Raw genomic sequence first — 840,663 nt, forward strand, 5'->3', positions numbered from 1 at the left:
GGGCGTATCCCACCCTCCTTCTTTTTTGTTTTCTTTTCTTGCTTACTTTTATTTATTTATTGTTTTGGTCGTTTCTTGTTTATCACTGTTGTCTATTATACTTATTTTACTATACTCCGTTTATATTATTTTCTAGTCAATCTATCTTCACACAACAACAAGTTTGACGGTCTAGGCGAATTCCCATATTACTGTGCATATGAGAGGGGAAAGGAAAAGGTCCGATTACGACGACTCCACTAGCGACCTGCCTTAGTGTATTGGGTTGTTCCTTTGGAGGAGATGGTACTCCATCGTTTGTACGGACTACGGAGTACCCATGGCTCGAATATACTATTATTATGATGAGGCATCGATCTGGAGTTCTGCCTTTTTGGGTTAGATTTAAAGAGTGCGCGTGTGGACTGTGTCTGTTGTGATACTGTTGTTATACTTTTTGAGAAAGGATACATACATAGTGCGCTGATAGTATATTTCATATAACAGCGCACAGAAGATGATGATGTTATATCTCCAGACTGTCCCTCATGAAGATAGAACGAGAATAAATAGTCTCACATGGTAAGGACTCGATTCCCTACTACTAGTCCTAACTAATAATAAAAATCATAATATCAGACAATGCACGAGAAGGGTCAATCTCTTTCTTTCCGAAAGCGGAAAATCCTCCAGACAAAACCAGCAAACATACTCCGTCGTCTGCTCCGCCAAGCAATATTAATAAAGGAAATGACGGTTACAGTGTGGCTGGCAGACCTTATACCATGGAAAGCCTCGAAGAGCCGGAACGCACAAGCATCCACTTCTGACCGAGTCTACTCGCACTAACCCAGTGAGGAAAAGCCTAATTCTCCTCCTGGTCGATTGATGGAAGTATTGTGTCCACTTTGATACTTAGTAGTAGGAGGAGGGCTCCGTGGTAGAATAGTACTCTCGGTCAGAGTTTGTGGCTATCAAGTTGGTGGAGGGGGTAGTTGGCTCGCGGTGAATATGTCTAGATAGTCAATGTCCAGAACAAGGCGCAAGGTCAAGAGCGCAGGGTCTGTGATATGCACGGAATATTATGTACTAGGTCGGTGATTAGCTTCCCGACCCCGACATGCAACCCGTCCTCTAGCCATCAATTCCAGATACGCTGGTTTGGGGGGGTAGGAAGATTTAACTTCCAGCATCATTGTGAGACATTTGCACTTAGTTCACGTGGTTGAGTGGCATGCTGTCAGGCAGGCAGACCTGCTTCACCAGAAGTATTTGTAAAGATAGATCGATGGTGATGGTGAAGGAGATGATGACGATGATGCGGCGCAGGAGGCTAGCAGTGTTACTACTCGCAGCGCAGTCCACGGGAAGCAGCAGTAATCAGAGCCACTGATTGATCAGTTGCCTCGCACATTTTCCCTCTGGGGTTACACGGCCTTTCTTTTCTTTCCTCCTTTTGTCAGGTTTATCTTTCTTCATTTGATTATTCTTCCTCTTTCTATTTACTCGTGTATTTTTTGATTCATTTGATTATATTATCAAGAGGAGAATAATAATTATTATTCAAGTGAATCACCCGAGCGGACTCTATTAGCGCTGTTTCGAGTTTATTTGGACAGGATCAATCGGCTAAGGAAGGAGAGCGCTAGACCCTGTAACTTAATCAACTAAGGGCTCGGTAGAGTCAAGAACAGGCAGGTTGCATCATCACGGAGGATGGTAAACAAAAGCTCCCTCCTTGAGCATGCGGGAGAGGTGACGAGGCCTGGAACCGACGCCTGTCATTTGACGGAGGGCTCGGGGAGGGGGGTGGGTTTGGCGTGTGGCGCTTGTGGATGTGGGAACAAGGCTGACGGGACAACAAGTCAGATCGATTGTTCTCCGTACTTGAGAAGTGTCCAGATCGATATTATATATCGTATAGTATAGTATACTATAGACTATATATTATATTATTGTTATGACATCAAAAGAGGGGAAGACCAAAAGGGAAGGAATCCCACCAAAGCAACACCATTGTGTCATCAATCAGCCAAATCAATTCAAGAAACGTTTGAAGATTGACAGTGGCTGGCAGACTGGCACAGACAAAAAAAAAAGACCATTGAATGTTTGGCCATATCAACCATTGTGGGAGGGGTGCCGACGATCCCTTCGATACAGCAACGGACGGCCCATGCACCACTTGAGGCGCACCTCAAGTGGGCACCAGCCAGACAACTCCGGAGATGAATTGAGTTCACTGTCTTTTCTGGCTATGTAAATTAACTCTTGATATGGTCCATGTTCTTCACCATGGATAGAACCCTACTTCGCGCCGTACTCCGTACATCATCCTGCATTTGACCAGGGTCAACACCCACATCCACAGATAGACCGGGGATAGACTCGTGTCGTGTGGAACAGGGGGAAAGGCGTGGTACCTGAATTTTGGTCTGGTCGCTGCGAGATCCAAGTCGACGTTAACTGTCTGGACCGAGTAAACTTCGACTAAGAATGGCGGGCATGAAGACAGTCTCACCAAAACCAGGCTAGCCATCAGGCTAACGACGACTACTGTACGGTGCCTTTTCCCTCCCGGCGCCAATCTTCATTCCACGCTCCTCAGTTGCTAGAATACTAATCAGAACAGTAATAATAATAATAAGGAATAATATGGAGAATCAGCCAATCGGTCTGGACTGTCGAGACGGGGATAGATTCTCCTTGGAATGATTTTGATCCTGATCGTTAAGATCACTAGTACCATTCTGATTCTCATTAAGACTAGTTATCGAGAAATCTAAAATTATATGCCAGTCATCGTCTGTCTGGCCACCCACTCTCCCACCCACCCATATCCCATCCACACCCACACCTACCTACTCCCACACACACACACACACACACACACACACACACACACACACACATACACACACAATCATACACACGGCGTTAGCTTGCTTAGCTGCATCTTCTCTAGCAAGTTCATGCTCCGGTAAGTACAGAGCAGATGGATTGATTGGCTGATCAATCCCTCACCCTCATCAAGTCTAGGTAATTAGAAGCAGGATGTTGAGATTGTCCGAAGCGACCGCTTCATCTAGATGCATTATACGAACCTCCGACTAACGATGGCTCATCAGATGTTGGTGGTATACTTAGTATCTACCTAGGCACCGAGTAGATACCTATAGTAGGTCCATGTATATCTTCCTGCCCAGTATTCTCCACTTCATTCTTTCTTCGCATTTCTCTCTTCTCTTCTTGTTGATTCAATACATTCGGTGCCATCAAATACTCTTATCAGACCCTCTAGTTCGGAGGAAGACACCAATTTCCACGAAGCCAAAGACTCCGTCCATCACGGGCGGTTCTCTCCGATTCCTTTGTCCCAAGTCCCTCACACCTTGATTTCATCCTCCATTGTTGCTTTTATTACTGTATTCTATTTATTTATTCTATTATTTTATTATATATTTTATTTATTTTCTACCTATTAATATTTCCTTTTATTATTCCCTTCTTTTTTATTTCTATTTCTCTCTTCCTCGCTTTTTCTTTTCTTCGCTTTCCTTTTCTTTTTCTTTATTATCTCTTCGTCTTTCTTTTATTTTTACCAAATCCTTTATTGCTTGAGGGCCACCCCGGCCATCTTTCATCATTAGCACTGCCAAATCCAACCCTCTTCGATTCCTCTCGTTTGGGTTGATTCATTGTCTGTTCTTTACTTTGCCTCCCACTTGCAACACCCTGTGAACCCTTCGCGTTTCGTCTGAGTAGCATCAACCAATCTTGAACCACTATCTTCTTACCCCCCCTCCTCTTTTGACTTGATTGTCATCCACCGCATCGAGGATCTCATTGCTGGACTCGGTGATACAGAACAGCCAGGTATGGTGGCTCCGAATCTTTTGAATTTCTCTTTGATCTATATCCCCCCCCCGTCTTTCCTGTCCACGCACCTGCAGCCTGCAAAGAATCCCTCCCAGACATCAACCTTCTACTTCATTTCTCTGCTTTACTTCTCGACTTCTCTACCTATCTGACTCCGCCGTCACATCCTTTTCACCTGCGTTCTGCATCCATCCTGGCCAATATTACACCACGTTCCCGCAAAGTTACAAGCCCATTTTTTGATATCCCCACCCACCTCCAGGATTATATTCCCCTGCCCCATTCGATCCCTGATCTCTTAGTGCGGCCCTTGTTGATTATTATTGTCATTATCTTCGTCATAATCTTCATTATCACTGCTTGTTTTGTTATTATTTTTTTCCCTTCCTCCCTTAACGATCTTCCCTTCCTTGGGATAATCCTTTGATTCATTTCCTTAATCTGACTCGACGGATTAATTGATTCGATTGTTATCTGCTGTTTCTATTCTATGCTTCCCCCCTTCATCCCCCATCTGGCATAGTCCTTTCGGTGCCTTGGCTCGACCTGTCGGCCTGAAGGATGGGGTTCCGTTGCAGCTAAATAACGACCCTGGACCCCTCCACATTACACTGGTTTTGGCATCACACCGATTTTACCTACTTACAAGGCCCCATGGTCCTAAGATCCCCATCCCTTCCCTTCCATTGATCCCCGCAGAACCAACGAGCCTTTAGCTTCAGTCTGTACTGCCCTTTGTTTACTTGCCATATCCCTCCCCCAGCCAAACTACCCCCGCCGTTTTTCTCTCCTACCATTCGATTCGCGTGGGACTTGGGTCTAATTACCTTCGCCTCAGACTGCAGCTTCCGGAATTTGGACCACAAACCACAAATAGTAAAAAAAGGTTACTCGATCTCGTTGTACTCGAGGTCAGTCATGACCGGCATGGTTCAGACTGACCTAGCTCATCCCACGGCGCCCAAGTACAAGGACGAGCCTGTTGACGATACGGTAGGTGATGATTGCTGCTATCTTTTCTATCCCTCTTCCTGGTTGTGTCCCTTTGACATTTATGATTGTGATTTCCCCTGTTTATGCTATATCCCCTTTCTGTTGCAGTTTGCTGTATAGCTTTGCTTTCCCCGTGGACTCTCCCTGACTATGGGATGTGACTTGGACATCGTTTCATCAATGAGTCCATCGTTATTCTCGACGCGTCTTTTCACCTCCTCTTCCTCTTTTCCCCCACCATGACATCAGTCGCGTCTGTTGTCTTAGCGTCAGTCGTCGTCATGGTCTCCTAGATTGATTGCGCGGCGTGAGACTCAACCGTGCTTGAATCAAGGCTTCACCCACAAGTGGTATGATGCCGTGGCGTCATCTTTGACATCTGGAATGGACCCAGCTGCACCTGTCTCTACCCGTGTCAATCATCGCACCCGGGCCCTTGGCACCGTGGTTGGGTAGCCTCTGGTCACCAGCGCCTTTGGAAGGTCCTTGGGAGCCAAACTACCCAGAATAAAGTCTAAACCCTACGACCACCTGACTGTCAACTCGACGTTGGGATCGTTTGATGCTTGAAGCACAGTACCCCCTTTGTTTTGGTTTCAATACATGGCGACAACCGCTCAGACGTTGCCTACCTTGATAATTTGCCCTTGATATAACTTGCGCGCATCCCGCTGGGTGCGCAGATCCATGTCTGCGAGCCCAGAAGACCCTACCCGTGGATTTTCCTGCTAAATCATGTTGCATGATCCTATCAAATTAACCGCGCTGACTTGTCCCATTCAGATCCGACATTCTGGGCACCCTGGCCCACACCATCTTCAATTGCAGCATCCTCGATCAGCAACCTTACTCCCACACCAGAAGCCCAGTTCTCCACATCAGTCGACTACGACAATCCCCCCTAACCCGTACGGACCGCCACACGCAGTAGGAAACGGCGTCTTGCACAGCCAGTCTTCCTACGGACAGGCACCCCAAGACCCTTACTATACTTCTCACCAGCCGTACACTACGGCCAGTACGCCATCGCAATACCCTTCAAGCGGTAAGTAGTGTTCTTAGTGTCTCGTTTCTCATAGTGTGGACCGTTGGGTCTCTTTCCAGCGCGATTCTCCGAGACGCGGTAGCTGATTGAAGAGCCAGGCCCTCCGGAAATCATGGCGACCACCACCCAAATGCCGAGGCCGTATCCGCCCATCTACCATACCCCCCAGTCCAGCTCCCCTGCGTCAGTGGCTTCCCAGACGCATGAACAACACAATCGCAATCTCTACACGCAATCCCCTCAGATGTCATCCGGCATGTATGGATATCAGCATTATTCGACCGTGAACCCTGTACAGCCTTCGCCGTACCCGACGCACCCCTCCCCTCAGCACCCCCTGACCTCGCAGCCATTGATGATGGCCCATTCGAACGGGTCGCAGTTGCAGCATCAGTCTTCCCAGGCCCCGCCGGGCAGCATGAGCAGCCCGAGTACTGCCACAGCTCAGCAACCGACTCCGCCCCAAAGGGCTATCCTGCATCCTCCGTTATCCGCGGCGACGGGCGGACCCCTGTCTGCGGGGAGCGCGCACCATCCCAACTCAAGTGTCGGTGCCAGTTCAAGCGCCGCACCCGGTCCCATCCCGGCCACGACCCCCCTTGTCGTCCGGCAGGATAACAACGGCGTCCAGTGGATTGCCTTTGAATACTCCCGCGATCGCGTCAAGATGGAATACACCATCCGGTGCGATGTCGAATCCGTCAACGTGGACAACCTCAACCAAGAATTCAAGACAGAGAACTGTGTCTATCCTCGCGCCTGTTGCAGCAAGGACCAATACCGGGGGAACCGGTTGGTCTACGAGACCGAGTGTAACGCGGTGGGCTGGGCTCTCGCGGATCTCAACCCGGCACTGAGGGGAAAGCGTGGCCTGATCCAACGAGCAGTCGACAGCTGGAGGAACAGCAACCAAGACCCTCGCCTCCGCAGCAGGCGTGTGAGACGGATGGCGAAGATGACCCGGCGACAGGGCATGCCACAAAGCTCGTCCCACATGGCCAGCGCATCACCCGTTACCCCGAGTGTACCGGGCGTCAATCTGACGGCTGCCCCGGGTTCTCGCCCGAGCCTTGGTCCTCTGACCATGGGACCTCCGCAACTGCATCATCACCACGCCCAACCCGAAGGACATCCGAATGAGGAAGTAAGCGGTATGTTCCACCATATCTGATATATCCTGTTTTTGCTGTTTTCCAAGTGGCTTTGTTTTGTTCCTATATATTGGATTGTCTCATTTGTTGTGCCACATGACCGGTGGGAAGGACACATGGAGTGTTTGAGGGTGTTTTCTCTGCTTCTCTGGGGATTGTGGCATGGTGGATATTGTACAGGTGTATTTTTATGTGACCCGATGCGATTCCTGTCTTCTGTCTTTGTTTCTTAACCCATACCCAATTTTCTATCTTTTCTTTCTTACTATTTACCTCTTACCCTTCATCTTCCTTCCTTTCTCTTTCCCTTTTTCTTTTGCTTTCCCTTTTTTTTTCTTCTTTTTTTTTTGGCCTCAGATCTCACTGTTCATGCCTGTACCCCTTTACGCCTTCAGTTCATCACGTACCCCTTGCAGCTCATGTAGGCTAATTCTTAATTTTTGTCTATAATTTAGGTGCCGATTTGACAAATGGTGCCAATCGCCCCGCAACAATGGACAACCACGGGCCGGGTCCCTCGCCCACCGACATGCGCACCGCACAGGTGTTTCACGGCTACCCTGGATTCCCACCCTCGTCAGCGATGGCCGGAGAGGCGCGTGGCCCATCCATTCCTCCCCTCATGCGCGATTCAGGAATTGGCAGCCTGGGCCGACATCCCGCCGTGGCGACCTCGAGCAAAGCCGGTGAGATGATGAACATCGACGAGGAGGAGGACGATGACGAACGCAATCCCACCGAGGACGCCCTCTTCGGCACCCTTCCGGACGGCAGACGGCGGAAATTCATCCTCGTCGAGGACCCCCAGCGCGGCGGCCGTGTCCGCGTCAAGGTCATGCTGGACCAGGTCGACATGAATGAGATCCCCGACTCGTACCGCATGTCCAACTCGGTCTACCCGCGGTCATATTTCCCCGTGCAAATGAAGAACCCGCGTGGCCGCGGCGTCCCGGGAAAGCGCTATCTCAAGGACGACACTATGACTGACGATGATGAGACCGCGACGGTGGGCCGCATTTTGGTCCCTGCCCCGCAGCTTGACGGCGAGGGCGAGATCGCGGTGCCTCGACTGACTCGTGGGCGACACCGTCAGGACGTCATGCTTAACGACCTGGGTTACCGAATGAGCTGGAGCCAGAGCCGAGTGTTTGCTGGCCGACCGTTGTTTCTGCAGCGATCTCGTGAGTGCTTTCCCTCTCCCTTTTCTTTTTATATGGTGATCGTCTCCTTGCATATCAGTTTCTATTTATTCCTGTTTTTATATCATATCTTGTCTCTTTCTTTTGTCGTTTCTGCCTGTCCCCCTTGCATATATGCGGGTCGGAAAATTCACCCACGCAATCAACCATCGCTCCCGGACACACGGCCGGCAGCCCCTTGAATGCCATTACTAACTAATACTCGCAGTTGATGCATACCGGAACAAGATGCGCAGCACAATGCTAGGAGCCGGCCAGGAGCCGACCTCCATCCCGCGCCACTTTGAAACTCGGGCGGGGAAGCGCCGATTCCTGGAGCATAGACGACGACCAATGGCGTCCTCGGGCCGCAGCGGCATGCACTCGCTGTCTGCTGCGCAGCGCAGCGCCGAAGAAGTGGAAGCTTGAGGTGGGGGGAGTTGATCTATCATATCATTTTGGGGATAATGCATCGTTGGCTAGCCCTACGTCGTCATCCTACCCCACCTTTCTCTCTTTCTTTTTACTCTTTCTTTCTTCTTTCTTTTTTGTTCAAATTTTTCAACTTTTCTTTCAAATCTTGACCCTCGGTTTCCTCCGGGGTTAACTATTGTACTCTGGTCCGAAGACGATGATTGCGAACGAGTCCGCGATGTAAAATACCATGATGAGCTATACCACACGGCAGGACAGGGACGGTCGCTAGGGCTTCGGGATTGGAGTTGGATGGGTATCGAGGTATACTTGGGTTGAATCTCTTCTTTCTCTGGTTTATCTTTTATTTCCTTTTTTTTTTATGATTTTCTGTTGTTGTCTGTCTGTTTCCTGCTGTTTCTGGATTTCTCGTTTGTTTGAACTTTATGATTGTGATGATTACGCTGGGATTCTTGGGAACGAGGCATGAATCATGATGGGACTTGGACTTTGGATTCGGGGGACAGGACAGGATTATTGGGTTCTGGAATGGGATGACCGGATTGGAGTCCACTTGCGTTATGCTACTGCTACCTCGTCGTTTAGTATTACCTACTATATGAATTGATTTTGATTGTTTCATTTGACTGTGGCTTGATTTTGATTAACCCCGGACCCTTTCAGCTTTGTTCTGAGACATCCATCCGTATTATTCAATTATGCTGACATGGCGGAGTCATCGATTTCCCTCCAGTTACCTTAGATCGACTGAGACATGGCCAGAATGGGGAGAATGGAGTTTAGTGCCACCGCGTGCGGTTCCCAGGCGGGGACGAAAGCAGACGAAAGCGGATGAAATAGACGGGAGTCAGGAATGTCGAATGTCGAATGTCGAATGTAGAAAGGAAGTAATATATTTATAGATTGACACAATCCGATCCATCTGTCAGGACTCCGCAGTATCATGGATGAGAACGGTTGTCGTGAGAACGTTGTCCGGGCACGGGACCTCGGGAAACCCAACCACCACCAAACTAAACATCACCGCTTGCAGTCAAGCCTACTTTCATCCTAGTCCGTCTTTCGTCCAGCCGTTCTCTCGTCGCTTTCTTTCTCTCCCTTCTCTTTTTCTCTTCTCTCTCTCTCTCTCCTCGACTGGCTCTTCTATCTCTCTATCCTTTCCTCCTCCTCCCTTCTCGCCGCGATTTCATTCTTGCCATCGCGAAGAATTTAAGATCGTCGAGATCGACATCCATCCACCTAATTCAGTCCCCCGATTGACCTCTCACTTACTCTGTACGTCGTCACATACTGTCAGTGCCACTGTCCCCGTCCCTCTGCCCGTCCCTCCATCGCCGATCGGGTACGTCCTCAGATCAGATTCAGAACGGTTCAAACTGACTCGCCCGATCCAGCAGTGCCCCGAGGCCCCATCGCCCAAATCTGGGTCGCCCTCTGTGGAACCGTGGTTCGATACCTTCAGATTCAAACTCGAAAGTGCACTTCCCCTGCTGTTTCAGATAATCCAGGGTCTGGGTCCCGTCGCTTCAGATTGATTGATTAATCACCTTCCCGCTTTGCTTTCTTTTTTTTTTCTATACATATTCGTTTATACCCCCATCTCTCGTTGAGTCGATTTATTTTTTTCGTCTCTTCTCTCCTCCACCGTTCAACCTGCTACCACCGAACCGCCCGACTTTCCCCCTTCGCGAGGGGCACTCGAGATCAACAGAGGCAGCCCAACTCACGCACCAGCATGTCCGGTGGTTACCGGGCTTTCAGCTACGAACAAGGCGATGACGGTCTGGGAGGAGCCGATCGGGGGCAATATGCATCGCCGGAAACTCGACATTTGATGGGCGGACAAGACTTGTCGTCGGTACCGGAACAAGGACAGCGGAATCTCGGGCCCTCGCAGTCGATGCGCACGAATTCGACCGCGACTCCCGGCATGGATAATCTGGGCCCCGCCGCGGTAGGTGGCGGCATTGGCGGAGTCGCTTTGGGCGTCGCTAACACCCATGACCGGCAGAGTGGCATCGATGCGATGAGGGAAACGGATGGCCCGATGCACCACATGCCCGCTGAACGGGAGTACCACGCCACTGGCGCCGACAACCCCTACATCCCCATGCCCCCCGATGGTCCATACGCACACTCAGATGCCTTGCGCCCACCGCGGGAGACGTACGGGCCGCCCGCGGCGCTGGGTGCCGTGGCGGGCGCTACGGCCGCCCATTCGATCCCCGCGTCCAACCCGTCGCAGCCCAGCCTGACTGACGGCCCCTATCAAAACGTCGGCGCTTTCAACGGCGGTCCGTACCAGCGACAGTCCGCGTATAGCTCCAACGAATACCCCCTCGTCATTAACCCGGACGAGATCGTCGACGACGGCGACGACGGCTTCATCTCTCCGAATTCCAAGTCTGCCGGTTCCAAGGCGGCGGCGGTGGGGGTCGCGGGCGGCGGCGCGGCGGCGTACGATGCAGTGCCGGGCTCGGGCCTAGAGGCCGGCAACGAAAAGAGCCAGTGGATCAAGCCGAAGCCCAACGGGGGCAGTCGCAAGCGGGGCTGGATCGTGGGCATCATCCTGGCCTTCGTCATCGTCGGGGCCATCGTCGGCGGCGCGGTCGGCGGGACGCTGGGCAAGGGGCGGAAGGAGGAACCCTCCGGCATGTCCGCGTCGGATGACAAAGAGGCAAACGGCGACCTGGGCAAGGACTCGGACGAGATCCGCGAGCTGATGGACATGCCGGGCCTCGCCAAGGTGTTCCCGGGTATGGACTATACGCCGTGGGGGGTGCAGTACCCGCTGTGCGAGAAGTACCCGCCATCGCAGAACAACGTCACGCGCGACATCGCCGTGCTCTCGCAGCTGACCAACACGGTCCGCCTCTACGGCACCGACTGCAACCAGACGGAGATGGTCCTGCACGCGATGGACCGGTTGGAACTCAAGGACATGAAGCTCTGGCTGGGGGTGTGGATCGACGACAACAACAAGACCAACGACCGGCAGATCTCGTCGCTGTACAAGATCCTCGACAACACCGACGACAAGACCATCTTCAAGGGCGTCATCGTCGGCAACGAGGCCCTGTACCGCGCCGGGCACGACATCAACGCCGCGCGCAGGAAGCTCATCGGCTACATGAACGACGTGCGGAAGCGCCTCAAGGAGGACGGGTTCGACCTACCCGTGGCCACGTCCGACCTGGGCGACAACTGGGAGGAGGACCTCGTCGAGGTGTCGGACATGGTTATGTCCAACGTGCACCCCTTCTTCGCGGGCGTCAAGGTCGACCTCGCCGCCAGCTGGACCTGGGATTTCTGGCAGAGCCACGACGTGGTCCTGACCAAGGGCACCAAGAAGAAGCAGGTCATCTCGGAAGTGGGGTGGCCCAGCGGCGGCGGCAACGACTGCGGAAAGGGGGCCAACTGCCCGGATGATACGTCGGGTTCGGTGGCTGGCATTGACCAGCTGAACCAGTTCATGTCGGATTGGGTGTGTCAGGCGATGGATAATGGGACCGATTATTTTTGGTACGTTCCCCTCTCTCCCTCTCTAGCACCACATCAACCCCATGAAGAAAGAAAGACTAACAGCATACAGGTTCGAAGCCTTCGACGAGCCCTGGAAAGTCCAATTCAACAAAGGAAAGGAACAATGGGAAGACAAATGGGGTCTGATGGACCCGGGCCGCAAACTCAAACCAGGCATCAAGATCCCGACCTGCGGCGGCAAGACCGTCGATTAGTCTTTTCTCCTTTACCCTCCTTTTACCCTCCTTTTACCCTCCTTTTACGAAGTACAGCGAAATGCTGTGGGCTTCATTCGATGCATAATATTTCATGTCAACTTCTACCTTCCTTCTTGTATGCTTGTTCGTCACGTTTCCGGAGTTGGATTGGGTTTGTTATGGTGTATTTTATGGATGTTTTTCGACATGTTTATGGGTTGTATATATTTGACTGGCGTGACTACCTAGGATTTACATACTCATCATCTATCTATTTATCTATCTATCTATCTATCTATCTATCTATTGTAACTATGTCAACGATTATGGCGTATGCCTATTATACAATGCTCTATTTTACTAGGTACACAGCGTGACAGAAGAAAAGGTTTGTAATACTACACCCCTGGTATATAATGCTATATTATAGTATACACATGGAAAGAAAGAAAGAAAGGATAAAATCAGTAATGATAAACCCCCACCCCCCAAAACGCACTCTCCTGCTCTTCAAACAGAGGTAACTTGACTCCTTGTCTAGTCCTCACCTCTCTCTTTTCATTACTATCATCACCACCATTACCATCACCATCACCATCGTGATTATCCCCTCTACCTCCATGACCAATACTCAAACTCGAATAAACATCATCATCATCACAAGAAGAAACAACAACCCCCGGCCCGCGCACCATCATATCTTTCAGATGAACCCTCTCCACCCCAGGACAGAAAAGCAGCGTGCGCGGACCGACTGCCTCGAACGCGCGCGGCGACTCCACGACTGTTATGTTGAGCGATGAGAGGAGGGCTTTGTCGAGGGTGTTGAAGACGGGGTCTTGGGCGTAGATTGGGATTGTCTTCCCTCGGGTTTCTGATGGAATGTATTGTTAGTTTATGTATCTATGGTTTGTTTGTTTGGGTAAGAGATATAGGAGGAAGAGGAGAGAAGAGAGGAGGTAAATTACCAAAACACTCGATGATCCCCACCAGCGCAGCAAGCTGATACATTGATACGCGACGACGATCGACCCATCCGCCGCGGAGGAGGCCGCTTAGGCTGCCTAGACCTATGCAGATTATTTCTGTGGGGGGTTGTGTATCGGAGTTGTCATTGCTGTTGTCGTTGTTGTCGTCGGGGTGGTTACGGTGGAAGAAGATATTCTGGATTGTAGACCGGAGCGTTTGCGCCGTCGCAGAGAGATCATATTTCTGCTTGTGGGTCGCGAATTGGGATTGCAGGATTGGGAGGGTGAGTTTTGGAGGGCTTTCGGCGGGGAGGAGTTCGTCTATCGTGTTGTTCTTGTGGGAGGTAGATGGGGAGTGGGAGGAGGAGGAGTGGGCGGTGGTGGTGATGTGTGTCCAGCCGGAGGAGGGGTCGGCGATTTGGAGACGTTTGCTGGTGGTGGGACGCTTTTTGCGGGATGTGTGTGGCATTTTCTTTCTTTGTTCTTTGCTGTTCTTTTGCTTCTTGATGTATATGTATATATGTGCGTGTGTGTATGTGTATATTGTTGGTAATTGGAGTCTTGTTGGATAGAGTGGTGATGGTGATGGTGATGTTGGAGAGAAATGAAGAAAATCGCGATTAGATTGGAGGGGCGATAAGATAGGGTCAGGTGGTGATAGTGTTATCTTATCTCTTCTTTGGCTTCATCTCTCTACTCTTCTACTCTTTTCTACTGCCTCTCTTGTTGTGCTATCTTACATTCTCTTCTTGTTTCTGTAATGGAATAAATATAATGGAATAAAATCAATCAACAATGGTTGGTAAGTCAAAATGCAAAAGGATTTCCTAAACCATGTCTACGAGGTTGATCTCTACGAGGTTGATCTCTGCTTATAGTATGTGTACGATATATCCTACAAGTACAAATATCAAGACTCAAGGATCCTAGCTACTAGGTACTACACCTACCTTAGTACCTAGATAATACTAGAGTCTACTTCCTACATCTACTCCACGCCAATCACCATGCTCATCACTTACGCGCCCAGAACTGACTACTAAATCTCCAAGGTGTGATAACTAGTTCGAGCGGGCGCTTCCATCCACGAATCACAGCCCTCACTCGCCCGTCGAGGTGATGATACCTGCATGGCTGATGTGCAATCGGCCAATCCTCACCCCATGTCCATTCCCCTCTCTCCTCTTCTCAACCCCATCCCCCTTCCTAACTGGCCCATCCCCATGTCAACACCCTCAGCACGTCCAGACCCGTCGACCAACCTGCGGGTGTGGTCACATCCCCTCTCGTACATCTTCACTCGCCCGCCACTCCACCCCGGCTAGTCCTGATGTGAGCGCCTGCTGCATGAACGGCTCCCCTACCAGCCGCCTTCCCTCAAAAAGTCTTGTCCTTCCCGTCTGTCCTCGTCGCTGCTGAAGCTTGTTTCGCGATGATCAATCTGTGCTGTGTCTGGTTGACCGCAGAGACTTGACTGGTGCGATTTGTCGACTTTGCTCGGTTCGCTGTTCCATCCCTCTCTTTCTTCCTTCCTTCCTTCCATCATGAGTCCCTTTTCCGTTCCGCACTGGGTCGCTGTCCTCCTGTTGTGTTTGGGATGGACAAACGCCCACAGTGTCATCGTCTACCCGGGCTATCGAGGGAATAATCTGCACACCAACGGCACCGTCGAGGCCGCTGACGGTCTGGGTGTCGCCTACAACACCAAGAATGACACCTACATGTACCCCTACGGCATGCAGTGGATCTATCCATGTATGAGATGATCTGCCTTCACAGCCCTTTCCAGCATACTAATCCCCCCCAGGCGGCGGCATGCCCACCTCGCAAAACCGCACCAAATGGCCCGTCGGCGGCGGTGCCATCTCCCTCCAGCCCGGCTGGTTCCAAGGTCACGCCACAGCCTTCATCTACATCAACCTAGGCATGGGCGCGACTCCTCCGAACATGAGCCACCCGATGGTCCCGCCGTTCCAGATCGTGGGGCCGACCAACGACCCCTACCCGGGCACCATCTGTCTGCCGCAGGTTCTGCTCCCCACAGGGGTGTCTCCCAAGGTGGGCGACCTTGCCACGATCCAAGTGATCGAGACTGCCAAACACGGAGCGGCTCTATATAATGTATTCCCCCTTCTCTTCTCTCCCCCTTTCGCTACTTCAAACCAAAACAATGCTAATCTGAAATGCGAATAGTGCGCCGACATCGAATTCGCCGAACCAGAAGACGTCGCAGAAGTCACCCGCGACAACTGCTTCAACTCCAGTGCCATCTCCTTCGAAAGCGTATTCACATCCACCTCGCTGAAATCAGCCGCGCAGCCGCGCAGCGCGATAACAATGCCCATGGCATACGTGATTCCGTTCGTGGTGGGCGTTGCGGCCTGGATGACGTTGTAGTTTGGTTTTTTAGCATGCATAACCTGTCATATCTCTCATATCATACCCATATAGTATTGTCTTTCCTTTTTATTACTTTATTACTTACTGTCAGCCTGACAAGTGTGACTGTTATTTATTGGCGTTACGGTAATTATCCATCACTCTATGAGTGTTGATGTGGTGTCCTTCCACCGGATACATCTACATAACAAATACGAAGTTCGAAGTTACAGGCTGGAAGTCTAATTGCCTTCTTCCGGTATCAGAGCTTGCTACTTTAGTGCTTTGTTTTGCAGGCTATAGTGACTATATACAAGAGAGCTGCTAGTATAATCAAACAAGTGTATATGTATATATTACTCGAGACCTTGGGACACTTGTAGTTTCAGGGTTATGTGATTCTTGTGATTATTACTTATAGTTTAATCTTTCCCTTCTGAGCTCTAGGCTTTAGTTAGAACTGTATACAAATTACCTACTACTCTTCTCTATGTTTATTGAATATAAGTACTTGAAATGATACCACGAGCAGCTTATACCTGCTCATTCCAACTTTGCCGCTTGAACTCCACTCCTCTTCCGTGATAAAACCTCGAGCCCACGACATAAATTGCCAGACCTATCCCCATTATAAACAGGGCTCCTTTGGCAATTTAAAGCCGTAAGCAGGAGCCCCCAGAGTCCTAATCTCAAACTTGGGAGATAGGTCCTCGTATGCCATGATAATAATTATGGTCATGATACTGATAGTAATGCTATCTAGCGGTAATGTTGTTCCATTCTGGTTGACAATTTCCATCTCTGATATTGCTCAATCCTCAACAAAATAAACGGCAATGAAGCATATTTCCAAGTGCGTTCGACCTGAAAAGAGCAGATATCTGCAAGCTATATTTGTTGAGCCAAAAAAGGAAAAAAAAAAAAAAAAAAAAAACAAAGGATTACTGAAGGAAAGAAGACAGGAATGGATCAAAGGATATGGCAACCTGTGCAGATAAAATGGCGCAAGCGTGAGCTTGGACTTGTTGAAGCTCCTAACTCGGCATATGTGAGTGACCATAAGACTTGACAGCTGAAAACAAAGCGCCCGCTGATACTCTAGACCCAGACGCTAAATCGTCAGCGTGCTATCCAGCTAGAAGCCCTAGCTCTCCTAAGCCGCTGGGGGGTTCTGCGCGTCCACTGTCGCAGCGGCGGCATCGCTGTTCTGACGGTCTCGCTTGAAGATCACATCCCAGTCCGAATTTTTGTTCTGCGTGTCCACTGTCGCAGCGGCAGCATCGCTGTCCTGACAGTCTCACTTGAAGATCACATCCCAGTCCGAATTCTTGTTCTGCGTGTCCACTGTCGCAGCGGTATCGTGGTTTGCGTGGTTTGCGTGATTTGCGTTTACAGACCTCGCTTCCTGTTTTTCCGTGGTCAAGAACAGATCCAAATCACGGTGTCCAAGGTTCAGCCATATAGAAAAGTCTAAAAACTTACACTGTCAAGCGGCATGGATAGACACACTGCGAGCAGGAAAAACACGGTGGATATGATCAATCGCATGGTTGACAGCGTGATATAAAGGAGACGGTGTGGGGATTGTGTTGGTTGACTTGGGGTCTCGGATTGCTTGAAGAGAGATTGGATGTGATTGTGGTGGAAATTGATTGATCTTAGATTCGCTGAGTGGGAGATATATCCCCTCCTTTATATCTCACTAACCGGCATAGAATTGACCGCCTATGTGATAGATACAGGATTTGCTTCGTTGCTCTGTTGCATCTTATCAAATCACGCAATAGATATTCAGATCAGATACAGAGATGCATATCTGGCGCACGGCATAGAATAGGTATGTGGTTGATGGAACAATTCCATTAGTGTATGTACGACTTCTCCCAAACATGGAACCTGGCTAGGGATTATCCAGTCTAGTTGCAATAAATGAACACCCTTTGGTTAACTTGACGCCTTGCTTGAGAAGATTGATGTAACAACAAAAGAAAAGTATCGATCAGATCCTTGTGAGAGTCTGCCCTGGAACCTACTATACTGCTCTGACCGTACCACGTCTGTGGGGAAACAGCGATAGGTAGACACAAGAAGTCGGTGTGTTGTGACACCAGACTAAATGGTTGTACGCAGGGATATTCTATGTAAGAATATCTGTTGGGGATACCAGTCAGATGAAGCCCTATACCAAGTGCCATCAGCATCGTGACGTAGTGACTGCAGCCTATATGCATGGGAAGCCTTTAGGAGCATGATAGGGGCAAGTACGGGGTATGCATATACCACTTGGGAACAACGCTTTGGCTCAACACAAATTCAACTTCAAGTTCCATTGCAGCATCACATCTGGCGCTGATGGGATAGTTCCCAGCGTCCCAGGACACCCAACACTTAACAAAGAACTACAATGCGTCGGACATACATGAGGTAAGGAGGGATAATCGAAACTTTTTTGGTGATGATTCTACACACCGCTAATAGCCCTGTGATCAGTTTATATCCTGGAACCTGAAAGTACAATCCCTCTCGCATGTCACTAGACACCGCCAGGGATACACTCGAACACATCTGGTTCCGGCCGTGATATCTCTGGTACAATGGACACAAGCGTTTACGAGAGGCTTGGAGGAAGTTCTGGGGAGTACTCGGCCGCAGAGTGTGAATGACTTGTTCAATGAACGATCTCCTCGAAACCCACGTCCCTGGAGCGAAAGCAACGGCGAATCATCATTGTTCAATGGGCACTAGTTGGCATGGTTGTATTGGCAGTCGTGGCAACCTGGGTTAGCACCCATGGGCCTGTGTCAGACCAAGTCTATTGTGAGACCCCCCTCTTCAATATAGTTGCACGTGTCATGAATCGTGAGTACTGACATCGTGAGCACTGACAGGTGCTACTAGCACCTGCACAAGAAGCCCTTCGATATAAAGAAGTCGTGTTTCGAGCCTCCGTGGCCGGGGATATGACCGAGTATCAAGGGCCACCGACACTAGAACGAAACAAAGCCTGGGAGGATCTCTATAACTGTGAGATTTGAAGTTTTCTTTCTGTGCATGTTATATATTAGCACTCTTCGCAGTTGGAATCAGCAAAGTTCCCATGGCACAGGCTGCAAGAATGCCAAACAAATCATTTGCGCTCCCGGATTACCCAGGATACTATGTCGTGCAACTTGATGTCTTCCACCAGCTTCATTGTCTTGTCTATCTAACCCTTTCCTCTCGTTTTTTTTACACTACCCGCTGACAGTTATTAGAACATGGTCCGGAAGAAAACCTGGAGGGCAGAGTCCTCCGAGTATAAGATTGGTGACGACGAAGATATGATGGATATAGCTCACATCGACCACTGCGTTGATTCAATGCGGCAGAGCTTTATGTCCTCGGCTGATATTTCTACCATTGAGAGAGAGAGAGAGAGAGAGAGAGAGCTGCATTATACTTGAATATATCGCTGTTTCCGGGATCCTTCCGAGTCACTGACGGCCGAAGGGCCCTAGTAGGGCCTGTCAGCTCGCATCAGTAATGTGGTCATGGTTTTATGTCGTCTCGGGTACTTGGTATAGGGGTGATCCTCTAGATAGCGAGAGGTAGCTAGGGATTTCCAGGGATATTCCCAGTCCCCTGGGGATATTACAAGTCCTCCCCTGGTAGTATAGGTATAAATAGCTTCTCCAGAGGTGCCGGCCGCGCTCGTTTCGACCGATTCGAAGGAGGAGACGTAGAGACAAGCGGCTACGTGGTTGGTATATTTATATTTCTACCATTACCTAGACTTGGGTCGAAGAGGAGAAGGTGGCAAAGGATCATCTTGATACTCTCCATTCATGCCGAGATTTTGAGCCTATCAAGCCATAGGCACTGGAGAATTAGGCAGTCAAGTTCAACAAACATGCACATATAGTTAACCCACTGTCGGATTGAATCTTTGTTCGCATATTCTTTACCTTCCAATCAAGAATGATGCGATGCTTTGCAGAATCCTATGTTAGATAGCACATCATTTATGATATTATCTAATCTTACCATTCACTGGTATCGTTTACTGTCCAAGTGGATATGCAGCCAATTGGATAGGAAATGGCGACAACCACAGATGGCCTTTCTTGTTCATGGCATGAGAGTAGTACTACGGAGTATTGGAAAAGTCGACCGCAAGCTCGAACCTTGCGCAATTTCTATGTAGCATCGCATGAGTCACAAGATGCAACTCACTTCGAAGCTTCAAGACGTTACAGTGATGGTAATTGATATGGAATAGGGTTTGCTTGTATCGAAAGTGACCCTAGACTAATCACTCAGCTTTACCACTGGGCCCGACAATGAGCTCTACCACTCGTTGGTTTTGATTAGGGATTACTAGAGAGAATATCTCTGTAGTATTGCCATAATCGTAGGATTCAGTTCTTTGAGTCTCCAGAAGGTCTAATTAAGATATGTAATTGAGTTATTCGAAAATTATCCTAAGATAGTCTTGATCTACTGCAAGCAGAAAGCTACTCTACATATACTACAATAGTCCACCAAAGTGCCTTTCAAGTTCAACAGCTAAACGGAGTAGTATCGTATAAAATGTAAATAAAGATAATAATCATTCGCTATGCTATGTACTAGAATTCTAGCCCAGTGTCTTACTGACGATCGACCCTCGATCCGCCATATGCCTGAATCATCAAGCATCTGGCTGGACACCTGTCCAGCTGTCCAAGTGGTGGCGCAATCAGCTTGCGCCCACTTCTCAAGTGGCAGATAGACAGTTCCCTCTGTCAACTGCATGTTTTTTTCTTTCTTCCTTTCTTCTCTTTTTCTTTTTCTTGGTAAATTCAACGGGTGCAGTTCCCTGGGAGGAATATGGTGAATAAGAAATGAAAAACCAAAACACTGTACTTGCTAATCCACATGCAGAAGAGAGCGTGTGATGCGAGTAGATATGCGGGTATCAAAAATGCTGAAGGAAAACTGGAAGAAAGCTGCTACGGCCGAGGCCAAATGCCATGCATAAGTTGAGCCATTGGCGAGATAGCTCTTTTGCTTCGCCGGCTGTGGATCGGCGGCTTTCGGATGACTCTTCGGCCGCTCACCTTGATAAGAGATGACATCCCCCATCGAGCTGCCGAGTCGGTTGTGGCCCAGATAGAAGAAGGAACGGTTACAAAGGCAGGATCCGAGAGGGGTCTTGAAGAAAGCGTCTACGGTATGCGGCAATCTCCTTGGCCACAGTGTTAAAATCTTTCACCTTGTCGCGTCGCATGTCGTTGATGATTTGTTTCAAACCAGCGATGTAGTTGTCTTTTTCTTCGGATGTCTTGCCCTCTCGGAGCGATCCCATCTGAACAAGGACTTTGTCTTCTGCTCGGGTTAACATGCCTGTCTGTCAGCATCCACACAATGCACATGGCAGCAGAAAAGGCCTCGGGGAAGGGTCAAGCAGATGATGGAGATAGTGGTAATCAGGAAAGAAAATAGGCACAGGATATATCAAATGACGGGAGTGGTGCTGCGGGATATCTTGAATTTGTCGACGCACCGCTCAGAGACATGTCCCGGAAATGTTGGTATTCACAGGAGTGGTCGTTGCAGACGCCCCCTGCAGCCTCGAACGGGCAAAGACACTTCATGGGGTCGATGTTGTGGCTATACGTTAGGGACCGAAAACCCTCCGAGACCTCATCACCGTACTTGGGATGATACCGATAGGTCTTGAAGTTCTTTAGCGCACTCTGGTACGGAGAAAATTTACTTTCCGTATGTTCAGGTTGCCCCTTGTTCTAAACCACGAGTTAGCGTGGTCCTGATGGGAACCGAGGACTGTCGTACATCATCTAGAAGGCCAACCTGCGTATGGTATCTGGGGCGTTGGACTTCCAATCCCTGGTCCTTTCCAGTTAGCACATCATCAGATTTCTGCAACTGATTGTTTGGAGACCGAGACCCCTCATTGAGCTCGACGGGGCCAGGAGAGGGAGGATCAAATGGAGGAGTGTAGACAGAGCCAGCAGGGCTGTCATTTCCCTCTGGCTCTGGAGGCTCATAGGCCTCTGACACCGAGGATTCGCGAGAAGACTGGTCTCGGGAGATACTAGCGACCTGCTCAGTAGTGTCGGCGGCCGTGTCGTCTGCAGTCTGGTCGACTGCTAGCGGCGGACGTTCCGGAAGAGGATGGGGCCCTTCCGTTTTGGCCGGATGATTGCTATCCTGATCCTCACTCATTTGGTCAGGAGCAACTGACAGAGATCGGGTCCGTTGACGGGGTTCTTCGGGGTCAGGGCTGCCCGAGCTCTCGTTAGAACTGCCATTGGATTCGTCCATAGCGGATCCCGTAGATTCGGAAGAAGAAATGGGCGAAGATTCCCGATTAGGGCTTGTAGAGCCTATCGCAGTCTCTGTTTGTTCATACACAATCGGTTCAGGGCCAGTGGAGGTCAGCTGTTCCTGAACAGAAGCCATTTCGGCAGCAGACCCTGTTCCGGGACTCCTGAGTCTGTCCTGAATTGTGACTGAATCGCCGCCTAACGCATGCTCGGGAATAAAGGCTATAAATCGTGATGTAAACCATGTAAGTTTCAGATCACGCTTGCAGCCCAACACTGATCTCGACCGTTTCGAGTGTTGATAGAATTAAAAAAAAAAAAGAAAAACAAGGGTTAGCATACCTTCATCTGTTTCCTGGGCGCCGTTCTCGGCCGGCGAGCTACGTAGCTTGGCTTCAACTCCTTCAAAGGATGTTCCATGCAGTTCCAGGTCTAGTTGGTGCAGTTCCTCGAGGAGGTGCTCTCGCCCCTCCCTGCCTTTCGCTATCTCGGAGAGGATATTTGCTTCCTGTTCACGGAAATCCGCTAGTCTTGCCTCAGTCCGTTGTATTTCGGCATCTAAGGCCGGGATACCCGATTCCAATTCCTTTCTCCGCAATAGTTTGGCCCGCACGTCGTCTGGCCCGTCCACACTTCGGGGGGCAACTCCCTGAGGAAGTGACGAGGGTGAATGGTGGAGGGCCATCGAAGTCGGTATAGATTGAGCTCCGTTCTCAGCGGCGATGGATTCAGGCGATCGCGAAGCGGGGGAGTCCAAGGCGTATGGTGATTGGGTACGGCTCGCAGCGAGCTTTGCTTTGTTGCGTTTTTCAAGCTCGGCTATCCGCCGATGCATGGCTTGAATCTCAAGGTCTTTCTTGCGGAGCTGTTCCGTATCGCTATTCGACGCGTATTGGGGTGTCGCTGACGCAGACAGCCCCTGGGTCGACGACAAATCGGTCGCTGGAAACGTCCTTACCGAGTTCTCGTGGTTTCGGATCAAAGAGTCGATATCCATGGCACCCGCGTCATCATCATAGAATTCATCATCGTCGCTAATGTCAATGATGAGTCTCTCGTCTGGGGGAATATAATTGGTCCCGTTGGTGAAAGTCTTCTTGGGGACGGGAATAGGCTCGTCAAAGTCCGACGCCCGGGGACGCTTTCGTTGGGTTGCGCGGGGTTGCTGCGTTGGATCAACCGGCAGTGTCTGAACTGATGTAGGAGGAGGCTCGGGTGAAGCCTCTTCTGTGTCTGCCATAAAAAGCCCAGGTATACGAGATCCAGCGGTGGAGTCCGGATCAGGGGGGCGTTCCGGGAGAGGATGATGTATCGTCGCAGGGTTCGAAGGCGGTAGCGGCTCTTCATCGCTTGCCTGGGCAGCTGGTTCCGATGTATCTACGGAAACCGATTCCGGTTGCAACTTCTGTTGGTTCCTCATCAGGCCTTGCTTTTTGAGAAGCTCAATGCGTTGCCGTGCCAGCTCGGTCTGCGCCTTGTTCTTCTCCTTTGTACGCACTTCCTTTTCCTGGGTCGACGTCGCAAGAGAAGGGGCGGCTTTGGCGGGATCCTCCTTGGCAGAGCCTTCGCTTGATGGCTCATCCTTTGCAGTCTCGACCTGCACCGACGGTGGTGCCGCGGAAGGCCGAGCAGCTTTGGCAGCAAGCATGCGCGCAATCAACTCCTTTCTTTCCATCGGCTTGGAAGGGGCGACTTGTGAAGCAACAGGTGCTCCTGGGGTAGCATCGGACTCGATATTCTCGGATCGATGGTTCTCCAAGGGCTTTTGAGGAACGAACTTGCTGTGATCGGAGCTTATAGACGAGCGGGTGGATTCCGAGCGAACAACAGCGGCGGGTTGCGGCGTGGGTACTTTGATGCCCACCTCCTCGTATAGTTGTCTCAGAAGCGCCGGATTGATGCCTTCCCCGGCGAGCTCACCATAGCGAATATTGTGGGGCGCTAGGCTAAGAAGAGCGCCCTTTGCTTGGATGCGGAGTTGTGCTGAAGACTTGGAGTGATTAGACAGCGGTTGTGGTTCCCTTAGGGCATCGTTTTCCTTGGGACCATTTTGAGCCGACGGCGGGATCGAGTTCAATGTTCCCGAGTTTATATTCCCACCAGGGACGAACGCCTCGGTCACCGACATCGGGGGGTTATATGCTGTAAGGTGTTAGTTGCGAGGACATGCATTGTAATAATGGGGGTGTAAATACGGGATCCGCTGGCTCGGCTAGAGGAACGAGAGTCAGGTGAAGCTTCCCCTTCTTCCAGGTCCGAGTACCGTGACTTTGAACGTCGTCGTCGGGTTTGCATTTGAGGAAGACGCGTTTCCGCGCCCAGACCATTTACGGGCCCCGGCTGTTTCCCAAACGGCCTAGGGGGACTTTGGGGCCAGCCTCCTTCCCTATCGGTCAGTTCGCCCTCTTCTCGGTCAGGATCATGCTGAGCTGGCGATGTGAAGGTGGCGGGAATATCCACCATGTTCGCAGGTGTCGGGTTCGCCTGTGACTGAATGTCTCCCGTCAAAGGCCGACTCGGTGGTGCATTCATCGGGGCGTGCGGTATAGGTAGAGAGTAGTTCATGGGTGGCATATGCATCGAAGGAAGCGGAGAAGGAAACTGCGGAGGTGTAAAGGGATTCAGAAACGGGAATGGTGGTGGCGGTAATGCCCCTCCAGAACCTGGGGCTCCCAATCCTGGGAGACGCGAGTTCGCGTTGAACTGCATTTCATTATGCTCCCGAGGTTGACTGGAGCTGTCCTGTGATGGATGCGGCGCGAGCGATAGGTTCGGAGCATAAGGGAGATTCTGCGGTAAAAAAGGGGGCAATGGAGCCGATGGAAAAGGATTTGAGGGAGGCGGCCACGGGTGTGTATAATGACTGACATCGCCATACGACGGCGTCGGTGGTTGATTAGACATTGTTTGGTGAGAGATTAACGAGGTGGAAACAAGGCGAAATCAAAGGATTATAATGTCTAGATCTTCCTCTGCATGTAAGTGACTAGCTCCGTCAAGGTACAACGCGTTTAAGCACCGCACATCATCCAGCTGGTGCAGGACTCCTGAAGAGCAAATCTGCGTATGCGGATCAGCAAGGAGCAAGATCGAGACCGAGTCAGGATGCCTGCAGGGTCCAGACCTTGGGAATATAGACACTTGCGTGAAGTGAAGCCTGTCTCCGACAAGGCAAGTTAGTTGAGAAGGGAGAGGGACAAGAGGATGTTCGATGGGCAAGAGCGATCGCGATAGACAGAAAGGACAAGCGGGAGAGCCAACTCGATACAGCTTCGGAGTCGGAAAAAAAGGACGATCGAGTTTGACTGCGGGACCACGTGATGGTGCGGCCAGATCGGGACTAGTGCGTGATCGGCGCCCGCAGCCTGAGGAACGCCGGATGTAAACAAACAAGTGGGCCAAGGCAGGGCCAGCCTCTGGTCCCTCTCCACCTGGAGCTACCATCGATCACCACCTGGGTTGAGGACTGCTCCGAGATTCATACAATTCCCTTCCTCAATACTCCTGATTCAAACTCTATTGTTTTTTCTTTGATTTCCCTTTTTGTCCCGGCTCACGGAGCTTACATCGGGTGTTGACCACTGCTTCATCTATAGAGCTTCACCTGACTGCGACCGACCTTGGTTACTCCTCACCTCCCATAATCTCACATTCCTGCGTGAATGATGCCCCATTGAAGTGACGACGAGATGCTACCTTCCCAGTTGAATGGCTCCCCCAGGCGTGCCAATCCGTTTGGTCGCTCATCCCCATCCTCATCCCCAGCAACACAAGGGAAAGCTCCTCGCCCAAAGTCGGCGATTGTGACGTCGGGAAAGTTCGAAGAAGCCAAGGGACATTTCCGCAACTTATCTTCGATATCTCCGTCGTCACCGGCACCAGTGGCAGGGAATGTGAATCGACAGAGGGCGAACTCACTCAGAGGCGATGCTGCGTCTGGAACGTTTGCGCCAGAGTTCATTAAGTCAGAGGAGCTCCGTCGGGGAGCCGATCAGATCCGGGGACTGGAGGGTGATAATGACTTCTCTGGCAACAAATACGTCTGGCTACGGCACCCCGAGAAGGCATTCATACGTGGCCTGGTGGTAGAAGAGAGAGAGGATGGTCGGTTGGTGGTACAAAGCGATGACGGCGAGGTACGAATCCCGAAGTCGCTGGAGAATAGTCCACACATTGTTGACCGGTTGACAGCAGCGTGAAGTCGACGCCGACCAGGTTGACAAGGTCAATCCGGCCAAGTTTGATAAGGCGGATGACATGGCGGAGCTTACGCACCTGAATGAGGCTTCCGTGGTACATAACCTGCACAGTCGGTACCAGTCCGATTTGATATACGTGAGTTTCTCCATTCGAATCCGGGCGCTGCAGGGGGTTGCGTGATCAGACGAGCTAACACCTTTGCACATTAGACATACTCCGGTCTTTTCCTTGTAACGATAAACCCATACTGCCCGTTGCCCATCTACTCGAACGAATACGTGAAGATGTACAAGGGTCGGAGTCGAGACGAAAGCCGACCTCATGTCTTTGCTATGGCCGACGAAGCGTTCCGGAACCTGGTCGAGGAGGGACAAAACCAAAGCATCCTGGTTACGGGAGAATCGGGAGCGGGCAAAACGGAGAATACAAAGAAGGTCATCCAATATCTGGCCGCCGTTGCCACCTCGGACACCCCATATGCTCGTTCTGGAAATAGACAGCTGGCCGCCCTGTCACAGCAGATACTGAGGGCCAACCCGATCCTCGAAGCGTTCGGTAACGCCCAGACCGTCCGAAACAACAACTCTTCACGTTTCGGAAAATTCATTCGGATTGAATTTTCCCGGTCGGGGCAGATCTCGGGCGCCTCGATCGAGTGGTATCTGCTGGAAAAATCCCGTGTTGTGAAACCCAACGCGCACGAGAGGAATTACCACGTGTTCTACCAGTTGTTGCGCGGAGCGGACGCAGCCCTAAGGGAAAAGTTGCTGCTTTCGGACCTCCATATTGAGGACTTCGCCTATACCAAGGACGGCAACGACACCATCGTTGGTATATCAGATGCAGAGGAATGGAACTCCCTGATTGAGGCATTCCATGTCATGAACTTTTCGGAGGGTGATCAGATGAGCATCCTCCGCACCATCGCCGCGGTCCTACACCTAGGGAACGTTACCGTCGTCAAGGAGAGCATCCGAGCAGATCAAGCTGCTTTGGGTGCCGACTCGCTGAACAGTATAGACAGGGCTTGTGAGTTGCTGGGTATTGACCCCGAGCCTTTCGTGAAGGGGCTACTGCACCCAAGGGTCAAGGCAGGCCGGGAGTGGGTGGAAAAAGTCCAAACGCCAGAGCAAGTTCGACTGGCCCTTGATGCCTTGGCTAAAGGTATCTATGAGCGTGGCTTTGGGGACCTTGTAACTCGCATCAACAGCCGGCTTGATCGAAATGCTATGGCTGGCGAAGACACTTATTTCATCGGTGTTCTTGATATCGCCGGTTTCGAGATCTTCCAAAATAACAGCTTCGAGCAGCTTTGCATCAACTATACAAATGAAAAGCTCCAACAATTTTTCAACCATCACATGTTCGTCTTGGAACAGGAAGAATATGCACGGGAGCAGATTGAGTGGCAGTTCATCGATTTTGGAAAAGACCTCCAGCCCACAATCGACCTGATCGAGCTGACCAACCCTATTGGTATCTTCTCCTGTTTGGATGAGGACTGTGTGATGCCTAAAGCCACGGACAAGTCCTTTACAGAAAAGCTGCACTCGCTGTGGGACAGGAAATCCCCCAAATACCGTTCGTCTCGATTGAGCCAAGGCTTCGTGCTTACCCACTATGCTTCGGAGGTGGAGTATTCTACAGAGCACTGGCTGGAGAAGAACAAGGATCCTCTGAACGACAACATCTCCCGACTTCTCGCAGCTTCGTCCGAGCAGCATGTTGCCAACCTGTTCTCAGACTGTGGTGATATGGACGAAGAGGGGGATTATCCTAAAAGCCGGGTGAAGAAGGGCTTGTTCAGGACAGTTGCGCAGAGGCACAAGGAGCAGCTATCGACCCTGATGAATCAATTAAACTCCACCCATCCTCACTTCGTTCGCTGCATTATACCAAACCACAAAAAGCGCCCCAAGATGTTGAATGCGCCCCTTGTTCTAGACCAACTGCGATGCAACGGTGTACTGGAGGGCATCAGAATCGCCCGTACAGGGTTCCCCAATCGCCTCTCCTTTGCCGAGTTTCGCCAACGATATGAGGTCCTGTGCCGAAAGATGTCGAGAGGCTATATGGATGGACAAAGCGTTGCCAAAACGATGCTTGACCAACTTGGCCTGGATAGTACCTGGTACAGGGTTGGCCGAACGAAGGTGTTCTTCCGGGCCGGAGTACTCGCAGAACTGGAAGAGAAACGCGACCAACTGATACGCTCGATCATGACTCGCTTCCAGTCTCTTGCCCGAGGATTTGTGCAGCGACGGATCTCCAACAAACGCCTATACCGAGCCGAAGCTACCCGCATCATCCAGCAAAATTTCAGAGCGGTTGCTGAGTTGAGGTCGAGTCCTTGGTGGCGGCTATTTTCCAGAATGAAGCCACTACTGGGAGAGACACGGACCGCCAATGAGGTCAAGAGACGGGATGAAAAGATCCAGCAACTCGAAGTCAAAATGAGACAAGACGTATCTGATCGTCAGAAGTTGGACGAAGAACGGCGTCGAACGGAGTTGGAGATGCAAAAGATTCAGCACACCCTGGAAAGTGAGCGTGCCTTAGCCCTTGACAAGGAAGAAATCTTCAAACGGCTTCAAGTCCGGGAGGTCGAGCTTTCTGAGAAGCTGGCTGGGGCGATTGCGGATCAAGAGAACCTTGAGGACCAGTTGGATGAGCTTATCGAGGCAAAGAAGCGGGTGGATGACGAACTGGAGCATCGCATAACGCAGCTTGAACAAGCAGGCGACATCATTCAGCGCCTCGAATCTGACAAAAATCAGACGCAATCCCAACTCGAGGACATTGACCGCAGGATCAAAGACGCCGACAGTTCTTCCTCCGAAAAAGACGAACGCATTAAAGATTTGGGCCAGGAATTGAAAATGCTCCAGAGTCACCTCAGCCTGAAGGAACGTAAACTTCAGGATCTGGAATCCAAACTGCTCAAGACGGACCAAGACCTTGATATCAAACTCGCCAAAACCTCCAAAGAGCTCGATCAGTCCAAGAAGCAGGTTAAGGAGCTCGTTGAGGAAAACCGTGGGATCCGCCAACAGATCTCAGATATCTCCTCTACATCTGCTGGATACGAGGAGATGCTCAGGAGGAAGGAAAGCGAAATGGCTGTTCTGCGCAACGACTTTAAGAGACACGAAGACGAAAAGAAGTATTTGGAATCAGAGAAAGCTTCTCTATCGACTCGTCACGACAATATGCAGAAACGCTTGCGAGAGGTCCAAGCCGAGGCTGATGCCATGAGGTCCGGCAAAGCCCAGTTGGAACGCGAACTCTCTGACGTGAAGAAATTACTCGAGGAGAAGCTCTCTGAAGATGCCGAAGCCGGAGAGAGTCGGAAACTTCTCGAGCACCAAGTCCGCGACCTGAAGAGCCAACTGTTCCAAGCACAGGCAGATCTCAGCCGAGAGCGACAATCCAGAGACGACGTGCAGATGCTTGCGGAGCATAATCTTTCTGAGTTACGTGACAAGTACTCGTCGTTGAACGAGTCCAAAATTATCATCGAGAAGGAGATGTACATCCAACAAGACACGCTCCGCCGCGCAACCGAAGGCCGTCAAGCTGCTGAGAATTCGCGCAGGGATCTCCAAGCCGAGTTGGTCAAACTCCGCGATAGATTCACTACTGTTGAGAACGCTCGCGTGAATGCCGAGGCTGAGATCGAGCGCAGCATGGTGAAGCAATCTAACCAGCGTCTCGAGAGTGTCAGAAAGGATTTGGAGCAAAAGACGGGTTTGTTGGACGAGATTGAACGAGAAAGGTCCCGTCTTACGACCAAAGTCCAGGAGCTTACAAACGCCATCGCAGAGTCTGACAACTTCCGGATTCGACATGACCAGCAGAAAGAGCGCATGGAGAGAGAGCTGGTTACCCTGAGAGGGAGACTTACTGCCTCTGAGAATGACAACAAGTCTCTAATGACAAAGATCCAACAGAAGAATTTGGATATCGCCAGGTCGAGCTCCAGGGCCAGCGACAACCAACGCCACCGTGTCACGATGCTCCAGAAGGAGAAGTCCAAACTTGAAGAGGACAACAAAAACCTTGGACGCCAGCTGGGAGATCTCCAGCTCTCGATCACGTCACTCGAAAAACAAAAGGAGAAGCTATCGTTGACCCTCGAAGATTTGAATCACGAGGTCACGAGAGAGCACAAGGCTAGCCGCAATGCCGAAAAGGCCGCTTCTACTGCTGGCATCCAGCTGGCAGAGGCGAATAGAAACCTGGAAACAGAGAGACAACTGCGCAACCAAGCGCAGGCCAACACCAGAAAACTGCAGGGCTCTGTGGATACGGCGAACAAGGAAATCGACGGCTTGCGTCGTCAACTGATACTTCTTCACAAGGTTGTTGAACCCGATTCTGACCGGTCCAATGACTCTTGGGAGGCTATCAAACCGGACTTGACCAAGAAGGTGGATATGGCCCAACTGGTTGATACACTGCAAAGTAAGCTGCAAGTGACCGAAGAGAAGTACAGCCGAGCAGAGGGCCAGCTTGGCGAAATGCGGCGGCGCCACGGCGACGAGATGAAGGAGCTTGATACTCGTTACTCTTCTTCCAAACGTGCGCTGCTGGAGGAGATCGACCATAATCAAGTGGCAAGCAACCGCACACCAACTCACCTGCGCAAGGATTCGGAGAATAGCGCGGTCAAGAAGTTCGGGACTCCAACAACGCCTAGCCGAAGATTCAATTACAATGAGACGGCAAATGACTCGGCCCGCTCTGATCGAACGGTAGATACTGTTGGCTACCAGAGGCGCATGGACTTGGCTGGCGAGATGGAAGAGTTGCAAAACAAGTTGCAAATGGCTGAGATGCAGAACAAGCACCTTGAAAGTCAATTGCAGCAATCAACGCCGAATCGGGGCTCTTGGGAGGACGAGAGTCCATCTATTCGCCGCATGCAACTCCTCGAGCGGGCGAATGGTCGTTTGCACGAGCAGCTCGATGACTCTGCCAAGAAGGTCTCGGCGCTCGAGCGAAGCATTCATTCTGGAGAATTGTCGTTACGTGATGTTCAGGCTAGATCCCACGAAGAGCTCTACGATCTCATCAACTCCCAAGAGAACGCCAGGCGATCGCTACTCGTGGTCCACAACGAGGCTGTTTCCGAATTCTCGGAAGCGAAGAGCCAGTTTGAGAAACTGAAACGGGCCAAGGCATCTCTCGAGGTCGATCTGCGAGATGCGCGCTCGGAAACAGAAGAGCTCCGGGAGGCCAAGGAACAAGACTCCGTCAGCCGAGGCCAACTTCTCCAAGAGTTCTCTGATCTGCAGATTCGCCTGGATGCAGAATCCTCCAAGTCTGCCGACCTTGCATCCAGCTTGAGTTTGTACAAGACTCGTGCGGATGAGTACTTCAACAAACTTGAGCAGGCTGAGATCACCGTCCTCAAGGCTAAGCGTGCGGAGCAATTCGCCAAGTCGAAATCCCAGGAGGTAGAGGAGACATGCGCTCAGATCATGTCCGAGCGCAAGGAGATGGACTCTTTAGTTGCGGATCTGGAACGCCAGACGCAGTCTCTAGAAGCAAGGATGGAAGATCAAGGTGCTGAACTGCAAGCGGCGCTGCAGTCCAAACAACGCCTCCAGAACGAGCTCGAGGATTACAGAAACCAACGCGCAATCGACATCGAGGACAAGGAGACTTTGATGGAGCAGACGAGGCAGAAGTACCAGAGGGAATTCCTGGCCCTCAATAACGAGCTCGAGATGGAGCGCGAGAAGGTACTGAGTGTCCGTGGGGAGAGCTCGCGTCTGCGGGAAGAGCTCGATGAACTCCGCAGCAAGTGGGACAACGAAGTCCTGAATAGCTCGACGTGGGCGAAGGAGAAGGCCCGCATGGACATGATGCTTCATGATGTCACGACGTCTCGGGACGAGGCAGCCAATGCTCACAATGAAGCTCAGAGCCGAGTTGTGAACCTTCTATCGCAAGTGAGAAGCCTGAGAACCTCGGTCGAAGATGTAACGGCCGAAAGAGATATGCTGTTCAAGGAGAAGAAGATGCTGGAGACGCGACTCACCGAGGCTGGCGAAAGACTCGAGGACCTTGCCAAGGGAGAGAGCCCTTCCATGCGTAACGCCGCCAGTATGGATCGCGCACTGCTGGAGCTGAAATCCAAGCTCGCCCACCAGGAGGATCTGTCCTCTGCCGCTGTTGACAAAATGCGACGCGCCGAGGCACTCGCCATCGAGATGCAGAAGGAGGTTACAGCCGAAAGGGAGGCTACTACCCAGCTGTTCAAAGACAAGGCTTCCCTGGAGAAGCAGTTGAAGGAGACCCAGCTCAGATGCGTCGACTTGGAGACCAAGAGTTACTCGTCGGGTAGTCAGGATATCCGGTTCCTGCACAAGCGGATCAAGGAGGTAAGCCATGATAAATAGTGGGCATATGGATGATTGAGAACAAGAACACTGACATGTCTATTCACAGCTTGAAAACCTTCTTGATGACCAAGAAACCAAGCACAGCACCGAGCAACGATCTTCCCGCAACGTTGACCGCACTGTGAAGGACCTTCAGTCTCAAATCGACCGACGCGACAAAATGAATTCCCAGCTCGAAGACGACGTCAACAAGGCCCGTGACCGCATCGAGCGGCTGCTCCAGGACATCGAAAAGCTGGAGCACGGCGGAGCTGACACCATGATCCAAATCCGACGGACCGAACGAGAGCTGCGTGAGGAGAAAGAAAAATCGCTACGACTGGAGCGCGAGCTAGAAGGGTGGAAAGGGCTCCGCATGGAACGTCGGAGCCACTTCAGTGAAACCGGGAGCCGGAGGGGGAGCGGTGCATTCCCCGCCGCAGATTTACAGCGGATGCCCAGCAACACCAAAGGCTTCCTGTGAAGACTACTTTTATGAAGAACATGACCTGTGGGGTTTCTGAGCCTTGAAACCAACCTTGTTGATATACACCTGAGTGCCTCAATGTCAGGGCTCCTACGACGAGTACGATATAATGGGCAGTGGACATGACTACGGAGCATGGATGGAAGATGCCGTTGATTTCGCCCCCTTTCTTTTTGTTTTATGTGTATACGCATTCGAGATGCCTTTCATGATCTGCATTGATGTTTGTCGAGTTATCCATACATTTTGATGGTGACTTTCGCGGAATCGGTTTACGTGTTAGATATTGGCTTAAGTTAGGAATTATAATAGTAATTCTGCCACTCTGGTTTGTCCAGGTCTTTTCTCTCTAGCTTTTATATCAGACGTAAAATGGGCTGTCGATACAGTTATGCAGTGACATAATTATATAATCTGCCATGGTTGTAGCCGCGCGGCTCCGGTTGACGCTCGCTTGGACCGGCCGACTTTTGAACCCACCCGAGCTTCACGTCAACCAGCCTTGGGAGTTGGTTGTTGACCCATGACCCTTGCTTCCTGCTTCCCCATCTCCTCCATCTCCTGGTGAAATTCTTTTCGCGCTCTTCGTCACCATGGTAAGTAGACCTCTTTACGAGATCCCCCGCCTCTTCCAGCATGCCCCGACGACCCCGCCGGATTCGAGAGATATCCCTCGCCGAAGTCCAGACCCGTAAACTAACAACAATCTTTCCACAATGACAGGCGCGAAACAGTGAAAAGGCGCAGTCGATGCTGTTCCGGTTCCGGGCCCAGCAGGCCGCGGATCTCGGCATCATCGACATCGGACGCACGCGCCGCCCCAAGGCCATCACGTCGGTGGACTCGATCCCGAACTGCGAAAAATGGCGCGGCCAGGTCCTGAAGGAGATCTCGCGCAAGGTGTCCCGCATCCAGGAGTCCAGTCTCAGCGACTACCAGATCCGCGACCTGAACGACGAGATCAACAAGCTGATGCGCGAGAAGTGGGCCTGGGAGATGCAGATTCGGAACCTGGGCGGGCCCAACTACATGCGTGGCACGGGGAGGGTGTACGATGATGAAGGGCGCGAGATACCCGGCGGCGGCAAGGGGTATCGATATTTTGGACGCGCGAGGGAGTTACCCGGTGTTAAGGAGATGTTTGAGGCGGCTGCTCGACGGGGTCGCGGGCCGGCGGAGGAGGAGGGCGAGGACCGTGGTCGTGGGGGCGAGATCGCCACGAGGAAGGTCGATGCGAATTATTTTGGGTATGGACTGGATGAGGAGGATGGAACGCTGTTGGCGTATGAGAAGCAGAAAGAGAAGGAGGCGAATGAACGTCTGCGCGCGCAGGCAGACGACGATGCTGAGGATGGGTGGCAGCCGTTGCCTGGCGATGCTGGGGACGGGACCGAATGGCGACTGCCGACTCTCGATGAGGTGCAGGAAGAGCTGGTGGACCGTCGGAGGAGACGACTGCTGGATAAGATCACTTGAGAGATGAGCGGTGATAATGTGTCCGTCCATGGATTGGCGTGCTAGGCGTCTGTTTGCTTCCTTTCGTCTTTTCTCTCCGCTTTATGCGGCCACACTTGTCGGGCGTTCTGGATCTGTTTTGTCTTTTACTGCGATTCCTCTCATGGTTCACTCTGCCCTTTTCCCGTGCTTCTCGGTTTTGTATCTTATGCATTTGAAGGAAAGCACAAAAGCCCTTGATGATACCAACGTGACTCGACCATTTTTTCTAATTTTCTTTTCTACTGTTTTGGAGACCATTCCTGCTTTATTCTAGCCTCGCAAAACCTGACGTGTGCTGCATCTTTCCAACTTATTTTCCCCTTCCACTATTTACTGTTCATTATCAGACGTCATCGATGGATCCAACCCGGGCAGGGGCCATGCCACACAAACCAACTGTCCATCTATCACCGTCGACAGGAAGTGATTATCATTCCTTCCGATAATTATGGGCAGAATATGGCAATGGAGTTGTTGTGAGGCATATATGCGGTTTGTGCTGGGCGTTTTACGTCATGCAGGGTGATTACGGCAGTTTGACTGTTGCCCCTCAGTTTAACTTTACCTCCCAACGTTCTGCAGATTCTCCCTTGACGAGCCCACTCCTTCAGTGGATCCATGCCTTGAATTATGTCCCTTATATCGGCTTTTCGACCCCGCTCGACGCGGGTTGTTACTTCCCTGCAGGACCGGTCCTCTGCAAGAAATCGCAAAGACCCGAAACAAGGCGCTAATCTAGGGATTGAGCCGATGCACGCAGAGGACGGAGACAGCGATGCACACTCCATTATAACACCCTCCAAACACACTCCGAAGGCATTGCGTGTATTGCGAGGCTCCGTGGCAGCCGGTGGTCCTCTTCGTCCTTTTCGCCTGGTCAAACAAGACATCGTCAACTTACGCCGGCGATGGCTGTCCGACTGGGCCGTGTTCAACCAATTGATCTTCGCAAGCGCCGTATATGTCTTCTTTACCAACCTCCTACCGGGAATCACCTTCGCAAGCGACCTCTATGTCTTAACCGGCAAGAGCTGGGGGACGATTGAGGTGGTCTTCAGCACCGGATTGTGTGGAGTCATTTTCTCACTGTATGTCTGACTGACCGACAAAGTGTCTCGGCGTCAATGTTCATGCTGTGCAATAGGTTTTCGGTCCAGCCATTGAATATACTCGGCGTGACGGGACCGTTTTCGGTCCTTGCAGAGAACATCTATGCTCTGTGTGATGATGTGTTCATGGTATACAACCCTTTATCTGTGTTGAACCACGACGATCAGCTCGGTTGACAACCCTGGCAGGTTCCATTTTTGCCATTCATGGCCTGGTCTCTTATCCATGCCGGTTGGCTTCATTATATATTGGCCATCGTCAACGCCCACGACTGGACTATGCGCTATGTGACGACATTCGCTACCGAGATCTTTTCTCTCCTTAACAGCATAATATATTTCCACAAGGCGATCCAAGAGCTCGAGAGAGCACATGATTCCCTCTCATTCGCAGCGTTCCTGTACGCAGTCATAGGCGCCGTCGGGACGATGCTTCTAGCGATCTTCTTATCGACCGCGGAGAGCTGGCGGCCGCTGTTCCATCGGTATATCCGAATGGCGCTCACGGAGTATGCGGCAGCCATATCAATCATTATATTTATAGCTCTGCCACACGCAGGTGAACTAGCGAACCTAGACAAGATGAACCTCCCCGTCAGCACCTCCTTCAAACCGACGTCTCCAGACCGCGACAAGTTTTTTGTTGAATTCTGGAAACTGCCCGTCGGGTGGATCTTCGCTGCCATCATTCCAGGGCTCATCATCACAGTCTTGTTCTTCTTTGACCACGAGGTCAGCTCAATTATCTGCACCATCGACCGGTACGGAACCCGCAAGCCCGGCGGGTTTGCATGGGATATCGTTCTCTTGGGCACGACGACCGCGCTGTGCGGGATCTTGGGGATCCCCCCCGCCAACGGGCTCCTGCCCCAAGCACCCTTACACTCGGAGTCTCTGATGCATACCGAAAAAGAACAACGCACTGAAACGGTGGACGGGGAAGAGAAGGTCGTGACGCACGAAGTTAAGCGCGTCTACGAGCAGCGATGGTCGGCCTTCCTTCACGCAGGCGCGATCCTCCTCTTCGTCAGTCCGCCGTTCATGACTGTCCTCGGCCTGACTCCAACCAGTGTCCTCGCTGGACTGTTCATGTTTATGGGCGAGCAGAGCCTATCCGTCAAGTAGGTCCCAACAACCGCCCTTATTCAGACTTTCACATCCCAAAAGAAAGAAAGGCAACAAACGCGATAAACATACTAACTAACGTCCCAGCCCAATCCTCTACCGAACCTTCTACCTCCTCACACCACCCTCCGAACTCCCCCCTTACCAGCAACCCTCTCCAAGAAACCAAACCACCCACCATCCTACCTCCCTATCCACCTCTACACCATCCTCCAAGTAATAACAACAGTCATCATTTTCATCGTGACCCTAACGCGCGGCGCGCCCGCTTTCCCAATCATAATCATAGCTCTAGTCCCCTTCCGCCTACTAGTCATGAAGCGGTGGTGGCCGCGCGAGGTCCTCCGTTTCGTGGACGCCTGGGCCTGCCGCGAGGGCACACCCGAAGACGACGAGGACGCCCTAGCCAAGCGCGATGAAGTATGGGGCGATACGGTGCCTTCTTCTCCTTCTCCCGCTGCTTCTTCGGGGGTGCACGATGTTCCTCGCGCTGGGGAACCACTACCTGCAGGCTCGGAGCGTAATCTGCGTTCTTCCGCGGGGAGTAGTAGTTTTGGTGGTCCGTCTCGGGGAAGTGGCCAGGAGTGGGTGGAGCTTGATTTTCGGACGCAGACTGATGAGGAATTAGGTAGGGCGATGGATGATCGGTAGAAGTTTATCTGGTTACTTTAGTTGGGGTTCGGCGTGTGTTGTCATGTCGTTAAGGGGGGGGGGGGGGGCTAGGTCTGGACGGTGTGCTCTATACAGAGATCAGAAAAGAAGAATAGATGGATAGAACGATAGAACGAATAAAACGGAGAGCGTGTTTCTCGCGCTGGTATTTAATCTCGTTGGTTATTAAATTAGTGGCACTAATGCTTAATTGTAACGCAAGACGGGGGTATATAATGAATATATATTGTCCATCCCTTCAGTGCGGGCGAAGATTCAATTGCGCCGACCGCCTCTAGATCCGCCCCAATAGATTTCCCAGAACATAATGAATACAGAGCAAGACGCCTTTTAGATTCCGCTAACAAATTCGTATTTCGTAATATTAAGATATCAGGATGTGACGATCAATCCGGGTTATTTAAGCCCGCCATCTCTGCACAAATTCGTGCAGGTGGTCAATAACCACGCCGAAGATGGCATTGACGCTGTCCCCGATCAACTGCTCAAAATGGCGGATAGCCTCTTCTTCGGTCATCTCGAGGTGGAAGCGCTCCTTGACCTTGAAGACGGCCTTGTCAGGCTCGACGCGGATGTCCGGGATGTTGGCGTCGACCATCAGGCTGAACAGGTTGAGGATGAGGTTGGCGGACTTGCGCAGCGTGATGTACGCCGTGAAGCAGTACTGCTTAAACTGGAGGTACAGCGGAGAGGCGGTTCCGCCCATGCCCTCGACCATTTCCTTGCAGAGTTTCATCATGGGCGCGAAAGGCTTCGGATCACGGCCGAGGATGAAGCCGAAGTCGGCGTGGAAGAAGTGTCCGTCGGGTGCGATGAGCAGGTTCTCGAGGTGGCGGTCACCGACGCCGAGGAGGTACGTGATTACGCAGTAGCCGGCGCAGGACTTGATGTATGTGTCCATTGTTTCTTTGCGGACGCCCATAGGTTCGCTGTCGTCGGGGTTGTTGGCTTGGAGGTAGGCGAGGACGGATTTGTACTTGGCGGAGACGGCGGAGAGAGACGTCGAGGGGATGAACTGGACCGCGCCTGCGGTGGCGTTTGTGGCGAGGATTCGATAGGGGGTGAGTTTGAGGTCGAGGTTTTCGTTCTGTAGCAGGCGATCCATTAGGATGATGATCTGGACCACAAGCTGGTCCTGGCGCAGGTCGTCGCCGACCTTGAAGAGGATCGGGTACTTGTTGCCGTCGGAGGTCTTGAAGGTGAGGAGAAGAGGGGATAGCGTGGATTTGAAGACGTTGGACTCGTCCGGGTAGCAGCCTGTGACCATCACCTCCGGGTCTAACGGGAGTGGTAGGGGTGGGTCGATGTGAACGATTTCATTTTTCGGGTCTTTCAGGAACTTCTTCAGCTTTTCGATCTTGAGCGGCCGGCTATCTCGCGAAAAGCGGAGATCTTTGGCGATCCTGGACAGGACTGCCACCATTTCCCCTTGGCGTAGTAAGGTCTTCCGGTTTTCCGGGTTGAGTTTCTCCATCTCGACCATGAAGTAGTACTCCACTTGGGCAAACAGCCGGCGCTGTGCGGATCCCGGGCCCGCGTCATCGCATTCGACCATGAGGTACCAATGTAAGTAGCTGCCCAGCTGGAGGTTGTTCGCCGCCCGGGTGATGAGGAAGTTGGCCAGTGAAGAATCGTGTGCCACATCTTCGGCGTCGGCGTTGGGACTGTCCTCGTACTTGAGCGCCTGAACGAGCTGTAGGAGATAGAGAAGGAGTTCATCGTCATCTGCCTTCCTTAGCCGTTCGACGGCGTAAGTGCGGACCGCCGGGTTATCGAACGTCGGCCCAAGGAGCTCCAAAGCATCGTCGACGTCAATCTCGGTCCATTTGGGAAGGATCTCAACTGCCTGCAGGGATTCGCCCGCGTCCCGCCAATTGACGGACTTGACGAATTTGGTGAGAGCCCTTTTCTCACGCGTCAGGTAATAGCGGAATCTCCAAACCAGGTCCTTCTCTTCTGCGGTCAGGTCTTGCGTTGGCTCGTAGGATACAATGTGGTTGAGTTCATCACGGATCTTGGGATTTGGTTTGAGGTCCCGGTCCATGATGCCCGTGCGATGGCTGCGGATGAGTCTGCGATGTTTATCCTCGCATGGATTGCCAGTTTGGCCCATCTCCGGATCGTATATTCGAATCACACCCTCTGCTCCCTCTATGTCTGGACCAAAGCGGACCTCTGGGAGTGGCTTCAGGGTTGCGTTGGCGTTTCCGGGCGCGCTTTGGGTGTAAGTTGAGATTGGGGGCGGTGGGTACTCATGATCGGACCAGACGATCGGGTGGTCGAATCGAGGAAACTCGACATGAAGGGTAAAGTTTTCGTAATCAACTTCCTCTTCCCCCGAATCGTCCTCCGCGGATGCCGGCTCCCCGGCCGGCTTGTGTTTTCTAGCCTGCAGGAGAATCGCCCGTTTTCTTGCGGCTTCGTCGGCGTTTATCTTCAGCCTCTCCAGCTGGCGAAAGACCATCTGATCCATCCAGTCGATCCGGGGAATCTCGCCCATCTCATGCTTCTTGATCAGGACCTCAACTCGTTCCAATTCCAGTTCCTCCGGCGAAGGTGCCAGTGGATCGGAGCCGGCGGTCTTGCGACGCTTGGGGGGTAGACTCGACGGGGTGGTTGTGGAAGAGAAACCGTCCGCAGCTTTGTGCCGGTAGATCTTGCATTTCTGCCGACCCATCTTTAGCTTTCCATCCTCATCGAATAGCGAGATGGTCGTTCCGCCAAATGGAGCATAATGACCCCGCGCCCCCTCGCTGCCCAACGGCGATAGATCCCATACGGTGATGGCAAGCTGACACTGCAACGGCGCATCTTCAAGGGACATTGGCATCTGCAGCCACTCATTCCAGGACCTCGCCGTCTTAAAGGTCTTGAAGGCGGTCTGTACAGGCACCCCCAAGGGCTTGGAGTCTGACCATAGCTGCGCTGTCACAAATAAATCCGATGTCGGGTCCTGCACGGAGCCGATGTGTCGCAGATCGGGTCGTTTCAAGAGCACCGAGAAAGGGATCTGTTTCTGCTTTCCTTCCAGGGAACCACTGTTGGGTCAACGGATGGCGTGCGGGAGATCTATGGGAGGATACATACATTCGAACATGAATCGGAAAGTCCACCTGAGTGGAAAGCGCAAAAGTAAAGGCCTCCATGAGGAAGAACAGGCTGTTTCAGCGCATGTTGGTTGAAGCTTCAAATGACATCGAGGGAAACGAATCATGAAGTTGGAGATCAAGTGACGATAAGACCAGATAACGCGGGGTCAGCTGACGTCACGTGCTGCCATCGCGTCGCGGTTCGGTCATTTCGTTGATTCAATTTCATTCATTGATGCGCTCAATCACTCGTTGCTGTGCTGCGGCTTGTTTTGTTCTTTGTTCTTCTGAAGTCTTTGACTGCATTGGATCCTGGGGTTCTTCTGGCTTTGTGCGCCCCTGTCCCTCTTTTGGGTTTCTTTGAGCCTGGTCTTTGTACCATTGACGCGCCCCCATCACGTTTGCCCCTCCGTTTGGCACTCGGCATGGCTCGCATTTCCCTTCCCAACCATTCGACGACACCGTCATCCTTGTCACCAGAACCACAATCCGATAAAGAGAATCGTCAGTCCCTCAGTCGCAACCGGAAGAGAGATCAAACACAGACGATGGCTCATCCTTCGAATCCAAAACGCGCCCGGTTGGCAAGCCGGACTTCCAATGCGGCGGGCAGCCAGTCGCAGGCCCAACCATCCCAGTATAATCGAGACAAGCAGTACTATGATCCGGATCAGGATGAGAAAGAGCGACGGCAGATTCGAAAGGGGCTCCGGGACCTCGCGCGGGATCTTCAGGGTAAAGTTCAGACTACGTGGGAAGTGTTTTCTTGGGATCATAATTAACATGGGTCCAGATTCCAAAACGGAGTACATGCAAGCGGGGAACCACGGTATCAAAAATACTATTGAAAAGGCGAACGTTTTCTTCCAAAATGTCAAGCAGACCTCCGACGCCACGATCGACTCCCGTCTCTTGGTCAGCGCCGCCGATCTATCGTACAAGAAGACCGCACAACTCGTCCTGGGGGATACTGCTACCGGGATCGACGTCGATGAGTTCGTGTCCAAATGCATCGCGTTCATGCGCCAGGGCCCGGCAGACCAGGCCGCCCCGAGCACGCAGCGTCGACGCGGAGGACGCACCCAGGGTGATCCGAACGACAGCGATGACGATCAGGGGGACGCGATGAACTGGGACTGGCTGGGCCGAGCAGCCTGCTTCCGTCATAATGCCCGCCCGGCGGTCTCCGGCTTCCTCCTGGGCCCGCTATCGGTCCAGAAGCGCACCCGGCAGGTTGCGCAGCGACGAGCACGCGAGCGCATCGACCCGTCGCAGGCTGTCCGTCCACAGGAGCTCCAGGAAGAAGATCTAGATGGGCAGAAGAGTACGAATCTGACGACCATGTGCGCCGATATCAACAAACTGCTGGCGACCACGCAAAAACAGGGCCAAGATGATGTGGAAGGGCATTTGTCGCAGCTGGCGGAAGTCCCGCCGGACGAAGTGGTGCAAGAGTTCATGGCCAAGCATAACGTCGCAGATGATGGCGGGGTACCGCTCTTCAACTTCTGCATCAACCCGAAATCGTTCGGACAGACCGTGGAGAATCTGTTCTATGTTAGCTTTCTGGTCCGGGATGGCACGGTTGGTATTGCAGCGGATAGCCGTGCACTGCCCACATTGCGTGAGTTTGTCTTTAATGCTCATGAGTGCTGCAATTCCTTTTCGTTGCACAGATACTGACGGAATTATAGATGCGGCAAAACCCTACGCTCCCAGTGAAGCCCAGAGGATGGGAATTCAGAAACACCAGTCGGTGTTTTGCTTAGACTTTGACACCTGGCAGGACTTGATCGATGCGTATGATATCAAGGAGTGTATAATTCCACATCGCCAAGAGGAGGAGGCGGCGAAGTCGGGGCGGGGATGGTATGGTTAGATGTGCTCATTCCGTTGTGCTGTAATGTGTGATACCCTAAATGATTCTCTCTACGACTTACTCTATGATTCAAAATAAATATGGTTTCTTTACCTCTGTCGCTGTCAAAACCTAGTGCCATGGAGACGGGTACCTTGTCCTGGGCTAGGATACCCACCACGTCTTTCGGCATGATGCCGTACTCGGAGCGGATTGCGTCTGCAAAGCGACGGCTCTTCTCCTCCAGCTGGGCTAAAGTGAGTGTCTCTCCTGTCCGGTCGACGCAGTAGAGGACCCGACTACAGGGGTAGGGTCTTCGACCGTGGTGAAAGATGTAGTTGAATACATCGGTCTCCGGGACCTCGGGGAGGGGATACTTGGATTCGAAGATCATGCTGAAGATCAGAGAGCTGTAGATTGCTGAGTAGCGTACTTGCAGTCAAAGTACCATAGATGTGAAAAAATAATACTGAGACTTAGATAGTAATGTGGCTAACTCTGTGAGACAAATTAATATAAAGCTGGGACCAAAAAGAGACACTGTCATATTTTAGAAGAGATTAAGTCTTAGATAGTGCTATATGAAGAGATCTTGAGTCTACCTGAGTAACCGTTGTGTGAATACTGGCATTCCGTGTCAGCTTGGCTTCTTACTTCTAGTGACCAGTGAATAATATGATATGAAGCCTGGAATGGTGATAATCTTGTAAGTAGACTGGAAATGACTAGGCCACCAGTTACTCTTCGCACTAAGCATGTTAGTTCTATGGGAAAGGTATAAGCAAGAGTTTTTGAAGCATTCAATTGATCATTTTTGCCGTGTGGAAGTAAATTAGGTTCAAATGAGATTGTATCTCAAGGATAGAGAAGCTAAATTGTATTGAAATGAACTCAAACACGCTCAATCACCCTAAGCAGAGAATACTCCAGAGTCTATAAAGCTTCAGTAACTTGATTATTTCACAGTGATAGATTGTTGGTATGTGTAGTGCTATTCATACTAGTATACTTAGTTCTTGAATCTTGAGATACTATGTATATTCAGCAGACATGGAGACAAGATACTAGCAGTCAAATACCGTGACAATAGATGAGTCTCTTACTATTGATATCTATTCACTTGGAAATTAGACATTTATTCCAACAATACATCCATATAATCTCTGTGGCCGGTTGGAAGCTCTTTGTGAGTTACTCTAGTAGAGACAGAGCCCGGTAGAACTCTAGGGCATTTTTCTAGGGCCCCAGGAGTGACCTGGATCAAGAGTGCCGCTAGAAATAATCAGCTGGATAATAGAATATGGTACAGTAATGAATGCATTTTTGTGTGTTTAATGTGCCATCCACGGTCCAAATGTAGAGCCTCGATGAAGAGTGCAGGAGTTGGACTGGTGATGTCTGACAATCCATTTAGCCAAAGAAGACATGCTACACCGCTCGGTCTGCTGGCAGTACTTCCTCAGCTCCGTACCGCCTTTTGCTCATAGACAGATATATGACGTCATTAGTCTAGATCGCCCTATCCGGATTTCAACCTGTCCTTCATTGATCGCAATCTCCTAGACACCATCATCATTTATAATCTCACCGAATAGCGCGAGATTACGGATATGTGGCTACAATCTGCTCGAAGTGATCATAATCTGAGCAACCATCCGCATATACTCCTACTGATATAGGTACCGGTTTGAACCAGTCTTCCTGATTACTACGGCACGATACGCCATCTCAGAAAGCATACGACTCAGCGCCATCCGACAAAATGGGCCCTCTCGTCCCTCATAATCCATCCGAGTTGATGGTGATCCGGAATGTCACTTCGGACGTGATCACCATGAGCTTACCCTTTGCGCGATTTGGACACCTTCGATTCGGCAGTCGCGGCACATTAGGTACTACAGCCTTTCCATCTGCAAGAAAGAGAAAAGAAACAAGCTCACACAAACACCACAGTTAAAATGTCATCCGGTGCCGTAGCCGTCTTCTCCCCCGTCAGCCTCACCCCCGAAGTTCGCGAAGCGGTCACCACCCTCGGCGGGCGCGTAGGCTATATCGCCGCCCTGGACATGGAGCACCACATCCACATCTCCACCTGGAAAGCAGCGTATCCAGATGCGCAGGTGATTGCCCCCGAGGGTCTCTGGGAGAAGCGGCAGGCGACCCACGTGTATCGGGACGATCCAGCGTCACCCTTTGAGCACATCTTCACGCCGGGCCGGCGCAGCGTCACACCTGAGTTTGACGCTGACTTCGCCACGGAATACGTGCATGCGCACCGGTCGCGGGAGCTGGTGTTTCTGCACCGGCCGTCGCGTACGCTGATTGAAGGGGATCTGCTCTTCAATCTGCCAGCGCGCGAGCAGTACAGTCGCGCGAGTCAGAGCCCCACGGGTGGGATCTTGACGAAGATGGTGATCCCGTTTTTGTCGACGGAGCCGTCGGCGTCGTGGCAGAGGATGTTTGTGTGGTATCTACTGTCGGCGGATACAAAGGCGTTTGCCGAGTCGATGAGGCGCATTGATGGGTGGGAGTTCAATCGGCTGATTCCGTGCCATGGGGACGTGGTGGGGAATGGGGCAAAAGGGGTTTTTCGATCTGTAATGGATGGGTTTTTGTCTGGGAATCTGAGTTTGAAGTAGATTCTGTTCTTTATGTATTGTACATGTTATTTATGAAATAATCAGTGGATGGAAAAGATACCATGACCTTTGGTACCCAAAGTAGGATCCAGGGGAGGAACAACAGGTCAACGTCTGCTATCTTCAATGCGAGATTGATAATCAGCCAGGCCTGACAGCTCATCTGTTCTCAACATACCTAGTAAACTACAGCCTCGATCAATGCCATTGAACACAGCTCCCCTGCAGGATCAACAAGCCGCAAGCCAATCCATCCGAATTGGGGATTGGATCATGGAAGCTTAGTATAGCGCTTGTAACGAGGTATATCTATATAGATCGGCGGAGGAGGTTCATTTGATCTCAATTTCATTTTCTTTTCTTTCCTTCTCTCTTTCCTGTGTCGTTGTACCTATCGATGATATAGACCTTGCGGACGGAGACAGCGTTCGTTGGCGGATGGTAATGATAGTCATAAAATTGAGAGATAGTATACACTCTGTAGAGCGACAGTAAATCCAGTCACCCATAAAATACAAACTATAGTTAAGACCATATGAATTACAATCTCGATGCAGCATCAGGCATTACCATTTAGGGCTGATCGGACTTGTCAGCTGATCCGTATCCGATGACGTCATTATATCGAACGACATACCTTGATACAGCGATTCCTTGCGCAAAAACATCCGAATATCCTGGCTCGATTAGAATGATATTCTCTAGATGCATGTAATGGACATGCAAGAGTGTCCTGTCCCTTTCTCGGGGCTGTGTTTGCCTCTCGTATGATTCATTGCAGACTCCGTTCACATTGAATGTCCAACCGCTGATCATGCACCAACAAGGCAAGCAGCAGCGAATTTCTTGGCTGCCACTATTGAGCTACCTGTTCCCCATCCTGCCTAGTGAGTTGGATCCCGGTGGGGAAAGATATCGCCGATCGTCACTGGCTTGAAAATTGAGACCAGGGGGATCCTCAGCTAGTCGCCAGCTGCTGACGTCCTTGGCCGGTCGACACGACACGAGATGGTCAAAGTCGAAAGATGGGACGAAATCGTTCGCACAGGCTAAGCCACTTGGGAGAAAGTAAGGAAGTCTGGACCACAGACACCGCCAATGCCAGCTATGCCAGCGAATGCGCCTCCGACGTGTGACGCTCAGCGATCGCTGTCAATCGTTACCTAGGCGGGATCGGCCAGAGTTCAAACTTCACGCCCAGGCGTTGGGCAGACCCCGTGGGCCAATCGTGTGGACCTGGACAGTGTCATGATGGAATAAAACAAGGAAAAAATCGAGTAAGTGCAGCAGATCTTGGGAAGCTTGTCGTGGACTTAAGAAGTAGTCCACTTCCCGCTTTTCTCGGGTCATTGTTTGTTTGTTTTTTCTCTCCTGCTTCCCTTCGGCAATTTTTGAAGCTATTTGCTTTGTCAATACCACGACTACTACCAACACCAACAACACCACCAACACCACCAACACCACCACCACTACACTCCCACTATACTTGTCTGATTCACCTTCCGTCGAGAGTCCAACCTCACCATGCCTGTGCTCTCCCGTATCCTGTCGATCGCCTTGCGCGCGGTGGAAATTATCTGCGGCGCGGTAAGTACTAGACACCTGCCGGATAGCCCCATCATCCACTAACGTGCAGTAGATCGTGGCTGGTATCATCGGCTACTATCTTAACTCTTTCGACAAACTGGAAGCGTGGCCCCAGGCTCGGTGGATCTACACCGAGGTGGTCGCTGCCGTATCGATCATCCTTGGTTTTCTCTGGCTGATTCCTTGCTCTTTCGGTTTCTTCTCCTGGCCTTGTATGTTGCACACCCTTCCAATGTCCATGGACAGCTTGCTCATGCGATCGATCTAGTCGACGTTATCATCTCGTGCGCCTGGTTCGCCGCTTTTGGTATCCTCGTCGATGCCATCCACAGGTTCAGCTGTGGAAGTATCTGGCACTGGGGAGGCATCACCCATGGCGATTCTTGCGGTCGCTGGAAAGCCGCCGAGGCCTTCAGTTTCATTTCCGCCTGCGTATGGATGGTGTCTGGCATTGTGGTATGTTCTTCTCCATCCGCACATCCTCCCATCTACCTATCCACCTATCTATTCGCCGAGATATACTCACACTCACCAGGGCATTTGGTTTACCTTCCGCTCCCGTCGTTCCAGTGGTCTCCGCTCCGCCGTTTGAATCGGTCCCTAGACCGGTCGACATCGGCGACGGTGCTTGCTAGACCTTCTTGCAAGACCATCCGCAACCACCCAAAACCCCACGCTCATTGTTCCAACTTAATAATTTCGGGTCTTGCACCCTGACGCCACACCCTGACGCCACAGGAGCGGCTCCTTTCGTGGTATCCGCTTCATCGCATTACCAGGACATGGGTGTTGACACGGCAAACGACGTGATGATTCTCTTACTACTAATACGGATACCCAGTCGGCGTGTTGACGACTCATGTCGTATTCGCTCGTTGTGTTAGATATAACTTGATTAATACTGTATATTGACCCCTTAACCATGTCATTTCCCACAATACCCCGTAGAAGTAGAAACAATGAGTGTAGGCAGGGTTGCCCGATCAGGCAATGGACGGGCCCATCACCGATGACTAAGCTGACATTCCGGACTCCGAATCTCGACTCGCTCTCTCTCCGTCTCCTGTCAATCCCTCTTCTCGAATCCCCTTGTGAGACTAACCATCATGGTCGGTAAGCGCAAAAGGTCGAGTTCCCGGGCGCGCGCTTCGGTTGAAAAAACTCCGCGCGTCACTCAGGAGTATACGCTACAAAACCTCGCCCCCGAGGACAACCGTCCCAGTGCCGACTCCGCGCGGGTCCCCGACGATGAACCACTGTTGCCCACGGCCAGCGTCCCGCATCCGTCGTCAGGGCTCGACCGGGGGCAACCGCCAGCGCGATTCTCTTGTACACTGCCGGGCATCTGGGCGTGGATGCAGGGTCCCCCGAATCCGCAGAAATATCACATCACCGCATGGTTTCGCAGGGGACAAACCGCCCCTGGACGTCTGATTGACCGGTATTTTCGCACCACTAAGGCCAAGGCGGCGCTGCTGCTGGCCTGTCTGCTCCTCTGGAGCATCGCTTTTCTCTCCATCTTGCACCAGTCGGTCGCCGGTCAGGAGATTCCCGGGTATGGACGCCCAGTCAAGCTCTCTTGCGAGGCGCGACTCTGGTCCAATGGCACAAACTGTGGTTTGGACGGCGACGCTTGCCGCCCCTTTGAACAGAGCGCGTTCGCGTTCCGGTGTCCGGCCAGCTGCGCCGAGGCGATGGTGCTCGAACCTTATTTTATCGGCCCGCAGGAGATCAACTACAAGAGCCTCGTCATTGGGGGTGCCCCTGAAGGTAGCGATCCCGCTGACCACGGTGTCTACCGGGGGGACTCGGCCATCTGTCCGGCCGCGGTGCACGCTGGCATCGTGAGCAACGCGCGCGGTGGATGCGGGGTCCTTCAGCGCACCGGCGAGCATAGTGGCTTCCCCGCCGTCGACAAGAACGGCGTCCCGAGCACCGACTTCCCCTCTAACTTCCCGCTCTCGTTCACCTTCGACACAGAGAACGCCTCCGCGGAGCGCTGCACCGACCTCCGCTGGCCGCTCTTCACCTTCACGCTGGTCGTAACAACCGTGCTTTCCCTCTTCATCACATCTCCGGCCGCCTTCTACTCGTCCATCTACTTCATCATCTACTTCCAAGTCGCCCTGTCCTCCGACCCGCCCTACTCCCCAGACTACTATGAAGTGGTCTCAATCGCTCTCGGCCGTCTCCTCCCCTGCGCCTTCGTCGGCTTCGCCATGTACTACTTCTGCGTGCGGTACACGCTCACCGATCTCGAGGCCCACTGGGACAAGACGGTCCTGTGGCTGGGGCCCTGCTGGGTCGGCGCCCTCAACACGGACACCTTCGACAAGATCCCCATCTCGCGCCTGACGCCCCACGACATCGAGCAGCAGCCAGGAGCCGTCCCCGCGCTCCTCATCATCATCGGCGTCCTCGTCACCATCGTTCTGACACAGGCGCTCGCCTTCCGCAACGAGGGCCGCATGCCACGCATGCTCGCCCTCTACGGCCTGCTTGTCGGCGGCGTCCTCGCCCTCATCGCCGTCCCCAACATGAACCTCCGCATCCACCACTACATCCTCAGCCTGCTCTTCCTCCCCGGCACCACGATGCAAACCCGCCCCTGCCTCCTCTACCAAGGCCTCCTCGTCGGCCTATTCATCAACGGCATCGCCCGCTGGGGCTTCGACAGCATCCTCCAGACCCCAGGGCACCTCCTCGACGGCGGCCAGCTCGGCGGCATCCAGCCGCACATCACACCCCCAGTCATCCAATCCGCCCACAACATCTCGTTCTCCTTCCCCGATATGGCCCCGGAGGCCGACGGAATCAGCATCCTCGTCAACGACGTCGAGCGCTTCCACCAACTCAAGGCCGACGATGGCCACATCGCGGACTTCAACTGGACGCGCCGCAGGGACGGCGACCCGGAATTCTTCCGCTTCGGCTATATCCAGCTCAATGCGCTGGGCGGCGTCTGGTATCAGGATTTCACCAAGCCTGTGACGTGGGATGTTCAGGGCGGTTGGAACCGCTCTGCTCCGGTAGTGGTTTAAATGTTTTGTTGATAGGCTGAGTATCAACGTGTGTATATATTGATTAGAGGGCGATTGGATACGTCGCTCGTTGTATATTTAAACTTTGCGCGGTATCAAGTGTTGGACTTGTTTATGCTATAGGGTAGTGTAGTAGTATTGGCAGTGCAGTAGGGATACGAAGCCCCCAATATAACCATCTGACCAGTATGATATCTCTCCGGCGGGTCATAGATACGATGTATTCTTCATTAACAAGAAAGCATAGCCACCCAAGAGCTACGTTAGATCCCCCAACAATATCGTGAAGTCCAATCTATCCAATGTTCTATCCATGCACGGTATACACAAGTAACGCAACACCACCAGTTGTATGTATCAAAGAAAACCGCTATCAAACACAAAAGTAACAACTACTGAACAAAGCCACCCAAAGCCCAAAACTCCTTCACTTCTTCCCCTCGTACCCATCACACTCCACCTGCACGATCTCCTGCTGTCCACCAGCCCCAACGATCAGAGCCGTCAGCTGTCCGCCCTTGACGCACCCGCTGTCTAGACCCTTGGTGTACTGTTTCAGCGAGAGGGAATTCTTCGAGTCGTGGCCGTAGATGATGGTCGTTATATCTCCCTCTACTTTCTCCTTGGGTTTGGATTTGTTGAGCATGGCGGATTGGTGTTTGTTATAGACCTTGTCTTTCATTAGCGGGGCCGTAGAAATTACACTCATAGCGATGGCAATCACTCTAGTAGGACAAAGGAAAGAAAAGATACCTTAGCCCACTTATCCCCCGCCCCTCTCTTCGAACTCGGCTCCCCCGTCTTAGAGTCAATAGTCAACATAGTCATCACGCTCTCCGGGTCTTGCTTCTCCAGTTCCACCCCGGGCACGACGCCCCCATGCACAACAGCCACTTGGCCCATGCCGGGGACACAACCAATTTTCAAGATCACCGGACACGCCTCCAGCCACTGCGCCTGGTCGTCGCTGAGAGCCAGCGCGAGCGGGCGATCGCGTGCGTCGTGCTTGTCTTCTTTTTCTTCGTCGACTGCGCCGCTCGGAGAGAATAACTTGCGCCGTAGTCGCAGAATGCGGTCTTCATGGTTCCCCCGCACACAGGAGGCTGAGTATCTCCGGGCAAGGTCGACTGCGCCGAGACTGTCGGGTCCTTTGTTGATGAGGTCGCCTGTGAGGATGAGGTGGTCGTTGTTGGGGTCGAAGGATACTTTTTGCAAAAGTTGCTCCACTGTGTATTTGGCTGTGTTAGGATTTCCCGTTTCGTAGAATGGGATGAGGGTAGAACGCACGCTCATCCCGACACCCATGCACGTCACCTACGAACACCAACCGTCGCGAGCTGCTGGTTTCGGCTGCGGAGATGTCGCCCTGCGGTAACAGTGCCGGATCCAATGTTTTCATGAGTATGAGGTTGCTGAGTGCAGACTGTACGCTACCCTCATCGGGTGTGTTCTCCGCGTCGGGGCCCATGTTGATATTGGGTAGTGGATGCAGCCACGGCGAGAGCACGAGTTTCCGTCCTATTAGGTAGGCGAGTATAACGATCAGGTACACTGTTGGGTGGCGCCACAACTGCGGTACCATAGGGTGGCGTGCTCCACTTCTCGATCAATGTAGATATCTACTAGCGTAGGTGGATTCGAAGCCCAAACTCTGGTTGTATGTGGTGTAGAGCTCGGTGGAGAAACGAAGTTAGACACACGCTCCCGCTGGTCTTGGAGTGGACGGTAGAGCCGCGAATTTGGTAGATGACCGGTGTCAGTAGACGGCGCTCTATCCCTAGATATATATAGAGCTTGTGATGCGTTTGTTTTTCTGAGAACGGTCACCGCGGTGGTTCTGGACTGTTTCTGGTTGGCAGAGAATGACGTCGAGATCGGCGGAGGCATCTCACTCTAGGCCAAACCCGGTTAGACCAAACCAGCCCCCAGATCTAGGTACACACGTGACTGATCGGTATAAACAACAGTCGATTCAACGCGATGGTTTGTCCTTCTTATTGTTATGAACCATGAGAGGGAGACGACGATGCTGTCTCCTAAGAAACTACGCGTCTTGTCATCTTTTCATCAGAATATCGCTACTTTCAGAAGAGCAATCAATCGCGGCATAGCTGATCTTCGCTCGTCAACGCCGCGCGTCTTCCCCAGTTCTGGATGGGATAATATTGACCCTTCCTGCTTGATTGAGGAAGAGAACATTCCCACTTACAAACCGGAAAGATTCTATCCAGCTCATATTGGTGAGATCTTGAATCGCCGATACCAGATAGTGGGCAAGCTAGGATATGGATCTAGTGCGACGGTGTGGCTTTGTCGGGATATATGGTAAGAGGAGCTGAGTACAATCGCTGGCCCGATCTAACAGGATAGGGGCGACTGTTTTATAACGTTAAAAATATACGCCGCGCTGACCTCACCGACTCGAGAGATTGAGGTGTATAAACATCTAAGCACCATTCAGTCCGACCACGCGGGGCAGTCATGTCTACGTCCGTTAACAGATATCTTCCACACCAGGAATCCAGATGGCCATAAAATGCACACTTGCTTGGTGCACCCGCCTTTGGGGATTAGTCTTGACCAGTGCCATGGTGAGGACAACGATGCGCAATGTCCTGGCCTCTCTGGACTTCCTCCACACGGAGGCGCAGGTCATACATACTGGTTAGCCTCGGTTTCATTTCAAGGGCGTCACCATAACCTCATAACCTAAAACCGAGTAAAAGCTAATACCGTAGACCTCCAACCGAATAATATGCTGCTTGGTACCAAGGACAACTCGATCTTATCAAACTTCGAGCAGGCCGAATTCGATGCGCCAATCCCGCGGAAGACACTCGAAGATCGTACCATTTACATCACACGGCCCCTCCCCATCTCCTTGGGGACGCCCGTTCTCTGCGATTTGGGCGAGGCTAGAGTGGGCATTGACCAGCAACGGGGTGATATCATGCCTGATGTTTATCGCGCACCCGAGGTCATCTTAGACATGACTTGGGACTATAAGGTTGATATCTGGAATGTTGGAATGGTGGTAAGATGCTCATCCATGGGATTATATTGGAAATACAACAATCTCGAAACTGACAGTAGCCAAGATATGGGACCTGATGGAGCGTCACCACCTTTTCAAGGCTCGAAACCCTGATCGCAGATTAGATGACGGCGTGCATCTCGCCGAGATGCACGCGCTCTTAGGGTGTCCTCCCCGCGAGTTCCTCTCACGAAGCGAGAAGAGCCTGCAATTCTGGGATGCAAATGGTTGGTAAAGCCTCTCGCGATATCACATGTCTGGCATTAATGGTCCAAAAATTCTATACAGGGCAATGGAAAGGTGCAGCTCCTTTCCCAGATTATAACCTCGAAACCAGGGAAGAAAAACTCCACGGTGATGAAAAGTCAGACTTTCTTCGCTTTCTCCGACGGGCCCTATGTTGGCTACCTGAAAAACGGGCCACTGCCAAAGAGCTTCTCTTTGATCCTTGGATGATGCATGGTCTCCGCCTCAAGAAGCCCGCGGAGGGTAATCGCTAAGCACATGGATATGGCCGGCGGTGGTGACTTGAAGCCTGGAATAACCACAAAGTACTGGCTGAGAGGGCATCATTGGACAGGTGCGTCTGATACGTTGAAGATAGACGTCTCTGGAGCTTACAGTAGAGGCACAATTAGAAACTTTCCCCCGCTTTTCTTCGTTGTCTCTACTAAAAGACGGTTCCGGACTGTGCCAGTCTCGAAACAAAACAGTGTGGGCGGCAGCTCGCAAGATGAAGGTCAGACAACTGAGCGTCGGACACAATATCATATACACCTCCCCATATTGAACACGCTCAAGCCACGAAGTAAAGCGAGGTGGCAGATATAAGCACCATCGTGTCTATACATTTTAATATACATCAAACTCGTTAATCACTAAACTCATCACACATCCTTCTCATACGCCTCCAACTCCTTCCGTCGCTCATTGACCTTCTCAACCACGCTCCGGTCATACATCTCCTCCACCGTCTTGTCACCCAGCAACACGTTCTTCTCATGCCGCGCCGCTTCTTCCTTCGTCATGCACACGAAGTCCTTCAACTGGATCGGAACAAACTTCTGTCCCTCCTTCTCCCATTCAGGGTCCGGACCCCAGCCCCGAGCCGGTCGCTGCCAGGGAACAAGAGCAGGCTTGCTAGGCAGGCCCGTCACCACGCTCTTCCCGTGGTAGATCTCGTCCAGGAGGTATCCGACGTCGTCCCTCGTCAGGGGCAAGCGCAGTCCCACTACTTGGTGGCCAACCTGCAGCCGGGCCAGGCGCTCGTGCAGGCCCTGTAGAGTGCCCAGCACGCTATCGTAGACCTTGTCGCGGCCCTTCCCGCCCAGGCTATAATCGATCGGGTAGTTCGCCAGGTCGCAGATAACGTGGTTGGCGAGGGTGTACCCGAAGACAGCAGGCAGTGTCCCCAGGACGGGCAGGATGCGCGCCCGGAAATCAGGCAGCACGCTTAGCTCGCCGACCTCGCCCTTGGAGAACTCATCCGCGGACAGGGGGAGAAGGCTGGCTTTGCCCGGGCCTGATCGCTCCGTGGAGAAAACAACTGGGATCCCCGTGCTGACGCCGAGCGCCTTCAGGCGCCGCCGCGTGCTGCGCGACAACCGGTCGTCTGTGCCGGCCGAGATGTCGGCCACCGTGACGCGTGTGGGGTCCGACTTGCACCCGGCGCCCATGGACGAGATCACGGGGATCGAGTGTTGGTGGCAGTAGTGGAGCAGTTCGACCTTGGAGCCGATGTTGTCGATGCAGTCCAGCACGTAGTCCGGTTTCCGACCCTGGTCGCTGTCGTCCATGCTCCACGGAGCTAGGAGATCCTCCGCGGCGGATCCGTTGAAGAGCTCGTTCCGGCAGTCGAACCGCACCCACGGGGTAATCTGTTCCAGTCTCCGGCGAATGCAGTGCACCTTTGGTGTTCCCACGTCGGCGAGAGTGGCGACGGCGTGTCGGTTCAGAGAGGATAGGGTGACCTGGTCGAAGTCGATGAGCCGGACCTTGGCCGCACCTGACCGTGTCAAGGAAGCTACAGCGTGTGATCCAACACCGCCGCAGCCGACAACGATAATGAACGCCGACCGGAGTTTCTCGAGGCCTTCGTCGCCGAGGAAAACGCGGTTGCGCGCGAGTTGTTCGAGGATAAGGTCTAGTCGGTTGAAGAATTGGTTAGCGGATGAACCTCATAGCGCTGAAAGCGGAGATGTCTCCTGTACCATCATCGTAGTCCCCTTCTTGTGCCCTGCGCGCGAGAGCCGCGCTGCGTTCGTCCTCCTTGCTCATGGGCGCGGGCGCAGTCCCATACTCGGTGAGAGGTTCAGCATGGTGGCGCTCGTTGATATCGGGAATCGAAGCCTTGAGCCCTTTGACTGCTTCCTTCCGGCGGTATGTTTGGTATCCCAGTATTGCGCCTGCAACGGCGGCGCCCGAGATAACAGCGGTCGCCGCCAGTTGAGACTGGTGGGTGTTGGCGTGACGCTGGATCCAGGAAGACATTCTTCACGTTGTTCCTCCAATTTCGACACGGACAATTCAAGAAAGCTGTAGGACAGTCAGACCTAAGACGTTCAGCTTTAGAGACCTTGTCCGGTGCCACAGGAGTCTTACCATCATATATTCAGGTCTAATAGCTGCTAATTTGTATAATGACGAAATCGCATTTTCGGTCCGGCCCAGCGAATGCCCGAAAATGATAGGCGGTCACGTGCAGGCACACCCATGAAAATGCGTCACTTGGCGATTTCCCCTTGCCGTCTCCAACACAAACACAACGTACGTCGCACGCTGCAACGCCAGGTATTTCGCGCCTTCCACATAGCGAATTGATGATGTATTGCTAACAGGGACTTAGCGCGGAGAAGTACGCTTCTATTCTCAATGACGATAACACACACAAGAGCATCTTATGACACCTGTATCGGGAAAAAACCCCAAGGCAGTGGACCTCATCCTTCGAGAGCTCTGGCGATCGAATGGAAGAAGACACTAGCTGCAGCGTGAATGATTAAGATTGAACAGAGATCTTAGGGATTGGTCAAGCTATAATTGCTTCTCTGCGTGGCGTTGTTGCGACACTCGTATATACGTCAAGTATGGGGGATTCATTCCTGCCGTCCTCTAATGTTGTGGACTGGAAGTTATATTTCACCCCCTGTATTTGATCGCGAAAGTCTGCTCTCTTGCGATTAACGTAAGGGATATTGACATGCATAGTCAGATTGACCTGCTAAACCTTATTGCTCACCTTTGCTTATACTGCATATGCCACCTGCTTACCTATCTAGTCCCCTCGTACTGCCCCTTATCGTTGAGTCACACCGTCGAATCTCAGCCAAATGATGACAACAATTCTCTCCGAGGCGTCAATCGCTCCATATGTCACTCGCGAAGTAACGATGTCGGGCAGATCAATGACGAGAGAAAACACACAAAGGTAGTTTTCAATCTGGCATGGCAGGTCGATTTGAGCATGCTTGTTGTTTTTCTCTCATCCTTCATATGCTCCTGGGCATAATATACGACGACAGATCCTCACAAGATACGTGTATCTTAGCCACTAGATCTAACTCGCAATCCAAACTTATTTAATCCGACATCGACCATCTGTCGTCAGCTCAAGCTCCTGCTTCCTACCACACTAACCGCGCACCAGCTTCTTGCTTCCCCTACCCCACACACCCCATAGCACATGCAATCGCCCAGTGACGAGGTTATTCCAAAAGCCAAAGTTGTATGGTATCCGGCCTGCGCTTAGGCGCTTCCACATCGGCCTGGAAACCCGTGAGAACCTGAGAGCTAATCTGAGGGCAATTGCATGTGTTATTATTATTCTTATCATCCATTTATTCCCATATTTAGTATGCGTTAGGCATGGCAATTATTATTAAGTAGATTTTCTTTCTGATCATAAGGTGGATTCGATAGAAGTGATCAAGACAAGGCTTTTTTCCAATACATGAGTAAGACCAAAAATCCGCTTCAAACCGAAGAAAGGAAGGAAGGAACAGATAATAATGATAAAAAGAATCAACGATAATTGAAACATAAGGAGAAGAAAAGAAAACGAACAACCTATTAACTAGAGAGCGCCGACAACGACCCAAGGCGCACAGTCGACTTATCCCCCGAATCATTGCCCATATCCACCCCCGCAACATACCTGCACCTCTTCCACGACGACTGCCTCCCACAATCAGCATGGAACACCATCCTGGACCCATTCGCAGAGACCGTAGCACCACCGGGAGCCTTGAGCCCAAAATCGCCCGTCTTGAGCAGCGCGCGCCGGGCACGGGTATACGGGCCGCGAAGCGTCTCAGCGGACGCATACTTCATGTCATAGTAGGGTGACGAGTAGCAGTGCGACGAGAAGAACAGGAAGTACCGCCCGTAGGACGCGCGGACGATACTCGGGGCCTCGACGACCGGCCCGTCGTCTTTCTCGTTGTGCAGGATTTCAACGGCGGCACCCCTGGGGGTTATGCCGTCGGGGCCTAGCTCTTGGAGGAGTATCCGGACACGCGAGTCCCGCTTCTTCCCCGTGCCACAGCCGCCCCCGTGACCGTTCTCTTTGTATACGATGTACAGTGAGCCGTCGGCGTCGCGGAAGGGGGACGGGTCGCTGGCGCTGCCGGGATCCTGGGGACAGGCGAGGGGCGTCGATTCCGGGTAGAAAGGGCCGACTGGGTCGGTGGATGAAGAAACGGCAACCCCGATACAATGGTGATGGTTCTGGGCCTCGTGCTCGCCCGAATAATAGAGGACGAATTTTCCATCGTCCTATAGGGTATTAGTCTGTGCAGACACAGCTTTGGGGTGGGAGGTGGCTATTTACGCGTTGGATCACGTCGGGGCCCCAGTGGTTGATTGCCTTCTCCCAGCCGCCGAGGGTTGGCAGCGCGTCATGTCCCGGTTTTCTGCGCCAGACGATGAAATCATCCGACGTAGCGACGGGAACATGCGCATTCGCAATGCCTGTCCCTGTGTCTGTGCCATACGCGAACCAAGTCCCGTTGAAGTGGACCATACCCGGATCGGGGAAATCATCAAGGACATTGATGGGATGGTACCCTGCATTGTGGTAACTGGGGTCATCGTAGTGCCTCGAGCGCTGATTTCGCATTATGATGAATGGGAGACTGAGCACTACGATGACAACTACCACCACCAAGAAAGCCGCTGCTGCTTGACTTGCGATTCTTCTTCTTGTCAATGGCTTTGGGGGCTGTGTAGTTTCTTCTAGGCTCCCTTTGGGGGTTAAACTCCAGTCACTGGATGACTCCAGATCGTAGGCAGTGCAAGTGGGCATTTTCTTCCTTTTGAAAAAAGGCAGCATCTTGGTTCTTCTGTCTTTTGCGTGCTTGTTTTTCCAGTTATTGTTGCCTGGGCTGGATGGGATATCTTTGAGTATAATACCCAGGGGGCAGATGTTCCAAAAAGAAGGTTGGAGAATTCCTCACGGTCAGGGGCACAGAGTTGCAAATTAGAGTCTTGGGAGGGGGAAAGTTTGCTCTGGTGCCTAAATTTGAGTATGGATGACGAGTGAATGACACTCAGGACCCGTGAAACTCACATTGGAATCTACCAACCAGCGGGTGTCGAGGTCGAGAAGAGGAATTTTAGAACCAACCGCTCCTAAATCTATTAGTATTGGCGATTAATGTCACAGATCCAGTTCTTTGCCCATGTTGGAGGTAATTACTGATCCTGCGACACCATCACAAAGGACGAAGCAAGCAGGGTGGCGTCGATGAACGCCTCAAGCAAATTGAGACTGTAAAGTGTTTCGAAAACATGGCCGAGCAACGGGCTGGACGATGATATCCAGACAAGAGTCATTGAGCTAGTGTACAATGCCTCAAGCCATGTGTACACCCTCGGCCCTTATCGCCGATGCCACAGCTATGTATATTCAATCTGGCCATACCAGACACAGAGATTCGCAAGCCATTGTCAAAATTAGTATTTTGCCCGGGAAGGAGCGCATCAAGTCTGATGCACAGCGCAGGACAGACAAGCGTATCCATTCCCGTTGCCTTTCATCTGGCTTGTCTAGTAGACCTAAATAGTAGCAATGTCTTTGAGACCGACCTCGAAGACAGACATGGTTTTACTCCTCGCTAGGAACCAGCATGACCATCGCAGACCATTTGGCTAAGCCCATCACGTGTTTGGAACAGAAGCCAACCAATTCAATGCATGTTTCCCATGGCAAGTACCGCTTCGGGATGACAACAAATTCGTGAGTATATCATGAGCCGTGGAGACACCACGACGAGGCTCTTGCCAGGAACACCCCCAACGAAGTGGTAAATAAGGGTTATAGCAAACGGGTTGTTGGTTCCGTTGCAAGATATTACCACTTGTCTGCAAAAGATATCATGACACTTTTGGTCTTAGTAAGTAATCATATATCCAGTGCGACACATGGCTTCCACGATGATATTCCGGGAAGGGATGCAACTCATGGACAACATCAATCAGCTTGTCAATCTGTCAAGTCGATGTACTAAACGCTGTAGCATATAGCCCAAAGGTAGAGCGAGTTGACAAAAAAACACACGCGTGGAGATCCAGCGAGCGGTGGCATTGGTCGCGTTGCGCTAGAGCAGTGGGCCCATCACGAAACGGAAGCTCAGCGAACAATGCGTGGGATAAATAATTCCCCGCGTACTCTAGTAGGGCCATGATATTCATGAAGCGATTTGGATACCTGGGCCCATCCCCGGGTCTCGGTTGTAGCCTCGGTATGGGTCTCGAGATCCGCAACCACATGAGTCCAACGAGATGGTCCTAATGATCGACATCGATTCCTCCGCATTGGTCGCAACACATTCCCTTTCTGGATCGTTGGATCCCGCATCTCAGTCCCGATAACCGATGTTGATATGCGGTCAGATGGATCATATCACGACTAGCCAGAAATCATTATAAATACGGCGCCCCTTGTTGTGTTTCCCCCGCGTCCCTGGTAGATTATTGCGAACGTATTTCCCCGGTCGCAAGCACTGTAAGCCTCAGTCATCATGGTCGCCAAGCTGCTTCTACCCTTGCTCAGCGTCTTTGTTGTCTATACCATTTTCTACTATGCCGACATAAATAATGCGCGGGCCCTGGCGGACAAGGCTGTCGAGTCACAGATCCTGCCTGGGACCGCGGAACCACTGCGCACCGTATACACGGGCGTGCCGCAGATCGACAGGCTGCTGTCTATCCTGACAACTTTCTTCTGGCCAGCCACCGACGGAAGCCATCCAGCTCTGACACTGCATTCCCTCGGATTCTCCGGTACATTTGGGTCGGCCTGGGTACTGGTGACTCTGGAGGCCTGGAGACGCGGAAATGCGTGGACCATCGTCGCCTTGTAAGCTCTCCTTCCCCCCAACTCCAAGTCCCTCACACTGACTGATTATGGCCTATAGCCCAATGGCATTCGGACTCGCGGCCCAGGTTCTCACCTTTGCTTTCGCAACCCCGCTGTTCCTGTGTCTGCACCTATCTTTCTCGGTTACGGCTCGCAAGCCCAATGCCCAGAACATTCGGGTTCCCCGCGCCGTGCTCAACGCCATCCCGCTGGTGTTCACGGTCGGTTTCATGGTCCCCAGCGCGCTCCTGATCCTACCTCGATCGGAGCAGATCACGACGGATCTGAAGCAGATCTTCATCGCCCTGTGGCAACCCTGGCCCGCATACACTTCCATTCTACTTGTGCTTGTGAACATTGTGTTCAGCCCCTTTGTCAGAAATGACCGGAACATCGACGATGGCCGTGCGACCCAGCGCGCCTTGCGCCGTGTCTATGCCTATGCCTTTGGCAACGCCGCCGTCACCCACCTCATCTCATGGACTGTCTCTCTGTCGACTGTTATTGCCCCGTCTATTTTCAAGCCCGAATATGTGGGCGTGCTGCATCCATTCAAGGTTTTTGATATCCCACAGCCATGGGCCTCGCCTGTCGCGCAGGTGAGCACACTTGGTGAGGGAGTGCATGCTTTTCTGCGATGGGACTACCTGATCGGCTCCGCTGGAGTACTGATCTGGGCTGTCAGCGTGTACAAGAGTGCGCATCGCGTTGTCTATGGTCGTGTCGGTTGCCTGGGCCTCGTCACCAAGGTAGTCTTGCTCAGTCTTGTGGCCGGCCCTACTGCCGCGGCTGTGGAGCTGCTCTGGGAGCGTGACGAGCTGGTCATGAACGAATTGGGAGGCATCAAACGGGTGGCCCCCAAGAGCAAGAAGTCGTCATAGATGAGGTGGGACCGATGCCTGCATCTCTGCGCAGGTAACCAAGGAACACTGGAGATGTGATATGTGCTGTATGATTAGTGTTCTTGATGCGACGTATGTCAGCAGAAGGCGAAAAGATATTCCAGAACGACGATAAAACCATGACATTAGACCTTGTCAATTCCCATACACTAGGCAGCAGAGAACAAAAAGGGAAGTAGATCGGGGTGGATGTCTGAGGCAGCTACCCTATCATCCTCAGGCAGTCCATTTCCTGATCGGGATGGCTTCGCGATTGACGCACGTGCTCATCAGGTGACATGACAGTCCCCGCGTTTTTATCGCTCACCGCCTGCCTAAACAGCAACAAAGATGATGGATCAGTTTTACAGATTAAGCGACAATCACAAACAATCAGATGGGACAACGACTAGTGACAATGGATCAGTGAAGATAGTGTGAGTGGTAGAGTCTGGTGCTGAAAGTTTCTTGTCACTGATCTTGATTACCTAGGCATCAAGAAAATACTAGCCTAGCCTTCAATTTGGGTTTTTCACGCTTTTTCCCCTCACCATCCTCCACACCCGCATGTCCCGCCTTGCCCTCCAACGGCTCTCGCTGATCTACACGCGGTCCTTCCTGATTGACACTGACACGTAAAGACCTAACTGCTGGGAGGCCTGACACCTGTTTCGGGCTATATACCTATTCCCCGTGGAAATTTCCCCGCTATAATCCCCACTTCCACAACGACATCAACATCATGCTACGGGACGCTGATATCCAAGCCTTGGACAGCCATGTGGGCTCCATCGTCCGGGATAATGAACAGCATCATGAGCGTGTACAAGGTCTGTTGCAACAGTTTCAGCTCCTTCTAGATAGTTACAATCAGCTCCGGAGTGATTATGAGGAGGAGAGGGAGAACCGGGAGAAGTATAAGAAGCTGGCGCGTGGACAGGTAGGTCGCACCCATCAGGTACCGGGTTTTCAGCTAACAATACAAGGAGCGGAACCCTTTTGCATTGGTGTTGATTGACGGAGATGGCTACCAGGTTAGTCGTTTTGGCTCTAAATTGATTACCTTGGTTGTTTCTAATATAAGCCTAGTTCAAGGAACATCTGATCCGTGCGTCGGCGGAAGGCGGCATCACTGCGGCGCGTTTACTAAACGACTCGGTCAAGGAACTCCTCCATGAGCGCCTAGGTCCTCAAGCGGATCAGTGCCGGATCATGGTTCGCATTTACTCCAATCTTTTGGGGTTGTCCCGCTCATTGGCCCGTAACGGGCTGGTCGGAAACGAAGCACGGTCTCTATCGCCGTTTGCTTCGAGCTTCACTCGTTCTCAGGATTTGTTCGACTATATCGATGCCGGGGATAAGAAAGAAGGCGCGGATTATAAGATTAGAGGTGGGTGAACCAAGACAAGCGCCACCCTGTCCACTATGTCGCCCTGGCTAACCCGTACCAGAGTTCTTCCGGTTGTTTGTAGAGAACAATCAGTGTAAACATATCTTCTTTGCGGGATGTCATGATACTGGCTATCTGTCTTTGTTGACCCCCTACGTTGGCAAGTCGGAACGCATTACCCTTCTCAGGGCCGCATCGTTTCATCCCGAGTTTGAAAGTCTCGGTTTACCTATCAGGGAAGTGCCGTCCGTGTTTATGTCGACTCCGTTGGGTAGTACGCACGTACCCTCAACGCCCACTACTCCCACGCGGCCTATCTGCAAACACTTCCAAAAGGTACGAACCCATCCCATCATCTTCGTCACCATGCTCACCACCAAGTTGTAGGGTGTCTGCCGATATGGGGCCGATTGCACCAAACTCCATATCGCCTCCAATCCTCAAGTTTCTAAGCAACAAGACCGTAGCCCCCCGCCCCCGTGGCGTACGCCTGTCCCAACTCGCGACCAAGCCTACTTCTCGCGTCATCTGCCGAGGGACAGTAATAAATCCCGGGAATTCATAGCCGTCAATAAGAACGGAGAGCGTCTGGACACTTACAGTCCTTTGCCCTCTCCCGACGCCTGGGATGCCTATAACCGACGAGCCAAGCAGCACAGGCTGTGCAACAAATACCACCTCGGTGGCGAATGTGGGGATCTCAGCTGCGAATATGACCACAGTAACCTAGAGTCCACGTGCGTCAGCGTGATGCAGTATATCCTGCGCCAGCACGCGTGTTCTAGAGGGCCTAGCTGCCGCTCTTTGAAGTGCTATCTCGGTCATCTTTGCCAGAGGGATGGCTGCAAGGGTACAAAACCATGCAAATTTAGTCGCCATGCCCACCTGCTCGATTTAGATGTCGCGCAGTGGGTCGCCCCTATTGAGCACGATATGGATGAGACACCTCTGAGCGATGGTTCGCTGGAGGTGAACTCTACCACTGATCCTAACAATAGCTTCTCATACCTTATGAAAGATGTCGTGTTTTAGACGACCCGAAAATACGGCAAGTACAGCTGATACTATCTAGCTTGAAATGCCTCGCAATGGGCTATTTTTGCGAGACTTTTCTGATTACATTTACTTTGATCTTTACTTTATCGAAGAGGAAAAACATACACGGGCAGAAACTCGAGAGGTGAATAGAGCCCAACAACAGCGAAGCCAGACAAAACAAGACCAGGTCACTGTATGGGGCCTTGGCAAAGCTATATGAATATTATCATTTAAGCTGGAAAAAGTACAACCGTTTTGAAATCGTTCATGGGTCGACTGTTTGGTTATTCCGCGGGTTAAGTAGGATGGTTACTCGTACCGTGAGTGGTAGAGTAATCATAATCCTACCTATGAAATTTACTAGTATCAATCGGAATGCTCTATTTACTCATGTTTATTACGTACACAATCCATGTACTCGCTCATGCCACTTGTCCCTCGCCGTTGATTGAGTCCCTGCTCGCTGCTAATTACACCAAGCTGACTAGCAAAACAGCAACAGCGAAGATTCCCCAAGGAACGCACATCGTCGCAGATCCTGATTGCCCCACCCATGCATTCCAATTTTGCAGTCCCTTGTCACGGTCAGAACATTTCGACGTGATCGGCTCACCCTGCATGATTGCCACTTTCTTTCCTTGCCGCGTCACAGCAACCTCCACGCGCCCGGTGCTCTGAAATGGAACACTCCCGTGGTAGATACCCTTACCATTCTCGGGGACATACTCCCACCGAGCAGTCGATGGGTCATCGCCAACCTTCACTGACACATTCGCATTGGCGTTCAAAAGCGCAGAGTAGAAAATGCGGTCCTCGAGGATCTCCGAAGCTGGATATTCCTTCTGTCTATGGTCCGGCGCATTTCCCCTCGTACCACCAGCGCGACAGGCCTTGCCCGGATGAAGCCGATACCAAGAAACGACGGTCTCCTCAGCGATAGCCAGAGTCGTCTTGTTCTCGGGAGACTTGTACTGGCTAACGAGGTACGGCAACAGCGTCCGCCAACCATCGTGCTCCATATTTCGCGCGTAATCAAACGGCGCGTCACCCTTTTCGGGCCCGAAGACCACAGATCGGGCGTCATTCAAGGGCCCAATATAATGGGACTCACCAAAGTCGTTCCAGGTGTTTATCTGCACGAAGTCAGGCTGCAGCTGGAACACCTGCTGCCACCGGTCATGCCAGAGGTTGTCGCCGCGCCAAACCCAGTTCTTGTCGAAGCCGGGCAGATTTGTGTAAAACCAGGGCGACACGGGCATCATGTAGCTGCGGCCGTCGAGGGCGTCCAGGAAGTCTTCGTCCACGGTGGTGTTGATGGCGCGCGGGCCCTCGGGCCAAGCATTCCAGTTGAACAGGCCATCAACAACGCTGTGGCGGGCGGCTTTGTGGGGCTCGACGGCGCTCCAATCCGGGACGAAGAAGCAATCGGTTTCTTTCTTGATGCTCTTCCAGTCGGAGGCCTTGTCGAATCCCTCAAAGGTTGACACAAACGGCTGCGCCTTGTGCTGGTAGTAGGCCGAGTGGTCCTTGTACTGCTTTAATAGGTCGGTGACGCGCTCCCGCGGCCAGCTGCCGTTGCTGGCATAGTCGAAGGAGAAGAAGAGCTTGAAGTCCTGGTCTTTGGCCGTGGAAAATGCCTTGGAAAGCGAGTCAGGGTGCAGATCGTTCATGCCCATGTTCAGGGCGAATGCATCGATGGTGGCTTTCTTGGCGAGGGAGATGTCCTTTTCCCAGTCCTGCGCTGTGTAGTTTTCCGCATTTCCTGTCTGTCTGAGTGTTAGTTTTGTCTATGGAGCAGCAAGTGGTGTAGGTAATACCATGAAATGGGCAAACACTGCCTTGGACTCGACTTGTGCGAACACCCATGCCAATAGGACAATGATTCGAAGCACAGATACCATGGTCGGGGCAAGCTGTGAGAAGAACACCCAGGCACGTCGGATTGCACGGCGATCCCACGCTTTTGACTACTAAGACGCACTAGGCAGCGGTCTTTTCCTCGACCACGCCAATGCTTCTGGACAAATGCATCTATATATTGAGTTGCTACTGCACCTGCGATGCGGACAACCTAGTGTTCTGCTGTCTCCACTGTGACATGTCCAAAATTGTTAACTTCAAATTACATAGGATCATCTTCCTCCTACACACCGCCAGTGTGTACGCGAGTTCATTCGAAAGCATGTGTTGAATCGGCGCCATCTCGCAACACTGTTCTGACTCATGCAGGTATTGGCTCGTTTTGCTCTTGGTCAAAGCATGAGATCCGCCCTTTGACGGCATTCGGACCCTTTTCAAAAGTATCCGTCATGACATTATGTCCGGTGCGACGGGCTATCCCATTTTGAAATCTATAAGAGATAAGGATAATCGTCAAAGAGGTCAGTCGCAACCCTGACAACTCACCATTCAACTGTCTCTACCAGGGTTATCCAACATTTGACTTGAGCATTGTTCAGGAAAGTTTGATCATCTTTCAAGAATTGGCACTCGTCATTGTCGCATTCTTTCACACATTCTTTTGCCTGTTTATGACCGACCTCCCAGGGGACAAATCTCGGTGTTCCCGGCCGAAACTTCGCGGACTAAATGGAATTCGCGAACATTCAGCATGGAATAACATACAACCCACAAGATCAACGAAGAAACATCCAAGACGGGGTATGCTGCTCGATACTACAGCATACGAGATAAGGAAAGCCAAATGGAGGGTTGGTCTAAGTCAAGCAAGTAAATGACACTGCGACATCCAAGCAAGGGAGGACTCGATATCCTGAGAAACCTGGTACGATCCCCTTTTCCTAAATCAATGACTCTGTTCCTCTTCTTCGGCAGTAGGGCTACTCCACTTTCGGATCCGAACCCCCAGGTGCTGGGCAATGTCAAAGATATTCTCCACTGGAGATTGGGTTACATACCATAACTCCTGAGTCCACGCATTCGGATACGGCGCCCCCTTCGCAACTGAGTCGAAAGCGGCGAAGGCGACCAAAACAATGGGTGCTCCTAGAATTTTAATGCAGATCCTTGGTTCTACAGTGTCGTGTGTCAAAACTGGTCACGACGCGACTACAGATCGTCCCCCGTATATAGCTGCCTTCTTGCCTAATACATACTTTCTCCTCTGAACCGTACAACCGCAAGCAAAGATGCAGTTCACTCTCAGTGCCCTCGGTGCCCTCATGGCCGCCACCGCTGTCGCCCTCCCCCAGGACGAACTTGCTCAGCAACGGCCCGGCAACATCCTGCACCCAGCCCCAGATGGAATGACCATCGAACAGGCCTCGCAGAAATGCGGCGACAAGGCCCAGCTGTCTTGCTGCAACGACGCTACGTACACCGGCGACGACACCAAAGTCAACGGCGGCCTTGTCTCTGAGGTGCTCGGAGCCGGCGCTGGCTCGCAGGGCATTGGCCTTTTCTCCGGCTGCTCCAAACTGGATTTGAAATGTAGGTCCCTCCTGTCCTTCTCCATCCTACGTGCCTCTATTCAATTACTAGAATGGTTACTGATGCTTTGACTCGTGCAGTGAATATCCTCCTCCTCCTAAGTGTCCAAGATCTGCTCAATCAGGAGTGCAAACAGAATGTTGCTTGCTGCCAAGAGAGCGGTGGATCTGCGGTATGTGCTTGTGGTTTTTCCGGATTATCCTCTACGCTAAACACTTGCATGCGCTAATCTCAATTTGTATAGGACGAGGATGCTGTCGGCCTCCAGCTGCCATGCATTGGCCTTGGCTCGATTATCTAGAGGAGATTCTAGGTTACACGTCAATGGTCGCGAGCCGAACCAATCTGTTCGGAGAGACTTGCGCATGACGAGTGTTACTATGATAATAATCATCATCGGCTTTCTTATGTTTTTTATTACGATCATGAGCTATGTCGCGGCTGTGGGATTCAGGTTTGGCAAAGGGCAGGGGGGGTCCTTCCTACGGAAAACAACCAGGGCAGTTCATGTCGTTCTGTCCCATGTCCAATGTACTGGATATCAATGTATAATCAGGGAATCAATTCCATTCATAGCACAATAATCCCGAGACTAGTCCGTATAAAGACGAAGAACACTCCAGGCCTTCGTATTCATCCACTCCCACATCTAGCTCGCAATCTTATTCGCCAAGATGGCCAACCGAGTCGCATGGAGCCGTTGTTATGCATTGTACGGCTGAGCTGCGGCTGGGTCGCCGTCGTAGTACCCCGACGTACACAATTGACCAGGTCTCCCATCAATGCCCGGGGGAAATCTAAACGTGAAGGCGTATCGTCTCCGTCGCGTGGCGTCGTGGCGTCGAAGCATGTAATTTGGGCAATTGATGAAGGAGAATATGTGGATCCCGACTAACACTTTTCCGGGGTGAAGAACAGACAGTCTCCAAAGTAATTGGCAGGACCCCACTAATCCCGACTAAACATGCAAATGATTATCAGTCACGCCAATCAGGGTCTGGACTATACCTCCGTGTGTCCTAGCGCTGCACGGTCCAAGCAGTTAGCTGCGTTGTGCTGTCTACTGGCGATGCGACCCAAGCCCAACCGAACTAATCGGAACCGGCCGCCGTCGCGTGGTGAAACAAGCCCTGATATGACAGCCATGAAGAAGGAGACGAAGAAACACGAACAACACGAAGAAGCGGACCCGGTGCGCAGACTTAAATACGGACTGACATCCCAGTGATTTCCCCCCATCCTTCTCTACCTCCCAGCTTCCCAAAATACTCCTAATCTACACACCATGAAGTCCACGGCTCTTATCTCCCTCCTGGCCGGCGCCCGCGTGGCCTACGCTGGCGTGCAAGGCTTCGACATCTCGAACTACCAGTCCAATGTCGACTTCGCGGGGGCCTACGCCGATGGCGCGCGGTTCGTCATGATCAAGGTCTGTCTCCCCTTTCTTCCGGCCTTTAACCCTGCACGCACATACTAAGACAAAAGTATACAGGCGACCGAAGGCACCACCTTCGTCGACAAGTCCTTCACAACGCACTACAACGGCGCGACCGCCGCCAACATTATCCGAGGCGGCTACCACTTTGCCCACCCCGACTCCAGCAGTGGTGCCGCGCAAGCCGAGTTCTTCCTCAAGAACGGCGGTGGCTGGTCCAACGACGGGATCACGCTCCCGGGCATGCTCGACATCGAGTACGCCCCGTCGGGCGATACGTGCTTCGGGCTCAGCGCATCGGCTATGGTCGACTGGATCTCCGACTTCGTCGCCACTTATAAGGCGAAGGCGGGTCGCGAGCCCATGATCTACACCACCACCGACTGGTGGACCACCTGCACGGGCAACAGCGACAAGTTCAGCGAGTGCCCGCTTGTGGTGGCGCGGTACGCCAGCGCCGTGGGCACCCTGCCCGCTGGATGGGGGTTCCAGTCGTTCTGGCAGAACTCGAACGCGTATGCGTATGGTGGTGACTCCGAGGTGTGGAATGGTGATGAGGCCTTGTTGAAGAAGTTCGCCAAGGGTGGTTAGTCTGGTTATGACTAGTATAGTGAGGGGCATTGTGTATAGGGAAAGGCTTGCGAGGAGATAATGTATCTAACTGCTTCTATCGCTTGACTCGGAATTGAATTCATCCATTTGGATCCATCTAGGAATATTGAAAGTGGAGTAAGGAGGAAGAGTTACAATCACTAAGCCTCCTATCCAAGGATGCCCAGCCGCCAATTCAGCCACAATCGGGCCTCCGTCGGCGATCCCGTGCGACGTTCTAGACAGGTCATGCTGCCATCTGATGTATACAGAAGACCATTGGTTAAGGCATTTGTATTGTTACAGGAGTTGAATGAGTGGTAGAAGGTGGCGTTCTTCCAGTTAATGCGATGGCTTAGGGCATGAAGACCTAGCCCTATTCCTATGCTATGAAGATGATATAGTTGCATGCTTTGTTAATCAGTCTTCACTTAGTAAACACGCAGTGCTTTAGTCTAGTGACCATCCAGACGTTATTCTGCCTATCACTTTTCATATATCTGCTTCATACTAGGAAGTGATTCCATGCGGAGATCAATATAGCAGATCCACGTTAAGTAAGACGATCTTCCATCTGTCACTATATCCTAGCTTCGCTGGTTGAAGATCCTCCAGACTCTTTTTATAGACACACACCATCATAAATGATGATCTACATGACCTGATGCAGTGGTACGTTTCATGTCACTGATCTGCCAACTCTAACTCTCCATATTCTATGGCATTGCGGGGAATGAAAAAATGAAACTCCCATCATGAGTATCCATCTTAAGCTATGATCAAACAATTTAGTAGCTGCCAGTTACAGAAATCAAACCCAAAGTGCATCACGTAAAGTCATAAATCATGATCTTCTCCCCAGCTATGCCTTCACCTTCGGCTGCCTCACCATGCAATAGAGCTACCTCAGATTAGCACCATCCAATACACACCCAGGCGTAATAAAGAAAGGTGAGAAAGAGAAAGAAAAAGGAAAGAAAGAAAAGAGAGAACAAACCTTACACGCATCCCCCCCATCCACACAATCCACTTCCCCAACAACCTCAAACCCCATCCGCCCATATATCACCAGATTTGGCATCCCGCGCGAACTCTCCAGGTAGCACGGCCGGCCCTCCCGATCCGCCCTACGCGTAACCACCTCCACCAATTTCCGTCCGACGCCCATCCCGCGCGCGGCCTCATCCACCGCCAACACATTGCAAAAGTAGTACCCCTGCGGGTCCGTCCACAGCTTCGCGTGCGCATCCCGCTGCAGCGCCTTCCACAGCCGGTAGCGGCGCAGGTTGAGCCCGCCGCGGCCGCCAAACCGGATGTTGAAGACGAGCTGGCGCGCGGACAGCAGCCAGTCCTGCGCCAGGGTTGTCCATGTTGGGGAGGCGGGCGAGGGCGGAAACCACCAGCTGACGCCGACGATGCGGGCGGGTTTGTCGGGTGTGCTAGATTGCTGAAGGGCGATGTACATTGGGGCGTTGCAGTTGAGGCCGTATTGGAAGTGCGCGGTTAGAGAGGCGGCGTTGCGGGCGATGTTGTACTATTTTGTTCATTTCTTTTCTTTAATTCATGTTCTCTATAGATTTACCCTTATTTATGGTGTGGTTTTATGGGGATTATATGTATGTGTATGGATGAGTGGTAGTGGTGGTAGGTATATGAAGCAAGGTCTGCAAGACGTACCCGTGACGCTGTAAACAACCAACAGAAATACGGATCCTCGGCAAATGCCGTCTGCACGCACTGAACGGCGGCGGGGATATCCCGCTCCGTCATGAGGACTATATCGATGGCCATGGTGTCATCGGATCAACGTCTATTGGCTCTGCGGGTGGGTTGGGACAGGGCGATGGTGTACACGTGCGAATGGTGGCGGAGAGAATCGAACGATAGCGCCATCTAAGTCGACGATAGTGGGGAGGCTAGATGGTTCGAGTGGTATGATGTGGGGGAGGAGAGGAGAGGAGCGGAGACTATTGTCTAGGGGAGGAGAGTCCAGTGGTGATATAGGGCGGACAATTCAAGGGACGGTGACGGTGGGGAGGAGAGCGTGACCTGGTCATAGGGGGGTGTGTAACCTGCTGGACCGGTTGATAAGGGATCCAGATAGTAGTAGTCATCAGTTGATCACACCTCTCACGGCGCTGTAGATGAAGCATACTGCGTCTATCTAGTCCTATCTTGGCAGTTCGAGGCGGAGGTCCTGTCCAATAAGGGATAGGAGATGCTGCGCGGGGGCGGGGGCTAGTGTGCCGCTAGGCCTACTATGGCAGGTCGTTCCGCCGCCCGCCTCACTCATTGGAATATTGATTTTTTGGCACTCACAGTCTGTATCCGCATGGCATTGCTTCTTGAAAATGTAAGTATAGCTATAGTTATATGGGATAAGTAAGGCGTGGTGATTAAGCAATCATCGAGCGAGTAGAACAGCAACCGTAGCAAACCAGATCTGATTGATCGTCCTGAAAGTCTACAATAAGCTGCTATCACCTTGGAGTGAGGGTCAGGACAGGAAGTAAGGTGTCGCAATAAAAGAAGGGGAATTACCACTTGGCTATAAAAGGTATCATGACACTTTTAAGCTTTTTGAGTAACCCTATATTCAGTACGACATATGGTATCCTACAAATATAGGGCATGACCGAGTGCCTGAGATTGTTAGGAAGAATAACCAACTGTTCCTGACTACTTTAACTTATCTACCATCCCTATCTCCTAATTTTTAGGCTTGTGGGACTCGGATCAAGCCAGCATGTCTAACTAAATATAGGCCTTGTGGGGGAATATGCAAAAGATCGACTGTAATCGGTCAATAGGGCCACCTGACTACAGACCAGTGTCAATGGTTTTTTTTTGCATCTTTTTGCATATATGAACCCTTTTCTTGACACATGTTTACTTTCCATATCATCGTGGTATTTCCTTAACAGGGATCTGTTAATTTTATCCATTTCCTCTCGCAGCATAAACGTATCGCAATTGTCTGAGTCATCTCTCGATACTACTTGCACAGTACACTCAATTGAAGAGTGTTCGTGAGCAATTGCTTTGCATTTATCCATTAGAGTATCTGAGTACACCCATACGTAACGCTCGAATCAATGTGGTTGCCATTCTGCTTTACGGATATGAACAACGCAAGGCTATATGAAATGATAACAAGACCACTCTTCATCGACTAGCTCACCTCCGACACCTTGCAGTACACATACAGCTACCTAGTTCATCAAAGGTGCGTCCAGCCGCATTATCACAAACTTCTGAGTCCCCTCGCCTCCCCACATACTAAATTCGATATTCACTTCCTCCATATCCTGCCATCCGAACTTGCGGTACAGCGAATATCCGTCCATGGTAGCCTCAAGGAATATCCCCACCTGGCGCTTAACTGCCTGTTCAATTCCCCAGCGCAGTAGAGTCGACCCCACCCCGCGGCCCTGATACTCGGGGAGGGTGCCCAGGAAGTCGAGTGCTAGAGTCCGTCAGCTGCCTCTCTCCATCGGATAATACATCCATAAATAGTCCATCACGCAGATATCTAGTTCTACTAAAAGCCAAACAAGACCAACAGGGGCAAGACGAAGACATACTAATTTCCGACTCTCGTAAGTACTTCGCCCGTTTCTCCTTGACCATAACAAGGAATTCCTGGATCATCTCGAGTTTCGTTCCCTCAGGGTACATTTCACCACGCGTGAGCCGCGCGATTGTCTCCTGTCCGTCGGCACTCAGTGTTACGGGGCTCGGTTCGTCGGGGATCGTCCAGCGCGAGTAGCCCACCACGCGCTTGTCGGGCGTGTCATCGTCCACAGCGACCAGGACTTGCACGGTCGGATCGGCCAGTTTGTCTAGACCCCGGGCGATCTTGAGGGGAAGGATAGCGGCGGGCTCCTGGCCTGGGAAGGCGTTTATGCTGAAATTTTGGTGGCAGAACGCGGCGACGTTTATGTTGCCTAGCGCGGGGGCGTCGGCCTCGGTGGCATAGCGGACGGTCACACCCATTCTTATGATGCTTGTTTTGTTGCGCTTCGAGAATCTATTAAGTGTTGGGCGGGTGGGAAGATGTTGTGACTGCGTCTACGGGAATAGATACTACTAATAGTACTCATATACTAGCGCGACTACTGACTAGTCCGGTCGCAATGTAACAGTGGTTAAGAGTCATTCGAACGGACCTCGCGGGGCGCGCTCGGGCGGGGGCCTTATCAGCTTCATCCGAGGTTTAGTGCGTACTAGTTGTCTAGTATTCATCACAATTTGGCCAATCAGTGCGCATGTAATCCCACTGTATTAGGTATCCGTATTCCTGACAGACGGAGATGTCAAAAAGAAGACAGATCTTGTCTCCACTAGTCTATGGCACAAATAAGCTCGACGCGTGGAGTGACTCATGCACAGCATACATCAATTGGTAGTAGCCTAGCCCAGGTGTTTTGTGGTGGCTCAACCCTAATACTTACTCGCCTCTTGGTCCCCACAAACGGACCGAGTATGGATAAAATTTTTGATCAGACAATGGAAGCAATTGCATTAGTGATATGAAGATACATAGTGTGGGATATAAAGATATATTAGTAGGTTGCTGCTGAGTGAATCAATAAATAATAGGTGAAGTACTGGGAAAAGAGCTACGGGTACATTATATATGTTCTAGATAGCGCATTTGATATACATACAATAACTCCCCGTCAACAATAAACTTAACTAAATATAACAGTCCTAGCGTAAATAATAGTTAATGTGTAAAAGATATTTATAATGACCAAATACTGTGTCAGTAAGCATCTCTACACCTACTAAACCTAGTATATCATATATATCACCTTTCCAGGAAGCAAATAACTTCGCAGTACGAAGTAGTAGCGCCTGCGAACTTAATGAAACAAGGAAAAAATGATTTGCAAAGATAATGTCCACTACTAGTTAGAGTGTGGCCTCTTGCCTGACTACTAAAGCTGACTAGTATGGTGGATTTTCTTATTTTTTCTACATGTTCGGACTTTTAACTCAAAAAAAAACCTACATTCTGGTCAATAATATAGGGAACTCGTCCCTCAATATACAGTCATGGTTATATACACTCATGGTAGATAGTAGCGTTCAATCAATGGTACTTTAGAATACAAATTGACGTTTGTTAGGGCTGTCTCTGATCTCGTGACTGCAATGTAACTCGAGAACGAGACAACACTTCGTGATATAATTAACGAGAGGGTGATTTGGTGGCAACATCTAGTTATTCTTGCATCGAATAGGCAAGCGAAAAATCCCGGAAGTCTCGCAGCGCTGTTGACCGCACAGATAACACGGTGTGATGAGAGATGGAAGACATCGGTAGGCCGGATTCTCCCACTGAGACAGTGAAACAGTATCAGCAAAAACAATGTGACTCGTCCACTGCAGACCAGGTGTGGGGGGCTTTGTAAACATGCCACTCCCTTCATTGAACATTGTTTCAGGGGATCAAGGGATACATGCAAGAGGAAGAATGTGTTGCCTTGGAGAGCGAGGACCCCTTGTTTCGTGCAGGCAGGTGCCTTGCATGACTGCAATCTGGGTGACCTGGGCAACAGTATCGACTGATCTGGACCTACTCAGGGGCTTCTGGTGTCTGAAGGCTTTGATTGGATTGAGTGAGTCCTCGAAGAGGGTTTACGTGGCTTCGGGTCATCTAGAAGGATGTGGTTAGGAGAACACTGAAGAGATGGTTACTGGGGCTAACAGATGGACATCTCATGTTGATGCTGAGTATCAGACTTCTTAGTGAGAAGGAGAAATTGATAGTCAAAAGGAGAAGATCATTGCTGCCGCTAGATTGTAATTGTCCACTCATTGGGGGTAAAGCCAATCTTGATAGTACTGCCGTATAGCTCACATGATTTGGCCATATGGCCATAGATTGTAGTAAGATAGTATAGCTAACTACGGAGTAACTGGCTCCTAATAATTGGATTAGTATGCTAAAAATAAACGCACGATGTGCTTATTCCAAATAGTAGGCTCTAAGTTTATACAGTACTGCAATTACTGCTTTACTCCATGTAAGACTGCTGGGTGTACTATACCACTCTGACTATGCCAAAATATATATTGCTCAAGATGCCTTTATGCAATCATCCATCTCGAACCTCGGAAAAGATAGACAAATGTATTGGTATGAAAATCATCTTTTTATACTAAACCTACCCTGATTAAGAAAAGAGATACTCCATAACCTATCCCCAGCAGGGTAGTTGCGCTCAACCTTACTTGGGAAGTGCTGATCCTGCATGGTAAGGGTGATATTAGATATTACCCAGGGAACCAGCTGTGACGAGATCGGGTAACTCCAATGGAATGCTGTGGCAGCAGCCACGTGCCATATCAGGAATCCCTGCCAAACAGGATCTTAGTAACTCCCCTGAAGGCTGCCTCTGTTGCTCGTACACATCAGGAAAATAGATTAAATCACCGCATCCAAGCCCTTGACACCAGGATCCACTGCCCTCCTGCGCTCTCAACTGGGCAAGCACTCACCCCCAATGGCGACCCGCCTACAACCACCAGGTCAAAGTATTTCCGTGTGACCTGAACACACTCCAATTATCTAGATCTCAGAGACCAGAACCATCTACAATCACAAGCATGCCTCCACCCGCTCTAGCTGCGCTGTCCACGCAGCTTCCGGGGACAAAGGAGGCCTACTCCCCTCTCCCAACGGTCCCTGATCCGATCAATACCCCTCTTACAAAGACAATCACCGACTCCTCCACCGGATCCACCCCACCAGCCTCCCCGACGCCCGCCCCTAAAAGACCCAGAACCAGGACAGCAACGGTGACCTTGACGCCGCTGGAACTGGACTATGATCCCACGCTCAATGCGAAGCCTTGCTCGCCCTTCTACCGACATGCAAGCATCAAGCAGTCAATACGGAATCTCGGCACACAGACCAAAGCGAGCCGCCCGTCCAGCTTTACCGACGCCGAGCAGGGCTTGGTGACCGGGGACAATCGGGGGTCCCAGCTCTGGGCCCAGAAGAGGCGACACTGTGACTGTCTGCGCGGACTATCGCGACGACAACGGTTGGCAACCAAGGTGGCCATCGCGATTGTGACGCTAGGGTGCATGGTCGCGGTGGCGCTGGGCATCTCAGTGGCCGTGGGAGGGGGCGTATGGAAGTCGAATCATCAGCATCAGGACATTCCACGAGCGTGGGATACCATTTTCTAGACCTGAGAGGTCTGGTTGTACAGCCTTTAGACACGGGAGGGAGAGGGATGTGTACAGTCGTTACTATAGTACAATAGGAAAGATCAAATCGAAGGTGTCCCAGGCTCCCACAGACAAATCCACCTCGATAATAGTTATGCATGGGATAAGAATGCCAGGTGACAAATTATGCGGGAGTAACTAAACTGCCTGAGGTGTCCGTCGGCTAGCTTCGGAAGGAAGGTCGGCCCGAGGGGCTCTCCACCGCACGTATAAAAAGCGCCGCATTCCTCTCGCTCCCCTTCTTTCTTTTTTCTTTTCTTCTTCACATCGAAAAAGCTTCACGGAACATGCCACGACCATCGTCCAGTCTTTACCCACGGCGATGTGTTGCCTTCGGTCTACGGATCGATCCGTTCTGGAGAATAAATCACTCCTTGATAGGAAGTTCGCCTCTCGTTGGGTCCTCTTCAGTGAGGGCGATGAGGGGGGAATGTCGATGACGGGATACATACCTTTTCTTTATTTTTATTTTATTTTTACTTTAAAAACACAATTCGTATTGAGTATCATGAATGCAATGTTTTCTTTCTGGAGTGATGTCTTGAACTTTTCGCGTACCGTGGTTTTCTGTAGTGTCGAATGGCCCCTCGGAAGGGTCACATTCTTCCATTCGTGGTCCCTAGACTTGGGAATGAGCTCCTGCGATCCTCAGCCCCTGTGGTATGGCACTGACGGAAGCTCACAGGGAGAGACAATTGGACCATGGTTCGCGACCTGAGAGAACTAGATCGGGTCTGTATCATCCCAAAGCTTGGAATGCGCCCCGCCATAACGGTGAAGATCGTGATCAGGCGTCGCTGGTGATGTTTACTTGTCCCTGGGGCGTGATCATACATTCTCCTGCTGATTTGCAAGGCGCAACAATGCCCGGGATGTTTGTTTACTTCCTCCTGGTTCCGCTGTGGCATGCCACTGGGGAATAAGGAAAAAAGGGAAAGCAGGATAAAAGGTCCAGCAACCCGATCGGTCAACAGTTCCATCGTCAACCTATTGAATCGTTGAGGTCCTCTTTGCGTGTTTTCTCTTCTGCGTGGACGTGTTTGATCTGATACTTTCGTTTGGCCAACGGCCCAAGTCGCTCTTTTACGAAATTTCTTTTGCAGCGTACGGGAACATCCCACCATTACCTCACCATGAAAGGATTTGTAGGTGGTGTGCCTGTGGCCTTGCTTGCCGCAGCGGCTTTGGCGCAGGCTCAGGAGGGCATCCGAGGACCTGCTCAGGTGAACGGGGCGAGCAACGTCCGCCGCCATCATATGGATTATGTGCCCAACGGCGATACGGTGATCGGAGGCCCGGGCGGAAGCGACTCGGGCAACAGTGCCGGCATTGACTTTGAGTCGGAGTTTTCTTCCGAAGTCAACGACGCGCAGGCTGATGATCATGGGGTGGACGTCAACAAGGCGACCGACTACCACCCACATCCCGTCCACAACGAGGTTGTGGAAGGCTTCGCGGATCCCTTCCCCGAGCCTTTGCTGGCGCCCCTACCCGTCCCAATCAAGAAACGCCAGTACGGCAATACGGCTATTGGGGGCACATCGGGATCAGACGTTGGCAATGCCGCCGACCTGAGTTTGGAGAGCGAGTTCAACTCCGAAGTGAACGATGGGATAATCCCGATCCATTATCGACGCCGTGCGAAGCGCCAGGGCAATTCCGCCATCGGGGGCCCTGGGGGGTCTGATAGTGGCAACAGTGCCGATTACGATTCCGAAAATGAGTTCGAGTCTGAGGTCAAGGATTTCGCCGAGGACGACCACCATGTTGACTACGATGAATTAAACAACATTCACCCTCACCCGGTCAAGAACCATATCACCTATCCGGTCCGTGAGCCCTATGGGGTGCCGGTCTTCGTGAAGCGCCAGGGCAATTCTGTGATCGGTGGCCCGGGAGGATCAGACAGTGGTAATGATGCGGACTATGAGTCAGAACAGGAGGTTGAGTCAGAGGTCAATGACAGTTATGCTGATGATCATCACATTGACTACGACGAGCTGAATGATATTCACCCGCATCCGGTTCACAACGACGTTAATTCTTATCCTGTTCCCGAGCCTTACCCCGAACCTGTCCCTAATTTCAATTCGGGGTTTATCGTGAAGCGCCAGGGTAACTCGGTCATCGGTGGCCCGGGAGGATCGGACAGCGGTAATGATGCGGGCTATGAGTCTGAAAACGAGTTCGAGTCCAAGGTCAACGATGCTTACAAGGACGACCATCATGTTGACTACGATGAGGTGAATGATATCCATCCTCATCCGGTTCACAACGACGTCAATTCTTATCCCGTTCCCGAGCCTTACCCCGAACCTGTGCCTAATTTCAATCCGGGGTTTATCGTGAAGCGCCAGGGTAACTCGGTCATCGGTGGCCCGGGAGGATCGGACAGCGGTAATGATGCGGGCTATGAGTCTGAAAACGAGTTCGAGTCCAAGGTCAACGATGCTTACAAGGACGACCATCATGTTGACTACGATGAGGTGAATGATATCCATCCTCATCCGGTTCACAACGACGTCAACTCTTATCCCGTTCCCGAGCCCTTCGGTGAGTCCTTGTTTGTGAAGCGCAAGGACGACACTGATTTCGACTTTGACTCCGACTCCGACTCCGACTCGAATGAGAGACACCATACCGCCCCTTTCAAGGGGGGAAATACCGTCATCGGTGGTCCTAGCGGATCTGATACGGGCAATGATGCTGCCTTTAACTTCGAGAATTCCTTTGATTCGAAAGTCAATGACGCCTTTCACGACGATCATCACTTTGACTATGATGAGGCAAACGATATCCACCCCCACCCGGTTCACAACGACTTCGAATCTCACCCCGTCCATGAACCGTTCCCCGTGCCCCTCTACGACCCGCTGATTGTGAAGCGACAGGGTAATTCTGCCATCGGTAGCCCCGGCGGATCGGACAGTGGGAACGATGTCGATTATTCGAGCGAACATGAGCTCGAATCTGAGGTTCATGACGCCCACAAGGACGACCACCACATTGACGCTTCTGTTTTGAACGACATCGGAGGTGGTGGAGTGTACAGTCACCAGACTGTCCCGCACCACGTGCCGGGGCCTGTGCCTGCCCCCTACGATGGTCCTGCCCCCTACGATGGTCCTGCCCCCTACGATGGTCCTGCCCCCTACGACGGTCCTGCCCCCTACGACGGTCCTGCCCCCTACGACGGTCCTGCCCCCTACGATGGTCCTGCCCCCTACGACGGTCCTGCCCCCTACGATGGTCCTGCATCCTTTGAGTTTCCTGGCCCGGAGTTATTCGAGGGACCCCAGCGTCCGGCTGCCGCCCACGACCCTCAGGTTCCGGCGGCTGTCCCCGGCCCTGCAATGGAGGAAAGTGCCCACGCCCCCCGGAGCGATGCTAGTGTCCATGGGCCTGCGAGCGGGAATGTCCCACCGTGCAGCACGGTCGTCCACGAGGTTGTGCACACTGTCACTCAGACCCTTCCCTCGCAACCGACGGTGGCTCACATGGGCATGTCCTCGGCTGTTCCCATGGCTCCCTTCGTCCACCACGCGCCCGCTAGCAGTGGCGGTGCGGCCTTGGGCGCAATCAAAGACCTCCCTGGATCGCAGTACGTCGCTCCGCCTAGCTCGTCCGCCGCGGCGCACATGTACGCCGTGCCAACCGGTGCGATGCCCAACGCTGCAACGCACGCTGCGCAGTACCCTGCATCCACTGTGACCATTTACAAGACCGGGTCCTCGGTGGCACACATGCACGCCATGCCCACCGGTGCCGTCTCTGGTGTCGCCATGAATGCCGCGCAATATCCTGCATCGACGGCGACTCTCCATCGCACCCCGTCCTCGGTCGCCCACATGATGAACGCTGTCCCGATTGCCGCCACTCACCCTGCGCAACAGCCTTCGTCTACCCTCACCCTCCAAAAGACCTCGTCCTCGGCACATATGCACGCCATGCCAACGGGAGCCCTGCCGATTGGTGCCACGCACCCTGCCCAGCAGCCCGCGTCCACTCTCACTGTTCAGGCCGCTTCGACATTCGTCGCGATCCCCGTGTACGTCCCGGGTGCGTCCAGTGTCGCCAGTCCGAGCGGAGCGACGCCTGTCGGCTCCTCCCACAGCAGCGCGGCCAAGGCGTCGCAGTCTGCCCCGGCCTCGTCGACGCCCGCGAAGCACCACGGTATGATGTTCACCGGTGGTGCGGCCGCATTTTCGCCCAACACTGCCCTGGTCTCTGCCTTTTGCGGAGCCGTGGCATTGCTGGCTTATGCTCTGTAATGGATTCATCTCCCGTTGAGTTTGGCGGACGATGATATTCGCCTGCGATATGTTCGGTATCGTTCAGGCCTGATTGCACAACGCAGTAATGTTCATGTCATTCGTTAGGACAGAATTGTGCTTTATGATTGATCTGTTGTCTTGTTTTTTCGTCTTCGAAACTAGTTTTATATGCTCTTCGTCCATTTAATATTATCATCTTATATGTCTCTCTTCCTTCTCGTGTTCCTACCAAGATGTAGTCAAGTTTGTAGTCGGCCTCATCCACCTTGTCCCTGGAGGCAGCGTTCAGGCACAACTCCGCAGATATCCCATGGATAGGCTCGACCAATCCGGCGTTCGGAAAAACCCCGTGAACAACATGGTCCGTATACGGTGCAATGTGCGTGCCCTACTTGTGTCGCCTCGCTATGGTTGTGAGTGGGTATCTACGTCATAACCCCAAGCCTATCAAGTTTTGATACGCTCACTGCGCACCACTGATCTCATAAACCGTACATCTTTTAGTGGCTGGCAGCTGTTTCAAATTGCCAGATCAGGAATCTTGTTGAGTGTCCGCCCCATGGTTCGTTGGTCAGCGACCAGTCTAGATACCTTGTCTCCACGCTGCGATAGTGGCTGATATCATGATGATGCGGCAATATCATCTGGAACGAGGTGACATCAGCAGTCTCAGTCTATATCAACAGTACACTTCGCTGTGCCTCTGTCTACTGAATTGCTTCATTCATCCTAAGTAATTCTCCGAAGCTTCTGCTCTCCCCAATTTGTCATAATCCTACCAAAGAACACCAACTCTAATCGAAACCTCCAACTCCCGCGATTCCATACCACACCTTTAACCCAATATGTCTTCCCAGAGAAACCAGACCGACGCCCACCAGGGCGGTTCGCTCTCTGACATGGCGCCCACCGGCACCACCATCCCCGGCGACGCCGGCATCCAGAACAAGATCCCGTCCGTGCCGCGCCCCGACCAGCGCGCAGAGAACCCACACTTCACCAACGAGGGACTGGGTGAGCCTTCGGGTGCCTTTGCGGCCGACAACGACACCAGCATGCCTCGCGACCCCAGCGATATGTCCGGTCCCACGGGGGAGGTGGTCACCGGTCAGGGGAATACGCTCCCTACGGGTGCAGAGACGAAACGGAACGTGGGGACCTTTGGGGGTGATGTTCGGGAGTTTAAGCATGCAACTTCGTCGTGATATGTTGATTAAAATGTGCTATTGTTGATTTGTTGTTTCTTATAATTTGATTTTTATTTTCAAGAATATGTTGAGTAGATGTAGTTAAGTTGATCGTCATGCTTTGATCGGCTGGAAAGATCTTATCGCGGAGAAAGGTAGCCCCGCGCCACTGAAAATCATCTATCTTCGTAGATTGTAGTTACTGCAATCCACCGTCATCGACCGGTCCAGTCAATCGTTTAATACATGACTGTCATGAAAAGCTTGAAATCGATCTAATATGCCGGTCGGAAAGTCCCTCGCCCTGAGCCAGAATTCCTTCGTGGAGCCGCCCACTCGTGAATTCGAGCTGGAGGAGTCCGCCTCTCCGACACACGCCCGGCCCAAGCGCCAGGCCAATCTTTACGATGCCGTCGCCGGTTGGTCTTCCCTATATTCTCCAGACGAATTAAATATACTAAGAAATCAACAGGTCGAGTGAACGCCCACGGGTTTATCCCATCCTTTCCCCACGCGTCCAAATACCGCGACACCGCCTCCTCCAACCGCTGTCCCGTCCGTCCAGAAGAAGTCCTCTTCCGCCGTCAAAACGCGCCCGACCGTTACGAGGAAACCGACTTTTACTTCGCGCACGAGACTCTCCCATCAGACCGGCCGCTACCGTCCTCCGACCTCCTCGAGGCCCTGCATACCTACGCTGCTGACTTCTACGATTCCGCCGTCCCCGACCGCGGGCGCCTTGACATCCAGAGCTTGGACGAGACGGCGCTCCTTGCGACGGGTATCTTGCTCGAGGAGATGGCTAAGGAGTCGCTGGGTGAGACGGGAGATATGGTGCTTGTCGAGGGGGAGGAGATTCTCTCCGACGATGATCTGCCGCCGGCGAGACTAAGAAGTCTGCGCCGCAAGAGGTCCCGGTCGCGGGTGGGGAGTATCTTGCCAAGTTCGGGGGATGATCTCGATAGTGTGGTCAGAAGGAGGAGGTCGAAGAAGAGGCGGCTGGCGAGGGAGGCATCGACGACCGATTTTGAGCCCGAGGGAGCGAGAATTTGATCGGCTGGAACCCCGTCGGCTATTATCCGTTTTCTTTTTTTACGAGCGGGCTTGTGATCGGATGACATGGACGGGTGGCCAGTTTGTTGATTAGTGGCTGCAGTTATAGGCCTGGGCCATGCCGTCTGAGACGTTGGCCTGGAACCGGTCCCGATATTCCTGGCCCTTGCTCCCGAATACACCCACCGACTGGCAATTCGCTGAGGCTGGGCTCAGACATAGTTTAACTATTTACGAGCGAGCGAACTAACAAGGACGACGTTAGGGCCTGACAACCGGCACTTCCCTCATTCAGGCTATCCGGGGGACGCTCAATCAATGAGACACCACGCCAGGGCCCTTGCCTCGCCTCGCAGATGGTCAGATGAATCAACCGCATCCCCCGACTAGCCCTCGTTCTAGCCTGTCAGGCTCTCGTTCCTCCAGTACTTCCACCAATATTGGCTGGATAATCTCCTCGTTGGCCATGGCCCAACACACGCTTGCGTCTGGAGGCGCAAGCTAATGGACTTGGCCGTTGCAGTTTCAGGCTTAGAGGCGGCACCCCAGATTGCGACCCCCGCGTCAGGAACTAGCCGTTTTCTCCCATCATCTCCTGCGGTGATTTGCATTCTCACCTATCATCTCGCCTTCTGCAATTAGCCTGAATAGACATTTCAGTCGTTGACTGCTTGTCTCACGCGATCGGGCTCGGATTGCGCCTCAGCAAATCATGTCGTGAGCTGGGGTAAATGGTCAGTCCGTAGGCTTGAGCGCCTGGCTCCTCGGCTCGTTTCGCTCGAGGGCTAGATTGGCTAGACCCGTTGACCCTTGTTGTTTCTGGGACAGATGCCATCCTGAAGGATGCCTTGAATGTGGCAAGGGTGTCTTGTTTCGGTTTTCCTGTCAAAATCAGTTCTTTTTGTCCTTTTATCTTTATTTTCCATATGATATTATATGTTATTTTCCCGGCAAAGGAGGACGCCTCCGGACCCTGACTGCCGCCTGTTTAGCCGTACGCATCGAGTCGCATCGTGCATTCCGCCGCGCCGGGCTACTTGATTGATGCATGGATGGGAAAAATAGCCTATGGAAATTAGTCTCCGGCAGATCTCAGGGTTCATAAGATGGCCCTGTCCGCGTGCAAGGAGACTGAATGTCTGCTCTGTGGATGATTGTGCTTGTTTATGAGAGCGAACAGACATCGGCGATCGACTGATTTTCACCTGGGTTCCTGATTCCAACCTCTTCGCCATGGGGTCCGATACCTTCGAGCTGGCCGGACGCCAGTTCCCCAGTGTTACTTGGTACAAAAATCCGGGGATGAGAAAGACCTACATCTGCTTGATGTTCGTGGTCTTGACTTCGGTACGAATTCGTGTCGCGACCAGTCGTTGCACATGCTAACCTTGGACAGGCTACCAATGGCTACGACGGATCGATGATGAACGGATTGCAGATCTTGATACCCTGGCAGGAATACTTCGGTCACCCGACGGGCTCGAGTTTGGGCATCCTCAGTGCGATCATGTCCCTCGGGTCGTTGGCGGCGCTCCCGGCGGTGCCGTATACGGCAGATATCTTGGGTCGTCGCATGGGCATCTTGATCGGCTGTCTGATCATGTAGGTGGCTGGTTTCCTTTCTATTTGGTTCTGACGGGACTATGCTCATTTCCGCGGACAGGATTCTCGGCGTGGTTCTGCAGAGTATCGGCGCGACCTACGGCATGTTCCTGGCCGCACGGTTCCTCATCGGCTTTGGTGTGGCCATTGCCCACGGGGCCTCCCCACTGCTGATCACCGAGCTGGTCCACACCCAGCATCGTGCAATCTTCACAACGATCTACAACAGTACGTTTTCCTACTCACTTCGCTTGATGTCCCTGTTGCGCAATCAGTCCCACTAACGGGCTTTCTGTTGTCCAGCCACCTGGTATTTCGGCGCCATTGTAGCTGCATGGCTCACGTTCGGCACCAACAACATCAAGAATGACTGGGCGTGGCGTGCCCCGTCCATGGTGCAGGCGCTCCCGTCCATCATCCAGGTCATCTTCGTCTGGTTCGTGCCCGAGTCGCCTCGGTTCCTCATCTACAAGGGCAAGCACGAGCAGGCGCTGAAAGTGATGGCGGACGCCCACGCCAACGGCGACCAGGAGGACGAGGTGGTGCAGCTGCAGATGCACGAGATCAAGGAGACGATCCGGCTGGAGAAGGAGTTCGAGAGCAACGGTTGGATGGAGCTGATCCGCACCAAGGGCAACCGGCGCCGCATCCTCATCTGCATTACGGCGGGGTTCTTCTCGCAGTGGTCGGGCAACGGGCTGGTGTCGTACTACATCAAGATGATCCTCGAGACGGTGGGCTACACCGACACCGTGCAGCAGAACCTCATCAACGGCTGCCTGAACATCCTCAACCTGATCGTCGCCCTGACCATGTGTTTCTTCGTCGACAAGATCGGCCGCCGCCGGCTCTTCCTGATCTCGACGGCGGGCATGCTTGTCGCGTTCATCGTGTGGACGATCTGCTCCGCGCGCTACGATATCCACAATACTTCCTCCACCGCCGGCGCCGTCGTCGCCATGATCTACCTGTACTACGTGTTTTACAATCTCGCGTGGTCGGGTCTCCTGGTCAGCTACACGGTGGAGATCCTGCCTTATAGCATCCGCGCTAAGGGCATGACGGTGATGTGGTTCTGCATTGATGCCGCCCGTACGTCTACCCCTCCCCCCCCCCCAATGACTTCTGTCCATAATGTATTATACTAACGTGGAAAATAGTCTTCTTTAACCAGTACGTCAACCCCATCGCGCTAGATGCCATTCAGTGGAAATACTACATCTTCTACTGCGTGTGGCTGGGCATCGAGCTGGCGGTGGTGTATTTCTTCTACGTGGAGACGCGCAACACGCCGCTGGAGGAGATCGCCAAGTACTTTGATGGAGAGAATGCCATGGTCGGCGGGGCGGTGGCGACCCAGAAGGCGCGCGATCTGGCGTCGACGCTGGAGACGGAGCCTGTGAATGAGAAGGCGCTTGTGAATGAGAAAGAGCTTGTGAATGAGAAGAATGTTTGATTCTGTCTGTCTGGTTCGGTTCTTTAGTTTGGTCTTTTGATTCTCTATTCTATCTTATTTTTAAATCATTTTATTCTGTTTCAGTTCTCTCTATCCTATCTATTTTGTTCTGTCCTCTGTATTAGATCTATTCTATTCCGTTCTCTCTATTTCATCTATTCTATTCTTTCCAATATAGTAGCAGTAGTGTTTGCCGCCTGAATCATGTGTCCACTGCCTGAGGCCTTACCCAGGCAACATGTTATCTACTTCAATAACCTCAACTGGATCAACCTCAATCCTCCCTCTCCATCCTCCTCAACCAACCACACCCAATCTCAACAACCTAACCATCCTAACAACCATGGTACCCTCCCCCCTTCCCATCTACACAAACAAATAAAAGAACAAATTCTAATATAAACAGGCCCCCAAAATCCCCAAAAGCACCAAACAAGCCCTCATCATCTCGCACCTCCAAAACTCCGCCACCTGCCACACACTACGCGATCTGGAGCGCGCCCTCCCAGCCGTGGCCTCCATCGCGAGCATCCAAGTCAAAGAGTACCTGCAGGAGTTGACGGACGGGGGCCAGATCCACGTGGAGCGGATCGGCACGGTGAACTGGTACTGGAATTTTGCGGGGGTGGAGCAGCGGGTGCGGGAGGAGCGGGTGTCTCGGTTGGGGGAGGAGCGGGATCGGGTCCAGGCTGGGGTGGAGGGGTTGGTGGGTGCTTTGCGGGAGAGGGAGTTATTGTTGTGTGGGGAGGGAAAGGATGATGGTGATGTTGAGGGGAGAGGGGAGGTTGGAGGAGGAGAGGAAGGTGGTGAGGGGGGTGAGGGATGCGCTGAGGAGGGAGTTGGGGAGTTGTGGTGGTGGTGGTGAGGGTGGGATTGGGGATAGTGGAATGGATGGGGAGATGCTACGAGGGGAGATTGCGCGGTTGAAGGAGGAAGCTCGTCTGTGGACGGAGAATGTGTGGGTTATGGAAGGGTATCTGGAGCGGTTGGCTGGAGGGGATCGTGAGGTGGTTGAGGCGGTGCGGAGGGAATGTTATGGGGAGATGTATGGGGAGGGGGAGGGGTTGGATGTATCCTAATATTTTCTTTCTTATAATTATATCATCATAATAGTTATTCCTCTAAATATCATAAATATCCTCTATGCTGGTGAAGTTGAGATATAGATGATGGAAAGCCATCACGTGCCCGCGAACCGGTCACGCCGAGCCACAAAGAAAGCTTGACTTTCTCCTTCTCCGCTTATCTTCTTCTTCTCTTCTCTTCCCCTGTATCTCACTTGCTCTCTTGCTCACCTCACTTCTCTCCTTCCCTTCCCTTCTCTTCTTCTCCTCCTCTTCCACCCTCCATTTCACTCTCTTACTCCCCCACATCTCTCTTGTGGATCCCCTCTCTTCCATCCTTTACTGCTCTCTTCCAATTCCCCCCTCCTAATCTCTCCTTTCTCTCCCCCATTCCCTCCTTTACGGAGAACTCCGGACTATATCTCACCCCCACCACAACACCCTCGATCGTCCGCACCTTTCGATCTCCCCCCAAAGCCACTCGTCGATGCTCGATCGTCCTCGTCTCATCCAAATGATGCCGCTCGATCGTCCGTGTTTGTGACTCCCTCGTATCTCCTTTCTTCGTCCCCCTCCCCTCTTCCACGCCCTCCGATTCCGACCTCCCGTCGACGCATCCCACATCTCGCCGATCGCCTGCATCGTGGCCCCTTACCCACCTCATACGCGCCCGATCCGACCCGGTCACAATTCGATTGATCCATCAGCCGTCTTCCTCGCGACCTGATCTCCGACAGTCCCGTGGTGTGGGAGACCACGGTCAACTCCTACTCCCTCGATCGCCCCTCTAATATCCCTCCTCCATTCTCTCCCTCCGCCTTGTCTTCCTTAACCCCCACACGTCAACCCCCTTGCGTGTGACCACCTGCGTCCCATCTGGAACACCCCCCATCGAGTGTCTGGACTGTTCTGCATCTTTCCTGCCGAGGGAAACTCGGATCCGCCTCCCTCTCCTCCTTCCTCTCCTCCCTCTCCTCCCCTTCGGTGGGTGACACATCGCCTCCCCCTTCTGTGTCTGGTCAAATCGCGTCGTGGTCGCCGTCGTGCTCCTCCCTCTTCTTCCTTCCCGCCATCGTTGTGTGGATCGAACGACCTCGGGCCCCTGTGTCATGTCCGTCAATTCGTTCCCCGCGCAGTCCTCCTCGCCGCTTGGTCGGAATCGCAGCTCCCTCCTGTCCAAGTTCCGCTCCCAACTCGGTCAACGCAATCGCAGTCTCGCCGATTTTTATATCGAACCCGACGATCCCTGGCGCTCGTACTTCCCGGGCGATGTCGTCACGGGTACCGTCGTCCTCACCGTCGTCCGCCCCGTGCGCATCACCCACCTCGTCATCAGTCTCCATGGCGTCGTCAAGGTCTTCAAGAATACCGTCCCCTCCGGGGAAGCCGCCCCGGAGGTGTCGTCCCTGGGTCCTGGCCGCGGGCGGCGCGGGGCCGAATATCTGGGCAACGGCTTGGCCACCCTCTTCGAGGACGAGGTTGTCCTCTGCGGTGAGGGTCGTCTCAAGGAGGGCATCTACAAGTTTCGCTTCGAGATGTCCTTCCCGCCGTACGCCCTGCCCAGTAGCATCAGCGTGCGTGATCCCCTTCCGTGATCCGGGGCGCCCCGGAAAACCCCCTCCCTCCCTACTAACTAAACGCATCTAGTTCGAGCGCGGCACCATCGCCTATTTCCTTACATCCACCCTGACCAAACCGACCACCATAAATCCCACCCTCACCTGCCGCCGTCGCATCAACCTTCTCGAAAACATCGACATCGCCCCCTTCCCCGCCCCCAAGGCGCGCATCGTCACCCTCGAGCCCGTTTCCAGACGCTCCAAGTCCAAGGCGAAACCTCGATCCAGCGCGACCGATCCTCCCACCGACTCCCCAACATCGCTGGACCCCGGCCACGGCGCATCCGCGTCCGACCCGCCCCCGTTGAGCCCGGCCCCCAGCAACGTCAGCTCGTCGAGTCACCGGAGCAACAGCACCCAGAGCTTCCAGATCACCGGCAGCGACCCCAGCTCGTCCACCGGGACCGGCGTGCGCACCAGCGAGGCCCGCAGCCTCACCCCGTCCCTGGGGGATCGGACCATCACCGCCAAGACCGAGGTCCTCCGCGCCGGCGTCCTCCCCGGCGACACCCTCCCCATCCAGGTCACCATCGCCCACTGCAAGCAGGTGCGCAGCGCCCACGGCATCATCGTCACCCTCTACCGCCAGGGTCGCATCGACCTCCACCCGGCCATCCCGGTCGGCCGGTCCGCCGAGGGCAAGAAACCCGTCTACGAGGACTACTACCCGCGCTCCCGCACAGGCCTGGGCGGGCTCACTCTCGGTACCAGCCGCAGCAGCAGCGTCTTCCGGAAGGACCTCGCCCAGGGCTTTGCGCCCCTGGTCGTAGACCCGTCCACCCTGACCGCTGTCGTCAAGACCTCGATCCGCATTCCCGAGGACACCTTCCCGACCATCACGCGCACCCCGGGCAGCATGATCAACTTCCGCTACTACGTCGAGGTCGTCGTCGACCTGCGCGGCAAAGTCATGGCACCCGATCGCTTCCTGCCGCGCTTCAACCTCATGTCGTCCGGCGGCAACTTCTCGCCGAGCGGCAAGGTCCTCAACTCGCCCGACGCCGGCAGCGGCGCCGCCATCACCGCCAACTGGTCGGGCAACATCCTCGACACGGACCAGATTCGCCGCGAGAAGGGCGTCGTCGCCGTCGCCTTCGAGGTCGTCATCGGCACGCGCGACTCGCACCGTACGCCGTCGGCCCAGCGCACCCCGTCCACTGCCGCCGGATCCGACGCGCGTTCCGAGGATCACGGGTCGCCGGAGGAGCCGACGAGCCCGCGGCGCGCGGGAGAGACCGCCGACCCGACCGCTTCGCCCGCCGACTACGGGTTCCCGCCCCCAGATGCCTACTGGACCGAGTACCCCGAAGGGCCGCCACCGCCGCCGCGACCGTTCCAGTCGCTGGGCGAGATGGTGGCCACGCCGCCGACGGAGGAACCGGTCGACGAGAAGACGCGACTCCGGCGCGCGGAGCAGACCCTGCTCCCCAGTCAGCCGCCCGCGGCGGGAGCGGCGGAGGCAGAAGATGCGGGCGTGGGGCCCTCGTCCGCGCCGGACGCGGCTACGCCCACGGCGCCGGTGCTCGAGGACGACGACCGCTCCATCCACGGCTACCAGCATCTACCGTCTCCCGCGGTGGACGGCAGCGGCAGCCGATCCGCTCTCCCGTCGGCGGACTCAGACCAGACGGTGGTCCCGGGCGGGCCGCACGTGGACGACAAGCAGGAGCTGGAACGACGGCGCCTGCTGATGGAGGCCAGCGCGCCAGGGGACCACGATTCTCCTGTCGCGGACGGGCCCAGTGCCCCTTTATTCCACGAGGACGATGACACCCCGCTGGTCGGGCGTACGGCCCCCGCGGATGAGACTCTACCTCGCTATCAGCGATAATATCGGCTAGATCCTACTCCGACGACTTTGCGATGGGCGGACGGAAGTGGCTGACCGACGGTGAAAGCCCGGAAGCACATCCCCCGGGGATGGGGCGGGTGTGTCTGCATGGAATGTTTGCATTGTTTTTTGTTGCCCTTCGGGTTCCCGGGAGATACCATCTTGTTGGCGCTGGCTCACTTGTTTCTTCTTCTTTTTCTTTTTTTTTTTTTTTTTTTTTTTTGATTGATTCCCTGCGGCCCAGTGATGACCATCCCACTGGGGGATGAGGGCGTTTTGGGTGGTGTTTGGAGGACGGATCTGGGATGGCTGGCCGACCCGCCAGTTCTTTGTTTGTGTCTGCATGGTTTGATAGCCTGTTGGGGAGTGAATCTCCCCGGTGTACATAATGAATGGGGGTGTGATTGCACACCGGTCAATGAATGATTGCTGAGTGATCTGCTTTGTAGACTGGTGTATATCTAGGGGCTATTTCCTCTTCTTCCTTCTCTTCTCCCCCCCTCCTCTCAATCCTCTTCTCTTCCTTCATACACTATATCAAATGAACCCATCTTCCCGCGCAACATATTTCTCTCCACCTGATATCTATTCAGAGATATGTCCTCAAGCCTCATGAGTCCATATAATATGATGAAAACAGGACAAGTTCGAACCTGATCCGTTCAGAAGGCCCTCTTCGCCTTCGATACCCTTCGGCGACCCAAAGGCACCACCACAACTACAACCACCACCGCGCTCAGAGACGCTGTTCTAGCTGGTACGGCATAGGACTGCAGAGTCTACCGTCGTATCCATTCTGATATATCACACCATACCGAGGCTTTTTGCAGACCCTAAGTGTCATGGCATCTTTTATAGTCGGTTGGACAACTGCAATCAATATGCTTGCACACAGTTACAACAAAATCAGACTGTGTCGGCCGTGCACTTCCCGCACTTCTGTCTGCGAACAGGTACGTTTGGACAAACTCAACATCCTTTGATTATAGCTGATGAACTTGACAGGCAGCAACAGGGATGCTGGGTGACTCCTACGATCTCGCCTGAATATCCAGTGGGCTAGACAACGGTCTTGTGCCCGCATGATTTCACCAAACGGGTCAAAGCGATAACCCCCAGAACAAGATGAGCCATAGCCGAGTTGGAAAGGCTCGTTCTTTGACCTCACGCTTGAAAATCGGCGGTTGGGGAGTCCTGCGAGGTATCGTTTCCGATTATATCAATCAATCGACATATACCTCCTATGTGGGCTATCAAACTTATAGATACCCAGAATAGACCAACAAAATGGTTATATTTATCAATCGGTCTGTCTGGGCCTAGAAACAATCAGGGCAACTGATCACAGGTTCCTCCCCAGGCAAGTACTGCCAACGAGGTGCCGGATAATTATGAACTCGGGTACCAGATGGGCAGATCACTCTAAGAGAGAGAGAGAGAGAGATATACATACCTCTCCAACCTAGCTTCGCCAATCAACAACGATGTGCAACTTGTCTTCATTGAGAGGTGATATGACAGCTCATAATACCCATATATGCATTATGCCGTACCATGTATATACCAGTGGTATAACGCTCTGCCGCCAGTCGAGACGCACCCCAGAGATTACCTTCTCGAGTACACCTTCGGTAATTTACCATGCCGGGTGCTGTGGAAGGAGTACACTTGAAGGCATTGTTATGAGAAGGCATGTATAGCGTGGGAGATATGCCATATATATATATCGACTATGGTGACAACAAGCAATCTCTAGCCAAAAGGGGAGAGCTGCACGGGATGTTATACTTACATCATATCAGACATTCTCCTCACGCCATGGGCCTGCAGTGGCCAAAGAATATTGTCGAAAACAGAAGCTGCCGTGGAATGACACCCAATGATCAGTCCCATGCTATAATTGGTAGCATGTCGTTGTGTTCGTTCGTGTCAATCACGTACTATCCACCACCAGATTGAGAACATTCAAATCCATCTTGTGACGCTGAAGAGAAAAGACCTCGGTGACATAATGCGTTATCCAACAACATACAAGACCGAGAACATTCATTTACATCTTGCGACGCTGAACGGCAGAAGTACCTTAAGCGGTCGCTCATGTCACGGCTCTATGCAGCAGGTTGTCCTGTTACCACGCTGAATGGAAACTACCGGAATCATAGCCAGATCCTGGAAATCTTCAACCGTGGCGTGTATGGTGGGGAAATATTGCCTACCCCGAGTTAGCAATGCGCCTGACAGGGTCTCGGTGATGTGTTGCGGTTTTCAACAGAATATAAGATCGACCAATCGATGAGACTCAAACGATACGAGGTGTGAAGGAAAGAAACGGACGCATGTTCAATCTCGTCTCCGACACTGTTTGTGCCTCTGGCTGGGGTCTCACTCGTCGAGCAGGAAAGATTATTGAGATACTGACGATATTCGGGTTTGAAAGGCAGATATTGCTCAGAAGAGGGCAAATTGTGGCGTGCATGTTTGACGTCCGATTGAGATATGGCCTGCTTTAACTATCACAAGTCGGTTTTCAGGCTGGGCCTGGAGTACAGTCCAGTGGTCTTTTATGATGAAGCTTAAGCCTGACATTTTCAAAAACTTGTTGGTTTATTACTTGATCAAGATAAGCTTGAGGTCAGAGGATGATATATGTTATATGCTGGAGTGAGTGGAAAGATGTTGTGAATAATATTGGAAGATTGTTCTATTCAGCGCTCTGTCATGACTCGTGTTTGACATGAAGAGCGAACCTTGCATGTACTATTATGTGGAATATAGAAAGGTTGTCTTGTGGGCTGAATTGGGCGAACAATTTGTCATAACTATATTGATAGTGCGGAGTATATGATGAAGCAAAGAGTATAAAGTGTTTCTCTTAAATAATTCATGGCCCACTATGACTTCAAAAGACCAGAAGGCTGCATTCCAGTCACTGCGGTATGTTGCACAGAATAGGCCGCCCACCAGCGGTCCTACTGCATGGAGATTTGGCCACCACTCAACTACCGGTGGATTCCTTAGATAGGGCTTGTAGGCCCTATGAATAGGATGGCCGTAATAGCAGTGCTAGACTTGGCCTGCCGCCTAGCCGTAAGACACCCCAGCGTCTAATGAATGGACGAGGGGCGTAGTTCACTCGTAACAATAATTGATCCCAATGAGTGAGTGGAACGAGGCTGAAAGGGCAAGACTAGCCGGATGATTGCCCAGTCTATAGACCGTGCAGTATCGGCAGGAAAGAAAGACAGGTGTACGACAGCGCCCATGTCTGCCCACCACTGTACCTCTGCAGACTGCAGTTCAATCACGGATTGCTGCAGGAATCTCTCCCAGCGAGGTGCCATCCGTGCGACCTTTCGATCCGCAGGGATTGTATGTAGGACCGCTCGGAGATTTAGCAAGGGCTAATTACTGTCCACTAGCGAGCGCTCGATGAAAATTGCTATTAATATTTCAGATGTGGATCTATTTTGGGTTCATCAATCACACCTATTTTCCTCTGTTAGTGTATATTTTTGATCAGAACCCCGCAGTTCTTGGACTGTTCTAAGAATATATATCCACCTAATGATGATCCGAAAGGCGCTTAATTTGGGGTGTTGGGTCAGATTGGTTGGACGAGCGATGCCGATGTGTGACCTCGGGACAATCCGTACAAAGGGGATGGTGACATGAGACACAGGGGTCTGTCTGGCAAAGAAGGACATTGATGGTGGAACCTGTCATCTTGGTAGGATCTGTTAGTTTTGATAGTAAATGAAGATGAAGTGATAGATCAGATGGATCAAAGAACGGTCTGCATGAAAACTTGGCGCATTTTGCCCATTTGCATCATTTGTCTCCTTTGTCTGCTTTGACCGATTTGTCTCCTCTTATCTTGATCTTATCTTCATTTTATCTCAACTTCATCTTCGTCTTCACCTTCATCTCTCATATCCTCATCTCTCCATATCTTACGTTCTCATGATCTTCATCTTAATATTGCCCCATCTCCATCCACACCGTTCCACTACCGTCTCTTAGTCTCAACCGCGACCATGACAAATTCAATATTTAGATTCTACCAACCGTGTGACAGGATGTGACTCGAGATCGAGACTGCAGGATTAGCGGCGAGCTAACCCATTCCCAATCAAAGGTCCTTAATTGACGCTCTGCAAGGCTAATTATGGAAGCCTTGCTTGCCCGAGTGAGCCAATTTACTGCATCCTGCTCCTGCAGCTAGAGCTCACTGTCACATCTGGCACGCAACATTCGATCATGAATGGTCCATGGTTGGCGGCGGGTTTCCCGTCCCTGCACCAACTCCCCGTCCGACTCAACCAATCCTGCAGTCAGATGGGAAAGCTTGGCTCCTGGCGCTACTCTAGTATCAATTGTGGGCTCCCCCGTATAGCGGTCTCCATCACCATCCCCGCTTCATTCTCGCCAACCTCGCTCCTCCGCCTCCCCCCCGGTCCATGCTCCGTGCTCAGTCCTCAACCATTACCCCTTTGGGACTATTGTTGGCTGGGTTTCCTAAATTAACACCCTCGTTTTGTTTGTTATTGGTCAAACATGTCCGGGTCCAAGCCTAATGTCTTCATGTCACAAGGTCACTTCGTTCCTCTCTCCAGTCTCCCACCCGATGGATATCCTCGGAGATGCTAGCTAGAACATGGGGATAGAATCTTACAAGACCACCTAGGGAGAGACGATACGATGGGAGATAAGGCCGTCCTATTGGGACAAATACCTCACAAGAGAGGAAAATAAAAATAAGTATTATATAAGATAAAAAAAGGAAGAAAGAAACCCACAGGTTGCAGTCGCACAGATCCCTCCCACGGGCAGACCTCATCCCAAGAACGAGAAGATCTCTCCTCAGCCAATCACCCCCTCCAAGAAGCTGAAGGATGCGGCATGGGCGCCAACGCTGGTGGAATGATCCCAAAATTATCCAAAATTAGCCTCAGTTCCCGGCCCGTGCATGATGTCCTCCCCTGCTAGCGGATCGTCCCTGCGATCAACCCTCTCCACCAATCGAGCCTGCGCGCCCACCACCGCAATTGGATCTCCCCTCCCCAAGGTTGGCGTTCGAAGGTTCCTGCGGCGTGTGCGATCAAAATAGAAACACCCCCGGTCCATGATCGGTCCATCATGTCTTTATTAAAGCTTGCAATTCCCGCCGTCTCCTCGGCCGGTCTGGTCTCTCACCTCCCAGCGTGTTGATTCGCCTCGCTTTCATTCTCTTAACCCGCGCGGTGTTGCTTGAATTGGTGTCTGCAAAGCCTGCTGGTTCAGCTTTGCCCTTAATCTTGCCCTCAGCTCGCCAGTCGACTGTGTTCCGGTCCTTTCCCTTGTCCGCATTCCCCTTTCGGATTGATTCCGAATTACGGTTCTATCGAATCTATACTTAATCAACCACGATGCCGGCCGCTCCGAAGAAGAAGTCGACCTCGACCAACGTGATGTCGACCAAGATGATCGAGTCGCAGTCATCGTCCGGGAGTGAGGAGGCCTCGGGGCTCATGGATAAGGCCTCTGCCAAGCTGCACAAACGGTCTCGTTCCGGTAAGCGTCACTCTGTTCTCTCCCAATCCTGGACAAGGGGCCTGGTTACTCAACGGACGCCGAGAAATTAGGATGCTTTACGTGCCGTCTGCGTCGGAAGAAGTGTGACGAGAAACACCCGTCTTGTGGAGCCTGCAACAACCTCAACGTGAAATGCGAATATAAGCGCCCCATCTGGTGGGGGAATGCCGAGCAGCGGAAGATCCAGAAGGAGCGCATCAAGAACAAGATCAAGCAGACCAAGATGAATGAACGCAATGGGACCATGACTGGTAGGTGTCTTCTTCACAAGTCTACCCTTTCCTAAAGGGATCCCCCCCTCCTCCCAACCCTCCTCTCGTCTGACCCAAGACAGTCGATGCGTCGGGCCACAGCCGCAGTATTACGGTCACATCGCCCACCGCAACCGAGTTCGAATTTGGCCGTCCCGTCTTCCCCGAACAGTACGACATCTTCTCTTCCTCCCATATGCCGACCCCCGTCATGTCCCAGGCCCTCTACCCGCAGTGCACCCCCTACGAGATTGACGTCAAGACCGAGCGACACACCTTCGTCAACGACGTGCCCCTGCGCCACGACTCATCGACCTCCACCTTCAGTTCTTTTGCGCCCCCGCAGTTGAATGCCCCCCTTCCCACGTTCCCCGGCGAGGAGTGGTTCCACGATGAGTACTTCGGCCAGGCACAGCCCGCCCTCCCGGGTATCGACCCGACCCTCTGCGACCCCAGCCTCGATCAGACGTACGCCCTCCTGCAAGCCAACATCCCCGTGTCCGACCACGACCGGCCCCTTCTCGACCACTTCATCCACAACGTCCTGCGCATGATCTTCCCGGTACTAGAGGCGCACCAGCGCGGACACCTGCGCGCGCAAGCCATCTTGCAGGCGCTGGAGACGAACCGGTGCTACCTGCACTGCTGCCTCAGTGTGGCCGCCATCCACCTCAAGACCACCGAGGGCATCGTCGGCGAGCAGATCGACCACGACATCATGCGCCACCGGTTCGAGGCGGTGTCGCAGCTGTGCCAGGCGCTCGGCGAGGACACCAATCACGAGGAGATCCTAGACGCCACGCTCGCCATGATCTTCTTCCACTGCTCCGTGGGACCCGCCGACGACAACCTGCCCGACATCCCCTGGTTCGACCACTTCCAGGCGGCATCTAACCTGGTGCAGCGGCTAGGTCTCTCCGGGGCCGTCGGCACGCCGTACATGCTGCCCCCCTTCAACATGACCCTAACCTCGTGGATCGACATCCTAGGCGCAACCATGCACGGCCGCACCCCCGAGTTCGCGCACACTTACCGCGCCAAGCACCTAAGCGGATCGTCGTCGGGCCTCCGCGAACTAATGGGCTGCGACGACCGGGTGATGTACCTAATCTCAGAGATCAGCTGCCTAGAGGCCCTTGCCGGCGAAGGCCGCATCGACCCGATGGGCGTCTGCTCGCACGTCTCAGCACTAGGCCGCCAGCTGGAGTTCACCGAGCCAGCCGACCAAACCCTGGAGAGCCCCTTCTCGCCCACGACAGGCATCCTACGACCCGAGATCCTAACCAAGAACATGACCGCCGTCTTCCGCATCGCCGCGCGCATCTACCTCTGCAGCCTGGTCCCCGGTTTTGACCGCCACCAGCACAGCAACCTCAACCTGGTCGCCGCGCTAGCCACAACCCTGCAGTACATCCCAGGCGGACCCGAGGGCTACGACCGCTCCCTGGTGTGGCCGCTTCTGATTGCGGGGGCCCACTCCGTCCCAGAAAGCCCGCTGCGTCTGGTCCTCGGCGAGCGCGTGGCCGCGCTGGGCGAGCACGCCGACCTAGGCAGCTTCGGTCGCATGTATCGCCTACTGCAGGAAGTGTGGCGCGTCAACGACGAGCCACCCGTGCCCTCCCTGGAGGAGAACCCGGGCCTATCGTCTGGATCAGCGCCGTCCAGCCCTGTGCTTAAGTTAGAGGAGGGGGTCGAGGGAGAGGTTGTGGGAGAAGTCGTGGAAGGCGTGGAGCGCGATTCGCACTCCCCCGACCAGAGTGTCGAGTGGGGTGTATCGTCTGAGATGAACAAACCGATGACGGTGCACTGGCGCGAGGTGATGCACCGCAATGGATGGAACTACCTTTTGCTGTGATTCTGGCTTGATTTTATTTTCTTCTTCTTTTTTTCTTGTTTACAAGAATCGGTGGTCACTGTTACGAGAATCAGCCACTCCCCGATCCCTCCCTCAGCCCTCCCTCGAGAGGGGAGCTAGCGGGTCTGGCACGGGAGAGCAGTCATTCCGAATCAAGACGGGAGAGTCGACTCCAAACCCCACACCACATTCCCAGGGAATCGTCCCGACCCAGGGCTCGCCCAGAGCTCATCCACATGAGCCTTCAACACCCACCCTGGGTCACAGTTTTCCTCCATGGAATGTGGATCCCGTCTGAACGTCTGACATGCTGAAAAGGAAGTGGCTATCTCGAGTCACTCGTTTGGGACTCACGCGGGACGCATTGCGGGAACGATGCATGGACGGCGTTTTTGGCTTTTGGTGTTTGTGTTTGTGTGTGTATTTGAATGAGTGGGTGGATGGTTGAGTGAGTAAATGAGTGAATGGAGACGTGAGGTGGAGGATTACTTACGGGTCATGCTTTGGAACGATAATACCCTCTTTTGAGTACGAGTAGACATGGAATTATGTTATGTGTGGGACCTTATGGGAGTTATGTAGGAGATAGGCCTAAATATGAAGACTTTGTAGTGGAGAAGTTCTGATTCCATACAGTGTATACAATTCGTAGACTTCGGTATGTTCTCAAAAGGAGATATCTGCATGTACCATTACATATTCTCTGCCCCTTTCTATCCGTTAATGTGGATCATAATATCAACAGCAGCATGTCTTGTAAAATTCGAGACGAGAACCGTCAGAGAGATCTGATTGTCTGAAACAAAAGGATTGGGTATATATGTATACATGAAAATCGGCTAGCGCTCTGCCCCCCCTCCCCCCCCCGAGCTGTGCTGCGTTTGGGAAAGGCGCCCTAAAGTGAGTCAGTGTCTGCACTCATGAGTTGGTTGATGTCTCTATGATCCAAAATGGTCCTTACCTGCGACGGAGAAGAGTGCATCTATACCCATCTGTTCAAGCTCATCCCCTCCATTTGGATTGTAATATCCCTGACAAGACGGCCAAGATTAGCTGACTGCTTCCCAACAGGTCTGATAGAGAAACATGTTAAGTCGTAATATGAAACCTCACAAAGAAAATATATGCCATGTAGTCAAAATTTTGGTCTTCACGTATTCCCACTCACCGAACCGTCGAACGCCAATCCGCAAACTGAGTCGAAAACCGTGGAGTGGGCCACAGTCAAGATCCAGTATAACTACCGATCCAGGGACTCGTCCCACCACATGGTTACAGTTATGAGGCGAGTGTTGGTGTTGCACATCTGTTAGCAGCATCTAGACTTGGGGTTTACTTCTGACTCACCTTATTTCATTTCATTTTTCGAATTTTCTGTTTTGACCCGCCCACCATACCCGATATATTCACATAGTAGTGATACTGACCGGCCGACCTGCCAACGGTAGTAATAAACTCAAGGAAAGGAATGACTTCACATGTCTTGGAGATCAAGCTAGTGATCATCGATTTGACTACCTTCGCAATCGACACTGGCGATACCAGCGAGCCCCGTAGTGACTGCGTTGCTATCACCAGCACCTGCTCCGGCATCGGGCTGGGACGCCCGGCGACCTTCCTGCTGTCGTGGGATATTCTGGAGAGGGATAGAGTATTCACGCGAGTCATCCCCCAAGGGAGGTGTCGTGAACCGCTCTAGACTCTCGATATCCGAGGCATGATCAACATTGGACTGTCGGGTCCTCGTCCACGGTAACCGACGGATGATACTCGCTACCAGGCGCGTCAGACGCCAACGGCGGTCTGGGCTGGCCTCCGAGGCATTCGCCGAGTTTGTCGATGAGCTGCTCTTTGTCAATTTTAAGTTGGCAGACTGGGTTGTGCTTCAAGACTTACTCTTGCCGGTCCAGTCGATGCTGGACCTTGGATCGCACCCACCCTGCGAACTCGTCAATGACCACAGAGAAGGACTTGAAGACGAACCAGACGATGATCACCAGAATGATCATCCACATGTGACTGGGCTCTATATACCCCGGCATGGCGTCGAAAGGAAGGTGGGTTTGGGGTTATGAGCGAAAGAGAGTGGGGGATAATGAAGTTGTTTGAAGTGAATGGATTACTTTAATATATAAAGTAAAAGAGTGTGTATCTGGAAGCTTGCTAGAAAAAGAAGAAGAAGAAGAAGAAGAAACAAAAACATTCGCACAGGCAGGGGATCTGTACCTCCCCTGAAGCAAATCAGACATCCAGAGGTGGAAGGCGCGGATGGGGGTGGTATCGCCCTCGGACGCGAATACAGCAAGGGCACTCGGCCGTGCAATGACCATAAACTCCAACGATCTTTCTGCTTTCCGCATCAAGCTGCTTCATGGGCTCCCTGTAGGTAATAAGTGGTTTCTCACAGCAGCCACAATCCCGTCCGCAGCAACCCCCCGTGCTCGCACATTCCAAACAGTCCAAGACCCAGGCATAGAGACGACCACCCGGATCATACCAGTTCCACACTGTCTTGACTTTCGCCATGATTTGTGACCGTACTATCTCCGAGTCCATGTCCCACAAGATTTGGCGCGTTTCCCAGTAACTTTCCAGTAGCTGCTGGATTTTTTGATCCATCCGAGCTGCTGTATCCTTGCAGGCGGTCTCATAGCTCGGTAGTTTCATGTCATCGGCCCCTACTCTTTTCGTAGGATGTCTCTGCAAAGCCGATCTAACGATTCCAATGACTGAGAAAGGACGCTGTCTAGTAGAAAGCTTTGCAGTACTGTATAAAGCGTCTCGCTCTTCAATCAAGCGACGTCGTCGCTGTAGGTAAGCGAAGCCACGCTCGCGGAGCAACAGATAGGGCACCGCCCAGTTCTTTCGGTCATTAGCTTCGACTTCCGGCGATGCCTCATAAGACTCCCATTGCTTTTTTACTTTCCGAGCATTCTCATCGAACGTCCCTTCACGTTTGAACAGCACGTTTTGCGTCATGTTGAGATTCTCGATTGCAACGAACAAGGATACGTAGTTCAAGTTGAAGTGGGCTGATAGAATGAAGGAATCTTTGATGAAGGCCGATTCCTTAGCCAGGTCAAAGGAAAGGAGCGGACTATTTATGGTGGTTCCGTTGATCTAGGAAATGACGATATTTGGTCGTCTCCCTGACGTATACTTTCCCCTTCGGCGAGTCACGCTGACGATGAACTTTTAACACGGACTATTGCGGAATAATAGATATACCATGGCACCCATGGAGTCAACCATGGCTTTGCAACAGTGTTATCGGAAAACATGGTGTTGTTTGACATTCGCATTGGCGTGCAGAGCTATGGTGTCAAGCTGTCTTGATGCTTTGGATGTAGATCTCCTGGGGTCAATTAGTCCTCGATCATCCATTAATTGTCTATCTCCAAAGATCAGCCTCTCGGTCTCTGCCCATAAGTCTTCTCACATGGTATCATTGATATCACACACGACATGATATAGAGTATTATGTAGATAGGAGTCTCCGAGAGTCCAGGCCACCGCTAACCGAGACGCCAATAAGCGGGGTCTTGGCGCCACCTCGCCCGATCGATTCCTGAGGAACCAACATGACCTTCTCTCTCTCATGTTTCCCTTTCGTCTCTCACCTCAACAACCTCACCTTTCTCTCTCTGTCTATCTCACCCCCCAAACCAGGTCACAATGGCCATCCGCAACGGGTCGTTCGCGACCTTCCTCATCGTCTGCCGTACGTCCATCCCTCCCCCCACCCCCATATAGCGAAACTAACAGCCAGACCCCAGCAACGAGCTTCTTCCTCGGAATCATCTTCTCCCTCTTCCCCTACGACTACCCAATCCTCTGGTCGCCAACCCCGACCCCCGCAACACACTATGACTACTTCGAAGCGCACCTCAGATTCCTGCACGCGTCGCCGCCCCTCATCCCGCGCATGCTCCACATCGTCATGTTCCTCGGTCTAGCCGGCATCCTCGCGAAGCTGTACCGCCCCTCGGAATCAAACATGCTCTTCGACGGCGCCTCCCTCGTCCTCTACATGTGCGGCATCACCGTCTACATCGCCAACACCGTCAAGGGTCTGCGTCTGGTTTCGGGCGGCCGCTACGGCGTGGAATTGGTGACTGGCCATGGTGGGGGCGAGGAGTTGGCTGAGGGGGAGCAGATCCTTGGTCGGGAGGATTCGCTCAAGGTGTTGGCTGCTAGTAACACTATCCTTGCGCTGGTGCTGGTCGGTGTGTTGGTGTTGCAGGCGGGGCAGTGGTATGCGGAGAGGAAGAATGAGCAGGAGTATGAGTCGCTTTCTGGCGCGAAGGGTGAGAAGGGCGAGAAGGGCGAGAAGGAGAAGGCGGGGAAGAAGAATCGGTAATTTTTTTTACCCTTTCTTTCTTTCTTTGTTTGTTTGGGTTACATGGCCTTGTTCCCGGCTTTGGTGTGGTTAAGGGGTTGTTTCTTGTCATTGTATCTACTATGTACAATCACTTCTACTCTCCTGACCCCACCCCACGTGGTGATATGTGACGATCTATATACAACCCATCCATACATAGTCCATACGTACATCAATCATCATCGTAATAGCAACAACCTAGGTCAACATAATAGGCAAATCACGTTCCAGAGTCAATATAAATAAACAAATAATTGCAGCAGGGGAATCATAGGAAAAAAAGAGACAGGTACTACGGCACAAGGAGGTGTTTTTTTCTTTACAAATCCAACGAACGGAAAGAACAAAAGGTAAAGGGGAAAATCAAACCAACCTCTCCGGCGCAAACGAGAACGGACTCCGGGGGAGGTCAGGCGTGCGCGGACTCAATGCCTTGGCAAAGAGTTCGTCGTCGCCGCCGGATGAGCGTCCCATGGTGCCCATTGTGCCCATAGCGGCGAAGCCGTGGGCGGGTTGCTGCGCCTGGATGGATTCCGGGGGGAGGACGGCTTTGATGTGGGGTTGGGTTTGCGGTTGAGTCTGGGATTGGGGCTGCGTCTGCCGGTGGAAGGAGTTGAAGGAGGAGACGGCTACGTCGGGGGATTCGGGGGAGAGGAGGTGGTGGGCTATATGTTGGATATGATTAGCATTGGGGGTGTGACGAGAAGAGATAGTGACAGAAGTTAGAAATAAAGGTAGGAGGTGTGAAGAGGAGACAAACCGTCCGATAGAGGCGACAATTGCCCATCCCCCGTCTGCAACTTCAGTCCCTTGAGTTTCTCGCCCAGTTTCCCTCCCGTCGTGGGCGACACGGGGGTCGTCGGTCCCATGGGATACGCGGGGTTCGCAGTAGAAGCAGCATCCTTCGTCTTGGACAGGTGGGAGTGCTGGTTGGAGACGCCGAAATTGGTCTCGATCCAGTCCTTCTCCTGCAGCGCCATGTGGAGGGCGACGCCCTCGACGTTACTCTCGCATTCCTGCTGGATCTCCTGGTCAAGGACGCGCAGGCGCTTCTTGGCCCAGATGGTGTGCAGGACGCCCTTGCGGCCGGCGGAGGAGCCCGTGGCGCCCAGCTCCGGGGGGAAGATGGCGGGGAGGGGGTTGAGCGAGAGGGGAGGGTCGGGACCGTCTCGTTGGTCCCGGGGCGCGTAGGCGAGGGAGATGACGGGCGGGATGGTAACGTGGGGTGGTAGGAGGAAGTAGAGGCGGCGGGTGTGGTCGTTGGCTTGTTCGTCGGCGGGGAGGACAGCCTGCTTGCCTTCCCAGGTGACGTGCCAGGAGCCGGAGGAGGGGCGGTGGTCTTGGTCCTCCCATTCGATCATCAAGACCTTGGTCCCATCGTTGGCCTTGCCAGCTTCGAATTCGAAGCGGGCTAAAGCGCTGATGGTAGTCAGCGGGGGCGGCGATTGAGGGGTCGGAATTTGGGGGTCTGAGGCCGGGGAGGTCGACATGGTGACTGGGTGATTTCAGTTAACCGCCCGGGAAGGAGGTGGATGCATGGAGGGGGGGGGCAGAAGATCGAGGGGATAGAAAGAGGGATGAAAGAAAGAATGACGCTGGCGATGGTGATTTGACAGATTGGAGGGGGCGTCGTGGGTTCTATTTTTAGGGGGTGGTGGTGTCTTGGCGCTCGGCATCTTTACATGGACTTCGGGACTTTCTGTCCTCATACTTAGGATACTGTACGGAGTACCTCGTTCATACCATGACCGGCAGCTACCAGGATACATCCCAAGTCATCAGACTGAAGGAAAGACTGCAGACGATCGACATGCAGACCCCATCCGACTGATCCTTCAGCCATCTCCCTGAAGACATCGCCTTATACAACCCCCCCAATTGGCCCATCCCAGGTGATGACCCTGCATCTCGTCACCCGGTGGGATAGCCGCCGGGACTTCTGTGACGGGAGGGGGCGATCGAGCGGGGTGTTGAGTATCAGGATGAATGGATACTGGGCACTGGATAGGCTGGGTAATTCAGTCGCCGCTGGAGAGGGGATGCACGGCTGGATATAACAGGATTGATCTACGGAACAGTATCGACCTCCTGCCTCCTGAGTACCTTTCCTACCTGGTACCTACTACCTAGTAGTATCCATGGCCCTGGCCCTGCAGAGCCAAAAATAACTGACCCAATCAGAATGTATCCACCGGGGTCCGTGATGAAAATAGAACATCAGACTGCAGCATGCGGGGTGACGGACAGTATCACAGAAGACACGGCGGCTGTCGTCCATTGACAGATCTTCAATCCCCATGAACTGAAACCAGTTTTCTAGTGTTTCCAGACACGTACCTAATGTATTGGTGCTACCTGTCAAGTAGGAGGTGGGCAGTACCAAGGGTAGGTACCTTCTGGTACCTCGAGATAACCGCCCACTACGTTCCCCGACTCCACGAGGGAAATCCCGCCGCCCCACCGATCCCCGAACCAGTCTAGCGCCGGCGCTTAAACTGGCTCCAAGACATCGGAGGCTGCGTCACTGATTGGTGAGGGAGGGACTCAGCTGGTGATGGGAGGAGGGAAGTAAAATCATATCAAATCAGATCAAGCCAAAATCAAAATTAAAGCCAGAAAAAAGGATGAAAGAGGGGAGGAAGGTTTGGTCCGATCCTATTTTACCAATACAGAGCTATACTTGAGATATACTTGTATAGATACAACCCCTTGAAACAGCTGCATTCTGCAGACGGGTTGAAACGCCCTGCGCGCGGTCGGATCCAATCATCCGCTGTATCGATGCCTCAGTCTCCGGTATCCTGTAATAAACCTGGTAATAGCCCTACCTGATACTTACACAGGTACCACTCGCCATCGACATGTATTATACAGACAAGCAGGCCTATCCAGGTTATCGTCAATCTCCATACTCCATGTGGACAGGCCGACCAAGCGAGGAGATGCATACGTTGGTCATGAGTATCTCGGAGTTTCAAAGATGAACGAATCGTCAAGGTCAGGATAGAAAAAAGAAAAGTGTCATTATTCATTGCAGATGATAGTCGTAACGAGAGTCCTTCCTCCACGCATCCCAGATACCAGGGAGAAAAGAGACCCCGTGTTTTCCAAAGAAACCACAGAAAAAGAAAATCAAGAGTGCTGCCAACGCCAGATACCATGCCAACTAACCAGCCAGCCGGTGATTCCCCTGCCAAACCCAGTCCAATCCATCCATCCATCAAGTAGTTAAAAGTGCTCCCAATGACAAAACAAACAAAAGAAAGATCCTAAGTCTCGGTGTTCGTAGCCTTCTCTTCCTTCGTCTCTCCCTTCTTCTCTTTCGGCTCCTTCTCTTTTGGCTCCTCCTTCTCCTTCTCTCCCGCCTCCTCATCCGCCTGGTCCTTCTCCTCCTTCTCTTTCGCCTTTTTCTTCTCTTTCTCTGCCTCCTTCTCTACTCCTTTCTTCCTTTCCGGGACACCCTCCGTCTCTGCCTCCGGATCAGTACGATCATCATCGTGACACTTCCTTCGCTTCCCCTTGGGCGGCGCATCCAGCTGGGTTCGCTTGTACGTCACCGTATGCGTCACCACATGCCGCACGCTGACCTTGCTGCTGGTCGTCGCGCTGCGCGGTCCCTCATAGTACCGCAGCTTCCAGTCCGCCGGCGAGTAAGGCGACCGCAGCATCGTCGCACTGTGCGGAGAGAAGGAGTAGTCCGCCGCCGACACGGGCGTCGTAGGCGAGTACCGTAGCGCGGGCGGGATGCGCAGACTACGCAAACTGCGGGGATCCCGTCGGACGGGGCCCGGTGGGGGAAGTTGCAGGTGGTGATAATTGGGGACCGGCGGCGCGGTGAAGGGGGTCGGTGGGGGTAAAGAAGCGTTGCAGCTCATGTTGCGGCCGCCTCGTTCGCCTTCTGCGTCTTCTGCCTCCTTGGCGGACTTCGGATGCTGGTCGGCTGCAGAAGAAGCCGACGAGCAGCTGGAGAATGAAACGCCTGGGAGGGCGCTGGCGGGCTGGGAGGTCGGCGAGTAGGCCGGGGGCCGATCAAAGCTCATACGGGAGAAGTTGACGTTGGCACTGGATGGACTGGAGAAGATCGGCGTGAAGGCCTTCAGGAACTCGGTGTAGGCTGCCGGCGGCGTGATCGGGGTTGACATGCCACCGTCTTCATGCTTGACGTTGTCCGACAGGCTGGACCCCGTGTCGGCGCGGAGTTCCGACGGGAAGGTCATGGTCTTGGGGGTCCTGAGAGGGGGGAGAGATGGTTTCGCTGACGGCATGGTGGTGGGTGTAGTGGTAGTATATAAGATTATATAGTTGTCGGTATAGATCGTATAGATTAGACGGAGGCAGAAGGCGTGTTCAACCTCTACTCCAGACCGGGGGAGACAACGAGAGAGACAGGCCCGAGTAAGAGATAAATATTGAACGAGAGATATGGGCCAGCTTGGTCTCGCGCAAGCAGGGAAGGAAGAAGAAGAAGAAGAGACGAAGAGAGAGAGAGAAAGGATGGAGGGAGATCGTTCTTTTATTTATCAGGTGCCCCGTACTGCCCCGTATGAGTGATACGGTACGGTACGATACGGTATGGCGGGACGATTCCTGAGGCAGCCGTCAGTCGCTTGTCTCCATCCACTCATCATCCACCATCTCCATCCATCATTCCAGGCTAGAGTCTCTTACCGTGTGCTGTGGATCAGTGCTTTGGTGGGCAGCGTTGGATCAAGCAAGGCCGTGGCAGTATGGGTCCAATGCCAATGCGCACCGAGATCAGATCATAATCATGAAGATTTCGATCCAGACATCAACAAATTCTCCAAGGGAATTGACCACTCTTATATATGGGTTCCAGTCAACTCTCATCTAACACCAACACTATCAAATCCCATCTTCTTGTCGCGCGCCATCAGAGACGCCCGGTGTAATACCCCCCCGGGCCGTCTCCTTAACGCGCACGGCCTCCTAGTGGCGGTTCGAGGCACTTCGGTTCCCAGCAGGTCGTTACCCTCAATCACCCCCGACCGCTCATGGCGGCCGCCGGTTGGATCCTTCAATTCCATTGTGTATCGAGCGGAGCGGCAGAGCTGACCAGCGACGCTGCTTGTTTTTCACCTTAATTTGGTCGAAGGAGTCGCCCGGCGCTTAACGCCCTCGGCACTTCCCCGTTCTGGTATGGCGGATGGGATGGCTGTGTTGGCCTGTTGGCCTGTTGGCCCGGGGTCAACTTCCCGGCATCTGTTGCTATGGAATTTTGTTTCTTGTTGGATTTTTCTCGTCTTGTTGGTTGGGGGGGTCATTCTTGGGTCCGTTCAGGTCGTCCAATTTGTCCGGGTCGTCGAGGATCGCCGGTGGTAGACTATAGACTCCCAATTGGAATATGGGTCGATTCAGATTCCGTCGAATGAGTCTATCGCTGCTTGTTGGGCCAAACTACTTACTCAACTCTGTTTCGCACGATCGAGGATGGTGATCAGATCGCTCCTCTGTCCACTGCATCCTTCCGGCTCTTGAATCCGACCCTACGCTACGCTTCTCACTCTTTGATAGACTTTTGATCCATCACAACTCTATAAGTGTCCGAACTGGCCGCTTAAGCGAGGTTCTACCTCAGCCGCGTGGTTGAGATACTTTGCTAGCTGCGATGGTAGGTTTCTAGTGCAGATGTTTCGAGCCTACTGCGATCCCATTCCTTATCTTCCATCATCAAAGCAGCGAAGTTGACCATTACGGTAACTTCGCTTAGAGCCCCATAAGCTTTAGCGCATAGAGTCCGATATTCCAACGCCTACAGGCATCTAATCCATCTAGGAATTCCACCGCAACCCCACATCCGGCTCCGTATCAGCACGGTGCGCGCAAGTCGAGGGAGACCACGCCAACGACGCCACCGGTGTCCCGTCGGTGCTTATGGTGACACGTTCACAGGCCGTCTTGTGCCGGCTCTTGCGGGTCATTACATGACTGGAGAAGAACAAGGCGGCTCGGAGGTCCTGGATCTTACATGCATTGCATGAGCATGTGCAGGTGGGTGATACCAATAGAGCATGTCTGTCACTGCTAGAATACTACCAATACAAAACTGCCTGCGAAGGGACCTCCAATGGGTAGATGACACAAAGGTAGGCGTTGAGATCACAAGGGCGTACCGGTCTATCGCGCAATATGAGCCAATCCCACTCCTGCAGTATCTAACAAAATGGGAATGGGTTTACTCCCCAGTCCGTGGATAAAATCCATCTAGCTGAGATATGGTACTTGTCGCTCCTGAATACTTCACCAATGCCACAGTCTTGCGGATACAAGTACCAGACAGACCTGGGTTTCCACCCCAGAGACACCACGTACAACGCTCGGATTAACCTTGTCTGAACGCCACTGTCGACCGCACTTATTAAACAGGCTTCTTAGCTATGTATTCGAATACAGGGCATGCTAAGCAGTACGGTATATGATACCTGATTAGTACTAATATATCTTGCAATTGACATTACGAGTGGGAACTCATCTACAAATATACCTCTTCATCATAATGTCTTGTAGTGCGCATATGAAGGACGAACATGACTCGCTTGATGCCAGACTACTCGTTAGGTTATAGGGGCGATCGTCCCTACTAAGCACTCAGGAAACACAAAACGTCGAAACCAGAACCCTTCCAGCACGTTAGACAGACTGATCACCTCGTTCGCAGAGGACCGGATGCCCGCACTGACGATCGATCCCCAACCTCACAGAACAACTGCGCGTCATTATCATCCTGTGACATACTATCAGTAAGCAAAGATTGAAAGTCCTTACAGAGCAACGGCACGCAGCAACAATCATATCTATTGCATCTCAGCCGTGCGCAACCTTGACCAGTGAGTCACTGAAAGCAGACTGGCAGGGACCCACGTCCTGACAGCAAGAACGCCAGCTATATTTTGATAGAGAAGTCCAGCGGATGGGAGACTTACTCTTGATAGGATAATAGTTCTCTCGCAACCAAGCGACCATGTAGGCGACAAGCGGTGGTGAGAAAGGTCATTCTGACGTGGTGAGTACCTGAGCTACGGCTGGTGCAAGCCATTTAGTGCTGTATCTTTTTTTGGAGCTAGAGATCCTGGATCATGCGATCCATCTCTGTCGATATATACACATCAATTTGGATTGTTTGGACGCGATTCTTCAACATATCGGCAATCGTAGCACAAACCCAACATTGTCACGCTCAAATGATGAATTTTCATTTTACAAATCTCCCAAACAATACATAATCTATGGTGTTGTGGATCTATCAAAGAATAAAGTATGGTCCCGTCCGATCGAGATCTCCCGTCCCGGCAAGCGTTACGATCTCCGCTCCGCGAACCCAATCAAAATCAAAACTTACCAACCAACCTTCAATCTTTAACCTTCGATCCACCCTCCCCCACACTCTTCAATCGGCTTGACAGGTATTAACATGCCAAAGAGTCGACCATGTTTCGCCCTTCTATAACCAAACCGCTGGTCCGCCAAGCCCCCTTATCCTTCTTCACGCCCTCCGCGTTCCTCCCCGCGTGTCCTCCGCCCGCAACCTCGCCGTTCTCCTTCTCTCGCGCCCTCTCGACTTCTGCTCCCTCTAGATTTTTTCGGTCTTCGAATCGCCCCTTCCAGTCCCTCTCACAAACATTGCATCGTGGTCATCGCCGACCGTTCTCCAGCGCCGGCCCGCGATGGAATAGATACCAGCGGTTCGGCGACGGTCAGCGCCCCCTCGTTATCGAGGATCATAATGCAGGGAGAAAGGTGATCATAGTAGTCTGCATAGCCGGCGGATTCTATGCATACAACCTAGAAGATGTGGAGGTGCGTCTCGGCTGCTTTGCGTGGCGTGTACCTGAATAGTCACCACGATGAAACAGTCTTCGTTTCGTTGCGGCTAGGACTCACCCGGGGTGACTTGCGGATCATCGTCACCGGCCGGGGGGAGAAAGGGAAGGAGATGGCTAACGCATTGTAATTAGATGACCGGTCGCCGGCGTTTCAACTGCTTCTCCCACGCGCAGGAGCTCAAGGTGGGTATGCAGAGCTACGAGGAATTGCTGGAGGAGAACCACGGCCATATCCTTCCCTACGACCATCCGCTCTCCCAAAAGGTCGACGCCGTTTTGCAACGGTTGATTCCAGTGGCGCCGCTTGAGGGTGCTAGTTGGAGGGTTCATGTCATTGACGATATCAACACCCCCAATGCCTTCGTGCTTCCTGGGTATGGAAAACCTTCAAGCCGTCTGGTCTTTGACCAAGCGAGGGTTGATGTGTGAGCTGGCTAACGGTTTTTCTACAGCGGCAAGGTCTTTGTCTACACGGGAATCTTACCCTACTGCCAGAATGAGGACGGGTTGGCGGCGGTGCTCGGCCACGAGATTGCCCACGTGCTGGCCCACCACCCCGCTGAGCGTATGAGTAACAGTTTGATTGCCATGGTGGCCGCCACGGGCGTTTCGTTCCTGTTCGACATCTCGGGACAGATTCCGGCCATGATGCTGAGTTTGGTGTATCGCCTGCCGAACTCACGGGTCCAGGAGGTGAGACTCTACCGAGGCCTAGTGAATTGACTGTTTGATTGACGCAAAAATTTCCCCAGGCCGAAGCCGACAGCATCGGGCTGAGTATGTCAATCCCCCCACAGCTCACGGTGGATCTTGCTAACATTGCGATTAGCGTTAATGGCCAAAGCCTGCTTCAATCCGGAGGAGGCCTATAGCCTGTAAGTTTCTGTATTTTCTCGATACTGGGTGACGTCGGGTGGGCTGACCTTTTGTTTCTAGTTGGTCCCGCATGGAGCAACGAGGGGCCTCGGAACCCCCGCAATTCCTGTCCACGCATCCGTCGGTAGGTTGCCTGTCGACTTGACCCGAATCGACCGTACGTTGCTGACCTTCCAGAATTACAACCGGATGGAGTCCATCCGTGAACAGTAAGTGCCTGCACTGCCGAGACGCAACGAGACGTCGGAGGGCGGAGCTGACCATATGTAGATTGTTCAAAGCGCAGTCCATATACGAAGACAGCGGTTGCCAAATCCTCGGTGGATTCGGTAAGGACCATCTGTTCTATATGTTGGATGGGAACGAAGAGAATGCTGACGTACTCTTACACAGTGCCGGATTTTGAAGAGGCTTACAGCCAGATGAGTTAGCAGAATGAATGTACAGATCGCCATCTCGTGTATCATAAAATATGCCGTCGATGCAAGAGCGAGAGCAGTATTGGAAGCATGCACTTGGCACTGTAAGATACTAAGTATAGCTGATGTTGGGATTGTACGTATTATACTCGACACGACGGTCTCGTTTGCGCTCACTTGAGGTATATTGCAAAATTGTGGATAGTCAAATGTTCAAGATTTTCGGCTGGTCAGTCATATCCAGCTCGATGTCTCTATCATTGTGTCTGAGGATCTGTTTCATTCGGATCGTGACCTGTGACGGTGTTTGCAGATAGGGGTCTACGTGGGCATACGGGTAGGATTGAAAATTTCGTAGGCGATGTGTCGACACTCAAACGTTGAACAAGAAATGCCCAGTAAACCACAATCTGCAATTCAACGACATTATTATAATTTCAAATCCATCTAATCTACAGGTGAGCACCACGACGAGTATTGAAGCCATACTCCGTATACTTAAAGCGACGAGCCCCTCGGTGCAAACAGCACAAACACTGCAAACACCGTCCCCCCCCGACTCGATTATTATCAAAAGCTCCGTCAAAATTCCCCCAACTTCCTCTCCAACAGCTGTTCACCCCCCTACCCCTTTTCTTCCCTCCCAATTTCATCTTGTCTCTTCATCTTAGAGGCAACTTTCTCTCGTCATGTCATTGTCGATGCCGGGTCCCTCTCAGGGGGGCCTCTTCAAACCCGGTTACCAGACGTAAGTTCGACACCGGCACAACGGGAATGCTGTCCCGCCCCTCAGTCCGCTTGCTCTTTTGTGGTCGACCCGAAATGATACCATAGACAACGAAAGGAAACCCACGCAATTTACTAACTGATATTAAAAAGTCACGATGCCGAAGACGGCGCCGTCATCCGGAATATCGAGGCTTGCCAGGCCATCGCCAAAACCGTCCTGACCTCGCTGGGTCCCTACGGCCGCAACAAGATCGTCATCAACCACCTGCAGAAGCTGGTCCTCACGTCCGACGCTGCGTCTATCCTGCGCGAGCTGGAAGTCGTTCACCCGGCTGCGAAGCTTCTCGTCATGTCTAGTCAGCAGCAGGATGCGGAGATGGGTGATGGAACCAACCTTGTGATCATCTTGGCGGGTGAACTCCTCAAGAAGGCGGAGGAATTGCTTCGTCTGGGTCTGAAGACTAGCGATATTGCGCTGGGTTACGAGAAGGCGCAGAATTTTGCCCTGAAGGTATTAGAAGGTGAGTGCTTGATCGTTGATCGTTTATACATTTCCCCCGCTCCTACCCCTCCGTTTTAGTCTGTCATTTTCCAGCTTCACATCACTAATAGATGTCAAGATCTCGAGGTCGACCGCCTGCAGTCTCTCCGATCCCTGACCGAACTGACCAAGGCCCTCCGCACCGTGGTCGCGAGCAAGCAGTCCGGCATGGAGGATCTGCTGGCGTCGCTGGTGGCCGAGGCCGTGCTGGCCGTGTTGCCCAAGAACCCGATCAACTTCAACGTGGATAATGTTCGTGTGGTGAAGATCATGGGTGGCAGTTTGGAGCAGTCGCGCGTGATCAAGGGTATGGTCTTTGGCCGGGAGCCCGATGGAATCATCAAGAAGGCCCAGAGGGCCAAGGTCGGCGTGTTCAGCTGCCCGATCGATATCTCCCAGACCGAGACCAAGGGCACCGTTCTCCTGAAGAACGCCGAGGAGATGCTCAACTTCACCAAGGGCGAGGAGGAGCGCCTGGAGGCTGCCGTCAAGGAGCTGTACGACTCCGGCGTCCGCGTCGTCGTCTGCGGCTCCACCGTCGGTGACCTCGCCATGCACTACCTCAACCGCTTCAACATCCTCGTGGTCAAGATCCTCTCGAAATTCGAGCTCCGCCGACTCTGCCGCGTTGTGGGTGCCACCCCGCTGGCCCGTCTGGGCGCCCCCATGCCTGACGAGATGGGCTCCATCGACGTGGTCGAGACCACCGAGATCGGTGGTGACCGCGTGACGGTCTTCCGCCAGGAGGACCCCAGCGCCGTCACCCGCACGGCGACCATCGTCCTGCGGGGCGCCACGCAGAACCACCTGGACGACGTGGAGCGGGCCATCGATGACGGCGTCAACGCCGTCAAAGCCGTCACCAAGGACCCCCGCCTGGTGCCCGGTGCCGGAGCGACCGAGATCCAGCTGGTCGAGCGGATCACCGCCTTCGCCGACCGGACGCCCGGCCTGCCGCAGTATGCCATCCGCAAGTACGCCGAAGCCTTCGAGGTGATCCCGCGCACGCTGGCGGAATCCGCGGGTCTCGACGCCACCGAGGTTCTCTCCCGGCTCTACACCGCGCACCAGCGCAAGAACGGCGACGCCGCGGCGGAGGGCAGCTCCGACAGCGACGAGCCGTACTGGACGACCGGTGTCGACCTGGAGTCGTCCACGTCGGCGGGCACCCTCGACACGGTGGAAGAGGGCATCCTCGACCTGCTGGCCTCCAAGAGCTGGGCGATCCGTCTGGCCAGCGAGGCGGCCCGCACGGTGCTCAGCGTGGATCAGATCATCGTGGCCCGTCAAGCGGGCGGACCCAAGCCGCCCGGTCCCAACCCCAACTGGGATGAGGATTAGGCGTGAGGTTGCAAGGACCCGACGGGGACTGGGTCGTATGTGTCTATGGAGGGAGGAAATACATAGTATGTGATAGAGATACGATCTTCATGAAAAAGTTCTTGACACTACGAATGGTGGAGGAGGGGTTATCCGTATGGTGTAGTCACAATAATCTTAATGTCGTTTCTCTTCGTGTCTGTGGTTGTCCAATTCATTCTGAACATCTCCATGTATGGTGTATTGTATATCGGGTGGGTGATCACGTGACGGACGTAGATTTTCCGAGCCGGCCCCGTTCGATTCTTTATTCTTTTTCGATCCGGCCGCGCATCGCTTCAACTTCCTCTCCAGACTTCCCCATTCTCGTCCACCCGCCAGTCCCTCACGCCTCCTCTTCGTGTCGCCCTATTCTTCCGTGCGCGCCCCTCCTGTTCATCATGTCCTTCGCCTCCCAGACCGCCGCCCGGTGCTGCCGCCAGCTGGTGCGCCCGACCGCGACCCGCCTTTCGTCCCCGGCGTACCTGGCCCCGAGCCGGAGATGGCAATCCACCGAGGCTGAGGCCCCTGCTGCGCCTGCCAGCCCCAAGATCTCGCAGATTGTCGACCAGATCAGCCAATTGACGCTGTTGGAGACGGCCGACCTGGTGTCGACGCTGAAGGTGCGTACCTGAGCTATTGTTTTGGAGGGGGGAGTCGGAGCGATCCCGGAAGCTGCTAGGATTATGGGACAACCCGAATGAACACCACCATTGAGCAATTGTCTAATTGGAAACTTTTCTGTCTTATAGTCCCGCCTGAACATCCCCGACCTGCCGATGGGTGGATTCGCCATGGCTCCTGGTGCCGGACAGGCCGCCGCGCCCGCTGAGGAGGAGGATGCTGCGCCCGTGCAGCAGGAGAAGACCCTCTTCAACCTGAAGCTGGAGTCCGTGGACCCAACCTCCAAGGCCAAGGTCATCAAGGAGGTCAAGACCATGCTGGGTCTGTCTCTGGTGGACAGCAAGAAGTTCGTCGAGTCGGCTCCCAAGGTGCTGAAGGAGTCGGTCCCCAAGGATGATGCCGAGAAGATCATCGAGACCCTCAAGGCGGTGGGTGCCAAGGCTATCATGGAATAAATGCGGTTTACGAGGGTGTCTTTCTTTCTCTCTCTCTCTCTCTCCATGTCTTGGGTAATTGGGTTAGATCGACTGATTGGGACGACGTGTGATTGAACTGCATCTACCAGCTGGAGTTTTGTCTCTCGCCTTTTTCTTTTTCTTTTTTTATCTGACGCTGTCTACTGTGTTATATCTGGCTCTGTATTTCTTTTTTATTATCTTTTTTCTTTTTTTCCTGTTATTTTTCTTTCCCCGTGGTATATCATATTGAGTGTCATATCCTATAGCCGGAAGCGGGGAAACAAAAGGCGGCCAATGTACATTATTGTGAAGGTATTCCTGTCATCTTCTCGTCCATTACCTGTAGATCTCCGTCCTTTACGTGTCAATTGATCGAGAACGTCATGGTCTTCGTAGGATGTTGAGGCGCGAGTGCGGACTGGCATATTTTCTGCCGACCCGATCTCTCCGCCGCATCCACTCTTTTCCCTCTACACTTCCAGCTTCACTTCCTCTCTCCAGCTCCAATCACACACACACCCACCATGTACCTCTCACGCCCTCCCCTCCGACAACCCTCTCGACTCTTTCGACTCTCCACTCGCAATGCCCCCCTCTCCCGCTCCTTCCACCCGTCCAGACCCTCCCACGCCTTCCGCACCCCCACCACCCGTCGCAAAAACAGCCCCGGCTCCAAGTCCATGCTTCGACGGCCGCCTTTCGAGTCGGAGCGGGAATACCTCAAGCTACATGGCACAAACATTTGGACCCAAGCGAGGGAGGACAGAATCCTGGAGCGTACGCTCCCCAAGGAGCGATTTTTGAACGTCGCGGAGCGTCTGTTCCAGGCTGCGGAAGAATCCGAGTTCCAGGTCAACGCAGCCGCTATACAGGACATCGGTCCAGGTGAGAGCAGCACAATTGCCCTTCACCAGCACAAGAAGAGACAGCACAACAGACGGAAAAGTCACTAACACCGCCCTCCCACAACAGACACCAACCAGACCTTCCACATCGGCAACATCGTCGGCCCCAGAAAAGGACCCTTCCCCGCATGGCACCTCGCATCCTGCGCAGCTGCCGGCGCCAACCACGCCATCTACGCGATGTGTCTATCAACGACCGCATCACAACCTTTACCACTCTCTTTCAAACCCGCAATGCAAATTGTCCGCACGCAGCTCGACGCCCTCGCGACCCAAGCCCGCGACCCCCGCGCCATGATCGTGCGCGCCTACCTACTCGCCCACAACAACCAGCACCAAGAAGCCCGCGCCCAGTTTGACGAAGCCCTCCCCCTCATGAAACCCAACCAGCGCGTCGTCTCCCTCCCCAACGGCACCCGCCTACCCCCCATGCCCCAACTCAAGTCCCCCTGGCCTCTCTACGCCTCCCTGCTCGACAAAACAGACCCCGACCCCGCCACCGCCCGCGAACACTTCCTCACCTCCATCGCCCGTGACTACCACGACCCCGCCGCGCTGGTCGTCCACGCCGCCTCCTTCCTCCGCCGCGATCCCCCCGACTTCGACGCCTACGAGGAAGCTATGAGCCAAGCTGCCAGCGCAGGAAACGCAGAAGCCTGCCGCCGCCTCGCCTGCTTCTACTACTCCACCTACCAAGGCACCTACCCGCCGCGCGGACACGACTCCGCCCTCGTCCCTGAACAAGACAGCGACCGCAACAACAGCAGCAGCAGCAGCGACTGGCTCACAAAATTAAAAACCTTCATCCAATCCCTCCGCGGACCCCTCCCCCGCTCCAAATTCCGCCCACTAGCAATAGAGTGGTTCGAGCTTGCCGCGCTACAAGGCGACGCCAAAGCGGCGCTCTCGCTTGCGGTGCTGGTCCGCGAGGACGGCGACGCCGAGCGCGGAATGGAGCTGCTGCTGCAGAGCGGTGGTGTGTCGGGCTTTGCGAGGTCTTTGCGGTTGAATTGGGAGAGGGAGGATTATAGGCCGGGGATTCCGGCGGAGTTGTTGGTTTGTTAGATTCTTTTTTTTCTTTTTTTCTCTTGCTTTTATTTTGTATTATATAGATAGTGGTGGTGATGGTGGTGATTGATACCCAATGTATATTATCCGTGGGATTTATTTTTCTCTTCTTATGTCAATTCGCATGTGGTTGTAAAGGAAAGGGTCGATTTTAGAAGGCTGGTGTGAGTGAGCCGGATGTATGCTAATCAGCACCTGCCATGCATTTAATTAGCGCTCCTCGTATATGTAGAGCAGATATAAATCCTAGTACGAAAGTAATATGACTGAAAAGAGAAACCAAATAAAACCAAAGACAAGTAAAAGTAAGAGAAAGAAAGAGAGAAACGCGAAACACCTCACATCCCACTTCTCACCACCCACTCATCTCATCTCATCTCATCTCATCTCATCCCAATCAAAATTTCCAAGAAACCAAATAACATGTAACCCCGCCAAACCAGCAACCGTCAATCAGCAAATAAGTACCGCAAAACCACCCAGTCACTTCCGCCTCCCCTGCCCCGTCCCCTTCCCGCGAGTCTTAAGCTCCGCAAAGCCCATCCCCTTCAACCCCCGCGTAAGCGGCGACGAGTCGCGCATCCCCGGGAAGTCCTTAGCCGGGTACACGCGGAAAGGGTCGGACCAGGCCTCGGCGAGGATAGGCATCGAGATGCCCGTGTCTTCGACGCTGCCCCAGTTCATGAGGCGGAATTGGAGGCGGTACAGGCCGGCTGTGCGCACTGATAGGTCGGAGAAGATGAAGAAGGTTGCGGGGTGGGTGGGGGGTTCTCCTTCTCCGGGGGGTGTCTGGTGCCTGGAGGGTGATGGTGGTTGTTGATGATGTCGTTGGTTGTGGGGGTGGGAGGTGCGGTGGCTGGGTCGGGGTCGGCGTCGACGAAGAAGGGCGATACGAAGGATTTGCCTGAGAGGAGGGGTGTTGATTGGCCCGGGGCTGACTCCGGTGTGGAAGGGATGGGGCAGAGGAGGCAGCCCACGGCGAAGCGGGGGTCTTGGAGGATGTCTAGGTCGTTGGTGGAGCGCGGGTCGAAGTCGGTGATTAGCATTTGGAGGATCGGGGGAGGATCGACGGGTCGTCGATCGCGGTCGACGGCTCCGCAGGCTCGTGCGGCGATGGGCTGCTGGCGGATGTGGAGGTGGTAGCGGGGTGTCGAGGAGGTGCGTCGTGGCGGCGGCGACGGCGTCGGCGAATGGTGGATGAGGTTGCCCAGGCTCATGGGGGAATTGGAGGATGTGGAATACCGGGGTTGTGGTTGGGCGAGGGGAGCAAGGCTGCGGGTGTATGCGGCGGCGCCATTGTCTGAGGGTACTGGGCTGCTACTGTATCTGGATCCATGGGATGAGTTGGGTCTGTCGGATATCAACACCTCGCGGGATGTCGAAGGCACCGGGGGTGAGGGGGCAGTCACATACTGAGAGTCGATGTCAGTCATTCGCCCAGTCGAGCTGATCGAGGCTCGAGCGTAATTGGCCGTGTCGTAGTGGGGACTCGAAGGCCCTGTATACTCCATCCCCGACAGGCTTGGTCGCTGTGTCCCGTATGGAGCCAGGGGACCTCCAGGATCTGGCGAGATGCCATAACTAGGACCTCCACTATAACTGGGACCTCCACCATCCCCGGGTCTTCCGTGGACGGGCGGCCTGTACTGGGACAAGGCCATAGGGGTTGAACCCGAGCTCTGGCGGCGCGGATGCAAAAAGCTCGGAGGCTCTTGTTCGTATGGCGGGACGGCCCTCACGCTCAAAGCCTCACCGTCGGAGACTAGATGGTGGCCGGTGGATGGGGGATGCCGCCATTGTTGCAGGGGCGGTCTTGACATCTATGCGGATTGCTGGACGCCTCACTTTTTTTCCTTTTCCTTTCTTCCTTGGGTTTTATTTAATATGGAACAAAACACGAGGATCGACTCCCCGCTTAGGGCTGGCACTCGTCAAAGGCGTGTAGGAAGCGGTCAAATTAAGATGCATGCGACGCCAGGCACTGTTGGGCATCCCCCCCTCCCCCGGTGCCCCCGAAATGGTGCAGGCGACGGACAGGGTGGTGATTGGCAACAGCGGGGATAGTTCTATGCTACATAGAAAGATCTAATGGGTCCTGGTGATAGGGCGGTGGTAGCACAAATGATTTAACCGCCGAAATCGTCCGCTTCTAAACGCCCGGGGGGGTGAAAGAATGGTACCCACAGTGGGTAGAATCTCCAGGTTGCTGAGGTCAATCGACAAATCGAGAGATATGCATGAGTTAGTTCCAAACGACCACCGGCACTATCCCAGGAAAAGGAGGCGTAGAGCAAGAGTGAGAGGGAAACTGATCGAGGGTAAATACCAGCCAGTCACCCCAGTTGTATTGGCCGTGAAATGCCCTAAAATAGCGACAAAGCATGGGAGGAATCAAATCGATATATCAGACCTGTCAATTCTCATTAGTCTCCCTAGTTGTCATAGGGTAGTTTGCCTGATCCATGAATCGGTCGTTGCCTTTTCTTTCTCGCACACACATACATATACATATATGTTCTGGTTTTTGTGTGGAAGAGACAAAGAAGGAATGAGCGACAGGTACCTCGTACGAACTTAAGGTAAAACCATGGGTTCAGATATGTCACGATCCAGACAATTCGTCCTCGGTGGCTCTTGTGGCCGTGCAACCAAGGGTGGCGCCAGGAACGAAATGGTCCCGAGCTGAAACGATGGTTCGCTGGCGTGATGTGACACCAACGGGCGAGAGAAAGTGTGGACGACTCGATGGGGGATCGTCGGTCATGAGTTAGTGGGGGAAACAAAGAAGCGGTTCGTCCATGACAGGGCGATATCCAGTATATCCCCGAATCTCCCCGCTGCAACACGCGTGTTTCGATTGTCCCGAGCAATGATTAGGATGCGGCCATTTAATGTGCCAATTCAATGTTGAGGATGAGAAATGTATGCGAGAACAGCTAATCAAAAGGGGGAAATAAAAAGATATAATAAATAAATATAAGAAATAGAAATACACGCAAAATAAAACAAACACATTAATGAGACAGAGTATACTAGCTTTTTTTTTTTTTTTTTTTTATAAAAAAAAAAAAAAAAAAAAAAAGCTAGGAAAGGAAAAGTAAAAATAAAAAAAGAAAGAGAGGTAATAATACGGACGATCAGAAGAGACAGGTATGGGAGTCTAACGAACGGCTGAGGTAGCGGCCAGTCCACTGTGAGTCTAGAGATCTAAAGGGTGAGAAGGTGTGTTGTAATGTCTATGGCCGAATCCGCCCGGAATTTGGAAGGTCAGATCGAGTCCAAACTCTTCGAAAAGTAAACCCGACATAGACACGATCGTGGACCTAGAGGGGTCAGCGTGTTGGAAATCATGGTCAACCAACAGCTCGCTCGCCAACTAGTCAATGAGGTTAACCTTGCAACTATGGTGTTAGAGAGCATGCCCTCGTTTTTGGCTCGCATTTCAGCGATGCACAAGGTGGGCCTGTCCGGATAGGGTCATGGAGCCCATAACTGCTCTCCCGCCGGGAGGATTTCTCGTCGATGGACCAGGGTAGGAATTGTCGGCGTGCTTGATGGATACACGGGCTGATCACCACCTGGAAGAAGCACCAAGCACCATGTCGGCGATGGCCGAAGAGGAAGCTGCATGGGGAGGGGGAGCTCCCCGTTCACGTCGACCATCCCGGGCTGTTTAATCCAGGCGTTGGCCGACTGCGGAGATCCCGTTCGTGTGCTCCATCGCAAACCTTATCCGCCCTAGCCAATGTCTGGATCCGGGACATCGGGTGAGCTCGGTTGAGTTGGGATATCGCTCGGGGTAAAGATTGTACGCGCTGGTGCTGCAGGTGAGTGGCAAAGGGGAGGCTGCTTTCTATGCAGTTCTCTATCATTCTCGACGGTCATTCGCAGGATCATCGTCGCACGAGCCATAGCGAACCCAGTTATCACCCAGTTACCTGCCTACCGAACAACACTAGTCGGTAAGGGGTTAGACCATGGATCAGCGGTTTGGTCCGTTCGGTCAACCAGCTGTTGGTGACAATCTTGTCATTTGGGAAAAAGTCCTCATGCTGTTGCTCCACTTGCTGACCGGATGAGGAAAGTCTTCTAATGGCGGTGCTCCACAACCCAGACACCAATAGAGGGAACATAGAACGACTTGGGCCTCGCTTCGACGGACAAAAAACAATGCCAGAGGAGCTCGGATCAGCTATAATTCTCATTCCTGATCCACATTTTTGACGGCAGATACCCACAATTAAGATGAAGAGTTCTGCCGGTGTCGATCAACCAACTAGTACACTGTAGTATCAATTCGTGAGTGGTAGACTACCTCCAAACAATGCTCACCTACGGCGCTATGAGCGCATCGGACCCGGCTCGGTCGCTGCAATTCAAACAATTATGTAAACGCACTCCCAGTCGGGTTTGGACGTCCTTCTCCAGCTGCGAACCTATGAGCGTGCATCCGTAGCGTAACAAGATAACAACTGTCTCCATGTCGCTTAGCGATGTGGGTCCTGCGCGTTCAGTGATGCCTCCAGCAAGAGGAACACACCGTCTCTCGATGGCCTCTATCGCGGTCCGCCTTTGGCAGATAAGCAATGGTGAACGGTGTCCATAATTTGGGCAAGATTTAGCTGCGTCCTGTTGGTGGGGGGTTAGGTGTATTGATATGCAGAGGCAAACCACCGCTTTGGTTTCTATTTGGGGACATAGAATGAAAATCAAGCTGAATAAACAGCTCCTTATCAAGACCGTGAGAGATCATAGAGATAATGCCTCGGAAGATCCATACCCCACTTGTGTTTCAAAAAGAGACAAGGACAGCCACAATGGAAGAGGGGTGTCTCATATCCTTGTCTTTGCCGGGGTGGAGAGCTAAGCGGGCCAAGGGTGTCTGCCACGACCGGGTTTCTGATCCTATTGGGTCCATATAGTCCATGGCAATATCTTAGCCTTGCCATTCATAATCGTCTGTCATCTGCAAAGGGCAGCCTCCCATTGAACCCGATCGACAAGCTTGGTCAAGTCAGTAGTCAGTATAGGGGCATTGGCAAATCCTGACCAGTTCACCTACTTACGACATTGAACGGAAGGATCCGTACCCGCAACGGAGTTACACTTCCCAAAAACTCAATTGACGTCCGTGGTGCTCCGTCCAAAATGAGAGTTAGTCCGAGCGGATTTGCTGTATCACATGGAAGTCTGACCCGGCCACTGGCGCAGATACTAGGACATCAGAGGCGCGGAACCGGATCAGGCCCCGAATGGTGGAGCCCCGTCGCGAGTGGACGGTAGAAAAATCCCTAAGAGTAGGACAGTAGTCGCCTACAAGGTCGGACATTCAGTCGGTGTGCATGTTGGAGTGGTATTTATGTACATTCATATTGGCCGTTGCTAAACGGTATAGACGAGGGGAAGGTCCCACTTAAGCCATTAGATCGAGCCCAGGGTCCGCTTCAAATTGGCATTTGATCCTGCTATTGTCGACCTGCCCAAGGGACTTCAACATGCATTTGTGTTCTCGCAGTCCGTTGTCCATGGGATAGATAGCGCGGATAGTGGCGAGACTGGACTGCGGGGGTGAAGCCTTGAGCAACTGGCTAGCTCCAGCAATTCTACGACCCTCGTCAGGATGGACCATGAGGAATTGACCGGAAACACGGTCCCAGGCAATGATATGACCGGTTTCCTTCCACGGAGGACTGTCTCCAGGCGGTGCTCTCTTGGGTCGCGCGGCCAAGTAGCCCAGCTGCATCAGATAAAGAAAGCGCTCCTTGGCTAGAGGGGGGCCGCTGCTGCTTAATCGAGCTCGCACAAGCCCTAGAGTCAATGGTGACCAAGGCCGAGAGATGTCCATACTGTGAGGGAGCGACTGCGAGGACCATTCGACCGGAGACCGTTGCGGGAACCAGCAAAACTCTAGAGGGTGACCATCCTCGCATGGCAAGCAAACAGGAATGGGATCCCCGTCGTGCTCATCCAGCAAAGTGGCAATTGTACCCAGATCTGCCGTTGATTTGGAGCATCCGAAGGCATAGATTTCCGCGATCAAACGCTGGGTGCTCTCATAGCCAGAGCTCTCGCCGTCTATGGTTAGGAGGGGTTGATTGGTGAAGATGGTAGACGGGTCGGAAATATCAGTGTGATGCGACTTTTCAGGCCGCCAGCGGATGCCTAGTCGGCTTTCCATATCTCCAATTTGAGTTTCTAGCATCCGTATATATTCATCGGGGCCTGCAAGCTCAGGCAAGTCTTGAAGAACGTCCCTATCCGCTAGGAGACCACTGAGCCCATGGAACTTCGAAATATCTGGCAATGCACCATTGGAGCTTTCTGATATTTGGCGCAAGTATGTGATCGCGTCCTGTGGCTTTCCCGTGTCAACAAAGGTCTTAACAAAACCATAAGTAGATTCAAAACCGGGGAAGGAAGAAGCGGTCATTTTCTCTAGGGTTTGTTTCCATATTAGGCGTAGCAGTGAGTCACTCCGGAGCCTCGCGAGTAAGGTAAGATAGAGGCCAATGTCTTCAGAACCGTTTTCTAGACCGTCCCAGCACAAGATACCATGCAATGTTTGCCGTGGTAACGGCGCGGAGCCACTCTCCCCAGTCACCACACTGAGCATGGCACCGGCGTCGAAATTTGGACGCTGAAAACCCAAACCCTGAAGGGTGGCATCCAAAGCCCTTACTAGAAGGACGCTCTTCTTAGGAGCCAAGCGCCGAGAACAACCGCGACCAAAGTTATCCAGGTGATGCTTGAGAGCCGGTGCTGAGAAGGCCAGACAAGCATAGTACATTCCCAAGAAGCGTAGATCCTCTGAAACTGGCGCCCGCAGCCTTTCAATCCGATCGATCGCTGCATTCATGAACATCAAAATCTCTCCATAAGAATTGTGTTCCTGACATAGCGATAATGCCCGCATCAAGGGTTTACACTGATCATTTTGCAGTAGAGCACACTGTCTTCGATCATTGACGTTTTTTTCGATGTAACTCTGGAGATGTCGAAGAAGCTCTGCGTCGCCTTTTGGATCTCCAGGCATGCCATCGTTTTCAGCAGCTTCGGTCTTCCCTTGAATCACAGATCCCAAAGACGCTCGTGAATTGGCAGGGAAGGGCCACTCCTCCAAAAATAACTCATTAAACCACTGATCTCGGTTCAGTCCCGGTCTACCATCCTTAACAGGTGGCTTACTCCCAGTTAGAGCGAATTGTAGTAGTTGGGACTGGGTGACCCTGAGAGATGCTGAGCTCGCCAGACTGCTTGAAGAAGCACGGCGCAGCAATTGCAATGGTCGTATATAGCGTGGTGAGTTCCACCGAAGATATCTAGATGGATTCACCGCCATCATCCAGCGTTGGCAAGCTGACATCGAAAGATGAAATCGACAACAATCCGAAATGCTGGCTTACCCCATGGGGTCGAATGTTGATCCACTCCTGTCCGAACGGGCGACTCCATCCGCAGAGAGAAGAAGGCGGTGAGGCGGGCGGTGACTGACGTTGGACCACCCGAGAGTTTGAGTCTGCTTATCGTTCTTTCTTCAGCTTCATCATCACCCTATCTGCAACCACCACCCACATTGATCATATCACCAGCCATCGGTGCTATCTACTTGAGTGAAACTTTATCAAAGATGCCTCCGAACCAAGAGGCCAAATTAGCAGAGACGAGTCCTTCCGACGGCCAGGACGCGCACGCCACGCAAAACTCGCAGGCTGACTCCACCGATGTGTCCCCGGCACCAAAAGACTCCTCGGGAGAGCCGGCCGAGAGCAGTGACGCAGCTTCCAAAGCTCGTCAAAGGCGGGACAGATTTAAGGCTCTGCAGGCCCGTGCTGTGAGTAGATACCAATGAACAGCCCCTCTTGATTCCAGTCTCTCGGTCTCCACGCCGATATGGCTGGTGTTTCGCTGCCGTTCCCAGACCGCGTATCTAACCCAACTCCAGAAATCTTCGGCAGAGCGTAATTTGAAAGAAACTGCCGCGGAAACCCAACGCTTAGCGACCGATCCGGCTCTCGTCTCGTCGTTATCACGCAAACATGCATTCGCATCCCACAACCTGCTCAAGGCCGACACGGAGGCTGCCGGCGAGGATTTCGAACGCAAGCGTGCTTGGGATTGGACGGTGGATGAATCAGAGAAATGGGACAAACGGATGGACAAAAAACAACGCCACCGAGACGACGTTGCGTTCCAGGATTACACCCAGGATGCAAGGAAGGTTTATAAACGACAACTACGGGAGATGGCGCCGAACCTTGAAGGATACGAACGTGATAAGATGGCATCGATCGAGAAAGCTGCAGCTAATGGCGACCTGGAGATCGTTGAAACCAACGACGGGGAGTTGATCGCAGTGGATAAAAACGGCTCTTTCTACTCCACAGCTGACAGCGTCGGGTTTACCGACAATAAGCCTGATCGAGCCGCTGTCGACAGGCTAGTGTCGGATCTAAAGAAGGCCGAAGAGGTTCGTCTCAAGAAGAGGAGGGACCGTCGTGGGGATGATGAGGGAGATGTCACGTACATCAACGAGAAGAACAAGCAGTTCAACCAGAAGTTGTCGCGCTTCTACAACAAGGTAAGAGCCTTTATACTTTATTTGATGGATCAGTTGGCTAACGTTTCCGCAGTACACCACGGAGATCCGGGATAGTTTTGAGCGTGGTACTATGATATGATTTTCAAATCATCCTTTTTACTATTGTACAGTTTTGAACTGGTATCATCCAACCAGTAGGGGGGTTTGAAACAGCAGAGGCCCTGAAGTCGTCATGTAGAAGAACACATGGTTTCTCTGGCCTGAGGGACTGATGCACACGGCCGTCGACTCTTGATCATCTCCACCTTCATCGACTTCAAAGCATGCTTTTCCGCCAAGCCCTCGTGGACAGAGCGTCTATCTTCCTGCTATTGACTGCACCGTGCACGGACTCATCTTCCATTGCTTCAAGCGTGGCCTCCCCTACAAGGTCCACTTGGAAGGGCTTATCAACCATCGTCCCGAGGAAGCTGAGTCTGTCACCTAAAAGCGCATTGACTTGCGATCCGATAAAGCCACCAAGAGCGATGGGCAATGTGAACTTTCTGCTTGCGTCATACATGAACGGAGGCCGCATGAAGATACTCCTTAGTTCGGGGAGTTGCGATGCAATAGCTGATTCGGCTTCGCGCTTGGTCGTGATGTATCTGCTCGGGAGAACCGGTGCTCCAGAGGCAGCTGAGATGAACACAAACGTGGGGACTTTCTCGTGGGAGGTCTCTTGTGCTAAAGCGATAGCTGCCGTTCACCCACCGGTTCGTTAGTTTTAATTTTGCTCGTGCCCAGAAATAAAAGGTGTATACGAACCCGAGTCCCTATTCATAAGCTCATATGTCAATTGCCCGTTCCCCTCCTGGGGCTTCAATGGCTCCCCTTCTCTCCGTTGTAAAGGGTTTTGGCTTCCCGATTTCGACGAGCAAAACGCTCTTTGTAGGCCGCTGATGATCGGTTCTCTCCCCTGCACCACACCTTTATAATCCGCTTCGAGAAGGATCCCCATGCTGTGAACGACAGCCGTAGCTCCGCTGAGAAAAGATTTGTAGGTCTCCGGTCGAAGCATGTCCGCCTTGGCCCATTCCACGGATTCGGCCCAGCTCGGGCGTACGGGGGACTCCGTGACCGCATCCCATCGAGGTTCTCCGGACCGACTAACACGAGTAGTTGAGTATAGCGCATGCACTCCGATGCATCAGACTAGATCGTACCTCAAAGACGTGACCGACCAGCCACGCGCGACGGCAGACTTGCAAATTCTAGATCCTACAAGTAAACAATTGACAGTCAGCCATCATAAACGTCATAGCTAGCAGTGTACTTTGTAGACGGCTGTACACACCCAGGAATCCATTCCCGCCGGCAACAACCACGCGCCTCGTCGCCATTGTCGAGTATTGATCGGCCTGCGAGACTGCGCGACCAAGAAAGCAAGATAAATCAATAGCCACAACCAAAAGAAGAAGCTCCAAAGTCAAGGTAAGAACGGCTCGTCATGATCAACGAGAGCTCTGTTCCGAACGGAATGCCCGCTTCCGGAGGCACCTTATCGCGATGTCACGTGCTTTCCCAAGATCTGCGCTGGTTCATCGATCGCGACAGGACCGCATCCTTCTTATGCTCTGGCATTCAACCAACGACGTCAGGTACGGAGAACACGGACTTCGGAAATCTCCAGCATGCCTTCCGCGGCAGGTACAAAACGGGTTCGCGTGAGTAAGCCCCAAAATCACATCTAGGAGTTGATTGCAGGAAAAGCTCACAGCTCTTTGATAGGGAACCTCAATCTTCCGACCATTCAGTATGGATCCCTCCACATCTATAGCGCCATAACAATATTTTATCGAAAAAAATATATCAAGTTTGTCATAGAAGAAAATCGTTAACAGCCACAGTCTTCGGCAGCGAAGCCCAACCCTTCGATCCCGCAAAGAAACCGTCGAACGTCCCCGCAGACCACACACACCAGTGGCGCGTATTCGTGAAAGGCGTCAACGGCGAAGACATCTCCTACTGGCTGAAGAAAGTGCAGTTCAAGCTACACGAGACCTACGCGCAGAACGTGCGGACAGTCGAGCAGCCGCCCTTCGAAGTAACAGAGACCGGGTGGGGCGAATTCGAGATCCAGATCAAACTGTACTTCGTGCCGGAGTCGACCGAGAAACCGCAGACACTCTGGCACAGTTTGAAGCTGCACCCGTACGGGCCTGACGCGGAGGCCCGCAAGGAGCGCCGCGATGCCGTCATCAGCCAGAACTACGAGGAGGTCGTCTTCAACGAGCCCGTCGAGCAGTTCTACGATCTCCTGACGGGGGGCCCGGCCTCGGCGCAGCCCCAGAAAGGCAAGAGCGGGAAGAATACCAAGCAAGCGCAGCAGCCACAGCGTGGGGGACGCACGGCTGAAATCCCGCTGCACGAGACCAATGAGAATCCCTACAGCAGGGATACGGAGCGCAAGGAGATGGATCGGCTGGGGGATGCCACTCGCACGGTCGAGCAGATGATCAAGGAGGAGAAGCAGCGGTTGGTTGAGCGCGAAAAGAGGCTAGCTGAGTTGCGCGAAAGCGAGGGCGTTCCGGCCCACACAAAGAAGAGATAGTGGCTACTGTGGACGCCCTTGTTGCGTATTTCTGGCCGTCACGAACCCGAATGCGCGCTTCTCTCCCCCCTCCTTCCTCCTCCCGACTGCTGCCATATATACCCGTGCTACCCATCACCGGCGCACTCCAACCCCGAGGGATCTTCGTTCCCAGGAACCCAGCGCGCAAAATGCGTGAGCATTCCACATACTACAATCGCTAGGAAGCCGGTCTTCCCAACAACCACGAGAACATCTTCTCCAAGCAGTTTGTGTCTCTCCCATGATACCACTGTCCCGGCATCTTTTGGGAACCGTTCCACGCAAGGAGCGCGAGAATCAATCACCTGCCATGCCCTCTGTGGCACCAATGTCGATCAACAAATACGATTTGCCATAGACCATGCAGGATCATTCATAGTTTCGCTCGGAAACCTAGAATACGAAAATACACATATCATCCTTATAATCTTTAGAATAATAACCAATCAATCGTATACTCGTAGCCGACTGTATCCGTGAGATAGATTGTGTTGATGTTTCTTCCGTATCCGCTTCCGCTTCCGTTTCCTCTCCGTTACTAGCCGGCCACGAGCTCCACGCTTGAATTGGATCTAGTATTTTTTGGACGAAAAAGTGAAACAGAAGGAAAGGAAGAAACCCCTATCGCAATATTTGATTATCCTAATATGGTGTATTGTTTGACATTGCCTATCGAGGAACAGAACAACTAGGTCAACCGGAATGTTCCATGCATTTGTCGTGTATTAGGTTGGAAACAGGATATCATCGAAGCCCAAAGTCTATTCAGTGGCTCTAGTCAAAATGCTAGTGATATGTACAATGTAACAATGCATCATCAAGCTTGTATGAAAGAGAAAAAAAAACCATGCTCGCTAAAGCAAAAACATCATAAAACCACAAAATTCACCCCACGCTCAATCAGCATAACTAGCCGTCGCCTTCGTGGTATCACGAGTCTGTTTCAGGAAAGGAATCAAGTCGGTTCCCCCTGTGCCGTGGATCCCGCTAGTCGCATCACCAACATGGTGGCTCATCTGGGAGGTGGTCGTGGTCGCCAGGTTCATCTGCGCCGGCATGCCAGCTGGAGCCTTCGTCTTCGCTGGCATTATGATGTACCGGGTGACCATGCGGATGTGTCTGTCACGGAAGGCGCCGAGCGACATAACGGCTGCGTTGAAGGCATCCCTGACGGGGGAGTCGGCTTTGTGGCTCATGGCGTACTCGCGGATGTTGGAGACGCGAGTCAGCATCTCCAGGAATCGTCTGTGTGGGCCTGGCATGTAATTTCGCATTCCCTAGTGAGAAAGATGAATTAGTATATGGAGTAGTCGTGCAGAAGTTGCAGGAGTAAATTGGGCTGGTCTTACCTGTATGTAGCTATTCTTGGATGGAGACGTGGTGGACTTTGGGTCCCCAGTGGCAGAGTGTTCCACTCCCAGGAAGATATCGAAAGCCTGAATGAGGGAGCTCTGTGCGTTGCTTCCTCCGCTGTATTGGTGCCAGCTTCCCTTGCCGTCGCCCAGGTCATAGAATACACCATTTGGTAACCCAGCCGAGGCCATGTTCTTGCTTCCGGCTAAGTATGGACGCAGCTGGTGGTAGAACACGTTTGGGTCGCACTTTTCGTACATCCGCTCTAACAGCACACCAAGGTCCTGCAGCCCTGTGTTGAATTGGTCAAGGAGAATCCTCACTCGGTGAGCATCGTCAACAGCCGCGGCATGGATTGCATCGAGCATGGAAAGAATCAATGGTGCGCCTCTGGCTTCGATGGCATCTGACACCATAAAGAACCATTCTTCATCTTTGGTCCCGGTGAGTGATGCGGTGACGGATAGGTTATCTGGATCCGTGAGATCGGTATCAGGGCTTGGGGTCGCGAAGTTCCAGAGGTTCAGAGCAGCGTAAGTGGCACATGGCGGGAGTTCGAGGTGATTCGAGACGTCTATAAACGGACATGCGATAGAAGGTGGTAGTCGCTGGGTAATCGTCAGTATCTATGATCCTAAGATTCAGAAAAAAGCCATACCTCTTTTGGCTTTTCGCCTCCCCAGATGTAGGCATGAGTAAGATAAGCGAGTAATACATATGCCCTCCGCCATTCAGGCTCACTCTGGAGATGCGATGTCGAAAGAACCGGGAGTTTGTCAATGGCCTCCCTTGCAGTCCCACTTCGAATATGCGTGGGTAATTCACCCACGATCTGCTCCCACGGCGAGAAGTAAGAGCAACTTAACTTGCGTAGTGGAACTGTATCCGGGAGGAACCCATTCCGCAGAGAGATGTGATATTTGTCGAGGATGATCTCAGGCGTGGATAACATGGTTACAATGGTCAACAATGTCTTGGTCAAAATGAAAGAATGATAGAGATTGTACGACGGTACTAACCCCCGGTGGTCTCTTATACAGGAGGCGCTACATCAAGCCGAAGCAAGCCGGATCCATCCCGTGTTTCGGCCGGATGTCATGACCAGGAGACCGGACGGTAACATCATACCACGGGAAAATAAGATCCGGTGTGGAGAATATCTCGCACTGTCAATAGGATTGTTGAGTGTAAACCAAGGATTAGGCTTCGTGCAAGTGGGGACGGAACTGGGGGCGAGGGAGAAAGAGCTCGGCCATGGAGTCCCTTCCATGATGGAGACACGGATCCTGGAGACGGAAGCGGGTGAGCGATCCGGATCCGCCACCACCGACGCCGGCCTGAAGCGGATCGGCCCCTCTCCATAACGGTGCTACTTAAGTCAGCTTACCAGTAGAGAGTGTTTCCAGACATCCAACCGAACTGATTGCTTGCTTCCAAGGAATTCACGAACCACTTCACAATGTCGAAACCGGTGTTTCCAGCTGAGGCAGGCACGAAGGAATATGCTGCCGCTCTCGACGCCGCTGACCAGCTTGCGGGGTTCCGGGATAAGTTCATTATACCCTCGAAGGCTAACATCGCTACTAAAAGGCTAGCGAAGCCTGGTGAGAATTATCTCCAGGAATCTACCTACTTGACCTTTGTTCTAATCAAATTCAGGCCTCTCACCCGAGCCATGCATCTACTTTTGCGGCAACTCCCTGGGTATCCAACCCAAGGCCGTGGCAAAGTATCTGGAGGCACAGCTAGATACATGGGCATCCATTGGAGTGGGTGGTCACTTCACTGACATCGAGGATTCCCCGTTGAAGCCATGGCAATTGCTGTCAGAGCAAGCGGCGGAGTCGATGTGTAAAATCGTCGGCGCACAGCCGGAAGAAGTCACGGCCATGGGAACCCTGACGGCAAACTTACACATGTTGCTCGCCAGTTTCTATAAGCCGACTGCGACTAAGCATAAGATCCTCTTGGATTGGAAGGCTTTCCCCAGTGACCATGTATGTTTTTATCACGCAAATCATCGGTTCGTGCAGCCGCTAATCTTCCGCAGTATGCAATTGAGTCTCATATCGCCTGGCACGGCCTCGATCCCAAGGACTCTATGGTGCTCGTTGGGCCCGAAGAGGGCGAGTATGAGGTTCCCACAGACAGAATCTTGTCTTATATCGACCAGCATGCTGCAGACGCTGCCCTCATCCTCCTTCCTGGAATTCAGTACTACACGGGGCAGTTCTTCGACATGCCGAAAATCACGGAATACGCTCACTCGCGAGGCCTTGTAGTAGGCTGGGACCTGGCCCATGCGTACGGCAACGTCATTCTTAAACTACACGACTGGGATGTGGATTTCGCAGCCTGGTGCACTTACAAATACGGAAATGCTGGACCAGGCGCCATCGGCGGTCTATTCGTTCACGAAAAGCACGGCCGCGTTGATTACAGCGAGGGAGAGGATGCCCCCAAGTTCCGGCATCGTCTGACGGGATGGTATGGTGGAGATAGGTCCGTGAGGTTCAAGATGGATAATAGTAGGTCTCCCCCATTTTGGAACAGTGTCTGCTGCACAACCGCTTACACCTTTCAAGAGTTCAAGCCAATCCCCGGGGCAGGAGGTTTCCAACTGTCCAATCCGTCTGCAATCGACCTTTCGGCGCTTTGCGCATCACTTTCCGTTTTCGACGAGACGTCCATGACAGAGCTTCGAAAGAAATCAGTCTTGTTGACGGCGTATCTCGAGTACCTGTTACTAAAGGACACAACGGACGACACTCGTCAATTCCGCATCATCACACCCGCCGATCCCGAGGCTCGGGGCGCCCAGCTCTGCCTCTTGCTCAAGCCAGGCCTGCTGCAAGGTGTCGCGGAGAAATTGCAAGACGCGAGCGTAATATGCGACAAGCGAGAGCCTGGTGTGGTGCGCGTTGCCCCTACTCCACTATACAATACGTTTACCGAGGTATGGACGTTTGTGAAGATATTCCGGGATGCCCTGGAGCAATGATGTACTACGCCTAGAGCCTTTGCCGGCTGAGGCAGCGCACCACCATTCACTCGCAGGAGGCAGGTTTCTTGGCCCTTGTTTATGTGTATATAATATGTCTTAGAAATTCCCAAAGCCCTCGCGGTTGTCGCCTGTCCGTAGGAACTCCTGGCCTTGAGAGAAAAAGCTCGTAGCAAGGATCGAGAATTCGTCAGCCAGCAGGTCGGTAGGGCGAGGCGAGCCCATCGATGCTGTTGTGCCCTGTGGCCCGGCAAGAAAAGGGACCTGCAGTTCGTAGTTTGAGCTAGGAGTATGCATCACTCCCTGCTCCGAGTTGATGCGAGTGGGCTCGGGTAGTGGCGACGTCTGCGATACCTCAGCAGTGAAGGCAGGCGGTTCGCAGTATAGCGAGTCACCAAACATGCGCCGTGCCGAGTCCTCATCACTGTTCGAGGAATATTCGAGGATCTCCCAAAAGCGGGAGAGGTCTATCAGTAAGCTCTTGTTTTGGGTTCCGGACTCAGGTTGGTAGGATGCAGATACGGCGCCTTCTAGCATCTGCAGCCTGTCTGCCTGTTAGGTTTGACGACTAAATTAGCGACGGCTATTGGATTGTGAAAAGGGCTTCGCCTTACCAATTTTGCCATGTGTGGCCATTTTTGTCCGAGTGTCTGTACAAATCTGACGCACTTTGAAAACCGCTCGCGCTTTTCTTCGCGGATATTGATTTTCTCGGTGAAACTCAGCTGCAGTTCAATGGTAGCTACCACTGCTGCACTGTATCCCAGAAGTGGGTCCGAAACAACGAAGGACTTCTCCTCGAAGTAATTGATAAAGTGGATAATCCAGGTGGTGTGTGATGAGATCAGATCAGACGTATGCTGTAGGAAGATCTCGGGTATTGAGCTTCGAAAATTTCTGAGACTCAGGGATAACAGGAGTGGATGGTTCAGTAGGCATAGGTTCGTATGGTAGAGGAACTGGTTCAAAAAAAAGGGACCCCAGTAGGCCCTATTGTCATGAAGTTCCTCGGGAGTTCTGTCGCTCAAATTCACAGACTTGAAGCGGTGGATATATGGCATGTGCGTCTCCAGGTCCATCTGAAGCGTTATAATTTTGGAATATTCCGACTGGGCTGACCAGGGTGGTATCTGGCTTGGTTTCCCATGACGACTGACATAGCGCGCAGTCTTCGCAAATACTTCGCTGAGTATTATGACATAGGCTATTATGCCTTGGTCTTGTAGATCCGTTGACCGGCTAGCATCGGGGGCGTTATTCGACGGACTGATCAGGGGCGGCACGCTGGGACTCTCTGGGAACGGAGGGAAACTACTATCTCGACTATCGGCATAGTCAAACTCGGTGCCGTGGAGACGTTTCAAAAGACAGATACTCCAAAAGCAACGTCGACGCTCTTCGCGTGTCACGGAGGAAATATTAGCATTAGATTCCAGGCCTAGATTAGCACACTGTGCCAGATTCATAGCAAGACTGCTGTGGATGTTTGAGCGATGCGTATCGCCACCTAAGTATAAAGGTTAGAGCTCTTGGTCTATACCACTGAGTGCATAACCTTACTTGTAAAATCCACGAGACTCAAGAGGCACAAGGTCTGCAATGTCGAAAGTTCAACCGGGCCTTCGGAGACTCTTTTCATGACCAAGCTTCTAGCTACCTCAGTATAGCCATTGATTCGTGCAATGAGATCATTCACGTCTAGATACTGATCTTCAGCAAACCGGATACTTAGGGCTAGTATAGCGTAGATTATCTCAGGATCGCGGGTCCCAAGACTCTCGAGGAAGCTACCCCGATGGAAAAGAGGAAGCGGCTGGGATTCACAATACGACAAGTAGAGTTCCGCTATAGAGACTACTTTCGCCCACGCAGGCAGAGGCGTCAGCGAGTTGAGTCGTGAGGATGTTGTCGAGCCACCTATAACGGGTGGCAGGAAAGGATCTGGCGCTGCAAGGTTCTGTCCTTGTGGTCCATGATTCTGTTTGCTGCACACGAATAAGTAGTGCCCTAACGAACATGGAAACGGGAAAGCATGGATACCCTAACGCATCAAGCAGTTTGCCCATTTTGGACTCAATGCTTCCTAGTCGATGTTCCTATGCAACAAGCAGTAAGCTAATATGGACTACAACGGAGCTGCCACCATACTTCTATGATGAGTCTTACCAGGAGATGAGAAGCCCCCAACTCGGCCGGGAACGCCGCGGTCGGGTCTTCCAAAGAAGCGACATGATTGACTGATGATCTCCTTCTCTCCCCTGCATACTCGCATTGTTGACGTAGACGTGCGCAGAGGGAGCAAATCGGCTGCTCTCCAGGGCACTTTGCTTTTTTACGTCTTTCGGGCATTAGCAATGCTCTACGCGGGTAAATGTTGGGGTAACTGACCTGCAGGGTTCGCAAGCCTGTCGCACTCTTTTCGCTGGCCTTTCACTGGTTTCACGATCCATACTCTTCAAGGCCACTTGGACAGGTTCTTGTGGAATACCTGTTCGAATGATCCAGGTACATATAGCCGAGTCGCGTACCGAGGTGTGCAAGACGAAGCGAGAGGCTCGGGACACAACGGTACCCTTATGTATTAGATATGCTATCATGTAGAATCCCTCCCATCATATCACGGTTTCAATAATATCGCCAAGGATGACTCCTCTCTGAGGTGAGGAAAGTACTTCGAAGGATGCACCAAAGGAAAAGGTACATTGGCAGCAGCATAAGACATGGAAACGAATGATATATGACTAAGCAGATGAATTGAGTGAGCCAATCAGAGCGACGAAAGAGGGAATTATTTCCATTTATTACGGATAACCAATCGTGTATAATTCATGGTAGATAGCTGGGAGACTTTATAGTAGTTTGCAGTGATATATCCATGTTACTCAATTTATTGAACCTATCAATGGACTTTTTGAGAGGATCGTCCTGGTAGAAATGCTTTTCCGAACTGCTCTGTTCCATGCCCAATAGGCGTTACGGAAAACTTGATGACATCAGAAAATTCATCCAGGATCAGACCATAATCAGCCCATTTCTCAGGTTACGGAACAGAGCTTAGGGGTGACTTTAGAGGTCTGGCAAAGCAAAGTAGGGATAAGGAGTAAAGCGAGGGAAACAATTCACGTATTGATTCCTAGCGTATCTTATGTACAACGTTGGAATTCTCCCTCGTAACTGAACGACCAGAAATCCTAGAGATACACCGCCAATTAATCTTGAACATGCTGTTTTGTATGGTGGAACAGATATAAATTAGGCGAGGCTATCTAATCCTTGCCGAACCAGGTCTTGTGGCCCTATTCCTAGCGTTAGCATGGGAGGCTCTGGAGCGGGCGCATGGGCACATTGGTCCCCAATGCGGCCGTTCAAGCTTATATCAGTACTTACGAAAACCATGCGGCCCATAGCGTAGGTGGTGGCTAGAGCAAATTAGTCCCAGGTATACCGCGAGAGGATTCTATCAAGAACTCACCAATTCCCAGGCCATAGACGGAGATGAGGTAGGGGTACATGACGAACTTGCTGCGCGAGGTCTGCATGGTGTGAGTATATTGTCCTTTGGCAAGCTCCGTCGCCCCAGCGAGGAGGGCGTCCGAGTTCGATCAACTGACCTTCCACCACTGGCGCTTGCCGTCGTGATGCTGGAAAAGGCGCTGGTAGTGGGGGACACGGTTCTCACGGAACATGAACCTAAAGCAGGCAGAGCCCATATGTCAGCAATTGACTGAGAATGATAGTGTCGAAACCACGCAATGGACTCAATTGAGCGAGCAATCAAGCCATGGACCGGGGGTCCTGCCATTTCCCGAGGGGGCCACGCAGACCCGGTGGAGGGACAATTGGGAGGTGATCCAGGAAGTGAACATACCCAGCGAGGCGGGGAGCGGTGCGGAACATTTTGACGGTGTCAAACTGCGACTGAAAGAAGCTGTTGGGAAGCAAAGGCGACGGTGACGGTGGAAAGACCAGGAGCAATGCTGAATCGATGTCGTGAAGTGTGGACCCGCCGGAACTCGAGGATCACGTGAGATCCCTCATGCTTCCGCCTTGAGATGGCTTAGTCACTAATGTGTCGATCTAACCGGATCCGGCTTAGTGTCCAGGCGGTGTCGTGAAGAGTCCGCGGGATCAATAATATCATGAATCCATCCAGGTACGAATAGACAGAATTGACATTCCCCCTTCCACTCTTTATGATTCTCCTTCCTATACGTCCATGCATTTTCTCGGATAGGGTGCTAGGGGAGAAGGATGATTAACTGTCCTTTGACACTCTTGCTTCTCTCGTTTCAACACCCATGCGACCGGCTCTTCTTCGACTCTTGAAGAGGCCTTCAGCTCTCCCGGTTCTCGACTCCCTGATTTCGAGCCCTGTTGGAATTGAACGTTTGGACTCGGGGCTTCGGTTTGAATGCCTTCGGTGTCATTCGCGGAACGAGCGCCCAAGTAATGACACCCAAAATGGGGGGCCGAACGACCCCGTCCACAGCAGACTCCGTCCACGATCGACGAAACCACCCCCGAGCTTTCGCGTCTATGAAATCCAGTCGGCGCAGAAGGAGCCGGCCCGATCGATCGAACTGAATGATTCGGCTGCTACACATAACACCGACCATGCGCGGGTTCCCATCGGATTGCTACCGGAAAGGCTGGACTACGAGTCAGACATTGGCCATACAGATGACATGGGAACACGAATGGTCGACGACCAGGCGCATAAGAATAACTTTCTACTCTGGGAAGAATTGCTTCGGTACAGGCAACGGCACTATGGGGATAAGGGCACGTTGGATATATGGGAGGGTTTGATGGCCCGCGTGGGTGATGTTGAACTGCCGGTGGTCGGCGAAAGGGCCGACCTCTTCTGGCAGAGTTTCGTGGATGTGGGCCTGAAGCGAGAGCCAATGTTAAGGGAGCTGGTCTCTTATTCTCTGGCACTATTCGAGAAAACGGGCAGGCGGTGGCGCAAACTTTATGAAAGTGTCGTTGGAGGATTCATCAAACGAGGGATGACGCAGCAAGCTCTGCACTGGCACAAGAAGCTTCAAGCCCCCCATCTAGATGGCCCCGACGATGTTCTGCAGGTTCTCGAACCCGCAATTGCTCTTTCTAGCCAACATAAACACCAAAGTGTTACTCCAGGAAAAATGAAACGGGGCGCTCTGTCTCCCGGGTTCTGGGCGTTCCGAAGTATTTGCAGTACGACCGACGGCCATCAAATTTACGGACGTGTCATATCTGCGCTATTGCGGCATGGACTTTTCGAGGATGCGCTGTCGATGCATAAATTCCTTATCCAGAGGGACGATCATCCGCAAGACTACGAAGAACTCCAGCCACTGCTGATTTACGCCAAGGAAAACGGGCCATGGACATTTTCCGAGAAACTTCACAGTTACGCAGCGAACCGTTTCCCTGAACAGAGCGAACCGGCAGAAGAGTCTCCGGGTGTTAGCGTCGAGGCTGGACCCGAGGATAAGCCACTCAAGGATGACTTTGGCGCGCGACTTTTCGCTACGGGAGCACTGGCTTTTGAGACGATCGTCTCAGGCCTGCAGATGTTCGGCGTCTCAGCCATCGGCCCTCACTCCCTTCGAGAGATGGCCGTCAGAGCTCACGGCAGCCAAGACATACTCGAGAAGCTTCGCCAGCTGCAGAATGCAGGAATCTCCCTTGGAGACTCGGTCTTTGCCCGTCTTCTCCGCAGGCTGGCCACTGAGAATCGGGAGATTCTCTTATCCGACCTGATCCACAGCGACCAACACCCCGACGTGCTCGAAGATGCACACGTGCAAGAATCGCTGTTGATCTCCTCCTATATGGCCCGCGAATGGCGCTTGTACCACCTGACGTTGGCGGTTTTGGGCGAGATCCCCGACGTCCGGTCTGACCTGCCCAGTCTCCATTTCCGCAAATACATCACCGCCGGCGAATGGTCTCAGGCGTTGAAACTCGTCGACGAACTGACGTTGCGTGGCCAGACGCTGAGCCAAGAAAGCATCGATTTCTTGGTAGCGCAGGTGCTTACCCCACGCAAACCAGGGGCTCGACCCCCTCAATCGACGGATTTCCCATCTGACCAGGAAGTGACCTTGGTCTCCCGCATCCTCCAGCGCGTCGCCTCTACGGGTGTGTCTATCCCCACCGACCTGTGGGTTGAGATCCTGAAACGGTACGGGATGACCAACCATTGGGACGAGCTCCACGACTGCTGCCTCTGGTTAGCTCGCCACTACTCCTGTCGCTCTCCGCACGTGGATACCGCCCGGGTCCCGATGCTCCCCGAGAAGTCACACGCCGGGGTCCACGCAGGGTCCGGAGTCCACGCAGGGTCCCGGGTCCAGAGCATCCGACAGCTGCAGGACATCTTCGACCGACACATGCAGGCGGCCATCGTCGCATGGGGGTTCCGGATGCGGATCTCCACCCAGTCCAAGAAGACCTATAATCCGTCGGGCACTCCCGAAGGGGACCTTGTGCCCTGGGTCCGCGGCGTCGTGCTCCTGCGAGAGCTAGGGGAGAATGGCGTGGAGCTTCGCCCCGGCTGGATCCTCCGGGCGTGCCGGCAGCGTCTGGCGGTCCTCTACGGAGGACCCCGTCATTCCGGCCGGCGCATGAATCGGATGCTCCGGCGCGAGAACCCATACAGCGTCGAGCGGGTGGTGAGCGATCTCAACCGGGCGTGGGGGGAACCGGCCTTGATCCAGCATCGGGGTGGAAAATCACTACAGGAACTGGTGAATCCACCATTGTCGAATGTGTCCCTACACCGGACCCATCGCACCATGTTGAACCACGCGCGATACCGTGAGCCGGCGTCTGTCCATCTCAGATGAGGAATCTGTATATAATGTACCATATTAGTTAGGGATATAGTGTATGAATATGTATGTGTAATTCTCATTAGTCCGAAGATGAATGTAATGAAGTCTATTCGTCTCTCCTCCCTGTCTGACAGGGTAGAATATCAGCAGAGGCTGATATACCAGAATAAATAGATCAGACTGGAGAAACAGTCTAGCTGATAAACCAATCAGGTTTATTCTTCTACAAAATCATGTATAGTAAGTAGACTTATAGAAAAGAACAGGGAAATGAATGTCATATCGCGGGCCATTAGAGTAGAAGTAGCGGTAGGGGTATGTTTATACGCTTACAATGCTATGGTTCTGACTGCTAATTATTTTTGAGATCTGGGACGTTAAAAAAAACCACCTGCACAGTCGTGTCGTCTCGTAGACGCCGGGAGGATGGAGAGCTGAAGGCAAGTCGGCCTGCTATCAACTCGTGATGATTTCCACCAAGGGAATTACGCACCAGATGCACAGCGACGTTGTCATCTTGGACTGTTGTTCTCTCCTCCACAAACTTCCAACTCACCCCGTTCCAAAATTGGCCAAAGTCGAATGGTTCATAAGTTGGCTCCAGGTTGCTGTTTCTCTTCTCGGCTGCTTCCGATTCTAACCATTTCCCTACTAGATCGACTGCCTGATGGTTGGAGAGCATATCCCATAGGCCGTCTGTTGCCATAATCAGAAAAGAAGGTTGCCCAGGGTCGATTTTGGTGCTTGTCACAACCGGTTCAGCCGTCAGATATGGTGGCGTTCGGATGTCGTAGTGTGGTGTCAGAGGTGATGGACCGTAAAATCTCCGCTGCATATCCTGCTGGAACTCTAGAGGCCATTTCCACTGACAATCGCCAAAAGCTCGCGAGACCATAATCCCTAGCACTCGTCCATTTTTGACGATGTCTTCTTCACCAGGGTGCTCCTTATGGAGCCTGGCGATCTCTTCTTTGTTTGTGCCAGTCTGGTCTACCGACAATGGAATTGCTTCCCATGTGCCGTCCGGCCTTTTCTGCCCTAAAACTGCTCTCGAATCGCCGGTACACGCCACATGCAGTGTGCTTGTGATAGAATCGTATATAGATAGCAAAGCGCATGAGCCGGCATAAGCGGGGGCTAATTTCTTTACCTTCTGTTGCAACGGTTCTTCGCTCTGGGACGTATCCAGGGCTGCTTTGATAATGGAATCGTCGAGGCTCACGAACCCCTTTATGGTAGCGCGCTGCACTGATTTCTCGGATAGAGACTCTTCGTTGAAGGGTGGTTTGACTTGCCTCAAGCTGTGTAGGACGAAAGGCAGGAGCTGCTTCTTCAGCAACTCTGCTGTTTGCCAGCCTGAATGACCGTCAAAAACAGCCCAGGCCATCCACGGATTACCTTCGTTCCATGGTGAAGGAAGTTTTCCATGGGTGAACCGGTCCTCGCATGGGCTATTGGAAGCTAATTGGGCACCATCGTATCTGCTGACGCCGGCGACGTTTCTGACCGGAAATGAATATGCTCCTTGCGATAGGATACGTGTCACTTGGTCTTTAGAAGGACCTGGCTCAACGCCCCAGTACTCAGCTGGAGGACTCTCAAGATGTGGCGCATCGTCGCGGGCCGCATCGTCGCGGGTAGATACCAACCACCAAAGACCTGGTGTACTGACCACACTGGCAATCGCAATGTACCTCATCAAGTTCGAGGATGAGCCAGAGCCAGAGCCTGAGCCCTTGGTTGAATAGGAACTCTTGGCCCGAGTTCGTAAGATTGATGTTGTGGTCACGCGGAGACGCGTTCGAGTCACACCCAAGAACAGCATTGTGGCTAGGGTGCGACTGAAGAGGGGAGGGGGCAATAGAGCAAAGAGCACAGACGAAGCTCGAAGAATCGTATTCCCAGTGTAATTATGGGAGAAATCGAGACCACATGATTGTCCTGTTCGCTCGAACAGGAAAAACGGATTGCGTACGTTGTCACGTTCCTTTAACAAGCATAAATAAACAGTCCGACTCTCCTATTGTCTTCAGGTATCACGTGCTCTTTACGATCATCAAAAGAATTATTCTGACCTCAGGAACAACAAAAGTTATATTCTCTATAGAAGTAGTACTCTAGGTTAAGTCCTAGTATTAGTGGACTAGAGTTAGACTATGTCGCAGTATCAGATTGGCTATATAAGAGGATCCACAGAGCTCAGAAGTGTCTAGATATCTTTTGTAGCCGAGTGGTATTCTTTGCCAGAGACTATAAAAAATTGGATAACTATACTTCTAATAGAAAACCCCCTCATGAACCTAGTGATAGCGGTAAGTCATATAGAAGATACCTATATCTAGAGTGTTCTTGTCCTTGTTTGTTGGGCGATCTTACGCTCAGCTAGGAAACCCTACTTGAGAAACTATCATCTTGATTAGTCTATCACCTATAAGAATAAAGGAAGCACCTGTGCTTATCCCATCTATTCACGAACTTTGTTATCAACACCTCGACGGGCGAGTAGCTCAAAGTATACATAAAGGCAACCCTAGTATTCATTATCCAACTCAACATATGTATGTTTAGTATAACACCACATGAGCATGACCCCTCAAACTATACACGACCGTTGAATCAGGCGATGCAAGAGATACGTCAGCTGCAGGTGTCAGCAATAATCACCACCTCAGTCTGCGGTACGTGTCAGTAACTACCCAAGTATACTAAGTAATAGGTATCCATATTCCATTGATGTGGTGAGGATGGGAGCCTGGGGCAACGGGCGGTAAGCAGCCGCGGTAACCATACGCCACCTGGTAATCAGACCGTAATAAGACACCCGCTGAGGCAGGGATCGACCGTTAATGCATGACTCCGGGGTCCTTCTTGTTGTTCTACACTGGTAAGAATACGTTCTAAGAATAAGTCCAGGCAACGCGGCCCAGACTCCACCTCGGATGCAGCCACAAATCCCATTCCTCCACCGTCCGATCGACGCGGTCTCCAACCTATCTCATCCTCTGATCCTCATGGTCGATCGTGTTGGGTTGCCTGGGAATTTCATAATTCAGACAAATGCCAATAAAAATAACAATAATGACTCCAATGAGTGGGGTTTGTTTCTGAACCTCTGGGCTGTGTTTTTCGCTGACGTGAATGGATTGTTTTCTTTGATTTCCTTCTTTGTTTTTATATCAGGTCGTTCTTGATTCTTCCTGTGACACTTCATTGCTATTCTTATTATTATTACTCTCTCTGAAACATCTGGTGTCTTTGGTTCCTCTCCTTTGGACCCATACTTTCTCCCCACGAGGGTCCAGCCAACCTGACAAGTACCCTTGCTCTTCATCTTCCTCTCCCCATCGCCGCTTCATTTCCTTTTCTTTGATTTCACATCTCTCGTGCATCCTGCAATAGATCGATCTTGTTCACAATAGAGTATCATATCAAAACGATCCACTCACCATGCTCGGACTCGGCGTCTTAGCCCTCCTCCCCTTCGCGGCATCAAAGGCCATCTTCTCGCGCCAGACGGCCTGCAACAATTCTCCCGACCTGTGCGCCAAATCCTACGGCGAGATCACCCACCTGGGTGCGCATGATAGCCCGTTCGTGCGGGATGCCTCGACGAGCTACTCGACGTTTGGGAATCAGTGAGTTACGGACATAGTCGCCTCAACCGTTTGATATGTATTGACCGTCTCAGGTACTTCGACACGATCGTCCAACTCGACGCTGGCGTCCGGATGGTCACGGCCCAGGTTCATAAAGAAGACGGAGAGTGGCACCTATGTCATTCGCTATGTGAAACCATGGACGCGGGGAAACTGAGCTCGTGGCTGGGCAAGATCAAGAAATGGCTGGATGATAATCCCAACGAGGGTATGTACTGGCTGGACCCTACCTTCCACTGGGTGGAAATGAATTATGCTGACTTTCGGTGACAGTGGTGACAATCTTACTGGTCAACTCGGACGACGCAACGGCAAGCGACCTGAACTCGGAATTCGACCAAGCCGGCATCGTCAAGTACGCCTACAAGCCGGCGTCGACAGCCGCCCCCAGCTCGTGGCCCACGCTGCAGAAAATGATCGACGACGGAACACGACTAGTGACGTTCATCTCGTCGTTGGACAACAACGCCGGTGCGCCGTACCTGATGAACGAAGGAGACTACATCTGGGAAAATGACTACGACGTCAAGTCGCCGTCTCAATTCTCGTGCACGCCCAAGCGACCCACGGAAGTCGCCAACAACGCCGCGACCGCTAAAGCCTCGAACCGTCTTCCCATGCTCAACCACTTCCTGTACGCCGGATCCTCAGGCGTCATCGACATCGAATACCCGAACGCGACCTACGTCTCGACGACGAACGCCCCGAGCGGCGGCGAGGGAAACCTCGGCGACGCCGCGAAGAAGTGCAAGGGCGAGTGGGGCCAGTCGCCGTCCTTCATCCTGGTGGATTTCTTCAACAAGGGCCCCGCCATCGACACGGTGGACGACCTCAACGGCGTGAGCAACGCCGTCGGCCGCAAGGACCTCAAAGACGCGGAGAAGACCAGCGACGCGTCGACGTACCACAATGTGTTCAAGGGTCTGGTCGCGGTGGTCCAGAAAGCCAAGACGGGAGCCCATCCCAGCATGGGCGAATGGGTCTGGGCGGGTGGAGATTGGGGGAGCCTCGGCGGGGGGATTGCCGTATAGACTTTTCTTTTCTTTTCTTTTCTTTGTTCTTTGTCAAAGCGGGATGCTTGATTGATTTCGGTGGCAAGGAATATAGCGTTGCAAGAGGCTTTCCTTTCGTGTATGCTTTTGATTTGGTTTGTTTTATTTTGATTACCTTGTGATACATATACATGGCAGGGACAGACAGCATCGGACCGGCGTTGCAGGGTTCGTGATGATTTACGGACGACATGACGATTTGTTTAGTGTATAGTTGAATGAGATTAGTTATCTACTCCTCCCGACCCAGTAACTCACGCACTTTGTCCACCTTATCCTGGAAGGACTGTTCCTTGTCGATTCTAGGTAGATCAGATCTAGTCAGCAAATGTACCAAGCGTAGTAAACACAAAACGATCAAGGTAAACCAAAATAAAAAATGACAAGAAACTAAAAGAAAAGAGAAAGATACCTCGACCCAACCCGAATATCCGTCTGAATGCGCACAATCCCCTGCTGATGCAGGATGGTATGTGCCTGGCCGATAACCTGGAGAACGCGATCCCAGGTTCCTTCTATATTATATTAATGACAAATTAGATTAAGGGTCAGCTTACTGTCATCCCACGGAAACACATCCAATACATAGGTATATAAACATATAGACCAATGAAAATGACAAGAGAAGAGAAAGGTGGAAGGGAGGAAGGGAGGGAAGGATAGTACCGATAGTGGTTCCGGCAGAGTGCATGACGTATTTCACACCGGAGGACTCGATCAGTCGCTGGACGTCGGCGATCTGGGCGGAGACGGAGGGGGAGGAGGTTCCGATCTGTTGTTATTAGTTATATTACTAGGTAGGGATTTTGAACGGAATTGGAATTGTGGGAGACAGACTGGGATGAGGCAGAAGTCTGCGACGCAGTGGGTGGGGGTCGGGATGGATGTCATTTTGTGTATAGAAAGGTAGTTGGACGAGTGTGATAAGAAGGTGGAATGGTGGAAGTTGGAGGATTGACGGGAAGGGAAGTGGCATGTGGTGGAGATGGAGTGGAGTGGAGTGAGTGAGTGTGAGTGAGTGTGGGGTGTCCGACGGGTTTGTTATCGGCCTACTCTGTATGGAGTAGTACGGAGTATATAAGAGGAGATATGGAGTATCAAACATTGTCTATCAAAGTACCTAGGTACTTATATATAACAGTAGTACATAGTAGTACTGGCAGTATAGGATATATGATGTTCTCAACTCAAGTACAGATACAATAGGCAGAAATCAAGAGATCAGTATTGTTCGCTTCACCCGCTGATATTCCCATCGTGGTCTCATGGCATCATGGCATCTAATCCTTAGCCCACATCTACAATCAACAGAACAATACAATTGATAAGAACATACATACCAAGCTCGTCTCTGCTGATATCCCTGCCCAGCATATCGCGCCTGCGGAAACGTATACTGATCCGACAGATCATCCGGATCACGCGCGGGCATCAACAAAGCACAGTCAGACCACCATTCTCGGAGATATTGACAGATCTGGTGGAGTCGGGACATGTCTGGGAATATCTTCAGCGGAGAGGGAAAGATATGGAGTGGTGGTGGTTTGGAATCTGATAAGATGGGTGGTGGTGATGACGTGAGAATGAAGTCATGTCCACTGGGGATCTGGAACTGGTTCTAGGGTTCTATAGATGCATATTACTAGGATAAGCCTTAAAGTGGAGCTATATATCATGTTGCACTGTGAACCATGATAGATAGATCATGTTTGGGCTAGATGGTAGCTAAATGATAGACCGCGTGTGTCAGTTAGGGCTTGAAACGTGTACGACCTCCTAAAATCTACTTCGATACAGAAGGAAGGACTGGAATTAACAACATCGATCTTTCCTCTTCCCTCCTATCCTATCTAGAATATAAAATAGAAGCTCTACTCCAGACATCATGAAGCCTCTCAACCCAACACACTCTTTACCCTCACACTCTTTAACTTAATATACCAACATCCTTACCCACAGTCTTTACCATCCTTAACAGGAACAAACCACAATGTTCACTCATTTCAAACCCATCACCCTGGCGGTCTCCCTCCTCACAACCCTAACAACAGCCTACTGCATCCCCATCAACTCCGGCAGCACCATCCACACCAAGATTTTCCCCACCCCCAGCAGCACCGTCCACCCCAGCACCAACGTCCGCCCCAGCACCATCGTCCGCCCAAGCACCGTCCCCACCACCAGCGGCACTGTCCGCCCCAGCTCAGCCCCCACCACCAGCAGCTCCGTGCCCTACGGCGTCATGATCCAGAAGTGCACCCAGCCGGGCGTCGTCGCCCTCACCTTCGACGACGGGCCCTTCACCTACACGCCCGCGCTGCTCGACGTCCTCGCCGAGTTCAATGCGCACGCTACCTTCTTCGTTAACGGAGAGGGTACGAACTTTGTGTATGCCGACTACGCGGCGGTCATGAAGCGTATCGTGGATGAGGGACATCAGATTGGTTCTCATACGTATGTCTCTCTTTCTACATTACCCTCCCTTCTCAACATATCACCATCACGACCACGACGAAAGAAAGAAAGAAAGAAAGAAAGAAAGAAACTAACAAACCCAGCTTCTCCCACGCCCACCTCACCTGGATATCCCCCGACGCCGTAACCGAAGAAATGACCACCCTCGAATCCACCTTCCAGACCAACATCGGCCGCATCCCAACCTACATGCGCCCGCCCTTCCTCGAAGTCGACGACAGCGTGCTGTCCACCCTGACGGGCCTGGGCTACCACGTCATCGGCACGGACCTCGACACCAAGGACTACGCGAATACCAGCCCGAGCACGATCCACAACAGTGTGGAGTATTTTCGCCAGGGCCTGGACGCGGGCGGGTCGATTGTGCTGGCGCATGATGTGCATGAGCAGACGGTTGAGGTGTTGGCTAGGGAGATGTTGACGATGATTCAAGAGAGGGGGTTGACTGGTTAGTTCTCTTTTCTTTTCCCTTTCTTCTGTCTTTTGCAAATGAAGACGGTGTGCTAATGTTAATCATGTTGCAGCTGTCCCTGTTGGTGAGTGCCTGGGTGATCCGGAGGGGTCGTGGTATAAATAGATGCGGGATAGATGTGTTGATTGGGTTCGTGTGTAGGTGAGGTACCTTTGATAGGTACCTCTATTGTTACATTATTCTTCTTCTTCCTGGAACCTTTATATATTCTTATTGCATTACTTTGAAGTCACCCCTTCTGCTTCTGTTCCTTCATTAACAACTGAGATGTAATTAACAGATCCTCGCCAGAGGACAGTAGCAATACAGTATACACGAATGGTAAAATCAATCAATCATCATACACACCTGTCATAGCCTTCCTTTCCTTCTTTTTCCTTTCTTTCCGTTCCCCTTCCTCCCATGTCCGAACCTCTTCCATACATCACCCCATTAAAATAAATAAACAAACAGAAAGAAACACAAGATATTAAACCTCCACCACCAACCAGACCCAACCAACCCAATCAAACAAAACCAACTACTGCCTCCGCGTACTCTTCTTCATCGACTTCCTCTGCGTCTTCTCGCGCTCCCTGTCCAAAAACTTCCTCTGCTCATCAGCCGACAGGCCCCTCAGGATGCGCTCGCGCTCCTCCTTCTTGACCTTCTCCGCGGCGAGACGGCGCTCCTCGGCCTTTTCTTCTTCGTCCGCGCGGCGCAGACGCCGGATCTCTTCCTCGCGCGCGTTGCGCACTTTGCGCGTCACTTCGGTGCGGAAGTGTGCGGACGAGACGAGTTTGTCGGGCAGGCGCAGGTATTGCGTGAAGAGGGGGAGGGTGTCGGTGTAGCCGGTGCTGCTGGAGGGGAGGGTCATGGAGAGTTGGATGCGTTTGCGGGGGATGGTTTCGTCGATTCTGGATTGTTATTAGTATGATTTTGTATGTGCAAGGAAGGAGGGAAAGGGCTCACTTCTGAGGCTTGTCAATCGGCTGGTCCGTCACAATCAGATACTGGAAGTTCTCGCCCGCCTTCTCAACAGCGGAGATCAGCTCCGGGGTGAGCAGGGCGTCGGTGATTTCGGCACTCTCGGTCATGATAGTCACCCAGGGGGGCAGCTTCGCGTGGTCACGGGTGAAAGTCATCGAGGCGTCGTAGCGGTCCTGACGGAACTGCTTCATGTAGTTCTTGTGCACAACGGCCCAGATGAAGGGATCGTAAGTCGAGTTGTTAACCTTGAGCGGGGTGGCGTCCTTAGCAGGCACAGGGACGAGGTCCTTCTCCTTGCCGTCGAAGGTATAAGCCACAGCCTCGCACGTCTCCGTGGGGATCGACCATCCATCGAACAGGAATCCGAGCACGTGGTCCATGATGTAGGTAACCGGGTTAGAGCGCTTCGGCAGCTTGATCGTCACGTCGACAAAGGCCACGTTCTGGCGGCCCGTCCCGTACGCGACGAACTCCTGCGTCGAGCGCTCCTTCAGCAGCGACTCGGGCGACGCCTGCTGCTGCGCGGGAGCCTGCTCGCTGTTGTCCTCGCTGTCGCTCGGAGCGGGCCGCCGGATGCCGTCGAAGCCGACGACTGCGAACTCGCTCTGCATGGCCGGCGTGTGGGCCTGCGCCCACTGCTTCGCGCGCCGGCGGTTCTTGCGGGTGCCCCAGACGTGGAAGATGACGACTAGGATGATGAATGGGAGGACCATTGCTTCCTGCATGAAGTCCTTGGGCGAGGTCCGCTCCCACACGCGGTACCATTTGGTGTAGGGGACGGAGCTCTCGACTCCGGCTCCGAAGGAGGGCACTGCCGATGATGCCGCGGGGATGATGGATGCTGGGGATGGGTCGGGAGCCCCTACGAAGTCGGCGAAGCCTGATGAAGAGAAGAGTAGATAGTTAGTGGGTGTTGTGGTGTTGGGCCAGGGGTACGGCGATGATTGAGGACATCTAACTTACCATCGTCAACTGTGGGTGACTCTGATGGCTGACCACCAAAGATATTCTTCAACACGCCCGCCATGGTGACAATTGATGGGGGGGAAGGAAGAAGAAGAAGGGGGAGGAAGAAGAGAGGGAAAAGGCGGAGAGGTGGAGGAAAGGTGGAAGAGAAGTTCGAGGTGGCTCGAATTGACGTCGGGGTGAGGTTAAACTCAACGCAGTTAGTGCGCCAAGACCTGCGATAGCACGTTCCACGACTCAACGGCGAACCATGTCTTCGTCTTTTCCCCAGAATTTGTAAACCCAAGTACGGAGTAATAAAAGTGATATGGTAACGATCAATTTATACTATGTAATCAGACCCAGCGCTCCGTTCCATCCACCCGTCCCAACCTAGAAAAAGAGCGAAGAAGTGGTATCCTATGTAACAATGCAAAATCAAGAACGCCGCTAGGTCTAATCCAATCCAAAACATAATACAGCTCTAAACGCTCCAAGAAAAAAGAAAGAAAGTCCAGAGAATTAAAACCAGGTCATATCAGTCGTCAAGAACCGGGTGCGGCACCCGAATTCGTAAAAAGAATGTAAGCCACAAAAGAAAGGTAGAAGGAGTGGATGAACGGTCAACCGTGGTCAACCATCCAGGACGAGATAGGAGATTGACTTTTTCACTTTTCGTTCACTTTTTTGTTTTTACTGCCCATATGCCGGCGGTGGAGTTTCCTCGGGAGAGCTCGTGCGACCCCAGAAGGCACCACCACAGGTGCCCGACGTCGGCAGCAGATTCTCGTCGCGCATGCGACGTGCAATTTCACCCGCCAGCTTCTCGACCAAGGCAGGATCCACCGAGCTGGACGCGGGTTTTTCTTCGGTAAAGGGGAGGGCGGCCGAAGGAAGGTCCCGCAACGGACCGGAGTCCCGTTTTTCGCTGTCGCGGCGACGGTTCAAAGCGTGGGTGGTCGCGCGGGGAGTGACGTCAACGTCGCCCGGGCGCGGCTGCGACGCAGACGAAACTCCGTCCGTCTCGCGCAGCATGTCCGCGGTGATGTCCCGCCGCGGGGCGGGGTGGGAGAGGCTGTTCCGATGGCGCTCCGGGATCACGGGGAGCAGTCGGTCACTCTCGGGAGACAAAGGCGGCGTTACCGGATCATCGGCCTGCTCGCGCACTGCCGGCAGAGGAGCGGAGCAGACAGACGGGGTGCTGGTGAGCTCGCTGTATGCACTGTCGTCGCTCGTGCTGACAGTGTCCTCGGGATTCTTGGGGCGACGGAGATCCACCACCCGCTTCTTGCGCTTCCGGGCGTGTGATTTCGAATGGCGACCCGCCCCCAGGTTCAATCCGTAGCTGCTAAAGGCGTGGGTAGAGGCCGACGATCGCGTGTGGGCCGACGCGACGCTGGCGTTATCCTGGAGGGAGGAAAAGCCGCCGACCTGGGACTGCGCCCGGGAGAGGCCGGGGCTCATGGGCGACAACACGCCGCCGCCAACCAGGTCGGCCTGGTCGGACGGGGAAGTCCACGCGCGATACACGACTTCGTGGATCGTCGGGGTGAAGAGCGACAGGGTCCGCTGCGAATCGGTCAAGGCGCCGAGTCGTAGCAGGTTCTTCTGGGAGAACAGGGAATGGGTTTCGACGGAGGAGTCGAGCGACAACGATGCGATTTGCGATTCGCTCAGCACGTTGCCCATAGAATCGACCGGATCCTGCGGAGGACTGGCCAAGGGATCCGAACCGGGGCCTTCGACCGCGGTCACGTGAGCGGCCTGGTTCTGGATCTCCTCGCCCGCCCGGTACTCCGGGACCCAGAGTCGCAGGGATAGGCGATGGATGATGGCGGGAAGCTCATCCATGAAGAGGATGCGAAGCTGGGCCTCGATCTCGCGTTGTAAGAAGTCACGGACGAAAGGGATGGAATCGAAGGTCGACGAGACCTTGAGCGACTCGAGGGGGTCATTCCGGAAGACGACGGTGATGCCTTTCTGTTTCGAAAAGACGAGGATCACAAAGCCGGAGAGTTTGAAGTCGGAGAGAGTGATTTGTAGGGGGATAGTAAGTGGTGTTCTAGAGAGCCGACCGGTTAGCTGGGACTGGACTAGATGGCTCGCTTCTGATGTATAGACCGGGGGATCACTTACGCCGCTGCCAAGGGCAAGGGAGAGGCAAAGGACGGTCGTGTGACGAGGTAGGTATTTAATGGATTTGCCTGGACGCGTGTTTTGAGTGTGAGAAAGGCATCGCCCGAGTAGGACATCTTAAAGATGCCGCGAAAGCGATCCTCCGCGAGATCGCCGATCTCCAGGATTTCCAAATCGGGCGGAACGGAGCCCAGATTCAACTCGGTGACGAGGATATCATCGACGATGATGGGGGGTTTAGGAGATTTATTGAGAGCGGCCGTCAATAGCTCCTGGGCGCGTGTGTAGAAACCCGCGTCGGCCATTAAAGGCGACCAGTTGAAGTTGAACGCCATAGCCGCTCATTGAGAGAGGGATGGGATGGAGAGATCCCAGCGACCCGGATAGAAAGGCAAATGGGGGATTTGGAGAAGGGTGTGATCAATCGAAAGAAGTCGCATATACCATGAAAAATGAAAATATGGGGAAGAGAGGATCAAACGGATAAGTGAAGATGGGTGGAGGAGGCGAGAAGAGAGAGCGAGCGAGACTAGAGCGGGTTAAAGAGCGAAAAGCGGGAGAAAAAGGGAAGAAAAAAAAAATGACTTGGCGAGCTTCCAGCCTTAACCCCGAGGCTGCCAGGCCGGACCGAGTTTGATTAATCTTACTCGTGTGATCACTTTCTGAGTATGATACTCCTTTATTAAAGTTTTCCTATCTCATTTATTCTATTTATATTGATATTTATCTTTGATCTTTTCTTTCTATCATATTGTCTTCTATTCAATAAACCTGGTGGTGTGCCTGTCACGGGATTCGACCAAAAAGGAATCAATTGCGACATGAAAAACCAGACACAAATTGGAGAAAAATACGTCACTGCCCAGGCCTCTAGTCCAACGTTACTATCCACTTCCTTTCTTCCGATCCCCTCCGAAATGGCTGATCAATGATGTACAACCCCATGATTCGGTAGTTAACGAGGAGATTTTTATTTAATTTTAACACAAATATCATTCCTTACCGGAGTGCACGGAATACTCCATCTCTATAAATTCTCCCCATTCTTGACAGAGCGGGACCTGGCGACCACATTCCTATCTGGGTCAACCTGTTAATGACTTTGCCCGTGCCCACGGGCTGGAAGAAGTAGCGTCCGTGTCGATCCCTGCACGTCAATCTTTTGTTTTCTTTCTATCCTGGAGGGCAAAGACGTTGTGCCTGCAGGCTTAAGGGGTTGTCTGGTGGAGACTGTTCCTTAATATCACTGGATCTAATGTTGTTGAAAGTACTAACGTTACAGTACAACTCCTGTGGCTGTGTTGATGACTCGATAACTACCTATTTATTGCCAAGAAGGACGTGACCTCCGTTGTCGCGAACCAAGTCATCCATTTGTAATGAGTACCGTTGGCGATCCCCCGACCGTCATGCCTTGAAAAAATGGTTCTGAACACACGGGAGGAAGCGGCAGAGACTGTCTACTCGGCTCCGCTCAAAAACATCATCCAACACTAACAGAATTCTCTAATCGCATGTTGAGCCCTAAATCGCACCATTGTGGGATGATTTGATGTTCCTTTGACTCATTCTGGATGGCTGCACAGTATGGAAGGATAACTACGTTCCTTCAAGGATATGCAAGCTTGATGCCCCTTGCTACTAGGTTCGTCTGTTGATGGAACAGGGGGGTATGCCGTAACAGCCGGTTGTCTGACTGGGGAGGAGAGCTCCACTGCATGATGGTACTTCTGTATGCAGGGAGATGAGCATAATCAAAGGTAGTACTCCGTACATGTTCATGGGATGGAATTGCTGTAGTAACCTTGTTTAACTCCTTGCGTTGGTCAATATATCTATACTTGGTAACGACCGATCATGAGTGCTCAGCATTAATCGATGATGTTAATTACAGGTATATACTATACTCACTCTCTCTAATTAGTAGGACAAGCTAGACAGGCCCTCTAGTCAACAAACATCAAAAGATCACTACATCTCGCTACCAGTAGCCAGACACCGAGACACTTTAAAGCATCGCGCACTGGTCATGCAAAGACACGTGCCTAACAATAGGTTAATAATACTACTCATTATCCCCACAAGGGTCTGCTACATCTTCTCACAGGGTAATCCAACCAGTGGTAGCGTTGACGCCTATCATATATGCAAACATATCAGGTCCAACAACCCGCTTGCTTATCTACCATCCTCTCAACCTCTACATGTCGACACTGAAACAATGTACAACCCGCAGCGGCTAGTGCTGATCTGATTTACACTACAGTCAGATGTTCCAGTTTCGCATCCCAGGAATTTAAATTGCTCACAGAATACGAGACGCGTACACGCTCGGGTACCTGCTTCTTGACTGCTTCGTGATCGTATCTATACTCATGATAGTGATGCGCGAGACACTGCTTAGTTAACCAAATAGGATCTCAGCAATAGAGAAACCTGCATGACAGCAGGCCTGATTCGTCGTAGCAGTATAGTACTGTAGATATCTAATATAATCGGCAGAAATATATTCAACCCACCGTCCCAGCAATAACCATCTGCCCCCAAAAATAAAGCGCATAACCCACCAAGATCCTCCCCCACCCCCTCTTCCCCTTACCCCTCCCAAACGCCTCCAGCGCCACAAACAAATCACTCACGACAAACATCCCGGCTCCCAAAACCCGCTGATACGGCCACGGCGTCTGAAACTCCCCGGGAACAGTCGCTGCCGCCGCCGCCAACATCGCGCTGATAATCGCCGCGTACACAGACACCAGCGGGCGCATCTCGCCCGTCACCTCTAGATTGAGCACGTTCGTCGCGCCGGACGAGCGCGCAGGGGGATAAATCACGCCGAGCCATTTAGCGAGGGCCATTGTAGCGAGGAAGGTCGTTGCCAGGATGGGGTTGGAGGTGTGTTGTGAGTCGCGGAGGAAGGCCGCGATGTAAGCTATGTGGGCGGCGGCGAAGGCGACGACGCCGAGCTGGAAGGACGCTGTTGGCTGTTTCTTTTTCTCTTTTTTGGAGGCGTAGAAGTCCCGTGCGGAGGGGATGAGGAAGAAGTCGCCGATTGTGGAGAGGAGGAGGCCTGTGGTTATGTATTGGCGGTAGGGGACCCATTCGGTGGTGGTCAGGAGTGCAGGGCCCGTGACGAACGCGACCGATGAGAGCATCTTGAAGAGGCCGGTTCCTGCGTGCGATCTGGAGTTGGACTCCGAGAGGACTAGGAGGGGGAGGGTTCCGAGGAGGAGGTAGGGTGCTGGTTGGGGGGGAGTAAGACTGATAGCGACATTTTGATATATTATTAGGGGGTATTGTATTAGGAGGTAGTAGAGAGTAGATTAAGGAAGATGTGAAGGCAAAGAGCGGGGTGATGCTATTTTATAGTTCGCTCTGCAGGCTGACCCTAATCCACTTGGCGAATACTTCCAGTTAGTCGCATTCTCCCCACATTTGAAAGTGGAGAACGTAGTATTGTACCTGGTGAACAACTATAAGCGAGTTTTGACTTAGTACTGTACTATACAATTTCATTTGCTTGAGCCTTCAGCCAGAGTCGATCAACCGAAACTATATACATTATCCAGCAAGATGTTTTGAACCCGAAAAGTATACTATATAGATAATAAATCTAAATACAAAGAAACACGAAAATGGTTAAACTCCCGAATCCTCCTGCTCAATATCAAAATGCTCATCATATCTCACCCACGCACGGCAAGTATCCTCCAGCTCTCTCAAATTTGCATCAATCAACGGCTGGATCTCCCTCTCCCTCTCAATAAACTGCAGCGCAAACCCTTCCGAGGTATGCCACCCAACGTGGCAATGCATAAGCCAAGCCCCGGGGTTATCCGTCCGGAACGCGATCACCAGGTACCCCATGGCGTCCAGCATAGCGGTGTCCCTGCGTGGGGGGTTATTCGTATTAACAACTCCGTCCCACGGGTTGACGCCCTGCGCAAGGATATAGAAGTCATGACCGTGGAGGTGGATAGGATGCCAGACGGGGTACGTTGTGTTGATGATCAGGTAGATCCACTCGTCGGGGTCGGGGAGGGAGATAACGGCGCTGGAGTTCGGGAACACTGTCTGCCCGTTATGCAGCTGCTGCAGCGTGGGGTTCTCCCAGAGGACTTCCATCGTCGTGCTGTTGAGGTACCAGCGGACGAGGTTGTTCGCGTTGAAGCCGAAGTCCACGTCTGTCACGTTGCGCCAGTCTGCTTCTGCGACGGTCTTTGCGACTACTGGCTCTAGGGTGTCCATGGGCATGTCTTCGCAGGAGTCGACGAAATCCCATGCTTCTGTTGTTGGTTCGGTTGGTTCGGCTCCGTAGTGGAGGATGCCTTTGATGTTTTCGACGTTGTCGTTTTCGGAGCATGCTTCTTGCGGGATGGAGCGAATCCAGAAGGAGTCGGAGCCTGTGCCTTGGTTTGCTGTGACGACGATGTCGTATCGTTGGCCTGTTCTCGTCAGTCACTGTTTTCCTTCGAGGTGATCATCGAAATATATGCTCTAAGGATAGGAAAGGGGAACAAACCCATGCCGATGCTGACGGCGTTAGTCTGAAACGGCCGAATGGGAACCAAGTCCATCCCAATGACAGTCAAATTATGACCATCAATCATGAACCGAAAATGAGTATCGATCGCCGAATTGACAAGTCTTAGTCGATACGACCTGCCACGGTCCACCTTCAACTTGAACCGCTCCCCAACCTCCCCATCATCAGTCTCATAAACATTCGTTCCGTTAATGAGACCATTATCTAACGTCGGCGGTCCCTCCGTCTGCGCATAATTGAAGAGCTCATCCGACGTCTGATGCGACCAGTCACTGAGAAACACCATCCCCTTATCAACATCATAGTTCGCAGACGCAGGCCCATTGATAAGGATACCCCCAAAGACACCATTCCAAGCCTGGAGGCCAATATGCGAGTGCCACCAAGACGACCCGTACTGGACAGCACGCCACTTGTACGTGGTCGTCGACCCCGGAGCCGTGGGGCACTGCGTGATGGAGACGACCCCGTCGTGCGGGTTGGTGTAGTTCTGGCGGATGCCGTGCCAGTGGATGCTGGAGCCGTTCTGGGCCTGGTCCAGGCGGTTCGTGACGTGGATGATGAAGTGGTCGCCCCAGTTGCCGATGATGGTCGGGCCCGGGATCGAGCCGTTGACGGCCATGACCTGGCGGGGTACGCCGTCCGGCGCCATCTCCATCTCGTCGATCGTGAACCAGTACTCGCGCGTGACGCCGGTGTTGGGTACTATGTTGTGGTAGTCCGTGTTGATGTCGTAGTTGCACCATCTGGCGCGGTCCCTGGGTAGGTTGCCTGGACAGGGTAGACCTCGGGGTGGACGGGTCGGTAGGCCGGGGAGTGTGGGTATGATGCCGGCGGGTGTGGGGATGATGTCGGGGAGGCATCCTTCTTGATCTCGTCCGCAGAGGGTTGCGCTGGATGCTGTGCTAGGTTGTGGCTGCTGGTTGTCTTCGACAGGCTCTTCGGCAGCGGAGACCGAGCTAACATTGGTTCTGGAGAGGGAGTCTCGTTTCATGAAAGGGTTAGGGCTGCCGAAGTATACAGCAGCCGCGCACCAGGCATACGTCAGGAGGAGGAGACGCATGATAACAAGTCCTGAATATGACGCAAGGATCACAAAATTTGTATATACAACTGGGTATCCGCTTTGATAATAACAATAGATGCGACATGGACCATTGACCGGACAATAACCGGCTCTTATACATGCTTCCGTCCGCCGCCCTCCATATCAAATAAGTATCGACCAAAATATCTCGAGGAAAAGTATAGGGAAAAACAAAATACAACCAGACTCCAAAAAAAGCGCACATCTTACAAGCAGCAAGCCGAAGGGAGCATCGTCGCGTGCTCCAGCTGAGCCTCGTGGTCCCTGTTCGTCGCCATCCAAGTATACGCATCCATGCAAGCAATTCAACCTCACGCCGACGAACCATCTCAATCAGGCCAACACTAGCGAAGTAGATAATAATTATCTCGTGATCTCAGCCGCTCCATCGCTATCGTGTACCAATCAGACATGCAAAGCAGGAGGTAATAGCAGGCGTTGTATGGCGTCGTGACTCACATGTTTCGCATGAGAACAAGCGTGATCCCGCCAGATGATAAGATACTACTCCGAAAAACAAAGAAAAGTCTAGGCCTGAAGACCAGGATATAGCTCGTCAGAAGGAAGGGGAGGGAAAAACAAAACATCAGATACCTTGTGCCCTGTGGCCGTATGCTGTCTCACTCGGCGAGAGGAGAAGCGACAGGATACGAGAGTGATGTAGAGGGCTTGAACCGGCTGCATCCCGGATCGGCAATCGTATCCAGATCAGCCCGACCTAGGCAGTGATGGCAACATCCCAGACGACGTGGAGAAGGGATTCGTGGTCTGGCGTTGCCTGTACTGGCTGAGTGGCCAAGCGGGTGGATATATGACAGCGATGGGCCTCTTCAGTTCGTCTCCGTCCATCACGTTGCTTGATAGCGTTATACCAGCAATAACATTGTCTACACAATCTGTTTCAACATCTCTAACTTTCTGAACTCCGTGACCCTCAAGATGCTCCGTCTAATTCCGCTTCTTTGCCTCAGTCTGATATGGTTGGGGATGCTGGGCTCTGCAGCCCCGCTGTGGAAACGACAGACACCGGCCACAGACGGAGACTTCAACATATACGCGTACGGCGAGAACATCAGTGGACTTCCTCTCTATAGCGCAGATGGTAAGAAAAACACCCATTCCAGTCCCTTAGCAAACACCGCAGAGTCGACGCTGACGCGCAATGAACCAGGCCATGCCCATATCGGCGACCCAGCTGCCTCCGACGCAAACCAGAAGGGAAAAGTCCACTGTAAGCACTAATCCATAATATGCATTATCCAACCCTACTAACACCAGCAGTCTCCAAATCTTCACAATCTTCACAAAAGTGGGTGGCTCACACCGACAACACCACATCCGACCAAGGGGAATCCACCGCCGCCAGCACCAGCACCAGCACTCTGTCGCTGAACGACGACGGAACAGTAGGCTTCACGGACTCCGACGACTCCGACAACTTCTCCGCTTATGGCAATTACGTTATGATTCAAAACCGGGAAAACGTCTATTACTATGCTCTCCCAACCGGCAAGGCCGGGCAGTACTCGCTCAGGTGGAGCGAGAGCGCACAGCCCAGTGACTCGGGCAGGGTCCCTGTCGTGCTGAGAACCACTCCACCGGCGACGGACGTCATCTTGCGTAAGACGTCATAGTCGTCGGGGAAGTTCGTGGTAGTATTGAGGCCAGGCGTGTGTTTTGTTACGGGGTGGGGTTCGGGATGGGTCGTGTGTATCGGTTGGGAAGGGAATGGATTGGGGATATGCGGTGATGCATCCTGGAAATAGTTCCTGTTCGTGTGATGTCGTTTTCAATGTAAGGTGGGAATCTCACGAGGTGGCTTGTTGTCAACCCAACTGTCTGGATCCCGGTGCGTTCGTCTTGAACCCAAGAATGTATCTTCCCTTCTCCCTGCATGGTCCGGTGTCACGTCCGGGACATCGACGTAGGACGGACTTTACGTGGCATAGTGGAGGCCGAAGAGAGAGACACCTGCAAGCCACGGTAGGTTCCAGCGGCGGCTGATAGCTATAACTAGTTAATGGAAGATTATATGAGAAGTCGGTATAGTCCCCGATCTACAAACCTTGTATGCACCAAAACTCCGGGTCATCTCTTCCTAGGGCTTGGCCCGCCCCGTGCCCTCTATGTGTTGGTCTATATATCTCACCCCGTAGCAAATGAGCGTACGTAATTTGTCTGGTCAGCTCAAGGTCTGTTTCTCAGCTGATGGTTCTAGTCTTTCGGTCGTCCCCGATCAAACTCAAAGGATCGGCCTCTCTCGATCGATCCGGGGACATCCCAGTCAATTTTAGGCGACCACGCCAAGAGATGATTCCATCCTGCATAAGGGTCTGGTCTCGGGATTCCAATCGGGCTTTTGGCTGTCTATGTTTGGCAATACGAGAAGCGGCCAATATAAACCAGTAGGATTCGTTTCGGAGTAATGTTAATTACGGATCTTTTAGGATTCGCTAAAAATACCCAGGGGACTGGCCTGGTCAAGCTGACCAATATATGAAACAGGTAATCTGCCTGGATCTTACAGGGTTGCCCTCTATATTTAAGCTACTATTAGTAACGTGCACAGCAGAGGGGCTGATGGCCACCGCCGCCCGCGAGATTTGAGCCAGGCCTGCTCCATCCTACGTGATCAACTAGTTTCCCTTCTCTAGTTGATTTATCAACATGATGACCTGTCTGTAGACGGAGTGATTTCTGTTCAGAGAAACACCAAACCCCAGGGAAAAGGTGAGTCCCCATTAGCCCTAATATGTAGATGTACGCTGGCACTGACAGCGGTCCACCATTTAAGGTTGCGAAAGTATAATCACACCCTTACATCAAATGCTAAATTGAGTTCAGCATCCAACCCCGAGCATGAAGGTCAATTGTGTAAACACACAACGTACCTGGCAGTTTGAAAACTGCTCCGATGCGGTTGACATGCCGCTTTGTGACAGATGCGTCGGCGTCGGTCGGCGTCGGTCGGCGTCCCCGTTGGCGTCGACAGATAGACACCACGTCCTGCCTTTCAAACAAACCTGCTGTTCATAGACACAACCCGCGCTTTAAGGTTTTGCTGAAGTAGGTCACCCTGCCGGCTCTGCATACCCATCGGTTGGAAATGGCCGAACTGTGCTGCTCCTTTAGGGGATGGACGCAGGGCCAGGGAATCCGTTGGTGTTGCAAAATGGTCAGGCTGCATTTATGCTGCGTTGGGCAGCATTTGGACGTGATGCTGCGAGACTGTTGCACAGCAGCTTGTCAATGTCAACGACTCAACAGCGTGGCCACGGCGGAGAATCGGAAGCCGTTATATGCGGTTGTGACAAGGACTATGGATATCCAGATGGTGAAACTCTATTTGGACCCACGGATGGTCTTGTAGCTCGTCAAACTTTATTAAAGAATGGTGGGTGGTCTTTCAAGGCTGTGGTAGGTTTAGATGGAACTATGCTTGTGGGAAAAGCTTTGGTCAAGTCACTCAAGGGAGCAAATGGTAACGCGGGAGAAACTCCCTTCGTCAAGGGCAGTCAAATTGGCTGTCTCGCCATCACTTGAGTTTGTGGTGCCTTACCCGGGATATTGACCACGCGCCGCTGGTGTTTCATCCTAATCAGCGCAGCTCGTACGACTCAAAGTCATCTTCAGGCTAAGAAAACCTCCCAAGACGACCTCGGGGAGTGATTCTTGTATAAGCCAGGGACTTGAAACACATATCCTTGCTGCTCTTGTTGTTGTTGTTCTAAGAGTGAATAGATTGCCATATCACCTACTCTAAGCCACGTACTAATTTTCATAAAGTCGAGATAGTTGAAGTGGATAGAGCTTTCCTATGCGTCACCTGGGATAATAGTGAGCTTCTTCAAAAGGTCATTTGATTATGATTCTGTCTACAAAACCAATAGTCTATAAAATTGGATCCCTTCTGTCTCTTATTACAATCTCGGCATATGATGGTGCATATATCTTCCTGCATATGTCTCATTCATCCAAATCGAATGTCCATGGCTTCTGTCTTCTAATCAGTCTCCAAGTCGCTTATCATGACATATAGTAATAGCTTGCTTGTATAAAGGAATAATATAGAGTATTTGTGTATTTGATTTACAAAACAAACGGGGTATATGCAATCTGCCAAACCATATCTTCAACGTGAACAGACCAAAACAACTCAAACAATCAAATCCCCCGAAGAGCCTTCCCACACTTCCTCAGCTGCTTATAGACAAGCTCCTTGGTCAGGTAATTCTGCGTCTCGTCAACAATCGTGCTAATCTCCCCGACCCCATCCTGCTTGATATCCGCCAATCCATTGGGGACATCAAACCGGAACAGCCGGCCGTCATCATCCAGCTCGCTATGTTCCTGGATAAACTTGTTCATCTCAGCCTCAGTGTTTGCCGCATCACCGGACACCTTCTTCTTCATCCCGAACGAGCCACGTCCCGTCGACCGCTTGATCGACGGCGTCCCCGCCCCGATGGAAACCATGCACCGCAGCTGCCGTTCCAGGGTCCCCGACGGCCAAACGCCCTTGGCTTCGATCCAGACCTCGCGGATCGGGTTCCCGGCCTCTTTGGTGCTGTCGTGGAACTTGCGACTGCTAGGACCGATGGTCACGGGCTCGAAGAGCGCCGTGTGCGCAAAGGTCGCTTGGGTGGCTTCCCACACCCGCGCGCTCTTGAAGAGCTCATTCGAGCTGTACTTGCTTGGGTAGCTGGTCAGCGACAGCAGTTTCTCGGAACTGTCGTCGGTGACGCAGACGAATCTGGAGTCGTCATATTCATGATTAGCTATGTATTGTGTTGAGGTTGTGGTCTTCCCGCGGTACTTACACCCTGCATGTAATATCGGCGTCTCGCAGCAGTGCATCCTTCTCGTACCCCAGTTCTTTCAGGATAGTCTTGAGTGCTGACTCCAGTCGTCGGCTGTCGTATTTCGCCTTCGATCCGAGTCCTGTCCCCAGAGAGAGGCGCTTCCGCGTAAAGACATGCTGCATCAGTCTTTTGTAGGCGTGGATGCACTGGTAAATGTCCATCTTCAGTCGACCAAGCATGATCGCTATCAACCTAATAAATTATCAGCATCGTCTCGCCGACACGACTCTGTGATAGTGGGTATGTGTGTGGCTTCACCTACCCTCCCGATCCAGTTCCCCCGATCATGTCAAAATAGTCGCATGGTTTGGGCGGATCCTCCGGGTTGATACATTCCATCAAGTGCTTGAGAATATGCAGCGAGGAGAGACCGCGGATGCCGCCGCCGTCCAGGCTGAGAAGGCTGAGTGTTCGATCGGCCATTTTGGCTTGCGAGTGGATTCCACTCTATTCCTTCGATAAGAAATAGTTCTGATCTTATCTGCAATGCAAGACAGCTGCAGGGGCAATAATTTATACTAGTCTGGGTATGAGGAGTAGTGTGGTCTATGCGACGATGGTATCAACTCTTTGGGCTGGACTAGCGACAGCCCCGCCACGTGTAGAGGCCAGGCACAAATGAGTCAGTTCCTAGTGGTAACTTAGTCTGTTGGGATCTACTAGGTGCTAAGGTAGATGCTCGTCGGTGGCGAGTGTGCAGCTTGGACCGCTGGGAGAACCTCGGCGTGGCTCGTAGAACGAAGCGCCCAAGCCGTTCTGCTGTCGATAGAGCGCACATGGGGGAGATCGGGCAACGTTGAGACGAGCGATGTTCGATGATGACGCCCCGCTCTTTCTGACCGATGAGGCCATTGGAGGACCTGGCAGGTGATTCTCAGGCAATGCGGTTGGACATCATCGGGGAGACACGTAGCGGTCAACAAATCCCGCAGGCAGTGTCTCCGTGCCCAGTCAAACCGCGAGAAAGGTCAAACCTAAAAAAGAAAATAGGAAAAAAAGCGGACTCTGACATTTCGATCTAGTGTCAGAATCCAATTGGCGAGTGAGAGAGAGAGAAGAAACAACAGGGCGGGAAATCGACATGGCTGATTGGAGATTTTTGCCCTAACTTGATGACCCAAAATAACTCCGACACAGCCACAACTGTCTGATTGGCACGTCTTTCCTCCTCGGGTCGCTACATGGAATCGTACATGGAGTGACATCATTCTGGCCTGGCAATTGGTTCAAAAACTTACAATTAAAGAATCGCCTTGGTTTGATTATTTGTGACAGCGGAGATGGTGCTGGAGTGGAGTGATCGATAATAAGGTACAGAGTAGATCAGCAGATTGGCTGCATTGCCCATTAAGCCTTCAACGCATCGTGGCCCCAGTTTTTCAGCGATCGATAGCTCCGACTGTCCGTGTTCTGCTTCGCCTTCTCTTCCTGCGCGAGATGTCGCTTACAATATGACACCACTCGTCGCATATGATCGACGTCCCCGTCTGTATACTCCGACGGGTCCTTGTCTGGGTTATGCTCAAGGATATCGACGATCTTGCGACCGCTAGATATCAACTCAATTCAGTCTTGCTCAAATGCACAAAAGGTTAGACGAGGAGCGATGTGACTAACCTCTCATGACCGATCGTCTCGCCAGACTCGTTGCTCCATCCCGAAGACTGCGATTGCTCCTCCTTCAGCCAGTCGCGGAGCTCGTTGGGCGTCATGTTGACGATGTCATTGAATTCTCTGGTCGGTCTGTTAGGACTATCATGATGGATACCAGAGTATTAGTGGAAAGGTCTCACTCAATGACGGTAGATTTGTCCTTGACCATCGTGATGAGGTTGATGAGATTGATGACAATTGATGGGATAGGTAAATAAGTGCAAGGTTGATGGGCATACAATACACATTCAACACAAAGGCTTATATTGTATAGCTCACATAGGGCTGTGTCCTTATTGTCTTTGACGTCATATGATGAAGGACAAAGTCTCTTTCAGAGATGGCGGTTGTGGGTCGAGATGTTCTCGAATCTGTCATTGTCTGGTACAGTTGATGCTGCCGCCATGGAAAAGGTTATTAATATGACTTTCCTGTTTATTTGGAGAATCCAAATTTGATTGCTCGGTATCTCCGAAGGCAGCTTTCGAACTATAGCTTGGTGTATACTTACAAGTAGCCAATAGACCAACAGGATTTCTGAGATACAAACACCACGTCTATGGCCAGATTTGCTTCTAGAGGTCAGGCAATGTTGGGTTCAGCTACGGCCTCCCACTCCGCTGCACTGCTCATCGCAAGCGCGGGTCACGTCAGGGAACAACGAATCCTCCTGCACGATCCTCCGGCGAGAAATGGACGATGGGGTTTCGTGCATTTCCACTGATATAGTTTAGGCAGTTTGTGACGACTATTCAAGTATTGATATGTCGCCAGTGAGGGGTCGCGGCACGCAAGCGATGCAAAGTAGCATTCAATATGCAGTTTGCGACACCGTCTATTTAATATTCGAAACACCGCTACTATGATATCAAATCGTTGACCGCAAGATCCTGCGTACCAGGACATTCTTCTTTTCTGTGTCTATGTCGTTCCCCCTGTCAGTCTCAGTCAGCTTCAACTTTTGACATTCCCAAACCCCTCTCGTACACCACAATGGCTCGGTATCCTCGCGTAGCGGTGGTGGGCACTGGACCATCAGGCATATCGGCTGTCAAAGCTCTCCATGAAGAAAAGGCCTTCGATACAATCCGCGTGTTTGAGCGCCGGAATCGGCCAGGGGGTGTGTGGCATCTTGACTCTATCCCCGACGTCTTTCCTGCCCGCGGAGACCCATACAATGCCCAAAACCAGATCCCCTCAACGCTGCCACAATTCACAGCCCCAGCCCCCGAAGACACCACAGCACGCACGGGCGTCTATGAGTCGCTCGACAGCAATGTCGGGATCAGGGCAATGGAGTTTACTCACACGCCGTTCCCGGTTATCAACTCGGCGCTCTCCGTTGAGCGGTATGGGCACTCAAATCCGACTCGGCCTTGGCAGGTAGTATCCCACTACCTCGATAACCTTGCCAAAGACTACTTGCACCTGATTTCCTTCAACACAACGGTTGAACGGGTCGAGAAAATTGACGGAAAGTGGACGGTGACTCTCCGACGCACAGATCTAACGCACCATGGCCAGCCAGCTGATTACTGGTGGCAAGAGCATTTCGATGCAGTCATTGTCGCTTCGGGGCATTACAACGTCCCTCTAGTCCCGGGCGTGGAGGGCCTGGACGTCGCGTTCAAAGCCCATCCCACCAAGTTCGAGCACGCAAAATCATTCCGTTCTTCAAATGACTACGTCGATAAGAAGGTTGTCGTAGTCGGAGGCAATGTCTCCTCCGCTGACCTAGTCACCGACCTCCACGCCATCGTCAAGGGTCCTCTGTACGTGTCCCAGCGAGGCAGGAACGACGCTTTCCGCTTCGCATGGGAGCTTCCCAACGTCGAGCTCAAGCCAACACTCCAGTCCATCAAATCAACCGACACAGGAACCAGCATAACTTTCACCGACAACACAAAAGTCGAAAACATCGACAAGCTCATCTTCGCAACCGGATACCGCCTATCCTACCCCTTCCTCAACCCCGACCCCGTCACGCCCAACAACCGCGTAGCCGGGTTCTACCAGCACATCTTCAAGATCGGCGATCCGTCCCTCGCCCTCGTGGGCCAAGTCCGCGCAGCGATCAGTTTCCGCGTATACGAGTACCAGGCCGTCGCCGTGGCTAGGTATTTTGCCGGCCACAACGCGAAGCCCTTGCCCAGTCCCCCGGAGCAGGATCTCTGGGAATTTGAAAGGCTGAAGTACCGCGGCCCCACAACTGACTTTCACACTCTCAGGCCGGACTTTAAGGAATATTTTGACTTCCTCCGGGATTTGGCTGGTCCCCCTGCTGTTGGAACTGACGGTTACGAACTGCCGTCTTGGGATGATAAGTGGGCGGAGTGGGCGTGGGAGATTCCGGCGCTGAAAGAGCGGTACTGGAGATCTCGTCGCCAGGATAACGCAATCAACAATGCCGTAAGGGCAAACCTATGATTACAGCTGTTTCTTTTCGCATTTTGGAATATAGTACTAGACTTGTTGGGAGACAACGCCGTTGTTATTTGATTGATGAGGTCTGTTTTTGTTAGCAGACATACTACACATAGAATTCAAATCGGTTGATTGATGCTCAAACAGTGAATACTCCCAAGATATTGAACTACTCTGTATGTCCTCAGTGAACTTGTAAAGAACAACGGATGAAAGTGATAGACGTCATGACATATGATTGGCCCAAATGCATATGTGTTTATATAATAGCTTTTTTACCACAGCAACGAAGACGCTAGGCCGTTTCCGGGAAAGCATCAATAAAGCCTCAGGCCCCGGAGCTGCCAACTTCTCCGGGGTTTCTCCTCACGTCGAATCTCTGCCGATCGCAGCTGTCAGGAAAACCGCAATATAACGAGTATAAGCCGATAAATCTACCCTTGAGGGCCTGGGCTCAGCGTACAATGTCTATGCTCTCATCACCCGTCGCCATGGGTGACACGACTCCGCTACAACGGAAAGCGAAGCCGCCGTCGAAGCCACGCCAGACAACACAACGAAGAGTCTACGGGAAGCGGAGAGCAGATGCTGCCAGGGCGGTGTTTGATCAGAGAAGTCCTGCGAAGGAAGTGGAAAAGGCAAAGAAGATTATCGTCCAGGATGCGATCGAGAATATCCAGGTCAAGTTAGCGGAGGTCCAGTTGGACGAGACACCGGTTCCGGAGGAGACAATGTCAGAGAAGGAGACAGCACCAGAGCAGTGCCTAGAGACAGATGCGACTCCATCTTCCAATGATGAAACTCCCGTACCGACCGTCGAAGTGCAAGACGAGCCGGTCCCTGTCGAATCGTCGCCCCCGAAGACGTCTCCTATAGCAGCACCGAAGCGATACGAGAGGATGGTGGAAGTCAGAATCAGTACACGAACGTCCCTCGAGAAAACATTGGAGCCAGAGACGCAGGATCAGCCTACAACAACAAGTGATAAGGAACCCATCGAGAAGACACCCGCACCGGAGGAAGGCCCCCAATCTACAACAGCAAGTGAGGCCCTATCTGCAACGGCAAGTGAAAAGAGATCGACGCGGAGAAAAAATCCCTCCCCAAGGGTGTCCTCTGGCTACGTCATGGATGCAAAAGCGAATACCTACGTCCAGCCTATTCTGGATGAGGCACTATCCCCGGTCGCGGCAGGGAGCGTCCAAAAGTTCAGTTCGTGGGCGGCTCGTGGCGGAAATATGCTGCAGGTTGTCAAGATTGCGGAAGGCTCATACGGTGAGGTGTATAAGCTTCGTCTGCGCGAAGAGGTCTGCGAGAAGGAGATGTCTAAGTCGAAACTTGCGCGTCTCAGGGCGTATGGCGACGGCGTATTCAAGATTGTTCCTCTGCGTGCAAAGAGCGGCCCGGGATCAAAAAAGCATACCACTATCAACGAAATTGTTTCCGAAGTGAGGATGCTCAAATATTTGGACCCGATTCCTGGGTTTGCTCGCTTCAGGGAAATCCATGTCGTCCAGGGCCGGTTCCCTGAATCTTTCCAAAATGCATGGGACTACTATAAAGAGACCAAGGATGACTGTCTCAATCCCAACCCATCAAACAAGAGAGCCTACCCCGATACCCAGTTGTGGGCGATCGTCGAGATGGATGATGCCGGGTGTGAGCTGGAGAAGTTTGCCTGGTCGTCTATCTTCCAAATATACGATATCTTCTGGGGCGTCGCCATGGCCCTTGCCCGTTCTGAAGAATATGCACAATTCGAGGTAAGATATTTACATCCTATAACATGGGACTCGAGAGCTAATTTATGAAAGCATCGCGATCTTCATCTTGGAAATGTCTGCATTCGGAGTACACGGCCGGACGGCTGTATGGACCCTCCAACAACCACGGATATCATGTCCCGGTCTTCTGCAAGTGGCTTTGGCCTCAGCACCTTAGAGACTACAATCATTGATTATTCGCTCTCGCGAGCGGAGCTGCGATCCGTTGAATCGGGCGAAATAGTGGATGTTGCCTCGTCGGATCTTGACAAGAAACAAATCTTCGACGCCGTCGGCCGTGACGAGGACGAGATCCTGTTAAGAGACACCTACAGACAGTGAGTTGCAATCATTCACTCCAAAAGACCCTATATACTAATATAATAACCAGCATGCGCGCAACTCTCTACACGGGAAATCCTAGCGAGGCCGAGAAGCCCGCTGATGTCCCAGGGATCTGGGCCGACTACGCCCCTCGAACAAATCTCGTCTGGCTTCTATTCCTGCTCAAATCTCTTCTCAAAAACAAAAAGCCTGAGCCTAACTCATTAAAACCAGCCAGGCAAGCCCTCGCTCCATGCACCCCGAACAAGACCATCAAACAAGCTGGGAAGTCGGGCAAGAAAGACAGCAAGAGTCGACCTGGCGTCCTTGCAGTAGGATCGCAGGACAAGGTCGTCTCAAAACTCGAAGACATGCTTGGAAAGAGACTCGATGCTGTCTTGGAGCTTCTGGATCTACAGAATGGTCATGAAGACATGTGCTGCGCGGCGGATTTAGTCGCCTACGCGATGGACTCGCAGTGGTTGGATGAGAGGGACTTTTTCTAAGACTTTGGTTGCATTTTAGCGGGGTTTTATTTGCGCGCCTTGCCTTTTTTTTTTTCTTTCTCTGTTATAGATACACCCGGTCAGCATGGTGTTGGTTATTACTCTGGTCGATGTTTTTGTTCGCATATATAGAGCGTGCAGGTGTTTACATATGGGCCTGATGTTAATTATATCCTTGTTTATTATATTGACATAATCAATACATGCTTCAAATTGTCAGATAATTTGATAATAAATATAGACAGGCTCTCATGGTTCCCTGAGACCAACAGATTATCAACTCCGGTCTCCCATATTTACAGTCATCCTCCTATTCAATCAAGTTCCGCAACATCACCACCCGGCTCTCCTACCTCCTCAATCCGGGACTCCTTGTTTTCAGCCTCGATCTCCTCAAGCTTCTTCCGGCCCTCTTCAGTGGTCGCATCGATAACGCCCTCCTCCAGACTGAGCATGCCACTATTTCCAAGCTTCTCCACCACGTCCTCGGCCTCCTCCACGCGCATCTTGCCCAGGACCTTGTTGACTTCGTCCAAAGACTCGGAGGCCAGGGCCGTTCGCAGGTCCTCGGGGAAGGATTCGTAGATCTTGCGAGCTTCAATCTCAACCGGTTCGTTGCTTTGCTCTGCCGGGATGTTGATGGTGATTTTGGTGTTCGGGTCAACGGCGTGCAGCTGGATCTGCTCGACGCCGGCGGGGTCGTTGCCGCCCTTGGCGAGCTCGGCAGCACGCGTCTTGATCTTGTTGTAGGTTTCATTAACGTCGTTGCGGAATAGCGTTCCGGCTTGGTGGTCCTTGGTGGTGATGCTACACATGGTTATTAGTGAATATTCTCGAGCATATGTTCGGGGTAAATGAGGGGCAACATACCGCTTGAAGAACAGACCGATACCGTCACGGCCCAGAGAACGGCAGTATTGCAGCAACAGCCCTTGGTGGACACATTGACGCGCAAAGTCCTCCTTCCCTTCCATCTGAGCGTTGAAGCCCTCTACCAAAAGACCGTCGGTTTCTTTCTCCGCCACGATCGTCGGGTTCTCGGAGATGAACTGGAGCAGGGCACGGTAGTCGTCGCGGGAGATTTTCGCAAATCGCCTGCCCAGTTCGCTGGCCCGCACACTCTCCATATCCTCCGCGTCGTCATCGTCGTCACCTGGCTTTTGCGACACCTCCTGCGGGGGCGCGTTCGGGTTCAGGAGCTCGACCGACTCCGACCCCTTAGGCTCTGAGGCCTTGGCTTTCTCTTCTTGAGCCTTAGCAACGTGCGAAGTATCGAATCCCATGTGGAGTCCGTCACTCGTGATCTTGCTCGTCTCCTCCTTTTCCAGCTCGGCGAGTCTCTCGTGGAGCTGCTTCTGTAGCCCCTGCACCTTATCCTTATGGCCCTGGACACCGGTGATATACTCTTGGAAAAGCTTGTCGCTGCTCGGGTCCTTCATTTCCTTCTTAACCTGGTCCACCAGAGCACCCATCATCTGCGAGTATTTCGGCTGTTCCTTCTCGTGGGTATACACGCCTTCCGGGGGCGGGGGGGCTTGGTCCTCCGAGGGGTTACCCGCGGACTCCATCAAAGCCTGGAAGACCAGCTCCTCCGGGTTTCCTGAAGACCCCTCATGCTGGCGAAGCGAGGAGAGTAACTTGTCGATGCGTGTGAGAAGCCCATCATTCACGATGCGCTCGTATTTGAGAGTCTCGATCTCATGGCGGCGCTGCTCCCGCTGCTGGTGGATCTGGGCCTGTTTGGCACGGATGAAGGACCGCTTGTCGACGTTGGGATGAACCTCGATGTCTGAATCATCGGACAGTTCCAAGGCATCCCACTTGCTGTAATCGAGAACCATTGTGGAGGGAGAGAGAAAGCCGACACTAAGCAGTGCGTATGGGGTTTGGTGACGCAAGTGGGGGTGGGGCAGAGAGCAAAGAGGATGAGCTCGCAGAAGAGGCGAGGGTCTGATCGGGGGGCGGGGAGTTAATCGAACTGATAGATAGAATACTATATGCAAGATCTGGAGAAAGTTCTCCGGCGACAGTGATGTTTGAGGGATGGAGTATCAAGCAAGCTCCAACTCCAGCTTGTCACGATTCTGGATCGTGGAAGATCCCCGGGCGGTGGATGGCGGCAGAAACGAGCCGATGAGCGTCCGAAACGGATCGAATCATGGGGATTGTCGGCATTCGGCCTGACGCTCTTACTCTTTCCAACCACCGCTAACCTGCTTTCTTCCTAACTCCTCTACCAGCACTCTCAGTCCTTCCATTCCACTGTGGTTGAGACGCTCGTGTCATGGTCATATTCGATCCTTCATAAGCCGACTAAGATATGGCATTGTGCTGTATTCCGTGACATCCGACACATTCGTCCGATTCCCGCATTTCGTTCTTTCCACAATGCGCGGAGTCAGGGTCCTGGCCTCTTGGGCCCCTGGAGTCACTGCCAGACACATTGCGAGCTCAAATGGAAGCATTTTAAACCACGTTCTCTCTCGGTCCCCTCACGCATCGCCTTTTGCGCCCGGTCTTGGTGGTGACTTCGCCCGCCGCTTCTCGGGAGCCTCCGGCTCAGTTTCCCGCCATCGCCTGTGTCAGCCGACTGGCCTTCAGTCCTTGCTTTCGGATAGCCCCTTAAGATCTGTGTTCCGGTCCCAATGGTCCCTGAATGCTCGCCACTTCACCTCGTCACGATCAAAATTACAAACAACCCCGGGTTCGCAGTCCACGAACGGTCAGAATGGGAAGAACAAGTCTAGCCAGGATATTGACGAGGAGGAGGCCGACAAAGGGTTTGAACTATCGGAAAAGGCAGCACAAGCGGCACAAGTGAATATGCAAGCAAAGCTCGCCAAAGACGGGGCCTCTGGGAAAAAATCGGGCTTCAGAGAGATATGGCGGCTTTTGTCCATTGCACGGCCCGAGTCAAAGAAGCTCGGTTTCGCGTTCTTGTTTCTGCTGGTCTCGTCATCAATCACAATGTCGATTCCGTTTTCTATTGGAAGGATCATGGATGCGGCTACCAAGTCCACCGAGAATGTTGGGACCGAGGTTTTCGGTTTGAGCCTTCCTATGTTCTACGGCGCTTTGGCGGGCATTCTCGCAGTGGGCGCCGCCGCGAATTACGGTCGAATCATCATCCTTCGGATTGTTGGCGAGCGCATCGTCGCCCGCCTGCGCTCCAAACTCTTCCGTCAGACCTTTATCCAGGATGCGGAGTTCTTTGATGCTAATCGCGTGGGTGACCTGATCTCTCGTCTGAGCTCCGACACGATCATCGTGGGCAAGAGCATCACGCAAAATCTTTCGGATGGACTGCGCGCGGCGGTGAGCGGAGCAGCCGGGTTCGGCTTGATGGCGTACGTTAGTCTCAAGCTGTCCAGCATTCTGGCGTTGCTGCTTCCTCCGATCGGTCTCGGAGCGTTCTTCTACGGAAGGGCGATCCGAAACCTGAGTCGCAAGATTCAACGGAACTTGGGGTCTTTGACCAAGATCGCGGAGGAGCGATTGGGCAATGTGAAAACTAGCCAGTCTTTCGCTGGGGAAGTTTGCGAAGTCAATCGGTACAACACCCAAGTCCGCAAGATTTTTGAGCTCGGCAAGCAGGAATCCCTTATCAGTGCCACCTTCTTTAGCTCGGTATGTACCCCTACGCAGCGAAAAGTGAGCGACATGGTCCTAATACGTTCTAGACCGGCTTAATGGGAAATATGACGATCTTAGCGCTCCTCTACGTCGGAGGTGGCATGGTCCAGTCCGGTGCCATCAGCATCGGAGAGCTCACCTCTTTCCTTATGTACACAGCTTATGCTGGCTCCAGCATGTTTGGCCTTTCCAGCTTCTACTCCGAGCTGATGAAGGGCGTTGGTGCCGCCAGCCGGCTATTTGAACTCCAGGATCGCCAGCCGACCATCTCCCCTACTAAGGGTGAAAAGGTTGTGTCTGCTCGTGGCCCCATCCGCTTCGACAACGTGTCTTTCAGTTACCCGACGCGCCCCGCAGTTCCCATCTTCAAGGATTTGAATTTCGAGATCCCGCAAGGGACCAACGTTGCTATTGTTGGGCCGTCCGGAGGCGGCAAATCCACCATCGCTTCTATCCTACTCCGGTTTTACAACCCCACCGCCGGCAAGATCCTTATTGACGGCAGGGATATTGGTAAAATGAATGCCAAGTCGCTCCGGCGGAAGATTGGTGTCGTCTCGCAGGAGCCTGTCCTCTTCTCTGGATCCATTGCCGAGAACATTGCCTATGGCAGCCCTCGCGCGACCCGTTCGGAAATCGTCACTGCGGCCCGCAAGGCCAATTGCCAGTTCATCAGTGATTTCGTAAGTTTATCTGGGGAAGGGAAACTCTATAGTTTCGAACCCTACTAACACCCCTCGCAGCCAGACGGACTTGACACCCAAGTAGGCGCACGAGGCGCACAGCTATCAGGCGGGCAGAAGCAACGCATCGCTATTGCCCGTGCCCTCATTAAGGAACCTGACATTCTCATTTTGGACGAAGCGACGTCCGCTCTCGACGCGGAGTCGGAGACGCTGGTCAACAGCGCTCTCGCAGCCCTCCTCCGGGGTAACAACACGACGATCAGCATCGCCCATCGCCTGTCGACGATCAAACGATCCGACACGATTGTCGTCTTAGGTCCGGATGGCAAGGTTGCTGAACATGGAACTTACGAAGAACTGAGCGCCCAACCGGACGGCGCGTTCACGAAGTTGATGGAATGGCAAATGAGCGGTGGAGAGGATTCGCCCGCGCCGACTGCCACCATCAGCCCGGCGACACAGGAGAAGCTGGAGGGACTGGCAGAGGAAGAAGTCGAGGATGTGGAGGAGACCAGCAGGAAGACCACCGAATGAGGATGAAGCGTACAGGTTTGCACATATAGTCCCTCCTTGGGACTTACCTTCTTTGTTTTTTTTTCATTGCTGTTATACTATTTTGGTGCTGTAGAGCATTCCCCACTTTGCTTTGTTGATCCCGATGTTATTTCATAGACGGGCTGATCGACACGATGTCACATGTATCTATACCTTCTGTTTTGTATACCTCTTTATCCTACATAGTATATGAATCTCTTTTCATAGAAGTAATATCATTAATTTTTGGCAAGATAGGAAACACCTTTAGCAGAATCCTCTCGGCTGTCAACTTCATTTCTTCAGCTCTACACCCCCCTCAAAAGCCGCACCTCCTGCCTGCGCATCCACCTGCATGCTCTCATCCAGCCCGCACACGCGGAACAGCATCTGCGGCGTCATCTCCTTACCAAGGTTCGGGATGCCATCGCGCTTCAGCCTCTCCATAGACTCCTGCATCGCCGCAACCGCAGGGCCCAGCCCCGCAAAAGGAAAGATGATAATCCGGAAGCCCAGTTCGCGGGCCTCCGCAGCCGAGATAGACGGCGTAGCCCCATGCTCAACCATATTCAACAAAACCGGCCACGGCGCCAGATCCTGAACAATCTGGCGCGCCATATCGCGCGACGTCAACCCCTCCAGGAAACCGACATCAGCGCCAGCGTCACGAGCCGCACGCAAGCGCGCCAAACTCTCCTCATACCCATGCACCTGCAGCGCATCCGTCCGCGCGATGATAACAATATCACTTCCGATCCGAAGCCGCGCCTGCACGGCGGCCCGGATGCGCGTCACGTAGGTGTCCTTGTCGACCAGGATCTTGCCGCCCAGGTGACCGCAGCGCTTGGTCTGCACCTGGTCCTCGAGGTGGAAGGCGGCGACTCCGGCGCGCGAGTAATGCTCCGTCGTGCGGGCTACCATGATCGGTCCGCCGTAGCCGGTGTCCGCGTCGGCGATGACGGGCGTCGAAGGGGACAGGTTCGCGATCATCTCTGCGTTGGCGCGCATGTCGTTTAGCGTGCAGATGCCTAGGTCGGCTTGGCCGTGTACTGAGGCTGCTGTGCCTGCGCCGGTCTGTGGGGGGTTTGTGAGCTACCTTCCTCTAGTAGTGGCGAGAGGTGAAACGTACCATGTATAGGGCGTCGAAGCCCACGTTGAGGGCGATACGCGCGGATAACCCATCGTATACGCCTGGGGCGGTGATGAACGATTTGGGGTCTTCGAGGGACCGGCGGAGAGTGGTTGCTGCGGTGGTCATGGGCATTGTGTGTGGTATTTCCGACTGGTGGTGGATGGACTATGACAGGCAGGAGTGGAGGAGTAGAGATCGAAGTAAATATAGTAAGTACTCTATATATTTCTAAGCCGTTTAGCCGTGGTCCGCGGCCGACATCGGGTGGCGATCATTCCTTTTGTATCGCGCATGCTTCAACCTGTTTATTTGAATATACTATTTTACTAGAGCAGTGGAGAACTATGTCATCTTGGTGATTTTACATCTACTAGTTCATCTAGTGTGTGTGAACTGCGCGTGTGAAAAATAAAACCCATGAAGGACGATTGACGGTTCCAGAGACCCGCCGATCCGGGCAATTTCTCCACCTCCGGCGTCTTTGCCTTCCACTTACTTTCCCATCTTCAATCTTCAATCTTCAATCTTTAATTCTTCCACTCTCAGTCTGTTTCCTGTCCTTCGATCTCTTTTTCCCCCAGAATGATCTCTGGGGTGTGTATATCCCAAAATTAACTTCCTTATCTCTCTTAACCATCCTACTCCTCCTCCATGGCCAAATCCGCCGTCGTTCAGGAATACGCCCCTCCGCCCTCCAATACCCTCTCTCTCGACCGCAAAGCCACCCACGAACGCCAATACCATGCGATTCCCCGACCGAAAGGCTATCGCGTCTCGTGGCATGCCAATCCAGCCGTGGAGCTGCACCATTTCGGGCAGTCGCATCCAATGAAGCCGTGGCGCCTCACGCTCACGAAGCAGCTGGTGATGGCGTACGGCATGCACCACGCGATGGATCTGTACTTCGCGCGCGAGGCGACCTACGAGGAGATGGCCGACTTCCACAAGACCGACTATCTAGACTTCCTGCAGCAGGTGCTCCCGGGCGACATGGAGAACGCGGATCAGAGCGAGAACGTCGTGCGGTTCAACTTCGGGGATGACTGTCCCATCTTCGACGGCCTGTACAACTACTGCTCGCTGTACGCGGGCGGCAGCATCGACGCGGCGCGCAAGCTGTGCAACAACCAGAGCGAGATCGCAGTCAACTGGTCGGGCGGGTTGCACCACGCGAAGAAGGCCGAGGCCAGCGGGTTCTGCTACGTCAACGACATCGTGCTGGGCACCCTGCAGCTGCTGCGTCTGCACCCGCGCGTCATGTACATCGACATCGACGTGCACCACGGCGACGGCGTCGAGCAAGCCTTCTGGTCGACCGACCGCGTGCTCACCGTCTCCTTCCACAAGTACGACAAGGACAACTTCTTCCCGGGCACGGGCGCCCGCGACAGCACCGGCCCCAGCCACCCGCTGAACCCGGGCGCGCACCACGCGATCAACGTCCCGCTGCACGACGGCATCGACGACGACTCCTACATCCAGCTCTTCCGCGACGTAGTCAGCTCCTGCGTCAACGTCTACCAGCCCGGCGCCATAGTCCTGCAATGCGGCGCCGACTCACTCGGCTGCGACCGCCTCGGCTGCTTCAACCTCAACGTTTCCGCGCACGGCGCCTGCGTCGCCTACGTCAAGACCTTCAACCTCCCCATGCTCGTCGTCGGCGGCGGCGGCTACACCCCGCGCAACGTGTCGCGCGCCTGGGCCCACGAGACCTCCATCCTCCTCGACGCCCAGAACCTCATCGACCCGCACATCCCGGACACCGTCAAATTCCGCAACCACTTCGGCCCGGACTACTCGCTCTTCCCGCCGCTGTCGGAGATGCGCAAGCTCGAGAACAAGAACCCCCGCTCCTACCTCGCCAACCTGTACGAGTCCGTCACCGAGCAGCTCCGCTACATCAAGGGCGCCCCGTCCGTGCAGATGAGCTTCATCCCGCCGGACATTCTGGGACTCCGCGAGGACACCGAGCACGAGATCGAGGAGGAGACCGCCCTGCGCGACGAGATGCGCGAGGAGCAGGACGGGAACGGCAGTTTGGCTAAGTTTAGTCGGCGGCGGGAGTTGGAGCGGGCGGCTGGTCAGCGCGATGAGCTTTATGCTTCGTGATTTTTTTTGACCTTTTTTTCTTTTCGAATTTGGGTGGAGCTGTATATACATTGGTTAAATTTTGGGCAGGGCGGTATTGGCGTTGTTTGCGGTGGCGTTTATCTATCTGCTATCTGATGTTTTAGACCTACCATTGGAAAAGAATACAGTCAGGAACAAAAAAACAAATATATGTATCAGCATAAGGTAGTAAAATAAGCACATGACCAAACAGCTCTCATGGACATGATTTAAATACATGAATAGTACCTGAATCCGAAAGTATAGTTATTATACCAGGTACACATACCATACATACAACCCATAAAAATATTTCGATTTTTTTTGGAAACAATGGTGGGAAGATGATAAATCTCAATTGTCGAGCAGAACCACATGCACAGGAGCAGTAACTCAGCGGTAGAGTGGTAGATTGCAATGGTGTAACAACTAGCAATTATCTATAGGTCCCGTGTTCGATCCACGGCTGTTCCTTTTTTTTCTTTTTCTTTTTCTTTCCATCTTATGGATACTTACTTCGTTCTCTTTTTCGTCCTCGTACTTGTTGATTATATTGAGTGGCTAAATTTTTGAATCATGTTCTGGAAGGATCCATCCGTATGTTCAATCAAGGTCTGGATCGGCCTTGAGTGGTGGGTAGGCTGTGATGAACCGTGGATATCTCAAGTTCATAAATTCGCTGATTGGCTGATTCTTCATAAACCAGTGGTTGATAGGATGGTCTTGATATGTGTATCCGTGTACACATATACTCCAGGCCATGACATGAATACTTGTTGAATACTTGTTGAATACCTAGAGATGCAGATGGTCTGTTACTGTCATGTCATGTTGAACACACCACCTCACATGCTTGCGTGACATAATCCCATGGAGATCAATGTCAAATATGCCTTATATAGATAATTAGGTCCCTCCTACATCCATACCCTACTCCTCCGTACCCCGTAGTCTATATCACATGATACACCTCTTATAACTTAATCAATTATGTATGTCCATTTTATAAATCCCCCCTATCAAACATACTACCCCCACACATGCTATAGTACTAAAAAAAGTTATAACGCATCAATCAAGCAATGGGTATCCAGTACGATGTGGGTGATTGGCCATGGCAGCGGTGTTGAAACCTGAGGGCCTTGCTCCAATATATGGTCTGAACCAAACCAAACCTTGCATGCGTGACCCTCTCCCAGCGCAGCGCAGAGCAGAGAGAGAGACAGGATCATGCTGGTCCATCTGTTGGTCGGTTGATGCCCTCTGCGCAGGTTAATTCATTGACCCCCGGTTTGGCCCATGCACCATGGTTCAGTGGCCGTTGCTACCCTTCCAGTTGTCGATCTGTGGTTTTATTATATGCCTTCTCATCTCCGTGTGCTTTAGGTAGAATGGGCCAGGCTTTCAGTCCGAGCGGGCTTCACGACCTCAAAGTATCCCATGTGCTGACGTCGGGTTCAGAACTTCCGCCGGGGGATCGGTGTGCGGTGCTGTCTCTGTAGTTTCGGTGTGCGCCTGCTCCGGAGCCGCCACCTGGCCGGCCGGGGGATGATGCGGAGGGATTTCCGGAATGGATGGCAGAGGCTGGCCCTCCAGAATCGGTGCGATGGCCAGGATCTGCTGGCGGGCATGCTCGGGGTTGTGCGGGTCGCTATCGCTTCTGCTTAGCCGGAGTACACCAAGAAACACCACTGGGAAAGAGGCTTACACGTTCGCATTGATGATCCAGTCCAGGTCTTCCTCGCCCTCGTCGGGCCCCCCCGGTCCTCCGTGGACCGGGCGGAAGAGGTGAGGGTGCCACTCCACGCCGTGCTCAGCCCGCTTGGCGGCCTCCTCACGTTGACGGTCCTCAATCTTCGTTTTCTCATCCGTTGCCACCTCGTGATCTCGCGCGATGATCGCCTTGACGGTATTTTCCCACAATCGCTGCGATTCACGCTCGCCTTGCTGCTCGATGGGCCGAGTGGTGGGTGGGGTGTGTTTGGCGTGGCTGGCGTCGAACAGCGTATCTTTGTGGTTGGACTGCGTTTGTGAGACCATGGCTTCAGTAAGGAGATCCAGGACAACATACGTGGACATCTCGGATTTGCATATCCCCGTTCCAAAAACCCGATAGCTCATATAAAACCTCGCCCGTCTTCTCGTTCTTGATGGTGCCCCCAATCGCGTTATAAGTGCCGGAGAAATACCCCTTCGTCTTGAATTCGATATCGGCGACGAGATTGTTCTCGGGGCATCGCACGTAGCTGTGATCTCCGAGCTCGTACTTCATCTTGCCGAAAAGGATGCCGCGCGCGTACATATTCGGTTGCGTCACGATGCTGCGGTCCGTCAGTTCCTGACATCCAGAGTCACCAAGCGGGAGACGTACTATCGTTCACCCTTTTCTTTATCCTCCCCGCGGTTCAACAACCGCACGATGGCGATCCCTTCCATCATACTGGCAGCCGAGTTGCCCAGGAATTTACTGTGCGGCTTCAGGGTGCCGTCGATGCGGATATTATGTTCGGGGGCCATGAAGAAGTAGCTGGATTTCGGCGGGTGGTGGGAGGTCTGTTCGGAGATATAGTACCCGCGGGTGCCATCGGGGTAGTCCCAGTAGCAGGTGAAAGTTTCTCCAAGGATGGGATTCAGCGGTTTCTTCACCCCTCTGTCCAACGGAACCGATTAGCTCGCGAGAAACGGCTGGCAGGTGGGAGGATATCGGACGTACGGAGGTTTGATGTGCCACCCACTCAGATAGAATTTGACCACGGATATGAAGCGTTCGAGCGGATCGTCAATAGTCGACATGGGCAGGAGCGTCTCCGGATGGGCCATGAAGCTAGAACAGAGGCAGTCAGCAACGGGCCCGCCGCCACAGAACGGGCCTAAGGAGAGTCCCTACTTAGTGATGCGCTCCAGCATAGACCGCGGCTCGAGAATGAAGGTAGGCAGCACCACCCGGCTTAGGTCTGCGCCCGGTCGGAGCTGGGAAATGATATGCGACAGGACTGGGAGGGTCAGCTCGAGCACCGACTTGATTTATGCGGTCGATCAAAACTCTCACGGTCAGCCCTTACCATTTCCTTGGTCGGGTTCTACCAGCTCATCATCCCCACTGGTATTTTCCACTTTATCCCTGGAGGGTTCATCGAGTGACGAGCGAGCGCCTGTGATGTTGAAAAAGGAGCCCCAGTCAGCGGACATGGTGTCGAAAAGGAGGGGCGGGGCGGGGTGTTCCGCGGCGGAAGATATGGCGGGGGGAAAGGAAAGAGGGAGGAAAGATGGAGTCAGGTATAGTGCTCAGCGTTGTCGAATGATATGAGAGAAGAAAAGGTAGAAAAGCCAGAGAGTAAAGGGGAAAGGGCTTGGAGGGTTGGTGGACGAAGGTTTGATTGATTACTGAGGGGGAGAGAGAAGTCGGGCCGAACATGGCAATGACGTGTGGGAGGGTCAACCACTGTTAAGAATGTTGGAACTTACTGGCACCACTGGCCAACGATGACCGTCGACGGATATGAGAGACGACCGTATGCATATTGAAAGGGATGAGAGGAAAAAGAAACAGGCAGTTTGTCTGTCACTTGGTTTTCGGAGGCGGATTTATTTTATATAATTTATTTTGTTGTTCTTGGTTAGTAGAGTGGATCACCTGATGCATCCATTCCCTGTATAGAACGACTCGATCGTGAGGGGAAATCTCGATATCAGTCGAAAAGAAGAGGAGAGGAAGGAGAAACAGAACAGTGGGAGGAGAAAGAAGGAAGAAATCAATCTAGAAAAATAAAAATCTTCCAAGTACCTCCAGACCTAGCCAACACCCAGTGTGTCTCCCATACGTAGATGATCCACCGCTACTTCATACTACTGATACTATAGGGATAGGTAGGATCCTAGCCCTGGTCCTCCCCCCACAAGAATCCATGAAGGTGTTGCTCGTCTTGGCTATGCTTGTCAGGATGTCGTCCTTCTTTTCACTCGGACTTATCGATCTTTTTCGTCTGAAAGGGATGCTAATCTGGCGCAGAGGATGATCTCGACAGCTGTGGATGTCTAGATGAGAGGGGAAAAAATAATAAATATATAGAAAAAGATCATAAAAAACACCAACGAATGAGACCTACAATCAGGATAACCCGGTACCTGGATCCAATGCCAAGCAAGCCCAACTCGGTCTCCATTCTCTAGTCTAGTGTCTTTAGGAGAATTTCCCGAAATGTGACGCCATCGCCCGAAACAACAACCAGTCAGTAATCGCCATTATACTTAGTAGCAAGGTATTAGTCTATGCACATCGTCTGCCGTAATGGGTCCCTTCCACGCTCTACTAGTTCACAGTCCACACCCCCAAGAATGACACCCCAATCCTGCTGTAGTGCCTCAAACCCGGTCGATCAGAGCAACATCTCCGCCCGTGATCTCCTGCAGGAATCCCGGATCGGGATGATGCAGCATAACATGGAAGTGCTCGACCGCGTGGACCGACTTGAGCGACTTCCAGTTCTTAAACCAGATGACCTACCAGCAGTACCCCGGTCAGTTAATTCCACCCAACGACCGAACTCAATCCCTACGGATAACGTACCTGGTCAGCCGGCACCCGCGAGCGAAACGTCTTGCCCACATAGTCGTCAATCTCCTGGCGTGCGCGTGGGGTCAAATCATCCGTCGCCGGGTCGTCTTCCAGCTCGAACTTGGTCCATACCACCAAGTGGACGATGCCGTCTTCAACCCCATACGGCCAGTCATTGAAAAGGATACGGATGTCCTCTGCACATGTTAGTGAACTGTCAGCCCAACCATGAACCCTCCGTCGATCATCCAGCCCAATCCACGGACATGACGAACCATCGTATTCGAAAGGCCGCCCTCGCGGTTTCAAGTCGTCGGCGCCCCCCTCCCCCCAGCGTAGCCGCTCCTTGACCACAAAGCGCATGATGGACCCATACTCGGCCACAATCCGCTCCTTGTACTCTAGGTATTTGCGCAGATCGCTGGGGAGTCGCTGGAACCGATCAATCCGGTTGGTTCCTATGCCTCTGTTAAGCGCGCTGCCTTCGTAGTCGAATGTGTCCGGTTCGACAGTCACTCACGGATGAACTCCTGCACCAGATCCCACCCCTGTTTCTTGTAGTGGTCGTCGGGGGTCGAGAGGATTTCGATATTCTTCGGAGGCTGACCTAGAAGGAAGTTCGGACACTCGGCCGGCCGCCTGTGGTGAGGAACGTTGACCAGCCAGTAGGGCAGGGATTCCGCCGATAGGTTCGACGAGGGGTCCAAGAGACTGGCTGCTGCTTTCACATCTGGCTCCTCCAGCTTCTCGTCGAGAGCGGTGAACGTCGCGGCCGGCGTCGACAGTTCAGGGGCGTGAGGCATGATGGCGATAGGAGGACGGGGAATCTAAACCACAGTTGTCCTACCCTGTATGCTATGTAGTGTTGGAAGCGGAATTCGTCCGGTATCAATCCCCAAACCGAAATCAATCAATCAATCAACGGTCGGGGCCCGATTGCGTAGCGACCGCCTGTCGGTCGAGCGATGGGTTGGGGATCGTCGATGCGGAGACCCACTGGGCTAGAAACGGTTCGAGAAAGGATTGTCCCATTTCGAGGTAGACCATCCTGCAGTCACACCGACTGGGGAGGGGGGTCCCTACATGGTGAAAGAAAATGCCACAATGAGAGAGGAATTCATGCACTATTGATGATCCATCGCAGCGAGGGTCATCCTTAAATTACTAGTTTGCGGTATGGGTTGCCACAATTCTTATATATTGCTTATGACAGATGTGGCGCAGCTTGCCGCATGCGACTTGGACAGTAAAGGCTGCATTGTTCATGCGCCAAGCAGACGTACGTCCTAACCCCTGCAATCAACGCCTTGATTTTCGGCGACGAACTGTATCGATATCGATTTAATTCTTTTTACTAAGACCTCCGATCTCAGGTCCATCGGATCGAATAATCGACACCCCTGCTGCCTCCAACTCCTTCCTAGCATCAGCCCACCCTTCATCGGGCGAAACACACCGTGTCGCATCCTCTACAAGATAACTCCGGAATCCTTCAAGCGCAGCATCGAGAGCCGTATACTTGACACAAAAGTCCCCCGCCAACCCCACCGAGAAGACGTCTGTGATCTTCTGGCCCGTCAGGAACTCCTTCAAATCCGCGCTCACAGATTGCGCATTGACAACCGGATCACGGTTCCCAAACGCATCGGAGAACACCGAGTACATTTCCACCCGCGGATTCATCCCTTTCTTCACGGTCAGATCGACCCGGCTGGTGTCGATTTCGGGAATGATTGCGGCGCCTTTGGTGCCCGCCACGCAGTGGACCGGCCACAGCCGCTGCGGCTTGACCTCGTCGTGCTTGCCCAGGGCCGGATTGTTCATCTGCACGTAGGACTCGAAGGGGCGGTTGTTTGGAGGCGGGTGGTTACTCGCGAAGGAGATGTGGGTTTCCGGGTGGTAGTCCTGCGAGACGATCCGGATGGCGAAGCCGGGGTTTGCTAGGAGTTTATTGATGGTTGGGGCTATATCGCGCGCACCTTGAACTGCGAGAGAGCCATTCTGTAATAGACATGTCAGCGGGGGTTTGTTCATATAGATCTATGTCAGTCTATCAGTCACGTACCGGAGGGCAAAAGTCCTCCTGCATGTCAACCACGATCAGAGCGGCTTTCATTGCGACAGATCGCCTGAAAGTGCGACGAACGATGTTCAATAGAAATGGTTGATGTAGTGAGAATGGTGTTCAACCCATAGAACACCCTGGTCCTTTGACACCTCAGTCTCCACCGGGGCAATATGCTTCAATGCCATGTTGCATCAACCGGAAACGGCGCTGACATGCGGGGAGCTTAACAGATCCACCTCCAGGCAAGAATCCGCGATAACTGATAAGCGCCACGTGACACATGCTGAGTCAGCGGGACACAAAAAACCAACAAAAACCTCGACTTCTTCGCTTCTTCTTCTTCTTCTTCTCTCTTTCTTCCTTCCTCACCGTTTCAGGGCTGAGGCCCTTGTCTCTCCTGCTAGAACTCTGTTTTTAATGATTATTCCCTGCAGAGGATGAGATTGTCTCAATTAAAGGTATGCTCATCCCCAATATCAATTGCATCAACCCTTTGTTTTTATGATGATCCCAATTATTGGAGCTGTCCGAGATACATCATGCGGATAAAATCTTTATACGCTTTTCATCTTTCTGATTATTTTCAAATCTTCTGTTTTGAAATACCACGTACCTGGTTGTGATCAATCGCTAACTCGCACAAGTCACCACTGCAGGAACCGAGTAAACATCTATTCCAGCCTCCTTGATTACCTTTTTCCTTCTTGGACCCTACCCCCCACATCACATAATAGCTTCTCTCCACACCTACCACCCCTACCCACCCCCCTATCATTGCCATAAATTCTACACTACACGCCACCATGGCACATGATCCTCGATTAGCTAGTGCAGGCACTGCAACCCCTGACCCCCCTCCCCCACCACCACCTCCTCCCGCTGAGGCCGCGATGTCGGTGGTGGCAGAGACCCGGGCAGCGGATGACGCGGTTGCCGCCCAGTCAGACTCCTACAAGCTTAGATTCTGCACAGTCTGTGCATCCAACCAGAACCGGTCGATGGAGGCTCATCTGCGGCTCTCGACGGCCCCTGCCCCGTTCCCTGTAATCTCATTCGGTACCGGCTCTCTGGTCAGGCTACCGGGCCCCTCCATCACCCAACCTAATGTCTACCACTTTAATTCGACCTCGTACGCCCAGATGTACGATGAACTGCTGGCCAAGGACGAGCGACTCTACCGTAATAACGGCCTCCTGACCATGCTGGAGCGCAACCGGAACCTGAAATGGGGGCCTGAGCGCTTCCAGGACTGGGTCCCGGGCATGCCCCGCATCGACCACGTCTCCAAGGGCGACAAGGGCGCCCTGGGCACCGAGGGTGGCGTCGTCGACGTCATCATCACCTGCGAGGAGCGGTGCTGGGACGCCGTCGTCGACGACCTCATGAACAAGGGCTCGACCCTGAACCGCCCCGTCCACGTGTTCAACGTCGACATCAAGGATAACCACGAGGAGGCCCTCGTCGGGGGGAAGGCCATCCTCGAGCTAGCCAATCGGCTCAACGCTGCTGCCGTCCAGGAACGTAAGACGAACGATCAGACCGGCTGGGAGAACGGCACGGGCGACGCCCGCAGGAGCTTCGATGAGAAGGTCCCCCAGATCCTGGGCGAGTGGCAGGAGAAGTGGCCTAATTTACCGGCCTTGTGGACTTTGGCTTGGCTATAGCCTGCCATAATAGCCTGAGGGCAATTCAATATACCTCGAATCAATGATACTCCATACTCGTTTGTTTAAGCATTCACTCAACATGTAGCTATACTCGATGTTTATACCGAAGTACAAAACTACTGACTTGATGAACCCTCCATGAAATACGCACGTTGCCATTTCATATATTATAATCTAAAGCTCGAAGGTCACATTATCCTACCATGCTATCACCTGTTTACCTCTCAATCTTCCCTAGTCATGCATATCACTCTCAAACCCCAACCAAACCCAACCCAACCCTATAACCACAAACATTCACAAATGGGTATATAAATACATACAAATCCACATAAAACCAAATCCAAATAACACCATCATAGCACATAGCACATAGCACATAACATATAGCACACACACCATAAAAATAGAATACAATCATATCAACTCTCAAGCAAAGCCTCCCTCCGCAACAGATACCACCTCTCCAAACAAGCCCTCCGCTGCGCCGGCGTCATCCCCTCCACAACAAGCGCAAACTCCGTCGCGCTGGGGAACCCAAACTCGCGCGCCATGCTGCAGAACTGCCGTTTCATGACGTCGCGAGGTGGGTGGTACCTGTATGGGATGGGGCCGTCGGCCTTCGTCGGGAGGGGGAGATGGCCGTCGCGGTGGTCGTCTGTTTGGGAATCTGCGGCGAAGACGGGGTCGTCCAGGTCGCGGGTGTGGTCTGCTTGTTGGGCGCGACGGCTGAGACGCTCTTCTTCCTTTGAGGAGCCGATGACTTCGTTGTTGAGGTGGGTGTATTCGACGCCGGCGCTGGCGAGGATCGCTTGGATGGGGTCGTGTTGGTGTTTTATGGGGGTTGTTGTGGTGGTTTTGTCGTCGTCGGCTTCTTCTTTTTCGCCGCGGATTATGGCGGCTAGGTGGTTCATTACTTCGTCGGAGTCGTCTGTGGTAGTAGTGGAGGCGGGTGCGGCATCGTGATGGTATTGATCGACTTCAATGCCCATAACGTGGACGCCAGCGCGGCTTTCAGCGACATTAGTCTTGTTGACGATATCACGGAGGACGACGTTATTGTCCTGGTACTCGAAGAGGTTCTTCAGTCCGAAGATCTCCCCCTTCTGGTCCTTCTTCTCCTGGACGCCTTTGAAGTACCGGCGCTCGGAGCTCGCGTTGTAGCCGATGTTGGCCTGCTGCTGCTTGTAGATCTGGCGCGCGTAGACGATTTCCTCGATCGTCCCGGCTGAGATGAGGCGGAAGACTTCGACGTCGCGGGACTGGCCGATGCGGTAGGCGCGGTCTTGCGCCTGGAGGTCGTGCGACGGGTTCCAGTTTGGGTCGACGACGACGACTTTGTTGGCGGAGGTGATGTTGAGGCCGACGCCGCCGGACCGTGTCGAGATCAGGAAGACGAATTGCCGCGGGTCCGAGTTGAACTCGGCTACTGCCTGGGCGCGCTCGTCGTAGTTCATGGAGCCGTCTAGATAGCTGACGTTGTAGCTGGTGTGGTTGAACAGCATGTGCAGCATCCGTAAGAGCCGGACGCTGTGGGAGAAGACTAGGACCTTGTCGCCGTTGGCGTGCCACCACTTGAGCAGTTGCTTGAGGACCTTCCACTTGCCGCAGAAATCGGAATTCGCGTAATTCAGGATGGAGTCCCGTTGGCGGTAGAGCTGCTCCCACTGACTGGGCACGGCAATCTCCAACCACTCTTTGTCCTTCTCCCGTTTTTCGTTGCTGTCCGCGCCTTGCGGGATCAGCGTGGCCAGGTGATTGCTCAGCTTCTGCAGAACAGCGATCGCGGGGAAGACGTGGGCGGCCCAGGGACCTTTCCCCGGGATGATCCTGCGACAGCACCAGCCCGCCTTCTTCCCCGACCGACAATCACACATGTCAGTGGAGTGCTTGATATATTCGATGACCTCGCTGTCCAGAATATTCTCGTAGGCGTCAGCCTGCGTGTCGGTGAGTGGACAGAAGACGACGCGGTCGATCTTCTTTGGCAGCTGGTCGGCAATAAGGGTTTTCATGCGGCGGAGAAAGAACTGGGGAAGCAGGTTTTCCACCAGCATCTTGGCCGTTTTACGAGCCCTACTCAGCTGATGGACGGTAGCGTCGTGCGACTGGCCAATCTTCAGCGGCTCGGAGACGCTTTTCTTCCATTCGAGCGCAGAGCCTAGTATCCCCGGGTTGGTCCAGTTCAGTAGCGTCCAGAGCTCTTCGTAGTTGTTTTGGATCGCAGTTCCGGTCAACCCGATCCGGCAGAGGGCGTTGACCCCATTCATTTCCTTGGTGGTCATCGAACTTTTCTGCTTGATAACGTGGCACTCGTCGGCGATCACACAGTCCCAGTCGACCATGTTGATCGCATCCTTGTTGTTGAGGTAGGTCCCATAGGTCGTGAGCAGGACCTCGATTCTCCCGGACCGCGCCGCCTGGAGCGCCAATTCCTTGCTGTCCCCGTGGTACAAGTCGACATGCCACCAGCCCCAGCGCTCAAACTCCGACCTCCAGTTCTGGAGCAAGGTACCGGGGCAGACAATGAGGGTTCGCGGGTACCAGCGGGGGTGATCGCTCCGGCGCATTTTCCGCATCCTCTTCGCGTCTCGTTCATCCCCGGTCTTCCCATACGCTGCGGTGAGGAAGGCAATCACCTGGACTGTTTTCCCCAGACCCATGTCATCGCCGAGGATCCCGCCTTTCTGATAGACGAAGAGCTCGTGCAGGAAGGCAACCCCATCGACCTGATACTGGCGCAGCCACTGCGCGACGGGGGCAGGGATCAAGCCCAGCGAGTATGGAAGGGTGATGTCTTTGTAGGGACTGCAGGGCGTCATGTTACTAAAGGTCGGCTTCTCCTTGAGGTCCTGGAGGCGCTCGTCATCCGAAAACTCGACCTCATCGTAGGTCGGAGGAAGTTTCAACCCCGACGTCTTCGACTCTTCCGTCGTGGCGTCAAACTCGGTCCGACGCTTTTGCAGGTAGTCCGGAAGCGAGTCATCGACCTCATCGTCGCTCGGAACGTCTTCACCAAAGGTCCTCATCGGCCGCACCGGCGCCTTCCGTTTGGACCGGGGGATTTTGCCGACCATGACGTCGGAGGTGGAGGTCACTCGGGGGGTGGGGGTATGGGTGATGCTCTTGCGCGGACCGGTCGACGCTCGTTTGCGTTTCAGGGATTTGCGTCTTTGAAAGGCCTTGTAGGCTGCCTCGGGGTCGTCAAAGTCCTCGTCTCCATCGCTCTGGTCGGATATCTCGACTTTGGGAAGGTCTGGGGTAATGAAGCGACGGGGTTCTTTTTTAGGGGGGTTGGGTTGACCTGTGTCTGATTACTTTGATTAGAGATGGGGAGAGGCGAATATGCGGGGAAGGAAACGTACTGTCGTCACACGCGGTTGGACGCGATCTCTGGAGAGGAGCGTCCAGATCGTCGTCGTCATCTTCACTGGCCGTTGCGGTCGCGTCCGTATCACCCATATCTACCATATGAAACCGCGTCGAATGAAGTGGGAGAGGGTAGTGTAGTGGTTGGTGTAAAGCGGATGGGGAAGAGAAAAGAAGATGCGGAGAGGAAGACGGAGGGAGTCTTGGCAGCAGCTGACCATATCAGATCATTGAAGCCCTAACTCGGGATCCTGGATGGGATAGGACATTGCTTTCAACAAGGCTGTCGACACACTTAGCTAGATTAAGAAGTATTCTAATGGTCATACTGAGACAATATGCTCAGGTATAATGTCTTAGGGTAGGCAGGTAAATATGCTCAATTCCGCGCACCCATCCACTATTGGACGCAACCCTAACTCAAGACAGGTCGTACGACTGATCCTTCGGTGATTTATTAGGTGAATATTTCTATTCAACTATTCTGTATGAGCTTATATGAGCACATATTTTAGTTCATATCACAGGGTATATCTAATAGTAGCCCGTGATCTGTACAGGTAGACAGCACTCTTAAAATCCTCTGGATCACTCCAATCCCTTCATCATCCTCTTACCTTACTTCTCTATCAAAATCCCCCCTATCCTCCCTATCATCACGACTCAGCATGGAACAACACGCCATGCACTCCATAACCACAACCGCCACCACAGCAATGTCCACAAGCAGCTCATCCCCCGAAATGGGCAAACACGCCGGCATGCACATGTCCAGCTGCAAGATCTCCGTATATCCTCCCTCCATCCATCCGTACCTTTCAACCCAAACAACAAATTCAACTAACATATTTATCCATCTTGACCAGATGCTATGGAATTGGAACACCATTGACTCCTGTTAGACATCCTCCCGATTCTTTTCCCCTTCTGCTACCCCCCACTAAACAAGAGAGAGAAAGGCTTCCTCTCCTCAACCTGGCACATCACCTCCAACAGCGAATTCGCCGGCTCCTGCATAGGTGTCATCTGTCTGGTTCTCGTTCTTGAACTTCTCCGCCGTATTGGGCGGGAATACGATGCTTTTATCATCCGTCGTGCAAGACTCGTCCAGCACAATCAGTACCTATCTCTATCTCTATCTCCCGCGGACACATCCACCACAGCTCAAGCTCCAGCTCCAGACACATGTATCCCATCCTCCTCCCGTCCCCCCTCGCCCCCTAACGGCCCCAAACCTGCCCTAGCCACTACAACAGAAGCAGCAGCAGGACCACCAACCATCCGCCCGACCCCAACCGAACAGCTCATCCGGGCCCTACTCCACACGCTGCAATTCGCAGTAGCGTACTTCATCATGCTGCTGGCGATGTACTTCAACGGGTACATCATTATCTGTATCTTTATAGGGGCGTTTCTGGGGGCGTTTATCTTCTCGTGGGAGGGGTTGAGTTTGGGGGGGGATAGGTATGTTTTTTTTCTATTTTCTATTATCTTTTGCTGTTGGCTGAGAGAGGTGGATGGATGGATGGATGGATTCATGAATTATTAGATGATGAGCTTGCTTGCTAACTGCATGATGTGTATCATCTAGGAATGATGCTACAGCTGTTACAAAATGCTGTGGATGATTGATTAATTGATTGATTGATCAATCAAGTTGTTCGCTTTGTCTGTCTACTACCTACTACCTACCACCTACCTACCGACATATCAACAGAATCACTAGTGATGCATCCTATCCTAGTCCACATTTATCTGCACACTCAGCCATCCATCCTTTACTTCATTGCATTGCATTGATTCATCCATCCACTCATTGTATTAATTTCCCAAGAAAGTCCTACGGCTTATGTCAGTGTACCTACCTGCCCACCTGTTCACTACCTCTATCTATCTCGTTTACGATCTAGATAGATGTGTACGTAGTATGTCAGCCATCTCAGTTTCTATCAAACATCATACATTATCCATACAGATACATACACATACCTACGTAGATGACAGATAGATAGATAGGTAGATAAATACACCATACCAATCCGTACCCCCAATACCGGCTACCATCGCGGTCTCCCAAACAACATGATGTAATCAATAACCTTCCGTACCAGGAAAAAACACCAGTGTATCGTCATGTGCAACATACCATGCAGACGAACAATCTAGAAATACTCAGCCCGTCTTGTTGGTCAGACACTGGTTGCATGCATATATGATATTAAGGGAAAAAACTGCTAGGGCTGCATTTGGAGCTGGGATTCTACGCCTCGTTGGCAATGACCCCGCTTCGGATGGCGGGGTCTTGGGGCTCCCCTCAATACGAGAGTTCAAAATATTAGATTACTAGACTACTGACTACTGACACTACGGTTTACGTTTACGATGGAAGAATGATGGTGAGATGCTAATATATCGGGAGACACTCTAGATTACACCACCCAAGGATACAGACCGACCGTCATCGCCAATGTCGCCTAGAAAATCGGGAAAATATTTCCAATCTCCCGAGCAACAAGGCAATGGATCAGAGACGCAAATCAATCTGACGAGAAAAAAAAATTCCTTTTCCGTTGGGCAATTTAAAGCTCACCGCAGTCCACGATGGTGGGCTTGACGTTCGAGCGGATAGCACCGCTGCTAGAGCCAAGAGCCTCGATCTCCTTGACGATCTGCATGGAAGCGTCGTCGGCAACCTCGCCGAAGACGACGTGCTTGCCGTCCAACCAGGAGGTCACGACGGTGGTGATGAAGAACTGGGAGCCGTTGCTGCAGGAATTCCCTCGTTAGTCAAGGATCCTTGACAGTTGGAGCAGTGAAGCAAGGAGACTTACGTGTTGGGACCAGCGTTGGCCATGGACAGGATACCGGGCTTGGTGTGCTTGTGGATGAAGTTCTCATCGGCGAACTTCTCACCATAGATGGAGCGACCACCGGTGCCCTACAGACCTCGTTAGAAGTATATCACGGGAAGAAACAGAACGGGGAAAGACACTCACGTTGTGGCGGGTGAAGTCACCACCCTGGAGCATGAACTGGGGGATGACACGGTGGAAGGTGGAGCCCTTGTAGCCCTCACCCTGAGGCTTCTTGCAAAGCTCACGGAAGTTGGCAGCGGTCCTGGGGACGTCCTTCTCGTAGAGGTTGAAGGCGATGCGGGCCGTCTTGGCTGTAAGATAACAAGCCAGTCAGTTTGAATTGAGCTGGAAGACAAGAAGAAGCGAAGCTCATCGACGAAGCATCACGAAAGAAAGCAACGAAAGCTCAACCCCTCTGCCCCACCACAGGTGCAAAAACCAGGAGAACAGCGTCGAAAAGAAAGGGGAGAAGAAAACTTACGGGCGCTGGAGCCCACAGGGGCGTACTGGACGTCGAAGAAAGCCTTGGTGTTTCCGGACATGTTGGAAGCTGTTTGATGGAATGGACGAAGAGAGAGGAAAGAGGACTGGTTGCAATTGAGGACGGAGGAGAGGGGACGAGAAGCGAAGGAGCAAGGTGGGGTTAAGCCCGTTGTTGACCTCAGGACGCTTCGGGAGAACATTGTTGCTGGAGGGGCAGACACGGGAGAATTCGGCCGCCGAGATGTTGCTGCTTCTGCTTCCGGTGGATGGGGGATGCGTCAGCCAGTGCGCGCCAAACATGCAGGTTGGCCTGAGGCTGCGGTGTGGTTGGTCCGAAGGGAAGGAAGGGTTGAAGTCACGGTTAGGTCCCAGCCTACCAGCCTACCAACCTCCCCAACCACCCCCAACCACTGATCCACAGCCAATTAGGCAGAAAAGAAGGGATTGATCATGGATACTTACAAGAAATTGGTGGTAAATTAGATAAAAGTGAAGAGTGAGGGCTAAAGTACAAGGGCTGGAAGACGTTGAATTGGTCAAGCTCGCACCAAGTGAAGGACAACAAGGAGCGGAAGAAAATTGTCACCAAACCTTCCCAAAGGGGCATGGCTTAGTTTGTAGTGATTAGGTAAGCACTTACTGATCCGGGTTTAATCTGGTTCGATCTCAAGTGGGGCGGTTACAGTCCAGAACATCCCAGAATCGCGGAGTCCAGGAGTCTTCTCCAGGTACATGAGACAATATAGATTAGATTGATGTATCTATTTGGATATCAAAAGCATAGACACCAAAAAGAAATGAAAAAAGAAAAACCATTGACCATAAGTAAAGAGGTAAATCATGGTCTTTGAAGAAGAGGGGAAGAAAAAAACGACAGGAGCCGGATTCGAACCGACGACCCCGAAGGGACAAGATGTCAGGGGAACTAGGTAGCACCTCATTCAAGTCTTGCGGATTAACCACTCTCCCACCCTGCCTACTGTGGAGACAATCTAGAAGAGTGGTTGATAAGGGGGAGACCTTCTCATTCACTACAGCCCAGCTTTTCTTTGGTTATCACTACCAGAAGGATGGCCCTTCCCAGCGGTACAGGATACAATATTCAAGAAATGCAATAATCCAATATATATCCGTATGTAAATAATATATATATATATAAAATGCCACAGAACAACCTGCCACGTATCTATCACAGAAAAAAGACTGCAAAGAAACCAACGCTAATCATGGGCAAGAAAGTAGGTAGGTAGGTAAACTGCGAATGGCAGAAAGAAGATCCAAGAATAGACAAAGAAGTGAAGAATATCGAGGCCAGTAAGAATACATAAAGTCCCTTCCTCGGCTGAGAAGGGGAGAAAGCGAAGAATCGAGTAAAACGCACAATGCGGAAGGGGGGCTGGGCTCAATTATGGCAGGGAAAGAAAAAAAGATGAAGAAAAAGAAGAAGGGGATAGAGCTCCGCCGGATACAACAATTCGTGCCACATGGGTTTTGATCATGGTCGTGCATGATGGCTGGGACTGCAAAAAAGGAGTAAAAAAGAAGTGTGTTACACCATTGTTCTCAAAAATAACAAGACAATCATGAAAAGAATCAGGTAGGTAGGATAGGATATGGCAAGAGAAGACGAACAAAACATTACAATTAAGTGTTAAAGACGAAGAAAGCAAAAATTGTCTGAAAAGCGTTCGCATCGTGAAGACCCTGACCCAAGTAGGTAAACTGGTAGACTATCGGAAATCGTCTTCGTCGTCGTCGTTGTGGTGGTGGTTGACGGGTTCTAACCGCTGCACCAGCTCCTTGGTTTCGCGGGCGATTTCAAAGGCAATGGGCGGCAGTCGGTTGGTGCATTCGCGCAGCTCCTCGGCACTGGATGGCGCTTCGCCCTGGGCGGCTGTCTCGATGAGACGACTCCGGTGGTACTCTAGGGTTTCGAGCATCGGGGCAGCGCGGTCCCGGAGGAGCGGGCTTGTTTCGGGCTTGTGGACGAAGTGCTGGGTGGAGGAGGTGACGTTGTTGACTACCGATGAGATGGCGGATACGTGGGTGCGAACTGCGGTGAGGTCGCCTTCTGAGCGGATGCTGGCGACGAGGGCTTGGATCGATTGGACGAGGCCGTCGGTTTGGTCTTCCACGTAGAGCTGATGGATATTAGCGGCAAAATCTCCACGATTTAGGTGAGTAATGGACTTACCTTGAGTTCCTGGAGCTCGTGGTCTCCGTTCGGCGCCCCGTAACTCAACTGCACAGCCGGCCCCAGTCCGTTAGGGTGGGCGTCCGTCGGGGTGCGGGAGCGGTTAGACGGAGGACTCAAGGCACTGTAGATAGAACCATTGCGGCTGAACCTGCTCTGGCTAGGCGCCACGCTGAAGTAGTCGGGGGACTTCATCTGGGTGAAATGCCCATCGTCGTCCTCGTCCTCATCGACAGGGCTCGGTCGGATCTTCACGAGCCGGATAAGCTCGATGACGGCAGTAGACATATGCGAAGCCGCAGCATCCAGGAGCGAAACGGGCGACAGGCCGCTCGAGCCCGCGAAGTTCTTGCACGCCGTGATCAAATTGTTCGCGGTGGCAGAGACCTTGCGGGTCGCCTTGGCCCGCAGCGCAGAGGTCCCATCGTCCACGCGATCGCCGACTTCGATGTCCCGGAGGATGTGGCGCACGGCGACGACCACGCCTTTAATCTGGTGCATGACAAAGTGATGCTCGTCGAACCGTGCCACGCGGATCAATTCGTCGATCGAGATCTGGAATTTGGTCACGTGCACGTCCTTCACCAGACCGTACTCCTGCAGCAGTTCGTTCTCTTTGGCGACGCTGCTGGCATCGGGGCGCAGCTCGGAGATGCCCGCCGAGGAGGCGCGCAAATGCCGCAATTGAGCCTTGGCCTTGGCGTAGCGAGACTTCCACTGCCTCAGTTCCTCCTCCAGTCGTTGCACCTCGCTGGACAGCCGCTCTTCGTGCTCCCATCGAGTGTGGCTCTGTTCCGACAAGGCCCTCATCTCCATCAAAAAGCCAGCGGCCTCCCGTCGGACCTCCTCGGTCACCTGCTGTTGGTGTTGCAGTTCGGTTTCCAAGCCCTGGTGCTTGATCTCCAGGTCCGCAAAGCGAGCTTGCATCTCCGGATCCCCGCCACCCTGGTGCGACGCTTCGGACATCTTCGATTGAAACTCGTTCTCCATGGCATCATGTTCCGCTCGCACGCGGTCCAGCTCGATGTGTAAAGAGCTGTTCAGTTCCTCGGCTTGCGATACCTTGCTTTCCAGCTCCATCTTCACCGCTTCCCACTCCTGTCGCTCGGTCGAGTTCGCCTGTTACGTTGTCAGCAAAAGATGGGCTAGAGATATAGTGTAGGGGTTCAATCTTACCTGGGACGTGTGCTCTTCTTGATACTTGGCGAGCTCCTCGCTTTTCGACTTGACCAACTCCTCAAGAGAGTCAACATGGGCTTGGTTGTCCCGGTATTTCAGCAGCTCCGCGTCCTTCGACTTCATCGACTCCTCCAGTCTGTGGACCTTCTCCTGCAACGCCGACACCTGCGCCTGCGAATCGGTCAACATCCTGCGCTCCCCGTCGCCTATCGTCGTGGTCGTGCCCCGTCGGCTGAGCACCGCATCAAGAGCAAAGGCATCGCTCCGGGCGTCATAGTCATCCTCGGTCCCAGCCATATCGTCATCGTCCTCCACCATGGTACTCTTGTTCGGAACAATCGTGTTACTCTGGAATGGTTTGGCCAACGGTGCATCCCCATTCACGGATCCGCTCACGCTCAAAGACGCTTGTCGCGGCGGGAAAGCACCCATCGGACTACCCGGAGACGATTGGGAGGGATATCCCCTGCCCATCCGAGACGGGGGACCCCGAGACTGTGACCGCCGACTACCGGGAGGCGGGGGGTATCCGGCGGGGCCGTAGCCGGGCGGGTAGGCGTTCGAGGGACGGCTGCGATAACTGGAGGCGGGGCTGGCGCGGCGGGATTCGCGGGAGGGAAACTGGGGGAAGCGTCGCTCGAGTTCACAGTAGACATCGGTGGCCAGATCGCGGAAGCGCTGATGCTGCAGCGAGGCGAGTTTCTGACGCGCCTGGTTGCGCTTCTCGTGGAATTCGGTACGCGGCGGGAGGGACGGCGGGATATCCATGCGCGGGGGTCGACTGGGCGAGGGCATGGCCTGCTGCCGGCGGAGCAATTCATCGTAGACGTCGGTGCTCAGCTCGTGGAACTGCGTGGGCGACAGGCGGAGCAATTTGTCCCGGGCCTTGCTGGGCTTCTGACCGAGGCGGTCGTTTTGGTACGGGGCGTGCAGGAAGCGTCGGAAGGCGACATAGTGTTGACCCAGAATCTCCTCCAGCTGTCTGTGTCGGCGACCGCGCTGGTCGGCCAGGGTGCCATCACTGGAGCGGCCGGTCACGGAGCTCGGGGGCGAGGGGTTGCCGGAGTCGCCCAGGTGGGAGGAGCCATTGGGGAGGGCGCCGTTGGAGCCGCTGGGGACGCCGGAGGTGGGAGGGGTCGCGAGATTGCTGCGGTTGGAAAAGGTTGGGGAGAAAGGTGGTTCGGACTTCTGGTACTGATTGATGCCAGACCAGTCGCTCCCGTCGACGGAGACAGGCGACATGGCCCCGGAACGACCGATCATCAGGGACCGCGACGGCGGCGGTCACGTTGCTCCTGGGCCTGTTTGCTGGAGGCAATACAGAATCTCCTCAGTGGATTCAAGTCGGGACTATTCATTCGAGGGTGCGAGGGATTCGCGACCGGGAGGACATGGACAGGGAGGTTTAAATTCCCGATGGGGTGTAAAATACGGGGGGGGTTGATGTGGGAGGGAGGGACAGGAATTCCGATCGTGGCGGACGGGTAAAGAACGGGGCCCGGGAGGGTTCTCAAGATGGTTCGGAGATTAATACCAGATCTAAGATGTAGATAGTCAGGGGAAACACAGCCTCACGAGAGAGGGTGTAGAAGGGAAGAAAAGACTGGCGAGAAGGAGAGACACCAAGCAACGTGTGGAGGGCAAGAAAGAGAGGGAGACCACACGGATAAAAGAGTGAGCGGGAAGAGAGAAAAAAAAAAAGGGTGTATGGGGATGGGGAGGGAGAAGGAAAAGAAAGGCCCCCAAGCCAAAGGTCCAGATCAAGTCCCAGGGGTGGAGAGGAAGCGCCTGGGACGAAATGGAAATGGAAATGGAAATGGAATCCAAGGTGAGAAGAGAAGAAGACTGAAGTGAGTGAGTGAGTGAGTGAGTGAGTGAACAGGAGACGGGAAATTGGGTGGAAATGGAGGATTCGTGGGGTATTCGTATTACATACAATACGGTATATTTACTCTTGCCTGACCTATTCTATCTTATGTCTAGAACGGAGTAGTAGTAATTAGCTTGATAAAACCTGCTGAGTTCTTCATTTGTAAAGCAAGATTATATACATGACTGTTACTACCTCCTCAACCAGAACAACCTGATATACTCCATACATACCGTATGTAAAATAACCAAACCATACCGGGGATCTCCACCCAAACCCACCAGGAACCGATCAGTAATCTCCAGTGTGGCGGTGCTCACAATCACCACCATCATATAATATTATTCTTACTCTTCCACTCTACCCCAAACAAAGGATCCTATATATAAATTCTACGGGGTACATAGTTAATGAACATCATAGACCCCTCTTCCATGATCCCAAAATACCTCATTCTTAAACAATACAATCCTAATGATCTTACCTTAGTACTAGTTAATCATTCACCGCTTAATCAGACTAAATACTAGCCAGTTAGTAGGTATAGGGGCGAGAACCAGGCTAGACCAGCCCAAGACCGGTTCGTTACCGCTACCTGGAGTAGCTGCTCCACATGCCTTACGGGCGTTACCTTACGGTTGGCGGGCTTGCTCAGGAGTTGGACTTGACCTGGACTTGGTACGTTTGTGTAGTTGTTTTGATCTAGTACTTTTTGAGTAAGAGGTGGACATAGTTATCTAGGTACCTACTGAGTATAGACTATATACTGTAGAAGGGAGGTGGTATACTTGGATATTGTATGATTAGTTCCTGGAAGATGAAGAAGTACCTAAGAAGAAAGGAAGAGAGAAAGAGAATGTTGACTGCCACTGTGACTCTCCCCTCTTCATAGGAACGTAATGCCAAACTAAGGCTGGAGGTGACCCCCGGCCGAGTCAGTGGTATGCTGCGTTCCTCGGTTGGAACTCGGGGATAGACGAGAACTGGAATGTTTCGCGGAGTGGTCGTGTGCTATTTGATATTAATACTTCAGATTACCCTGAGATCCAGAAATCATACAGTGCTAAGTCTACATGGATAAAAGAAATAATAACTTATAATTCATTCAATGTGGATATCCATACATATGGTAATCATATCCAACCTCATATATACCCATCAGTCGCCATCGTCCAGTAGATCAGATCAGGTCAGGTCATCCTGCAAGATCCACGATCCTGTAAAGATACCTACTACCCCATCCACCTCATCTTTCTCTCTCTCTCTCTCTCTCTCTCTCCACAAACATGAAAAAGACAATAACTGAAAGAAAAGGAAAAAAATTAACAGCAATAACTGCAAATCAGAAATCCTGTACTCCACCATTGGACGGTCGTAAAAAATTGAAAATAATGTGCAGCAGCGCCCCCGACTGGAAAAGAAACCACAAGGAATGTACAAGTACAAAAGAAGCGGCCGTGAACCTGAATCCGGTTGCGAGTCCAACAGTTAAGTCGTAGATGTGTATCAGCCAAAGCTAGGTGTGGGAAGGGGGTTTTGACCCCGAAGACTCGACCTTTGCCGCCTTTCTTTTTCTCTTTCTCTTTTTTCTGATTTTCTTTCTTATATCACTTTTTTTGATGGTTTTTTGTGGATGCATTTCCTTCCAAGTCAGGTCATCATATGCTGGACGCTGTTTCTATCGCAAGACTGTGGACGGACGTGATCGGAATGTCATTTATTGGGAGTTGGTCATGCCCAATCCCCGAGCCGCGCCAACGGCCGCAGAAACAGGCGTCGCCGACCGCGTGGGAGCAGCGCTGCGGTTGTGGGCCATGTGTGCCCGAACCAGGTGGCCTGCCGCGAGGGCCGAGCACAGACTCAGCTCGCCGGCGAGGACGGAGGCGCCGATGATACGCGCCAACCGGCGAGAGTTATCACCGGGGTTCGTCGGGTGAGCACCGCGCACGCCCAGCAGGTCCAGCATGGCGGATTGTCCCTCGAGGATGGTACCGCCGCCGATGGTTCCGACTTCGATGGAGGGCATCGACACGGCGATTTGGAGGTTACCGTTGGAGCTGGAGAGTAGACGATCAGCATACTGGGGTAATTGTGGGCCCGTATTTGGAAAAGTAACTTACTTCTTCATGGTGGTGATACAGCTGCTGCTTTCCACGTTCTGCGCCGGGTCCTGCCCCGTGGCCAGGAAGATAGCCGTGACGATGTTGGAGGCATGCGCGTTGAAACCGCCCAAGCTGCCCGCCATGGCACTGCCGATCAGGTTCTTGCTGGTGTTCAATTCGACCAGCGCATCGACGTCACTCTTCAGGACGCTGCGAACAACGTCGCCGGGGATAATGGCCTCGGCCACGATGGACTTGCCACGGCCGTCGATCCAGTTGAGCGCGGCGGACTTCTTGTCCGTGCAGAAGTTGCCCGACACCGAGATCGTAGCCATGTCGTCAAAGCCGCACTGCGTGGACATGACGGAAAGGGCCTTTTCGACACCCTTGGAGATCATGTTCATGCCCATGGCATCGCCCGTCGTAGTCTTAAACCGGATGTAGAGGTAGGTACCCGCCAGAGCGGTCTTCATCGACTGAAGACGGGCGAAGCGGCTCGTAGAGTTGAAGGCGTCCATCATGACCTTTCTGCCCTCTTCGGAATCGATCCAGACCTTGGCCGCGGCGGCGCGAGCCAGAGTGGGGAATCCGACACAGGGGCCACGGGTCATGCCGTCGCCCGTCAGCACCGTCACCGCACCACCGCCAGCGTTGATGGCCTTGGCGCCACGGCTGGTACTGGCAACGAGGACACCCTCAGTGGTGGCCATGGGGATGAAGTAGCTCTGTCCGTCGATGTTGAGAGGACCGGCGACACCCAGAGGCAAAGGCAGGTAACCAATGACGTTCTCACAGCAGGCGCCGTGGACGAGGGAGTAGTTGTAATGTTCGTACGGAAGCTTCGAAACCTCCAGAGCACTCGTGACGGGAGCGGTAGATTTGGTCCGAGACACCACCGAACGGCGGATCTTCACCGCGCGCGTGAAGGCATCCACACGGCTCATGAGGTCCTCATCCTCCATCGTCTTCTCGAGAGCATAACCGGGGATCTTGCCTCGTAAGGACAATTCGATTAGTTCCTCGTCGGTCATGTGAGGCGCCTTCTTCTCTTTCAAGAGGGCCTCGCATTCCTGCGGGCTGCGGTTCGGGACATCGGGGTTCAAGTTGACCTTGGGGTAAACCTTAGGTTCGGGGACGACGGGCTTGGACTCGAGAGGAGACGTCGGCTCCTTGATGCTCCACCGGGCGGCATTGAAGAGGTAGCCGTTGAGCAGGATACTGAGCGTCAGGGCACCGATGATCCACTTGCTGATCATGGGATCCTCAATGCTCTTGAGGAGGCTTTCAATCACACGCCCACCCACAGCGTCCAGAATCTGATCGGTATACTCAATGTCAAACAGCGGGCCATCGACGGCGGAGTAGTGCACGGAGGGGTACTCCAGCTTGTACTTGATGGGGGGCACGACAGTGACGCGAGTGTCCTTCATCTGGCTCTTGGCCGCCACGTAGATGGAATCCAGCCCATTTTCGGCGACCTTGAACGGATCGATCGGGGTGGGTGCAAGCACGTTGGACACGCGGGACAGAAGAGGCACGTTCGGGCCCTGGCTCGGGTTCCGGAAGGGAATGGCGGACATGTTGAGAATGTTGATCAAGACAAAGCCGCCGACCATGATGACCTTGAAGCGGCGGACATTGCTGGCCTTCACCTTCCGCCCGAAGATGTTGGTTTCGCTGGAGCCACCGTTATCGGCGGCGGCCTGAGGCCAATCATTGGTCGAGGCCACGCTCTCCGCGACCCGGTGGGTGATGCCATCCTCTTCCAGAGCCTTGCGGAGCGAGACGTGACGCTTGATACGGGTGATCTCGAGCTTGATGAAGAGAATGGTGGTATAGAAGGTGAAGAGCAGAACACAGTCGAAGAACAGAATCCAGGCAGCGAGGAAGCAAAACTGCCTCAGTCCGCCCTGCACGCCGGACGCGGCACCCGCCACGAGGATGGCGATCTCGATGCAGTAGTCCCGGACGATCTCGAACCCCTGCTTCTTGATGGCCGTCTGGATGGAGTCCTGGATGGAGTGCGGGGCATTGGGGGTCGGATGCCCGGGGTTGGCGCCGTTCGCCCCGGCACCCTGGCGCTGGTTATCCAGCGCAACGTTCAAGACCGCCCGCGTGAGGATGATCGGCTTCTCGAACCCAATGGTCACCACGAGGAAGGGGAGGCCTTCGGACAGCAGCAGCATGCTGATGGGCACGCCGAGCTTCGTGGTCACCAGCAGACCGAACAGGAAGGCAAAGACGCCGGACAGCAGGACGGTCGACGCCAGCCAGCACTTGGAGCCCAGACGACGCATGGAAATGAAGAGGGAGACGAAGCTGAGGTGCATCGACAGGTAGCCCAGCGCCATGATGAAAATGTCGGCGCTTTCCGCGTGCTTGATCAGATCCACAAAGGAATTCCACGCGTCCGCGAACCACATACGAATCTTGCCGCTCGAGGCCGGGCCGCGCGCCGCACGCATAATCCACTTCTTCTGCTCCGTCTCATCGTCGGCGACAGACGGCTCGGGAATTTCCTGGACGGCCCGCAGGAAGCCCTCGACATGATCGAACGGCAGAGAATAGGCCAGCGAGTAATCGGACGAGAAGGAGGTGAACAGATTCGGAGTGTGGGGGACCAATTGAGCCGAGGCGTTCGCCGGGACCGGGACCTCTTTCGCCAGGGGGGCGGTGGGTGCGGATTTCGACATGGAATCGGGAAAGATGAAGGTAGTCAATGCAAGATGCTGAGCGGCCTAGGACACACCAGAGCGATTAGAGAGCGATCGAGAGCATACCAAGTTCGGATCCGAGTGAAGAGTCTATCTACCTTGTACTCCTCCTCCGCCGAGGCATCCTCGACCTGCCACTTCCACATTGTACTCTCGCCTAACCGGAGCGTCCGACTTCCTTGCAACAGCGTGTCCACATCGACCTGACCGGCGACATTTCGAGGGTTTCGGACCGTATCAATCAGGCTACCCTCCAGCAGCCCCACGTAGGTGGTGCTGGCCAGGAGGGCCACCACGACAATTGTGTGAATGGGATTTAAGCAGACCCGGCGGGCGACGGCCTGCAAACCCCCCGTGACCTGACGCTTGAACCAATTCGGCTCGGGGGCATTCTCGGAATCTGTAGGATAGGACTTCCTCGGAATCAATGAGGAAGCCATGATTGCAACAACCCCCCGCGGTGAATTGGGGGTGAGGGAAGTTCTTGCGGGCGTCGTTCAGCAGGATCAGTGGATACCGACGGTTCTCCGCGAAAGACCCTGCGGGGGAGACCGTCCCAAATCTGCGGTATCGCACGCGACTGGGATCTTGACGTATGACAATGACGGGCGGGTGGAAATCCCCAGGATATGGTTTAATGTCCAGAAGGTCTGTGGTGTACTGGAGGAAGTCTAGAAAAAAAAAAAGAACACGGGACTAGTCAGTCACGGGGATGGCCCCAATCACTATCCGAACGGATGGACAACCCAAGGGGGGGCAAAAAAAAGGGGTGGGGAAGAAGGAAAGAATCAAAGGAAGAACACATACCAATTGATTAGATCCTTTCGAGGGTCAATGAAGAGAAAAATGAATACAGACCCCAAAGGAGGCAAGAGTTAACTCCAACCGGTCGAAAATCAATTCTCAACAAGAACCTGACAGTGTAGCCTCCAGTGTTCTTCCTCTCTCTTATTTTTTCTCTTTTTTCCCAGCCTTGCTTCAACAGGCTAATCAATCTCTCACCGCTCGGGCTGAAGGGTCGATCGGAGTGGTCGAATGTCGATCGCCCCCTGAATTGGCGCTGACTCAGCAGCGACTGCGCCACACTTCGGATTTATGTTATTCCGCCAGACCGTCTGCTGCCTCAGCCACAGTCCGGTAACCAATCGTCGTCCAGGATCACCCTCTAACATCAATAGTATCGGGTTAGTCCACCACTAGTACTGCTGGCGGTACTTGATCGACAACACATACCGGAGGTACAAGGTGAGGAGGCGAAACTCCAGAATAGAGGGGGAAGAGCAGGAAACAGAAGTAGCAGGAGAAGGAGCAAAAAGAGGTAGAAGAATCAGAAGAATCAGAAGAACAATACCACCTGCAGGTGGGGTCCTCAGTTAGATAAAGAGCTGAGCAACCAGGACTGACATTCCCCCACTACGAATAATAAGCAATACACCACTCCCTCTTGGTACAACCAGACTTGGACTTTGGTTTCTTTCTTTCCTTTCTTTTTTTGGATATTGTCTTGGTTTTTTGTCCCGGATTCAAGGTTACCTAGTTCGTGATCCATCGTTCCATTACTAGTAATTACCGAGTTACACTAGAATTGGCACGTTGTCAAATCGCAGCCACTCCTTGCAGTGGAATGCCCTTGCTCCCGTCAGACGCAGTGGATCCTGACTAAGATGGTACTGGGCATCGCTATCGGTGTGGGATAGATGATTCGATCCAACCCAGGGCCTTATGTCTGTTGATATAGGCTTATTTAGATGGTGTGTCTGCCATTGGTGGGACTGAACCCATTCGTATCTCAGCCCAGTCATCATCATCCTTCTGAAGGCTGGAGATATTCCCAACGGGATGGCATTACCAGAACACGAGGATGTCGATAGTTGGAAGCAAGGACGTTGCTAGACTGTCCCAGCCAACTCAATCTCACACAGCTCACTGCAGCTTCAACCCCCCGACTCGATTTGATGTCCCTCTCACCGCCGTTCGTTCCCCGACCGTGGAGGCAAGCCCAGCACCCTTGAAGTTTCGTCACTCTGACCAAATCCTCTGGACAAGGGGCGCCGTATAGTGCAGTCACGCATACGCATTTGGCAAAGTGACCTCTGCTGACACCAGGACTCATTGGACGATGATGATGAATGCCCCAGGCAGGATGCCTAGGAAGGCATTCCCAGTCGTGTTTCCGTTATTGGATGGCTCTTATTTGCGGTATACTTAAGACAAGGCTGGGATACCTCAAGACGAATACCCACCTTTCATCTAATCAATTCCCTCAGCGGTCCGTACCTATGATCTTACACCAGCGTCACCTTTGTGATGTGCCCTGCAGGGATCCTGTTTTTTTTTTTTTTTTTTTTTTTTTTTCCAGTTTCCTGGGCTTTGCCCGAGTCATACAGTGGTACGAACAGGATCATTATGACATTGCCAATGCTTTTTGCCAAATCACTAAGACCCATGTAGACGGGTCTCTACAGATGCCTCGGAATAACAATAACTTGAAGAAACGTTGTGCGAGTGACGGTGCGACACACTTTACGGGCGGTGGCTTTGCCCTGATACATTTGTTGTACGATGAACAATAGGGTCTCCGTCACCCAACAATATCAACAGTAAGTAAGTCTGGACGAAGACAAACCTCGGTCGTGTGCGGGGGGGGGGGGGGGGATGCCAAGAGATGTTTTGTCGACTCCTGGTCTGAAGAGTGTATTCCAGAATAAGATGGTTTATTTGCCTCGTATAAACAATCTATAATCTGTTCAACCGTTTAGATCGGGTAATATCAGCGGGATGATATGATAGATACACCTATAATAGCCAAGTCCATCCATATGGCCAAGCATCCTGCAGGCAATAACACAGATTGGGTTAGTAGAGATCAGACAGCCTCGATCTCGCAGCCTATCAATGCAGGATTCCTACCTCAATGTTTGATCGGATACTAGTCCTCTATTAAATCTGAGTGTTTCCCTTGGCGCCGTACTCCAGCGCCAACGGGGCTCTGATCGGTTCCGTTGGCCCCATCGCAGCGCTTACATGACACATCTTGCCGACATGGTCTTCAACAAACAACCAGCTTGCCTGCCCCAGAGTAGTACTACCGGATTGTAGTAATAAGTAAGAGGTAAGGCACCTCGGGTCCTGGCGAGCGTCAATCAAGAATCTCCGTCCAATCGCAAACCTCGCTGTCCCCCCGCCTCGCCGGTTTCGCAACACGCCGGGGCTCCGCTGGGCTCAACCGAGCAGATGTGCCAGTAAGCGCCACTGCAATATGGAGCGAGATGTCATGCAGACGGAAGGCTCCTGGCAGACAGCTTGAGATCCCAGCATCGTCAATCTGCTGCAGCAGCGCGCCCTATCAGGGACGACTCCGCGGGGCGATCTTTCTCAGGAAAGTCTCCTCCCCGTGCTTGATCGCATGGGGTGGAGAAATAGCTCTCTACCTGTGACATATCAGGAAGCAGGACGCTTGAGGAATGACATGGGGTGATTGAGTGATTGGCTATTGTCTTCCGATTCAGGGATGCTGTCTGTCATTGAGGATCTATTTTTTAACACTCTGCCGCCGCAGAACCATGTGGTTTTGATTGATATCGGTTGTTGCTGCATTGAGCACCTATCATGTTGGGCGTCAATCACCCGCCCATGGCCTCTGCAGTGATCCCTTCATCTCGCTCAGGTTAGATCGTGAGGTAAGATATAATTATGTGAGATGGCCCGGTGCGCAGCGTTTGGTTTAAGACTGGCACGGTGTCTCTCGCTGAGTCGGAGAGTCTTATTCATTGTTCGGTTCGATTCTGTCACTCTTTCGCTTCCTTCCTTGTTTCCTTGTCCGCCTGGTCTGGCCTATTGTTCTCTTTGCTGTGATCGTCTCGAATCGTCCCAAGGCAGACAAAGAAAGATCAATGAGATTCGAACGGCCAGTAACCATCATGGATATTTAAATAGGTTTGTCTACTTCCTCGCTTTTGTCTATACTTCTTTCAATCCAGTTAATCCAGCTAACAGAGAAACAAGACGGTCTTTTCATTCAATACAATTCCGCTGGTCGGTTTATCTACTTCTACGTGCTATTCCACACTTCGTCCTAAAACGAAGAAACATCAATCATGCGCGGCTTCAACCTGAAAGGACTGCAACTGCTGCTCCTGTCCTTGACGCTCACGGGCACCAATGCACACTCCTGGGTCGAACAATTGACCGTCATCGCGCCCAACGGCACCTTCGTCGGCTCACCCGGCTACCCCCGAGGGAATGCACTCCGCACATCCGCAGACTACAGCGACAAGAGCATGACCTACCTCGCCACCGACAAACTATGCAAGGACACCCAGCAGACGCAGACGCAGACAGACAAAAGCCCCCGGCTGCAGGCCAGCCCCGGAGCCCCCATCGCCCTCCGCTACCAAGAGAACGGCCATGTGACGCTCCCCGACACCCAAAAGGGCAAGCCCAAGAACCGCGGCACGGTCTACGTCTACGGGACAACCAACCCCAAGGAGGGCGAGAAGCTCGCTGATGTCCACAAGGTCTGGAACCGCGACGGGACAGGAGGAGACAAGCGGGGCGTGTTGCTGTCGACGCAGGACTTCGACGACGGCCGCTGCTACCAGATCAACGGCAGCCCGATCTCCACCTCCCGCAAGGCTCGGTTCCCGCAACCCGCAGACCAGCTCATGGGCGCCGACCTGTGGTGTCAACATGATCTCGCCTTGCCTGCCAACGCCCCCTCGGGCAAGCCCTACACCCTCTACTGGGTCTGGGACTGGCCTACCGCCGCCGGGGCCGACCCCGGTCTCCCCGACGGCAAGCAGGAGATTTATACGACCTGCATGGACGTCGACGTGACGGGTGATCCCCAAACGAAGCAGCCGGCCAAATATACCTCGGACCAGCCGCTCAACAACGCGGCGATCCCCGCCCAGTTCGCACAGCTCATGGGGTCCTCTGGACCTTCCGGTACACCTTCTAAGTTAGCGGTTCGGATTTCGGGTTCACCCTCCCCCAGCCTCTCCAAACGGCCGCCGCCGCCATCCAAACGGCCGTCGCCGCCATCCGGAGGGTCGCCGCCGGTGCCATGCAAGCCATGCAAGCCGTTCCCGCCGATGCCATCCAAGTCGTCGCAGCTGATTCCATCCAAGTCGTCGCCGCCGATGCCATCCAAGTCGTCGCCGCCGATGCCATCCAAGTCGACGTCGCCGGTGCCATCCAAGTCGTCGTCCCAGGCGCCATCCAAGTCGTCCCCGCGCCCGCCGCCGGGAGCCACCGTGACCTCGTTTGTGACCTTGGTCCGGACGGCGTCTTCCAATGGATGTGCGCCAAGCGCGGCTCCTTGAGGATGCGTTGCCCGTGTGTATGCTTGGTGTAGATGGCTGACATTCTCATATTCACTCTTTACATTTCTTTACACTTCCTTTCATTCATTCGCTTCATTTCATTTCATTTCAACTTTGTTTTTGTTTTTGTTTTGTTTTGTTTTTCGGATGTTCGAAAATAGAGTGGTTGGGAGATCACCAATCTGGAACGTGACATGCATGCAGGCTAGACCAGCATGGGGGAAGGGAAGGCTGACTACTCGCATAGATGGATGGGGAGTATGTACGGTGTCTGCGGGGACTATTGCATTCTTCGGGATTCACTTGTCTGTCTCTCTTTCTTGTATTTCTTTCTGATTGGCGTACTGTATTTAGACATGCATTGAATTTATTCGGGAATGTTCCAGACTTGAGTCGATCTATATATATCATATTTAATATACTGTAGGAGACTGATTCAGGCACCAGCGCCTAGAAGGGCATAGCGCAAGGCACCAGAGTCTGAAACACGCTAGTCCGCAGCCGTGACATCACGTGCCATCGTACTCGCGCCAGAAATGAAAGCAAATGGAAACCAGATAGATACAATGAAATAGAGAATATAAAATACTATAATATCAAGAGTAAAACAACGCCGATTGGGAGAGAGAAAGAATGAAAGAGAAATCCAAAGACTGTTGTGGCAGACAACAGTCAATCTCTCTCCAGACTCGGTATAAAGTAATGAATCAACTGCAAGACCTCCACACTCCCCTCGGCGCCGTGCTGATCCTTAACGCTTTCGTGCTTGGAGTTGAACGAGTCAGACCTCTTTCTCTTCTCTCTCTTTCTCTTATTCTTCCTTCTCTCTCTCTTCTTTACCTCGTGTGTGATACTCTACTGCATCCACTGTCTCGGCTCCCTACCCTACTCCCGTACCCTATTTCTTAATCTCGACTACCCACTTGCCGACAACGGACTCCAACCATCTGTGACGGTTAGTCTGTTACCCACCTCCATTCATTCCCCTTTGCATTTGCATCTGGTCGGAATTGAATTGTTGCTCCTGGTCCTTTCCTGTCGGTCCTTACCTCCACTTCTCTTCCCTTCTTCCCCCCCCTTTCTCCTTCATTCCCGTTGGTCTTTTTTACCCTTTTTCTTTTCCCTTTCGAATCCCCGCCCATGCGGAAACTCGCCTTTGCTAATCAACAGTGGCGCTTTTGCACCAGCTGCTAAATTTAGAACCCCTCTCTCCTCCTCCTCATCTCCTCTGCCTTCTCCTCCCCCTCCCATCTGGTCTTCGAAACAAAAACCCTTGGGATCCGTGACGCGCGGGGCGACCTCATTGATTCTTCACCACCCCCCTCTACAACACCCCGTCACTCGGCCGTCATTGGACATTGTCTTTCACCTTATATTTTTTTTTCCTTTCTTGTTGTTCTTCTCTTCTTGATTTATCTATTTTTTTCTCTCTTTTTTTTTTTTATCTATTCCGATTGTCTATTGCCGATCCCGATCCCGATTCGCACTCGGAGAATTCTCTTGTGATCCATCGATTGTGTGGAAGGCCGGTCCCTGTTTTCCCCAGATCTTGCAGTGCGCCGTCTACAATCACCCTGTACCTGTGTGAGGTTGTCGATCATTGCAGGTCGATTCGACACTCCCCATTGAGACCATCGAGTCTCCCGGAACGAAGATCGCGCCCTGTTCTCGGCGCAAACCCCTCCGACGGACGGCCCCCAATACTCGAGTCGTGCGTCGCACGCAAGGAGCTCAACCAAACCCATCCCCTCCATCCCTCGGTTCCGAGAAGATTGGAATTGGAATTGTCTTGCAGATCGCTGTTCGGTGACGGCGCGCCTTCTCTCTCTCCTGGGCTCTTTTGTCGGTGGGCGGTCGCAATGCCAAACTAGGGCGTCCACGTTCCTGACCTTGACACCTCACCAACACCCCCTCGACCGGGCGTTCTGCTCAAACCCTTGATAGACAATCTTTTCTGCGTTCGGATCTCTCCACACGGCACGACGAATGGCCACCATGACGTCCACAACTTCGCCACAGCAGACGGCCCCCTCGCCAAGCTTGTCCGTCCTCCCTCAGTTAAACACGGATGCAAACGCGAAGCGGCAAAGTCGCCATCGATCGTCCTCCATGTCCAAGGATCGTCTCTCCACGCACTCGAACATCTCAATTACGTCCCAAACCCGCTCGCGCCCAGGGTCGCACGTGTTTCCCATCTTCCATTCCAGCTTGTCGTACGCTCTGGTTCGCGATTTCGCATACCCGCCGATTCACCCTCTCCACTACGGCCCCCTGCCCCTGCGGGCGTCGGCCGTGTCCACCCCCGTCAGCGAGCAACGGCGTCTGTCGGATCCTCCGGCTCCGTGGGACAGCTCCCGTGGCCAGTGGTCCACGGGACCGTGGAGCACAGACCACAGTTATGGACATCAGCAATTGCCCGCCATGTCCTTCGGGGACGGTCCGCCATACAGTGAGGATGAGGATCTGCACAGTCCGGTCTTTTCCACGCCCCGTCATCGGAAGAACAAATCCACCGGAACCGATCTCAACGGAAGGAGGGGCCGGAGCCCCGCCGGGCGCGGACCGACCTCGATGAGCTTCGCAGTGAGAGCGGACCGTGGAACGTTCGTCGGGATGAACTCGGACGGCACTGAAACATACTATGTCAACGACGACGACCTGGCGGACGATGGGCCCGGGGGCGAGTTCGTCACCTACCCGTCCAACGGACACAGCTATGCCCTGTCGGGAGCCCCGGGCGGCTACCCGGGGTATGAGCGGGAGGCCGGCTTCGAGTCCGGGGAGGACTTCACGGACCACCGGTATTCGCGGGACTTTCAGTTCGCCGTTGGCTGCCCAGACGAGGAAATGCACGGCAAGGCCGTCGCCCTGTTTGACTTTACGCGGGAGCACGAGAACGAGCTTCAACTGGTGGAAGGTCAGGTGATCTTCGTGTCCTACCGGCACGGTCAGGGCTGGCTCGTGGCCGAGGACCCCCAGACGGGCGAAAGCGGCTTGGTGCCGGAGGAATTCGTCCGGCTTCTCCGCGACATCGAAGGCGGGTTGACGTCGTTGAACGGCGACCTGGAGATGGAAGGCGCGGACAGCGCGTCCCTGAGCCCGGAATCCGATTCACAGCAGGAGAGCACGCCGACTGATAACAGTCGCACCCATCAGTTCCCCGTAGCGTCGGATAAAGAGACCACCAACGGCAATGGAAACACGAACGGGGGCGAGGCTTCTGCCGGACATTCTGGCAAGAATGCAGACGCTGGTAATCAACCAGCCACGAAGGCATGATCTTTGAATAGTCTGTCTCAGCAATGATCCTTTTACTCGTCACCATAGTACAGCATTCACCTCATTTATTCATCCAGAAGGATATTGGATCAATCCGACGGATGTTAACACAACCCCTCCCCTTCCCCCTCCCCCTTTCCCTTCTCCCTTTTCCCATTTTGCCTTATCCCTTTTTCTTTTTGTTTTCTTTCTGTTCTTCTCCCTGTTCAGTTCCCAGGCTGGAACTTCCTCTCTACCTTACCCTCTTTTTTTTCTTTTTACCTACGAAACAAAGCCTACTCTTTTACGGATGACGAGGCCGATCTTCTCCACCCTGATCAGCCAGCTATGATGGATGGGTAGGGATTTTACGTCATTTCTTTTACTTTTACTTTCTTTACTTTCTGCATTGACTGGTATGATAGAATCTACATTGTGGATGGATGGGATATCTTGGAATTTGTGAGAATTGGAATGGAAGGAAGAAACGGGCTCGGTCTACTTTGAAAGGTGATGAGAAAGAAAAAACAAAAGAAAGAAAGAGAATGGCAAATGACGGATGAAAGAAAAGAAAGCAAAAGAAGCGAATACCAGCGCGCCCCTTCCCTCATCTGTGAAGAAGGGGGAGGCGGGGGGAGTAGTCTGATATTGTTCCCTCTCAGTGTGTCTGTCTTATCTGTCTGTCTGTACATATGGTCTTTTTCTTTTTTGTGTGTGTTCTTTAGTACCCCCATTTTCAGCGTCGGCGTCGCATCAATGCATTAGCATTAGAAATTTATACCATTTGGACTCTTATTTTGATTCTTTTTTCCTTTTATTCTTTTTTACCCTTGTGGGTTTTGATATTTGTCTGTCTTGTCTGTCTGTCTTCTACTACCTACCTACCTACCTACTCTATAGCTATAACTACAGCTACAACAGCAGAATACCCAAAGTACAGACAGACTGACTGACTGACAACGTCCATGATACCGAAAAGAAGACACTCCTATAGGAGTCATTATTCACCTACATATCAGGTACTTACGTCAGTATAGATCATACAAATAAGTTTTCTCTTGCTCTGTCCGTGCAACTATGAGTATGATTAGTATTATACAAAGAGGAAAGCGAGAGAGAGAGAGAAGATATCAAATATCGAAGAGAAGAAAGGCCTATGGGATAGAATAGGTGAAAGAAGATAAGATGATATTTTAATAATAAGAAAGCAAATACTAAATGACAAAAAAGATAATAAAAAGTAATTAAGAAGAAGTAAAAGAATTGGGCGCTGCTAGTATAGATCCGTATCTCCTAATGTAGAAAAAGTAGACAATAATGGAATCTTTTAATAATCTGAATCGCACTAAAACAGTAAGGTACCAACGGTGTAATAGGTGTGGTAGGTGTGGATGTACTCCGTAGAGACATAGGACGAAGAAATAAATAGATTGGTGAAAGAAAGAAAGAAAGAAAGAAAGAAAGAAAGAAAAAATATAACCCAAAACCCCACAAACAGCAAACAAAATACGGAGGAACGAAGAATGAACACAACCTATATCTACTAACCCAGCAAATCGTCCATGCCCGAGCTGCCAGTCGTCTTCGGCTGAGAGGAACCAGTCTGAGCCCGAGGCGACGGGGACGCCGCGTTGGAAGGAGCAGCGCCCCAGATACCGGCGCTGGCTTTCTCCTTGGCCATGCTGGCGAGGTTGGGGCCCTTGTTGACGGACGAGGACTTCTGGATGCCTGCGCTGGCACTGGCGGTGGACCAGAGCGAGCCGAAGGCGTCGCCGCCGGAGGGCTTGTTGGCCGGGGCGGGCTTGTTGGCGGCGGCGCCTGAGGAGGTAGTGGTGGTCGCGGAGGTGAAGGACGAGGTGGAGGGCATGTTGGGTCGGTGGCCGGACACACCACCTGCGGGGGCTTGGGAGCTGTTGGTGGAGATGGAGGTGAAGTAGTTGGGGGTCGCGGCTTGGAAGCCGGCTGGCTTGAGCGGCTGGGTCTTCTGCTGGGGGATCGCCGAGGTTTGCGACAGGGCTGGGGAGGCGATGGAGCTGGACGGAGGCGTGGGCGTCATCGATTGGAATCCGACCAGGCCGTTGAGGTTCGACTCCTGCGTGCCTGAGACGGGTTTCGGGGCGGCGAACTGCGTGCTGGAGGTTGTGCTGACGGTCGACGCGGGGATGCCGAACTGGTTGGATGAAGCTGGCGCGGGGGCCGGCGCCGGGGTAGCGGACTGGAAGTCGTCGAAGTCGTCGTCGTCCATCGGTTTCGAGTCGAGGATGTCCAGGCCGTTGCCGCCGCTGGCGGGCTGCTTGCCTGCCGCGGTGGACGTCGTCGTGGTGACTTCGTCGTCGCCGAAATCGAACAGGTCGGCTTCGGGCTCCTTGGGGGCCGGGGCCGGCGCTTGCTTGGCCTCGCGCCGGGCACGGGGAGGACTCGATCCACGCCGCAGCGGGGGGGTAGCATCGGCCTCGTCGTACTCGTCGTACTCGTCGAACCGGTTGCCCCGCCGTCCGGTATCTTGGAAGTCGCCGGTGCTGCCGCCAAACCCGCCGCCGTCACCGAAAACGCCGCCACTGTATCCGCCATAGCCAATGCTATCGCTTCCGAACCCAGAGTATCTGCCACCGGACCCCGTCATGCCGCCGCCGCCGCCGCCGCCGCTGCCGATGCCCGACCCGATGCCCGATCCACCCTCGAAACCTCTGAATTTATTGCGGTTGGCGCGGGCCTTCTTCCGCTCGGACCGGATCAATTCAACGTCTCCCAGCAATTTGACCAGCTCCGACGAGCGATTGCGCACGTTGATACCCTGATCCTTGCCGTTCTGGTCGATAAAGTGGAACTGGCGAAGCATTCGGAGGAGGGACATGTGGGATCGGGCGTCGTCGACGACACGCTCGGAGCCGTTCTTGACGAGGAATTCTAAAAGTTGGAGGCCCTGTATCGCGAAAGTACCCTCGTAAGCCCCTAGTCTTATGATTCCATCCACGATAACGGAAAGCCGGGCGCACAGGGGCATACCTTGTAAATCTGTCGCCACTCCTCCGCACTCTTATCGGTGAACCGTCTGTAGATCATGGGCATGATCTCATTCAGGAGCTGGCTGTTATTAAATACATAAGCATTGGTCCTTCGAGGAAAGAAAAGGGTAAGGTATGTATGGGCCTGGAAATCGAGTCGGGAGATTCAGGGTCGGGGGCACTGACTAGCTATGAGTACCATTGGAAATCTCCTGCATTAAAGACGAAGAAGCGCCCCACGGTTCATTGTTCGTAGCTTCGCGGACCTAGACAGGTAAGTGACGTGCGCGTGGAGGGACAGAAGGGAGGTTGTCTCGAGGCGAGTTCATGACCGGTCCTGGTCGGGAGGCAAACCAACCTTGGACTCCATCTCGGTATAATTCATAACAGCTAGACACCATTAATCCAATGAACCAGGCCCGGAACCACCAGGTCGTAGTGACCGTGCTGGCGTCGAAGTATAAGAGCTCACCATTCTGTACTTTGCGGACACCCGCTTTCAGGTCATACATGGTCATGTTGCTGACCTGCTCCTTGAGGTTGGACAAATCCATGGCGCAATCGGGGTTGACGCGGTGGTCAAGCAAGAAACTAATATCCAGGCGACAGCTCCGAAGAGAGATATATCGATTGGGGGGGGGAGGACGAGACGAGACGGGGTGGAGGAGGGAGTCTGAAGGGAGAGAGGAAGATGTGACGGGCGGATGATCAAGGTGGCATCGCATGGATTAGTAGTGTTATTGTTCTCCACTGCCGGTCCGTTTGGGCTAGCCCCAGTTCGGCCGCAATTGGGCCTCAACGAGGTCGGATCACGTGGCAGCCCCTGAACTCTACACTCTACACTCTACGCTCTACATACTATAGGACAAGATCTACGGAAATACCATTCATAGCCGATGACCATTCGTCGGGAATATCCACTATTTCATAGAAACATACATGCATAGAATCGTCTAAATCATCGAGTACCGATGTGGGTTGCAGGGTACTCATCGTGCCAGAAAAGAAAGTAACAGGAAAAACCGAATCAATGGGGGAATCAGATCAACAGGAGCATAGAACAAAACGGTGAGAATCCAGGAGATGGCGAGCACATTTTTCGTAACTCGATAGGCCATCAACGGAGGGGATATCATAGGGTAAGTGACAGGATAACGTTCAGTGGGTGAAATGGGATGCAGAAAATAGCGATGGGAAGTGAAAGGAACACAGAAAGAAGACGGAGGAGAGGAAGACGCAAAGGGGTATGTAAGACTAGAGATGCAAGACATGGGCCATCATTCGTTGTAAAACTTCCTCATAATCAGATGCAAGAAGAGGTTCACGTTGACTCGGAGCTGTCCGTCAAAAAAGTCCAGGAACTGCGTATTGTTGAACTGGGCCTGCAACAGGTCATCCAGCGGTACCTGCGCGCTCGCTCCCGGAATCATCATCGGACCACTGCTTCCGTCGATGGTAAAGACACCCACTTCGTTACTCGAGATGGTCAGGTCGACGCGGTCCCACTGGCGTTCCGTGTAGCCCTTCCAGTGCACGAGAACCCCCTTGTCGGCGAGGTTGCGTGCCGAATACTTGTAAGAGCCGAATTTGAACACCTTGCCGGATTTCTGGAGCTCGCGCTGGTGGTCCCACTGCTTGGTGAACGGCATGAGGAACCTCTTCTTGCCCTTCTTGTTCTGAAGCGTGATCATCGCTTGCTCGATGTAGTCGTTGTACGTCTTGAGCTGCTGCTCTAGATAGCCTGCTTGGTCGTTCAGCCGTCCGAGGGTCAGGCTAGCGCCTTCTAATTCTCGCTCGCGCTGGATTCTGCGACGGTGCTTCGTTCGGATGTCGATGGCGATGGCGTTCAGGAGATCCTGGTAGTGGTTGTCTCGGCGGATCTTGCTGCACTGTTCGAGGTGGATGATGTTCTCAAGCGCGGTCCGCTTCAGCTCCGAATAACTCATAGAAGCAATGTCCACCAGCGAATTGGCCTCGGCGTATGGACTCTGGCGTGTGTTGTTCGCACTCAGCTCGTCCCGGACCAACGTCATCCACTTGGCATGGTCTTCCTCCGTAGGCGGCTTGACCATGATCTCCATCAAATTAGCCCCACTTTGAACGCGAATGATATACAGAATGCATCGCTTGGTCTCCATAAACAGAGCCTTGACGTCGGCTTCTGGGTCTACATAGGGTATTAGCCGTGTTCTCATCAAATTGCGAAGGACTGTCGTTACCTTCAACCTGCGTAAGTTTGGGATTCAGTGTGAGGTTTATCTCGGATGAATTGACACTCATCAGCTCGTTCTCATTAGACTTGACATTTCCCAGGTCGCGAACAATCTCTTTCAAGATGTCATCCGGGTTGGGGCAAATGTAGTTGATTTCAGAGGCGATAAGCTGATGGATCGAGAAGATGTCAGACATCTTAATATAGAGCGTCGGTTTCTTCTTGGCGTATAAGTCGTTGAACTCGTCAATGTCGAAGTACGTCTCAGCGTCTTGCACGGTGACCACTGCAGCCGAGTTAGCTTGTCATGACCTAGATACGTGGCGTAAAGCTCTACTTACTGTCGCCCCAAATTTGTCCCAGGCGCTGAATCGCCTCTCCAATGAAATTGTTGAGTGGCTGCAGATAGACATTCTCGGCCCCAAAAAGCCGTCCGGAAGACACCTGGGCGACCACCTTGGCAATCTCGGACAGGTTTCGCTTTTGCTCTTGGGTCAAGCTTCGGTCAACCACCCCGTATCTTTCAGGCTCCATCAGCGCAGGCAGGAAGTAGTTCTTCCACACCCAGAAGCCAGTCGTCTGGAGGATAAAGCCGGGATCCTCCCCAGAAAATCGACTGAGAAGGCCCTCGTACATTCCCTTCGCGATGTACCGAATTCCAAACGGCATGCGGTGCAGGAGTTCCTCCAGCGCAGTGAAGAATTGATCCGCCGTATCCCGAAGGTCTTGCAGGTGTTGAATGAACGTCGCTCGCGTTTCGGGATCCCTGATGGCCTCTTCTCGGGGGATGTCCGGTTGACGTCGGCTTCGTCGCCCTGTTCGGAGCTCCTCGTTGTTGATGGCTGACCGGTAAATCTGCATTGGGTCACTCTCCAGGTCCAATTCCGGGTTGTCGATGATGTTCTCCCTCACCACGGGACCGATCACGTCACGCAGGAATTTTCGATCGCGGGGCGATTTCATGTACGATGCGAAAAGTTTGGTCCAGAAGGAGTTGCAGCGTAAGTACTCATGGAGGGAATCGAAGCTTTCAATCTCCTCTCGTGAAGAGCGGGCCAGCAGTTTAATGAGATAGTACTCCTCGCGCCTCTTCTGCGAGTAGCCGAACAGCCCCATCATGAGGTGCCGGATTCGATCGTACTCCTTCTCGGGCGTGTTGAGCTCACGCAGCCTCCGGAACAACTTCGCAAGATATTGCGCTTGCGTCTGGAGAAGGAAGAAGAATGCTTGGTAGTGTTCCAGCTTCCTCCGCGAGGTTTTGTTCAGGGCCTTTAAGTCGAATGGATCCGTGGACGAGATTTCTCTGTTGGGAAGTAGGTTTCCAACATGGCCACCAAAATGTTTCTGGTGCTTGACCACTTCGTCCAGCGTAATCTTGTTCTTGACCAGCAAGGCAATCTTGATATCAAGCTGGCCGATATACTGCTCAGCCATCTCGTTTTGCCGCACCTGCTGGACGACCATCTTCCTGACTCGCTCGAACTCAATTTCCTCGTCGAAGTCGAATTCGCTGTCATTCAGAAGATGCACGAAGCCCTTGACAGTACCCACCGGTGGGTTTTTGCCACTCGTAAGACTTTTATATGCCTGGCCCTGGATTCTTCCCCGCACAAAACTCTGGGCTTTGACGACCTTCTCCATGTTTTCCTGATAGTAGCGACGTTTCTCTTCGAATTTTCCGCGGACAACATATCCTCGAATGTGCGCTTGGAAGTCGGTAATGAGGTCCTCCTCGGCGGCCAGATCGGCCAAGTCCTGACCAACTTCGACTCTGACGACCATACCTCGGATTTGGGCTTGCAATTGGCTGATTTCGTCGTGGCAGTCGTCAAGCTGTTCAAGGATACCGCCGACATGGATCCGCAGGACGGCAGCGCGCCCAAGGGCTTGAAGTTCGGTGATCATTTGCTCATGCTGTTGCAGCGCTTCCGTATCTGCTCTCACCCGGTCCCTCAACATGACACCGCGGGCCATAGACTGCAACTCCAAGATGTTTTGTTCTTCTTCAGCCAGCGATGCCCGCTGAGAGTCTAAGGAGGACCGGACCGCTTGAGCGCGACATATGCTCTGGAGAGTGACGACAGATGGTGTGTGGTGTGACAACGCCTGGCGAAGGTCCTTCAAATTCTCTCGAGTGGCGCGACCGCGCACCATCGCTTGCAGGTCGATACATTGAGCGTTCGTCTTTTGCAATGCTTCGACCAGCTCCATGTGGCGGGTTCTTGCTGCCAAAGCTCTCGCACTTGCCTGTAGGGAGATGATTGACGGCAACTCCTGAGCGAGCAATTTCCTCGTGTGGGCGACCGATTCACGAGCAATCATCCCTCGAATTGCCGCCTGCAACAGACCGGCATCGTCGCGGGCTTCGACAAACTCCCCATGCTGCACACTCATTTGTCGTCTCACAAAGGCACCCCGAATAAGAGCTTGGAGTCGTTCGACATCGCGTTCGGCAGATTGTGTTCTTTTGCGCTGCTGGGCGAGCCCTTGACGACTCAAAGCACCTCTGATGGCTGCTTGCAGTAGCTGAACTTGGTCCTCGGTATCTCTTGTGTCGTCGTAGAGGTCACCCACGGCCTTGCGTTGTAGAGCGCCTCTCACGGCGGCCTGAATCTTCCTAATTCCGGATTCCTCTTTACGCACCCGATTGTGGAGGCGATTGACCTGGGCCCTGGCCTTGGCACCTCTAATAAGAGACTGCAGCTGCAGAACATCGCCCTCCCGGGCCTGGTAACCCTCAATGTCACCCTTTCGGTGGGAGCGTGCGATAAAGCCTCGACAATGCGCTTGCAGGTTGATCGCAAACGTGCGCATATCCAAACGATACTGAAAGACCTGACGGGCCCAGTCTCCTCGTAAGCGCGACTGCAGGTCAATCAAACGAGGCTCGAAGTCCCACAGGTCATTCATCGTATTTCCCAGCTTCAGTCGGAGCATTGCCCCTCTGATCTGACACTGGAGATCCGCGATTGAGGCTTCGTTCTCGTGCAATTCTCGGTCGATTCGATCCTGCTCGGACTCTACCGGTTCGGGCTCGGGCTCGGGCTCGGGCTCCGCGCCAAAGTTTGCGGCCATACCCGAGAAACTGGGCATGCTGACCCCGGCTTTGTCCAGGCCCTTTTGCATCTGCTCCAGTTCATGATGCTCGAACTCCAGTTGGCCAACGAGATTACCCATCCGGAAGTCGAGGAGACCTTTCTTGAACAGCAGCCATGACGTCGCGTGGATGCAGTGGATAACTTTGGGGATGTTCTTCTTTTCATACAAGTCGATTAATTCGAACCGGAAAAGCTCGGGCAACTCGATCTCGTCCAAGAACCGAAAGAGCAAGGCGATATTGTCCGAATGGCGGTACTGCAGTTTTGGGTGGCGGAATATTCGGAACTTGCGATTGGGGTACATCGCTTGCACTACCTCTGCCAATGTTACACCATCGCGGAGGGCCTCATCCAATTGGACAATGGGCGGGATCTGCTTCTGGATGACCTCCTCAATCCACTCCTTCGCTTCTCCAATATGGCACAGATACTCATAGGCCTGAAGAAACTGGCGCTGTTTATCCATCCAGTTTCCGGCCACCCATGACGATGCGCTTTTCTTCTGGACGGCGCCACTGTTCGGGGCCACTGAATCGGCTCGCTTCAAGCGCCGTCGACCCTGGAGGCCGACCACGGACGGAGAGTGGCTGGGAAACCCTTCCGTATCTCCCGACTGCGCAATTTTGGACAAGGTACGGAGATGTCCGGTCGATGATTTTTGAAACGTCTCCAGCTCTGGCGCCGAGAGGGCAGCTGTGAGGGTGGGCGGGTTCGACAAACTGTGGGAATGATTTGCTTTCACCGGCGAGCCGGTCTGCGGTGATCCGGTTCGCGGGGACCACTGGTGAGGGGAGGCGGTCTTTGGCGACTTCTGCGCGACATATGATGCCCCGTCTCCGAATGACTCCATTCCCGCGTTTGACTTCGGTCGGGACTCGGGTGTCCGAGGACGGTTCTCTTGCCATAATCGCGGGTCATCGACGGTCTGGCTCCTGGTATGACGGTAAACAGCGTGTTTGGGGGTCGGCGGCGTTGCATTGGGGGTCTGAGAGATCTGAGAAAGCGGTCGCAACGAGCGTCGAATGTTTTCGTATGTTGAGCCGGCGTGCGGCGGACGCGATGAGGAATTATTCGCCGGCATGGTTTCGGGGATTGTTCTGTTTACTTCGCTCTTCCCACGTCGGTGCCCAATGCTGTAGGTCGAGCCAATTGACGCACTCGAGGAGACGGTGCTCGTGCGACTAGGAGCAAAGGAATTCGACGAGAGTGAATAGATGGATGAACTCGTAGAGGCATTCGATCCATGGCGCAGCGGACTCGATGTTTGGAAGGGGAGGTCCGTCTGTGCGTGTGCGAGCGAAGCTGGGTGGCTTGACATCACTAGTACTGTTCGGGGGAGAGGAATGCTATAAGCGACGGAGATGGGAGAGTCTTGCACTCACTGGGCCACATACCCCGTTCAGCGACCGAGGCAGTATTTTGGCCAAACGTTATGGACGAGCCTGGGGCCAGATTTTCGCTGGAATGGAATGCTTAATCAAGGGATAGAGGCAGCATGGCCCGGTGGAAACGGAGGGGATCTCGGGTTGATATAGAAACGGAACTAAGTGGGTTTGGTCAATCGGACCCAAACAACGATCAGGCCGAAATCGTGGGAGGGGAAAGAATTGAAGAGACAAGTATACAAAAGAGAGAGGAAAAGAAAATCGTCAAATAAAACAAAAGAAAGTCAACCATCCAATCCACCCACAGTACTTGAGTGGATCAGTATGCGACGGATGATGAAAAGTAAATAAAAGGAAAACGAGGCAGAAGAAGAAGCGGGGAGGGACGAGATCGGGTCGAGCTGGAAACCAGGAAGTAAATCGACGGGAAGGAAAACAAATCTCCCAATCGGGTTTAGCCAGTCCTGTCAGGTGACCACGCCATCGATCGGGGGATCTCGTGACGTCGATCGGCCACCTGCTGAAGCCACCGACTGCCCCAGGCACGCAGGTCCCGACCGTGCTTCTTGATCTGTCATTATTCGAGTATCAACTAGTTAAAGCTTAGTGTCTAGTGCTGGGAATAAGAAATATGACTGGTGATATTGTCGAGAGATTATAACGTAGTCTCGATCAGATTATGTCCGGAGTTTCTGTCTCTCAACCTTTGATTACGCAGGTTGATGCACACCTTGCATATATGTATCAGGGACATGTCTTGAATATAACCTTAATTACCCAATCCTCTATAGTCATGTTGAACTGAAATAATATTGAATAACCGGAGAATCTGGTCAGTAAATCTAAATATAGTTAGTTAATTCCCACGGAGAAACACAGACCTTAATTGTTCGAGCCCAAGTATCTGGCATCCCGTCGTCATACCTCGTCGATCCAGTCACGGGACTCGGCAGTCGCCATGAAGATCGCCCCCACCAATAATAACCTGGAACGACGACCCGACATGCTGGCTCTGCACGCTCTCTTGTCACCTGAGATAAGTCTATTTTATATCCTAGTCTCTTTGTCCCCCCATACCCGGGAATAGTATATTATCCCACACATACTCTACTCATCAATAGCAGAACAAGACGATGGCGGATGCAGAGCCTCTATATGTCTACAAACTCGTCCCCTCCTCCTCGCCGGTGCGCGAACCTCTCCCCGATCGACTCCCGGTCAGCGACATCGACAGGTCGTCAGGGTTCATCCACCTGTCCACGGCCTTCCAAGTCCCAAACACATTGAAGGCCTTTTTTAACGACGAGCCGCTGGTCTACGTGCTGCGAATTCGCTACGCGCACATCGCTGGAGAAACCGTCTGGGAGTCCCCAGAGGGGAATGTTTGCGGGCCGCGACCGAAAGAAGGTTTATTCCCGGTACGTCTGTCTTTGTTCCTTCGTCTATCTGTCTATACTGATGTGGTCGCTAGCACCTATATAACGGGCTGAGACTCGGTAAGGATGAGGTCGAAAGCATCGCCATCTGGAACAATGAAAACGGCTGGGATAAAGCACTACAGCAATCCAAACCGTGGCTTTTATTTTGATTAAGTCCTTAAGTTAGTTATACAGGCAGCTCATTTGTGAATTTATTATGCATATTGAGTCATTCATATTGTTACATTATGCCACTACATGTTTGTCCTTGTTTGTCATTATTTGCCATGGCAATAAGACTGATTCCCATACATCCCACATCCACATACCATTTGCCATTAATCGCCCAGCGGGTAGCAGTGCATCACCTGACCATCTGCTGAGAGTAAGTATCCAACCACACAATGACTGGGGTCGAGGGGTGTGAACATACAATACAGGGAGGAGTCAGGGCTCGCCAAAAATACATAGCTGGTTGCAACCTCCACCGGTTGACCAGGCCGTCCAATCCGGGAGCTTTTGCCCAAGCCAGCCATCTGGTCGGGCTCTCGTGTGTCCGCTTGAATAGGTGTGTAGATAACACCCGGTCTACCAAAAAGCGTCAGCTCGCCTCAGCACTTATTAAGGCCAGAGCCTGGATACTTACGCCACACAATTCACTCGGATCCCCTTTGGCGCCAACTGGGCCGCCAGCGCCCGGGTGAAACTAACAATAGCGCCCTTGGTGGAGGAGTAATCCACCATGCCACTAGATCCTCGGAAGGCCGTAACAGACGAAGAGTTGATAATGCTAAAAGCACCATGTCAGCATCGATTCTCCAGTCATCATGTTTCGCCTACTTACGAGTCGCCGTTAGACATGTGCGGAAGGGCAAACTTGGTAACCGCCATCATCTGAAGGACATTACACTGGAACGTCTCTTGCACTTTGTCGAGGTCGATGTCGGCGAAGTCCTTGCAGATATACTGCTTGGATGCATTATTGATAAGCACATTAAGCTTCTTGTACCTGTGCGATCGTGAGCTCATGAGGTCTACCAATGTAGGTCGGCGGAATCCGGCTTACTTCTCAATGTGCTTCTCAACCGTTGCGCGACATGTATCACGCTTGGACAAATCCCCGGGAACGAGAAGGCATGATCGCTTCTCCGCCTCTACCGCTTTCTTCGTCTCCTCGGCATCGGTCTGCTCTTCGGGAAGATAGGCAATCGTGATATCGGCTCCCTCTCTTGCCATGAGGATGGCAACCGAGCGACCGATTCCGGAGCTGCCGGATCGTTAGTATCCAAGCATGTTTGATCTATCTCATATACCTCGGGCAACATACTCTCCACCGGTGATGAGAACCTTCTTATCCTTTAACTTCCCACTACCCGCGTATTCTACCAAACCATCTGGTGTCTCTACTTTGGTAGCTTCACTGGCCGGTTGCATCTGAGATTCCAGGCTAAATGAAACTTGCACATTAGCGATTGATCGAAATATTTGCTGCACCGCAACTGGAAACCTACCCTGGCTTTGCTTGGGCCTGCGGGGTCTCCGGCACCCCAAAACCACCGCCTTTGTCTGAAGAAGTCGACATCTTGAATAATTCCTTGGTAGTAAGCTGGGTATTAGATTTCAAAATGAGTTTAATTTCAGAGAATCCAGCAGGATTTGTTGTGTCTTTTAAGCTGGAAAAAGTGGCGGGCGAAAGCTACACGGTAAACTGGCTATATCATACAGATCAAGTATTCCTCTGGCGTCATAATGTCGCAATGACCCACCGGATGCGCAGAGAAACCAGTACCGTCCGCACGAGCTTCTGGTTACATGTTGGACTGATGCAAGACAAAATGTCCATCTTATCGGTTCTGCCAGATTTGTCGTTTTTCTCATTGCAGGTTTCAGGGTATGGCTAGCTTGGCGAGGCTGTTCTAGGTCCATTCTTGAACTTTGCCAATATTAGCATGGTGGGTTCTAAGCCCATAGACAGGAATAGAATAATATCCTATGGCCAGTATTCCTGTGTATTCCTATTGCAACCGCACAGGCACTATCTCCTTATGAGCTTGCAACTTGACACCCATAATCATCACCCGGTTCAATGATAGGAAACCACATGCTGTACCTGCCCTAGCTGTTACGACGTTTCTACTAGTACTACTAGTGTTTATAGTCGATACCGAAGTCAGGGATAATGATCCTAAGCTTCTAGATAGCATCAAATCAGATGCGACGAACACCAAGATAAAACCACGCATACAATTCTCTTCATGACTATCCAGCATCCTTTGAATCCTGCATGGATGAGTCATCCAATTTATCCGGACGCATTAAGGTTTTAAAGTTAATCCGGCCGAGATTAACGTGACCCCTCCATCCTCACCGCCTTGAAATCTTTTCGTTAAGCAGCCAATGGGCGTGTCGGGATCCCGGCAGTTCCAGGCGCCTAACCAGGAACGGAAAGGTTTCTGCAGGGATTACTAGCCTGTGCGTCGAAGGTACAAAAGCCAATTTTTTCCTCCTCTGATTTTTTTCTCTTTTTTCCTTCTTTCCTTTCTTTGGGAAAGCAAGGCTTTCTCCATCAACAGAACGTTTCTATCGTCGATCTGTTGATTCTCTTGTCTCATCTATCCTTTTATCAATCTCTACGAGTTTACGATAGAACTGTAGAGCCTTTTTTTCTACAATTCAGTCATGCCGATCTCCAAAGGTGACTCGTTGGGCATGGCCATGCCGGCCGAGATTCAGGACTACTCCAAGGCCCTTGATGTCCTGGAGAAGGATTACTCCTCCAGAGATGGCCTGGACGTTGATACGCTTCTCGACTCCGATAAGCATGGAGCCTTGACCTACAATGACTTCCTGATCCTCCCCGGTTATATCGGTAAGGGCTGAAGAAATTTTTTGGAGCTCTGGAGTGCCGAATATTCATATCTTGTGACAGGCTTCCCCGCTTCGGACGTCGTTCTGGACACCCCCGTCACCAAGCGTGTGACCCTGAAGACGCCTCTCGTGTCTTCCCCCATGGACACCGTCACTGAGCACAACATGGCCATCCACATGGCTCTGCTCGGTGGTCTGGGTGTTATCCACCACAACTGCTCCCCGGATGAGCAGGCGGAGATGGTCCGCAAGGTGAAGCGGTATGAAAACGGCTTCATCCTGGACCCCGTGGTTCTCGCCCCGACGGCCACCGTTGGCGAGGCCAAGGAGTTGAAGGCCAAGTGGGGCTTCGGTGGTTTCCCCGTGACTGGTAAGCTCATCTTCCTCGTTCTTCGTCTTTCCACCTGCACAAAACAGCCTTTCGTGATGATTATCATTCTTCTATTTATAACTTTCGTTCCACTGGAGCAACGAGAGTTGCGTTGTAGAGAACCGGATTACAAACTGATCCTTATTGTTCCCATCTTACTTGTCATACCAACACATGTCCAAGCCTATGGTTCTAACTTGCAATCATAATAGAAAACGGCACCCTCCGCTCCAAGATCATCGGAATGGTCACTTCCCGTGATATCCAGTTCCACAACAACTCTTCTGACCCGGTCACCAACGTTATGTCGACCGACCTCATCACCGCCCCTGCTGGCACCACCCTGGCGGAGGCGAATGACGTCCTGCGTAGCTCCAAGAAGGGAAAGCTGCCCATTGTGGATGACAATGGAAACATTGTCTCCCTGCTGTCCCGGAGTGATCTGATGAAGAACCTCCACTATCCTCTGGCCTCTAAGCTTCCCCAGTCCAAGCAGCTGATCTGCGCGGCCGCCATTGGCACGCGCGAGGAGGACAAGAGCCGTCTCAAGCTGCTTGTTGAGGCTGGTCTTGACATTGTCGTCCTGGACAGCAGCCAGGGCAACAGCTTGTACCAGATGGAGATGATCAAGTACATCAAGCAGGCTTTCCCCGAGATCGATGTCATTGGCGGTAACGTCGTGACTCGCGAGCAAGCCGCTTCCTTGATCGCTGCTGGTGTCGATGGCCTGAGAATTGGCATGGGCAGCGGCAGCGCCTGTATCACCCAGGAGGTCATGGCTGTCGGTCGTCCCCAGGCCGTGGCTGTGCGCAGCGTCACTTCGTTCGCCGCGCGCTTCGGCGTCCCCTGCATTGCTGACGGCGGTGTCCAGAACGTCGGTCACATCGTCAAGGGTCTTGCCATGGGTGCTTCCACCGTGATGATGGGCGGTCTCCTGGCCGGTACCACCGAGTCCCCGGGCGAGTACTTCGTCAGCAACGAGGGCCAGCTGGTCAAGGCCTACCGTGGCATGGGCTCCATCGCCGCCATGGAGGACAAGAAGGCCGGCGCCGGCTCCAAGGACGCCAAGGCCAGCAACGCCGGCACTGCCCGTTACTTCTCCGAGAAGGATCGCGTTCTGGTTGCCCAGGGTGTTGCCGGCTCGGTCCTGGACCGCGGCTCCGTCACCAAGTTCATCCCTTACTTGGTCGCCGGTGTCCAGCACTCTCTGCAGGATATCGGTGTGGAGAGCCTCGACGCGCTCCACAAGGGCGTCGACGGCGGCGTTGTGCGCTTCGAAGTGCGAAGCGCCAGTGCCCAGACCGAGGGTAACGTCCACGGTCTGCACAGCTACGACAAGAAGCTCTACTCTTAAGCGAGGGCGAGTTCTCTATTGGGTTGTTTTTAATAAAGATTTGCCCACGCCATGATACGTGGACGACATGAAAATAAAAAGTATGGGTATGAGGGTCAGGAGTTATGCTGCGTGGATTGCGCTCAGAATCGGTTTTGTTTTGATGGTATCGGAGGCACTTGGTTTTTTAGAGTACCTACCTAGCATGATGGCGCTGTGAATGAATCCATCGATTACATGCTATAGGAGTGGTTACGTTTATGATCTCTAGTACATAATATGTAAACTTAAATCAAGGACAGGGAGAAGAACTCTGCAAAAATCTGGAAAAGAAGCATCGACGATAGTTATGTATGTACCTGGTAGTTAAGCCGGGACCTCCGTAGCTAAGCGTTGCCCGTGGAGACTACCACATGGGCTTGGCCAACCCCAGCAGAACCTAGGTTAACCCCGCGTGCCGGGATCAATTAACCAAGGTTAATCATTCCCTTCTATCTTCACTAGTCCTTGAAGATAGTCTACCACCTACTTACTACTATAAGTAGCTAAAAGCCACCAGAGTGCATCGGCTGCAGCGACTCTGCTCTAGTGGACATGATCGCCTTCTCCCATGCACCCCTAATCTCCTCATCCCGGTTGATATCGCGATCTTTATCCGTTCCGCCTCGGCTTCTTTCCCGCGGCGATTGGCTTGTAGGGTCTGGGGAGTATAGGACTTCTACATTACAGCAGCGAATTGCGTGTCGGTGTCACGGCGGGCTTGTTACTGCTAGGAGATTCTCGTCTGTTTTGCCTGCGCAGGAAGCGTCTATTTCGCAGAAGATGTCATCGCAAGGTGGTGGTTCGAAGCCGAAGCCGAAGCCGAAGCTGGCTGTGCCGCGGCCGAGTTCGAGGTGAGTTTGTTGTCTTGTTCTCCAATTGTGCTTTGCGCGCATGTATGCATGCTTTATCCTATCTTTACTATCCCTTTTCAATTTATTTTCTTTGCCTACTCAAATCATCCCCCATCCAACCCCCACACATCTTCCCCCGCATTGAAAAACACAACTAATATACACAGCGTAATCCTCATATCCCCCCAAAACGAAGTCCTCCTCCTCCACCGCGTCAAAACATCCACCTCATTCGCCTCAGCCCACGTCTTTCCCGGAGGCAACCTCTCCCTCCAAGACGGGACATGTCCACCCGCCGAAGACCCAAAGCACCACGAAGACGCACCTTCGTACAGGAATGCTGCGGTGCGCGAGCTGTTCGAAGAGAGCGGCATCCTCCTCGCCAAGGACAAGAACACAGGCAAGATGCTAGCTGTTCCGGAGGAAGAGAGGGAGAGGGGCCGGGGATTGATCCATCGGCAGGAGATGACGTTCGATGAGTGGTTGAGGGGGAGGGATGCTAATGCGGTGCCGGATACAGGTTAGATACGACCCACCTTACTCTGCCCATTGCTCGCCGTTCACTTGCTAATCATCATGAGTATAGATAAATTGATCCCTTTCACGCGCTGGATCACACCCACCAATGTCCCCAAGCGCTACACCACCCAGATGTACCTATACTTCCTACCACTGCCACTCGAGTCCGAGAAGCCGCTTCTGAACGAGATCCCCGCCGAAGGCGAAAAAGAGGAGATCCAGGTTCCGACGAGCGACGGAGGCGTGGAGGTCACCGAGGCGAGATTCCTGCCCGCGTCAGAATGGCTGCGGATGGCGCGCGCGGGGGAGATCATCCTGTTCCCGCCGCAGTTCCTCCTGCTGCATCTGGTGGCGGAGTTTCTGGATAAGAGTCCTCGGGCTCCGGGTGCTGTTGAAGAGCTGAAAAGGCGGCGCGAGGGCCTGGTGGAGTTTGTGCACTCTGGTCAGCCGCCGTGGACGGATAAGTGTATCTCGCCGAAGATGCTTAAGATGGCTGAGGATGGGCGCGCCGTGTTGGCGCTGGATGATCCCGGGCCGGAGTTGAAGGGGACGGGTCGGAGGGGGGAGGCTGATAGGGTTGTGAAGGTGAAGTTCAAGCAGGGGAGTGCGCGGGAGTTGGAGCTGCAGTGGAAGAAGGATGTGTTTAGGGAGGATGGGGGTGAGAAGAGTAATCTATAGTCATATCATTGCGGTGGATATGTCTGGCTGGTGTACATATTGTCTTGCATAGATGGATAGACTAGACTGGATAGAGTGGTATGGATTATGGATTGTCCTCGAATAAGGTTGGATGTACCACGTACTAAAACAACAAAAGAAATAAATAAAAAAGTGTTATTGTTACTTATTTCCATACATTATCTTGAATGAAAGAAACAAGAACAAAAAGAAAAAAAATAGACAAATCAAGTCAGTCGCCATCTGGCGCTGCTGGGAATCGAACCCAGGTCGAATCGGAATTGTTGTTTTAACCACAACGATTCATGATGACCACTACACTACAGCACCTTGATTTGATGAAGAAACCATCCTTAGAGCGACCCACAAGCCTAGCAACCCCCTCCCCTCCTTCTCTTCCCCTTCCCGTTCCCTTCCAGACAGGGCAAATGGTTCGCCCACCGCCTGCCCAAAACAGGCCAAGCCCTCGACAAAAGATCACATGACCCACACAACCCGAAACTCAGCAGCCAGCATTTTCAACGACACTTCCGCGCCCAGTCCAGACAGTCCATCTCCGCCAGCCGCACCTTTCCTTCCTCACCGTCGTCGACCTCACGTCTACAAACCCGCCAAAATGGAGAACGAAAAGGGAGAGATCGTCGATCTGTATGTTTACCTTTTTTTGCACTTTTCTTTTACGCCATCCTGGATATATGTGTGTTTGTGTGTGTGGGTGGATGGATGGGTTGATTGGGACTCTGCGCCTCCGGGGGGATGTTTATCGATCGCGACATGGATAAAGGAGTCGAGATGGGTGGCTGTGGAATTTTCAACGCCTGCAGGATTTTTCCAGGGGAGAAAATACTTTTCGATCGCAACCCCAGATGGACAGGAAGCAGAAGTCCATACACCACACGCCATCCAACCACCCACACCCACCACCACACACACAGAGAGACACATATCCAGGGCCTGGTAAAATCAGACACAAGAGATGATACTAATTATTTTTAAGCTACGTGCCCCGCAAGTGCAGCGCCACCAACCGCATCATCAAGGCCAACGATCACGCCTCCGTCCAGATCGCCATCGGCAAGGTCGACGAGAACGGTCGCTACACCGGTGAGAACCAGAACTACGCCATGTGCGGCTTCATCCGTGCCCGCGGCGAGAGCGACGACTCCCTGAACCGCCTGACCCAGCGTGACGGCTACATCCGCAACGTCTGGACCGCCAGCCGCCAGCGGTAAAGATTTTTTTCCTTAATGATCTTATCGATGATGGATGGGTGGTGTTTGGGGCGGTGGTCGGTTGATTGATGGTATGATCAAACTCTTTTTCTTGGGGTGTGATTGATTTGGGGAATATATGCTAATGAGTTGTTGGTATTAGGGAATGGTGTGCCGTGTGTGTGATGGGTTTATCTACCTCGGAGAAACTTCCTTCAATTCGATCTCAAGTGATAAATGAAATGAATACAAAAAATCATATCACACGTCCTTACTCTTCATCGTCTTATTATTCCCCTCGCTATCTATTGATCTGCCCATGCAATTTCCTACGGTCTTATCACCATTTTCTATGAGCCCTGTAATCCACCAGCCCAACTTTCTTTTTCTTCTTTCCCCCGTTCCCCGGTATACACAACTCAAGAGACAAAGCAGTGCCCACTCCCCATCGTATACATACATATATCCCCCACCCAAAAAAAACCCCCCAAATTCCCCTAAGGGGGCAAAAAAACGGCCCATCAAACCTCCTCATTCGTAGTAAAAAAACAGATCGGAAGCGCTCACCCGCATCCATCTACCTTTTACAGCCCCATGAGCGAGGAGGTAAGACAATGACAAAGTATAATACTATCCGTAGTGTTGTCTTTGCAAAGCCGGATATTGAATTTGACTGCCTGCTGAAGAGCCACTGTTGCGGAGATTTTGCGCTGGGGCACAGATACGGGTGGGACATCTCTTTTTTTTATCTTCTTCTCTTCGTTTTCTAGATGGGAAATATATAAATTGTATAGAATATGGTTTATATATATATTGTACTTCGTGGCATGATGTTGGATATCTGGCTGGCTAGCTGTAGACACTGTAGATGGTTGGTCTAGGTTGATGAGGTCTGCCGTGAGCAAGATATATAAGTGCAGTGGTCTACTCCGTACTTCTGTCTTGATTCCCTTCTGTTTTTACTCTTTATAAAAAGTAGATAGATAGATATCTACCACACTATACTGTATCTGTCTGTCATCCGCGTAATCTCATAAACCCGTGCTTTTCAATGAAGAAATAACAAATCAATAAGAAAAGAAAAGAAAAACAATATCATAATCTGTGAAAAGACAGCTCTATACTCCCGTCACATCTGTCTAGCTCTGCTCTCTTTATCTTAATATGACCCTTTTTTTTTTTAATCTCCACAAGCTTAGTCCTTCTCCAGTCTCACGGCCGGGTTGGTCTCGATGAAGTTGAGGTCGACTTTGTGGCCGAGGAGTTCTCGGATGTTGCTCACGCCGTATCTAGGATTGTCAGTATTTGTTTCTGATGATACTCCCCTTGGAGGCAAAACAAAGAAAGAAAATGAAAAAAAGGGTCTTACTTAATCATGGTAGGTCGCTCCAAACTCAACCCCCATCCGTAAACTCTCATATTCTTAGGAATACCCATCGACTCGAGCATCTCCGGACGGAACATGCCGCTGTTGCCGATCTCCACCCACTTGGCCAGACCCTCGTGGTAGCCGAAGATCTCCATGCTGGGCTCGGTGTAAGGGTTGTAAGCAGGCTTGAAGCGCAGCTGGTGGATGCCCATCTTGGCGAAGAAGACCTCCATGAAGCCGATCAGGCCGCCCAGCGTGAGGCCGAAGTCGGCGATGACACCCTCGATCTGGTGGAACTCCGCCAGATGGGTCGCGTCGACGGCCTCGTTGCGGAAGACCCGGTCGATGCTGAAGTAGCGCGCGGGGCGCGGGTTGGCGGCCAGCTTGTGCAGGACGTACGTCGAGACGGAGGTCGTGTGCGTGCGCAGCACCAGGCGCAGCGACTCCTGCGGGTCCCACGGGTACCGGTATCCGATGGAGCCATACTTGCCTTCCTCGTGGACCTGGCGCACGTTGTCCCAGTACTGCTGGTAGTCGCGGGGCTTCTCGGGCGTGGTGGTGCTGGACGAGGTGAGCTGTGCGGACCGGAGCTGGTGCGGGTCGTTGGGCGGGTCCTCGCGCGGGGGGTCAGCTGTCGCCGGGTCGGAGATGTAGAAGGTGTCCTGGAGGTCGCGGGCGGGGTGTTGCTGCGGGACGAAGAGGGCGTCGAAGTTCCAGAAGCCCGTCTCGACGAAGCGGTTGGTGGGCATCTCCTCGAAGCCCATCTCGAAGAAGATGTTGCGGAATTCCTGTCGGACCTTGTTGAGCGGGTGGAAGGCGCCGGCCGGGGTCGGGGCGCCCTTGGCCTTGAAGTTGTAGGGCTTGAAGTGGGCGGACTTCCACGACCCGTTAACCAGCATGTCGGCCGTCAGGTCCGTCTCCTCCTTGACGAACTCGCGCGCGAACTTGGGGCCCTTGGAGATCTGGAAGGTGATCACCTTCTGGATCGAGACCAGTTTCCGCCGCTTCAGGTCCGTCAGGGCCTTCTGGTCGTCGAGGGTGTTGGTCTTCTGCACGGTCAGCAGCTGCTCGCGGGTCTCGTCGACGATGGACTCGGCGGTCGCTCGGAGGAGGTCCTTGTCCTTCTTGATCCAGCCTCTCTTGAAGGCATTGCCCTGGCCCAGCTTGGCGTTGTCCTTGCCGACAATCCCCGGCAGATCGCCGATCTTCAACCCGTCCATGGCGGCGACCACCGCCTGGAAGACCTTGGCCTCGTGGCTGCCATTGGCGGCGATCTCGTCGCCTTCCTTGGTCAAGGCGACGACTTCCTTGTCGATTGTATCATATTTGACCATATCCCGCGAGGCTAGCCGATCGAGCGCGCTCTTGATATTTAACGAGGGGGTGGAGGGGAAGGCGGTGCTGGAGAGGATCGGGGCATCGGACGCGGACAGGGCGTCCAGGATGGGGCTCGTCATATCGGACGCCATGGCTAGAATCGTAGTCCACACGGGGGGGGACGCGGTAGGAGGCGAGTTGGAGGAGAAGAGGACGGAGGAAGGAGGCTGGTGGGACGGGCCAAACCTGGGAGATCTGGAGAGGGGCGTTTTTTGACTCAGATATCGATAAAGCCGAATTGTGACTCTTTTTTGGCGGGCACAACGAGTCACTTTACGGTAGGCGGTGCGCACCACTGCCGCCATCCCGTGACCAGTACCCCGCCATCATTAATCCAGATGACTCAGGCATACATATCTCGCATAATTATCATAGTGTATAGGTCGGACTCTTCTAGTGATGAGAATGGATGATTATAGCCACGCATCTGCATGCTTTAGCCGTTAACCCTCCTGTCGTTGTATACATCGGCTAACAGACCTGGTTTGGTTCTAAACCAGCAAAAATACAGACGCCGGCGCATGCAAGGTCGACGCACGTCTCAGCTGAGCTAGACTCCTGTCCTGTCCCATGATCTCGATTGAAGGATCACAGATCCGTACGGACTGGCAACCCCTCGATGAACATCATGCGTGGGACTTTATCACGGGGATGACAGCTGATTCCTATGCCTAAATGTGGTAGAATCGGTGATTCCATGACTGCTCTAGCCGGTTTCCACAGATATAGACATGTATATACTTGGTTCATTCCAGGCCAGTCTAACAGAACGCTCGTCTCACATGCTGTATCCGATGATACTTACGATTTAATCCTAGGACCGTGCAGATCCTGGGCCTGTCTGTATCTGTCGCCAGATCCCGGTACGGACTACAGTCCCGCGGAACAAGGTTCCCGACTCCCGTCAGCCTCGTAACCGAAGCAAGCAGTGCAGCAATCAGGATGGATCTGCTGTATGATGTTTGGATATAGGTGGGAGGAGATTATTGCTTTTATGGTGGTTTAGAGTTGGAGAGTGTTCATGGCGGTCAACAGTATCATAGTACTGTTGAGTCGCTCCATGATATATATGTCCCATGATATACACGGCACACACTGGGATGGTCATTTAACCTCCACATATAGCTATAATATCAAAGCATATCTAGTCCTCTCTTATCAAGCTTCATCATCCAGCAAGGCTAGTGAGATCCCCAGTCCATAAGAGCTAGAAGATGGTGGGTTCAAAAAAGCCAATATACACAAGTACCATTCCCACATGCTCTCCGCGATGACCAAAAACACCCCAGAACCCTGTGTCTCCTGAGTCAGGTCACAACCGCTAAGAACCACAAAGGCATGATCTTCTGCCCTTTTTTTCTTAGTTTCTAGTCTTTCATTAATTCGACTTACATAATTTGGGATGCATGGCCCTAATCGGGAATAGTTGCATGTGGCGGCCTTGGACGAGGGAGGGAGTCTTTTCCAGCCTGACAGCGTCGATTGGTCTTGCGTGCATTTGGTGGATCCCACACGCGACCGTTGTCAAGGGTTGGAGGGTGGTTGGTTTAATATATGTAGAGATTTTGGGAAGTCGTAGGACTGTATTAGCGATGAGTGGTAATAATAGTAGGTACCCGGTACTCGTAACGACTAGGTAGTAAGAGGAGAAAGGTCCAAATGATCTCGAGAGAATGACCCCTTGATAACTCCTGATTCGACCCTGATCGGTTATTATTTCCCTGATCCCCGAACATATCAGAGAACGAAGCCTTTGGGTCAACTTCAAGACAAGGGATATTTGCCACGGAGATGAGAAGATGACTAGTAAGGTGATTGCTGGACGATGGCTTGGCACTTCATTTGGAGATGAAGAAAGCCACCGGAACACGAGAATGGGAGAGATCGATTTGCTTGATCCGTAGCCAGGCTGTGTTCGGAGTAATGATGCCAGAGAAACCATCTCACTGACTGAGTACTCCACGGATGATTTAGATTGGCCATCCCATATCCGCGCGGTACAACCGTTCCGTATCCGCCGTGTTCCAGCTTTTGTTTACAGACGATGTTAGTGGGACGTTGAGTGACGGATGTGCGATCGCCATGTTGGTGTTTGGGGAGATGATCGCCGTGCTTCATTTGCAGGGTTGGGTTTGACATAGTATCCACATCAATCGAGGGATACTCTTCCAGATAGCCTTCGAGTCTCCAGCGAAGTAGATGAGGGCAATGGTGGAGAGTCAGTGTCAGGAACCGTCCTGTACGGTGAATACCATACCGTATAGTAGTATAGATTACCTGATATCTTAAGGGATAATCTTAAAAACAGCCGTGGCAATTGTGGTTGTAGAGAGTCAAAAAGACGGCAGAGTGGTGCGTTCGGTCCACGCACCGGGTGATTTTATAGAGCCGTCTCCACCCTGGTAGTTGAAAACCAACTTAACAATCCCATCGGCTCTACCCCGGGGTTTGACTGGATACAGAGGGGGATTTCCACGGTCTTGGTAGATTGACCTTGTAGGGATTTTGGTTGAGTATCGCTAGATGTCCCTGGCTCGCGACCAACCGACTCAAAGTATTTATATCAACGGATGGAGAATGTTCCCCATCCCCAGGTAGATAAATAGATTGACTCCATCAGAGACTCCGTAATTAAGGTAAATTGAAAGCGAAGAAAATCATAGCAGTCGAGTGGAGGAGATCCGCGTTCCTCCTGACCAACAAGATTGGGTTGAACTGACCCGGATTAGATAAACTAGGCCAGAACAGTCTTGTCTGTTTCTAACATTCCAGGTTTCGAGGGTTTTGATCGAGGGTTTTGATCGAGGTTTTGATCTCCGTTAGCATGTTACCCTGGGGGTTCCAGGGAGTTGTGTCTGGTTCAACCTTTCTTGTGTTCTTTTGTTCTTTCGTTCTCGTCTTGGGACTCCACTTGAATCAAACCAACCAAACCAAGAGGTATCTGTCGTTTATTGTATTTGTTAATTGATCGATGTTAGGAGTTATTTTATTGTTATATCAGTATTGGTATTGTTTCTTTCGCCCCTTTGAACTGTCACATTTTTGGACGAGTCAAGTGGTTTTTACACGGTACCCCGTACAGTGTGTGTCCCTTGGGTTTTCTCCCCCGCTGGATCTTTTTTTCCATTTGTTTCCCATTCTTTATTTTTCATTTTTCAATGAGAATCTTTCCATATTAAGATCATTATTTTCTTTGGCACTTAAATACATACTAAATATTATGTATGTTGTGATGAAAGTTATCATACACTGTTAATCTCCATCCTTGACTAAACCTCTCTCCGCTTTACACCTTTTTCCTCTTCCTCTTCCTCTTCCTCTTCCTTTTCCTTTTCCTTTTCTTTTTCTTTTTATTTTTTTTTTTTATTTTTTCCCCCTTCTTGGTCAATCCTCAATTAATCATTCCTTTCCTGACGCTATTCCTCCACTAAATACCTTATTCCTTCGATCCCTCCAATTCCCGTCCCTTTTCTCTGTGGGATCTTCTGAATCTCAACTGGTTGGATCTGGACACCCCTCGTCATTCCTCCATCATCCACTTGATATATCCTTTTGTTTGAGGGAAAAGGAATAGCACCGAGAAGCAACAAAGATCTCAGGAAAGAGATTACAATAGAAAGAGAGGAAGAGCAATCAGAAGAGAAGAAAGGAAAAGAACCGTCCATGCCTTGAGACTCTCGCCGTAACACCACCAGGTAGGTTCGTCTCTCACTCTCTCCTCCCCCCAGAATCCGATTCCTCGCATTTTTCCCGCCCTCTCTTGACTTCCCTCTGACTTCTCTCTGACTTTCCCCCCTCCTCTCTCTCTCTCTCTCTCCCTCTCTCCCTCCTCTCTCTCTCACATCATTATCATCTCGCTTTCTTTCCCCCCCCCTCCTCTCTCTCCTTCTGGACGAATCATCCGCTATTTTCTTCCTCTTCATCGATCTTTGACCATTTGTTGTTCTCCCCCCAGTCTCCACTCCCTTCATTTCCTCTTCCCTTCTCTGTCCTTCCTTTCCCCTTCTGGTCCCGCTTTTTCTTCTTTCCACGATCCCTCTTAGACTCGTTTTTTTTTTTTTTTTTCTTTTTTTTGTTTTTGGTTATGTATCGCTGCTGAACCTTCTGCCCTCTCTTCTTTTTTCTTCCTTTCTTCATCCAACCTGATAGCTGGGACCCCGTTATCATTACCCTGCCATCGACTTCCTCTCCACCCTCACAATCTTCCCCCTTCCCTACTAGCCCCCCGTCCTCTCTATTCTTTGTTCTCCCTCCTCCTCCCCCCCACAACCTTCATCTCTTGCCTCCCCTCTCTTTCCCCCTCCCCTTAACAACACTCGCAGATTCCTTTCTCTCCATCCGATTCTCATCCACTCACCCGTTACCCTCTAGACAGTTCTTGAACGACAACAAACCCTCGACCAAAAATTCTTATCTTTCTTTCTTTCTATAGACACCACAATACTTATGTCCGTTTTTTGATCGAGTCGTCCCCAAGGCACAATGGCTGGCGCGGACGAGACGCTCGCGGCCGCCACTGCCCTCCTCCAAGGTCTGGCCAGAGACGTCCCCGGCTCCGGCCCCTCTCCTCCCTTCGACTTCCACTTCCCCCATTCGACCACCAATGGTTACAACTCCAAACCTCCCAAACTGCCCGGGGACCGAAGCCCAGCGAAAGCGGCGTTTGAAAATGAATTAGAAGCTCTGATCCGTCGGGTGCATCACTTGGAATTCCAATCTGTCAGTCACCAGCCGTCCCTCGGACACCCCCTAGGACTCGCTCAGTCTGCCTTGTGCCCTAGCACTCGGGAAACTGAGTTCCTCTGCTCATTTGGTCTCTCTCGCTCCACCTCCCGGGAAGGTTCTAACGCATCTTCCATCCTACAGCAGCAAAATCCCAGCCAACCCGCCCGCCCCAGACGACCCAGCGTCGATCCCCATGACCCCGAGCCCGAGGAGGATGACGACGAAGAATCCGACGAGGACGACGAACTGGAACCCGGGACCCGGCTGGTGCGCGAAGAGGATATCAGTTATCTGCGGAACCACGTCCAGAAACTCGCCGAGGAGATCAGCTACCAGAAGGACATCATCGCCCAGGTCCGCGATGAATTAAAACAGCAGGAAGAGCAGACCCGTCGCGCGTTGACCAAGGTCGAGAACGAGGATGTCGTCCTCCTCGAACGGGAGCTGCGCAAGCACCAGCAGGCCAACGAAGCCTTCCAGAAGGCCCTGCGGGAGATTGGCGGGATCATCACCCAGGTGGCCAACGGTGACCTGTCCATGAAGGTCCAGATCCATCCCCTGGAGATGGACCCCGAGATCGCCACCTTCAAACGGACGATCAACACCATGATGGACCAACTGCAGGTCTTCGGTAGCGAGGTGTCGCGAGTGGCCCGCGAGGTCGGAACCGAGGGCATACTCGGTGGCCAGGCCCAGATCACGGGAGTCCACGGCATCTGGAAGGAACTGACCGAGAACGTGAACATCATGGCCAAGAACCTCACTGATCAAGTGCGCGAGATCGCCGCGGTCACCACCGCGGTCGCTCACGGTGATCTGAGCCAGAAGATCGAGAGTCGGGCCCAGGGCGAGATCCTGGAGCTGCAGCAGACCATCAACACCATGGTCGACCAGTTGCGAACCTTTGCCACGGAGGTGACCCGCGTGGCGCGCGATGTCGGGACGGAAGGTGTCCTGGGGGGCCAGGCGCAGATTGAAGGGGTCCAGGGGATGTGGAACGAGCTGACGGTCAACGTGAACGCCATGGCCAACAACCTGACCACCCAGGTGCGCGACATTGCCACGGTCACCAAGGCCGTGGCCAAGGGTGATCTGACCCAAAAGGTCCAGGCCAACTGCAAGGGGGAGATCGCCGAACTGAAGAATATCATCAACAGCATGGTGGACCAGCTGCGGCAGTTCGCCCAGGAAGTCACGAAGATCGCCAAGGAGGTCGGCACGGATGGTGTGCTGGGTGGCCAGGCCACCGTCAATGACGTCGAGGGCACGTGGAAGGATCTGACCGAGAATGTCAACCGGATGGCCAACAACCTCACGACCCAGGTCCGCGAGATCGCGGACGTGACCACTGCGGTCGCCAAGGGCGATCTGACCAAGAAGGTCACGGCGAACGTGCAAGGCGAGATCCTGGACCTGAAGAGCACCATCAACGGCATGGTGGACCGACTGAACACCTTCGCCTTCGAGGTGAGCAAGGTCGCCCGCGAGGTCGGGACGGACGGCACCCTCGGGGGCCAAGCCAAGGTGGACAACGTGGAGGGCAAATGGAAGGACCTCACCGATAACGTGAACACCATGGCCCAGAACCTGACCTCCCAGGTGCGGAGTATCTCCGACGTGACCCAGGCCATCGCCAAGGGTGACCTGAGCAAGAAGATCCAAGTCCACGCCCAGGGAGAGATCTTGACGCTCAAGGTGACCATCAACCACATGGTGGACCGACTCGCCAAGTTCGCCACCGAGCTCAAGAAGGTCGCTCGCGATGTCGGCGTGGATGGCAAGATGGGCGGCCAGGCCAACGTGGAGGGGATTGCCGGAACGTGGAAGGAGATCACCGAGGACGTGAACACCATGGCCGAGAACCTGACGTCGCAGGTGCGAGCCTTTGGCGAGATCACGGATGCCGCCACCGACGGCGATTTCACCAAGCTCATCACCGTCAACGCCTCGGGTGAGATGGACGAGCTGAAGCGGAAGATCAACAAGATGGTGTCCAACCTGCGAGACAGTATCCAGCGAAACACCGCGGCCAGGGAGGCCGCCGAGTTGGCGAACCGCACCAAGTCCGAGTTCCTGGCGAACATGAGTCACGAGATCCGAACCCCCATGAACGGCATCATCGGCATGACACAGTTGACCCTCGATACGGACGACCTCAAGCCGTACACGCGCGAGATGTTGAACGTCGTGCACAACTTGGCCAACAGCTTGCTGACGATCATCGACGACATCCTGGATATCTCCAAGATCGAGGCGAACCGGATGGTCATCGAAAGCATTCCCTTCACGGTCCGGGGGACCGTGTTCAACGCGCTCAAGACGCTGGCGGTCAAGGCCAACGAAAAGTTCCTCAGCCTGACCTATCAGGTTGACAACACGGTCCCCGACTACGTGATCGGCGACCCCTTCCGCCTCCGTCAGATCATCCTCAACCTGGTCGGCAATGCCATCAAGTTCACCGAGAATGGCGAGGTCAAACTCACGATCCGCAAGTCGGATCGGGAGCAATGTGCGATGAACGAGTACGCCTTCGAATTCTCCGTCTCTGACACCGGCATCGGTATCGAAGAAGATAAGCTTGATCTCATCTTCGACACGTTCCAGCAAGCCGACGGGTCGACCACCCGGCGATTTGGCGGCACCGGTCTGGGCCTGTCGATCTCGAAACGTCTGGTGAACCTGATGGGTGGTGATGTCTGGGTCACGTCGGAGTACGGCCATGGCAGCACGTTCCACTTCACCTGTGTGGTGAAACTCGCGGACCAATCGCTGAACGTGATCGCCAACCAGCTGTTGCCGTACAAGAACCACCGGGTGCTCTTCATCGACAAGGGCGAGAATGCCCACCAGGCGGACAATGTCATGAAGATGCTCAAGGAGATCGACCTCGTGCCGCTGGTGGTGCGGAATGAGGACCATGTCCCGCCCCCGGAGATCCAGGATCCGTCCGGCAAGGAATCCGGTCACGCCTACGACGTGATCATCGTGGATTCAGTGGCGACGGCTCGACTTCTCCGCACGTTCGACGACTTCAAGTACGTTCCCATCGTCCTGGTGTGCCCCCTGGTGTGCGTCAGTTTGAAGTCGGCCCTGGACCTTGGGATCAGCTCCTACATGACCACGCCGTGTCAGCCCATCGACCTCGGGAACGGTATGCTGCCGGCCCTGGAAGGACGTTCCACGCCGATCACGACCGACCACTCCCGCTCGTTTGACATCTTGCTCGCCGAGGACAACGACGTCAACCAGAAATTGGCCGTGAAGATCCTCGAGAAGCACAACCACAATGTCTCGGTTGTTGGCAACGGCCTAGAGGCATTTGAGGCGGTCAAGCAACGTCGTTACGATGTCATCCTGATGGACGTCCAAATGCCAGTCATGGGTGGCTTCGAAGCGACCGGCAAGATCCGCGAGTACGAGCGGGAGTCCGGTCTGACTCGGACACCAATTATCGCCCTCACGGCCCACGCGATGTTGGGTGACCGGGAGAAATGCATCCAAGCCCAGATGGACGAGTATCTCTCGAAACCGTTGAAACAGAACCAGATGATGCAGACCATCCTCAAATGTGCCACCCTGGGCGGTTCATTATTGGAGAAGAGCAAAGAGTCACGGATCTCGAGTAGCGGTGAAATGCATCCCGTCCACACGGGCGATGGCAAGCGTCCGAATATGGACACACGATCCATCACCGCTACGAGTACAGTGAATCGTGGTAGCAGTAGCCTGACAGGTCCCAACGTGGACAAGAGCGATGAACTTGCTATGGAGAGGGTATGCCGAGCCCTCTTTCTCCCGAAACTACCGTCTTTCAATAGTGAAACACAATACTAACCATCCTATCCCTACAGGCTTTACTGCGATCCAACAGCTCGTGACACGATTTGAAGATATTTTTGTGCTTTTTTTTTTTTACTTTTTTCTTTCCCCCTTTTTCCGAGTGGCTTCGATGTAAAACTTATACCCTTTCTATTTGCGCGCTTGCAAGAGATGTTCGGCATCGCTACCATCTTCTTCTCATTTCATCCTTTATTCGACCCCCCCTGTTTTGTCTGACAGGGCCCTCTTTAAACTCCCATCCTACTAAACCGAACCTCCTTACAACCTACCTACCTACGCCTCTCGCTCACCTTCCAACCTCCGGTTGAATCCTTTTTTCTCCTTGCATGTGTTTGTCGCTGGAGCCACGTCGACATTCGGATCTCACTTTGCGTTTTCTCTTTGCCTGGCCATAGTACATGTTTTGATTTCGGTTGTCTTCCTTGTCAAGCCAGTTATATCTGGTGTAAGGTGTTTGGCGCATTGAACCACAGGCGGGGATCTCTTCCAATAAATAAATCTACGGCACGGGACGAAGGCAGATTTACGGGCGAGTTCAACTCCGACTTGCTGGAGGGAGCCAGCATCCCACCACTCCGGCAAGCGAGTGTGCCTTTTCATTTCTTTCTACTCTCTCAATTCTATGCCCCAGATTCCGTTCTATTTATCTTCCATCTAAACAAGCCAGCCTTCTTCTTCTTCACGTCTCAAATATAGCGCATGCTCGCCTTGGATGTTTGAAAATTTTTCATCTTTGCCATCTTCTTCGACTCTCATCCTTTGTATTGTATTTAATCTTTCCGTCATTTCTTTTCTTGTTTCCCCCTCTACATTCTAAGCAGATGTAAGACTCCAATTTATTGGATTCGGGGTCAGGTTGCTCCGATTCGACTGATTATAATGACTCTTTTCCCTTACTCTACTGGTTGGCCTATGAACCTTTTCTTCTAGGCTATAGCGGCACGTTGCATCTATCTATTTATCTTTATTTATCTATCTATCTAGCTTTTGATTAGCCTATTATCCCCACGTAAACTCCATTTTGTCTATTCTATACTACACCATGCTGGATATTACAGCCTGATATAGTACATAAGTATAATTAGTAGACTACGACGTCCTTCGAGTGGTATGATGATGATGAAAAGGTAGGTGAACAGACTCATTGCATCAAAGATAGATACATACGTACGCCGTACAATGCATATCATTAGCTGGTTATTATATAATTATTATTATGATTATTATGATCTCGATCATTCTCATTAGAATTAATATTATCATTATCGTGATTATCTTATTTTCAGTATTCTTTTCTGTGCTTTTCTTTTTCTTTTCTTGTTCTTCTTCTTCTCTTTTCTTTCGGAAGAAAAAAGAACTGGGGTGAGAAGAACATATAAAGAAAAATAGATAGATGAACAAATGGATTAACAAACAAGTAGACCAAAAATAAGAACACAGACAAGTGAATAAGATAAACAGAACAAACAAATCAATTTCTCCAATGGTACATACATCATCTGCATCAATATTAATCTTAATAAACATTACTGTTCATAGATCCGTGACCAATCCCTCTCATTGTGTATTATATGAAGTCCCACAGATTGCGGACCCGTCGGGGTATAGGAGGAGGCGTGTACGTCTGGTTTGTGGATATCGTCCCGTTTGTGGGGATCGCTCCTCCGCTGCTGCTGCTGCTGTGCGTAGTTGCTCCTGCTGTTGTTGAGTTGGATGTGGTTTCACAGGGCGTGGTCACGATTGTTGTTATAGGTGGGGGAACTGGAGCGGTGACGGGTGAGGTGACTGTTACTATTGATGGGGATGACGAGGCTGGAACGGGCGTGGAGCTTGGAAGGGGGGTGGTTGATGGTGCTGGTGTAGTTGGGGTTGAGATTGGGAGTGTGGAGGTTGTTAGGGTTGTTGGTGGTTTGGTGGGAGTGCTGCTTGATGTGGGTGGGGTTGATGATGGAGTTGGGATGACGGTTATGGTTGTGTTTGTTGGAGGGGTGGTTGGGGTATGAGGTGGGATTGGTGTCGTTGGGATTATAGGGGGAATGGCTGGAACCCCGGGCGTGCTTGTACCCGCGGGAGAGGTGCTTGATGTCGTTGGGGTTATTGGAGGGATGACCGGGACCCCGGGGGTGCTTGACGTGGTTGGGATTATAGGGGGAATGACCGGGACTCCGGGGGTGCTTGTACTTGCAGGGGTACTGGTCGAAGCCCCAGGAGTGCTTGAAGTCGTTGGGATGACAGGTGGGATCACCGGGACCCCGGGCGTGGTTGTACCCCCAGGGGTACCGGTGGAAGCCACGGGAGTGCTTGACGTGGTTGGGATTATAGGTGGGATGACTGGGACCCCAGGTGTGGTCGTACCTGCGGGAGTGCTGGTCGAAGCCACTGGAGAGGTGCTTGATGTCGTTGGAGTTATGGGTGGGATGACCGGGACCCCGGGCGTGGTTGTACCTGCAGGGGTACTGGATGAAGCCACGGGAGTGCCTGACGTCGTTGGGGTTGTAGGTTGGATCACCGGGACCCCGGGCGTGGTTGTACCTGTAGAGGTACTGGTCGAAGCCACCGGGGTGCCTGACGTCGTTGGGATTATTGGAGGGATGATCGGGACCCCGGGCGTGCTGGTTGAAGCCACGGGGGAGCCTGACGTCGTTGGAACTATAGGTGGGATGACTGGAACCCCGGGCGTGGTTGTACCTGCAGGGGTGCTTGACGTCGTTGGGATTATTGGAGGGATGATCGGGACCCCGGGCGTGCTGGTTGAAGCCACGGGGGAGCCTGACGTCGTTGGAACTATAGGTGGGATGACTGGAACCCCGGGCGTGGTTGTACCTGCTGGGGTACTGGGTGAAGACACGGGAATGCCTGATGTCGTTGGGGTTATAGGGGGAATAACCGGGACCCCTGGTGTGCTTGTACCTGCAGGGGTACTGGGTGAAGCCACGGGAGTGCCTGACGTCGTTGGGGTTATTGGAGGGATGACCGGGACCCCTGGTGTGCTTGTACCTGCAGGGGTACTGGGTGAAGCCACGGGAGTGCCTGACGTCGTTGGGGTTATTGGAGGGATGACCGGGACCCCGGGGGTGGTTGACGTCGTTGGGATTATAGGTGGGGTGACGGGGACTCCGGGAGTGCTTGATGTCGTTGGGATGATAGGTGGGATGACGGGGACCCCGGGAGTGGTCGTACCTGCAGGGGTACTGGTCGAAGCTACAGAAGTGCTCGATGTAGTTGGAATTATAGGTGAAGTAGTTGGAGCCCCAGGCGTTGTAGTACTCAGAGGGTGTGTGGTGTGAGCAGTAGAATGTGCTATCACTGGAGGAGTGCTTGACGTGGTTGGGATTGAAGGACTCGTTGGTACCACAGGTATGATGGTAGTCGGAGTGGTAGCAGAAGTGACTGGTGTGCTGGTGTTCAAATGAGTAGTTGGTCCCTTAGAACTGCTCGACTCCACTGGTGGAGTCGTAGAGATTCCTGGTAGGACTGATGACGATGGAGTATGGGGTATGGGACTGGACAGTGTAATAATGGTCACGGTAGGTGAAGGAGTTGCAGAGGAAGACCCTGGAAGGACTGACGAGGGTGGATGTGATGGTGTGGGTCCCGGGACATGTGTAGTCGGCCCTGACTGTGATGACGATGTCGAGCAAGGGACTGTGGAAATCTCGGGAGACGAGGGAGCCTCAGGAGATGATGGACGAGGGGGTGGGGGAGGCCGGGGATGGGGCGTAACTGGGGCCTCAGGAGACGACGATGGAGCCTCTGGAGAGGTCTCTGGAGGCGGAGGCGGTGGTGGCCTGGGGTGAGAGGTAGTTGGAACCTCGGGAGACGATGAAGCTTCGGGAGTGGTCTCTGGAGGTGGGGGTGGAGGTGGTCGGGGATGAGGTGTAGTTGAGATTCCAGGAGACGACGATGGAGATTCAGGGGTGGTCTCTGGAGGTGGGGGTGGAGGTGGCCTAGGATGAGACGTGGTTGGAATCTCTGGGGTCGATGATGGAGCTTCGGGAGTGGTCTCCGGAGGCGGAGGTGGCGGTGGCCTCGGGTGGGGTGTAACTGGAACCTCAGGGGACGATGATGGAGTTGTAGGTGAGGTCTCCGGAGGTGGAGGAGGCGGTGGCCTAGGATGGGGCGTAACTGGAACCTCGGGAGACGACGTTGGGGTCTCTGGAGGCGGTGGCCTGGGTTGGGGTGTAATTGGAACCTCTGGAGTTGACGATGGAGCCTCCGGAGAGGTCTCTGGAGGCGGAGGGGGCTGTGGTCTGGGATGAGGCGTAGTTGGAACCTCGGGAGACGATGGTGGAGCTTTAGGAGAGGTCTCCGGAGGTGGAGGCGGTGGTGGCCTCGGGTGGGGTGTGACCGGGGCCTCAGGAGACGACGATGGAGCTGTAGGTGTGGTCTCTGGAGGCGGAGGCGGCGGTGGCCTAGGATGGGGCGTAACTGGAACCTCTGGAGACGACGATGGTGTTGCAGAAGAGGTGGCCGGGGCTTCAGGAGAGGTTCCTGGGGGTGAATGCGGCGGTGGCCTGGGACGAGGCGTGATTGACGTTCCAGGAGGCGATGATGCTGCAGGCGAGGTGCCTGGAGGTGGAGGTGGTGGCCTGGAAAGGGGCGTGACTGGAACCTCAGGAGACGACGAAGCTGCAGGGGTAGTTTCCGGAGGTGGAGGGGGCGGTGGCCTAGGATGAGGCGTAACTGAAACCTCGGGAGACGACGAAGCTGCAGGGGACGTGGCTGGAGCTTCAGGGGTAGTCCCTGGAGGTGATTGCGGCGGTGGCCTGGGGCGAGGCGTGATTGACGTTCCAGGAGACGATGATACTGCTGAAGAGGTAGCTGGAGCTGGAGGGGGTGGTGGCCTGGGAAGGGGCGTGATTGGAACCTCAGATGATGACGCTTCAGGAGAGGTTCCTGGAGGCCCAGGTGGGGGTGGTCTGGGATGCGGCGTGCTTGGAACCCCAGGCGATGATGCTTCAGGAGAAGTGGCTGCTGATGTATGGGAGAGTGTTGGCCTGGGAGGAGCCTCCTCGGAAGATTGGGGCCCTGCAGAAGAGGGGGGAGGAGGTGGAGGGGGTGGAGGCCTAGGATGGGGCGTGGTAGGAGCCCCAGAAGACGGAGGAGTCGCAAAAGAGACGCCTGGAGGAGGAGAAGGAGGGGGTGGCCTGGGATGAGGTGCGACTGAAGACGACTCCTGCGGCGCGGATGGCATTGGCGTTGGACCAGGTGGATGCACAGCCCCGGTAGTCTCAGGCGATGGACCAGACGATGAGGGGTGAGGTGGAAGCGGTGGGCGAGGCCGTGGCCGTGGCGCAGGTGAGGTGCTAGCCATGATAGACGACCCTGACACCGGACGAGTAGACATGGAAGCGATCGTGATGGAACTCGATAACCCGGGGGTCATATGCCCGGGTTGAGCTCCTGGACCCCCTGGACCTGGACCTCCCGGACCCCCGGCACCTGCACCACCTGCACCTGCACCACCTGCACCTGGACCTGCGCCTCCTGGACCTGCGCCTCCTGGACCTGCGCCTCCTGGACCTCCCGGTGGCCCATGTCCAGCTCCGGGAGCACTGAGTGCTACCCCTCCTGGAACAATACCGGGCTGGAAAGGAGGCGGAGGAGCTGGACAATGGGTAACTGTGGTCGAGATCGTGGTAGATACTGTAGCCGAGACAGTTTGAGTACGAGGAGCTGGACAGTCAGTTACCGTGACCGTGACCGTCAGCGTCAAAGGCGCTGGCGGTGGGGTACACTTAGGGCACGAGGGGGACGGAAATGATGATACGCTCGGAATTGGAGTGACAGAGGAATGAAATCCAACAGACGACGAAGATGGTCCATGACTTGCAGAAGTGGACACACGCTGGGAAGTTCCGACAACAGATGACGAGATGATAGGGGTCACACTTCCCGGAGTTGAAGAGGGTACAACTGAGCTGTTGAAACCGCCTCGTGGGGGGAGCGCTGCCGCCTTCTGGAACAATGCCCATGAAGCAACTAGAGCTTGGGTCAACGTGTTTTCCCAAGGGGACATCCTGGTGTTCAACGAGCGCATACTGAGCAAAAGATTAAAGCCCTGAATATCACATAGATCAACAAGGACAAGAGGTAACAGCGTGGGTGGGCAATTATATGTACCTGGCCGGCCCTGTGTCATCGAGATTGGCCCAATACATGTATGATACTGAGAAAGGTTGTGGCTGTCTAATCAAATCATGTTGTGATTCCACCGAAGTCTAAAATTCAATCATGACCTTGCTCATCCGTCATAGGGACATTTCAGGAACCCTTACATAGGGCTACCCGGAGTAGATCCCCAAGAGGGCATGTCCTCTGGTTTGCCTCGATGGACTTCGAATCCTGAACGTTTTGTATTCAATCGAATCGGCACGAATGCGTATATGTCTTAGTGTTTTTATTGACCCGCCGGTCCAGAAAGCCACTGGATTTTTATGGCATCTGGGGCCATTTCCTTGCCTAGAACAAGCGCTGTATTTACACATTGCCATCCCCTCCCCTACTTAGTGTGCTTCTTATCGGCGCCATGGCGTCTATAGTCGAATTTGTCTTCCTCACCTGCCTGGAAGTCATTGAGTCGTTGAATCATTAGGCCATTGAAGTGGCTTATTGTGATATAATCCATTTTCGAAATGCAACTGCCAAATTCAGTGTCGGATGCAGCGGCTTCGATGCAGCGGCTTGTGCGGACGACATGGGCAACCAGTGATCCTTTGCTTAATAGAGGGCCCAGGGTTGACGCCATCCGACATGGACCAACTTGGCTGCAGTTACACAGGCTAGACCGACAGCGTAGCAGCAGGTGGTAAAGGCTATGAGGCCCCAGTAGTCTCCGTTGCAGCGAGCCAGGATCTCACCCGCGATTGGGATACCTGTCAAAGTACTTTGAATCATTAGCATACGATTTCTCGCGGAGTTTGGAAAACAGAGGAATCTTAGCTTACCCAAAGCTTACTATCGTGTACGCTGTAGAGTAATACCTCCCATAATTCTCGATTTTGCATAGTTGTGAAATGCAGACAGGGGTAAGACTGATATTGCTGCCACTTGCAAAACCAAAAATGACGCAGTATACAATCATCAAAGGGACGTTATCACCGGCTGGGAGCCAGAGACAGGCATTGCACACTAGACATAGTGCCACGGTGGCAATCAGGGTGTTGAATCGACCCAGGTAGTCGGCAACAAACCCAGGGATACCTCGCCCAAAGAAAGAGCCCACATTGAGGATGGCTAGTAGTTGGTAGGACAATGAATGAGAAACACCGTGGGCCAATGCATAAGAAGAGATGTAGCTGATCGGAATGAAGAGGCCCCATTCCACAAAGAAGATCCCAGCAGTTGTAAGTGCAAACCGTGGCTCTCGGAGGATGCGAAAGTCAGGCAGAACGTTCTCCCTGGAGGCTGGCTTCTTGGGCAGTCGCGATTTCACCAGGAGACATGCGACAACCACCAGAATCAAACAAATTAGGGCAATAACTCGAGTTGCCCATGCGAACCCTACAAGCGGGAATAGTCTTTCTAAGATCAAGGGGAAAGCAATACCGCCTACGGAACCACCCGTTGCCGCAATACCAGTTGCAACACCACGCTTTTTATTGAAGAAGTGACCGACGGCAGAAATCGCAGGTGTAAAGATCAAAGATGTCCCTAGACCTCCAGTGACGCCGATGACGAGCATAAAGTGCCAATACTGGGTACAGAATCCTATCGTAACCATCATCACGACGGTCAAGATAGAACCAGCAAGAACCAGCAGCCGGGGGCCCTTGGCATCGAAGATGGGGCCGATTTGGACACCGCAGAAGAAGGTGAGAAAGGCATACATGCCGAAGATCCACCCAGTTTTGCCAGAGCCTAGATCTTTGAGCTGATTGTTCTCCAGGTAGGCTTGGAAAGTCCCGATGGAGTTTACCAAGCCGAGAGTGCCAAAAAGGCCCGCAAAGCTGCCCAGGACCACCAGCCATGCATCCCGTCCGCCTTCAGGGTAGGTGTTCCCATCGGCATCGGTGGTCACACGGCTCACGGGCACCCCATGAGCTGACAGGTCCGACGGACAGTCCCCGGACGATCTTGGGAGATCCTGCTCGACTGAGGTTGGCGCATCCGGCGAACGGGTGGAGGAGTGTTGGGGAAGTTCCTCGGGAAACCCCTGTGGATTCTTCTCTCGATCACAGTCTAAACCTCCAAGGGGCCTAGAACGGTTGCATGTGTCGCCCGTGGCGGACTGTGCTCCAGGGGACGGAGATAATGGTGTCTGGTGAGTTTGATAAAGTTGCTTTTCCGTTCCATGCTGCTGGGTTTCGTCTTGGACCGGGGATCCAGGATCTCTGGAGTTAGTGAGCATGTCAGTATAGATAGCTGGTTGAAGTGGATCACGGTTGACCTTGTTGCTTCCACAAAACCAGTCTGATTTCGCTTTGCTGCCGATTCGAGTAGAACGATTTGATAGACAGAATGAGAAGAAGTTGAAGCTGCTGAACGATATTCAGCGACCAAAGTCACTTGAGGAAATGGCTCATCTGTGTTTGAGGTGGGAGGCAGCGAAGCGATATGACTGATGAAAGCCGAAAGAGAGAGGGGTCATCGCTGGAACCGATGGAGCCAAGCCTATTGGTTTCTTCTAAGCAATATTTTTCTTCTTTTTTTTTTCTCTTCGGGGAAGCTGCTCTGGAACAGTTCCTATTGGCGAATCCTTCACAGAATGGGGGTTGCCCGCGGTAAACAACAGGGAAGGCTAGACAGGAACAGGAAGGTCGGTGGAGAACGATTCGGAAGATATATAAGACAGACTTCCATCGGGTGGACTTGTTTGGGGATTCGATCTTACAACACTAGCTTTGACATTGGTGTAGGCAATTAGCAGGTTTAGAAGTGGCATACAACAGGGAGACTAAGTACAAGCACAAGTGCCCGACTGATCCTGAAGAGATAATCAATCTGGATGAAGACTAAAAATGGGGGCACCGTTTTCGGTGCCCCGGCGGGAAGTGGGGCATCCCGGAATGGTGTCCATTTCTAAGGCAATTCTTGACTTTTCGATGATGATCCATTCAATGGCTATTGTGGCAGAGAATCTAACGATCTCTCAGTAGACGCAGGGACTGATGGCGTAGGCATGCTTATGGTTGTCCACATATGAGGGGAGATTTAGTCCGATAGCGCAAGTAATGGGAGAAGGACATCGGTACCATGAAGATCAGAGACGATCTAGAATATATGAACAGGATAAAGAGACCTGGATGGATGGTTGGATATGAAGTGAAGAGTGAAGCAGAATGAGAAAGGAGGAAGAAGGAGTTGAGCAGGTGACCGAGAACCTTAGTCGTGACACCTGACCTTTACCTTCAACTTTCCCCTCTTCTCTCCTCCCGTCCACTCGGGCCATTTATCAGACAGAAATAATCTACCTCAAAAGGTTATCTCGCACCAATTATTATTTTTGACAATTCGTCATCTCGCGATTGATATAGTGTTGAAAGATCATCCAGTGAAATGGCGAACGACTTACACAGTGTAAGTCATTCCCAGACCAGCCAGATCGGTGGTCTCATCCTTATAGGTCTTGGCTTTGACATTTCATGGATAAGGGGATGATCGAAGGCCTTTGCTCGCTAATGTGCCGACATCTTACAGTAAGGTGCAGCTGTGTGGAGCCTAGCAGCCAACAATGAGTTGCGCGAACCAACAATGCTCTTGTTAGCATGAGCCCCTCAGGAGCTAGTGGTCAAGGATAAGAAGGCTTAAGATGAATCGGGCTTCCCGATGAACGAAAAAGGCTTGGATCTTTCATGGGCTACTAGTGGGCTGTTTCCCCTCGTTTCCCAGGCAGACGTGTCACTGATAGCTGACATACAATACAAGGGCACAGTAACACTGGACTCTGATCATATAAATTGGACCGTCCTCCCTTTGGAGACGGATCGGTGTGCTCAGATGACCCGGTGCTATTTATTTAATTTCCCATGAAATTGCCAAAATGTGGAAGTCTCGAGCTCTTCATCTCCCATATATCCTGCTGATAATATTAATCTGCACCGGCACAATCTCAGCCGCTGAACATGGGCCATTTGGACAAAAGGTCCGCGACGCGCAGAGACTGTCTGGACGTGCCGTCCCGCAGCAAGCGCCCTTAAAACTCCCCCAGGATGACTTCCGCTTCCTAAATCAGGAGACACAACGTGCGCCATCAATATCCGTTGACACTTCATCTATAATTACTGCCCCAACACTGGCTGATCTGATATAATTCCACAGCGTACCTAGTTGAAAGCCTACCCGATGTCCCTTTCGACATCGGCGAAATCTACTCGGGGTCGGTGCCCATCGATCAAGGCAACGACTCACGATCTCTTTTCTTCGTATTTCAACCCACTATCGGGGATCCTGTGGATGAGATTACCATCTGGCTCAACGGTGGACCGGGCTGCAGCTCGCTCCAGGGCTTCTTCCAGGAGAATGGGCGGTTCCTCTGGCAGAAAGGCACGTATCTGCCGGTGCAGAATCCGTATTCCTGGGTCAATCTCACTAATATGCTGTGGTACGTTGACGTTTGGCGATAATTTCTCCATTTGTTTATGCTTGTTTCTGGTCTGCCCCGAGGCCTTGACCATGTGCTAAATGAACCAGGGTTGACCAGCCTGTCGGGGCGGGATTCGCCCTTGGCACGCCGACAGCCACGTCCCAGGAGGATATAGCCGACGACTTTGTCAAGTTCTTCAAGAACTTCCAGCAAATATTCGGGATCAAGAGATTCAGGATCTTCGTCACGGGGGAGAGCTACGCGGGCCGCTATGTGCCGTACATCTCAGCGGCCATGCTGGACCAGAATGACACGGAGTACTACGACATGCAGGGTAAGTGGCCAAGCCAGACAGCTCTTTTAAAATGAAAACCCATTCTTAATCTGACCAGGCGCCCTGGTCTACGATCCCTGCATCGGACAATACGACTACGTGCAAGAACAAGCCCCCGCCGTGCCCTTCGTCCAAGAAAACGCGAATCTTTTCAACTTCAACGCTAGCTTCATGGAGGAGATTGAGAGTCTGCACAAAACCTGCGGCTACGAGTCCTACATGGACGAGTACCTCACCTTCCCACCATCCTCGCCCCAGCCGCCCGTGTCGTTCAACGTCACGGACGAAGCAACAAGCTGCAATATCTTCGGCTCCATCAACGCCGCAGTGCTACAGACCAACCCATGCTTCAACATCTACCAAATCTCCCAGATGTGCCCCCTGCAGTGGGACGTGCTAGCCTTCCCGACAGCCTTCCTCTACCAGCCCGCCGGCGCCACCGTGTACTTCGACCGAGCGGACGTCAAGCGCGCCCTGCACGCGCCCGAGCACATCACCTGGGCCGCGTGCACAGAGGACCCCGTCTTCGTCGGCGGGCCCGAAGCCGAGGGCGACCTCTCCGCCAACCCCATCGAGACGGTCCTGCCGCAGGTGATCGAAGCGACGAATCGGGTGCTCGTCAGCAACGGCGACTACGACATGATCATCCTCACGAACGGCACGCTGCTCGCCATCCAGAACATGACGTGGAACGGGGCGTTGGGGTTCCAGGCGGCGCCGAGCACGCCCATCAACATCACGCTGCCGGACCTGCAGTACCGGGACGTGTTTATGGCGAATAACGCGACGGGGTGGCAGGACGGGCAGGGGGTGATGGGCGTGCAGCACTATGAGCGCGGACTGATGTGGGCGCAGTCGTTCCAGACGGGGCATATGCAGCCGTCGAACCAGCCGCGCTTGACTTATCGTCACTTGGAGTGGTTGCTGGGGCGGGTGGATGAGTTATAATTGGGAGTCCGGACGGTTATACCTCACGTGGGGTGTAGTTTACTGTCGCAAATATTGATAGTGCATGAAAGGGTACCCACAGAGCTCAGAAGTGTCTAGATATCTTTGTAGCTGAGTGGCATCCTTTTCGACATCTACTCTTCATATTGAAACTCTCCATATTGAAAATCATCATCCACTCTAGTTATGAGTTACCCATCATACATAGAAACATTTAGTGTATTCGAATCATTATATTGGAATCTTCAGAGCAATTACTTCAGTAATACAAACCGGGAGAAAGGAATCGATCTTATCCCCTGATCGAAAGACGTCCAGCCGGTCTAGAACGCCACGTGCGTGATGATCGCAAGGGTCCAACAAGACTGTGGTTGCCTTGTTTGCCTGAGAATTTTATACAGAGTTTAAACCGAGTTTGAACCGACCCCAGCGAGGTAGCATCAAGTGGATCATACATTGTCGCATTCTCCGTCGACAATAAGTAGTAAAGTCTCACGCAGGTAAGACACCATGTGGTAGTTAGCAGTTAACCAGGATAGTCAGGTACTAAAAATTACCACAACAATAAAAAGAAAAAGAAATCAAATAAAACAATAAATAAAATATAATCAACAAATCCCCAACACCGGACCGGGCAAACGCACGCAAACCGCAAACAGGCAAACCCAGCCCGGCGCCCGTGGCAGGCAAATTCGCAAGCGGAAAGCCAACCAGCCAACCCAAGCGCTGGACCGTACTAAGGGTCCCGGTGTTGACATCTTGACGATCTCTTACTGGGAGAGGACAAGGCTCGGTCGCTAATGTAGCGTGGTGATTTATACTAGTTACCGAGTATGAAAGTTTCTGATGCCAAGAGGGGTTTGTCCCTCTTCGTATTGTCTTTGTTTTTTCTCTAGTATAATGGTGGTGGTGGCAGGCCGTGTGATCGAGAGTAGTTTGTAATACTTAATACCGATGGAGACTAGATTGATACGGGAATGAGGTACCGACCGAGTGGTGTGGCTGAATTATGCAGGGCTAGACTGCATTCGGTTAGTATTTATCATGTACCTCGAGGTGGAATTGTACATCAGTAGTGCACGTGGAGATGCGGAATACGAGAGATCAACCGACCCCCTTGCTTGATTTTTGAACTTCATCTTGCGATAATCTGAAACCAGAACGATCCAGATAATTATAATTATGTTGATAGTGAGAGGAAAAAGAAGAAGACGGCAGACACGGGTGGATCGCGCCCATAACGCCATCCCGTCAGCGCCAACGGCTTATCCTGCTGTGGTCTAGTACACACTACGCCAAGGGTTGGTATTACCTACTTTACCTGGGTAGGGTATGTCAGTGGCAGATTTTGAGGTATGCATATAAAGACTTATTCAATGAACTCATTGAACTGAAGTCTAAACTAGGTATCCTCAATTTACCAGCAGGATGGTCTGTATACCTACCACCTAGTAACCCTGAAGCACTACGGAGTACACCTATCCCCAATCCCCATGGGCACCTGGCAGCGTTCAACCCCGCCAGAACCAACAATTGGAATTAATCCCAGTCCATCGAAGTAGAGCAAATGGACCCCGTCTACCAATCAGTCATGAATTCTCTGCATCCTTGGCAGTTTAACCCAACAGGGAAAGAGAAGTCGCGCGCAGTTGCCACTAAACTGCACTAACTGATCGTACAGATACGGACGCCATACCGATTATCCCTCACGATCATATCGTATCTCGCAGGATGGGCCACCACCCGGGTATGGTCTGGTATTTTACTTATTGGGCTAATAATATTAAGATTATCATGAAATCTTGAATATTGAATATTGAAATTAAAAAAATAAAATAAAAAAAAAGAAAGAATGGATGGAAACCAAATAAAATGCCCTGATCGCCGGTATCTCTCTGTTTGCGTCTTTTCTTCCTCTCGCTTTCCCCTCCTTCTCTGATCTGGAGATTTCTTTGTTTTCTCTTACCCAAATCGCATCAACTGGTGGAGTTCGATCGCATCCTACTCACCTGTTGACATCTAGATCGTGGCTAGTATCTGATTCAAACAGTTCCTACCAATTCTACCACGTCCCTCGTGAAAGCTTCATCTATACAGCGCAGTAGCAGCAACACTTCCAACCCCGATCCCAGATCCCAGATCCCAGCGCGGCGCACCCGATCCCGTCCTCCCGGTCCAACTGCCATTGCGCCTCCCGCGATCCTATCCTTAACCCTGTGCGACCATTGCGACAGCAGCAGATCCCCGCAAATCAAAAGTAGATCTCCCCGAAGCGAGCCACCATGGTCTGGATCAACCCCTTCCAGAAGCATGACCACACCGACTTCCCCGGGGTCGTCGTGCCCCTCTCCACTGCCACAGCGCCAGCGCATGCCCAGAGCTCCCCCGAGGTAGACAACAAGACCGGTTCCGATGATAAGAGCGTGGATCAGGCCCCGTCCGAGAAGGGCGAGGGGTCTGTTCGCAACTATAACCAGATGACGATTGAAGCTTTGCGCGCGGAGGTTGAGGGTGATGTCGTCGCGTCGGGTCATGATACTACTTATGACCGTATGTTTTGCTTGAATCTCATGGCTTTTCTATTGGCTGGGATATCTTTGCCAGATGTCGACCCTGGTGAATGTTCGATCTGACTCTCTGTAGGCAAAGCCAAGGTTATCAACCGCGCGATTCAGGATATCGGCATGGGCCGGTATCAGTGGGAGCTGTTTGCGCTCTGTGGGTTTGGTTGGTTGGCGGATAAGTGAGTATTCGTACCCTAAGGCGCGTGTTGTTGATTACTGACATCTGGTTTAGTCTCTGGCTTCAGGTATGATCGCATAGTTGGATATGGCTAAGATATACGGCGATACTGATGTTTTCTCTAGGGTGTCGCACTCACCTTGCCCCAACTGTCCATGGAGTTTGGTGTGTCCGCTTCGCAAGTCCGTTTCACCACCTGCGCCTTGTTCTTGGGTCTGTGTCTCGGGGCTTCGTTCTGGGGTCTCGCGTCGGACATCATTGGACGTCGTCCGGCGTTCAACACGACGCTCTTCATCGCGGGTGTCTTCGGTTTGGCGGCCGGTGGTGCCCCTACCTGGATTGGGTATGTCTCTCTACTCCATTCATACCATGTTATTAGTCTTCTGGTGTGGGCATTTCTAACTGATCTAGTGCCTGTGCCCTGTTCTCCTGCTTGGGTCTCGGCGTTGGTGGCAATCTGCCCGTGGACGGAGCGCTGTTCCTGGAATTCCTGCCCTTCGCCTCGGGGAATCTCCTCACCATGCTCAGTGTCTGGTGGCCCGTGGGCAACCTGATCGCATCGTACGTTCCCCTGTACTCCCTCAACCATCCACATCGCTAACAATTCAATCCTACAGCCTCCTCGCATGGGCATTCATCCCCAACTACACCTGCGTAGAAGACATCCCCTGCACCAAAGACCAAAACATGGGCTGGCGCTACCTAGTCCTCACGCTCGGCGCCCTAACCTTCGTCATGTTCGTCTGCCGCTTCTTCCTCTTCCACCTCTACGAGTCTCCCAAATTCCTCCTCTCGCGCGGCCGCCAAGACGAAGCCGTCGCCGCCGTCCACGGCATCGCCTACAAGAACGGCGCCCAAACCTGGCTCACGACCTCCATCCTCAACGAAATCGGCGGCCACGCCGAGATCACCCCCCAGGAAACCCAACTCAGCACCGCCGAGATCCTCAAACGCAACGTCTCCAAGTTCTCCCTCCAGCGCATCGCGCCCCTCTTCGCCACCACCCGCCTCGCAATCACAACCCTCATCCTCTGGTTCTGCTGGGCCACCATCGGCATGGGCTACCCGCTCTTCAACGCCTTCCTGCCGCAGTACATCAAGCAAGCCGGCGGCGAGCAGGAACAGTCCACCTACATCGTCTACCGCAACTACGCCATCACCTCCATCGTCGGCGTCCCGGGCTCCATCCTCGCCTGCTACACAGTCGACATGAAGTACATCGGCCGCAAGGGCACAATGGCCATCTCCACCATGATCACAGGCGTCCTCACCTTCTGCTTCACTTCTTCCCCCGACCCCAACATCCAACTCGTCTGCACCTGCCTCGTCGCCTTCTTCCAGAACATCATGTACGGCGTGCTCTACGCCTACACCCCCGAGGTGTTCCCCGCCCCCAACCGCGGCACGGGCACCGGCATCGCCAGCTGTCTGAACCGGATTGCGGGCCTGTGTGCCCCGATCGTCGCCATCTACGCCGGCGACGCCAACCCCAACGCCCCGATCTACGCCTCCGGCGGCCTCATCCTCGCTGCGTTCGTCTCGATGGTCCTGCTGCCGATCGAGACGAGGGGCAAGCAGACTCTGTAGTCACCTTTTCAGAGTATACGTATATTGTTGTCTCCGTATCATATGGTGGTCCCCGTCAACCAACGCACCCTGGTGTATGCATGCATGCATGCATGCAATGACCCGCGGGTTCTGTCTGCGGGAGGGATGCGTTTGCCTTTTCTTAACTCTTAATTTTCTTATTGTATTGTTCTTTTGATACCAACGTTGCTTTCATCCGATATTTTATCTTTGTCTGTTTTTGGACGTGTTGATGAGATTCTTCAGTATATACATGTACATACATACATACCTATATACATACCCGTATACTTACTGCGCTATCTACGCTTATATCGACATCTATATCTACATCTATATCTGTAAAAAATCTATATCTAGCGGTAAAGTAACAGCAAGGTCATACGAGACATCCAAGTCATAAGTTATAAAGCAGGACTACAAGTAAGAACTACAAGGAAAAATCGACAACGACCAGCCGTGTCATGGCATGCCATATATTCTCTCTCTCCATGTACAAGGTATATATGCATTCCATAGAAGGAAATAAAACAGAAAAAGAGGGAAAAAAAAAAGATCAAAAGCATGTGACAAGCGGTCTTTCGCATGACACAGAAGAGAGAAAATAGAAAACAGAAAGAGAAAGAAATGAAAAAAACCCATAACAAATGCTTTGTCCCGACCGAACCGAATCCAAAGAAAAAAATAATACCCACAGATGTAAATCAAACAAGATTGCATAACGAACAATGGTAAGAAATAGCAGAAAAGAAAGAAATGCAAACTGTCATCCGATCACTCAGGATTTCCGATACGATACCCGTGTGATCAAGGAAATTCGTGGCGGTAGACTCAAGGAGTGAAAAAGAAAAGACTAGATGACTGGCGGGTTGCGCCGGCCTCGCTTTTCCAGCAAGGTGGCGTTGTTCAGACTCAGTTCGAAAGGCGCCTTGCCCGAGCGCGACAGGTTCTTCCGGGCTGCGTCGGCCACCGCCGCACTGTGCTGCCCGTAGCCCTGCCGGGGCGGTTGCCGCGCCTGGGCGGCGGGAGCCTGGGCCGTGCCGGCTCCCAGGTTCGTGGACCGCAGCTTGGCCTCCATGGCGGCGACCCCCTCGGGCGGCTGACCGGTCTTCTGCATCTGGGCGGACAAATTATCATCCTTGTCGAGGGGCTGGTACGTGACCGGCGGCGGCGCTTCGTCGTCCGAGTCTTCACTCAATGCGTTCAGCGGGGTCTGGAACCGACCGGCCGCGTTGTTGTTCGGGTAGTATTGCCGGAAGTGCTTGCGTCGCTTGCTCTCTTCCTCTTGGCGGTGGACCGCGTTACTCACGTCGAACACCTCGCGCAGATTGATGGCCCCGGGGGAGCGGAAGTCCATGGGACGATCCAACCCGGCCGAGGGCTGGTCGTACATACGGGCACTGGCCGGGGCGTAGGGCGCCTGATCGGCGGCGACGGCGTCCAGAGGCGAGTGCTGCTGCGGCTTGGTGAGCGGCGTGGCCAGGGGCGGAGCGTCGGCGGCAGCTTCGGTGGCCTCGTCGGTGCCGCGGATCCAGGGATGCGCGAGGAACTCCTTGATGGTGTACCGCTTCTCGGGGTCGACGGTCAGGAGGTGGGAGATGAGGTCTTGGGCGGACTTGGAGATGTCATCCCACCAGGGGGACAGGAACGTGTACTGGCCGCGGGCGACCTTCTCGGTCAGAACCTGGATACTCTCGTCGTAGAAGGGCGGGAAGCCGCAGAGGAGGGTGTAGAGGACACAGCCCATGGCCCACATATCGACACTCTTGGAGTAGCGCTCATCCTTGACGATCTCGGGGGCGGTATAACCGACGGTACCGCACGGGGTCATGGTCTGACTATCCCAGATGACCTTGGAGAGGCCGAAGTCGGCAATCTTGATGACGCCGATACCACCGGCACCCTTCCCGGGGATGAATTCCCCTTCATCCACTTTGTCTTCATCGCCGGGCTGGCGGGGTTTGGGATTTTTGGACGGGACGAAGGGGGTGGGGTAGAAGAGGAGGTTTTCAGGTTTGATATCTCTGCAAACAAATTGATTAGTGGGTGTTCTGGAAGGGGGGAGATGGAGGGGGAGGGGTACCGATGAACCACACCCGAGGTCTCGTGGAGGTACTCGACGGCCTTGGCGACTTGGGTGATGACATGGCGACTGAGATCCTCCGAAAAGTAGGTCAAACGGACGATCTGGTGGAACAACTCCCCACCGGGGCAGAGTTCGAGGACGATGTAGTAGTATTGGCGCGACTCGGAGAAGTGGATGAGTTTGATGATGTTGGGATGGTCGATCTGTCGCATGATCTGCACTTCTTTGAGGATGTTGGCGCGCTGTAGATGGAGTTAGCTCGTATCCCGGTGGTGGCTAGTGAGACATGGAGAAACTGAGATAGAGGGAGACAATGAGAGGGAGCGGGTGAGGGAAAGAAGAATCAAAGGCAGGGAGGAATGCGCACATCCGTGGGCTTTAGCGGATTCCGAGGTCGGAAGTCGGGATGGAGATGCGAGGACTAGAAGATTGAACAATGAATCCAGGTGACGATGGCACGATAGGACAGCGAGGGGACGCGACGGCCAACCCAGTCTAATCAGGAGAGAAGCGAGTAGGAAGAAAGAAGAGAAGAAAAAGAGGGCGCTAAAGAAAGAGGTAGAGTAAAAGGAAGAACGAAGAAAGGAAGAGATAGACCTACCTGTGTACTGTTCATTTCAAACTTGCGAACGACCTTGATGGCGACCTCGTCATACTCCCCAGTAGTATCCTTAGCGCGATAGACGTTGCTAAAGGCCCCGTCGCCCATCTTGTCCAGCAAGATCCAGCGTTCGAGGCCGGGATACTTGGGCAAATTGGCCTGACTGCTCTTCTCCTCGGCGACGATCTGTTCAATCTCCAGGTCCCGAGCTTTCCGATCCGGGGAGCGGTGGGAGGCAGCGGCGGGTTGTTGTTGGGCCTGGCCGTGACCCAATTTACTGTCAATGGCATCCAGATTACCGGCGGCGGGGGGGTAAGACCCCTGGGGTTGACGTTGTTGCTCGGCATGGATAGGGGAGACATTGGTGGTGGGCTCGGCATGAGGGGTCACCAAGCGGGCCTGTTTGCCATGACGTATGAAATTCTTCAGATTTTGAATGGTACTCATGATGAGTAATCCGTGGTAGGGTAAGGAAGTAGGGTAGGGAGAGAGAAAGGAAGGGGAAGGAGGAAACGGAAGTCTAGAAGGGAGGTGAGAAAGAAGAAAAGGAAGAAGATAAAAAGAAGAGAAGTCAAAATGAGGTAATGGAGGCTCGTGGCGAAGAGAAACGGTCGGGCGGGGGAAATGACGCTGGAGAGAGAAAAAAAAAAGGTCGGGACTGGATCGGGTTGTCAGTGCACTGTCCAGTAGGTTTGCGGGGGAGAAAATAGGCGACAGGAGACCCCATCATCATCATCATCATCATCATCATCATATCATACTTACCAGATAAGATCTTATAACTCTAACGGTGAAACCTGGGTAATACAAGAGGTGAATGATTTGAATAATGAGAAGAATAGTCCAACAGAAGTGAGAGGAACAAAGCTCAGTCCGAGAGTAGAGACCAGAGAGAGGAGAAAAGAAGAAGAGAAAAAGGTTAAGCGAGTTGGAAACAAAGGAAGTTTATTGGAGGGGATGGAATTAATTTAATTTTTTAGAAAAGAGGGAAAGGAAAAGAGGGCAGTGGGGAAAGATGTGACGGGTGGAGGACCGATGATGTTATCTTTTTTTCATGGCTGATCGGTCATTCTTCTCTCTTTTATCTATATTTCATTGATTCAATATTCTACTCCGTAGTTATAACTGGTAGACATGGTCTTTATCAACTATTGACGATGGTATGTTGAGACTTCCGGATTTATCAGAAGATGTAATGTGTTCATGGAAACAACAATGACGTAGGAGGAGATCCAAGATATCTAGCCTGCTGACTCATGGATCAGTCAGCCATTATATGAATGACCTCAACTGTGCCTCTCTCTTGGTGGTGTAGCGTCATTCTTCGTCATCTCATGTCTATATATTATATAAATTATATAAATTATATCAAACAATGGAGGATCCCAACAACCAATCATGTGCATATCCAATATCCTGTATAGTTATCGAGATACTACGGGGTATACTCCGGAGTAGCCTCCTGTATATCTACTAATGTACTTCGTACATGGCAATGATTGTATACAAGTCGACCTGCAGGGGTCGCGATGCTTTCTCCCCCTCCATCGGATCCTTTCCCGAAACTCTCCCTCGGACTTCCTGTCAATGCTGCATCTTGCAACCCTGGCTTCTTCTTTTCTTCTTTCTTCCGGGCCTCTTCCCCCCTCCTTCAGTCTCTGTTCTAGATTGGACCACGCTCATCTTCCATCCCCCCACTTGATCGCAAACAAACCCGCCCCGTGGACCCGGATGAGATATCCGCCAACGCTGCAGACGGTCAATCCGAACCAGACCGCAGACACCTTCAACCAATCTGGAATGTTCTCCCTCGATTCTTGATGGTCTCGCTTTCTCTCTCTCTCCCTCTCTCTTTATCCCCCTCTCTTGGCTTTGCATCTGGAGAGCCTCCCATTCGCATCGTGGCATTCTTGTCGCGTCACTTCTCTCCCTCTCCCTCTCCCTCTCACCGTGGAATTTGGATCCCCTCCATACCCCTGGAAGATCCTCATCGATCTGCAACGTGGGATCATCTCTCTTTCATTTCTCTCTACTCATCTTGAACCTTTGTTGGTGAGGTTTCATTCTTCCCTCCGATCTCCTTACACCTTGCCTCTCCACTCCCTCACTGGCTTTCTGCATCCATCAATCATGCGACGACACTGATCGAGGTCAACAATCAAAGGGGATTTCAAAAACAAAGAAAGAAAATCAAGAAAACCAGAATCGTTGCCCTGTTTTCTTCTTTTATTTATTTTCTATCTTATTATCTCTCTCTGAATTTATTTTACCCACTTTTCCTACCTCTCATTCTATTTGATTTAATCCTGTAGGGACACGACCGGTCCCGCTATGCAACGCCCACCTCTGCTCGCCTGGTCCAATCTCCTTTGAAACACTTGCGGTGTCATGCTCCTACGCCCAATCATTCCCCCATCCGTCCTCACGCCCAGTTTGCCAACTGTACTTGGGCCCTCCCGGTGGGTTCGTCGGCTTATTTGTACCCTCGAATGGTCAGGGACCGTCACCAAAAAAGCAAAAACACGTACCCAAAAAAAAAAAATAAAAAACAATAAGGGGGGAGAAGGAAGAGGAAAAAAAGAAAGAGAAAAAGGAAAAGAAAGCGAAGATGCCCAGCGTCGCGATCGTTGGCACCGCTCCCGCCCCGCCAGAACACCTGGACCGCTCATTGTTCAGGTCCCATAAGGCCCTTCCCCGAAAGACACATGTCCTCCAAACCGTCCAGTGTCTGCCTATAAAGCCCGCTGGTCAGGATGGCAACCCCGGGAGGGATGCTGTTCCCCCGACAGCTCCCAGTCTCCCTTTGACGCCTCCCAGAGTCTCTCACGAAGACACCCGCCCCAACGACGGTAACAAACAGAACGTCGTCTCTCCATCCGTGATCGAAGGGCTCACCTCGCCCAAACCCTCACACCCCCCGACCCCGGAGTCCACCCCACCGCGCCGCACCCCGACTAATCGACGACCAGGCCTGAGCCACGGCGGGCGGTCGTCGTGCTCGTCGCGCGAGGATTCCTTCCAGACCGCCCGTGAGATGTTCTCCGACAGCGAGCCCGACACCCCGGGCCGCTCCGTCCAGTGCCTGCTGCCCAAGACGTTCCGACGGAGCGAGGCCAGAACCCCGGAACCGAAGGCTCGCGCGGACCGGACCGCCTCGACGGGCTCGCCGAAACCGAAATCGCGACCGTCCGCGAGGGCGCGACGCGCGGGGAACCCGGAGCCCTCGACAGTGACGTCCGCCCGCGCCCAGCCGTCCGCTCACCAGACGGCCCCGAGAGCGTCGGATCTGGCGAGCAGCTCGGAGGGCCCCGTGCCCAGTCTGTCGATCGAGCAGTTTCGCGAACAGGTTGGATGGCCGTCGGGCGGTGGGGCGGGTCTGCCCGAGCCCGATGACAGCCGCCGGTCCTCGGGGATATCCACCGCGTCCACCGTCGAGGTCATGATCATCGACCCGCCCCCGCCCGGCACAGTCTGCGGCACAGCGAGAAGAGGTCCTCGTTGCGCTCGACGAGCTCGCCCGTCACCAAGTCCGAACGCGCCTCCACGTCCTCCCATTCGGATGCGCATCACCGCTTGGTGCGTAAGATCGGACGCATCTCGGACAGTGATCGGCGCAGCATTGCGTCCGAAATCTCCGCCTCGGAGATGTCGACGTTCGGCGGGGTCGCCTCGCCCCAGGTGGAGGTTGTCCCCGTCGTGGTGATCCCCGAGCGACGCTCGTCCCTCAAATCGTCCGTGCAGTCGTCCGCCCCGAGCAGCAGGGATCCGTCCAAAGTGGATTCGTCTCGTCGCTCGCGTCGACGGTCCGGGAGCCGCACCGAGTCTCTCGATCAGTCCCGGTCCCGACGGCGGACCCGATCCCCCTCGAGCGCCCGCTCCACGCAGAGCGCGTTCGGGCACCCCGTCGTCCCGCCCCGGAGCTCCTCGCTGTCGGCACCCACCAGTCGCAACAACTCCCGCTCCACGTCCCTGACCTCGGAAAGCCTGCGCCACCACACCCTCGCTATGGATGCCGTGCCGAGCCAGCCCCAGAAGCCCCAGAAGCTGGGGCGAGAGTTTTCATCCACCGACGTCCCGCGGACGCAGTCAATCTTGATCGGGTTGGAAGACACGGCGCACCTCCATTCGCCCGCAGTGACGGCGACGCATCCGTCATTCCCGTCGCTATCCCCGGGGCCGATCGAAATCAACGAGGCCATCACCGTGGCGTTCTTCCCGCACAACAACGAGTCGATCTTACTGGTCGACCCACAGGTGCGCGAGCAGGCGGAGCGCCAAGCGTCGCAGCTCTACCAGGAAACCACCGAGCCCCGGACGCCCGAGATGCAAATGCAATGCAACGCGGAGTCCCCCCTGGTCAACCCCCGCTCGCCGCCCGAGCCTCCAGCCTGCAAGGTCATCCCACCGACCGTCAGCAGCGCGACGGACCTCACTCCCGCCACGACGAACCTCAGCCGCGCACCGACAATCCTCGGTCCCGCAGGGCCGCACCTCAGCCCCGCGGCGACAAATCTCACCCCGACAGCGACCAACCTCAGCCGCACAGCAACGAACGACACCAACCCGGGCCCCTTCCGCCGCGTGGCATCCGCGCGCCGTCCACGGATCCGGCCAGGCTCAGAGTCCTTCCACTCCTTCATACGCTCGCTCTCCCTGCGCTCAGCAGAGAACCGCAAAGCCGGACAGGAAATCGACCACAGCCTGCACCCGTTCTGGCGGCCCCGACGCTTCTGGCCCGAATCGTCCGAACCAGAAGACGACTCCCCGCGCGAAGAGAGCATGCGCTTCCGCGACACCGACCCCGACAACGTCATCAGCAATTCGCTGGGAATGCCACAACAGCGCGTGGCCTTCAACGGACCTCCGCCACCGTCCCCGCACCGTCCCGCCCCGCGGCCCTCCGACATCACAATTCCCTACAGCGCCGCCACCAACCGGCACACCGTCGAGACAAGCGTCTTCAGCCCCGAAGCCTTCCGCTCGCAAACCTCCTTCCACCAAGACCGCTTCCGCTCCGTATCCTGGTGGCGCCTGCGCCTCCGCCTAGGCAACGTGCGTAACCTGCGCAAACGCCTCCGCCGGACCTTCCAGAAACGCGCCGAGGGGAAGCGCGAGGCGCGCCGCGAAAAGCTGAAACAGAGTATCGGCGAGATGAAGCCGCTTGGCTCGAGTACGAGGGGGATTGCGCAGTGGTGGCATGGGTTGCCTGATAATTCATGATGACCAGATTGATTGATTGTTCCTTTTTTGCGATTTTATTTTTTTGCGTTTCTTTTTTTTTGTTACAAATTGATGTCGTTATGAGATATGAGTTATGACTTGATGAGGTGAGATGAGATATACCTGCTTGCTTTTATACTGTTGTTGAATTTGGTTTTGAGTTTGACTTTGTTGATTCGGCATGATCGATCCCAACTTGATCCAGTCAATCGATCTATCTTGCTGTTTCATGCCTTGATTGTATCATATCACGAGTTAGCATTTATCCTTATCTACCTACCTACCTACCTACCTACCTACCTACTATTTACAGTACGTAACCAACAGTATACGCCATCCACAGTAATGTAGTATCAAACAATGCAGAAACAACAGCGCAGTACCCCAGAAACAAGAAACAAGAAGCCCATCATCAGAGTCATCATATCAAAGAAATAAACAAGAAAAACAGATCATCGATACCCCCTCCTCACCCCAGTCCTCCCCCTAACAGCCATCCGCCCATACTCCGCCTCTCTTAGGCTCTTCTTGCGGTCTTCTTCTTCTGCTTCTTTCTCGTTCGTTGCGCTTTTCTCCCTATTGCTTACTCTCGCACCACCAGTAGCAGCACCAGTAGCAGCAGCACCACCACCAGAAGAAGCTGCAGTAGACGACGAAGTAGTAGTAGAAGAAGAAGTAACCAAAGAATCCACAACCTTAATATTCTCCCACAACCGCGGATCCAGAAACGGCTGCGGGATGCGCGCGAAATCGTATTCTGTAGGTTGGGTTTGTCCTTCTTTTTCTTGTTCTCCCGGTTTAGTGGTGGTGGTGGGACTATTATTGAATGTTTGGTGCTGAACAGCCTTGACTTTGGTTTTGGTAGGCTCGAGGAGGGGTCGCTTTTTGGGGATGAGGAGGGTTTGAGATGGGCGGTGGGTTTGGAAGGGCATTTTTTTTTTCTTTCTCCTTTCTTTGCTTTTTTGTTTTTTTTTTTGGGGATTTTTTGTGTTGGTGGTGGTTTTTCTTTGCTTGGTTTTTGGTTCTTCTTGTGGAGGTGTGAGGTGTGATGTGAGGTTTGATCAGATATGGATGGAGGAGTGGTTGATAGAAAGAGGGTAGTTATTTAGGTATGATTTACATCCATTGAAACGGGGTAGTACTACCTACTACGTAATGCTTGGCATGATCATAACGTGGGAGGTATATCGTATTGCATATGTTCATGACATTCACTATACAAACTAGCTAAGCTGACAAGTATTTACTTCAGAAATAGATCATCGCGGCATGTCTTCCATAACTCAATCAATCAACGCATCAATCAATAACCGAATAAAACAATAATCAATAATCAAACCAAACTCCACGTCCATCCAACCGAATACTATACTCCGGTGGCGTCCGTCCCATGGTATATGCAAACAGGAACGCAAAAAACGCGTAAAATCATAATAAGTAAGAATATAACGACAGAGGCTGGGATTGGGCTAGGCAATTCCCTGCGTCTCCATCCCCGACATGGTCGAGTAAGACGAATAAGGGAGATCCACCAGCCCGTCTAACAGCCAGTTGAGCGGATCGAAAACTTCGTAGTTGGGCTCCATGAAGCCGCTCGGTAAGCCGCCGACTGTGTTTCCTGTCGTTATGCCGAGAGTGGAGGGTGGGAGGAGAGGGGCTGGGGCTAGGCTTGGGTCTGCGCCTGACACGCCTGGGGTGGTTGTGTTCGGGACGACGCCGACGGAGGACGATGCCGAGGAGTCGGCATTGGAGTCTGGGTTGGTCGGGTTTTTGAGATATGCTGGTATATAAATTAGTTTTTGTGGGTGGGTTCCGTTTGAGAATACGACATACCTTCGATGTTACGCCCCTTGGTCCGCGCATCCTCTCGCCAACGCCACACCGAGTCGAACAGCAGAGACATGCTCATGCGACAGCGAACCTTCAACATCAACGAGTTGTCCATCTCTGCGTTGTCCGCCTGCTTCACCGACGTGGTGCTGCCCAATCTCCACATCTGTGCCAAGACTTCGGCCAACCGCTCGGGGAGGTCGTTGTTGGACACCGACACGCCGCGGATGGCCCAGATCGTTCGGTTGAACAGGTTCTTCGTGTACTCCATGTCGATGTGGGACGCGAAGAAGCTCTTGGACAGCTTCAGCAGCGTGCAGCTGCCGGCTACCATCATCTGGTACACATAGTATGGCGTGTAGGACAGCACGGGCCCCACTCTCGTTTCCAGGTTCATTGCGGCTTCGAGGAATGACGTCGTTGCCAGATACAGCGCAAGCAGCCGCTCCCGGTATTTCTTGGCTGTGGGGTCATCGAAGAAAGCCGACAGGTGCAGGTGCAGATTGGACGCGCGCAGATAAAGGTGTGTTATGCCTAAGATCTAGTCAGTCGATCGCTCTCCAACAGGGCCAGTCGAGACATACAGTCATTTTGGGACTTGAGCTGGTTCTCAAGCTCGTCAAAGTCCCGCGAAAGAAAGGAGATCAAGGTCGACCGTTCCTGGTCGCTACATAGCCCGACCGGATCGCGACGATTCGTGTAAAGCGACTTGGTGACCTTGTCGCAGAACTTTTCGATCTCGAGCTTAGGCCGGATGTCCTCAGATAACTTAAAATTCATATCGGCCGATTCGCTGGATGATAGAGTCCAATCGTACAGCGTCGATGGCGGTTGTCCATAACCGGTCGCAACACTGAGGCCTGGTCAGCAGTGACCGGAAGGTCGTGGAGGAGGGAACATACCGCTGCGCGACAACATTACACATTGCCCACGTTTGCACCTTGTCTCTCAACTCCTCTTCGATCAGCTCCACCCGAAACTTGCTGAAATCCTGGGTGTGTGAAGGACGATGGAGCCCCAACTGCATGGCGACCTGCATCATCATGCCACAAAGCATGAAAGTCGGATCCGAGGAGGTGCTGCTGGTCGGGAAAGGCCAGGAGCAGAGCAGACAGAGCGCCTTGACCACGTGGTAGCTTTGTGGAATGTCGGCCAGTGTACTCCACACTAATCGTGACACCGGCCCCGCGAGCGAATTGAGGAGGTTGGTATCGGGCTGGAATCGCCGTGCGCCCACGCTGATGATGGTCCAAAACAACAATGGCGAAGCGCTGTGGTATTCTTCCGGAGACTGTCGTCGGTCGAGGAAAGGCAAGAATGGATGGTAGAATGTGAAGAAGCTACAATGCGGGTCAGATCGCGCACTCCCAAATGGGCCCAGTATAGATAGCTTACAGGTCGAAGAGCTCCGCAACCCTGTCAGGCACCACCACGACGTCTTCAATCCGCTTAAAGTGAGCATTCCCATTGCGCATGTAGCCAGAGCCGTCGAAACCCGAGCGCAAATCGAGGAGGGACGCCACCGCTTCATGGGATCCCATGTACTGGTCGGACATGGCGGAGGGCGTGTGGTATACGGCGGGGCTGACCTGACTGGACGACTCTTGCTTGGGCGTTTGCTGGGCCTGCGACGAATTATTCGACTGCGTGGCAATCTGCTTCCTCAGCTCGATGATCTCGCGCTCCATCTCAGCATTCCGGCTCCGTTTTCCGACCCGCTTGAAGCTGGATTCGATTTTGCAGTCAAGTCTCAAGCGCCGACAACGGGAACAGTCAGACCACGGGTCTTGCGACACATCGCATCGGAGCTGCCAGAAAACGAAAAAAATGGCGTTAGTTTCTCGGTTCCACCAGGGAAGCAAATCATCGACCAGCGAAAGAGCCCCTCCAGGGTCCGACCGCATGCTGCGACTCACCTTCTGCTGCCGGCATTCATTGCAAGCGCGTTTCACGGGCTGTCTCTTCTTTTCATCGCGCAGTTCGGAGTCGTCGACATCCTCGATACTGCCTGGAGAGCTCTCGAACCCGGCCATGGCGATGGTGCGTTTCCTGGCCGCCGCCGCGCCCGCGTCATCAGCGCCGACGGGCTGGGGGACAGAAGGATGGCCGACACCTCCCATTACGGGGCGGGTGGCAGCCGAAGCATTATTTCCCGCACTGGGCTCCAGATTGATCCCCTGCGAAACCCCGCCTCCGATTCCGCTGGACGATCTTTGGACAGGTAATAGGCTGGTTGGTTGGTTTGATCACGACAGGTCTCCGATCAAGGCGAGTCGGAAGAATCAACGGAGTGAAAAAAAAATTATAAAGATTATTATGGGGAGTAACCAAAAAAAAAATAAAAAAGACTAAGAAATAAAAGAAAAATAACAAGGAATAATCGACACGGTGGAGGGAGACTAAGAGGTGGTTCCACTCGGAAGAGACCAGTGTGTATCACGGTAGTATTCTGCTAGAGAAGAAGAACTCCGGGGCGCGTTAAGAAGAGGGGTTGTTTCACTAGTCGAGATGGCTCGAAAAGAGTCACCGCACTTGATGGCCAATAGTAACCGCCAACCCCTCAACCAATTGAGGGAACGCAAGGCTAAGGAAAAGCGAGGAAATCTGGCGAGTTTGGGTATAGTCTTGCAGGAAAGATGGAATTATGATGAGGAGGAGCAAAGTGGCGCTTCCGATCTCGCTCTCACGTGGTATCTCCACGTGATGATGCCGACGATCTTGTCGCTTATGTCATCTGCACAGATTATGCCTTGATGTTGGAGCCTGAGGCTGAGTTTCATTCCTATAGTGATGGATTGATAGACACGATAACTACAGCATACCCACCCCTTCCACGGAGGACGAGGAGATTCTTCAAGAACTCGCATTGAACATGCGGAGCCAGCAATAGTCCACCACTGTCGAGTAGATAGTGTGATAGCTCATATATGCCTTGGGTAACCCATGGATACCCCAAAAGCAATATGGCGAGGTCTCCAGGTTACCCACGAACTCGATATTGACATAGACACCCATGCACCAGAGAGCTTTCCAATCCATTGATTATCAGATAGCTTCAGCTATCTTACACTCTTGAACTGATATTCAACCCCCCCTCTGAGTGTGCTAAGAATGCAACCACGCCTGCGCTATGACGACGTCGCTTGGGAGAAAAGCGAAGCCGTCGCCGATGGGTGGGTTCTCCAGTTTCTTGAACCCGAGGTCCTACAACCGGTTGGCAGATTCTTGGTCAGACAACATTGTCCTGGCGATGCTGTTGAATTCAGACTTCTCGAGAAAGGCGCATACAACATCTCTTTACAGATGAAGTACAAGAATGCAACCACTGCCGTAATCCGTTTTTCACAGCCAGGTGCCACCATGTTTCCTGAAGAGAAGGCTCGCAATGAAGTCGCTATCATGCGATATATCCATGGTCAAACTTCAATTCCTGTTCCTTTTGTCCATTACTGGGGGACAAAGAAGGAGAGCCCTCTGGAGTTAAGCCCTTGTATTATTATGGACTACATTGACCATGATACAAACATGTATGATGCTCTTAACACCCCTGGGTGCCCAAAGGATGTTCGTGGAACTCTTGACCCGGACATCAATGAGGCAAAATTAGGGACTGTGTACAGAGAGGTTGCAAGTATCTTACTTCAGCTTTCTCAACCCTGTCTACCCCGGATAGGGTCACTAGATCAGGTTGATGATTTCACCTGGAAAGTGACACATCGACCTTTATCAATGCCTATGAATACCCTGATTCAGCTGGGATCCTTACCCCAATCAAAACTACCAACTACGACATTTGACACCACGTCCTCATACTTCGAAGCCCTAGCAGAGCTACATATCGCCCACCTCATCAACCAGCGTAATGATGCAATTGACTCAGCCGAAGACTGTCGACGCAAGCTGGTTGCTCGATATCTGTTCCACAAGCTCGCCAGACAACATCGTTTAACAAATCAGTTAGCGTCCTTTGATAAAGGCCCGTTCAAACTTTGGTGCGATGACTTCCGCCCAGCTAATATCCTTATGAGCGAGCTGAAAATCGTCGGAGTTGTAGATTGGGAATTCACATATGCTGCCCCAGCCGAATTCACCTTTGCACCACCTTGGTGGCTGTTGATTGAAAGGCCTGAATACTGGCCTCGGGGCCTTGACAACTGGTGTAGCGAGTATGAACGACGTCTTCAAACCTTTCTCAGCGCGATGAGATATCAAGAGGACAGGGCAATCGAACAGGGCAGGCTCAAGAGTACGCAGCGGCTCTCTGGCCCCATGCAAGACAGCTGGGAGAGTGGAGACTTCTGGATTGCGTACGCGGCGAGGAATAACTTTGCCTTTGACTTGATATACTGGTACAAGATTGATCCGCGATTTTTTGGGCCGACTTCTTCTCCCATCGACGATGTTTGGAAGCACAGGCTTGATATATTAGAGCCTGAAGAGAGAGCTGATATCGAAAGATTTGTGGCGATGAAGCTCGAGCAAATGAAGACCCGGAAATTGGCTTGGGACCCGGACGATTACACCAAGGAGGTCGCAGGCAAAGGCTCTGAGGATAACGCAGCGGACGGAGATGAGATCGGAGGAGCCGAAGCTGGAGCGGACGACAGGTGATATTGGCTCGGATAAGCCGATGGGTTTGTTGTGTCTGATGGGCGGTGTTGCATTGGGTATCACAGTTATTTACTACAATACTTATGAATTTCTTAGCAGTTATCTATATTAAGGGTAGGTTTCTAAAAACGGATTCTGTGAAGCGACTCTCGCCTACATCATACACTTGGAGTCGCATATGGGTATACTACGTATGTTGAAGGAAGTAGAAAATGGCAGGGTGAGTAGACGTTCTCTGCCTGAGGCGTCAGCCCCCTATCCTCGTTCTCATTCCTCATTTCCGACTTCACCTTCATCTTCATCCTACTCCCCTCTCCATCTTCAACCCCATTTCATTCTTATCATTGGTCCATATGTTCTTGATGCTGATTCATATTAATCATAATAACCATTCTGCCTCTAACCAGCTTGGGATAATCCCTCACAGCCTGGGGGATCATCAACCCGGAACCTAGTCTTTTCTGGAAGTTTCAATCTGAGCACAACGTCAGATTAGATGACATATTGAAAGGCTGATCGGGCGCTTAACTTGCCACCTCGTATCACTCCCAATAAATAACCAGCCTGATGACCCCCTTTGAATGGGGTAATATTCCGGCCAATTCCTGGGGCTGTGTGTTTAGGTCTCTTGGAACGCTCATGAGCCCCGCAGAACCCGAGCGGTTCCATTGAAAGATCGTCACTCAGCCTTGCACTGCCGCCCAGGAGGGAAGGAGCGACGCCCCGTGCTAGTTTACTAATGAGAAAGCTTGAACACGTCTTTGTCGGGGCAATGCACACCGTCCTATATCCTTTGATAGGCTGGAGGATACTCGAGACATTGCCCTGATGAGGTGGGTGGATATGGTATAATCGATGCCCAGCCATCTGTTTGTATTTCTATTTATACTGATTCCTGAGACCTGCGATCGGCTTGAGCAGTAGATCTTGACCCTATGGAGGTTTGACGTCTGGAATCCGAGGCTCTGATGGCCGTGACGCCAGTTGCGCAAGTCTGACGCAGCGTCCCCTATTTAGTCCCGTCATCGTACGGAATACTGTTCCTAATAAGATCTTATATTCTCCCCACCTGCGGTCGAACTGGATATACACATCTCTACCCTCTCCGATCTACGATGAACCCAACCCCTCAACGAAACTTTAATGTTGTATAGTCTTGCAACAACTTCTCTCAAACCATGTCTGTCAACGGAAAAAGTAAATTAGGGGACGATCCCCCAGCATACGAACCCACCACTATGCCGCCACAAGTCGATAAACCGCCATTGATCATTCCACCGCTGGATTTGCGCAAGGGAGCCTCCGACCCTACGACTGAAACGGTTTCTAGGGATGAGTGTGTAGCTCATCTCAAGTTCTTGGCGGTATTGGCCGACCTGCGTGAAGCGGTGGCCGGAACAGACGGCCTCTTCGGTCTGATGGACCCAGACCCCAAAGTCTTCCTGGAAGAAACCAGCGAGGCTAGTGCCCGCATCAAGGAGAAGCGATGGGCGATCTATGTCACCCGCGCTGTTGACCGTTATGCGGTGTGGTGGCGGACATGCGTGCGAGCCTCGCGGGAGCCCGTCACAACCGTCGATCTCGATACGAACGCCTATGACTACATCACCGAATGGAACAGTGAAATACTCTGGTCTGCAGAGCGGTTGCCTCCTCTAGGTGAGTGGCAGTAGTCTTACATTTCACATAGGGCCATGAACCTTTGCTAACGCTGGCACCGGCAGACGTCTTGATGGTATGGCATGCACACATGCTGAACCCGCGCGCCTTCTTGGAAGACTGCATCCGAGACGGTAAGATGGGCTTCTGGTGTACCGGCTTTCCCTGGGCAGTGATTGACACGTGCATCGATAACCGATCGCTGGAATACGAGCCGGGCCATGGCGCACGGGACTTTTTCCTCAAGCAGACTCGTTGCCCTTGGGACAATCTCGTTGACTCGGCCCCCAAGTTCCTCAACTGTCCCGCTTGCAGCAAGGAGGTCGCCGTCCCTTGGACAAACGGAGCCATCAAGCTTCCCCTCGTCGTGGCGTTCGAAGACTGCCAGGGATACGCGGACAAGAACTTCCGTTCCCAATGTCCCTCGTGCGGCATCGTCATCGATCACGAGCGGCTCAAGATCGCCAAGTTCCGAGAGGACGTACGTGCCCTCTACGACCATAACCGACCCATGCCGGGAACATTGTACAGCGTCCGGGGAATCCCCGAGGGCCGTCGGTCTACCAAGCGCGAACACGCACAGACGACCTTCCCGAATCGATTCGTCAAGGCCGCGTACGTGACGATCCTCGAAGACACACACGCCAGCCAAAGCGGAGCGCGGTGCCCGACGATGCTCAAGCTACGGGAGAACCTCGAGACGCAGCTCCGCAACAAGAACGTCCTGCGCACGGCCAACCCAGGTCTTCTCGTTTCGACCCTGATCCCCGCCGAGAGGATCGCGTTCCGGCGCATGATGTCGCGGTACTGGGACAATGTGACGCCCTTCGCGTTGGACCTAGTCGGCGCCGTCATCCGGCAGGGTACCTTCGTGCAGAAGATGGACAACATCGACTGGCTGCATTCGCCCACAGTCATGGAAACCATGACACGGCTCATCGCCCGCTACGCCGTCTTCTTCTACATCATGGCAAGCAACCCACGGCACATGGCCGTGCCAACCCTCGACATCGACCTCGCATGGCACACGCACCAGCTCGCCCCACTCCGCTATTTCGAGTTCTCTACCGCGCAGACCAAAAAAGAACGCCCGTTCCCCGTCTTAATCGACCACGACGACAAAGTCGACGAAAACGCCCTCTCCGACGGCTTCGAATGGACCAGCCGCATGTACAAGAAAATCACCAACGGCGAAATCTACAGCGAATGCACCTGCTGGTACTGCGAAGCGGTCCGCGTCTCCGACCTTCGCGACGGCATCTTCGTCTCCTCAACTACCGCACGCGCCCGCACAGCCGCCGCCCGCCTCCACGACCGCCCAGACATCTCCTCCAACCCGGACGAAAACCCACACATCTCCGCCCACAGCGCCGTCCGCCCCACCACGTCCCGCCGAATCAGCTCAGACCCGCGCCAAGCCAAATTCCTCCGCCTACGCAGCGACTACGAGAAGGCGTGTCGGCGCGCGGAAAAGCGCGACCGCAAGGAAGGCAAGGAGCCGCGGAAACGATCCGCCGATGAGGCCGCCGTCGCGGGCTACCCGCTCATGTGGGGGTATCCGGTCTTCGTGCCTTACTATGCGCCCTACACCTGCGACCCCAGCGTGCATGCTAGTTCCTACGCGTGCAACCCCAGCTGTATGAGCCTCGACTCGGGGGCGCATGGCAACTGCGCCGCGGGGACGTGTGGAGGCGGTGTCGCGGCTGGATCATGCGGTGGGACGTCGGGCGGTGCATGCTCTGGAGGGTGTGCGAGTGGGAGCTGCGGGGGATCATCCGGCGGTGGAGGAGGTTGTGGAGGAGGAGGAGGAGGCTGTGGGGGAGGAGGAGGCGGTTGTGGTGGTGGCGGTGGTGGTGGTGGTGGTTGTTGAGGAAGCCGTAGCAGCGTCTCTTTTCTTCCCTTTTTTCCTTTTAGCTTTTTGCTTTTTTTTTTACTACCTCTTTTCTCTGCGATGTACGAGTACGACTAGTTTGATACGCTCTGATTCCCCCTTGATTACGACAACCACGTGCTTTCTATACTGAGATTGATTTTTGAATTGAGCTTGATTTTGAACTTGAACTTGATGGGTTATAATATGTATGAAAATAGTTATTTATTTATCTATTTTCCAGAAACAAAATATGTAGAGAAATGCCCAGTCACACCCGTAGTCAGTAGCGAGCGTGGGGGGAAATGAGGAAGTATTGACCAGAATTGACATGAATACCTACTATCCAACATGCAGCATCGAATGGGAGGGTGGAATGAAATATTCTCTCCATCAGATGCTGTACAAAAAAGGGGGGAAAGAAGAAGAAAAAAAAGCCATGTACTGTAAGATCAATTGGGTATATGTAACAAACGTAGCCCCTAAGAGAAGAAAAGAAAAGAAGAAATAAAGAAGAAATAAAACGAAAGAAAGAAAAGTCAAGGGAAGAAGAGCGACGATGAATAAAGATGTGGTATCAGGTCCAGCCAGGTATCGAAAGATAGGACATCGCATCACATGACTACACACTTGCTTCGTTTCTTGCTACGCTCGCTGATAGTCTGCTCGTTCCAGTCCTCGATGCGCCGTCTCCAGATGTCGTGCGATGCTAAGGAGCTTCGGGAGAAAGTAGGCTCCGTGGAGACGCGCCGGCTGAGGGGCTGGATGGCCGGCCCCATGGGGGATGACAGTTGCGTGATATCGTGAGACTGGGAGCGCCGGTCTGCCGGACGTTGGAACCCGCTGCGGTATTGCGGGTACCAGCGCTGGGGCTGGACGTATTGCGGGTTTTGGACCTGGAGGTTGGGCGAGGAGCGGAAGTAGGGGTAGTTGGTTAGGTCGTTGGCGGGGGGTTGTCGGCCTGGAGCGGACCCGCGGCGGATTCCGTCTTCGGGGGATTGGCGGATGGGGTTGAAGCGCTGGGAGGCGCGTCGCGCGGCGGATATCCAACTGGGTGCTGCAGTTGACCATAGACCTGGGGAGTTGTCTGGCTGGGGGGCTGGAGCTGGAGCTGGAGATGAGGCGTGGTTCGCCTGTGGTGTAGCTAGAAAAACGGTAGGGATGTGCTCGGGGAGGGGGGGAACCGCTGGTTCCTCATGTATTTGCACATGCTGGGTAGTGGAACTCGCCCTCCTTCGGATGGAACTGGGAGGTCTTCGGTTTGGGACGTCGGTGTCGGAGTCTACCGTGTTCCTTCTCCTGCGAGAGGCCAAGCTGGAAACGCTGATGGTATTGAGTCGGTGCAGTGAGCCCCGCGACGAACGCTCGGATACATCTTCTAATCGCGTGGTGTGGGATCGGCGAAACAGACCCGGCGCCTGGCTGACCCTCCTGAGAGGCTCTGTCCTTGAGGGCTGCAGGGTTCGCCGTAGATAGTCGGGAAGTGGCCCATCCGGCTCGCGGGAGTAGGGGGGCGGGGGAGGCACCCAGTTGTCCGCATCACTTTCATGAGGGACCTGAAATAGCGGATGGACTGGCGTGTGGTCGTGCACGCGGCGGGCCTCTTGACGCTGCTGGGGGTTATAGCGCCCACGACTGGCGGCTGCAGCAGTAGCCGCTCGGCGGAGGGTGTCCCCCGACCTCGGTTGGGTGTTATTATAGGGGCTGTCAGGGAAGGAGGACATATCTCCCTCGCCCGACCCAATGGGCATGGTAGAAAAAAGGGAAAGGTCCCGAGAAACCAGGTCGGGGGACAGCTGGGGTGTAGATAAGGAAGCCGGGTACGATTCTCGTGCAGGGGCATTGGCCCGCTGGGGTGGGCCGCCGCGGCGTAGATGCGTCCTCCGTCTTTCTAGCTCAACCTCGGTATCCAGGCTGGGGTTAGGTTCCCCGAGCATCTTCGGTTCAGCGTCGCCAACTTCGATGTTGATTTCGACGGTTGGTCCATTCTGTGGGGATCGGTCGAAATCCAATAGCAGCACCCGGCCACCATCGACTGGAACATCTTCCTCGCCCAGCGTTGGAGGCCGGATGCCACCCGGGGCCACGGCTACCAATCGACGATGATCTGGAGGCTTCGTGGTCCGTCGGACCCAGCTGGCAGCAGTAATGCCCGGCATGTCGCTCATTTGGTGGCCATCGATCAGCCATTTGGGACGGGTAATCGACTCCCGCAAGCGTGGCAGGTTATTTGGGGCGGTTAACGACGGCTCCTCGAGGGCACGGTTGTGACCGTTTCTCTGGGCCGCGTGTATAGCCCCCGCGGAGGTGGCTGAGGGGGCTATGTCCAAACGAGCCGGCACGCCAAACACCCACAGCCCCGAATCCTCAAATCCCAACGCGATGAGCTCTCCCTGACCATCAACGGTTGGCAGCAGGGACGGTTGGCATTCCTGGGCACCCCCTGACGATAAGGGGCTTCCGAAATACGCCGTCCCCGAATTGACATCGCTGGCTCCGATAGCTCGGAAGGCCCCCACCTCACGGTCAAAGCCGAGCAGCCAGCTGCTCTCCCCCTCAGCATGCTGTGGCAGTAACGACGCATGGCTAAACCCCCTGGTGATGTCCGGGAAGAGGACCTGGCTGGTCCACATTCGGATCTGAGCGTCTCGCGGGGAAGCCTCGACGTCGGCATCGGTATAGAAGGGCACGGTGATGGTGACCAGGCCGTGAGTTCTTGAACCGACAGACGAACCGAGTAGCATGAATCCATCGGACGAGAATGAGATCGAGTCCACCCCCTCACAGCGGACCGCCCTTCGTTCGGTCACGAGGGTCTCTTGGCCGATCGCATAGACCTCGATCCGATCGTCATACGCCACGGCCAACACACCCCCGGTGGGCGAGAGAGTCAAGGTCCGGGGAGCGTCGTTCAACTCGAGGTTCTGGACGAGTTTTGCGTCACCCGTCGAGAGGTCGTAGATATTGACCTGGTGCGTCGACGAGACGACCGCCAGGATAGAGCCATCATCCAAGATCGTGGCATTCAACGGGCGTCTCCACGTCTTGAGTTCGTGCCTCACGACGGCACGATCTGGAGTCACGTCGAGGACTACGATCCGGGACGAGCTGATGCAGAGGATCAACTGCGCATTCGGTGAGAACGCGAATCGAAACGCCTCGCCCTGCGGAAACGCCGTCGAGGAGCTCAAGGAGGTGGAGATCAATTTGATGAGGGTCCTTCGGGGACGAAAATATACCGCGAAGCCGTTCCGTCGGATTTCGGTAGCAAAGCGGTGCTTCAGAGTGGCCAGGTCGCTAGGGTGTTCGGAGTTCGAAAACGCTCTCTGGGTGAGGGCGAAGGAGGGGCACCGCGAGAGATGGTGATCGTAGAGGATATACGAGTCCGAAATGCGCCTCCATTTCCGATTCAGCAGGGCCAGCGATGCAAACGTGCTCGGTTCGGCGACGTAGAGAATGCTATGCCATCTGTTAAACGTTCTATTCGCGCCAACTGGGGGCTGATTGCTAGTCCTGGAGGGCTAGATCACTTACAGCTCAATGACCGTCCGGGGCAAGCGGTTGAAGAGTGCGGCGATCTGCCCTCCCGTCCGTTCCCGGGTCTTTTCCAGCGACATGCGCCGGTGAGGTTGCGATGGTAGTTGGAAGGGAAGGACGTGGACCAGCTGCTCATGACCGTTCAATTGTTCGGCGCCAGGCAGACTCACATCCTTTTCCATGATCAGTCGCCACATGTATGTTCACATCCGTGGAACCGAGGGCATCTCGAGGTTTCAATTGGACAGGGGGGGCATTCTTTCACGATTATGTTGACGGAGAGGATGATAGTAGAACCAGATCAACCTGGATGATTGCTCTCTTTTTTTCCTTTCCTTTCCTTTTCTTTTCTTTTTTTTTCTCTATGACCCCTGGCCCTCTTTTTTTTTCTTTACCTCTTTCCTCTTTCTTCTTTAGTTAATCGGTGTTGTCCGGGTTCTTATTCTCTAGTAACGGATGTCCGTATCCCGGGGATTAAACGTGGATAAAAATGTAAGCTCTAGTGAAAGGATTGACCGGGGACCACCAATTAATAGATAGTAGTTTAGCGATAGCGGTGGCTGTGTTGTGCTGGTCCGATGCGCCGTAACTCTGGCGTCTCGGAGGTTGTCTGAAATGGGAATTCGGCGTTTCAGACGAACGATGGAGTCGGGGGGGAACCTCCAAGGACTCAGTCACATCCTTCCAGGGAGCCCTGAAACACCAGAAGATCAGAGACAGAAGAGGAAGCAGAAAAGAATGTGGAGAGAAGAAGCAGCAGCAGAACGCGGGACCAGAAATGACGCCAAGAAGGAGACTACCGTTTAGGTGCTTCTGGCACTGACGCTGTCCGATCACAAGCACGGCAGGATATTAATAGTAACCCCGTCCACTTTCTGGAGAGTTTAGACTACTCGTGTGTCCCTCCATTGGTGTTTGGATCCTTCGTATTCTCCCACATGGTCTCATTCATGGATTCTAGCGTCTGGTGTGTTCTCCTGCTGCATTTGGTCCTCTTTGGGTTGCGATCAGGTGAATCCTATTGCTGCCTGATTGGTTGTGCCTGATGGCTGAGTCATCTTCCCCACACTGACACTAGTCCCGATCGGGACGACCGAATGACGCGGGTTGTGCACAACTATGATCAGCTGACTCATCAAAACTTTTATGCGGCGCGTGAATAATCTTTCGAATCTGCTCCACTCCATCGCTGACCTCCGATGCATTTCTCGATGGAAATTTCTATCCCCTCGGCAGTGTGTCCACAACCAAAGGGGGGTATCTGGGTTCTTGATTACTATGCGAGTGTCCTATCGTCGGCGCGACTGACATCACCCGGTTCAATGTTTCTTGCGACCTCCCGGTGGTAATCCATGACTCTACCAGTCTCTTTCTCTTACCCCTCACAACCGTGCCCCAAAAGTCAGCTCCGATTAGCGCGCAACTCGCGCGGTGCTCGATTGGAGCTTTTCCGCCTTCCTCCGAACCCTGATGAATACGCCTCGGAACCTATACCATGCCTCCCTCCACGATCTCGAATAACCCCTCCCAGAAGCTCTCCTCCCCGGGGTTCAATGCTGGCGCACGTCCCTACCGGTCCCACAAGGTCCGCGCCTGCGACCTGTGCAGAAAACGCAAGTCGCGCTGTACGGTGGACATCCCCGGACAGTCGTGTTTGCTCTGTCGCGTCCAGGGCGCCGATTGTCACTACCAGGAGGAGGGCAGTCAGGAGCCCGTCGCCTCGAACGGATGCGAAATGAGAAGCTGGTCAGCGGACCACGCGCGGGGAGCCTCGGTACCAGGCCAGAAACGCAAACGCTCCTCGGATATGAGTCCCCCTCCCAACCCCGGTCGCCCCCGGGCTGATACCTCCCCGAGCGGGCCCCGCGAGGATCCCGCGCGCGGGTTCCGGGCCAATGGATCTCGACGGCGGAGTCTCGAGGACCCGCATAATGAGTCGATGCACATCGTCGGGCCCGTCGTGGCCGATGATGCGCAGGTGATTGAGAAGCTCATGCCCACGGAAGGGTCGAGCAAGTCGGTCGAGCCCAAAGGCCATCCATACAACGTTTACTCCAGCGATCCGAGGAAGCCGATCCTCTATCAGACGGTGTCGCGACGGCGACAAGGCGTGCGCGTGGGCATCCCTCCCGGGGAAAACCAAAAGGAGATTCTGGAACAGATACTGGGGCCATTCCGGCATGATCTAGTGAGGCTGTAAGCTCTCCATTGGCGTCCAAACCCAGACAACTGGACACACAATCTTACTGACTCGCGGGAAACAGGTTCCTGGACCGGTTCAATGTCGCGTTTCCGATCTTTGACGGCGATAGTTTCTGGGAGGCGTACATCTCGGAGTCGCCCGGTGAACCCCCTGCATCCCTCTTGTGTCAGGTGTACTCCATGTCCCTTGTGTACTGGAAACACACGCCGAAATTGGCGTGTCACCCCAAACCGGACGTCCGGTACGCCGTCAACATGACCGTGGCTGCGCTGCATGAGGAATTCTCCGCGCCGGGTCTGTCGACCATCAGCGCAGCGCTCGTCGATCTGACGGGACGGCCAATCTTCTCCATGACCGGCAACGCCATCAGCTGTGGTCGGATGATCTCCCTTGCGCACTGTCTGGGCTTGAACCGCGACCCAATTAACTGGCGACTGTCCCGGCAAGAGAAGAACAATCGGATCCGTTTGTGGTGGGGCGTGGTAATCCACGATCGTTGGTAAGCCATTTTCCAAGCCATTTTCCGTTATCTTACCAGATCCCAACTGACACACCCTCCAGGGGAAGTTTCGGCCACGGCGTACCACCCCAGATCGCAAAGAACCAGTACGACGTTCCCTTACCAACAGTCGATTCCCTCGTCCCACCTTCGTCCCGTACGACAGAGCGCGTGCGCGCAGCGCATTGCCACATCGCGCTATGCCACTTGACAGAGATCCTGGGCGAATTAATGCCGCTAGTCTACGGACTCCAGCAACGACTACCGCGCGAGACGTCCAAGAAAGTCCGACAAATCCGCACGGACCTAGACTCCTGGGAGGATTCATTGCCCGACTGGCTACGATCTCCCACCAACGATTCGGAGGATCGCATTTCGGGGAGCTGCAGCCTCCTGCTGGGTTTCCTGGCTGTCAAGATGCTTGTTGCTAGAGTAGAACTCACGGTACGATCTTGTCCCCACTCCCACCTCATCTAGTTGCGACGTCCGTTCTCTAACACAGATTAAATGCAGGAGGTAAACAGCGGCGAGACAGATAACCCCGAAGCCCGACGCTACTTCCAGACCGAGTGCCGGCGATCCGCTGAGGAAATCGTCCACTTCATCTCGTCTCTACGAAAAGAGAATTTCGCCGAGTTCTGGCTTCCCTGTATGTGCCTTTCCATTCCCTCCATCCATCCATCCATCCACAGCCAAAAACATCCAATAAAAACATTGCACAAGAAAAGAAAGAAAACTAACACCCAAAAGACAGCGCCTTCCACCTAACCTCAACAGCCACCCTCCTCGTCCGCTGCGCCCTCGAAACAACAGACACCGAAATCGCCCGCTCCTGCCTCTCCAACGTCGACATCTTCCGCACCATCCTGCGCCGCGTCCGCGACGAAGAAGACTGGGACGTAGCCGACATGTGTCTCGACCACTGCGAGCGGCTGCTCAACCGCTTCCCGTCGTCCAGCGCCAGCCTCTCAGACCCCAACTACAGCGGCGGCGGCGTCAGCTTGGGCGGCCACGCTGATGGTGGCACTGCGGGCCGGCTGGTCAACCCGGCGGCGATTTCGCTGCCCGAGACGCAGACGAATAATGATATCGTGGATGATATGATGTCGATTTCGGGTACGTTTGGGACTATGGATGGGTTTCCGTTTGATATGACGGGGATTTGGGATGTTTCGGTTTTTCAAGATGTTAATCTGCCGACGTGATCTCTCTCTCTTTCTTATTTTTTTTTTTTGTTTCTTGGTTGTTTTTTTTTTTTTTTTTTTTTTTCGGGATAGGAGTATTGTGTGGCGGGGAGTGTGGAAACTATGTGTACATTTATTACGGTCGATATTATATACCCTGGCCTACTAGACGACAACAGCCTTGACATGATGCAAAGATCAGATAACTTACTATCTACTAATAATATTACCATCTCACGTGCCTTCCACCATACACAATGAGCTACTGTATTTGTGATGTTTTTATATGTTCTTGTTTCTCCTGAGATCTATCCTCTAACCAACATTCGCCATTCGCATCCCATTCCCATTCGCATACAAACGGTACCTAATAATTCAGGGATCAACTTTTCCATCAAATAGATACCCAGCAAATCCGCCTCCCAGCAATTAAAAACAGAATCCAATTTATACAGACCATTAAAAAACATCCAAATGCTATTTTACAATCGCCCTTGACAATGATGCTCAGGAGTCAAACAAGAACCCTCTAATATGAACCCGCCCCGGACAATGAAACGAGAAAAGAAATCAAACACCGCAGGCACACATTATAGAAAGACAGATAAGGGAGGAGGGGAGAAAGGGGAAGAAGAAGTAACAGTCAAGCACACTTCAACAGTTGAATTACTCCTTCTTGCCAGCGCCGAACATGCTGGTGAAAGAGCCCTTCATCTGGTCCATCTGCTCCTGGCGGGCCTTCTCCTCCTCGGCAGCCATCTCGGCCAGCCACTTCTCGCCGTTCGCGCGGATCTCGCTCTCGATCATCTGGTAGTTCTTCTGGCCCCGCTCGCGGATCTGGTCCCAGAGCATCTTGCCTTGCTCGAGGCCCTCGGAGGGGGACTGCTCGCCGTCCATGGTGCGGCCGGACTTCAGCCCCAGAGCGGACGCCAGGGTGCCCATCCCGCTGCGGGGGCGCTTCTTCTGCTCCTCGGCCAGTTGCGCCTCGAATCGCTCGCGCATGGCCTTCTCGCGCTTGCTGAACTCCAGGGGGATGAACGTGCCGTCGAAGGACTTGATCACGGGTCGCACGTCGTCCACACCCATACCGGCCAAGTACTCGAGGAAGGGGATCAGTGCGACCAGAGTCTTATCCTTCGAGTCGCCGTTCCACTTGTCGAGGATGATGGAGTTCTCGGGCTGCAGGTGGACGTGCTCCTCCTTGGTATCGATCACGATAACCTTGGACAGGTCACGGTTGAGGTACGAAAGATCCTAACCAGCGGAATCAGCATATATCTAGAGAAGCTAGCTCTCCGCAACTTACCTTGACATATTCACCGTCCTTGTACTTGGTCGCTTCACGGAACAAGGGCCAACGGATGATACGGTAGGGGTCGAGCTTGCGGAGAACCTGGTCCGCCATCATGCTGGGCACACTGGTGAAGAGGACGAGCTCATAGTACTGGTTGAGGTAGCGCAGGAAGTAGTCGACTCCCGGACGCTTGGCCACCCGCCATCCGTGTTCACGGCTCCACTCGCTGTGCACGAGGAGATCTTCCAAACTCAACACCAGGGTGTACGGCTGGCGGTAGTTGGGGTCCTCATCGGGGAGCAGCTTCGGGAAGGCAGGGTCTTTGTAGTAGCTCGTGAGGTCAAGGAAACGGGCGCGGACGCGGTTGTACCAGAGCCCCAGACCCCAGCCGGAGGGCTGCTCCGGATGGAGCCGCTCCTCCTCTTCCGTATCCCAGTTCCGTCCCAGGTAGGACACACCGCCAGCACCCGCCATCAAGAACAGCACATACATCAGTTTGGCCATGCGGGCCCTGCGGCGGTCCATCGAGGAGACGTAACCGTCCTTGGGGATATCGCCGCCCGAGCCATCATCGGTATACTCCTCCGCTCGCGAGGGGTCCTCCGTGAGATTCAAATGGGTGGGTCCGCGGCTCTTCTGACGGCCTTCCAACTCTGCGGCCAGCGTGGAGGGAATCCCCTGGGTGAGATCCGGGAGCGGTTTCTGCGACGCATCCGTTTCGGGGGCGGCGGAGGTGGGTTCGGTCTAGATGGGCTCAATGAGAACAGGTTTATAGTATCCCGACGATCCAATTCTACTCACCGGTTCCGAAGTCTGGTTTGCGGTATTCTTCTGGGCATCGGCGGGCGTCTCAAACTCCGGTTGCTCTGCTGAATACTGTTTCTGCTCCGAAGACGGGGCCGGGTGGTCGGCTTTGGACGGAGTGACGGAATCGGGGAGCTTATACGGAGCCTTAGGCTTGCCCACTTTGGCGTACCATCGCGACTGGGCGACAGAGGAGGCTGATAGGCGGACGGTAGAAGGGAGGACGTTGGCCCTTGCCAGAGGGAGGACGGCGCGACTAAGCATAATGGAAGGGAGGAAAGGATGTCTTTATTATAGAGTTAAGCGGACAGAAGCAAGCCACACATGCCCCGGAAGGAGAGCTCGATCTTCTTCTGTTCAAGGGAAGTGTGATAAAAGCGTATCCGATATGACCAGAAGACAAATAACAAGGTCAAACCAAAGCACCTCAAATCAAGAGTGCTTGTGGGGAGAGAAGTGGGGGGAGATGACAGCAAGATAGAGCTCCAGACGAGGTCTCAAGAGTGATGAAATTCCATCCACTTCTCTCTCTCGAGGTTGTTCGGAAAAGTTGCGCTCCCGATTTTTCCGGCACCACACAGAAACCACGTGCGCAGGTCCCGTGCTTTAAATTCTTTCCGTTTCCGCTTTTTCTTCTTCTTTTCTTTCTCTTTTTTTCTAACAATTTGAAAGTTGATTTTCACCCAGACAGTAAATTTGACCCAGCAAGCACTCTCCTTATGCATGCTGGGTTGTATTAGCTGGGGAGACCGATATTCCTATACCCAAGAGCCGCAGCAAAGTTTCCCCCTGCAGTTGCAGCCCCGTTGTTGGGATACATAACCCTCCTTTTTTGAATCTCTGTCAGTCCATGGTGACGGGAGACGCCACTCGTTCGCTGTGGATCTGTACTATCCTTAATACTTTGATAACTCCCATTTAATATGCGCGAATGGGATGAAATGTGAATCATATACATTTTTGAAAAGTCTTCTCCTTTTTCTCTTTTTCTCTAGACAACGTGTGCTGTATTTTTGCCGCGTGGCGAACTGTCCTCTTTTCCCTAGTCTGCGGTGACGCAAAGGTTCCTTCATATTCTATACTCTACATAACAACATGGCTTCCCTGGCAGAAGCCTTGGAAAAAGTGCATTTGAACGGCACCACATCGCCGGATGCAAAAGCACTTCGTGAGAATCATGAGACGCAGGAAGAAACAAAAAAGGAGACCGAAGATAAGGTAGAGGAGGAAGAGGCCGAGGAAGAGATCGAAACAGGACCAGTGACGCCATTCCCCTTCTTCGACCTACCCTCAGAGATCCGTCTACGCATCTACTCCTTCGTCCTGTTCACTCCTCGCCGTCGCAAAAGACAAAGACAACAACCAATACCCAAGCGCCCCAACGGCAGCGTAGGCGCCTCGTCCAAGAACCCTCCCCTAGCCCCCCTCTCCGAGCGTCTCGCTCTGTTCCTCGTGTCGCGCCGGATGCACAACGAAGCCACAGACTTCTTCTACTCCTCCCAGACCTTCCGTATCTTCCAAATCCAGGACCACTCGCGCACGCCGACCGTCCGCTTAATCCCCTCGCAGTACCTGCCCTCGGTCGCCACCATCGAACTCATCCTAGGCTCCTCCTGGACAGCGCCACCCAAGTCGTGGACGGTCAACCGCAGCCTGGGCCTGGAGCAGATGACGCGGGTCCGCACGCTTAAGGTCTTCATCGAGTGCGACCCGTCGCACCCGGTGTTCGAGGGGTTTCGGATCTCGCCGAATTTTTACACGGAGTTCGCGGGCGGACTCCTGCGTCAGATTCTCAAGCGTCTGCCGAACCTGATCTATGTAGAATTCGATGGCTATCCGTCTGTGCGCAAGAGTGGGTCCTTGATGAAGCGGTTGCTGTTTGAGACGAGGGTCTCGGGCGCGAAGGTGGCCTGGGGCCCCGAACGGGGCTGGACGGATTGGGATGGCGAGGAGCTGGAGCCGCCTTTTGTGCGTGGGACGAAGGTGAATGAGTTTGTTTGCCCGGATGAGGTCCCGCCTCCGGCGCTGTCGATGTTGAATGCATGAGTTGGATTTCTTTTTCTTCGCTTGGGAGTATTATAGATTTTGGAATCTTGGAGGACATCGCGAGCGACTATATAGTACAATAGAAACTACATATTCCTTTAGATCCATTCCATGTAGAACGTCATCGTGAGTCTAGCCAGATGTACTATTCCTACGGTAGCCGACGCTGCCTAATCTTGCCGTTTATTTCAAACAAATAGCATTCCATGTCCACGCGTTATAAATTATCTATTACTCTTCGTCCACTTCCATCCCACTGCCATTCTGGGATCCTTTCCCGCTGGACAGTCGAGCCACCGAAGCCTCCTTGTCGATCATCTGCCGCGATACCGCCACGATGTTGTCCTCGATCAACTTCTGGCTCATATCCTCAATGTCTACAGGTATTGTTAGTAAAAACTCGTATTCAGACAATCGTAAAAGCACAAAGGACGTACGCTTCTTGGGGTCGACCTTGCCGACATATCTCGTCTTCAGCTGGTCCTTGGACAACTCCGTCTCCTCCTTGACCCGCTTTTCGTAGCCTTCCGCGAGGGTGACAAGCTGCTGCATTTGCTCCACGTTGTGCTGGCCCTCCTCGTGGAAATCCTTCATTTGAAGAGCCTCCGTCCAGACACTCTTGTGGAGATTCATCAGCATGTTCTCTTCCAATCCGGTCTTGCGATAGGCGATCCCGATGCTGTAGTAGTGTCTGTTCAGGCCGTGGATAAGGGCCTGGATCGACGGCTTGTTCAGGTGGCCCAAGTTAGACGTCGTTTGGCGGGGTTCCTGGCCCATAACGACGGTCTGGGGCTGGATAAGACGGAACGCATCAATGACGACCTTGCCCTTGACGGACTGGATCGGATCGACGACCACGGCAACGGCGCGGGAGTTGAGCTGCTCAAAGGACTGCTGGGTGTTGATATCGACCGACGAGAGCCAGCAGCCAAAACCGGGATGGGAGTGGTACCAGCCAACGACAGTCTCCGGTCTGTAGGATATCATCAATCAGTCAGCAGAGCACGAGCAGGAATGGCCGATTGAGAAGACTGACCGTCCTGTTTGCCGGAGCATATCCATCATCTTGGTTTGGAAGACGGGATCCACAGCCTCGACACTGACACCAGTACCGCTCTGGGGCATCGCAAAGACATCCACCACTCGAACCGTGTAGTCATCCACAAACTCTCCCAGCATCAAACCCATCACTTCCATAGGCACACCTGCCCGACCATGCCGTAACATCTTCAACAAAGCGAGCGACGAAATGTGGACGGTTTCGGAGTTATCGATCAGGTTGGGGGTGTCCTAAGAGGATATATGTCAGTATGTCCCTCCATTCAAGATCATCTCCGCCGAGTGTTGGAGAGAAGAGTGACAAGCATGGCCACCTCCGCAGCCCAGAGGGGAGCTATAACAGGCGCGTTAAGACTGAGGGAAGAGGATCAACTCACGCCTCCGGGGCCTGCACCACCCATGCCCATGCCCTGGGCAGCCTGCAGCATACGATTCAATCGATCCATGGCTAATGATGAGGTATGATAGGGAGCAAAGGGAAATCAGAGCGTTCCTACGCGGAAGCTCCAGGTGGTGGTTGGTAGGTGAATGGGTTCAGAAGTGACCCTAAAGGGAATGGATATCAAGTACTTCAAGTCTAGAATGATTTGAAGTGAATAGAGAATCAACGAAGCAGGCTGACTCTGGTGAATCGGAGGAAGATGTATGATGAGATGGCAATCGAACAAGAGGAATGATGGTCAGTCGGATGAGTGACTGGATCGATCTAGTTAGCGGGTAAGGTAAGCTCCCAGCCTGACGAAGGCGGTGAGCGCAATTGACGCTGCCACCTTTTGCTCCCTCGCCTCCCCGTTCGTCCTCGCCGTTGTTCTTCCAATCTCCGCGCCATGGGAATGTGGCGGAGTCCTCTATCCACCACCATCTCTGTGACTTGATTGTTTCCGTTGGCATTCGGCGGATCTGTCAATTCGTGCTTTCGAGTCATCATCCATAAGGTAGTGCTATCCTCTGCTTCTTTGGTGTCTCTCGATTTCCCTATCTGTTGTTGAGCCCGAGAAAAGTCCGTGTCTAGAGGGCTTACTTCTTTCACCTCCTGAAGATTCCTAAAGTCTCCTGAAGTCCTCCTGATCGATCCATCGGTTTGATACGCTACCTTCCAAGATGGCTTCATTGCCTCCCTTGGACCCCCTTTCGACGTCTGCGTCGGACCGGGGCAAGAAGATCGCCTACTTCTACGACTCGGATGTGGGAAATTATGCCTACGTCTCGGGGCATCCCATGAAGCCCCATCGCATAAGGATGACGCACAGTTTGGTCATGAACTATGGGCTCTACAAGAAAATGGAGATTTATGTGAGTGATTCTCTTCCGCCATAACCACTAGTCCGGGACTTCCTTTTAACAATCATATCGACAGCGCGCGAAACCGGCTTCGAAATACGAAATGACCCAGTTCCACACAGACGAATACATCGATTTCCTCTCGAAGGTCACCCCGGACAACATGGACTCGTTTGCGAAGGAACAGAGCAAGTATAACGTCGGAGATGATTGTCCTGTGTTTGATGGTCTGTTTGAGTTCTGCGGCATTAGCGCTGGTGGCAGTATGGAAGGCGCGGCTCGGTTGAACCGCAACAAATGCGATATCGCAGTCAACTGGGCCGGTGGCCTCCACCACGCCAAGAAGAGCGAAGCCAGTGGATTCTGTTATGTTAACGGTAAGTATGGGAGGGAATGTAGGCCGGGCTTTTCCCACCTTGTACTGATGAACCGTTTCAGATATTGTTTTGGGCATCTTGGAGTTGTTGCGCTTCAAGCAGCGAGTTCTCTATGTTGACATCGATGTCCACCACGGCGACGGTGTCGAAGAAGCGTTTTACACTACCGATCGCGTCATGACATGCTCATTCCACAAGTATGGCGAGTACTTCCCCGGAACGGGTGAACTTCGCGACACCGGTGTGGGGCAAGGCAAAAACTACGCAGTCAACTTTCCACTTCGCGATGGCATCGACGACGTCTCATACAAGAGTATCTTTGAACCTGTCATTAGAAGCGTCATGGAGTACTACCGTCCCGAAGCTGTTGTCTTGCAATGCGGCGGTGACAGTCTTTCGGGTGATCGCCTGGGGTGCTTCAACCTTAGTATGAGAGGCCACGCTAATTGTGTCAACTTTGTCAAATCCTTTAACTTGCCAACTTTGGTCCTCGGCGGTGGTGGTTACACGATGCGGAATGTAGCCCGGACTTGGGCCTTCGAGACCGGTATCCTTGTTGGGGACCCACTGGAGTCTGAACTTCCGTACAACGACTATTACGAGGTAAGCCCATTGGTGCAGCTCGCGGTCGGACTTGACTAATGAGACCAGTACTTCGCCCCCAATTACGAGTTGGATGTCCGCCCGTCCAACATGGACAATGCCAATACGAAAGAGTACTTGGACAAGATTCGCACACAGGTTGTTGAGAACCTCAAGCGGACTGCTTTTGCGCCATCCGTTCAGATGACCGATGTGCCCCGGGAACCTCTCGTCGAAGGCATGGACGATGAGGCGGATGCCATCTTGGACGACCTTGACGAAGATGAGAACAAAGACAAGCGTTTCACCCAACGGCGCTTTGACCGACTTGTTGAAAAGACTGGGGAACTGAGTGACAGCGAAGACGAAGACGAGAGCGGCGCCAACGGGGTCCATCGCAAGCCATTCCACCTCAAGCGGAAAAACCAGGTTAACTATCGAAATGTCGACGCGGCTGATTCCGGGCTCGACAGCGGCATGGCAACACCTCAAGACGTGTCGTCGGTTGCGGATGAAGATATGGATACGACTGCCGATGTGAAGTTGGGCGAGATTCCCGAGCCTGTCCCTGAAGCTCGCCGTTCCACGTCCGCGGTAGAGGCCCCGTCGGGGACTGAGCAAGCTTCTGCGGCCGACAACAGCGAAATGCCTGTTGACGGGCAGGAGGCGGCTACCACCGATTCCGTTCAACCCTCGCGCCAACCGTCGCCCAAGCCCCATGACGAAGACACGCCCATGGAAGACGTCAGTGCGGCTGCGCCGGAGCCGGAGCAGCAAGCGGATCAGACCCCTGCAGACAACGAACCGCAAAAGCAGGAAGAGGACAAGACGTCGACTGAGCAGACCACGGCACCCGAAGAACCCGCGGCAAAGCCGGCGTCCCCCCTAAGGCCCAGTCCCCGCCTCGCGAAACCACGGAGCAGCCCGAGGCCAAGGAAACCACTGAAGCTGAGGACACAACAAAGACGACCGAGACGACAGAACCTGCCGAGAAGGAGAAGACTCCGGAGGCGCCCAAGGAGGAGACCGCACCGGCGCAGTCGGAGTCGGAACCGCAAGCAGCCAAGGAACCCGCCGAGCCCGCCGCGGAGCCGCAACCTGAGGAGCCTGCAAAGAGCGAGGAATTGTAGACTCGCACTGAGCGCGGCGTTTTCAGGATCCTGGCGCAACGACTGGCACTGGTGTTTTGGTGATAACTTTTGCATGCGAAAAGATGGAGGGATTCTGTTCTGGACCATGAATGATTTATTTTTTACTAGCTATGTTATTTGTTGACTTTGAATTGGCCTGTACTAGCATGACTACCTATCTAGAGACTTACCAGATGGGTGGAGTGTCTACATTGTAAGCCGTAGTTCGTAGATAAGAGTGGTCTCGATCTATACGTCAATGTCACGTGTTTCTGTTATCTAATCAAGCTAACCCCATCCAGATTAGCCCTAGGGCAAACCACCCGGCGCCCCACCGCCGGAAAACGACCAATGAGGGTCTCGCCGCCAAGATTTTCCACACGACGCACACTAAGCGAGAGCGCAATTCCCCATCCGCGAAGTCCAACCTGAACCCTCCGCTCCGACCTTGTTCGACCCTCTGTCCCGTCGCCCCCTTCGCCAATTTTCGAGTATCCGACACCGTCAAGCGATACATAGCCCAAGATGTCTAAGAGAGGGTGAGTTTTTTCCTGACTTTTCCGCCGTGTCCGTGGCGTCTGCAGCAGCTGGTTCAAGAGACGGATTTGATCGACCGGTGATCGATTGATTGATTGAGACGACGATGCTGGACGAGTGCTATTGTGTGAAGACGGAAGATCTGGAGGGGAGAGACAACATGGAAGAGATGGGAGGAATGGGATTGAGGAGGAAAATTTCAGCAACGCTTCGAATCCATATATACGCCCGAAGAGAAGAACGCCAATTACCAACCGAATCGAACCAGCTGCTCGGACTCATTATACACGGACTGCTGCCTAAGGAGAAGGCGAACTGGAGATGGGAATGAGTACTGATTGAGATTTACAGACGTGGTGGTAATGCCGGCAACAAGCTGAAGATGACGCTCGGTCTGCCTTGGTACGTTCATCCCGATATCGAATCCGACCCGAAAGAGAAAATACAGTTGGATCCGGGCATCGAGTCAGAAACTAACATCCTACAGCGGCGCCGTGCTCAACTGCTGCGACAACTCCGGCGCCCGTAACCTGTACATCATCTCGGTGAAGGGTATCGGTGCTCGCCTGAACCGTCTCCCCGCTGCGGGTGTCGGAGACATGGTCATGGCCACCGTCAAGAAGGGTAAGCCCGAGCTGCGGAAGAAGGTCATGCCCGCCGTTGTGGTCCGCCAGAGCAAGCCCTGGCGCCGTCCCGACGGCATCTACCTCTACTTCGAGGACAATGCCGGTGTGGTATGTATACATCTATCTATGAGGGTTGCAACCCTTGCTAACGCCCATATAGATCGTCAACGCCAAGGGTGAGATGAAGGGTTCCGCCATCACTGGCCCCGTCGGAAAGGAGGCTGCTGAGCTCTGGCCCGTACGTTCTTCACCTACCCGGATATCCTACCAAAAACGCTTGATCAGATACTAACTATGCAACAGCGTATCGCTTCCAACTCCGGTGTCGTCATGTAAACAACCTCCACGAAAGAAAAAGCACCTTCGAAAGAACGTCGTCATGAACCCCGGGCAACAGGAAAACAGAAGGGCCATATAGAAACGAGAAAAAAATGAAGAAAAAAGTAATCAAGGGAGATTGCGATTCCAAAATTTCTCAAATGGAAAAACCTGAACGATACCACCACGAGTTAGAAGGGAAGCGGAGCGGGCTTGTTGCGATTTGCATATAAGTTTTAAAGACACGAATGCAAACAACGATCGAACGAACAAACTGTCCGACCCTTCTCTTGGTCTTCCTTTTTCTTCTCCTTTTTTCTTTTTCTTATATGTGGTCCGTTACGTCGGGTTCTACGTACCCTGGAGGATTGACGAACGTGCCTTTGATTGATACGATAAAAGAAACCAACCCTCTCATCCTCATCATCACTATCCTCATGAACACCTTTCCTCCGTTTTCTTTTTCTTTTTCTAGTTTGATGCTGGTTACATGGCGATCTGGAATATAAAAATTCACCAAACGGTTTATCGGACGTAGTCTTAACATAAATTGTTGTATTGGATATCTAAACCCTATCACTCGCCAATCGGTGTTACTTGGTTGAGTGGTCAAGGAAAGATATGCTAACGCGGAGTATATAATATATGATTAGGATCAGTGTATCCGGCGGCTATACAATGCCATAGTACTACATATATCTTCTAATTATATCAGCATCCAACTCATCGTCCATCCATCATATCATACAACATCAATCAATCAATCAACGTACACCCCAGCTAAATCTATCTATACATATGTATGTGTGTGTGTGTGTGTGTGTGTATATAACTCAAGTATCCCCCTCCTTCTCCACAACCTGCTTCTCCTTCTCTCTCCCCTTCTCCCCAGGAGAGCTGCAACCAACATTAACTTTATCCCCGGACACCTTAGCCACATCCCCAGCCTTAACCTGGACCTTAGGTTCAACCTCAGTCCCAGCAGTAGCTGACCCCAGCGAACCCAGCAGAAGAAGACCATAAACACCCCCCACAATCAACGTAACAAAACCAACGACATGCACAGCCCACCAAAGATGCTGCACGCCCGCAGCACACATCGTAATCTCGTACCTCCACTCCAAGACAGCCGGGTCGGCGTCGAACCACAGCGAGAGGAGCGCCGCGTTGCCGCCGTATTCGCCCATCATTGAGCGGAGGGTTACTTCTCTGATGGAGGGGTTCGCCTCTTCCATTTCTTTTTCGGGCTGGTGTTGGGGCTGTAGCTGCGGCTGGTGCTGGTTGAAGCGTTTGGCGGACCAGGTCCATTGTGGTTCTTGTTGTTGTGGTTGTTCTTCTTCTTTGGAAGTATCGGCCTCGGCCTCTGCGTCGTCAGGCGTAGAAGATACAGGCGCAGACCTATTCACAAAATGCAAAACATCACACCCAGTGTGATCATGACCCGTAAGAACAAGCCCATTCCTACCCCGTCCAGCAGCGGGGGCAGACGCATCACCACTCATTCCAAAAATCCCCTGCAAGACACCCGTCGCACTAAGATGCTCACTAAGATGGTTCTGCTCTTTCAAACCCCCTTCATGAAAACGCGGCACGCCATCGGGCCCATTCTTATCATCTTTATCGAAGAACGAAAAGTACGGCCCGTCCGTGCAGACGCCGTCTTGCTTGTGCAGCGGTAGATGTGTCAGGAGCAGGGTGAACGTGGAGCGGTCTTCGACGGGGTAGCTTCGTTTGAAGATGACGTCGTTGAGGTAGGTGTAGGTGTGTGACTGGACGGTTGGTGAAATGGCGGGCGTGTCTAGTGTGAGGGTGTTGAGGTTGATGAGGTGGAGGGTTGGTGTGATTGTGCTGGTATCATTGCCATCGTTGATATGGACAGGCGGCGCACGGAATCGAATATCGTAGTTCGCGCGCCCGAATACCCGCTCGAATCGCTCCAGTCGCGACTCGCTGGCGTCCCCTGCGTACCCGACGTCGTGGTTCCCCACGATATTGACGATGCGCTGCGCCCAGGGCGAGTCTGTGCGCTGGAGTTCTTCTAGGGCAGATGATGGCTCCCCGTCGTGACCCCCCGTGTAGTCTTCCGCCCCCGTGACGGTCAACTCATCAGGAACGCGCTGACCCCCCCGAAACACACGATCCCAGTATCTACCTCCGCGACGATCAAACTCCTCATCCGTAACCCATTGACTGCCGATGAGATCGCCGAGGACAGTGACGTGCGTAGGACGGCTCCACCAGTGGAGCGTGCGGTATATATGCGCGAGGTAGTAGTCGTTCCCGAGGAGGTCGAGGCGTTTGCGCGCGGCGCGCAGGGCGCGGGGGAAGTCGTCTTCGGCGAGGGCGCGCACGGCGGAGGAGATAGTCGTGCGGATGGAGGAGAGGGCGGTGCGGGTGTCGTTGTCGTCGTCGTGCCGGGGAGAAGGCAGGGCGCGCTGGACGGAGTCGCTCACCGACTGCCAATGATAGCGCAGTCTCGCAGGGAGCTCATGTTCAGGCTTGGGGAGCGAGCTGTCGCCTTCGAGTTGTGGGTCTGCTAGCACGAGGACTCTGACGAGGGCGGGGTCGGAGGCGGAATGCGGTGCGAGGTGTTGGTGGAGGGTGTGTTGGAAGGAGAGTCGGGGATTGGAGGGCTGTTCGTTCGGGGTTGGAAGAGGGAATGCGCAACCTTGGAAGACGGGGTAGAGGTAGAGGTATAGACTGCTTGTTAGGGCCAATGGGAGGAGCACGCATAGCACGCGCGAGAGGATTCGGCGGAGGAGGAGCAGGAGAGACATGGGGGTGGCATTGGCGGTGGCGGGGTTGTTATTATAATTATATAATGTGGATTGGTTGTTTGGGGGGATGGGGAGTAGGGAGGGACTTTGTTTATTGAGAATGGAGAGGATCCATTGTGCTGTGGCCCCGAAAGAGTGAAGGGGGAATTAAAGAGAGAGAAAGAGAGAAGAAGTTGAGGCGAAAAGAAGGGGAAGATCGAAGATCAGCGCGGTATAAAAATAGATGGTATTATCTATCCACCACCAACAAAGGCTACTATTTCCAACAGTCTTGATCTTTTTGATAGACGAACTGTGAATATCATTAACTATTCTAATTTTCAGTAAGGAAAGTGATCATGAATATATACATGTGTTGCATTATCTACCTGTATCGGCCTACAAAGAGAACATAATATATATATATATAATCTCGCCATCATTTATTACCCCACAGACACCACTGCAACATCAAGTCAAGCTTCATCGACAGATCCTAATGTATAAAATGAGAAACTAAGTAATATTTCTGACGGATTGGGTGATGCTAGTACATGGTTTTCCAGTCTACCGTAACAAATAGCCTGATCAAATTCGGACGACAAAAGAAAGGTCGTAGAGACGCTTAATCTACACTCAAGACTAGCAGAGCGCGCAACATCCTCTCGCTACATACGAACCAGATCAAAGATCCAGAGTCACAAGACAAATGGATTGCAAACTAACGACACAAAAACGATGGGGGAGGAGGGGGATTAATGACAGAGGTAAAGAATAATCCAAGGCGGATCCAATAGGGGGTATATCACATTAAACGCCAAGCAAGGGGGGTAGAAAAAGAGAGAAGAACAAACGGAAATACAAAGGAAAGGTCCTTGTCATAAATGAGGGAATAGGGTGGGTGAGCCGTCCAAAAGACATTGCACGGTTTATTCGGATCTCGTCATCGACTCCGGGAGTAACGAGGTCGGTCCCGTGTCCAGCTGGCCTAGTTGGTTCGACGCCGGCTTGTCTTCATCGACTGCTGTCGCCGGCTCGTCCGTATCGGCTGCCGGAGGCGTCGTGCCGTCAGCGCGGAGACCCTGGGTGCGTAGGCCCGTGGCGTCCGACGGCGGGGTTGGTAGTGGTTGCTCCTGCGTCTCCGGCTCCTCCGGTGTGGGCGGCGCGGCCATCAGGGATGGGGGCCGTTGGTTCATCAGTCGCGCCTCTTTAAGACTGATGGTCCGTTGCTTGTTGGACGACTCCACCGGACTCTGCAGATCCCGCTCGATGGTCGCCTTCATCAGCGCGGCCATCCACAGACGCCCCTCCTTGACGTTGTCCACCTGGAAGTAGTGGATGGCCGGCTTGGTGAACTGCACCGTGCGCGAGTGGCCGGTCTTGGGCGGCACCAGCTTGAAGAAGAAGGGCCCCTCGTTGGCCTGCTTCGGGGCCCGCAGCGTCGACTCGGACAGCGGCACCTTCTCCGTCGGCGGCGAGGTCGGCGACGCGGTGGCGCCCGTGAGCGTGGCGTGCAGGGCGACGATCGGGTCGTGGTCCGCCCGGAGCACGCGGTGGGCGGTGATGTCGATGAGGCCGCGCTCCTCCGTGTCCTGCTCCGAGTAGTAGTAGGAGAGCCGTCGGCCCCGCAGCACGAAGAGACGGGGCTTCCACGTGGTCATCAGGTTCGAAGACCGCTTCTTCATCCAGCCCGCGTAGTCGCAGCCCCGCATCTGCTCCTGGGGCGACTTCTTCTCCAGGCCGCGCGTGTAGGCGCTGGTGTCCTTCTTCGACTTGGTGCCGGCGCCGTTCTTGGCCGCGGTCGTCCGGCTGCGCGGGAGCGACAGGCTGCCGTCCGCGTTCTTCGCCGACCCGTCGGTGCTGTGGCGCTCCGAGCTCTTCGAGGTCGACGGCGTCGTGGAGCCGGTGCGGGCCGACGCGGGGTCAGCGTCGCGGGCGGGCGACGCGGGGCCCACCGTGGTGTCCAACCGCTTGGGGGCGACGTCGGATGAGGTGCGGAATCCCATCGCCCGGCGGAACTTGGGCCCTGCGTTTTTGACGGGATTCAGGGACATCGCCCGCGTGTCCCGGTCCGGCTTCTCGGACCGGTCCGCCTTGCCGGTGAACGGGGACAGCGCGGCGAGGATTCCGGGGCTCGAGGCCTTCTCCTCGCTGCTGCGGGCGGTGGCAGACGGGTGAGCGTGCCGGTCGGTGATGCGCGTGCTCAGGCTCCGGAACCGACCCTTGGGCACCGCCGGTGCGGGCGCAGCGTACGACGAGCGGGCCGAGGCACCGGCCGCCGGCGGCGGTGGCACGGCGTCCCGGATGGAGTCGGCGCTGCCGATGCGCGAGTGTCGCCGGCGGGAGCCGGGGCGGAGCCGGTACGGCAGCTCATCCGTGCCGCTCGACAGCCGCGAGGTCATGCTCCCGCCCATCGAGGTCCGCTTCTGCAGGCGCTTGACCCGACGGGTGTCCGCCTCGGGGCCGGAGAAGTAGCCCCGGTCGAGATCGTCCGTCACAACGATGGCCGAGTCGGATCCGTTCGATCCGGATTCGCGGATGGCGTGCGGGGGGGTGATGGCGTCGGGGGACGCCGTGACGGGGGCCGCTCCCAGGGACGTGCCCGGGCGCGGGGGTGGCTGCGCCCGCTGGCTCCCCCCTCCGTTCAGGGTCCAGCTGCGATCAAAGGAACCGCTCTGGTGATGACGTAGAGGCGGAGACCCGTCGGCGGCGGTGGAGTACCGGTTTGTAGTGTCGATCGACGAGTGGCGTCGCGAGTGGTTGACATCCCGGATCGACGCGGCGGAGGGTCGACGGGCATGGTCCAGGGGCCCCGGGCCGGAGCCGGGAGCGCCGAAGCTGGTGGGCAGGGAGCCGCTCAGGCGGTGCGAGCCGGTCGAGCCGCGGACGTGGGGGATCCGCGGGAGGACGTAGCTGGTGTGGCCGGCGCGGCTGAGGCTGCGGTCGTCCACCGGGGTGGCGAAGCCGGAGGTGGAACCCCGCGAGGACTGGCGTTGGGACGATATCAGGCCCTTGACCTCCTCCTGGAAGGCCTTGATCCGGTGCCAGGTCTTGAGGCGGCGGCCCATGACGCCAAAGTCGAACTCCTTCATAAAGAGGAAGTCCTGGTCCATGTCGAGCAGCACGTCGCCGGTGATCTCCTGCTCCTCGAAGATCTCACAGTGACGGGCTTCGAGGCCCAGCTGGCGCAGATAGCGGGCGGTCTCGGCGGGATCCCACTGGCGGACCTCGTCCTCGGTAAGGTGGTTCTCTTCCTCCTCATCGGTCTCGTGGCCGTTGATGTAGGACATGCGGTTCTCCAGGTGGGAGCTGTACTCGCTGGCGGAGTCGTTGGCGACCTTGCTGCTGTTGTTATTGTTGCTGTGCTCCTGATGGGGGGCCATGCTGTGACGGGGGGTGCTGAGGTCGGTGATGTGTTCGTCGATGACGCTCAGAGTCTCGTTCATAACGGGACTCTCCTGGCCAGGGCCGGCCAGCTGGCCGTCGATGCTCTGGCGCAGGGAGCGTTGAACGTCGACCGCCATTTTGGCCGTCGGAAGGGGGGAGGAGCTGGCGCGTTGCGGCGGCTTGGGCGCAAACGAGGCCGCATCCAGGTCGGGAGCGCGCATATCGGACAGACTCGCATGACGCGAGGCGTGAGGGGTGGATTCACCGCTCTTTGGGACGACCGCCGTTGTCTCGGACGACAAGGACTTGCCTTCGGAGGTTGATTGCGCGTTCGTGTGGGAGGTATCGGCTTCAGACTCCGTCCGTTGCCGAACGGGGATCTTGGGGGCGGCGGTTGTGTACACTGCGGGGGCGATCCATCAGCTTCCTTCTCGGCGGGGACAGACCGATGGGAACCCTACCTCCTGGAAAGAGACCCGAGGCACCGGAGCTGGTATCCTTTCCGAGATACCACCCGTCCCCGAATCCATCATCCATCTCGACCAATTCGATTTTCTCGCCGCGTCGCAGGGTCAGTTCGTCGGGGCCACGGGCATCGAAATCATCTGGGTGCAGAAACAGTGAGTAGATGGATCGGAGGCAGTGACGCACACCCGCGCGCCTCGGTTGCAGGACATGCGACCGACGTCGGGGGGGTGGGGGGGGGGGGAGGAAAGCTTACGGACGACCAAGAGATGGTCACCGGGCTTCACGCCGCGGGGGGGTGAAGTTAAAGCCATTGTCAAACCCTCGAGATAGCGATTCGAGGTAATGGGGGAAGAGAGAGGAGGGGAGGAGGGGGGAGGAGAGGGGGTAGGGGGAGGATTAGAGAGCCAGATCTAGGAGGACGGTCCGCGGGCGCAACGACGAGAGGAGAGGAAGCAATGCGCGGAACATGGGGACCCAACAGCCCTCTCGGGTCGGTCGAACGTTCGCGGTCAAATAAATCACCACACCCTTGGAACAGGAATCTGGCGAATTGGTGAGTGGACCGACGGAGGGAGTATGCGGGATCGGAGGTCGCAGGGTCGAAAGGGGGGCGAGAGAGGGAGCAATTGGCCGGGGAGAAAGTGCGAACGGAATGTGACTTTTTTTGGAGGGACCGAAAACGTTGAGTAAATTCCGCCCAGCCCTTGATTGGGAGGTTGGATATGAACGATTTTTCTTCTTTTTCTTTTTCCCCTTTGATTCAATTTTGATTCTTTTCTCTTCTGCCTTTTCTCTCCCTCTTTCTTTCCTCCTTCTTTTTGTCCTCTTTTGACTTAAAAAAAAAAAAAGGTTGTTGAGTGAGGTCGGTGGGAATGAAGATTGATATGAATTGATCTCGAGAAGATCGGACGCAGGTTCACGTTCGACCAGGAGTTGGAGAATCAGATGGCGGGGGTCCAACCGCCGGTACTTGGACCGAGGAAGTCGATGATATCAGAAGACCAGGATTCGACCTAGTGCGGAGGAAGATAGATAGATGAAGATCTCTCCGTACTCCGTACTGTGTAGAGAGATGGAACGAAGAGAAGAAGGAGGATAGAATATAAGATGAAGAGAGAAGAGAGATCCAGAAGGGAAGAGAGAGGAGAGATATATGACTGATCAGTGGAGAAATAAATGATTGATTGAAAGCTGGTGGACGATGATTGATTGATGATGATGGATCGATTGACAAGCCAGCGCTAAAGCGGAGAGTGGGCGATTCGAGAGGAGACAATCTTGTCGATCATTTGGTGGTTCAGAGGAGGGTATAACCATGAATCTCTTGGTGGATAGAGATAAACTGGGTGGGTCATGAGCGTCACCACCCGAAGTTAAAAAGGAGTGGATGGAGAGAAGTATGTCGAAGTGTGGGAGAGAGGAGAGGAGGTGGAGTGGAAGAAAGTGTAGAAGAGAGAGAGAATGAAGAGAATGAGGCCCAACTAAGACGGTTGTTCTGATGCAACGGTTATAAATAGTCTGGTTTCTTCTATTTTTCTCTATGATTTCTCTATTATTTTCTATAGTTTCTTCTCGATTTATTTTCCTACTCTCTGTTCTAGTCTAATTAGTATTTGGTATCAGGCTGACCAGCTGGACAAGTCGTGGCGCCAACGGGGATGCAAGACCAACTGGACCAGGATGGACAATTCAGCGTCTCTGATTGCCTCGTTCGATCCAGGGAAATTGGATCAGTCTGTCAACTAGATGACATGGATCTTGGACATGGATTGGGAGACCGTCGAGATGAGAATCCATCTCGTTCTTGGGCATGTTGCCAAATAACAAATACAATAGACTGAAATATATATAATAAACAAAAAAAAAAAAAAGAAAAGAAAAACACAAAACAATAGAGCAGAGAGAATATCTCAATAGTATCCAGATAGGTAATATAATATAAATAAGATTGATCAGATCGACGGTATAAAACTTCCAGAACGGTGACAGGTCGCGTCCGGTCGATCCTGCAGGGGAATCTCCACCTTCTTTTCTCTTTGTCTCTCTCTCTTTGTCTTCTCCTTTTTTGTTCTGTTGATTTTTCTTTTTCACTTCTTCTTTTCTGGTCTTTTCTTTCATTCCCCTGTCTCTCTTTCTTTCACTCTTTGTTTGTTGTTTGACGGTGGTGTCTGCTGTGACTGCGGTGACTGTCCCTGTATAGATCCAGATATGAAGATGAGTAATCCCAGTGATCATTATCTCACTTTATAGTCACAGTCAAGATTCTGGTCTCAATCTCAGGTGAATACCAGTTGATACCAAGTCAAGATCTCAGTTAATATTGTATATATATAATCTAGATATAGAACCACTGCAAGAAAGATCGAAAGATCCAGACACTGATTCAAATGCAGTGAATACACTCGATCAGGCCCATATATAAGACCCTCCCCGTCTCCTCCAGCCATCCTTCTTTCTTCTTTCTTTTTTTCATCCTCCTTTCTTCTCCTGTCATCCACCTTTCCTTCCTCTGCTTGAATTCCTCCATCTTTCCAGGCTCCCTTTGGTTCTAAACCTCCTCTTCCTTCCACTCTATCTTCCACACTCTCTTCCACTCTTGTTTGTTGAATCCAAGGTCCAACCAACTATGAACGTACCCCCTCATTCCATCATTGTCAAGAAGAGAAAACGGCATGAGTCCATAGAAGGAATCTTTCCAGACACCAAACTAAGAAACCATGAAGATGAAAAAGAAGGAAACCAAGGAAACAAAGACGACTGAGATGGCGGGCAAGAATCAATGCAGTCCCTTACCTAATCCGCACAACTCCGGTCATAACTCCGATCACGATCCTGATCATTCTCAGCCTCAGGCCATCCACTCCATCAACACCGACAATTCTCTCCATTCAACTTCTTCTTCCTCCACTTCATCTTCATCTTCCTCCCACCACAACCAACTTCCTCCTCCTCCTCCTCCTTCTCCTCCCCCACCTCCCCCTTCTTCTCCGCCTTCTATCCTATCCTCCTCCAATTCCACCGCCAATCTTTTTCTCGGTGGGGTGCGCAGATCGTGGATGTTGGATGCTCCGGCGGCGTCAACTCCCACCTCTGCGACCCATCGTACGCGTCGTCGCCCGCTCGCTCCCTGCTCGCTTTCCATAGTCACCACACAACCCCGCCAGGAGAATGCTGGGCCCGTCTCTACTGTCTCCGACGACGCTCCTCCCCCCGCCGACCCCCCCTCCATGTCGTCCTTCCCGCCCTCCCTCACGGCGACCACCACCCAGAGTCAACCGCCTCCGCCCCAAGCAGAACCTTCAGGACAACCGCCCCGGCTCCAACCAGAACCAACTGAACAATCGTCCCGATCGCTTCAGCGTCCGCTGCCCCCGGCCCTACACTTGACCACCACCGGCGCCGCCATCGCCCCGTCGCCGCGCCTCGCGACCACGACCACCCCCGTGGCCTCCTCGACCGCCGCTCCGCAGCCGAGTCCGACGGGGACCGGTGCGCCACGCGATGAGCGCAGTCACGCCTCCAGGGCTCCCTTACCGTCGCCGCCCCCGACCGCCGGATCGGGACCGCGGTCGCGCTATTCGCAAGACCAGCTCGTCCAGGGGGACCGGGGTGCACAACCGCCGGCCGCATTGTCGTTGACATCCCCGGTTCCCACCCCGACCCCGGTCGAGATGAGCGTCGACGCATCGAGATTCCCCTCGCATCCAGCCTCTCATCACGCCCCGACCGAGTCCCCCCGGAGCATGTTCCTACCCACGCCGTCGGCGCATCATCCGGCTGCGGCCCCCTCGGTCTACCCGTCCGTCCCCGCGGTGGATGCGGAGTTCTATGCCCTCGCCTCCCAACGGTTGAGCGTCTACTCGCAGCACCGAAATCGGTCGGCGGGTGCTGACATGTCGTCCAAAGTGGTTGAAAACCCGCGACTCCATCTCCTGCAAAATGCCTGTGGCTATGGCGACACGCTCTACATGGCCATCCACCAAATCTACTGCATCCACAGTATTGCCCCCGCCCTGTTCTACCAGATCCCGGGATTCTCCACCCCGCAGGCCGACGGCTTAACCATCCTCCGACAGCTCCTGGTCGACAACCAGCGTCTGTCGCCCGACTTCCTGCAGTGGGTGATGAACTTCCCCGCCCCCGTCAGCATGCTGATGCACTCGCCCGTCTACCGGCTGGCCTTGGACCAGGCCGCCCAGTGCCTGGCGCGCTTGACCGAACAGTGGCCCGCCTTTGACCTGCGCGTCCGCAGCCGCGACTATCCGCCCCTGGTCGACGAACTCCTGATCGTCTTTGGCATGGCCTCCCGCACCCTCCAGAACGTCGTCTTCTTGGCCATGGCCCGCCGACTGCCCGTGCTCCGCCCGGAGGCCGACCTGGAGGCCATCTGGGAACGGGACGTCGGCCACCAAAACCGACGCTCCGCGCAGCTGGTCACCCAGGCTCAGATGCGCTGGGAGAACGAACAAATCATTCATGCCTACCAGTCGGTGCCGCCCCTTCCGCCCGCCGAGTCGCCCGGGCCTCTGATCGCTGGCCCCGGCCGACGCCCCTCGAGCCGACGCCCCTCGACGCACACCCCGCGGGGGAGTGCGAGCCCTCATCTGCGGGTCGCCGTTCAGCGGGCCCCGGGCGGCGAGCCACAACCCCCCGGATCGCCCGCCCGTGCCTTCCACCCGCAGAGCTATCGGCACCCGGCCCCCGTCTCCCACGCGACGGCGGCGTCCCCCCGCATGGCCACATTCGCGCCCTCGGCCGGCGGTCCCCCAGCGATGCGGCCGCCGTCGCGGGGGGTCGCGTCCCCGACGACCGGGGTGGCCCCGTCCTCCCCGCACGGATGGGCCGGCCAGCCGCAGCCCCGGGTCGAGCGGCGCGCCGAAGGGACGGCGGCCGTCACGACGCGGTCGGGCCGGGTCCGGATGCCGCCCCCCTTTTCCCCCCAGCTGTCTCGCGCCGCCCCCGCACCGCCGGTCTACCCTCCCCTACTCCCGCCGCCGGGGGTCATCCCACCCGCGACGTCCCGCAACAACCCGTTCCGCCACGCCCTGCACCAGGCCCACCTCCGGGACCCGTACAGTCGGCTCGTGGCGCGCGGGCTGGACGGCGAGGAGGGTGAGGGCGAGCTCTTCCCATACCTGTCTGCGTTCCCGGTGGGCCCGACGCCCCTCGGCCCGAAGCAGTGCGCCTTCGCGTGGGAGTTCACTCTATCGCCCACGGACTGCCAGCGGTTCCCGCAGTTTCTGGGGACGCCCGTCGGGCAGCGCTCCTCGCGGGTCGTGCGGGATGGCAACCAGATCTACCGACTGCGCTGCATCCGGGTGAGCCCGCCGACCACGGCCATCAGCCCGTCCGCGTGGAGCGTGGCGGACGCCGTCTGGCCGAGCTTGGCCTACGTCTTCGTCAACGGGGCCGAACTCTCCTTCCGCCGCAAGCTCCACCACGGCAAAGACCTGCCCCTGGAGATCACGCGGCACCTGCGCCCGGGGACCAACACCGTCACCCTGCATCTGATCCGCAACGCGGCCGAGTCCAAGGACCAGTTCTACGCCGCCGCGGTGGAGGTCCTCGACATCACCTCGTTCACGCGGGCCATCCAACTTGCCACCTTGCTTCCCGCCGGCCAGTGCCGCGAGCGGATCCGCCAACGACTCCACCCGGCCACGCGGGACGACGACGACGTGAGCATCGTCAGCGAGGAGCTCACCGTCAGCCTAGTCGATCCCTTCACGGCGCGGATCTTCGACCGTCCCGTGCGGGGCCAGCGCTGCGCTCATCACGAGTGCTTCGACCACGACACGTGGATCCGCACCCGCGCTGCCAAGTCCGACCGACAGGCCTTGAAAGACGACTGGAAGTGTCCCATCTGCGGCCGCGACGCCCGACCTCAAAACCTGGTGATCGACGGCTTCTTATGCGAGGTGCGCAACATCCTGGCAGCGACCAACCGTCTGGAAGGCGCGCGCGCCATTCAAGTCAAATCAGACGGCAGCTGGACCCTGAAGGAGGAAGCTGACCGCCCGGCGCCGCAGCACGGGGGAGCCGGTCCCGAGGTGGCCCGCGGGCCCCCAAAGCGCAAGTCGATCAGCGTGGACGATCGACCTGCATCCTTGACCCAGCGGCCGAAGATAGAGCAGGCCCGCTCCCATACTCAGACTCAGACTATGGGCTATGTGCGCTGTTCCCCAACGGAGGTCATCTCTCTGGATTAGCGGATGACAGTGACGACTCAGCGTGGATAATGGGGAGGATGGATGGTGGATTACAGCATACGGCATACAAAAGAAAAGAAAAGAAAAGAAGAGAAGAAGAATCAACTTGTTCAAGCATGTACCCAGGCGCAGCGGATCATTTCAGATACCCGATCTATTTACGCACATGAATTGATGATCTTATGGGGTTTAAAGGGGTGCTTTACGGATACTGCAATGCGAGATAGATATCATTACCATTACTTATGATTAGACATGATAATAGCATTGAATTATTTAATCTAGTTTACTCTACTTTACTTTGTAGGAACTTGGAATTTACTTCGTCTGTTTTTTTTTTACATTTGTACATTCCGTTGTACATACCTCGAAACCATCTACCTCCCCATTCCACTGTACACTCTGCACTCTGCACTATGCACTATGTATGTACATAGCATATATGATCTTGCTAATATCCATCCATCCACCAGATATGTAAGTAAGGCAGTATCACCAAGTATACAGCTCCCGAAAGATAATGTAATCGCCGACACCAATGACAGGATCATCTACGTCTTCTGGAAGACGTTCTTCTTTCTTTTGCTCTCCCCATGGTATTTTCTTCTTCTCTGCCTTCTTCTCCACGGTCTTCTTCTTCTTCTTGTTAGGTTCCTTCTTTTTCTTCCTCGTAGTCATCTTCTCCTTTCTTCCATCCCGATCTCCCTCCCCACCCCAATCCCCACTTAGAGAAGAAGAAGAACCAGAAGAAACAGAAGAAGCCAAAACCAAATCCTCCACTCCCCTCCAATCCAACCCGCCCAGCCCAGGCGGCCTAGGCTCCGGCTTCAGATGTATCAGCTGACACCACTGCTCGGCGGAGACCCTGCGGAAGGTTCTCACGATGAGAGCGACTGTTCGCCAGCTGTGGAGTCTTTCTGCGGGGAGCATTATCTGCATTTGTACTTTTCTTCCCTTGGACTCTTTCTGCTGGTGCTGATGCTGATGCTGGTGGTGTTGTTGGGCAGCATGCAGAAGAGGGAGGTACAGGCCCTCTTGGAGGTTGCTTTTTTCGAGCGTTGTGTTGAAGTTGTTGATGCGTTCTTTGGTGTGGACTTTTGGGACTTTTCCTCCTGTTCCTGTTTCTCCTGAAGATGGGGTGGTCTGGAGGGTTAGGGTTAGGAGGAGGGAGTTGTCGTTTAGACCGATGAGGTTGGCGAAGTGGAGGGTGGTGCCGCCGCTGCTGTTGTTGCTGCTCTTGTTCTTGTTCTTATTCTTGATTTTGCTCTTAGTGTTGCCCTTGGTGCCGTTCTTGGTGTTGCTGGTAGTAGATATCGGGAAATTCATAGTAAACGTCCACGAAACAGGCCTTTTCGGAAGCGGAGTCCGCGAAGTATTGATCTCTTTCCCACCACCATTGCCACCACAAGTAGAAGAAGGCGTATTAGAAAGAACACGATAGATAGTCTCCTGCAGAACGAGCCTCTTATTGATAATGTCAAAAGTGATATCGAGGTCTGCGTCGGCGTGGTGGATTGCGATTGTTTTGGAGGTGGAGGCGTCGTGGAGGGTTAGTTGGATTTGGCGGTTGGGTTTGGGAGGGGCTGGTTGGCAGGTGCAGGTTGGGTCGTCGCTGTTTGAGGTTATTGAGATTAGATTCTTCTTTTCGAATTGTTGTTGTGTTGGTGGTGTTGGTGGTGTTGGTGGTGTTGATGTATAAGTGGAAGGGTACGTACCAGCGGAGCATGATGAGGGTTAGATTTGATAGTTTGAAATCTTTGAGTACACTTTAGATAGAGATTGATGCTTTTCAGATATCTTCAGATAGTTGGAGATAGTGAGATGAAGAGATGGAGAGACGTAGGAAGACATTTCTCAGATTGAAAGTCTTTATAGATGGTTCAGAGGGGCTGGTCTGTATTCACTTCTGATGTATTCACTTCTGCTGTTGAGCATTCACTTGACTACCTGAATGGATAAATAGATTGTGCCTTCTGTTGTCCTTGTCTGTTGACGCTCTTGGGCTTTCTACTTCTGGAATGGTCGTCCAACAGGCAGTGAATTGATATTATATTGTTTATTTGGTATCAAGTCAAGAACTGCACACATTATGGTGCTGCATGGACTAGGGTAGATTGTGCTTAGACTGCTGCAGCATCTTTGATGGCTCTCTCATCTACAGCTATAGCATTGCATGGCTGATTTATATGATCAATAGAATAGAGGGTTATTTACAATGGATTGAGCCATGACACTGGCGAGGCCGTGTACAGATGTAGATCAACGCTGACTTTTGTACACGAGAAGTCTACTACAAGCACATTGTATGCAATTGATGGTCTATGCATCAGTCAGGTATGTGTACTGATCAAGCCTGCATCATCATCTCTCCCTCTCTCTCTCTCTCTCTCTCATCCTTTGGATATAAAAGACCCAGGGTGACTGGCAGGAGTAAATAACAAGGCTTTACGTGTTATATCTGTATATTTCAGAATGGATACAAAATAATTCAATCCATATAATCAAATAGATAACACGCGTGTATCATTATTCTCTACGTACTGTAATTAAGATAAAAAATGGAAGTATATACATAGTTCCATACTACAGTGCATCAAATCAAATTGCTGACATAATCACACCGCAAGCTCCGCGCTCCGCAGCCCAAGAGCTTCATATTCATCTCCATTTCACTGCATCCCACCTAATCCACAACCACGACCGTCATTCCCTCCTCCTCGCTCACTATCACGTCACGAGAATCCGTTCTAATTCACCCTACTATATTGTCTACATCATGTCTGCCGAAATGGACGTCGATCAGCCCGTCGCGCACGAGGAAGCCGAAGTCCCCGCGCAATCGGGCGACAAGAGCGTCGACCCGCGAACAGACAGTGGCGCCGTCGCGGTGCGCAGTATCGAGGGATGGATCATTATCTGCACTAATATCCATGAGGAAGCGTCTGAGGAGGATGTCACGGATTTGTTTGCTGAGTATGGGGAGATTAAGAACTTTAATCTGAATTTGGATCGTCGGACGGGTTATGTTAAGGTAGCCTATTCCCTCCTATTGGGTGTTTTGAGAGACAAGAAGAAGAATGCGCACGTTATACTGACATACACTAGGGCTACGCATTAATCGAATACTCCACCCTCCCCGAAGCCGAAGACGCCATCAAAGCCCTGAACGGGTCCAAACTGCTCGAGCAGACCATCGGAGTGGACTTCGCTTTCGTGCGACCACCTCCCACCAACAAGGGCAAAGCCGGCGGACAGCGGGGTGGTCGCGGCGGTGGTGGTGGTGGTGCAGGTGGACGAGGCCGCAGCAGGAGCCGGAGTCGCAGCCCCGGGGCGGACAACGACCGGGAGCGGGAGTGAGATGATGAACTGCTTTGATTTTTTCCCCTTCTTTATTCTTTTTTTGTTATATTGCGTGGCACATCTGTGGCTTGAGACAACCTCTGATGGAGTACTTTGGCTTTTATCTTTCACGGTTGCCGACTTGAGGATGGCGATATACTACTACCACTCTACATATGGCTATGACAGAACTCTCGACCCATACTGGGCGACGAACGACCATGGCCGGCACGACCTAAGGACGATGGGTCCTGGGATGATATCCCGAGATACTGTGCCGGCGCTGAAATTCATTAGCAATACGGTAGGCCTGCTGTGTCTCCTCTGCGTCGCATGTTGCTGACTTGGCTTAGAAGATTCCAGACAGAAGAAAATTGTTTTAATTAGACGTCGAGTATACTGGGCTCGTTGCTAGAATATATTCTGTGATATGGCGTGTCATGCGCTGGTTATAAGCATTTGCACGGTCTTCTTTTCTCTTTTCTATTACCTTTGATTCTATTGTTTCGTGATAGGTGTATCTTACATTCGGCCTGACTACCTTGTAGATCTGACCTTATCATACGGTCTGCTGTGGCAGGCGAGATATGTGAATGAGTAGATATTCCTAAAAATCGGCATCACCAAACACGAATTGAAGCATCAGACCTACTAAATTGAGGATTAGTTTTATGAACTATAAACCAAGTTTCCTCCTGACTTGGGTTAACCGGATTGAAGATTGACATATCTGACCCAACTTGGCGCATTCGCCATCAGCGGTTTGCGGCCGGAAGGAATTCCCCGCATTGGAATTTAAACCTGCCCGATTCTCTCAACCTCTTCGCTCTCTCCATCTTCTCCTCTTTCCTTTCCATCATCCTCCTGTGTGACCTCGATGCAGGGGTCAGAGTATTTTTCTGCATGACGGGACGTATCCTTATTCTTTCCCTACGTCTTGCCCCGTCCATTGGTGCAGCGCTCCTAGATCGCATTCGTTGATTCGATGGCACCGTGCATTCTTATCTTGGGTTGATTGCTTTCCTTGGTGCTTGGGAAAGAAACATAAAATAAAAAAACAGGAAAAGGAAAAAAGAAAAGGAAAAGAATCAATAACGAAAATACAAAATGACCTTATTTATATGGAGCATTCTTTGCATGCTCATCCCGACCAATGCGCTGGTACTGCGCTCTCAGCAGGTTCTCTCCCCGCACGCCCTGCCAGACACAACCTCAGAACAATTTCCTCTCTCTCCGACAGACGAGCCAACAGATACTGCGGCCGACCGCACCCGGCGTGATCTCCTAGATGCCCTCAATGTCATGCAAGATGAGTACTACGAATTGTGGCAAGGGACCTGGCCCACCAGCATCGATTGGACCGCCGCTGTTCTAGGCACGCACGTCTCAGCCACCCTGTCGTCGTTCACCGCGGCGGCAGATAGCCCACTGTCTCTGGAAATGGAGAACCTGCTCAATCGCTTCTTTGGTCAGATCTCGGCGTTCTATTTCGGCGAGGACGCCTTCTCAGTCCGCAACCAGGCCTTTGACGATATGCTCTGGATCGTGCTGGGGTGGCTGGAGAGCATCAAGTTCCAGGCCCTCCATTCCGACCTGCACTACGACGAATCGGCGGGGACTACTCCCGCCGGTGGACGCTGGTATGGGAATCAGCTCCGGATTCCCGCGGCTCACCGAGCGCGCCTGTTCCAGGAACTGGCGTCAGCAGGCTGGGACACGTCGCTGTGTGGAGGCGGCATGGTCTGGAATCCACGGCTGTCTCCGTATAAAAATGCCATCACCAACGAGCTCTACATCTCGGCCAGCGTGGCCATGTACCTCTACTTCCCGGGAGACACCATTGACTCGCCGTTCGTGGCGGATACGCTGGACCAGAGCGTCCACTCCGACGGGTACCCTCACCATCCCGCCCACCTGCAGGCCGCCATTGAGGGGTACAACTGGCTCAACAGCTCCAACATGGTCGGCATTGGCGGGCTCTACGCAGATGGGTTCCACATCAGCGGGTGGCAGGGCTCGAACCGGCCGGGGTCGCGCCGCTGCGACGTGCTCAACCCAATGGTATACACATACAACCAGGGAGTCATCCTCAGCGGGCTGAGGGGCCTCTGGCTTGCCACGGCGTCGCCAAGCTACCTGCAAGACGGCCACGAACTGGTCCACCGTGTCCTCCGGGCCACCGGCTGGTTCAACCGTTCCAGCCGGCAATGGGCGGGTCTCGGTCGCGGGGGAGTCCTAGAAGACGCATGCGACTCTTCGGGCGGATGTTCCCAGGACGGACAGACCTTCAAGGGCATCTTCTTCCACCACCTAGCCGAGTTCTGCCGACCTATCAACCCGCAGGAAACGCGCTTCCTAGCAAGCGCCAACGCGACCCAGCCGGACAACTCTGACTGGGAGCACATCTACGAATGGCACCTGCGCCAGTGCGGGAGCTACGGGCGCTGGATCGAACACAACGCCAATGCGGCGCGAGCGACGCGCAACGAGGAGGGAAAGTTCGGGACCTGGTGGGGCACACATTATCGCTCGTCGGAGACATCCACCGACAGCCCCCTGCCTTTTGGGGCAATCGACTACCGCAACTATGGGGAGCGAGCAGAGGGTTCAGAGCCGCTGGTCGGGGCCCTCCGTAGTCGCGTTCCGGAGGGAGATGGCGAGACCGCCATTGCGCCAGAACCTAACTTTTCCCACCGGAAGCAGCTCCGTTCTTTGACACCGTTGGAGGAGACCTCTCAGCCCATCTCCGAGACAGGCCGTCGAGACGCCAACGACCGCGGACGCGGACGCACCGTCGAGACCCAGTCTGGCGGTGTAGCGGTGCTGCGGGCGCTGTACCAGTGGCAGACGAGCTTGATGTAGTTCAGCATTACACCGATGCTCCCTTCTTTCTACTTCCGTCGCGGTTTTGTAAGGCGTTGTTGGAATAGTTTTAGTCGGTTGGTTGGCGTTGGATGGATGGATGCTTAGATATAGAGGATAGGTCAGGCAAGGATGGGTATTTTTAGGCAATTATAATATTCTTTCATTATATTATTCTTTCTTCATTTTCATTTCATTCCTATTCCTAGATGGAGATCTACTACTCCATCACGGTAGTATTTTTTTTGAAGCAACCTCGTATATGCCACCTACCCACCTAATATCTAGAATACTACTTAGAATACTACCTACCCCCTTCATTCATGCATGCATACATGGATTCATACATGCATATAGTCACTACAAAATAGCTGAACCAGGTTCACGGGCCCAGGAAGTAAGTAAGTAACAGTCTCGGAAGTGAGTCCTGAGGTAGGTAGTCCGAGCCAGCCACATTGTCTTAATTCTACCCTCTTTCTTTGATTTTCCCGAAGAATGAAGTGGATATATTTGAATAATTATGTATACGCTTGTTAACTATATTGGGTGGGTTGCGTGTTTGTAACAAGATATTGCATTTTATATGGACGGTGCTATGGGTGGTAGTTAATACGGCGTTGGTTGGCAGATAGGTACTACCTACCTAGGGAGGTAGGATTACTTTTCACTTTTTGTAAACTATATATTATTCCGAATAAATATATCCTTCTCTTACCAAAGGAGATAGCATTAGCAGTAGAAAAGATAATATCAAACAAGCAAAGTAGGTAAGAAGAAGAGAAGACAAATATCAAGAGAAGGGCAAAGCATACTCCCCACCACCTCCGCAAAAAGTACATACATACCACACCCAATACCCCAACCCACAACACTCAATCAATGACGTAAGAAGGGCAGGAAGGGAAGAAACACAAGTACGATGATGTAGAAGTGCAGCACTAGACTGGTGGGATTCAAGGCAAAGGCAGGGCTAAACTTAGCTTGTGCGTATATCATATCATATATATTATATCATATCCTACCTTATAATATACTGTAGTATGCGGCGGAGTAGTATAGTATACTGTAGTACGGGGTATACAGATACAGTATACACTTACTATACTATGTAATATATGTAGGCAGGCAGGTAGGTAGTCTATATCATCGTGCGCGAGATCAGCGGTTTTACAGTGGGGAATTGGATTTTGGGAGGGGCATTGTTCTTCGGATGTGAGGGTGGGGGTTCCGATGCAAGGTTAATGGTTTATTCCTCTTCTTATTTATTTGATTTATTGATTTTATGGTTGATGGTTTTGTTCGTGTTGCTTACTTTGAAGCATGGAGAAGGGGGGTGTGTAGGTTGCTTGGAGGCTGTAGTCTGGGTACACTATTCTGGGTTGAAGTATATCCATTGTGGGGTTGTGGATTTGATCTACTACATTACTGCTCCATATGTCATTGATCTGGGGTCGATTCTTTAGAGCGAGTATTGGAAATCATGGTTATGATTGAATAGTTGTTTAGACTGGATGGTTTGTTCATGGATATTTTCTCATCCATGCTTAGACTGACGTAGAATACTAACCTGCTACTACAGTAGTTGCATCAAAGCCATGCTATATTGACAACTAGTATAAACCACATCTCCTGCTCACTACCCCAAGATATAATTATCCTCCACCCATCTAGATATATAGAGTATCCACGACCAAATCAGATAAAACAGACAAACAACCTCTAACAGCCCTGCCAGTTGTTTGATATAGTACGTTTGAGCACGCGCCGCCGTAATGCGACCTATCCAATACCGCTCCTTACAGAAATACACCGACACTCCAACAACCGGACAATGCATTCTCTTGATTGACACCATCAACTATACACTCCTTACTACCTTATAGACACCAGACACCAAACCAGGCTACATTCCTACCCAACACCAGCCACCATTATAGCCTTGTGTATATAGCCAGTTGGACCAACAGTCGGAGTGACAGCACTCGGCCAGGTCACAAGCACAAGCACAGCACGCTTACTTCAACTCAACCAAAGAATTCAAGAGATGCGATGCTCGGGGGAGAGGAACGGATTTTACTGGTTTGTTTCAGCTGACTTGTAGCCTTGTAGACTGTCTGCTCGTAGATTGTCTATCTACTAACTGGACACAGAGACATAGAATGTGTTGGCGCGTGCAGGTCATCCGTCATATATGTACACCCTGATCCATTCATTCATTCCGTGTTCAAGAGTCGCATGTCCCGCCATCAGGGTAGTACATCTTACGTGCTAACAAGTACACCATCGAGTAACCGCCAGGATCTGGATAAGTCCTACACTACATTCTCGATCCACACACGATAGACACATAAAGCATATTTGGTGGACACTGCAAAATGCGGTGACGATCCCCAGCGCGGAAGTCCTCCCGGCGTTTCAACACGCTGTCTGGCATGCGCCTGCGCCTGCTCCTGCGCCTTGCGTGGGTTCAGACTGAGTTCACAGCTACAGTTTGAATGTCCTATTTAGTACTTATTACTTACCCACTCACTATTCAACTAGTACTTTGTACTTTACTACGTACACGGAGAGGCTAAATCCGGCGTTTAGCCACGGTGGGGAAGATCTGTTGAAACGAAGCTAGCGAGGGTCCGGAATGGGGCTCAATCAGGACTCGTCCGGTATGTCGGTGTAGATTTAATCAATTATTAGTCAGTTGTTGGGTACGGAGGGATTCCTTCAGTTGATTCACGAATGAAGGTCGAGAGACTCGAATGGACTAAGGCAGAGGACGGACGGGATGGGGATTGGTGACATGATGTCATTCGTCAGACTGTCCAACCTCTCCAATGCGAGGGAACCCCGATTCCGATGCAATAGTATGTTATTATATTATCTGCTTGTATATGTATATTTCATTTTTTTTATTATTCTCTTTTGCAAAAAAAAAGAAAAAGAAAAAGAAAAAGAAAAAAAGTAAGCTGATTCGGAGCCGCTTGGTCGCACAACGATCAAATCTCCGGGGGTTCTCTTAGTCAATGACTTATTAGTTAGTATTATGTAGGATGTACCACCTACTGTTCTCTTCCATCCATTCAAGAGCCGGACAGATCAGATATCATCACCCATGACGTGATGCTCATGTATGATTTCTTTTCTTTTCTTACATATATTCGATTTATTCTATTCCATCCTCTCTCTCTCTATTTATTGGAATCATTTGATTGATTAATTTATGGATGGATTCGTTGCTGTCGATCCTCCCCCCAAGTAAGAACGAAACAGTGGATCAAACCGGCAAATCAAGCCGTATGAAGAACCGCTTTGAGGGGAAAATTCTTCTTCTCGCCCGCGTTTCCATGGTTGAATCCCATGTGTTCTTCCCTTTAAAAGTAGTCCCTATTTATATTCCATAGAAAAAATAATAGAAGAAAAAACCCAGACTGGATATTGCAGCCGTAGTGTCACCGGAGAGAAGATGACGAAAAAGGAGGAGAGAGGAGAAGGCGTCTGCAGACGTGGATATGGAGACAACGCCACCGCAGAATATCATCCAGCCATAGGAAAGGGAAAAAAGAAGAGAAGATCGCCGTTATTTTTTGTTTTTTTCCTTCTGTCCTGTCCTCATGCTCTTTCCCATGCCCTTCCCATGTCATCAGACCGGAGGATCAGACCGACGTGGTTAGTCGAGGACTCCAGTTGACGGGGCTATGAGAGATGATTGGTATTGGGGGGGGGGGGAGACCCAGGAGATCGGCATTGTTCATCTTTTGCCTCTTTGGTTTTGTGTTCATATATTTTTGTTGGTTGATTTTGTATATTATTGTTGGTATTGTGATTTAGGGATTGTTTGGTTATTGTTTGTCGCTAAGATGCCAACCCACGGGAACGGATCATGCTGAGGATTCAAATAATATCCTCATCCTATATTTTATACCGTCTATCTATCTTATATCTGAGCTGATACCTTGTACCTTATACATCTAAATGTCTCTATACTAATACCATCAAGATAAAGGGATACAAGAATGAGACTGCAAGACCTCATGAGAGAAGAGATAGATGCCGATGAGGATTTGCCGCGGTGGCGGCAGAGCATCCTCGTCCCTTCCGTCAGCCCAGCGTACCGAGGATCCCTGATCCATGTTATATTATCATAATAATATAAGGATGATGATAATACTATTAGGATATAGAAGTATTCTATGGACATACTAGCGGTATGATGAGGATCATCGCCAATTTCCCACATCCTCGGCTGGTGGTTGGTGGTAATGCAGCCCGAGAGGGAGAGAGGAGGGAGAAGGAGAGGGACTAAGCGTCCTTGAAGGACCTCCACCAATCAGGAGAAGAATAGAGCGAGACTAAACTGGAGACCGATGGAAGAAAGAAGCTTGAAAGAAAGGGAAAAAGGGAAAAAAAAAGGGAAAAAAGGGTAAAGAATCCCCACAATTCCCAACACACCGAAGTTTGACGGATACGTGCGTGGAATCAGGCATACAGACGGATACCATATAGAATACCATCTGGAATACCAGACATAATACCAGATATATGGAGGTGTTGAACCCTCCGCGGTGGCGGCCACGAGTTTGGAGCCACACTTTGATTTATATTTTATATTTTCATGATTATTTTCATGATTATTCTCATTCTTGATTATCTTGATTCTTACTTTGTACTGTTGATTGATTTGTATGAGGATGAGTTTGGATCTCTTGGATATACTTTGTTCCTGATACCGTATCTGATACTCCATACGGCAAGGGTTCCTTTCTCCTGATTCACGATCAAATGATGGATTGGGATATCCATTCCATCCATCATGCGTCATTACATCTGAACACGATCTGAGATATTATAAGGAGGTTGAATATATGGAAGATAATAAAAAAAAAATACAAAATAAAATAGAAAAGAAGAAAAGAATGAAGACTAGTCCACCACGAACTATTATTTCCTTAGTTTCTCTCCACCAGTCATCACACACACCTTTCTCTTCTTTCCCCTCTCCTTCTTCCCCTCCTCTCTCTCTCTCTCTCTCTCTCTCTTTCTCCTTCTCCCTCTGATCCTCTCTGGACTTGACTGACTTCTCTCCCGTCGCGATCTCTCCCTCTCCCTGATTTCGACTTCTTCTCTCTTCCTTCCTTCGACCGCCTCATTGTCTTTTTTTTTTTTTTCTTTTTCCGGTCTTTCCCCCTCTTGCTCCCTTTAATCTTCCCTTTAGATCGGTATTGAAATTACCTGGTAGTTGTCCCTGATTTCCTACCCGGGCTCCTTTTTTGTTTTATTTTTCTTTCTATTATATTCTTTTCGCCCTTCGCTTGCCCGCTCCCTGTTTTAGTCTGTCCGTTTTCGGGATTTCCTCAACAACGCCCATTTTACCGCTGCAACCTGGAGCTTTTCTGGAACCCTTCCCGAACCAGTTTCAAGACAATAGGATTCCTTCTCCATATCCTCTCCTCTCGTTACCAGAAAAAATAATCATTAAAAATCACTTCCACCTCGACGGATTCCTACTCACGTTGGATTTCGATTCACGTCGGAACACTACACTACTCATCCTCCCCCCTCCTTGCCCCCACACGCCTCTGGGAAATTGCGTGGTCTCGAGGATCCGATCGGTCGCCTTCTCAACTCCGCCGAACACAACACTCGCTCTCCTCTTTTGACACCATCTTTTACTTTTTCACCTGTTCTGCTACTTTCTTTTCCGGTGAAATCATTCTCTGGTTTCCTGTGGACGACTAGTACTACCGCTATCGGATCGCCTTCTTACCCCCTCTCCCCGCCGACGACACCATCTCCGTTCAGGCCACCATTCCCTTCGGGTTCCTTCCCCCCCCCTACTTTATCCCCGCCAGCTACCTCCAGCGAAAACACAGATCTCCCATCTGAACGTCTTCGCTAGAGGTAGATCGCCAGCAGTCGATCTTCGTGTTGGACAAGGAATAAACAAAAGAAAAGGAAAAAGAAAGAAAAGAACAGCGAAAGGACAATCACACCAGGATTATATCGAAAAAAAAAAGGGGAAGAAAACCCTCCGTGGCTGGTGACTCCCGCAACGGTTCCTCCCAACTCAATTTCGACTGTCAGAGCACCACTCTCCAGAACGAACCACTGGTCCGCCTGAATTCTACCGCAACGCCACCACCTCTTAGACATCATGGCGTCGACGTCAGACTTGCACGGATCCTCTCCCGTTCCAACCTTACCCCAACCCAACGATAACGGTCGCTCCCACATCTCCTCCATCTCCTCATCCTCTTCCATCTCCGACGCCGAAACCGAACGAAGAGGTCGCTCAGAGCGTCCTCGCATGGCCAGTCGGAAACCGAGCGCTTCCATACTAGTCCCCCGAGATCACCCCGAGATTGAAATCGAAGAGGAGGAATTCCCTCCCGACGACGCCCGCGCTATGAGTCCCCGACGGAACTCGGCCGACCTGGAGCGACTGGGCAAGGAGGCGCGACAGACCTTGCAAGAGTAGGTCCCCTCTCTCTTCTTCATCTGTCTCATCATCCGCCTCTCGATACTGACTATCACAGACAAGCCAAGGCCCTCCAGTCTTCCCTCCAAGCCCTCGCCGAACGCATCGATGCCGTCAAGTCCGACCACGATAAACTAGAAAGTGAAAACAAGTTCTTGCAGGATTACATCGGTGGTCTAACCCGAAACATGACCAAGAGCGACATGACCCGACCCAGCACCAAAGTTAAGAAGTCGCAGAAGTAGACGCGCCCCCGCCCCCAGTCCCGTTTGCCGGATGCCAGCACGGTCGGGATCGTGAAGCATGTGCCGCATCGAACTCCTCTCGACCGCTCGGTCTTGATTTCGTTTTCTTTCCTTCTCGCCCCTTTTTCTTTCTCTCCTTTTCTATTTTGGGATGGAGACGTTCCTCCCATGGGATCCTCCACTGTGGCCAGATCATCCGCCACACCGCAGCATGTCACGCCAACCATACGCAGCGGCGGAAAGTCGAGTACCGCCGGAGATCATGGAACGGCGGAAGCGGAGGTGCAGCGACGGGACGACTCCGCGCTACATCCCTCCACCGATCCAATCCCGATGCGCTCTGTATCGTACGATGAACCTCGCCCCGTCTGCGCCGATCTGATGAGGCATGATCGTGCTTGACATGACACATGACATGGGCGGATATGACATCATGGCGTCGGCCCATCTAGCGGTGTGATCAGCTGCCACCAACAGCCAACCATCCATGACCGTGATGACCGGTCTCGCAGATGAGAACCGTGACGGCGCCGACACGTGACACCGAGTTGGGGAAACCGATCCCGCTTCCACTGTCCATATTGATAATACCCTTATTCGCTCCTTGTCCTTACCACCCTTTACCTTTTTTATTTTTTTTTTCTTTCACCCCCTCTCTTTCCACCGTCATACTGGAGGGCCTTTTGTATTTGTGGCATAGCACGCGTGGCGTTAGGATGGGGATTCCCCTATTAGACTTGTTTGCCATTTTTCCTTCCCACGCTTTTTGATTGATCCATTTGCCTCAAAGAGGGTAGCTGAACCTCAGTCTCTCTCCCGGCAGCAACCCGCCCTACGCCAAATCAATCAACATCCTAGGGGGCGCATTTGTTTGAATCTTTGATTGTTTTCGTTTCATGGTCTGCAAAAAAAGAGGGAGGGCAAAGCATTTTCCGGAGCAGCCGATCTGGTTTTTTGGTCTTTGATATTTTTTTTTCTTTTCTTTTCTTTCTCATGGATTGCTACTGTCAGTCATCCATGGTATGTATATTGGGGACTCGTCCTGGTCCGACAGTCCATTTTGTTGGTTGTACGGTTGATGGTGATTGTGGGTGGTCGAGGTCGGATCTTGGTTTGCTCGGAAGACATTTGCTTTGAATACCCCGATGCGAGAAGTAGCAGACGAATGCAGGATCATCATACTTTACTACTATTCTATCGTACTGTGTAGACCGTAAGTCATGTTTATATTCTCTTTGTCTGGACTGCGTTGTTATTGTCCATAGATAGATATAGATATAGAGGTCTGGATACTGCCTAGAGATGGGTACCCCTATCAAAACCTTGGAATCAATTCATCAGGATTATATGTGATCAACACAATAGTCATATGTCAAGTGTGTAGTCATTGTTACAGAGAGTGTACATTAGCTATGTATTTATCTAGATGTAGAGTTACCCATATTTTCACTCCTCCACTCCTCCATATCTACATGTATTATAATGGACTGACTGACTGACTGACTGAACGACAGATGCTTCAAAACATAACCTTCACTATTCTAGTTTATCATGACTATTGTATCACTGTGTGTATATCAAGTATGGTCATAGGAAGGAAGTGAAGAAGTATCAGTCTGTTTGTCCTACTATCTGTCTCTCGCATTTCTTTCTTCCTATTCTACTGCCTAGTAATTACTACTACATACTAACCATCTACTATATAGTATATACCTACTACCTACTACCTACTACCTACTACCTACTACCTACTACTTAGTTACTAGGTACTTCCTACCTCTACTCAATTGGTATCTAGTTAGTCACTAACTAACTACCAGGCTACTTACTACTGATCAAATCGGTCTCCGATAATAACAATGATAATGATAATAATGATAATAATAATATACTACTCATAATAACAGCCATAGTAAATAGTATCAGTAGTGATAGAATATGTCCCCCTAACCCAAGTCCATATACACACACACATACACCCACTCACACCCATACTACCTACCTACATAGATAGTACTAAGATACCTACCTACCTAGGCAGGCAAACACCCACGTGTCCTCATTCCAACCACCCACCAAACATACCAAATCATATCCACTCACAAACAAACAAACAGACAAGAATGAAAATCATGACATCACTCAGTCAATAATAATAATAATAATAACAATCATATAGATTGTCCAAGGCGGAGAAAAGAAAGAAGGATCGTCGCGACGCGCCGCCGCATACGTCATGTCTCAGGTCGGGTGGCAGGGGTCTCCATCATGGATAGAGGCTGGGGTGGACGGGGCTGAGCGGAGTGGATCTGGATCTGATCATGTTACACGGCGATTACGAGGTCAACTACTCTAAGCAGATCCTATATTTTGAACTTGTTGATCGCCACTGTTGCCGGACTGTAGATCTAAAAGGAGCTTCATGGGTAAGGGCAACAAACGCCGTGCGTGGCACCGGCCATTAAGAGGAAAAAACCAAGTCAATATCCGTGACAAGAAAATCGCCCGGGTCTTTAGGTTTAGATAATTTCACTGGGGTGAATGTGTGAGTCTGTTTAATAAGGGAAAGGTACTCTTTGGGTAGTTGAGGCAATAGGCAAAATGGAGATAAAAAAAGGAAAAGGAAAAGGAAAGGAAAACGCAAGCGAGAAAGAAGATGAACCACAGGCAAAAGGGGGATGACTCGATAGCCGTTCACGGGAGCCAAAGTTGAGTCGGGAAGAGATGAACGAGACTCGCCCGACCTTCCGTCAAGACACCGCGGTGACATGACAAGCCCACGGGTCTCGTTCCTCCTCCCCAGACACAGGCCCACTCGCGATCGGGGTCTCCCTCCCATCACCTGCGATGAGGCGCGACGCCGTCATCTTTTCTTTACTCGGCGGCGGGCTTGTCGGCCTCAGCAGCCGGGGCCTCCTCCTTCTTCTCGGCGGCCGGGGCGCTGGACTCGGCAGCCGGCTCAGCCTCCGACGAGGTCCAGAGGGTCTAGAGGAGGTTAACACGAGCCTGAAGTGAAGGTCGCGACAGGGGCGGGGGGTTCTTACCAGGTTGTCTCTGAGGAGCTGCATGATCAGGGTGGAGTCCTTGTAGCTCTCCTCGCTCAGAGTGTCGAGCTCTGCACGCCGTTAGTTCCATGCTTAGGACACGAGCCAGGAAAAAAAAAAAAAAAGACATACCAGCGATGGCATCATCAAAGGCCAGCTTGGCGAGGTGGCAAGCCTGATCGGGAGCGTTGAGGATCTCGTAGTAGAAGACGGAGAAGTTCAGGGCCAGACCCAGGCGGATGGGGTGGGTGGGGGCAAGGTCGGTCTGGGCGACTTCGGTCGCGGCTTTGTAGGCCTCGAGGGAGGCATCGGCAGCACCCTTACGGCGGTCGCCGATGGCGAACTCGGCCAGATAACGGTGGTAGTCACCCTTCCTGTAGAACAAACACATCAGCATACGCGTGCGTCAGGGGAAAATAAGTCGGAAACGTACATCTTGTGGTAGAAGACCTTGGACTCGCCGCTCTGGGCCGAGGGGATCAGGTGCTTGTCAAGAACCTCGAGGATGTCATCGCAGATCTTGGCGAGCTCGGCCTCGATCTTTTGACGGTACTCCTTGATGAGGGAGACCTGAGACTCATTGCCCTTGGACTCCTCTTTTTGCTCGATCGAGGTGACGATTCTCCAGGACGCGCGACGAGCACCGATGACGTTCTTGTAGGCGACGGAGAGGAGATTCCGCTCCTCGACGGTGAGCTCGACACCGGCGGCGGCAACGACCTTCATGTTCTCGACCATCTCTGATGATGGTCAATGCGGATTCTGGGATGGATCGCACGGTGCAAACGAACCTTCGTAGCGCTCGGCCTGCTCGGCCAGCTTGGCCAGGTAGACAGCATCTTCGTGACCCATGGTGAAAGTGAAGTCTGTAGTTGAGGGGATGATGTTAGTGACAATCCGACGATCCGACCGACGTGTACGGGACTGGACGGGTTGTGGTTGGGAGAAAAAGGGAGAGATCAAGATCGAACGGGGTAAAAGATAAAATCCAGGTCAAAAATCGGCCTCGACAGTGGAGAGTGAAGGAAACAGAAGCGTGAAGGAACGCGATCAGTCACAGGGTAGCGAGTGAGGCTGTGAGGGAGAGAGGGAGAGGGAGGTGGGTTCACGGGACACGCAGCGTATCCTCGATTCGCCCTCCTTATCTCGACCGCAGCCCGACCACGCCAAACGAATGGACCTCGAGAATCGACGAGGATCTCTTTGCCAATCCACCCGCGTCACCGGCACCATTCCGAAACCACGGATGGATTGTAGGCAGTTCGCCCCGACGTTTTCTCGAGGGGAGTCGTCGTGACCTGTGCCGCGCGGATGATGGAGGGGGAGAGGGGGGCAAGAGCAGTCATGAGGGCAGACAACAACACCCGACAATTCCATCCATACCAATCTTCTTTAAATATGTTTATGTGTTGGTGAAGTAGAGAAGAGCCCGACAAATTGTAGATAAATTTTTTTTTTTTTTTGCGGGAGGGGAAAAAGGGAGGAAGAAGAGGGTTGAAAGGGTAGGGGTCAGGCCAGTGAGGTGATTGGAGGGGAAGAGGGAAGAATAGCCAGAAGGAGGAAGAGGGGAACAGGGTGGAAAGGAAGAGAAAACGGGGGGGATTGTCAGTGACTTACCGGGAGGAGACGGTTGGATTGAGGGGGGATTGTTGGGTTTGGAAAAGGAGGTTGAACGGAGAAAGAGATGTGGAGGTTGAAGATGGGAATTTAACTGGAGGGAGGAGGAGGAAGAGAGGAAGAGAAGAAAAGAAAAGAAGAAGAAGAAGAAGAAGAAGAGAAGAAGAAAGATGGATTGGAGAGGTGTAGTTTAGTAGTTGACTTGGTAGATTTAGTCGGTCTCGAGGAAAGAGGAGGGGGAGCCGTACCGGCCAATACCGAATTACACAATACACTCCCTTATACCTTTCTGTACAGATACACCTATGTATCTACTCAGGTAGAGATCACAATACTCCGCCAACTGGTCTCGATAATGACATCCCTAGGGTTAGCCACGCCATCATTCCTCCCTATCCCAGTATCCCTTCATCCCACTTCCTAATAATAACCATCTTCCGTAGACAGGATCATTCTATCAATAATTCCACAATATTCCCCCACCCGGACCAGCTGACTAGACTGGATTAGACCCCTGAGACTATCCATTTCAATCATTCATCCTCCTTACCAGAAACCTCCCCAATTTGAGCGGCGGTTTGTGTGGTTCGGTGGGCCACCCATCGTCATCCCTATTTCGCCCTCCACCAATCGTCCCTCTCCCTTTGAGATCCCACCTTTCATTATCCAGAAGGGTCTTGTCCATCCTTTCACTAGATTCAGGATGGAGATATACATTATCCACATCATTTCCCATTTCCCACCCTCGTGGCATCTATTGAGTAGAGGTCTTTTCTTCCGTCCCCATCTCCATCCCTCTCCCGGATCGATTCAGTCTGATAAATCTGAATCAATGACGAATCGCTCCAAGACGGGACCGGGAGGAAGGCGGTTCCACGGTTGTCATTCCGATCTCCAAGCCCGTCGAGGATATATCGAGATCTCCTTTTCGACTCCATATGGATGATTTGTCTGATCACCAGTACTAGGAATAGACGTCCAAATCCTTCAGTAGTGTATTGTCGGTATTGTCGGTATTGTCGGTATTGTCAGTATTGTTGACACGGTAATTTACACCATCAATCACCTGACCAACCATAGATGAGTCATCATCCCAGTCTGACATCACATGATGTCGTCATACGGTCTCGATCATTACTGCTACGACTACCAGGTAACAAGGGAACCAGTAGAATGTGCTAGCATTGCAAAGTACTTTCCCATACTATTAATACGCTCTGGTACCTCCTACCTTACCTTGCTGCTCTCTCCAACCCCTCTTGCAATCCATCTACCTGTCTTACACCACTCTCTACCAACATCCTATCAACCACCACCCACCTACCTCTCTCCAATTCATCAACTCAATCCCACAACTGGAACAATGTTGCGCCAGGTCTCTCGCCCTCTGTCCACCGCCAGCCGCTCCCTCCGCTTGTCCAGCCGGTCCTTCTCTGCCGTCGCTCCCAAGATGGCCGCGGGTGATACTAGCGGTCCTGCGCCTACTGCCAACCGGTGCGTCCTCTCTCTCTCATATTCATCCCTACTTCGTTCGAAGTCTATATCAATCAATCGATAGATGCAACAATTGACTAACGCGTGTTATCATAATAGGGACTCCTTCGGTCGCCGCGAAGCCGCCGAGGAAGCTGTTTATATCCGCCAGCATGAGCTTGAGAAGTACGTTCTTCATTATCCATCCATCATCCTTATATACTGTCCTATCGCTTTCATACGGAATATACACACCCGAAAGGAAGCATGCATTGAATGCTGCATGTGCAGAAAATAGTACACGTCTGACTGACTCACTCTATCTGATAGACTCCGCAAACTGAAAGAATCCGTCTCCGAGCAGCGCAAGCACCTTGATAAGTTGGATGAGCATATGTATGTTTACCTTTTCATCTCTCAATGTATTCTGATCCATGAAGCGTGCTAACTGATTCGTGCAGTGACACCATGACCAAGGAGCAAAACGAGAAGAAATAATTCCGTCGATGATACCTGCCTTTCTAGGCTGATGTATTTTATGAATATCACCCTCTCTTTTTAGTCTTGACTTGATGAAATGAATTACTACTGCATATTATCTTCTCCCTTTACTATCTTTACTATCTCTACTATCATGGATGGAATAGATTAAGGAGGGTAGGAGGAAAAGAAGAAATGATGAAAATCGTATCAAATCCATTGCACAAAACAAGTAAACACCACTAGCATAGCATAAAACTCAAAGAAAAATAATATCAAACCAGCCCATCGTTACATCCCACATCCAAACAGCAATCAATCGCCATTATTATCTGTATCTGTAGAAACGCCTTCCACTACCTATCAACCTCACCGACGACCCATATAAGACCGGTAAAAGTCATCCGCCGCACCGCCGCCACTGCCACCGCCCATGCCCATCCCGCTGCCGCTGCCCATCCCCGAGCTGCTGAAGCCGTGCCCGAACCGCGACGACATCGCCTGTCCGGCTTTTTGCGCCGCGGCGACCTTGGTTTGCAGGTCGGCGGTGCCTTGGTCGATGACTTGGAGTTGGGAGAGGTGCGAGTTGAGGATGCGGACGATTTGGGAGATCTATTTTAGTAGTTTTTGTTAGTTGTGTGGTTATATCAAGGGGGAAGGGATTGAGGGAGGAAGAGGGAACGTACAGGCTCGTCGGCCTTGTTCGTCTTGCTTAGTGTGGATGACGCCCCGTTGACTTCTTCGATCATGCTCGTCAGATCCTTGCCCACGTCGTCGAGGCGCTCGGAGAGTTTCTCCGCGAGTTTGTAGCTGTGTCTTGTTAGTTTACCTATACATTATAATTTGGAGAGAAGGAAAGGGAAAGGGAACGTACGTTCTCTCCCGCTCCTGGTCCGGTCCCTGAAGCGTCTCCCCAGGACCAACCTGTTTCGACATCATCTCGTCCACTTCCCGCTCGTACCGATCCAGCCACGAGCCCAGCTCCTCCTGCTGTCCCTCGACGGACGCCAGCTGCCGTTCGACCTCTTGCGTCGCCCGCTCGGCGTCCACCGTGCTACCGTACAGCTTCTGCACCTTGGTGCCGTTGTCCACCAGCATGCGGTCCCACTCGGCGACTTTCTCCGCCTGCTCGCGGAAGTCCTTCTGGTATTTGGTCAGGTCCGTGGCCCACCGCGTGATGATCTCGTCCATCGTCTTGTTCTTCAACCGCGATTGAGTCGGGGGTACCGGCCCGGCGGTGGACGCACCCAGGCCGCCGTTGCCGCCGAACGGAGCCGCGGGAGTGGACTTCTCCTCCGTCCCTGCAGGTTTAGCGGCAGTAGACCCCGTCGCGGCGGTGCTGGAGGGCTGGCCGGTTGCGGCGCTGGCAGCTGGTTTGCCGAACATCCCACCGGCGGGGGCTGCAGGCTGGGTGGCAGGTGCCGCGGTGGTCGTGCTGCCGGGTGCGCTGGTCTCAGTGGGCTTGGCGCCGCCGAGACTGGGAAAGAGGCCACCCGTAGGAGCAGCGGCGGGGGTGGACGACGGCGCGGCTGACGAGGTAGACCCGCCCATTGCCGGGAAGAGGGATTTTCCGGCAGTAGCGGAAGACGCGGCCGGGGCCGCCGAGGACTTAGCGGTCGAGGCCGGGGCATTTAAGGAGAATGCGGGTTTACTGGCGGAGTCCGTGCCAGAGGACGGCGCGGGGAACAAAGAGGATCCCTGCGTAGAGGGCGCAGCACCCGCACCTCCAAACAAAGGCTTCGACGCAGGGGCCGCAGACGACGTCGGAGTCGTTGACTCCGCGGGCTTGTCCTTATTGGCTCCTCCAAAGAGACCACCGCCGGCGGGGGCTGCTGGGGTCGAGCCAAGCGATGGCTTCTGCTGTGCGCCAGCTCCGAAGAGACCACCGCTGGCCGCTTGAGGCTGCGACGCTCCTCCAAAGAGCGATGGGGTGGTTGACGACGTGGTAGCGGGGGCAGAGGGGGTGGTCGATGAGGATGTGTTCGCGCCCAGACCTCCAAAGAGGCCACCCGGTTTCTGTGCGTTCGCGTTCTGTCCGAAAAGCGACGGTCCCTGAGCACCGCCGGTGTTGCCCAGTGGCGGAGGTCCGGCAGGTGTGGTGGAGGTCCCCCCGAAAAGCGTGCCCCCAGACTGACCGGGCGTGGCGGAGTTACCTCCGAAAAGACCACCTGCTGGCTTCCCGGCATTGCCAAAGAGTGTACCCGAGGACGCCTGCCCGGCAGCAGGGGCTTCGCTCGGCTTGTTGGGGGTTTGCGATGCATTGTTTCCAAACAGCGACGTCGGAGTGCTGCTCCCGGGTTGATTCTGTGTTCCAAAGCTGAAGGACGACGCGGGAGAAGCCGTTCCACTCCCACCACCACCAGCACCGCCAAAAAGCCCAGAGCTCTGTTGTGCTGGAGCCGCAGCATTTCCAAACGGCGAAGGTGCGGAGCTTCCGCCCGTCGAAGCTCCTACATTTCCGAAGAGTCCTGCGCCGGACCCTGCACCAGTGTTCGTTTTCCCGGCAGTGCCGAATAGACCGGCCCCAGAGGCACCGCTCGAAGCTGGTGGATCGAAAGAGAACATGTTGGACATGATGTGAAGTAGCGAGCGAACTAAATGGTGAAATGAATCGGGCTACCCTAGAGACCGTTAAAAAAAAAAAAAGAGCACAACAGAAAGAGAGTCGAGAAAGGATCGGAAGAAAAATCTATGCAGGGAGTTGGAATTGGAGAATACTTACTGCGCCCAGAGATGCGATGCCCGAGAGAAGATTGAACAGGCAATTCAAGGACGAAGAAAGGATTGCGCGCGATCTTCCACCCAAGAACAAATGATTATCGACAGCTGAAGAAGAGCAGGAAGAACAACAATTGATGGAGCGGCGCTTGGCGCGGATGGCGGCTAGTGCTGACTGCCTCAGGCAGCGACAGGGGCCTGAGTGTACACGGTGTGCTCTGCCTCAGGCAGCGGGTTCGAGACTCGCATCGAACCCGACCAGATCAAGTGACCGTTTCATGCTTGTTCTCCCATCCCATCCGTCCTATCTTTAATTTGCCCCTGCTGGCCCGCGGTTACTTGTTGATCGGGCTGTCTACATGATTTCTTTGTTCGCTTAAACTTATTCCTTCCTCATGTCGGAACGGCCGTCCCGTCCATCCAGTCCACACTTGGAGGTTCCCCCGAAAGGCGTGGAGTTGGAGGATCCCGGGACTCAGGACTCAGGTACATCTTCCAGCACGGCCGACAGCTGGCATGCCTACGAGGCACAGGGGTGTCAATTGGGACTAGCTACTAAGTCTTCTCCTCTCTCTAGTGAACAATAGTGACGAAGAACACTTCTCAGACGCTAGCGAGGGCCGCGAACGATCCGATTCACAACCGCTGTCCGATCGTGCATCCCCTGTCCCGCTGACTCGGGTGGAAAGGGTCGACGATAATCCCGCATATGGCGAAGTCCCCGGAACGTCCGCATACGAAATAAGGGAGCGGGATGCAATCCCTGATCAAATCGAGGTCATCCCCGAAGGGTCTCGTAGCCGAAGTGCTTCGACTGCGGGGCCGTCCCGCCGTCCGTCAGATGCCGGGGAATCCGCCATCCCCCGGACTGTGGTGGAAGTAGTCAATCCGGATGAGCCGAGCCACGGGGACGTCCCTGGGACCTTGGCTTATGAACAGCGCAAAGCGGATGCCGTCCCCGACGTGGTGATGACTACGCCTGGCCCCTCACCGTCACTCAGCCCGGAGTCAAATGCGGCCGATGTGGAGGTCCCTGAAACGGTGCTCTCGAGGGTAGATTCCTCTCCCGAGCAGGACGAATCACCTCACCCGCGGGCTCATCAAAGAAAACCAAGCGATGCACTGCCAGATGTGACGGAGACGGTCCCAGATGCACCAGGTAGGTTATACCCTTTTGCGGCGGCCTCAATGGTTACGGGCATTGACGAATCCAGACCCGCCATCCTCACCACAGCTCGTTTCTCAAGACCATGATGAACCTGAACCTTCCCCAGAAGGCGACAATGAGACAGCGGATGCCGAGCCCGCAGACGAATTTGATGACTTCGCCGAAGAACAGGAGATGGGCGAAGATGACTTTGGGGACTTTGATGACTTCGATGACGGCTTCCAGGAGCCAGAGCCGGTCCCTTCTCAGCCTCCCACTCCACCCTCCGTTGTGAGTATTCCAACATAATACGCTGGATTGCTACTGGTCAAACCGCATATGCTGACAGGGCGCCCGCCACAGCCACCATTATTAGACTTCGACTCACTCCAATCCCTCCCCGACCTATACGCCGCTCTGGACGAACCCCTAGACCACCTATTCCCCACCACAAAAGAAATCGCATCCCTCCCCCCAGTAGAACCGATCCAGAACTCCTCCGCCATCTTCAACACCGAGCGCTCCCTGTCCCTATGGTCGCAGCTGGTCGCACCTCCCCCACTGCAGCCCCAAAACTGGGTGAAATCGCGGATCCGCCGACTCTTCCTCGTCTCGCTCGGCGTCCCCGTCGACCTAGACGAGATCCTACCAGCCTCGAAACAAAAGAAGCTGGTCCTCCCCTCAATCAACACAGGCTTCGAACCACGACTCTCCGGCAACCACTCACGCTCAGGGAGCCGCGCCCGCGGCTCTCAACCCGACAGCCCGTCCACCACCTCGCGCTATCGCACATCCCGCCGACGAGAACCATCTCCTCCGCCCGAACTCGACCTCCCCTCCGTCCACCGGCTCTGCGCCACGACAGACGCCGCCCTCGACGGAATGACAGACCCGGAACTGAAGGGCCACGTCAAAGAAGTCGAACAGGTGACGCTGCGCGCCAGCTCCGTCCTCGAGTATTGGCTCAAGCGACGGGACGGTCTCGTCAGCGAGAAGGAAGCCTTTGAGGGCGTGATCGAGAATTTGGTCAGTCATGCCCGACGGGTCCGAAAATAATTATAATGTACAGAAAGAACCTTTATGAATTTCTACTTCTTGATCCCCTTCCCTACTGGTAAAGCTCCAGTTGGGAGGGGGGAGTTATTAAATATATCTTTTTTTATTCAATACACTACTGCTACTTTTTTTTTTTTTTTTGTTTTGTCTGGCATGGCTGGATCCTTTAGATTGAATTGGCTTTTGTAATCACCATACCAAATTGATTGTCAAGCATTTCCTTTGCTACAAATGAAACTGAAGATACTGATTATTGATGTATTTATCGTATTTGAGCGGAGATGTTGTTCCAGTCCACTAGTCATCTATCTCAACGGTCTAGGTTCTCTTAGACATCCCTTACTTGATCATCGGCTCCTTAATGGACGTCAGGAACGGACGCAGAATCGCCTTGGGAGGTAGTCCGCGCATATAAAAAATGATCAAAAAAAAATCACACGACCGACATAGTATTGTACAAAATGGAGATTAAGCAGCAGTCAATGAGTGAACAATGAGTGAACAAAAATGCGACCACAAATGGGCATCCACTTTCTTCCCAGAGACGGCTCAGCTCAGGCAGAAGCCGTGAAGGTCTGGTTGAGAGGGTGAGACGGAAGTCACCGTGCTAACGATATTTAACAAGCAATGTTACTAGTAGGTCTAGCCAAAAAGAAGTGGCTCTACCTAATGGAGGAGAGTCGCTTATTTCCGGTTGGAGCGTTGCATGCTGAGGATCTGGACCATGCGGATGAAGATGTTGAGGAAGTCCAGCTCGAGGCTGATGCTCTCGTTGACGACATCGCGGCGGACGAGACCCCTCTCGGCGAGGCGGGCGTGGTGCAGGATCTTCTGGATGTCGTAGAGGGTGAAGCCGCCGAAGACGGCGAGACCACCGTACAGCCAGAGCCTCTCGGACCACATCAGGGTGCGGGTCGCGGTGGCGGGGAGGACCAGAGGAGCGAAACCGGAGAGAGCGACGATGGTCACACCAGCGAGGAGAGGGCCACCCAGGTATAGGTACTTCTCCTGCTTAGCGGTGGCACCGACGAAAGCGATGGAGCCCATCATGCCGACAGTGTAGAGACCGGCGCGAGCGAGCAGAGCGGGGTGCATGAACATCAGGGGCGAGAGCAGCGCAGCCTGGGTGAGGTTGAACGCAGACCAAAGACCGTATTTGACCACATAGCTAGTTGCCAGGAACGTTAGCCAAATTCGTCCACGGGATAGAGTCTGAAGTACTTACTTGTCCGGCGAAGTGTAGAGAGTACCGTACATCGTGCCGATGCTCGCCACCAGACCGAGACCCATGACAGCCCAAGGGCTAGCGGACATCAGACGGAAGGACCATCCGTTCATGTGCAAAGCGCGAGCAGCAATACCGATAATACCAATACCAAGTCCAGTGTGCATGAAAGTCTCGTTCAGGAAGCTCCGTTCGTAAGCGGGCATGCCGCCATCCTCGCGGGTCTCACGGTTGAAGATCAAGTTGGTTACCAACACCGTGCCACCCACGATGGCCGCGCCGTACAGAAGTCGCTGGGAGAGATTGCCACTCGAGGCGTTGTAGGTCGGCTGCATGTACGTGCGACGGAAGGCATTCTGGAAAGTCTGTCTGGACTTTGCGAAGACGGAGGAGGGTCCAGCAATGGGCTTGGGCTGGCTAGGCTTTAAAGGCGAGTTGTGGATAAACCGAGTGGTGTTGTTGACGGTCTTGGGGACCTGACGGAGAGCCGTCGGGATAGCAAACGGGCGTCGCATGAAGAACGCCATGATTGCTGGACGATGGGAGAGGTGGATGAGATGGGTTGTTGAGATGTCGGAGAGACCGAGGAATATATTCAAAGCCGAGCCAGAAATGATGATGATATCAGTCATTAGTCATCGGTCTGCGGCTTTCCGTCTACGGCACGCCGAACTTTCGAGAAGCGCAATTTTGCATAAGTGACTCACAAATTACTCATAGTCCGTATCCGGTTAGACTGATCTCTAGTGGGGGAGGAGGGGAATTAGCATTCAATTGAGAACCCGATCTTGTTTGGAGAATCCATACGATAGATCACTTCTTTCACGATGTCTGCTCTCGACACTATCCACATTCCTCACCTCCCTTCGTCCATGCCCGTGCATGTGGCTCTCTACCGCGACGTCAAAAATGCGCCCTTTTTGCGCCAACAGCTGATCTCGGGGAATGGGGACTTTGAATATGCCCTTATCGATGCGAGCATGGTAAGAGGATAGAGCGATTCCAGATATACGTACAGAATTTCTTACTAGGACATAGGTTCTGTCAAGGACACACCTTCTCACCGCAGTCTTCCGCGCAGCCAACGACTACCTGAATGGCCGTCTGAAGTCGCGCAATATCCATTCGGAAATTGTGTTCTCCTTCAGTCCTACGAACAATGTGCGCCAGACACTCCTCTACTCTATTACGATCATGATCTTCTGACATTTGCAGATCGCCGATTCGTTTCGGAAGTTCGGTATCGCAGACACGACGACAGACTTGCTGGTGGTGAAGGTCTCCGTAACCCCCGAAATTACCCACGATTCCGTCGCAGCACACCTGAACCAATCGATCGAGGGTACCCCCGCGCCGTTCGACGACGAAACGCTCTCTGGAATCTCGGACGTTTCGAAGATCAAGAAGGTCTATAAGTTGGGAGCATTGGGCTCTTCGAACCCCAAGAAGGCGGCTGGTGTCGTTCAAGATGAAATGAAGCAGCTCGAGCTTTCAGTAATCGGGGCGATCACATTGCGTGGTGCGACGTGAACATCGGCCGTACTCGAAGCCAAATTCCTTGCCTTGGAGCTTTCCTGTGTACCGCACAACCCGGTCCATGGGTATCTGAAAGAGAGCCACTCTATGGACCCGTTGGGTCTCCCTTGGCTACACTTCCTCGATGGGTGTCCCTACCCTGCGTCCGGAAAAGTTGGCCACGGGGGATGACGGGTTAAAGCTGGTCGCGGGCTTGCTGGTACATATTGTGACGTTAGACGAGTTGCTGCTGGAACATGACGCAACCTAGATATGGATAATGTATATCGGTAGGGAAGAGAGGGAAAGACATTCCAGATGCGCCGCTCGTCTTCACAGACGGCCCATCACAAACTCAATAGATACATATAGCAGAGAAAGCATATCACTGAACATACCCAAAATGGCTAGCTAAAATACCTTGAAGCTGATTAGAATTATCATCCCAATCTGTAAATATAGATAAATGCCAACCGTTGCCCTGCCCACTATTGTCGGCTTCCCAATGCGGCAATACCGCAACTTTGCCAAGACATCGAAACCTGTGATCTCGACCCTTTGTTCCTCCATCCAAGTCTTACTTCACATCACCACAAACAGACCGGAAGACCAAGAAATGTGTCGCCCACTAGCTGGGTAACCACAGCATACGATATACGAGTCTCTTTCGCTTTACACGACCAGCGCTATCGGTGGCCAATTGTCGAACCACATCATGATCGATCGCGACCCGCCAACATGAGCGCCGCCACCGACGTTATCGTTGTCTCTTCTTCTCCAGAGCGCATACCCTGTCACACACCAACTGGGCCTCCAGCATATGACCCCGAGCGCTTATTTGGACTCTCTCCCCGAGAGTACTCTTCGCCTTCCGTACCGTCGCCATCGGAGCTCTTCCGAGCCAAATCGCAGTCCAGATTTTTCAGCACCAAAAACCAGGCGGATGGCGCGCGACCCGACGCAAACGAAATTTCTCGAGAACCCACGAACGCCGGAGAAGCGAACAAAACCGGACGGGAAACGAAATCGAAACTACTGGGGGTAGGGGAAAAGCGGAGGGGAAGGAAACCGAAGGTCGCTCGCGACGAACAGGATGCGCCTGCTGAGTTAGAGTCATCTGTTGCAGGGAAGAATGCGAACACTTCGGAAGTGAACACCGGCACGAAAAAGAAGCGATCTGTGGGCTCTAAAAAGCAAACCAAATCGGCAAATAAGACCCTCACTGGAAGAGTCGCGAAATCTGGCAGTGTGGCTACGATAGAACCTTTAAAGGCGGACTGCTGTCCATCGACTCCAAAATTCTCTTCAGAGCAGAAAGCCGCGGAGCAAACGGATGATTGGCAAAATGATGGATTGCAGCTGGAACCGGCGATGAAACGAAGGTTGGACTGGACGCCTGTCAAGAATACGACAAAGAGCGTTTGCGAAACCGTTGTTGAGTTGGAAGAGGTGTCTCATTCGGCCAATGATTCTGGTTTTGGAGGCCTAATCTCTGGCTATGGGTTCAATGGGGTCTCGGATACGTCTAGGGATACCCCTAACGTGGCTGAAGAGGCCGGACCGACCAAGCGGCGCCGGATAGAGGTATGTGCATTTCCCTTACTATCTTCCGATTATGCTAATTTTTGGGCAGCTTGTAGATTCAAGATGTCATCCTACGGCACTTCACGCATCGAACACTACCTCTGATAATACACCTACCGAGAGTGAAACACAATTTTCGAAGACGCAGAAACCCGAAAGGAAACGCAAAACAAAACCCAAGAAGATCACTACGCTCACAGGCCGTGTCACAGCACTGTATAATAATAGTGTTGCCGAATCTACCGACTCCGCATCCCAAGCAACACTAGATTCCGGGGAGGGCGCAGTGGCAACGAAACAGAATAGGGCCAAGTCTAAACGAAAGGGGAAAGCGACTTCGCAACCCCAGGAACCTCAATTCACTGTTCTCTCTCCGGAGGCGGCTGCAAAGTCTATCGAGGACCAGGATCTTGTCTTTGGTACCTGCAGTCAATTGGAGAGGGAAGAGTCGCCAGAGACGCTACGGGAGATGCAGGCTGCAATTTACGAGTCGGAGAGGAGTATGGCTACAGATCCTTTACCGCAAGGGTCGAGACCTGGTTTATCATCTAACACGATTACTCGATTCAACAACACAAAAAGCCTGTGGTCTATCGCAGCTAGGGACAGTGAAGGATCACTTGTTCAAGCAGAAGTTTTGGACATGGTGGATATGTCTGCTCTTTCGAAGAGCTCGAGAGAGAGCAACGAGGACAAATGTCCTGAGAAGAGCATTAGCAACGAACAAATAAACGACAACAGCAAACAGCACGCTGTAATCGAGCTAGAGACCGACAAACAAGTCCCGGTCGTAGACGCTGCTTCATCTACTGCGCCAACAACTATATTACCCCAAGAACCACAGATCTCGCAAGACAAACCACAAACACCTCAACTCCCCGAAACAAACCCTCCAATGCCGCAGTTCAACGCTTTTACAGATGCCGAACTCTCAAAGCAAATCACCTCCTACGGCTTCAAGCCGCTCAAAAGCCGCAAGAAAATGGTAGAGCTACTCCAGAAATGCTGGGAGTCCAAGCGAGGCCCTCACTCCAATGCCGATGATAAACAGCCGAATCCTCCAGCTTCACAAACTTCCTCATCCCAGCAACATGCGCCTGAGAAACGACAGCGGAAGACCAACACGACCAAAAAGACGAGCACCACATCCAAGGCAAAGTTTCAACCGCGTACCTCGGCCAAGTCAGCAGCAGTCAATGCTCAGTCTCAAGCCTCAGACCCAAAGGATAACAACCAGCCACCTAGCGTGCGCGCGTCAACCCCGGAAACAGTCCCACCAAGACGATCGTTTATCGACGTAGAAGAAATCGAAGACTCCGAAGACGAAGTCATCCCTTCCCCCCACCGTTTACAAGGCCGGTATACAACCAACCCCACCGAAAAAAAGCAACAACAATCTTTACCCATCACACCCCTCCCAATCAGCCCCTCAAAAGCCCACGCCACCTCATCCAAGACAGAAGCAGTTCCCCCAGAACTGTCCAGTCAAATCACAGCAGCAGTGCGCGCCCAAACCAGGACCCCAAGCCACAACGGACGTCTCACCTGGCACGAGAAGATCCTCATGTACGATCCGCTCATCCTGGAGGACTTCACAGCCTGGCTCAACACAGAAGGATTGGGGCTTGTCCATGAAGACCGCGAGGTCGGGGCCGGGTTCGTGAGAACCTGGTGCGAGAGTAAGGGGATCTGCTGCTGTTATCGGCGGTTAGGTAGTGGGGGGAGATGAGTGGGTGGGAAAGGAGGTCAGTGCTGGTTGTTGATCTCGCGTCCTGTGTTTATAATCGGTTTGGATTTGGGTTTGGGTTTGGGTTTGGATTGTGATTATCTTGTATTGCTGTTGGTGTTGGTGTTTCGAAGATCAGAGGGATTGGAGTTGGTAGTGTTAGGTTTGTATAATAGATATTGAGATACCCATATTTGTATAAGTACGAGAGGTGCATTTCGAAGAAAGAAAAGAACAGGATTGTTCTATTGGATACTAGCAGGTTACTATGCAAGGCATTGGATGGAAGCCTCTGCCTTACTCTCACTATGCCGCCGCAAAAAAATGAATATTAAATTCCAAGTAAATACCACAAACAACTCCATCAATGCTAAGCCCAAACCAAGAATCACCAAACCCCAGAGCAACCAACCCTATGCAATGCAGCACAAAAGAAAAGAAAAACAATACACCAGATGAAATAAAAATGCAAAAGAGAAACAAAAACAAGGAGAAAGGGAAAGGGAAATACCTAGACATTGAAGTAGGAGGGACGACACTCGGAACATCCCACCATATAGATATCTGGTAGTCCTAGTTCATTAGTGAGTTAGCCGCCAGGGTCTTCTCACTCACTATAGCATAGCATGGATCATAGCATAGCATGGGTAATCCCTCGGTATCCAAACCCAGGACAATCACGATCAGCGACGAGTCGGTCCTAGAGATAGCGCGTAGCACACATCATTAGCCAAACCAGCATCCCGCCCTCACCAGTCAGTCAAGAGCAAACCAAACCAGATTAAGAGAAATTCGGCATATCCGTCATAGACTGATCATCAGGAGAAGGCGCCATCTCGCCAGAAATCATCGGATCCTGACATCCTTCCCGGAAGGCACGGTCGACGAGTTGCTGTTCCTGGGCGTCTAGCGGAGTCTGGCCGGCGATGTCCTCGATTGAGAGAACCGGCTGGTTGGCGGGGTCGTGCTCGGCGAGGAGCAAGGCGTTGATGGCGTCGGGGTCGTGGAGGTTGGAGTTGGGACCGGCTTGCGAGAGGTCGAGGAACTCTGCCATGTCTAGGCGCCAGGGGCTGATTCCGCGCTCTCCTTGTGCGCCCGGGGAATTGGCCTGTTGGTTTGAATATCGTGCGTTAGTTACTCTTTTCTTTGGGGGTAGAAAGGAAAGGGGAGGGGGAGGGGAGCTTACGCCTGGCTGTCCGGGCAGGACAGATGTGTATCTTGAGAGCTGGCGGCGCAGGCTTTCATTCGTGTCTGTCAAGGCGTTGTACCGAGTCTGGAGGTTTTGATGCGATGCAACGAGGGTCTGGTGCGCCGCGAGGGCCTTCTGGTACTGGTTCTGGAAGGCCTGGTCACGGAACTGGGCCTGGAGGTCTTGGCTTCGGTTTTCCATGTCCTGGTCCAGCGCTGCCATGTTCTGGGTCGCCTCGAGGGCTCCGTACGACAGGACGAGGGCCTCGTGCTGGGCGTGAAGGTCATCGTATTGGGTTTGGAGGTTCTGGCTTTGGGCTGTCAGGTTCTGGCTCTGGGTTGTCAGGTTCCGGTTCGTCTGCTGCAACTGGGCGATCTGCTGCTGGAGGATGGCGATTCCTGCTTGGGGCGGGTTGGGGACTTGACCTTCATCATTTGCCTCGTCAGTGCGTCCTAGTGTATGCGTTGAATCAGAATCCTCACCATCGTCGGCCTGTTGTTGTTGTTGTTGTTGCTGCGGCTCGTCTTCGGAGTCTGAGGAGATCATGTTAACGTCAGTCACTGTTGCCTGTGAATCAACCTCGTCTGCATCCGATCCCGTGAGCCCTGTTTCTCCGTAGTATATAACCTCTCCGGTTGCTGGGTCCGTTACGGAACAGATCATCCCATCACGATTGCACCAATTGCAGCCTTCGGTGTCTATGATGCATCTTCTATTCGTCTCCTGTTGATTGTTAGTATTAGCGAACCACACCACCTATCCCGTGGGAGAAGAATGAAGGAAGGGAAGGAAGGAAAGATAGATGCATGCTTACCTCGCAATAATCACACGTAGGATCTGGCGTGGGCTGTCTCGTAGGCTGTTTCGTAACCTGCTTCGTAGTCTGTTTAGTAGGCCGCTTAGTAGGCTGTTTCGCAGTCTGCTTCGTGGTCTGCTTCGCCGGCTGCTTCGCAGTCTGTTTCGCAGTCTGCTTCGTAGCCACTTTCTTCCTCTTCACAGCCCTCTCAGCAGCCAAGCGTTCTCTCTCCGCGCGCTCCTCTTCACGAGAGAGCGCCTCATACAGCTGGGGAGGCTTTCTATCCCGTTCGCTTTTCCGAACGCCCTGCGGTCTCGCAGCAGCAGCAGCGGATTTAGCAGTGGGGTTAGTCTTACCTCCGCCAGTCGTGGTGGACTTTCGCACAACGGAACGTGCGTCTTTCGCGGGTTTCTTGGCCGTGTTTTCTCCAGCTGTTTTGGTTCTAACCTTGGGTGTTGGCATCCGGTTGGGCCGCTTTCTGAGGGCGTAGCCCTCGTTGTTTGCTGAGGAGGTTGGGACGGACTCTGAGATCGAGAGCCTGTACTCCTGGTCCAGGTTGGCTTGCTTGGCGGTGCGCTTTCTTGGGGCCATTTTGGAATTGCGGGTGTAACTGTTGATATAACTGTAAGTGTAGCGGGGAGTCTCTGACGGTCAACGTGGAGATGTGCAGATGGAGTCTTGTACTTAACTAGCAAAGTAAGATGCGGTTACTGGATGGCGAGTGTCGGATGCTGAGAGCTGATGCTTGATAATAATGATGATAGGAAGAGAGAAATCGTCGACAGGATAACCCATGTATTTATCCTCCTGACCATCGACGCTGTTGGCCATCGTTAACCAGAGTCGATCGTGTTTCGAGTTTCCATAATGACAACAAAGCGGTTTGAATCTGATGGGAGATGACTGGATCAAAGTCATTGTTTTCGACAACGCCGAGTGCGAGGCTACGATGGGATCAAGGGAATAATGGCATCGGGATTTCTTGGATGTCCTTTTGTTTCGAGGTATTGGGTCTTTATCATTGTTTGTAAAGCGAACAGGAACAAAGCGTCATTCGTCTGAAGGAGGTATACTCGTCTGCCGTCTTTGTTGGTTTGTTGTCTCCTTGTTGTTCAGACATTGGATTGTTGACTTGGATGATAGTGAAAGGGAGAACAAAAAAAACCACAAGAAACATGAATTAACAAAGGAAACAAAGAAGGATATCACTCTATGATCTTTGTTTCCCAAGAGAAATCAAAACCTGCACGCGTAGGTACACTTCTATTCAATTACGAGAGGTATCTCCAGTAACATAAAGAAAAAAGCAAGAGAAAATCTAAGATACAGAGTAAGTTGTCGAGGCCGCTTGCCTGTTCCGCCTCGACATGCAAAAATGGGAGTAATACAAAACCAGTCCTTGAACAATTTATGCTGCCCTTTCTATCTCCAGAGTCAAAACTCCTTCCATGCCCGAGTTCCCATATAGTACCCTGGATAGAAATCGTAAAAAGCGTCCCAATCGAACCCAGAAAGGAGAGAAAAAAGCAACCAAGAAGAGTAATAGAAAACGGTTAGATGTCGGGGGGTCAATGCAGTCCAGGCATCGAATGTGATGCAAAGCAGACCCAGAATGATCATCAATCGTGATACACCGGAAGATCGAAGACGGTCACAACTCCTGAAGACAAGAACACCAAGGCAGACCAAGCGAGTGAAGTAAGGAATGGCAAGTAGGACTCGAGAAACATGGATAGATCAAGGAAAGAGGTAAACAGGTATACAAAGAGAGAAATAGAGGATATTAAGCAATAGATACTCGCTTATGTCGAGTGAACCTGTATCCTGTGAGGATATTTCAAGCCAATAGGCCGGATATGTTAATATATGGTTGATGTGGTGATCAAATAAGAAGATCAAGCCAGAAGGATCATCGGAACACTCGGCCATTTTGGGCGACAGTCTCGAAGAAGATCCTATTACTATACTTATCTGGACCGCAGTCGTCTTCGATCCAGGGGGTCAGGTTCTTGCACTGGCTGACATCGAAGGACTCGAGCTGGTTACAGCCGTCCGCGACCGCCTCAACACCGGCGCCCGTGACCCGAACACACCCACGCACAGAGAGTCGCTTCAGGTGCAAAAGATGGAGGCCGATGCTGCGAAGGGACGGATCGGAGATGGCGGAGCCGCAAAACGACATGTTCAAATACGTTAACTGAGAGCACTGGAGGGCAAGCACTTCGGTTGCTGTGTCGGACAAAGCGCAACAGAATGACTGCTCAACGTAAGTGTCTACCTCAGAGTAGCGACGGGAGTAAGGTCTTACCAAGTCAAGCTCCTGTAGTTGTTTTGCAGCATTCGTCAGATAGACGATTGCGTTATCCGTCAGGTAGGTGCAGTCCGCCAAGGTTAACTTTCGCAGGTTGGTAAATTGTGTGTTCCCCCAGTATTGGAACCCTTGGTCCGTAATCGTCGTGCAACGGGTCAAGTCCATTTGTTCAATCCTGGAAGCCGCGTGGGACGCAATATGATGCATTGACCGATCCGTCACATGTTTGCAGTAGGACAGCGTCAACCTCTTGAGCTCAGGACAACCATACACCGTGCCAGCCTCGGTTTGCATGGTAGGCTTCAAGGTCGATTTCCCCGTCTTGTTCGGCTCATCAACAGACTTATGCTGGCCCGGGACAACCCATCCAATCATCCGAGCCAACAATGTGTCGCCGACCTTGCGGCAATTGCTCAAGTCCACTTCCTGTAATCTGGTTGCCTTGCTCGCCATTTCGAGGATGGAAGATGCAGTGACATCCCAGACGCTCTTCATCTTCCAGGAGACAATATTTGAGCCACATGTGATGATCAATTTGTTGAACCCCTCGTCGGTGATGTGAAAGCAATTGCCGATATCTACATGGCGCGGTCGGTTGCCGACAAACGGGCAGATGATTTTTCCTAATACATCATCGGTGACCACTCGATTATAAGTGCTGAGATCGAGGTAGTGAAGCAAGTCGGGCGACTTGGTGAGAATCTCCGACCAATGGAGGCAGACCCCCCGAAGGCGCAGAAGGTCATGAAGGTCCAGGTAGTCAAAGACCTTGACAAGGATCTTATCGGGAAGAAGACCGATGTTGTCCCGGTGGGATTCGCGGGGAGACTTCGGAGTGGGTGAGACCACCGCGTCAGATCGAGCGAGGAAGGACGAGCTGGAGCTTCGAGGCTCCGACGGCGGCGTGGACCGCTGTTGTTCCCCAGAGACTTCCTCCGGCGTCAACGGAGCGACTGACCCGCGTCGACTGCGCAGGCGAACCTTGTCCAGGCCGACATTGAGAAAGGGGTCGGGGTCCGATGGCCGTAGGACCGTCTGATCATCCCTCCCGTTCGGTTTGTGAGACCCGTCCAATTCTGTTTCCGTCAGGGTGAGCAAGGGCATGTGCTGCGCTCTGGGGGGCCGGATCCCGGCGCTCTCATCCTCGACGGCGCCCGCCGTGTCTCCCGCCTCCGCCATGACGACGTCGCCATCGGCGGCGGACTGCAGTCGTTCCTTGGCGGTTCTCTCCACCTGCTGACGGACGCTCTGGGGACACTTGTCCCAGAATTCGGCAAGCACGTCACCATTGATCATGAGACACTCGACCGCACTGATGGAGCGGACCGTGGCGGTTCTGCGCGGGGCGAGAGACAAACTCACCACCTCGCCGAAATATTGGCCCTGTTTCAACCTGGCCTTCACTTCGAAGCCAGGATGGTCGAGAGTGTTGATGGGAGAGCGCGAACCCGGTTGCCCCGCCCGTTCGGAGAGGACCTCCACCTCGCCCCGCACAATGAAATAGATTTCGCGGCCTTGGGAGTCTTGCTTGATAATGTCGGTAAAAGGAGGGTACGAACAGGGCTGCGCATTGAGACCCAAAAAGTGGAGGATGTCTGCCGGTAGGCTCGCAAACAGCGGCAGTTCTTTCAGCAAGAGACGGACATTCACTAGCCCGTTGGCCAGAGCGCTCGAGGCCCCGTCCTTGATGCCCGGACTGGGCGACTTGCGTTTCTTGTTCCCCGTACCGGACTTCAAGCTCGCACGATCGGGGTCGGCCAAAGTCTGATCACGGGAAAAAGTATCCCGTAGTCGCTTGGAACCTCTCCGAGCGGGGCCGGCGAAGTCGACCGCAGGCGCCGAGGTTTCCTTCTTCTTCTTCTCCAGGATCATCAACCGTTCTTGGGCCTCATCCCGAATGGCCCGTTCCACGTCGGGAAACCGAGGGAGGATGCTCCGAAAGTCTTCTTTGGTCAGAACGACCAGCATACACCGGGTGCGGGCGATGATGGTCGCCGTCCGCGGGCGATCCATCAACACGCCGATCTCGCCAAAAAAGGCACCCGGTTCGAGCTCTGCATATACACTTTCACCATCGCGCGAGGTGACGGAGACAGCCCCGCGAACCAACCAGTAGATCGCTTTGGCATCATCCCCTTCCGTCAGGATATAATCGTTGGGAGCGTGGAGCTGTGGCCGTAGGTGCTGACCGACGGCAAATAGGAAGGATTCGGGGGTGGCTTGGAATAGAGGAAAGGAGCGTAGGCGGTCGACGAGGTCCAAGGGTAATGCCTTGATGTTCGACGACGCCAGCGGTGATGGGCGAACCGGACGATTGGGGTTCGTGACGGAATCGAACGAATGGATTAGCGAGACCGTGTCGGAGACGGGAGTGACGGCTTTGGTCCCTCCACTAGCCCTGCCATGACGCCGCATGATCAAAAATGTGGGATCTCTTCGCGCAGAGAGACCGACAGATATGGTCGAAGATCAAAAATCGGAGAGATCAGAAGATGGAAGGTCGTGTATCGGCAATCGGGGTAATGGACCGATGACGTCGACGAGACGGGGTGGGAAACCGCACGGGAGCTCTAGAGAGACATTTCTGAACCACGGCGCGGGGGGCGGAAATTCGGGGAGCAAAGGTGGGAGTAGTCTGAAGCGGGACCGCGTTCGCGATCGGGGCCGGTCGAGATGGAATGCGACTCAAATGGTAAAGATTGAACGGGAGAGATCCGAAGCGATAGATTGAGGCCGGAAGAACTGAGAAAGAGCATGACGATGAGTTAGGCGAGCGAGAGAGCCAGACGGGAGAGAGAGAGCAGAAGAGCTTCCAGCACTATGAAAGCGGGGATCACCAACGTCAAATAAAATGTGGTCGAGCTCCACCGGGGATTGTCAGCGCCAAGAACCGCGCCGTCCGAATGCTTTTCTCACCGTATCCGACTATCAATCGTCTTCTCTTCGTTGTATTGGGTGGGAGGAGGAGGATGGGGTATTTATTGGTCACTTGGAAGACTGAGGATTGAGTCGATCATGATGGAAGATGCCGAATCAGAAGACTTTTGTGTGAGGAGGGGGGACTCTTTCGGCAGTGAGTGGGGTGGATTGACGAATGTTTCGTCTTCTTCTTGCCCCCCCGGCTTATTTGCTTTTGTTGATTGTTGTAAACTCGTCTCTTGCGTAGAGTCATATATTGGATTGATTTTCTGGCCAGCTTTGATTATATGTGATAGTGTGGGTGTTGTATAACAGAGGTGGATTGACAAGTGTTGATAAGAAGAAGGATGGAAGAAGTGAGTTGGGAAGTACGGAGTATCTAGATGGTCGTAGATTCGCACAAAGATCGGATGAAACCGATCCAACAGACGACGCAATACACTAGAGACGAGGTCTAGGAACTGTATGGAACAGCAACCCCTCCCCGACCAAGATCGTCAGGTCGTCGGTTCTCTCGGTCCAAGAATGGCAGATGAATAGATGAGACAGGGTAAAGAAAAGAAATCGGTGAGAGACCTGAATGGGTATGGATTGACCAGCCGCTCAATAACAAGGATGATATAACTTCAATTTCTTATAGTTGATACCCTTCCACCGTAGAAGATTGAATACTCTGGCATTCCACACAGTCTCTCCATACCTCGTTCGACTCCGATTGGAATGTCCGACTGACTGTATTACAACGACCAAGTGCACCTCAAGGGATCCATGTGTCCCATTTGGTTTGTAGTGGGGATATAACTTCCCGCGGGGTAATCTCTACTGTTTCTTCTGTACAAGGATCAGAAGTACAATGGGGTAACATACCCCTCTTTCCCCAGAGCGTGTCTGCATCTAGTGGATTTCTAGAAGCATACGAATTTGTCAGACATTTGGAGTCTCACGACGATCAAGGACACCTGGAATCATGGATGGGATGGGCTTGAAGCTCTTCAATTCTGACCAAACATCTCCATCGTGAAGGAAGGATCTTTGTTTCTGTATCTTTCCCGAACGTCGGAGCTAAAGATAGAATCCACGAATTCCCCCGGGGTGCTATGGGAGGGAATCTAACGAGAAAAGGAACCGAAGAGAGCGAGTAGGACATGAAAGGCTGGGTGTTTACCCACCTTTCACAGATCCAAGCTATCTAGTACGGGTGCAGAAACCATGGATCCTAGTACGGGGTAGTCGATGCTTATATCCCATAGTTTGGAAAGGAATACCTAAGACGATGTTTATCTGGTTGATCGACCAAGTGCAGAACACCTGAAGCATTCCAATAGTGTCCCATCTCCTTGATGTGTTTGAATTCTATTCAAATCCAAGCTAGACATAGACAAAGCATATCTCTTGATATCGAATGAAAGGAGAATACTGGTACCATGTAATGCGGTTTCAGATATGGTTCATCCCTTCAACCGCGAAGCCACAGCGACACAAGTATTGAGATCAACCCCCCGCATAGACGGAAAGTAGTGCGTGGTAATAGGTCTTGTCTAATAAATAATCCCAGCCTTATAGGGCAATCTACTAAGCCCACGGCCCAGCTCACTTAGGGAACACGCACTCCGGCTGTTGCTCGGAGCAACCGTCAGCAGAAAACACAACCCCCTGTGTCAACAAGTCAACAACTCTCCACCCGAATGAAACGGACGACGAGCTAAGAATGCAACTAACCTCACTCCACCACCGACCTCACCGACAAAACAACGATCACCGACAGCAACAACAACGAAAAGGGGAATTCCTGGGGGCTACGACTATATAGCTCCGGAGTCAACATTCCTCACGCACTCATACGACCCCGCGACCCGACTCGACTAACTGTTCTTCGATACACACGCTTTCGCTATCCGTTTCTTTGCCTACGTCGACGGAGTAGGCCGTCGTTGGACACTCTACAAATCAACCAGCCATTTCTGGCCCATAGTTATTCCCCATCAGATCTACCCTCCTCGATCGGGAGGGACGTGACGCCTTGGTCGACACTAACTAACAGACACGATGGCGTCTGCTTCGGATGCTGCTTCCATCTCTGTGGCCGTCCGGGTCAGGCCGTTCACTATCCGAGAGGCGGCGCAGCTTTCGAAATGTGAGGATGGTCCGCTGTTTCTGGGAGAAGGCTCGTTGGCAGGGGCTCCGACTCCTAAGCTCAACCAGAAGGGCCTCCGGTCCATCGTCAAGGTGATTGACGATAGATGCTTGTGAGTGCTGACCCTAATCTCCTATTTCTGTCTTAATCTTCCTCTTCCTATTCTCTCTCCTTTGATTTGTGTTGTTTTCTTTTCTTTTTATTGCATTCTATCCTCCTTTCTTTTACCTGAAGAGCAGCGTTAACCGATGTCGGAACAGGGTCTTCGACCCCCCGGAAGACAACCCCGTACAGAAATTCTCCAGAAGCGTCGTCCCCAACGGTAAACGCGTGAAAGATCAGACGTTCGCCTTCGACCGCATCTTCGACCAAAGTGCCTCGCAAGGCGAGGTGTACGAATCGACCAGCCGAACCCTCCTAGACAGCGTCCTGGATGGGTACAATGCCACAGTCTTTGCGTACGGCGCAACCGGCTGCGGAAAGACGCACACAATCACCGGAACAGCCCAGCAACCGGGTGTCATCTTCCTCACCATGCAAGAATTGTTCGAGCGGATCGACGAGAGGTCGGGGGAGAAGGCAACTGAAGTGACGCTCTCGTATCTGGAAATCTACAACGAAACCATCCGTGATCTATTGGTTCCCGGAGGAAGCAAGGGCGGCTTGATGCTGCGGGAGGACACCAACAAGTCGGTTTCGGTAGCGGGACTGTCGAGCCACCACCCACAGAACGTGCAACAGGTGATGGACATGATCATGCGAGGCAATGAATGCCGAACCATGTCCCCGACGGAAGCGAATGCCACCTCATCCCGATCCCATGCCGTCCTGCAGATCAACATCGCCCAGAAAGACCGCAATGCCGACGTTAACGAACCACACACAATGGCCACGTTCAGTATCATCGACCTGGCAGGCAGCGAGCGGGCTAGCGCTACAAAGAACCGAGGCGAGCGTCTGTTTGAAGGCGCAAACATCAACAAATCTCTCCTGGCGCTCGGGAGCTGCATCAACGCCCTCTGTGACCCCCGAAAGCGAAACCATGTCCCCTACCGAAACTCCAAACTGACCCGCCTTCTCAAGTTCTCCCTGGGCGGCAACTGCAGGACGGTGATGATTGTCTGTGTCAGCCCCTCGAGCCAGCATTTCGATGAAACCCAAAACACGCTCCGCTACGCCAACCGAGCGAAGAATATCCAGACCAAGGTAACGAGGAATGTGTTCAACGTCAACCGTCACGTGAAGGACTTCCTGGTGAAGATCGATGAGCAGATGAAGTTGATCAACGAGCTGAAGGCGCAGCAAAAGGATGCTGAAAAGTCCGCCTTTACCAAGTTCAAGAAACAGACCGAGAAGAAGGACGCCGTGGTGCGCGAGGGAGTCTCGCGAATCCGCAACGCTTACGAACACTCGTTGCCTGAGAGGCAAGAGAAGGCCAATCACATGATCAAACTGAGACAGATCAGCCGCCGGATCGGCATGCTGTCTTCGTGGATCGCCGCCTTCGATACCGTGTGTGAGGGGTCGGAGAATGAAGTGCCTCTGGCGAATCTCCAAGCAATCCGCAGGACGGCGCAAGGGATCCTCCTGGAGTTAGAAGGGAGCCGGCAACACTACCACCAACGACTGGCGAAGAGCAATTGGGACCGAGGGCTGAACTCCGCAGTGGAGCATGCCATTCGCCAGCTGCAGGAATTCGACATCAGCGACAACAGCGACTATGCCAATTTCGATCGCGAAGCAGAGCTCCTGCGATCCAACGCCGACCGCGAGGCCCTGTCCGCAGTTGCCGAGCAGGACAAGGCGGGTGAAGCGGCCACCGTCCAGCTGCTGCTTCAGGCCCAATTTGAGACCGTATCAGCGGTGGAGAACATCATGGAGCTGAGCGAAGAGGAGGCGATTCAAACGGGCAAGAAGATTCTCACGAAGATGCTCGAGTCGTGTTCCACCGTGGCCTCTCAGATGGTGAAGCCGGATGGCAGCTTGCCCGCCATGCCACCCATGAGTCCTATCAAGTCCAGCCCAGTCAAACCGAAGAAGAGGACCAGCCTGGTTAGCCTACCCGCTGGAAAGACCCTGAGTGCGCCCATCAATTTTACCCCCGCTGAGCCCGGATCGCCTCCCAAGTCTCCTCGGCGCCGCAGACCGACGACCGGTAGAAAGAGCGTCGCAATCTCGCCGAAGAAGTCCCAGGTCCGGATCAACAAACGAAGTGTTCGATGGAAGGATGACGAGCAGGATGGTACCCTCACTGAGTTCCAGAGGACGCCGCAGAAGGCCGTACCGAAGGCCATACAGGAAGTTAGTCGCGAGGATAGCCCCGAGCCGACGCTACCGAGGGCTTCGCCTATTCCACGGGGCATCCCCGTGCCCACCCGTAGCTTCAGTCCTTCCGGTCGGTACTCCCCCGTTCCTGCGGGCCCCGAGACCTCCTTGAATGTCCAGAAGAACAACAGATTCAAGGCCGGGTTCTTGTCCAAGAAGAACGGCAGCTCCCCGCTGGGGCCACCTCCTTCCGCCAGCCTGCCTCTCACTGACGGTGATGGCTCCCCTCTCCGCGACATCGAGAACAGCAGTTTCTTGAACCGCGTCTACGCCGAACGTCCCTCCAAGATGCCGGTGCGGACCTCCAGCGGAAGCTACTCGAACAGTCCGGTATCGGAGGCCAAAGAGACCTGGACCGCCAACAAGGACGATGCTCAGAGAATCAGCTCCGCCATGAGACGGATCTCCAGTGGTAATTTCGGTCCCGGGCCGTCAATGAATGCGCTCCGTGTTCAACGTCGACGGAGCCCTGGGTCTGCCACCTACGGCAGTTCTCCGCCCGAGAACCTGATGTTCACGTCCCAAGCGCGACGCTTGGCCAAGAACGAAAAGGAGGCAGAAGCCAAGCCGAGGGTCTTGAGCCCTCGCGCGCTGCCTATCATGAAGAACACGGGTCAGCGACGGACCACGTTTGGTGGAGAACTCCGCTCTCGCGATATTAGCCTCACGAGCAGGGACGCCATCCGGCTCAGTGCCATGGCGACTCCCCATGTCGCGCGGTCTCCAGAGAACTTTTAGCTGGCTGACCGTTTGACACACTTTATGATCCTTTTTCAATTTTCTTTGCTTTGTTTTTTATTTCACTGCGGTAATGACATGGGTTGTTTGGACGGTGTTCAGGGAGACAGATACCATTTGCTTTTCTTTTCTTTTTTTACCTCGGGTCTAGTTCTTTGAGCGAACAAGACAGGGCGGGTTTGGATTCGGGTTCATTCCAACGCTGTGTTTTCTATAAATCCCATTCTGGGTGCCGGTTTCTGACCTTTGCAAGATGACTTGGAAACATGTTGCTGTATTATCTTCCTTCTTGTGTCGATTGTTCATGTGTTTTGTTATGGACATAGTTATTATTCTCGGGCCGCGTTCCTGTACAATACAAGACTTCATTGCAACTTTGTGCTATTATCCCGACAGCTGCATCCGCGTCTGTCTCTTGCATAGAAAGGAGCTTGCATTCCAACATTTTCAATAATAGATACGCACACCATGCTAGATATCTCTTGATTACCTCAGCAATCCTCACGGTGGGCACATCATTAGCTACTAGTTATGTCATGGTCGAATGACGCCACTGCGCGCATCTCCAACCGACCCACTTAATTCCCTCTAGAACCAAACCCCCAGACAATAGCTTTTAACTTGAGCTCCGTTCGGGGAGTTGTCAAATTCGATAGACCTTTTGGTTCATCTAGAAATACAAAATCTCTACCCGACACACCTTTCATCTCCAAGAGTTCTCAGGATAGTAATCACCATAGCCACAACAAACGCGACCCTTACAAGCCCGCCCCTCCCTCCCACCTCACCGAACGGAAACCGTCCGCGAAAGCGGAGAAAGGTCATTTCAATTTCTTCCCAAGTACGTACGCACGTAACTTGATGAATTTCACCGCATCAACACTCCGCTTCTCTCTCTTCTCCCGACTCACCCGACCATTCTCCACTAACACGCCGTTTCTCTCGCTTGCGCCGGGATCAGCAGCCTCGCGCACCATGTCGCACTCCACCGAAAAGGCCACCCTCGCCGCCGGCTGCTTCTGGGGCGTGGAGCACCTGTTCCGCAAGAACTTCGGCAACGGGAAGGGCGTGCTGGACGCTAAGGTGGGCTACTGCGGTGGCTCGACGGCGTCGCCTTCTTATCGGGCTGTGTGTAGTGGAGACACGGGGCGTAAGTTTGATCTTTCACCAGCCGCGAAGCGAAAACATCCTTCGCTTTATCGATAATGCTGATAAATGGAAACGAAGACGCCGAAGCCGTCGAGCTCACCTTCGACCCCTCGACCGTCACATACCGCTCTCTGCTGGAATTCTTCTACCGCATGCATGACCCCACAACCGCTAACCGGCAGGGCCCCGATGTCGGCACGCAGTACCGCAGCGCGATCTTCACGCACGGTGAGGAGCAGGAGAAGATTGCGCGCGACGTGACGGAGAAGGTGTCGAAGCAGTGGTACAAGCAGCCGATTTCGACGGCGATAATCCCTGCTGCGCAGTGGTGGGATGCGGAGGAGTATCATCAGTTGTATTTGAATAAGAATCCGGGGGGTTATGAGTGCCCGGCTCAGTATGTTACTTCTATCTTCGTGGTTAGAAAGAAGATAGAGTGCTAATTGTTTTTGCGCAGCTTTGTGAGGAACTTTCCGCCGTTGTCGGATTGACTCCCGGGTAAGATCTGAGATGACTTTTGTCTTCTCTGTCTATGCTCGTTGGGCTGCGTAAGGTAGGAAGCTATCTGTGTGTATGTGATGGTTTATGGCTGGAGTGGTCCGCTGGGAGGTCATGTTCGCCTGGCTGTTCGTTAGTTGGTGGTATGTGCTTGTATATTGATTGATGGGGCATGCATGGAGAGAATAGTAGAGCGATACTATAAATCGGACTGTGTTGAGTTCTACAGAGAGGCATAGCTACAGTTATCAATTCATGGGTCTTATTCTCCTAGTGTCATCATGGATTGTCTTCTACCATAAAGTGCTTTCTACATAAGATGTCTTTATAGAGACTATATGTCCATAGACTAGATGGATTTCAACCGACAAGAGTATTGAGAAGGATAAATGCTAGTAGACTGATCGATCGTGAATAAAACAAGTGAAGTAGAGGACAGTGGTAGAAAGAGCAAGGTGCAAAGTGCACTGGCAGCGTGCAATCACTCGATTGTCGCATGATGAATGAAGAGGGACGACCATATCTGCTGCGTTCGCTTCTCCCACACCCTCACTCTCTGTCTTCTTCTCACTCTCACACACTCTCTCCATCTTCTCCTTCGTTCTATCCTCTACCTTCACTTCATATCATGCCCTGAATCTTTTCTTCTTCTTATCGCTCTGGCCATCTCTTTCTTTCTGTTTGTCACTTTCTGGAAAGCTTCACCTCGACCGGCTGTTCTGCTCACTTCGAGAAACATCCTTCAAAGCCCAGGTCTTGAGTGAAGAGTTCTTGTCTACTTTGCTAGCTTCTGTCTATACTGTCACTCTGTTGCATCTACTTGTCATCTCTGTCGTGTTTCTAAATCTGTACTTCCTGTATCCTTCAGTGTTTTTAATTTCGCTGCTGTCATATCAGCGTGCTTCTCCCATCTGGGATTTTCAGTCGACAGAGCCTGTTCTGGCTTCATAAGGTGAGTCTTCCGCCATCTTTAAGTGATGCTTAAGGTAACCTGGCTACCACAACCAAGCCTCTCCACACAGGCTTCGATCTACATCCCACGGAAACACAGTGAGCACTAGGTACCTCCAGGTACAGCCACCGCCGACCCCCGAGCATTGCTATTGCTACTGGTATCTGTGAGATCCTCGGTTTCTCACAATGGTGGCCAATTCGATCGATGCGGCCATGGCTGAGGCCCTGGCTAACCTGGACCACGTTACAAACCATGTAAGGATTTGGTGGCTTGGCATAAGGGGAAGCAGGTCGCGCTGACACTCGTAGCTACGCAAGCATGGACAGCACAAGGCTGCAAACGAGATTGGAAAGCTGGGCATCATGGTCGTTACCGTGTTCTCCGAAGCCGTGGAAAACATCCCCGCTACTGAGTTTAGCCTGGATCATCCGGTGAACTTACCTCTCCAACCCGTGGGCATGAGACACGGACCTGACCTGCCACGGCAGTCTGGAAATAACCCCGGCGTCATTGGAGACCGGGCTATCGTCCACAATTCGCTCCAGAAGCAGGCCGTCGCCGCCCTCATGAGTGAGGTCGAGAGAGAAAACAAAGGACATACCGACGACCTGCGCGCTCCATCGCAGGAGGGCATCATCCACAACGGACAGCTCCCCCAGACTGGAAGCTGGGCTCAGGTGGCCGGCTCCCTCTCGGGTGCCGCGGCCCCTCCCCGGGAGACTGCGCAGTACATGTCGCCCATGTCAATGGTGTCCAAGCAGAGTCATACTAACAGTGACGACGAGGGCGATACCCAGGCGCAAGCCTTTGCGGCCCTTGCGCCTCCGCCCAACGTGCTTCCGGAGATCCCAGAAGCCAAGGCCGGCGTGATTCGGGTCTACGGGCGTATCTCCAAGGATATCATCCAGTTCATCACGACCCGGATCCACGAGGGCCCGTTGCAGGAGATCCGCCTCGAGACCAACGGAAGGACCCGCGTGACCTTCCAGCATGCGTCGCAGGCGCTTGCGTTTTTGAAGTCAAACCAGGAAATGGAGCAGATGCTCGGGTTTGGACGCTTTGGATGCGGCTACCATGTCGAATTGGCCGAGATCATCGATTGGAACGAAGATCACCGTCGCATGAACCAGCCGGTTCGAGAGCGCCGCCGCCTGTCCTTTGCGCGCAAGCGACTCTTTGCGGACAACATGTCCCCGGAGAAGTGGAAGCAGGACATCCGCGCCGTGGCGGGGCCCGGCAACATTGACTTTCTGTGGGTGTTCAACTCTGGGAATGGTGAGTCGTCCAGAATCCAGCCCTCTCGCGTCTCAATATCACGCGACTTGATAGATTGCTAACTGGGACCCGCAACAGCCACCGCCGTGTTCACCAACACCATTGTTGCGCGCAAGGTGCTGGACATGTTCAGCCGCTGGAAGATGGCGCGGACTCCCTACCACGGGGTGTCAGTGACCTTTTCGTCGGACCCATGCGAGAAGGAGCTAGTGTTGGTCAAGGAGACCACACGCTCGCACGCGGCCAAGAACCTAATGAAACGACCCTTGCGGTGATCTACTGGTCGCGCTGCGGAGACCGACCAACTCGGCGTCATTTACTCCGATTAAGCGGTTGACCTGACAGGACTGACTGCCACGACATGATCTGTCGCGCTTTGGTTGATAACCAATGGAAAATAAGATAAACTAAATAAAAATAAAAATAAAATAAAAAAAGCAAAAAAAAAGATAGAAGAGAAAAAGGAAAAGGAAGGCGAAAGCGACAGGAGAGAAATCAAGACGACAGGGGTTGAAATGAAGATAAGAAGCCCTATGCGAACCGGGTGACTTGGCGGGGTAGAACTAGGGGCGGGAGCAGGGCGCAACGTGGGTCGATGGGATTCGAACGTTGACGGAGGACACGAGGGGGCTTCGTTGAATTTCTCCTGTTTCTTTATTTCTTGATGTCATTGTCTTGTCGTGTTCTTGATGTTCAATCGCGTCCCTTCTTTCCTTCCCTATGAAGTCGGTGGATCAATGTCTATGTCCATGTCGCAAGATGGATTCGGTTCCAGGGGGAGAGACATCTTCTCCGCCGTCCGGGACAGAAGGATGAGAATTGCACCGACGACGCCGGGGAGGATGACACGGCATGATGCAGGGGCTTTTGTCAGATAGGGCAGGAGCGTCACTAATGCACAACGGTTGGGCGCGAGACTGTATTCAGGTAGAGTGGCATTGGCCCGCGACGAGATTAAGATAGTCCGCATGCTGCAGATGGGCCGGAGGTGGGCCACTGGGTTGATAGGTAGGTACTATCGCTCGATGGATGCTGGGCAGCGTAGGGTATTTCTCGTAGCGACGAACTAGTCCATACGTGTAAAATGAAGTACGCCTAGTATCCATCATTGTACCTACCCAGGACTACCGAGGACGGAATGTCTGAAGCCATTGTAATCCCAATACGTCACCGGTCTAAGAAACAATGATCGAGGGGGTACAGGTGAGGCATCATCTCATGCATATAAAGCTGCATATAAACGCCCATCCCTTGCGGATGATGATCCACGTGAGACCCTATCAACGGGTATTGATCCAACCGTTGTGGGGGTTCAACTGAGACCGTGCGACCAACGGTTTGGATAGGAGATGAGAAAGTCGACGCTGAAACCCCCTGTCCTCCGGTAAGGAGAAATGACTGACTCTGTAACTAGGCACCTAGGTATGCGTATGATGTTTTCCCGGGGTAAACTAGTTGGAAGGGAGAGACACCAAAGGAGTAATTAGCTTCTTAGCCCATGCACGAGGGAGGTAGTTCATGCAATGAACAGTGGGATTATAGGGAAATGAAAGGGAGGAGTCATATTCTGGACAATATCATGGATAAATATTGTCTATGATATGATCGGATGTTTTTCTGTTAAGATGGGGAAGTGGATCCGGTGAGACATTTTTTACGTATCGTATTACTATCGTACTATCGTATTAGTCTTGGGCACTACTCCTAAGGCTACCTAGGTACTACGACTGCCTAACCCAGCCTAACCTAGGGTCAGTAGCCTTGGCCTGTACGGAGGACCGGCTATCCTAACCTGAATGCTCAGGCCAATCGGCAGGCATTGCCCAATCGATACGGTATGATATGAGGTATACTACTATATGTAAAATACAATACAGATCTGGGAGCATCGATGGTTCCTTCATTTCCGTTTAATCAATCTTCATAAGAAATGGATAAAGGAGAGACATGCCAATATAAATCGTTCGTTTCGATCTGCTTTTCCCCTCTTTGATTTCTTTCATTTCTTTCATTTCCCTGAGATCCACTTCTCCCTCGACTTCTCCTCTACTTCTCCCTCTTAATACTCACTTCTTCCATCCCTCGCTTCTCTTCCCCCCCCCTCTCTCTCATTCTTTAGCCACTTCGTAGTATTTCTTGCATTCTTCCCAGCTTCGAATCCCGCTTCTCCGGCGGATTCTCATTGTTTGATTGGTGTCTGGATTCTCTCCTTTTCCCACGGTCCTGCAAGTCTGGTACGTCCACTCTTTTGCACTTTATCTATCTAGTTCGCCCGGTTTGGTACCACGGTTGAAAGAAAAGAAAAAGAAAAAAATCAATAAAGAAAAAAAAATATCAAAAAATCATTTATCAACCCACCACCCCGGACAATCCCCTTGTCGATTGAGGATCCCCCCGACTAACATTCTCCCCTTCTCCATTTCTCAGTCGGATTGGTTCTGTTCAGACAACTCCATCACATCCAGTCATCATGGTCCGCATCACTTCGTCTCTGTTGCTGGCCGCATTGGCTACCTCGGTCTGGGCCGGCAGTGCTCCCAAGTGTAATTCCGACAAGCAATGCCCGGAGAAATTCCCTTGCTGCTCTCGTGAGTTTTCTGTGTAATCACCTCCTCCCGTTCAGCATTGACCGGTCTTTAGAATACGGCGAGTGTGGAACTGGTGGCTACTGTCTCGGCGGCTGTGACCCTCTGGCCTCCTTCTCCGTCGACTCCTGCGCCCCCGAACCCGTCTGCAAGAGCACCACCTACAAGTGGGACAACCTCGACAATGCCGGCCTCAACACCAAGTACCTGGGCGATGCCTCCAAGACCGATTGGACCTACAGCGGCTTCCCCGAGGTGAAGGACGGCAACCTGTACATCAACATGCCCAAGAACAGCGTCGGCACCCTCTTCGCCAACAACCACTACGTCTGGTACGGAAAGATCTCCGCCAAGATCAAGAGCAGCCGTGGCGCCGGTGTCGTCACGGGCTTCATCTTCCTGTCCGACTCCAAGGATGAGATTGACCTGGAGTTTGTCGGCTCCGATCTGCGGAACGTCCAGACCAACTACTACTTCCAGGGAATTTTGGACTGTAAGTATACGCATTCAACCATCATGGCAAATCACTCATGCCTTGTTTCTTTAGACGAAAACGGAGGCAAATCGCCTGTCGACAATACCTACGCCGATTGGCACGAATACGAGATCGACTGGAAGCCCGAGGCCATCACCTGGTCCGTCGACGGCAAGGTGGTCCGCACCCTCAAGCGCGACGAAACCTGGAATGACAAGACCAAGCGCTACGACTACCCGCAGACGCCCTCCCGCATGCAGCTCTCGCTCTGGCCCGCCGGCCAGGCCAGCAACGCCGAAGGCACCAAGGAGTGGGCCGGCGGTGAGATCGACTGGGACCACGAGGACATCAAGAAGCACGGCAAGTACTCGGCCGCCTTCGGGCCCATCACCGTCGAGTGCTACGACCCGCCCAAGGACGCCGACCAGCAGGGCGACAAGGCGTACATCTTCACCGACGACAAGGGCATCGAGAGCTCCATCCGCATGACCAACAACAACACCGTGCTCGCCTCGCTCGGCGCCACCGGTCTCGACATGGACGTCGGCTCCAAGTCCTCCGCCTCGCCCTCCGAGTCCAATTCCGCCTCCAGCTCCCCGACCAACACCGTTCCCGAGAATCACGGTGGCTCGGGCAACGAGCCGGGAAGCAACAGCGGCGGCGGTAGCAGCGGCGGTAGCTCCGACGGCGGGGATGAGGATTCCTCCAGCGGATCAAGCCCCGGATTCAGCCAAGACGGCAGCGACAGCAGCAACGACAGCGGCAGTGGCACCAACGGCTCCAGCGGAGCAGCCTCGCAGAACGAGCGCGTCCTGCGCGGATCCTTCTTCGCCGTGTTGGTCGCCGTTGTCGTGATGATCACTCTGTGAAAAGCTTGACACTTCCTCATCTCTTTCAGCTTTTCCCGTGAATATTTTTTTTTTCTTCTTTACCCCGGCACTCAGCCCTGTATGATTTCGACAACTTCACTTCTCATGGCCATCTCCCGGGAGAAGCCACCTTTTTTGCTTTACATTTTCTTCCCTTCGTTCTATACCAACCATTTTAACTAATCAATATTTGATTGGATGTTTTTTTGATGTGATTATATGATTCGGCGCAGGATTGGCCGTGGCGGACAGACGGATTACCTACTTAATATGTTTGCTTTTGGGTGGCAGATAGTGGACGGACGTTAATATGTATGCTAGTGGATGTCAGTTAATACCCTGAATGAGTATTCCTCATGAGAACATTGCGCATAGTTGATCTAGTAGGCAAGCCATACTAACAGTAGTGCTTACATCTACAGTAGATCTACGGATAGAAAGAAGTAAATACGATGATCAAGTGGGTACGATAGACAAACAGGTCCACTGATCGATCGATCGACCTACCCATACAAAGGATACAATACATTTCTTTACCTTACCATTCTCCATCAATCAAAATCAAGATCAAGATAAATTGTAAAAACTAGATTATTCCTGACGGTTCTTCTGTTGCAGCGTTGGCGTTCATCAATGCGGGATCAATCCATCCGTCCATCCATCCGTCAATATCATTATGCGTTCGCATTTTGTTTGTGCTTCACGTGGGGGTGGTGTACTTTGTATACTTACTAAGTAAGTAGTAAGTATGTGAGTTTAGGTGTATCAAACGCTGAGTACGGTGTCTACTGCAGAATGTATGCTCCCTGCCTGCCTGCATGGAACTACCGTAGAACACCTGGAACAATCATGTTCTGGCTGGGCTTCTATGCGGGTGGGGATGTGTCTGTCCCTGCATACATACATGTGCAGACGTTTGTAGTTTAGAATAGAGGAATAATAGATCCTTAACTCTTTAGGCTTCTAGTTCGTGCGTGCTTTTCAGTGTAGCATATTGTGTAAAATAAAGCAAGGAATCTATACAGCAGTATGTAGCTCCCAACTTGACATCAACAGTGATGATACAAGTGACTAGTGAAGTGACCGATTTAGTATATGTTATATGTTTTATCATCGTCTGTTTCTGCTTCTATTCTACTCTACTCTAGTCTATTCTCCTTCTCTGGTTTTCTGCGATATTCCAATTGCGTGCTTCCTTTATGGGTGGGTGTGTTTACTTCAGGATTGCAGTTGTTGCTTTGAGTTCTACATGCGTTTACATGTGGTTTGCTTCTGGTATAGGTCTAGATTCTGCTCCGCTGGATAGTATATCTATCTATTTTCTAGAAGTATATGTAGAGTAGCTCGCTTTGCTTCAGCTTCAACTGTGACTGTGCTCAATTGGTCTTGATACCATCATACTACTACTCCTACTATCTATCTACCCTTCCACACAGCACCCCAGAGAGATATACCAAGCTCAGCCAAGCACTGCCAGAAGAGGGAAAAAGAGAATGTGCCAATACACAGCAACCCACCACCCCACCTGCACCCACACCTCCTTCCACCTCTACGTCTTCTGCCGGCGCATCCTGCACGAGCTCAACCGCATCAACGACCCCACTCAATGCGAGGCTTTCGACCTCCCTTTTGATCCGCCGGATTGTGAGCCCAGGATGGGCGTTAATGTTGTTAGTGTTGGGGTGGGGGGGAGGGGGAGGTGTCCTTTTTGTTTTTGATTTCGCCTTTTCTTTAGAGGGGAATGAGTGGAATGGGAGGGAGGGACAATATAGAGAGTGGAGGGAGTTGGAGGGGATAGATGGGTTGGGTTAGAATGTATTATACACCTTTTTAGACTGTGTTAGAGTGGTTGGGTTATAGACTTGATTAACTGGATATCAGGGTATACTTAAGAGTAGTAAGAATATCAGATGTAGTTGATAATACCCACACTTATATGCAAAAGGCCCAAAACAGACGCCAAGATATCCCTGTTAGTTTACTGTAGCTGCCGTCGATCGCGTCCTTCTACCCCGTACAGTGACATCCATACTCATAATGTAGGTCCTCCAACTCACAATGCGAATACAAAAGCTCCCTATCCTTCAATTTCCACGCGTTCACAAACTAGGTTCTCAATCCGTACGAACCATAACAGACTATCAACATCCACCAACCACCCACCCCAACAACGATCTCTTCAACTACACATCCGGAAGATGGATGTACGTCTTCCCCCACATTCACAATATCTTGACACTAAACTAATAACTAAATACAGCTACAACGAACAACCCCGCCTCCTAGAACGCACCCTCCCCTTCAACATCCCCGCTCTTAAAAATGTCATCGCCGCAGCATCCAACCGCCCTTCCACCTCCATAACAAGCCTATCCAAACTCTCCGAAGGCGGCTTCAACCGAATCATCCAAGCGACTTTCAAAGATGGCCGTTCCGTCCTCGCGAGACTCCCATACCCATCCACCCAACCAGAACACTACACTGTGTCCAGCGAAGTAGCCACGCTAGCCTATCTCCGCCAACACGGGTTCCCCACGCCAGAAGTATACGCGTGGTGTGCTAATAAAGAGAACCCCGTTGGAGCGGAGTATATCATTATGGAGAAGATGGAGGGTATCCCTCTTGGGGAGGTTTGGTATTCGATGACGCCGAAGGAGATGCATAAGGTTATGCGGCAGGTTGTGGAGTTGGAGACACGACTCATGGCGCTAGACTTTCCCGCGTGCGGGAGTATTTACTTTCGTAGTGAACTACCAGCAGAGGAGATGTTTCCCTTGTCAGGGGAGTTTTGTATAGGGCCAATGGCACATTATAGTTGGTGGCGTGGGGAGAGGGGCGATTTGGATATTGATAGGGGGCCTTGTGTGTATCCTTCAGAAGACGATCGTATAATTAGTATTAACAACAGCAGGGCCATCACCAACCGACATATTCCGCGCAGTCGGCGAGCGAGAATTAACATGGACAAAACTCCACGCAAAAGCCCGCCAACCTTTTGAACGACTCTACAGAGAAATCCACCAGTTTTCCAAAATCTCCCCCGACAGCCACATCAAAAACCTCACCGACTATCTCAAGTTGGCACCCCATCTCGGCTTCCAACCCGGAACACCCCTAAACAGACCCGTCCTACGCCATCCCGATCTCCAACCAAACAACATCCTCATCTCCGACACACACGAGATTATCGGGCTGATAGACTGGCAACACAGCAGCATCCTCCCCCTCGGCCTCGCAGCTAGCATGCCAAAGCATTTCCAAAACTACGGTGACCCGGAGTCTGATTGTCTCAGAAAGCCTCAGACTGATTTTCCGTCTGGCTATGACTCTCTATCCCAGTCAGAGCAGGTAGTAGTTCGAGAGACTCTCCATAAAAGACTAATCCACTTCCTGTACGCGGCTTTCACAAATCGCTTCAATAACGAGCATTACGATGCGATCTTTGACTCCGCTGCTATCCTCCGCCAACGACTGCTTGAAAGCGCGGGTGCACCCTGGGAAGGAGACTCTGTTTCTCTTCGAGCGGAGTTGATCAATACTATCCACGCCTGGCGAGAATTGACTCCATTATCATACTCCGAAAAAGATATCCAAGACACACTGTCCCTCCACGCCCAACACCAAGAAGCAGACGCCGCAATGGACCACATGCGCCAGATCCTAAACATCGACATCCAAGGATGGGTCCCGAACGAGGAGTACCCCGCCGCGAGGGATAAGGCAAGTGAAATAAAGGCTAGAATGCTCGAAGCCGCTGAGACTCCTGAAGAGGTTACTGAGATTGGGGAACAGTTTCCGTTTGATGATTTCGATGAGGGGGGGTTGATTTTTACCTCTTTCCTCAGGGCCTCTCGTCAAAATCTTAAAGCTTGACTTTAATCTTAACATTAAGCTTGAACTTAACCCTAACCAATCAACCTTTGACCACCTGCGGAGCACAAGCAGCTATGTATCTAGAAGCTGGGATACGAGTAAAAGTAAGATGAGGTCCTTTACACAGTTACACCCCACGCCCCGAATGTATAAATAGAAAAAGAAAAGAGAAAAAAACCATAACATAACCAAAGAAATACCGAATCAAGTCATAATATCACATCGTCAATGCCCCCCACACCCACACTCCCCCCCCTCCAAAGACCTCTTCAAGAAATCCACCCCAAATGACCTCTTGAAATCCCCATGATACCGATCCAGCCCCTCCGTGCGCACATTCTCGTCCAGCTCGCCCATCCAGCTCGCGCTGAGATCGGCGGCCTTGGCGCGCAGCTTGTCGGTGACGTCCTCCAGGCTGAGGTCGAGGTAGTTGGCTAAAAAGGAACCGACGTCGGTGTTTTCGTTGTTGCCGACGAGCGGCCAGGCGTCTTTTGTGGAGGAGGCGTAGATGTTTACGTCGACGCCTTTTTCAATTCTGTTAGTATATCTTGGGTGTATATGTGTATAGAAAGAAAGGGGGTAAGGGAAGGATGAAGAAGGATGAAGGAGGGAAATACCAGAATGTCCATGCGTAGCCCAGCCAATCTGAGCCCGTCGGCTGATGATATCCGCAAACACGTAGTCATGCTCATAAGGCAGATCCGGGTCGACGAGGACGTCTACCTCTGCGTCTGTAGCGTCCATCACGCCTAGGTCCTTCTCTAGGATGTCCCGCGCGTACTGGCGGGCGTCGCTCTTGTTGCTGCCCAGATACTTCTTCAGTTTATTCCCGGCATACTCCGATGAATGGCTCGCGTTGGCAAGCACACCCGGCAGCCACAGATACTCCGGATACGAGTCATGCAGCTGGCGCGCAGCAGCCAGACCGCCCGTTTCGTGGTCCGACGTGCTGACGAGCACCGTCGGGGTGGACTCCTTCTCGATGAAATCCAGCACAGCTGCGAAGGTCCGATCATACGCCATGACTTCATGCACCTGCGCCGCGGGATCATTGCCGTGACCTGCGTGATCGATGCGCGATCCCTCGATCAGAATGAAGAACCCCTGCTCGCTGTCCTTGGTCGCCTGGCTGAGTGTCCTGAGCGCCGTGCGCGCCGTCTCCTCCAGCGACGGATACACGTCGTTCTGGCCGCGGCGGTCGATCTCAAACGGGATGTCGCCCTGCGCGAGCAGACCCAGCAGCGGGAGTTTAGCCTCGGCGCCGCCCTCGAGGGCATCGAAGCCTTTCCTGTCATCGAAGTAGTTGAACCCGCCCTTCTTGGCCTCCTCCACTAGATTGCGGTCGTCGCCGCGACAGCTCCCCTCCGTCGAGTTCGGCAGGAAGTGGCACCGTCCGCCGCCGATAATCAAATCCACCACACGGCCAAGCGGATGCTCGCCAATCTCCTGCTCCGCAATACGATCTTCCGACTTGCGGGTGTTGACATGCGAAGCGAAACAAGCAGGCGTTGCGTCCGTGATGCGAGTCGTCACCACCAGACCCGTCTTATACCCCGCCAGAGAAGCCGCCTCGAGGACGGTCCCACACGGCGAATGATCAGGGAGCACGGAGATAGCGCCATTGTAGCTTTTGGACCCGCACGAGAAAGCCGTAGCGCCAGCCGCGGAGTCCGTCACGAGGCTGGAGCTGGAGCGCGTGCGCGAGGTGCCAATGATGTGGTCGTCCAGCACGAGGGTGTTATCGACCGGGAGACCCTCCGTGAACTGGCGGAAGTTCCGCGTCATGGTTAGACTGGTGGGGCCCATTCCGTCGGAGACCATGAAGATCAGGTTGCGTTTGCCGGTGGGCTTGCCGCCGGGGCCCCATGGTGCTTTGGAGCCGCTGCTGCGGCTGGCCTGGTGCTGGGAGACAACGGCTAGGACGATGACGGCGATGGTGGCGAGTAACGACCAGGTGAAGAGGCCGACATCTTTCCAGAAGGACCAGCCGCGGCGTGGTTGATGCCGGTTGGGGAGGTGTTCGCCTGTGAGGAGCGCATCTTCCTCTTCGGCGGTCCTGATTGAGGACCGTTCGGATGAGGGGCGCGCCAGGAGGGGCTCTTCTCGCGCCATTATTCTGAATTGGACTCAAAGAGAGGGAGAATAAACATCAAGATACGGTCTAGTCTAGAATGGCCTCCCCCGGTCTCGATGGAGGAAAGGAGCAGAGACGAAACGCCGTCAAGTCAGATTGGAGGTGCCTGGGCTGACTAACCTGTTTGGTCGCCCCTGGGCTTGGCAATACGTCACGTTCACCTGGTCGAACTGTTCTACTATGGGCAAACATTGTGGATGAGAAAGATTATACATATCGTACATAGTATGAGTATAGAACATTATAGCCACATCAATCCTAGTGATTCAGGTGATATATAATGGAAACTACCGCGCCTCCCACCCATTCCACCCAATAGGTATCATAGCAGCCGCCACCTCAGAAACACCTCTCTCCGTAGCCAGCAGATTAAACTGCGCCGCAGCATTCCGCGTATCCAACACATCCACCCTGATCCCCAGAGAATTGATCCGTCTCTTCGTCTCAGGTGACAGCGGCATAACATGCTCGCCCATTCCGATGATCAGGATATCTATAAAATCAGCACGAGTCCAGAAATGGCCAAGTCAAGGGGAAAAAAAAAGGGTAAAGAAAGAGAAAGAAAGAGAAGAAAGAACTCACCAGGCCGCGGCCATACAACCCCCAAAACCCCCCAAACGCTCTCATCCAACTCAAACTGTCCCTTCCCATTGACCATGCCCGCCTTCTCCCTCTTCTCCCCTTCCTTACCACTCCCACCCTCACTCCCACCCTTACCACCGGTAGAGGTAGAAGCAACCGCCCTCCAAGGCCTCCAAGTAAACACCTCCCCACCCACAAGCAACACCCCATCGCCCTTGGTAACCTTCAACCCACTATTCAAATGGAACCCGGAATCCAAGCACGCATCCACAGCCGTCGTCGGCACAGGGATACTACCCAGCACGTCGAGCGCCGCGAAGTCCGTCTGCGTGTCTTCGGTGGATTCGGGTCCGCGGTCGTGGTTGGCGGGTTTGGAGCCGTGCGCGCGCGGAATCATGCGGACGGGGGTTTGGGAGTGGGTGCTGTTCAGGCGGTGGGGGATGACCGAGGGGGTGGTTCGGGGGTAAAGGGGGAGGTGGTGGTTCGGGTGAGGGGGGTGGTGAGGGCTGAGCGTGTGCTGGGTGTTATGGTGCGGCGGAGGGCGCGGAGGAGTTGGGGTGATGGGGGATGCATTTTCTTTCTCTTTTTGTTTCTTTGGTGGATTGATTGGCGGTGTAGTGTGTATAGAAGGTAAGCGATCGTTTCAGTTGTGTTACGGAATGGGGTTCTGTAGATCAAGCTCGTGGAATCAAGTTGCAGTGTAGTGGATATGGAGAGAAGAGAAGATGAAAACGTAGTGTTGCAGCGATCCAGACCAACAAACGTAATTTCTCTTGCCTTATTAATAAGGCATACCCTAGCTCCACCACCCAAAGCTCCATAACCAATGAACAGCCGCTCAATACTAACTGCATCATCCACCTATCTATATCCAGATCTGAGTCCACTGCTACCTACCTCAGCTGGTTCTCTCTTGACGGTTTCAGTCTGATTGTCGAGACATATTCTGCAATTCGCTCAGGCTTGCTAGAGGTTCATCGTTTATAAACTAGGCATCTCATATGGTTTTCTCGAATTGCTTTGAACCTACGTAACGGACTACAGAGAGAGGAAGAAGTTGCAAGTCTGATAATATTACTGTATAATAGTGAGCTACCGACATCGCTAGTCAACCTATATAAATATGCAATTCATAAGATCATTGATTGTGCGATGGTCTAAATATTTTATCAACCAAACCTGCGACCGCCCGTCCCATGAGATAATGGCATGCAAATCGTAACCCGGATGAAACGCCCCCGAATGAATCAAAGAAAAAAAGGGAAGAAAAGGAACGGAAAGGAAAGGAAAGGAAAGGATAAGAAATGGGGATAAGAGTAAGTGGGAACCCGAGAATAATGATAATAATGATGATTTCACCCCATCATTCTAAATGTGATCCATATACCTTGGAAATACGGAAGAGATCACTCAAATTGGCGCGAGCCAACCCGGACACACGTCCTCGATCAGTGTCTCTCCGCATCGACAGGCCGACCTACGGGCTGGCCTTGCGCTTGACGCGCCGCGGCTGAATGGGCGTTGCCGTTCCGGTCCTCGTCGGACTGGCTCGAGCTGTCGTCCTGCATGCCTGCGGCAGATGCACTCCGCAGGCGCTGGGCGCGATCCTGCAGCACCTGGGCCTCGGCAGCCGCTTTCTGGGCGCGGATCTGCTTCCGCCACATGCTGGCGTAGCGTCCTTTCATCGCCAGCAGCTGGTCATGGGTCCCGCTTTCGACCACGCGCCCCTCGTGCAGAACGAGGATCTGGTCCGCGGTGGTGATGGTGCTCAGCCGGTGCGCAATCACCAGCATGGTCCGACCGCGAGACAGCGTGGACAGTGCCCGTTGGATATGTTCCTCGGTCTCGGTGTCCAGCGCGGCCGTCGCCTCATCCAGCAGGATGATCCGCGGGTTCTTGATGATCGTGCGGGCGATGGCCACCCGCTGTTTCTCACCACCCGACAGACGCAGCCCGCGTTCCCCGACCTTGGTGTTGTACCCGTCGGGGAAGGACATGATCTTGTCATGGATGCTGGCCGCCCGGCAAGCTTCGTAGATCTCCTCATCCGAGGCGTTTTGGTTCGCGTATTTCAAGTTGTACATCAAGGTCTCGTTGAACAGCACGGTATCCTGCGGCACGACACCAATGTGTTTGCGGATGGAATCGATCGTCAAACCTTGCACGTCGTGCCCGTCGACACGGATACGCCCCCCTTCCGCATTGTAGAACCGGAACAGTAAACGGAAGACTGTGGACTTTCCACCGCCCGACTCGCCCACCAACGCAGTCGTTGTCCCGGGCTGACAGTGGAAGGTCAGTTTGTTGAGTGCAGGCTTTCGGGAATCGTACGCGAACTCGACGTCCTCGAAGGTGATGTCGCCCTTGCACAGCGGCAGAGGCTTGGCATATGGGCTGTCGACCACCGTCGGCTGCTCCCGGAACAGCTCCAGCAAGCGCTCAGAGTTGATCAGGGCCGACTGGATGGAGCGGTAGAAGGTACCGAAGAAGTTCAAGGGCCCCTGCAACTGTGCCATGTACGTCAGAAGGGAGACGAACTGGCCCACGTCCCGCTGGCCCAGGGACACCTGATACGCGGCGATAAAGCATGCGATTAGCAGGCCCATCATGAAGACGGTATTCTGAGATGTGTTCATCAGATTCAGCGAGAACAGGACGTGGTACTCGGCTTTCTGGAAGTCCGACACCGCCCCCCGGTATCGCCCAAACTCGTAATCTTCGGCATTGAAGTACTTGACGGTCTCGTACGAGACCATAGAATCGTTCCTGAAGAAAAGTAAGCACTTCTGCAGCGGTAGCAAGGAAACGATCCAAAAAAAAAGAAAAAAAAAAAAAAACCTACTTCACGGCATCCTCCTGTCTCGACGCATTGACCATCTGGCGTCGAATCTCGGCTCTCCACTGCGCCATGCGCACAGTCACATAGAGGTAGCAGAAGGTCACGATGGTGACGACCAGCGCATAGTAGGCATCGAGAGCGATCAACAGAAAGACAATGGCGACGCAGAGGTCGATCAACATGGGAACCACCTGGAACGTAACCTGTTCGAGGAAGGTGTTGATGGAGCTTCCCTTGCTCAGGGCGGACAGAACTTCGCCCGTCTTCTTGCCCAGGTGGAAATCGAGACTGAGACCGTGCACATGTTCGAAAGCGGCCGTGGACAGCTCCATGTAAGAATACTGGCTCACCGGGATCCAGAGACTCGAGCGCAGCGATCCAATGAGGCCCTGGTTGCCTTGCAACCACCGATAAAGGATATATAGGCAAATTTCATACCAGGGGACGCGGAAGTCACCATCGTTCTTGGATAGGATGTTGGTGATGACCCCGACCTGGTACGGGACGAGCACGTTGACCACGCGCTGGAGGATGATCAGCACAAAACAAATTACCACGACGATCTGCAGCCGTCGGGATTTGGAGGGCCAGAGGTATGGGAAAAACAACGAGTAGCCGCTGAGATACTCCCACCAGCTGGTCGACGGAACCGAGGTGGGTCGGACCCAGGGGTCGGCGGGTTTGGACGACTGCTGGTGGCCGTGAGCGCCATTGGTGGCACCATAGTGGTCACCGTGCTCTGCCCGGGATGAGTCCAGCAAGCCCGTGGTTTCGTGGGAACCGTTGGCGAGATTGCGAGCGGCCTTGCGCCCGTGGGTCTTGACCTTGATCGCGCTGCACATATACAGCAGGGCCACGACCAGCAGGATCATAAGCCGGACGGCATTGGACACAACCTCCATGGACTCCCATCCCGTCATGCCGTGACGAAGACGTCCGCCGGCGGGATTACCCACGACGGGCTCGCGGTGAGCGCCTGTGTATAGGGAAAACGAAACCCCTAGGATCGCTAGTTCGACCGGGATTGCCACTAGCCAGGAAACAAACTGGGGAAAAGTCGGTGAGGGATTGGTATCCAATAATGAGATTAAGATGATCGCATAATCAAAGAAGGATCCCACAACGTATATCTTTTGAGCAGATTAGATTAGCCAGAACATTGGCGCCTCTCTCCCAGGGCCATCCCGAGGGTGGAGTCGTCACTCACCACGACGGATTGACCGCACCACCAGTGCTCATCCCTGGCCACCATCACGTGGGTGATGTTAATGGCCGCATCGGCGACAATGGTCACTAAGACCCCTGCCGACAGCCATTTGAACAATAGCTTAGTGGCCCGCGAGAACTGGTGCGCGGGTTTTGCCACCGCGGCCGAACTCCTTGCACGCTTGGGCAGCGGTCTCCCGCCAGGGCCGGTCCGGGTGCCCGTAGAGCTTTTGTTGACATTTTTGGCCGTGAGGATCGAGTTTGCGATAAAGGACGAAACGAAGACGAGGAGGAGCAGGATGGGGAATCCGGTGCGGAGGTACTCCAACAGTTCCCGGGTAGCGTGATGAGAGTCCATGATGCGCGGACCTCACCCACAAAAGATCAGAACCAGAGTCAAACCAAAACCATCCAAGTTATTTCCATGACAGGGTGGGCGACCGCTTTTGTTCCGGGTTAGACCGAGAGACACGGGAAGTGTGGCGAGGCGGTAGGGATCGAGAACGAACGGCGAACTGGTATGAAAAACGACCGAGCGAGTGTCGATCGAAGGGAGGGTCGGGAGTTGGGACTTGGTGGACAGATCGGCAAGACACGTGGGACAGGACCACTTTCTTGATATGCTTGTATATGAAAGTGGAAAAAGAAAAGAAAAGAGAGAAGAAACGAAGAAGGAAAAAAAAAAAAAAAAAAAAAAAAAAAAGAGGGAAGAAAAAAGAAGGGGAGAAGAAGAATGAGAGCGTTATCTAAGACAAGCCAGGGTAAAAGGGCACTATACAAAGGTCAATGCAGGGAAACTATGGTATCGGTACCGCAGACCACGCGCGCATTGAACACAGGGCTATACCAGGAGAAAACTTCCGAATCACAATGACGAAACGAGAGGGAGAAAAAAAAATGCAATTAACAAGAAGAAAATAAAAGAAAGAAAGAAAGAAAAACGAAGATGAAAAGGAAAAGAGGAGAGAGAGAAGCACGACGTTGGGAGAATCCGCTTCAAGGTAGGTGAATAGTATGAGAGAGGAATTAATACGGGATGAAGGGAGGGATGGAAGAGGGGAAGGAAGGGGAGGAGAACAAGGACCAAAAGAGCAACAAGATGATGAGGAAAGATGCGAGTAGAGGAAGAAAGAGAGAAGAGAAAGAAAGAGAGAGAGAGAGAGAGAGAGAGAGAGGAAAGAAGAGAGACAGAAATGTCGGAGGCGAAGAGGAAAGGATCGTTGGGATACCAATCGATCAGAGAGACGGAGAGAGAGAGAATCAAGAGAATGACGGTGTGGATGCGGAAAGAATCGAGAACCAGAAACGGACTAGAGCTAGACTAGTTTGACCCAAAGAACTGCCAGTTGCTGCAGTGGATTAGAATATTCTTTACCAGGGAAGTGGAATCGACTGATCCAGTCCCAGTCCGGAGGCGAATATTAATAACCGATTCTTATAAGTAGACACTACCCTGGGAACCATTTATATTATTTGCTTGATTCGATTGATTCGATCAATTCATAGAGATAAAAGAATAGATAAAAGAAAGAGAGAAAGAAAGAAGAAAGAAGAAAGAAGAAAGAGAATAACAGGAATCAAGAAAGCAGATATAAAGAAACAAGTACTAACCAAGTGACTAAACCCAACAAGGTCATCTGTCCATCAAACTTACCGGTCAAGAGAATCGGCCTTCATTTTTCCCCGATCGAATCCCCACTCGGAGGTTTTTAACCTTTCTTGTTTGGATTGTGATGGAGGAGGAATGAACTCATCAGGAGGATCATTTCCTCTCTTTCATCATTATGTTGAGCATGTTTCCCTTTTATTTCGATCTTTTCCCTGCCCCTCCTTCACTCCGTAGTTCGTACTATACTCCACTATCATACTAGACCATTTCGTCAGCCATGCAGGATGAACCATGGATAGATCAAACTACATCCCGAGAGGTCAATGCATGTGGCCGTTGAGAGCATTCTTTCGGATGGAAACAAACTGGAGGTCATGTACCTGACGCTGACTGGATTGTGAAAAGAGGTCTATGCTCAATCTTTCCAGGGGTGGATGGCCTCTTTGGTTTCCTGATTTGACTGATATTAATAGTGATTTGCAATTCATTTCCATTTTCATAGTTATCATTTCTATGCTTACCCCCTGTTTTTCTTTGTCATGTCCAGGTGAGGGATGTGAATCCATTCCAACCTCAAGCAAATAACAAATTATATATATAGTACAGGAGGGGTCCGGGAGAGGAGGGGGGAAAAAGGCTGGACTGATGACCTTGACCTCGAACGGTGGGGAACACCCGACCCTGGACTGGGGCTAGGTTTGATACCCGTTCGAGAGCTTCGATCATGAATGGACCCTCTTTATGTTCTTGGACGAATTGAGCGACAAGCCTAAATTGGAGCTACCAATGTTCCCCATGAGGTTGTACGGGACGGGTAGTTACTGTGTGACTCGACCAGACGGTCGAGGGAGTGGACGTTGGAGTCGGGGTAGGGAGAGGTACAGGAGGTTGGAGGTACCTAGTAGGACTATGGCCCCTCCAGTCCGATCAATACTGGATGATCGATTCGTTGGCTTGATTGGATGGTGCAGACCGGGGTAGTTGACTGTTTGCTGGGCTGGGGCTATATTCTTTCTCCATCACACACATCATTCAATCATCCCATATTCTATGATTGGAAGTGTTAACCCGATGGATTAATAAGATGGTATTATTGAAGTTTTATGAATCCACCTGCAGTTCCCCTCCAATCGATCCCGAGGGCACTTAGCGCCCTTCACAGGGTTATCGGTGGCTGAAAAGTAACTCAGCGCCAGGGGCACCACAAACCCTTGTTTGGACTTGGTGGCAATTATCATATCATATCATATTATCTTATAATATATTATAATACTATACTATGTTATATGATATTATTTGTTCGCATAATGATCTTGTTCTATATCTTAACAAGAAAAATCATCCCAATATCATTTCGCCTGAGACATCAGGCCCCCATCGGTATGGGATGGATCCATCACCAGACCTGGGGAATGCATCCAAAGGGAGAGACAGAGACCAGGGACTCAGGTCTGGCCTCGAGTCGGTAAGGAAGGTAAGGTACGGTAATCCACTCCCTCGAACCCTGTTAAGTTTGTCTCTCTGAGTCTCTCCGAGTCTCCATCCATCCTCCCAGGTCCACCCCCTTTAGGTTTAGCCTGTCCCACTTGGAAGTCCCGAGTGACCGGATGATCTAAAACAGCAAAACCATGGTTGCTGTATTACCAAACACTCGATCTGGGGTCGATCCATACTCTCTACCCTACCCTACTTATACAGGCATCATCCATCTCAATTCTCCAGACTTGATCATTCGGGCTTCTTCTCCATCGTAGGCTTATTGGTGCTTTTTCTGCAGAATGAGGCTGGCATCCCTACTTTCCAGGCAATCCATTCCTTCTTGGGTATGGTCCCCCTCGGGGATGTATGTATGCATCCATCATTATGTCTGACAATTTACCCTTACAGAATCAATACCGCTCAAGCGCACGGGCGCTACTGCTTGCACACCGCCTGGGAAGAAAACATAAAAAAGAATGAACCACATGCATGCATGCCATTGCCCGTTCCTTTTTCCCTCAACTCTTTATTCAACCCGATTACCTGGTTGTTGCATTCGGACAGGTCTCCAATCAGGCTATCTCTCGATTCTACGGAGTATATTATATGGATATATATCATATCGATAGATAGATAAAGATAATAAAAAAAGTAAAAAAAAAAAAAACCATGAAAGAAAAATTGGTCGATCACCTGAGGCCATAACAGATCCCCGTTGGTGATCGATCTATCAACTTTCGATCCATCAGCTGGACAGGTCCAAAATTGAAACAACGAACCATTCTGATGCCCTAGACAAGGACTGGGGTAGATGGGTTGGTTTGCCGTTTTGAGATCTGAGTTGGTTGGATTGAGTCCTTGATTGATACTTATACTCTTGGCTCAGTATGGGTTGTCTTGGAGTATGAGTATACATATCTCTCCATCAATGATCAGCTAGTAATACTAATCGTGAAAATGATGGGAATTTATGAAATGAATTATACTTCTTCATGATTCTTATTAAATGATAATTGAGTATATACTATATCCTATACACTATGTACGAGGTATAGAGTTAAGTTCAAACTCATGTTTCCAGTACAGTAGTGTACATACTGGATGACTGACTAATTATGCACTAACACTCCACCTCCGGCTTCGCTCCGCCCAGACTTTCTTCCCCTTCCATCACAATCACAACCTCCACTCTTCCATCCCAAACAATCCCCCATTTGGATCTTCTTTATGCCGTACCTCCACACATGTTTATCGTTTGATTGATTGATTGATTTGGGTTCTCAAATCATGGACCCTCGGGTTCAATCGGGCTAGGTGGAGGTCTTCCCTCCGTTGGATGAAATCATGTCCGATCTGTCGCGACTACCCCGAGGGAGCTCGTCATCATCGCCGGCTCCTCCTCCCCCCCCTCCACCAGCTCCCCTCCACCAAGGCCATCGTTATTCCAACCGCGCGGCCAATGCTCTGGCTAGATTCGCCCAACCGTTCTTTTCCGGGTCCAGACCTCCAAGCCCGCAGACTCTCCCCGGAAGTCGTGCAGACTTGGCGGTTGCTCCCCGGTTTACTACTAGGTCCAAGTCCTTGTATAGTCCACCCCCTCTTCTTCTCCCCCTCCCCCCCCCTCCCTCCTTTATTCCCCCCTTTTTGATTCTTCCATCCCCGCCTGTCAATTCAGCTCGGATCCCTCTATCGCATTACCCCGCTTGTTCCGATGGGATGGTTGTTTTGGGAAAGAGGGAGATAGAGGGAGACGGTGCCTGGTGGGCTTCCTTCTCTTCATTATTATTCCCCTTACTTGTCTTTTTCAACCCATGATGAAATGGAAATTCAATTGGTTCAACCCTACACATGCATGTCGACGATGATCTGCAATTCTCCGTCGCTTAAGCCTCGAAAAGAATGACAAGATAAAGAAGCAAACTAAAAACAAAAACAAGCGTGCATCTCTAACGTTCCGATCAGGCCGGGAGCGTCCCAAACCGTTACGCATAAGACGGGAATCCCCATAGCCGCGGTGGATATTTCCCCTCAGCGGACACATGCAGTCATCGGGGGGAAAGAAATCCTCAAGACCATTCGGGTCTCTCCCGACCATCTGTCCGAAGAGTTTAACCTTCGCAACACGATCATCAGTTATGCTTCCACCCACCATGGTGGGAGCGCGCTCTCCGCGCGGCATAAGGACCAGCTGACGGTACGCGATGTCAAGTGGTCACATGGGCATTATGACCAGATCATCGCCACGGCCGTTGCCAATGGGCGCATTGTCCTCTATGATCTGCATCGACCGGGCCTAGAATTCTGTCGGTTCCAGGGCCACAGTCGCCAGGTCCACCGGCTCGCATTCAATCCGCATCACCCGCAGTGGCTGCTGTCCGGCAGTCAGGACTCATCCACCCGCCTGTGGGACCTGCGCATGCCCTCGACGGAGCGCGGGGTCCCCGTCTGCGGCAGCAAAGAGCACTACATGGGGAACAGTGACGCCATCCGCGACATCCGGTGGTCCCCCAGCGAAGGGTTCGCGTTTGCCACGGCGACCGACAGCGGCGCCATCCAGCTGTGGGATTCGCGCAAGAACAGTGCCCCGCTGCTGCGCATTACCGCCCACGACCGCCCGTGCTTCTCCGTGGATTGGCACCCGGACGGGAAGCACATCATCAGCGGCGGCGCCGATCGGCAGGTCAAGGTTTGGGACTTTTCGTCGTCCGCGGAGCGGAGACAGAAGCCGACCTTCCAGTTTCGAACCCCCCAGGCGGTCCTCAACGTGCGATGGCGACCCCCGTCCTGGGACCGGGAGCCCGAGGGGAACGGCGACTGGCAGTCGTCCCAAGTCGTGACCTCGTATGACAAGGAGGATCCCCGCATCCACCTGTGGGATCTGCGACGACCGTACATCCCCTTTCGAGAATTCGACCGCTACGAGTCGCATGCGGCCGATCTTCTGTGGCACTCAAAAGACCTGCTGTGGACCGCCGGTGAATCGGGGTCCTTCACGCAGACGGATGTTCGATATGCCCCGCACATCATCAATCAGCGACCGACCTGCTCCGTGGCCTGGAGTCCGAGCGGTGAGGTCCTGGCCTTCGTCCAGAAACGCCCGGCCCGACGGGCCCTGGGTCTCAGTGCCACCGAATTTGTGGGCCAGGCGGAGGAGGAGAACAGCAGCGGCGAGGTCTTCAGTCAGAGCCCCGCCGACGATTCGCCCGACGAACCGTCGTTCACCGTGGTCAACCACCGACACAGCAAGTCTACCGGTGCCAGGCCATCCAAATCCTTGGACAACACTCCACCGGGCGTCGCGGAGTTCTTCCCGATCCTGTCTTTGGAGAAGACCCTGGCGAAGGTAAAGCCCCCCGGTCCCCGGCAGTTGGGCGCAATTGGAGGCATCCTGGGTGCCACCATGGATCGGGGAACATTCCGGTATCTGGCCCGAAACTACGCCTCGCTCTTCACGGACACCGGTAACGCCCGCACCGACCCGGCACGATCTCTACTGGAGTCACTCGATCACAATGCAGGTTGCGCCGAGGATGTCTCCCTGGTCAAACTGGCCCAGACGTGGCAGGTCATCCGAATGGCAGTCGCGGAAGAACTCCGAATGAGAGCCCAGGAACAGCGCCAAAATCCCGAGAAGGCGACGCGTGCGGCAAAGAAGAGACTCTCCAAAGAAGAACCGGGGGCCGAGAAGACACGCACCACAGAAGATGGCAAGCTCGAGAAGATGAAGAGTCGGTTTTTCAAGGGGACCCGGGAGATTGGAGCGTCCAAGCTCTCCCTTGCCGACACCGAAAGCGCCTCGAACATGACGACGCCGCTTGCACAGCCTTTGCCCGATTCCCCGATTGGCACCTCAGAGAGCTCCGCCTCCCACATGACGTCTCTGAATGATCCGACTGACATCCAACCGCTTCCGCCATCGCTCCTCAGCTCACGGTTTGGCACCATGGAGTCGAACGAGTCCTCGTCCATGTCGGAACTCGGTACCGGTGCACAGGAGCATGGGTTCGTTGCCCCAGATCGTCTATCACCTGGCTCCGCTCGCATGGCCATGTCCCAGGCGTTCGAGGACGAGCAAAGATCAGCCCCGCGGGCGATCACCGGTCGAGCCGACTGGCGTGCCTTGGATACCTACCCCGCCCGTGCAGACGACAACGAGGATGAAGCAGCCGTCCATGACTACAAGTCATTCCCGAAGAAGGCACTCTCGCTCGAATCCCACGGAGATGCCCCGAAAGCCGCCGAATTTCGTCGCCACGGGTCATCGGACAGTTTCCCGATGTTCTCCGCGTCGACGGGGAGTTCGCACCCGTCTCGGAATTTGGCCACTTCGTTTTCTTCCGCGAATAGGCTGCATGATGTCGCCGAGGATGAGGCCTCTGACGAGGAAGTGGACCGTCAGGCCCCTAGCGAGGTTTCGTTTCGGGCTCGGGAGGCCTCCCTTCTCGGCAGGGACGCAGTCCAAGGCAAAGACGCCCCTACAAATGGGGAATCCCCGGTTGACAGCCACTCCGATGCGGAACACGTGCACCTTGAGCGGCCGTCGAGCCCTCTACCGCTGTTGAAAGAATCGAGTCCTTTGCAGACCCCCAGCCGGGAAGAAAGTCCTAGCCTCGCTGCGCAGACCATACCCGACAGCCTGTTGGGGGTGACCATCCCCATCAAACCTGATGGATCGGGAAACAAACCATGGAGTGCCGAAGCATTGCTGAAGCAAGCCATCCGGTACTGTCACAGCAGCACTCGTGTCGATACCCAGTCGGCCGCCCATTTTCTCCAGAAACTGCGGGAACTCTTCCAAGATTGCGAGGAGATCATCCCCAGCCACGAGAGCGAGCTCCTATTCAAAGCATACAACGAGGACCTCCAGCGCCAGTCGATGTACATCGAGGCCGCCGAGCTCCGCCTGCTCTGCGTGCCGTCATACCCAGCCGTGTACGAGTACGCGCAGACAGACACCTACATGAACGTATACTGCTTCACCTGTAAACGTCCATACGAGAACCCCAGACCCGACAACCGCCGCTGCCACCGATGCCAGACGCCACAGGAACCCTGCGCCATCTGTATGAGCCTGGACCCACCCCCAGAGTGGGTGCTAGAACAGTCCGAGCCATCTACATTCCCACCCCACGGCGTAAGCACAGATCCATCATCATCAAGCAACATATCGCTCAAAACAGAGCCCATCCCTGCATCCGAAATGAACCACCTAGCAGGCTTCGACTCGGTCCGCCCCAAAGGCTCCACCCTCTGGACCTGGTGCCAAGGCTGCGGCCACGGCGGCCACATGGCCTGCATCCACACCTGGCTGAAGGACACCACCATCAGCGAAGGCGGCTGCGCCACCCCAGGCTGCGCCCACGACTGCGGGCCCGGGCCCCGCCGAGACCACAACCGCCGCATCCTCCAAGAAGAGTCCAAGCGCCGCGACTCCGTCGGCCGCAAATCCGGCACCGGCTTCGTCAAGCGCGACCCGTGGGCAAAGGGCGAGAGCAAGGCCGTTGAGAAAGTGCGCGGCATGTTAGGTGCCCAGACTACTGCATCGGGCGCCAGCTCGTCGGCGAATAGTGCTGCGCCGAGCACGACTTCTAATCTGATGTCGCCGAAGAAGGTCCGCTTGGTAACGCCTAGTGAGCAGGGACGGCGGCGGGGCACGCCGTCGAGGTCGAGTATAGGGGGGAGCAGTACTGTGAGTGGGTAGCCTTTACCTTGAGTATGGGTAAGGAGGGGGGTGAAGATGTCAAATTTCTGTTTCCTTTTCCTTGATGTTGTTTGCATGGCAGCTTGTTGTTTGGTTTAGTGTAGTTTCGTTAGTTTAGCATGAGATGGCGTACTAGGCTTAGGCCGTTGAGAATTTTTATACCTATACCATGATGGAAATTTGAGTTAACATGTTCCCTTACCTGTCTGTATGTATACTCTACTCTAACAGATATACTTTATCATCCTACAACCTATAATCCCTACCAATCAACGGCTCATCCACAAGCAAGCAACCGAGCAAGCAAGTAAGCCGGTTTAGCTAGTGCGAAAGTAGATTACAAAAATCTTATATAAGTAGTACTGATTAAAAGCCGACATACAAATGCAAGTGACATTATTGCTCGCTAGATATATAGATATAGACAGACACAGACTATTCATATGTTCATTGAGTAAGAGCAAAGAAACCGAAAGAAACGAAAACGGATAGAAAGATCCAGATACTCAGATAACACGGCGCTCTTTCTCCTCTGGAAAGATGAAGAAGATAAAAAGGCCAATCCCGGAAACTAGTCCAACCAACTCATTCGGGTGATACCTAATACCTAGATACCCAGTCACACCACGCTTGAAGAGTATTGAAATCATGTCACCACGACTGAAGTGGGGTGTTTCAAGAGAAAGGTAGGAAGGAAAGAAGGAAAGAAGGAAAGAAGGAAAGAAGGAAGGAAGGAAGGAAAGAAGGAAGGAAGGAAGGAAAGAAGGAGCGAGGGTAGAAGCGAAGGTAGAAGGTAGATGAAGATATGAAGTTATGAGTTTAAAATCGCCTCTTCTTCTTAGCCGGCGCTTTACTCTTCATTTCTAGCTGTCTTTTCAGCTCCTCTCGCTTCCGGTCTGCTTTTTCCTGCTCTGTTTCTGGTTCTGGTTCTGCTTTGGGGGGAGTTTGTGGTTGGTGTTTCTTCGAGGATGTGGATGGAGACTCCGTTTTCGTTTTCGAAGTTGGTTTTGGTGGTGATGCTGGTGATGATGATGCTGTATGATGGTGGTGATGAGTCGGAGAAGAGCGTGGTTCTGCTGATCGGGAGGCCCTGCCGCCAATGACGCCAAGCTTGCTGTGTTGAGTGGTCTTTTTCGAAGGTGAATTCGGAGCTGGTGGAGAAGAAGGCTTCTGCTGTTCTTTCTTCCTGCCGCCGATGACGCCCAGTCCGGATTTGGGATGTGTCTTGGTTTCTGGAGATTTGGGCTTTGGCGGTTGTCGACGAGAAGAGGGTGCGTCGAGATCAGAGGCAGAGTCCGTTTCGTCGTCTGAGTGGGTGGCGTTGGAGGAGGGGTGGGATGGTTTGTTACTTTTGGTGGTGGCCGAAGGTTGTGTTGATGGCTCTGGTGAAGCTGGCTTGCGGTGTCTTCTTCCCCCGATTACTCCGAGGCTTCTGGTGGCCTTTGTCGGGTGGGTTGGCTGAGGTGGAGGCTTTTTCGCGGGCTCTTTGATATTCTCGTCGGTTTCTTCTTCGTCTGTAGAGTCAGATGGTTTTCTACCTGCCTCTCTTGACTGTTTGAGTCGAGGGGGCGTCTCTTGTCTCTGGGATTTGGTTTAGTATCAAGCTTCGAGAATGAATAGACGGGCTTACCTCAAACTCATCCTCGGTTTCTGTACCAGCGTCGGTCTCGGTGGCGTCGTCTTCTTTGACGTCCTTCGTTTCAACGTCTTTGTCGCGCGTATTGTGCGTAGGCACTGCAAGTGGGCTGTCGTGTGTGCCAACCTGCTCCCACCACGCGTCCGGAGGCGGGTCCAAACCTTCAAATGACCCTGTACTGCTGGCACCGGTAAATGCTTTCACGATATTGGCAGCAAAGCCCAGATCGGGCGACGACTTGCTGATCTCTTCACGCCACGCTTGCTCATCAAACGGCGCAACGCCTTTGATATACCTAGCAGCCTGCGACAGCGTGGTTCCCTTGCGGCCTGTCCGCAAGCCCGACGTACCTGGGAATATCGTACCGAGGTCGATCCCCATGGTTTCAATCTTGTCGAATAGCTTTCCAAGGACCCAGTCCTTTTTGTGGAGCTGCTCTATCAGGGCTTGCTGACGCGCTTCCCAGTCAGCCTCGGCCATGACCAACGGAAGGAGAAGTTGGCTTGTTGAGGCTGACGGAGACTCTTTTGATAAGCGTAGTGTCCATTTGAGAGGCTCAAGTGGAGCAGGTAGTTCCGTGTAGGTGATTAGCTCTAGGGAGTCTCCGCTCGATTGATGATTGAGGGCTGCGCTGCTTCCAGCCTCGCCGTGGAGTGCGTCGCGTATCTTCTGCAGCAAGACTCCAAACTGCTCGACGTCTTCACTGGGATCGATGGTTGTATTTTCATCGTTGGCTCTCCGTAAGATGGCCTGACGGCTTAGCTGTTCGGCCCATACATTTGTGAGATCAGTCATGTAGATCTCGTATGTATAAGCGGTCGAGATGAATTTGTAGAGGAGAGGAGGCGTTTTCTCATCATTTGAGAGACGAAGTCTCTCCCATGTTGTCGTCATATCTACTATCCCCCTTCTTTCTGAGCAAAGTGGATGGTTGAAGGTGAGTTCGTCACCACGAACTGATATCAGCCTGGAGCCTGACAGTAGGCGGCAGACGGGGGCCTACACGTGCTCAAACAGGGTAGGTAAGCCGAGCGTCTGACTTGCCGCCTTCGGGTGGGTCGAGGCCCCATCGAACTTCTATCTTTCATCATACGGCGATCGGCCTTCCATCAATCGCAGCGCAACGGCTTCACATAACTCGTCACGTTTCTGTCACGTTTTCCCATCGCGCACAATGTCGTCCAAACTTCCGGACAGATCCAACTGGAAGCGAAGTCGCTCTCGATCGCCGTCGTCGCGCCCACCGCACAAGTTCGCCCGCCGAGACGACGACTACAACGGCTCCCGAAACATTAAGGATCAAGTCCGGTTGAACCAGCTCCAGGAAGCGGAACAGGCCCGACAATGGGTGGCACAGGAGGATGTCTTCGTTCTCAAGCAGGCGAAAAAGAAGGCCGAGATTCGGGTTAAAGAGGGAAGGGCGAAGCCGATCGACTGGCTTACCGTCACCTTGCGCGTTATCGACCCGACCCGGGATCCTCACGACGATGAGATCGCGGACTCGGATTTGGATCTGGTGGACCCGGATGGGGTGTTTGAGGGTCTTTCGCAGAGCGAGTTGCTGGATTTGGAGAAGGATATTGAGACGTTTCTGGGTCTGGAGACGAATTCTCAGAACCGGGACTTTTGGAGAGTAGGTCTACTTTTTCTATCTCCCATACCTTTCGGAGTGGTGACGCTAACCGTGGACCTCCTGTGATAGACTATGAAAGTGATTTGTCGCGATCGCCAAAAGTCCACTGCCCCCGAAGGCCGCGCCCTCAGCTCCGTCGCCGCAGACATCAACAGGCTACTGAGCCCCAAGAGCTACGAGCAACTGCAGAACCTCGAGGTACAAGTCCGCAAGAAGCTGGACTCGAACGAGCCGATTGATACAGACTACTGGGAGGAGCTCTTACGCAGCCTCACGGTGTGGAAGGCTCGCGCCAAAGTGAAGAAAGTCTTCCAGGCGGTCATTGACGAGCGTGTACGAGGGCTGCGTGATCAGCAACGTGAGGAAGCCGAATCAGTTCGAGATAGGCTCGCTCCCTTAGCTCCGGCGATCGAGTCAACATCCAATGCGCCCGACGAACGCGATTTCCGTGGTTTGGATCCCGACCCGCTGCTTCAGATCCGGCCGGAGGACAAGGGGTTGGAGATAGTGGATGAAGATGCTTTTCTCAGTCAAGTGGTGAGTTCCTTACGTACTGGTATGTTTCTTGTCTTTCTTTACTGATGAAAGTGGTAGGCCCGCGATCGTCAGAAGGTTCTGAAGATGGGTTACGTTCCCCTACGCCAGCGACAAGTGGAGAAACCATCAGCCATGCCGGTGGCCCAGACATCCAGCCTGTCGGTTTCTACCGCCCCCACGCGCTTTTCCGCCATACCCAACGAAGATTTCTCACAGGCCACCAAGGCCCTGTACGAGCGCGAACTCGCCAAGGGCGTCAGTGAGAACGAGGAGATCTTTACCGGCGAGGAGTCTGTCAGCACGGGTGCGCAGCCGCTATGGGCGAACAAATACCGACCTCGCAAGCCCCGGTACTTCAACCGGTGCCAAATGGGTTACGAGTGGAATAAATACAACCAGACTCACTACGATCACGATCACCCACCTCCCAAGGTCGTCCAGGGCTACAAATTCAACATCTTCTACCCCGACCTCATCGATAAAGCCAAAGCCCCGACCTATCGCATAGAGCGCGAACATGGACGAAAGCGCGGGCAGTCTTTTGCAGCTGCTGGTGAGGAGGATACCTGTCTCATCCGGTTCATGGCGGGACCCCCGTACGAGGACATCGCATTTCGGATTGTCGATAAAGAGTGGGACTATAGTGCGAAGCGGGAGCGAGGCTTCAAGAGTACATTTGACAAGGTATATTACTCTGCCAATCCCCATCCTGAATTATACTAACAGTTCTAGGGGATTTTGCAACTACACTTCCAATTTAAGCGGGTAAGTCACTTTTTACCTTGGGACGATCCCTTTGGCTATAGCGAAAACTAATATGTGTGACCAGATCTATTACCGGAAGTAAAAGCGGTACATACCATGTGGAATCAAACGACTCAGCATCTTATTTTTCATCAGCTGGACCCATCTGTAGCTCATCGTCGCATTCTTCTTTGTTCATTTTCAATGTCCTTAACCCTACCCCGCTAAATCCTGTCCTTCTCCACCCCCAATATGGACCTACAGCGAGATACATCTCCGCAGCTCTGATTGGGCTGGAGATAGCAACCACCTCACCAAGATTGGACCCCAATTCGATTACAGGCTAAGATGTATCAGACTGTCGGACATTCAGTGCCATGATCTGGGGCCAGGTTTCTTTTTATTAATTTTTCGGCACTTACGCCCCGCAGATCATGGCCGACACGTGCGCAGAGCCCCCTCGAGGCTTAATTCTACTCCCATAAAATATCACCTTGATCCTGGCCCTGTCATTCTTACTTCCAAGAACAACCTCTTCGCCATCACCTCTCTGGCCACGTCACGTGCCACATCGGGATAGGGCAAGTCGGCCACAAGCGTCACATTGTCTTCACAGGGTCAAGGGCTCGGGAAAACGGAAAGGGGGGGAGACGTCACGAATCGAGCGGCTTTCTGGTGCCACAGCGGCACTTGCATGGTCCATTGAACCATTCCGGCTGGTCGGGGAAGCGGTAGAAGGCTTCAGTATCTGCAGGATAGATTCAAAAGAATAATAAGGATCTCCAGGTTCAGCCCGAATGTTCAGTTCCAGAAAAGCTAGTGTTTCTTCGCCTGTCCGGCCGGTCCACTGCAGGTGGCCGGCACCATCCACCAAGCTCACTCAATCACTTCTGCCCCCCCGGTGGGCATCACCATCCAGTTGCGCCCCCTCCCCCCTTCGGTAACACCAGATCCAGCCTCTCCCCGGGCCCTGGGAAAGCCATTGGCGGAGGAAGGCGTGTCATGGATCTCAGCTGCATCAGAAATGTAGGAAGGACGAATGTGGTCAAGTAGAACAAAGCACCGCAACCATCCACAACATCCCCCAGTGTACACCCCAGTGTACACACCCTAGTGGCGACATGGTTGGCTGAAGGGTTTCCAGTGGGGAGGGAAATCTGGTTCATTCGCGATTTGGGATCCCTTTCCTTCTCGATCTTTTCCAGACCGTCTTTTGTTTGCTGGGGTCTAGAAATGCAGGATGGTGGCTGTTTGCAGGCCCAAAAAATGGGATATCAATTTAGTAAAAAAATTAATAAATAAATCAAATGAATCCAAATCAAATCAAATAAAATAAAATCAAATAGAACTAAAGAAGAAAGAGGATTCTGAGCTGGCAAGGTTGTTGCTTTACAGCTCGTTTCTTTTTTTCTTCTCTTTTCTTTTCTACTCATTGATTATTATTATTATTATGAGTATGATAATGGTTAGCATATATTATTTGAAGATTTGGACAGTTTACCCCTGGTTGATTTCTATTTCTTCCTATTTGATTCTGAATTCCCTAGTGATGCAGCTCAACATCTTCTGAATGGTCACACGTTCGGAGGTGCTTTTGTTCGTCTGGATTGGGGGTGGATTTCTTCTATTTTATTCTACTTTTTAGAGGATTATCTCGTTTACCTTTTCTTTCTTTTTCTTATTACTATTTTCTATTATTTTTCATTTTTTTTTCTCTTCTAGTTCCCCTCAATACAGAAACACCTTCTTACTTTACCTGCTTGGGCTCGTCCAGTTCTCTGCTTGGTCCATGGCTGTGTCTTTCTATTTTAATGCTCTTTGATCTACTCCTACTTCTCCTTCTTCTTCTCCCTGTTCTTATACCAACTATTAAAATCTAGTATTAATTGCCTTGTTCCCATTCCTCATTCCTCCATCCTGACCGCCACCCCGTTAAGTTCAGTCGTTGATTCCTCAGACGGTGTTGGATATAGATCTTGTCTCACCTGCCCAAACACTCTCCTACCACATCATTTCCTCAAGATGGATCGCTTTGTCCCCCATGGCTTGCCCACGGCGTCAGTCCCTGCTCGCCGAATCAACCCTCAACGGCTTATTCCAAAACAGACAGAGACACCCTGCCCCCTGGCGGATGGCGCTCTTCCCCAAACTTCACGCTCTTACGACCCCTGCTCAACCATCGACAACTGGACAAGGTCCAGTTCTAGTAGCCCTGAAGCAATGATGGCCTGTCAGCAGCATCCATGGTCCATGGAGGCAAATACCTCGGAATACATTCTCAGTCCATCTCACTCCCCCAAGGACACTCTGGCAGATGTATTGTCCGGCCAGTACGTGCACGACAGCGAGCACTCTGACTGGTCATCCTCGTTCATGAACCCCAATCCGACACACGCACCATCATCACACGCTAGACGACAACCGTCTCCCGAGTGGCCGCAGGATTCTCATGCCCCGGTGCTGGCGGGGGTTGACCGTGACTCTTACGGTGCACCATTCCGGCCTCATCAACAACGGTCTGGGACGGCGGCGATGGCCTACCCGTCTGCGCCACCATCACCTCTCTTGTCCTCTTCAGGATACCCTCCATCCCAGTATGGCCGGCCGGATCTCTCCCCGCTCAAGCCACTGGTGGAGCATGACGATTCACGGACTAGCCCTGACGATACGGAAGAAGACGGGAGCGCCGATCCTCCATACTCCCTGCTCATCTACCAGGCTCTCTGGTCTGCGGCGGGGAGGAAACTGACTCTCCAGGAGATCTACAGCTGGTTCGAGAAGAACACCACGAAGGGGAAAGATCGAACTTCGAAAGGTTGGCAGAATAGTATTCGTCATAATTTGTCGATGAACGCAGTATGCCTTTTTTTTTTTTTTTTCGTGTTCTTTTTAACCCTCCTTCTCCTGCCCCTCCGAGAGTCGATATCCTTCCTAGCAACCAATCACTGACACGCGAGTCGACAGGGATTTGAGGCCGTCCGTGAGGAGCCAACACCCGGCAAGAAGGCTGTGAATTACTGGCGCCTGACAGAGGAAGCATTTGCCAATGGCATTCAATCCACGACGCGATACAGAAAACAGGCGAATTACAAGAAGGCCCTAGGGTCAGACCCACCGGCTCCCCAGCGGCAGCGTTCTGGAGCTAAGGGGGGCAAGGCGACCAAAATCACGGCCAAATTCCGCGGACAACTGAGCCAGGATGAATTACGACGCGAACGATACCGGCCGCGATTGGCATCGTCATCAACATTATCGTCCTCGCCGTGGGGCCACCACCCGAAGGATCTTCATGGTCAATACCACCTCCCGTCCGCCATGCCCATGGTGGCACCGTACCATGTGGCTGTCTGTCCAACAGCACCAATGAACCGCTCAACAGCCTCGTCGGGTGAGCATCACTTCGACCTGGGAAGCGTCGTTGGGTGTGCTGACACCCCTCCATGCGCCCCTGTGTTCTGTGACATGGCGGGGCCGGGCGGCGCCGATTGCCTGGCGTTAGATCCAGGGTACATGGGGTGGTGTGGCAGCAGCCTCCCTCATCAATTTTCTTCCCACGCGCATCATGGCATGTTGACAGGCTCGGAACCAAGCTCGACAGATCTCCCATTGGGGGTATAGCTGTGGGGTGGATCGACTTTGATTGGGCGGTGCTGACTGACTTGCATGACCGTACTGTAGTGAAATCATTAGCCTTCTTCTTGGCCTTTCCTCTTACTATGCATTTTTCTTTCTTTTTTCTTCATTTTTTGTTTTACCCCCTCTCACCACCTCTATTGGTCATATTTCGGTCCTCTGCTTGTTTTTCTTCTTTTTTTTTTTTCTACTTTTCCTCCTATCCTGTTTGGGACCTTCAGGTTTTAATCATTACTCTGATTATTTAATTGTCTTAGTAAGAGTACGAAAAGGTGCGGCGTTGGGGTGAATATTGGGCATCTTTTTTCCTTACCCTTTTTTACCAACCTTTTTTTGATATTACAGAGTACTAGAGGTTACTAGATACCTCATCTATAGAATATTACCCTCAATGCAATATCTTAATGGCCAAACACTTCCACCAACAATGACATGGTCTTTCCTTAGTATACTTCCATCCTTCCCGTCGGTTAGTTAGTAGGTAGTAGTTACTACTTAGTGTACACCATCAAATCGTGGACCAAGCTGATTCGGTCCACAAAGCTTGACGAATCACCCCCTAGTACTGAACTAGGTAGGGGTAGGTAGGTAAATAACAATAGCGGATCATGAGGCAACCGAGACGCACAGATAAGGCGTCTGTCTGTCTTGTCTTCTTTGCCTGTGTCCACGTCTTTGGTTTTGCATGTCGGTATTTAGCCGGCCAATTACGGGCTGTTGCTTTGTTCGGAGCCGATGGTCCCATAGGTCTTGTGGAGCCGTCAATTCTTTACCTGTCTACTATATCATCCAACGTCTGTTTTACTGGGTACTAGGTAATCGTCTAGCTTAGGACTTGCTTCTTGTAGTCGGTGGGAGGAGGTGGTGACGGGGTCCGTGCCATCTGTTTCATCTCTAGGGTCTTCTACCGATCTACCTGTCTACTATGTGTGGAGCGCAGTTCGCATGGGATCTTGCCTTCGATTCATTTCGATTTCGATTTCTATTTCGATTTCTATTATGTCATATTCGTATAAATCCTTCTGTTGTTCTAATATGATATTCAAGTTTTTGTTTTTCGTAGATGTTTGTTCCATTTTCTTTTGTTTTCATACCTACTATGACCTATCTATAATACCCATGCTATTAGACCCTGATGCGCAAGCCAAGCACAACACGAGCCTCACGGGGAGGATGATAAACCCATGCCGTCAGACTCACCAACCTGTATAATTCATAGAAGAAAAGAAAATTGTAAACAGGAAAAGCAGATCAGGTGGTCACTCCATCCATCTATCCATCCATACATCATCGTGTAGCATCCCTCTATCTATCTATCTATCTGCCGGGGGTCAGGGTTGATCGACCCTGATTTCCTGTCACTCGCTCTGTAACCTGAGACTTTCCATTCGGCGGGAGAACTAGCCGGCCTTAGCTCTGGTGGGTAAAACTGTACTCGTTCCCTGTCGGTGGGGACATCTGAGTCTTTTACCGGATATCCTGATCGCAAGGCTCGATCTGCTGTACTGATCTCATCGAGCGAGAGGACGGCTAATTGGAGGGGGGGATCGAGGTTGAAGATTCCCTCCTCATTGTCATACCGTCATTCATTGAAGATCCTCAATAGAAAAGGAAAAGAAGGAATGGAAATCAAGGCATGACGTTCTCTTGAAGACATCACAGATACATCGAATAATGAAAATATAATAAAATCCTCTGATTTGCCATTCGTCTGGTCTTGTCGGCCAAGGTCTCCCAATCTCCTCCACCAACCAAGATCCGACGATCTTCCCCCCTCTCCAAGTTATCGCACCCCGCCTCTTCTCCATCCATTCTCTTTCGTACACCATTGTCTAGTCTTTAATCTCTAGTCAGTTTTTTTTCCTTTTCTTTCAACCATTACACTAACAGATCAGACACCAAGTGACAGTGACAGGTGATTGGGAAATTGAAATCTCCATAAGTGGGCTCCAGCAATGAAATCTTGACACCCGATGCAGCCAAGCCTGTCGCTGTCGCAATGACGGGATACACCTTCTCTCTCTAGGGCTATCGACCGGCTGAGTCCGCGACTCATCGTCATTGCTCAACTCCCCTACCTGTAGTCAGCGGGTTAACGTGCTGCAGCAATACGACACTAGGACGGTTTCAATGGGTTGAAGGGGGTGTGCAAAAACAGAAAGAGCAGCGCGAGTTGGTCTCCATGTCCGACCTGGCCCGGGCCTGACACAGCCTATCCCGACGTGCCCTCTTTCCGAATGGACGCATGCCGTATGTCCGTCAAAAGTGACTAAACAAAAAAGCAAATGGGGCATGAGACAAGGGGGGGAAGAAGAGGAAACATAAGAGAGAAAAAAGCAAAGAATGAATGGGAGGGAGAAGCAACGAGGTCAGTCCTAAAGTACTATTTTTATTCTCGGTGTACGCAAGGTACTGGAAGGCTCGTTCTCCAGTCCCTCGTGCGATCTCATGCATGCCCGTCGGGTCGCATTGGGTTTTCCCGGCCTCGTTTATACCGCGTATGTACGACGTCCATCATTCTTATTGACTGGCCGGTGAGAGGAGCGTCGGACCTGGGCAACGATGACGCAGTGGAAATGATAAGGGAGTCATCCAGCACTAGTTGGGATTGATATCTTGCCAACTCAGTCTTCGCTTCTCCTCATTCTAGAAAACCTACCCAAACCCCGGACTACCGACCTTGATGATCGACGTCGTCTCCAGATACCCCCTTCCTTTGTTGGGTATCGTCAAGTTCAAGGCAAATAGACTCTGCTGCCTCTTCGTCGGCCCAGTGCAACGCCCAAAAGTCAAAAGTACGACTTTCGTATTTGGATTCGAGGTTATTCATTTATCGCAACCACCAAACGGGCCGTGCCGAATGTCTCAAAGTCTTTTTGCATCGAGTCGCTAAACTCTCGCACCTGAGACAACGCTGCTGATGCACGTCGCTGCTAGCTCGGGCTGTCGTGAGCACTGCACGAGGATTACGATACCAAATGCTGGCTTTCTGACCACCGGTTGAGGATGACATCAGGCGCATGAAGCGGAGGTCTTGGCTCCGGTTCCTAGACCTTCTCTCTTGTAGAAGACATCGCGCACACATTAAGGGGGTTGTGGGGCGAGTTTGGGAGTAAGTTCAAGGGTGGGGTCGTCATGATCGAATTAGTGTCCTAGGTAGAAGGAGTCAAACAATAGCCATTGGAGAGGTGACGAAAGAAATGAAAGGGGAGAAAGAAATGATGTGGGAGAAAAAAATCATCAATGGCAATGACCAGGATGAATAAAGCTGCGAAGTTTGGGACTATCGCATCTTTGCAGCCACGAGTGTCTCGAGCTTTCTTTTTACGACCAGTCAATTTTTTTTCCTCTTTCACTCGTTTCTCATATACCAATTGGCCTACTCGGCCCGTCCTGGATTTCATGACAGCTGCACATCTTATTCATCGGCATTTTCTTCTGGGCTAGAGCAGCGTCAGTCTAGCGAGCTGCCTTCCACCGCATGGGTTGCCTTCTTTTGATGGCTTGTCGTGAACTGCTCTCCCTCAAGGACTGACCTACCTACTTGGGCACCGTGCTTAGGATAGTATCCGTCAGTCCCTTCTCTCAGACCGACATGATTCAGACTAGGAACGCGTCTACCCCATGCAGCCCCAAGTCCCTGACCTTACTTCGGCCGGCCTCTCCTCAGACGTTCCTGTACTTTTGTCTTGGGTTTCATGGGTATTCCCAGGCGCGTCCGTGTGTCAGATGCCAAATGGCTCGCTGAATATAGTCACAGCAGCGGCTGAGGCTGACCCTGGTATCACGTCGGCTTTTCCTTCCCGGGGGTTCGGTCACCATTGAGGAGTTCTCCACCGCGCTTTGACCGGAGGGAAGCAGAAGATCAATCGCCGGCAATTGGAAAAAAACGAGCACATCTTAGCAACCACTGTCATTAGTCAAGGCGCGTAATTGCACCGGAGAAACCTCGGGTTACATGGATCGGGACGGCCGAAGATAGAGTATCTGGACGCTCGGTAAGCGCCTTGTTTCATGCTTTTTGACCAAAACCAATGCTACAGAGTGTCAGATATCAGCCAATCTACTCAGTATATAGTAGTCAAATATCCATGACGAGAAGCCAGACGGGAAAGAAGGCTGCCTTCAATCCTGACCAGACCAACCCAACCCAATCGCCAACCACGACCATATCCACAACCACGGCAACCAGCTCCCCCTTTTGATTCAGCCCTTGGTATCCACTATCCACTATCCACCGACTTGTCTATAAGCCAGCAGCGAACCCCATCTGTCAGACTCTCCGCTGCACGCCATGCACCTGCACAGAGCACAGGCGTCGGAACATGGATCAGCCTGGATCGCCTGGATCGCCGCTATTCAACCTGCTGACAGCTGGTAACTGACTAACCACTGGGTCTTTCCCCTTTCCCTCACCCACAGAACAGAGCAGTGGTACCTGTCGAGTTCAACAGACGTATGTACCCTTGCCCCACGGTCTTTCCTATCTGATCACCCAGGCTCGGATACCAGCCAAAAAGACATGTACGTACTATCCATGTAGGTACGCAAAAATAACATCATAATTTCATCTTAAGATTAATAGCCATGTTATTATAATCATATTCCACCCTCCGGCTGCGAAAAATGGCCGGCCGGCCCAAAGGCTAGCTGTACCTCGAACACGACACGATGCCTACATATGCAGAGCACAGACAGCGCCTCTTTCCTCCCTCTCTCCCTCCCTTCCTATCTCCCTCCCTCACCAATCCTTCCCCCTGTCCATCCTCCCTCCCAGTCAACGGTGCCCATCTGCTGTCCCACCCTCCCAATGCCGAATAAGTCTCCTCACATCCCGCGGGTAAACGATCCCCTCCCCCCATTACCGGGCCCAGGTGTTACAAGCGGTCTAGCTCTAGTCGGGGATGGGAGGGAATTAAAAAAAAAAGACACCCCCCCTCCAGTAACGAGTAACAACTGTCCCATCATCTACGTACATATGTAACTATAGGCCATGTAGGCGTTCGCTAAGGGCAAGATGCAGGTCGCACACGCCGCTGCATTGCTTTCCAGGTCATGTCGGGCCTACATATGTTTCGAACGCCTGGATGGTTGGTTGGTGGATGGATGGATGGGGTGTCGGTGGGCGGTGGGTTTTGGGCCTGTATGTATGTCATCCCCTGGGTCTGGTGGTGTGGTGGGTTCTTGCATATAATGTGATGTGTTCGTGGGTTTGGGGGGAGGAGGGAAGAGGAGTGCTTTTTTGATGTGTGTATGTATGCATGGTGAGGTGAGGCTATAAGTTTATCTTCCTGATGACTTAACTGTGATTTTCCGGTCTAGGTAGAAGTACGTTTTTCTATACTGAGGTATTTAGGCTATTGCCCTACCTTAGGGAGCTATAGAGCCATCAGAACTATATGGAACGAGCGTCGTATGTGTAGAGCGCAAATTTCCCGAAAATAAATCAAGGTTATGTTTTTAAAAAAAAAAAAAGAATAAAATAGAAGATACAACCAGACCGCACCTTTGACTCCTACCTACTAAGTATTACCATCAGTACGTCGACCAATCTACGTGATCTGATACAAGCCCTTGCTCTATGAGTCCATCCTTCATCTTCTCTCCACCTCCCCGTTCCAACCCGACCTACCCTCGCATTCCTCCCCTCCCCCCTCCCCCTCCACCACCAGTACGTATATGCGTGGTTTGGGATACTGCTGTAGACATCTCCAGTAAGAAAATGGTAAATGGGTAATCACTGGTAGAATTTGAGTGTATCTGACTAGGCAGATGGGTAGCTTGGGTGGTTAACTTCCCGATTGTATATATATATATATATATAATTTGGGTACGGACTGCACCAACTGATTGAATTACCAGGAGTAGTAGGGGGCTCTGTGCATTGCTTTCTTTCCGTCTTGGCTTGTTGAGTTTGTTTTATCTTATTTTGTTATTATTTTTTACAGTTCAATTTTTTTTCTCTTGATTTTCGTTCACATGTTGAGTTGACTCAAGCAACCACTTGACCCAACACACACACACCAGAAGCACCGTAGGATATACCCAAGGCCACGACCACGATTGTACATAGGGAGGGAAGGGGACAGAAAAAAAGAAGTAACTGCTGCTACTACTAGATATATAACTAACCAATAAAGCCATTATACAAAAGGCAAGCCCTTCGCACAGTAGTCAGTCCTTTGCAGTGGTTTCACGCCAAGAAATGAAACGAAGAATAATCTGCAGTGGATTCGTTGCCTGGCGTGGTGACGACTGGCCATGCGTTTTGTGCTGGCCTTTCATTCTTCAGGCGGATTGTCAACTTTGGTGATGTTCAAGTACTTGCTCTCGATTTACAGATCTAGCTATATACTTGAGGTAGATGTCTGGGGATGGTTTGAGTTTGTGGCTTAAGTTAACCGTGTGTGGGGGTTGGTTGATGTGTATATCTGGAGGGGTTTTTGGGTCCAAGTTGTGGGTGGTTTATAGAGGTGTGGCTACTGGGCTGGATATAGCAGTTGAGATAGGTTTTGGTTGTCTCATCCTTTCCCCATCTGTACATACTTCGGTAGGTTGGGAAGCAGACGCTGGCCCAACTCAACCAGCCCGATCTTCAACCACCCTGTTACGTCCGGGTTGCCTGTACGGGAAGGATTCACTACATAACGGCAGAGCGGCAGTACAGAAAAAACTCATAATCGAATTTCTTTTCGATCTGAAACGCCAGAATTCATGAATGGATATTCATTTCGAGCCACGACTGGGTCGTGCGGCCGTGGTTCACTGGTCTAAGAGGAACCGTACCCTGCCGATTTTTTTCGTATTTCCATATCATTCGCTCCCACTAACCACGAACACCGAACATGAACGAGTCCATTTAGCGCTTGGAGGGCTTCTCCTGAGACTCCTTGAGGACCTTCTTGACGATCTTCTGCTCCTCGATCAGGAAGGCGCGGACGATGCGGTCCTTGACGCAACCGGCGCAGCGGGAACCACCGTAGGCACGGCTGACGTTCTTCTTGGGCCGGGAGATCTGGGAGTACTCGCGGGGGCGGAGCGCGGGGATCTAGTATAGGGAGAAAAAAAATCCCGTCAGCCTTCCTGTACCATCGCCTTGTTCCTCCAGAGTTGGTCCAACACTGGCGTGGTCTGAATTCTTTAAATTCCTTCCACCCCGCCTCCCCCGCCACCTGCTGGCCAAACCACACAACCACGGGAAAAAAAAAACCGAAAATTCACTCGGGAGTACTCACACCGGGGAGCTTGATGCCGCAGTCACCGCACTTGGGGGCGGTGCCTTGCTTCTTGATGTGGAGGTACCGGAGCTCGCCGCCGGGGGTCTTAACGACACGGACCTTGTTGGACCGCGTGTTGTACCTGTAGTCGAAAAATCAACATCCTGTTCATGTACAAGTCCGTTCGAAACCAAAATTCCTTTCCTGTCGCAATTCGGACGAGGCTTTCGACAGTCGGAGTGACAGGGGACTTTCGCATTTCATGCCAGGGGAGGTTGTGGGAAAAAAGTCACGTACGGGTTCCGTCTGCGCTGTAAAGTGCGAAAAAAAGATCCCGTCAGTATTTCTGTTTCGAAGATAAAGTCGCCGGTCCTGGATTAACTCACGTATTGGACTCTGTTGTTCGGCATTTTGACGGTCTTGAACCTCTGCGTCGGTGATCAAGAAATGGGCGGCGGGCGTCGTCGGTTGTCGTCAAAAAGCACGTAGGGGAGAATTCTGGCAGAGTCTCTGGGATTTGTGTGGGTTTCGCTCCGTGTGCCGCTAGTGCCGATTTGGTAATTTGGCGAGTCCGCGCTATCCCCAATCGGGATAGGTCCGGTCCGGGACAGAGCCGCCACCTCTTTTCCTTTTGCAAAGACATCAATCCTAGGGAGAGAGAGAGAGCGTGCCAGAAGTATCGTATCGTCCATCATTCTTGTCGTGAGAAGGGGATCGGCCAGAAGTGGATCCTTTACGTCTGACTTCTTGGGTGATACTATATTGAACCTTTCACCCATCTACTCTTTTGTTTCTTTTCCTTGTTTTACCCTGTCGTTTTGATGACCTAACCGCGCTTGATGAGCTTTTTCGTGACGTGAATCTCGAACGCGACTTGGTAGATTGAGCCGTCGACCCACCCCCGTGTGATCGAGAGAGACATCTCCAATCCTCTCATTATAACCATGGCGTCGTTGCCTCCTCCTCCGCCTCCGGGCTGGGGTGCAGCGGCACCTCCCTCGATGCCCATGGCGCCGCCGCCGCCGGGGTATCAACCTCCCGCGGACCCAACCGTCGCAAAGTTCGCTCAGAAGAAGACCGAATGGCTTCGATCTCAACGGAACCGATTCGGTGAGAAGAGAAAGGGTGGCTATGTGGAAACTCAGAAGGCGGATATGCCGCCGGAGCATCTGCGCAAGATCGTCCGCGACATCGGCGACGTGTCGCAGAAGAAGTTCAGCAACGAGAAGCGCAGCTATCTGGGCGCGCTGAAGTTCATGCCTCATGCCGTCCTGAAGCTGTTGGAGAACATGCCCATGCCCTGGGAATCGGCCCGGGATGTGAAGGTATTGTACCACGTGAACGGCTGCTTGACCCTGGTCAACGAGACTCCCCGGGTCATCGAGCCCGTCTTCCATGCCCAGTGGGCCACCATGTGGGTGTGCATGCGAAGAGAGAAGAGCGATCGACGACACTTCAAGCGGATGCGGTTCCCGCCCTTCGATGACGAGGAGCCTCCGCTATCGTGGTCCGAGAATATTGAAGACGTCGAGCCGCTGGAGCCAATCCAGATGGAATTGGACGAGTCGGAAGATGAACCCGTGTATGAATGGCTCTACGACCACCGACCCCTCTTGGATACCCCCCATGTCAACGGGCCCAGCTATAAGAGCTGGAACTTATCTCTTCCGCAGATGGCGACTTTGCACCGGTTAAGTCACCAGCTACTCAGTGATGTGGTCGACCAGAACTATTTCCACATGTTCGATCTGAGCAGTTTCTTCACCGCCAAGGCCCTCAATGTCGCCATTCCCGGAGGCCCGCGTTTCGAGCCCTTGTACAAGGACATTGACCCGAACGACGAGGACTTTAGCGAGTTCAACGCCATCGATCGCATCATTTTCCGAGCCCCTATCCGAACCGAGTACCGTGTCGCATACCCCTTCCTGTATAATACCCTCCCCCGAAGTGTTAAGATTCCCTGGTACTCGCACCCTCAAGTGGTTTACGCTCGGAACGACGACTACAACCTCCCTGCCTTCTACTTCGACCCTGTCATCAATCCCATTTCCTCCCGTTCCGTCGCTCCGAAGAACATCACAGTCAGCCATGAGGATGAGATTTTCGGCCCCGGAAATAACGAGGACGATGAGTTCGAGCTTCCGGCGGAGGTAGAACCATTCATGTCGGACGAGGAGCTTTACACCCCGGAGACTACTTCGGCTATCGCGCTTTGGTGGGCTCCTCACCCGTTCAACAAGAGATCGGGCAAGATGGTGCGCGCACAGGACGTGCCGCTGGTCAAGCAGTGGTACCTGGAGCACTGTCCCCAGGGACAACCCGTGAAAGTTCGCGTGTCGTACCAGAAGCTTCTCAAGACCTTTGTGCTCAACGAGCTGCACAAGAAGAAGCCCAAGGCCCAGAGCAAGCAGAACCTGCTTAAGACGCTCAAATCCACCAAGTTCTTTCAGCAGACCACTATCGACTGGGTCGAGGCCGGTTTGCAGGTCTGCCGCCAAGGTTTCAACATGCTGAACCTGTTGATCCACCGCAAGAACCTAACTTACCTGCATCTCGACTACAACTTCAACTTGAAGCCGGTGAAGACGTTGACCACCAAGGAGCGAAAGAAGTCGCGTTTCGGAAATGCTTTCCACTTAATGAGAGAAATCCTGCGCCTAACCAAGCTGATTGTCGACGCCCAGGTGCAATATCGCCTAGGCAACATTGACGCTTTCCAGCTCGCCGATGGTATCCTCTATGCTTTCAACCACGTTGGCCAGCTGACCGGTATGTACCGTTACAAGTACAAGCTGATGCATCAGATCCGGTCTTGTAAAGATCTGAAGCATCTGATCTACTACCGGTTCAACTCTGGCCCGGTCGGAAAGGGCCCAGGTTGCGGTTTCTGGGCGCCGGCCTGGCGTGTGTGGCTGTTCTTCATGCGTGGCATCATCCCCCTGCTTGAGAGATGGCTTGGGAACTTGCTTTCTCGCCAGTTTGAGGGCCGTCACAGCAAGGGCGTTGCAAAGACCGTCACCAAGCAGCGTGTGGAATCTCATTTCGATCTCGAATTGCGTGCGTCTGTCATGGCTGATCTCATGGACATGATGCCCGAGGGTATCAAGCAGAACAAGGTCAACACGGTTCTTCAGCATCTGTCGGAGGCATGGAGATGCTGGAAGAGTAACATCCCCTGGAAGGTTCCCGGTCTTCCTGCTCCCATTGAGAACATCATCCTTCGTTATGTGAAGAGCAAGGCTGATTGGTGGATCTCTGTCGCCCATTACAATCGTGAAAGAATCCGCCGAGGTGCGACGGTGGATAAGACGGTTGCGAAGAAGAACCTTGGTCGTCTTACCCGTCTCTGGCTGAAGGCTGAGCAGGAGCGACAGCACAACTACTTGAAGGACGGTCCCTACGTATCGTCTGAAGAGGCCGTGGCTATCTACACGACTATGGTGCATTGGCTCGAGTCCCGGAAGTTTTCGCCGATTCCGTTCCCCAGTGTCTCCTATAAGCATGACACCAAGATTTTGATTCTCGCTTTGGAGCGACTCCGCGAGGCCTACTCCGTTAAAGGACGATTGAATCAAAGCCAGCGAGAGGAGCTTGCCCTTATTGAACAGGCATACGACTCTCCCGGAACGACCCTGGCTAGAATCAAGAGATTCCTCTTGACTCAGAGAGCCTTCAAGGAAGTTGGAATTGACATGAACGACAACTATAGCCACATCAACCCGGTGTATGATGTTGAGCCCATCGAGAAGATTACCGATGCTTACCTGGATCAGTATCTTTGGTACCAGGCAGAGCAGCGTCATCTTTTCCCCGCTTGGATCAAGCCTTCCGATTCCGAAGTCCCACCACTTTTGACGTACAAATGGGCCCAAGGTATCAATAACCTGGACAATGTTTGGGAGACTGCGGATGGAGAGACGAACGTGATGATCGAGACTGAGTTGTCTAAGGTGTACGAGAAGATGGATCTCACCTTGCTGAACCGTTTGCTCCGTTTGATCATGGATCATAACTTGGCAGATTATATCACCTCTAAGAACAACGTGCAACTTAGTTACAAGGACATGAACCATACCAACAGCTATGGATTGATCCGTGGACTTCAATTCTCCGGATTTGTTTTCCAATTTTACGGATTGATGATTGATCTGTTGCTCCTTGGACTGCAGAGAGCCAGTGAAATGGCGGGCCCGCCGCAGAGCCCCAACGACTTCCTCCAGTTCCGGGATCGAGCCACCGAGACCAGACATCCCATTCGCCTGTACACTCGCTATGTCGATAAGATCTGGGTGTTCTTCAGATTCAAGGCAGACGAGTCAAGGGATCTGATTCAGCGTTTCTTGACCGAAAACCCCGACCCGAACTTCGAGAACGTGATTGGATACAGGAACAAGAAGTGCTGGCCGCGCGACTGTAGAATGCGCCTGATGCGTCACGACGTCAACTTGGGCCGTGCTGTGTTCTGGGATCTGAAGAACCGCATGCCGCGGTCCATCACCACGATTGAATGGGATGATACTTTCTCTAGTGTTTACAGCAAAGACAATCCCAATCTGCTGTTCTCCATGTCCGGGTTTGAAGTTCGCATTCTCCCCAAGAATCGCAACATGAACGAAGAATTCTCAGTGAAGGACAGCGTTTGGTCTCTGGTTGATAACACAAGCAAGGAGCGCACGGCCCACGCATTCTTGCAGGTCACGGAGGAAGACATCCAGAAGTTCAACAACCGTATCCGGCAAATCCTCATGTCGTCTGGATCGACCACTTTCACCAAGATCGCGAACAAGTGGAACACGGCTCTGATCGCACTGTTCACCTACTACCGTGAAGCCGCAGTGTCGACTGTCAACCTCCTGGACACGATCGTGAAATGTGAGACTAAGATCCAGACCCGTGTCAAGATCGGCCTTAACTCCAAGATGCCTTCGCGTTTCCCTCCCGCGGTTTTCTATACGCCGAAGGAACTGGGAGGTTTGGGTATGATCTCCGGCTCCCATATTCTCATTCCCGCCAGCGATAAACGGTGGTCCAAGCAAACCGACACCGGAATCACCCATTTCAGGTCGGGTATGTCTCACGACGAGGAGACTTTGATTCCCAACATCTTCCGTTACATCATCCCCTGGGAGGCTGAATTCATTGACTCTCAAAGAGTGTGGATGGAATACTCTCAGAAGCGACAGGAAGCCCAACAACAGAACCGGCGTCTGACGCTGGAGGACCTGGAAGACAGTTGGGACCGTGGTTTGCCTCGTATCAACACCCTTTTCCAGAAGGACCGCAGCACGCTCAGTTTCGACAAGGGATTCCGTCTGCGTTCCGAGTTCAAGCAATACCAGTTGATGAAGAGCAACCCATTCTGGTGGACAAGCCAGCGACACGATGGTAAATTGTGGAACCTGAACGCCTACCGTACAGATGTCATCCAGGCTCTTGGTGGTGTCGAAACTATCCTGGAGCATACTCTGTTCAAGGCGACCGCCTTCCCGTCGTGGGAGGGTCTCTTCTGGGAGCGAGCTTGTCTTGCCAAGGGAACACGGCTGTTGCGCTACGATGGTAGCGAGGTCGAGGTCCAGGATGTCCGAGAAGGCGATCTACTTCTTGGTCCTGACGGTGGTCCTCGTCGCGCGTTCAACATCGTGAACGGTCAAGATCGTCTTTACCGCCTGAAGATCGACGCAGGCAAGGAGGATCTTGTGGTTACACCCAACCATATCCTGGTCCTGCACCGGGAGAAGAAGTCACCTGCCGCGTCAGAAGCGGAGCCTTTTGACACCGTGGAGATGACTGCCGCTGAGTTCGCCGCTCTTCCTACCGAGGAGCGGAGTCAGTACTTGGCGTTTAAGTGCCCCGAGTTCGAAGGCGCCGAGCGCTCGAGTCCTCAGGAACGCAGCTTCTTTGTCAAAGACATCAGTCTCGAGACCGAGACCACGGAGTGGGCCGGTTTCCGGGTTGACAAGGATCAGCTTTACCTGCGTCACGATCACCTCGTCCTGCATAACAGTGGTTTCGAAGAATCCATGAAGTTCAAGAAGCTCACCAATGCCCAGAGATCCGGTTTGAACCAGATCCCCAACCGTCGGTTTACTCTGTGGTGGTCCCCCACCATCAACCGCGCCAACGTCTACGTTGGTTTCCAGGTGCAGCTAGATCTCACGGGTATCTTCTTGCACGGCAAGATCCCTACCTTGAAGATTTCTTTGATCCAGATTTTCCGTGCGCATTTGTGGCAGAAGATCCACGAGTCTGTTGTTATGGACTTGTGTCAGGTCTTTGACCAGGAACTTGAGCAGCTGGGTATCGAGGCTGTTCAGAAGGAAACCATTCATCCGCGTAAATCTTACAAGATGAACAGCTCGTGTGCGGACATCCTGCTCTTTGCGACGAACAAGTGGAACGTGACCCGTCCTTCCATCCTGTTTGACACGAAGGATACTTACGAGCCAACTACGACGAACAAGTTCTGGCTTGATGTGCAACTGCGGTATGGTGATTACGATTCTCACGACATTGAACGATATGTTCGTGCCAAGTACCTCGACTACACCACGGACAGCATGAGTATCTACCCTTCGGCCACCGGTTTGATGATCGGCATCGATCTTGCGTACAACCTGTACTCGGCATACGGTCAGTATTTCCCGGGTTTGAAGACCTTGGTTCAGCAAGCTATGGCGAAGGTTATGAAGGCCAACCCGGCTCTGTACGTGCTGCGGGAGCGTATCCGCAAGGGTCTGCAGCTGTACGCCTCCGAGAGCAACCAGGAATTCCTGAATTCGCAAAACTACTCGGAACTCTTCAGCCCGCAGATCCAGCTGTTCATCGATGATACCAACGTCTACCGTGTCACTATCCACAAGACCTTCGAAGGCAACTTGACAACCAAGCCAATCAACGGAGCCATCTTCATCTTCAACCCCAGAACTGGACAGCTGTTCCTCAAGATCATCCACACTAGCGTTTGGGCTGGACAGAAGCGTCTGGGTCAATTGGCTAAGTGGAAGACTGCGGAAGAAGTGGCGGCGCTTATCCGGTCATTGCCCGTCGAAGAGCAGCCGAAGCAGCTTATTGTCACCCGTAAGGGTCTCCTGGATCCTCTTGAAGTCCATCTGCTGGATTTCCCCAATATTTCCATCCGTGCTTCTGAGCTCCAGCTGCCCTTCCAGGCTGCTATGAAGGTCGAGAAGCTTGCCGATATGATTCTCCGCGCGACCGAACCTCAAATGGTCCTCTTCAACCTTTACGATGAGTGGCTGAAGTCGATCTCGCCGTACACTGCTTTCTCTCGTCTGATTCTCATTCTTCGTGCTCTCCATGTCAACATTGACAAGGCCAAGATCATTCTCCGTCCCGACAAGACCGTGATCACTCAAGAGCACCATGTCTGGCCCACGTTGTCCGATGAGGACTGGATGAAGGTCGAAGTGCAATTGCGCGATCTCATTCTTAACGACTACGGCAAGAAGAACAACGTCAACGTGCAGAGCTTGACGAGTAGTGAGGTGCGGGATATCATTCTTGGTATGGAGATCAGCGCGCCTTCGCTGCAGCGGCAACAGGCTGCGGAGATTGAGAAGCAGCAGGAGGAGCAGAAGCAGCTCACCGCTGTGACGACGAAGACTCAAAACGTTCGTGGCGAGGATATCATCGTCACCACGACGTCGCAGTATGAACAGCAGTCTTTCGCTTCCAAGACGGAGTGGCGGACTCGGGCCATCGCGACATCTAATCTCCGCACGAGGTCGAACAACATCTACGTTTCTTCGGATGAGGTTCGCGACGAGGGGTACACCTATGTTATGCCCAAGAACGTCCTGAAGCGCTTTATTACGATTGCCGATCTCCGCGTCCAAGTGGCCGGGTACCTGTACGGGACCTCCCCGCCTGACAATGACCAGGTGAAGGAGATTCGGACCATCGTTATGATCCCGCAGGTCGGCAACACCCGGGATGTTCAGTTGCCGCACACGCTGCCCCAGCATGAATACTTGAACAACCTTGAGCCTCTGGGTGTGATCCACACCATCTCCGGCAACGAGCCTTCGTACATGACGTCTATGGATGTCACGCAGCACGCCCGTCTGATGAACGCTCATCCGTCCTGGGACAAGAAGACGGTGACCATGACGGTGTCGTTCACCCCTGGTTCGGTGTCTCTGGCCGCCTGGGGGCTGACGCCTCAGGGTTACAAGTGGGGTGCCGAGAACAAGGACATGACATCCGACCATCCGCAGGGATTCTCGACCAGCATGGGCGAGAAGTGCCAGTTGTTGCTCAGTGACAAGATCCGCGGATACTTCTTGGTTCCCGAGGACAACGTATGGAACTACAGCTTCATGGGAAGCTCCTTTGGCAGCGTCGAGAAGCGGCCAGTCTACGTCAAGATCGATACCCCCTTGCGGTTCTACGACGACCAGCATCGCCCACTCCACTTCCAGAACTTTGCCGAGTTGGAAGACATCTGGGTTGATCGCACCGATAACTTCGCGTAAGCGTGGCATGAGGCGTTGGCAGTGCATTGTGTTGGATGAGTTATATATTGCTATTTCCATTTTCATTCTTCTTTTTCTTTGGTTCGTGTGTTATCATCATCATTCCCACTTGTTCCATTATGGCGATTTGTTTTTTTTATTATCATTTTGATCATTTCTTTTTAATTGATGTGCCGGAGAAAAATGTAGTGTTATCATTGTCATTAGCAAAGTTTCATGTCTCTGGGATGGGAAATAGGGAGAAGGAAATATTGACTGTATGTACAAGTATCAGCGAATCTAAACTGACTGGTTCATGATGTGTTTCTCTCGATGGATCTAATCTTCCTTCTCATTTCACTTCCTTTCCTGTTTCCTTAATTAGATTGACCAACAAGCCTCAGGTTCCAGTGATAAGCAAGCCACAAGCAGTGGGAAATTACTTGCGACGGTGCCTTGTAGGCGTAGAAGGATTGGATCCACCTAGGGCCATCAATGAAATTAAAAAGGTGTTCTCCGTCGAACTTAAATCTCCATAATCTGGGTTGCTGCGTCTTTAAGCGCGTTCTATCTTCTCCTTACCAGGATGATCCACCCAGGTAGAGAGACCAGGGGACGAGGACGGACCGGACTCCGAAGCCGTTGATTCTCATTTGGATCATATGAAGGGGAGTATATACATCTGCCTAAGGCAGGGGAGGTAGATTAGGAGAGGAACGACTAGCAAGTTAGTAAGTTAGTACAGTAACTAAGGGAATCCACACCAACCGGCCCGCTTCACTTTCCCACTTCCATCCCTCCCACTTCCCACTTCCCGTCCTCGACCTAAACCTAATAACCCCATCCACCCTAACTCGCGCTCATCGGAACTATCGAATCAAGCCTATTTCCCGGTCAATCCCAGCCTTTTCATCCGCTGAGCCTGTCTGTCTCTATCGTCTCCGGATGATCCCGAAGCAACTGAATCTTCGAGCCGGGACTCCGGACTAGAGTGAGCTGATACGACGCCAGCCTCATTCATTTATTTCCTTTGTCTAAGCCACTTGGCAAGGATTGGTCCGAGCGAGAAGACAGAGAGAAAATGCCAGACTAGCAGTTTCACCATTGCTTCACGGACCTAATTTCGGGCCCCAAAAAGTTAAAATGTTCTCCTCCCCCCCTCCTCCCTAAATCGCTCGGAATTGATAGCCTAGACTTCCAGGGAGAAGTGCTCCACGAGATCCTGCAGATAGCTAGCCTTCCCGTCGGGCTTGATTAACGTTGACTAACTAACAGACAAAACAGTTTGGTGACGACAATGATGATCCTACTTGTGCTTGGGGGGAGATGATGATGCCATGATGGAGATGGGCTGTTTTACGTATCTCTCTCTAGTCCGAGAGTAGTGGTTCCCCCTTTGGTCCACGGACACGGACTCAGTGCTCGTGCACTGCCCGCCTCCTGACTTACAGTGCGCCACAGAATACATGCCCACCCGCCTCCTAGAGGGTTTCTTTCAGTCACAAGTTATTCGTGTGCTCGCACCCGATCGCTGTCTGGGACTTGTCGAGGGAGCGAGCTTCTCGTGCGGCCCCGTTGATACACAAACAATTAAGGTTGATTGAGGTTCCCTCATGGCAGATAACCAGCGTGGGGGGCCACTAATGGAGACACAAGCTCTTGCTTGTCGAACTAATGGAGCGAGTGCCAAATGGGATGAGCGAGATCGAAATCCCAGAACCAACCCAAAAAAGGAACAAGGGGAAGAGAAATCGAAAGGGGATGGACAAAAATAAAAGATAAAAAGAAGGAAATGAAATGAAAAGAAAAGGCAAAGAAAAAGAAAGCGAACAGCAAAAAAAAAAATAATAACAATAAAAACACAAACCTGAGCGTGGAATAGGCGTGGGGACTGGTTAGATACCATGTTGCTGCGCGATATACTAATTTGGACTGCGGAACAAATCATTCGTCGCTGGCCCCCTCTCTGCATCTTGCTCAATCGCCTGCTCACAGCCCGTTTGGTCCTCCCGCGCCTGCTCATGGCGATGGACAAGAAGCCCTAGACCGGGGTTGTCATTTGAATGCTCGAGTCAGAGGCCGCGGCAATAACTCCTTAGCAAATTGTCGGTCCACCGGGATGCAGCTAGCATTGTCCGCTAGTAATTCTAATCACCCTTCCTCGTGGATGTTTCGCCGACGCTATTCACCCTCAACCATTGGCGTGCCACCGAGTGGAGTTGCTGCGATGGCGTCCATACGACGCGTTGGCGATGACAAGGGGCTGATTCCTGGCCTCTCCGCGGGACACTGTGCAGTGACAGGCTTGGTTTGATTGACTTGATTCTCTTGCTCCGAAGGCCCGAATCCACCAGTCTGCTCATGGTCGCATGCACGTTCGTATCCAGTGGTAAGTTAATTTTAGATTATATTAGGCCTTTGTGTGGAGAGGGATTGGGCTTGGATCTCCCCACCGGCGTTGATCATGAATGGCGTCAAAGAAGTTGGTAATGACACTCCTAGTGAGACTGTTTCTGTTTGGCTTGGTGTTTCAAGCTGTCTGCTTGCTGTCTTGTTGCTGCCCTACACGGACAGGTTCTTCGTCTGACTGACGGCTAACTGCCCTCTCTTTATCTCCACGCCTGTGCCATGGCTTGGCGTCTTGTCTTTTTATTTTAAATTATTATTCTCTTGCCAGACGGCTCGGAAAGCAGCAAACACCCACCTGCCGGACCTCGTCTGCTGCTGAACCTCGCCTTATTGCCCTTGACGGCCGTTGCACTCTCTTCAAGCTTAGCCTGCCTGGAACGCGGATCCGTCAAATGGGGGAATTTATTTCCTTTTACCCACCTGCAGATCTCTCATTCGGGCGAGATACCTCCGTGTCTTGCGCGCAATCTTAAGGGCCTAGTTTCTTTCTTTCCAGAACCTTTCCTCTACTGTCCGCTCCTGTCGGCCCGCCTATATAGACTGTAGCCTATCACTGCCCGGGGCCTTCTGGGTTTGCAGGGTGCAAATCTTTACCTCAACTTTTCTCCTGCCTTTATCTCAAAGCTTCAGTGACGGCAGGGGCCCGCGGCAGATTGCGGCCAATCTGCGGAAATATATCTGCTGATAATTTCCCACGAGGTGAGCCTACCAGAGAGCTTTCGGGCCTGGGTCTGGAGAAGTCGATTCCTCCCGTAGTGCGATCTGCGTCTGTCAAGAGCCAGTATTTGTTTTATTTTGGTACCATCTCGTTAGCCCAGGAAACCATCGGCCAAATCCCGGTGAGCGCAGCACATCCCCTAAAGAACCTAGACAGTTTCCAGGGTCACCTATCAGACCATGGATTCATCTAGTTCCCTTCCCTGCTACTGCATCTGATGGCCCCGTACGCTCAGTTTCACTCAGCCTAGTGCTCTCACCTTCCTTATAGCTTGAGCATATCTAGCCGTCCTGACATCGAACCACACTGGGAACACTTCCTGATCTGTTAACAAGAAAGCTTAGGCCACTGTCGAGATTCACGTTTTTTCCCTGACTCGGCACTTGGGTACATTGAAGTCAGTTCACTCATCCTGCTCCTCGGTTGTGTGGCATATTCAGGGCGAAACGCCGTCCTTCGACCGGCGCCGACTCCTTGGGCGCCTTTGGGTCACCCTTTTTGAACCACCTTTCATCTGAGTAGCTAGCCTGCCAGGGCTGTACAGCTCTAGCAGCGCAGATGTATGTCTGCGACGCTGGCGGATCCCTACCGAGACTATGCGATTAACTACCCTCAACATGCCGATGGTAAACCCGAAGAGCATGAAGGAGGACTCGTCTATCAACCGCAGCAATCCCATCTTCATCACCACAAATCGGCCGACACCACCTTCTCGCAAACCGGCTCGCACAATTCGGCATTCGAGCAACACCATGCAAACGCGACCGTCCTTCCCACAGCGACACCCCAATCATCCGTTCACGAGATCTCACAGACCGTCGTCCTCAACCCGGCTCAGATGCTCGGGCGACAGCTTCCAATGCAGTATTCTACTGCCGGCTTCGACGTCTCCTCCGTCCAGCGTGGCAAAAAGCGGCCCCATTCGGAGACTGAGGGAGACGGGGACGACGCCAGCCACAGGATCAGGCCACAGTTGCCTCTTCTCGCCACAGACAACTCGTCGGAAAACTCACACGGCCAGGAGATGCTATTCCCCGTCCATGGCGACTCGTCTCAACATCACCCGATGCGCGGCCATGATTTCGGGCCACCGGACTCGATGGCGCTCCCGCAGCAACACCACCACCACCGTCTCCCGCCCCAGGCCTCTTTCCGCGCCTCTCAGGGGGGCCAGGGGATCAATCTAGAATCATCTTCGTTGGCCTCCGGCCCGCCCAGTGTCGTTGGGCAACCCGGGATGCCCGACCCGGCACCGCGGCCGCGGGGGCCCAAGCTGAAGTTCACACCCGAGGAGGATGCACTGTTGGTGGAGCTGAAGGAGAATAAGAACCTCACGTGGAAGCAAATTGCCGACTTCTTCCCGGGTCGCACCAGCGGCACTTTGCAGGTTCGCTACTGCACCAAGTTAAAAGCCAAAGACGTGGCCTGGAGTGACGAAATGGTACGTAGCCCTAATCGAGACTTGTCGATCTCCGGCAGCGATGACGACGGTCGTAAACTGACTGGACATTGCAGACCCAACGGCTCGAGCGTGCAATGCAAGAATACGAGAATGATCGGTGGCGGATCGTGGCTGGGAAGGTTGGGAATGGGTTTACGCCGGCTGCTTGTCGGGAGAAAGCGACGCAGCTTTGAGCTGATGGGACAAATGCTACAGTATTTGGGAATGACGATGGCGCACTCTTGTTTGATTATAGCTCAGCTCATCTGATACTCCTTTTGTATGATCTTTTCTTCTTCTTTCTTCAATGTCACGCGTCGTCTCCTGCTTGGCTTTCCTGGTGGGGTGCAGAGTGGTCTGTTCCAACAGATAGGAAACGGATAGGGGGCGAAGGATGAAGGGTTGTATGACACAGGGACGCGTTCCTCGTCATATATCCATTCAGACGTACTGTAGATGCCTGATGCAGCTGGAGATCATACGATCACAGCCCTAAGCCCTAATCCGCATCCGGATTGGGAAGAAGTGCCAAGTTGGTCGGCGTGGACAGACGGAGTAGCTGCCGCAACCAATCAACCGGCGCTGCTGACTTATTCGCAATCCTCGTCCGACTAACGGGCCGAAGCGGCTTCAAACTCACCTCAAACCTCAGACCTCCATCTCCCGCCAGACCTCTTCCTGTCCGCCTCCATTGCATCCCCCAGCATCGCCAGGACAATGTTCCTTCAACGCACAGCCTTCGCCGCCGCCCGGCGCACCCCCGCCAGAGCCTTTGCTGCTCGCCCTTTCTCCTCCTCCATCATTCGCTGTACGTCTGCCCCATCAACCCTCGACCGCCGCGTCATGAGAGCTCAGGCGGGCGGCCTGGCCATACACTCTCCAATTGAACCCGAATAGGCTCATTGGTTTTGCTTTCTAATTGCTCTGCTTGTTCAATGGACTAACATGAGTCTCCCTGCAGGCAACGCCCCCAAGCCCGGCGCTGAGAAGGAGGGGAAGATCTTGCCTTTCGAGGGTATGTACCCGGTTCTCCCCGATTGAAATGGTCAATTGGCTCGTCTTCGCTATGCAAACAACTGGCACGCTTCCTACGATACTTGCTGCAATGAATTGGGCAACGGGGGCCCGCATTGAAATGCGCAGCTCCCCTTGCTCGAGATATCGCTCCAGGCGTAGCCTTGTCACTATCTCCCCGGATGACGCTAACTTCTTTTCCCCTTCTGACAGAGATCAAGACCGAAGATGATCTTCTGCCCCCCGGTGCCAAGCCCGGTACCATTCCTACCGATATCAGCCAGGCCACCGGTCTCGAGCGTCTCGAGCTCATCGGCAAGATGCAGGGCATTGACATCTTCGACATGAGGCCCCTGGATGCCTCGCGGAAGGGTATGATCCCACCTTTTCTGTCACGTCACGCGTCGAATGCGTTCCGCCGAGCAATCTGCTCGTGCCGGTGAGACCGAGTCTGACCATCTTTCTGCCCAACAGGAACACTCGACAACCCCATCATTGTCAAGGGTGCTGGTGACGAGCAGTACGCCGGTTGCACCGGTTACCCCGTCGACTCCCACCAGGTCATCTGGCTGACCGTAAGTCTAACTATGGGATCCTCTGCGCTTAAGCCCGGCTAACCCGGCGTCTCTGCAGGTTTCGCGTGACCGCCCGATCGAGCGCTGCGGCGAGTGCGGCAACGTTGTCAAGCTGGACTACGTTGGTCCCCTGGAGGAGGAGCACCACCGTGAGTGGACCCGAACCTTTGAACGCCCTGCCCCGTTATTAACGTGTATGCTACGCAGACGACGACCACGGCCACGGCCACGGCCATCCCCCTCACGTCGAGCCCAAGACCTTTGCCGACTACGTCAAGCCCGAGTACTGGTACCGGTAAATATTCGGCCGATTCTACCCTACGATAATTGCGCGAGTATGTCGGCTTGAGTAATGGATAAAAAAGAGAACTATCGGACACTGCAAAGGTGATACAAGGGCTGGCAGGCTGGCATGCAGGGTTGAGATCTGTCGGGTGGGCTCGGCCAAGGGAAGAGTCAAAACTAATATCGCATGACTCCTTCCCGGCTGCAAATGAGACCTCCCACTATCTGGATCTTGTATCTCCGGACTGACCGGTGAATTGGATTGGGCTGTCTGTCTGTATTCGTTTGAGATCTTCTGTAGAATAGTTGGGGTGTGTTGAACGAGGTTTTTTGACTTGATTAGAGTTCTTCTTTTCTTTTCCCATTGATTATCTTACCGCAGAAGCTTCAAGCAACACCACGAAATAAATATGACATGCGACTCGGCCCTCGGATTGCAGGTGGCACGACACCTCGGCAAGGTAAGGTAAGGTAGGTGGTAAGCATGGGGTGGTTGCATGACGACATAACATTTATGCTCCCCGAAGCAGAAGAGACAATGTCACGTGTTTTATACCTCGCTCTGCTAGCAACCTTAGGATATCAGCCATCCTTCTATATATAGATGATTCATGTAAATATGAATTTATCTATGTAGGTAGGTGGGTGTATACATTATGCAACTGGGTGTACTATCATGTTCGGGAGTATGGTTGGTTAGTCGTATGGCAATCTAACACGCCTACAGGCTTCTAGTGTCGATGATCATGTGTATGATGAATTTTATTTCATGTAGAGAGGATGCTTGCTTTGTAGTGCAAGGAACATACATCCCCGTCCAATATATTCATGGATAGATGCTATCAGACACAACTGCTAAATGTTATGACAACATAGCTCACTCGATGTACGATACTTAACGATGTAGACAGCTGTACGGATTAGCAAAGGCGGTTGACTGGCGCTTTGCAGCGACATCTGTAACGAATAGAACCTTTTGCAAATCTTGTCCATCCAACTTTGCAGATCTACCGGCCGAACACACGGAGCTCGATATACCGCAGAGGGGGATAGACGAGGCCGGCCCACGTGAACCCGATATAGTTTCCCATCTGTTCGGAATTGATTAGCCAACCTCGTCTTCGGATATCTTTTTGATAAATTGTGACTTACATCAGCGCCGTATTCGCCCACCAATCCAGCAATAGGTCCAATATACCACACCTGCGCCATGCACAGGATGGCACCGACCCACCCGACCACAAAGGCAATAAAGCCAGCAATCCCAAGCGGAAGCTTCGAGGGTTCGTTCCACGCATTCCAGTTAAAGCCAGATTTTCGCCGGAAGATGAAGCGTTCTTCGAGGAAGATGGCGATCCAGATGGCGGCCCAGTAGCCCATGAGGGCGAGGAAGTTGGTGAAGATCTCGGAGAGGTGTTCGCGGCCGACGAGGGCGCAGATGACGTATATTATGACTCCGATGGTGTTCCAGATGGCTCTGGGGACTCGTTCTGCGTAGCGCCCGAGGATCTGGAAGTCGACTCCTGAGGAGTAGGTCGGTGCGATGGTGTTTGCGATGAGACCGAGAGCGACGATGACGGAGCAGAACTTTCCGAAACCGTGGAGAGGTCCGAATCCTTCGACGATGAGAGATCCAGCGCCCTTGTTGTAGGCTGTTTCGTATTCGGGGTGGGACGAAATCCCCGAGGCTAGTCCAATGCCTGCCACGAATGCCATGGTGAAGGAAATGGCGAGTCCGCTCAATGACAGTGAAAACAATGCCGTCCTGGAGGCCCGTTGGGGGTAGTAGACAAAGAAATCGGCCGCGAGGGGTGAATATAGGATAGCTGCGCTGAGGCATATCGAGAAAAATGAAATCCTTTAACAATTCATTAGCGAGGGTAGCAATGGATTGGCCTGAGCAGTGAAGCCTACCGATTGCCAATAACTGTGCGGGTGTCTCCAACTGATGGTGTAGACAGGTCGAATTTCGTGGAGGACACGCCATACAGTATAGAAACGACGATAACCTGGGGCAGGAAGGCGAATCTATGCCAATTAGCATTCTCTCAACTGAAATACAACAGAATTGAAGCCTGTACTACTCACCGTTCATAGTAGTGAAAGATCCGAATGCCAAATGTTGCAACAGCCCAGCTGACGACAGCAACAATCACAATGCCTAATGTTGTCAATGGATGACATTCGATACCACTGCAGTTGATTCGACTTACCCACGGCGACTGACATGCTCCCATTTGGAGAGACAGCTGACAGAATTTGGCCTCCCACCACGCAGTCGATCAGACTGTAGCCGAGCATTTGGACCAAATTCAAGAGCACAACTATTTTACTGGGCCACCAGCCCATGCAGTACCGCCCAAGAACCTAGAGCGAATAAGCACATGCCACTAAACTAGCGTGAGAGAAACCCATACCATAGTTCGGACACCAGACACAGGGCCCCAGGTCGCCATCCAGGCCGCAGCGATGGATCCCACAAACGCTCCCAAGACAGCACAAAGCGCCGAATCCAGGAAGCTAAGCCCATAAACCGCCGGCCCCAACATCCCCAGCGTAATATTATTAGGCGCCAAATTGATAGACACCCACAGGAGGAAAGCCTGAGAATACGAGATCCAGGACAGTTTCTTCATTCGCTCGTCCTCTTGCACCCGTTGTATACCGCGGGTCTCAAGATTGTACCGAGCGAGCCGGTTCTCGACCCGGCGGACATAAGCAGCCATGCGGGGAGGCAGATGCGGTCCACCTGCCGTTTGATCATTGTGTGCTTCGCCTTCGCCATTTTCCACGGCGTTGGAGAAGCTTTCCTTCTCGGAGTAAGCCCCTACGGTGGGGTCTGCGTTCTTCGACGACATTCTGTTGTATGAGTCAGTGGCGACGTCACAATAGGAGGGGAGGGGATATCGCGCATGAGTCCTTTCGCTGGAATTATCCAGATCAAGTTCAACCGTATAATCTCAGAACGACGGTGGTGCCGCACAGCCTTGTTTCTCGAGTTTGATCGATTACTCGCAACCTCTGAGATTTAACCCAGGCCTGTGCGACACGCACCGGTCGAACACCGGTCTCCATGCGGGCAGATTATGTAGATACCTTGATCGAGAGACAAAACCAGGCTACTCGTCTTCATGGTAGCCAGCCCTTGTGTATGAGCGCTGTTAGGAGATGGAGAGGTGTACTAGAGGATGTGACGGCAGTCGAATGAGATAGACCTAGACGAATGTATGCAGGTTTTGTGAGCGACGCCGTCCAAATTTCACCGGGGGAGCAGTGGTGTTACCTGATCAGATGGAGACAGTGGATATCAAACTTTGTAAAATTTGATGCCAGTATGCTAGTCGATTCCGACTATGCGATTTAGCAGTCCTGACCGTTAGACGTGGATGAATCAATTTGCAGCACGGAAAGTGGGTGAAGCCCAGGGAAAAAAAAGTGGAGTCGGAGGAGATTTGCTGCGGGGGGAAAGCGGAGCGACCTCGGCCACTATCGGACTAGATACTCGAGGCAACTATATACATACGACCAGATGATTGAAGACTATCTGCATTTATAGATATCAGCGATTTTTCATCGACTCGATAAATGATCGCCGGTAATTCATCCAGTTAATGGCGCGGGATCGACATTTCGTCCATTGACCACTGTCCTAAATAGGCCAAGGCTGCCAATGAGCCTCTCCCCATCCCAATCTACATCCAAATTGAAAAGTTTGGTATCTACATGAGTCCGGGGGTTTTTGAACGATATATGACAAGTCATAGTGGGCCAATGACGGAGCACAACCTCGCATTGGACAAAATACCTATCAGCTGTTCAGAAAAAGGGAGACAATGCCCAAGGGTCTGCTTCAGTAATAGAAAGATGAGGAAAGATGAATGATAGGAAATTGGTGATATCAAAGACCAACGCAATCGCAAAGTTCAACTCCAGGAACCCTTCGCCCAATATTGTGCAACTAGCTGCCGAAATCATGCATTGCTGCGACAGTCAAGGAGCTGAGACCCCATTAACATATGGGATGGGAGTGGACAAAATGAAATGAAATGCAATCCAGAGTTGACAAAGGACAAGGGGGGGTAGGGGATAAGAAAAGGGAGAAGAGAATCAAGAGGGCGGGGAAATCATGATGCATCGTATGGTGCATGGGTCGTCACATCGTCAGTCTTATCAAGTGTCTAAAGGTCCTTGAAATGCTCCTTGGCATATTGTTCGCACGCCTGCGTCGTATATCAGTCGCCAACTCGATTCGAGGGACACAAACTCGGGGACCGTTACCTTGGCAGGCTTTCCAACTTTCTGCCCGATGACCTTCCACTTGCTGGCTTCGTATTCCTTGATCGCATCGCGGAGCGCTATCGACTACTCTTGCTTAGAACACGCGCCAGATTGACGGGCCGACAGTTTCCATGGAAATTACCTCGTCCTCGGCAAACTCAGCGTAGTGCATATCCTGCAGACATCGTTAGGGGCGATGATATAATGAGGAAAGCTGGGGGTGGGGGCCGCACTACCTTATACCAGTGTTTCTTCACGCTTCCCTCAGTCCGAGCGGGGAAGGTCTGCGACATCCCGGCACGTCATGTGAGTAACTGTATAGCGATGGACAAACAGATGGGCTAGGCGCTTACCTTGGCGATCTCGCTCCAGCTTCGACCAGCATCGCGCATAGTCTTGAGTCGCTGCTCCTCTTCCGCGGTCCAGGGGGTGTTGGTTCGACCCTTCTTCTTAGGAGTCCCTTCTGGGACGGCCTCCCCCGTCGCTCCAGTGGATGCTGGAGCTGCCATCGTCGACGCCGACCCTGACTGTGAAGCGCGTCGTTTCCGGGGATTCGAGGGGGGTGTCTGTGTTGGGGGCATAGGAATGCCCTCAAAGGAAGGCACTCTTTGAAAAGGGTTGATTTGCTGTTGAGCTAACAAGTGAGAGGGTGCGCTGGTGGGTACGGAAGTTTTGATTCGCTTGGATGTTGGAGGGGCCCTGGTGAAGACGAGGCGAGAGGGGTGACAATGGTTAGTGGACACCACACAATAGGAAGTGAAAACAATAGCCAAGTCACAATGGAGTCAAGCACAAAAGAGAGACAGGTCAACGTATACGCGAATCCGCTCTGGTTCAGCACTAGACAGTCCAGGAGAGAACCGTCGTCGCAAAATGATAACAATAGCGGTTATGGCCGTAATCAAAGAAGCGGGGCAGTACATAGGAGACGGTATATAGCCCCATGTAGGGTATACTCCAATCCGGTCACAGAGATCAGAACAGACAGGGAACAGAAACCAAGGTAGATGGCCTCCAATTACTCGGCACTATCTCAAGGCATAGTACCTCCGTATGTGAGCAGGATGAAAAGAGGAACTTACGACATGATGGATGATACGCAGTTATCCCAATCACGCTGCGTTGATTCATCTGTAGATACACATGCTTAGGAGATTAGCAAAACTGCTGTTCCAAGATGTCCCGTGAAGATTGGCCTGTCAAAATCTAGAGAAGCAAGCTTTGGTTACACCAGAAAGCAACGATGACACGGGCGCATACCACGGCGTGGCAGATGGAGGGGGACAGGAGAAAAAGAAAAGAGGGAAAGGGGGAGGACAGAAGTAGAAGAAGAGGTAATTAACCATTTCATCGCAGTAAGACGGATGTGGAATTTCACAAGAAGAAAGTACTCAGAAGAAAAGTAAGAGATGTTACATGCATATAGATTGATACTGGATTGGAGACGACGGGATATCAGGTCAAAGGCGGGGGGGAAGCTTGGAGGGGGAAAACGTAGTGAGAGGGGAAAGGAATGGGAAGAGGAGGAATAATATAAAACAGGCTTAGGCACAGTCAGAAGAGGACCGTTCTAGCACCGTCGCAGCAGCGGTAGTAGTGGTGGTGGTGGTAGTAGCGGCAGCAGGAGCAGTAGCAGCAGCAGTGGGAGTAGAATCAGGATACAGAGGCTGGAAATAATACGGATGAGGAGGCGTACTGGAAGTCGTGATAATAATAAGATGATCTGGTCAGGACGGGATGGAGAGAATCCTTGAAAGTCAACAAGAGGGCTTCAAAGAAGGCTTACTAGTCAAAGTTCATGGTTGAGGGACTTGCTCTCCTCAAGCGGGGGTGGGCCTGGTTACATAAAAAGATGGAGAACAAGTAACACTGGAGGAAGAGATCATGGATGATGAAGAGAAGAGAAGAAGAATGGCAGCTGTAGGAGTCGTCGTCAAAGAAGGCGTACCAGGGAGATACATGGGAAAGAAGGGAAAAAAAGGTCATGGGCTGGGATGAAGATGCAAGTGATAAATTTAGTCCTAAAGTGGCATCCGGACTATCTTGGGGAGTTGATATGATTGATGCCGGAGGGGCGAAAAAAGCACGAGTTCGAAAGGCTAAACTGGGCTCGAGTCACCAATCCCGTCAGCTCCGACTCGCTGCTTCTCTTTTTATCTTTCTTTTGTTTTGATTTATTTCCTCCTTTCTTTGCGGTTGGAAGACGGGCTCTATTTCTATAGATCTTTACTTTTGAGTTAACTCCAGACAGTCTTGATCATCGTGATTTAGTAGAAAGACACCAGTGGATGTGTAGTTTACTCCGCACTTGTGAGATATACACTAGATTGTACTACTAGGGTAGTAGTGGCCCGGAGCAAGCATAACCCCTCCCTCTAAACACCTAATCATTGTAGGTTATGGGAAAGCAAATGGGCAGACCTTATATTGATGATATGAATTAGCTTTCCTTTGCACGGATCACATACTAGGATATACTAGGATAACAAGGTGATCTCCACTTTCAACCTACACAAACTATATTAGTTGTATACTTCTCGAGCGGATATTCCTTGTTCTCGGCGTCGAATATCAAGTTCGATATCTAGATTGACATGTACCATTATCACAGTGATATTCCAGCACGCTAGTTAACAGCATGGAAAAGATGGTGATAAAGATGGTCCCCAGCATAGCTTCTGAGTCGGTTCAAGATCCCAAGGCATAGATTCGAAGATAGTATAGAGTAACCAAACACACTTGCTGACATGGGACAAAAGACCAGACCAGCCGACCGATAACACAGTCCCCACCCAAGCCAATGAGGAGTCAGACGGTGATCCGAGCTCCAGATCGACTATACTATATGAAGGGTTGTGGATTCTTCTTACTAGGTTTGGTAGGCAGGAGCCTTTTCTCCGCATCCGTGTCAATCAATAACGGGAGGCTGGGAAGCGGGGTAGGTCACCACCTCTTATCATTCACTCGATACTGAGGATGAAGTAAGCCAAACTTCTCATGGGAAGAATAATGAGTAGGGATGGTGTTCACAGTAGGACGATCCATAAATAAATAAAAGACTTGGGTAGCTAAGGTAGATATATATCCACGTAGGAAGTATGATCTATGCTACCAGTCGATCATGCCGTACTGTGTATGCTGACAGATGCTTGACATTGTATCTTCAAGGTACTAAATGAATGCTTGGATGAACAAATCAGGTGCTACTTCTGGATCATTATCGATGTTTTGTCACAATACAGAAGCCACGCTAGCATAGCGTCATTCACCAGAGGGATTCAATCCTGAGTTTGATACATTGCTGTTCTCTATCTTCAAACCAATTTGACAGAATTGTTCCATTCTGATATACCTGACAGTTGTCGGTATGAAGTGTACACCGGTACACCATGTAATCGGCAGATCCAGAGACACCTGTCAGATCTAGATCAATCTATTGACATCTGCTATCTATAGACCATTGCTCTGAAGTTCTGAGCGAATGCTTTCCCTCTCTGATGAGTGTCTCCTTTCAGATGTCTAGCTGGTGTATGTCACATTATACTAGGATATTTTAACATGATACATCTAGCAGTCCAATGCTATTGAATAAAGACGAGATACGGAGTACAGACGATGGAGAAAGTATGGATACGTCGATCCGGGTGATCATTGATCCGGGATCCACCGCTTGACGTCACGTTCTGAATCACATGATGGACACGCGGCTTACCCCAGAAGGAGTCGACAATAAGACACCTTAGCTGTGAGGAAAGCTTTCCGCTCTGTTCGTCATCGTCCCCGTGCCTCGCACACACACCGACTCTCACAGGCGTGCCTTGTGGAACCCAGCTGTCCCTCGCGCAAGTTTACACCTCCTACATACCTCTACCCATTCTTCTCTTTAGCCAGCCACCCTTATCCATCACACTTGTTGTCAGCTCCTCCCATCGACCACTTCCGCCTTATCTTCTCGAGGCCACTTGAGTTTCCAAGGTCGCATTCACCTCGGAGCTCCGTATATTGAAAGACCATACCGAAACTCATCGGTTGGTGATGGTTTGAGTGGTGACGTGCAACGGTCTGCCTCTTTTCATCGGAGATGGGTGTCTTGCAGCTGAACGTGTTTCGGTTACTGGGTGACTTGGCCCATATTTCCTCGAAATGCATCCTCATATTCGCCATTCAGCGAAACAAGAGTGCCGAAGGTGTGTATCAAATCCCGTCGGTTCGTCGTGACTCGTGCTTGTAGATCCTGACGACTCCGATTTCGCAGGGGTATCCCTTCTCACCCAGGTGCTCTATGCCGTGGTCTTCGTTTCGCGCTACCTTGACCTGTTTCGGTCAAGTGGATGGGCGTACGTTTACCTCGTGTTTTTCAAGTTCTTCTACATATTCTCCTCCTTCTATATCATCTTTTTGATGATGAAGGTTTATCCGCGGACACGAGAGAGGGAGCGGGCGTGGAAGCTGGCTATCGGCTCCGTCGGCATTTCCTTCGTTCTGGCGCCCATCGTGATCCCGATCTTCCACGGACGGTTCCCCGGACATTGGTTCACGGAGGTGAGTTGGCTCTTGAAATAATCAATGCTTGCGACCACGCTGACTGGTGGGGCGAAGATCTTTTGGACTTTCTCCATCATTCTAGAATCCGTCTGTGTGCTGCCGCAGCTGTTACTTCTGCGCCAGACCACAGTTCCCACCGTGCTCAACTCGTATTACCTCGTAACGTTGGGCTCCTATCGAGCTTTCTATATTCTGAACTGGTTAGTCCGAGGTCTGGGATCGGAGCATTACTGGGAGCCCATCGCAGACATCTTCGGCATCATCCAGACTGCCTTCTATATCGATTTCGCTTGGGTATACTATACGCGTCAACGCGTCAAGCTCCGCAACGGCAGCATAGTCGACGCGGAAGACTTCCGAAACAGCTGGCTGGTGAGCAAAGTATTGAACTTCCGGCAGCGCCGGAGCGTGGACGAGGAGCAGAGCCTCGGCGATGGGGAAGAAGACAACGGGTCATTGGAGGGAGACCGGCCCAGAAACAACCGTTGGGGTGCGCGGGGGGTTTCCATCGCGGCCGACAACACCCTAGATCGACATAACGGCGAGACCGGTGATGACCTCCATGATGGACATGGGGGGTTGGAGGGATTCGTGGAGGACGATGATGCTCACTGGGAGGACCACACGGACGGTTCCAAGCCTGACAGGCATTCTCCCACTGTGGCAGGCGACCGGGGTTAAATTTACATCCCGGGTGATCACGACCTCCAATCTTACTACCTTTTGAGAGAAATTTGGCTGCAATTTAAGAGTTGGTCACCGTCAGTCGCGATGTAGTATATGATCGACCCTTACGTCTCCCCTTTTTTCCCCCTTTTGTTCGTTTATCTTATCTTATTAGATGATGTCAGTTCTAAAATAGTGCGGCGCAGCATAGAAGCATACCATACCCCAAAGGACCATCCATCCATCCCCTAGCCAGCCCTGCGGCACAGTCATCTCGTTAACTTGAAAAAGAAAACCCCATACCTCGCAGAGCCATCGCGATAGTTATAAATAGCAGGCAAAGAAAACAGACCGAGATCGTTGTTTCAAAAACCGTCCGAGCCATTGCTGCGCCAGGACATAGCCACGACAGCATGTATACAAGCGAGCAAAGTGGTCGCGACAAGCGTAGCGTAGCGAGCGACTAACTAAGCCCACCCCTGCCAGGGTTTATAGTTAGTCGAACTGGCCCCGGGGAAGAGATGGGGGCGGGATTTCGTGGGGCTAAAAAGCCTGATCGGCCCCTCATTTCGTAGTAATCTTCGGGTGGAAACTAGAAACACCACTGATAATGTCAGATGGTAGGTACTTGTTTGTTTTCCTAATGATGGTGATTACGGTTTCTGCAATGAGATGAAACTACTTTGGAGTAATCATCTGACGGTTTGCGTGGGTTTCAACTTCTCACGCTCTAGGCGTGGGCCTAGGATTACCAGATAGATGATCAGGTATAGTAGACCGGCTGATATCACGTGACAGAGAGTGGATGCTGATGTCCGTAATGATGTTTTGCGGTCCACATAGTTAGAATCGGTCTGTCTGTCAGAGGGGTATGGTGATGACGTTGAGGGCGAAATGCAACGGTCAGGGTTGTCCTCGCATGAGAATCATACCGATCAAAGGCTTAGACGGGTGTTGTACGAGGGAGTGGACAGCAAGAACGAGGAGTTCAAACCTTATGGCTGTGCTTAAGCGCCGCCAGCGGCAACTCAGATCCACTACGGACGCCTCCAATAGAATGAGAGCGGGAAGAGAGTTAGACAGCAATGGACATCGCAGTTTTAGGTTTACCCTTTGTTTTGTTTTTATTGATTTACTTTTCTAATTTTTTTATCTATCTATCTATTTTTTGGAGCGCGTAACAACTTTGTTTTTATTATAGATTCTCTACTTTTTCCTGTTCGGGGACACGTGGCTGAGCTTGCATGCAAACAACCGACAGGATCAGAACGGGCTATCTTGCTTAACGTCACCTTTCCTTCCTGGGAATGGATGGGTCGAGTGATGTTTTCCACCGACTCTATCTCACCCATACCCATGTCACGTCTTTCAACCACTGGGCGAGGATTCTCTAAAGAGAGAGTGAGAGCATGAACTAAGTGGGCTATCACCGCAGGACCAGCGGACTCGGAGCGGTGGTAATCTACATCCTGGTCATCCCAAATGTGCCGGACCCTGATATCGACTAAGCCCTAAAACAGAGAGATACCTCTACTATCCAGGCCACGAACGTTGCTTTTTGCGCGTATCCCCCCCAGCTTTCGGGGCTATTCCTCCTACGCAGAGATCATCTTGGCGATCCTTTGCCTCTTCCACACGGGATGAGAACTCTTGGGCTTTTTTTTACTGCTTACCCTTACGCCCTAGGAAATCCTGGCGGATGACTGCCGTCGTTGAGACAGCCCGGATTTCTTCGCCTAGAATTTTCTCGCGCACGATCCTGGCCTGTTTGGGTTTGAACCATATTGTACCTACGTCGTCGTGACCTCCTGTCTCCTGATGGGTTAATTCATTTGGGTGACCGCTTCGAGTTCGAGGGAGAACGCCGGGAGGACTCGTGATGCTCGGTCCTCATCTGGCATGTTTTGTTTTGTAGTGTCTGCTGTGGCATCTGGTATCCAATCTCGCTTTCCCTAAACTTTAACCTATCTTATCCCTATTTTGCCTGCTTTCCTGTTAGATCGTCCTTCATTGTATCATCTTGATTCTTTTCTTGTCAGCTTCACACTCTGAGGAAGTCGGCCCGCTAAGCACTATTCGATTCCTTTGGCCCACCAGGGCCCATATTTCCCCGTTTTCTGGGCGCTCCCACTTTTCTCTCAACACAGTCGAACATTCAACGTACCATCCATGGGGTTCCAGAGCGATGGGAATGACGATCGTGCTTGCGGCTTTGCCCTCCTCGACACTACTAACCGCCTCTGCCTTACTCGACTCGTAGTAGACTGCCAGGTGGGCCTTAGGGATATGCAATGCCTGCGCCCCGAACCAGTTTGGGGGCTGGATTCGTCCCTTCCACACCCCCCATCTCATACCGTGTCATGTCGACGGAAAATAAAATAAGATCCGATAAAAAATAAATTCACAAAATAAGATAATAATAAAATGACAAAATTGAAAAGCCCAAAAAACAAATAATGAGACATGACTCTCCCTCAAAAGCGGGTGCCCTTCCCCTCCAGGATAAGCAGGGCGCTTAAGTGCAGGTACATCGTGGATTCTCTACCTCTGGTTAGGAAGCATCTTGTGCGGCAAAGTGATGGTCGGCGGTTCGTACGTCCCTTGGACGACCTCTCTCGACCTGTTGAAAGAAGTTCATCTGTCCGGTCCTGCCTTGTGAGGCATCCCGGCTTTGCCTGGTGTCCTGTCCGGTCGTATATGAACCTGCATGGGGGCTTGGGTGGTTGAGTCTATCTATCGTTCTTCCTTCTTTGAAGTCTTGCGGGTCTTGAATTATCTTTTGTGAACCCGGTCAGAGAACAAGCTGCAGGCAGTGGTTGTTGTTGCTTGCGAAGCACAACATCGATATCATCTTGTTGCGATTATAAGACCTTGGATATCGCCACCTCGAATAACCCGACTTAACTTACCCGCCGAACTCGTCCCCCTTCCCTGTCGTCCCTGTTGCTTGTCCTATTCGGTTGTTTCACCCTTGACCTCCTGTTACCGTATACCATCCTACCGGCTGTCCCCATGTTTCATCAGACGCCGGGAGACTATACCGGGCCAATGCCTTACGCCCAGAACCCTTCCCACCCTGGCGAAGGGATGGAGAATTACTACGAAAGCGTGCCATCCCAATGGCCCGGAGTGGAAGGCGTACGTACCATGCCATCCTGTTACGGGTCCGTCCCACTGGTACTGACTTACCCCTCCGCGGATTTCCAGACACCCTATGGCGACGTCGGCCATCCCTACAGCGGCGCAGCGGCCTTCCCATCCAGCCATATCCTAACGCCCATCAGCCTCCCAGACGCATCCTACCCCCAGCCGCGAGCAAGTCCCGTCCTCAGTCACCACTCACAAGAGTATGCATACCACGTCGCTGAATCCGTCCCGCCGCACGGGCTGGGCATCACGGCCCCCTTCCCGAGCGAATTCCCCCGAACCGTAACCGCCGATCTCCACCACACCCTAGAAGGCTCAGTCTACTTCGGCGAAACCTCGCTCTCCCCGGAACCATCACGCGCAAAGCGCACCCGGCGCAGCCCCCAGCCGATACTGCCCAGCCGCGAGACCCCCGTCAACATCCTCCCCCACCCAGAGGGTCTCCAGCGCCTCGAGCACGAGAGACAGCTCGGACCCACCGAGCCCCATCTTCATCGTCCCCGGGCTCCCGGCCGCGGGCGCAGAGACCCCCAGGCCGAGGAAGAAGACACCTTTGTGGAGCGTCTCCGCGAGCAGAATCTGGCGTGGAAGGTCATCCGCGAGAAGTTCCGCGAGAGGTTCCACAAGGATGCTTCCGAGGCCCGTCTGCAGATGCGTATGCTGCGGAGGCGCAAGGATCGTCTGGCTCGCTGGGACGAGAACGATGTGAGTATGTTCTCCCTCTCTTTCTTTTCTACTCCTGTCTCTCCCTCCTGTAGGATCTTGAAACTAACGATCTGACAGATTCAGCTCCTCATTAGGGCTCGCGAGTACTGGGAGCGCGAGAAGTACAACTTTATCTCGCAAAAGGTGGGCAAACCTCATCCATTCCACCTCCAAGAATGATATATCAACGATACTAACGAAACCAGATGAGAGAATTCGGCTCCCGAAGAGTCTACACCCCCCAACAATGTGAAGCCCAACTCCGCGAACTAGACGCCCAGCAACAACTCCCCCAGCGCATACCCCCCCAACGAGCAACAGACCCGCAACATGCCCGCCGAAGAGCAATACTCAAGGCTTCCCGGGCCTCCTCCTCAATTCCCGTAACGACGACCGTCCCTATGACGAAAGTATAACCCGCCTACTTTCCTCTCTTCCTCTTCGACTCATCACATTCTTCCCATCCATCCATCCATTCCCCCTTTCTTTGCTGTTTTCTGGTTGCATATACCCTTGCGCGGTGCACTACGAGTTATGTTGTTGCATGAGAATCCATTACGATATAGATGATTAGTACCTTATAATTTATTTCCTACAATTACTTCAATCGTTCAGTATCCGTGGTTCCTACGTATTGCTGTAAGCATAGCAAAAGTCTATGACATAAATTCTTACTATTGTCCACACAGTAGTAAATATAGCACTAGTCTAGTCTATACGACATGCATAAGGCATAAAGGGGAAAATGCAAATGAAAGAAAAAAGAAAATAAACCACACGTCTTATACTCCGGAAATTCTTCCGCACATGCATGTTCCCTGATCAGTGCAGGGGAAGGTTAGGTAAGAAAAAAAATTAAAAAAAAATAACAAAAAGGGAAAGAGAAGAAGAAATTGAACAACGGCCAGCAGTCTAAGCCCAAGGCATACTCAATCAGCCACTTTTGCTGAGCTACAGTATAGACAGACAGGGATGATGGATGATGGATGGATAAAGAATCTTAGTAGTTCATTCCGCGTCCTTGTTAAGCGCCACGCCCAGCCAATCCTATGAAATATCAATAAATATATGATAATAAAAGTTAAATAAATAAGGAAAATAATTTGATTCATTCATAAAATGGATCAATAAATCAATGAAAAAGGAAAGGAAAGAAAAGGAAAAGAAACAAACCCCAGAGCCGCTAACCTAATCCTATAGATTGACAAGGGTTCAACGCTGGCATGGGTCAAATACAGCCAATCGACTCTGGATACGACAGCATTGATAATAGATACTTCCAAAATGATAGGAACTATTAAGTTCCGCCAGGAAGATCTGAATCTCGCTTGGGTGCGGACAGTCTCCCTACTTTCTTTCTCCTTTCATTGTGAAAGGAGGATCTGAACCGGTTTCGGGTACGTACGTTTGTTTCGAGATGGTGAACCGTTTGGAGGAAACTTAAAGCATGTCTTGATGGAGGCCTTTTTATAGCCTCTTTCTTTCTTTCTTCCTTTTTTCTTTGTCTGGGGTGGAATTGGACAGGTACGGATGGGGACGTGGTGTTCTATTTCTAGGTTATTGACTTAACGGGCTAGTACACCAAGTGTCTATCCTGATTTGATTGATCATTTGTCAACGTTCATGTCGTGTCTTTGTTTTGTTTTCTCCTGGTTGGGCTTGTTCCGTCTCCCTTCCTACCTGTCTATTCATTCATGTATGTGCAGGATCCATAACAGCCTAAACAAAGGTATAATTGCATATGCTCGAGTGAGACACTCTAGACAAGGCGCATCCGAAGTGAGCGCATACAGGCTTAAATGTCAAGCTACCATTGGGTGTCCTGATAGATCGAGGGATTTTGACTCATGATCTTCGTCATCGTTTTGAACTGTACAGCCAACGTTACTGGGTATGATGTAATTCCAATGCAGACTCAACTGTCCTCCTCCGAGTCAAGATCCTCGTCCATAACGGGGAACGTACACAAGGCCGCGACGCCTCCCAAGCTATCCAATCGACGACCGCTCTCGTGATCCGAACTCAACACTCGGACCTCGCCTCCCTCGACGTCGCGCACGCGATCCACCAACGACACCCACCGTTTGCGCTCCGCCACGTCCTGAGACCGGAACAGACGGTTGGAGACGATCAGCACGCCGCCCCCGCGACCCACGGCGCCCTGGTCCACAGCCGACTCAACCTCCCGCGGCCCGTACGTCGCCCGATTCGTCTCCTTGCGCAGCTGCTCCTGGAACTCGTCCATCAGCTTTGTCTCGCGCGCGTACTTGGTGTCCGCTAGGATGCTCTTCACCGCCGGTGACTGCAGCACTTCGGTCAGGGAGTGCAGATATCCTGACGCCGAGTGTACCACCACTAGGCTGGGGACGAGGCGTCTCAGCGCCGGTGTCGTCGTCGCTGCAGCCGACTGGATGTGTTTCTGGAACCCGGCTGCGACGAACCCGGGGGATGCGAGCAGGATCGGCCGCACGGGCTCGTTGCTCGTCTGAGACGTCGCGCTCGTGTTGAACTCCATTTGCCGGAGGAGTGTGTCCAGAGTGGTTTGGTAGAACTTGGTCAACCCCTATCCAGCTCCTTGTTAGTCTCTGTTCGGCTTCTGTCTTTGAAAAACTGGGAGACTGGTGATTCTGTGATAGCTTACCTTATCATGATCACTACTACCTTGTCGCTTTCGCGGCACAGACATCTCCACCTTCTGCTTGAGAACAGTCTGAAACTGCCCGATGAAGCAGATATGAGCGACACCCTCCTGCATAACCACAGCAATAGCCTCCGCCCTCCTCTTACCACCCTCATCCACCGCATCCTTCAGCATTTGAATGGCGATACTATCCCACCCGACACCCTCCCCAGCAGCCCCGATCTCCTTCTCGAGCGTGAAATTGCGATTCAGCTCCAGATCGAGCGTGTGGTGCTGCCCGACCTTCGTGTGCGGCGTCTCGTTGATGATCTGTCCGCCGACGTGAAGCTGCGAGCTCTGTGGGTCAAAGTCTAGGCTCTTCACGCGGATCACGAGCGTCAGGTGCACGCGCGCTGAGCTTGTCGAGCCGGTGTCTTGCGTCGTGGTGACGCGGCGGATGGCGCTCGCGCGGAGGAGATCGCCGGGTCGGATGAGGTTGTATGCGTGCCACTGTAGGGAGAAGTTGGTTGGTTTGCTTGTCAAACTGGGTGGTAAAATTGGATGGGATGGCGGGGTGGTTATACCATGTCTTCGGGCTCCTCAGGACACAGGGTGACCGTTCCCGAGCCATTGAGCTCAACCTTATTTTTGATTAAGCGCATCGTGCGCAGTCTAGTAGATAGCAGGTAACTTCAAGTTGAGGTCCTATCTCGCTTTGTATTCTGTAGGCAAACGCGAGCCTGTTGAGGTGGGGTCGGGCCGATTTTCAAAGGACGATGCAGGGTGTCGTCGTCAAATGAGTGGCAAGTGGGACGGCGTGTTTTGATATATAGCAATTTAGAAAGAGCCTATAAGAATACCGGGTGTCTTGAAGTATGGTCGTCTGTGTTGTATGCAATGCAAGCGCCGTTGATCGACTCGAAAAACGAACTGTTGATGACGCTGTTGGAAGAGCGCACAGTCTGCCTCAGGCAGAAGCGGGACAATTCCAAAACGGACTAGTGCGGATAAGGAGTCCTTATCGATAAGGCGCAATGGCATCAAGGACTCACGTCACCGATGAGATCCCCTCCTGTTCTACCTCGTTTACGATATTAACTGATCTCAGAGGGTCATGAATTGATTTTAATAAGTCATTATAACTGCTCACTCACGAAGTCAACACCAAGATGCCCATCACCGAGCTCAATCAAACCGTGGGAGCCTCCGAGTTCGGTCTGCTAACACGGCATCATATCCGGCTACGGGAACCTGCCCCACGCTCCTGGCTCCGACGGCCTATCATTTACCGGAGAGTCTGTTTTTTGAATTCATTAGATGGATGAACAAGGATCCAGCTGGTGGGGTCTAACCGAGACGATGATATAATAAATAATAAATACCGGCGCCTCGGGGTCCTTGTCCCCTCGAGTTCTTATCAGATCAATTTACATACATCTCTATATTTGAGACCCCACACCAGATATTACCTACACCATGGCTCCCCTTTCTCTCCAGTCGACCCAGAAGATGGTTTCGGGATATGAGATCCCGATTGTTGGATTTGGTGTAAGTTTCTCTCTCCAATCGGACCTGTTTGTCTGGGAATTGGTGGAAAGCTTGGGGGCTGTAGCTAATTTCTTTAACAGGTTTACCAGACGTAGGCCTTCCCACTATTTTTTCCTTTTTTTTTTTCTTCGTCTTTTCATTCAGTTGACCTAGTTTGTGTTTTTATCTTTATTTTTCTTCTTGTTTATTAGTATTGTATTTTTTTTTTTTTTTTGAACTAGGTTGCTGACCATCATTAGTCCCCCCGACATCACGGAAAAGGTGACCATTAAGGCGCTGGAAACGGGATACCGCCACGTAGGTGCTCCGGATGGAAGAGAGATAGTCCCAGGCTGGACAAAGATTGATCTCTCATCATTATAGATCGACAGCGCAAAATACTATGCCAACGAGGCGGAATGCGCCAACGCCATTCGCAAGTCTGGAATCGACCGCTCTAAGATCTTCTACACGACCAAGGTCCCCGCTACTCACATGGCATACGATAAAGCCAAGGAGGCCATTGAAGCCAGTATCAAGGATGCTGCAGGAATTGATTACATTGATCTGTAAGCCGAACTTCCGGGACGATTCTGGGACACAAATTAACCTGGACAGGGTCCTGCTCCACGCCCCCTTCGGAGGGAAGGAAGGCCGTCTGGGTGCCTGGCGCGCTCTGGTCGAGGCCCAGAAGGCCGGCAAGATCCGTTCCATCGGTGTCTCCAACTATGGAATCCACCACCTGGAGGAGCTGGAGGCGTACATCAACAGCGGAGTCGGCGGCCAGATCTCTGTCGGTCAATACGAGATCCACCCCTGGTGCGCGAGGGAGGACATCGCCGGGTGGTTGAAGAAGCGCAACGTTGTCGTCGAGGCCTACTCGCCTCTGGTCCAGGCTACTCGGATGCGTGAACCCAGCCTGCAGAGCCTGGCAAAGAAACACAGCAAGACTCCTGCCCAGATCCTGCTCCGGTGGAGCTTGCAGAAGGTATGAGTCACCCTAAGGCAAGCGGGTTATTGAAAGAATACTGATCATTTGATTGTTTAGGGATATGTCCCTCTCCCTAAATCCGTGACCGATTCTCGGATCATCGAAAACACGCAGGTCTTCGACTTTGAGTTGTCTCCTGAGGACATGAAAAACCTGCAGACTGATGCGTATGAGCCGGTCTGCTGGGACCCTGCTCGGGACTCTCGTTTGTAAATGCCAGCTGAAATTTGTACCAAATTCTGGTATAGACAGTATATAGATTCTATTAGACATCCAGCTCTATAAAATACAAGAATACAATGTACACAGTGGAGCCATGCAAGGAGATAATCATTAAGCCAGTCGGCCGCAGATGGCCCGATAGTCTCGGCACAACGTAATGCCGTCAGTGCGCCTGCCGCGTTTATCGGTGTTTATCATCCTTACATCTCCGATCATCACATCAGCACCGCTTTGTGCTCACAGTCGCTTTGATTCATTGTTTGAACTACGATCATGTCCCTCTTTTTCCATGATACACCCCGCCCAAATGACTCTCTACCCACCCGCACCGGAATCTGATTCCCTCCCTTGAAGAAAAGCCCACCCACCCACCATGCCTACCTCCCCGCCTCGACGCACCTTCGAGAAATCCCGCACCGTCCGCCGCCGCTACCAACGCAGCAACAAGCGCCTGAAATTCAGCGCGTCCCAGATTGCGCGCATCGAACGAGAGGAGGAGCGCGAGCGCAAAGCCCAGACTCTCCGGGAGAAGGAGAAGAGGCGCGTCGCTAATCGGAAAAAGAAGGTTGAGAAGGAGGCGAAGGCGCGGGAGGAGCGACGCCGGCTGGGGATTCCTGATCCGCATGCTGCTACTGTGCCTTCTAGTCAGCCGCTTCTGTTTAACTTTTTGAAGAAGGGTGATTCCGCGTCGGTGACTCCGGAGGCGGAGACGCCTGGTGAGGAGACGGATCCTGGGGAGACTACGGAGGTTGTTGGGGATAGTGAGTTTTCTGCCTTCGAGGAGGAGGAGGAGGAGGAGGAGGTGAAAGAGGAGGAGTTTGGTGATGCGAATGTGTTGTTTGAAGATCATGTTCAGGGAGATACTCTGGAGACGGGGGGCGCGGGCGCAAATGGATCTACGGAACACGAGGGCAATCGGGAAGGCCCCAGGACAGAGGCTAAGGAGGAGGATGAGTTCTCCGACTGTTCCGTTTTCTACGATGAGGATATCCTGAAAAGGGTAGAAAACGTGACCCCAGCGGGCGGCATACCGCAGCAGGAGCAGGAGCAGCAGCCACAGCAACCTGGACGGCTCCCGATCTCCCTACCCGGAGGGGAGTCATTTTGTGACGATACGGCTATTTTACTCGAGGAGTTCAGCTATGAGTTTGATACCGACGAGGAGTTCGAGCGAGAATTGGCCCAGCTGGATGCGGTGTGAGTGTTCGTCTTATGGACTCTTTCTATTCCGCTATAGATACTCGACTCAATCATCCATTGACGGGCGCTATCCGACCCGACGGAGGGGAACCGCGCCGGTCGGATGACGGCGGGGCTGTCGGCTTACACGTTGATAAGCTGATCAGCGGTGTTCCCCGCTCTCCTCATGGGATCCTTCTAATTCGAGGATATTGTCTAAAAGAGGAGTGTATTGGGCATGTTGGTCGTTTTGAAAGAGCATGAAGCGTTCTAGAACTCATGACAGGATACAGGAGGCTCACCCGGGTAGGGTAGTTATATTGATCGGAAAGGCGTCGGAAAGCACAACAGCAATCGTGCGATGACGTCGATCTGCATCGTAGACGGAGGGGCATGGCTTTACGGGGTAGAAGTGTGAATTCGCTATCCGACAAATCATCGACCCCAACTTCTCACCTTCTCTCGACAACTACCTGTCGCTTAGAGACAATCAACAATCGCACCATCTCCTGAGTGAAATACCATCAACATGCCATACGTCGAAGTCAACAACCACAAACTACACTATGCAGACTCCCATCCAGATGGCGCGCCCGCCAACGGTCTAACCTTCATCTTCACCCACGGCCTCGGGTCCTCGCAGAACTTCTACTTCCCCATCCTCCCATACCTAACCACCAAACACCGCTGCATCACCGTGGACACGTACGGCGCAGCCCGTTCTCCCTACACCGGCCAGCCCATATCCATTGCGTCCATAGCCGCAGATGTCATCGCGGTGCTGGATGCGCTCCACGTCCCGCAAGCCGTGGTAGTCGGCCACTCCATGGGCGGACTAGTCGTGACTCTCCTGGGGGCTCAGTACCCCGACCGCGTGAAGGGCATAGTCGCCATTGGGCCGACCTACCCAGCGCCAGCCATAGCAGAAGTGATGACCAAACGAGCAGAGACGGTATCTTCATGTATTACCCCCTCCCCTTAAACTCTCTCCCCGTTGGACAGAAAATAGACACTAGAGTAGCAGAATCTACTAACACACCCCAGCCGGAATGGAACCCATGGCCAACACCATCCCCTACGGCGCCACAGGCTCAGGGTGCGCGCCCCTAGCGCAATCCTTCATCCGCGAGCTCCTCATCGGACAGAACCCGAAGGGCTACGCGGCGCTCTGCGGGGCCATTGCGAACGCCCCGAGCATCGACTATGCGGCCATCAAGGCGCCGTTTTTGCTAGTCGCGGGCGAGGAGGACAAGTCGGCGACGATGGAGGGGTGCGAGCTTATCTTTGGTGGGGTGTCGAGTGAGACGAAGAAGCTGGAGGTTTTGTCGGGGGTGGGACATTGGCATTGTCTTGAGGCGCCGGAGCTGGTGGGGAAGGCGATGGTGGGGTTTTTTGAGGGTGTTGCTGCTTGATTTGGATACTTTTCTTTTAGGGTTCGGTTTTATGTTATTTTGATATACTATGGTATCAGGATATACTACGGATTCAGAACATGTAGAAGGCTAGGAATTTGTAATATATTCCGAGAAAGCATAGATATAAAACACATTACATGGAGCTGGAGATTACCTCCAACAAGTACAAATAAAAGCAAACAAAAAAAGTAGATACAGAACAACCCCATCAAGCCGTCTTAGACTTCTCAAACGGCGCCATCTTCACATCATAGTTCAACTCAAGACTAGCCTGCGGGTCATCCTTGCGGGGAACAAAGTCGACGATGAGCGAGTCCTTGACGGCGAAGACGGAGTCGTTGGTGAGGTAGGGGTCTTTGCTATCGAAGATTTGAGTGGTGAGGGGTCTGTAGTCGTCGTGGGTTGCCTTGATATTATCAGCTTGGTGTAGGGGAGATAGCTAGGTAATGGGGTATAGAAAGTATGGGAAGTAAGAAGGTGGAGAGTTGGACGCACCATGAGATGGATGTGCGCTGGTCGGTAGACGTTTCGATCCATTAGATGGAGGAGTTGGGCTCCGGGGCCTGGCATATTGTTAGTTCTTCTTCTTCTTTCCTCAAAATTCGATAATAGCAAAGCAACTAGAAAAGAGAGAAAAAGAGAAGACATACCATCACCAGGAACCGGATAAGGCGTCGGCCTCAAACAATAAAACGCATATCTGCCCTCCTCGTCCGTCCGGAACTTCCCCCGGAGATTATGCTCGCACTGTTCCGGATCCTGCTGCTCATACATACCGTTCGTCGACGCCTGCCACACCTCGACGGTAGCGCCGACGAGGGGCTTCTTCGTCGCGAAGTCGACGACGCGGCCGTGCATGAAGGTGACCTCTCCGTCAGCCGGGGGGTTCTTGACGATGGTCTCGCCGTTCTGGCGTAAGGGCGTGTCGTGGCGGAAGAAGGGGCCGAGGATGGCTGTTGCTGTGGGGGCATCTTCGGCTTCTTCGGCGAGGGTGTAGGTGATTTCGTCGACGAGGCTATCTTTGTTAGACTTTTCTCTTTTATTTCTCTTTCGTGCGATACGGGTGGGTGTGTATAGCTAGATAGATAGGAAGGAGGAAACATACGACTCCAACCCAAAGATATCAGACATCAACTGTCCCTCATTTCGCTTCTCGGTACTCATCTGGCCCGCCCAATTCATCATCTGCACGGCGGCCATCCATTCGTCGACTGTTAGCTCGTTCTCGCGCGCATAGTCGTGAAGATGTCTGGTGAGGCTGGCCATGAGCTGGCGGAAGCGCGGGGTCACCTTCGGACCCATGGCGTTGATGACATTGTCTGTGAAGTTGGGGTCGAAGCGGTGGGTGGGCATTTTTTCAATCATTTTGCCTGATTTGGGTTTGTCGGTGTTTAGTTTGATATAGTTGTGTTGTATATCTTGGTATAGTAAGGTATGGACGGAGGAACTGTTTAGTAGATAGCTGATTCGGAGACAGACACTCCCGGGCGGAACATGAAATACTCAAGTCTCATCGACAGGGGTTCGAATCACGAGGCTGAGCAAGGTTGAGAAGACGAGGCTGAGCACGGTTTCGAAACGCAAGGCTGGGCCCATTGTTGTTTTGACCCCGCGTGGCTGTTATGGTTACAGTCGGAAGAGAGCAGGGGTGGAACTGGGGACGGGATGCGGGGATGCTGAGAGCCTGATCGGATGTAGATCGGATGGGTGAGTTGGTATCGGAACTGAGTCATCTTGATCATAGTATAAAATGGGTCGCAATATAAGGTTATAAGGTTTAGTCCTAAGGTCACTCTCGAGCGTTAAAGTGTTATATCTTTTGTGGTCGAGTGGTAATTCTTTTTGACAGAATGTTTGTAGTATGTATACTCCGCACATGATGGTCCACTATAGGCAATAATATAGCCAAGTGTATACAATAGATCTATAACTTCATTCAATCAATAACAACTACAATCACCTCCTCCTTCCTCTACCCCCTCTCCCTCCTCTTCCACCTCCCCTCCCCTTAGGAGTCCCCCGACTCGTCAACTCAACCGGCAACTCCTGCAGTACCTCCCCCCGCTCCCAAATCTTCCCCAACCCCTGCTTCCTCTCCACAACAACATCCACAAACTCCAACGGAAGGATCTTCTCCCCCTCTCCCTCTCCCTCTCCCTCCTTAGAAACCGCAACACCCTCACTCAAAACCACATCATTCTCACTCCTCCAAAACGGAACACCCGCCTCCAGCGCCCGTCGCAAATCCACATAAATCAACACCTGCGCGTCGCGCCGCATCCCCGACACAACCGGCGGATCCGCCGTCTGCGTCGCTGGCCCCTCCAGAACCGACTCCAGTGACGGACCAGTCGCAAAGTGGATCTGGTTCCGCTTCATGCAGCGCAGGCCGCCTGAGGCGAGGATGGCGGGCCAGGTGCTGTGGAAGGTGCCGTGGACAACGGTGCGGGGGAGTTTGTCTGGTTCGTCGAGGGTGAGGCGCTCTTGGAAGGAGGCGGCGTCGACGGATTGGATGCTGTGGCCTTGGGTGGCGCGGATGAGGAAGTTGGCGGGGTTGGTGTCGGGGACGGTGAGGGCTGTTGCTGTTGTTGTGTCTTGTGTGGGGGTGTTTTCTTCGCCGTTTTTATTACTGTCGGTGTTGTCGTTGGCGTTATCGGTTGGAGGGGTTGTGGTGGTGGAGGTGGAAGAAGGAATATGGAGAAGCGCAAAACGCTTCTTGTCTGATGTAGCGACGGCGTCGCGGACTTCTGGAAACGTCACTTTGAGGGATTTGAGCCTATTCCACGCTAGCTGTTTTTCTTTAGGTTAGCAAATATACCCTTAGAGACAAAACATCTGCTCCGACTCAAACATAGCTATAGATATAAAGTAACATACCACATCCGCGACATTCGCATACCCCTGCTCATCCATCTTCAGACCCTCTTTCTCGGCCGCATGGCGGAGCAGACGGCTCAGTGCTTTGGACACGAGGACATCGCGGCTGAGGGGGCCTCTGCCTTTTCCTGGTGGAGGCATGATTTATCTGTATCTTGGTTTAAAAATGGTTGTTTGTTGTGTGTTGTGTCTTGTTGTGAGTGGGTGGGCGTAGAGCGGGGAGATAGATGGGTGGTTGATTTTTGAGATGAGCTGTGAGGGGGTGGGGCAGGATCGGCGTTTTTAAAGTATAGATTAGATGGTGGGAGGTTCCTGGCTGACTCACTCTCACTCTTTCTCTTCAATAGTCATCTTGATACATTTCTTGGCAGTATATTCACGATGATATGACAGTGAGTCATTAGAGGTTGAAGTGAGATAGTTTATTATTGTATTCTAGTTAGAGTGTGGTGCAATCTAGCATATTGACATTCGGACACCATTAGAACCATCAATGTTGATATATTGATCAACATCTAGATATATTGATAAACACATAATTAATATAGATAATCTATAGCACACCAAACAAAACAAAATAAAATACTTCATCACATCAGCGTGAAATGGGTATATCGGAAATCGAAATCCTAAACAAGTACACCACCACCCTCCACCCAAACCAAACCCTTTCATCTCCATGCTCTTGAAAAACCACAATATAAAAAAAATTCAAACAGAGAAGAAGAAGACTACCTATCACAAATACAATTACACTCCGCAACTGGACAAACCTTATGTCTCGCAAACCACTCCCTCGCATGATGCGCATGAAACCCATGATTACAATTAATGCAAAACACCACAAACCGCCTCATCATGTCCACCTCGGACGGCGTGCGTGAGTCGTCCTGCATGATGCTGTCCGCCGCGATAGCCGCCTTGGACATCGGGTCCGGCGAGCCCAGCCACAGCGTGCACACGCCGCAGCGGGGCATGTGGCGGCCGCAGCGGGGGCAGATCATGCCTGACATGGCGGCCGTGCCGAGTGGGTTCCCCGGTGTCGGGTGCACGACGACCTCGCCTGAGGAGGAGGAGGGCGAGAGCTGGGAGGACGCGTCGTGCTGTGTTAGTGGCCGCGTGCAGTAGTTGCAGGTGAGGCTGACTTGCTGGCGCGGCGGCTCGATCAGTTTCTGTCCGTCCCAGGTGATGGCGAATTTGCGGGATCCGACGTCGAAGCGGGCACGCTCGAGTTGTAGTTTCCAGGAGTTGATTTGCCAGCGGTAGGTCTCGCGCCAGGCTTCGAAGCGTGTGCGGCGCGGGGCGTCGTTGATGAATCGGGGTACAGTGTGGCTCATTGCTAGGACGGGGGTTTGCACGTCGTTGAATTTTTGGATGTAGGATTGGAAGAGGTCGATTGCGGAGTGGCCTAGGCCTGTTAGGATTATGCCTTCGATGTCGCCCTGGCGGATTGCTTCGTCTGTTGTTTCCCGTAGGTAGGTGCTTAGCTCGTCGTCTGGGAGCCATCGGATGGCGACCTCGACGCGGTACCGGAGCGGGAGTGTGGTCTCGTTAATGACAGAGTGCCAGTCGCCTTTGCTCACGAGCGCTAGGATCGCCCGCGCGTATGGATCGGTCAGCTCTTTGGCGATCTCGGCGCACGTGTCTTCCCAGTCCGAGTCGGTGTCGCCCTTGGCAGCTCCGGCAATGGCCATGGCGAGAAGTTTGTGCGCTTGCGCGGGTTCGTTGCTGCGCAGCGCCAGGTACGCCAGCTTGGCTTCGTCTTGGAAGACTGCCAGCGCGGCCGCTTTGGTATGCTGGTTATCGGCGGACAGCGCCTTCACGGCATCCTCTAGTTCGCGGTTGGTTTGCGCTGCCCCGCAGAGTCGCAGGCAGAGGCGACGGTGCTCTGGGCGTTGTGTCGGACGGGATTTCATTTCCGGTAGGTTCAGTCGTTCCTGAACCAGATCGATAATGGCCTCGCCAACGTGGTGGTTCACACCCGCACTCGTGCCCACTCGTCGGGCATCAAAGCTTTGGCCTGTAACAGTCAGTATCACCCATCCAGCGGGGACAAGTGACGAGACTCACCTAGATCATTGTTCCACACATCGTACACCCCTAGATAGTTCATATCCAAGCCATTCTGGATCATCGTCTCGCCGGAAGCGTCGGTTCGTGCGCCTATTGCTGTCAGTCGTTTCCAAGCTATGAGTCCGTAAATCCGGCATCACGTACGTTCGATCCAATCCCAAAAGCCCTGGAGAGACGGATCCTCCGCCACAATTTCCCTGTTGCGCGCCTCGTCGAATAGATAGCCCTCCTTGCACCGAAGCCGGTTCACCGTCATCAGGGTCAGTGCCTCTTCTGCCGTGAGACGTTTGCCTCCGGTGCCCAGCGACAGCTCGCGTTCGCGCACCTCCCGGCTGGAAAGCGGCTGCGGAGGTTGGCTGTTCTTGACGGCTGGCGCCTCAGTTAACACATCACTGCCGGAAAGAACGCGCTCGCGTATCGTCTCAACCATGTCCGAGGCTTTCCACTCGGGGGACGGCGCCGGACTCATCGTTTTGAAGCCGGCGAGTTCGTCCGGGCTGCCCCAGACCAGGGAGCCTTGGGACGACAGTCGGACCGGGGGAGCGGGGGGTTTCACCGCCACGACGTTGACTTTTCCGTTTCCAGATAGGGTTATGGCACTGGGTTCGTTGGACGCGGTGAGGTTGAGAAAGTCAAAAGATACGACTCGTTCAGACTCGGGGTATCCACGAGAAGGGTGATTGAACGGACTGTAGATATCCCGGACATGTTTGGTGTAAACCTGCTCCGGATAGTTCCTGAACGAGCCGTGGCCGAGGGTCTGGTCCATCGAATGCCGATAGTCCTCTGCGAGGTATTCTTTGGCGATGTCGTACGTTTTTAAGTGGCCCGTACTGGACAGCACGCCCAGACAGCCTCGTTTGGTTCGCGAGAAGCGAAGACTCCAGATAGAAGACTTGGGCGCGACGACGTTCCGGAACTCCAGAGCCGGGCCCGGCTGGATGTCTGGCCCAGGCACGTTCGTCGGCCCAATGCCCGGCGCAAAGCGCGACCCCACCCGTCGGTCCCAGACGCAAATGGTCGCCTCGTTGGAGGGCAGACAGGAAGCGATGTAGTTTTCGTCCAACCAATCGATCGCCAAGTTGTGGACGCACCGGGTAGGGAACTGCAACGACGGATTTCCTGGTCCTTCTACAGTTTCAGTCAGCGAGAGTAGCGAAGTAGCGACAGCACCAATTCGCAGGGAACATACCTCGCAAATCATAGATCCGAACAAACTGCCCCTTGACACCAGTAACCAACGTATCCGGCTGATCGCGAAAGAACTTAATACTAGTGATAGGCTCGGAGCTCGCCAACTTCCTCAGCGGCTCCACAAAGCCCCTCGCGCCCCTCATAGCAAGCCGCTGATTGACGTCCCAAATATTAAGACAGAAGTCATTGCGCACGCGATCCAAACCCGCAGCCAGCAATCCATGCGTGCTAAACGCCACAGCATTACAGTACCGCTGGTGCCGAATGGGAAACGAGAACGACTCAGCCTCGCTGTTCATGCGCAGGATGGTCGCATCGCCGGAGGACTGGCCGACGGCGACGAGCGAGTCGTCGACAGGCGACCAATCGAAGGCGCGGAAGGCGGGGACTTTGGTGTGTGTTGACAGCACCTCATGCTGGAGGGTGTGCCCGTCGAATCCGTTTACCTTGCATAGGTGGAAGGCTTTGCCGGCGACGTCCACGGAGAGGAAGCGTTGTTCGGCGGTGGTGGAGGATGGGGACCAGCGGATGGCGGTCTCCATTGTTGGTTATTTTATCTTTCTGTGTATATTTCCACCTCTCCCCTTTCGTGTCCTCTCTGCACCTTATTTCCTTGGTTTACCCCCCTAGGGGAGCGTATGGCTGCCCACAGCGATGCGATGCGACAGTCGACCGAAGTGGATGAGTAGGTGGATGTGATGCGTCGACGGGGGTCCGGTGGGGGTGTTTAGAAGGTACCGGCACGCGAGCCGCTGACAATTCAAGCACTGAGGCGCATACCGATCAGCAATTGCACAGAAGTCCGAATAATCAAGAAAGCAATCGCATCGACAAGCAGTCGGAATCCAGGTACAGCTGAGCTTCACAAGGAAGAAGCACCCAAAGCACAGCTTAGTCATCCGCCCGTCATCGGCCGCTTTCCTGCACCTCTGATTGGCCGGCCGTCGGGGATCTGGGGAACCACCCGGACCGACCAAAGCTCCGGCCCTTATCAGTATTTTTTCTCTCTATACCCAGATATCTTCATCCAGACCCGGTCAACAAGACAAGACAAGACAACGTCTACAATACACGAATAGCAACCATGCCTCGCGACCGCTCCAGATCACAGTCTCCGGACACTTCGTCCCGCCCCTACCGCGACCGCAGCGACCCCCCAAAGCGCAAATACCACCGCGACGGCGACGCCGCCGAACAACACCACTCCCGGAAAAAGCTGCAGCTTCCCAAAAAAGACCACAAGTACCCGTCCGTCAACGAGCTGAAGAAGCGCATCCGCGATGCGAAGCGTCTGCTCAATAAGCCTGATCTGCCGGTCGAGGCGCGGATCGTGCAGGAGCGCGCGCTGAAGGGGTACGAGCAGGATTTGGAGGACGAGACGAAGAGGAGGGAGAGGTCGGCTATGATTAAGAAGTATCATTTTGTGAGGTTTTTGGGTATGTCTCCCCATTCTTGTCATTATCATTATCATTATCGTGATTATTGATATTGTATGTTCAACGCTAACAAATAATCGCGAATAGACCGCAAAACAGCAACCAAAGACATCAAATCCCTCCAAGCCCAACAAAAGACCCTCACAGAGTCCTCCAACCCCACGGCGGCAGCCGCCCTCGAACAAGAGCTCTACATCGCGCAGGTCAACCTCAACTACACCATCTACTACCCGCTCGCCGAGAAATACATCGCTCTGTACGCGACGCAGCAGAAAAAGAAGAAGTCGGCGGATGACGACGACACCAGCAAAACGGTGTACAAGCCGGTGCATGCTACTGCTGCGGAGAAGCCGCCTATGTGGCATGTTGTGGAGAAGTGTATGAAGGAGGGGACGCTGGATCGGTTGCGGGAGGGGAAGTTGGGGGCGGATGGGTCGTCTGCGAGGGTCGAGAAGGAGGGCAGGAAGGAGAAGGAGACGAAGGCGAGGAAGGAGAAGAGTGGTGGTGGTGCTTCTGGGAAGGCTGCGGATAGGGCTGGGTCTAGGAGGCGTGATGTTCCTGTTCCTGTTGTTCCTGAGGAGCAGGATGAGGAGAGTGATGGTGGGTTTTTTGAATGATTTGTTTGGTCATGCTTTAGAGTTTCGAGCATTTTCAGGAGTTGGTTCTCTTTTCTTCTCTCGTTCTTCGCATTGGTAGTGGGATGCTATCCTTGGGCTTGTTCATACCACACATTTACTATCTTACATATACTATGCTATATACTTCACAATCATAGATACTCAATATGTCAGATATCAGATGCAGACACCGTCCAGCACGTAGGAGTCTGTTTTGTAGTATATTCAATATCTCAATGAAGATATGACATGATTGACATGATGCGACAAATAAAAGTAAAATGACAATCTAAACCCAACCAGCAACGTAAACAACCCAGCCAGTCCAGTTCCCATTCAATCGGAGAGAACCGCAGCTGACTCAATACATAAAAAGAGAAAAGACCAAATATCATCCACAGACCGACTCTCCCAGAGAATCGATCTGGTTAAACCCCATTTTGACTCCAAACGCTCGATCATGAAACCGATGTCCGGACAACGCAAAGATAAAAAAACAGTCACGTCATCTGAATATCCGCAGTGCGAGGTAAAAGAACAAGAAAAAAAGAGGGTAGGAACGTCGGATCCATCAGATCGTCGTGATTGGTACATATCCGACGACCAGGTCGTTGCTTTCGCGGTTTCATGATTTCATCTCTCATAGACAAGAAACAATTCCCTCAGCCTTCCAGCACGGCTAGCATAGGCTGTCCCTTCTGCGAGAAGAAGGGCTGTTGTTTTTCGTCGAAAGGGTTTCCAGAACCTGATCAGAGAGTCGGTGATCGAAAACGAACGGACCGGCTCGATGCAATTTGCCATAGAGAAACACCCCGCGAGGGGATGTGGTGTGGAAAGAAGCGAGTAGATTGGGTAGTGTTCAGGTTCACATAATGACGCAGGAACTACCGCTACTCTGCGCTCGTCGGCGTCGAGCCCCCCCGGCCGGGTTTCCTTCGCCGCCATCGGCTTCCTCGTCTTGCTCGTAGACTTGCTCGGCTGCGTGGGCGCGGCGCCGTCGTCGGCGGGCACCGGCTCCCGCCGTGCCAGCCTCCTCATGGGCGATCATGTAGTCGGCCCATTTGCGATCCAGGCGGCTGGCCGCGGCGAGATCTCCCCGCAGGACGCGCTTGTTGTGCTCGTCTACGGTCATCTGCCATCCGTAGAAACACTTGAGCTGGATGACCGCACTGGGATACAACGGGGGCGACGGGGGCGGGGTGATGGACGAGGTGATTACAGCCGGGGCGGCTGCGGGCTGGTCGGGTAGGACCGTCTGGGCCACGACGGAGACGGCCTGCATGGATTTGCGCACACGCGGGACGTAGGCGTTGCTGGACAGAACCTCCTTGACGCCAGCCCAGGTCACGTTGGCACAGTCGAAGATGACCAGCCGCAAGCCCACCCGCGGCAGCTCTTCGCTGTAGCCGCGTCGGCGGATGCGGAGGCTGGCCTCCATCAGGGTGAGGTCGGAGACCCGGGTGTTGTCCATCTCGACCGAACGCAGGGCGGGGCAGCTCTTCATGATCTGCAGCATGCCGACGTCTCCCATGCTCTCGCAGTAGCTGATGTTGAGGTGCTCGAGGTGGTCGGCGCACGGAGCCTTGGCCAACTCGACGAGAGTGTTGTTGGAGAGGTGTTCGATGTCCTCGAGGTCCAGGTGTGAAAGGCGGGGCGTGGTCTTGATGACCGCCGTGACCGACTCGTCCGTCAGCTCGGAGCACTGGGAGAGCTGGAGGCCCTCCAAGTGGGGGACGTTGTGGGCGAGACTCTTGACCCCGTCGTCGGTCAACGCGGCGCACCGGTGGAGGTCGAGGTGTCGGAGCCGGCGCGGGGGGACGAGAGCCCGTTCGTCCAGCACATCCATCTCCGGGTCGAGACCGTGCATGAGGGCCTGCAGGCTCTTGTCGGTGAGATCGGTGCGACTCACCAGGAGGCGTTCCAGGGTATTCCGCTCGAACAGCTCCAAGGCGAAGTCGACATCGTCGAATCCGCGGATCTCGCTCGCGCGGAGGTCTTTGAGGTGAGTGCAGGCTTCGATGACCTTCGCCAGGCCCGCGGTATCGACACTGGTGCACCAGGACACGTTCAAGACCTGCAGCTGGGGGCAGGCCTGCGCGACAATTTTCATGGCGGAATTCGTCACGCTGGAGAGGCCGGATACGTTGATGTACTGCAGACGTGGGTTGCGCAAGAGGAAACAGTGCATGGAGGTCTTGTCGATGCGACACCCCTCGAGGGAGAACCGCTCGATGTTCCGACAGAGGTCCGTCATCCGCTCGCCTTCGGAGCGCCACTTATCCCTCAGCTGGACACAGCCGCGGAGGTTGAGGTCACGGACGAAGGGACCGGCGGCGGTGATGATCTTAACAAGGCCGTCACTCGAGACATCGCCATAGTAATCGGTGGTGTCGATCGTGGTCCACAGCTGGCCGTCATAGCACATCTTGTGCCACTTCTTCGAGACCGCCGAGCATCGCACGATCTCCTTGGGGGTGAGGTAGTGGAAGATGAGCACCTTAAGCTCGCTGGGCATGCTCGCCCAGAAATCGAAAGGCTTCTTGGGCTGGGACGTGGACGGCTGGGGGGTGAGGTCTTCGGATACGTCGGGCGCCGACGGTGACCCTCGGGAACCTGGTCTCACCTCGGTGGGCAGACGGATGACCCGGGAGGATGATTCGGAACCGACCAGGCGGATGCGGGCATTCTCATCGTGAGGCTCGGGCGGGGTGCTGGTGACTCCGGGGGCCGTGGGGTTCGCGTTCAAGCCGCCATAAAGCTGAGCGGAGCTCCCGTTTCCCAGGCACGGGGTGTACGCGGTTTGGGACAGCGAGACACAGGACAGTGAGGCCTTTCCATTCTGGCGGTATCCGGCGGAGGCGGAACGACCACGTCGGGTCAGGGCGGGACTGGAGGAGATGCGCTGAAGACTCTGGAGCAGTTTCCGACGACCCTTGAGTTTGGGGGGTTGTTCGAGAGGAATCTGGCCGGTGGAGGAGTGTGGACTGGCGGGGGAGGCGGATCCGGAGAGGTTGGCATCGCGGGGGACGGCAGCCATGACGCTGAGAAGCGATATCCAGCTGACAGCGAAGGAGGGACGATCGATGAGACCCAACCGAAGCTAGGATAGGACGTGCGGAAAGATGTGAAAGCAGGAAAGATAGAAACACAAAAAGAAAAAAAAAAAAAAAAAAAAAAAAAAAAAAAACCCAAGTCCCACCGACCCAACGATCGTCCAACTAGATGGACAAGCAAAGCGCAAGAATCAACGAGGAAGGGAAGTTGTTAGATGATCATGGTGAGAGGCCGGGATATTCTGCAACTCTATTTGGAGGACTCTGATCAATGATCTGGTGATCTGCGACCAGATACAGCAACACGGTTCTTACAGCGATGGAGGAAGAGACCGGATGAGATATTAGCGGGTAAGAGAGAAAGAGGCTGTGCGGAGGAGAAACAGAGAAGGGAGAAGAGGAGAGGAGAGGAGAGGTGAGGTGAGAGGTGAGACACGAGAGGCAGAGTGAGGAGTGAATGTGAAAGTAAGAGAAGAGATGAGAGAAAGAAAGAGTAAGAGAAGTGTGTGGGGGAAAAAGAAGTGGATGAACCAGTGGAATCGAAGAGGGAGAGTACCATGGGACTCGCGTCACGGAGAATAAGACCCAATATGGTCGTGTCATCAGTAAGAAGGACGAGGTGAGAAGAGGTCAGACGATGTTGATATCACATTACTTAGGATCTTTTTACCTTGAGCCTAAGGAATTCGTAATAATACTCAGACTGGCGGTAAGTATAGAGATATCCCCACATGGTATCAGTATCATTATGGATATGCATGATACTTAAAACAATACAACAATATCATAATACAAGAATAACTATACAATATAATACAATAAGCAGAATAAAATAAAATAAATACAACAAGTAAAAGAAATAAAAGATATAATTCAATCAAATACAAAGAACAGAAACGAAGGAAAAACTACCCCTCAACCGACAATGTCCATGGTGAGTGATTTAGCCATGGAATTCCCCAATGTTCCCCACATGGCAACTCATCCGACTTAATCACCATCATTGATAACCATAACCCATGTCTAACTGATGATACTTCAAAATAAAAAAACAACAATCATGTTAACAATGATGATAATATAATATCATGAAATATATACATAAACAAAACAATAGGATCAATACAATACATAGAAGATCATGTATATCAAATGCTGCGCCACCTGCGGGGATAACGGATAAGGATAACGGATAAGGTAGTCTCACCCCATTCGCCACTCTTATCGCTTCGACTAGCCACTTCCACCTCAGGCTCCCAGGACCCCACTCATACAATACCGTCATGAAAATGAGGCATTTCCTTCATTACTGGTAGTATCTAATATCAATACCTACCTACCTACCTGTTGATTCAAAAAAGGTCCATAGACAATTCATTATCCTGTGATGTGGTCGGGCGTGGCCTTCTATATATAACCACCTACAGTACTACATCTTCCATCTTTACCTATTCAGTCAAAACAGGATAAGCGTCCCTGCAGATCATTCGACTGGAGTATAGTATTGGTTACTGGTTAGTTATGGGGTACTTTAGTACCTTAGTACATCCCAAGTTAGGTACAACTACAGTACCTTACTACCTAAGTTAGGGCACGTCGGCACCGTTGAGCCTGTCCCAGTGTCACTGTCTAGTAGTGTCTTAATCGACCCTACCCATGAATGAAAGACACCCCGCTTTTATCCCCGCTACGACTCGTCCTGTCTTGTTTGTCTTGTCGACTGTGGATCTTAGCGGTTCAATACCGTTAGTTCCACGGACTGGCACAGCCGGTTCTCGGTTCTCGGCAGGGGTTTTCCTACCGACCTGATTCTCTATCGCCTCCCGTCTAACTAACTAGTAGTTAATCCGTCTGTCCGTGCCTACATGACTTTCACTTTTAGAGAAGTCTTGACGTCTACAGTACAATAAGGAAAAGTCTCGACGTCTACAGTTCAATAAGGAACAAGTAAATCTCCGTAATGTTCTTTCTAGCCAACTATATTGGAATCATATGGCGCGGGGGTATCTCTGCGTCTTTCTATACAGCCTGTCTGCCAGTTCAGTGCCAATGCTCACCCGAGGGTCGGTCTGTCTGCTAGTTACCATCCAATGACCGTTGTTTCCTACTTGTTCTCCACGCCGCCCAAAAAGTCATCGTCGTCAAAAGGGCCGGTTCCCTCCCCATGGTTCAATCCAGTCCAGTCCAAGAAATACCCGGGTATCATACATCCCACCCACACCCCCTCCCCCACTTCTCCCTCTCCCACCGTGACCCTGAAAGTCTATCGTTGCTGGTCATAAGAGCCGTGATATCTTTAAACAGAAAGAAAAAAAGAAAGAAAAAAAAAAATCATACTGATGCTGTCGTCCGCCTGGAATGCATGAGTCGGATGCTGTCAAATCAATAAAAGAAATGAAGAAATGGCTCGGTTGATGGTCAAATGATATCGGTATACAGTATAGATGATGGGTTCTAGCTCAACTGTCCGCCATCCACGGGTGTTCCAACACCTCCGTGATGGTCAGTCGGTTGTCGACGTCCCGGTCGAGCATCTTGCGCACTAAGTCGATGCAGTCTTCGGTGAATGGCAGGAACGGCACCCGCAGCGGATGGTCCAGGATCTCGTCGACGCTGTAGAACGGGTTCTCTTTGTACACAATTGTGTATAGGAGAATGCCCAGCGCCCACACGTCTTGCTCTTTGCCGCGGTAGGATTTGCCCTGCAGGACCTCGGGGGCAGCGTAGTCTAGATACCAACAACAGGCGCCAACGGTCAGTGATTGATGCAGGTGCAGCCACAGTGGCGTCATGACTTACCGATCGTTCCCACAAATACATCAAATGGCCCGTTCTTGATGTAAGCCGCACTCCCAAAATCGATCAGCTTGATCCGCCCCTCTCCGTCTAGGATCACGTTCTCGTCCTTGATGTCGCGGTGCACCACCAATGCCTTCGTGTGCAGGTGGTGGATGGCGTCGACGACCTGCTTGAAGATGTTTCGACACTCGGATTCGTCCATGTTCGTTTTCAGCTCGATGTAATCGAATAGGTCCATCCCCGGAAGGCCGTGCGGTTTCATTTCGATATAATAATTGACGTCGTCCTCGAAGAACCCCTCCATCGCCACGATGTTGGGATGTTTGAGGTCTTCCCGGCGCAGATAGTTCAGCACGTGGATCTCCAGCGGGACCGTCCCCAGCCGGCGATCCCGGGTCCATGTATCCACCAGGATCCGTTTCTTGGTCACGTACTTCAGGACCATCTTCTTCGCGGGGTTCTTCTTGAGCCGGGCAAGTTTGACTTCACCGTAGGCGCCTTGGCCCATTTCTTCCAGGATCACATAATCGGCAATCGACTTTTTCTGGGGCGACTCCTTGGCCCCGCCCGGCTTGACTTCCGGGACCGGCTGCACAGGCTTGTCCGTCAACGGTTCGGACGCAGCTTCGTTGAGCTGCTGGGTCAGTGTCGACAGCGGGACCCGGGTCTCCACCGACGTCCGCTCCAGGTTCTTTGGCGGAGCATCCGGGTTGGTGGGGGGTGATGTCTCGGGCCCGAGGTCACTGCTATGGCTGACGGCCGGGGGTCGAACGGGGGATGGTTGCGAGGGCCTCGAACTGCCCGTGGGTCCTGCGGAATGGATGTGTCGGGAGTAAGTGACCCACAGTGCGTAAACCAGCTCGGTCACAGCCTCGAACTCGTCGTAATCGGAGTCGGATCCACTGGTCCGGCCTGAACCTCCGTGTTGCTGCCTCGGGAAGAAGGTTCCGCTTTTGATGACGCGCAGCTGAACGTCCACGGAAATCGACGAACCATCGCGGTGTTTGGCGGCCAGACCGGTGGGCTCCAAGAACACCGAGGCCACGTTGGCCTTCCCGTCGCGAAGGATAGAGAGGGTCCGTGCCCGGCGAAAACTGGTCTCCGGGATCACGATCCCGTCTACCAATGGGACTTTTTCCTCTTCCGTGAGCACATTGAGAAGCTCGTCGAAGCCAGGGATCAACGCGTTGATATGCAGTCCTTCAGGCCGCTCCTGGCCAAACAAAGCGGAGGAGAAGACCGAGTTCGAGCTGATGATGTTCAGCGTCGACGACGACAGCACCATCATACCAGCGACGTGGGGAAAGCTAGACACTCGAAGACAACTGCCGCCTTCGTCCGACACGGTCGTCGGAACGCAGAAGCCTGCAGACGTACGAGCGGCAAAATGCTTCATGTCGGAAATTCTTGCCGCGCCTTTGTCGACCGCGGCATCCAGGCATTCCCGGGGAAGTCGGGGAAGGAAGTCCGTGATGGGCTTGCCAGCCTCTACCAGACCCCGGCCCCAGATTCGATCGGTATCACCGCGGGCGTTGGCAACCTTCCACGAACGGTCGCATTGAACATATGCGACGTCTTCCTCAATCTCCTCAATGACCCAGATCAAACCACCCCGCTTCTCCATTACCCAAACACTGGCCGATCCTTTGGTCCCGTTGCGCTTCAGGATAGGCACCACGTCACCACAGAGCAAAACGCCGCGCGATTTCGTGGCCGGGTGGTTGAGCTGTTTTGGCACGCGCTTACTGGATCCGTAGCCATCGTCCGTCTGGGCCCTCCTCGCTCGAGAAGATGGTTTATTGAGCAGCTGGGCCGTGACCCCGTTGCCAAAACCCGTGGATTTGGGATTTGCCGGTCTGGCACGGGACTTGTCCACCGACGACTGGACCTTCGCTGCGGCTTTGGTGACGGGGTCCCGCAGTTTCGATGCGAGCCACTCCCGTCGGTCTTCCTGCACTACTTCTAATATACTGAGTTTGCGGAGCTCGGCCTGCGTAACGCCGAATACGAGACAGGACAGGTCGTTGGCCGCCAAGATCACCCACGGGGCTTGGGATTCGGTTCGGAAGACGGCCTGGGAGACGGGGTTCCACTTGCTGCTGTGGGTGTGTAGGGTCGGGACCGGGGGCCCCATCCCCGCGGTGATGGAGCCGGTGGACGTATATGGATCGGTCGTCGTAGAGTAGGATTGTGCTAGAATCTCCATCAGCTTGCTCTCGAGAGTGACAGAACCGAGATCGCTGTGCGTACGTTTTAAGCTTACGCGCCTGGGCGAGGGGATGGACCTCCTCCCCCTCTTTTGGCTTGCGATATGGTAACTCGGTGACTGTGTCGGAGAGATCGAATAGTCCGTCGAGGAGTCATCATCCTGAAGCGTGCGGGGCTGCGACTCGGTGAACGCTCGATCGAACACATTGTCGCTGTCCACGCTCGCCGGGCCTGTCAAAGGACCCCTCGTCAGACCAGCATGGCCATACCGATCTTCTCTGGCCAGCACGTTCGATCTCGCCAGAAGATCTACCATGCTTTGAAGTTCCGAGTCGCCACTGACGCGAGCCTGCGCGTCGAGGATGCCCGAAGTGCTACCAGCCCATCCAAAGCGGTCGCGCATGAAATCAATCGACCTCTTGAGTATGTTTTGGCGGTTGTGGAGCAGTTCATCCGATTGTTGCGCGAAGGAGAAAGAGTGGAGAGACTCTAACGGGAATCGATGTAGGTCTTCCAGCGCACCGACATCCTGCTTCGGCGGGCGGTGGGTGGAATGAGCGCGGGATGACGACGCGGAGCGTGGTGACGGCGAATGGAAATGCGGAGGAATGGGAACCAGTGACGAGGTCGACAGATTTGGGAGGGTCAGGACTCGAGACGGCTGTTGGCGTATACGATCTAGCCCGGACGGGCCGAGTCCATGCTCGTTTTCAAGTAGGGGAGATCTGCAGAAGGGACAATGTTCTCTCTCAGCTTCTCCCGTCCCTATGTAATCGCCTATGCAGCTTGACGCAAGGAGGCGCCCGCTGATCATCCAGATCATCCACTCACCTCGGAAGGGATTCAAGACCTGTATCCGCCGAATATTTCATTGACTCATGCGTTTGCGCCTCGGGTCCGCCAACGAATGGATCGGAGTCTGGTGATTCTGAAAGGGGCCCCAACGGGGACGACAAGGGACTGATTTCATCTGAAGTTGTCGCAAAACAAAGTTAGCCCAAGAATCCGCGACTGACGTTCTCTTTCATCATTCCTTCCGCCCCTTCCGTCCCGTCGAAGCGGGTCAATGTGGTATGGAATGGGAATGCAGTAGGCCGCCGCCTTGAGATGAATATTATAATCTTGGAAGAAATGCTCGTCATGTAACTTTCCGAAACATTCGGTTGCCCATTCTCCGTTGATCTTCTTTTTCCTCTTCACATCTTCACCTCTTCTTCTTTTTCTCTATTCCTTTCTTTTTCATGATCTTTTTATGACGAATTCCCCAGAATCCGATAACAAAGATACCACATTGAGGACCGAAGACAGACGACGGAGGATTCGACCCTGAGCAAGAAAAAAGTCAAGGGAAGGGCGCGCGACTCACCATCGGGATGATATGAAGACGACCCCATATTTCGCCAACAGGTGACAAGGTAACGACCAGTACTGGTCGGGCCGAATTGAGAACAGAAGGTTCAAAACGGCGCGACACAGAGAATCTGTTAAGGAATGGAAATTGTTGTAAAATTGGTCGACACCGATATGATTGCTACATGAGATGATAAGTAGCAAAAGATCTTAGTAGAGCAAAGACCCTATTAGAGTTTTTTTTTTCTTTTTTTCTTTCTCCTTTCTTCTCTGGGATTTTTTTTTATTGTGTTCACCCTTCTCTGCTTCTTCAAGTCCGCTCCTGACAGTCCACCGACGCGACACAACAGCAATATCCGATTGTGTCAAGTCAGCCGTCGTGGACCGAAAGAGTTCAACCAGAGGTGTCAGCGGACTGCAGAACGGGGAGTCGGAGACGGCACCTGCCAGCGGAGGTCACAGGCACCATACGTATTTGCGATAGAGGCGCGGCACGCGGAGGTGCGGGGTGGGGGGAGGGGGGTTGAGAAGAAAAAAAAGATTTTCTCGTTGCTAGGTGATGTTCGGGGTAGGCAGCTGGATTTGAGTCCGGGCGCAAGCGAATGAGAAAGTTGAAGCTGGAGGAGAGAAATGTGTTAAGTCCGCAGCGATTTCTCCGGAGCGTTTGGTTTCGAGGGTTTCGGAGTGATGAGAAAAATGATCCAGGGACGTTGAGAAGCGTCCTCTTTCTCTCTCTCCCTCTCTTTATCTGTGTAAAGTAAAGATAGGCGGAAGTGGAGTGCGACCCGACGAGGGGTGTCAAGAGGGGAAAGGGAGGGGAGGGGAGGAGGGGAGAAAGGGAAGAAGAAGGGAAGACGAAGGGAAATGCTGAAGTGAGATTCGTTGTGGAGACGAGCTAAAAGAGAGGAAAGAAAGAGAGTGAGCTTAGTAGCTGGTAAGCAGGTAGAATCCCAACTGAAGGACGAGAGAAAAACGAGATGGTGGAGATGTGATTTGCAGAGTGTCCGTCTGTCTGGCTGATGGTGACGTTGGCGCTTCCTTTTCTGTTCTTTTCTTTCTTTGGGCTTTTTTGTCTTGCGCTTTTCATATCCCGATTTTTATTTTTATTATCATTTATTTTACTTTTATTCTTACTTGAATCCTTTTATTCTTTATCTTACATGTTTGTCGCACTATTGTATGTAGATTTCAAAAAGAACCTCTTAGGCAGGTAAAACATTGAACTGCAGACACGGACCCCAATTTTCACAGTCTCCTCCCAGCAAAAGAATCGGATGGAGTCAACCGAGGATGAAAGTTACTTGGCTAGCGATATATGAACGAATGAGCAGTCACTTAACTAATAGGATGTACTAGCATCTAGTCCAACCACTACCCAAATCCTTATTTAAGATCCGTCCCTTAAGAAAAGCGGTGGTGATGTAATTGGCCCCGCCTACAATCATACCTTTCGACGGCTGTACTGTCAATGAGGTGACAACCTGGCTGGCTGAAACATGCTGGATTAATGATCATCTGGAATAGAAAAATATGTTTGTGACAAGGGTGAAAGAAGTTCCTTCCGTAGATTGACTATCTTAGTCCAGAAAACAGTCTGTTACTGAATGAATCCGGTCACCCAGAACCATGGGTGGATATCGTACCCTCCGATCTGTCGATGGTTTTGGGAATGGGAGAACCAGATCTAGGCTCCTGCTTGGAACCAAAACCCAGTGATAGAGAATAATTAGGTTAGGTTGTCTTGGCTGGGTCCTGTATATTGTTTGATAGTTTTGTCACTGGCTGTTCATCTAAGAAAGTGAATATCATCCGGTGAAGATCTTCATCTTCATACGCAAGCCCAGATAACCGAATCTAGAATAATTGTCAAGATAAAGAAATCTGACAGCAGACCTTATGATCGACAGTGTAGATCAGTCACTAAGCCATGTTTCCCCTCTAAGCTTCATGATCATTGTCATTCGGTCCAAGTGTTTCACTGCAGTGTCTTGCTGATACGGTGGATTGTGCTTTGTTATTCACACCTATTCCCTGAGGAAATCATGGAAAATTCTAACCGAGAAAAAGGAAAAAAAATCATGCCGAATTCTATACATTGTCTCAGTTGTACTTCTGATCCATAAGCGCTTCAATGGACCATCTAGCCTGATATGGTTAAAGGAAATAGCATGCGGGCAGTGTATGTATCTCTTTCGGCCCGGGTATATCGGATGGGAGGGGCAAACACAACACAAAGATCTGGTAGAGGCAAAATGGAACAGAGAGAGAGAGAGAAAAGAAAAGAAAAGAAAAATTAGGAACAGGCTATTCGTCCCGGCCTTTAGAGCCACGAAGACTCTCCATAGCTAGGCTATCCGGTTCTTTCCTCGCGCCTTTTGGTTCTTCTTCACCATTACCGAAAAGGGAATTCTTCGTAGTCTTCTTGGTCTTGGTCTTGGCCTCGCCGTGACGACTTTGCTCGGGTGGGACGGACACAGGGCTCACGAACTTCGACATCTGTTCACTGCCACCTAGCATCCACGAAAACTCGGACTCTGCCAATGGTGGGCGGGATTCTGGGCGTCGTGGCATTATTTCCGTGGGTTTGGTCTTGGGATGATGTTTGGTTGATGCTTGGGGCTGTTTAGGTGTCACGGCGGAATCCTCCTTCTCATCTTTTGTATCCTTGGGCTTAAGTTCGGTAGTCGTGGGTTGGCTTATTGTAGAATCTTGCTTTGCAGGGCGCGAATCACGACTTGTAGCTGGAGACGTCTCGCGTTCAAGGGGAGCAGTAGGGTCTTCAAGACATGTCTGGACGGACTGGATTTCGGCAAGGGCTTTCTTCATGGAGTCGTCCGTCAGTGCCTCCTGTGCCTCGCTGGTCTTGGCTGAGGAGCGAATATCCTTCAAAGCATGGCTCAGTTTCTTCCCAAGCATTCTATTCCTCTCCTCAAGAGCGTCTAGCTTAGTCTGCAGAAGGACAAGTTCCCCGGTCCCCCGAGGCACTTGCTCGTTGGTCGGTTCGTTAGGGGTAACCATTGCAGGTATACTCGTATGCCTCGTGGTCGGTGGTCTGTGTTCTGCCTGTATCGTCTGCATGTTTCTTTTTGCTTCGCTCACGGCCCCGCGCACAGCTTTAGCTACGCCCCAGGTTTCTGTCCGTCGGTGGATGCCCTCCGAGACATCCTGGAATAAAGCTTCCAGACTCTTCGGGCTGTTTCTTGCGGGGGTCCTGGAGGGAGACGTTGACTCGCTTGTGCTCTGCAGATCGTCGCGGAGGTGGGACCGCTTGGCATTCAGCAGGGTGAGCTGCTTGTTGAGATCAGGCGGTTTTCCTGAATACTTCGCGATGATGAAACTTCCCCTCTCGGGAGTTGGGTCCTGTTCCAGATACAATGCATCGTGCACAAAGCTCTGTGGCGCGTGAGGCTGGGGAGCGGGGTAGCGGAGAAGGGTTGTTAAAACCGTTGAGGAATCACTCCTTAACACTGAGAGGTTGTCAGAGAAGGAACTGAGAATCAAGATGTGTAGACAACTCACGTTCCCAACGAATCCGTAGGAGCATCGCAATGCATACGAAGTCCACGAGTTCTGACCGCAGTCCCTCGGCAAAGAGCCGGTCCCAAACAACGAGCACCTCTTGGAACGGGAATTCCCGACCAAACAAGAGACGCATCCACCGGCTTTGAGAAATTAGCATCTGTCTTCAGCACAGATTATGCTGTGCACTCACGTAAGGAAAATCTGTGGAAGAACTTCGAGAGCCTGGAGGTGGCCCGCCAGCTCCAAATCCGTTGTAACCAAAAGCTCGTCGTGGATACGTTGACACTGGCTCACAATTGGAATAACATCCATTTGACCCCCTGGAGACCGGTGCCTGTCATGTTCGTAATACAGTCGGGTGGTCTGCATGACCGAACAGAAGAGTGCGAACGAATCATGCTCCACATAATCGGCGTTCAATAAATGAAGCAAGTCCTCATCAAACTTGTCCGTCGGATCAACTCCCTCCACTGACCCTGGATTAATCGCATCGCGATCAATGACCCACAGCAATGGCGCCAAAATTTCGTGCATCCCCTGGCGATAGCCAAGGTCGGGGTTCAGTTTCGAGTAGATAAAGAGAACATCGATCATCTTCGCCTTGGTGGCAGGTTCGCGGAAAAAGAAATTCTCCTGTAAGCACCTGTCGACATCCTGCGATATATCGGCTCTCAATTGCTCGTCCTGTCGCAGGGTTTGCCAAGGAGACTGCAACATCCAAAGGTCAGAGATACAACCGTCAACCCATTTAAACCCCCACACCAATATATTAGGCCTAGCATACCTGTTCATCATCCGCCAGCGGATCAACAGTAGACTGCAAATCGTCCGGATGATCGATGTACTTCAGAAAATGGTCCCGTAGTGCGACATAGGCACTTCGCGATTCAGCGAGTTTGCGCGACCATTGTGACCGGTCAAGGTTGTCGAAAAGCAGAAAGGCCTACGCGCAGGTAAGCATGGGAGCCCACGTAGCATTGACAATATGCGCATGCCTTCCAACAGATCGACCGTAGTCCGTCATTACAAAAAGTATCCCCTTGTTCTGTTCTCAGTGTGGCTCGAAGATCGGAGGTCGTGTCATTGTCGCGAAACAAGGTGTTCCATCGTTGCCTGGGAAGTCAGTCAGCTATGGGGAACACCCCAGCGAAGATGGGAATATTCGGTACCTTGCGTCTTCGATGCTCCTCATTTCGCCATAGGTCTCCCTAGCGAAATAGGGCTTTTGCGTCTGGGGCCGTTGATAACTTGGGACAACGGAATGAGGGGGAGTTCCGGTCAAGTGGGCAGGTTATCCAGCTTGGAGCGGTGGTCCCCACTAGTAATAACAGGGTCACTGGATGACGGAACGATCGACCACGGACAACAAGCCGCGGAGGTTCGCCCACCACAACTTTCTCCCGCGCCATTCCTATCGCTCACCCCACCCACACAACTTGCGTCCAAAGGGCGATCGAACCTGGCGGGAATTGAAAGTACTTCTCGATATGCCTACGGGAGTCATTTATTATCCACCGTCCAGCCGCTGATCTTGAAATTCCGAAATTGGATTCCCCTGCCGTCGTTCGGCTGCGTATTCGATGTCCGCCGACTTGTTCGCGGAGTTCGGAGCTGGGGTTTCTGCTCGTCAGACTCCTGGGACGTCACGTCAAAATAATCAGCCCCAGACCAGTTCACTCATTCCTGACCTCGAGGGGCTTGATTTGTCTACTAATTCTGCTCATGGCGGGGATGAATCTACTCTGCGACCCGTCCAACCACGGACACTAACAGGCCATGCCGCTTCTTCCAGTACCTATGGTTTCTCTCAGCCTCCTCATTATGGAGATAATGACGGTGTACTCTTTGATGCGAGTTTTGAAGAAACAGTTTCCAATCACGAAAGTGACGACTGGGGTGAATTTGAAGCCCCAGAGCCGCCCTCTGTACAAAGCCCTCCGGCAGGCTTCCCCGCCCCTCACGGCCCAAGGGGTCGCGACATCCCGTCTAATAGGAAAGACGTCCCACGGAAAAGTCCAGCTACTTCATCCAAACATATTGACTTGCTTGATTCATTATCGACTGAGGATAAACCGCCGTCGCAAGGGAAAGGCGCTAGTAGATCCGTCCAAGGCAGACATGGACCCCCGAGTCGCACGATCCCTTCTACGAAAGGGAAACGCTTAGAGCAAGAGGACTTTGAGGACGCTTTCGAGGACTGGGGTGATTTTACCGATGGGCCACCTGCGGAGCCTCCTCGGATAGCAAGCTCCAAGGGCAAACCTACCCCGAAGTCTACAGGTGGTCGAGCTTCGCTGTCTCGTGTCCCCGATAAGCCCGGACCGTCTTTCCAGGTGTCTAGCTCGAACAGCCCTTCTCTATCTCCCGACCAAATTCGTCCAACAAACATACCGCCGCCGTCGGTCTTACTAGAGTTATTTCTACGGCTCCTAGACCAACTACAACGGGATGCCGTCCAAGCCAAAAAGAACTTGCAGGACAAGGAACGTCTAGAACAATTGGCCTCGTTGATCTTTTACACCCTCAAGGCGGCAGCACGGGTGGTTGCCGGCCGCACGCTGCGCTGGAAACGGGACAACATTTTGAGCCAGAGCATGCGGATCGGGCCGGCGCGGTCGGGGAAGCCGGGCGGCATGAAGCTCAACACGGTCAACAAAAACGAGGATATCAAAGAACGACAAGAAGCCGTGGACGTGATCACCCTGTGGCGTGATCGGGCGGCGCTCTTCAACTCTGTTCTTCAAGCTTCAGGAAAGCGACCGATTCAAGTGATTGCGGAGAACGTCCGAGTAACGACTGCTACTGCCAGTCAAGGAGCAATAAAAGCATCCCATGCCTGTGCGCTTTGTGGGCTGAAACGGGACGAGCGTTTGCCCAAGGTCGACGAGAATGTGGAGGACAGCTTCGGGGAATGGTGGGCGGATCATTGGGGTCATGCCGAATGCAAGAACTTTTGGGAAAGCAGTGTCAATCTTTTGGATCGCCGATAGAGCGAATTTTGGATAGGCTCAAATGACACGGCGCTTCCGGTCGGGTAAGAGGCAGAGGTAGTCTCAGACCGAATTCTGGATGGTATACGTTGACCTACAGTGGTTAATCTCTCAGCAGTCTCACCTTACCAGCTCAGACATGAACATAAATCGAGGTGATCAAAGGTACCTCACAGCAGCGAGGGCTATGTGCTAGGTAGTTGTAGATAGATACCCTTGTGATGCGGTGGCTCATTGGCCTTGTGGTCTCGGGGACCATCAGCTCGACTCCTCTCGATCACAAGCGCAATGTCAATCTCGACTAAGACCAGTAAGACCCAGTCTTGAGAAGGGAGTCATCGCCCTCATACGAATCTCGCCCTCATTCGAATCTGCGCATGGCGACATCCTTGACCATGCTGGGAGCACAAAAAAATCCACCGGAAGTAAGCCACGAAAGAGTCTGTAACCTCTCTCTTCCCTTTTTGGCTTCAAGTGTTGGGTTATGGTTACCCGTTCCATCACGAGACCTCTCAATTCGAAGCCACCTAGACCCACTACGGAAAGACCAGCAGGAGTGGATGATGTCGTAATTCGACGCTCATCATATGAAAGCCCTCCCCAGTGGAAAAAGTCTCAGACCTTATTTGGTCGTAGGTGCAACCTGGTATGATAATTTACTGGTACACAATACAGACTAGTCTTCAACCGGCCGGGGATCATGGCGTCGGACAAGAAGAGGTTCGAGAATTGAGAGAGAGGGTACTCCGTAACTAGCGATTGAGTATCCATTCTTTAAGGCGGGTCCGCGATAACCACCGATAAGGCAACAAGGGATGACGGATGGACTGGGGCCCAGTTTTGACTAGATCGTCCAAGAAGGCAGACAAAGAAAGCGATTCATAGGGAACCAGGCTCCTCTTTAGTCCAGAAATTGAAGATATACTAGACCCAGCCAGTAGAGTGGGTAAGTGGAAGGAAAGAAATAAAGAAAGCTGGACGGACCGATAACTAGGAGGGGAACAGAACAGTGTCTGGTCCGATGCGGGGATTTTAGCTCGGAGAGGCGGCTGCCCGATTATAGACGTTCGACGCCCGCTTTGCTCAGCCTTTAATGTCTCTCTCTCTCTTCCTCTTCTTCCTTTCTGTCACTTCCCCTCCATCCAACTTCAACGACCACGGGTACTTCTACCGTCTCCATCCAACAATACCTCTTCCCTTTTTATCATCTGGGGGCTATTGCCACCTTCGTTCCTGTCGTATCATTCCCCTGTCTTCGCTGCGTGGTTCCGGAACCACTACCTTCACTCGCCCTGTGTTTATCTCGTGCTGTGCATGAGTTCCTTTCCCGCGTATCTCCGGCCACGCTGCTGCAACGACGTAATAAACGCCACATAAGATCGAGGATAGTCAAGTTGTCAGTGTTATCTTGCTGGAACGAATATCACCATCTACCTGCCAAGTCCTGTTTCCGTGACCCAACCTCCGAAACCGCATCTCCAACCCATCTCGAAACAGTGTGTTCGGTCGGGTGGTGGCTGAGACAGGTTCCCCTTGTAAGGAAGTTACTCCGCAGCAAGGCGGGGACCTCAAGGACAAATACAGTAGTCGTTTCCCGAACACGCACATCACACCACCTGGTGCTCTCACCCCCATCTGCACGAGCTCATATCGCAGGACGTACCTCCAGCCAACTGAAGTTGTTGAGGAAGGAAAGGCCGGGCAAACAGAATGGGGCTCGCGTATAACGTCTATCTTACTTCCAACAAAATCTTTGGGTGCAAGCAATGCAAGACACATCTAGCGGATTACGACGATATCATCAGTCGGGTAAGTCACCCTTTCAATCATGAGTTGATACTAGTACTGGTGCTGACCAGGTTTCTTGCCTATCTACAGAATTTCCGCGGCCAACATGGCAAGGCGTATCTGTTTAACAGCGTCGTCAACATCACCCAATCCGAGGCGGTGGAGCGCAGCATGACCACCGGGAAGCACATCGTTCGAGACATCGCATGCAGGCAATGCAGGGAAACGGTGGGGTGGAAGTACGATAAAGCCTACGAGACCAGTGAAAAGTACAAAGAGGGCAAGTTCATCCTGGAAGAAGAGCTCCTCTGCGTGGTAGCCTAGGGCGTTCCATCTTGGTTGACAGGACAAGGCATCTCGGTTTGGCGGGATTTATTACTGTGAGCCTTGGTTGCAATCATCCGCCTTCTTTTCAAAAGCTGATAATTGATATAGTGAGCGTATTATTTAACTACGGTGTTCAGTGAGGCGCAAGGGAAGGCGTTTATCAGGGCGTTATCTTTGTTTGGGCAGACTTTAGCCGTGAATCCACACCAGGCCTTGAAGGCACGATGGTGGTTCACTTCGATATGTTTTCTCTAGTTTGGGTCCTAGTAGCTCCTGCTTGAGTGTCGGGAACATCCTCTCAACTTCAGTATTGGGTGAGAGTGCTACTTGTCGATGCACCCAGCGTTCTAGTTGTGTCGTGTAGAGTGCTCTTGAAATACAACTACTTTTTTCAGCAAGCTTATCTCCAGCCTTACAGAACTACCACATACTTACCTAGATCCCTCTTGATCATACCGTTTTACGCAGCCCCTCCCACTGCAATCCACCATCAACAACTTCACAAATTACACAAAGCAACAACCACCGCCGCCGACTCCTCCTCCGCATTCACATCCCCAACATACCCCAACCTCCCCTCCCCAACCCTAGCAGCCACCACCGCAGCACCACTCATCCCCCCCCCACCGACTCCGGGCTCCACACCAAAGACTCCCGCACCGACTCCTCCCCCGTCCGATACCAGACATCCGCGGGTGCCACATTCTTCAAAAACACCGCCTTCTGGCTATACCTCTCCGGAAGAGCCTCGCGATACCGCGCCGGACAGTTCCCCCGCTGCAGACAGACCGTCGTGCGCAGGTACGTCTCCATATCCCACTGCAGACCCGCCCTGCTGAAGAAGGGCGCGAAATGAGGCGGTCTGGTGAAGCTGCTGGACTGGCCCATGCAGACGGCTGTGCCACCGCTGCGGATGTATTGGAGGACTGCGTCCCATACGTGGATGTGGCTTTTTTGGGTGAGCGCTGCGTCGGTGAGGAGGACGGCGTGTGGGGGGGCGGGTGAGGTGAGGACGCGGAGGGTGGCGTCTGCGGTTTGGGTGCGTTGGAGGGTTGCGTGCGTTGCGAGGAGGTCGATTTGGGGTGTGTACATGTCGTCGAAGTAGGGTTCTAATCCGAGGGAGATGAGGAGGATGGTTGGGGGGCATTTTGTTGTTGTTGTTGTTGTTGTTGTTGTTGTTGTTGTTGTTGATGGGGTTGGGTGGGGTTTGGGGATTGCTTTGGGAAGTGGATGGTGGGGGTGGTCCGATGGGTACTTGCGTGAGGTGGTGTGTAGGTATTGAATGAAGGAAGGCAATTGTTGTTAGATGTTACAGAGGTGTGTGGTTTATATGGCGGGCTTGTTTGTCTACGTCATGTGGTTTATTTACTCTGCAAGGGGATAAGTGATGGAAATCGACAGGTACAAGAGGTATCGAAGTAGTATGAGGTCTACGCATGAAAGTATCTCTAAAGCCAAGTGCATTGCAATCCCAGCACACAATCATCTCAATGTTTACAGACGGACGAGGGGGAAATCGACTGAGAATTACAGAGTACTCCGTACATGAGTGGACTTGTGGACCATATGGCTTCGGCCCCACCCCGAGCCATCCCATATCGCAGCAACGGCGTCGCCGTGTATCGGAGGTGAAATCTCTTTAAATTTAGAATATATCTTCTTCATTACAACTGCTAAGCCAACAAAATCAAACTCAAAGAAAAAAAGTGAGCGCCATCGTCTGCCAACAATGGCCACACAGAACACAATGCGCGCCGTGGTGTTCCACGAGCCTTACAAGGTGGCGGTTGAGGAGCGGCCGATCCCCACTATCCAGGATCCCGAGGATGTTATTGTGAAGGTGAGGTATACGGCGCTGTGTGGAAGGTAGGTGTGGTGATTTTGCTTGTTATTTGCTCTAGTGTGCTGTAGCGTACTACTTTCTGGGACAATGATAGTAACTCCTGGACTGATAGTGACCTCCATACTTTTCGAGGCATTGAACCTGCTGGATCTGGGTTCATCATGGGCCACGAAGTTACTGGGGAGGTGATCGAAGTGGGAGATCATGTCCGGTCTGTGCGGAAGGGAGATGTTATAGTGAGCGCTTTTACGACGTCTTGGTATGTCTATCCATGCACCGTTTCTTTGGCTAGGTTGAACTAATCACAATGCAGCGGTGCGTGTTTCTACTGCAAGCAAGGCTTCTCCTCGCGATGCGAAAAGAACACCCTATTCGGGTGCGACCACCTGAATGGATGCCAGGCTCAATACGTATGCTCCCCAGCCATGGCTAAAGGCTCAAGTGCGATGCTCGTAGCTAACCAAGACCATCCAGGTCCGAATCCCCCACGCAGACGGGACCGTCATGAAGTCCCCCGAAGGCATCAAGGAGGAGCTCCTAGTCCTAATGGCAGACATCTTCCCCACGGGGTACTTCGCCGCCCGCAACGCCTTCACCGGCTACACCCCGGAGCAGATCGCCGAACAGACGGTCGTGGTCATTGGCTGCGGACCCGTCGGTCTCTGCGCTTTGATCAACGCCCTGGAATGCAAGCCCAAGCATCTCCTAGCGGTCGACTCCATCCCGTCCCGCCTCGAGCTCGCCCGGTCCCTCGGCGCCGAGCCCTGGAACTTCCAGCTGGACCGCGCGGGTCTGGACAAGCGCGTCCTGGAACTGACCGATGGGCGAGGCGCCGATGCTGTGATTGAGGTCGTTGGGTTGAGTCCGGCGTTGCGGACGGGCTTTGATCTGCTGCGTCCTTGGGGGACGATCAGTAGCGTTGGGGTGCATAATGGAGAGGTATTTTCACCCCGACCCTTCCGCTTCCTTATCCAGATACTTATGCATGACAGATCCCGTGGGATGGAAATGAGGCGTATGGGAAGAACCTGCGGGTCCAGATGGGCCGTTGTCCTGTAAGGTCTGTGACGCCACAGGCATTGGAGGTGTTGAAGAGAAACCAGCATCTACTTGGGTATGTTTATGTTTTCTTTATAGCCCCTCCCCCTCCATTCTTGGTTGACTTTCTGTTTAATTTACCTTTGTTTTGTTTTTATCTTTTATCTTTCATCTTTTATTTTTTGATCCTGTCCGATCCACTAGAACTGCCTCCAAGTCCTGTCCGAAACTAACCATAGTAGATTCATGACGGACAAGATCATGCCCTTGACCCAGGCCGTCGAGGCATATGATATTTTCAATGCGATGAAGGTGCAAAAGGTCATTTTCGAGGCTGATAAATGAAGGAGCATTCATTCATTACGATGCTCTGTGGGTATTCGGGGGGTTGCGCAATCGAATGCAGTGGTTCTGCTGAGAGGTGCAATGCAGGAGACAGTCTCCTATCATGAAACAGCGAACAAAACTATGACTCGTAAACTAGAGAAAGAGAAAGAAGGAGAAGAAGAAGAAGGAGAAGAAGAAGAAGAAGCAAGATAGACGAAGGATTAAATTTGCAAGGTAGATGTTTGTTATTGCGATAGAATACACTGTGTAATCCTGGTAATTCAATACCGAAATGGCTGCCAGACAGGCCAATCACAACCAGCGCAGTCTGTCCCGTCCGGTCTTTCAGTGTTTCGACGCTCTTCCTCATTTCTTTCTGTTCTTTTCACCTCAGGCTCCTCCGCTCACTCATCCTCTGTTCTCTTCTCTCTCTTCTTCTCTCTTCCTCTTCTTCCTCTTCTCTTCTTCTTCTTCTTCCTCTCTCTCACCTTCACTCTTCATCATCTTCTCTCCCCTTCATCCTTTCTCATCTTCCTCTTCATCCTCCCCTCTTCTCCCTCCTCCCCTTCTTCTTCCTCTTCCCTTCTCCCCCATTATCCCCCCCTCCACCTTTGCCTCCCCGCCCAAACCCCTCTGAATTTCACTCATCTCCGCCAATCGTCCGCCTTCCCCTCCCGATCCTGTGGCATCATAATCCCCTCCTCATTCACCGCCGCATCTTCGCCTTCATCTTTTCCTCCCCTCCTGATTCCCCACTTTTCAAGTAAGTTGTCGATCTTTTTTCTTTCTGATGTGTGATACCACCGATGTCGTGTCCTCATTTCCCCCCTCGTTTCGCCTTTTTTTTTTTCACTTGCTTAACCCCCTCCCCCAACACCTCGATCAGCTCGTGTGGTGAGGCTGGGCCTTGGCAATCTGCTGTACAATGGTCGCAGTCATTCTCGTTCATACTCCCGGTTTTGAAACTCCATGCTAATCCATGATAGAACCTTTTCAGTCATCTCCACCGATCCTTCTTTTATTCTCTTTCGCAGGACTTGATCCCGTCGCACTATCGTAATAATGGACGCTTCCGATCTCCACGAGACCATCGTCGACGAGACCATGGCTGATTCCATCCCCATGGATGAGACCGATCTGGAGGTCACTCCCAAGACTGAGGAGGAATATGCCCAGTCTATGCTCACCCTTCGCGCCATCGTTTCTTCCAAGGAGGCCGGTGTCATCATCGGCAAGGCCGGCAAGAACGTCGCCGATCTCCGCGACGAGACCGGTGTGAAGGCCGGTGTGAGCAAAGTCGTTCCCGGTGTACACGATCGCGTCTTGACCGTCACGGGTCCTCTCCATGGCACCGCTCGAGCCTACGCGGTGGTCGCCAGGAGCTTGCTCGAAGGCGCTCCCCAGATGGGCATGGGCGGTATCGTCTCTAACAACGGTACTCACCGTAAGTCGATTCATCTCCTCCCCCGACGGACCCCCGTCGGCGACCAGGCTAACATTCTCGTGGCAGCGGTGCGACTTCTCATCTCCCACAACCAGATGGGCACCATCATCGGACGCCAGGGCCTTAAGATCAAGCACATCCAGGATGCTTCGGGCGTGCGCATGGTCGCGCAGAAGGAAATGCTCCCCCAGTCGACCGAGCGCATCGTCGAGGTGCAAGGAACCCCCGAGGGCATCGAGAAGGCTGTCTGGGAAATCGGCAAGTGCCTGATCGATGACTGGCAGCGAGGAACCGGCACCATCCTCTACAACCCCGCCGTGCGCGCCAACGTCGGTGGCCCCACGAACCCCACCAGCCCCGGCAACAACGGTTACAACAGCCGCCCCTACAACCGGACCGGTAACGGTGCCGACTTCAGTGACCAATCCGGCGGCGGTTACGGCCGACGCTCCAACCCCGACACCTCCAACCGCGGCTTTCCCCTGGTCACCGAGGATGGCGAGGAGATCCAGACCCAGAATATCAGCATCCCCGCGGACATGGTTGGCTGCATCATCGGCCGGGGCGGTACCAAGATCACGGAGATCCGCAGGAGCTCTGGAGCTCGGATCTCGATCGCCAAGGCGCCCCACGATGACACCGGCGAGCGCATGTTCACCATCATGGGAAGCGCCCAGGCGAATGAGAAGGCGTTGTATCTCCTGTACGAGAACCTGGAGGCGGAGAAGACCCGCCGCAGCCAGCTGCCCCAGGAATAAAGCACTCCCCCTGACCTCGCTCGACCTTTTCCTGTGCATGCTCATCACGTACCACCATGTGAAAAACGGCCCTGCAATCTACCCGAGGGAGAGGACTTGAATCCCTGTCTCGGGTGTCCTCATGTCCTCCTTTTCCTATAATCCTTTTGTGTCGTGATCTCATCTTACTTCTTTTTTTCTTCTCGTTCTTCCCTCTTTCGTATTGCGCGGCTTCTTTGGTCTAGGAGAAGCAGGAATTTGCCGAGGCCGATTGTATTTGCCAATTAGATACCAGGACCGAGCGGTCGTCACTGATCGTCTTGCTTTGAATGAATCCGAACAGAAACCTCCTTACCCCGTCTTTCAAGCTGATGTACCACCCGTCAACCATTTCCTGTCTCTGCTTTCCTGCTTCCTCCTGGGGCGTCCATCACTGGGGTTTGCCTATCATCGTCACGCCTTCTTTCACCCCTTGTTCTCCTCCTTCGCCATCCCACTGTACTCTCATAAACAAAAAAAGTTGCTCTCCCTATGCCCTCTATGTCTTATTTCCCGAATTGAAACGTCCTTACTCAAATCGTCCGCCTTGACTCCTTTCTTCCGCCCGCATCGTTATGTCCTACTTTTCTCTCGAGCAACCAACTGTCCATCACAATCCGCTTTTTAACGTGAATCATGTATGTACCTGTGGATCTTAACCTGCTTCCTTTTCCGCCGTGTTGATTCCTCAATTCTCTATCATTACTCTTTTATCTTATTTTCTGTCTTGTTTCCGACAATCTTCAAAGCGACATGTATATTCGGGATTGAACTTATTCTGAAGAAATGAATGCCGAAGAGGCTGAAAAATGACCCTTGTGGGCCCATATGGACAGGCCAGAATTGTCTGTTCAATGCCTTAGTAGATGGTAAACGTAAAGTAGATTCATAGAGGCCTATCTACCATCTGTCTGTCTCTCTGGGTACCAGGCTTTCTATCAAGGTCACACTTCTCAACATATACTTACCACCTAGCGTCTCTATCCACAATAGCTATCCAAGTAGGTACATACCTACCTATAGTAGTAAACACCTAAGTAAGGTAGGCAGTAGTTTGTAGGTACGGATAGTAAGTACTAAGTATAAACCAGGTATATACTATATACTACATAACATACAGCGAAATACAATGTACACAGCGAAGAAGAAATGGATATAGATATAGATATAGATATAGATACCCTCGTAGACAGACGGGTGACATGACTTCTACGTCGGGTTGCATGATATCTTTCTTACATGGGTGGTCAGTTCCTGTCTGTCAAGTATGTGTGTGTGCGTATGTGTGTGATGTGTCTATTAGACGTGGCTGTTACCTACGTACCTATCTACCTAGTACATAGTGTCTTCCTAGCAGGTACCTACAGGATATGTTTTGGGCTATTACCTATGTATTTTTTTGGATTGATCAATTGGGTGGGGATAAATGTAGATGACATCAATATATATAAATATCCATGTATTGACAGATAAGTAGCTCTTCGCTCTTCTAAGCATTAAACATAAGAAAAAGTGCCAGTAATGAGCGTAGGACCAGGAGGTATAAACCAATAAAGATAACAATAATAAAGATCAAAATAATAGAATGAATGAAACTCCAGCAAAACAAAACAAAACAAAGCACACCCCACAACACCATATATGAATCCAAGAAGATAACACTATCTCAACATATCAATTCAGTCAAGAGGCCAGAGTAATACACAAATAGAAAGAAGGAAAGGACAAGAAAAACATAGTGCATATGCTCAGACATGTAGGTGTCAAGCGTGCAGCATTGATAAGAAAACTCCTCGCTTTGGCTACCATTGTTTCATTGATCCATCAGTCGTGCGTGGCCGGTTAGTAAGAAAATAAGAAAAAATAAGGACAAGGAATGAAAATGACAAGGAAGAAAGAAAAGGCGAGAAGGTAGCAAAAATGGTCTTTTGTACAAAGCTGGCCAAACAAGGCAGAAATGGCAGCGAAACAGAAACGTCTAATTTGTGCGTTGAAAGGAGATCGACATTATCAAGGGATGTATGATGTTGAGCCGTGGACATCTGTTGTACATGCAGACCGGAGTCGATAGAAAAGTCGACGAGGCGTGTTGAAAGGGAAGAAATGAATTCAATCAATCGATTGAGCGCTCCTGAAGGAAACAAAAAAAGAAACAGTGATAGGTCGTATAGTAGGCCATGTGCACTACGGCTGCAGGGGCAGTCGTTGCGGTCCTATATTCAGGATCGACAATCGGATACGTCACAGGTCGTAGTATGCATGGAAAGAAGACTGTTGTGCCAAAGACGTGCAGGCAAATGCATGGTGGGATTGTGAAAACACCAGAAGCCAGAACACAATAGCAAAGGTAACGCCGGCTGAAGAACGACCGAATATCAGGTAGCTAAACTGCGTGAAGTGAGGGCGCGCGGGCGTGACAGGGTTCTAAGCCCAAAAAAAGTGCAAGTGCATCATACAATAAGGGCATTAACAATCAATCAAGGCTGTCATCAAAAGATCTCGTAACATTGTTGGCACCGGCCACGGGTCTTGTTGGCCTGATGCCAAACTTTCGGGCTCCAAGGCTGTTCGTTCGAAGACGGTTTTGCGTGATAGGGGTATAACTCGAGGCAATCTTGCTCGAGGGAGCAACTATTCGTGTTTGAGATTGCTCCTGTTGGGGAGACATGGGAGCATCATCTCCGACGGTAGAGGGGGTAGCACTGGCATATGCATATCGGCGAGATCCAGCCTGGATGTTTGAGCGGGGCGTCGCAGGTGTGTAATTCGACGGAGTGATAAGGCTTCTTCGCCGAGGGAGGTTCGTCTGAACCGTCGGGGTCCGCGGTTGGGATAACTGCGACGGCTGGGACAGTGCCGAGAAGCGAGAGGTCTTTTCCTGTTGGGAAGCAGGGAACGATTGCGACGTGGTGTATCGATGGGAAAGGCCCTGGCGAGGAGGCATCTCACGAGGCGACGGGGGTGGGTTCCCGATATCCGTCATGCTACGAGATATCGACCGTGCATGCGGACTTGCCGGGTCGTTCGAATCGTCCTCCGTCCGTAATCGCCTCGTCCGCAAGGAGGTAGAGAGACGGCTTAGTCGACTGGCCGGGACAGATCCCGGGGATTGCGCTTGTTTGCTATCCACCGGCGTGTCCTGTTTCTGGACATTGGGGCTATTCTCCGTCGAAGGGCCGTTGCTGCCATTTGCGAGGCTGGGCCGGCGTGATTCAAGACGACTTGTCATCCGATGGGTGCTCTGTCGTCTGACGATCGATTCAGGTTCTTGGCTGGTACTCCGCGAGAAGGACGTGGTCGGAGTTGACGTTCCCTCATCGGGACTTTTGCTGGCGCCATTTGTGTGTAGAGTCAATGTATGCTCGTCGTCCGATGTTTCCTGCTGTTGGCGGATCTGCTCATCAGACAGCGCCAGACACAGTTCAGTTAAGCCGCGGCAGACGCTGTCAGCTTTCCGCCGAGCATATCTGTCCGACGAGCCACAGCCGTTCGCGACCGGTACCCCGCCTGACGCGGTCTTCCCCGAGCTGAGTAGGGTGGAGAGGGACAGGGCATCCGTAACTGTCGCCTCCAAGGCCCTAAAAACTGGTTTGTGTATCACGGCTTTGGATTTGGACAGGGCTGATTGCAGGATAGGGTGCACGGGATTGGGCACGGCGGGGGTGTCCAGATCTGCGGGGGGTGCGCTGGCTTTGCGGCCGGGGCGTGGCGGGGAGGACAGTGTTGTCACCGTAGTCGTTGCCGTTCGTGGCCTGTCCCCCGAAAAAGAGGAGATGGCTTCCTGGGACGATGGGGGAAGCTTCCCCGTCACCTCGAGCTTCTTGATCCGCGATTTGAGGTCTTCCAGCTCATCCCAGACGGTCGATGGGGCAGTGGTGGACAAGGTAGATTCCGTGCCCTCATGCCGCGACCGATCGGACTCGAAGCGAGGGCGTTCGGTCGCCTCAGAAGCGGACGCCTGTCGACTGCTACGGATGGTCGATAGCGTTGTATTGCGATATCCTCGAGCATCTTGGAGGGAGCCTCGTCGGTCCGCGTTCAAATCAGAGAAATCGGGAGAAGCGTCTGCATTGGCGCGACTTAATCGACTGCGAGGGAGGCCGATGGTGGACCTGCTGCCAAACGAGGGATGGGCACGGGGGTGATCGTCCAGGGGGTGGGCAGAAGCCGAGTAGGAGTTCGATAGGGTACCCAGGGGGATTTGCGAAGAAATGGGTTGAGAATGCAAGGGGCTTTCGTAGGAATTTAACCGCCCTTGCTCAGGCGAAGGGGTTTGTTCACTTATATTTACATGCGAGCTGGTCGGGGAGCGCAGACTACTGCCAGACATTCTGAACCGCGACTGAAGTTTGTCAAATTGTCAGCCAACACGACAACTAAGAAGTGGAAGAGAGAGGGAGAGAGGAAAGGTCTACTGTGTCAACTACCATGGCTCGAGAGCGAGTCATGGACCTGAAACACGATGGAACAAAGGATCACTCACCCTCCTGAAATCTGACCGTCCGATGGAATCACGGCGTTCCGTATCCGTTCTCGCGATATTCAAAAAGATGTCATCATTTTTCGATCGAGTATCATCCGCGATGGGAGTGACGTTGCCATCCTGCGAAGCATACTTATCGAACCCATTGACGGCGCGATCGCCCGCCTGGGGTCTCCCTTGACTATACGAGAGAGTGGACGAAGGCATTCTCCTCTTCACGTCCGGCGTCTGCGAGGCATAGAAGGACTGTTTACGACGCTTTGTCGCATTGGGACTCAGCACCCGGACTGTTGGGCGAGAATCAGGGGGCGGCGCGCGATCCGGATCCGACTCTAGTTCTTGGGTGCCACGAGGAGAGGAAGGAAGCGAATCAAAATCGGTGGTCGGCGTGCGAGCGTAACTCAGGTTCGGGACTGAGCGCCGGTGTCGGCCATACAAGGATGAGCGCTGGGGAGTGGCGGTGGTCGTGGAGTCAGTGGTGGTGTTGGTGGTGGGAGACTGGTTGGAATCTGGGCCAGACGGCGTGGCTATAGTGGAACGGGCGTGCGACACGGAGGCCTGTTTGCGCAGGGGACTTCCGTACTCGAAACTGAAGCGACTCTGCGGGATACGAGGAAAAGAGTTGTTGTTTGTGGAGGCGGAGGGGGGAGAAGAAGGACGCCGATGCGATGGAGAAGATGGAAGGCGCGGAGATGAGAGAGCTGGGGTTGAGGAGAGGAAGAAGTCCCCATTTGTTGTGGTCGTTAGTGCGGCTGCTCTGGCCGTGTCACGGGGATCGACTCCCATAGTTAGTTCCCGGCTCCGTCGTGGATCAGCTCGATGTCGAGTCAACAAGAGATTGTACTCCCATTCACCTCCCTTGCGATCGTCCGGATTCTGGTCGCAACCCCTCAAGTCAAGTCGAGTCTATGTCGAATTATTTGGATCCCGCGCGGATCCCGTCGCGTTCGCTTATCTCTCACACGACGGTCTCGACAAATTCACAGCGCTAGGTCGAGTAATGCAGCGGGTCTCTCTGCCGTCTCTCAATAGCCTGTTTCAAGACGAGAAATGATCTGTGTGTCCGCCTCGAAGGTGCAAAACTTAAAAATAAATATAGACGTCGAAAAAGAGAAGAAAAAGGAAGGACTGTGGAGGCGACGAGTGTGATATTCTACGGAGAAAAAGTGGGAGGAGGGACGTGAGCGTGCTGCAGCAGCGTCGTCACTGCAAGTTGGTCAGGCACCCAGATGTCTTCGTTCATCGACTTTTCAATCAATCAAATCCGAATCCAGTCCAGACAGATGCAGCTGGCGACGGGCAGAAGAAAAGGAAAATCTTATCATTGGTTGCGAAACCAAGAAATGATGGACGTGGGTAAAAAAGATGAAGGGTCCTCTGCCTTTCTTTTGTTTTGTTTTGTTTATTTTTACCCTCTTTTGTTCTATGCTTTTTATTTTCATTATTATTACTGATTTCCTGTTCCTGTCTCTTACACGATCCATTATTACTGACAGTGGGATCAGTCATAATACTAACCCTAGTGCTAATTATAAACAGACGTGAAACGAAATGAAGGACTCTGTTTGTGTCTTGTTAAACCGGTGGCTGGCGACGAGGCGAAGGTGCCGAGCAAGTGGATCCTATCCAAGCAACAAACGGATCATCAGTGGAGCTGCAGCCAGAGACGCACCTCTTGAAGTCCTGTCCGGTTCAGCTCGTCCGGAAAATACTCCGTAATAATAAAAAACAGAGATTAGCGGGCAATCATTGTGATCTCACATCGGATGATCGATAGATGAGATATCGATCCAAGGACTACCTTTGTGTTTTCAGCTGGAAGATGGAAGATTGGAGGGTTTGCCCCGGATATATCTTCCATGCCCAGCTCGGGATGAAACCGATCTTTCAATCTCTTCTACGGAGTAGTCGAATTTTCTTTCTTCTGTTTGAAATATCCAACTAAACTAATTAACCTATGACATCGCAGTCCGGGTAGAATAATGACAGGGCAGCTCTCGCGAACCATGGTTCGTTATCCACAGTTCCCTGGTTGGTTCGTGGCATGGAACCATCTGATTTCATTACACACAAAATCATGTTATCTTATGCATAGTATTGTTATGCGTGGTATTCTTCGGGTGTTGTGCAAGACAGAATCGGATTTGTTGATACTATACACTGATGGATTGTGTTTTCGATTGAGATAGCTGAAAGTCCTCAGGACGTGAATATATATTAGACATAACAAGTAACTCGACGCAATCATCTTTACAATATCTATCGCAATCTCCCATGTCTTACATTGAGAGATCAATACATTATCACCGGCTACTACCTTTCTTCGCCAAGGCCAGTATGCACCGCTGGCTTTTCCTATCCACTGGTGGAAGCCTAGACAGCTATAGTAGATCTAACATGCTTGGAGTCATGTACGGAACACCCTTGAACTGGCTTTGAATACGGCAATAGAACGGCTGTAAAATAATAAGCACCTATATACTGGTCTAACATATCTGGACCTATGAAGAAGTGATACAACGTCATCCTGAAGGAATAGGACGAACGACTGAAACGAAAGAAGAAAGAAGAACACCCCTCTCAAGCCTGACCGTCCCCAAGCCAGCGAAGAAGGAGAAGAAACTTCAACAGAACTAACCAGCGACTAGAACTAAGAGGTATCAAGGTCCTCTCCGACTATCAGGAGACCACCACTACCAACCACCAACAGGATGATTGACACTCAGACAGCCGTCTTTTGAAGTATATATTGTATATATATCTACCTGATAGTACTAAGAACAAGTTCCAGCACAGGTTTCCCCAACTCACACCATATCCTACATGGCAAGGACAGCACTGCAGATATCTGGCCACAGTGTCCCGGTAGTCGAACCAGTATCTTTCCCAAAAGCAAGCATAACACACGCACTCATGCAGTCTACACCAACAGCCCACGGCCAGTTTATCTGAAGCAACCATGCACCCTGCCGTGTCGAACTCTAGCACGTGTACTCCCACAACACGCGTAAGCCGGAAAGGGCGTTGATGGATGAAACGTGCATATTTTAAAAGTATTGAGTTTGGTTCTTATATTACCAGGGTCCTGCGTGGCAGGACACGTGTGTGCATGTCATTTTGCAGCCGTATTTGACAGCTAGCTGGATTGAAGAGTGGCTTTTGGCTGTCTTAGCACGGCCTGTTCGCTGTGCTGTATTGAAGGACCTGTCCCATGTTCTCGGTGGAGGGTGGATTAGATGGTTTGGCTAGGGTGCATGTGTCTTGTGGAGGAAGGCGAAGAGTAACAAGGAGAAAGTTCACACTGATATCACTCTAATCTGCGAGGACATTCCCTTGAACTGCTATATACACGACTGGACGTGCATATCCACGTCATAATCAACGCTGGGGAAAAAGCATATACCACACTCCAGCACAGCAACCGACTATACGCCAGACAAGTACTCCATAGATGGGTAACCATCTCCTCTGCCCTCTACTAATCACCCAATTCCAAGCCAATATCGACAGCAAATCGCCTATCTATAGACCTAGTTCCTACCAGCCCAGCATAGGCATAGACATAAACAGACGCACAGTAGTTATGATACCAACCCACCTACATACCAATCCACCCACCAACCCAAGCTACCCGCACCCCAGCCTCACACTTCTCCCAGGTCCATCCAGCCTACGCAAGGCCTAGACTCCAACAAGGATCCCATTCTTCGAAGCTAAAAGGGCCTAACTCACGAAAGAGATTTACCATCCCGCTAGTCGCTACCCACTCATATCGTAAGAGGACAATTTCAATCGGCTAATGTGTGTGCTACGCGCTCTGGCTGTGTCCGTGATCCGATGTAGGAAAGCTTTGAGGGGAGTAATTTGATCCCTGGTCTCGATCTTGGCGGGTATACTAGTAGGTAGGTGGGTTGAGTACTGGGGCTAGCTGTGTATGTGTGTCTTGTGTTGGTGGGGGGATTGTGTGGTGTTAGCGAATATGTGGAATTGTCTTGGTATTTACGCTATAGTAGGTAGAGTCGACTCTAGGCGGGGAGAATAGCAGCATCGGATGCGTGTCCTGACCTCTATCTACTCCGTAATCCGTATGTGCACAGATGGGGATAACGTGACTGGTTCATGTAGCAAATTTTGTACTCTTAGTCTACTTTCAATATTCTATATTACCCGATCTAATAATATATTATAATATTAATATAATACTACCACAAGCGTCCGTGATACTATATTAAGCTCCAGTCGTGTGACGACCAGCGGCATCAGCGACGCCCCCCGAGAGCCAACCACGGACGAGCTATTGGCGCCGGGACAAAGACCGTTTCAGCAGACCACACAGGACACACCCATCACGGATCAATCTCATACATGATGGACGGAGGCAAAGGTTTCAGTCTGCAGTTTTCCAGGAGTTTCACGTTTCAGCACCCGCTTCAACCGGGGGTCCGGCGCTAACGAGGACTAAGGGGGGGAGGGGGAGGAAGAGCCGTTCCCTGAACCCGAAACGAGAGTTGAACTGGAGGTCCAAGTTTAGTTTGGTGGTGGGTTCGTTTGCACGTGGAATGGTTAGAGATATTTGAGATAGATTGGTTAATACTATCCGTGCTAACTAGCTGAGGTAGTTCTGTTGGTGTTAGCCCCAGGGGGTAGGTCAAGTTTTTTCCAGTTTCATGTTTCAACGGCGGGTTTCTGATTCGAATCCATTCCATTCCATCTTCGTTGATCTGTGCAATATGATGTAATTGACTATTGACCATCTCGCGAACTGCCTTATATGGAGTAACGCGGTAGGTAGCAGATAATTATGGGGAAGGGAGAGACGGACGACTTTGCCACCAGGGAGAATGTGGGTTGAGGATTGTCCTCTTTTCTTTTTCGTTCTTTGGTTCCTCAAATCGGCAAGGGATCAACGGGGGGGGGGAGGGAAAGGGGACGATCACGACCCGATTTCTCTGGCTGTTTTGACAGGAGAAGAAAGTGCCGGCTAGTGGGGCTTGGCGTTGGATTTGGCGTGTTTCACTTGGATTTGGCTTCCTTTGCGCCTGTGGATTTGGTGTTTACTGGTTCCCTGTGTGTTTTCTGTGTTTCACCTGTTGGGGCGTCATGCTCATTTCTTGTGCTCGGTCTCGTTTTGAGTTTTTCTCAGTAGACTGGAGGGAGGGACGTTGAGACTTGGAGTTGACACAAGTCCATGGGGTATAATTATCATCGATGATCCTCAAGAATGTTGACATCTGTCTCTTCCATCACCCGTCTGTGGACACTGGGTTGCTGGATCCCAGCGCTGGGGCTGTGTCACGTGATTCTGAACCGGGGTTCATTCACTGGATCGGGTTAGCCTGGCTATTTTTATTCCTCATTCTATTTGAATCTGTTTCCCTCTTTTCAAAAGGGAAAGATACCCTGGAACTGATCAGGTATCCAGGACTGATGGTAGATACTGAAGAGTTTGTCTGTCTACAAAATAGACATAAGAATCCCATATAGAAGGAGAATCGGGATCCAGAAGAGCAAACCACCGCGCCAAGACACCGTGCACAGTCATACCCTGGGGAGCGGGTCAGATCGTCTGGATTTGGAATTTTCTTTGTTGCCGGGGATTCGATCGTCTGCCTCTGCACTTGCAGCCTCGTGGGATTTCTGTAGGATCCAGTGGTCACAGTGTATACTCTCCATGATTCTTTACTATATTCCCATTTTTATCATGAGGGGTTCTAGAAAGCAATATTATTTTCTAATGACTAGACGAATGCGTCAAACAACATGGGGAGGTGGGAGTTGGGAGGGATGAGCAGGACGGTGGATTTGGCTCCATCGGCGGTGCAAATGAAAATCCCAGTCGGCCCTAGACCGGGTTGGGTTGGTCTGCTTTCTCCGGGTTCTTTTCCTTTCTTTGAAAGACATTGACTCTAGGAGAGAACACTGGATATCCATTTGGATATGCATTCTCTGTTGTGACTTGTTGATATCCTCTCTCGGTCGATACTGGTTATATGGAGGGGACGCTAGATCGCATGGTTGGTTCAATCCCGCCTCATTGCTAAGGTATCATCATTTGGCTTGGCGTCTGGTGGAGTATTCTCTTATTATCTTATTATCTTATTATTATATTATTATATTATTTTATTCTTTTTATTGATATTCTATTATTTTTTTGACATATTCTTTCTACTGTATCATCACAAATCCAAGAACAGATCAAAAACAGATATAATAGACATCCCACCATTGTGATCTGGTGTTGGCTACATCTGGCATCTGATTTGCGTGCTTTTGGCGCCCATGATGCACCTTTTCCTTCTCTTTTCCTTCCTGGGCGGCTAAAATTAGAGCTGCAGGCGATGGAATTCCGGTCTGATTGGCGGTCCACTCGTGCTTGCTGTGGGTTTCCACTGCAGTTTCCAAACCCCCTCTTTCACCGTGATGATTGGATCTTTTGCTCCTCCATCTCTTGTCCCGCGAACTCTTGATCCATCAGTCGATTATATTATATTCGGTATCTTATATTATCATACAATTATAATTATCTCCAGTTGGGAGGATTCCTCTCCCTCTCACTGCCACTGTAGTCTCACCCTCATTCTCTTCCTCTTCCTCTCTTCTCTTTCTCTCTCCCTCTCTCTCTCTCCCCCTCTCTTCCTCTCTCTCTCTCTCTCTCCTCTTTCATCAACTTCCCTCCCCGTCGGTTTCTTTCTCCCACCTCTTCTCTTTCTTCTCTTCTCCATTCTTCCTCCATTCCTTTCCTCGGTCTCTTCCAGCCATCCAAGGATCCACGTCTGACTGGTGACCGACTGGCTCATGTCGCGCTCTTAGTCATTCTCCGAGAGCGACTTGTCCATCCACTCTTCTCTTCTGCTTCCTCCCTTCCGACTTCACATCCCATTCCACTCGTCTGTGAGGGGGGGAGATCCTTTTTGATACCCCATACTTCTACCTCTTCTTCTGTTTCTTTGACTTGATCTTTTGATCTCAGGTTGCTAGACCTCTTTTTCTTCCCTCATTTATTCGAGTTTTTTTATTTTTATTTTTTTACATCTTTATCTTCTCTCGTCACTACTATTTATATTCTCTCCGCCCCATTGTTCGGAGATTTTCCACGACAGTCCTTTCACACTGGGATTGACATCTCTCAATAAAGAGATTGTGCTCTCATCTTCACACGGTATTCTTTGGTATGTTTGGTCCTGGTGAGAGATTCTCTATGACGGCTCTGGTTGAGCCAATGCCATCTCCCCACCCTTTGCTCGTCCGCCCTGGAGCCCAGAAACAAGCATCTCCCTCAATCTTCTCTTGATCCAATACCTGCATGGAAATCCCATTAAAGTTTACATGGATCGTCCACTGGGTTTCACCCTCCTTGCAGCGTCGCTGAATTGTTCCTCTTATTTGGGTGACCCTTCACCGGCGCACCAAAGCCACTCCAATGTTGATCAATGGAAACTAACTCTCTCCTGTCAAACAATTCAGAAAGAGTCCAAAGGAAGAAAACAAATAAAAAAATAAAAAATCAGAGAACCCCCCACAAATAAGGTCATTTGCGCTGGTAGCAAGTGTGATACGTTCTTCCGCCACCCCGAGGTTCCCAGAGTCCTTGTGTCACTCTACCGTTCTCCATCATCTGAACGCCTGGGTCCACCATGCCCGTCCAAACCAGCCCGCCGTCAGTCCCGGACTCCTTTCCTTCCTTCATGTCGGTCTTCGATGGGAGGTTGCCCATTAGCCACCCCCAAGAGGACCACAACTCCACCGTCCAGCCCCTGCGGGTTCCCACGAATGTCACTTCCAATACCACCCGACGACCCCTACCCTTCAAACATCGCACAAGCATCTCGTCCATGACCTCGGCGTCAACCGACTCCTCCCCGACCACCACCATCTCCACGTTCGATTCCGCCTCGGGTCCCGACACCTCCCCCAGCTCCTCCCCGGAATCCCCGACCTCCATGCCCCTGTCCTACCCGAAATTCATGCCGCCCGCCCGCCACCATCACCTCCCGGGCCAGACGCTCGCGTCGGCCCGGCGGACGACCTGCCCCCGCCGTCGTGCGGCGCCCCCAACCACACCCGCCCGGACTCGCCCGGCCGCCGGGCCCGGAATCTCAAAAACCTCTCTCTGCGGATGCCTCCCCCGAGCCAGTCGGATCGACCTCCGATCGCGACGGCCTCGGTCGTCGAAACCTCCTCCCAGCATCACCTCTCCGCGCCCCCGTCTCCGGCTTATGCGCCGGCCAAGAGCACGCGGCGGAAACCCGCCAACCTGACCATCCGCACGCCGGGTTTCGACCGCTCGCTTTCCTGCAACCTCTCGGAGATGGTGCCCCCGACCCCGCACGCTCTGCGCCACACCGAATCGTCCCCCTCCCTCTTCTCCCCGTCCTTTGGCCCCCAGGGGGGCATGCAGCTGCCCCGGCCCGTCACCCATCACGGCAGCGGCCGGCGGTCGGGCGCGGTGGACGACCCCCACGCGCCGCGGCCGTCGCGGTCCGACGAGGGCTCCCGTGCCGTCCTCCACGAGCTGGCGGAAGAAGAGGACCACCTCGACTCGCGCGAGTCGATGCGCCGCAGCGAGCGGGGGTACCCGAATGGCCCCGTCCGGATCTACGACTCGGGCGTGTATCTCTACCTCGAGCCGACCGCCGATGAAGCGTCGCACTTCGATGTCGTCGTCAACGTCGCCAAGGAAGTCGCCAACCCCTTCCGGAACGACCGCCCCGGCGCCGGCACGGTCCTGAGTGCCTGGCGACATGCGCCGGCGGGCGCGACCCGACCATCCATCGCGGAGCCCACCACGGCCTTGTCGGACGCTTCCTTCCAGTCGGCCTTCGAGTACCCGCCGAGCGACGAGAGCTCGCCCGCGACGCCGCGGACGGAGCCGGCCAGCCCGGAATACCTGCACGTCGGCTGGGACCACAACTCGGAGATCCTCGACGATCTGTATACGCTGTGCCAGCTGATCGACTCCCGCATCGCCCAGGGCAAGAAGGTCCTGATCCACTGCCAGCTCGGCGCCAGTCGGTCCGCCTCCCTCGTGATCGCGTACGGCCTGTACAAGAACCGGCACCTGGACTTCAACTCCATGTACGAGTTCGTCAAGGAGCGCAGTCGCTGGGTCGGCCCCAACATGAGCCTGATCTACCAGCTGACGGACTTCCGCGCGCGCCTGGCGCGGGGAGGCGCTTCGCCACCCGCCCCGGAGGCGTCATTCATGCCCGGAGGGCGACGCAGCTCCGAGCCCCAGCCGCCGCGGGCCGGGCGGATGGACCCGTCTGGTGGCGCCCCCCCGCTGCCGCGATACGGGAGCGTCGCCCTGGAGTCCGGACAGCCCGCGTTGCCGGGCCTCAACGCGCAAGCGGCCAGCTCCTCGCTCTCTGTTCCGGCCACGGATTCGGCCGGCCCGATCGCAGGCCCTCGGTGGGGGTTCGCCCCGTCGCTGTCCCACAAGCGGAGTCTGTCTCCGCGACCGTTGCCCCTGCGGCAATCCAGCTTCCACGCGCTGCATTCGGCATTCCGCGCGGGCCGCACGGAGTTCGGGCCCGGCCTGATGGCGCCCGAGCAGGGGCCCTATTCCTTGGGCAAGACGGATATCTTCGTCCGCGACGCCCCCGAGGAGCCGTCCGCGCTCTTCTCGCCCCGGACCACAGGGTTTCTGGCGGCGCCAGCAATGTCCTCCGTCTCGGACGCGTTGGCGAACCCGGGGCCTCTCGACCCGCGATTTCGGTCGCCCATGGTAGATCCGCGATCCCCTCCGCCGGGAAATGAACGGATAATCATGAGAAGTATTGATGAATTTCTATAGCCCTTCCACTGTTCCTCCTATGGAGGATATGTGGTCTTGCCGGGCGATTCTTGGGGATCGTCCCCGAGAAATGATTTCGATGATCCTGACTCGTGTTCTTAATGAACCGCTTTCGTTCCGTTTTCTTTAACTCACACACACACACACTCTTTCTTTCTTTCTGTTTGACACCCAACGGGTGATCCGATTCGTTCTCATTTCCTTTTTATCTTATTCTATTCTCATGATGTCGATGACCAAAGCGGGCCTTGCGGTCGTTCTCTTCCGTCAAAACTACTACATTCGTTAGCCTCCGGGCCTTATTATCTATTCTTTATTAGTCTCGCACCAGCACAGTCCGAGACGTTGCATGCTTTCTTTCAGGGTGGTTGGCGTCCCCGGTGTTCAAAAGAGACGAGCGGCAGGGATGGGTGCCGAGAACATGTAATATTATCTATTATTGTTGACTGGAGGGGATGAGAGTTGTCTTACATGATGGTCAGAGACAGCCGTTCGCTTCCACCGTGTCTGATTCCCTCTTTGATTTTTGTTGTTGTCGTTGTTATATACCTGCATAGTTGGCTTATTGTGGTGATTGGCAGGGGAATACCCGTGGTCGGAATATTACACTTATTCATTATTGAGTTGCCACTGTAGTTGATTCTATAGGGTATAAGATCAGTGTATTTGTATATTCATGTACCTCATCGAGGTGTTATCGTTACCATAGTTATAACTAGCCATAGTCGAGATAGTAGGGAGTAAGTAGTTCGGAATAGGTGGTGGACAACCCAACCCAACGCAATCTAATCTAATCGGCCCCGAGCGGGGAGGACTGCCCGCTCACTCTCTCAATTTTCATCACCTTTTTTCCCCCTTCTATTTTATTCTATAATTCATCTCACAACACCATCCACCCAACCCCGCTCAAAAAAACCAATCGGGAATTGAAAATGACAGACACAAATCATCCCACGCATCTGTCGCCCAGCGAACTCGGCACGAAAGATTAGTACGTATGATCTCTTCCGTGGACTCAAGTATTGAGTGCCATGATTGATGATTGATGAAAATACCCCGCTGTGTCCCTCCTCTGCTCTCCTTCTTCTTCTTCTTCTTCTTCTTCTTCCTCTTCTTCTCCCTTTACCTGTCTGCGCAATTGCATCTGTATTGCGTTTATGTTTGGGTTCATGTGGCTCATGTTTATATTGCTTGACGAGATATGCACTCTCAATTAACGAGAAGAAAAGAGAGAAAAGAGAGAAAAGAAAGAACTAACAATCTGAATTGACTAGTTGGGACACATTCTACGCGCGCACCCTCGCACACCTGTCTCAGAAACAGACCCCTACGAATCCCAACGAAGCTCAACAGACGCAAGTGGAGGCAGACGAAGAAGATGACGATGAGGATGAAGAAGAAGACGTCGACGACGACTCCGACCCCGGCACGTCCTGGTTCTCAGAGTACAACGCGCCGGATAAAGTTCTGCGGTTTTTGACGGGCGAGGAGTTTCCGCTTGCGCCTGTTAATACTAGTACCTCTGGGACTACGGAGGGGGAAGGGAAAGAAGGGAGAAAAGAACAACCGAGTATTCTCGACTTGGGAACCGGTAATGGAAGCATGCTTGCGCTGTTGCGGAAACGGGGCCACTTCCGCGGGGAGATGGTGGGGGTGGATTATTCCCGCGCGAGTGTGGAGCTGGCGAGAAGGTTGCAGGTGTTGAGGGCGCATGAGGCTTATTTGAGTGATTCTGAGGATGAGGGGGAGGATGGGGTTGAAGAGGGGGACGAGGGGAAAGAGATTCGGTTCGAAGAGTGGGATATTCTGCGCGCGGAGGGATGGGCGCTGGCGGATGCGGACAATGGCGGGGGGCGGTCTCGCGTGGATTGGTTCCCTTATAGTCGGGGCGGGTTCGACATTGTGTTGGATAAGGGGACGTTTGACGCGGTGTCGCTGTCGGAGGAGGTCGTGGAGGATGCTGAGCGGAAGGACGGGAGCGGGAAGACGATCCAGCGACGCGTTTGCGAGACGTACCCTGGGATTGCGCGACGGACGGTGCGCAAGGGGGGATTCCTGGTGGTGACGAGTTGCAATTGGACGGAGGAGGAGCTGGTGCAGTGGTTTACGAGGGAGAGTGGGGAGGAGGAGGATCGGTTGGTGGTCTGGGGACGCGTTGAGTATCCAACGTTTCGGTTTGGGGGGCGGGAGGGACAGGGGGTTGTAACGGTTTGTTTTCAGCGGGTTTAATTATAGATAGATAGTTCATGTGATTTGACTTTGGGAATTAACCTGGCGAGTTGTATGTTGTGTATTTGTTGATTTGGATGTAAGGGTGATTAGCCTGATGTGCCAGTCGCGCAGTAAATGCGTGATGGAGGGGGTTGACCGGTGGACTTGATCCATTGTAACGGTCGAGGCGGGTTTGAATTGATAGACGAAGAGGTTTTCGTAGCTGGTAGTGTAGTAGTTATATGACGGAAGAATCTGGAGATCAGGAGTAATGATTCCATCCCTGAAAGTGATCTTGGTTCCATCACATCCAGACCGAGGGTTTCCAAGTCTACCCATTAACCCACTCGGTTAGAAAAGGTCGGGGAGAAGTGGGTCAGACCGAGGTGGTATCATCATTCTCCTGATGGATCCACCATGACTCAACTGTAGCCATCATCTGGATGGATTGACTTAAGTTGACAGAGATAAATCGAGAATAAGAATGATGAGAGACTGTCTTTATAATCGAAGAAGAGAGAAGGAAGAGGAAGGGAAAGGAAGAAGTTATCAATAAGTACCTAGGATGAGTATGGAGTAAGAACTATTGATAACAGGCAACAGGATCCACCCAGTAGGGAGTTGGCATGGTATGGTAAGATAACGGTATGGGACGGTATGGAGACATGACATCATCCACGCCCAGACCGGTCGATGGATCTTGACACTATTTTTATAGTCTTTAGACATCGTCCGGAGTATGGCGTATGGGTATGGAGTATATAGAGGATGTAGTTGATGTAGATATATCTATATATATTTAGTAGATAGATAAATAGATATAGATAATCAGCTATAAAGATAGATAGATATCAACAGGTAGATAGAATCATAGATGCAAAGTAAGATAAATCAGATGATTAAGATACCAAGATGGAATGTAAATTGTAGTCAGGAACCAGTTCAACCTCACTGTCTGACACTAAGATGTCTTGCATGAAATCACCGCATGGTCAAATGACCTCCCAGACCACCTCGTTTCCCTTTTCCGACGAGGGGAGAAGACCGGATGATTTGACGATCGAGTTGGATCCCCGCACAGATGAATCCAGGGCATTTCAGAACTAGTGACGAACTAGTCAGTAGGTACAGTAGAAGTATAATACTGTATTGACTCTTACAGTATCCCTTGACCAGAGGAAACCCCGCAAAAAGCCAGAAAGCCAGAAAGCCAGAAACCGGTAAGAAATACGGAATCTTTCCATTGAGTTGGCAATCCGGAGCTGGACGTGGTTGATCCTTTCTTTCTTTCTCTTTTTCGTCGGACTTTCTTGCTTTCTCTCTTTCTCCTCTTTGTCTGACTACTTTTTTTTTTTTCCCTTCACATTCTCTCTCTCATCCTTCTTCTACTTCTACTTTACTTCTACTTCTCTTCCTCCTTATAGCACATCCTCCAATTCTAACTTCATCAATCTCCCTCCCGGCGAACACCCCCCACATCACCACTCAACCGCTCAACTATTGCAGTCCCCCCCTCTCCTAGGCTGTAACATTTAATTCTCTCCTCGCGTCTCCCACCGACTTCTGCTACGGTCGCCCCTCAATTCCACCATTCTCCCCCAGCGTGCTCAGAACCGACCTCTCCAACTTCACCGGGCTGTCAGGGGATTGACTGCCCGTGTGTTGACCGTCTGACTCAATCATGGCCTCCTTCAAGGTACCCCATTCAACCAGTCTCCTATCTTTTTTAATCTTCAATTCTTCTCGATTCTCGATTCATATATAAATCTGAAATTAATCCTAATTACTTCATCTGCAGGAATTGTCTCTCTCTCGTCCTCTCCCCCATCCCAACTCCCGTCACCATTCGCACTCCTTTTCCCTCGGTGCGGCAAACTCCACTCATCGGGTGACCCGCCGGAAAAGTGTCACCACCGCCGCCGCCGCCAATGCTGCCGCCGTCGTCGCCGCCACCATGAAGGATATCCCCACCGTCGAATCCCGGGGTATTCCTATGCCCTCACACCGTCGAGGCAGTCGGAGGGGTCTCGAATCCTCCTCCTTGGGGGTTCCCTCTGCGGCGGCCTCCTCTTATCTCTCCCGCTCCGGTCACAGTCCCAGTGACCACCACCCGGTCGCTCGCAAGTCCGCCGACGGCGGACTGGCAGCGAACTCCCCCCCGGGCGACGATGCCACGGGGGCCCTGGCGGACGCCAAACAACGTGACCGTCGGGCCAGCGAAGGGTCGCACTTGGTGAAAGGCGAGGGGAAGCGGTCCATGGTCGAGCTCCGCTGCGAACGCTGCGGCAAAGGCTACAAGCATGGCAGCTGCTTGTCCAAGCACATGTGCGTATCCTCCCTGTTGCGTGCTCTTGCCGTCTGGTCCCTCTCTCGCCTGCATCGTCGTTCCTTTCTCTCTTCCTCCCTTCCCATTACCCCCCTTTTCTCCCCTCGTTGGTTCGTGATCCTTGGTGATTGACCCTCTCGCAATGTAGGTGGGAGCATGATCCGGCCTGGGCCATTACCTCCAAACTCCTTATCTCCAAGCACCAGCAGGTTCAGCTGCTCGAGGCCGCCTCCGTCCTCGTCAACATGAACCAGGAATGTCCGACCGCCGACGGCTGCGAAATCGACTCGGACCTCTCCTCGGCGTCACCCGACGCCTCGTCGGAGTTGCGCGACGGGCTGAGCTCCGCCGAGACCACCCCGCCCCCGATGGATGAGGATGACGACGACCGGATGGAGATGTCGGTGGAACCTGAGCCCCTGGGCAAGCAGTTCAGCGTCAGCAACGCCTCGGGCCCCTTCTCCCGTTCCTTCCATTCCATTCCCGCGAGCTCCTTCACCGGCAGCGCCCCGTGGCCGTCCCCCGGCTTCTCGCACCACCGCCACTCCAGCATCGATACCCGACCGTCCACCGCCGAGGCCAAGCTGCACGACGACGACGAGGCCGACCTGGCCGCCGCCATCGGTCTGTGCAACTTCGGCACCCCGCGCACGCGACCGGTCGCCATGTCCCCCAGCGTCCCGACCGTCCCCGAGCTGCCCACCCGCGTGTTGGACCACCCCGCCGGCACGGAGAGCCGGAGTCTCGATCCGTCCACGGTCGGATTCACCCCCGCTACCCCCAACATCTTCCCGTCGCTGTCCTACAACCCATCCCTGTCGTACAAGGTGTCGGACGAGCGCGAGGTGCGCCGAGGCGCCACGGACCGTTCCTCCCGCAAGCAACGCAATGCGGATGTCGATTTCGGCAGCCGGCCAGCCCCCGCCGACGACGACGACGACGGGGTCTTTGGCCGGATGGAGGAATAACGGACCTGACTCTGTCTTTCTTCCTTTGTCTTTTTCCTGCCCACGTTTTGCATCTGCACCCCTTGTTTTTTATTCCCCCAAACTCAATTGAACTGCCACATTGCAGTACTTCATTTTCATGACATGTACGAACCTGCGCGCACCGTTGTGTGACCATCTTGATTTCTGGCCGAGCTGAAGGAGTTGAAACACCCCCTTTGCGTGTATGACTTTTTTCTTTTTTCTTTATTATTTATTTTTTTTTTTTTTGGATCTCCTTTTCGTATTTCCCCCCACCTTGTTTGTTTCTTTTTCCAGGAATTGTATCACCCGCGGCTTGTCCTGTGTGACCCGGAGCTTTTGAAACGCATAATGAATTCCGCGCCTTGCCAAGTTTCTTTTCCTCTCCTTGTTTTTTCTCCAGGTTTCTTCATTGCCCACCACCATTCGCTCTCTACGTCTATCTCTCCTCTACGGTATCATCCACCTCAACCTGTCGTGTACCACTTCTTTTCTTTTCGTTTTCTTTTCTTTTCTCCCCCTCGTCTTTCATCCTGCCAAACACGGCATGCGCATCTGCTGACAACACCACACATCATATCATATCATATCATATATCATACTAAATTATACATCATTGCATGGGTTTTGGATGTGAAGCCCCGTTCCCTCTGTCTCTGCCTCCCGATCTTCTCTTTTGTGTACACAGATTTCCCTTCTAGGGATGATTCTTGGAATGCATATATTATCATAATCTTTTACTCTACTGTACTATATACACTTTAGACTTGTTTATTTTCTAATTAGACTCCGGAGTAGATAGATCTATTTAGAAGAGAAGGCGGAAAGAAATAAAGAAAAAAAAGTCTAGACTAAGAATAAAGTGACAAATGAAGTGGAGAAAGTTCTTAGACAGTCTGGACTCTAGAGTGGACAATAAACGGGGTATTTCATTCTCGATGGAGCCTTCGTATCCACCTTTTTCCCATTCCTTTCCTTTCCTTTCGGTTTTGTTTCCCACTTCCCCTCTTCCCCGGCATTAGAAAACAGAATGTAAACAAATAAATAAATCAACCCCGGATTTTGATTAAATACATGGGTTGACTATTTTCCTCTTTCTTTTCCCCGCTTTTTGTTTCTTTTCCCCTCCCCTTTTGACTTTGGATTTTGTCTTTGCTTTGGTGGTTGGTTGGTTGGTTGATTGGATTGCAAAGTTGATGATCCTTCTTGCTTTTTGTTTTGTTTTGTTTTGTTTTGTCTTGACAATGGGGGGAAGGATAAATTAGTGTTTTGTTTCGGATTCCCCCCGCCGTCCGCGTCTTGTCTTTTCGCGCTTTGTTTCTGAGTTTATTCTCCGCTTTGTTCTCCGCTTTGTTCTCCGCTTTGTTCTCCGCTTTGTCCTTCTATTCTATTCTGTTCTCCGCTTGTCCTCCAATTCTATCTTCCAAGTCTGTCTCCGTTGGGTACTCAATTGAAAATTGAAAGTGTGTAAAAGTGTGTAGTGGGTATCTTTGGTTGTCATAATCGTCATCATCGTAATGTTCATCATGGCTGGACGTTGAAAAGCCATGTCTCTTTCGTGTGGGATGTTTTGTTCCACAATGTCAGACTTGCAAGGTAGCTAGCTAGGTAGCTATAGATGGATCGGCCCGGGAGATGTGGCTGTGGCTGTGGCCGTGGCTTTCATCTCTCCCCTTGATTTGTGTGACCGTTCATGGCTAGGAGACGGTTCGGGTGGCAGTTGACTGCCCGTCCGGTTCTGACAACGTGGTGTTTTTGTGCAACGGGCAGCCAGCCAACATTGGTTGTTGGGGTTGTCGCTCTCTATCGTGGAGGTTTTCTCCAGTGTCGTTGTCGTTGCATTACACGATATGTTTGAGTGTGGTCTGCGAGTGCGACGAGATGGATAGCCGCGAGGTTGTCCTCTATTGAAGAGGAGATGGTTCAATGGCAAGGAGACGGTTCAGGTGATGGTTAATTGTCTGTCTGGTTCTGACAACGTGGTGGTTGTGCGACAGGCAGCCAGCCAACATTGGTTGTTGGGGTTGTCGCTCCCTATCGTCCAGTGGTTTTGTCGTTGCATTCCACGATGAGTATGAGTGTGGTCTGCTCGTGCGACCAGAAGGATAACAGCGAGGTCGTCCTCTATTGAAGATGCTGTGATTTTTCTGCTCTCTCCACGTCGTGGTATGTGGATGTGGATGTGGATGTGGTGGTTCGTTGTGGGGTGCGCTTGCTTGGTTTTGGCTCGTTGTGTTTGTGTTTGATGTGTCCGCTGGTGTCGCTGTGTTTCTGTCAGCTGAGCTGTCGGTGGTCTCTGTTTGGACTGGTTGAGATCCACGGACAGTGAGATTGATGGTGTCTCACTTGACGTCGAGCAAAGAAAGATAGTGATTCTCGATCCCGATTCGAGGGAGGCAGGGTGCAGCCGAGCGAGAGTAGGTACTGATACTCGAGCCCGGTTCTGCAAAGGCAGACGGGTAATGATACTCGATATCCCGATTCCGGAAGGCCGATAATGATACTCGATCCCGATCCTCACGAAACGGGTGCCCTGCACGGACCGGATTGTAGCCGTTCATCATCGGGGAACCACGACCCCAATGGAAAAAAAAAAAAAAAAAAAAACAATTCTGGAATCGGCATGGTTAGCAAACATGATCTCCAGCGTCAATGTCTGAACAAGATACTATACTTACTAGAATAAAACGGCTACCATGCCGTACCGCCACTCACTCCCAACTCCACCATACCAACCGCGGACATCCAGCACCATAACACTCCCCACCTCCCGCACCAAGCGCCGTGGTCCGGACAGGGAAGGATCCGCTTCCCGCATCAGTTTCCCGGTTGCTCCGAAGAACAACCGGTCCGTGACACGGGAGGGATACAACTTCCCCTCGGCCCAATCGACAACTCGGCCCCCTGCCGAAGCAGAGGGAGGACCCTGCTAGACGAACTAGCAGGGCCCATGCGGGGGGCAAGGAGGCATTTGGGGCATGGGCTGGATGTCACCAGACGGCGGCGGATGCACGCCCATGACAGGCGTGGGAGCTGGGGGAGGACCGCCTTGTTGCTCATTCCTCCGCCGGGGAAACAGGACACCTCTATCGCCTGGATTAACAGGCCCCAGGTTTCGAGTGATCGGTGCCTGCGGCTCGAGGGGCCCAGGACCAGCCGCGAGATCGGTCTGTTCGACCTCTCGCTCCAGTTGTTCCTGCTGCTCTCTCTCGAGTCGCCGTTGATAGGCCCGCCTCTGCCGCTGGTTGGGTCGATTGTTCCGCTGTCGCGGGGTCGACTCGGGCTCCGCTCCGGCCTCCACCGGCGCCGGTTGACGGGGCACTAGGTCCCTCTGTCTCTCGGGCGGGTGGGTCGAACCGGTTGCAGATTCCGTGTCGGGAGCAAGACCGTCGCTTTTCGAGAAAGCATCGTTGGCGCCGTTAGGGATGGAATCCGAGTCCTTTTTGACGGTGCAGGGATCCACGTCCGGGACCACGCTGACAGAACACCGGCGCTCCAAGCAGGGGGTCGCTGCCTCCACCTCTTGGTGGATCATCACGACCCTCTCCACCTGTTGCTCCTCCGGTGGGGTCAGCATGGCTGGAGTGGTGAGAACGGCGTCGATGAAGCTGGCAGAGACCGCCGAGGGCATCGGACCTGCGATCAGAGCGTCCATCTCCTTGTACAGGGAGGACGCTCCGTCGGTCTCAAGGTAGTGAGCTACCTTGGGTTTGCCCCCGAGGAGTCTGCCGAACCAATCTCGGACCATTCTCAGTGTGTAAGCACCTGAAGAGCCGAGGCCCTTCCAAAGGAACCAAACGGAAGCCAGAAAACCCAAAGCGATGACAGTGAAGGTGACACCAGACGGCGTGGGCGATCTTGATGCCGTCGAGTGCCAGTCACAGACTGGCTGCTCGACGGCCTCCTCCCACAGCGGGATGACCACGCTGAGTGCCGTCTCCGTGGTGTCTAGCTCTACCCAGTCCCATGGACTTTCGAAATCAGTCCAGGGATCGTACAGGTCCTCGTGAGGAACCATGTACTCGGAGTGTAAGTCCTCCGCCAGGTGGAAGGCCATTTTGGCCGACAGTGTCACGCAAAAGGCGCCGCCGATGCGTTTCAGGAAACCCTCCTCAGGATGCATAAACCCCGGCACAGGGAAGAATGCACCCCAGAGGGAGACGGCCAGGAAAACACCGACAAATGGGAAAAGCATCTGCTATATGTTAGCTACGGGTTCAGTTTCGACGCGTGGGAAAGCGTCAGAGGGGCTCGAATGAATCTTTCAGATCCCACCTTGTTCGGTATTGATGATGGTGATGATTAAAGCTTGCTAGCTGTGTGTTTGTGATGATAGTGTTTGGTACTATGTGGATTGCTGATGGATGCAATGATGATGAGGAAAGAAAGAAGGAAGGAAGGAAGGAAGGAAGGAAGGAGAGGAGAGAGAAGAGAGGAGAGAAGAAGAAGAAGAAGAAAAAGAGGGGGGGGAGGGACTGTGGGAGGGGGCCAGGGCTAGTCCTGCTTGACGGGGAACGACGAGTGAATAACATGAGTGATTTCCTCAGATTCAGGATGGATGTTGTCACAGTGAATGGTGTTGGATACTTCCTGCTTCATAGTGGGTGACCATGGGAGACATGGAGACCTCCACGAGGAAGCAGTGACTGGTGGTGACCCAGGACCCAAGTAGAGCGAGTGAATATCACTATGTTGTCCTAGGCAATATGGATGAAGAGTACCACATATCACTACAAATTTCTCTGTTATATCGACTGGAAATGGCTCTGTCTACACAAGATATCCAGTCTACAAGATATCACTGCTGGATGATGGGAGAGAGTCATGTAACTGTAAGAGCGTCACAGTTGCAAGATGGTGCTTGTCCATGGAGAACCTATGTCGGTATGAGTCATTACAACCATTCAGTTTGATTTTGACCACTGAATTTCGCAGTAACAGTCTAAACTGAAATACACCACAAATAGACCAAATATCAAGATATCTGTCTATATTTCTCGCCATATCTCTTCTATATGTCTATAAATTGATGTGATGTTGATCTATATACTCCTGTTTGACCCGTTTGTCAGCGCTAAACCCAAACAGGAATCGGCCCGTCGCCCTCCGATTTTTCGTCTTGGCGGAACTTTCGAGGTTCTTTTTCTCTTCCAACGTCAGCCACTCAACCACTCCGTCAACTTCTCCTCTCCCGTTCCTGTCTCTCTCCACTAGACAACCCCCCTCGTCGGCTCTCCCACTTTATTCAATTCGATGACCATGTCGGTTCTTGTTATGGGCCTGGGCGCTGCTAGCGCTGCCTTTTTGGTAAGCTAGGAATGAATCCTCCCCTTCTCCGACCATATTACCCGCCCGACCAACTTTGCGCTAACCGCTGGGTCCTTTTTGCAATAGGGTCGCGCTGGCTATGTTGCCCTTCGTCGTTACCAAGGAGGTATGAATGCCGCGGGCAAGGCCTTCTACAAGGGGTAGGTTTATCGACACGACTAGCTGGAATGCGATGGGATTGCTAACCGGTGGATAGTGGATTTGAACCCCGGATGAGCCGTCGCGAAGCCTCTCTGATCCTGGAACTGCCGTATGTCCTGACACGCCGAGATGGAAACCCGCCTCTTCACAAACGAGATCACTAACCCAGCGAATAGGGAGCGCACGATGAACAAGGACAAGGTCCGCAAGAAGCACCGTCAGCTCATGCTCCTCAACCACCCCGATCGCGGTGGCAGCCCGTACCTGGCGACCAAGATCAACGAAGCGAAGGAATTCCTGGACAAGCATACTTAGAGATGTTCTGTGGATGGATGAGGGTGACTGCACCTAAAGCATCGCTCCGCGCGGGGTCGATCGGTGCGGACTTCGAGGGATGTCACCTGGTGTAAGAATATGTCTTTGGATGCATAGCGTGGCGTTGGCGTGGATTTTCTTTTTTTTCTATCTCTCTCTTTTCTGGTGACATGAGAGATCCCCTCTGGGGAGATGTTGTATGTTCATATATTCCGATGAGATCGCCACTCTGCCTGTATATTCTATAACTACGATTTTCCTTTTGGTATATCTGGATCTACCGTGCATTCTATACCCAATACTATTGTAAATCATTCTAGAAGGAATACCGAACGTCATGCAGACTGTGATAGAAGGAAGACCTAGTCGGAACGGATAGTTCGCTGTGGACTCGGAGTTGGAAAGGAAGGCATCCACTCTAGTATGGACTACGGATACGGATACGGAGAGTGTTTTGTTGTCTTAGGCTCGGGTTTCGGGGTTAACGGGTTCCGAGTCGGATCTGTCAGGTCAGGCCTGAGGCCATGTCAGAGTCATAGAGTCAGATTCTTCGAGAGGATTTAGAGATGCTTCTCTTGGACCCTAAGACTAGTTCCAGTTGAGTAACTCCTCTTTGATAAGTAGGTACTGTTTTAGAAAAGAGTTCTTAAATCAGCAGAAATACTCCCATGCTGAGTCGCATCGATCGGTGGACAAGGCAGCCATCATTATTACGGAGTACGGAGAGATACTGCTGCTTCCCGAGACCCATCGATAAGCTCCATTTCTTTATTCAAGACATTTCCGAGGATCCTCTGGATCAATCCAGTCTCTCTCTCTTTTCCATTCTTTCGTTCTTTTGAATTTGTGTGGTTTGTTATCTTGATCATTTTTCTGGGGACGTCTCCTCACCACGTGCCTCTCATTCTTCTCCGCCAAAGTTGAGTAAGCCGTAGTTCATCTTCATCTCGGTCGTGGGTTGAACTACGCTGGGATTTTCTCCTCCCCGCCTTTCTCTCCTCTCGCGCCTCCTGAATCTCTTCCCCCCACCACTCAAGATACCTGTCGACTTACCCTAGTCACTCCTTTGTCTGGGAATTTGCTTCCTCGAGCAGACACCGCGGTTGCGCCCGGATCGTTTTCGCGCATGCCTGTCGCGGACGAAACACGCCCCCGCATCGCCTTGTCTATCTGCCCTCAAAGGACCTCCTGATTCGCCCTTCACCTAGGACCCTCTCCTACAGCCACCGGGAAATTTACAACTTGGACAGTTCCACCTCACAGCGTGCCGGCTCCGCTCCTCCATCATGGACGGGATGGGGGAAGGCTCCGAGGGCATGGGCTTCGATATGCCAATGCTCATGAACCAGCAGCCGAACCTCTTTGGCGCATACGGCCCCGAGGGCTCCCCGATGAATTCAGCCCTCCCGAATCACGCGTACGATGACGCCGCGCTTATGGCGGGTGACGACGCTAATGATTCCAAGAGAAGGAGGATCGCACGGGTGAGTCGCGGCTGACGAGACGGTCATACAGGGTGCTCATCGTCTTTCTAGGCTTGCGACATGTGCCGGAAAAAGAAGATCAAATGCGATGGCAAGATGCCCAAGTGCTCGCATTGCCTCAACTACAAGACGGAATGCGTGTTTACACAGGTCGAGAAGAAACGAAATCCTCCTAAAGGGTATGTCTCTGCGGTGGTTTTCTCTCGGTTGCGGAGGCTGACTCGATGGTTGTGGTATTATGCAGGGCCAAGTATATCGAAGGCTTGGAGAACCGACTCGGGAGGATGGAGTCTTTGTTGAAACTCTCGGGACTTTTGTCAGAGGAAGACGGTGGAAAGACAGACCTTGGGACCTTGGAGAAACGCCTCGCCGATCGGTCCATGTCCGCTGGCGCCCCGTCCGCTGCGAAGAGCCCGAGTCGATTCACCGCACCGCCGTCGGCCACCCAGTCCCAGCAGAATACAGCATCCCGCCAATCGACCCCCCGGGTGGAATCCCAGCCGAGCCCGCACACGGCTCCCACGTCGCCCGAATCGCAGAAGGACTCGGAACCGGAGGTGGAGGGGTTATCGGATATGATGTGCTCGCTGGTGACGAACAACTGCGGCGAGACGCGGTATATCGGTATGCGCTTGTGCTATTTAGCCCCGTGATGATCGCAAAGAGATTGACGTTTGGCTTTTCAGGGTCGTCCTCGGGGTTCTCGATCTTCTCGCCCAAGGGTATCCAATGGGTCAACGAGAAGACGGGTGACACTTCCTTCCAGGATATGATCTCGTCAGCGTATGTCGACGATAACAAGTGGATGTATTGGAAGCCGGAGATCTTCAGCGATATCTTTGCTCGACGAGTCTTCAAACCGCTGCCGCCCAAGGAGGAGGCCATGTCTCTCTTCCGGGACTTCTTCGAGAACTTCAATTGCATGTTTCCACTCTTCCACGAGCCCACCTTCATGCACTTGGTGGAGCGCCAGTATTCGCGCGATCCTTACGAAGGTTCCGGCTGGTGGGCTAGCATCAACGTTGTTCTGGCCATTGCGCATCGATTGCGCGTCATGAGCAATTTGGTCCCTCAGGAAGAGGACAAGAAAGGGTGGCTGTATCTGAAGAACTCGATGGGGGTCTTAACTGAACTCACCATGCGAAACACGGATTTGCTGAGCGTACAGGCGTTGCTTGGCATGGTAAGTTCCACCGACGTTGTTAAACGTGGCGCTTTTCTAATAATTCTGGCAGTCTCTGTTCCTTCAAGGAACACCCAACCCTCAGCCGTCGTTCTTCCTCGTTGCCGCGGCGATCAGACTTTCCCACAGCATTGGCTTGCACAAGAGAGGGTCTGGCTTTGGGTTGAACCCGGTGGAGGTTGAGCAACGGAAACGGGTTTTCTGGATCGCCTACCTTCTTGACAAGGAGTAAGTACAGTTGATGTCTTCGTACCCGCAAGATTGTTCCGCGTTGTGCGACTGAGCTCGGTTCTAACGTACCTAATAGCATCTGTCTCCGATCTGGCCGTCCTCCGGTGCAAGACGACGATGATATGAATGTTGAATTACCGAGTGACGATCCTCCCGATAACATTGGCAACGTGCCCCTTGCCGACGGCAAAGGAAAATTCAACCTGTTTAGGTGTATGTGCCGCTTTGCCATCATCGGAAGCCGGGTCTATAAGCGACTCTATTCCGCCAAGGCCTCAAAGCAGTCGGACGGCGAGCTGCTGAACACCATTGGTGAACTGGACAAGGAGCTGGAAGAGTGGAAGGACAGCATCCCTCTGGACTTCCGACCGGAACACGAAATCAAAGCCTCACACACCCCTCTAATACTCCATGTGGTGGTCCTTCACTTTGCCTACTATAACTGCTTGACGACCATCCACCGAATGTCCGTGCACCACGGGTATTGGACAAGCCGTCTTTCCAACTATGCCATCCAGGGACTGAATGCTAGGCCCCTGAATCCCCGCGTGTTCCTATCGGCTGTGCTCTGTGTCACTGCTGCGCGAGCATCCATCAACCTCATAAAATATATTCCACAAGGCGACTTCGCTTGTGTATGGTGAGTCAAGGCATTGGCGATCCTACATTTAACAGCGTTGCTAACCCACCCCTCAGGCTAATACTCTATTACCCCGTGTCGGCCTTGGTGACCCTGTTTGCCAATATCCTGCAGAATCCCAACGACGCCCGTGCTCGTTCCGACGTCAAACTGATGAACGTCGTGGTCAACTTCCTCTCGACCCTTGTCTCCGACGAATCCAACGGTAGCATCAAGCGCATGCTCGGCCTGTGCGGGGAGTTTGAACGCATCGCTCAGGTGGTGCTCGACAAGGCCGAGCGAGAGTCTCACACCAAGAAAAAGCGCAAGGCGCCTCCCGATGAGCCCAAGAACGCGCAGCGACACAGCCCGGAGGAGTCATCTGCCCCTTCTCCCTCTGCAAAGAGACCCGCGAATGCACCTCCTACTACCGCGCCGTTCACCCCACCCATATACTCAGGCAACGTCCCCGAAAACGAACCCAACGAGCCCAACGTAGCGAGAACCTTCGCCCCGAGTCAGACCGTCCCCGGACCCACCGGGTTCCCACCCAACGTGCACGACAACCTCCAAGCCATGTCCGGCCTGGGACAGGACTTCCCGGAGATGCTCAGTCCCAACATGGACGGGCTCGGATTCGGCGACCCCGCCTCCTTCGCCAGCACCCCCAACCACCCGATGTCATTCCAGCAACCCTTTGTCCCACAAGATCTCTGGCAGATGCCGATGACCATCGAGTGGGACTGGGCGGACATGTCGACGAATTTCCCAGTCTTTGACACCAACGGACCATCTCCGAATGGACCGTGAAGCCAGCCAGCCAGCCAGCCAGCCAGCCCCATGATGAGATGCGAATGAGTAGAGCAGAGCTACGAATGAGACATACGACAGACATACCCACCACGCTCTTGGATATTTCCGAGAGCCATTAAAGCGGCGTCAATGGAGTTTGGGACTGGTACTTACTTACTTTACTTTCCCCCCCCCCCCCCTCACGTCTGAAAATCTCCGTTCTTCTTCTTTTTCTTTCCTTTCTTTTGCTTCTTGATTTCTTTTTCCCGCTCGTGACATACTTTGTGTATGCGATACCAATGGCGCAGTTGCTGTTTACCTGTCTGAGCGCACTCCTGTCCCCCGTTATCTTCTGCACGTCCTCTACAAAGATCATGTGTAGTCTGCGATCGGATGGACTTCCCGACTGTATATACAAGATGTAATCATTCCATAAGATTCTACTCTCCTCTATATGTGATGTCCCTGCGGCCATTTATTCGAAGAACGTGAACAGAAGAAATAATGAAACAAGTACACTGAATCCACTACTTTATGGTCAGAAAGTACTCTTACTCCTCCTTCTACTAGTAATCAGGCACGATGTTACTACATCCATAATGAGGTAATGACGATTTCTTGGCATTGACTCAAGAGCCGCGGCCCGGCTGAGTCATCACGCCGACGGAACAGCGAAAATTCCCAAGGCTGGACGAACGAAGGCGGGAAGAACAGAGAGACCGCCGAACTTTGATCTTGTCCTTCTCCGTCAACGACACTAATTCCCGGCTCCTCCAAGAGCTTCTTCTGTCTTCTCCCCCCCCCCGCTCCTCCTCTTTCCCCCACAACCTCTCCCCCTGCAAGTCAGAAAACTCCGACGAGGGTTTATGGCTTTCACTGTTTGCTGAAGGCTTACCTATCTATCTATCTGCTTACGATAACTACCACCACACCCCGAATCAAACGACATCCACTCGACCTCTCTGCTCGCCGCTAGGCTCCACCTTCCTCGACAATGGCCACCGCCCTCCGACGGCCAGGCAATCTTGCTCGATACTCGAGGAGAGCCTCGGAGTACTTTCTCCGCGCTGGTCCGCGCGCCCCGTACACTCCCCGATCCGCCCTCCCGTCGCTGATCAACGCGCGAACGTACGCCTCCAACGGCCGCAACGGTCCGAAACCCCCGAACAATGACCAGAACGGCCAGCAACCGCCCAGCCCGCCGGGGCCGGGGAAGGGCGATGGTCAGAACAATGAGGGCCCCGCGAAGCCGGAGCCGGAGCAGCAGCCCCAGTCGACTCTCTCCATGGTAGAGGAGGGGTTGCTGAACCGGGCTGCTGAGGACCTGAAGCGGAAACTTCCGGGTTCGCAACATGCGCTGGTGGATGAGGTACATGCATTGATCAAGGTGAGGGGCATGCCTCTGGAGATGCGGCGGTTTGCCCGCAAGGTGGAAGACGGCGAGTCGGTTTCCCTGATGGAATACGCGAAGATGGCGAAGTGGATGGACAGCTATGCTGCCGAGAGCCGTGAAATGGGTTTCAAACAGGGAGATGAGGGAGCGCACAACCAGCAGAAAGGACCTGAATCGGAGAAGGAGAAGGAGCAACGGAAAAAGGAGCAAGGAGAGGGAGGCGCGAAGCAGCCGAATTTCAAGACGTTTGAATTTCGCATGGACCCTGCCACGTTCCTGGTCACGGCGATGTTGACATACTACACGTATAAAAGCATCTTCCCCGGCACTTCTGGCAAGGAGATCACGTGGCAGGAGTTCCGGGCGAATTTCTTCGACCGGGGCCTGGTTGAGAAGTTGACCGTCGTCAACGACAGTCTGGTCCGGGTCGACGTGCACCGTGATGCGGTGCTTCGGACGTACCCCGACTCCCCCGCTGCTCAACCTAACTTCCACTATTACTTCAGTATCGGGTCTGTCGACACGTTCGAGCGAAGGCTCGACGAGGCACAGGACGAGTTGCATATCCCCAGCTCTGAACGGATCCCTGTCTCCTACGTCGAGGAAACATCGTGGGGTCCCGTGATTATGTCACTCGCCCCGACGGCCTTGATGATCGGCTCCTTCTTGTTCTTCGCGAGGCGCAGCGGTGGAGGCGGCGGCGGCGGCCTTTTCGGCATCGGGAAGAGCCGCGCCAAGCGTTTCAACCACGAGACCGATATCAAGACCAAGTTCGCCGATGTAGCGGGCATGGACGAAGCCAAGGTTGAGATCATGGAATTTGTCAGTTTCCTCCAAAACCCGCAGAAGTTTGAGAGGCTCGGAGCCAAGATCCCTCGTGGCGCCATCCTTTCAGGTCCCCCCGGTACCGGTAAGACGCTACTTGCCAAGGCGACGGCTGGCGAGTCGGGCGTCCCCTTCTTCAGCGTCAGCGGTTCCGAGTTCGTCGAAATGTTCGTCGGTGTCGGTCCCTCTCGTGTGCGTGATCTGTTCGCCAACGCGCGGAAGAACACCCCGTGCATCATCTTCATCGATGAGATCGATGCCATTGGTAAATCCCGAGCGAAGCAGGCCTACGGTGGCGGTAACGATGAGCGCGAAAGCACACTCAACCAAATTCTCACGGAAATGGATGGTTTCAACACTTCGGAGCAGGTGGTCGTCCTGGCCGGTACCAACCGAGCGGATGTGCTCGACAAGGCTTTGATGCGACCCGGTCGATTCGACCGACATATCACGATTGACCGACCGACTATGGATGGACGCAAGCAGATCTTCCGTGTTCACCTGAAGAAGATCGTGACGGACGAGGACATGGACTACTTGACTGGTAGACTTTCGGCTCTCACGCCCGGTTTCGCTGGCGCTGACATTGCGAACTGCTGTAACGAGGCGGCTTTAGTTGGTATGTTTGATTTCCGTTCTCTTGTCTTTTTTTCCCCTTTGTTAAGTCACTCACACTAACTTAATCGACAGCTGCTCGTCACAACGCCGATCGTGTCACCATGCAGCATTTCGAGCAGGCTATTGAGCGTGTGATCGGTGGTCTCGAGAAGAAGTCCGTTGTGCTCTCCCCCGAGGAGAAGCGCACGGTGGCCTACCACGAGGCCGGACACGCCGTCTGTGGCTGGTACTTCCGCTGGGCCGACCCGCTGCTCAAGGTCTCGATTATCCCTCGAGGCCAGGGCGCCCTGGGTTACGCCCAGTACCTGCCCGCTGGCGGTGACACGTACTTGATGAGTGTCAACCAGATGATGGACCGCATGGCGATGACCCTGGGTGGCCGTGTGAGCGAGGAGCTGCACTTCGACAGCGTCACCAGCGGCGCCAGCGACGATTTCAACAAAGTCACCCGCCTGGCAACCGCGATGGTAACCAAGTTCGGCATGTCGCCCAAGCTGCGGTACATCTACTACGAGGAGGACCCGTCGCAGCAGATGCACAAGCCCTTCTCAGATGACACCGCCCGAGACATCGACACCGAGGTTCAGCGCATCGTGGACGAGGCCCACAAGCAGTGTCTCACTCTTCTCACCGAGAAGAAGAAGGAAGTCGGCATCATCGCCGAGGAGTTGTTGACTAAGGAGGTCCTCAGCCGCGATGACATGATCCGTCTGCTCGGCCCCCGCGAGTGGCCCGAGTCGGGCGAATTCGCCAAGTACTTCGATGGTAAGAACGGCCAGACCATCGCGCCGCCGGAGCCTCCTAGCAATGATGAGATCAACGGCAAGAACGGAGGAGACCAGCCCCCTGTCCAGTGATAGAGCACTGATGACACTGCCGATTGAACCTGAACCTGAACTTCGCGGACAAGGGCAGGGCTGTGTGGTAGGGGGGATCTAACCATCGAGCCGTTTATATTGGCAAGAGTTGGAAAGGGAAAAAAACATCATCATCATTCACATATATGTTCTACAGGTTCTGTATTTATCTTGTCACGGAAGCATCTCCTTTCTTGTTTTTTCTTTTCTTTTCCTTTTTCCTTCCTCTCTCTTACTCGTTTCCTCTTCAGTTTCCTCTCCCACCTATCCATCCCCCTTGTACCCACTAACCTTGTCCACACTTGTTCTCCTCGGTGTCATGTCTGTCTCTCCCCTCCCTCCATCCTTCCCGTCTAGATATGATCTCCCTCTTCTTCTTTCTTCTCCTATCTTCTTTCCGCTGCGTCGCGTCGCGTCTCCTCCACTTTTTGTGTGCATGTTTGTTTTTGCTGCACTTTTCTTGTCTTATGAAATCGCCTGGTGTCCTGTCGTGTGTACTTGTATAGTAGTAGTCAAAGCTATTCATTTCTTTTTTATTTTCTTTGCTGTGTGGGGGGTAGGGGGAGGGGAGAGATTGGGTCTGGTTCAAAGTATTGGCTTGTTGGGTTGTAGGTACATAGTAGAACAGTTAGAAAAGTCTGGACTTCTCCGTGGTTGACTCTTTGAACGGATTGTTGGTATTATGTATGATGTGTAGGTAGGTAAGGGATGGTTGAGAATGACCAAATAAAAGTAGATTCGATAAAGCACGCCATCCCTGAACGTCCCAGATATCACTAAATAAAATATATACGGCAAATTCAAGAAAAAGAAAAGAAAAAAAAAAAAAAAAAACGATAAACGATAATTTTGAAAAAAAAAAAAAAGGCAGGTCAAATCCTGAGACCAATCCAATTTGGGAAAGAAAAAGGAAATTGATGATTCTACCAAATCGTCCACCCCTACTGGGCCTTCTTGCCCTCCTCGGTCACCGCCTGTTCGGCTCCCTGCGCCTTGTTCGCGACGGCCTTGCGGGACTTCTTCTTGTTGTACCGGGGCTTCACGGAGAACCGGGGAAGGAAGCGTCCGACGCGCGCTTGGTACTCGCTGTACTCGGGGTACTTGCCGGCGCTGATGGACTCGGTGAGACGGGTGCTGCCCTGGAAGACGAGGAGGTAGCCCAGAACGCCCAGGCCCGTCCATTGGACGTAGGTCTCCGTGCGGTAGGCGTTCCAGAGGTACAGCGAGAGCCAGATGGCCTGTTCGGAGAGGAAGTTGGGGTGGCGGGACAGGGACCAGAGGCCGCTGACGACGAAGCCGCGCTCCAGGTCCTCGGGCGTGTACTGGTCCTTGTAGTACTCCGGGATGCGGGCTTCCTTCTGGTAGGTGTGCTTGGCGCGGTGGAAGTGCCACTGCTGCTGGTCGGCGAAGTACTCGATGATCAGGAAGAAGAAGGCGACGCGCGAGAAGACCAGGTCTGGGATCTCGAAGGTCTGCTGCGATGGGAGACGCGACAGGAGGAGGAAGTTGTAGGTCGGGGCGGTGATGAGCAACAGTAGCAGGGACTGGGTCAGGCTGATGAACACGATGTTGAACAGGAACCAGACGAAGCGGTTGTTGACTTTGGCGCTCACGACTTCCCACCGGTAGTCTTCGGAGCCGATCTGGTAGCCGCCCTTGCGCCAGTAGTTGAACGTCAGGCGGAGCTGTTGACGTTTCATTTTAGATTAGCTATCGTTGCGGGGCGAGGGCTGGCTGTATCTTACACTCCACAGCACAGTGATGGCGGCGATAGTATCCAGGGACTGTGTCGGGAGCCCCGACAAGCGCGCCCACACCGCATAGTGTACATTGTAGACGGCGGGCAAGATACTCCAGAAGCGATCCACCTGGGAATAGTTGCGGTTGATTTCCGAGAAGACCAAAAAGAAAGCGGACATAGCCAGACAGAAGCCCAGCGCCGTAATGAAGGGGTTCGTCGACAGGTAGATATCCCTCAAGATGACCACATCTTTGGCCTCCGCCGCCACCTGCAGCCTCTCGGGAAGGGCGGATAATTGAGAAAGGAACGGTAAGACTGTGTGGTTGAAAGACGCACAGTCCGCGATGGACTGAACGGTCGGGAGGGGCAACTCCATGACTCAGTTAACTTAAATCTGGGGAACCTCGGGTGGGGAGATGAGTGACAGGCCACCTGTGTAAGGGGAGGATGACGATGATGAGAAAGAGAAGGATTGAGAGTCGAGGAAGATCAACGCAGCAACAACAACAACAAACAACCCCGGTCAGACGCTAGTCCGCTTTGGGCGAAGGAGCTTGGGCCAGCCTTATGGGTGCCTTAGGCCGTCAGGCTCACAGTCCCGTTGCGGTAAAGCGCGTCTTTACGCGCTTCGTTCTTTTACAAGAAGTACTCCGGAGTACATCTCTCAACTTACTCTGCTTTCATCCCACTTGGTCCTTTCAATTGTGGAAAGAACGAGAACGAGGTACTCAAGGGTCTCGGTGGAGGAAGCAGATCATGGATAGTATCTAGTAAAGATCAATTCCCCCCAGATCTGCGAGCATGAGTCCCACGAAGATCCTCTGTGTCGCTGAGAAGCCGGCCATAGCGAAGGCGGTGGCCCAACATCTCTCCGGTGGATCTGTACGAACAGTAAGTTACAGACAGGGCGATAGGCCTGGTTGGAAATAGAACGGCAAGGATGGATGCTAAGGGCACGGTAGATCCCCATTCGTGGGAACCCGTACGTCAAGAACTATGTGTTCGACTTCAACTTCGGTGCGCCATGGGGCAACTGTGCGGTCACCATGACGAGCGTACTTGGTCATCTGACGAAACTGGAGTTCGAAAAGCAGTACAGGGGCTGGCAGTCATGTCTGCCGGAATCCTTGTTCGAAGCTCCGGTATTCGAGTTGGTAGAAGATGTATGTTGCGGTCGTCTGCTCCCGCGGGGATCTCGCGGGCATGAAAAACCTGGCCGTTGACATTGAGAATGCAGGATAAAAAAGCAATTGCAAAGAACATCCAGGAACAGGCCAGGTACTGCCAGGCTTTGTTCATCTGGACGGACTGTGATCGAGAGGGCGAACACATCGGGACGGAGATCCGGAAGCATGCAAAAAAGGGCAATGCGCGGATCGTGGTCAAACGGGCTAAATTCAGCAACACCGAGAGGGCGTGAGTACTCAGTTCAGTCACAACGCCTGTATAGCCTACTAATACTCTTTGGATCCCGCTTACAGCCATATCTTGAATGCGGCGCGCGCCTTGATCGAGTTGGATGACCTCCAGGCGAATGCGGTGGCGGCTCGTACCGAACTCGACCTACGGATCGGTGCGGCGTTTACGCGGCTATTGTCTATTCAGCTGCAACCGCTGACAGAGGCCTTGGCTAACAAAGTCATAAGTTATGGTATGCCCTCTCTGATTCCACCCCTAATTTCTACATGGCTAATGTTGGGCAGGGTCCTGTCAATTCCCCACGCTGGGGTTCGTCGTGGATCGTTATCTCCGGGTGAAGAACTTCAAGCCAGAAAAGTTCTGGGGCATCAAAGTGATGCACACTCGAGAAGATATCAAAGTCAACTTTCTTTGGAAGAGAGTCCATCTCTTCGACAGAGCGGTTGTGACGGTGATGCTGGAGCGATGCTTGATGGCCAAGAATGCCAAAGTCACCAAGGTGAACCAAAAGCCCACAAGCAAGTGGCGGCCATTGCCCCTGACCACCGTGGATTTACAAATGATGGGAAGTCGATACCTTCGCATGGACAGTCAGGCCATTATGAAGGTAAGCGTCACGCAGTTAACAGGTCTTGACTTCTAGCTAATTACGAACCCCCAGGCTGCCGAATCGCTCTATACCAAGGGCTTCACCAGTTATCCACGTACTGAAACTGATCAGTTCGACAAAGGAATTGACCTGAAGAAATTGATCGAAAAGCAATTTCCGGACAACAATTGGGGCCAATACGCCCGAGGGTATGGTACAGTCTCTTCTGACTATCGTACATCTTACTAACGTCCCCTTTTTTGAGCCAGACTCCTCGATGGTGGATTCAGAACCCCTCGAGCCGGGCGCCATAATGATCATGCCCATCCGCCCATCCATCCTATCTGTTGGGTCGCCCCGACGGCTTTAAACGCGGATGAAAAAAAAGTGTACGAATTTATCACCCGGCGATTCCTCGCCTGCTGCTCCGAAGACGCCAAGGGTCACAGTTCAGAGGTCGAGATCGAGTACGGGGATGAATTGTTTCACGCCAAGGGTTTGACTGTGCTAGAGCGAAACTACCTTGATGTATACGTCTACGACAAGTGGGAGAGCAGTCAACAGCTTCCCAACTTCCGCGTGGGCGAACTCTTCGAACCCACAGAAGCCAAGATCTTCGACGGCCAAACAACGGCCCCCAACTACCTGACAGAGCCAGAGCTCATCGGCCTTATGGACGCCAACGGAATTGGCACGGACGCTACGATGGCCGAGCACATCGCCAAGATCAAAGACAGAGAATATGTCGTGGTACACACGCGCGGCAGTGGCCGAAATGCCGCAAAAGTATTCATTCCCACCTGGCTGGGAATTGCCTTAGTCGAGGGGTACGACAATATTGTTTCTGGACTGCCGGATAGTCCCTCGCTCAGCAAGCCGTTCCTACGCAAGGAGATGGAGAGTCGGATGCGGGATATCTGCGCTGGCGCCATGACGCGCCACGACGTTGTACACGAGAGCCTGGATAAGTACCACGAGGTGTTCATCCATACCGTACGGCGCATTAATATGCTGAAGGACGCTATTCGAAAGTATTCGAGTCAAATTGGCGCGTCGTGATACTTTAGCCATTGTGTCTTGCAGGGCTACGTGGAGTTGGTTTAGGCTAGGCGGCTTACTTGTCTGATATGATACCCATAATTGAATTTATACATACTTGGAAACGTGCTACATGAAATGATTCCAGTCAAACCTGTCCACTATCAAACCGTCACACTCATTGTCCTAATCAATCCTCCTGTGACGGCAGCACACTTCTGCGTTACGAGGCCCAGTCCTTCATGATAGAGGAATCTACGGCTAGAGTGACCTGCACTGGATGGTCCGTGATGTGATAGTATCATACTATCATAATCAGGCCCGATATCTCGCAACAGACCATTCTAGCAGTGTACCTTCTTACCAAGAGGTGGTTCCTCAATAACAGCAGCTGCGGCATACCGCCACATGCAAAGCCCATCCGTCCGCGATGCACAGATACAGGTAACTCCCCCAGACCCAAGCAACACCAAAATAAAAATACAAACGAGCCCGTCACCAACATAACTCTAGCCATGACTGTGCCTCACCCCATCTTCCCCGGCTTTCTGAAAGATCAACACAACCGGCGGTTGGCCTGGTTAACCCGCCGCCGGCGGATCCGACGGCCTTCCTCGAACTCCGCCGCCGTTGGATTGTACCCAACGGCATCCCGCCACGGCAGCCATATGAGCCATCTGGCGGTTGATCTCGGCCTCTATTTGGGTGTTCAGAGTCGCGTCGAAGACATCCATTTTAACGAGCATATTATCCCGTATGTCGGTGCACAGCCGCTCCTGCTCTTTCTCGAACTGCTTCAAGATCATGGAGACTTGATTTTCGTATCTAGTCATGACGAGCGTGATCTTTTCTATGGCTTGGACCTGCTTTGACTTGATTTCTTCGATGGCTTGTGCATAGGCGTCTTGCCGTTCCTTATACAGGACGCTGGCCCATATCAAACGGAAGAAGATACACGATTCTCTCATGATCGCAGTCCAAAGCAGGCCAACTTGAAGCAGTGAGTTGTGGTGTGTGAGAGAAAGAGCAGGAGCAAGCGCATCCGCGACCGGCTGAATAAGTTGCCCAGCCTGGTCGAGCCACGACGGACCCTGTCGGCCGTTCACTTCCAACAAGGGAGGGAGGCCGTATGCAGGATCCGAAGTGGACTCACCTAAGACTGGGTCAACAGGTGCTAGGAATGCACCCTCGGTGAAGCAGCCGGTTTCATTGGATGCGCAAGGCTGTGCATCTAATACGGGAGACAAATTCCATGAAGAGGGTAGGATGGCGCCTTCGTCCAGAGCTACAGCGAGGGTACCGGTGATGAGCTCGACTTGTTCGGCGAAGGTGCAGGATGGACAGATGCTATTGAGGGCGACGGGTTGGAAGACGGTGAGGAGGGCTGTTGTTAGAGCCAGCAGCATGAAGCTGCAGAGCTCCATGGTTTGGTTTGTGTCTCTTGTGATGATATTGGTATTGATGTTGATGGAGGTAATAATTGTCTGCAAAGCAGTGGTAGAATTCAATGTGTGATGGGAGATGGAAGAAGGAAGGAAGACATGACCTCAACTGGAGAAGAGAGAGGGTTTATATACCAGTCAGCTATAGAAGTCAGGTGTAGAAACAACCCTTTGTTCTGTGAATATTGCAGATGAGGTGAACATACAATTACGACATGCAGACTTGTGTGTGATAGCAAGTCTGACAAGGTACAGTGAATGCTGAAAATGCCTGCCATTGACCCCTAATACTTTGAAACAGCTATGAGCGTATGCATTACTGACTAGCCACTATTTAGGTAGTTAGATGTAATAGAGATATTAAATTTAGAGAAAATAGGTGGATTTCCAATCTAGAAAAGATATACCATGATATATACAGACATTTCAAATGCTAAGCATGTGCAATACCATTTGTGATGGTCCAGGTTCAATTTATATCAAGCACCATTCCTTTAAGAAAGGCGACCACCAAGAACAAAGCCATACCCAATAGTAAAGCCCAGGCAGACCATGTTGATCAGACTCGACACGCCATGAACACGACCAAACCTCTTGTTCAGGGTCTGCATCTCCTTGGAGTGGGGCGGGGCGTCGTAGCTCTTCTTGCCATCACGGGTTTCTATATAGCACAATAGTTAGTGAGCACCGCTCAACAATCCATTGAATACATAGATGGGGGAACCAGCTTACCCTGATGCTTCCGTTCCCGCATGATACCAATAGTCAACGGACGGAGCACGAACTGGTTCAGCAGCCCGGTCACCATAACCGTAACCATGGGAAACAAAGTGCTGTATCGGTTCTCTGGTGCAAGGAGTCCTGAGATCCCAAGGGACTGTCCATTCCGGCTAGCCGTCAAGGCAACCACGACAGGCAGAGCAGACTGGATGGTGAAGTAGATCGGGAATGTTGCAGTTTGCAGGGCCGCAAACTGGGGGCGGGGAAGAGCCCTAAAGGCAACTATGCCAGAAACAAAAGTCTAAACATACTCAGTAATTATTCATGGAAGAGGTATCCTATGTGGGAAATGAGATATGTTTGTGTACCTGGTAGAGCTGGACCCCGAGAAGGGAGCCATAGCTGTCGAGGTGTCAATACGAGAAGCCTTGTTTCTGTTGTACTCAGAGGGATACAAACCTGAGAATGTGATACGGGCGGGGATCCAGCACACTCATTTTGAATATTGTGGTAGAATATGTGAAGAGGAGGTGGGCAAACAAAGCTATAGAAAAGTAGGTGGAATGACAGATGAAGCTATCTGGATGCCCGAGGCTCGGCGGGAGATGGTGGCATAAAACTGGAGAGGGGACGGCTATCTAATCGCCACGCACCATAGCTTGATTCCTTATAGCCACTCACTGTGAGCAGCCAAACCCTTATTTCCACAAGTTCATATATAAACGTCACGCCGCTCCAGACCCATGATGTCATGTGCCTTCGCGTCCAGCCTTTTCCCAATTCGGCAATATCGCGCGTCTGCCTGACCAGCCTGTGAGACTATCAACAGCCCTTTCCCACCGCTTGGGCAACCTAGGTGGCTAGTTGTCCCTTTCTCCTTATTCCTCTTCCTACTAGACACAGTTCCTTTTTGTCAGACTCATCATGGCGGATAAAGAAGCTACCGTGTACATCGTGGACGTAGGGAGTTCCATGGGCGAGCGCCATCAGGGTCGCTCCGTCACAGATCTCGAATGGGGAATGCAATATGTATGGGATCGGATCACTGCGACGGTAGGTATTTTGAGTCATAATTGTCTGTTATCATTCTTACTGATTTGTCGTCTAGGTAGCTACTGGACGCAAGACGGCGAATCTGGGGGTTCTCGGGCTACGAACCGATGGTGAGACCCTATATGCCGATCCCTAAACAACCAACTGATAGCCAAGATAGATACTTCCAACGAGCTTTCTGATGATGTTCACTTTTCTCATATCTCAGTACTTTCAAATATCAAACAGTACGTTGACTGGGAACTTGGCGCATGACGGTTTTAACTAATATTACCAGATTTCTTATGAGCGATCTACGGAAGCTGGGCGATGACATCAAGCCCAGCACTACTGACAAAGGAGATGGTAATAGTGTCCAGTGCTCATTTCATTGATTACATCCAGCTTACTCTAGTCAATATGCAGCGATCTCCGCGATCATCTTGGCTATTCAAATGATCATCACCCATTGCAAGAAGCTGAAGTATAAGCGGAAGATCGTCTTGATCACCAATGGACGGGGCCGCATGAACAGCGAAAACCTCGAAGACATCACCAAGAAAATCAAAGAGGATAACATCGAGCTTGTGATTCTGTATGTCTTTCTAGTTCATCTTCTCCTACTTAGGACTTACGCTCCGCAGAGGAACCGATTTCGACGACTCGGAATATGGAGTCAAGGAAGAAGACAAAGACCCAAGAAAGGTATATCATTTTCTCTGTTAAATCAATTGACGTTATTAACAACTTTAGGCCGAAAACGAGAGCATGTTGCGCAGCCTTGCTGAAGATTGCGATGGTGTCTGTGGGACACTAGATCAAGCTGTGTCTGAATTGGAAATTCCCCGAGTGAAAAGCGTCAGGGTGATGGCCAACTTCAAAGGTTTTCTTCAACTTGGGGACTCGGAAGAATACGACAGCGCAGTCCGCATTCCGGTAGAGCGCTACTATAGGACATACGCGGCTAAGCCGCCGTCTGCAAGTTCCTTTGTCCTGCGTTCGGGCCTAGGTTCACAACAGGATCAGCCCGAGTCTCATACAACCGCTGCTGCCTCGTCAGACACTCTAGGGGTAGATGAGAGCTCGCTGACATCTGTGAGGCCTCTGCGGACATATCATGTTGCGGACGAAGATGCCCCGGGTAAGAAGGTGGATATTGAGCGGGAAAACCTTGCCAAGGGTTACGAATATGGACGTACTGCAGTCCATATCAGTGAGACTGATGAAAACATCACGATTCTCGAAACATTCGCCGGAATGGACCTGCTTGGATTCATCCAAAGCGATCAAGTACGTTCACTGCGCCTAAACCACCCATCCCCCCTTTGTTAATCTCTAGATAGTACGAGCGCTACATGCACATGTCGACCAGCAATATTATCATCGCGCAGCGTGCAAACGACAAAGCAGATCTTGCACTCTCATCCTTCATCCACTCCCTCTTCGAATTGGAATGCTATGCCGTTGCCCGTCTAGTATTAAAGGAGAATAAACCGCCTATTCTCGTTTTGCTAGCACCATCAATAGAGCCGGACTTTGAATGTCTGCTCGAGGTTCAGCTGCCGTTCGCCGAGGACTATCGAGCATATCGCTTCCCTCCTCTCGACAAGGTGGTCACGGTTTCCGGCAAAGTCGTGACTCAACACCGGAACCTTCCCAATGATGATCTGCTGGATGCCATGGACAAATATGTGGACAGTATGGAGCTTGTCGATGTCGATGAGGATGGGTAAGGCAAATCTCCTAACCTGGCAGAGGCCGTCTTCTAACCCCGAGCAGGGAGCCCGTGGAGACATTCCCCATCGACGACTCGTACTCCCCTGTCATTCACCGGATCGACGCCGCCATCCGCTCGCGTGCCATCAAACCGCACGAGCCCATACCAGCACCATCCAAACAACTGTTGAAGTTCTCTGAGCCACCAGAGAATCTGGTCGAGAAATCCCAGAACCATCTCAACAAGCTCGTCGAGATAGCAGACGTCAAGAAAGGTCAGACTTTCCCACAAGCATACCACCCAAACATACTGACCCCAGCACAGTCCCACCAAAGATCAAAGGCCGCAAGCGCACCCGAGAAACCGAGAAGCCACTCTCTGGGCTCGACGTCGACGCCCTACTCCACCAAGAGAAACGCACCAAGATCACCCCCAACAACGCCATCCCAGAATTCAAACAGATCCTAGCCCAAGCCGAGGATCTCGACACTATCCGCGAGGCAGCGAAACAGCTAACGACGATCATCGAGAGTCAAATCCGACATAGCCTCGGCGACGCAAACTACGACCGTGTCAACGAAGGACTAGGCATGATGCGAGACGAGCTGATTTCGTACGAGGAACCTACACTCTACAATGAGTTCATCCAGCAACTGAAAGAGAAGCTGCTGAAGGAAGAGCTCGGCGGTGACCGACGAGAGCTGTGGTGGCTTCTGCGGAAGAATAAGCTGGGTCTGATCGATCAGCGCGAGTCTGACCAGTCCAAGGTGACAAGTGCAGAGGCCAAAGATGTAAGGATTCATCCCATAACGGTTATACAATGTTGATTATATTGACTGACACTTCTGCCCAGTTTCTGTCCGCAAATTGAGTTAATCTAAGGGGGTGGGGTACAGGGTAGCAACAACAGATGAGATACCACTATGAACAATGCCAATTTTGAAGGAATGTATCGTGTGCTCGTTGATGGGTATCCTTAGTGTCCGTAGGGGATGCCGTAAAATGTCATGCCAAACAAGCTCGCTAAACAACGAAGAGAGTCTAGTAGATAAATATCGATGAAAATAACAAGAGCCAGCGCTCACGAAATGCGCCCAATTCTCTTCTTGCCTACATCAACCTTTTGGCCCAGCCTAGTCCCACTCAGTCAGCACATGAATAGGAAAAACTAACGGATCGGTAAAATAAAGGAAGGGGAAGAAAGAAGAAAGAAACATACCGTTCAGCATCCTCATCCGCCAACTTCAACAGCTCATTCTGCAGCTCGAGCTCATTATTAATAGCAATACCCAGCTCCTTCTGACGCGTCACGATCTTCATCAATTCATCCACACTCTGGTCCTGACTCTCCATCGTCTGCTTCTGCAGCTGCACCAAGCCCTGATTATCCAGCTCGCGCGTTCTCTCCGTCTCCCTACCCAGCACGCGGCCCGATCGGGCTGGTTTCCTGCCCGCTCCTCCCCCCCCTCCTCCGGCGGCCCCAACAAGGGCCTCTTTATCCTGGATGGACGCGACCGCGCTATCAACCCTGCTCTTAGCCGCCATGGCGTTCAGCAGGTCCTCGAGCCCGTCTTTCTCCTTCCGCGCGTTGATCAGCAGGTCCTTCCGCCGACGCATCTCCCCGTCGCCCAGCGAGGGTCCACTACTGCGGTTTGGACCGTCCCCGCTTCCAGACCCAATGTTCTTGAGCCCCGCTTCTAGAGACCCGATCAGCGTGCCGGCCCGCACGAGGCTGCTCTTCGCGCGAGCGGAACTCTCGTGCTGCTTCTGCGGCGTCGTCTCCTGGTCGCGGCGCGTGAGATGCAGTCTGGCGTCGTGCAGATGTGACTTCATGTCCCGGTAGCAGTCTAGCCACAGCGTTGGGTCTGAAATGGGCGCCCCTGCGGCGCCCGGGTCCGTGATGGCGGCGTGGAGGCGCGCGGAGGTGTTCGGCGCGCCGCGGCCGTTGGTGGAGGTGGTGGTGGTTGTTGTTGCTGCTGCGGCGGCGCTGGGGAGATTCAGGAAGCCGCGCCAGGCGGGCGAGTTACGCCATTTGGGGTCTTCGGTGTCGTTGATGGCGCGGAGGTAGGTCTCTAGGGCTAGGCGGCGGTCTTCGCGGAGGGAGGCGTTGGAGACGGTGCTGGAGAACCAGTTCTTGGAGGGGAGGGGGGCGGGGGGCGCGCTATTTGTTTGGGTGAGGAGGGTTTTGTGGAAGGAGACGAAGTCGGAGTAGCGCTTGGAGAGGGTGAAGGAGCGGAGGGGGAGACGGAGGGTGATGTTGTAGATTGTGTAGGCTGGGGTTGTCGGTGAGATGCTGGTTGTTGGAATGGAGATTTCGAGATTGGGTGCCATGATTGTGTGTTTCTTAATGTAATGATTCCACGGGACTACAGTGTCCCATGGGCAAAGAAGGTTGTGAGAAGGTAAAGTGAAGGGATGAGGAAGAAAGAGAGAGAAGAGAAACGATGACGAAGTGAGGCCGAAGTGGATCACTTGATAAGGTCACGGTATATTGACTATACCCGATCTGTCTTAGTTCTTGGTTCGATATCGGCGATGGCTCAACGGTCACAATTTAAGATTCAACCTTGAATATAGTTTCCTATGTATGATACATATACATGATTCTGTCTATCAGCTTCGTAATTCATCGGATCTACAAAAGTTCATGATGTCATCTTCGTTATCAGGGGTCATTCATGTTATGAGTCAAATAGCTTCAGTCGCTAGCTAATGTTGCATATTGGCAAGGTCATGGATTGGAGTTATTGGGCTCCTGGTATCATTATTGTTCATGTACATATTCAAACAGGGTAAGATGTCCATATTCAGCCCCGTTATTCTCAAATGGATGTGCTCCACATCTCTCGAGCTCCCAACAAGTCCCGCTGCCCGTAGAATTCTCCCACAACGGTGATGATCATGTCCAGCATGGCGCGCGTCTGCGTGGTAGCTTCTAGAGGATTGCTGTCATCCCTCGCCGGTGACTCGTTGCGAGAGTTGGTCGGATCGCTCGGCGAATCCTGCGCAAGTCCGTCTAGTCTCGCCTGTAGACGTGCCTTGGCAACTTCGAGACCTTCGCCCGAGGGATTCTCTTCTACATCAGGCATATCCTGATCGAGGCCGGCGACTTCCCTTTTCCCGTCTGTCTCTTCTTCCACAGGAGCGGGCCCGTCATCCGGGAGCTCCTCGTCGGATTCGTCCGCTGACACATCTCCTGCTGCTTCCACCTCCGCCTCCTCCTCCCTCATCTTGCTCAATATCTTAGTAGAGCGCTTCCCTAAATCTCGGATCTCCGCGACCTCGTCGGTTCCCAGTTGTCCTACCTCGCGGCACTTGGCCAGGAGACCCCACGCCCAGGCACCGATACGCCGTATGCGCGCCGCGTCGCCGCTCCGCACGTTCTCTGACATCAGACGTCCCATGATTCCCAACACGCCGAGTACACTATTCATGTCCATACATGCCAGCTGCGCTGTTTGCGGATCCACGGCTAGTAACAGACGGCGCCACTCGCGACAAGCATTCTTTGAGTGTCGGGGTAGGGTAATCGGATGCCAGTCGTCGAGGGTTGTGATAGCGGATGACGGTGGTGTACATTTTAAAATGGAGCGGAGGAGGAGGAATCGGTGGTGTAGGAGGTTGTAATAGCTGGCTTGCGCGTCGGATAACGTGAGTTTGTCTGGTGACGCCGCTAGGGTGGCAGATGCTGCTGTGGTGGTGACAAGGACTTCATCTTTTTGTGTTATCTCTTGGATAATCTCTACTTCTTGTTCGTCTTTGTTGGATCGTGGTAGCTCCGCGGCGGATGTGGCATCGCGCTGCGTCTCCGTTTCGTCTGGTCGGGGCGCAGTAAATGTGAACGGTAACGAGTTTGCTTCCGACCTAGAAGTATTCCATCCTTTATCAACCATCTTATCTCAAACTTCGCGGGGAATGGAATATCGCAGGCTAAAAAGAATACAAGCAACGCAGGCGTTTAGCAAGCGGGTGGCCACAGTAAAGATGAAGTGATGCGGGCTACAGAGAAAAGAGAAAATCTGCTTACCGGACCATGCGAAGATATTCCAACCCATCCTCAGCGGGGCCATAGAATAACTCATCATCTCCCCCCGTGTCGAGGCCCGGAAAGGCGCTCTTTTGGCCGTAGAAAGGATCGTTGCGTGGGCGTTCGTGCGCCGGCCTGCCGGAGTGGATTCCTTCTTCGTCATCGTCTTCGTCGGCGTAGGATGAACGGGACCGTTTACTCTGCATAGGCGGTTGTGAGAAAGAGCCGGAAGGCTTTCGTTTGTCGGGCATGCTGGCCATGGGAGTGGGGAGGAATGAGATTGTTGTCAGTCGTCGCAAGGTGGAGAAAAAGATGACTGCGATATCCAAATGGAGAAGCTTCGGGAGCTTGGGCCATCTGCATATGCACATCGTGCCTGATTATGTAATTATGTACATAACTTATTTTCTTTTCTATAGATATCAGATCTCCTACCTCTCAATGACACTACCAATTGCATTGCAGAGGTAAATTGGATACTTCACGAGCGTCTAAATTTAAAACCAGGCTACTGGGGAATACAGTAGTGTTCCGGGGAATCTGATAGCGCATATACTCGTCATCGCACGCTGCACAGCCCTGCAGAGCATATTGTATACCAGGATGTTATGTAGAAAGACTATAAGAGTAAGTTCTTTCCAGCATATAGCTTGTAGTGTGGAGAAAGCATTTCTTCGGTATCAGCATCCAGTCAGCTCCACAGGGACAACAGCCCCACAGTCTATTGGTTATCATTATGTACATACTCATGTGCGGTCATTCTCTACCTACTATGTAGGTAAATCTAAATTTCAGTGAACATCAATGCCAATATCCGTCCTTTTGAACGTATTGACGTCCGATAGATACGGCGCCGGTGAGTCTGCATCAGGCGGCGTTGATGCTCGGTGTATATGCACAAGCGAGCGCAAGAGGGCCCGACAGACACTGTACTGTCAAATATGCATGCATTCCGCAGGGACGACATCCTCACACCCTCACACTCTCAACTGACATCACAAGGGCGGATCCCATCAAGGACGATCTCGCACTCATCACACTCAGCCAAGGTAACCGAATTCGCATCGCAGTCGGTAAAAGAGAGACTCAACCAATCCGCTGCTTGCGCCGTACCCAGACCTCCTGGTCAGCACCTTCAGACTTCTCACCCGTCGAATTCTTCGCATCTCGCAGCTGAACTTCCCAAACCTTAAGCTTATAGTTCCCACGATCAGCCACCCCAGAATGGATATCAAAAGCCCACCCATGCTTAGGACACGTAATCCCCGCACTAAGCGTGATTCCGAAATCTTCAATATCAAAGAGGTTCCCCTGCGACAGCGGGAACGACGAGTGCGGGCATTGCTGTTTTCACCGTTCAGTAATTGGGATCTAGATGTGTTATCGCGGGGTGTCAACAACCCACATGGTCAATGGCGTGGAATTTCCCCTTGTATTTGAATACGAGGACTTGATCTTTTAGGTCCGCGTGGCTGTCGAGATCTGCCTCTACGGGCGCTTCGGGCCTCGAGGGGTCGTTTTTCTGAGGGATGTGGAAGGCTTTGCATCGGGGCGCTATTCGGTAGGCGTCTTTGTCTAGACTGAGGTCGGGGAACGATGAGGCTAGGCCTACTGGTCGCCAGCCTACGTCCGCTTGTCGTCTGAAGGGGTTTATGCTTATGTTCATGTTGCGGGGTGCTGTCTAAGACGGCGCTGGGAATATTCTCTATTTTAATAGGAGTAAGAGTGAGTAAAGTAGTGCTATGTTGACAGGCCCCGTTCCATGATTATTTTTCAGCGATGCCTCGGATCTTATGTAATCGGATAAGGGTCTCGGCCGTATTACTCTTTGAGATGGACTCTAGAATATTATGGTAGTAGTATGTTCAAATGTCCCGTTAATTTTCTTTTAATCCATGCAGATATCTAGTTTATTCCACATCCTATCTACGGAGATACGCTTAAGGACGCAGACGCTGGGGGTCACGCGGGAACAACGAGGCCAGGCGGATGTTAGGCAGTCCCAGGAAGAACATGACAATGCGGTTCAGACCCAGACCACCACCGGCGTGGGGCGGACAGCCCTGTCGGAAAGCATTCAGGTAGTCCTCGAAGCCCTCCTGGTGCGGGTTGAGACCCTTGGCGGTCATCGACGCCTCCAGCTCCTTGATGTCGTTGATACGCTGAGCGCCCGACATGATCTCCTCGCCGCGCATGAAGAAGTCATACGAGTTGGAGAAGCGCGCATCCTGGGGGCACGCCTTGGTGTAGAAGGGTCGCACGGCCATGGGGAACTTGTCCAGCACGTAGAAGTCGGTGTCGTACTTGTCGCGGATGATCTGGCCCAGCTGCTTCTCCATCGCCGTCGAGAAGTCGTTCTCGAAGCGCTCCTGCTCCGACACGTCGACGCCGGCCTCCTTGAGCAGTGCCACACCGTCCATGTAGTTCAGGCGCAGGGCCTTGCCGTCCTTGGGCAGCTTGAAGTCACCCGCGTTGGGGTAGGACTTCTGGATGACGGCGATCTGATCCTTGTAGCGCTCCTTGAGCTGGGTGAGGATAAAGACGAGGAGGTCCTCCGCAAATTCCAGGACCTCGTGGTAGTGGTTGCGGAAGGTCTTTTCGAAATCGAGACCGGCGAACTAGAAGGAAAACAGTCAGTACCGGGAAGGATAGAAAAGGGCGAGCGAACTCACCTCCGTCAGATGGCGGTGGGTGTTGCTGTCTTCCGCACGGAACACGGGGGCAATCTCGAAAACGTTCTCCATGTCACCGGCAATACAGATCTGCTTGTACAGCTGAGGGCTCTGCGCCAGGTATGCGTTCCGCTTGAAGTACTTGACCTCGAAGACACCGCTACCACCCTCCGTGGCGGCCCCCACCAGCTTGGGGGTGAAGATCCACCGCGATCCACTCTTGATCATGTACTCGGAGAACAGCTCCGCGACGGCGCTGGAGATCCAGGTGATAGCCTGGCTGGTCTCGGTCTGGAGGTCAAGCACCCGGTTGTCGAGACGGGTCTTGAGGGTGACGATCGGGGCGCCCGACTCATCGACCTGGAAGCCCTCCTCGGTCGTCTCCGGGGGCGGTCTCTCGGCGTCCTTGACCTGCATCGGGAGCATCTGGGCCGCCTCGGAGATCATGTAGACCTTCTGGATGTGAACCTCGTGGTTGCTCAGCGACGCCGAGGCGATCGGGACGCCGGGCTTCTTGACGATACCGGTGACCTGGACGATCGAGTTGACGTTCAACCCACCCGTGTACTTGATCATCTGGCGCGAGATGGGCTCCGCGGCCGCGATGACAGCCTGCAGCTTCAGACCCTGCTGTCGCAGCATCAGGAACGCCAGCTTCGCACTCTGGACACGGGCGTTGTCCACACGGGCCACCAGCGTGACCTCCTTCTCGTAGTATTCGTCATTGATCTCGGTGAATCGCGTCGCGGGGAGGACGTCTTCACTCTCGGGGAGAGGGCCGTACAGGTCCTTGGCGGTATCGTTGGCGTCCGCGGCAGCGGCCTGAGCCTTCTCCTGGGCAGCGCGAGCGGCGGCCTTCTCAGCCTTGGCCTTCTCCTTCGCGGCCTTCTTGGCCGCGTTCTTGCTGGCGCTCTTGGTCTGCTCCGCGCCCTCGGCGGGCTGCTCGGCGGGGGTCTCCTCCGGCTTGGGGCGAGTGGGCAATTCGGCGTCCGCCATGGTGATTATATGAGATGTGTTGGGTGTGCAGAAAATATGGGGACGGAAGACCGCAGAGGGATGGGCGAGGGCAATGGATGGGCTGTTATCCTCGAAGCTCACTTCGTTCATCCGTCCGAACAACTTCGACTCACGCCCTGTGACCCCGCCGGATGATCCACATGCCCTAAACCCTAAGAGGGGGGAGTTGAGGTCACGTGCACTATATGCCTAAGGAATACTGTTTTGGTGGATAAAACATTATGAATGTGACTAAGCACTAGAGTTGCCCGTTATACCGCTACATAAAATACACTCCAACCCTAACTTTTCCATACTCCGATAACCATCGTCTAGATACAGCCTGAAGTTTGCTCGTATTCCACTAGTGGTTATACGCTAAGCGCCGATCTTCTAAAAACAGCGGGGCTCAATGGACGCCTAGGAGGCGCCGAGGAAATTAGGGTCAGTCGTACTCCGTGTTCTGGTGAGGAGAACCGCAAAGTATTGTCCGATCAACAATCCTATTGTCTGATGGAAAGGGCTAGACTCACACCTACTACAGAGTAAACTCATACTCCTCTCTGCACCAATAATGGCTTTCGACGGCCAGACAGTCCTCATCACCGGGGGGAACAGCGGCCTTGGATATGAAACGGCGCGCCAGTGTCTGATTCTCGGCGCGAAGCGAGTGATCATCGCCGTCCGCAGCGTCGCCAAAGGTGAGGTCGCTGTAAAGGGGCTTAAAGACGACCCCAGTGTGCGGGAAGCCAACAGTGGAGCGGCGATTGAGGTATTCGAGCTGGATCTCGATGATTACCAGTCGACCATCCGATTTGCGGAGAAGGTCAAACGGGATGTGCGCGAGCTGGACGTGCTTCTCTGTAATGCGGGAGCTACGATGGGAGATTTTGAGACGAGTCTCAGTGGTCATGAGAGGGTGATGCAGGGTGAGTTTGACAGATTGATTCTTACAGTATGGTATATACTGTAGTATATACTCGGCACTCCCATTATCCCGATCCCCAAGTAACCGCTAAACCACAACAGTTAACTGCTACTCGCACTTCCTCCTCACCCTGGAGCTTCTCCCTCTGCTGCGCGCGACAGCGCAAACCCGACAGAGACCATCCCGCCTAACGATGGTCGGATCGTACTCCCAAGCCAGCCACTCGCTGACCGAGAGGCCCATCCCAGACGGCACATCAATCGTCGACCATCTGGATAACCCGGCCATCCACATCCGGTTCCGCCAGTATCAGAACAGCAAGCTGATCATGAATGCATTCGTCCAGCATCTGGCTACTTTAGTACCGGCGACCGACGTCATCGCTAATGTAGTCTGTCCCGGTGTGCTGGACACGAACTTCTTTGACGACTTCCCGCTGTGGCTGCGGGCGATCATGTTTGTCTGGCGCAAGACGCTGGCGCGGTCGGCTCAGGATGGAAGCGACTCTTTGGTTTATGCGATGAGGGGCGCTGAGAGTGACTCTCATGGGAAGTTCCTTTCCGAGGGTCAGATTACTTGGTTTGTCTACCAAGGTTCTCGGGTGGATGATCATAGGCTAATATTGCATAGTGGTGCCCCTTTGCTTGACGGCGCAGATGGGGAGGCATTCTCACGCCGCGTCTGGACGGATGTTTGTGCAGATCTCAACAAGGTCGTGCCTAATCTACAACTTCCGACTATCGACTGATCTCAATCATGATGATATTATTGGACTCTGTTCTTTCAGGGGAAACATTGGTCAATTGGTATATCTGGTTAAGAGGAACTGGTCTAATATGTATATAATGCAACATCTTTCACCCGTATCCATGCAAATGCTAGCTTATCGCTATATGGCGCTTCAAGTCTTGGAGGCGTTCCATTGGGATGACTTCAAGCCATACTCCACCGCCCGAAGTACACTGTCCTCGGTGGTCTCGGGGACCCACGTGGGCTCCCCACCGCTATAGACGCCCGTCCGCACGAGGATCGAGTGCCACTTGCTGCCATGGTGACTTCGATAGGTGTTGGCGCCGCAGATGTCCGATTCCGGGTTGTCGCCCACCATATACACATTCCGAATCGGCGGGAGCGAGTCCGACTTGAAAGTCCGGGCACGGTTGCGCAGGAGCTGATTCTCAGCAAACTCGTACGTTCCTTGGTGGGGTTTCCCGATGACGGTCTTCTTCAGCTCAACCCCCTTGCTGGGTCCACCGGTGACCCCGGCCCACACTCCGTCCAAGGCTTCGCGGAAGCCACCTTGGCCCAGGCGAGGGAGGTGGTAGGCCGCTGCCCACCACAGATCGGGGTTGGAGAAGTACAGATGCGGTTGGCCGTCCTGCAGGAAGCCGTGGTTGGGGAGATCGGTGCGGCCGTTCTTGTCAGAGACGCTTCCCATCACGCCCTGGGAGGACAGCAGGACGTCCATGATAACCTGCGTGTCCAGAGCCCAGTCGCGCGGGTCATTAAAGACAAAGATGGCGTCGATTTTCAGGCCTTTCGTGGGATCGTTGGGGTCTCGCGGGTTGGGTAGCGGCCGGGCGAAGGTCTCGTAGTAACTCTTGAAACCCTTGGAGAAGGGCCAGATGGATGGGTTCGCCATGAAAATGTCGCCGGGGGTCACGACGTTCTTGAAGCCGTATCTACGCTAGGTCAGCAATCGCTCGTGCATTGTTGCTCAAGACATACTGTTCTGCCACCTGGCGACAACGACCACCGTCGCCCCCCACGACCATCACACACTTGTTCTCCAAAGATTCTTGCTCGTTCCGCCCGCGCACCAATTCCGCAAAGGGCGAATGGCTTTGTATGATGACTGAAGGGTCCAATGACACCTGGAGCTTTTCGCTGATCTCCGCCACTCTCTCCGTTTCATGTTTTCCACCGCCATTCGTGAGGAGGATGAAGGGAATGCCTTGGTTCTTGAGGATGTTCAATGATTCCGCCGCACCGGCAATGGGCTTAGACGATCGGAGGAGGACGCCATCGATGCTGCGTTGTGTAAGCATAGGGTTTCCAGAGGAACTTAAAAATGACAGAATACTATAGTATCAAAAAACAATAATGACAAGAAGAATAACTCACTCAAAAGCAAAGGCAAAGTCGGGGACCTGAGGCGCTGAACTCAAGGCACGGCGACCGTGGCTCGCGACAAACGGACGCACGTAGGCGCGCTGCAGCAATCCAAAGGGGCGACAGAGCGATTGAGGACGCATTATATTCTATTGTATGTAGCGGGTGTTATAGATCAAAAAGAGGGAGGGGAAACCATGCAAACAACGACGATGTTGGATAGGACACGATGGAGTTGAGATCAAGGCAAGTTGGCGGGAAGAGCGGGTGATATCATCGTGTATAAATAGTCCGTTCCTTATCGATAAAGTCCGTCATTTCTTCCCCTCTTGGATCTTCTCTTCTTTTCTTTCTCCACAATCAATCAACCCATTGCGAACAACATGGATACTTCTCTAGATTCGTCCATCCACTTCTGACCTGTCCAATTCTTCATCCACCACCCCCAGTCGATCCTACAATGGCATTCCCCACCCCGATCGCCCGCCATGCCGAACTCAATCTATCTCCCCACAGAAATCGTCGTGCTCATCGTGTCCTTGGCCGCCGGATCCTCCGGTGAAACACAGCGTCAAAGCACTCTCTATGCATGCTGCTTGGTCTCCCAGCAGTGGTACTCGGCAGCGGTGTCGTTTCTCTACAGGAAGCCCCGACTGAAAACCGGCCGGTCGTTCGCGAAGTTCACCCGGACGGTCGCGCCGCCCCTCGGGGAGCGAAAGAGCAAGTTGAACCTGGGAGAATTCGTCCACCGGTTGGACCTGGGCAGCCTCGTGCACGAGAGCAGCAAGAGTCTGACAGCGCGGCTCCTGGGCCGCATCAAGACCAACCTGGAGTCCTTCGTGGCCCCCAGTCTCTCCTTCTCGTCAGTGACCTTCTGCCCAATCGACAACAATCAATCTTCATCCCACTGACGCCAATTCTGCTCTACATACAGATCCAACAGTCTCCCCGCACTATCAAAATGTACCAACCTGCACTACCTCGACCTCTCCCTCGTCGGCGACCCCATCCCCTTCACCAACCTCAAAAAAGCCCTCAACAACCTCCCCAAACTCACCACAGTCCGCCTCCCCCGCTCAACAAACCTCACCGACCTCTCCCCAACCTCCCAATCAATCCCCTGGCCCCCGCGCCTCCATCGCCTCCAGCTCAGCGGCCGTTTCTCCCCCTTCACAATCCCCACCTTCGCCTGGCCCCCTTCCCTCACCAGCCTGACCCTCAAAAACTGCCAAGACCTCTCAGTCAACCACATCGGCAGCCTAATGAGCAGTCCCCAGCTCGGCCGTACCCTCAGACGACTCACCATCTCCTGCGCAAACCGCGGCCTCCACCCAGAGTCCATCAACGCCGTCCCGGCCTTCCTCCCAGACCTCACCTACCTCTGCGTCCCCGGCGACCTCGTCGACGACATGTTCTTCGAGCTCCTGACCGACAAAACGCACCCCATTGCCCTCCAGGAACTCGTCTTCGACCACCCCTTCAGCGACCCAGAGCTAGGCTTCTCCACGCAAGCCCTGATCGCTGCCCTGCATGCTGGACTGGTGAATCTGCAGAATATAGGCTTCGCGGAGCGCTTCTGCACCGACGAGCGCATCATAGCTGACGAGGAGCTCGATACTATTCTTACTGAACGGGCTCCGTCAGGCAAAGACGACGTTGTATGCGGTGTGTATTATGTGTAATGAGGTTTGTTTGTTTTTTTTTTTTCATATATATACCTAGTTATAGACATTGCATCTACCGATAGGTCTCGAGATGAGCGACGATATATGTACATATATTGATGAATCACTACACCTGTATAAACCAGAGTACGATTCTCTAATGTCGATTAAGGCTCTCCCGTGCTGTCAGCAAGACAGTCAACCATGACCTAGTCAAGAGGATAAGAGGATGGTTCACTATATGACACTGGGAACCAATCCCCTACCTCTATCTCATCATAGGACACTCACTCCTCATCAACAGGAGAACAGGATATCAGACAAAATGAATAAGTCAAATAAAGAATAAAGATAAATAAAGTCTGACATCAATATAGTTATAGAAAATAATATTGAAATTGGAAATCTTTATAGCTGAAAAAGTAAAACAACAATGCGAAGACAAAGGCAAACCACTCAAACTTCAAAGTCCAATCGCCTAGATATAACCAGGACTCATCTCGACAAAAAGGAACACAATAAAATAAATAGATAAAAAAAGATAAAAAGGGGGGGATAAAGTAAAGAAAAAGAAAAAATAGTTATGCGCCTCCTAACAAGACAAGACAGACATGTTCTCCATTAACATCAATTTACAGTTTGACTCGCGCGCAACCCCCATGCCACACACCAATCCATCGTTTTCTTCTTTTTTTTTTCGTCTTTAATGGAAATTCTAAGTAAGAGATGCGATGACAGCCGCGGCGACACCTTCTTCCTCGGCCCGGACGGTGATCTTCGTTGTGACGCCCGTCTTGCTGGAGAAGGCCATCTTGATGAGAGCGGTCACGCGGCCGCCTGTTACTGTCTTGCCGAAGAGTTTGAGCGCGTGCGTGCTGTTGCTGAGGGGGACGTCGGTGCCTTCGAGTGGTTGCAGGGAGAGCGTGGAGATGAGTTGTTCGGTGGCGTCTGTTGTATATCATTAGCTCGGGACGGTAAAAGAAAGAGAGCGAGGGGGTAATGTCCATACCTGAAATGCCCTTCATGTTGCTCAGCTGGAGGGTCTCGCTGATTTCCTCGCCGTTCGCACCGGTCTGCTCCCAGACGTGGTCGAAGCTGCCGGCGAACGCGGGAATCACGTAGTCACTTCCGGTCAGCTCCAGATCTTCCACCTGGTACTCGTCCTCGTAGCCCTCATCCTCGGCCTCCCCGGTGGTGGGGTCGATCTCCTTGCTGGTGAACTTGAGGTGATTCGTGATCGAGGTGACGGGAACGCTGTGCTCGCCATCGACCTTCTTGAACGTCACGTATACGATGCCCGGCTCGTTGGTGGCCAGCTTGGGGGCGGGGACGATGAACTCCTCCTCCAGGACCTCTTCCTCGGCGGGCGACGCGACGACGGTCACGTCTTCTAAGACGGTGTCGGGGAGAGTGTTCTTGATATCGTACTGCACCACGATGTGCTCCTTGAAGATGTGCTTGACGGCCGTGACGACGTATTCGGTCTCGCTCTCGGTGAGCTCCACAGGGACCGAAGACTTGAGCAGGGTGCCGTACTCCTTGAGCTCGGGGATCTGCATGAGCTGCTCGGCGTACTTCTGGGTGGCCGCCGCGGTGGCGGCCTCGGCCACGCCGTTGGCCTTGCTCTTGGGAGGCCCAGTGGACGGGGCCTTGAGCGTGGGCGTGGCGGTCGTGAGCTTCTTGGTGCGCTCTTCGGCCAGAGCCTGCTCCTGGGTGACGACGGGGATCGTTGCCATATCGAATGCGGTGGCAAAGTTCTCCTTCTCGCCCGAGGTCACGTACATCACCAGCTGATGCTCGAACGTCGACAGGGAGAACATCGAATCTGCGGCGGTCAGCTTACATGGGTGTCTCTTTGGGGGCGTATTCAGACTCACCATTCTTGATGAAGCGGTTCGCCATCTCGTCCTCTTCGGCCATCAGGCGGAGGTTGAGCGCAGCACGGTCGCGGACCTCATCATCCGTATCATCCAGGCACCGGCTGAGCAGGACGTGGACACTCGACTTCACTTCGGGGTCTTCCTGGCCGACGCCAAACTTGGCCAGGGCGGTCACGGCAGCGGCACGGACGATGGCATTCTCCAACACCACCCGGTTGTAGATATAGCGGATATACTTGGTCGGGTGGGAGGTCTTCGGGCCTTCCACACCCAGGAGATGGAGAACCCGGACGGACAATTTGGTGAACTCGCAGTCCTCGATGAACTCGCAGAGATGGGCGAGAGCTGGATATTAGATTAGTACTGCTAGATTCAATTTCAACCAAGAAAAACAACGTACCGTCCTCCTTGCTGTCAGGAACAAACTTGATCAGATCAAACATGCTCTCCACAACGCTCCGCTTGAATTCGTAGCCGCCCTCGTCGCGCAGGATGCCACTCAGGAACGAGAGCATGCCGGCCTGCTTGCTGGGGAACTTCAAGCACAGAGTGCGGATGGCCTCGACGATGGTGATCTTGAACTCATCGGTGATGTCGGCCATGAAGCCCGAGATCTGCTTCATCAGGCGGTCGACGCTGGCCTCGTTGCCCGTCTTGAGCAGGGTGGTGATGGCGAAGGTGGCGATCGACCGGTTCGAGTTGGAGATCAGGGACTCAATGTCGGGGTTGCACACGTTGACGACATGCGGCTTGAAAGAGGCGAAGTTGTGGAGGATGCGAATGGCGGCAAACTTGGTGATGGCCCGCGGGGAGGACAGGAACAGCTGCAGGACGTGGACGGCCTGCGAGGCCTCGGCGTCGGAGACGTCCCGCATGTCGCAAATCGCCTTGGCGGCCTCGAAGTTGACCATCTCATGCTTGTGTCGGAGCCAGCCATCAAGCATCTGCATCATCGGTTTCCTCAGACCCTGGTCTTCCTCGGCCAGCTTGGCCGCTAACCGCACCAGGAGCACCAGCGCCGCGGGACTCTTGACGACGCCGGCGGCGCCGTACTGCTGCACCATCTTCACCAAGGCCATGCGATCGTGGGCGCGCATCTGGTACAGGAGACCGATCGCGTGGTACTGGGTCATGAAATTCGACTGGGAGATGGCATGGGGCTGGGCGCTGCCACCGAAGCCCAGGAAGCCGGTCGACTGCTTCGAGGACGAGGCGGCCTCCTGGGTCTCGCTCTGCCACCGACGGACCACATCGCGCGCAACGGGGAGGAGATGGTAGGAGGAGACCAGGGCGGCGGAAGAAACCGAGGGGGTCTTGTCCACGATGGCGGTTTTGATCAGTCGTTCGATCGCTTGCACCGTCGTTCCCTATCACGTCATGCCTCCGCGTCAGCTCTTCTACTCAATTGACTGGGACAAGGAATCTCAGCGCAAAACCATACATCGATAATACGGCACAGGGCACGGATGGCGTTGGCTCGGTAGAGGACGTCACTCCCGACAGCGGTATCCTTCATGATGATACTGGTCGACATGATCACATCCTCGGCGGTCCCGGCGAGGTCCTTCAGGATCAGGTAGACCATCTGTCTCAGCGAGGGATCCTTGTTCTGGAACAGCTTGGAGATGCCGAAGAAGAGCGTCGTGGCCTCATTTGTGGGGAACCGCTCGCCGGTGAAAAGGAGGACCGCGATCTTGGTCAACAGGGTACGGCATTGTCGGGGGGAAATCGGCGAGGTATTGAACAATCGAGCTGTAGTACACAAAGATCGGGATCTGTTAGCTATGATCTGAAGAGGGAGCTGCGCGGGGGGGAATTGGCCGGGGAGAGGGGGGAGCAAGACGACTCACCATCTTGAAATACGGAGGTCCGATCCAGCTTGATCATAGTCTGGTCGGCATCCTCATCCTTCTTCATGTAACTCATGATGACCGGCTGCAAGAATTGCCGCAGCAGAGGCACACGCAATCAACAGCAATCCGACGGGAGTAGAAAGGAGGGAGCCCTGGTCGAAGGAGGTAGGAGGGTAGTATGGGGGGGAGTCGAGAATAAGGGCGGGCGGGCCAGACTGGAGCAGGTGTGTATAATAAAAGGGTTAGGATTGGGAGTAGTTTCGCAGGCGGTGTAAACGACTACCGCGGCCTCATTATCCTTCCAGAAGGAGAAATGAAGCAGGTCGAGTAAGGGAAAGGAGAATCAAAGAAGATATCAAGTCTGAAGCCAATGCAAGAAGAGCGAATGAACAGGGGAGAAGGTCGAACGAAGGGAAACAACAACAATAATCTGAGTCCAGGTGGCCTCAGCCTGCAATCTGCCCGTGTTTTCCGCTTCGGGAAGGTGTGCTCCAGCCACGACGCCACAGCTCACCGCCTGTGGCTGAAACAGACGGACAAACAGGGCAAACATGCGGCATGCATCATCATCATTATATCAACAGCTTGACAAAGAACATTCCCCCTCTGAAGTCAACTATACAACTTTATAGTTGGATACTTTTACTCTCCATTGAACCCCTAATACAGCAACATGCAAGTCGAAGTCGACCCCACCGAAGACACAGAGTGGTCCGTATCCCCCCTCCACCCCTCCACCCCTCCATTATCCCCCCTAATGAAATCGTATACTCACTATTAATAGGAATGACATTCTTCGCTCAAAGGGCATCATCCCCGAAAAGCCCCAGGACCCGGAACCCCTTATCCAGGAAGCTCTCGTCGAAGCCGAGCGCAAGGCCTACGAAAACCGTCTCGAAGACAAAGACCTCGACGAGTTGGACGAGCTCGAAGACGAGGAGGACGAAGCTTTCTTAGAGCAATATCGGTATCCTTGCCTCTTACTTTCCTATATCATATCTAGTACATGACATATACCAAATACGGACGACAACACTAACAATACCGAAAATCCAAGGCAAAAACGCTTCGCCGAACTCTCCACCCTCCAAAAAACCTCCGTCCACAACCAAGTCTACCCGCTCCAAAAAGTCGACTATGGCCGCGAAGTGACCGAGTCGTCCCAAAAGACCTTCGTGCTCGTCAACCTGACCTCCTCCGCCAGCCAGAACGTCGAGTCCCGCCTGCTGACCGAGCTGTGGCGCCAGCTGGCGCAGAAGTACGGCGACCTCAAGTTCTGCCAGATCCGCGGGGACATGTGCATTGAGGGGTATCCGGACCGCAATACGCCGACGATTTTGGTGTACAAGGATGGGGAGATTCGGAAGCAGATGGTTACGCTTAAGGAGTTGGGGGGGGTGAGGACTCGGTTGGAGGGTATGTTCTTTTTTTCCTTTTCTTCAAACTTTCTTCGTCCTATATTCAGGGTGGAAAGAAAGAAAAAGGGCAAATAACTGACGAATAATACAGACCTCGAAAGAATGCTCCTCGACCTAGGCGCCATCAAAGAAAGCGACATGCGTCTGAAAAAAGACGCCGACAGCGACGACGAAGACAACCACCCCAACCGCCTCCGTGCTAGCAAAAACCCCAAGCCTGAGGTCGAAGATTACGACGACGATTGGGATTAGACAAGATACGACATACACACACACACAGAGAGAGAGAGAGAGAGAGGATGAAGTGTTGTACACCATGAATACATACATACCTACCTACATACTACTACCTACCCCCTATGACGACCTCATACAGAATCAGCCGGATTTGATATCCCTTTTGGTTGTTTCCATCTTCTTCATTCTGTATTTTTGCTCCTTTTTGTTTTGTTCTTTGGACGCTATCTACTGTTGTTACGGAAAGCTTAGTCCGGCTTGGAAAGTTGTCATCAGGCGGGTTGAGGTCATTCCACAGGCATTTACATATTTGAACATTTGAACAATGAAATAAGATAACTCTATTTGTAAATTGCAAGGACATGAAACAATCACCTAGACTGCTCACTACTCCATACGAACTACGTACTAGTCCTACATCTACATGTTAAATTCAATTGGGAAAAATGATGCAGATGTATTGTACGGGTCAATATTCAAGGGACCAGCTCGCAGGCTCAACCACCGGGTCGTCCGACGGTCTCACCAGCGTGCAGTCACCAAGATACCACCCCCATGCACATTCAGAGAAAGACGTAGCGATTGAAATCACGCGAGAACACAAAACATTGGACGCATTACTACCACCCCGGAAGCGACCCTAGCCAATTTCCGTCGCCAAGCTACCCTACCCACACGTCGAGGACCCCCTGCACCCCTCAGATCACCGCTGATTGCCTATGGCCCGCGTAACGGTCGACCATCCGTGCCCCCTTGGTGGGAGACAACAGCAATTCTCACGCGAGACCTCCGAGAATGAAAGTAAAAATCAAGGATCGTCCTTCGACATGCCCACACCGTCGTACTCTCGTACTCATCTCCCCCTTGAATGCATCACAAGCCAGAAAACAAATTGGGAAAAAACAAACAAAAACAAAGCAAACAGGAACGTAAAGAAGGGAGAGGAAGATCGGCGAACGAGACGGTCCGAACTAACTGGGCGGTGGAAAAATCCAAGGCCAAACGGACAGCCGCGAACATCTCGTTCGCCAACAGACTGTTTCAATTTTGCATCTCCTTCCATCTGGCTCTCCCGGCTGCTGGGCAATAAAATAAGCATCGGAACTAGCGTCGAGTCCGAGTGCGTCACCAGCATCCGGAAAAGTCCAGACGTAACATAGCCATCATTAAAAGCGTTGTGAAACTGCCATCAAAGCTCCTTCTGTGCGATTGACGTACCCAAAGATCTGGATCGTACGAATCTCTCCCAACGCAGATCAACCGAACCAAGTCCAGTCAATCAAACGAGAAGGATCTTTCAAAAATCGACGGAGGAGCGAGGCGAGTCAGGACCAATAACGCGGCGGATCGAAACGGCGAAAAACCGGGAGACGATCGAAAACGGGGCTAATGGGCTAACAGAGAATGCAGGGGAAAAGGAAACAAGGAAAGTGAAAAGAACATCAAAAGGAAAAGGGAAGGGAAAGACCCAAGGCAAGGATAAATGTCCGAAAAGGTTTGCTGCAGGCGGCGAAATAAAAGGTGGGCCAGTCGAATGAGGAATGAGGCTTTCCTAGGCTCCGAATCAAAGGACGGTGTTGAATAGGCAACGGAAAGCCCAACCAAAGATCGAGGAATGGTTCCCCCTATCGCAGCCGAACAGAACACGTTCAGTACCATTGAGCACCGTACCCGTCATCCCGCTTCGCACGGCTACCGGTAGGCGGATAAGCACCTGAAGCAACCTTGGAAGCAGAACGCAACCTAACGCCGAAGACTATGAGATTAGTCAGATTCTAGGACTCACGTCGACCTCTTACGACGGTCTTTTAAGCACCACACGCAGAGGAAAGGGGTTCCCTACAACGGAACCTAGGTTTCAAGATACTCACATCCGGTCACTCCCTCCCACAGCACGGTTGGTGTCGGGGGTGTTATCGAGGGCGCCACGGTCGACGACCTTGCGGCGCTGGCTGGACATGGCGCCGGGCTTGACGGCGGCCCCGGGGACGCCCATGGCGTTGGGGGCGACGCCCTGGCGACGCTGCTGCTCTTCGACCTCCTTGTCCTTCTTGTTGGCATCGACGATCATGGCCGCGTTCTTCTGGTACTTGTAGACGGTCCAGTCGAAGACGTAGTCGTACTGGAAGGACTCGCGGACGAAGAGATCGCGGAAGATCTTGCGGAGGTAGGAGTAGTCGGGCTTGTCGTCGAAGCGCAGGGAGCGGGTGTAGTTGAGGTAGATGGAGAACTCGTTGGGGAAACCGCGGCAGAGGACCTCGGTGGGGGTGGTCATCTTCTTCTCCATGATACGGTCGTACTTCTGCTTCTTGGTGGCAGCCTTGAGACCCTGCCAGGGGAGGGTACCGCGGCAGAAGTAGAGCATCACGTAGCCCAGGGACTCCATGTCATCACGGCGAGACTGCTCGACGCCCAAGTGGGTGTTGATACTGGCGTAACGGGCGGTACCGGTGAGGTTCTTGTTCTCGCGGTAGGGGATGTGGAAGTGCGTCTTGGGGTCGCGGTACTTCTTGGCCAGGCCGAAATCGATGACGTTGACCTGGTTGCCACGCTTGCCGATGCCCATGAGGAAGTTGTCGGGCTTGATATCACGGTGGATGAAGGACTTGGCGTGGATGTACTCGATACGGGAGATGAGCTGGTCGGCCAGGAGCAGGACGGTCTTGAGGGAGAATTTGCGGTTGCAGAAGTTGAAGAGATCCTCCAGCGAGGGACCGAGGAGATCGATGACCATGGCGTTGTAGTCGCACTCGGTGCCGAACCAGCGGACAAAGGGGATACCCACGCCACCGGCGAGGGACTTGTAGACACGGGCCTCATACTCGAGCTGGGGGTGCTTGGCCTTGACGCTCTCGAGCTTGATGGCGATTTCCTCACCGGAGATGATGTTGGTGCCTAGAGAGTCAGCCTGGGATTATACGGGGTATATCTCAGAAGGACAGCTTACCCAGGTAGATATCACCAAAGCTACCACTGCCAATCTTACGGCCGATACGGTACTTGTTACCGACACGCAAATCCTTCATCGGGTCAGCAAGTCGTCCTGGCGTCCGGGATCCGAAGGGCGAAGGGCTCACCATGGTGGTCATGTTGATCGAATGGACGCACAGCGAACAGCTGTGACTGTATGATGATCAAGAAACTGTTCAGCCAAGCCAGTCAGCACTGAATCACGATTTCAAATCCCGAGGTCAACCGATCCAGACTGGATGAGGGAAACAGAGAGGAAGGGAGGATGAAGAGCCCTCCAGAAAAACGATAATAAATAAAGGAAAAGAAAGACAGAAAAGAAATGAAGAGAGCAAGGTATCAACGGTCAAACACCGGCGCGTAAGTCGATTTAGGCGAGGTGGAAGAAGCGAGCGAGGCTGGCAACACCGCAACAAAGCTGAGGGGGGCAAGAAAGGCTGCCGATCCCAGGCGCCAGGGAAACGAATGGCAGAACGGGGAGGAAAGCAGGGGGGTGGAAGATGCGGGTGTAAGGAAGACGACCAGAAGGAACTACCGACCTAATCGACGGGGGGGGGTTGGGGGGTTGGAAATGCAGAAAAGGAAAGAAAAGAAAGGAACAGGGAGAGATACCTAGTGGATGAAGTCGATTGACTGTTTCTTTGAGAGGGGGGATGAGGCGGCAAGAAAGAGGAGCAGTCAGAAGAGTAAGAGAGAGAGAGAGAGAGAGAGAGAGAGAGTAAGAGGGGAAGAAACGACGGTCAGAGTCCGACCGGGAAGGCGAAAGGCGAAAAGGCGGAGAGGGTGAAAAATGGAGGGAAAAAGATAGGGGATGATGGGAGGATGGATTTAACGGGTTGATTGAATCGACTGAATCAACTAGAAAGGAACTGAAGAAAAGAACAAGAACAAAACAGCAAGACAAGCAGAAGAAGACCCAAATCAAGCGAGACTCAAGGACAGGGGAAAGCCTTGATAATGGAGGCGGTGGATGGAAGGAAGAAAGAAATGAAGATGAAGTTGGTGAGGATGGAGAGGAGAGTAGTAGATTACAGTATTATATACCTGATCATGCAGATTCACGGGTATTCTGCAAGATGACAGTATATCTTACGTGACTAGAAGTCTCAGCTATATTCAACTACTCTTCACTTTGAGAGTAGTATGATCGATCTTTGATAACATATACCGTTTTACTGTCATGATCATTAGTTGAATTATGATATCATTAATGAGTTTATTAGTGAAGAAATATCCAGATATCACTGTAGGTAGACATAATACAAACAGTAAAATACATCATATCAACCAGTAATACAACTGGTAACATTGGGCGGCAAATACCTTCATCATGAGACTTCATCTAACCAATATATACTCATTCTGTCCATAACACATCACATATTAATTAATATCAATTATCATCCTAGTATATAGATAATATACACTTCCTCCATTCCCCCAGCAAGTTAAATGCTAATATCAAGAGTAAATATCATCAAAATACAAGGTAGAATATAGAATACATTGGGCACAAACCACTCATCAGATGATGGGCTGGCTGATTACCCGTATTACAGTATGATATGACACCTCTCTCATAACTTCATTTCATGAACAGTTGACTCTATACCTATCTCAAGGTGTATATATAGACAGGTCTTCATTAGTGAATACACTGTGTATCAATCTACAGTCACATCCTTTTGAATACCCATACAGTTAATATCTCTACTCATGAAATCCACCGTACAAGGTATAACAATCAACAATCAAACAACATGGACATACCCAACCAGTTATATATAGTAACTTCACCGCCAGGATGATCCCAATTCCACCTCCCTCCATATAATATAAATCCAACCTCGGGAATAAATAAATCAATCATTGCCCGATCTACCTACTCCATCTATTGGGTACATACATCCCTAAATACTGAACATACCTCCTTTCCCAACTATCCATCCATCCATCTCGTGACTGATATATCCAGACATAGGTATAATACCCAACCCAACAGTAACCCACTAAACATCACAAATGACAGCAGACTAAAAAATCTCCACTTCCGATTCTGTCATCCCTGTCAGATGTCCGGTGGGTGCTTTCCCACGGGCTTGGATCCACTCGTCTTTTTGCATGTACATCTTTCTCTTTCTTTCTCGGTTATCCTCAGTAACGAATAACACTGTCTTTTTCTCTTTCTATGGCGTGGTTTCTCTACCCGGTTATATCATCTACTGTCTTATCTTATTACCTACTCCAATATAAATACTCAATCCGTGCTGACTGCTTACACTACTTCTTGAGAATGATTAGAAGGATAAATATTGCAGTGACTTCGTAAGAAATATAATGGTACAGTGCAGGTTAGGACACAGACAAAGATGGAAGAAGGGGTATAAAAGAAAAAGTGAAATCAAAAAGTGGCCAGATAAGGTGTGGAAAATGTATAGAAGAGAATGGATCCGATCAATAGGCAGAGAACGGACCGCATGGCCAGGGAATGGAATCAAATCTGGCAATCAATCAACTGCAACAGGCCGTGATAAAAGAGAGCAATGGGGCAAACGGAATTATAATCACAACAATGAAACAGAAACACGACAAGCAATGTAGAAAAAAAAAAATTAGAAAAAAAAAGGGGGGGGAAGAAGGATAAAAAGTGAAAAAGGAAGAAAAGAATAAGACAAGAGGTCTCACTCATCCGGGATGTCAATCATCTCTCTCCCAATAAAACAAAGACAAGTCAGCCGAATGGCTTATATCATGTTCGTCGCCGTTTGGCCCTCCGCGTTCCGTGGCTGGCTCTTCCCCGGCGAGCTCGCCCGCGTTTCACCCTCGTCCAATCGTCGGCGCCATTCCGCCAGGCTGTCGCTCATCCCGGTCTCCTTGGTCGGCGTGCGGTCGAAATCCGACTGCGTGCTCAGTCGGTAGTTGTGATTGGTGCTCTCCCAGTGGGTGCGCAGCGTCTCCAGCTCGTTGGCCAGCGAGTCCAACGCCATCGACCCCCGGTTGTCGAGGAAGGTCGGATCATGCGACGTGGCGCTGTCCGCGCGGGATCGGCCGCCATTGCCGCTGATCGTGTTGCTCGAGGCGTTGCTGTGACTGCGAGAGATCCCATTGGTGCCCGGTCCGGGGTGCGACTGGCGGCGGTAGTGCCCGACCGAGGCCTCTACCTGGTCCAGCAGCATCGTGACCTTGTGTTCGGCGTCGGACGCGCGCGTCTCGAGCAGCGAGTTCTCCTGCTGCAGCTGCTCCAGCTCCCCGCGCGCTTTCTCGGCCGCGGCGACGAGCTCCTGACGCGCGCTCTCGTATTGCTGCTTGTTGGTGTCGGCCGCCGACAGGTCCTTCTTGAGGTCGGCCACCTGTTGCTCGAGACCGTCGATGGTGGAGGCCGTCCGCTGTTGCAGCTCGGCCATGGACTCCTGGAGCCTGGTGCGCTCGGCCTCCCATTCAGAAGACTCGTCGGACGACGCGCCAGCTGGGGCCTGCCGGGCCGCCTCCAGCTCGGACTGGATCTTGGCATTCTGGGACTTGTAGCGCGAGAGCTCGTCCTTCATGCGCTTCAGCATCTTCTCGGTCCCCTTGACGTAGTGGACGGCGGATTGGTAGTCGTTCTCCAGCTGCTCGAGCTTCTCGCGGTAGGCCCGCTCGGCCTCCTGCTCGCGGGTCTCAACGGACGATTTCAGGTCGTCGTGCGCCTTCAGGCTCGACGACAGCTGCTGCTCCAGCTCGCGCAGGCGACCTTGCTCGGGGGTGCCGAACCGAGAACCAGGCGACTCCAGCCGGGGCGAGCGCCGGCTGTCCGAGTAGTTGACGCCACGCTCCCCCAGGAGGTCCTTGAGGACGGTGTGCTGGATGGCCAACGCACCGGCCTCGCGTTGGTGGTTCTCCAGCTGGGATTTGATCTCCCGGTTTTCCGCGGCGTGCGCCTGGCTGTCCTTCATGGCCGCCTGCAGCTGCCGGCGAAGTTGCAGCCCTTCGCGGCTGGCCTGCTCCTGGTACGCCTCCAGCCCGGCGATACGCTCTTCCGCACGTCGTAGTTTCTCCGCGGCGTCGTCGGCCGCAGCCTGGCCACTCTTCGCCAACTGGTTCGCGCGCTCCACCTGCGCCTCCAGGACGGCGACCCGCTGATCGGCGAAGGATCGGGCCGAGGATTCGGAGTCGAACGAGGACGCACGATCCAGGCCGGAGAGGAAGGCATTCTTGTGGGTTTCGGCCTCTCTCGCGTTGGTCTCGGCGAGTTCTTCCGCATCGCGCAACCGACGGCTGGCATTTTCCAGCTCGGAGGTTCGTTCCTCGTGCTCGGATCGCAGCTGCAGGAGCTTCCGCTCCAGCCCTTCCCGCCGCTCGCGCTCTTCGTCCAGCTGTCGTTCAAGGAGGGTCGACTTCTCGGACGAGGCGGTGACGGCCTCCCGGAGGCTGGTGAGGCTGAGCCCCAGGTCCTTCAGGCGGGACGACGCGTCCTCGGCTTTCTTCTCAAATTCCTCCTTATCCAGCGAGAGCTGTTTCAGGGCAGACTCGGCCTCGGACCGGAGCATGGACTCCTCCCGCAAGGACGCCTCCACCTGGTGAAGCTCGGCGCGGAGGCTCTCGGCTTCCAGGCTGTTATTGTTCATCTCCAGTTCGGCCAGCCGCTTCCGTGTGGCCTCGCACGTCTCTTCGGCCAATTCCCGGCCACGCTTCTCCTGATCGAGTTCGGTCGTGACCACCTCCATCCGGGCCTTGGCCTCATTCTGGGCCGCGAGCGCGAGCGCAAGCCGCCGGCTGACGTCGGTCGCCCGCTCCGTGACGGATTCGTCGCCGTCGTGAAGGTTCCGATCGGGTTGGGGGGTGCCGCGCTGGCTGCCGCCGTGGGCGGCGAGTTTCGCGCGTGAGTAAGCCGCTTCATTGACGGCCACATCCCGCTGATGCTCCACCTCGGCGACCCGCTTCGATGCGATCGCGGCCTGACGATCGACCGTGGCCTGCATCTTGGCCAGTTCCGCCCTCATGGCCAGGAAAGCCTCGATCAGCGGGCGGTCGTCATCCGCAAAGATCTCGGCGGAGCGCTCATCCAACGCCGGACTGCTGGACGGATTCGGGGAGTAACCGGCTTTCTTCGCCAACGCGAGTTCCGATGCGTACCAAGCGTTGCGGCCCTTGAGGGCCTCGAGCTCCTTGATCAGCGCTTCCTGGTGCGCGGTCAGCCGGGGTGATCGGGGTTCCTCTCCCAGCGTTTTCGAATTCCGGTAGTTGCGGGAGTCGACGGAACCGTCGATGCTCGCATGTCGCCCCAGGATGGACTCGTCGGCGCTGTCCATGGAGCTGCGCTGTCGCTGTCGCAGCGAGCGCTGTCGGGCGGGCTGGCTGATGAGCGGAGCGGCCTCGCCGGTCTCCATGGCCTTGGCAGACATCCGGGATTGTTGCTGAGTCGGTGTGCGGTTCCCGCCGGGCGCAGAGCCGGTTTCGGACATGGCCCGCGCGTCTCTGGGCGAGTCCCTGGCTCCCGGGGACTCGTGACCTCTGTCGGCCGCCACGGCTCGGACGGTGTCAACCGGGGGGCCACCATATCCCCGATCCAGCTTGGGGGGCGTCTTGCTCCGTGGGTTCATGGCGTGCGGAGAGGTGGCGGCGCGCGGGCCAGGGGTGGGAGCCTGACCGGGGGGCGGGGCCCTTGCGGGGCCTGGGCGATGGACGCTCTCGGAAGACGCGACCCGGGGCCCGCGCCGGGGCCGTACTCGGCTGGCCTGTTGGTCGGGCTCATCATGCTCTCCCGTGGCGCTCCCGGTCCGCGACGGTAGGCATCTGCGTGTTGCGCTTCGCGGGATGTCCGACCGGTCTGCGGACCAGGCCGGTCACTGCTGGCCTTCCGGGGACCCACGGCCGCTCCCCGCTCGCCCGCTGGGGCCTCTGCCGGGTAGCGGATCTTGGACGTATCGAGGATGTACGCCATGCTGAGTTCGACGGGATCCCTCGGGGCCGAGCTCGGTTCACCCGCGACCACGATGATGTGCTTCCCAAAAGCGGTCATGCTGTGTCCGGACCTCGGTGACGGGGCGGGGCCCATGTTCTGGAACGAGTACCACCGTCGCGTGGAAATGCGAAACGCGGCCAGATCCCCCAAATCCAGGCCCTCATCGGTCCGACCGCCGAATATATACATCACGTCGTTCACGAGGGCCGCCGCATGGCCCTCCCGGGGGGTCGGGATGAAACCAACGCAATCTAATTGGGTCCATTGATTCGCACGGGGGTCGTAGCACCAGACGTCGTTGAACCACTGGACGCCATTCGTTCCTCCGAAGCTAGACGAGGTGAGACATGAGCGGGGATGGCTTTGGAGGGGGGGGGGGGGGGGGTGCACACGGTCCTATTGCCGCGTCGAAACTTACAGGTATAATTTATCGTTGAAACCGACAATCGTATGGTTCGTCCGGGCGGGCGGGATCTGGCCAGGCGGGGGTCCGCCCTCGTGGCTGTTCCGGATCAGGAACTCCCATGTATTTGTCGGATTCTGTAGTTGGTTGAGGTCAAAGGCGACCAAGTCGTTGAAGAAGAAGCCCTCCACTTGTCCACCAAAGACGTAGATTTTGGAACCTAGGATGTTCAACGTGTGGCCATAGCGGCCTGAGGGGCGGGGACTGGGAGGGATGGAACGGGACCATTGCCGGGAGGCTAAGATGTACGGTCAGTGACTGCCTCCAGGTCGAGGACCCAACAAGAGAGTGAGAGACGTACAAGTATTAAGGAGGTAGAGGGTGTCATCCAGCGCATCGTTCTCATCCACCTTGGTATCACCGCCAAATACAATAAAGGCATTTCCGACCAGCAGACTCGCATGGCCCACGCGCGGACCGGGACCATCCGCGACCGTGGCGATTGGGAAACACGACAGATTCCCGCCGCTACTCTCCATCATCCAGAGGTCACCCTTGACGGTCGAGCCATCGATCAAGCCACCCATCATATAGATATCCCCTTCTTTCGACGAGACGGCATTGATGGCGGCGCCATAGCGAGGGAAGGGGTTGGCCTGGGGGGAGGAGAAGTTCAAACGGCGCTGCGACCATGGATAGAGCGAGGTTCCGGGACTGGTGTTGGGCGAGTTACTGGCGCTTCCCGTTTGAGGCTGTCGTTGGGACTGCTCACCATGCGTCAGGGACGGTGTCGAGGGCGAATCCAGGGGTCTACCTACCTGCGACTCCGATTCCGCCCGTTGCCGCGACCGCTGATACTCGGGACTGCCTGCGCTATTGATCGAGTTCAGGGAATTATTGTAGCTGCTGCTGGGGGTGGGTGTCTGGGTGGCTCCGGCCTCCCGTTCCTTGGGCGCATTGGGGACGGCGGCGGGGGGATTCGCCGCGGGAGCATCGGAAGCGTTGATGTTTCTCGCCCCGGGGGGTACACCAGCACCTTGCTGGTTTTTCTTCGATTTAAACAAGAAGGCCATTGTGAAAAAGGGAGGTCGTAAACAGTCGTTTCAAAGAGAGCGCACGGTCGGAAATGGACCACGATCAAAAAACCAACCGACCGGCGAGGCCGACGAAGGATACCCAGGTGGTTGGGACAAGTGACGGATCTTGATCTTCCGGGGGGGGGAGGGCGTTGTCAATTCGATGATCGGAGGAAAGAAACCCTGATCCCTGATCAAGCCAGCCGACAGTCACCGGGGGGGTGGATAGGGAAAGCGAAAGGAATGTCCCCTCCGGCGGTAATTCAGAACTGATCACGGTAAGGTCGGGTTTGGATAGCGACTTCCCCGAAGAAGCATAGGCGATTTCAGCACGGGAATACACACAACCCCACAACACCCGCAACAAAAGGGGTTGGAGGAGAGAAAACCGAAAGGATGGGACGAAGACCGGGGGAGGAAGAATTGGAAGGGGAGGAGGGAGGATTATTGAAAGAGAATAAAAAGACCCAAAAAGGAAGAGAGAAAGAAAAACAAAGACAAGAAAGGGAAAAGAGAATAAGAGAGAGAGAGAGGAGGATTATGGATGGAGAAGGGGAGAAGAAGAGGAGAACATTTGGAGAAGTAAGAGTAAGAGAGAGAGAAAAGAAGGAGAAAGAGAGAGAGAATCGGTGTTTCAAGTCCGTCAAGTGTTCAGTCTGGCAGTTTAAGGTTAGAAGGGAGAATCAATCATTAGATAATTCTGTTGATTACGATCGTTCATCAACGTGTGGTTTGGGTTAGTTTTCTTTGCTCCTACGATTCCTCTTTTATTACTCCTCCTTCTCTACTTCGATTCTTGACTTCTACTTTCTTCCCCTGTCGACTGTTAGAGGAAGAGGCAAGGTTATGTGGAATGACCTCAAGGTAGGTCGTATACTGTCAACGAACGCCTTAATTTATATCAAAACGTACATCCACGAAAAGAACAGTCAAAGGTCCACCCGGATCTCCTGAATTCCATAGGTTCATCTTCCTCTTTCTGCTTCTCGTGCATCCCCAGCGACGCAGGTATCAATCTCGATCTACCCTCACCAATCAGTCCGTCTCATTCCATGCAGCAAAAGCCATCAAAACCACATCAACGTGCATGAAGCATGGTTCTCCCTTCCTCTCGCAATTGACCTTTCTCTCTCTTGCCCTCCCTCTCTCTCGCTCTCTCTCTCTCTGTTTGTCCTCGGTTCATGTTTTGCTGACATTCCAATCAACCCGACGTTGGCCTGGTTATGCCGTGTTATGTCAACACTCAAACCACTCGTGTCCTCTGGATCAGAGCAAATCATCTCGTTTGTCCTTTGTCTTGAACCCTTTCGGGGTATCTATCCCTTGCAGTCCACACTCCTCCTCCGTACTTGGGGCCATGCAGGAACCAAGCACTTTTACCCACTCTGCAAGCATGCAGTTTCAGGAACGGAGCGACAGACTAGTCACGACCCGCTTCGTGCTTTCAAAAAAGAGAAAGAAAAAAAAAAAAAAAAAAAAAAATCAAAAACTTAATCAAAGAAAAGAAAAAAGTAGGTTAATGTAGATTCAAATAAGAAGGAACAAGTAAAATCTTCCAGGTACCATCACTCCATAGGGGATACGATCAACCAGACAACCAGAAAAATCCAGGGTTGGGTCTCCATGAATAGTAAGTACAAGTAAGTAGATGATTCCGGTTAGACGCGTCGGAGGCTGGTTTAGTTCAGGACGGACCAGGGGACCACCAGTCCACAACAGGGCGGATCCAGGGGTAATGAGGGTCAAATCGCCCACCGGAGCCTTGAGCCTTGGTCCCATCTGACTGGCCACTGATCCCCGAAGAGGGGACGGTCATTCATACCGGGTCGTGGGTTAAAAGAGTCTGGTCTTTTTATAGGCTCTTCATGCAGACCTATCAGAGTCTGAAGACTGGAGACTGGAGATGGAGACTGGAGACTGAGGGGCTGGAGCATTTGGGGGGGGAGATTCCAAACTGGGTATGGGGGCATGGGGCAGTTAGACTGACTGACTGCCAGTGACTGGCCAGTGCGGTTTAGAACTTGGACCTAATATCACTTCAGCCACTCCTGAGATGGACCAAGTGGAAAGTGAGTCTATCAGGCATTCAGGCAGCATCCACATACTGTATCAGCCCGAGGTCTCTCGAAGATATCCCTATAGAAGACCAAGTCGGGACTCCACCAGACTCGTGATAGTGAGACTGTCGGTACATGTGGGAGAGAAGCCAAGAAGATAGCTGAAAACAACCAATTAAACTGTTTATTCAAGAAGCCCCTGACAGATCCCCAGAATATCAAATTATTCGATAGCCTTCACTCGATGTACTAATAGTAGTTCTTGAGGTGGACAATTTCATCCATTCATGGAGAAGATAGAAGTAAATGACTGTGGTGTACTCCGTACACACTACACTGTAGACTCTGTTCTGTGTATTTTGTGTATTATGTACATATGAAAGTGTGTATAATGGTCCTGACGTAATCAGCCGGATATCCCCGGGATTATAATGATCCGCCGTCCATGCCAAGACATCGTCGACATTGAAGCTCCAGATGAACCTCACCGTTCGAAGATATCCCGACGTCGACTGATTCGGATTCTGCTGGCTGAGGGGACCATTACAAGAGACCCTTTTACCCTATATTGAACGGGGAAATCTGTTCTTCCCCCGTCACATCTCCCCCCTCCCATCTCTTTCCACACAGGCCTTGCATTCCTACCGCCAAAGGAGCTTCTGCCGTTGCCGACTGTTGAGCTGACAGATTGGGTATGTCAAATCAATCGACCGATCGTGATAAGAGGACAACCGATATCCCTGCACTGTGAACCCCACATCTTTCCCCCCCCCCACCACCACCATCATCATCGCCATCACCACGAGATAAACCCACGGAAAGGAAATTCCCGGTGCAAAACTAGGGTCCCACATTGTGACGACCGATCGGCTTGCTGACCCGCTGGCCGTACAGATTCCGAGTCGCCGGGTCGTACTCCCTTGGACGAACACCATGATCATCTCCGGATAACGAAGGATCCCAACAGCAACATGGAACAACAATACACGGCGATGAAACAGCAAGCCTCCAGCGTCCAGGGTGAACCCCGCAAGACCAACGGAAAGTCGGTGCGCGTAGCCTTTGGCCCGGATTTGGAGACGCATATCCCCCCGCGCGAGCGCTCCCCTGCACCGCTCTCAGCACACCACCGGTCTTTCACCTCCATCGACCACAAACCGCCACCACCGCAGAATCCGGCCCGACCGACGACGTCCGCGGCAGGGGACGACTCCGCGCTGATCGACGGCAGCTCCCGGTTGGCCCCGGACCGCGCGTCCGAGTCGGTCGCGCGGCCGGCGACGCTGAAACGCGCAAAGAGCGACTATGGGCCCCGCATCGAGTTTGACCGATCGAACGTCGGAGACGAGGATGAGGACTTTGCGATGAGACATGGGTGGCAGGAGGAGTATACGTCGAGCGAGTATCTGAAGATCTTGCATTCGGTAAGCCCAAGCATTTCGCGCCGCTGATACCTCATAACCTTGGTATCATCGTGGACTCTGGATTCTACAGGACCTAACGGGACAGAACTTTTACATGTACTTCACCGAGAAGCGCCACGAGACGAATGGCATCCCGAGGGACCCCGTCGGGAGTTGGCCCAGCCAAGACTGGCGCATGAAGGACCGCTTGAAAACGGTGTCGGCGGCGTTGGCCATCTGTTTAAACATCGGTGTCGATCCGCCGGATGTGGTCAAGACCAACCCGGCGGCGAAGCTAGAGTGTTGGGTCGATCCGACGTCCACCACCGGCGGCGGGCAGAACAAGATCATGGAACAGATCGGGAAGAAGCTACAGGAACAATACGAGACTCTCAGCTTGAGGACGAGATACAAGCAGTACCTCGATCCATCCGTGGACGAAACGAAGAAGTTTTGCATATCCCTGCGTCGCAACGCCAAAGACGAGCGGGTGCTCTTCCACTACAACGGCCACGGCGTGCCCCTACCCACCCAGTCGGGCGAAATCTGGGTGTTCAACAAGAACTACACCCAGTATATTCCCGTGTCCCTGTATGACCTCCAGTCGTGGCTCGCGGGGCCCAGTCTTTTCGTCTTCGACGTTTCCCACGCGGGCAACATCGTGCAAAACTTCCATACCTTTGTGGAGAAGCACCAAAAGGAAAACGGCGAGGCGAAGAAGCGGGACCCGAATGCCCTGGTCCAAAGCTACGGCGACTGCATCATCCTCGCCGCCTGCCAGAAGGGCGAATCGCTGCCCACCAACCCGGATCTGCCTGCGGATCTCTTCACGTGTTGTTTGACCACCCCGATCGAAATCGCGTTACGCTTCTTTATCCTCCAGAATCCCCTCCAATCGCACCTCTCAATCGACGACTTCCGCGTCCCCGGTCGCCTGCAAGACCGCCGCAGTCCGCTTGGGGAGCTCAACTGGATCTTCACGGCCATCACGGACACCATCGCGTGGAATACGCTGCCCCGCGCTCTGTTCAAGAAGCTGTTCCGCCAGGACTTGATGGTCGCGGCGCTATTTCGGAACTTCCTGCTCGCTGAGCGGATCATGCGCGCATATAAGTGCCACCCCATCTCATCCCCCGACCTTCCGGAAACCCACCATCACCCGTTGTGGAAGAGCTGGGATCTGGCCGTGGAGATGGTCCTGTCTCAGCTCCCGGCCCTGATCGACCACGAAGAAGGCCGCAGGCAGTACGAGTATCAGCATTCGACCTTCTTCGCCGAGCAGCTGACGGCCTTCGAGGTCTACCTGTCGTCTGGCCCGACGGAGAAGAACCCGCCAGACCAACTCCCGATTGTCCTGCAGGTGCTTTTGAGTCAGGCGCACCGATTGAGGGCGCTGATCCTGCTGAGTAAATTCCTCGACCTGGGTCCGTGGGCCGTTCACCTAGCTCTCAGCATCGGCATCTTCCCTTATGTGGTCAAACTCCTCCAGTCCGCAGCCCAGGAGCTAAAGCCGGTCATGGTTTTCATCTGGGCTCGAATCATGGCCGTCGACCATACGGTTCAAAATGATCTGCTGAAGGACAACGGGATCCATTATTTCATCTCCATCCTCAACCCCTCCTCGCCGATCCCCGTGGGCAATGCCAGTGAGCACCGGGCCATGTGCGCCTTCATCGTGTCGATCTTCTGCAAGAACTACCCCCAGGGCCAGAACGTGTGTCTGTCGGCGGAGCTCTTCAACTCTTGCTTAAGACACTTGATGGATATGGAGAACCCACTGTTGAGGCAGTGGTCTTGTCTCTGCATTAGCATGCTTTGGTCGGATTTCCCCGAGGCGAAATGGATGGGAATCCGGTGTGCGGCCCCCGCAAGGCTGTGCGAACTCAACTCCGACCCGGTTCCGGAGGTCCGTGCCGCCATGTTGCATGCCGTGACGTCGTTCCTGGGCATCCCCGACTTGACGGACCAAGTGGCCCAGATTGAAGAAACGCTGGCCTTGGCGGTGCTGCCGATGGCCGCGGATGGCAACGTCCTGGTCAGAAGGGAGCTGCTCGTCTTCCTGTCGACCTTTGTGCGACGGTACCAGAATAAGTTCCTGGTCACTGCCTACGAAGAGTTCCAGGATGAGAAGCAGATCCTTCTCCTGAAACTGAACAATCTCAACTCCAAGGGGGTGTACCTGGAGGACGTGCCGGCTGCCTCTATAGAGGGATACAAGGCGCAGACCCTGTCTCGCAATACCACATTCGGCACCATCTGGAAACAGCTTCTCATCCTTTCTGTTGACCCTCATCCGGACATCGCACAGGATGCTTCGTTGGTTGTTGATTACACCCACTTGACTTTGCTGCAGTCTTCCATGGCATCTTTGACCGACGCGATCCGGATTGAGATAATGGAACTTACGAACCGACTAGCCCAACAAACGCTGGCTCGAGAGAGACCCGAGTCGAGAAGAACGACTGCTCCCCCTCCAACGCCCCCATCTCTCCCAAAGCAGGAAGGATACCTCTCCCTGAGTCTGAAACGGACGGCCAGTGTCGCTGCATCCATCAAGAACCTCGCCTTCGGCAGTTCTTCCACTCAGGGTGATCCGCAATCATTACAGCCCCCATCATCTCCAAAGAGCCGGATGCCCATGACCCCCAGAGGGCGAGCCCCCCGGAATGGACCCGACCCCCGGAAGTGAACGATCACGTTGCTCCTACGTCGGCGTACCACCAGGCACCGGCCCCTACATCCCGAGGATTCGAGCCCAGAGAGATGGCTCCCCCGACCGTCCCCCTGGTCAGCAGGTTCTTGGACTGGTCCGCAGAGGTAATTCCAGACTTGTTCAATTTGGTTTCTCAGCAACACCGTGTATTCTATGCGCAGTTTCTCACCCATGTCCAGTACTTCCGGGAGCCCCAGATGAAGCCCAACGAACCCGACGAGCCCGGTAGCGCCGACTACAACGAACGCCTCTGGAGACGGAGCCGCAACGAGAAGATCATCACGGATACCCAGCCCCTTAAGAGTAAAGCGGGCACCAGTAGATGGGACAACTCGATGGCTTTGCTTTCGAATAGTACCCAGCCTTTGAAGATGTGTTTCCATCAATTTGAAGACCACATCGCCGTTGCAGATGATCGGGATACAATTGCGTAAGTTACCCAAAGCTTTCCCAGAAACCAAGACAGAAAAGAAAAGAAAGAAGCCTAACAGTTAGGGTAGTATCTGGGACTTCCAGAGCCACAAACGGCTCAACCGTTTCTCCAACGGGAACCCACCCGGCTCAAAGATCAACGAAATCCGCTATATCAACGAGGACGATCAGGCATTGCTAATGACAGGCTCTTCGGACGGCGTTCTCAAGGTTTTTCGAAACTACGAGTCAACCAAGGACGTTGAGATCGTGACGGCATTCAGAGCTCTCCCCGAACTCATCCCGAGCAACCGCAATGCGGGTCTTGTGTTCGACTGGCAACAAGGCCAGGGTCAAGCGCTCGTCGCCGGAGACGTCAAGGTAATCCGGGTGTGGAACGCGGCCAAGGAAGTCTGCACCAATGTAAGTGCCCTCTGCAGCCAGAACCGTCTTCCAAAAGTCTAACCCAACCCTCACAGGACATTCCCGCCCGGTCAGGCTCCTGCATCACCTCCCTGACCTCCGACCAAGTCGCGGGGAATATCTTCGTCGCTGGATTCGGCGACGGGGCAGTGCGCGTCTTCGACCAACGTCTCAAGCCCACGACCTCCATGGTCAAAGTATGGCGAGACCACAAGCAATGGGTCACTAACGTGCACATGCAACGAGGCGGCCTGCGCGAGCTAGTATCAGGTAGTCGAAACGGCGAGATCAGACTCTGGGATCTCCGAATGCACGATCCGATCTCCACCATCCACGCTACCAGAGATACTCTGCGCACGTTGAGCGTCCACGAACACGCCCCTGTCTTCATGGTGTATGTCTTATGTTCCCCTGTCTCCCTCTTTTCGACCCTTGGCCCGTTGTTCCCCCCACTAACATGATATGATATGAAACAGCGGCACAAACAGACACGAAGTCAAGACCTTCAACGTCGGAGGCAACCACCTCTCGACTTTCGAACCCTACTCCAGCTTCCTCCACCATAACCGCTCCTCCCCGATAGCCAGTACCGCGTTCCACCCGCACCGCACTATCTTTGCCTGCGCAGCCTTGAATGATAACCATATCAATTTGGTGACCTGCTAGATAGATAGACCTCGGAGCGATACAAGATATCTCGAACAGATGTCTAAGTGGCGTCTATCCCTAACCTACCTCTACCTACCCCAACCCCAACTTCTCCCACGCAATTCCTTATAGATTCCACGCCTTCGATTTCGATTCCTGTCTCTAGTATATGCCCCCCTCTTATGCTTCTTTTCTTCTTGGCTTCCTTCATTCATTCTCTTTTTTTTTTCTTCCCCCACCTCCGATCCATCATCATGATCCATCCCTCTTCTTTTCCTTTGTCTGACACGAATAACTATTCCAAGACCACGACGGACTGTTCTACTTACCCTATCCTACTACCAATCCTCCTTCCTCTTTTTTCCCTTCCTTTCCTTCCTTTCATCTATTTCCTTTATTTCCTTCTTTCTTTCTGTCTTGCCCATTGTCCATTTCCTTATCTCCCCGACACGCTTAATCCTTATCATCACGCATGGGTCTCCGGCGTAGGGTGGTCAATTCATTTCATTTCCTTTCTCTTGTTCCTTTCCTTTTCCTTTTCCGTTTCATTTCTCTATTCTATATTATCTTTTTTGCCAGCAATTCGAGCAATCGGGCGCCTTGTTCTGCCTGTTTTATTCTGTTCTTTCCTTTTTTCTTTACGTGTTTTGTCTCGTCTCGTCTCGTCTTTGTTATCATTCTTGTCTTGTTTCCCGTTTAATCTCGCTTACCTTGTTGCCTAGGTTCTTCTTCTTGTTGTTGTTGTTACTTACTTCCTAGATTATCTAGTTTATGGGCATGTCTATTATGTCTTCATAGGGATGCAATATGAGCAATTCTATACTGTTATTCAGTTACTTTTGCTACGCACTCATGGAATCCCTCGTGCAGTTGAGTACTACCGTCGAGGAAGAGGAGAAGTGGGATAAGAGCAAGTGCATTAATTCATCATCACATGTAATCCCCCTAAAGACTACCGCGTAAACCCGAGAGCCATACCCCAACGCATGATCAACTCATTATCTTCATCCCCTATCTCCCACCAAGCACTGCCCCTAAAACATCAAAGCCAAGGGATCATCCATCCTTACCAGGTTACGGTTGTTCCACCATCTGTGTCGCTCTCTTTTTCACTCTTGCCTTCCCTCGACTGTCCTTTTTCATTTTCTTCTTCCTGTTTGTCTGTTTCTTTGCAATGATCAGCGCAAGCCCCGCGAGTCCTGTAGACCATGTCCGAAAAAGTTCGAGTGTCAGTTCCTGTGGTATCCGGTCCTATGGTGACTCCACCTCCAGGGGCTCCCCAAAGGTCCGTGGATGACGGGCCACGCTCGAAATAGCTCCGGCGCCCCCCAAGGCTGGGCTCGCAATAGCAGTCGCGTACGTTTCCAAAGTCGGCAAAATTGGCGGCTTGCTCCCTGCGATCCCCGGCAACGTAAGAATAGAGGTTGGTGATGGCGTTCCCCAGTAGACTAGTCATTTGCCCTGCATGAGTCGGATCCGAACCATCTAGGTTCTGTTTGACTTGGGCGTATCTGTCGGAGATGTTTTCGATCTGCTGCCGGAGGCCTTCTTCTCCCCGTCCATCAATATGGAACCACGTGTCGGCATTGCCACGTTTTGATTCAACCATCGTCGTGTATTTCGTGAGATGCCAAGTACCGATTCCCAGGTCCACAGGACCAGGCCGTGAGGCGCCAGGGGTCGGTTGGCATCTGGAACCCGGCAAAACACCATTTTCGAATGTTTCTTCCTCCCCAGGGCCATCAGCCTTCTCGATAGCACTACTTCCTTCACGCAGTTCTTTCAACATGACACGCTCATATGAGTTCTTTAGAACTGTATTTCCCCTATTTGTTTGGTGGGCGGGAGTCGGTCTTGCTTTGAGCTCGGTGAAACCACAAACCAAGGCTGCCAATTCCATACTTTCGTCATTCCCTTCCCGATATGATGCGCGATTTGCATCACCGTATGTAATGAATGGATCGGGAATGTATGTTTGTTGGTTCCCGGAACTTGGTCCCTGAACCATACGGAGGAGGGCAGCGGGGGTTAGTTCCGAGCCACAGCGTTCTTGATCTTTCAATGGGTTGGGGGTGGTGGGGTTGGTGGACTGCTCGAACAATGTTTCCTCCCGATTAGGCTGTTCGATATACGGAAGGCTCGGGTAGGGCAACGAGAGCTTGATTGAGGCCGGCTTTGCCTCAACTTTGACCATGTCCTCCTCGGTCGGGTTTTGGCTGGCAGCGGCTTCCTGTACGGATGTCTGCTTCACGTGGCGGTAATCAACGTATTGGTTTTCAGGAACGGTCTGCTGCAAAGTTGACGAGACACTTCTCAAGTAAGCTTGGACACGCTGTATTCGCAAGGATTCATAGGGAGATCGATCACTAGGATGGTCGAAGCTGGCACGATAAAGGTTGAGGGGAGAGTCCTGCGGGTATTTCTTTTCAGAGAGCATGTTATGGTGGCGGGAATCCACTTGGGCAGAACCGAAGGAGGCGCTTTCATTAGTGGTTCGAGGTGTATCTGCTGGCTGGTCCATTTGTGAGGTACGATAGTGTTTATTTGTCACAAGGGTGCTCGTAGACATGGAATCATAGCGGTGTCTCAGGGTGTATGAGTGAGTACCATCATAGATGTTGGAGTAGCTCAGTGGGTTTCTCTGATAGCAAGTGCTCACACTTTCGTGGGATTCCTGCTCACCAATCTCGTCCTTTCGAGCCTCCTGGACAGCAAACCCGTGATACACCAGTGGAGCAGTAGCCCGTTGCTCGTGTTGATTTCCGCTCAAATTGCAGACGCCATTTTTCAGCTGATGCAAGGCAGAGAGGCGCGAGCGAGGTTTCGATAGGCTATCTGTAAAAGAACCCACGGCACTATTATTTTCATCTAAAGTGCCCTCGTGCTCATGTAAGGGAGGTTTGCGGTTTCTGTTCCCTTTGTAACGCGGACGAGCTCTGATACATAAGTCGCTCAGGGCGACCGGCTGAGACGAGGCAAGTTCATCGAAGCCTGCCAGCTCATAGTAGCCCCGACTCATGTCAAAAGAAACGGCGCTCGGTGGAGCATTTGGGTCTGCATCGCTTGACGAAGTTCCGCGAATAGCCATGTCTGGTTCAGTCCAACGCACGATAGATTAGTAGGTTGGAAACGGCCTGGGTAAGGACATCTGGTTTCTACCTTTAGCTCGATAGTCAACCCACTTCCCTTCTCCAAAAATCTCGCCAAGGGAGTTGATGGATAAGAATGGTTTGTTTCTGTTGTATTCTGCTTGCTGTGTTGATTCCGAGAGAAGAGAGTCCGAACAGTGTAGGTACACCGGATTAGATGACTAGAAGGTATAGGAGAAGATGTCAAAATGATAGGCAAGTGTTTTGGAAGAAGCACTGACCTGTTCTAGGGTGCTGCTGCTCTCGGATGTCTTGGAGAACCATTCACTTGAAGTGGCTCTGTCTCTGCTGAGTGTGGGAGGCGAAATCGACCTAGACGGACGACAAACACCCAGAGGAGCCCGACCAGGATGGATACTTTCAATGGTCACTGCAGACTTCTTTCTGCGAGATCTTTGGCCTGACAAGAACAGCAGGATCGTCAGTCTTTATCCCAACCAGTGCATCAAGCAGATAGTCACGTACGGCGCCGATTGTAGCCTTGGGGTCTGACTTCATTCAGCATGTCTGGGTTCATGATCATGGGGGGGAACAAAAAGACAAGAATCCAAACCTGACTGAGAAGAGAGTTCGGGGGAAAAGCTGGAAACAGTTGCTGGAAGACAGCAGGTGAATTGATTGTTGTGGGAGGACAGTTGTGGTCTGGCTGGACTTGCTGTTTCCTAATCGGGCATGAAGTAGCCCCGGGCCATCTTTGTGGTATACAGTTCAGACAGTGACTATGATATTGGAAGTAGTATGGTAATATGTCATATTAAGTGATTCAACATAGATTAAATAAAATACATTCATGAAGACAAGGGACTCGGGTAAATCATTAAAAACATTCCACCTCTGCACCCTGTTTGATGAGTATCCACAACATTTTATACATTCAAGGATTCAAATCAATACAAGCTTGGCATCGTCGGTTTTCCACAGAAACGGGGGTGATGGTTTGAAACCAATATGAACCCATCCCAGTGATTTACCACTGACTCCGTTGAGTATTTCCCATCTTGTTCGCGGAGGAACCATATTGGTTGGATGTCCCGCCGGTTACGCCGCTGCTGCCGCCGCCGCCGCCCAGACTCTGGGTGTTGAACGACGTGGCGTTGCGGGAATCGTAGCTCTCCTCCATGCCAGAGCCGTAGGTGTTCGATCCGGATCCAGTCTTGTTGTAGCTCCCCGTGTTGCCAGAGCCGTAGCCGCCTCCGCCTCCGCCTCCGCCTCCGTACTCACCGGTGCTGGATCCATAATTTCCGCTAGGCTTGGATCCATAGTCACTGCCTTTCGCCCCATAGCCGGTGCCAGAGGTATCCTTGCTCGAGGTTTTCGACCCATACTCATTAGATCCGGCTCCATAGCCGCCTGAAGTTTGAGATCCATAGTCACCGGAGCCAGTCTGGGAGCCGTATTTATTGCCCGAGGAGTAGTCCTGAGTGCCAGAGCCGTAGTTCCCACCGCCACTAGATTTGGGGCTATAGTCATCGCTCTTCCGACCGTACTGGCCGGTGCTGGACTGGCCATAGTCGCCAGTGCCGGAGCCATATTGGCCAGAGCTGGACTTGCCGTAGTCGCCAGTGCCGGAGCCATATTGGCCAGAGCTGGACGTGCCGTAGTCACCCGAGCCATATTGGCCAGAGCTAGTCTTGGAGCCGTAGTCGCCGGTACTTGAGCCGTACTGGCCGGTGCTGGACTTGTTGTAGTCGCCGGTGCTTGAGCCATACTGGCCGCTGCTAGACTTGTTGTAGTCGCCGGTACCCGAGCCGTACTGGCCAGTACTGGACTTGCCGTAGTCGCCAGTGCCGGCGCCAGTGCCGGAGCCATACTGTCCAGTATTGGAGCCATACTGCCCGGTGTTGGAGCCATATTGTCCAGTGTCCGATCCATATTGGCCAGTGCCGGAGCCATGCTGTCCAGTACCGGAGCCATACTGCCCGGTGTTGGACTTTCCGTAGTCGCCGGTGTTCGAGCCGTACTGATTAGAGCCGGACTTGCCATAGTCACCAGTATTGGATCCCTGCTGGGCGGTTTTACTGTAGTCGGAGCTACCACCAGCCTGACGGCCTCCCGAGCCTGTACCCAGTCAGTCCCTGCACTGATTGTGCGCAGTTACATTTCAGAAACATACCGGAATGTTCCTTATGGCCCGTCACCGCATCTTTGACCTTGTGCAATAAATGAGACATTTTGTAGTATGTCTGATCTGAAACAATCCTTTGAATGAATTCAATTGATGTTTCCACCGACAATGAACGGTGGGGTATGGGACATCTATGTATGGGGAGCACGTCCCTTGACGCCACAGTTACCCGGGGGAGGGGGCAACGTTGGGTCGAATGAGATATCCATGACGCTCCATAAAGTCACCACATGGGTAATATCCAAAGACGAGGCAGATAAAAGAGGAGATCGGGAGCAAGACTGGATAGGGTCACGTCACCAGTCCGGATCGATCAGCTCACTCAATCCATCAGCTAACTCAACCATTCGGTGTGCATCAATGGGACCGGTTATTCCTTCCGAGCCCTCGGGTCATTCTTGATCCTAGATATTTATTTTGCACAATGGGGTCTTTTGACCGAATAGACTGATGCCGTTCTGACGACCGGTACACACGATCACTCATCATCTGCTTCGGGTTTGATTATGGGAAGTCCTGAGGATTGACAATATTCATCCTCTCTATAGACTTATATGTGTTTGTCGTACTCGAAGTATCAGGAAATCAGGAAACCTCTGGCTAGAACTGATCAATCCAGTCCCGAACCACCCGCATCAGATCGATCTAGGTCGACAGATCGAAATTGGGCAGCCCGTTTGGGCGGTGGACATTGAGGTAGTCGTTTGACGGTTGAAGTGGGGAAGATGACAACATCGGTGAGGTCAGTGGAGAGAAAATGGCCCGGTTGGGTAAAGTGCCAGACTCTGGGGTGGTTAGTTAAGGGATCTGTTAGGTAGCTCTATACTTCTTTTTTCTGAACAGGAAAGGAGAGATAATGGAATAGCTGAGGAATATTTCCTTCTTTTTCAGTATAGCCGAATACGAGTATAAAATAAATATATATAAATACATATAAGTATGAATATAAATATATATAAATATAGATATAAATATAGATATAGACCAGTCTGAATCGTCAACTCATGACTCTGTACGGTTATGTAAGAGACTCCCCGTGACTCTCCTCTTCCTACTCCAGTAAGAGTAACTATCATCTCTCTCTCTCTCTTCTTTCTCTCATATCATCCCTCTCTCCCTCTCTCTTACTGCCTCCATGATTCTCCCTGTTCCCTTTTTCCCCTGGGTGACGGACTGACGGACTTACGGTCATACTCATTCCATCCCTTTCGTCTCCTTTGATTTGGTACTTCCTGCCGTACCTCCTCCATGCGGCTGCCGTTCATCATCCAGTTCTTCTTACAATCTGGGATCAGGCCCCCTCCAAAAAGCTCCACCTGATCACAAATCCCCCGTATTAATTCATTAGTTATCGTCTGGTCTCGTCCCTCCTCTTCTGCAGCCAGGGTAGTACGACCTCCCATACTTTGGTTACTTTCAAAAAAATTAGAGGGTGAGGGAGAAAAAGAAAAATAATAATAATAATCCAGTACGAAGGGAACCGGCCGGAACAGAAGCCATCGTTCTCGATAATAATGCGACCCCCACGCCTACTGTTACTGGTCTTCTGCTTGATCTTCTTTCCCATCTTCTTGAGCATCTACTCCGTTCTCACTTCGTCTCCTCGCGTCGCTACTCCGTCGTCGTTCGCCGGTCGAGCGACCGGGCTGCACGCCCTCTTGTCGTTCAACATCCCCGCCTCCCTGTTTCCTCCCTCCGCCATCATCAGCCTCACCGATGATAACTCCACCTTCTTCTTGGCCAGACCTGCCGCGTTTGGCCCCCTTCTCTCCGGCAGCGGCCTCAGCGGACAATTGTGGGTCGGTAGCGGGTTTGGGGACAAGACGGCGCTGGGGGCGGAAGGCGAACTAGGCTGCTCCGATATTCCAGGATGGGAGGAAGGAGGTGATTCTGCGCAACGGCGGGTCACGCCACAGGTACCTCCGGACAGCGCCTTTGCCCACGCCATCTCGGGTGTGGGTAAGGACTCGGCCGTCTCGTCGATCCACCGCCGCTCCGATTCGCCGCAGGATACCGACCCGCAACAGCACGCCGAGGACAGCTTGACGCCGTCGTCGAAGGATGGGACCGATGATTACCTTCACCATCCACTCGCAGACTCTACCGCGATGGGCCCCGGTGCCTCGGGAAAATACGCCAAATACACGAACCGGCAAACCACGCATGCGGATATCCAGTCGCTACAGGAGAGTGCCGAGATCGATGGCAAAGTCGTTCTCTTGAGCAGGGGTGGCTGCGGATTCTTGGAGAAGGTGAAGTGGGCGCAACGGCGTGGTGGAGTGGCGTTGATCGTCGGGGACGATACGCGGGGAGGGAGCCTGGTCACCATGTATGCCCGGGGCGATACGTCCAACGTCACGATTCCCTCGCTGTTTACATCACATACTACCGCCCACCTATTGTCGTCTCTTGCGCAGGCTGAAGAGTCAAGCACCAGCGACCGTTCTCGGGTGCCTCTCTCGAAGAACCCGAGTCAAAACGGGGGCTCGGGGAGGCAACCCACAACCACCACGACTTCGACCGTTGCCTCACCCACGGCGACGCAGAACGCCCTAGAAGACGAGGCGCCAACCTCCGCGGAGCGGAATGAGGGGCTTCTCCACGCCCTCCTGTCGACCTTGGGTTTCGGAAACGACGCGGGGCGCCCTTGGCTTGCGGCGAAGGACAGCCGACGCCCACCGACCAGCGGTAACATCAACTGGATCCCACGGGATGTCCTGGAGGACCAGGATTCGTCGCGGACTGGTGCGGCTAAGGCCGCTGGCCAAACCAAAGGCAGTCGTGCCAGTAAGGATCACAGTAAGAGATATGAGACGGAGTCAGCCAGTAGTGATGGAGATGGTTTCATCATTGGCGTGCAGGATTGGCGAGACCCGGATCTTGTAGCTCCGAAGTCGAATTCTCCCGCCAATGGGGCCGCAGAGCCCGGGAACAAATTACAGAAGGGCGAGCAAGACTCGCATCCGACATCCGCCTCGTTGAAAGGAGGCAGTATCACCCCGGGGAGTGGCGAATATCGCATCATGGATAAGTCCAAGCTCGACAAAGCTGCGGACACCGAACGATCAAGCAGTCGTAACCTTCTTCTAGAAGACTCGAGCCCGGGCTGGTTCTCCCGGCACTTTCGCTGGTCGAAAGGCAATGCGTTCGAAGTGGCTCGATCTCCTCAGTCGCATTCCAGTCGCGCGGGCAGCACTGGGGGCGACCCCTCGGAACACGAAGGATTGTGGGTGACATTGATGCCGGCGAACATGTCGGCCAGCCCATTCTTCGATACGCTCCTCGTGTTGGTCGTCAGTCCTTTGCTCACCCTAACGGTGGTCTATGCGCTTCTTTTGCTCCGATCGCGGATCCGCCGGAGACGGTGGCGGGCACCCAAATCCCTTGTGGAGCGTCTCCCCGTCCGGACGTACCACACCATCAGCACTTCGTCCTCCTCGGCAACGAGCACGCCGCGAGCGACCAGCCCTGGGCCCCTCACCTCCACTTCGCCGCTTTTGGGCCACCGGAACACATCGGGAAGCATGCGGTCCCGCGCTCGATCGCCTCCACCCGGCGCTGTGTCGAGCTCGCAGGGCGCGATGCAAGGATCGACGCGGAGGGAGAAGGCCGACTCGTCAAGCTTATGGCGACGGAAATACACGGGACGCCAGGTTGAGTGTGTCGTCTGTCTGGAGGAGTACGTCGACGGACAGAGCCGCGTGATGAGTTTGCCCTGTGGACATGAATTCCATGCCGAGTGCATGTATGTATCAATGAGACTCTTGGATTCGATCTATTTGCTAACTGATATTTTTTTAGTACTCCGTGGCTTACTACGCGCCGACGAACATGCCCCATCTGCAAGGGCGACGTTGTTCGATCCATGTCGCAAAACCAACCCTCACATCCCCGCGACACCACCGAGCCAGTGACGGACGAAGAAATTCTACACAGTTCGTCATCAGCCCCCATGCCCATCATCACAGCCGCCAGCGAAGAAGGATACTCCGACCCCGAAGCACCCCACGTCTCCGACGCAGGGCGTCTCGAGGAGCAAGCTTCCTCTGCACCACAACCGGGGTGGCGTAATCTGGCCGCATTGAGCTTCTCGGCTCTCAGCGGCGACACTATCTGGCATCAGTCTCGATATGATAGCAGCCGGTAGTTACTTTCTTTTGCGTCTCTTTTCTTTTCCATCCTTTCCTTGCCTTTCCATCGATCTCTCGTCTTTCCCGTGCGGATATTGTCTTCAGCGTGGTTATCGATCCCCCAGGATACTCTATGTTTGTTTTTGTATTGCATTAGCGAAAGTTGTACCCGTGGGTATTGAACATACTGGCGTATGAATATTAACTTTCTTTGGGCGTACCGGACTGAAAAGAACAGTAAAAGAACAGTAAAAGAAAAGAAACAAAGAGGCAGATTTAGTCAACACTACCTACCCAGTAGTTAACTACTTAGTATTCTCGTCACATACCTTCTACCAACCAATCCGCTCACTTACAGTACACCTACAATAGCATCTCATAAGTAATAAACAGATACACACAAACTCTATCGATCAAGAACTGACACTTATAAGAATCAAAACTTCACCACCAAGCGATAGCGATGACACCTACATGTAGCTAACTAGGTAGCTATCTGCCATCAGATAAGATCACGACATCCGATAAGATACATGATAACTTACAACCCATGACATCATCGTATCACATCTACCTTGGTCCCTTACTACAGTAAGTAAGGAGATGGTAGTACATATGTGGTGGGTAGGTGGATAAACAAAAAAAACTTTTAAATATATTAAAGTTTGGTAATGACGATGGATAAGATATTGATTCTGAAAATGCCCATAAACCTTCTAATACACACAAACGCCTGACACTAATCACACAACCTGTCTAATACATACACACACTTATATAACCCGAGCCACGCATATAAAAAGAGCAAAGAAGAAAGAGAAAAGGAAAAGGAAAAAGAAAAAGAACAGAAAAAGAAAAGAAAAAGAAAAGAAAAGAAAAAAAGGCCGACCCACACCTAACTATATACAAGAAAGTTAACAAAACACGCCCTCCCTAGTAATCGAGGACGACATTAGTAGTGATAGGGTTATCTTCAAACCGACGCATCAGGCACACAAGCCCAACTACACCCCAGTCTCCGAAAAGGCAAAGGGCGCAATTTCTCGCCCGAACTGCGCGGGCCCTTGAGTCCATTCTCGTAGACGCTGCAGTCCCACCACTCGATCCATTCCGCGCGGGCAATGACGAAGCTCCGATGGCACACGGTGCAGCAGCGGCCGCCTCCGTTGCGGACTGCGCGCGCTTGGCGGAGGAGGGAGGGGACCAGGCCTGGACAGTTGGCCATGTCGGTGTCGGAGACGAGGTCGGAGAAGGGGGATTGGGTGAATGCGAGGAGGGAGACTTCGCGGAGGGATGGCACGCGGGACTCGTTGGTGTTGGTGGGCGGGGCGTCGACCATTACGCCTTCCATGTTGAAGAGGCGGACTGGGCCTGTGGCGACGTGGATTGGGGCCCATGCTTCTTCGGGGGCGGGGCCCTCGTAGGTGTGGAGGGTGAGGGCTTCTTCGGGGGAGGTGGCTGGGGCGCCGTCTAGGGAAAACCAGTGGGTGATTTCGGCTTCGTCGATGCGCCAGAGGGGGTTGGGTCGGACGGTTAGGTGCTTCAGGTCACCTTTTTTGATGAGCCATAGTAGCTCCCAGGGGAGGAAGCGCAGTTCGTTAACGGCGAGATTCACTTCTTGTAGCATGGTGAGTTTTCGGATTGCGGGCGGGATTTCGGTTAGCCTGTTGTTTCGCAGACTGAGGACGCGCAAGGCGTCCAGATCGAAGAGGTCGCCCGGGACGTCGGATAGAGAGTTGCCGGCTAGGAACATGCGTAGGAAAGGTCTTAAGGAGCTGTAGACGTCTTCGGATATGGGGGCTTCCTTGACCGTGGGCAGTTTTGTGAGGTGTTGCAGGGGGCGGAGCAAGCCTTGGGGGATCTGTTGTAAACCGCCGATACTGTAGATGTGAGCGCTGCACTATCTCGAAGGGACGAAGAAAAAAAACGTATAAAGAGCATTAGGAAAGAAGAAACCAACCTCAAATCAACACTATCCTGCCCCTTCTCCAAACAATCATTGACAATAGCGCGCGCAAGCTGATGCTCCCGGGATTCCTCAACCTTCTTAAACACCACGCGTTGCTGAGCCCCAGCAGCAATCTCTCCGGGCACCACATCCCCGACCCTCCCCACAGTCGAATGATGCAGCAGCTCTTCACCCCAGATCGACGCATCCTCAGAGGGCAGCAGCGAGTCGACGCCGGAGTCATCGCTTCCCATCCAGACACCACTGTCCACCAACCGCTTATCCTTGAAGTCGACGCGTTTGCGTTTCGTGTCTTTCACCATCTCGCCCCACCACGTACCGCGATACCGTCGCTTACGACACCCCGACACGGCGGGCGCGTGGTAGTTCTCGAGACCGGAGGCGGGGATGTCATCGCTGGAGAAGAGCGCCGGGTCGCTGGAGGGCTGGCTGGAGCGGTCGTCGAATCGCGACAGTTGGTGGTAGGTTTTGTGTAGCGAGGATGGGACGGTGGGGGTATTGGGGGCGCGATGGCGGATGCGCGGGGGTGGAGGGAGGGGGATTTCGTTGTCCATTGTGATGTAGCCTTCTGTTCCTTCTTTCTCTTTGAACTTTGTTTCTTTGTTTCCTCTATGGATTAGATAAAAGACCAGTGGAATAAAACTACCCACGGTGTCGTTGGAGGAAGAAACAGTCGAGATCGAAAAGAACGCGCGGGAATCCGGATGTCAACAAGGGACGCGTCGTGCGTCGGGAGTAGTGTCGCAGATGGTCGCGTAGGCTATAGACTGCTGTAACCGAGTAGGCTCAATGCTACATCACCGTTTGAGAAATTGACGGCATGATGTTCAGACAATGCGATTGAGGAGAAAGAAGAAGACCCGCATGAAGGTCTGCGACTGCGCGACCATTCCCACATGGTCGGAATGCGGGCGTGTCACGTGAGCTGTCTTATACATCGGAGTGTACGGAGTGGTATAACCTCATCCTACACCGTAAGTTTAATAACCATGGTGAAAACAAGTCTCAAACAAAAAGAAATGGGGTATGCTCCACTCAGACACCAGGAAAGCCACTGGGAACAAACACATGCTGATGGAAATCCACAAGTGTTGATCCCTGTCCAGTTCAAGGACCACAGCCCATTTTATACAACGAAGTCATCCACAAATCGAAGACTACCCCAACTTCCTCCTTCTCACCCCCATGCTTAGTACGATGTGACAGAAACCGATTCAAAAAGTCAAGTACAAAACCCACCTATCGCCCCTGGCCAAGCCAGTCTAAATCCCGCTTGCTATCAAGTCAACCCATCAGCCAAGGAAGATCGTCACTCATAAACCTCGCAAGACTTTCGACACTTATGCAGGCGCGTCTCTGAGCAGGTTAGCCACGCCGTTGCAGAAAACGGTTAAGCCTCTACAGTACAACATGACACCTGCCATGAACAATACCCCCCTGTTCGACTCCACCTGCGATAACCAGTTGCGCTTGGATTGTGAGGCCTGTCATACCGTTTCGAGCAAGACACGGGAGACGAAACACCCCCATGATCACAGCCTTGTTGGGTCGGGTAGACTTGAAAACACGCACTACTTGTCCTGTTACCCACTTAGTGGCTGGGTTGGGGATTAGTTGCTTTCTTCTGTTTGGAACTCTTGAACTTGGCTCCGTCTACGGGGGTAGGGTAGGCCATAAATAGGATATGATTTCCGTAGACTGTATGTCTGTGCAGTTTAAGTACTGTTTTAGTCGGGGATCCAAACCAATTATTTTTGTTCACCCTTATCAAAACAAGACCAACCTATACTCCGAAGGAAATGACACAAACCAAGGCCCTCCCCCCAGGATCTCGAATCCTCGTCACCGGCGCCAATGGCTACATCTGTTCCCACGTCGTCGACACGCTGCTGCGCATGGGATACACCGTTCGAGGCACAGTCCGCGAAGCAAAGCCATGGCTAGACGAGCTCTTCCATGGACAGTACGGCAAGGACAGCTTCGAGACGGTCATTGTGCCTGGGTTGGAGAACGCGGATACCTTACAGGGTGTGATGGACGGGGTGTCTGGCATTGTCCATGTCGTACGTACAGCTATACAGCGGTGGGAGATGCGATCTACGATGCTAACCACCGACTTAGGCGTCCGATTTGTCGTGGGGCACCGACGAGGGCGTCATACGCCGTGCGGTGAAGGGTGTCGAGAATGTCCTCGAGGCGGCATATAAGGCTGGCTCGGTCCGACGGTTCGTTCTGACGTCGTCGGCCATCGCGGCCAATACTCCGTTGCCGGATGTAGAGGGGATCATAGTTGACACGGGTGAGTCTGTCTTTTCTTTCTGTCTCTTCCCCCTGGGTAAATGATTTGATCTGGCTAATTCGATACGCAAGACTCGTGGAATGACGAGATAGTAGTAGCCGCGAGGAGCGAGGAGACCCCAGCCGACCAACGGGTCATGTGTACCTATGGGGCGTCCAAGGTAGAAGCCGAGAAATTCGCCTGGAGATGGATGGCCGAGAAACAGCCTCCCTTCACGCTGAGCACGGTGCTCCCGGACTCATGCGTGGGACGGATCCTCCATCCCAACATCCCTGGGTCAAGCATGGGTTTCATCCGGAAACTACTGCACGGCGATACCTTGATGCTCGACATTTTTCCTCCCCGTAAGGTCCCCCCTCCCGAGCTATCTGTTTGAGTGTCTTCGATGTTGATGACAAAGTATAGAGTGGCTCGTCGATGTCGGGGACGTTGCGCGCCTCCACGTCGTGGCGCTGCTGGACCCGACCGTACAATCTGAACGCATCTTCGGCCACGCAAAGCCTCTCAGCTGGACCGACGTGATCGACTTGCTGCGGCGATTGCGACCGTCAAATACGCAGATCCCTGATTCTCGTCCCAACGAAGGGCGCGATCTGTCCGATATTGTGCCTGCGAAGAGAGCCGAGCAGCTGCTCCAGGGGTTCTTCGGTCAGTCGGGATGGACGTGTGTTGAGGACAGTATCGCGGAGGGGATTGAAGGAGTGCAAGAGGAGCGGCCGTCGAGGTCGGGGTTGCTGGTCCCTCTTGTTCCTGTTGCTCTTTTCTTCCTTTTCTCCTTCGTCTTCAAAGAAAACGTTTGAGGTCTGGATTTTATGCGATAATGACGATCCTCGGGGACTAGTGGTGAGGAAGAGGAAGAAGTTATGAAGGGCAAGGATCATCAGACCTCGGATGAAGTATTGTAAAACAATGTATGTAAAGGTAAGATTGTCAACGATACCATCTCAGCCCAGGCGATCGACAGACGGATGGCATGTCGGGATGATTTAAGGTCACCAGCCTTACTCCTAGTGAGCCCAGTGATCGACTGGATTTTCAACTATAGACATAGAACATTTATAAAGCATACGACGCCAGATACAGCCGGCCAAATCAATATACAAAAAGAAATAATATATTTTAAGATTCAAAGACACCATCAACTCGTCATAAAAAGAAGTAAGTCGTCAAAAGGGGGGTATATAAATGGTATATGGTTCCATAACACCATAGCTCCCCTGCCTTCCTCCCCAGCGGTCGATCCGAGTGGGGAGAAAAAGGGAGAGGAGAACGAAGAGTGAATCAAAGAAGCGAAGAGATATTTAAAGAAAAATAAAGGGGTGAAAATGTAAAAGAGAATCGAAAATGACCATCCAGGGAACTAAAACCCCACTCCCCCATGGACAAGAATGATCGGAGGATCGCAACCGAGGGGCACTGCCGGGCGAAAGAACAGTAGAGCCCGGCAGCCACGGCGACTTGAGGCATCCGATTATTACAGGTAGGCCAGGGCCATGGCCAGCGAACCCGCGACGAGGGCAATGGGCATGTTGACCGCGCTGATGGCGCCGCCCGCCGTGTGGATGGGGGTGGAGGGGCTGGTGCCGGAGGGCAGAGGGGTCGAGGTCCTGACGCTGGAGACAGCGTGGCTGGGAGTCGCGGAGCTGGTGGGGATCACGGTGGGGGTCGCGGAGCTGGTGGGAGTCACGGAGCTGACGCGCACCAGGGTCCGGGTGATGGTGGTGATCTGGGTCGAGGTGATGGTCTCGTCCGCAGCGAAGGCGGGGGCCGCAGCCAGGAGAACAGCGGAGACGATAGCGGTGATCTTCATGATTGCGGTCGTAATCGTGGATGTCGTTCTTCTTCTCTTGAAAGGTAGATGGTAGATAATTGGGAATAAGATGAAACGCGACGGCGAGTCAAGTATCAGACAGTAGTTTCACAGCGGATAGGGGCGACAGAGGGAGTGGCAGATGAAGAGCAGAAGTGGTTTCAGTTGTCAAGTGATATAAATTCAAAGACAGCAGAGAAGGAAGGTCAGTCGCAGACGAGGGTTGGATAGAATTAAAAGAGTGTGGGAGGAGAGCGCTGCTCCAAGTGTAACGAACGTATAGATGCGAGATCTGAGAGTGGTGAGAAAAACAAGAGAAAACAAGAGGGCGAGACGCCAGGGAGGTTGCGGCCCCAGGCTAAATAAGAAGTTTCTCTAGTAGAGAAAGAACTTCCACCAGACCATCTGGAGTTAGTCTGGTAATTTCCAACACGAGTTTGTTGTCTGGGTCCCTGTTCTTTTTCTTTTTTTCCTTTTATTGTTTTTCTTTTTTTCCTGTTTTATCCTGTTTATTTATTTTTTTTAATTTTGCCCCCCTTCTTTGTTCATGTTTGGTGGTAATTATCGTGGTTGTTTTCTTTCTATGCCTCCCCTCCATTCCCCAATCCCGAGGGGAACAAGTTGTTTGCATTGCGATCAATCATGAGATACCTGTCAGGGATCCAGGGACCAGCATTCATGCCTCCATTTGAGATAGACACGAGCATGCGCTGTCAAGGGTGTGTTTTCCAATCCAGCGTTCCAATCGTCGAATGACTCCGTATTCCCCTGCAGTCATCCCATCCTCCAAGGCGGACTGGTCAGGAACCATGGACCGTTCGGGAGAGGATCAGGTACTGGGGAGACGTGTTTGGTGGTGAGTAGTGGGGTAGACCAAGTGGATCCATCCGAGGTGGATTGGTTGGAGAAGAAGAAAGAGATCAAAGAACGTGAAGCCAGCCGACAACTATTGATTGCCCCGTCCCTGGATGTTGGCCTGATCCGGCCTAGTCCGATCGCACTACCTCGTGTTAGTGAAATACCCGGTTTGTTTCCGTCGGATTACACCATCTTACACCACAGCCTCCTCCTCTTCTTCTCACCTCCATCTTTCGGGATTCACCCTGAGTATCCAGGGTTACTTCACCATGGATCCATGATGATGAAGTCCATTGTTTTCCCTTTGGGGTTGAATGTTACACATGGCGCAAATAATTGATCAGGGACAGTCCAACTCTTCCCACTCTCTTGTGGTTTCACTGCAATCTCCCCCTGGATAGTTTGGCTTCCCCCCCCCCCCCCCCCTTCGAAATCCACCGACTCCAGGGTCACCTTCCTCGGTCAAGGTCGATTTGCTGGTTGGTTGGTCACGTTGCGTCGGCTGGGCGAAAATTTCGAATCAATAGTCCGGACTAGTTATGATTGGGGGCGGACTATCATCGAAGCGAAATTGCCCGTCGTTTAGTCGTTCCTGACAGGCCAGAAGGTTCACCAACGGGAAGATCCTGGGGATCCACTCGAGGAAATGTAACGATTCCTCTCAGTGAGAACTAGAAGAGCTATCCTGCCTAACGTTTCTTCAATACGGGGAGCGCTGTCAACGTTCTCCAGAGCATTCCAGATAAACTCATAACGACCCGATGCGCTGTCCCTGACTCCCTTGGCCCATCCCGTCTCTCATGTCTAATCGGTCAGTCCAGCTCCACAAATCAGGCTCAACACAGGATGATCTCTTGATTGGGATTTGTTTGTGGGATAGTCAAAGAAGCTGGCGGCAATGGAAACCAGCCCAAGCCGACTTCGATGGTCCTCCCACCGCCCGGGGGCCGCCCAACTCCTTGGTCTGGGCCATTCCATTGGTCCTCGCGATTCAAGGCTGATTTAGGGCTAACACCGCCGCCCGTCCATCCATCTATTTCGGTCACACGCAAACAAGTCTAACCGACTGGACCCTGTCCGCTATGGATTCTACCGGTGTGCAGGGGCGCCGGTCATGGCTGACACTGACATGCTGACATGCTGACATGCTGACATGCTGAAGCTGACAAGTCTTGATGAAAACCCAAGAGGGGTGGACCAGAAAAAAAGAAAAAGAAAGTAAGACAAAAGAAAGAAAAAGAAGGGGAAAGAAAGAAAGCCGAGAAGAAAAGACAAAGATAGAACAAAGTATTTAGTAGAGCAAAACCAATTAAAAAAATGTAGTATAATTTTCATTAGGTACATCGTTTCTAACTTTCTTTTCTTTCCTTTTGCTTATCTATGACAAACTGATGCAACCAGGCAGAGTAACAGATCGGTGTGTGTGTGAACCCAATACCACGGTATGAACTAAATCTAACAGACATGCTGGCTCAGAGCACATTACTTCCAATTGATCCAGTCTGTAATCTCGTTCATGATGCTACAATGATATGAGAGAGACATTCCGAGTTTCCTCCACAGTACAGCGATAGAAAAATAGCAGGTATCTGCATTCCATTGACAATTGGTGGGGGAAATGTCTGAGTTATAACTGCGTGTGGACATGTTTGAATTCATCATCAGGCCGTCAGCCCACGGTCATTGACTCGCATCGAGGCCTACGCCACCCAAGATGGGTCGTCATCGCCATCCAAACTCGGGGCCATCTTGGGTCTTAAATCCAGATGACAACAATGAAAAATCGTGAACGTTGTTAATGATCGGGATGATGTGGGCGTTTCCCGCATGCGGATATCCCGATCCACCCGAACCCTAATGGTACCCGATAAACTCAGCCGTCGCATGCTGATTCGACGAACCAACCTCTGCCCGAGTTCACATCTTAGAGCAGATGGACCCATGTATCATAGACATCTACCCCGGATTTTGGTTCTATCGGTGTGAGTGGCTCCATTCTAGCTGGCCTCATGGGAGTGGAGCTGGAACCTTGTCTGGAACGCAAGCTCTGCTGCGTATCCCGGGAAAACACTCCATACCAGTAGAATGGATTTGAATTCCACGGTCGATAATGGCTTTAACATCCGGAGATGATTTCATCGGGAGTTCTCACTGGGCCAGTAATCGATTGCTTCAGATGGATCCGCCGACCTTGTCCAGACACTCGTGGCTTTCCCATTCAGCGCTGAAACTACCTCATCTTGACGTTTTTCATTTCTATCTGTAGTCACACGGGCCAGTGGGGAACGAGCATATAAACAGCGCACATGTCCCCTCTATGCCTTTTTGTGGTAGATCAATTGGATTCCCCAATTTCCAATGAGTAACCAACATCCCATATAGAACGACTATTATGGCGACCTCCTTCCAACCAAACGTCCATTACACGTTTGGTGGCCCCTCCTCCTCCACCCCGTTCTTCGACTCGCGTCGCGGCTCGGGCATAGTGGACAATGAGGACGTCTCGAGCAGGGTGTACAACTCGGTCGCCGCCAGACGGGGCTCTCGGAAGTCTAACGGTCGCGAAACCTCCAGTCTTGCTGACGTCGTGTATTCCCTGCGACGCCGGAACAGCAGCGAGATGGACTCGCTGATCTCCTCCAAGCTCATGAGCTCCAACCATGCGTCCCTCATCGACTGGATCCGCGGCGAGCGCATGAGCAAGCTGCCTCCCGAGGGAAGCAGCTACGACCGTGTGCTGAGCTGGGCTGCCCTGTTCGTGGAGCAATTGCACACGTTTGACTTGGCCGTCGAGGGATTCGCTGGAGATAGCCATCTGGCGTCCCAGCTCGTCTACGGCTACTGCGCGCTTCTTCTGGAGGTATGTCTGCCAACCACCTCGAGTTCTCTCGCCAAAGGCCCCCTCGTACTAACCTACGTATAGCTGGGTGAGGAGAATGCTTCTGCCCTAGTGGTCATGTTCAGCTTCTTTTGCACCTGCTCGGTGAATCTCGTCAACCTGCTGGATCGAGCCGAGTTGTTCACGGTCTCGCAGGAGATCAAGGACCAGCTTGTTCTCGCTCTGGCTGATCTGGTCACCCTAGTGGTTTGCGTGGCCACTTATTTCCACAAGGCCTTGAGTGGAATGACCTCCGAGTCCGTGTCCATCGACATTTTCAACTCGTTCCCCGGCCCAATCGAAAGCTTCCGCAATCGTTGTGAGCTCGTCGCCGGGTTGATGTGGAGACATCAGCTCTTCCGCGAGGGCTTGGACGAAACAAGTGGTAAAGCAATGACCTTGTCCCTACCTTCGGTTGGACCAACCTTTGACACACTAACTTGGTTGTTCCAGTCTCGGAAGTTAGGTCGATCAAACACTGGCTCGAGCCAGAGGACCCCGTCCTCGCCAACATTACACACAATTCGGCTCAGTCGGCTCAGGATCGAGAGGAAAGTAGCTGCCTGTGGATGACGCCCTACTTGAACCGCTTCCTGAAAAGCGCCAAGAGCACTCTAGTCTTCTCGGGCAAGCCTGGCTCGGGGAAGACTATCTTGTCTTCTGTTATGGTTGATCAGCTCCAGCACCCGATCGGAGGTGTGAGCTATCAACCAATCTCCGTTTCGATCAGTGAGTTTCTGATCCCGCGATACGGTACAGATTGTCACTGACGATATTCAGGCAGCAGAATTTCCGCCAACACAACACCTCGCAGTATCGCCAAATCAATCCTTTCCCAGCTCTTTGCCAAGCGAATTGGCAATGTGCAACTGTATCAGATCATCTCGGATGCATATGATCGTTGCGAGCAGACGGCGGATAACGACGAATATGACAATATCCTCTGGTCCGCTGTAGAAGACGCCCTGCAGGCAAGCGTTAAGGGTACCAAAGAGCTTATTCTAGTGGTCAACGGGACCGACCAGGCCTCCTGTGGTGAAGCTGCGATTCAGGCCAAGCTCAAGAAAGCCACTGCCAATGCCAACAACATGAAGCTCGTCTTGCTCGGTTCCCAGCAATCTTCCACCAATGCGGACCAGACAGCAGTGAATATCACGCCGGAGCTTACCTTCGACGATATGAGTGCGGTGGTCCGACACGCTCTGCAGTCCTGTCAGCCGTTCAGGAACATGTCCGAAGAGCAGCGCGAAATCACCGTGAACCGCGTCGCCGAAGTTTCCGATGGCTCGTTTCTTTTTGCCAAGTTGGCCACGAGCCAGATCCAGAGCGAGGGCCAAAAGAGCGCGGAGAAGTTCTCCCAGGCTGTTGATAAGGTTGCCAAGGCAGGATACAGCGTCAGAGATTTCGTGTCCCACAGTCTGCATTCCAAATCTTTGACTGAGGAAGGCAAGGTGATCTTTAGTTGGCTAGCCACTGTCGCTCGCCCGCTGTCCACCCGGGAGCTCTCCACCCTTCTCTCCATTCAGGTGGACAAGGCAAACGTCAAAGACCGGGATGTCGACTCCCGCAAGCTCCTCGAGGCCGCGGCCCCTCTGTTAACCCACCAGAATGGCCTGGTGGGCATTCGACACAACGAGGTTAGAACGGCTATCTTGGACCTACTTTCCAAGGACAAATTACTGCCGTCTGCCAAGGACAGGCACCTTGACATTACCCGGCGGTGCTTGACTTACATCAAGCATGCCGTGGTCACCGACCATGAGCCTTCCGTGTCCCCCCTAGATCCGAATATTACGGGGAGCCTCCTAGAGAAATTCCCATTGCTGGACTTTGCCGTTCGCTACTGGGTTGACCACATTAAGAAGGCATTTGGCTGTACCACCGATGATGAGTTCTCCACGGCCTCCAAGGAGATCCGTGATGTGATGCCCACTTCAACCTCAGTGCCACTGTTGTCAATGACCCTCTGGGCGGCCAAGGCGACCCCGGTACAGATGACTCTGTATGCCACCCAGACCCGGCTATACCAGTACATCTTGTCGCCGCAGCATCCGACCACTCTGCAGTCCACCATTTGCCAGGCTCTCTTCTATCGCGAACTTCAGGATACTCTGCCCTCCAAGGTCGTCCCGGTGATGTATGCAGCCGTGGTCCTCAGCAATGACGTGCTGTCGCCGAGCCATATTGTGACCATGCAATTGGCGAGATTTTTCCTTGAGGCGACCACCAACCAGGTTACCGAGTCACAGACCGAGATCATGGTCAACCGGACCCGAGTGCTCTACATCCTCGTTGAGAGTTACAAAGCGCAGTACGGAACCGCAAGCGAGCTTTACATCAACGCCAGCACCGAGCTTGCCCAGCATTACCAGATCATCAAGGAAGAGGAGAAGGCCAACGAAATCTATAGCTATCTCCAGCAGAACAGCACCTCCACGGAGAGTACCACCGGCCAGTGGACCAGCTCTCAGAGCCAAGAGGATTCCCTTCTGGTCAATCTCCATGGCCGTCCAAGCAAGGTGACAGATGACTTCGAGACCACCTTGTCGCTAGACGAGAAAGAAGAAGATGAACTCATCTCGTCTTCCAGCGCGTACGACATTGACGCGCTGATCAATCTCGCAGACACATACGTCTCCCAGGGCAATTTCAAGCTGGCAGAGACCGCGTATGTGGAAGTCTGGCAGCGCACGAGCCGGGAGTTCCGACTGCACCGCTCCGCCCAATGGGAGCTGAAGAATCTCAAGGCCGTTCTAGCCTACACCAAGTTCCTCAAGGAGCACAACAGGCAGGAAGAGGCAGCTTCTACGCTCGCTGGCCTCTGGCAGGAGTATGAGCAAGGCCCTATGTCGAACTCGTCGGCCGTCATCTCGCAATTCTCCAAGGTCGCCGAGGCCATGCAGTCCGTTGGTCTTTCCGCCATGGCCCTGAACGTGTACAAGCACTGCGCTCAGTATTACGCAGGCACCAGCGGGCACAACAGCTCTGCTTATCAGAAACTTCAGGAGACCATCCAGACCACATCCACGCATGTTATGCAGACGGCTTCGTCATCTAGTTCGTCGGTGACTGAATCCAGTCTCAAGGACATGGTGTTTGAGTCGATCCATAACCCGAATCAGACCACCGTCTCCGCCGCCAACACTCTCATCGAGCTGTATATGTCCCAGCACCGCTGGCACGATGCAACCAGGTTGATCAAGAGCGTCTTGCGTGGTGTCTGGCCTTCCTTCCTCGCCAATTCTGTTCAGGATGTGAGCGCCGCTCCTGAGAAGCATGCGGAATTCTGTATCAGCCTCGCCGAGCGTCTGAGCGACTGCTATCACTCTAGACGCCGTCCATCGAAGGAAGAAGATTCGCGCAACCGTCTTTACCACGCCTTGAGACGCGATCGTCTACCTGGAGATAAGGCTCTTGATCGTGCCACGACGGGGCTCCTTCGTCTGTACAAACGCACCTCTCAGACCGATAAGATCATCACTCTGTACCAGCAGTTGCTGAGCGATTATACCAAGCGTCTGGGCCCCGAGCACCCAACGGTGATCAAGACACTCTGGACACTGGCGGAACTCACGAGCCCCCGTCCGGTGTCTGTCGATTACTATCGACAGATCGTCAATGTCATCAACAAGGACTCGGACACCTGCAAGCCTGAGGCCTTTGAGCCACTGCTTATTGTCGTCGATGATCTCTGGAACAAAGAGCGATACACGGAGGCTGTGCAGCTCTACAGCGTCTTGTTCAATACCCTGAAGCACCAGCAGGTCAACGCGAAGCTCCGCGACCATGACTTCGTGCGCACGATCTTTGAGCGTTACACCCACTGCCTGCGTGTCACCCACGCGAGTACGTCTGTCCTTCACGACGTCACCACCCAGTACCTCAACACGTGCAAGCACGTGTTTGGTGCCACCGCCTCGATCACCGTGCAGGCGACGTTGTCTCTGGCCAATCTCTGCCAGAGCTCTATCCAGTACGAGAGTGAGGCTGTGCAGCTCTACGAGAGCCTCTTGGCGATCCAGTCCGACGCAATCGACAAGGAAGATATCAGAGAGATCTTGGACTCGCTCGAAGAAAAGCAGACTGCCACGGTGTCGTCGAGTAATTCCAGTTCCCTCACGAGCGCGCAGGTGCACAGAGCAGTCACTGTCCGCCAGCAGCGCCTCACATCCATGCGCTCCGAGTACGGATGGGCCCACGAGGAGTCCCTCTCGGAGATGGAAGAAATGGCGTCCCTCTACTCCAAGCAGGGCGACTTCGCCTCTGTGGTTTCCCTCCTCAAGGACACGGCCGTGGAGGTTCTGTCCAACGAGACCTCGGCTGGCAAGTTGACCGCTGCAGCCCAGAGCATTTCATCCAGTTATATCGCCTCCGGCCAGATCCAGCGCGGTCGGGAGTTTACCAGAGAGCTCTACCGTCAGATTGTGGCCAAGGATACCTCCCACATGCAATCTGCCCAGTTCAACGTTTCGTCGCTGAAGCGTCAGAGCCTCATGTTCCTGGCGCAGCTCGAGTACGGCCTGCGCGAAGACACATCGCTCACTTTGAACGAGATCTTCTCGTCCCTGACCACCGAGTACCTCTACTTTGAGCAGCTCAGGAGCGAGATCCACTCGAAGACGAGCAGCTTCCAGAGTGTGACAGCCTCTGCCGCTCGTCTGTACGGATTCCTCGTTTCCCGGGATAACCAGGCGAGTGCCAATTTCGTGATCAACAAGCTGAGCGATTATTTTGTTGCCCGCGAGGGTCGCGAGATCGGAGTGACCGAGTCGGCCGGCGTCCGGGAGTTCGTCGTGACCATCGTCATGTACTTCACCACGCACAGCTCGCAGAACTTCCTGCGCTCGATCGCCATCGCCAGCTACAACCGTGTGTGCCAGCTGCTCGCCCAGAGGCAATACCAGCCCGCATGCGACCTCGCCCTCACGTCCTTCAAGCACATCCGCGCCAACGACGGCTACTCGTACCTCCCGAACATTAAGCTCGCCTTCAAGCTGGGCATGGCCATCTCCGGCCGCGATCTCAGCCAGCGCCCAGACGAAACCCGCCGCAAGACCATGCTCGAGATCTCCTCGACGATCATGAAGGAGACTATCCGGGTCTTCAAGCGCAGCAAGGTCGACATAACCTGCCTGGGCCAGGACAACCTGAACAACCTCATCGGCCTGCTCGACGAGCAGCAAGACTACCACAGCCTGGCGTGGGTGCTCACCACCCTCTGGGACAACCGCGAGACGCACACCGCCAGCGCCCAGCCCTACTTCATCGTCACGCTGGCGCGCATGCTCGTCATCACGCGCTACATGGTCGGCGACCACATGGCCGCCGTGCGCCTCGCCGAAGACATCGTCTACAACAGCTGCCGCGTGCACGGCGTGCGCCACCCCAACACCTTCGAGATGACCGTGCTGCTCTCCCAGCTCTACACGAGCGTCGCGCTCCGCTACCAGTCCCAGAAAGACGGCAAGGAGATGGCGCAGCGCTACTTCAAGAAGGCCGCCGCGCTGCACGAGAACGCCCTGCGCGGCTTCCTCGACCCGTCCTCCGTGCAGTTCGACTACGGCGCCGAGTCCAGCCAGGAGTCCGACGCCAGCTCGTCCACCTCTGACGAGGACCTCGGCGACGAGGGCAAGCACGTCCGCCAGCATTTCCACCTGCTGAAGCTCGCCGTCGAGCGCCTGGGCAGCTGGCCTAAGGATTTCTCCGAGTACAGCCGTCTCAGCGCGGAGCTGTTCAGCGCTTACCCTGATGACCTCAAGGGCGTGGACGGTGTCGATAAGTGGAACTTGAAGAATTACGGTTCTGGTCGTGCGGAGTCGAGTGATGACCTCGTTACTACGGGCCTTCGTCGCGAGATTACTTACAATCTCCAGGATCTGGGTGCCCTTGCAATTCCCGTCTAGGACTGCATTGCTTATAGGGGAACCGGTGCTAAAATTGTTGGTGTTGGATGTTAAAAAAGTGCTTTAAGTGCTGTTGTGGAAGTGATAGGTAATGAAAAGCGTAACACATAATAATTAGTATTAGTATCTAGTTTACAGACTGCCAAAATGATAATGATAATTTTAATCCGTTTGAATTTCTCATTTTATATTATCTATTTTTCTACCTTTAATAGAATAGAATAGACTAAGTGACCCATCTTCAATCATAGACAAATGTATAGAATGACCCACAATGCAAACCAACCAAACACCGCGGATCTTCTTATCGCGTTCGCAAAGCTCCTTCGCAAATCTCCATTTCTCCAACATCCCGACAATCTGATCTTCCACTGCTATTCATTCCAACAACAATTAATCAATCTCAATAAAAACCGCCCACCATGCCGAAAGAACCCCTCACCAAAAACCTCCAGTTCGAGAAAAAGAACAAGGACATGGTTAAACTTCCAAAACGTACCGCTCCCTTTCCTTCCTCTTCTCCCCTCCTCTACTCCCCACCGTCTCCAACCCCAACCTACAACATCCCAATAACAACAACACCAACCAACCAAGCCCTAAAACACACGTGTAATAAATCACAACTAACCACAAAAAATGGATAACAGACGCACGCATCCAAAAACGCCCCATCCCGCACCCCCCCATCGCCTCCCCCTACGCCGGCTCCAGCATCCCCAAAACCGTCTACGTATCCACCTCCTCCCCCTTCATGGCCTCCGTAAAACGCGTGCAGAAACTCCTCCGCCAGGCCGAAAAGCGCGCCACGGCCTCCGTGGATCTCGCCAACGCGCGGAAGCGCAATCAGCAGCGGCTGGCGCTGGTCGCCCCGCGCACGGGGGAGGAGGATGGACAGGAGGGGCAGCAGGGGCAGAAGGGGAAGGGGAAGGAGGAGGTGTTTGTTAAGGCTACGGGGCGGGCGATGGAGAAGGCGCTTGCTGTTGGGAAGTGGTTTGAGGAGAAGGGTGGGGAGGAGTTTGCTGTTAGGGTTAGTACGGGGAGTGTGCTTGTTGTTGATGATGTTGAGGAGGGTGAGGGGGGGAAAGGGGGGGGAATGATTCTGCTGGCGTGGGTACGTCTGGTTCTGGTTCTAAACCGGCTGCGACGGAATCTACGGAATCAACGGAATCTAAAGAGCAGAAGGAGAAGGATACGAAGAAGAAAAGGAAACGCACTACCGATACAGCAGCTGCAGCAGAAGACGCCGAGCTACCCGAGACGCGGACGCGATGGGTCAACATGGTTGAAGTCGCCGTGAGCCTCAAGTGAAGAAAGAATACTCCAGCGAACTACCAACGAAAAAAAACCCAAGAAGCCTTTATAAATTGGCGCCTACCTAGCATTGCATGGCATGGCATGCTGTGGGCTGAGCCGCGACAGGATCCACATCGCAGTCCCATCTGCAGCAACAGACGCGTGGCAGCGCTGCATGTATATGGGTACGGACTGTTGAGCACCCACACACGCTTGGATGACAGTTAAAGCGATGGGGGATATTACCCGACCATCATTGTCTTTACTGTCTTGTCTATACCCGTTGAGTATAGTCTCAAAAGCACGACACAGCATCAGCATCCATAGGTTGTCTACAGTCAGGACGACCGATTGCAAGTGACCGGTGCAACACTCCATCCACCCAGTCTATACAGACGATGTTAGGTAGCAATATGATTCGATCCTATCATTTGAATCTAACACCATATACACATATCTATGCAGTGGCCAATAGAAGAATTAGGTATGATATGGAATAGGTATCAAGTGCTTTTCCACCTGTCGCCATCCTCTGATCACTCCAAATGAATATGAATCCCCCATATACACCCCATACACCCCATACCACCAAACCAAAGTATACACCCATTCCCCCGCGGTGAAAGAGCTGGATACGATCGATCAATAAGAATCAACTGAGAAATGCAATAAATGGTCATTCTTCGCTTGCTTGCAACTGCCAAGGGAAGTAATGCTCCTCTGATTGACTAATACACAAAAGCGGGTGAGCCCTACATGAACTGTCTCATCCCATGAGAATTGAGATATTAACATAATGAGAATGTGAGAAGAAGATGTAGATGAGAGAAAAAGACAAAAACGCACAACACTGCTGCCAGAGAATCGTAACTGGAACAACATGGCATCGGGGAATGATATCTGATGTGACAAAACAGGAGGAAAGAAAAAATGAGATAGTCATGTGAGTTACGCAGCCTCATAACTGCGACAGAGATATAACAAGGAGATTTGGGGGACTGAAGAAAGAGAGAAAGTAAGGAAGAACAATCCAGTGAACCAGCGTATAAGCATTTAGTCAGTACATGAGAACGGTAAGATGAGTGAAAGATAGGAAAGAAGGTTGCCTGAGGACGATCGGGTAGGAGACTTCCCCCGAGGCATCTCGTCCGAAGGATAATTAATCAGGCGGCGGGAGTATGTAGTAGGTGCAGCAACGTCGACAGAATCACCGTTCCATCTTCTGCCACCCGTTCAGATAGGCCATCAGCCCTACCCCTAGTAGCACGACTCCGAGCATTGATGCGTATGGACTCGATTGCTCCAGGGCCGCGTGCCGAGGTTTCTGCGTGGCGAAGGCCGTGCTGGATTGGGGCGACAACAGGGAGTCCTGCTTTTCGGAACTCTTTGCCTCAGCACCCTTATCCTCCCCTTCGCCGGGGAGAGCGGAGCCAGAAGGAGGGATGCCATCTGGGGCGGCGGAGATCGGCTGGCCGACCGTTTCGCCATCCGCGCGTTCACGCCGCAGAGTCTCGATCATCTCGGTCAGAGACTTGCGCGTTTCCGTGGTCTCGTCTTCTGCCTTCTGGGCGCGATCTTTGAAAACGGCAACCTGTTGTCTCATCTCCTCCATCTCCGCCATCACGAAGTCCAGTCGTTGTTTCAGTTGGTCTGTATGGCGATCTGTCGGCTCGTCCACATCGGTGGATTCGCCAGTGGATTCCGTCAACTGTTCGACAACCAATGCACTGTCGAGGTCGCGATTCTCGGATGGGGCCTTCTGGAGTTCACCGGCATGCGAATCCAGTGGTGGGCCGGTCACATTCGCCTGGACATCGTGATCGGGCCGGATTTCGAGACGTCCGGCCCTCTCCTCGGCAGCTTCCCGAGCCTGCCGCTCTTGCAGCAACAGGTTCTCAAGCTCCTTCACGCGGGCGCCTTGGCTGTCAAGCTCCCTTTTTGCGGATGACAGAGCCTCGATCAGCGACAAGATCTGGCTGGATTCCCGTGAAATGGCTGGGCTAGCAGGCCCGAACTTCTGCTTCTCCGTGTCGGTGGTGTCCGAGCGTTTGAGAGGAGACATGGCGTCCACGCCATTCCGGGGCAAAGCATCCGGCTTTTCGGGCAACGGTTGCTGGGGCGGTGGTGCCGGGGGTTCGGAGAACCGAGAGAACGAATCCACACGAGGCATCTTCGGCCTCCCGTTCATCTGACGTGAGGCGCTACTCTCCGCCGGCGAGTGCTTGACCTTCTCCTTTTCGGGGGGGCCGTTCTTCATGATCGTCGTCAGGAAGTCGTCCGTCTGTCGAAGATCTTGGGATTGCTGTTTGGCTTGTTTCATTTCGTTCTGTGTATAAGATTAGCACGCTTGTTGCGCAGTGTCCCTCAGTATCAAGGCGCCATACCGTGAGCCGTTTGACGACCTGCTCGATCGAGATCGGCGAATTCCAGTAATTCATCTGCCTTTGCTGTTGCATCGCATTGAACTGACTGCTGGCATTGCTCTGGGTACTCCGGTTGCTCATCGTGCTGCCGGCGCGCCCGCGGAGGTGTGCCAGCGGCTGGCTCAGGGGCGAAGGAAGCAGGCCATTGCCAGAGGAGGGATCCAGGTCGCCCAGAGTGAGGTCCAGAATGTTGGGCAACGAGCTGTAGATCCCCGCGTGCTCCACCTTGGCACAGACTTTGTGGTGCACGACCGTTTTTCCGTCCTCGCTAACAATGTCGATCCCCAGCTCCAGGATGTCACCTTCGCGGAGCTCATGGGGCTCCGACTCGCGATTCTCGGGAGACAGTCTCTTCCCGCTCACAAAGGTCCCATTGGACGATTTGATATCCCGGATCCAGATCTTCCCGGTCTTATCGGCCCAGATTTCCGCATGCTGTCGGGAAAGCACCTTGGAGTCGAAGTACCCGTTCATGGGGGTGGGCACCGTTTTCGCGTTTGTTTGCCGACCGATCCGCAGGACTTCCGGGTAGAACGGTACGTTGATCTGTTTCTTTTCGAAGGTTCCGTTGAGAGGGATGAGGGTCAAGACGGCGGGAGGGTCCCCGGATGGCGCGCTACCAGCGCGGACGCCATTCTGCTGGGGAGACTGAAGCATGTGTTGGGAGGGAACGATGGAAGACGGCTGCTGAAGGGCCGACATGGTCGAGGCGGCTGCGGGCCCCGAAAACGCAGGCATTACTTGGGGGCGGGCGTTGCTCACCCCGGCTACCGGGTCGGACTTGGAGTTTGGCCAGATACCCCTGGAGGGTTTTTTTTTCGAAGACCACGTGCTAGATTCGGAGTTCGAATTCTGCGCGGCATCGGCCGTCTGCGGATGCGCAGCGACAGTCGACGTAGATGAGGTTGTGGATGCTAGAGAGGACGACGAATTCGATCTCTGAACGGTCTTCCTTGGCATGAACATGCGCGAGACTTCTTCCGCGTTCATCGAAGACAGGGGCCCTTGTCCTCCGTTACCAGGATCGTACCATCCCAAACGAGACCCCGATTGCACACTAGGCGGAGAAGCCACTGCAGTCATGGAGAAGGATACAACCGGTTGGGAAGGAGCGTTCGATGGCGGGCCGGGTCGGTCTTATTTCATTGGTACTGGCCAACCCGATGATGTTGTGTCGAGGCGACGAGAGGGAAGGGGCGGAGGAAAAGGGTGGTCGTCTTGAAGATCCCCTTCAGTTTATTCTTCGTTTTCCTTTTTTTCCTTTCTAATATTGTTCCCTTGGATTTCTTTATTTTCCTTCCCTCTTCCTCGTGTTATGCGACGATATTCGATCAGATAGGGTGAGAAGCGAACGTTCCGCGGGCCAAAATATATGGGTCTTGGATCCTCACGCACTGTTTAGGGAGTCACGTTAGCCCGGTTCAGGGCCGCCCAGAGAGCCAAGGGTTGCTTTTCTAGCCGAGATAGGGCGGCACAGGACTCATTCCCGCAATCAAGGGCACGGTGGAATCATCAAGCTTACCTTGAACACAAACACGGATGTTATGAGATGAGCGAGAGGTTAGATCAAGGGGAATCCGAGGGACGATAAGACAAATGTCGTGAGGTGGTAGGTGGTATAAGGTCTTGGCTTTGACCCAAGGAGCGACCGGACCCAAACAGGAGGGTCAAGGAAGGGGGGGCGGCTAGTAGAAATAGAGTCAAACAGGGCGATGATAAATCAAGGCGAGACACAGAGAAGGCGTAAAGGGATCCTGTAACCCAGCAAGACCAGCGGAATACTGGGAGGGACAGGGAAATGGAAGGGATCGCATGGGTGGCCACAACGGATGATCCATTCGAACCCCCAAAACTCTCCTCCTTCCGGTCGCTGCACGTGACCTGCACGTGTGCCGGAGGGGACACAACGGCTGTCCCGATGCGGTCTAGTGGGGTCACGTGCTGCGGGATGGGTCCGATCGGTGGAATTGAATGGGTCGGTCAATCATGGTGAGCTTTGCAGTCGGTCTTCCACCTCGGTTTCATCGCCGGTCACTTCACCCCTGCATTGTTCCTGCACCGTATCAAAGGATCGGGTGCTCGTTTGACTTTCTTACAAAGCTTTTCTTCTCTGAACTCGGTTGAAACAACCTCCCTCCTTTCATCATGCCCGTCGTCGCAGGACCTCCCCAGGGCCATGGCCCGTCCACTTTCGACAAGAGTAAGTCTCCTCAGTCGCAAGCCCATCTCCGGTGGACTATTTTTAGTGTTGGGGTGAATGGGCTGCTGTGAGGTGGGTACGTGGTGGGCTGACATCGTCTCTAGTGAAAATGGGTGCTATGATGGGCTCCAGTAAGCTTGCGACAAACCTTCCCTGTCCGGCTGGTTCTCGGGCTGGCTAACCGATCGATTTCAACGTTTAGCGGTTGGTGGTATCATGGGTTTCATCATCGGTCAGTGTGTTTTCTGGGGTTCTGCTGGACAATGTCGCTCATACATCACAGGAACCGTGACGATCTTCCAGTACGGTGCTGGCCCCAATGGCGTCATGCGTACTCTGGGTAAATACATGCTTGGATCCGGCGCAACCTTTGGGTACGTATCTCCCTCTGGGACTTGCTCACCCTGTGCTGACCTATATCTCCTCGGTAGTCTGTTCATGTCCATCGGTAGCGTCATCCGCACCGAAGGACCCTACAACGATGCCTGGCTTCGTGCCCGCGGTCCCCCGATGATGCTCCCCCGTCAGCACCCCCTGCGATCCGCTCGCGAATAAACGAGCCATCTCCATGCTTAACACGTCAGTGGGAGATACCTTGCGTGTGGGCTAGCCCTAGTTTGTACGATATATCCGGGGTCTCTTCGAGGCCCTTCCTTGGAAGATGGGAAGGGTCCACGTCGGTCACTGGAAGGAATTTTGACGAGCGGTGTTGCAGAGGATTGTGTTATGATGTATATACTCTTTGAGCATTGGGCGGATTGAGGGCAACTTCAATCCTGCGAGGCAATTCCTCTTGGCGTTGCAGCACGGTTAATCATTTAATGAAGAATGGACATGAAGCATATTCATTCATAGACGTCCCTGGGGGGTTGTATCTGCGGATGTTGTGGTCCTCCGGTTCATGGACTGCGCCATTCTAGGGGCGAGGTGAATCGTTTCTTGTGTCGTCTCATGGGACCTGTCCTTTCTTGGTGTTGATTCATCACGTGGATGGAAGGCATGCTCAACCCATGTTCAGCTTAACCTATTCAGCTATCAGTACTCGTAGTACTCACGCGTAATCAGAGACCGTTACATAATAAGCTTATAGTTTCCACTGTATCAAACAATAGTCGTCTGATCGACAATAATAGATAATCGGTCGCTCCCGGTTGACCTGGGATGTCCCTCTTACTATGGCGGAAAACAACAATAACAAGAACAGAATAAAGAAAAGTAAAAAAAAAAAAAAAAGAAGAAGAAGAATACTATGGACATTTTGCCGATACTTAGTATATGCATTATGCACAGACTTATGTAACGTATTTCGACATGTCGATTTCGTAAACTGTCGGATAGGTATAGATATATATTGTTCGGAGATCCGCCTGGAACCTCATTGATTTGTGTAGTCAGCTCAGAACAATACGCCAAATAGGGATTATCATCTCGAGATAGACAGACTCTAGTTAACAAGCTATGCATTTTCTTTCTCATATATTCGAAGGAAATTTTCCCACTATAGACACCAACGCTCTACACAACCGCGGTGATGATTCCCAGGCACGATATTGAATACCCTCACACAACTCAATACTACCCCATCATAGTTTTGATAGAGGATTCGCCCTTCAACAAATCGGCAAGATGGCCGAGCGGTCCAAGGCGACAGGTTAAGGTGTACCTTAACAACAACTTTACAAGTTCCTGTTCTTCATTTGAAGGCGTGGGTTCGAATCCCACTCTTGTCAATTCTTTTTGCTTTTTTCATCTTTTTGATGTATCCCCTTTTTGCTCTGCTAGGTGTGGGGGCAAAGTGGGGATTGAATAAACAGTATTATCGTACGCTTTTGCAATTTCGCGAGCCCGAGTTGGAATGATTTTAAGGCAGAAATAGCCTGTGCAGTAAGCCTTCAGCCCAAAGCCCTAACCTATAAACAATGCGAGACTGATCGAGGTAAAAGAAGCAAGTGAAAAGAGAGTCGGGTTTGAAACCCCTTCCTATTATCCGGACGGTAGTGTCCGAGTACAACCACCAGGCAGTGTGTTGGCACTGTAATTTGGTGTCCTCTCGATTTCTGAATCATTAGTTGTGAAGACAAGCCAGCGAGACTTTGAAAATGAGCCATTGCCATTATAACTGGCCGAAACTGATACTCTATAAACTACAGATCCTTTCGAAGGGGAATTCAAAATTTTGTGTACTTGTATTTGTATAGTTGTGAGGTTGCAGAGTCTCACTGACTATTGTCTCACCAGATAATGCTGGTTGTGGGATAGCTATAGGATAGTCATAGGATGGTTATGGGTTGGTTGTCAACAGTTGTATATAGTTGTATAGGGTTGTATAGGGTTGTATAGGGTTGTATAGGGTTGTAGAGGGTTGTATAATAGTTATCTAAGGTTTGGTCTAGTATTACACCGGTTGAAAGATAGTGTAATACCATGCCTGAATACTATCTGATGTAGTATACAACAATGAGATGGTCATAAATCCTACGATAGTTTGGTAGGCCACACCAGACTTGTGACAGAATAGCAACAAGTTTATTGTCGATATCGAACAGATAAACTATTAACAGAAAGGCTAGATCTCAAGGAAACTTAGCAATGAGCGTAGCCATTACCCTGTCCTCGACTGTAGAGCGGTGACCGAATCTTATTGTATTTTGGCTTACCTTAAGTCCTCTCCTCTAACTACGGTCCGCCTTTGAAGATATCCACCGATATCACCAAGTTCTTTCAATGCGCTTCTCTCAAGACCTGCTGATATCCACGTTAACAGGGTATGTAGATAAGTGGTGGCTGCAGGTGATCATGCAAGCCCCAGACAGCGAAGATAAGACGTGTCATGCCCTTATAGCTTATAGTTACTACTGCTCACCTTGGCCCCTCAATTTATCCGGTCCTGTCATATCATGTACTGTTCAAAGAAAAAGTATTCCATGTAGAAGGGATACTTATCTCGTGGGGTATTTACATCCTATGAGAGCGGATACTTGTAGCTTGATGCATTTGTCTACTCCAGGGAGATAGGTAAAGGAGTCAAGTCATTGTACTTCTATTGGACCCTACCTTACAGTACATTCCAGCGCAGGATATCACTACCCGTGGAAAGATTAGGATGAGGGGGTTTGGCGTCCTTAACCATTTATCCTATCCTTCTCCTTGGCTGTCTTACCACCATTTACTGGAGTGAAGAAGGCCCTAGGAGAGCCAGCAAGGTACTCTACAGCGATTGGAATGATATCCGAAGAGATTCATAGCTGGATACCAAAAATAATCTTGCCTTGATAATCTTCCATCGTCATATGTGAGCCAAATTGCCATCTGACCGTCAAGGGGACACTCCTTCACCGTCAAGGGGACACCCCTTCACCATGCCTTTGGGCCATCCCCAAAGTGAAGATAGAGCCCCAGTACATCTTTCTGATGTGGGTGGTAGATTGATGCTTAGATTAAAACTTGGATACTTTCTACGTATCTATGCCATTAATAATGTGATCTCGGTTATGTCGTGTATAGACCCGGCCCTTGCTTCTTGAGATTACGGACATCTCGTGTCCCTCTGGTAAGTATTGGCTATAGTACCACTGTCATCCCTTGCGAATTAAAATCAAGTAATCCTCTAGTCATAACCCCACGAGAAACATAGATACAAGCTTGACATGGGTCCTTTGTTGCTCAATAAGGGTTAGGGCTCATGGCCGACCAAGCTTCTTTGTGCTCACCAGCCACTATCTGCCAGATTTATCTTCCAGCCATGATTCGGTCGCATGGTAAAACCCAACTAGCAAACGATTTCATACAGCCAACATCGACTTCTTGTCTCCCATCTTCGTATTTGCAAGCTCAACCTAGATAGCGTTCCTGCTGACAGGAATGATGCCCTCACCAAGCTATTAACAAATGCCAATAAATATCCAATGGCAAGATGGCCGAGCGGTCCAAGGCGACAGGTTAAGGTGTACCTTAACAGCAACTTTACAAGTTCCTGTTCTTCATTTGAAGGCGTGGGTTCGAATCCCACTCTTGTCAATTCTTTTTGCTCAATTTCAGCACCTCTCGATGAGGCCCGCTAAGTTTTGTTTTTACATCCGCTGTATTCCCACATCTCTTTTTTGCTCCTCTGTGACCAGCACAATTGGCTGGTTGTTTCGAAACCTATCATGCATGTACCACGTACATGCATATCCCGAATGCCCATATTTCATCAGCTCCGCACGTGTAATTTCCAACTAGTCATAAAAATAATATAACGCCCAGTGTCTTCCAAAAAAACATATGTAGCAGAACCCCTTTTGTTTGTTTCTCGAAACCTTCACCCATATGATAATGGGTGGGTAGTACACAAAAAGCAAAAAGAACTGACAAGAGTGGGATTCGAACCCACGCCTTCAAATGAAGAACAGGAACTTGTAAAGTTGCTGTTAAGGTACACCTTAACCTGTCGCCTTGGACCGCTCGGCCATCTTGCCTCTGACATAATCAAGCTACCGGTCTAGTGGTTGGTGGCCTCGCCAAGGCGTTGTCGGGCACTTTTCACCCCCCCCCAAACACCGGATGCTGTCCTTGCATGCAGGATTGATGCCTCCACACCGGCTCGTTCAAGCTCGATATGGGGCACACATCCAGAGAATGAGAGTGGTTTACGCAATCGACGGACCATACAGCTCCTTACAGCTCTTGACGCGATTTTATGGCCCCCTTGCAGGGGTATTCACGGTGCTCATCGGAGTCTATCAACCCCCGTGCTGGCTAATAGCACCGCCTGGTATCCCACTCTGTCGCCCCAATCCCGTACCTCTCGATGGGGCCCCTGGTACCTAGACTGTGCCATGAACTATTCCTGGTCAAGAGGATGAAGAGGAAGAGGAACAGGAAGAGAGTCCTTTCCAACATATAAGAAAAGGCTTGTGAAGAGCATGAGACGCGGAATCTACCTTTCCTCTTCCTCTCAAGCTACGATCCACACGGAATCCTTCCGGGCCCACGAACCTCCCGTGAGCTTCTACAGCCGTACGATTGACTTGGCAAATTATATGTCCAGACCGTACGGTACCGTCGGGGGCGCATGCTAGCTCGCTCGACTGGTAGTTTGGTGGGGGCCGTTTTATATATACCCAACAACTAACTGTATCTTCCTTCAGGCTCCACTCTGGTCGGGCCGTTGCTGTTGGAATGCATAAGCCACCGGCCTAATCTATGGTTGGTTACACTGCGCGGTTAGTGCAATCTGAAATCTTGAGCTATACTGTATGTATAATATAGGGAATCGTTCTCGAGCTGGGAATCCTGAAGGATGATATCCGCTGTTATAGCGGGCCAAACACATGACTAACCAATAGGGATAGTAGGAATGATGTAAAAGAGAAAAGGGAAAAAATATACGGAACGCCGGGATTTTACAGGAGAAAACATCCCCGTTCCCGTTCCTGTTCCTGTTCCTATTCCTGTTTCTGTTCCTGTTCCTGTTTTTGGCTCCCTCGCGGATCTCCAGCCACTCGCTGTGGGACGGTGCGCAGATGCCAAGAAGCAGCAGCCCTAGTTTTCGAAAACGCGAGAAGGATGCTGATGGATTATTCGTACGACAAACTGGCTGCTCCAAGGCGTGCAGAGCCAGTCTGCTGGGTAAGATAGTGGGCGGGCTGGCTGGGAGAACAAGGTCTCCGGACTTTACGCATGAGGCGAAGGGGGCAATTTGCGAGCTCCTGTTCCGTGAGAATGAGCATGTAGATGGGGCAGGGCAGCTGTTTTACATCTAAGATGTCGGAAGATATCATTTTGGAACTGGTTGTATTTCTCAAATGAGACTCTTTTACAATCTGAAGGATACCGTGCTATCATAGTTCACTAGCAGTTCGCCCATGGCCCCCCGGCTTCCCAAATAGCCTGCTGCACACATGACCCGCCAATCTGAATCGGGAGGTGAAAGTATACCCATTTTTGACCCGCCTGATTGCGAACCGGATTGACTTCCCATTTTGTGATCAGGCCGCAACGGGACATTTGCTTCCAGAGGTTCGATCCGTCATCCGTCATCCAGCCGCTGCTGTAGATGGTGACTTGATCGACGGAAAAACTGTATTCCCTTTTGCAGATGGGCCCGTAAGGGTTTGGAACGTCATCTTGCGCCGGTTCAGTGCAGCATTGGTTGTCTATGATGTTGCCTAAACGGTGTCAGTCACACAGGGACGCTAGAAGCTCAATGTAGATGGGTGGCTAGCTACCTTCGGCATCATGGAGGCAGTTGTCGTCTTGGTAGTGAACATCGCCATATTCCGACGGCCAGCTGGCTGTGAGCTCACAGCCGCCTTTTTTGTTATACCAATCGGCGTCCTCGCTGTCGAATTTGCCATAAATCTTCACCTTATTGGTCTCTGCATCGGTACGTACAGTCGCTGTTTGTTGGAAGCAGTGTCAGCCAGACGTTCATAGTCAGAGGCGCATTGGGCCGCCGAGGGTGACTTACCTATATCCCAATGTCCGCAGATCGTCTGGCCATTGACAGAGATACATCCGGAATCAACATGCTGCCCATTAAGTCAGCGTTTGCACTATTGTGCGATTGGTTTCGGGGAGTAGAAGAGTAGGGGACTCACGATTTTGGTTCCATTGCCGTGGGAATCCACCGTGGTCAAAGAGGGATCAGGCGTATACATGGGCTTAAGATCGCTGGTCTGAGAAGCATCTTCGGTGTTGGAGGGTTGGGAATTGTTTTCAGTATTAGACGGCTGGGAATTGTTTTCGTTGTTGGACGATTGGGAGTTGTTTTCGTTGTTGGACGGTTGAGAGTTATTGTCAGTGTTGGCGGGCTGGGAACCATTGTCGGTGTTAGACGGTTGGGAATTGTTTTGGGTGTTAGAGGCGCCCGGAGCGTCGGCAGGGCGTCCGGAGCCGGTGATGATTGGGAAATTCGGTATGGCTCTAAAGGTATTGATATCCGTTGTGATTGTGATAGTCCTCGTGGCAAGGGTTTCGCCTGGAGGTTCGGTAGAGCTGCTTTCGGGTTCAGTAGTGCTGCTCTCGTCCGACGAGGTGCTGCTGGAGCTGCCAGTGGGCTCTGCACCCGAGCCCGATCCAGTACTATTGCCCGAGCTAGACTCGGTATCACCATCGGAGCTAGACTCATTGCCGCCATCGGACTCATTGCCGCCACCGGAGCCAGTCCCAGCACCGTCACCGGAGCCAGCTCCAGCACCACCACCAGAGCCAGACTCGTTACCACCACCAGAGCCAGTTCCAGCACCAGCACCACCGCCAGCTCCAGCACCACCACCAGAGCCAGACCCTACCGGCACTGTTTTACCAGGGTTCAGCGTCTCCCCAATACTGTCGGCTGCCGGAAATATGTCCGGTTTGATCCAAGAAGGCACCGAGCCGAGAGGCCACACTATCATGCCCGCGGAATCAACCACGGCAGGTACGGCAGAACCACCTACGCTAACAATGAGCGGCAGACCCGCAGCTGGAATGAGTGGTAGTGCGGCCAGCAGATCATCCGATGCCTCCTCCTTAACGAAGGTCGCCGTCTGCTGGGGATTTGACGGGTTCGTCACAACAGCTGCTGCGGCGCTGGCAGGGGAACCGGTTGGGTCAGACATGCTGACTGAGGCGGTTGCTATCAGGTAACCATCAGAAGAAGAGGAATTCTCTTGGGACTGTTGCCCATGCTGGTCGGAATTGTTGGAGTCGGATTCGGATGTATCGCCAGATGTGGGCAGGGTTGAATTGTTCGAGCCAGATTGGGATGAATCGCCAGATGTGGGTAGGGTTGAGTTGTTCGAGCCAGATTGGGATGAATCGCCAGAGGTGGGCAGGGTTGAATTGTGTGAGCCAGATTGGGATGTATCGCCAGAGGTAGGCAGGGTCGAATTGTAAGAGCCAGATTGGGATGAATCGCCAGACTTGGGATGGCCAGAGACGGAGTGGCTAGGGCGCGGACGACACGCCTTGCCAGGGCGACGTCTAGATGAATTGGCAGGGAGATGATGAGATATCTTGGTAGCAGCAGGGTGATCTCCGGACGATGAGGTCATTTCAGGCGTGACATGTCTCTTTCCAGGTCTCACCTCGGGATGTGCATAGACTCCCTGCAGTAGGAGGCCGCAAGTAAGAAGCCACGCAGCAAACCGCATTTTGCTCCTGACTTCTGTTAGAGAATCAAGTTGGTAGATGGATGGGGAATGATGAGACGAGGAGGTGGACTATATCGCCAGCGTCCGGGTATTTATCATATAGTCCGTCCACGCTCTTGACTCCAACACAGCGAGCGTGGATCATCCATCTTCCTCTTGATCCCCTGATCGGAGATTGAGGGAGGAATTGCGTCCGTGGTGTCTTGTTAGAAAATTGGTTGTAAAGGACCGGACCCGGATGTGATCTTCACATCAATCCTTCAGGATCAACGGGCGTTTTTCAACGGCTATTGGCAGAGCATGTTCCGACGGAGAGTCATGGTCTGCTTTCGACCCCACAAGGATTGTCGGGCGCCGTGGGCCGATCGACGACGATATAGAGAGGATTTGCATTTGTCCCCGAGTCTCCGACATCCTCCACGGTAGAGGTTTCAAGGCCGGTCAGAAGGATTCCCTTGGTAAATTGAGCTGGGTAGATTGACGACCACAACCGTTCATAAGACATGCAACACTCCCCATCCACGGCGATGTAATACTTCTCAACCACTCCTCTTGTTCCCTTGTTCATTATGTTGTCCCGGGCCGATCTTCTACTTCTCCTGCTGCTGTCCTCTTGGGCGGCAGCTTCCCGTGTGGTGAGGAAACAGCACGATGGTGCCAGGACCTTCCCGGCCAGTGAATGTGGCAACCCCTGCACCGTCGAATTCGAGTCGATCACCACCACTGTGACGGTGGCACCCCCAGACCAAACGGTCTCGGTGGAAAGCTTGACCAAGGATCTCACCTTCGCATTCTCCCCGCTCACCACAGTCGCAGTGGTCGGACCAGCGGCCCAAACATTCCCCAACGATGATCCCTCTGCCACCCCGACCATCACTCTCCATCCGCTGGATCTAGGCTCAGTGTTCCTCCTCGGCGAGGAGAAAAAGGGCGTTAAAGATATCGCAGACGCTCTTGATGATCCTGTGGGCGCCATTACAGACCATGTGACTGGTAAGAAAGGTTATGTCCTGCCGCTGGAAGTAGCAATCGAGGTCACGAAGTATCGCGTACCGTCGCAGTATAGTCCCTACCAATTGAGCGGCGATTCGGCCCTGGTCACATTGGCCCAGTTGACGGGTCAGACAATGGATCAGCTCAAGCAACAAGCGCAATCAGTGGTGGGAGATTCAAACAAGGGCATTACGACGGATCATCTGAAAGGCCTCCTCGACAAAACGGGTCGAAACTACCGGTGAGCAGAATATCCTGAGTCACATAATTCTTTCGCTGACCCTTGGAAATAGGCTGGAAGAGTATGACACTCAAGGACCGTGGGACTTCCCCGTATTGGCGAGCCAGCTCGGCGTTCCTGAAGGTCAGATTGGGCTATGCTACGCCCGGGATGATTTCACAGGGAATTGTGTCGTATATTACGACGGCACTCTCAAAGATTACCAGGCTGGTACTAACGCGCCTGAGTTCACCAAAGACAAGGACACGCCAGTCTGGGAGTTGATCGGTGAGCGCAATCTCAAAAGCCCGGAGGGACGTGATGCTTCGGTCATATCATATGTTTTTGCCATCTTGGAGGAGAAGAAGGAGCAAAATAAGGATTCTTAGTTATTGGATAGACCGAAAGTTGTGATCCTCAGCTAGAGAAGTGATCGATATAAAGGCTCGACTGTACTGTATCGGGGACTATGAACTTGATAGAGTACATCATATATATTAGCAAGATACACACAACTCCTTGTAGAGTTGCAGAAGGGATATTTCTTAAACGACGACGACTGATTCTCGAATATTGACACGTAACTCACATATTTCCAACGGTCGTGCATTCTTTATTCGACACAAAACAGCCGGATTGTAGGGCACAATGCGTCCTCGATTTTGTCTCAAAACAGGCACCGGTAGTGAGCCATAGAGGAACAGACCCTCATAGATCAACCAGTTCGTCAATGCTATAATGAGAGACCAAAGTGCGCTCACTTGCCTGCTGCAACTTGTTCTTGACAATGGTGTCGATGTTGGCCCGCTCTTCCGCACTAAGTAAACCATATCGATCCTCAATTGTACTGAATGGGCCATAAAATTTGGATCGATGAACTTCCAATAAATTTCATCAAACATAGAACCATGGCGAGAAGGGAGGCAAATCCAAAACAATCCAGTCTCGAACGACTGCTCCATAGTAGGGGATAGTCGCTGTGATTGTAACAAGGAACCATTGTTGATCTTCTCGGTCTCACAATCGCGGAGGGCCTCGAGAAAAGTGTAGAACCTCGGCATGAAACGGACCAGGAACTGGTCGAGATCGGCTTCCCAGTCTTCGGGCTTCTCCAGCAAGAGCCACCAAGGAGCAGCATATGTGAATTCAACAGGAGCAGCATACGTAAACTCCCAACCCACCACTCCAGTAACAGCAAGACTTGATGCATCAACAAGGACATCGTCAGGACGGAGGTCGTCGCAATAGGGTCTAAAAGGACCGTTACAGTGCTCCTTGGATATATCACGCGACAATTTGCGGAACAGACAACGCGCAACGTACTTTCTCCGGCAGTCAGCCTCGTCTGTCACTGCATCGTTGCGCTGTAGCTCAAAATGGTGGAAATGCTGGCGGGCAAGCTCCTCGAAATGATCTGCCGCGTTTTCGAACTGCTGTTGGCTAAAGACACCGTGGGGGATGTTAGAGAACTGGTCAAGTCGATTCATGCTGAAAGTAAGTGGTGGTTTCTGTACACCCCACTCCCCTGTCTCGTCCGGTCTCACGGCTCCAATGAACGGGAACTCGGGCTTTGACAGTTCTAGCAGGATCTCAGCCATTCCAAAGTAAGCCCTCCTCAAGACAGACTTGTGGATATCTGAGCGCAGTGTGACTTTCTCCGGGGTCGGTTCTCTGAGGTATCCACTCAGCGGCTTCCCCTCTAGAAACTCTATGACAATGTACGGGCCAACGGCACATCTTCCAGATCACAAAACCTTTGGAATAGGGACCGCCGTGTGTTGAGCAACGTATTGCATGATGGCAAATTCATCTTCAACCTTCTCATTACGGGCAATGACCCGACCAAGAGCAGTAAAACGGACTAGGACATGGTGGCCGTCATCGTAGGTAACGCGGTAGCATATATTGAAAGCGCCGTTTGTCAGCCGCGCAGCTCTCACAGGTGTACCGGGACAATGGCGGGCAGCAACCTTGCCTGCCAGCTCTTCCGGTGAATTTTTAAGCAGGTTTTGGAGCCACACCTGAAATATCAGATTCGATTGCTTTTTTGCGAGATGGTCGAAATCCATTCTGCTAGTACTGCGATGTGGTCCTCATATCAGAAGAGAGCATAAAACAGCACCCACCGGAGAATCAACTAAGTCGAGTCAACCTACACGTGATTCAATACTCATCTATTACGAGGCATGATATATCAGTAAAAAGGGCCAATCGAATTGATAAAAACTTGACGTGGTTGATAAAATTAATGAGACTGAGAGACGTGAAGATGGGACTTTCGGACCTGCAGGAAACACAATGAAGACTGAGATGTTCCTAGTCAGGTGACAGTTCACGCTTGACCCATTATATCCAGCATCTTTTCACTCTCTGTGGCAATGATGGTAACATAAATCTCATCCAACAAGATACAGTAAGGTATAGTTGCAAAGCATTCCCCACATCCACTGATTATTTTCTCTCATGACCCACTGAGACGTAGACTGCCTGACCGATATGGCACCAAGATGCTGATGTAAGACACTTATCATCATCACTGATCCATGACAGAAAGAAACAGAAACCAATACCAACCCAATTACTCGTACAACAAGCCCATTCGATCTCGGTATCTAAAGCAGAAGAAGAAGAAAAGCAACTTAACATGCCCCGCGTCCCCACAACCAAGGAGGTCGTGCCCGGCGCACCCGTCAACATCGTCTTAAAAGCCGACCAACCAACCGGTCGCACAGTCTCGGGGACCATTGCCGCCGTGCTGACTCGCGGGAACCATCCGCGGGGCATCAAGGTCCGACTCACGGATGGTCGTGTTGGGAGAGTGCAGTCCATGGGGATGGGGGGGAATTCGCAACCGGCAGCGACAGCGACAGAGGGACAGTGGACGAGGAGAGGCGATCCTCCCGGGGCCGAGGTCCCCTCGTCGAATGTCGGCCTCGATGCCTATGTGGTTAATGCCAGACCGCGGCAAAACCGGAGAAACGAACGGCGAGATGAGCATCAGGACGAGCCTAAGGAGGAAGGCCCGACGGTGACTTGTCCTGTTTGTGGGGATTTTGAGGGTGATGAGACGGCTGTTGCGCATCATGTGGCTGGTCATTTCGCTGACTGAATCATCGTCTTGAGAGTTCAGTATTGCTTCAGAGATACCCTTATACAGCGAGTGGGAGGTTCTTGCAGTCGCTATCATGTCCCTCGGCAAGTTTGGTAGGACAATTGTATCTATTATATGGCTGGTTTTGCTTGTGAAGTAATATAATTCAATTATATCTATGACTAGAGCTCATGCTGACCAGACCGTTTAGCTACCAGTGGGGACGGGAAAGCGCTGAACCAACGGGAGAAATCTTTCAGGAAAAGATGGCGCGTGGTCTGCCTATTCGAGAACCGAACTATCTTTGGGAATTTACCAGACGTCAGGATAAGCGTCACTTCATTGTTGACCTGAGTCACTTGCTATTAGAAGGCCGTGAGCTACCCCTCGTCGCTAACTCCCAAGAGGTGATACATAAGCCAACTACTACAAATCCACTAGAGATACTATAAATTGGAAATACAAAGAAGAATTCTTCATATCACTGAAAAAAGCAGACCGGCAAAACAGCCTCCATAACAGTGTCGAATAGAAAAAGTGAAAATCAGGAAGGACCACCATCAACTCCTATACACTACGTCCTTCCTAGTCATCGCCAACACCACCTCACAACGGAACAATCTTCAACATAGCAGCGTTCCCAGAGTCCTTACCCCAGATCTCAGCATGCTCAGACAGAGCAGTGAGATAGAGCGAAAACCGACCGTCTATACCAGCACTCCTGCACGCGGGCGTGATATCGACGTAGTCCATGCTCCTAGTGAGAGGCGGCACCGTCACCGTCTTGAAGGCGGGCGCGGAAGGAGGCGCATTGTCACCATTGACAGTCGCCTCGTCCCAGTCCGACGAGAGCGCCAGGGCGAAGGTGACCTTGAACTCGTTGGGGAGTAGGTCCCCGAAGCCTGGGAAGAGGATCGAGCAGGATTTCACGGAGAAGCCTGGCATCGGTTGCTCGAGGCCTACCAGGATCTGGCTTTCGTCTTCCCCGGTGGCGCTGGCCATGAGGGTGTCTTTGAGGCCTAGTGTGCATTGGTTGCACTCGCCGGATGGGCAGTCCGTGCAGTTGCCGGAGCGGACGATCGTTGCGTCTTTGACTACCGTGGTGTAGGTATATTCGGTTGCTGGTGCTGGAAGAGCTGTCGCTAGGATGGGAAGGGCGAGCAGCGCGTGGAGGTATGTCAGGAGATTCATGGTTGATTAGATTGGGAGGATTGATAAGATATTTGAATGAGACCGATGCGAATGGTGATGATGTTGTTATCAAGATATATTCGATTCTAATAGACACTGTGTGGGTCGCTCATCGTAGGAACTATTTATACCTCCGTCTACCAACAATAGTTACCTAGACATGTCGTGGTAAGCCCAGTTGAAAACCGACGTCTCCAGATCCAAGCGCAGCTGCCGCTCGTATTCCATGATCTTCGGCACCTCCATGTGAGAGGTCCCGGGGGGCATGCATATCCGGTTGGTCGGTCTATGGAGGCGTCGCCTGAGCTTTTGACAACAATACAGTGTCTTGGATATTAATAGGAGTGGCTTTATTGCTGCGTGCCTTCCGGGCAATAGAACCGCTCGAAGCTAAGACATATGAGTCCACGGATATATATATATGGTCCGAGACAAAATCGCAAGACTGCACGGGCTGTGTATAGAAGCTGCAGGGATTTGGTTGTTCAGGAATAAGCCCGATGGACTGATTACGGGTGCTTGCATTGCAGTGCTACAAATAGATGCTGCCATCGGGTTCGTCGCTGTCAGGAGCTGATGTCTCCCTATTGATGCCCACTCGGGCGAGAAACGATGGCATAAGCAGGTGATGACTTGATGTAGGAAAATTTAAATATCTATTGACCTCGGGCCAAGATACATGTATACTCAATCATTCAATTTACTATGAGATGAATGTTTAAGATTTAAAGACGAATTTCTGTCCATCAAGCCTGATAGGTCATGGAGAGAGCATCTATACCTAGGAGAGGCACCTGATTCGATAGCCTATACATATTGATATTAAGAACCCTTCTTTCATCAAATGGCAAGATGGCCGAGCGGTCTAAGGCGACAGGTTAAGGTGTACCTTAACAACAACTTTACAAGTTCCTGTTCATCGTATGATGGCGTGGGTTCGAATCCCACTCTTGTCAGTTCTTTTTTGCTGATGATTGAATTTTTTTACTTCTTGAAGGTGTGTATCCGGTGAGAGTGGAGTTCGGTTGTTCATGGTTCTCCAGTAACGCCTATCACAGATCCGGTTAGCTCCTTCAAGCAGTTCGCTGGTTCTGGCATCTACAGTATACCAAGCCCTAATCATTTTTACTATATACGACCACTTGTTGGGAACAGTCGGTCTGTCTTTCCTTGTCCCTGATTTGAATATGTTGCTCAAATGTTACTCGACGAGCCAATAGATACTCTTGGCTCCGGGCAGAATCTCTATACTACGCCACTTAAGAGCGGGACTGGGTGTAACGGTCTAATTTTGGATAGGACAACATGGTTAGGCAGTCTGCAATTGCTGGACCAAAGCTGAACCAGAAGTTGCATGTCTGTTGTGTACCACTTGCCACATTTCAAATACTTGTCTCAGGTCAGCGGGGCCCATTGCATTTCGGAAAGGCAGGCTGAAGGAGATCAATCGCTCAAACATGTGGGATACCTGTATGTTGCCACCACGTGAGAAAGGGTTATCAGACATGGCATGTTGCAGGCGGACTGGATCTGTAAACGGATACATGCGTTGCTAAGGCGACTTGATTTAGGAACTCTTACTTCATCTAGTGATGGGGTTATTTACTTCAATGACTGCAAGTGTGTTACTTAGAGCATGAGTTACTAGAGCATGGGAGGCTGTACTCTCGATCATACATGATGCTGCCTGTTAGGCAGGAAGGCTCTTGATACTACCTCTAGATCTGCTCGTGGCACTTATACTATATCCACTACGGAGATGTAACAATTCTACTAAGAATTAGCTGAGCTATTAGTGCACATGGATAGCTTGTCTACCCTCTTTGATCTTTGATATAGCACGATAAATAGGCTACCATCAAAAATCGAAGTGCCATGGTATCTCTCTTATAGTGGTAATGGCGACCTTTCTTATGTCAATAGTAATTGTCTTGACGAGCACTTGAAGTGCACTGCCTTCTATTTTCGATGTCCACCATGTCTCTGATACTTGGTGTTCTACTGTCTCTGAGAGGCTTGTGCTAGAGCTCTCAGACTTTACTGGCTTGCCGAGTGATAAACATGAAGGTGTATGCTACTCCGATGCTATCCGTCTAGTCGACTTACCGTACCTACCTAAGGTAGGTAGCTGTGTAGCCCATGGTCCTCATAGGTAAGGATCCAGCTGATTGAAGTTAGACAGCTTACTACCCATCCATATAACAACAAATGGAAAGACGACTAGGAAGTATACGTCCCACACTCATGCAGACGACAGAATGGCAGGATGACAGAAAGTGACACAAGCCATTGTTTTTATCTACCAATATCTGACTGTAGTCAGCCTCTACATCCACCGATTCAGGGGTAAAAGGGCAAAAAGTCACCCACATGCAATACTATAGAATCAGCACGGGATCATCATCGTTCTCAATATAACTATTGCAGGCACCCGCACACCCCTTACTACCATCTCCTGGGTCTTGGGTAGATAGGTAGTTGGTACCCGATCAGTTGGGTCATCCTAATCAGAGTCTAACTATGCGCTTATAGCCCTGCATATCCCACTACGCATAGCATTACATTGATCGATCAAACACATGTGATTTCTGCAATCCCAATCACGGGCACCGGGACGAGTCCCGCGCCAGGAACAAACTCGATCGGCAGTTGATCTCCGCATAAGGGGGGAGAAGAGGGGGCCAACACCACCAACGACTGGCTCTGTCAGGGCTGTCATACTCGAATTATAACCAACTAACTGCCTTGCAGGATTCGCACTTATGACTTAGGTGCCGTTAGTTTGGCGCATTGCCCAAGTCTCCCTTGTTTCTTTTTGCTCGCTTATAGCTAGGCTAAACCGCTAAATAGACTAGTGTTGGCTCCGACACGATGGTCCCGTTATGCATACATACAATATGTTATTTGGGACCGGCGCCGCGGTTTAGTTAACTTGTCACTTGGCACGCTCGGCGGGTGACTAGGGGCTTGAAGTGCTAGTTGACTAGTGATTCTTGACAGACGGGGGTATCCAGTTAGACGGTTGAGGAGTGTCGATCGCTAATCCAGGTGCCTGATTCTTGGGTTGGCTGTTTCTGCTCACCCCTTAAATCCTTCTAGTCTGTGCTTTTGCACGCCCAACTAGGCGGTTTCTGCCCTGTGGTCCCGGAAGTCCGGTTATTGTCTCGCTTGAGGGATTGGATTCCGCTGGTGGCTGCTGGTGTGGGTATTGGATTCGTGTTGGGTTGGGTAGTGATTGGAGCTGGGAGGTCAAAGGGACCGGTGTCTTGGATACTTTCCCTTGATCATATCTCAAGAGAGGGGTTGAAGGTAGATTTCTTGATCTATCATATATGAGACTGTCACTGTGTTTAATGTCTGATTTGATGGTGGGTATTGTCGCGATGTCTACGAATTATTGCGTTGATGTCGGGAGTATAGTTCAGTTTGAAGGAGAGATGGGGCAGAAGAGATAAAAGGGAGTGAGCTGCAGTTTCTTGTACATTGACACTGTATTCTCGACGGAGGACGTTGATCGTGCGAGTATCTGAAGTACTCCGTCCACACTACACAGGGATCTCCCCTATGGTTGCTTTGTCTCGGGAGCGGACGTGAGCCCACCACTTCCGCCATCAGACGCCGGGACAAGTGGGACCGACAAAAGTACAAAGCACAAGACAAGACCTCTAGTTTTGTGGGAAGTACTAATAGGTTTACACTTGTATCTCCTTGTGCGGGTGGGGTATGCTGTCTGATGTCACCGATCCAATCAAGGTTACATCCTTACATCAGTTGCCAGAATATCAATTTGATGGATCAATTCAGATCAATTGAGGTGCAAAAGTCGGAATGGAACCTGGGGAGGCGCAATGGGGGCGAAGAAAGAGGCACAATCAGCCCCGATGGCTTGGTGGCTCGACTAAATGTTAACCTGTTTCAAGTATACAGAGAGCCTCGGCAGGCACTCTCCACTCCTGACCATCCCGTCCAATGGACAATGACGAGAAGTGGACATTGGAGGGTGATCCGATCGGATCACGAGAGAGGGGGCAATTGGGAGAGAAAAGCTGAGAGCTCCCCATGGCTGTTGCACAATATGCAAGTCAGGAGGCATGATGGTGAGGAAAACATGGGAGCTGAATGAGGAGAGGCCCCTCGGGGTCTAGGTTTTCAGATTGCGTGTCCTGAATCCTCGAGTGACAGACTGACCCACGACGACCCACTGTCGGCGACCAACGCGTTGTCCTAGAGCCGCTGACACCCAAGCAAGACTCGACGCCGGTCGATTCAATCAGATCATCTCACAGCCCTCGGAGGTACTACTGTAATAGAAAATCAATAAAAAAAAATAAATTAATAACGGCACCCGGATTGTGGCCTCCGTGGGTCCCGTCCTCGATGAGCTCATGCGAATTATGGGTAGCCTACCAGCCAGGCTCCATCTACTGGCGGGAGGCGGATGATCTGACGGGTCAAGTCCAATCCAATCCAATCCGGTGGACAACAATGCAATATCGAATCTGGTCTCTAGTACGGAATACCCCGTCGGGTGATGATTGATCGCCACAGCCACACCTCGAGCAGGTTGTTTGCAGAGTGCAGCTTGCATTTTGCATCGAATATCTGTTCCGAGTCCTCCCTTGTGCATGTGCATTGCATTACCCTCGCCTCCATTGGAGCTAAAAGGTCGACAGGGCTAACGGGTTAGTCTATCCGGGCCAGGGGGATTAGGGTCGGTTCCCCGAACGGTCGATTCTACCAGCCCATTGGGGCTGGGGGACAATCGGATGGATGCGACCTGACCGGTTGATCGATTCAAGGGGAGGGGGGATCCGTTTGCCGCGGGAAGGGGTGTCTTTTTTCTTCCTTTAGTCTGATGATCACGATGATGAAATCTTGATCCCTCGGTTGTTCTTTTCTCAGATGATTATTATGGATGTTAGATACTATTGAATGTTGGAGAATAGAAGATCCAATCATCGGAGATGTATCAACAAATAAACAAAGAGGAATCCATTAGGTCGACAGGTTCAGTCTTCTAAGAGCAAAGGTACCGAAGGAACCGGAAGCGAGACGGGAACCAAAGACCTGGAACGGGGGCGACAGGAGACAGCTTGAAGGCTAGTTTCTGTTAGTGGATGATCGATCCTGGAGGAGGGGAAAGTCTGGACTTCCGCCCACTTACTATTCTTATCGTGCTTCGACCTTGGATTATTAAAATTCACTTCTCCCATTGTCTTGAATGTTGACCCTCTTTCTTTCACATCTCACTCTCTTACACTCTCTCACTACCCTCTTTCTCTCTCTTTATCCACAATTGATCCACTCGTTGACAATTTCCTCTGTTAACATCATTATCTCTACCACCCTTCAATCTCTTTCTGTTGGTGGTTTCAGCGTTCGTTTTTTGTTCGTTCTTCTGACGCATCTCAAACCAAAACGCCCACACAAGGAAACTCTAAATACCCAAGAACAAAATCAAAACAAAGCACAGCAAAATTCTAAATACAATCCCAACATCAACCAGTCAACTATTCTGGTTCTCGAATTTTGGTGCGACCAATCAACGCGTCTGTTTGCCTTGTGACTATCGCCTCCCGTACAACCTCCGCTGCGTCTCCGACTCCATACGGGGACAACAATCGGATAACTACTTCATCCTCGGTCGATCAATCCTTGTTTCCCCGGTTGATCTGATCTATCGGGCAACAGGCTCGATCGAGTTAACCTCCTTTGATCGACTCTCCAACAAATAGACGGGGTCACAAGTCACTCGGGGACGAGAGACCCAACAACCGTGGTGTTCCCATCGCACGTTTGTCTTGCGCGACTGAAACCTAAGGGATACTTCATCCCTAGTACCCTAGCCAAGGAGATCTTGCGCCCCCTTCCCTTCTTTTCGTCCAAGATCCATGCTACATGCAAGTAATACTAGCAGTCATCTAGAGCAGTTTGGATCAAACCTTGACTGTCCCGCATCCCTATCACGTCGCACGGTTCGGAAGGTTCTTGGAGCTCAGGTTGCCCCTTGGCCCACCTTGCGAACTCTTCCACACACTACGCCCTTTTATATCTCCTGTCCTCCCTCGTGAGAGTTAGACCCTCTCTTTCATTATCGTGATTCCCTTTGACTTTTTCTTGGAAAGGAAAAAACCCATTGATCTCCTACGTGACACAATCATGGCTCACCAAGAGGGATTGCTGGATACCCCCAATGGGTCGTCTCTGACCTGGATCCTGGACCATTGCGTTCGCTATCCGGGAACTTACGAGATTCCCCTGCGTACCATGTACGAACTGAATTGCAACTCGTTAAGACAATCGCCGTCTGGCACGCGCACTCCCGAGACAGCGGCCACTACCCCGCGACCCTCCAACTCGTTCAAAGCTTCTCACTCTTCCGGCTCCTCCATTGACTCCACTGCCGATTTCAAGGCCCAATTGACGCAGCAGATCTCGCGGCTGCCGTCTCAGCCGTGCTCGTTGCCTCCTAGCTTCATCACCAACTTCCTCCGTCGCTGCTTTGCTCCGGAGCTCGAGGATGTCGACTTCCCCCAGGCCCTGTGCGCGCTGGATTACTTGAAGGACCTGGACATCCGTCGCAAGAAGGATGTGTCGGCGGCCCTGCAGCGGTTGCAGATCCGACCGGAAGATCTCACTGAGAGATCCGATCTCGCCGCGAGGTATCCCGGCGTCATGGGCTGGATCGAGTCGATGAGCTCCAAAGGTCGCAAGGCCGATGCGCTGTACACGCAGATCTACATTGGTCTCCGTCGCTGGGTAAGTGAACACCGATGAACCCCGCAAGCATGAGATCATGAGCTAACCGAACTTCAGACATTGATCAATGAGATGTTACTCGAGCCGTTCAGCAAAGGAGGCTGTATCGCCATGCTCAACACGCTCTTCCCGCCTGTGACCGAGACGACGGCGCACCCCGCGGCGCACCTGACCCACCACATCCTCAGGTCCCATCGCGATGGTTTCTTCCGCTACATCCGCGGGGTCGAGACCAATGGGAAGGACATCCTGCAACAGCTCCGCGCCCAGGGTGCCCCCGAGGGGTCGGAGGACGGATGGGCGCCCGTCCGGGAGGTCCTGGACCGGTATCTCCGGCTCGCAAATGAGATTATTGACGAATGTGCCTCGGTAACGGACCACAGCAGCTTGGGTGAGGAGCCCTTGTCCTCCCGCAGCAAAAGCCGCAAGGTGGATTCAGGCGTGAGCTTCTGCTCTACCGAGCGACTGCCCGCACCATCCGCGGATGAGTCCGATGAGATGGACAAGCCCCTGCCGCCTTCGCCGACCAAGAAAGGTGGTTCGACTCTGGAGCGACTTGCGCGGGAGATCCGCAGGCTGGGCCTCGGCGACGGCAAGACCAAGAGCCTCAAGAAGATGAAGTCGACCAGCGCTCTGACCACGCGCGGGGAGCCCGGTCAAGTCGACTACGCATCCTTTTTTGACATTGACGAGCAAAAGCGCAAGCGACTCATCTGGGAGGCGAAGAACCGCAGACACACCCACCACAAGCGGCCTAGCACTCAATCCAAAGAGTCTTTCAATACCGATCTGTTCAGAGCGACCTGACCTCTTTCTTCTGTTCCATATCATCGTCCTGTTATTGTCCCCGCATTTTCTGTTCTTGACAAAATTAGGAAAGACAAAATGGGCGCTCTTCATCCTTGGGACGTTTCGGAGTTGGGCATCTATCTGGGTTTCATGTTGCTTTGCGATTTCATCTGCACTTTTTTTTTTTTTTTTTCGCCCTTGTTCAGGATCAACCAGCCTTCTGGGTGTCTTTGTGCTTCTAGGTCTGATTTTACCGGTGGACTGGGGATATCGGCATTTGCTTTTTTTGTTCTAGGGAAAGGATTTTGCATGGATGGATGGCCTCCAAGGGAGGGAAACAAACAAACAAGCCTGGGAGCTTGACTGAACCATGACTACTGACTCATGACCATAATGTTTTATGACTGCGGGAGGTGTTTGTTACCAAGAGGATCGGAGTTAAATAAAATGGAATTATCTTGTTACTTTTTACATACCAGGGTTGAGGGCCTTCTGTACGTATGAGAGCGAGCTGCTGACACTCGACACTGTAATAAATTCACCCACTTCCATACCAACTATCTACCTTGGTATAGTTGGTACTTAAATATAGTTCCTTGCAGACCTGGAGTCCCGGACGGGGATGGATGGATCGGACCCTTGCAGCGTGCAGGAAGTCCGTCCGTCCGTCGCTGAGTGAGTAGTTAGTAGTTCCTTGTTGCGATCAAACATATGTCGTACGACATGTAATGCTGTTCATGCTGTGGTTTGTTTTTGTTATGGTTCTGCAGTTGGATACTTGCAGGGTTTGCATAAAGATCTTTGGTATGATATAATAATAGATATTACGGGTATAATCTATGTGATTATGGTCGTGCATTTGTATGTTGTGTTTCCTGTTGATGCATCTGTGCATATCCGGGCAGTTTTTGAAGCCTTGTGGGATTTTTCTAGAAGGAGAATTCTATTTTGTCGCCCACTATCCGTAGTTCTACTAGGTATATCTACATAAGATTCAATTATGATATCCCATGATATAGACAGTTTGTAACTATACCTACCCAGCACGGCAGAAAAGATTGACCACCATGCACAACATCTGACATCCATTCATCGCACAGTCCACACCAATAAAAGCATGATATATAAATGACAGCTCAAGGCAAAATTAAGATATAATAATGATGTGGTTGTGCGACAATAACTGACAGTTAGAGCAATCATGGATATGCACAGTATACCTTCCCTTTCCCTGCAGTGGTTTGGCTTGGTGGAACTGTCTGGCTCCACCCTGCAGATCTAGATCTTCTTCTGTTTTTTGAACTCGATTTTGATTAGTTAGTCAGATAGCTAGTTACCTGGGGCTCTAGCACTATATCCAAGATCCTGGAAATCTAGATCAATTTGTGTCCTACGCGCCACTGCATGATCTACAGCTGGGACCAGGGCTCGTCATATACCGACCGGACTACGGCACTTTGATTAGTGCGTTATAGCTGTGGGTAGGACAATCTTGGCTGGATCTGATATAACTGTCGGTCTGGCTGTTTGGGATTACCCCTACATGGCGTGGGATTGATTATAGTACCCAGTAAGATAGTATAGCAACATGGTGATGTTATGTTGTAGGACTTTGGGTGATGAATGATTCATGCCTTGGTGTGGTTCATGGAGGATACCCTTTCAAATTTGTGGTCTATTTTTCATTCTTCAGACTGTGAGCTTTTCAAACTGATAGTGGGATTGTCGAATATCGTAATAGGGTGGATCATTGAAGATACTTGTCGTTGTTGTTGTTAGAGAGTCGGCCTGGATCAGTAGGCAAAATGCATATATAGGCGGGATGACATAGTCCCGTATCGCATATCGGACAAGTCGTTGATGTGGATATGTACTGTGTCAATGAGTGTATACAAGACTACATAATACATAATTGCTTTCTCTTTCTATAATCTTATCTGTTATATATATATATATATATATATATATATATTTATATGTTTATTTTTATATACTTCATTTATACTTCTGTGTAAATATCAGCGATTACATCAGACACGGAAGTTGTGCACAGTTGGCCGCGACGCCGGCCGTAGTGGTCCCTATCGCGATGTGGCCACTGTGGAGTATACAGCCTCGACCATAAACATCACTCATCCGACTCTCCTACACCACTTCCTGGAGTTACTAAGTGCTATAACTAATTCAGATGTCTACTTGAAATTGTGGAACCTATATAATACACAGAAGATCTATCCCGCATCTGTATTGCGGAGTGGCGCTTTGCCCGTTATGCTCTTTGGCTAAGCTGACCTTTGTTTGGAGTAGCCGGCTCTCATACCGTCCATCAACTCTTCTTTATTTACATTTGATTCTGTATACGCTCAAATATAGCTATGCGCCCCGTGTCAGGATTGGCCGCTTCGTGCCGACTGGCAGCCGTGGGGGCTGCTCTCCTGACCCCACTGGTACATGCCAGTCCGTCGGTCAATGTTGCTCTGCAAGCTTCCTTTGATTCACCCCAGTATCTGGTTGAGCTTTTGTAAGATGCTCCAGCCCAGCTCAAAGTGCTATCATCTTGGTTACATGGCTAATTGATACCTATCTACTAGAGAAACCGCCGCCGAAGAGAACTCAACCGCCTACTTCCCCCTGCTTGACCGCATTGCCGACGGCGCGTTCGACGATACTATTACCGATAAGGAGCTCTACGATCGATTCCTACAGATCGTCTCCGATGATGGCCATCTCCGGACCCCGGAAAGCCTGTCGTCCTTCAAGGTGTCCCTGGCGATCCGGTCGGCGAGTCCCCGAATCGCCGCGCATTACCAGTACTATAATGCTTCGGTCCAGCAGACGTTGATGGCGGCGCAGGATGCTGCCTGTCCAGTCTGGGTACATACCGATGGGAAGCAATACTGTTCTTCGGCTATGGAGCGTGCGCAGCAGGATGTCTCGGGTGAATTGTGAGCGGCTCTGGATACCTGGGTGTTGGTCGGATCGTGGGCTTACTTTCATATAGGGATCCGCGCGAGCTCCCGTTTGATAGGGTTCTGGGCGATTTGGCTCTCCCGCCTGCAGTGCTCTACGCAGATGTGTCTTCTCCGATGTTCAAGGACTTCCACCTAGCGCTGAGCGCCCTCGCGAAGGAAGGCCAGATCTCGTATCGTATTCGCTACCGCCCTTCCCAGCACAGGAGCCCTCGTCCGCTTTACGTCTCTGGATATGGTGTCGAGCTCGCGTTGAAACGGACTGATTATATAGTCATTGATGACCGGGATGCCGAGCAGCGAGATGGTAAACCCAGCAATGCGGAGGGGGATGCGCCGGACGACCTTAAGCCGCTTTCATCGTCAGAAGTATCGCGCTTGGGGGTCAACACTGTGAGCTATGTCATGGACAGCGACAGCCCTCTTGACACCCTCATCAAGCTTTCCCAAGATTTCCCGAAATATTCCGCCAACGTGGCTGCCCATGATGCAAGCCCCGAGCTCTTGCAAGATATCCGCTCGAGCCGGCTCCAGCTGCTCCCTCCGGGGACAAACGTTATGTGGATCAATGGCGTCCAAGTGGATCCTCGGGAGATCGACGCCTTTTCCCTCCTCGACACTCTGCGCCGTGAAAGGAAACTTATCGAAAAGTTTAGAGATCTGGGCATCTCTGCGACGGAAGCGGTGGACCTCCTGTCGCACGAGTACCTCGGCAAGGCGTTGGCCCAGGATGCGCCCCCGCGTTATAACTACCGGGATGAGATTGAAGGAGGCCGCATTATCATCTGGATGAACGATGTAGAGAAGGATGCCAGATACGAACAGTGGCCCAGCTCAGTCAGAGCGGTACGTCCTCTCCAGCGAACTTCCTGTCCTACATAGCTGACCATAGCCGCACAGTATCTGCAACGCAGCTACCCGGGCCAGCTCCCGGCCGTGCGCCGCAATGCGAACAACATCGTCATTCCTGTGGACTTGTCTACCATGGAGGGCGTGCAAGTGGTTATCAACAACATTAAGATCTTTGTCCAGAATAATATTCCTGTCAGATTTGGACTCGTTCCCGTTGCTTCCTCGCCTGGATCCTCAGCGCAGTTGAAGGTGGCACACTATCTGCAGGAAACGTTTGGTCTCGCGAGTCTTCTGCAATTTTTGGAAGAGGTATGTGGATCTTGCGATCGACACCCCAGTTTACGACTGCTAATCGACCTAGACTGCTGCCAAGAAGAGTGCAGCATCGCCAGATCAAGCCTGCTTTGAGGCTGCTACACAGGACCAAACTGCGCGCGCCGATAGGCAGGTCCTGTCCTTTGAGGAAGTACTCAAGGACAAGGACCTCGACGCCCTTGTGGCCCGAACGGCGGACTACCAGAAACGGCTCGGAATTGAGGGCAAGAAACCACCTATCTTGGTAAATGGAGCTCCCGTCTCCAGCGGGGAGAGTTGGATGCAAGAGATGAGTGTCGCGATTAGCAAGGATATACAGACGATCCAACGGGGCGTCGCTGAGGGTGTCATCGACGACGATACCGTGATCTACGAGTACCTCCTTTCTGACGCCTTCGACCGGCGGACTTCTTGGGTTGTACCGGAAGACCCCAAAGATATCCAAGTTGTGGACATTGCCACAGTTTCGGATTCCAGGGAGGAAGTTTTGCGCGAATTGCCGCATATCGCGTCGCAAAGCGATGATGCACTTGATAGTCTTCATTTGCTTGTTGTTGGCGATTTCGATTCTGGAAATGGCCAAGCTCTTTTGACTGCGGCTCTCGAAAGCCGGGAAAAGCACCCTGAAGTAGAGGTTCTCTTCCTTCATAACCCTACCACGCATGGTTCTAGCACAGGTGCATCCGCAGCACTCTATAGATCTCTGAAGGGAGACAAGAAAGGGGATGCTACTCAAGTGCTCGCTGACGTAGCATCTTATGATGGCGCGGAAGCTCCTGAGATTGCTCAATTCTGGGAGGCACAGCAGCCTTTGGTCAAAGACCTTGGCTTTGCCCCTGGTGCGCGGGGAGTTGTCATCAATGGCAGGACGGTTGGGCCCATCCGCGACGATATAGCCGTGGTCCTCGATGACATGGATCAGCTCTTTGCATACGAGCAAAAGAAACGCATAGGCCCGGTTGCAAAGGCCGTCAAGGAGCTCGGATTTGGATCGAAGCTCTCTGGACCGCTTGCTTTTGCCAAGCTCACCTCGCTCACAACCCTGTCGACCATCTCGGATGTTCCTGAAGGAATCTCCCAACCCATGTCGGAAGTCCGGTTGAACTTGTTTGGCAAGTGGGAGGACTCTCGCTCAACGATCACCGTTTCAGGCTCCGAAGACCCAGCCATCACCATTGTCGCTTCGATCGACCCGACTTCTGAAGTGGCTCAGAGATGGCTGCCGATTTTGAAGGTCCTTTCGGAATTGGCAAGCGTTAGACTGAGGCTGTTCTTGAACCCGCGAGAGCAGATCAACGAGCTCCCCACCAAGCGTTTCTATCGTTATGTGCTCGACTCCGAGCCTTCTTTCGACGATGACGGGGCGCTGTCTAGACCGACCGCGTCCTTCTCGGGCGTGCCGGTTGATGCCCTTCTCACCTTGGGGATGGACGTCCCTTCCCCCTGGCTGGTGGCTCCCAAGGAGTCTATACACGACCTTGATAACATCAAGCTCAGCTCCGTGAGAGATGGAGCTGACGTCGATGCCATTTATGCCTTGGAGCATATCTTGATCGAGGGTCACTCCCGGGATACGACCATTAGATCGCCTCCAAGCGGGGTGCAGCTGGTTCTTGGAACCGATGACAACCCTCATTTTGCCGACACGATCATCATGGCCAACCTGGGCTACTTCCAGTTCAAGGCTCAGCCCGGACTGTGGAAGATCGATCTCAAGCCCGGACGCAGCGAGCGCATTTACAATATCGACAGCGTTGGAAGTTTGGGGTATAGCCCGCAACCGGGCGATGAGAATACCGAAGTCGCTCTCCTCTCTTTCCAAGGCAAGACGCTTTTCCCGCGTCTGTCGCGGAAGAAGGGCCAGGAGAATGAAGATGTCCTTGAGACTGGGCCACAGCCGGGTACGGCCATGGACTACGTGTCTAAAGGACTGAACTTTGCCTCCGGCATACTCTCTAGCGTCGGTGTCGGTTCCAAGGGTGAAGAGAAGCACGCCGACATCAATATCTTTTCCGTTGCTAGCGGTCACCTGTACGAGCGCATGCTGAACATCATGATGGTGTCGGTGATGCGCAACACCAACCACTCCGTCAAGTTCTGGTTCATCGAGCAGTTCCTCTCGCCGTCATTCAAATCTTTCCTCCCCCACCTGGCAAAGGAATACGGCTTCTCGTACGAGATGGTCACCTATAAATGGCCGCACTGGCTGCGCGCACAGAGCGAGAAGCAGCGCCAAATCTGGGGCTACAAGATCCTGTTCCTGGACGTGCTCTTCCCCCTCTCACTGGACAAGGTCATCTTCGTCGACGCCGACCAGATCGTCCGCACAGACATGTACGACCTCGTCACCATGGACCTCGAAGGCGCGCCCTACGGCTTCACCCCCATGTGCGACTCGCGCGAGGAAATGGAAGGCTTCCGCTTCTGGAAGCAGGGCTACTGGAAGAACTTCCTCCGCGGCCAGCCGTACCACATCTCAGCCCTCTACGTCGTCGATCTGAACCGCTTCCGCGCTCTCGCTGCCGGTGACCGCCTCCGCGGGCAGTACCAGATGCTCTCGGCTGACAAGAACAGCCTGAGTAACCTGGACCAGGACCTCCCCAACCACATGCAGCATCAAATTCCGATTAAGAGCCTCCCGCAGGAGTGGCTGTGGTGTGAGACTTGGTGCTCTGATGCTTCGCTCACCCAGGCCCGCACTATCGATCTCTGCAATAACCCGCAGACGAAGGAGCCAAAGTTGGACCGTGCGCGCAGACAGGTGCCTGAGTGGACGGAGTACGATGAGGAGATTGCGGCGTTGACGAAGAAGTTTGCGCTGGAACAGGAGGTGCTGCAGAAGGAGCAGGAGCAGATACATGGGGAGGAGGAAGATGAGGATGGTGATGATTCGGGGTGGGATAAGGATGAGCTGTAGCGTGTTGTTTTACCTTTCCTTTTGGAATTATAGATATTTGGATATGCTTATAAGCTTTTATAAACTAGACCATGCAAATTTATTGGATCAATCATTCATCCATGTATTGAGTATAGCCCGTTATAGGCTCTTTTTCATTCTGAAGATACTAGTTCATAGTGTATTCGAGTAGAGCTCATGAGTCGAGGATAGAAAAATGCCATGCAAAACCAAACCAAACGCCCATCCACCCCCCACTACGACTCAACCTTCATCTCACGCAACACCCTCGAAACCAACTTCCTCTGATCCGCCGGCGCCAAACCCAACTCATCAATAGCAGTCAAACACCGCCCAATAGCAACAGTCGCCTTAACAGCGGAATCGCCCCCATTCGCACAATCCACCCAAACCTTCCCATTCCTCCCAACAGCAATCTCAAAGCCGCCCACCTTCTCCAGCTTCTTCCCCAGCTCTCCCAGCACCGCCAACCCAGCAACCGCACCGTCCTCGTCCTCCGCCGCCGCCGACGACGAGGAGCTCGCGCGCATCAACCGCGCCGCCATTCCAACCGACACATCAAACACCATCCCCCCCGTCAGCGGACCCAACCCCCCAGGCTCCGCCTTCCCCGTCGCGGGGTTAACGCACGTCAGCTCGGCTTCCGCGCCGGGCCCCATCCCCATAGATAGCACGCGCGCGTACACCAGATCGCCCCCCTTGAGCATCGGACGGGTTTTCTTGCTTGCGCCTTCGAACGAGAGCTGGCCCAGGAGTAGCTGCGGCGCTTGCGGCGTCACCACGCAGTGGAAGTAGTCTGGGCTGGAGTGGTGGACTTGTGCGATGACGAGGTCGTTGGCGGTCGGTATGTAGCGTCTGTTTGGCGGCGTTTGCATTGATAGTCCGTTTCGTTTGTGGTCTGTGGAGAGGATGCCGGGCTGGGTCGTGGAGAGGACATGTGTGGTGGTGTGTGACTTGGAGGTGGTGGTGGGGTCGGTTGTGAGGAGAGGAGGCGTAGGCCGGGGCCTAGTCGGAGGGGTGCGGATCCGGACGACGCGGGGAAGTTCTCCGGGGGATGTCGTCGCCCGGGAGGAGTATTAAGGGGGAAGTCATGGTGAGTGGAATTGAGAAGATATGGTGTTGGTAGGATGGAGAAGGATATACAGATGTGGCGTCTTTTGATGCTGAGGAAAAAACGGAAGATGCGCCATGCTTATCGGCTATCGCCACGTGATGCTTTCATAATTAGTAATACGCTGCACAAGCTATCGATAATGGCGAAATTTGCCCGCCCTGTGCAAACATGTCAAAAATTTTTTCTCTCCGCCGACAAAGTCGAAAGTTCGAAGTTTCTCCGGTCTTGTATTGATTCGATCCTTCTCCTCACTTCTCACTTCACTTCCCCCCTCAACTCCTTTCGTTCTTCGTCTTTCGTTCTTTTCAAGATGAGTGACGCTCCTAACGGTACCGCCGCCGAGCGGTTTGCAATTGGTATCTCCTTTGGCAACTCTTACAGCTCGATTGCCCGCATCAACCCTGTATGGCTTGTCCACCGTGCGACGGTTTTTCCTGGGGAGATATTCCTTGACGATAGATGCTAATATATGGGATGTATAGGAAGGCAAGGCTGAGGTTATTGCCAACGAGGAGGGAGGTATGTCATGATATTCGTCTCAACTTGACCTTTCGATGGACACTGACATCGCATCGATAGACCGCCAGATTCCTTCCGTCCTCTCGTACATTGGTGGTGAAGAGTACCATGGCACCCAGGCCAAGGCTCAGCTCATTCGCAACTCCAAGAACACTGTCGCATACTTCAGAGACTACCTCGGCAAGAAGTAAGTCATATACTCCTTTTTTCCGTTCCTTCTTTCGTTTTCGCCCCTTCTCGAGTACTTCAAAATGGCGGGGCAAAGGATCCTGACAGACTTTTTCTTCCAGCTTCAAGTCGATAGATCCTACTCCTTGCCACAACTCCGCCCACCCCCAGCAGAGCGACTCCACCGTCGCCTTCTCCATCTGCGATGGCGAGAGCGAGACCCCCAGCACCGTGACCGTTTCCGAGATCGCGACCCGCCACATGCGTCGTCTGAGACAGTCCGCCTCGGATTTCCTGGGTAAGGATGTCAACGCCGCCGTTATCACCGTCCCTACCGACTTCACCGACGCCCAGCGTGAGGCCCTGATCGCCGCCACCAAGGCTGCCGGCATGGAGGTCCTGCAGCTCATCCACGAGCCCGTTGCTGCGGTGCTGGCTTATGACGCTCGCCCCGAGGCCGTTGTCGCCGATAAGCTGGTTGTTGTCGCTGATCTGGGTGGTACCCGCTCCGACGCCGCCGTCGTTGCCTGCCGCGGTGGTATGTACACCATCCTGGCCACCGCTCACGACTACGAGCTGGGTGGTGCCACTCTCGACAAGATCGTCATCGACCACTTCGCCAAGGAGTTCATCAAGAAGCACAAGACCGACCCCCGTGAGGACGCCCGTGGCCTGGCCAAGCTGAAGCTCGAGGGTGAAGCCACCAAGAAGACGCTGAGCTTGGGTACCAACGCTAGCTTGAGCATCGAGAGCTTGGCGGACGGCATTGACTTCCAGTCCAACGTCAACCGTACCCGCTATGAGCTGCTGTCCGGCAAGGTCTTCGCTCAGTTCACCGGTCTGATCGAGCAGGTCGTGAAGAAGGCCGACTTGGATCTTCTGGATATCGACCAGGTGAGTGTTTCCTGGGGGTTTCCCCCTTCTCGCCCCCCTTACGGACCTTCTTTCTAACATTGATTCTAGGTCATCTTCGCCGGTGGTGCCTCGCACACTCCCAAGATCGCCCAGTTGGCTAGCAACATCTTCCCCGAGACCACTCAGATCCTGGCCCCCTCGACGCTGGTCAGCGCCATCAACCCCTCCGAGCTGGCTCCCCGCGGTGCCGCCATCCAGGCCTCTCTCATCCAGGAGTTCGACCAGGAGGACATCGAGCAGTCCATCCACCCCATGGTCACCGCCACCACCCACCTTAAGAACGCCATCGGTGTCGAGTTCTCTTCCGGCGGCGCCACGGAGTTCAAGCCCCTGATGCACGCCGAGACCGCTCTCCCCGCCCGCCGCGTGGCCCAGTACAACGCCCCCAAGGAGGGCGGTGATGTGCTCATCCGTGTGTGTGAGGGTGTCCGCGACATCAAGGTCACCAAGCCCGAGCCCAAGGCCAAGGAAGAGAAGCCCAAGGGCGACGAAGACGACTCCGACTTCGACTCCGATGAGGACGACGAGGAGGAGACCCGCGAGATTGTCTGGAAGACCGAGAAGCCCATCGCCGAGCTGGCCGTCAAGGGCACCAAGGCCGGCAGCAAGGTCGAGCTTATGGTTCACGTCAACCCCGACCTCGGCATGCAGATCACCGCCCGGGAGGTCGGTGGCCAGAGCGCCGTCCGCGGTGCCGTCCAGTCGGCTTGAATAGGCGGGGATTGTCGCTGATCTCGCATAATTCTCTTCTTCCCTCTCCTCCCCTTCATCTGCTTGCTCTTTCCGATGCAGGTACCGTGATGCTTGCTTCCACGTCTTGGATATGGACATTATAGACTCATAAAGACTGGACCGGCTAGATCTCCTTTGTTTCTGTTTGTTTGTTTCTTTTGTCACAGGGTGGCAATGGCAATGGGCAATGGGCATAGACGGGGGTGCTCGGACCTGTATCGAGAGAGCAAGTCCTAGATCTCTTTTCCCTTCCCTTTCCTTTTTCTTTTCTATATTGGTTCCATTTTTTTGTCTTTTCTGCGTGCTATTCGCAATGACTGTTTGATGATGAATGTATCCATGAAGGTCTTCAAAAGTATATAGAGATATTCATACGGCACAATAGAGAACTCGACGAGATGATCTCGCTGTGTAGATGTAGAGATTGCACAACCACAACCCTATGATGTGGGAGGACCGACGAAAACGGTCCCAAGAACAAAAATAGTCATTATTGATGACTATAAAGTTGCGAGTAGTTGCAAAAAAAGGTTGCAACAAACGTGACAGTCAACATAACAAGTTATGTGGGTAGGAAACAACGCATGTCAGCTGATGTTTGGCCGTTTGCTTGTCCTACCACTGCACATGGCGGAATGGAATAAGAGAAGGAGAGGAAGAGCTTCTTGCAGGACCTATGGATAAAGACAGATTACTACTGCTTGCTGTGGTGTACTTGCGGACGATTTTCTTTTCACTTTGTGAACTCCATTATATTGTATACATTACTACCTAGTGATATAGCCGATATAGAGCACAAGCACAAAAAACAGAGATATCATGGGTTGAATTAGACAACAACACGCATGAACCATGAAATATGACAAGACAGATGGGGGTTTTTAAAATATTAAATATGGGATGATGAGGACGGCTCCAGGTTTCCACATGTAGAGGTGGAGGAGGGAGCTATTGTCGTGACTTTTAATATCGCAGGCACGGTGCCACGCTCGTTGACAATACCAGTGGTAGATATGAATCTGACGGGTAAAGTATGCCGACTAGACGAGACCGACCTGCGAAGACGGACCAATGAGGAAGCAAATGCAGTCGACAAGACGGAAGAGACACGTTCTAGGGGCCGTGGCTCTTATTGAGACTGTTCTTGTTTGGAATAATTTACGGGTTGACTTCCTTGTTGGCCTCGACGCTGGGAGAACGCTGCGAAGAGAAGAATCCGCGGCGACGGTGCTCACGGCCGCTGTATCCGGAATCTTTCTGGCCCACGGCGCCGCCCATGCAGTATAGAACACAGGACAGCAGCAGGCAGGCCATTGCGGTCCACATGAAGGCGAAGGCCTTGACTCCCAGACGGGCTCTCTGATCGTTGGCGTTGAACTTGTTGCGGCCCTGGACGTACACGGCGCTAAACAGGGCGTTAGCTGAGCTCTTTGAGCCATTCATAAAGTGAAAGGTGACTTACGTGATCAGACAGGTGGTGATCGTCTCGAAGAGCAGAGCGAGCCAGGCCAAGGCGGACGACAGGTAGCTCCCGACGCGGGTGCACATGGCCAGGAAGCCCGTGAACAGCGAGGTGACCGCGAAGAACAGGGCGATGATGAAGAACGGGAAGGAGAACCGGGACGTCAGGAAGTAATGGTTTGTCCTGCAGTAATTAGTTCAACGCCCCATGCACCAAATGGAACAAGCCGTCTCTCTCACCCGATGAAATCCTTAGGGATACCCTCCGTCGTGCCGAACGTGCGGTGGCTCGGGGGGTCGAATGGGTAGGCCGGGTAGTTGGTGCCGCATTCGCTCTTCCCATGATCATTCACGGCGCAGAGATTCCAGTAGGTCCAACGGGAGAGTGCTGGTGCCCCCGGGATTCTGCTGGTATCTACCTGGAGGAAGTAGATCTGATTCAGCGGGTTCGAGTTCCTGGCGCCTCCAAGGAAGGTGAGGAACATCAGTAGTAGGGCGGAGGCCGTGAAGAACAGGCCCAACAGGCCCATGGCCACTCCTAGAGGGGAACTGTTAGCGCATGAGCTATCAAGGGCACACGTAGCTCTCTGGAAGACATACTGCTAAGAGGCATGATTACGCTGTATTGCCCTTTACTTCACTTGATTGAAGGGCTGGTATGTCAGTGAGGCTCTTGAATATGCGACTATTCAATCCTTGGCTTTTTTTTAATCTTTTTTGCTTCCTTTGAAAGAACTCTCCAGACCGAAGGAAAAGAAGACAAAAGATCAAGACCGACCAAAAGGAAAAAAAGAGCGAGGGCTCAGGAAGTCCGCGGAAGTAATATCAGCAAATAGGTGGGAAATAGAGTCCGGGATTAAGCTTGCTATTAAGGGGGGTATCCGGAGAACCCGGGTGCTACAACCATATGATAGGCAGAAGAGAGCATCATCATTGCTATCACCATCATCATGATTACCATTAGAGGAACTCAGGGTCATGCGAAGGAGGGTTCGGGAGGGGGAAGAAGAGTCGATACAGAGTTGAGATTTGGCTCCACCAAGATATCTCGACGTCATCGTTATGCCAGTTGCCGCTAACTATGCTGGGATAGTGCTGACACTAAGCCTGTTATAGTAGGCGGTCAGAGATATCCATGACGTTGTCTCAACCACCACCGCCGGGAATGCCTTCATCTTCATCCACCGACGTTGCATTCTCCAAGGCTTTACTCTCCCGATTGCTTTGTGCTTTGTTTTACGTTAATTCTTTTCCTCTGTCCCGACCCTGACGGAGTTGACGTGGGCCCTGCCTCGGAAAAGTTAACTCAGGTCCCGTTGTTCCCTGTCTACGAGCTGTCAATTTCAACGCCTTGTACTAGGAGTGTCTAGCCCTAAGTTGTATCCGAGGTCCCCGAGAGCCAAGAGTCTGGGTGGAGGAAGCCTCCCGGTGATTGATTGTCTGGGCTGGGCTTTGGTGAAGCCATCATGGCGACATGGGCTTATCCACCGCTCCCTCCGGCGCAGATCGAACAGGAGGCCGATAGCGCATTGGTACCCCCCCGCCCCTTCATACTCGCCCTGCATTGGTTATCTTACTTGGATGATTTGCACTAGAGTTATGAACGTCGCTCATCCACTGTCATGTTTAGGACAGAGAGTTAGAATGGCTATTGCGAGCTCTGCAAGATTCCCTTACATCGCTGCGAGAAGGCCTACAGGATTGCGCCTCCTTGTTAGCCCCCAAAGAACCGGGGTCAACTCTGGTCATTTCGTCCGTACGATCGGAAAATGTAAAAGGGTTTGTGACAAGGGTTGGGACCAAGATCGTGAAAGGTGTATGTTGTAGTCTCCATATCTCTGCTTTGGGGGAAAGTCTGACTTGGTTGGATACGGTAGGATATCCAACTTCGCCTGAGCTCCCTAGCCTCTGCTCGGGGTTCTACTACTCGCCTATGCCTGTCAAATGCGCCTACCGCCCCGGAGCTCGTGCTCGATCAACTAGTCTCGGTGCGAAATCTGGTCAACCAGAGTTTGGATGTAGTGGATGTTAGCGCTTGGACGGGCGACCCTCTCAATCCCAGCTTCATCTTCGGTCAATTACGCCTTTTGCATGAAACCATCTCCGAGGCGCGGCAGATGTTGAAAGGGGAGAGCGAGCACACCAAAAGTGATTGGTGTAATGGGAGCGCACCAGAAGATGTAAGCTGCCCGACGAATCTTGATACAATGGTGTGCACGACCCCTGCTCATACATGATGGTCTCCAGATGTTTGACCCCCCGTTACCGTCGTATCTCTCGTTCCACCTCGCTATCGTGGACTCCGCACTTGTCCTGTGCCTGAGAACGCTGGAGTCCACCTCCCCCACCCACACGGCCTCCGCCTTCGCGACAGACATCTCTCTAACCGGGTTCAACATCCGAGACCGCTTGTTTGGCTCTCGAAATCGCACTCACGACGAGGCTGGGGAATTCTTCGCCTGGAAAGGTGACGAAGTCAGAGTCAGAGAGAGGATTCGTATCGAGAGTCAGGACCCCAGTCTGATGGCTGTGATGGCCAAGTTAACTGCCTTGGAGCACGAAGTCATGAAATGGACGACCGCTCTTAAAGTGCTGATGGGGAATGAAGACACGGACAGCGACGAACAGCCACTGTGAATAATCGGTTCTATTCGAGAATGTGTAAGCTACCAGAGATAGATACCCTTGTTGATATATCGAACAACTCCGACAAATAGTAACTTGATAGTATTTCAGAGTAGGTAGGACATAAGACAGTAGTGCATGCATTGATTATATAATTTATACCGGGCTGGATGCCCACCAATGAGAAACGCCACAATGGGCGGCGCATAATGCGGCCGGGCTTGGCACAAGTTTTCCTTTTGGATCAGGGTCGCGCAAGTGGCGTTGCAGGTTCTTTCACAAATCCAGCTTGTTTCGTTGTCTTCAGTTTGGTGGAAGGCGTGAGGATGCTATCACGATCACAGGCATCGAGGGCGAGTCGATCTTGTCCTCAGCATCTGCTCCGTACTCTCACTTCTCATGCTCCGTCGCGGACAGTTTCGAACCAGCTCCGCGGAGCTGCGAGCCTCATTTCTCAGCGGTCGAAAACCACCCATGCGTTGAGTGGCACGCCTACGATTACGTCTCGAACCCGATTTCCGCGACCGATAGTCAGCGACCGTTGGACTGGGCGATGGAAGATTGGAGCGAGATCCTTGTCTACGGACGCGCCTGCGGAGGTGGAATCCCGTCCGGATCGGAAAGATGCTATCTACGCCTTGATCGACCAGATCAATAGCAATGAGGTTGTACTGGCGGAGATGATGGATGAGTTGGATTTATTGGATGACTTCAGCGGGGTTCTCAACCTCGAAGGCCCCGAACTTGACGACGTGTTCAGCCAGACAATCGGCCACCGAGACGAACAGACACTGGAAGCGCGGGTACAGGTTGCGCGACAAGATTTTGGAGATTTTCTCCCGGAAGGTCACCTGAATGCCAGAGAGATTCAGCTCTATACTCGATTATATGGCGAGCCGATTATACGCGAACAAGAAACAGAGTTGGAGCTCCTAGAGGTGGAAGAGAGCCCCGATAAACTCTTCCGGGAGGATGGCCAAGGAGGATGGGAAGAAATTGAGATGGAGGAGGAGTCTGTGCTTGAGGAAGAGGCTCCGGTGGTATACGATATGGATTTTCCGCCGCCGGCGGACGAAACTGCCGCTATGCAACGGACCAGGGAAGTGGCCGAGCAGCTAGGTGGGCATGTTATGCTGGAGGAGTTCCAGGACGAAGCAGTCCCCGACGCCACCCCACGGCTGCATCCACTGACAGCGGAAGGGAAGTTCTCTCCGGATCCAAGCACGGTATTCCCGCCCAAAGAGTCGATGACTGGGCCGATCTCCATCATTCTGTCGGAATTCTCCAACAAGCACATTGCGGATGTCGCCCATCGTACATTCGGCGGCCCCCGACTTCCGAATTCTACCGCAACCCTTCCTGCGCGGGCCCAGCTCCCCCAGCTCCCGATTGCGCTGGATGCGACCCAGCGTTACATGGGTGAGATGGAAGCCAATGTCTATCTCGCTACCCTGTACCCCGGAATGTATGCGTCCATTCTAAGCACTCTCGTCGAGGTTCGGAAGCGCTTGGGCTCGGAATGGATCCGCCGTCTGATGTCGCAAGAAGGCGGTCCGAATGTTCTGGACGCCAGTGCCGGCGGTGCCGGTATCTTAGCGTGGAGGGATGTCCTTCGCGCGGAGTGGGAGCTGATGGTTCCAGACCATCCCCCATCCAACCCTATCCCAGTGGGCAGATCGACTGTGGTCACTGGTTCCGACTCTCTCCGGATGCGCGCCAGTGCGATGCTAGAAAACACAACCTTCCTCCCACGGCTGCCTGACTATGTTAACACCCGCGGGAAGCCGACGTTAGAAGACGAGCGAGCCCCGAAAAGGAAACAGTTCGACATCATCGTGGCGCCGCATTCGATCATGGGCATCGAGGAGGAGTACGTGCGGAAGCAACACGTCGAAAACCTCTGGAACCTCCTTAACCCCAACGGCGGTGTTCTGATCCTCCTGGAAAAGGGACATCAGAAAGGCTTCGAGGCCGTCGCCGGTGCCCGCGAGATGCTACTCAAGCGACACATCGCTAGTCCTGGGTCGACGCGGTACGAGGATCTCACCGAATCGCCCGGAGAGCAGACGCATGTGGACAAAGAGCCCGGCATGATCATCGCCCCCTGCACCAACCATTCCAAATGCCCAATGTTCCACATGTCCGGCCACGCCAAGGGCCGCCAGGACTTCTGCCACTTCGAACAACGATACATCCGACCGGACTTCCTCCAGCGCATCATCGGCGCCAAGGACCGCAACCACGAAGACGTCAAATTCAGCTACCTCGCCGTCCAGCGCGGCGTGGACCTCCGCGAGGTGAAAGGCATCGTCCAAGGCCCCCAAGCCACCGAGGCCGCCTTCGAAGGCTACGAGACCCCCACGACCTCACCGAACGAGAAGTAGACGAGCTCGAGGCAGACACCGTTCCCCACCTACAGCCCGAAGCAAGCGAGCGCGAAGGACTCGAGAAGGGCCAGGAATTCAACACGCTGTCCCTCCCGCGTCTCGTCTACCCGCCCATGAAACGCCGCGGACACGTCACCTTCGACGTGTGCACACCGGCCGCGAAGATCGAGCGCTGGACCGTCCCCCGCTCTTTCAGCCGCCGCGCCTACAAGGATGCCCGCAAGTCCCAGTGGGGCGATCTGTGGGCGTTGGGCGCGAAGACGCGCATCCCCCGCTCCTTGAGACTGGGCGATAAGCGCGGAGAAGGCAAAAAGGAGCGCCTGGCGCGACGCGCGGCTGAGCAAGCGGAGATGAACGGGTTGGAAGAGACGGAAGAGGGAGCGGACGTGCCCGTGCTGGATAAAACGTCCCCTGCCTGGGCTGATCCTGAGCCTCCGCGGAAGAAGAAGGGGCAGAAAGTCGCTCCCTGGAAGAAGCAGGCGGAACACAGGAGTTATAGGAAGGCTTTGAGGAATAATGCCCGGAAGCATCTCGCTGAGTCTGAGTCGGGTTGAGCTGTGGTCGTGTCGTTTTGTTTCTTCGTTGGACAACGTTTGGTTATGAAGACGGCGCACTAGGGTTGCAACTCCTGTTTTATTTCCAAGGAATGGACAGGACTGGGTTTTGAGTGCTTTAGGATGTTATTCTATGTATCATATCTGTACGATAAGCGGGGTTCAATCTGGTTAAGATATATTGCGTGTACATTAGCTCTTCCCTCAATATCATATCTCCGTTATCATTAATTAGTGTTAGGATTTGGTAGAACGCCGAAACGATAAGCACGCTTTCCCAAGACCTAGGCTTGGCGTGATTTTGCCCACTGTTAACCGTTCCAGACCCGTGATATGTTGTCAAATATCTTTTGAGACATTTATCTCGTTATATTTAGCCCCGCGGTGTGGAGATATCAACCCTCACGAGTTCAACTCCCCGTGCACATAGCGATGGACGCAGACCCTGAGTTCTGTCATGGCACACTGGGAGTCTCATCACCGAGCGACATTCGGATCAGAGACTGCGGCTCTGTGGATTGAAGGATGTATGGGCTTCAAGAACGCGCAAAAAAACGCCATTTCCATTTCACCGGTGGTAAATACCACACGATGGCAGCATACATGTTCTCATAACTCATAACTCAATTGAGCGGCGGACAGAAAGACCCCTCACTGAAAAGCCATACTCTTCCGCAGCTGGCGCTCTCTCTGCGTGCTCTGCAACTCCAGTCTCTCCACCGCATATTGCAGACGCTCTTTCTTCTGGATCAGACGTCGCAATTCTGCAGCTTTGGCTGCCGAGGTTGCAGAGGTCTTACCCTGTCGATTGCTTGAGCTGGGGCGGTCGCGACTCGATGACTGGTGCGTGTCGTTCGAATTTAATCGGCCTTCTTGGAGTTCGCACTTGGCGCGCAGGCCTTGTTCGCGACGGGAGAGCTTCTCGACGTGGTTGGAGGCTAATGAGAGTAGTTGCGCGATGCTTGGGGTGATTTCGTCGAGGAGGGACTGTTGGGCTTCGCGGAGGGTCGGTTCGGGGAGAAGTTCGAAGTGCTATTGTGGGTGGGGTTAGTATTGTTGATTGATTGTATAGAGGGTTGGGACTTACTCGTGTGGTTTGTAGGACTTTGCATAGTCGGGGGAAGTCGCTCACTCCAGCGTCTAGGGTGGAAATGGACGAGTCCAGGAGGTGAAGAGAGGACTGGAGGGAGGATACGGATGAGGAAAGGGAGGCTGCCATGGTGTAGAGATGTTATGAATCAACAAGAATGACAATGTAGTTGACTTCAAACAGTGAATGTTTACATGCCGGTTGTCGGAGGGGCTGATGCAGCGGCAAAAGCGGCAAGCGCACTAAACCCGATCGGTCAACGCGGCTAGGCGTCGGACTTCCGGACAAACCTCGTTGTTCCCGCTTCTCCTCGTCGCTCTCCGTCTTTCAGCTCCTTCACTCCATCCCCTCTTCCGCAATCAAGTCTTCGCTGTCCAGTACACGAATACGCAATCATGTCTCTCCTCGGAAAGAAGTTCCCGACCCCTGTCGGTAAGTTTGTCGCTTTGCAATATTGGGATTCTGGAGTGGATCGCTCGGAATAAGGACTAACTGGATTGCCTCACTATAGCCAAGCCTATGGCTCCTTTCTTCGCCGCCGGTATGTGTTACCCTTACGCTGTCGGTCTCGTCGTGATGTGTAGACCGTGATTGATATGGGATACTGTTCCGAGCTTGGGATTGAGAGGGTACATGTCCACCGTTCCGCTTCTAACTGTGCCTTAGGTGTCGTCATCCTCTACGGCGTCAACTCGTTCGCCAACGTCCTCATGTCGAGTGAGTTCCCCGCTGCCTCAATTCTATTTAAACATCTTTTCCCGCGGGCGGGAATCCCAATCACGACCACTTTCACCCTCGAGCGTGATTACCGTGCCATTGCTAACCTCGGACACCCTATCAGCCGACGAGTTCAAGAACGACCCCCGCAACCCCAACGCCAAGAACCCCAAGCACTAGATTGTGTCTCAGGAGTTCTTTGAAGACGGTTGATGTGTCGAAGAGTGAGGATTGTGGTGGGCGACTCGACGCCCAGATTGCTGTTTCGCCTTTGTTTCGACGTCGCGGGCGGTTCATCTGTACAGGCATAGATTTTACCGTCATAGATCCAATGACGAATTGACAAGTTGTACCACTATCCTTACCGTCTTGTGCTTTTTACTAGCTGCAGTTTGGACTAGCTGCAGTTTGGACTAGCTGCATCCTGGACTGATTGAGATCCAGTGGCGGGATCGTCACGGTGTCAGGTTTGCAAATCGTCGGCGTATGGCGGCAACATACGCTGGGTTTTAGCCTGTCAGCTAATTGTCTGCTGATCGGCGGACTCGGCTTCACTACAGCAAAGGTGCAGACCGGACGGAACCCTGTTTATGTTTCTCGCTGTTCGTAGGGTCAGTCTCTCCCGATGCACTCTCGCCGAGTTATTCATTATGGCAAGACGACGAATTGTAACCTTGTAATAGAGCGCGAAATCCCTTCTTCTATGATTGGTCGATGCACGTCTTTTGTAGTATTGAAAGAACGCACGTCGACTAGCGTTCAGTAGCGTCCACTGTTGGTGTACATAATTGCAGTCAATATAGCCATATATCTACCATGATACCATATGCCGTGATGCCATATACAATTGTCTTATCAGATCTATTCCTACCACTCTACGCTGGACCAAATCCTCCTACGGCGCTAGGGCCGTTGTGCAGTATAAAAATTCTACTGCCAGACGTTCTCGCCAAGACCCATACCCACTAGTCCCAATAGGGCAGACCCGTGACCCGCCGCTACTCCGACCAAAACCGCCGACAAGAGACAGCCAACCAACCCAACCAGTTAGTTCTGACTTAACAATCATCAGTGCCCACCATGTCGATGTTCAGGCCAAAGAAGATGGAGCTGTCGGGGTTTGTGAACACCCTTGCTCTCCGCGACTACTGCAAGCGAAAGGCCTTTGAGAAGCACGAGCCCGAACGGTACGGAACCATTCCCCGGGGATTCTCTCTTGTCGCATTGCGCGAAGCCTGCAAAAACCCCAGGTCCCTATAGAACACTTGGAATTGACTCTTGCTAACTCTCCGTTCTATCTTATAGCCAAGCTCTGCGATACGCCATCCGCAACACCGCTCTCCCCCAGCGTGTCCGCGCCCAGGCCCAACTGCAGCTCTCCCAGATGCACTGCTACACCCGACCTACCCAGATCAAGAACCGCTGCGTTGCTGGTGGTAAGGCGCGAAGTGTTATTCGAGCCTTCCGACTTGGGCGGGTGAGTCTTTCGGTCCCCCCAGGACGGCATATGCTGTCGGGTTTTGTCCTCTGCTAACACTGCTTGTGCCTGTTTAGTTCCAATTCCGTATGCAAGCGCTTGCTGGTGAATTGCCCGGTGTGAAGAAGGCGAGCTGGTAAATCGAATGGACAAAGTTGGGAAATTATAAAAAACAAAACAAAAGAAAGGAAAAACCTGGGACTGTCTCTGGTGTCTGCTTTAGGCGCTTTTACTGGCCTTTTGCACGGATGGCGTTGTATTCTATATTTCCTTATGCCGAGAAATGTACTATATTTGTGAATATCATGGACGGTAATTATACTGTTCTACTGACTGGTTTGGGTATATTCAATTCTAAGGTAAACTCAAATCTACTCGTGTTTTGCGTTGCATGGATAGTGGCATTCTTGTTTATTGAAGATCATTATAGATCATTGAAGTATAGTACTCACATTCGAGACTATTGCTGAAGACTATTGATTGCATGGACAGCCTCTGTCCGGATGGCCTGAGGCGCATTCACTGCAAGCAAACGGAATTGGTGTGTCGTCATTGTCGGTCACTGCCTTCTTCATCACACCTGCCTCTTCCTCACTTCTTTTTTCTCCCACCTCGCTCTCACCTTTGATCTTCTCTTCTCTACTTCACTCCAGCTGAGTGTATACGCAGAGAACAGCTCTTCAAGCAAAGGTCAAATCCTAAATCGAAAGGATGTTTGTCTTCAACCGAGGAGATCTGCCTCCGGATCCTAGTTTTCCTGCGGATTTGAAGCAACTGGGGTATGGATATGACAGAAGTTACGAGACTATCTTCAAACGCTAACTAAGTCATGGTTATCAGGTACTTCATCAACGATCGAGATCAGATTAGAAAGATCTCAGATCCGAAGCAGGAGTTCCAGTTCAAGATCAACAAGAATGACCGTTGGAACGAGACGCAGAGAGAAGCAATGAATGGTTTTTATTTCTCTTCTCCATCGGTTCCTGCTATGGAGAGTACCCTGTGCTAACAGCAGACTGATCATTCCAGCCTGCATCCGAGAAATTGTCTCTCAACGTCTCCGAGCATCAGGCCTTGTTACCTTGCGACTGCCTCTCTCTTCCATCTCAACACAACCGCACGTCCCGATCCTGGTCTCGCCCAATATCTGCACTGCATCACGCATAATCGTCGTTTTTGGCGAGAACGTGCAGGACTTGGGGATTTGGGCCTATCGCAAGGTGTCTTCGGATGGTATCGCAACCGGATCCGCCGTGTCGTTTGTTAGGGCTGTCCTTGGGCTGGGAAGTGATATTGCGGACGCAGCCAGTGCCGCCAAAAAGATAAGAACGCACAAGACAGCTCTGGTTTTGACAAACCCTGGTCAGTTAATCTGGCACTGTGGTTCCAGTCAAGCTATGTCTCTCCAATCTTGGCTGGCGTTTCCGCGATCGTCTGCCGTTGATCCGCCTGATACGATGAGCGATCGAAACAAGATACCTGGGAACGAAACCTGGCAGGAACATATCTATCATGTTTTCGAAAGGATCTTGAATCCTAATGGTCGGTTCGTCAGGAAAGATGCCAAAATTGACATCATTGGTTTGGCAGACGGGGGCTTGGGAGCGATCCGGTATTTGGCCGATGAGTGTATGTGCTGCATTCCTCTCTATCCTAATCGGTACTAGACATGGATTCTAATGATATTTGTGGCGAAGGGGATTACTGGCGTGGATCTATCTCGGCCATATGTCTTTCACATCCTCTCCATCATGCTCAATTTGAGTTGGGCCAACCCGGGGCCGAATCGCCTCCATCAGATTCTTTCCCTTCGTTCGTCTCGTCGCGCTGCCGTGCTTATGTCCTGTCCGACAAACCGGTTGGTCTGCCGGTTCCTGGAAGCGACGAACATGTTTGCAATTGCTACTCACCCGGAGAGGAGTTGAACGTTGAATGCATCATGCCAGCAGCTTGGAAGGAGATGCTTCAGTGGCTGACAAGGATGTATGAGAACCCCGAACTCTGCGAGGAGCAGTTGAAGTTCAAAAATGAGGAGGAACAGAAGGTCCGAAACGGGGAGGGACAGAAGCTCAAGAATGGAGTGGGAAAGAAGCTTGACAATGGAGTGGGGCACAATTTGAAAAGTGTGTAGACAGAAGATGGTACATCCTGGGATTTATTGATATTGGGCCTCTAGAGACCCGTACTAGAAGGAATGATGGATGGCGATGTGGCTGAGGGGCCTCGAAGGATATGAAGCTGGAAGGGCACAATATTGATAGGCAGAAAGTCAATATGATTAACCATGGAGATAACACAGACTGTTTCCCTCACAGATAAATAGGCAGCGTGACTCTCATTTAAGCCCCCTGGACGTATTTCTTCCTGATCTCTCCTTTCCACTCTTCGAGCGAGATCCCCTCGTCTCCACGCGGCACGACGCCTCCCTGGAATCTGTCCATCTTTTCTCTGTCCCAGCTAGGAATATGCAAGAACTCGTGGCTCTTATCGCAGATGTTTAGCGGGTGGGTCCCTTCTTGAAGTTGCTGGAAACATTCCTTCTCGAACGTCAGGTTGATACAATCCTTGCACCACCACATCTCGCTAGCTGTTGTCCAACAATAGCCACATTTCCCATCGCAGATGGCGAATTTGTCAGATTCAGCCAGACTGTCTGCATCTGACTGGCTGTCATGTTCTTCTAAATCATCTCGATGGTCTACGACAGTGTTGACCCTGAGGTCGCGACGTCGACTCACAGCCCCCGTTTCTCCTTCAGCTGCAGATAACAGAAACTGTGATGAGCCGGCAAGACCATGCCCCCCACTAGCAGCGTGAGAAGTATCATTTACCCTCGCAAGGGCCGCCATAGCAATAGCCACAAACGCATTCTCATCATCATTCAACGGCAGAAACACGAGAAACAGCCTCCAATACGCTTGAAAGTCGTTATCCCCATCGTCGTCAGAAAGGAGCTCCAGCGCCATTTTCACAATACTTCGAACGATCTGCTTCGCCTTTACCGTGTCCTCTTTCACCTGGTAGTACCGTGCGATATAGAGCTTTGCGGGTAGCAATATGTTGTTCTCTGCCACCTCGCTGGGAAATATGTTCGAGATATTGTGGAGGTATTTACGGGCTTTCGCGTCGTTTTTTGCGGCCCTGGCCTTGTGGAGGTAAACGGGCCCCAGTTTGATGGCGAGACTGGGCAGGATCTCTTCGATGTCGAGGAAGCTGCGCGGGAGATCGTCTTGCAGGGCTATCTCCCACATGGCGATGGCTCGCTTTTCGTTTTCGTGGTGCTGGAAGAGCGCGTTTGCGTAGTGGTATCGGATGAAGTAGAGGCTGGTGTAGGCTTGGTCTTTTAGCGCTAGATGCATTGCGCCGTCGTAGGTGTGTTCCAGCCAGTCGAATTCGTCGATCTTGACTGCGAGCTGCAGGATCATGTCGTGGAGGGACTCTCTGTCTGCGAGGTTGACGAGCATGTCGAAGACTCCTGGTCTGTCTGTGGAGACGTTGTGGACTGTGTCTAGTAATGCGATGATCTCCGCCCACCGGTGGGAGCGGTGGTAGTGTTCCAGGATTGTGAAGATGCGCTCGTATCCGATGAAACCTCTCGACACTGACTTTGTGTATGCCTGGATCGCAGGATCTGGGCAATTGGTTTCCCAGTAGATCTGCCCCAGGTCGAAGAACATTTCTGCAAGCGTGGTGACGTTGGATGGTTCTTGCATCCATTCGCTGTTGGCTTGGAGACGCTGTGTTATGGACTCCAGTATATCCGTCGCTTCTTCTTTGGACGACACGATGTGGGACAGGTGGTACGAGGCGCGCCAGTTGGAGGGATCGAGCGCCAAAGCATGGCGGCATCTCTTCTCGGCTTCTTCCGTATGGAGATACTTAGAGAGAACAATGGCCACTTGGATTTCCCATAACGAGTCTGACGTTTCAATCCCAAGTAGAGAGCGTGACCACTCCTCGGCTTCAGATATCTCGTGGCTGGAAAGTTGGCCTTCGAGGGCTGAGACATGCTTTTCTGTATTATCACTTTCGGTTTGACTCTGGAATACACTTCATCAGTTGAACTGTCTTAGCGAAAGATCAGTACAATGGGATACGTACCTTTCGCATAGCATCGTAAACAAAACAAAATGCTTCGCAGGCTAACGTGGGAGTGGACTGCTCACGTAGCCAATGAGCCGCCATTCTCCTGGCAAAAGTATGGATGAAATCCTTCTGAGGGTTGACACTCGCATTCAACTTGGAGATCCATTCTCGAGAACCCTGGTCAGTGACATTGGCAATCACAGCAGAGTCCTTGAACCATCGCAGAATCTCTCGTGCTCCTTGATCGCTGTCCAGCCACGCAGCACGAGCATGCCATGTGACGGTGACTACATCTGTGGCGTCGTTTGTCCAGATAAGCGCATCCACTGCATCATCGTCTGTAAAGAGCCGGAGAAGGTGTGGGCCAACAGCGCCCTTCTTCTCCCTTTCTACAAGAGCCAGATCCACGGATGACAGATGCTGCAGAAGGTAGCTGACAGCGTAAGGCCGGAGGATCTCACGTTTCTCGTCTCCTGCTTCTGTCAAGATACGCAGGCAAGTCAATGCTAGTTTAAGCTCTGCGGTATCCTTGTCATCGCGGCAGATAAACCCGTGCTTGAAGCGCAATTTTTGCTCGAAGAAGGCCTCGAAGTCGAACTTGTCGTAGAGTTCCTGTGGGCATACGGTTTTCAAGAAGTGTCTGATTATAGAAACCTCCGCAGACTGGATCCTCTTGTCAGTGTCTGCGTTGGTCGTTTGGTCTGTGTCAAAATGACCTTGTCTTTCAGGGATCAGACTGGCAATCTCATCAGATCGAAAGTCGATGTCCCCGTCACTGTCAACTTCAAACAAGGAATACTTCATCTGGAGCTTGGACTCCAACGGCAGCAGCGAGCGCTCGCCGGTTTTCTGGTACAGTATGGCAGCCATTTGACGAGCCTGGAACCACTGTCTGCCGTAGATAATCCAGAGGATGATCTCGTTCATCTCTTCGATTTCCTTCTCTGTTCGGGCACTGTTCAGTTTCTCGATCTCCGCCAGAATCTGTTCTGAGCGTTCTTTGCCGGCGTCGTCGAGTAGTCGGTCGATGTCGTTGACTGAGTCTAGGGTGCTTATATGCTTGAGGATCGTGTTGATTCTGAAGTAATCACTCCGTGTCTTGTCACAGAGACTCTGGCAGATCTTGTTTCTCAGAGCCGGAACGCCTAGTCGATGTGTATCTTTGAGTGCTTCAATCTGATCCATTTTCGACAGTGTGTATTTTTCCACATCTTTCCGGTTCTTGGTGCTGATGGGTAGTATCTCGAACAGGATATCCTGTGTCTTCGACAGCTGCCCAGAAGCTCTCGGACGGCCTGTCAGAAGAATGCGAACACGATTATGGGTTTCAGACAGGGCAGACACTCTCTGAAGAAACTTGAGCAGCGCATCGCCTATAATATCACTTAGTCCATCAATGACAATAAAGAACGTGGCATCGATGACCCGATCAAGGTCCTCATTATACAACAACAACGCTTCGAGAATCTCATGGGGATCCAGATCCCTCTGCCTTTGACATATACCGGCCACAGACTTCGTGTATGAAACGTCCGCCTGGACGAACTGCCAAACCAACGATTTAGCAATAACGTCAATGTGGTTCGTCCTCTTCAATTCCTCCTTCGAGTCACCTTCAACGAAGTAGAAAGCTAGGAGAGTCCTGGGCCCCGAGCTATCTACCGAGCTCCGGTTTCGCAGCCTTCGGATGATCGTAGAAGCCAGATAGCTCTTCCCTGAGCCTTCCACGCCCTCGATCATCAGAACCGGCGGGCAGCCTTTCTGGCCGCTCTCCCATGCCTTGAATCCAGGATCGGAGAACACCCATTGGCCCGTCCCAGGCACGACCAGTTTGCGGTAGTTGTGGTACATTCTCTGCCAGTACGGATCAGGCTCCTTCTTCTCTCGATCAAGTTTGTTCTCATCAAAAGCCAGAGTCTTGAAGATCGCCTCCCGACGACTCTTAACATCAGACTCCTTCTTCTGGTCCTTCTTGCTCGCGATCAGCATATCAACCTTACTATTCACAACCTTGCTGATAGCCAAGTTCTCGCGCGCCCCAAGCGCAGCCTCTGACGCGAAGCTGAACGTCTGCGCCGTCACCAGCCGGCCTTCTTGATCCACCAAGCCATCCATCTTCTCCAAGAGTTCTTGGACTTCATTGTCGTTTAGGAAGAACAACTTGGCGAACAGGGCTAGCTTCCTCCGCTTGGAATGCCGCAGCTTGATGACCCGGTCGCAGATCTCGACGAATAGCTGCAGGTGCTGGCAGGCGACTTTGGCGAGGGCTATGTCCATACCACCGCGGATGTAGTACTGCAGTCGACATAAGTACTGCCCACATCTGTCGAGCAGACTAGCTAGGCTCTCGAATGCAGACTGATAGTCCTGCCAGGCGTGGATGACGAACGTAATGGCGTTGAAGCATAGCTCCGAAGGGCCAAAAACCTACCATTGTGAGCATCCCAATCTAATCCAAACCAAAAAATAACAATGGAAAAATAAAAAATCAATCAAAAGAAAACAACACAAGTACACTCACATCAGCAGCCCCCACAGCAACCAACCCCCCAACAGTCTCCACAAACCGCAAAGTAGTATCAAAAGCTACCCGCACAGCACGGCGCCCCTCTCCTGACCCCTCCTCCTTTTCCTCCTCCCGCTGCTGTGCACTGTCCAGCAAAGACAGCACAGACTCGATATTCAGGTCCGGCTGGAGATTCGCGACGTCGCCCCCGGCCAGCTGAACGACGCGTGCTTGCACCTGCGACCAAACAGTGGTGATCTCGTCTTTGAGGTTGGAGGATTTGAGCCCCGCGGGGGAGATTGGTGAGATTGTCATTGTGCCATTCGTTTCCTGCGTTGCGGTGCTCTTATTTTTATCTGTGCATGTGAGGGAAGGGAATGATTCAATTGGACTTTGTTTGAGGTATCAGTAGTAGAAGCTAGAGCACAACCCGGGTAGTCCTATATATATAAAAGTGTAAATCCCATGGAGAATCAATGAGCGATCAGCGTTGGGCGGAGCAAGGCTGGAACATTAGCTCGGTGGGCACCGTCATAGATAAAGTTCATTTATAGTATATGATACGAGGGCCAAGAACGGGGCGCCTGGTAGTGATATTTCAATCTAAGATTAATTCCCCTAGTCCCTATTATCTTCGGATAGACATGAGGCTATACACATGTACTTGAATTTCTGCCACCTTGTCTTTCTTTTATTTTAGTGCTCAGTCTTGCTGCTTTTTACTCACCGGGGATATCTGTGCACTCTCTGAGCACTCGTAGAGCAGTTCAAGGTGATAATTTAGCAGAGGCTGAGGAGAAGACTAGGTGCTTTAAGCAAGTAACCTTTATAAACTACACTTTCACTAGTAATTGACTTATCTATGTCTTTGCTCGTAGTCTACTTTTGCCTGTTAAACTCTTCATAAAATCAATATCATTACTATAAGAGAGATAAGTTAGGCTATTATAATCCCTATTACTGATACTCTCTCTTCTAGTAAATAGTAGAAATCTACTAATTCAAACTAGAAGACGGTCAACGAGCCGCGAAGATATCACAAGTGTTTGAAGGAAGACCTTTTACAAAATCTCCTTTGATCTCTTTCCAATATCACTTCCTGGCTGTCAACTAGAGACATTTTCATATATTGGATTGCGCCAACCTGACTAGAGAATAGTCCTCAGCTCCGCTGGGCTCTTCCATAGCATTCCTCATCCCAGAGAGTTCAAACATCAGAACTGCACGGCACACGATGGCAGAGGTTACAAGCCTCGCAATAAGCTTAAGGCTATCGAGCCATCCTGTCATCCCTCTATCAGTAAGTCCGGTATCAGCCAAAGTATCAAGAGTTGTGACGACCAACCAAGGAACTGCAGGGTACTGAAAGTGATTGTGCCGTAAAGGACGTGCACTGCAGTGTAGGTAGCCATCCACCAAGACACTACAACAAAGAGATAAGTTTCGGGTTTCTGGACCAAGCGTAGCTTCTCATGTACAATACACGGAGTTGCTTCATGTCTCAGCCAGCGCAGACCCACACTTTTCCATCCATCTCCCCTCCTTGCCTTGTTGTCATTCTTTGTCTCCGTACGCAGTGCTAGGCACCATAGGCCACAGATATGAAGAGGAATGGTCAGAACCGCCCACACAAGAGCATAGAAATCCGTGTCGCAATCCACCATATTGATAGTCCACCGTCCTGCATAAAACGCCGCGGTGTATACATTAGCGACAGCTCCCAAGACAAGGGCATATTCCACCATTGAGACAAAAGCCGCCTGTAACGGGGAAAAGTACGGAGGAACCAGGCCGCCTTCTCTAATCTTCAGCTCCTCAACCGGGCTAGGGTATTCAAATGTCCGGACAGGGCTGACCGAGGGAGAACCGGACGCTATGAGCAGGGCAAGGAGCGGTCGGCGTTTAGCTAGAAGAGCTATCTCCGTAGTGCTAGAACCCAGGAATGTGAGCATAGAAGGCATGAGACCCAGGGCGACTATTGCCCCTGCGATGTCGTTTTTGACTGCTTCACTTGTGTGTTCTAGCATGCAGTCTAGCAGGGGGTGGCAAACTTGATCCCCGGCTTGTTTGCGCGCAAACAGCTCGGCACATGCGGTATCGCGGGTTTTGATCAACTCTGTTCGGTGCATTGGGAAGAAGTTGACAAACCGTGTGTGTCTCGCAAGGGCCCTGGAGACGCAGCCTGACAGTATCAAAAATAGAAGAGCCTCCGTATGAGCCATTGCCACTCAAGGATCTCAATGAAAAGCTGTAGCAGAGTATATCCTGTTTCTCAGATGACGTTGGCATAGTATATAGAGAAGGAGTGAGCTTCTCACTCAGATCCAGGGCGTTATTAAGGTGACCCTGTTGGGACACCGGTATTGGGCAGCAACGAGCGGGGCTTCGAACTTGTTAGGATAATCATGAACTGATGATTTCTTCATCAATTTGAATGTCTCTCCTTTCTTGAGCAATCGCACAGCAGACTATCTATCCTGAGAGTCAGTGTCTATGAGGAATAGTCATTCTTTATATCTATACATCAGAAGCGTTCACTTTGCCGCCAGGCAATACAACTTCCTAGATATCTGTTGGATACCACGCTACCAATCCATGCACTCCAAAGTTGAAGCTTAACACGGTGTGATAACTATGCTTTCATGAGATCCAATATTTCTAGCAGTAGTAGCAGTAGTAGTAGCGCTTATGTTATTGTGCCCCTACGTCAGTTTGGAGTGGCCCTTATTATCTCGTTACATACTATATAACTCTGGCATTCTTAGAGTAATACTAGTCGGAGATATATATTACTAGCTAAGTAGGTTGATAGCTAATCATAGAAATCTGAAGGAATTTCGGCGAGACCTTGGGTTTTCTGACATTTTTACACTCAATACAAAGCATGAGAGAGATTCTTAACTTGAATCATGGTGATGGGAAATCCCCATCTTTTTCGTGCGCTATATATCTACATCTTTCTCTAGAAATTGATCGTCGTATGACAATGGCTGGACTGGAATCAGCTACTTCTTATAGACCTGGGTCAGATCCCATCAACTAGTCTTCCTCAGAGTCAGCTAGGTGACTTGCTAGTCGAACTGATACTGAGAGCCAGAGTTCTATTGTATACAGAAAGCCAGCCTGATCGACAGAAAAGAATATCCAATCCTAACATCCCTCTAATAGAGAAATGCGGCCCCCTCCGACCCAAGCAACGACCCCACGCGGAGCACGCCGCCTCAACACCCACCATATAACCCCCCCACGCGCGCCACAACCCTACAAACGGATCATCCGATCAAATACACAAACACGATGGACCTACATCCCCTCACCCCCGACCAGCTCGCCCAAGCAGCCACCACCTGCCTCCACCTCCAAGCCACAGCGCAAGACATCCACCGCAAACGGCCCTTCGTCGCCCTCCTCCTCGGCCCCGACAACACCACCGTGCTCCTCTCGTCCAACTCGCTCTCCCACGTCCGCCACGCCGAATGCGAACTCGCCCGCAACGCCGCCGACAATTTCAACGCCGCCTACCTCGCCGCCTGCACCCTCGTCTCCACCTGGGAGCCGTGCGCCATGTGCGCCGCCACCATCTACTGGGCCCGCATCGGCCGTCTGGTCTACCTGGCCTCCGAGGCGGCCCTGCGTGACATCGTGGGCCCCGCAAACCCGGAGAACCTCACCATGACGCTCGACTGTCGCGTGGTGTTTGCGGCGGGGCAGACGGACACGGAGGTCGTTGGGCCGGTGCCGGAGTGGGAGGGTCGTGTTGTGCAGGATGCGCGCCGGTTCTGGGATTCGCATCGGGGTTCTGGATAGCGGGGAAAAGCGCAGATCTCCATTCTTCAATTGATAGATAATCCTTGCGATGATACATACAATGTGAATATATGTAATTGATAGTGTCGGATGAGTGAGTACCATTCGCGACAGTGTCTCTGCTAGACAGGGAGACGAGACTGAGGAGTGTTCCCTCTAGAGAGAGCATAGCCAAACACGGTTCGCAATGACAAGAGCAGATTTCGAGATCACAATCGGCACGCCAAGAGTGTCGATCCAGGTTTGTACACCATATTCCTGATGTCTGATCATCGCGTCATACGGTCGTTGGCCAGTGCTGCAGTATATACAGACATCCCACTCTTATTGCAAATCTCGCCCGTCTAGAGTGGCAGGACCAAAAACAACCACAACCCAACTCGCCATTCTCCAACCCCACTGGTGCTACCTCAAGCGCCAACATCCCAGCGCTCTTCATAGATAGCCCAACTTGGCGAAGTGGAGTAAGCTTCCTGTCATTAGGATATATGCAAGAACGTAACAAACGTCAGCACAGCTATCTAAAAGCTCCGTCGACCAACGACTACCAATCAACGAAATCCGGTCCTCCACAGCCTCCTTCCCCAGCCAAACAAAAGAATGCATCTGCCCAACACACGGCCAACACCCATCGGCAGTCCAAATTTGAACCACGTCAGTGGTTTGAAGAGGCCAGCACGCGGCACGACTATCCCATTTCCAGCTCTATCAATCGCAGCCTTAGACTCATCGCTCCTGGAATTGGTAAAAGCATCAACAGCCTCCAAAATGATTTCCACTGTCAATCCAGGCTGACTGAGAAAGGGCGAATGGCTCGTCTGCAGCTCTCGATGCTCCACACTAGCCCCCATCTCTCTCGCCATGCCAACTGACATCCGCTGAGCCAGGACCGGTAACCCCCGATCCTCCACAGTCCCGATATACCAAGACGGCACGTCTTTCCACCCGGCGTAACTGTACTCGCCGCCTTCGAACAAAGCCTTCAGATTCTGACTCGTCAGCTGAGAAACCCAGTATTCTGCCTCTCCCTCAGGTAGGTCGTGGTAGAACAGTTCGCGCGGGGGAGTGACAAGCTCCGCGTAGCCGGTCTCATTATTAACACGCCAAGAAGGTGGCGGATGACCGAAGAACGGATCCATGAAAGACAGACCAGCCAAGGTGAAGCCAGAGGCGACGAGGATTAGTCCGATCACGGATCCCGGTCGATCGTCATCAGCGTCTTTTGGCCCTGTGAAGCCTTTGATAGCGCTGTTGCCAACCATGCCGCCATAGGAGTGCGCGATGACAACAACGTTGCGCCCGGTACTTGTTTCAGTGGAAATCACATCCCGGGCTGCATCGATATCGTCTTTGAAGGTCGCTTCGGGATTATATGCTGTCGAGGGAAGAGACACTGTGACGCATCGCAACTTGGGCTCCAGGAGCTTGATGATCGGGTCGTAGCATGTAGGTCTGTGCCAGGAGCCTGGTATAAAGACAAGGGTCGGTCGACTCGACATAACAATAGTCTGCGGGTTCGTTTTAGTGGCCTCTGGATTGATGTGAGAATGCGATCGGTTTGATCATGTAGATCGTTGAATAGACGCGACTCATGAGTGGGCCAGGCAATATCATAACACGTGATATGAGTCAGGGCTACGGGGATGCAGCCGGAATTTACCGGGAGTGGGGGCAGATCAGATCAAGCATGTACAGGGTCTTTTTGATTTCTACCGAGCAACCTCTTTGTACATTCTGGTTTTAGGAAAATGACCAGGAGCATCTGCTCTCCGGATCCTAGATTAGGGTTAGTATAATATCACAGTCGTAGAGGCTGAGTAACGCTCCTGGACAACTTGTCATGAGAGTGACAAGCTAGCAGAAAAAGAGAAGCTGGATCTGCTGCCACCCATCCCTAAATGTTGTTGCAGTGGTGAGTTAGAGAAGATGTATAATATTAGCAGCTGTTGCACTAGCGTCAGGCACGGAAAACTGTGGCGTTGCGTGCACCGAAGTATCCAAACCACTAAGAGAGTGGCTACATGCCTGCTGGATTAATGATTCTGCTATCAACACCAGTAGCTTCGGCCCTGCTGCACATGTAACTTGTTGAATATCAGTACTGGATACTTGATCAATGTTGAATAGATACAAATAGTCTGATAAAATTGAGAGGGTATAGATAGAGAGGACGAGAGGAGATGCCACCCAATGCCGGCCCTAGTCATGAGCAAGCACATGAATATAGCGCTGAACAATTTGCTCCGTGCTAAACTCAGGCCCCAAGTTCCATTCTTCCTGTGGAGGAAGCCCGCAAGCAGGACGGCTATATGTTCGGGAATTTGAGTGTAAGCCCCCCGTGTTTTCTGCTTCATGCGTACTTCCCGGATACCTCATCTTGGGCATCTTGTTTGGTTCATCGTGTATATAATCATCTCTTGGTCTTTTTTGGCTGGAGAGACCTACTTCGGCCGGGGTTTTGTTGACTTTTGGTGAGCAGCCATCGTACTTTTGGAAGTATAGGTTCCGTAGTGTTTCTAGTTGGGTGACTGTTGCTCGGTCGATTCCGCAAATTCTAGCACTGCCCAATGCTAGAATGCCTCGTCGTAGGGTCGCTAACGGGGCCCCGTGCCAGGGCTTTGGTTCCGCTAAGCCGAGATCTTCGGGGGAGAACTGTCCGCCAAGTAGATACCTCTTCAAGAAAACAGGTTGGAAAAGGCCACTATTCTCCCTGTCTGAGATAATCCCCTGCTCTAACTGATGATCCCTGTACGATGTGCTGGATGGGACTTCTCGGGGAATAATGTCTCCCTCTCCGACTGCCAACGCTCTTCTCTCTCTATCCCTCAATTCGAAATCGATAAAATATTGTAAGTCAGAGGGGAAGAACACGAATCCCGGATCATGGGCGCGATCAAATTCGAGGTGGCATGTTGCGCATAGTGGGATCCCGTTTGCCGCAGACGTCAGAGAAAAAGGAAGGAGGCCTTCTTTGGACCAGAGGGAAACCTGTCCAACTGTTGGATTATCCGTATTCTAAAATAGACAGGAGGAATATAGCCGCCTACCTGCTTATCCTCTTTCCCAACGACATGTGCTATCTGAGGGGACTCAGTTTTACACGCCCAGCAGAAGTCCCCCGAGAGACGTTTGACCTCAAGCTTTGTGGTTACCGAAAACACGTCTGACTTCGGATACTGGCTTGACATTTCAGACATATTGGACGGAGACCTGATCTGGCCAGGGGAAGGAGACTTGTCCACGTTGGATGATGGAGATTTGGTCTGTTTTGAGGGCGAAGAAGTTGCAGACGAGCGTTTTCTCTTCGCTGGTGAGGAGGGGGGAGGCATCGCCTTTCGGTCAGGATTTGAATCTGTCATGGGTAATTAATTCTGTTGTCTCAACGAGAAGGATGTCTTTTGAGAACACTTACAGCAGATAACAGTCTCCGAAGAAGACGAAGAAGATGGTGTTTTGAGCGTAGGCCGTTCCTTCCTCGATAGTAAGGTAGTCGTAGGTGGTGCGGGTGAGTGGCAGTGGAAGAAAGGGTCCCAAGAGGTCCTGAGGAAGTCAAAACCCTAGGTCGCTGCTCATTGGTGAGGATTTGATCACATTTCTTATGACTGGAATCTGAATGTGGTAATGATGACGCCACGCCCCAAGGGGAAGGGGGATGGTAAGCGTAGACATATAATATGCGTGCAACACATGTGTAAAAGAAGACACTTTCTGCTGTGGGATGTCGATGAGAAAGATCATCTATTAGCAGGTACTCCTGGTGTCACATGATATACAAACACAGACGCTCCGACATGAAATTGCTAACAATAATGATAATAAAATGGTCCATTGCGCTTATGCCCACCACTCTATCAAATAAAGCATCATACTATATGACTAGGCTTGTCCATCTGAAAATCAACTATCAACCACATTATTCGCATTAGTACCCAAATCCAAATCAACAGTATATGTCCGTCCCCGCGGTAAGTATTCATTCATCAATTCATCAGTCGCTGAGCGTCGTTGTAGGATAGATAGATGGAATAGGAGGACATGATATGATTTAACATGTAAGGGAAAAACGAAAGAGAAAATAAAAGAAAGTCATTCCAAGCGTGCAACAATCTGCAGAAAGTCTTGAGTGGATGTTCAAACACAACATTAGATGCAGTTAGATGTGGCTAGCAATGTTTAAGCAAGCAAGATGCAGTCATAAATCATCATGAGCGCCCTAGAAAATGGAAAGAAGAAAAGATCAAGGCGAGAGTAAAAGGGAAAATCATCCCATGCTACAAGTGACCGGTTCAGGTAGCAGACTCGCATCAGAAATAGCTCGATCACGCATTCGCTTCGAGATGTCAATGTCCATGTCATCACCGATAAAGGTCCACTCTTCGGAGTCGGCCATATCGTTGTCCGCATCGTGGTCCGCGACGGGCTTGGCCGACGGCGTAGGTGAGAATGGGGTGGCGGAGAAGATGGAGCGTTGTCGCGCGAGTGTTTTGGCGTACTCGAGGTCGCGGTAGATTGCCTGGATAGCGGTGTCGACGCCATCTTCCTGTTGTAGAGGTTAGTATTTTGCAGTCAAATTAGGATAGGGGAGAGGGTAAGCTTACGCTTCGAATCTGCGCCCCCAGATCTCGCGCCCTTTTGATCATTCGCTCGCTGTGGGTCGCCTCCCATAACGCCCTCGAGAAGATGCTCACGTTCAGCTTGTTCATGCAGATCCCTACGCCGAGGTCTTCAACTCTGGTCCCGAAGAAGAACTGGTCTCCGAAGAAAGGCTTGATGATAGAAGGAAGACCCGCGCGCAGACTGGCGCCAGTGGTCCCTGCCCCTCCATGATGTGCTGCCGCATCGATCTGGGAAAACAGCCAATCGTGCGGTGCGGATTGGATCTGGAAGATCTCAGGGGGCAAAGGAATCTCAGATTTGGTGCTGGCGGGGTCACCAAGACGATCGGACCACCCCTTGGAAAGGATGCAACGGACGTCGGCTTTCTGGACAGACTCGACGACCGTCCGCGTCAGAGCAGACGGATCCGACACGACGATCGATCCGAACCCGATGTATACGATCTTCTTACCGTCTTCGCGAGCACGGCGGATGAATTCAACCAGTTCCGCCGAGGGCGTCCAGCCAGTTGCCTCGCTCAGAAACCAGTAACCGGTAATACGGATCCAATCCGGGTAGTCTAATGGCGGTGCTACCACTGACGGCGAGTAGTTGTACAGGAAAGGAACCTTGTTCGGCTGCATCTTGTCCAGGTTGGTTGCCTTCAGGCCGAGCTCGTTCTTCCTCCACCGGTTCACCTGTCCTGCAATCGCTTTCCAAAAGACATTGTCAAACATGACGTAGGTGATGTGATTGTACGCACCGCCCATCTTCTGCTCTGGAACGGCAAATGCATGTGGGTACGCACGCGTCCTGGTCCAAGGCATCGTGAAAGCACGGAAGTAGGGAATCCGAAGGGCTTCAGCAATGTGTATCCCAGCCATGGCACTTGGAGATTCGATGAGGAGGTCGCTATCCTGGCAACTCGACCAGGCAGACGAGAGCAGGTCATCGATCCATCCCCTAAACTTCAACGATGCCTCTTTCAGGAACGAATACGTGAACATCCCGTTTTCGACACATATCCGCATGAGTTCCGCTGGGTCTCCGTCGACAGGAGCGAAGTCGATGCCATGCTTCCTCACCCAGGGCTCAAACTCGGCATGTGTGGCGATCTTTGGCCGGTGACCCTCCGCCATAAGACCCTTGCACAGGGCAATATATGGCTGGACATCTCCACGCGAGCCAATGGTGAGACAGGTGATCCTCAAAGACTCGGCGGGCTTGAAATTGACGATCGAGGCGCGCGGGTCATCAAAAACGGGATGAAGCTCCCCCGAGTCCTCAGGCAACATGTCCCGGGTATCATTCTCTCCCGAGGTGCCCAGTCTGGCTTCCTGTAGCATCTGGTGTTCCGCCTGCGCGGCTTCAGACTCCTCTTTCTCCTGTTCTGCAAGGAGACCTGACTCAACTAGGAACCGAATGGATTCCAGATGTTGGTGCATCGTCACAGCACAGTCATCCCGGGCGTCCGACGCGTTGAATTCGAAGAACAATTCCTCGTGACCCCGGATAATGACGACGAGTCCGTGATAGCCAAACCGGAACCCCTTCTCCTTCTCCACATTCTCGACATCCTTAAGGGGGAGTATCATCTTCGTACGAGTTCCCGGAAGGAGGCTGCGGAAGCACAACTTCTTCTGGCTGATGTAGATCTTGCCGTAAAGCGGGAGAACACGGTGCAGATGCGCGAAATAGGTAGCCTGAAGCTTTTCGGTCGGGGGAAGGGCGAAGTGGGCACGGAATCGATCGCCGTCTTTGCATCCATCGTCCTGGTCATCGGCATCCAGGGCCTGATCATCCGGCAATACACCTTCAGTCTCTCCATAATGCCGACGACCACCGATCCACATTCCCGAGACCTTCTCTATATAACCCATAGACTCACTGGCCAGGAGCGTACTCATCTGTCGTGACCGATTCTTGAGATATCCGGCGATGCCTGCGGCTCGCTGGAGAGGATAAGCGCCAGCCCGCACAAGATCGTTCAACCCAGACGCACTAGACGCAGCGGTAGGGTCCTGGGCGTCATGGGCAGATCCGCTGTGGGCGTACTGGATTTCAGGCCCGTCTCTCGCAGCAGGAGTAGACGGATCCATGACGGCGTTGGCATTGGAAGATCGCGCGGTCTCGTCCGAGTGACGGCGATCGGGCCTATCGGCGGCTGAAGGCCGCATCCGCAGGGTATGGATCGTGGGAGAGTGAAAGACATCGCTTCGGTTTAATATTTGACTCGCAGATTCCGCGGTGTCAGTCATCGACTGTAATACGGCCGAAGACTCAGTAGCGTGTTCGAATGAATTCACAAACGAGTCCGATGAGTCCATCTGCCGTGGAGGCGACCGTCCGATGACATCGTGGCCAAGGCTGAAGTTGCTGGCGCTCACACTTCTTTGCCGGGGAGTATCGGCCGTTTCCATCCCCCTGGGGTGGCTTAATCCTCTGGACAGAGACCACCTCCCTCGGGGGCTCCGGGCGCGACTCGGGTGACCAGCTTTATCGGGCCGAGGAGAGAGGGTTTGCGAAGACTTGGCCGAATTGTCGCTGATGAGGCCTTTTAAAAAGTTGAAGGCATCCTGGCCAGAGTCAAAGGAGGTGAAGTAGTACTACAACGTTATCAGTAAAGGGGACACAAGCTATGCGCAGGAGGGGATCTCACCTCGTCAATCGCATAGGAATCATCACTTTCCACCACGCGTATCTTGAAGGTCTCTGCGAACTCGACCATCGGGCTCTCTTCTATATCTATAATACTCTTGATGGGAAAGGATACCTTCACACTGTCGCCCTCATTATGGGTCCGAAAGATGATTTTCTGCAGAGCCTTGACCCATTCTTTTGCGTTGGCGGAGCTGTCTGCGCGGAAATAGTATGTTCGCTGATCTGTTGTCACTTGGAAGTCTTTCGAGTCCTTCCCTTTATCCTTTGACTCCACCAGCGACGCCGATATCCCATAGCGGAGGTCGACATGCCCGCTGGGAAAATAGAGGGTCGACGGATCGGCATAGTAGGAGAGGACGTCTTCCTTTAAGGAAAACCAATACCGGGCATATTTGGGGTTCTTCCGTCCGCGTTTGTGCAGGTAGCCGGACTTGATGGCGACCGTTGATTTCTTCGGCAGGTAGGCATAGAAGCATATATGCCCTTCTGTTACATACATATAGCCCTGTAGAAGCATACTTTGCAGTAGGGAGCACCCATACTCGACGAGGATCTTCTCGGGAGCGCCAAAGCCAAACATCTCCGCCAGTCTCTCGGCCAGCGGGGACGCGGCCAGCTGCTGAGAACTTTGAGCGCTTTTCTCTTCTGCAGAAGGCTGATAGGATGGGGCGGTCGGTTCGGTGGCCGTCTCAAGCTTGGCTTGTGCCTCAACCATGCGACTAAGGACGGGGGCCGCTCGCGGAGTGACACTGCGAGGCCGCGGGAGAGGAATCTGAGACTGGTCGTCGCCCGTCGCAGATTCCTTATGCCGCTCTCTCGACGCGGACTTCGACTGAAAGGGTCGCAGAAGTCGATGGTCCGAAACCGACCTGTGTTGGTGACGCCCTCTCTCTGCAACCTTCGCTCGGGGCCGTCTCTCTTTCTCCTCGTCGCTATCACTGGAGTCGTCAAATCGCGCATGTAAATCGGACCGTGACCCAACTGCCGCGATCATCGAGAATATAGACTGCTGCATGTACTGCATATGACCATCCCGGGCACCTGTCCGACCCGGGGGAGCGGTGTAGTCCACTTGGGCGTCATGGTCGTCCTTTAACCGGTCAGGCAGGGCGCTCGAAAACATGCGGCTGGGAGTGTGCTGTCGGCCGTGGCTGAGCCTCCGGTCGAACCGTCGTTTCGTGTCTTCTTGAAGAGGTCGCATTTGGGCGGTGGGTGTGGGGGGATAGGCAGAAGGGTGTAGGAGGAGGGTGTGGCAAGGGCGGAAGGGAGGCGAAGGCTGAGTATGCCCTGGTCACAGCCACAGCGCGTGTGATCCACCACCACGAGCAAGAAAAAGGGTCGGTGGTCCAGTCGATTCGAAACGCACGGTGAAGATAGAGGATACCAACGGTGGAGACTATCAAGACGGGTGATCATCCATGTTAGTCTATATACAAGATGACATCAACAGGCGAGACCTCCGCATCAAAGAAGGGGGGGGACCAGAATAGACCAGAGATGCGTACTTGTAGTCTCCTGCTGAAGATAACTTCTACTTCAACAAAGACGGTATGGAGAGTGAGTTGGATGAAAGCTTGGCCATCAAAGCAGCGGTGATGGCGGATTCACGGTCATAACTGTGGGGAAGATGAGGCTCCGTCTGTTGAGGAGTAAAAACAGATCAAGGAGAGGACTGGAAGAGTTCCAAAGATGGGAGATAACAACAAGGACAATCTTCACCGTGACCAGGATGTAAGGAAGGAGTAGGCAGGAGAGCAAGATGAGCAAAGCAACTTGAAAGCATCGGCATTCCACACCTGCAGTGCATCAATCCATCCCATCCAGCGGCACGTCATTCGCCCATATCAGCTGTCCCCGGCCTGGGCCAATCATCGATGGGTTCCCCTGATAGGTGCTTATCTAATCAGCATATCTAGTGCATAACCATCTGGATATCTGGATATCTTTAGAGTCACCGCTTGTGACACTGTCACCTGATTTATACAGAAACACAGAATTATTGTGAAGATGTTATGTGTGACTGCATGAGTATTGAAGAACATGACTAACTGTTGAAAGTGATGCTATGCTGTGACATGGTATACTATCACAGTATACTACTCCGTACATACCTCTATACGTAGTGATAATACTCAAACCAACGGTCCAGAAACAGACCAGATCTAGAAAGTATCTTTTTACCTACATAGTATATGGTATATACTTTTAGATAAAGATATACTGTGAGCCCGTTCAATGAAACCATATATAAAAGTCCAACCCGCCACGCCCCATTATTATCGAGCGACTAGCGGCTACACTTGACAATCAATCAATCAACTCTATTGAGTGGGTCTGTCTGTCATTCATCAATCAGTCCATCATTACCAAAGATCATACCGTAGATAGATCACTTTACAAGCTGTACTGTATGCGCGCGCCAATGTATGGGATAGATGATAGATGATAGGTAGATAGGTCTGTCGCAAATCCTCCATAGATAGATCTCGTATACGTTGAGCAAGTTATGCAGGTTTGCTTTATCTATATCTGGTTTGCTGTTTCAATTTAAGATGAAATCAACTAGATAAAATATATCCAACAACTCCCCCTCCATCCCAACTACTCCTACCTCAGCTAAGTACCCAGGTAAGTAAGTAAGTACCTACCTCAAATAGGCAATAACAGCCCAGCCCAGTGTAACCAACACAAACTTCCATCGACCTATCTATCCAGCTCTGAAAGCCACCGTGCTACGAGGGCAATCGACAAGTCCAAATCCACATCCTGGACGGAGATCAAACCTGGACACTGCCTTGGTTTGCGTTGTTGGTGGTTCTGTAGGTAGGTCGTTGATGTGGAGTTGGTGGTATTTTAGTTGGTTAATAATATACAGGAGACTTACATACAGAGTAGAGAAAGGGCTTGTTGGATTGTTAGTTGGTTCAGAGATTTGGTTTACTAGTCATCTTGACAGGTTCTGTATTGAGGCAGATTGTCTGGTCAAGCCATGTTTACTAGAGACTAACAAACATGAGCTTTCCCTTTGAGTGCTTGTCTCTTATATTTATATCTACTTGTCCCTAAGTGTAGAATGAAAATCAAACGTGTAATCACGCCAGTTCGTATAGATCCGTATATACATACATACAGTGTTAAAAAAAGGAAAGAGAATAAGAAAGAATCAATCAAGCAATACAAACGCCTAAAGTCGTCACGGGTACCGTACGCCCTGATGCACATACACACACATCCACACACGCACATATAGCACATCCTGCATCCCATCTATAACAAACTTTTATTCAAAGAAAAAGGGGGGAAAGCATGAAGAATCAACCCAGTCCTAGAAATGATCGCGTAGAGTGAAGGAGACAGATCAAGCCGACTTCTTCGACTTCTTCTGCTTCTTCTCCTCGCGGCTCTTGCTCGACTTCTTCACCTTCTCGCCATCGCCCGCATCCTGTGAAGAAGAGATTTTCTTCGACTTCTTCCTCGGCAAACCAGCAGCCGGCAGGCTCTCCTCCTCCTCCGCCTGGTGAAGCTTTCTCTTCTTCTTCTCCTCGCGGGCCGTGCGCGCCGGCTGCTGCTCAGCGTCGGATTCGTCATCACTCGAACCCAGCGTCTCAGCGGGTGCGTCTCCGCTGCCGACAGGACGGAATCGCATTTTCAGGTTGGAGGGCTGCTTGCGCGGCGGCTTGACCTGTTCGCGCGCAGCCTCCAGCACCACATCGTGGTCTGCGTCCTGGGATCGCGCAGGGATGTGGATGAGCTCTTGGACGTGGAAGCTCTTGATGTTCGTCGCGGGCGAGGGGCGGTAGGTTTGGGTCTTGGGGTCGTAGAGGGCGAGCGATTTGCCCGCTGTGTCGTCTTGGCCGGTGCTGTCGGCGGGGATGCCGTACTGAACGCCGTCGTGGGTGAGGATCGGTTCGCCTTGTAGGGCCTTGGCGAGGGAGATCTCCTTTACTTTGTGGATGGGGAGGAAGGAGGGTGCCGTGACGTGGAAGACTTGCTTGCCGCGGAGGTCGGAGAGGAGGGAGGTGGTGGTTGAGGACGGGGGAGATTGCTTTTTGACGGCCTTGAATCCGGTGGGGGGCTTGTAGGGTTGGGGTGGGAGGAAGGCGAGCTTGGAGGAGTGTCTGCAGTATAGATGTTAGGGATATACTCGAAAGTTTTGCAATGGAGACTGCAAAAGGAATAAGAGGGAGACGGACTTATCCTTGGACTGTCCGTTCGTCGCATGGTCCTGCTTCTCGTCTTCGGACGACGAAGAGTCGCTCCCGGAGCTACCTGCGCTGTCGTCTTCCGAGCTCGAATCATCTGATTCCTCCGGCTTCGTAGACTTTTTGGTTGTCTCAGGGGAGCTCGACCTGCTCGACGCGCTACTCGAGCTCTCCGGCGTAGGAGGTCTGGCGGACTTTTTGGCGGCCATGGCGTCGATCGGGGTGTCGATCGGCGGGTGGGATAAAAGTAAAAAAAAGGGTAGAAGTGACACGAATGAGGCCCAGCTAGAAGTCGAGGACCATGCGCCTGTATAGAATAGCAAGGGTGGTGTCAATCGCAAAGCGTCAAGTGGTCTGGCAAGACTCCGTTGACTTTTGGAGCGATAACCTTTTTTTTTTCCTCCGCGGAGCACGGACCACCTTGGTCTGCGGTCTACAATGTCCCCGAGCTATGCGGCCGCGACAACTGATCTTGCGCTCGGTCATTATACACTTTTCGTTTTTTTAATTTATTTTATTATTGAAGTGATGCGAGAGCAATATCAATATGTCAAGAACAGGGATTTCGATCACTAGGGGAGGCCCAAGAGTTGACCATGATTGATCTAGTACCACCATAGATTAAACCCGACCGATTCCACAGACTTACTAACACCAGTAGAGAGACTGAAAATATGAGAGGAAGAGTCAGTCCATCTCGCTCTAGAACGCTTCGTTGTCACCCCATCCCTGCTATAAGAAGATCCTCGTATCAACCACTGCAAGGCTCAGACTCCCACCCGCGGAGAAGAACGAACGAGACAGCCGGTCTGGACCTCCCCGCTCAGATAGCCGGCCTGCGGGCGGGAGAGGGGTCACAAAGCGGAGGTTTGGGACATGTCCAAAGAAAGGGCTTTTACAATGACGCGCGGATCGCGATATGCCAGGCTAGTCGCAGTTGGCAGAGACTATGCTATACCTATCCAGATTGAATCCGAACAGTGCATAGTCTGGAGTTCAGTCTGGACTCGACCGGCTCGACCAGGATTTGGGTAGAAGCGGCTTTCTGGTCGCTGCACGTCTCACAGATGACGGATGATTGTTTTTCTGTCCTAGTTCTTTCTTTCATTCCAACGGCCTGGCTAAGTGCCGTTTGCCGTTGCCATGTGATTGAAGGGGCAGACTAAATAATGTACTCCGTAGGTAGGTAGGAAATGTGGGGAGGGGAAGAAGAAAGAAAGACGGTGTTATTGTCCGTTCAAATCTCCGCACGGAAAAGACGAGTCCACCTGCACGATGTATGGCCAACGTCGACGATTCTGACTCACAGGGATCAGTCAGCCTTGTCCGGTCGGTCGTATAGCCGACCAGGTAGGGATGGACTCGAGATCTGTCCGGGATACATCGAACCGACGACGGGAAAATTCGCGCTTCAGTCGGAATAACGGTCGGAAGGTGGAAATGTTGCCTAGGCAAAGAAGATGCTACGAAGAACAAACGGAGACCGGATCCTCGAGAAATGGACAGAAGAAGAAAAAGAAGAGAAAGGAGGGAGTATTCTGGAGATCCCCTCGTGAAGAGTTGCCTTCACGACACCAAGAAGTGGATCGAGGATCCTCCGTCGTTGTCGTAGTACTCTCAGTAATCAGTATAGTATAGTACTTCGTATACCAAATGTTCTGAGTGGAGGTAATTCTCACGATGGAAAACGCCGGCAAATGAACGGAGAAAGTCGCCACGTGGAGACGGATTGGTAACGACCGGGATGTCTGGCGGCTCATTGGGTCCAGGGGAGAAACCGAGTGGAATCAATTTGACGATTATTGGTCGTCCGGTCGGAGGGGACCGTCGGTGGTCTTCAGCTGCTCTCCGTCGTGTGGAGTAGACGAGGTGGGCAGACTGTCGCCTGCCGAGTTTCCATCCTCAGTAGTCCTCCGCTCCGTACACCGGTTACCGTATCCAATCCGGAGTACGGAGTACAGGGATGTCAGGAGGATGACCTCAGATTGACATCAGCTAGAAGGAGAAGGATGGATGATTGGTAGAAGTGAGGAAGAAAAAAGAAACAAAGGAGGAAGTGTTTCGCAGGAGAGAAAGTGGACGGATTGGATTGGATGGAGAAAATCGGAGAGAAGCAGAGGTGTAACATGGACAGGCATGTTGGACGGAGATTATGCTGGATCAGATTGGGAGGTGAAGATGCGATTGTTCCCTGGATCCTGGTTCATCGTGACGTTACTATATTGTACTATCTTTTATGTTGTATATGTATATTACTTATCTACTCTGTATGTTATATTAGAGATGTGGTATTATGTGGTAAAATGATATATCTCCACCCGTCCGCGAGCGGTTTAAACGAAGTGTCTCGAACCCCATCTGATCAGGAGAATGTACCCGCGTGGCTTTAGATTGGGCTGGGGCTCCAAGACTTTTTAGTCGGATCCACCGATCCCAAGAAAAAGGAAAAAGACCGAGACGAAAGTGGAATTGGACTTGCCGTCTCTCCGAGTTGCGAGACAAATGGGAGACGGGGGATTGGTGATTCTGGATCGGAGAAGAGAAGGACTATTGAAGTCAATTACGCCTCATTGTATGTATTGATTCTGTGAATGATAAAAAAGAAGCAGAATGATCCTAAAGAAAGGAAGAAATGGAATCCAAAGAAGAAAAGAAGAATCGAAGAAAAAAGAAGAAAAAGATCGGCACATGTGACAAACAGACGGGTTGACTAACGGGTCTCTTACTGGGTTGGGATTCGGTATGGATCGTCACAATACCGCATTGTATTCTATTACATTATACTCCGTCGTATATAGTACGATATACCGCGATATATAATGTAGGTAAGATAATACAATATATGTTCATATTCTATCTAGAATCCTTGCGTGATTATTTCATTCTGTGTGAATGTGGCTCCCTATTGATGGAGATGTAAGGAATGCGGATAGACCGGATCGACTTAGACTTCTTCCATCATTCGATCAACCTTCCATGGTCAAACCCAGAATACGATACCGTATGTATACAGAAAGAATGCCCAATCTTACCATACCTCCATTGGGCTGACCATACACTAGGCGATCGAGACTCGTAACGGGGATAATACGAACTCGGGAACATCCTAAACCAGGGTCGTATCTTTCTGTCTGTCTTTCTCTCTTCTCCATGCTATACTATTATATACTCCTTCACTTCTCCCTTTTCTTCTTCTTCTTTCCTGCTTCCCCCCCCCCTTCCTCTCTCCCCCCGCGGTCTGTCTGCAAGCTGGCCTTTGCAGTACTTTCTCTCTTCCTCATCCTCACTCACTTGGGCTTCATCTTTATGATCCCTTTTCCTGAGTGATCACTCTCTACATTCTCCCTCTTCTTCTCCGGTGCTTTCTTCACATCCTGAGAAGTCTCCGGCCCTGCGTCTACTCCTCTCGCGAAAGCATGTATAGCAATAATGGTTTAATATGGTCGCTGGATGCTGCTAGACGCTAATCTCCGGATATGGATTTCATTGTGAGTCCCTTCCAATTCGCTTCCTGTCGAATTCTTTTCTTTCCCTCATTGGTTCCCATCGCATGGATGAAATGGCCTGCATTCGATGCGCCCACTCCTGAACCACTCCCCATGACCTGGGTTGTCCGTTCGACCCTGCATCATGCAGGTCAAATGTCGCCATGCGATGCGCAATCCATTCGTTGGAGATCCATCTCACTGACCACCCTCTCTCTCCCACCAGCTCTCTTTGACGCATTTCTGCGAGGTCCATGGTCCCACCTCGATCATCTGCTCGCAGGTCCTCCCCTTCTCCTGCACCCAATGTCACCCCGACAAATCCGATTTCTCCCCCGATGATACACCGGCCACGTCCCACGACACTGCTTCCTTCCACGGTCCATCGAACCTCCCCAATGGGAAGAACACGGCCCCGACGAGGCCCTCCGACCGTCCCGCCGACCTGAGCCATCCGTGTCCCAAAATCGAAGACCACCCCTACTTCGTCAGAGCCCAGTCCAACCCCCTGGACAATACCACCCGATCGGGTCCCCTCAGTGGCGCCGACGGCGACACCTGCGCCAGTTGTAGCTTGACCTTGCCCGAGGATGTGAGCAAGCAACTGCCCCCGGGGGCCCCGGGTACCGCCAAGGGGGATGGCAAGGGGAGGAACGGTAGTCCCGTCTTGCGCTCCCGCGAGGTCGTCTACTCCTGTGGCGCCAACCATCACGCTGACGTCGACGACACTGCGCGCGATCCGCACGCGCACCCTTCCTTGCCCGATTCCGTCCATTCCTCCTCGGTGGCGTCCGATGCCTCGTGTCACACCCATATCCTCACCTACCTGTCCCTCCGCGGGCCCCCGAACCCCGCCGACTACGCGCTGCTGCGTCGCTCCTCCATCCGCACGCTCAGCTGCGAGTTGCTCCCGCGCGGTCTCTCGTCCGGACCGCTCTGTTTCGGCGACTCGACCGCCGGCTACACCGTCGCCTACATCTTCCGTCTCCCGGACCCCATGGCGCGCGGCAAACGGCGCAGCTATGCCTTGGTCGCCTTGGCCGGCAAAGACGCAGGCCGCGCGTTTCGCGCCTGCCCCGTCATCTGGCGCGCCTTCGGTCGCATCGCCACCGGCATCGTCCACTCCGCCGAGCGATTCCAGGAGGCCGAGAAGACTCGCGAGGAGCAGAATACGAGCCCCAATCGACCGGGGAACCGGCCCTACACCCCTGTGTCCTCCTTCCTCACCGGACGCGCCCTCGACCCCGTCGGCCAGGCCCGTCGACCGGGCCAGGTGCGGGCCCGCAATCTCTCCGAGATCGTCGGCAACCCCTCCATCTTCGCCGAAATCCATGCGCATTTCGTCGCCCTCCTGCAACAGCTGGGCAACATGTTTGGCGCCGTCCCCGTTTCCGAAGAACGCTTCGTCTGCAGTACGGTGCAGGAAGCGGGCGGCAGTGCGTCCCGCCGGGGGTCATTGCTACCCGGCGACAAGGAGCAGTCGACGGACGGCGACCTGGGGATGTCCGGTTTAGAAATCTCCTCCGGACCCAAGCCTATTCCCATTGCGCCCCGCCGTCCGGTCATTGCCTAGTATTCTCTCATGAAACCCCTCCCGATGAATCCTCCAGTTCGGCCACAACCGCACCATCGACCGTCCTTTGAGGCGTCGGACGGATCTTTTGACCATGTGATACGATACCTCTGAGTATTCACGCACCCATTCGCATAGCTAGGCTAGGCCTTATTCTTTCCTCTTGCATTTGTCTTACCTTTTTTTCCCCTTTTTGACCTGTTTCGCAACACGGATATAGACTGGCGCCATCAGATAGGAAGTGGAGTTCGGGGGACTTTACATTATTCTTCCTTTGCATTTACTTGTGCTTCTTTTTCCCTTTCTGCAAAGCGAGGGTGGTCAATTTTACGCGCCTAATCCTTCTGTCTCTCCAACATGAGGAGTTACATTAACACACTTAATTACACGTGTGTCTATTATCTAATAATCTTACCATTCCATCCCGATCGTCCTCCCTCTCCTTGCATTGATGGATAAATGGCGCAAGGCAGGAGTATAGCCAATCTACAGCTGGGTTACTGCAGTTACCTACCTACCTTACCTGGGTACAACTAAATGGCTCATACCTGCCTCCCGCTCTTCGTTACTTTCCTCCCTTATGTGTACCTGTTTCCCCTACGAAATATATCAATCACGCGCGACCTTCCTTGACTAAATGACGGGGACGATCATTAGATGTGTTGGTGGCTAACTTCTCGGTGCGGGATGTGGACACGGACACGGACATGGACACGGACACGGACATGGATGGATCTGAATATGTGGTGACGTATTGGATGTATAATTAGTTAGTTGTATTATAGATATGGTTTCGTATCGTTTCTTACTTACATGCATCAAGATTGGTCTTCTTTTAATTGTATTTTTGTTTGGGTCTTCTGCATTTTATTATCTTAGTAGTGGTGTGGAAGGAGGGAGGGAAGTCGGGTAGGTAGTGAAGGGGTCAATGACTATATACTGATCATCATCATCGTCATTGTTATTTGTAGTGGTGTTTCCACCTTGTCTGTAGTCTATTTATATTTTAGTTTTTTTATCTTCTACTATCTCGTTTGATTTTCTGGTAGTCTTGTCTTGTCTTTGAGAAAGGGTTAGTACTATCTCTCACATGTGGTGTTAAAAGAGTAAATAGCTAGGGTTCTAAGAAATTTGAAGAGTCATGAGAAACAATAATCAGCATGATATTATATACCATTGGTATGTTGCACATTAAATGACAAGAAGATGAAGAAGAAGAAGAAGAAGAAGAAGAAGAAGAAGAAGAAGTAAAAATAGATAGACAATATGTGAAAATGAAAGTAAAAAAGCAGTAATAGATAATTCAACGCAACCAAACTACCGTAGGTACCTCCCAGTGAATATAGAATACCTGACCAGCCAGCCAACAACATCAATGAACTAACAAACATATAACCCTAACATATTGGACAACAAGAAGAGAAAGAAAGAAATGGAAAGACAGCTTCGTCAAACATGTAGCCTAGCAAATTTGAAATAATCACCGCCCCGTGATATAGTCCCTGTTTTCGATCGTCACGCTCTTGGTCTTATGGTTGACCTTGTAGACGCCGATCAGACGGGATGCGAGTTCGAACTGATTGTAGTTAGTATTAGAACAGCTCTAGAGAGAGATAGGAAAGAGAACGAGGAAACATACCATGTTATTTCTCAAAGAGATGACAATAAACTGAGCGTTCTTGGTCCTCTCCTTGATATACGACGCGACAATGCTCACGTTACGGAAATCCAACGCGGCATCAATCTCGTCCATCACGTACAGCGGTGTCGGCTTGTAGTGATGCAGGGCGAAGACCAGCGCCAGACTGGACAGCGTCTTCTCACCACCGGACAGATTGCCAATGTTCTTCCAGCTCTTCTTCGGTGGCATGACCGAGAATAGGATGCCCTCGGAAAAGGGGTCCAGCGAGTCCACGAGCTCCAGCTCCGCATTACCGCCCATCGTGATCATTTGGTACATTTCCTTCAGGCGTAGCGAGATGATGCCGAAGCCTTCCATGAAGCCGTTGAGTCGCGCGGACCGCAGACCGTCGAGGCGGGATTTGGCGCTGTCGCGCGAGGCCAGGGCCGTGGCGAGATCTGCTGAGCGCGCTTCGTGTTCGGCTGTTCGACGGCGGTAGTCTTCGATGACGGACAGATCGACGGAGGAGTTTTGGCTCTTCTCTTCCAGCGCGGCGATGACTGCTTTCAGGGACTCCTTGTTCATCTCGGACAGTTCGTCCTTGGTGTACATCTGGAGCTCCACGGGCTGCTGGTCATCAGTGAAATCGCTGATGTTTTGCAAGGTCAGCTTAGACAGCTTCTCCTCCCAGTATCGTCGGCGCTTCTCGTTCTCGGATAAGGCCTTCTGGTTCTCTTCGAGTTTGTTGCGCATCTCAATCTCCGTGGCGCGCGTCTCGTTGAGTTCGGAAACCTTGCCGTCCAGCTCACTCTTTAGAGACTTGAGCTCTCCCTTCTTAGATTCAAGGGCTTCTTCGGATTCCTCCACTTTCTGCTTCCACCCGGACGCATCGTCAGCCTGATGCTCAACGTCGTGGTTCAGCTTCTCAAGTTCGCGGGCAATATGCTCAAGCTCCTTCTCAGCATCGTTGCGTGCGTTCTGGTGCTTGGTGATTTGCTTCTCATTCTTGGACTTGCCGACCTCGGCATTGGAGATCTCGTCGGCCAAAAGTCCGATTTGCTCCTTGAGACCGTCGACCTTGGCCTTTTGGCTCCGGAGTCTCACACCGCCAACCTCCATGATCTTGTTCTGCAGCGTTTGGATCTCTTCTTCGATCCCACCCCTCTGCTCACGGAGTGCTTCAATCTCCTCCTCTAGCGAAGAGATTTGGCGCTCGAGATTCGCGGCTTGGCTGGCGTCGGTCTTGGATGGCTTGTGGGCAGCGCTCAATTCAGTAATCCGCCGTTGAGTATCCGCAAGACTGCGATTGGTGCTGTCGATCTCGATCATAATCTTCTGGATCTTGGTTTCGATACGAGGGATCTCCTCGGACTTTTCTCTCATCGCGGTCTCGATGTGCCGTTGCTTTTCCTGGAAGGCTTGGAATTTCCGTTCCATATCTTCCAGATCCCCCTCAATGCTGGTCACTTGTTCTCTACTGACGTCTGCCACTTGCTTGGATGACATGGCGCCACGAGCAACGCGCGTACCACCACCACTCATGGTACCCGATGTATCAATGAGCTGTCCGTCCAATGTGACCACTCTCCACCGTCGAGCACCGTAGGCGATGCGGTTGGCTTGCTCCAGATCCTTTGCGACCAATGTGTTCTGCATCACGCTATAGAAGGCCGGGGCAAATTTGGGGTCCTTGGGCTTGACCAGATCGAACAATCGAGGAACACTCTCAGGCGTAAAGACCGAAGACATATCTCGACGAGGCAAGCGGTCCAAGAGAATGAAGTTGGCGCGCCCAAGGTTATTCTTCCGCAGATAATCAATGCAGTGCTGGCCGACCTCAACCGTGTCGACCACCATGTTTTCAAGTGCAGGGCAGGCAGTCGAGATTGCAACATCGTATTGCTCGTCAATCGTGCCGAGGTTTCCAAGTCGTCCATGGAACCCTTCGATACGACCCGACTCCTTGAGACGCAACAGACCCGAGAGCACGCTGCCACGATTTTGGGTACTCGCAAGACTAGCCCTCGCTTCCTCGGCTCGTTGTCTGGCGGTGGAGACATGCGAGCGGACTTCAGGCTCTCTGTGCGAGTACTTCTTGAGATCGCTCCGGAGCTTCGCCAGTTCCTCTTCGAGAGTAGACTTTTGCGCTCTTCGTTCATCAAGGTCGGCTTCCTTGGTCGCGAGCGTCTCCTCAATTGACCCCACCTTTGCCTGCGCTTCTTCGAGCAAGACAGTGCCGGCGTTGCTCCTCTCACGGAGGATGTCGAGTTCACTTTGGGCCACCGCGACTGCGGAAAGTTTCTTGTTGATCTTCTCATCCCACGGCTCCAGAGATCTTTGTTTGGTGGTGATCTTATCAGAGAGACCCTGTGTCTTGCCCTTGAGGCCCTCCCGGATAGTGGCCAGTTCTGCCTCTTCGGTAGCCATCTCCGCTTCGAACTGCTCAGTCTCCTTTGTCTTTTTCTCAATGTCGCTCATGTGCTTGTCCACCAAACTTTGACACTCCGAAGCCGCCAGCCGAGTAGTATTCATAGATTTCTCCAGCTTTTTCTGCTTGCCCACCAGGAACTTCTTCTTTTCTTCGAACTTGACGGTTTCTTTGTCGTACTTGGACATTTCCTTGGACAGGGCCTGCATCTCCTTCTCCATGCTCTCGTACTCGCGCATGCCGCGCTTGTACGCCTTCTCGAGCTGCTTAATTCCAGACTCGTTGCCTTCGTGCTTCTCAAGCTCGAGGTTCAGCAGCTCCTGCATCTGGAGGATGGCCTCTTCCGTGACGCGCAGGTTGTCGGAGCACTCGTCGATGTAGATCTGATACAGCGCAGACTGTTTCTGGGTCAGTTCATTCTCATCGCGGATGTAAGACAGCGCCTTGTCCTTCTTGTCTTCCAGGGCGGTCTTTTCTTTCTCGACATGCTGAACACGGTTGTTCTTTTCAACACAGACATCGTTGAGCGTCTCGAGCTCCGCAGCCGCTTCGTCGATAGGCGTCTTGTACTGCGACGTCCCGATAATATCCTCCAAGTACTCCAAGAGTCCATCTTCGTGCTCATTGCTTGCCTTGGCCTTCATCTGAGCGATCGACTCCACTTCACCTTGCAGAATCAGAAACCGTTTGTGATCCAGGTCGATACCCCGCGCGCGGAGCAGCGTCGTCACGGCCGTGAAGTTCGTTTCCTTGCGGTTCATGTAATATTTGCTCGTGTTGTTTTTAAATGCTCGTCGAGAGACAATCAGTTGGGAATCTGGGACTTCTTCGTGCGTGCCGTCGGGGAGATCCATGACCTCCCGGAAATCAACCGCCACCTCGCAGAAGGGAAGGTTGGGGAAATCAGCCGAGTTGTGGATTAGAGCGGAAATCTTGCCTTGTCGCATCTTGCTGGCGCGGAAACCGAACACGAACAGCAACGCATCGATCACGTTCGACTTTCCCGATCCGTTCGGGCCGACAACGGAGGAGAACGAGGCGTGGAAGGGTCCGACAATCTGTTCCCCTGCATAACTCTTGAAATTTGTCAGGACCAAGGTCGTAATGATTAAGCGACTCTTGGGGGGCGCCGGCTCCTCGGGCTGCGTCGGGGCAGTTAGGTTCCGCGATTTGAGCATGATATCCATGGGTTTGTCGAGCACGGTCGTATTCGGATTGATGATCGAGATCGGTTTCGGGTCTTCGGCGGGCTTCGACGGCGTCTGGCTGTTAACGGCGGACTCGGTGATATCAGCAAGCGGGGGCACGCTGTTTCGCTGCGACGGCGACGGCGACTGGGGATGCGGCGAAACTGAAGGCTCTGGAGTTGGGAGTGAGGATTTGTCCGGGTGCGAAGGAGCCACGGTCCTTGCGGGGATGTGCCATACTGTTTCTTTTTGCCGCAGCATTTTCTGAAGGGGAATCCGGTTCTCCCATCACCGTATCGCCTTCCTCATCGATGTCGCCCACTTGCGACTCTTCCTCCGATTGTTCTGGGGTCTCTGACATTCGGGGTTTTCGTGCAGTGTGGGCGGTGCTCGGGGTGGGGATCTCCGAGGTCGCTCGCCGTGAGGATCTCCTTCCTGCATTAGCTTTCTTTGGGACGGGGGTATATTCTTCTTCGGTATCGTCGTCATCATCGTCGTCGTCGTCGTTGGTGTGGGATGCGGTGGGGGTGACATTTCCGGAATCCTCCTCGTCGGAGGTCGTCTCCTCCATCACATAGCTTCTGCGCGGGACAGAGCGCCGGGATGGCCGGCCTTTGGCGGTAGATGACATTATGCTGTTGTGGTAATAAGACTGGGAAGTAAGGGAGTCATGAAGGCGAGGATGTCAAAGAGAGCGAATCTGGTTGAGTCCGAGAGTGGGAGAAGTTGTTTACATTCGCCCGATCGGGAAAGGTGGGATTTCTGCCACAAACAAATGCCCGCTTCACTCACCGCCTTCTTTATCTATCTCAATACGGTATTATTGACGGTCGAATAATATCATCATATCTACTTCTTTGCTGCTACTGATCTCAACAAGATTCCCCAGGATAGGAGCACTGCTGTACGCCAAGATGGTCCCCTGGGATGATTTCGATAGTATCTTCTCCTTCAACCGGAATTTTTCGTACGATGTCAAGGTCGTTGATCAGATCCTCTCCAACCGGCGTGCGCTGGAAAACCGACTGTTCGCCGATCGACTGCTGGGATTGCTTCAAGTCAAAGCAGGTATCACTCTCTGGCAGGTCCTGATGCAAAGTACTATGGCTGATCCTTATGCGTCGATCTAGTAACGAAGCTATACCCTCCCAAGTCCAACGACGACCTTCGTTCCCTTGTCGGCCACATCGTGTCTTCCGAGCTGGATATCCACCACAAGCAAGCATTGATTTACTACATCCTGAAAGACTGTCGCGCAGCTGGTGAGGCCGCTTCGCAGTTTGCGCGACGCTGCTTCCTGCCTGAGAAGTACCGACTGTTCATCGAGGGACTCTGGAACCTGGACCGGCTAGAATTCAAGGTTTGTCCCTCCTTTGCACCCTATGGCGGAGATTGTCACTTGGTTAACTCTATGCGACTCTAGAGAGCTGTCGAATATCTGACGGAGCCGTCGATTATCCCTACCTTCCCCGACGAGATCCTCTACGTCCTCAGCCACCCACATCTTCCCAAACATGACGACAGCCTCGCCATGGCTTACTACCTCACTGTCGCCCCGCCGCTAGCATCCGAGAAGGTTCAGCAAACATTTTTCGATACTCTTTGTCGCGCAAGTATAACGGAGGCCTTTTACTTTACGCGGAACCACGACGATGCGCTCCGTCAAGCCTATCTTACACAACTCATCGAGTTTGTCCTTACGACGCAAGCCGGTGCGCAGCGAAGTCAGCATGCGATGGAGCTTATCGGCCTCCCGTTTGACACTCAGGAAGAGGAGTGGTTTGAGGAAGCCCTGCTCCACGGAAAGGTTAAAGCGCTACATGGGGCCAAAGACACGGTCATTATGCGCCGTCTGGCGACAGGGAAACTGCAGGGACAGGCCGGAGAATTGGAATCTTTGAGTGGGAAGAAGATCGATGGATTGAACTGGGATGTTCTCCGGCAGAGCATGAAACACTCTCAGGTCACATCGCTGTCCGGTAGTGACTGAAGCTTTTTACTCTGCGGGATGCTCGAATGTTACGGTTTCAACTATTATGAAAAACGGCTTAGGAGAACAGGAGTTATTTTTTGTCGATTAGAATCATATTCGCATGCATTTACATTAATAGAAGAAGCAGCAGCTTTTATCTCATCCCATCTTCTATGTTGCTGTATATGCAGTGTAATTACCGTAATTACCAGCCATGGTTTAGGGGCGCCCGCCGATCAAAAGTGCTCGGATCGGTGAAACGTATTGTCACGAGCCGAACCTCGACTCTATCTCGCATCTCCGTTGATTCACTTCCTCATCCTTGCTTCTTTCTTTCCTCAACTTTAGTCTCCACGGACAACAGATCAGATCTTTGTTGTGCATAGTGAATTGGGAGTTGGGTTGCTGCCCAAGTTGCTCCCTGGATTTCTGATACGGTCCGTTGGGCGTGTTGTGAAAGCTCTCTCCGCTCATCTATCCGAATTAAGGCAATATGGTCGTCTGTACATTCTTTCAGCAAGGCCGGTGTAAATTTGGCGGTATGCTGCACCTTATTTGTGAACATTTGTTACAGGTCTCGTACTGATGCTTTGCCTAGAACGATGCAAGTTTGAACACCCAAGCCAATCAACGATAGCAGGTAATCGATTTGGTGCGCTCGCCGGGGGAGGCGGGTTTGCAGGTATGCTTCTGGCTCTTGTTATTGCGACTGTTCAGAGATGCTTCCATGGGTTCACCTATTTGGAAAGATGAGCTTCTGAGAAGTGACATGTCAAGCGCATACGTCTATCTCCCCTCGTATCTAACTTGCGATTACAGGGCGTTCAAACCAGCAGAACCAGCAGAACCAACAGGTGCAAAAGTAAGCCCAAAACCTTCCCAAACTACGTGGTATTCTCTAACAAGCTTCAAGTTACGGGATAACAGCGGCTGATATCAAGGTCGATCTGACGGCCGGCCAAGGTCGGCCAAATTGGGTCTTTTCCTGCTATGGTCCTGGGCGGAATGCGCCGAAGCAACTGTTTGGAGGACCGCAGCGCGAACAGAGTTTCGAAGAGTTGCGTCTGCGCCATTATGAAGCGACTGCGGCCGGCAACCCTGGTCAGGCGCTTCAAGAGGCCCAGGCGCTCTATGCTGAGTCCCTGAGCCAGATGGAAGTTATCCTGAGGGATCTGGACGGGGCCGTCAAATACCTTATTGACGGGGCAAATGAGCATCCCAACCGGATTGATATATCAGAGGGGAAAACAGGCCCTTCTCAGCCTGGCCCTTCTCAACCCGGCCCCCAAGGCCTTTCGGCGTTCGGTCAGCCTTCAGCGTTCGGCCAACCTAGCGGTATAACGCCGCAGCCGTCGGGCTTTGGCCAACCTTCTGCCCCCGGCTCTCAGTCGGCATTTGGCAAACCGTCTGGATTTGGCCAGCCATCCGCCTTTGGGCAACCATCGTCCGTGGGGCAGGCTCCAGGGTTTGGACAGCCCAGCTCGATCAGCCAGAGGCCTGCATTTGGACAGCCGGCGCCGCTTGGGGGACAACCGGCAGCACTTGGGAGCCAGTCAGCGTTTGGAAAACCCGCGTTTGGCCAGTCTGGCTTCGGGCAACAGCAACAGCAACAGCCACAGCCACAGCAGCCTGCGTTCGGTCAGTCAGGATTTGGCCAGCCGTCGGCGCTAGGAGGGTCCGGGTTCGGCAAGGCTTCTAATACCGCGTCCCCCTTCAATCAATTAGCAAACCAGAACCAGGGCATGGCTGGCTTTGCACAGCCGCCTGGACAGACAACCGCCTCTCCATTCGGACAAGTTGCTGCACAACAACCCGCAGCCCCTTCTGGGTTTGGCCAGCCGTCCTCTCAGCCAAGTGGCTTCGGGCAGGCTGCACCCGCCGCATCACCCTTTGGGAAACCCCAGCAACAGGCAAGTCCCTTTGGCCAGGTATCCCAACCGGCCCAACCGGCCCAACCGGCCCAGCCAACCCCGCCAGCCGCCGCTGCAAACCCGTTCGGGGCTCCCGCCCAGCCAGCAGCTGGATTCGGGCAGCCCGAACCCAAACCATCTGGATTCGCCCAGCTCCAACCGCAGCAACCGGCGGCGGTGCAGTCCGCAACGGCGGGTACTGGGCCCCCTGCGATCATGAGGGTCCAAGACCCCAACGACCTTAACCCGATCCCACCCCTATCCGGACAGACTACCCGCAATGCTCTGACCAAACGGCTGGATACATGGAAAGGACAACCGGTGAAGTACATCGACAACGCTCCGTGCTATCTACACCCGCAAGATCGCCAGACATACGTGCACATATTCTTTCCCGACGGACCCCCGGACGCAGCTAGTCTGCGAGATGCGCATGGAAAGCCGGAAGAATACACCCCGGAGGTCAGCGGGCAGTATGAGTTCTTCGTGAAGAATGGGTACTTCAAAGACGGCATCATCCCCAGCGTGCCTCCCAAGACCGAGTGGGTGAGCTTCGACTTTTAGACATGGGGATTGGACTTTCTCGCAAGATTTATGTATGTTTATCGTAATTGGGCGTTTTATACAGGGGAATGAAGGCGTTTTCGGTGAATTAACCAACCAATCAATCAATCAATCAATCAATTACACATTTGGACCATATTACAATACCCAACTACTTTGACGCAACGGAACCGTCAACTACACGTCCGACAAGAACTACACGTCCGACAAGAACTACACGTCCGACAGATGAAAACTACACACGCAAAGCAGGAACACCAGGAACAGCCACTAGTCATTTCCAGATTTTTGTTTCATTGTTGTGCCAAGTTCTAGCGGGTATCGACGCGGGCCCAACACGGGCCTCGCAAGCGGCAACCGCCATCCCTCGGCAGCCCGGAGTGGAACGAGAGTCTCCAGCGCGCGCTTAGGCGGCGATGGTGACCTCAACCTCAACACCAGCCTCGATGTTGATGATGATCTGCTTGACGGTCTCGGTGGGGGCGAGCAGGCTAAAGCGCAATGCGTCAGTATTTACTTCAGTCTCCCAAGTCGCGCGCGCGGGTTTGTCGCAACACCGCAAGAGAACAGGAAGATAGGATGGTACATACTCGATCAGACGCTTGTGGATGCGCATCTCATACTTGTCCCAGGTCTTGGAACCCTCACCGTTGGGGGTCTTGCGGGTGGAGATCTGCAGGGTCTTGGTGGGCAGACGGACGGGGCCCTTGACCTGCAGGGACTTGCCGCGGGCACGGTCGATGAGCTCGGAGCAGACCTTCTCAAGGGCGGCGACCTTGCGGGAGGTGAGGGTGATGCGGATCTTGTGGACCTTCTGTAGAGTCGAACAATGAACATATTAGTCTTGGGCCTTGGTCTGGTTTCTATAGGTATAATGTTGGTCACGTACGGGGCCCTCGCCGAAATCCTTCTCGGGCTTCTGGAAAGACATTTTGAGGATTGGTGTTGCGGGTTAATTTGCCGATCAAGACCTGAACTGCAGGGTTCGGTAAAGTGATGATGGCCGGTGGAGGTTATATACGGGGAAGGAATTGCTCTGATAGACCGACGTTGAATCTTTTTTTGACACGCGTGACTAATCAGATCGTGTGCGGATGGAAATCTTGGCGCTCGGCTATCTGTGCGCTAGCCGGATCTGGACGCCGCATTACTACGGTAATGAAAGGTAGATGAGTAATAGTACATATGTATGCACTAGTGAGTTATGCAGCGATCATTCAGCAGGTCTCATTCATGGTCACTGACCAACAACGGAGTCATCGCAGTCGCTTTTATCTGGTTTATGGACCACCCAACTTGGATATAGTTAGCTTCTGATTTTGATTTCTTCAAATAATACACTCAAGTACATATCGACTCCCCGGTGACATGGCACACTGGCCTCCTCTGGCATCGGTCCCACCTCCCGAGGTGCAGAAGACCATTCCCTCCGCGGAATGGGACCTCTATATCGATGCATGGACCCTGCTCCTGGAGCTTCGCATAGCTGCCTCGGAAGCTGAATTCAGAGATGTGGCTCCCCAAGACGAGTCGGCCGTCTCGTTCCTGGTGTCCTTCTACCACCAATGGTCCGTCCCTGGCGCATCTGGCTTCCATATTGGACCGCGCGCGAGAACCCTGCGAAAGCTCTGTTTCTTGCTGACGAGGAGGTTTCTTCTGGACGCCTCAATCTCTCCGGTGGAGCTGCTCGGGTGGAAGTACCTGGGTGGACTGTGCTGCTGTTACCCCTCCAGCGCATCCCTCAAGCGGCTGTTATCAGATGTGTGGGGTAAGCATCAGGATACGATATCCGCCAGCGTCGACGATGCCAAGGCTGCAGTCATTAAACAGCTCTCGGTCTCCGACCCGAGGAGTGTCGTCACGACTACAGCAGATGTCCGCTTATTGACCGTCTTGGGGTCGGTGTTGCCTGACTGCGGGCAAGTTCTGATGGCCGGGTCGGATTTCCTGGACACCTTTGCGGATGCATATACGACGCACGGGAGTGGCGATCTCCGCAGGGTCTTGGTCGCCAATGTCTATGTCGGCCTGACGTCGCTTTTGAAAGGCTCCAAGCCGAACCTCTCCCTACTCTTGGACCAGCTCTTCAGCCTAAAAGCCAGTGCCGGGGTTGGCACCCCGCAGATGAAGGAGCCCACACTCCTGTCCGACCTGATCTGCAGCTCCGACCTGCTTGTCCGCCTAGAGAAATACCTCGCAGCGCACCCGCAAAAGCGCGGCCAGGATCTAATCTCCAGTCTACAAACCTATCAAGCCCAGTCGCGGCCCTTCCACCACCGGTACCAAAAGCAAAAGAAGCGCACCGACAAAGGCAAAAGCCGCGCCAGCGCCAATGACCTACCTAGCGCAAACGAGCTACACATCCACAAGATGTCCCTCGTGACGCAAGTGCAGGATCTCTTCCCCGACCTCGGCTCCGGCTACATCGTCCGCCTACTCGACGTCTATGACGACAACCCAGAAACAGTCGTCGCCCACCTCCTCGACGACTCCATCCCCGCCTCCCTCCAACAAACCCTCGACAAATCCGAACAACTCCCCACAACAACCTCCCCCGCCCACCACGACCCCTTCCTCCCTCGCCCAACACCCCCCACATCCCCGGGCCTCATCCCATCCCGCAAAAACGTCTTCGACAGCGACATCGACCTCGCCGACCTCGCCCGACCCAACGACCCCACCACCACAGTCCCTACCGCAGCAAAAGGCAAGCTCCGCTTCGGCCGCACAGACACAGACCTCACGACACACGAAGACACCGACCCCGCCCAACACACAGCCAACAAAGCAGCGATCCTCTCCGCGCTCGCAACATTCGACTCAGACGACGACGAGCGCGACGACACCTACGACGTCGCAGACGTAGGCGGCACCGTCGAATCCTCCACAGCAGCCGAAGACTCCAGCGCGCGAGACCGCGACGACCTCGACATGGCGCTCTTCCGCGCTTACAAGACCAACTCAGGTATCTTCGGCCGTGACGCCGTCACAAGACGCTCGCAGCCGCGCGCGGCGCTTAAGCGCGAGACGGCCATGACGGACGAGGCTATCGAGGGCTGGGCGGTTATGTTGGCGCGTGATCCTAGACGGATGGCGAGACTTGAAGATAAGCTCGCTCTTTCTGGTGGTGGTGGTGGCGGCGGTGGCGCGGGCCTCGCACAGCCTGAACTTCCTTCTACATCTTATAGAAGACCTGGAGGTGGTGAATCGGGTAGCGACGTGGATGAGCCGTCTGGCTCATTTAGGGAGAGAGGTGGTGGACGAGGACGAGGCCGTGGCGGTCGGAGAGGAGGCGGCGGCGGTGGTGGTCGCGGACGGGGAGGAGGAGGAGGAGGAGGAGGAGGAGGAGGAGCAGCAGGTGGAGCGGGGGGAGAGCAGATTACGGCAGCATCGCGGCAGCGAAAAGAAGAGAATAAATCGAGTCGAGCGAATCATAATCGGCGACAGCAGCGGGCGAAAAAGGTGGCGAGAGCGGGGGGACTGGTTGGATAGACTAGACCGCTGCAGTCTTATGATACTTTGGTACATAGGTAAATACTAATGCTGTTACGATGAGCATATGCATTGGAGTGTAGTTTTGAGCGGTTTGTATATTGAGAGTTGGTTCCTGACTCAGATTGCATCGCTAGTTGTGGGCTGGACTATCTTCTTGCGGAGCTTATTGGGGATGGAATGTATGCGGTTTGGTTATGGTACGTTAAAAAGCTCTTGATTCAGATGGTTGGATCTCGTAACATTGTCTAACATTTCGGTTCATAGCAACTCGACCAGTCAAGTCTATATCATGTCGGGTGTGTATATCAACGCAGTGTCTGTCTACCTAAACAAATCTAGCAACCCTACATTGGAAACAGCCGCTAGTGGTGATCTGAAAAAACGCCCTTCTCCGCACACGACTTGCGACACTCCTCCAAGATGCGAACCTGCTTCGCCACCTCGCCCAGCCGGCCAATGACTTCCTTATTTCCGTCGTAAAAGGTAAAGATAGCATAAGGAATGCCGGTTTCCTGGCAGAACTCGAGAACCAGTTTCTGGGTGCTACGCAGGTTATGGCGCGGGATGCGCGGGTACAGATGGTGGATGGCCTGGAACTGCAGGCCGCCGTGGAAGAAGTCGAGCCAGGTCGGGCAATCGACGTCCATGGTGGTGCGGAGCATCTTCTGCGGGAAGGACTCGTGAACGCCCAGGTCTGCGGTGGACATGGCGAAGTGGGAGAGCGTGATCTGCACGTGCAGCGGCGCGGTGACCATGTGCGAGATCATGATGAAGGTGAGACGGCTTTGCCAGTCTGGGATCGTGCAGTAGACCACGCCGTAGCCGAACCAGGTCCAGAAGAATGCCTGGCCGCTGATTTCCAGCCAGCGGTGCCACCAGGCGGGGCCTTTCTTGGGCGCCTGGCCGCAGAAGAGATACTCAAAGCTCAGGCGGTAGAGGTTGAAGCGGCCGAAGAGGAGGATCGGGTAGTAGAGGTAGTTCTGATATTTGAGTAGAAATTGGGACGGGGCGTCAAAGGTCAAAACCCGGTCGTAGTAGGTGCTGCGGAGACTGTTCAGGAAGCGGTGGGAGATGGCGAAGAAGGGCATGTGTTCAATATCGGGGTCATGCTCGGGAGCGTTGGTGACGATGTGGTGCACGTTGTGGTTTCGCTTCCACCAGCCTAGACTCAACCCGCCCAGGAAATCGGCAATGATAATACCGACCACGCTGTCCACGTGGAAACGATGGGTGATGCCCATGTGGCCAGCATCATGAGCGGCGAAGACGAGTTGGTGCCAGAAACAGCCCAAGAAGAACCCAGATGTCCCCCACCAGCCCATGCGCAGGAACATGTAGGCCAGCCCGGCGAACAGCGTGTAGCGGCAGCATTCGATCAAGTAGGAGAAGTAGTTGCACTGGTAGAGACCTGCGTCGTGGATCTTTTGGCCCAGTTCGCGGTATTTCCTCTTGATATTCTCCTGGCTATCCATGTCGAGAGACGGGTATTTCGCCGTGTCGAAGACAATCTCCTCTCGCGTCCGAGCATCGAGGAAGAATGGCTTGGCCTCGGACTCTTGGGTATCAGAGGTGGATACCGTGGTATCGGTGGACATGGACTTGCGTCGACGCAGATTTGACGTCGCATCGACCGCGTCAAAGACCGGAGATGGTGGGACCGATGTCTCCTGGCCAGAGCTCTCGTCTTCTATCGAGTGGGCATCCTCGAAGTAAGGGCGGAACTTGCCGCCTTGGATAGGGGGGAGGAAGTTGACCCAAGGGCCTTCGATGCGACCAATCTGGTAGGAGAGCATGCGCTGACGAGCTTCTTTTGAATGCAATCTGGAAGCGACATCACACATTAGCAACAGTTAGGCAACAGTGGTCGGCGCACATACGCATTGATTTCATCTGTCCCATCTCTCCCGACCATATGCTTGATCGACTTATCTCCTCCGGGGTGGAATGGAATCCATGAGTCTACCCTGAGCACGCGACCCTCGAAAATAATAACATGTTTGCCTTGGGCGATCTGACCCTCAATCCAACGTCGAGACAGAACGGTGTCCTTGCGGGACGCGGTGGATGAAGCCGTCGTGACCGCTTGTTTCGGTACGGCCATAGTCGACTATGATTCTGTAAAACAACAGCAATGGATTCAAGACCACTAACAAACCATTGCTAGCGAGAAGAGGAAACAGAATCACGAAGAATGAAGTCAAACAAGAAAGGGATGAGGTGGACAGTGGAGGTGGAACGGTTCAGGGACAGTTTCACGTCTCCGGGCCAAGTGGAGACTTGGTCACTGGGGTACTTTGGAATGCTCGTAATTCCCACCTATTCTTAGGTACCGCTTGTACCCGCTTAAGTAACCCGCCCCCCGCTTGGATGATCATCGTCGTATCTTCCCCTCTTGTCGTCTGTAGATATTCTCGCCCTGATTCCGGCTTCACGCCACTACTCTTGGATAAGGTTCGATTGGCTCTAGGTATTCTAGGTGCTCATATAGACAACTCATCCGATCACTCAACATCGGCATTATTTCGCATCACCCCGCGCAGACACGCTCATCGTATGATCAATCATGTCTGCCACTGCGGCCGAGGTATGGCCCACCTTTCTGATACACCAACCAATCCTTCCATGGTCAAACCTTATGATGGGGTTGATGTGGATCGCTGACGATTGTCTCGAAGGGTTCCCTCGCTCAATCGATCCAGACATGGCTGGAATGGGATCAAGTATGTGACGATCTACGTAATGTTCGACGGAATCAATGGACACGGACTGATTCCTACGACCGTTGAAGGATCCCAAAACACGGGCGGAGATTGAACAGCTCCAAGAATCCGGAAACACGGCTGAATTAGAACAGCGGCTTGGACACCGTGAGTAGATCTCCATTACCATGGCCTAGTCCCACGAGGCGGAGTAGACCGTTGGCGTATCTACTGCTAATAACGAGATAGGCATCCAATTCGGAACGGCAGGACTGCGGGGTCGCATGGCAGCTGGTTTCTCCTGCATGAACTGCTTGACAGTTATTCAGGCATCTCAGGGTCTAGCCAAGTACATCAAGGACAAGCATGCAGCCATCGCACCCGGCGGGGTGGTCATTGGCCACGATGCGCGTCACAACTCCGATAAATTCGCTGCGCTAGCGGCAAATGCTTTCATCTCGCTGGGAATACCAGTCTGGTTCTACTCCCCGCCGTCAATTACTCCCTCTGTGCCTTTCGGCGTGACCCATCTGCGGGCAGCGGCAGGGATCATGGTTACTGCGAGTCATGTAAGATTGATCCAACTGGAACCATAACATCATGGACACGCTGACTTGTGTCTATAGAATCCAGCACAAGACAACGGTATGTAATGCCCACTGGCATCTTTATCTAAGAATCCCGCTAAATATCTACAGGCTACAAAGTGTCAGTTGCAAACCTGCGTTGCTTGAACCCGTCTAACATTCGCCAGTTATTTTCACAATGGGGCCCAGATCAACACGCCCATGGATTTGGAAATTGCCCAGTCGATTGAAGAAAATCTAGTGCCGTGGTCTGATGCATGGAGAGATTTGCAACCGAGCAAGCTCCTCCACGCGGACGCTTACCAGCAAGTTCTGCCTCAGTACACCAAAGCAGTGTGGGAGTACACTGTAAGTCTACTACACCTCGTGGGAGCGCCAGCTTACGTTTCTAGAAATCGACTGCGGTTGAGTGGCAAAAACCAAGGCCCTTCATATACACTCCTTTGCATGGTGTTGGTGGCCTGGTATTTCCGGATTTATGCCGTTCCGTAGGCATTGATGATTTCACAGCAGTAGCTGAGCAACTGGAGCCAAACCCGGATTTTCCCACAGTCTCGTTCCCGAACCCAGAGGAAGCTGGTGCCTTGGACCTTTCTATGCAGACCGCCGATCGAGAAGGCAGAGACCTCATTATTGCGAACGACCCGGACGCAGATCGCTTTGCTGCTGCTGAGAAGATCAAGTGGGTAACCCCATCCTGATTCGGGTGCAGGGCTAACTACGTGCCGTGCAGCGGGTCATGGTTTACTTTCACGGGAAACCATATCGGGGTGCTCATTGCTTCGTATTTATTTGACTCGCTGGAAAAGAAGGCTAGCGATAGCAAGAAGCCCGCGGCAGTTCTGAACTCCGCCGTGTCCACAGGCATGCTGGAAAAGATGGCCGCCGCCAGAGGGATCCACTACGAAGAAGCTCTGACTGGCTTCAAGTGGATGGGAAACATGGGGCAAAAACTGGAACAAACTGGGTATCATGTCCCTTTCGCGTTTGAAGAGGCTCTGGGGTTCATGTTCCCCGAGGTCTGCTACGATAAGGACGGTGTCGCGGCGGCAATGATCTTCCTCGCGGCAGAAGCCAAGTGGAGTTCCGAGGGGCTCACGCCGTACACGAAGCTCCAGCAGCTGTTCAAAGAATACGGACACTTCGAGACCCTCAATAATTATTTCCGATCCCCCAGCCCAGATATTACAGGGGCTCTTTTCCGGGCCATCCGAAGTGGGCCGTACGGGGCTGGGAAATCCCTCGGGTCGTTCAAGGCTTTGAGATGGCGAGATATGACGGAAGGCTATGACTCTGGCACAACGGACCACCGACCGACCCTGCCAGAAGACAAGAGCAGCCAGATGCTGACCCTATGGCTGGACCGCGACGTGCGGTTCACGATCCGGGCCTCGGGGACGGAACCGAAAGTCAAGCGTAGGTGCCCGCAGTTCTCTCGGATGAAATAAAAGCTAACAAAGAGTCAGTCTATATCGAAAGCTGCGGCTCATCTCGCGACGAGGCTGTGCAGGCAGTCTGCGATGCCTTCCTCGCTGTGCTGGATGAATGGGTGCGGCCTTTTGCCCCGTCCATGACCTACAGCAAGCAGATGCCCACATCGTCTGGGCATATTTTCCAGCTGGAATAGAGTAGCCATCAGCCTTTCATTTTCACTGTCCATAGTCGAGTTCTGGTTTCTCTTCTTGTATATGCCACCTGTTACACAGACCCAAACATCAAGGACAAACAATATAGTATGAACATATCGCATCCCTCGATCAAAGAACGCCAATCAATGACCAATCCAAGTAGAAACACCTGTCTACTTGATTGACAGAGCCTCATAAGTCTCTAGCACAAGCTATTGATGAGTGACGCTAGCACCCTCCGATTGACTACAATTGAACATCACACGGCAGCCAACCCACGGCTAGATACTCCACATATTCGATTTCCATCCGCGGTTGTGTAGCCCCAGACGTTTCTACAACCACTCAAGCTCTGGGGATGGATTAGTCGACGTAGCACTTGTTTTGGTCTATATTTCCACTAAGAGCGCAGTAAAATATGCACCTTTCTCCTAAACCCGTCGGACAAGCTTGCCCTAATGACAGAAACGCAACCCCTGACATGCTTCTCCAAACTAATGCGGCAGATTTACAGGACCAGCCACCACACAAGCACCAGCTCCAGATCTACATATTGCTCTTTTCCCCAAGTGCAACACTGGCTTTGTTGTGCTCCACAACCGCAAGTAACCTTCCGTCGGATTCATTCGTCATCTGCCCTCTAATCGCCGCTAGATCAAGAAGTCAGTATCCCAGAAGCGCACCCAACAAGCTAACGCAAACAAACAACCAAGAGGACAGAGGTAGAGAAAAGGGAAGAGGAAATAAAGACAAGTCATACACAATCGCGAACCAATATGCAACAGCTCACAGTGAATCCTCACCCACGATCCCTGCCTAACAGACCTCAGAAAAGTAACATTCAACGTGCGGGACACACCCCCGAATGTCCAAAAGTTGCTCCGGGCAGCCGGGGCCGCACACATGGTCGTGCACAGATCGAAGACGAGCGAGATCAGTCCGCCGTGCATGTTCCCCATGCGACTGCAGTACTCGGGACTCACGCGCATGCGGAACGAGGCGCTGATTTGGGGGCCTGCGGAGGCGTCTATAAGCTCGAGGTGGTCTCGCAGGAGGGATTCATCGATGCTCTGGATTTTGAGTATGTTACTTCTTTCATTTTCTCTTTGTGCTTCACCAGATTTTATCGACTAACCAACCTTCGAGGGGGGGTTCTGCTTGTATGCGTCCATATATGCTTGGATGCGTTGTTTGGGATCACGGATCTCCGTGTCGAACGTGAGACCGGGTCGAGCCAGGATGTCAGCTGTGTATTTGCTTCGAGTGGGGGACATATCGGGCAAGGTGAAGATGTTTGGGAAGCTTCTAAGCTATTCTGCTGTCTCACGATGAGCGTGCTCTGTGAAGGGGCAAGGGAATGGAAGCTTCTTATCCCAGGCGGCTGGGTGTCCGTGGGAACTGGCGGTTAACGACCAAGCCATCCAAGGCAGTAAACCTGTTTTCAATGCATGCATGTACTGGTCAGGTTATAGAATCCGTGCCAGGATGAGTGATACCCCGCGTCTCCGCGATTGTAGAGGAAGCCGATTCGCCGTTGCTGCCTCGGTAGGGACGCAGCAGGTGTGATAGGACTCTATAGAGCATGGTCACATATTTATCGAATAGTTCATATAATCCACAAAGCCCGGCATGATTCCCCGGCGAGCCTCTACATAAGCTTATGCAGGACAAGGTTAGAACGCGCATTTAACAGAGTTCGTATAGAAATGAGAAGACATGAGCTAACTTGATATGGATATACCCCTCCCTATCAGGTCACCCATGAGACAAGATCATCTGCGATACAATCTCTGATGCAGAAAAAGATAGGTAGCAATAGAGTCAACATATTTAATCCTATGTCTCCTTCCGAAATTCCTTTTTCGACAATCTAGCACTAACAACCCCGCCGCGATGGCGCGAGAGCCTAGCAGGGATAATCAAGACACCATCAGAAAACGGAAATGACCCTCGTGGGGGCCACACGAGCTGAAATTCCTAAAAACTCAAGGATTGGACTGGCATAATGAACCATTGTGCCTTCGTTGCGAAGTCTGGGGGGATACAATCATGTCCCTTCGCTCTCGAGGTTCCTAATTCTAGACAGACATGGGATCATCCACCCACGATAGCCAACATATAGCCGCTGACACTCTGAACCGCTCAGTTTCAGAACACAAAATGCGGCGCAGCATGCATGACCTGCCGTTTTAAGGGGATTAGGGGATTTGCAAAGCGGGGCTGAAGTAGCCTTAGCAGGGAGGGACGGGACTTGCGAACCCATAATATAAGTAAGGCTTTCTTTCCTTCAAAGTGAATAATCCCCTTTGGACAGAATAAAGACAGAAAGAAACATATGTCCTGGAGTATGAACATACCGACGCCGAACTTCGCGTTCTCGTTCTCCCCAGGGACCTCACCACCGGGGTCTTCACGGGGGATCTTCACTCCATCAACATCATCAGCATCATCATCACACAGTAGGAGCACCGGAACGTCACCAACCTCCTACCGGACCCCACCCGCCTCACAGGCCCCAAGGACATCGCCTACACCCACGTCCCTGTTTGGCAATCTAAATCTCAATAGCTCATGGCCATCTAGGAACCCACCAGATTCGACCTCTAGAGAAAGGCCAATCCTCGTCCCACGATCGCGCCGAGCCCCCGGTTCAAGTAGGTCACGACGGTCCACTCCCAATCGTGTTAATCGAGGAGGCCTCTTTAGCACATACAGGGACCCAGGTATCCAATCTACGTCTAGCCGGACTTCCACCGACCGTCCGTTTACGTCCGTTGTGGATTTGACGGAAGATGAAGACAATGAAGCGGACGAGACTCTATCCCGTCGGACGTCGATTGACACGGACAATCGAGCAGACGCGTCTCACGAAGAGCGACTTTCCTCAGCGCCTATATACAATAGGCAGCTGAAAGATGGGTTGAGCGAGGTCAAGACCCTGCTCCGGGAGTTGGCACATACAATGCGCCTATCGGGATTGACTGGCAATTCAACCACGAGTCTTCACAATCTGTATAATGATACGAAGAAGATGAGCGAGTTCAGATACCCCGAGACTCGGACGGTGGGATTTATCGGGGACTCAGGCGTTGGTGTGTTTCTATTCCTGTTCTCTCTGATTACCACTGATCTAAACTTCGGGCAGGAAAGAGCTCGGTGATCAACTCGCTTCTCGATCAGGAAAATCTCACACGCTCGGTATGGCCTCGTCTGCTCTGCGACGTATAAGATTATCCATTGACTGATTGCACCAGAGCCGAGACGGATCAGCGTGCACCTGCGTGGTAACCGAATTCCGACACTCAGGCAACAATCACAATCCATACACAATCGAAGCCAGTTTCATGGACACCGACGAGGTAAAAGAGCTGCTGGAAGAGGTTTTGCAGAGCGTACGCCAGTTCCACACCCCCTCCCTGTATAGACAGCTTCGATCATCAGAAGAGCAGACGAGCTGCCGAGAGAAGTCCGACCGCGCGTGGGAAGCCCTAGAGTCGCTATTCAAAAATGAGCCCGAAATGAGTCTGGACTACGTATCCCGCGACGAGGAGGGCGCAGAACTGGCTATTCTGGACCGGCTCGAGCGGTGGGCTCTTCTAGGCTCCGCCCATCGACCAGGGGGTCCGGCCAGTTTGGAGTATTCGGTGGTGTGTGCTGGCTTGGACGAATGCAAGCAGCAGCTGGATGCTCTGACGGCCGATTCGCTTGGAGGGAATAGGCCTGCGTTGTGGCCGTTCATCAAATCGATCAGGTGCGTCTACCACTTTCCACCTTGTTTGGACTTCGTCTAATGGGGTTGACAGAGTGTATCTGGATGCGCCCATCCTGCGTACAGGCCTGGTCCTGGTGGATCTGCCCGGTATTTTACCTCTCTCGATGTCATGAAAGCGAGGCGACTGACATGGTCAGGGCTGCGAGATATGAACTATGCGAGAGTTCGAGCCACAGAGCACTATCTCAACCACAACTGCGACGAAGTGTTCATCGTGATTAACATCGCTCGCTGCATCACAGACCAGACTATCTCGGATATTAACAACCGATGCAGGGACGATCAACCACGTCATATCATCTGTACGAGGTCGGAGGTAGGATTGCTCTCGTATCGTGCATAAACATAACGTTTGACTCCGTACGATCAGGATACTTCCGCAGAAGAAACCGCCCGTGAGCAATCGCCGATAGCTCCGCGAGTACGTGAAATGAACCAAGGCATTTTCCAAGTCAAAGTCCAGCAGAAAGACGCCAATAATTTGAAGAAGAAGGCTACCCCCGCGGAGAAGGAAAGGATTGTTCTGGAAATGGAGAGACTGAGGTCCGTCATCAAATCACTGCACGCTGAGTATGTTTTGACGATTGCATAGGGAAAGAAAAAAAGCGCTCAAGCTAGAGTAAGGCCCTTACCACATGTCTACTACCCACATAGATTCTAACCCGCATACAGGAGAAAACAATTCCTGGTCGAAGAGCGAAACACACGAGTCTCGCGCGAATTAGCCACCAGAGACGGGATCACCCGGGTCTTCTGCGTCAGCAATGCGTTGTACACAAAGCACCGCGATAATCCCGAAGAGCACTCGGAAGCGTATCTTCAGCTCAGTGGGGTTCGACAGCTTCGCAGCTACTGCCGGCTGGTGCCAGCGGATGCCCAACTACGCGCCACGTCCGCTTTTCTGGAGCATCAAGTACCTGCGCATTTGACGTCGCTGCGCCAGTGGACGTTATCCGGGGTCGATTCCGTCATGGTAGAGAAAGCTGCTACTCTTCGACGCGCGCTAGGGGATGCAGAAGCGGCGCTTCGTCAGGTAACACCAACTCTTTCGTTGTAGCGGCGTCTCATGGATCCACTAACACTATTGGTTTGATAGGATTTTATCTCGCCCGAAGCGTATCTTAGAAAGGCGTATGCAAACTTGAGCCATATATTTGCTCAAGATATCATCAACAAAATCCGTACGTCTGTGTCCCCAGGCCGTGAATTGGGACCCGGTCGATCTCTAATCACATCACAGGGGTCTGTGACAGCGAGTGGACAGAGCATTGTGTAGAAGTTAGCGAGGAATGGAGAGGAGTGAGGTGTTCCATTCTTTCTATCTGTATATAGCTGACTCGTCGCTGATCCAGTGGCATTCCGGGACCTATGCCGCGTGGTGTCGCAAGTTTGGGACCTACAGCACCAATGCACAAGATCGCTACTGCTGGAACAAGTCGCTGGCCCAGAAGCCGCGTGAATATCTCGGCCCAGGCTGGGATCATATCATCGAATATTCGGAATCAAGTATAGAGTCCTTGGGTTTAGATACCTCTCGCACGTTTGATAGGATGCGGCGTGCACTGGCAGGTGAGTACCTGATATTTCTCTTCACATCAATCGATATTCAAGATAAGGGAAGATAAGAAAAGAAAAGTGGAGGAGTTATACTGACCTTCCTCAACTCAGAGCATCGGAATTTAGCCCCCCAGGCCATTGGAAACCTTCTCACCGGCTTGGAGGCCAGACAGAAGTGCATCACAGATGAGATTCAAGACGCCTTTACCAGGATCATTCAGAGTTTGCAGTGAGATCCTCCAGTCTACCTGGCTTCACACAGATGTCATGCTAAGTACCGAGAAGCCTCCTCAAAAGAGACACGCTTTATGGACACGCTAGTTCCGTCATGGCAGGCCTCATGCACCCTGCCTATATAAAATGCAATCGTGTGTTTGGTACGTCTTCCCCTCTCATCTCCTACCAACATCAGCATGAATTCCACAGACTCATCCAAGAATTCTCATGCTTGACTTATAGAGTCAGGAAAAGACAAAATCCGCAAAGACATCATCCACGACCACTTGGAGCAGTCTCGACTATTCGCAAACTACCGGCAAAGAAGCCGGGACATGTATAAGTCCGCCGTGACAGCGGACTTCGCCGACTTACGGCGGAAGGTCCACGAACACGTGAAGATGGTAATCAGAGACGTGCGGGCGGTGGTACTTGCGGATGGGGAGGCTCCAGAGGCGGAACAGGCTCCGGCATTGGCGGAAGAAATGGGCCGTCAAGTGAGTCGTGCCCTGGAAAGCGCTGCGCGCGCTCAGGCTGTTCTGGAGGGGCTGGTTTCGCACTAAGGAGGTTCAATCATTGCTCCTCTTGATTGGGGTCCAAGATTGGGGTGTAGATATGTGTAGGACGTTCAAGATACAAATTGCGAAGCATAGATAATACGATATTCTTCTTCCCACTAGAGTGTTTATGTGGAGGAAGGGAATGGAAACGCATCCTTAGCGACGAAATTGATGCTATCCAGAGTTATGGAGAACCTTTGCTTGATGGTGGCAAATACAAGATGGAAAACAGTGGAAAAAGGACTCTGCAGACGCTGTCGGTCAGCCGACATGCCGACCGATTGCATTCTTCCACGATTTATAGACACACGCCGGCGCATATTGCTACGGAGTATATACACCATGAACAAACGATGAATCTGAGTAAACAGGACACATACCATTCGCTCTACAATAGGAACTGAGCTCATATCTATTTCCGGCTCGTCGCGCCGGCGCGTTTGGACAGGCGGGCCAAAGTGGATTTTCGCGATTGCTTGCAGCTTGGGGGGTCTGCGAGATGTTACTATTGGTTATTTACTTCTAACCGTGAATAGCGAGTTTGGAGGTGAGTGTTTTGGTAAGTCTGGGTCTGTGGCGAGGTTCAAGCCCTAGATCAAACAGGATCAGATTAGATTTGATAACAGCAGTGATTGCTTGTGTTGAACTACAGAGTATAAAAATAGTTATTTACCGATCATACCATAGCTGAGACCAGATCAGTGTGCACCTGCGTGATAGCTGAATTCTAATACTCTGATAATGGCCATGATCTATACATGGTTCAAGCCAAATTCATGGACTCTGACAAAGTAGAATAGCCACTGAAAAAGCCACTGCAGAGTATTCTCAGTTCCATACCGACTCTCTCCACCAACAGCTTCAATTCATGGAACATAAGACGACCAGTTGAGAGATATCTGATGGAGCGCATTCTGTCTCAGAGATTTGGCAAGGCTTAGGCATGCCAGACATGCAGAAGATCTCGTGCAAACCTGAGGAAAGTCGATAGAGTTGAGATGTCGCGTTCTGGAACAAAGCCACGGCAAGGGCTGATGGTTCTTGCCTTGGGCATGTTTAATTCAAGTTGAGTTTGCTTGCGGTGAGTTTCTTTGATAGAGAATGAGGGTGACGCTGGGTGGCGTGGATATGGTACCTCTAGGAGGGTCCTGTGTGCGGAGTGGTTATATAACTTTGCCAATGAAGCGTGGAGGATGTGCAAGGTGGCAAGAAAAATTAACAAGAAGACTAATGAACCACTAATATCCATGGTTGATGTTGGATTGCCGATCTTGCACCAGCAAAGGAGTCGTCTGTGTCCTCTGTCTAGGGCAAGGCTGACTTCGCCGCGGCTGTGTCTGTGGGGCAACGCGTCCGTCTTTTATATCTGCACTGGGACAGCTGGACGTCTAGATCCTGAAATCTATCTCAGTAACTGCCAAAAACACCCTCGACTCTACTTTTTCACACTCGATGGTTCCATCATGGATAACCCTCATGATTCCAACAGCTCCCAGACCAGACCCGAAGAGCAGAATGATGATCCACCGGCGGACACTCTCAAGATGAAAGAGACGCAGGGCTTGCATGAAACCACACCCGACCACCATCTGAGGCGCCGGAAGCGGGCCCTGTGGCTTCTCTTGCTCTATCTACCGGTGCTGATCCTCCCGTGGATCTTCACCTGCATTATGATGTTTCGCCCGATCATGAAACCTTCATATATCAACCAGTCAGGGGGTTATTCGATGACCGACATTCATGTCATGCGACGCTGGAATACCGCGACGGATATTCTCCATAATATTGCTTCGATTCTGGCGGTCCCGATCGTCTCGGCTCTTCTGGCCTACGGTGCGGTCATCTACACCCAGCGTCGTAAAGCGAGCCAAGACCTGAATATCCGACAGATGTTTGCTCTTGCCGACCGGGGCTGGACAGATATCCCCACCTTGTGGTTTGCGCTCAGGAAACCAAGCCAAGAGCAGTCTTCTCGGTATCTGGGGTATGGGGCTTTGCTCATTCTTCTGGGTACGCGCAATGACTCAATTGATGTTCGAACCAATCTCTGAATGACTTGCCTTTACAGCTGCCATCCAGCCTCCTTTACGTCAGCTTTTAGTCCAAGACGAGACAATGACCGTGATCACATGTGATGACCAGCCCGTAGCAACCAGTAACGACGACCCGACATGCGATACGCTGGACTTACAGACGAAGGTCGTTGGCTATGACCCGGAACCGCAGGTCCTTGAGATGTGCCCGCAGAATATAGTCATCCAACGGACCCGCAATAAGATCATCGATGTCCGGCGGCTCGATGTCCAGCCCCACCTATGGCGACAAGTTCACGAGGACGATAACTATCCCGTCGAAGATCAGTTGATGAACAGTTTTCAGTTCTACTATGGTGGCAAATTTTCACCGGATGAGGATTACGAGAAGCGCCGCTACTTTATATCGTCGCTCAGAAATGGTACCACGACTGGCGTCCTTCGCGAGCATGCGATCCGGATGGACACCGATGTGAAGTGCACCATAGACAACAACTTTCCGGACCATTGTGCTGGAGACAGACCTTTTATCACGAACTTCACAAGTCCTGCTCTGGAAGTTGCAGTTTGTGGTGAGGGCACCTACGACCGGTTTCCTTGGAAGAACACCCGGGATAAGCAGGAAATCAAGGAGCGTCTTTGGATGCGCACCAAGGTCAATGTAGACACAGTTCGGCAGCATGAGACTGTTAATATGAATCTAAGGTCTGCCGAAAACTTCACAATGCGCTGCGATGCCACATCAAGGAGAGGATGGTTCGAGTTGGGGAACTATCAGAACAAGTATTCTTATCAGCCAATGCTCAGGACTTGGCCAAGTTCGGAAACAATGAAGAGCAATTTCAACGACTTTGGCATCAATAGAGGGGAAACGTATTGGCCCATAAAGGAGTAAGGTTTCCCCCATGGATCCCGGCCTCGTCGGGGCCAGATATCAGATATAATAACACACACGAATATAGAGAGCCACCACCTAAGTCGGACCCCTTCACATCTGAAGCTTCCTTGGATCCTTTCTGGACGTATAAGCTCCAAACCCCTGGGCCGCTGTTGTCTGCCGCCTTGGCCCTCTTTGGCAACGGAACTCTTCTTCACACAGCGCGAGAGGCTAGCAAGGACCAACAACAGCAGACCGCCCTCCACATTTGCCACCATTCAATCATTCCCTTTATGCTATACAACCGAGACAGCGACCTGAGCCATGACTTGCTAACACACCAGTGTGCCAACGTGGACACAGATAAAGAGTATGTAAAGTATCTCCTCCTCCCGGGGCTCGTTGGAGGCTTTATGCAAATGCTGCATTCTCCAGCCGCCGCAGAGCAGCTCTTGGAGTTGACAGCCTTCTTCGCTAGCGAAGCGCTGCTGATGACAACTGCCGAGGTATCGCTCTCGGAGTCCAGGAAGATATACACCTCAGAGGGCTCCACAATTCTGAAGCCGGAAAAGTCAATCCCAGGGTTAATCGTCATCTCGTTCCTCATTTGCCTTCAGGTCGCCGGGCTGTTGGTCCTAGCCAGATTCATCTACTCGGCGCCTTCGTGGACATTGATGTTTGATGCGAAGGCGCTGGCGAGAATTGGCGCGCAGCTTCACGATCAGGGCAAAGACTTGGATGACGTCTCTGTGAGCGGGGTGGTGGGAATTGGGGAGCGAGAGGAGCTCCACAGGCCGCGAGGGGCTGGACCGCCTATACGAAAGCGTGTGAAGGTTCTGGCATTAGGGGAGCCTGGAACTATCTCGAACTCGTCCGCTTGTGAAAGGTTATGTTAGATCGGAGTTTTCCTTCTGTCATTTAGTTTAAGGCGTTCCTGGTCCCTGGTCATCTCGAAGTAACTATTTGTTCGAAACATTGAAGTTTCTAGAGCTTGCAGATACTGTAGGCATTCGGAACCACATTGATAGATTATAGATTATAGCTCCACGGAATTTATTTGTTGCTCTCAGAAGCAGTGGTTGTGCTGGTGCGGATAGCTAAAACAATGGCGAGCTGGATACCCTGATGTTAGCACTCTTAGCCTCACCACAGTGATATTTATTGATAGGTATCCCCTTCCCCACCAGACAGGCCATGGACCACTAGTAAGCTTGGTCTATTCGGACAGCAGAAGAAGCTTGAAACCCCTGAAGAAAAGGGCCAGACCGTGGATAGGGGAAGCAAAGATGCCACCGTGCCATCAGTCGTCACAGCAGGATAAAGAGCGGATGACATTGTATATGGATTTAGATAAGGTCACGTTTCCAACGGCGAAACATGTAATGAATTACTGACGGGCTAGCTGTGCTTAGAGAAGCGCTTTTTGGAATTGAAGGTGTGATATGTTTGCTTAGCCAAGGTAGGTTCGCGCCACCATTCAAATACCATATAGCAGGGATCTGAACGCGCAAGATAGTCACAGACACGGAGCACCAAACCAGCATTATACTCCTAGGTTATCCTCGTTTTCATCCAATCTTCGTGTACTCGATGTCTTGTAAAGCAAACATCACACGGTGGCGCAAACTAATCCTGTAGGTACCCCTGCAGCCCCAATGCACCATCCAATAATGTAAAGAAACAAATCAATCCTGCCGCCCGACCCTGGGCCAATTTCGGACCCCTACCTGCGCGTCAGTGAAGCTGATACGACACGTTTTAGCATCCCCTTGGTTTTCTCACAAGAGCTCGATTCCTACCGGGTTCATGGCTCCACAACTTGGGTCGATTCCGCGCTGTGCTTCCTCTGGTCGATTAGGACCTTCACTTCAATGAACCCCTATTTGGCCTCACGGGAACCGTCAAATATCTGCTCAACCAATCTCGGACCAGAACTTCAGTATCATGGTATCAGAGCAGAAACAACAATTAAAATGCTACAGCAATCGTTCATGGTATATACGCCTGAGGCAGAGTTGGAGTTTGATACCGCTATGTACCAGTTTAGCAGCCCTGGCGATGGGATGGTACCTCCCTATGTCCCGATTTGAAGACCCATTAGAAAATTCGTTGGATTTTTTTCGGTCGATCGATAAAGACAGTGCCTGGGTGAGTCACCGAGAGGAGGTGAAAGGTGCCTTCGTCACCAGTTGGGATGCGTACACGAAATATGCCTGGGGTCAGTTGTCTCTTCACTTTCACATCTGCACTTGGTCTATAGACGATGCTATCTTACGTCAATATTTTTCTGAAAACTGAACGTGTGCATTAGGGCAGGATCGTTTCCACCCAATCTCCAAAACGGGCTCTCAGATGAGTCCCGACGGTCTAGGGTGGATGATCGTCGATAGCTTAGGTACCCTGATGATCATGAACCTGACCACTAGTCTGTCCGAGGCACGGGAATGGCTTCAGCATAGCTTGACTTACGATAAAAATCAGGACGTAAACACCTTTGAGATGACCATCCGAATGCTTGGGGGCCTGTTGTCTGCGCACTACCTGTCCACTGCACTCTCAGATGTGTCATCCCACAATGATCATATCTACCTAGCCAAAGCAGTCGACCTAGCAGACCGGCTTCTCGGCGCATATAAATCCAAATCCGGCATCCCATATGCCAGCGTCAATCTCGGAACCAAAGAAGGGCTTCGGTCCCACGCAGATGGCGGAGCTTCCTCAACTGCCGAGGCCACCACTGTCCAGCTAGAGATGAAATATCTGGCCTTTCTTACTGAGAACGAGATTTACTGGCGCAAAGCCGAGCGCGTTATGGAGGTTGTAGATAGTCACCGCATGCAAGACGGCCTCCTACCTATTTTTGTGCACCCAGACACCGGGAACTTTCACTACAAGGAAATTCGTCTCGGGAGTCGTGGGGATTCATACTATGGTATGTCTCAACCTCCGTTGTACCTTGCAGCATCGAACTCACCCAGCAACAGAATACCTCATCAAACAATATCTCCAAACCTCTGGGCAGGAACCCGTGTACCGCGAGATGTGGGAAGAAGCTCTAGCCGGTATCCAGCAACATCTTCTCGCCACTACCAAGCATTCAAATCTCCAGTTCATTGCCGAGCTCCCACAGGGTATTGGTCGACCACAATCCCACAAGATGGATCATCTCGTTTGCTTCTTACCGGGGTCAATCGCGATCGGCGCGACTGAGGGCCTGACTGAAGCGGAAGCACGCAGGCTACCTAGCTGGAATTCCAAGAAAGAACAACAAATGCAACTGGCGCGGGAGCTCATGAAAACATGTTGGGCAATGTACGCAGTGACGAACTCTGGTCTAGCCCCAGAGATAGCCTGGTTCAATGCCAATGACGACGACGGCATCCGATCATCCTCTCGACCCAAAAGCGGAGACGATAAATCCGCCTGGAAGAAAGACCTGATCATCAAACCTCGGGATGCGCATAACCTACAGCGACCCGAGACCGTGGAAAGCCTTTTCCTCATGTATCGAGTGACAAACGACCCTATCTATCGCAAATGGGGATGGAAAATCTTCCAGGCGTTCCAGAAGCACACGGTTGTGGGTGACGGGGAGGGGTACACTTCTTTGCAGGATGTCACGACTGTTCCGGCACCGCAACGCGATAACATGGAGAGCTTTTGGCTGGTGAGGACGAATACCCCCTTGGCTTCCGTGGGATTCGATCATTGCTAATTCGACCTAGGCCGAGACCCTGAAATATCTCTATCTTCTTTTTTCGCCCAGGGAATTCCTCCCGCTCACCGAGGTGGTTTTCAACACCGAGGCCCATCCCTTGCCTCGATTCAAGCAGACCAGGTTCCAGACGGGCTGGAAGCGGAGGATACCTTCTTAGGTCTTTCTCATTTGGACTTTGGTTGTGAAGCGATCTCAAGGCAGGCACTCGGAGATTAGGCAAGGATTGATGAAGATAGTCAGGATATTGCAGAGATCGACTATATGGAGACTAGGTACCTATGTATAGAAAGGTTGACGAATTATATGACGAAGCAAATGTATACACTGCAGAACTTGCAGCAGTGGGAACTTTTATGCATAATCGGTGACGCGTTGGACTGTGGCAACCACTACTACCACTGTACAAATGTGCAGACCACTAGAATTGTGGCCACATAATTTACATATATTGCTTATAGACAATGGCATGGCATGCTTATATACAGGGTATAAACTAGTAAGGACATTTCCCAACTTAGTGTTCGGGTTAGACCTCCAGTTATTTTGCAGACACCAGAGCTACGAGGGTGACTCCCGGACGATATTCAACGCGAGCCATCATCCGTAAATCTCGGGGCTTCCTTGTCTGGATCTTCAAAGACAGCTGTCCAATGCGCCCGTACATCATCGCAGAGCCCAGTTTTTGACTTCCACGTCTCAAACACCGACTCCATACTGCAGGTCACTTCCAAAGTCACCTCCCAGAACTTCCTCTCAGCATCATACCCAATCCTCTCCATGGCCTCGGGCGGATGAGTCCATAATCTGGTGTGTTTTCCATCAAATCCATGCAGCTTTTCGCCTAGCAGGCTCTTCCCCGGGTTGAATTCCGGGGCCCAGCGTGGACGAACAAGGCCCGGGGAGGGTGGGACACCGTTGGATCCTGGGTCCTCCATTTCCCCTGGCTCGTGAGATTATAGTCCTGGATGGGATCGGCTTGAATGTACCCGGCGTTAACGGCAGTGCTGGGATTCCAAGGGGTGACGTTTCCTAGGTCCACGACTGCTTCGCTGACAGAGTAAAACGTGCTGTTGAGGGCGGTTGCGGCGTGAAGGAAGGTGTCTTTGTCGCCTGCCCCAGGGGCGCCTTGGCTGAGTAGTGGGTAATAGTAGTCCGGACCGTAGTAATTATAGTACACAGCGAGGAGTAAAGTATGAAAATGAGTTGTTTTTGAAAGAAGTAGCACTCCTGCTTCTGTCGCTTGTCGAGCAGTGGATGGAGGCGCCGGTTGGCGGGAGATATCAAAGTACACAGGAGCAGCTGTATTCGCCCAGAAGTCCGGCCAGGTCACAAGCCCAGTCGATATAAAAGGCTCAGAACTAAGGATTGGCGCGGGGTTGTGTATAGGGACACAGTCTGCGTCTAACCAGAGAAACTTCTCGAATGAGGAGAACAGCATCGCAAATGCTTTGAGCTGAAAACCCTCGATAGGATGAGCGTCATCCTGGCCTGTCAGGATCTCGGAGAGAACAACGCATTTTACCCCCAGAGGGGGTAAGATCACCTCACAAATATGTGGTTCATACTCGGACGAGTCCTTCATGAAGAGCTCGACCGGCAAATCCGATCCTGTTTGCCGCAGCAAATGGAGAGACACTATAAAAGTGGGTAAGTATGACCCGCCGGCGGATGACACTATCCCCACCGTTCCCGGGACGTAGGCACGATCGACATTTAGATCGCGGATATCCTGCACAAAGCCATCGTGTGCGGCTTGCAGAGGGAGTCGAATCTCGTCCGCGTTCGCAATGTGATTTTCTCGCGCGACTTCATTGATGGCGTTGAATCGTGGGAGGCCGACGCTGCCTCTCAGGGTCGGCTGAGCCCCGTCTGGCGCATGCTGTTCTAGCAGGAAATGGAGTGATTGCCAGAGCCGGGCGCGACGATCGGAAAGGGGGGAGATCCAATTAAAGCTGTGGGACAGCTGACGCCAGGGATAGTTCGCACTAAGCAGGAAGAAAATGACGGCCAAGACCGCAAGGATGAACCGGCGTGGAGCCAACATGGTGGAAGCTCCCGCATCTTGAATGTCAACAGCAAGGAGGGGGTTACCTGGGTATTTAAGTAGTCGTTCCAATATATAGAATGCTTGAATCGATCAGGGATCTTGCATATAGTCCGCTCAAGCCAGGTTCTCCTCTCAATCTCGTCTTGCAGTGGCGTAGCTTCGTGATGTTTCGCATTAGCTTCCATTTAGGGGCGGCTAAAGCGTTGTGATACAGAACAAACGCCTCCTCATTTCCTCAAACCCTTCTAGTTAGGGAGGATGCATTAATCAATGCTTTTTATGGAGCAGGGGCAGTGCTATTGCATTATTCTTGGCTGGTTCTTTAATGCGAATTACTAAACATTTTCCAGGTTTGACCTACTACAACATATCTTCATGGATCTTATATGACGTTGCTAAGTACCTACATCTATAGTTGGCATTACGATAGGTAAGAATCCACATCAAGAGAGATGCACTAGTGGCGTATTGTCAACTCATCCTAAGTGGTTCTTTCTAGTTACAAACTCTAATCCTTATACTTTATTTACCCTTAATATCAAGACTCGGAAAATTATCGGACAATACCTATATTATTTTTTTAATTTTTTCATAAGTATATATCTCGTGGGGGGTTTGTATTCTGCCCCTGTTCGGTATCATGAAAATAGGGCTAACACTAGACCACTGCTAATTGATCAACAAGATACCAGAGATGATATGGACTATAACTTTTGAGCATACAGGAATGGAATCAGTTATAAATTATCATTTCTATTAGCTCTTTATTCTACACTTATCAACTGAATCTTCTAACAGGAAACCAAAGTTATTATGAAGGCTGTAGCCTCGGATACAACTCTAACCCTCATGAACGAAGCACGACTATCACTCAGCTACTCAAGGTATCGTGGCACTTTTAGCATCTGTAAGTAACATAAGTCAGTGATTTGGACATAGCGAAGTTCCTGCAAACAGGGCTGACATTATCATGTAGTCGTGTCGGTGCCATATCACTGGTTATTAGAGGGCTGTCTAATAATATAACTAGAACCAATACTAGTCACCAGAACTAGATCATACCTCGGTGACAGTCATACTATCAAATTTCAACATATGTCTGTGGTGAGGAATTTACTAGCTAAAAGTACCGCCACCTGCTTTGCTTCATGAATGACTACCATATCAGATAACAGCTTTCAGCCGAGGGTCACTATAAGCAAAACATGATGTAAACATCAAAGCCTAATTACTCAAAGGAAAGACGTTGTACATCTTGCATCCTTACGTGTCAATTTCTTACTCTGCAAGATTCGGAAATTCAAGCCCTGAAACCACTAGGATTTTTCTCCTGTTGGGGAATAAGAGTCTAGACTACTGGGGGTACAGCGGATCCCCAAGGTCTGGTCGGTGAGAATGCCAGCAGATCATAGTCAAGCCATCAAGGGCAAGTTTGCGTTCAACACACATGCATGCCCTGGCCAGCTATAGAATAACGGCCAGTCCACATCCTATAGCCCATTCGGCAAAGCTCCCTCGATGGAACACAGCAGGAGTGATATCAACAAAGACCAAACTTCTACGTGGATCCATACCTTTGAATGTTCAAAACTACAACAGTAAACAAATAGACTCTATTCACAAGATTGGTTCGTGAGCCTAGCAAACTACTTCTCATGATGGATGGATTACACTGTCCGACGTCGCACCGCATGCCATCAGAGCCAGGATCCGGGACGAGACTTTGATTCTATTCGTTGTGGTAGTTGCGTAGCGATGTCTCTACCGAGTAGTGTAATTTATGCTCTGGTATGGGTTAGTCGGTGTAGCCCTGGTTTAGATCTATACTGGAGTTCAGTAACAGATAGGTATATAAGGTCCCCCAGCGACACTCACCACCATCGTCTCTTCCAACTCCCACCTCCCTATCCCAGTCAAACTCGCTCAAAGGGACGAAGAGAGAGATGTTCAATCAAGAGCAATTACAATGACCAGATACCATAGCCTCCCTCACTCCCACAGCACCATCCTCCGCAACAACCCTCACCGATCCAGATCCAGAGATAGCGTCACTCTTTTCAGCACTGACCTTGACTCTTCCGAGTCTGATTTCTCTCTAACCTACGAGTCCGACGACGAGGGAGAAGAAGACGACGACGAATCCGAGTCTAAATTCGAATCGGACTCCAGCTTCAGCTCCAGCTCCACCCCAAACCACCCACACCACAAACATAAAGCCCAAAAAGCCCAAACACACAGCCAACGAGCCTCATTTGCCAACATGAGGGCAGAAAAGACCGCCACATGTAGAGCCTGCGGGGGCATCATGCCTTTTCAGTCCAGGTCCAAGTCCAAGTATGTACATCTTTCATATTCCTCTCCATCTCTATCAGAAGAGTCTATATTCCTGAATTTCCGAATACTAATTAGTGGCAAATAATAGTAGTAGAGTTGAAGTACATATCCGAGTTGGAGAATCATCACCCACTTCATACAACTACACCACCAACAACAACTATTACTGTCGATGTGGTTCCAGCCCTATAAGGGAAAGAGCTTCATCACGTCATTTCCATCCATGTGATCGCACTCCAGCGTCGCAACACTTTCACACGCAGCTTCGACAGCGGAATCATGTTCACCAGCATTATTATAGTCACAATCATGGCCATAATCATGCCCACAATCACAGCCACACAAGACAGCAAAGCCCCTACTCCCCAACTATGCATGGAGTCCATTGGAATGGTTCTGCCGCTGCTACGGCTGGTTCTCACTCTCACTCACAGCATACTCGCGCGCATGCGTTGGTTCATGGTAATGGTCATGGCTATGCCCGTGTCCGCACCCATTCCCAGGGTCACACCCAAGCTCATGCCCACGCCCATGCTCAACGATGGGATGAAGGATCTCAGGGATTAGGGGGTCGCTGTCGGGTTGGGTTTGGTGGACATAGACATGGACATCATCCGTTGCATCTTCATCAGCATCAGCATAGACATCTACAGCATCATGATCATCATTATCATGGTCATGGGCGTGTTCTTGGCCATGGTGCCGGGAGATGGGTGTAGGGGTGCCGTTTGAAGGGGCGTTTGATCGAGGTGGAATTTCTGGTGAATACAAATGATAGATCAATAGATAGCAATCATTTTTTGCATACGAGTATCTACAAATCGTTTACTATATTGGGATAATAGTGATAAATATTTATCATAATTCTCAATACAACCAACAACAGTTAGGAAGATATAATCGGTCACATGCTACAGGTGCTAGCGGAGCTAGACTCAAGGAAGATACAGGGTGATGGTAGTCAACAAAAGGGGGTCATGGCGGGAATGTAAGGGAAGACGGTAGGGGACGTTTTGATCTAGAAGTGGATGGCCTTGGAGTAGGTGGCCATGGCGGCCTCCTTGAAGGCTTCGGCGAGGGTCGGGTGGGCGTGGCACGTGCGGGCGATGTCCTCGCACGAGGCACCGTACTCGACGGCCAGGGTGGCCTCGGCGATCATCTCACCGGCGTTGGGGCCGACGATGTGCACACCCAGGATGCGGTCGGTCTCGGCATCGGCGATGAACTTGACCTGACCCTCGGTGTCGAGGTTGGTCTTGGCGCGCGAGTTGGCGGCGAAGGGGAAGTTGCCGACGCGGTACTTGATGCCGGCGGCCTTGACCTCGGCCTCGTTCTGGCCGACCCAGGCGACCTCGGGGTGCGTGTACATGACGCTGGGGATGGCGGCGTAGTTGACGTGGCCGTGGCCCTTGGTGATGTACTCGACGGCGGCGACGGCCTCCTCCTCGGCCTTGTGGGCCAGCATGGGACCGAAGGTGCAGTCACCGATGACACGGATGTGGGGGAGCTTGGTGCGGTACTCCTGGTCGATCACCAGACGGCCCTTGTCGTCCTTCTCGATGCCAACGTTCTCCAGGCCCAGGCCCTCGGTGTAGGGGCGGCGGCCGATCGCCACCAGGACGACATCGGCGTCCAGGGTATCCTCCTTGCCACCCTTGGCGGCCTCGACGCTGAGGGAGACGGTAGCACCGCTGTCGTCACCCTTGGTGACCTTGGTGCCGGTCTTGAACTTGATGCCCTGCTTGGCGAGGATCTTCTGGATCTGCTTGGCGATCTCCGCATCCATACCGGGGCCGCCGATCTGGCCGAGGAATTCTACGACGGTGACCTCGGCGCCGAGACGCGACCAGACGGAGGCCTTTAGAAATAAACAATTAGTCAAACAATCAACAAAAACACGGAGGGAAGATAAAAAGAAAAGAAAATGAACAGGGGAAAAAATTCAGGCATACCATCTCCAGACCGATGATGCCACCACCGATGACAACCATCTTCTTAGGGACCTCCTTCAACTCCAGAGCGCCAGTGCTCGTGATGATGCGCTTCTCGTCGATGGTCAGGCCGGGGAACGGGGTCGACTCAGAGCCGGTGGCAATGAAAATGTTCTTGCCGCGGAGGGTCTGCTCGCCGCCGTCCAGCAGGTTGACCTTGACGGTGTTGGGGTCGACCAGGGCACCGGTACCCTTGACGTAGTCCACGCCGTTCTTTTTTAACAAGAACTCAATGCCCTTGGTGAGACCATCGACGGAAGTGTCCTTGGCCTTCATCATCTGCTCAAGGTTGAGCTTGACGTCGCCAACCTCGATACCGCGCTTTTTCGTGTCATGGAGGACCTGGTGGTACAGATGGGAGTTGTTCAGGAGCGATTTGGACGGGATACAGCCGACGTTGAGGCAGGTACCTCCGAGACGACCACGCTTCTCGATACAGACGGCCTATGGAGAGAAATCGACGTTAGCGACACATCCGGGCGGATGGCGACCGACCGTCGCATTCACCGGGTTAGAAGAGTAGCTCACCTTGAGACCTTCCTGACCAGCCTTGATAGCAGCAACGTATCCAGCGACACCACCACCGATGATCACGACATCGTGCTCACCTAGATACCCGAAAGAAACCGCGTTAGCCCGCCGGGGACAGTGAAAGCCGGAAGCTCAGGCATCGGGCCTGGGGCTTCCCTGGTCAGCATTGGAGATATGACGTACTCGTTTCCGAGGCAAAGCCACGTTTTGAGAGGCCGAAAGAGGCCAGCGAGGGAGTAACGACGAGGTTGGAGGGAACAGCCTTGGGGACGGCCCGGCGGAGAGTAGTCCGCGGCGACGTCCGCGGCAAGAGACTCCGGAACATAGTGAAAGAGGCGACTGAAAGAAAAAGGGAGCGAGAGTAAATGACAGAGTCGAGAGGCCTCCAACGGAAACCAAGGGTGGGAGGGAGGGAGGGAAGAGGGGCAGCAATTGAGCAAGAAGATTGAAGTGATAATGAGACAAGGAGGAATGAGGGAAAAAAGGATCCATGAATGATGGATGGATGACAGAGAGAATCTCAATCGGGTTTAGCTCTGGCGGTCTGGTTGGGAGCGGTAGAGACGGGGTAATTCCGTCATGTATTGTAACCTGTAACCTTCATCCCGGCTTCATTCGGTTAACCACGTATATTGTATCCATAACTTCCAAATACTTCAGATACTAGGTTAATGACTGATTGATCCAGAGAGATTGAGAGAACAATCTCCTGGATTAACAGACAGAAATATCCAGTCAAAGACCAAGTCAACATCGGCAGACCGGGAGAGAGGAGCGTAACCGCCACGACGGCCCGGAACGTGTACGGAAAAGACATTTCGAGGCCTTTGTCAGCCTGAGGTCACGAAGCCCACCTCAGGCTGTCAGGCCTCACGGATCTCACGGATTCTCAGGTTCTTCATCGGATGCACCTCATCGAGATAACTCAATTATATCAACCGGAATATACACCTCTTTTCTTGACTTCCAAAAGGCCAGACACCGGGCAATTGGTTTCAAATGGGTGGAGATGGTATCCGCGGGTAACGTTGAGTAGCCAAAATACCGCAGTGGGCTTTCGGGCCGGTTAGCTTTTAGCGACCGCTTCTATGCGGAGCCCGATCGATTGCTGTGGTCATTTTTGAGATCGATGGAGGGAGGTGGTTGCGAGGTGTCTGGGCAAGGTTGAAAGCTTCTATGGTCGCCATGACTGGAGTATATACCAGACTCAGCACTGCAGAAACAGGATGTCCCTGACATTAGTGCCGGGGTACAGAGTAGTCAACACAACACCAGAGACAGCAATCGACCAGACCGTAGAACCTCAGGGAGCCAACTGATTAAATAGTCATATTAATAGGAGAAGTCCACATTACTCCGGCACTCCCCCGTAGCCTCTGTCCATTTTTTTCATCCGAGGTACAGAGGAGACGGCACTAAGTATCTGGTCCGAATGTGATGGACCCCTATTGATCATCGCGCTTGGGATGATTGCCAATGTGCCTCAGCAATGCTAGATGGGTATCGGCAGAGAAAATCACTCATCATGACATAAAATCTCCTCCCCGAAGAGAACTAGAATTGGAATTGGCGCTGGATTTACCCCACAGAGTCTCTCCACACAACGGACATCCCGTGACGGCCTCAGGCATGGTGTTGCTCACGTGCTGCCACGTGCACCCTGAATGACGCGGTGGAGCCTGAGGCTGCCGGATGTCTGGCCAATCAGCCTGTTATATGGCCAGTGAAATGTTTGTTTAGGGCGTTGCACAAAGGTCCGGGACATGAGGGGTATCGTCGAATTTCTAGCCATTCAATGCGACTCATATTCTCCGGGTTGGTTCTCTTCCACGGTAGGAAAGAAACTAACTAGTCATGTGACGTAAAACACGTGCCGTTCGCATCGACTTCTCGATCTCTCTGCCTCACTGCGTGTTTTCCGTTGTGATCGTGGACTGTGGACTACACTAACCGATCAAAAGTCCCGCAACGAAATCAAGCCGTGTCAATCATGCACGTCTACCAACCTACAAATCGATTCTTCGCTCTGGGACATGGATGCGATTCCTTCGAATGCCCCGACGGCATCACGGACGATGAATGTACCCCGACAAGGCAGAATTTAATTATCACACTCGTGCCATGGAACTCGTCAGGGATGTGACCTGATATCGGCTGTTCAAAGTGGTCGGACTCGATAAAGATCGTCCATCCTAGTGCCTCTCTCCAATTCTATCCCCAACCCGCTACCCGTCTCGGTTTCCCGTTTCCCCAGTCTGGGGCTCCAGGTTTGGGAAGTGGGCCCATGTCAACGAGTCAGAAGGCCTGGTTTGGTGGGGTTATGGTCTTCGATTCGGGTTTTGCTTCCTCTCCCACCCGGGTTGTAACCAAATCCGACTAGACTACTGGCTCATGCGGGTTGCCCTTATTGGGCGGCAGTCTATCACCAGGTTGAGTCTCTGGCCGACTGCCAACTTGTTTTTTTTGCGGTATAAATTTGACCTGGTCCCCCGCAATGTCTCCACCTTTTTTCGTAGTATTTCGTCTAGATCTGCGTAGAGCAGCGGTCGGTCGGCATATAAGAAGCGCACACCCATTTGAAAGGCGCTGTAGCTACCACAATCACTTGACACTGCGTTTGTTGGAATCCTCGCGTCATGTGCGACTCAATCCCCTCGTGGAATGTCGTCCACAAGCTGGAGAAGCGCAGTCTTCTCATCGCTATCAACTCCGTCGCTGCCTTGTCCATCCTGTTCTTCGGATATGACCAGGGCATGATGGCCGGGGTCAACAACTCCAAGGACTACATCGACCTGATGGGTTTTGGCTACACCGAGATGAAAGACGGCTTGCCCACACCGGTGGTGACAAACAGTCTGTTGCAGGGCGGCATCGTGTCGGTCTACTATCTGGGTACCCTGTGCGGTGCCTTTTTAGGAGGCTGGACCGGAGACTGGATCGGCCGAATCAAGACCATTGCCATCGGTGCGGCATGGGCTATCCTGGGTGCGGCTCTGCAGTGTTCTGCCCAGAACCACGAGTGGATGATTTGCTGTATGTGTGCCTCGAAGGAAAGCTAGATCGCTTCGTGACTGACTGTCCAGCGCGTTTCATCAACGGAATCGGAACCGGGATCTTGAATGCGATTGTACCCGTCTGGGCTACTGAGACCGCCGAACACACGTCCCGCGGACAGTTCATCGCGATTGAATTTACCCTGAACATTTTCGGTGTCGTTCTGGCCTACTGGCTCGAGTTGTACGTATCTCGTCTCGTCAATTCGAGTGAAAGTATCTCTAACAAAGCCTAGTGGCCTGTCCTTCATCGACGGCGGCGAATCTGCCTTCCGCTGGCGCTTCCCGATCGCCTTCCAGATTATTTTCCTCCTCGTGTTGTTCGCCGTCGTCTGGTTCTTTCCCGAGTCCCCGCGCTGGCTGGTCAAAGTGGGCCGCGAGGAGGAGGGCCGATATATCCTCAAACGGCTCCGCGGGAGCACGGGCGACGATGCTATTCGCGCCGAGGCCGAATTCCGAGATATCCAGGCAGTGGCGGAGTTGGAAAATAACATGCAGTACAGCACGTCATACATATCCATGCTGTTCGGGTATAAGACGGGCAAGTTGCATCTGGGGCGGCGCGTGCAGCTCGTGGTGTGGTTGCAGATTATGCAGGAGTGGGTTGGCATTGCGGGGGTGACAGTTTGTATGTTTTTTTTTTCTTTTACCCCCATTCATTATAGTGCAATGCATGGCTAACGAATTAGACGCACCGACGATCTTCAGCATTGCCGGGTTCGACTCGATGAAGAGTCAATGGGTTAGCGGTCTGAACAATATCTTTTACATGGTTCGTTTCCTATTCCGACCCAGAAAAACTACCAAACTAACAAGATAGTTCGCAACCTTGATCTGCGTCTTCACCCTCGACCGACTCGGCCGTCGCGTAACACTGTGGTGGGGAGCAGCCGTGCAAGGAATCGCCATGTTCCTCGCCGGAGGCTTCTCGCGACTAGCCATTGATGCGCGGGCGGCAGGTGACGAAGGCCGAGCATATTCATTTGGTGCAGCCGCTGCGGCGATGGTGTTCCTCTTTACGTCTGTTTTCGGGGCTACGTGGTTGACGGGTATGCTTTACTTTTACCCTCTTTGACCCTGCAATGCGTTGCGTGTTCAAAAACTAACTGTCTAGTGCCATGGATCTACCCTGCCGAGATCTATCCCCTGGCAGTACGAGCCCGCGGCAACGCCTGGGGCGTCGTCGGATGGAGCATCGGAAACGGCTGGCTGGTAGGTGTCGCATCGCCTCCCTCCATAATCAATAAAGGTACTAATACAAGATAGACCCTCCTCTGCCCAGTAATGTTCAGCTCAATCGGCGAGAAAACCCTCTACGTCTTCGCCGCCAGCAACGTGATCGCCATTCCCATGGTGTGGGCGTTCTACCCGGAGAGCAACCAGCGCACGCTGGAGGACATGGATCTGCTGTTCGCGGCGGATACGCCGTGGGTGTGGGATGCGGAGAAGACATTTGCGCGGTTGAAGGCGGAGAATCCGGGCCATGTGGAGGCTGTAAGTCGGAATAATAGTGTTTTGGATGGGGAGAAGGGGGTTATTACTTTGGAGGCTGCGTAGTTTTTTTTTGTGTGAGGGGTTGTGGGCGGGCTACACAGATATTTATATATTGGGATGAGGATAGGTGAGATAAGATACCAATTTAGGATTTGGTGGTTTTGAATGAGTTGTGAGTTTTTATCTAGTTCATATACCAATTTATCCTCTACATTCATTTCTTTCCCACTGAATATAGGATTTAGTACAAATTGTGGTAATTCTTTATAGCGACAGCTTCCATGGTATGGGGGATGAGATCTCCAACGTGATTGGCCACATCGACAGCAACGGCTCATCAACATATTAAAAACATGCATCATTCTCCATTTCCACCTCTCCATCTTTACATTTCCATCTCTCTGTCACCTACACTAGAGCCAGTAAGTATAAACTTGTGGCATAATAATGTATGACACAATGAGCTAACGAGTCCAGTCTGATCAATACTCTATCACCAGTAACAATACTGGTGACGACACTTGAAGACGGGTACCTACAGCTATTGTACCTAGGCTGGACCTTAACGCGACTATCCGAACACGACCTAATAAACATATAAAGAAAGCAAAGGAGATGACCAAGAAAATGTCTACCTCCATATCCAACTATTTCAACGAAACAAAGCCAGAACCAGACCACCAACAACAAGTGAAAGAAGAGCAAGAAGAACATCAAGAAAAAGAACAAGAAGACTCCAACCCCCTCCCCCAAACCCTAACCAAATACCTCCTCCAACCCCATCCCCAACCCCATCCCCATAATCTCAACAACAACGACCCCAAAACAAATGTATCATCCAAACTCCTCCACCACATCAAATCCCACCCCACACTCACCCCCCTCCGCCGCCGCACCTACCTCGCCCTCCTAACCGTCCCGCGAGGCCACTGGACGACCTACACCGCGCTGGCCACACACCTGGGCACGTCTTCACCCCGCGCAGTCGGCACCGCCATGCGCACGAACCCTTTTGCGCCGGACGTGCCGTGTCATCGGGTGCTTGCTGCGGGGGGATTTTTGGGGGGGTATATGGGGTCGCCTCCTCCTTCTTCTTCTGTTTCTTCCTTGAAGAGGAAGAGAAAGATAGAGGGGGAGGGGATGGAAGGGGTTAATGAGGAGGATGGGAAGGGGAAGGGGAAGGGGAAGAGTGGAAGGGGAGTAGTTAAGGGGAATGGAGGAGGGGAGCACAAGTTGGAGTGGAAGAGGAGGTTGTTAGAGGCGGAGGGAGTTAAGTTTGAGGTGGATTCTGCGGGGAGGGTTAAGGCGAAGGGGGTATGTTTTTCGGGGTTTACTTAGCTTTTTTGGGTTCTCTTGGTGTTGTTCTTTCTATTGTTGTTTTGGTTATGTGGGTTCGAGTTTGCTGGGATTGAGTTGACTTCTACGACTGTTCTGTTTACGATATGTATACTGTATACGGATACTCAATGGTAACATATCGCACCCTATGTTAGGATACATTATCAATATAGAATAAGCTACAAATGCAAGCAAACATCCAAAATGCAAGCAAGAAAGGCACCTCTAATGCGAAACGCCGTCGTCTATCATAAGCATGACAAAGGAAAATAAACAAAGAAAAGAATATGAAAGAAAATCAACAATAAAAAAATATGGGAAAAGAAATAGAAATAATGGAAATAAAAACGACTTGTAGACCCACGGTATAACCAGCTAACGCCGCCCACAAATTCATCCGCATATCTATCCATACCGCATCGACGTAGAACATAAACATGGGATCATTACGCGTGAAATCCACACATAAAAGGGGTTTAGAGAGGAAGAGAAGAAGAGAATAGAAGAGAAGAGAAGAAGAGAATAGAAGAGAGGAGGAAGTATAGAAGAGGAAGTGAAGAAGGGAAAAGGAAGAGAAGATCACGAAAAAAAGAAAAGAAAAGAAGAAAAAAAAATCAAACAGTCTTCGTCACCCTCTTAGACCGCTTAGGCACATCAATATGGTGGTAAGACCGCAGATGCTCCTTGAGATGATCCCGCCGGGGAAAGCCATTGCTAGCCTTGCGCGGACAATTCTCCACGGGACAGTCCTCGGGCACGGGGTTGTGGACGCTAGTCTGGTGGCGTCGCAAGTCCGCAGGGCGAGTAAAAGCTCTGCCACAGTCTACGCAGCCGAAGGGTTTAATAGGCCTATTTCAAGTCATTAGAGTCGGGCCCAATTAGGAGGTTATAATTAAAGAGAGGTACATACTTGATGACCTCTAGAGGAGCCTCGTAAACCTCCGACCCCGCGCTGTACATCTCCATGTCGCACGGCTCGGGTGTCATGGTTTCACTGTAGCAAGGTTCTTGCATGGGGGCCCACGGGTGGCTCGGCACCGAGGAGAAGTTCTGGTACATGTTCACGGCGGCGTACATGTCTGGCGAGTATGACATTGGAGGGACGTAGTCGTGATACGGCTCTGGTGTTGCCGGCGAGCCAAAGTACGAGGACTCGACCGAGGCGGAGTACACTGGAGAGAGCTGTTGCATCCCCATCTCCAGGCTGTTGCCCATCAGGCCGTACATGTCGTAAGGGCCCATTGACGGAACCGAGTCTTCGCTGGAGGAGGAGTACGAGGAATGGGTGGAGTATGACTTGTCCATGGGTGGACACATATGGACACTGGGACTCTGGACAGTGAGGTTAGTGGAAGGTCAGGAGGGTCTGGGTAGGGTCAGCTAATAATTACCATAACGGAAAACATGGTGTGCTACATAAAACTAAAGAAGGTATGGGGGAGAGAAGAAGTTGCGATTGATGATCTATTTATCGGAAGACCGAGTCCAGGTTGCAAGATCAGGACATGTCACCTGGGGGGAGGTCGAGGGATTATAAGGAACCGGAACCAACTCGTAGAGCGCGCGACTTTTGGAGAGGCCTTTGACGTTGCACATGCATTAGGGCAGGATCCATCTCCACCCGCGTCAAGGAACAAGCGGGCTAGGTGAGGGAAACACGAACGCTGCATGATGGGTCTCCATCACCTGAGCAGGGAATCCTACAATTCGCGACTAAGGATCCGCCTGGGGAAATCCCCATGTCGTGTCATTCGTGGATGAGGACTGGCAGTGATCGCACCGCCCCAGTAGCGGGGTCAAACCATTGGCTTATTTGTAGCCCCTGCGCTCTGTGAAGCGGGATCCCGGTCTTGCTGACGCTAGAAAATTCCATGAAAGTTCTTCTGGGTTTTCCAGACCTTCTAGTGGCGCCCTAAGCCAGCCATGTCCATGGTGATTGGATGGGGGACAGCCAGCGATGATGCGGCACCGACTGATTATCACCGCAGCGGAAAGAACGGCGGCTCCAGCAAGAGACCTGTCGTCATCCTGGTCAAGGGTGTCAAGAATTCAGCTGCTGGAACGAGTCAGTATTAGTAGCGCAGCCTGGGTGATCTTCTCTTTCCTTTTTTTTTTTTTTTTTTTTTTCAATATTTCATTATTGTTTTTCCATTTTCCATTTTCCATCTTGTAATCTTTGCTCTTTTTCTTTTTCTTTTCTTCCTCTTCTTCCTTGGCTGAGGCTTGCAGCTTGCCCCACCCCTCTGGGGGGCCAAGAAGGGGGGGGGTCAGTCTCCATTCCGTCCCTCCACTGTTAGCTGTTTACAAGTTGGACGGATCGTATTGTTTTGGTGTCGGCCCTATGACGCTGTGCGCCTTCCGTGCGTCACAGACCCGCCGGAAGCTGTCCCCCCAATCCGCCCGGTCCACATTGCACAGATCAAAGAAAGAGGGGGGGAAGGGGCCGGGAATGTCAACCGGTGGGACAACAACAAAGGTACCGCGAGTTATAGGAGAAGCCGGCGGAGTCAGTCATGCATTGTGCGACCGCATCTTGGGGGCGCCATCCCGTTTCCGACTGAAGGAAAATATAGAATATAGGATACCCCGTCCGTAGACTGATGGATCTAATTGATCGAGGGATCGAAAGGGGGGGAAACCTCCTCGCCGGATTGACTCGGTCGGTCTGGATGGAGGAAAGATTGATGCACGGAAGTTACAATAGACCCGCGCACCTTCATCTTGCGGGGAAGTCATCCTCGAAGGGCACGTTCTCCCGGCGAGGATGTGTATGATCCGCAACCGTGATTCTCTCCTCCAGCCTTGTTGTCAATCCTGCCGCCCGAACTCGGCTCGAGGCTTGACTGGATTGAGTCTAGTTCGCAGGTCTAGTCCGCAGCGGTGCCAAGAATGGGATGACTGGGGAAAATGGGGGGGGGGGGAGAGGACCGATGAGGAATTGAAACAAAGCACAGCCTCCCTCTTAGTCTCGACATTATTGTCGCAGTTAGGATGATAATTGAGTGCCGTCTCGAGTTGTCAGGCAGACTGCGGACCCAGAGGTAAAAATCCCTCACCGATCCTTCTCCGTTTTTAGTCTTCCCATTTGGATTGTTTATCTCTCCCCCGCCTCTTCTGATTACGACGGAAGGGGAAAGCCGAGAAGCTATCCATGATTCCAGTGAGGCGAATAGGTAATGCGTGATGGAGACAGAGGTATGGTTGGTGGATGGATAGGAGTCGGGCACACGATCGTAGGCATCGTGTACCTGATGGAAATTCTGGAAGGTTTTAGTGGATTTCAAGAAGCCAATCCCCAGACAGTGATTGGAGATATCATCAGCCTGACAAGAGTCCAGCCTGCGAGGAGAGTACCTGTTGGTGGATGAGAGAAGACACCTGCATGAGAAGTAGAAGTGGAGGAGGAAATGATCAGAGGGTTAATTACGGTCAGGTATGGTAAAGATGACCTGCTTGGCAGCTCTGCCTCACCCCGATCTGGTAATTTTACGTTCCTTCGATACTGTCGTGCCCTTATCATACTACCTACATACGTACCACTCCTACTCTTACGTAGACGAGTAAATGATATCCAACAATGCGGCATTTCTGCCTCCATCTCCATTGCCAATTTCGAACGAACTCGGCCTCTTCAGTTGGATGATCATTTGGTTTGATCCTCCAGCCCCCTCCGGTGACTTGATGTCTGCCTTTCCGGTGGATGCTTTGGCCCCTATCTAGTACTGCAAGTGGCCTGATATCGCCCCCAACATCGTTGGATTTGGGGGTGGTCAATCCAGACTCCTCAGCCATCATCGTTCCCTACTACTAAGGTGGTAAGAAGGAGGAGGATCATCATGATTATGGCTGTGCTGATTGGTCTGTGGGTCTCTGTCTTCAACTTCTCTTTGCATGTCTTTGTTTCATTTCTCATTGATTGACTTGTAGTGTCTTGGTTCGGGTTGGATTTCATGGATTCTATTTTATTTATTCATTATTTATTTATTGATCTACGTGGTTATTATGTGATTTGATTTCGTATTTTTTTTTATATTAATCATTTCAATTAATAGTTTCCTTCGTTGGATATGGACTTTTACGCTTCAATTACTACCGGATCTGAACGAAAATCGGTGGTCGGGGGATTTCCCTTTCCTCAAGGCCTAGGAAGGATCGTTTGATCACCTATTGAAAAGCGAGAACATCAACTGCCAATCTCCCCCATGAGTGCAATTGTACTAAGTTGAATCGCGCAATAACTCCCCTATCCCTGTCCCAGTCATTGACTCGTTCCTGAACCGATCAACGAGAAAAGAAATAAAAAAGAAAAATAGAAAATAAAGGGGGAGAAGACAAAGAAAGACATAAACTGAGGGTTAGACTGCTATCCGGTCGGGGAGAAGAAAAGAAGACGACAGCAAATGAGGAAAAGGAAAAAAAGGGGGAAGATGTGATAAAGGAAGAATGCAACCCAAGCTAGGCTCCTGCATGATGCGCCGGTCAAAAAGCTTCCAGTCGTCTCACCCGGCCCGGACAACGGGATCGCAACCACCTTATCTGAACCTGATGGATGGATGGGCGATTATAATTCGTCCTCCAGGTATTTGTAGACAAACTTGAAATCCGCCTTTCTGCGGTTCATCCTGTACGCGGAGTGCGGTTAGCAAATAAACCTGTTTGATAAAAGAAAAGAAAAGAAAAAGAAAAAGAAGAGGGAAAAGATAATGATAAGGAACTTACCAGGTACTCTCGTAATCGAAGAATCGATACGTGCCCTGCTCAAACTCCTCGGTGATCGTCTTGGGCTCCTCGTGTCGCTGGAACCACGTCTGGTACTGCTTGTGGAAACGCCAGCTCTGGTTCTTGAGCGCCTTGGCCGCCAGGTACTGTTGATACGTCCCTTGTCGGTAGTAAAACAGATAGAAGAGGGTGTCCGTATCAATCCGCCCCGTCTCGTACAGGCGAGGATCGTCAAAGATGGCCAGCGGCTCCTGGGGATAGTAGGCTGGCGTGTTGTACGGGTTCTGGGGCTTGTAGTGCCGCGGCTTCTCGGCATCCACGGGCTCGGGGCACGATGCCAGTGAGGCGTTCAGCAGGCGCTGGGTCGACGGCGATTGGTGATTGCCCGACTGGTTGGCTCGTGCCTTGGTCACTTCAAACGACTGGATGAGATCCTGGAGTCCGGGAGGCAGGTGGTAGATCGATTCGCTGGGCTCCTCCTCGCTGTCCACGGTCGCCGGCTCCTTGGGCCCCGTGGACGCGGCGGTCGCCTTGTCCATTGCGGGGGTGGGAGGCACCGTGTTCGAGGCACTCGCGGCAGCGACCTGCGGACTGAGGGCGGGGTCTTGGAGCGGCCACCGGATTCTTCCATGGCGGCCGCCGCGGTCGACGTAGGTTTGGATATGGGTTGGACGGACGCGACGCTGGGGGACGCCGTGGATGAGGCCTTGGAGACGGGGACGGCAGGCGGGAACGCAGGGCTGGCACCGGGCGGAGGGGGGAGTGGAGCGATACCAACGCCGTTCTTGTCACTGGCAGCAGCAGCGGCCGCAGCAGATGCGTACTTGAGCGTTTCGCCAGGTAGACGGGTAGGCGGGGGTGCGGGCTTCATGCCGGAGGTTGCGTTGGTCGAGGTGGATGGGTGCAAGGTAGCAAGCACAGGGAGCGGGGACTTCATCTGGGCGGATGGTCTGCGTGGAGCTGCAGCCTCACTCTTACTAGATTTGGGCTTGGGTGCAAGATCTGGTGTTTCGTCTTCCTGCAGTGACTGGGCGTCCTGCGACATCTTGTCGTTGTCGCCGGTCATGCCAAACTGGATCTCAGCATCCCCATCCAGATTTAGATCATCATACAGGGTCTCGTCTTCCCCAGAAAAGTCGATGTTGTGGCCATCTTCCACGTAGTACTTGATGCTCTCCTTGAGATCATGCACCTGATGCGTCTCGATATTCCCGTTCTGTAGCGACCGGTTGAGCAGTTCCAATCGGCCGACGTGCCATTTGTGCCGTTCCGTGACCCGCTGAATGTCCGCCAGTCGATTGGCCTTGTTGGTGTCTTTCTTGCTCTTTTTCATCTGCGCGTGGAGCGTTTCCTCCTCTGCCTCCATAGCCTCGATCTTCTGCTGCAGTTCGTCGACCATACCCGACAGGAAGTCGCTCGCCTCCACTTTCTCTTTTTCCTTGGGGTCTAGTCTCGATGCCGCTGACAGACCTTCTTTGGAGTATGCTTTGGTTTTCATCTCCTTCTCCACGGCTTTGAACTGTTCCATGCACTATTTTATCCCCATTGGTTAGCTGTCGCACCCCACAGCGGACATATGATAAGGCCAGCTTACCGTTTCAATAGCTCGTCGCTGCTCCAGCAGCGGAGCCTTGTCCTTGACCTCATTGCCAGACGCCCATGATTTTATCTGATCTCGGTACCGCTGGAGCTTCTTGATCTCCCGCTTCAGGTTCTCCTCCAGTTTATCTCGTTGCGTGGGGTTGTTGGCGGATCGGATCTTCTCATAGATGCCTTCAAAGGTCTGGATGCCTTCCGCGACCTTTTTGAAGGTCTTGTCGATCTCCTGCTGCGTCTTGCGGGACGTCATGGCGGCAGCAGGCCGGGCGGAGAGGGGACGTGTAATGAAATCTCAAATGGAATCTGGGGAGGGATTGTGGGGGGGGAGTCGAGAGGGAGTCTGGCGGAGAAGAAACACAGGATTTCCCAGCAACTTCTTCAGATGTCGAGCGCGTCGCGAGGGCGGAATTCCACGAGGTTTGTCTAGCAATCTGGAGTAGAATCTCCTGATGCTATCCCAAGACCAGCTGCTGCTTCGGGAGGCTGCCAAGACTAGGCTGACTGATCGAGAGATATGCGGATGGATGGATAGTTTTCTTAGATAATCTGTTCCGTTGGTTCAACGCGGCAAGGAGGATGCATAAGAGATGGAACGGAAGGAAACTAAACAGAACCGGTTTAGAGGGGATCTTATGCTGTGTCGGTGCGTTCTGCCACCGCCCTCGGATTATCGTGTTTCCGGAGAGCACATGTTTGCATAGTTCACTCGGTGTTATGCGGATGATACACTTCGACAGTTGATATCACCCATTTGATTGATCACTGTGTTCATCCTTGTTGCCGTGATAGCTGTGGAGAACTTTTCACTGCTGATCTGTGCATTAATATTGGATCCCAATTGTACCTGGGATGGTGGTATGTGCATGACAGCTATCCGTTCCTCAACACCGACCGGTATGTGTATAACTCCGTTTGCAGTATACTGCTCTATCAGTGTTACTAAACATCCCCTGACTTCTAGAACAGCTCTCCACTAATATCAGAGTGGCGATTTGACTTGAGTTCCCAGCTCAATCCCTTGTTATCCGTCCTATAACCTCCACCTGTTCCGCCCTCTTCCCGAACCATACCCCGCAATATGAAGGGTGCGTTACGATGACTCCAACGACTCGATTAGTCCTTGCTAAATAGTAGCGCAGCGGTCCTCCAACGAGTCAAGTCGGCCTCCGTCACCGTCGATGAGAAATTGGTGTCTTCAATAGGCAAAGGCATCTTGGTACTGGCGGGAGTGGGCAAGGGGGATACCGAAAAGGACGCAGATTCGCTCATCAACCGCATACTGAAGGCCCGACTCTGGCCAGACGAAGGTAGTGGCGGACAGGTGAGTGACGGTCGACGAACACCAAATCATCGCGACAGGGAAACTAACGGATCGGATTTCGTGACTAGTGGAAGAAGAATGTTCAGGATCTCGAGGGGGAGATACTCTGCGGTATGCTATCATCGTGCTAGCCACAGAATCCCTTCTGGTCTCACACTCCCTAGTGTCGCAATTTACACTCTATGGCCAATTGAAAAAAGGCAGCAAGCCCGACTTCCATGATGCTGCCGATGTGGAGACCGCGCGCCGACTATACGACTACTTCTTCCAACGACTGCGCGCAGCCTACAAGCCCGAACGGGTAAAGAATGGCGTCTTCCAGGCAATGATGGATGTCGAACTGAAGAACGACGGGCCGGTGGGTGTAAATTACCGCAGTGCAGATGCAGCGGTATAGACTTGTTTCTTCTCGTCTGCTCTCTCCCAGATTTGTTCCACGCTAACGTTTTCTTCCCTTTCGCATCGTCGCGTCTTAGGTCACGATCGAGATTAATACCCAAATGCCGAAGAAGGAGAAGAAGAAGCCTAATGAGGGGAGCGAGTCGCAGACCCCGGCGGAGTCGACCGAGGACGACAAGAAAAGCTATGAGTTCAAACTCCCCGCTTCGTTACTCGAGTAAGAGAAGGAGTGTCATCATCCCAGCGACCTAAATATAGAGATATCCCTGTTTCCCTTTTCTCCATGTACATAGAATCTATCTGCATTGTCGGTACATTGGCGTTGGTGGGGGTCATGATGTAGTTAGACGGATCTGGCCGGAACCAATTAGGCAGAACGAATGCCAGGATTCATGATCATGTCGAGAACCTGCAAGATGAAGTAGACGACGGTGTGGTGAGATGTGGGGAGTGGTGGCTGAAAGCAAGGTGTGGAGAGAACGTCTGAGGCCCGTGATGTGATGGAAGCTTCCTGAAGACCCAGGCAACCTCAGCTCTTTCTCTCCGCTTCCCTTCCGACCTCTCCTCTTTTCCTCTCTTCCCCGCTCCACCTCCTCCCATCGAACCCCTCGAGTTGTCCTGCAATCTTCCATCGCATTTCTCCCTATTTAAAACCTTATTTTCCTCTTCCCTCTCACCATGGCCGAGTCGCAGCGTATGTTTTGAGGACTCTTTTGTCTCCCGCGGTGGGGTTCCGCTGCTCTGATCATCCATTGCTGATCGCCAGACAACAGGCCGCCCTCGCGTTTTCTTTGACGTTCAGATTGGCAACCAGAAGACTGGGCGCATTGCTATCGAACTGGTAAGTCGGTAGTGGGTCTTGTTTGGCTCTCTTCTATTTCCCCCCTTCCTGTTTCCGTTCTGTGCGACTACAGCTGTTCCTGTTGTGTGAGGCATAACTTCCGTGCTAACTACCCCGCCAACCTAGTTCAATGATGGTATGGATCCCTGGGAACCGGTCCGACAGAATATTCCCGTGCATATCCTGACCGTTTTTAGTCGTCCCTAAGACCGCAGAGAATTTCCGCGCTCTCTGTACGGGAGAGAAGGGCGTGGGGAAACAGGGCAAGCCGTTGAGCTTCAAAGGTAGGGGTCCCTGCGGCTAAATTTTCCCCGCTCCGCAAAATCTGTGCTGAACTGACAACCCCACCACGTTGATCAGACTCGATTTTCCACCGTGTCATCAAGCAGTTCATGATCCAGGGTGGTGACTTTACCGCCTTTAACGGAACCGGAGGTGAATCGATCTACGGCGAGAAGTTCCCCGACGAGAACTTCGATCTGAAGCATGACCGGCCCTTCCTCCTCTCCATGGCCAACTCCGGCCCCGGCACCAACGGTAGCCAGTTCTTCATTACCACCGTCCCCACCCCTCATCTGGATGGCAAGCACGTCGTGTTCGGCGAGGTGATCAACGGAAAGAGCGTGGTTCGCAAGGTCGAGAACATGCCTACCAACGCCGACAAGCCTAACAAAGACGTGACTATCGTCGACTGCGGCGAGCTCACGGGCTCCGACTACGATGAGGCCGACAAGCAGGTCCCTGATGCCACTGGCGATCCGTTCGAGGACTTCCCCGATGACCACCAGGGTGAGGAGCTGAGCGCTCCCGTGTGCTTCAAGATCGCGTCCGAACTTAAGAACTACGGCAACTCCGCCTTCAAGTCCGGCAACCTCGCCCTGGGTCTCGAGAAGTATCAGAAGGCTCTACGCTACATGAATGAGTTCCCCGAGCCGGACGAGGAGAAGGACCCCAAGGACCTGGAACCGCAGTTGAAGGCCCTGCGCTTTGCATTGCACTCCAACTCGGCCCTGCTCGCGAACAAGCTGTCACAGTATAAGAACGCCCAGACTTGGGCGTCCTACGCGCTCGAAGTCGCCGACGCCGCCAAGGCCAAGGACACCGACCGTGCTAAAGCCCTGTACCGCCGCGCTGTTGCTTCCGGCGGTCTCAAGGAGGAGGATGCCGCGCTGTCGGATCTCGAGGCCGCATCCAAGCTGGCCCCTGGCGATGCGGGGATCACCAACGAAGTCGCTCGGGTCAAGCAGGCGATCAAGAACCGCGAGGCCAAGGAGCGAGCTACGGCGCGGAAGTTCTTCTCGTAGACTGCTTCGGAGTTCTCGCGGGGGAGACATGCCCTCTCCATGATTCATGATTCATGAGTGTTTCTATACTCTTCGTCCCATTTGCATCAGATAAGCAGAAAATACTCACCACTGTGCATCATTTCTTGCAACGCTTTTCCCCCCCTCTCCCGCCAAATGTCACCTCCCCCGCATTTGCCCCGCAAGCAAACATCCTTCCCGGGGTACGCCCCATCTTTTGTAGCATGGATTTCGGCGCAATACATGTCTCTTTCCAACTAATTTTCTTTATACTTTGGCCCGGGTAGGATGACCCTGCAGCTGGTGTATCGTCAAGAGAGAAGGATAGATTTAGGAGCGGGAGATGCCGCGAGAAGAAAACGAGAAGCAAAAGAAATGCAATGTTGTCTAATATGTAAGGAGTAACATGAAAGTTCCACACTACGGGGGTCCGTTAAATCTCAGCACAAATATACATGGGTTATAATTCATTCAGTGCCATTGGTCCGTATAATCTACATAAGAAAGGCCGTCACAAGGAGTGATGGATTGCCGGAAGTGGTGAGGGGCAGTAGACTACGGTGAGTAACTACCAGCTGTGGCATTGACCAGGATATGCTCTAGGAAAGGCTGCTACAAGTATGCAAAGGAAAGACAAAGGAAACTCCGTTAATCCTCTTTAACATCACCTACACCTGACAAACTACAAAACAAGAACAACAGCTAGCTACCCCGCAAACGCACAAGCCCCCATATCCCTCCCCACAACCTCCGCCTCGGGCCTAATATCAAAATCAAAGATATCCATCGGCACCCCCAGCGTGGTACACGCATTCGGGATATCCACCAAACCCGCGATATGGCCCTGCACAGGCGCACTGCTCAGCAGCAAATAAACCTGATAATCACTATACCCATACCGACGAAGATACTCAATCACCCTTAGACACGTCTGGCGGTATGCGACCGTCGCATCGAGATAGTGCTGCTTGCCGTGCTCGTCGACGGAGAAGCCCTCGAAGGTAAGGTAGCGGCCGGGGCCGAACTGCGGCTCGACGGGGCCTGGGTGGAAGATGGGGGACTTCATGGCTAGCTTGGAGATGCCGTCTTTGATGACGGTGAATTTGAGCGTGATGATGCCGGCCATTTCGATGGCGCCGCAGAAGGAGATCTCGCCGTCGCCTTGCGAGAAGTGCAGGTCGCCGACGGAGAACTTGGCGCCGGGGACGTGTACCGGGAGGTACACTTTTGAGCCGCGCGAGAGGTTCTTGATGTCGCAGTTGCCGCCGTGTTCGGGGCGGCCCTGTTTTTGTTAGTTTGGGGGTTTATCGCACCGAGGATGGGGATGGGGTTGGGGTTGGATGGGTATGGTATCTGTTCGTACGGGAATGGTTCGTGCGCCCTCTTTTCCTATCTTCGCCTTGAGAGCCTCCTCGGCGGAACCGGCGTGGACGTTCTGCGGCTCGGGGGGTTTGGCAACGTCACGGTTGGTGGTGTTGGTAGCGATCAGCTCGCCTTCGCGACGGTTCCATTCCGCGAGGACCTCCGCGGATGGAGCACAGCCCAGGATACCAGGGTGGATGAGGCCGGCGAAGCGCACATGAGGGATATGGCGGGAAGAGCAAAAGATGCCCTCGAAATCCCAGATTGCCTTCGCACTAGATATACAGTGTTAGACTACTGATGGGACCAAAGGCGCATACTGAGATCGATCTTACGGTTCAGGATAGAGTTCGTCCAGGAAGCCACCTCCGTTCTGCGGGGAGAAGATGCCCGTGAAGCCCCACGGCCGGTCCTCGAATGGCTGTACGTCCTGGATTTCTACCAGGAGGACGTCGCCTGGTTCGGCGGTTTCGATGTCGAATGGACCGGAGAGATAGTGGATTTGGGTGAGGTCGACGTTTTTGATGTCGTCGGCAGAGTCGTTGTTCTTGATTTGGCCTCCGGTCCAGTCGAGGCATTCGATCTTGACGACTTCGTTGTTGGCGATCTTGCCGTAGGCGGGTACTATTGCTGTTAGTGTTGTCCACAGGATAGTCATCAGGGCTTCGTTTGGAATTCTGAGTGAACCTGTTGGACGTACCATCGGGGTGCCACCGGTTCTGGGTAGTAAATCGGTCAGTATGCCACATATCGAAACAATGAATATGATTGAACATACGTGCAATCCAGCCTGCTCGCTAGCATGCTTGTCGAAATCGACCTTCAAGGCCGTGCGAATTCCTTTGACGCCCATATCTTCGGCTGGATTACTTGGTCCTGAACTTGGCTGTGGTACAGGAGGGATCGTGGTAGGACAGCGATCAATTGGAAACTAATGGCTATTGTTATATAACCGTGAGGCACTGACCTACCAGCCGGAAACCACAACCGGAGAGTTGGAGATTCGGAGTGATGGAGATTGACAGCCAATAAACCTCAGTGGAGAGCGTGTTATCCATGACTGTTGTCCGGCCCACATGACGTTATCTCCAACGATGGCTGATACCCCGCAAACAACAGCCAATAATCAGGCAAACCATCCTGGGTAAGTTCCTCTATCGTTAGGTAAGTGATGTTATCTCCATCGTATCCCCTCATTCCTCCAACTGTCTTGGTATTGATTATCTTGGGTCCACCGCTTATCAATGTTGTCGGGGATTTCAGGGTGGTGGTTCTCGAGTTCGGAACACCGCCAGGTGGATCAATCAGGCAGTTAATCCCTGTTGATTTTCTATATCGACCGGGGGGCTTATGGGAATCACACATAATTATTGGTCCTGATTTGTTGAACTCATTGATGTCTCCAGGTGAACCCCGCCTGTCCAACAAACGCGCTTTCTCCCCCCCTACCGGGTCCCGCCCTACCGATGGTCGGACAATGAGAAGGGAAGACCGCTATGATGCCTTTTCTGCGTTTCTTTGTTATACTAGTGTCTAGCGAGAGGCGAGGCAGGTCTAATCCAATCTTGGAATGAGGGAAAATGACAAAGAATTCCCCAGGAGCAAAAGTCTCTCCCTCGAGGGAGAAGGCTCTGAAGAACTATCACCTCTTGTGACTGTGTGCAAGATGTCGCTCTGGAGACTTTCCGAAAGCGCAAAGACCCTTTACAAGATCATTTTGTTCTTGAATCCTAACTACATTGAGGAGTCGTTCCTGAAGGATGGCGCTCTTAAAGTGGACGATCCTGATTTGGCGTTCATGTTGGACGAGAAGGAGTGAGTTCTACCATGATTGACACATTTATGCAGCGTCTAACCTGTCTATAGGTTTGTGGATGCTCGAGAGGCATTGCGTGAAGACTCTCTTGTTAACAAGTCAAGCGAGAGCGGGATTATATCTATGCACCGGATTCTCCAGCATGATGCTATCAGCCGAATGACGTTGAATCAACTGAAACAGGTCCTCTATCTCAGCATAGACATTCTCTCCGCACACTTTCCAGACACGTATAGTGCCGACGTGGGCTACCAGGCTGCCTCCTGGAGCTATTGTGAGAGGAGCTTGCCACATATAGAAAGTATGATCAAGAAAAGTGAACACTTCAATGTCTTTGAAACTGGACATCAAGAATTTGCGGAGTTGCTGCTTCGCTGTTCTTGGTTCTTAGTATGACCCCCTGTGATTGTGTCGTATCCCAACAACATGGCTAATTCGAGGTAGGTACCTTTATGAGAGGGAGGATTACAGCATCGCACTGTCGTACGTTGAGATAGCGCTCAAGAAATTCGACGAAAAAGGCTCTCTTGCGTACGCGAGTGCTATTGATCTTCGGGGCTTAATCAACCTTGACATCTGTCGTCCCACAGATGCCCTAGAATCTTTCAAAGAAGCATACAAGCTACGTACAGCGATACTCCCAGACAACGACCCCTTTCTGGCCGCCAGCCAGGTCAACATCGGTATTACATACACAGAGCTCGGAGAGCACGAAAAGGCTCGAGAGCATCTCCAACAGTCGATCGATATTCGCTTGATGCACGATAGTGATAGAATTGGCAATTCATATAGCAATATGGCCAGCTTGTTGCTCAAAATAGGCGATCCTAATGGGGCAGAAGCCATGCTCAAGAGTTGCCCTTCTTTGAAGGATTTCTCGGTTGAAACTTTTTTGAAAACTCGGAATCCACGGTTCTCTGGGTACGTGCTCCATTTCGACTTAAAATGTCTCTTGCTCTCAGAATAACAGCGTCTAGCGATATGGTCCTGCTCAGTAGGATCAAGTTTGAGCAAGGGCTCCTCGACGAATCCCTCAGGTTTGCTTCAAAGGCTCTGACCTTCCGAAAGAGTTGTTTGAGCGAGCGCCTCAAAGTCTGTGATTCCTTGCATCAGGTAGCTGTCCTTCTTCATCGCAGAGATAACACCGAATCAGCAGTGCAGCCTACTCGAGGAATGTATAAAAATATCGAAAAGGCTCCTACCCATTGAGGGAGTAGGTCATCTGGCTCGGGCAAACTACAAGCTGTCACAAATGCTGGGAGACCTCGGAAGACAAAGAGAAAGCGCAGAGTACCTTAAGAAGGCAGTCTTCCTCAGAGAAGACCTCACCCAATTCAACAGTGAGCTTTCTTCTGCGGAAGCGGGCCCGTCCAGTTTCGAAAGAATTGTTCCGTGGATGCTATGGTGACGCATATGCGGCAGGTCTCTCATGATCCTGATACGGAATCAATCCGCTCGTGAGGCCCAGTCATGCGACAACCGCATCTATCCCTCTCTCGGCCCAGCTTTGGATAATACCCTTAGATGTTGGCTCATACTCCCGTAAGTTGACAGTATCTCCATCGAGATACGTATTCGCATGAGAGAATATCAGTGGTGGATCCTTTTTGGCGATGACGATCTCTCTCCATTTCAAGGCCTCGTCGTCCACGGCCGTGAGGTCTTCGTAAAACGTACGACAGCCAGCGATATCCGCAGTGCACCGATACATGTGCAGTCTCAACAGCATGCGACCAAGGGAGGGCTTCCCTTGTTGGATAATGAGGTTTCTATCAACCTTCACCGTGAGCTCGCCGGCTTGTGGGTCGCATATAACAGTGTAGAGGCCTTGGGTGTCGCGGAGGAGATGACGAAGCATGGCGTAGTGGGCCTATATGGTCTGTTAGAACTTGGGCTGGATGTTAGGTAGGCATTGGAGTTGCATTTACCCGGCTATGGGCTTGGCCCCATTTCTGTTCAAGTCAGTATAGCTTAAAGATATACATGTGTGGAAGGTTGATTAGCATACTTTTGTGGTAGGGTCATAGTTTTCTAAACCTCGAAGTCCGTCTGTACCTAGTTGGAGGTACAAGTTGTAGACAACTAGAGTAACCCGTTAGCAGCAGGTAGTAAATAGAGATGCAGTTATCGTACCGTCATCTGGTGTTACCTCTCCTTGTTGGCTGTATCCAAACAAAGCCGATATATCCTGATCATCAATCAAGTAAGCTCCCACAAGCTCAGCCCTACATTCGTCCACGGTTGTCGAAAGATCGCCAAATACCCCAGTCCACGTCTGGCCAGGTCCATACCAGGTACTGACTGGCTTTCCGGTAATTGGGTTCAGTGGCGGATTATCCGGATCGAAATTGTAACTACCTGGGGTGGACTCGTTCAGGAACTTTCCGGTTCCATGTCCTAGAATTTCATGCAGAACAACCCAGATATAATATGCGTGAAACCGGTGCTTTTTGAAGGTATCTTGTTCTGATTTGTCAACCAGGTGTAGACCCCTTGGCCGACGACTCTCTGCGACCATGCGATTAGAGAAGATGATGCCTTTGTAGCCTGTCTCTTGGCGGATATCGTTGTACTATCACTTTTAGCCTGTCATCGTCGCCACAGCAGTTTGACTAGTGAACAACTCACGTTGGGAAGGTTTATCCCTGGAAAAATGATACTCGAGCAATATGCAAGGCCTTCAATGATCAGCCAACCAGATCTTGAAAGAAAGGAAGGCATCCATACTTTGAACGCTGGAAAAGTCTGGCGCTTCGAATTTCTCCTTCTCGAAGGGCCCTTTATCGTCGCTGTCACTAGTCACCCACGGCAGTCGGCAGACGAACTTGTCCGCCATCCTTGACAACTCCCCCAGTATCTTCGTCTCGTTAGCATCAGGTATGCCCACAATTCCTTCAAACTCAGATCGAACCCCCAGTGGATCGCGGTAAGGCTCGACAAACCCGAGCACTGTCTCAACCGGCGGGGCCTTGTCATTCACCCAAAGCCTTTGGGCATCTTTGTATGTTTCCAGGTTGCCGGTGATAAAACTTTCTAGAAGTTTTTGTACCATGTGATCCTGGGATCTATTAGAAGTGTACTGGAGAGCCTTGGACAAATAAGCAGATATGCGCGTCATCTCCTCCTTGTGATCCCCGTTCACCAGACGAATGATCCTCCCGTCAGAGGTGGGATCGCTGGTCACATGGCAAGTCGACGTCTTTTCAGCCACAGACGCCTGGAGTATATTGAAGACCTCTATATCCGGAGAGATACGCTTTTTCTCCACTCGGGTGTTTTCCGGAAGTATGGCCAGCTCATCTATGGTTTTTGAAATATGCGCCATGTCTTCCTGAAATGAGGGGCCTTCAAATCCTGGGTAATAAGCACTCTGAGTCAAGTCAGACGGTGGTCCCAGGCTGAGTGGGGTTTCCTGAAGGATTGCATCCCGAATATGCCCCCAAAGTGCAGCCGCACGTGGGGAAGCAGAGTCCGCTAGGGCAGCGAGTTTCTCTGCAGAAATAGCAGGCGTAAACTTCTGATCACCAGAGCCCTACACAGAATCCAAAACGTTAACCCGTATCCAAAGGGCTATTAGATGTTCTTACATAGTAGTTCCCCATATTGGACAGGAACGTCGCAGCGTAGTCCAGCAGCAATTGTACATCATGGAACTCGACGCCCGCTACAGTAGCGAGGCGTTCCCAGTCCCCATCGCAGCCGTCGTAGAGCGCAATTACAAAATCGAATATGTCGTTGGCTTCCGGTGATACTTGTCTAAAGACAATGCGCGAGCCAGCCCATGCTGCCCTGGGTTTGGTTCAGTATGTGGTTTCATCCTTGCGATGCGGGGAGCTCGGCTTACTTAGCCATGTAATGGGCGTAAAGCTTTTGCTTGGGATCCAGGGCATCGAATGCGGATGCCACTGAGAGCTGTGATATCTGGGGAGCTTTCATTATGGAAAAGGAACAGCGATTGGCTGGAGGATCTGGTTTCCATGGGATTTGGACGAGGGATCGTCGATGAGTCTTTTATCTTCGCCATTGGATAGAGATGACCCCGCTCATGTGACTTGGTGGCTGCCAGTAAATCTAGGTGGAGACACCGGTTGAGGAGAATTATATGCATTGAAAACAAATGTCTATTGTCTTCCATAAAATAAGATGCTAGAATACATGCAACGAGTCTCAAATGAAATGCTCCCCAAGTCACTTTTGTCCTGTAAAAAATCGTCTCTATACTTGGAAAAGGGAGATCTACGACTAAGCCAACTATAGATTAGGGTGTTCCAAGATAGGATTTGAGAAAAAATCCGTGAGTGTAAGGGGAATTTGAATCTGATTCCGACTCTCACTATATCGCACGTCTTCGACCTACTCGTGTTGGAGGGGCGTGGGCGCTTCCAAATTGTCGTAAGTTTCTGCGGATATTTTGATTGTAGACTCGCTGCACTCAGCTTCTTCGGCCATTTGAGCCGTGCTGGGTGACTGGCTCTCTATCATTTCACGAACATTTGTTACACGCATAAGACGTAGCTTTGGAGGAGGGAATCTCGGTGCCATGCCGCGTCCCCTGACTTGAGACTACTCCGGAGATGCTTAGGACTTCGAAGCATGACGGCAGAGAAGGAGGGGCACATAGGTAGCAAATGTACAGCGATACACGTGCGACATCTGTGCAGCCCACCCTGGCTAGCTGTCGATTTTCTAGGTCCCAAGCATCTCTCAATCTTGAAGATCATAAGAGGGGGACCTGCATAATATGGCTCCGAGATTCCTCCCTTGACACGACACTTTGTTCGTGACATGAGGGCCCTCACTTCAAAGAGTTGTCTAAGAAAAAAGCGCGACAGATTGACTACTGGCGGGCGAATCCTGAGGCATAAACTGCCCTGAGTTTTGAACTCCGATACGTATTTCCCACCATCAACTATCTGAGAAAGATGAATTGAAAATGACGCTCCATCTACGCTGTGCTTCGGCGTTTTTGGGCTGGGGATGTTTTACTCTCACACTATAAGGTGAGGGAGCTTGGGCGTGCTGAAGAACGCAGATGTCTAATTTTTCCCGCGAAGCAATTGGCTTTCGACAGATAGGACCACTTTGAGGACACGACTCATTTAACTCACATGGCTTTCTAACTTCGTTCATCGAATCATGGCCGTGTTGTGCCATCATCTTTCTGCCCTTGCTCATTGAGGCTCGGGATTGGCGGAACCTCGTTGGAAGACGAGGGATCCTGGGCGTGGTTCAACACGCATTCAAAAAATTCACTCCACGATTTAACATGCCTGTGGCAAACGGGACAATTTGAAGGCAAAGACTCTTCTTTTCGGAATTTTTGAAGATCTTTCAGTGATAGTATCATCCCGTGCCATCCTGCAAAATGGCTTTTCGCCTTATCAGGTCTTACAAATCTTCGTCCGCAAGATGGCTCGACGCAATGGTAAATGAACTGATGATAGTGATGATCGTTCATGTGTCTTTTGAACGCCAGGCGATTATGTGATGACCACGACCTCTTGAAGCAAAGTGGGCACGTAAGCACAGACTCATGAGTAGGCTCATTCTGATCGAAAGGCAATTTGTACTCCAGGAAGAGGGGATATGAACTGCTATTTAGCCCAATCGGAGGCAAAGAGTGCTCTGTGTTTTGGAGCACAGGATCCATATAATCCATTACCGGGACCCGTGAACTTGGATCGGTTGATCTCATCTGGAGGAGGCCAGAGATGACCACATGGCCATAGTGGGCTGACCAGAACGAAGGAGTGCGCCCTCCTGCATCTTTCGAGTCTGGTTGAGCACCTTTATCCAGTAGGAGCCTAACCACAGCGATATGCCCATTCTCTGCAGCCCAGGAGACTGGTGTCCGTCCAAGTCCATCCTTGGAATCTATATCAACGGATTGTTCCAGTAAAAGCTGAACAATTTCCACCCAGCCATCGGCAGCCGCCCATGAGAGAGGTGTTTTGCTATACTCGTCTTTGGAGTCAGGATTAGCTCCTCTCTTCACGAGAAGTTGGGCGATCTCGCTGTGACCTCGATATGCTGCCCATGAAAGAGGGGTCTGATCATCGATATCCCTGGAGTCCGGATCCACATGATAATCTAGAAGAAGTTTAACGATGTCTAACCATCCCGTAGAGGCTGCCAAGGATATTGGCGTTCGACCATCCCAAGCATGCCTGTGTGCATCAACGCCATTTTCCAAAAAGAGTTTGACCACTGCGTCATGACCAGCGTATACCGCCCAAATCAAGGGAGTTCTGCCCTTTGAATCCCTCGCGTGAGATTGATCGCAATGTCTAATCATGGACTGCACCACACTTTCAAGCCCAAAGTAAGCAGCAAGATGCAGTCCAGTAAACCCCATGAGCACTCGTTGGGAATAATCGCCATGACTTGAAAATCCATTGACGGCAAAAATCCCTTGCACACATGCATTGACTTTTCCTGTATCACCAAGGAATGCCATGAGCAATTTTTCATTTATTGACTGAGTCCGAGCATGATGTCCCCAGTACTTGGCCGCATAGGAATAAAGAGGGTATTGATTAAGTTGTGTTTCAAACTCTGAATTGGTTGAGCAGACACCTCTCTGGAAGACATCAAATGAGAGATATGTCACACAGATCGTCGCAATGCTGTTATGCGCATCTGAGAACCAGCTGGTCCACCTCCGTTCAAAGTACTCCTTGGCAGTGTAGTGGACCAATCGAACAGTATCCCCCATTGGATCGGCTGTTACTGTGATCAAACCTGCACAAACAGAAATGACGTCGTCGAGATCGGGAAGATTGTCCACATGGAATTGAGATTCATCCAGCTCCACAGCAAGAGCATGCAGTAGCTCTAACGTTGTCAATGGTCTTCTGGCACGAGTTACCCAAGACAAGACTTCTGTAGCCATGTTTCTCCGATCGGGGACCTGGCCTTCGATTCTCTGCATGGTCTTATCATATGCGGAATCATATGTTTTAGAGCCCCGCGCCAGCTCCTCGAGCTCACGCCTAATTGCTCTTTCCGAGCGTTTCCCGCTCAGCGAGTCCAGATGAAGTTGTGCGAGGAGAAACCTAGTGCATTATTAGAATAGGTTGATGAAAGAGCTAGGTGGGCAAACAAAAATTTGAACTCACATTCCACCAATGGCATCAGTGATTTCCTTTGTGATCTTCTGCTGCAGCTGTTGATTTCGTGACACAAAGGAGGGGAGCCTCTTCATATTGGCATTGAGATATGCCGTCACGTCTGGCTTTGCTGCACGAATCTCTCGAGTAAGTTTGTTTTGAAACCTAGCCATTATCTCTGGGATAAATCTCGAGGTCATCAAAAGATTTAGGTTGTTTGTCATCTGAAGATTGAAAAGTTCGTCCAGTATTCGTGATATGGCAAGGGTCCCGCATTCGTCCAACGCATCAACAACAATGAAGACCCGGGAAAAATGATGAACAACCGACCGCAAGGCCTTGGAAGTTTCATTGAAAGATAGCCGTGTTCCTTTGGTCTCGTGCATGTCGTACAATGCCATAAAAATGTCTGGCATTGGAACCAGACCCTGGGCCAGCTGCCGAAGAATGCTTGCCAGTAAGCTTTCTGGCTTCTGAATTTGATCATCATAGTGCTCAAAACTGCAAAAAAGATATGCAATGCCGATGCCTTGGTCATTCTCATATCGAGCCTCAAGCTCATCGATCACAACCGATGCAAGGATCGTTTTGCCAGCTCCCGGAATACCTGGACAAAATAATGTTTCCTGCGGCCTTTCGATCCATGCCAGGAATTCGGGTGACTCTAAAAGCCACTCCCCTGTTCCTGGTTGGCGCCGACCGATAAAGTCACTCTGCTGTACTGCATAGTTCGTGGGTGACAGCCACTCAAGACACTTTTTGACTCGCTCATTGTTTGAGTGTCCCAGTAATTCCAGGACACCGTCGCGGGTGATCCGCCCGTTGATCGCATTGAGAAGGCCGATATTACTGCAAAGACGATTCCGAAGGTCACGAATGTCGTCTGGTTCCCACTTGAGACGTTTCCAGACTCTTTTCAAACTATGAGGGGCGTTTATCGCAGAGTATTGTTCGATCGTCTTCTCGATTCCAGCGAGAACATTGCGGCAGCTGGCTGCTATTTCTTGCAGCTCCGTTTCTTGCTCCCTGCTGAGAGCAGTGTTGGATAAATCGATGTTGACATCATTCACGACGATGGTAAGATTCCTTACTCTGTTGATGAATAAATTAGTAATAGTTATGTCTTAGCCATACAGGGAGACAGTAGCGCCATACTCATCGGAGAGAGCCCTGAATTGAGCAGGCGCACCAACAAATTTTGTTCGAATATTGTTGGCACTATTGATGACAGTGAGAAAATCTCCAATGCTGAAACCGAAACTCATGATCACTTGGCGAGAGTTGAAAAAAACAAAAAAAAAATAATAATACTAGTTGGCGCGGAAAACAGGGAGAAGTGAGGCTGGGGCAGGCTACTTATCAAGCGCCCGGTTTTGAGATGTTGCCTCGACCTGGGTCGAATTGGGCATCATGCACTGCTGCGCCCCAGAAGACGGCAGAGTTTCTGATTCGTTCAGAACGTTTTATTCTCGAAATTCTCCACAAAGTCACCATGATACTGGTCGCGACGATGGTCTTCTATGAAATTTGTGTCACACCGACTTCTACCGTAAACTCCATTTCATCACACCATGTTTACAATGCCAATCCTTGGACCTTAAATATCATTGTTAATCAAGGGGTATCCCTTGGGCCACTGATACTGTATACAGGATCCCACCATAAGGTCTCAACATAAATTTAGTGTAGATATCAAGTCTATAACGGCCTATAAGAAATACCTTTTGGGACTACCGTCCGAGGGATATAGCACAAATGGGTCCTCCTGGTAAACTCTGCCCTCTTCCCACTGAGACAACTGAAGGTGTTTGAGAGTATCTAGCCGTGATTGGCTTGCGGTTTGTATGCCACTCTCAAGCACATAGGAAGGGTACGAACTGCAGGCAGACCGCGAAATTTGATGTCATACTTAAGGCTCCCCTCAGTCAAGTTGACAATCTATACATTGCCCCGAATGGCTAAGCAAACTTTCTAGGAGTAAGATCAGGAGTATCAGTCCTCTTCTCGTCACGTCTCTTAAGAGCTGCCTCGTTGATCTTGTCCAAGTTCTCCAGCGAAAGCTGCAGGAAGTCATGCTTGTTGGCCCAAGTCACCTGGCTCTCCGCAAAACCTTCGCTCTCGTCGGGATTCGGTGGGGGATCCGTGATCTTGGTGATCAAATAAGCAGTGGACGCTTCAGCTACGCCGTACATGAGGACCCCGACATAAGGGGTTTTCAGCACAACGGTGAAAGCGAACGCAAAGCCGAACAGGACGCCTTCTCGGTCCAGGAACCAGCGACGTTTCTGCTCGGGGGCAAAGCGGATTCGGCAAAAGTACGGCTCCAACTACTCTAGATATTAGTCATATCCTCAACTTTGTAGATTGGAGTTCTTGGTAGGGGGAGTGGTACGTACCAGTTCTCGCATCAGACTGCGAGAGGAAAAGTAGGTGTGAAGGAAGGACACAATGAATCTCTTGGGGAGGACAAGCCCGGTTCCAAAGATCACCGCAGCCGGTGTGGTTCCGACAGCCGACTGAAAGGTGTAGAACGAGGCAGCGGGCATCACGAACCGGCCAATGACAGGAACGAGAGAAAGCATGTAGACCCCCAGCATCATGCCGACTTTGCGTCCGTATCTGCGCATGAACAGCATGATTGCTTCCGGAATAGGCTTCGATACTCCCGTGCCGCCTTTGGTGGAGTACTGCACCAGATGTGGATAGTACATAGCACGCAGACTGGAAGGGTCTTCCGCTTTGTGCTTCGCGACATAGGTCGTGTCGACCCATTGAAGAGATTGCATGAAGCTACTCGATCAGCAAGATAAACAAATGGAGAGAGATGAATAGACTGTACATCTCGTCCAGGGTGGGCGTCACGTAACGCATCAGTGTCATGAGCAGAAATGGCACCTGAAGGACCGACTCGTTCAAGAAGTTCAACCCTTCTAGGATCGAGTCATCCCAGGAGGCGCTCTGTAAGTCGACGAATAACGACGTCGTCCAGAGAAGGAATCGTACTCCAATGATCTAATCCAATCGGAGACAGTAGCAAGTCATTAGTGTTTCCGTCCATGACTCGACCCTGTCAAGAAGAATCATAGTTGCGCCATACCGGAATCTGAATGATCAACTGGATGATGATCCCCACTGCCACTGCCAGAGCGGCCTGTCGGAAGTGGCCATACTTGAAGAGCTCGGGGTTTTTTAGGACACGAATAGCTGTAGAATATATGGTCAGCACGACGAACCGGCACGTGAAAACAAGCTATTCAGGTCTCCAATAGCCAACGGTGACGACCCCGAAGGCGCAGAAAAAGGAGTAAAGAAAAGAAAGCCAGTGCTAGACCCTAAACCTGGGCCTGTGTGTGTGCATGCGAGGGCTATAAGACACCTGGATCGCTCGAAGCTTGATTTAGGGTAGGGGGACTGACTTCCTACGATGGTGAGCTGGGCGCCGCGAATCACGGCATTCGGCTCGAAATTCGACATGATCGATGCCCAGGTCGCTTAGATCCTCAAAAGAGTGATATGATTTTGAGAACGGCGTATCTCCCTCGTTCAGGTCGGGGGTTGAGGTTGGAGAGAGCGACAGGCAGATGCATAAACTGCAAATGATGGCTGCGTCATCGCCTTGTTGGCCCCCTTGCAGCCTCAGGCACTAATATTGTATGATGCCTGAGGCCCCACTAGATCTGTCCATTTCAAGGCGCTGTGCATGCAACATCCACGACGTTGACTTCTCTGGGTTTGAATGTCATTTTGAAATACTGTAGTCATTACATATCAAATCTACACTACTATGGGTCATGTTGGAAAAGGGAAATTCCCCAGACGATACCGCTTGCCAATCCATGTGCTCATCAGTTGTCCGGTGTATCAACATATCAAGTAATTAAAAACACATAAGATTCCCTTAACGCCTTAGATGCAAGACAAACAGAAGCAGCCCATCTATCCACGGGTTCTACCGCTACCACCATTCGGCCATATACCGAGTTCCTGCAAACCACAAAAAAAAGGAATAAACAATCACGCTTTGACACCCTTCGCGGCACCGCCCTTGGCCTTGGCCTTCCCCTTCTTCCGGTCCCGCTTCTTCAGTCCCGTCATACCAGCCTTGCACACTTCCGCGTAGCGAGCGTAGAAAGCATCAAGTTCTTCAGGCGCGGCAACAGTTGACAGCTTCACTTTGGAGGATGACTTCTTCTTCTCGACTTTGTGCGCTTTCGGGTTGGGCGCATTCGTGTTACCGTCCGTGGCACGAATGAGAATAGAGGGTTTCGAAGAGGAGTCCGGAGTGGGATGAAGGAGAGGCTTTTGGGTGAGCGTCACGGACCCGCGAGATTTTTGGGAGGTTTTGGTGAGGAGGTCGGACAGGGACGTGAAAAACTGGTCGATTGTAAGCTATGCTGCAAATGACGGAAGAACTAAAACATGTGTACATACCGCGTCGTGGGAGAGAGGGGCAGGCATCTTGAAATCCTAGTATGCCCTGACGGCACAAGTACAGATTGCGGGTTTGTGGGTCGAATGCGCGCAAAGTCCTTGCCTCGCTCCGCTGGATGGTATAGCAGAACAGGAATGACTGATCTATGCGATAAGCAAGAAAGCCTTCGGATCTCGCTGCAGTCAAGATGTACAGTCCAATTAATTGACCGAGAGAGGAATGCGAGTGACGATGAGCGGTGGGGAGAGAAGTGGGAACACCATAGACTCCGCATTTGTGGGCTCACCGCCTTGGGCTTCCGCCTCCGCTCCGCTGCTTTTCTCTCCGGCATAAAAAAAAAGTCGTTATGCGATTCCTCGATCTGCACAGACTTAAAGCAACGAAATAGCCCACCATGCGGCGTCCTATGCATTTAACGACCGGTCTGCCTCGAAATCTTCGAACAGAACTTGGTATCAAAGATACATATGGAGATAAGAAGAAGAACAAACGCTCAGGACCCTTGACGCGGAAAGATCGCCGACAAGCGGAGCGATCGAACAAGAAGACGAAACGAGCGCCCATTCCAGCTTCCAAATATGGCCGCGGGAAGCAGGTTGACGTTGACGAGGAGGATGATGACGATGAGGACGCATTCGACGGCTTTGGGGAGGACTCGGATTTGGCTGAATCGGCTGATGAAGTTGTGACAAGCAAGTCGAAGTCGAAAAAGCAGGCCGACCAGAAGCCCAAGTCTATTCTGAAGGCTAAAAAAGGACAAGACGCGGAGTTGGACCTTGAGAGTGAAGAGGATAGCCAAGAAGAGGACAAGCCTCGCCGGCGGAATATCACGGCAACGATGAAGGACAAGCTAGACCAGGATGACGCGGAAATTGCGGCACTTGAGAAGAAGCTTGGGATGAAAAAAGGCAAGAAATTGCCGAAATCATTTCAGGAAGACGGTCTCGAGGATCTGCTCGGCGAGCTCGACGAGGGGTCTGGCGATGAAAAGCGCAAACGCAAAAGAGAAGCCGACGAGTGGCTGCTGAGCAAAAGAAGAAAGGCTCAAGGAATACAATCCGAAAGCGAAGACGATGATGAGGACATGGATCTTGGAAGCGATGAGGACATGGATGACATGGATGACATGGAGGATGAGGATATGGAGGGCCTGGAGGAAGACTTTAGTGACGAGGATGACCAGGAAGACGATGAGACCAAATCGGCACCGAAGAAGAAGGAAAATCCTTACGTCGCACCGGTTGCCGAGAAGCCGCCGCAGAAATATATCCCTCCGTCACTTCGAGCTGCCGCTAATCCTGAATCCGAGTCCCTCACTCGATTGAGGCGACAGGCCCAAGGACAGCTGAACAAGTTGTCGGAAGCGAACCTTGTCTCCATCCTTGCCGAATTCGAGAAGCTCTATCGTGATCATCCCCGGCAGAATGTAACGTCGACACTGATATCGCTGTTGTTCGGTCTCATTTGCGAACGGTCTGTGCACCAGGACACCTTCATGGTCCTCCACGCTGGGTTTATCGCGGCGATATACAAGGTTGTGGGTATGGACTTTGGCGCAGAGCTTGTACAAAAGGTTGTGGAGACTCTAGACGCGGGTGGAGACGAAAGAGGCAGCTTTGAAGGGAAGGAGTCTACCAACCTGATATCTCTGCTGTCCCAACTCTACAACTTCCACGTCATTGGAAGTGCCCTGATCTTCGACTACATTCGTCTGTATCTCCAGGACATCACAGAGGAGAACACTGAGCTACTCCTCAAGATTATACGAAGTCAGTGCCTTTTTCTCTCCCTAACGATAACGAAATCTCTTCGCTAACAAAAATAGACTCTGGACCTCAACTCCGTCAAGATGATCCGTCTTCCCTGAAAGACATCGTCCTCCTGATCCAACCGGCCGTCGCCAAAGCCGGAGAAGCATCTCTCTCCGTCCGCACGAAATTCATGATCGACACAATCACCGACCTGAAGAACAACAAAATCAAAGCGGGAGTCAACGCAAACGTAGCATCAGAACACCTTACCAAAATGCGCAAGATCCTCGGATCCCTCAACAACACGCGCGTCCTCCGCGCCTCCGAACCCATCAGCATCTCACGAAGCGACATCCACAATTCCACCAAAAAGGGCAAATGGTGGCTAGTAGGCGCCAGCTGGCGCGAGGATCCGCTCGAATCCGCACGCCAGGAACTTTCCGGCCTCCCCATGGACAGCAAAGCAGCAGCAGCAGCAGCAGCAGCAGGGCAAGACGACGACAGCGAAGGCGAGCCCGACCTAGTACAGCTCGCCAAATCCCACCGCATGAACACCGACGTGCGGCGCTCCATCTTCGTCGCCATCATGTCCGCCCAAGACTACCAAGACGCCCACGTGCGACTCCTCAAACTCCGCCTGAAGCGCGTCCAGGAATTTGAGATCCCGCGCGTGCTCACCCACTGCGCCATGGAAGAGGAATCCTACAACCCGTACTACACGCTCATCGCGCGGCGCGTGTGCGGCGAACTCGGCCGCCGCCTCAAAGTCTCCTTCATGTACACGCTATGGAACGCGTTCAAGCGGATGGGCGAGTCAGGCGACATGGGCGATGACGACGACGAAGACGACGCGTTTGGCGCCGAGGACGAGGAAAACCAACTGCCGATGAAGGCGCTCGTTAACCTCGCTAAGATGTACGGGACGCTTGTCGCGGATGGAACTCTTAACCTGGGTATCCTTAAGACGCTCAACTTCGCGTACCTGCAGCCCAAGTCGAAGACGTTCGTCGAGCTGCTCCTGATCACCGTCATTCAGCAGTCGCAGAAGGCGAAGAGCGCACCCAAGAAGAGCAAGAAGGACAAGAAGGGCGAGGATGTCGAGCCCGAGAGGGATGAAAGGGCCCTGATTGACATTTTCCTCCGGACTAGGGAGACGCCGCAGATCGCCAAGGGGTTGATCTTCTTCCTGCGCAAGGTGGTGGCTAAGACGGATATTGTGTCGTCGAGCAAGGAGCAGAAGATGGTGAAATGGGGTTGCGGCGCGGCGGTGGATGCGCTGAAGGTGGTGGCTAAGGAGGAGGAGGGGGTATAATCTCCTTATCTTTGTTATATTCTCCGGCGTATGGTTGAGGATTGGTTCCTGGCGAACTGGACAAAAGCTTTGCATATATAAATCTTTCTTTCTTGTCCAATCCCTTATGTACATGGTTCCATCATGATCGGATGGTCAATATTGCTTGCAGCAAGTAAAAAGTCTCATTGCGGTCTATAGCTTCCTTACGCCGGGTATCATAAATATCATACAAGTCCTAAATGTAAACCACATCTAGTCGCAGAGCTAGGAAATCAAGTCCCACTCCATACCCACAAGCCATTTCCCTGCACTAGCAGAATCAACAGCACCTTCCAGCCCGAGATCACTCAAATCGATCTCCCAGACCAGCCCCCGACACACCCCAATCAAGCTTCCCGGTTGTAGATCGGGAACTCGACTCCGTATGACCTGCTCGGTTGGCGATGCAGTGGGCCGCGCACGAGGGGAACCAAAGAGTACGACATTCTTAGTAGGTTCAGAGTCGGCCTGTCCTTGGGTCTCCTCTGATGACAATGAGAGAATGGGATGTCCCCTTACGAAGGCCAAGGGCCCAGAGCTGGTCAGTGATGTCTGCTGGACACTCATGACCTTCACAGCGAGAGCATAATCGTGCACGTCTGGGGCCGGGCGAGAGGAGACGGTCGTCATATTCGCTTGGTCGCGCTTGGCCCCCATGTCCAGGATCCAACTGCGCACCTCAGCGGCCATACCGCCGGCAGAGTATGTTGGGCCGCCGTCTCGTGGACGGCCGCGACGCCCCAGTATGCGCGAGGAGGGGGAGAACGGGGTCGGGATGGCGGCCGCTGAGTTGTCTACTTGCGACGGTGAAGGGGGACGCGGGAGGACGAAGGCGGGTTTGCGGGGCGGGTTCGGTGTACTGCTTTGTAGATGTGATCTGGAACCGGGCGGTGGAAGCTGACTACTTTGAGGATGAGCATCAGTTGCGGAGAGTACAAAACGTGGTTGGCTGCGGAGAGCTGATGGAGGTTGTGTGTTGGGAGTCGAAACTTTCATCGGGGTGGCAGTTGGACGGGAAGGTCCTGGGGTGTACAGATCCGGCTCAACCGCAGGTGATCCGGCAGGCGATGGAGGGGACGAGGGCACGATTGTATCGATTGGTGGTTTCCTCCGAGACTGTACCGGCGTCTCCGTGTTGTTTATCGGGGTAGAAACGCGACGTCGCTTTGAGCGATCTGTTGTCAGCCCGAACAATGCCTCGAACTCCTCATCGAGGAGACCAGCATCTTGTGGAAGACTGCTGCTGACAGTATCCCTCCTTCCATTGTCGTCTACATCCTCGCTGTCGTCGTCTCGATCATCAATGACATCTTCCCGTCGCGTCGCAGGAGTTCTTCCTCGTTTTGTGGCGACCGGCGTGGACAATAAATCGACATCATCCGCATCAATCGAGTCATTGCTGTCCTGTGTACCTCGATTAGGACCAGAAGTGCGTTGAGAAAGCAGGAAGCGCGGGGTGGACGCGAATTGAGGGCCGGCCGGAGGATAGGCAGAGGGGCGGCGGAAAGGCGTCTGCAGCAGTTAGTGAATATGTTCCCGACCCAGCGGATCAACGCAATTTACGCCTAGTGGGGGCATAAGGGGCAGATGAGAGCCAGGCGACCCAACCCCAGCATGGCTGAGGAACGTGTGGGGAATTGAGAAGTTGATAAATCAGAAAACCGGAGGGAAGCGAAGCCGGACGGAAAGTTGACGCAAGGCGGGCGATCTCGATATGGACGCGATCTGCCGGCAGATCATTTGCGGTCTACATCTTCATCCTCTGCTCTCTTGGAATCTCCTCCTCTACATATACTCGGATATGGATGGATTTTGGTCGAAACATAGGTAGACATGGAGGGATTATCCATCATTCGCACGATGGCACCACATATACAGATTTCCAACGCCTCCCATTCCTATGTACAGCTACGTACTGGAATGATGGCTATCCAACACAACCAAACCACCAACACGCATCTCAGTACAAGCGTAATTAAGATTATATATACTATGAGGCTCCTCCATGGGGCTCCATCATTCAGATAGAACCGTTAACCAAGACTCAAACAGAACCGGCACGTTCAGTCGACTGCGGGACAGGCCCATCAAAATGAACCTTGAAAGCTGTACACGCAAGTCAGTAATGAATCTCCTATCAAACAAAGCAGCCAGGCACATACACATCGGGAAAGCAAAGAAGCTCGTCTCATCCTCCGTCATATAACTGTAGAAGTTATTCGGTCGGGGAATCTTCTTCAACTCGCCCTGCGGGCCAGGCGCGGGGCGCAGATTATTCAGGCGACCGACAACGCGAAGCATAGCCGTCAACGCGACCTTGCTCGCTTCCATCCCCAGGCAGGTATGCGGGCCGACGCCGTAATGGATGTAAGACTCCATGGGGCGATCGAGACGGACGGTTTCGGGGTCTGGGAAAGCGACGGGATCCTTGTTCGCATCCACCTGTGTCGTGTTAGTAAACTCCTATTTGCCGGGAACGGGTGGACTGACAAAGCTGACAAAAACCTTATCACCAGGTTTGATGCTCAAGTGGTGACCGTTGTCTTCCATCGTGACGGGCGCCTGGGCTTCCCGGTACGATCCGAAGATCCCATGCAGTCGGATGGCTTCCATGCAGTAGCGCAGGAGCTTGTCGTCCGAGGCAGGGGTGTCTTCCTTCGCAATGCGGTGGATGGCAGGAAGGTGTTCTTTCCCTTTGTCGGAAAGATAATAGTCCATGATCTGCGTGAACACCTGTGCCTGGTTGGGCACCATGGCGACCGCGGTGGGCAGGATCTGTGACCAGGTGATTTCCGACGCATCCTGTCCTGTTTCGAGCAGTCGGGCGATCATGTGTGTTCCATAATCTTTCAGTGGATGATCACTGGTATGGAAGTTCCCCAAGAACGAGGACAGCAGTCGGGAGCTCTGAGTGCTTTTCACGCTGGTCTCGACTATTTTACCCAGACCCTGGGCCAACTCCCTGGCTTTGTGGCGCAGAGGGAACGACTTGGCCGGATCGACGTCGAAGAAGATGGCTGTGAATATGGCGGCCATGATCATATACATCTCGTGTTCGGTATAGATCCCGTGCGGACTTTGCTCTGTCTTCAGCGGAAGCGAGAAGACGTTCGAGGCGAAGTGCACATGAGCCAGGTTACCGACACTATGTAGATAGTCCGGTTAGAGCGTTCTGCATGTCCACGACAGGGTCACTTACTCGCGAGTGATGTCAACCTGATTGACCTTGCCCAGCGAGCATGACTTCTCGCGAAGAAGCCGCTCAGTCTCGGCTATATAGAAGTCTTTGACATGCTGATGCCACTGACCAATATAGAGGGATTTCCCCATGGACTGGCGCTGGGTAGAATGGAACCGTGAATCTCCCGACAGCATAAAGTAATAGCCCCCTTCGCCAAACACGTACTCAATAGCCTCGCCCCAAGTGACGTGGAAAGTGTCCTGATCGTTCAGAATCTCCCGAACATTCGGGTACGCAAAGACATTGGTCCTGGGGGGGTTGAAGGATGGTCGATCCCAGGAATATTCCTTTTCTCTTCCCAGGCCCTGCATGATCAGTTTGTTCTCTGACGGGATCGTCATGGGATAGTGAGCATAGATCGAGTCGGACTTGAACCAGTTGGGGAATGCGCGGAGGGCCAGTTTGTAAAAGACACATCCTTGGTTGGTCTCCAGGTTGTAGTGCGACTCGGTGAAGCCCCAGTTGGTGAGATTCCTGGCGTTATAGTCCAGCTGGATTTGTTAGCAGGGCTGACCACTATGACATGGAGACAGAACGTACAGTATAAAATCGATCACCTCGAACCAGAGCAACTGCGTCTGATAGGACAGCGCGCGAAACAGTATAGCCGGGAGCGATTCCCACCCCGGGGATCATAGGATCCTTCGCCTCTTCGGCCACGATACCCGGATACAGCTCCACATAATCCGGCTTTTCATACAGGTGTCGAAGCCGGTTCGCAACCTCCGGGTCTGAGTTGATTTCCTCAAAGCTCTTGTAGGGCTTCAGGTCAAAGAACTTGCGGAACTCGTTGAGAGACCCGACATTCCAACGGCGCGCCTGTTCAATACCGAGGATCTCGACAGCGCGCAGTACCTTGGGAACATTGCGTGCGCCAAAAGACCCCGCCACGCTCTCAGTAGCATCGGTCAGGATGCCAACTAGGTCCTCGTCTGGGAATTTACCATCGCTCTGACGCTTCATCTGGGCGAAGGTCCGTTTGGAGGGGTCCGGGTTCAAATTCCTTCCGTACTCACCCAGCGCCGTGAAAAGGTCTTGAACCGAGGCGTCTTCGCCGGGCTTGCCCACCAGCTTCTCATATGTCATATTAGTCCATTCTTCGTCCTGCTGGCTGATTGTGCTGTGCCAGCGATAGGCCAGGTTGAACTCCGCCGAGCATTGGTTGCCCACCCCGGACGGCGTCTTCTCGTGCTCGCCCATTTTCACGCGGGGGTCTAGACACCAGGTGCTGTTGGTGCGGTTCAGGTTGACGATCGTGCGCAGGTAGTCGTAGAGCGTTATGTTGATGTACAGGCCGCATGTGATGAGCCGGCCTGTTTGGAAGAGATCGTTGTCGTACTTGGTCCACGCTTTGTTGGCCTCGTCGGGTGAAAGTTGTTCGTCCTTGGGCTTCGTGAATCGACCGTTTTCGTTGATCAAGGCCAATTGCTCGACCACGTAGTTGTGGTATCGATTCAACATGACCAGGATGACGCCGCAGGCTGCTGGCAGTGCCTGCAGTCTGAACTCGCAGAAACAATCCGGCTTCAACTTGCCATCCTTGAAAGTTCGGATCGTGTCCTGGTCCTTTTGGCTGTCTCCATATAGAATGGAGAGGTCCAGATATGACGATGTATTGTTGATGTTCTCATCCTTACGATCGGTCTGGAAGATATCTATATCACAATTAGGTCTCTTGGTCGGTGTGAGCTGTCATCGTGGACAATACCATGAATTACTAGCGAGGCCCAAGTAAAGAATATACTAGAAACTTTATTCGGATGAGGCTTGAACTGCTCTCGAGCGAACAAGCTGTCAAATATCAAGCCAGGGTCTGGTAGATTCGGTGGTCTGGTGGTCGTAGGACGGACTGTTCGGGCGTATTCTGTCTTGGCCGCCCCCAGAGCCGGCATCGAAGGGTTATTATGGGAGCCGTCCGCAGCCCGGTATGCGTATTTCTCTCCGACATAACTAGATGGTCAGTTTCGGCTGATTGGGACGGAGCCTAGACTGGAATCATACGTCGATGGAGGATGGGGGAGTGTTTCCCAGAGCTCGTTCAGAAACAAGTTGGTCAGTCTGAACCGCATCTTCGAGTCGTCAGGCAGTCGGCTGACCAGCTGGACAGACGATAATTAGCATACATGCGTTGACGATCTCGACGCTCAGTACCTGAATGATATGCTCCATCATCATCGTCTTATCGTCCACAAAAGCGCCCGATAACTTATTCTCAAGCATCGAGACCAATGTGCTGGCATCCTTCATACCCAGGACCCGGAAATCAGCCCACAAGCCACCGCTCGATTCATCTTCGATGTAGCTACCATCGCCGGTCTCTGTCGGAAGGGGGCGAGTAGCAGCGTGGATGAGTTTCTTGAACTCCTGGAATTTGGAAGTCTCTGCCTCTTCGATGCTCTTTTTTCTCTCCGGCAGCACTTTGTTGGGAGGCGCTCTGTGCTCTGGGACGATCCCGTGGGAGGCAGAGGCCACACTGTCTTCGTTGCCGAATTTCATGGCTTACAGCTGTTTCAGTGTCTGCTCTGCTTGTGTTGTGGAATTGAAGCGAGAACGATCGAAGATGAGACTATGTTCTAATTGTACATGGACTCACGATGGACGGTCCATGCTGGCTTGCTTCGCATTGAGTAACCCCCCGTGACCTTGTCCTTCGTCGTTGACATCATGGGTGTCTTCCACAAGCACATGGTTCTTATTACGAGGAACAAAAACAGTGTGGTAACTCATCGTGTCAGCCGTTACGGTAAATGTAGACACCTCCTAATGCGGCGGCTAGCGATGTGGTCCACGGTTAGGGCATCATGTCAACTCCATCTATACCGGCCGGAAGCCCACGGCAACTCTCCACCCAGACGGGAGGACTCTTTGGTACAGCAGCACATAGAGCGATCGCTTTTGCGTCGAGTAGATTTGTGTGGACTCTACCACTGTGTGGCATTCTGCCGTCTGTGATTTGAGTTTGTCTAGACTCTTGTTGCTAGTTGCATCCGTTCGACGTGGTGAAGTCATAAGAGTCCCCTGTTAAGCTTTACAGCATGCCAACTATTTTTCCATCCTCGCGCCTTTCAATTGACTGTCTGTAGATGACAGGTTCATCAAGGTGCTGAGGAGTCCTGTCATTCCGGTCCCTACGGGCAAACCTTATCAAAAATCCACCAGTAAAGCCAGTGAAATAATTCCTTCTCGAACAACAACACGTCCAACATGGCGCAATCCGCAAGCCTCGGCCCAAAACAGGTCGTCCTGTGCTTCGACGGCACGGGAAATAAGTTCCAAGGAGACGAATCAGACAGCAACGTGCTTAAGATCTTTCGCGTGAGTGAGCAGCCCATGCCATACAGCCACATCCTGTAGCAGTCAGTACTCACATCGCGAGCAGATGCTCGACCGTAGTGACCCGCACCAATGCCACTATTATCAGCCCGGGATCGGGACATATGTCACCACGCAGTCCCTCTCGAAGCCAGGTCACATGCAGAGGGTCAAGTCGGCCTATCTCAAAGCCAAAGCCTCGGCGGTGGGGACCACTTTTGCAGACCACGTCATGGGCGGCTATAAGTTCCTCATGCGCTACCACAACCCCGGAGACGACCTGTACATCTTTGGATTCAGTCGCGGTGCCTACGTGGCTCGGTTTCTGGCGGAGATGCTGGACTACATGGGCCTCCTGGAGCTGGGCAATGAAGAGCTGCTGCGCTTTGTTTGGAAAACCTTTGCACAGTGGCAGGAGCGGACCGGGGATCAAAAGGAAAAGAATGAACAATTTCGCTATATGGCCGCGTTCCGGGAAACGTTTAGTCGGCCGGTGACGCAGATTCGGTTCCTCGGCCTTTTCGACACCGTGAACAGCGTGCCCCGATTCGAGAACCCGTGGATGCAGCGTAGTAAGACCCCCTACGCGTCACGGACCTCGGCCAAGGTTATTCGACATGCCGTGGGAATCGACGAGCGTCGGGCCAAGTTCCGCCAGGATTTGATCTCCGAGGTTAAACCCCAGATGCAGTCTCGACAGTCTCGAATCCGGGCGCATATGAAACGACAAGCGCGGCAACTCCACTCTCAATTTACGCCCCAATATGCACAAGACGACGGGGACATTGAAGAAGTTAACTATTCGCTTTACCGGCCGTCTCGACGCGGCGCTCGGCCCAGAGGGGCGCATTCAGCGCAGGCCGAGGATGAGGAGTCGACGGCGTCTGTCGCGTCCATCAACTGGGACGAAGATGAAGAGGATGATGAACAAGATCTGGAGGAGGTCTGGTTCCCCGGGGCACATGCGGATATCGGCGGGGGCTGGAAGCAAAATGAAGGAGAGGGGTGGGCTCTCAGTCATGCGCCATTGGTGTGGATGGTGCAAGAAGCTCAACGGGCTGGTCTGAGATTCAAAAGTTCCAAACTGAAAAAGTTCCAATGCTGGAACGGTCCCATCGTGGCGGAGTCTCTGGACACAGAAATGAAAACCAGGGCCAATGAGCGCGCAGCTGATGTGGGAGGCGTCGCTGAGAATCCCACACAAGACCATTCACGGGACGACAAGTTCAACGAGGCCTTGCGCCGCTCGAGCAGCGCTAAGCTGCACGACTGCCTTAAACTCGGCGATGGTCTTCCGGTGACCTCGGTGCTGTCATGGAAAATGATGGAATACCTCCCATTTCGGCGCATGGACCTACAAGGCGATGGGACTTGGAAACCAATCCGCTGGCCGCTCCCCCGTGGAGAAGTGCGCGATATGCCCCAAGACGCCCAGGTCCATGTCTCTGTCATTCGCCGGATGCAAGACAATCCCGAGTACCGACCGGGGAATCTGATTGTCGGGCGTGGTGGACGGGGGGTGCGAAAGGCGCCGAAAGATTATGGCATGGGGAGATGGGATGTGTCCAGGTATGCCGGATGTCCAGTCCGCGAAACGTACATGCGCCAAGATGTCGTAGCAGCAAGTTAGGACAGCCACGCGGATTAAATCAGGCCAATGGACGCAATTCTGTCTTTAACAAGCCCGCGGATAGGCTACATCAGGTCTAGTTTTTTATAAGAGGCGCTGGTTTCGTTTCGCGCCGTTTGCCTTGATGTAAGAATGTCAGTTGGCCCGCCAATTGTCCACCCAGATGGTCACTTCCCGAGACCTGCTATATACACTGGGAAGGATTGCCAATCTTGGCTCGCCCCTCCTTTGACCGCTGGACTGGCATGTGCTTCGGATACTAGCGGCCAGAGACTTCCTTCGAACGCCATCAGGAGCGAGATTTCACCCCTCATCTTGGCATGTCTTGAGACGCTAATAAACGGCGCCATGGACTCGGGATTACAAACCTGCGAAGCAACCTGCGAAAAGCCCGAATGCATCCTGTAGTTTGTCTCCCCGGGGATCCATCGATGGCGCATCTAGCGACTGGGCGCCCGGGGAAATTCTCAAACATCCCGGTGCGACAGAAGACAAGCCTTGTCTGATGGACAGGGCGGGGCTGCCCTGACACTAGAAGCCCAGGGGCAAGACAAGGTCTGGTATGCTTCACTGTCTTGCAAAGTTGCAACGGTCCGCGCCATTCATGAACTAACTAGTTAGCCGAAAGCACAGTACGTTCTTTCGGTGTGGTGTCCAGAGGGGATGGGCCAGACCTGTGGGGATTGTGGATTCGCCAAGTTCTCTTTTCTGATAGACACAGGGTTAGGAGCTCGCCGATCAACGGCCTGACCAACCGAAACCATCCACCACATGGGGCAGGGGTTGATCCTGGCAAGTAGCCATGATTTGCCATCGCCAGGCCCGGTACCAGAGACCGGGAGACCACAGCTCCACCCGCCAACGGTCATGGATCAGAGGGGCCCCGCAGGTTATGTCTCAGGGCCATAGGACGCAGTAATTGGGACCTTTGCGGCCCTAACCATGCAACCAGAGAGCCAGGGCTCGTCAGTCGGGTCATCGTGCATGCGCTATACCCAGCCCTGACATCTGTACTCCCCTCTTTTGGGTATGCCGGGTTCACTTCCGGGCCATGGCACCGGGATCGACAACGGTTAACTTGATTTGTTATCTCTGCTACTCTTCATGGAGTATTGTGAATTCGAAGTCTCTTTCTACATAAAGTAGGGTTTCGTTGGTAGTGTCGCTCTAGTACTTCTGGCCTAGGCTAGTCAGTGAATCCGCCATTCCGTGACAGCATGTTCTGCGGATCTTGGATCAGCGAATTGTCGGGGTTGGTTTGGGAAAGGCGTCGATCAGTAGCAGGAGGGGTAAAAATAAGACGAACATCGTTTGTGTGAGAGCTAGATGAAGCAGGTGAGAGTCACGGGCCTGGTCATTTATAGCTCTTCCTCTTCCCCAGTTCAACTTGACTTCATTCACTCCTCACTACCTCTCTCAAGAACCTGGAACACGCAGGACCTTGTTGTCTTGACCTGTCCATCATGAGCCTCCACAAAGAGCTCCACCTGACGGAACGTCTCCTCCGAGCCAACATCCGCGAGGGCCTGATCCTCCCCATGGTGGGGCTGCTGGCCCGCCTGTTCCCCGTCCCCGGCCTGGTTCTGAGCTTGACGCTGTCCCAAGTTGTGCTCCTCCTGGTGAAGACAACCGCCTGCTTCGTGTGCCACCTATACGTATTCGAACTCATCAACCAAGTCACTTCGGTGGCCGAAGACGCCGCCAACAAGCCATATCGACCCATCCCGTCGGGTCTGCTCAGCGTGCGTGGTGCCCACCGCCGCTGGGCTATCAGCTGGGTTCTGTGCCCGCTGGCCGCAGCATATATCTTTGGCAATGGCGCCGAATCCGGCTGGCTCTTCGTGGAATACGAAGCGTGGACTTACTTCTGTTACGTGTGGCCACGCCCCAACAACTGGTTCTTCCGCAACGCCTTCGCCACAGTGGGCACGTACAACATGTTCCGACTGCTGGACACGGTCATCCAGAGCACCGTCCCGACATTCCCTGTGCTCCCGACCCGGGTGATCCTGGCGCTAGCTGCGTGGGTGATGGCGACGGTACAGATGCAGGAATTCCAAGACGTGGAGGGGGATCGTGCGACTAACAAGCGCACGCTCGCGGTGATCGTTGGGCCTCGTGGTGAGCGCATCTTGCGCGCTGTGACTGCACTGCTGGTGCTCGGCGCCGGGGCGGTTCTGCTATGCGTCACCTACACGTGTCTAGGGCGCGATGTGAGTCCGGGGATGGATCGAGCGTGGCTGCTCTCGGGGATGGGATTGACCAGTGCGCTGTATACGCTCTTTGCTGGGGTGGTGGGGGTTCGGCTGCATCTGGATGGGGGGATCGCGTTTGATCGCAAGACGTACAAGCGATTCTATATGCTGGCGGCATATATGATGGTGGGATATTTGTCATTCTGGAATACGTGGGCGCGCCGGGTTGAGTGGTAAAAGTCAAACATTAATGAGTCTCCTTAGGTAGTCAATAATGACACTCTGATGACGATGGATTGAGATAATTGGGTCACATGTCTACACAGACTTTTCTCTCCTCTTTTCTCTCCTCTCGTCTCTTTCATTGCGTTACCACTACCTTCATCCTTATCACAAACTATCCATCAAGATGTCTCAAGACCAAAGACCTTGCAAGAAGATACGCCTTGGTGAGGAGCCCTGTTCTTCCCAAGCAGGCCACGAATCCAGTCCATCAACCATAGGACCATCCACTCCTATCACCCCCATGGCTTCAGAGGATGCTTCCGAACACAAAACAAGGTACGCTCCAATAGAAGAGCGTCTCAGTCGCGTTCAAGAGGTCGTCCAAACCCTCCTCCTCTTAGAGAAACATCCCAAAATAGAGGTTGAAGTACAGGGAAATCACTTCAAAGGACACACCATGGATCTCCGCGTCAAGAACGACGAATGGCTCCGTAATAATATCAAGATACTCTGTGATAGTATCAAAATTCTCCTTGCCGAGAGCGAATGGCTCCGTGATGATATCAATATGCTCCGTGATGAGATCGAATGGCTCCGTGATGATTCCAAGATGCTCGATGCCAAGTTCAAGAGCATCGAAGATACTCTGCAGCCGCTCGTCAACGCTCACAATGCCCACCGCATGGACGTCCTCAGCAGCTGGTGCAAGCTCGACCAACGTTAAAGTTGAGTGGTGAAGTCAGAATCAACGAGTGTAGATAAAGACACTCCTGCAATGAAGATGATTTAATTGGGGACTCCTTCTCTTCTTTTCCCTTTCTACCCCCACTTCGTTGCTCTTTCCTCTCGTTACCTTCTTTCCTTTCTCGTCTCTACACTCTTCTCTACTCTCTTTCTTCTCCCACTCCATGTTTCATCTCTTCTCTTCTCCCATTCATTGTTTTATCTCTTCTGTCTCTCATTAATTGCTTTATATATCTTCCATCAATTGCTTTATATATCTTCCATCTTTGCTATCACCAATCAACTATCAATATGTCTCAAGACGAGAGACAGTCCGAGCAAGCTCGCATTGGCGAAGTGTCTGGTGTTTCACAAGACGAGAGGCCTCTCAAGAGGGCTTGCATTGACGAGGGGCCTGGTGCTTCACAAGACGAAAGACCTTCTAAGAGGGCTCACACTGACGATGTGCCTCATGCTTCACAAGAAGCTCACCTACCCATTCCAGCAACTGCGGGACCATCCACTCTCATCTCTCCCACGACCTCAGGAGAGGGCTCCGGCCGCCTCCTGCTCTCTTCCGCGCCCTGGGATGACACGAAACCAGCGGACGATCCCAAACACGGAGCAAGCGAATTTGCCAGTAAAAAACCCCTGAAGGGTCTCAGTGACATCGAAGAGACCGTCCAATTCCTCAGCCAGTCAGTCCACAGTCTCACCACAGATTGCCACGATCTCAAAAGACGGATGGACGACGCCGGGAGGGTGCACCGCGCACTCTATGACAGGGACGACAGCTTCGAAGAGACCCTGCAACCACTCATCGCCTCCTACGAAGCCCACCGTAGGGACGTTCTTACCGCCTGGGGCGACTGCCACAATCCTTCCATGGTCGCCCCGACCCCCATCCCTCACCAGCACTCCAACCGCCACCCTGTATCCGGTGGCGACATCCTGCGCGACGTGAATGTCATCACGTCCGCGGAGAGAGAGCACCCTGCGCAGGTGGCGAAGTGGAAGCGCTCCTTCTCGACGCAGTACGGGGTGTCTTTTGAGCTGTGCGCAGAGCGTGGGAAACTGAAGCTTGTCGACACACGCATAATCGAGGTGCTGAATATTCTGGCCAGCGTACGAACATTACAGTCGTGGGCCGGGGAGGATAGGAAGTACGACCGGGACAGAATAGAGAGACTTTGTGAACGGATCGTGCAGGGGTGGGTGGATGAGGGGGATGAGATCTTTGTCCCGGGGAGTATGTTTCTGAGCCATTACGGGAGAGTGTGGGATCTGTATCATTAATCCAGGTCTTTCTTACTAAGGATCGGTAGCGAAGATATTATTATAATAATGTAATGAAGTTCATTTAACGTACAGAGAGAGAGAGAGAGAGAGAGATTCATTAGCCTGGTGTAGCCCTAGCGTGTGTAGAGCTATGCAGGAGGCACCCTTTTGTAAGTAGAAAGAGAGAGAGAGAGAGAGAGATTCGCATGATACTTGGATATATCACCAATTCCGGGATACTCCCAAGTCACTGGCAGCCAAAGGGCTTAAGTAGGGCTAGTCAGCTCGCATCAGTAGTGTGATCATGAGATTATAATTATCTTGAGTACGTGATATAAGAGTAAGAGAGTAACAATACTAGCAGATTATCTATTTCTTCTTATATAGAACTAATGATTGTGTTATTATATTTATCTTAGCCTTTAGATATAGCCTAGATTTGACGGTAGAGAGGAATATATAGCCTGCCGGACATGTCTGAAGTCTTGATATTTTATATAGAAATATGAAGAATGTTTATAAGTTTAACAGAATTATGCATCTATAAACTTGATTTGTTTAAAGAAAGAGTATATATCAGGGTATAATAACCAGAGTGTCCGTGACTTAGATCTATAAGAATATTTATTAAGTCTGATATCTATAGTTGCTTAGTGTTCTTAGCCATTTTAGACAAGCCTATAGCTATATATATTCTAGATTAAGTACGGGGGATAACAAATTTCTTTGCAGTTCTAAACCCAATCAGTAAGTAGTAATCTTTTATGTATGAATTGTGGAAGAACCATTTTGAGGCTGAGCGAAGTGAAGATTTCCAGCCGTGCAGAGTACAGTATAGTTATAGTACAGTAAATGCCTCAGGCATGTATGACATCATCGTGCCATCTCCCCGCACTCCAACCTCCAACCGTGGAGATCTGGCAACACCCACGCAGACACAGATATAAACAAGAGCCACCATGCCTATCACCGAGATTACCAGGTATATACATACATCGCTCAGAATAGCAAATTGCAATACTAAATCATTTCCCATCGCAGCCTCCAAGAACTCCTCCAAACCCTCAACGCATCCACCCCCAGCAAAGTCGTCGTCCAGGCCTCCGCGGCATGGTGTGAACCGTGCGACGCCATTGCGCCACATGTGGACCGCTTAAGCAGCGAGTATCAGAATAGAAAGGAGGGAGAGGCAGAGGGAGAGCGAGAGAAGAAGGAGGGCGAGAAGGAGGGGGAGGGGAAAGGCGAAGTGCGGTTCGTCCGGTTCGACATTGACAAGGCGGCGGATTTGGCGCAGGAGTTGGGCGTGCGTGCTGTCCCTGCATTTTTCTTCTTTTCGGATGGGGAGCTCGTGGATGAGTACAAGGGGGGGAGGGTGAATCTGTTGGAGGAGATGATTGGGAGGAATATTGGGTGATTTTTCAGGGGTAGGAACGGGATTTGGGGATTTTTTAGGGGTCATTTTTATTGACATTTCATTATCATTATCATTATCATTATTGCTTTTGTTGTTGTTGTTATAGTTGGTCATGGTGTATGCTATGCCATGCTCGATGATATCCCAGCTGTTCTTCGCCATTCAATCCGTCCACAGGGTTCAGACAGATTACTTGCGGCAACACGACCCAAAACACATATCTCCCGCTATGCTCACACCGTCAGCATCTCAACACTTGATTAAATATACTGAAAGACATGGAGAGTAACATACCATTGAACTCCTGCGGATACAGCCTCTTCTCCCTCTGCTCCTTCTTCTGCCGCGTCTTCTGTCTGAGGTATCCGGTCAGAGACTTTAGTGAATTCATACTGTAGGTAGAAGAAGCATACTCGACGAGGGTCATCTCGGAGATGGATTCCGGCCGTGAGGATGAGCTGGTTCGGGAGGTTGACTCCGGGGTGGATTTCTTTTTGTGGAGGGTGTGGAAGAGGGACATGTTTCTTGTTGGTATCTTAGAGATATTCCAGTAGGAATGATTGTAATGGTTATGATTATGAGTTTAGAACGAGTTTAGATATTCATTGATTTGATCTATTCAACTAGAAACAAGAGCTATCTTGCTATACTTATATCTTTGTTCCTCTCTATACATATGCTCAGTGGCGTGGCCACGGCCGGTGGCCGATGACCGACCTCTCCGCCGACGGCCGACCTACACGGCCGCCGAGCCCGGCGGAGAGCTCACAACCTGCAGGACATGCTGCGGCAGCACAAAAGTCTGCTCGAGACCCACCCAGTGGATCGCATCCAGGCGAGTAAGTCCCAGTCGAACCATCGGAAAGCTCACGCTTTGACACCGCAGGACGCGCAGCCATGAATCCACCAGCTGCTTGCCTTTCAAAGCCCGCTCAGCATTGGGGGCCTGCACGAGCAGCAGCAGCGCAAAGTTGGACACCGTCGCGAAGCCGATCCGGGACCCTATTCGTTTAGTTAGCTTACGTTCAGGGTAAGGGTTATACTACGCCAGGAGTAAGAAATAAGAAAAACGTACAGGAATACCAAAACCCCGTAAAGTCGCTCGGGGTCAGACGTCGCGTGAAGTTGATCACGATCGAGGCGCACCGCTCCGCGGCGTTCAGCGTCGTCTCGCCCGTGTCGTGGTCTGTCAGCTCCACCACTGCCGGGAAGGACTCCAAATCGGGCATTACAATGCTGTCCAGGACGGAGGTGTCGTCCAGGTCTAGGGCGGTTGGTTCCGTGGGCATCTCGTCTAGGTCGAAGATCAGCGGCGGACTGGACGAGCGTGCCATCGGCCGCAGCAGCGCCCGGTACACGTAGAGCACCAGGATCAGGTAGGCGAAATGGATTGACGTTGGGTAGGGCGCTAGTCCGCTGACAGACTTGTTCCAGTTGGGCAGTCGGAAGCTCTCCGGTAGCGACGAGTACCACTCGTTAAGCTTTTCCAGGAGCGGCCGCCCCGTCTCGTGCGAGGCGCCGAACCGTTCTGACAGGAATTGCGACGCGCGCAGCGTGCTGATCGGTCAGTACAAAACAAGAAGAATAAACAAACGGCGGAGAAAACGTACTAGAACGATTCGTAGATCTGCTCCGCAATCCGAGACAAATCCACCAGGTAGCGGAACGGCACAGGGTCTGGCGAGGGCTGCACGGCCGATGAGGACGATGACGCCCCGCGCGCGCGGTACAGGAAGTCCGCGCCATCCAGCTCGCTGACGTCCCACTCGCCGCGATGGATGTAGGATGGCCGTCCCAGGAGCAAACTGCGCCATTTGTCCTCGGCGTAGACGGCCCACCACAGCCGACGTCGCAGACGCTTCTCCCACGTCGGAATGCCCCACATGCGGCATTCGATGTGGAGACCCAACGACTCGGCCAACCCGACAAGACTGCCGACCCAGGACCAGATGAACGGCGAGTCGGCCGTGCTGGCCCGCGCCTCGTCCAGCGGCTTGTGCAGGTACAGGAGCCCCGCCTGCAGCACCGACAGGTGCGGCGTGTGGATCTCCTCGGCGACCAGCTCGTATGTCATGCGCCAAAGCCGGTCGACTGGCGGGACGTTGTACGTGTGCAGCACGCAGAGGTAGTCATCGTGGCCGGCGAACGGCAGAGCTGCCGCGTAGACGGCTGCTAATAAATGCACGGGGGTGTTCTCCAGTGCCCATTGCTCCGGGATCGAGCACGTCGGGGTCAATCCGAGCTGCGAGCGGGAGATGAGCGGCAACGCTGGGAACACGTACTTGACAAATCTACTCCATTAATTTGTATACCCCTAGACACCGTCTGGGAATACTTACAGAGAAACCAAGCGTTGACCACAGTCCAAGGGCACGAGACGATTGAGCTCCTCACGCGTGGCGCCACCGGCCGTGCGACAGGAGGTCTCGCGCTTGGCCGTGGCCGCCAGATCATCGGCGGCGATCATAAAGTGCACAGGGATCTTGTCGTAGGTGGGCACGCCACCGGCATTGCGGAAGTGCACCTTGTAAAACCCCTTGACACCGCTGTCGTCGAACGAGCAATGGCGCAGAAGCCAGGGGTCGGACTCGGCGGAGGCGCCGAACAGCTGGGCCGAGAAGCCCTCGAGCTGATCCAGGCTCTGAACAAACTGGGTGACCGAGGGACCCGCCACCATATGACCCGACAGCGCAGGCGAACCACCACTAGCGACCGGGAGGTCTTCAAGGTGAGCGAATGCCGGCCGGGGGGGATTGACACCCCCGGGCCCGGGGGACGGGGCCCGCGACGTAGCCGCAGTAGGCAGGGGTTCAGCGCCGGGGGTGTCTTCCCATGCCGACGACGGTCGTTGGCGGGACACGGGTGAGTCCACAGAACTAGTTCGAACATTTGTCTGCCCTAATGAAGACCCCCGACGCAATCTTTTGGGCGGCGGAAGGTCGAAACTGCAGGGAAGATCGGCGGAGCGACATCGCAGACACGGCAGACCGTCTTCGGTCTGGCACCCAAGCTTTCTCTCACGGCATTGATCACAGGGGCGATGACGCTTGGAGCGATAAGGACGGGGTGACATGATCGGGGGCGAGGGCCCTCATCGCATGACAGATTCTCGGTATGGAAAAAGAGGGGCAGAGGAAGAGAAGTGTCTCAAGATGAAGCTGAAGAGGAGAAGATGACGCCGTTGGCCGACGCCCGACGGCCGGATGACTCAGCCGTCGGCGAACTGGCCGATTATGTACATTTAGTTATGGATCTTCGAGATACAGTATGCCTTGCCACTAAAGACTCTATCTTTTCACGTTATAAATCTAATACAAATTGAGATGTTTCGATTCTACATATTCTGATAAAGGCCCTGTAAAAGTGGCAACAGAAAAAGCAACGGTGAGAAATCACCAAAAATGCCGAATATTCATAACTCGTGCGAATATATACCTCATGCCCGCTTGGTATCTCGAGCAGATCTTCATCTCATCAGTATTGAAGGACCACACACAGACAATAAGAGAACCAAGCAGAAATTGTAGCAGAAAAATGAAGCATCTACGCAAAATACTCATCAAACTTCTCCTGCGTCACCCGCACACAATCAAACCCATAAATCCCCCTCTGCACATCCGCATCAGCCCACTTATCCGGCACGGGTCCCTTCCCCTGTCGCAGGGCCGCAAACTGCTGATCGCGCTGCTTCTTAGCAGCCCCGTCACCGAGGTGCAAAGCGCGGCCAGACTCCGCAGCCAAGGCGACCAGCGCATAGGCACGGTCTTTGCGCACCTTCTCATACACCTGGAGGGCGCGGTTCACGGAGGCCGGGGTGCAGTCTGGGATGCGCGACAGGGCTTCAGCCAGGACGGCGCCATCCTCGATGGCCTGGGCGGCGCCCTGGTTCATGTGCGGCAGGGTGGGGTGGCAGGCGTCGCCGAGGAGCGCGACGCAGCCGTGCACCCAGGTCGGGAGGGGGTCGTGGACGCGGAGCTTCCACTCGCAGACTTCGCCCTCGGGGACGTAGTTGAGCATGCGCTGCACGAGCGGGCAGAAGTCGCCGAAGACGGAGAGCATGGTAGATTTGGACCCGCGCGTGGTGTAGGTTGCGTTGGTGGCGGCTGCGAAGTGCGTGTCGGGCTGCGCGGTCGATATGTTGTAGATCGTGTTGTTGGAGACTGGGTATGCGATGATGTGCCGCTTTTCGCCGATCCACCGCGTGACCCGGTTGCTGTTGATGAGCTCGAGGAGCTCCGGGTCGTGCTGTGCTTGGTCGCGGTGGATGAGGATCCGGTATGCTGCCTGGTGCGTGTCTTGGATGCCGACCTCGATGCCTAGCTCCTGCAGCATCGCCACCCGCGTGTTACTCTTGATGCCGTCCGCTCCTAGTAAGATGTCGACCTCGACCTGATAGGGTTGCTGGGTTGCGTCGCGCGGCACGGCCGTGAAAGTCGGGCGCGGGCCAAACGACTCGATCTGCTCGGCGGTCGTCGCGAAGTGGAAGTGTATCTGGTCCGGGTGGCACAGACAGCCCTGGTACAAGCCGTTTGCCAACGATGCGCGATGACCCACCATATGCTTGTATCCGTAGGTTTCTTCAATGTAGTGCAACGGCACGTAGGCCAGCTCGGCGTTGGAGGCGCCGACTGTTCTCCGTCAGTACCTCTCCCCCGTCGGTCGAACAGGACTTGTACTATACCCCGTACGCTGGTGTCCTCAATATTGACGGCCTCTTTCTCAATGGCTTTCCACACTCCTAAGCCGTCCAGCACGCGCGCCATGTTGGGAGCCAGTTGGATGCCTGCGCCAACAAACCCCAGGTCGGAGGCATGCTCATAGACGTGGATATCTTTGAAGCCCTTTTGCGCCAGTGCCAAGGCGGTGGTCAGACCACCCATTCCTAAACTGTGGTCAGATCGCGCATGACCAGAGTGATACTAATAGTGCGTGGTATAGTGGGACGTACCGGCGCCAAGAATGGCGACCTTGAGGTCTTGAGGGGACTGCGCCATGATCGATCTAGTCAACCTTATATATACTGAATCAGAGAGGATAAGTGAGTGTGAAACTAATTATACAATTGCAAAAGCTGATCGAATATGTAGAAAGAAGACTCGAACTTCTATAAGTCGCAGTAGAGACAAGCGGCAAAAGACATAGCCGTTCCCACCTTCCCCACTCCCCACACTCCGTCTCTCCCCACATCGGCTTATCTGCCGTGGGATCGCTCGAATACTGATAGTGAATCTACATCAGGCCATTGTGCACAATGAGGGATGCACGGAGAAGAAATGTCATACCGAGGTGGCAATTATGATATTATCACATTAAATAATGTAGGATGGCAGCACTATGATACAGGAATCCCACTCGAATGCCTTGCGCATGTTATCTCCACCATCGCCTAGTCCCGTCCTCAACGCCTCATTTAAATGAATCTATAGGTCTCCATTGGTCGCATGGAACAGCGACGATGTCTTTTATACTGAGAATTGAAAACCAGGAAATCGGACGGATCCGTTTAGATGGACTCGCCAAGGGCGTTGATCACCTCGCCGACGGGAACACCCAGCGCGGGCAGACCCAGACCGGAGACGAGGTCCGCCACGGCAGGCGCCAGGCGGACGAGGAGCAGCTCACCGTCCTCGCCGACGACGGTGAGAAGGCAGCCGACGACGGGGCCGAGGTCATGGACGAGCTCGCCGACGGTGGCAGCGGAACGGATGACCTCTCCGACGGGCTCAGCCAGGGTGGTCAGACCAAGACCGGCGACCAGCTCAGCAACGGGACCGCTGAGGCGGACAAGCAGAATTTGCAGATCGTCGCCCACAATGCGCAGGATGCAGTCGACGACGGGGGCAATATCCTCCAGGAGGCCGTCCTGGCGCTTCAGGCTCTTGCCGACAGCGCCGATGAGGTTACCGACGGGGTTGGCAATCGAGGGTAGGCCCAGACCCTTGAGGAGGCCCGCAAGGCCAGGGTCCAGGCGGATGAGGAGGTATCCAGTATCTTGGCCGACAACGGTGAGGAGGCATTCGATCGGGTCGCCCAGGTCGGCGATGAGCTCGCCAACAGTCGCCGCTTCCTTGATAACCTCGCCGACAGGCTTGCCCAGGCCGATGAGACCGAGGCCTTCAAGCAGATGGGTCACAGCGGGGCTGAGGCTGACGAGGAGCTTCTGGGAGTCGAGACCAATAACGGTAAGGAGTTTTTTGCCTTGAGGGCCGAGGTCCTGGATGAGATGACCAGTGCCGTGGCAGCCTTCCTCATCGCAGGGTTCGGGCTTGTTGCCGCAGGTAGGACAGCCGCCTTCATGATCGTCATCACCCTCATCGTCGTCGTTGTCGCCTTCGTCATCACCCTCATCATCGTCGTTGTCGCCCTCATCCTCGCCTCCCTGGTGAGGCGGCTGCTCCGGAGTGGTGGGAGTGTCAACAGGAGAGCTGGGCACGGCAGGGGGGTTAGGAACTCCGGTTGTAGCAGGAACCTCAGGGGTAGTAGGGGCACCAGGGCCGCCAGAACCATTAGGGGCGGGCACTGAAGGCTCCTCAGGGACAGTAGGAGCACCAGGGCCGCCAGGGGCAGGAACCGAAGGTTCCTCGGGGACAGGAGCACCAGGGCCACCAGGGGCGGGAACCGAAGGCTCCTCAGGGACAGGAGCACCAGGGCCACTGGGCCCACCAGGCACACCAGGAACGTCGACGGGAGGAGGGCCGGAGGGTTTCTCGGGCTCAGGAGTGCCCGTGCTGGGAACGGATGGAACTCCAGGCTCATCGTCGCAAGACGGGCAGGCGCAAGGGCAGCCCGAACGAGCAGCAACCTCATCGCGTGCCTGAGCGAGAGACCCCATGGGGCTCGCGACAACGCACGCTGCCATTGCGATGGCGGTCAGGATGGACGCCTTCATGTTGGTGGGAAACGGTGTAAAAGTCTCGAGGGAACGTGGGGAGCAGGGTATCTGCTCGCAGAGGGACAAGGAAAGAAAGAGAAGCTTGAGATAATGAACGACTAGGAGAAAGAGCCTGACGAAAAGTGCTGGTTTGGGGCGTATTTATATTCCTTTGAGGACGGCGGTTCTCCCATCCTCTCTCTGTCTCCTTTTCCAATTTTCCTCCACCCGATTGAGCCAGCTTCATTTGCCAAGGTGTGACTATACTGAACCATGTCGAGAGCCGCTTAGCCGACTGTATTCTTAGAAACGAAAAGACAAACGTTGGCTGTCCAGTGACAGTGTACGGAGAGCCAAGATCGAGTTCTGAAAGTTTGGGGTTGGACAAATGCAGGTCCACCTGACTGCTTTGACAACTTCCCCGGCCCAGACTCCATTCGTCCCATCATCCCTGTGGTACCACTGGTCGTCAATGGTTCTCGAGTCGAACCTCTATGCATGCACGGATAGCGTGCCACACATGCCCTAGCGACAGGGATCAACTACCGAGTTGAAATTAAAAGGCTGTCAGATCAAAGAAAGCCGGGATTGTTGGCGCATCGGCAGTGTTCCAAGTCGTGCGTGCGATGGGCACCCGCCTGCATAGTGCATACACTATTGATGTGGCGTACATGAACGTCCCGACCCGAGTTGACAGATCACCTAGGTCGTTCCTCTGGAGCTTAATCTCCGATCTAGCAAACAGGGCGGTAGTCGTTGGTCGAGACTCTTAGAACCTGTTTTTCTTCCCATGTTTGTTTTTTATTTCGCCTTTGGGATGGGGAGCTGAGTTCCCCCCAAGCTGGGGCCTCCACCTTTCAGCGTTTTCGGAGAACCGATCCGGCCTATCCGGGAGTCCACTCTCGTGTAGATCGAGAAGATCAGTATCAAACATAGACAGGTTGTGTTCATGGAAGTCTGCCAATGCTCATCGCCAGGCGGGGGGCTGGGGCAGGGTTCCCCAGTACCTCCGGCCCTTTCCATTCGGCATCGAGGCATCGCGACACTCAGGATGCTTATAATCCTCTATTGTTCCCAGCGGCCAGAGAGGCACCATGCAGATCTCATTATCGGGACACTTTCCGCATTCCTTCCAAGTTGTCCACGACAAGTAGTCAGTCAGCTCCTGGAGTTGGGCGATAGCCATCGGGTAGTCCGATTGACTCCACACATCCACCAGAGTAGTGCAAATCGACCTGGCTACGGATCGCACTGCGAGGGCAGCGAGCCCTTCCTGTGGTGCTTCTGCAGGGATAAACTGGTAGGAGCATCGATCGACCTCACTTGAGGTGTTTCGGTCGTCGTAGTCGATGAATGGGATCAGGGTACTTTCGATTTCCTCCTCGAGTTGACTCATGGTCGTGAGCTGTCCAGACGTCATATACCGCAGATCGCGCCCGTATCGCTCCACCACCATGTCCGCAATAGCCTGCCAATCGAATGACACCTCTATTGGGTCGTGATCGAGGATAAGCCGGCTTAGATCTTGCCGAATCGGGTCGAGGTCTTGAGAAGGGACATTGGTCAGTCGAGGATGCATGACACCGGTGTCTTCAGATTGGCGAAACAGATCCAACCCATAGGCAAACGCCGAGACGAAATGATCATAGTTGAGAGCAACTCGACGGCCCCCAATACCGCCGTATCTCGACGCGGCGGCCTTGTACCAAAGCCTGGCCCCACCCAACTCGTTCCCCTGGCTTGTCCCATTTCCACCACTTCCATTTCTTTGTCCCCTTTTCGTATCCCCTTTCACTCGAGTGACACGCACGACATTCAGGTCTCGTCCAAAGTCACACAAAATCACCTCGAATCCTGCCTCCATACGAAGCAACCCATCAAGACGACCGTTCCACATTTCGCGTGCCATTTGACACGCAAGATCCGCCCGTTCGCGCTCTTGCATCGCCGGGCGACCCTCCAGTTTATCGTGGAATAAGATCCGATCCTGGGAGTCCATGGTCCCATTGTCAGTTTTCGCGGCCGACATGCCGTCGACATACAGCAGTCGCAGGTCTTTGGCCGTAGTATAGGTGTGTAACCACCCTCTCTGGTGTGGGTCATCTTCTGACTCCGGCTCTTGGGTTGACTGCAGCGGTTTCTGGGAGCGACCGTGTGGTTGGTCAGGGGGTGGTGGAGGGCCATGTGGGAATGGTTTTGTGAATACCAGAGCATGTTCTGGCTCAAAAGCGAGCCACTCCGTTCCATTGACTGGTTCAGGACTTGTGTTCCCGTGGTAAAGTTGCGTCCCTGCGGGCACTGAAGCCAAAAAGAAGGACATGCCGTTGTGGTGCAGTGAGGAGCCCCATTGCCGCATGGATGAATGGACGGCGTTGAAGATATGATTGGCATTCGGGGGAAATCTCTCCTCGGCTGCTGAAACACCGAGAATCAGCCCCGACAGAAGGTATATTATCCTTATCCACATGGTGAGTAGTAGGTTGACGTATGGAGTCGGTTTGTGGACTGGGACAGATTGATAAGATGAGGTTCTCCTGAGTGAGAAACAACAGTGCGGGGGATACGACCTGTCTCACCGACCAAGATGACTGTTAGACATGAGACAAAATAAACTAAACTTGCATCATGCCATCAAGATAAGAGCCAACAGCGTCACCAGTAAGCAGTAATATGTAGACGTAAGAATCCAAACAAGTTGAAGCGAAAGCGATTTGTTGATCTTGATAAGATAGCGCATGCAAACTCCACTATATCCTGCTGACTCACTATGCACAGCATAATCAACCCAATCCATCAATGAAGTCATATTCCCTTCCCTTCTCCAACATCAACAAATCCATCATACCACTACCTCCTCCTTATATACCTCAATACCTACATAAGGTACCCAATAAAACAACATGCGCACCCTCCTCCTCACCCTCGACGCCTTCAATACCCTCTTCCACCCCCGCCCCTCAATCCCCCACCAATACGCCTCCGTCGCCCACGCCCACGGTCTCCCCCGCACACAGATAACCCCGGAACGCATCCAATCCGCCTTCAAAGCCGCCTACAAAGACGCCTCCAAATCACATCCAAACTACGGCCGCGACGCCGTTCTTCGCGGTCAGTACGGTGGCCCGCGCCAATGGTGGGAAGACGTCGTGCGGAGTACTTTCACGCGCGCCCTAGATGCTCCCTCATCCCACTCGGCCAACTTGCCGGAGGGTCTCGTCCCCGCTCTTCTTGATCGCTTCGCGAGTAAAGATGGATATGCGCTTTATGACGACGCGCGGGACTTTATTGCGCGGATGCGGCGGGCGCGGTATGAGACTGGTGGTAGTAGCACGGGAGTAGGGAAGGGAAGGAAGAGGCTCGCTCCGTTCGATCGGGTCTTTGTCGGCGTGGTGTCGAACTCTGATGATCGCATTTCTGTTGTCTTGGAGTCTCTGGGTGTGAGGGTTGGGCGGTGTCGCGCGGACGAGGATATCACGAGTGGGAGGCTTCCTGGATTTGAAGAGAGGGGCGGTGGATTAACCCCTGGTGAGGAGGGGCGCGAGAATGATAATGATGTCGATCTGGTCGTTACGAGCTACGAGGCCGGCGCTGAGAAGCCTAATCGGAGGATCTTTGACGTTGCGCGGCGGCAGGCTGGGCGGGTGGCGTTGGCTGTGGATGGGGGTGATAGTGGGAGTGCGGATGAGGGCTGGACGTGCGTGCATGTTGGAGATGACTTGGAGAAGGATTATCGGGGTGCTCTTGCTGCTGGGTGGGGCGCTTATTATATCCCTAGGGAGGGAGATAGTGAGGCTCCGGAGGGGGTGCGGACTGTGCGGTCGCTGGTAGATTTGATTCCGGCGTTGGAGGAATATAAATAAGGGGACGTGTAGACCTGTAGGTGGGATTGTGCATTCAGAGCTATTGCATCCTTCGGTAGCGTTTGTTTATACGGCTGGTAAGTAGGTAGACCAGACTTGATTTGTGTAAGATAGAAAGATTACATGCTGGCATGTGGTATATTCAGGAACACAAGTCCAACTCCTATCTGGACAATGGAGATAATCTAAACATCAAGCGCCGTAACCCATCCCAGCCCCCATAACCAAACACCAAGCAAAAAACGAAATACATGCAAACCCATAAAGTAATCAAATCACTCCCATTGACCACCCCCTCCCAGCGCACCCAGCCTATTATTCGAGTGCTTGCTCAGCAACGCAGTGATATTCGACCCGCCGCGGTTCTTAGAGCGGAGTGCCTTCTCGCGCTCTTTCTCGCGCGCCGCCGTATAATAGTTTACTGCACCGCCCTTCTTTCCTCCAACAGGCGGCTTGGACACCCGCTTGGAGGAGTCCGACGTGGTCGACGTCGACGACGATGACGAGCCAGTCGTGGTTTTCCGGAGCATCGGCGGTCTGAAGCCGAAGCTGGGAGCCTGGTTTCCACCAGAGCCTGCGTGGAAGGCGAAGCGGTTGTTTGATGAAGAGGTGGCGGAGTTGGAGGAGGCTTGTCGGAGGAGCGCGAGACGGTCGACCACGGGGCCCTTGGTGCGTCGAGGATGGTGAGAAGGCCCTGCGGGCTGTTCGTTCGTCTGTTGTTCCTCGCTGGCTGTGTTGTTTCCTTCATCGCCTGCGGGCTCCTCAACGTCGTCCATCGACGCGTCCTCGTGGAAGGAGTCGTATTCAGGACGCTCCGTCAAGAAGGACACTGTCTCGCGAACTTCGGCCAGTGTGGCAGGCTTCTTGGACAAGGCACTTGCCGGCTTGCGACGGAGATGAGGCGGAGGTCGGTTGTTGATGTCTTCAGCAGAAGGCTCAAGCGGCCTCTTTCTCTTGTTGCTCTCGTCGGCGGTGTCCTGCTGTCCTGGAGCCGCCGCCGCCGCCGCCGCGTTCTGCGCCGAAGAGTCCTCCTGAGACTGGCTGTTTTCCTCATAGTTCAGGAAGTCCAAGTCGAGATCATCGTCGTCATCGTCGCGGTCCTCGACAGCTTTGAAGAATGCAGCTTTCTTGGGGTTCTCGGCAATCTCGCCGACCTTACTGTCGGCAAGGAGAGCCTTGCGCATCCGGGCAAACTCTCTCTGCTTCTCCCGCCGACGGGCCATGAGTTCATCGTCCGAGTCGTCCAGATCCAGATCGTCGTCGTTGTTTTTCCGGCGTCGGAGAGCTCCGGTCGTGATATCCTTGAGCAGCTTGGCAACTTGCTTTTCGTCCGTGTTTCTCTGATGTAACCTGTAGGCGAGTTAGCGCATGCACACTTAAGATTGCGTTATACGGATCACGTACGCATTGAGAGCGGCCAGCTGTTTCTCATCAACAGTCTCACCACTGTTGTCGTTGATCATCTGGCGATCGAACATGTTTTCTTCATCTTCGTCGTCATCGCTGGCGCCTCCCAGACCGGCGTACTCGTCGTCAGATTCTTCAGCTGCTTCTTCAACGACGTCTCTGGCCTTGCTCTTCTTTTTATCAAAATCAGATGGCTTCCTGGCGGCCTTCTTCATGATATTGAATGCACTGGCGTCGACCTCGAAGTCGCCCTTATCTTCGTCTTCTTGCTCTTCGTCGGCCTCCTCCGCTTCCTCATCCTGTTCTACAACCATAGACAGGTCCGCGGCCTTGCCCCGGCGGAGAGCCTTCTTCTTCCGCTGGGCGATTGGTGAGGCATTCCGAGACTCACTCCGGTCGATACGGACCGTCTCAATGGTCGATGTCGGAGTGCCCAGGAACCTCTTCGATGGATCGAACGGCGAAAACACGAAACCTTCATCCTGAGTCGGATCTGGGACCTGGGAGAAATAAGACATCCCTCGAGGAGCAGGAGATTCAGATACACGAGTCACGGATTCGCTGTAACCCGCCAGCAAGTCCACCGACTGTGCCCGTTGTTCTTGGCTGTCTTTGATGATTGCCGGTGAGTCCGGTCCTTGGTTATCGGGCATCTGCGCAGGGTCGGGAAGCGAAAGAGGGATGGTGGGGATGGTGGACGGATCCTGCTGGGTTCCTTGCTGGCTCCCACCTAGGGTCCCAGCAAACGCCTGAGTCAAACTCATGGTCTTGTCATCGGATGGCAGGCCAGGGATCTGTGGGCGTTCCACGGAAGTTACTGTCGAGACGATTGGCTTCACGGGCGTTGCTGGTACTTGTTCTTCGTCCTCGTCATCACTGATAACTCGAGTAGGTCGCTTCCGCCTCTGAGTAGGCACCTCAACCTCTTGGTCCGACATGGCTTCTGACTGATTATCATCAGAATCATCATCCTCGCCAGCCTCGGAATCAATCAGGCCGCCCTCCTTCTTGCCACTTCCATCTTCGTCCTCCTCTTCTTCGTCTTCATCTTCGTCGTCACCCTGTGCCAGCTCATCGTCAGAACCAGAAAGCTGATAATCATCATCCTCGTCATCATCATCATCCGGAGCATCGCGACGCTTAGCCGCCTTCTCCTTCTTCGCAATCTCTTCACCCTCCAGCCGTGCCTTCTCCACGAGATTCTCGATCTCATCCTCCATAGCCGCGCGCTCCGCGGCCGTCTCGACATGGATTCCTTTATCTCTCAGTTCCTGTATCCTCTGGCTCCGCTCCTTGAGAGCTTGCTGTCTGGCTTTGTACAGCATCTGCGCGGAAAAGTCCGCCATACTCGGTGTCGATCGGCGGGTAGGGGAAGTGAGGTGCGCTAAGGCTCTGAAGGTGGTCATAGAGGAAGGCTCCTGTGCGCGTCTGAGGGGGAGGTTTTCGAATGCTGCGTACCGACGGCATTTGGCGGGAGAAGTGATGATCTCCAATTCGTCGTCGGAGTCCTGGTTCGCGGCGACCTGTTGGCGGGAAAGGTTCACTTGGACAGGGGCTTTCTTGGGCGTCTTCTTCGATTTCTCAGCCTGTGGGTCGGCCGACTGGATCTCTGCCTGTCCAACAATGGGATTTTCGGGCTGCGGTGGCGGAAGCACGGTGTTCTCGCTCTGGGCCTCCTTAGCTGAACCATCGGAAACTTCCTCAGTGGTGGGCTTGTCGGCTGGGCCCAAGACAGGCGAGGTCTGCGGCGTATCTTTATTCTTCTGCGCCTCCACGTCGGACGAATGTTGCGAGCCATCCGCAGAAGAACTATCATGCGATGGACCAGGCGCAGTCGAATCCTTCGGCTGCATGAAATTAAACCGCGCAAAGAAGCTCTCCTTAGTAATCTTCTTCTTAGTCTGAGCCTGATGAGCCAACTGCATATTCCGGCTCATGCGCTGCGTTTCCCGATTCATATCCTCCAACGCCTTCTTACTCGCCTTCCGGGCGGGGCGAGACTGCTGCGTTAACTTGCGCGCCGCAGCACCCTCATCCGCGCTATCCTCCTCATCGAGACCGATCTCCGAGCTGAACTCTTCGTGTCGTCTCGCAATTGCGGCTTTCTTCTCAGCTTCGAGTCTCTCCTTCTCCTCGCGCTCCTTCCGCTTTTGAGCCACAAGAGCCAGGAAACGCGAGTTGCCTCTTGGTCGGGATTCCTCGTCGTTGTCGGTATCTGAGCCGGGGGTTTCGTTGGTTTGGGGGCTATTCGGAGCGGAAGACACGAACAAAGGCGAATCGTCGCGGCGGGCCCGACGCGACGAACGATCCGACATAGCGTCCGGTTCAGGGGTTGTATTCGCAGCTCTCCTCCTCGGTCCAGCCTTGGGGAGATCATCATCATCACTATCACCACCGGAAGCCATCGCCTCGTCCGCAGCAGCGTCACGGGTATTGTCGTCCGAGGCCCCTTTATCCTCACGCAAGGCCTTCGACACCCTCTCAAACGCAGTCTCTCTCGAACCACCAGCGTTACCAGCGCCCGATTGAGCCTGCATACGAGCAGCCATGCGTCCCTTAGGCATCACAATATCCTCCTCCTCATCGGCACTAGAATCCGAATCCAACTGCATGCCAAATTGAGGTCGTTTCGGGAGAGACTGGTTTTCATTGTGTGTTGGCTTCGGAGATTCTTTTTTCTGTGTCGATTCTTTCTTTCCGCTATCGGACTCGGAGTCGCTGTCGAATGCGGCCATCATGGCCTTGATTTTCTGTCCTGGAGTGAGCATCATGGGCGAGTTCGCGGTTGGCGACGCGGCGCGCGTCGACCGCGGCGTCGATGGGGACGACATTATTGTTGGGGTGTGGTGGGAGAATTGGGCATTAATTAGGTTGAACCAGCATGCGAGAAAGTGTGAGGGCTAAAAAGGTTCAAATAAGGGTATCAGATGGGTTGAAAAGTAAATTCCACGGTCGTGCTGGTCGTTGGCATGAATATGGATGGGAAGAATCCAGCCAGGGCGGAGAATCCAACCCGTCTCGCTCCCGCACGACGCGCCGCGTCCTGACCGCGTAGCTGCTTATCGACACGTGACATGGTGCTTATCGGGGTTTGTTGATTACCCGTCATGGTTGGTATTGGCAAAATCTATGATGTCCACGATGAACTAGAAAAGAAAAGACATGGGATATAATAATATAATTTTTGATAGTACATTCCCGACGGTAAGTATAATGCAACGCCAATAAAACACCATCCTATCGCAAAAGATGCATGATCCGATGCTGTATCAGATGCTCTAGTATCGTCTCAAGCTGCTAGGACTTCCCCGTGAGCCTACACGCTAGGCCGCTGACAGCAATCCCTTGGAATAATTTGTCCGTATGTGGTGGGAGAAAAAGAAGAAGACAGAGAAAATAAATGGGGGAAAGAGAACGAGAAAGAAAGAAAACCTAGATCTCAATGTCGAGGTCCAAATCCAACGCAGCAATGTTCTCATCATCGCGATTCCGATGGCGGATCGTGGCAACTCCTCCTTTGTTTGTCTTCGTCTGGGAGCCAGACGGAGTATTGCTTCGGTTGGGGGTACCGGTTTTAGACGGCGTGTTGGAACCGGTGGCAGGAGTCCCATCCCGGCTTTCTGTGTCTTCGGACTTGGGCGTGCTATTCGCGTCATGGTGAGTCTTGGCCAAGGTGCGAACGCGTAGGAAAGGATTCGCCGTGGTCTCTCCTCGGGCGACCGCCGCCGCCGCCTTGCGGCTGGCCTTTCTCTCCTCGATCTGCGCACGTCGAACATTTTCGTAGTTGAGTCGCTGATTGCGCAGGTTCAGCTCCAGGAGGCGATCATGCTCGGACGCCTTCTCGGCACGCGGCTTCGGAGCGCTGCTGGTGGCGGGTTTTGGCGTGGACATGCTCGCCATCTCCTTCTGCAATTGTTCCAATTCGTCATCATCACCCGCAGCTTGGGCCAATTTGATTTTCTTCTCGAGCTCCATCCGCTTGAACAAGAGCATCTTGGTATCCAGGGATCCTTGTTTGCGCAGCTTTTCGTTCAGTTCCTCGTTGGTAAATTTGTGGTTCAGCAAGCGGTTGATATCTGCCACCTTGTCCAGCAGCATCGACCTGGTAGCCATCTTACAATCCTCCACGATCATAGTCTGGCGGTATCGATTGAACTCCGTCTTCTCAGATATCAGTGAGTGTCTCGGCTAGAAGAGCGACGGGGACAAACCTCGGTAAAGGGGGAGTCCGAGCAAGCCACAAAGGGGAACTCGCGTTCAGACTTGCCATGGGCGAGCACGGCGTACTGGTTCGTAGCAAACGTACGCCCGTTGGCTCCTTCCATTCCATATGGTCGCCCCTCGGTGAACCCTGCAGAGGAGTCAGCAACAAGCACATCAACCCACAGAAAGCAGGTTCGGGTACATACTCTTGATCAGGCAAATCCGATACTCATTAAGGCCGGTGTCCCGGTTCGGCCCAATGTTCACTCGCACATAGCAACCGGAAATGGCGTCATCAAAGCCCGGATAGAAGCACACCTGGGCAAAATTACTCCGGCCCACACGAGCGCGCTGGAGGTCCTTGAGTTCAGCCGGCGGATCGTCCTTTGGAGGCGTTGGGGAGCGCTCCCGGTCATCCCATTCCACTTCGCTCTCCCCTTCGGCATCGTCATCCGAAAGTTTGTCCTCCTTCGATCGCGACTTTTCTCTGACACTGGGTTCCCGACGACGGAGCTCATCCCGCTTGCCCTTCTGCTCTCGCTGGCGTTTGTAGGCGTCAATCGCCGCCGACGTTTCCCCGACCTTGCGACCACCGAGGGTCATCTTTTGTCGCGAACTCTTTCGGTTTCCATCTTCGAGATCCGCTGCGCCGGCCTTTCGCTTGTTCTTCTTCGCCTGGCGTGCCTCTTCGCGCTCGCGAGAGGCCAGGAGACGACGCAGAGCGAGGTCCTGGTTGTGGCGATCTACCTGCTGCGCTCGATCGGAGAGGATCTGTTCTCGTTGGATTTCGGGCATCGCCATAATCTCCTCTTTGTCTTTCGACGAATAGTAAAGTTTATCGTAGGGGAAAATCGGTCCTGCATCATCGACCTCCGGGCCAGAGCCCTCCGAATCACCGGCGTCTGATTCCGACATGCTGGCAGAGTCGAGAGAGTTGTGAGACTCGGCATCGGACCTGGATTAGATCGGTCGCATTAGCTGGCTGATGCTCAGACGAGGAAAGAGCGAAGAAGCCGACAGAATTCAGAACGGGAAAGGTCTGTGGGGGGGGAAGAGATGACCACGTACAGTTCTCCATCCTCATCTTTTCGCGATTTCCGTCCTCGACGAACAGACTTCGCGGTACCTTTACGTGCCATGGCTGATGAGTCGTCTGGGGAGTAGGAAGCAGGAGAATCGGGACTGGCTGCCTCCTCATCGCCCGAGTCGCCCGCCAGCCGGAGCAGCTCATCGTCCAAATCGTCGGCCATGGTGAATGGTGAGGGGTAGGGTGTCGTAAGTCTCAGGTGACGTATGACTCAGAGGGGTACAATAGGAAGTAACAAGTTGGAGAGCGATGAATGAAACCCCCTAACCGGCCGTCGCAAAGAGCAGAAAGGTCTGAGGTGGCCAAATCGGACAATGAAACGGATAAAATTCGAGGATAATCGCAAAAAGAACACTTAGTATGTGGACTTGAGAGTAGAAAAAGGGCAAAGTGAGGTCCAACACAAGGATGCGACAGGGTTGGAGGGGTCGAGGGTCGAGTGGCGGGTTTGAAGGAAGAGGTCGGGGAGAAGTGAATAAATACCAGTCTAGGCCGACTCCGAAGTTGCACCTGGCTTGACCCGTTCATGACGTCCCGCTAGGGATTCGTGCCAAGACCGGCTAAGCGCGCGTTTGCGGCAGTATCTCTCTATGTAAATGTTTTCTATCTTATAACCTTGAACTTTCTCTCAGGCAAGTTCTAGGTTTCATTTGGTAGTATATAGGCTCCTGTTCTATTTTCTCTTGGTGTTTTTTAAGGTGGCTGATAAAATAATACTGCATGCATTTGAACTGCAAAAGGGAGAACTACATATATTATTTCACTATCGTAATGGTTGAAACAATACTCAATGGAAAGGGCACTTGTCCATTAGCTAAAGCACGTGAAATCACTGTTAAAATACCAGTGCAGACAGATGATCGCCACTACATTATCAGGCAGTAAGGCCGAGTTATCTGTATAAATAATGCTAAAGGAGGTTGCGATCATAGAGGGTATCAAACTGAGGAATAGAAAAATAAATATTAGAGATAAATATAAAAGGTTCTTCATATATTCTCAGCTTAAAAAACATCACTAGTCTATCATGATCTTGCCTCCATGACCATTGGGTATACTACTACTCCAACCCCGCCGAAAAAAAGCCTCCAGGGTAAGGCGGGGAACACACATAAATCCAATCAACTCACCACCACCACCACCTAATTCTGCTGGTTCTTCTCCAAATGCTCCACAAAGCTCTTAGAGAATCGAGTCACCTGTTTATAAACCTCCTCAAAGCCATTCACACCCCCATAGTAAGGGTCCTTGACGACCTCGCCGCCGCCGACGCGCTCGTTCAGCTTGCCACCAGGCCCAAAGTCCCCAAACAACCGCACGTCGGCGACCTTGTCCTCGCCAGACTTCTTCGCCACGGCCTCACGCAACTCGAGCAGATCGGTGAGGTTCCACGTGTCCATGGCGATCAGGTAGTCGAAGGTCAGGAAATCCTGCTTGGTAACTTTGCGCGCCGCGTGGTTGTAGTCGGTGATTCCGTGCTTGCGCAGGGTGGACATGGTACGCGAGTCGGGAGGTTCCATGGAGTGGTAGGCACCTGTGCCGGCGGAGTCGATCTCTCCGATGAGGGGGTGCGATGCGGCGACGTTGCGGAAGACGCCTTCGGCCATGGGGGAACGGCCTGGGAGGGAAGAAGTGTTAGTGATTGTCTTATTGGGAGGTTGGGAGGACCGTCATACAGATATTTCCTAAACACACGAAGAGGACGTTAACGGTGGCGCCCGACCCGTTGGATTTGGTGGCAGTCATGGTGTCACTGAACTTGGAGACTTCAAGGGTACGATTGGAAAGAATGGGGATAGATTGAAGGACGAAGATTGAAGAATGATGGCTGCGGGGAGTTGCCGCCGTCTTTATCGATAAGTCTGGGCCATAAAATTTACTAACCAAATTGAGATTTTTATGCAGTGCTTAGTCATTGGCTCGCCCGATCCACGGTTATCCACCGCATGGATACCAGGGCATTCCATTCAACGTTCAGTGAGCGAGAGTGAGTTGCCCAGTCCAAGCGCCAGATGGTTGGATAAAATTATACAGGATTTTTCTGCGGCTATAAAGTCGGATGAGAAGCACAATTTATACCTCTTTCTGTTTTAACAGGTAGTCTGCTAATAATAGCCAACTTGGTGGCTCAGGGCGCTTGTCGCTCAAGCCAATATGAGGCAACCACGCTACAGGCACAGTCTTAACCGCCTTTACTAGGTTTCACAATGCGAGATGGGCTTCATTCGGCGCCTATACATGGGCTTCATTGGCAGGTTGAGAGATGGCAGTGTCGCACTCGACATGCATCAGGAGTCTATAAAGATCCCTACACCCCGCCGACAGTACTCCCTGACTGCTCTAGCATAAGAAAATATACAAGTTTATAACAGTCGTGCTTACATTCAACCGAGATTAAGTTATCGCAAAGAACCGAACATCTATATACACACACACATATATATATATATATATACATATTGTATCATGGCTACCAACAACACACCTCCGCTCTCACTCAAAGCCCCTCCCCCGCAAACAGATTTCATGGTCGGCTGGATATGTGTACTCAAAAAGGAGTACCATGCGGCTGTGCAAATTTTGGACGAACGATATGATACCACCGGCCTGGTTCGCAGCCTGGGGGACAAAAACCACTATATTCTTGGGCGAGTCGGAACACACAACGTGATGATCAATCTCCCGCTAGCAGAAAAGTACGGTCAGAACCATGCATCCCGAATTGCCCTTGATATGAGACGCACGTTTCCGAAAATGCGCTTCGTGCTGCTCGTTGGGATCGCCGGCGGAGTACCCTCCCCAGAGCACGACATCCGCCTTGGGGATGTGGTTCTCGGGACGAGGGCTGTTCCCTATGGATTTGGGAAACAAACCGACCACGGCTTTGAACGGACCGGCCTGGTACAGGTACCACCCAGAGAGTTACTGGAGGCGACCACGTTCTTGGAAGAGCGGATTCGATTAGAGGATGTGCGTTTGTCTGAGGCTATTGAGAGCGTCCGTACGAAGTCCGCTGGAGGCGGTGATGCGTTTCTCCGTCCTGCGAAAGATCGACTTTATAAAGGCGAGCTCATCCACAAAGAGCCGGGGTGCGACTGCCTTCTGTCGGAATCACGGCAAGGAGCCAATATGTACTTACGGGACGACCGTAAAGGGGATCTAATCCAGGTGTTTCGAGGAGGCATTGGGTCCGACAACCGTGTTATAAAGAATGCCCAAGTCCGCGATGATATTGCCACAAGAGAGAACATTCTGTGCTATGAGATGGAAGCGACTGGGGTGATGTTTGTTGTTCCTTGTCTTCCTATCCGAGGTATCGCCGATTATGCAGACGGGCACAAGAACGATCATTGGCACTTATACGCTGCTTTGGCGGCGGCAACATGCGCCAGGGAGCTATTATTATCACTTTCGCCACAATTCGTCGCTCAATTTCCCTTGGCCGTCGCCAGAAATGTCCTGGGCCAATATAACACCGATGCAGTCAATCGAAATGCTTCTTCGAGCAGTGAGGTAGTAAATTTGAGACATACCAATTGTGATTTAGCCAACCACCATGCTGCCCTTAGTGAGCACATACCTACCAGAGGCTTGCAAGATGCGGATAAGACACCATCCTCTGATTTTCAAGACGCGGGAGATGAGGTGCAGAGACCGCAGGTTCTCGGTCAAATTACAGAGCAACACAATACCTTGCCCTTGAGTCGGGATTTGGAAGTCCGAGAATAGTACAGGCGCAGAGTGTGGAAGTGACTGCAATCGGGTGGCATGTCAACTGATCTGGAGTGTTTCCAGTACAATCAAGTGTTTGTATTTCAATCATTTTTGCAACCATCAGCAACCTTTTCATAGGAAGAATATCATCAATTGAGGACTTATTACATCGCGTATTTCCTCGCAGAGAGGCACAGACATCATAGGAATTTTATCCTAGGTCACCTAAGCTAGCCTCTAATCTATAAGCACTACTCTACAATAGCTAGGAAACCATTATCAAATCAACGACATTGGTGTTGCAGACACTATATCAACATCCAGTAGTATGTATATCAGTCATTTTATAACGCTCTGGAAACAGAGTAGGAAGTCCTCACCTGCTATGTCCCCGCCGTATTCACTAAAAGGCGCCCTGTGCTTCCCCGCATCAGCATCACTCCCAAAGGTGGACAGCGGCATATACGCCACCTTATCGAGCACTGCCCATGGTGTTCTAGACTAACCGTGAGGATTTGGACCTACTACCCCAAGGGCTTTCCTGTAATAAGCTTATATGCATGATTTAACCCACGCTATCACATGTTTATACGAGACATGACTCGTGCCCCGATTGGTTTACATGCATCTCTATAACATGATACATTATCGTCTTATACTCACTCCTGCCATAGAAGCGGGGATATAACCGATGTGGCACCAAACAGCCCACAGCTTATGTTTAGGAGCAGAGTCTCCCTCTCGACAAGGTATTCTTGTGGAGGCTGTGGTCAGACTCACTAACACATGCGCATGGACTGCTAAATTCATGTGCAAGATGTCTTATTTCTTCTGCAGTTGAAGCTGGCTGTTTGGCAATTTTGGTCTGCTGGGTTCTGTACAGATAGTTACTATACAGTATTTACTATATCCAGGGGAAGGTCAATCAAGGGTTTGACTAGACAGGCCCTATCTAGCAACTTATCTTGCTACGACTGCATGATAATTGAGCTAACAGGCGACTTGCTACAGATATATGTGGATACTTTCCCACACGCGCAAGTACACCAAAGTGTCACGCTGGATATATAGTACTTAGCGCGCCCAGATACGAGACCTGCATCAACTATCCTGCCTCTCCTATTTGATGCCTTGTTGCAACCTGCGGACTGACCTACTAGGTTAACCTGTAATGATCCCGAGCATGTTATAATAGGGAAAGCCACCTGCAAAGCTATGATGCCTTGTGACAGGCTGTATGTGTCATATATTCCTGCCCATTCTATATTTGAGAGCATTATATTTTAAGACTGAGGCTCTAATGGCTACACAAATGTCCCATGTTTTCTTATAAATAGTCCAGAGCATCACTGCTGCAAAAAAGGAACAGAACCATCTCACATTTATCTCAAAATATCAGACTTTTACCTCTTCACCTTTATACAACTCATTGAGATATCCTCACCACACCGGAAAAATGCCTTCAAATAACGACAGCAAATCACAAGAACAGAAAATATGGGACCAGGCCGCTGCTGCTGCCAAAGTAAGTGCGATCTCGATTGATCACACGATTGCAATAGCTTACACATGGACACGATCTTAGTCTGAGGCAAGCAAAGGCAATATGTCAACAAAGGAGGCTAGTGGGTGGCAAAGCGCGGCTGATCAAGGAAAGAAGTGAAGTTCACATATGCTGAGCTTATTTCTATTGAGCACTATGGGTTGAATAAGCATGTCTTCTGTCTTGGTGGTATGATTGCATGTTCTGTGGATGGTACCTTCCATAGCCGCGATACTTTGTTGAAAGACGCTCTAAATCATATATGTATTCGGCATTGTTTTGATGTATCTAATGCTGGGGATATCAGTCAGGTTAGGCCCTATACCAAACATTGGTCAACGTTTTGGCATAGCGGCTATGGCTCAATCTCGCGGGCTCTACTTGCTTATATTATTTTCTTGGACTTATATACTAGTCTGTTAGCGGGACTCATTTGACCTTGTATATGAATAGGTGCAGCGCATGCCCGTACTCGATACGATTGATAACTACTTTCACTGGTCCCTGAAGCTACAATATCTATATCGATCCTGTTCTCCCCACCATATATTAAATAACAGCCCTTGGAGCGATTCCAAGAATACCCACCTCGGCGTCTATAACCCTGTCAGTTTCAACCCACCGGGAGATCCCGCGGCCCTTCCCGCGTTATCCACATAGTAGTAGACTTAGTCTCGGATTCTGCCTTGTGGATGGGTGCTTATAAATATACACTATGGTCCAATCATCAAATAGCAACCCTAGTAATCTGACGGGAGTGATTCAAAAATGAGGAGTGCATGATCGGTAGATGGTCTGATATCACTTAGGGCTATGCTGTTTCAACCCCGCTCTTAGCCGCCTGGGACTGTTGTATTTTAATATTGTTCTTTCTATGATAATCTGTTGCTTGATAGACTTGTTAGATTCAATGTTTCTCAGTTCTATATATTCAAATTTAGACAACGGCTACAGCCGTCCACCGCATCTCAAATCCTTCCAGCGGGAGTCCAAGCGCCCAGATGTGATGACAGTGGGTCGGCCCTGTACGGATAGATTAACTCTTGGCTGGCGTGCATGAACAGTGCATGCCGACCCACTCGCTGCTTTTATATCATGATATGATAGGATGGATTGGAGGCACGAGGCAGAATGGCCCCTGCAGGCTCGGATGGATCTAACCGGCATCGTATAAGGGTGCGCTTCAGGTTGGCGCTCGTGAAGACACTTGAGTGAAGATATAGATGACAAGGTGCGGGCTGTGTATGGGTTCGGCGGCTAATAGTAGGCACGAAGCATATAAGCTTCGTGATCCTTCAGTGGCTGTCCTTCTCGAATGGTGTTCGAGATTCAAAGTGTGAAAGGAGAGTGTATATATCATAGCAATGCAAATCTTTACGAGTCTTCTTTTATCAACTATCCTGGCGACAGCCACTGCGCAGCCTGTGGCATCCACTCCCGGGACCATTACGAATGCACCACATGCTGTACCAACCGCTACATTGTGAGTTTCTTCTTTTTCTTCTCCCTTTCCCTCAACTACGATCAACTCAACCAGTATCCCACGAGATACCTTCACACCAACCAACCAACCAACCTAATAAACCAAACTAACTAATCCAGCACCCTCACCGCGCAAATAACGACCTACACCGAAGCCGCCGCCGGCCACGGCCCCGGCGACGTAGGCATAACCATCGACCCGGAGCTCGCCAAACAACTCGACGACTCCCTCACCGACCACCCAGGTGACTGCCTCGGCGGACAGCGCTTCGCCACACACCACCCACACCAACGGCTTACCGGCCTCTCCGGCACCATCTGCGGCCTAGAATCCACGATCGCCAACATCGCCCTCGCAGCGGGGGTGATCCCCGTGCTAGGCGCGCAGCCCCCGCCGCGCATCATCCGCGGGGACGCCGAGCGGGCCTTGGCGGCTACGAAGTCGTTCGCCGGCCGGCACGCGACGGCGCTGAACGTGTCGCCGGACGGGGCGGGTCGGCTCGCAGAGTTCCTGTTCCCGCTTGTGTGGCTGAAGGTTGTTGAGGGGAGGCGGGTTCAGGGTGTGAATCTGGTGGAGGCTAGTTTGGTGGATTCTTCATAGGGGAGCCCCTTTCATATTGTATAGTGGTGCCGAGGTTAGTTAGTGTTCAGGGATCCTGATAGTGTCTGGTTGCATTGGAGTTGGATGGATCGTTAATCATGGGCATAGCGCGTTTCATGTTGATATGATGTTACACCCGACAATACACCGTTGTATAGATCGCGCATCGGACACAAGATGATTGTGTCATGTAGGGGACCTCTATTCCCCGGAGGATGTTCTCCGAGACAAGGTTGGCATATGATTATTCCGACGTCATAGTCATACAGAGACGGGGTGGGAGATCGACACGTGAGTCTATTGTGAGTTAGAGTGTGGCTTGGATAGTGGCTAGTTGTGGCGAGTGGGCTCTCACTATGCACAGCCACCGTTGAGGTTAGGCTGAAGCCTGACAGCCTGACAGATGACAGAATAAGAAATAATAATAATTATTATTGTTGTAGTAATAGAAAAGAAGATTAAATTAGATTAAAAGTGGCCACAAAATCTTAGCTGGTGCACTGAGCACACCGCACGTATCCACACGTGCCTCGACCTACCCGAGATACTCGTCATCAGTATAGATTATAGTATAGAAGTGTAGAAGCACTGCAATGTCAGATCTGACGGGCTGATACGCAGCAAACAATTACAACAGACTCTGACATGAAGCTATAATGTACGAAGGCAGAGAGATTCTTCTTCTACTAAGAGTATTAAATATCTAGGCTTCCACGTTCATCTATAAAAAGAAGAAATTCTTGACGGCGACTCGTGGCTGTGGGGACGAGGACGATCTGTGGTTGGCCCAGTGACGCAGTGGAGTCCGGAGAGCCATGGGGGGCAACGGAGTGGATGGAATGAACCACGGGAATGTATTCAGGGTATGTTTCAGGGGTTAATATTCTGTATCATGGATTCTATCTTTCAATTCCATTTGAATGGAGAGTATAGAAAGTCTAGAGAATCCTAGAGCGTTGATAGTAGAACATAGAGAAGAGACTGATGATGTAAGAGAGATCCACCCAGTCACCTGATGCTCCACCGTCTCCTCCAATCTCGACAGCCAAAGATGGAGAATGGAAAGACTCAAACTCCATCCGGATCGCTGGTTCGCGTCTCCAAGGGAAACCACTGCGCCCCATTTAATCCACCATAAAAATTATTATTATTATTCCAATCTCTTATCTGCCTGAATTGTTATGCCAGAGCTGACCATTCTATCGCCGATCGTGGCGCAATAATCCTGCGACCTTCTCGTACCAAGATTGCCTCGTTGGTTCGCCCATTTTCTTCACGACTGTCAAACAGTCAAAACTAAAAACTCTCTAGGATTCTGTTTTTTAGTTCTCGACTTCCTCCCATTCTCTCTCCTGACCACTTTTTTAAACCTCCATCGCAGACCCGTATTGACTGAAACTCCCGCCGAGAAGACCGGCGCGTCGGAACATTGAAGCGAACCGGTCCGCTTGGACACCTTCTCCCCCATCCCTCCTGGCGCAATCTCTCCTCCCACCTCCATTCAATCAATCAATCTTTCTTCCCCCCTGTCCAGGATTTCCCGGATTCCACAAGGGGGCAGCTAATCGCCCACACGATCGCCCCCAATGTCGTATAATCGCTTAGGTTAGTCCCTTATTGCTGACGGCCCCTCCCAACCCAAACCCCCTTTTGGTGCTGTGTGATTGCGGCTTTCCCCTTCTCCGCAATCAATTTCCCACCTGAAACTCTAGCCTCCGAGACGCTACATAGTGGACGACTCGGGTCACGCTGGTGTCAGTTCTTGCCTGTCGCTTGCTCTGCGCAGATAGACGGTCGTGTTGCGCGGTCGGAATTGAAATTGATCAAACGACATACTAATACCCATCCTTTGTCAACAGGAAACCCCTATGGGGATGAGGACGGACATTCGCCCATGATGAATTCCCATCCTTACGACACGAGAACCCCGTCGCCGGGTCGGCCGTTGAACGCCTACCAGTTGTCGGATAACCCCTACGGACAGGATCATATCGCTATGCCTTCGTCGGACCGCCTGGCCGAACAGCCAACGGTAAGAAATCAAAAGTAAAGAGGAAAAAATCCCATACTGACTGACAATCTAGTACTCGGTGGAACGACTCCCCCATTCCTATGGCCACGACTACGCGTTGGATCCCGAAGCTCACCACGACTCCTACTACACTCAACCATATCAACCCTCCGTCGTCACCCCCCAGGACGACTACGACCTTGGGCAGTACCCCGAACACCAGCAGAGCTACCAGGATGACCGCGTTCCTATCCTGCAGCAGCCGGAGAACCCCTTCGGCCCCGACCCCTACAGCGACGAGCTGGATCCGTCCCTGGCCCATACGCCGAGCCCGGCCCCGATCCGACGCTGGAAGACCGTCAAGGAGGTCCAGCTCTTCAACGGCAACCTCGTGCTCGACTGCCCCATCGCCCCCAAACTGCTCAGCCAGGTGCCGCACGCCGAACCGCCCGGGCGCGACGAGTTCACGCACATGCGCTACTCCGCCGCCACCTGCGACCCCAACGGCTTCTTCGACGAGCGCTTCACCCTGCGCCAGAAGCTGTTCGCCAAGCCGCGCCACACCGAGCTCTTCATTGCCATCACCATGTACAACGAGGATGACTTCCTCTTCGCGCGCACCCTGATCGGTGTCTTCAAGAACATCGAGCACATGTGCTCGCGCACCCACAGCAAGACCTGGGGCAAGGACTCCTGGAAGAAGATCGTGGTCTGCGTCATCAGCGACGGGCGCGCCAAGATCAACCCGCGCACCCGCGCCGTGCTGGCCGGTCTCGGTGTCTACCAGGACGGCATCGCCAAGGAACAGGTCAACGGCAAGGACGTGACGGCCCACATCTACGAGTACACGACGCAGGTGGGCCTCGAGCTCAAGGGTAACCAGGTGCACCTCAAGAAGCGCGCAGGCGTGCCGGTGCAGATGATCTTCTGCCTGAAGGAGAAGAACCAGAAGAAGATCAATTCGCATCGGTGGTTCTTCCAAGCCTTTGGCCGCGTGCTGGATCCCAACATCTGCGTGCTTCTGGATGCGGGTACCAAGCCCGGGCGCGACTCCATCTACCACCTGTGGAAGGCGTTCGACATCGAGCCCATGTGCGGTGGCGCCTGCGGCGAGATCAAGGCGATGTTGTCGCACGGAAAGAAGCTACTTAACCCGCTGGTGGCGGGCCAGAACTTCGAGTACAAGCTGAGCAACATCCTCGACAAACCGCTCGAGTCGTCGTTCGGCTTCATCTCGGTGCTCCCCGGTGCCTTTTCGGCCTACCGCTTCGTGGCTCTACAGAACGACAAGAACGGGCAGGGCCCGCTGGAGCGGTACTTCCTGGGCGAGAAGATGCACGGCGCCAACGCGGGTATCTTCACGGCCAACATGTACCTGGCCGAGGATCGTATCTTGTGTTTCGAGATCGTGACCAAGCGCAACTGCCGCTGGCTGCTGCAGTACGTCAAGTCGTCGACGGGCGAGACCGACGTGCCGGACCGCATGGCCGAGTTCATCCTGCAGCGGCGCCGCTGGCTGAACGGCAGTTTCTTCGCGGCGGTGTACGCCATCGCGCACTTCTACCAGATCTGGCGCAGCGACCACAGCTTCCTGCGCAAGTTCATGCTTCTGATCGAATTCATCTACCAAACCATCTGCATGCTGTTCGCCTGGTTCGGTATCGGCAACTTCTTCCTGGTCTTCCACATCTTAACCACGTATCTAGGGGACAAGGAGCTCCTCGGCACAGTGGGCAAGATCCTGGGCGTGGTGTTCGAGTGGTTATACCTAGCGACACTAGTGACGTGTTTCGTGCTAGCCCTGGGCAACCGCCCAGGCGGGTCGAACAAGTTCTACATGACGATGGTGTACTTCTGGATTGGTATCATGATCTACCTGTCGTTCGCGGCGGTGTTTGTGACAGTCAAGTCGATCCAGAAGGAGACACAGGACAACAAGTTCTCGCTGGCGCAGCTGTTCTCCAACAAGCAATTCTTCTCCATTGTCGTATCACTAGGGTCGACCTACGTCATGTGGTTTGTAGCGTCGTTTATCTTCATGGACCCGTGGCACATGTTCACCTGCGTATGTGTCCCCTTTCCTTCCACCTCACAAGGCGCCGCTAACAAGACCAGTTCATCCAATACCTCCTGCTCACACCGACCTACATCAACGTCCTCAACATCTACGCCTTCTGCAACACGCACGACATCACCTGGGGCACGAAAGGCGACGACAAGGCCGAAAAGCTGGGCTCCGCCAACGTCAAGCCCGGCGGCAAGGTCGACGTCAACATCCCCCAAGACGACGGCGACCTGAACGCGCAGTACGACGCGGAGCTCACCAAGTTCGCGCAGAAGGCCCCCAAGGAGGTCGAGGACATCTCGGACGGGGACCGCCAGGCAGACTACTACAAGGGATTCCGCAGTGCAGTCGTGCTGGTGTGGGTGTTTTGCAACTTCGCCCTGGGCGCGGTCGTGCTGAGCGCGGCGGGGCTCGACCGGTTCGAAGGCGACGAGAAGAAGTCGCAGACGCCGAAGCGCGAGTCGAGCTCGGGCGGCTCGACGGAGAACGAGCGCGCGACGATCTACATGGCTGTCGTGCTGTGGAGTGTGGCTTGCATGTCGATTTTCAAGTTTGTGGGTGCGATGTGGTATTTGGTTGTGCGAATGGTAGGTCTCCTTCTTTCCCTTTCGAGTTTCTTTACTGTTCCTTACTAACGTGGTGTGCTATAGTTCCGCGGTGTCTAACCTTGACGGTGGACTATATCCTGTATAGTGTATGGATTGATGGACGGAATGAAGGTAAACATGGTAGATACCACTGCGGGTTCTGTGGTAGGAATGACGTGAAAATGTCACCTCACGATGATGGAATGATGCATGGACATACATACGGGAAGATAAGATAAGATACCTGGAGGGCTGTACTATGTAGATAAATGATGATATATTATACATGTTATTACTCGGTTATAGTAATCATTATATTACATTGTATCAAAGGAGGGAAGAAGTTAGAAGTATTCATGATAGTTGTGCTAATGAGAAGTGGTATCTGTATCATCCTGATACTGAAGTACAGTATAGAAGCATCATTGGTCTAGTGGTAGAATTCATCGTTGCCATCGATGAGGCCCGTGTTCGATTCACGGATGATGCACTATTCTTATCTTTTTCTTTTTTTTTACCCTGGAGATTTTTGACTGTATTGTGGAGATATTTGAGGAATATACTTTCTATTATTGTACTATCTAGTATGATTGTCTGTTTTACTTTTCTATATGGTTTTTTATATCGTGTTATTCTCTAGTTGGTTCGCGATGATATACCATCTATCAACAGCATACACCTCTTTCAACAACCGGTATACATATCTATAATACTATCACTGAGTAGATCTGAGGTTAATAACCGGGTAGTCAGTCCTACGGGGTAACGGTTGGGGGTTTGCCATATAATTGACCGCCGATGGTGCCGTAACAACAACACCGTGGTAGGGGCCGTTCATAGGTAGCCCGGGGAGACATGGCGTGGCCACGTCATGCGAAGTATGTACGTCGCGCCCAATGGACATCAGCGGGTAAAAGCACGGGGGTTGTTATAGTTCACTCTCATCCCTGCTCCTGCTATCTCGTTGAACCCTGACTCGGGGGAACATGGAGTTGGTTTTTCTCCTCTCTCGGTTGGTTCCTTAAGAATTCAAATCCCGCGCAGTCGGCAGCGAATACTACTTTCGTATAATGGGGCATGTGTCTGCATTGCGTAAGGCTGTTCCCACAACATGAGATCCAAGCCACAAGTATATAGCTAGATATTAGCTAAGAAAGAAACGACCCATCTAGCCCGATGTCTTCCCGTTATCAGGCTCACTCATCCGAGGTTCGAAGTCCGGGCTGCTTGAGTCGAGTGTATAGCAAAGCCACCGCCATGGTTCATCCTCGGAGGGTGGTTGTGATAATGATGGGGCAGCAGCAGCAGTTGCGCTTCAGTGCGAGGGTTGGTGCTTGTGCTGGAAACGCCATGCATGTCGTTGATGCGCTGTCCGGAAAAGGAAAGGATGAGCCTGGATTGTTGATGGCCAGACAAGGGTCGAACGGGCCATACGCGGTTCGAGGGTAGTGGTGCCCTACCCCTGAGGAGGATACCCTGCCGTGACAATTGTACATCGGCGGTTGCGGGGGGTAGTAGACAGAAAGGGAGCAGGCACAGAGATGCTCCGGGGGGGAGCACCGGGGGGGGGATTGTTGCGATAATCCCATGCAGTCGTGATTGGAGGCCTGATGGCACGGCGGAGACAGATCGCCCCCAAGAGTGTCGAACAGACCTTGGGATGCCTGCTGCTGGAAACATGCCGGTGTCCCTGGGGTCGACATGTATGATGCTGCACCGGAAGGCTCTGCGGGAGGCTCTGTCATCGAGAGGGGGGGGGATGCTTCGGGGCCAGATTGCTGTTGAAAGACTCCAAGTCCATGTAGACGCCATCACCCTTGGTGTTTTTGTTTTGGCTGGTTCTACCAATGAACCCCGGTCTACTGGGCTGTAACTGTGCTGGCTTTTATACCGCTCTTTTGTTTTGTTATACTTGTCTGCTCTTTATCAACCCTCAAATATTGTTATAATGTAGACCGCATGAAATCGAAGATATGTCTCTACCAGACAAAAGGTTCAATCTGCCATATCAACAAGATTGACTGATATTTGGGATCAAAGATGCTTGACCTTGTTGACGCTCGCAATGACCGAAAGAACGATCGATGACCACCATATCTTATAGGATAGTCCCTGCCTCTCCAGCAGCCTTCACCCAAGACTCTCTCTCCTGCAGCCCCCTGAACCACTTCTCGGCGTTTGGATACTTCTTGAAGACTTCTTTCCACCGCCCTGCTATCAAGGCAGCACCGTTGGGCAAGTGAAAGAGATCAGCCAAGGTTAACTCGTTCCCAACAAGATATCTCTGGCTGGCCAGAGTCTTGTCATAAACGGCGAGGACGGTATCCAGGTCCTGTTCGGCCTGTGCAACCCTTGCTTCGTCGGGGGTCCCAAGGCCTTTCATCCTGCATGGCCATGAGTAAGTGGACCCGAGGAAAGAAACAGGAGGTATCTAGTGTATGTATGCATACGGTTTGATCATCAGCTCAGTTCCGATGGTCTCGGCCGCCGCCGCAAAGTAACTCTGTTCGATTGAACAGGCTTGTTCGAAGCGGCCGTACGCCTCGTCATCGCCCTCGGGAATCAGCTCCGCACCGGAGTGATATTTTCTATTCCAGGAACAGATCAGGTAGATAAGTATTGATCCGAGTTGCTCGCTTTCTTCAGGCGGATCGTCAGAGCTAGACCTACCTGGCAAGATACTTGCAAATAGCCCTGCTTTCGAACATGATGAACCCGTCATCATCCAATACAGGTACCTTTCCGAAGGGCTGCAGTTTTTTGTAGACCTCGGTCTTCTGGTCTCCCTTGGCGATGTCAATGAGAATAAGCTCGTACGGCAATTCCTCCTCGAGAATCGTGACCAAGACACGGGAGGTGGACATGGCAGAGCCGTAGAGTTTGAGGACCATGTTGCCGGTAGGACGATTAGGAAAGGTGGTTAATCGGTGGTACAGATCAATACAGATGGGTTGATGGGCAATGATACAAAGTTGCAAGTTGTTGAGTTTCCATTCATCCCCAAGATATCCTTGTTCGCACTAGATATAAGACTTCAATGGGTTGGATTACTTGAGTGCTGACACCAACCGCCAGCAGCAGCATGACTGTCGAACCTATCAGAGTATAATCCCCCAGGTCAGTGCTAATCCACCGAGTTACATCCGCGATGTCGAATACAACCATTAGCACACCGCCATCGCTCACGTAGCAAACGTTCGTGATTCTCCCAATTACTCCGACAAAGAAGTCTTTATTCTGATACCCAATATCCGTCTGGCTAACGAAGCCACCACCAAGAAAGGAAGTGGGTTGTCCAAGCCACACCACGTTTAGGCCTCTTAAATGGGTAACTACCAACGAACATCGAAGATGGCAACGAAGGGTGCTTAATAGAGAGTTGGACAGGGCATTTCTTGAAACTCACAATTGGATACTTGTTTCGCTCCTGATTGCCCGGGTGCCCTGCTCGAGACCAGTGAATTGCCTTAATAGGGCTTCTAGTATAGTATTATGCATGGACCATCTATATCACAAAGGTATACACACTCCAAACCTATTCTATATCAAATACCTAAGTATCCCCCACCAAAACATCATACCGTCCCTTCGCCAACGCATAAACCGTCTCCAACCGCGGCATCGCCACCCCCCACCTCCTCCCCAACCGCACCGTATTCCCCAGAATAACCTCCACCTCAAACGGCCTCCCAGCCCTCACATCCTGCAACATACTCATCTCCCTCCCAGTCCCCGTCTCCGCCCTCCTCTCCGCAATAGCCAACTTCTCGCGCGCAGCATCCTCATCCACCCCATGGACACCCACCTTCGCAGCCAGCGCCACTATCTCCATCATGATGCCCCAGACAAGATCGCGCGCGAAGGGCGTAGACGTCAGCAGGAACCCGCCGTCTGTGCAGAGGGATAGCGCGCAGATGGGGTTCCAGGATGCGTTGAGGAGCAGCTTTGACCACCGTGCTGTTTGGATGTCTTCTTTTAAGATGGCGTCGCCTCCTCCGGCCGCCATTAGGTCGCGGAAGTGCGATGCGGCGGCCTTGTGGTGCGCAGGCGCGGAGGCGGGGTATGTGCCTACTTCGATGCGGTTGAGGGGTTCGGCGTGGTGGATTACTCCTGGGGTGGACTGCGTTGCGGGGAGGTAGATGACTGCGGAGAGGATGGGATGAGTCGGGTATGCGTCTGCGAGGGCCTGTTCGATATCAATGCCGTTCTGGGCGAGGACGATTGCTGTTTCGGGCGTTGTGTGCGGGGAGGTGAGGAGGGGCCGGAGTTGGTCTGCGAGGGTGGGCCGTGTCTCCGGGCTGAGCGCTTTCGTGGTGATTAGGATGTAGTCGTAGACGACGCCCTGCGGACAGTCGGTAAGGCTGCGGATGAGGTGGTCGGGGCGGTAGGTGACGGTGCCGAAGAGTGGGCTGTGGAGCGTGAGGCCGGATTGCTGGACTGCGGTGTAGTTGGAGCGGCAGACTGCTGTTACTTTGCAATTGGCGCGTTGGAGTTGGTGCAGGTAGATGCTGCCGACGGAGCCGGTGCCGTAGAGGAGGATGCTGACCATTTTATTTATGGTATCTATGTTTATATATGAGGAAAGAAGAAGGATGAGGATGAGAAGAAGAATGGTGTGGAGAAGGAGATGCGGGGACTAGTTAAGGCGGGATTTGCCGAGGTAGCCCTAATCAGTCTATCTTCAGTATACTAGGTGGTACCTAGTATATACAATTCTAGTAAGATACATCCATCAGTCTAAATAACTAATTCTAACCAAAGTCCATACCAACAATCTACATTAGATCACTGGTGGAAACCCCGTACAGCCCCCTCCACACACTCCGCCAACGACCCAAAATGCACCCCCCGATTCACCATCCCCGGCGCATAATGCGCATACTTCGCCGAGCTGGTCATGATATTCCGCCCACCCGGCGGCACGACCGGCTCGCCCAGCATACACCAGCACGTATCGGTGATGATCGTGCCCCCGAACGCCTCCACCGTCGCCAGATACCCCTCGGCCTCGGCGCGCTGCTGCGCCTGACGGCTGGTGGTGACCACCACCGCGACGGCGGGGTGCTTGGTCCGTCCCGCGCAGAGACGGGCCAGACGGGCGAACTCGTCGAGGGTGAAGTGCGGGTTCCCGAGGGAGACGAGGCTGACGGACGGATCAACCGCCGAGTTGAGGGCCTGTCGGCATTTGGCGAGGTCTCGCGTGGTGACGTGGATCTGTGGGAGGTCGCCTTCCATGGCCGTGAACTTGGCGGCCTCCGGGGTAACGCCGCGGATATGGAACATAGCCGCCGAGCCGGTCGTGCCAAAGGCAGCGCTGAAGGCTTTGAGGTCCGTGGTTGTGGGGTGCAGCGTCTCGAGACCGCAGACGAGCGGAATGCGCTGCTGCGCCTGTTGACCGACGAGGTAGCCCAGAAGCGGATAGAGGGAGTCGTCTGCGTCGGGAGTGGCAGACAGGCCCCCCACCTGGATGCAGAGCTGCGGCCTGCGTCCGTCCGGGAGGTGACATCCCGCAGCGGGGGCCCGTCCCGTCAGGGCGATGCAGACGTCGACAAAGTCCGGGTACTTTTGCGTGCGCGCGCCCAGGACGCTATTGGCAAAGACGACGGCGTTGGACTCGGCCCAGCCGATATCCTCCCCGGCGCTGGGGGCCGGGTCCAGCGTGTAGGGCGCACAGGTGAAGCTGGGCCAAGCTCCCATCGACACGTATGTGTCGGCCAGGGCACCCGCCTGGGCGGATAGCTCGGCATCCAAGCCGATCTCCTTCCAGCGGCGTTGGTCGATGGATATGGCATTTAGGGTTGTCGAGAGCACGAACCGCGCCCCTAGGGCGTGGAAGGTCTGCGCGAAGCGGAGACTGGCTGGGCCGGTGTAGATGCAGGCGTCGATGTGCGCTCGGGAGACGTCAATTAAGTACGGAGCGCCCTGGATGGCGGCGAACTGGATCAGTAACTCGAGGGCAATCTTGGGCCCTGGGCCTTGTTCCCCTGCGAGGATCTTTCGGTCGTGCAGGGAGAGTTCGACAACGTCCTCTACGGTGGGGGGCTCCGCGGGGAGAGCGGGGCATATCGGCTGGGTTTGGCTGAGATGGACCCGGTTGCCCTCGATGGCTGCGAATTGGTAGTCTTGAAAGTGTCGAAACTCACCAGGCGAAAGGACCACGACCGGTATGGAACGATTGAAGAGCGTTTTCCCCACTAGGACGCCCAGGGTCATGATCTCCTCGGGTTGCTCGAAGACCAGCGCCGCGGGAGCCTGCGCATTGAGCAGGAGCTCCAACATGACGGTGCTCCCGGAACACGAGCCCCGACTGCAGGGGACGGCTAGGATTCGACCCGCTACCGACTGATCCCACAGGGGATGATGGCGATCCAGGATCCGGCCTGTCGTGGGGTCGACGCCGCCCCAGACGCTCAATCCCGTTCCGCTGGTGAGGATTTCCGCTGAGACGGCACCATGGATGACACATTTGGCCGTGAGATCCATGCTGGTTGGCATGTCTTGCGCTCCACTGACTCGAATGGGGTCCGGTAGGGATTGTAGTGTATATGATTGCGGGGTGTAGTGGTTGATACTAGTCTATACAGGAAGGGTGGGTCCATCCAAGCATCAGAGACAACCCCGTCCTTGGTCGAAGATCCACACGGTGGAAGTGGCAAAAACAACAGAAATGATGTTCAAAAAAGAAAAAGAATGACCAGTGCCAGGTTCGAACTGGCGACCTTTTCGGTGTTAACGAAACGATATGACCAACTAATCCAACCGGCCATTATTGAAGTACTTTTGTCGCCGTTGGATTTATACCCGAGCCTTACTTTAGGGCTTAGCATGTCACGAATTATTCTCACTTACATGTCTCGACATAACATGGGCTACCATCCTATTCTTCAGTTACTCCTAGGACTGTTCATATTGAAGCAATCTCCGGGCTTACTATAACTATTACATTGGGCCTTTGAGTCTGGAATCTCACTGTTACTCAAGTATTTTGTACTAATTTTTCATAACCCTACCAGACTGGCACAGAACAAATACCGTGCCTGGACAAAGACCCCTTGACACCAAGCTATACTGCTTTAAAAATCACCCATCTTCTAGTTCCATTTCGCCTCTTCACTACATGTTTCTAGTAAACGGGGCCTGGCTTCAGTGGATTCCCACGACGCGACTGGCTCGCCTGATACTGTCGACACCGCTGGTACATGGCATAGGTTATTTTTTGGTGACGTTCACCAGGCCCGCCAGGATACCGCGGGCAACATTGAAGAAACAGGGCACCGCGGGCGCTGGCGCTTTAGTCTTCTGAGGAAACTACTTAGGCTTATATGATATCTACGATAGCAATTCTTGAAACTTTTTGTGGTGATATTGTGGGTATTCTTCCTACTGTTTGGCTTTCTCGGCGGCCTCCTCCTTACCCCGAAGGGGCAGGTTATCCACCTTCTCTTCCTTCTCCACCTTCTTCTCCTCCACCGCCTTCTTCTCCTCCGCCACCTGCTGCTGCTGCTGCTGCTGCTGCTGCTGCTCCCAATCGTGGCGTTTGGCGGCGCGGGCTTCGAACCGGGCGGGGCGGCGGGGTCCTTGGCCGGGGCGGTGGCTATTGATTGCCACCCGCGACCGTCCCTGTGATCTCTTAGATAACGGATCTATGATGCAGAAATGTAGATTGATGCTTACCATCCCCCGCAGCCCTTCACGGAGCCAGCATTGGTGGATGGTGTGGCCCCTCTCGTTGCAAAAGGCACAAACGATCGGCTTCTCAATAGTTAACTCTTGACGATCCCGGACTTCTAGACTAGAGCTTCTTACCTTTCGCTTCTTCACGCCGGCGTGAGAACCTTTGGCTGGTGCCATAATAGTGATGATCTGGTAGTGGTTGGTGTGGTTGGTGTGGTTGCCGTTCGATGTAACAGAAGTTGAAGATAATCAGGGAATAGAAAATGCAGAATATATAGTCATTAGGATTAAAGATAGCTGGTGCTTATGTCCATTCATGATAGGTTGTATGCACAATAGGCTATTAATTGTCACATAGTCAATAAACAATAGAAACATGGTTCAAGAAATTTGTATATCAATTAGATGAATTAACAATAGACGCGGTTGAATCAACAATGAATTATGAACAGTGGCCACTTGTACATTATATACTTGAATTAGTTATAACACATGTCTTATGATGATGATGATCAGTCACTGATCCAAATCAGTGGTGGAAACATGGGTCAGGACCTGTTGATTGAATCATCCTGACGACAGTGAATATATGCAAGCAAGGCGGACCGGCCTCTTGATCCATCGTAATCTCCCCCTGGAACTCTTTTTTCCCACCTACCGACATATATCGACATTCAAAACTAGCAACAACATCTTCCAACTACAGCAGAATCCAACCATTATCATCATGCCCCGTAACATCGTTCGCGAGCAACTCAACCATCTTTGGGATGCCATCGTTTTGAAGAACGAGATCCCTATCTCTCGCGAAAACGAGATAGCGGCGAATGACCTCATCCCTCATAATATCATCTGTATCAGCTGGGACTTTGAGACTCTTGATCAGGAGGAAGATAACCTCCGACAGACCCCTCCAATCCTTTTTTACCCTTTGCCGGCCCAGGTACTGGCCGAGAACCCCATAGACCCCTCTCCCTATGGCAGCCAGCAGGAGCAGGAACGCGCCTTGCAATACTACGACTTCAACCCTCCTGCAGATGAAGAAAATCACCGCTTAGGTTCCTTCAGCCCCATCTCGTGCGGTGTCAGGGTTTCTGGATACGTGAAGTCTTGGGCGTTGGGATTCCCGCGGCCAACATTCGGAGTCGAGCGCGTTATTAATGGCCCTAGTTATATGCGCAAAGTGTCGTCAGTATCTCTTGAACCACTAATGTCAATCTTATATTGTTCGAGATACTAATAGCTAGACTCTCTGTTGTATTAGTCTCCCCAATCCGCTCTTGCTAGGGCCAGGTTGGACATGGTTCTACCCAAGCTATCATGACAGATGGAGCGCTCGGCATCTGATGGAATTTCCTCGAGAAGCCGGCCATGGTGTCTATCCCCATGTGACTGCTTGTCTTGTCCAAGATTTCAACGCCAGGGATAATATTCTTCTCTATTCAGAGCTGGCTGCAGTCATAGCTGCCATGCGCAACCGGGCCAATCAACCTAAAGTTGATCCCGACAATGAGGACGCCCAGGAGGCTCTCCTCACAAAGTCAGAGAAGTATATTCATGAGCTTCGGCGTGAATTCCCAATGGAGAAGAGATTCCCAGTGTTAATACTCTCTTTTGTGGGCCCGCAACATGCCCGATTTTTGTATGCCTGTATGGATAGACGGCAGTTGGTGATCCGGCAGTCCCAACTGTACAGCTTCGTGACAAAATCCGATGCAGCTTTAGATCTCTTTGCGCGATTCTTGTTGAGTCGGCCTCTCAGTGAGCAGTAGGTCCCGCGCGCTCGAAGCCCTTCTCGTTTTACCCCCATTTGAACGTGGCCCCAACTATCACTTGGGCTTTTCTATCACTCTTGTTTATGTTCCTTGAAACATGCTCACCCAATGAACAAATTGAAAATCAAGTATGAATAGACAGGAACAAACTCAAGCTTCCATTCCTTCTTCATTCCACACTCTCTCTCTCCTGCCCAAGCATCCATACAATATTTCCAAACACAACCAACCCCACATTCCTCAAGATGTCATTACCCAAAACGCAACAAGAGTGGAGTTGCCAAGCTCAGGCAGCAGGTGTCCATAACCGATCTCTCAAGTCCTGTAGCACATTGCAGTCCGGTTCTAGAGTTAATCATCAGCAGTTTCTTCTGTTTCGAACAGTTGTCCCTGATATTCAACCAATGAGCCGACTTGACACCAGTCAATATGGTCTCCAAATGCACATGCAGGAGGCCAGTCAGATATTGAACAATCCAGAGTTCAACAGATATCTAATGGCCATTCACAGTGCCAACTGGGTGAGTTTACGTGATTTTCGGAACATCTTGCGCGCCCAGATTGAAGTACTAGCTGGACAGCAGCAGACACACCTTCTCAGAAGGATTGATGAGACAGCTGTAAATACGAGTCTCATTTTACTACTCATAGCCATTAGCTCTATGCACCCTCCCCTGACGAGGGAGTGGAGATCATCTCGAATCACACTCACGGCGAATTTTGGGTCTATGAATAGTTAGCACCACACAATCTAAAGCATTTGGTCAAAAAAAATAAAAACCGAAACAAAAACCACCAAGACGAGCTAGGTAGCAGTAGACTGGGCAAAAACAAAAAGAAATGACCAGTGCCAGGTTCGAACTGGCGACCTTTTCGGTGTTAACGAAACGATATGACCAACTAATCCAACCGGCCAGTTGTTGAAGAACACCGACGGGAAAGTGCTATCTAAGCCTGCCTACTTGGATCCTGACAGTGGTCACGTGTTTGTTGTAGAAATTCAGCAGTATTTTGCCCATCCATACCGCCATCGTCGCCTGCTTGTTTACCATCATGTCGCAAGATGAGTATGATACCATTAAGAATCTCGCTATTCAGCAATCCGTGCTTGAATATTACGATCCTTACAAGGAGCCGAATGAAATTACATCAGTGCCTAAACAGCCCGAGTCGCCCACAATTCCGGGACCAAAGAGAGAAAAGGAATCCGTCCAGGAGTATACTGATCGAGTTAATCTCTATTTAACAGAGAGAAAACTTTATAAGGTGCTGGATATAGACCATAAGGGGGTCAATAAAGGGCTAAGTATCGTTAGCCAAAGGATTGGGAAAAGCGTGGATCGCTCACTGTTATTCTATTATTGGAACGATTCATCGGTATATGAGACGCTTCGATTACTTCGACAGCGATATGAACCGACGGCCGAACAGCGTCGAGAAACATTGCGGCGGAACTTTCATGATGCTCGAATGGCACCTGCCACGATGGCTAATATCAAGCTATGGACCGCGAGATATGAGAACGCATTCGAAGCTTGCAAGGCTCTCAAGGTGCTCGATGTCACGGAAGGATACGCCATTGACCAATTCTTCGAATGCGTGAAAACCCTAGAACCCGCATGGGTTGAACGTTGCCACGTATGGAGTCGGATACCAAACGCTTCGCTTTCAACAATCATAAGCTTATTTCTTGAACACGTACTATACAAGAGGTCATCTGTAAAGTACTAGCTTTCTCATCAGCCACATTGCCTGGCCTAGCAGATGAACCAAATTGGAAATGAAAGGAATCAGGTGCATACTCTTGTATTTTGTCAAATTTGTCATTTTACTATACCAGGATATAGTGACATCGGTAGAGCTTCCTCGGATCTTATGCTTGATATACCGAATGATACTCCTCCAAAACTATACATGATGCAGCCTATAGCTAAAAACCGACCAATAATACATGACAACAGGATAGAAAAGACGCAGCCGTTAATTCCTTCAAACCAGCCAGTTAGCACTCATTCAAGCACCCACAAGATCAGACCAAGGGCAAAAAAACACCAACACAAAACATACATTATAAATTCACATCCCCACCATAAATCGTCTCCGTGATTCCTATTCCTCCTCTTCATCATCATCCATATCCGTAATGCGCCGGGCCCCGCCACCACTAGTAGACGCATGGGTAGACGGAAGCTGCTGCCGCCCTGTCTCGTCGTAACGGCGCTCTTCGACGACGGTCGGACCGCCTAGTTCCTGGTGACCGGATCGCACGACGCGCGTGCCGTCTGGGTTCGTCTGAGAGGAGGTGGCGTAACGCTGGCCGCTGACTTGGTTGCCGTTTCTGGACGAGCTGGAGCTCGAGTAGAAGGAAGAGGAGGAGCTGCTGTAGGTTGCGCCGGCCATGGTGGTGGTTGTTCAAGAGTTTAGTCTTGGTGGATGCGGTCGAGAAAGTTTAATACACTGTATGCTTTTTAAGAATGGAGGATAGAATTGGAGGTTGAGTATTTATATGGGTTGGGTGGTGGTGTGGAGATGGTTTGCGTAGAAGTGATGTCATTGTACTTCTTATGGAGCATCGATTTGCGACGAACTGGTCCGAATCTTTCGAGATGTTTCGATGCGTGTACGGAATATTTAATGCGTGCCTTTTTTTCTTTTTCTTTTCTTTTCTATTCTTAATCTTTAAGCCAAAAAGAAAAATCATGGGTATGTCATGATTTTTCTCGGCGGTGGTCTGTCCGCTACATAGTAATATATATTCAAACCTTTTTATTGAACACTGGGAGACTCCAGCCCAAGATACAACTCTTACCATAAAAATAGCCATGTGGAAGGCTAAAATGAAACATCTAACGTGTACAATATCATGTAAGAGCTGTTTAGTTAAAATGGTAGTTGTAATGTCTTGTAGGTGAGCGGGTTGGTTGTTCGTTAGGGCTATTTGGTTTCATGCTAACATAGTCAAGACACCATGGTGACTGAGACAAGGAGGTTTCAAACAGACTTCTTATTAGTTGAAACTACATCGTCTCTCCAAAATTAAGCTGTGAGACAGTATAACATCATTGGAGCTGAGCTCGACGTGGTTCAGACTTGATGACTGAATGTATATTTAACGATTATACCACTATCAAGACCCGCTGCCGATACGCTCTTCTAGCATTTCCCCAAAGCAGCTAAAACCTAGCGTTAGCCAAATAAAAGCAAACTAAAACACACAAAAAGCATAAAAAGAAAAGACAGCAAGAAAAGAACATACCCATACTGCATTTACTATCCGTAAAGTAACCATTGACATAGCAAACATAGCCACTATCAATGATGATCTTGTCCCAAGTACTGCCCCGCCATCATTAGTGACCATCCCAACCTGTCACGCATCACGAGCCTTACCAATTACCCTGATAGCACTCTCCTTTCTTGTAGCAAACAAAGTTATAGGAGTTACCCACGGGGGCACGGTGGCGGACTTCATAGTTCGTACCAGGCCCCGCTCGGCAATTGGCATACTTTGACACATTGATGATCTTGCAGCTGACGGAGCGTTTGGCTAGGCCCAGGGCTTCTGGGCTGGTGTCGCGCGGTTCCGGATCTGTCGGAGCGGCGCTGGATGCCAGGAGTAGGCTGGAGAGAACGAGGGATAGGGTGGGGAGTTTCATTTTGGTGATTTGATGTTGACGTGTAGGACCAAAGGGTAGGGTACTTGAGGACGTGGACAGGAGTTGAAGCGGTGGATATGGTGGTTTTTATATTGCGCAACAGCAAAGTGTTTGTCTATGTCTACATTGTATATTCTTGGAGATACTCTCTATATACTGTACTAAGTATGGATACGGATGGCTTGGTTTGTCGAGCGCCACTCATCAGCTAAATTAGATATACGAGGTTGCACTGCAGCATCACCTCGGCACAAGATAGCCCTGGAGCTCTCGTGCTATCGCGATTGTACAGAGATGAAAAGATCAATGTTTGATGTAAAAGCTTTTTTTTTATTAATTGAGCGGGGAATTCCATTCCAATGTATGTTTAAAACCTAGGGCTATTCTGCGCAAGGACGCAGATCACTTGTAGTACTCTAGCTCCATCCAAATAGACGACTTGCCGCGCCGACCCGGTTAATCAATCTCTGCATTGGATCAAACTGAATACGAGAATTCCAGCCACTTCTATTCTACCTTGCAGACTCGAGTCCTAAAGTCTGGACCAGAAAGAACAATTGAATTTTGCTCCACCACGAGTAGCAGCAGCATCAAAGCGGGGGTGGCTTCGGAGGCATTCTAAGTGAAATGGCTAGGAGCCGTTGCAGACTTCCTGTACTACAATAATTGTTCAACCCATGGTTATAAGCAATTGGATTTGTTCGTGAGTATAGCAGCGGAGTGGTTGATATTGGAGCGTAGTGACTGATACTTCAATGTGACGATGGACAGAACTATAATGCAAAAGTACCCATTTCACTAGTGTCCCAAATCTAAAATATCAACAGGCAAGATGGCCGAGCGGTCCAAGGCGCTAGGTTCAGGTTTACCTGACCATCACAGTTCTCCGGAACTTCCTAGTCACGCAAGTGGCGTGGGTTCGAATCCCACTCTTGTCATATATTTTTGTTTTTTGTTTTAACAAACACATCTTTGCTTGTAAAGTGGAGTTCAGACATGGTGGGCGGGATAGTATCACTTCTGCACCCAATCAAAGAACAGTATGACGGATTTTGTGTTTTCATGGGTAATGCCCAGTATACTTTAATGATATCTGCCACTCACCAGGAAAATAACATCAAACTCTCCCTGACTTTTCAGATGCCGGCAACCCCCAAGTTGTCATCCATTTCGAATCAAGGATAGTTGTAGCAGTGGCTCGCTCCTCTGGTCTGAATGCAAGCATACGGCGGAGCATATCTAGGAGAGCCACCGTTTCTTCCGTGCCAACTTGACCCATGCCATTATTTTGCCGTGCTGCCTGTATCTCCCGCTCGAAGCAGTCTTCAAGAGACGGGACAACAAAACGGCCCTTCTTCGGCCGCCCAGTACTATCGAATTACTCATGGTGGGCTTCCCACTTCTTCCACCACTCAAGTGGTAACTGTCCGAGGATGTCTACCTGCTGGGAGGAAGTGTCATCGTGTGTGGCGAGCGTAGCATCGAACAGTGGACGTGAGCTGAAGATTGACCAGATAGCGCACGCAAGAGCCCAGATGTCCGCGGGAAACGAAATCGGCCGATCGGGCTCAAAATAGGCCTCTGGCGGTAAGACGGGCAGTGGCAAACAGCATTGGTCTCCGGTTCGCGTCTGCTGAGGATTGGATGGGGAGAAAGCCTCGCCAAAGTCACTGAGGAGTAGATGAGCCTCGCCGAGTGCGATCTCATTCGATTTCTTTCCTAGCCCTACGGGCACTAGGAGGAAGCGGCTGTCCATCAAGGCGTTCGATCCGCGCTGTGCAGGGCTCCCCAAACGCCCTGTAGAGCTGCTCGACGGTGAGTTTGTTCAAACTCGATGGCAGCCGGATCAAGACATTCCCAAGGTGAAGATCTGCTCTCGACGTGTCAGCGACGGCTTCTTCCCGGCCGTTCTCGCTATTCTCGAAAAGACTCACCTCCGTGCACAAAACCTCGGGCATGTGTGTATGTAATGGCCAACACCAGCTCGCTGGCCAGTGCGCGTGCTGTGTCAATATTGAAAAAAGTAGGGAAGCTTGCTGCAGCCACACTGCTTTGGGCCGGAGATGTCACGTAACATCTGTGGGATCCATTGGGGCTTTGGATCTCGAATCGGTCATGTATCAATGGGATCATAGCCCGTCCCGAGCAGTCGGTCTGACAAGTGTCCGTAATGGCACATAGAACGTCCGCCTCGTTAGACGGGGCGTCTCCAGTGCCAATCTTGACCGCAACATAAGCTGTTTGCTGCTCATCACGTGCGAGCCATACCGTGGAATATGTCCCGTAACCCAGCTTGTGGACAATTCGGTATCGGTCTTTGAACATGTCTCCAATGAGTGTTGGATAATATCCCCCAGGCTGATACCTCTCCAGTCTCTCCACACCCTCGATCGGCTGATATAGGAAAGGAGGGGCCTTTTCAACTGGGAGACATGTTGGAATTGTATCTTGCCATCAGTCGCCTGGAGACTTGCGAAAACGAAGGCGCCTTGTGAAGTATGAGACGGTGCAACGGTCTCATGGCGACCGTGACCAAGATGGCCAGGGAACGTTACCAAACAGTACTATAAGAGGCCAGTTGACCCAACTTAAGCCCAGCCCTTGCCCCAGTCCAGTTACGGGTTATTCGTGAGTTACCTTGATCTGATGTTATCGCGATCGCGTATAGCAGTCTTGCCGGGGTAGCTTTCCACTGCGTTTTGGCACTTGTGTAGAGGGCGAGAAAAGCAAATGCAGCAAAAAGTGTTAATACCACTAAATCATGTAAGACATCAGGATATGTCTGGACATCGTAAGCAACCACATCACCAATGCAAAGAAAGCCAAAAGTTGATCTAGCTCGAGAAAAAAGATGGCCTGAATATCTTGAGGACCAAGAGTCATCCGGTTGTCCCTGCAATTGACTAGGGTAATCCAAGTGAGCTATTTCGAGGGGTAGTACATTATTCCATTGTCTACCCCAATTGCATGATAAGATGCTGCAGCACCCTGCAAAGAGCACTCCTTTCGACGGCTACATTCATGTCATCATGACTCATGGGGCACGAATCCCCCGCGGGGTTTGGAAAAGATATCACTTGTTCCCGATGTCGCCAGAGCCCCAAGCTGACGACGGAGTACGTACAATCTAGGTGATGAAGCAAGCGGCACAGCTGCAGCATCCCCATGCACGTTTCTCAATGAGCCCCGAGTTTTGCTGAACCAGGTTGACAATACTTGGCGATATATCAAAAGGTTTCTAATGTTGCAAGCATGAACACCTGAGGCTAGGGATGCTCTCTAACTAGTCAATTCAGCATAAAGTTACATTAGTAAGCAATACATACAGTGTTGATCATTACCGGAAAAATAAGATCTTCCGCTGGCGGGGTCTCCCCCACCATACGCGGATTTCAACACCGAAAAGATATGACTCAATTTCCATCTGGAATCAAACTTACATACCATATTTCTCGATCATATATTGTCCTACGGGCGAACGACTCACCATAATGGCTGACGCAGTCGCGGACAATTTGGCCAAGCTCCAGCTCGACCCGGAGACCGGAGAGATGGTATCCAAGGGCGAGTTGAAGAAGCGCATGCAGAAACGAGCCAAGAAGGCCTCCAAGGATTCGGCCAAAGCAACCCAGCCGGCCAAGTCGACCGAGAAGGCCGCTCCGCAGAAAGCGGTGGCCCCCACCGCCGATCCTGATGCCATCTTCAAGCAGGGGTTCCTCTCCGAAGTGTACAACCTGCGACCGTCGCCCCACGTCCGCACGCGATTCCCTCCCGAGCCCAACGGGTACCTCCATCTTGGCCACGCGAAGGCCATCGCGATCAACTTCGGTTTTGCGCGCTTCCATGGCGGCGAGTGCATTCTTCGGTTCGATGATACCAACCCGGACGCCGAGGAGGAGAAGTACTTCCATGCTATCGAGGATATCATTCGCTGGTTGGGTAAGGTTCTGGCGGGGAGGGGATAGGACAGGGCTCCGCTAATGGGTCTCTAGGATTCACGCCTTCTCGGATCACCTACTCGAGCGATAACTTCCAGCGCCTGTACGATCTCGCCGAGAAGCTGATCGGGCTGGGCAAGGCCTACGTCTGCCACTGCAACGAGGCGGATCTCAAGATGCAGCGCGGAGGTGAAGACAACCGGTCGCCCCGCTTCCAGTGCGCGCATGCCTCGCAGGACGTGGAGACCAACCTCACCAAGTTCCGCGACATGGCCGCGGGCAAATACGAGCCGCAGACGGCGTTTCTGCGCATGAAGCAGTACCTTCTGGAGAGCGGGAATCCCCAGATGTGGGACATTGTCGCCTATCGCATTCCCAAGAACCGCACCCCGCACATCCGCACCGGGACGAAGTGGCATATCTATCCTTCTTATGACTTTGCGCAGTACGTGTGGAGCCCGGCCTCGTGTATATTGTATGGTGCTAACCCAGCAACAGCTGTCTCTGCGATAGTTTCGAGAACATCACCCACAGTCTCTGCACGACCGAGTTTGTCACCGCGCGAGAGAGCTACGAATGGCTCAACAAGACCCTTGGCGTCTACGAGCCGATGCAGCGCGAATATGGTGGGTTTGTCTCCGCGACGGGGCCAGCTGTTACTAACTGCTTTTAGGCCGCCTCAACGTCACCGGAACTGTCATGAGCAAGCGAGTCTTGAAAGAACTGGTGGAGAAGGGACACGTGCGCGCCTGGGATGATCCCCGTCTCTACACCCTGATCGCCATCCGCCGACGAGGTGTCCCGCCCGGAGCTATCCTCTCCTTCGTGGGCGAGCTCGGCGTGACGACGTCCCTGAGCATCATCCAGATTGCCCGATTTGAGCAGTCCATCCGCCGGTACCTCGAGTCGTCGGTTCCCCGTCTCTGCCTGGTGCTGGACCCCGTACGCGTGGTGATCAAGAACCTGGGCGACCTCGAGGGACAGGAGCTCGAGCTGCCGTTCTCGCCCAAGAAGCCCGAGTTCGGCTCGTACAAGCTGAAGATGACATCCACCGTCTACATCGACCGGTCCGATTTCCGTGAAGTCCCGTCCAAGGAGTTCTTCCGATTGTCGCCGGGCAACACCGTCGGCCTGATGAACGTGCCGCAGCCCATCAAGGCGACCTCCTTCTCCACGGACCCCACGACCGGCCAGGTCACCGAGATCCAGGCCGAATTGGCGCCGGACAGCGGCAAGCCGAAGTCCTTCATCCACTGGGTTCCCGAAGGGTCGCGCAAGGTCACAGCTCGGATCCACCACTCGCTGTTCAAGTCAGAGAACCCCATGGCTGCGGAGGGCGGCTTCCTTGCCGACATCAACCCCAACAGTGAGACGATCTACCCGGATGCGCTCGTTAACGCTGGGTTCGAGGAGGTGCGCCGTCGGGCGCCGTGGCCTCAGGCGGAGGGCGAGAAAGCGGGCTCTGGGCCGGAGGGTGTCCGGTTCCAGGCCATGCGGGTCGCCTATTTTGTAAGTTTTCATAATTGAGTGTTGAGTGTTGTAACTCGTACTAACGGTGTATAGGCCATGGACTCGGATAGCACGGAAGATTCGATTGTGCTGAACCGGATTGTGGCATTGAAGGAGGATGCCGGCAAGGAAGGTGGTAAATAGGGAATAGGAATATAGGATTCGTTAACGATAGCTGCATAATACAATATTATATCAATATTCTCCCTAGCAACTACTGAGAAGTATGACTGCTGCCTGAGGCTACGAACAGGTGATAAGATAAGCTTTAAAACCCCTCATCTCCCCCTCTCCTCTCCCTCCACTCACTCTCCCTCTCCAAACCACAAACTCCAAGAGAAATATACAAAATGTCCGGCCTAACACCAACCCAACTCGCAACCTTCCACGAAAAGGGATACCTAGTCGTCGAAGACTACCTCACCCCGGAAGAAGTGAACTCTCTCCTAACAGAAACCCACCACCTCCTCGACACCTTCGACCTCGACACGCACCCCCTCACCCAATTCACCACCGGCGACGACTCCAGCGATGCCAAACCCCACGTGGGAGACGACTACTTCCTCACCTCCGGCGACAAACTCCGCTTCTTCTTCGAACCCGACGCCATCAACCCCACGGGGCAACCAAAACTCACCCGCCCCAAACAACAAGCAGTCAACAAAATCGGCCACTCGCTGCACACGCTCTCCCCGCCCTTCAAAGCCGTCAGCCTCAACACCCGCACGGCAGCCATCGCGCGCTCACTCCGCTTCCAAGACCCGCGCCTGCTGCAGAGTATGGTCATCTGCAAGCAGCCGCGGATAGGCGGCGCCGTGCCGCCTCATCGGGACAGCGAGTTCCTGTATACGGATCCGCCGTCGGCGGTGGGGTTCTGGTTTGCGTTGCAGGATGCGGGGCCGGGCAATGCGACGCTTGTTATGATGCCTGGTACGCAGGGGGAGGGGATTCAGAGGAGGTTTGTTAGGGTTTTTAAGGAGGGGACGGGGGAGACGGTTGGGACGGGGTTTGTGGGGAATGAGGGGGCGCGGGTGCCGAGAGGGGAGGTGGAAGCTAAGGGGGAGGGTAAGGAGGAGGAGGAGGTGTTGAATGTTAAGGCTGGGTCGTTGGTGTTGATCCATGGGAATGTTCTGCATAAGAGTGATCGGAATGAGAGTGAGAGGAGTCGCTTTGCGTATACGTTTCATGTTATTGAGGGGGCGGAGGGGTGGGACTATGATGAGCGGAATTGGTTGCAGCCTTCTGAGGGGGGGTTTTCGAGGGTATATCAGTGATTTGATTTTCTTTTTGTCTCTTTGCTTATCTATTCATTTATCTATCTAGTTACTTATTTGGTTATATTCCCAGGATGCTTACGGTAAACCTTATAGAATAGTGTAGTGAATTGATCGCTATGTACATACATCCCAACCATAACTCCATCCAATGCAATAAACCCAATACTAAATCAGGTCGTCTTCAACATCTCCAACATCCCCCTCGTCTCAAACGCCTGATGCGCCATCTCCACCTCATCGCGCACCCGACGATGCAGCCTCTCCACCATCTTATCGATCTGCGCCGACTGGCCCAGATTCCCGGAGTAAATATCCAGCACGTTCATGGCGACCTCAACGCTGAGCCGGACCAGCCGCGGCTCCGTGATGTTCTTGTACACCCACTGCAGCACAGGCTGCAGGGTGTCCTCGTCGCGGTTGCGCAGGGCAGCGCGCAGCGCAGAGCGGTGTCGCAAAGCCGTGAGGAGCGTGAGCTGGGCGGTGCGGTCGCGCGAGGCAAGCACCTGGTCGAGAGCGGCGCCGTAGCGGGCTTTGCGCAGATCCTGCTCCCAGCGCTGCTCGCGGGCGCGCTTGCGACGGTCGCGGCCTTCGATGACGATGTCGACGCCTTCGCCGACGAAGTCGTGGCCCCGCAGCCGCTTCTCCCAGCCGGATCCGCGCTGCTTCTGCTTGGCGACTTTGCGGTCGTGCTCTTCTAGTCGGCCGTCCAGCAGGGCTTGCATCTCCTTGCGACGTTCGCGCTCCTTGGCCTTTTGCTGGCCTGATAGTCGGGTCTTGATGGAGAGGAGGCCGGACTGCATGCCGACGGCGAGGTGCTTGTCCTCTTGGGCGACGCCGGAAGTGATGGCGCGCAGGGAGAGGATGGGGGAGGGGTACTTGGACCCCGAGACGACGTTCCAGCCGGTGGTCTCGAAGACCTTGAGGTGGCCGTCGAGGGAGCCACTGACGAGGCGCTCGCCGTTGGAGGCGAGGGCCAGGGACGTGACGGTCTTCTGGTGGCTCTGGATGAGGTGCAGCGGCTTGCCGGCGACGATGTCCAGGACGGCGATCTTGTTGTCGGCGGCGGCGAGCACGGTGGTGCCGGCGGGCATGGGCAGCACGCTCTCGATGGGGGCGGCCATCTTGAAGGTCATGGCGGCGCGGGTGTCGACGCGCGGGTCCCACAGGCGGACGGTGCGATCGTAACTGCCGGAGAAGAGGAGACCGGACGAGGCGAGCGAGCCTGGCATGAAGCCACCGCTGCGCACGTAGTCCGTGTGGCCGTGGAAGGTGCGCTGGCTGGACTGGCTGGGGAGGTCCCAGAGGCGCACGGTGCGGTCGTCGCTGGCGGTGAAGACGGAGGTGGGGTCGCTGGGGTTGAACTTGGAGACCCAGACGGGCTGCTTGTGGTCCTTCCAGGTCTTGAGGATGGCGCGCGAGGTCACGTCGAAGACCTGCACGGTGCCGGTGTCGTCGCCTGTGACGAGGACGCGACCGTCGGGACGGACGTCGGTGCCGCGGACGGTGTCATCGAAGCGGGTGATGGTGCGCAGCAGTTTCCGGGTGCGGATGGAGTAGATCTGGACGCGGGCGCCGGTGGTGACGGTGAAGACGTCCGGCGGCTGGGTCAGGGAGGGGAACGCTGCGGCGGAGGAGGGAGCGGAGGGTTGCGTGATGAGGTTGATGGGGCCGTTGGCGGGCGAGGGAATGAGGAGAGCGTTCTTGAAGGTCTTCCAGTATTGCTGTTCGGGGGTCAATTTGGTGGAAGGCAAGGCCGGCAGCTTGACCTGCTGCAGGGGGAGGACGGGAGCAGCCATGCTGCTGAAGTAGAGGTCGGGATGTGTTGGGGACTGAAGGGTGTGGTGATGGTAGAGATTTCGCGATCTTTTTTTTTTTTGAAGTTTTTGATGGCAGTTCCCGATCGGGTATGGTCGGATCCACTGGAGGTCACCGCCTGCCGCCCACCGTCTCTCACCGCCTTCTTTTCATTATCGATTTGACTGGAGGCAGCTGATTATTCTGATGGATACTCTCTGTACAAAGTGCTCTGTATAGAGATTACTTGTATATCAAGTTGCATGGAGATACTGGAGAGAATGACTGATTTATAGTAGCTGGGGTCAATATATAACTTAGAAGAAAACCAGGAACATAACAAGTCCTCGATGGTCTAGTGGTTATGATTTCCGCTTGTCATGGTTTATCCATACAAGCGCGGGAGAGCAGGGTTCGATTCCCTGTCGGGGAGTTCTTTTTTATTTTTTCTTTCCACTTCTTACACAACCATGGTTGACTATCATCTTACTTTTATATCTTTACTACATATGATTGAAGAAGTTTTTAAATGTGTATAAAATCTACATGTATATAATTTCTTCCATTTGACTAATGACGCATGATGTCGACATGACATAACACGAGGCTACGAACGAGCTACAAGGCTCAGACTCAAGAGTCACCTCTGCCTGGGTCTAGTCATGCAGGTCATCTCCAAGTAGGGCTGATTCCAAACCGGATTATTTTAGACCTGTTTTAGACCGCAGCCTGGTCCCCGCCAAGCACGCTCGTGTCGAATCTAAATGAATGTAAATGAAGCCGCCTGATGGTGGCGGTGGAGTGTCCACCAGTCCAGTAGGCAACGGAATTCATCTCCTGTCTCTCCTGTCAGGTTTTCGGATATTGTCTGATGCAGAATTCAAGGTGGCTGGCAGTGGACCTCTCCCGGGTCTAGAGTACCTCCCAGGTACATCCGTAGACTCTGGAGGTACCTCGAGGGACTGCGTATGGTAATTCCATTACGATACCGACGATCCACGCAGGATGTCATGCAGGAACCGCCTTGTCATCCAATCAGGCTGCATACACGTGATCCCCCAGCCTCCCACCAGCCACCCGATTTCCCCACCAGCCAATCAGCGGCCCCACTCCGTTCCCCATCGACACCTGAGGTCACCCCGTGGGCCTGATCGCCTCGATACCTGAGGTACGCCCGCTTTGTTGTTTTCTCCCTTCCTCGTTCTCACTTCATCTCTTCTTCTTTTCCCTCTTTCTATCTGACGCTCTGATCTGGTTTCTTTGCCTTCTTCCTTGTTTCTTCGATCCCAAATCCATATCAAAACCAACCTTTGCTCGATCGAGCACCCCTCCCAATGCCATCTGGGATTGTTCCCCTCCCCTGGCAACTCATCTAGTGTGCCGCTCTCGTGGATTCACTTCACACTCTCAACAACTCTCGTTTACTATTGCACTCTCACTTAAACATGTCAAAATCAAACAAACTCTCCATCAACCATGCCGCTGGCATCTTTGCGGATATGTCTGTCGATGGCCCCGCCATCGGCACCCTCGTGGCCGTCATAGATCGCGCCAAAAACTTGCCCAATCGCAAGACCATGGGAAAACAGAACCCTTACTGTGCGGCGCGTCTGGGCAAAGAAGCCAAGAAGACCGAGACCGATATGCGCGGTGGTCAAACCCCGAGATGGTAAGCTTCCCTTCATTCTGGGGACGCGCGATGGTCGATGTCGTGGCTAACCTCTGATACAGGGACCAGGAGTTGCGGTTCACAGTACACGAATCCCCCGACTACCTCCGTCTCAAAGTCTCCGTCTTCAATGATGACAAGCGCACCGATATGATTGGCGAGACCTGGGTCGGCTTGAAAGACCTCATCATCCCCGGAGGCAGTCAAAGCGACCAATGGCATCCCTTGCAGTTCCGCGGCAAGTACGCGGGTGAGATCCGCATTGAAATGACTTACTACGATACGCGACCCGAGGATGAGGCTGTCATTGAACGACGCACCCAGGCGGCCGACAAGATCGTCGCGAAATCTAGTAGTAGCTCATTAGCACCCTCCGCCCCCGCCATGTCCGGTTCCTCTTCCCTGTCCGGCCCCCGTCAGCTCAAGGATGTCAAGCGACGCCCCCTGCCTAGTGACCCCACGGGCGCCGCAGCACGACCCTCACTGCCCGAAAAAGTGCCATCTGCACCACTGCCCGTCCAGCCTCCACTCCCTCGTCCCGTCCAGGAACCCGTTTATGCCCCCCGCCAGGCCCCGGAGCTGCAGGAGCCGGTAGTGGCCCCGGTCCCGCTCCGTCCCGCGAGGAACTATGAATTCCCGGACGATTCCCAGAGAGAATGGCACCCCACCCAGATCCCCCCTTCATCACAGATCCCTCCTTCCTTGTCGAGGCGCCAACCCCAAGAGTATGCGCAACCTCACCCGGCCCATGATCCGCGTGTCTACGCGCGACCGCATTCGGGCTACAGCAACATGCCTCCAGCCGATTTCGCGGGGATTTCGCAGCCGCCCCGGCTAGACTATTATCAGCCAGAGCCGGACCGGCGGGTCGAGGCACCTCGTCCCACCAGTAATCACGCGAATTATCCCTTCTCAACAACGGAGCAGTACCCGCCTGGCGCTGACGCGACTCGTCTGGGCCAGGTCGCCCGTTTCCCGCCGCGCGGTTCGGTCAGTGTCCACGAGCACGCGCCATTGGAGTACGCACCCGTGGATAACCCCCTGGCGCCGATGGAAGTGGACCGTCTCCCGTACCGCGCCCCGGTCAATTCCCTCACTGAGCAGTCTCGCCCTCCGCCCAGTCGGGACGGGTACCACGCCGAGTATGCCACGATGCAACCGCGGGTGGAGGACGAGGAGGAAGAAGAGGGCCCTCCGCCTCCGCCCCCCGTGCACCGGTCGGGCGTAGTCGGAGCTAATCAGCAGTTAGTACCGTCACCGCGCTCCTCGTACCAAGCTTACTCTTTAGAGTATGGCGCGCCCCCCCGGTCGTCCCACGACCTCCGCCTATCTCACTCGTCCCACGATCTGGGCCGCTCCCGCCCGTCCCACGAAGCGCGCCTCTCCCATCGGACCTCCAACGAACTCCGCCGGTCCCATCCGCCCCAGCTGCGGCCCGATGGGACCCGCCTGACGGACCTCCCCCCGCCTACGAACGCACCGCACATGCCCCCCAGCCTGGTCGCCGGGTTTGATCCGGTCGTCGCGGACGACGAGTCGGACCGCATGGCGTATGAAGGGGAGGCGCGACGCCGGAGCTCGTATCTGGAGGAGCGCCAGGTGATGATGCCGGAGCCGGAGCCGGCTGTGTCGCTGCCGCCATACCCCGTGAACCCGTCGGTTGAGGATGGCGCCGTCGTCGTCCGCCGCGGGTCGGCCAATACGAACATGCAGATGGTGCCGCTGCGGAAGTCGGTCAGCCCGCAGCCCTTGCGGCGCCAGTCTGTCAGTCCACACCCGGCACATCGTCAGTCAGTCAGTCCGCATCCAGTACACCGCAAGTCGGTCAGTCCGCACCCAGTGCAGCGCAAGTCCGTCAGCCCGCAGCCGCCCGTCGGCGAGCGCGAGGGCGGCCAAATCCCGTTCTCGCCCGACTCATACGACCTGTTCAACCCGAACGCAGCGCGGGCGGCCGTAGTCCGCGATCCCCACGCATCGTACGACACCCCAGCGCAGGCAATGGAAGCCGCACAGCGGTCAGAGCAGGAAACGGCGCGCGGGCCGACCCCGATCATCGGCGACGACGGGAAGGAGATTGACCCGTCGGACCACCTGCCTACGGACACGTGGGCGCCAGAGCCAGAGCGCAAGCCCAAGAAGCCGGGGTTGGTGGTGCGCTTCCGCAACACGCCACGACACAGTCCTGCTGCACCGCCGCCTACCGTGCCTCCTAAGAAATACATCCGGCCGGCCCTCCGGCCGCAGTCGTATCTGGGGGGGGGATCCGATCCCCCGGCTGAGCCGGATCGGGGGCGTTCGCGGTATGGATATCATAATAAATCGTACAGCACGCCGAACGTTGCGGCACCGTACGGCGGGTCCGCGCGGGGACGGTCTCCGGGGTTGCAGGTGGGGTACGCGGGGCACACCAGAGGACACTCGCCGGGTGGACACTCCCCAGGTCTGCATGTCAGAGGACACTCGCCGGGCGTCCACGCCAGAGGCCACTCGCCAGGTGCTTCCATGTACGCACCACCACCCACAGTCGGACCACCCATTCCCGCCAAGGTACCAGTGGGGCCACCAACAAAGACCAGCACGGCGATGGTAGCACCAGGCGGGATGGACGCGCTGAGCCGGGAGCTGAACACGATTGATATCGGGGAGGTGGGGTTCAACCATGGACGGGCGATGAGGAGGTATGTACCGCGGTTGACGACGGGGTATGCATCTTAGTATGCTGGGTATATGTGGTATGAATAGGTACGCCTGGGTATGTTTTCGGGGCATTGTAGGGACATGCATTGTTGAGTGGGTATGGCGTTTGGTTGCATAGACTGTATGATTGTTGATTGTTGATTGATTGATGCCATTGATGGAATGATTGATGATAGATTGAATGGATTGTTTGATATGATACTTTGACGATGATTGATTGATGAAAGATTGATGTGATACACTGATGATGTTTGATCGATGAGGACATTGCTTGATATGAATGGGACAGTGGCGATAGATGGACAATGGCTGTCTTGATGGGGAGGATGTCATCTTCAAGGAATTGTCGTTCATTCAGGACGTTAGTAGTCTGTTGTCTGGTTGTCTATATAAGGGCATATCTCTCTGCTCTACTCTCTACTCTTCTCTCCAACCATCTCTCTCTATCTTACGATCTCTACCCCACGATCCCTATTTCTATCTCTACTTCTATCTCTCTCTACTCTTCTTTACTCTACTATCTTTGCCTTACCATCTCTACTCCATCTTTACCCTAGTACTCCACCTACAACCACCACTATCTCTCCCCAAACACCCAGATACCACCACCACCACCACCACCACCTACACCAAGGGGAACAACACAACTGAAAATGACCCCAACCCGCAAACAACCCCCCCGCAAAACCAAACCCATCCCTAACTTCCCCCCAATCCCAATCCCACCCCCCTCCCATCCCCCCCTCAACACCCAAACCACCCCCAAATGCGAATACCCAACATGCAACCTCACAACAACCACCCCACGACCGCCCCTCCGCAAACTCATCTCCCACGTCTTCGGCCGCAACAAGACCACCACCAAGCGAATCCCAGACGAGATCTGGGTGCACTACTGCCGGAAACACTACCAGCGCGCGCGGTATAGAAGTCACAACTGGGCGCGGGAGCAGTGTGAGCTGCTGTTGGTTTCGTTGGATAGGTTGGAGGGGTGGGGGGGTGTGGGTCTTTTTAGGATTGTGTTGAGGAGGAGGGAGGATCTTAGGAGGAGGAGGGAGGTGGAGAGGAGGGAGGCTCTTGGGTTGGCTTTGGCTTGTCGGACTGGTGGTGATGGTGAGGGGGGGACTGAAGTTTTGATGGGGGGAACTGATACTGACGATGGAGATGTTCGTGGAGGAGAAGGAGATGGGGGGGAGGAGGAGGAGGAGGAGGAATATCCACTAAGTGAAGAAGAAGGGGGAGAACAACAACAGCAACAACAACACCACGAAGCAGAAGATACTCCCCAAGAAGAAACACAAGCAGAAGACACCCAAGAAGAGCCCGAACCCGAATCAAAGAAGCGAAAACAGCGCATCCAACCCTGCCCCGTCCCAACCTGGCTCGTGAATTTGACCAAGTCCCCCAAAACATTCGACGAGATGCGCGCCATCATCCGTGAATTGATGGAGCACTTTAATAAGCTGGAGAATGAGTTGGAGGACGAGTTGAGGAAGAATCTGTGGGGGGAGTTGGAGAAGTATGAGGAGAGGAGGAGGAGGAATATGCTGCTGTTTCCGGATGTGGAGATCTTGCCTGTTTTTAAGGATCCTTCTTCTTCTTCTGGTGGATCTGGGATTGGCAATGGGATTGGGTCTGGTTAAGGGAAGAAGAGGGTTAGGAGTTGGTTATAGGGGAGTTGTTAGAAGGAGTTAGTAGAAAGGAGTTGATTTTGTCTATCACTTTATGTCTAGTTGCTGTTTACTTTTACTATCAACACTGTTACTGCTATAACATCACTCATTACCATTACTCGTATAATATATACACCACGTAACACATTGTTTAAAGAGCACATACTCATATCCTCACAATCATGAAATCACTCCTGATCAGGAATCAACTCATACCCCCCCTCAGAAGGCAAACTCCTCCCAGCAGCGATCAACGCCCCAGCACAAAACAGACTCATCGCCCAGGACACCGTGCAATACACCCACGACTCATCCAGCTGCCATCCCGCAAAAAAGCGGTCCTCGTTATCGTATAGATATGCCTGTATCATTAGCCTCATATATAACCCAACCCCCAACAAGGGAAAAGAAAGAAGAAAAGGGAGACATACAACCAAACTCACACTCCCAACCTGCACCACCGCACTCAACAAAATCAACAAACTCAACACCTTCCACCCATTCTCCCGCAACCTCTTCCCCCCGACAGCACCACAAAAAACGACACCAGGCTCATCCCCTCCAGCACCACCGCAAACGACATCAGGAACCCCACCGACCGCCACATCGAGCAGAAGTAGCGGTCGCCCGCGTGGCAGTCTTCGCTGCTGGGGAAGGATTCGCACGTGTTTGTCAACGAGGAGCAGCGTCGGTGGAGGCCGTAGGTGTAGGTGTAGCCTGGTTTCTTTTTTTCCCCACCCTTCTCTTAGTATTTGATTTACTTGACATTTTTCAATGAATTATTTGGGAGATGGGGAGGGAGGGGCGTACCGAGTCGCTATGATAAGTCACCCATTTCGGAATAGCGATCGAAGAAACCGTCAATCCGAATGCTGTCACATACACCTGTCAGTCTTCCATATGTAGCTGCCTAGGCGCAGCGCAGGCAGACCACGGAGAGATAAAACGAACAAGCAATAAACAGCATCAACCCCCCAATATAAACAATCGTCTTGGTCAGAAACCCCGTGTAATTGCGATCCTCCCCCCGAGGCACAAGGTGGAAATCCATCGTGTATGTGTTGACACTGGATGTGCGCTAGTGTTGCTGTTGATGATGATGATGACGCAGTTACGGGTTGGACGGGCGGGGTGAGACCTGTAGTGGTGTGCCACGTAAAGTGATGGGGAGGGTTATGATACGATGATGAGATGTTGGTGGATGGATCAGAATCCCTATATTAGATAGATGAGAAGAGAGAGAGATGACCAAGATCGACGAAGGGAGGAATGGGGTGAAGGGAGGGAATGATGTTCCACGGGTGGAGAAGCTCGAGCTCTGGTGGGTCATGCCGCTTGCGGGATTTATCTCGAATCAATCATCTGCATCTATCTACTCCATAGATCTACTGTATGCACCACCACTAGAAAAATTAAATAATGCAGTAATCTACACGGCAGCCAGACTTCCAGCCGCTCAAAGCAGAACGTGATCATACACACACATCATTTGGGTAACACCAATAAGGGGGAATGAAGCCCCTGCAAACGCCAAAACTGCCCTGCGATCCTTTGCGCCGGCCCTCTGCCCTCACCCCGTCCGATTCCCCTGGATCATCGCTCGGAAATCGTCGTTGCTCTTCTTGCTCGTCTCGCCATCACCAGGCGTCGCGGTTGTCGCCGTCGTCGCTGAGGCTGTCGCTGTCGCTGTTGGGTTCCGCTTCACCCCCAGCCCTCCCCGCTTCCCGCTGCGGGCCCCCGGCTGCGGCGGCCGCTTAATAGGTCCACTGCTGGGGAGGAATTTCTCCGTCGGCTTCGACACCCCCGGTCCCTTCCTCTCCGCCGACTGCTTCAGCATCTCCGGCACCGTCCCCACGTGCAGCCGTCGCCCCGGCGCAATCTCCCGTCCCTCCAGCTCGAGCGATGCTTTGCCTGCGTGCTGTGTGTCCGCAAACTCGACAATCGCCCCCTGGTGATCAGGTCGCAGTATGATCTTGATCAGTCGGCCATACGGCTCCACCAGTGCGCGGATGCGCGCGTCGTTGACCGTGTCCGGCACATTCATGAGCCCCAGTGTCCGCGCCGTTCGCTCTCGCTCGGCTCCGGTCTCTTGCGAGCCGTTCACTTCGGGCGACTGAGACTTACCAACCTGCGAGACTATCGTCGTGGCGCTCCGCTTGGGGCCTTGGGGAATGGATATCTTCACGTGGAGAGGTCGGCCCCGGAATTCTTGCTCGTGCATGGCCAACGCCGCTTGTGCTTCTTCCTGCTATACGTAAGTACCTTGCCTTTTCTGGAAAGATGAGTGAAGACATACCTTAGTGGAAAAAATCACATAGCCAAACCCCTTGCTCCCTCCATCAACCTTGCGAGGCAGACGCACCGTCTCGACCCCCCCAAACCGCGCAAACAACTCCCGGATATCGTTCTCACTGGCCTTCCAGTCAATATTCGACACGTGAATCTCGCGCCCCTCATACATAGGGCCGTGGCGCTCTTGTTTGCGCGCGGGGTCGGAAATCTTTACTACTAGACTCAATTCGGATCCGTCGACCTTGGTTCCGTTTATTTCCAGGGCCCGGTAGGCTGCGCCGGAATCCTGGAACTGCACGTAGCAAAATCGGCGATGCGTGTTGAACTTGAGCGAGGGAAACCGCACGTCGAGAATGTCACCGTACTGGATATGGTCAGCTTGGTCCATCGTCTGTATTCAAGAGAATTCGGGAGATGGTGTCCTACTGTTTGAAACAATTGGCGGATATACGCCTCATCTGCGGTCGCGGGGAAATTCGTCACAAATAACGTCGCCTCCGTCGTGAACTGCACTTCGATCGCATGCTCATCCATCAGCTTCTGATCGCGCGTCTGCGCCACGAGGGCTTCGTCGCGCGAATTGAATTCGATGATGGCGACCTCCGAGCCTCCGCCTTCACCGGGCAGCATCCTGACGCCGTTGATTGTACCGCACTGTGGCTCGTTAGTATCAAGACATACAAAAACATCCCATGACGGGAGTGGAAGAGAAAGAGGCTTACATGACGGAAGAACTGCCGTACTTTGTGTTCCGTGATCCCGGGTGGCAGGTTCTTCACCATCACCGTGGCATGTTCCCGATCGCGTGGGGGGCCTCCCGCCTCCGCCTCCGCCGCCGGAGCGGGCTCGGCCCGCACGCGTTTCGTGGGCAGGCCGTTGACGCTGACTTCGTCCTCCCGTTTCCGCTTCTCCGTGTGCGTGGCCAGTTCCGCCGTCGCGGCGGCGTGCTGCTCCTGCAGCGCGGCCGCTTCACGGGCCTCCCGTTCCCGCCGCGCCGTCACCGCCCGCGTGGCCTTGCGGGTCTCCAGGAGGGCCAGCTGGAGTTCTTCCGAATCCTCGTAATCCTCGCAGTGGGAGACGTAGGTCTGCATGATCTTCTCGGGCCAGTCCAGGTCGGTTCGCTTGACGGCCTCCTGCAACACGGCCGTGGCGTAGCTGGGGTTGGGGGTCCGGCGCGCCGCATCGGCGGTCGCCTCGCCCTGCACGAACTTGCTCCACGAGATGAGCTCCCACTCGTAGTAGGTCAGCCAGAACTCGTAGCTGTTGCCGCGACGGCTCACCAGCCCCTTGAACGTCTCCCGGGCACTGTCCCAGCTGCCGCTCTCGCTGAGGTACCGGATGTAGATGCGCTCGAGGCGGAACAGCGGATCCCCCTGGTACGACCGGCCGTATTTCTTCTCGCCGAGCTCCTGCACACTCTCGATGGCGGAGCGGATGCCGACCTCGGCCACGTCGAGGTCCTCGTCCGTCGAGTCCGACAGGAAGGCGCGCCGACGCAGGTAGCTGCACCAGGCGGTGTGCACCTTGAGGACCTCCTCCATGCCGCCCGCGTCCAGCAGACCGGTGCTCGTGGCCTTGTGCTTGATGTCCGCGATCGTCGCGAAGGTCGCGCCTTCGCGCTCGGAGCTCAGCAGGTACTGCGACCACAGGGTGCCGGCGCACGGGCAGTGCCGGGTGGCGCGGATCAGGGTCGAGATGGTCGTGGTGTGGGTGTTGCCGTGGAGCGACTCGTTGATGAGAAACATGACGAAATCCTCCCAGATGTGGGCGTCGGTGGGGAAGCGCAGCACCGCGCGCTGATACAGGGCATTGATGAGGTCGAAAGTCGACTGTCGTTTCCGACGGTTGCGATTGAGCTCCCATTCGATGTATTCCGCGTAGACGGCCCACTCAGCGGTCGCGTCGCCGGTCTCGGCCGCCTGGCGCAGTCGAATCTCGAACTCTTCCCGGACGGCGTAGGTCTCTTTGACGGGGGTGGCGTACCGCGCCGCGGTCTCGGCCATGATGTTCTCGTAGTTGGCGTTGTAGTACTGGGAGACAAACCCGGAGAACAGCTGGAAGGTCTGGTCCCAGGTGGCGTGGGGCGTTTGCAGCCGCGAGTCGAACAGGGCCCGGAGATGGGTGACCCTCTCCTGGGTGGGATTCTGGGAGACGTCCCGCATCTGCAGCTCCAGCAACGGATCCCAGATCAGATGGCTGTCGGCCAGCCGGAAGCGGGTGGCTTCGGCGCCCTGGCGCCACACGTCCAGCACCGACTGCCACGTGAAAACTTCCCGGCCCACGAGGCGGTCCTCCTCGGACCACTGGCCCTGGCCGGCCTCGCCGTGGGCGGCATTGTAGAGGTACAGCACCCACTCCCCGTAGATGCTCCACAGTTTGGTGCTCCCGTACTCCTCCTCAACGGACTTCACGCAGAGCTCCATGACGGCGATGCGCTCATCGACCGACCGGGCCAACATGCTCTCGTCCTGGATCCACTCGGCCCACAGATCCTCGCCCATGGCGAAGAGCTTGCGCATCTCCTCGCGCGCCGTGCGCATGTCCTTGAGCAGGTCGTACTGGCGCGGATCGCCGTGGACGTCGGGATTGTTGGGCGGGTAGACGTGGTTGATGAAGCCGGCATGCAGCAGGCGCACGAAGTTCACGTGCGCATCGTAGGACTGCGGATTCTCCTGGATCTGACCGAACAGCTCCGTCGCCATCCGCTGCGCGTTGGGGACCAAGGACGTGGCGGTGTAGTTCCGGCGGGCGCTCTCGCGCGGGCCGTCGGACATGGCGATGTCGAAGGAGGACCGCGGGATCGGGGTATTGTGGGCGATGGACGTGACGTGGGGGAACATGGTGGACGGGGACAGCTGACTCTCGTAGGATTCCGTGCTGCGTAGGATCTGGGTGTTGGAGCGCTGGGGCTGGTGATGCTGCATGGAAGCCAGATCGGCGAGGGTATCCATGCCCGGGGTCGACGGCTGCCGGGGTGGAGGAGGGGGCGTTCCGCTGCTGGGGCCCATGGGACTCATGGCCGGCGGAGACGGCTCGGGCAGATTCTGAGGGGCGTACATGTGCTGCGCCAGGGGGGAGGAGGTCATGCCCTGTCTCGTGGCACCGGCGCGGTTCTTGCGTAACGGTTTGGGAGCTGGACCCGTGGCCGGGGCGGAAGTGTTCGGAGTAGGCGAGGGAGCTGGAGCCGACGCAGGGCGCCCGGACTGTGAACTAGAATCCTGCGGCGAAAGGAGTGAATTGATGTCCATCATTTAGTTGGGTAGAAGAACAAGATAAATCGATAAAAGAAAAAAAAAAAAAAAAGTTGCCCGATCGACAGGGAAACGAAGCGAAAATGGAAATTGAGGGCAATGACCGGGTCACCGACACTGGTGAAGAGGTCCAAGGAAAGACAGGAAAATAAGAGTCCGAATTAACGAGCAGCCGCAAGTTGCCTCATCAACGAGTCCATTCCTGCTCCGGCCACAGCCTGTGCAGACTTCAGAACTGGGAGTGGTGGACCGAGTCGATTTGTTCCTCTGTTTTTCTGTTCTCGCTTCCTTCTTTGTCGGTTCTCTGCTGTTGATTTCGCTTTGACGGGTTGGAGAAGGGAGGGTCCCGAACGGTCGGTTGCGTAGGCGAAGAAAAAAAACAGCGGCTCAACGATCAAGACGGGTAGATTTTTCCCCCTCGGTTGTGTCACCGAATCTCTTTTCTATTGCCGAAAGACAACTCTAATTTCTCGTCGTGTCTTTTGTGCCAATTTTCTATTATCTCCTAGTTTCTTTTCCTTTCTTTCTTTCTTTTTTTTTTTTTTTTGGTTGATATGATTTGGTTGTTGACGTCCTTTTTTCACCGTCGAGGCGGAGAAGATGACGATCGGAGTGGTCGAGTTGAGCTGGAGGAGCGTGGAGAGTGAGACACGGGGCGGAGGGGGCAGAAAACAAGCTAATAAGCTCTGCTGGCGGGCTGGTCGAGCCGGTCAGCGGGCGGCCTGAAAGGCGGAAGGCAAAGAGTAGCAGAATGGTGGAGTATGAGGGTGATATACACTGGTGTATGTGACACGCTGAGGAGAAAAGAATAGAAGAGAGATAGGGAAGAGAGAGAGAGAGAGGAAACACGAGAAGAGAAAGCGATGAACGTACCGATGGGAAGTAGTGGGATCGACGCGGTGGAGATTTGTCGGTTTTCACTTCTCACCACTACAAGATGGACGAGGGAGGAGGAAACGAAGGAGGAAGAAAGAGAACCGATGGGGAAACCCTAGAGAAGAAGACTCCCACGGTCTGACTTACAGGCGATGATGAAGGGATATCTGTATAGATGGAATGTATGGGGCGTGGAGGAAGATGGGAGAGAAGATGCAGATGAAGATGAAGCAGAGATGAAGCCGAGAAGATGACGATGATGGGAGACGGGAAGGTCAGTGACACCAACCAGAACGGCCAACAAGGCACCACACGGGGTCTCGTATATAATTTAGTAGAATTGATACATCGTCTATTTATTGATCTATTTAATTTAAGAATAACAAGGAAAAAGGAAAAATAATCTCCATATCATGAAGATCGATTGATGTTCAGGCAGCGATGAGGTAATCGTACAGGAACACCTCACGTGAGACTGTATTGGCCTGAGGCAACAAGGACCATCTCCAGGCACGGATTCAAGGAAGAAGATCAATAGATCATTCAATAGGGGAGAGTAGATACTATGCAAGGATTTGAATCTGCCGTCCGGTCAAGTGGTGTGTAGCTACATCCTACAGATCCTGACAACCAGTCCACGAGATGGATAATATATTGCCAGTACTGTAACAAATGATCTAGACTGATGAATATACTTCTTGGTATCTGTTGAGCACTGTTACAGTAGCACAAACATGTAAGGTCAGTCTACATTGACAGCACATCCAATAAGTTGAAACCGATGTAAACTGGGATATGCATATCGCATGTGGACACAAGACTGAATCCTGCCTGACCCACCAGGCACCAGTACGGCCACCCACTCCGACCACAACCGCAGCCAAGACCGACTTTCTCGATCACTTTTTTCCAGCATCAATTCAATCATAATAGATTCACCTCCGTCCACCACCCACCCCCCATCCCTCGCCATGGCCTCAATGGCTGCTCTCCACCCGTATGGGCCATTGGCTCGATCCGGTACGTCCCCTAAAACCATCCATCACTTCTCCCATGCAACCCAACTAACACCCCCCAGCCCGGACCGGCATCTCCTACGTCCCTCGCCGCACCCTAACCTACACCCTCCCCCGTCGAGCCCAAGAAGACGGCGACAACAACAACAACTCCCCTCCCACCGAGAAGCCCTCCAAACCATCCGCCCTCTCCAGCATCAAGAACTTCTTCCTCGGCGGCTCCAAGGACGCCAAACCGACGATCACGCGGCGGTCGACCGCCCCGCCCAAACGCGAGGGCTCCCTCGGCGCAGACTCCATCTTCGCCGAGGAAGAAGCCGGCCCCAAGCTGATCCCCAGCGGTCGCATGCCCGCCCGCAAACAGGATGCCGAGCCCACCCCGACGGAGGCCGAAGAAGGCGCCATGGCCGCCGAGGCCCGCAACCGCGAGACCATGGCGCCGGTGCTGGATCCGCGCCCGCAGGCCCGCATCCGCTGGGAGCGCAAGATGGTCATCCGCGAGATCCGCCACCGGGGCCGGCTCAGCAAGCCGCAGCAGATTCTGCGCTCCGAGCGCGAGTCCCTGTCCAAGTCGCACTGGTTCAAGACCTCCGTCAAGAAGCTGGGCCCGCTGGCGCGTCAGATTGCCGGCAAGAACATCGACGAGGCGATGCTGCAGATGCGGTTCAGCAAGAAGAAGGCCGCCAAGGATGTCCTCGAGCACCTCAAGCACGCTAAGAACGTCGCCGTCGTCCGCTCCGGTATGGGCCTCGGCCTGACCGGGGAGGCGAACGCGCCCACCAAACCCGTCAACGTCGTCCTCAAGTCCGGCGAGCGCAAGGCCATCGCTGACCCGACCTCCATCTACATCGACCAGGCGTGGGTCAACCGTGGACCCTACGGCGTCGACTACGACCACCGCGCGCGCGGCGTCATCCACCTGATGCGTCCGCCTTACACGTCCCTCTCCGTCGTGCTCAAGGAGGAGAAGACGCGAATCCGCGAGTGGCAGGACCGCAACGCCAAGGCGCTCCGCCAGCGCAAGAGCCAGCTGTGGACGCAGCTGCCGGACCGGAAGATCTCCGCCCAGAATCAGTACTATAGCTGGTGATTTGCGGATCATCTCATATTCCTTTCCATTTTTCATCATCGTGTCCTCTTTTCCTTTTGTTGATTGATCTGTTTCGGCGTTAGTATTGTGTGTATGTATATCTTAGACATTTCAAGGATTGTCCGTGGTGTCGATCAGCGTATTCTGGCTGGAAGATTGGAAGAAAGCTTTCATAGTGGATTTTGTCTGGCGGCTTGGTTCACCAATGTATTATACGGAATTACTTAACTCTTTCTTTTTTGTTTGTAGTGTCCATTTTAGAATTACACCTTAGTATATATTGTACACTCTTGACATAGATAACCAATGATAAAGAAGAAGAAGAAGAGGAAGAGGAAGAAGAAAGAATATCCAACTACTCCTCCATCCGAAGAATAATCATCTATTTACAAACCGGCGCCGGAAAAGGCGGCTCCACCTCCCTCGGCGGCAAAGGCCCATTCACACGCTCCGCCCTCACCAAAACAGGAATCACCCCCCCAGTAGACAGCGCAAACACCCTGTGCCCCGTGACCTCCAAGATACTAGTGATGGCGCCCGAGTGCGCCGTCATCGACAGGAAAGTGTTGTCGTCGTGCGCGAACACATCCTGCAGGAAGCCGAGCAGACGGGCGTCGCGGGCGGAGTTGCTTTCGCGGAGATGGGGGTCGTACAGCGGGTCTGTCTCTGCGAAGCCGGGTTCGATCCTGTATTCTGGGTATTCGGTTGTGATGGCTGTTTTGCTGGAGCGGCTGTCGCAGGTGTGCAGGCCGAGGGTTTCGCGGAGGTTCTGTGTTTTTTTATCAGTTGGGTTGGTTGTTTGGGTTGAGGGTGTCTTGTATGTAGAAGTCGGTAGAAAGGGAGGGGGATACCTCTTTAACGAGCGGCTGGAATGGATCCGTAAGCGGCATCTTCAACCCACTAAAAGTGATACTCGCCGTCGCGAGACACCTATTCAGCGGACTGACGTAGTAAGACTGCGGAGCCGGAATGCCAGTCTCAATCTGCTTTTCCCACGTGCGGTGGGCGAGTTCAGCCTGCGCGATGCCCAGATCAGTCAGACGGGCGTCGACCCATGAGCCTGTTTCGTCGCCGTCTTGGATGGACCAGTAGCACTTTACATATATTAGTCACTGTATGACATTATAGACGGGAACGAGAAAATAAAATCAAGAAGGGGGGGAGGCGTACATCCCACAATTCAGTCCCATACCGCGCCTCAGCAACATTATGCAGGCCTTCACCGTGTCGGCCCAGAAAGAGGACCTTGTGGAACACATTGGACGCGCTGTCGTGGTTCAGCCGGTGGACTTCGTTAGCGAAGCGCTCCCATTGCGTGCGCTTCTGCTCTGGGTCGAAGTCGGAGTCTGCGTCGTAGGCCCGGGGGATGAGGCCGAAGTTGGTGGCGGACTGCTCCGGACCTCATATATTCATTAATATATGGTTAAACTGGGAGAGGGGCAGGAAGAGTGCTAGGTCCTCACGTAGTCGAACTGCTCCGGGTCCGTAGTGGGATCATCCTGGAGAAAGTACCCTGAGACCGTGGAGAACTGGAAGTGCGATTCTGCGGGAGCAGAAGCACTAGCAGACGCGAGGGATTCACCCATAATAGCGACCCCAGCTGCGAGGAGCGTGAGCACGAGGAGGATGGGTCTAGAGGGCATGTTAGTATTGTACTGGTTTTATTTCTGCTACGTATTGTGGTTGTGGTTGTGTGTTGTTGAAGTGGGAGGGAGGGAGGGAGGAGCGGGGTAAGTAGGTATATATCAGACGGATACGCACATGATTACTGGAATCTGGAAGACTCGATGCAGAACAGCAGGGTGTTGAGTGTCCTGAACAGGTTGATACTGATACGGATGGCCTCGCGATGGGCGGCGCGAAAAGGAGAGTCTGGCCATGCCGGTCGTCGCCTCAGGCAGGGATGGCGTGGGGCGGGTTTTCTTACTGTGGGGGCGCTTTCTAGCGTTCTCCCCACACCTTTAAGGTCTGAATAGAATGATATACAATATGTTCACCAAGTGAAAACTGTACTTGAGTTGAGTCCGGCTTATTTGCATCGTGTGACATGACTTCACTGCACTTGCTGTTTCCGGCGAGTCTTGGTTCCATGGAACAAGTTCTCCAATAAGATGGGGTATACAACTACAGACAGGAACCATACAACCTTACTGAGATATGTCTATGTTATACTTTTATTGGCAGAATCAATGCTAACTAAAACAGGCGTGGTATCACCAAATCAACACAAAACAATCGCTACAAACCGCTGGACCAATTTAGCACAAAAACACTCGCTAATACACGCAATCAATCACCGGGCTAGAGCAGCCCCAATCCCTTCCGAGTGAGCCAATGTTGTCGAGAAGAGAAAATAACGATTCTGCCATAGACGGCCAATGATACCAGTGCCGATGGACAATGCCATACAGAAGCAAGCCCACGAATCGTACATTGTATGACGGAGCTTGCGGATCTGAGGAGAGACTGTATCGTGAGGCCCGCTTCTCGCTGGGCAACATTGGTTGATGCTGGAAGGGCTGGGGACCGCGCGGCCTGTGTTTTGGGCCGGAGGCGGTGTCTTTCGACCACCGATCGATCGCTTTGGGAGGCCATGGACTTGGGGCATCGGGTGACAGCTGGAGAGAATGGGTTCTCTCCCGAAACCGCGCGATGTCCTGGGACCGATGAATCCTGGGTGCATTGGAGTGGCCGGTGTCCAGATCCTCCAGATTTGTCGGATATCTTCCGACCATGGCGGAGGACTGAAGGATTCTGATCGACCGCCTGTCTTCCAACTCCCTCCGCTGGTAGTACCCGGTCGTGGGTAGATACCAAGTGTCGGGTAAAGTGCCCGGTATTCACCACCCCCGGGCGCTGTTGAAGAGACAGGGAGCTGCGAGATACGTGTGGAGCAGCCACCGTTTCTGGGACGCCACAGGAAGGATCGAGAGACACGAACTTATGGCGGCGAACCCTGTCAACGGTCGTGGGGAGTTGTACATTCGGTGATGCCATCTCGTCAACCCGCCGGCGCATTGTAGTTCGTCCCCGTTCAGCAAACACCGACTTGGGTACAACCGCAGCGTCAGTGACAGCGACCCGAGCAGCGGCCTTGTCAAGGCAATTGCACTATATTCATATTAGTATCATCACAACAACCGTTGAAAACCCTGGTACGTACCCTCTTGTGCTGCTTTCGGTGCTTCTCGCAAGCCCCATGCTTTCGAACGTTGATGTAATTCTCCTTTTGGGCGCGGGATCGCGGCTTCTGCTTCTTCGGCAGATTGGTAGCCGTGTCCATGTTCAAATCCAGCACTATCTCCATACCCCCGCGGGGCGGGTTACTACTCGCGACGGGGGTGGGAGACTGGTGGGAGGACTCGGAAGGCGGCGTGGTCGCTGCAGTTGCGGACGACGGGGCAACTGAGCACCCTGATGAGAAACTGGTGGTTGAGTCGGTTGAGGGGTTGAGATCGACGAGCGACGCATCCTGGAGACGCTGCATGTGGATCGCGATGGCCGCTTCTCTGCGCTTCTCCTTGTCGGACGACGCACGCGGGTCGACAGCGGCCTGCGACTCGACCATGTCGCGCAGCACCGAGTAGAACGAATCGTCGAGGGAGGGAACGTCCTGCACCCACGCGCTGCTCTCATCCGTGGAGGAAATAGCGGGGAGCTGAAACATGTCCGCTGGGTTCGGGACCGCACCCGTGTCCCACGAATTGCCCATGTCCAGGGAGGCGTCAACGCTCATCCAGTCGGCCAGGGACGCATCGGGGCACCATTGGGCCTGCGACTCCCAATTGGACATGTCGGTCTCGGTGTAGGTCAAGTCAAGATCCTTGGGGGAGATGGAGGTGACCGAGGTTGGGTCGCTCCCGGACGACTCGTCCGACGGAAACTGGAAGAAATGGTCGAAATCGAGCAACTCATTCTCGGGGGAATGACCCCCGAGACCTGTTTCAAACAGAAGCTGGTCTGGTGGCATCGTATGAGATCGCGTACCACAAGTAAAAGGAGGAAAAGAAGAGGGGAATAAAATGTAGTGTATGAAAAGATATAGTAAAGGTTGAAAATAAGAGTGGACTACTCAGCAATAAGCCGTGTGGAGTCGAAGTAAGAAGTCTTAGGGTTAGCTCCAACAGGTCTTGGAACCACGTTTGAAAGCCCGAAACTGGAAATCTAAAAAGAAAGAACTTTTTGTAGCGAAGACTAACAATTTCTGCAATTTTAGATCGTTCACGAAATGTGTCAGGCGTGGAGAGAGAAGAAAAGAGAAGAGAAGAAGAAAGGCTGAAGAAAGTTGTCGTGATGGGAGGCCTTGCGATAAAGGGCCTGAGGCCGTGCCCACGCGCTATTCCGCATTGGGACCCCGATGTCTCCGCGTTGAGTCATCTGATATACTGGGTCGTATTCGAGTATAGACACCACCCAATAATGTTGTAGTGACTCTGATGTCTACCTAAATTGCAGTATCTGCTAAAAAAAAGAGCCGAGGGAAGTCGCTGCGATCCTTCAGTGATCTACAGCCTAGACGCTTGATCAATGTCTCAAACCAGTTGATGAAATGGCAAGGTACAAGCACTGATTGAAACCACCTGAAACTACTATATATCCTCCGCCGAAACAACCATCGAAATCGCGGAACCAATGACAGACAGTGGAAATAAGAAGTCTAGTGTCTCGTTCATCATTCCACGATAGTGTTTACTTGACTCTCACCCACATACAAGCCTTGTGTGTATCCGACCAGGTCATCAATTGTCCTCTTGCCATCTATGAAACTGACATTAGGATCGAACTCAACGGAAGGGAAAACGACTCACCTGTGTCCACATAGTAAACAGGTGTAAAAGATGGTACTTCCTTCATCAGCACTCCTCAACTGCACCTGAGCATACGTGACTTTCTTGGACGGGCACTTGATACAGTCCAAGTCGATCTGCGGACCAGAGCCAATGGTTTCACGCGTGACTTCCTGAGTATGAGATCTCAACTTGTCGCGAAGCTTAGATGGGAAATTTTCGGAGGCCGATGTCTGCGTATGGAGTAATGCTTCGTCTAGGGACTCGAAGCCGTCAGCTCATAGCCTGGAGGAAGTAGAAGAAACATCAACGTACTCTTCGCGGTTGTCCCACACCGTTCACACTGCAAGGTCTCCAACGAAGAGATATCAAGGAGATTTCCACAATCATTGCAGAACTGTACGCCCATGGTGCCTGATAACCTGTTCAATAAGGATAATATGCTGCGGGAGAAGATGCGGGCCAAATCCAGCGAATTATCCGCTGCTCTCCACAACCAGTAATGGGACTTCAAAGCTGAGGTAGCACTGATACCTAAAATTATACCGTTTCTTCCAGACGGCGGCTAACGACTTTATACTCAGTGCCTTGGTGACCACTTGTGCCGCAGGTATGGACATGATTTGCTCTACGGCCAATCGCATCAACCACTGTGATTTCCCTGCGCCGCATTGCGCATCCAAGATTTTGGGAACCCACTAGAATCCAACACAAGTGCTCACACTTCATACGAGCCGCATGATATATCAGGAGCCTTTTTCTCGGCGCTTTGAGGGGAAATCGAGTGGCTGGCCTAAAGAGGCCCACCCGTCCAGCTCGACTTCTCCTCGGGGCTGTAGCATAGGCGCTGCTGTGGTTTAGCTGTAACATCCTATTCGGCTCTGCATAATAATTATATCAAGTTCTATGTGGTTATTCTACATGGTTATACTACATCGATTGTAAGCATAGATATGGGAATGTATAGAACCATATAGAGACTAGGGCTCCTACTTTGTAGTATTGAATATCGAATATTATACTTTATATCAGTAGTATCCTAGATAGTGAGTCGCTCCATCTTAGCTGTGATGATCATCATACCGTTCTCCACTCAAATTATCTGTTCTGATACCCAAGTCTTTGCGTCTACTTAGTTGTAACACGAGCTGACATGGGGCGGGGCATCCTGCCTACATATAAAAAGCCAAAGAGTCCCTCATTGCGGGGTCACCCACCTTCCCATACTAGTAGTAACAACTCCATCTACCTACCATCCACAATATACTTTCTCCTCCTAAACCCACATCTTATTAAAAGCACCGAAGTATTTACAAAATGACCAACGACACCAAATCCCCCGAAGGATCCCCCTCCCCCCTCCGCCCCATAACCCGCTGCATAACCGGCCACAACCCGCAAACCGGCCAAGCGATCATCGAGCGGGACACCCTCAACGAATGGCAAAGCTTCCCCGACCACGGCATGGCCTTCAACGTCGTCTACTCGACAAACTCCATGCCCGCCAACCTCGCCCAAGACGCGGACCTGACCGCCCACGACGCCACCATCGCCTCCGGCAAGCTGGGCCTCGTCCCACCCGGCGGCACGGTCTGTCGCGTGGTGGACTTTGCGCCGGGGAACCCGTGTGTGGTGCACCGCACGCGCAGTCTTGATATTGGTGTTATTGTGGAGGGGACGGTTGAGATGGTGCTTGATTCGGGGGAGAGGAAGGTGCTCGGGAGGGGGGATGTCGTTGTGCAGAGGGCTACTATGCATGGGTGGGCGAATCCGAGTCAGACGGAGTGGGCGAGGGTGATGTTTGTATTGCAGGATATTGAGCCGTTTGAGGTTGCGGGGAAGGAGGTTGTCGAGGAATTGGGCGAGGCGAGGGATGTTGTGAAGTCGAGTGGGAATTGATTGTTGGTTGGTTTGGGTACTTGTTTGATCTGATGTTGTGGCTGGGTTTGTTTATGTATAGCTGTGGATCTGATGGGAAGTATAGCCATGAGATTGTGGTGTAGTGACATTATCTGCCATACAGATAGTAACCATGTCTTGGTATATTATATACATCACCGTCTTATACTATGTCTGGTCTAGAAGAAACACAGCCCAAGAACTAACGAGACGAGTGCCCACACCGACACCATCCCCGGCCCAACCCTCCCTGCATCACCCTTCTCCCCCTCCCCTTCCCCATCAACCGCCTTTCCACTAGCAACCTTAGCCAAAGGCGTGGGAACGGCAAACGTCTTTTCATCCGGATCAAACTGCAAGCACAGAGTAGGAAGCGGATAGCTCGTAGACGTAACGACCGTTTGAACAGCTACGCTCTGGGGCTCCTTTCCCATGTCGACTCCAAAGTCCGCCAGCACGCCCATATTCACATCCACCGAGGGGATGAAATTGGTTAGGCTTTCGAACAGACTGTCAAGAGGAGAGTCGGTGTCCTTCGACGACGGCTCGCATTTCTCGTCGACGTCGCTTAGTTGAGTGATGTTTAGGGCGAGCTTTGGGAGCTCCAAGAAGGCTCCTATTCCGCCGGATACGAGGCCTTTGGCGGTGCTGATTCCGAGGAGGATCTGCGGGGTGAAGGAAACGCTTGTTATCAGGGATACGAGTGGTAAGGTGGACTCAAAGGGGAGGGTGTGGAAGGTGGTCTCGTCGCTGGTTGTTGTTAGTTTAGGACTTGTAGAATGGGATGGATTGGCTTACAAGCCGGAGATGGAGGAATTGGAGAAATCGGTCATGTTGATCATGATGTTGGAGTTGTCGGGTACCTGTGACCAGTTAGAGTACGACGATACCAAGTAAGCCTCCAGACCAACTCACCGAAACATTGAAGCCAAACGAAAAGCCTATCTCCTCCACAGCGCTCACGCCGAACGACAAGTGGGGTTCGATCAACGGACCAAAAGCCAAAGCTCCGGGGATCTTCGTCTGTTAGCATTGCACATCAATCAGACTATAAACACCATGTATGAACCCACCTCAAACGGCGTAAGAGGAATCGTAGGAAGCGTCATATTCAACGATATCAGCGGCTGGGTCAAGACAAAGTCCAAGCCAAGCTGGACCTGCGCAGCGAGCTTCTTTGCCACGATCTCAATACTTCCATGGTCGAGAAAAGCAATGGTGTCACTCATTTCCGAGAGATCATTAGAGTCCGAAACCCGGAATGACCCTTTCGTGATCTCGATCTCCCCTTCGAGGGAGCATGCTTTGCAGGACACCGTCACGCCTTCTGGCCTACAGAATGAGATGAGCCATTAGTGCTATGTGGATGGAGATTGGGCATCGTCAACTCACCCGATTTGATCCGCACCGGGAAGATCGGGAGGCCAAATCTGCCGATCATTGTAATGCTCATTGAGAGACTTTGTTGCTGTCGATGCCAACGGAGTTGTGGCGGTGACACTTGGGAAGGAGATCGTCGGCGTGAATTTGGTTTCCGTCGCGGAATGACTGCCGGTCGTAGTCGGATGTGGTTCCTGTCGTTTGGCGAGAGTATGCGAGCGTTTCTGGATCGACGAATGGTGTATGCGAGAGAATGACACCTCGGTGGAGTGGAAAGCTTCTTGCCAGGTGCACCGCGTCTTCTCGAATGTTGCCAGTTGGCGATCCGGGTCGAAGGTGGCTTTGGTAACCCTAGCAGTGGATGAGCCAGTTGTATTCACTGCGAGACATCCTGATATGCTTACCGATGCGTAGATCTCTCGCCCTCCGGATCACAGCCGCTGTGCGCGGTGACAATGATGAAGTCGCCAGTGGATTCAATCTGTCCTTTTACATTGTACATGGTGTCAATCGACTCAAACACCAGCTGGATGTGGGACTCTGAACATGACACATCCTCCATGTGTGCGTCGACGTCCTCGAGGAAGAAGATTGGCAAGTGCGATGCCACATCCACCGTCGCTGCAAATACAGACTCGACGTTGCTGTCATCACCATCGTGCAGGTAGTCGAAGCTCGCAGTGTTGCTCAGCACGACCTGCGGAGAGTCTGCCCTCGCCTGTAAGCGGGCCGGTGAACTCGCAGCAGATAGTCTACGAGCCTGCGGAAACTCGAGGGGCTGTAGGCCTTCGTTAAAGTGGGCCTTTGCCTCTACAGGACTGAAGCCCACGAGGGAAACCACCAGACCCAGGCAGAAGAAGACCATGCTGCAAGACCCTGGGAGGGGAATGATTTAGAACGCGAACTGCGTGCATCATTTCATCCCGAGGGCGTCATCACCCTAAATACACCTAATCTACCCACGAGGCTGAGCTCAGTACGACCTAATTATCTATTCCTGAAACCACGGTCCTAGACGAGACTTTAGCTAACCGGCCCCCAAAGATAGCGTCAGAAATGTATTGCTATCGACAAATCTGCCCGCACCAATTTCCGTGCTACTGCATCATAAGCAGGCCAAGACGGCAAGCCCTGCTTGGTCTGGAATAGCCCCGGACGCTTGCCGGGGAGCTGCGCCGCAGTCTGCATACACAAAAAATTGTCGCACCTAAAGAGAAACCGTTCTGTGGTCGGCAATTTTCAGCTCGATGAGAAACTGTACCCCGAGGTTGATGTCGCCATCATTCCTGGTATAGCGCCAACAGGGTCTTGTCACAACCGTCGTGCTGGTCGGTACCATGTGAGGATGAAACCCAGACACAGACACTTCAAAGAATGACAACAGACTGTTTGGAAGCTTTTGTTTCCTTTGTCTCATTGTCTTGTATCCGAGATGAACGAATCTCATTCCGGCTTGCTCGGAACCGTGGCACAATGATGCCGAACAATGATGCCCCTGACAACTTGCGACAATTGCCCTTTGTTTGAACCGCGTAGTTTCTTTGCAAGAGGATGTATCCCTTTATCTGCATTGGAGGATGACCCCAACCAGATGAACTGATCAAAGACTTCAACACGATGAAAGCAGTTGCTATTTTGAGAGACTCTGCGCCTGCGATATGGAAATGGGCATTGTCAATTATTTAAAACACGGGTCGCTTCCTGTAGAGCCTGATATAAAGCATTACTACTTTCTCTGACAGCGCGTGGATTTGGAATATTCGCACATCTATCTACCCGTCGAATTTGTTGATATCTCGTTTACAGGACGCATCTACGGAGCACAGCAAAGGACATGGCCCGAACGCGACAGGTACAACTTCGTTCTTCGAAAGTCTCGTACCTGGCAACCAAGACCAAAGCTACCAAGACGGCCGATGCCACCAAGACGACTACGACAGAAAAGACAGCTAAAGCAACGAAGACAGACAAAGTAGCGAAGACAACCAGCCCAAGCAATACAGTCAAAAAACTCAGAGTAACAAGATCAGCCAAGAAACGACAGGATGAGCTCAGAAAGTCCAGACAGGCTGCACACTACGCCGCATCGATCTCCGACCTCTTCGCCGCCATCTACTACGACATCAACCGCGTGTGCATCACATACCGAGCGGTCCGGCGGCTGAAAAGGACCGAATTCCTCCCCTTCTACAAATGGCAATACGAGCAAGCCGACAAGATCGTCCGCACCGTCGCCAACCTGAACGTCGAAGAGGTAGACCCATGCGATGAGAAAGACACGGACGTGGTGCGCCGGCTCGACGGAATCGACCTGTTCACGCAGGAGCTAGGCTGGAAGATGCTGGCCATCTGCGCCTTCTCCGACGGCTTCCGCATCATGTGTCGGGATCAGCAAGATATCGGGTTTTGGGAGGCATTCATCGACGCATGCGAGAAGAACGCACTGAGTCTGGAGATTTTTGCTCGGTCGCGCAATCTCGACTGGCGCGGTCTGCTTAGCCCTCACTCGAAGTCCGGCATCGTGCGCATCAAGAAAGCACTGGCCGAGCCCCCGTCGAAGCTGACCCACTTGCACCCGCACCAGATTGTTCGCCAGCTCGACGGCACCCTGGCCAAAACACACCACGACAAGATCCGGCAGATCAACACCGAGAACTGCATCTTCGACCCCGAGAAGTCCACCGGCGACGACCCCACGATCCGGACCGCGGAGCATGGGAGCTGTGACCTCTGCGGGTCAGACGATCCATGCGACTGCCTGCTGGACGGGCTGGCTGGGACGCTGGTCGAGCTGGTCGAGTACCCTGGTAAGGGAGTGGGGATTCGGTCGCTGACGAAGTTCAAAAAGGGTGACATCCTGGGCGAGTACACGGGAGAGATCCGGCCGGAAAACTACCTCGGAGACCCCGTGTACAGTCTCAACTTGATCCACAAGAACGACCAGCACAAATCCCTAGCGCTGATCTCCGCCGTGCGCTATGGAAACTGGACTCGCTTCATCAGCCATTCCTGCAACTCGTCTACCAAGTTTGAGTGCCGCACCATTGGTAAGCGGATCATGATGACTGTGGAGGCCGCGCGAGATATTGGCATGTTCGAAGAGATCACCATTGACTATGGGCTTTCATATTGGACGGGTATTAGAGGTAACTGCCGCTGTGGCGAGGACGATTGCATTTCCAAGGAGGCTTGATCTGTGCTTTATCAGTTTGTGACCTTTTGTACTTTATATAGAACTTTAGTATCTCAATTGTGACAATAGATACATGCGCTGTTACCTATTGTATGCCAGTCTCAACGACTTGTAAAGATAGCACAACAGATATCCACAGCCTCTCCATACAATCTACCTATCTATTCTAGAGGAGAGTTGACCAGTCCGATCCCAGCCACAAGATGATGTTAACCATGTATCAACCCCGCACGCCACGTGAGGGGAACCAGACAAACGGCTTGCCTCTTAAGCGCCAGAATCGCCTTCTGCTGCGTTTCCTGCAACTTTGGATAATTCAATAGAAATAATGTCGGTTTAACACTCTAGATGAAAGCACATTGACCCAGCTGTGATTGATTGACCGTGGCGGAGACCCTACCTACTATTGACCTTAAGACTGCAGTTATTCTCCGACGCAAAGGTTAGCCAGCCACATCCACCACGTCAACCTCCTCTTCCTCACCTGGAATTCCTCTCCACACCGTACATTGTCCAAAAAACCAGCGATGTTCCCACGCTGATGATCGAGCCCTAATGCGCATCACACTGCCCGTCTGCCGTGCGGGGATCCTGCCTCGAGGATCAGCCCGGCGTCAAAGTTGTTGGAGGCCTCTACAACTGGCACTTACGACGCGACGCGAACTGCTCACGCAGAGTTACGCTCGCGGACCATTCGAGGTATGTGCGGTTGTTGGAGCTTAACATGGTCGGCATGGTCTAACGTACATGGTGGATAGCCCCCTTTAATCGAAAGCACGATTGGCGATCACTTCAACGGCATCGTCAAGCAATACGGCGATCGAACAGCGTATGCTGCTTCCATAATGGCTCCGATTGTTGGAACAAGGTAGCTGATAAGCTTTCAGGGTCGTCTCCAGACATCAGAACTACCGAGTGACGTACGCCGGTCTCGACGCCGAAAGCAATGCCCTGGCACGCGGCCTGGAGTCAGTGGGTGTGCGGGCGGGCGATCGCGTGTGCTTGATGCTTGGGAATTCCATGGAGTTTTCCACAGTATGTTGGCTATAATTGCAGTATGGCTTGATAGCCAGCGGTGTTGATGGCTGACCATGGGGTAGACGACGTATGCACTGTTTAAACTGGGTGCGATCTTGGTAGGGATGACACGTCACTCTTTTTTTGGTCATCGACCTAACTTTTTCTAGGTACCGATTAATCCATCGTTCAACGCTACTCAAGTCGTCGCCGCGTTGAACCACCTAGAGGCGAGCCATCTCATCATCAGCACGGAGTCGAATCTCCCCCGGAAGGAACCCCGAAGCAACGTCCCCCTCCTACAGCATCTGATACAGGACCCGCACGTCTCGAAGCTCCGGTCCGAGTTAGTTCCCTCGCTGAAATGCATCATGACTGTCGACAACTCGTCCGGTCGAGTCGACACCTCCGAGTTCAACAGTCTGACACCCTACTCGTCGCTGACGTCGGACGCCGTAGCGGACAAAGCCGCATTAACACCTAAAGAGCTCTCGCCCAGCGACATCGTAAACATCCAATTCACATCCGGCACAACAGCAATGCCCAAAGCAGCCTGTCTCAGCCACCGATCCATTCTCAACAACGGCTCCCAGATCGGCGACCGCATGGTCCTCACCCCACAAGACATCGTCTGCTGCCCCCCGCCGCTCTTCCACTGCTTCGGCTCCGTCTTGGGCTACATGGCGACGGCGACGCACGGCTCGGCCATCGTCTTTCCCGCGGAATCGTTCAGTGCGCGCGCTGCGCTCCAGGCTGTTCAGGACGAGAAGTGTACCGCGCTTTACGGCGTGCCGACTATGTTCCTGGAAGAGCTGAGCCTCATCCAAAGCGGCAAGGTGTCCAGCGAAGGGTTTCAACAGCTGAGAACGGGCATCGCTGCTGGGAGCAGTATTCCGTCGGAGCTTATGAAGAGATTGCATCAGGTGCTCAACCTCACTGAGCTGACTATCTGTTACGGCATGACGGAGACGAGCCCTGTGTCGGCTATGACTACCACTGATGATCCGATTGATAAGCGCATTAGTACCGTCGGAAGACTCATGCCGCATGTTGAAGCTAAGGTCGTGAGCCCCACTGATCGCAGCCAGGTGCTTCCTGTTAATACCCCTGGGGAGCTAGCTGTCAGTGGGTATCTCTTGATGAAAGGGTACTGGGGTGATGTCGACCGCACGGCTGAAGTGATGGTGCCGGATGACACAGGGAAGGTTTGGATGCATGTAAGTACCCTGTTCTTTTCTACTCTCTCTTCCTTTTTCTGTTATCTCCCTATGATACTCCACCCCAGTGATACAAGCCCTAATCGTCATCACCAGACGGGCGACGAAGGCACCCTCTCCCCAGACGGCTACATAACCATCACCGGTCGCATCAAAGACCTCATAATCCGCGGCGGCGAAAACATCCACCCCCTAGAGATCGAAAACTGCCTGCTCGAGCACCCAGGCGTCTTCGACGTATCAGTAGTAGGAGTCCCAGACGAGCGCTACGGCGAAGCAGTCGCCGCGTTTGTCATTCCCCGAGAGGACGCATCTGCCGCGAAGGACGAAGAGAAGAAGAAGCTTCAGGATTGGGTGAGGGTGAGACTTAGTAGTCATCTTGGTGAGTGCTTTTACTACTTACTTACCCTGCAGCGTTGTTCTCCATTTGCAATGGGTATAATATTAGAAGATGGATAGCTGACATCTGGACAGTCCCCAAGTATATCTTCTTCTTACCTCCTACCGATACATTTCCCAAAACGGCGAGTGGCAAGATTCAGAAGTTTAAGCTGAAGGAGATTGCTATCAAGAAATTGAATGAGCGGTCTGGGGGGTCTTGACTGGTTGTGCATGCATCTCTTATAACATACATGGGCCAAGCGTCCACGGACGGGGAGACTGTCTTGTACGTAGTATAAGTATGCTTCGCTGGTTGCTGTCTGGAAATATGCACAGTGAGACGAGATGGGCCATGTGGTGCTAGTAGAACAGAGACGTGGCATGCCGCATGCACCTAAGTGTTCTGCTGACTTTGGCTACATCGACAGTAGATAGTGCCGTAATTATGTGAAGTTCCCATTCTCCGAAGATTTAAACCATTAACTACTGAAAAATTACTTAGTATAAGAAGGTTATGAACCAAGTCTTATAGAATTCCTATATAATGTCACTTCTACCTGGATGAACTCTTCCGCCCATTGTATACCCAAGACGAGACCATCGAGAACCGGTATCAAAGATCAAGACGTCGGAGTAAGTCACCATCGACATAATTAAATGAGCTGACAAGCAGCAAAACGAAACAGACAGATCCAAACAAAAAGCGGAAGCCAGCAAGTATTGCCAGAGCTTCACACACGGTCTCATTTTGCTACCGCATACAATTTGCAATCTTTTCATTGCTTCAAAGAAGTTATGGGAGATGATCAGTGTGTGTTGACCGTTTGCTCGGTGTCTTCCTCCAAGTAGTAGGCATAGACCCCCTTCTTGATTTCCAATGATGTGCGCCAGGAATTCCCACTGTTTTTAAGGGAGTTCAAAATGACGGAGGGCCGTGATTCTGCTAGTTACTCCGTGTATGTGGTTTACTGCTTTCTCCATGTTGTTTTCCTGTTCGCATCGGTCCGTGATGCCGTTCATTCCGCGTCTTTGTAGTGCATATGTTGTACCTCCTCACACAGGAGCAAGCACATCGTTAGACTGCTTTATCTCGATATAAGTTAAGATATCAGTCATATCAAGCCTGATCAAAATCTCAAACCGGCATTTGTTGCAGTGGCGGAGAATATATGCTGTCAGGTGGTACCGGTTCAGGAAGCACAAAGTGCTAGACCAAGTCAATTTGGTATCGACAGCTTTCTCAACATGACATTGCAGCAGCTCTGCCTGTGTCTGGTATTCAGCATCCACTTCCCGACTGGCGATCCCTTTCGCAAGACTTGCATCAACCTAGTCGGCGCCATTTTTGGACCTCGTATTCTGTTTATGTTTTGTTGGCCAGGCGGGGCACATCTGTGCAAATCCCCTGAATGAGACAGGTGTTCAGTCATGCCAGGAAGGGATAGATAGTGGCTATATAGGCGGGGTCGAAGGGCATTAGTCCAAGGGCACGGGTTGTGGTGTGTTCTTGAAAGTTCCGTGCTGCTGAGTATAATACCTAGTGCTCGTGCTCGGGGTCTACTATTGTCGTCGAATATCTCACCAGTTGCAAAATTTTGGAAGGTATCAATTATCACCTGTTGGTTAAGCGTTCGGTAGAATATCGCACTCGCATATTGGTCAGGGAACCGCTGTCGAATAGCTTTTTTAGGAAGGACTTGGTTAGTGTATTGATATGAATGAATGGTTTGTAGCTCGTGATTCTGAGGAGTTGGGTAAAGACATACCAGCCAGAGAATGAACACCACTACCGGGGACCGAGACATGATAATGAGTTTATCAGGATTTTCTGTATAGTCCTGAGTTCCTCAGTCCCTGAAGGAAGTAGGTCAACCCTGATTGTCCGCCCTGGAAGTGGGCCGATTTTGGTGAGTCGTTGACATTGGTGAATCCATTGCCACAAATATTGGTAGAAAAAATATAGTCAAACGTCGGATGTCGACTGCGGAAAATGTTTGTTGTGATTTAGATCTGTGTCTTGGCTGACCCTGGATGGCACGACCGACTGATCGACAGCCGTGTCTGACAAGATGGCGTCTGTGAGCATGGCTGAACGTGATTCGCTTGGGCCAATTTAAGTGTCGTATACAAGACAGTCATTGGGATTATCTCAAGCTCCCAAGCTCTTCTTCATCTTTCCCAATCCAAGTAAGCGCGGATGTCTTTGCGAGTTCAAATTTGTTGGATGTATACATCCCCGGGCCAAATTCATTGTCGAAATTGGCCGAGCAGATCACAGGAACGAAAAAGCTCAAGCATCGTTCCAAACTTGACAATGACAGTTGAACATTAGCCCATCTTTAGCAAAGATCCCGTCCGAGAAAACATTCTGGGTTTTCAGCGCAGAATTTCCGGGCTTTTCCTTATGTCTGACTTCGAGGCATCTCATTGTTTCATCGTGTCCCAAGGACTGGTAACACGTCAGCCCAGTCTCTACTGATAATAGTCGATCATCGATCCATTTCGGCGTAGTCATATTTCCCGTTCTCTTTACCAGAGCAACGCCGTTGACGTGGTCCATTTTTGGTTCTATGGAAACCTGATCTAGGAGTTCAAGAACATTGTTGTATAATGATACCCTGACGTGTGCAAGGGTCCAGATCCCTTCGCGCCTCCGGACCCCTTCACAGAATCTCACGGACGAACCAGCCTGGCTAACTCGCCAGTAATCATATAGCTGATCATGGAGGGGTTTTCCCGCGAGTGTCGTTTATAAAATCTTTGCTCAGGCAGGCAGCCAGTTGGGGTGGCTGGTTTTCTCTTCATAATCGTTTGTATCAGCCAGAATATATTGGGAAGCCTGAACAATCGTGGGTTCCCTGTGGCCTCTCACCGAAGGAAATAGAAATGGAGAAGGATGGACGTGTCATCTCGCCAATTTAGTGGCTTGTTTCTCCCGGAGATCATCCTGATACTCACTCCCTGGTTGTAGAAACTTTTCGTCATGCAGAATGATCCGATTCTCGGTTGATAGGAGTATTACTCTCATTTTGAAGGAGTGTTGGAGTAGGGGGTAGATCAGTCGTGTTGTCCAGTGTCTGTTCCGTTTTTCCTCAATAGTGCCACAAATCTTTCAACCACTGTTGTTTGAAATGGCACTGCTTGAGCCGTCTGCTAGCAAAATGTCATTCATAGATGACTTGGCGATGGTTGCATACTCGAACTTGGCATAGTCTTCTTAGTATCGTCCACAATGTGAGTTGCGATCATTAAATGCTTGAAGTCGTCATGGTCTTCTCGGTAAATTCCACGATGTGACATGAGATATGGGCACGCAGCAGGACACACGCTTATAATTACCAGCCGCGGTGTGTGCAGTGCACAGAGACAACTGCCACATGCACCAGACTATTGCTTTCTTCCGATACAGGATAAATTGATTCCTGATGTTAGTGTTTTGTCGATATAAATCCTTGCCCCGAAAGGCGTGCGCGTTGACTGATGATGATAACGATATGATGATACAGTTGCCAGCAGGCCATGCCTACAGGACGAAAAAGAAAGACGATCTCGATTCCGTAAGTTGAAGGACAGAAAATTAGAGATCCCATGTAGCTGGTAGTAGTTCTCTTTGCTTAATTGCTTAGACAGCATAGATGGTCATGATATTGTCCTGATGGTCTAATGTTGAGCCGATGTCTGGAAGACACTAGGCGATTTGATTACCGTGCACCCATCATGACGATTGCTTCAAGTTGGAGAGTATATATCGCAGCGAGTGGGTATTCGTGGTTGGATTTGTGGATGGGGTCGACCAGCCTTATATATTGATCTTTCCTTGATTTAGTTTTCTCAGTAAATATCTAACTTGTATGACCGGTGTAGAGTAAAGCCAGTGAATTCCAAGTATTCTAGAATGGTGTTTCAGAATATTATCAACCCAGGAAGAAAGTGGTAATCGATGGAGTCACTCAACTATATAGGGCTCCAGTGATAGGACGCGGTCTACATACCTACATGCTCAAGGTAGAGGATAGAATCTTGAACAGGTTAAGTCATTATAGTTGTTAGGAGATCACTATATAATACTGCAATCCTTTAGCGAGATTCTCTGCTTTGAATCATTCCGTCTAAGGGGCTTTCTTGGCATAAGTTATTAGACAGAGTATGGGAAACAAGCGAAACAAAGAGCGAGTGAATAAAAGACACGCAACGTACATACGTGGAAACCAGGCCATAGTGCAATTTTCAAGTAGGCGACGATGATATCTATGCCTGCTTGGTGTAATCATGAGTTGAGGTGGCAACGGCATGCTTAAGTAGGGCTATTATTATGAACACAAAGACTTTGCTGGAGAAGCTGTCCATTGGAAATAATCATTCATACTTGGACATTCCATTGTAGTGCTTCTAAAGCTGCCTTGTAATTCAACTTTCGAGCTAACTGAAGGAAGTCCCCCTTGTTTGTACAATGTGATAAGATATAGAAGTGAATTGATTTCAGTTCATGGTGTGCACATTTAAAGTGATATGACAAGGAAAGTATTGCCCCCATGTCTTCGTAGACATACTGGGCCCTCAATGCATGCCCACTAAATAGCCCCCAGCGTGCTAGATAGAATTTGAACTGCCTCAAGATAACCGTACTTATACTTTTCCGGTGGCTTAAACCTGACCAAATGACAGGTTGGTGGTTGATCAGACTTGTCGGATCGCCCGACAATTCCCCGAGCTATGTCGGCGATGTTACTTGGCATTCCCAGTAATATCATGCGCCCCTGCTTGAATGAAGCTTTCAGTCTCAGGTGCAAGCCTCGTTAAAGACGCTGGAGATGACCCCCAAACAGCAAGCGTAAATAAGTCGAGTGACATGTCATAAAAGTGACCCTGCGTAGCGAGTTCTGGCGGACCTGCCACCAGTTCAAAAGTCCTGTATACCGGTCTCTCCTTGTAGTCGAGACCTGACGTCTGCCTCACCACCTTCGACTGCCCACTCCGGCTCTTCATCGTCAAAGTATTGGTCCTGCACGTCGCTCCAGTCATCATATTCGTCATTCTCATCAACCGCCGTGTAATCGAAATCGTCATCTTCCCCCCTTAAAAACCGCATAGTCATCTCCCAGCGCCATGCCTTCTCGCCCTCTTCCTTACTACCGGGTATTTCGTCCCGGTCTTCGGCAAGGATCTCCCCATGGGGTCCCCGAGTGTAGCTCATCGTGGCGTGGGGATCCGGATGGGCCAGCGCATCGAATTTGGCCTCTGACCGACACAGATCAGCCTGTAGAACACCAGAGAATCCCTTGGCCCGCCCTTCCGCCTCCCGTTCTGCGGGGGTCTGGAACCGACGGATCAGGCGATCGTAGAGGAGCGGGTCTGCAGAGGTAACTTGATTAGCTTGGAGCTTAGTAGTCGACTGAGATAGCCGCTGCGCGATCAGTCGTAAAGAAACGAGGACAGAGCGAGCGGACCAGCTAGCTCAAGATCAGCAGAGAAATACTCCGGATGCAAGTCGAGATAGCGCTTCCGACGGTTCTTCACTTTGGTGACGACCGGGAGAGACGTCTTCTCTGATTCGGCCTGCTTAGACGGGCCGTCCGCCTCTGCATCCACTCCCGTTCCCATTGGAAATCGAGGCATAATGATCAGATGGTGAAGTTGAAGTCAGTGACCGTCATGATACGGATCTTATGATGACATGAATTTGACATGGAAATCCCGACGATCCAGGGTGGGGCGGTGAAAGGGGGGAGCTGGGCGGAAGCGGGCGGCAATTCCAATTTATCAGTTGTTATCAATGCTCAACTTCCCACCTGGATGAGTTGATCTTCACTTGTGTCCTTCGGTTCAATTGCTGGAGTATGGCCATTTGTCTGGTCTTTGAATAAAAATCAGGTAAATCAGATCGATATCCATCGATTTCACCCCATGACCTCGCTCCCCTGCACCATCCATCCCCGCAGGTGGTGTCGCACCATCGCCTAGTGGGACAGGGTGCTTGACCGTCCACGTATATCAACTTGAGAAGTTCTAGTACTAATAATGCTCGAATAGTGAAGTCCCAACGGCATTTTGTTCGTTTGGTTTCGTTTTCCAAACCCAGCTATTCGAGAATTCAAGTCAAGCACCATGCCTTCGGTCATAGAAATCCTTCGGCGGGCCGACCATCGCAGGCTACGTGCCGGCATGGCTGTGCTGTTCCTCGCGGCCTTCTCCTCGCCGGTGACCCTGCGGGCCCTGTCCCCAGTCTATGGAGGTGCCCCGTCCCATATTTTTCACGGATATGGCGCTGGAGTGGTCGCAGCTGCTGCGTGGTTCTTGAAGGACCACGTCCACCGGCTGTCGCGTCGCAAGGCCGTTTATTTCCTTCCCATACTGGCATTCTGGATCCCCACGGTCCAATATCTCATGTTCCAGCAGAGCCGTCTTCTGGGGAACCCCTTGGGCCCGGTGCTGACGGACATCTTCACCTACTATCCTTTGTTGTTCCTGTCTGTGGCCTGCGCCGGTAAATTGGTACAGATCGGCCTGCGCGTCGAAAACGATGGGGACCTGATGGCGGAGCATGTACCTCTGCTAAGCTCCTACGTCGTCTATGCGATCGGTTTGAAGTTTGCCAAAACTTTCATCGCGAAGTTCATCGGGTCGTTCTACCTCTTCACCAGCGGTGGCTTGCAGCTCATCATTGCCGCGTTGTACTCGGCCGCCATCCCATCCAAGCTGCTGCTCCTGGCGCTCCCGTCTATTCTGTTCTCAACCACGGCGAATGTGCATATGCCTTTTGGCCGCACGACGGCGGCCATGGACTCTGCTCTTCACGAGGAGGGATACGCCCTTGTGGCCCGCCAGGAGTCCACGACCGGCTACATCTCGGTCCTGGACAACTTGGACGATGGCTTCCGGGTAATGAGGTGCGACCACAGTCTCCTAGGCGGCCAGTGGACCAAGACGCACCGCAACTATGACCCGGCAGTCAAGGACCCGATCTACGCTGTCTTCACCATGCTGGAGGCGGTTCGACTGGTCGAGGATGTTAGTGGCGGACCCCGAACGGATGCAGGTCGCAATGCACTCGTCATGTGAGTACCGATAAATCCCCGTCACGTAGCTGGAAACTAACTCCAGGACCAGTGGCCTCGGAGTCGGCACGACGCCCTCCGCCTTGATGTCGCACGGAATCGAGACTACCGTCGTGGAGCTGGACCCGGTCGTGCACAAATTCGCTCAGCAGTATTTCCACATGCCGTCCAACCACATCGCCGCCATCGAGGACGCTATCGATTTTGTGCAGCGCGCCCGGCAGGCAGTCCAGCCTGTTGAGTACGACTACATCGTGCACGACGTCTTCACCGGAGGCGCCGAGCCAGTCGAGCTGTTCACCCTGGAATTCCTCCAAGGCTTGGACGCTCTCCTCAAACACGACGGAGTCATCGCCATTGTACGTCCTCCCCCTTCCACCCAGCATATACCCCATTCCTCAATCTAACAAAAAAACAGAACTACGCAGGCGACCTCAACCTCCACCCCGCCTCCCTAGCAGTGCGCACCATCCAAGCCGTCTTCCCCTCCTGCCGCATCTTCCGCGAAGACGTCCCCGTCGACAACGCCTCCGACTTCACCAACATGGTCGTCTTCTGCACGAAGAGCAGGAGCCCCGAACCGCTGCGCTTCCGCGACCCCGACCCCACCGACTACCTCGGCAGCCAATTCCGCCAGGCCTACCTGGTGCCCAAGCACGAGATCGACCCCGCCGTTTTCCAGAATGTGCACAAGGGCGGTCGCCATGTGCTTCGCGCTAAGGATACCGGCCGGCTGAGCAAGGCTCAGGATAGGGGTGCGCTTGAGCATTGGGGGATTATGCGCACGGTGATGCCTAATGCGGTGTGGGAGAATTATTGATTTTTTCCTTTCTCTTCCTCTTGTGGGACGAAGGGATTGCTCCGTGATTGTTGATTTGTTGTATATCGTATGTATGATGTGAATGTTGTGTATGATGTGGACTGATATCAGGATGGAAAGGGTGTATGTATAACTGCCATGTCTCATGTTGTTGGTTATGACGATTGATCTGTATTTACTACCTGTACGAAGATAAATAATGTTTTCCTGTAACATTACGAAATGCTCCCAAATGTTCCTAGGTACATACGTACAGTAGATAGTGTCTACATATCAAGAGTCAAGTAGCTACCTGCTAGCTAGCTAGACTTACCGACTGCACGTCAAAGTAACGAACTCGATCTCGGCGTCCGATTTGCAACGCCCTCGCCTCGCCTTTACTACACATATTCCAGCACACAGTCTGATACTAACCCATGATGAAACCAACTCTTCTAAGGTTGTTTACAATCTAATATGCATTCTGCTCGGTATATGTGTAAATAAATAGGTAGCACAGCAATACATGTACACATGAAACGTGTAAAAAAGGGACCCAACAAAATAAGAGAAGCACAGAATGAGGAAATAGAAAGTTGTGTGTATGTGGTTCGTCTGTCTCTGATGCTGACTCCTGAAACCCGGTGGGAACAAAAAATAGCAAATGGAAGAAAGAAAAACCAACCAATCTGGTATCAATAACGACAAGGGGAGGAAGGAAGGAAAGAAAGGATGGGGTTGAGGCACTGTGATGGTTGATGTGCACTTAGAGAGGGAATCAGTAAAGGGACTGATAAATGAGCGTGTCATGCTTGTTGATTCGATATTCTCGCATGGTTGCTTTGCATGTATGTATGTATGTGTGTATGTAGTGTGAATAAACAGATAGATGTGCGGTGAATTTGGACGTGGATGTGATGTAAACGAATAGGTAAACATGATGGATATACGTATGAAGCCAATAACATAAGTAAAATAATAAACATAAGATTACATTCCCCCCTGGGAGATTGATTATGTTGACGGGCTTTCGCGCGGGCTGGTACTGGGTTTCTTGACGAGGCCGGCGAAGAAGTTCTTCAGGGCTTGATTGTGGGCTTTTTCGTCGCCGGGCGAGGAGATCGTTTCTTTTCTTTGGCTGGTTCGGGTGGCTTCTCGTTCCTGTTGAAGAAAAAGAGAGAAAGGGGGATGGTCAGTCATGTATGTTCCTTTTGAGAGTGAAGAAGTGAAGGGTTGTACTAACCTTGAGTTTCCGTAACATGTCATCCGCATCGACTTGGATTCCTCCCATGTTGAACTGCACAGGCCCGATGTGCTCGTTGACACGTCCGCTGTCGTCCATTGGGGACATCTCCAGCTGAGGGGCTGGTCGGGTGGACCGATCCTGCTCGTCTTCGGCCTTCAGCTGCTCGAGGACCTCGAGCTGTTTCTCGAGGAAACTTTGCAGGCCGGTTGTCTCGACTTCGATATTATCTTTGTTCTGTTGGCTCGCGACTGCCAGCGAGGTGTCGCGCTTGGGGTCCTTGATCGTCTGCTCGAATATCGTCACCGCGCTGGTACCGTCGTCCATGCTGGGGTCCTGCTGATCGTCGCGCGGATAGCTGACTGGCCCTTTGGGGAGCGGCTCGGGGGGATCTTGGATCTCGATGGACCATGCCGTGGATATGCCCTCCATGTCGAATCCTTCCCTGATGATCCGGATCTTGCCCCATGAATCCCAGTTCGCGGGGACCAGGATCTTGTCTCTGTCGATCACGTTGTGCTTGAGCGACTGTCTCTTCAGGAGCGAGTGGATGCCGAGGGAGGAGTGGAGGAGGCTCTGGAGGGAGTTGGCGAGGAACGGGGTGGTATAAATGAGCGATGCGCCGTCTAGATATATCAGAATGGTTTCTTCCTCGCTGGAAACGCGGGGCTCGCTCACGCTTTAGAAGAAGGGTTCGCAGGAACTGAAGGATAAAATCGAATTCCTCCTCGCGCCAACCGTGCTCTTTCTCCACCTTTTCGATCTTATCGGCCTAGAATCGCAGAGCAGTTAGCCACCTGTCGCCTTCACCACCATTCCATGCAACATACCCCTTGGCAAACCACGCACAGCGGGACCCCAAGCCCCTCGTCCCATTCACCCGGTCCCAACGGTATCGAGACGGGGCCCCCAGAACTGGCCAGCCCCTGCGCGCCCGCCGCGCCAGAGTCCATGCCCCTCTTGCGATCGCGCCACTCCGTCATCGTTTCCTCCATGACGATTTTTGTCGGATCATCAAGCGAGACCAGCACGTGCCGTAACAGACGGACCCACTCCCTCAGCCTCCGAACCCATGTCCACGGGTCTGACCAGTCCAGCAGGATCACGACCAGGGTCTCCGGGACGGATTGTGGGGTCAAGAGCGGCTTGAGGAGGGGTGCAAAGGATAGGGAGGGCTCGGAAAGGAGATAGGCAGACACACGCGCCAGGGTATCTAAACGCAGGCAAGTCAATCAGTATTACAATTCCATGGATATGAATGAATGATCCACCCCCGACAAAGAGAAACACACCTTCATGGTCAGCATCCAGCACGTCCAAATACGTGTACCCCAGTGCAAACTGATTAGCAACGGGCGGCGCCCCTCCTTTCCGCTTGTCATTCTTGAACCCAGAACCTGTCGTATCGGCGGAAAATGTGTTGAGGAATTCTCTCTGGCTCTCAGGCGTGCCTCCTACAACATAATGCATTAGCGACACGAACATATAAACGAACAACAGCCCAACCGCGCCAAAATCAACAAGAAGAGGGAGGGAGGGACAAACCAAGAATCAAAAGGTTCTTCTCAGGCAGCCGCTTCCCATTCGCGACACTATCCAGCATAGACGACCACATATTCTTCTTGGGCCCATCTTTACTTGACGGCCGACTATTGCTGCCACTGCCGCCGCCGGCGCCGAATCTCGACGTAGACATTATCTGTCTCAATACCCAAGCGTGCTGCAGTCGGCGCAGACCATTCCAGATGAACCTTTCCGACTTGACTGAAGTAGCTTCTCTTCCCGCCGACCTGGACGCGTTGGGGCGCGAAACCAGGGGGGAGTTGGCTTGGTTGACGGCGGGCGGAGATTGGGAGGGGGTTGTGTCAGGATTCAGGTGTCAGGGGGACGGGGTTGTCGACAGTCGAAAGGAGGAGTGGTAAATCGAATATCAGCTTCGAGATAATGGGGACAGTCTTGAATGGATTGTATTGTCAGTGACAGGTCTCAAGATATGGTGACGGCGGGACCGTGTTGCAGGAGGGAGAAAGTAGAGTATACGGTAAACAATAAAACTGTCGCTCGCCGCGGGTGGGACCTCCACTGGGACCTCCGCCCGTGATCACTTTTGGTTTGCATCATTCCCGTCGAGCCATTGTTCTCGCCACGACCACTCTCTACTTTGAACCTACCATTTGTCTAGATAGTAGGGATTATTGGCAGCTTCGCCAGCTAATTCCCTATTTGACTTCCCACAATGAACAACATCCGTCAAGTCCAGGCGCTCAACAAGCGCGAACTGGAAAACGCCATGTACGTATCTCTTCTCCCACCCCATACCTTATTCCCACCCCCCATCATATCATACATAATCACCCTACTGACCACCCCATTAATACAGCCCCCCCGAAGCATCCTGGCACGCCGACTACCGCGACACAGCCTACATCTACATCGGCGGGCTCCCCTTCGACCTCTCCGAAGGCGACATCGTAACCATCTTCTCGCAGTACGGCGAACCAGTCCACATCAACCTCATCCGGGACAAAGAGACCGGCAAGAGTCGCGGGTTCGCGTTTCTGAAATACGAGGACCAGCGGAGTACGGACCTCGCTGTTGATAATTTGGGTGGGGCCACGGTGCTGGGGAGGATTTTGCGCGTTGATCATACGAGGTATAAGAGGAGGGATGATGAGGGGGAGGAGGGTGATAATAATGTTGCGAAGCTGATGGGGGATGAGGATGCGCTGCCGCGGGATAGAGAGGGGGAGGATGAAGGGGGGAGGAGGAGAAGGAGGCATGGGGATGGTGGGAATGAGGTGGCTCGTCCGAGGGCGCTGTTGAAGGAGGAGAGGGAGTTGGAGGAGTTGATAAGGAATCATGATGAGGAGGATCCGATGAAGGAGTTTCTGGTGGGCGAGAAGAAGGAGGAGGTTGCGCTGGCTTTGGAGAGGGTTAGAGCTGAGGAGAAGTCGTCGAGGAGGCGCGGTGGGAGCCGTGAGCGATCGAGTCGCCATCATCATCATCATCGCCATCGCCATCATCGCCATCGGCGGGGTGATGATGATGGCTCTCGTGAGCGGGAGAGGGAACACCGTAGGCGTCGATCGCCTTCGCGGGAACGGTCTTACAGGGATAGGTCGCCGGAGCTACGGGAGAGGAAGCACAGAGATCGGACGCCTGTGCGGTCTCGATCGCCGGAACCGCGGCGACATCGAGATAGGGATGACAGGCGCCGACGGGCAGAAAGTTGACGGGGTTCATTCATTATTCAATAAGCTAATTAGATAATTGGTATAGGTTGGTTTCCTGGCGCGACCAAGTGTCGGCCGGCTGGGTTGGGTCTCCAGTTTCACATATCTGGCAGGTTAGGAAAGCCAACGCAGCGAGGGTATCCAAGAAAGGCTGCCTGAGCATCTCACACACTTCCAGCAACACGAGTCGCGACTGTTCTTGTCGGTGGGTACTCTCGCGCGGACTTCAAGAGGTTGCGGTGGTGTGCACATCCTGTGGCCATACCCTATGCATGACCCCACAGAAGGACAGACACAGGACCATAGATAGCACTAAAATCAATTTGATGACGGTATCACCGCGAGAGCCGGACAATTTAGCTGCTCAGATATCGTTTCCACCCCTCTCTGACACAATGTCGCTTTCCTTCATCTCCCTCCCATATGACAAACCTCTCCCATCGGCCCTCCCTCCCCGAGCTGAGAACAAGAATGGTGCGATCGTCGGGCCAGCCGATGATTCCCTTCAAGGGTCGCCCAAACGACGTGCCAAGCGGTGGGACATGCAGCGAACCGGGCGGGGCCTCGTCGCCGATCTCAAAGTGCACATTCGCAAAGGAGTAGACGTCCGAGAAGACGCGGGGGAGAAGCGGGATTTTGCCCAAGATGCCCCACTTCTGGTTGGATGCATCCTCGGGGGGCGACGCGGATCGCTGGCTGCGCGGGGGAGAGTTATGCGGGTGGGGGAGGTCGAAGACGTGTAGCGTCGACTTGTCGGATGTCACCGCTAGTAGGTTGCTGGACGGCGAGATGCCCAGGGAGAAGATCACGGCGTGGTCGACGCCGCGTCGTAGTTCTGCCATCTTCGTACAGTTCGCCGTAGCGAAGACTCGTATCAGGGTACCCTATTGACTACAGTCAGCGACCGGTACAACGCATGCAACTGCGGTGGAAGGGTGACATACCGCTTCACTCGCCGTAGCCAATACCTCCCCGTCCGGGCTCAACGTCATGGCGCGCAACGGAGAACTGTGCGCGGGGATAATGCTGACGTTCCCGGTCTTCAGTTCCACCAGCTGGACCTGTCCGGGGGACCGACCGGGGAATGCTAGGACCTCCTGTCCCAGACAGGCCAGACCCATGGGGTTGTCTGCGGTCTCAAAGGTGGATAGTTTCTGCGGGGGGCTCGAAAAGGCAAAGATCTGGATACTGTTGAGTAAGGCGACGACGATGCGGGATTTGGACAGGCGGACGCCCAGGACGGAGGTGCGGAACTCGAGGGTGATGACTGCTTTGTGCTTTGCATCATCCCAGATGACGAGCTGGAAGTGTCAGCTAGAGAGATCTTGATGGATGGAGCGTCTACTCACCTTGTTCTGGGGGAATTTGGGTTGTTTCCCTCCGCCGACGATGGCGAGGTAGTTGGACTGGCCGAGCATAACGGCTACGCCGATGCCCGCGCTGAAGTCTATCGATACCCGGTGAGCATGTAGACCTATCAGGAGAAGGGAGGAGCGTGGCATGTCGTACTATACCTCTGGACACTTTGAGTTCACATGGATTGGCGTTGAAGACTATCAAGGCGTTCGGCTTTCAGCATGTGGGTCATTTCGATGAAGACATCCCCGCGCATCGGGGGATGCCTGTGAAGCAAGGCTTACCACAAAAGCCCGTGTCCAGACCCACGGTAAAGCAAGTGTTGTCATTGTTGAAGGTGGCAGAAAGAGAGTACGGTCCGGTGGACTCGTCAATCGGCTGTCTGGTGTTCATGCTGGCGCCATGGGGACAGACAGTATGTGATCGATCATTTGGGTGGGGAGGTGGAAGAAGCTTGAAGTATCCCAAGATCGGAGGCGGAGGATCGGCAAGTATGCGAACGGAGCGGGTGCCGCTTTAGCAGTCTGGGCTGGACTCTGGAGTGGGCCGATCTGGACAGATTTCTATTGATATCTATTGGTATGTTTCCCTATAGTTGTGAATTGATATCATTTAATCATATTTACTTTGTTGATATTCCACACTGGTCTCTCCTGTTTATCCATACTCCGTAGGTAGGAAGGTCATAATGATATAATCTGATCAACATTGGCATACATCTGGAAGCTACTACTCCCTAGATCCATCTATACTTTCTACGCCCTACTATGTCCTTTCAGCATTTCTCAGCTTCTGACCAGTATATAACAATATATACTGATCTGTGGAGTTCTAAGATAGTTCCAACTTGGTTGCTACTGCCTCAGGCCGAGTGGAGCGTGACTCCTGCCTGAGGTGTCACCAGGCCCGCCAGGACCCACAACTGCTCCCTGCTGAACCCCTGAGCAGTCCGATCCATACCTGTCCTCCTTGAGTCTTGAGGTACTGATTAGACTCACTGCAGCATCCTGATTCTTGATATTCTCAACTGTCATGCCTCTCTGAAAGATAAGTAGAGACAGATACAAACAAACATATAGGATTAACATACGTAAGATAAAATACAGAGGTGTACGAGGTCGATACACAAACAGAACCTTCCATCTGGAACCGTATCTGGACTTCTGGAGAGATCCACTCAATTCTGGTGGTCGATGGCCTGCACGGAGAAAGGGGGCCGTCTTATTGGTATTAGTCACGTATCAGAAACCGTACTTCCAGGTCCCATACCAATCATAGCAATACCGATCGTACCGATTCCCGCCTACCCCAGTAACCCCTATTGTAACTAACTACCTTATTCTACTGGGGGTCCATGTTTCACTGGTATTCCCCAAATTACCAACTTACCACATTACCAAAATACGGTACCTCCCTCGCTCTCTCCCTCTTTCTCCCTCCAAACACTGGGTTGAACCTCAGGAGAGCATCCCGTAATCTCCATCTTGTCCACACACTTCTCTCCTCCCCTCCCGCTCTTTCTAGTTTCACCCTTTCGCTTGGAGCTTCTTTTCTTCCTTCTCCGCTCGCTATCTTCTCCATCCTGTTGTTTACTTCGTCAATTCCGTTGATTTTGTCGCTTCATTTCTCCGTTTCCTTTCGTTCGTTCCCCTAATTCGCCCACCATGTCGTCGGCCCTCAACGCGGTATGTCTTGAGATCTCTCTTTTGTCAACCCTCCAATTCCCCCAAAAGAGAATGGAAAGAAAGAAATGAAGACGGTGAAGATCGTTCATTCGTCTTTCCCTTCCTAAGCACTCACTTCCCATCCTATCCCCCTGATGTAAACACATCACTGCTTTCTACAACCCCATATCGTCCACTCTGGGCTCGGTGTCTCATCACGATAATTCTATCTCACACTACAGATCAAGCTCCGTCGCAAGAAAAATGTCAAGAAGGGTATCCAATTCTGTCTGATGGTCTGTGGTGCCAGCGGAACTGGTACGTATCCATCCACTTCCCATCGCGGGAAACAGCCATTGACCGGAGATCTTCCCCCCAAACAGGACGTACCACCTTTGTCAACACTCTCTGCGGAAAGCAGGTCCTTGAAGGAAAGGATGCCGATGATGCGGCCAATGCTCACATCGAGGAGGGTGTCCGCATCAAGCCCGTGACGGTCGGTAAGTTGATCCGCCCACGATGCCCCTGAATGACCCGGGGCGTGGCGCGCTAACGACTCCCGACGGTTACAGAGCTCGAATTGGACGACGAAGGAACCCGAATCTCCCTCACCATCGTTGATACCCCCGGTTTCGGTGACCAGATCGATAACGAAGCAAGGCAGGTGGACCCCTGCGCCGCGATGCGACCCCGACGCTGACTCTTTACCTAGCTTTGGGGAGATTGTGGGATACCTCGAGCGCCAATATGACGATATCTTGGCCGAAGAATCGCGAATCAAGCGTAACCCTCGCTTCCGGGACAACCGTGTCCACGTCCTCCTCTACTTCATCACACCCACCGGCCATGGCCTGCGGGAGCTCGATATCGAACTGATGAAGCGCCTCTCGCCCCGTGTCAATGTCATCCCCGTCATCGGCAAGGCCGACTCCCTCACCCCCGCCGAACTGGCCGAGTCGAAGAAGCTGATCATGGAGGACATTGAGCACTACCGCATCCCCGTCTACAACTTCCCCTACGACATCGAGGAGGACGACGAGGATACGGTGGAGGAGAATGCGGAGCTGCGTGGGCTGATGCCCTTCGCCATCGTGGGCTCGGATGACTTCGTGGAGATCGATGGCCGCAAAGTACGAGCCAGACAGTACCCCTGGGGTGTGGTGGAGGTGGAAAACCCTCGGCACTCCGACTTCCTGGCCATTCGCAGCGCCCTGCTCCACAGCCATCTGGCCGATCTGAAGGAGATCACCCACGATTTCCTCTACGAAAACTACCGTACCGAGAAGCTCAGCAAGAGCGTGGACGGAACCTCTTCGTACGTTTGTTTTCCCTCCCGATGGTGTGGTCGTACTAACCCCGGTAGTAGTCGCACCCAGGATTCGTCGATGAACCCCGAGGACCTCGCCTCGCAGTCCGTCCGGTTGAAGGAAGAGCAGCTCCGTCGTGAAGAGGAGAAGCTCCGTGAGATCGAGCTCAAGGTGCAGCGTGAGATTGCCGAGAAGCGCCAGGAACTGCTGGCTCGTGAGAGCCAACTGAGGGAGATCGAGGCTCGTATGACACGCGAAGCGAGCGGTCAAGTCGATGGCGCGAATGGAGATGCTTAAAATAATTATACCTGGTCGAACCACCCCCCTCCCGGTCGCACCGGGGTCGTTGGCGTGAGCGTGTTGACACCATTCGCGGAATGGGATTGGTGGCACGGTCACAGCGGTCTGTGGGGATAATATTGACTGTTTATTCACGTTAATAGCTTTTTTACCTTCTGTTTGTCTTTTTTTTTTCGCGTGAAAGGGAAGGATGGCAAAATGCAACATTCCGTTTATTTCGATGACTGGCACCTGCGTCTCGAGTTGCGTACGGGGTCGCAATTCGACCCACCGAGATCGTGGAATCAACCGGGCTGCCCGCTTTCCACCTTTTTTCTCTTTCTGTGCCTCCATATTCGTTCGCATATCTTCCTTCGATTCGATTCGGCTGCAGATTTTCCTCCCTCATCCCGGAAGACCGTTTACAGGGGCCGGGGTCGGAGAATAGCGTCTTTTTAATCCCGGACAGTTGTCATTGCGGAATCTCTGCATAACTTCTTGCTCTATACTTTTTTTTCGCTTTTTTTTTTCGCTTTATTCGACCATTCACCTGTTCTGTATCGATGACACCTTTCCCAATCTCAGCAGCGCCCGCAAGATTCCCTCTTTTGTCATTTTCCAGTTTGTTGTTGTCCCTCTCGTGGCTTTGGCTTTGTTACTGCGTCCGTCCCCTCTGCACTGTTTCTTCAATCATTCTATATGTTATGTTCTAGTTGAATAGTAGTATATCGGATGAAAAGTATTTTACTTTGCTGTAGGAGTTTATCCATACATTTGTCTTATCCGTTGCGCTTGGTAGAGAGTAGCATGGAGTGTGTATATACTACCTACCTACCACCTACCCTCTACTTATCTGTCTATATATCAATGAACCTACGCAGGGGTCAAGGGAAATGTTGTTTGTTTATCAGTTAGTGTGAAACAACAAATCAACAAATCAATCAACAAATAAACAAATAGACAAAACGAAAAAAAACACAAACAAACCAATAAACAAACATACAACAATGATTACTACTACTACTACTACTACTACTACTACTACTACTACTACTACTATGAAACAAACGAAGCATAGTGAAACGTCCAGATAAAGTAAAGTCAATCCGGATCATCTATTTACATTACCCACGTATTTGTTTTATATTGACGTTCAATCATGCGCATTGACTTCTTTTCTATTTGCTCCCTTTTAAGTTGGGGGTAGACACGGGTCAATGGAAAGAGGGAAAGTGTGTGGGTGTTGGTAGTAGTATAAGAGTAGAAAGTGGTATGTAATAAACAGTAGTGGAGTTTCAATCAATGATGCTATGGGGTGAAATAAGGACACTTTCTTGAAGAGGACATACACATAAGATGGGAGGTCGCTACGACTATCGACTGAGAAAGGAAAAGACAATAAATGGGAAGATGATAATAATTATAGGAAGAAAATAGTAATGAAAAAAATAGACAACAGAACACGTAATATCAAAAAGTGAAAAGGTGAAGATAAAATATGAAGGATAGAAAGAACAACAAGAACGGCAGAACATGTGGTATTTGCGCTTCATTGTACACAGCGGTAAGTAAGGAAGTAGTAAGAGAGGAAAATGAAATCGGCCAAATGATCATCGTCAATGGATAACCGGATACAATAAGCAGATTGAGGTGACATCGGAAAGAAAAAAGGTATTAGAGAAGGGGGCACTTCCATGCCATAGGTGATGTCCGGTGGGGATAGATGGTGGAAACAAGGGTATTGAGAGATGAAAATCAAGATTCGGTAGGATCGGTGGGTGGATGGGATGATAGTGGTCGTCGCCTTGGGAGACATTCAACGGCTTCGTCTAGAACAGGCAAATCACACAAGATGCTTTTCCATTCTGCTTCCTTTCGCCCTCTAGTGAGGAAGACAGATCAAAAACGACAGCGGTCTTCTAAATCTGCGGTTTGCTCCAGAAATCCAAACTGGCGACGACGTCCTCGCCTCCTTCATCTTCGTAGGCATAGAGAATCTGTTGACATGTGAGTATTGGTACGTAGCAAATGGGGGAAAGACTTGGCAAGTCATACCTCGCGGGTCGATGAATGCAACATGCGAATGTTCTTGCCCGTCATGATGTGAATCAGTTCGCTCGTCTCGATGTGCCGGATTTCAATAAAATTGGGCTCAAAGGCAAGGATGTACGGGTAGGAGAGGGCGAACGAGTTGGGATTGCCCTCCCAGGAGATCTTCCAGTCGGGACGCGCGCGCCAGCCATTGCGATTGACAAAGAAGGAAAAGTCGCTGTAGTTCAGCAAGAACTCGCCGTTCATCCGCTCGATGTGAATCGGCTTGACGTTTTCCTTGCGGGCGACGAAATCCAGCGAAGTATCGGCCTGATCCAGGAGCGACTGCGTCTCAGTGGTCTCCAGACTGACGACTTCAAACCCACGGGCGCAGCCCACACAGAGGGTGGAGCGAAGGAAGTGGATCGAGGACGACTCCGCAGGGATGTAGTATTCCTATTAAGAAAGTCAGTCACGTCAACGCCAACAGTGAGTATACAAACGGAAAAAAAAAAACGAACCTTGAAAGGCTTCAATGTATCCTGGCCGCTCTGGAACATCTTACTGACCGCGGACTTCTTCTTGCCCTTGGCCAAATTGTCCATCGGCTCGTAGACCTTGATCGTGGACGACAGGGCGGAGGTCTTGACGGAGCAGACCAGGTGACGACCGAGACCGATCCCAGCCTTGAAGAAGTTGGCATGGCCCTGAATCTTCTTGGGTCGCTTGGCCAGCGCGTTCTGACTCTCGTTGATCTCCAGCGCCTCCATCGGATAGGATGTCAGGGTCTTGTTTGCCAACACCAGGAGCAGCTGATACTCCTCCAACGTATCGATCTGCGTCACCTGACTGGCGTCGAGGACGCGCCGGGGTTTGGCGGACTTATCCTTGGGCCAGCGGTCCGACAGGTAGATGCCGCTGTCGGTCCCGTAGACCAATTTTCGGCCTCCATCCACCGGAACCAGGCAGTTGACGCGATTGACGGCCGTGAAGAAGCGCTCGCAGAGGACGGTCTTGTGGTAGAAATTGCTGTTCCGCTCCCGGAGCTTGCGCTGTTGCTCCTCGACCATCTCGATGAACTTCCGTCGCTGCGTCGGGGACGTGGCGTAGAGGGTCTGCTCATACCCGCCTTTGCCCAAGTGGCGGAAGGTGATGGGCAACCCGTCCTTGGTGGTCGGAGGGTTAACCACCGCCTTGTTGGACAGAAGACTGGAGGACGGTCGTTTGGTGATGCCGACCCGCGGGATGACTTCGTCCATCTGGGCGATGACCAAAAGCTCCAGCGGGATCGGCTTCCGGTAGACCCGGTACTCGTCCCGCTTGTTGATGATCTTGATCCGCACCAGCAGCACCGCGTGGTCGAACAGGTACGCGGTCACCTCCGAGCTGTCCGTGGGGGTCTTCTTGAACCCCATCTTCGTCAGCATCTGGCGGTTCTCCTCGGTCAGCTTGAGGTCGACATAGTCGCCGGGGCCGAATTTCAGGGCCGAGTTCAGCTGGACCAGGTTGAAATGGTTCTCCGCGCGGCCGCTTTCCGTGTTGACGCGGGACAAGAAGTCCTTGATGATCTTGACGGCTTTCGGGATGTCCTCCTTGTCCGGGTTGTCGTCGGCTGTGTTCTTCAGGACCTGCTCCAGGAGCAGCGGGTACCGGGCCAGACGGGTCGTGGGTTTGGTCAGGTAGCCGTTGAGTTCCAGCTTGCGGGACTCCTTGAGCCGTTCCGTCTCCTCGACGAACTTAGCGAACCCGGGGTTCGACGCCTTCTCCTTCTCGAACTCGTACTTGCCGTAGAGCTGGTTGGCACCGTACTTGATGAAGGGATCGAATCGGGGCACGTGCTGGAGGAAGATGTCACCGACGGTCTGGACCACCTGGCTCTCCTTCTGGCGAATGTTGAGCGCCTCGCACAGGCCCCCGTTCACCTTGAGCACCTCCAGGCAGTTGCCGAACACAGTCCGAATGAACTTCTCCCGGCGATGCTCCGGGACGGGCGAGCTGGCGGTGGGGCCCGCGGCGCGGAGGGGTCGCATCCAGAAGTCCCGCAGATACTCCAGGTCCTTGACGAAATCGCGCTCCGTGTACATGATCTCAAAGATAATCTCTTGGCGTTTCTTCTCCTTGTCGGGGATGCTGTCCGAGACCTCCTTGGGGACCATGTTGATCCACAACTTCTGGTTGTCGTTGTCGTCGTCGTCGCCGTGCAGACTACCCTTGGAGGCCGACGTCCGCAGCCCCGGTTGCGGGTGCAGGTTGAGGCGGGCCTGCTGCTCCAGCCGCCGCGGGCAGGCGATCGAGTAACAGAGGCTGTCGCGGGTGCACGTCGGGGAGTAGCACTCGGTCAGCAGCGTAAAGACCCCGTTCACGTCGGAGCTGGGGCTCTCCTCGCCCATGGTCTCGCGGAACTGGTAGATCTCGCCGGGAGCGTCGCGGAGGCGATGGTCGTACGTCACATCGTGGAAGAATTTCTGCGCGTCTAGAGCGCGACCGAGGAGCAGAGCCAGGTTGCGGTCATTCGTCTTGATGATGTAGCCGATCAGATCGACGGCCTCGGCGCCCGAGAAGGCGTTCTGGTAGGTCAGCTCGTTCTTCTGCCGTTCCTTCAGCACGATGCGCTCCCGGAAGCCGTCCGCCACGCGGGACAGCAGCGCCGGATAGACCAGGGGCACCTTGCTGCGGCGCGAGTTACTCGAGACCAGGGTCGTGGTCGTGGTCTGGGTGTTGGTTTTGTGGGCCATTTGGCTCTGCATGCTCATGGTCCGGTCGGGGACCACGGTCGAGGCGATCGACATGGAGCGCCCATTGGTCGAGCCGTCGCTGGGCGGACGGTGTTTCCCGTTGGCAGTGGGGGCCACCGCCGCTGCCGCTGCCGCCGCCATCTCCTGCTCGATCCTGGGGTTGACGGGCGGCTGACTGGGGCCCGACGGCTGTCGACGGGCGGGGATCACCCGCCCCGTGCTGGTAGTATGGGGTTGCTCGCGTTCGGCCGAGTACGAGGTCAAGGACATGGCCCGCTCGTTGCCGTGTCGCTCGGGCACGACCCGACCCTGAGCCGTCATGGGGGCGGCGGCATTGTAGGGCTGCTGGCGAAAGGCGCTGGCCGAGGTGTGATTGAAACTGTTCGGCGAGGGCTGGTAGACCGGAGGGCCGCCCATGCGCGCCATGGACCTCGACCGATAGGCGTCGGTATTCAAGGCCGGCGGGGGCATGGGGCGACCATAGCCCTTGGCATCCGGATACTGGGGGCCGGGGCTGGGCCGAGAATCCAGTCGCTGGGGTTGCGGATAGGCGTATCGTCCCGGGTAGGGTCGGGGGGGTGCATTCTGGGGCGCCGGCTGGGCGGCCATGGTGGCGGCGCCTGGGTAGGCCTGATAGTAGCCGTTGGCGGCGGGTGGGGTGTATCCATTGGAGGGGAGGCGGGAGGGCTGCGGGGGGCTCGTTGCATCTGAGGTTGTGGCATGTGGGATGACATGGTGTAGGCACGATCCTGAGAGAACTGAGGGGTTTGCGAGGTCATGGTCTGCGAGCGTCCGGGTGGCGGCGCCCCACCAAAGATCTCGTTAAAGGCGGCATCACGTTGAAAGGAGGAGGAGTGTCCGTAAGGCCGGTAGTTCCGGCCTTGCTGGCCACCCAAATCGGCCATGGTGGATTATCCTTGCTTCTACTTCGTCGTCGATCTCGCACCGGATTGATTCCCAGCAGTCTTGTTGACCGGGCGGAAGGGCCCAGGCGCGTCAAGCAACCGAGGGCTTGGACTGGGGAGTCGGAGAATCGGAATTGGTGCGTCGAGAAGGTCGAGAATGTTCGCGAATTATCGTTTGGAAGATTTCGTGGATGGGAGGGGGTTGAGGGACGGAAACAGATGAGGAAGAGTGAAGGAGAAAAAAGAGGCAAGGGAAAAAAAGGAGTTCTTCCCCGAGTACCGTATAAGCGGCGACCACGACGTCACTAATTCGGTTTCGACGGACGAGGTAAAAATTCTCAGACGAAAGAAGGTCTTTTCTTTTTCTTAATCTTTTTTTTATCTTTTCTTTATTTTTTTTAACGGATCATCCCTCGGTGGGAGGAAGAGGCGAGAGTCGGAGTGGTAGTGGTGTGTGGTAAGGAACGAAGTGCGCTAGGAGCCTTGAGCGCAACAGCAAACCAGGGCCCCTGTACTTTCATAACCTCAGCATCCTCCGTCGGACGACAATCATGGAATTGAATGGGGGTGGGTAACAACGATCGGGTGGCGGTCGGAGGGATCCACCCACGAAGAACACGATAGGAAAGGAGAGAGTATAGAGAGAGAGAGAGACCGACCAGATAAGGACAGCGAAGATCCAGAATAGTTCTTTAATGGGGTTGAATGGGGGAGGGGAGATTGTGTGTGGAGGGGGTAGAGGGGGACAGAGTAGGAAGAGGGGGGAGTGGTCTGGGGAGGGGTCAATAGGTCGGTAGTCGAGACTCTAGTGAGTGATATTAAGGTATTGAATCAGGGAGAGAGGGAGATCTGCCAGTACCAAACTTCAACTGGTGTTAGAAGTGGTAGAAGTGGTAGTAGTAGAGAGGGAGGGAGAGGTGGAAGTGCGGAGGAAAGGATGAGATGGGAGTGGAGTATAGGAAGAGTAAGGAATGAGGAGGGAGAGATGAGAGGGATGATAGAGGGAGAGAGAGAGAGAGAGGGATGATAGAGAAAAAGAGGAAGAGAAAGGAGGAGGGAGAGGAAGAGGAAGAGAAGAGGGTGAAGAGAGAGAGAGAAGAAGAAGAAGTGAAGTCGTGATGGAAAGGGAAAAGCCAGTCCAGGCACGGGGGGAGAAGAGAAGAGAGAGAGAGAGACAGACAGAGTGAACGCAATCAGCCATAGTAAAGTACTGGATTGACTTGGGGGAGTGAAGAGCTGCTGACTAACCCGTATCCACGCATGTCTGTTCAGCTTCAACTTTCCTTCCTCTCTCTCTCTTCGAACACCCCCTCTAACTTACTCGTTTGTGTCTCCTTTCCACTGGGGTTTCTGACTATTGAACTTCTGTGGTGGAATTTCTTTAATTTTTCTTGTTTACACCCTCCTCCTTTCTGTATCCCACTGAGTACCATCCAGTCAACATGGCGGACAGCGAATACACCCCCAAGTTCGCTCCGTTCTTCTCCTTTGTCAGTCTACCCCCTCTAGACGGTTCTCCCCCGGTCGTGTCGTGGCTTGGAGACTAACCCCTGAATTGTAGGCAGGGATTGCAGCCGCCGTGAGTGTTTCGCCCACCTGATTCGTCCTACGTCCTACGTCCACCCGCTAACCATGATCTCGCGCGAAGATGATCTTCGGATGTACGTTCGCCGTCTTGATTCCATGGACGCTTGGAGGATGGAAGACTGACGATATCTAGCTATGGGGGCGGCATATGGAACGGCCAAGTCGGGCATCGGTATCTCCGGTGTCGGCACCTTCAGACCCGACTTGATCATGAAGGTATGGAAGGACAAAAGCGCAGTCACGCCAGAGTGTATCGGCTAATGTTGACAGTCGCTGATTCCTGTCGTCATGTCCGGTATCATCGCCGTCTACGGTCTCGTCATCGCCGTACTCATCGCGGGTGATCTGGCACCTCCCCCGACCCAAAACATGAGCCTTTATACGTACGCCACCACCCAACAGACTTGAAAAAAAAAATGAAAGGAGAAATACATAGGATGGCAATGATGGGACTGACATCTGGCAGAGGCTTCATGCATTTGGCATCCGGACTCTCGGTAGGCCTCGCGGGCGTGGCTGCTGGATACACCATTGGAATTGTCGGAGATGCGGTAAGCACGGCATACCAGTCTACATACAACCTCAAGGTGCTGACCATCATCTAGGGCGTCCGTGCATACATGCAGCAATCCCGAGTATACGTCGGAATGATTCTCATCTTGATTTTCGGAGAAGTCCTCGGGCTCTACGGGTATGTCTACATACATTCCGATACAATACTCTCTCCCCTCTAACCCAGGTAGATTGATCGTGGGCTTGATTCTCAACTCGAAGAGCTCCGGCTAAGACTGGTCATGTGGATTGCGGGGAGGATCGGTGGAATTGTACGCGATTTGCTTCTGTCCCGTGGTTGGGTCCGTGGCTCCCGCAGCGAGGAATCACCAGCATTCCGGTCACGATGCATCCTGAGACGGTTGCCTCGAGTCGATCAGTCCGTCGATCGGGCTTCTTCCGACCGGACCAGATTGGAGAAAGGCATGTGGGATTGTGGGGGTGATCAAGACTGTCATTCATTCCGCGGGACCCGGCCTGTATACTATACATATAACCTGCCAAATTACCTGCACGTCTCTCTGTTACTTGCATACGAATAGCATCGATACATCTCAAAACTTTGGCCGGCCTTCTCTTAAATAAACGAGTAATGATTGTGGGGAAGAAGGCTAGATGCGATAATGGAGAGGGCCGGGAGCGCCAACCGATTGCGCTGCGCGTGTCATTTTGCCCCGCCAGAGCCCGGTAACGTCAGAGTCTCTCCCGCTCAACCTTTCTTTCAACTCTCTCTCTCCCACACGTCTTTCTCCTCATCCCATCCATCCCCATCCCGCGAGTTCCGCGCCTTTGTCTGGTCGTTTCGGACGACTTCTCTTCTTCTTCTCACCCAGCTTATTTGTTCCACTTCACTAGTCGCGACTCCTTCCCATACGGATGGCCACTCTCCTCCCATCGCTGTCGTAAATGTCAGTCCTCGTCTGATCCCTCTCACCTCCACCTCGCATTCTGTATAGGGGGCCGCCGGTGGTGCGCTGCCTCAATTGCCGTGTTCCTCGTCTCCCTATACAGTGGCTCGGTCGTCCGAGACATGCTCCCTTGTTGTCTCAATGGCTACTGGAACCGTCGACCGCTCGCCACCCACTGAGGTGCAGGATCCATCATCCACCGCGCCCAAGAGCCCCGTCGAAGTCCGATCGGGCCCCATCCCCGAGCATGAGGTGCCCGCGGTACCCTCCCCCCGACCGACACCGATGCACCAGCGACACTTGAGCCCGTTTGTCATCACCGATCGACCGGAGGAGAAGCAGCTGGGCCTGTCCAGCCGCAGTCTGAGCCTGCAAGACTTTCGACTCCTGAAGACACTCGGAACGGGTTAGTTTCCTTGCGCCCCGCTGCGCCTGCGGGTCCCGATACTGACGCATGGTTGGCGCCAGGCACGTTTGCTCGCGTCTGGCTGGTCAATCTGAAGAATGCACAGGAGCGTCGGAACCAGGTGTATGCGCTGAAGACATTACGCAAGGCCGATGGTAACCTGCCCCCAAGTGGTTTATTCGTGCGTTGTCTTGTACTAACCGCTGATTGCCGACAGTGATCAGACTGAAGCAGGTCGAACATGTGCGCAACGAACGCAAGACGCTCGCGGCGGTGTCCGGCCACCCGTTCATCACGTCGTTGATCGCGACCTTTGCCGATGACCAAAGCTTACATATGCTGGTATGGAGATACTCCTTGTGTGCGACCCCGTTCTAGAGCTAACTAGCTGCAGCTGGAATACTGCCCTGGTGGCGAGATTTTCAGCTATTTACGGCGTGCACGTCGATTTAACGAGAACACCTCCCGGTTCTACGCGGCGGAGATCTGTCTCACCATCGAGTTCCTCCACGACATCGAAGGAGTGGTATATCGCGACCTGAAACCAGAGAACATCCTCCTCGACGCCGAAGGCCACATCAAGCTCGTGGATTTCGGATTCGCGAAGCAGATCGGCGACCGCGAAACGTACACCTTATGCGGAACCCCCGAGTATCTTGCCCCGGAAGTCATTCACAACAGCGGCCACGGCCTGGCGGTGGACTGGTGGGCGCTGGGCATCCTCATCTACGAATTCCTCGTCGGCCAGCCGCCCTTCTGGGACCAGAACCCGATGCGGATCTACGAACAGATCGTCGAAGGCCACGTCCGGTACCCACAGGGCATGTCCGGAGCCGCCCAGAACATCATCTCCCTCCTGTGCAAGACGAACCCCACTGAGCGGCTGGGTTACATATCGGGCGGGTCAAGTCGAGTCAAAGCGCACCCGTTCTTCGAAGGCATCAACTGGGACGATCTCTTCCACCGCCGCACCAAGGGACCCATCCTCCCGCGGGTCGACCACCCCGCCGACACGGGGAACTTCGAAGAATATCCCGACCCCGACGTGCGGAACCAGGCCATCTACTCCGAGGACCTGAAGAGGAAATACGAGGCCCTGTTCAGCGATTTCTGATACTCCATTGAGCCGGTGTATACCTTCGGAACAATTCTACAGGATGAACCCGTCTCGGCGCAGGCCGCCAAGGTAATCGATCCATCGCCTGGACACTCCCGTCGCCGATGGGGGTTTTAACCCGGGGCACTTGACGTAGTATAAGGGACGATGCAGCTGGTGTTCTATACATTCTCCACGAACCATCAACCCGCCCATCGACCAAACCGTTCGGCATACGGGCCCTCCTCCTTGTCCATGTCCTCGTCCCAATCGTGCCTTACCTCCATTCTTGCAAACTCCATGACCCGCGTTTCGTGCTCGCCAGTACTTTGGATACCGATACCGATATTGATACTATTCCGATCTACCCCACCTTATTCCTTCCACCATTTCTCGTCTTTCAATCTTTAACCTTTCAACATTGGAAATACTCCCACCCTCAGGGTGTTACTGATCAACGATCACGAACCCGGCTATGTCCCGTTCTGTTAATATGCTTCACTTACCCATCTTCTTATACTTTTTATACTCTTCCTGTATTGAATTGTCTGCGTGAATGTACAGCTTGGACATTATGTATCACGAGTACGAGTCTTACTATATATGATCATGTCTTACGGAATTATCTATCTAATTCGCATAATCGGTACCATAACCGGTACTTGTTGTCTGTCTACCGTCTGTTGCTTCTAGGGTTGATCTGAACCAACTACTTTACGTTTCACTGTCTATCCAAAATGGATTCACCCTGAGTGGCAACACAGGGTTCTCCAGGGAAGAAAGGAAGAAAGAAAGAAAGAAAGAAAGAACGAAAGCCAACAGACAGATATGCCACCCAAGGACGAAGACACATCTACAAGCTAGTTATGCGGTATAATCCCACCTGTTCATAATATCATTATCATCATTATCGTCATTATCATCATTATCGTCATTATCATCATTATCATCATTATAATTATTCACTCCTGGATTCGCAAAAACAAGGCTATACTCAAACCGATGACCTGGGGTTTATCTATCTTCTTCCTGTTCATCTGCTCAACTGTCTATCTATCATCTTGTATATTTATCGATCTATATCATATCTATCTAGTCAACTACAATGCCAGACACTAGTTAAGTATGACCTTACTTGACTTCAACTCTCCGTTACACTTCCAAACTTTTCCTTCTAGTGTATCTTCTCTATACTCCTCTGATGTTTCTTTGCGGGTTAGTGATTTTTCTCCCTATCTCATGTAGTAAGTAAGCAGTATACTATAAGAGTAAGCCATAGTAAGTAAGTAGTTAATTAAAGAACAATGAACAACCTGAAGAAAGCAAAATATAGCTCAGCTCAGTCACCCACTCACTCACTTAGTATACTTGAAGTACTCCGTACCTACCTACCTACCTACCTACCTATTTACCAGGCACAATACATACTATACTATACCTGGTTTATGGGCGAATCAGTAGAGTCGGTGTCATTGATAGGTGAGGTATTACCCTTCCTCACGTGTAGATGAAGTAAGATTAGTTGATAAATGGAACAATAGTAAAAATGATAATAATAATAATAATAATTGATCATTGCGTACACGTATAATACACCAAGTTCAGTGCTACTCCTCCTATTCCATAATTCCAAAATCCAAGACATTAAATAGATTGATTGATTGATGAATGAACGAATGATTGGTGGATCATTAGGTAGGTAGGTAATAGCATCCAGCTAGCTAGTTAGCTCCCTGTTGCTGCTACTGCTGCTGTGCTGTGCTGTGCTGTGCACCCACTCCTGGTGGGCTAAGCACATGTCAAGTTTAAAACAAAGAAGAAGAAGTCTGATCTGGTCGTACATTCATTCTCGTGTCCATGTGGCAAAAAAGCAGAGCGTATGCTTGTTTCTCAAGCTGATGTTTTAAGCTTTTTTGTCTGTCTTTGTTTCTGGCGGCGCTGTTATTGTTTTGCTTTAGATGATGAGAATGGGATGTTCGGTGTAGAAGTGGGTGGGTGGAGGTGTAGGTGAGGGTTGTAGCTGTATTGTAGTTGTGTAGAGGTCGTGTTGGTTCCGGTTTGGCGGAGGCGGATGGAACGGGAGGTAATTGTTATGTTTAGGTAGACCTGAGTTTGGGATATTATCCCTCTTGCTCTGTTGAGTCCCGAAGCCTCTTACAGTCCGTCAAAGGCCGACAGATCTAGTAGGGCTGCGCCCGAGTCCGCTACTCGCCGAATCAATCGGGCTCGGTCAATGAGAAGACAGTGTGAAGATGCACTCGGGCATTATAGCGACGGGTCGGTTTTCCATGTTCCTATAATGAGTTAGTCAGTCCATGCATCCCTCATGACATTGGAAGAAAGGAGGAGGAGTATTACCATCAAAAGAATGCTGCACAAACGCCATCGGATCCTCAATATCCCCCGCTCCCATCTGTCCCACCCCCGGACTGAAGCTGGTAATAGGCAACACCACCACATCGCCCACCTTGCGATAGTCCTCGAGGTAAGTGAAATCCTCGTAGGTGATGTTATCGGACCCCGACTCGATTTCAAAGTACTCGGGGTCGTTGAAGAACCGGAAGACGGCGTCCGTCCAGGCAGCGGGCCCCGTGAACTCGACGATGGTCTTATCCATCTTGCCCTTCTTGAGCACGCCCTGCTTCTTCATGCGCAGCGCCTCCTCCGTGATGTAGGCCACGATGTCGCGGAGGATGGGATGGCCCGGCTTAGCCTGGATAGTCCACTGGCAGAACTGGATCCGGCGCGAGTACCACTCCTGCCAGTCCGGACGGTCCGGGTCGGCCTCGATGCCAATGACCATGCTGATGGACCGCAGGTCGAGCTCTTCGGGCAGCCAGTCGGCCGCGGGCCGCAACGCCGTCGTGTCGATATCGCTGTAGATGCCTCCGCGCGCGAGGAGGATCAGGTACCGGAAGAAGTCGGCCTTGAGGACGGGCAGGGGCAGCGACTCAAAGGCCTCGAAGACCTCGGGCACCGAGCCGTACAGGTACTTGATGAGGTAGTACTGGGTGTCGTCGGGGACCACCTGGTGGACGAAATCCGGGTTCATTTCGGTCCAGCTGGCCTCGGGATCCCGCAGTTCCTCCCCGAACCACAGCGACGCGGGCGTGTATTTCCACGTTTGCCATATATACGCGGGGAATTTACCGTCTAGGTCGTATGGAAAATGGTAGCGGAGGCGGTCGCGCAGAGGGGCGCTTGGCAGCGGAGCGAGGGGTTGCTGGAGGGTATCCTTCTTCTGTCCCTGAGTCTGGTCCCCCGGTGTATCTCGGCTGTGATCGGAGGCGGCGTCATCGGGTACCTGGACCTGGGCCGATGACGGGACGGAGGAGGTGGAGTGCGACGACCGTAGATAGACGACGAAGGCGATGAGCACAAGCGCCGCAAAGAGGGCTTTTCGAGGGGTGAGCATTGTCGGAGAAGGAATGCGACAAGAAGGGGAAAGCGAGGAGGATGAATCGATCGACACTTGCGAGGGACGCCCGCGGGAGGTGGTAACAGAGGGGCTTCTCCGCAGAATGCGCCGACAATCAGAACACACACAGAACGACTATTTCAAATTCCGATCCACCTGACGAGGAGACGGCGACCACACATATCTGTTGCTTCTCTTTCTTGTCGTTGTTTTTCTCGAGGGTTCCTGTTGAGGTTGATCGGCGGATTGAGGGATGACGATAAGGTTGGACAGCTCAAGTAATCAACCAATGGGTCTAACCTAATGAGAAGGCGAGAGTCTTCAACCCAACACGGAGAATGAAAAGTAAGATAATGTAAGAAAAGGAAAGGAAGAAGCGAGTCGAGAAGGGAGAAGCGATGAAGCGATGAGGTGGCCGGAGAACAACAAGAGAATTAATTAAAGCCGATCGGAGTTTTTTTATCCACGGCCTGAGGTTTCAACCCACGAGTATAATCCTCGGTCAGATCTTAATCACTTGTTTCTTCTACACCACTTCAGACAGTCGAATTATATATTATGAAGTAAGAAAGAAAAGAGCAAAGAAAAGAAAAGGTCTAATCACTGGATCATCAAACAATCCTGTGATCTTAACAGTGACTCGCACCTCTTCCCAGGTCCCAGGATCCCAATGACCCTTTATAACCAACATCACCAATAAGAATTCCGGTCCATGGTGTCGATCCAATTTCCTCCGTCGGGCGGAAAGGAAACCTGTAACCCTAGGCGCTGGAACCTGCAACGCTGGGACGTTGGAGAGTCCACATCGTCTGGGTACTAGACCCCTGGGACTGGGAGATTGGCACGACACTAAACTATTCTGACAATCTGGTTCAACTGCAGGAATACAATCCAAGCAAGATAAGAGAGGAGGGGTACAGTAGGAAGGCACACCTTGATCAAACGTGGTATTTGGCCTTTTACAGTATCTATCTCCCACCCCCCGCAGTCTGACCCCTTGAACGAGGTATTCAGCTATCACGGCGTTGCCGTTTCCGGTCCGTTCGGCCCCTGCAGCGTCGCAGACCCACACGTCGTTTCTCTGGGATGATTCTAGACATGGTCTGGAAGTTCCTGTAAGATCAGGTCCCGAGGGGGCTGGATTTTAGGTGCACGAGGTTATCGATCGGTTCGGTTAGTACCGAGTCGATTTATCTTCTCGATATCTACAATCGATACTATCCATACCAAGAGTAATGCCTACTACCAGATCAGGCCAACTACGAAACAAACCATCCCCTCTCGGGAACGGCCACTGTCCCTGGCGATCGACAGCCCGGCTTGGCTTGGCTATGTGCGAAGGAGCGGGGGGAGAACTCAGGGATTGGACAAGCCCTGAAGGACGAACATGGGTTGAAACGCCACCCGGGGGTTGAGAGAAATGGGTAGTGCGACGGTGCGTACACTATAAATATAAAGAGACAGAGGAGGTTCGTCATATGGGGGATCCAACCAGCCGTCAAGAACCTAACCGGGTGCTGTTTCCGGAAGCGGTCGTATGGCACGACTGGCCTGACTCATGACAACCCTGAAGAGGAACCTGTCAGTGGCGAGGCATGAATCTGATGTAACTGAACTAAAATAAACTTATACACCTCTGTGGTGGTCGGGGTTATCTCTTGTCTCGGACCCGATGCCAGGTTCGATGAGGTCTAGGTCGGTGAGTTACTAGGAAGTAGTATTCCATTGTATCATCCTCATTACAACCTCTATCTCTCTCTATTTCCCTCTTTGTGTATGTCTATATGATATTTATATTCTAATTAATCGATCTATGTATATACCTGCGGGGCATCCAAAATCCTCATCCACCGCACATTATGATCTCTATAAGATGTATGGTCCCCTATTGCCTCGAGAGCTCCGCTCGCAACGAGGTATTATGTATGAAGGCTATACTCCCAGACTCCGCGCATTTTTTTTCTCCATCCCATGTATTACCCTGTCCGTCCAATTGCTGCGGAACCGAAAAAAAAAAGAAAGGAGAAAAAAGGAAAAGAGAACCAAGAGGAAGGGGAAGACGGAAATAAGAAAAGAAAAGAAAAGAAACCCCCCCAATCAGATACCCAAGCGCTGTATGCGTAGGTAGTCTGGCCATTTAGAGAAAGAAATAGATAGAATGAGATGGGTAATTATAACCACGCTCGCTTCCAGACACGCCCGCTGAAGAAAATCCAAATCCAAGGGTGGACAGAAACAGAAACAGAAACAGAAACACAAGAAATTGTATAGAAAATGAAAGAGAGAAAGAAACTCAATAGTTGAAGTAGTACGGGTTGGTGCATGCACCCATGTCAGAAGCCGGGAGACCAATAACCGGCAGAGGGTGGTGCTGGTGGTGGGGCCCATGGTGGGGCCCATGGTGGGCGTCGTAGTATTTGATGGGGTAACCGTGGGCGTCCTCCGAGGGGAACATCGCGCTGGTTGGGGTGCTCAGGGAGGGCAGGGACGGGGCGCAGGGCTCCCAGCCGGCGTGGACGCTGCTGCTGGCGCTGCTGTCTTTGGCGCTGTTCCGGGGGTGGTGGTGGTGTCGCTTCCTGGGGAGCCGCCTGTGGAGGGGAAGACGGAGGTGTGGGATTCCATGTCGGGGACTTCTTTGCGGTAGACGGGGTTGAGGTCTCTTGTCAATGACGAACTGGGGGAGCGCGTGTGGGAGTCTAGGTCGGGGAGATGGACTCGGTAGACGCAGACTGCTGATTGAGCGTCTGTGTCTGCGTTAGTAGTGTTCTGCCGGATCTGGGGAAATGACATACCGGCCCGTCCATCGAGATATCGCTCCTCCTCCTCGCGGACATGATAGATCTCGTCGAGGACTTGTAACCGCTCCGCGGGCAGGATCTGCCGCCGGATCGACTGGTCTGCCTCGCGCAGCTTCTCGACAGTAATGTTGTGGCTCCCGCGGAGTTCGCAAAGGATGTGAACCAAGAGACGAATTCGTTCTAGGCTATCGCGTCAGCTAAATCAGATCTTTTGAGTCCCTCCCCGACTAAGGTGACACCCACCCGCTTTGAGAAGATGGTCGGGCTCGCGGTGCGTTACCCCCGAGGGCCACCAAGCCGGCTTGGTCAGCTCCGGATCGAACTGCTGCGACGAGCCGGCAATGATCTTGCGTCCGTTGTAGGGAAAGTTGACCTGCTTGCGTGGTTCGACCAGCTTGACGTAGGCCTTGGCTAGGATGCGGCAGTTGATCTGTTGCAGGCTCTCGAAGGCCTTTTCGTAGTATCGGCGCAACATCGTCTGGTTGCGCACCGGTAGCATGGTCTTCTGGTGGCAGTTGATGTTCATGGGGACGACGCATTCGTGAGACACGCGCTTTCTCTTGGGCTGTTGAACGTCGAGCCTGTTATCCACGGTCAGTCCGTTGTTTGGCAAAAATCGCAGGAGGGACAGGCGTCATACATCGAGGATCGCCCACTCCAGTCACTTCCATCTGTGGGGGTCTGTGGTGATAGAGGGCTCTTGGAGCCTGTTTCGTCTGTACATGTCAGTCTTCTGCGCATCCACCTCAATACCAGATCAACAAAACTTACCCGTACTTTTTGAAGGAACGCCTTGCCCGGACATGGCGACCGCGCGGAGAAAGTTGTCCGTAACATTCGGGGAGAGAATGGTCTGGCAGTTGTTTACGATGGACGGCGAGGCCTCGAACCGCAATTTCCCATCTTCGTCCATGTAGATCAGGGCGAAGTGCATGGAGGTCAATCCGTCCAGCGGAGCATCCATGGTTGATGTTGTGTGTGACTATTCTATTAGCGAATGGCGCTTCTACTGATCATAGATAACTTCTTACCGTGTGGTATGGGTGCATGGGATTATAGGTAGGAGGGTAGGCCAATGCGAGGTGGAGGCACTGGCGATTGTGGAACTGACAACCACAATGAAAGGACTCCAAATGCCAGGAAATGAGAAGGTACAGAGGATAAACAGACACTCCTCAATGCATGTATCAACCTCTGTTCAAAACAAGAAAGATGGTGTGTCCAAACAGCAAGCAATGTTGGAGATGATCCCAGATGTATAGGCAGGGTGACGATTATGTATAAAAGGCGAGACCTTCTATTTGTCACGAGAAAAGAAAAGAATAAAGAAAAAGAAACTTTTATAGTTCGAATAAGCTCATAGGACAAAGTCTTTGTGCGTCCGATGGGTCTTATATCAGAATTTGGAAGCTCGTCGGATCACCGTCCCCCTTCCCCCCGGGAAGGGAACGGGGAGGGAAATACGGACTGGACAAGGAAAGCGTAAACGAGCAACAAAAAAGAAACGAGGTCTAAAAAAAGAGACGATTGGAGGTGGGGGGAGTATAGACAGCCCAGAGTCCAAGTCCAACTAATGTGCGTGGCTCTATGTGGCACTGCAGGCACACTGGGGGCCCCCATTCCCGCTCCCCGCTGCATTGGGCGTCCGAACTAATGGCCCTGTTGCAGCAGCCATTTTTTCTCCTCAGTGATGATCATCTCGGGTAGAGACTATTCGAGGGTGGAATGTTCTCTTGTCTCTTCTCAACGCTGTGGTGGTAACCGTAATTACCGAGACGCAATAGTTAGTTATTTCTCCCACCTGAACGGCCCAGATCGGGGGAGGTGGAAAAGCGATTTAGTTAGTTGCTGGAGTGGACTCTTTCTTCATTTGCTCCACTGAGACATATCACCGGAAACCCAATGGGAAGGGAGATCGACTACATTTTGTTTCGAGAACTATTCGATGGGATTTTCCAACCCACTACGTCGGTGACAGAATGTGAACCAGCCGGCACGATCGCTCGAGATGGGGCGACGCAGCGAGCCACCCAAGGTACTGGTTCTTTGGGCCATTCCATAAGGGCCCCACTGGATAGAGCTGTCCGGTGATTTGAGTTCGAGGATGCACTATTGTAATGACCGTCTCCTGTTCTTGGATTACTTCCTCTTGCCACTTCAATGACCTCCTTGCCGGGTGCAGCGGCTGTCAGGCATTGATAGACGTACGGAATAGCAGGAGTTCCTCCTGGCGGCTAGTGGTGGGGGGGATCGGTGGCCAAATGACATCTGTGGAGTCAGGACCATCATAAGCAATATCGATCCTTCAGCTGCGGCTTTACATCTGATATACATGGGCCTAGCCAACCGGATGCAAACAAGCGCCCAAAGCCTCGTAGGCCGGCCAGTGATATTAAATAATGCCAATGTTGATATGGCCCCACTTTTGACCCCACCAGTGGTGTAAGACACGGACAGGTATGGTAGTTTGTTTGGCATCAAATGACGTGGGTGAAACCGCCTTCCCTTGTCCTTTTGCCAGCGCATGCATTGAAGAAGGCCTGGGGCCCTGAGCTCCTGAGTTGGTGATGAAACAATTTGGTTTCAGTGCCCTGGAGTCAACGTCAAGAGCCCATTGTCGAGATCGAAAAAAAAGGTTGCGTGAAAGAAGACCGGATGTGACACGACATAGGGCATCAGATGAAAAGAGCATCTCCCGCTGTCGCTACCCGCGCTAGTTGACTCGACAGATTGGAAGGAGAAAAACTAATCAATAATATTAATTCGAAAATTAGTGCTGACCAGATTCATTGCGAAAAAGCAAAAGGCAAAATGGGAAAATTGAATAAGAATTAAGAATAAAAAGAAAAAGAAATGAACAAAAAAGGTGGACGACTAACTGTGCCAAGTGTTGGCACAGTTAGGCCCGCCATATTCGGAATATGTTGATTTCATTGTGGGTGTAGAGGGTGATTTTTTATTTATTTGATTTTTTTATAGGCGATTCCAATCAACCAGGGAAATCACTGCCGTAGACGTTGCTGCCAGCATGATGCATCACGGCCTAGAAGGACGACTATCCCATGCACACCATGTGTTAGTGTCATACTGAACTAGGATCTCTGCAGATCGGCGGCGAATGACAGTCAGCTGGCCACACAAAATGGCTGAATTGCAACGCTCCCTGGTGTTAGGGGAGTGTTTCAAATTTCCTGGGCAGACACCATTGGGCATGGACGTTGAATTCTGGAGAAGCGCTGAGGCCGTGGTTCCGACGTGACCGCAAACTTCTTATTCGCAGTCTGGTATCCATCTCAAAACTTCAGGCCCTCTAACTCGCGGTTACCTCGCTCGCTGTAAAAGGTCCCATTAGGACGTACAATAATAGATATTTCCCCTGGCTCTTGTTTTTTTCTCCCTACCGATCGGGGCGAGTAGGTAGGTGTCTGATGTGTCAGAGCATAGGAAGGAAAATAATCTGACTTGTCATCGTGGCGGAACTTCGTATATTGCGGCGGGTCGGAGACAGGTTCCGGTCGGTAGTTTGATGCGATCGAACCTACCCATAGGAGTATGATCGATGTCAGGGCTTCAGGCATATGTACGGTGCATGCACAAATGTACCGTCGAGACAAAACCACCCAGCACTACTATAATCATGTGGGGTGGCGGTGGACTTGGTGCGGGACCCATACTGGTAAGAAAATCACAGTACTAGCTCGCAATCATACTGTCAGCAGGAAACGCGACTGACTTACAGAGGAGGGTTTTTCAAGTTTCCGGGGCAGCGGCTCTGTACTCCAGACTATTGATTGCCGCGGCAGCAGTCGATCACCCGGTGCTTGCGAGTCCAGTCGGCATCCCCGTGTGGATCAATGATGAGGGTCTCCGGTACGTACTCCGTACCTGGTTGAAGATCTCGAAGTCCATCGCAGTCGATATCCCTACCTCACATTCTTGGTGGTACAAAATCCATAGTTCTCGGAATTAAACTGGCCAGACGAGGGAAACTGGTTCCACGTCAAAACCTACACGCGAGCTTTTCCAGCTGCCATATCCCCCCCTGTACCACCTCGGGGCATTCATCGCAGGAGGCTTCGCCAGCTGCCCTTTCGATAGTTCCTGCAGTAAGGGGTGTATCGGCGCCATGGACATGGATCTGGGGTGTAGATAAGCCCCATCGGATGTGGGTCCTCCTGGACACTCCGCTATCGAGTAGGTTTGATGGAAGCCTTGTAAGGTCCCCTGGGAGGCGGTGTAAACACAGTGGCTGGATGACACCGTCCAAATATAGTAGTAGAATTTGACTATTTCTTTCCGAACTATGTGGCGGACAAGACACGGCCCGGGGCTGCGGCTCCCTGATAGAACACAAAATATATTAGTGAAAGTGCATATCATCATTGGCAATTATGAAATCCTTCGGAAGATCTCCCGACTACTGACTGCTCCATACTCCGTAACCTTGAGACCATTGTGGCTAGCTGGATCTATATCAGGATAGGTGCGATCGACAATGATGGCCGTCAAATGATCGCTAGGATGCTGGGATCATGCCTCTGGCTCATGGGGAACGAGGTGATAGATCACTTGGTGCCTAGATGAGGATACACACTGGGGCCGATCGCCAGTACGGAGCACCCCGTACTGTTCAACGTACTCCGTTGAGGACAGTTTCAAGGGACAATTTCTCGACCGCTACCGTCACACACCCCGCGGGTGTTTTGGATGAGCCTTGATCTCCCATCCGTTGAGTGCCTCACGGTGTCTTCGCATCACCTAGGCAATTGACTACTTCCTTAGGTTATACCTCCCTTTCTTCTCTGGGTTGCCATTCGGAGTCAGTTATCCGCAGTCTTTCATCCAATCCGCATGACACTTTGCCGGCACCTTCTTTCGATCAAGGTACTAGCATCGGCCGAAGCATCTTTCTCCGTCGCTATCTTGAATGTGCTAGGTTTAGCCTCAGATGATTGTCTCTGCTGAACCTCATCTTCATTGTGTCCACCTCTCTCAGGTAGTTATATCTCTGGGTCGATGGAATCTTCTGTGTCCGTGTGCATCGGTATATAGTAGTACTCATTGGGATATACGCCACCAACTCAATGAGAA

General features: G+C 52.6%; 309 protein-coding genes and 12 non-coding genes across 321 annotated transcripts; 172 read left to right on the forward strand and 149 right to left on the reverse strand.

Annotated features, from left to right (window-relative positions):
• The first annotated feature begins 4,666 nt into the window (after window positions 1–4,666).
• On the forward strand, window positions 4,667–9,021 carry P168DRAFT_325248 (uncharacterized protein). Its single transcript, XM_024840974.1, has 5 exons — window positions 4,667–4,851; window positions 5,635–5,896; window positions 5,995–7,047; window positions 7,503–8,228; window positions 8,455–9,021. Exons 1-5 carry the CDS (start codon window positions 4,777–4,779, stop codon window positions 8,652–8,654), a joined length of 2,316 nt encoding a protein of 771 aa, XP_024694966.1. The 5' UTR covers window positions 4,667–4,776; the 3' UTR covers window positions 8,655–9,021.
• Window positions 9,022–9,297: 276 nt separating this feature from the next.
• Window positions 9,298–10,295, forward strand: P168DRAFT_110610 (uncharacterized protein). Its single transcript, XM_024832554.1, has one exon. The coding sequence runs from the start codon at window positions 9,608–9,610 to the stop codon at window positions 10,193–10,195; it is 588 nt and encodes a 195-aa protein (XP_024694967.1). The 5' UTR covers window positions 9,298–9,607; the 3' UTR covers window positions 10,196–10,295.
• On the forward strand, window positions 10,064–12,660 carry bgt3 (putative cell wall glucanase). Its single transcript, XM_024834891.1, has 2 exons — window positions 10,064–12,182; window positions 12,253–12,660. The coding sequence occupies exons 1-2, from the start codon at window positions 10,396–10,398 to the stop codon at window positions 12,395–12,397; spliced, it is 1,932 nt and encodes a 643-aa protein (XP_024694968.1). The 5' UTR covers window positions 10,064–10,395; the 3' UTR covers window positions 12,398–12,660.
• A 183-nt stretch (window positions 12,661–12,843) lies between these two features.
• Window positions 12,844–13,816, reverse strand: P168DRAFT_325250 (SRR1 family protein; the record flags this gene model as incomplete). The annotated part of the gene is made up of 2 exons (XM_024840975.1): window positions 12,844–13,253; window positions 13,348–13,816. The coding sequence occupies 2 exons, from the start codon at window positions 13,814–13,816 to the stop codon at window positions 12,844–12,846; spliced, it is 879 nt and encodes a 292-aa protein (XP_024694969.1).
• Window positions 13,817–14,650: 834 nt separating this feature from the next.
• Window positions 14,651–16,000, forward strand: P168DRAFT_325251 (copper acquisition factor BIM1-like domain-containing protein). Its single transcript, XM_024840976.1, has 3 exons — window positions 14,651–15,102; window positions 15,155–15,468; window positions 15,541–16,000. Exons 1-3 carry the CDS (start codon window positions 14,892–14,894, stop codon window positions 15,742–15,744), a joined length of 729 nt encoding a protein of 242 aa, XP_024694970.1. The 5' UTR covers window positions 14,651–14,891; the 3' UTR covers window positions 15,745–16,000.
• Window positions 16,001–20,872: 4,872 nt separating this feature from the next.
• On the reverse strand, window positions 20,873–24,566 carry P168DRAFT_316388 (uncharacterized protein; the record flags this gene model as incomplete). Its single annotated transcript, XM_024840005.1, has 5 exons — window positions 20,873–21,072; window positions 21,251–21,491; window positions 21,541–22,256; window positions 22,377–24,176; window positions 24,230–24,566. The coding sequence occupies 5 exons, from the start codon at window positions 24,564–24,566 to the stop codon at window positions 20,873–20,875; spliced, it is 3,294 nt and encodes a 1,097-aa protein (XP_024694971.1).
• Window positions 24,567–25,581: 1,015 nt separating this feature from the next.
• P168DRAFT_288335 (type II myosin) lies at window positions 25,582–26,523 on the forward strand. The gene is made up of 2 exons (XM_024836758.1): window positions 25,582–26,430; window positions 26,483–26,523. Exon 1 carries the CDS (start codon window positions 25,724–25,726, stop codon window positions 26,231–26,233), a length of 510 nt encoding a protein of 169 aa, XP_024694972.1. The 5' UTR covers window positions 25,582–25,723; the 3' UTR covers window positions 26,234–26,430; window positions 26,483–26,523.
• Window positions 26,524–33,703: 7,180 nt separating this feature from the next.
• On the forward strand, window positions 33,704–34,586 carry P168DRAFT_279820 (pre-mRNA-splicing factor ISY1; the record flags this gene model as incomplete). The annotated part of the gene is made up of 2 exons (XM_024835819.1): window positions 33,704–33,706; window positions 33,834–34,586. The coding sequence occupies 2 exons, from the start codon at window positions 33,704–33,706 to the stop codon at window positions 34,584–34,586; spliced, it is 756 nt and encodes a 251-aa protein (XP_024694973.1).
• Window positions 34,587–35,237: 651 nt separating this feature from the next.
• On the forward strand, window positions 35,238–37,492 carry P168DRAFT_316391 (HCO3 transporter family protein; the record flags this gene model as incomplete). Its single annotated transcript, XM_024840006.1, has 4 exons — window positions 35,238–35,695; window positions 35,752–35,845; window positions 35,906–36,832; window positions 36,929–37,492. 4 exons carry the CDS (start codon window positions 35,238–35,240, stop codon window positions 37,490–37,492), a joined length of 2,043 nt encoding a protein of 680 aa, XP_024694974.1.
• A 165-nt stretch (window positions 37,493–37,657) lies between these two features.
• Window positions 37,658–40,690, reverse strand: P168DRAFT_249130 (phosphatidylinositol 3-kinase VPS34). The gene is made up of 2 exons (XM_024834158.1): window positions 40,601–40,690; window positions 37,658–40,551 (listed from the first exon to the last, which is right to left on the reverse strand). Exons 1-2 carry the CDS (start codon window positions 40,657–40,659, stop codon window positions 37,914–37,916), a joined length of 2,697 nt encoding a protein of 898 aa, XP_024694975.1. The 5' UTR covers window positions 40,660–40,690; the 3' UTR covers window positions 37,658–37,913.
• Window positions 40,691–40,852: 162 nt separating this feature from the next.
• P168DRAFT_249132 (Nse4-domain-containing protein) lies at window positions 40,853–42,545 on the forward strand. The gene is made up of 3 exons (XM_024834159.1): window positions 40,853–41,337; window positions 41,396–42,226; window positions 42,297–42,545. Exons 1-3 carry the CDS (start codon window positions 41,028–41,030, stop codon window positions 42,479–42,481), a joined length of 1,326 nt encoding a protein of 441 aa, XP_024694976.1. The 5' UTR covers window positions 40,853–41,027; the 3' UTR covers window positions 42,482–42,545.
• P168DRAFT_316394 (AMP-binding enzyme domain protein) lies at window positions 42,532–42,854 on the reverse strand (the record flags this gene model as incomplete). Its single annotated transcript, XM_024840007.1, has 2 exons — window positions 42,532–42,543; window positions 42,615–42,854. The coding sequence occupies 2 exons, from the start codon at window positions 42,852–42,854 to the stop codon at window positions 42,532–42,534; spliced, it is 252 nt and encodes an 83-aa protein (XP_024694977.1).
• A 1,368-nt stretch (window positions 42,855–44,222) lies between these two features.
• On the forward strand, window positions 44,223–45,211 carry P168DRAFT_325257 (uncharacterized protein; the record flags this gene model as incomplete). The annotated part of the gene is made up of 2 exons (XM_024840977.1): window positions 44,223–44,352; window positions 44,414–45,211. 2 exons carry the CDS (start codon window positions 44,223–44,225, stop codon window positions 45,097–45,099), a joined length of 816 nt encoding a protein of 271 aa, XP_024694978.1. The 3' UTR covers window positions 45,100–45,211.
• Window positions 45,212–46,623: 1,412 nt separating this feature from the next.
• On the forward strand, window positions 46,624–47,278 carry P168DRAFT_279825 (MARVEL domain-containing protein; the record flags this gene model as incomplete). The annotated part of the gene is made up of 4 exons (XM_024835820.1): window positions 46,624–46,686; window positions 46,739–46,898; window positions 46,955–47,142; window positions 47,222–47,278. 4 exons carry the CDS (start codon window positions 46,624–46,626, stop codon window positions 47,276–47,278), a joined length of 468 nt encoding a protein of 155 aa, XP_024694979.1.
• A 486-nt stretch (window positions 47,279–47,764) lies between these two features.
• On the forward strand, window positions 47,765–49,805 carry P168DRAFT_288341 (LCCL domain-containing protein). Its single transcript, XM_024836759.1, has one exon. It carries the CDS (start codon window positions 47,793–47,795, stop codon window positions 49,725–49,727), a length of 1,935 nt encoding a protein of 644 aa, XP_024694980.1. The 5' UTR covers window positions 47,765–47,792; the 3' UTR covers window positions 49,728–49,805.
• Window positions 49,806–49,886: 81 nt separating this feature from the next.
• Window positions 49,887–51,562, reverse strand: P168DRAFT_288342 (putative serine/threonine-protein phosphatase). Its single transcript, XM_024836760.1, has 3 exons — window positions 51,015–51,562; window positions 50,481–50,953; window positions 49,887–50,397 (listed from the first exon to the last, which is right to left on the reverse strand). The coding sequence occupies exons 1-3, from the start codon at window positions 51,193–51,195 to the stop codon at window positions 50,155–50,157; spliced, it is 897 nt and encodes a 298-aa protein (XP_024694981.1). The 5' UTR covers window positions 51,196–51,562; the 3' UTR covers window positions 49,887–50,154.
• A 27-nt stretch (window positions 51,563–51,589) lies between these two features.
• Window positions 51,590–53,261, forward strand: P168DRAFT_295521 (kinase-like protein; the record flags this gene model as incomplete). Its single annotated transcript, XM_024838044.1, has 6 exons — window positions 51,590–51,710; window positions 51,839–52,052; window positions 52,098–52,318; window positions 52,466–52,761; window positions 52,826–52,988; window positions 53,050–53,261. 6 exons carry the CDS (start codon window positions 51,590–51,592, stop codon window positions 53,259–53,261), a joined length of 1,227 nt encoding a protein of 408 aa, XP_024694982.1.
• Window positions 53,262–53,490: 229 nt separating this feature from the next.
• P168DRAFT_288344 (tRNA threonylcarbamoyladenosine dehydratase) lies at window positions 53,491–55,383 on the reverse strand. Its single transcript, XM_024836761.1, has 3 exons — window positions 55,363–55,383; window positions 54,972–55,313; window positions 53,491–54,904 (listed from the first exon to the last, which is right to left on the reverse strand). Exons 2-3 carry the CDS (start codon window positions 55,249–55,251, stop codon window positions 53,649–53,651), a joined length of 1,536 nt encoding a protein of 511 aa, XP_024694983.1. The 5' UTR covers window positions 55,252–55,313; window positions 55,363–55,383; the 3' UTR covers window positions 53,491–53,648.
• Window positions 55,384–56,829: 1,446 nt separating this feature from the next.
• Window positions 56,830–57,877, reverse strand: P168DRAFT_295523 (glycoside hydrolase family 43 protein; the record flags this gene model as incomplete). Its single annotated transcript, XM_024838045.1, has 2 exons — window positions 56,830–57,534; window positions 57,590–57,877. 2 exons carry the CDS (start codon window positions 57,875–57,877, stop codon window positions 56,830–56,832), a joined length of 993 nt encoding a protein of 330 aa, XP_024694984.1.
• A 1,562-nt stretch (window positions 57,878–59,439) lies between these two features.
• Window positions 59,440–61,088, forward strand: P168DRAFT_249142 (uncharacterized protein). Its single transcript, XM_024834160.1, has 2 exons — window positions 59,440–60,118; window positions 60,177–61,088. Exons 1-2 carry the CDS (start codon window positions 59,781–59,783, stop codon window positions 60,997–60,999), a joined length of 1,161 nt encoding a protein of 386 aa, XP_024694985.1. The 5' UTR covers window positions 59,440–59,780; the 3' UTR covers window positions 61,000–61,088.
• A 337-nt stretch (window positions 61,089–61,425) lies between these two features.
• Window positions 61,426–63,795, forward strand: P168DRAFT_302746 (zinc finger CCCH domain-containing protein). Its single transcript, XM_024838689.1, has 6 exons — window positions 61,426–61,436; window positions 61,492–61,939; window positions 61,986–62,033; window positions 62,089–62,389; window positions 62,451–62,725; window positions 62,777–63,795. Exons 2-6 carry the CDS (start codon window positions 61,742–61,744, stop codon window positions 63,419–63,421), a joined length of 1,467 nt encoding a protein of 488 aa, XP_024694986.1. The 5' UTR covers window positions 61,426–61,436; window positions 61,492–61,741; the 3' UTR covers window positions 63,422–63,795.
• Window positions 63,764–65,328, reverse strand: P168DRAFT_279833 (glycoside hydrolase family 71 protein; the record flags this gene model as incomplete). Its single annotated transcript, XM_024835821.1, has 4 exons — window positions 63,764–63,775; window positions 63,833–63,893; window positions 63,953–65,193; window positions 65,245–65,328. 4 exons carry the CDS (start codon window positions 65,326–65,328, stop codon window positions 63,764–63,766), a joined length of 1,398 nt encoding a protein of 465 aa, XP_024694987.1.
• Window positions 65,329–66,532: 1,204 nt separating this feature from the next.
• On the forward strand, window positions 66,533–67,431 carry P168DRAFT_302747 (hydrophobin family protein). The gene is made up of 3 exons (XM_024838690.1): window positions 66,533–66,877; window positions 66,958–67,049; window positions 67,122–67,431. Exons 1-3 carry the CDS (start codon window positions 66,577–66,579, stop codon window positions 67,176–67,178), a joined length of 450 nt encoding a protein of 149 aa, XP_024694988.1. The 5' UTR covers window positions 66,533–66,576; the 3' UTR covers window positions 67,179–67,431.
• A 636-nt stretch (window positions 67,432–68,067) lies between these two features.
• P168DRAFT_309406 (N,O-diacetylmuramidase) lies at window positions 68,068–68,995 on the forward strand. The gene is made up of 2 exons (XM_024839296.1): window positions 68,068–68,306; window positions 68,370–68,995. The coding sequence occupies exons 1-2, from the start codon at window positions 68,163–68,165 to the stop codon at window positions 68,901–68,903; spliced, it is 678 nt and encodes a 225-aa protein (XP_024694989.1). The 5' UTR covers window positions 68,068–68,162; the 3' UTR covers window positions 68,904–68,995.
• Window positions 68,996–69,575: 580 nt separating this feature from the next.
• Window positions 69,576–70,938, reverse strand: P168DRAFT_288348 (GNAT family N-acetyltransferase). The gene is made up of 3 exons (XM_024836762.1): window positions 70,581–70,938; window positions 69,901–70,437; window positions 69,576–69,804 (listed from the first exon to the last, which is right to left on the reverse strand). Exons 1-3 carry the CDS (start codon window positions 70,692–70,694, stop codon window positions 69,766–69,768), a joined length of 690 nt encoding a protein of 229 aa, XP_024694990.1. The 5' UTR covers window positions 70,695–70,938; the 3' UTR covers window positions 69,576–69,765.
• Window positions 70,939–71,965: 1,027 nt separating this feature from the next.
• P168DRAFT_325270 (GNAT family N-acetyltransferase) lies at window positions 71,966–72,962 on the reverse strand. Its single transcript, XM_024840978.1, has 2 exons — window positions 72,488–72,962; window positions 71,966–72,369 (listed from the first exon to the last, which is right to left on the reverse strand). The coding sequence occupies exons 1-2, from the start codon at window positions 72,897–72,899 to the stop codon at window positions 72,116–72,118; spliced, it is 666 nt and encodes a 221-aa protein (XP_024694991.1). The 5' UTR covers window positions 72,900–72,962; the 3' UTR covers window positions 71,966–72,115.
• A 2,464-nt stretch (window positions 72,963–75,426) lies between these two features.
• P168DRAFT_288350 (uncharacterized protein) lies at window positions 75,427–76,203 on the forward strand. Its single transcript, XM_024836763.1, has one exon. The coding sequence runs from the start codon at window positions 75,522–75,524 to the stop codon at window positions 76,107–76,109; it is 588 nt and encodes a 195-aa protein (XP_024694992.1). The 5' UTR covers window positions 75,427–75,521; the 3' UTR covers window positions 76,110–76,203.
• A 212-nt stretch (window positions 76,204–76,415) lies between these two features.
• Window positions 76,416–77,077, forward strand: P168DRAFT_111164 (uncharacterized protein). The gene has a single exon (XM_024832555.1). It carries the CDS (start codon window positions 76,474–76,476, stop codon window positions 76,867–76,869), a length of 396 nt encoding a protein of 131 aa, XP_024694993.1. The 5' UTR covers window positions 76,416–76,473; the 3' UTR covers window positions 76,870–77,077.
• A 207-nt stretch (window positions 77,078–77,284) lies between these two features.
• Window positions 77,285–80,422, forward strand: CweA (putative GPI anchored protein; the record flags this gene model as incomplete). Its single annotated transcript, XM_024835822.1, has 1 exon — window positions 77,285–80,422. The coding sequence occupies one exon, from the start codon at window positions 77,285–77,287 to the stop codon at window positions 80,420–80,422; it is 3,138 nt and encodes a 1,045-aa protein (XP_024694994.1).
• A 725-nt stretch (window positions 80,423–81,147) lies between these two features.
• On the forward strand, window positions 81,148–81,630 carry P168DRAFT_302753 (uncharacterized protein; the record flags this gene model as incomplete). Its single annotated transcript, XM_024838691.1, has 1 exon — window positions 81,148–81,630. The coding sequence occupies exon 1, from the start codon at window positions 81,271–81,273 to the stop codon at window positions 81,628–81,630; it is 360 nt and encodes a 119-aa protein (XP_024694995.1). The 5' UTR covers window positions 81,148–81,270.
• A 262-nt stretch (window positions 81,631–81,892) lies between these two features.
• On the forward strand, window positions 81,893–82,665 carry P168DRAFT_279841 (uncharacterized protein; the record flags this gene model as incomplete). Its single annotated transcript, XM_024835823.1, has 2 exons — window positions 81,893–82,031; window positions 82,085–82,665. The coding sequence occupies 2 exons, from the start codon at window positions 81,893–81,895 to the stop codon at window positions 82,663–82,665; spliced, it is 720 nt and encodes a 239-aa protein (XP_024694996.1).
• Window positions 82,666–83,898: 1,233 nt separating this feature from the next.
• P168DRAFT_231733 (hexose transporter protein) lies at window positions 83,899–85,723 on the forward strand (the record flags this gene model as incomplete). The annotated part of the gene is made up of 5 exons (XM_024833293.1): window positions 83,899–84,012; window positions 84,062–84,267; window positions 84,329–84,495; window positions 84,571–85,359; window positions 85,428–85,723. 5 exons carry the CDS (start codon window positions 83,899–83,901, stop codon window positions 85,721–85,723), a joined length of 1,572 nt encoding a protein of 523 aa, XP_024694997.1.
• A 2,173-nt stretch (window positions 85,724–87,896) lies between these two features.
• On the forward strand, window positions 87,897–90,237 carry rim8 (pH response protein PalF; the record flags this gene model as incomplete). Its single annotated transcript, XM_024833310.1, has 2 exons — window positions 87,897–88,361; window positions 88,435–90,237. The coding sequence occupies 2 exons, from the start codon at window positions 87,897–87,899 to the stop codon at window positions 90,235–90,237; spliced, it is 2,268 nt and encodes a 755-aa protein (XP_024694998.1).
• Window positions 90,106–90,671, reverse strand: P168DRAFT_111230 (uncharacterized protein). The gene has a single exon (XM_024832556.1). The coding sequence runs from the start codon at window positions 90,622–90,624 to the stop codon at window positions 90,244–90,246; it is 381 nt and encodes a 126-aa protein (XP_024694999.1). The 5' UTR covers window positions 90,625–90,671; the 3' UTR covers window positions 90,106–90,243.
• Window positions 90,672–95,642: 4,971 nt separating this feature from the next.
• On the forward strand, window positions 95,643–97,914 carry P168DRAFT_231921 (Zn(II)2Cys6 transcription factor; the record flags this gene model as incomplete). The annotated part of the gene is made up of 3 exons (XM_024833302.1): window positions 95,643–95,787; window positions 95,859–96,059; window positions 96,143–97,914. The coding sequence occupies 3 exons, from the start codon at window positions 95,643–95,645 to the stop codon at window positions 97,912–97,914; spliced, it is 2,118 nt and encodes a 705-aa protein (XP_024695000.1).
• Window positions 97,915–99,409: 1,495 nt separating this feature from the next.
• Window positions 99,410–99,956, reverse strand: P168DRAFT_302758 (uncharacterized protein; the record flags this gene model as incomplete). The annotated part of the gene is made up of 2 exons (XM_024838692.1): window positions 99,410–99,758; window positions 99,811–99,956. The coding sequence occupies 2 exons, from the start codon at window positions 99,954–99,956 to the stop codon at window positions 99,410–99,412; spliced, it is 495 nt and encodes a 164-aa protein (XP_024695001.1).
• A 70-nt stretch (window positions 99,957–100,026) lies between these two features.
• P168DRAFT_111269 (uncharacterized protein) lies at window positions 100,027–101,202 on the reverse strand. Its single transcript, XM_024832557.1, has one exon. The coding sequence runs from the start codon at window positions 100,891–100,893 to the stop codon at window positions 100,156–100,158; it is 738 nt and encodes a 245-aa protein (XP_024695002.1). The 5' UTR covers window positions 100,894–101,202; the 3' UTR covers window positions 100,027–100,155.
• P168DRAFT_111272 (uncharacterized protein) lies at window positions 101,019–101,486 on the forward strand. The gene has a single exon (XM_024832558.1). It carries the CDS (start codon window positions 101,144–101,146, stop codon window positions 101,381–101,383), a length of 240 nt encoding a protein of 79 aa, XP_024695003.1. The 5' UTR covers window positions 101,019–101,143; the 3' UTR covers window positions 101,384–101,486.
• A 28-nt stretch (window positions 101,487–101,514) lies between these two features.
• P168DRAFT_325279 (putative secretory component protein shr3) lies at window positions 101,515–102,449 on the forward strand. Its single transcript, XM_024840979.1, has 2 exons — window positions 101,515–101,635; window positions 101,691–102,449. The coding sequence occupies exons 1-2, from the start codon at window positions 101,590–101,592 to the stop codon at window positions 102,272–102,274; spliced, it is 630 nt and encodes a 209-aa protein (XP_024695004.1). The 5' UTR covers window positions 101,515–101,589; the 3' UTR covers window positions 102,275–102,449.
• A 209-nt stretch (window positions 102,450–102,658) lies between these two features.
• Window positions 102,659–103,785, reverse strand: P168DRAFT_316418 (uncharacterized protein; the record flags this gene model as incomplete). The annotated part of the gene is made up of 2 exons (XM_024840008.1): window positions 102,659–102,960; window positions 103,056–103,785. The coding sequence occupies 2 exons, from the start codon at window positions 103,783–103,785 to the stop codon at window positions 102,659–102,661; spliced, it is 1,032 nt and encodes a 343-aa protein (XP_024695005.1).
• A 1,513-nt stretch (window positions 103,786–105,298) lies between these two features.
• P168DRAFT_288358 (uncharacterized protein) lies at window positions 105,299–106,737 on the reverse strand. Its single transcript, XM_024836764.1, has one exon. It carries the CDS (start codon window positions 106,558–106,560, stop codon window positions 105,565–105,567), a length of 996 nt encoding a protein of 331 aa, XP_024695006.1. The 5' UTR covers window positions 106,561–106,737; the 3' UTR covers window positions 105,299–105,564.
• Window positions 106,738–109,540: 2,803 nt separating this feature from the next.
• P168DRAFT_302762 (M48 family metallopeptidase) lies at window positions 109,541–111,632 on the forward strand. Its single transcript, XM_024838693.1, has 9 exons — window positions 109,541–110,110; window positions 110,269–110,510; window positions 110,589–110,829; window positions 110,889–110,913; window positions 110,966–111,011; window positions 111,073–111,136; window positions 111,190–111,221; window positions 111,283–111,341; window positions 111,406–111,632. Exons 1-9 carry the CDS (start codon window positions 109,742–109,744, stop codon window positions 111,441–111,443), a joined length of 1,116 nt encoding a protein of 371 aa, XP_024695007.1. The 5' UTR covers window positions 109,541–109,741; the 3' UTR covers window positions 111,444–111,632.
• A 488-nt stretch (window positions 111,633–112,120) lies between these two features.
• P168DRAFT_249153 (chaperonin-containing T-complex subunit CCT8) lies at window positions 112,121–114,252 on the forward strand (the record flags this gene model as incomplete). The annotated part of the gene is made up of 3 exons (XM_024834161.1): window positions 112,121–112,179; window positions 112,311–112,681; window positions 112,781–114,252. 3 exons carry the CDS (start codon window positions 112,121–112,123, stop codon window positions 114,040–114,042), a joined length of 1,692 nt encoding a protein of 563 aa, XP_024695008.1. The 3' UTR covers window positions 114,043–114,252.
• A 124-nt stretch (window positions 114,253–114,376) lies between these two features.
• Window positions 114,377–115,460, forward strand: P168DRAFT_302764 (mitochondrial 54S ribosomal protein bL12m). The gene is made up of 2 exons (XM_024838694.1): window positions 114,377–114,683; window positions 114,813–115,460. The coding sequence occupies exons 1-2, from the start codon at window positions 114,462–114,464 to the stop codon at window positions 115,137–115,139; spliced, it is 549 nt and encodes a 182-aa protein (XP_024695009.1). The 5' UTR covers window positions 114,377–114,461; the 3' UTR covers window positions 115,140–115,460.
• A 206-nt stretch (window positions 115,461–115,666) lies between these two features.
• P168DRAFT_325286 (uncharacterized protein) lies at window positions 115,667–117,203 on the forward strand (the record flags this gene model as incomplete). The annotated part of the gene is made up of 2 exons (XM_024840980.1): window positions 115,667–116,027; window positions 116,115–117,203. 2 exons carry the CDS (start codon window positions 115,667–115,669, stop codon window positions 117,110–117,112), a joined length of 1,359 nt encoding a protein of 452 aa, XP_024695010.1. The 3' UTR covers window positions 117,113–117,203.
• Window positions 117,204–117,598: 395 nt separating this feature from the next.
• P168DRAFT_316425 (velvet factor family protein) lies at window positions 117,599–118,935 on the reverse strand (the record flags this gene model as incomplete). The annotated part of the gene is made up of 2 exons (XM_024840009.1): window positions 117,599–117,785; window positions 117,839–118,935. The coding sequence occupies 2 exons, from the start codon at window positions 118,933–118,935 to the stop codon at window positions 117,599–117,601; spliced, it is 1,284 nt and encodes a 427-aa protein (XP_024695011.1).
• Window positions 118,936–122,510: 3,575 nt separating this feature from the next.
• On the reverse strand, window positions 122,511–124,490 carry P168DRAFT_288366 (uncharacterized protein). Its single transcript, XM_024836765.1, has one exon. The coding sequence runs from the start codon at window positions 124,455–124,457 to the stop codon at window positions 122,529–122,531; it is 1,929 nt and encodes a 642-aa protein (XP_024695012.1). The 5' UTR covers window positions 124,458–124,490; the 3' UTR covers window positions 122,511–122,528.
• Window positions 124,491–124,742: 252 nt separating this feature from the next.
• P168DRAFT_279856 (pre-mRNA-splicing factor SYF2) lies at window positions 124,743–125,793 on the forward strand (the record flags this gene model as incomplete). Its single annotated transcript, XM_024835824.1, has 3 exons — window positions 124,743–124,946; window positions 125,058–125,693; window positions 125,746–125,793. The coding sequence occupies 3 exons, from the start codon at window positions 124,743–124,745 to the stop codon at window positions 125,791–125,793; spliced, it is 888 nt and encodes a 295-aa protein (XP_024695013.1).
• horA (ubiquinone biosynthesis protein COQ11) lies at window positions 125,628–127,138 on the reverse strand. Its single transcript, XM_024836766.1, has 5 exons — window positions 126,991–127,138; window positions 126,860–126,914; window positions 126,462–126,802; window positions 125,744–126,392; window positions 125,628–125,691 (listed from the first exon to the last, which is right to left on the reverse strand). Exons 1-4 carry the CDS (start codon window positions 127,034–127,036, stop codon window positions 125,971–125,973), a joined length of 864 nt encoding a protein of 287 aa, XP_024695014.1. The 5' UTR covers window positions 127,037–127,138; the 3' UTR covers window positions 125,628–125,691; window positions 125,744–125,970.
• A 137-nt stretch (window positions 127,139–127,275) lies between these two features.
• yaf9 (YEATS domain-containing protein YAF9) lies at window positions 127,276–128,689 on the forward strand. The gene is made up of 3 exons (XM_024836767.1): window positions 127,276–127,360; window positions 127,425–127,449; window positions 127,544–128,689. Exons 1-3 carry the CDS (start codon window positions 127,328–127,330, stop codon window positions 128,245–128,247), a joined length of 762 nt encoding a protein of 253 aa, XP_024695015.1. The 5' UTR covers window positions 127,276–127,327; the 3' UTR covers window positions 128,248–128,689.
• A 475-nt stretch (window positions 128,690–129,164) lies between these two features.
• P168DRAFT_232565 (indoleamine 2,3-dioxygenase) lies at window positions 129,165–130,573 on the reverse strand (the record flags this gene model as incomplete). The annotated part of the gene is made up of 3 exons (XM_024833324.1): window positions 129,165–129,545; window positions 129,618–130,229; window positions 130,280–130,573. 3 exons carry the CDS (start codon window positions 130,571–130,573, stop codon window positions 129,165–129,167), a joined length of 1,287 nt encoding a protein of 428 aa, XP_024695016.1.
• Window positions 130,574–131,080: 507 nt separating this feature from the next.
• P168DRAFT_309413 (kynureninase) lies at window positions 131,081–132,748 on the forward strand (the record flags this gene model as incomplete). Its single annotated transcript, XM_024839297.1, has 4 exons — window positions 131,081–131,225; window positions 131,281–131,618; window positions 131,672–132,149; window positions 132,207–132,748. 4 exons carry the CDS (start codon window positions 131,081–131,083, stop codon window positions 132,620–132,622), a joined length of 1,377 nt encoding a protein of 458 aa, XP_024695017.1. The 3' UTR covers window positions 132,623–132,748.
• On the reverse strand, window positions 132,672–135,510 carry P168DRAFT_111432 (putative C6 transcription factor). The gene is made up of 6 exons (XM_024832560.1): window positions 135,011–135,510; window positions 134,789–134,960; window positions 134,663–134,718; window positions 134,183–134,607; window positions 133,237–134,129; window positions 132,672–133,174 (listed from the first exon to the last, which is right to left on the reverse strand). The coding sequence occupies exons 1-6, from the start codon at window positions 135,217–135,219 to the stop codon at window positions 132,722–132,724; spliced, it is 2,208 nt and encodes a 735-aa protein (XP_024695018.1). The 5' UTR covers window positions 135,220–135,510; the 3' UTR covers window positions 132,672–132,721.
• A 217-nt stretch (window positions 135,511–135,727) lies between these two features.
• Window positions 135,728–136,546, reverse strand: P168DRAFT_288371 (cytochrome c oxidase subunit 7). The gene is made up of 5 exons (XM_024836768.1): window positions 136,491–136,546; window positions 136,234–136,312; window positions 136,095–136,155; window positions 136,010–136,041; window positions 135,728–135,918 (listed from the first exon to the last, which is right to left on the reverse strand). Exons 1-5 carry the CDS (start codon window positions 136,517–136,519, stop codon window positions 135,889–135,891), a joined length of 231 nt encoding a protein of 76 aa, XP_024695019.1. The 5' UTR covers window positions 136,520–136,546; the 3' UTR covers window positions 135,728–135,888.
• A 1,223-nt stretch (window positions 136,547–137,769) lies between these two features.
• On the forward strand, window positions 137,770–139,647 carry P168DRAFT_279861 (uncharacterized protein; the record flags this gene model as incomplete). The annotated part of the gene is made up of 3 exons (XM_024835825.1): window positions 137,770–139,429; window positions 139,487–139,509; window positions 139,621–139,647. The coding sequence occupies 3 exons, from the start codon at window positions 137,770–137,772 to the stop codon at window positions 139,645–139,647; spliced, it is 1,710 nt and encodes a 569-aa protein (XP_024695020.1).
• An 87-nt stretch (window positions 139,648–139,734) lies between these two features.
• P168DRAFT_249172 (PP2C family serine/threonine-protein phosphatase) lies at window positions 139,735–141,413 on the reverse strand. Its single transcript, XM_024834162.1, has one exon. The coding sequence runs from the start codon at window positions 141,269–141,271 to the stop codon at window positions 139,799–139,801; it is 1,473 nt and encodes a 490-aa protein (XP_024695021.1). The 5' UTR covers window positions 141,272–141,413; the 3' UTR covers window positions 139,735–139,798.
• A 1,004-nt stretch (window positions 141,414–142,417) lies between these two features.
• On the forward strand, window positions 142,418–144,376 carry P168DRAFT_288374 (uncharacterized protein). The gene is made up of 3 exons (XM_024836769.1): window positions 142,418–143,081; window positions 143,135–143,310; window positions 143,376–144,376. The coding sequence occupies exons 1-3, from the start codon at window positions 142,894–142,896 to the stop codon at window positions 144,131–144,133; spliced, it is 1,122 nt and encodes a 373-aa protein (XP_024695022.1). The 5' UTR covers window positions 142,418–142,893; the 3' UTR covers window positions 144,134–144,376.
• Window positions 144,377–144,386: 10 nt separating this feature from the next.
• P168DRAFT_279863 (thiamine-binding protein) lies at window positions 144,387–145,045 on the reverse strand (the record flags this gene model as incomplete). Its single annotated transcript, XM_024835826.1, has 4 exons — window positions 144,387–144,456; window positions 144,567–144,669; window positions 144,821–144,926; window positions 144,992–145,045. 4 exons carry the CDS (start codon window positions 145,043–145,045, stop codon window positions 144,387–144,389), a joined length of 333 nt encoding a protein of 110 aa, XP_024695023.1.
• A 193-nt stretch (window positions 145,046–145,238) lies between these two features.
• On the reverse strand, window positions 145,239–145,691 carry P168DRAFT_288375 (uncharacterized protein; the record flags this gene model as incomplete). Its single annotated transcript, XM_024836770.1, has 2 exons — window positions 145,495–145,691; window positions 145,239–145,434 (listed from the first exon to the last, which is right to left on the reverse strand). A coding segment is annotated over exon 1 (153 nt), but the record flags the coding sequence as incomplete, so codon positions are not given.
• A 176-nt stretch (window positions 145,692–145,867) lies between these two features.
• P168DRAFT_288376 (chitin deacetylase) lies at window positions 145,868–147,517 on the forward strand. The gene is made up of 3 exons (XM_024836771.1): window positions 145,868–146,608; window positions 146,713–147,077; window positions 147,154–147,517. The coding sequence occupies exons 1-3, from the start codon at window positions 146,145–146,147 to the stop codon at window positions 147,204–147,206; spliced, it is 882 nt and encodes a 293-aa protein (XP_024695025.1). The 5' UTR covers window positions 145,868–146,144; the 3' UTR covers window positions 147,207–147,517.
• Window positions 147,318–149,166, reverse strand: P168DRAFT_309418 (CCDC47 family protein). Its single transcript, XM_024839298.1, has 3 exons — window positions 149,034–149,166; window positions 148,053–148,950; window positions 147,318–147,997 (listed from the first exon to the last, which is right to left on the reverse strand). Exons 1-3 carry the CDS (start codon window positions 149,095–149,097, stop codon window positions 147,622–147,624), a joined length of 1,338 nt encoding a protein of 445 aa, XP_024695026.1. The 5' UTR covers window positions 149,098–149,166; the 3' UTR covers window positions 147,318–147,621.
• A 296-nt stretch (window positions 149,167–149,462) lies between these two features.
• On the reverse strand, window positions 149,463–151,752 carry P168DRAFT_288377 (MDM34 family protein). The gene is made up of 2 exons (XM_024836772.1): window positions 151,152–151,752; window positions 149,463–151,077 (listed from the first exon to the last, which is right to left on the reverse strand). The coding sequence occupies exons 1-2, from the start codon at window positions 151,484–151,486 to the stop codon at window positions 149,709–149,711; spliced, it is 1,704 nt and encodes a 567-aa protein (XP_024695027.1). The 5' UTR covers window positions 151,487–151,752; the 3' UTR covers window positions 149,463–149,708.
• A 3,003-nt stretch (window positions 151,753–154,755) lies between these two features.
• Window positions 154,756–156,691, reverse strand: P168DRAFT_265036 (multicopper oxidase; the record flags this gene model as incomplete). The annotated part of the gene is made up of 2 exons (XM_024834892.1): window positions 154,756–155,596; window positions 155,674–156,691. 2 exons carry the CDS (start codon window positions 156,689–156,691, stop codon window positions 154,791–154,793), a joined length of 1,824 nt encoding a protein of 607 aa, XP_024695028.1. The 3' UTR covers window positions 154,756–154,790.
• A 1,024-nt stretch (window positions 156,692–157,715) lies between these two features.
• P168DRAFT_325303 (uncharacterized protein) lies at window positions 157,716–158,418 on the forward strand (the record flags this gene model as incomplete). The annotated part of the gene is made up of 3 exons (XM_024840981.1): window positions 157,716–157,886; window positions 157,956–158,015; window positions 158,066–158,418. The coding sequence occupies exons 1-3, from the start codon at window positions 157,724–157,726 to the stop codon at window positions 158,416–158,418; spliced, it is 576 nt and encodes a 191-aa protein (XP_024695029.1). The 5' UTR covers window positions 157,716–157,723.
• A 2,530-nt stretch (window positions 158,419–160,948) lies between these two features.
• P168DRAFT_316443 (uncharacterized protein) lies at window positions 160,949–162,069 on the reverse strand (the record flags this gene model as incomplete). The annotated part of the gene is made up of 3 exons (XM_024840010.1): window positions 160,949–161,537; window positions 161,605–161,838; window positions 161,909–162,069. 3 exons carry the CDS (start codon window positions 162,067–162,069, stop codon window positions 160,949–160,951), a joined length of 984 nt encoding a protein of 327 aa, XP_024695030.1.
• Window positions 162,070–162,993: 924 nt separating this feature from the next.
• Window positions 162,994–163,468, reverse strand: P168DRAFT_316444 (DUF3140 domain-containing protein; the record flags this gene model as incomplete). Its single annotated transcript, XM_024840011.1, has 3 exons — window positions 162,994–163,195; window positions 163,264–163,380; window positions 163,440–163,468. The coding sequence occupies 3 exons, from the start codon at window positions 163,466–163,468 to the stop codon at window positions 162,994–162,996; spliced, it is 348 nt and encodes a 115-aa protein (XP_024695031.1).
• Window positions 163,469–164,292: 824 nt separating this feature from the next.
• On the forward strand, window positions 164,293–165,726 carry P168DRAFT_279870 (putative dimethylaniline monooxygenase; the record flags this gene model as incomplete). The annotated part of the gene is made up of 1 exon (XM_024835827.1): window positions 164,293–165,726. One exon carries the CDS (start codon window positions 164,293–164,295, stop codon window positions 165,724–165,726), a length of 1,434 nt encoding a protein of 477 aa, XP_024695032.1.
• A 379-nt stretch (window positions 165,727–166,105) lies between these two features.
• P168DRAFT_249192 (uncharacterized protein) lies at window positions 166,106–168,465 on the forward strand. The gene is made up of 3 exons (XM_024834163.1): window positions 166,106–167,486; window positions 167,538–167,824; window positions 167,878–168,465. Exons 1-3 carry the CDS (start codon window positions 166,188–166,190, stop codon window positions 168,314–168,316), a joined length of 2,025 nt encoding a protein of 674 aa, XP_024695033.1. The 5' UTR covers window positions 166,106–166,187; the 3' UTR covers window positions 168,317–168,465.
• Window positions 168,466–168,490: 25 nt separating this feature from the next.
• Window positions 168,491–170,357, reverse strand: P168DRAFT_309422 (Hsp90 co-chaperone CDC37). The gene is made up of 2 exons (XM_024839299.1): window positions 169,187–170,357; window positions 168,491–169,123 (listed from the first exon to the last, which is right to left on the reverse strand). The coding sequence occupies exons 1-2, from the start codon at window positions 170,155–170,157 to the stop codon at window positions 168,631–168,633; spliced, it is 1,464 nt and encodes a 487-aa protein (XP_024695034.1). The 5' UTR covers window positions 170,158–170,357; the 3' UTR covers window positions 168,491–168,630.
• Window positions 170,358–170,529: 172 nt separating this feature from the next.
• Window positions 170,530–173,382, forward strand: mdr2 (ATP-binding cassette permease mdr2). Its single transcript, XM_024840982.1, has 3 exons — window positions 170,530–171,943; window positions 171,997–172,632; window positions 172,693–173,382. Exons 1-3 carry the CDS (start codon window positions 170,705–170,707, stop codon window positions 173,167–173,169), a joined length of 2,352 nt encoding a protein of 783 aa, XP_024695035.1. The 5' UTR covers window positions 170,530–170,704; the 3' UTR covers window positions 173,170–173,382.
• Window positions 173,383–173,404: 22 nt separating this feature from the next.
• P168DRAFT_265052 (isocitrate lyase/PEP mutase family protein) lies at window positions 173,405–174,480 on the reverse strand. Its single transcript, XM_024834893.1, has 2 exons — window positions 174,299–174,480; window positions 173,405–174,243 (listed from the first exon to the last, which is right to left on the reverse strand). Exons 1-2 carry the CDS (start codon window positions 174,431–174,433, stop codon window positions 173,464–173,466), a joined length of 915 nt encoding a protein of 304 aa, XP_024695036.1. The 5' UTR covers window positions 174,434–174,480; the 3' UTR covers window positions 173,405–173,463.
• A 248-nt stretch (window positions 174,481–174,728) lies between these two features.
• On the forward strand, window positions 174,729–176,491 carry hosA (histone deacetylase HOS2). The gene has a single exon (XM_024836773.1). It carries the CDS (start codon window positions 174,953–174,955, stop codon window positions 176,408–176,410), a length of 1,458 nt encoding a protein of 485 aa, XP_024695037.1. The 5' UTR covers window positions 174,729–174,952; the 3' UTR covers window positions 176,411–176,491.
• A 301-nt stretch (window positions 176,492–176,792) lies between these two features.
• P168DRAFT_t51 lies at window positions 176,793–176,884 on the forward strand. Its single transcript has one exon. It is a non-coding gene; the product is annotated as a tRNA-Cys (tRNA).
• Window positions 176,885–177,838: 954 nt separating this feature from the next.
• P168DRAFT_295548 (OSBP family protein) lies at window positions 177,839–179,599 on the reverse strand (the record flags this gene model as incomplete). The annotated part of the gene is made up of 7 exons (XM_024838046.1): window positions 177,839–178,061; window positions 178,119–178,432; window positions 178,482–178,731; window positions 178,782–179,060; window positions 179,124–179,234; window positions 179,298–179,403; window positions 179,473–179,599. 7 exons carry the CDS (start codon window positions 179,597–179,599, stop codon window positions 177,839–177,841), a joined length of 1,410 nt encoding a protein of 469 aa, XP_024695038.1.
• A 975-nt stretch (window positions 179,600–180,574) lies between these two features.
• P168DRAFT_288389 (GIG1 family protein) lies at window positions 180,575–182,119 on the reverse strand. The gene is made up of 4 exons (XM_024836774.1): window positions 181,486–182,119; window positions 181,241–181,423; window positions 180,978–181,162; window positions 180,575–180,910 (listed from the first exon to the last, which is right to left on the reverse strand). Exons 1-4 carry the CDS (start codon window positions 181,766–181,768, stop codon window positions 180,773–180,775), a joined length of 789 nt encoding a protein of 262 aa, XP_024695039.1. The 5' UTR covers window positions 181,769–182,119; the 3' UTR covers window positions 180,575–180,772.
• A 54-nt stretch (window positions 182,120–182,173) lies between these two features.
• On the reverse strand, window positions 182,174–183,245 carry P168DRAFT_325314 (nicotinamidase). The gene is made up of 2 exons (XM_024840983.1): window positions 183,031–183,245; window positions 182,174–182,966 (listed from the first exon to the last, which is right to left on the reverse strand). Exons 1-2 carry the CDS (start codon window positions 183,079–183,081, stop codon window positions 182,307–182,309), a joined length of 711 nt encoding a protein of 236 aa, XP_024695040.1. The 5' UTR covers window positions 183,082–183,245; the 3' UTR covers window positions 182,174–182,306.
• A 165-nt stretch (window positions 183,246–183,410) lies between these two features.
• ssuA (RNA polymerase II subunit A C-terminal domain phosphatase) lies at window positions 183,411–184,916 on the forward strand. Its single transcript, XM_024836775.1, has 2 exons — window positions 183,411–183,491; window positions 183,678–184,916. Exon 2 carries the CDS (start codon window positions 183,837–183,839, stop codon window positions 184,695–184,697), a length of 861 nt encoding a protein of 286 aa, XP_024695041.1. The 5' UTR covers window positions 183,411–183,491; window positions 183,678–183,836; the 3' UTR covers window positions 184,698–184,916.
• A 72-nt stretch (window positions 184,917–184,988) lies between these two features.
• Window positions 184,989–188,162, reverse strand: P168DRAFT_302789 (putative DNA excision repair protein (Rad26L); the record flags this gene model as incomplete). Its single annotated transcript, XM_024838695.1, has 2 exons — window positions 184,989–187,956; window positions 188,066–188,162. The coding sequence occupies 2 exons, from the start codon at window positions 188,160–188,162 to the stop codon at window positions 185,123–185,125; spliced, it is 2,931 nt and encodes a 976-aa protein (XP_024695042.1). The 3' UTR covers window positions 184,989–185,122.
• Window positions 188,163–188,726: 564 nt separating this feature from the next.
• On the forward strand, window positions 188,727–189,705 carry P168DRAFT_325317 (high-affinity Cu transporter CTR3; the record flags this gene model as incomplete). Its single annotated transcript, XM_024840984.1, has 4 exons — window positions 188,727–188,857; window positions 188,936–188,966; window positions 189,029–189,533; window positions 189,675–189,705. The coding sequence occupies exons 1-4, from the start codon at window positions 188,738–188,740 to the stop codon at window positions 189,703–189,705; spliced, it is 687 nt and encodes a 228-aa protein (XP_024695043.1). The 5' UTR covers window positions 188,727–188,737.
• A 913-nt stretch (window positions 189,706–190,618) lies between these two features.
• On the reverse strand, window positions 190,619–191,909 carry cyp4 (peptidyl-prolyl cis-trans isomerase). Its single transcript, XM_024836776.1, has 5 exons — window positions 191,870–191,909; window positions 191,406–191,673; window positions 191,066–191,235; window positions 190,901–191,007; window positions 190,619–190,835 (listed from the first exon to the last, which is right to left on the reverse strand). Exons 2-5 carry the CDS (start codon window positions 191,464–191,466, stop codon window positions 190,649–190,651), a joined length of 525 nt encoding a protein of 174 aa, XP_024695044.1. The 5' UTR covers window positions 191,467–191,673; window positions 191,870–191,909; the 3' UTR covers window positions 190,619–190,648.
• A 369-nt stretch (window positions 191,910–192,278) lies between these two features.
• Window positions 192,279–192,384, reverse strand: P168DRAFT_t67. Its single transcript has one exon. It is a non-coding gene; the product is annotated as a tRNA-Ser (tRNA).
• A 146-nt stretch (window positions 192,385–192,530) lies between these two features.
• Window positions 192,531–193,070, reverse strand: P168DRAFT_112193 (uncharacterized protein). Its single transcript, XM_024832561.1, has one exon. The coding sequence runs from the start codon at window positions 192,914–192,916 to the stop codon at window positions 192,632–192,634; it is 285 nt and encodes a 94-aa protein (XP_024695045.1). The 5' UTR covers window positions 192,917–193,070; the 3' UTR covers window positions 192,531–192,631.
• Window positions 193,071–193,137: 67 nt separating this feature from the next.
• On the reverse strand, window positions 193,138–196,043 carry P168DRAFT_232428 (putative cell polarity protein; the record flags this gene model as incomplete). Its single annotated transcript, XM_024833319.1, has 3 exons — window positions 193,138–193,548; window positions 193,602–194,720; window positions 194,778–196,043. The coding sequence occupies 3 exons, from the start codon at window positions 196,041–196,043 to the stop codon at window positions 193,138–193,140; spliced, it is 2,796 nt and encodes a 931-aa protein (XP_024695046.1).
• Window positions 196,044–198,367: 2,324 nt separating this feature from the next.
• Window positions 198,368–201,906, reverse strand: hmg1 (HMG-CoA reductase; the record flags this gene model as incomplete). Its single annotated transcript, XM_024840012.1, has 3 exons — window positions 198,368–198,707; window positions 198,771–201,490; window positions 201,565–201,906. The coding sequence occupies 3 exons, from the start codon at window positions 201,904–201,906 to the stop codon at window positions 198,368–198,370; spliced, it is 3,402 nt and encodes a 1,133-aa protein (XP_024695047.1).
• Window positions 201,907–203,676: 1,770 nt separating this feature from the next.
• On the forward strand, window positions 203,677–204,097 carry P168DRAFT_112231 (uncharacterized protein). Its single transcript, XM_024832562.1, has 2 exons — window positions 203,677–203,855; window positions 203,918–204,097. Exons 1-2 carry the CDS (start codon window positions 203,774–203,776, stop codon window positions 204,037–204,039), a joined length of 204 nt encoding a protein of 67 aa, XP_024695048.1. The 5' UTR covers window positions 203,677–203,773; the 3' UTR covers window positions 204,040–204,097.
• Window positions 204,098–205,563: 1,466 nt separating this feature from the next.
• On the forward strand, window positions 205,564–206,822 carry P168DRAFT_302793 (uncharacterized protein; the record flags this gene model as incomplete). The annotated part of the gene is made up of 2 exons (XM_024838696.1): window positions 205,564–206,433; window positions 206,463–206,822. The coding sequence occupies 2 exons, from the start codon at window positions 205,564–205,566 to the stop codon at window positions 206,820–206,822; spliced, it is 1,230 nt and encodes a 409-aa protein (XP_024695049.1).
• A 581-nt stretch (window positions 206,823–207,403) lies between these two features.
• On the forward strand, window positions 207,404–207,867 carry P168DRAFT_288397 (uncharacterized protein). The gene has a single exon (XM_024836777.1). It carries the CDS (start codon window positions 207,493–207,495, stop codon window positions 207,697–207,699), a length of 207 nt encoding a protein of 68 aa, XP_024695050.1. The 5' UTR covers window positions 207,404–207,492; the 3' UTR covers window positions 207,700–207,867.
• A 918-nt stretch (window positions 207,868–208,785) lies between these two features.
• P168DRAFT_316461 (adaptor protein NBP2) lies at window positions 208,786–210,069 on the forward strand (the record flags this gene model as incomplete). The annotated part of the gene is made up of 1 exon (XM_024840013.1): window positions 208,786–210,069. One exon carries the CDS (start codon window positions 208,786–208,788, stop codon window positions 210,067–210,069), a length of 1,284 nt encoding a protein of 427 aa, XP_024695051.1.
• Window positions 210,070–211,338: 1,269 nt separating this feature from the next.
• On the reverse strand, window positions 211,339–213,744 carry P168DRAFT_302795 (ENTH-domain-containing protein). Its single transcript, XM_024838697.1, has 5 exons — window positions 213,526–213,744; window positions 213,412–213,443; window positions 213,240–213,319; window positions 213,055–213,136; window positions 211,339–212,971 (listed from the first exon to the last, which is right to left on the reverse strand). Exons 1-5 carry the CDS (start codon window positions 213,605–213,607, stop codon window positions 211,592–211,594), a joined length of 1,656 nt encoding a protein of 551 aa, XP_024695052.1. The 5' UTR covers window positions 213,608–213,744; the 3' UTR covers window positions 211,339–211,591.
• A 207-nt stretch (window positions 213,745–213,951) lies between these two features.
• On the reverse strand, window positions 213,952–220,073 carry P168DRAFT_302796 (putative Ras GTPase activating protein). The gene is made up of 3 exons (XM_024838698.1): window positions 215,607–220,073; window positions 215,273–215,551; window positions 213,952–215,220 (listed from the first exon to the last, which is right to left on the reverse strand). The coding sequence occupies exons 1-3, from the start codon at window positions 219,679–219,681 to the stop codon at window positions 214,331–214,333; spliced, it is 5,244 nt and encodes a 1,747-aa protein (XP_024695053.1). The 5' UTR covers window positions 219,682–220,073; the 3' UTR covers window positions 213,952–214,330.
• Window positions 220,074–220,771: 698 nt separating this feature from the next.
• Window positions 220,772–221,443, forward strand: P168DRAFT_325325 (DUF952 domain-containing protein). Its single transcript, XM_024840985.1, has 2 exons — window positions 220,772–221,166; window positions 221,220–221,443. Exons 1-2 carry the CDS (start codon window positions 220,882–220,884, stop codon window positions 221,334–221,336), a joined length of 402 nt encoding a protein of 133 aa, XP_024695054.1. The 5' UTR covers window positions 220,772–220,881; the 3' UTR covers window positions 221,337–221,443.
• A 61-nt stretch (window positions 221,444–221,504) lies between these two features.
• Window positions 221,505–223,124, reverse strand: P168DRAFT_339643 (oxidoreductase, short-chain dehydrogenase/reductase family; the record flags this gene model as incomplete). Its single annotated transcript, XM_024841776.1, has 6 exons — window positions 222,678–223,124; window positions 222,494–222,613; window positions 222,233–222,433; window positions 222,011–222,175; window positions 221,813–221,956; window positions 221,505–221,754 (listed from the first exon to the last, which is right to left on the reverse strand). The coding sequence occupies exons 1-6, from the start codon at window positions 222,746–222,748 to the stop codon at window positions 221,505–221,507; spliced, it is 951 nt and encodes a 316-aa protein (XP_024695055.1). The 5' UTR covers window positions 222,749–223,124.
• A 594-nt stretch (window positions 223,125–223,718) lies between these two features.
• On the forward strand, window positions 223,719–225,989 carry P168DRAFT_288402 (putative IMP dehydrogenase). Its single transcript, XM_024836778.1, has 3 exons — window positions 223,719–224,035; window positions 224,096–224,404; window positions 224,617–225,989. Exons 1-3 carry the CDS (start codon window positions 223,846–223,848, stop codon window positions 225,756–225,758), a joined length of 1,641 nt encoding a protein of 546 aa, XP_024695056.1. The 5' UTR covers window positions 223,719–223,845; the 3' UTR covers window positions 225,759–225,989.
• A 570-nt stretch (window positions 225,990–226,559) lies between these two features.
• Window positions 226,560–229,059, forward strand: P168DRAFT_232558 (uncharacterized protein; the record flags this gene model as incomplete). The annotated part of the gene is made up of 5 exons (XM_024833323.1): window positions 226,560–226,630; window positions 226,798–227,150; window positions 227,217–227,807; window positions 228,373–228,475; window positions 228,825–229,059. 5 exons carry the CDS (start codon window positions 226,560–226,562, stop codon window positions 229,057–229,059), a joined length of 1,353 nt encoding a protein of 450 aa, XP_024695057.1.
• P168DRAFT_t66 lies at window positions 228,072–228,157 on the reverse strand. The gene has a single exon. It is a non-coding gene; the product is annotated as a tRNA-His (tRNA).
• A 941-nt stretch (window positions 229,060–230,000) lies between the features above and the next one.
• P168DRAFT_325330 (phenylalanine--tRNA ligase subunit alpha) lies at window positions 230,001–232,000 on the reverse strand. Its single transcript, XM_024840986.1, has 2 exons — window positions 230,408–232,000; window positions 230,001–230,327 (listed from the first exon to the last, which is right to left on the reverse strand). The coding sequence occupies exons 1-2, from the start codon at window positions 231,874–231,876 to the stop codon at window positions 230,234–230,236; spliced, it is 1,563 nt and encodes a 520-aa protein (XP_024695058.1). The 5' UTR covers window positions 231,877–232,000; the 3' UTR covers window positions 230,001–230,233.
• A 4,109-nt stretch (window positions 232,001–236,109) lies between these two features.
• Window positions 236,110–240,550, forward strand: tcsC (putative two-component osmosensing histidine kinase (Bos1)). Its single transcript, XM_024832563.1, has 2 exons — window positions 236,110–240,283; window positions 240,361–240,550. Exons 1-2 carry the CDS (start codon window positions 236,267–236,269, stop codon window positions 240,385–240,387), a joined length of 4,044 nt encoding a protein of 1,347 aa, XP_024695059.1. The 5' UTR covers window positions 236,110–236,266; the 3' UTR covers window positions 240,388–240,550.
• Window positions 240,551–241,971: 1,421 nt separating this feature from the next.
• Window positions 241,972–245,887, reverse strand: P168DRAFT_325332 (uncharacterized protein; the record flags this gene model as incomplete). Its single annotated transcript, XM_024840987.1, has 4 exons — window positions 241,972–243,747; window positions 243,996–244,918; window positions 244,975–245,674; window positions 245,759–245,887. 4 exons carry the CDS (start codon window positions 245,885–245,887, stop codon window positions 242,071–242,073), a joined length of 3,429 nt encoding a protein of 1,142 aa, XP_024695060.1. The 3' UTR covers window positions 241,972–242,070.
• Window positions 245,888–247,069: 1,182 nt separating this feature from the next.
• Window positions 247,070–248,699, reverse strand: P168DRAFT_231756 (MCT family MFS transporter; the record flags this gene model as incomplete). Its single annotated transcript, XM_024833295.1, has 2 exons — window positions 247,070–247,235; window positions 247,297–248,699. The coding sequence occupies 2 exons, from the start codon at window positions 248,697–248,699 to the stop codon at window positions 247,070–247,072; spliced, it is 1,569 nt and encodes a 522-aa protein (XP_024695061.1).
• A 1,632-nt stretch (window positions 248,700–250,331) lies between these two features.
• sxa2 (putative pheromone processing carboxypeptidase (Sxa2)) lies at window positions 250,332–252,156 on the forward strand (the record flags this gene model as incomplete). Its single annotated transcript, XM_024835828.1, has 4 exons — window positions 250,332–250,533; window positions 250,610–250,892; window positions 250,982–251,208; window positions 251,267–252,156. The coding sequence occupies 4 exons, from the start codon at window positions 250,332–250,334 to the stop codon at window positions 252,154–252,156; spliced, it is 1,602 nt and encodes a 533-aa protein (XP_024695062.1).
• Window positions 252,157–254,013: 1,857 nt separating this feature from the next.
• Window positions 254,014–256,684, forward strand: P168DRAFT_339653 (putative sugar transporter). The gene is made up of 6 exons (XM_024841777.1): window positions 254,014–254,706; window positions 254,800–254,899; window positions 254,953–254,965; window positions 255,024–255,241; window positions 255,310–255,459; window positions 255,516–256,684. The coding sequence occupies exons 1-6, from the start codon at window positions 254,439–254,441 to the stop codon at window positions 256,483–256,485; spliced, it is 1,719 nt and encodes a 572-aa protein (XP_024695063.1). The 5' UTR covers window positions 254,014–254,438; the 3' UTR covers window positions 256,486–256,684.
• A 654-nt stretch (window positions 256,685–257,338) lies between these two features.
• Window positions 257,339–259,619, reverse strand: P168DRAFT_232171 (serine/threonine-protein kinase; the record flags this gene model as incomplete). The annotated part of the gene is made up of 3 exons (XM_024833312.1): window positions 257,339–258,509; window positions 258,569–258,813; window positions 259,173–259,619. The coding sequence occupies 3 exons, from the start codon at window positions 259,617–259,619 to the stop codon at window positions 257,339–257,341; spliced, it is 1,863 nt and encodes a 620-aa protein (XP_024695064.1).
• Window positions 259,620–261,780: 2,161 nt separating this feature from the next.
• Window positions 261,781–264,392, forward strand: P168DRAFT_316476 (uncharacterized protein; the record flags this gene model as incomplete). Its single annotated transcript, XM_024840014.1, has 2 exons — window positions 261,781–262,641; window positions 262,701–264,392. 2 exons carry the CDS (start codon window positions 261,781–261,783, stop codon window positions 264,390–264,392), a joined length of 2,553 nt encoding a protein of 850 aa, XP_024695065.1.
• Window positions 264,393–264,844: 452 nt separating this feature from the next.
• On the reverse strand, window positions 264,845–265,324 carry P168DRAFT_325337 (uncharacterized protein; the record flags this gene model as incomplete). The annotated part of the gene is made up of 1 exon (XM_024840988.1): window positions 264,845–265,324. The coding sequence occupies one exon, from the start codon at window positions 265,322–265,324 to the stop codon at window positions 264,845–264,847; it is 480 nt and encodes a 159-aa protein (XP_024695066.1).
• Window positions 265,325–265,579: 255 nt separating this feature from the next.
• Window positions 265,580–268,532, reverse strand: P168DRAFT_288411 (putative C6 transcription factor (Leu3)). The gene is made up of 6 exons (XM_024836779.1): window positions 268,139–268,532; window positions 267,618–268,030; window positions 267,125–267,562; window positions 266,807–267,075; window positions 266,226–266,756; window positions 265,580–266,172 (listed from the first exon to the last, which is right to left on the reverse strand). Exons 1-6 carry the CDS (start codon window positions 268,340–268,342, stop codon window positions 265,862–265,864), a joined length of 2,166 nt encoding a protein of 721 aa, XP_024695067.1. The 5' UTR covers window positions 268,343–268,532; the 3' UTR covers window positions 265,580–265,861.
• Window positions 268,533–269,333: 801 nt separating this feature from the next.
• On the forward strand, window positions 269,334–270,833 carry P168DRAFT_295565 (uncharacterized protein; the record flags this gene model as incomplete). Its single annotated transcript, XM_024838047.1, has 1 exon — window positions 269,334–270,833. The coding sequence occupies one exon, from the start codon at window positions 269,334–269,336 to the stop codon at window positions 270,831–270,833; it is 1,500 nt and encodes a 499-aa protein (XP_024695068.1).
• A 1,238-nt stretch (window positions 270,834–272,071) lies between these two features.
• P168DRAFT_316480 (uncharacterized protein) lies at window positions 272,072–274,362 on the forward strand (the record flags this gene model as incomplete). Its single annotated transcript, XM_024840015.1, has 2 exons — window positions 272,072–272,492; window positions 272,558–274,362. The coding sequence occupies 2 exons, from the start codon at window positions 272,072–272,074 to the stop codon at window positions 274,360–274,362; spliced, it is 2,226 nt and encodes a 741-aa protein (XP_024695069.1).
• Window positions 274,363–274,924: 562 nt separating this feature from the next.
• On the reverse strand, window positions 274,925–278,413 carry P168DRAFT_112643 (F-box domain protein). Its single transcript, XM_024832564.1, has 2 exons — window positions 277,897–278,413; window positions 274,925–277,821 (listed from the first exon to the last, which is right to left on the reverse strand). Exons 1-2 carry the CDS (start codon window positions 278,094–278,096, stop codon window positions 274,977–274,979), a joined length of 3,045 nt encoding a protein of 1,014 aa, XP_024695070.1. The 5' UTR covers window positions 278,097–278,413; the 3' UTR covers window positions 274,925–274,976.
• An 800-nt stretch (window positions 278,414–279,213) lies between these two features.
• P168DRAFT_265116 (putative C6 transcription factor) lies at window positions 279,214–281,856 on the forward strand. The gene is made up of 5 exons (XM_024834894.1): window positions 279,214–280,095; window positions 280,164–280,601; window positions 280,664–281,045; window positions 281,115–281,250; window positions 281,352–281,856. Exons 1-5 carry the CDS (start codon window positions 279,395–279,397, stop codon window positions 281,804–281,806), a joined length of 2,112 nt encoding a protein of 703 aa, XP_024695071.1. The 5' UTR covers window positions 279,214–279,394; the 3' UTR covers window positions 281,807–281,856.
• A 218-nt stretch (window positions 281,857–282,074) lies between these two features.
• P168DRAFT_288417 (protein translocase subunit TIM50) lies at window positions 282,075–284,377 on the reverse strand. The gene is made up of 3 exons (XM_024836780.1): window positions 283,881–284,377; window positions 283,092–283,823; window positions 282,075–283,039 (listed from the first exon to the last, which is right to left on the reverse strand). Exons 1-3 carry the CDS (start codon window positions 284,145–284,147, stop codon window positions 282,452–282,454), a joined length of 1,587 nt encoding a protein of 528 aa, XP_024695072.1. The 5' UTR covers window positions 284,148–284,377; the 3' UTR covers window positions 282,075–282,451.
• A 177-nt stretch (window positions 284,378–284,554) lies between these two features.
• P168DRAFT_288418 (uncharacterized protein) lies at window positions 284,555–286,025 on the forward strand. Its single transcript, XM_024836781.1, has one exon. It carries the CDS (start codon window positions 284,979–284,981, stop codon window positions 285,927–285,929), a length of 951 nt encoding a protein of 316 aa, XP_024695073.1. The 5' UTR covers window positions 284,555–284,978; the 3' UTR covers window positions 285,930–286,025.
• A 60-nt stretch (window positions 286,026–286,085) lies between these two features.
• P168DRAFT_288419 (proteasome regulatory particle lid subunit RPN11) lies at window positions 286,086–287,664 on the reverse strand. Its single transcript, XM_024836782.1, has 4 exons — window positions 287,366–287,664; window positions 286,966–287,219; window positions 286,367–286,902; window positions 286,086–286,306 (listed from the first exon to the last, which is right to left on the reverse strand). The coding sequence occupies exons 1-4, from the start codon at window positions 287,432–287,434 to the stop codon at window positions 286,161–286,163; spliced, it is 1,005 nt and encodes a 334-aa protein (XP_024695074.1). The 5' UTR covers window positions 287,435–287,664; the 3' UTR covers window positions 286,086–286,160.
• A 157-nt stretch (window positions 287,665–287,821) lies between these two features.
• Window positions 287,822–290,358, forward strand: rpdA (histone deacetylase RPD3; the record flags this gene model as incomplete). The annotated part of the gene is made up of 5 exons (XM_024839300.1): window positions 287,822–288,281; window positions 288,346–288,646; window positions 288,708–289,249; window positions 289,298–290,058; window positions 290,088–290,358. Exons 1-5 carry the CDS (start codon window positions 288,090–288,092, stop codon window positions 290,356–290,358), a joined length of 2,067 nt encoding a protein of 688 aa, XP_024695075.1. The 5' UTR covers window positions 287,822–288,089.
• A 919-nt stretch (window positions 290,359–291,277) lies between these two features.
• P168DRAFT_295572 (60S ribosomal protein uL14) lies at window positions 291,278–291,857 on the forward strand (the record flags this gene model as incomplete). The annotated part of the gene is made up of 4 exons (XM_024838048.1): window positions 291,278–291,297; window positions 291,383–291,629; window positions 291,682–291,759; window positions 291,825–291,857. The coding sequence occupies 4 exons, from the start codon at window positions 291,278–291,280 to the stop codon at window positions 291,855–291,857; spliced, it is 378 nt and encodes a 125-aa protein (XP_024695076.1).
• An 815-nt stretch (window positions 291,858–292,672) lies between these two features.
• On the reverse strand, window positions 292,673–298,761 carry P168DRAFT_232330 (uncharacterized protein; the record flags this gene model as incomplete). Its single annotated transcript, XM_024833316.1, has 4 exons — window positions 292,673–294,701; window positions 295,547–298,385; window positions 298,444–298,587; window positions 298,704–298,761. 4 exons carry the CDS (start codon window positions 298,759–298,761, stop codon window positions 292,673–292,675), a joined length of 5,070 nt encoding a protein of 1,689 aa, XP_024695077.1.
• Window positions 298,762–303,270: 4,509 nt separating this feature from the next.
• P168DRAFT_288426 (MIZ zinc finger domain protein) lies at window positions 303,271–304,919 on the forward strand. The gene has a single exon (XM_024836783.1). It carries the CDS (start codon window positions 303,370–303,372, stop codon window positions 304,657–304,659), a length of 1,290 nt encoding a protein of 429 aa, XP_024695078.1. The 5' UTR covers window positions 303,271–303,369; the 3' UTR covers window positions 304,660–304,919.
• Window positions 304,920–305,151: 232 nt separating this feature from the next.
• Window positions 305,152–306,385, reverse strand: P168DRAFT_279911 (uncharacterized protein; the record flags this gene model as incomplete). Its single annotated transcript, XM_024835829.1, has 2 exons — window positions 305,152–306,271; window positions 306,375–306,385. The coding sequence occupies 2 exons, from the start codon at window positions 306,383–306,385 to the stop codon at window positions 305,152–305,154; spliced, it is 1,131 nt and encodes a 376-aa protein (XP_024695079.1).
• A 1,050-nt stretch (window positions 306,386–307,435) lies between these two features.
• On the forward strand, window positions 307,436–308,016 carry P168DRAFT_279912 (RBM8 family RNA-binding protein; the record flags this gene model as incomplete). Its single annotated transcript, XM_024835830.1, has 2 exons — window positions 307,436–307,690; window positions 307,765–308,016. 2 exons carry the CDS (start codon window positions 307,436–307,438, stop codon window positions 308,014–308,016), a joined length of 507 nt encoding a protein of 168 aa, XP_024695080.1.
• On the forward strand, window positions 307,877–308,414 carry P168DRAFT_112767 (uncharacterized protein). Its single transcript, XM_024832565.1, has 2 exons — window positions 307,877–308,302; window positions 308,352–308,414. The coding sequence occupies exons 1-2, from the start codon at window positions 308,018–308,020 to the stop codon at window positions 308,379–308,381; spliced, it is 315 nt and encodes a 104-aa protein (XP_024695081.1). The 5' UTR covers window positions 307,877–308,017; the 3' UTR covers window positions 308,382–308,414.
• A 450-nt stretch (window positions 308,415–308,864) lies between these two features.
• On the forward strand, window positions 308,865–311,005 carry P168DRAFT_288428 (putative glycosyl hydrolase). Its single transcript, XM_024836784.1, has one exon. The coding sequence runs from the start codon at window positions 309,106–309,108 to the stop codon at window positions 310,858–310,860; it is 1,755 nt and encodes a 584-aa protein (XP_024695082.1). The 5' UTR covers window positions 308,865–309,105; the 3' UTR covers window positions 310,861–311,005.
• A 6,000-nt stretch (window positions 311,006–317,005) lies between these two features.
• Window positions 317,006–317,574, forward strand: P168DRAFT_316494 (short coiled-coil protein; the record flags this gene model as incomplete). Its single annotated transcript, XM_024840016.1, has 2 exons — window positions 317,006–317,325; window positions 317,388–317,574. The coding sequence occupies 2 exons, from the start codon at window positions 317,006–317,008 to the stop codon at window positions 317,572–317,574; spliced, it is 507 nt and encodes a 168-aa protein (XP_024695083.1).
• A 256-nt stretch (window positions 317,575–317,830) lies between these two features.
• On the forward strand, window positions 317,831–318,511 carry P168DRAFT_112790 (uncharacterized protein). The gene is made up of 2 exons (XM_024832566.1): window positions 317,831–318,273; window positions 318,333–318,511. Exons 1-2 carry the CDS (start codon window positions 318,087–318,089, stop codon window positions 318,455–318,457), a joined length of 312 nt encoding a protein of 103 aa, XP_024695084.1. The 5' UTR covers window positions 317,831–318,086; the 3' UTR covers window positions 318,458–318,511.
• Window positions 318,512–320,448: 1,937 nt separating this feature from the next.
• Window positions 320,449–321,470, reverse strand: artA (14-3-3 adaptor artA; the record flags this gene model as incomplete). The annotated part of the gene is made up of 5 exons (XM_024835831.1): window positions 320,449–320,559; window positions 320,619–320,689; window positions 320,751–320,992; window positions 321,052–321,358; window positions 321,410–321,470. 5 exons carry the CDS (start codon window positions 321,468–321,470, stop codon window positions 320,449–320,451), a joined length of 792 nt encoding a protein of 263 aa, XP_024695085.1.
• A 559-nt stretch (window positions 321,471–322,029) lies between these two features.
• P168DRAFT_249283 (uncharacterized protein) lies at window positions 322,030–322,543 on the reverse strand (the record flags this gene model as incomplete). Its single annotated transcript, XM_024834164.1, has 1 exon — window positions 322,030–322,543. A coding segment is annotated over one exon (312 nt), but the record flags the coding sequence as incomplete, so codon positions are not given.
• A 1,055-nt stretch (window positions 322,544–323,598) lies between these two features.
• P168DRAFT_316496 (uncharacterized protein) lies at window positions 323,599–324,206 on the forward strand (the record flags this gene model as incomplete). Its single annotated transcript, XM_024840017.1, has 4 exons — window positions 323,599–323,729; window positions 323,829–323,894; window positions 324,039–324,104; window positions 324,170–324,206. The coding sequence occupies 4 exons, from the start codon at window positions 323,599–323,601 to the stop codon at window positions 324,204–324,206; spliced, it is 300 nt and encodes a 99-aa protein (XP_024695087.1).
• A 351-nt stretch (window positions 324,207–324,557) lies between these two features.
• Window positions 324,558–326,762, reverse strand: P168DRAFT_316497 (putative nucleoporin Nsp1; the record flags this gene model as incomplete). The annotated part of the gene is made up of 3 exons (XM_024840018.1): window positions 324,558–324,800; window positions 324,875–324,998; window positions 325,063–326,762. 3 exons carry the CDS (start codon window positions 326,760–326,762, stop codon window positions 324,558–324,560), a joined length of 2,067 nt encoding a protein of 688 aa, XP_024695088.1.
• A 506-nt stretch (window positions 326,763–327,268) lies between these two features.
• Window positions 327,269–329,228, forward strand: P168DRAFT_288435 (uncharacterized protein). The gene is made up of 4 exons (XM_024836785.1): window positions 327,269–327,392; window positions 327,484–328,065; window positions 328,121–328,344; window positions 328,417–329,228. Exons 1-4 carry the CDS (start codon window positions 327,302–327,304, stop codon window positions 329,107–329,109), a joined length of 1,590 nt encoding a protein of 529 aa, XP_024695089.1. The 5' UTR covers window positions 327,269–327,301; the 3' UTR covers window positions 329,110–329,228.
• Window positions 329,229–329,533: 305 nt separating this feature from the next.
• On the reverse strand, window positions 329,534–330,883 carry P168DRAFT_288437 (Bax Inhibitor family protein). The gene is made up of 2 exons (XM_024836786.1): window positions 330,335–330,883; window positions 329,534–330,277 (listed from the first exon to the last, which is right to left on the reverse strand). The coding sequence occupies exons 1-2, from the start codon at window positions 330,859–330,861 to the stop codon at window positions 329,794–329,796; spliced, it is 1,011 nt and encodes a 336-aa protein (XP_024695090.1). The 5' UTR covers window positions 330,862–330,883; the 3' UTR covers window positions 329,534–329,793.
• Window positions 330,884–331,149: 266 nt separating this feature from the next.
• P168DRAFT_302826 (EKC/KEOPS complex subunit CGI121/TPRKB) lies at window positions 331,150–332,243 on the forward strand. Its single transcript, XM_024838699.1, has 3 exons — window positions 331,150–331,317; window positions 331,373–331,495; window positions 331,550–332,243. Exons 1-3 carry the CDS (start codon window positions 331,162–331,164, stop codon window positions 331,862–331,864), a joined length of 594 nt encoding a protein of 197 aa, XP_024695091.1. The 5' UTR covers window positions 331,150–331,161; the 3' UTR covers window positions 331,865–332,243.
• A 217-nt stretch (window positions 332,244–332,460) lies between these two features.
• Window positions 332,461–335,368, forward strand: slx4. Its single transcript, XM_024840989.1, has 2 exons — window positions 332,461–333,433; window positions 333,483–335,368. Exons 1-2 carry the CDS (start codon window positions 332,588–332,590, stop codon window positions 335,160–335,162), a joined length of 2,526 nt encoding a protein of 841 aa, XP_024695092.1. The 5' UTR covers window positions 332,461–332,587; the 3' UTR covers window positions 335,163–335,368.
• Window positions 335,369–338,908: 3,540 nt separating this feature from the next.
• On the reverse strand, window positions 338,909–342,170 carry P168DRAFT_113107 (cyclic nucleotide-binding domain protein). The gene is made up of 2 exons (XM_024832567.1): window positions 339,453–342,170; window positions 338,909–339,401 (listed from the first exon to the last, which is right to left on the reverse strand). The coding sequence occupies exons 1-2, from the start codon at window positions 341,868–341,870 to the stop codon at window positions 339,054–339,056; spliced, it is 2,766 nt and encodes a 921-aa protein (XP_024695093.1). The 5' UTR covers window positions 341,871–342,170; the 3' UTR covers window positions 338,909–339,053.
• Window positions 342,171–344,092: 1,922 nt separating this feature from the next.
• On the forward strand, window positions 344,093–347,916 carry P168DRAFT_249296 (kinesin family protein). Its single transcript, XM_024834165.1, has 2 exons — window positions 344,093–344,620; window positions 344,769–347,916. The coding sequence occupies exons 1-2, from the start codon at window positions 344,421–344,423 to the stop codon at window positions 347,569–347,571; spliced, it is 3,003 nt and encodes a 1,000-aa protein (XP_024695094.1). The 5' UTR covers window positions 344,093–344,420; the 3' UTR covers window positions 347,572–347,916.
• Window positions 347,917–348,166: 250 nt separating this feature from the next.
• On the forward strand, window positions 348,167–349,476 carry P168DRAFT_288442 (peptide-methionine-S-sulfoxide reductase). The gene is made up of 3 exons (XM_024836787.1): window positions 348,167–348,721; window positions 348,799–349,117; window positions 349,178–349,476. The coding sequence occupies exons 1-3, from the start codon at window positions 348,433–348,435 to the stop codon at window positions 349,209–349,211; spliced, it is 642 nt and encodes a 213-aa protein (XP_024695095.1). The 5' UTR covers window positions 348,167–348,432; the 3' UTR covers window positions 349,212–349,476.
• Window positions 349,477–350,358: 882 nt separating this feature from the next.
• On the forward strand, window positions 350,359–351,723 carry P168DRAFT_316506 (uncharacterized protein; the record flags this gene model as incomplete). Its single annotated transcript, XM_024840019.1, has 3 exons — window positions 350,359–350,427; window positions 350,482–351,448; window positions 351,527–351,723. The coding sequence occupies 3 exons, from the start codon at window positions 350,359–350,361 to the stop codon at window positions 351,721–351,723; spliced, it is 1,233 nt and encodes a 410-aa protein (XP_024695096.1).
• Window positions 351,724–353,446: 1,723 nt separating this feature from the next.
• utr2 (putative cell wall glucanase (Utr2)) lies at window positions 353,447–355,719 on the forward strand. The gene is made up of 4 exons (XM_024834895.1): window positions 353,447–353,682; window positions 353,876–354,036; window positions 354,089–354,526; window positions 354,581–355,719. The coding sequence occupies exons 2-4, from the start codon at window positions 353,919–353,921 to the stop codon at window positions 355,375–355,377; spliced, it is 1,353 nt and encodes a 450-aa protein (XP_024695097.1). The 5' UTR covers window positions 353,447–353,682; window positions 353,876–353,918; the 3' UTR covers window positions 355,378–355,719.
• Window positions 355,720–357,415: 1,696 nt separating this feature from the next.
• P168DRAFT_265157 (phosphotransferase family protein) lies at window positions 357,416–359,250 on the forward strand (the record flags this gene model as incomplete). The annotated part of the gene is made up of 3 exons (XM_024834896.1): window positions 357,416–357,581; window positions 357,638–358,239; window positions 358,289–359,250. The coding sequence occupies exons 1-3, from the start codon at window positions 357,436–357,438 to the stop codon at window positions 359,248–359,250; spliced, it is 1,710 nt and encodes a 569-aa protein (XP_024695098.1). The 5' UTR covers window positions 357,416–357,435.
• On the reverse strand, window positions 359,226–361,455 carry P168DRAFT_288448 (alkaline phosphatase). Its single transcript, XM_024836788.1, has 2 exons — window positions 359,868–361,455; window positions 359,226–359,774 (listed from the first exon to the last, which is right to left on the reverse strand). Exons 1-2 carry the CDS (start codon window positions 361,360–361,362, stop codon window positions 359,476–359,478), a joined length of 1,794 nt encoding a protein of 597 aa, XP_024695099.1. The 5' UTR covers window positions 361,363–361,455; the 3' UTR covers window positions 359,226–359,475.
• Window positions 361,456–361,585: 130 nt separating this feature from the next.
• P168DRAFT_113180 (uncharacterized protein) lies at window positions 361,586–362,691 on the reverse strand. Its single transcript, XM_024832568.1, has 2 exons — window positions 361,967–362,691; window positions 361,586–361,877 (listed from the first exon to the last, which is right to left on the reverse strand). Exons 1-2 carry the CDS (start codon window positions 362,361–362,363, stop codon window positions 361,672–361,674), a joined length of 603 nt encoding a protein of 200 aa, XP_024695100.1. The 5' UTR covers window positions 362,364–362,691; the 3' UTR covers window positions 361,586–361,671.
• Window positions 362,692–363,096: 405 nt separating this feature from the next.
• On the reverse strand, window positions 363,097–366,694 carry hmt1 (putative vacuolar ABC heavy metal transporter (Hmt1)). Its single transcript, XM_024839301.1, has 3 exons — window positions 366,013–366,694; window positions 364,809–365,935; window positions 363,097–364,732 (listed from the first exon to the last, which is right to left on the reverse strand). The coding sequence occupies exons 1-3, from the start codon at window positions 366,367–366,369 to the stop codon at window positions 363,415–363,417; spliced, it is 2,802 nt and encodes a 933-aa protein (XP_024695101.1). The 5' UTR covers window positions 366,370–366,694; the 3' UTR covers window positions 363,097–363,414.
• Window positions 366,695–366,716: 22 nt separating this feature from the next.
• P168DRAFT_288451 (uncharacterized protein) lies at window positions 366,717–367,477 on the forward strand. The gene has a single exon (XM_024836789.1). The coding sequence runs from the start codon at window positions 367,048–367,050 to the stop codon at window positions 367,339–367,341; it is 294 nt and encodes a 97-aa protein (XP_024695102.1). The 5' UTR covers window positions 366,717–367,047; the 3' UTR covers window positions 367,342–367,477.
• A 2,822-nt stretch (window positions 367,478–370,299) lies between these two features.
• On the forward strand, window positions 370,300–374,962 carry P168DRAFT_325370 (WD repeat protein). Its single transcript, XM_024840990.1, has 2 exons — window positions 370,300–370,682; window positions 371,062–374,962. Exons 1-2 carry the CDS (start codon window positions 370,444–370,446, stop codon window positions 374,798–374,800), a joined length of 3,978 nt encoding a protein of 1,325 aa, XP_024695103.1. The 5' UTR covers window positions 370,300–370,443; the 3' UTR covers window positions 374,801–374,962.
• Window positions 374,963–375,202: 240 nt separating this feature from the next.
• P168DRAFT_325371 (uncharacterized protein) lies at window positions 375,203–377,362 on the reverse strand. The gene is made up of 2 exons (XM_024840991.1): window positions 376,431–377,362; window positions 375,203–376,381 (listed from the first exon to the last, which is right to left on the reverse strand). The coding sequence occupies exons 1-2, from the start codon at window positions 377,328–377,330 to the stop codon at window positions 375,620–375,622; spliced, it is 1,662 nt and encodes a 553-aa protein (XP_024695104.1). The 5' UTR covers window positions 377,331–377,362; the 3' UTR covers window positions 375,203–375,619.
• A 248-nt stretch (window positions 377,363–377,610) lies between these two features.
• P168DRAFT_279931 (splicing factor cactin) lies at window positions 377,611–379,453 on the forward strand (the record flags this gene model as incomplete). The annotated part of the gene is made up of 5 exons (XM_024835832.1): window positions 377,611–378,069; window positions 378,139–378,606; window positions 378,664–379,290; window positions 379,339–379,371; window positions 379,436–379,453. The coding sequence occupies 5 exons, from the start codon at window positions 377,611–377,613 to the stop codon at window positions 379,451–379,453; spliced, it is 1,605 nt and encodes a 534-aa protein (XP_024695105.1).
• A 1,710-nt stretch (window positions 379,454–381,163) lies between these two features.
• P168DRAFT_325373 (uncharacterized protein) lies at window positions 381,164–383,385 on the forward strand. The gene is made up of 2 exons (XM_024840992.1): window positions 381,164–382,206; window positions 382,315–383,385. The coding sequence occupies exons 1-2, from the start codon at window positions 381,373–381,375 to the stop codon at window positions 382,966–382,968; spliced, it is 1,488 nt and encodes a 495-aa protein (XP_024695106.1). The 5' UTR covers window positions 381,164–381,372; the 3' UTR covers window positions 382,969–383,385.
• A 2,621-nt stretch (window positions 383,386–386,006) lies between these two features.
• On the reverse strand, window positions 386,007–386,497 carry P168DRAFT_113300 (uncharacterized protein). The gene has a single exon (XM_024832569.1). The coding sequence runs from the start codon at window positions 386,385–386,387 to the stop codon at window positions 386,136–386,138; it is 252 nt and encodes an 83-aa protein (XP_024695107.1). The 5' UTR covers window positions 386,388–386,497; the 3' UTR covers window positions 386,007–386,135.
• A 1,231-nt stretch (window positions 386,498–387,728) lies between these two features.
• P168DRAFT_113312 (uncharacterized protein) lies at window positions 387,729–388,064 on the forward strand. Its single transcript, XM_024832570.1, has one exon. The coding sequence runs from the start codon at window positions 387,794–387,796 to the stop codon at window positions 387,965–387,967; it is 174 nt and encodes a 57-aa protein (XP_024695108.1). The 5' UTR covers window positions 387,729–387,793; the 3' UTR covers window positions 387,968–388,064.
• Window positions 388,065–389,517: 1,453 nt separating this feature from the next.
• On the reverse strand, window positions 389,518–390,674 carry P168DRAFT_302840 (60S ribosomal protein eL34). The gene is made up of 4 exons (XM_024838700.1): window positions 390,587–390,674; window positions 390,498–390,511; window positions 390,219–390,342; window positions 389,518–390,031 (listed from the first exon to the last, which is right to left on the reverse strand). Exons 1-4 carry the CDS (start codon window positions 390,608–390,610, stop codon window positions 389,843–389,845), a joined length of 351 nt encoding a protein of 116 aa, XP_024695109.1. The 5' UTR covers window positions 390,611–390,674; the 3' UTR covers window positions 389,518–389,842.
• A 470-nt stretch (window positions 390,675–391,144) lies between these two features.
• On the forward strand, window positions 391,145–398,692 carry prp8 (U4/U6-U5 snRNP complex subunit PRP8; the record flags this gene model as incomplete). The annotated part of the gene is made up of 1 exon (XM_024840993.1): window positions 391,145–398,692. One exon carries the CDS (start codon window positions 391,145–391,147, stop codon window positions 398,690–398,692), a length of 7,548 nt encoding a protein of 2,515 aa, XP_024695110.1.
• A 3,668-nt stretch (window positions 398,693–402,360) lies between these two features.
• On the forward strand, window positions 402,361–403,433 carry P168DRAFT_316517 (SANT/Myb-like DNA-binding domain-containing protein; the record flags this gene model as incomplete). The annotated part of the gene is made up of 2 exons (XM_024840020.1): window positions 402,361–403,239; window positions 403,314–403,433. The coding sequence occupies 2 exons, from the start codon at window positions 402,361–402,363 to the stop codon at window positions 403,431–403,433; spliced, it is 999 nt and encodes a 332-aa protein (XP_024695111.1).
• Window positions 403,434–403,956: 523 nt separating this feature from the next.
• On the forward strand, window positions 403,957–405,127 carry cox5b (cytochrome c oxidase subunit IV; the record flags this gene model as incomplete). Its single annotated transcript, XM_024840021.1, has 6 exons — window positions 403,957–404,047; window positions 404,201–404,254; window positions 404,467–404,625; window positions 404,728–404,828; window positions 404,887–404,977; window positions 405,036–405,127. The coding sequence occupies 6 exons, from the start codon at window positions 403,957–403,959 to the stop codon at window positions 405,125–405,127; spliced, it is 588 nt and encodes a 195-aa protein (XP_024695112.1).
• A 993-nt stretch (window positions 405,128–406,120) lies between these two features.
• Window positions 406,121–407,971, reverse strand: P168DRAFT_231938 (purine-cytosine permease family protein; the record flags this gene model as incomplete). Its single annotated transcript, XM_024833303.1, has 6 exons — window positions 406,121–406,204; window positions 406,266–406,971; window positions 407,028–407,141; window positions 407,202–407,274; window positions 407,327–407,480; window positions 407,531–407,971. The coding sequence occupies 6 exons, from the start codon at window positions 407,969–407,971 to the stop codon at window positions 406,121–406,123; spliced, it is 1,572 nt and encodes a 523-aa protein (XP_024695113.1).
• Window positions 407,972–409,224: 1,253 nt separating this feature from the next.
• On the reverse strand, window positions 409,225–410,572 carry P168DRAFT_113543 (uncharacterized protein). The gene is made up of 6 exons (XM_024832571.1): window positions 410,313–410,572; window positions 409,745–410,090; window positions 409,628–409,675; window positions 409,534–409,566; window positions 409,392–409,475; window positions 409,225–409,333 (listed from the first exon to the last, which is right to left on the reverse strand). Coding segments are annotated over exons 1-6 (555 nt in total). The 5' UTR covers window positions 410,315–410,572; the 3' UTR covers window positions 409,225–409,291.
• P168DRAFT_288459 (uncharacterized protein) lies at window positions 410,499–411,391 on the reverse strand. The gene is made up of 2 exons (XM_024836790.1): window positions 411,178–411,391; window positions 410,499–411,086 (listed from the first exon to the last, which is right to left on the reverse strand). The coding sequence occupies exons 1-2, from the start codon at window positions 411,189–411,191 to the stop codon at window positions 410,936–410,938; spliced, it is 165 nt and encodes a 54-aa protein (XP_024695115.1). The 5' UTR covers window positions 411,192–411,391; the 3' UTR covers window positions 410,499–410,935.
• Window positions 411,392–413,167: 1,776 nt separating this feature from the next.
• On the forward strand, window positions 413,168–414,910 carry P168DRAFT_288460 (ER lumen protein-retaining receptor). The gene is made up of 3 exons (XM_024836791.1): window positions 413,168–413,578; window positions 413,647–413,933; window positions 413,991–414,910. Exons 1-3 carry the CDS (start codon window positions 413,473–413,475, stop codon window positions 414,615–414,617), a joined length of 1,020 nt encoding a protein of 339 aa, XP_024695116.1. The 5' UTR covers window positions 413,168–413,472; the 3' UTR covers window positions 414,618–414,910.
• A 2,704-nt stretch (window positions 414,911–417,614) lies between these two features.
• Window positions 417,615–418,870, forward strand: P168DRAFT_316522 (uncharacterized protein; the record flags this gene model as incomplete). The annotated part of the gene is made up of 4 exons (XM_024840022.1): window positions 417,615–417,740; window positions 417,810–418,454; window positions 418,533–418,598; window positions 418,661–418,870. The coding sequence occupies 4 exons, from the start codon at window positions 417,615–417,617 to the stop codon at window positions 418,868–418,870; spliced, it is 1,047 nt and encodes a 348-aa protein (XP_024695117.1).
• A 1,055-nt stretch (window positions 418,871–419,925) lies between these two features.
• Window positions 419,926–420,337, forward strand: P168DRAFT_113620 (uncharacterized protein). The gene has a single exon (XM_024832572.1). It carries the CDS (start codon window positions 420,078–420,080, stop codon window positions 420,303–420,305), a length of 228 nt encoding a protein of 75 aa, XP_024695118.1. The 5' UTR covers window positions 419,926–420,077; the 3' UTR covers window positions 420,306–420,337.
• On the reverse strand, window positions 420,081–421,291 carry P168DRAFT_288461 (putative translation factor pelota). The gene is made up of 2 exons (XM_024836792.1): window positions 421,096–421,291; window positions 420,081–421,017 (listed from the first exon to the last, which is right to left on the reverse strand). The coding sequence occupies exons 1-2, from the start codon at window positions 421,267–421,269 to the stop codon at window positions 420,370–420,372; spliced, it is 822 nt and encodes a 273-aa protein (XP_024695119.1). The 5' UTR covers window positions 421,270–421,291; the 3' UTR covers window positions 420,081–420,369.
• Window positions 421,292–422,522: 1,231 nt separating this feature from the next.
• On the forward strand, window positions 422,523–423,880 carry P168DRAFT_288463 (aldo/keto reductase family protein). The gene is made up of 6 exons (XM_024836793.1): window positions 422,523–422,622; window positions 422,703–422,713; window positions 422,862–422,919; window positions 422,986–423,170; window positions 423,220–423,589; window positions 423,650–423,880. The coding sequence occupies exons 1-6, from the start codon at window positions 422,551–422,553 to the stop codon at window positions 423,803–423,805; spliced, it is 852 nt and encodes a 283-aa protein (XP_024695120.1). The 5' UTR covers window positions 422,523–422,550; the 3' UTR covers window positions 423,806–423,880.
• A 307-nt stretch (window positions 423,881–424,187) lies between these two features.
• On the forward strand, window positions 424,188–425,015 carry P168DRAFT_316525 (uncharacterized protein; the record flags this gene model as incomplete). The annotated part of the gene is made up of 1 exon (XM_024840023.1): window positions 424,188–425,015. One exon carries the CDS (start codon window positions 424,188–424,190, stop codon window positions 425,013–425,015), a length of 828 nt encoding a protein of 275 aa, XP_024695121.1.
• A 254-nt stretch (window positions 425,016–425,269) lies between these two features.
• P168DRAFT_113667 (alpha/beta fold hydrolase) lies at window positions 425,270–426,534 on the forward strand. The gene is made up of 2 exons (XM_024832573.1): window positions 425,270–425,955; window positions 426,038–426,534. The coding sequence occupies exons 1-2, from the start codon at window positions 425,523–425,525 to the stop codon at window positions 426,403–426,405; spliced, it is 801 nt and encodes a 266-aa protein (XP_024695122.1). The 5' UTR covers window positions 425,270–425,522; the 3' UTR covers window positions 426,406–426,534.
• Window positions 426,535–427,485: 951 nt separating this feature from the next.
• On the reverse strand, window positions 427,486–433,094 carry P168DRAFT_295600 (uncharacterized protein; the record flags this gene model as incomplete). The annotated part of the gene is made up of 8 exons (XM_024838049.1): window positions 427,486–427,778; window positions 428,406–429,198; window positions 429,286–429,413; window position 429,617; window positions 430,059–431,271; window positions 431,325–431,448; window positions 431,503–432,489; window positions 432,551–433,094. The coding sequence occupies 8 exons, from the start codon at window positions 433,092–433,094 to the stop codon at window positions 427,486–427,488; spliced, it is 4,083 nt and encodes a 1,360-aa protein (XP_024695123.1).
• A 503-nt stretch (window positions 433,095–433,597) lies between these two features.
• P168DRAFT_325388 (Efg1 domain-containing protein) lies at window positions 433,598–434,713 on the forward strand. Its single transcript, XM_024840994.1, has 2 exons — window positions 433,598–433,988; window positions 434,076–434,713. The coding sequence occupies exons 1-2, from the start codon at window positions 433,637–433,639 to the stop codon at window positions 434,603–434,605; spliced, it is 882 nt and encodes a 293-aa protein (XP_024695124.1). The 5' UTR covers window positions 433,598–433,636; the 3' UTR covers window positions 434,606–434,713.
• Window positions 434,714–435,470: 757 nt separating this feature from the next.
• P168DRAFT_295601 (F-box domain protein) lies at window positions 435,471–437,642 on the reverse strand (the record flags this gene model as incomplete). Its single annotated transcript, XM_024838050.1, has 1 exon — window positions 435,471–437,642. The coding sequence occupies one exon, from the start codon at window positions 437,640–437,642 to the stop codon at window positions 435,471–435,473; it is 2,172 nt and encodes a 723-aa protein (XP_024695125.1).
• A 2,257-nt stretch (window positions 437,643–439,899) lies between these two features.
• On the reverse strand, window positions 439,900–444,338 carry P168DRAFT_113698 (Pkinase-domain-containing protein). The gene is made up of 5 exons (XM_024832574.1): window positions 444,032–444,338; window positions 443,497–443,635; window positions 442,708–443,390; window positions 440,458–442,650; window positions 439,900–440,386 (listed from the first exon to the last, which is right to left on the reverse strand). Exons 1-5 carry the CDS (start codon window positions 444,057–444,059, stop codon window positions 440,118–440,120), a joined length of 3,312 nt encoding a protein of 1,103 aa, XP_024695126.1. The 5' UTR covers window positions 444,060–444,338; the 3' UTR covers window positions 439,900–440,117.
• A 1,518-nt stretch (window positions 444,339–445,856) lies between these two features.
• Window positions 445,857–448,884, reverse strand: P168DRAFT_309479 (GTPase-activating protein GYP6). Its single transcript, XM_024839302.1, has 6 exons — window positions 448,707–448,884; window positions 448,533–448,650; window positions 448,322–448,480; window positions 447,728–448,245; window positions 447,535–447,677; window positions 445,857–447,482 (listed from the first exon to the last, which is right to left on the reverse strand). Exons 1-6 carry the CDS (start codon window positions 448,727–448,729, stop codon window positions 446,320–446,322), a joined length of 2,124 nt encoding a protein of 707 aa, XP_024695127.1. The 5' UTR covers window positions 448,730–448,884; the 3' UTR covers window positions 445,857–446,319.
• Window positions 448,885–448,945: 61 nt separating this feature from the next.
• P168DRAFT_288471 (uncharacterized protein) lies at window positions 448,946–450,941 on the forward strand. Its single transcript, XM_024836794.1, has one exon. It carries the CDS (start codon window positions 449,118–449,120, stop codon window positions 450,525–450,527), a length of 1,410 nt encoding a protein of 469 aa, XP_024695128.1. The 5' UTR covers window positions 448,946–449,117; the 3' UTR covers window positions 450,528–450,941.
• Window positions 450,942–452,237: 1,296 nt separating this feature from the next.
• P168DRAFT_279953 (putative Yippee zinc-binding protein Moh1) lies at window positions 452,238–452,639 on the forward strand (the record flags this gene model as incomplete). Its single annotated transcript, XM_024835833.1, has 2 exons — window positions 452,238–452,336; window positions 452,406–452,639. 2 exons carry the CDS (start codon window positions 452,238–452,240, stop codon window positions 452,637–452,639), a joined length of 333 nt encoding a protein of 110 aa, XP_024695129.1.
• A 615-nt stretch (window positions 452,640–453,254) lies between these two features.
• Window positions 453,255–453,920, reverse strand: P168DRAFT_325394 (uncharacterized protein; the record flags this gene model as incomplete). Its single annotated transcript, XM_024840995.1, has 1 exon — window positions 453,255–453,920. Exon 1 carries the CDS (start codon window positions 453,732–453,734, stop codon window positions 453,255–453,257), a length of 480 nt encoding a protein of 159 aa, XP_024695130.1. The 5' UTR covers window positions 453,735–453,920.
• A 451-nt stretch (window positions 453,921–454,371) lies between these two features.
• P168DRAFT_309481 (alcohol dehydrogenase family protein) lies at window positions 454,372–456,150 on the forward strand (the record flags this gene model as incomplete). The annotated part of the gene is made up of 6 exons (XM_024839303.1): window positions 454,372–454,508; window positions 454,598–454,744; window positions 454,799–454,895; window positions 454,960–455,424; window positions 455,478–455,599; window positions 455,766–456,150. The coding sequence occupies 6 exons, from the start codon at window positions 454,372–454,374 to the stop codon at window positions 455,866–455,868; spliced, it is 1,071 nt and encodes a 356-aa protein (XP_024695131.1). The 3' UTR covers window positions 455,869–456,150.
• Window positions 456,151–456,548: 398 nt separating this feature from the next.
• Window positions 456,549–458,229, forward strand: P168DRAFT_113812 (KH domain-containing protein). The gene is made up of 2 exons (XM_024832575.1): window positions 456,549–456,613; window positions 456,848–458,229. The coding sequence occupies exon 2, from the start codon at window positions 456,913–456,915 to the stop codon at window positions 458,050–458,052; it is 1,140 nt and encodes a 379-aa protein (XP_024695132.1). The 5' UTR covers window positions 456,549–456,613; window positions 456,848–456,912; the 3' UTR covers window positions 458,053–458,229.
• Window positions 458,230–460,543: 2,314 nt separating this feature from the next.
• Window positions 460,544–463,339, reverse strand: P168DRAFT_231821 (putative LPXTG-motif cell wall anchor domain protein; the record flags this gene model as incomplete). The annotated part of the gene is made up of 2 exons (XM_024833298.1): window positions 460,544–462,412; window positions 462,554–463,339. The coding sequence occupies 2 exons, from the start codon at window positions 463,337–463,339 to the stop codon at window positions 460,544–460,546; spliced, it is 2,655 nt and encodes an 884-aa protein (XP_024695133.1).
• Window positions 463,340–470,187: 6,848 nt separating this feature from the next.
• Window positions 470,188–472,346, forward strand: dspD (putative protein-tyrosine phosphatase; the record flags this gene model as incomplete). The annotated part of the gene is made up of 2 exons (XM_024838051.1): window positions 470,188–470,449; window positions 470,554–472,346. The coding sequence occupies 2 exons, from the start codon at window positions 470,188–470,190 to the stop codon at window positions 472,344–472,346; spliced, it is 2,055 nt and encodes a 684-aa protein (XP_024695134.1).
• Window positions 472,347–473,278: 932 nt separating this feature from the next.
• P168DRAFT_279959 (putative S-adenosylmethionine-dependent methyltransferase) lies at window positions 473,279–474,575 on the forward strand (the record flags this gene model as incomplete). Its single annotated transcript, XM_024835834.1, has 2 exons — window positions 473,279–473,337; window positions 473,621–474,575. 2 exons carry the CDS (start codon window positions 473,279–473,281, stop codon window positions 474,573–474,575), a joined length of 1,014 nt encoding a protein of 337 aa, XP_024695135.1.
• A 1,325-nt stretch (window positions 474,576–475,900) lies between these two features.
• Window positions 475,901–478,124, forward strand: P168DRAFT_288478 (putative C2H2 finger domain protein). The gene is made up of 3 exons (XM_024836795.1): window positions 475,901–476,253; window positions 476,356–476,882; window positions 477,032–478,124. Exons 1-3 carry the CDS (start codon window positions 476,239–476,241, stop codon window positions 477,849–477,851), a joined length of 1,362 nt encoding a protein of 453 aa, XP_024695136.1. The 5' UTR covers window positions 475,901–476,238; the 3' UTR covers window positions 477,852–478,124.
• Window positions 478,028–478,767, forward strand: P168DRAFT_113912 (uncharacterized protein). The gene has a single exon (XM_024832576.1). It carries the CDS (start codon window positions 478,203–478,205, stop codon window positions 478,614–478,616), a length of 414 nt encoding a protein of 137 aa, XP_024695137.1. The 5' UTR covers window positions 478,028–478,202; the 3' UTR covers window positions 478,617–478,767.
• A 2,022-nt stretch (window positions 478,768–480,789) lies between these two features.
• On the reverse strand, window positions 480,790–482,046 carry P168DRAFT_279961 (uncharacterized protein; the record flags this gene model as incomplete). Its single annotated transcript, XM_024835835.1, has 1 exon — window positions 480,790–482,046. One exon carries the CDS (start codon window positions 482,044–482,046, stop codon window positions 480,790–480,792), a length of 1,257 nt encoding a protein of 418 aa, XP_024695138.1.
• A 967-nt stretch (window positions 482,047–483,013) lies between these two features.
• On the forward strand, window positions 483,014–483,905 carry pam18 (putative mitochondrial DnaJ chaperone (Tim14)). The gene is made up of 4 exons (XM_024836796.1): window positions 483,014–483,158; window positions 483,246–483,319; window positions 483,376–483,429; window positions 483,497–483,905. The coding sequence occupies exons 1-4, from the start codon at window positions 483,105–483,107 to the stop codon at window positions 483,633–483,635; spliced, it is 321 nt and encodes a 106-aa protein (XP_024695139.1). The 5' UTR covers window positions 483,014–483,104; the 3' UTR covers window positions 483,636–483,905.
• Window positions 483,906–484,921: 1,016 nt separating this feature from the next.
• On the forward strand, window positions 484,922–487,962 carry atrR (transcription factor atrR; the record flags this gene model as incomplete). The annotated part of the gene is made up of 7 exons (XM_024840024.1): window positions 484,922–485,119; window positions 485,171–485,298; window positions 485,364–485,743; window positions 485,806–486,302; window positions 486,355–486,530; window positions 486,610–487,173; window positions 487,230–487,962. The coding sequence occupies 7 exons, from the start codon at window positions 484,922–484,924 to the stop codon at window positions 487,960–487,962; spliced, it is 2,676 nt and encodes an 891-aa protein (XP_024695140.1).
• Window positions 487,963–488,938: 976 nt separating this feature from the next.
• Window positions 488,939–491,637, forward strand: P168DRAFT_316546 (ATP-dependent metallopeptidase FtsH/Yme1/Tma family protein; the record flags this gene model as incomplete). The annotated part of the gene is made up of 2 exons (XM_024840025.1): window positions 488,939–490,781; window positions 490,853–491,637. 2 exons carry the CDS (start codon window positions 488,939–488,941, stop codon window positions 491,635–491,637), a joined length of 2,628 nt encoding a protein of 875 aa, XP_024695141.1.
• Window positions 491,638–492,524: 887 nt separating this feature from the next.
• P168DRAFT_249357 (DUF1295 domain protein) lies at window positions 492,525–493,814 on the reverse strand. The gene is made up of 2 exons (XM_024834166.1): window positions 493,383–493,814; window positions 492,525–493,322 (listed from the first exon to the last, which is right to left on the reverse strand). The coding sequence occupies exons 1-2, from the start codon at window positions 493,752–493,754 to the stop codon at window positions 492,579–492,581; spliced, it is 1,116 nt and encodes a 371-aa protein (XP_024695142.1). The 5' UTR covers window positions 493,755–493,814; the 3' UTR covers window positions 492,525–492,578.
• A 261-nt stretch (window positions 493,815–494,075) lies between these two features.
• On the forward strand, window positions 494,076–496,496 carry P168DRAFT_325405 (DNA topoisomerase 3). Its single transcript, XM_024840996.1, has 7 exons — window positions 494,076–494,269; window positions 494,341–494,541; window positions 494,616–494,794; window positions 494,860–495,029; window positions 495,082–495,404; window positions 495,459–495,595; window positions 495,656–496,496. The coding sequence occupies exons 1-7, from the start codon at window positions 494,180–494,182 to the stop codon at window positions 496,443–496,445; spliced, it is 1,890 nt and encodes a 629-aa protein (XP_024695143.1). The 5' UTR covers window positions 494,076–494,179; the 3' UTR covers window positions 496,446–496,496.
• Window positions 496,497–497,005: 509 nt separating this feature from the next.
• P168DRAFT_279967 (uncharacterized protein) lies at window positions 497,006–497,848 on the reverse strand (the record flags this gene model as incomplete). Its single annotated transcript, XM_024835836.1, has 1 exon — window positions 497,006–497,848. One exon carries the CDS (start codon window positions 497,846–497,848, stop codon window positions 497,006–497,008), a length of 843 nt encoding a protein of 280 aa, XP_024695144.1.
• A 397-nt stretch (window positions 497,849–498,245) lies between these two features.
• Window positions 498,246–499,155, reverse strand: P168DRAFT_302872 (DUF4149 domain-containing protein). The gene is made up of 4 exons (XM_024838701.1): window positions 499,046–499,155; window positions 498,955–498,988; window positions 498,599–498,887; window positions 498,246–498,527 (listed from the first exon to the last, which is right to left on the reverse strand). Exons 1-4 carry the CDS (start codon window positions 499,081–499,083, stop codon window positions 498,361–498,363), a joined length of 528 nt encoding a protein of 175 aa, XP_024695145.1. The 5' UTR covers window positions 499,084–499,155; the 3' UTR covers window positions 498,246–498,360.
• Window positions 499,156–499,449: 294 nt separating this feature from the next.
• Window positions 499,450–502,285, forward strand: P168DRAFT_288489 (ATP-dependent DNA helicase 2 subunit KU80). The gene is made up of 11 exons (XM_024836797.1): window positions 499,450–499,639; window positions 499,695–499,749; window positions 499,800–499,866; window positions 499,917–499,984; window positions 500,045–500,213; window positions 500,263–500,323; window positions 500,372–500,908; window positions 500,962–501,347; window positions 501,398–501,609; window positions 501,660–502,126; window positions 502,189–502,285. Exons 1-11 carry the CDS (start codon window positions 499,511–499,513, stop codon window positions 502,204–502,206), a joined length of 2,169 nt encoding a protein of 722 aa, XP_024695146.1. The 5' UTR covers window positions 499,450–499,510; the 3' UTR covers window positions 502,207–502,285.
• Window positions 502,146–505,613, reverse strand: P168DRAFT_265217 (uncharacterized protein; the record flags this gene model as incomplete). Its single annotated transcript, XM_024834897.1, has 5 exons — window positions 502,146–502,468; window positions 502,555–503,678; window positions 503,821–503,830; window positions 504,195–505,199; window positions 505,363–505,613. The coding sequence occupies 5 exons, from the start codon at window positions 505,611–505,613 to the stop codon at window positions 502,417–502,419; spliced, it is 2,442 nt and encodes an 813-aa protein (XP_024695147.1). The 3' UTR covers window positions 502,146–502,416.
• A 422-nt stretch (window positions 505,614–506,035) lies between these two features.
• On the reverse strand, window positions 506,036–507,087 carry P168DRAFT_288490 (Rieske (2Fe-2S) protein). Its single transcript, XM_024836798.1, has 2 exons — window positions 506,768–507,087; window positions 506,036–506,706 (listed from the first exon to the last, which is right to left on the reverse strand). The coding sequence occupies exons 1-2, from the start codon at window positions 507,026–507,028 to the stop codon at window positions 506,449–506,451; spliced, it is 519 nt and encodes a 172-aa protein (XP_024695148.1). The 5' UTR covers window positions 507,029–507,087; the 3' UTR covers window positions 506,036–506,448.
• Window positions 507,088–507,225: 138 nt separating this feature from the next.
• On the reverse strand, window positions 507,226–512,311 carry P168DRAFT_309490 (aspartyl-tRNA synthetase). The gene is made up of 5 exons (XM_024839304.1): window positions 512,083–512,311; window positions 511,687–511,989; window positions 510,920–511,640; window positions 508,035–508,997; window positions 507,226–507,980 (listed from the first exon to the last, which is right to left on the reverse strand). Exons 1-5 carry the CDS (start codon window positions 512,211–512,213, stop codon window positions 507,303–507,305), a joined length of 2,796 nt encoding a protein of 931 aa, XP_024695149.1. The 5' UTR covers window positions 512,214–512,311; the 3' UTR covers window positions 507,226–507,302.
• Window positions 512,312–512,432: 121 nt separating this feature from the next.
• P168DRAFT_325415 (F-box domain protein) lies at window positions 512,433–513,834 on the forward strand. Its single transcript, XM_024840997.1, has 2 exons — window positions 512,433–512,932; window positions 513,005–513,834. Exons 1-2 carry the CDS (start codon window positions 512,559–512,561, stop codon window positions 513,750–513,752), a joined length of 1,122 nt encoding a protein of 373 aa, XP_024695150.1. The 5' UTR covers window positions 512,433–512,558; the 3' UTR covers window positions 513,753–513,834.
• A 276-nt stretch (window positions 513,835–514,110) lies between these two features.
• On the reverse strand, window positions 514,111–517,852 carry P168DRAFT_265224 (coatomer subunit gamma). The gene is made up of 6 exons (XM_024834898.1): window positions 517,465–517,852; window positions 517,056–517,366; window positions 516,015–516,981; window positions 515,612–515,959; window positions 514,744–515,559; window positions 514,111–514,682 (listed from the first exon to the last, which is right to left on the reverse strand). Exons 1-6 carry the CDS (start codon window positions 517,538–517,540, stop codon window positions 514,450–514,452), a joined length of 2,751 nt encoding a protein of 916 aa, XP_024695151.1. The 5' UTR covers window positions 517,541–517,852; the 3' UTR covers window positions 514,111–514,449.
• A 208-nt stretch (window positions 517,853–518,060) lies between these two features.
• Window positions 518,061–519,458, forward strand: P168DRAFT_288495 (phosducin family protein). Its single transcript, XM_024836799.1, has 4 exons — window positions 518,061–518,178; window positions 518,252–518,434; window positions 518,525–518,883; window positions 518,977–519,458. Exons 1-4 carry the CDS (start codon window positions 518,141–518,143, stop codon window positions 519,135–519,137), a joined length of 741 nt encoding a protein of 246 aa, XP_024695152.1. The 5' UTR covers window positions 518,061–518,140; the 3' UTR covers window positions 519,138–519,458.
• Window positions 519,459–520,538: 1,080 nt separating this feature from the next.
• Window positions 520,539–522,461, reverse strand: P168DRAFT_114152 (casein kinase 1 family protein). The gene is made up of 5 exons (XM_024832577.1): window positions 522,200–522,461; window positions 522,070–522,142; window positions 520,994–522,017; window positions 520,741–520,878; window positions 520,539–520,669 (listed from the first exon to the last, which is right to left on the reverse strand). Exons 1-4 carry the CDS (start codon window positions 522,209–522,211, stop codon window positions 520,866–520,868), a joined length of 1,122 nt encoding a protein of 373 aa, XP_024695153.1. The 5' UTR covers window positions 522,212–522,461; the 3' UTR covers window positions 520,539–520,669; window positions 520,741–520,865.
• Window positions 522,462–524,836: 2,375 nt separating this feature from the next.
• Window positions 524,837–529,509, reverse strand: P168DRAFT_316562 (putative cell polarity protein (Tea1); the record flags this gene model as incomplete). Its single annotated transcript, XM_024840026.1, has 5 exons — window positions 524,837–527,653; window positions 527,719–528,364; window positions 528,452–528,734; window positions 528,798–529,200; window positions 529,255–529,509. 5 exons carry the CDS (start codon window positions 529,507–529,509, stop codon window positions 524,837–524,839), a joined length of 4,404 nt encoding a protein of 1,467 aa, XP_024695154.1.
• A 1,517-nt stretch (window positions 529,510–531,026) lies between these two features.
• On the reverse strand, window positions 531,027–531,467 carry P168DRAFT_288497 (uncharacterized protein). The gene has a single exon (XM_024836800.1). The coding sequence runs from the start codon at window positions 531,289–531,291 to the stop codon at window positions 531,040–531,042; it is 252 nt and encodes an 83-aa protein (XP_024695155.1). The 5' UTR covers window positions 531,292–531,467; the 3' UTR covers window positions 531,027–531,039.
• A 1,073-nt stretch (window positions 531,468–532,540) lies between these two features.
• Window positions 532,541–537,185, forward strand: P168DRAFT_295619 (ubiquitin-binding TORC1 subunit KOG1; the record flags this gene model as incomplete). The annotated part of the gene is made up of 7 exons (XM_024838052.1): window positions 532,541–532,993; window positions 533,079–535,560; window positions 535,599–535,789; window positions 535,865–536,115; window positions 536,186–536,519; window positions 536,576–536,913; window positions 536,996–537,185. 7 exons carry the CDS (start codon window positions 532,541–532,543, stop codon window positions 537,183–537,185), a joined length of 4,239 nt encoding a protein of 1,412 aa, XP_024695156.1.
• An 882-nt stretch (window positions 537,186–538,067) lies between these two features.
• On the reverse strand, window positions 538,068–541,061 carry P168DRAFT_114258 (uncharacterized protein). Its single transcript, XM_024832578.1, has 4 exons — window positions 540,782–541,061; window positions 540,538–540,716; window positions 540,327–540,477; window positions 538,068–540,257 (listed from the first exon to the last, which is right to left on the reverse strand). Exons 1-4 carry the CDS (start codon window positions 540,837–540,839, stop codon window positions 538,234–538,236), a joined length of 2,412 nt encoding a protein of 803 aa, XP_024695157.1. The 5' UTR covers window positions 540,840–541,061; the 3' UTR covers window positions 538,068–538,233.
• P168DRAFT_279982 (uncharacterized protein) lies at window positions 540,979–542,487 on the reverse strand (the record flags this gene model as incomplete). The annotated part of the gene is made up of 4 exons (XM_024835837.1): window positions 540,979–541,035; window positions 541,103–541,157; window positions 541,288–542,374; window positions 542,430–542,487. 4 exons carry the CDS (start codon window positions 542,485–542,487, stop codon window positions 540,979–540,981), a joined length of 1,257 nt encoding a protein of 418 aa, XP_024695158.1.
• Window positions 542,488–543,955: 1,468 nt separating this feature from the next.
• P168DRAFT_232120 (PA and RING finger domain protein) lies at window positions 543,956–546,588 on the forward strand (the record flags this gene model as incomplete). Its single annotated transcript, XM_024833308.1, has 2 exons — window positions 543,956–546,186; window positions 546,243–546,588. 2 exons carry the CDS (start codon window positions 543,956–543,958, stop codon window positions 546,586–546,588), a joined length of 2,577 nt encoding a protein of 858 aa, XP_024695159.1.
• Window positions 546,589–547,266: 678 nt separating this feature from the next.
• P168DRAFT_325424 (leucine-rich repeat domain-containing protein) lies at window positions 547,267–549,094 on the reverse strand (the record flags this gene model as incomplete). Its single annotated transcript, XM_024840998.1, has 2 exons — window positions 547,267–548,451; window positions 548,532–549,094. The coding sequence occupies 2 exons, from the start codon at window positions 549,092–549,094 to the stop codon at window positions 547,545–547,547; spliced, it is 1,470 nt and encodes a 489-aa protein (XP_024695160.1). The 3' UTR covers window positions 547,267–547,544.
• Window positions 549,095–549,950: 856 nt separating this feature from the next.
• On the forward strand, window positions 549,951–552,026 carry P168DRAFT_339802 (aldehyde reductase II; the record flags this gene model as incomplete). The annotated part of the gene is made up of 6 exons (XM_024841778.1): window positions 549,951–550,017; window positions 550,238–550,240; window positions 550,272–550,603; window positions 550,662–550,839; window positions 550,911–551,183; window positions 551,245–552,026. 6 exons carry the CDS (start codon window positions 549,951–549,953, stop codon window positions 551,637–551,639), a joined length of 1,248 nt encoding a protein of 415 aa, XP_024695161.1. The 3' UTR covers window positions 551,640–552,026.
• Window positions 552,027–553,088, forward strand: P168DRAFT_114320 (uncharacterized protein). The gene has a single exon (XM_024832579.1). It carries the CDS (start codon window positions 552,333–552,335, stop codon window positions 552,702–552,704), a length of 372 nt encoding a protein of 123 aa, XP_024695162.1. The 5' UTR covers window positions 552,027–552,332; the 3' UTR covers window positions 552,705–553,088.
• A 2,811-nt stretch (window positions 553,089–555,899) lies between these two features.
• P168DRAFT_302890 (NACHT domain protein) lies at window positions 555,900–562,426 on the forward strand (the record flags this gene model as incomplete). The annotated part of the gene is made up of 4 exons (XM_024838702.1): window positions 555,900–556,367; window positions 556,431–556,704; window positions 556,839–557,114; window positions 557,166–562,426. 4 exons carry the CDS (start codon window positions 555,900–555,902, stop codon window positions 562,286–562,288), a joined length of 6,141 nt encoding a protein of 2,046 aa, XP_024695163.1. The 3' UTR covers window positions 562,289–562,426.
• Window positions 562,427–562,647: 221 nt separating this feature from the next.
• On the forward strand, window positions 562,648–563,991 carry P168DRAFT_325428 (ribonuclease P subunit p20 family protein). The gene is made up of 3 exons (XM_024840999.1): window positions 562,648–562,783; window positions 562,936–563,399; window positions 563,468–563,991. The coding sequence occupies exons 1-3, from the start codon at window positions 562,711–562,713 to the stop codon at window positions 563,594–563,596; spliced, it is 666 nt and encodes a 221-aa protein (XP_024695164.1). The 5' UTR covers window positions 562,648–562,710; the 3' UTR covers window positions 563,597–563,991.
• A 797-nt stretch (window positions 563,992–564,788) lies between these two features.
• P168DRAFT_279989 (putative cytoplasm to vacuole targeting Vps64) lies at window positions 564,789–567,087 on the reverse strand (the record flags this gene model as incomplete). The annotated part of the gene is made up of 2 exons (XM_024835838.1): window positions 564,789–565,907; window positions 565,966–567,087. 2 exons carry the CDS (start codon window positions 567,085–567,087, stop codon window positions 564,789–564,791), a joined length of 2,241 nt encoding a protein of 746 aa, XP_024695165.1.
• A 918-nt stretch (window positions 567,088–568,005) lies between these two features.
• P168DRAFT_288506 (MGR2/ROMO1 family protein) lies at window positions 568,006–569,045 on the forward strand. The gene is made up of 5 exons (XM_024836801.1): window positions 568,006–568,204; window positions 568,309–568,335; window positions 568,407–568,436; window positions 568,488–568,578; window positions 568,636–569,045. The coding sequence occupies exons 1-5, from the start codon at window positions 568,150–568,152 to the stop codon at window positions 568,757–568,759; spliced, it is 327 nt and encodes a 108-aa protein (XP_024695166.1). The 5' UTR covers window positions 568,006–568,149; the 3' UTR covers window positions 568,760–569,045.
• Window positions 569,046–569,824: 779 nt separating this feature from the next.
• P168DRAFT_t52 lies at window positions 569,825–569,934 on the forward strand. Its single transcript has one exon. It is a non-coding gene; the product is annotated as a tRNA-Leu (tRNA).
• A 2,016-nt stretch (window positions 569,935–571,950) lies between these two features.
• On the forward strand, window positions 571,951–572,465 carry P168DRAFT_114366 (uncharacterized protein). The gene has a single exon (XM_024832580.1). The coding sequence runs from the start codon at window positions 572,093–572,095 to the stop codon at window positions 572,423–572,425; it is 333 nt and encodes a 110-aa protein (XP_024695167.1). The 5' UTR covers window positions 571,951–572,092; the 3' UTR covers window positions 572,426–572,465.
• On the forward strand, window positions 572,112–572,221 carry P168DRAFT_t53. The gene has a single exon. It is a non-coding gene; the product is annotated as a tRNA-Leu (tRNA).
• Window positions 572,466–572,551: 86 nt separating the features above from the next.
• On the reverse strand, window positions 572,552–572,661 carry P168DRAFT_t65. Its single transcript has one exon. It is a non-coding gene; the product is annotated as a tRNA-Leu (tRNA).
• Window positions 572,662–574,036: 1,375 nt separating this feature from the next.
• P168DRAFT_279991 (uncharacterized protein) lies at window positions 574,037–576,321 on the reverse strand (the record flags this gene model as incomplete). Its single annotated transcript, XM_024835839.1, has 4 exons — window positions 574,037–574,353; window positions 574,414–574,584; window positions 574,656–574,716; window positions 574,786–576,321. 4 exons carry the CDS (start codon window positions 576,319–576,321, stop codon window positions 574,037–574,039), a joined length of 2,085 nt encoding a protein of 694 aa, XP_024695168.1.
• A 569-nt stretch (window positions 576,322–576,890) lies between these two features.
• Window positions 576,891–578,001, forward strand: P168DRAFT_339824 (uncharacterized protein; the record flags this gene model as incomplete). The annotated part of the gene is made up of 2 exons (XM_024841779.1): window positions 576,891–577,555; window positions 577,608–578,001. 2 exons carry the CDS (start codon window positions 576,891–576,893, stop codon window positions 577,921–577,923), a joined length of 981 nt encoding a protein of 326 aa, XP_024695169.1. The 3' UTR covers window positions 577,924–578,001.
• P168DRAFT_309499 (phosphotransferase family protein) lies at window positions 577,909–579,603 on the reverse strand (the record flags this gene model as incomplete). The annotated part of the gene is made up of 3 exons (XM_024839305.1): window positions 577,909–578,381; window positions 578,414–579,240; window positions 579,289–579,603. The coding sequence occupies 3 exons, from the start codon at window positions 579,601–579,603 to the stop codon at window positions 578,243–578,245; spliced, it is 1,281 nt and encodes a 426-aa protein (XP_024695170.1). The 3' UTR covers window positions 577,909–578,242.
• A 575-nt stretch (window positions 579,604–580,178) lies between these two features.
• On the forward strand, window positions 580,179–580,643 carry P168DRAFT_316577 (YwbE family protein; the record flags this gene model as incomplete). Its single annotated transcript, XM_024840027.1, has 1 exon — window positions 580,179–580,643. The coding sequence occupies one exon, from the start codon at window positions 580,179–580,181 to the stop codon at window positions 580,641–580,643; it is 465 nt and encodes a 154-aa protein (XP_024695171.1).
• A 588-nt stretch (window positions 580,644–581,231) lies between these two features.
• P168DRAFT_316578 (uncharacterized protein) lies at window positions 581,232–581,816 on the reverse strand (the record flags this gene model as incomplete). Its single annotated transcript, XM_024840028.1, has 1 exon — window positions 581,232–581,816. One exon carries the CDS (start codon window positions 581,814–581,816, stop codon window positions 581,232–581,234), a length of 585 nt encoding a protein of 194 aa, XP_024695172.1.
• Window positions 581,817–582,662: 846 nt separating this feature from the next.
• P168DRAFT_t54 lies at window positions 582,663–582,772 on the forward strand. Its single transcript has one exon. It is a non-coding gene; the product is annotated as a tRNA-Leu (tRNA).
• A 1,946-nt stretch (window positions 582,773–584,718) lies between these two features.
• On the reverse strand, window positions 584,719–585,571 carry P168DRAFT_115348 (uncharacterized protein). The gene is made up of 2 exons (XM_024832581.1): window positions 585,208–585,571; window positions 584,719–585,154 (listed from the first exon to the last, which is right to left on the reverse strand). The coding sequence occupies exons 1-2, from the start codon at window positions 585,426–585,428 to the stop codon at window positions 584,902–584,904; spliced, it is 474 nt and encodes a 157-aa protein (XP_024695173.1). The 5' UTR covers window positions 585,429–585,571; the 3' UTR covers window positions 584,719–584,901.
• Window positions 585,572–587,975: 2,404 nt separating this feature from the next.
• P168DRAFT_295625 (uncharacterized protein) lies at window positions 587,976–589,382 on the forward strand (the record flags this gene model as incomplete). Its single annotated transcript, XM_024838053.1, has 2 exons — window positions 587,976–588,575; window positions 588,633–589,382. 2 exons carry the CDS (start codon window positions 587,976–587,978, stop codon window positions 589,380–589,382), a joined length of 1,350 nt encoding a protein of 449 aa, XP_024695174.1.
• A 2,357-nt stretch (window positions 589,383–591,739) lies between these two features.
• P168DRAFT_265242 (putative UDP-glucose:glycoprotein glucosyltransferase) lies at window positions 591,740–596,485 on the forward strand (the record flags this gene model as incomplete). The annotated part of the gene is made up of 5 exons (XM_024834899.1): window positions 591,740–591,885; window positions 591,956–592,309; window positions 592,366–593,179; window positions 593,234–593,494; window positions 593,547–596,485. 5 exons carry the CDS (start codon window positions 591,740–591,742, stop codon window positions 596,415–596,417), a joined length of 4,446 nt encoding a protein of 1,481 aa, XP_024695175.1. The 3' UTR covers window positions 596,418–596,485.
• Window positions 596,486–596,522: 37 nt separating this feature from the next.
• Window positions 596,523–597,832, reverse strand: P168DRAFT_288516 (exosome non-catalytic core subunit RRP40; the record flags this gene model as incomplete). The annotated part of the gene is made up of 1 exon (XM_024836802.1): window positions 596,523–597,832. A coding segment is annotated over one exon (717 nt), but the record flags the coding sequence as incomplete, so codon positions are not given.
• Window positions 597,778–600,264, forward strand: P168DRAFT_288517 (ribosome-associated complex protein SSZ1). Its single transcript, XM_024836803.1, has 5 exons — window positions 597,778–597,934; window positions 598,014–598,050; window positions 598,111–598,237; window positions 598,341–599,112; window positions 599,182–600,264. Exons 1-5 carry the CDS (start codon window positions 597,842–597,844, stop codon window positions 599,842–599,844), a joined length of 1,692 nt encoding a protein of 563 aa, XP_024695177.1. The 5' UTR covers window positions 597,778–597,841; the 3' UTR covers window positions 599,845–600,264.
• A 346-nt stretch (window positions 600,265–600,610) lies between these two features.
• P168DRAFT_288519 (SUR7/PalI family protein) lies at window positions 600,611–602,340 on the reverse strand. The gene is made up of 4 exons (XM_024836804.1): window positions 601,927–602,340; window positions 601,567–601,864; window positions 601,328–601,510; window positions 600,611–601,270 (listed from the first exon to the last, which is right to left on the reverse strand). The coding sequence occupies exons 1-4, from the start codon at window positions 601,937–601,939 to the stop codon at window positions 601,024–601,026; spliced, it is 741 nt and encodes a 246-aa protein (XP_024695178.1). The 5' UTR covers window positions 601,940–602,340; the 3' UTR covers window positions 600,611–601,023.
• Window positions 602,341–602,792: 452 nt separating this feature from the next.
• On the forward strand, window positions 602,793–606,892 carry P168DRAFT_339830 (tRNA methyltransferase RSM22; the record flags this gene model as incomplete). The annotated part of the gene is made up of 6 exons (XM_024841780.1): window positions 602,793–602,858; window positions 602,957–603,142; window positions 603,204–603,506; window positions 603,574–603,959; window positions 604,487–606,331; window positions 606,382–606,892. 6 exons carry the CDS (start codon window positions 602,793–602,795, stop codon window positions 606,890–606,892), a joined length of 3,297 nt encoding a protein of 1,098 aa, XP_024695179.1.
• A 241-nt stretch (window positions 606,893–607,133) lies between these two features.
• Window positions 607,134–608,338, reverse strand: P168DRAFT_115595 (DASH complex subunit SPC19). The gene is made up of 2 exons (XM_024832582.1): window positions 607,980–608,338; window positions 607,134–607,924 (listed from the first exon to the last, which is right to left on the reverse strand). The coding sequence occupies exons 1-2, from the start codon at window positions 608,109–608,111 to the stop codon at window positions 607,544–607,546; spliced, it is 513 nt and encodes a 170-aa protein (XP_024695180.1). The 5' UTR covers window positions 608,112–608,338; the 3' UTR covers window positions 607,134–607,543.
• On the forward strand, window positions 608,304–609,213 carry P168DRAFT_288521 (F1F0 ATP synthase subunit i). The gene is made up of 4 exons (XM_024836805.1): window positions 608,304–608,414; window positions 608,494–608,523; window positions 608,649–608,699; window positions 608,824–609,213. The coding sequence occupies exons 1-4, from the start codon at window positions 608,378–608,380 to the stop codon at window positions 608,877–608,879; spliced, it is 174 nt and encodes a 57-aa protein (XP_024695181.1). The 5' UTR covers window positions 608,304–608,377; the 3' UTR covers window positions 608,880–609,213.
• A 532-nt stretch (window positions 609,214–609,745) lies between these two features.
• On the forward strand, window positions 609,746–610,531 carry P168DRAFT_325443 (mitochondrial 37S ribosomal protein uS14m). Its single transcript, XM_024841000.1, has 3 exons — window positions 609,746–609,886; window positions 610,005–610,176; window positions 610,254–610,531. The coding sequence occupies exons 1-3, from the start codon at window positions 609,780–609,782 to the stop codon at window positions 610,314–610,316; spliced, it is 342 nt and encodes a 113-aa protein (XP_024695182.1). The 5' UTR covers window positions 609,746–609,779; the 3' UTR covers window positions 610,317–610,531.
• Window positions 610,532–610,807: 276 nt separating this feature from the next.
• On the forward strand, window positions 610,808–612,459 carry P168DRAFT_288525 (uncharacterized protein). Its single transcript, XM_024836806.1, has 4 exons — window positions 610,808–610,955; window positions 611,017–611,132; window positions 611,206–611,805; window positions 611,874–612,459. Exons 1-4 carry the CDS (start codon window positions 610,888–610,890, stop codon window positions 612,305–612,307), a joined length of 1,218 nt encoding a protein of 405 aa, XP_024695183.1. The 5' UTR covers window positions 610,808–610,887; the 3' UTR covers window positions 612,308–612,459.
• Window positions 612,460–612,515: 56 nt separating this feature from the next.
• P168DRAFT_265251 (uncharacterized protein) lies at window positions 612,516–617,083 on the reverse strand (the record flags this gene model as incomplete). Its single annotated transcript, XM_024834900.1, has 3 exons — window positions 612,516–614,214; window positions 614,264–616,689; window positions 616,784–617,083. The coding sequence occupies 3 exons, from the start codon at window positions 617,081–617,083 to the stop codon at window positions 612,516–612,518; spliced, it is 4,425 nt and encodes a 1,474-aa protein (XP_024695184.1).
• A 545-nt stretch (window positions 617,084–617,628) lies between these two features.
• On the reverse strand, window positions 617,629–618,990 carry P168DRAFT_339851 (uncharacterized protein; the record flags this gene model as incomplete). The annotated part of the gene is made up of 3 exons (XM_024841781.1): window positions 617,629–617,689; window positions 617,913–618,051; window positions 618,114–618,990. 3 exons carry the CDS (start codon window positions 618,988–618,990, stop codon window positions 617,629–617,631), a joined length of 1,077 nt encoding a protein of 358 aa, XP_024695185.1.
• Window positions 618,991–620,065: 1,075 nt separating this feature from the next.
• Window positions 620,066–620,575, forward strand: P168DRAFT_280004 (nucleoside deaminase; the record flags this gene model as incomplete). Its single annotated transcript, XM_024835840.1, has 1 exon — window positions 620,066–620,575. One exon carries the CDS (start codon window positions 620,066–620,068, stop codon window positions 620,573–620,575), a length of 510 nt encoding a protein of 169 aa, XP_024695186.1.
• Window positions 620,576–620,901: 326 nt separating this feature from the next.
• P168DRAFT_115770 (alpha/beta hydrolase) lies at window positions 620,902–622,349 on the reverse strand. Its single transcript, XM_024832585.1, has one exon. It carries the CDS (start codon window positions 622,072–622,074, stop codon window positions 621,127–621,129), a length of 948 nt encoding a protein of 315 aa, XP_024695187.1. The 5' UTR covers window positions 622,075–622,349; the 3' UTR covers window positions 620,902–621,126.
• Window positions 622,350–623,049: 700 nt separating this feature from the next.
• Window positions 623,050–624,042, reverse strand: P168DRAFT_115733 (uncharacterized protein). Its single transcript, XM_024832584.1, has 4 exons — window positions 623,984–624,042; window positions 623,623–623,927; window positions 623,247–623,563; window positions 623,050–623,191 (listed from the first exon to the last, which is right to left on the reverse strand). The coding sequence occupies exons 2-4, from the start codon at window positions 623,902–623,904 to the stop codon at window positions 623,170–623,172; spliced, it is 621 nt and encodes a 206-aa protein (XP_024695188.1). The 5' UTR covers window positions 623,905–623,927; window positions 623,984–624,042; the 3' UTR covers window positions 623,050–623,169.
• Window positions 624,043–624,836: 794 nt separating this feature from the next.
• atg26 (UDP-glucose:sterol glycosyltransferase) lies at window positions 624,837–629,033 on the reverse strand (the record flags this gene model as incomplete). Its single annotated transcript, XM_024833291.1, has 3 exons — window positions 624,837–625,115; window positions 625,174–627,777; window positions 627,831–629,033. The coding sequence occupies 3 exons, from the start codon at window positions 629,031–629,033 to the stop codon at window positions 624,837–624,839; spliced, it is 4,086 nt and encodes a 1,361-aa protein (XP_024695189.1).
• Window positions 629,034–631,190: 2,157 nt separating this feature from the next.
• On the reverse strand, window positions 631,191–632,243 carry P168DRAFT_280007 (DNA-directed RNA polymerase I subunit RPA34; the record flags this gene model as incomplete). Its single annotated transcript, XM_024835841.1, has 2 exons — window positions 631,191–631,950; window positions 632,026–632,243. The coding sequence occupies 2 exons, from the start codon at window positions 632,241–632,243 to the stop codon at window positions 631,191–631,193; spliced, it is 978 nt and encodes a 325-aa protein (XP_024695190.1).
• A 3,421-nt stretch (window positions 632,244–635,664) lies between these two features.
• P168DRAFT_316595 (folliculin domain-containing protein) lies at window positions 635,665–637,092 on the forward strand (the record flags this gene model as incomplete). Its single annotated transcript, XM_024840029.1, has 2 exons — window positions 635,665–635,670; window positions 635,746–637,092. 2 exons carry the CDS (start codon window positions 635,665–635,667, stop codon window positions 637,090–637,092), a joined length of 1,353 nt encoding a protein of 450 aa, XP_024695191.1.
• Window positions 637,093–638,260: 1,168 nt separating this feature from the next.
• Window positions 638,261–642,999, reverse strand: smc4 (condensin subunit SMC4). Its single transcript, XM_024839306.1, has 3 exons — window positions 642,569–642,999; window positions 638,732–642,501; window positions 638,261–638,668 (listed from the first exon to the last, which is right to left on the reverse strand). Exons 1-3 carry the CDS (start codon window positions 642,957–642,959, stop codon window positions 638,573–638,575), a joined length of 4,257 nt encoding a protein of 1,418 aa, XP_024695192.1. The 5' UTR covers window positions 642,960–642,999; the 3' UTR covers window positions 638,261–638,572.
• Window positions 643,000–643,194: 195 nt separating this feature from the next.
• Window positions 643,195–644,437, forward strand: P168DRAFT_265260 (ELYS family protein). Its single transcript, XM_024834901.1, has 3 exons — window positions 643,195–643,396; window positions 643,459–643,688; window positions 643,752–644,437. The coding sequence occupies exons 1-3, from the start codon at window positions 643,243–643,245 to the stop codon at window positions 644,316–644,318; spliced, it is 951 nt and encodes a 316-aa protein (XP_024695193.1). The 5' UTR covers window positions 643,195–643,242; the 3' UTR covers window positions 644,319–644,437.
• A 195-nt stretch (window positions 644,438–644,632) lies between these two features.
• P168DRAFT_115844 (FG-nucleoporin nup42) lies at window positions 644,633–646,875 on the forward strand. Its single transcript, XM_024832586.1, has 4 exons — window positions 644,633–644,839; window positions 644,899–644,982; window positions 645,120–645,162; window positions 645,214–646,875. Exons 1-4 carry the CDS (start codon window positions 644,794–644,796, stop codon window positions 646,772–646,774), a joined length of 1,734 nt encoding a protein of 577 aa, XP_024695194.1. The 5' UTR covers window positions 644,633–644,793; the 3' UTR covers window positions 646,775–646,875.
• S10a (40S ribosomal protein uS10) lies at window positions 646,845–647,758 on the reverse strand. The gene is made up of 3 exons (XM_024834902.1): window positions 647,664–647,758; window positions 647,365–647,588; window positions 646,845–647,265 (listed from the first exon to the last, which is right to left on the reverse strand). Exons 1-3 carry the CDS (start codon window positions 647,703–647,705, stop codon window positions 647,181–647,183), a joined length of 351 nt encoding a protein of 116 aa, XP_024695195.1. The 5' UTR covers window positions 647,706–647,758; the 3' UTR covers window positions 646,845–647,180.
• A 273-nt stretch (window positions 647,759–648,031) lies between these two features.
• Window positions 648,032–650,371, forward strand: P168DRAFT_325454 (ASCC2 family CUE domain-containing protein; the record flags this gene model as incomplete). The annotated part of the gene is made up of 3 exons (XM_024841001.1): window positions 648,032–649,907; window positions 649,963–650,236; window positions 650,350–650,371. Exons 1-3 carry the CDS (start codon window positions 648,143–648,145, stop codon window positions 650,369–650,371), a joined length of 2,061 nt encoding a protein of 686 aa, XP_024695196.1. The 5' UTR covers window positions 648,032–648,142.
• Window positions 650,372–650,474: 103 nt separating this feature from the next.
• Window positions 650,475–652,634, reverse strand: P168DRAFT_249419 (fatty acid desaturase). Its single transcript, XM_024834167.1, has 2 exons — window positions 652,147–652,634; window positions 650,475–652,090 (listed from the first exon to the last, which is right to left on the reverse strand). Exons 1-2 carry the CDS (start codon window positions 652,368–652,370, stop codon window positions 650,632–650,634), a joined length of 1,683 nt encoding a protein of 560 aa, XP_024695197.1. The 5' UTR covers window positions 652,371–652,634; the 3' UTR covers window positions 650,475–650,631.
• A 45-nt stretch (window positions 652,635–652,679) lies between these two features.
• P168DRAFT_309512 (phosphoribomutase PRM15) lies at window positions 652,680–655,510 on the forward strand. The gene is made up of 10 exons (XM_024839307.1): window positions 652,680–652,853; window positions 652,945–652,989; window positions 653,058–653,136; window positions 653,218–653,537; window positions 653,595–653,617; window positions 653,723–653,903; window positions 653,948–654,237; window positions 654,289–654,971; window positions 655,022–655,288; window positions 655,347–655,510. The coding sequence occupies exons 1-9, from the start codon at window positions 652,833–652,835 to the stop codon at window positions 655,180–655,182; spliced, it is 1,803 nt and encodes a 600-aa protein (XP_024695198.1). The 5' UTR covers window positions 652,680–652,832; the 3' UTR covers window positions 655,183–655,288; window positions 655,347–655,510.
• Window positions 655,511–655,632: 122 nt separating this feature from the next.
• P168DRAFT_116012 (PaaI family thioesterase) lies at window positions 655,633–656,618 on the reverse strand. Its single transcript, XM_024832587.1, has 2 exons — window positions 656,323–656,618; window positions 655,633–656,253 (listed from the first exon to the last, which is right to left on the reverse strand). Exons 1-2 carry the CDS (start codon window positions 656,455–656,457, stop codon window positions 655,834–655,836), a joined length of 555 nt encoding a protein of 184 aa, XP_024695199.1. The 5' UTR covers window positions 656,458–656,618; the 3' UTR covers window positions 655,633–655,833.
• Window positions 656,330–661,373, forward strand: P168DRAFT_325458 (uncharacterized protein). The gene is made up of 16 exons (XM_024841002.1): window positions 656,330–656,743; window positions 657,647–657,727; window positions 657,791–657,837; window positions 657,899–658,275; window positions 658,329–658,381; window positions 658,438–658,934; window positions 658,987–659,042; window positions 659,093–659,271; window positions 659,326–659,525; window positions 659,628–659,988; window positions 660,052–660,136; window positions 660,196–660,254; window positions 660,308–660,524; window positions 660,624–660,741; window positions 660,798–660,889; window positions 660,972–661,373. Exons 1-16 carry the CDS (start codon window positions 656,636–656,638, stop codon window positions 661,289–661,291), a joined length of 2,850 nt encoding a protein of 949 aa, XP_024695200.1. The 5' UTR covers window positions 656,330–656,635; the 3' UTR covers window positions 661,292–661,373.
• A 1,378-nt stretch (window positions 661,374–662,751) lies between these two features.
• Window positions 662,752–665,519, forward strand: P168DRAFT_339883 (uncharacterized protein; the record flags this gene model as incomplete). The annotated part of the gene is made up of 4 exons (XM_024841782.1): window positions 662,752–663,298; window positions 663,357–664,026; window positions 664,284–664,947; window positions 665,367–665,519. The coding sequence occupies 4 exons, from the start codon at window positions 662,752–662,754 to the stop codon at window positions 665,517–665,519; spliced, it is 2,034 nt and encodes a 677-aa protein (XP_024695201.1).
• Window positions 665,520–666,032: 513 nt separating this feature from the next.
• On the forward strand, window positions 666,033–668,244 carry P168DRAFT_249423 (glycoside hydrolase family 47 protein). The gene is made up of 4 exons (XM_024834168.1): window positions 666,033–666,416; window positions 666,510–667,130; window positions 667,183–667,865; window positions 667,924–668,244. The coding sequence occupies exons 1-4, from the start codon at window positions 666,143–666,145 to the stop codon at window positions 668,071–668,073; spliced, it is 1,728 nt and encodes a 575-aa protein (XP_024695202.1). The 5' UTR covers window positions 666,033–666,142; the 3' UTR covers window positions 668,074–668,244.
• A 179-nt stretch (window positions 668,245–668,423) lies between these two features.
• On the reverse strand, window positions 668,424–669,960 carry P168DRAFT_309514 (nucleotide-diphospho-sugar transferase; the record flags this gene model as incomplete). The annotated part of the gene is made up of 3 exons (XM_024839308.1): window positions 668,424–668,767; window positions 668,803–669,868; window positions 669,944–669,960. The coding sequence occupies 3 exons, from the start codon at window positions 669,958–669,960 to the stop codon at window positions 668,501–668,503; spliced, it is 1,350 nt and encodes a 449-aa protein (XP_024695203.1). The 3' UTR covers window positions 668,424–668,500.
• Window positions 669,961–671,929: 1,969 nt separating this feature from the next.
• On the forward strand, window positions 671,930–672,864 carry P168DRAFT_316607 (uncharacterized protein; the record flags this gene model as incomplete). Its single annotated transcript, XM_024840030.1, has 2 exons — window positions 671,930–672,297; window positions 672,561–672,864. The coding sequence occupies 2 exons, from the start codon at window positions 671,930–671,932 to the stop codon at window positions 672,862–672,864; spliced, it is 672 nt and encodes a 223-aa protein (XP_024695204.1).
• Window positions 672,865–673,153: 289 nt separating this feature from the next.
• P168DRAFT_265278 (dihydrolipoyl dehydrogenase) lies at window positions 673,154–675,275 on the reverse strand. Its single transcript, XM_024834903.1, has 4 exons — window positions 675,003–675,275; window positions 674,817–674,896; window positions 674,250–674,732; window positions 673,154–674,155 (listed from the first exon to the last, which is right to left on the reverse strand). Exons 1-4 carry the CDS (start codon window positions 675,142–675,144, stop codon window positions 673,316–673,318), a joined length of 1,545 nt encoding a protein of 514 aa, XP_024695205.1. The 5' UTR covers window positions 675,145–675,275; the 3' UTR covers window positions 673,154–673,315.
• A 2,180-nt stretch (window positions 675,276–677,455) lies between these two features.
• P168DRAFT_316609 (putative MFS monosaccharide transporter) lies at window positions 677,456–679,429 on the forward strand (the record flags this gene model as incomplete). Its single annotated transcript, XM_024840031.1, has 7 exons — window positions 677,456–677,852; window positions 677,903–678,056; window positions 678,109–678,500; window positions 678,562–678,644; window positions 678,693–678,921; window positions 678,987–679,084; window positions 679,139–679,429. The coding sequence occupies 7 exons, from the start codon at window positions 677,456–677,458 to the stop codon at window positions 679,427–679,429; spliced, it is 1,644 nt and encodes a 547-aa protein (XP_024695206.1).
• Window positions 679,430–680,854: 1,425 nt separating this feature from the next.
• On the reverse strand, window positions 680,855–682,233 carry P168DRAFT_325463 (uncharacterized protein). Its single transcript, XM_024841003.1, has 3 exons — window positions 682,096–682,233; window positions 681,615–682,036; window positions 680,855–681,553 (listed from the first exon to the last, which is right to left on the reverse strand). Exons 1-3 carry the CDS (start codon window positions 682,108–682,110, stop codon window positions 681,319–681,321), a joined length of 672 nt encoding a protein of 223 aa, XP_024695207.1. The 5' UTR covers window positions 682,111–682,233; the 3' UTR covers window positions 680,855–681,318.
• Window positions 682,234–683,631: 1,398 nt separating this feature from the next.
• On the forward strand, window positions 683,632–684,224 carry P168DRAFT_288544 (uncharacterized protein). The gene has a single exon (XM_024836807.1). It carries the CDS (start codon window positions 683,881–683,883, stop codon window positions 684,070–684,072), a length of 192 nt encoding a protein of 63 aa, XP_024695208.1. The 5' UTR covers window positions 683,632–683,880; the 3' UTR covers window positions 684,073–684,224.
• Window positions 684,225–684,398: 174 nt separating this feature from the next.
• P168DRAFT_116134 (uncharacterized protein) lies at window positions 684,399–684,713 on the reverse strand. The gene has a single exon (XM_024832588.1). The coding sequence runs from the start codon at window positions 684,654–684,656 to the stop codon at window positions 684,489–684,491; it is 168 nt and encodes a 55-aa protein (XP_024695209.1). The 5' UTR covers window positions 684,657–684,713; the 3' UTR covers window positions 684,399–684,488.
• A 61-nt stretch (window positions 684,714–684,774) lies between these two features.
• On the reverse strand, window positions 684,775–687,493 carry P168DRAFT_288545 (CCR4-NOT transcription complex). The gene is made up of 4 exons (XM_024836808.1): window positions 687,018–687,493; window positions 686,074–686,954; window positions 685,424–686,014; window positions 684,775–685,326 (listed from the first exon to the last, which is right to left on the reverse strand). Exons 1-4 carry the CDS (start codon window positions 687,270–687,272, stop codon window positions 685,266–685,268), a joined length of 1,788 nt encoding a protein of 595 aa, XP_024695210.1. The 5' UTR covers window positions 687,273–687,493; the 3' UTR covers window positions 684,775–685,265.
• Window positions 687,494–687,763: 270 nt separating this feature from the next.
• On the forward strand, window positions 687,764–689,132 carry P168DRAFT_288546 (D-aminoacyl-tRNA deacylase). Its single transcript, XM_024836809.1, has 6 exons — window positions 687,764–687,916; window positions 687,984–688,107; window positions 688,162–688,343; window positions 688,412–688,454; window positions 688,508–688,734; window positions 688,820–689,132. The coding sequence occupies exons 2-6, from the start codon at window positions 688,101–688,103 to the stop codon at window positions 688,961–688,963; spliced, it is 603 nt and encodes a 200-aa protein (XP_024695211.1). The 5' UTR covers window positions 687,764–687,916; window positions 687,984–688,100; the 3' UTR covers window positions 688,964–689,132.
• Window positions 689,133–689,329: 197 nt separating this feature from the next.
• On the forward strand, window positions 689,330–691,286 carry P168DRAFT_288548 (peptidyl-prolyl cis-trans isomerase D). Its single transcript, XM_024836810.1, has 5 exons — window positions 689,330–689,436; window positions 689,516–689,583; window positions 689,710–689,719; window positions 689,781–689,867; window positions 689,944–691,286. The coding sequence occupies exons 1-5, from the start codon at window positions 689,421–689,423 to the stop codon at window positions 690,885–690,887; spliced, it is 1,125 nt and encodes a 374-aa protein (XP_024695212.1). The 5' UTR covers window positions 689,330–689,420; the 3' UTR covers window positions 690,888–691,286.
• A 247-nt stretch (window positions 691,287–691,533) lies between these two features.
• On the reverse strand, window positions 691,534–693,569 carry P168DRAFT_265288 (acetamidase/formamidase family protein). The gene is made up of 5 exons (XM_024834904.1): window positions 693,028–693,569; window positions 692,950–692,968; window positions 692,585–692,873; window positions 692,251–692,524; window positions 691,534–692,169 (listed from the first exon to the last, which is right to left on the reverse strand). Exons 1-5 carry the CDS (start codon window positions 693,100–693,102, stop codon window positions 691,594–691,596), a joined length of 1,233 nt encoding a protein of 410 aa, XP_024695213.1. The 5' UTR covers window positions 693,103–693,569; the 3' UTR covers window positions 691,534–691,593.
• A 346-nt stretch (window positions 693,570–693,915) lies between these two features.
• P168DRAFT_316615 (tetratricopeptide repeat protein) lies at window positions 693,916–695,274 on the forward strand (the record flags this gene model as incomplete). Its single annotated transcript, XM_024840032.1, has 4 exons — window positions 693,916–694,064; window positions 694,116–694,339; window positions 694,563–694,986; window positions 695,043–695,274. 4 exons carry the CDS (start codon window positions 693,916–693,918, stop codon window positions 695,272–695,274), a joined length of 1,029 nt encoding a protein of 342 aa, XP_024695214.1.
• Window positions 695,275–695,533: 259 nt separating this feature from the next.
• Window positions 695,534–698,001, reverse strand: P168DRAFT_232180 (dipeptidyl peptidase III; the record flags this gene model as incomplete). Its single annotated transcript, XM_024833313.1, has 8 exons — window positions 695,534–695,935; window positions 695,994–696,017; window positions 696,074–696,147; window positions 696,199–696,637; window positions 696,694–696,743; window positions 696,793–697,597; window positions 697,653–697,854; window positions 697,910–698,001. The coding sequence occupies 8 exons, from the start codon at window positions 697,999–698,001 to the stop codon at window positions 695,534–695,536; spliced, it is 2,088 nt and encodes a 695-aa protein (XP_024695215.1).
• Window positions 698,002–701,312: 3,311 nt separating this feature from the next.
• On the reverse strand, window positions 701,313–702,487 carry P168DRAFT_288553 (uncharacterized protein). Its single transcript, XM_024836811.1, has 3 exons — window positions 702,303–702,487; window positions 701,687–702,251; window positions 701,313–701,631 (listed from the first exon to the last, which is right to left on the reverse strand). The coding sequence occupies exons 1-3, from the start codon at window positions 702,437–702,439 to the stop codon at window positions 701,395–701,397; spliced, it is 939 nt and encodes a 312-aa protein (XP_024695216.1). The 5' UTR covers window positions 702,440–702,487; the 3' UTR covers window positions 701,313–701,394.
• Window positions 702,488–702,782: 295 nt separating this feature from the next.
• Window positions 702,783–704,741, reverse strand: usgS (transmembrane protein UsgS). The gene is made up of 5 exons (XM_024836812.1): window positions 704,591–704,741; window positions 704,272–704,378; window positions 704,014–704,186; window positions 703,571–703,964; window positions 702,783–703,501 (listed from the first exon to the last, which is right to left on the reverse strand). Exons 1-5 carry the CDS (start codon window positions 704,646–704,648, stop codon window positions 703,133–703,135), a joined length of 1,101 nt encoding a protein of 366 aa, XP_024695217.1. The 5' UTR covers window positions 704,649–704,741; the 3' UTR covers window positions 702,783–703,132.
• A 447-nt stretch (window positions 704,742–705,188) lies between these two features.
• On the reverse strand, window positions 705,189–705,632 carry P168DRAFT_280031 (signal recognition particle 14 kDa protein; the record flags this gene model as incomplete). The annotated part of the gene is made up of 2 exons (XM_024835842.1): window positions 705,189–705,548; window positions 705,606–705,632. 2 exons carry the CDS (start codon window positions 705,630–705,632, stop codon window positions 705,189–705,191), a joined length of 387 nt encoding a protein of 128 aa, XP_024695218.1.
• A 368-nt stretch (window positions 705,633–706,000) lies between these two features.
• P168DRAFT_249447 (MIF4G domain-containing protein) lies at window positions 706,001–708,742 on the forward strand (the record flags this gene model as incomplete). The annotated part of the gene is made up of 2 exons (XM_024834169.1): window positions 706,001–707,375; window positions 707,432–708,742. The coding sequence occupies 2 exons, from the start codon at window positions 706,001–706,003 to the stop codon at window positions 708,667–708,669; spliced, it is 2,613 nt and encodes an 870-aa protein (XP_024695219.1). The 3' UTR covers window positions 708,670–708,742.
• A 73-nt stretch (window positions 708,743–708,815) lies between these two features.
• P168DRAFT_302929 (uncharacterized protein) lies at window positions 708,816–710,366 on the reverse strand. The gene is made up of 2 exons (XM_024838703.1): window positions 710,254–710,366; window positions 708,816–710,202 (listed from the first exon to the last, which is right to left on the reverse strand). The coding sequence occupies exons 1-2, from the start codon at window positions 710,266–710,268 to the stop codon at window positions 708,916–708,918; spliced, it is 1,302 nt and encodes a 433-aa protein (XP_024695220.1). The 5' UTR covers window positions 710,269–710,366; the 3' UTR covers window positions 708,816–708,915.
• A 266-nt stretch (window positions 710,367–710,632) lies between these two features.
• Window positions 710,633–714,594, reverse strand: P168DRAFT_309525 (peroxidase/cytochrome P450 family protein; the record flags this gene model as incomplete). The annotated part of the gene is made up of 9 exons (XM_024839309.1): window positions 710,633–710,796; window positions 710,853–711,132; window positions 711,181–711,835; window positions 711,890–712,422; window positions 712,472–713,586; window positions 713,640–713,881; window positions 713,933–714,030; window positions 714,083–714,312; window positions 714,525–714,594. The coding sequence occupies 9 exons, from the start codon at window positions 714,592–714,594 to the stop codon at window positions 710,735–710,737; spliced, it is 3,285 nt and encodes a 1,094-aa protein (XP_024695221.1). The 3' UTR covers window positions 710,633–710,734.
• Window positions 714,595–715,135: 541 nt separating this feature from the next.
• On the forward strand, window positions 715,136–717,099 carry P168DRAFT_302930 (T6SS phospholipase effector Tle1-like catalytic domain-containing protein; the record flags this gene model as incomplete). Its single annotated transcript, XM_024838704.1, has 2 exons — window positions 715,136–715,246; window positions 715,311–717,099. 2 exons carry the CDS (start codon window positions 715,136–715,138, stop codon window positions 716,871–716,873), a joined length of 1,674 nt encoding a protein of 557 aa, XP_024695222.1. The 3' UTR covers window positions 716,874–717,099.
• Window positions 717,100–718,336: 1,237 nt separating this feature from the next.
• P168DRAFT_325476 (UbiA family prenyltransferase) lies at window positions 718,337–719,305 on the forward strand (the record flags this gene model as incomplete). Its single annotated transcript, XM_024841004.1, has 1 exon — window positions 718,337–719,305. One exon carries the CDS (start codon window positions 718,337–718,339, stop codon window positions 719,303–719,305), a length of 969 nt encoding a protein of 322 aa, XP_024695223.1.
• A 289-nt stretch (window positions 719,306–719,594) lies between these two features.
• On the forward strand, window positions 719,595–720,017 carry P168DRAFT_316624 (uncharacterized protein; the record flags this gene model as incomplete). Its single annotated transcript, XM_024840033.1, has 1 exon — window positions 719,595–720,017. The coding sequence occupies one exon, from the start codon at window positions 719,595–719,597 to the stop codon at window positions 720,015–720,017; it is 423 nt and encodes a 140-aa protein (XP_024695224.1).
• Window positions 720,018–720,328: 311 nt separating this feature from the next.
• Window positions 720,329–721,331, forward strand: P168DRAFT_280036 (uncharacterized protein; the record flags this gene model as incomplete). Its single annotated transcript, XM_024835843.1, has 3 exons — window positions 720,329–721,141; window positions 721,226–721,265; window positions 721,318–721,331. 3 exons carry the CDS (start codon window positions 720,329–720,331, stop codon window positions 721,329–721,331), a joined length of 867 nt encoding a protein of 288 aa, XP_024695225.1.
• Window positions 721,332–722,253: 922 nt separating this feature from the next.
• Window positions 722,254–722,708, forward strand: P168DRAFT_280037 (thioredoxin family protein; the record flags this gene model as incomplete). The annotated part of the gene is made up of 2 exons (XM_024835844.1): window positions 722,254–722,276; window positions 722,336–722,708. The coding sequence occupies 2 exons, from the start codon at window positions 722,254–722,256 to the stop codon at window positions 722,706–722,708; spliced, it is 396 nt and encodes a 131-aa protein (XP_024695226.1).
• Window positions 722,709–723,316: 608 nt separating this feature from the next.
• On the reverse strand, window positions 723,317–725,830 carry P168DRAFT_265308 (transcription factor domain protein). The gene is made up of 4 exons (XM_024834905.1): window positions 725,048–725,830; window positions 724,319–724,999; window positions 723,784–724,265; window positions 723,317–723,710 (listed from the first exon to the last, which is right to left on the reverse strand). Exons 1-4 carry the CDS (start codon window positions 725,779–725,781, stop codon window positions 723,445–723,447), a joined length of 2,163 nt encoding a protein of 720 aa, XP_024695227.1. The 5' UTR covers window positions 725,782–725,830; the 3' UTR covers window positions 723,317–723,444.
• Window positions 725,831–726,045: 215 nt separating this feature from the next.
• P168DRAFT_288563 (putative monooxygenase) lies at window positions 726,046–727,505 on the reverse strand. Its single transcript, XM_024836813.1, has 2 exons — window positions 727,390–727,505; window positions 726,046–727,336 (listed from the first exon to the last, which is right to left on the reverse strand). The coding sequence occupies exons 1-2, from the start codon at window positions 727,469–727,471 to the stop codon at window positions 726,252–726,254; spliced, it is 1,167 nt and encodes a 388-aa protein (XP_024695228.1). The 5' UTR covers window positions 727,472–727,505; the 3' UTR covers window positions 726,046–726,251.
• Window positions 727,506–727,877: 372 nt separating this feature from the next.
• P168DRAFT_116471 (uncharacterized protein) lies at window positions 727,878–729,731 on the reverse strand. The gene is made up of 2 exons (XM_024832589.1): window positions 727,991–729,731; window positions 727,878–727,925 (listed from the first exon to the last, which is right to left on the reverse strand). The coding sequence occupies exon 1, from the start codon at window positions 729,595–729,597 to the stop codon at window positions 728,212–728,214; it is 1,386 nt and encodes a 461-aa protein (XP_024695229.1). The 5' UTR covers window positions 729,598–729,731; the 3' UTR covers window positions 727,878–727,925; window positions 727,991–728,211.
• An 815-nt stretch (window positions 729,732–730,546) lies between these two features.
• P168DRAFT_280041 (uncharacterized protein) lies at window positions 730,547–732,046 on the reverse strand (the record flags this gene model as incomplete). The annotated part of the gene is made up of 1 exon (XM_024835845.1): window positions 730,547–732,046. The coding sequence occupies one exon, from the start codon at window positions 732,044–732,046 to the stop codon at window positions 730,547–730,549; it is 1,500 nt and encodes a 499-aa protein (XP_024695230.1).
• Window positions 732,047–732,419: 373 nt separating this feature from the next.
• P168DRAFT_288565 (uncharacterized protein) lies at window positions 732,420–733,629 on the forward strand. Its single transcript, XM_024836814.1, has one exon. The coding sequence runs from the start codon at window positions 732,480–732,482 to the stop codon at window positions 733,437–733,439; it is 960 nt and encodes a 319-aa protein (XP_024695231.1). The 5' UTR covers window positions 732,420–732,479; the 3' UTR covers window positions 733,440–733,629.
• An 85-nt stretch (window positions 733,630–733,714) lies between these two features.
• Window positions 733,715–737,677, reverse strand: P168DRAFT_325485 (uncharacterized protein; the record flags this gene model as incomplete). Its single annotated transcript, XM_024841005.1, has 2 exons — window positions 733,715–734,789; window positions 734,844–737,677. The coding sequence occupies 2 exons, from the start codon at window positions 737,675–737,677 to the stop codon at window positions 733,715–733,717; spliced, it is 3,909 nt and encodes a 1,302-aa protein (XP_024695232.1).
• Window positions 737,678–738,013: 336 nt separating this feature from the next.
• P168DRAFT_302940 (RNA polymerase-associated protein) lies at window positions 738,014–740,596 on the reverse strand. The gene is made up of 4 exons (XM_024838705.1): window positions 740,118–740,596; window positions 739,256–740,004; window positions 739,058–739,197; window positions 738,014–739,007 (listed from the first exon to the last, which is right to left on the reverse strand). Exons 1-4 carry the CDS (start codon window positions 740,297–740,299, stop codon window positions 738,279–738,281), a joined length of 1,800 nt encoding a protein of 599 aa, XP_024695233.1. The 5' UTR covers window positions 740,300–740,596; the 3' UTR covers window positions 738,014–738,278.
• A 523-nt stretch (window positions 740,597–741,119) lies between these two features.
• ltpA (tyrosine protein phosphatase LTP1) lies at window positions 741,120–741,941 on the reverse strand. The gene is made up of 2 exons (XM_024838706.1): window positions 741,813–741,941; window positions 741,120–741,754 (listed from the first exon to the last, which is right to left on the reverse strand). The coding sequence occupies exons 1-2, from the start codon at window positions 741,880–741,882 to the stop codon at window positions 741,279–741,281; spliced, it is 546 nt and encodes a 181-aa protein (XP_024695234.1). The 5' UTR covers window positions 741,883–741,941; the 3' UTR covers window positions 741,120–741,278.
• Window positions 741,942–742,602: 661 nt separating this feature from the next.
• On the forward strand, window positions 742,603–744,791 carry P168DRAFT_309532 (purine and uridine phosphorylase; the record flags this gene model as incomplete). The annotated part of the gene is made up of 3 exons (XM_024839310.1): window positions 742,603–743,704; window positions 743,735–743,864; window positions 744,749–744,791. The coding sequence occupies 3 exons, from the start codon at window positions 742,603–742,605 to the stop codon at window positions 744,789–744,791; spliced, it is 1,275 nt and encodes a 424-aa protein (XP_024695235.1).
• Window positions 744,792–746,673: 1,882 nt separating this feature from the next.
• On the forward strand, window positions 746,674–747,476 carry P168DRAFT_302942 (uncharacterized protein; the record flags this gene model as incomplete). Its single annotated transcript, XM_024838707.1, has 2 exons — window positions 746,674–746,876; window positions 746,996–747,476. Exons 1-2 carry the CDS (start codon window positions 746,758–746,760, stop codon window positions 747,474–747,476), a joined length of 600 nt encoding a protein of 199 aa, XP_024695236.1. The 5' UTR covers window positions 746,674–746,757.
• Window positions 747,477–749,373: 1,897 nt separating this feature from the next.
• Window positions 749,374–752,217, forward strand: chsA (chitin synthase class I; the record flags this gene model as incomplete). Its single annotated transcript, XM_024840034.1, has 4 exons — window positions 749,374–749,508; window positions 749,561–751,552; window positions 751,603–752,139; window positions 752,203–752,217. 4 exons carry the CDS (start codon window positions 749,374–749,376, stop codon window positions 752,215–752,217), a joined length of 2,679 nt encoding a protein of 892 aa, XP_024695237.1.
• Window positions 752,218–752,558: 341 nt separating this feature from the next.
• P168DRAFT_t55 lies at window positions 752,559–752,629 on the forward strand. Its single transcript has one exon. It is a non-coding gene; the product is annotated as a tRNA-Gly (tRNA).
• A 1,608-nt stretch (window positions 752,630–754,237) lies between these two features.
• On the reverse strand, window positions 754,238–755,030 carry P168DRAFT_325490 (glutathione S-transferase family protein; the record flags this gene model as incomplete). The annotated part of the gene is made up of 3 exons (XM_024841006.1): window positions 754,238–754,523; window positions 754,590–754,727; window positions 754,810–755,030. The coding sequence occupies 3 exons, from the start codon at window positions 755,028–755,030 to the stop codon at window positions 754,238–754,240; spliced, it is 645 nt and encodes a 214-aa protein (XP_024695238.1).
• A 662-nt stretch (window positions 755,031–755,692) lies between these two features.
• Window positions 755,693–756,688, reverse strand: P168DRAFT_325491 (ketopantoate reductase family protein; the record flags this gene model as incomplete). The annotated part of the gene is made up of 1 exon (XM_024841007.1): window positions 755,693–756,688. The coding sequence occupies one exon, from the start codon at window positions 756,686–756,688 to the stop codon at window positions 755,693–755,695; it is 996 nt and encodes a 331-aa protein (XP_024695239.1).
• Window positions 756,689–756,924: 236 nt separating this feature from the next.
• On the reverse strand, window positions 756,925–758,622 carry P168DRAFT_265324 (uncharacterized protein; the record flags this gene model as incomplete). The annotated part of the gene is made up of 1 exon (XM_024834906.1): window positions 756,925–758,622. One exon carries the CDS (start codon window positions 758,620–758,622, stop codon window positions 756,925–756,927), a length of 1,698 nt encoding a protein of 565 aa, XP_024695240.1.
• Window positions 758,623–758,830: 208 nt separating this feature from the next.
• On the reverse strand, window positions 758,831–758,904 carry P168DRAFT_t64. The gene has a single exon. It is a non-coding gene; the product is annotated as a tRNA-Val (tRNA).
• A 611-nt stretch (window positions 758,905–759,515) lies between these two features.
• P168DRAFT_288569 (uncharacterized protein) lies at window positions 759,516–760,229 on the reverse strand. Its single transcript, XM_024836815.1, has 3 exons — window positions 759,946–760,229; window positions 759,814–759,891; window positions 759,516–759,759 (listed from the first exon to the last, which is right to left on the reverse strand). The coding sequence occupies exons 1-3, from the start codon at window positions 759,988–759,990 to the stop codon at window positions 759,520–759,522; spliced, it is 363 nt and encodes a 120-aa protein (XP_024695241.1). The 5' UTR covers window positions 759,991–760,229; the 3' UTR covers window positions 759,516–759,519.
• Window positions 760,230–760,540: 311 nt separating this feature from the next.
• Window positions 760,541–761,585, forward strand: P168DRAFT_316642 (uncharacterized protein; the record flags this gene model as incomplete). The annotated part of the gene is made up of 2 exons (XM_024840035.1): window positions 760,541–761,001; window positions 761,078–761,585. The coding sequence occupies 2 exons, from the start codon at window positions 760,541–760,543 to the stop codon at window positions 761,583–761,585; spliced, it is 969 nt and encodes a 322-aa protein (XP_024695242.1).
• A 143-nt stretch (window positions 761,586–761,728) lies between these two features.
• P168DRAFT_116645 (uncharacterized protein) lies at window positions 761,729–762,665 on the forward strand. Its single transcript, XM_024832590.1, has one exon. The coding sequence runs from the start codon at window positions 761,834–761,836 to the stop codon at window positions 762,326–762,328; it is 495 nt and encodes a 164-aa protein (XP_024695243.1). The 5' UTR covers window positions 761,729–761,833; the 3' UTR covers window positions 762,329–762,665.
• P168DRAFT_288572 (uncharacterized protein) lies at window positions 762,221–763,881 on the forward strand. The gene is made up of 3 exons (XM_024836816.1): window positions 762,221–763,315; window positions 763,391–763,575; window positions 763,656–763,881. Exons 1-3 carry the CDS (start codon window positions 762,642–762,644, stop codon window positions 763,679–763,681), a joined length of 885 nt encoding a protein of 294 aa, XP_024695244.1. The 5' UTR covers window positions 762,221–762,641; the 3' UTR covers window positions 763,682–763,881.
• On the reverse strand, window positions 762,430–762,503 carry P168DRAFT_t63. The gene has a single exon. It is a non-coding gene; the product is annotated as a tRNA-Val (tRNA).
• An 809-nt stretch (window positions 763,882–764,690) lies between the features above and the next one.
• Window positions 764,691–765,278, reverse strand: P168DRAFT_288573 (uncharacterized protein). Its single transcript, XM_024836817.1, has 3 exons — window positions 764,979–765,278; window positions 764,845–764,924; window positions 764,691–764,761 (listed from the first exon to the last, which is right to left on the reverse strand). Exons 1-3 carry the CDS (start codon window positions 765,242–765,244, stop codon window positions 764,742–764,744), a joined length of 366 nt encoding a protein of 121 aa, XP_024695245.1. The 5' UTR covers window positions 765,245–765,278; the 3' UTR covers window positions 764,691–764,741.
• A 792-nt stretch (window positions 765,279–766,070) lies between these two features.
• Window positions 766,071–766,182, forward strand: P168DRAFT_t56. The gene has a single exon. It is a non-coding gene; the product is annotated as a tRNA-Leu (tRNA).
• Window positions 766,102–768,440, reverse strand: P168DRAFT_309535 (kinase-like protein). The gene is made up of 4 exons (XM_024839311.1): window positions 768,369–768,440; window positions 767,179–767,667; window positions 766,645–766,978; window positions 766,102–766,614 (listed from the first exon to the last, which is right to left on the reverse strand). Exons 1-4 carry the CDS (start codon window positions 768,409–768,411, stop codon window positions 766,362–766,364), a joined length of 1,119 nt encoding a protein of 372 aa, XP_024695246.1. The 5' UTR covers window positions 768,412–768,440; the 3' UTR covers window positions 766,102–766,361.
• Window positions 768,441–768,677: 237 nt separating this feature from the next.
• P168DRAFT_309536 (glutamine--tRNA ligase) lies at window positions 768,678–770,898 on the forward strand. The gene is made up of 5 exons (XM_024839312.1): window positions 768,678–769,183; window positions 769,237–769,627; window positions 769,681–769,808; window positions 769,856–770,691; window positions 770,746–770,898. The coding sequence occupies exons 1-5, from the start codon at window positions 768,736–768,738 to the stop codon at window positions 770,833–770,835; spliced, it is 1,893 nt and encodes a 630-aa protein (XP_024695247.1). The 5' UTR covers window positions 768,678–768,735; the 3' UTR covers window positions 770,836–770,898.
• A 104-nt stretch (window positions 770,899–771,002) lies between these two features.
• P168DRAFT_116703 (phytanoyl-CoA dioxygenase family protein) lies at window positions 771,003–772,061 on the forward strand. Its single transcript, XM_024832591.1, has 2 exons — window positions 771,003–771,659; window positions 771,756–772,061. The coding sequence occupies exons 1-2, from the start codon at window positions 771,042–771,044 to the stop codon at window positions 771,963–771,965; spliced, it is 828 nt and encodes a 275-aa protein (XP_024695248.1). The 5' UTR covers window positions 771,003–771,041; the 3' UTR covers window positions 771,966–772,061.
• A 25-nt stretch (window positions 772,062–772,086) lies between these two features.
• Window positions 772,087–773,798, reverse strand: P168DRAFT_288578 (snoRNA-binding rRNA-processing protein UTP15). The gene has a single exon (XM_024836818.1). The coding sequence runs from the start codon at window positions 773,762–773,764 to the stop codon at window positions 772,139–772,141; it is 1,626 nt and encodes a 541-aa protein (XP_024695249.1). The 5' UTR covers window positions 773,765–773,798; the 3' UTR covers window positions 772,087–772,138.
• Window positions 773,799–774,106: 308 nt separating this feature from the next.
• Window positions 774,107–774,195, forward strand: P168DRAFT_t57. The gene has a single exon. It is a non-coding gene; the product is annotated as a tRNA-Asp (tRNA).
• Window positions 774,196–774,993: 798 nt separating this feature from the next.
• P168DRAFT_325500 (uncharacterized protein) lies at window positions 774,994–778,468 on the forward strand. The gene is made up of 2 exons (XM_024841008.1): window positions 774,994–775,431; window positions 775,494–778,468. The coding sequence occupies exons 1-2, from the start codon at window positions 775,208–775,210 to the stop codon at window positions 778,144–778,146; spliced, it is 2,877 nt and encodes a 958-aa protein (XP_024695250.1). The 5' UTR covers window positions 774,994–775,207; the 3' UTR covers window positions 778,147–778,468.
• A 313-nt stretch (window positions 778,469–778,781) lies between these two features.
• Window positions 778,782–779,771, forward strand: P168DRAFT_325501 (putative pathogenicity factor; the record flags this gene model as incomplete). The annotated part of the gene is made up of 2 exons (XM_024841009.1): window positions 778,782–779,241; window positions 779,293–779,771. 2 exons carry the CDS (start codon window positions 778,782–778,784, stop codon window positions 779,769–779,771), a joined length of 939 nt encoding a protein of 312 aa, XP_024695251.1.
• Window positions 779,772–779,892: 121 nt separating this feature from the next.
• Window positions 779,893–781,076, reverse strand: P168DRAFT_288580 (uncharacterized protein). Its single transcript, XM_024836819.1, has 5 exons — window positions 780,753–781,076; window positions 780,612–780,673; window positions 780,349–780,525; window positions 780,233–780,316; window positions 779,893–780,163 (listed from the first exon to the last, which is right to left on the reverse strand). The coding sequence occupies exons 1-5, from the start codon at window positions 780,850–780,852 to the stop codon at window positions 779,990–779,992; spliced, it is 597 nt and encodes a 198-aa protein (XP_024695252.1). The 5' UTR covers window positions 780,853–781,076; the 3' UTR covers window positions 779,893–779,989.
• Window positions 781,077–781,207: 131 nt separating this feature from the next.
• Window positions 781,208–785,379, reverse strand: P168DRAFT_302950 (U6 snRNP complex subunit PRP24). Its single transcript, XM_024838708.1, has 4 exons — window positions 782,816–785,379; window positions 782,520–782,747; window positions 782,098–782,457; window positions 781,208–782,046 (listed from the first exon to the last, which is right to left on the reverse strand). Exons 1-4 carry the CDS (start codon window positions 785,342–785,344, stop codon window positions 781,372–781,374), a joined length of 3,792 nt encoding a protein of 1,263 aa, XP_024695253.1. The 5' UTR covers window positions 785,345–785,379; the 3' UTR covers window positions 781,208–781,371.
• Window positions 785,380–787,169: 1,790 nt separating this feature from the next.
• On the forward strand, window positions 787,170–788,542 carry P168DRAFT_325503 (mitochondrial 54S ribosomal protein uL22m). Its single transcript, XM_024841010.1, has 2 exons — window positions 787,170–787,240; window positions 787,299–788,542. The coding sequence occupies exons 1-2, from the start codon at window positions 787,192–787,194 to the stop codon at window positions 788,324–788,326; spliced, it is 1,077 nt and encodes a 358-aa protein (XP_024695254.1). The 5' UTR covers window positions 787,170–787,191; the 3' UTR covers window positions 788,327–788,542.
• Window positions 788,543–788,708: 166 nt separating this feature from the next.
• Window positions 788,709–789,912, reverse strand: P168DRAFT_231845 (phosphoglycerate mutase family protein; the record flags this gene model as incomplete). The annotated part of the gene is made up of 4 exons (XM_024833299.1): window positions 788,709–789,095; window positions 789,178–789,420; window positions 789,497–789,715; window positions 789,790–789,912. 4 exons carry the CDS (start codon window positions 789,910–789,912, stop codon window positions 788,709–788,711), a joined length of 972 nt encoding a protein of 323 aa, XP_024695255.1.
• A 575-nt stretch (window positions 789,913–790,487) lies between these two features.
• P168DRAFT_288584 (uncharacterized protein) lies at window positions 790,488–792,590 on the reverse strand. The gene is made up of 2 exons (XM_024836820.1): window positions 791,490–792,590; window positions 790,488–791,437 (listed from the first exon to the last, which is right to left on the reverse strand). Exons 1-2 carry the CDS (start codon window positions 792,294–792,296, stop codon window positions 790,628–790,630), a joined length of 1,617 nt encoding a protein of 538 aa, XP_024695256.1. The 5' UTR covers window positions 792,297–792,590; the 3' UTR covers window positions 790,488–790,627.
• A 391-nt stretch (window positions 792,591–792,981) lies between these two features.
• Window positions 792,982–793,530, reverse strand: P168DRAFT_288585 (zinc ribbon domain-containing protein). The gene is made up of 3 exons (XM_024836821.1): window positions 793,429–793,530; window positions 793,135–793,376; window positions 792,982–793,084 (listed from the first exon to the last, which is right to left on the reverse strand). The coding sequence occupies exons 1-3, from the start codon at window positions 793,501–793,503 to the stop codon at window positions 793,066–793,068; spliced, it is 336 nt and encodes a 111-aa protein (XP_024695257.1). The 5' UTR covers window positions 793,504–793,530; the 3' UTR covers window positions 792,982–793,065.
• An 809-nt stretch (window positions 793,531–794,339) lies between these two features.
• On the forward strand, window positions 794,340–795,198 carry P168DRAFT_288586 (cupin domain-containing protein). Its single transcript, XM_024836822.1, has one exon. It carries the CDS (start codon window positions 794,431–794,433, stop codon window positions 795,010–795,012), a length of 582 nt encoding a protein of 193 aa, XP_024695258.1. The 5' UTR covers window positions 794,340–794,430; the 3' UTR covers window positions 795,013–795,198.
• Window positions 795,192–797,257, reverse strand: P168DRAFT_339963 (putative GPI anchored protein; the record flags this gene model as incomplete). Its single annotated transcript, XM_024841783.1, has 6 exons — window positions 795,192–795,762; window positions 795,811–795,875; window positions 795,928–796,035; window positions 796,086–796,344; window positions 796,405–796,743; window positions 796,797–797,257. The coding sequence occupies 6 exons, from the start codon at window positions 797,255–797,257 to the stop codon at window positions 795,192–795,194; spliced, it is 1,803 nt and encodes a 600-aa protein (XP_024695259.1).
• A 969-nt stretch (window positions 797,258–798,226) lies between these two features.
• On the forward strand, window positions 798,227–799,585 carry P168DRAFT_325506 (SET domain protein; the record flags this gene model as incomplete). Its single annotated transcript, XM_024841011.1, has 1 exon — window positions 798,227–799,585. The coding sequence occupies one exon, from the start codon at window positions 798,227–798,229 to the stop codon at window positions 799,583–799,585; it is 1,359 nt and encodes a 452-aa protein (XP_024695260.1).
• A 301-nt stretch (window positions 799,586–799,886) lies between these two features.
• On the forward strand, window positions 799,887–802,587 carry P168DRAFT_249489 (putative AMP-binding enzyme). The gene is made up of 7 exons (XM_024834170.1): window positions 799,887–800,284; window positions 800,344–800,414; window positions 800,473–800,620; window positions 800,686–800,721; window positions 800,773–801,819; window positions 801,916–802,201; window positions 802,294–802,587. The coding sequence occupies exons 1-7, from the start codon at window positions 800,141–800,143 to the stop codon at window positions 802,419–802,421; spliced, it is 1,860 nt and encodes a 619-aa protein (XP_024695261.1). The 5' UTR covers window positions 799,887–800,140; the 3' UTR covers window positions 802,422–802,587.
• Window positions 802,588–807,100: 4,513 nt separating this feature from the next.
• Window positions 807,101–807,816, reverse strand: P168DRAFT_316657 (uncharacterized protein; the record flags this gene model as incomplete). Its single annotated transcript, XM_024840036.1, has 2 exons — window positions 807,101–807,552; window positions 807,648–807,816. The coding sequence occupies 2 exons, from the start codon at window positions 807,814–807,816 to the stop codon at window positions 807,101–807,103; spliced, it is 621 nt and encodes a 206-aa protein (XP_024695262.1).
• A 183-nt stretch (window positions 807,817–807,999) lies between these two features.
• P168DRAFT_265342 (spermidine synthase) lies at window positions 808,000–810,283 on the forward strand. The gene is made up of 4 exons (XM_024834907.1): window positions 808,000–808,071; window positions 808,231–809,255; window positions 809,308–809,614; window positions 809,674–810,283. Exons 2-4 carry the CDS (start codon window positions 808,306–808,308, stop codon window positions 810,073–810,075), a joined length of 1,659 nt encoding a protein of 552 aa, XP_024695263.1. The 5' UTR covers window positions 808,000–808,071; window positions 808,231–808,305; the 3' UTR covers window positions 810,076–810,283.
• A 785-nt stretch (window positions 810,284–811,068) lies between these two features.
• Window positions 811,069–812,993, reverse strand: P168DRAFT_232462 (dynein family protein; the record flags this gene model as incomplete). Its single annotated transcript, XM_024833320.1, has 6 exons — window positions 811,069–811,215; window positions 811,298–811,923; window positions 811,976–812,069; window positions 812,128–812,510; window positions 812,590–812,751; window positions 812,843–812,993. 6 exons carry the CDS (start codon window positions 812,991–812,993, stop codon window positions 811,069–811,071), a joined length of 1,563 nt encoding a protein of 520 aa, XP_024695264.1.
• A 424-nt stretch (window positions 812,994–813,417) lies between these two features.
• P168DRAFT_249495 (IST3 family RNA-binding protein) lies at window positions 813,418–814,031 on the forward strand (the record flags this gene model as incomplete). Its single annotated transcript, XM_024834171.1, has 2 exons — window positions 813,418–813,589; window positions 813,678–814,031. Coding segments are annotated over exons 1-2 (408 nt in total), but the record flags the coding sequence as incomplete, so codon positions are not given.
• Window positions 814,032–814,523: 492 nt separating this feature from the next.
• Window positions 814,524–816,329, reverse strand: P168DRAFT_288591 (phosphatidylinositol-3,5-bisphosphate binding protein HSV2). The gene is made up of 5 exons (XM_024836823.1): window positions 816,171–816,329; window positions 816,045–816,083; window positions 815,880–815,977; window positions 815,475–815,831; window positions 814,524–815,414 (listed from the first exon to the last, which is right to left on the reverse strand). The coding sequence occupies exons 1-5, from the start codon at window positions 816,277–816,279 to the stop codon at window positions 814,887–814,889; spliced, it is 1,131 nt and encodes a 376-aa protein (XP_024695266.1). The 5' UTR covers window positions 816,280–816,329; the 3' UTR covers window positions 814,524–814,886.
• An 805-nt stretch (window positions 816,330–817,134) lies between these two features.
• On the forward strand, window positions 817,135–817,691 carry P168DRAFT_116906 (uncharacterized protein). The gene has a single exon (XM_024832593.1). The coding sequence runs from the start codon at window positions 817,241–817,243 to the stop codon at window positions 817,538–817,540; it is 300 nt and encodes a 99-aa protein (XP_024695267.1). The 5' UTR covers window positions 817,135–817,240; the 3' UTR covers window positions 817,541–817,691.
• Window positions 817,551–819,154, forward strand: aspA (putative septin AspA; the record flags this gene model as incomplete). The annotated part of the gene is made up of 6 exons (XM_024838054.1): window positions 817,551–817,571; window positions 817,793–817,868; window positions 817,934–818,050; window positions 818,123–818,210; window positions 818,263–818,865; window positions 818,917–819,154. 6 exons carry the CDS (start codon window positions 817,551–817,553, stop codon window positions 819,152–819,154), a joined length of 1,143 nt encoding a protein of 380 aa, XP_024695268.1.
• Window positions 819,155–821,055: 1,901 nt separating this feature from the next.
• On the reverse strand, window positions 821,056–824,807 carry rom2 (putative Rho guanyl nucleotide exchange factor (Rom2); the record flags this gene model as incomplete). The annotated part of the gene is made up of 4 exons (XM_024838055.1): window positions 821,056–821,133; window positions 821,192–821,623; window positions 821,689–824,599; window positions 824,635–824,807. 4 exons carry the CDS (start codon window positions 824,805–824,807, stop codon window positions 821,056–821,058), a joined length of 3,594 nt encoding a protein of 1,197 aa, XP_024695269.1.
• A 1,295-nt stretch (window positions 824,808–826,102) lies between these two features.
• On the forward strand, window positions 826,103–827,510 carry P168DRAFT_288594 (V-type proton ATPase proteolipid subunit). The gene is made up of 8 exons (XM_024836824.1): window positions 826,103–826,297; window positions 826,369–826,386; window positions 826,456–826,468; window positions 826,528–826,610; window positions 826,665–826,777; window positions 826,861–826,945; window positions 827,000–827,085; window positions 827,138–827,510. Exons 1-8 carry the CDS (start codon window positions 826,250–826,252, stop codon window positions 827,178–827,180), a joined length of 489 nt encoding a protein of 162 aa, XP_024695270.1. The 5' UTR covers window positions 826,103–826,249; the 3' UTR covers window positions 827,181–827,510.
• Window positions 827,511–827,701: 191 nt separating this feature from the next.
• On the forward strand, window positions 827,702–829,392 carry P168DRAFT_117022 (cAMP-dependent protein kinase). The gene is made up of 4 exons (XM_024832594.1): window positions 827,702–828,260; window positions 828,323–828,415; window positions 828,478–828,602; window positions 828,655–829,392. Exons 1-4 carry the CDS (start codon window positions 827,996–827,998, stop codon window positions 829,372–829,374), a joined length of 1,203 nt encoding a protein of 400 aa, XP_024695271.1. The 5' UTR covers window positions 827,702–827,995; the 3' UTR covers window positions 829,375–829,392.
• A 1,929-nt stretch (window positions 829,393–831,321) lies between these two features.
• On the reverse strand, window positions 831,322–832,920 carry P168DRAFT_117119 (glycosyltransferase family 32 protein). Its single transcript, XM_024832595.1, has 2 exons — window positions 831,715–832,920; window positions 831,322–831,650 (listed from the first exon to the last, which is right to left on the reverse strand). Exons 1-2 carry the CDS (start codon window positions 832,769–832,771, stop codon window positions 831,622–831,624), a joined length of 1,086 nt encoding a protein of 361 aa, XP_024695272.1. The 5' UTR covers window positions 832,772–832,920; the 3' UTR covers window positions 831,322–831,621.
• Window positions 832,921–834,480: 1,560 nt separating this feature from the next.
• On the forward strand, window positions 834,481–835,074 carry P168DRAFT_117133 (uncharacterized protein). Its single transcript, XM_024832596.1, has one exon. It carries the CDS (start codon window positions 834,588–834,590, stop codon window positions 834,900–834,902), a length of 315 nt encoding a protein of 104 aa, XP_024695273.1. The 5' UTR covers window positions 834,481–834,587; the 3' UTR covers window positions 834,903–835,074.
• Window positions 835,075–836,806, reverse strand: P168DRAFT_117143 (DUF2841 domain-containing protein). The gene is made up of 5 exons (XM_024832597.1): window positions 836,604–836,806; window positions 836,344–836,554; window positions 836,213–836,288; window positions 835,816–836,153; window positions 835,075–835,752 (listed from the first exon to the last, which is right to left on the reverse strand). The coding sequence occupies exons 1-5, from the start codon at window positions 836,619–836,621 to the stop codon at window positions 835,247–835,249; spliced, it is 1,149 nt and encodes a 382-aa protein (XP_024695274.1). The 5' UTR covers window positions 836,622–836,806; the 3' UTR covers window positions 835,075–835,246.
• Between the last annotated feature and the right edge of the window lie 3,857 nt (window positions 836,807–840,663).

This window comes from Aspergillus campestris, assembly GCF_002847485.1.
Source record: "Aspergillus campestris IBT 28561 chromosome Unknown P168scaffold_3, whole genome shotgun sequence".
NCBI lineage: Eukaryota > Fungi > Ascomycota > Eurotiomycetes > Eurotiales > Aspergillaceae > Aspergillus > Aspergillus campestris.

Coding starts and splice junctions, on each gene's coding strand:
- P168DRAFT_325248 (XM_024840974.1), top strand. CDS start 4,777: ATGACCGGCATGGTTCAGACTGACCTAGCTCATCCCACGGCGCCCAAG. Junction 4,852..5,634: donor ACGAGCCTGTTGACGATACG/GTAGGTGATGAT, acceptor TGTCCCATTCAG/ATCCGACATTCTGGGCACCC. Junction 8,229..8,454: donor GTTGTTTCTGCAGCGATCTC/GTGAGTGCTTTC, acceptor TAATACTCGCAG/TTGATGCATACCGGAACAAG.
- P168DRAFT_110610 (XM_024832554.1), top strand. CDS start 9,608: ATGAGAACGGTTGTCGTGAGAACGTTGTCCGGGCACGGGACCTCGGGA.
- bgt3 (XM_024834891.1), top strand. CDS start 10,396: ATGTCCGGTGGTTACCGGGCTTTCAGCTACGAACAAGGCGATGACGGT. Junction 12,183..12,252: donor AATGGGACCGATTATTTTTG/GTACGTTCCCCT, acceptor AACAGCATACAG/GTTCGAAGCCTTCGACGAGC.
- P168DRAFT_325251 (XM_024840976.1), top strand. CDS start 14,892: ATGAGTCCCTTTTCCGTTCCGCACTGGGTCGCTGTCCTCCTGTTGTGT. Junction 15,103..15,154: donor CATGCAGTGGATCTATCCAT/GTATGAGATGAT, acceptor AATCCCCCCCAG/GCGGCGGCATGCCCACCTCG. Junction 15,469..15,540: donor ACGGAGCGGCTCTATATAAT/GTATTCCCCCTT, acceptor AAATGCGAATAG/TGCGCCGACATCGAATTCGC.
- P168DRAFT_288335 (XM_024836758.1), top strand. CDS start 25,724: ATGCTACCTTCCCAGTTGAATGGCTCCCCCAGGCGTGCCAATCCGTTT.
- P168DRAFT_249130 (XM_024834158.1), bottom strand. CDS start 40,659: ATGGAGGCCTTTACTTTTGCGCTTTCCACTCAGGTGGACTTTCCGATT. Junction 40,552..40,600: donor TTTCCGATTCATGTTCGAAT/GTATGTATCCTC, acceptor TTGACCCAACAG/TGGTTCCCTGGAAGGAAAGC.
- P168DRAFT_249132 (XM_024834159.1), top strand. CDS start 41,028: ATGGCTCGCATTTCCCTTCCCAACCATTCGACGACACCGTCATCCTTG. Junction 41,338..41,395: donor CCTCGCGCGGGATCTTCAGG/GTAAAGTTCAGA, acceptor ACATGGGTCCAG/ATTCCAAAACGGAGTACATG. Junction 42,227..42,296: donor CCGTGCACTGCCCACATTGC/GTGAGTTTGTCT, acceptor ACGGAATTATAG/ATGCGGCAAAACCCTACGCT.
- P168DRAFT_288341 (XM_024836759.1), top strand. CDS start 47,793: ATGGTCGGTAAGCGCAAAAGGTCGAGTTCCCGGGCGCGCGCTTCGGTT.
- P168DRAFT_288342 (XM_024836760.1), bottom strand. CDS start 51,195: ATGGGCCCCGACGCGGAGAACACACCCGATGAGGGTAGCGTACAGTCT. Junction 50,954..51,014: donor GCATGGGTGTCGGGATGAGC/GTGCGTTCTACC, acceptor CCAAATACACAG/TGGAGCAACTTTTGCAAAAA. Junction 50,398..50,480: donor CGGGGGATAAGTGGGCTAAG/GTATCTTTTCTT, acceptor ATGAAAGACAAG/GTCTATAACAAACACCAATC.
- P168DRAFT_288344 (XM_024836761.1), bottom strand. CDS start 55,251: ATGTCTTCCTGGATCCAGCGTCACGCCAACACCCACCAGTCTCAACTG. Junction 54,905..54,971: donor AGAAGGGGACTACGATGATG/GTACAGGAGACA, acceptor TCAACCGACTAG/ACCTTATCCTCGAACAACTC.
- P168DRAFT_249142 (XM_024834160.1), top strand. CDS start 59,781: ATGGTCGCCAAGCTGCTTCTACCCTTGCTCAGCGTCTTTGTTGTCTAT. Junction 60,119..60,176: donor GCGTGGACCATCGTCGCCTT/GTAAGCTCTCCT, acceptor TATGGCCTATAG/CCCAATGGCATTCGGACTCG.
- P168DRAFT_302746 (XM_024838689.1), top strand. CDS start 61,742: ATGCTACGGGACGCTGATATCCAAGCCTTGGACAGCCATGTGGGCTCC. Junction 61,940..61,985: donor AGAAGCTGGCGCGTGGACAG/GTAGGTCGCACC, acceptor TAACAATACAAG/GAGCGGAACCCTTTTGCATT. Junction 62,034..62,088: donor TTGACGGAGATGGCTACCAG/GTTAGTCGTTTT, acceptor ATATAAGCCTAG/TTCAAGGAACATCTGATCCG.
- P168DRAFT_302747 (XM_024838690.1), top strand. CDS start 66,577: ATGCAGTTCACTCTCAGTGCCCTCGGTGCCCTCATGGCCGCCACCGCT. Junction 66,878..66,957: donor CTCCAAACTGGATTTGAAAT/GTAGGTCCCTCC, acceptor TGACTCGTGCAG/TGAATATCCTCCTCCTCCTA. Junction 67,050..67,121: donor AAGAGAGCGGTGGATCTGCG/GTATGTGCTTGT, acceptor CAATTTGTATAG/GACGAGGATGCTGTCGGCCT.
- P168DRAFT_309406 (XM_024839296.1), top strand. CDS start 68,163: ATGAAGTCCACGGCTCTTATCTCCCTCCTGGCCGGCGCCCGCGTGGCC. Junction 68,307..68,369: donor CGCGGTTCGTCATGATCAAG/GTCTGTCTCCCC, acceptor AAAAGTATACAG/GCGACCGAAGGCACCACCTT.
- P168DRAFT_288348 (XM_024836762.1), bottom strand. CDS start 70,694: ATGGCCATCGATATAGTCCTCATGACGGAGCGGGATATCCCCGCCGCC. Junction 70,438..70,580: donor GGTTGTTTACAGCGTCACGG/GTACGTCTTGCA, acceptor TGAACAAAATAG/TACAACATCGCCCGCAACGC. Junction 69,805..69,900: donor ATGGGGGGGATGCGTGTAAG/GTTTGTTCTCTC, acceptor AATCTGAGGTAG/CTCTATTGCATGGTGAGGCA.
- P168DRAFT_325270 (XM_024840978.1), bottom strand. CDS start 72,899: ATGGGTGTGACCGTCCGCTATGCCACCGAGGCCGACGCCCCCGCGCTA. Junction 72,370..72,487: donor CTTACGAGAGTCGGAAATTA/GTATGTCTTCGT, acceptor GACGGACTCTAG/CACTCGACTTCCTGGGCACC.
- P168DRAFT_288350 (XM_024836763.1), top strand. CDS start 75,522: ATGCCTCCACCCGCTCTAGCTGCGCTGTCCACGCAGCTTCCGGGGACA.
- P168DRAFT_111164 (XM_024832555.1), top strand. CDS start 76,474: ATGTGTTGCCTTCGGTCTACGGATCGATCCGTTCTGGAGAATAAATCA.
- P168DRAFT_111230 (XM_024832556.1), bottom strand. CDS start 90,624: ATGTACACCGGGGAGATTCACTCCCCAACAGGCTATCAAACCATGCAG.
- P168DRAFT_111269 (XM_024832557.1), bottom strand. CDS start 100,893: ATGACGCAAAACGTGCTGTTCAAACGTGAAGGGACGTTCGATGAGAAT.
- P168DRAFT_111272 (XM_024832558.1), top strand. CDS start 101,144: ATGGCACCCATGGAGTCAACCATGGCTTTGCAACAGTGTTATCGGAAA.
- P168DRAFT_325279 (XM_024840979.1), top strand. CDS start 101,590: ATGGCCATCCGCAACGGGTCGTTCGCGACCTTCCTCATCGTCTGCC. Junction 101,636..101,690: donor GACCTTCCTCATCGTCTGCC/GTACGTCCATCC, acceptor GCCAGACCCCAG/CAACGAGCTTCTTCCTCGGA.
- P168DRAFT_288358 (XM_024836764.1), bottom strand. CDS start 106,560: ATGCCGTCAGCGAAACCATCTCTCCCCCCTCTCAGGACCCCCAAGACC.
- P168DRAFT_302762 (XM_024838693.1), top strand. CDS start 109,742: ATGTTTCGCCCTTCTATAACCAAACCGCTGGTCCGCCAAGCCCCCTTA. Junction 110,511..110,588: donor AATGCCTTCGTGCTTCCTGG/GTATGGAAAACC, acceptor GTTTTTCTACAG/CGGCAAGGTCTTTGTCTACA. Junction 110,914..110,965: donor AGCCGACAGCATCGGGCTGA/GTATGTCAATCC, acceptor CATTGCGATTAG/CGTTAATGGCCAAAGCCTGC.
- P168DRAFT_302764 (XM_024838694.1), top strand. CDS start 114,462: ATGTCCTTCGCCTCCCAGACCGCCGCCCGGTGCTGCCGCCAGCTGGTG. Junction 114,684..114,812: donor ACCTGGTGTCGACGCTGAAG/GTGCGTACCTGA, acceptor TCTGTCTTATAG/TCCCGCCTGAACATCCCCGA.
- P168DRAFT_288366 (XM_024836765.1), bottom strand. CDS start 124,457: ATGATGGCGGTGAATCCATCTAGATATCTTCGGTGGAACTCACCACGC.
- horA (XM_024836766.1), bottom strand. CDS start 127,036: ATGGCGACGAGGCGCGTGGTTGTTGCCGGCGGGAATGGATTCCTGG. Junction 126,915..126,990: donor CGGCGGGAATGGATTCCTGG/GTGTGTACAGCC, acceptor GTTTACTTGTAG/GATCTAGAATTTGCAAGTCT. Junction 126,393..126,461: donor GCTTATGAATAGGGACTCGG/GTTCGTATACAC, acceptor GGTGAACGGCAG/CTATCGCTTTAGCACAAGAG.
- yaf9 (XM_024836767.1), top strand. CDS start 127,328: ATGCCTTCCGCGGCAGGTACAAAACGGGTTCGC. Junction 127,361..127,424: donor CAGGTACAAAACGGGTTCGC/GTGAGTAAGCCC, acceptor GCTCTTTGATAG/GGAACCTCAATCTTCCGACC. Junction 127,450..127,543: donor CTCAATCTTCCGACCATTCA/GTATGGATCCCT, acceptor TAACAGCCACAG/TCTTCGGCAGCGAAGCCCAA.
- P168DRAFT_111432 (XM_024832560.1), bottom strand. CDS start 135,219: ATGATAGCATATCTAATACATAAGGGTACCGTTGTGTCCCGAGCCTCT. Junction 134,961..135,010: donor CAGGCTTGCGAACCCTGCAG/GTCAGTTACCCC, acceptor AATGCCCGAAAG/ACGTAAAAAAGCAAAGTGCC. Junction 134,130..134,182: donor GAGTCTCGTGGATTTTACAA/GTAAGGTTATGC, acceptor CTTTATACTTAG/GTGGCGATACGCATCGCTCA.
- P168DRAFT_288371 (XM_024836768.1), bottom strand. CDS start 136,519: ATGTTCCGCACCGCTCCCCGCCTCGCTGG. Junction 136,156..136,233: donor GCAAGCGCCAGTGGTGGAAG/GTCAGTTGATCG, acceptor CACACCATGCAG/ACCTCGCGCAGCAAGTTCGT. Junction 136,042..136,094: donor CGTCTATGGCCTGGGAATTG/GTGAGTTCTTGA, acceptor AATTTGCTCTAG/CCACCACCTACGCTATGGGC.
- P168DRAFT_249172 (XM_024834162.1), bottom strand. CDS start 141,271: ATGCTGTTCTTGGGTGTGACTCGAACGCGTCTCCGCGTGACCACAACA.
- P168DRAFT_288374 (XM_024836769.1), top strand. CDS start 142,894: ATGCTCGGACTCGGCGTCTTAGCCCTCCTCCCCTTCGCGGCATCAAAG. Junction 143,082..143,134: donor TACTCGACGTTTGGGAATCA/GTGAGTTACGGA, acceptor TGACCGTCTCAG/GTACTTCGACACGATCGTCC. Junction 143,311..143,375: donor GGATGATAATCCCAACGAGG/GTATGTACTGGC, acceptor TTTCGGTGACAG/TGGTGACAATCTTACTGGTC.
- P168DRAFT_288376 (XM_024836771.1), top strand. CDS start 146,145: ATGTTCACTCATTTCAAACCCATCACCCTGGCGGTCTCCCTCCTCACA. Junction 146,609..146,712: donor CATCAGATTGGTTCTCATAC/GTATGTCTCTCT, acceptor TAACAAACCCAG/CTTCTCCCACGCCCACCTCA. Junction 147,078..147,153: donor TCAAGAGAGGGGGTTGACTG/GTTAGTTCTCTT, acceptor ATCATGTTGCAG/CTGTCCCTGTTGGTGAGTGC.
- P168DRAFT_309418 (XM_024839298.1), bottom strand. CDS start 149,097: ATGGCGGGCGTGTTGAAGAATATCTTTGGTGGTCAGCCATCAGAGTCA. Junction 148,951..149,033: donor GTCACCCACAGTTGACGATG/GTAAGTTAGATG, acceptor TCTCTTCATCAG/GCTTCGCCGACTTCGTAGGG. Junction 147,998..148,052: donor CCGATTGACAAGCCTCAGAA/GTGAGCCCTTTC, acceptor ATAACAATCCAG/AATCGACGAAACCATCCCCC.
- P168DRAFT_288377 (XM_024836772.1), bottom strand. CDS start 151,486: ATGGCGTTCAACTTCAACTGGTCGCCTTTAATGGCCGACGCGGGTTTC. Junction 151,078..151,151: donor CCCTTGCCCTTGGCAGCGGC/GTAAGTGATCCC, acceptor TCGGCTCTCTAG/AACACCACTTACTATCCCCC.
- P168DRAFT_249192 (XM_024834163.1), top strand. CDS start 166,188: ATGTCTATGCTCTCATCACCCGTCGCCATGGGTGACACGACTCCGCTA. Junction 167,487..167,537: donor AAGAATATGCACAATTCGAG/GTAAGATATTTA, acceptor AATTTATGAAAG/CATCGCGATCTTCATCTTGG. Junction 167,825..167,877: donor TTAAGAGACACCTACAGACA/GTGAGTTGCAAT, acceptor TATAATAACCAG/CATGCGCGCAACTCTCTACA.
- P168DRAFT_309422 (XM_024839299.1), bottom strand. CDS start 170,157: ATGGTTCTCGATTACAGCAAGTGGGATGCCTTGGAACTGTCCGATGAT. Junction 169,124..169,186: donor ATCGGTCTGTTCTTCAAGCG/GTATGTTGCCCC, acceptor AACCATGTGTAG/CATCACCACCAAGGACCACC.
- mdr2 (XM_024840982.1), top strand. CDS start 170,705: ATGCGCGGAGTCAGGGTCCTGGCCTCTTGGGCCCCTGGAGTCACTGCC. Junction 171,944..171,996: donor GTGCCACCTTCTTTAGCTCG/GTATGTACCCCT, acceptor AATACGTTCTAG/ACCGGCTTAATGGGAAATAT. Junction 172,633..172,692: donor GCCAGTTCATCAGTGATTTC/GTAAGTTTATCT, acceptor CACCCCTCGCAG/CCAGACGGACTTGACACCCA.
- P168DRAFT_265052 (XM_024834893.1), bottom strand. CDS start 174,433: ATGCCCATGACCACCGCAGCAACCACTCTCCGCCGGTCCCTCGAAGAC. Junction 174,244..174,298: donor GCTTCGACGCCCTATACATG/GTACGTTTCACC, acceptor AACCCCCCACAG/ACCGGCGCAGGCACAGCAGC.
- hosA (XM_024836773.1), top strand. CDS start 174,953: ATGGCCAAATCCGCCGTCGTTCAGGAATACGCCCCTCCGCCCTCCAAT.
- P168DRAFT_288389 (XM_024836774.1), bottom strand. CDS start 181,768: ATGCCTCACGCCCCTGAACTGTCGACGCCGGCCGCGACGTTCACCGCT. Junction 181,424..181,485: donor TCTGGTGCAGGAGTTCATCC/GTGAGTGACTGT, acceptor ACAGAGGCATAG/GAACCAACCGGATTGATCGG. Junction 180,911..180,977: donor CGCGGGTGCCGGCTGACCAG/GTACGTTATCCG, acceptor TACTGCTGGTAG/GTCATCTGGTTTAAGAACTG.
- P168DRAFT_325314 (XM_024840983.1), bottom strand. CDS start 183,081: ATGAAAGCCGCTCTGATCGTGGTTGACATGCAGGAGGACTTTTGCCCT. Junction 182,967..183,030: donor AGGAGGACTTTTGCCCTCCG/GTACGTGACTGA, acceptor TGTCTATTACAG/AATGGCTCTCTCGCAGTTCA.
- ssuA (XM_024836775.1), top strand. CDS start 183,837: ATGGCACATGATCCTCGATTAGCTAGTGCAGGCACTGCAACCCCTGAC.
- cyp4 (XM_024836776.1), bottom strand. CDS start 191,466: ATGTCCGGAAACACCAAGGCTTTCTTCGACGTCCAGTACGCCCCTGTG. Junction 191,008..191,065: donor GTGACTTCACCCGCCACAAC/GTGAGTGTCTTT, acceptor CGAGGTCTGTAG/GGCACCGGTGGTCGCTCCAT. Junction 190,836..190,900: donor GCCAACGCTGGTCCCAACAC/GTAAGTCTCCTT, acceptor GAATTCCTGCAG/CAACGGCTCCCAGTTCTTCA.
- P168DRAFT_112193 (XM_024832561.1), bottom strand. CDS start 192,916: ATGCACGACCATGATCAAAACCCATGTGGCACGAATTGTTGTATCCGG.
- P168DRAFT_112231 (XM_024832562.1), top strand. CDS start 203,774: ATGTGCCCTGCAGGGATCCTGTTTTTTTTTTTTTTTTTTTTTTTTTTT. Junction 203,856..203,917: donor TTTGCCCGAGTCATACAGTG/GTACGAACAGGA, acceptor AGACCCATGTAG/ACGGGTCTCTACAGATGCCT.
- P168DRAFT_288397 (XM_024836777.1), top strand. CDS start 207,493: ATGAATCAACTGCAAGACCTCCACACTCCCCTCGGCGCCGTGCTGATC.
- P168DRAFT_302795 (XM_024838697.1), bottom strand. CDS start 213,607: ATGGATTTGTCCAACCTCAAGGAGCAGGTCAGCAACATGACCATGTAT. Junction 213,137..213,239: donor TCCAATGGTACTCATAGCTA/GTCAGTGCCCCC, acceptor ATTTAATAACAG/CCAGCTCCTGAATGAGATCA. Junction 212,972..213,054: donor AGTGGCGACAGATTTACAAG/GTATGCCCCTGT, acceptor TTCGCGATACAG/GGCCTCCAACTTTTAGAATT.
- P168DRAFT_302796 (XM_024838698.1), bottom strand. CDS start 219,681: ATGTCAAGCCACCCAGCTTCGCTCGCACACGCACAGACGGACCTCCCC. Junction 215,552..215,606: donor GGGACAAATTTGGGGCGACA/GTAAGTAGAGCT, acceptor ACTCGGCTGCAG/TGGTCACCGTGCAAGACGCT. Junction 215,221..215,272: donor CAAACTTACGCAGGTTGAAG/GTAACGACAGTC, acceptor TACCCTATGTAG/ACCCAGAAGCCGACGTCAAG.
- P168DRAFT_325325 (XM_024840985.1), top strand. CDS start 220,882: ATGGCGGATGCAGAGCCTCTATATGTCTACAAACTCGTCCCCTCCTCC. Junction 221,167..221,219: donor CGAAAGAAGGTTTATTCCCG/GTACGTCTGTCT, acceptor TGTGGTCGCTAG/CACCTATATAACGGGCTGAG.
- P168DRAFT_288402 (XM_024836778.1), top strand. CDS start 223,846: ATGCCGATCTCCAAAGGTGACTCGTTGGGCATGGCCATGCCGGCCGAG. Junction 224,036..224,095: donor GATCCTCCCCGGTTATATCG/GTAAGGGCTGAA, acceptor ATCTTGTGACAG/GCTTCCCCGCTTCGGACGTC. Junction 224,405..224,616: donor CGGTGGTTTCCCCGTGACTG/GTAAGCTCATCT, acceptor CAATCATAATAG/AAAACGGCACCCTCCGCTCC.
- P168DRAFT_325330 (XM_024840986.1), bottom strand. CDS start 231,876: ATGGCGTCCGATATGACGAGCCCCATCCTGGACGCCCTGTCCGCGTCC. Junction 230,328..230,407: donor GAGCGACCTACCATGATTAA/GTAAGACCCTTT, acceptor TGACAATCCTAG/ATACGGCGTGAGCAACATCC.
- tcsC (XM_024832563.1), top strand. CDS start 236,267: ATGGCTGGCGCGGACGAGACGCTCGCGGCCGCCACTGCCCTCCTCCAA. Junction 240,284..240,360: donor ATGAACTTGCTATGGAGAGG/GTATGCCGAGCC, acceptor CTATCCCTACAG/GCTTTACTGCGATCCAACAG.
- P168DRAFT_339653 (XM_024841777.1), top strand. CDS start 254,439: ATGGTCTGGATCAACCCCTTCCAGAAGCATGACCACACCGACTTCCCC. Junction 255,242..255,309: donor GGTGCCCCTACCTGGATTGG/GTATGTCTCTCT, acceptor TAACTGATCTAG/TGCCTGTGCCCTGTTCTCCT. Junction 255,460..255,515: donor GTGGGCAACCTGATCGCATC/GTACGTTCCCCT, acceptor TCAATCCTACAG/CCTCCTCGCATGGGCATTCA.
- P168DRAFT_288411 (XM_024836779.1), bottom strand. CDS start 268,342: ATGGGAGGTGTCGGCCATCCTTCTGTCCCCCAGCCCGTCGGCGCTGAT. Junction 268,031..268,138: donor ATGAATGCCGGCAGCAGAAG/GTGAGTCGCAGC, acceptor GTTTTCTGGCAG/CTCCGATGCGATGTGTCGCA. Junction 267,076..267,124: donor TGTAATGTTGTCGCGCAGCG/GTATGTTCCCTC, acceptor ACCAGGCCTCAG/TGTTGCGACCGGTTATGGAC.
- P168DRAFT_112643 (XM_024832564.1), bottom strand. CDS start 278,096: ATGTGGCGACTGATCATGGAAAAGGATGTGAGTCTGCCTGGCGCCGAA. Junction 277,822..277,896: donor CCCCGGACGGTCATTGAGCT/GTAAGTGATCTA, acceptor CAGATGGCATAG/CATTCTCTACGTCGCCGAAC.
- P168DRAFT_265116 (XM_024834894.1), top strand. CDS start 279,395: ATGCCTCCCTCCACGATCTCGAATAACCCCTCCCAGAAGCTCTCCTCC. Junction 280,602..280,663: donor GTGGTAATCCACGATCGTTG/GTAAGCCATTTT, acceptor CACACCCTCCAG/GGGAAGTTTCGGCCACGGCG. Junction 281,251..281,351: donor CGCCGAGTTCTGGCTTCCCT/GTATGTGCCTTT, acceptor AACACCCAAAAG/ACAGCGCCTTCCACCTAACC.
- P168DRAFT_288417 (XM_024836780.1), bottom strand. CDS start 284,147: ATGCTTAGTCGCGCCGTCCTCCCTCTGGCAAGGGCCAACGTCCTCCCT. Junction 283,824..283,880: donor CAAACCAGACTTCGGAACCG/GTGAGTAGAATT, acceptor GAGCCCATCTAG/ACCGAACCCACCTCCGCCGC. Junction 283,040..283,091: donor AGGACGGTGAATATGTCAAG/GTAAGTTGCGGA, acceptor TCCGCTGGTTAG/GATCTTTCGTACCTCAACCG.
- P168DRAFT_288418 (XM_024836781.1), top strand. CDS start 284,979: ATGGCTTCCCTGGCAGAAGCCTTGGAAAAAGTGCATTTGAACGGCACC.
- P168DRAFT_288419 (XM_024836782.1), bottom strand. CDS start 287,434: ATGGATCGATTGAATCGTATGCTGCAGGCTGCCCAGGGCATGGGCATG. Junction 286,903..286,965: donor ATGCTCCGGCAAACAGGACG/GTCAGTCTTCTC, acceptor GATATCCTACAG/ACCGGAGACTGTCGTTGGCT. Junction 286,307..286,366: donor CAAGGTCGACCCCAAGAAGC/GTACGTCCTTTG, acceptor CAATACCTGTAG/ACATTGAGGATATGAGCCAG.
- P168DRAFT_288426 (XM_024836783.1), top strand. CDS start 303,370: ATGCCGCCCCCCTTTTCCCCCCAGCTGTCTCGCGCCGCCCCCGCACCG.
- P168DRAFT_112767 (XM_024832565.1), top strand. CDS start 308,018: ATGATGAACTGCTTTGATTTTTTCCCCTTCTTTATTCTTTTTTTGTTA. Junction 308,303..308,351: donor TGAAATTCATTAGCAATACG/GTAGGCCTGCTG, acceptor GACTTGGCTTAG/AAGATTCCAGACAGAAGAAA.
- P168DRAFT_288428 (XM_024836784.1), top strand. CDS start 309,106: ATGACCTTATTTATATGGAGCATTCTTTGCATGCTCATCCCGACCAAT.
- P168DRAFT_112790 (XM_024832566.1), top strand. CDS start 318,087: ATGAGAACCGTGACGGCGCCGACACGTGACACCGAGTTGGGGAAACCG. Junction 318,274..318,332: donor CCTTTTGTATTTGTGGCATA/GCACGCGTGGCG, acceptor ATTTTTCCTTCC/CACGCTTTTTGATTGATCCA.
- P168DRAFT_288435 (XM_024836785.1), top strand. CDS start 327,302: ATGTCGGAACGGCCGTCCCGTCCATCCAGTCCACACTTGGAGGTTCCC. Junction 328,066..328,120: donor GACGGTCCCAGATGCACCAG/GTAGGTTATACC, acceptor TGACGAATCCAG/ACCCGCCATCCTCACCACAG. Junction 328,345..328,416: donor CTCCCACTCCACCCTCCGTT/GTGAGTATTCCA, acceptor CGCCCGCCACAG/CCACCATTATTAGACTTCGA.
- P168DRAFT_288437 (XM_024836786.1), bottom strand. CDS start 330,861: ATGGCGTTCTTCATGCGACGCCCGTTTGCTATCCCGACGGCTCTCCGT. Junction 330,278..330,334: donor CTCTACACTTCGCCGGACAA/GTAAGTACTTCA, acceptor CCTGGCAACTAG/CTATGTGGTCAAATACGGTC.
- P168DRAFT_302826 (XM_024838699.1), top strand. CDS start 331,162: ATGTCTGCTCTCGACACTATCCACATTCCTCACCTCCCTTCGTCCATG. Junction 331,318..331,372: donor CCCTTATCGATGCGAGCATG/GTAAGAGGATAG, acceptor ACTAGGACATAG/GTTCTGTCAAGGACACACCT. Junction 331,496..331,549: donor CCTTCAGTCCTACGAACAAT/GTGCGCCAGACA, acceptor TGACATTTGCAG/ATCGCCGATTCGTTTCGGAA.
- slx4 (XM_024840989.1), top strand. CDS start 332,588: ATGAGCGCCGCCACCGACGTTATCGTTGTCTCTTCTTCTCCAGAGCGC. Junction 333,434..333,482: donor CCAAGCGGCGCCGGATAGAG/GTATGTGCATTT, acceptor ATTTTTGGGCAG/CTTGTAGATTCAAGATGTCA.
- P168DRAFT_113107 (XM_024832567.1), bottom strand. CDS start 341,870: ATGCGGCGTCATGGCAGGGCTAGTGGAGGGACCAAAGCCGTCACTCCC. Junction 339,402..339,452: donor AACTACAGGAGCTTGACTTG/GTAAGACCTTAC, acceptor TACGTTGAGCAG/TCATTCTGTTGCGCTTTGTC.
- P168DRAFT_249296 (XM_024834165.1), top strand. CDS start 344,421: ATGGCGTCTGCTTCGGATGCTGCTTCCATCTCTGTGGCCGTCCGGGTC. Junction 344,621..344,768: donor GTGATTGACGATAGATGCTT/GTGAGTGCTGAC, acceptor ATGTCGGAACAG/GGTCTTCGACCCCCCGGAAG.
- P168DRAFT_288442 (XM_024836787.1), top strand. CDS start 348,433: ATGAATTTCACCGCATCAACACTCCGCTTCTCTCTCTTCTCCCGACTC. Junction 348,722..348,798: donor GTGTAGTGGAGACACGGGGC/GTAAGTTTGATC, acceptor ATGGAAACGAAG/ACGCCGAAGCCGTCGAGCTC. Junction 349,118..349,177: donor GGTTATGAGTGCCCGGCTCA/GTATGTTACTTC, acceptor GTTTTTGCGCAG/CTTTGTGAGGAACTTTCCGC.
- utr2 (XM_024834895.1), top strand. CDS start 353,919: ATGGTCCGCATCACTTCGTCTCTGTTGCTGGCCGCATTGGCTACCTCG. Junction 354,037..354,088: donor GAAATTCCCTTGCTGCTCTC/GTGAGTTTTCTG, acceptor ACCGGTCTTTAG/AATACGGCGAGTGTGGAACT. Junction 354,527..354,580: donor CTTCCAGGGAATTTTGGACT/GTAAGTATACGC, acceptor TTGTTTCTTTAG/ACGAAAACGGAGGCAAATCG.
- P168DRAFT_288448 (XM_024836788.1), bottom strand. CDS start 361,362: ATGGCGCGAGAAGAGCCCCTCCTGGCGCGCCCCTCATCCGAACGGTCC. Junction 359,775..359,867: donor GGCTACGCATGGACATTCTG/GTATTTCCCTCC, acceptor GAATTGAAAAAG/GCGTCGACGTAAACATCTAC.
- P168DRAFT_113180 (XM_024832568.1), bottom strand. CDS start 362,363: ATGATTCCGCGCGCGCACGGCTCCAAACCCGCCAACCACGACCGCGGA. Junction 361,878..361,966: donor GGTTGTATGGCCGCGGCCTG/GTGAGTTCTTTC, acceptor CTGATTTTATAG/ATATCCTGATCATCGGAATG.
- hmt1 (XM_024839301.1), bottom strand. CDS start 366,369: ATGGACTCTCATCACGCTACCCGGGAACTGTTGGAGTACCTCCGCACC. Junction 365,936..366,012: donor GGTGCGGTCAATCCGTCGTG/GTGAGTGACGAC, acceptor TCTGCTCAAAAG/ATATACGTTGTGGGATCCTT. Junction 364,733..364,808: donor AGACAGGAGGATGCCGTGAA/GTAGGTTTTTTT, acceptor ACTTTTCTTCAG/GAACGATTCTATGGTCTCGT.
- P168DRAFT_288451 (XM_024836789.1), top strand. CDS start 367,048: ATGAAGGGAGGGATGGAAGAGGGGAAGGAAGGGGAGGAGAACAAGGAC.
- P168DRAFT_325370 (XM_024840990.1), top strand. CDS start 370,444: ATGTCCGATCTGTCGCGACTACCCCGAGGGAGCTCGTCATCATCGCCG. Junction 370,683..371,061: donor ACTACTAGGTCCAAGTCCTT/GTATAGTCCACC, acceptor CGTTCCGATCAG/GCCGGGAGCGTCCCAAACCG.
- P168DRAFT_325371 (XM_024840991.1), bottom strand. CDS start 377,330: ATGACGACAACATGGGAGAGACTTCGTCTCTCAAATGATGAGAAAACG. Junction 376,382..376,430: donor AAACCGAGGATGAGTTTGAG/GTAAGCCCGTCT, acceptor ACCAAATCCCAG/AGACAAGAGACGCCCCCTCG.
- P168DRAFT_325373 (XM_024840992.1), top strand. CDS start 381,373: ATGGATCGCTTTGTCCCCCATGGCTTGCCCACGGCGTCAGTCCCTGCT. Junction 382,207..382,314: donor ATAATTTGTCGATGAACGCA/GTATGCCTTTTT, acceptor GCGAGTCGACAG/GGATTTGAGGCCGTCCGTGA.
- P168DRAFT_113300 (XM_024832569.1), bottom strand. CDS start 386,387: ATGAAATCCAGGACGGGCCGAGTAGGCCAATTGGTATATGAGAAACGA.
- P168DRAFT_113312 (XM_024832570.1), top strand. CDS start 387,794: ATGCCGAATAAGTCTCCTCACATCCCGCGGGTAAACGATCCCCTCCCC.
- P168DRAFT_302840 (XM_024838700.1), bottom strand. CDS start 390,610: ATGCCGAACAACAGAGTCCAATAC. Junction 390,032..390,218: donor GCGGCATCAAGCTCCCCGGT/GTGAGTACTCCC, acceptor TCCCTATACTAG/ATCCCCGCGCTCCGCCCCCG.
- P168DRAFT_113543 (XM_024832571.1), bottom strand. Junction 409,676..409,744: donor GCTGGAGCGAGATCGCCAAG/GTAAGCGCCTAG, acceptor GGGATGTCGCAG/ACCTTCCCCGCTCGGACTGA. Junction 409,476..409,533: donor CTGAGTTTGCCGAGGACGAG/GTAATTTCCATG, acceptor AAGCAAGAGTAG/TCGATAGCGCTCCGCGATGC.
- P168DRAFT_288460 (XM_024836791.1), top strand. CDS start 413,473: ATGGGTGTCTTGCAGCTGAACGTGTTTCGGTTACTGGGTGACTTGGCC. Junction 413,579..413,646: donor GCGAAACAAGAGTGCCGAAG/GTGTGTATCAAA, acceptor CCGATTTCGCAG/GGGTATCCCTTCTCACCCAG. Junction 413,934..413,990: donor CCGGACATTGGTTCACGGAG/GTGAGTTGGCTC, acceptor GGTGGGGCGAAG/ATCTTTTGGACTTTCTCCAT.
- P168DRAFT_113620 (XM_024832572.1), top strand. CDS start 420,078: ATGTCGTGTCTTTGTTTTGTTTTCTCCTGGTTGGGCTTGTTCCGTCTC.
- P168DRAFT_288461 (XM_024836792.1), bottom strand. CDS start 421,269: ATGCTGAAGGATGCGGTGGATGAGGGTGGTAAGAGGAGGGCGGAGGCT. Junction 421,018..421,095: donor GTAGTAGTGATCATGATAAG/GTAAGCTATCAC, acceptor GGAGCTGGATAG/GGGTTGACCAAGTTCTACCA.
- P168DRAFT_288463 (XM_024836793.1), top strand. CDS start 422,551: ATGGCTCCCCTTTCTCTCCAGTCGACCCAGAAGATGGTTTCGGGATAT. Junction 422,920..422,985: donor TGGAAACGGGATACCGCCAC/GTAGGTGCTCCG, acceptor TCATCATTATAG/ATCGACAGCGCAAAATACTA. Junction 423,590..423,649: donor TCCGGTGGAGCTTGCAGAAG/GTATGAGTCACC, acceptor TTGATTGTTTAG/GGATATGTCCCTCTCCCTAA.
- P168DRAFT_113667 (XM_024832573.1), top strand. CDS start 425,523: ATGCCATACGTCGAAGTCAACAACCACAAACTACACTATGCAGACTCC. Junction 425,956..426,037: donor AGCAGAGACGGTATCTTCAT/GTATTACCCCCT, acceptor AACACACCCCAG/CCGGAATGGAACCCATGGCC.
- P168DRAFT_325388 (XM_024840994.1), top strand. CDS start 433,637: ATGCCTCGCGACCGCTCCAGATCACAGTCTCCGGACACTTCGTCCCGC. Junction 433,989..434,075: donor TCATTTTGTGAGGTTTTTGG/GTATGTCTCCCC, acceptor AATCGCGAATAG/ACCGCAAAACAGCAACCAAA.
- P168DRAFT_113698 (XM_024832574.1), bottom strand. CDS start 444,059: ATGGGGTCGTCTTCATATCATCCCGATG. Junction 443,636..444,031: donor GTCTTCATATCATCCCGATG/GTGAGTCGCGCG, acceptor CGACAACTTCAG/ATGAAATCAGTCCCTTGTCG. Junction 442,651..442,707: donor CAGGCGCGTAAGCTTAAAAC/GTACGCACAGCG, acceptor TGGAGATTCTAG/CACAATCCTACTCTACGACG.
- P168DRAFT_309479 (XM_024839302.1), bottom strand. CDS start 448,729: ATGAGGAGCATCGAAGACGCAAG. Junction 448,481..448,532: donor TACGGTCGATCTGTTGGAAG/GCATGCGCATAT, acceptor ACCTGCGCGTAG/GCCTTTCTGCTTTTCGACAA. Junction 447,483..447,534: donor CCTACGGATTCGTTGGGAAC/GTGAGTTGTCTA, acceptor ACAACCTCTCAG/TGTTAAGGAGTGATTCCTCA.
- P168DRAFT_288471 (XM_024836794.1), top strand. CDS start 449,118: ATGTCCGCCGACTTGTTCGCGGAGTTCGGAGCTGGGGTTTCTGCTCGT.
- P168DRAFT_113812 (XM_024832575.1), top strand. CDS start 456,913: ATGGACGCTTCCGATCTCCACGAGACCATCGTCGACGAGACCATGGCT.
- P168DRAFT_288478 (XM_024836795.1), top strand. Junction 476,883..477,031: donor AGCTGCTTGTCCAAGCACAT/GTGCGTATCCTC, acceptor CTCGCAATGTAG/GTGGGAGCATGATCCGGCCT.
- P168DRAFT_113912 (XM_024832576.1), top strand. CDS start 478,203: ATGAATTCCGCGCCTTGCCAAGTTTCTTTTCCTCTCCTTGTTTTTTCT.
- pam18 (XM_024836796.1), top strand. CDS start 483,105: ATGACCATGTCGGTTCTTGTTATGGGCCTGGGCGCTGCTAGCGCTGCC. Junction 483,320..483,375: donor GGCAAGGCCTTCTACAAGGG/GTAGGTTTATCG, acceptor ACCGGTGGATAG/TGGATTTGAACCCCGGATGA. Junction 483,430..483,496: donor TCTCTGATCCTGGAACTGCC/GTATGTCCTGAC, acceptor CCCAGCGAATAG/GGAGCGCACGATGAACAAGG.
- P168DRAFT_249357 (XM_024834166.1), bottom strand. CDS start 493,754: ATGGAGTTGCCCCTCCCGACCGTTCAGTCCATCGCGGACTGTGCGTCT. Junction 493,323..493,382: donor CCATCACTGTGCTGTGGAGT/GTAAGATACAGC, acceptor AAACGTCAACAG/CTCCGCCTGACGTTCAACTA.
- P168DRAFT_325405 (XM_024840996.1), top strand. CDS start 494,180: ATGAGTCCCACGAAGATCCTCTGTGTCGCTGAGAAGCCGGCCATAGCG. Junction 494,542..494,615: donor TATTCGAGTTGGTAGAAGAT/GTATGTTGCGGT, acceptor TTGAGAATGCAG/GATAAAAAAGCAATTGCAAA. Junction 495,596..495,655: donor TGGGGCCAATACGCCCGAGG/GTATGGTACAGT, acceptor TTTTTGAGCCAG/ACTCCTCGATGGTGGATTCA.
- P168DRAFT_302872 (XM_024838701.1), bottom strand. CDS start 499,083: ATGAGTGTGCTGGATCCCCGCCCGTATCACATTCTCAG. Junction 498,989..499,045: donor CGCCCGTATCACATTCTCAG/GTTTGTATCCCT, acceptor ACACCTCGACAG/CTATGGCTCCCTTCTCGGGG. Junction 498,888..498,954: donor TCGGGGTCCAGCTCTACCAG/GTACACAAACAT, acceptor GAGTATGTTTAG/ACTTTTGTTTCTGGCATAGT.
- P168DRAFT_288489 (XM_024836797.1), top strand. CDS start 499,511: ATGGCGGATAAAGAAGCTACCGTGTACATCGTGGACGTAGGGAGTTCC. Junction 499,750..499,799: donor TCTCGGGCTACGAACCGATG/GTGAGACCCTAT, acceptor TAGCCAAGATAG/ATACTTCCAACGAGCTTTCT. Junction 500,324..500,371: donor AAGACAAAGACCCAAGAAAG/GTATATCATTTT, acceptor TAACAACTTTAG/GCCGAAAACGAGAGCATGTT.
- P168DRAFT_288490 (XM_024836798.1), bottom strand. CDS start 507,028: ATGAACATAAGCATAAACCCCTTCAGACGACAAGCGGACGTAGGCTGG. Junction 506,707..506,767: donor AATTCCACGCCATTGACCAT/GTGGGTTGTTGA, acceptor CGGTGAAAACAG/CAATGCCCGCACTCGTCGTT.
- P168DRAFT_309490 (XM_024839304.1), bottom strand. CDS start 512,213: ATGCGTCCTCAATCGCTCTGTCGCCCCTTTGGATTGCTGCAGCGCGCC. Junction 511,641..511,686: donor TGTCGCCAGGTGGCAGAACA/GTATGTCTTGAG, acceptor GACCTAGCGTAG/ATACGGCTTCAAGAACGTCG. Junction 508,998..510,919: donor CCGAGACCACCGAGGACAGT/GTACTTCGGGCG, acceptor ACTCGCCCCAAG/CCGGAGGAGACCCCCGCCGA.
- P168DRAFT_325415 (XM_024840997.1), top strand. CDS start 512,559: ATGCCGAACTCAATCTATCTCCCCACAGAAATCGTCGTGCTCATCGTG. Junction 512,933..513,004: donor GCCCCCAGTCTCTCCTTCTC/GTCAGTGACCTT, acceptor CTCTACATACAG/ATCCAACAGTCTCCCCGCAC.
- P168DRAFT_265224 (XM_024834898.1), bottom strand. CDS start 517,540: ATGAGTTACATGAAGAAGGATGAGGATGCCGACCAGACTATGATCAAG. Junction 515,960..516,014: donor TCCTGACAGCAAGGAGGACG/GTACGTTGTTTT, acceptor TCTAATATCCAG/CTCTCGCCCATCTCTGCGAG. Junction 514,683..514,743: donor CAACATGAAGGGCATTTCAG/GTATGGACATTA, acceptor GATATACAACAG/ACGCCACCGAACAACTCATC.
- P168DRAFT_288495 (XM_024836799.1), top strand. CDS start 518,141: ATGCAAGTCGAAGTCGACCCCACCGAAGACACAGAGTG. Junction 518,179..518,251: donor CCCACCGAAGACACAGAGTG/GTCCGTATCCCC, acceptor CACTATTAATAG/GAATGACATTCTTCGCTCAA. Junction 518,435..518,524: donor GCTTTCTTAGAGCAATATCG/GTATCCTTGCCT, acceptor CGAAAATCCAAG/GCAAAAACGCTTCGCCGAAC.
- P168DRAFT_114152 (XM_024832577.1), bottom strand. Junction 522,018..522,069: donor CTTTGGTGATATCTACCTGG/GTAAGCTGTCCT, acceptor CTGACTCTCTAG/GCACCAACATCATCTCCGGT.
- P168DRAFT_288497 (XM_024836800.1), bottom strand. CDS start 531,291: ATGGGACCAAGGCTCAAGGCTCCGGTGGGCGATTTGACCCTCATTACC.
- P168DRAFT_114258 (XM_024832578.1), bottom strand. CDS start 540,839: ATGATCATGAACCCAGACATGCTGAATGAAGTCAGACCCCAAGGCTAC. Junction 540,717..540,781: donor CCAAGGCTACAATCGGCGCC/GTACGTGACTAT, acceptor TGTTCTTGTCAG/GCCAAAGATCTCGCAGAAAG. Junction 540,478..540,537: donor GCAGCAGCACCCTAGAACAG/GTCAGTGCTTCT, acceptor TATACCTTCTAG/TCATCTAATCCGGTGTACCT.
- P168DRAFT_114320 (XM_024832579.1), top strand. CDS start 552,333: ATGGCCAGCGAACCCGCGACGAGGGCAATGGGCATGTTGACCGCGCTG.
- P168DRAFT_325428 (XM_024840999.1), top strand. CDS start 562,711: ATGCCGAAAGAACCCCTCACCAAAAACCTCCAGTTCGAGAAAAAGAAC. Junction 562,784..562,935: donor CATGGTTAAACTTCCAAAAC/GTACCGCTCCCT, acceptor AATGGATAACAG/ACGCACGCATCCAAAAACGC. Junction 563,400..563,467: donor GAATGATTCTGCTGGCGTGG/GTACGTCTGGTT, acceptor TCTAAAGAGCAG/AAGGAGAAGGATACGAAGAA.
- P168DRAFT_288506 (XM_024836801.1), top strand. CDS start 568,150: ATGCCCGTCGTCGCAGGACCTCCCCAGGGCCATGGCCCGTCCACTTTC. Junction 568,205..568,308: donor CCCGTCCACTTTCGACAAGA/GTAAGTCTCCTC, acceptor CATCGTCTCTAG/TGAAAATGGGTGCTATGATG. Junction 568,437..568,487: donor TATCATGGGTTTCATCATCG/GTCAGTGTGTTT, acceptor CATACATCACAG/GAACCGTGACGATCTTCCAG.
- P168DRAFT_114366 (XM_024832580.1), top strand. CDS start 572,093: ATGCCAATAAATATCCAATGGCAAGATGGCCGAGCGGTCCAAGGCGAC.
- P168DRAFT_115348 (XM_024832581.1), bottom strand. CDS start 585,428: ATGGCGGAAGTGGTGGGCTCACGTCCGCTCCCGAGACAAAGCAACCAT. Junction 585,155..585,207: donor CGACATCAACGCAATAATTC/GTAGACATCGCG, acceptor ACACAGTGACAG/TCTCATATATGATAGATCAA.
- P168DRAFT_288517 (XM_024836803.1), top strand. CDS start 597,842: ATGAGTGACGCTCCTAACGGTACCGCCGCCGAGCGGTTTGCAATTGGT. Junction 597,935..598,013: donor CGATTGCCCGCATCAACCCT/GTATGGCTTGTC, acceptor TGGGATGTATAG/GAAGGCAAGGCTGAGGTTAT. Junction 599,113..599,181: donor ATCTTCTGGATATCGACCAG/GTGAGTGTTTCC, acceptor CATTGATTCTAG/GTCATCTTCGCCGGTGGTGC.
- P168DRAFT_288519 (XM_024836804.1), bottom strand. Junction 601,511..601,566: donor ATCCCTAAGGATTTCATCGG/GTGAGAGAGACG, acceptor TAATTACTGCAG/GACAAACCATTACTTCCTGA. Junction 601,271..601,327: donor ATCACCACCTGTCTGATCAC/GTAAGTCACCTT, acceptor CGCCCTGTTTAG/CGCCGTGTACGTCCAGGGCC.
- P168DRAFT_115595 (XM_024832582.1), bottom strand. CDS start 608,111: ATGGCAGCCTCCCTTTCCTCATCCGTATCCTCCCTCCAGTCCTCTCTT. Junction 607,925..607,979: donor AAGTCCTACAAACCACACGA/GTAAGTCCCAAC, acceptor CACCCACAATAG/CACTTCGAACTTCTCCCCGA.
- P168DRAFT_288521 (XM_024836805.1), top strand. CDS start 608,378: ATGTCTCTCCTCGGAAAGAAGTTCCCGACCCCTGTCG. Junction 608,415..608,493: donor GAAGTTCCCGACCCCTGTCG/GTAAGTTTGTCG, acceptor GCCTCACTATAG/CCAAGCCTATGGCTCCTTTC. Junction 608,700..608,823: donor CGCCAACGTCCTCATGTCGA/GTGAGTTCCCCG, acceptor ACACCCTATCAG/CCGACGAGTTCAAGAACGAC.
- P168DRAFT_325443 (XM_024841000.1), top strand. CDS start 609,780: ATGTCGATGTTCAGGCCAAAGAAGATGGAGCTGTCGGGGTTTGTGAAC. Junction 609,887..610,004: donor GAGAAGCACGAGCCCGAACG/GTACGGAACCAT, acceptor TCTATCTTATAG/CCAAGCTCTGCGATACGCCA. Junction 610,177..610,253: donor GAGCCTTCCGACTTGGGCGG/GTGAGTCTTTCG, acceptor GTGCCTGTTTAG/TTCCAATTCCGTATGCAAGC.
- P168DRAFT_288525 (XM_024836806.1), top strand. CDS start 610,888: ATGTTTGTCTTCAACCGAGGAGATCTGCCTCCGGATCCTAGTTTTCCT. Junction 611,133..611,205: donor GCAGAGAGAAGCAATGAATG/GTTTTTATTTCT, acceptor TGATCATTCCAG/CCTGCATCCGAGAAATTGTC. Junction 611,806..611,873: donor CCGGTATTTGGCCGATGAGT/GTATGTGCTGCA, acceptor TTTGTGGCGAAG/GGGATTACTGGCGTGGATCT.
- P168DRAFT_115770 (XM_024832585.1), bottom strand. CDS start 622,074: ATGTCGAGTCGACCGACCCTTGTCTTTATACCAGGCTCCTGGCACAGA.
- P168DRAFT_115733 (XM_024832584.1), bottom strand. CDS start 623,904: ATGCCTCCCCCCTCCTCACCAGCGAAGAGAAAACGCTCGTCTGCAACT. Junction 623,564..623,622: donor TTGGGAAAGAGGATAAGCAG/GTAGGCGGCTAT, acceptor ACAGTTGGACAG/GTTTCCCTCTGGTCCAAAGA. Junction 623,192..623,246: donor CAACCTGTTTTCTTGAAGAG/GTATCTACTTGG, acceptor GCGGAACCAAAG/CCCTGGCACGGGGCCCCGTT.
- smc4 (XM_024839306.1), bottom strand. CDS start 642,959: ATGTCATCTACCGCCAAAGGCCGGCCATCCCGGCGCTCTGTCCCGCGC. Junction 642,502..642,568: donor TGCTGCGGCAAAAAGAAACA/GTATGGCACATC, acceptor TCCCAACTCCAG/AGCCTTCAGTTTCGCCGCAT. Junction 638,669..638,731: donor TCTCTTTGAGAAATAACATG/GTATGTTTCCTC, acceptor AACTACAATCAG/TTCGAACTCGCATCCCGTCT.
- P168DRAFT_265260 (XM_024834901.1), top strand. CDS start 643,243: ATGGTCCCCTGGGATGATTTCGATAGTATCTTCTCCTTCAACCGGAAT. Junction 643,397..643,458: donor ATTGCTTCAAGTCAAAGCAG/GTATCACTCTCT, acceptor GCGTCGATCTAG/TAACGAAGCTATACCCTCCC. Junction 643,689..643,751: donor TGGACCGGCTAGAATTCAAG/GTTTGTCCCTCC, acceptor ATGCGACTCTAG/AGAGCTGTCGAATATCTGAC.
- P168DRAFT_115844 (XM_024832586.1), top strand. CDS start 644,794: ATGGTCGTCTGTACATTCTTTCAGCAAGGCCGGTGTAAATTTGGCG. Junction 644,840..644,898: donor AGGCCGGTGTAAATTTGGCG/GTATGCTGCACC, acceptor TGCTTTGCCTAG/AACGATGCAAGTTTGAACAC. Junction 644,983..645,119: donor CGGGGGAGGCGGGTTTGCAG/GTATGCTTCTGG, acceptor TTGCGATTACAG/GGCGTTCAAACCAGCAGAAC.
- S10a (XM_024834902.1), bottom strand. CDS start 647,705: ATGTCTTTCCAGAAGCCCGAGAAGGATTTCGGCGAGGGCCCC. Junction 647,589..647,663: donor AGGATTTCGGCGAGGGCCCC/GTACGTGACCAA, acceptor TCGACTCTACAG/AAGGTCCACAAGATCCGCAT. Junction 647,266..647,364: donor ATCCACAAGCGTCTGATCGA/GTATGTACCATC, acceptor ATTGCGCTTTAG/CCTGCTCGCCCCCACCGAGA.
- P168DRAFT_249419 (XM_024834167.1), bottom strand. CDS start 652,370: ATGGCCGTACCGAAACAAGCGGTCACGACGGCTTCATCCACCGCGTCC. Junction 652,091..652,146: donor GGGACAGATGAAATCAATGC/GTATGTGCGCCG, acceptor TGTCGCTTCCAG/ATTGCATTCAAAAGAAGCTC.
- P168DRAFT_309512 (XM_024839307.1), top strand. CDS start 652,833: ATGTCTGCCACTGCGGCCGAG. Junction 652,854..652,944: donor TGTCTGCCACTGCGGCCGAG/GTATGGCCCACC, acceptor ATTGTCTCGAAG/GGTTCCCTCGCTCAATCGAT. Junction 654,238..654,288: donor GCTGCTGCTGAGAAGATCAA/GTGGGTAACCCC, acceptor CGTGCCGTGCAG/CGGGTCATGGTTTACTTTCA.
- P168DRAFT_116012 (XM_024832587.1), bottom strand. CDS start 656,457: ATGTCCCCCACTCGAAGCAAATACACAGCTGACATCCTGGCTCGACCC. Junction 656,254..656,322: donor AGCAGAACCCCCCCTCGAAG/GTTGGTTAGTCG, acceptor CTCAAAATCCAG/AGCATCGATGAATCCCTCCT.
- P168DRAFT_325458 (XM_024841002.1), top strand. CDS start 656,636: ATGTACTGGTCAGGTTATAGAATCCGTGCCAGGATGAGTGATACCCCG. Junction 659,043..659,092: donor GGTCCTGGTGGATCTGCCCG/GTATTTTACCTC, acceptor TGACATGGTCAG/GGCTGCGAGATATGAACTAT. Junction 660,525..660,623: donor GATGCGGCGTGCACTGGCAG/GTGAGTACCTGA, acceptor TCCTCAACTCAG/AGCATCGGAATTTAGCCCCC.
- P168DRAFT_249423 (XM_024834168.1), top strand. CDS start 666,143: ATGGTATCAGAGCAGAAACAACAATTAAAATGCTACAGCAATCGTTCA. Junction 667,131..667,182: donor TCGTGGGGATTCATACTATG/GTATGTCTCAAC, acceptor ACCCAGCAACAG/AATACCTCATCAAACAATAT. Junction 667,866..667,923: donor ACATGGAGAGCTTTTGGCTG/GTGAGGACGAAT, acceptor AATTCGACCTAG/GCCGAGACCCTGAAATATCT.
- P168DRAFT_265278 (XM_024834903.1), bottom strand. CDS start 675,144: ATGTTCCGGAGTCTCTTGCCGCGGACGTCGCCGCGGACTACTCTCCGC. Junction 674,897..675,002: donor TGGCTTTGCCTCGGAAACGA/GTACGTCATATC, acceptor TCGGGTATCTAG/GTGAGCACGATGTCGTGATC. Junction 674,156..674,249: donor GCATCATCGGTCTGGAGATG/GTATGCCTGAAT, acceptor TTATTTCTAAAG/GCCTCCGTCTGGTCGCGTCT.
- P168DRAFT_325463 (XM_024841003.1), bottom strand. Junction 681,554..681,614: donor GCTCCTCTAGAGGTCATCAA/GTATGTACCTCT, acceptor GACTTGAAATAG/GCCTATTAAACCCTTCGGCT.
- P168DRAFT_288544 (XM_024836807.1), top strand. CDS start 683,881: ATGCGTGATGGAGACAGAGGTATGGTTGGTGGATGGATAGGAGTCGGG.
- P168DRAFT_116134 (XM_024832588.1), bottom strand. CDS start 684,656: ATGAAATCCAACCCGAACCAAGACACTACAAGTCAATCAATGAGAAAT.
- P168DRAFT_288545 (XM_024836808.1), bottom strand. CDS start 687,272: ATGACGTCCCGCAAGACGCAGCAGGAGATCGACAAGACCTTCAAAAAG. Junction 686,955..687,017: donor AGCGACGAGCTATTGAAACG/GTAAGCTGGCCT, acceptor GGGATAAAATAG/TGCATGGAACAGTTCAAAGC. Junction 685,327..685,423: donor TTCGATTACGAGAGTACCTG/GTAAGTTCCTTA, acceptor CTCCGCGTACAG/GATGAACCGCAGAAAGGCGG.
- P168DRAFT_288546 (XM_024836809.1), top strand. Junction 688,455..688,507: donor CGAGGGGGAGATACTCTGCG/GTATGCTATCAT, acceptor CACACTCCCTAG/TGTCGCAATTTACACTCTAT. Junction 688,735..688,819: donor ACCGCAGTGCAGATGCAGCG/GTATAGACTTGT, acceptor GTCGCGTCTTAG/GTCACGATCGAGATTAATAC.
- P168DRAFT_288548 (XM_024836810.1), top strand. Junction 689,868..689,943: donor CAAGCCGTTGAGCTTCAAAG/GTAGGGGTCCCT, acceptor CACGTTGATCAG/ACTCGATTTTCCACCGTGTC.
- P168DRAFT_265288 (XM_024834904.1), bottom strand. CDS start 693,102: ATGGGCGTCAAAGGAATTCGCACGGCCTTGAAGGTCGATTTCGACAAG. Junction 692,525..692,584: donor GACGAACTCTATCCTGAACC/GTAAGATCGATC, acceptor CTGTATATCTAG/TGCGAAGGCAATCTGGGATT. Junction 692,170..692,250: donor AGGGCGCACGAACCATTCCC/GTACGAACAGAT, acceptor TAACAAAAACAG/GGCCGCCCCGAACACGGCGG.
- P168DRAFT_288553 (XM_024836811.1), bottom strand. CDS start 702,439: ATGAGTTTCGGTTTCAGCATTGGAGATTTTCTCACTGTCATCAATAGT. Junction 702,252..702,302: donor GCTACTGTCTCCCTGTATGG/CTAAGACATAAC, acceptor AAGGAATCTTAC/CATCGTCGTGAATGATGTCA. Junction 701,632..701,686: donor AAGGCATCGGCATTGCATAT/CTTTTTTGCAGT, acceptor CAGAAAGCTTAC/TGGCAAGCATTCTTCGGCAG.
- usgS (XM_024836812.1), bottom strand. CDS start 704,648: ATGTCGAATTTCGAGCCGAATGCCGTGATTCGCGGCGCCCAGCTCACC. Junction 704,379..704,590: donor CCAGCTCACCATCGTAGGAA/GTCAGTCCCCCT, acceptor TATATTCTACAG/CTATTCGTGTCCTAAAAAAC. Junction 703,965..704,013: donor ACGCCCACCCTGGACGAGAT/GTACAGTCTATT, acceptor CTGATCGAGTAG/CTTCATGCAATCTCTTCAAT.
- P168DRAFT_265308 (XM_024834905.1), bottom strand. CDS start 725,781: ATGTCACCCCGTCCTTATCGCTCCAAGCGTCATCGCCCCTGTGATCAA. Junction 724,266..724,318: donor CAGATCTACGAATCGTTCTA/GTACGTTTTCTC, acceptor CTGACCGATCAG/CACGCTGCGCGCGTCGCAAT. Junction 723,711..723,783: donor TACGGGGTTTTGGTATTCCT/GTACGTTTTTCT, acceptor CTAAACGAATAG/GGTCCCGGATCGGCTTCGCG.
- P168DRAFT_288563 (XM_024836813.1), bottom strand. CDS start 727,471: ATGGCGCGCGTGCTGGACGGCTTAGGAGTGTGGAAAGCCATTGAGAAA. Junction 727,337..727,389: donor TGAGGACACCAGCGTACGGG/GTATAGTACAAG, acceptor GACGGAGAACAG/TCGGCGCCTCCAACGCCGAG.
- P168DRAFT_116471 (XM_024832589.1), bottom strand. CDS start 729,597: ATGAAGGCGTCCATCCTGACCGCCATCGCAATGGCAGCGTGCGTTGTC.
- P168DRAFT_288565 (XM_024836814.1), top strand. CDS start 732,480: ATGCGCACCCTCCTCCTCACCCTCGACGCCTTCAATACCCTCTTCCAC.
- P168DRAFT_302940 (XM_024838705.1), bottom strand. CDS start 740,299: ATGGCCGACGATTTGGACGATGAGCTGCTCCGGCTGGCGGGCGACTCG. Junction 740,005..740,117: donor AAAGATGAGGATGGAGAACT/GTACGTGGTCAT, acceptor GATCTAATCCAG/GTCCGATGCCGAGTCTCACA. Junction 739,008..739,057: donor CGGACTCCCCCTTTACCGAG/GTTTGTCCCCGT, acceptor ATATCTGAGAAG/ACGGAGTTCAATCGATACCG.
- ltpA (XM_024838706.1), bottom strand. CDS start 741,882: ATGACTGCCACCAAATCCAACGGGTCGGGCGCCACCGTTAACGTCCTC. Junction 741,755..741,812: donor CGTGTGTTTAGGAAATATCT/GTATGACGGTCC, acceptor CTTCCCTCCCAG/GCCGTTCCCCCATGGCCGAA.
- P168DRAFT_288569 (XM_024836815.1), bottom strand. CDS start 759,990: ATGGCACCAGCCAAAGGTTCTCACGCCGGCGTGAAGAAGCGAAAG. Junction 759,892..759,945: donor CCGGCGTGAAGAAGCGAAAG/GTAAGAAGCTCT, acceptor ACTATTGAGAAG/CCGATCGTTTGTGCCTTTTG. Junction 759,760..759,813: donor GTGAAGGGCTGCGGGGGATG/GTAAGCATCAAT, acceptor AAGAGATCACAG/GGACGGTCGCGGGTGGCAAT.
- P168DRAFT_116645 (XM_024832590.1), top strand. CDS start 761,834: ATGTCATTACCCAAAACGCAACAAGAGTGGAGTTGCCAAGCTCAGGCA.
- P168DRAFT_288572 (XM_024836816.1), top strand. CDS start 762,642: ATGTCGCAAGATGAGTATGATACCATTAAGAATCTCGCTATTCAGCAA. Junction 763,316..763,390: donor AAGAGGTCATCTGTAAAGTA/CTAGCTTTCTCA, acceptor TCAGGTGCATAC/TCTTGTATTTTGTCAAATTT. Junction 763,576..763,655: donor AAAGACGCAGCCGTTAATTC/CTTCAAACCAGC, acceptor CACAAAACATAC/ATTATAAATTCACATCCCCA.
- P168DRAFT_288573 (XM_024836817.1), bottom strand. CDS start 765,244: ATGAAACTCCCCACCCTATCCCTCGTTCTCTCCAGCCTACTCCTGGCA. Junction 764,925..764,978: donor GAGTGCTATCAGGGTAATTG/GTAAGGCTCGTG, acceptor ATGGCGGGGCAG/TACTTGGGACAAGATCATCA. Junction 764,762..764,844: donor GGATAGTAAATGCAGTATGG/GTATGTTCTTTT, acceptor GCTAGGTTTTAG/CTGCTTTGGGGAAATGCTAG.
- P168DRAFT_309535 (XM_024839311.1), bottom strand. CDS start 768,411: ATGGGGATGCTGCAGCTGTGCCGCTTGCTTCATCACCTAGATT. Junction 767,668..768,368: donor CTTGCTTCATCACCTAGATT/GTACGTACTCCG, acceptor CATGTCTCCCAG/TTGAAAAGGCCCCTCCTTTC. Junction 766,979..767,178: donor CCGAGGTTTTGTGCACGGAG/GTGAGTCTTTTC, acceptor GCTTCCTCCTAG/TGCCCGTAGGGCTAGGAAAG.
- P168DRAFT_309536 (XM_024839312.1), top strand. CDS start 768,736: ATGGCTGACGCAGTCGCGGACAATTTGGCCAAGCTCCAGCTCGACCCG. Junction 769,184..769,236: donor GGATATCATTCGCTGGTTGG/GTAAGGTTCTGG, acceptor ATGGGTCTCTAG/GATTCACGCCTTCTCGGATC. Junction 769,809..769,855: donor GCCGATGCAGCGCGAATATG/GTGGGTTTGTCT, acceptor AACTGCTTTTAG/GCCGCCTCAACGTCACCGGA.
- P168DRAFT_116703 (XM_024832591.1), top strand. CDS start 771,042: ATGTCCGGCCTAACACCAACCCAACTCGCAACCTTCCACGAAAAGGGA. Junction 771,660..771,755: donor TTCAGAGGAGGTTTGTTAGG/GTTTTTAAGGAG, acceptor GCTAAGGGGGAG/GGTAAGGAGGAGGAGGAGGT.
- P168DRAFT_288578 (XM_024836818.1), bottom strand. CDS start 773,764: ATGGCTGCTCCCGTCCTCCCCCTGCAGCAGGTCAAGCTGCCGGCCTTG.
- P168DRAFT_325500 (XM_024841008.1), top strand. CDS start 775,208: ATGTCAAAATCAAACAAACTCTCCATCAACCATGCCGCTGGCATCTTT. Junction 775,432..775,493: donor GGTGGTCAAACCCCGAGATG/GTAAGCTTCCCT, acceptor CCTCTGATACAG/GGACCAGGAGTTGCGGTTCA.
- P168DRAFT_288580 (XM_024836819.1), bottom strand. CDS start 780,852: ATGGATTTCCACCTTGTGCCTCGGGGGGAGGATCGCAATTACACGGGG. Junction 780,526..780,611: donor TGACTTATCATAGCGACTCG/GTACGCCCCTCC, acceptor GGGGAAAAAAAG/AAACCAGGCTACACCTACAC. Junction 780,164..780,232: donor TTGGGAGTGTGAGTTTGGTT/GTATGTCTCCCT, acceptor CTAATGATACAG/GCATATCTATACGATAACGA.
- P168DRAFT_302950 (XM_024838708.1), bottom strand. CDS start 785,344: ATGATGGACATCAATTCACTCCTTTCGCCGCAGGATTCTAGTTCACAG. Junction 782,458..782,519: donor TCCGCCAATTGTTTCAAACA/GTAGGACACCAT, acceptor GACCATATCCAG/TACGGTGACATTCTCGACGT. Junction 782,047..782,097: donor ATGTGATTTTTTCCACTAAG/GTATGTCTTCAC, acceptor TACGTATAGCAG/GAAGAAGCACAAGCGGCGTT.
- P168DRAFT_325503 (XM_024841010.1), top strand. CDS start 787,192: ATGGCCTCAATGGCTGCTCTCCACCCGTATGGGCCATTGGCTCGATCC. Junction 787,241..787,298: donor TGGGCCATTGGCTCGATCCG/GTACGTCCCCTA, acceptor AACACCCCCCAG/CCCGGACCGGCATCTCCTAC.
- P168DRAFT_288584 (XM_024836820.1), bottom strand. CDS start 792,296: ATGCCACCAGACCAGCTTCTGTTTGAAACAGGTCTCGGGGGTCATTCC. Junction 791,438..791,489: donor ACCGAAAGCAGCACAAGAGG/GTACGTACCAGG, acceptor ATATGAATATAG/TGCAATTGCCTTGACAAGGC.
- P168DRAFT_288585 (XM_024836821.1), bottom strand. CDS start 793,503: ATGATTGTGGAAATCTCCTTGATATCTCTTCGTTGGAGACCTTGCAGT. Junction 793,377..793,428: donor GTGTGGGACAACCGCGAAGA/GTACGTTGATGT, acceptor GACGGCTTCGAG/TCCCTAGACGAAGCATTACT.
- P168DRAFT_288586 (XM_024836822.1), top strand. CDS start 794,431: ATGACCAACGACACCAAATCCCCCGAAGGATCCCCCTCCCCCCTCCGC.
- P168DRAFT_249489 (XM_024834170.1), top strand. CDS start 800,141: ATGCGCATCACACTGCCCGTCTGCCGTGCGGGGATCCTGCCTCGAGGA. Junction 800,285..800,343: donor ACGCTCGCGGACCATTCGAG/GTATGTGCGGTT, acceptor CATGGTGGATAG/CCCCCTTTAATCGAAAGCAC. Junction 802,202..802,293: donor GAGACTTAGTAGTCATCTTG/GTGAGTGCTTTT, acceptor ACATCTGGACAG/TCCCCAAGTATATCTTCTTC.
- P168DRAFT_265342 (XM_024834907.1), top strand. CDS start 808,306: ATGCCTTCGGTCATAGAAATCCTTCGGCGGGCCGACCATCGCAGGCTA. Junction 809,256..809,307: donor GGTCGCAATGCACTCGTCAT/GTGAGTACCGAT, acceptor CTCCAGGACCAG/TGGCCTCGGAGTCGGCACGA. Junction 809,615..809,673: donor ACGACGGAGTCATCGCCATT/GTACGTCCTCCC, acceptor ACAAAAAAACAG/AACTACGCAGGCGACCTCAA.
- P168DRAFT_288591 (XM_024836823.1), bottom strand. CDS start 816,279: ATGAACACCAGACAGCCGATTGACGAGTCCACCGGACCGTACTCTCTT. Junction 815,832..815,879: donor CCAAATTCCCCCAGAACAAG/GTGAGTAGACGC, acceptor TGACACTTCCAG/CTCGTCATCTGGGATGATGC. Junction 815,415..815,474: donor TGGCTACGGCGAGTGAAGCG/GTATGTCACCCT, acceptor TGTAGTCAATAG/GGTACCCTGATACGAGTCTT.
- P168DRAFT_116906 (XM_024832593.1), top strand. CDS start 817,241: ATGTTTCACTGGTATTCCCCAAATTACCAACTTACCACATTACCAAAA.
- P168DRAFT_288594 (XM_024836824.1), top strand. CDS start 826,250: ATGGCGGACAGCGAATACACCCCCAAGTTCGCTCCGTTCTTCTCCTTT. Junction 826,611..826,664: donor GACCCGACTTGATCATGAAG/GTATGGAAGGAC, acceptor TAATGTTGACAG/TCGCTGATTCCTGTCGTCAT. Junction 827,086..827,137: donor GAAGTCCTCGGGCTCTACGG/GTATGTCTACAT, acceptor TAACCCAGGTAG/ATTGATCGTGGGCTTGATTC.
- P168DRAFT_117022 (XM_024832594.1), top strand. CDS start 827,996: ATGGCTACTGGAACCGTCGACCGCTCGCCACCCACTGAGGTGCAGGAT. Junction 828,261..828,322: donor CCTGAAGACACTCGGAACGG/GTTAGTTTCCTT, acceptor GGTTGGCGCCAG/GCACGTTTGCTCGCGTCTGG. Junction 828,603..828,654: donor ACCAAAGCTTACATATGCTG/GTATGGAGATAC, acceptor AACTAGCTGCAG/CTGGAATACTGCCCTGGTGG.
- P168DRAFT_117119 (XM_024832595.1), bottom strand. CDS start 832,771: ATGCTCACCCCTCGAAAAGCCCTCTTTGCGGCGCTTGTGCTCATCGCC. Junction 831,651..831,714: donor TGTGCAGCATTCTTTTGATG/GTAATACTCCTC, acceptor AACTCATTATAG/GAACATGGAAAACCGACCCG.
- P168DRAFT_117133 (XM_024832596.1), top strand. CDS start 834,588: ATGTATATACCTGCGGGGCATCCAAAATCCTCATCCACCGCACATTAT.
- P168DRAFT_117143 (XM_024832597.1), bottom strand. Junction 836,154..836,212: donor TGGAGTGGGCGATCCTCGAT/GTATGACGCCTG, acceptor CGTGGATAACAG/GCTCGACGTTCAACAGCCCA. Junction 835,753..835,815: donor CGACCATCTTCTCAAAGCGG/GTGGGTGTCACC, acceptor GCGATAGCCTAG/AACGAATTCGTCTCTTGGTT.